The sequence below is a fragment of the Balaenoptera acutorostrata genome, chromosome X, assembly GCF_949987535.1.
Source record: "Balaenoptera acutorostrata chromosome X, mBalAcu1.1, whole genome shotgun sequence".
In the NCBI taxonomy this organism is placed as follows: domain Eukaryota; kingdom Metazoa; phylum Chordata; class Mammalia; order Artiodactyla; family Balaenopteridae; genus Balaenoptera; species Balaenoptera acutorostrata.
The window spans coordinates 8638374-9791806 of record NC_080085.1 but is presented as its reverse complement, the minus strand read 5'-3'; the positions used below and the strand labels follow the sequence as shown (position 1 = coordinate 9791806).

At 40.6% G+C, this 1153433-nt stretch overlaps 4 protein-coding genes and 2 non-coding genes across 17 annotated transcripts; 2 read left to right on the top strand and 4 right to left on the bottom strand.

Annotated features, from left to right (window-relative positions):
- Positions 1 to 239850: 239850 nt before the first annotated feature.
- On the top strand, positions 239851 to 239953 carry LOC114237724 (U6 spliceosomal RNA). The gene has a single exon (XR_003623234.1). It is a non-coding gene; the product is annotated as a U6 spliceosomal RNA (small nuclear RNA).
- Positions 239954 to 320805: 80852 nt separating this feature from the next.
- On the bottom strand, positions 320806 to 320912 carry LOC114237723 (U6 spliceosomal RNA). Its single transcript, XR_003623233.1, has one exon. It is a non-coding gene; the product is annotated as a U6 spliceosomal RNA (small nuclear RNA).
- A 179239-nt stretch (positions 320913 to 500151) lies between these two features.
- On the bottom strand, positions 500152 to 517557 carry MSL3 (MSL complex subunit 3). 2 transcript variants are annotated; one of them, XM_057538634.1, is made up of 13 exons: positions 517409 to 517557; positions 516012 to 516094; positions 515513 to 515608; positions 515078 to 515178; positions 514298 to 514383; positions 513631 to 513753; positions 512894 to 513054; positions 511954 to 512112; positions 510154 to 510416; positions 509477 to 509586; positions 505481 to 505580; positions 505038 to 505122; positions 500152 to 502682 (listed from the first exon to the last, which is right to left on the bottom strand). In XM_057538634.1, exons 1-13 carry the CDS (start codon positions 517508 to 517510, stop codon positions 502583 to 502585), a joined length of 1569 nt encoding a protein of 522 aa, XP_057394617.1. In that variant the 5' UTR covers positions 517511 to 517557; the 3' UTR covers positions 500152 to 502582. The 2 variants fall into 2 exon arrangements, with proteins under 2 accessions (XP_057394617.1, XP_057394616.1); XM_057538633.1 differs by lacking the exon at positions 517409 to 517557 and adding an exon at positions 516683 to 516701 and having other exon boundaries at positions 500153 to 502682.
- A 74446-nt stretch (positions 517558 to 592003) lies between these two features.
- Positions 592004 to 1095997, top strand: ARHGAP6 (Rho GTPase activating protein 6). 9 transcript variants are annotated; one of them, XM_057538594.1, is made up of 15 exons: positions 880545 to 880642; positions 882065 to 882159; positions 884439 to 884563; positions 1010683 to 1010842; positions 1041088 to 1041159; positions 1047576 to 1047832; positions 1049860 to 1050055; positions 1055724 to 1055779; positions 1058324 to 1058474; positions 1059490 to 1059638; positions 1066600 to 1066779; positions 1079592 to 1079689; positions 1089198 to 1089466; positions 1091294 to 1091374; positions 1093988 to 1095997. In XM_057538594.1, the coding sequence occupies exons 4-15, from the start codon at positions 1010704 to 1010706 to the stop codon at positions 1094686 to 1094688; spliced, it is 2349 nt and encodes a 782-aa protein (XP_057394577.1). In that variant the 5' UTR covers positions 880545 to 880642; positions 882065 to 882159; positions 884439 to 884563; positions 1010683 to 1010703; the 3' UTR covers positions 1094689 to 1095997. The 9 variants fall into 9 exon arrangements, with proteins under 9 accessions (XP_057394575.1, XP_057394574.1, XP_007198598.2 ...); XM_057538595.1 differs by lacking the exon at positions 880545 to 880642 and adding an exon at positions 881797 to 881834; XM_057538597.1 differs by lacking the exons at positions 880545 to 880642; positions 882065 to 882159; positions 884439 to 884563 and adding exons at positions 998642 to 998709; positions 998819 to 998894.
- AMELX (amelogenin X-linked) lies at positions 956421 to 961000 on the bottom strand. Its single transcript, XM_057538572.1, is given in 7 exon segments — positions 956421 to 956542; positions 956545 to 956679; positions 956682 to 956793; positions 957069 to 957113; positions 957177 to 957218; positions 958488 to 958535; positions 960947 to 961000. Coding segments are annotated over 7 exon segments (558 nt in total).
- An 11071-nt stretch (positions 1095998 to 1107068) lies between the features above and the next one.
- LOC103012604 (holocytochrome c-type synthase) lies at positions 1107069 to 1116840 on the bottom strand. 3 transcript variants are annotated; one of them, XM_007182025.3, is made up of 7 exons: positions 1116684 to 1116840; positions 1115966 to 1116109; positions 1113191 to 1113342; positions 1112222 to 1112370; positions 1111377 to 1111496; positions 1109211 to 1109297; positions 1107069 to 1108595 (listed from the first exon to the last, which is right to left on the bottom strand). In XM_007182025.3, exons 2-7 carry the CDS (start codon positions 1116075 to 1116077, stop codon positions 1108397 to 1108399), a joined length of 819 nt encoding a protein of 272 aa, XP_007182087.1. In that variant the 5' UTR covers positions 1116078 to 1116109; positions 1116684 to 1116840; the 3' UTR covers positions 1107069 to 1108396. The 3 variants fall into 3 exon arrangements, with proteins under 3 accessions (XP_007182087.1, XP_028022269.1, XP_028022268.1); XM_028166468.2 differs by having other exon boundaries at positions 1115966 to 1116043; positions 1116684 to 1116837; XM_028166467.2 differs by lacking the exon at positions 1116684 to 1116840 and adding an exon at positions 1114636 to 1114666 and having other exon boundaries at positions 1115966 to 1116102.
- Positions 1116841 to 1153433: the final 36593 nt, after the last annotated feature.

The window sequence follows — 1153433 nt, the reverse complement described above, 5'->3', positions numbered from 1 at the left end:
CATGGAAAACGTATTTTAAAGGCAAAATCATATTCTGAAACTTAATAGGAACACTAGAGATGCTTCCTTTTCTGTTTCTATAGATTTCTTGTTCATAAAGTGGCTTAACTAATGCTTTTCATAAATTCAAAGCAAAAAAAAAATTCTTGGGCTCTTTGTCAAGTTTCTAAGCCTTAAGCATATCCTGTATTATTATAGTTTAAAGAGGTAGAGAGATTAATAATTTTTATAAGATGTGAGTAGATTTAGTGTTCAGTAAAGTACAGAATTAACAGAAGTGAACAAAATTGGCTAAATTAGTGACAAATTAGATTTTGCTACCATCCCTCCCAGTCTCCCAATATGCCACAAATCACGTATCCATATCATAAAATGTAGGCTTATAGACTGGGAAACGGGCAGGGAGTAACAAAAATCAGCAACATGAGGAATTACAAAGGTTCCGGAGTTCCCCAGGTATTCACCATCACTAACCCAGGTTGACAGCTCATGATGCTCTTGATGGGGAGCCCAGGTCTACCACTAACTGAGCCTGTGTTACTGGGAAAGTTACTCAGCCTCCCTGAATTTGGCGGGAAAATGCTTAGAGGTGCAACACTAACGTCCCAAATGACAAATGTTCTTGGGCTATCAACCCATTGTACACGATTTATTGACTGTGCCTCAGTTCTATTTCAATAATTAGCATGATGAAATTAATATCTGCATGAGAGGAACAAAGCATTACAATCCCTCCTCCCCCATCTACTAATGATGATGAACAAGAAGATGTGCTGGTTTTGACAAAGACTGCACCTGGGGGATGCAAGTGAGGAGAAGAGGAGGTAAGTATAATATCCAAAGGGGTAGGATGTGGGTAAGAGCTTAATGGGGGAAGTTTTGCAGCGAGAGTGATGGGCCCACATTCCACACACACCCATGTCCTCCAGACCTTCAGCAAGGACCTCCGTTGCTTTCGTGAAGCTTCTTGAGGCTGTGTTCGTGTTTCCTTTGAAGGACACAGCCTGCTGAGATGAGCCTGAAGGCAAGAGCAGGCAGCCCAGGTAGACACGGGAGATGTGGACTAAGGGCCTTCAGAGCCAAAAACAAAAAGACACTCACGGAAGACAATTCAAAGGTCATTGCTGAAATTTACCATTTTGGACAATTGCTCCTCCAGCCAACTTTCACCGCACACTACAATTTCAAATCGCAAATTAAATTAAGGGAATGAATGCATTAATGAAACACCAAATAACAAGATGGTAACTTCACTGGCAACATACCACGCCCCATAGAAAAGAAAAGGACTATGGGACATCAAGAATGAATGGAAAACAGGCTTTTAGGTTTTGCCTATGGATTTAGTACAGGAGGTTTCTGTTGAGGTCATGCTGCTGAAGTGATTTTATCTGGACATAGCAAATGTAGAGAGCAATAAAGAAGTGTCATTAGCGCTCACAGCCTCAAGCTCATGATGAATCGTGCACAGGTAAAAATGCTGATGTGAGGAAAGAGGGCAGCGACAGCTTCACCGATCAAAAAAGATATTAACTATAGGACGAGGGCTCTAGAAAATTGGAACATGCTCCTAGTAATCTCATTATCAATCCCGACCGCTTCTCAGGGGCAGGGAGGTGGGTTTCCATCAGCCCTCCTCTCCCGTCTAGTCGCCCGCCTTCGCAATTTCAACGCTCGTATCCCTGGTGGTGACTCCTGAGTCCATTTGTAGCCCTGCCCTCTTTCCTGAGCTCCAGACCCAGATTACCAACGGACCTGCCGGGCACGGCCAGATGGATGGCCGGTTGATACCTCGTGATCAGCAAGGCCAAAATAGAACTAATTCCTCCTGACTCGGCGGTGTTTCCCCCCTTTGTAAACAAGGAGATCACATCACAGAGGCTCATCCCAAGGTCACACAGCAACCAATAAAGGACAAGATCAGAATCTGAACTCAGAGCTCCAACCTCCACACCCCAACCCTATCTCGTTAGTCTCTCTCACCTCCCAGCCTTCCCGCTGCTACCGTCCTACTAGGACGCTGACCACCTCTCATGTGGAGTAGGTCGGTAACCTCAGCTGGCCTCTCCTCTCTGCCACGTGTCTTTCTTCTTCTTCTCCTATTCAGAGATCCTTACTCATGGGTCCTGAGCTCTGACTGCATCACTCCACTTCCAAATAATACCTACAGCTACACAGTAGTTAAAATCCTGGCCCCTGGAACCACACTTCCTCAGTTTGAATCCCAGCTCTACCTCTTACTAGCCGTGTGACGGTGGCCGGTTGATCTCTGTATTCTTAGTTTCCCAGTCTGTGAAGTGGGAATGGTTATAATGACACACAATCTCATTCTGAGGTACAAATTAATTAATATGTGTGAAGTGGACACATGGTTAGTTCTATGTAAATGTCAACTAAGTAAACTGAGTTCGTTTGCTCACTTGGGCCCTCACAGCCCTCTACAAGCTGACCCTCACCCCCTTTTAGACACATCACTTCGTACACAAGCCATTCCTACCAGGTTGAACCTTCACTGCTCCACAAACATCTTCTTTGTACTTTCCTGCCTCTGTTGTTTTCCCAAAGATTTCCTCAGTTTGGAGCGAGCTTCCCAGCCCCACTCCCAGGGTCTAGAGAGCAAGTGTGAACCTGTCAATCACAACCAAACTCCAATGTCCTCTCCTCCATCAGGCCTCTCAGCTAGACCTGACCGCACTCACCGATGTCCCCACTGAGGGTGCTAATTCTGGGTCAAGCTGCCTGGATTTGAATTTCCTGCTCTTCCAATAGTTGTGTGACCCTGGGCAAGTCATGTAATCTCCCAATGCCTCAATTTCTTCTTCAAATATAAAATGGGGATTAAAATAGCATCTTATTTATAGGGGCTTGAACACCAAATGAGACATATTACACATGTACAGGACAGCACCTGACTCAGAAAAACAGTAAGTACAAGCAATTGTCTATAGAAATTGATCTATTTGCTTTCATATGTCTCCCTGTTTTAGATTGTGGAACCCGGGAAGACAAAGGCTATTTTATCGCTTTTACAGTGACTTGTACTATACCTAGTCCCAAATAGGCACTGTCAAAACCCAAGTCTTTGTTGAATGAGTGATTAGCAGTCAATCATCCTGTGTTAGTTGCTGGAACACAACAGATCTGTGGGTCAGGTTCATAAATCTGAATTCTACTCTCTTCTACTGAATATCAATTCCAAAAAAAGTCAATATTTTGTTAATAAATTATTTTCTTTCCAATTAATGTTTTTTAATTTACCCCAAAGGACTACAAAGAAAGCAATTCTATATGAGCTTCTAGTTGTGATTAATTACGGTGCTTCTGGACTTCTTGAATTTTAATTCCAAGAGCCTTTAAAATATTTGAAAAAGGACATTTTTTAAAAAGTTACTTGGATCAAGGATTGTTCACTCTCTGTGTTAGGAGATATGAAATAACATAGGACTATGGGGAAGAGTCATAACAATACTCTACCAGCAAAAGTGTACTAAGAGTACTAAGAGCTCAAGGTTTAGAGTCTGACACAGTTCAAACCTTGAATCTGTCACCTGCCAACAGGGTGACCTCACACCACTGAACTGCTCTGTGACTCAGTTTCTTTAACTGTAAGTAAAGACACTAATGCCTGTCTTGTAAAACAGCAGAGTACCTGAAAAGTAACGGACACTCAGTAAGTGGTGTATGTTAATCACAATGACAATGACACAATTGGGAAAACAAATTTGACCTTTCCTTTTGAGTCAGTATTCAAGATGCAAAAGTCCCCATGAATTAGGGAGCAATCACAGTTTGGGTTCTAGTAGAATCACTAATGCAGCCATAAAGAAAAAAGACCAATGGCTCAGCACAGAGTGATATTTCAGTATGCTTCCCTTCTATGCATCATTACTTTCTAATCAATATTTTAGACTCATTTCTTAAAACGATGCAATTCTGAGGAATTATTTCATGCCTTGAAGACAAAGGGGAATGCTCTGGGAGGGAAGTCTTCATAAAGGATAGTCCTAGCCAGAGAATTTAAGGCTCAAAGAATCTGAAAACCACGGTCTCCAAGCCCAGTCGTCTCACAAATAAACTGACTTGAAAACCAAAACCAAAAAACAAGCAAAAAACCCCTACAAGATTAAACTAATCTGAGGGCTGGAGTCGTGAACTTTATAAAGTGAAGTTTGCAATTCTCCTGAGGTAAGAGTTCAGTTAAGAGATCCCAGCCCTCAAGCCAGCATGCTGACAACAGCGAGTGCTGGTCAGCTCACCTAATGTGATTTAAATGCCATTACCTAGGGCAGTAATGGGAAAGGACAGGATTGAAGTCACCTCACTGAAACAGATCATTTAGGTAGAATACCAGTTACACAGAGGCACATCTTTAAAAAGTAGAGCAACTGACTCTAGCAAGGAAGGTTTGGAACCCACTGAAAATCAATGTTGATGTCAAAATCAAAACCCTTAAATGCATAAAATAAGCTTGAAATCAAGAGACAATTAATCATGTGTGCTTCTCAGACAAAACCTCAAGGCTTTCCAGAGAAACTATAAGAACCAAGATGGTTTTCTTTGATAACCCTAGTTGGCCAACCCTAGTTGGCCTAAAGGAAAAATTCGACCTCTTGGCCAGACAGCTTATCAGTTTCCCACAAAAATTTCAATCAACATTCACTGTCCCTAGACTGATTTTCTTCCTCTCCCCTCTCTCATAGAAATCCTTTTTGTCTTCTTTATTCTTTGACAATGGTCTATAGACCACATTCCTCATAACTAAATGTGCATACAAATAATTAAGGGTGTCTAAAAAGTATTGAATATTGAAATGCTGTATTCGCTTTCATTGGCAAACATGACGTTGATGGGATGGTTAACAGCTCTTACGATACAATCTACACCGCGTGGGCTTAACATGGTTGCAATCAGCCTAAGCAGTATTTGGCAACCTGAGCACACAGTCCCTGAGCACCAGTGATGGGAAGCCTGTTACTGGACAGGAGGTGCTGGAGAGCCACAGCCCATCAGGGAGAACAGCTAAGGGAAATTGGAATTGACTCTTAGAACAGGTGGAGGGAAGTCCCATTTCCCACTGAGTAACTTGATTGCTCCCCAGATTTGTTTGCTAAGTTAACCTGCTTAAACTTTTTGCAATGATACTGTAATGTGTCAGCCAGAAGTTGGTCAGGCTATGCTCATCTCTTACGTCATATGTTCCTAGAAATGTGGAGAGAATGAAATATGCCAGAAATTAAGGAGCTTGCACACTGTAGACCTGCACACAGACAAGATAAGATATAAGAGACAGCTTTATTCATCTTTGTATTTGTATTATACGAAACACACTGATCGGTACAGAATAGGTGTTAAGGTCAGTGCCTACAATGGGCACTCTATAGATGTTTATTGAGTGAATGGATGGCTGATTGAATAATACAGGTGGATTTTTTTTTCGGTCACAGGCAAGTTCATACAGATGATATAATAACCTCCCTTTAAAGCTGCTTTTCACCTTCCTTTTCCAGAGGGCTATGTGCTGTCCAGGACACATGTCTATGACTAGACACACTTCTGCACATGAGCATACCTACCTTTTTTTCTTTATGTTTCTAAGTCAAATCAAACCAAATGCTCAGTGAAATTTTCATACGGAAGGAGGGCCTGACATCGGAAATTAACAGTAAAGCAATAAAACCATACAAAGAACAATTTTCACTAACTGCCTTTTTTCTTTTTTTGTTTGTTTGGTTTTTTTTTTGGCCGCACCCTGCGGCATGTGGGATCTTACTCTCCCGACCAGGGATCGAACCCGTGCCCCCTGCATTGGAAGCGTGGAGTCTTAACCACCGGACCGCCAGGGAAGTCCCCTAACTGCCTTTTTTCTAATGGTCACTCTTCCTCAAGGTTCATTCTACAAAGGCACAGGGGACCTCACGACGCTCTCTGACTGGCTACTTTGTATCATTAGTTGCCCAGCATCTATGCTGTCATTAGGCTCAAAGGAGACTTGGTTATCAGACTTGGAAAAGAAGAAGCCCCTGAAAGCTTCCTTACCTTACATAATCGAGATAGTTCATAACAGTGTAGTTCATTACTTTGAACCCATATCGCAAACAAGTTTTGTAAACTGGACACTTAAAAATATCACACAACATACTGCTAGAATATGTGTGCATTCCTTATAAATCCTAACTGTATTTTTCTAGTCAGGTACATACAATTTCTCTCTGGTTCCTCAATTGGCAATTCTAAGTAGCCCCATATCCTTGAACAATGGCAGTAATGATAATTTTTAATCTTACTTTTACAATGAAAAACATATTGAGGTAATAAGTAAACATAACAGAAGTGTCTCTTAACGAATACTTGCCTACAAAAAAAATCTTCAATTTTAGCATTAATCATAAACCAAGGAATGTACACTGCAAGGATTTAATAATAATAATTTTTGGTTATCTGTGTTTGAATTGCTATGATTGCTCCCTTACTGGTCAAAATGTCTCCGAATGTCCCCCCTTCAGTCTGTTCTGTACAACCTAACCTCTGAAACTCTGCTTTCTCTGTTGCCTGTCTGCCCCCAACACACACAAGGATGCACCATTTCTCAAGCCCACCCCTACCCCCAACCCCACCCCCAGACCTGCTACGCTCCCAGGTTCTCTCCCTCCTCCATTTGCTCCCCTGCTCTTCCCCCTCAAAGCTCTGAGCCGTCGACTACAACGCTCGCCATTTTGATTCCCCTTTTCCTGTCTTTGCAGCCTACGAGAAAGGCCTGATTTTGAAGTTGGACAGTTTTCCTGGGCCAGCTGTGTCACCCTTCAGGCTCAGCATGGGATTAGTTTATTCAGCTAAATCCAAAAGATAGTTGTTCTTAAAAGTCCATAGAGATGTTATGAGGCAAGATCCTTCTGGCCTTTCTCCCCAGATCAGCTTTCCTGTGTGAGATGTTCCCTGCACAGTGTCTGTGGTGCCCACAGGTGTGGCCCCAACCATGAATCGGCCATGTGCCGGGCACCACCCTACGCTCCTATTTAAAAGAAGATGCATCTGTCTCGCCCTACTCAGCAAACGCCTCCTCATCTCAGTAAGCGGCGTCTAGGACAGCCAAAGAGACATTCAGCTCTCTGAGTCCCATACCTGATGATGCCCAGAGGAGTGACCCAAAGAGAAATAATCCTCCCAGCTCAGGGCTACCAGGTTGAGCTTTGGCAAGGCCATTGCTAATGTGGACTGTCAGGTGTCCGCATAGTTATGCCGGCTCTGGACACAGAGAACTTACAAAGCTCTGATCATTGTCCAGTTGACAATGGACAGAGAAACAGATTGTACACGTCTCAATGAGTGGCCTCTGAACTTTAAACCTTGCCATGGCCACCTTAGAGAGAGCTGAAACAAGATGCAAAGAAAGCAAGCCTTATTATATCAATCCTCGAACTTGGAGATCATCTCTTAACTAACTGAGATTAAAATGGGCCACTCATCTTGGTTTCCGCCATATTTTTCTCCTTCATGACAAAAAAAAACTTGATGATGAAGAAATTCATTTCCTCAAACTAGACCACTCATAGGGAAACAATATTATAGGCCGAGATCAAAGGCTTTGCATTTCAAACCTCAACCAGGCAGATTCAGTCACTGAGAACAAATATTAAAGTGAATCCAAATTCCTTTGAAAAGATGCAGTCAGTGCCTTTGTGCAAATTAGAGTTACAAGTGAGGTGACTGAAAAAAAAATGACCTTCTGAAAGGTGAATGTATTGGAAGCTAATTTCTCTAAGAGGATAGCCAAGGTCCTCCTTAGGGGTGAGCTTCTCTTTAGTTTGGGAAATACCTTAATAGAACTTGTGATTATGTAAAGCTCAGCTTCAAGGCTCATTCTCTGAAGAGGTTAAGAGAAAGAAGAGGCAAAATCTGCTCTGCAGGAGAAGGTAACAAGTACACGCATTATTCTCCTACTAGAAACTGAAGTTTGACCTGGAATTTGGAGAAGAGAGTTGGGGAAAGAGATGACCCCAGAAAATGAGGGGAGGCTAGACTCAGAGTCTAAGGGGAAAGAGGCCCAAAATAGATTCCTGGTGATGTATTATTTTAAAAGAAATTATTAGTGTCCATCGACAGATGAATGGATAAAGAAGATGTGCTATTAAACAATGGAATATTACTCAGCCATAAAAAAGAACGAATTTTGCCATTTGCAGCAATATGGATGGACTTGGAGGGCAAAGTAAGTCAGAGAAAGACAAATAATGTATGATATCACTCATATGTGGAATCTAAAAAATACAACAAACTAGTAAATATCACAATAAAGAAGCAATCTCGCAGATGTAGAGAACAAACTAATGGTTGCCAATGTGTGGGGGGAGGGGCAATATAGGGGTGGGGAATTGGGAGGTACAAACTATTGGGCATAAGACAGGCTACAAGGATGTACTGTACAACACGGGGAATATAGCCAATATTTTGTAATAACTGTAAATGGAGTGTAAACTTTAAAAATTGTATAAAAAATAAAAAAGAAATTAAAAAAAAGAAACTATTAGTGAAAACCAAAAATACTTCATAAAAAGTCAAGAAGGTAAGGAGGTTGCACAAACTAATACAGATCTCTGAGTCCAAATGCAGTGCCTGCCACACAAAAATGTAAAACCAACAACTCCTTGAGCTGAAGTTACAAGTGAAGCAGGCCCGGAAGTGTGTGACTTTCAAGAAGTTATTTAACCTCAACTGTATCATCCTTACGACGGGATACTAATTTTTATAGTGTTATTTAGAGGATTAAGTGAGGTAATAATATGTCAAGGGCTGAAAACAATAGCCGGCATTTATATAAACATTCACTTTAGCAAGTAAGTACTAGTCATTGGAGGAGGTGTACTAGAGCCGTCATTGTGTGTCTTTCCCCTGGGCTCCGAGGGAGCAGGTGCTGTATCATCCAACCTCATAGCACAGCTGGCGCAAACAGGTGCACAATAAATATTTGCTAAATTGAACTGAAAGAATTAGAGCTGTCAGGTAATAACCCCAAGGGCCAAAACACCTCTTCTAGCACCCTACTTATATAAAAATTGGCTTATTTATCAATGTATAGAGTTCTGCAAATACCATACACCTATTTAAACAGAGCAGGAGAAAGAGGCTTAATAACTTAGACGATGCAGAAACTTGCCTCATTTCCCAAGAGTGTATGCCTTTTAATAAAAAGTACACATTCAGAATGAGGGTACAGGGCATTCAAGTCTTGCCTTTGCACTTGACCGTCAGACCCGCTGCTTTGTCAGTGTGAGGAACGCTGCACATCTCAGCCACTGAGGCAGATCCTTGAGGGGGAGATGACTTCCAACGCCAGAGAGAGAGAGAGAGAGTAGTCTGGCCCTGACAAGAGGAGGAGTGGGGGAGAAGGAGAGACAAGGGGTAGGGAGAGGAGAGGACAGAAGGGCTGGCTTGAGGCAATGCTATTTGCATGCAAATCGAATAACTAGGTTGACACTAGTTAATTCATACTTCTAAACCAGTTTAATGCAGAACTTGTTCTCTCCCTGAAATAAGAAAATAAGATAAAAGATAGAGGATAAAGCTTACTGTCAAACTTACTTTCCAGTGTAAGGTAGATACTAATGATACTTCAGTAACATTTTGCAATTTAAAGGGCAAGAGAGGTAAGGACCCTTTCCAGGATCTCCTGATAAAAGCATATGATTGCACAGGATAGAAAAGGGATCTTTCAAAGGGAAAAGATAATGAAGAACCACAGATTTTGGTTGTACCTTACACACATTGGAAAAGACTACCCATTATCTAAGGACCCAGGGAAACCTGTTCATCGTCTATAACTGATGCATATATGTTCTCCAAAGTGGACATTATCATGGTTTTCAACCCTAAACTAAAACAATTTGAAGATTACCACAACAATAAAAAGTTACATACCTGAATGTTTCTTCCAGCAAGGGGCATGCATGCCTTCTATGTAAATTATGTGGACTGTCCCAAAGACTCCCCAGTTTTAATTAAATTTCACCCCCAAACACATTTCAGTCAGATGGCTTGTTAAAGCATAGAAAGGGAGAATCATGATTGTAATCTGTGGTTGAAAAAGTTATGTTTACACATTTACTCTGCTTGACATCACAGACCACACAGGGTCACGAAAGGTAAATCCCAATTTTGCATAAATTATAAGGTATAACTCTACCCATTTGTAGCTGAGATTTTAAATCTGACAAGTGGAAATACAACCCAGGTTATATGGCATCCTTTGACACATCTCTTTCTCCTTAACTTGAAGGAATAAGGACTTGTTTTGTTGGCACTGTTACGTCTAAAGCTACCTTTGCTGAGGATCATAATTCCTTTTTCATAAACACAGACTAATTTCACTTACCTTTTATCTTGGCCACGCCTCTGTAACTATGAATCCAAAAAAGAAACACGGCCTAGTGGCTGCCTTCTTATAAAAACACGCTAAATTCAACAAATTCTCAATGTGGCATAGGTAATGAATCATATGTGCTTGCAAAATTTCAAGCACATAATTGCCTGTCCATAATAATTTTTGAAAATCGGCCCATTTCTAGAGTTTGTGCATATGGCTCATAAAATGTGTCACTTTTTCTATGATTCATAGACTTTATTCTAATTTTAAAGCAAACAGATGTTTATCTTTAAATGGGGTAGAAAATATAATGCTTTAAAAACTTTTGGTACATTTATTATGGTTAAAAATGGCAAACAGGGGCTTCCCTGGTGGCGCAGTGGTTGAGAGTCTGCCTGCCAATGCAGGGGACACGGGTTCGAGCCCTGGTCTGGGAAGATCCCACATGCCGCGGAGCAACTGGGCCCGTGAGCCACAGTTACTGAGCCTGCGCGTCTGGAGCCTGTGCTCCGCGACAGGAGAGGCCGCGACAGTGAGAGGCCCGCGCACCGCGATGAGGAGCGGCCCCCGCTTGCCACAACTGGAGGGAGCCCTTGCGCAGAGGCAAAGACCCAACACAGCCATAAATAAATAAGTAAATAAATTTAAAAAAAAAAAAAATGGCAAACATCTGTAGGATGAGAAAAAATATAGAAAAAGTATACTAGACTGCCTTAGTCCTGTGGGAAACCACAAATTAAGGGCTGACAAGTTGCAGGTATTTAAATGTCTGGCTACGCTGCGTTCCAAATAAAATAGGAAGTTTAAGCGGGATGATATTTACTCTGTCCATATGTTGCTTTCAGACTGCAAGGGCATCTTGCTTCCTGATGCAGTATTTTAAGAGCAAACCCTTCAAGAAGAATAAAAAATATAGTGGGCTTATTAGTGGATTTCATTTTTACATTATAAATGTTAAATTATGTCGCTAAGCAATTTTAAAATTCTATTTTTAAAGAAAGCCAGAAAAAAAAATGACTTTCAGGATTCTCAATTAACTCCCGAACCCAAGATCCTAAGTTTCAAGATTAGTTGCAATCCAAGTGTGGGTAAAATAAGTAAATTACAATTTATCTATCTGTTTCCTAAAAGAAAATGAATTCCAATATAAGTATTAAAATGACCTTGCCTTAACTCCATTTTACAAATAAAGAACCTGAGGCTGTGTAGATGGAACTGCTTTACAATTAGATGGGGAAAAGCTCTATTTTTAACCCCGAGGATGCTGAATGTCTGCTTTTTGACTCTTGACCAAGATAAGGGCAGTGGGATTTATGATATATATTTTTATGGTTAGAATTCCCCTCTCCCATCAGTTTCTTTACTGATGATTTGCAACTACCCTAATTGGTTTGACAACCCTGGTGGGATTTAGGACCAAGTGAACTGAGGAGTGCCCTGCACTGAAAGCTACCCAGAACTCCCCGCAGGCCAAGATCCCTCACACAGATCTCGGCCTTCAAGACAATGACTCAGCCCGGCCCTGTGTCTCCAGGAAAAGGTCCCTGGAGAGTTGAGCTGTTGGAATGGCTCTCAGACTCCAATGCTTGCCCACATATGCTTTCTCTTGCTGTACCATAAACTTTGCCTTTAAACAAAAGCCTCATGTGAGTATTTTCTGGGTAGTTCATGAATATTTTCAGATATCCAAACTTGGAAAAGCAATACAGAGGCTTATAGAGATGAGGTGCCCACCTAGAGATCACAAAGCTTCTACATGGCTGTGACTAGGATAGAACCTGGCTGAGATCTCATGGCCGCCACTTCCAACTGTGAATGCTATAGCCTTGCGTGAGGACATCTGACAGAAAGAGCAAAGATGTGCTCTCTGGAAAGGTCTGTGCCACAAATGAACTTATCTATGAAAGAGAAATAGACTCGCAGACATAGAGAACAGGCTGTGGTTGCCAAGGTGGAGGGGGTGATGGGGGAGGGATGGAGTGGGAGTTAGGGGTTAGCAGATGCAAACTAGTATATATAGAACGGATAAACAACAAGGTCCTACTGTAGAGCACAATATCTTGTGATAAACCATAATGGAAAAGAATATAGGAAAGAATGTATGTATATGTATAATTGAATCACCTGCTGTACAGCAGAAATTAACACAACATTTGCAAACCAACTATACTTCAATAAATAAAAAATAAGGGTCTGTGCCAGAATAAGGACACCATTATCTAACTCATCCACCCAAAGGGGATAACATTTTCCAATTCTAGTTACTTTGTTGCTGTATAACAAATCATCTTAAAATAGAGTGGCTTAAAACAACAACTTATGTATTGCATCTCTTTACTTAGCTCACAACTCTGCAGGTTGGCAATTGGACTGGGCCCAGCTGGGCAGTTCTTCTGGTATCAGCTGAGCTCACTCAAGCATCTGCAGTCAAATTGGGTTGGCTAGGACTGGTGATCTAAGGTGGCTTCAACTGGGATGGCTCTCGTCTATCACTTGTGGCCTATCATCTCCCAGCAGTGCAGCCCTGGCTTGTTCTCATGGGAGCTGGGCAGTGCTCTAAGACAAAGAGAAAAGAAGTGTGCAAGGCCTCTTAAGCATACTGGGCTCAGACAGGTGAATCATCACTGCACCTGAATTCCACTGGCCAAAGCAAGGCACAAGCCTACCCCAAATTTAAGGGGAGGAGAAATAGATGTCAACCTATTGATGGGAGGAGCTGAAAAGTCCCAGTGCAACCAACATCGACAAAGGCAAAGATGGAGAAACGGAGCTAATTTTGTAATCAATCTACGGTATTCACAAAGGTGCGGAACGTACAGTAGGAACACTGGTCCAGATGTAACCTTTTTCTCTCCAGAAAATGATGAAATATCCAAATGAAACTGTAAATCAGATGCTCTACAGTACTTTCCTCTCAGGAGGTAAGATTACAGAGTTGATTCTCCGGCTGACCCAGACTTACTCCCTCTGGCAACCTTTATTACGGTCAATTGAATCAACTGCAAATTTGTATACTGCATACAGCACGCAGGAAATAAGCAAATGGAAAATAGAGTTCAAGATTTGAAAACTTAATATTTTAATCTTGGCATAATATAAAGTGACTTTCTTATAGGAGTAAATGAATTTGGTTTGATCAGACTGGGAAGATTTTCGGAGGCCACCATTACTCACAAAACTCAGCAAATGCCAGCTCTCTTCCTCACAAAGGACAGTCATATTACCAGCCCGACTTGTGATGAGCCAGTCAGGGCAATCAGCTACAGAAATTAAGTTGTTTGGTGATGACTTTTAAAAGTATACCATGGGGCTTCCCTGGTGGCGCAGTGGTTGAGAATCTGCCTGCTAATGCAGGGGACACGGGTTCGAGCCCTGGTCTGGGAAGATCCCACATGCCACGGAGCAGCTGGGCCCGTGAGCCACAACTGCTGAGCCTGCGCGTCTGGAGCCTGTGCCCCGCGACGGGAGGGGCCGCGATAGAGAAAGGCCCGCGCACCGCGATGAAGAGCGGTCCCCGCACCGCGATGAAGAGTGGCCCCCGCTTGCCGCAACTGGAGAAAGCCCTCGCACGAACCGAAGACCCAACACAGCCAAAAATAAAATAAATAAATAAATAAATAAGAAAATCCTTAAAAAAAAAAAAAAAAAAAAAGTATACCATGGACCACATAATGAAAACTAAGCAATAGCCACATTCTAATTTGAAAGAAGGTTCCTAAACTAGGAAAGTCATTTTGTTTCCCAATCCACAATATATAGAGGACATTATGAAGGACATTTCAGTTCGGAATGCCAGGCAGACAATATATAGTTGTCTCTCCTCCCACTTGAGATTATTTAAAGTGAATATAAATGAGAAAAAGGACTAAGAACTGGTTCTAACGGAAAGAACAGGAAAGAGGATGGATCGGCAGCTACGAGAGGGCAAGTGTTTAGAGGATGAAGGGCTGAGGGAGAGGCAGGGCCTGCAAAAGCAGGGTAGGGATGCTGTGGCGTTTACCATGCTTCCCAAGCTTTTCATTTCATGACTCACATGGAAAATAACATTATTTTGCCTTACTGGATAAACAGAGAATGCTCAAGGCTAAAGGCCAAAGTCCTGGGCCTTTAGGTGCCCTAAAATCACCAGGCAGGCATTGATTTCTCAGCCTTCCTGTGACTCAGTGGTTCTCAGCCCAGGGCAATTTTGCCCCTCAAAGCACAATTAGCAATGTCTGGAGATATCTGTGACCATCACAACTACGGGGGGAAGGAAGCGGGGATTACTAGCACTGAAAGAGGAGAGGCCAGGGATGCCACTCAGCACCTTATAATCTGCAGGACTGCCCCCATGACAAAGAACAATCTGTCCCCAAATGCTAGCAGTGCCGAGGCTGAGAAGCCCTGTACTGGTCCATCTGCAGCCCACCACTGAGTCTCCGCACAGAGGCCGGGAAGCTCAGGTACAGTCAGAGGGGTCTAGAATGGAGGGGAAAATTGATGTGACTGGAAAAAACAGCAAAGTTTGGGACTCAGAAATGCCAGGTACAGAATTGGGTGGCACAAGCCCTGGACAGAACATACAAGGAATAGTTTAAACATCTCTACGTGAAATAATTCGCCCAACCCACTCCCTCACGTAGAAGTGCCCAGAGCCATTATTTTTCCAGGACAAGAGACAGGGAGATTTTTCCCTAAGGAAATGGAATAAACCATCTGAGAAGATCTAGGGCAGAAAGTGGCAGTTGCTGGTGCCCCAGATAAATGTCTCCATATCCGAGCATCTAGAAGTCCACAGTGAAACAGCTTGCCACTACCCCTCAGCCTAGAAGCAAGCCAGTCAAAGTACCTGTTCATTTCAGAGCTTCCTAGGAGCTACTTCTTACCCCTCTTTGAAGAGCAGCGCAGGCCAGTGCTCCTCCAACGAGACAGAGCATAGGAACCTCCTGGGCATCCGGTTAAAATGTAGACTCGCATTCAGTAGGTCTGATGTGGGACCTGAGAGTCTGCCTCTCTAAAGAACTCCAGGGAGTGCTCCTGTTCCTAGTGTGCGGGGGTCCTCCTTCTTTGAATAACAAGGGTTTGAAGAGGTTGGCGAACAACTGCTGGGCCAAACCCAGCCCAAAGCCAGTTGTGTAACATGTTTTATTGGACACAGCCATATCCGTTTGTTCACATGTTATCTACGGCTGCTTTGGTGATACAGCAGAGTTCAGTAGTTGGGACAGAGGCCATCAGGCCTGCAGTGCAGCCATTGGAAGTGCTACAATTCCAGAGCTGTAATGCCAAACTTTCAATAATACGACCACTTCCCATGAATCCAATTAAGTACCCAAGTAACTCTAATAATGCGTCTGGATCACAATTCCTGTAAAAGGCCAGGTAGCAAATATTTTTGGCTTTGTGTGCAACATGGCCGCTGTTAGCATTCCCTTCTAAGGGAAAACTGCCTGTAAATGAGATTGAATGAATCAGTGTAGACAGGTTTCACTCTCCAAGAATTAGAAAATTCACACTACGTCTTCAGTATTCATTCAACAACATTTGATTAAAAAAATACAAAATAGTATATGAAACTGTTACATAATACATTACAACAAATAGTATTTTTCCAGAACAGAAAAAGGAAAACAGGTTGGAATAATTTAAACTACTTTCCTCGGGCTTCCCTGGTGGCGCAGTGGTTAAGAATCCGCCTGTCAGTGCAGGGGACACGGGTTCAAGCCCTGGTCCGGGAAGATCCCACATGCCGCGGAGCAACTAAGCCCGTGTGCCACAACTACTGAAGCCCATGCACCTAGAGCCCGTGCTCCGCAACAAGAGAAGCCACCGCGATGAGAAGCCCGCGCACCGCAGCAAAGAGTAGCCCCGCTTGCTGCAACTAGAGAAAGCCTGTGCGCAGCAACAAAGACCCAACGCAGCCAAAAATAAATAAATTAAATAAATAAATTAAATAAAACAAAACAAACCTTGGCTCTTCTAGCATATTTTAACGTGTGTCTTGGGTGAGGGAAATATCATAGAAATAAAAAGCAACCCAATGGAACTTACATTAAAGCGCTTATAGCTTTAACAAAGCATCAAACAAAACTGTTTTCTGTCCTCGCAGAATTTTATTGAATCTGTAGAACTTTCCTTGTCATGAAAATGTTATAAGACCATAAAACATCAGCTTGTACTTGGTAAAAGTATATTATGAAAAAAAAGTCCATATCCATTATCTTAATTAGAAAATTTAATAGTAATAGCAACTGCTTTCTAAATGTATTGAGTAAGGAGAAGGTAATTAATTTGCATTCATCAACATATCTTTTTATGAACGTAGACTCAGGTCAGTAAAAAGAGAAGTAAAATAATCTGGGAACTTACTATTTGAGAACATAAAGCACTCAATTTATTATTGATAAGCCAAAATACAAGAAAATTAGGAAAATTTCACTGTGACATGTTTATTTTCAAACTGCTTTTAGTTAAGTGGCAGTTTCTAGTTCATAATGCATTAAAATGGCAATTTCTCTTCATAATGCACTAAAATTATGCTAAAAATTTTAACTGTTTTCCTTGAGAACAATTAATAAACACAAGCAAAATGTATCATTTTGTCAAGCTCAGGAAATGCCTTTTTCATGTTGTGAGGCCCACCTATTAGGGCAGAGGCTATGGTTTGAATGAAGAATTAGGTGAAGAACAAATTATCACATGCTAATTTACTGGTCCTGGGCAGCCTTCAACGACTTGATTAATTTTAGACATAATTTGACAATAAAGGGCGTATTTTGAAGTACGAGTCAGGAAAGAATATGTTATGACTAAATTCAGTTGCCTGGGGAAAGGTTACACAGCTTGAACTACACATTATCAGGCGGCAAAGATAAAGTTAGTGAAAGCGAGGCTCCCGCCCAGCCTCAAAAGAGAAAGATAGATCTTTGTTGTCTCTTCCTGTCTACTTTGGAGAAATGAAGGTAGGATTTTGCCTGGGAGAACTTGGAGAGGAAAGCAGCACAGGGCTTTACTCCAAAGGCAAGGCATGCAGATTCTTCCTTCTCTTTGTTGGCTCAACCCACCTGTGGCCATTTGCATGCCCATCAGTTATTTCCATCTCTCAAGACATGACATGATGGACGCTACACCAGGATTCCAACCAATGCATCCCTCCTCTTCCTTAACCAACTCATCTCCCCCAGAGGCTCAGCCTTGCTCTTAAAGGATCTGAACTCAGATGTATACAGATGGGGTTTACGTAAGCCCAACCCAACGCTGTGGGACTCCAGTTGCCCTTGTTGCTAGAAAGGCCTTAAATTGGCTTCCATTTAGTTGCAGAGGCCCAGTTCCCAAACTTTAGACTCCTAAAGCAGAGTCAGGTGGGATCTCTCCCTGAGCATATTATTCCCCAAAAGTAACCCCTCTGAAGAGGCAATTAAGACTCCAACGTCTCCTGGGCATATACCTGGACAAAACTATAATTCGAAAAGATACCTGTACCCCTATGTTCAAAGAAGCATTATTTACAATAGCCAAGACATGGACACAACCTAAATGTCCATCAACGCACGAATGGATAAAGAAGATGTGGTACATATACACAATGGAATGTTACTAAGCCGTAAAAAAAGAATGAAATAATGCCATTTGTAGCAACATGGATGGACCTAGAGATTATCATACTAAGCAAAGTAAGTCAGAAAGAGAAAGACAAATACCCTATGATATCACTTCCACGTGGAATCTAAAATATGACACAAATGAACATATCTATGAAAGAGACTCACAGACATAGAGAACAGACTTGTGATTGCCAAGGAAGGGGTGGAGGGAAGGATTGGGAGGTTGGGATTAGCAGATGCAAACTATTATATATAGGATGGATAAACAACAAGGGCCTACCGTAGAGCACAGGGAACTATATTCAATATCGTGTGATAAGCCAGAATGGAAAAGAATATGAAGAATATATATGTGTATAACTGAGTCACTTTGGTGTACAGCAGAAATTAACACAACACTGTAAATCAACTATACTTCAATAAATTTTTTTTAGGAAAAGACTCCAGCATAACGAGGAAGCAGTGAGCAAGCCACACGCTGGGTCTGGCTGAGAGGAGGTCAAAGAAGTGACATGAGTAAAGACCAGCCTCCTCCTCCAGAGGCTGCCTCCACAGTCACAGCCTGGCTGCCCACGCCTTCTAAGGGGGCTCGGGCCTGGCTCCTTCCACCACAGACCTCATCTTGCTAACCACCCTACTATCCATGAGCCACTAAAGGCTGAGTCTTAACTCCTGTTGGTTTGCCAACCTGGACACAGTACTACGAACAGCCCCAAGCCTTGCCAGCTCCAGGCTCCCTCTATCCCCTGGGCACCCTCCCCAACCTGTTACATTTGGTTCTCAGTGCCAGAGTCTGCTGGCTTGACCACACGCTTCTGATAAAGTTGGCCCAGGTGACAATGGTATTTGCTTCCAGAGCCGAGGCTACTTCTACCTCCTCTGAATCATCCCACTCAGAATGGGGGCACCCAATTCTGCTTAGTGTTCTAACCCCCAGGCTGCCCTAAACTTACTACCATCGACTAGGGCTCTGCTAATAAAATACTGACTGTGACCCACAGTTAAAAATAAATATTGCCTAGGAACCCACTTCAGACATGCATATATAAAACATTTATACCATATTTCATCAAATCTTAGATGCCATTGATTCTGAGACCCACCTTGATTTGAGATGTCAAAACACACAAAGATGTGCAACTTAATATTAACAAAATATGAAAAATAAAGTTTCGTGAAGCAATACTCATGCCACTACATACAAGGCACTCTGATATTTTTCTGTCCTGATTCTGCTGTGATGAACTATACTGACTGATTAACCGGCTGCATGGTCTAAAGTTGTAACTGGAAAATAGAGAAGGTCCCTTACAGGCTTATACACAGGCGCAGGCTTCCCATCACACCTCTGTTGAACTCCCAACTCAAATCACTGCCTACAGGACCCTGAACGACCTGGGTCCTGTACCTCCCAAACGTGCCCCACCACCTCTGTGCCTGCCCACAAGGCCCCTGCCAGGCTGTTCTGAAAGTCCCCTGAACACACGGAGCACCTTCACCCACCTCATGGTGTCCTCTCTTGAAATGCCCTTCCTGAGTTACTCCTATTGTTTGCTCGCTTCGTGTACCATCTCTGAGGTGCTCCCAGTCCCCTGACACCCTTCGGTCACTTTATATCGCATCACCTCATTTCAATGTTGCGAGATAATTCACGGGTTTCTGCATGTCTTCTGGGTCAAGGGCACTAAGAGCTTTGTCCACAGATGTTGGGATAGCAACCACCCTTGGAAGCTAGAGATTGCATAGCCCTGAGTCACAGCCTTGTTTCCTGACCAGGAGAGTAAATAGAGAGCTCCCTCGTCCTCATCTCCCCTGCACTCCGAGACAGTAAAGGATCACAAAGTCTCCCTCCCTCCCTAGAGAAGACCTGCTTACACTCACTTCAGGCTAGCAGCATGAAGAGAATCACTCTTGGAAGGGACATAGATGGGCAGGTGTGCTAGCAGTTCTAAGGTGGGATTTTCCTAAGATTGGTGTTTCCAAGCTGTGACGCAATTCCACCGTGTGCCCAGCATCTACTCAGGGACCCACCCTGCACATCACCTGCTACAACTTAGAGGCTAGGGAACCAAGGTGAACTGCCTGATCAATATAGGCTCACTGTTTGCGTACAGATGAATTTATGCAAGTATAGGGACTTCCCTGGTGGCGCAGTAGTTAAGAATCCACCTGCCAATGCAGGGCAAACGGGTTCGAGCCCTGGTGCGGGAAGATCCCACATGCCGCGGAGCAACTAAGCCCGTGTGCCACAACTACTGAGCCTGCGCTCTAGACCCCGCGAGCCACAACTACTGAGCCTGCATGCCACAACTACTGAAGCCCGCGTGCTTAGAGCTCGTGCTCCACAACAAGAGAAGCCACCGCAATGAGAAGCCCGCGCGCCACAATGAAGAGTAGCCCCTGCTTGCTGCAACTAGAGAAAGCCCGCGCACAGCAACAAAAACCCAATGCAGCCAAAAATAAAAATAAGTAAATTTATGCAAGTGTAGAAGGCCAGCCTAGCAGCTCCATTGCTGTTTAGGGGCTGCTTGGTGCTTGTTTACAGCATTAACCACATCTGGACTTATCCCATCCTCTGCTTATCGCCAGACTCCCCCAACTAGATTGTAAGCCTCATGAGGACAGAGATCAGGTAATAATAATCATAATTAATATAAATGTATACTTCTATCCACTAAGTTTATGATTTATAAACTGTACAATTCACTCCTTTGTCCAGATATGCCCTGCTATGGAAACTCTTATCCATCTTATAAGTGGTCAAAAGGTCTCATTTTATAAAAATGTGTTCTATAGAATATATGTTGCTTGACACATTTATTATCTCAAAGTCTTGCTTGAGGTAACAAATGCTTATAGTTAAGAGATGCTTATGGAGAGATATACCATGTTCTTGGATTGGAAGAATCAACATTGTGAAAATGACTCTACTACCCAAAGCAATCTACAGATTCAATGCAATCCCTATCAAACTACCACTGGCATTTTTCACAGAACTAGAACAAAAAATTTCACAACTTGTATGGAAACACAAAAGACCCCGAATAGCCAAAGCAATCTTGAGAAAGAAAAACGGAGCTGGAGGAATCAGGCTCCTGGACTTCAGACTATACTACAAAGCTAGAGTAATCAAGACAGTATGGTACTGGCACAGAAACAGAAACATAGATCAATGGAACAGGATAGAAAGCCCAAAGATAAACCCACACACATATGGTTACCCTATCTTTGATAAAGAAGGCAAGAATATACAATGGAGAAAAGACAGCCTCTTCAACAAGTGGTGCTGGGAAAACTGGACAGCTACATGTAAAAGAATGAAATTAGAACACTCCCAAACACCATACACAAAAATAAACTCAAAATGGATTAAAGACCTAAATGTAAGGCCAGACACTGTCAAACTCTTAGAGGAAAACGTAGGCAGAACACTCTATGACATACATCACAGCAAGATCCTTTTTGACCCAGCTCCTAGAGAAATGGAAATAAAAACAAAAATAAACAAATGGGATCTAATGAAACTTAAAAGCTTTTGCACAGCAAAGGAAACCATAAACAAGACGAAAAGACAACCCTCAGAATGGGAGAAAATATTTGCAAATGAAGCAACGGACAAAGGATTAATCTCCAAAATTTACAAGCAGCTCATGCAGCTCAATATCAAAAAAACAAACAACCCAATCCAAAAATGGGCAGAAGACCTAAATGGACATTTCTCCAAAGAAGATATACAGATTGCCAACAAACACATGAAAGAATGCTCAACATCATTAATCATTAGAGAAATGCAAATCAAAACTACAATGAGATATCATCTCACACCCGTCAGAATGGCCATCATCAAAAAATCTACAGGGCTTCCCTGGTGGCACAGTGGTTGAGAATCTGCCTGCCAATGCAGGGGACACGGGTTCAGGCCCTGGTCTGGGAAGATCCCACATGCTGCGGAGCGACTAGGCCTGTGAGCCACAATTACTGAGCCTGCGCGTCTGGAGCCTGTGCTCCGCAACAAGAGAGGCCGCGATAATGAGAGGCCCGCGCACCGCAATGAAGAGTGGCCCCCGCTTGCCACAACTAGAGAAAGCCCTCGCACGGAAACGAAGACCCAATACAGCCAAAAAAAAAAAAAATCTACAAACAATAAATGCTGGAGAGGGTGTGAAGAAAAGGGAACCCTCTTGCACTATTGGTGGGAATGTAAATTGATACAGCCACTATGGAGAACAGTATGGAGGTTCCTTAAAAAACTAAAAATATGTTTCAGACATTACATGAAATTTCTAAAAATCTTATGTTTGTATTTGTATGGAAATATGTATGGAAATATGTTAATATAAATGTTTCAGACATTAAAAAAAAAAAAAAACTAAAAATAGAACTACCATACGACCCAGCAATCCCACTACTGGGCATATACCCTGAGAAAACCATAATTCAAAAAAGAGTCATGTACCACAATGTTCATTGCAGCTCTATTTACAATAGCCAGGACATGGAAGCAACCTAAGTGCCCATCGACAGATGAATAGATAAAGAAGATGTGGCACATATATACAATGGAATATTACTCAGCCATAAAAAGAAACGAAATTGAGTTATTTGTAGTGAGGTGGATGGACCTAGAGTCTGTCATACAGAGTGAAGTAAGTCAGAAAGAGAAAAACAAATACCGTATGCTAACGCATATATATGGAATCTAAAAAAAAAAAAAAAAAAAAGGTCATGAAGAACCTAGGGGCAAGACGGGAATAAAGACGCAGACCTACTAGAGAATGGACCTGAGGATATGGGGAGGGGGACGGGTGCGCTGGGACAAAGTGAGAGAGTGGTAGTGTATATATGGACATATATGCACTGCCAAGTGTAGAACAGATAGCTAGTGGGAAGCAGCGGCGTAGCGCAGGGAGATCAGCTCGGTGCTTTGTGACCACCTAGAAGGGTGGGATAGGGAGGATGGGAGGGAGATGCAAGAGGGAGGGGATATGGGGATATATGTATATGTATAACTGATTCACTTTGTTATAAAGCAGAAACTAACACACCATTGTAAAGCAATTATACTCCAATAAAAATGTTTTAAAAAAAAGAGATGCTTATAGTTAAAGCATCAAAACAATAAACTCAATTAACTAGAGTTCTTGGTGAATAAACATGGCTTAGCCATGGTTCCAGAATATTTCTGATAATATAAAAATTTTTTTCTGCTGCCTTAAAAGGTATACATAGAGAAGTGAATCTTGTTTGATAATTGAGTGCCTCGCTTCCCCTCAGGGTCATTGCCATGAATATTAAACATGATTACATTGTACAGAAAGAGATTCTCTCTTGGTATTTAGTCTGGAAATTAAAATTTTTAATAAACTACTAATAAGGGGTTTTTTCCATCATTTTATTCTTTCCAGGTACTATTAAGTTGGGTACACTCCTATTTTCCTCGTCTTGCAGCTAATCAAGGTTTTGAAGTACCTCTTTTAAAAGCCTTCTAAATGAAATAAACAGCAGAATCACATGGTAAATCAAACCATTTAGAAAACATACTGCTGGTTATCACCTTACCCTATAAAACACTGGTGGAATTAATTCCTAACTGCTGTGTAGATTACATTACCTACCTGGGGTCCTGGTTTAATTTTAAAAAGCAAAACGTCCGTTTCTCAATGGATCTATTTGCATTTATGTCATTCCAAGCAAAATATAATAATAAAGTTTGAAGGAGTTTTCCTCAAGGCAGGAACAGTGATTTGGTCCTGTGTTTTACTACAAGCACCTGCTGACGGTGTTTGCATTCTGGGAGGATGGAGATGCAGGCGGCGTTATCACTGCCTTGAGGTGGGGGAAAGCAGCGATGGGAAGGTTCAGCCTGGGGAACCAGGAACCTTGAGATCCAGTTCTCAGTTGCTCCTACCTTGCTGCATGGCCTTGAAGAAGTCCCCTGTCCTCTTTTTTGCCTCATTTCCCTCATTTGGAAAATGAGAACAGTACCTGGCTGTGTGAATTAACTAATCAATCATTTTAAATGGCTAAAAGTGCTTTAGACTCGCAAGCCATTTTATAGGATGTAAACTGCTATCTTCCAAATACTCCATATGTGCGACTCTATTAAGCTAAAAAAAACACCAGTGGTTTCGCTTTATAAATTCCAGAGGCAAATGCTGATAAAGGGTCTATAAACAGTGTTTACAAAGACAGCCATGCACGGAACTGCAAAATAAAATTATGTGGCCCACATTCAGAAATAGGATTATTACTGAAATAATCCTCAGTTCCTAAACCATGTAGGAAAAGAAAATCCACCATGGCAAAACTTCTAGAACTTCAGATCATCTTCCATTGACATTTGAATAGAAGATAACTACCAGGAGAGTTGCCAATAGATTTTCTTTGTTCAGTGATAAAAATAGGCACCAGTGGGCCAAGGAAAGCACTGAAAACAGAGACAATAGAAGCCCTTGGGTTTTACATTTCACCCAAGTCTCTCCAAATGATTGGTTCTCCAATCAAGGCACTTTTGCAGCACCGATCTCATTTCTTCTTGCCATAGCCCTGAGGACATTTAAGGTTCGGCTATGGGCTGCTATTCCCAAGCCCGTCCTCTTCCTACTACATGTGGGGACAGCTCGCCTCAAGCATTACTTAGCCAGACATGCAGGCAAGAAGGGTTGCTGTGAAGCTACTTGGGGGCAGCTCCAGCTGCAGAGAAACTCCTTCCCATCAGGAGTGTCCAGCACCAGAAGGCAGTGGTTCTCAAACTTGGCTGCACAAAAGATTCCTGGTGTCCAGGCCCCAATCCATACTAATTACAGCAGAATCCCAGGCGGGTCCAGGCAGCAGTATTTGTTAAAACTCTCAACACTATACAGTGCACAGCCGCATCTGAGAACCAGTGCTGTAAGGCATTCCCAAAGCTGTTACTGACTGAAGGCAGGGCAGGAGACACCTCTTTCCCACTGTTGCCTTATTGCCTACACCAAGGGTCCACAAACTTTGCCTGTAAAAGGCCAGAGAGTAAGTACTTTTGGCTTTGCAGGACCTTCTGTTGAAACCACTCAACTCTGCATTTGCCACACAAAAGCAGTCTTAGATAATATGTAAATGGACACGGGGCCAGATTGGGCACTTGAGCCCTACTCTGCTGACCCCTGACCTAGACGGTGCTCAATTATCTATGTGTCTCATGGTGCTAGTATGTTATATACATCATAAAACACACAAATGAAAATTTTCAATGGACAAAGTAAATGTATGGTTAACTGTGTGTTTGATTATTAATAGTACAGAATGTGCTCCTGTGGAACCATTCCTGTTAATATTTTTTACAGAGAGCAATTTGTTTTAATATGCTTAATTAATTTTGAAAATCTTGGTTTCACACACTATGATACAGCAATCTGAAGGTCTGGCTCGAAGTTCACTGCTAAACTGGGATCGGAGGCTCTCAGACTGAAAGAAAAACTTCACAGGGATATGTTGACCCAAATGTTGACTGGCTGAGTTTTCCAACCCATGAATCTCAGTTTGCAACCCACTCACACCAACCAGGGAATCATTTTTGTTGAACCTGTGACAGTAAATGTCCACCTTCCACGGCAACGATCAGTTGTCCTGGAAACTAATGGGAATGTGTCAATTTTCACATTTTTAATACATGAGTTCAGAGCCCACCAAAACCTTAACTCTGGAAGCTTTTTAAGCAGGTTAGAAAACTCTGTTTCCAAGAATTTTAAGCATTGAGCTATGAGTGATGATAGGTAACACTCATCTTTTTCAGCAACAATATATTCACTTAAGAATATATAACAATGGAAACACTGACAAACGTCCATTCGCAAAATGGCCCTGAATTCTAAAACATGTTTCTCTTGAAAAGCAGTTAACTGCTTGTTCAGTGTTTAAATTTTTATTTTGAACTAACAAAGTATGTTTATGTCTCAAAAAGATCTATTAGATAGCATACTATTAACATCCTCTTGTCATATCTGAAAAGGATTTTTGTAACATATAAAGAATATTTTTAATTTTGACAACACCGTTAAGAAGTGTTTTGCCATGAGATAAGTGTTTTGCCTCTACATACATCAAGATGTTCACGTCCAGGTTCCATCTCATTACCAAGGACGGTAAAGAGTCTACTGTTTGAAGGTATGTTTTAAATAAGCTAGGCACAGTACTGATGTCCTACAGGATGTCACCGACAACATGTTGCAAAACACTGAGAGCCAAAAAAAAAAAGAGAAAGAAAAAGAAGGAGCAAGAGTACAGGTGACAACTCCTCCATGTTATAAAACTTTCACACTTCCCTCCAGATACATGATCGCACATGAAGTGTGGTCACATGCTATACACCAAAATGAGCATTCTGACATCAATCTGTACATTGTATGGTACAAAAGTTTCATATTTTTTTTAAGATAAAAAGCAAATATCAAGCTCCACACCTGGATCAGCATGGTGCACCCGCCAGTGCTTTGGAGACCGGTGCCCCAGAAGGCAGGGTTAAAGGGCCTGGGAAGGATGGTCAGCACACAGAAAGCGCGCCAGCACCCTCTGTTCTACACCACTGGCCAACAGTGCACATCAACCAGAAAGCTTCTCAGCCTCTAGGACTCTAAGGCACCCACTACATCAGTCAGTCAGGACAGTGAAAGGAAAGCCAGCTCTCATTTGGCCTCTGCTCTCACAAGGCAGTTTATGCTTTGGGGAAACTTACTTTAACACTTGGTAATTAACCAGAGTCATCGCATTCTCACCCCAAATAACTCAGACTTTTCCAGAAAAGACAGTCAAAAGAGACCCCGAAAATTATAATTTTTAAGTCATCTGTCATTCACCTAAACATTCTTGACAATTTCCCCTATGTTCTTACTAGAACAAAATAGCATGAAGAAAATATGTTTCATATTAGCGACAAGACAATAAGTCTTTGCCACTTACTTTCAATACAATTTACGCAGTCATCAAAGACCTTAAAATTCAAATGGCTTCTATATTCAGATCTTAAAATGGCAATAGGAAGTTCATTAAATCAGAACTAAACACTCTTCATTGAATATAAATTTCAACGATTTTCGTAACATTGAAAAATGCTAAACCATGCATGCCATTTTCAATGATGATCCCCGTAACTATAAATGATTTTTACTTCAAAATCAGACAGTGTGATCACTGCATTCTAGCAGTTATATTCCTGACTTTAAACCGACCTTTGTAATGTAAAAAAGAATGCCATAGAACCCTGGAGGATTTTTATGGTACTCGTAATGCTGAAAGCAAGCACACCACACAGTGGATTTACCTGGATACCCTTGTGAAGGGATGCATTTCAGAAGAGGATCTAAAATAATGAGAAGAAAAGGAAAATGTGAAAAACATCAACAAAACTCATTATGTTTGATAAACAATAAATAATATAATCAAGTTTTCAATTGAGTTTCATAAAACTTATTATGGTTATATCAACTTGAAACACACAATGGTTTAGAATATTTTTAATTTTATCTTTCTCTCCAGAATTTAGATCATCCAATTACCACCTAAGATGTTGCTCTTTAAGAAACCTGGAGATGTACACGAATTATAACTATTCACCCATTTTAGGTGGGGCACAGACATGTAATGTTTAGGCTGTATTGCTGTCACTCAGGTTCACCAAGCCTGGCCTTGATATTTGGTTATTGCGGGAGTGGGACTTGAGAGGGTTTGTTTCTTCCTTCCTAGAAAACTTTCCCTCACTACTGTACCAGTTAAGAAAGTGTTTATATAGGAGTCAAACCCCATATATTTCAATGTATATAAAAGCACCACCACCTACCAACTGTGTTACCTTGGGTGAGGTAATGAAATTCTCTGTGCCAAGTTTTCTCCCTTGTAAACAGGAATGATAATGGTACCTACCTCTTTGAATCATTAAAAGAATTACATTTTAAAAATTCACCCAGTTTACTAAACCTGATTTGTCATTTAAGGTCTGTGTTTACCTTCAATACCACCCTTGTCCCCTGTCAGCTCCTTTGGCTAAGGAGAGCAGCATTTCACACTCAGCACAATTGGTCTTTTGGGCCAGACAGTTCTTTGTAGTGGGAGCTGCCCTGTGCAATACAGGATGTTTAGAAGCATCCCTGGTCTCTATCCACTGCATGCCGATTGTTCCTCCCCACCCCCGCTCTCGTTTTGTGACAACCCAAAATGTCCCCAGACATTGCCAAATACTCCCTGAGGGGCAAAAGTACCACCCCGTTGAGAACCACTCACAGACACAAACGTTCTTTGGTCAAATCTTGTCTAAGTATCAAGCACACATGACAACATTTGGTTTGCTGGGGCCTAGTTCTCATTCTCATCTGTCCATCGTGAATTCCGCCTTAGGCCTTGCTCGGGCCTCTAATGTGGCTTACCTTACTTTACCCTGGAGAATCTGCGTATTTTTAATCCATGCCCTGCCCTTCTTATTCTCGGGACACCTAGAAATCCCCTAATGATCACCAGCTGGTTTTCACAGGTTGCTCACTGCCTCTTGGTCTTTCCTATGTTCCCTCCCACAAATCCACCAAGTTCAAGATATGTGATGATAGTGGTGGGATTCAGAACGCACTACCCAAAATAGGGCACGCTACTCAAAATAGGGCACCTTGGCATATTGGATATTTTAAGCTGAAGGAATCTGAGAAACAGCAGGTGCAAGAAGGACCCTCTGACCCCTCTCCCTCCTCCCCTAAGGCAGGTCATAAGACCCTCAAGGGAGAGGTGCCCTCCCCATACCCGAGGAAACAAACATCCTCATGTCCTAAGACCAAGGGTCACTGAGAGGAATATGAACGCAGAGGCCTTGCTAAGTTTCCTCTAGTTGACTACCCACAGTTCACACTCTTTTGTCCTACCATGTTTTTCCACGACTTTCCACTCCTCAGCAAACCTAGTACAGTAGACCCCCTTATCCACAAGGGATATGATCCAAGAACCCAGTAGATGCCTGAAACCTTGTAGAACACAGAACCTTATACGTACTATGGTTTTCCCTATACATACATACTGATAATAAAGTTTAATTTATAAATTAGGCATAGAAAGAAACTAACAGTAACTAATAATAAAATAGAAAATAACAGTATACTGTAACAAAAGTAATTTGAATGTGCTTTCTCTCTCTGTCTCTCAAAATATCACCGTACAAACTGAACGCCTTTTCCTTCCTAACTAAGCGCTTATGCACTGCGGCCGTTAACTTTTGTAGTTTGAGGTGAGACAGCAAAACCAGCACAGATTTCTTTTTCCTTCTTCACAATGTCACGGGGAGAAGATGTGTTCTTACCAGAGGTCTGAGCTATCTGAGCATCTGATTTTTTTCTTTCCTTATTGAGTCGAGAACTTTCACCTTTTCACGTAAAGGAAGCACTTTAGGGCTTCTCTCTGGCATTTCCGAATCACCAGCATCACCCCTCTGGCACTTTGGGGCCAGGATTAAGTAAAATCAGGGCCTCTTGAACACAGCACTGCGACAGTGACGGCTGATAACCTCTGCCACTACGTGACTACTGCGCGGGACTCGCTGGACAAAGGGACGATTCACATTCTTGGAGAAACAGAGCTGATATCGCGAGATTTCATCACGCGAGATTTCACCACGCGAGATTTCACCACGCGAGATTTCATCACTACTCAGAACGGCATGCACTCTAAAACTTATGAATTGTTTATTTCTGGGATTTTCCGTTTAATATTTTCCGGTCTCGGCTGACCACAGGTAGGTAAAACCACGGAAAGCAAAACCGATGATAAGGGGGAACAACTATTAAAATGCATATGTTTGGGACTTCCCTAGTGGTCCAGTGGTAAAGAATCCGCCTTCTAATGCAGGGGACACGGGTTCAATCCCTGGTTGGGGAACTAAGATCCCACATGCTTGCTGCGAGGCAACTAAGCCTGCGTGCTACAACTAGACAGAGAAAAACCCACACGCCACAACTAGAGAAGCCTGCACGCTACAACGAAGACCCGAAGCAGCCAAAAAAAATTTTTTGGAAAGCAAAAATGCATATGTTTAACTGTTTCTTTGAGTCTTCATTTCCTTAGGAAGGCAATCATGACAAGTAAAACTTATATTAAATAAATGTGTGTGCTTTTCTCTTGTTAATCTGTCTTTTGTCAGGCCCATTTTCAGGGCCCCAGCTGGAGAACCTGGGAGGACAGAAGGAGAAAGAATTTCTCCTCCCCTACAGTATGAGCCTGTCAGTGAAATGCTGTCATTTAGTTCATATTTGGAGACATACTGGCTCAAGTAAGTCAATGGATAATTATTACTACGTTCTTTTCAAAACAACAAAACAGAAGGTTAACCCGAAAACTTTTTATCAAAAAACCCCATTTGCTTGCAATATTAAAATGAAATGGGTTTTCCAGATTTCTCTTTGTAAGAAAATGAAATTCATTTTTAACAGTCTTGAGACAAATTTTCTGGCAAGCAAACTCAAAACATAATCACACAAGACATTAAATAGTATATTAGTCACTCGACACAAGTTAAATTTATAACTGTTAAATTGAGAAAGCCATAATCAGAGAAACTACTGAATATCTAAAGTAGTAACACCGTCTAATAAACATGACACGCAAAATGTTAGCTATAGAAATGGCTGATCCATGGTATTTACTCAATGCCTGCATATTAAGGATAAAGCTTTTTTTTTTCCTTTAAGAATGCACTAATTGTGGTGCATTTGTGTTTCTTTAGGCAACCCAGCAGCTGTGGTTCCAAACATGAGCCTTTGAGAAATACATTTAAATGAATATTTATAAACTTTTCTCTAGCAATTATATTTAGCAATGGTAGCAGATGCCACTGCTTTCACAGTGTTAGCTGTGTCACTAATTAGAGTCCCTCTCTAATCATGCTGTCCCCAGTCACTTGTCTCCTAAGTGGACCACCACCACATTCATACACCATAAGCACTCAATGTTCATAACCTCAGATTTTCCCAAAGCAACTATAGGCGCACTTGAAATTGACATTTTTATGTTCTGAGCATCCAACGGGACATTACCTCGAGTACCGCTGGGTAACTTCTACGTATCCTTCACAGCCTGCTTGCTCAGTGTAGGTTCCACAGACCACCAGGCCACTGCACAGAATCCTCAGCCTCACTCCCAAAACTGATTTAGAAGCTCTGGGAGGAAGAGCCTGGAAATGCATATTTTTGGCAAGATCTCCAGGTGATTCTTAGGTGCCCTAAAGTTTGCAAACCACAGCTTAAGACAATTTAGGCCCACCTTCTCCAGGAAGCCTGCTTGATAACTCCAAGCTGGTTTTAATGCCCATCTTTTGTATGTCCAAGGCACCCAGAGTTCTCTTATATCACTGCCCTTATTACCTCTGGTGGAACTGATTCAGTTATTTCCTCCCTCTTCACTCTAAACTTCTTGAAGAGATTATCTCAGATTTACACACTTCTCCATGCCTAATTGATAGAAGGCAATCAATAATTAGTTCACTGAATAAACACTTTGAGCTTTCTGATACTGAGAGTTAAGTTTTTTTTTTTATATGTGTGTTTTTATTTATTTATTTATTTATTTATTTATTTATTTATGGCTGGGTTGGGTCTTCGTTTCTGTGCGAGGGCTTTCTCTAGTTGTGGCAAGCGGGGGCCACTCTTCATCGTGGTGCGCGGGCCTCTCACTATCCCGGCCTCTCTTGTTGCGGAGCACAAGCTCCAGACGCGCAGGCTCAGTAATTGTGGCTCACGGGCCCAGGTGCTCCACGGCATGTGGGATCTTCCCAGACCAGGGCTCGAACCCGTGTCCCCTGCATTGGCAGGCAGACTCTCAACCACTGCACCACCAGGGAAGCCCGAGAGTTAAGTTTTAATGTCTTGGGTTTTACCTGAATTCCACCAATATTCGACGAATTTGAACCCTATAGGAGCTTTAACATCATTTACATATACAACATTTCATTCTCTGGTCCTTATTTCCATTTTGTAGTTTAATACATTTACATTTTCACTACACTCATTACATTCAATTTTGGAAAAGCTCCACTTTAACTCTTAAAGACAGAGAAATTTTGAAAAATTTGTGGCGGGGGGGGGCAGTTAACTCCACTTAGAATGAAAAAATAGAAATTAAAAATAGTGAAAGGCTCAAGTCAGGAACTAGATTTACACAATGAAAATGATACTATCCACCCCTCAGGAAATTAAAAGGAGTTGGTTATAAAGATGAAAGAAATGGAAGAAAGAACACACAAAACCTTACCCTTTCAAAGAGTTGGGGTTTTTCAACTTCCTGGATATTTTACATTACAAAGAAAAAAAGATCTCTGAAACTTTGATCATGAGTTCTTTGATCATTGAATTCTCAATTCAAAGTTCTGGTAGATATAGTCATTCTCTGTTCTCTCTTGCCTTATAGTGACTCAGAGCAAATCCCAACTCCTTGAAAGCTAATCTTTCCACCAGCTTTCAGATCCAATTCCTTGGGAAAGGTCCTCATCAATTAGCCACTCTCCTACTATGACCTTCAGCCTTTCTCCTCCACTCCTCCCTGCGAATTGGCCTAAAATGTGCTCCTCTGTACTGCTGCAAAGAAACAAGCAAAAACTGTGTGGTTCCGGGGTCAACAAACATTTTCTGTGAAGGGCCAGATTGTAAATATTTTCAAGTTTGTGTGTCATACAGTCTCTGTTCCAACTACTCAACTTTTCTGTAGACAATAGGTTAAAAAGAAATGGCCATGGCTACATTCCAATAAAACTATTTACAAAATAGGAAGTGGACTAGATTTGGCCTGCAAGCCATAGTTCACCAACCCCTGCTGTAATCTCCTCAAGGCCCTATCTCATGGCTCCATTTCTTAAACTATAAATCCTGTTATGTTACTACCAGACCCCAGAAGTCCTGATTTCTATTTATTATTTCTGAAATTGTTCTTTCAAAGGTCATCAGTGACCACCAAACTGCCTGATTGTATTACCTGTGCCAGTCTTCATTTTCTCAAATTTGAAACTTGCCCCTCCTTCCCCGGATGTCCAGCTCTACTGTTCTTCTGATTTTTAAATATTATTTCTCAGTCTCCTCTTGGCCCCTCTTCCTCTACCTCATCCAAAAAACAATGATTTTCCAGACTTAGTCTTTCCCTCTTCTTTAGGGACACGTTCTACTGGGTGTCCTCATCCATCCATCACCCATCATTCCCCCAAAGAGTCTTCTCTGAAATCCCCTGCCAAGGCTCTGGGCTTCCACTTTTTGTCCTCCTATTGCACCATGAGTGCATATTAAATTATTGCTGTTGGTTTCTTGCCCTGCTATTCCACTTTGTAGTAAAAGCAAGGATGGTATCAGTTTGCAGAGAAAGCCCACCATAGGAAAATATTCAGTCTCTTAAAAGAGGTAATTTATAATTGCAGGGGGTCTATGATTAGGATGATGAAATCTAGAACTTCAGGATGCTGTCTTCCAAAAATGGGAAAGAATGTCTAAAGGAAGGTCATCCAGTTTCTAGTAATGAAAAGTTTAACTATTTATGTCAGTTCTCTGTATGAAAACAACTGAAAAAGTACAAACAAAAAAAAGTATCATCTTAAATCTATAAGGAACAGGAAACTATAAAAAGCAATGGAGGAGATTTGGAAAAGAAACAAATAGAAATTATATAAATAACAATATAAAAACTCAATGGACAGGTTTAACAGAAGACCAGACAGAGATGATGAAAGAATTAGTGAACTGGAAGATAGATTTGAAGAAATTATCCAGAATGCAGCAAAGAGAGACAACATGTTGGTAAACAAAAAAGAAAGGGTAAAAGATACAGAGGATCCAGTTAGAGAACCTAACCTACATTTACTATAGAGTATTGAGCAGAAACAATATTCAAAAAAAAGTCTGAGAATATTTTACTCTGATAAAAGACAATAGTCCACAGTTTTAAGACGTCCCCAAAAATTATCAAAAAGGATAAAATAAATCAAATGCACAACTACAAATGCATATATTCTACAAGATAAACAGTAAAAGAGACTGTCTTCAAAAGAATATATTTAGACTTAGAGCTGGCTTCTCAACAACGATGTAAGTCTCAAGACAGTAGAATAATACCCCTAATGAACTGAGAGAAAATAAATGCCAACCTAGAATACTAAACCCAACAAAAATAGCTTTCAAGAATAAAAGCAAAATAAATACATTTTTAGACAAATAAAAATAGATTAGCATCAACAGAACCACTCTAAATGAAATTCTATAGCATGTACTTCAACTGGGTAAAAAAGAGAGAGAAGATGCCAGAGGAAATTTCTAAGATGCAGGGAAGAAAGAAAAGCATATAAAGTAGTAAATATTTGGGTAACTAAACAAACACTAACTGCATCAAGTAAAATTCATCTTGTGGGATAAATTAAAATACACAACAACAACAGCATATATAACTGAGGGAGCAAGCAAATGGAGTTTAAATATTGTTTTATTCTGTGGGAGGAGAATGAAAGTATTAGTTAACTTTGATAGACTTTGATAGCTAACAAGTCATGTTTTATTTTCTACAGTAATCACTAAAAGGATAGAAACCTGCCAAATCATCTAGTCCTGAAAATGGATACCACTGGAGTGTCACACCCATACCCGGCCATCATGGCAGTGGATATATAGAAAGATAGGATCATTAAGGGCCTTACCTTGGTAGGCCCAGATCCTGCCCCTATCAAAAAAAAGAGAAAAAAAGGGCAAGAAAAAATGGACATGGAACATGGAATCATTGAGACAAATAGAAAGCATAGAATAAGATGGTAGATTTAAATCTATGTATATAAATATCTTTTTAAGATAAGTATTTTAATATAAACACATTAAATATAAATGAAAGAAATGCTCACATTAAAATAAAATCACATTAAATATTTTTAAATTCAACTTTATGCTGCTCGTAAGAAACATAAAATTTAAGATAATAGAAAAAAGTTCAAGGATAAATAAAGCGTAGGAAAATCTAGAGAGGAACATCTACCTACCAGCAGAAAGACAGTGGGAAATTTAAACTAATTACTGATCTTCTTCCCTGCTGGGCAGATAAAGATTTCTGGTTATATTAGGGTATGTTACCACTGAAGTTGAAAATAGTTACCCATTATGACCAACTTCTTAAATTATGTCAACCTAGCTGCGTTAGCTTGGGGACAATATTGCTTCTATAAGGAGTAACTCCTTTGCTCCACATGAATGCTATTTTATGCTGGATATAACTCAAGAAAAACTACTGATTTCATTTAATGACAATGATATGTATTCATTGGAGGCAAGGTAAGAAACTGGGCTGGTTTCTACCTTGATAGTTTCTGACTTTTAACATTCTCCCTTCATTTTTACTGAGGGGATTGCCTAGGACTAAGACCAGTAAGGAGTTATGCTGACATTGTTTAGCTCATTAGGCTGAGAGGGCAGCGTTCAGAACACAAATGAGCAGAATCCAATCTATGGAGACCAGTTAGGTTTGCTCCTGCACAAGCACAGATGTCCTTTCTGATCCAATCAGCAAGTCTTACACCAAGGGGATCAGCAAGACTGTCAACAGAGCAGAGAAAATCTGGAACACCAGACACAGTGCAAGGATGTCCCGCCTGGAGGCTGCTCCAAGGCATCATATAAGGACAGCGTGTTCTGTGCACTGGAATAACACTACGGTGGTTTGCTTCTAAAATACATACTCTCAGATATCAGACTATTATATCTGCATGCCCCATTCCTTAATTCATCCAACAAATATTGATTGATTGTGCACCTATGACAGGAGCTAGGTATACAATGGTTAGCTAAGAAGATGGTCTCTACCATCATGGTGTACACAGCTTAGCAAATGATCAAATCAGCTTAACTTTACAGGCCAATGTCTCACCTCGAAAAACTGATTTAATTAATATTAAGTAGTGACAAAGTTTAAAAAGTTTTAAAGTAATTTGTTGCCACTCTTTTAGGAAAACATTAGGCCTCAAGAATTTCCAGGCCTTATTTTTTTATAGTTTTCCATCAATGGTTTAAACTTTAATTTCTAAGCAGTGAGAGTGACTTTCTAGGTGTCTCTCAGAGATGACTTCATGTAGATTCCAGAATTCAGTGGCAGCACATAGAGGCAAAACATAATACAGTGGCTCTAACAGAACTTGGCTCTGAGCATGAAAGGTCCCTGAGAGCAAGGGCTGGCAAACTACGGCCCACAGGCAAAAATCTCACAGCCACCTGGTTTTTGTAAATAAAGTTTGATTGGAACACAGCCATGCTCATTTGTTTGTATGTTGTCTATGCCATCTGCCATGCTATGATGGCAGAGTTGAACAGCTGCAACAGGGATCACATTTCCTGCAAAAGAAAACATGTTTACTATGTGGTCCTTTAGAGCAAAAGTTTGCTATAGAGGGAATCCAGGAAGGGACCTTCTCAGCCATACATAAAATGCACAGGCAACTGCTGAACAGCCAGGGAGAAAGGCCCTTTCAGCAGCTCGTGCATGCCAAGGTGGCTCCCTGGAAGTAGCTAGGCAGTTATGTAATAAAGACTTGTATTAAAACAAAGCATCTTCATATAATTAAAGCATCTGAACACTCTTCCTTATCAAATGCCAAAATGGCTGCTGGGCCACCCCCACTGCTTTGGTGAACCTGGATCAGGGTGCCGCTCTGAAGAGCGCACATTTTTCCCAATTGTTTCCTAGAGAGCCTGCTGCCTTCCTGTGAAAGCCCGCTCTCTGTCATCCACCCCTACAGTGTCTGTCGTGGTACTCCATGCTGGTTCATCAGGAAGCCCAAAACTACTGCCATGACAGTCACTCCTTCAAGAACTCACTGTTCAATTCAAATGCACACACCCCAAACACAGGCGATGGGCCACGTGTGGAGGCCAAACCCATTTCTCCAGGGCCCAACTGGACACAGAGAAATAAAAAGACAGGAACGGACAGCACCTACTCATGACCTCTTTCTGAGATCGTAGTAATAAAATCCAAGTAGCCTTTGAACGTTAGCTACTAAGCATCAACATTTGTCGGTCATAATGACCCTGAAAAGACAAAGCTTCCTATAACTGCAGACTGCAGAATCTTCTGGATACACAATAGTTTCTGTGTAAGCTTTGCAATGACCTTGGCGAGACTGTATTTATTTAACTATCTCAGAGTGAAGAGTTGATCTGTAGGATGGAATCCAAGGTAGATGTTAATGAGATGCAGAGGATCTTGGAATGTTAAGTACCACCAGGGAGTCCTTGTATTTCTGTAGGTGTGAGCAAAGGAAGCAGAAGCACGCCAGAATGCGCTAGACCTCAGAGCCCAGGTAAATTCTGCCAAGGCTCCTTATGCCACTGAAAATCAAATGGTCATCCTAACTATATGCGACCCAACACACTACGACCAATCCCCACTTTAGTCACTACGGTAACACACACACACACACACACACACACAGACACATACACACAAGCACAGAACCTTACATTTACCTGCTCTTGAAAACTTCAGAGCCCTCTCTAATTCCTCTCCCTTCTCTGAGTCCTCATCCAATCATTTTCCAAGCCCTGGGCTCCATCAACCTTCTAAGTGCTGTCACGTTCAGCCCTCGCTTATTCTCACTGGCCTCTAGTTCAAGCCCTATTTCCTTCCATGAAACTATTGCAGTGGCTTTTTTGTTTGTTCCTTTTGTTTACTCCTAGTTTTTTGGGTTTAGTTTTTTGGTGTTTTGCTTTGCTTTGGTACAACATACACGCAGCAAAGTGCACAGATCTTAAGTATGCAGTTTGATGAATTTTCATATATGGCTACACTCACGTATGCAGACTATTTCTGGTAACTTAGAGGTCCCCCTCCTGCCCCTTCTCAGTCAGTGCTCCTCCCAAAGGCAGACACCATTCTCATGACTAACACTATAGACTAGTTTCGCCTGTTTTTGAACTTCACATGGATGGAATCATTCCTGTTGGACTTCTGCTGAGCATTGGTCTGTGAGATTCATCCAATTGTTGCCTGTAGCGATGATGCATTCTTTTTCACTGTGGTGCACTCATCCAGTGGACTACTATGTATTTACCTATATGACAATGTATTTACCTATTTTACTGTGATGGACATTTAAGTTGTTCACAATTCAGGGCTATGATGCATGAAGCCTGCGGTGGCCTATTCTTGGTCACTGATGTCCAGTCTCTCCCCATCACTGCTTCCTGCACAAGCCCATAAATTAACATCACATCAACACTCCCATTATATGACTCCACAGCACATATGTGAGTGCCAATGGCATCTCACTGGCTTTCTAGACAAAGCTAATCTCCTTTTTCTACCATTCACAGGTCTCTGCTACTGCATTTGACGCATCATCCAGGCTTCATAGCCCATCTTTGCCCCCCATGTTTGTGTTCATTCAGTCAAATTCAATCTCTCCCCACTGCTCAAGCACCCCCACTCACCCTCCCTCTCGGGGCCATTGTTTCTGCAATGGCTTGGCTGCGGGATGCCCCTTCCCTTCTACGTTCATTTATGCCTGTGGGAAATGTCCACAACCTTCTAGGCTCATATAAAAATGCCAGCTCCTCCAGGAAGCCTTGAAAAAACGTCCTGTTTCCCATCGTGGAAGCCCATGACATCTGAAGATTCTGCAACTATGCACGGTGGCATAGTCGTGCTGACCACAGTGACTTCTTCTCCAGGAAGAACCACCTGGAGAACTGGGTGGAATGGAAGGCCAACTGCTCTTCTCAGTCAGACTGCGGATGCCACTCGTGTCGTGTTCCTAAGGGCATCCCTGTTTTTGGGTTTCTGGAATTCCGCTCAGCAAGTAAACACTCACCTAGATTAATCCTTTAATCGCTTAAGCAGTGGGAGAATTTGGCAAATCAAGAAGAAGTAAATTAGTTGGATGATGTTCAGTTTGGGGTTAATTTTAATAAAACAGGGCTTTAAAAGACATTAATTTTTGTGGGCACAATAAAAGAAAGAAAAGAATTAACAGGAAAGGGTCACTAGTTATAGTCAGCCTGTGTTCTCATAACAAACACTCATCCCTTGCTGTTTGCCTAAATACTGATGGCTGCGAGGCCCTGTGCTGGGAGACTTTTGGCGTGTAGGGACCAGAGACTCTAAACCTTTTGCCCTCAAGGGTCTCACAGTCCATTGGAGAAAAAAAATAGGTAAGAATAAAATAATCCATGGAAATACTGTTTCGAGAAAATCTTGGAGGAAAAAGAAAGCACATGAGGAAAGCTTTTTGAGACAAACAAGAAATGAGATCAGGTTGTGGAAAGAATTTCTGTAAAAGGAGCTGCTGTCAATTTAGAACCCATGGTGACACATTATTAGCTAACTTCTACTGGGTCAGGCTTAGGGGGATTTTTTGAAGCACAGATTACGTCTGTAAAATTAATGAACAGAATCTCTTGCACAAGTATAAAGTGGAGATCCAGCTGAGGTGGCCATCAGGTTGTTAAGCTCACATCTAGTCACCCTTGGAGTCTCTTAAAATTGCCCCTAAGATACAGTCTTCTCTGCTTTGCATAGTAACCCTGTGCAGAAATTTGCATACCTTAATCTAAAAAGAACTACGGAGAGATTTCAACCATCAAATCACTTAAATACTTTGCTGCTTCTGACGCTCAGCACATTTATGAAGATCCCACGTCAGACTTTAGGCTGTCATCACCACTGCCCTCTGGGGACAATCTTCAGATTCCCTCTAATTCTTCCCTGGTCAGTGTATCTCTGGGGTCGCTTGCCTGTCACCTGAGAAGGCACTTCACTTCTCTGTCAACGGTGGAGGAAACTGGAATGTCATTCAAATATTCTTTCCAGAGTCTTTGCTAACCTGCAGGTTTCGAGTCTGCCTCCCTCCCTGCCTGTGGGCACAGGCTAATTGGTAGAAAACTGGGCGGCAGGATCCTGGGGAAAATGTGAAATCTTCACCTATCCCGCCCCCGTCTACCTGCCCGACCCCTCACTAAATAGAGTCACATCTGAGTAAGTTAACTGTGCATATGATGCTACTTCAGTGCATAAAGCCAGAGGAAAATCCTTATAAAAGCTGTTTTCCTATGAGGAGTTGTATTCAAGTCAGGATGCGCAAAGAATTTTTCCTATCAATCATGTTTCCTCATTTCTAGTTTCTAATCATCTTTACCCATAATTTTGCAGTGGGCTGTAACTAATTGGTAAAATGGCAGAGTAAGAACTGAACTACCCTGTTCGTATTTTATTGATAGTCACCCAATTAACACGGTTCTCTACGGCACATTGTTCTACAGTAGACTGTACCGTGCCTTCGTCATGAATAATTCATTTCACATGACATGCATCAAGTCACAATTCAAAATCATGCAACAGGCATCTACATTTTATATGTGGTTATAAAATACAAATTTTCCCAGGGTGGCTTCGGCCTCAAGTGAGTGACTGAGTGATGAGAGGGGCTGCCTTAAAACGGCTCCACTGAGCAGAGGCAGACAGATAGTGAACGGTGACAGGCAATTCAACCTCTGGGGCCCCATCACTGACTTATTTTCTTACTTAGAGTTCTTGGGACCAAAAGGAAAATATAAGCTGTATTATTCCAGGCTTACTGTAAAGCAATGGTTCTCATCTACGGGATGAGAACTGCTCCCCAAGGGACACTAAGCTGTGTCTGGAGGCATTTTTCCTTGTCACAGCTAGTAGGGGGTGGGTACCGGCCATCTAGTGGGTAGAGGTCAGGTATGCTGCTAAACATCCTACAATGTATTGGACAGATAACAAAGCTCCCACAATAAAGAGGCAGCCGGCCTCAAATGTCAACAGTGCGAAGGTAGAGACGCTATTTTAACCTGGTGTTATCATTTTAATTTTGCAAGGCTTTTAGGTAATGGGCCCCAAATTCTGTCTTCGTTTCCCATGATTAGAATCAGCAACTTAGCACCGAGGACATAGGAGGTATTTGGTACTGACACCTTGGTAAATTGGCATAATTAATTTTATTGTTCACACATATAGATAAATAAGTCACATGTCATGTTCTGAAGAAAACCTAGCTGTAGGTGGAGCAAGTTTTCTCATTATCTGCTTAGGTACCAGTGATGGGGTTCGGCCTTTGCTGCTGCTCAGAAGCTGCTTCGTTAGGGGTGCACAGTCTACCTTGAAAGATCTCAACTTGGACACGTCAGCCTCATGGTTGAAAAGAATGCAGACTTCGCCTTTAACCTTTTACACCGCTGGTGCAAGTGAGCTTTTACTTAGACTTGAGTCTTTCCTCTTTCTAAACTCTGTTCTCCTGTCTGGTGGCAACAGCATTTTGGCTGTTGAAAGCTCTATTTTTATGAAGGTTTCCCCAATAGTGCCACCATCAGCCTAACTTAACAATCTACAAATTCCTCTCTGTTTCTGTTTTTTAATTCCTGTTCTTTTTATTTGGGTTATTTCCACTAATCCAGCTAATAAAGAGGGAGAAGGTGCCAGTTAAAGGCGTAAATGTTTCTCAAAAGATTGTAATTTAAAACACCTAAAGATAATGGTTAAAATGAGAGTTCAATCATATTTATATATATATTCACAGTCATCAAACATACCCTAAATTTATAATTATCATTTTACTATTTACTCATATTACTGAATTTAATATTACAATAAGTTCATTTATCTTCTAATTAAGACGGTTAATGAGAGAATCAAGCAAACCTATGATCTTTATTTCCAATTAAATCTCAATGACATCATTATTAAAACTGATTAATTTTGCCTTCCTTCGTCTACTTACTTTATCTGACCAGCCTAAAATCAAACTTTCATCTTGTTTTTTTATTTAAGGCTTGTGGGAAAATATTTTGCTTGAATTTTTAATACAATTATATACTCAGATTTATCCTCTTTAAAGATTCTTCTTGAATAAACATTTTACTTTTAACATTGAGTAACAAGATTGAAATTCTTCAGAAAAAGAGTCTATGTTGGCAGTACCCTCCTCTTGGGACCAATGAGTTGATTCCAATAAATGCCATTAGGGGAGAAAGGTGGCTCTCCCCTCCTTGTGTCCCCACTGGGGCTGTGGAGCCCCTCCCCTTCCCTAACATCCTCTCATTTATTACATTACAGTTTGAAACCTTTCGCCAGAATGCACATACAATGCCTGTATCACAGCACATTCCATTGACCATACTGCACTTGCTTGAACCCTGCACTTGATAAGTGCCAATAGCTGTATATAATAATATGAAGTTATAATTTTTGATGGAAATTTTCAGTTTTTGTAGCTTTGTATGTATTGCATGGTTCCCAAAGGCCCCGCTGGAAAATAAGAATAATTGATTGCAAGTTTTAGAAAATTTCTCGAGAATTTGGGGCCTTCCTAAACCCTGTTTTTTAACTAAGATTTTATACTGAGTAAGCTCTTCAAATAATAGCCACATTCACTAAGCAAGAGCCATCGTGGTAGGCTCAGAAAAGGGTTAGTGGCATCTGGGTACAGGACTCTTCATCTCAGCCTCCTCCAAGTGAGCTGAGCACTAGCCCTTCTTGCACGTCTCACTTAGTATTTCTTGACCTCTAACAGGGTGCTAACAACAGAGATTCCTCTTAAGATTTTGTGATTATTAAATGAGATATCGTATGCTATGTGCTTAAATACTGCCTGACACATAGTAGGCAGTCAATAAATAACAACAATAATAAATTATCTATTAACTGCCTAATAAATTATCTAGCTTGAGAAAAAAATGAAACAAATGCTGGTGAGGAGTAGACTTCATAAGTAAAACAGTAGAGTAAAAATTTCCACTCTGCATCTAAAATAACAAGGCAGTTCAATCTGGGCTAAAGATGTGGATACATGTAAGGAAACCAGCCCAGGGCAGGATGATCCCCACAGAGCAGCTTCCTGTTACTGTACCACAGGCTATGTGCTGCTGCCAGAACCCAAAGGAGCAGGCAGCCTCCTCTTCTAAAGTAGTCATCTTGGGACTGAGATATGGGTTAGTCTTGGACTGTGTCCTTTTTCCTTCTTTCCAGCTGCTTCAATGTAGGTCTCTTGTGTAAAGGCAGGGAGCTTATCCACAACACAAGAAGTACTTTGCTACATGTGGGAGGAAAAGCCCAGAGATACAAACTACAGATGATAAATACAGATAGGCTTCTCCTTATTTAAATTATCATGACAAAGCCTGCCTTATTTATCGTATCCTTAAGTATCTACTACTTTACTCCAAGGCCAAAAGGCTCGAATCGAGCTTCTATTATTAACTATCTGACATGGTGTCTGGCACTCACTAGGGATATTTCACAAGTTAGGTGAATTTGATCTTAAATATATATTAATTGAGCATCTACTGTATGGTCAGCACCATTTTATCCAGAGGGACAAGTGTCCTTGACCAGGATAATGTATAAAACTAACAAATTTCATAACTAAGTACAAGACTATTGTTTTACTTGGAAGAAAGAAATTACAGGCACCATATTGCATCTGGGGAGCACTGGGGAGCGCCTCTGGAGAAGCTGATGCGTAGGTTGAGTCTGGCATGATAGACCACCACGGGAGGAGAAGAAACCGAAGAAACCAAAGGAGAGCCTGTGTGCAGACGTAGAACAGAATGTGTGTGTGTATGGTTTGGGGATGGCTGCAGCCTGGATGGTGTGGAGGGCTTGTGGGACGCTGGAGGGAAGGGTTGGACCAGATGATAAGTGCTTTTAAAGACTCTGCTAAGAAGTTTGATCTTCAGCTGGTGGCCAATGACAGGCTAGTTAAAGTTGTCAGGAATGAGAGACACGCTCAGATGTGCTTGGAGGAGCAGCACAGCGCATGGTGTGGGACAGACTGGCGCCAAGATGCCAGCCATCAGCCAGTGGTAACGAGTCAGGGAGGAGGTGGCGGTGCATCAGTGATGACAGGGGCAGGTGGCCTGGAGAAGTGGGGACAGAAGCAAGAGACCTTTAGGAGGCAGAATCCACAGGGCCTCCTGGCTACTGATTATGGAGAGAGTGGACGTGAAGGCAGTCAAGGACCACACGGATGTCTAGCCCGGCAAAACTGAGTGGAAGGAAACACTGCTACTCTGCTTGCGGAATTCAGGAGGGGCGGGAGGGAAGGGAGTGAGCGAGGTCAGCAGGTTGACGTTAAGGTTGAGAGACCCACAGGATAGCGAGGAGCATGGAGGCGGACGACGTGCTCCTCTCTTCTGTTCCTTGTGGTCCTGGAATCCACTCGTCCATTCCAAGTCGGTACCTGTTCCAGAGTCCTGTGGGTTAAGACCCTGTGGATCCGATCTTCCACCAGAGCCACCACCTCCTCCTCACTCGCATCCTGAGGAAGTTTTCTTTTTCAGGGCTTTTTTGGCCACCTCACTCTTGAGGTTTTCTTGTTTCTCCCAACTCTGTTAGTTCAGGAACTGCTTTTCAGATTACCTAGCACCCACCTCAACCCCGCTGGCTTCCTTTCTCACATCTGTTCCTAATCTGAAACACCACAGTCCAGGGTGTCACTTTACAAGTGGAAACAATAATTAAGGTCCAGAAAGGGTGGCATAAAGTCCATATCGCCTATTATGGCCAAACTCCCCTTTTCCTGCTTCCCCTTTCATTCATTTGTTCTAGTAATTCTTGTCCCTTCTCCTTCCTGCCTCCAGAGCCTCACTGGCGCCCCCTGGTTGTTAGACGCACTATCATCTGCCAATCCAACAGGCACACTGAGTGTCATGAGTGCTGTTCCACCTTCCTTGTCCTCCTTCTTGTCATTTGCATTGAGGTCATTTCCACATCGAAATCTTCATTAGCACCCCAGGGCCTATGACAGAAAATCCAAACTCTTTGGCCTCTAAGATCTGAAGCTACACTATTGCCTCCTCTCCATCCTCCTCTGAGCCATTCTACTGGCCAGTCCTGGCAAGGAGGCCATGCCCTACCTCTGTTCTTTATGTATGTATTTACACTATTTCCTTAACTTGAATACTGTGAGCTTTCGTTTTTTAACTTTTAGATATTTTTGTTATTGTTCTAGGTCTACCTCAATTACCTCCTTTGAGAAACCTTTCTTTTGCTTTTGTTGTAGAGTTTATAATTGACTTGCCAAATCCACTTATTTGTGATTCTTGTCTTATTCTGTGTTCTCATAGTATTTTATTCACATTCCTACATGCATCTATTTGTGCCTTACACAACTGAAACTTCCTGGAGGGCATAGATGATAGTTTGTTTGTTTTTGCATTTCTCATGGCCCATGAATATTTGATTGTTGAATAAAACTGAAATAACTAATCCTGGGAATTCCCTGGTAGTCCAGTAGTTAGGACTCCACACTTCCACTGCAGGAGGCACGGGTTTGACCCCTGGTTGGGGAACTAATATCCCGCAAGCTACGTGGCAGGGCCAGAAAAAAACTATGATATGACTAGTAATATGACTAGTAATCCTAATCATAACCCAGAATATTAAGGTTGAGAGTGTTGGGATAGAGAACTGTCTTGAAGTACATTACTTCACTTGTCATTTCTAGCCAGAGAAAAACAACTTTCCAGATCTGTCATCAGGAACAATGCCTGGCCTGGCAGGGGAGAGGGGTATGGTCATGTAGGCCTATGGGGAGTGGCAGGGGAGTAGCTCTGGTGGGGAAAGCACAAGAGAGCATTGGTTAGGACAGAGCACAGGTGACAAGGCCAGAACTGAGGGACATGGCCCTACAGGAGGGATAGAGCCCAAAGGGCCAATTCTTTTTCTCTTCCACAGTATCTTATCTCTCCCACTAAGCTTTCTTTTCACCTCAGTGCTCTATTTTCTCCCATGATCCTCAGCTCTTTCCTACAGTTCCCTGTTGCATCCCAAGATCCTCCACTCTATCCCACAACCCTCCATTCTCTCCCATCGATTCCTTCTCTCCTACAATCCTCAGTTATTTCCCACAATTCCGCATCTCTCCCACAATTCTGTTATCTCCCATAACCCCCCACATCTCCCACAATTCTCCATTCTCTCCCATAATTTACCATCTCAACTACAGTCCTCAGTTCTTTCCAATTCTCTCTTCTCTCCCAGAATTTCCCATGTCCCATAACTCCTATCTCACCCACCACTCTCTCTTCACTCCCACAATTACTCCTTCTTTCACAAAATTACTCATTCTCTCTGCAAATTTCCTATTGTATCCCACAATTCTCTCACATTCCTCCATCTCTCCAACAATCCTCCATTCTCTCCCACAAGTCTCCATACTCTCCCACAATCTCATCTCCCACAATTCCCTACATTGTCCCACAATCCACTTGTCTCCCACAGTTCCCTGTACGGTCCCACAATCCCCTGGGTCTCCCACAATCCTCTCATCTCTCACAATTCCCTGAACTGTCCCACAATTCTCCATTCTCTCCCACAATTCACTGCACTGTCCCACAATTCCATTTCTCTCCCACAATCCTCACTTCTTTCCCACAATTCCCTGTGTTGCCCATAGTTCTCCCTTCTCTCCCACAATTCTATTTCTCTCCCATAAGCCTCTGTTGCCTTCCATAATTCTCAGGTTTTTTCACACAATGTCTATTATCCCCAAAGTCTTGGTACTATCTAACAATTCTCTATTCTCTCACACAATTCACTGTTCTCTCCCAGAGATCTCCATTTCTCCCACAATTCCAGTTCTATCCCAAATTTTGCCATTCTCTCCCATAATTCCTTTCTCTCCTAGTACTTTCCTTTCATTCTGACAATTACCCTTACTTTTATAAAATTACCCATTTTCTCACCAAATTTCCTATTTTTTCCCACAAGTCTTTCTCTCCTATAATCCTCACTTCTCTCCCAAATATGCCATTTTGTCTCACAATACTCAGTTATTTCCCACAACTCCCTGTCTCTCCCATAATTCCCTGTCTCTCTCACAATTCCTTGTCTCTCCCACAACTCCTTCCCTACCACAATTCCATTCTTTCCCACAATCCTCCATTCTCTCCCACAACTCCATGTTTTTCCCACAATTCTCTTTCCTCCCACAATTCCCCCTTCTCTCCCACAATTCCACTCTCTCCCACATTCTTCCATTCCCTCCCACAATTCCTTGTCTCTCCCACAATCCTCCATTCTCTCCCACAATTCCTTGTCTCTCCCACAGTTCCTCTTCTCTCACAATCCTCCATTCTCTCCCACAATTCCTTGCCTCTCCCACAATCTTCTCTCTCACAGTCCTGCACTGTCTCCCACAATTCCCTGTGCTTCCCACAAGCCTCTTGTCTCCCACAATTCTCTGCACTGTGGCACAATTCTGTCCTTTCCCACAATTCTGTTCTCTCCCAGAACCTCTTTCCTCCCCCACCATTCGCTGTTCTTCTCCTAAGCCCCTATGTCTGCACAACTCCTTATCCTGCTCCACATTTCTCCCACAACTCCCCATCTTCCAACAAATTGTTTGCCACAATTACCTCTCCCTCAGTCCCCCCCTTACTCCCACAATTATGTCTTTAAATATATATTTATCTTACCTGCCTATGAGTTTTCTTAAGTTTAAAGTATTTCTTATTACGTGTTTATCATTTATATCAGTGTTCATCAAAATGTGTCCCATCAGCAATGGCCAGTTCACACACTGTGGTCCACCTGGTGGTCACACTTATCATAGCATTTTCCCAGAGTGCAACCCTCACTGCTCACTACTGGACAATTCATTGAATCCTTTATGCCTTCAATGTCTGCTTACTGACTGCTTCAGTGACTGTCCATTTATACACTGGGAACTGAATGATAGAGGGCAGTGCCACCCATCCAACCTGAGATACACTTGTACTAGAATGTGAAACTAGTATATGATTAAGCATAGTGTTTAACAGAGAAGACATTTTTTCACAGTAAAAATTTCTTGGTAAAAGAATAACGTGTTATTTTCCTTTCTTGGGCATTGTTGAGTGGCTTTGACTCTTTTTGGCCTTCAGCATTAAATGCTACTGTCCTTAAGTTAGTGGCAACTAGTTAATATTAAGGTAAGTGCCCTTCCCTCCCATGTATTTTTGCTGAGAAAATTTAATAAATTCAGGGAAATAATAAAGATATGAACACCATTAATGGGCAACCTTTGCTCTAAAGCAATGATTCTTAACCAGGGATGATCATGACCCCCAGGGGATACGTGGCAATGTCTGGAAATATTTTTTATTGGCACAGCTGGGAAGGGGACACATTACTGGCATCTAGGGGGTAGAGGTCAGGGATGCTGTTCAACATCCTACAATACACAGGACAGTCCCCACAATAATTATCCAGTCCTTAATTCTATTTAAAATGTCAATAGGGCTTGCTCTAAAGGAAAGGGTTTTTCATTATTTATTTATTTATTTATTTTTGGCTGTGTTGGGTCTCCGTTGCTGCATGCGGGCTTTCTCTAGTTGCAGCGAGTGGGGGCTACTCTTTGTTGTGGTGTGCGGGCTTCTCATTGCGGTGGCTTCTCTTGTTGCAGAGCACGGGCTCTAGGCACACGGGCTCAGTAGTTGTGGCTCGCAGGCTCTAGAGTGCAGGCTCAGTAGTTCTGGCACATGGGCTTAGTTGCTCTGCGGCATGTGGGATCTTCCTGGACCAGGGATCGAACCCGTGTCCCCTGCATTGGCAGGTGGATTCTTATCCATTGCGCAACCAGGGAAGCCCAGGAAAGGGTTTTTAAAGGCTACAATTAACTCAATCTATGTTTATCTAATGTCTACCATATGCCAGGTACCACATCAGGTATTGGACTCAGCCAGCCCTCCCTACTAAATGACAAAAATTGCTGTTGATGCAGATGCTAAAGCAAAGTTCCCCACAATCCTCAAAAACTTGAAAATGAGAAATGTTACCATTTGAGAACTAAACTTTAAAATACATAAATAATAAATTAGATCAGAGACATGCAAACACTCCTTATAGTGGCAAAAAGACTCCTAGACTGAAGAGAAAGAGCTAGAAAAGGTGAACACCTACAGAGAAAGAGAGTGGCCATCAGAAAAAAGGTTAGTCATCCAAAGCAGAGATGAAAATAAGATGACGAACAAGGAAAAGACCAAAAAGAGGCAGGCACAGAGAAGGACTAACAAATTCACATTATTTAAGTAACAAATATTTACTATATGCTCAGTAAGTACCTTACAGAGGCTATATCATGGGATCCTCACAAAAATTCTATGTCACTATTTTAAGAAACAGTTCTTTCTGGAAAGGAGACCATAGCAGAGTCCATGAACGCACTGGCTAGAAGAGACAGGCTTCCTTCAGACAAACAAAATACCCCTTTCCTGATGGGCATGTCCAGAACTACAAAAACCTGAGGCAATTACACAGTCAACTGATATCATTCACAACCTTTAGTCTGATTCCAGCCTCACCAAAGTAGCCTTTTGAAAATTTGGTTTCTCCTGTAGATTCCCTGCAAGGGAACAGTGAGCAGGTCAAGGTGACATAAACCTCCATAAACCTTGAGTTGACTCAAGAGTTCTCATTACACTTTTATAAACTGGAAGCCTGATTATAAGTTAACTTATCACATAGCTCAATTACAGGGAAAGAAGATATTGCTATGAAAGTGAGTATTCCGGTCTGTTTGAGAATTGTATTTCTTTCTCAAGGTAGATTCATACATTGCCATTTCGAAAGAAACTTACATATATGATCTCTGTGTGTCTACATAAATAAATAAAATATGTAAATTGACACTTCAATTCTATGAACTTCCTTAATAGGATTCCATCCTTGAGAGGCCAATTTATGCTCAGTAGGACAACAAAATCTGATTCTCAGACTAAGCATTTGAAGACCAGTTCCTTGATCAGGCCTATCACCTGGCCTTCTGAATTCACTTATTCATCAAACAGGTATTTACCAGGGACTGCACTGAAAAGTGAGGATACAGGAATAACTAGGGTGACATGGTCCTTGCTCTGGTAGAGGTACCCTCTTCAGATGGGGAGGCCCCAATTTTAACACTGACCTTTTGCAAAATAAATCAAACACATTTCTAAAAAGATCATACACCATCTAGTAAAATCCTTGTGACATATGCACATCACATGTGGGGTAACATCTTGGTCAAATACATTTTATTTAACTACTACTTACCAAGCATAAGAAGAACCTGTGTGTATGTGTGTGTGTGTGTATGTATGTATGTTGACAGCTATGGGCTTTTGGATACATTTTTCTAAAGTGTTTAATTACTTTTTTATTTTTTATTGAAGTATAGTTGATTTACAATGTTGTGTTAATTTAAGGTGTACAGCAAAGTGATTCAGTTATACATATATATGTTATATTCAGTTTAGATAGATAGATATTTTTCTTTCAGATTCTTTCCCATTATAGGTTATTACAGGATATTGAGTATGGTTCCCAGTGCTATACAGTAGGTCCTTGTTGTTTATCTATTTTATATATAGTAGTGTGTATCTGCTAATCCCAACCTCCTGATTTGTCCCTCCCCCCACCCCCTTTCCCCTTTGGTAACCATAAGTTTGTTTTTGAAGTCTGAAAGTCTGTTTCTGTTTTGTAAATAAGTTCATTTGCATCATATTTTAGATTCCACTTAGGTCACTTATGATATAAATAATACCATATAATATTTGTCTTTGTCTGACTTACTTCACTTAGTATGATAATCTCTAGGTACATCCATGTTGCTGCAAATGGCATTATTTAATTCTTTTTTATGGCTGAGTAATATTCCACTGTATATACGTACCACATCTTCTTTATCCATTCATCTGTCTATGGACATTTAGGTTGCTTCCATGTCTTGGCTACTGATATTCATATAATGTTTCAAATATTTTCTGTGATGAACAAACTTAATTACTTAGATCTCATGGTTCATTGTCTAACTCCTGTTGGGCTTCATATCCACAGCCCTCATTGGTGTACAGCTTTTGCTGCCATGAAATGCTATAAGCTTTTCAAAAGAACATTTTATTTCATCATGTGGAGCAATAGTCTTCACACCTTATTCTAAGTGACCTCAGAGTTCTGGGAACACCCTTCAGGGCCACCTGGGCAAACCAGTGGCCTTCCTCAACCCCACCATACCTCCTTGCAACAGAACAATCTGGTAATATCTTCTTTGAAAAACAGATTCTAGGACATGAAGGAAAGAAAAAAGAGAGGAAAGGGATTTGTAAACACTGATACAGAGTGTAAACTTCTGGAGTTCAGAGGACTATGTCTTATGCTCTGTTTCAGAACCTAATTGCCACCTTAGGCCAGTGAGTCCCCAGTAACTACTCCCTGACTGGTGAGTCTGCTCTTTCTCCAAGCATACTGCATTGCTCTATGGGCCTCTCTACTATTCTTAGTCAAAGATGCCTTTGATGAAAATGAAATTTATTGACAAGTACATAAAACATTTCAACTTTAGATACAGAGAAAAAACTAGGTATGTAAAATAATTCCCATGTTAAGTAATACAATAGCATGCAACTGAAGGACCAAAGTAGAAATATTTAATTTTTAGCACAATCAATACTAAAATGTTACATAAGATTATAAAAAACACTGCCACATGAATTCTAAAACCGAAAATACTTAAAACTCACAACAGTTGACTTGCACTAAATTCAAGCAAAATTACCAAATGTTAATTCCAAAGTCTGTGATGTTGGCTTATGCAATAAAAGGCAGTCAATCTTCCTTTATTAGTCTTTCTTGTTTTATAACAGTGGCCACCCACTATGACAAGGAAAATTTAAGGAAAGGCAATGAACAAATGAAAGGTAGAAAGAATCCAGTGTTTCCGTCAAAATGGACAGTGACAGCATAAGAGAATTAAGATATAATTCTTTCTTGCTATTTCAAAGAATGGAACAATTTGCCTATTTATTCTCTGCTGTTGGATTTCAAATTGTTGCCCTTCTCTAGGCAATAATTTACATTGCATACCAACTGCAACCCTGCAAATGGACTCCCCTGAAACACTAAATCTATTTGCCAGATCTGATCTATTTCTGCTACATAATTCTTAGTGTCCTTTTCCCCAGCCCAGCATCCCACACTGCTATATTCTTATTATTGTAAGCTGCTAGCATTAGCCTTCTAGCTGCAAACTCGTGGAAGCACATACTTGAATCAGCCAAAATTAGAGTTGAAATTTTCATAACAACAGACCACAGTCACTAAGCATGAACAACCTGCTAGGAGAGAACAATTACAGTTACTATCAAACTTTCATTTTAAAAATCCATATTCCATGTTTGATATAAGAATATTAGGATGTGTATGTGTGTCTGTGTGTATGCTCCCATATATCAAAATCCATTATATGTGGATTCCTTGAAGAGACTCAACTTTTGGCTCAGTTTCCTCAATTAGACTCCAATGTACTAAAATGACTGAGATCATTCAGTATTTTCTCGAATGTATATCAAGAGACCGCACAACCTGGGAAGTGTGGTTTGATTACAATAATGCATATGGAAAAGTTGTCATTTAAATCAGCATATTCAGTTTGAGAAACACTGAATCAGATATGAGAAGACCCTAGTTCAAGTATCACACCTCAACTTTTTTGAGCGTGATCATGAGCATGCCAGCTAATGACTCTACATTTGTTCCCTCAATTTCAAACGGAGGATGAAAAGAATTACCTTATATTGTCCTAAATCTAAGTCAAATAATAACCACACAAGTGCTTTACAGTGGAAAGAAATATACAAATACAAAACATTTCTTTTACCACCATTTTGTGGGTCAGGCCCTGAATTCATTGTCGAAACACTGTTAAAACAATAATAAAATTGACAACACTGCCGTATGCCACCAATGCCACCAATAATAATAATAATAATAATAATAGTAATAAATAGAACTTATTTGTTATTTACTATGGCCCAGGGAATGGTCTAAGCACTTCGTACATATTAAGTGTCACAACAACACTTTGGGGTTGGTACTACCCAATTTACAAATAAACAAACTGAGAAGGTTAAAGGATAAGTGGCTCAAAGTTGTACAGCTGGCAAGTTATTCACTGGGAAGGGAATAATACAGTGAGGGAAACAAATATACGACAGTGTAAGATACAAAGTGCCACAATGTAACTGAAGGAGACACTTGATGATTTTGTGTTTTCCAGCCAGAAATATACGAGTGATAATGAGAGTCAGTTTTCAGAAAAAGCCAAAGACAGAAAGGTAGGAAATGGCATGGCCTGGTTACGAAAACTATGAGACTTTCAGTGTGGCTGCAAAGTCACAAAAACAGTACAAACAGGAAAAACAGCAAAAGCAGGAAAAACAGTAGAAACAAGTGGGCGAGACTGTGTCAAGGGTAGAGTAGAAGGCTAGAGGGACCCATTGGAACCAGGGGGCAAAATGTGAGAAGTAAAAAGTAGCCCCGACATCTAGGAGCCGGCAGATACTCACAGCTGGGCCTTGGTGTTCTCCTGTCGACCATGAACAATTCCACAGAACATCAACATCAGACAAAGCCACTCTGTGACCACAGTGGTTCAAGACAAACACAAGACCACTCTATAATTATATCTGCATTCAGATGAAACAAGAACACTGTTCAAACCATAAAAATGGCCGAACATCACTCTAGCTTAGCTAATGTGAGTGACTGCTGCTTCTTTACTAAATAATTTTAGCTTCAATTTATTCTTCCTCCTCATAGATAAGATTCAGAGATCCGATGTGTTAATCCTCTCTATACTCATAGAATAGCCTCTACTTCTGAAGCATCCGAACCAGAGCAAAGTCCTGCTTCTTGAACACTCTCCAAATCACCTAACACTAGTTCCTAAGTAGGAAGCTTCCCTGGTGGTCCAGTGGTAAAGAATCCGCCTTCCCATGCAGGGGACACAGGGTCGATCCCTGGTTGGGGAACTAAGATCCCACATGCCACAGGGCAACTAAGCTGGTGAGTCACAACTACTGAGCTCGTGCACCTTAATGAGAGAGCCCACGTGCTCTGGAGCCAGCGCCCACAACTAGAGGGAGAGAACCCACATGCCACAACTAGGGAGAAGCCCGCGCACCGCAACAAAAGAGCCTGTGCGCCTCAACAAAGATCCTGCGTGCCGCAACTAAGACCCGATGCAGATTTTTTAATTAATTAATTAATTAATTAATTAATAAAGAAAGAAAGGGAAAAAAAGACTAACCAGGAAGCAACAACCCCTAGTAGAGAGAATAGAGATAAGACTAAGGCATGATTACCATTAGGACAAAGGGAAACCAGACTCGAGATAAAAGTCCAAGGTAGAACTAAGAAGTGACCTGTGGCTGAGGGAGGGAGGGAAGGAGGGAGAGACTTGGCAATGAGAATGACTGTGATTTCTACTGGGCAAACTGAGCAAACCTTGCTACCACTGAGAGAAGCAATAATAAAAGTTGGCAATTGTAAAGTTGATATTGCTATAAGATATCCATGTAGAAAATGTCATGTTTCTACAAGTAAAGATCTGGAGACTGAGGGAGAAGCCAGTGTCCAAGATTCAAGAGTAATTAGTATATAAATGACACTTAAAGCCAGGAGGATTTAAGATCATCCTGGGGTAGAATGTACTGTGAGGCCCTGAAGGAAGCCAAGAACAATTCGTGGGGAATCACAAGGTTTGATGGGAATGGAACAGCCAGCAAAGAATGATAAGACGAATCAAAGAAATAAAAGAAAAATTAAGATAAACCAAAGAACTAGAAATCAAAGAGAGAGAAAGATTTGAAAAGTAAAAGGGGTATCAAGAAATGTTACAAAGTAGTTCAAGGAAGATAAAGATCAAAAACTGGCCTTTGGATTTGACAATTAAAGCCTCCTAGGGGAACTACTCAGAAGAGAGAGAAGAGTAGCAAGGAGTACAGGGAAGATAAACGTCTTTTTGGATTTTTTTTAAACCAAGGGGTAATTTGAGATGCTAATTGACCCTGGTGATATAGCCAGGGAGCTAGAAAGATTACATATGTGAGAAGAGAAGTGATAATTAAAGTCACAAGGTAGAGGAAGGAATCCAGGGCTTTGGAAGGGATGGCATCAAAAGAAAGAAGTGCCCTCTTCTTCCAAAAAACAAGCCATAACAAAGTAAGGAGTCCATCCTGAGGTGTTTAGGGAACGTTTTGAATATTACCTCTACTTCTCTGTAAAATATAAGGTCATCTATTTGTATGTATGTGTGTAGTGGGTGGTAGAAATTGGAATGGGGAATATCAAAAAGGATGATATTAAACAGAGCAATATACAGGTACACATACATCTTGCTAGCTCCACCATGTAAGTATGTTTTCAAATAACTTGATCGATAGAAATATAGTATATAGGTACTACATAACATTAAGAAAAATCTTGTGCCTGTACTTCTCATTATTGCCTTTTCCAAAAGTGCCATATATGTGAAATGTTTTACTGCTCCTAAAATGAATACTCGTCAATATGTGCAAGTGTCTTTCCTGCTCATTTGTAAAGCAATGACAAAGTAAGATACTACCAGCACTGTACTTACGTTATTAGCCACGTTTAAAAGAGTTTAAAATTTCATTCCCACTTAGACGGGAGAAAATGAGGCTTGGTGAATTTAATCAATGGTTAATACTTGGTGAACTGGCAAAACCACAAATTAAGCACATGGTTTTTTGATTTCATAACCTGGTCTCTTTCTTCTACCTTTGGGTACCATAAACAAAATAAAGCTATCACCAGAGTCCTCTTTGGAGTGAGGATCAGATTAAATTAGTCAGGCAGTAAATTCTTCATCACCTCTGCTCCAGCAGGTATCTGATAGCTCTATCCTGCTGATGCTAACACAGAAATCCACTTAATTTCTCTGAGGGAGGAACTGCTTTTTGGTGACTACAACAGGCAACCTGCAGGTCTGGGCCTTTCCCAGGCTGCTGTTGGGGAAAGAACCTTGAACTGGGAGGACCATGGCTACTCAAGATGGTTGGCTCTGGATAAAGTTCCTTCTCTGTTTAAAAACAGAATTTCCGTTCTGCCAGTGTCCTTGTCCCTGCGGTGAGCCACAGCCACCTCCCCACCTCTGCAGGAGACCCTCCAACACTAGCAGAAACTCCATCTTTCTTTGGATGACTAGTCACCATCCTTTCCAAGAATGATCCTATAAAAGAGAAAATACTCAAAGAAAAGAAACCAGGAAGTGGGAAATGTAGAGACGATATCTCAGGAAGAATAATAGAAGAGTCTTTGCTCAAAAGCACACCGTGTGGTTGACAAGGTCTTGGTGCTCCGGCCAGGTGTCAGACCTGAGTCTCTCAGGTGGGAGAACCGAGTTCAGGACATTGGTCTACCAGAGACCTCTGGGCCCCATGTAATATCAATTGGCAAGAGCTCTCCCAGAGATCTCCGTCTCAATGCTAAGACCCAGCTCCACTCAACGACCAGCAAGCTCCAGTGCTGGGCACCCCATACCAAACAACTAGGAAGACAGGAACACAACCGCACCCATTAGCAGAGAGGCTGCCTAAAATCATACTAAGTTCACAGACACCCCAAAACACACCACCGGATGCGGTCCTACCCACCAGAAAGACAAGATCCAGCTTCATCCACCAGAACACAGGCACCAGTCCCCTCCACCAGGAAGCCTACACAATGCACTGAACCAACCTTACCCACTGGGGACAAACACCAAAAACAACGGGAACTATGAACCTGCAATGGCGAAAAGGAGACCCCCAAAAAAGTAAGTTAAGCAAAATGAGAAGACAGATAAATACGCAGCAGACAAAGGAGCAAGGTAAAAACCCACCAGACCAAACAAATGAAGAGGAAATAGGCACTCTACTTGAAAAAGAATTCAGAGTAATGACAGTAAAGATGATCCAAAATCTTGGAAATAGAATGGAGAAAATACAAGAAACGTTTAACAAGGACCAAGAACTAAAGAGCAAACAAACAATGATGAACAACACAATAAATGAAATTTAAAATTCTCTAGAAGGAATCAATAGCAGAATAACTGAGGCAGAAGAACGGATAAGTGACCTGGAAGATAAAAGAGTGGAAATAACTACTGCAGAGCAGAATAAAGAAAAAAGAATGAAAACAATTGAGGACAGTCTCAGAGACCTCTGGGACAACATTAAACACACCAACATTCGAATTATAGGGGTCCCAGAAGAAGAAGAGAAAAAGAAAGGGTCTGAGAAAATATTTGAAGAGATTATAGTTGAAAACTTCCCTAATATGGGAAAGGAAATAGTCAATCAAGTCCAGGAAGCGCAGAGAGCCCCATACAGGATAAATCCAAAGAGAAACACGCCAAGACACATATTAATCAAACTATCAAAAATTAAATACAAAGAAAAAACACTAAAAGCAGCAAGGGAAAAACAACAAATAACACACAAGGGAATCCGAATAAGGTTAACAGCTGATCTTTCAGCAGAAACTCTGCAAGCCAGAAGGGTGTGGCAGGACATATTTAAGGTGATGAAAGGGAAAAACCTACAACCAAGATTACTCTACCCGGCAAGGATCTCATTCACATTCGACGGAGAAATTAAAACCTTTACAGACAAGCAAAAGCTAAGAGAATTCAGCACCACCAAACCAGCTTTACAACAAATGCTAAAGGAACTTCTCTAGGCAGGAAACACAAGAGAAGGAAAAGACCTACAATAACAAACCCCAAACAATTAAGAAAATGGTAATAAGAACATACATATCGATAACTACCTTAAATGTAAATGGATTAAATGCTCCAAACAAAAGACACAGACTGGCTGAATGGATACAAAAACAAGACCCATATATATGCTGTCTACAAGAGACCCACTTCAGACCTAGGGACACATACAGACTGAAAGTGAGGGGATGGAAAAAGATATTCCATGCAAATGGAAATCAAAAGAAAGCTGGAGTACCAATTCTCATATCAGAGAAAATAGCCTTAAAAATAAAGACTGTTACAAGAGACAAAGAAGGACACTATATAATGATCAAGGGATCGATCCAAGAAGAAGAAGATATAACAATTGTAAATATTTATGCACCCAACATAGGAGCACCTCGATACATAAGGCAAATGCTAACAGCCATAAAAGGGGAAATCGACAGAAACACAGTCACAGTAGGGGACTTTAACACCCCACTTTCACCAATGGACAGGTCATCCAAAATGAAAATAAATAAGGAAACACAAGCTTTAAATGATACATTAAACAAGATGGACTTAATTGATATTTATAGGACATTCCATCCAAAAGCAACAGAATTCACTTTCTTCTCAAGTGTTCATGGAACATTCTCCAGGAGAGATCATATCTTGGGTCACAAATCAAGCCTTGGTAAATTTAAGAAAATTGAAATCGTATCAAGTATCTTTTCCGACCACGATACTATGAGACTAGATATCAATTACAGGAAAAAAAAACTGTAAAAAATACAAACACATGGAGGCTAAACAATACACTACTAAATAACCAAGAGATCACTGAAGAAATCAAAGAGGAAATCAAAAAATACCTCGAAAGAAGTGACAATGAAAACACGACGACCCAAAACCTATGGGATGCAGCAAAAGCAGTTCTAAGAGGGAATTTATAGCAATACAATCCTACCTCAAGAAACAAGAAACATCTCAAATAAACAACCTTACCTTACAATTAGAGAAAGAAGAACCAAAAAAACCCCAAAGTTAGCAGAAGGAAAGAAATCATAAAAATCAGATCATAAATAAATGATAAAGAAATGAAAGAAACAAGAGCAAAGATCAATAAAACTAAAAGCTGGTTCTTTAAGATAAACAAAATTGATAAACCATAAGCCAGACTCATCAAGAAAAAAAGGGAGAAGACTCAAATCAATAGAATGAGAAATGAAACAGGAGAAGTAACAACTGACACTGCAGAAATACAAAGGATCTTGAGAGATTACTACTAGCAACTATACTACAAAGCTACAGTAATCAAGACAGTATGGTACTGGCACAAAAAAAGAAATATAGACCAATGGAACAGGATAGAAAGCCCAGAGATAACCCCACGCACATACGGTCACCTTATCTTTGATAAAGGAGGCAAGAATATACAATGGAGAAAGGACAGCCTCTTCAATAAGTTGTACTGGGAAAACTGGACAGCTACATATAAAAGAATGAAATTAGAACACTCCTTAACACCATATGCAAAAATAAACTCAAAATGGATTAAAGACCTAAATGTAAGGCCAGACACTAGAAAACTCTTAGAGGAAAATATAGGCAGAACACTCTGTGACATAAATCACAGTAAGATCCTTTTTGACCCATCTCCTATAGAAAAGGAAATAAAAACAAAAATAAACAAATGGGACCTAATGAAACTTAAAAGCTTTTGCACAGCAAAGGAAATCATAAACAAGATGAAAAGACAGCGCTCAGAATGGGAGAAAATATTTGCAAACAAAGCAACGGACAAAGGATTAATCTCCAAAATATACAAGCAGCTCATACCGCTCAATATCAAAAAAACAAACAGCCCAATCCAAAAACGGGCAGAAGACCTAAATAGACATTTCTCCAAAGAAGATATACAGATTGCCAACAAACACATGAAAGGATGCTCAACATCACTAATCATTAGGGAAATGCAAATCAAACCTACAATGAGGTATCACCTCACACTGGTCAGAATGGCCATCATGAAAAAATCTACAAACAGTAAATGCCAGAGAGGGTGTGGAGAAAAGGGAACCCTCTTGCACTGTTGGTGGGAATGTAAATTGATACAGCCACTATGGAGAACAGTATGGAGGTTCCTTAAGAAACTAAAAATAGAACTACCATACGACCCAGCAATCCCACTACTGGGCATATACCCTGAGAAAACCATAATTCAAAAAGAGTCATGTACCACAATGTTCATTGCAGCTCTATTCACAATACCTAGGACATGGAAGCAACCTAAGTGTCCATCGATAGATGAAGGGATAAAGAAGATGTGGTACATATATACAATGGAATATTACTCAGCCATAAAAGGAAACGAAATTGAGTTATTTGTAGTGAGGTGGATGGACCTAGAGTCTGTCATACAGAGTGAAGTAAGTCAGAAAGAGAAAAACAAATACCGTATGCTAACACATATATATGGAATCTAAAAAACAAAAAGGTTCTGAAGAACCTAGGGGTAGGACAGGAATAAAGACTCAGATGTAGAGAATGGACTTGAGGACATGGGGAGGGGGAAGGGTAAGCTGGGATGAAGTGAGAGAGTGGCATGGACATATACACACTACCAGATGCAAAACAGATAGCTAGTGGGAAGCAGCCGCATAGCACAGAGAGATCAGCTCGGTGCTTTGTGACCACCTAGAGGCGGGGGGTAGGGAGGGTGGGAGGGAGGGAGACGCAAGAGGGAAGAGATATGGGGATATATGTATATGTATAGCTGATTCACTGTGTTATACAGCAGAAACTAACACACCATTGTAAAGCAATTATACTCCAATAAAGATGTTAAAATTAAACAAAAAAAAACGAAAAAAAAAAAAACCAAAACAGAACTGCCCCCATACATATGGCAGTGTTGACTCTGGCCTCCTCACCCTACACTACCCAAACGAATGGTGGGCCTTCCTCACCAGGATCCTGGTGTGCAGATACCTTTGAGACCCCTCTTGGGAAATGCTGTATTTATCTGGGTGTCATGGTGGGTCTGGGCCTAAGGCTCCCACACCTGCAAGAAGGCATTGGACTTGCTCAGTATTAACCTGAGCCTTCTCATGGGCTGAGGATTTTCTTCTGCATCCACACCAACATTTGAACCCATGCACTGAAGGCTTGGAAGCCATTGTGAGCTGGGTCAGAAATACCCTTCACCTCTTTAAGTCCTCACCTAAGGAGACTCACCGTACACCCCAAATATTCCAAAACAACAAAAAAGGCAAGACTGGCAAGTATCTAGAGTAGTACTTTCCAATAGAAATTCCAGCAAGGATGGAAATGTTCTAGCTGCATTATCCAGTACGATGGTCATTAGCTACATGTGATTTTAAGCATTGGGATGTGGCTAGTGCAACATAGGAACTCTATTTTTAAGTTTATTTAGTGTTATTAATTAAACTATCACTTCAATAGCTAGCTACATGTGGGCTACTAACTATTGTTTTGGACTACATAGGTCTAGAGATTCGAATACAATGTAAACATAAAAAGATTCAATTCCAAACAATGCCATTTGTAGCAGCATGGATGGACCTAGAGATGATCATACTAAGTGAAGTTAAGTCAGACAAAGACAAACACCATATGATATCACTTACATGTGGAATCTAAAATATGACACAAATGAACTTATCTACAAAACAGAAACAGATAATAGACATAGAAAACAAACTTATGGTTACCAAAGGGGAAGGGGTGGTGAGGGATACACTACGAGTTTGGGACTAACGTATACACACTACTATATATAAAATAGGTAAACAACAAGGACCTACTGTATAGCACAGGGAACCATATTCAATATCTTGTAATATCCTATAATGGAAAAGAATCTGAAAAAGAATATATACGTATATACTTTTATATATGTACAACTGAATCACTTTGCTGTACACCTGAAACTAACACAACATTGTAAATCAACTATATTTCAATTAAAAATAAAATAAAATATATTTTTTAAAAGATTCAATTCCAGTGACATATAGGAGAAGTGCAAGGCAAATGAGAAACAGGTCAGAAACCAATGGGAAAATGCCAAGACTAACATATTTTAAACCCTTTCTGGTAAGGCTGGATTTTGAAAATCAGACCGAAGAAGAGGAAGAAAGAAAGGAAGTGAGGTGAGGAGAAGGTAAACAAATCCAAAGAATAGAGACACCATGGGTATGAGGAGGCATGGAAGGGAAGAAAGACCCAGAAAAACAAAGAAGAAAAAACAATGAGGTATAAACCACTGACTCTCTCCCGCACAATTCAGTTGCTCAGAAAACCATGGAAATAAATGGACAACAATATAAAAATATTCATCATTTTTTTCACTCATGCTAACTCTGTGCTATATCAACTCCTTTCCCAACACACCTGCAAGGCAGGACCTATTATTAGCTCTATTACATACACAGCCAGAGAGACACTGTTCTCTTGACACCCAAGTCAGAAACCAGGCACCATGGTGAACATCCACGTGCCTGTGCCTCAACTAAGTTTCAGAGCCAAATTCGAATATCTGTGAAGAAAAGTGTTTAATAAATAATGAATGATCAATGCACTCTTTTTATGTTTTATTTAATTAATTAATTAATTAATTTTTTTCGGCTGTGTCGGGTCTTAGTTGTGGCATGCGGGATCTTCACTGAGGCATGCAGGATCTGTTGTTGCAGTGTGCGGGCTCTGCGTTGTGGCATGCAGGCTTCTCTCTAGTTGCAGCGGTACACGGGCTTCTCTCTAGTTGTGGCATGCAGGTTTTCTCTCTCCAGTTGTGGTGTGTGGGCTCCAGGGCGTGTGGGCTCTGTAGTTGTGGCGTGTGGGCTCTGTAGTTGTGGCGTGTGGGGTCCAGGGCACGTGCGCTCTTTCGTTTGCGGCATGTGGGCTCTCTCATTGAGGCGCGTGGGTTCTCTCATTGAGGCGCGTGAGCTCAGTAGTTGTGGTGCGCAGGCTTAGTTGCCCCACGGCATATGGGATCTTAGTTTCCCGACCAGGGATCGAACCCATGTCCCTTGCATTGGAAGGCGGATTCTTTACCACTGGACCACCAGGGAAGTCCCAACGCACTCTTTTTAAAAGGAACAAATAGTGTTACTACTGAATTCTGTTAGGGACTAACACTTTACCAAGCCAAATGATACAGTATAACATATTCTATCTCGAATCACAGCACATTCATCACCAAGAGAAGGCTGGCCTGGCATGAACTGAAGATGCTACGTCTTGGCAGAGAAAAATTCTAAAGGAATTAGGCAAGAAAATTCAGCCCAAAATTGAAATGATAGGATGAATTTGGAAAGTAAGAAGTATAATTTTTCCAACGCAGTAGAGCTTTCTCATTTCTTCCTTTGGGTACCACTGGGAACTTAAATTGTATATCTCTATACTATCACAGTCATCTAAGATAGGCGCACCAAAACCCCATCACGATGCTCAAGCACTAGCACTATGAAACAGTTTGGGTGGAGATACTACTCGGGGAACATAGGGAGTGTCCGGCGACAGAAGGAGTAAGGGGAAGGGGCAGTCGGGTAATCCGCCTGGCACCCAGGTACCTTGCACAAGGAATGCTTTATGTAAAACAAAGATTCCCAACTAGGGGCTCCTACTTCAAAGGGAGCCAGTAACCAGAATGAGGGGCAGTTCATGAGTTCATAATGAGGCCCATACTGTATTTCCCCAAAGTTTCAAGAACCAACACTAACATACTGTTCAGGGACTTTTAAAAGGGGTGATCTATAACCAGATAAATGTGAAATGCTGAATAAGAACATCTTGAATAGATTCATGGACTCAGGTACTTATCAGAAACTTTATTAGAGTCATGTGAGTGTTTCCCACACTAATTCTCCATAGGTTCTTAAATTTTCTCTGAAAACCTGTTATTACAGCTCCTGGAACTGTAGGGTAACTCAAAACACAGCGTCGGGAAATCTGCGGTGGTATAATGAACTGCAAAAGATAGTTCCCGAGCTATCTAGATGAGAAAGGTTACTTATCATCTGTTTCCATTCAAACAGAGATTTTTCAGAATTTCTTAAATTTATGTTAAGGAAATATCAAGAACAAGAGTCCCTAATATTATAGCCCACAAATATTATACGTGATCTTCTTATGGGCCTGCCTAGGGTGTTATTCTTTGCTTCTTTGGGCCAGTCTGGGAAATGAATGCGAGAACAAATACCAGCAAAGGGAAAAAGGGAAATCATTCACATAGTTACAGAGGAATTCAATGTCTCTTATATGTTAATTAGTCACTTAGGCAACTCAAATTCTGAAAACGCAACTGAAACGAAATGTTTACTAGAGAAAATGATAGTTCTACTAAAGCCTCATTAATTAAGAGCTCACCAATTTAGCATGTGTCATCGGCTGACCTTGTCGGAGCTGAAATTTATCTCTGCCTCAGGAAGAATGTGCTCATCAGTTTAATGGCACAAACGAGACTTTTGAAGACATGCTTAATTTGCCCATGAGAACAAACTGATCTCAAGAACTTGAAAAACACTCACTTAGAAGTAATGACGGAATTGATTGCAAATCATTCCCATCTTTTCATTAAAGCCGGCGCGCCCACTTGGTTCTCTACTTGGCCTCCCTAAACACTGGATTCTCAGAGCACCAGATGGAACATTGCAAGGGCAGCCTTGCCACCAGCAGAATCAAGATTTGAAAGTCCAAGGGTTCTTCTCTGTGGGGGTCTGTGACTTAAGATTTTGCTCTTGGGAAACCACAAAGCCAATAATAGTAAACAAGTTGTGCATACAGCATAGACCAGCACTGTCTAATGGAACTTTCTACAGCAATGGATATGTTCTATATCTGCAGTGTCCAATAGGGAGCCCCTGGCCACGTGTGGCTATTGAAATGTGGCCAGTGAAGCTGAGGAACTGAGTTTTTAATTGTGATCAATTTTAATTAGCTAAATTTCAATTTTAATAGCCACCTGTGGCTAATGGCTTCGTACTGAACAGCACCATACTGAACAGCACCATTATAGACACTGACCTATTTGGAGATTTCTAGACCCGCACTGTAGACTTGTCTTGATGACAGGCATCTATTTGCCTTGTGGTACTTTGGTATAGAGTTTGTGTGGCCAAGTGGTCAAGCTCAGAGCAAGCTGTTGTAGACCCTAAAGGTAACTCAAACAAGGTTGCCCCCCTCTCCTCATAGGTGATTCTAATTTCCTTGGTTTGGCAGATGGCAAATTGATGCTGTTATCACTATATGGGTGTTCTCCTGAGCTCCTCCAAGCCCAGTTCCAGGACAGTTCAAATGCCCATAAGCATTCAAAATAATACAACTGGATTTGCTAAGGTTAGTTTTTGCTTCAGGCTTTGGTGTGAGTTGCCATGTGCCACATGATGCTTCCATTGAGCCCAAGGCACTTTTGACTCTGTACATCCCTTCATCCATAAAAAAAATATTAAAAGTTTTATTTTACAACTACACTGGTAGAAAGACATCAATTATATTAATATTATACATTAAACCATTTCCTTTCATCTAAAAGTTCAGTTTTTTTCTTCAGTGTTTAAAAGAATGAAAATGACTGCGGTCCTTAGCCCTGTGCCTGCCAGATGGGGAAGCAAGAGCTGGCTTCCTGCCCTGAGCCCCACACCTGGGCCTGGACCTCCAGTTTTTGAAGATCTGTAACTTCCTACGGGCGCTTTGGCAGGCAGCAAGGAACATCTGTGGGTCAGGGGAGGGTGAGGGGCTTCACAAAGGGAGAAATATCAGATACAGTTAGGCCAGGCATAAATCCCAGGTTGGTAAAATCTGAGTTCATTTGTTTTAAAAATACTGAGAATCCCAATTAAAGGATAGCATAGCAATCCCCCGGGCCTCTTAACCTATGATCATATCTGTATCAATAGTCCATTAATACCCGATTCCCAGGTAACAGATACATATTAGTCATACTATAGAATTTGTGGGGACTTCCCTGGTGGTGCAGTGGTTAAGAATCCGCCTGCCAATGCAGGGGACAGGGGTTCGAGCCCTGGTCCGGGAAGATCCCACATGCCGCGGAGCAACTAAGCCCGTGCGCCACAACTACTGAGCCTACACTCTAGAACCCACGAACCACAACTACTGAGCCCGCATGCCACAACTACTGAAGCCCACGCACCTAGAGCCCATGCTCCGCAACAAAGAGAAGCCACCACAATGAGAAGCCCACACACCACAACGAAGAGTAGCCCCCGCTCGCCGCAACTAGAGAAAGTCCGCGCGCAGCAATGAAGACCCAACGCAGCCAAAAATAAAATAAAATAAATAGATTTTTTAAAAAGAAAAGAATTTGTGGATACATAAAGGGTCGGTATAGAGAGAAACTCAGATCAAGATCATGGGCTTTGGAATCTCATTAACTCAGATTCAAATCCTGGGTCTACTGCTAACTCTGTGACCTTAGGAATGTTACTTAACATCTTTGAACCCCAATTTTCTAGTAACCCACTGAAAAAATTAATAGCTACCTCACCAGATTGTGATGGCAATTAAATAAGATAACATCTGCAAAGCACAATGCCTTTCACAGAATAAATCCCATTCTTGATAATAAAATTAACAAAATAAAAGGCTGCTGGACTGGAAGAGATTTTTTTTTTTTTTTAAATATTCAACTGGCTTGGAATTCTTAGCTTTGAAAATGTAATTCATGATGATCATGGCAGATTTTCTCCTCTTTGGTATAGTCCCTTGGTTTGGGAAATGAAATTCCCGAAGAAAGAAAATTGCATTTCACCCTAACTTTATGTGGAACTTTCTATTGAGAAGAGAAGTTGGCCTCTCATCACCCAAACTTCCCTGCCACCCGGGCTGGGTGAGCAGCACTCACCACGGAAAAGAAGAGAGAGGCAGCTGCTGGCTTTTTGTTTTGCCTTGTTTTGTTTGTTTGCTTTTTCCCTAATAACGCTTGGGGCTTCTTTTGTTTGTTTGTTTGCTTTCTTCAAGGAATGGAAGACAGAAGCTAGGAAAATATTGCTGTGACTTAAGAGAGAGGACCCTCAGGGAACAGGATCAGGGCGTAGTATCCTCTTAGGGAAAGGAGCCAGAGACCGGAAAGCAGATGGACTCATCATCAGAGACACGGCGGCCAATGACAATGAGAGGATGACGATGACAGTGACGCTGGTGATGGCAGTGTCAGCAGCCCCGAAAGTCTGCTGTCTGTGTCTCCGCTTTGAGGTGGACAGACAGAAACATAGAGATGTGTCTCTTGTCTGAAGTCACAGGTAGTAAGTGGGAAAGCTATGGACCGCGGAAAGAAGACCCTAGACGGGGGGCTCCAAACCCCCTGGTCAGTAGCATGGGAGGATTCCCCCTATCAGCAGCCCGGTGGTTCTGCTCCCCCTACGATGTTGGGGCTTCAAGGTTTGTGAGCAGTCACCATCCCCAAGCCTCCTCTGGCTCCAAGGAAGCAAGTCAACTTTTGCCGTGGATTAACTCTCTCGATTGAACAGTAGGCCATGGATATTTACCAGGAGGGGGAGCCCTGACTGCCGGGGAATGGCACAGGGGTTCTTTCAGGTTCCAGGAGGTGTTCAAGACCAAAGAACTGAACCCCAAACCCCTCCTTCCCTGACCACTCTTTTTAAGAAATAACCCGGGTCTCCACCTCCAAGCCACTTCCGGTTCAATATTTATACTAGCGATGTGTTCCCTTGGACAGCTTTGCTTTTATCTTCTCTTAAACTTCGTTTTAGTATCTTTTTTTTAAAGGAGTTTTACTAAATATGAAGCACTGGTAGCAAAAGCTTAGACTAGAAGCCTGACTATTCAGGCTATTTTTTACCGCAAGGCTGTGGGCTCACGTGTCTGAGATTCAAGGGTATGTGTGCGCGTGCACGCTAAGTCACGAAGCAACAGGGTGCCCCGGGTACGGTATGTTTTACATCTGCAAACTCGTTTCATCCTCCAGACAACTCTATGAGCTAAGTCATGTTGTCACCTCTGCACCTGGGAAGCTCTTGGAGCAAAGGGTGAGGATGGTTGATTCCCCAGGATGTTGAGATGCAGAGCAGTGAAATCCCTGGGTATGTTGGACCAGGCCTGGGGTGAGCTGGGACCTCATATGGAAGAGAAGAGGGTTGTGAAAAGGAACACATTTGTCAGAGGAGATGCAAGGCAAGAAGTCCCCTGTCTCAGCCCCGAGGGAACTTGCCTCAATTGGCTTGAAAGGAACTGTCAGGAATGGCTAACACGAGCCCATCCAAGGTGGTCTTTAAGAAAGAAAGAACAAAGTCAGTCTCTTTGAAAACCTAAAAATCACTGTGATCCCTAAAAGCAGACAGCCTTCTATGCTTGAAAGAGAACAGCAAGAGCGCCCAGGTCAGTGGGAAGGTGGCAAATGTTGCACTGCCATGAGCCAGGGTGGCAGAGATGGCAGCAGGGTGGTAGCTGCACAAGTGATGGTAGAGGAGAAGACTGGGTCCACCAACAAGAACGCTGGACCCATCCCTGGGCACTGCTGGGAAGAGGAGGAATTTGCAGAGCAAAGACTTGGGACTCTGAATGTTATCCTGGGGGCACTCAGAGCCCAAGACCGATGTGTGTGCCATGGCACCAAACACACCTGACTTCTGAGCAATGCTGGCAAGGGCAGATGTCTCAGGCTGGGTTCCTCAGAAGCAGACCCCAAGGCAAAGATTTGGGTGAAAACAGTTTATCTGGGAAATAATTCTAGGAAGCTCTGATGGAGAGAGTGGGGAAATGAGACAGGGAAGGGAAGGCAATAAAAGGAATGTTGATAAATAAGTGACTACTGCAGGCAACTGGAGCTCAGTCCTGCTGGGGACCCCTGGGAGACCCTGTAGAGCAAGCCTCAGAGATGGTCCATCTGAGGAAGGAGGGAGCTGGGGTATTTACCCTCCAACTCCTGTCTGTCACGTCAACTCCCCAGCACTTTTCCTGCGCCATGGAAGATCAGAACAGAGACAGCTATCACACAGTGAACCCCAGGTGCTTATAACAGGAAGCCCTCAATGTGTCCAGGCACTGTGAACGTCCAGGGGTTTTGTGCAGAGCCCTAAAAACATTTGCTACACCAAGTCCTCTGGGTGATATAAAAATCAAGGCCTCCTAAAGCCCCCTCATAGCCTCCACTTCAGCTCCAATCAGAGATGAGTGTCTTTCCTCCCTCCGAATTTTCCCTTTTGGATTTAAGCTACAGGCTAGATCCATTGATGAGCTTTTCTGACATTTTAGAACTAGATTTGGAAATGATGCCTTTGACTTTGTCTTCCTGGCTGCATGTGGACAAAGCTTTTTGGATTGAATGGGCTTAACAAATGAGTGATGGCTAGAATCTGCTTTGCCCCAGTGTCAAAACAAATGGGGATGCCAGTTGGGAAAAGAATATATTCAGAGAACAGGTGGCTGGGAGCATCTATGACCAGCAGTAGCAACTGAAATGGGTGAAACTCAAATAGGGGCTGGAAAAAAACCAATCAATCCCTGGCGTTTCCTATCAAAAAACAGGCTTGGTACCTCTTAGGGCTTTTTTATTAACGTTGAACCCTGAACTTTAGGTGGGAAAAAAATTATTAAGAAAAGGCACTCACCACCTTCCTGGAAGAATGGACTCTTTTGAGACCAAGGAAAAGAGTGGCCTTGGACTTGAGATCTATGCAGTGCCCTCACCCAGATTTCTAATTAGAGAACAAAAAGTGAGACTCCACATTTCACAAGGAGGTCTGACTTCAGGGACATTTACTCCGTTATTTCTTGCAATTCCTAATACTAGCTAGATCAGACATAAGTGAGACCAATTAGAATATGAAATACCATAGTAGAAATTCAGAAACTGTCCTCTTTTAAACCTCAGTCTAAAGCTTGACATCTTTGTTCAATAGCCCCAGGTAGCTATTGAGCTCATATAACAAACGTGGTATGTCCAAAGAGAGATGTGTCATAACTGTACAATTACAAAGACTTACTTTTAAAAAATGTAAAATGTATTAATGATACTTTCTTTATTGATGACATGTTGAGATGATCATGCTTTGAGTCTACTGGGTAAGTAAAATATGTTACTAAAGTTAATTTCACCATTTTATAACTTTTTTTAATATGGCTACTAGAAAATGTTTAATTTCTTATCTCATTTCTATTGGACAGTGCTACTTTATATAAAAAGGACTTAAAATAGATTTTTTTGTCAAATAAATATCCTATATTTTAGATAACCATCAAACTGTTTTATCTTGCCACTTTCCAGCCCCTTGTTGTAGGAAGGGACAAGGTTTTTGTAATCCAAGTTATAGGGCTGGAGATTGATCCTGACTCATAATGTCTTGGTTGCAAGAAGCGAAAATTGTCCATCTGGAGACGCAAGTTGGCTCCCAAACTCACACTGAAGTTTTGACACATCGCTGCCCCTTCTGGGCCCAAGTTGTAAAGTGAGAAGTTGAGCTGAATTGATCTCCAAAATCAACCTAATACGATCAATTAATCTTCCTCAAAGGTCCCTGTCACTCCCGATTCAAAATTCTTCATGGCTTCCCACTACCCACTCAACAAAAAGGAAGATTCCACCTAGCCCTGCTGGCGATCCACGGTGGGGTCTCCTTTCCCACATTTTCTGCATTACTGTCACAGGAAGCTGGCCTCATGCCTTTCCCTCTTCCGTGCTTTGCAGCAAGTCCTCTGCTTGAAATCCCGATTCGTTGCGTCCCCACACCTTCAAATGTCACCCATCAATCAAAATCACACTGAAATGTTACCTTTGCGGTGAGAGCTCGTACTTCCTCAGCTGGCAGTAAACTTAGCTCTTCTGGGTTTCTTTAACACCATGTCTCACTGCCTTCTAAAAAAGGAAACGCATCCTATGTTGGGCAGTGGTTATTTATGTGCATGTGTCATCTCCAGAACTCGCTCATGAAAAGCAGGGCCCATCTTTGTGTCCCAAGTAGAACTAGCACAGTGGCCCATACTGAGGACAGGAGCACCACGGACTGGCCCCATCCTTGCTTCCTTCTTCTACCATCTCTCCAGAAACAAATCCTACTGAAACAGTACATGAAACAAAAGGAGGCCCACAGTCAATGGATTGCTTGGCACTGATGCAAACGATAAAACCCAATCACATTGTTCCTTTGCTTTACTGTTCTAGCCGCTATCTTTTTTTTACAGAAGTTAAGAATGAGCATGCATTTGTTCAGAGTAAAGTGGCCTGTTTTTACTTCAAAGCAGATTGACTGAGAGGCTAATGACGCCTCAGTTTAAGGGCCCTAATTGCAAGGCTCCTTCCGGGGCTCTGGGTGAGGTTCTGGTGATTCGTATTCATCATTTTGCATTATTCTTCCCAAAGAGGGCTTCTCATAATGCAACTGCCTCTGGCTCCACAAAACCTGGATCTTTGCCTGATTTTAGCTCTCTTTTAATTTTTAATTGGAAAGAGCAGATACCTAAGCCTATTTTTTTCACTCTTAAAAAAAAAAATTCTTGGGCTTCCCTGGTGGTGCAGTGGTTGAGAATCCGCCTGCCAATGCAGGGGACATGGGTTCGAGCCCTGGTCTGGGAAGATCCCACATGCCGCGGAGCAACTAGGCCCGTGAGCCACAACTACTGAGCCTGCGCATCTGGAGCCTGTGCTCCGCAACAAGAGAGGCCGCAACAGTGAGAGGCCTGCGCACCGTGATGAAGAGGGCCCCCACTTGCCGCAACTGGAGAAAGCCCTCGCGCAGAAACGAAGCCCCAACACAGCCAAAAATAAGTAAATAAATAAATAAATTTTATAAAGAAAAGATGACTATTATCTTTAAAAAAAAAAACAAAAATTCTAGAGGCCATCTTGGGGCCCCTAAACCCATGGGAATGTACTGATTCCACATTCTGTGCTCTTCTTAGGTCTCTGCTCTGTACACGAAAGACCCATAACACTTTTTGAGTGAATGAATGCGTCAATAAATGACTAAATGAATGAATATATGAATGAAATCTTGTGATGTCATACAGCTCCATAACAGGGAAGTAGGCACATTTACAAAAATGGCAAAGCAGCCTGGAAATATTGCCACCTCTGTGGAGGAAAACAAAGTGACAGTGACAACCCAGTAAAGAAACATTCCAGTCAAGGAGGCAGATTAAATCGCAGGCATTTTTGATACCCAGAAATGCAAATGCAGTAGAAACAGGAAGTCTTCCCAAAGTAATCCCCTGTATATGAAGCATAAAAGAGACTTCTACGAGAAGTCTCTTTTTTATGAAATGCATGAAGCACACAGACTTTAATGCTCTCAGCAGGACACAAACACTCAAAGAGCAAATCATGAAAAATATCCTTAATGACTACCACTATATACTCTAGTGTGCGTTCTGTTAAAAGACCATCCCCACTAATGACACCGGCACCACAAGCAACCAGAAGCTTCTATAAACTAAGAGGGTACGATCATCTTAGCATATCATAGGACATGCATTTACATAAAATATTATTTATGTCATTTTCATTTTTTTATTCATGGAACAATTGGTATTTGGAAAATAAATCTATGTCAACTTTTATGCTTGCAAAATTTCTAGTGTCTCCGAATGTGTCTGATTTGAAAGCCAAATTACCGTAAGTGCTAAAAAAAAAGTCACACTGTACTTTGGCAGAAAATATAAAATACAAGCAAGTTGAGTAAAATGGACAGCAACCTTCTTTAACAATTTTAGACACTTACTTGTTAATGCTTTCAAAGTATGCTTCTAGAAGAACAAGACCACAAATGGTAGAGGGCAGGAACTGGATTTCCTTTAAAGACTAAATGGGTATGTTAATAGCACTGGCAACTAAAATGAGGGTAATTTTCCTTTTATTAAGCTGTGGTTTCACACAAGAATTGTATTTTCTTTTAAAAATATCTTGTGTATGATATTTATTCTCCACCTTGACTTATTTCTCCACAAGCTAGCTAATCATTACTAGTGAAGAACTGTTACAGATTTCAAATAGGTCAAGGGTCAACCTTTGAACTTTGAGATCAGATGATCTAAAGAGAAGATAGATGCAAACTATTATATCTAGGATGGATAAACAACAAGGACCTACTGTATAGCACAGCGAACTATATTCAATATCCTGTGATAAACCATAATGGAAAACAATATGAAAAAGAATGTGTATGTGTGTGTGTATATATGTGTGTGTGTGTGTATAACTTTGCTGTACAGCAGAAATTAACACAACATTGTAAATCAACTATACTTAAATAAGGGAATTCCCTGGCAGTCCAGTGGTTAGGACTCAGCGCTTTCACTGCGGTGGCCCAGGTTCAATTCCTGGTCGGGGAACTAAGATCCTGCATGCTGCGCAGCGTGGCCAAGAAAAAGAAAAACTATACTTAAATAAAATATTTTTTTTTAAAAAAAGAGAAGATGAATTAATAAAAAGTCCTACAGACTGCCCCTTCTACAAGTCGTCCTAACACAACCACCTTGGTCATTTATTTCATCAGGTGCTGCTCAGACATCAAGAGCCTGTATTCTTTCACTGCTTTAATGATTCCAATCATTCCCCTGTCATTTATTTGATGCCACGTTCTGCTGTCACTGCCTTCATGATGCCCACCGAAATCCAAATGCCAAGACTGAACGCTATCCTCAACACTTCTCCCAGAAATATCAATATGTAACTACGTACCCAGAAGGCCAAGCGGCTGCAAGTTCAAAGTCATGGTTGACAGAGAATATTCCCAAACGCCCAGTCACTGAATAATGATGATGACATTTCTTGAGTGCTTACTGTGAGCCAGGCACTAAAAGCGCTTTACATGTATGATGTCATTTAATCCTTACAAAACTCTACTACTATTTTCCCCACTTGACAGATGTGTAAACTGAGGCAGAGAAAGAATAGGAAACTTATTTGAAGTCCACAGGTATACGGCAGAACAAGGATATGAATCTGGGCAATCTGGTCCTGGCGTCCCTGCTGTCAACCGCCAGAGAGTGCTGCCCCTGGTTATAAGAAAATGTCTACATTAGTGTGGTCCTTGTACCCACAGTGTCAGTAGGGGCGGGTGGGGGAGCATGGTAGAAATGCAGAATCCTCCACTCAAAGCATGAGAATCTGCATTTGAAAGAGATCCCCAGGGGAGTCAGATTCTCATAAAGTATGACAAGCACTTGTCTAAGGAACTCATTAATGACAAAAGAAGCAGTACAGACTTTTTGATCACCCTGCAAAATCTCCCACTTTCACCTGAATAAAAGCTCCTACTTTTATCTTGAAATGACAAGCCAAAGTCACAAATTTAAGTTGCAAAAGTAAAAAAAAAATCTGGGATGCCCAGCCCAGCTTTAGTTTAGCTCACCTGGCACAGGTAAGCTGCTAAGAGAAGAGCTCCATAGCGGCTCTTCACACCAGCATGAGAATGGAAACCTGCGTGATGGTGGCTGTTGGCCTACACCTTTCTCCCGGCAGAAAACGTGAGGCACTGGAAACTTCACCAGGCCAAAGTGAGGAACAGTCAAAGCTAATCTACGGCACCACAAGTCAGGATACTGTCACCTTTGGCAGGAGTGGGGATTGGGAAAAGCACCCTTGACGGGGTGATGATGGTGGTGATAGCGGCTCTGGATGTTGGTCATATTCCAGTTCCTGATCTGGGTGCTCGTTACACGGGTGTGTTCAGTTTCTGAAAATTTACTAGCTGTAGACTTGAGATTTTTGCAGGCATATTGTATGTTGCCAAAAGTTTACATAAAAGAAATCACTATTTCTATAAAATAGTCTCACTAATTAACAGAGAGGCAAAATAATAGTTTTTATAACTGAGTAGTAGGAATTACACAGTATACATGGGAATATTACTACATTTTTCAACAAAAAAGGAGGGTATGCTCTCTTCTTAGGAAAACTATTTACACTTCTTTCCTGTTGGAAGCAGGAAGACCATTCTAGTTGTTTTGATTTTTTTTAAACATTTTATTTTATACTCACAAGAAATTACAACAATAATGCAGAGAGATCCCATGTACTCTTCATCCAGTTTCTCCAAATGCTAACTCAATCTTCTCTAACGATAAAATATTGTCAAAACCAGGTGAGTCACACTGGCACAATACTATTAACTCAACTACAGACTCTACTGAGAGTTCACCAATAAGAATATTCTGCCTTTCCATATGATCCAGCAAGCCCACCCTTGGGCATACATCCAGAGAAAACCGTAACTCGAAAAGATACATGCATCCCTATATTCACAGTGGCACTATTCACAATAGCCAAGACATGGAAGCAACCTAAATGTCCATCGACAGATGAATGGATAAATAAGACATGCTACATATATACAATGGAATATTACTCAGTCATAAAAAAGAATGAAATAATGCCATTTGCAGCAACATGGATGGATCTACAGATTGTCATACTGAGTGAAGTAAGTCAGACAGAGAAAGACAAATATCTTATGATATCGCTTATTATGTGGAATCTAAAAAATGGTACAAATGAACCTATTTACAAAACAGATATAGAGTCACAGATGTAGAAAACAAACTTATGGTTACCAAGGGGGAAAGGGGGGGAGGGATAAATTGGGAGATATTGACATATACACACTACTATATATAAAATAGATAACTAATAAGGACCTACTGTATAGCACAGGGAACTCTACTCAATATTCTGTAATAACCTGTATGGGAAAAGAAACTGAAAAAGAATGGATATATGTATAATAGGTATAACTGAATTACTCTGCTGTATACCTGAAACTAACACAACATTGTAAGTCAACTATACTCCAATATAAAGTAAAAATTAAATTTAAAAAAATATTTTGCCTTAGCTGCCAATGTCATACCCTGTGGCCCTCTTCATAGATTTACAAAGGAAACAATGATGTGTAAGTAAATATAATAAAAAATATGTTGCTTAATTTTTGACTGTGAGATATTATTCTTTGCAAACACATTATATATACATATATATGTGGATCTATATACACATATACATATAAATCTATATGTAGATATATACCCATATATATATGTATGTGTACATATTTATAGCTCTGCATGTATATCTGAAATTGAAGAGTAAAACAATTATTAGGTGAACCTGCAACTTAACTTTTCCTGTTCATGACACTGTCACATAACTTGATCAGAATCATTTAGTCCGACCAGTTACCTAACTGCAATATGGGGGCTGCTCTATAACTTCACCTCTCTTACAATTCCTTAAGTGAAAAATTAATTCACTGATTTCAGTTTGCAGGAGTTATGAATCAACCAGATGGTCGTAGAGTTTGAAGAGAATAGAAAATTATTTGACACATAGCTCAATTAAGCAATTCATCCAAGGCAAACCAAAGAAGGTATTTTTAAATGCATATTTTGGAAAACGATAATGGCATTTGGCATGCTAACTAATATTCCTCATCAGAATGAGATTACAAAGAAATGCTCAGGATAAAAACATCAAACTGATGAAACTAAAGTAAAAAAGAAATTTTACTGGACCATAGCCAGCAAATGATATTAGGTATAGCGAGCACATGGCTATTCTTGCATCCAGAAGTTCTTTCTGAAGGATCCAGGAATCAGTCATTTCACCAGAGAGAACTTCCTACCAGCCCATTAGAACTTTGGGGATTAAATTGTACCAAAACTAAGTACCTGAGTTTTAGGGCTACCTTCTCATTAGTCTCCGTATTTCTCACTCCCCTCATCTACCTACTCCAAATTGTAGGTTACATATGATTCAAATACCTATTTCCTCCTGAAAGTGCATCCCCCTTATCCCAATGGCACAAAGCTGGATAATTTGAGTCTCCACATTCTGTCTTCAATTCAGAGTTTCTCAGCCTCAGGAATGTTGACATTCGGTTAATACTCTTTGCTGGGGGGGTGGGGATGGTGGCTGTCGTGTGCATTGCAGCGGGTTGAGCAGCCTCCCTGGCCTCTACCCACCAGATGCCAGGAGTGCGCCCCCCTCAGTTGTGACAACCGAAAGCGTCTCCAGACATTGCAAATGTCCACTGAGGAGGAGGGGGCAAAATCACCACGGTTATAATGATACTACTTAGATGCACTTTCAAACAAAAACTCAGTCCTTTTAACAATAAATTGAAAATAATGTGAAGGAACTAGAAATAGTATCTATCAATGATGTGAGTGGATCCCAAAGATGTCATAAGTTTTTTATTCCAACTTCAAAAAATTGTTTCCCAACCTTTCTGGTCAATCAATATATAGAATAGAGCTACAGCTAGAAGGTTTAAAAGAGGTTCGAAGAAGACTATGTTTTATCTTATTAATGAAGAAAAACTGAGGTCCTCTGAAGAAGTAAGCATTGTCCCACAATCACCCAATGAGCCAAGCTGTCTGGTTTCTAGTCCAGTTACCTTGGGCGGCCATGTTGGCTTCTCCCAAACTCTTAGTCATATGATTCAAAGATTACATTTTATTGACAGGCTGTAGATTACCTAGTTATGTGATGTAAAGCCATAACCCCAGTCTTCCACACTGGTAAGCAATAGCAGGAAAAAGAGATGGAAATGGCAATAGAACCAAAAAAAACAGTCAAATTTCACCCTCTGGCAGGTTATGGCCAAATTGCCATTGGAGGGAAAGAACTGCAGATATTTTTTAAAGAAAAGTGAAGAATCTTTAAGACCATTCTCAGTGAGAATGTAAAACTCAAAGTGACGTTGATATCAAAACTCCCTCAGTATTGTAGTTAGCGCCCCCAAATCAGAAACATAACTCCTTGCAGAAGGCTGTGCGCCCTAAGGAATTAATGATGTGCTACTCTCGTCAGTGAAATGGAAAACTGCTTATGTGAAAGAATCACAGAAAGGCAATTATAGGCACTGTGCAAGAGACTGTAAAATACAACAGAAAGATGATACTTGCAAAGTTTTTCCCAACTACTAGCTCATCTGACCCTCAAACTCATCCTAAGATGCTGAGTCCCTTGTTTTTATCGGTGAAGAAATGAGGGATGAACCTCTAACCACTCATGAGTTCAGAGCAGAGACTGGAACCCAGATTCCCTGCTGTGAAGGCCACTGCTCCTGCCTTTGGACGTTGGCAATATCTGTACTCCTGAGATGTTCCTGTCCATGGCTATGCTGGAGTCTGCTATCACTCACGGGTATTCCCGTTCTCCCCTGCTTCCTGGGCAAACAGCATTCCTTATATTGGCCATGGCTGTGTCAGGCTGATGCAGTGTGAGAAGTGAATGTGCTATTTCCAAGCCTGACCAGTTGAAAATCTCCCACTTGAGGTCCTCCCTCACTCTTTTTTTCCAATCTCTGCAGATCTAGAGGAAGGTTGATCCACCAGATGGAAGGAGCCTGGTTTCCTGAATGACCCGGTGGAGCTGGGCCATCGAGATCCAAACTGCACTGGCCAGGGATATGAACAAGAAATAAAGTTTTATTGTATCAAACCACTGAGATTTGGGGTGTAATTAACTACCACCACTGCTTCTGACAAAAACAACGAGGACAGCAACACATTTGGGGAGGGGAATGCCCCACAGATTGTCAGGCAAGTTCTGGGGGTTCAGCCTATAGAAGAGAGTTACAGATGTTCCCCATAGAGTCCCAAGGCCAGTCTCCCACTGTGGGGCATGCATTGTCATAAAGCCCTTTCCACCTCTGTTCAAGGATTTCAATTCCCAAGGGCTTTCCTGCTAACGTCCTCTTCAGCAATACTTCTAGTGAAGGCTGGCTTTGATGAAAGGAACGCTAGCTTCTCCTAACATGACTCTGGGAGACCTCCATAACATCCAAGTGAACCCCTCCTCCCAAACATTTTGTAAACATACATGTAAACCAACACAACAAATAACAGCTTATCATCACACCGCCAAGAGCCAGCAACCCAAAAGTGAACCAATAATTTGTTACTGAATTTATCAGGACTTACACTAATAAACATGCTTCAAGATTTCACTTCCAAGCATCCCATCTGTCTTAGAAAAAAGAAGGAGCTATTTAGAGCACTACACATTTTTTTATATTATAAAGGGAGGGAAATGGGCTGTCATAATAACCAAGCTTAGTAAAATTACCAGTGCTTGGTATTCTAGAACAAATTGGAGGAAATTACAAGGCGCTTTTAAAGTCATGCTTGAAGGTTTTTTTTGTATTTTTGTTTTTCCATCTAAATGGATAGATCTACAGTGTGCAGAAAGAGGGCAAGTGGTTGATTATACAGACATCTAATTTAGTCTCCCAAATCTGCTCTAGGCCACTCTGAACATACAATCATAGGAGATGCATCTCCCACATTATTTCCTAAGGAAATGATAAAAACACGAAAATATGCATGAACCATACCTATCTTAATTCAAAGTTTTAAATACACTCACAGAATACTTCTAAGGAATGAGAACCCATACAAACACAAGACTCTTATTACACTTATTGGGCTTCTTCTTCCTTCTTAGAAGTTGATGAATTTACTATAAAAATCTTCACTGTTGAACTAACGAGCAAACCACAGTATCAGAATTTGTTCTATACCAGAGGTTCTCAGATTTGGCTGTACAGTAAAATCATCTCAAGAGATTTACAAAATCCTGATGCCCAGGTCACACTCCAGACCAATGACATCACAGTCTTTGGGAGTGGAAACTAGGTATTTTTAAAGCTCCCCAGGTGATTGCAAAGTGCGGCCAAGGTTGAGAACCATGTACTTTGTCTTTGATTACTTCTACAGGCTGAAACCAAAACACTGGTGACCCTTGCTTTTCTATTAATCCAAAGTCAACAAGGGAACATTTTTTTTCTATTGCAGTATATCAGCATGGTAATATACACCATTAGGCCTTCATTTTCCTCTACTGAAAACTGGCTTACTTTGCACCTCAGCGCTTTGCCCTGGTCCTATTCAGGAGACTGGGGGAGTAGAACAGCTTATTTTACTAGTAGATTTCACAGGAATACTAGGCTTATTAATACAACCCAACTCCATATTTCCCCATCTGAATTTCCCCCATTCAGAATAATTTAAAATAATTGTGTCTTCTGAAAATTAGTAAAAGAATGCTTTTAAATCAATCAAACAGTAGCTTTAGGCATTCTTCAGGAACATACTATGGCATCATCAAATATTTCTTGATTTTCAGAAATTTGTTATGTTAAACAAACTCATTAAAGTTTTGTAGGAAAACAAACATACAGTTGTCTACACTTACATGTCACTTAATTCTAATCAACACCTGTTGTGGAGAGATGGATTTATTAATTATTACACTGTAGTTTTAGACATATTAATACAGGGCAGAACTGTAATAAAGTGTTTGTGGAAAGCAGCTGCAGTGTGAACTGCATCAACCCCCCCCCCATCATGAACTGAGGACGTGGAGGGTGTCTTGAGCCCCCATGACAACACCCAGCCCTCTCCTCTCCTCTGAACCGTGGGTTTCTAAATCCAACCTCCTATGCAACATTCCCACTTGCATATCTAACAGGTATCTCACACTTAACTCCCGATCTTCCCGTTAAACATCTGTTCTCCTCAGTCTCAGGAAACGGCCACTTTCTCCTTTCAGTTACTCAGGACAAAACCTTAGGAGTCCCCCGACTCTTCTCGTTCTTTCACTCCACATCCGGAATCCCACCACTTCTCACTTCCACGGCTCCCTCCCTGGCTTTGGCCGGGGCCAATGTCCTCTTGAGCCTAGGCCATTGTGGGAGCTCCCCAAGTCCTTTCCCTGCTGCAAGTCTTGCTCCCTTCTCTAGTCTTGAAACAGAAGACAGTGTGGGCCTTCATCAAGCCACATCACTCGGATGGTAACCCTCTGCTGCCTCTGCATTTCATTCAAAGCCAAAGCTGGTCCTTCAAAGCCCTACACATGTGATGTGTATCGCCTCTATCGCCTCTCCTAAGGTCACCAACCGTCCTGGCTTACCAGGAACTGAGAGATTTCTGAGGATGTAGGACCTTCAGTGAATGCGGGTCAAACCAAGATGAGTTGGTCACCCTACCTCTCCTGCTCCCAGATGCCTTCCTTGGTGCACCCTTCACACTGGGTCTTAGCTCACTACCTATATTTATATAACTGACTCTTTTCCTCTCCCTCCTGTCCTCATCCCATCTCATCATTTCCTTTTTCTCAGAGCCCTTATCATCATCTAACACGCTCTATATTTAGTTATTTAATTGGTTTTGTTTCCTACTCCTTTCACTAGAAGGTAAGCCCGTGAGGGCTGTTTTATTTGCCGCTGTATTCCCAGGAATCTAGAATACCGCCTAGCACACAGGAGATGCTCAGTAAATATTTTCTGAATGAAATAATTATTTATACTATATAATAAGTGTTCCAGGGTATATATATGATTCAAGGTGACAAAATTGTTAAGATGATAATAGAGGATCAATATTATTCCTTGGTGAACTTAAGAACTATAATCAATAGGTGATTACCTCATTTCACCCACAACTGGCTTCATAAACAAATTTGTATTACTGCAAGGATATGCTGAGGGAGTTTTTGTTTTCCTTCCAAATAAATATCTCATTTTAAGAGGCAAATCTTAAATTCCCAACAGCTTTTTTTCCTTCCCCACTCTTATGAATATTGCTTTGATTTCACTTTCTGGATATATTTTGCCATCCAGCGTTTGAGGCTTATAAAATTCAGGGCATACGCTGCTCATCAACCAGTACGCCAAATTATAGTGTAAAAAAATCAACCCCTTCCACGTTAGCGGGTGACTCATTGTTACCCTTGCCACCCAGGTCCCCCACCTCATGGCTCCCTGGACTTGTCTGCAGTCCTGCGGGGGCAGACCATAACCTGATTTGCGGTCTGTGCATAACAAAAGAAAGAATGCCAACAAACCCCCGATTCTACCTGAAGTGGAGACTCAAACAACCAGAGGCTGCCACTACCTATCCCAGCCCTGTCTGAGGCCAGCCAAAGGCACAGCCCCTGCTGGAAGGTGGAGATGGAGTCTTGCTAAGCATTAGCCATTAAATAGGCAAATGCTTTAAGAGATGGCCCTTGTTCCAAATCCCCTTGAAACCTTCCATGGACGGATAATAACATGAAGTCTGGGGGTGCAAGCAGCCAATCCCTTTAAGAGTTCTAATTTCAAAGGAAATGTACAAACTGACTTTCCAGGTTGATACATCAGTCTCATGACCTCAAGTCCATTCAAGAGGGAGAAACATGCTCTTGGAGGAATAACAAAACAAGGTTCCTAGACCTTCAAAGCTGAGACCTAGACTTGGGATTGCAGCAATTTAACCAAGATTTAGAGTGTTATCCCATGAGGTTTCTTGAGCACCCATTACCCCGATCTCCACAAGATCCACATGCCCCAATCTGCATCCAAATGGAGAATACCACAGAAACTCACTAAGAACAACAGCCCCGTTTCATGGACCTTCACCATGACCCACAGCTTTGTCATCTTCGTTCCTTACAGCAGTCTCACAGGGAGGGGACTATTATCTCCCTTTTACAGCTACAGAAACAGGCTTGGCCAGAATAACTTACTTCTTCAAACCCTAAGTGGCATAGCTGCAATCTGAAGCCCCATGGTTTATCTGACTACAATACTACCACTACCATCGCCATCATAATATTGATAATGATAATACTGGTGACAAAGCTAACACTTAGTGCTTACTATGTGCTAAATACCCTTCTAAGTGTTCACATCTATTAACTCTTTTGATCCTCCTGATTTGCATTCCTATTTACAGATGATTAAACAAACTCAGAGAGGTTAAGTGACTCGTCTAAGGCCACACAGATGGTAAGAGGAAGCTCATGCTCCAGATGAGGGGCTGGCAAACTTTATCTGTAAAGAGCCAGACAGAAAATGGTTTAGGCTTTGTGGACCACATTGTCTAAGGCAGATACTCAACTCTGCCATTGTAGCCCAAGAGCAGTCACAGACATGACACAGTTGAATGGGCACTGTTGTCTTCTAATGAAACTTTATTTTCAAAAACAGGCAGAGGCTGGATTTGGCCTGGGAGTTGGAGTGTGCTGGCTCCCACTCTAAACCCACTATACTAAAGTACTTCTAGAAACAATTTAGAAGTGCAAATAAGGTCATTCATATAAGCAATGATTGATCACTTTTGTGAGTTTTTTTGCCACATGTTTTATTAGGTAAACTAGACAAAAAAATAAGTTATACTGCTATAATTTAAAGCAATAAAAATTTAATATTTCATATTTATGTTATTAATTTCATGATGGAAATATTTTTAACATAGGTATATTGGCCTTGCTCTTTTGAATATGTAAAATGCCTCAATTTTACCACAAAAGAAAAAAGAACTGGAAATGGGGACTGTCTGGGTGTAGAGATGATCTTGAAATGGTAGAATGTTGATAATTGTTGAAGCCGGATGACATGAGGGGCTGTTTTACTATTCTGTTTACTTTATGTCTGTTAGAAATTTTCATAACAGTTAAAAACATGAAAGCCTTACTTACGGTTGAATACAATGTGCACGGTACCCTAAATTCCTTGGGGGGGGGCGAACTCTGTTTTCTTCCTGACATCTCGCTGGGCTAAGCTGTTTGTAGCTTTTTATCACCAAAATTATGTCTGCCAGTCCTCCAGCTTCTGATAGCCTCTTCCCTAAATGTCAAGTCCTGGTGGTGTGCACGCAGGTGGGAAAGATGCACTGATGGCATTTTAAGAGGATAAATGCAAATCACCAGCTTTTGAAGTCCGAGGTTCTAGGAAGCATCAAAACACTGCTGCTTTTTTTTTCTCCCTCAAATCAATAAAACCCAGAGAATCAGAGAGAATTTAGAGCCTTGCATATTTTGCATTCTATTCATGTCAGCTTTAATGATTCTGAAATGCAATTTTCACAGATTTTTACTAAGTAAGGTGTTTTTTTTCTCCTTTGGGGGATGATGAGCAATCATCTGTAGTCATGTCCGGGCTCAAGATCTCTATCCAGGTGAGCATGTCCTCTGCAAGAAGCTCAGCTCTGCTCAGCAAATGTTATTGATAATTCAGCAATTACTATGCTCCAGAAACTACTATGTCGGGTACTGGGACATGCTACCCTGCCCTCAGGGAAGCTACTCTTGGGAGAGGATCCATAAATAGGGATTTCTGCATACCATTCTAAGTGTAAACAGAGAAAACCACAGGGTGTGAGGAGAGCCCAGAGAAGGGCGATTTGAGCCAACCTAAAGGCATCTTAAGAAGAGATACTTGAGTCAACTTGAAGAATAAGAGGAGGTAGCTACATGCAGAAAAGAGAAAAGGGCATCTAAGGAGAGGCACCATCTTCAGCAAAGGCATAGAGGAGTGAAGCAGCATGGCATATTGGGAGAACGAGAACAGTTTGCTTTTTCTAGAGGGTAAAGTATAGTGCAGAGGGAAGACTACGAGAGAGACAGAGAGAGAGAGACAGAGACAGACAGAGATCATTCGCAGCCTCATATGCCAGGCTATGGAGCTTGGATTGGTACTTTAATTGACAGTCATTGATGGGTGAACAGGAAACATGCATACAGTTGGCATTTCAGAGAGAACATTCTGGCACCAGAATGGTACTGGGGATAATGAATTTGAAGGAGGTAAGATTAATAAGTGAGACCATCAAGAACTAGATGGAAACAAAATAAAAGAAATAAAATCCAGTGAGGAATAATGACACAGAACCAGGCAGTGGACGGTGAGAAGCTGAGGAAGCTAGTTCAAAGTTATACAGAGGAGGTAACACGGGTAAAGAGCCAGGATTGATGGTTCCCACTAGCTTTCTGTTTTGGGTGACTGGGTGGGGTCACTTACTGTGACATTATAAAACGAAAATAATTCTTAGGATGAAATTGGAGAAGTACTTTTGCGAGAGGCTGTGTTTTAGGTATCGGGGACATATGCAGTTGGAAGTTCAGGTAAGAGAAATGGAGACTTAGATTTTGGAGTCGCCAACATACAGGTGCAGGTAAAACCACAAAAGGATGATGTCACCAAATGAATACATGTTGACAAAGAAGGACAAAAAGCCAAGGTCACAACCACAGACACCCAAATCCAAGATGCTGATATGAGAAGAACCTACAAGAGTAACAAAGAAGACAACACTCAAAGACACGGAAACTGAGTAGGAAACACTCACTTCTCCTGTGTGTTCTCCTTTACTCTCACACTAACACCACACTCACAACACTTCTGAGTGCAGGGGGTTTGCCCCCACCAAGTAATTGTCTGTGACACCAGCTGGGTGTGCTACTATCTGGAGACAGCATCATTCCCACAGGTTAAGGACTCAGTTCCATAGAACTCCTCCCACTTCAAAGGCCAATCCCAAACCCAAACTGTCACCTGTACTTCTGACTGACTGGCAGAAGGTTCCCATGACCCCCACCTTGGGGTCAATTAATTTGTTACAGCGGCTCACAGAACTCAGGAAAACATTTCACTTACTAGATCACCAGTTTATTATAAAAGGATATAACTCAGGAGTGGCCAGATAGAAGAGATGAGTAGGGAAAGATATGGTTAAAGGATGCAGAGCTTCCACACCCTATCCGAGTGCCCCACTCTCCCAGCACCTCCACGTGTTCACCAACTTGGAAGCTCCCTGAAACTCTTACTTCTGGGATTTTTATGAAGGCTTCATCATGTAGGTATGATTGATCATTAACTCAATTTCTAGCCCTTCTCTGGAGAATGGGGGGTGTGGAACTGAAAGCTCCAAACTTCTAATCATGGCTTAGTCTTTCAGGTGACCAGGCCCCACCCATCCAGGAGCTCACCAAGAGGCACCTCATTAGAACAAAAGACATTCCTATCACTCAGGAAATCCCAAGGGATTTAGGAGCTTGGTACCAGAAACCCAGGGCTGAGCACAATATATATATATTTTATTATTCCACAGAAACCCAAGGGACTTAGGTGGGGTCATAGAGATAAAACAAACTGAGCTACAAGGAAACTGTCATCTGGGAAAAGAGATAATAATCCCTACTTTGCAGAGTTGTGAGAGTTTGAGATAACAGACATCAAGCACCTGGCCTGGTGCCTGGCATGTAGCAGGTACTCAGCACCTGGTAGCCACCATCCTCCACTTCCTCATCAACATCAAGACCCTGGAGAAGGTGAGAGGGGTTGGGATCAGGAATACAGGTAGAGGGGTAATTTCAATAAATGAAGGGACACCTTATCCTCTGAAACTGGAGGGAAGCATGTATGGAGGTTTTTCTAAGTAGAAAACATCACAAGAGTATAAGCAGCAATTATTGATGTCTACTATGTCCCCGGCACATGGCAAGATAATTATAAATGTTTATCCATGGACTCCTTAAAAGAGTTCTTCAAGGAACATAAAGCAGGCATTAGGATTTTCTTTTTCTCAGGTGAAGAAATGACTCAGAGCATTAAATTATTCTCCAAGATCATACAGTTAATAAACAGCAGAGTCAAGATGGGAACCCAGGTTCGCTTACCAAAAACAATTCCCATGTTCTTTCCAATACACCTGGCAGATTAGAAAGGTCTCTCATGTAATCTTGTTTACCATGACACTTCTCATGGTCCAATCGGAAAAATAAGAAAAGGGGAAAAAACCAAAGCAAATGAAAGATTTATACTGACTTCCATGAAGCTGGAAATGGCAAGATAAAATAACAAGAAAAGTCTTTGGCCTCAAGAATCACTAGATGGAAAATGAGTCAAGAATCAAAGCATGACCTTTTTTTGGTGTTTTTTGTTGTTGTTGCTGTTGTTTATTTTTGGTGTTAAAAGACAGGGGAATGAGTAAATCACATATCTAAAATTTGTAAGATGGTGGGAAAGCAAAAAATAATAATAAAAATTTTTTAAAAAGAAAAGAAAAAGGAAAATACAAGTGCTATAAAACCCAAGACAACATTTTCATTTTCAATTAAGAAGCTGTCCTCATCAAGACATATGGGCCTTAAGAATTTGCAAGGAAAGTTCATAAAGCCAAATATTGGTGAAACAAAATGACTTGTAAGCTCCAAACAATCATAGCATAAAGAAAATGAAAATGTTGGCAAGAGACACTACACCAGTAAAACCAAGTAAGAAACATCAACTCTGAAGAATCATTTCAACTAGTATGATAATCAACATTTAAATAAGAGGGCTTCCCTGGTGGCGCGGTGGTTAAGAATCCACCTGCCAATGCAGGGGACACGGGTTCAAGCCCTGGTCCGGGAAGATCCCACATGCCGCAGAGCAACTAAGCCCGTGTGCCACAACTACTGAGCCTACGTTCTAGAGCCCGTGAGCCACAACTACTGAGCCAGCGTGCCGCAACTAGTGAAGCCCGAGCACCTAGAGCCCGTGCTCTGCAACAAGAGAAGCCACCGCAATGAGAAGCCTGCGCACCGCAATGAAGAGTAGCCCCCGCTCGCCGCAACTAGAGAAAGCCCGTGCGCAGCAACAAAGACCCAACATGGCCAAAAATAAATAAAATATAATAAATAAATTTATAGAAAGAAAAATTTAAATAAGAAGCTGGGTGGTATTTCTAAAGCTTGGCAGTAAACACCTTTTCTGGGAAACATGTTTACAAAGTCACTATACCTAAGTCATTAAATAAATGAGAACACTGAGATAATAATTTGATTTCATCAGTGCTAGTGGAACAAACATTTAGAGGATTAGGAAGAATTGTGAAATAATGTCCAAAGCCAATGTACACTGGTGTACCATAAATGGGTTATAAGTGTGCAGAGATATTTAACTAGAGATTCTTAACCAGATATTTAACCAGAGGAAGTGGCCTAGGACAGTTGGAGCCTCTGGGTCTGTACCGTCTATTGCAAATAACCTCACCCATTTACTGGATTCTGCCTTTGTCATGACATGAAAAGGCTGGGAAGCAATGACACACCCACAAATGAGGTGCTACCATCATGAATAGGACATTATGAACAGGACACTTTCATAGGGTCTGCTCTTGACTGTTTCCTGGCCACAGGCCGTTGAGATGATCCCAGCTACAGGTTAGTCAAGGGTGCAAGGGTTACAGCCGCTCAGCGGGACGACCAGGGTCAAACCCTGGCCCACCTCCCTAGGGGGTGGTTAGCACAGGTCTTGGTTATCTGCTCATGGACCTAACTAGTCTATAGGAAGTCCTGGCTAGATTCCTGGGGCAAAGGTTCCAGCCATGTCTACCTGGTGACGTGTAGCCCCAATCTATCATCATATGTTCTACCCTCCTCTAGTGTTTGTGGGAAAGGGGCCTGGCTGGGACAGGGACATCTCTGGATGAAACATGAAAGCGTCTGAGATTTGTGTTTCCAACACCCCCATGGAGCTTGTCAGGAACACCCCAGGGTTTGGGGTCAGAAATCCACAAAGGCCAACCCCATCAGAAATCTCACACGTATTATATGCCTACATTCCACCCTATGGGGGCCTCCCAGTGGGGTGACGGTCAAGCACAAGTGATTATAACTGGCCACCTGCCCTTGATACTGGCATCCAACCGCTAGATCTAGCCTATGCACCTGACAATGTCAGATTGCTGATCTGGCCCATGGAAGATAGAACTTAGCTTCCAACTTCCGGAATCAAGTACCCAAAACACAAGGAATGCCCAGGACTACTATACATGGCTCTGTCCTGTCTCCAGCCCTCTGCGTCTGTCTTCACAAAATAAAGTTAACAATACGGCACCCTGTGCAGCACGGCCACTGTGACAGACACCAAAGCAAGAGAGAGGCTTCTCTCCTCCAGCTGCAAACCCATTACCTTGAGGAACAGGCATTCGATTACATGGCCAAATTCTCCCTTTAACCGCACTGGAGAATAATACTTCATTTTGAATATCTAATATATTGGAATTTAAGTTTTGAAACTTGTAATAAAAATAAACAGAGGTGAAATAATCATGTATTCGTTGAATATTTGAAATACAGCAGTTGACAAATCATGGCCTATAATTTGACAGTGTTTCTTCCTCAAGATCCTGACCATGAAATTGCCCTCTACCCCTTCTCGCACCACCTCCACACAGGGTCCTCCTGGCAATATAGCACAAAAATGCTAAGTCTTTCCGCTTTTTCAAGCTGAGCAGAAAACTCTGACAATTCCCCTTTGTCCTTCTACCTCGTGCTTGGAGTACAGTCACCTATCCCAGCCACTCCGCCTTCTGTGATCTGTGTGCTGATTATCCAAAATTGTATCCCTGGTGTCAATCTCTATTCTATAGCTACTTTATTTATTTATTTATTTTTGGCTGTGTTGGGTCTTCGGTTCGTGCGAGGGCTTTCTCTGGTTACGGCAAGTGGGGGCCACTCTTCATCGCGGTGCGGGGACCGCTCTTCATCGCGGTGCGCGGGCCTTTCCCTATCGCGGCCCCTCCCGTTGCGGGGCACAGGCTCCAGACGCGCAGGCTCAGTAGCTGTGGCTCACGGGCCCAGCTGCTCCGTGGCATGTGGGATCTTCCCAGACCAGGGCTCGAACCCGTGTCCCCTGCATTAGCAGGCAGATTCTCAACCACTGCGCCACCAGGGAAGCCTCAATCTCTATTCTAAACTGAAGAATCAGTGTTGAATGGAATAAAAGTTACTTAAGATCAAAATTATTGCTACTTCTGCCATATTTTATTTAAAGGAAAAAATTAAGTGCTTTTCTGCTTTCATACCAGGAAGGAAAACGCTGAATCTCAATGCCTCTGGCAGCTGTGGGCTGTAGAAGGGTAGGACCTAGATCTCAGAGTAGGGGAAGATATTAATGAGATTTGGGAAAGTTAACAGTAAGTACCCATACCAAAGGGAAAGTGGGGGAGGGATAAATTAGGAGTTTGGGATTAACATATACACACTACTATATATAAGATAAGATAACCAATAAGAACCTACTGTATAGCACAGGGAACTCTACTCAATATTCTGTAATAACCTATATGGGAAATGAATCTGAAAAAGAATATATATATATATAAATGAATCACTTTGCTGTACACCTGAAACTAACACAACATTGTAAATCAACTATAGTTCAGTTTTTTTTTAAAAGTACCAAAAAGTAAAAAATAAAAAAGTACCAAGCTAGTGAGAACTATGAAGACATAAAGTGCTGTGCTGTACAAAGTGAAGAGAACAGACTCTCAGAAGAGTCTTGAGGAAGGATCCAGAAAACAGTGAAAAAAGCATCTTGAAGAAGAAAGAAGATGGCTGAACAACCTGGTGGCAAGGCAGTTGAAAAACAACTGATCTAATGTTAACCCCTCCAATTCCCCAGAACTTCAGTTTTGCTAAATAAATGCCTTGTGCATAGAACTGTTATTGATGCGATCAATAAAATGGGCCTCTGTTCCACACTTGGGACAATATAGAAGAAGAGAAAGACAGCACATGAGGACAAGAAGGCAATCAGTCTACTGAACAAATTCAGTGGAGGCAGAAATTCAGACTGAGATGAGTACAAAACAATTTGCAGGCAGGCCTCCCTACTACCAGCCCTGCCATCAAGAATCCCAGACACTGGGAGGGCTGTGTGTCTCCCACTGTGTGTTGATTAGGGTTCTACATAATTTCATTTGAATCCCAAAGCAAGCTGCCTCAGCTGCCTTGCAGTTTATACCAATACCTTCAACTGCCCACCTGACATCTTCACCTGGATGTCTCACAAATATCCTGTAATCAGTCTCAGAACTAGACGCATAGTCTTGTCCCCAAGTCAGTCCATTTCCTATCCTGCTAAAAGACACCGGCATCTACCCTGGTGCTCATCCTGGCCTCCCCGCTAGCCTTTCACCCCTCACATCCTGTTAGTCATCAAGTCCTGTAGATTCTACCATTTTGTTTCTCTACTTTCAATACTCCTCTTCCTCTAACGCCCAAATCACTGCAGTAGCCTACAAACTGGCTATTCATAAGCCTCCTTTGCCTATGTCCAATCTAATTTTTTCCAACAAATACTGCACCACTATATTTTCTATTTAAAAAATATATTCCTTCGTGGCGACCCTCCCTTTCTGGAGAAAGGAAAAAGAAAAAAAGAAAACTTATTTACATGCTCTCCTGATAATATCCCCTTGTTCCTGGAGTACACTCTTTATTTAGTTCTCATGTCTCAGTAGAAAATCTCTTGTATTTTGTTTACTGGAAAACATCTTTTATTTCAACCCATCCTTGAGAAGTAGTTTTTCTGGATACCTAATTATTGGTGTCGAGTCCCTCCCTCCCTCACTCCCCTCCTTCGTCTGTCCCTTCCTTCTCTCTCCCTCCCAACACTGTCAAGATATTATTACATTACGCACACACATTTCCCAATTACTTTAACTAAAAATACGCTTGGAATAATTCTGTCCATTTGAAAAAATATAATCTTCAACTTTATATGAGAAGTAGCATGAATAATTAATACCCATCGCTTTTAGTAGAGGATGATGACATTATGTGCGGTATATCTGACTTGAAGACAGACAGCTTCTTAACTAGACTCACAGAAATCACCAGGGTATAAAATTCATGACACTTTAAAAATATCTTATTAAGAACACTGATTCTGTTTCAATTATAAGGACCACACATGATTATGAAAATTAAAATGAAATATTCATAGAAGTCGGGGAGAGTCAGATCTTACCCGAAGCTTTCTATAATATCTTTGATAAAGGTCCACACCTCTAGTGATGGACCACTCACTCAACTCACTGTTTACAGCTGAGCTGTAAGAAAGTGCATCCTAGGGTTAACTCACCAAAGCTCTTCTCCTCCGATTTTTGTTCTACCTTCCAGAAGCCTGGGCAATAATCCTACACCTTCAGCCATCCAGGTCACAATCCTCCCAGTACATTCCGACATTCCTGCATGTCTTCCTTGTATCTATACATTGCCTCAAACAAACAAACAAAAAATAGAGACCCCTGACTTACAGGACATTGTTTTGTGTCTTTCCTATTGCAACTCTTTTGTCCTCTGGATGTTCTCAGATAGCTGAAATCTCTCAGACCTGGCGGCCCCAAACCCTCCCGGAAACTCAAATATAATTTGAAGTCCTTTATATATTATTCAAAGTCCTACTTCTAGATAGGTTTCCTATCCTCGACCTTCCCACCTAAACTAGTGAAATGCAGTCCCTTTTGCTGTGTTATACATTAAAGACTGGAGTCACACGTGCTCTCCACACATCAGTCTGACCAGGTGAGATTTCCGGGCTTTGATATATTGAACACACCTGAGCCTTTTCCTCCCAGTACATATGGTTTTCCATATGTCTGATCTGAATTTCTGTGGAAGTAATTAACACATACATGAATGCAATCATATGTAGATTTATGCACATGACCTTCAGATTTTCCATGTGACATTTTCAAATTCACATATTCAATAGCTTCTGAGAACATCATCATCTAAAATCTCTTTCATTTCCTCTAGATACAGTAGAAGAATCAATATCAGAGATTGGAATCATTCAAAATTAAGAAAGACTCTCATTTAATGAAATATTATTACTGTTTGTGGCATTCAGAGAACTGTTAGAGGACATACTCTTACTGGGTTATCTTACACATCTTTCTTTTTTTTTTTTTTTTTTTTTTAAATTTTTATTTATTTATGGCTGTGTTGGGTCTTCGTTTCTGTGCGAGGGCTTTCTCTAGTTGTGGCAAGCGGGGGCCACTCTTCATCGCAGTGCGCGGGCCTCTCACTATCGCGGCCTCTCTTGTTGCGGAGCACAGGCTCCAGACGCGCAGGCTCAGTAATTGTGGCTTACGGGCCCAGTTGCTCCGCGGCATGTGGGATCTTCCCAGACCAGGGCTCGAACCCGTGTCCCCTGCATTGGCAGGCAGATTCTCAACCACTGCGCCACCAGGGAAGCCCCCACATCTTTCTTTAATAAAAGACTACTTCCGGTTTTTAAAAATCTCATGGCCATTTTTATACTTGGAATTCAATGTGCTCATTGGTTCAAGCAAACATATTCCCAAAATGTCAGACCACTGGATGCCCGGAGACTGTGTGTACCGTGGATAAAGCAGTGCCCTGCTAATCTCGAGCCCTGAGTCGTAGTCACAGAACCCCGCAAACCGTGCAGCCTAACACACAGTCACTTAACTTTCCTGAGCCCATCCCCTTCCCTACGAAATGGGGGCCTTGCTCTGTCTCATAAAGTTTCTATGAGTGGCGTTATAGAAAATTATCTACACACATGGACTCCGTTGAATCTTAGCAGGATTTTCTATAAAGCTAACATTTATTGAGGGTTTATTATGTGCCATGAACAGATGTTTCTGAGCGCTTTCTTTCAAGCTTCACAAAACATCATGAGCTTGGTTCTATTTTTCCTCCACTTTGTAAGGAAAGTGAAGCTCGGAGAGGTGGCCACAACTATGAGGCCACATGGCCACCCGTAACCTGTTGGTGTGGATGTCACTGCTCCTTAGCTCTCCTTTCCTCCCCCAAATGTATGTGCCGACCTCTACTCTAGTCTGAGTGCAGGCTCTCCAGAAGCAGACAGTGAGCTGAGGGCATGCGTGCAAGGGACCATAAAGGCAGTTCTCCCTAGGAACACTTGCTGAGAGGGAGGGGAGGCAGCACAGGGAAGGAGAGGAAGCCTAGAGGGACAGACTCCCAGGAAATGTCCGGTACAGCGTAGCTTCGGCCTGATTCCCACAGGGGATTCTGAAGTGTGATGCATACCTCAGGGTTGTCTTGACCTGAGCCAAAGGATTTGGGCTTTGGTGCTCCAGTCCCAGCCTATCACTGCTCAAGAGCTATGTGTTCACGTGTAGGGGGTGGGGATAGGACCATAAACTTTCAGGCCCTTCCAGCTTTCTATGCAATCAGGCAAAGTAGATTCAAAGTGGGTTCTAGTAATCAAGGGGAATCACCAAGAAAGGGTTAACGGAGGGCACAAAAACAGTACAAAAGATATGAAGGAATCCAGGCCAGACCCTGATGTTGTCTACCCTACCTGCGAACCACAGAGCATTTGCCCGACTTCCCTGTGGATGACACCTGCTCCCTGCTCTTTGGCCAAGTGGGTCTCCTAAGTCTTCGAGGGAACTGGCTGAGACACTGGCTGTGTCTCATTTCTGAACGTGAGGCCATTTTACCAAATCGTAAATTCCATTTGTGATGTTTGGCAGTGTTATTCCTTTTCTGGCAGATCGGTGCTCACAGTGAGGCTAGGTTTAAAGAGGGGAAGAACAGGACTCCGGCTGGGTGCTCTGGTGTCTTGGCCAGAAGCAAAGGGAGGGTAGACCCTGGGCCTGGCTGGACTCTCCATGAGCAAAGGCCTCTCCTCCTGAAGGGCCAAGAGGAGTAAGGGAACAGAAGGGTGGAGGTCAAGGGGCTCTTGGCCAAGCCAGCTCTAACTGGGGACATCTGACCGGAGGCATCAGCTACACAGCATGCGCTTTCTGGCTTCTCCATCTGCAATTCCACAATCCCCACACAAGGGGCACGGCTCCCATCCAACCTCAGCCCTGCTACTTGGGTGGTTGTTGTTCTTTTTTTTTTTTTTTTCAAATTAAGACAAAGCACTTTGACCATTGGATAAATTGTCAGTTATGACCCTTTGGTTGAGGATTAAGAGAGCAGAAGCTTATATTTTTTTAGTACTGATCTCTCTTTTTAAAAGCAGTTCTATGCTAAATTTAAAATTTTGACAACATAAGGTCACTAAATTAATTTAAATGAGTTTTCATTTTCACTGTAGTGAAATCTTTAGTTTCTTACCCTAGGGTAGTCAATTGGACTGAAATACAGAAACTATCCACTTAAGCGATTTCTATATTATGCTTTGTTCTATGAAATTAATTCTATAATATGTACCAATCTCCTCAAAGGTATATACCCTTTCATTAGCAGTGAACTTTGCTAAAGAAACATCTAGTCAAACCTGGAAATTCTGATTTTATAGTGAAGTATTTGCATACGGTATTCTGAAAAAAATACCTTAAAAATTCATAAGATGTTTAAAACTGCTCATCAGAAGTTCAGATGTGTTCGGTGATCTGCTGTGAAAATAATCATTACCAAATAAAAATGTTAAGAAAAACAACCCTAAGACAACCTTTCATTTAGGGATGGCAGAAGACACGGTTAAATGCTCAGTTATAACTTGCTCCACGGACAAGCGGTTTCCAGTTGGTATCACAGTGTGCTCCTGGAAATGAAGTCACCAAGCAAACCTCTCTTGCAGAATAATATCACAGGGGACCTTCAGCACAACAACAACAAAAAAATCCTTTTTTGCCCTTTGTGCCTACTATACTAAAAAAAAAACTTGCACAAAAGGACATAAGCATATATATAATTAATAATTAAAACCAACACAAAATAAGCTTAAATATGATACTCCATCCAATAAAAATTAGATTCTAAAAACTAAGCCCTACAAAATGGGCACACTGATACACAAGGGGCTCTGAGTGTCAATACCCGTTACACACATAACTGCACGATGCAACTTGACGAGCTTGGGGGTTTTTGTCCTAAATCTAACATATCCACTTTAACTAACATTAAATAACTCATTATCACCTTTTTTGTCTTCTGATAATTTAGAAAAGTTTCTGAGGGAATGACTTGGATGGCTTAAGTCTCTGTAAAAGCTGCCCAAATGGTCCTCTTTCTCTCCCAATATACTTCGGAGTATGAGGCAGATACTTTCAAATGCATCCCACTTTCCTTAGAGGTCCACCAAACAGAACATAGTCGATAAATGTGTGTTGGGGATGATGATGGTAGCACCTCTTGCCCTGGAAAACTAGATTAAATAGAAGGCAAACCCCTCTCCCCTTTTCCCTCCATCCAGCTGCTCCAATGCCCCTCAATGTCCCCAGGAAACAGGAGCTCGTATTTCTTAGGTGATCCTTCCTTTTCCTTCACTGCCAGCCAGACCTGCCCATGCCTCCACAGTCAATCTATGCTGCCCTACAGCATGTGACTGGTGAAGTTAATACCAACTTTTCTCTATGGAACCTAGTTGGACCTGCAACTTTCACGAAAACCAAACTCCAGGCATTCATGCTTCCCTCTACCTTCTCTATATTTTCCTAACAAAATTTAATACCACAAGGGACCTACAGTGTACCCCCAAAATGCCTGTAATGTTTTTTGTGCCTATTATATTCAAGATTTTGAACAGAAGAATATATTCAAATACATATAACATCATGATATGACATAAAACAGAGCACATGTAGTCACCAAGATCAAATACATAATGTTTCTAAAAAATGCCCACAATCTTTTATGCATAAAAATACTATGACTACCACAATTCCTATTTGTTTGTTTTCCTAATAAATGTGTATGACTAGGGAAAAAAAAAAAGACTAAAAGGGCAGACACCACAGTGTCACCAGTGGTTATGACTGAGCAGTGGAATTATGGGTAATTTGCTTTATTCTTTGTCATTTTACATTGTTTCCAAATTTGCTACAGTATAATTATAAAAACAGTACACCTTAAAAAATAATTTCACAGCTGTTAAGTATAAAATACATGCACACGACCCTTAACAACTTTTCCCAGTATTTAGAAGTTTGCTAACATGTTACAGAAACCCATAACATTTCCCTGGGAAACCAAGAAATCAATTACCAGGTAGTCAATGGACCTCTAGAAGGACTATCAAAATACCTCTTGTGAGAATGACTAAGGCAAGGGCATATCATCTCCTGTAACAGGAGTATGAAGAAGAGTCTTGTTCTTGGTTTTGTTTGCGATAAGTGAGGCTTGAAACTGGAAAGAAAGAGATGCCTATATAGAAAATTCCTGAGTGTCATCAGGTGGTATTATATTGATACTTTGTAACCCCTGCCCCAACTTCAATAAAGCTGAAACTAACATTTAAGTTTCTTGGAATTTCACCTCTTGAATACTCTTTTCTCATTTACAAGGAACAACAAGGCGGTATAAAAGAAGATGACGTTCTACGCCAGGTGGGAGGTAGAGAAGGGGAAGGAAGAGTATTAGTGATCACCTGAGACAATTGGGGATCACCTAGACAGACTCTTGACATTTCAAAATACCTTGAACACCAGGCTAAGATCCAAGAGATGTAAATGGAATGGCATTCCTATTTTTTATACCAAGCTGCCTGACCTTGTTCATATTACATAATCTCCCCGAGTCTCAATTTCCTCTTCCATAATCTTACCTTATTGCTGTAAGTCTCAAAAAAGACCATGTGACAAATAGCAAAGCTACAGATGGTTTCTTATTTTTTACTAATTAGACATTTAGGTTAATAAACTCCTCTTTTAAAATGCAGAGGTGTCTGAGTTCAGCCCATGAGACATTCATGGACTAGTGTGAACCACTTTAAACTGGTGACAAATAACACCCTTCCTCATGCCTTAGGGGAAACCACTGGAGCAGAAGTTCTCAACCGGAAGAGACTGGAAACCACTGGAGCAGAAGTTCTCAACCGGAAGAGATTTTGCTCCTCCCCCCACAGGGGACATTTGACAATGTCTGGAGACATTTTAGTTTGTCACAGCTGGGGAGGGGATGCTACTGGCATCAAATGGGCAGAGACCAGGGCTGCTGCTCGACACCCTACAATGCACTGGACTGCCCCACCAAAAGGAGCTATCCTGCCCTAAATGTCAATAGTGCTGAGGCTGAGAATCCCTGCTCTAAAGATAAGAAAGTGGGGAAAAGAAAGCGTGAGGCAAGAAAATTCAAGCCAAATTTCACCAACTCTGCCAATCCCCTTAAGTCTCCAGTTGGCACCAACCATTGGTCCATTAGACCAAAAAACCTTCTCCTAGGAATACTGCCCACACTTCTCGTTTTAAATCATAGACTTAGGTTGATACAAATCTGGTTTCTGAATTTTTCATCCCTTTCTTTTTAAATTATAAGAAACCCATCTGTTGGCAGATGTAACGATACTCTATGGCCATCACATTAATGGAAAGTGAGACCTTAATTTTAAGGTGTCCAGGAAAGATTATACTAAAATGTGCTTTAAAAATGCTAAACTGGTTCAGGAATCTCATGCAATATGCATCTCTTCTTGCCTGCACTATTTCTCATCAGTAGAAAAGAAGAACAGAAATTACCATAAGAATTATGCAAAGAAAAAATATGGCTTTTTTCCTGTGACTCTAAGTGGTTTAACAGCATTATCAGAGAATGTGAAAACTATATCCTTAAAAGTAACCTCACAATTAGTCTTACTCCAATTTCAAGGAATGAACACCAAAAAGCCCAAGGAAATTAACTGGCTCGTCCTGGAATTCACAGTGGTTCCAAAGCAGGTCACTGTACCCTGGACCATCAGTGAAGAAACGATGCTAAGAGCTGAATAGTCCTGCAAGTATTTTTCTACCACTTTTGCATTTTCTCTGCTAAGAGCACGGAAATGCAACCTTTACATATCAAAAGATGGTGGGAGATTGAAATTCATTTCAGTCAAGTGAATGCATGGTCAGCTTTTAGAAACAGGAGGACAGATCACCTCATTTTGAGGCAACATGAACCAAGACTTCAACTTTTAACAGAGCAGCAGTCAGACTGTGAAGCCTTCTTTTCAGAACCCCCATGAGGTCCAGGGTTCAGTAGTTCCAAGGAAATGAATCACAAGAAGCAGTGGTGAGCTGTCAAAACATCTGTTTGCAAAGCCCAAGGTGGGGTGAACACTACTGGCATCTGGGGCTGGATGAGAAGGGGCGAGAACCTTTTACAGTGCAGGCAACTCTGTGGCAATCCATCCATGGTGACTGTATTTGGACATTCTCTATGGGACCGAGCCAAGGACCTGGGACAAGGAAAGATGAGTACGTGACAGAGGAGAAAAGATTGGAAAAAGAGACTGGGTTACGTCAATTACCTTTACTGCTCTGGGTGAGTACACACAGTACATATCTGGGGGCTGACAAAGCACATGCCGGCACTTCTCAACTCTTGGGACCTCGTCTCTTGATAAGAAGTTTATGAGCTGAATGAGCCTCAGGGCAGGCCACAGACACAGTTCTCTTGTGAAGGAAGAACTACAACCACTGTTTCCCTGCTTTCCTTATCATCTTGCAGCAGAGGTGCTTTAAAAGGATGTCAGGGCCAGATTAAAGGGTGATTCAGGCAGGCAACTATCTCCCTCTGCACACAAGTGCCTTTACGTTAAGTGAGGCAAGCCTCTTTCGTGCGCGCCCACCCTCAACATTCATGGGCCTGGACAAGAACACGGATGGAGGCCCACATACTAAATGTCTAAATATGTAAAGGCTCCAAATCTAGCTAATAAATCTGTTAAATCAAATAAGCATTTTATCCTCCAAATTTGACAAATGTACTTTCATAACATGCAAGGCAGTTTCAAATTTAAAAATTTGAGACTCCTCGGTCCCACCTACAATGTGGCATCGAGGAGACAGTGCCCAAGGGTGCCACAGACCCCCGCCCAACACACACACACACACACACACACACACACACACACACACACTCTCATGCTCAGGCCTACACAAGAGCCCATGTACCTCAGCGCCGCCTGCCTTCCCTTTGCAAACAGCCCCGCTTGGCCATCTTTGGCGGGTCTACCGTCAGGGGCCTGGAAGCAGGCTCTGCACTGTTGGTGGGAGGAATTCCAGGCCCCCAGATTCCCAGCACACGGTCTAGAACAGGAGCTGGGAAATTCTTCCCATAAAAAGCCAATTTTTTGAGTAAATATTTTAGGCTTTACAGGCCATGCTATCTCTGCCACAGCTACTCAACTCTGCCATTGTTACACAGAAACAGTCATAGATAATATATAAATGGAATCGCATGGCTGTGTTCCAAACCAAACCTTTATTTGCAAACATAGGTGATGGACCAGAGGCCACTGTTTGCCGGAACCTGGTCTAGAAGGCAGGAGGGTATGGGCTCAAGAGGACATATCCCCTTGGTCCCTGAAACTCCCTGAACCATGGGAAGAAGCATGCCTGGAGAACCAAAGTGGGCCTTCTAGAACTGTCCAACACGGGAGCCACCAGCCATACACGGCAACTGAGCACTTGAAATGTGGTGGATGGTCTAGATCGAGACATGCTATATGGGCAAAACACATGATTTCTAAGACTCAGTACCAAAAAAATGCAAAATACCTCTATTATTAATTTTATATTGATTAGACTTTGAAATGACATTTGGGATAGAGTGGGTAAAATAAAATGTTATTAAAATTAATTCTACCTGGTTTTTGTACCTTTTTAAATGTTGCTACAAGAAAATTTCTATTTACATATGTGTTTACATACGTGGCTAACACTTGTGGATGGCAATATAGTTCTACTAGGCAGTGCTGCTCTAGCGGGTGGGGTCCCTGCTTTCTTGCTGGTCTAAAGACTGCACTGCTGCCGTGGCCAGAGTGAGAAAGCACAGCTAGACTAGATTTCAGCCCACTCTCATTCCCCCTGCTCGGCCCTGGTCTGACCACAAAATGTGTAACCATACACCGGGGCTCAGACTGAACATCCCTCCAATAAATCAGAAGGAGGGCACCGGTTAGCTGAGCTGCCCACAGTGAACTCCTTCTGTAACAGGGAAAAACAAATCTGACTCCATATTAGATCTGTTTATTTTACTTTAACCTTTGTGTTCTGTTGCTTTTGTTTTGAGTTAAGAATGCTGCCTATATAGCCTGACATATATAGGATAGCCCATTCTCAAGGCTCTGACCTTTAAGGGTGTAACCCTTTTCCATTCATAAAGAGACAAAAAGTTGCAGCACAGAGACTAACATTTGTCTGGTTGGAGGTTTACAAGAGCATCGTGACCTGACCTACCTGGACAGCTGCAAGAACAAAGGATTCTGACACCAAGAAGTTTACCACATCCGACCATGTGCCTCCCTCAAGTTGCCTTTAAAAATGCTTTGCTGAAACCTTTCGGGGAGTTCCGGGTTTGAAAGGGGATAAGGCCCTCGTTCTCGTTTCATGGCCCTACAATAGACCTTTCTCTGCTCCAAACTCCAACGTTTCGGTATTGTTTGGCCTCACTGTGCATCGGGCACACGAACTTGCATTCGGTTAACACTTCCTTAACTGGCAAAAGGAAAATTTCTTCCACTGCCTGAAGAGAAGAGAGACCTCAAGTGGAAAAAAAGGAAATCCTCCTCGCATCCACTAAATAGTGGAGTGAGTTGTCTGAAGAGGCATATATCAATACTTGTTTCTTGGGGCCTTGATGGGAGGTGGAACTACCCCTCCCCCAGCCATGAGATTAAGCAAGGGTCACTTACTGAGCAGGAGGGAAGACTCCAACTGACAGCCAGCCCACCCAATCACATGCAGCTTCTGGGTACACTTCCTTTCTTGGAAGAATGAATGCAGAGTGCAAAAAAAAAAAGAAAAAAAACAGAACAGGTTCAACTGTTTCTGCCTGCCGCTCACTCTGCATTAGGAATGTGGGTCCAGGCTGACTGCACAGCTACTGGAATCAATGCTTATCTTGCTTCACTTTCCCATGCAGTCTTAGAGAAAAGCTTCCATCAAAATAACCATGGTGTGTTTCCTCCATTTGAAGAACCTTTGGATGCTATATAGTGACAAGAAAATCTCCCATTTTGTGAATAAAAACAGCCTTCAAGTGATGTCCCTGATTCTTCCTTCCAAATACCTGCTATAACAACTCGCAAGACATTTATACTCCAAATTCACTAACTAAATTGAAAACCTGCCATAATTAATTTGCACACGTATGCACACAAACCTATTAATGCATTCATTAAATGTCAACTAGTTTGGTCATTTTTGTTGTATACACTTTATGTTATGCAGAAATCCATTGTAGATTGTTACAGAGTACTTTAGTGATACTTGGGGGAAATTATTTGGAGTTTTTGGATAAGTTGGGAATGCATTATATTTCCTTTTTAAAATACAATAATATAGTCTCCTTTTATCTAAAGTCACCATCCAGCATGCTTCTCAGAACAGGTAGGTTTGGAAAGGATGCAATGAATTAAAGTACAGGTTTCACGAGCAGAGACAACGAATAAGATCATTTATTTTATTAGAAGTGTATAGTTACTTGGAGAATGGTGAGTTGGCTATGTGGGCAGGTACATTAAATCTTCTTAATTACAAGCTGAAAAATAGTAATTCCTTACTCAGCCATAGAAAAGAATGCCATTTGCAGCAACATGGATGGACCTAGAGATTATCATACTAAGTGAAGTAAGTCAGAAAGACAAGTATCATATGATATCACTTATACGTGGAATCTAAAATATGACACAGGGGCTTCCCTGGTGGCGCAGCGGTTAAGAATCCGCCTGCCAATGCAGGGGACACGGGTTCGAGCCCTGGTCTGGGAAGATCCCACATGCCACGGAGCAACTAAACCCATGTGCCACAACTACTGAGCCTGCGCTCTAGAGCCCGGGAGCCACAACTACTGAAGCCCACGTGCCTAGAGCCCGTGCTCCACAACAAGAGAAGCCACCGCAGTGAGAAGCCCGTGCACCGCAACGAAGAGTAGCCCCCACTCGCCGCAACTACAGAAAGCCCGCGCGCAGCAACAAAGACCCAATGCAGCCAAAGATAAATAAATAAATTAATTAATTAAAATAAATAAATAAATAAAATAAAATAAAATATGACACAAATGAGCCCATCTACAAAACAGAAACAGACTCACAGACACAGAGAACAGACTTGTGGTTGCCAAGGGGTGGGAGTTTGGGGTTAGCAGATGCAAGCTAGTATATATAAAATGGATAAACAACAAGGTCCTACTGAATAGCACAGGGAACTATATTCCATATCCTGGGATAAACCATAATGGAAGAGAGTATTAAAAGGAATGTATATATGTGTAAGTGAATCACTTTGCTGTACAGCAGAAATTAACACAGCATTGTAAATCAACTATACTTCAATTTAAAAAAATAGTAATTCCTTTAAAATACAGATCTGGGGCTTCCCTGGTGGCGCAGTGGTTGAGAATCTGCCTGCCAATGCAGGGGACACGGGTTCGAACCCTGGTCTGGGAAGATCCCACATGCCGCAGAGCAGCTGGGCCCGTGAGCCACAATTACTGAGCCTGAGCGTCTGGAGCTTGTGCTCCCCAACAGGAGAGGCCGCGATAGTGAGAGGCCCGCGCACCGTGATGAAGAGTGGCCCCCGCTTGCCGCAACTGGAGAAAGCCCTCGCACAGAAACGAAGACCCAACACAGCCATAAATAAATAAATAAATAAATAAAAATTAAAAAAAAAAAGCAACAGTCTTTAAAGATTATCTTTTAAAAAAAAAAAAATACAGATCTGTTCACATTGAACTTCAATGACAATCCCTGTGACAGGTAACAGCCTTAATGTAGATGTTGCACCTACTGAAAGGTTAGAGGAAATAAAGTCTGTGAGAGGAGGCCATTGAATGCTGGGAAAATCCTGGCAATTTCTTTTTCTTCTTTCTCTCTATGTGCTGGGCCCCAAGGAGCAATTCAGAGTCCACCTCAAGATGTTTTACACTCACCACTGTAGCAGCGCCAGTCAAGGGTCAGGTTCCCTATGATGGCAGTAGAGAAACAGCTCTACGCAAAAGTTAGAAGTGTGTTTTCAACCATAATTCAAAAAGACACATGCACCCCAATGTTCACTGCAGCACTATTTACAGCAGCCAGGTCATGGAAGCAACCTAAATGCCCATCGACAGACGAATGGATAAAGAAGATGTGGCACATATATACAATGGAATATTATTCAGCCATAAAAAGGAATGAAATTGGGTCATTTGTAGAGATGTGGATGGACCTAGAGACTGTCATACAGAGTGAGGTCAGTCAGAAAGAGAAAAACAAATATCGTATATTAACGCATATATGTGGAATCTAGAAAAATGGTACAGATGAACCAGCTTGCAGGGCAGAAATAGAGACTCAGATGTAGAGAACAAACGTATGGACACCAAGGGGGGAAAGCCGCAGGGGGGTGGGGGCGGAGGGTGGTGATGGGATGAATTGGGAGATGGGGATTTACATATATACACTAATATGCATAAAATAGATAACTAATAAGAACCTGCTGTATAAAAAAATTAATAAAATAAAATTCAAAAACAATTATACCTCAATAAAGCTGAAAAATGAGAAAAACAAATGTGTTTTCACTTCAAAATCTCAGATACTGGGGTTTGGCAGCAACACATTGACATATGTAAGTTACAAAGCTGTAAATGACAAACAAGGTACATTTGCTGATTCTGTGTGGGACAGAAGCTGCCCTGGCACCTCCATGGTGGTGCTTTTAGGGGTCCACAGTCATGCCAGGAATAAGGATGACAGAATTACGGTGGGCAGTGGGTGGCCTGGGTTAGAGTTGTGCACTGGATTCACATGAGGACCTTTAAAAAAAAAAAAACCCAGCCTGGGGCCCATCCTCCGCAATTTCAGGGTAACTGGCCTGGGGTACAGCCTGGGTACTAGAGTTATTTTAAAGCTCTCCAGGTGGTTCTGATGTGCAGCAGTGCAGGGATACTATTCAAGGAAGAAGAGGCAATGAATCGTGACCATCATGACAACCTCTTGATGCACGGCCAGCCTCCCGACAGGACACAAGTCTGCCCAAAGAGAAGCAGCAGGGAACTCAGTCACTAGGATCGGATACCTAGGGGCTTCACTTTGCTCATAACTGGAGTACTGGGAAGGTTCCAAGGTCACTCAGCCTAGAAAAATCATCTAGCTCAGGGTTTCTCAACCTTGGCTCTAGACTTCGCAGTTTTAGGCCAGATCATGCCCTGTGGCGGGTGCCGTCCTGTGCACGGTAGGAGGTTTAGGAGCGTCCCTGGCCTCCACCCACTCGATGCCAGGAAGATGCCCCACTGCCAGTCATACACCCCCAAATGCCTCTGGGACACAAAATTACCCCCCGTTGAGAACCAATGAATGTGATGGAAGCTATATACTGCATAGGTTCACTTAGTTTCCCCCACCAGACACCTCAGAGTCCATCACTCAAGTGGGCAGGAGTCAGAAAAGGGAGGCCGTGTCCGAAACTGTCAGGACTTGTTCATGAATATATGTTCATGAATATACAGAGTGCTCTACAGAACTTGGGCCCTGTTTGGGGATCTGGGATGAGGCGTTGGCAAGAGGCTGAAAGGCCTGCAGTAGCATGTATGGATGGAAGGAACCCCGGGCTGGAATGGCCTAAAATATAAATTACACAAAGGAAGTAAAGGTTAAAGAAATTTGACACGCCCAGTGGCCTGTCTCTAGGCAACATTGAGTTTCTAGTCCAAATCTTCCTCCACCTCCCACTACCCGTGCAGTTGTGACTAAGGCTCCCCAAGAACTCTCACAGACCCGATGCTGATGGCACAAAAGTGACCCACTTGGACAAGATTTGAGCCAGTCCTGTTCCAATTCGAGTCCAAAACACATAAATCTCCTGAATGTAATAAGTCAAACACCAATTCTTTACATGGCCTTTGGTGTACTGATAAATGTCTGAAATTTCTCTTACTGCCAGCTTTTTAAAAGTTATTTGTGATGTCAGATAATTCCCAGGAACCCAAAGAAAATCAAGGCTCCTATTGGGTTTTATTATGAAAGTCCTCCCTGTAGAAATATTAAAATCTCTGATTGCTGTATTTATGTTATTTAAATCTTTCTTCTGTCTTTAAAGAAAAATCTGGCTGATCACAATCTTTGGATTTATAGGAGCTTCTACTCTCACATGAAATTTATACTCCAATGAAACACTACCCTTTGAGAAGGTGCCCATTTGACAATAACTCACAAACAATGGCAAGTGCAATCAGACCAAAAAGAAAGACGACAGGATCCAGAAAAATAAAACATTGCTTTGATCACTATTTCAAACACCTATTGCATGACTAGTTCAGTAAATACACAAATGAGTCTGTCAAACCCAACTCAGTTATTGGACATCCCTGCTGTTTTCAGCATATTGCTCATCTTGATGTAAAAAAAAAACAAATCTAAAAACAAAAACCAAACAATCTGTCTTTCATTTTGTGACTATGCACATTGAGAAAATAAAGTGTGATGAGCTGAAGTAATGACAGCGTCGGGAGGGGGAATAAAAGAGCTCATGCATTTACAGATCTTGAAATCACGTGAACACAAGAGCTGAGGCCACGGCTCAAGGGTGAGTCTACAAAAATACATTTCTCCTACAAAATGGCAGACATTGTCTGTTGTCCACCAGTATCTGTGCTCTCCCATCCACAGCGCTTCACTGGACTACATTGACCAGCCTCCCTTGCAGGTATCAGGGACACATTTTTCCATTCTGGCCAACAGTGTGGGCAGAGCCACGTATCAGCCTTGCCCTGAAACCTCTCCCGAGATCCCCCAGGTTCCCTCTCTCTTCCCTGGCCATGAGGTACCATGACACCCTAAAAGACAGCCAAGCCCCTAGACCAGGGGTTTGGCAAATGTTTCCCTGTAAAGGGCAGATAGAAAATATTTAGACTTTGCAGGCCACATGGGCTCTGTCACAACTCTCAACCCTGCCCTTGCAGCAGGAAGACAGCCATAGACAATAAACAAGTGGGCATGGCTGTGTGCCAGTTAAGCTCTGGATGGCGGACACAGAAATTTAGATTGCATATAATTTTCATGTGTCACAAAGTATTATTCTTCGTGTTATTTTTAAGCCATTTAAACATTGGAAAAATGTAAAAACCATGCTTAGCCTCCTACACTGAAAAATCTGGGTCCCTGTATGACTGTGTGGAGCAGAAACTCTCCCCCCCCCACACTGGACAATGACATGAGTAAGAAATTAATTGTATCGTGTTAAGTCTGAGTTTGTTACAGCAGTTGGAATAACTCTAATAATAAGTATTTGCATAATCTTGACCACCGCAGAAAGAACCGATATCAGAGAAAACTGTTTCAGACATGAAAAAAGGGTTTCCTCGGAGAAACACTAATCCTCCCATCTGGGTCCTTCTGCCAAGCTTCAGCATCCAGATTTCCCTGAAGTTAAAGACTTATTTACAATTTTTAAGCAAGGAGGTTTTTTCTCCTCCCCTCATACTTTTTAACATTTGTCAAGGATAATCTGATGGGATAATTCCCAAGTGTTTTTGAGACAAATCCTGCCAGTGATCAATTTCTAAATGACGGATACCTGAGAACAGAAGTGGTACTTGTCTTAAAGAAAGAGGTACAATTTCATTCTGGGCAAATGGTGTCGATTCCAACTTAATGTGATAAATTGAGAGCACATAATAATTCATACAATGACAAATACAGATAAGTCATTTTCTTATATGCAGATGGAACCACAGAGACCATTTCCCGTAATTCAGAAAACACTGTTCCTAAAGCATTACTATTCCACCATCTAAGGAATACTCCAAACAGACACTGTAATTAGGCCCCTAACATTCCTAACTTTACAGATTTAAAAACTGTGTTTAAAGACAGTAAATGTATATAGAAAGGATTAGTTAATAAAAATATTTGTAGTCAGATTATTAGACTCTATTATCTGACAGCATACACGTAAGTTTTTTCAGGAATTGTTTTTGAAAATTTTAATGACTTTTCTATTATATTGAATATTTAAATATGCAAAGTTTTAATTTATTTTTTATTTTTTTATTTTTGGCTGCACTGGGTCTTCATTGCTGTGCGCGGGCTTTCTCTAGTTGTGGCGAGCAGGGGCTGCTCTTTGTTGCGGTGCGCGGCCTCTAGGCACACGGGCTTCAGTAATTGTGGCACGCGGGCTTAGTAGTTTTGGCTTGCAGGCTCTAGAGCGCAGGCTCAGTAGTTGTGGCACACGGGCTTAGTTGCTCCGCGGCATGTGGGATCTTCCCAGACCAGGGCTTGAACCCGTGTCCCCTGCACTGGCAGGCAGATTCTTAACCACTGTGCCACCAGGGAAGCCCTAAACTTTTTATATTTGAGATGTAAAGAGATAGGAAACTAAGTTTAGGATGATAAAGTACAAATATACCATGATTGAATAATGATTACACTTTTAAATTACATATTTATAGATAATAATGACACAATCATTTTTAGAAAAATTTTATCAACAGTTTATAGCAGACTATAGATCACTTTTGTAAAGGCCTAATCTTGTATTGCCAAGAATGGCAAGCCTTTTTTTTTTTTTGGTAAAGGGCCAGATAGTATAGTAAATATTTTTGGCTTTGTGGGCCAATGTATCTCTGTGGCAACTATTCACCTCTGCTGTTGCAATGGGAAAGCAGCCACAGGCAATGTGTAAATGAGTGCCTGTGGCCATGTGCCAATAAAACTTTATTTACAAAAGCAGGCCCCTGCCCTGGTTCTAGTCTGTCAGTTTCCGTAGTACTGTTTCCCAGTGGCAACCTAAGAATATATAAAGAAAAAGCTGCCTCACGTCTTAAATCATCGGTATTTAGGAATCAATATAATAGGAATATAATATATAATAATAATATTACATAGCAATTAGGACTATAATATGTAGTCCTAATATAATAATTAGGAAAGATATACTTTAGTTTCCTTACCAGTTTCCAGAAATTTTGGGTCAAGTTCTTATTCTTCTCCAAAAATGGACTTTCAAAGAGATTTAAAAAACAAAATACAGGGATTTTTTTCCTTCTTGATTTTAATTTTAAGACTAAATGATGGCTTGACTCAACTATCAATTTACAGGAAATACAAAAAACATGGAAGCCCATTAAGCCTACCATGGAATTAAAACCAGCCAAACCCAGACTGAGTAGAAATTCTACAGGATAAATGACCCAATTTCTTCAAAAAACACATAATAAAAGGGAGAGAGAGTGTGTGATAAGGAGGAACCTACAGATTAAAAGAAATGTAAGAGACACATCAGTCACCTGCTGTGTGTAGACCTTATTTGGATTCTAATTCAGACATACAAATTACCAAAAATATATATACTGAGAAAATTGGAAATTTGAACACTAAATGCATAGTTGATAATTTTTTATTGTATCTAAATATTGTTAATATTTAGATACAATTAAAAAAAACAGGAGAATTGTTGAGAATGAATTAGATCTGGGTAAATAAAACTTTTGGAGCAAACATCAAGGAGAAAGGGGTAGTAGAAAACATTGTAATGAAAAACTTTCCAGAAATCCCCAGGGTTAATACCTAAATATAGCCTCTCTTTCTAAATTTATGGTCAAGTATGAAAGTCACATAATACATAGATAAATAAAATATGTTGGCACCAAGAATTGAAAGAGAATTTAATTGGCAATATTTTAATAAACATTCCTCCCCATGAATATGGAAGATATTTGTTCAAATTCTAAGAGCACTACTAAAACAGTCCAAGTCTGATTGCCAACATGAAATATGGTATGAAATGATCCTTTTCTGGCAGACGTTTCATTCACGATCAGGATGAACGGAGCATGTCTGAACTTGCTAAATCATCTATTTTCTGATACAGTTGCAAAACAAATATAAAAAAAGAACATTTGCTATAAAACTTAGATGTATACACTGTAAAAAGGATACAAATATGTATTTCTTAGCTGTAAAGACAAACTTTCAAAAATAATTTTATTCTATCAAACACAGTGTGTTATTATCAGAAGAAAAACTATGCATAAGAAATGTCCTGCTATATACTAATTTCAGGATATAAATTTAAACCTTTGTTCTTTTTTTGTGTAGATCAAGGTTTCTCAACCTCGGCACTACTGACATTTGGGGCCGGATGATCCTCTGTGGTGGGGCCGTCCTGTGCATTGTAGGATGTTTAGCAGCAGCCCCGGCCTTTACCTTTCTAGATACCAGTACCAACACCCTCGCCAGCTGTGACAGCCCCAAAATGTCTCCAGAAATGGTCAAGTGTCCCCTGGGGGCAAAATCAGCCCCAGTTGAGCAGGATGAGTGTAGATCAATTCATGTCTTAATATCCAAGAGAAATTAATATCCATCAACATTGAAATATGCTAGGACACGTAGGCTTACAGAAACCAATGCTATCTCCTATGTCATGAATATGACAATGTATACATAAGCTTGTTGTCAAACGTTCTTTCTGATCAGATTCTTGGACATATTTAATTTGAGGATTATTTCAGGCTCCAGCAGTACCAGTCAGTAGAAACCAAAAGTCCCTCAAGTACGTGGATTTCTCTTTGCCAAATATTCCAATCATTTACAGAGAAACACGTGACAGTAGGACAAGGGCAGAGCACCTCATATGCATTTCGGAAAAAAAATCTTCATAAACAGTCCAAGAAAGTGACTGGAAATGTTCCATTTTCCTTTCCTTTTTTTTTCTTTTTTTAAAAATTTTTGCCCAGGGTTCATGATTTAAATTTAAAGCACTTATTTCTACTTTCCCAATGAAATAATTTTTTTCACTGGAAATTTTTCATTACAATTGTTTCATAGAAAAATACAGAAGACATATTTGTGAGGAGTTTTTTTTGGCCTAATTTCCAAATGTAGAAATTACTTTTAAATTATTATCTCCTCTTTCATTTCTACTTGTCTATGTTTTGGTTTTTTTTAAAAAAAACTTAGTTTTTCTTCTTAAGTTCACTGTAACATTTTTGTATCATGATTATAAACGTATATACATATTTGGGTTGTGGATACATGGTTGTGTGTTGTATCACTCTTTAAACTTTAATGATATTTTTAAGGAATCTTTACTGAATATTTAAATAAAATAATTTTTGAAAAATATGTACACATTTACTGAGTGATTTTCTGATGCCATAATTTTTCTCCTTGTTTGTCTCTTTCTGATAAAAAGCTACGTTCTTTCTATGACTCTACATTTCAACTACATTTCAAATATGTGTTGAGAAATGGGCTCCAGATAAAATATAATACTGGCTAAAAAGTACAACATTGAATAGTAGATATAAAATACTATACTGAACTCTAAGTACTGCTCTTTAATTTACACTACTTTCATAATCACTGATAATTAATCTTCTAAAGCATGTTAATCATCCTAATTACATCATTAGTTATACATGTCAAAAAACCTAATTTTTTCATCTTTCTGATATCAAGAAAGCATGAATTTTGATATCTAAAAAATATTTTAGTTATATGATGGTCAATCAAAAATCAAGTTGTGCTGCAAGAAGAAATACAATTACCCCAAATCTTCAATAACGCTGGCCCTTTTACTGCTTTGATCATACACAGAATATGGAAGGCCTCTCTTCCTACACGAAAAGCCAGGGGAAAGAGAAATACTATTAACTACTAAACTTAGGTGTGTCAAAGGAGAGAACATTTTATTCTCTCTCTGCTTGCTTTACCCCAATTTGTCCTTGATTTCAGCACACAACATGCTCAAGGCCATTACCACCCGTGTCTTCCTGCACACAGAAGTGATGTGTGGCGCCTGCACCCTTGGGCTCTCAATGGTTACCACTGTTGAGCTCACTGCATTTCAGCCTCTGATGCTGCACCCCCTTCCCAGCCCCCACTGCAGGCCAGCACAGCATTTGCAGACTGGATGGCAATATGAGGGTGTTAAAGGAACCCATGAAAAACCCACCCTATGTGTTCGTAAGCCTGGTGCTTAGCAAACAGTCAGCACATAGGATGATACTGAGTGAACGAATCATAAACAAACAAAGATCAAAATCAGATACCACGGAGGGCAAGTGTTCTACTGATGACAGTTCAAAAATAGAGATGAATTCCCAAGAGTTTGATTAAAACTAAATTTAGAAACTGTTTTTCTCTCAGTTTCTATCTGCTCCCCAGCAGTGTCCAAGCCCTTAACAAGTCATTAGCATGTTTTCTTTTTTCCCAACTTCGCAATTCATAACACTGCTGCCCCATCACTTTGTCTGGTTTTCTAACACCCAATCCCACTGCTCCTAAAGTGCTAAATATATATAAATTACATTTTAAATGAAAGTTAATTCATTTTAATTTTGTTTTTGATATTTCTTAACACCCTGGAGATGGCGGCTATGTTCCAGAAGGCTGCAAAGCAGAGGTGCCAGAAAGCGCAGTAGGAGAAAACCCAAGAGCGCTGCTCAGTCCCATGGCCTCTCAGTGGTCTTTCTGCTCCTCTGCTCAAGTCAGAGCAAACACCCAAGGACCTGCTGCATAACTTGCCTTCAGTACTCCCTCATTTCTCACCTTCAGGATTTACTCTGCCTCATTTTGTAATTAACCTGCATTTCGGAGGTTGTGATGAAAGTTTTATATTGTAAAATGTCAACAGAGCAATCTCTCCTTAGCACAGCACTCACAAGCTGTCGCTTTTACCACACACACACACACACACACTCATTTCAGCCCTAGTGCTAAAAGGAAGCCCCCTGCCTAGCTTCACTGGCCAGTCTACCAGCCCATCCTTGCTCACGTTGATTATTTTGCTGAACCCCGGGCCATTCACAAACTGAAAGAACGGAAGCAAATCACATGCAGCCAACTAAGAAATCAATTTCCCAGTGGATTATGGAGAAGGAAAAGGCAGAAGATATCCCCTTGGAAGAGGCCACTTCATTCAACAAATATTTGGACAGTCGCTAGTACAAAGACTGTTGTAAGCCCTATGGAAATACAAAACGAATAAAGCACAAGTCCTGCCTTCAAGAAGTTTCCCTGCCTTGTTTACATGGCCCACGGTTGTCTGCCTCCATTTCCAAATCTACCTCTGACCCCCATTCTGCTCCGCCCAGCTCCAGCCAATGATGGCCTCCCATGGGGGCTTCAGTGAGACCACCCTGCTTACAGCTGCACGCCACCAACTGCACCTGAACTTGCCCTTCGGCAGCTTCATTGTTTACTCTGACTCATCACCCTGAGCTTTGTACCTCTGAGTCCTGAACCACCATAGGTTTAAGTAACAGCTTTTGAAAGAATGAAAGAAAAGAATCTCTTGATGGGGCATGGTTAGGACTAGGGTTATAAAAATGAAGACCAATTCAGAGTTCGAGGAAGTTCTTGATTCACACTTAGCTCTCCAAATATTCAGGTTGTCAGAAAAAATACAGGACACCCAGTTAAATTTGAATTTCCGATAAACAATGAAATTTAGTAAATATATCCCAAATACTGCATGGCATACACTCCTACTAAAAAAAATATTCATTATTTACCTGAAATTTAAATTTAACCGGGTGTCTTTTATTCTTATTTGTTAAGTCTGGCAACCCCACATACATATCATTTTGAGATTCCTTTGGGTTAAGGTATCTCACTTTTGAATTATAAATAGCCCCTAGGAGGGTCACATGCTTCTCAATTATTTTGAACAGTCCTTACCCAGCATTAATGGCCTCAGAAAACTGGATTTGTGAACAGAGAACAAGAGTGCAGAGTAGGAGAAGTTAGAGCTTGAAGCATTTATATTGTTAGTATTTGGGTAAGGCTACATAGAATTTAGGATTATAAAACACAGTCGGAAAGTAAAAATGGGCCACAAAAAGAAAAGGAGAGACTGGTAAACAATGGGGGATTTTGATGGGGTTCCTGGTGGTAGCTGAGGTCCTGCTGAATATTAATTCTGGGTTCATGTAGACTCCCATAGCATGAGTTATCGTATCACTTCTTTCTGAAGGAAACCGCTACTTAACCTCACATAGTATTTGAAAGGCCTGTGCACTTACTTATACTTCCTACTATACCATTAGCTCCCTAAAGGCAAGGAATCTCTTATCTGTTCTTGCGTCCCAGAGCCTAGCTCATCCCTGATTACATGGTGGGTAAACATAAATATTTGCTCCTTCTTTTGGTTGACTGAGTTGGTATGTCCAAATTTAATTGAAAGGCTGTACAGCTCAGCATAATCTAGTTCACGCATCGTTCCAACATTGTTCCGTCTTTGTCTCTCCTTCTTTGACTTAGGCCAGAATCTTATGGGTAACCGTGCATCCCTGTTTGTTGAGTCAGTTCTGGCTTATGTCTGTTGTCCCAGAATAATTATTAATAGCTCCCCCTTCACTCTCAGAAGTGCCCTGGTTTGAATGGTCATCACACTCGTCGAACACTCAAGAACTCATTTTAAATAGGGAGGTGGTACGGAAATACCCAGCAGAGCACACAAATGTTTGTCCTCAGAATGGCGATGATAAAACCATTCACCCCAGATAATCAGTGTTTCTTTTCTGCTCTACTAGAACTAGAACTAGAACTAGAATAACAGACTCATACAGTGGGAAGTACTGGGGCTTTTAACCTCATTTGTTGGTTCCCAATCATGGTGGAAAGACCAGCTACACGTAAGAATCACCTAGGCTCCAGGAGGTCGCAAAAATACAGAGAATCACCGTACTCTCCCCAGCTAAGAGTATCTTATCTAGCATATATGGGTAGAGCCAAGAAATCTGTGTTTTTAAAAAATTTACCCAAGTGAGTCTTCCGTTCCAGTGAGTATCTGGCAACTACTGATCTGATCTAATCAACTGAACTTTGGTTGTAAGGAACCAGATTTTTTTTTTTTTTGAAAAGCTAATTCATATATTTCTCAGTTTTTATCAATTGAAAAGAAATAAATTCTGGAGCTTAAATGATTATATTACCAAAGAAACAGCCCTCTGTAGAAAATAATACAATATATTGTTACAATATTTTTTTTCAAATTTAAGACCAAAGAAAAAGAAATAATAATTCAAATTTCACTCTCAAGAAAGTCAATTTTTAATAAAAAACATTCATTGGCTATTATTAGGTTAAATAAATATTATATGCATATTGTGTGAAGTTTGCACTACACGATTATTTTGAAGAAAAAAATTTTAATTTTCATCAAAATTAATATTTTGGTGACATTCTCAGATATTAGATTTTTACCTCTATTTTATTTTTGGTTCATTTATGGCTACATTTTTTAAAAAACTTGAGTCTATTCTTACTCCCTCCCCCCGCCCCACCAAACATACAGAACTTAAAAGGGACTAGACGTTTAGAAGGTGAGCCACATGGGGGCCTTGTGTGTAAGCCTGAGCCCGCCAGGCTGTTAGGAAACACACCACTGGAGGAATAGCCAAGCCATGTGCTAACTGCTTTACAAGCACTGCATCATTTAATCCTTTACAATGAGGAGGCAGACACTACATTAATCAACTTGCTCAAAGTTCGACATCCAAAGGAAATGCTCAGATCTAGATTCAAGCTGACATCAGAGACTGAAAATACCCACTATATTCTCTATGTACAAAATATTTATTTGAATTAGAAATATTTTTAATGGTGCTTTGTAGTTAGGCCCAGAAAAAAAACAAAAAACAAACATACAGGGAAGGTGAAAGGGTCAAGAAAATTTAATTCAGTAGCTCTAAGTAGACTAGAAATCACTAGAAATTACACTTAAATGACAGGATGCAAATAGGAAAGAAAACTCATTGCTTCATGTCTTGAGTTCATCCATTCACTATGCGGGACCGTCCCTGAGGCAGGCCAGCCCCTTTGAAAACATAATCTCCTATCAGCCAACATCACCATACTTGTTAGTCCTCATTATTAAGACTTTCGGGTCCCCCAAATCTTGATTCACAAAGGTTCGATTTGCTGTGGCAATACCATGGGTGGCTGGGAGGATGGCTAGATCCAATTTCCAAGACTTGTTGATTTGGCTCAAAAACAAAATGGGAGAACCTGCCTCCTGCTTACATGCCCAAAGATAGTCTGAATAATTTTGGTCTCAGTTTGCCGGTGTTCAGCCCCTTATACACTTCATGGACATGACGGCTGGCACAGTCATTTTTGGAGACTTGAAAATCAGGAGGATAACGGCAGTGGCAAGGGTCACTTCCCCATGACCCACTTCTCAAGTGATAACAATGTGGTGACTATGAGAGGAAAACAGCTGGTCCAATTCATCTGCAGACATAATTTAATCCTCCTGAACTGCAGTAGTTAGAGAGGGAGAAAAAGGACTTGGATGATAAATTTTCATTAGAAGGCAAAAGACACATTTAAGGGGAGTCAAGAGAATCGAATTTAGAAGAAAGGTCTAGAAAAATGAGGACTAAAGGATGTTATTGAATTTTGCAGAATGGTGTCTTGTTAACCTTCAAGAGAGGTGTTAGAGTAAAACAGCTAAGAATTAAGGATGGAGTGAAGAGGAGAGAAATGGAAGCAGCTGGCAGAGACAACATGCTTCAGGATTTTGATAAAGAACTGAAAAAGAGAACAACGTTGGTAGCTCAAGGGAGGAACAAAGTAGAACCAAGACCTTTTCAGGATGGGTGAGATCAATGTAGGACTGAAGCCTGGGAGAAAGGCCAACAGACAGGGAGAGAGGAAACATGAAGTTGAGGACCAGGGCAATGGAAAGGAAGATAAAACCATTCAATTAAAAATGAGGGGGACCTTCCCTGGTGGTCCAGTGGTTAAGACTCTGTGCTTCCACTGCAGGGGGCACGGGTTCGATCCCTGATGGGAGAACTAAGATCCTGCATGCCGAGCAGCGTGGCCATTTTTTTTTTTAAAAAAAAAGAGGGACAAAAGAAATGTGTAGGGAAAGGGGATCAGGGGAGACCCACATGGAGCTCAGCCAAGGGGTTCCATGGGAAGGATTTTAAATGTGAAGAAGGGAAGGAATGAAGGGCAAAAAATAAACACATCAAGGGCATATATTATATTCCAGGAACTATACTGAATCCTTCATAGTTGGCATTTCATTTAATACACCTAACATCCTATGATATAAGTATGTTCTTCTTCGTGAAAGAGGAAACTGAGTCATAGATACTAAGTAAAATGACATGGTGGACCCAGGATTAAAACACAAACCTTCCTTATCTTTGTGACTTGAACACATGATAAAACAGAAAAAGGAAAAGAGATGTTACTGGGGGAAGAAATTTTGTCCACATTACCATTTTAGCCACTGCGAAATTAATCACAGTATCCAATGTGATTATGTGATAATTCCTGCCAGGATAACTCCTACCAATTCCACTAACTTGGTCTTATCTCACTTCTTGTTTTTTAAGAGATAACTACAAAAGGAGCAGATGTCACGTTTCAAATTTGATACATGATTTGTGCAAAGAAGAGATAAAAAACTAATTTATATTCCACCTAACATAATGAAAAACACCCAATAAAATTTCCAATTGATTCAGCCTTATAAAGATGTAAACCAAGACTATTCTCCAAGTCTTAACTGAATTCTTGATATTTTACCTGGCAACAAAGACAAAATAATAAAAACCGCACATGGACCCAAGAAAAGACATTCTTGCCCAGCGGTCACCAACCTTGTGTCCCACACTATCAAGAAATTCACAAATGGCTGTTTGTAAGCCAGTTTTAATATTCCCTAAATCTGTTGAAAAATGGGAATCTGCTCTCAGTAAGGCTGCTCAAATTCTATGAAATGCCAAGCACATTTGCCTTTCACCAGAATCATATCAACTCAATGTGGTAAATGTAGTGCTTATTAAAGCCTTGGATTAACTACTAATGTCAGTATCAGAAATTCTAGATCATGTCTGGTGGGCTAGACCTTCTTACTAGATGAATACAATGCAGTGCCAGGACTGAAAGATTTCGAGTTTGTAACTGACCTTAGATACAAGCAGCAAGTGAAACAATGGGTATCACTGGAAAGCTCTTCAACAATCTGAAAGTTTTCTTTACTATTTATTAGTATTTCAATTGTGACTGTGATGTCATAACATCACCATAAAACATTTTCTGCAATGTGCTCTCCCGAACATTAGTTCCATGAGACTTTCATGAATGTTATACACATATAGGATTCTGTTGATCAGGTGAGTTTAGCAAAGGTTGGTTTAAACAAATTTCAAGAGCATCCTAAAGTGCAGGATGACTGAGTCTTTTAATATGTTACTGTGAACTATAAACCCCCCAAGGAGGGGTACTGATATACGGCATTTTCAGAATGTATTTGACCAAAGATTTTCTCTTCTGTAGGGTATCTGAAGGGGCATCTTGGGGTTCCCCAAAATATACTTTAGGAGCACTGAAATGGACAATTGATAATTACATGTCACTGATAAAACCTGGATCAGAAACAGAAAATGAGTGGGCATGGGTAAATCAATTTGATTGCTTCTCATGACTTCATCATTACTGTTTATTTTTTCTTAACAAATTTCCAGTTCTACACAAACACCCCCTACACGCTATAGAAAGAGTATTTTAAATCAGGAGGAGCAGAAGCCATTCTCAATCTAACCCATGTTCTGTTGGGTCTTGCCCTCCCCAACTAATGGGGAGCCCACAGTTCCTTATCGAGCTGCCCCCCAATTACTTCAAGGAGCCCTCGACGAGTGCCTAGAGGCTGCTGAATAACTCCTGTTAGCCTCCACACAGTACCTACCGTGCATCCCTCAAGAGAGACCTGCACGTCCGTGTAGAGGTCCCTCCTCGGTGTCCCCAGGAGCCATAAAGGAGCTGCTTCCCACTGATCAACCAGCAGGCCCCTCCAATACCACCAACAGGTACCACCACATCCAGAATCACGAGACCAGTGCCACCAAGGACCTACCTGCACACACTGCCCTTGAGATGCCATACGTCTCCAAAGGGCCATAGCTACTCTCTCTCCCTTTATGTTACATTTTGTCACATAGGGCATCAAGATGATGTTTCTTTGCATCCTTCCCTATGTTCCAATACAAACATAGCTTTCAGCTTTTACTGTCAGAGGGCAATTCTCTCCATGGATCTCCTCCCTTTCTACACATCCTTCTAGCAGAGGCCCTGACTGCCTTTTTTGGGGACTAATTTTTCAAAGATGTTTGTAGAGGGAATTGATTTCTAAAATATAGTGCCCCCTCCCTCCCAAGCAGAGGGCAGGCTGAGACACCACCACCCTTCGGAACAAAGGGTACATATGACTACTGCCCACTGTAAGAGATACAGGTTCTCTGAGCTCAGGGTTCCTTTCCTATAACAGAAACCACTGCACGCCTGTGTCCACCTAGTCCTCCTCATGTTGCCCTGGGGAAACTGGGGCTCAGGGACCTGACACAAATGCTGACCCCCTGTGGCTACTGCTTTGCAGTGAATAATAAACCGCCTTTCGTCTCTGACACAGGTATGGTGTCATCCGCCAGCATCCATGAAACTGGCAGGCTACCTTGTTAGTTTGCAAGTAAGGAAAAAAGATCTCAGACCCTTCACAGATCTTGACATTTATATTTAGGAACCTGTTATCTGGAATTAAGATCTAAACAAGATTATGGAACTCAACTAGAAAAAAATCCAAGACTGAGACTTTGACATTGAACCAAGTTTGTCTTTAGGCTGAATCGTCCCCAAGCCCCCCGAAGTCCTAAGTTTCCTATGATTTAAAAACAAAAAAGAAAAAAGAAAAACCAGAAAAACACAACAAAAGGCTGAAACTTTCTGAGTTCTTGTGCCAGGCACTGATTCTTTCATTTAACGCTCATGACAACCATGGGAGGGAGTTTCCATCATTACAACCCAGGCAGGCTGATGCCATAGGTGATGCCACCAGCACCCCACATGGACTGAACCCCAGAGTACACACCACTTAGGACCGAGCAGATTTGGTCTTCATGTGTTATTGCTCTCACTCACTTAACTGTACTATCCCTCACCATTCACACCTGTAAAGGGGAACTTGTTTGTGAAATGCTACCACTTGCTACAAAACTCCTTCCAGGGAGGAGTGAGGTTCTTCCTGGTCCAAACGTCTTCAGGTCACTCAGAGACCTCCACCCACGGAAGTGTCGTTAGCTCTGTATTAAAGCAGCAGAGCTGCAATCACTAAGCTCTATCTCATGTAAACTATTATATACAGAATGGATAAACAACAAGGTCCTACTGTACAGCACAGGGAACTATACTCAATACCCTGTGATAAACCATAACGGCAAAGAATATGAAAAAGAATGGATATATATGTATAACTGAGTCACTTTGCTATACAGCAGAAATTAACACAATATTGTAAATCAACTATACATACTTCAATCAAATAGATTAAAAAAAAAACAAAGCTCCATCTCAGGTGTATATTTTTTGTTGTTGCTCCATTTTCAGTTAAGCTATGGAAATCAAAAAAGGGCAGAAAAGACTTTCCATGGATGCCTGAATGACGTTAGGTTCTTAGAGTACTCAGAGCCCTTAGAGAAAGGTGCTGATTAAGTATTAGCTTCACTCTGTTATGTGAAGTGCCTATCTTTTGTTAAAAAACTTTGGGCCAATTTATGATGAATGGTGAAACAGTTCTGCCCTCACCTTATTTGCTATAATCACTCCTTCTATTTCCTCTTCCCTCAGGTACGTTAGTGCTCACTTATACACACAACCTTGCTGTTAATAAAAAAGAATTATGTCCAAGTAAGATTTTATTCCTTCCATCAGATGTTTACTTAAGGAGGCTTTATTGCATAAAGAACTACCCTTACTGGGCGCACAAGCAGACTTATCTTTTTAAACTCATTTCCCATCTTTCCATACTTTAAATCTTAGTCTGTCATGGGGATTTCATTTAGTGCAGGAATTGTGACTTAGCGTATTGTTTGTTTCATATATAGGATCTTGAAGAAAGGAGAAGTGTTAGACTATTACCATTAGACGCCTAGAAACTGGCACAGCTGCTTCTCAAGAGGCAGAGAAAGAATGGTTTATTTAAAGATTATCTTTGGTACAAAAGGGCCTGTACGAATTGGACATTTCCTAACTGGTACAAATGTGGAAAACAAAGAGGTGATACATATTAAAACCCATAAAGAAAAGTTATGTCCTTTTCCCCAGTAAATCCCAGTAACATTATTCATAGAGTTGCATTCTAGGAAAATAATTCAAAGTCAGGAAAATAAAACCTATCTGAGCAGAGGAGCCCACTGAAAAACCAGACTTAAGAGCACAAAATCAGAGCCATACTAAGTGTGTCACAAAAGACACATGCAGTCCCCTCCCTACCAAGAGAGACTTCTGGATAAATATCGGAAGGAAACACAAGAAAGGAAACAACACTGCTGTCAGGATGGTAGGAAAACAGGATATAATTCTGGTCTTAATTCTCTATCACTACAAAACTGCTTTAGCAGCAAAATTTATTATAAAAAAAGGAAATATCTTACCTGAAATTCTTTCTACCTTTCTAAATTATATTCATTTAAAACACCCAAGTTAAGTTCCACTTTTACCACACACCTTTGATCTTTACTTCTTTGAATCCACATCAATTTCCAAACCAGTAGCTCTCAACTAGGAGTAATTTTGACCCCCCTCCCCCGGCAACATTTGGCAATATCCGTAGACAGTTTTGGTTGTCACGACAGAGGGCGTGCTACTATATAGAAGCTGGGGATGGTGCTAAATATCCTACAATACATAGGACAGCTACAGCCTCCCACAACCAAGAATGATCCAAAATGTCAAGAGTGCCAAGGTTGATAAACCCTGTACTAAACCATACAATTATGTAATGTTTTTAAATATTTTGCAAAATAAGTAAATGAGAATGAGCAAAAGATTTGAAAAGACACTTAAACAAAGAAGATACATGAAAGACAAATAAGCATATGAAAGGATGCTTAGCATCATTAGTCATGAGGGAAATGCAAACTAAACCACAATGAAATACCACTTCATAACCACTAGAATGGCTATGATCAAAAAGACAGATAATGAGCAAGTGTTGTCAAGGATATGGAGAAACAGGAACTCTCCTATACAACTGGAAGAAGTATGTAAAACGGTCTAGTCATTTTGGGAAAATAGTTTGTCAGTTTCTTAAAACATTAGACACACAATTCCTATATAACTCAGCAATTCCACTTCTGGTTATTTACCCAGGAGAAATAAAAGCATGTCTCCACAAAGACTTCTATGCACATGTACACAGCAACTTCATAATAGCTAATCACTAGAAACAATCCACATGTCCAATACCTGGTGAACAGATAAACAAAAGATGGTACACCCCTACAATGGAATACTACTAAGCAATAAAAGGGAAAAAGCCACTTATGTGTGAAAAAGCATAGCTGAATATCAAGTGTTTAACAAATAAGCTTAAGTGTTTCACAAAAATTAGAACAACTACCTCAAATGTCAAAGAGCTATAGTAAGAAAGTTAAGTGGAGAAATACTATTGTGATCTAAAGAAAGACACACCTAGCGCACACCTGGACATTCTTCAGGAGCCCAGAACCCACAGCGATTAATGCTCATTCCCATGAAACTGATATGGTGTTCAGGGCATGTTTGAAAAACGAATTGTTCTTAGGAGTTCACATTCTCTCCATCTTGCTCTAAATTACCAGCCATCCACAACTCCATATAATAGTATTCAAGTAATCATTAATATGTAGTTGTTTAGGAATGAATTTACTTTCTAAAGAAAATTAAACAAAAGATAAAGGAGGAAAAATAATTAAGTTAGAAAGTATGCAAATTTTTATTTAATCTGCCACACCCATAGAAAGGCATAGCAAGTATAATTATTTGGACCATTAGATTATATTCTAGGTTGTAAAATTAACTGTAATAGAGAAAATACTAGATGTTAACCACACTGATTCACTTCCTGGGAACAAAGGAAAACTACATTTCCCAGTATCCCTTGCAGTGAGGGTGGGGTCCATCTGTCAGTGTCTTGGCCAAGGGAACGTAGTGGGAAGAGATATAAGCTACTTCTAAACCTGAAATCAAAATCCTGCATGTTTGCTACACTTACTGGGGACGGGGATGGGTAAAGACTGGGAAAGGACACAAAATTTTCTTCTACGTCCTGTTTCTTGATATGGGTGCTGGTTACAAGAGTGTGACCAGTTGTAAAAATGCACTGAGCTGCACACTCATGATTATGCCTGTCTCTGTTATACTTCAGTAATAAGTTTATTGAGCATGATTTTACCTCCCTATTCCTCTTCATTTTTTTTTTTTTGTCTGCATCGGGTCTTAGCTGCGGCAGGTGGGATCTTTTGTTGCAGTGAGTTTGCGGCACACAGGCTCTCTAGTTGAGGCACGCAGGCTCAGTAGTCGTGGTGCGTGGGCTTAGTTGCCCGATCAGGGATCAAACACGCATCCCCTGCATTGGAAGGTGGATTCTTTACCACTGGACCACCAGGGAAGTCCCCCCTGTTCCTCTTCTATGGCCACTTCTATTCCTACTTCCATGACTACATGTTCTGATGGCAGACTTGGGAGATAGAAGCAGTCCCTATAGAATGCCACCAATGGGGTTGGTTTGTTACTGCAGCATAGCCTAATATGCTAACATCATCCACTACACAATAGTTGGCCTCAATAGAGGGTATGGTACCAAGGAATTACAGATAGTGCTTGTACTAGTATCCTTCAAGATCCGACTATAAAAGTTTTAAGACAGTATTTTTTAAACTATGGTGCATGAACCATTATATCAGGAGCACCTGGGATGCTTGATTAAAATACAGATATTTCACACCAGAATTTCCAGGAAGGATAAATGGGAAACTGAATTTTTTTAATGAGTTCCCTAGGTGATTCTTATGCATATAAGAATTTGAGAACTATTATTATAGCATGATGACAAAAGTCACAATAGCTGTTAAATACTAAACTCTTATTTTAATACCCGTAGGTGAGGGCATCAACACAAAGGTTTACCCTTGTCTCAGTGGATTAAGGCACGGGAGTCTGCTCCTCCTCGTTAGAGAATCATAGAAAAAAGCTCTCGACTGAGCACAGGAGAGCTAGATTCTAATTGTAGTTCTACTGGAATTCAATGTACGACCCAAGGAGAGTCATCCAAATTATTGTAGCTTCAGTTTCCTCATCTGCAAAACTTGAAGAGTTGGCCTAGAATCTATGGTTTCCAAACAAAAATGTAAAACTAGTAAAAACTGGTTTAGTAAAAACTAAAAACTCATCATAAAGCAAATCTTATGCGTAAGGCAGTACATAGAAAACAAAGGGATGGCTGTTCCGGTTGGAAAGAGAGAGGGAGATACACTGACCCACCCAGGCCTCCAACTGCCCTGGGCCCTGGGGTGCCCATAGAACCCACAGAACCATCCACCCTAGAGCAGAGTTTAAAAACTCCGCTCTAGTTCATCTCTTAGATTCCTTATACATTCTTGAAATTTTGACAGACATGATTATCATCTGCAAAAGCCTTTAATTAAAGTCAATTCTACCATTTTGTTATTTTTAGAGCTGACTTATTTCCTCTACTCCCATTTGGGGAAGAGGGTGGGTTATGCTAGAACTAGAGAAAAATAAATTCAACCGAAATCTATTAACCCTGATTATGAACTCTACGAACTAGCACAACTAAATCCTCAGACAATTTTGCATTCTTTGGCTAGAAAGATCTCTACCCTTCTTTGAGTACAGTTCACCCCGATTTTGCATGGCAGTTCAGAGATGGCAGCCTCTCCTGTCCATCACCCAGGGCCTGTGTGGAAAGTCCTATAACCAGTCTGCAGATCTCTGCACTAACTGATATTCTGCTATTACAGTCAGGGAGTTTCAGTACTGAAACCATTTTTGAAAGTCACTGTAAATCTGCACAAATTTCTTTGAACCAAATATCATTGCACATTAACAGGATATTAATCTTAATTGCCTTTCCTAAAGAGTTCATCTCATAGATTTATAAGTTCTTGTCTTGACCTCTTATTATTTCCCATTCTTTTGAGATATTTTTAAAAAATCAAGGATGTTCATGAACACTTATGACTAAAATCCTTTGTTAGAGAGTTTATTTCTCAGGTCCAATCAGACAAGGACCAAAATGAAGAGGTATCTTGGTTTCTCCTGACACTTTTATATTGACTAAACATACAATACAGTGTAAAGTTAAATATAATCCTACTAAAATTTGTCATGTGATTCACTGTATTATTTGACATCTCCATAGGAAAAAAAAATCAGTAAATTAGTTTAAGTGGCAAGATATGCTTTGGGTCAGCAAACATTTTTCTGTAGAAGTCCAGAGAGTAAATATTTCTCTTTGCAGACCAGCTACTCAATTCTTTCACTGTGGTGTGAAAGCAGTCAGATAACACGTAAATGAATGGGCATGACTGAGTTCCACTGAAACTTTTTTACAAAAACAGGTGGAGGGCTGGATTTGGCCAGCAGGCCCTGGTCTGCTGACCCCTGACTTAGAAAGAAATTTTTATGCGGGAGGAAAAAGAGGTAACCAAAATATTACTTCCTGAGATGAGCTAAAGATTATCCAGTTTGCCAATTAAGAATATCAAGCTTATTATCTCAAGAACCTATGGGGTAGGACATTAGAAATGTTATTTCCTGTTTTTATACTTTTCCTTAAAGAAATGAACTCATTTAAAAACCAAAGGAAAGTTTCTTCTCTATTACCCACTATTACTGACTGGCTTGGGTTGAAGACCAGCAAGAGGTATTCATGATCTACTTTTCTAACTTTCTTTTTACACTTCCCTTTCTTTTGATAAATCTCAAAGCAGCCCTGCAGAAGTTTACTTTACAGAGACAACGAAAAATTACACCTGGCAAAGAAGTTAGTCCAAAAATAAAGAATCAGTGGCAGAACCAGGGATGAAATAAAGACATCAACTCCACCACCCACAATTTTTAAAATACTGTCCATTGACGTTTTTTTCGTTGTGTGTGAAACACTGTTATACATTCAGCTTCAAGACAAGTCCCCTGGTCCCCCCCAGACACATATATTTCACATGTTAGAGAATGCCACTTGCACCCCTTTTACGAAGAATTTCTGCAGACCCCAGAAAGGGGTAATGAAGATTTTCAATCTAGGGCAGAGCAGAGGCCTTGCTTAGACACAGGGAGGAAAGGCAGCACTTCCAGGTTGTAAGGTTTGATTCCAAGTCAGAAAAACAAACACACACATTTATTATAACACACATAAAAGGAGCAGAGCTAGAGGCTGGGAGTAATCCTCAGGGTTTAGATTAAGAATTTTGTGTTATTTGGCTTCTGGGGCCCAATTTCAAAGTGTAGGGAAGGGAGTGTCCCCACACCAACGAGCAATTCTGAAACCAGCTGGGTGTCCTACAACTCAGTACTGACACCATCTACCCAGAGACAGCATCAGATTCCACAGGTTAAGGGCTCAGTCCCACAAGACTGCCCTCCACCCCCCCACCACAGGACTTGCACCCTCTTCAGATGCCAGCTGCAAGCCCAGGCTGTTATCTGTGCTTCCGACCAATCGGCTATAAATTAGAGATTCCTATCAGCCCCTCCTTGGGTTCAATCCATTTGCTAGAGCGGCTCATAGAATTGAGAAACATTTTACTTACTAGACCACTGGTTGATTATAAAAGGATGTAAGTCAGGAGCAGGCAGATGGAAGAGATGCAGAGGGCAGGTATGGGGAAAGGGTGTGGACCTTCCATGCCCTCTCCAGGAGCCACTCTCCTAGCACCTCCACGTGTTCACCAACCTGGAAGCTCTTGGAACCCCGTCCTTTTGGGTTTTCAAGGAGGCTTCATCACACAAGCATGATTGATTAACTCATTGGCCACTGGTAATTGATTCACCCTTGAGCCCCACTCCCCTCCCCGGAAATCAGGGGGTGGGACTGAAAGTTCCAACCCCCTAATCAAGGTTGGTTCCCCTGGCAACCAGCCCCCCTCCTTAGGAGCTTTCCAAAAGTCACCTCATTAACACAAACCTAGTTGTGGTGGAAAGGGCTTGTTTTGAATAACAAGACACCCATTTCACCTTTATGGCTCTGAAGGGATTTCAGGAACTGAGGACAAGAGATCAAATATTATAACAAAAGATGCTCCCATTGCTCCTATCCTCAGGAAATTCCAAGGCTTTAAGAAGCTGTGAGCCAGGAGTCCTGTATAAAGACCAAATATATGAGAAATACGTTTTGGTCATCTGAGTGACCAAATATATATTTCTTATAAATCACAATATCTCAGATGTTTTCTACTAAGAGGATGGTTAATAGTGAAATGAATGTGACTACCAGATACAAAGATGAGCAGAGATTTCAGCAATGAGGTAGCATGTGGCAAAGTATTTGTAAGCCCAGGACGCTAAGTGTGTTCCCAGTTAGGGTCCTGGAACATAGTAAGATGTCTAGTGTTAAAGATGGGTGGTGACGGTGGTAGATTTGATATTCCAGACATGGTCACAGCAATATAGATTCCACCTCACACACACTTCTTACAGTTTGACACTGGCTCCCTTCCACTGACAGGTGAGGCTTCTATCCACTCTGTTTGAACCTGGGCCTCTCTTTGTGGCTGCCTTGACCAACGGAATACAGTAGAAGTGACACTGCGCGGCTTCCAAAGCTAGTCAGAAAAGGTGCGACAGCTTCATTCCCACCCTCTTGGGACACACAAATTGGACGTCTGGATGCCTGAAGCTGCCATGCCGGAGAGACCCTGCTGCTCCACGCCCCCCCCCCCGCCCCATTAAATCTTCTGTGTCCTCGTACCAGATATCCTGGAAAAGAAATGCTCTGCCCCATTGGAATTCCTGACCCACAGAATCTATGAACACGATAAATGGTCGTATTACACCACTAAGGTCTGAAGTCATTGGTAACACAGCCACAGTAACTGAAGCAGTTGGATATAAAAACTGTATTCAAGCCAAGGGTCAGTAAACTTTCTTTAAAGGGCTACACAGTAAATGTTTGAGACTTTACAGGCCACGTGGTCCCAGTTATGACTTCTCAACTCGGCCAATGTGCCAAGAAAGCAGCCAGGCAAGATGTAAATGAATGGGTGTGAGTGTATTCCAATAAAACTTTATTTACAAAATCACGTGGTGGGTGGGGATGGTGGGGGGAGGGCAGATCTGATCCGCGGGATAGAGTTTGCTGACTCCTATTCCAGGCAAAGGAAGAAACCTGATGTTAGGCCCAGAGGCAGCAATGTGGCTGTTTATTCTAGAGATAACATAACCTACTGTGGAGGCAAAAGAAAGTACTCAGAGAGCAGGATGGCTTGGTACTTAGGCATATGGCCTGCGGCTCCAGATGACTTCTTGGCAAGCCACTTACCCGCTCTGTGCCTCAGTTTCCTCATCTCATCTTGAAGTGGGGGAGACTAAGATTATATCTACCTCTTAGGTCACTGCGATGGTTAGCTGACATGTACAGGCCTTGGATGCCTGGCACAGAAGAAGCACTACTTAAATGCCTGCTGCTATTTTTACAGTGGTTAACTAGGGGAGAAACTATAGAAAGAGAGAGAAGGAGACAAATGTGAGAAATAAGGCAGAAGAAGGGACTCTGCGATAAGCGGGACAAGGGGCAGGAAGGAGCCGAGGTGTGTCTGGGAGACCCTTAGCACTAGAAAGAGGCTAACACAGCCAAGCAAGACGGGAAGATGGCGGGATCCCAAAGAGGGAGACAGGCGGGGGCTGCCTTTTAGGTTTCATTTAACAACTGTCTTAGAAGTTTGTTCCTGATTAGAAATGCAATTCATAAAAACCTTGCATCATAAAGGAAACATAACTACGCTGAGAAAAATCTCATGCAGTCTCACTACTCAGAAATAACCAACTCTATTTTCCTGAACTATACAAAATTGCCATTTTTTCAGGTCGAAAAAAGGTTGACCCTCAGCCATTTCATATTGTTAGATTTCCCTTCTGGTATTTTATACACACACACATATATACATATACACATAAATATATCAAGAGAGAAAATAATATTTTACCTGTAGTTGTTAATTTATGTCTAATAACAAATTAAATAATATTTTAAATATTTTACAGTAATTACCATATGTAAAGGAATGATAGAAATAGAAATACAGGGGACTTCCCAGGCAGTCCAGTGGTTAAGACTCCGTGCTTCCACTGCAGGGGGCACGGGTTCGATCCCTGGTGAGGGAACTAGAATTCTGCACGCCGCACAGTGTGGCCAAAAAAAAAAAAAAAAAAGAAACACATATAACAAAATTATGTGTCACAGGTTTGTATATTTATCATTTTTTTTTACTTACACATTATCTCATGAAATTAATGTTGCTTTTATAAGAAAGCCTTTTAAAGGATGCTTACTATTCCACCTACTCATTACTGCCCGAGATTTACATTGCCGTATACATCCCAATGGCATCCAAATAAAGATGCAGCGATCAGTTCATGAGAAACATCAAGAGTTTAGGAGGAACATCTACTCTGACATGATGCTCTACTTAAAAGGTGACAGAAGAATTCTGTGACATTTGTGCTACAGAGCCCTGTTTTTCCAAAATGACTGTTTGCCCTGAGGTCTCGTTTGACTCTTTACTCGGATTTCTTACAAACGAACAATAAATTTTGTATTGTGTCTTTAGGCATGATTCATTGGTAAGTAGTTAAGCTGATCTACAACAGGGTATAAATCATAACAAATAAAAAAGATATGTATAAATCGAGTTCCTTTGACAAACTAAGTTCCAACTTTTCCCTAGTCTGGAACTCAGGATCTCATAAAGCGAAGTGACACAAGATTTTAAAACGAAAAGTTTATGTTTACTCGATGGCTAAGAGAATATCTTACTGCATTCAGCTTGAACTTCTTAGGCAAGCTTATCTGGCAATTTTAAAGGCCAATAATCAGGAGTAAGCTACATCAAAAATGCTAGTCACCAAGAAAAAAATACATACAGAGAAAAACTTCAACCACTCATACTGCTAAAGGGCTTTTATTTTTAATTAACTTCTAACTTGATGATAAAGAACTTAATAAATCATTAAGTTCATATAACATGACAACATAGGAAAATTGAAATGTATCATAATGTTCCCTTAAATTTCAACATTCCAAAATAAAATAGCTACAGATTCTCAATAAATATTTCTAACTTCAATTTTGACTCAGTTGAAAAAAGATGTGGCCCAAGGTAAGTCAAATAAATGTACCAAGAGAAATGTACTCTTCAATATGTACCTGAGTAAGACGGATAATAGATGAAACAAATAACTGAGGACCGACACTTAAGTCATTTCCAGTTTCCTAAATAAGATGAGAAGTCACCTTCGAATATGGGTAAGTCATACACTTTTATCCTTTCTCATTTTACAGAGAAAGTAAAGCATCCTAAGATTGCAGGTAAAAAGCAATACGTGAAAGCTTCTCTAAATATGTAAAGTCCACACTCTTAAAACTGAGATGCAAGCCATTTTTCAAGGTATTCACTAGGTCAATATTCATCCAACAAGAAACTCAACTGAAAAATATCTTTCAGACAAAAATGATTAAATTCCCATCTGTCATTTGGAACTTATAGCAAAACTCGAGCCACTCACGTAAAGCACTCTCAGGAGGTCAATGCCTCTTTTGAGGAAAGTATGTCCCAGCTTCTTTATGACAATATTTTCCATAAATTCTAGATGCTTTCCACCCATCCTTCAACCTTTACGTGTGAAGAGACCAATTTAATCTGGTAAAATGCATTTATATTTTATTTTTAAGGCCAGCAATGAGAAGTGTTTCCAAAAGTAAGGCCTTATTCTTGTTTTCAAAAGCATGAAGGACAAGAGAATTAACTTTTATTAAGCCTTTGCTATATGCCAGGTACTTCATCCTAAAGGGAACCATATCAGGACAGAATGGAGACTTGGGGGTGGATTCCATTCTGGAAATGAGATTGGCCAACACAAGCCAGAGCTCTAGAACCCAAGAAGTCTGAGCAAGCTATCAAAACTGAGGCTCAGAAACACAGGAACGAAGAAACGCAGCTGTAACCATGTCTGTACCGGGGTTGCCCGGAAGAAGGTAGTAAAGGAGGCTTGATCCAGAGCCTCAGTCCTGTTGTCCTTCGGGCCTCAGGTCACAGTTTACAATAGGAGAAACCAAGGATCCTTATGCCTTCTTCGGAGAAACCAGCCAAACAACCAAATACACAAAGCAAGGCACCAAAAAATGTCATTGGGCTTTCCAACAAACTATGAAGAGAATTTAAAAATCCAATGAAATAGCATTAGAATTCCTTTAGACCTGGCTGAGGTGCAAGATTTTATCCTGAAAATGAGGAAAAGATGAAAGCAACTAGCAATTACTAAAGAATTAGTTCACTTTAATGACAACCATAAGGTGGTTATGAATTTTTGACTCACTAACCTGAGCTCCCCTGAGTTATGAAATCTGTCCCCTTTGAAAGTGGAATCGTTAAGAAATTGACTTGGCTTCAGGTTATAGTGACTTAAACAAGACAGAAATGTATTTTTCTCTCACATAAAAGTCTAGCCTGTATGTCAACCAGGCTCTGTGAAGTTGTTGGGAGTGTCCTGGCGTCCTGAGTGCCATGCAGCCCAGCCTCCTTCCATCTTGATGCTCTGCCATCCCCACTAGGTCCGCGTTCCATTCCAACGGAAAGAGGACAAAAATTAGTCTAATGGCTGCCTAGTTATGGGGAAAAGTGCCCGCTAAAGAAATTGAAGGATTTTTAAATTATAGAACAGGGGTCAACAAACTACAGCTCACAGACCAAAGTCAGCCACTGACTGTTCACGGCCAAGGGGATAAGAATGGTTTTTACATTTTTTAAAAGTTGTTTAAAAAATAAACAAAAGAGAAATAATGAGACAGAGACCGTTTGTGGCTCTCAAAGCTTAAAATATAAACTATCTGGTCTCTTACCAAAAAAGTTTGCCAATGTCTGTTATAGAGGAGGGAAGAATGGATACAGGGGAGGAACTGGAAGTTTCTGCCTCAGCAGTTAATGTCTTTTCAACAATGAGAATACTTATAATTAAGTAAACAATTGAAATCACACAAGTTCATAGAATTAATATTTTTTAGTAAATTTTATGAACAATCTACGTTTGTTATTTAAGTGATTTAAGAAACATATTAGTCTTGCCACTTTTAAGCTGAAAGGAATAAGAAAATTGTGTTTGTAAACAGAATTAGAACATTTCACAGGCTTGTTTGCTTTGTAAGTTTAATTTACTATATTTATAAGAGTACTTGTTTTTTTTGGCCACACTGCGCATCTTGTGGGATCCTAGTTCCCCAACCAGGGCTCAAACCTGGGCCCACGGCAGTTGAAAGCACCGAGTTCTAACCACTGGCCCGCCAGGGAATTCCCTATATGTACTTTCAAATCCTTAGAAAGCTTTTGATTATTTGCATATTCAGTTGTCCTATCAGTCACTGGAAAACACTTCAAAGGAAAATATAATATATTAAATGCATAATTGTAGTGTGACATATTTAAGACAATTTAATTAACTACCTTTGAAAATGGGTCTGATCATTTAAATAAGTATCCTTTGTTTGATTTGAGTTAATGAAATACTATTCAAAGAAAACGTGAAGGTGACTGTCCTTATTTTACTAGATTTAAAAATAGAAGGACATGGAAGCAACCTAAGTGTCCATCGACAGATGAATGGATAAAGAAGATGTGGCACATATATACAATGGGATATTACTCAGCCATAAAAAGAAATGAAATTGAGTTATTTGTAGTGAGGTGGATGGAGTTAGAGTCTGTCATACAGAGTGAAGTAAGTGAGAAAGAGAAAAACAAATACAGTATGCTAACATATATACGGAATCTAAGGGAAAAAAAAAATGGTTCTGATGAACCTAGGGGCAGGACAGGAATAAAGATGCTGACGTAGACAATGGACTTGAGGACACGGGGAGGGGGAAGGGTAAGCTGGGACAAAGTGAGAGAGTGGCATGGACACATATACACTACCAAATGTAAAATAGATAGCTAGTGGGAAGCAGCCGCATAGCACAGGGAGATCAGCTCGGTGCTTTGTGACCACCTAGAGGGGTGGGATAGGGAGGGTGGGAGGGAGGCACAAGAGGGAGGGGATATGGCGATATATGTATACATATAGCTGATTCACTCTGTGATACGGCAGAAATCAACACAACATTGTAAAGCAATTATACTCCAATAAAGATGTTTAAAAAATAGAATAATAAGATTTATTCACTGAACTTCAGAACACAAGAAAAACTAGGATTTTTGCAAGTGTAACTCTAATAAACTGAATATGAAATTAAAAGCAAAGTTACTATACATAATCTTTTCTATATGCAGAGGCTTCCCTTGAACATCAAAGAGCTCAGGGGCTGGTAAAACAGATCTATAAGCCAAGTGGAGCAAAAGGGAGGGGAGGATTTGGCAGCTAAAGCAGGGAGGGCAGGAGACATCCAGTGTAGAGAAGATGCAGACTGCTTGCCCAATCTTCAGGTCCACCATTTCTGCCAGAGCTCCCCATGGAGTTGCTTATCAAAGAAAACTCGGGTAGAGCCAGAGGCTCAAGCAACCAGCACTCCTCGCCTTGGTGGATTCAATCCTGTTAATGAGAACTACAGAACTGCCAGTCAGCCCAAGCCTGTCAGGTTACATGGAGCCGATCTCTCCTAGGTCCTTGAGGAGATTGTAAAATAAATGCCAGAGCCATGAAACAATCACCCACTGAAATCAAACACTGTTTTATTTTAACAAAAGTACCTTTCAGAGAGAGATTCTATTTCATTTTGTCACTTTGAAATTATATCTGTGGAATTTTTTTTAAATGCCTAGTTTTGACATTTGAAAACCTTATATTTCTGAAAGTCTAACATTTCGGTGTTTGATATTTTAAAATACAACTTACCATTGAATGCTGTCTCTTTAAATTTGGTGAATGTTCAGGCTGTCACTTTCTCTCATACATCTAAATTCAAACTGCAGGTTGTCTGGTTTTATTTAACCCTCTTTGGAGCCTGTGTGTGTTGGTGTGTGTGTACGAGGGGAGGGTTCCAACACTGACACACGGTGACTGCCTGCAGAGCTTCCAGAACATCAGACTGTGCTCACTCGGAGCACCGCCAAGCTCTTTGTAAATGTGTGTTAAGAAGCTACACCCCCTTGTCTTTTAGGGAAAATGAGGACATCCTTGTCTACCCTTTCTGCCTGGCCAGCCCCTCCAGAAAGCCCTCCTCACGGGTCCATACCCCACACTCCCAATCAGATTATTGGCACATATTTAAATGGGGGTTATTTCAGGTTCCAGCAGTACCAGTCAGTGGAAACCAAAGTCCCTCAAATATGTGGATTTCTCTTTGCCAAATATTCCAATCATTTACAGAGAAACCCGGGGACAGTGTGAAGGCAGGTTCCTAGGGTACCCTTTGCTGCCCTCAGTAGATCACTGTTCACACTTCATGTCATTGGTGACCTCTCAAGACCAATGAGAGTTAGCTCAGGGGCTAACTCTCTCACTATGCTATATCCCCAGTGCCCAGCAGAGAACCTGGCACCAAGGAGGAGTTCCAGAAACTTTTCCAGGAGGAGGAGAGGAAATTTACAAGGAACATTTACAGAAGGAAGAGAGGAAAGGAGGGAGGGAGGCGGCACTGAGGAACCGGTGGTTTGAAATGGCAGGGCACTCCACCACAAGGGTAAGGACACAGAACTCATGTGGCTTCTAACCAGTTCACACTGGTCTGTGCTAGCCCATGCCAGCTGGTGCTCATTCAAGCTGGCTTCTGCTGGTTCAAGCTACTTTTGCTGACCTGCACTCTCTCCCCTTCGAACTCAACTAATTTTTCCCCTTCGTACTTGCTTCTATCACTTACCTCACATTTTATCTTATGGTTTTGTGCATGTATTTAGGAACCGTTTTCAATACTTTCTTGAATAAGGTGGGCCTTAAATACTTTCAATCGTTTCTTGAATAAGTGGGCCTTAAATACACGGATATGCTCAAAGTCACAGGGCAATAAGTATTCACGAAGGCACTAGCACAGAAGGAAAACCAAGCACCTGTCACTTAAGTGGACCCTCTGAAAACAAGGCAGCGGCTTTCGTATCTCAAAATAGCAACATGTGATACTGAAAAGATTCATCTCGTTTCTTTTTTTTTTTTTTTAAAGGATTTTCTTATTTATTTATTTATTTATTTATTTATTTATTTATTTATTTATGGCTGTGTTGGGTCTTCGGTTCGTGCGAGGGCTTTCTCCAGTTGCGGCAAGCGGGGGCCACTCTTCATCGTGGTGCGGGGACCGCTCTTCATCGCGGTGCGCGGGCCTTTCTCTATCGCGGCCCCTCCCGTCGCGGGGCACAGGCTCCAGACGCGCAGGCTCAGCAATTGTGGCTCACGGGCCCAGCTGCTCCGCGGCATGTGGGATCTCCCCAGACCAGGGCTCGAACCCGTGTCCCCTGCATTAGCAGGCAGACTCTCAACCACTGCGCCACCAGGGAAGCCCCATCTCGTTTCTTATAAGTGAAATGATCCTAAGAAATGACCAAATGAATATCCCTCTACACTGACTTCTCTTGTCAATCATTAAAAGTTAGGAGCAATGAGGAAATGGAAGAGATTCACCATTGTCAATAACTGAAAAGGACTATTAGTGGGGATTCTTTATCCTTTCTGGAATCAGGACACAATTGATAATCATCTGAAAGTTAGGAACCTTCTTCCCAGAAAAGAACCAATGTGTACAGATAGACACATTTTTGCAAACACTTTCAAGGGACTCACAGACCCACCCACTGCCACCCATCAGGTGCAACCACTACACTGAAGCCCATCACACTACAGTAGGGTTTTCAAATGGTAATCTATAGATTTGGGTTAAGTGAGAAAGTATCCAATATTTCACAGTGGAAAAAGAAAAATGAGATCTATGCGGTGTATATATAAATAGATGAGGCTGTAAAATGTCTATAGTCCTTGCTTATAGAGGATTTCAGTTTTTCTTCTTATTTTGGTTTCCTAAACTAATTTTCAGCTCTGTAAATTATTTCTTTTAAAAAGTGAAGATAGTACATGGTATTGGTTTTTCATTTGCTATTTCAAATATCCAACACAGAACTGGCAAAAAAATTAATCTCAAGAAATACACTTTTTAATACATTATTATTCTGTAAAATAAAAAAAGGCACGGGGATGTCTGCTCTTAGTTTTCTAAAACTCCAGATTAAAAGCCCTATACTACATCATAGATATTTAAGGAAATATTTTATGATTAGAAGTAATTTATATGTTCATTCAAGATACACTGGATTGATTCACAAGAGGGCTAAAAAAAAATACTTTAGCAACTAAACCAATTTAAACAGTTAAAAGCCTGTTAGAGTTTAATTGTGTTGGGTCTTGTGATTCCTAATCTCACAAATAGTTTTTACATTCAATAATTAAAATCAACAAATTAAATATCTTACTGAAAGCCAACTTACTTCAGTTAGCTGATTCTAAATAGGCAAACCACCCTACCAGAATGATTCATAATCGTTGTAGTTCCTTCCAAGTATTTCATAATTTTGCCAAATATTTCCTAAATAGAAGTTTTCCATAATTTTACTCTTTACATTTTAAATATAAGTATAGTAAATGCAACAGATAATTGTATTTAATTGAGTAGAGTGGCTTAAATGAAATAATTTGTTCAACTGTATTTAAAAATTAGTTAGACACATTATTACTTTAATTTACTGTAAACTTTTATTATAGTATGGTAAGATATAATCTGCCTGTTTTTAAATGATTTAAAGGAGGAAATCTGAATTTATGAATTTAAAGATATTTACCTTTTTAAATATAATTAATACTCAGCTATGCATAAACAATTCTATTTGGCATAAAGGCATTGAAAAGGATACCAAAATGAATAGGATACCAAAGATATAATTTTGATTTTTCTGTTCTAGGATTTCTATTTGGTTATTTTTTAGAGTTTCCTTCACTCGCCTGAAATTCTTCATCATTTTACACATTATACCCATCTTTTCTTACAAAATTTTAAACACATTACAGTAAGTATTATATTTTAAAGTCTTCACCTGCTAATTCTAACACCTAGGTGACATGTGGATCTTCAGCTATTGATTATTTTCCTTCTTGATTATGGGTTACATTTTCCTGCCTCTTACATGTCTAGTAATTTGTAATTATATACTGAAATTATTTATCTATCTATCTATTTATTTATTTATTTATGTGGCCACACTGAACAGCTTGCAGGATCTCAGTTCCCTGACCAGGGATTGGACCTGGGCCACAGCAGTGAAAGCCCAGAATCCTAACCTCTAGGCCACCAGGGAACTCCCTATACTGACATTATTGATGATATGTTCTATACAGTCCGGATTCTGTTATCTTCCTCTGAAGAGCATTGACCTTTGTTGTAGCAGGCAATTATATTAGTAGAGGATCACTTTAATTCTGTGGATGCTTGGTTTTTCGGTCTTCTTAGGATGGATCTATTTCAGTTTTGTCCTTATTTCAAGGGCACAGTCCTCATTCCTGGGATACAGTCTTTACTCCTAAAGCATGTCTACTCTGGGGTTCCAATGAAAACCACAAAGTGTTTACCAAACTCTATCACTTCACAGGATTTACACTCCAGTCTTTGGTCTTTGTTTTCCCAGCACAGGCAGCTGGTAAAATCTCTGTTCAGGTCTTTAACTACCCAACTACTGCTTTCTGTCATGTTCCTTGGAGGCACACCTGCACACGTAGAGTGTAGGAGTCAACTGGGGATGTGTACGTAGATTTGGGGGTCCCCCATCTTCAAGATTCCTTCTCAATTTCTAGGTGTTTCGGCAGCCCTGAACTCCTCTAACCTCTGAGTCCTCCACTTAATTAGAATGCCACTTTCTGCTTGAGCTCTACCCCTGTGTGCCACATGAACTGGGAAGCAGGCTCAGCAGAAAAGCCAGTTAAGTGTGAATATGCTCCTCTTCTTTGAAGGGTCCCATCTCCTGCAGTTTCTGCTTGTTTTGTTGTTCTCCAAACAGCTTTCCAACAATTGTTTATGCAGTTTATAATTTTGAATTTATAATTGTTATCAGCAAAATGGTTAGCCAGTGATGGTTAGTATAGTACCAGCTACACTGTCAGCCCTGGAACAAGAACCTCGGAGATTGACTTTTGACTAACTGTTTGTTGCTGTTTTTTAATTAAAGAGGTCTTCCTTTTTTCTAATTCACAGTCCTGGTTAAAATATTGAGAAATTTCTATCTATAGCAAAGAGCTTTGGGACTGGGTTTCCCTGGTGGCACAGTGGTTAAGAATCCACGTGCTAATGCAGGGGACACAGGTTCAAGCCCTGGTCCAGGAAGATCCCACATGCCACGGAGCAACTAAGCCCGTGCACCACAACTACTGAGCCCACGTGCCACAACTACTGAACCTGAGCTCTAGAGCCCGTGCTCCACAACAAGAGTAGCCACCACAATGAGAAGCCCGCGCACCGCAATGAAGAGTAGCCCCTGCTCGCCGCAACTAGAGAAAGCCCGCGTGCAACGAAGACCCAACACAGCCAAAAATAAATAAATAAATAAATATTTTTTAAAAAGGGGGCTTTGGGGCTTAATACTCAGGTTTTAAAACAGAATATTAATGAACAATAGTGAGGCATTTTTTTAATGCCAAAAACAGAAAGTCAGAATTGTTTTCTCTTTGCATATGGCATTATAGGTTTTGGCAGTTTTACAAGGTATATCTCCCATTCATGTAGATCTAGCATCAAAAGAATGGAAACTCTGGGACACTGTTATTTTTCTAATAAGAAATGACGTTACAGTAGAGGTGTAGGGTGCAGCCATTTTGCTCTAGGAACTCTGGTCTGCAGTGCTGGGGGCAAGACCTCTGCATGGGGCACCCTGTGAGCAAATGAAACTAGACTAAGCATGAAGGAAAAAAAAAAGCTTGCAGGATATTGATTCGTGAGCCCAGGGTCGGGTGGAAGCTCCTGTGGTGGGTGCTCCGAGTCTGAACCACTGGACTAACAGAGAACCTCGGACCCCAGGGAATATTCATCGCAGTGAGGTCTCACAGAGTTCCTCACCTCAGCACAAAGACCCACCTCTACCCAATAGCCTACAAACTCCAGTGTTGGAAGCCTCAGGCCAAACAACCACTAAAACAGGAACACAATCCCACTCATAAAAAAAAAAAAATGAGATGACAAAAAAATATGTCACGGGCTTCCCTGGTGGCGCAGTGGTTGAGAATCTGCCTGCCAATGCAGGGGACACGGGTTCGAGCCCTGGTCTGGGAGGATCCCACATGCCGCGGAGCAGCTAAGCCCGTGAGCCACAACTACTGAGCCTGCGCGTCTGGAGCCTGTGCTCCGCAACAAGAGAGGCCGCAATAGTGAGAGGCCCGCGCACCGCGATGAAGAATGGCCCCCACTTGCCACAACTGGAGAAAGCCCTCACACAGAAACGAAGACCCAACACAGCCATAAATAAATAAATAAATAAATAAAATATTAAAAAAATTAAAAAAAAAAAAAATTTGTCACATATGAAGGAGCAAGGTAAAAACCTACAAGATCAAATAAATGAAGAGGAAATAGGCAATCTACCTGAAAAAGAATTCAGAGTAATTATGGTAAAGATGATCCAGAATCTCGGAAATAGAATGGAAGTACGGATTGAGAAAATAGAAGAAATGTTTAACAAAGATCTAGAAGAACTAAAAAACAAACAAACAGAGATGAACAACACAATAATGGAAGTGAAAAATACACTAGAAGGAATCAATAACAGAATAACTGAGGCAGAAGAACGAATAAGTGAGCTGGAAGACAAAATGGTGGAAATAACTGCTGAGGAGCAGAATAAAGAAAAAAGAATGAAAAGAACTGAAGACAATCTCAGAGACCTCTGGGACAACACTAAACGCACCAACATTTGAATTATAGGGGTCCCAGAAGAAGAAGAGAAAAAGAAAGGGTCTGAGAAAATATTTGAAGAGATTATAGTGGAAAACTTCCCTAACATGGGAAAGGAAATAGTCACCCAAGTCCAGGAAGCACAGAGAGTCCCATACAGGATAAACCCTTGGAAAAACAAAAAAAGACACATATTAATCAAACTAACAAAAATTTAATTCAAAGAAAAAATATTAAAAGCAACAAGGGGAAAAAAAAATAACATACAAAGGAATCCCCTCAAGGTTATCAGCTGATTTTTCAGTGGAAACTCTGCAGGTCAGAAGGGAATGGCAGGATATACTTAAAGTGATGAAAGAGGAAAAACCTACAACCAAGATTACTCTACCCAGCAAGGATCTCATTCAGATTCGATGGAGAAGTCAAAAGCTTTTCAGACAAACAAAAGCTAAGAGAATTCAGCACCACCAAACCAGCTTTACAACAAATGCTAAAGGAACTTCTCTAAGGGGGAAACACAAGAGAAGAAAAAAACCCACAAAAACAAACCCAAAACAACTAACAAAATGGTAATAGGAACATACAAATCGATAATAACCTTGAATGTAAATGGATTAAATGCCCCAACCAAAAGACACAGAATGGCTGAATGGATACAAAAGCAAGACCCATATATATGCTGTCTACAAGAGACCCACTTCAGACTTAGGGACACATACAGACTGAAAGTGAGGGGATGGAAAAAAATATTCCATGCAAATGGAAATCAAAAGAAAGCTGGAGTAGCAATACTCGTATCAGATAAAATAGACTTTAAAATAAAGACTGTTACAAGAGATAAGGAGGGACACTACATAATGATCAAAGGATCAATCCAAGAAGAAGATATAACAATTATAAGTGTTCATGCACCCAACATAGGAGCACCTCAATACATAAGGCAAATGCTAACAACCATGAAAGGAGAAATCGACAGTAACACAATAATAATAGGGGACATTAACACCCCACTTACACCAATGGACAGATCATCCAAACAGAAAATAAATAAGGAAACACGAGCTTTAAATGACACAATAGGGCAGATAGATCTAATTGATATTTATAGAACATTCCACACAAAAGTGGCAGAATACACTTTCTTCTCAAGTGCGCATGGAACATACTCCAGGATAAATCATATCTTGGGTCACAAATCGAGCCTTGGAAAATTTAAGAAAATTGAAATCATATCAAGCATCTTTTCTGACCACAGCGCTATGAGATTGGAAATCAATTACAGGAAAAAAAACTGTAAAAACACAAATACATGGAGGCTAAACAGTGCGCTACTAAATAACCAAGAGATCACTGAAGAAATCAAAGAAGAAATTAAAAAATACACAGAAACAAACGACACAAAAACACGACGACGCAAAACCCATGGGACGCAGCAAAAGCAGTTCTAAGAGGTAAGTTTATAGCAATTCAATCTCACCTCAAGAAACAAGAAAAATCTCAAATAAACAATCTAACCCTACACTTAAAACAACTAGAGAAACAAGAACAAAGAAAACCCAAAGCCAGTAGAAGGAAAGAAATCATAAAGATCAGAGCAGAAATAAATTAAATAGAAATGGAGAAAACAATAGCAAAGATCAATAAAACTAAAAGCTGATTCTTTGAGAAGATAAACAAAATTGATAAACCCTTAGCCAGATTCACCAAGAAAAAAAGGGAGAAGACGCAAATCAATAAAATTAGAAATGAAAAAGGAGAAATCACAACTGACGCTGCAGAAATACAAAGGATTATAAGACACTACTACAAACAACTATATGCCAATAAAATGGACAACCACGAAGAAATGGACAAATTCTTGGAAAGGTACAATTTTCCAAGACTGAACTAGGAAGAATTAGAAAATATAAACAGACCTATCACAAGTAATGAAATTGAAACCGTAATTAAAAATCTTCCAACAAACAAAAGTCCAGGACCAGATGGCTTCACAGGTGAATTCTGTTAAACATTTAGAGAAGAACTAACACTGATCCTTCACAAACTCTTCCCAAAAATTGCAGAGGGAGAAACACTCCCAAATTCATTCTACGAAGTTACCATCACCCTGATACCAAACCAGAAAAAGATATCACAAAAAAAGAAAATTACAGACCAATATCACTGATGAACACAGATGCAAAAATCCTGAACAAAATACTAGCAAACAGAATCCAACAGCACATTGAAAGGATCATACACCATGATAGGGTGGGATTTATCCCAGGGATGTAAGGATTCTTCAATATACGCAAATCAATCAATGTGATACACCACATTAACAAATTAAGGAATAAAAATCATATGATCATCTCAATAGATGCAGAAAAAGCTTTTGACAAAATTCAACACCCATTTATGATAAAAACTCTCCAGAAAATGGGCATAGAGGGAACCTACGGCAACATAATAATGGTCATATATGACAAACCTACAGCAAGCATCATACTCAATGGTGAAAAACTGAAAGCATATCCACTAGGATCAGGAACAAGACAAGGATGTCCACTCTCACCACTATTATTCAACATAGTTTTGGAAGTCCTAGCCACAGCAATCAGAGAAGAAAAAGAAATAAAAGGAATACAAACTGGAAAAGAAGTAAAACTGTCACTATTTGCTGATGACATGATACTATACGTAGAAAATCCTAAAGATGCCACCAGAAAACTACTAGAGCTAATCAATGAATTTGGTAAGGTTGCAGGATACAAAATTAATGCACAGAAATCTCTGGCATTCCTATATACCAACAACGAAAAATCAGAAAGAGAAACTAAGGAAACACTCCCATTTACCACTGCAACAAAAAGAATAAAATACCTAGGAATAAACCTGCCTAAGGAGGCGAAAGACCTGTACTCAGAAAACTATAAAACACTGATGAAAGAAATCAAAGATGACATAAACAGATGGAGAAATATACCATGTACTTGGATTGGAAGAATCAACATTGTGAAAATGACTATACTACCCAAAGCAATCTACAGATTCAATGCAATCCCTATCAAACTACCAATGGCATTCTTCACAGAATTAGAACAAAAAATCTTACAATTCATATGGAAACACAAAAGACCCCAAATAACCAAAGCAATCTTGAGAAAGAAAAACGGAGTTGGAGGAATCAGGCTCCCTGACTTCAAACCATACCACAAAGCTACAGTAATTAAGACAGTATGGTACTGGCACAAAAACAGAAATATAGATCAATGGTACAGGATAGAATGCCCAGAGATAAACCCACACACATATAGTCAATTTATCTTTGATAAAGGAGGCAAGAATATACAATGGAGAAAAGACAGCCTCTTCAATAAGTGGTGCTGCGAAAACTGGACAGCTACATGTAAAAGAATGAAATTAGAACACTTCCTAACACCATACACAAAAATAAACTCAAAATGGATTAAAGACTTAAATGTAAGGCCAGACACTATAAAACTCTTAGAGGAAAACATAGGCAGAACACTCTATGACATGAATCACAGCAAGATCCTTTTTGACCCACCTCCTAGAGAAATGGAAATAAAAACAAAAATAAACAAATGGGACCTAATAAAACTTAAAAGCTTTTGCACAGCAAAGGAAACCATAAACAAGATGAAAAGACAACCCTCAGAATGGGAGAAAATATTTGCAAATGAAGCAACAGAAAAAGGATTAATCTCCAAAATATACAAACAGCTCATGGAGCTCAATATCAAAAAAACAAACAATCCAGTTAAAGAATGGGTGGAAGACCTAAATAGACATTTCACCAAGGAAGATATACAGATGGCCAAGAGGCACATGAAAAGATGCTCAACATCACTAATTATTAGAGAAATGCAAATCAAAACTACAAAGAGGTATCACCTCATGCCAGTCAGAATGGCCATTATCAAAAAAGCTAGAAACAATAAATGCTGGAAAGGGTGTGGTGAAAAGGGAACCCTCCTATGCTGTTGGTGGGAATGTAAATTGATACAGCCACTATGGAAAACAGTATGGAGGTTCCTTAAAAAACTAAAAATAGAACTACCATATGACCCAGCAATCCCACTACTGGACATATACTCTGAGAAAACCATAATTCAAAAAGAGACATGCACCACAATGTTCATTTCAGTACTATTTACAATAGCCAGGACAGGGAAGCAACCTAAATGTCCATCGACAGATGAATGGATAAAGAAGATGTGGCACATATATACAATGGAATATTACTCAGCCATAAAAAGAAACAGAACTGAGTTATTTGTAGTGAGGCGGATGGACCTAGAGTCTGTCATACAGAGTGAAGTAAGTCAGAAAGAGAAAAACAAATACCATATGCTAACACATATATATGAAATCTAAAAAAAAAAAAAAAGGTTCTGATGGACCTAGTGGCAGGACAGGAATAAAGACACAGACGTAGAGAACGGACTTGAGGACACGGGGAGGGGAAAGGGTAAGCCGGGACGAAGTGAGAGAGTGGCACTGACATACATACACTACCAAATGTAAAATAGTTGGCTGGTGGGAAGCAGCAGCATAACACAGGGAGATCCACTCGGTGCTTTGCGATGACCTAGAGGGGTGGGATAGGGAGGGTGGGAGGGAGGCTCAAGAGGGAGGGGATATGGGGACATTTGTATGCATACGGCTGATTCACTTTGTTGTGCAACAGAAAGTAACATGGTATTGTGAAGTAATTATACTCCAATAAAGATTTATTTAAAAAAAAAAAGAAATGATGCTACAGTAAAGGAAGATGTAGAAAGTTTAAAAACAAGAAATGCAAACTAATTGAGAAGGGATAATTCCAAGGGCCTATTTATGGTGAAGGGAACAGTCTCCTTGCTTGATAGCACATAAGACACCACTACATAACCAAACAAACTCATTATAATAAACATAACAATATTTTTATCAGTCAAAAGTTCAAGTTGTGAGCAACAGAAACAGAATGTGGATAACAAGCTCAAAGGGGACTAATGAAAGGAAAGGTGGTTGTTCATGAAGGCTGTTCATGGAGCTCGTGAGAATCAGGGCTGGAGGCAGTGCCGCCAGAGCCAACATTATAAGTCACATCACAGACCAGCACACAAAAAATACCACTGCTGCTGCCACTGAGGATACACACGGGAATTTGCATGGTGGATACCACCAACGTGGACTTGTGCTGCCTCTGCTAGAACTGCAGCAATTGAGACCTCTTATGACCAGCTACAGTGGCTACTGCCGACCTGACACATCAGCAGATGGATTCTGTGTGCCCCTTCCTTCTCCAAACCATGAGCGACTGATTCAAGGACAGATTTTGGTGTGTCTGATGGGCCACATGCCCCACTGCCAGCTGCAAGGAAGGCTGGAAAGGTGGGTCTGTGGCATCTCATGACTTAGGAGAGTCCGCATATGCAGGAAGGCAATTTTGATACCAGGAGGTGACCCTCTCCCAAAGGAAAGAATAAAAGTTCTTTACAATATCCTTGAATCATCAAAGAAAGAATCCGGAAACAACATTTATTAAGTACCTACCCAGTACTAGGCCTTTTAGCTTAGCCCTTTTAAAGCACATTATCTCATTTAATTTAGTTTAATTTAATCACCACAATGATCTTTAAGGCAAGTTATGATTTCTTTCCATTTGTAAGGATAGATTCTGAGGCTCAGAAAGATCATGCAGTGATAAAGACCAGATTTGTCACCAGGTTTACCTTGGTTCAAAGTCATATGTTCTTGAAGAATGCAGAAAGCATACTTATTAGAAAGTTATGTACCAAATGCTTCCCACTGTATTTTACACACACTGCTGTCCCGGAGTCCATAGCCCTTCTCTGAACTTCCTTATGTACAAGTCTAAATTCCCTGTTGGCCTCTAAAGCCCCGTGCTGGTTGAGACAGCATCGTCTTCTCTGAATCTATAATTAGCCCACACGGTGCCTGAGCACACAAGAGAAGCTCAATCCTCACTTGCTGAATAAATTGCACAAATCTTGAAAATTCATTTCTGCGATGAAAGGTGGAATACTGAGGTAGACAGAACTGCCCTGTGAAGTTGCATAATTTAGCAGCTGCCCTGTAGGAAGTTATGAAGGAAACAGTACAATGCACTATTTTAATACAGAAGGAGAGAGGATGCCTTTAAGGAAATAAACACCCCAAATATGAGTCATCTTGAGCTTTTGGCATTCTAAGTCAGCTGCGCAGTACCAGCCTGAGAATATAGAGAAAGAATTAAACTATTTTTCTTACTTCATATGGTCTATCGTCTTTTCAAGCTACTCATTTCTTCTGAATTCCAATCCCCTCGCCAAAAGCCCTACCTTGGCAATTTTTTTTTCAGATAAAAATAAAAATCCTGTTAACTTGAAGGGAAATTATACTATATAAATTTCTTATATAGAAAGAAAATCTTAACTCACAATTCAAAATTTATTACTATAATTTTTACACAATGTTGATTGCTTAAGAGGCAGGAGATTTAGGTTAAATAGAGAAAAGGCTTTCATAACTGGGTAGTTAATAGCTGGAACAGGTTGTGAAATGTTCCTCTCTGGAAATCTTTGAAAATTGGATAGATCCTCGTCTATCTTGGATGAGTGAGCCTGCTTGGGTGCACAGGAACAGGCTTCGTGGGCTTCCAGAGTCCTTCCAGCCTAGATTGCCATCACCTTCATCATCAAAAAGGCTTTCTTTAGCATCTAATTAGCCCTGCTTTGGTGTCCACGCTGGCTGAAGAGTACTGCAGGGACCTTCTTTGTACCCTCTTAGAATTTCGTCTTTAGTAACCCAGAGAAGTGACTCTTCCAGCATTAAGCAAATGAACAAATCAATACAATTAGCCCAATTCACAAACGGGGCAATTTACAACCTGTACAAATTCAGGGCAAGTACCCTGAGCATAAGGGATCGCACATATATAAATAAGTGGGGTGGGATTTGGGGAGAAGAACAGATTTCTGTGGCATCAGCTTTTCTCCAGCTGATGTAGAAAAGATGAGAACATTTAAAATGTCAAGACACAGACCATTTGGCAAAGGGCAGGGGTGAAGGGGAGAGGGCTAAAGGGAAGAGAAGAGAATGGGCCTTCTAGACATGTGAGGAGACTCTGAGACCCTTCAGAGGACCAGGGGCAAACTGCAGACGGGCTGTTTCCAGACTGGGAGGAAGAGGCTTTGAAAGAGAGGGGATCTCAGAATGGAACAAAACCAAAGAGCCGTTAAACAGAAGGGCATGCACTGACAGCACCCAGGTTCTGAATTGGGCGGCCAGGGAGCCCTTCTGGCAGGAGACCTCAGAGGACACTGAAAGGGGTAAGGCAGTGGACAGTCAGACAACAGCGGTGGCAGCAGCGTTAAAGATTACCTGAGGTTAGAAAAGGGTCACAATAATAAAGATCTACCTCACCTTTTCCCTCTAACCACATACAGTACAAGAGGAGGATTTCTCAACTGTGGCATTATTGACTTGGGGGCTGGATCATTCTTTGCTGTGGGGTTGCCCTGTGCCCTGAAGGACGTTTAGCAGCATCCTTGACCTCAACCCACTCGATGCCAGTACCATCCCCCCACTCCAGCTGTGAAGACCAAAAATGTCTCTGGACATTACACAATGCCCCCTAGGGAGATAGGGGGGATAAAATTGTCCTGCTGAAAATCACTAGTAATAGACAATCAAGAAGCCTTTAACCATTCAACCAGAATGAATCTATCTCTCATTTACTTACTTGTATAAAAACAAAAGAATATCAACCAAATGTCATTTCACACACAAAGAAAAAGCCCAACTGGATTAAAATCCTCAAAAGGATTTTAGATTTCCACCTAAAATTTATTTGTATCTCTGAGGACCCCTCAGGAAACAGTTTTGAGTCCCTGTCCCAACTAAATGTCAAATAAATGGATTCACTTCTTTTAATTAAATCTTTGATCTTGTGAAAGTGCAAATAGTCCTGGGAGAAAAGACATTTAAAGGTATCACTCGTCCTTAGTACATTGGTGTAAATGAATAGATTATCAGAACCTTTCAGAGAAGCAAGTACTTTTGTTCTTGCTTCGAGGGAAAGGAGTTAAGATGAGTAAGCAGGACATCATCTCCTGTATTTAGTTCTGCCCCTGCCCTTCAACACTCTCTCCAGGGTCACGGGAACTGAAAGCCTGGAGACTACATTTCTCAGCATCCCTTAACAGCAAGGCTCCCGTCTACATCCTGCCACTGAAAGTCATTTACAGAGACCTGGTAGGAGAAGACAGAGAAGACATTATTCACGGGTGGCAGTGGGAGTCAGATGTGTGGGCATCAACAGATGATATATGCAGAGTTTTGTTGGGAGCTTCCAAGCAGCTGCTTAAAAATGATCCCATTAAGTGCTGAAGGCTGCTAAGATATCAGGTAGTGGTTTCTTGCTTTCCCTGCACCTCCTAAGTTCTTGATAGTACGAAGGTTTCCCTGACCTTCACTACCTAATTCCTCTAACAGTGTGTGAGCAGATCATTCTCCATATTCAATCCCTTCCCGATCGATATACCTAGAATGGTTTCTGCTTACCTTACTCAATCTTGACTAATACATGGATAAACCCGTAAGAGAAAAGCACCAAATACCAGGGAGTGAGAGACACTAAGAAAGAAAGGGAAACATCACCATGAAGTAGGGGACACTGTGTTAGTTTCCTAGGGCTGCCATAACAAATTACCAAAATTTGGGTGGCATAAAACAACGGAAATTTGTTCTCTCACAGTCTGGAAGCTAGAAGTCTGAAATCAAGGTGTCGGGAGGGCCATGCTCCCTCTGAAGGCTCTAGGGAAAAATCCTAGATTAATAATCCTCCCTTGCCTCCTCCTATCTTCTGGTGGATGCCGGCAATCCTTGGCATTCTTTGGCTTGCAGCTGTATTACTTCAGTCTCTGTCTCCATTGTTACACGGTGTTCTTCCCTCTGTGTATCTGTGTCTGCGTCTTCACATGTCCTCCTTACACCAGTCACTGGATTAGGCCTCCACTAATTCTACAGGACCTCACCTTAGCTTTATTACATCTGCAAAGACCCTAGTTCCAAATAAGGTCACAATCACAGGTACCAGAACATAAAGTTTACAGGGACATTATTCCACCCAGTACAGACATCAAAGACCAAATTTGCCTCTTGTTTCTTCTCTCCCAAGGCCAGTCTTGCCTTAAGGGCTGCTGCCCTGACCATCACGGGAAGTGTACTCGGCATTGTAGGAGATGTAGTGTTGTTCTTAGAACTAAACCTCCAAATCAAATGTGAACACTGGCCGCCCCCGACCCCAATGTTTCTTACAGGTGAAGTTACTCCTTCTGAAGGCAGGATGCTTACATAGTCACACACATGGCTACTCCAGAAAGGTGACACACAGCTTGATATAAATAAGCATTGTTCAGTTCATTCAGTCAACAGAAACATTTTGGCACCAACATGCCCATAGCTCTGAGCTAAACCGAAGAAGAGCAAGAGACTATTTAATTACTGCTGTGATCTTAATCATTTTCATACAACAGGTGACGAATATAACCTTCTAGGGTTATCCAACATGTTCCACGGGCACTGTCAGTAAGACACACACTGTATCGTACATGTGGGCCAACTTCTCTGCAAATCTCTCATCAGTCAGGGTGAGGATTAGAAGAAAAACCTGGCACCCAAAAGGAGCCGCAGTTTGGCAGGCTGTAAGGAAATGAGGATTATAGCCAGAAGCACAATGGCATGAGAGGGGAAAAAAAAGAAAAAAACACCCAGAGCAGAGAAAGACAATAAAATCTCTAAGCAATAATCAATACCTAGGCAAATATTATGGAATAATGTAAGCCATAAGCGCGTTTATTATCTCTTTACGACTGTAAAACTGGGGAGAGAAACTGCTCTGTTTAATTTTCAAATCAGTTCTATAAATAAATAAGCACATTAACCCGAGGGGGGTTGCATGAACTTGGAAACATCTACTCGTTAATAACTGTCATCTTCCCTTCTGACACGCCATGCTGAGCCTCTGGCCTCCTCCCCTCTTCCACCAGAAGTTGCTTGGTACTAAACAGGGCTTTTTCCTGACTCAACTTACAAAGGCACAGAAAACAGTAGCAACTGCGGGCCACTTTATTGAGTGTAAAGCCAAAAGCACCTCTGATGGGCCAACGCACCTTGATTTCATCACATCTCTTGTAAATGAGGCTATTTCAGGCCTGAACACAAAGCAATCAATTAGAGGACCAACCAGAAATGGCAGGTTAGCCAGGGGATTTTTGGCCACCCCACATTCTCTGGTCCCCCTCTCCTCCTATTATCTTAATCACAGTACCCTTGCTTTTGCTGTTGTTCTTGAAGGACTTACTAAAAAACATGAGAGGATGCTTGTAATTGTTTTTCAATACAGAAGTGGGTTTTTTTCTGGTTATAAAAAATATTACATGCTCATTTAGAAATGCTGTGAAAACACAGAAAAATAGGAAAAAAAATACAAAAATAATAACACAAAATTGCACCATCCATAGATAATTAATTGTTTTTCTGTTCCCATTCCAGACTTTAATATACACATACATGTAAGGAAAATGTGTTTTAAGGGAAAATTATGCATTGCTTAGGCTCTGAACCGTAGAACAGACCTTTCCAACTTCAATGATTCTGATTGTATGGTGGCTCTGCACCTTTCATTGCCTTTGAACTGTTTTGCAACTCCATCAGTTGTAGATAACTGACAGCAATGCAAAATAATACTTGTCTATAGACAAGTAAATAAATTCTGTAAGGTGGAGGTGTAATTGACCACGTTCCCTGTTGAAGAAGCCACTTTTACTGCAGATTCATTTCAATATTCCTGATCTATACACGTTTGTTCTTTGGATTCTCCTTTGAACCCTTCTACCATTTTACCAGTCCCCTCTTTGGTAATGAATTAAATAAGACCTTTAACATGTGTTCACTTTATATCTGTATGAGATTCATGATTTTACTTTGTTTTGAAAATTGCACTTTAACACACACATTATTTATTATTTTGCAATAATGTGATCGCACCATAAGTACTTCTTTGTAGGCTGTTTTATTCTTTTAGCAATACATCATAGCCCTTCTCCAGGATGGTTAATATAAATCTGTACCGAATGCATATTATTCCACCTGCAGGCATGTTCCACACTGATGGCTGTTTAGGTCATTTCTAGTATTTCCTATGGTCAACAATACCACAATGAACATCCTTGAAAAAAATGACACACCTGTCCAATTAATTCTTTGGGCAGATTTCTAGAAGTAGAATTGCGGGGTCGAAATGCCTGCACATCTAAATACAGAAACCTATTGTTGGCAGGCTGTACACAACTGCACTCCTTTGAACACAAGAGAGGAGCCATTTCTAGTAGGGTAGCAAGCCTAACAGCCTAGGAGGCCGGCAAGGTAACAGGGATGTGTTACTCAGGCCTCCTGTAAGACCACAGAGCACTAATCTCTGATGGGAACTGAACAGTACTCACTGCTCAGTGCCTGCTCCCAAACTCTCAACACCCAAGGCATTCAAAGAAACACACACACATTTTCCTAAAGTTTAAATTGTCTACTTTATCAAGTAAAGAAATGTTAGAGAGAAGTTTGGCCTGGCGTTAGCTAGTTTAAATAAAAAGCTCACTCTGTGAGATGCCTTGCTTCTCATAATTGACAGAAAAAGTTGCCCAGCAAGCTGTATTCCTTGACAATCAAATAAGGACTCAGGGGGAGGGGAGAGGAGGCGCAGCCATTATGTTAAAACAAACCCCCCCAAACCTGCATCTGTATTAATATCTTCAATCAATACAAAGTATCTAGAAACAATCTAAAAAAATCATTTAGATATAGGAACCAACTTTTTAAAATGCTGTACCTTATATTTATAAAACTCAAGAGAGTTCAAGTTATCACTCTGGCAACCTTATCCCCTGGTCCTTTATAATTTTTTTCTGGTGAAATATATATATATATATATATTTTTTTTTTTTTTTTGGCCGCGCTGTGTGGCATGGGGGATTCCCCGACCAGGGATGGAACCTGTGTCCCCTGCATTGGAAGCGCAGAGTCTTAAACCTTGGACCACCAGGGAAGTCCCATCCGGTGAAATATCTGTATGCAAGTATTTCAAAGCAATCATTAAAAAAAAAACAATCTTTTTTTCCCTTTAAATGAGTCACAGTAATTTTAATCTTCAAGGGTTCTTTTAATTTTATGACCACAGAGACACAAAGCCTGGAGAAGTCTGCAGAGCCTAATAGGGATTACATTTGCATGTCTCTTAGTCAAAGAAATGCAAAACCAATCAAACTGTGAAGGAAGCTAGATATCTCCGTGGGAGAGGAAGTCATCTGTGAGCATATGGAAGAACTAAGTAAAATGCCCCTTGAACTCAAATGTGGTCTCCGCACAGCAACTGACGTACTACCTGGGAGCTTGTGAGAAATGCAGAATCGCAGGCCCACCCAAACCTACTGAATCAAATCCTTTATCTCAACAAGACCCCCAGGTGACTCGAATGCACATTAAAGACTGAGAAGCACTGGTCAAGAAACAGGGATATTGACAGTGATTGGTATTTCTCATCAGTGTCACAAGTAGGAATAACGACCAGGCCCATGCCTCCCTGGCTGAATCAAAAACTGGGTGAATGGTGATGGGAGCCCCATCTTGCCTTGGTGAGAATGCTTTTTTTCCTTACTGGATGTCTTTTAACCCCAGAAAAGTTTAGAATCAAGTATAGAAATGATGGAATAAATCAATCCCACAGCATTAATATTTTTGTATTACGTTTACAGTTAATCTGTACAGATTTGATATTATAAGCACTCTATTTTATATAAGAGAATTTGGCATGGAGAATATCCAGTAAGTTAGCCTTGGAATTCTAATTTAAAATGTGTACTTGAGAAACTGGTTTAGATTTGGGATTATATGTTAAAAGACAGTTTGTAAATGAGGCGGGAATGTTTAAGAGAACCAAACACTTGTACCTGTAAGTTTAAAACATTAGCTTTATAAGAGTAATTTAAATACTTGGGTTTGTTAGACAGTTGAAGGACTTTAAAAGAAATACAGAAATGCCATTTTAAATGTTTAAGGGAACTGAATTCTAAGTCCTCATAAAAATGTGAAATTTTGCTAGATTTAAAAAATTTTTTAAATAGGAAGAAACAGGATTTTGAACAGGTAACTTGAATATACTAGATATCAAGTTAGTCCAAAACTTGCCCTTAAATAAAGTTTTCTGCATACAAAAGTCACCGTCAGCACACACACAAGAAAATCATATTTACAGCCAGATAGTAGGGCAAGGTCTTTGGGAGAATCCAGAAGTGCCACCATCAAGCTGACCCTTGTTTGTGCCTTATTTCAGCTTCCAGTCAACCCATGTGCCTGCTTCTCTTTTCCACCTTCTCCCGACTTCCCTGTTTCTATTCAGCAAGCAATCAATGGAAACCTAGCCCAAGACCAAGAGCAAGCATATTTCTGGGGGTTTCAGAGGTCTCATTGCTAGTCCTATGACAATAGCAGTCATCTCGTACATTATATTAGTACTTTACAGTTTGTAAATGAGTCTCTGCCTCGTTGGGTCAGTATAACGCCATTTCATGGGTGAGGAAATGAAGTTTAAAGCATCATGACTAAGCTCATGTTGGGGTCAGCCCTGGACTTCCAGCACGTTTATTTTGCTGTTTCCCAAGACCCATCCGTGCAAAGTATTACAGACATGCTCCCCACAATCAGAGAAAACCCCAATAGTAATTTTTAATTTAAAAAATACATAATGAAGTATATGCTTTTGAAAAGAGGGGGTACGTGTGAAACATACATGCTAATTTTTGTTAAACCATAATATGGGAGAAACTGAAAGCAGCTCTTTTCCCCTCTCCTGTTTGCCCATTTCTGTTCCCCTCTAACCTTGAAAGAACCTAATTATAGGGATGAGATCACTAGGCAATTTTTTTTTTTTTTTTTTTGCTGCACTGCACAGCTTCTGGGATCTTAGTTCCTCAACCAGGGATTGAACCTGGGCCCTCGGCAGTGAAAGCGCAGAGTCCTAACCACTGAACCGCTAGAGAATTCCCCTAGGCGATTTAAACTAACTCCTGACTTGTGCTCTTCTGAATGTACATCATGCCTTGCCTAACCTGTTGATTCTTTTCCTAGAGTAAAATAAGTAAGAATGAAGACTTAAGTAGTTAAAGAAAAACTAGCTCTCTACCCCCCAAAAACCCCCTTAGCAATCCTGCAGGCAGATCACACAGGCAAGGTAACATCTGAAGAGAGAGTCAGCCAGTCTGCACGCAATGAAGAATGATGCAGAACCCAACTCCTGCCTCAATGATTCACTGAGATTCTCCCCCCACCCTTTTTCCCTTTAAAAACTGTCCTGGCTGAGCAGAAACTTTGGAGTTGGCCTCAGGACATGAGTCCACCTTCTCCCTACATTTCTGGCTTTTCTGATTAAAGCAACTTTCCTTTCTACTGACAGTTGCCTTTTGAATTACTGGCTTTTGAGCGGCGAGCAGCCAAACCTGAGTTTGGTAAGAAAACTAGTGTTACATTAATTAAATAAGGAGGCCATTATACGGAGGTGGCTCTAATGCCCTGGTGGCCTATGTAAGCAAACCAAAAAAAGTCTAAGCCTGTAAACGCCTCTGGGTTAGGAAATCAATACCTAAGGGCAACCAATCACAAACAGCCAACTAGGTTTGATGCTACAGTCAATCAATAATTTCCTTTCTTTGCCTCTGCACCTTCTCTATATAATTCTTTCCCCTGGCTTCTGTCCGTGGACGGATCCTAACCACATCCGGTTTGGCACTGCCCGATTTAAGTTGATTTTTGCTCAAAAAACTCTTAAAATGTTTAATATGCCTCAATTTACCTTTTAACACTAGACGATTCCAGTCCATAACAGTCCAGAACTTCAACTGGCCCAGATGTGGTGGGTAAACAGCCATATCCTCTTCTTTTATCTCCTTTTTTCATCCCTGATATCATTACTGTGACATTCTGCCCTAAAGATAAGCTCTTCCTGGTGATAACCATTTATTCCATCCTAACCCGGAAGATGAAGGCAATGGCAGTAGGGACTGGGGCAATACGGGGCAGCTCTGTGTGAACCACCAACCCACCACAACCATTCTCATTCTGGGAGATGTTTATGATCATTGTTGTACAACTGACTTCGAAGTTGGAAATTATATAAAACAGTATTTAGTAGTTAGCTTGGAGAGTCTAGAAATGAGGTCATCTTAAGATGATTGTGGCCAGGCTGGCAGAATTCTGTTCAGAAAATGAGAATTTTATCATCTATAAATTATACCCACAGTTAAATTATAACCTAATTAAGTATCCAACTTTTAATTTACACACAGAACTAAAATCTCACTTTCCGTTGATGCATTCATTAATGTTTCCAGAACATTCCCAGAATGTTTCCAGAGATATTCTTTGGGTTTCCCTTCACGCAACCTGTCATTCAGGTGCCATAGAAACATGAATAGACAGGCTAGGACTTCTGACCTCAAGGAGCTGATGGTCTGACGTATTTATTCAAACAAACATACATTTATAGATGATTACATGACAGATACTACAAGAGCACTTTAAAAGTATACATCTCTGCAGGAAGGGGTTACTCTCTCAGGCCTAGCTGTTATCTTGAGAAAGATATCTTGCAGGGCTGGCCCTTAGCTGGCTTCTGGGAAGTCAGCTTCTGAGAAGTTCCCTACATTAGCAGGTTGCTTTCCCACCTGGAGCACAAAACACCTGGTTCCAGGGAATTCTGAATTTCAGTAATTGTGGCTGGTCCTTGCGATGATGTGACCAAACACCAATAAAAACCCTGGGCCCTGAGTCTCAGACAGGCTTGCTTAGGCGGAAACGCTGTAAGCGAGTGGCTGTGTTTCTGCACTGGGGCAGGGAGCGCTCTATGTGGCCTCATTTGGGGACCACAGGGGAAGCCCGCGCATGGATTCCTCCAGACTCAGCCTGTGCCTGTTTACCTCACTGATCCAAATGTGGAATCTTGCTCTTAGCTGTAATAAGTAAATAAATAAATGAAACCAAAACCGGGGCTGTATGCTGAGTCCCGATGAGTCCTTCTAGAAAACTGCCAAATGAGTGGGTGTTTCTTCAGACCCCAAAACAATCCCATTATTTCAACAGTCTACCATTTGGCTTGGTATTTATACATCAGTGCCCTTCCAGACAACTGGTCACTGAATTTGAGTTGGGGGGGGTGGGGTGGGTAAAATAAAATTTTGAAATAGATGAAATAAATTACTTTGCCAAGTTCTTTTTAACTTTGCCTCATCTGTCTGTGTCATCGGTGTTTTTAAAAACCAGAAAACCTAGACCATATTTAACACACACCCACATATGTAACATACACATATATACACATATATGTTGTCATGTCTTTGATTTCAAAAGTGTCAGTTGAACATCAAATGACATAAACAGAAAGGCCAGAATGAAGCCAAGGGCAACATGGCTTCTCTTAACCTTTCAGCCACAATCTTTCATTCCAGTTGTTTGGCAAATTATCTGATCTTGAATAAAAGGGGCAAGCCGGCACTGGGAACTTCCATTTCATGTTGGCATTGTTTTCAATAATTATATGCAAGGCTTGCTATCAGCACTACCCAAGTGTTGTGCTAGGAATAGAAAAGTGTGAAAAGAAACAGTACTCCCTCTGAAAAAGATCCATCCGATTTTACCAGCATGCCTTTCCCCTCGTTAGCTCATCTGCCATAGAGAATCTAAAATCCTGGGTCTTCAAGATGGAATTAGAATATGTCACAATCATTTTCATAACATTTTCTTAAATACTAACCTAAACCATACAGAGATATCCAATTTTATATAACAGTAAACACTAACAGTCCCCAAATTTCTTTCTCTACCCCCAACACCTGTAACTTGTACACTTGATAATGGGGAAACACTCCCCAATTTTTTAAGCCGCTCAGTGATTAACCTGTAGAATCTTATACCTCACCTTTCTTAACTGCTCTATATAACTGGAACAAAACAGTGATATATATATGGGTCCATAAGTCAATTTTCACTCATATCCTGAAGACAATTAGGTCATATTTAAAAGGCCCCTAATCAGGAATCCACACTTCAGAGGCAGCCAAGGCAAACACTTCAAATGTGTTATCTAAATCTGCACTAGTGGGTTTGTTCATTAGCATAAGAGGTGTCAGGAATCATTTTTCATTGAAGAAACGGGTGGTTTTCCAGAAATGTGGTAGCTAGGAAAACTACACAGGCCCTATTGCCCTTGCACGAGGAAAGAATAAGAAGTGAGCCAAACCAGCAGCTGAACACCCAAGAGTAAATCCTCTGCATTCTGCCACAGCATCTGGTCTTGAGCCCTCACCCTCACCCTCACCCACTGCCCACTTGACAGAAGACTCTTGCCCAGTCCAGCTAGACACGTGACACAATCTCTGTTTCCAAGACAGCTCTTCAGGCCAGTCCTGCCCAGGGACTTCACTGACCTCACAAGAATAGGTACTATGTCTGTTCTGTTTTCTTTTTCATTTTTTTTTCTTTCTTTTTGCCAGCTCACTAATTAATATCCATCCAAACTCTGATCTGCGGCTTGCTTTCATGTTTGTTTACATTAGAACAGAACACCCACTAGCCAGGTCGTGGAAAAAAGAGATATAGATCTCCCTTATCTCTATTTCTCAGACTTTTACCAAAGAAACAATTTTTTAAACTATCCAATTGGCATAAATCCCCTCACGACTACTTTCACCTTATTTCACACTGACCTGGGGCCCTATTTTCTCCAAAAGGCATATATGTCTGTTTCAATAACTGAATGTACAGCACCTAGATATTTTGGGTATTAAAGGAATGTTTGATAATATTTTGGAGGAAAAATAGGAGTTACCAACAATTTAAGAAGACCATCAAGCCATATTCAGAAAATGACAAAGCTTTCAAAGTTAATAGATTTATTTTAGAAGCTTATTAGGTATTGCATATAAGCCAGGCAGGTAGCACCAAAAAACCATCTAACAATCCTGAGATGGACAAATAGATATAGAAACATGAGAAATGATTTGGAACCAGGCAGCAAAAGTTCCCATTTTTCATATTTGACATGGCTCTCCACCTCCAGCTGGCTCTTGTTCTTATTTCATACCATTTTTGCCAATGCCTTAAAAGGAAGTTGCACACCGTAGTTTTTTTTTTAATCTGGAGCACTCACTACATTTTTTCCAAGATAAAATGCTCTGAGCTATCTATCCATTTTTTTAAAAAGTCAGATAAACACATACTGCTTTCTGGTGTCTTTTACACCTTCCACTAAGTTCTTCCTTTGTTGTTCAGGTGGGCCTCCTTCTAGAACAGAGGTTCTTAAAATGTGGTCCTTAGATCAGCAGCATCAGAATCGTGTAAACTTGTTAAAAATGCCAATTCTCAGCCCCAACCCCAGACCTAATGAATCAGAGGCTCTGGAAGTGGGCCCTGGTAATCTGAAAAGGAAAAGCCCTCCAGGTGATTCTAATAAACACTAAAGTTTGGAATCACTGTTCAACATTTGGCACACACCTAGTTAAACTTGGAAACACTGACTACAGATGTACCCAAGCTGTCATCTTTAGAGGGAGAGGAAGCAGATGGCAAAGAGGTTCATCCTTCTGTCGTGCTTGACTGGCAAGGTGAAGAAGTGATCATGCAAAGTTCACAAAATCCTTCTTACCACCGCATGAGACCTCACTCCTATATCAATGCGGCTGCCATCTTTGCACATGCTCTCCAGTTACCAGCCTCCCTTCTACAGCTTGCTACAGTCAAAGTTTCAAAACACCTGTTGGTGACTAAAGAATACCACCTCTTCTCTATACTACTAGGGAAATAACAAAAGCAAGCTAATTAAATCATCACAGATGTCCATGTCCCATGGTATTCAGTGGCATGGAGGCTGGTCACAGCAGTGCTACTACAGGGCTCTGAGCCCCAGTTTGAGGAATGTGCCCAGAAATTTTGGTTGTGTTTCAAAATGTGATAAAGTTGCTTTAACCAGCAACGAAGAGACAGCTCACTGAAACCAAACTCAAAGCAGAAGAGTGCCTTAAGGGGAAGGCTCTCTAGAAAGAAAAGAATTGATTCATAAGAATTTTTTGGTTTAATAAATTTTTTAATAGACTTTATTTTCTAGAGCAGTTTTCAGTTAACAGCAAAACTGAAGAGAATGTACAGAGAGTTCCCATATGAATGGGTGTTGGTTTTTGTTAGATGCTTTTTTGGGGGTCTATTGAAATAAAAAAGATTTTTCTTTTTTAGCCTGTTGATGTGATGCATTGCATTAATTTTCAAATGTTGAACCAGCCTTGCTTACCTGGGAGAAATTCCACTTGTCCATGGTGTATAATTCTTTTTATACACTGTTGGATTCAATTTGCTAATATTTTGTTGAGGATTTTTGCATCTATGTTCATGAGAGAGAACTGATCTCTAGTTTTCTTTTCTTGTAATGTCTTTGGTTTTGGTATTAGGGGAATGCTGGCCTCATAGAATGAATTAGGAAGTATTCCTTCTGCTTCTACTTTCTGGAAGAGATTGTAGAGAATTGGTATAATTTCTTCCTTAAATGTTCAGGATTCTTCCTTAAGGATTCGCCAGTGAACTCATCTGGGCCTGCTGTTTCCTGTTCTGGAAGGTTATTAATTATTGATTCGATGTCTTTAATACTTATAGGCCTATTCACATTGCCTTGTTTCTTCTTGTGTGAGATTTGGCAGTGTGTCCTTCAAGAAATTGGTCCATTTCATCTAGGTTGTCAAATCTGTGAGCACAGAATTTCTCATATTTCTTTATTATCCTTTTAATGTGCATGGGATCTGTAGTGGTGTACCCTCTTTCATTTCTAATATTAGTAATTTGTGTCTTCTCTCTTTTTTACGTAGCTTCACTAGAGGCTTATTAATTTTATTGATGTTTTCAAAGAAACAGCTTTTGGTTTTGGTGTGGAAACAAAAATAAATTTAATCCAGTTCTACTCAAAAGAAGCTCGTACTTCTTTAGGGAAGACTGACTTGGAAACAACTAAAATATTAATGCAATATGGTTGATAATGTAAAACATTTATGAAGGGCTATTGTAAAATATATGAGAGTGGGGAGGAGTCAGGGAAGGCCCCTCAAAAAACAAAGGGACACTGGAATCTAGTTGAGAAGGATCTGCACGAATGGGATGGATGAACAAGTGTATTCAAGGCGGAAGGACCTAGGTATACTTCCCTTTTACTCTCAGGTGGTCAGCGTCTTCTAAAACAGTCCCTTCAAGAATCATATTTACTTACATCATTGCCACCTTTTCCACTCTGATATTTTCTTTCAACAACTAGAGGAGAGAAAATTATGCTGCATTGCCATATATGGGCAAGATAAATTCAGGTTTTCTAGATGCCCTCCAAACACTCTTCATGTATTTGGAAGAGTATTTGGAAGTATTCGGTGTAGCTCGCTATCCCTCTGCTGTAAACGGACTTCGAGGAGATACAAAGGGAAGGTTACAGGGAAAATATGAAGATGTGTCAACACATTAGTGGATATACTTTTCTCCCAAAAGTTGAAGAAAAAATATTGTGCAGTGGTGCAAGTGGAGAGAGAGCGAGGAAACCACATTAAAAAGACAGTCATGGGGCTTCCCTGGTGGCACAGTGGTTAAGAATCCACCTGCCAATGCAGGGGACATGGGTTCGAGCCCTGGTCTGGGAAGATCCCACATGCCGCAGAGCAGTTAAGCCCGTGCGCCACAACTACTGAGCCTGCGGTCTAGAGCCCATGTGCCACAACTACTGAAGACTGTGCGCCTAGAGCTGGTGCTCCGCAACAAGAGAAGCCACCGCAATGAGAAGCCCGCGCACCGCAACGAAGAGTAGCCCCCCGCTAGCCGCATCTAGAGAAAGCCCACGCGCAGCAACAAAGACCCAATGCAGCCAAAAATAAATAAATTCGATTAATTAATTAAAAAAAAAGACAGTCATAACATAGTTTTCTTTCCTTTCCAGAATTCACTCTATGAATGAAAGCATTATTATTTCTTTTCTTCCTAATGAAATTATCTTTTTATCATCATGCCACAGGCTAAAGACATATCTGAGCCTCGGCTTTATTTACTACTTGGTTGTTAGGAAATCACTATTACCTATTTTGAAGAGCAAAGGTATCAAAACATATTAATTCTGTCACCATCAAAAATGATTTGTCCTCTTTTTGCGATACTATTGTATAACTACATGACATATAATAAGTAAAACAGTAAGAAACAGCACCAACAGGCACTTTGGGAGATTCCACTAAAAACTTAAATAATTATATGGAGCCATTTTTTTTTAACCAAGTGACCCGAGTCACTCTCAAGTACTATGAAAGTAAGACAGGAGGAAGGAAGAATCACCCATCTCTGCTTTCTTATTTGATAAGTGTGCTGCGCTTCATGACACACAAGCATTCTAGGTTAGTAGCAGGAAGGAATCTAACGGGTAAGTTTTATGGTCAGGGTGTTGTGTGGGGCTGGTGAGATTTTGAAAAGGTATTTTACATGAAGCAGAGCGTTGAAATGCCTTGGGGTGGAGGCAATTCAAGGAACTGTATGCAAACAATAAAAGACATGAAAAGTGCAGATTACTCGCCTTTACAATGATTTATGATGTGAGCCCCTGTAATTGTACCTGTGGATTTCCTTTATGATCACTTAATCACTTTCATATGTGAAATAATCGGCAGCCAAAAACATCAACTCCAAGGCTGCAGATCATCTGTCATTCTTTTTAATCAGACTGGACTTGACAGCCATGATTTCTTATTAGAAGGAATTTTATGACCCCAGGTAATGGAATTCAAAAACTACCAAAATGTAATGATTTCTGGTGAATAGGCAATAAAGTCATAGTAGTGATATTTGATGAATGGAGCTCCTGGGAATAAATCGAGTTCCTTAAACTATCACAGCCATTAGCACTCCATTTTTTCCCCTTGTTTCTTATGTGAGGCCAGAAGTGCTTACATTTGCAATGACATTTTAAAAATGACTCAGTGAACAGTTTGCCCCTTGGAGATGTCTTCTACTCCAGCAATTGTGAGAATGAGTAAGTCAAGGGAAAAAGAAAGGATGGAGAGGGGGAGCTGGGTGATTTGGGCCGTACAGGACTATTGGAAGAGTTGGCCCTGGCTTCAGGTCTACTTGTGGGAGAGAAAACCTTGGCCTCATCTTGTTCCAGTCATTTCAACGAGATTAACTCACAGGTGCTAACTGTGTACCCAGGCCAGAACACCAGTCCCAGAATTCTAGTTAGGCGGGTGTGGGCTGGGGGCTGGGCCTCCGGAACGCTATAAAATCTCCACAGGTGAGTTCTTTGCTCAGCCATGGTGGTCCATAACCGCTTCCATGGTGACTATGCACGCACACCCTTTATCTAAGACATGAACGAATCCTTTTAAGTAGGAGCTGAGGAGTTGGGTGTTGCTTCACCTGTTTGGCCATGAAATAATCTTACGTAATGCAGACCTTAGTTTTGGCCTGACCACTTGCTGGGGTAAATGTGCAACGTTGGTGCATGCTCTGGCTCATGGAAGGAAAATGCATTGGCAGAACTCATTGTAATTCTTTATAGCTCTGGGTGATGCCTTTTATTGCAGTTTGTTTCAAGTCTGAGCGTGTAGTGGGGGTATTTATCCCTTTCAGTAAGTGAGTGGACACCACTAGAGACATAGACTTGAACTTTGAAATCAAGCTCCATGCAATGTAGGTATGTCCAGGAATTCACAGGAAGCTCAGTGCAGTCTCTATATATCTAGGGAGGTAAATATTTCTCAGAAGTCTTCCCTCAGATGTGTACTTGTTTGGCATTCAGGATTTTTATTCCTGTTCCCTAAAGCTGTGGTATATTTTAAATCAGAGTAGTTCTGTTCGCAAAGATGGGAAAGTAGCTTGGGACTTAAAAAATCCAACTGTGTTGCCGACTACTTTGCTAGTGAATACAAACATAAATATGTATTTTTCCCCCCTTTCATCCATGTTCTTTACCCAGGTGGTATGCTCCATTTTCAATATGCAATCCTAGTAAAGAACAATTTAAAATTATCAGAAATTGGTGCCCTTCTGATTTTCAGGGAATTTAAAGAGAACATTTCCTTGATTTGTCCCAGGAGACCTGCCATTTCAGAGAAAACACTGCAAGACTTAATGAGCTAAACACAGGCACCTCAGCTCAACTTTAATTTCTAACTTAGTTTGGGGAAGTCAATTTAGAAAGCTCCAAGATATTTTCAATGCTTCTATTTATATTCTGAAGAACACTAGACTGGTATGCATGTCTTAAAAAGCCATGGACTGTGAATGCCTAACAGTGGGAAGCCCTGTTAAAGTTACCTCCGTGGAAGATAGCAGGAGGGGATCAAGCCCTTACACTCTACAGTTTATATTAAGAATCTTCAAGACCAATCAAAGCTAAGCACAAACCTATAAACTAGAGAAGTCCAGGTAGTTGGGGGAAAAATTCTTTGATGTAATTATTAGACCAGACTTCAATCTCTAGGTGAAAGATCAGAAAATTAAGAGTCTTCCTTAAAATAGCTTTTCTTTTTCTGAAAGCTTTAGGACTTCTTTCTTCTAGTGAGGACTTGTTTCAGATAGGGAAAAGAAAGCAAAAGAGGCCATCCTCTTGGACTTACCATTAATGCAAAATTTATGCTTCGTGGATTTGGGTAGGATGAGCCCTGCAGGTTAAGGACAGATTTTGGATGGAAGTCAACCAGTGTAAATATATATACCAATATATGCTTGGCTAAGCATGTTAGTAATTGATAACGTCTTTAAATTAAGAGGAAGTCAAGGCATTCCCTTCTCATTTCTGCTCTAACATTCTAGTTGAATGACCCAGAAAAACACACCCTGTGAATCTCAGCAGGTGTGGGAGACCTCGGGAAACAAGCACTTCTGTTATTTTCCTGGTGTGGGCTTAGACATAGATAGCAACAATGGCATTCCTACAGATGAGAAAAAGGAAGCTCAGAGAGGTAAACTGGCCCAAGGAAACATGGCTCATGAGTGGCAGGACCAGGCATCCAACCCCAGAGGCCTCTCTCCAGAGATCTCGTGGGTTTTTTTGTTTTTGTTTTTTAAAGATATTTATTTATTTATTTATTTATGGCTGCGTCGGGTCTTAGTTGCAGCGCGGGCTCTTCATTGCAGCATGCGGGCTTCTCTCTAGTTGTGACACGTGGGTTTTCTCTCTCTAGTTGTTGTGCGCAGGCTCCAGGGCGCGTGGGCTCTGTAGTTGTGGCGCGCGGGCCTAGCTGCCCTGCGGCATGTGGGATCTTAGTTCCCGGACCAGGGATCGAACCTGCATCCCCTGCACTGGAAGGCGGATTCTTTACCACTGGACCACCAGGAAGTCCCCAGAGATCTTGTGTTTAACTTCTACCTCTGTATGGCCAACTTCAGAAAAGTGTTCTCTGTCAGCTGCATGGAACCATGACAGAGCCGGATCGTAATTAATTGTCCCCTGCCTCCCCTGATAAACTGACTGTAATAAAATGGTTAATTCAGATCCCAAAAGTGTCAAATTTGACAGGAAAAATAAGGTCAGATCTCATTGGATTGGAATGAATATCTTGGCTGAACTGATTTGTGTGGGTACTCAATCCATTACAACTACAACTCTCCAGGGGCCTGGCGCTCCCTGGTTCTCTTCTACTTTCCAGGCATTAGACTCATGATTTCACCCAGAAAGTCAAGTTTTGAGCAGAGCTTATTAAACAATATGCTGGTTCAGCAGAAGGACTGGCCAAGACAGAAAGTGATCACACACACACACACACACACACACACACACACACACACACACACTCACACACACATACACACAGATACATGCTTCCCCTCCTAAGTAACCGAACAAAGTTTTGGATGAAACTTAGGCTTGAGAAATAAAATGAAGTTCCAGGGGAAAATCTTCACTGAATTAAAATAATTTCCAGGCAGGGCAATAAATGTTGGATCTCAGAGTCTTGACAGTTTTTAGGTAGCTCATGCTAAGAATACAAACGCTATACTGAATATACATGAGACAGGAAAAATCTTGCCTGCATACCTGAGAAAACAGAATTTTAAAATTTAGAAAACCCTTTAGAGTGAAAGGAATCTGTTTACTTATGGACAAGATCTCTGGATTAAGACTTTTTCTTACTTTGAGTCACTTCTTCATTATCGCTCTTACAGTCTGTTTGCCAAACAGAGTAGATATTTATTACTGGACTACCCTGCATCTATTCTGCCTTGATGAGGTTCCTCTACCCTGTTTTTCATTTTGGAGCTATCACTTTCTCTCTTGGTCCTTATGGTTTGAGTAGATCTGACTCTACTCTCAGACACGTCACCCAGGCCTGGCCAAAGGGAGTGCCACCATGTATTTGGATTCAGAGATGAAAAAAAGTTTATTAGAAATTATCTGGTACCATTTGCTGGTGTCACCAGGGGAGAGGAACGCTCTTTTCCAGCTATAAAATACAAGTCTTGAGCTGCCAGTGAGGAAAGGCTGCCTGAAAATGAAACTAACCCAGAGAAAAAGAGAGCTGAGAGGTAGAGATAGACCATAACCTGAAGACAGGGCTGGCTTCATGGGCATGCAACTTATGAAGTTCACAGGGCCACGCACTTGGAAGGGCCCTACCCTTGGTTTAAGGCTATGCTGTCACCATTTTGAGATTCTTAATAATTTTTGAACCAGGGGCCCTGCATTTTCATTGTGCATTAGGTCCCACCAATTATGTAGCCAGTCTCACCTGAAGACTTTGGTAAGACCTCTGGATCCAGCGATGTCTGAAGTCAGACCTATCCTGGGACCTTTCAGCTGTATGAGCCAAGAGATGCTCTTGTGTTATATAAAAGAGTTTGGGTTGAGATTTCTCTACATACAATTTAGTTCTAATCTCATAATATAACAGCAATTTAGATGATAACCCTTCCAACCTTCCTCTCAATTCTAGAACAAACTCTTCAACCAGCTCATAGATAATTATCCATCTTTTTTCTAAAACCCTTCAGTTGTGGGAAACTACTTTGTAAAGTAGCCTGTTTTGAAACAACTATAATATTCTTAAAGTTCCCCTTTTATTAATTTGTACTTATTAGTTCTATTTCTAATCTCTAGAATTATTCAGAGAAATAGTACCTCCTGCCACATGGCAGGATGTCAAATACTTGAAGACAGCTATAATCGCATCCCCCAATAATTCACCCCTGTTAAGTTAGACCCCAGTTTCTTCCATTCTCCTTTTATGCAGTTTCCAAATCCTTGAACATCTTGTGTAATGTCCAGATTGTCACTATCCAGATCGAATGCAAACTCCTACTGTGAACTACAATGGAATTCTTCCTTTCCTGACTTTGGATGGAACATGTCTATTAACACAGGCTAAAACGACATTACCTAAGGCAACTGGCTCAAGCCAAGCCACCAACCAAGTAAAGATCCCTTAGGACAGGGTCAGGCCGAGCCTCATCCTTTTGCACTTGTACAACTGACCAAGTGCAGGAGTCAGCAAAATACGGTGACAAAAACCCAGCCCACTACTGTTTTATGGTAAATTAAATTGTACTGGAACATAGCCACGCTCAATTTTTTACATACTGTCTAAGGCTGCTTTCATATTACAATGCAGAGTTGAAACTGGCTGGCATGCAAATTCAAAAATATGTATTATCTGGCTTTACAGAGAACAAGTATGTCAAACCCTGATTTAAACCAACAGTATAAGCATTTACATTTATCCTTGTTAGATTTTATTTCATTAGTTTGGGCCCTTCATTCTAGTTTGGTAAGATTTTCTTTAACTCCATCAATATGTAACCTACATCTAAACTTTTAAATTCACAGACAAAAAGTCTCAAACAAAATTGTACTGTATTCCCTATCCCTAGTCTCTTTCTAAAATCTATGTTAATTGATCTGTAATGAATTGCAATGGGTATTTTAGATAACAAAGGAAATTACCCTTCACCCTTAATTCTAATCCACAGCATGGAGATCTAACACTGGCATTACCAGTTTTATTCTTAATTGTACAAGAAATATAGGAGCAGTGCCACCCACTGCTGTTCCACGTTGATAGAAATGTTCTACACATCTGCATTGTCCAAGACGATAACCACTGGCCACGTGTAGCTACTGAGGACTGGAAATATGACTAGTTCAACTAAGGATCCCCATTTTTAATGTCACATAACTCAAAGAATTGAAAATTAAATATAAATATGCACATGTGGCTAGTGGCTACTATACTGGAAAGGACAGCCTTAGCGAGTTAAGAACACTAAGAAAGAGTAAAATTCCATGCTCGTTTTCTTGTTCAAGGCTCTTCCAGGGCTCTCATGTACATAACTGCCTCGAGAAAATTCCCTCATTTCTCCGGTATCCAATACCAACAGATGCCTGGCAGGCTGAAGCCCATCTTGTTCATGATAGTTAATGGCAAATGAGGGCTTTGAACCCAGCTCATGTTTGAAAGAATAATGGAAAAGAAACAAATATACCATAAAAAAAGGGCTAGGTTAGCAAGACAGCAAGCAAACTAGAACACTACAGAAGCTACTTAAGAATTCATTAAGTTTTCATTTTACTACAAATTCTTTATTGAACATAATAAATCCCTGGGTGGGCACTGAACTTTGTGGTTAGGACTAGGAATGAAAGCCAATTTGTCAACCTGATTTACATAGAATCACTTCAGGAAGTGAGGTTGGATTCTTCACTCCTTGGTGAGTTCTCCCACCCAACATTTTGGGGCATCTCTTTCATGCATGATAATTGCCATTACTGCATGTGAAACATATGGAAAACTGCCCCTGTTCCACAGAGGAGTCTGATGTGCAGTCAGGATTTACAATAGTATCAATAAACACTGATAATTTCCAAATCTCTGCCTTCCATCCAAATTACCCTCTTGAGATTCAGAAGCATCTATGCAACTGTGGTAGATTACAAAATATGGCCATGGATTCTTCCCGTGCTGTGTGTTTGCAAGGTGCCTTTGTTGCTCTTCCCTTTAAGAGGATGAGCCAAGGGACTTCCCTGGTGGTCCAGTGGTAAAGAATCCACCTTCCAATGCAGGGGACACGGGTTCCATCCCTGGTCGGGGAACTAAGATCCCACATGCCAAGGGGTAACTAAGCCCACGTGCCACAACTGTTGAGCTCACATGCCTCAACGAGAGAGCCTGCGTGCCGCGAACTACAGAGCCCACGTGTTCTAGAGCCTGCGCCCCACAGCTAAAGAGAAGCCCGAGCAGACCACTCACCGTAACGAAAAGATCCCACACGCCTCAACAAAGTTCCCGTGTGCCACAACTGAGACCCGACGCAGCCAAAACAAATAAGGAAAGTAAACAAATAAAATAAAAAAATAAATATTAAAATTAATTAATTGATTTTTTAAAAAAAGAGGATGGGGCTTCCCTGGTGGCGCAGTGGTTGAGAGTCCGCCTGCCAGTGCGGGGGACGCGGGTTCGGGCCCTGGTCTGGGAGGATCCCACGTGCCGCGGGGCAACTGGGCCCGTGGGCCGCAACTGCTGAGCCTGCGCGTCTGGAGCCTGTGCTCCGCAACGGGGGAGGCCGCGATAGTCAAGAGGCCCGCGCACCGCGATGAGGAGTGGCCCCCACTTGCCGCAACTGGAGGGGGCCCTCGCGCAGGGGCGAAGACCCAACACAGCCATAAATAAATAAATAAATAAATAAATAAATAAATGAGGATGAGTCAGTTTCCCAATCCCTCAAACATGGGCTGGTCTTGGAAATTGCTTGGCCAAAAGATTGTGGCTGAAATGACATTATGCGTCTTCCAAAGGCAGACCTAAAAAGGCCTTGCTTCTGCCTCCGCAGACTTGGAATGCTGCCCTGAAACCATGAAAGAAGCCAGTCTAGTGTCTTGCAGGATCAGAGACCATGTGGAGAAGAACCAAGGTGCCCCAGCCAACAGCCAAGAGCCCTGCCAAACAGGTACGTGAGGCTCTCTTGGACCTTCCAGTCTAGCTGCTGTCCTGGATGGATGCAGCCATATGAGTGAGCTCAAGCAAAACTAGCAGTGGAACTATTCAGAAAACCCACTGAATTGTGAGAAATAATAAATTGTTATTTGAAGCCATTAAGTTTTAGGATGGTTTGTCACGCAACAGTAGATAACAGAAATTCCAACTCTCTCCAGGACATCTCCATGTGCACATCTCGGAAGCACATCAAATTTACAAGTCCATAAGTCAATGCATCCCCAGCCCCTTCCAGGTTCCACAGGCCTTCCTTGATCTCCCACCCCCAGCTTGGTGAGGTGCTCTTGTAAATGCTTCTCCAGCTAGGACAGGGTATTACAAACTCCTGTACCTTCTCCTAGCTCTCAGATCATGCACCATATTTGTTTTAGACCCTGTATTCCCAGCTCCTAGAATAGTATTTGGCACATATTAGGTGCTTAATAAGTATTCGTTAAATGCCAAACAAACGAATCATGCATCTAGAGACCTCAGCTATCTAGAAACACAGAAACATAAAAATAATTGGTGGGGCGGGAGTGGGAGTCAGAAAGGCAAGACACACCCAAGCACGACTCAGGAATTTACTCAAAGCCCAGGGTATCTCATATTATACACATTTATAACAAACCTAGTGATCATATCATGTAGATTATAGCAGCAATGACCTGAATGCTGGGCAAGAAGGCATAAACAGATTAATTGAAAAAAATCACTCACAGTAGGCAAATTGAAAGGTAACAAAAGTGACAATTCAGAAGGAGAAAGGAGATAAATGAAATTAACTACAACAAACAGACAGGAGAGCCAGGAAAAGTATAGCACTCTGAGCTATTTGGTGTCTCTTCTCACGCAAAGTCCTCACCTAAGCCACCCTAAACGTCTCAACCACCAGAAGAATGTGAGGGCAAGGAGGGCAGGGAGTTTTGTCTCCTTTGTTCTGCGCTACACTGGCTCCTACCCCATCATCAGTATTCAGTAAACATTTGTGGATTGAATGAACAACCTTCAATCACCAAAGACAACCCAGAACAGACTGATGTCTAAAGTGAGAATGATCTGAGTCATCGGGAAAAGGTTAAAATATATTCATTACACCAAGTTTAAGAACACAGGGCAGGAGGTAACACATTGGAAAAAATTCTACTAAAATTGCTTTTCAAAGTTTGGACACATATAAGTGGTAACCTTCATTCATCTGAAAAATGTATGAACACAGACTGCCAGATAAGTGAGTTAGGAACGTGTCTATTTTTTCTTGCATATTGAGAGCTCGAACTGTCTCTTGCATTTTTCTGTATTTTCTACTATGCCTAGCAAACCAGGTATAAACAATAAAACTGTAATTAGTATTTTAAACCTTTTATTATGGAAAATTTCACACACACATAAAAGTAGAGAATAAGTTAATGCATCTCCATATGACTATTACCCTGCTTCAATATCATCCACTCTTGGTCAACCTTGTTTCATGAAAATCCCATCTACCTTCCCTCCTCCGCACTATACAAATATTTTGGAATGAATAATTGGTTTAAGATCCAGTTAATTACTATCACCTATAATCCAGTAGGTGAAATTTCCAGATTTATTTGTATTTAATGGATACTAATTAATGGCATCTTTTCATCAGTGATGATTTCATCTAAGTATATGAAGAATAACCCACTCATAATAGCTTTTTTATTTTTATTCATCCATAGAAAACCAATGTCATACTAAAATAAATTATTCATTTTTATTTTAATCAATTTTTTATTTGTTGCTCTCATTAAGCCATTTTTCTTCCCGAGGATCTGAGAAATTGCATTTTTCAAACATAACTATGGCAAGCCACCTAAAAGAAAATCACCTTATGGTTTACCTTTTCCCAGGTACTAGATTTTTCAAAATGCCACATTTCTTTCTATTTCCTGTGCCTTTTACGGATTATATATCCCAATTGTAGTTTATTCTAATGTTCAGAATACAAAACATTGCTGTTTTGCTTAAGTTCAGATACCACATTAATTAAATGTTTAAAATATCTGAATCCAATTTTAAAACAAATGTAACACCAATCATTGCCTTGAAATACACTTGCATAGTGAGGAAAAACTCATCTTGTCTCAAACATAATATTTTATGATCTAAAATGTTGATTTAAATTATTGAATGTAAACTAAATTTGACTTTAATTATACAGATTTTAACATGACATTTAGTCCTATACTCACACAAATAAAATTTGGGGAAATGCATAGAATTCTTACAAAACTTTTTTCCTTGATTTGAAAATCAGTGACTTCCCTACAGAACCTGCTATGTCATAGCATAGAAGAGATTAAAACAAAGGAGTGGGAAGTATTCTGCCCATGGCTAAGCGAGAGGAATTACATTCACTAAAAATTTACTTCACAGGTACTCTACTGCAGTGGCTCTCAAACTTTGCTCCACATGGAAATCACCTGGGGTGTTTCTAAAAAGTCCTGATGCCCAGGTCACAACCTGGACCAAATGATCTGGATCTCTGGAGATGGGACCAATATGTGCTGAAGCCAGCTTGGCTCCCAGCAGCTCCTAAGAGCCAACAGTGCACATGTCTTCCCAACTCTGTGTTTAGTGACACTTATGGTAGTCGCAGGGAATTGGCAATGGTGGGAATATTTACACCACAGAAATGGGCAGACACTACAAATCAGAGCTTTTTATCTTCTAGGGAGTCAACTGTTCACCATTTACCAGCATATCACTGGAGTGGGGGCATGGGGGGTGCACAAGTATCAGTATTTTTTAAAGCTCCCCAGACGGTTTCAATGTGCAGCCAAGTTTGAGAACCAGTGGTCTAGACATGGTGTTTGCTACACTTGAAGGGTCATCAGAATCACTTGCAGGACTTGTCAAAACACTGGCTGCATTTCTGATTCAGTGGATCTGGGGTAGAGCTCCAGAAGCTGCATTTCTAACAGGTGAGGCTAATGAAACCTGTCCGGGGACCACATTTTGAGAACCACTGGTCCGGGGCATTTAATGAACGTGAACCAACTAACAAGTGCAATGATTAGTCTTAGAAATTGAGAGGAGGCAAAATCAGCCCAGATAGATCACCGCTCACAATAAAAGCTGGGGAGCAAGACCTAAATACTAGAAATCTCTATCCATGCGTTTCATGTCCTGCCCATTCCTTATCACTTGCCCTCCATTCTCCAGGTATATTCATTCATTCATTCCTACCACCATCTTTTATTGAGTCTATATTATATGTCTGGTAGAATAGGAGGTTAGAAATAAAAGATCAAGGAGACGAGGTCCAGGCTAGAAGCTTACCTCCCGGGTGGGAAGACAATCACCTAGATATTCAATCGAAGCAAGGCCTGGTAGTTGTGCCATCGTAAAGGTGTATGCAGCTTGCTTCAAAAGCTCAAAATAAGATAGGGACCAGGGGGGTTGCCAGAAGCACTACTAGCTGACGTACATTTTTACAAGATAACTAAGAGTCAGGTTAAGTGGACCTGAGGAAGGAAGGAGCTAAACCAATGCAGGCAAAGAGAACAGCTGCTTTAAGGGCAGGACAGCACAAAACAACATACTGATGCCAATGGGTCTCAATATCAGGTGGGCATCGGAATCACTTGGGGAACTTGGTAAATATACAAAGGCTCAGGCCATCTTTGGGGGCCTCTGTGTCCTTTACTGGCTCTCCAGGTGAGTTGGAGGACCACTGGCTCAGAGAATCATGGCCAGAAGTGATGTCCCAGAGTAGCACCAAGGGTCCCTGATGGAAGGAGGAGCTGGATTTGAGAGGAGGCCAGGGCCATCCTGCAAAGAGTGATTTGACATTATGTTTTAAAAAAAAATGAGGACTTGTTTACATCTTCTCCTGGCCATTTGGGCATCCACTACCCCCGAGGAGAGTCAAAAAAGCTTTGGTTTTCCAAAGCAGGGGCCAACAAACTGCAGTCCCCTGGCATATGGGGCCCACCACACACTTTTGTACCATGCAGGAGGTGAGAATAGTTTTTACATTTTTAAATGGTTGGAAAAAATAAAAGAATAATATTTTGTGACACATGAAAGTTATATGAAATTCAAATTTCAGTGTCCATGAAACAGTTTTACTGGCACAGCCGAAGTCATTCATTTATGAATTGTCTGTGGCTGCTTGCACGTGACAATGGCAGAGTTGTGCAGTTGCAACGGAGACTATGTGGTCAGCAAAGCTGGCCTTTACAGAAAGGCTTACTGACCCTCCTTCTAAAGGCTAAGCCTGTGAAGGTCTAGAGCTGGAGAAGCACCTAAAGGATGAGGAAGAAGAGAGTGACCCAGACCAGGAAGAGCTAGAGCCCCCCAGCTGGTGGCTTCCACATACAGTGGAGCCCTGGAGACGCAGACCTGGTCTCAGCCCCAGAGGCAGTAGGTGTCTTCTGGGACCATCTGGACAGTGGCTTAGTGAGAGGCCACCAAGATCTGTGGCCTTGTGTGTTGCAGGGAAGGTGCAGAGGCCAAGCTTAACAGGAGGAAGAGATGCCGTCAGCAAAGGCACCCACTTTCAAACGCCAGCGTAGGCCCCATGCATCGCAGGCGCAGCCATGACGAAATGAAGATCAGAGGCCCCACTTTAATGGTCCTGGCCTCCTTAATCCCTGGAATTCTAAATAACCCTAAAGGTAGGAGCAGGGACCCTCTCCCCTGCACGCTCCTCCTGTCAGGCAGGTGGTGGCTAAGCCAGGTTGAATTTGATTTAGGAAAAGATAGAAATGTGGCATTTCCTGATACACCTTAGTTCACAACATTCTGCTCCTACTTCAGATGCCCTTCCCTTCGCTTGGCTCTCCTTGAATTTGAATATTAAAGCCATTTTTTTTCTGGTTCCACCGACATACAGCCAGAGGGGAAAGCTGGTGATACCTGGAGCAAGACGCCTAAGCGCACCTGTGGCCTGTGTCTCAGCAGCGAACCCCACTGTGGCTGGCTGCAAGGAGGCTGTGCCATGCTCCAAATATATCTGCTGGAGAACCGCCCAGATTTAATTTACTACTATACTCGGTGCACGATCTGTTAATATCTTCCAATTACCTGCCTCAGACAACCATAGCTATTTTAAGCAGAAGTCACTTAAGGCTTCCTCATCATAGAAAACCTTCCCTTTCCCAGAAACGTATGGTCAGAGAAAAAGTCACAGAGACCTTGAGGTTGGGTTCAGCCCAAAGTTTGGATTTTACATCTTTGGAACGAGGAGCTGCAGCAGTTTGAGGTTCTTCTGGGTAGAAAGGGAATATACGCTTTGAACAGAGGATTACTTTAATTGGCAAAAGCTGCTTGAATGGACCATTTAGTTTTGCAAATGTAAAGTGGGGACTATAATTAGTAAAGGAAAGGTCTGAAATGCTACAACTGCAATAGTGGCAAATAAAAAAGTGATTGTAGGAAGAGTTGCACCCCTGCAGATAAAGTTTGCGTTAAAGAAAGGTTTCTTGTCAGTGGTGGATTCGGCTGTCCTTTATCCACAGCTTCTAGATTCAACTTTTATAAATTTATTTATTTATTTATTTTTGGCTGTGTTGGGTCTTCGTTTCTGTGCGAGGGCTTTCTCCAATTGCGGCGAGTGGGGGCCACTCTTCATCGCGGTGCGCGGGCCTCTCACTACCGTGACCTCTCTTGTTGCGGAGCACAGGCTCCAGACGCGCAGGCTCAGTAATTGTGGCTCACGGGCCCAGCTACTCCGCGGCATGTGGGATCTTCCCAGACCAGGGCTCGAACCCATGTCCGCTGCATTGGCAGGCAGATTCTTAACCACTGCGCCACCAGGGAAGCCCTAGATTCAACTTTTAGAGGCCATCTGTATTCCCGGCTCATGGCCCTTTCAAACCCAGCCCCCGTGGGTCTCTCCCACCTTCCAGTCTCTGACTCCCCTTTTCTCAGCTCCTCCTCGTTCTTCCCTTGTTTTCATGCTCCAAGTGTGGTCCTCAGAGCAGCAGCAGCAGCATTTTCGGGGAACTCCTTTGAGATGACAGATCCCCAGGCCCCACCCCAGACCTAACCAATCTGAACCCCTGAGAGCGGGCCCAGCAATCTGCATGGTAACAAGCCCTCCAAGGTGACTCTGATGCGCACACAGGTGAAGGTCTGGCTGAAGCAGTTTCCAAGGACAGAGCAGGAGCGAAGGTACGGGAGATGTGAACTTCACTTGGCTCTAGAGAAGAGGCCTTAACAAAGGAACTGGAGCCTGCTGGTTCAGCATCAACCCAGACGATTCTACAGACATCCTGAGCTTCGGTTAAGACCAGACTAACACCCAGCATCAAGCACGTCCCCACATCAGACAATGATGACCTGATAGGGCAGTACTGTCTATGCCAGCAGGAATTCAAGGGAAGAGAGTGGCACTAAATGACCAAAGGGCATGGCCAGCGCATGTCTGTCTTGGGGGTGATTGGAGGGTAACTGGCAATGGGGACTCGCCGTACAACCAGGAGCCAAGCAGAGAGTGAAGCCCTAGGGCCAGCCTTTTGAGCCCTGAGCATGGCCCTAGCCCAGAGCCAGGTTGGGTTTCGCTCTTGTTAGGCCCTTCTTTCATCCCCAAGTCTCTGCTGACTGTTGATATGACCTTCATCATTTCCCCAAGTTCATGAACCCAAGAAGCCTCTGGGTTACCCTTCAGTCGTGGTGACCAGGTGCTGTAAGCTCCACACTCATCAGCTGTACAGAGAACAGTTCAACCAGGTTTTGGCCCCTGAGTCTACAACAGGTTTTGCTTGGTTTTGTTGGGCTCTGAAAATTGAATCTGGAACCACTGCAAGCCTGCAAACCTGCCTTTTATCTCCGGTATCTTGCCAAGTTGTAAGGTAGCTCTTCAACTTGAGCAGGTTCGAAGCACACACACCAAGCTCTCCTCTAAAGCACAAACGATTTCTCTGCTGTGTTTTTGCTGTGGGAAATGGCCTTGGCTCTTTCAAAGGCCTCCGGGAGCCCACCAAAGCAGAGGAAAATCAAAAGCTTGATTTCTCATTTTGAAAGCTGCTTATATAACCGTATCTGGCATAAAGAAAAAAATAGAACTTGCAGCCCAAACTGGGACGTACCATCAGTAGAAAGGCCCTGAGGTCAGCCTGTGGTCCTTACGTGGCACATTTCAAGGCCAGCTGCTCTTGCTAGCACCCCCCTCCCCTCCCTGTTGGCTTGAATCATTTGCTTTTCTGTTTGCAGGGTCTCAACCACAAGAAGAGTTCTAGAAATTAGCAGCCTTTCCTCCACTGTACTTGGGGTTACATACTATTATGACCCCAACTGCCAGGGAAATGGGGTTTCTAGACCCCAAATGTTGGGGTGCCCTGCGACCCAGAAGAAAAGACCCTCAGATGCTTGCTAACCAGCATTCGCTGCGGGAAACTTCTCTGCAGTGCAACCGCAGCAGCTAGAAATCTGAGACCAAGTGGAAACACTTGCTCATTAGGCCCAAGTCTTTTGAATCACACCAGGGAATGGAAAGCCACGCAAAGAATGATCTCACCTGTTAACCCAACAAGGGGTTTCTAGACATTCAAGGGACACCGAAGTTACGCACAGGACAGAGGAGAGGGAATAAACTGTAAAGTTCCCAGTCGGATCCTGTGGCTGGCGAGGCGGGAGCTGGATTTAGGCTCCAGGGCCGAGCTGCCCGAGCCCAGGGAGCGGAGCGCCCCTGTCAGCGCCGAGCACCCCTGCCATCAATCTGAATTATTGTGGCCCCTGGAAGAGTGGGGAGGCTTAAAATCCAGACTCATGAAGACCGTTTCTGTGCAGTTTCACACTGAGCCCTGGTAAGAAGTCTACTTAGCTTGATAAAGTAAAGCAAAGAATGAGCAGAACATTTCAAGTTACAAAAGACCTGCAGAAACACGTGACTGCATCCTCCTTCTCTCCCTTCAATTAACCAGAAACTGAGCCATTCCCCACCTGCTGGGAAACAAACAAGCTAACACATTTCATGAATTCTCAGAAGCACAGGCCTTTCACATTTTCAAGTCTCCAGGTTCATCTTATAATGAATGGCATTTTGGAATTCCTGCCTTCCCAGGAAGCACAATTGGTTGATTATTCTCGGGGTCATGACTGGACAATCACAATTCCTCCCCGTTTCAGCCAAAATCTATGTAAATTCTATTTGAGGGAGTAAAGAGGAGACTTCATGGTCGCTGAAAAAAATTTCTGTTGAAAATTTCTGGGAACATCAAGAAAGGGTCTTGCATCAAAGCACGCAGAATGGGTTTAAACAGCTAGAAAGAAAATCCTAGGGGCAATAATGAAGTACTCATTCAAGAAATGCTGCATCACCAGTGCTATCCACGGCACCAAGGAAAATATTTTGTGGAAAATCATGGACATCAATTACTGCATTGAAAAGTGATTCATATGGGTCAAGCTTTATGTTTTATATGTACAAAAGTTTAAGGAATACCTTAACTAACTTGTTTGCTTATATTTCACTTTTTTGTATGCACCAGAGTATTATATGATTAAAATCTATGCTTAAGTCTCAAAGTTAGCTCAAGAAATATAAAAGTATAAGGGTTTGCCAAACTTTTCCTGTAAAGGGCCAGACAGTAAACATTTTCGGCTTTGTGGGCCATTCAGTCCACTACTGCAACTACTCAACTCTGCCACTGTAGCAAAAAAGCAGCCACAGACAACACGTAAATGAACGGGTGTGGCTTTATGCCAATAAAACATTATTTATAAAAACAGGCACTGGGCCAGATTTGGCCTACAGGCCAATTGGCCAGCCTATGATTAAAGTGATAAAACATGATGTCTTCCTTTCATAGTGGACACATATATAAAGATGTCTAGCAGCTGATGAACTCTTAGATTCCATGAAATTTGATATATATGCCAATGATACCAACTGTTGCTCAGTCGAGGAAAAAAACCCAACACCTTTGTTTCCCACCACCTCTTTCCTTCCTATTCAGGGGGATAATACATATAAAGTGCTTCCCCTTTCTTCTAGATTTCACTAATCACCACTTACCTAAGCAATCTTTTGACATATCCATATTCCTAGCCTCTTTCTTTATTACTTTCTCTTCTAACCTTCTTGTCTATTGGCATTAGAAAGCTACCTCCACATGAGTCAAAATGCAAGGCTCATCATGAATAATAAGTTTAATAGCTGTATTAGGGATGTGCTTTGTCAAAGAAAATGAAAGAAACACTTTGAAGTGAAATAAGGTAATAGCGAACCAACCTCTTTACCTTCTAAAATTCTCAGTAGGGTACAAAATAACTTTCAGAAAGTTACATCTCCTTACTCTCTAATAAAATCTATTCCCCCTGCTTCAACATGAACATTTAAAAAGCTCTCTAAATTTTACTCTTGTACTGTTTTGTCTCTGATGGCATCCCAACAAGGTTGTGCACCATTCATGTAAGTTGCATGCATATGGCATTCTGATCACACTGCGGGTTAGAGAGAATTTTTTTCAGTCTAGCTTTGAATCTCTATTATCAGGAGAGGCTATCTGCCACAAAACAATCCGAAAGTATCAGTGGCTTAATTCAGCCGAAGTTAGTTTTCACTATCCCAGTCTAGGAAATTATAAAGGGGTGGGGAAGGTGTGTCAGTGTGTTTTGCTCTACACAGTTGTTCAGGGTTCCAGGCTTCTTCCATCTGTGGGCTCTGACTCCTCTAAAACTTTAGACCAGGATTTCTCAGTATTGGCAGTGCTGACTTTCTGGGCCAGATCACTCTTTGTTGTAGGGAGCTGTCCCATGCATTGTAGGATATGTAGCAGTATCCCTGGCCTCTGCCCACTAGATACCAGTAGCACCCTGCACCCCATTGTGACAAACAAAAATGATGTCTCCAGATACTGCCAAATGCCCCCCAGGGGCGCAATAGTCCTCCCTCCCCACACTGAGAAGCAGTGACTTACTCAAAAATGTTATTATCACTCATCAGAGATTATGTGTTCTATTTATTCCTGGGAGACTAATTTATTTACTTTAAAAGTTCTTTTTAATATTAAATCAAGTTATCTTTGTTTATGTAGTACACATGGAACATGATTCCAATAGCTGTTGGACACAAGGTGCTTCAGCTGGGAAGTCCATTATATCATCTTCCCATAAAAAGCAAGTGCTGGGGCTTCCCTGGTGGCGCAGTGGTTAAGAATCCGCCTGCCAATGCAGGGGACACGGGTTCGAGCCCTGGTCCGGGAAGATCCCATGTGCTGCAGAGCAACTAAGCCCACGAGCCACAACTACTGAGCCCGTGCGCCTAGAGCCCACGATCCACAAGAGAAGCCACCGCAATGAGAAGCCCGCTCACCACAACAAAGAGTAGCCCCTGCTCGCCGCAACTAGAGAAAGCTTGCGTGCAGCACCGAAGACCCAACACAGGCAAAAATAATTAAAAAAAAAAAAAAAAAAAAAAAAAGCAAGTGCCCTGTGCCCCTGCCTAGAATTTTTTCACAAGCATTTCAGAACCATTCCATTGGCCACAGGATCAACTGCCATCCATGAGTCACATAAGAAGTCTTTAAAAGCCTGAGTAAAATGGGTTCCCTTGGGAGTTTTTCCAGGCCTCAGTAGGTACCCTTGATATTCATTCCCTCTCCCTTTAAAAATCCACTATCCTACCAGCTTCACTCCAATGGAAGGCAACAGTCTATGGACAAAACCACTTGCGCAAGTGAAACCAAATCCCATGAGATTGTAAGAATGACTCTTACAAGCCAAATGGTGGGTCCCCTAATAGTTGCTTACATTATCCTAATTCACTTGAAACAGTATTACCTCTCATTCTTGCTGATGCAAAGCTGCTAAAAAGTAATCGAAGGCAGGCCTGTGTCTTTTGGATGTACCCATCAACATTTAGTGGTTGCTTAGGAAAGAGTAGTATAATTACAACTGACAGTGTTTTCTCTATAGCTGGCACATGTTGGAGCCCTTGAAGCCATTTTTTGGAAAGTGCTATCTTAGAGGAAAAAGGAAGAGTGCGTTGGCAAGTGTAAACACGGCCTGGCACTGCACTAAAACCCTCATGGCTACAATTTGCCTAGGTCAGGAGACTTAGACTGAAGGCTGCTATCAAAATCAAACACTGAAACCACAAGGTCTAAAGCACCACATTTTTTCCCCAAAAAGGACATTGGAAGCAATAAACCCAATTGTGAAAAAGTATGACAATCAAGAATGATCAAATAATGGGCACATAAGTGAAAGCAGTAATAATATAAAGCCCTAAGAGTGGGAAACATGGGGAGAAACACTACTCCACAGAAGAAGAAGGCATAATTGGAAAAGTTCATCTTGCCCAAAGTTCTGGGAAAATCTCACCAACACATATCATTAGATCCTAGATATCTCTGTTGCAGGCCACCCACATACCGGGGAGGTCAAAGTCCCTAACCGGAACCTAATGGCTCCATTTATCATTTGGAAACCATCTTCTAACAACAATCTATTTCATTTCACCAGTGCACCAAAATATGCCCTCTCTTCTCTCCTTCCTCCTCCTTTCATGATGTGACCTGAGGAGGAGGCATCAAAAGATGTTACTAGTGAGAAATTCACAATAAGAAGAAGGAAAATTCTTACTTAACATGACGAATCTGGACATTTCAGTAGTGGAGAAATTCACAGAGGTGAATTCTGTAGCTGGATAAGGTCTATGGCTCATTGTAACATTTGAAGTTAGAGGGAAAAGAAATCTATCAAATTTCACCATTTTGCAACATAAGCAGATTGTGTGCTGGGTCAAGATGGAATCTCCCTGACCTGAAAATGCCATGTTCACCACAGGGAAGGGGACATACCACCCGCTAAGGATGGAAGCGGAGGAGTCTTCCCAGGTTTGCCTGGGACTAAATCCCAGATGCTGCTGTCAGGGTGTCTGCGGTGGGCAGTGAATCCCAAAGCATATGTCATCACCACTGTGACTCACTGTTACACAGACTAATTTTCCCTGGCACTTGTGGTCCTTAGTTTCAAGGGCACTAATTGTAAATGTCACTGAAAATGATAAACAGGAAGCAAGTCACCAAAATAAAAAAATGCATCTGCTTATAGGATAGTCTGAATTCGATTTACTCTTGCACTGTGAGTGGGGAATCTGGTCTTCAAACTTACATGCCTCATATAACCACATCTGTTCCAAGGAGAAGATGCTGCAGTAATTTCAGAGCCTCTGTTCCTATAAGCCTCTTTATCTTGTTCTTAGAAACTACCAGCACCTTTCACTGGGGCTTGCTATAGTGTTACCCAAAATGGACCACACAACTCTACCTAATTAATTCTGAGTTCTACATTGTTCCAAACTGGATAAACATTGTTAAATATGAGAAACCTGTTCCCACTTTAGAGTTAATTATACATGTCACCGAGAATTCTAAATCAGACCCTCCAACAATTATTCCAGGAGGAAAATAACTAGTTTTACCTGCAATTTCAGATTACCTCCACAATGCAGACTTCTTTATATTTTCTGACATCTCATGACAGCTACTGTTCTTCTGAGTAGATTGCATTCATTTATTTCAGAAACAAAATGTACAAAGGCAGTAGAGGTTCAAAAGAAAGAAGGGAATATGTAACGGGATGGTTATCTAGACAGAAAGTTACTCGCGATTTTTGGAAAGCCTAATTGCTCTATTCCCTTTGGTAGTGATGATAAAAATCATACTGCATTAAAAGAGAGGGAAGAAACCACTTTCATTAATACCCACATGGTTGGAAGTGAGACTATTACCTCTGGAAATACATAAAATACAAGGAATATGAATATTCTCTTTGCTATAAGACGGTATTATTATTTAAAAAGGCGCCTCCATGTGATCACAGGAGGCAAACGATGACAGCACATCAAAGTGGCATTAATTTCTGCCATACACAAAGGAGCTACAAGTGGGGACTCTGAAGTGATGGTCAGATACTGAGTCGGCTTCTTCCTTGGATAAGTTAGTTACTGATCCTCTCTGACCCTCAGTGTCCTCCTCTGCAAAGTGGGACTAACAATAGAAGCTATCTCACTAGGTTCTTCTGAAGCTCAAATAACAGAGCTATTGCTGAGAAAATGCTTATCAAAGTGCCTGGGACAAAGTGAGCCATCAGTACATTTTAGGTAGTTGTGGGAGTAGAAGCAGCAGTGGCGGCAGTAGTAGTCATGATAGCAGTAGTAGCAGTAGTAGTATAAGGGGGTAGCTAGGAATAATATTACTCATAGGTTTCCGAAGTGGTAAAATAACTACTAATATAAATAGTAAGTCATGGTATTTGTAAAATTGCAGAACTAAGTAATATTAACATTACTGCTAATATTATTAGTAACCATATTAGTAATGCTCTTATTAATACTAATATTAACATTTCTAATAATAGCATTGGTGGTTGGCAATTCAAAGAGCATTGCTATTACCAGTACTCATACTAATATTCTAGGCCCTGAAAATCACTGCAGTCAATAAAAATAATGTAATATAAAACTGGTCTATTTTGTACCAGCAATTATCATTTACTTTGGACACAGGGGTATTCCAAAGAGCGTGATATCCTTCTGCCTTCCTTTCAAAGAAGATAATTGTATCTTGGAGCAGTATTAGGAAAAAAGAGAGTCAACTTCATGTAGATAAAAGGAAATAAAAGCTACAGAGGAATCATTAAAGTAGGGGTTATTTATGACTTGTGCTGATTACCAATAAGGAGGAAAGGTTGCTCTGAAAGGAATACAGAGAAACACACCTGAAACAGAAAGAAACAAGCATATTACTGTAGCAACAAGAGTTTCCAAATTACAGTCAATTCTTGATTACCTAGAAGCAAGTGACCTGCTTTGAGAATGATGGTGGTCAAAAACATATGCGAAAATATCCACATATAAGAAGGTATGTACCAACAAATGCTAAAGGAACTTCTCTAGGCAGGAAACACAAGAGAAGGAAAAGACCTACAAAAACAAACACAAAACAATTAAGAAAATGGTAATAAGAACATACATATCGATAACTACCTTAAATGTAAATGGATTAAATGCTCCAACCAAAAGATACAGACTGGCTGAATGGATACAAAAACAAAACCCATATATAGGCTGTCTACAAGAGACCCACTTCAGACCTAGGGACACATACAGACTGAAAGTGAGGGGATGGAAAAAGATATTCCATGCAAATGGAAATCAAAAGAAAGCTGGAGTAGCAATTCTCATATCAGATAAAATAGACTTTAAAATAAAGACTATTACAAGAGACAAAGAAGGACACTATATAATGATCAAGGGATCAATCCAAGAAGAAGATAAAACAATTGTAAATATTTATGCACCCAACATAGGAGCACCTCAATACATAAGGCAAATGCTAACAGCCATAAAAGGGGAAATCGACAGTAACACAATCATAGTAGGGGACCTTAACACCCCACTTTCACCAATGGACAGATCATCCAAAATGAAAATAAATAAGGAAACACAAGCTTTAAATGATACATTAAACAAGATGGACTTAATTGATATTTATAGGACATTCCATCCAAAAGCAACAGAATTCACTTTCTTCTCAAGTGTTCAGGGAACATTCTCCAGGATAGATCATATCTTGGGTCACAAATCAAGCCTTGGTAAATTTAAGAAATTGTATCAAGTATCTTTTCCAACCACAGCGCTATGAGACTAGATATCAATTACAGGAAAAAGATCTGTAAAAAATACAAACACATGGAGGTTAAACAATACACTACTAAATAACCAAGAGATCACTGAAGAAATCAAAGAGGAAATCAAAAACCACCTAGAAACAAATGACAATGAAAACCCGACGACCCAAAACCTATGGGATGCAGCAAAAGTAGTTCTAAGAGGGAAGTTTACAGCAATACAATCCTACCTCAAGAAACAAGAAACATCTCAAATAAACAACCTAACCTTACACCTAAAGCAATTAGAGAAAGAAGAACAAAAAAAACCGCAAAGTTAGCAGAAGGAAAGAAATCATAAAGATAAGATCAGAAATAAATGAAGAAGAAATGAAGGAAACAATAGCAAAGATCAATAAAACTAAAAGCTGGCTCTTTGAGAAGATAAACAAAATTGATAAACCATTAGCTACACTCATCAAGAAAAAAAGGGAGAAGACTCAAATCAATAGATTTAGAAATGAAAGAGGGGAAGTAACAACTGATACTGCAGAAATACAAAGGATCATGAGAGATTACTACAAGCAAGTCTATGCCAATAAAATGGACAACCTGGAAGAAATGGACAAATTCTTAGAAAAGCACAACCTCCCGAGACTGAACCAGGAAGAAATACAAAATATAAAGAGACCAATCACAAGCACTGAAATTGAGACTGCGATTAAAAATCTTCCAACAAAAAAAAAAAAAAAAAAAAATCTTCCAACAAACAAAAGCCCAGGACCAGATGGCTTCACAGGCGAATTCTATCAAACATTTAGAGAAGAGCTAACACCTAGCCTTCTCAAACTCTTCCAAAATATAGCAGAGGGAGGAACACTCTCAAACTCATTCTACGAGGCCACCATCACCCTGATACCAAACCCAGACAAGGATGTCACAAAGAAAGAAAACTACAGGCTAATATCACTGATGAACATAGATGCCAAAATCCTCAACAAAATACTAGCAAACAGAATCCAACAGCACATTAAAAGGATCATACACCATGATCAAGTGGGGTTTATCCCAGGAATGCAAGGATTCTTCAGTATATGCAAATCAATCAATGTGATGCATCATATTAAGAAACTGAAGGATAAAAACCATATAATCATCTCAACAGATGCAGAAAAAGCTTTTGACAAAATTCAACACCCATTTTTGATAAAAACTCTCCAGAAAGTAGGCATAGAGGGAACTTACCTCAATATAATAAAGGCCATATATGACAAACCCACAGCCAACATCATTCTCAAAGGTGAAAACCTGAAACCATTTCCTCTAAGATCAGGAACAAGACAAGGTTGTCCACTCTCACCACTATTATTCAACATAGTTTTGGAAGTTTTAGCCACAGCAATCAGAGACGAAAAAGAAATAAAAGGACTCCAAATCGGAAAAGAAGAAGTAAAGCTGTCACTGTCTGCACATGACATGATACTATACATAGAGAATCCTAAAGATGCTACCAGAAAACTACTAGGACTAATCAATGAATTTGGTAAAGTAGCAGGATACAAAGTTAATGCACAGAAATCTCTTGCATTCCTATACACTCATGATGAAAAATCTGAAAGAGAAATTAAGGAAACACTCCCATTTACCACTGCAACAAAAAGAATAAGATACCTAGGAATAAACCTACCTAAGGAGACAAAAGACCTGTATGCAGAAAACTGTAAGACACTGATGAAAGAAATTAAAGATGATACAAACAGATAGAGAGATATACCATGTTCTTGGATTGGAAGAATCAACATTGTGAAAATGACTATACTACCCAAAGCAATCTACAGATTCAATGCAATCCCTATCAAACTACCAATGGCATTCTTCACAGAACTAGAACAAAAAATTTCACAATTTGTATGGAAACACAAAAGACCCCGAATAGCCAAAGCAATCTTGAGAAAGAAAAACGGAGCTGGAGGAATCAGGCTCCTGGACTTCAGACTATACTACAAAGCTACAGTAATCAAGACAGTATGGTACTGGCACAAAAACAGAAATATAGATCAATGGAACAGGATAGAAAGCCCAAAGATAAACCCACGTACATATGGTCACCTTATCTTTAATAAAGGAGGCAAGAATATACAGTGGAGAAAGGACAGCCTCTTCAATAAGTTGTACTGGGAAAACTGGACAGCTATATGTAAAAGAATGAAATTAGAACACTCCCTAACACCATACACAAAAACAAACTCAAAATGGATTAAAGCCCTAAATGTAAGGCCAGACAGTATAAAACTCTTAGAGGAAAACATAGGCAGAACACTCTGACATGAATCACAGCAAGATCTTTTTTGACCCACCTCCTAGAGAAATGGAAATAAAAACAAAAATGAACAAATGGGACCTAATGAAACTTAAAAGCTTTTGCACAGCAAAGGAAACCATGAACAAGACAAAAAGACAACCCTCAGAATGGGAGAAAATATTTGCAAATGAAGCAACTGACAAAGGATTAATCTCCAAAATTTACAAGCAGCTCATGCAGCTCAATATCAAAAAAAACAAACAACCCAATCAACAAATGGGCAGAAGACCTAAACAGACATTTCTCCAAAGAAGATATACAAATTGCCAACAAGAAATGCAAATCAAAACTACGATGAGGTATCACCTCACACCAGTCAGAATGGCCATCATGAAAAAATCTACATACAATAAATGCTGGAGAGGGTGTGGAGAAAAGGGAACCCTCTTGCACTGTTGGTGGGAATGTAAATTGATGCAGCCACTTTGGAGAACAGTATGGAGGTTCCTTAAAAAACTAAACATAGAACTACCATACGACCCAGCAATCCCGCTACTGGGCATATACCCTGAGAAAACCATAATTCAAAAAGAGTCATGTACCACAATGTTCATTGCAGCTCTGTTTACAATAGCCAGGACATGGAAGCAACCCAAGTGTCCATCAACAGATTAATGGATAAAGAAGATGTGGCACATATACACAATGGAATATTACTCAGCCATAAAAAGAAACGAAATTGAGTTATTTGTAGTGAAGTGGATGGACCTAGAGTCTATCATACAGAGTGAAGTAAGTCAGAAAGAGAAAAACAAATACCGTATGCTAACACAGATATATGGAATCTAAAAAAAAAAAAGGTTCTGAATAACCTAGGGGCAGGACAGGAATAAAGACACAGAAGTAGAGAACGGACTTGAGGACATGGGGAGGGGGAAGGGGAACCTGGGATGAAGTGAGAGAGTGGCATGGACTTGTATATACTACCAAATGTAAAATAGATAGCTAGTGGGAAGCAGCCTCATAGCACAGGGAGATCAGTTCGGTGCTTTGTGATCACCTAGAGGGGTGGGATAGGGAGGGTGGGAGGGAGACGCAAAGGGAGGGGATATGGGGATATATGTATACTTACAGCTGATTCACTTTGTTATACAGCTGAAACTAACACACCATTGTAAAGCAATTATACTCCAATAAAGATGTTTTAAAAAAAAAAAAAAAGAAGGTATGTACTAATTGGAACCTTATTACCAAGAAGAGACGACACTTTGCGTCTACCTGTAACTACCTGCACTATCCTGGTATAGTCAGTTCTGCGATCTCACACTCACACTCACTTTGTAAATGTGAATTTGTGTCAACGGGATTGATACATTAGGGAACTATTTGAATATGGTGCAAATTTCCCATTTGCTGATGCACAATTTCATCAAGAGGAAGGACGATGAATTCAGAAAACTGCATCCAGCTGAACAAAGCCACACAGGATCATACAAAATGTGCACGAACACACCCCCCTCAAGGTCTACTGCTCCCTCAGTTCACAGGTCCTCACCTGCTGGTGCAACCTCCCCCCTGATTTCAGATCGCCTTCCTCCACTCCTTCGCAGTAACACCCAAGCTGCAACCCTGCCTATGGCCACATCCACAGGCCAACTTCAGGGCTTTTCAAGGGGAAGTGACCTAAGTACTGTAGTATTTATGTATTTCCTAACCACTTAACTTGTGTAAAACTGTGCTAGCATTTTTACAAGGTTCTTACCTTTTTTTTTTTTTTTACGGTGTCACTGACAACGTTTTTTAATACTTTAAGTGCCATACTCTTCACCCATTTCCCCCACAAGCCTGGCAGTTTCTTATTACACGACTTTGCAATCGTGCTGTAATTTCAAGAACACATGTCGCACTATAGCAGAACTGACTATACCTATCATCCACATCTTCCTCAGCCTGAGAGAGATACGTTACTGCCACGTGTCTATTACAGAATATAGAGCATGGAGACACACTGTGGTGGCCCAGGGCAACTGTCAAGGGGAACTGTAGCAGTCCCTAGGTCAAGATTTCTCTCACTCCTGGGATGAGGACAAAGTACTGAGAAGACAGGGAGCTCTCAGTTAAGTATGAAGGGGTGAGAACAGTGAGAATGCTCTTGGAATTTCAGAAGCGACTCTGTGGCAGAGACTGGCCAAGCTGATCACCAAACCTGTTTCTCCTCTTCATGATACCCATGACACGACGATTCCCAGTGTCTCATGTAGTTAGATCAGCCTCAGAACGTGTTCTGACCTACAGATGAGATCAGAGGGGTTACGTGTGCCTTCTTGTCTGCTCCGTCTTCCTTTCAAAATCAGCCTGCTTTATGCACACGAGCATGATGTCTTGGAAGCTGCATATTGAAGATCACACTGGAGATGACAGATCCACAGATGGAAGGAATTTAGGTCCCTATATCACCACTTGTGTAATAGGGAAGAACAAATCTGACTCCATATTAGATCTGTTTCTTTTACTTTAACCTTTATATTCTGTTGCTTTGAGTTAAGAATGTTGCCTATAGCCTGAAATATACAAAATAGCCCGTTCTCAAGGCTCTGACCTTAAAGGGTATAACACTTTTCCATTCCTATGGAGATGAAATGTTGCAGAGCGAAGAATAACATTTGTCTTGGAGATTTACAGGAACATCGTGACCTGACCTACGTGGACAGCTGCAAGAACAAAGGATTCCAACACCAAGAAGTTTGCTACATCCGACCACGCGCCTCCCTCAGATGGCCTTTAAAACGCTTTGCTGAAACCCTTCAGGGAGTTGGGGGCTTTGAGGGCAAGAGCCACCCGTCTCTTTGCATGGCCCTGCAATAAACCTTTCTCTGCTCCAGACTCCGACGTTTCGGTTCGCTTGGCCTCACTGTGCGTTGCGCACAGGAACTTGCGTTCGGTAACACTTGGAGGAGACCTTATGAGAGCAAGACATAAAGGACTGTGGTATTAGAGACATCACACAATTTGGAGTTATTTTGTCACAGTAGCTTTACCTTAACGTATTAAATCCAGATAGGCTGGCCAACCTGTCCTGCTCCAGCTTAAATGTTATAGGGTTAATGCAGGAGCACTTTCTGGGGTGTTTAAGAAGTGTGTGCCTTGGATGGACAACAAAGTCCCACTGTAGAGCACAGGGAACTATATTCAATGTGCTGGGATAAACCATAATGGAAAAGAATACAAAAAAGAAGGTATATATATATGTGTAACTGAGTCACTTTGCTTTACAGCAGAAATTAACACAACATTGTAAATCAACTATACCTCAATTTAAAAAAATAAATTAAAAAGAAGTTGTGCCTTTTCTGCGCAACAGCTTCTCTGCTGCTTAGGGGTTAGATAATGGTGAATAAGACCCTCTCTCCTTTCAAGGAATTTACAGTCTAGCAAGAGGAGAGAGAAACATGAGTGACCATAACAGAGAGTTACAGAGGCAGCAATTCTACTCCAAGCAATATACACGACAGAAATCTGTCCATCAGATCATCCTAAGAAGGCACAAGAATGATCAGGACAGCTCTGATCAATGTAAAAACTGGAAATTCCCCAAACAGCCATCAACAGCAGAATGGATAAATCAATCAGGGGTCTTCATGTAATGGAGTACTCTACAGCAAGGATACAGCAGACCACCACTGCACACGAACGGCCAGACACATTCATATGATACCATTTATACTACGTTCAAAGACAGGCCAAATGAACTGGTGCTGACAGAGGTCAGGATAGTGACTAACTTCAGGAAGAGGATGCAAAGAGGGTCACTGGACTTCAAGTCATACCCTAGTTCTTGAACTGCGTGGTTGTTACATGGGTGTATTCAGTTTGTGAACATTCACTGAGTATACACACTTATGATTTAATTGTACACGACTATTATGCTTCAATAAACAGTTAACAAAATCACAAGTGTTACTGATGTCAGGACAGCAGTGTGGAGAACGTACCTCAGAGACTCGAAGATTCAGTGTGTCCACAGAGTGAACTGCACTCATTTAGGCAAGTGAGAAACAAAGATTTTTTTCTAGTGGGATGTTTACAACTATTGGGAACCTCTACGTACTTCCTCATCTTGCAGCCCAGTCCAATAACCTCCGATTCAAACAGCAAATCTTTTTTTATTTACTACCTAAGTACACCCTCAAGCCTTAGGCATCCTCAGGAGTCACATTTACACAGATACTAAAAAGAGTACAAGCAGAATTACGGGGGAAATGGATTTCTCCGCTAATGAGAACATCAATTTTTTTTCAATAAATCTCTCCCTATTTACCCTCCGTCCTTTTCTCCCTCCCCCTCCTCATTTTTGCCCTCTCACTCTCTATCTACACATGTGAGCACATGCACATACATATGTACATACACATAGGGGAGAATCTACAAGATTCTAATGCAGTCACACCTCTTGACTCACTGAGGCAAGCATTGGCTGTGGGGTTCAACAGGCTCAGGCCACTCCCATTGCAAAAGAAGATCCTTTGCCCATCAGGTCCTGTTGTGGAATCAATGCATGGCCATCTCCAGGGCTCACCATTTCTGTGTTGGTTGATGTGTATTACTTAGAGCCCTGTCAGGACAGAAACCATCTTAGACTAGATTAAGGAAAAACAAAATATTGGCTTGTATAAGTAAACCCACCAAGGTATACTAGCCCCTGGCATGGCCGGATTCAGAGCTCAGATGCCACCAGAGTCCTTTCTCCCAGCCTCTCACTAGATGCTGACTCAGGCTCTCGGCCAGAGGTCCCCTGGGACTGGCACATATGGCTACAGGGAGCTCTGGGATTACATTCTTAAAGGTTGTCACCATCGAGGAACAAAGCCCTTCCTTGCCAGCTCAATTCAAAATACGGTGGGCGAGAGCTCTCATTGGTTCAGCCTGGGTCACAAGGGCTGACAATCAGCAGCCGTGCCTGGATATTATGGTTGGCGTGGGGAAAGAGAAGTTCCCAAAGGAAGAGAAGTGATGTTCCAAGAAGAGGGAAGAGTCCCAGGAGGGGAAAAAATCACACATCCACAGCCCTAGTATTTTTCAAACATGGACTGCAACTTATTTGGGGGAGGGGTCATGAAACTAATCAGTGGGCTGCAATCAGCAGAATTCAAAAACGAAAAAGGATAAAATAGAACAGAAACAGACTGTATCCAACTCAATATTACTTAGTGAAACTTTTGTTTTAATTACGTGTATGTGTGTGTGGTATATGTGTGTACTAGGTAACAATGGAAAACAAATTTCTTACTGTGGGTTTTGGTTTAAAAAAATCAGAGTAGTACAATACTCTAGGCAATCATCAAACATCAGATCTGTTTAACATGTATGCATGTACACCTACCTACTCATGGGAATACTTAGTGTATATTTCATACTTATCCCCATGTCTTCATTTAATGTGATTACGGCTATAGATAATACTAAAAAAGTTTAGCTGAGACGTTTTTATTATGAACTATTACACCTTATCCAATCAATGAGAAATTAGCAATAAGAAATGCACAATTGTAAAATTCTTTTTAATGACACCCAAACAAAAGTGCCTAATAAATTAATTGGCTTTATCATAAACACCAAGAAAAATTACTTTCAATTTACTTAATTGTTTATAATTATCTTTACAAACTTACTTTCAATCACACTATTAATACATTCTTGTTGGAAATAATGTGTTCATTACAGAACAGCATGAAAGAAAAGACCTTTTCAGTTTGTGTCAACTCGAATCCTGTCGTATAAGGAACACAGGGAAGCACACACCCCACTCACGGAAAACTCCGGCCCTGTGAGCTGCCCCGCATGAGGGCAACCACTGTCATCGGCCGATGAGTCAGTGGGTAATGACTAGGTATTCATGGAACCATCCCTTTCTGGAGATTAATTTAGCAAATCCTCTCTGTTCTCCAGAGCTGGCCTAACCAACAGTCATTTCCTCTCCTTCTTTCCTCCCAGAGTCTCAGTTTTGCAGAGGCATCAGATGGCTCTGTGCTGGGCTGGGGGTGGGATGGGGGTAGTGGGAGCTGATGTCCTCTCCCACACTAGAAACTGACTCTTAATTCAGAGAAGCCACTGCTATTTTGAGTGAGACAACTCTTCATTATACAGAACTGTTTTGCTCATGTTAGGATGTTTGGTAGCCCTGGTCCCTTCCTGCTATATGCCCATAGCACCCCTGCCCCCAACACTATGAACAGCTGGAACCCTCATGGCCATTGCCCAACAGCTGCCCCCCGGTTGAGAACCACTGGTTAGAGAACCAGGGGTCAGCAAACTTTCTCTATAAAGGGCCACTTGTTAAATATTTTAAGCTTTGTGGGCCATATGGTTTCTGTTGCAACTACTCAACTCAGTCACTGTAGTACAAAAGCAGCCATAAATTATACGTAAATGAATGGGTATGGCTGTGTTCTAATAAAATTTTATTTACATAAACAGGTAGCAGACTGTATTTGGTCCACAGATAATAGTTTGCCAATGTCTGCGAGTCTAAACCAGCCATGGTGATACCCTTCACCAGGAAGATTTAAGAAAGACATGAGACACCATGATAATTCTGGACAATGCAAGATCAAGGGACTCTGCTATGAGGTTTTGGGGAAAGTTTTCCACACTCTCAAATAAGGGAGGCATGGAAGAAACATATCCTGCTCCCTTCTCACCTTTGGCCTTTTTTGTGTGAAGATATGATAGCTGGAGCTATTGCAGTCACTTTGCAACCACAAGAGGTACAGTCTATATGCTGAGATGGCACATGAGAAAAACAACAAAACCCAGAGCCCTGGAATCCAGTTGACAAACCCTAAAATGGCCCTACCTCTGAATTTCTTATGTGAGAGAATAAATTGTCCTCCTCTTTAAGCTATGTTACTTGTGTTTTCTATTGCTTGCTGATGACAGCATCTTAACGAATACACTTTGAATTTGATCATAAAGCAGTAAGGGTCATATATTTCTACTGGAATATGAGTATAGTGTCCACATTGACACTTGTTAGCTACCTCCAAAATTCAAGTGTTTATTCTGGAAACAGTAGCCTTGTTGCTGTTCTCCAAGTGCAGCTCCGAATAAAAGAGAAAATACTGGAGAAGAACTACATGTTGATTGCTTCCTCAACTTCTTTTCCTTTCTTTCTCCATGCTACTAGAACCCTAATTCTGAGCATTAGGATCTCTGGGAAGGTGAGCCAGAAATGAACGTCTCATTGCCCTTTGCTAGATGTGGCCATGTGATCCATTCTAGTCAAGGAGACTCTATGGGAAGATCCTCAGCTTCTGCAAAAGATGTTCCTCCATTATTTAAAAAAAAAAAAAAAAAAAAAAAGCCACACACGGAAAATGCTCACAGTACTCCAGCCACGCCGTGTTTCCTGACTCTGAAGCCAGTCATATGATGATGTGATGCCTGGAGCTGTGGCAACCACTTTACACCATAAGGTAATAAGCACAAAGCTGGTGAAGCACAGAGAAGGACAGAGCTTGAGTCAATGGAGCCCGATCCAGGAACCACCTTCCTGTAGGAATATATTGTTTAAGCCAGAGTTAAACAAGCTTTCCTTTACTTGTAGCTAAAATATCCTAACCAATAAACTCATAATAAGAAAGCATTAAAAGGATGACATTTTTTAACCTTAAAACATAGAAGCTATGTAGGTTATACATGAAGTACTAAATATAGGTGTCCCTAATAAGCTACCCATGGTGTAGTGGAGTTTTGATGTCCACCTCCTAGGAAATAGACATGGTAGGATAACCCTGTAGGGCTGGCCCAGGGGAGCCACGTCCTCTTCTGCTTCTTCTTCCTCTAAGCAAGCCTACTTTTCCAGTGTGGTTTCTACACTTCCCTTCAAAGCATGCACCCATCATAGCAAAGCGACCAGTGGACAAAGGGGAAAGAGTTTATCACCCTTTTGCTTTGAATCCTTTACTACGTAGCATGTAGGGGTTATTACATCTTCTTTGTGGGAAAGAAAGCAAGCACGGCAGGAGGATATAAACATTTACAACACAATTCCTATTCAAGTTGTTTAAAATCTATTTGGGAAGAGAAAATACTGTTCACAGTAGGAACATTTATACAGAGAATCATCTGTAAGTGCAAAGTGATATTATCTAATTTCTCCTTTATGCAGAATTTCCAAAAAAGCCCAGAAAGATAAAAATATTTATACATCTAAATCTGTATCTACATATTCATTTGTGATTGTCTTTCCATCAAGAGCTACTTTTAATGATATTTGATGACATAGGACAGGAGTCAGCAAACTTTCTATAGAGGGGCACCTGTTTTCGGCTTTGTGAGTCATCTGGTCTCAGCAGCAATGACTCAACTCTCCCACCATATCGAGAAAGCAGCCATAGACAACACATAATGGGCGTGGCTGTGTGCCAATAAAACTTTATTTATGGACGCAAATTTGAATTTCATATAATTTTCACGTGTCATGAAATATTATTCTTCTTTTGATTTGGGGAACCATTTAAAAATGTAAAAACCATTTTTAGCTTTATACAAACACAGGCTGCAGGGGTTGGACTTGGCCCATAGGCTGCAGTATGCCAACCCCTGATCCCTGACCTAGGACACAGGAAAAATTTAAAATGACTTCTAGGTCAGCATTAAAACTGAGTTATGCCCAGTATAGTTTTATGCATGTATCTTCTTGTGTTCAGATGATCTTTTAAAAATGTTAACACATATACCTATAATGGCCAGACTCTGATTAAACATGTCACTATATTCCAGAGAAATGGAAGTTTATGGATTTATACACATGACCACATCAGTACCAGAGTGACATAAACGAAAGGAGTAAACAGTAGAGACGGACCAGGCACTTTATTGCCGCCTACGCGTGTTTCATCAACTTAGTTAAACAGCACTCTATTCTTCAGCCTGTCAACATGATCTCAACCGGAAAGCCAAATTATGAACTAATGGCATCATAATCAAATTACAGTCCTAATGGAAACATCCATCAATATATCCCCAGAACGTGGTTCTCCAAAAACACCAAGTTGTCCTCTTTGGTGAACAGAAGATAGTCAGAGGATACAATTTTTAGGATTGCTGTCAAAATGTAATAATATTTAAGGTTAAAAAACTTATACGTATTCTTTGTTGGGTGGTGGGAACCAAAAGAAAAATATTTTTTCTGTTTACATTCCTATCAAAGAAAAACCTATCTAGATATTAAAAACTGAAGGAATTTTGCTTCAGAGTACTCAGTTCTATACAAAAAGCAAGAGATCATTTTTATAATGATATGATTTTTCCAGTTTTATCTTAATTTGCTAACAAAAATTACAATTAAAATTTTATATATCTGAAATTTCTATTACACCTTGTTGATATATATCCTTAATATAGTAAACCATCTCTTATGCTTCATTCATCGTAGAGAAAACTAATTATAGGTTAAAACTGTCTGAGTCAGCAATTTAACTTTTCATCCAGGGCAGATTTTTCAACATTTTATCACATTTTGGGAGATCATATTTACCTAATTTTTGTTCTTTTGTCTCAGTAAACTTTCTTCCCCCCCCAGCTCCCCCAATCTAATAACACTTTTATTAGTTTCTTATGTATCCCTTCAGTATTTTTTAATGTAAATACAACTGTACTGTTGTGTAATTTTCTATGTTCACTTAATAAATACATCCTGGAGATGGTTCTATACAACTGCATAGAGTGTTCCCTTGTTCTTTATTTTTTATAGCTGCATAGTGTTTCACGCTATCTTAATCTATGTTCTTATAGATGCATTTCTTAGAATTTGCTTATTCTATGGTAAAATTATGGAAGTTTAGAAATAAATTAAATTTAGAGGGAATATCATGTAATTTCCCCATTTTACAAATGTGAAGAAACAGAGATCTGACTTGCTGGAAATCTACTGAAGTTCCTACCACCATTAATCAAGCCTTCCATCCCCAAATGCCTCAAATTTTCTCATTAGGTTAACTTCTATGACAAATGCTGCTTGTCAACTTTAATACCTTTGAGGAACCAGAATGTCCACAATTTTAGCATAAAATTTAAATATCATTTTAATGGCATCTCAAATTACCTTGTGACTTTTATGAGTTTTGAAATACTCAGTATGCTATTATTAATGTCATAAAAAGTATGTTCATGAAATCCAAAGACTTCACTGTAAAGATATTCATTACATTGTTATGCAAAGCAAAACACTGGAAAGGATCTAAATTTTAATTAAATAGGAAGTCATTCAGTAAACTGTGGTATATATAGCTGTTTATTTCATATTTATTAAAAAATTTTAATGATATAAGAATATAATATTTTTAAAAATTTAAGTATAGAATTGTGTATACAGGATACTAACTATGTAAAATAGATGGAAAAGTTAAAGAAAACAGAGGGACAACAGTGATTATATCTGGCTGGTGTAATTTCAAATATTTATATATATATATTTTTTTTTCCTTTATATATTCTATATTCTCAAACACTTTTTACAATAAAGTTATCTTCTACAATCAGAAAAATCATGTTAAAATCCTACTGATATTATTTGGACTCTTGGACTTATGTGGGTATCCTATCACTTTTTTGAAATTCAAATTTGTTAATAATATAATCCTAGGGCTCAAAAATCAAAAGAAAATAAAAATATAATGTGTGGATGGTGACATGGGAACCCACCCGTGTCTCCTATCTACCCGGTCCCTCTCACCCATAATCCCCTGTAGCCCTACTTTACAGAGTTAAATACTGTTCTTAGTTTTTTGTGTATCCTTCTGGTCATTCTTATGCAAACACAGTAAATATATACATTAAATTCCCCTGCCTTTTTATACAGCTTTGTACTTTACTATTTTGACGTAACAATAAATATATGAGAGATCTTTGGATGTCACTGCATATAGAGCAGGTCCTGTTCTTTTTCCCCACAGCCACACTGCATTTCATGTTAATTTTTCAGCCAAGTTCTCATCATTCAGTGTGATATTTGAAAAGAGCAATATAAAAACTAACCCTAGGTCAAATATGTGCACTTTAACAAGACAATGCCTTTCCTTCAGTATAGTGACGATTCCACTTGCTAGTTCTTTATTTCCTTTTCCAAATACACTGTATTCAAGATACCCTGATCATATTTTGTTTTTTTTTTTTTAACTGAAGTATAGTTGATTTACAATGTCCTGTTAGTTTCAGGTATACAGCACAGTGATTCAGTTATATATATATATATATATATATATATTCTTTTTCAGATTCTTTTCCCTTATAGGTTATTACAAAATATCGAATATAGTTCCCTGTGCTATACGGTAGGTACAGTAGGTCTTTGTCATGGGTTCTTTACTATCACATTTAAGTACCTAAAACTCTCATGATCAAATCTTTAAGTATGTTACAAACATTATGTACAATTCTTTCCTAGCAGTAGAGAAACAATGTGTATAATTGGACAAGACTAGGATATTCAGGACTAGAAGAAAGGGAAAGAAAACAAATGTGAGACTGTTGAGGATCCAGGCTCAGATGGAGGGCTGGGTCCCAACCTGCAGGGTTAGGCAGTGGTTCTCTGCCAAGTTAGAGGTAGGGTGTGTGTGTGTGTGTGTGTGTGTGTGTGTGTGTGTGTGTGTGTGTGTGTGTGTGTGTGTGTGTGTGTGTGCGCGCACCTGTGTGTTTGGGGGTTGAATAGGAAGTTAATTAAGGCTAGGGAGAAATGACAAATTTCCAAAAATAAGACACCCAAAGGAAACAAAGGAAACAGGGGCCAACCCCAAAAGGGCGGAGATAAAGACTGTGGATTTTCCCCTAGGGGCATTAAGGAGCAAGGAGATAGACAGAGGATCAGATTTGCACTTTAGAAAGTTTCTAAATTCACCTCCAAGTCGTACAGTAAGTGCTAACAACAGGTAAAGACCCCAGAGCGGGCTGGCAGGGCTGGGTGGGTGCGGGGTGTCTCCCCAGGCACAACTCCCTTTCCCCCTCCTAGCAAAGCAGGCAGACACCCAGGGTACTGCTCTAGCCCCAAAGGGGAACTTGAGTCCTGGGCAGAGAGCTCAAGGAAGAACAGTAAAATGCTCCTGTCAAGGGCAGAGAGCAAATATTGTAGGTCTTGTAAGCCACGTGGTCTCTGTCATTACCATTCAACTCTGCCAAAAGCAGCCGCAGACAACACGGAAGCAAATGAGCATGGCTGTGTTCCAATAAAACCTTATTTACAAAAACTGGCAGGAAATGAGTAAATGAAAATAGAAGTAAACATATCAGGTTGACCAGAGCGTGCCAAGCTGTGCCCTAGGCCACAGAGGGAGGCAATGCCCTGAGCCATAATGCAGGTGGGCATGGGAGGGGCTTGCGACAAAACGAATCCCAGACTTCACCCTCTGTGTCCCTGAGACTGCCCCTGCCCCGGCCTTGACACTAAGACTGGTGATGGGACTGTGATTTTCGTAAGAGACAAGCACTCTGCACTCCAGTTAGAGGGCCATTGTCAAATCGCCATGGTTAGATGTATGAGCCAGTGTAGAACAGTCTAGAGTTGGCCAGATGGCTTCATGCTCTCCACTACAGCAATCTTCCACCAGTTAAATAATCGTGCCAGTTAAATATATAAATACACTCCTTCCTACGTTCGGTGGGTGAATTTTAACATTAATTTGAAAAACTCTGGACTTTTGTGTTCTTTAAGGCTCATCTTTGTGAGATAATTATCATGTCCTTATTTTCAGTTAAGCAAATCTCACACAATGTTTGAAACATATGAAAACAACCAAAATAAACATTAAAACCCTATAGCATGGGCTTCCCTGGTGGCGCAGTGGTTGAGAGTCTGCCTGCTAATGCGGGGGACGCGGGTTCGAGCCCTGGTCTGGGAGGATCCCACGTGCCGCGGAGCAGCTGGGCCCGTGAGCCACAATTGCTGAGCCTGCGCGTCTGGAGCCTGTGCCCCGCGACGGGAGGGGCCGCGATAGAGAAAGGCCCGCGCACCGCGATGAAGAGCGGTCCCCGCACCGCGATGAAGAGTGGCCCCCGCTTGCCGCAACTGGAGAAAGCCCTCGCACGAACCGAAGACCCAACACAGCCAAAAATAAATAAATAAATAAATAAATAAATAAATAAGAAAATCCTTTAAAAAAAAAAAAAAAAAAAAAAAAACCCTATAGCAAATTGGAATTGTAGGGAAAATGCTTTTCCTTTGCTTTTCCTTTTCAAACTTGAGATACATTTCTTTCATAAAAATGACAGTATTTTCCTATCATTCAAAAAGGACTTCCTAAAATAAAAACTTACTGACACCTATAAAAACTCATTGTAGCGTAATACTAATTTTGCTTGTTGAGCTTATAGCAGTAAAACACAGAGTTCTTAGAAGTCCAAGTTGATGACTTTTAAACCATTAATCATAGAAAAAAAAAAAACTGCTTCAAATGTCAAAACAAAAATAGTGTATTCTGTGAGACGTAGTCTAAGAGCAGGCCATTTATTTTTAGCTTGCACACTCCTTTCCACTCCTGAGTTTCCGATCCTCATCACTGTTCAGCTCAACAAATTACGATAATTCATTTGTAATAAGCATTAGAATGGGTTGTACATGACTTTACTCACTTATTACTTAGTATAGGGTATTCACTGTATGCCAAATTCTGTAACCACACTTGAAAATACATTTCTAAAACAAAAGCGCAGGAGGAAACCCTCTCATCTCTTTGCCAGGAAAAAATGGGAATGTTAACTTTGTTATCTAAAACTAAGGCTTAGGTTTCTTCAAGATACTTTTCACAGCTTAAGTACATAATGACCTACATTGTTCAGAAGCAAGGTTGCATACTTTTGATATGTCTTTGCTATAAAGAACTAAAGGCATATAAGTGATATCATACGATATTTGTCTTTCTCTTTCTGACTTGCTTAGCTCAGTATGATAATCTCTAGGTCCATCCATGTAGGTGCAAATGGCATTATTTCAGGAGGGAGGGCCGGGGAGGGATGGATTGGGAGTTTGGGACTGGCCAATGCAAAGTATTATATATAGAGTGGATAAACAACAAGGTCCTACTGTAGAGCACAGGGAACTATATTCAATATCCTGTAATAAACCATAATGGAATAGAAAAAAATTTGAAAATTAAAAAAAAAGAACTAAAGGCAGTCTAGCTTTTCATTACAATGCTCTCAATCAAATCATAAGAAAGTCAGGTTAAACTCAACTGCAAATTAATACAGCCTACCTCAAGTCCTCTGTCTACAGCTAAATCCACTTATCTAGTTTTCTTTCCATGTGGAAAAAGATTAATGAAAGTCCTCAACCATGAGGAGCAGGTGGCTCAAGTGTACTGTAAGGAAATACCAGGCCTTCTCCTGTGGACTTACCAGTTCTCTGCACACGTTGGTTGAGGCTATACAAGTACTGTTGCCCATTCTTTTTCCATCCATGTTAAACTGGAAGTTGAAAGGCTTATGGAAGGCAAGTATCACTCTAACAAGTATCTCTCCAGCCCAAAGACAGTGGGCCAACTTAGTGATCAAAGAATAAGCATACAAAATTGTCCCGAGTGCAACGAATACCACTAGGGCAATTATGTGCACTTCTGATGCTGTGTCCCTACAGTTAAGTTAGTAATTTGAGATCAGAAGTTTCAATAAAGATAAGGGCTACATTGGGGCTTCCCTGGTGGCGCAGTGGTTGAGAATCTGCCTGCTAATGCAGGGGACACGGGTTCGAGCCCTGGTCTGGGAAGATCCCACATGCCACGGAGCAGCTGGGCCCGTGAGCCACAATTGCTGAGCCTGCGCGTCTGGAGCCTGTGCCCCGCGACGGGAGGGGCCGCGATAGAGAAAGGCCCGCGCACCGCGATGAAGAGCGGTCCCCGCACCGCGATGAAGAGTGGCCCCCGCTTGCCGCAACTGGAGAAAGCCCTCGCACGAACCGAAGACCCAACACAGCCAAAAATAAATAAATAAATAAATAAATAAATAAGAAAATCCTTAAAAAAAAAAAAAAAAGATAAGGGCTACATTAACTGTGAGTGTACACTGGTGAGTGCATGTATTGAATATGCTAAATGTAATAATAAGTGTTGACAAAGTTTCTCTCCTTAAAACAAACTCTAGCCAGGCTCCTCTGAGCTCTCCCTCAACTAGGCCTCAACCTTGGCCTTTAAAGACCTGGACAAACAGTAACTTAGTTTCTTACAGCTCAAGGCTACATCCCTACAATGACTCCAACTCCGCTGAAAGTGCCTGTTGGAGAAAATTCAAGGCTGCAAAAGAAGTGACTATTCCAGCCCACACCTGAAGATGGGGCCCCTGTCTCCCAGCCTCTGTGGGAGGGCAGGAGCCTAACTTTGATAACAGCCAGTTAACAAAGCTAGATGGGTTTCACATGGACCAACCCCCTTCTTGCTTTCTGTGATTTTTCACTTCCTTCCCTGTACTGAGCCCCAGCGCTCTCCCTCCCTATTCCCTTATTCTTCCTTTAAAATGCCCAGTCACCTGTGTACAATTGGAAGTTGTGTTCACACCAGCCTCTTTTCCCTATTGTAATAGTATATTACAATAGTATATTAGTATATTACTTAGTATATTACTAAGGTAATAATACTTGCCACTTTAGTATCTGGCTCTGCTGATCTTTGACAGTGTGTATTTGGTTATGCTTCTGCCCACACACACGTGCTGATAATATAAAGAAGAGAAAATAGGAAAAGGCACTGTTTCACCCAGGAGTCAGTAAACCATTTCTGTAAAGGGCCAGATAGTAAATATTTCAGGCTTTGCCGGCCATAAGGTCTCTGGAGCACCTATTCAACTTCGCTGTTGTAGGGAATTCCCTGGCGGTCCAGTGTTTAGGACTCGGCGCTTTCACTGCCGTGACCCGGGTTCAATCGCTGGTCGGGGAACTAAGATCCTGCAGGCTGAGCAGCGTGGCCAAAACAAACAAACAAAAAACTGTTGTAGAGCAAATGCAGCCATAGACAACCAGCAAATGCATGAACAGAGATAGCTGTGTTCCAATAAAACTTTATTTATGGACACTGACATTTTAATTCCATATTTTCTTATTTTGATTTTTTGAACTATTTAAAAATTTAAAAGAAATTTTAAAACCATTCCTAGTTCACAGGCTATATGAAAACAGTCAGCAAGCCATATCTGGCCCACAGGCCATAGTTTGCCAATCCATGGTTTAAGGTATTAATAATTTTATTTCCTTGCTATGACTAGCTTTCAAAGTTCAAGATCATTTGACGGTAAGAGTGGTAGATTTAAGGACTGTATTTCTCAACAAACTAAAAAATGCTCCTGATTTTTCTCATTGAGCCAAATATGAAATTAGTGGTTTTAAGTCCATTCCTTAAAGATAAATTTCTAGTTCACCAATAATGGATATTCTCTCAGAGTTAAACATCCATGCAAACTCCAAATGGAATAATAAAGTAATAAAGTTGAAGTCTGTATGTGTATGTAACTGTTAGAGAAATGCAAATCAAAACAACAATGAGATATCACCTCACACCTGTCAGAATGGCTGTCATCAAAAAGTCTACAAATAACAAATGTTGGCAACGATGTGGAGAAAAGGGAACCCTCATACACTGTTGGTGGGAATGTAAATTGGTGCAGCCACTATGGAAAACACTATGGAGGTTCCTTCAAAAATTAAAAATAGAACTACCATATGATCCAGCAATTCCATTGCTGGATATATATCTGCAAAAAAACCTGATAACACTAACTCAAAAAGATACATGCTCCCCAATGTTCATAGCAGCACTATTTACAGTAGCCAAGATATGGAAGCGACCCAAGTGTCTATCTATCAACAGATGAATGGATAGAGAGAGAAGATGTGGTATACATATACGATGGAATATTACTCAGCCATAAAAAGGAATGAAATTCTGCCATTTGCAGCAAAGTTCATGGACCTAGAGAATATTATGTTAAGTCAGACATAGAAAGACAAACACTGTAGGATATCATTTATATGTGGAATCTAAAAAAATAAAACAAATGAATGTATAAAGCAGAACAGAAAGAGACCCAAAAGACAAACACTGTAGGATATCATTTATATGTGGAATCTAAAAAAATAAAACAAATGAATGTATAAAGCAGAACAGAAAGAGACCCACAGATAGAGAAAACAAACTAGTGGTTACCAGTGGAGAGAGGGAAGGGGGGGCAAGATAGGTATAGGGGATTAAGAGAGACAAACTACTATGTATAATAAAATAGATAGGCAACAAAGATATATTGTATAGCACAGGGAGTTATAGCCATTATCTTGTAATAACTTTTAATGGAGTATAATCTGTAAAAATACTGAAACACTATGCTGTACACCTGAAACTAATATAACATTGTAAATCAACTATACTTCAGTAATAGAAGAAGAGAGAGAGAGAGAGAACGAACAAGTGGAAAGTTCATAAGCAGAAAGTGAGAATTTCCAGGTCATGCTTTTAAAGTACAAGTAAGTTTCACTTCATCTGACAATCTATATCAAATTCTGATAGCAAGAAGGTAAATTCACTTGCCCCAAAGAGAGAGAGATGCCTGAAATGGTACATAGCCTGAACGAGACATCTTCCCCAGTACAGCTAACGACTAGACTTTCACAGCTGCAAACTAGCAACCCCCGGGAAAGTAGAGTTAAATATTCCTAAAACAGGAATCTAGTTCTGTTATGAAACTGTTCATCATTTCACCTCATGACAGCCACGAAAATCAGCAGAACTCAGAAAGGACTCAGACGATGAGCAAGTAGAATTTTTAATAAAATTCAAATCCAGAGTCTTTGGGAGTTTTTCGTTGCTAGCCTCCAGAGTCAATATTATCAGCAACATTAATGCAATTACTTGGGTAAAAAGGGAGATGGGAAAAATCTGACCTTTGCATTGCTTCTTTAACTTCCCTTTTTCCCTAGGAAATATTTAATTCTGAATAAGGTAAAGGTAAAAAAAGTTTAGTAGTCTCTGAAAAGGTTTTACATAAAATCTGAGGAAACTATAAATATATATATATATTTATTCTTCCTCAAATGTATACTTGGAACAAAATTAGCACACTGTATTATTTGTCACTGCTATATACCACAAAACCCATGTAACTGTTAAGACAATGTAAAATAAAGCAGCCCCCAAATTTACCTAATACTACAAGAAATAACCTTCACATTAATAACTGGGACCAAATCATTAACTCAAAGTGTGCCATTTTGCTTAAAGAAAAGAAATCTTCATTTTTTCAATCCATGAACGCACTGCTCAGTTTAATAACACCCCTATGAGTTTTGGGTCTCAAATTACTTCCCTCAGGCAAAGGGGGCATAATCATATGTTTTTCTACTGAACTGCATTCTTCTATAAACATTTCAAAGAGTGCATCTGCTTTACAGATGAAACAGTCGATACAAAGAACAGTAACAATAAAAATATATGCCTATTTTGTAATGCTCTCATCTACAAGGATGGAAAATGATATATAACTGTTACCAAGGAAACAGTGAAGTAAAATTGCATGTATCAAGCAGTTTAATAACCAGAAAATTAGAAGAACAAGGAAAAAAACATCTCCAGATAGAACCATGACACATTGTGCCACCCACAATGGATGCAATCAAGGGTCACAACTCAAAAAGATGATGTAAAGGGTCCCAACCTGCCAGCTATTCCAATGCTTGGCAGTCTTTTTTTTTTTTTTTTCTTTTTTTAAATGATGGTTATAAGATGTAACTGGATTCTTGAGGGGCAATTTGAATTCCGACTTTTCACATGATTAAAAGAGCATAGATTCTGGTAACAAGTGGTTAAATGTAGGTACTTTGAAAAGTCAAAACATGCTGTTTATTTATTCCAGTGTGGATTAATATTCTCTTGGAATTCTCTGTAATTACCACTTTCTTTACTCACCGGTGGGACAGTTAGCAAATATCAGACAGCAAATGCTTTCTGAATTAACATTTAGAAACTCAAGTTCAACTCGCTTAGGAACCAAAGGCAAGGCTAAGGCCTGGGATAACCATGTGTGTTCACCTCTAAACCAGGAGAATTTTAAGCACTCAAGTAACCACGCTGATCAAAGCTAAATCCTTTAGGAAGATTATCCATTCTGAAATCAGGAAAATCCTGCAGTGTTAGCACTTTTATACTTCACCTTTGAGAAAAGAACTTGATTTCTGTAAAGGTGTTTAAAACACACACACAAGACTTTATTCCTTCAAGAGCAGAAACAAGCAGCTGCAAACATGTGTTTCTGCACGCTGATGACCCTCCAAAGGTATTTCTGTTTCAGCTTGGGGACAATCGTTGAGCTCACACTGAGAAACAAGAAGAATTCTTAAGGAAGGGAGATTTCTTAATCGGCACATAAGCTCAGAACATGTGCAGCTTCTCTCTTTAGAATAAACACTCTATTTGGATCAAGTTAAGGATAGAAAGTGAAATTCACACTCATTTACTAAATTTTAACCTCTCTTTAAAATAAGATACTAATCCCTCACAGCCTGGCTTGGGTTTGCAACAACTCAGATTTGTGAATATCATGAGGGCATCCTAGAATTGAGTAAAAGAGTATAAAACGTCTTTTCACTGATACACAGCACTGTCTTCCCCCAAGCTCCAAAGTTTAAGGACGAAATCTAGGCTCTAGATGTTTTGTTAATCTTAACGTTTTTAGCATTTGAGGCAACCGACATCTATCTTGGTTACTTTGAACTATACTATCGTTTGAACCTCTCTTTCCCTTGGGCAAGCTCTCTGTCCGTCGGCAACTGCTAAACTATTGCTCACAGCTGTTTCCCATCCATGGTTCATGATTTGACAGCTGTTTATAATCCAGCCATAGGCAGCAGTGTGCAGGAAGTTAATAGAATAGAGGTGTGAAGCCACGGCCCTCAATGATACAGATGTGAAATCAAACAATTTGCCACACTACAATCATCCACCGCCCAACTTACTAGTCTTCTGATATGCAGGGCAATACCTCTTGGTGGGTGGACATACTTACCCATCAACTGTATACCTCACGTCTACCAAGACTAAGTTACACTGGGGCCCTCTCCCTGGGAAATCTGCTTGTAACGTTAAGACCCACCCATGTGAGTAGAGAAGAAAGGTGGAGATGGGCAAGAAGAACAAATAAAGACCTGTGGATGTTGGAGAGAGGCCCATCTGAATGGCAACATCCCAAATGAATGTTTCTGAAATGGCCCAAACGTAATTTAGCAAAGTCAACATACATTTCTGACTTGGGCTATCTGACGGCTACTCACTCTTGCCTCATGCAATCAACACGTCCCACCCTAACGCTAATTATTCTCTCACGATTGCAAGCAAGTCTAAAGTGTGCCCTGAAGACCTCTGCTGTCTCCCTCCTAAGGTCGAGGTAGTAACTGCTGTCAAGAGCTCGGGAAGAAGAAAGCCAGTGCTTCCAGAGACTTGGGCAGAGAAGGTGGGGCATGTCTTCTAAGACTTCTCACACCGGGCTCTTGCCACTGAATGCCATACTGCAAGAAGCACGGACCTACTTCCTGGGGTTGCTGAAGTCTTTGGAAGCTAAGCAGGGCAGGAGACCTAGGAGGAATGCTCTGACCAGGTAATACCTAGGCACCCAAAGAGTGGAAATGTTCCTCCTTTATCAGCACTGCCCGAGAAATCTGCCTGAATTGATGATTTTTCTTCCGTTTCAACAACATGGCCACTTGGAAGCAAATGTCTAAATCTCTCCAGGCTTAGAACTACATAGTCACCCAAAGAAAGGCTAAAGGTCTTTCTCTTCTGTCTCCATGAATTCAGCATCTAGGTCACTGCTGGGAACACCTGACAGGTCACCTGGGTCAACCTACAAGCTGACTTTTTAGGGGTGTGGAGGTCCAATTTAGGGGTGGGGGCAGGGGGTCGCTTTTGGTCACTGCCGCTTGGAAAGCAGGAACCCAAGCTCTAAGCACTTCGGGCTTTCCCTAGCAGGAGCGATTACAACCATCTTCTCTTAGCCCTGAATTATACATGTGACCCCAAGCGCCACTGGGGCTTTTCCTAAGGGAAAACAAACTCGTGAATACTGCTCTGTGCGTGAGGGCGTGTGTATCTGTGTGTGTGGTCTACAGCCGTGGCTACACAAGCCCCACCAGCCAGTGAGAGAGAAGTTGAACGCGGCAGCCCCTGGCCACCTCGCTTCAGTCCTAGCTTAAGCCCAGCTGCTCTCTCCGGCTTTGGCTTCTCCCCGAGGCTCCCGAAAAATAAAGCACCAAGTTGCCCGCGGCGGGGGCCCCTGGGTGCACGTGAACCGGCGCGGCCCCTACCTCGAGAGCTTTGCAATCTTCACAAAGCTGAAGACATCCATGCAGGCAGCCGGGGACCCCGAGCGCGGCGGCTCCGTCGCCCCTTGTCACGCCAGCAGCAGCGGCAGCCTCGGCAGCCGCATGGCCGGCCGGGACCTCAGCGCGCCCCGGGGCTCGAGTGGCGGCGACAGCGGGTGGCGGCGGCGGCCCCGGAGAGCCCGCACCTGGAGGCGGCGGCTGCTACCCCCCTCCGGCCGCGGGCTGCGCGTGCATCCCCGGACAGGACCATTGATGAGCGCCGGTGTCGGGAAAACTCAATGGAGAGGGGGCCGGGCCGGGGGCGAGGGGCGGGGTCGGGGAGCGCGGCCCCGGGACCGCCGGGCACCCGGGGAAGGCGAGGCCCGGACGCGGGGCGCTGCTCCCGCTCCCCGCGTGCCGAAGAGCGCAGACTGAGCCGAGAGGCGGCGGGCGAGCCCGGCACACGCGCGCGCACCCCTCCCGGCACTGCAGCTGCCTCCCTGCCTCCTTCCCCGAGCTGAGTCCCTTCTCCTCTCCCCACCCCCAACCCGCGGGGGCGGGGGGGCTCTCCTGTCACCCGCTGCGTGTGCCTCCGGATCCGAAAGATCTGATCTAACCGTCTCGGACACACCGGGGCCGTGAACGCTGCCCCCTCCCTCCCCAAACCTAGCGAGAGCCGGGCCACCGCAGATTGCCCAATGCCTCGGCGTGTTCCATAAACAAAACTAGCGATCGGGAAGGAGCAGGGATGGTCGAGGCTGGATCTTTATTGAAGGGGAAGGGGAGGGGGACGCCCAGCGCGGCGGGCTGGATTTGGAGAGCGCACAGTTCCCACTGTTTCCCCCGAACCTCTGGAGCGAGACGTGACAGCTGGGTTGGCTGGGAAGGTGTGTCTTTGGACAGCAGCACCAGGAGGGAGTCGGAGAAATAAGAAAATAAGAACCGGAGGCATTGGGGGGGTGGGGGGAGGGCATAACACACAGCTGCTTCTCACTAGACGGGCATGAGGGTCCCAGGAGCCAGCGGCGCGGAGACTAATAGGAATGGGTTCCGAATCTAAAGGAAGAGGAAGAGACGAGAACGGGGGTCTGGCAGGCAGAGCAGCCGCTTTCTCAAATTGAGCGGTGGGTGAAGATGGAAAAAACCTTACTCAAAAGACAAAAACCAAAAACCAAAACACAAAAATATAAACACATACCTTAGGCAGAGTAAACTCCAAGTTGCAGCCATTTAGAACTCCTAGCCTTCTCTTTTACATAATTATCTGGGATAATCACCCCTCTTCATTAACTCAGTTTTATCTCCCGGGAGGTTCTGGCTTCCTCGGGCCCCTTTTTCTTGTCTTTCTCTTGGAGACTCAAGGCCTCTTCTCCAAAATCCTTTAAAATTTCTCCCCAGACTATATGAAGGTCAGATGTCTGCACAAAGTGTGTTCTCCCATCCAGAAGCGTTCACCTGATGGGAGGGCCACCGCAAAGAAAAGATGCCACCCCCGAAATGTTGGAGGATCTGGCCAGCCCGCTTCTAGCTCTCCAAGGGGATTAGAGAAAACGAAATAGGTTTAAAGTTCTCAGACTTCTGCTCCTATCCTGGTCTGTTGCTGTATTTAAAGTCTTCAGTATTCAAGCCTAGTACTTCCAGGTTTTTTTTTTAAAGGCATTTCTTTCAAAAATTAAACATAAAATCAGTAGCAATCTGAAAAATCTAAATGACTTGAAACTCAGGCACAAAATTCCATTATTTTAAAAATAAATAGAATCAATTTTCCTTTAGCTTCTTATAGATAGACTGGTTTAATTTCATGAACGGGGTACTACTCACGATCAGAGGAGGCAAGAAGGACCTTGGCTTTTGAACCCCCTATTGTTTGTGTAAAATAATTATAGTTTGGATCTGCACTGTGCTTGAGAATTTTGAAAGCGCTTTTGCATCTGAGTCTCATAGCAACCTTGTCATATAAGTAAGGCAGCATATTTAAAAAAGAGAAATCTTTTATTTTTACGCCACAATCTATTCTCAATGTACTACCGATGAGTTTTAAACGTGGGTCAGATAAGGTTAGTTGTCTGATCTGAACCCTGCAACAGCTCTCCATTGTCCTTGGAGCTAAAGCTGCACTCCTCCAATGCCCAGCGAGGCCCTAGATGCCTGGCCCTCGATCTCTCTGACCCCATCTATTACTCCCCACTTCTGCCAGCCCCACCGCCCTTACTAAGCTCCAGCAACACTGGCCTCCTCGCGTTCTTCAAACTCTGCTCGTACCCTCCCACCTCCCACCTTTGGCTCTTCACAGTGGTTGTCCCCTCGGCCTGGAATGCTCTTCCCTCAGATATCTGCATGGCCAGAGCCTTCACCCTGTCAAGTCTTTGTACAAACATCACTTCCAAAAAGCCACCTCTGAAAAGCCTCTTTAAAACTGCAAGACCCACCGCACCCTGAGACTCTGAGGCTTCATTAACTGTTTTTTTCCCTTGTTTCCATAGCACTTATCACCCACTAGTGCATTATATAATTTATTTTTAGGTCTGTTGCTTCTTGTCTGATTCTTTTGCTGGAATAAAAGCTCCACAAGGGCAGGGATCTTTTTTGGTTTTGGTTTTTGGTGGGTTTTTTTTTTCACTGATGGATCCCAAATGCCCAGAACAGTTCCCTGGATGTAGAAGGACCTTAATAGATATTTGTTGAATGAATGAATTTTATGCTCATTAGATTCACAGCCAAAACAATGCTGGCCAAGCATCCCCAGCGGGTACTGCTGCTTCTCTGACCTCATTGCTGATGTTCGTCCATCTCCCACTACTCCTCCATCCCCAGCATCCTTCATTCTCCTTTGGATTGCTAATGATAACAATGAAGGCCCTCATATTCTCCAGTTAGTTTTCCCCTTCACCCTATCTACCTTTCCCCAAGAGAGTGGCCACCAAAACCTTCCCTCATCTCTGAGTCAACAACTGGCAGCAAAGACCAGCTCTTGATCGGGAAAGGGAAGTAAAGCAATGCCTTTGGAGAATGTGTTTTGAAAAAGTGCTCCATTCTGAGAACAGAACAGTTGGGATGCCCTTTTAAAACAGATAACCCTATTAATCAAGAATTATTCCAGATACCAAATAGCTATTTATTCAACAGTGAAAGTGACAGGAAATAGGCATTGTGTTTACTTGTAGAGAGACAGCCTTCCTTCAAGACATCTGGTCTACCTGGAACAGCTTGTTGTCAGGCTTTCAATCTGTGCTAATTTGCGCGCTACAGTTATGAATGGTGCAGAAGCCGACTCTCCACAGCCTAATTGCCACCAGGGGGAAACAACTGGCTTCTCCAGGTCTTTATCTTCCTCTGGTACATTAAGTATCTAGAATGTTTTCTAATGGATTGATATATTTTTTAAAGTGAAGAGATTCTCCCCGTCCTCCTTTGTTTTTCATTGACATAAAAATGGAAGAATCTGCTCCTTTGAAACAAGCTAACACAGCCAGTTTATACCTTTAAGCTCTCTTGGCAGAGAGACAAAGATTTGAGTAGCTGGTCTCCAGGCCCTGTTCCCTCTCTGTGCCAGGTGTGTGCAGCAGAGGTTGGGATAGGTTTCTTTGTCTAGCATGAAATGGATCTGCCCAAAACAAAGAAAAACCAATGAGTGGCATTTGAGTACATATGTGATTTTCTGAGGTTTTATTTTCAGCCTGGAGACTCTCTAAGGGCCCTTATAAATCTTGTAGAGATTTACTCATTGGAAGCTGTACTACCCAGCCCTGAGAATCTGTTTAATTTGCTTTACTTGGCTCCAAGTGACATTCGGTCATTTCCGAAAACAAAACACTTTCAAACACTGTTGAATGTATTCACAAATAAGAGACCTAAGGGCATCAGATCCACAGCAAGTCATTTAACTTCTCTGAGACTCAGTTTCCCCACCAGTAAAATGGAAATCATAATGTATTCCTACCTTACCTAGAATGAGCCCTTGAGGTTGAATACCAATTCAGAGTTGAGTACACGTGAATTGAGCCACATGGTTATTAACTCCGGAAGGATTTCCACAACTGTCTTGAGCCTTGGCTGTAAAAGTTTCAGCCCCTAAGATCATTACTTTGAAGGTGAAAACATTTGCTTTGATTGCTTTGATTGATCAGAGGTGGGTGTTTTGCCTAAAAATCAGTCTCATTGCTGCCTGGTCAGTCACCAAAGCGCTAAGCAGTAGTATCTTTTCTGCTCTGAGGGCTTCTCAGGGAAAAGAGGGAGGAATTTCTTCATTACTGTTAAGACCTTATCTCAGGCTAGTGTCAGGAATCTGCTATTGGGCCAGATGTTCCATACAGGATGGCAGCTGAGGATTCTTTTGCTGCAAATTACAGGAGAGCCCCATGCATTTCTCAGTTGGACTGTAGCATCTTGGCCATATGGTCACAGTCTCGAAAACAGAAGTGAGTAGGTAAAAGCAAGGTATCCACTAATTCAGTAATTATTTAAGGAATTTCTCCTATGAACTAGGCACTGTTCTAGGCACTGGGGAATACAGCAGGCAACAAAACAATTTCTGCTCTCATTGACTTTACATTTTAATAGAGAAGCCAGATGATAAACAGCAAAATAAGAAAATAACATAAGTAAGAAAAATAGCAGATGGTGACGTGCAGAGAATTAAAGTCATTTTGATTGAAAGGGAGTGACTAGATACTAAGATCCAATGGTCAAGGAAGATCTCTCTAAGGAGATGCCCATCAAGAGATGAATGGATAAAGAACATGTAGTATATAAATACAACGGACTATTGCTCAGCCATAAAAAAGGATGAAATAATGCCATTTGCAAGAACATGGATGGACCTCCAGGATATTATGCTTAGTGAAACAAGTCAGACAGAGACACTCTATGTTATTACTTACATGTGGAGTCTAAAAAATAACACAAACAAATGTATATAGCAAAACAGAAACAGACTCACAGATACAGAAAACAAACTAGTGGTTACAAAAAACAAACTAGAGGGACAGGGGGAGGGGCAAGATAGGGGTATGGGATTAAGAGATAAAAATTACTATGTATAAAATAAATAACAAGGACATATTGTATAGCACAAGGAAATATAGCCATTATTTTGTAGTAACTTTAAATGGAGTATAACCTATGAAAATATTGAATCACTATGTTGTACACCTGAAACTAATATAATATTGTAAATCAACTATACTTCAATAAAAAAAGAAATACCCTACCCTCCAGACTCCTTTCTCCATAGCATTTCACACCATAGGATAATTTAAATTTGTTTTTAATTTCCTATTTCCCCTACCAGAATATGAGCTACATAAAGGGGAAAGAGGGATCAACAAATATTGTTGATTGAATGAATGGATGATTGATAGAATAAATTACAGTCCACAGAGGTGAAGTGAATTGCTTAGAGTCACACACATAGTTAGTAGCTGAATGAGGATCAGAACCCAGTGTTCCTTGCACTACATCATCTAATGCCTCTCACATCTGAACTAGCACATAATGGATAGCAGATTGTCAGGGAGAGAAAGGGCAACTAGGAGGAAGAGGGAATGCTTCCGGAAGGTGGTGATACCCAGTCTTAAAAGGTATTGAAATTTAGTTACCCTAAAGGTAGGGATGGGGTACAGAAGGCTTTCATGGTGACAGGCACAGCATAATAAAACAGTCAGGGGCATGGAGGTGTTGTATGTGCAGGAAATGTGGGCAGTTTGGTGTTGCTTGGTTCTACAGTGAGAAGAAGGGAGTAAAGAGAGATGAACCTTGAAAGGCAGGTAGGGGCCAGGTCATGGACTGTACCTTATAGTCAGTGGGCTTCCAATTTTAACCACAAAATGTTTCTATCTAAAAGCAATTATTTCCAAGAATCTCAATGCAGAAAGCAAATACAGAGTGGGATCTCCTTGTTTGAAGTGGGAACATAGACGCCCCAGCTCAGGTAGCATCTGCTTTGCCTTCTTCCACGCCTCCAACTAAGGTGCCCCCATGGGCTCCATATGAACCCAGTTTGAGAACCATGGTTCCAGTGATGCGGAGTTATATAGACTGGCTTGAAGCAGGGTATGATCTGGTCAGACAGATATTTGAAATAGATCCTTTTGGAGGCTTTGGGAAGAAGAATGAACATAAGAAGGTCAGTTCGGAGAATACAGAGGGAGTTTATGGCAGAAGGTGAAGGGATAGAGAATAACTGTGTTGGGGATAAAATCAGCAGGACTATTTATCTGATTATTTGGGGCAGTAGGAAGGGAGGGGTGTCAAGGAACTTTCCCAAGTGTCTAACTTAGATGCCTGGGCCAATGGAAATGCACCTGAGACAGAGATGCCCAAGTAGCAGTTTTGTTGGAAAAGAAGGCAAATTCACTTTGTGATGTGTTGAATTTGAATGGACTATAAAACACCCAGGTGATGTCCATAGGATGTCAGATGTACACGCCTGAACCCAAAGGGCAGTTGTGACAGGTCAATGAGGCACCAAATATGATAAACTTAGTACAAATGTTAAATTCCCCTTCTCTAGGGGATATTGGGTGTAAATAATTGAGCAATGAATGTTCTCAGAGATGGAGTTGGCAGCTAAAAACAAAGGGATTCTTGAGAAATGAGGTTAAAAAACTAATAAGAGAAGTAAAGGAAGGATTGCTTATTTTTATTTTCTTTCTTCTTTCCTTTCTTTCTTCCTTTCTTTATTTTTTTCTTTTTACCTTGCACGTCTTAGTGTTCTACAGAGGTGGGCAATGGGACTAGAGGTTAAAAGGCAAGACAAGCTGGTTTTAAAGTTTATTATTTTGATTAGTATTAAATAAGATGATGAATCATGCTGTACATTTGTAAGTTTTCATTTTTCTAAATTCTTTTGTTCTTGATTAGTTCTTGAAATAACCCTGTAAGTTAGACAAGAAAGTTATTACTATCCCATTTGAGTGAGGACAAAAGATAAGACCAGAAAAGCTAAGTGATGACAATAATTTCTACAAAGTATGAGTATTATTATGAGAAACGCTGGTTCCTAGGGGTAAGTCTAGCAACAGAAGGGTAACTTCTGCATAAAGGTTTGTGGAATAAAAGTCTCTCAAGGTCCACCAACATAATTCAATTTTTTCTCTCATATTTGATTACCTTAAAGGAGATTCAAAAATTAAAGATGCCAGGACTCCCCTGGTGGCACAGTGGTTAAGAATGCACCTGCCAATGCAATGGACACGGGTTTGATCCCTGGCCGGCGAAGATCCCACATGCTGCAGAGCAACTAAGCCCGTGTGCCACAGCTACTGAGCCTGCGTTCTAGAGCCTGCGAGCCACAACTACTGAGCCCATGAGCCACAACTACTGAAGCCCATGTGCCTAGAGCCCATGCTCCGCAACAAGAGAAGCCACCGCAATGAGAAGCCCGTGCACCGCAACAAAGAGTAGCCCCCGCTCGCGGCGACTAGAGAAAGCCCGCGCGCAGCATCGAAAACCCAATGCAGCCAAAAAAAAAAAAAAAAAAAAAAAAATTAAAGATGCCACATAGGGCATTAGAAAGAGCAACAGACAAGACACTAGGATTTCTCGGTTCTATTCCCATATCTGTAAATAGAAGTAACCCTTGAGATATTACTTAACTTTCCTTAGTGTTGACTTCCTCATCTGTAAGCTTTATGATTAAAATATGTTTGTATATTCCCATTCCCTTCCCCATTTCGTGCAATGCAGATATACAAGTGCATCTTCCTAAAGACCAAGAGATATACCATGTTTTGAGATCCCATCTACTTTGCTAATTCTGTAATCAAGAAGGCTAGGTTTTACAGGAACAAATTCAAGATCAGAGACTTTTACCAGTCAATTGTAAATCTATGAAATAGAAAATTATTAGCTCGTTCTCCTATAAGCTGAACTTTATTCAACGTTAAGAACCACACTTGCTACATGTACCTCCAGTAGGCCTTATTAGGTCACCTAATTTCCTTTATATCTTTATCCCCGCCCTCTCTCACCCATTTTGTTCAGGCATATACCAAGAGTCTGTCAAACTAGGAAAGATTATAATTACTGCTTTCCCACCGAATCTCCCCCTGTCTGATAAGGTATGGAAAGAAAAGGGGGAGGAGGTCATTTAAAAGATTCTATTAGTGTATAATTTTCATAATATGAATTCTTACTGTGATGTACCCTGTAACAATATTTTGAATTCCTATGCAACTTCGTATAAAAAGAAAACCACAAAGGCTCATATTTGTCAGAGACATATTTTAATATTTCAGACTCATTTAAAACCTCTCAGATCTGGACTCACTTTTATGCTGTCTTTCTAACATAATGCTCCTGTATCTTATCCCCTGACTAGACAAAAACTAATCAAATCACTTTGAATAACAGCACTTCTGCTTGATGGATAAATCGCTCTAGTTCTGAAGGCTATTATGAGGGTGAACTTTAAGGAAGATATATGTACAAAAATGGCTGTGTTGAGACTGGTTATTTCAGGTTTTAGAAATCTCATTCATGTATTATTTTATTTATTCATTCATTCAATTAATATTTATTGAACAGCTACCATATGCCATCTACTATATACTAGGCACTACAGAGAGGAAATCAAGATGAACAAGACTTGATTTCTGCATCAAGGGCTGTAGCAGACACTGTTGCCTACTCAACAGGCCTACAACATGCCTACTCTCTCTCTTTTCAGTGGAAATGAAGTCCCTTTTCAAGGGCACCTGAGTATCCACCTCCAATCCAGTACCTCCCCCACAGGCAAACACTGCTTCCTGTCTCCAAATAAGGTCATCAAGCCTTGAGCTGTGGCTATCATCTTGCAACTATGAGACAACAAGCATGAAAATAGAAAGTCAAGATACTGAAGACAGTGGGGTAGAAACTGGACGATATTGTTGAGTTGTAGACCCAACCTTGACTGCTGGCCTTCAAATTTCTTATTTTATGAAATAAATAAATCTCTTTTTTGCTTAAACCCGTGATAATCGTGTATTCTGTTACTTGCACCTGAACACCTGACTAACTGATACAGGAGGTTAACACTGGTTGTGGGAGGATGGAGTAAAATAATTTCTCAAATAACTATAATGTAAGAGATATAATAAGGCAATTATATAAAAAACTAGAGTATAAGATTGATAATCATTATGATATCCCTCATTGGTATAATGCTTTCCAATTTAGAAAAGATTTCTGTATATATCATCTCAGGGTTTACAACAATCCTATGAGGCAAGGATTATTAACCTCCAATTTGAAAATAATAATACAGAGGTTCTAAGAGGTTACGTCATTTGCCAGAGATCACATACCAGCAAAGTGGAAGCAGCAGCCCTCAAACAGATGCATCCTAATTTCCAATGTACTGAGCTTTCAACTATACCAGGGCTACTTCAACCAGCACAATGGCCATGGGCCTGAGGAAACCCCACAAGAGGTAGAGAGAAGAGGGTAGGGAGGGGGGGAACAAGGTTGAGAGAAAGGAAACATATTGGGAGGGGAAACAAGAGAAGCCTCTGGAAGAAGGGACACCTTTTAAGCTGGGCCTTGAAGGATGGGTGGGAATTCAGAAAAAGATCAGAGGAAAGACCATTCTAGAAAAAGAGAATATCATAAAGATGAAAATAGGAAGATGCAAGTTACACTGAACAAGTATTTCAATTGGAGTATAAGTCCTGAGTTAGAGAGGAACTAAAGGTACAAGGGACATAAGAATTCTGAAACCAGGCTTTAAATTTCAGGCCAAGGACTCCATGCTGGTAGGAAATGGGGCTCCATTAGCAACTCTAGACGAGAGACTGTGGAGGCAGTTACAACAGGAAATTGAGCTTTATCACTAGAGGTCTGGGTAGATGAAGGAGGAGAGCCCAGAGTACAGAAACTAGGAAGAGGGTATCTGCAGCAGTCGGTCCAGATAAGAGGGCATGTGATGCCCCAAACTAGGGCATCCAAAATAGAAGAGACAGGATGGAGTTGGGATGGTGACCAGACTTGTCTACTGAGTTCAGGAGGTGGTATAAAAGGGAGGAACCAAATGAGACTTCAAAGAAATCAATAGAAGCAAGTTTAGGGGAATGACAGAGATGATTGGTCCACTTGCTCCTTCAAATCCTAGGAAGAATGTTTTAATTTAATCAAGTCAAACTCCTCTCCAGAACCACTCAAAGGGCTCATTTTTTTTTTAACATCTTTATTGGAGTATAATTGCTTTACAATGTTGTGTTAGTTTCTGCTGTATAACAAAGTGAATCAGCTATATGTATACATATACCCCCATATCCCCTCCCTCTTGCATCTCTCTCCCACCCTCCCTATCCTACCCCTCTAGGTGGTCACAAAGCACGGAGCTAATCTCAGCTAGTGGGAAAGCTATCTATATTACATTCGGTAGTGTATATATGTCAATGCCACTCTCTCACTTCGTCCCAGCTTACCCTTCCCCCTCCCCGTGTCCTCAAGTCCATTCTCTACATCTGTGTGTTTATTCCCGTCCTGCCCCTAGGTTCATCAGAACCTTTTTTTTTTTAGATTCCATATGTATGTGTTAACATATGCTATTTGTTTTTCTCTTTCTGACTTACTTCACTCTGTATGACAGACTCTAACTCCATCCACCTCACTACAAATAACTCAATTTTGTTTCTTTTTAGGGCTGAGTAACATTCCATTGTATATATGTGCCAGATCTTCTTTATCCATTCATCTGTCGATGGACACTTAGGTTGCTTCCATGTCCTGGCTATTGTAAATAGAGCTGCAATGAACACTGTGGTACATGACTCTTTTTGAATTATGGTTTTCTCAGGGTATATGCCCAGTAGTGGGATTGCTGCATCTTATGGTAGTTCTATTTTTAGTTTTTTAAGGAACCTCCATACTGTTCTCCATAGTGGCTGTATCAATTTACATTCCCACCAACAGTGCAAGAGGGTTCCCTTTTCTCCACACCCTCTCCAGCATTTATTGTTTGTAGAATTTTTGATGATGGCCATTCTGACCAGTGTGAGGTGATACCTCATTGTAGTTTTGATTTGCATTTCTCTAATGATTAGTGATGTTGAGCATCCTTTCATGTGTTTGTTGGCAATCTGTATATCTTCTTTGGAGAAATGTCTGTTTAGGTCTTCTGCCCATTTTTGGATTGGGTTGTTTGTTTTTTTTTTGATATTGAGCTGCATGAGCTGCTTGTATATTTTGGAGATTAATCCTTTGTCAGTTGCTTCATTTGCAAATATTTTCTCCCATTCTGAGGGTTGTCTTTTCATCTTGTTTATGGTTTCCTTTGCTGTGCAAAAGCTTTTAAGTTTCATTAGGTCCCATTTGTTTATTTTTGTTTTTATTTCCATTTCTCGAGGAGGTGGGCCAAAAAGGATCTTGCTGTGATTTATGTCATAGAGTGTTCTACCTATGTTTTCCTCTAAGAGTTTTACAGTGTCTGGCCTACATTTAGGGCTTTAATCCATTTTGAGTTTATTTTTGTGTATGGTGTTAGGGAGTGTTCTAATTTCACTCTTTTACATGTAGCTGTCCAGTTTTCCCAGCACCACTTATTGAAGAGGCTGTCTTTTCTCCATTGTATATTCTTGCCTCCTTTATCAAAGATAAGGTGACCATATGTGCATGGGTTTCAGAGGGCTCATTTTTGAGCCATTGGTCCAGTTTGTGTATGTGATGTGGGACCTCTCTCTCACTGTTCCTGGAGTCACCACCAAAATTCCGGATCCATCCTAAGCTATGTGCCTGACTTTGTGAGACGCTAAAATCCACCTCTCACACGCTGTCCTTCATAGCAGGAGGATGAAGGGAGATCCACGATCCCTTTCGTTCTGAGGCACTAGCTTTGTCTCCGATCAAGAAATGTGATCTTCTCCTCTCTATGGCTTTTTGTTGTTATTATTATTGTGTTATTCATTCTGGCTTTCCGTGGAATCCTCGCCATCAATTGGCAGACAGATGTCCTTCTCTATGGTTCTTCCTGTGTCCTGCTGTGTCACTGGCTAATGACAAACTGTGGCTAAGTTGTCAGCTCCCTAATTACAGGACAGTCTAATTACAGACATGTTACACTTGCAAGGTATTATTACTGTGGCCCTGTCTGCCATCACCCAAAAGTAATCTAGTAAAATGTCATCACAATTGTTAGGGGACTGGTATGTGGAATGAGGTAAATTCTCCCATGAATCATTAGCCTTGGGAATGCCCTTGGACTCTGGGGTGGGGACAGGAGCATGGGAAATAGAGAAGGGTCACTAAACTGGATTCTTTAGGGCTGTTCAGTGTGGCAAGCCAGAGTTTTCTATGCCCCTCACCCTATTCAATCCTTGTCCTCCTCACCCTAAGAGGACTTCTGTTTTTGTTTGCTTAAGCCTAATGGCATTTGAACTCTTGTTATAAGGGACTATCAGTGTTAGTAAGTGGAAAGTTTTTCTTATGATCATTTCACTCTGAAGAGACTGAAGGATGTAAAGCTGCATCTGTGGAGGACTTCACCCTGTCTGGAAGGATGCATTGGATCCCTTCCAGAACAAGAGTTGGGAAAGACAGGCTTGAGCCACTTGACCCCAAGGTGCTTGCCAGGAAGGGGTGGAAAATTAAAAGAAGGGTGGCCAGGGAGGGAAAAACTCTCAATTGCTCATCAGAGGCTGACTGTCAAGATGGAAAGATTACTCCATAAGAAAAGTAATCTTGGGCACCGTCCTTTGGGATTTCTGTATATTTGAGATTAGCCAATAATGAGATTACTTTCTTTCTGGTAATCCTCCAGAAGGCCTTCCAGATATGGTTTCCTTCCAGTGTTGTAAAACCTAAGGGGTATCTTTCTAACGCCAGATGCATGATATCTCAGGATTGTGAAGCTCCAGGAGAATCTTCCAGAAAATTAATACAACCTATCCTGGCTCACAAACAAAAGTTATTGACATATCAGAGGTACTGACACAGTGGAGAAGAGCTTTGGATGCTCAGTATGGACTTATTTGAAAAGCGGACATAGCTTTTATAAAGCCTCTGAGGCCCCAGGTATGTTCTCAAGATCACCGATACATCATTCACTCAATGATTTAAGAACCCAGCCAGGCTGCCCGACTCCTCCTACAGGTCACTATACCTCAACAGAAATGAGGGGAAAAAGGTTCCCAGCTGACTTGCAGGCTGGAAAGCATACTGTGCAAGGCAGAAATTAACTGAGCAGTGGGCCTTGGCAGTAGAGAACATTTACTGATTCATTGATTCACTCATTCTTTCATTCAACAAATATTTATTGAGCATTTACTACATGGAAGGCTTTGTGCAAGATGCTGTGGCTACATCTGTGAGACAAACAGATGCCGCTTCTAGCACTTTCACACTCCAGGGGGCACTCCACTTTGGAGTTCCACCACCACCACCACCCTCCTCCACATTATATCAAGCATGTTAAAATGCACACTCTTAAACAGACACTGTTGCTATACAATTTTTGAAAAACAAATTTCAACAATCCCTTTTAAAATCATATAAAAAAATACTTAGGAATAAACCTGATCAAGGAGGTGAAAGACTTATATGCTGAGAACTATAAAACATTGATAAAGAAAACTGTAGATGATTCAAGGAAATGGAAAGATATCCCATACTCTTGGATTGCAAGAATTAATATTGTTAAAATGGCCATACTACCCAAAGCAATCTACTGATTTAATGTGATCCCTATCAAATTACCCATGACATTTTTCACAGAACTAGAACAAATAATCCTAAAATTTATATGGAACCATAAAAGACCCAGAATTGCTAAAGCAATCCTGAGGAAAAAGAACAAAGCTGGAGGCATGACCCTCTCAGACTTCAGACAATACTACAAAGCTACAGTAATCAAAACAGCATAGTATTGGCACAAAACAGACATATGGACCAATGGAACAGAATAGAGAGCCCAGAAATAAACCCACACATCTATGGTTAATTAATTTTCAACAAAGGAGGCAAGAATATACAACAGAGAAAAGACAGTCTCTTCAGCAAGTGGTATTAGGAAGGCTGGACAGCTGCATGTAAATCAATGAACTTAGAACACAACCTCACACCATATACAAAAATAAACTCAGAATGGCTTAAAGACCTAAATATAAGACAGAACACCATAAAACTCCTAGAAGAGAACATCGGCATAAATCATACCAATGTTTTCTTAGGTCAGTCTACCAAGGCAATAGAAATAAAAGCAAAAATAAACAAATGGGACCTAATCAAACTTATAAGCTTTTGCACAACAAAGGAAATCATAAACAAAATGAAAAGACAACCTACGGACTGGGAGAAAATATTTGCAAACAATGAGACCAACAAGGGGTTAATTTCCAAAATACACAAACAGCTCATACAACTCAATAACAAAAAAACAACCCAATCAAAACAGGCAGAAGACCTAAATAGACATTTCTAGAAATAAGACATACAGGGCTTCCCTGGTGGCACAGTGGTTGAGAATCCGCCTGCCAATGCAGGGGACACGGGTTCGAGCCATGGCCTGAGAGGATCCCACATGCTGCGGAGCAGCTAAGCCCGTGCACCACAACTACTGAGCCTGCGCTCTAGAGCCCGCGAGACACAACTACTGAAGCCCGCACGCCTAGAGCCCGTGCTCTGCAACAAGAGAAGCCACTGCAATGAGAAGCCCACACACCACAATAAAGAGTAGCTCCCACTCGCCGCAACCAGAGAAAGCCTGTGCACAGCAACAAAGATCCAACACAGCCAAAAATAAAAATAAATAAAATAAATAAATTTATAAAAAAAAAAAGAAGACGACATACAGATGGCCAATAGGCACATGAAAAGATGCTCAACATTGCTAATTATTAGAGAAATGTAAATCAAAACTACAATGAGGTACCACCTCACACCAGTCAGAATGGCCATCATTAAAAAGTCTACAAATAACAAATGCTGGAGAGGGTGTGGAGAAAAGGGAACCCTCTACACTGTTGGTGGGATTGTAAATTGGTGCAGACACTAAGGAAAACAGTATGGAGGTTCCTTAAAAAGCTAAAGATAGAGTGGCCATACGACCCAGCAATCCCACTGCTGGGCATATACCCAGAGAAAGAATTAGCCCCCCTGCCAACTGTCAATAATGTCAAGGTTTACTAACCCTGCTAATAGAATAATTGTATAGACTAAATAACCATGTATGTTGAGAAACTCTGTCAGAACCAGAAGCTGGAACTCCAGGACAACATGCCGTCGTTCAAGGAATAATCTATTGTTCTTTCTTTTCTACTAAGGGCAGGCAATGATGAGAAATGCTATCATGCATGGGACAAATAGAAGGAAACTGAAAGAGGAACATTTAGAGAAAATCAAGCTATGACTTAATCATGTTCTCTGGGTACATTCCAGCAAGACAGGTGGAAACCTGGGTTGAACTGTAATGACTAAAGGGGCAGGAATCCTTAGCCAGCATAAAGGCAGGCCATTCTTGTATAGTTGTACAGGACATATACTGCACAATCTTAGAGGGCATCATTCATATTATATTAATTATATATTTGTATATTTGCTCTGAAAATTTTCTCAAACATAGCACTGAAGTGTCTTAGGAAAATAAGGTCTTTTATAATTTTCACTAAGATGTTATATGGGCTGCTTAGCATTAGCTATCATATTACAGTTTTTTGATAGTTAATCTCAGGCCCATATATACTTATATCTGAGAACCTGGGCCCTGGAGGCCTTAAAGAAAAGAACCTTCCATGTCAGGGATATCGAATTATTGGTAGACCTTCTAAAGTATCAGTTGACCTGTGAGCTCAGACTCTGGCAATATTCCTGGAATCTCCTCATTATTACTTAATATCAAACTCTTCAGAGTGCTCATGGGATTGTTTGCTCAACTCTTCCCCTTTTCCTTCTGGGAAGCTAGACCATATTTCCCAGCATCCCTTGCCATTGGGTATAGCCATATGAGTGATTTAAGGCCATGAAATATGGGTGGAAGTGCTGGCTTGGCCTATAAAACCCTCCTATGTACCGTTTTCCACTCTCCCCATCGACTGTCTAAAGATAGAGAACTCCAAGGGCCTACAGAAGGATGGAGCTGCAAGAGGGAAAGATCCTGGGTCTCTGAGTGTCCATGTGGAACTCTCACCAACCCACTTTGCACTGGAACACAAAGAAGCTTTTATATTAATCTTTTGTAAATTTTAGGTTGGTTGTTACAACAGTCAGCTGACCCTTCCCAGTACATTGGAAGAGGAAACTGTAGTCATCAAGTCTATAGGGAGAGTGATACAATACAGCGTTTAATGCCTCAGACCCTGGATCCAAAGGACCTGTGTTTGAATCTGACTTTTGCTACTTTCTACTTGTGAGACCTTAACCAAATTTACTTAATACCTAACTCCCAAGTGTGTTGTGAGATTTAATACATGTAAATTGGCTAGCCCAATGTCTCACCCGTCATGAGCATCAGTAACAGCTATTCTGAGGCTGATACTGGAACACTCTGATCATGCATATGCTGAAAGAAGCTAATGATACAAGACCAGGCTTTGTCACCAAGTTCAGATCTTCTCCAGGACCCTTCCTACAGCATAAAATGCCGTCAATCTCTGACCTAGAGATGAGTAACTTTGGAGAATCCCTACAGCACAGGAATGGAATATGTTAGGAGGCTTGGATATGATGGTGTTGCCTAGAGAACCACACACACAGTTCAGTTTCAGCTTGCATCAGTTTGAGAGGGGTCCCAAATATCTGTACTCTCTGAGGGATTCTCCTGAGAGTCCCACCACCCACCATAAGACCATGGGAGAAGGAGGGAAAGTTAGAACATGCACGGATCACCTTATGCGAAGTCACTTTGCCAAGGTGAAGTGGTTCTCCAATCATTTTGTTTCAAGACTCCTAGTGTACTTTTAAAAATAATGAACGACCTCAGAATCCTTTTTTTTTTTTTTTGACCACGCCAAGGGCCATGTGGGATCTTAGTTCCCCTACCAGGGATTGAACCTGCGCTTCCTGCACTGGAAGTACGGAGTCTTAACCCCTGGACCGCCAGAGAAGTCCCTCAAAAATCTTTTGTTCGTGTGAAAAATATCTATTGATATTTACTATGTTAGAAATCAAAACTGAAAAATGTTTAAATATTTATTCTTTTAAAATAAGAACAATAAGCCCATTACATGTTAACACAAATAACATTTTAAATGAAAAATAACTGTATTTCCAAAAGAAAAAAATTAATAAGAAGAGTAGGACTGTTTTATATTTTTGAAAATCTCTTTAAGATCTGGCTTAAAGAAGCCAGCTGGATTCTCATATCTGCTTCTGCATTCAATCTGTTAAGATATCACACAGCATGTAGCCTCCAGAAAACTCCACCAGGCATTCATGAGAGAATGAGATTGAAAAAAGCAAATAAAATCTTAGTATTATTATAAAAGTAATTTTGACCTTGCAGCCCCCCGAATGAGTTTTGGGGACCCTCAGGACCGCAAACCACATTTCATGTAGAAGTGGTAGCCCATGCCTCAGTGCCCAGGGCTTGCTCATTTCTCAGTGGTTCTCAGTATTGGGCGGTAGGACTTGTGGCCTGAAATGCCTATGTTTTCTTTTAAGTAATCATACATTATTGTACCCTGAAGTATATGAGGTATACACATTATCTTCATTTGAAGAAGTTAAGGCACAAAGAGTTTATTTGTTCTTCCAAGGTCATACAGTGAAACTCCCTGGAATCCCAATCTTGAGTTTTCTTCTACCCAATCAAAATTCTTACTTGGTCCTGATACTACACTGAAATGTCTACTTAATTCACTGTTGGGTTGATAAATACAGATAATCTGAGTATAGTACAGCTTCCACAGGTGACCCTAGCTCTTGTCCAATTCTACCCTGAGGCTATACTTAGCATTTTCTATGCATCCTAACAGAGATCCCACTCGGTAACTCAATAACAGAGACAGGTATTTTGTGACGATTTTATGGAGAAATCTTGAGGGAGAGAGGTGGATCAAGATGACTCACACCGCACACTACTTACAGGAAAGTCTGTTAATTTCTCTAACTGAAATTTCCGCCATTGTTTCCCCATTTCCAGTCAATTCATCTCTCCTTTCTTTCTTCTCTCACCTAGTCAATCAGAATCTCGCTTCATTATGAAGGAAAATTTAGCTTTCACCCTTAGTTCATAATTCCCACTCTACAAAAGAAAACTCAGTGATTAGTGACTATTGCTGCTCCTTTGAATGCCTCTTAGAGAGCACAATTTATTTGGCCACATCTGGAATAATTCATTAAGAAAAATATGATGACAAAACTTTTTTACTTTTGTCTTTCATTTCTACTAAGTATCATAAAACTAACCTCAGGCTCATAGAGCTTGAGGCAATCTCAACAAAGTCCTCTAATTTATACTCTTGTGAGTATGATACCATATTCTGCTCCTATAGATACATTTATACATCTTATATATATAAAGAGTCCATGAATTTCTCCAAATGCAGCACTGCAGTTTAAAAGGTTGAGTTTATGCTGTCATTAAAATCTATATTCTGTTGCATATTATATCAAGGCAATAGAGGTAAACTCAATATATCTCTGTTTCACCTTCATATGTTTGGGGAAATTCTCACGTCATTACTGTCTTCTCTTCTCCAGGCTAAATAAGCCTATCATCTTCCTTAATTTGAAACTCACATGTTATTTTATTTCTCTTTTTTCATTTCCTTAGCTTTCCATAGACCCCCCTCGAATTCTTCCATATGCTCTTTTAAATTTGCAGGCCAAAATTGCACCCAGCCTCTAATAAGGTTGATTTTTAACCATGTAATGTACAATATATATGATTATAAGAATTTAATTCATAATTTTTCATCATTTCCTATTGATGACATCAGTAACATGTTAATTTTAAGATTAAATTAACAATTCCTCTTCCATATCATAGTGAACTAGCTACTAAAATTAGAAGAAGGCAAAGAAACAGCCCTAGGGTGTTAAATTATTCTTTTTTTTATATTATTCAACGACGACGCTCAAATACATATACAACACTGAACTTTTTATAGTGGAAGCTTTGGGACCTATGTGTGACTCGCTCAAAACCCCCTTGAAAGAACAGGACCAAGTGTTTATTTTTATAATATGTGCCTCCAATCCCACAGTGCTGTGGAGCAAGGATGAACACTTGGCCTAAGGTCAACCATCATTATCAAACCAAAAATTAGCCAATCCTTTCCCTTGAGAATTCTGTGGTTGTTAATAGACAAAGAGTTAAAGAGAGAGAAAGAGCTTTCAACCCCAGCATCTTCCCTTCTCCTGTTCTCAGGGAGCTTGGCCACTTTCTAATTCCTGTGTCTGAGTGATTGCATAGTATAAATGTATAAATGTACTACAACTCCCTTCTTCCCGTGAGCTAGTTTGAGATTTCTAACTCTTGGAACCCAACGATTCCTAGCCAAGACCATCTTCGCCATCCAATGACTTAGGTATGGGAGGCATGCTCCAAATCTGGCACAGCCCTGGACATCCAAGCCAACCCTGCCCCACCTCTGCTCCTCAGCGGCAGATGTTCTCACTGAGTACCCCAGACACACAAGAGGCCTTTCTGATCCCAATGACAATGTCGGTGCCCCAACACTGACTTGGAAGTGGTTTTGCTCGTTACTAGGTTTGTTAATAGCCAGCAGTGACCTGCTGTGGACCTTTATATTTCTTAAAAATAAAAATTATTCAGCAATTTGGTATTAAAGAAGGGAAAAGAAAGTGGGGTAAGAATACTTCTTGTCTTCTTTGCTGTCCACTTAAGTGCATACATAACAGGTTAATTAAGAGGGTTCCAGTGGATAATTCCACTTACTAGTATGTAGACAAGGCAATAATGGAATGTAAGAATTAAAATTAGGAAAGAGTGAGTATATAAGTCAAAGAGAGTCAAGCAGGCTTTTGGAAGGAGGTAGATTTTGAAGTAGTACTAAGGGGTTTTAGAAATCAATAATAATTAAGAAAAAAATTGAACACTCTGTAATTCACTGTTTACTTATTTTTCCTAACCACTCTATGTGGGTTATATTGAGAATTAAAGTATTTTAAATGTAAAAAAAGAATTACCCAGATGAAATGTGATGTGGGGGACAGGAAAAGGGTATATCGGGAGAAAAAGAAGCAATGCATACAGCTTAATATGTTCAGGAAGCAAAATGGTTGGAACATGGATATTGGGAGTACCATTTCATAAGATCTGATAATGAAATTTTTTAAGTCAGTAATATAGGTTGCAGCGAGGGAGGGGTGGTAGGTGCAGCACAAGCAAAAGAGTATGTACAGAAGAGCACCATCTCTGTCTGAGTGGAGTGAAGGAAACATGCTGGATGGAGAATATGGGGCCAAACCATGGGGGCCTTGAGTGCCAGGCTCATGAGTTTGACTTAACCTCAACGTCAGTTGGTATGATATTTGTAAGTGGAATGATAATGTGTCCTTCCATTTGGGGGAAAAATTGATCTGGGTTCAGTATCATTTAAGGAGAGAGAGTGAAAGAGGTAAAAGGCAGCACGAGGAGAGGACTGCAGGAATGGGGACTGAGATGATAAAGTCCCAGATGAAGATGGTGGGCATGGAAATGTAAAGAAAGGATAGACTCTAAGAGACGCTGTAAATAAAGACTGATGTGCGTGGTGACTGATTTGGTATAGGGAAAAAAGAAAATGGAGAAGTTTCAAAGGTTAGTCATCCAATTAATTATTCAACAAATATATACAGCAATAAATACATACTCTCTGATGCTGTTATAGCAGAGAATGGTCTTATTGGTTAGCAACCAAAATGGAATCTAGTTATCTCAGGCACAAAAGGAATGGAACATAATGCCAGGGGCTCACAGCATCAGTGAGAGCTCAGAGGGTCAGGCTTAGAAAGATGGCAGATCCAAAATTGCCCTGTAGCAGTCTTTCTAACCCGAGTTTCATGAGAAAATTAAGTTCTACCACCCTATAGCATGCATTACATATAGTGACTTAACTCCTCTCCCATGCACCTAAAATGGCACTAGTTATAAGCCATCTTTGGCAGAACTGACAAATCTGTCACTCAAATCATTTTCAGTTTCTGTGGCTCAAATGAGGTACCCTAATTAAGAAAGGCTGGCTGGGGGCTGAGCAGAAGCACCTCAAGATGGTCCTGGCCACACACTATTCACTGCCTTTGTTCCCATACTATTGCTTCATTTGCTCAAGATTTAAAATCCCAGGAGCATGGGGAGAGTTCAAGCACCTGGGAAGGCTTTTTTTAAAAATGCTTTAAAATAGATCTTGAAAAAAAAATAGGTGAGGGCTTGCAAGTCCAGCAAAAAAAAGATCACTGTGTGCAAAGACAGAAGGTTGAAAGGGTTTGGTTGGCATGTTTGGGAAATGACGACAAGGGCGATGGGGCGGGGATGTGAGACTGGGGGCTGAAAGCAGAAGATGAGGTGGGAAATGCAAACAGGCCTTGAAGGTCTGTTCTAACAAAGAGTGTAGACTTTATCTTCTAGGCCTTGAAAAATTACTGAAGTTAGTAAAGTTTGAGAGTGACAAGATCAGACTTGTTTGTCACAATAGGAATACTGATGAGGTATAAGTTATAAGAAGGAAAGAGTAAGAAAACTACTATATGTATGTCAGCAGCAGTGGGCTATTCATCCATGAGCCTAGGTACATAAATCAAGACTCAAGAATGTTTGAGTGACTAGTGTAGACCAGCACAGCTTGCAGGGCAAGAGTGAGGACTGAAATTGCCAGGGAGCAAGGACACTATCCAGGAATGAATTGAAATCGTCCAGGTGATAAATGATAAGGTTTTGCAACAAGGGAGTGGGAGTGACAGTGGGGAGAAGACATTGTAGGAACGATAACAGGCTAAGGGAAGGGTCATGAGTTAATCTCAGATCTACAGAATGATTGGGTTATGTGCAACATAAAGGCACAGTCTGAAGTAAGCAAGGAAGAGGACAAAGAGGTCAGCACTGGCAGGTACTCAAGAGTTAGGGGATGTAGCGAGGAAAGGATCCAAAAGAGGGACGGGGCAAAAAGAGAATGTCAAGGGTGCAACACCATGGGGGGCGGGGTGACACTGGAGGAAAGGGACACTTAAGAAAGAGAAAGTAATCTCAAAGACCAGAAACAACCATCCCAAGGAGATACATCTCATCTCTTTTCCCCAAAATCTCTCAGATTCCAGTCTCATTAAAACAAAACAAAACCAAACCACTTCTTCAGTTCTTGTTCATATGACAGAATAATCTCATCTCCTTGCTTCTTTGTGCTAGCTTCCTTCCATCAAAGTTATTTACTCTCTGGGGTATTTATTCTTTTTTAAATTAATTAATTAATTAATTTATGGCTGCGTTGGGTCTTCGTTGCTGTGCGCAGACTTTCTCTAGTTGCGGTGAGCGGGGGCTACTCTTCATTGCGGTGCACAGGCTTCTCATCGTGGTGGCTTCTCTTGTTGCAGAGCACAGGCTCTAGGCTCAGTAGTTGTGACACACGGGCTTAGTTGCTTCGAGGCCTGTGGGATCTTCCCGGACCAGGGCTCGAACCCGTGTCCCCTGCACTGGCAGGATTCTTAACCACTGCGCCACCAGGGAATTCCTGGGGTATTTATTCTGACAGCACTAAAAGTATACTAGAGATAATTCGTTATGACCATATTGCTTGGCCTGATCTACTACCTTTAGGAATCTATCCCAAGGAATCACTTTAAAATGTATTCAAGACTGGTTATAGCCCTAGTGCTCATAGTGTAAACAAACAAAGCAGAGTAAAAACAGAAAAGATACCCCACAAGTGAGCATAGCTGGACATGGCTCCATGTACTGCGTGCTAACATTGTACTGCACTGGGGATCCAGCAGATACACAGAAACATTTACATCAATTCAGGGAAAAGAAAAAAACCCTGGATGTACCAGCACAAGAGTTGGAAAGAGGTCATAGGATCCTACAGAAAAATAAGATTACATTTTAAAGTTATTTTGTATCTTTATTGTCTATTAACATAGTTATTTGTGTTTAGTTTAAAGCTGGCTAAATGGTGAATAAAAATAAAATATAAAACAGTTATTTCTGGCATATTAGTACAATGAGAACAGAAATATCATTTGTTGGATTAAATTGCCATAGGCAATATAGTTAAACATCATTGAGTAAATAAGGATCTTGTACAATGTACTTAATGGGGTTCAGACACACTACCCTAAAATACGGCACCTTGGCAGATTGAATATTTTAAGCTGAAGGAATTTGAGCAAACTCTGGCAGAAGCAGGAGGGTCACTATGACCTCCTCCCCCGAAACAGGTCATAAGAGCCTCCTGTGAGAGGTCCCCTCCCCACACTCCAAGGAAAGGAATGCCCTGATCTCCAAAACGCCAAGAAGAATCTGAACAAACAGGCCTTACTGAGTTCCCCCACTTTACTACAATTACCTTGTCCTCCTTAACCTATCATATTCCTCCACGACTCGACTGTCCACTCTTCATCAAGCCTATCATCCAAATACACAGGTCTAACTGTTTCTTTGGGTCTTCACTTCCTTATGAAGGCTCCTGTGTCATGTAAAACTTATATCAAATAAATGTGTATGATTTTCTCCTGTTCATTTGTCTTTTTCAGTTTACTTTTCAGGCCCAGCCAGGGACACTAAGAGGGTTAAGGAAAACTTCTTCCTCCCCTACGGATTCTCATGAGCACAAAGTCAAAACGCCCTGGTGAAAGAATATTTCGATTTAAAAAAGAGGAGATTAAAATATGAATGAGTACTTAAAGATTAAAAATATCATTTTCTAAGCTTTTCAGGAAAGTAATATAGGGCTATATTATTTACATAGAAACAGCAAAGAATAAGAACAACTCTGGAAGCGAGAGACTTTATTCATTTATTGTGAAATGGGAATCCATGAGAATTATAACAAAACATTCTCTAGAACAGCGGAAGCATACAATTTTTTTTTAAAAAAAGCTTTGAGCCTATTTCCTACCCCCGAACACATACAGAAAAAAATATTCACAGAAACAGTGAACAAGGGAAAACAGTTCAAATTTAAGAAAGGCAAACATAATTTAAAAAAAATTTTTTAATAAATAAATAAAAAGAAAGGCAAAGATGAATATTCTGAAAAACAAGAAGAGTGACAGTTGAGAGGAAAGAAGAAAAATGGATAACAGGAAGAAAAATATTGCAGAAAGGCTCTGCAGCATATAACACGCTATAGGAAGCAAGATATTTTAAAGGTGAACTTGAGGGAGAACAAGAGTATGTGAAAGAGAATTCCCAGTTGGTAGCATAACAAAAGTGAAAAAAAAAGTTTTAAAAAGGTACAAAGAGATTAAAGGACAGGAAAATATTGGAGTCATTTAAAGTTTTATGTATAATTTAATGTTCTCTGTACAATTTTTTCAGATTTCCAAAAACGCTTTATAATTCCAAATATCTATATAAAAGGTTCTTAAATTGCTCCTGTAACTCATTTTCTTTAATACAGTATTTTTCAAGACTCTTGGTTGCAAATAACAGTATTCCAACTCAGACCAGCCTAAACCAAAAAGGAATGAATTTGCTCATTGTGGTAGGTCCCCAAAGATGTCTATGACCTAATCCGCAGAATCTGAAAATATGCCTCCTTACCAGGCAAAGGGGACTTTTGCTGATGTGAGTATGTTAAGGATTTTGAGATGGGATGATTATCTTAGATTACTTGATAATCTAAGTGGGTCCAAGGTAATCACAAGGGGCCTTATAAGGGAAAAGAGGGAGGAGAGTCAGAGTCAGAGAAAGATGTGATGGCAGAAGCAGAGGTCAGAGTGATGAGGAACCATGAACCAAGGAAGGCAGGCAGGCCCTAGCAGGTGGAAAAGGCAGAGACATTTTAGACTTCTGACTTGCAAATTACAAGTTAATAAATATGTGTTGTTTGAAGCCACTACGTTCCAGATAATTTGTTACAGCAGCAATAGGAAAATAAGACACTCATGTAACTAAGAAGTTGCAGTAGTATAACTAACTTCCAGCCCATTTTAATCCAATGATTCAGCTGATGTTGAGAACCTGTCTATTACAATAAGTTCTAAGCAATGCTTTCCTCTGCGCTGTCTCATTTTCAGGCAGTTCCTCCTCACATCATAGAAAAGAAGACCACTGGTAGTTCAAGGCTCTCCTTATCCTTAATGAATGAGGATCCCTTGAGCTACACTGTGTGGCAGCCCTGCTTAAAACTAGCAACCTCAGAAGAAAAGCAAGAGCACCCTGCCTCAACTCCAGAAAAGCCCAGGGGCAGGAATCTGACTGGTTTGGTACAGGCCACACCCTTTTCTTGAATCAGTTATAGCTAGGGGTTTTCTCTGGATACACATGCACCCCAATGTTCACTGTAGCACTATTTATACAATAGCCAAGACATGGAAGCAACCTAAATGTCCATCAACAGGTGAATGGATACAGACGATGTGGTGTATATATATACAATGGAATACTACTCAGCCATAAAAAAGAATGAAATAATGCCATCTGCAGCAACATGGATGGACCTAGAGATTATCATACCGAGTGAAGTAAGTCAGACAGACAAAGACAAATATCATATGATATTGCTTATATGTGGAATCTAAAAAAATTGTACAAATGAACTTATTTACAAAACAGAAATAGAGTCACAGATGTAGAAAACAAACTTATGGTTACCAAGGGGGAAAGGGGAGGAGGGATAAATTGGGAGATTGAGATTGACATATACACACTAATATATATAAAATAGATAGCTAATAAGAACTACTGTATAGCACAGGGAACTCTACTCAATACTCTGTAATGACCTACATGGGAAAAGAACCTAAAAGAGTAGATATATGTATATGTATAACTGATTCACTTTGCTGTACAGCAGAAACTAACACAATATTGTAAATCAACTATACTCCAATAAAAATTAATTAAAAAGACATTTCCTAAGAAACATTATATTTGAGATAAAACAATAAATTGATAAATGTGGGTTAAAGGCAGCAAAGGTATAGTGAAGTAGGTGGCGAACTTGAAGTCAACAGTCCAGAATTTAAATTTTATTTTCATCACAAAACATTGAGGCCACCTTGAGAAACCCCTTAATTCTAATGACTGTGTTTCTTCAGTCATAAAATGGAAATATAACCAAAGTGTCCTCTCCCACCCCACTCCTAAAAAATTTTATATTAATAAATGAATTTGGCAACTCAGCAGTAAGAAGGACAATCATTATGTTAATAACAGGTAAAACAATTGCAAAATGCAATGTCTAAGTGGCATTGTTTTCAACCCAAGGTGGGGTTGATCCTCTAAGGACATGGTCACCGTTCAAAGGGGGCTTGAGATGTCAGGGTGTAAGAATTCCAAAGAGTTGATGGTTGGTTGGTAGAATCTGATGGCAGATCATCAGGACTCTGATTAGTGGGTCTCTTCCTTCATTTATTGACCTGTTATAATCATGTCCTCCCTTCCTGCTCTGAAGAGCCTCGTTGTGCCCAAGGCCAAGTGGTGGGGGTGGAATCCAAGAAGGTGAAGCAACCCCTCAGGGTGTAGCTCTCAGAGAAGTGTCTTAGAAAACACTTAAAATATGTTCACACTTTCCAAGATGTCTTAAAATCTCGGGTGAAAGGAACCAACTCTGGCGTGCATATGGGAGTGGGAAAGGATTTTGATTTACTTTAAAGACTTAGGGGGTAGCATGAAAGTTGATCTACTATAAGTAGTACTCTGATCAGGGTACCGCATCCCACGTGCTCCTAGCGCTCAGGAGGAGCTCACTAAATACACACTGAATGAATGAACTGGCTTCAAAGTGTTGCCCTTCATCACTTGCTGAATACAAATTTAACTTTAAGGCTATATAAAAAAGGCAAAACTCTTCTTTTTCTTTCTGGTTCTGTATATTTACTATCATCAAGCATCTGATATTTGCTTCTTTTAGATATTACTTTTGTGTTGTGAGTCTGAAGTCAGGGGTTAAGTGAAAGATTAGGGGAGTTATACACAGAGCTGACTCTGTTGTTACTAAAACCACAAATAAATACACAATACACACACACACACACACACACACGGAGGGTATTCAAGTTAATGCAAATTCTCAAAGTCTAATATAATGTAGATTGGAATGCAGCCAGCAAAAATGTCATTTTCTAGCTTAATGGAGAGATTAATAAATCAGAACCATGAATTAAATATGAAGTCTCAGCCAGGGTCTCGGTTATTTTTAGCACAGGAGAGTAACATGATGCTGCAGGTATGGTCTGTGCCAACACCATAACTGGAGTAGCAAGTACCAAACAAAGAAGGGCTGTGATGTTTCAATCAACAAAAGCAGAGACAAAAGCTCAGCATCCTCCAGAGGAGAGAGACAGCTTTTCTCCCGTGCAAAACCGAATGGCGAACATGATGGAAGGAATCACCAGAGTGAGGAGGGGCTTCGCCAGCGTATGACAACTGATGCAAATAACTGACACTGTCTTAAGTGCCTCTGCTTGTCAAGTGATAAAGGTAATTGGCAACTGGGATTTTAACTTCCCCTACGCTAAAAAAGGCCGCCATCTGGAACAAAAATGAAGGGGGATAATTAGCACCAGACAAAGCTATATCACATATGCAGGCTTAAAAAGGAGTCCACAGACTCGAGTTCAAATCCCTGGTCTCTGTTGTCTTGGACAAGTAATTCAACCTCTAGAAGCCTTAATTTACTTGTCTGTAAAATGAGAACAGTATGTCTATATTCTAAGGTTTGGGAAGGATTCAATGAAATGACACATGTAAAGTATTTAGCATGGTGTCTAATATATAGTAAGTGCTCAATAGTTAATAATTCTCAGAGATATGTCTGACAGTCACAAAGATAAGTGCATGTGTGTGCCTCTGCATTAACTTTTAAAATCATTAAGAAATCTGACTATTTATGTATGCATATAAAAAACTTAAGGGATATGGGCTAAAAGGTTTTAGCAAATGTGTCACATAATGAAACAAGTCCAAGCCCCACAGATACTGAATAGTTTGGGAGCACCTAGCATGACAATCACATAAGAAAGTTTGCTATTCAATGAAGAGAGAAGACAACTTTGAAAAGAGTAAACCTATAATATATTATGTCACCACATCTCCCCTGGCCTTCAGTGCCGTGGGTACTAGACCCAGACAGTAGTCTCGCCCACTAATAACCATAATTAAGCCTTAGTGTTAAGAAGGAAATCACAAATAAACCAAGCTCCGAGAGACCTACAAAGGGAAGAGATTAAGAACATTTTTCTACTGGAAGAATATTTATCAAATATTCACCAAAATGTAAAACTCTAGTTATCTCTGGGTAGTAGAATGTAGATGATTCTTATTTTTCAACATGTTTTTTTGGTTCGTGGATAATTTATAAACTTTCTAATATATTTATGTTTACTTACGCATTAAGAACCAGAAGATACTTACGTAGAGTATCTTCTTATTTTATCTACTGGATGGGAGAGGCAGGGGCCTGCAAGCTATAGTCTGACTGGCCCGATTCTGTAAATACAGTTTTGCTATAACCCAGCCACAGCCCTTTGTGTGCTGTTTATGGCTGCTTTGGCATCACCACGGACAAGGTGAGGAGGAGCACCAGAGACCTCAAGGCCCACAAAGCCTAACATATTTACTATTTGGCCCTTTACAGACAGTTTGCTGAGCCCAGAGTGAGTCAGCGTGAAGGAAATTCTCAAGCATGGCCTGCCCATTATGGAACACTTATTACAAGTGGGCCCCTCCCGACCTGTGATGGTTTGGACAAGTCATGAAACTCCTAAGTTGCCTTATTTGTAGAAATAAATAAATAAACATGAACCTTTATTGAGTGCCTCACATATTAACTAATTTAGTCCGCATGACAGCCCCGAAACACAGATTCTGTTATCATTATATATATCAGCCAATCTCATTTGCAAACAGACCTCTCCCCTACAGATTGATAGGTTAAACGTGCTCGAATGCTAAGGAAAACCTTAAGTTGAGAACTAAGAAAAGTAAGTTAATTTCAAGAACCACATTTACATGTTTCAGAAGAGAAGTAAAGACACAGGACAAGACAGGGGCCGGCCCCATGGCGGCTCTGCCGCGGTCAGTTCAGCTTGACATGGGGATGGCCTCTGCCAGTCAGACTTCAGAAAAGACCCAGATCAGTTCCCATGTATCCATACAACAGAGTGAAATGTAGTCATTAAGAACAACACTTCTGAACACTATAGTAAACCCACATTGTTCCCTCAAACACACACAGACTGGAAAATTAAGGAGTACAGTTTCTAAAGTATTTATCTGGGTAGTGGAATAATGGGGTGATTTTCCCCTTTCTCCCTTCTTTCCCTCTTTTCTTCCTTTCCTTTCTTTCTTTTGGTGATATATGTTGTCCAAGTTTTTTATAATTAATATTTATTACCTGTGAAATCAGAAAATAAGTTACACTTGGAAAAGAAAAACCCTGACGCACTAGAACAGATCAATATAAGCAACCCCCAGGTCATAAAGAGTTAGAACCTCACCTTAGGAGAAACATTTGAAGGGCTATGAAATTTTTATCATGGAAAAAATGAAGGCTTTGAAGGATGAGATGACTCATCAAATACTCTGAAGAGCAACCATGTAGAGGAGAGATGAGACTTTATTCCGGGTAGTTTCAGAGAGAAGAAACTAGGACCAATAGATAGAAAAGGGAAAGGAGGCTCACTGAAGTTCAGTAGAGGAGGAAATACTTTCCATGATGACTGTGTGCTAAAAAGCACACCCCCAGATGACTATCTATAGAAACACACCACCAGGGAACTTCCCTGGCGCTTCCAATGCAGGGGGCGTGGGTTCGATCCCTGGTCGGGGAACTAAGATCCCACATGCCATGCAGCACGGCCAAAAATGGAAAAAAAAAAAAAGATTAAAAAGAAACACACCCCCAGATGCTGGATGACCATCTACAGAAGCAATCCAGATGCTGGATGACCACACACGAAAACACACTCCCAGCTGCCAATGACCATACATGGAAATATACAAACAGATGCCAATGAACAAACAAAAAAGGAACACACCTGATGCTGAATGCCCTTCCTGCCCGCAACCCTTCCTAAGGAGTGACCATGAAGTTGGCTTTCTATCCTTAAATATACTCCTCAGTGCTGGGAGATATGTCCTAAAATAAGAAGCCATAAAGCCAGTAGCGTGTCTTTAGGGATGGCAGTGTTTCATGAATATGTAGAATGCCTTGGAATCAACAGCACTGGCGACAATTAGCTGCAGCAGAGTTGCATGGTAATACTCAGCTGCTCCTTTCAACCACCTGCTTTATGGCTTCACAGATGCAGGGGATACTCATTACCCTCCCTCACAAAATGCTCTCAATTAAGAAAGAAGAAGGGGAGCTTCAAACTGGAAAGAAGGAAACACAAGATTAAAGAGGAGAAATGAGGGATGATCAAGTATGGAGAACAACGAAGACAGCACCAAATTAATACAAATATAAGAGTGTTTAGAGAACAACTGACAGCAAACATTAAAAATAAATTTACACTCTGGCCTTTGAGGCTTATTCACCTGCCTAAACAGTCAGCTACTTTCTTAGATGCTTCAAAAACTGTCCTGAAAAAAGTCTTACAGGTTGTTTAAATAGGAAAGAGAAAGACCAAAGCATCTGTGATATTTATATTTTTATCACCAATTCTCCTAGTTAGCTCTATGACCTGGAGGAAGTTAACTCAATCCCTCCGAAACTCCACTTTTTCATATACAAAATGAGAATTATACCTACCTAGACTGTTGTAAGAATTAAATATCTTCTTATATGTAGGGACATACTCATTAGATGTTGAATGAATCCTAGCTTTAGTATTATTATTGTTGTTAAAAACAATTTATTTGGTCTAGAAAGGAACAATTTATTTGGTCCAATAGGAATTTGGTCTAGAAAGGAATAATATTTTCCAAGATTCTATATGAGATAAGATTTACATATAGTAACTCTATAAGTCCATCAAATCTTTGAGAGTTGTGGTTGACAAACTTTTTCTGTAAAGGGCCAAACAGTCAATATTTTAGGTTTTGCAGACCTACAGTCTGTGGAAACTACTCAACTCTGCCTCGGTAGCTCAAAAGCAACTGTAGATGATATGCAAATGAATGGGCATGGCTGCGTCCCAATAAAGCTTTATTTACAAAAGCAAGCCAGATTTGGCTAGTGGGCACTAGTCAGTCTGCGTCTCAGCTAGCTAGTATTCCCAAATCACAAATAGAAAAACTGTTGCTCAACGTGCTCAAGCAACTTGTCCTGGGTCACTCAGCTCCTAAGTGGCAGGTCTGGGATCTGAATCTAGGACCATCTGCCCCAGAGCCCCTGTTCTTTCCTCCATGCTTAATCGTGTTTGGCATGGTACCTTTGCAGTCATTTAAAAGCAGGATTTATAGTTCAGAGGAGAAATTCTGCTCAACTGAACACACAGTTGCTCCATAACACAAACCATGCCCAAATAACTCAAGTAGGACATATCAAGATTCCAGTCCTCAGGCTCATTATAAAATGTACAGTCTCAAAAGGGTTTGCTGCTATTATTTCAGTGAGAAGCTGGTCTTGGTAAAATCAAGTGAAGAATTACTACATGAATGTCAAAAAATAATTTTAACGTGAATTTTCTGGAAAACACTAGTAAACATTTTCCTGCCTGGGCTTTGATAACCCAGAGATCTGCCCCAAACATCCAATGCACTGTCACAGAGAAAGGAACTGAATGACTGATTCTTTACAGAACAAGAAATGGGAATAAGAAAATATCCATTCTTCCAATTACTTATGCTAAACATTCATTTCCTTTAAAGATGGGCCACAACGGGACTTCCCTGGCGGTCCAGTGGCTGGGACTTCGCCTTCCACTGCAGGGGGTACAGGTTCGATCCCTGGTCGGGGAGCTAAGATCCCACATGCCTCGGGGCCAAAAAACCAAAACATAAAACAGAAGCAATATTGTAACAAATTCAATAAAGACTTTAAAAATGGTCCACATCAAAAAAAATCTTAAAAAAAAATAAAGATGGGCCACAGGCATTTACAAAGTACTTAGAGTCAGTTTTCAATTGGGTCGCAAAGAGAAGGAATGGAGAAAGAGAGAAGAGCAGAAGCAACTGGAGATCTTTATCACAAATATATAGCCCAGCCATCACCCCCACCACCCCAAGATTTAGGACCCCATGCGTGGAGTCAGGCAATAATGTGGCATCTGCTCGTAGGAAGCAAAATAAGGGGAAACAAACATTTCAAGTGATTATAATTATTCCACCTTCAGGAGCACTGGTTAAAGCAGAGATTCTCCACTTCAGCACCATTGGTCCTTTGAACTGGATAAATGTTTGTTGAGGCAGCTGCCTGTGCATTGTAGGATGTACAGTAACAGCCCTGGTCTCTACCCACTAGATGTCAGTAACATCCTTCCCCCAGTTGTGACAATACAAAATGTCTCCAGACATTGCCAACTGTTCCCTTAGGGGGCAAAGTCACCCTCACTGAAAAGTACTGGGTTAAAACATAAACCATCTGATGCTGGCTTTATCTTAACATTCAGTCAAGGAAAAAAAAAAAAACAGGAGAGGATAAGTCCACGTGAGATCTAGTCAGAGCACCTTTCTTCTACTTTAAGGACCATGAGCGCACTCATAGCCTCACCTTTTTATTGAAGCGTAGCCATTATTTTGTAGCTTCAAACTCATCGCAAGCTCATATGCACTAACTCAAATGCACTAACATGCTTTCTTTTTTTTTTTTTTAACATGCTTTCTTGACATGTTTTTTATAGTACCAAATATTCTTTGTCATTCACTGTAACAGGTTTGACATCAGCATTAATGCCCTATGAATCAACATTTTTTCTCTGATATTTTTTCTTTTTCATTCTGTTTTTAACACATTTTAAGTGATCTTGGAATTTCCAATAACGATCTTTCAAATTTTTATCACCTCCAGCCTTCCCTAACTGAAATTCAATTATCTGAAATATGTAATAAAAAGTAATCAGTCCTCGAGTGGCATTGATATATATACACTACCAAATGTAAAATAGATAGCTAGTGGGAAGCAGCCGCATAGCACAGGGAGATCAGCTCCGTGCTTTGTGACCACCTAAAGAGGTGGGATAGGGAGGGTGGGAGGTAGACGCAAGAGGGAGGGGATATGGGGATATATGTATACGTATAGCTGATTCACTTTGTTATACAGCAGAAACTAACACAACATTGTAAAGCAATTATACTCCAATAAAGATGTTTAAAAAAAAAGTAATCAGTCCTCAAATAAATGTCATTCTAGTGTCAATGAAAATAGTACCTTGGTCTAGACAATAACAAATGTTGGACAAGATGTAGAGAAATTGGAACTGTCATACATCGCTGGTGAGATGGTAAAATGGTGCAGCTACCTTGGAAAATAGGTTGGCAATTTCTTTAAAGTTTAACATAATTTATCATAAGACCCAGCAATTCTACTCTTAGGTATCTACCCAAGAAGAATGAAAACGTATGCTCACACAAAGACTTGTAGCCCAATAACAGCATTATTCATAATAACCAAAAAGTGAACACAACTGAAATGTTCATTAACTGGTGAACGGATAAACACACTGTGGTATTTTTTTCATACAATGGAATACTGTTCAGCAATAAAAAGAAGTATTGATACATGCTACAGTGTGGATAAACCTTGAAAACATTATGCTATATGAAAGCAGCCAGACACAAAAGACCACATACTGTGCTCACTTCAGCAGCACACATACTATTAATAAAATTTGAAACAATACAGAGAAGATTAGCATGGCCCCTGCACAAGGATGACATGCAAATTCATGAAGCATTCCATATTTTTTCAGGACAATGGCAATACTATTGTAATATATAAATGTATCAAAATAACACATTGTACATCTTAAATTTACACAATGTTACACGTCAAATGTATTTAATTAAAAAAAGACCACATACTGCATTATTCCATTTTATAAAATGTCCAGAACAGGCAAATGATAGAGATAGAAAGTAGATTAGCTAGGGCCGGGGGTGTATGTGAGTGTTGGGTTTGGGGAGTAACTGCTAGTAAGTATTGAGTTTCTTCTGGGGGTGATGAAAATGTTCTAAAATTAGGGCATGGTGACGGTTGCACAATTCTGTAAATAAACTAAAAACCATTGAATTGTACACTTTAAATGGGTCAATTGTATGGTATATATATAATTTATATCTCATTAAAGCTGTCAAGAATATACATTGCATAGTTCTAGATGAAACGTTTCATGAATGGAAATTGAGGTTCACCTACCAGGCTAGAAACTTGGTTGGTAAGCTTTCACTCTTCTTCTTTTTATCAGACCTGAAAATGCAGGTCTGAACAATAAGAGATTTGTCCATACCTCTATGATCCCTTCCATTCCAACATTCTCTGCATCCTCAAAATTAATGAGACTGAGAGAGAGAGAGAGAGATGATATCAAGTTTTACAGGTTATGATTCCATTGCTGCTATGACATATAATGGAATCACAGATCAATTTACTCATTCATATATGGGCATATCAATTAGAAGGCAATCCTTCATTTTAGTAGATTAGGTGATAGCTACTCTCTGGATGATTCAGAAGCATTTGAAGTCTTCACACCTCAAAGAGTTCCCCTTTCTGTTCTGTCCCCAACTCCCTTAGCTTCTTTTGGCCTAGGCTTTGATTCTAATAGTTCTGTCAAGTGTACACTACACAAAGTGTTTGATTAATGGATTTTGATCAAGATGGAGGGGAGATTCCAGTGGCTTGCCACAGAACCACATTGTTACCAACATCACTGAAGACATTGACTCCTCATTCAATTTGTTAGTTACTCAAGGATAGGAGGGGCAGGATATTATGTAACAGAGTGAAGATTAAAAAGTATCTCAGTAAGCTGGAACAAAGTGCTGAAACAAACAAAATCAAATTAAATAAGAATAGATATATTGTAAAAGTTCAATAAATCCATTTCACATGAACAGAATGAAGGAGACCCAGCTTCATAATCACTCATTTAAAAGAAGTTGGTGGGATGTAAATTGGTGCAGCCACTGTGGAAAACAGTATGGAGGTTCCTCAAAAAACTGAAAATAGAACTACCACATGATTCAGCAATTCCACTGCTGAATATATATCCAAAGAAAATGAAAACATTAATTTGAAAAGATACATGGACCCCAATGTTCAAAGCAGCATTATTTACAATAGCCAAGATATGGAAGCAACCTAAGCATGCATCAACACATGAATGAATAAAGAAGATGTGGAGATATATATACACAATGGAATATTACTATGCCACAAAAATGAATGAAATTTTGCCATATGCAATGACACAGATGGACTTAGATGGTATTATACTAAGTGAAATAAGTCAGAAAGAGAAGGACAAATACTGTCTGATATCACTTATATGTGGAATCTAAAAAACAAAACAAACTAGTGAATGTAACAAAAAAGAAACAGACTTACAAATATAGAGAACAAACCAGCGGTTATCAGTGGAGAGAGGGAAGAGGGGAGGGGCAAGATAGGGGTAGGGGATTAAGAAATACAAACTACTGGGAATTCTCTGGCAGTCCATCCAGTGGTTAGGACTTGGCACTTTCCCTGCCGTGGGCTCAGGTTCAATCCCTGGTGAGGGAACTAAGATCCTGTAACCCGTGCAGCGTGGCCAAAAGAAAAAAAAAAAAGAGAGAGAGAGAGATACAAGCTACTATGTATATTAAAAAAATAAGTTACAAGGATATATTGTACAGCCTTCCCGCATGTGGCCAAAAAAAAAGAAGAGAGAGAGAGAGAGATACAAACTGCTATGTATAAAATAAGTTACAAGGATATATTATTGTACAGCACAGGGAATAGAGCCAATATTTTATAATAACTATAAATGGAGTATAACCTTTAAAAATTGTGAATCACTATGTTGTACACCTGAAACTTAAATAATATTGTAAATCAACTGTAACTCAGTAAAATAGATGTTGTTGGGTTTTACATGCCAACAATTTCCATGTGAATGGGATATATGATTTATTTATAAAAAGAATATTATGGTAATGGCCAGCAGTAACAGAAGTGTAGAATCCAGTTGACCTTTGGAGTACTGCATACAATACTGAAGGTAACATTTTAAGAGGTATATTACAGAGCAGTCATTCAACAACCGTCAACAAATAACTGAGGCAGCAGCATCAGACACCACGCTTGGGACAGGGAATACAGGAAAACACAAGAAAACAAGGTCCTTGTCCTTGTGAAGCTTGTAGGCTACCAGGAAGGCAGGCCTTGATTCAGTCATTATGAGCACGGTGAGTATTACAGAGGGAGAGGGCAGGGCTCATGAGAGCAGGTAAGGGCAGGCCTAGCCTACATGTCCTTCCACAGGAAGGTAACCTGGAATGGTGAGGGGTCGGGAAACAGTAAGGCATAGTTGAGAGGTGTAGGGATAGATAATCTAGACAAGAGAGAATTGATAGGGTGTGACTGAAGTGTAGTTATGTGGATGAAGAATCAACCAGAGGGAAGAATTAGGATCAATAGGGAAAGACTACAAGAAGACTTTCTGTGTGGATAACTTCCTCAGACAACAGAGGAGGTGACTTAATACAGTACTGCAGTGAGCTTGCCAACACAAAAAGTATTCAAGCTGATGACCTTGTGTTGGACTAGATCAGGGGTCAGCATTTTCTGTAAAGGGCCACAGAGTAAATATTGTAGGCTTTTCGGTCTACATAGCCTCTGTGGCAACTACTTAACTCTGCCACTGCATAAAGAAGAGGGTCACAGATAACATGTAAATAAATGAATGTGGCTGTCTTCCAATAAAACTGCACTTATGGACCCTGAAATTTGAATTTCATATAATCTTCACATGTCATGAAATATTCTTCTTTTGATTTTTTTCCAACATTTTTAGCTTGTGGGCTGAGGAAATACAGGCAGTGGGCCAGATTCAGCCCACGAGTTGTAGTTTGCCCATCCCTGGACAAGATGATGTTGGAGTTTGCTTCCAGTTCTGAGACTCTGAGGTTGAGTAAAACCTGACAGACATGGCATGTCTTTTTAAACTCATCATCTTTTTCCAATAATTATAACTATAGGTAACACTAATTGAGACCGAAGCATAGAGAATGTTTCACAGCAACAAACTGGTGAACTGGGATTTGAACCCAGACAGCCTGGCCCCAGAATCATTTTCCTGTATATTCTTTCAGCTGATCTATGCAACAAACCTAGAAGGTAAGCACTCTGGTCATGCCTGTGCTGTAAGTGGGAAAATAGGCACAGAATTGCTAGGTAACCTACCCACGCTCACAAGGGGATAAGCGCTAGGAGCAGAGTTCAATCTGACCCAGGGGCCAGACACTTAGCACGCCCAGCCCCACCCCTGGCTATGAAGTTAGTTTAACAGACGAGCTGGGTTCAGCCACAGGTAAGGTCAAAATGGGCAGCTCATTGGCTGGCAAGTCTGGGAAATGGTGGTGGGCACAGCGCTGAGCCTCTGGAACTGGGGATACCGGGTGAACGTGGAAAGGCAGGAAGACTGACTACAAAGGGAATCTAGAAAAGCAAGGCAAGTGCTGTCCCAAACTTGGGCCTAGGGGAGAGCCCTGCTTCAATTCCTCTTCTGTAAAGTGAGGGATAATACTAATATTCACCAGTCTCACCCAAGGGTGTTGAGTAAATTAATTAATGCCAATACACTGCTTGAGGTGTTTAGATGGGAACAAAAAAGTCAACAACAGGGCAGTTGATTTGTATTTATTGTTACATGTATTAAATTGTCACTCTCCTGGTCTTTGGGAGGCTTTATGAAAAAACAGCAGTATATTAATTATTCTCAGAACTATTCCTATCACCCTCAGAAAACCAAGTCTAAATGCCAGGAGGCGGTGGCGACTGAGAAGGTTTGGAGAGCCAAAGAAGTGCAATCTTTGAAGTCTCTTTACTACTTCCGTCAACCTATAATTCTGTCACAGGAAAGATGCGACCAATTTCAGCCTCCGTGTTGCCTTCTCTCTAAGAAACTGGAGCATAAACTCCCTGCGTTTAGGAGTTCTGGTCAAACGAAGGTAGTTTACTGCCTTCTAGAAGGTACCATGTTGTAGAAAGGAGAGGACTGGCCAGATGAGGCAGGAGAGCTGGCTGGGCTGAGGCCCCAGCATAGAATTAAGTAGGACACTGATTTCTGGTTCCCTAGTCCAGGAGGCCTTCTCTGATTTCCAGGCTGAGTTGGGTGTCTCTTCTCCGTACCTCAAGAGTACCAAGCACACCTCTATTATACTACACATGCCCTTCCAAAATTGTCGATTTGCTCATCTGGTAGACTTTTTTTGTCAAGGTTTTGTCTGCAACCACTGCAAAGCTGAAGAGATTGTAGGCTCCCAGTAAACATTCAATAACAATGAACTGTCCTTTGTTTGCTTACCAGGAAAATGGGAGAACAGGATAAGAGGGTTGTTAATGTCTCTTCTGGTCTTGAGATCTGGATGAAGACCACCGTTCGAACTCCCAAATAGACTCTCATACAGGTGGTTATTCTGTGGCTTGGGGGAAAATGGGGGAGAGAATCTCAAAAGAGAAAGACATTGATATAACTAGGTCCTTCTCTTCCTATGGAACGGACATTCCCTTCTCAACTCAGCAGCCAGAAGGATCCATTTTCAAAGAATGAAGCTCTTTTTTTTTTTTTCTTAAAGATCTTTTTGATGTGGACCATTTTTAAAGTCTTTATTGAATTTGTTACAATATTGCCTCTGTTTTATGGCCACAAGGCATGTGGGATCTTAGCTCCCTGACCAGGGATTGAACTCACACCCCCTGCATTGGAAGGCGAAGTCCCAACCACTGGACCGCCAGGGAAGTCCCAAAGAATGAAGCTCTTATCATTCCTCTGCTCATTACCCTCCAAATGATTCCTCATCTTGCCCAGAGTAAAAGCCACAATCCTAATGTCCATGGACAGATGAATGGATAAAGAAGATGTGGTACATATATACAATGGAATACTACTCAGCCGTAAAAAGAATGAAATAATGCCATTTGCAGCAATATGGATGGACCTAGAGATGATCACACTAAGTGAAGTAAGCCAGACAGAGAAAGACAAATATCATATGATTGATATCACTTACATGTGGAATCTAAAAATAAAAGCAAAGATACAAATGAACTTATCTACAAAACAGAAACAGACTCACAGACTTCGAAAACAAACTTATGGTTACTAAAGGGGGAAGGAGAGTGAGGGAAAAATAAGGAGTTTGGGATTAACAGATACAAACTACTATATACAGAGTAGATAAACAACAAGGTCCTACTGTATAGCACAGGGAACTATATTCAGTATCCTGTGATAAACTATAATGGAAAAAAAAAACAACCACCATTCTTCCTATGACCTATAGACAGTATACTGGCTGGTCTTTTCCTCACTCACCTCTCTGACCTCTCTCCCTGGCTCACTCCATTCCAGCCTCCTTACTGCTCCTCCAATTAACCACGTACTGTTCATCCTCAGGGTCTGAACCCCTGTGGTTCCCTCCTCCTGGAACTTTTCCTCCTAGACATCCCAATGGCTTGCTCTCTCACCTTCTTCAAATTTGCCAAAATTCACCTTCACAGGCAGACTTATTCTGACCACCTTACTGGCAATCCGTAGTCTCCCTTCCAGCACTCCCCATCCTCTTTGCTGATTTATTTTTCTCCATAATGCTTGTTACCTTTCTTATACTATAAAAGTTACTTTTATTTTATAGGCTCTTTGAGTTGGTGCTTTTGTCTGTCCTTATCAGTGCTGTGTCCCAGGACCTAGAAGGCTGCCAGGCATGTAATATGGGACTCAATGAATGTTTGCTGGATGAATGGACACAACTAAGGCAGCACAACGAGATGGAAGTGAGGCTCATGAGCTTCAAGCCCCGCTGCTTTTCCTGTTTGGCCTTTGGGCTGTTGCTCTAATCTCATGTTTATGGCCTCCTCCAGAGTTCATATTTGCTCTGCTCTTCTGCTCTTTTTCCCTTTTCAACCTGTGTCCACGGGTTGCTCCCTTTCAGGTCAGCGGGAGCTCCATCCCAAGGCAAATTAAGCAGGAGGTAAAGCGATGGAAAGGGAAAATGCCTGCATGTACTGCTGGAAGGCAAAAAGCTATTATCAACAGGGAAGGCATGGGGTTGACCACTGACCTTATTTCCTGATGTGGAAAAAGGAGGCAAACGTCAATTTTTCAATCCCAGACTCTCACAAAAGCTATTTCTGAGCTAATGATGGTTAGAAAAGAAACTTTACAAATAAAACTTGAAGACACAAATCTAGCACTGTTTTCTAGGCACAGCTGGTGTTCATGGAGGCTGTCCAAACCTTGAAGTCCTATGTCCAATGGTATAATTCATTATAAGAATAAGGAAGAGGCAGTGAGGTAGAATGGAAAGATCCAGGCTTTGGATATAGGCATTTGGATTTCTTCATATGAAGAAACAAAATCATAATACCTATTTTATGAATTTATTTTCTAATGAAACAGGATATTTTAAGAGTGGCATATTATATGTACAATTATCCAATCCATAACGGGTGCTCAATGGATGTCAGCCACAGCCACTGCCATCACCACCGTCGTTATTGGGAAGGGTTGATCTATCGAGGGAGCCGTAAGAGAGAGGAGTACCATCATGCTGAGAGAAACAGAGAAGAGGGGACATTCTATAGGTTGAAAGCTGGATCTGATTCAACTAGTTGACGGTTTCTCAAACTTGGCACAGTTGACGTTCAGGACCACATAATTCTTTACTGTGGGGGGCTACCTACGCATTGTCAGACGTTTAACATTATCCATGGCCTGTATACACTAGATACATAGCAACCCCCCAGCTGTGATCAACAAAAATGTCTCTAGACATTGCCAAATATCCCTGGGGAGGCACAATCACCTCAGGTGCAGAACCACCGATGTCTGACCAGGAAACAGGAAACAGAAAGCAGTAAAAAGCAGATCTGACTTAAAACGTTTGCAAACATACCCTTCTATATCTTTGTGCTGTTCATCTTTGTAGTTTACAGCAGAAGTTGGCAAATCATGGTCTGCATGTCAAATCCACCCCTTGATTTTGTAAATAAAGTTTTGTCAAAACATACACATGTTCATCATTTACGTATTATCTAAGGCTGCTTTCACTCTACAAAGGCTAAGTTGAGTAGTTGTGGCAGAGGTCGTACGGCCTGCCAAGCCTAAAACATTTACTATCTGACCTTTTGCAGACAAAGCTGTCGATCCTTGGTTTACAGCACAGATGGACTCTGGAGTCAGGCTGCTTGTTTTTAAACCCTAGTTCAGCTACTTATCACCAGCACGTTTTGCAGCAAGGTCCTTGAACCTCCTGGTGCTTCACCTTCCTAATCTGTCAGTGGGGCTGATAATAATGGTGCCAAACTCCCAGGGTTGTTGTGAGGATTAAATGAATAAAGACATGGGATGTGCTCAGAACAGTTCTGAGAATGTTGTAGGCACTCAATACGTGTTTGCCATTATAATACTCTTCAAGGGGAAACAAAGAAAACATGGTGAGCTTACCTTTTAAGGGACTGATTTATACATCTACAAAATCTGCCCAGAAAAGAATAAAATCTCTTACGTCTCAATAAACTTATTAGTCTCTCTCCTTCAATCATCTCTCACTAATATTTGATGAGCTAATTTCAATGAAAGGAGAGAATCAAAGAAAGGCCTTTGAAAAACGTGAGTTTAAAGTATCTGATGGAAAACCCAGGAGGAGAAATACAAATTTGTAGCGAAACTGATGATGGCTTTATGTACTTTCTGGCCACTTCAGATTAAGAGAGGCTATGCTTTCTTTTTTCATTGTCTCCTTCCTTGTCTTCTTTTTAAACTCCTATAAAGGAAGGCTTTCAGGTAATAACACACATTCATGTGGGCCTGGATGTGTATATATCCCCATCACAAATCCCCCACCACGAGTAGAGCTGGAGCCTCACTGTACAGGAGCAAATGAAATTCTTGCCTGCCCTCTAGCATTTGCTAGGGTTGTTTCAGCTTCTCAAATTGCTGTTTATTCTCCAGGTGTCAGCATAGGTGCTTCTTTTCTCCTCATGCCCCTTGGCATGCTCTCCAGACTACTTCAAATTCCAGAAGGGCTCAGAGGACTTCACGTCTCAACCAGGCTTTTCATCCCACACCTACTGCGGCTGTTACTCAACTCCTGCTCATGGGGCTGCCTTGTTTCCCAACCAAATGTTAAATGCCTTGTGGCAATGACCTTAACTTGTATTTCTCATGTGCATCTCCTGTTGCACTGTGCTTAGAGGGGGAGTTCGTAGCAGGCACCAAACTCACTAATTAATTAAAAATTATATTGGTTACAATGCATATATTCAATAAAGGACTCACATAATTAAACCATGTATCCGCACAACCCTATGAGGTAGAAAGTACTATGAAACCAACTTAAAGATAAGGAAATCGAGGGTTACAAAGATTAAGCAACTTGTCCAAGGTCACATTTCTAATAAGTGGTAGAGGCAGGATTTGAACTCATGCAGTCTCTCTCCAGAACCTGTACTTTTAGCCACTACATTATGCTGCAATTAGAATAATTGTTCAATGCAAAAAAAGAAATAAGGACTCATATAAATAGATAGAGATATATAGATATATAGATATAATCCCACAAATCACTGAAGAAGCCAACAACATCATGGTTAAATGGGTGAAAGACTTAAACAGATACCCCACAAGAGCTTATCCAAATGGCCAACAAACATATGAGAAGATACTCAACTACGTGAGTTATCAGGGAAATGCGCATTAAAACCTTGTGTTGCTATCATGACACACCCACCAGAATGTCTAAAATGAAAAAGATGGAGAGCAAGGAGTAGAGCAACTGGAACTCTCACACACACCTGATGGGACCACAGATTGATACAACTATTTTGTAAAACTGTTCAGCAGTATCTACAAAATCTCAACAAAAGCACATCCCATGACTCAGCTATTCCACTCCTCGGTTTATTCTCCACAGAAATGCATACACAGGTTCATTAAAAAGTAAGTACTAGAATACTCATAGTAACACCATTCGTAAGAGCCAAAGGCTGGAAACCACCTAAATGCTGATGCGTAGTAGAATGAATAAAGAAATACCTATATTCTTCTAATGGAATATGATACAGCAAAGAAAAGGAACATGAAATACTCTCATCAATACAGATGAATTCCACAATGTTGAGTGAAGGAAGCCAGACAGAAAAGGGTACCGAGCATCTGATCTAGTTTAATATAGCACAAAACCTAGTGAAACAAACCTATGCTGTTAGAAGTTAAGAAATTGGTAATTCTTGGAGAAGGGAATATGAGTGGATCTTCTCAGAAGACTGCTAATATCCTTTTCTTTTAATCTGAGTGTTGGTGAATGTGTTCAATTTGTGAAAACTCATTGAGCTATGCAATTACAATACATACCCTCTTCAAAATGTAGACCATTCTTCCATATCAAGTTAAAATTATTTTGGTTGATTTAAAGAGGAGTAAATTACCAATATTCTCCTTTATTTCCAGGTACTGCTTTTTGTTCCGTATATAGTATTTAGATAACAAAAGTCACCATTCCCTGGAGAGGGCAACCCAGAATGGAAGAACCATTTTTCTGCTCACACTGTCACAAAGCCTTTCATTCTCTAGCACCAGTTCACCATCTCCAGTCTTTTGCTAAACACACTAGAGCATGTCATTCTTTTCACAGAGCTCAGCACTTGAGAATTGGAAGGAACTTCATTTCACGAGCAAGAAAACAGATGCTTAAGAGTTGAGCTGTTGGTCTGACACCATGCAGCCAATTCACAGTTGAGGCGGGAGTGTGGTCCCAGAACCCCTGCCCTCCAGCTGCCCTCCTGTCTCCTCTGTTGGCTAGGAATTAGCAAAGCTCCACGGGAAAGGGCCATAGTTTACACTCTCCTGGGGCAGCTGACCATCCTTGGAGCACAAAAAAAGATGTCTGCCTGCAGCAAAGGCACCAAGAGTTCACCATCCACACACCTTTCCATGAAAACTTGACAGAAATCTAATAGGAGAGGACACACTTATTAATTTTCTTTGCAGCCAACTGTTTCTTTCAGACTGTATGTATCTGCTAATTTCTGTAGCTGAACAGAAGAATCATAACCTAGTACTTGGTTAGTAATTACGTGGTACATTGTGCTATAGGATTGTTAACATGCTTTGGGGGAAAGAAAGAAAAATCTTACAGGTAGCAATTTTTTGCCTTGTCATTTTGAAGGCAAAAAAAAAAATCTATATTTTGTATTCAAGGAAAGCATGTTTAAATTAAAGATGTGGGTATTTTTTGTTTCTCCTTGAACAAGGCTTTTGTATCTCTTCCCTGCTTAGTGCATACTGATGCCAGAAGGAGGTGAAGCTACAAAAGAGGCCAAAGTATTACGTAACCCAGCCTGGGTAAACAAACCCGTCTACCTGGGAGGCCTCCCGATCTCGAAGCTGACCCTGGGTGATATCAACAATAGCAAGGGATTCTAAGAGGAAAGCGCTGAGGGCATAAACTTGTACATTAAAGACAAGCTGCAGAGCAGGAGAGAACTGAGCTCAGTTATGAAAGAGGGGAAGTTGGCTTGGACAGCCTGTTGTGCCATGTTCTGAACTTCTCTCCTCTCTTTGATTTTCCCCTAGCTTCTTGGCCCCTACCCCTGAACCCCACCTCCCATCCTTAGGCCCTTGGTGCTTTTGGTGGACACACCCTAAGGTGACCCCCAAAGAGTCACACCTTTGCATAATCCCCGCCTCTTGAGCACAAGTAGGACTTATGATTTGCTTCTAACCAATAGAATATGGCAAAGACTGAGATGTCACTCCCTTAAGTTACGTTAAATGGCAAAGGTGATGGAATATTAGGTAAGACTCCAGCTTAGTGGGTTGGAGTGAGAGACTCTCTCCTGCTGACCTTGAAGAAGTAAGCTGCCATGTTGTGAGAGGGCCTCATGGCAAGGAATGTAGGCAGCCTCTGGGAGTGAGAGTGGCCCAAGCTGACAGCCAGCAAGAAATTTGGGGACCTCAGTTCTACAGTACCAAGAAACAATTCTGCCAACAACTAGGTGAGTTTGGAAGAGGATCCCAGCAAAGTAAGGCAGCCCAGCTGACACACTGACTGCAGCCTTGTGAGACAATGAGCAGAGGACCCAGCTCAGCCACACCTGGACTCCGGATCCACAGAAACTGTGAGATACTACGTGTGTATTGTTTTAAGCCACTAAGTTTGTGGTAATTTGTTACACAGCAACAGAAAACAAATACACTTTAACAGGAGGAAAGCTGGAAAATTCACAAATATGTTGAGATTAAAAAAACACACTCCAGAACAACCAATGGGTCAAACAAGAAATCAAAAGAAAAATCAAGAAATATCTTGAAACAGATGAAAATGGAAGTACAACATATTGAAACCTATGGGATGCTGCAAAAGTTCTAAGATGGAAGTTTATAGTGGCAAATGCCTACATTAAGAAAAAAAATCTCAAATAAACAACCTACTTTTATACCTCAAGGAACTAGAAAAAGAACAAACTAGTTCCAAAGGTAGCAGAAGGAATAAAATAACAAAGATCAGAGCAGAAATAAATGAAATAGAGGCCAGAAAAACATTAGTAGGATCAACGAAACTAAGAGCTGTTTTCTTTTTTAAGGTAAACAAAATTGAGAAAACTTTAGCTAGTCTAACTCAGAAAAAAAAGAGGATTCAAGATCAGAAATGAAAAAGGAGACGTTACAACTGATACCACAAAAATACAAAGGATCATGAGAGACTACTAATGAACAATTATACGTCAACAAACTGGATAACCTAGAAGAAATAGATAAATTCCTAGAAACATACAGCCTACCAAGACTGAATCATGAAGAAATAGAAAATTTGAACAGACCAATACCTAGTAAGGAAATTCAATCAGTAATAAAAAAAACCTCCCAACACAGCAAAGCCCAAGACCAGATGATTTCAATGGTGAATTCTACCAAACATTTAAAGAAGAATTAAGGCCAATCCTTCACAAACTCTTCCAAAAAACTAAAGAGGAGGGAACACTCCCAAACTTATTTAACAAGGCTAACATTTGCCCTGACACCAAAGCCAGATAAAGACACTACAAGAAAAAAAAATTACAGACAAATATCTCTGATGAATATAAATGCAAAAATTCTCAACAAAATATTAGCAAACTGAACTCAACAGGACATCAAAAGGATCATATACCATGATCAAGTGGGATTTATCCCTGGGATACAAGGATGGTTCAACATATTCAAATCAATAAATGTGATACACCGCATTAATAAAATGAAAGATAAAAATCATATGATTATCTCAATAGAAGCAGAAAAAGAATCTGATAAAATTCAACATCTTTCATGATAAAAACTCTCAACAGATTGGGTATAGAAAGCACATACCTCAACATAATACAGGCCAAATATGACAAGCTCACAGCTAACATCATATTCAATGATGAAAGGTTGAAAGCTTTCCCTCTAAGACCAGGAACAGGACAAGGGTGCCTACTCTCATCACTCCTATTCAACACAGTACTGGAAGTCCTTGCCAGAACGATCAGGAGAGAAAAAGAAATAAAGACATCCAAATAGTAAAAGAAGGAGTAAAACTATGTTTGTTTGCAGATGGTATGATCTTATATACAGAAAATCCTAAAGATTCCACAAAAAAACTGCTAGAACTAATCGATGAATTCAGTAAAGTTGCAGGATACAAAAATCAACATACAGAAAACAGTTGCATTTCTATACACTAACAACAAAACATGTGAAAAAGAAATAAAGAAAACAATCCCATTCACAATAGCATCAAAACCAATAAAATACTTAGGAATAAATTTAACCAAGGAGATGAAAAAGCTACACACTGAAAACTCTGATGAAAGAAGTTGAAGAAGATACAAACAACTGGAAACATATCCCAAGTTCATGGATCAGAAGAATTAATAATGTTAAAATGCCCATACTGCCCAAAGTCATCTGTAGATTCAATGCAATCCCTATAAAAATTCCACTAAAATTTTTCACAGAAATAGAAAAAACAACCCTAAAATTTGTATGGAGCCACAAAAGACCCCCGAATAGTGAAAACAATCTTGAGAAAGAAGTACAAAGATGGGGGCATCACACGTCCTGATTTCAAACTATACTACAAAGTTATAGTAATCAAAACAGTATGGTATTGGCATAAAAATAGACACATAGACCAATGGAACAGAATTGAGAGCCCATAAATAAACCTTTGCATACATGGTTAACTAATATTTGACAAGGGGGCCAAGAATACTGAATGGGGAAAGGAGAGTCTCTTCAATAAATGGTACTGTGAAAACTGGATAATCACATGCAGCAGAATGAAATTGGACCCCTATCTTACAGCACTAACAAAAATTAACTTCAAATGGATTAAGGACTTAAAAATGAGACCTGAAACTACAAAATTCCTAGAAAAAAGCATAGGAGAAAAGCTCCTTGACATTTATCTTCGGCAGCAATTTCCTAGATATGACACCAAAAGCAGAAGCAACAAAAGCAAAAATAAATAGGTGGGACTACATCAATAAATAAGTGGTACTAAAAAGTTTTGCACAGTAAAAGAGACAATCAACAAAATGAAAAGGCAATCTATGGAATGGGAGAAAGATTTGCAAATCATATACCTGATAAGGGGTTAATAACCAAAATATAAAAACTACTCATACAACTCAATAGCAAAAAACAAACAGACCATTTTAAAACTGGGCAAAGGACCTGAATAGACATTTGTCCAAGGAAGATATATAAATGGCCAACAGGTACATGAAAAGGTGCTTGACATCACTAATCACGAGGGAAATGCATATCAAAACCACAATGAGATATGACCTCACATCTGTTAGAATGACTTATGAAAAAGACAAGAGATAACAAGTATTGGCAAGGATGTGGAGAAAAGGGAATCCTGTGCACTGTTGGTGGGAATGTAAATTGGTGCAGTCACTATGGAGAACAGTATGGAGGTTCCTTAAAAAATTAAAAATAGAACTACCATATGATCCAGCAATCCCACTTCTGGATATATATACATATATATATATATATATATATATGTATATATATATATATATATATATATCCAAAGAGAATGAAAACAGGATCTCGAAGAGATATTTGCACACCCATATTCAATGAAGCATTATTCACAATAGCCAATGTATGGAAACAATCTAAGTGTCCATCAACAACAGATGAATGGATAAAGAAGATGTGGAGATATATATGTATACACACATACAAATAGGCATACCTCAGAGATATTGCAGGTTTGGTTCCAGACCACAGCAATAAAGCAAATATCACAATAAAGTGAGTCACATGAATGTTTTTGTTTCCCAATGCCTATAAAAGTTGTTTTTATGCTATACTGTAGTCTGTTAAGTGTGCAATAGCATTATGTCTTTAAAAATGTACATATTTTTATTAAAAATACTTTATTGCTAATAGCCAAGATATGGTAGCAACCTAAATGTCCATCAACAGATGGGTAAAGAAGATGTGGTACATATATCTATAATGGAATACTACTCAGCCATAAAAAAGAATGAAATAATGCCATCTGCAGCAACATGGATGGACCTAGAGATTATCATACTAAGTGAAGAAAGCCAGAAAGAGAATGACAAATGCCATATGATATCACTTATATGTGGAATCTAAAATATGACACAAATGAAACAGAAACAGACTCACAGACACAGAAAACAGACTTGTGGTTACCAAGGGGGAGGCAGGTGGGGGAGGGACGGATTGGGAGTTTGGGATTAGCAGATGCAAACTATCATAAATAGAACGGATAGGGAATTCCCTGGCAGTCCAGTAGTTAGGACTCGGTGCTGTCACTGCTGTGGCCTGGGTTCAATCCCTGGTCATGGAACTAAGATCCTACAAGCCGTGCGGTGCAGCCAAGAAAAAAAAAAAAGAATGGATAAGCAACAAGGTCCTACTGTAAAGCACAGGGAACTATATTCAATATCCTGCAATAAACCATAATGGAAAAGAATATGAAAAAGAATATATATATGTATAACTAATTTACTTTGTTGTACACCAGAAACTAACACAACATTGTAAATCAACTATACTTCGACTAAAAATAAATTTAAAAAGACAATACTATATTGCTAATAAAAATGCCAAAAAAATTACGATAGTAACATAAAAAATCACTGATCACAGATCACCATTACAAATATAATAATAATGAAAAAGTCTGAAATATTGTGGGAATTACCAAAATATGACATAGACACACAAAGTGAGCAAATGCTGTTGGAAAAATGGTGCCAATAGACTTTCTCAATGCAGGGTTGCCACAAACCTTCAGTTTGTAAAAACCACAATATGTGCAAAGCACAATAAAGCAAAGTGTAAGAAAACAAGGCATGCCTGCGTAACGGAATATTTTCCAGCCATGAGAAAGAAGGAATCCTGCCATTTGCGACAAATAGGATGAAACTTGAAGGCATTACGTTAAGTGAAATAAGTCAGACAGAAGAAGACAAATACTGCATGATCTCACTTATATGTGGAATCTAAAAAAGCCGAAATCAGAGAAACAGAGAGTAGAGTGGTGGTTACCAGGGGCTGCGAGGTGGGAGAAATGGAGAGATATTGGTCAAAGGGCACAAACTTTTAGTTATAAGATCAACAAGTTCTGGGGATCTAATGTGCAGAATGGGGATTTAGCTAATAAACACTGTATTATATACTCGAGAGCTGCTGAGATAGTTGATCTTCAATTTTCTCAACACAAAAAAGAAATGGTGATTATGTGATGGGATGGAGGTGTGAGCTACTGTTATAGTGGTAATCATTTTTGCAGTATATTAATGTATCAACACATTGCACATGTTAAACTTATACAATGTTATATGTCAGTTACATGTCAATAAAGCTGGAGAAAAAAGAAAACAAATACAGTGCTTTCAGGATTACCCTGAATTTTCAAGGCCCCCCAAGTCCCATCCCACCCAGACCTCCCTATCTTTGCCCCATCTTTGAAAGAGACTCTCATATCACCCTCTTTCCTCAAACATCCAAACTATCTTATTTCTCCAGGGCCTTAAAAAGAATTGCTTGTTAATCTCTCATAGATTATTAATTAGACATTAATGACCTGTCATCTATCCACTCTAGAGATAAAATAGAAAACCTCAGAATTTCTCCAGATGTGTTCTCTGAGTTATTAACTGCTATACAACAAAACAAAACGGCAAAAAACCAGTTCTGTGGTTAAATATATTTGGGAAATGCTGAGCAAAGCAAAGTTAAGCAAGTTCCTTCACCCACAGGAGGAAGATAAGCATATGGCATTTCTATAACTTATTTAACTACAGAGCCATTTCCTCCTTCACATTTTAGTGTGTGTGCTTTTGCGTGCGTGTGGAATTTCACAGGATCACAACCCAGAGAGCAGACACACACACACACACACACACACACACACACAAATGATGAGAAGATACAAATAGAAAGTCTATAAATGATAGTAGTTATATCAGAGGTTATTCTACAATAATGTGTTCAAGGGTGTTGTTTTCTTTTCTTCTCTATAATTTTTATTTTTTGTAAGCAATTTTTAAAAGATAAAAAAATTAGGGACAATAGCTAACATGTAACCATCTCAAACCAGAAATTCTTTTTACAAAATTAAGGGGTGATTATTCATAAAACAATCAGATCAATTAATTTTTTTTCAGCATTCAAAATATGCCCACTGGGGAATTCCCTGGCGGTCCAGTGGTTCGGACTCGGTGCTTTCACTGCCAGGGGCCAGGGTTCGATCCCTGGTCGGGGAACTAAGATCCCACAAGCCACACGGTGTGGCCAAAAAAAATTCCAAAAAACAAAAACAGAAACAAAAAACAAAAGATGTCCACTGGTTTCTATGAAAGATGAACCTCCTCATACATTTAAACTATGTTTCAACCTTTAAAAGTCGAAATACACATGTTTAGGGCAATAACTGCTGTAACCCACAAGAAGATTTCATTTAATTGAGCTCTTTGAAGCTACATTTACTTGGTAAAATTTACCATCTGGTGGTATATCTGCTATTATGGGACATTAGCAAACACCATTAACAGAGTTAATTATTTAATTGAGATTAGTATCTCATTCTTTCTTTTATCCTCAGCACTGAGTTTTAAATATACTGGGTGGAGACCATAAGCATTTTAACCATGCTGTTTTTAATTGTCTATTCTTCCATTATTTGTGATCCCCTGATGATATCCAAACATCAACAGTTTTCCCCAACTTTCTTCTGACTCTACCCAGATTCAAGATGTCATATGTGAGTTTGTCTTAAGGCTTTTACGTTGCCAATCTGCATGTTCTCCTATTGAATCTGTATGCCACTGAGTTCTCCACACAAGGGGATCTCACGCTGAAGCCACTGGTCTTTCCAGAGCTTCCAACCAATGTGGCTTCTCTCTTCTAGAAGTTTCCTATGCCAGAAGAAGATTCATTTAAGTACCTATACCATTCTGCTTTCATACACAGTGGAGAGGCAAGAAAATGTAAAACCCATTGTGTATTTGTTTTTCTGATATGTCAGAAATTGTTCATTATTTTAGACAGTGAACCACCAAAATGTCTAGCTCTCTTTTGATGATCAAAAATAAGACTCAAGGGGCTTCCCTGGTGGCGCAGTGGTTGAGAGTCTGCCTGCTAATGCAGGGGACACGGGTTCGAGCCCTGGTCTGGGAAGATCCCACATGCCACGGAGCGGCTGGGCCCGTGAGCCACAGCTGCTGGGCCTGCGCGTCTGGAGCCTGTGCCCCGCAGCGGGAGGGGCCGCGATGGTGAGAGGCCTGCGCACCGCGATGAAGAGCGGTCCCCGCGCCGCGGTGGGGGGTGGCCCCCACTTGCCGCGGCTGGAGAGAGCCCTCGCACGAACCGAGGACCCAGCACAGCCAAAAATGAAAAATAAATAAATAAATAAAATAAATAAATTTAAAAAAAATTGTATAAAATCTCTTAAAAAAAAAAAATAAGACTCAATATTAACATCAGAAATTCCCCATCACTCCTTCAGAGCACTGTAATTATGTGAAATTTTCATATATTTACTGTGAAATATAAGCCTTTTGCAAAAGAAGGGCGCTTCAGAATGCACACACACAAAGCCACATATAAATACAATTAGATGTTCTCAAAGGAACAACATATAAGGAATTAACTGCACCTCATATTATCATTCCACGTGGTTAAAATCTCATTCTACTTTAACAATTAATTAGTTTCCTCTAGAAAATGACTTGTGTTTGATTCCTGGAAGAAACAAATAAAAAATATCATGAGTCGGGTTACATCAGGTAATTTCAAAAGTATAACTCACCCGCTGTCTGAATAATGTCACAGTGAGAGGGAAGAATATTTATGGCGGCTCCTTCCTTGCATCATAAATTTCACAGGAACGAGGAAATTTGTCTCATACACAGTGGAGAATACTGATGAAATTTTTGAAGGTAGGCTCTGTCAATTCTAGTGAGGTTAGGGGATTTCAAATGTAATAAAAAATGAAAAGCACAACTCCTAGAAGAGTCCACAGTCATATTTTTCTCCCTCCCCATTAGAATCTAAGATTATATTGAAAGAATTAAGTAAAAGAAACTGGCATTCTAAAAGCAGCAATCCAAGGGACATCAGGCATGGGAAAGGTTTGGGGCAGCTTTGCTGTTCCTTCTCAGCCTGTTACTTAATCTGTGAGCCTCCTTCCTCTCTGTTAAGTACTTAGAAGTAGATAAGACAATGGTCAAATTCACAGCTGAGAAAGAAGCCCTAGAAAAGAGAAATCACAGGTAGTGACAAGTTCACTACTCAGAGAACCACGACCACGACTGAAGACTGCCTGACCAAGACCACTCTGCTTGTATTAAACTGTAAGCCCTCCTACACTATAGCTTCTGGGGAAAATCTTAAAGAAAGAAAGATATCATTATCCTAGAGGGAAGGAAAATGTCAGCATTAACCTCAACTGAGTTACGACACACAGGTGGTATCTGCAAGTAAAATAAAAATAAATGCAAAAAAGGAAAGCTTATTCTCATCCTCTGTGGTCTTAGTGTGTGAGGGAACCGAGCAGCAGGCCCTGGTAGGCCAGAACAACTTCACCTTTTGGTCATGTGCAAGTCCACTCTGTCTAAGGTGGTTTAGCTCATGAAAAGAACTAGTGTGAGAAAACCAGGAAAGATTTGCCGTGATAAAGTTTCCTGTGGGTAGCTTTAAATAAGCAGCCATTTAAATGGGAGGCAAGGCAAGCAAATAGGTAAATAATTCACGGGAGTTGAGTCTGACACATTTTCAGAAGGTAATAAAATGCAATATATATGCCTTTATAAAGAAATAATTCAGCTTCGCATTGTTTTAGCTGGGTTGCTCAAGAAATCTATGAGGATACTGCCTTGACCTTGTACAATTACCTAGAAAAACAGCTGTAATCACTACTGAAAGGGAAGTGCTCATAAATTCCCTTTGAATCATAATTCCCAAATAATCACACCATAAATAATTTCTAGAATTCTAGATGCTTCCTCTTATTTTATTTTTCTCTTAGCAATAACTGTCTTCTATTCCTTCTTCAGGGTCTGATATATTCTGGTGTTTTCAGCATAGACTGTGCTTTTATTTTTTGCTTCCAAGTTTTTGAAGTTCTACTGAGAGCTTTGTGCCCAACTGACATCTTCTCACAGATATCCACGGGTTAGTTTCTCTACTCTTTTTCTTAAAATCTGACAGGAGAAAAAAGCCTTCTCTAGCGGAGGAATGTAAGCCAGAAACAAGAGCACTCCCTGGTGGACATCTACGGTGATACCACCTAAAAAGAAACATGAAGCACTTTTCCTCCAGACTCTCAAAAAGGAATGGTTAGGAGGAGGACCATATATATTATCATCCAATTCGGAATGCTTTTGAGAGTAAGTGGAGGTTTTAAAGATAATGACACCTGAGGGGCTTCCCTTCCCTGGTGGTGCAGTGGTCAAGAATCCGCCTGCCAATGCAGGGGACACAGGTTCGAGCCCTGGTCTGGGAAGATCCCACATGCCACGAAGCAACTAAGCCCGTGAGCCACAACTACTGATCCTGCGCTCTAGAGCCTGCAAGCCACAACTACTGAGCCCACATGCCCCAACTACTGAAGCCCTCATGCCTAGAGCCCGTGCTCCGCAACAAAAGAAGCCACGGCAATGAGAAGCCCGCGCACCGCAATGAAGAGGGGCCCCCGCTCGCAGAAACGAAGAGAAAGCCCGCACGCAGCAACAACGACCCAATGCAGCCAAAACTAAAAATAAATAAAATAAATAAATTTTTAAAAATAAAAAAATAAAGATAATGACACCTGAAAAACAGATGTAAACCAGGACTGTTCTGGGCAAACAGGGATGTATGGCCATTCTAAATATTAAAGTTTGAAATAGTGAATTTGTCCCTTGGGTAGCTGAAGCAAAGCAAGAAATAGAATTTGCTAACTTCTGGAGGGGAAGGAAAAGAGAGCCATAGTTGGTAAATAATATTATCGTCCTCTCCTCATTGGGGAAGATGTCCTCATTCTAGCCGCACTCAAAGAATAAAGCATGTTACTGATTGAAAAGATATGGTGCCTGATCTCTAAGAGTTTCCAAAAGTCACTGGTTCAGTAACAATTTAAGATGTAAGAACTTAATTTCTATATAAATGAGTTAATGATCCAAAAGGCACATTAAGGTATACTACATCTTTGATTTTACTCTGTATTTAACTCTGGAATGTAAAGAGATATTCATGATTCCAGCCAATTTATATTGTAGCAATGGATTATTAACAGGCCTTCTCTATTTTAAGAAGTTGGTTGTGAAGTATATTTCAATTAACACTGCCAATAGCAAAATGACCTGAAGAGGTGGGTTCAAGACTGCAGATATTTACAAAATAAATGAAATCATCAGGTAGATGATTCTAGAACTGGCAGGACTTAGTACTACCTCAGCTTGAATGAAAAATATTACATAATAAAACAAAATAAATGGAAATAATCTTTCATGAGTGTCAATAATTTAGATTTATGGGGTCATCTATACAAATTGCAATTTCTAATGGATTGCCAAACATGCATCTGAGGACTTTTATTTCCAGTTGTGTACATTTTATTATCATTTGAAGGGCTAGAAAACTGGAGTCTTAAAGTGCAAAAATGGGGACATAAACGTTTGGAAAATGGATCGTGTGCAGAGATTCAATAAGCAAACTATCTTTCACAAGAGTTTTTATTACTGTTTAATTATGTAAGTTGTGAAATTTCATTCTTTCTTCAGTCAAAAGAAACATCCCGAGACTGTAAATGGTGAATACAGATATTTTAACTGCCAGGCGCATTGTTGAGGAGGAAGTGTTCAATGGATGCAGCAGCACTTTTCAAATCAAAGTACCATTTCTACGATTACAATACCCATATTTTACAGAGGTGTGAAAATACAGCTTATTTTACAGATAAAGTGACCTGGGCATAGAGAAGTTAGTTCAAACTAGGACTGGAACCCTTTAGAACCTATTAGGCTGCCTGAAGCAGAACTCTGAATTTCCCACTGCCTTATATCATTAGTTGTAATGCAGCTGGATAGACTCACAGCTGTATTCATACCAATTTCATCCTAATTACATTTCCATGAAATTACACTGCATGGATTTTATTGCAATCAGGAGATGCCCACTGACTCCTTAATGGAAACCTGGGGAAAGACCCAGTTTAGTGGATCTCAACTGGGGTTGGTTATGCTACCTCCCAACAAGGGACACTGGGCAATATCTGAAGACATTTTCAGTTCATACAACCTGGGGCTGGGGGTGGGGGTAGGCGGGTGCCACTGGCATCTAGTGATAAGAGGCCAAGGACGCTGCCAAACACCCAACAATGCACAGAACAGTCTCCGACAACAGAGAATTATCTAGCCTCAAATGTCAATAGTGTTACAGTTGAGAAGTCCTGCCCTAGACATTAGCAATGTATTTTGAAGTGATTTCCTAGGATGGAACCCACCATTTGATAACTCATCCAACCCAATTTATGTTGATGCCTATGGGCTGTAAAATCAGATACCTTTACAATTAGTTTCCTGATTGTGGGAATGTACTGCATCTGGAGCTTGGTGCTCTCTATTCAAAGGGTTGCAGGACCTTTAGAACGTGTTTCTGGAACAGGAAGGGAGGGAGGAAATTCTGAGGGGTCCAGCTAAGAAGAAATGGCAAGCCTCTCATTCTTCATAGCCTAAGGTGAACTCCAGTGAGTCACATCCTTGTAGAATCCCATCCTCCTGAGTGTGACTGGGACCTGTGTGACTTGCTCCTGCAGTGTTTTTTGGTTTTTTATAAATAAATTTATTTATTTTATTTATTTTATTTTTGGCTGCTTTGGGTCTTTGTTGCTGCGTGCCGGCTTTCTCTAGTTGTGGTGAGCAGGGGCTACTCTTCGTTGTGGTATGCGGGCTGCTCATTGCGGTGGCTTCTCTTGTTGCGGAGCACGGGCTCTAGGTGCAGAAGCTCAGTAGTTGTGGCGCATGGGCTTAGTTGCTCTGCGGCATGTGGGATCTTCCCGGACCAGGGCTCAAACCTGCGTCCCCTGCATTGGCAGGCGGATTCTTAACCACTGCACCACCAGGGAAGCCCCCCTGTGACTTGCTTCTAATTAATAGAATATGGAAAAGTTAATGGGATGTTATTCTCATGATTATGCTACATTATATAAGACTGTCTTAGAAGATTGGAGTAAGACATTATCTTGCTGGCCTTGGAGAATTAAGCTGCCATGTTGTGAACTGTCTGTGAAGTGGGTCATGCATCTAGGAACTGTGGGAGGCTTCTAGGATGTGAGGATAGCCTCCAGTGGACAGCCAGTAAGCAGCCAGGAACCTCAGTCCTACAACCTCAAGGAGATAATCTGCCAACAACCTGAGGGAGCTTGGGAAAGGATCTTGCCCCAGTTGAGCTTCAGATGACACTGCAGCTCTGGCTGAGCCCAGAACTGCAGGCTTGTGAGCCCTGAGCAGAGGACCTAGTTAAGCTGTGCCTGAACATGACCCACAGAAACAGTGAGATGATAACGTGTGTTGTTTTAAGGTGCTCGAATTGTGGTAATATGTTACGCAGCACCAGGATGAACTCACCATGGAAGAGCAATATCTGTGGTGCTGAAGAAAAAGTATGGCGCCTTATGTTACTCTTCTTTATTGATCTGACTTCCTAACAGAGAGAGAGAGAGAGTCTGGGGGTGATGCTTGGGATTAGGATCACTATAAAATGGCATCTAAAGGCCAATTGGTAGCAGTGGATCAAAGGGAGCTACATACAGAAAATTCCACACTGTTTCACCAAACAAAATTATGGAAAGCCTCCAGATTTCACCTTCACTCATTTTCTCTCCAAAGTGACCAGATCACCCACCCTTAAGTGGGTAGAAACATAAGATGCTTTTCTGTGAGAAACAACCACACAGTGGCCTGGCAGAGGAACCCTTGACGGAGTTTTACCAGGTGGGGAGGGAGATTTCAAGGAGATGAAATTCTCCATTTCTAGATGCAAAACCCCACACCCCATCCTCCCACCCTTAGAGGGACCGAACATAGATTAACAAGCAGCAGCCCCCAGTCCTCCATCGAGGGTTCCAAGAGGAAGATTCAAACAGAGTTCAGGTAAAAGTCGAAGTGAATCAAGGAAGCTCTGTCAGCGACACTTACCAGGGAAACAAGGGGATGGATGCAAGCAGAACTGTCCCAATTCAAAGTGTGCATGCACACACACACACACACACACACACACACACACAAAACAAAGCAAATGTGGGATCGAAACAAAAGTGCTTGTAATGGAAAGAATAAATTTTGGATGGAGAAAGCAAATGATGTGAATAATCAGGGGAAGATTTATTCAGGTAAACAAAAGAACATTTGAAGTGACTCAAACTGATGAAAATGAAAGAAAACATGACTCTGTAAAATCTTAAGAAAAAAATCAATAAAAAACAAAACAATGAGAAGAAAAGGGTGCTGGCAGAGCTAAGGAAATAAATTAAGAAGAAAAATGATACACTGTGTGACTAGAAGAGAGCTAGAGGAAGGAGTAGTGATTGGAATGTTTATTGAGATAACATAAATGAGGTGATATGAATCTATCTAAGGCTGGAGCAGTGAGGATGGAGAAGGATGAACACAGATTTAAGGGAGAGAGAAGGGATGCAGAAAAAAGGTCTATTCAGTAAGCAGGGAGCTTACTGAACACAGAGCCATTTTGAAGAATTCGAGCAAGGAGTTTCTATATGCAAGGGCAGTGAGAGTCAAGTGCTAAGTGCTAAGGAAAGGTCATCAATGAGTAGACCAAGTGGGGGAAAACTTTCTCTCCACAAAGGAAGAAAAACCAGAGGACCTTCCATTGTGGTGCCTTGAGGGTCCTTGATCTCTATGGGCTGCCAAGGGTAAATCTGAACTTTGCAGATCAAAATGAGAATAGCAGGGGTCTATTTGATCATCTGTAGCTTTCAACTAGGACTCTTAAGCTGCTAAGAGGAGTTCTTTCCCAACCACCCTTCCTTCTGACAAATGGACTTTGATTTGAGGGTAAATTTTAGAGTCTTTTAGATAAGACTTCTGTCTCGAGACAGTAAGCTGTCTTAGGAATCCCGGCAACAGGTCAGGAGGCCTCTCTCTCTCTCAGGAAAGGATTTAAGCCGCAGCTGATGCTTTTCCCCAATATTACCCCATCTAAGGACTACTAACTCGCCAATGGGAAATGGTCCTTGGTGTTACTCTCTCCAGGGTAAAGAAGTCAGTGAGGAGGAACCAAAATGCTTTATTCATGCATTAGATATACTTTAGCCAACCTCCTACAGAACCGGGAAACCTTCTTAATTCTCTACCCCAAGTGTCTATTACTAATATAGTGTGGAGAAGAAAGCAATGAAAAACATTCCTTGTGGTATTTTTTTTAAAAAGGCAAACCACAGTTTCAAAAAGAACTCATAGAATAATTTTCTGAAATATTTATTATGAAGTAGAGGCCAGAATTGTGGGTTAAAGTACTACTAACAACAGGGTAGGGAAAGAAGAGGACTAGCTAAGTGGGAAATGTCTTATTTTGCAATTTCAGATTCAATCTCCCAGTGCTCTTTGCAATCAAGACCCATGGGAAGTTCAGTTCAGTCCAAGCAAATTAATTCAGCAACCACTGTGGTCATTGGCTATTTTGCTGCAAATTTGCTATTTTAAATAAAGTCTGAAAAGTGACTTTCTCCTCTGCAATTGTCATTCAGTTCTGGCCAAGAAAGCTAACTTTCCCACAATGCTGGTTGGCTGGCAGCAGGGAAACCCAGGGCACCTGGTGGCATCACTGTCATGCTGTGGCATTTTAGTGCAATTAGATACAGATCTGGAACTCTGACCATCACTAGCTGTGTTTCCTTCGGAAAGTCTCTTAAACTGACTATGCCTCCTTTTCCTTGCCCTTTGAAAACAAAGAGAGTAAAATGAATGAAGGATAAAGTGAAGAGGTACCACTGCACCTGCTTTAAAACATGAAAGGATTAAAGGGCATACTTCAAGTGCAGTTTCACACAGCATTGGTCAGATTATAAGTACTTTATTAGTCAAAATTGTTATTTCCTTATAGATTTAATTGCTCATGTTTATAATGTGATTGAGGTTTTTTTAAGTACTTTTTAAAATTTATTTATTTATTTATTTTTGGCTGCATTGGGTCTTCGTTGCTGCATGCGGGCTTTCTCTAGTTGTGATGAGCAGAGGCCACTCTTCGTTGTGGTGCGTGGGCTTCTCATTGTGGTGGCTTCTCCTGTTGTGGAGCATGGGCTCTAGGCACGCGGGCTCAGTAGTTGTGGCACGTGGGCTCAGTAGTTGTGGCTCGCGGGCTCTAGAACGCAGGCTCAGTAGTTGTGGCGCACGGGCTTAGTTGCTCCACGGCATGTGGGATCTTCCCAGACCAGGGCTTGAACCCGTGCCCCCCACATTGGCAGGCGTATTCTTGACCACTGCGCCACCAGGGAAGTCCCGTGATTGAGTTTTTAAAAGGAAGTGCATCAGAGCTTTCAACAAATCCTCCTAACCTATTTTGGCCAATGGTAGGGTCTATGAGGAAAGAATCACTTTTCATGTGTGTGTATGGTGGGGGTGGGGGGTGGTTTAGAAGAGAGGGAAGGAGAAATTTTAGGAGTAAAGCCCAACAGCAGGCTCCTATCACAGCACCTGTCCCACTGGACTGTCATTATGTGTTTCTTTATCTATCTCCTCTTCTAGACTGTGAGTTCATGAAGGGTGGGTACTCTGTCTTCCTCTCCTAGCTTTCTTAACAATGGCGAGTTAGATGGACTGAATGGGATGAAAGCATAATTTTGGTGAAGGAGCATCAAGTCTCCATTTCAAAACCACATCTAATAATAACATTTGTGTTGAACATCTCTTTTATGAAATCCCCGGGTCACTAATATAGGTCTTATCTTTCCAGGCACAGCTACTCTTAATTCAACTCTCAGCACTGCTGGTACTATATTTTCTGTGTAGCTGTAAGGTCTTGCCTATCCTCCCTTGGAAGGCATCATTTACCATCACCAATAGCATCAACATTATCACCACCACGGAACTGATATAGACATTAAATCTAGAGAAGGCTAAAAGCTTCCATTTCCATTTCTCTGACTTGTAACATCCACTGCAAGGAGCAGTTTCCTCCTTCCCTGGGTCCTTATATAGTTTTTACCATGAACATTTGTATCTTGTTCAGATCTTTCAATTCAGGCTGCTAGGCTGACCATGCTTCTCTCCTTTACTTCTATGACTCAGGCTGGAGAGTCTTGGTACACTCATTCCCTGAGGTTGCCTGGTGGCATCCAGAACATCCTTGACCCAAGAGGAGAGAAGTGTTTAGATCTGTTTTTGTTTTGTCCCAGACTTCCATTCTTTCTTCTCTCCACTCTGTGGTCCTGAGGTGTATTATTCTTCCTTCCTTGTTGGAAGGAAGAAAGTTACTTCTAGAGTTCTCTGAAAGGTGCCTTTGGTTTCTTCCCGTATTTCACCATCATCATTCCTGTTCTTTTGAGAAACTTCCAGTAGAAGCCTCAGAGTTGTTTCACAGCAGCCCATGCCCTCCCAAACTTGCATAGCATTGACACCGCAGTTGGTCCAATGTTCCTCCTCTCCAGAATTCCCTATATTTTGATCTTCAGCCACCTCTCACATGCTCAAGGAACACAGGCATATAAAAATAATAATTTCTGGGACTTCCCTGGTGGTCCAGCGATTAAGAGTCTGTGCTTCCACTGCAGGGAGCACAAGTTCGATCCCTGATCGGCAAACTAAGATCCCGCATGCTGCGTGGTGCAGCCATAATAATAATAATAATAATAATAATAATAATAATAATAATAATAATAATAATAGTAATCTCTAACCTAAAAGATGAAAGAGCAAAGTGAAGCATCAGCTGGTGCACTGTATGCCCAGGCAAAGCCATGGACTGCCTCCAGGTCGTAGCTATTCTCCGTCACTGGGCTCCAGGGGGGATTCGAATCGCAGCCTGCATAGGCATCAGATCCACTCACTCAGTTTCTGACAAGATCTGGCCAACTAAATTGCCTTCTGCCTCCTGCAAGCTTATTATTCTTCAGCTCCTTTATCATTGGTTACAACCCTCTTCCCACATAGGCTGCAAGCTCCTTCTTCCCTTTACAAACACTGCACTTCTCTTTTGAAAAACCATAATTTAAAGCATTTGGGGAAGAATATCTCTGAACACTGTTTCAAGAATTATAGGATAAAAAAGATTATCTTAATTATTTCACTCGACATGGTGTAAGACCCATGCAGAGCAAATATAGTTTCAATCTCTTGTCACTGGAGAAAAGCTAGCAAAACATGTAATACATTTTTGGAACACTTACACATTCTTATTATCTCAAATCTCATTAATAGAATATAAGAACCGTATGTAGAATAAATAATATGCTGTATCGAAGGAATAATTTCATTTATCTTGCAATGGTAAGGCATGTCTATAGCAGTTGAACTCACTTGATTTCAGGGAGTTAAGAAAACTCTCTTTTTTTACTGACAGATGCTTAGAATTTTACATTATTCAATTATCCCTTTAGATTAAGACATTGATCTCTTTGGAAAAATCTCTAAGCAGGTATCAGGGATTTGTATCTAAGTGGGGACCTGGGAGCAGGATTTAATAGGACACACAAGAGAAGGGGCACAGGAAAGTGAGAAGAAGGGGCCATTCTGTGAGACGAGGACTGGAGGGAAGACACAAGCAAAAAATCAGGACGCTGGACACACCTAAGATAAGCGTCACCACTCTCTCAATTTTGGAGTGGGAGCTGCGGTAGTTGTAGTGGTCTTTTAAATAGATATCAATGATTTTAGAACAAGTAAGTTAATCTAGACGTTTCTTTTACAAAAAGCACAACCTATCAATAAAATATTGCTGAATTCTATATGAACTATTCCAGTATGACAAAGACATGCCACAAACCTAAGACATCTGTAATGTAGTGTTTATATCTGTCAAAGGATTTGTATTCAGAATATATGAAGAACCCTACAAATGAGTAAGAAAAAATGGCAAACAACCCAATAGAAAACTTGAAAAGGAAACCAATAGGCAAATCAATACTAAAAGGAAAACAAGCAACTAATGAACATATGAAATATTATCTAGAATCCTGAATAAATGAAAAGATGAAAATGCTGGGGGTGGGGTGGGAGGAATTGGGAGATTGGGATTGACATATATACACTACTGATACTATGTATAAAATAGATAACTAATGAGAACATACTGTATAGCACAGGGAACTCTACTTAATGCACTGTGGTGACCTAAATGGGAAGGAAATCCAGAAAAGAGGGGATATATGTATATGTATAGCTGATTCATTTTGCTGTACAGTAGAAACTAACACAACATTGTAAAGCAACTATACTCCAATAAAATTTAATTAAAAAAAAAAGAAAATGCCAGTTTGTAGAAAAATGCCTATTGAAACAAAAATGAAACACCATTTCCCACACATCAGATTGGCAATACATAAAAAGTCTGATAATACCAAGTGGAGGTGAGGCTACTGGAAAGCGTGGGTAAGAATACAAATTAATACACCCTTTTTGGAGAGTAATCTGGCCCTATCTAGTAAAGACGGGGTTGCACACGCCATCTGGTACAGTAAAGCCACTTCTAGGGACTTCCCTGGTGGCACAGTGGTTAAGAATCTGCCTGCCAATGCAGGGGACACGGGTTCGAGTCCTGGCCCGGGAAGATCCCAAATGCTGTGGAGCAACTAAGCCCCTGCGCCACAACTACTGAGCCTGCGCTCTAGAGGCCGCAAGGCACAACTACTGAAGCCCACGCGCCTAGAGCCCGTGCTCTGAGCCTGCGCTCTAGAGGCCGCAAGGCACAACTACTGAAGCCCACGCGCCTAGAGCCCGTGCTCCGAAACAAGAGAAGCCACTGCAATGAGAAGCCCGTGCACCGCAACGAAGAGTAGCCCCCGCTCGCCGCAACTAGAGAAAGTCCGTGCGCAGAAACAAAGAACAAAGACCCAACGCAGCCAAAAAATAAATTAAAAAAAAAATAAAGCCACTTCTAGGTATAGTCCCTGGAGCAAGGTTCAGCAAATCATAATTTGGGCCAAATCAAGCCCAATGCCTATTTTTGTATGGCCTACAAGCTCAAAATATTCTTCTTTTTACATCTGTAAATGGCGAAGGAGAAAAAATCAAAAGAATAATAATGACACAAGAAAATGATGTGAAATTCACATCAGTGTCCGTAAATACAGTTTCATTGGTACACAGTCATGCTTGCTGGTTTACATACTGTCTGTGGCTGCTTCCACACTACCACAGCAGAGTTCAGTAGCTGTGATAGAGGCCATCTGGCCTGCAAAGCTGAAAATACGCACTATCTGGCACTTTACAGGAAAAAACTTGCAGACACTGGCCCTGGAGAAACTCTTCTGGATGTATGCAAGGAGGATGTGCAAGAGTGTTCACTGGAGTGCTGTTTATAATGGAAAGAAACTGGGAGCAATGTGAATGTCCATTAAGAAGTGACTGCAGGGACTTCCCTGGCGGTCCAGTGGTTAAGACTTCGCCTTCCGATGCAGGGGGTGAGGGTTTGATCCCTGGTCGGGGAGCTGAGATCCCACATGCCTCGTGGCCAAAAAATCAAAACATAAAACAGAAGCAATATTATAACCAATTCAATAAAGACTTAAAAAAAAAAGTGACTGCATAACTAAATCTTAGTATATTTACACAGTGAACTCTGTTTTTAAAAAATAGACCTATATGTACAACTTAAATATAAACCTCAAACACTTGATGTTAAATGGGGAAAAAAAAGCACACTGCAAAAGGATACAGTATAAAACCACTTATGTACGTTGTTAAAAATACCCTAAATGATACAATATATGGTATATGGATATATACATAAAGAGAGATAGAGAATAAAATATAAAAAATGGGTAGGAGAAATACACACCCTCAGGATGCCAGTTATCAAAGGAGGAGAGGGGAACAGGGGAACAGGACAGAGGCCTTCATCTGCATCTATAATGTTCTATTGCTTTAAAAGAAAAAAAGTATTAGTAGCAAATAAAGAAACTCAATGTGTTTACTACATGTATATATGTTTATTGCAATGTGCTCTATATCTTTGAAACGTATGAAATATCTTCATAACTTAAAATATTATTTCAGAATTACAAAACTATTCCAATAGCTATTATTTTTAATTGTTCCCATTTTCAGCTGACTGCAGCCTTTTCTGTAAATGCCCTTTGAATTATACGACACTCAGGAAAGGAAGTCAGGCAGGAGGTTTGGTTAGTGTCAGCCCTGCCATTGTTGGATTCTAGGAAATGCACACCAGCAGGCATGATTAATTACATAGTCCATAAACCTTGTTCTTTGACTATCTACCTAATTACGGTGACACTCTAGGGTATGGGTGATAAAATAATTGCTGTAACCCCAGACAAATGCTTTATGAATATTGGAAGAGAGATGGAAATGGAAAAGAATTCAGGAGCAATATATTTCAAGAGGAGTGAGCCATCTCCCAATTACCCCTCTGTTAATAGAGTCTGCATTTCCTAGACATGTTGAATGAAAAACAGCTTCGTTTCCAACCACAGTATCAGGAAAAGAAATAGAAATGTGCTGTTCCCATCTATAAGTCGAGAGGGATACTGCTATGAAGCATGATTAAATCTTAACAGATTTAAGATGTGATGTCAGATGTGGTGAGAAACTTACACCATCTATCTTAACATTGGGGAGCCTGAGGTTTGCTGGGGCCAGAGAGTGTTCATGGAAACTCCAGTGCTTGTATAATCACTCATTGCTGGGTCAAATGCCTGCCTGACAGGTCCTTCCTTTGGCTGGTAAGCGTGGAGGTTGAGTACTAAAAATGTTTTCACCATCCTGTAAGGAAAATTTTATGGAGAAAGGGAAAGCGGGGGACATGGGTGTTTTGTCAGGCTATCTCAGCCTCACGATTGTGTCTGTTTGCCTTCACTAATGAGGAGGCAAGGAGGAACAGAGATTATGCAGTATTAGCGCAAGAGTCTTGGAGCCACGCGACCTGGATTTCGTTATCAGCATTGCCACCTGCTGTCTGTGCAACCCTGGGTAAGCATCTTGTCCTCTCCAAGGCCAAATGAATGAAATCGTAAGCTAATAAGGGGAAGTACTTCTTTTCTCACAGAATTGTGGAACGTTTTAGAGGAAAATTTCTGCCAAATGCTTCATAAAGGGTTAAGTTCTATAGGGATATTAGCTGTTCTACCAGATGTTTTGATTTGTGTAACGTGCAACTTAGTGAAACCGTTTCCACTGATCTGTGTGGTATATGCCATGGTTCGTGGGATTTACAAAGGGGAGGGAGGTGGGAAGGGAGGGAAGAAGAGAGAGAGGGGATGGAGGAGGCAGGAAAGATGCAAGAGGGAGGTAGAGAAGCAAGATAAGAAGGAAAGAGGGAAGGGGGAGGGAGGGAAGAGAAGGGCAGGGAGGAAGGGAGACAGGAGGAAGGGAAAAGTGAAGCCTGTCCACCGCCCCCAAAGAAAAATCCTGACCAGGTCTCATCAGTACCAAGAGACCCATTCTATCAGCTCTGTTTGTGAACTCTGGACAGGTAATGCAACCATCTTATTATTGTCACCTGCCATGTGTAGATAATTTAACCAGTCTCTCAAAAATACTGCAAAGAATTTTCTAAGACAAGAAATTGACTCTCCAAAATAAATCCAGAGCACACACTCCCCTGAAAGGTCTTAATGACCAATACAGCCTAGTTCTGTGAAGAAACAGAGTGGTTTGCAATGCAAATGTCCAAGAAGCTCTACTGCTGGCACTTTAAATGATTTAGTTCAATTGTATCTCATCTTTGAAAAGGCTGTTTCATTACATTGACAATATCAGTTCCACAATATATATCTATTTTTCGGCCCAAAGGGCCATCTTTTATGTGAGCTAATGGTGCTGATGCACTGTCATTGGACCTGGTTTTTTTCCCCTCCGGTAGTGAGAAGGCTCCTGCAATGAATCAGCCCCGTGTGCTCATGCTCCCCCAACCTTTATTTACATGGCTCGCTTTAGAGGTGTAATCCACAGCTACAGGACAATCGTTTATCTGTTTAAAGCCGGCAGAACTACACTGAGTTGGAGCCTTGAACCATGGCCTCAACTTAACATTCTAACAAAAGGAGTTAAACAAATCAGATATGATAACTACTGCTCAATTCGATAGTTGCCCGTATATATGGGTTTTCTGTGAAAAGCCCAGGTTTTTAAAAAAATGTTGTCCTGTTGTCCCTTCTAAACCATAAAACTTTCCAGAAATTTCTATTTTTCTCTTTTTTGCATCAAAACCACATACTTTGAAATGCCTCCCACACTAAAAAATGGCATAAAATTTCTTTGTTAAATTATATGTCCCCATCACCAACAAGGACCTACTGTATAGCACAGGGACCTATACTCAATATCCTGTAATAACCTATAATGGAAAAGAATCTAAAAAAGAATATATATATGTATATATATATATATATATATATATATATATATATATAGGTATAACTGAATCACTTTGGTGTACACCTGAAACTAACACAACACTGTCAATCAAGCATGTTTCAATTAAATATATATATATATATATATATATATATATATCAATTGTTCACAAAATATGTGCCTGTCCATTTACCACTTTTAAGGCTAAGTTTTCACAGGATCCTTGGGCCCCATCCCTGTTTTTGGTCACTCAAGCACATCACTTTATTAATTGTTACCCATCTTTCTTGCATCTTTAATCCCCCCTCTCTAGTCAAGCACTGCTATCCGCATTCAAACATCCTATAATATTTCCAGTATCAAAAATAAAGCTTTCAGGACTTCCCTGGTGGCGCAGTGGTTAAGAATCCGCCTGCCAATGCAGGGGACACAGGTTCAATCCCTAGTCCGGGAAGATCCCACATGTCGCAGAGCAACTAAGCCTGTGCGCCACAACTACTGAGCCTGTGCTCTAGAGCCCACGAGCCACAACTATTGAGCCCACACACCGCAACTACTGAAGCCTGTGTGCCTAGAGCCTGTGCTCCACAACAAGAGAAGCCACCGCAATCAGAAGCCCGTGCACCGCAACGAAGAGTAGCCCCCGCTCGCTGCAACTAGAGAAAGCCCACGCGCAGCAACAAAGACCCAACGTAGCCAAAAGTAAATTTAAAAAAATAAATAAATAAAGCTTTCCTGTGGTCTCACATCACTTCCAGCTCCTGCCTAAATTCTTTATTTGCTCTTGCAGCTGAATTCCTAGAAAGGTTTGCCTATACTTAGGGTCTCTATTTCCTGTCTACCCATTCTCTCTGGACCCACTGTGGTCAGGTCTTTGTCTCCATCATTCTATGTGAACTGCTCATTCAAGGACACCAATGACCACTCTGAGGCCAATTCCCATAATCAACACTCCCCTCCCATCTTTGTCATCTTATCCACAGACTTGACATGCGGATCCCTCCCTGCTCTTCCAAATGCTTTCTTCACGGACTTTGGTGACACCACTCTTGGTTTTCTTCTCAGAACCAGATTCATATCTTATATCTCATACTCAATCCATGAGAAAATCCTACTGGCACTTTCTTAGAGATATATCCATAACATAGCAACTTCCCACCAGCTTGGCCACAGCAACTGGGATCTAAGCTACCCTTATATCTAGCCTGGATTCCTATTCTCTCTGCTTCTACCCTTGCCACCTACAGCCTAATTTCCATTTGGCAGCCAGAGTGATACTTCTAGACTGTCGGATCACGATGCCTCCTGAAGCTTCCCATCACACTCAGGGTGAAAGTCCAAGTTCTAGCCATGGCCCTTAGGATTGGCCCAATCTACCTCTCTGATCTCGCTGCCAGGAGTCCTCCATTTGTTCGCTGGGCTCTATCTACAGGCATCTCTTTGTATCTCACTGAACATGCCAAACATCCTCCTGGCTCAGGGCTGGCACTCCTAGCTGAGATAGTGACAGTGCTCACTTCCTCATTTTCTTCAGGTTCTACTCAAATGTCACCCGACTGGAGTGGCCTTCCCTGCTTCCCTATATAAATAGCACCAACCCAACATTCTCCATCTCACATGTCATCTATTTCTCCTCAAAGACTGGCCACTGCTGGAAACACTGTATATTCATTTGTTTTGCTTCTTTCTTTGGTGTCTGTGTATCTCTTCTCAATGTAAACACCTCAGGGGCAGGGGCTTTTTTACAGAGTGCCTGGGATTGAGTCTGCCACACAATAGATATTCAATAAATATTTCATTAGGTACTTAATGAATATTTATAGAGTACCACATTTTAATAGCATTCCATCAATTAATCAACTAATCAATGAGTTCAGCAATTATTGATTGCGGACTTACTGTGTGTTAAGAATTTCGCTAAATGCCAAGAGCTCATAGTTAAAGGGAAAGTTAGGAAAATAAGCAATCTAGTTCCACAGTTTAACTAAAATGCATTATGGCATACACAATGTGTTCATTAGACTTTGACAGTAAGAAGTGGGGGGAGGTTGAGGGTCAGAAGGTCTCGACACAGATCAGTCTTCAGCAGGACTGCTGTGTTCTCCAAGTGATTGTTTCCTTCCTCCCTTTATACTTTTCTGAAGAGTAAATATTTTTTTAAAACCTGAGCTTGTTATTATAAACGAAAAAAAATCAATCTCTTTCTCTCTTGCTCTCTCTCTCTCTTTCTCTCTCTGTACTGCTTTCTGTCATCACAGTTCTTTCTCTGACTCTGACCCTCATGCCTCCCTCTTGTAAGGACCCTTGTGAGTACACTGGGCCTATCCAGATAATTCAAGATAATCTTCCCATCTCAAGATCCTTAATCACTCTGCAGAGTCCTTTAGGCATCTGAGGTAACATATTCAGGATTAGGACATGGACATCTTTTGGGGAAGGGAACTGTACTGCCTAAAATAGTCATTCACTATGAAAACAATAGGAAAAGATGTACTATTTTGACTCATCAGATGAGTAACATAGGCATGCCAAAACTACAGCAGAACTCAAGAATATAGAAATTATTAACTAAAACACGATTCACTTGTGCATTGCTTTGAGTGACCAAGGCCAGAAGGGGTGAACACTGGCAGCCCTGACTGGCCATAGGCATTTCCGGGACCTGGTCAATGTCTGCAAGCCAGTGGAGGAAGGGAGGCAAGGATGTGGGGTCATCTTCTCATCTTATGTGAAAAACGTTCACTGTGCAAGAAACTTGTCATGCAGTTAAGTGCTTCTTCAAAATCTTGGGGCTGCTGTTATGATTGTGTTTTATATTGTTTTGCTCTGTTTTTAAGGTTTCAGGAGTTATAAACTATACGAACTAGAGTTTGAGTTTTACGGTAGTGCTTCCCCCCAAACAATGCTTCCTTTATACTGTTTCTGTAAAAAACAAAATCCAGAATTTAAAAAATTATAATAAAATATTATTTTAGGACCTTAGGTGGTCTATAATCTATAATACATGAATCCCATATCTTTACTGTTCTTCAAGCATCCCAAATATTCAAAAACCTAAATGTTCCAAAATTAATTTTTCTTTCCCTGTGAACAAGCCCAAAGTAGTTATATTTGTTAAAGGTCAAACAGAATTCAAGTTGTTTAAAGGGCAAAAAGCAGAAAAGAAATGCTAAATATCTCATCAAATATATTTGCTTAATTGAGCCTTTCAATTGTTTCTGTGCACACCATGCTCACAAAAAAGACACATTCCTGGGAAGTTAAATTTCAAGGGTTCATCTCCAATCATGGACGATTATAGAAAACACAGTCTTAGAATTTGATTTGTTTCCTAGGTAACACCTCTTCAAATCTGGTATGCGTGCCTCATCATTTTGCTCCTACACATGGATAAATATCCTGAAACTATATAGTGTAAATTTCAGGGACAGAAGATGACTTGAGCAGACATCCTAAAAGAAGGATCTGGAGTGGATGCTATTCTTTGGAAGGAAATTTAATTTTTTTAAGTTAATATAAATAGCAGGAAAAAGAAACAAAATTGGAAACTTGCTGAAACTTAATTCACTGCAGGATACTGTCTTTCTAGCAGGTTAATCTTGGACCCCAACCAAATGATTTAAGTTGCTGAAGCACATGAAATATCTCCTAGTTTAACCCAATGGCTGTGACATAATATAGCTCCCAGGGGAGGGATATAGTTAGATTTAGTTAGATTTATGTGTTTGAACAATTGTGGCTGATTTATGAACCTTAACAATGGGTTTAAGACTAGAAATATAGCATAAATGAGATTTATGTAGACTGAAAAAACTGCATACTCTCTCACATAGTCCCAGGGTACAAATTTGGATTACTAAACACAAACATTAAAATTACTTTGATACAAAGAGAGCCATCCCTCAAGGTATAGGAACAAAGGGCAAACCATAAGTCGTGTCTATATCCTCAGCTTCTGTTGTAATATTAGTATTCAGGAAATATTTTGTTTAAAATAATCATCAAAAGTAGCCTTGAACCTCAAAGCCAAAAGCAGAAATGAGAGCAGCCACCGTAGGTAGACTTCTGCAGTTATATGTACACAAAGCGAGAAGGGATACTCACGTTCAGATGCCGCCACAAGGGTTGGTATGGAAGTGGAGAGGGAGGAAGGAGGAATATCAGGATCAGGCAGCCAGGGCCTGATCCGTCTAGACAGCTAGCCTGCCCGCCTGCTCCTTTTGAATGGAACTGTCCAAGGTCCTGAAACAGGCGTTTGAACAAGCCTTGATTCCCCTGATTACAATATGAAATTGTTACCAGTCAGTCACTGGCGTTGTCTGAAGACACACTCTCCTTTTTTTTTGTCTTCTGCCACCATGAGTCACTGTGCGTTTCCAGCTACCTGCTTCTCACAGTAGCTCAGTACCTGAGCCTGGCCAGAGACAGCTCTGTTTGAAAGGGATAAACCAGGATACCTGGAGTTCACACAGAAATCTGTTTAAAGGTTTAATGATTTATTTCCTTCTAATATTCACTAGCTTCTTATAAGTCACAACACCCACTCAATTTGCCAATTGAAAATGATTTAAAATTCAATAGTATTTGCAAATAGAAATCGTGATGGCCTTTTTACAAACTACAGAAGCCTAATTACTCTATTTTCATGTTAAGTGCCTAATCTTCATTTAGTAAATGGAGATTATTAATTATGCACACTGACATTTAAAAACCATATGAATTCTGTGTACTTGTTACTAACTTGGAGGGTTCAAATCATATAACTTCCTCCACAAATTAGCTCATTTTTGTTAAAGCAGACAGAAAAATCTTAGTAATCTTTATTAAAAACAGTTACACTAATCCACTGAAATGAACATTTTTTTTCAATTTTTTAAGGGCTCTACTAATTACCATATCAAGCCCTAGAATAAATTTTCTCCCAGGATATACTGTCTGGAATTCCTAAGATCTATTTTCACTTTTTTTTTTTTTAAAGCAGTGGAGAAATCACCTAATAAAGTAGACGATGGATTTCTTATTCCTGCATAGATAAGCCTCATCGTTCCTGACTTTTCATTCTTCTGCACCTCACTTTGATGATCAACAATTCCAAACTTCCTCATTCAAGTATTTTCATTGATAGACTTAAAACGTGCTCTGATTCAACTCCAGAAAAAGATACCTGACCAGTAATTCACACATCAGACACATTTCTTGGCCAGGTGTTTGTCAGGCTTGATATGGGCCCAGGGAGGCATATTATGGGAATATACTGATTTATCTAGACCCCTAAAAAATTCCATCACAATTCAAATCTGTGCCAGAGACATGGTACTGAAAGGTACCAGATTATGCCACCTCAAAATATGCCTCTTCGACATATAGATTATTTTGAGCTAAAGGCCATTGAGAACCAGCCAAAGCTCTAAAAACAGGGCATAAATTTTCCTTTTGTAAAAGAAATATCCACTTATAAAAGCAATTTCTATCTGTAGAGATGTTTCCCTCTCCCTTACCAGATGTTAAGGACTCTTAACAACACCCATCTAGAGAGAAGGCTCCAAATTAAATCTGCATAACAAAACTTCTTAAACAACCCTTGTTTACCATACTTTTCCTGGTCATCCTTCCTTAACTTGCCTCTCCCACATAGAAGCCCCAAACCTCTCTTTGTTGGTATTTAAATACAAGTTCGAACAACTCTTTTGGGTTACTCACAGCTGAGTGAGTTTATTAATATGTGCCTTGTGGTGTACACAAGGCACATATTAATAAACTTCTGTTTGTTTTTGTCTTGTTAATCTGTCTTTGGCCAGTCTCATTTACAGGGCCGCAACTGGAGAACCTAACTAAGATAGGCAGAGGAAGAGATCCTTGCTTACAGTATTGTCTCAAATTTTCTCCTGTTGCCACAGAACTCAGTTAGAACCCTAACTCTGCTACAAACTTGTTCTGGAATGTTGAACAAATGCAGTTGTCTCAAGTCTAAATTTAATCATCTGCGTGTCAGTGTGAATATCTACTTTATAGGGTTGTTTAGAGGACTAAATGAGATTGTATACATAAAGCATCTAGAACAAACAAAGTCTGGAATAAGTGGATGGTCGAATAATAATATGGTCTGCCAGATAGGTATAAAATAGGGGGAAAGCTAAGTTAATCATTCATCCTGAATGAATATTTGAGACAATAGCGTGCTGCGCATACAAAAATAACACTATGATATCAATAGTCATCATCATCAACAATAATGAAAACATATTGTATACGTAATAGTCTGGGTGGAATTCAGATGTCTTTATTAAAACAAAAGTAAATCCGTTTAGTTTTTCACTATACATAACACTGATAAATTTGAAAATCTAGACGAACTGAATAATTTTCTATGAAAATACAAATTTTAAAAATTAAGTCCATGAGATACAGATATTGGGAACTGCCTAACAGCGACAAAAGAATTTGAAAAGGTAGTCAAAATCAACCCCCACAAGGGCATTGGGGGGTTGTTTGTTTGTTTTTTTGGTGAGATCTTAGTTCCCTGACCAGGAATCGAACCCAGGCCACCCCACTTCCCCAGCGGCAATAAAATCGCCAAGTCCTAACCACTGGGCCGCCAAGGAATTCCCAGCATAGAGGGTTTTAGAGAAAAATTCTAACTAATATGTAAAGATCATGTATTTCTATTATTTAAAGTAGTCCAGAATAGAGGCAAAATGAACATTTCTCTTTTTACTAGGCCAAACATCTCTGAAATTGGGCAGCACGAAATAAGGACTACTACATACAGATCCCTTTCACTTATTACTGCATATACAAATTTATGAAGTAAAATATTACCAAATTTCATTCTGTAGATTTGGTTATCCCATAACCATGAGTATCAATAAATGTATGAATGAGTTTTAGTACACTACTATGTTAAAGCAGAAAAGCATATTATCATTTCAATAGATAACAAAAAGCATTTGATAAATGTCAATTCTTTTTAATCTAAATAATATAGGAATGGTGGGAAATTTTCTTAATTTATGTCTACCAGAAAACTATAGTAAACTTCATTCTCAGTGGTAAAATATTGGACACATTCCCAGAAAGTCATGAATAAAGCAATACTCTCAACTTCTTCATCTAGACTAATCAACATTGGACTGGAAGTCCTATCTAATGCAATAAATAAAGAATATAAGAAGCATAAATATTGGGAAATGACAGATAAAGCTGTCAAATATTTTTGGCATAACCTGCTGATACAAGGAAAATTTTAGTGGCTCAACAGACAAACCAGTAAAAACAAAAATCAGTAACATGGTGAGATAGAAAACCTTACAAAACCAAAATGCTCCTATATACCACCAATTGGAAAATATAATTAGGGAAGACAGGTAGGGTTTTACACAAACAACCTCTGTTACACACATCTATCCATCCACTCACTCCCCCACCTACATGAAGAAAAAGAAGAAACAAATACTAGAAAACAAGGAATAAACTCGACAAGAAATGTGGAAGACGTATATGAACAAAATTATAAAATATCATTGACATGTTTTTAAAAAGATTGTAAAGGAGAGACCTGGAAGAGAAGACTCAATACTGAAAAGAATAGTTATTTCTCACCAAAATAATGTATACTAACGATTAAATTTGTTACATACATATTTTGGAATACCATAAAGCTACAAAAAAGTGAAATAGGTTTATATGTACTGACAAGACAAATAACCATGGTACATTGTCAAGTGAAATAAAGTAAGTTTCCCAGAATGATTCCATTAATGCAAAAAAAAATTAAAAAATCATTGCATGCATGTTTGTACATAGACCCAGAGGTTGTATATAAACAGTAATATCACAGGGAGTAGAAGGGGTAGGATGAGGGCAGGGAAGTAGAATTGTATTTTATTCCTATGACTGCACTCTTCGGATTTTTACAACAAGCTTTATTTTTCTAATTAAAAACTTTAATGGGAATTCCCTGGCAGTCCAGGGGTTAGGACTCCACCCTTTCAAGGCTAAGGGCACAGGTTCAATGTCTGGTCGGGGAACTAAGATCCTGCAAGGATATTAAGAACTTAATAGGACTTGTTTACTAGCTTCTAAATGTTTTCAGATTCAAATTGTGTGTTTCTCATCTTTCTGACTATACGAACATTAGTGTCCTCGAATTAGGCCAAAATAGACTTTAATGAAATCTCCCTAATCCATCAGGTCAACAGACCTTGCTTTAAAAAAAATATGTCATGGGACTTCCCTGGCGGTCCAGTGGTTAAGACTCTGTGCTTCCACTGCAGAGGGCACGGGTTCGATCCCTGGTCGAGGAACTAAGATCCCGCATGCCGCGTGGCACGGCCAAAAAAAAAAAAAAAATATATATATATATATATATATATATATATGTTAGACTAAGCTTTGAGGGGAACAAAAATGTTCCTCAATACAGTGGAACAGAGAAGTGCATGAAAATAAGTAAACTATTATTAAGATGGAATTTTTAAAGCAAACAAAGCAAACATCCCGATCACCACACTTATTGCTAATATAAAAATGTGAAATCTCCATTTTTAAGTTTCAAAAAAAATACCACCCACTTTTGGCCATGTAGTGATCATAAATTAAGCACGATTCAATTTTTTTGTTTTTATTTGTTGGCTTCTTTTTGCTTTTCTCCTATTTGCAGGACCTCATTTGCCATTCCAGTTTCCATTACTTCCTAACTGGTGAACTTCATCCATTTCTTACTTTCCTTATCTCTAAAGTGGGTATAATAATATTCCCCACCATACAGGAAGATTAAGTGAGGCGCACAGCAAATATTATGCACTAAAACATGGGAACTGTTATTATTCCCAGGCAGCAAAGAGTCAGATAAAAATGTGCAGCAGCCAATTTGGATATAAAACGCATTAAATTACATACATAATCTTGACTCATTACATGTAAAGACAAAATACATATCATAACTACAGAGGAGAATCATGACTACAAAATATACTGTCTTAAACCAGACTTGAGATGAACAGGGAGAGGGGAGGAGAGAGTCCACACAGCAGTTGAGGAGGGGTGAGGAAGGAAAGCCAGAGGCTTCGCATGGATTTACTCTCGTTCCAGGCCAATGATCCACTCAGCACCAACTTTTATGTAAAATAATGTTCTTTGCTTAAACTTATAGATAAGGGGAAAACAATTTCATCCTTAAAAATATATCACAGAGATAGCACAGAAAATAGAACTTTTCTCACTGCATTGGAATCATATTTAACATAGGTTCGTAGACTACTTTCACTTAGGGCCAAGTTTCTTAGTCCCGGCACTGCTGACCAGCACTATTAACTATTGGGCTGGATAAGCCTTTGTTGTGGTGGGAGGGCTGTCCTGTGTATTACAGGATGTTTAGCAGTGTCCCTGGCCTCTATCCACTAGGGCCAGCAGCACCCCGTTCCCTAGCTATGACAACCAAAAATGTCTCCAGACATTGCTAAATACCTCCTGGTGTTGGGAAGCATGTGCAAAACTGCCCCAGGTTGAAAAATCGGTGACTTATTGAAATGATGAACATTCCCCTTTGTCATAAAATATTCTCTAAATGAATCTTTTAATGATTTTAAATGTTACGACATACAATAATTAATTCAAGTATTATATATAATTAGACATTTTACTTTCATCACCTTTTATTTGTTTCATGATAAATAAGAAACACTTGTACAAAATTCTTTGTTTGGATAACTGATGATTTCCTTAAAATGAACTCCCAGGTTGAATTATTCAATCAGAAGGCATGAACATTTTAAAAATGCATCTGTGGTCCATTCTCCAGCAATATTGAACCAAAAGACACTCTCATTTGGAGGGAAAATATGTTTTTACACCACCAATACTATGCTACCCTGTGTATCATACCTTATAAAAATTATTTATTAAACAAGTACATTAAAAATGATATACCACATCACAGTATACCATTTTTATTTATTAGCATTTATTTTCCTATTTACCCTTCAATGGGCTTAGTCATTTTATTTGATGACTGAATCTTATATAAAATATTATACTTGTGTTTTGCAACAGTATTTCTTGAAGTAATTTCTACTTGTGAATGACAGATGTCACCCTCTGTGTTCCCTGCATAATTTCATTTTACTGGCCCTGGCCCCACTGCTAGGAAAGATTTGAAATGTGAGAGAAAGACAACATAAAGGATCTATAGAAATACTGTGAGAGGAAGTGGACATTCTTTCCTACCAGCCCCAAAACAAGAATTTCTTACTTATCTACTGATAAACAGTCTAGTAAATTCAGGCCTCCGGAAACAAACCTTAAGGCAAAGATAACAAGGCAGAGGCAGAAGAACTGATTGTCAACATAACTCAAAAGCTCATATCCAGGGCTTCCCTGGTGGCGCAGTGGTTGAGAATCTGCCTGCTAATGCAGGGGACACGGGTTCGAGCCCTGGTCTGGGAAGATCCCACATGCCGCGGAGCAACTAGGCCCGTGAGCCACAACTACTGAGCCTGCGCTTCTGGAGCCTGTGCTCCGCAACAAGAAAGGCCGCGATAATGAGAGGCCCACGCACCGCGATGAAGAGTGGCCCCCGCTTGCCACAACTAGAGAAAGCCCTCGCACAGAAACGAAGACCCAACACAGCTAAAAATAAATAAATAAATAAATTAATTAAAATGAATAATGCTTTAAAAAAAAAAAAAAAGCTCATATCCAATTGTTCTCTAGCACAATTCTAATATCTGTGTAATAACAAAGAATAGGAATGGATATTCATAATATTATTTGTGCATTTTCAGGAATATTAAATGAAGTATAATACAGTCTGTTTGAGAAGGTAGAACTCTAAGGTGACCTCCATGTTCCCACCCTCTTGATGGCAGCCAGAGAGGCCCTGAGCAGAGGACCCAGCAAACCCACGCCTGGACTCCTGACCCATCGTTTTAAGCCATGATTTATAGTCACTCAGAATAGAAAACTCATACTGTAGGAGGTGACTAATATTGTTTTAGGGTAACTTCCACTAAAATGGTTAGACTATTTGAGCCTGTAAAAAAGTAAACTTCAATTATGATATCTGGAAATTGATTCTCTTTGAATATCTCAGGCCCCAACAGAGGCTTGATGAGAAGAGGGCAGTTTTGTATATTTTACCACCCGTTAAAATATATCATTAATGCATAACCCAGGATAGTATACCCAAATCTAAATTCATGATCTAAATATTTAAATATATTCCATTTACGACAAAGATAAGAAATGACACCAGAGAAATAACTAAAAATAGTAATTCTGATTTTGACTCTCGATGCTGATGAGACTAAATTATGCTCTGTTCAAAAACACCATCATCGGTAATGTAACTAATTGACAAATGAAAGCAGAAGGGACATCTGCCAAAATTTGGGTAATTAAAATAAATGCCTGTCTTCATTATATACACATTAAATTTATCATACAATTACTGTATGGTGTTTGTATTCTTTGCTTCAAAGAATTTTATAGTATCAAAATATTTTTTTCTAAAAAAAAGCACTAGAGATTAAACTTACACAGTGGCAAAAAAAAAGAGGAAGAAAACAATTTTACACATTAAATTTATCATACAATTACTGTATGGTGTTTGTATTCTTTGCCTCAAAGAATTTTATAGTATCAAAATATTTTTTTCTAAAAATAAGCACTAGAGATTAAACTTACACAGTGGCAAAAAAAAAGAGGAAGAAAACAATTTACTCCCAAATAAGTTTTTTACTATTTAAACCATACTTCATAGGAGTCATTTGAATAGACATAAGTGCATAATTGATAAAATATATAAGGATGATCATTACATTATTTGTTATAATAAAACGTAGAATCACCCCACATACTCATCAGTATGGGGATTGTTAAATTTTTTTTTCATATATTCATATCATGGAACGTTATGTAGCCATTAAAAAGAGTAAGTTTGTCAGAATGTACTGACATGGATATACCCATAATGTTTTGTTGAATGAAAAAAGTTGTAACACAATATGTACAGTTTGATGACATTTTGGCATATATACACTACTGATACTATGTATAAAATACATAACTAATGAGAACTCACTGTATAGCACAGGGAACTCTACTCAGTGCTCTGTGGTAACCTAAATGAGAAGGAAATCCAAAAAAGAGAGGATATACGTATACATATAGCTGTTTCACTTTGCTGTACAGTATAAACTAACACAATATTGTAAAGCAACTATATTCCAATAAAAAATATTTATTTTTTCCTATAGTTTAGAATATATCAATATAGTGATACATGTATATATGTTATAATAAAAACCCCTATATTAAAAGTATATGCTAAAATACTTTCCTGATAGTGGTGAAAATAAAGAAAATTGGAGGAGGCCACTGGTAAAAAAAATATTAAGTACATATTTATATTTTGTGCATAGAAAGGTTTAAAATATAAGGTTTGTGAAAATAAAACGACAAGGATTTAAAAAAACCCAACTACTAAGAGATTACACCGGGAAGAAGGAATGAGAAGGAGGCACTTCTTTTATTCACCATAACCCCTATGAATCCCAAACCCACAAGGTCCACACAAACAGAATAACAATTGTTTAAAATGTCTCATTTCTAATCTGTCTCATTTCTTTTTTTTTAAAACATCTTTATTGGAGTATAATTGCTTTACAATGGTGTGTTAGTTTCTGCTTTATAACAAAGTCAATCAGCTATACATATACATATATCCCCATATCTCCTCCCTCTTGCGTCTCCCTCCCACCCTCCTTATCTAGGTGGTCACAAAGCACCGAGCTGATCTCCCTGTGCTATGCGGCTGCTTCCCACTAGCTATGGGTTTTACATTTGGTAGTGTATACATGTCCATGCCACTCTCTCACTTCGTCCCAGCTTACCATTCCCCCTCCCCGTGTCCTCAAGTCCATTCTCTACATCTGCGTCTTTATTCCTGTCCTGCCCCTAGGTTCTTCATAACCATTTGTTTTTTTTTTTTTTTAAGATTCCATATATATGTGTTAGCATATGGTATTTGTTTTTCTCTTTCTGACTTACTTCACTCTGTATGACAGACCTGTCTAATTTCTAAAATGTCAATTACACATCTTGCAAATATCAATCCAGATTCAAGTCTGAACCCCCAGAAACAGGAATCATATTCCCCTTCTATCCTCTCTTAGTCCACTACCTTCTTCTGCCCTATGGCGTTTTATGGGCTAAAGGCAACCAGGTTGAGATAGATGTAGCTTGTTTTACAACATCTCTCCCTGCCTCCGTATCTCAAGCCCTCAGGCCTCATCTTCTCCTACCTATTCTCTGGTTTAATCCAAAAACCACTAAGAAACTCTTCGTCGATTGAGGCAAACTCCTTTCTACTTTGAATAAGCTCGGGCAGAGAGAATGGAAACATCTACACGTTAACAAATTATGACTTGTCACATCATACTTTTATAATTTATTTTTTAATAACAAACACGTTTTAGTTAGGTTAACTTTTTTTTTTGATATGTACTTTTCTTTTTTCCATTTGCTTCTTGGGAGTAAGATCTGTTCCAGTTCAAACCTTTCCACTTTCATCTGATCAGAGTTAATTAAGCTTAATTCAACAAATTTTTCTTGACCAGTTGGTGACCAAAACGAAGACGGCAACCAGATGAAGATGGATGTTCTCATGGAGATTACATTCTAGGGAGAGGAGGCAAAGGCTTAAACAACAGACATAATAAATCAGTAAATTGTTGGAGTGGGAATAGGAAGAGAAGAACAGGGTTAATGAGAAGTGGGGGTGGGGAGTGCACAAGTCAATTAGACTTTTGAGAAACTAAAGGAAGTTGTGAGGAGCCAGGACAAATCAAGGGCTCACCATCACACTGAGGATAGGTCCGAGTTGCAGAGGGAGGGCTCTGGCCTGTGGGAGGGGAGATGTCTGTCATCCATTTCCACTTGCTTGTCCTTTAAACCACTGTCTGTGGCTCTGCAAGTGCAGACAGTCAGGCTCCTCACTGCAAGCCCATAATCGGAATTGAGTGGCAATTCGTCTCTGTTTCCCAAATGTCCCCGTCAAGAGAGTTTGGAGAGGGCTTCCCTGGTGGTGCAGTGGTTGAGAATCTGCCTGCCAATGCAGGGGACACGGGTTCGAGGCCTGGTCTGGGAAGATCCCACATGCCGCCGAGCAACTAGGCCCGTGAGCCACAATTACTGAGCCTGCGTGTCTGGAGCCTGTGCTCCGCAACAAGTAGAGGCCGCGATAATGAGAGGCCCGCGCACCGCGATGAAGAGTGGCCCCCACTTGCCGCAACTAGAGAAAGCCCTCGCACAGAGACGAAGACCCAACACAGCCATAAATAAATAAATAAATAAACCCAAAGTTTAAAAAAAAAAAAAGAGAGTTTGGAGAGGCTTACAATTAAGAACTGGCCACAGGTAGGCTGTTCACCTAAACATTTTCTTCTGGCCTTTTTCGTTCGTAATGTGTAGGCCTTGATTGACCTTGTTCCCATATGAAACTGTTTCCCACCTGAATCGTAGCTTAAGTTCAATTCTTAACAGAGTGTTTTACGAGAATCTTGAATCTTGCAATATGTCATAGATTTAGCCAGAGAAAATACAGTCCAAGTTTAGAACACCCTTATGTTGACTACCCTCTTAGACTAACCTTTTCATTTCCCTTAAGCGCTCCTCTCCCTTCCTTGATACCTTGGTCTTGGCCCTAAATACTGCCATATTAGGGAGTTATTGTTAATTTATCATAGGTGACTTTTTGTCACTGTTGGTTGTTTAAAGTAATTGAGAGAATGCCTAAGTGAGAGACCTGGAAAGGACTCCAAATAGTAGGGGAAATCCTGCCTACGTGGTAATTGAGTGGCTGTGGGATGAAGCAGATGAAGAGACTGAGATAGTCAGTGATTGCTTTGGAATGGCTGATACTTGGCCAATGTCACAGAGTGACGGAACTAACAAGACAAGAGAACTGTGTTCCTTGATTTTCAGTTCAGGGCTTTCTACTCCCTCCATTTTGTTATGCGAGTCAAGTATATATCCCTTTGCCTACCCAAACAAACACCAAACATTTTAATTGTGGAAATATGTAAAGACATTATTTCTGTACTCAAGATGCTCTCTCCTCCCCACTCCCTTCTGATTCTCTGGCTGAGTGAGATCAAAGCTACAACCCCATAAATTTCTTTGATGTGTTGCTTAGACCATCAATATAGCAAGCTAGGCAGAAGACAAAAAGGGCATTTAATGACCACAAGAAACACTTTTACAAGCTTCCCTTCTCTATAAATCTGACACAGTGATTTATACAGGACTCATTTGAATTTACCTCCAACTAGCAGAAATAACCTCAGGAGTATGGACCCTGGTAAAATCTTGATATCCTGATTTAGCACAACACATCAAAATGGCAAAATGCCATTGGACCTTATTGCCGTGTTTATTTAACAAATCTTAAATGGTTCAAAAAATTAAAAATATCCTTAAGGTACACCATAAGATACATCTAAATGATTAATGAACAAAATCACTGCCTCCATTTAATGAAAAGAACTGTTTCATATTCTCTATGAAAACTGCCTCCACTGACCAAGTTATCACTTCCCTCTTTTGTGCTTCTGGAGCATTCGGAATATATCTCCACTCACATGGGGAGGTAACCATTTACTTTCCTATATTCCTTTCTGCTAGACTTGGAGGAAAGGGAACATCAGCCTAACCATCCTAGTGATTGGTACAACACTGGGCATCTATTGGGTTCATGGATAGATGCAAGGATGGATACATGGATGAATGGCTATATGGTTGTGACATCTGTAACATTTAACCACCACCAACACCACCACCATATAAGAGTTTATCCAACAGTTTTCCTTTTAAATTAGCATACACCTTCTATAACAAGGTTTCCTTTGTTACCCAGTCTACCCCCAAAAGTATGACATTTATTATAAAAAATACCTGTGTAACCATCACACGTCTCAATAAAGTATTATGAATATGTTTAAAGTTCTATGTGTACATTTCTCCCTACACCCACTAAAGTTTGTACTATTCTGAATTTGTTGTTCATCATTTCCATGCCCACCTTTATACTTTTTACTACACAGGCATATATCCTGAAATCATAGATAGTACTATTTTGCATGATTTTAAACTTCATTCACATAGATGGTATTATACTATATGTATCTTTGTGTAATGTGCTTTTTGTCTCTCAACATAAAATTTTTCCATGTTGATACATATAGCTCTACCTGGGTCATATTTCCTGCTGTGCAATATTCCACTATAGTAATATACTGCAATTTATTTATCCATTCTCCTCTTGATGGATATTTATGTTGTTTCCAACATTTGGCTCTGGCAATGTTAATATGAACATCGTGTACAAGTATTATACTTGTGCACAAGTGTGAATCATTTTTAGGTAGGATTGGAACTACCAGGTCACAGGAAATGAATGTCTTTGACTTTACTAGATATTGCTCTCCAGTGAGTGTACAAATTTATATGCCCACCAGCAATATGTGAAAGTTCTGATCATTCGACATCCTCACCAAGACTTAATATTATCAACTTTTAATTTTTGCTAATCTCAATGGTATGTACTGTTATCTTATTTTAATTTGTGATCATCTGATTACTAATAAGGACAAGCAGGTCTGTTGCTTATTTAGGCTTTCTTTTTGTGAATTGCCTGTTTATACTCTTTGGTCATATTGAATTGGGTTATTTGTGTGTTTTTTCCTATTGATATTAATATATTCTAAATAATTTATTGTCAGTTTTATGTATAATAACGTCTTCTCCAAGTTTGTGGCTTTCCTCTTTTTTACAAAGTAGCATTTTGATGTTTAGAAGCTTTTAACATTTAATGCAGTTAATGAATCTATCTATTCTTTTATGGTTTGTGCTTTTTTAATCTTATTTAAGAAACTTTCCCTACACTAAAGCCTCAAATTATGCCTCCTGTATTTTCTTTAAAATATAGAAGTTTTAAATTTTAAAGTTTTGTTTTTCATACTGTAAAAATTGTTTAATTCTAAATGTTTGTTTGCACTTGACCAATATTACATGACTATATATATATAATGTATATATACATACACACATATATGTGTATATATATCTGTGTGTGTGTAGTTTTTTTCAAAGAACAAAATTTTGGTTTTGTTCATTTTTTCTATTGTATCTATTTTCTCTTTCATTTCTACTCTTTAATAGTTCTTTCTAATTTCTTTGAGTTTATTCTAACATCTTAACTGAAATGCTTAGCTCTTTAATTTTTAGGTTCTTCTTTTTATTAGTATAAGAATTTAAGATTATTAATTTTCTAAGAACCACTTTTGCTACATCCCCCAAGTTCTGAAATACAGTATTGTTTTATCATTCTTTAATTACAAATGTTTTCTAGTTCCATTATAATTTCTTCTTTGATCCATGGGTTAATTTAAAATGTGTTTGTAAATTTCCAAGCGTACAGATACTCATAAATTAATGATTATGTTTGTGCTCCAATAAAACCTTATTAATGGACAGAGAAATATGAATTTTGTATAATTTCCAAATGTCAATAAATATTATTATTTTTTTCCCAACATTTAAAAATGTAAAAAAATCCTTGGGCTTCCCTGGTGGCGCAGTGGTTGAGAATCTGCCTGCTAATGCAGGGGACACGGGTTCGAGCCCTGGCCTGGGAAGATCCCACATGCCGCGGAGCAGCTGGGCCCGTGAGCCACAATTGCTGAGCCTGCGCGTCTGGAGCCTGTGCCCCGCGACGGGAGGGGCCGCGATAGAGAAAGGCCCGCGCACCGCGATGAAGAGCGGTCCCCGCACCGCGATGAAGAGTGGCCCCCGCTTGCTGCAACTGGAGAAAGCCCTCGCACGAACCGAAGACCCAACACAGCCAAAAATAAATAAATAAATAAATAAATAAATAAATAAGAAAAATCCTTAAAAAAAAAAAAAAAAAATCCTTGGCTGTCAGGTTGTCTGAAAACAGGCAGCAAGCCAGATTTGACCCACAGGCAAAGTTTGCCAACTCCTGGTTCAGAACATTTTCTAATACAAAGAAAACAATGTCTGTGTTTGCTATTATAATTAAACCAAACAGCATTAATAATCACTTATTTAAAAAAGATACTTTTGTTCCCATAGCAATTTTCCCAGGAGACAAATTGGCCAAGAGAAGCCTCTTACTGTACCACTTAGGGCAAAGTCAGACAGCTCATAGCACATGAGATCACAGCCCCCTATTTATTGAGTGAATAAGATGGTTGGGTCTGCACTCATCTGGGAAAGCAGAACTTTAGAAGAAGGACTTAGATAACTGAGACCTGAAATGCTTAAGTGACTTGATCAGTTTCTGACACTATGAGAGTAGCATAAAAAACCCTACTCATCTTTCAAAATCCAGCTCAACATGGTCACCTCCTAACAGACCCCTCCCCTTAAGTGCCCAACGTTAATGCTTCTGTCATCTGAACTCACTCTGCCCTTTGCACATACTCCCTGTAGCAATTCTCAGTGCACTGCTTTTCTCTCTCGTTTGAGCGTTCCTTATTCACCCTCCTAACTCTCATAACGACACCAATGCAGCCAACACCTGGAAATGGCTCATTTAAAGATTATTAAATGAATGGATGTGGTCTCCATAGAGCAAAGCTCATGTATTTCCAGTAGACAGGACCAACTGACAGAGCAAGAATGAGCTAGTCACTTCTCAGACAACACAAGAAGAATGATATGATATACGAATCCCTTGCATACCCATATAAACCTCAAGATCTTTAGAATATAAGCATTGTGATGAGAGTATAACAAAATTATATGAGTATGACTCTAGACTGCTGATTATAAAGTCATCTAATCATTGCTAAATCGATTTTAAAAATAAAGATTTAAGAACTATGGGTAAATTTCTCCCCCAAGTCCAAATAAGATTTTATCATTTGGAAAATTGGTAAAACTTAACTCAAACAGCTAAATTATACAGAAGGGAAAGCAGTAATTCATTTTTCCTGTCAGTTATATAAAAAGCCTGGGTTATGAAGAACAAACTATATTCTAATATCATAAGATAGTATTTTCTCCTTTTAAAAAAACTGTCTGAGTGAAATTGAGAAAAGCATTTAACTTCTTAGGACTTGCAGTAAATTTTCAAAATGCTAGAGAATAACATGGCAGTGGAAAAATTTTAATTTTGCTAAATAATAACATGATATGTCTATTCCTCTATTACCATCTTCTTTTTTTTTTTTTAATTTTTGGCCGTGCCGTGTGGCTTGTGGAATCTTAGTTCCCCGACCAGGGATCGAACCTGGGCCACAGCAATGAGAGCGCAGCCTAACCACTGGACCACAAGGGAATTCCCCAAAATGTAGTCCTTTAAATTAAATAGACTTAGCTTTTTGAAAAGCATGTTAAATTGTTATTATTTTTTATATTGTGCTACGGATTAGAGAAAAAAATTTCAGAGGTCCCCAAAGCCCTAATAATGCAAAGCCCAGTGTTTGGGGACTACTGGATTAGAGAGTATCTGAGGTCTCTTTTAACTCTGACTTTTTAACATAATTATTGTAAGTTCTTTTTCTGCATCATTATATATTAAGTGCCTCTCTCCCTTATAGCAAGCCTCACAATATGTCACCAAAGACAGTTTTCTCAGAAGCTTTTACATTTTCTTTTTCTTAAACTTGATATTGAATTTACTTTCTAATTTACATCTTTATCAATTTCAATTATCTTCCTGTTTGATTTACAGGCTTTCATCATTAGCTCACTAAATTAGCCATATATCCTTTCTTTCGCCACAAAAAAAAAAGTCATACACTTTTCTTTTAAAACCCTTATAAGTAGCAGAACTTCCATCTATGACAGGGTGAAGATTTTGGCAAATCCTCTCCCCAACAAACACTTATAAAGCTGGACAAAATGGTCACAAACAACCATTTCAGAGCTCCAAAAAGTGACCAAAGGCAAACAACAAATGGAGAAGCACGTATTGATGACGAGCTCCCAGAGCTTCAGGAAAGAACTGCGGGGGTCTACGGCAGGCTTGCCTGGAGCTGCTCCGGCCTTCGCTGCCGGGTGCAGGAGAGACAGGAACGGCAGCTGTACAGCTAGGGCTAGACTGAAAACCAGCAGCTTCACTGCTAGAGAGGGCTGACTTGATTGGGAGCAGAGCCAAAAACCCATTCCCAGCACTGCTGTCAGTAAAAGCAGCAAACTCAGCAGGAAATAAAAGGGGAAAAGCCACAGCCCTGCTAGCCTCAGGTTCCAGGGCAGAGGGGAAGCCAGGCAGGAATTTAACAAGGAGGTAGTCCTGGAAGTGAGATCGCCTTAGAAGTGCAAGAGAAGCTCTCCACACATCTCTGACTGACTCTGGAAGATTACACGTATGGGCAGGGGGTGCTGAAAGGGCCCAGTGGAAACTACAAGTCGAGGCAGACTGTAAAACTGCCTGAGCTCTGAATGTGCTCCCAGCCCACACACAAACACTCATTGGCGGAGTGTGGCAGCCAACAACTTAAAGCATCTGAGCACGACCTCTGCCCCACCACTGCCTCAGTGTCACGTTACACAGACAGAGCAGTAGCATCTGTGTGTCCAGGATAACAATTTAAATCAGGGAAAAAAATGAGCAGAGAGCGCCGCAACCTCACACACCCAATTAACATTTAAAGAACACTCCACTCAAAAGCACCATAAATACACACGTTTCTTCAAGTATACACGAAACTCTCCTCAGAATACACCATATCCTAGTCCACCAAAAAATCTCAGTAAATTGAAAAGTACTGAATAATTTAAAGTATGTTCTACACAATGGAATTAAATTAGAAAACAACAGAAAGGAATTTAGGAAATCATCAAATACTTGGAAATTAAGCAATACTTTTCTAAATACTATATAGGTAAAGAAGAAATCACAATGGAAATTATAAAGTGTTTGAACTGGATTAAGACAAAATTACATATACTAAAATTTATTAGATATAGCTAAAGTAGTACTTAGAGGATAATTTACACCTCTGAAGACTTATATAAGAAAAAAAGAAAGGTCTCAAAGCAATAATCTGTTTCCAACATAATAAAGTAGAAAAAAGCAGAAATTAGATCCAAAACCAGCAGGAAAGAAATCACAAAGATTTCTTTGTGATTTCAATTGAATGGAGGAAATCAACTGAATGTAAAGTAAAAAAAAATAAAGAAAATCAATCACAAAAACTGATAAATTTCTAGGCAGCCTGACCAAAAAAGAAGAAACAAATTACCAAACTCAGGAATGAAAGTTTGAACATTCCTACCAACTCTAGGGAACTTAAATGGATAAGAAAAATTATGAACAAATTTATACCAACATATTACACAAATTACTTGAGATAGACAAATTCTTAAGAAAATATTCCAATGATAGACCTAAATGTAAGAGCTGAAACTAAATCTAGGAGAAGACATAGGGGAATTCTTTTGTGAAGTTAAATTAGGCAACGATTTATTAGACGTAGACATAAAAAGCACACAGTATAACAAAAAGTGGTAAATTGGACTCCATCAAATTTATACTCTACAAAAGACAATGTTAAAAAATGAACAAACACTCCACACATCTGGAAGAAAATATTTCCAAAACACATCTATTAAAAGGTTTGCATCTACAGTACATAAAGAACTATTACAACTCAAATGAGCCAACAATAAGACATTTGCATGGAAAATTAATGTCACAATGTTGTACAAATACACAACTCCTTGAATGGCTAAAGTGAAAAAGACTGAGACTGTCAAGTGCTAGCATGGATATGGAATAATTGGAACTCTCATTCATTGTTAATGGGAATGCAAGGTGGTGCAGCCACCTTGGAAAACAATTTAACATGTATTAAAACCTTAAACATATATTTAACATATATCCCAGAAATCCCACTCTTAGATAATTACCCAAGAGAGACGAAAGCATATGTCAGAAAAGACTGGCATATGCATATTTATAATAAATTTATTCATAATCAGTCAAAAACTAGAAATGCAAATACCCCATCCATTGGTGAATAAATTGTAGTACATTCATACAATGAGATACTATTCAGTAATAAAAAGGAACAAATTACTGATACATACAAAGACATGGATGAATCTCAAAAGCTTTATGCTAAATTAAACCCAAAAGCTCACATACTGGATGCTTCCAATATATCGCACGCTGGAAAATGCAAGACAATAAGGACAGAAATCAGATCAGGGGCCAGGGGTGATGGGGAGAGGAGACAGGCATAAAGGAACATGAGAGAACTTTTTGGCATGACAGAAATGTTCTATATCTTGATTGTGATAGTGGTTACATGATTGTAAATATCTGCCGAAATGCATCTTAAATAGATACAAAAGGGGAAAAAAAAGATTATCGACAAATATCATCCTCATGAGAAAACAGGTTTAGAAGTAGGTCCCCTCATCCTCTCACACTAAAAACTAATAATCCAACTGAGAACATTGGAGAACTACCTAGAAGTTCCATAAGTCAGTGCATTGGCTGTGCGAGGAGAAAGACATGGTGTAATTTATCTGTATAGTCCCAGTACCCAGCAAACAGCCATAATCTCATAGCTTCTTAATAAACATTTGTATAACAAATGGACAGATAAATGGTTTCTAACAAAGATATTTAGCCAAACTCAGATACTCTGCCAGGTGTGGAGGTGGAATATTAAACGGTGAAATATAAAAACAGAGGAGTCTATAAATTAACCTAATTTCCCACAGTACCGTGTCAGTGGTGCCTGGATGGCTGTTTGAGAATCTTTGTGCATAATCGTACTGCCAAATCAGTAAACAGATTAACACTTTTAAAAAGGGATCATGTATTAAGAACATGTCTTTCAAATGACTCACTTAAAGATTAAAACAGATAGACAAATCGAAATAGAGAACTCTACCCAAATCTTAAAATTCTATGCAAGTAAAATTGATCTGTGTGAGTTAGATAATGCCTGAGCCAAAATAAGGTTCTGTAAATTTGTTTCACTTGAAGTAGGCAGAATTTCTTATTTTTGTTGCATTTTGCAATAATGAAGCAAACAAAGGCTTCTCTGCAAACTGTTCATTTCTTAGCTCTAGATTGTTTTCCCAAAAAATTCAAATCAATTCATATTATTTCTAAAGAAATGTCAAAATGTTCTTAATTGTTTGCAATGATATCACTATTTTTTCTCATTCAACTTTTTATTTTGCAAAATTTCCTAATAATATCCTTTATAGCAATTTTGGTTTTCTAATCCAGATATAACTCACTGCATCTAGTTGTCATGTCTCTTCAGACTCCTTCAATCTGGAGCAGTTCCTCTGCCTTTCTTTCATGACATTTCCATTTTGAAGAAGAGGGGTCAGTTTTGTTGCAAAATATCCCTCAGTCTGGGTTTCTCATGAATAGGTCGTGGTTAAGCATTTTAGGCAGGTCCGGCACAGACCTGAAATACCATTCTTAGGGCTATATCACATCAGAAGGAAGGGGATGTTCATTTGTGCTAGTACTGGGGGTGTTCATTTGGATCATTTAGCTTAGGTGGTGTTTGTCAGATCTCTCTATGGTAAAGGGATCTTTTACCCTTTGTAATTAATAAATAACCCATGTAGAAGTACTTTGATAGTTCATAATTTAGTTCTATTACATATATTTTAATATTAAAATATTATGACATTGTAAAGTATAACATCTTTAAAAATAAACACATTTAGCCACTAATAACCTCACTAGATATAGTTTTGGAAGAGAAAGATGTGTTTACTTACTATACAGATTTTCAGAGGTTATCAATATATTCCCATTATATAGATTTAAGTAGATGTTGATAGAAGGGCTCTACAGAAATTGTCTATTTTCTTCCGGTACCGACATGAGGCTTATTGTTTATGCTTTGTGCCCATGAGCCCTGTTGGACAGTCATTTCTTCTGTTTAAAATTCAAGAGCAGTGCTCTTCATTCTGGAGGAAACAAAATGCTTTTCTAAAGTACTAACAAATGTACCATCTCACCAAATATCAAGAAGCCCAAGAGGCCCGACTGGATCAGTAAATAAACTTCCAGCCCCTGGCCTAAGCTCCAATGATTTAGTTTGATTTATAAAGTGTTAACCTTGAAATATAGTTTGAGATCAAGTTGGCCACACTTTGTTACAACACAAACTGGTAACTCACTAGAAACCCCACTTGCTTAAAGTTAACATGTTATAACAGAAAGATCCCTGCAGTTTAAGACAATCAGTGTTTTTATCTTAATTCCATCACTTAAACCTAGCCTTTGTTAATTCAGTTTCCTTTCTGAAAATTAATTTACTCATCTTTAAATTGGGGCTCACAGTACCAGCTCTGTGGGGTTGTATAAGCAATAAAACATATCATGCATTAAAGAGCTCTGGAAACCATAAAGCACTTACAAATGTTTGCCAAAGAGGGGTAAATGCCCTTCAAAATACAATTCTTATTATTTCCCACATGAAAAATCATTCAACTTAGATTCGATGCCAAATAAAATAAAATCTATTTATTAAAGAATTTCCAAAGCTTTGAATGTCTGAAAATGGAGCATCCTGATTGTAAAAATGAAGCAACACTGAAAAGAACAGAATTTTAATGATGCCAAGAATCAGGCATAAACTGCTCAAGAGACTGCTTTCCATGCTGACTTCATGGAGTAAAGTACAGTTTTAGGAGGAACAGCTGCCAAGTTGGGTTGTCAGCCTACCGCATACCTTTTACAGTGATGCTAGAGGTGCCTACACACAAGGCTAAGGGAAACACTCAAGCACTGGCTGCTTTTATCAGTCACGTGTACACACGCGCACATATGCGCATGTGTGCATACACACAATGGTCTGGCAAAGAAATGTATCAGTTAACCAAAGTGTAACTCCCTTCAAGTAATGCCTACATGCTGTTTTATGAGTTCGTCTAATCCAATTCTTGAATAAACTACAAGAATGGTGGCTGAGTGTACCTTCCCAGTGAAAGAACCAGAAAGGGTGGAGGCAAATGGTCCAGCTGAAATGTAATTGGTGTTCTATTCACAAGCGCTAAAATAAGCATTGGTAAAGCCAGTGACTGCACTTGACGCTTCATGTAAAACAGGATTATGTACCAGATGAAAATGTGTTCAGCTAAATCAACGCCCAACCTAAGGAAGCAGCAGGAGGCAAGAGCTGGCTGGATTGGGGCTCAGAAGGAAGGATAAGCAAGAGGAGTACTGATCTCCTTATCCATCCCCCGCCCCCCCAATCCTGTTGTCACTTCATTCTCCATTTAATATGGTTTTACAGACATTTATTCCACAATACCCTTCTTTCACTCTCCTCTCAGATCCACTTGGCCAAACCTTAGCCCTAATAAACCCAACTCTCTACACTGACATCACTTTCACCAAGATGCTGACAACTGCTGGAGAGAATTCAAAAGAGAATGGACTCGTGGTACCACACTGAAGGTAGCCAGCCTTAAATGGGTCCCAGAATTCCTTTGACTAGTAATCGTTTGTGTTTCTCTGGTCATACCTCTTTCAATTCCCATAGCAGCAACTGCCGAATGTAATTGCTATGTCTGACATTCCAATAATGTAATTAATGCATAAAACTACATGAATGTACACTGCTTAGAAGGGACTCACAATAAAAACTTACATATTAACAATCCAGGTAGTTCATATTAAGAATGATCAAAAACTCTATAAAGCAAGGGAAGCTCTTTCTGCATGATTATGAGAAAATCATATATATGAATAAATGTATTCATATATGTGAATGGTAATTCAGTGGAAATGTAAGAAGAAAATCATAACCAAAGAAAAGAAAGATACAAACTATTCTAGCTATCATGTTCAAATGCTCAAAAATCACAATTGAGCTTCAAGCTTTGCCCCAAATTTCCTGGCTACTAAGGCAAAAAGAGAAAGAAGATCTATTTTATGGATCTTATTGAACTGGAAATATGTGGAAATTCCTCAGCAAAGAGTATTCTTTTTTACCAGCAATGAAAGTAACATCAAATGACTCATGTAGGTCACGAACAATACCTTTTATTAAAATCACAAACGCCATGTTAAATTTTGTATGTCTATTTGTAGTGGTGGCTTCTGACAAAGGTAAAAAGCAACACACTGGATTACAACTCTATGATTCCATGGGAGGCTAAACTAACAGAGGCCATGGATGTAGCATCTGCTGGTTCAACTTGGTCCAATAATAGAATTAAAATACCTAGATCAGGGTTTCACACCTTGGCACTGTTTACCTTTAGGGCCGGATAATTCTTTTGTGTGGGGGCCGTCCTGTGCCTTTTAGGATGTTTAGCAGCGTCCCTGACCTCTACTCCCTAGATGCCCGTAGCACCGCCTTTCCTCTCCCCAGGTTATAAGAACCAAAAATGTCTCCAAACATTGCTGAATGCCACATGAGGGGCAAATTCACCCCTGGTTGAGAACCGGTGACTTAGACTAATTGAAAACAATTGACTCCTCAGCTTTCACCTTCCCAGTTCATCGTCTACACTGATCATTTCCACCTTGCTACTGGCCTTGTGGGAAATTCACCATCAGGGACATTGCCACCTTCAACATTTTGAGCTTTTGTTTTTGACATTCCTCTATCCCTCCATATTTCTTCCTAACCTGCCAAATAACCCTTGCAGATTTAATTTCAAAAGATTTTTATAAATAATTCTTTGCTCTGAATAGCATTCATCATACAGACACAGATGATATAGACTTCTATTCACTATAGTTTCTACCAGAAAACTGACCTCCTGGGGGAAAGCACAACCACTTCTGTGACTGCAAACTGAGCAGGCATGTCGAAACATGCTTTTCCATATTCACTCCTCCTCTTCCCAATCCTCTCATAAATTACCGTGAACACGGGTGTTGGTACTTTAGAGTTTTCCCTCTAGGGAGGGTGCACTGTACACCACTTATACTATTTCTTCTACAACCACTACAGGTTAGCATTTGGTATGTGCATTCATGATTTGCCAGGTATTATGGTAGGAACCTTACAAACACTATCAATATTCCTCACCAAAACTTATCTACAGAAGCATTATTGGCATCCGTTAGGGTATCTTAGAAAAGGAGATGCTCAGGATTTCGAGAGAGAAATACTAGGCGCTCAGCTTAAGAGGAAAATGTCGCTGTCAAAACATAGCCTTCATTTCTCACCCTTTTGCTTTGTTTCAACTAACATTCTGTCCTTGTCTTGAGTCAGTCAATGGCTAGCTCCAACTTGATTTTTTGTTTCCTTTTCTTTCTTCTCCTTCCTAGTGCTAAAGGATACTGCCCTCTCTAACAACTTTCATGCCCATTTGTCTTAGAATGGTCCAGATTCCTTTTGTAACTCAGGAATGGTTAGATGCCTGTGGTTTGTTGTCATTTTCAGATTTGCCATAGAAAATATATGCTGTTTTTGTTGTCTGTCTAATCAGTTGGTGCTGGATTTGCAGAGATTCCAATTACCATGAAATAAAGCCTCACTGAGTAGCTTAAGTTGAGGCTTTCCATGTTGATGGCCATAAACAAGAGACCCAAAACAATTAGAAAGGACCCCAAGCACCAACAGGTCTACCTGGGGAAGAAGGCCTCATTTGGAGGTTTACTCCATCATCCTGTATTTGGGTGTTCTTTCTATTTATTGTGGGGTATTGTGCTAATGGTAGTGGCACTGAACAGGCTTTCTTAGAGGACTGTGAAAGATGATACAGTGTAGATACTAACTTTTCTGGAAAGCCTGTTCCTTTGAGATGATCTAGAAGACTAACATTCTCATTCCAGGAAGCTAGTGTGCCTCATGAGGTCCGGGAAGTTTCCTATGTTTCTATAAGTCAGTCTGGCTTCTATCTTTACCACAATAGCATAAAGAGAAAGACAGAGTTCCTGCTAGGAGTGGCGTCCTAATATCTGTAACAATTCTCATTTGATCTGTAACAGTTCTCATTTGACAGATGAACAAATGAGGCTCAGAAATATTAGGACCAGAAAGGAGCAAATGGAATGTATTAGGCTGAATTCTAAGATGATCCTCAGGATTCCCACTGTGTTGGTGTACATGCCCTATGTAATTCCCTTCCCTTAGATGTGGACATGACCTGTGAATATGATGGGAGAGTCACTCCCACGATCAGATTACATTATATGAAAAGGGTTTTCAGATGTAATTAAAGTCCCTAATCAGGTGATGCTAAATTAATCAAAAGGGAGATTATCCTGGGTGGTCCTGACCAAAAAGGTAAGCCCTTTAAATGGGATGTAGAGCTCAGAGAGATTCTCCTGCTGGCTTTGAAAAAGTAAGAAATATGAGAAAGTCAAGTGGGAAGGAACTTCAGGGTTCTCTAGGTGCTGAGAGCAGCACTAGGCTGACAAGCCAAGAAGAAAGTGGGGTCATCAGTCATACAACTGCACAGAACTGAATTATGTCAACAACCACACGAGTGTGGAAGTGGACCCTGAGCTCCAGAAAGGAACACAGCCCAGCCAACACCTTGCTTTCAACCTTGTGAGACACTGAGCGCAGAACGCAGCTAAGCCATGCGTGGACTCCTGACTCATATAAACTGTATGTTTTTTAAGCCATTAGCTAAGTTTGTGGCAATTTGTTATGCAGCAATTGAAAACTAATGCATCCTTAATGTTGAGAAATAAAATTCAATGTATGGCAACAGAAGGAGACCAGTGACCTACTTAATAAACTTGCTTTTTCCATCTTATGGGAACTTCAAAGATGTGGCCAATATTTTAACACCAACAACAGAAAAAGACTATAGAGTTTATAAGCAAATGATTCCTATGCATTTAAGACTACACTGACCATTACTTCGGAATAATTTTATCTGTACAGGTAACATATCCTAGATATTAGATTTACTAATATTTCTTTTAACTAGAAAAAGAAGGCACAATTTAGTTCAAAATAACGCATTAGATATCTATAAATGCATCAAAAAGTCCAACTGACAAGAAGCAAAGGCTGAGATGTTTCTGTCTGACTTTTTCTGCACTGGGACTATCTTTCGTACTTATTTACTGCTTATCTTATTTATACCCTAGCAAAGTTGTTTTCGGAAAGCAAGGACTGAGGAATGAGTGTTGACTTCCACAAACAGTTTTTGCTGATCACTCTGTCACATTCCATGTAACAGGAAGGAATTGTTTCAGGCCGATTCTAGTTTTCCTCACATAGATTGCTCGCTCACATCAGATGATTACATCAAACGTCTATGTGATTGAGGAAATTATAGTTTCTCACAATTCAAGATCTGAAGATTGTCTCTTGCTGTAAAGAATCCATTGGACTGATGTGAGAACAAATTGAGTTAATTTTGAGGACCTACAAGTTATAAGCCATTGAAAAAAAACCTTAGTCATGAGGAGTTTAATATGATATGAATTTACAGAGTAGTAATGAACCCTAAGTTAGAATTATTCAGTTTTACTAGAAGTAAACAGGCCCAAAAGACATAAATCAAAAGGAAGTAGAATTCAAATCAGTATAAGAGGTTACAACAATCTCATCTTTGTAACAATTAAAAGAGCTGCCTTGTGTGATAATCAGTTGCCAATTCCTAGAAATGATTATACAGAGCTTGGAATATCACTGGTTATGAAGGGTATAGGGCAAATTCCCACACTACATGGGAGAGTGAACCCAATGAACAAAAGAAGTCCCCGTTTTAATTCTAAGAGTTTTTATGATTCTAAAGAAAAAAGATGTAATCATTTAAAGAGATATCTTACACCATTATATGCCTGTATTAGGACACGATTTATGATATGATATATACATCACTTATATATTACAGGAACAAATTTATGCCTTTCTTCCTTAGGTAAAATGCAATCTTGATAATTTACTCAAACTCTTTAATGGTGAAGGGAGGAAGAACACCCAGCCATAGTTTCTGGTATTTAAGGCCCCATCCCTAGAGATTCACATATGGGGGGGGGGTAATTAAGGAAGGAAACAGAATAATTAGTCAGATAATTGAATACAATAACACCTGCATAACTTTATCGACCATCATGTTCTACATCACCCTGGAAAATTCTACCTCAAACAAGTTGGAGAGCACCTCTGATCAAGAATAATCCTCAATATCAATTTCTTGAGAAATCCTAAGTACAATGGGCAGCACTATGATCTTATTCTCATAGAATCAGTTATCCCTTCTTCAGAGACTGTTCACATTTCTCAGTTAATTTGATGACTATTTGTCTCCTTTATTTTACTGCAAACTCCAGGACTCAGGGATGATTTTAAATTTTTATCACCATCACCAGTACATAAAAAAGGACCTCAGTGATCAAAATCTATTAAATAGGCAAATAAATAATAAGACAAAAAAGGCAGGAAGATAAAATGACCTTAACATCCCCTAAGGGGCACATTCAAAGACCTCTTCTTTCTCCCTCAAGGCAAGAGATGAAGGTGGCTTGGCCTAGTATATGTCGACGGAGATAGAAGTAGAGATATTTATGTTATATTGTGAAGATAGAAGCTACAGGACTAACGAATGGGTTGTTATAGAGGATTACGAAGAAGAATGAGTCTAGGTAGACTAGTTTATAACCTGAGTTACCAAGGGGATGGTTTATTGATATAGGGACCACTGGGATGTGAACAGGATTTGTATTAGTTGACTACCACTGTATAACAAAGTACTGCAAAACTTAGCAGCTTAAGACAACAAACACTTATTATCTCATTGTTTCTGTGGGCCAGGCATCCCAGTGCAGCTTAGCTGGATCCTCCCTCTCGGGGGCCTCTCACAAGAATACAATCAAGCAATCAAAATGTTGGCAGTGGCTGCAGCCATCACAAGGCTCAGCTGTGGCAGGAATAACCTCCAAGTTCACACTCATGTAACTGTTGGTAGAATGCAGTTCTTCAGTGGTTATTGGCCAGAGACCACTCTCAGTTCCATGATCACTCTCAGTCACGTGGGCCACTCCAGCCAACACAACACAGCAACGCAGAGTGAGGAAGCCAGGAGAGCCAGAGAAAATGCAAGCCAGATGGAAGTCAGTCTTCTGTAACCTAATGTTAGAAGTGACTGACATACCATCACTTTTGCTCTACTTATTAGAAGCAAGTCATTAGTTGTAGCCCACACTCAAGGGGAGGAGATTACACAAAGATGTGCGTATCAGGAGGCAGAATCATTGGGATCCATATTAGAAACTCTCTACCACAGGTACAGACAGAAAAACAAAGAGTTCCTTTTTTTTCCTAAGATGTCTTAAGTTTGAACTCGAATGGCCTTTGAGACATCCAAGAAGAGGTGTCAAGTAGGTAATTGTCATGATTCATGAGTCTGGAGCTCAGAGATGTGGGCAAGAGATGGCACTTTCCGTACTGTCAGTCTATATTTAAAGTCATAGGGATAGATGAGACCATCTAGGAAGAAAGTGGGAGGGAGAGACAAGGCGAAATGGCTTGATACCAAGTTCTGGCGAACCCCCAAAATTTTAGGTTAAATAGAAGAAGGCAGGAAGGGAAAGAAAACTCAGAAGGAGTTAGCAGACGACAATTAAAACCAAAGACTCTGGGTGTTGCAGAAGCAAGAGAGAAAAGTGTAGAAGAATAAAGAATGGTTAACTATGGAAAATGTTGCTGAGACATGGCATAAGATGAAGACAGAAGAGCGACATTATAGTTTTAAAAACCAAAATATAGAAATGACCTAATTATATATATCAACAGGAGATGAGGTAAATAAATTGTGGTATATTCATGCAATGGAATACTCTGAGCAATTAAAATGAATGAAAAAGAGAGACACTCCAATCAACATGGAACAATCCCCAAAGCCTAATGTTGAGCCAAAAAAAAAAAAAGCAATTGTTACAAAGACAGTTCTTATTTAAAAGTTTTTTTAAAAATCTAAAACTAAGTATATATATTTCTGTAGATCCATTTGTATTTAGGAATAATGTAAAAGCAAGCATAGGAATTATTTTTTTAAATTCCTGAAAGCAGTGCCATCTGGGGAGGGAGCAGGGGGAATGTGATCAGGGCAAAGTATAAAATAGACATCACCTTAGCTGTAATGCATTATTTCTTTTAAAAGTTTGAAGCAGGGGCTTCCCTGGTGGCGCAGTGGTTGAGAATCTGCCTGCCAATGCAGGGGACACGGGTTCGAGCCCTGGTCTGGGAAGATCCCACATGCCGTGGAGCAACTAGGCCCGTGAGCCACAAGTACTGAGCCTGCGCGTCTGGAGCCTGTGCTCCGCAACAAGAGAGGCCGCGATAGTGAGAGGCCCGCGCACCGTGATGAAGAGTGGCCCCCGCTCACCGCAACTAGAGAAAGCCCTCGCACAGAAACGAAGACCCAACACAGCCAAAAATAAATAAATAATTAATTAATTAAAAAAAAAAAGTTTGAAGCAAATGTAGGATAATATACGAGCACTACTGGTATAATTTTCTCTTTTTGTCTATATATTTGAAATATTTCATAGAGAAAATTTTAAATTAACAAAAATCGACAAGATTTGGCAACCTTTTAAGAGTAGTTTTAAACGGAGTAGGTTAAAATGGACTAAAGAGAAAATGAGAGGCAAAGAAGGGTAAACTCTATTGTTGAGAAGTTGGACTTCACCATCTGAGTGATCTTGGAGAAGCTATTTTACCTCTCTGAATCTCAGTTTTCTCATCTGTAAAATGATGTATATATGTGCACGTGTATGTGTGTGTGTACGTATATATGTACATATACACACATTCGCACATGCAAACACACATATATGCATATATTGATGGATGTAATAGGCAATACATAAATCATAGCTATAATTCAACCTTCACAGTGAGGGCTGAAAAAAGATAATCTTTCAGAGCTTGGCTAGAATGTAGATTACAGATAAAAGAAATGAAAATGGAAGGGGAAAGAAAATGGCAGGGAATACTGCCAAATGGTATTCAGATCTATCTGTCTTAGTACAAAGAAACTAGAAAAAGGATCTTCAGAAGCCAGCCAAACTTCGTGGCTTGACTGTAGTTACATGATTTTCAAAAGAAAGCAGTGTTCCAGCCCTACCCTTTCCACCACTGCTCTCCCAAAAAAAGCATAAAGGAAAAAAAAAGAGAGGGCATCTCTTCAGCAACTGCTTAACTAAAAAAAGACAGGCTGACACAGGAGCCTAAAGAAGATGATCATGGTAGTTATGACTAGGATGGGGAAGGCAAACTAAGCTCAGAGACTCTGAACAGAAATTTAAAGGGAGTTGATGCTGAGAAGGAGGAATGGAGTAGAATTCCTGAAGGTGGATTCAGGAACAAAAAGTCCTAAGAATCTTTTCCCAAGTACCATGTGCCCATTACTGGTAGAGAGCCATTTAACAATTGTCTTTCATGTTCTTGCCATGTGCCAGGCACTATTCTTGGCACTAGGAAAACATGGCGAACAAGACAAAGTCTATGCCTTCATGAAGGTTATATTCGAGTGGGAAGAGACAGATAATAAACAATGAAAGAAATTATAAGCAGTGGTAATTTAGAAAAATAAAGCAGATGAGCACTGGAGGGGGGAGGGGTCGGAAATTAAAAATCCTGTGAGCAGGGACACGCTAACTAATAAGGTGACTTGTGACATGTGGTGAGTATGGGGATGAGAGGCCAGGAAATGAAGGATGACTTGGGGAGTCTGAACTTCTCTTTGTGAATCCCAGTTCAAATGGGATAAAGGGCAAGATGAGATTTGATCTGATGGTTTCAAGGCACAGAGATAGTGGCATCAAGGCCGTGAGTGTGGGTGGGGAAGGAATAAGATGGGGGAAGCACAGCGGTCCAGCCAGCTGCACACAGAGCCCAAGGGCTCCTTCTTGACTCTGATTTGCTCTTAAAGGGAGTTTGAGCTGAATAACCTACTGAAAGCCAAAACTGAACTGATAGAAGAAGAAATACATTGTTGGTGCCTGACTCTTGCTTGACCTGGGAAAAACTATGAAGAATGCTGTAATTAAAGGCATCAGCACAGGAGAGAGCCTGTGTCCTAAGGGACATGACCAAGGAGACAAATAGATCTGGGCTTTCAGAGACATAATGATGCTAATGATGTCTTGAGCATGGGTGAGAAGGCCTGGTGGGCTGTGTCCCAGTGCAGCTCCACGGTGATTTAACAACACACAGTGACCCAGGAGTGAGCTGCTCCTGGTTAAGGGTGAAGAGAAGGTGTTGAGTGAATCCACAAGTATTTCATCTTCAGGTCCATTTCTGAGAGAAATCTCAGTGTTGAAAATCTTCAATGTGTGTTTTTTACCAAGGAATGAGTGGGGGGCCTACTTACCAACAAAAGTTCAACTCAGCAAGTTCCCTGTGCTACCAAATGGGCTCGTGACATACATGCTGCCAGCAGTTTTCATGAGTGCAGATGGATTTTTAGTTAAAGTAACAGCAAACAACCACACAGTGCTTATATTGCACCACATACTTCCCGAAGTACTTTATATGTATTGATTCATTGTTTTGTTTTGTTTTTTTCATTTAAACATTTGAGAGAGGATTAGGACCTGCGGATTTGAATTTGAACTAGTAATAGAGAACCACATAATCCTTAGTTTCTATTCCCAAGTAACAATAAAAGCATTGTCAATAGGAAATAAATTGCAAAACAAAGCAAAACAAAAGCATATAGAACACTACATACCCATTAGAATGGCCAAAATCTTCAACAGTGACCACACAAAATCCTGGCAAGGATGTGGAGTAATAGGAACTCTCCTTCATTGCTGGTGAGAATGTAAACAGTATAGACACTTCGGAAGACACTTTGGCAATTCCTTATGAAACTAAACACACTCTTGCCATATGATCTAATAAACACGCTCCTTGGTATTTATCCAAAAGAGTTGAAAACTTATTCCACACAAAACCTGCCCATGGATGTTTATATCAGCTTTATTCATCATTGACAAAACTTGGAATCCACCAAGATGTCCTTTAGTAGGTGAATGGATAAATAAACTGTGGGACATCCAGACAATGGAATATTATTCAGTGCTAAAAAGGAATGAACTAGGAAGCCATGAAAAGACATGGAGGAACCTTAAATGTGTATCACTAAGTGAAAGAAGGCAGTCTGAACAGGCTACATACTGTATGATTCCAACCATGTGACATTCCAGAAAAGGCAAAACTATGGAGAGAGTAAAAAGATCAGTGGTTGCCAGGGGTTAGGAGGGGAGGAAGGAATGAACAGGCAGAGGAGAGGGGATTTTAGGGTAGTATAAAATATAATGCATGATATAATGAGGGATACATGTCATACATTTGTCCAAATCTACAGAATGTACAATATCAAGAGTGAACTATAACGTGAACTACGGACTTTGGGTGATGATGATATATGGATGCAGGTTCATCAATTGTAACAGATGTAGCCCTCTGGTGGGGATGTTGATAGTGGCGGAGGCCATGCATGTGTGGCGGCAGGGGGTATATGGGAGATTTCTGTATTTTCCTTTCAGTTTTGCTGTGAACCTAAAATTGCTCTAAAAAAATAGTCTTAATAAAAAAAAAATTTTTAAACATAAAAGAGAAAGTAATAGTTTTGTACCATAAACCTTTCCCTTTTTTTTGGACAATAGACCCTTGACCCTTCCTTGACCATTTATTCGGCCTGAATGAGCTCTTCTATGAGGGCTGAGTTTGATGTTCTTTTGAGATAAGTGTTAAAAGAAAAAAAAAGAAAAGGCATTGATGGCTAAGGGCTTGAAATATGGACATCTGAAATGAAGACTGCCCATAAAATCAGATTCCAGGGATGAACCAGTTCCTGACTGACTGAGAAAGGGATGCTATGAACACAGTCACTGGCAGGAAGTCTAGCTTCTCCCATATGGCTGAGACAGGGGAAGGTTATGTGTTCATATGAACTTCCTGCCTAACAGTCCATCTCTTTCTACTTCTTGGCATTTAACCCTGAAAAAGAACTCAACAACTTGCAAGGGGCCGGCCTAGGAACCAGAGAAGCAGAGACAGGGTATCCGTTATTGATTGAGTACCAGAAGTCAGAGCGGGAAATGGACCAGAAGCCGCAAGGCAAGCCAGTGAGGAAGTGTACAGAATTATCCAAGATCAGGGCAAGTAAGGATTCAAAAGCTAGGTCAATCAGCGAGAAGCAGGAGGATATAAATAGTACTGGTATATGGGGCAAGCACTATTCTAAGGCGAACAATAGCCTAGTGAATGGAGAAAATAGAGGAACTGTGTAAAACTCAGGAGGTCAGATGCAAGTTCTGGAGAAGTGAAACCGGAGTTTGCCTCCAATGAGAGGCTTTGGCCTGCTTCATGAGAAGGCAGGGCCTTTCCCTAGTGTGGACAAATCTGAGGCCCACTCTGGAATCATTTAGGAAGATCCTTCTGGAGGAAGGAATGCAGGGCGGGGAGGAGTAGAGAGAGAGCACGTTGTGAGCTGCTTAACGTGGACTGTGCTTTGGCCTGTAGATACCTCCTCACCTTCCAAAAGTATAGAGTTTTCCATTGTTCTGGTACTGTGCTCGATACATTTAGAAGTAGAAAAAAATTGACCTAAGTAGCTGATTTTGTAAGGATAGTGCTCAATATAATTGTTCTTTTTAGGTGAGCATTCCTTTGACTAATGGCCAAAAGTATAGTTCTCAAGTTCAAATGAGTATACTAAGTAATCTATAACATAGATGAAAGGGATTCGGTAAAACAAATCTCCCTTCCCTAAAACTTTTTCTGGAGAAACACATTTGCAGGGTTGCATTAGTCATTATTTTGCTAAAAAGATGGCAAAGGATAGTTAGGTGAAATCAATTCACTCCGCATTTAATGCACTCTGGTCTGCTCAATGCACCACAATAAGTATACTAACCACAGTGAGCCTCTCCTCCAACTCAACCACACTTAATAACTGGCACATTACACATCTCACAGACCCTCACAATTTCCCTTCCATTTCCTTTGACTTAACTCATTCAATGAACACTTTTCTCTTTTCACTCCACTGGGGTCTTGGCCTCACCCTCAACTGTCTTCTACTGACTTCTTCAATCACAAGTTCCCAGGAAGGGGTATAACTTTCCCTCACATCACACCCCAGTCTAATGGAACTCATCTCTCTTCTCTAGGTAGTCAATATCATTCCTTCTTTGCTTATCTTCTATACTACTGCAAGAGAAACTGCAAAAAAACAAAAACAAAGGCAATGAACATCAGCAAAGTGGTTATTTTTCTTGTGCTAAAGTCCCAAGGAGTACGGTCACTGTGTGATGTCACTGGGGAATCTATGCTGCATCTGTCTTCTTGCTCAGACTCAGCATAGCATGTGGCTTTCATTTAATGCTTGTTGCCTTATGGTTGCAAAGTGGCTGCTTCTCTTCCAATATTGTTAACTGTGCCCTAAGCAGGAAAAAGAGGGAATATGACAGGCAAAAGCCACCCAAGTCAGCTGTGTCTGTTGCCATTTTAAAGAACATCCCTGAAGCCTCATTGTATGACTTTACCTATATCTTAATCATCTGTTCACATGACCAGCTATAATCACATGACCAGTTATAAATGCATAGGAGTCTAGGAAATGTATATGTTCGATAGGAAACTTTCTACCCCAAACAGAATAGAGTTATTTTACATAGAATAAAGGAGCAATAACACAAGCAAAAAATCAACAAATGAGAATACATCAAACTAAAAAGCTGCTGCACAGCAAAAGAAGCAATCAACAAATTGAAAAGGCAACATACAGAATGGGAGAAAATATATGCAAAACATATATCTGATAAGGGTTTAATATCCAAAATATAAAGAACTCATAAAACTCAATAGGAAAGCCACAAACAACCCAATTTAAAAATGGGCAGAGGAACTGAATAGATATTTTTCCAAAGAAGACGTACAAATGGCCAACGGATACATGAAAAGGTGCTCAATATGACTAATCATCAGGGAAATACAAATCAAAACCACAATGAGATATGACCTCACATCTGTTAGAATGGCTATCATCAGAAAGACAAAAGATGACAAGTGCTGGAGAGGGTGTGGAGAAAAGCGAACCCTCTTGCACTGTTGGTGGGAGTGTAAATTGGTGCAGCCACTATGGAGAACAGTATGGAGGTTCCTCAAAAATTAAAAATAGAACCACCATATGACCCAGCAGTTCCACTTCTGGGTATATATCCAAAGGAAACAAAAACAGGACATCTAAGAGATATCTGCACTCCGATGTTCATTGCAGCATTTTTCACAATAGCCAAGATATGGAAACAACCTAAGCATCCGTTAATGCATGAATAGATAAAGAAATTGCGGTATATATAAACAATGGAATAATACTCAGCCATGAGAAAGAAGGAAATCCTGCCATTTGCAACAACATGGATGGACCTTGAGGGCATTATGCTAAGTGAGATAAATCAGACAGAGAAAGAAAATGCTTTATGATCTCACTTATATGTGGAATCTAAAAAAGCTGATCTCATAGAAACAGACATAAGAATGGTGGTTACCAGGGGCTGGGGAGTGGGGGAAATGGGGAGATGTTGGTCAAAGAGCACAAACATGCAGTTAGGAGATGAGTAAGTTCTGTGGGGTCTAATGTACAGCAGGGTGATTATAGACAACACTGTACTATACATTTCAAAGTTGCTATGAGACTAGATCTTAAATGTTCTCACCACAAAAAAGAAATGATAATTATGTGACACGATGGAAAAGTTACCTAAGGCTATGGTGGTAACCACATTGCAATATATAAACGTATCAAATCAACGCACTGTACACCTTAAAATTATACAATGTTATATGCCAGTTATATCTCAGTTTTAAAAAGGGGAGAGCAATAAATATCAGCTTTCTGGTGATAGACAAAAGAAATAATTACAAAAATATACAATCACAAGCTTTAGATAAATGGCAAAATGAAAAAGGTCAAGTTGCTATGAGAGCACACAAAGAGGCAGTGTGATCTAGTGTGCAGAACATGAGATCATCGTGAAAAACCTATTAAGTGATACCTGAGAAATAAATAGGAATTAACTAGGTGACGGGGTACTGTGTTCTCTCCTTGCTACCTTCAAACTGGGGAAATGGCCAAACAGTCAAAACTGGAAACTTAAGCTTTTAAAATTTACTATGAAGTGGGGACTTCCCTGGCACTCCAGAGGTTAAGACTTTGTGCTTCCAGTGCAGGGGGCACTTGCAGGGGGCACAGGTTCGATCCCTGGTTGAGATCCCACATGCCGCGCCGTGCCGTGTGGCCAAAAAAAGAAAAAAGAAAAAAGTTTACTCTGAAATGAACTATAACATGGGTGGGGGAGGGGCGTATTTTTTAAATCCCTGAACTTGGAGATGACGATCTTTCCAAAGCTAGTCTACATAAAGATCAATCCCTTTGTCTGAACTCACTCTTGGAATTAAAAAAAGAAGCCAAGATTTTTTTCTTCTTTTTTCAAAATCCAGCATAATGCTGCTGCCAGTTACAGAAATGCAGCAAAGAAAACTCACGTACTCTTGCCCTTCCTTACATATCTTGGGGTCCAACCACAGAACCCTCATTAAGCTAACGTTGTTTGTCCTTTACCGTCTAGAATGTTATTTTATACTGTTACCTATTGGAAAATACAGGGAGATTTGCAATTTAATCATCACAACTGCACCTTCACATCCTTTATCCCATTTCTCTGTCGCAGCCTGCCGCACTTGTACGGTTATTGCTTCCACAGAAACTTACACTCGATAAACTCACAGAGCACTTAATGCTGTATATTTTCAGCAGCCATTCTGGCACAGCTATCTCTAGAATTCCTTAAACATGCACACACACCCACACCCACACTACACACACACACACACAATCAAGTATGTATATATTTCTTTTTTTTTTTTTGTATACACAGACTTTTAAAATTCTGTTATTTCCTCTTCCAAGTACTGAAAACTCTGATGGAAGAATACTGTCTTTTGCTTTCTTTCCTTCTTTCTTTCCACAATATCTGGCTTAATTCTCTGGAAAATAGGCACTGAGCAGACAGGGATGCCTATATTGTATCATGCAAGTCAGACCTTGCCAAAGGTTTGAGTTTGCAGAAGTGAGCTTCCAGGCTCACAAAACAACTGGAATGCAGCATTAAAAATAGCTTGTAACTATAAGTCAGGTAGCATCCACTTGGCATTGTAAAATCTCAGTGGTATAAAGACAGGCCATTTACTACTCATAGAATAGAAGGACGAACACCACAGGTGAGAGGGAGCAGCGTGGTCCTTCATGGGCAGCAGTTGTCCCCTCTCCTGTTTAAGCAGAGAGAGAATGACAGACCATAAGAAGCTCCCTCGCCCTGCCCACCCCCAACCGTTTCCTGTCGCTGCTTACTGTCTGCACAGCTGCATTGCTAATGGCCAAGACTCACGCTGCCAAATCTGAGTCTGGCATCCTCTGGATGAAGGTGCGGGGGAAACCTGAGCAGACACCTTTCCATGCTTGGCTTGGGGGAACATGTAGGAGAAAAATGAGATCTGGGTCTAGTAAGACTTTTGATAAGCACATTCCATGCTTCTCAAAAAAACTAGGAAAATATAGTTTAAATAATATATCTGATTTGAGAATCATTTTCAAAGAAGTACTAATACGTGATCTGTATTAAGTCAGTTCCAAAAGGATTCGTTCTCCTACACCAGGTTGCTTTCTTTGTGATTTAGGTAATGGGCTTAAAGAGTATACTCACACAATATTTTCCTAATAGTGCCAAGCTAGGGGATGCTGCTGACAGCTAGAGAGAAGCAGTTGAAATAATTCTGACAAGTTGCAGAACTGCATGAGTACAAACCTGGTGCAGGTCAATGACAACTTATCTGGGTCAAATCAAAAAGGAGAAAAAACCTAATAACCTCAGAAATTGGCCTATGTCAGGTAATTGTAAATTGAGCAAAACAAATCCTGAAGAGTTGATTTTATGGATTGTAAGGTTCTTAGCTGCTACCAGTAAAGATGACCTTATGTTTAAGAGTAGGCAATTGTCTCCATGGAGCTGAGCCAGGGACAGCCTCTGCTCCAAAATATTGCCCTTCTTGTTTCTGCACATCTGGATGTTCACCATTTGGAAGTCATTACTTTGGAGTATGTATTGTCCACTTGTATTAATTATCTATTGCTACATAACCCTTACTTTGCTGCAAACACTGGCTGTCAGAGTTTGCCTTTCTGTGACATGGGCACACAAGCCCTTAATTGGAAACAGAAGCAAGTCACTAAGTTAGACTCACACTCAAGGGGAGGGAATCACACAGTGAGTGAAGACCAGGAGACAGAGTTCACTGGGGGCCATGTCAGAAGCTGCCCACCACACCCCACTTTGCTGTCCCATTTTTAAATGTTTGCACTCTGGGGAGAGATAACATATGAAGCTCCTCATACCTTAGTGTAAGTACATTTGTCAGGTTTCTTTGGAATCAAGAGGAAGCTAGGTGAAGGGTGATACCCAGAAGGTAGAGGAAACTGTAAAAATGGTCAATGTCTCGGAAAGGGGAGATGGGCAATGAAGAAGCTGATCCTAGCCTTCCATGGATGCAGGAGTTAAGAGGATGGGACTGACATCACTGGAGCTTGAGAAAATACTCTGGTCAAGTAAATTAAATGAGTCAGCAAATTGGCACTGCAACTAAAACAAAGGAAGTTTGATACTGAGCTGGATAAAAAGGAATATAATACATAAGGGCCGTGGAGATGATGCTTACCATGTACCCCACAGTGGTGAGATCTTTGGGAGACTATAAAATCTCTCCCTGACCATGGATATAAAGGGCTTGAATGCTCCTCAGACTAATATGCAGAAAATAAGGGAAGGTTGGGGATAAAATGGAAGAAGGCCACAATAAGACATGTTCACCTTTCCTGAAGAAAAGGGCTTTGAAACACTGAAATACACTGCTAAATCTGTGATTATAATACACTAGCGGGGAATTCCCTGGCAGTCCAGTGGTTAGGGCTCCACGCTTCCATTGCAGGGGGCACGGGTTCAATCCCTGGTCAGGGAACTAGGATCCTGCATGCCGTGTGGCATGGCCAAAAATAAATAAATAAATAAATATATAAATAAATAAATTTTTAAAATTCCTTGAGCATAGGGAACTATACTCAGTATCTTGTGATGCCATGTAATGGGAAAGAATCTGAAAAAGAATATATATATATATATATATATATATACACATATATATATGTATATATAAAACTGAATCACTGCTGTACACTTGAAACTAACACAACATTGAGTTAACTATACTTCAATAAAAAAATTAAAAAAAAAAAAGAACTGGCAAGTTATTTTTTTGTTCTATTAAGAGATAATTTCCTTAGAATCCTACAGACTGTTTAATGACTCCCTCTCAACCAGGAAACCATTGTCTCCATAGGATTCCAGATCTGAAATTAGATCTGTCCACAAATTGAAGTTTTATGGAGGACCTCTAGGACTCACATGCTACCTACTTACGTTACAAAAACACCTGCTCTCATATACATCAGCTCAGTCTCATCACTCACTAGCTCTTGAACATTCCACGATCATTTCCACATCCTTGTCTTTGCTCATATAGTTTCCCCAACTTCCTTTCCGATGCTTCGTCATATCTTTATTTTTTTTCTCTCACTCTCCTGTCCTCTTCTCCCCCATAGCAGACTACCACATCAATAAATAAACTCCACTATTTCCCATGTCAAAAAAATAAATTGTGGGACTTCGCTGGTAGTCCAGTGGTTAAGGCTCCACGCTTCCACTGCAGGGGGCACAGGTTCGATCCCTGGTTGGGGAACTAAGATCCCGCATGCTGCATGGCGTGGCAAAATAAATAAATAGTAAACATTAATGGTATACAGTTCTTCTGCCAAGAAATAACATTTCCCACTGTGGTAGAACATGAATCCGGCATTGATTCTTTAGCAGTAGCCTTAACGTAGGTGCCAGGGGGTTGTCTAATGCATCCATGTACTCCTGTCTGACCTTCCTGGAAAGGAAATTCTTTGGGGGATGCTAGGTACAGCCTCACATAGTTGGTTTCCATACCTATAAAGAGCTAAGAGAGAAAAAAATAATAAGTGAAGGAGCAAAGAAAAGGTGATAAGCAAATTGAACAAGACGAAGGGAGGAGGGACCAACACATTTTCATGATAAAAAACAAAACAAACTCAAGAGACTTAGAAAAGAAGGGAACTTCCCAAAAAAAAGGGTACAAATGAACTTATTTACAAAACAGAAGTAGAGTCACCGATATAGAAAACAAACTTATGGCTACCAGGGGATAAGGGTGGGGAGGAATAAATTGGGAGATTGGGACTGACATATACACACTACGATATATAAAATAGATAACTAATAAGGACCTGCTGTATAGCACAGGGAACTTTACTCAATACTCTGAATGGCCTATATGGGAAAAGAATTAAAAAAAAAAGAGTGGATATATGTATATGTATAACTGATTCACTTTGCTGTATACCTGAAAGAAACACAACATTGTAAATCAACTATACTCCAATAAAAATTAAAAAAAAAAGAAGAGAACTTCCTTAACCTGATAAAGGGCACCAACAAATAACCTACAGATAACATCATACTTAATGGTGAAAGACTGAAAACTTTCCCCTTAAGATCAGAAACTAGACATGAATGTCTGCTCTAACCATTTTCTGTACTTTTATTTTTATTTTTTTAATATCTTTATTGGAGTATAATTGCTTTACAATGTTGTGTTAGTCTCTGTTGTACAACAAAGTGAATCAGCTATAAGTATACATATATCCCCGTATTCCCTCCCCTCTCGAGCCTCCCTCCCATTCTCCCTATCCCACCCCTCTAGGTCGTCACAAAGCATGGAGCTGATCTCCCTGTGCTATGCTGCAGCTTCCCACTAGCCATCCATTTTACATTTGGTAGTGTATATACGTCAATGCTACTCTCCCACTTCGTCCCAGCTTCCCCTTCCCCACTGTGTCCTCAAGTCCGTTCTCTACGTCTGCGTCTTTATTCCTGCTCTGCCACTAGGTTTATCAGTACCATTTTTTTAGATTCCATATATGTGCATTAGCATACAGTATTTGTTTTTCTCTTTCTGACTTACTTCACTCTGTATGACAGACTCTAGGTCCATCCACCTCACTACAAATAACTCAATTTCGTTCCTTTTTATGGCTGAGTAATATTCCATTGTATATATGTGCCACATCTTTATCCATTCATCTGTGGATGGACATTTAGGTTGCTTCCATGTCCTGGCAATTGTAAATAGTGCTGCAATGAACATTGTGGTACATGTATCTTTTTGAATTATGGTTTTCTCAGGGTATATACCCAGTAGTGCGATTGCTGGGTCATATGGTAGTTCTATTTTTAGTTTTTTAAGGAACCTGCATACTGTTCTCCATAGTGGCTGTATCAATTTACATTCCCACCAACAGTGCAGGAGGGTTCCCTTTCCTCCACACCCTCTCCAGCATTTATTGTTTGTAGATTTTTGGATGATGGCTATTCTGACCGTATGAGGTGATACCTCACTGTGGTTTTGATTTGCATTTCTCTAATGATTAGTGATTGCTCTAACCATTTTCTATTTAACACTGTATTGGAGATTCACGTCAGAGCAATTAGACAAGAAAATGAAATAAAAGGCATCCAGAATGGAAAGGAAAAAGCAAAACTATCTCTATTCGCAAATGACATGATTTTGTACATGGAAGCAAAAAAGGAAAATAATGGAAATTGCCTGAAGGCACAGAGATGGTATCACTGAAATAACAGCAATGTCCTATGTTTATGTAGCATTTTACAGCTTCCAAAGAGCTGTGCATCATTTTATCTTCATAACCACCTGTAAGTACTATTATTACCCCATATCACAAGTGACAAAACTAATACTTAGAAAGGGATGTATTTGTTAATGGAGCCAGTTGCTAAATATCATAACTGTCACCCAAATCTCCAGCCCCAGGACTCTAAATCAATGTATAATGGTTGCTGGTTTCTTATCTCTTAAGAGCAGCATGGCCAACAGAACTTTCTGCAATGGTGAAAATGTTCTACATCTGCATTGTTCAGTACAGTGGCCACTAGACACAGGTGGGTACTGCACACTTGAAATGTGGCTAGTATGACTGAATAACTGAATTTTTAATTTTATTGAAATTTAAATAACCACATGAGGCTACCATGTTGGACAGTGTAGCTCTAGACAGCTAGTCCCTGTTCTGAATCAGACACTCCTCCTCATGGTTCTATCCTCATAGTGGCCAACCTATGTGCAATGCTTTGTTGACTGATGAGGAACGTGTATAGAACCACAAAGATAGACAAACCACCCTTGGGAATAATTACAAGTTGCAGTATATCCTTAGAAATACCTAAAATGACTCTGCAACATAGAAACATGTAGGAGTATTCTAACCAAAAATAGAAGAAATGCTTTCCTAACAACTACAGCTTAGTATTCATCAAGAGGGTGCGGTGAGGTCAGAAATAATATAGCTTATGTTTAAATGATTATATATGTTTTTCCGTTCTTACATCCACTCTAGTCAATTCTTGCTTCTAACTCTACCACTACAAATTTGCCAAACAAATTGCTCATTCTTCTTTAAATACTTCCTTCATGTTTCCACTTTATACCTTTTCTTAGGCTATCTTTTCTGCTGGGAATGTCTTCCTCCAGCTTACAAATCCAAACATGACCACATCCTTCAAGGCCTCACTCAAATTTATAATCTCCTGGAAGACTTTCTTATCTCACCTAGATGATGCCCTTCACTCTTCATCTATTTCGTTTGTAACACTTAGTACTCTGCCCGCATATTATAGTGTTATGTGCACATCTTCTCTCTGATTAGACCCAGTGTCAGTAAACCACAGCTCGTGGACAAAATCTGGTCCATTGCATGTTTTTGTAAATAAAGTTTTATTGTAACAGAGCCATGTTCACTATTTTACATATTGTCTATGGCTGCTTTTGCCCTATAATGGCAGGGTTGAGTAGTTGCAACAGAGACAATCTGGCCCTCAAACCCTTATGTATTTCCCACTTGGCTCCTCACAGCAAGTTTGTTGATCCTGTATTACTATAAGCTTTTGGAATGAACTATAGAAACCATATCTGATTTATTTTTTTTTAATCTTCACAAGACCTAGAGTATTGCCCTACATATAGCAGTAACATCATAAATATTTTAAATGAATTTTCTGTTTATAAGAAATTAATAGTGTCTGCTTATGTATATCAATTTTCTACTTGCAAACATTATCCCACCAATTTCTCATTTACTCATCAAGATAACTTCCTGACACAGAGAAATAGGTCTCATTATCTACATTTTATACCATGAGAAACTGAGGCATAAACAGACTTTGACTATGGTCACAGCTAGTAAAGAGAGCTGCAAAACTGGGTCATAAACCCAGATCTTCTGATTTCTGGCTCTGATCTACCTTATTCTGCCTCTCTGTGCTTACCCGCTTTCCCCTAAATTGAACTAAGATGCTGAGGGAACTCAAAATAAAAGCATATGTATATATCTACTTAGCAAATTAATAATCATGGCCCAGGTAACCCATGTTTATTTTTAACAGAATTGAAACTATTTTTATGAGAGCTAGTCATTTAAAAATATTTTTATGCTTCTAAATTTTAAAATTTATTTAAAATTAAATTTAGGGAATTTCCTGGTGGTCCAGTGGTTAGGACTCCGTGCTCTCACTTCTAAGGTCCCAGGTTCAATCCCTGGTCGGGGAACTAAGATCCCACAGGCCACAGGGCATGGCACCCCTCCCAAAAATCAATAAATAATAATAATAATAAAATTAAATTTAAATTTAAAAACTTAATTAAGATGTAAGAAGCTTTACAGAAAATAATTTACCCCAATAAATGGAGGGAAATTTTTCTTTCAACACTTCAAAAGATAGAGAAAATGTACATATCCCACGCTGGTCACACTGCTTTTCCCTGCTCTGTCTGTCCTCCTCAGAAAGGCGGTTTCTCTTTTTCCTTCAATATCTTAAAGCTATTGACTTCAAATTAGTAGTTATCAGATTAAGAATCATATGCCCCACCGGTATGTTCAGTCTGCCCAGGCCAAGTTTATCTAATTCAAACCCATTATCTGTTCAGCAACACCTCTTTACTATTCAATATTGATTGTTTACACAGCCAATATGAAACATTGGAAAAAAGCAGAGTGGCGAGAATACAGGACATTTGTTTTATGTCTTCCTGTAAAAACCCTCTGACTTTATTCTGAGTATATTAAACACTAGACTCATGAATTTTTAAACAGTACTTGTAATGTCTTTGCACTTATATTAGATAACCACACTGTTTTTGATACACAAATAGGATTCTTTAAAGAAATACCCTTTTCTCTGAAATGGGTCATATTCTTTTTTTTTTTTACATCTTTATTGGAGTATAATTGCTTTCCAATGGTGTGTTAGTTTCTGCTGTATAACAAAGTGAATCAGCTATACATATACATACAAAAATATGGAACGCTTCACGAATTTATGCGTCATCCTTGCAGAGGGGCCATGCTAATCTTCTCTGTATTGTTCCAATTTTAGTATATGTGCTGCTGAAGCAAGCACGGGTCATATTCTTTACAGTTAGAGAGAGCCTACTTATTTCTGCCCAGTGAGAAAAGATGGATTCCTTTTTGAGCCTCTTTGAGGTGTTAGAGTCAGCTTAAATTATGCATGCAATTTAATGCAAATGAAAGGTTTCAATATAAGCAGGTGGTTCTCTGGAGGCTATCCTATTGGCAAAATATTTATCATCAAGTATGTATTCAACTCTCTGTGGGCAACCAATAAATGTCTGTAGACTAAAAAAAAAGAAAAAAAATCTATACCTACTTTTTTTAAAAAAAGCAAAAATTAATATTTTTTAAAGCCACTGTTAATAAGGGTTATTAGAATGTCTATAAACTCAGGAATACATGTCTAATGCAGATGTGACCTAGTTTCCCAGTTCATCACCATAAAGGCCACTGGGCTGGCTAGGTGATGGGCTGGACCTCAAAATCTTAATTCTTATTACACAGAGCTACTCCATTATCTTTTTTTCATTTGCTTTTGTAACCTATCTTTGTGTATTCGTTTATTTTTATTCTGCCTTCTGAGAATGACTTCAAGCAGCCTACAAAGGCACATATGATATATCTGAGATTAAAATGTGTTTAAAATAAAAAAGATGAAGCATCTCTCAGCCTGTGTGACATGATGCACGACAAAGACTAAAAGCGTATTGTGAAGTCAAACTGGGCTCACCAAAGCTTCTGTGCCTAGAGTTCTGATGTCAGCGGTGACAGATAATGGAGCCAGACCCCCTGCGATTGAGTCCTGGTTCTGAACTTGGTTACTCACTGCCATGCCATGTGACCTTCGCCAAGTGTCCTCTCCCCTCGATGCCTCAGTTTCCTCAGGCCTAAGTAAGGGATACTAATAATACCCACCTTAATTCAAACAGCGTGTTGGAACAGTACCTGGCACAAAGAAAGCCCCACCATGCCATCAAGGAGTATTAGTACTAATCATAGTAATGTTTCAGCATCAGCCTGGCAAGTAGTGACTCAGAAGTAGTCTCCCTTAGTCAAGGTAAACCACCTAAGTGGGTTTTTTTTGATGCCCTCTCCATTTTCTGTTTCCTTCTCAGTATATTTCTCCTTCCTCTTATCAATGGTGAGTATCCTCACCATCCTACCACTCTTCAGGGGGAGGGTCCCATCCTGTGGCCACTGACAGGCCAAGCTTTACTCTTAGCTGACTGTCACCAATACCTACTCAGAATTTAAGAGTATCATAGATTTTAGGTACACCCTTAAGGGCATATTTATGTCACCTAAGTGAGGATATAGAAGACTGAGCAGCTTTTAACCTTGATAAAAGCTTTCTGTTGGCATGATGACTAACAGCGGGTTGGAAGTCTCCAGCTCCTTCTGGCTCTTAACCCAAACATATTACTTGGTTAATCAGTGGGCTCTGAAGGAGAGAAGGCAACGTTGCGTGGATGAAGGAGCTGAGGGAAGGTACAGAGAGCATTTTGGACTACAGCACTGACAGGGAAAAGAACTGCGAAGACACATCCATAGGCATTCTGGGTTTTGGAAATTCTGGCCTGTCTGAAAGGCTCTGGCACGAGAGCAACTGCCTCTTGGTGAAGCAATGGGAAGGAGTAGAAAAAGGAGATGCTAATTGTCCTGGATATCTATTGCTGCATAAAGAATGACTTCAAAACTCAGCAGTTTAAAATAATGAGAATCATTTATCTTGCTCCTGAATCTGCAAGGTGGGAAGGACTTAGCAGGAAGGGTTGTCTCTGTACCACGTAGTGGCAGCTGGGCAGTCTACTGAAGCTGGGGGATCCAGCTCCCACACAGCTTATTCATATGGCTGAAGTTGGTGCCAGCAGTAATCTGGCCTCAGTCCTCTCCGTGTGAGCTTTTCCACAGAGATGCTTAGGCTTCCTCAGAGCAGAGGAAGGAACCCAGAGGCTGGGTTCCAAGAATGGGTGTTCCAAGAGACAGGACGTAGGAGCTTCATGTCTTTTAAGGTTCAGGCCCAGAAACTGGCACAGCAACATCTCACTGTATGCCACTGCTCGAGCCATCACCAAGCCCAGTCAGGTGCAAGTGGAGAGGACACAGAGCCATCCTCCAGTGAGAGGTGTGTCAAAGAATTTGTGGCTGTCTTAACTTGCCACACTCAATTGTCTGAAGTAGAAGAGAAGACTGAGACTCATATAACCTCTCACAGTTCCTTCTCCATCACCTCAGCAAAGCAGAGGGGCTGCAATTGGGTACCTCATAATTATGTGGCCCTTTCTCTAGCCTCAAGACCACAGAAACCCTTTGGACTTTGAGTTGCTGTATATTAGAATCCCTCCCTTCCTTTTGGGTTACTGATACCCCTTTGCAAAAACCTACTTCCTGCTGTCCTAAAATTGATTGTCTCTGTCTCACTGAGTCAGATTAAATTGTAAAAATAAAATGTTATAGCTGTGGGGAGGGAGGGAGGGATGCAATTAAATGTACAGTGACCCCCTCAGGGGATCCTGGGCCTTATTGGCCACCAGGTGATTATGAATTTTTGATATGCTTCAAAATGATGACATTCTCAACTATATATTTACAGATAGAACTTAAAGACAAAAATTGGCTATTTTGATGGCTTTTCTGGTAGTAAAACCATCCACATGACATTTATTTAGTCCAAGGCAATGGAAACATGTTAAAAGTTCTTGTAAGAAAACCCTGAATTTAAAGATATCAGAGAAATCTTGTTTTCAGTTATTTCTGCTTCAATATAGATTATATCTATTAAATCCTTCTGTTCTTAAGTGAAAACGTGTACATACCTAAGCCAGAGGACTATTTTGCTAAGCGCCAACTTCCATTATGAGATTTTATAATGGGCTTAAAGAGCAAATGTTCAATATATGGTAAAATTAGTTTTTGAAATCCTAGGTGAAGGGGCCAGGAAATCAAAGGAGCCAGGGGATTCTCAAATAAAGATAAAAGATAAAGTTGATTTAGATGTAGGGACTGAGAGTGATGACTCCTGTGAGAAGTCTGCCTTTGTCTGGAAGAGAAGCAAACGGGTTCATTGTACCAAGGCTATAATCATTTTACCATTTCTCCTAACAGTCTGAAAATTTTCTTATAAAGCTCAGGTTCTTAAATTTTACCCAAAGGGAAAAAAGAAGCATGAGAGAGTCTAATGACTAACGATTTCTTCTCTAAAAATAAATCCCACTTTTGAATGTGGCAGCCTGGGAGGAGACAGACCTGCTCCCACAAGCACGGAGGTAGGAGGCTTGAGTAATAGGGTCACAAGCCACCCCTTCCCTACTCAGCACCAGACACAGGGTTTTCTGTCACACTTCCGGGAACCCTCCCAAGTCAGAGTTGCTGCAGGATGGGCACAGTGAAGCCATCATTTTACATCAGACCTAAAGGCATATCAATTCTTCTCTCTGCAAAGCTCAGAAGGATGACATAATGTATTTGGTGAAGGTTCACATGTCTGTTAAAAGATGATTCATCGGGGTAAAAACTAGGACAATAAAATTCTACAGAATGGCTCTGCATCTCCAGGTACTTAGGGATTAAAGGAAACATCAGAAATAAAATGGACCCTGTCTAGACTGGAAAATATATATAATGGTAAAATAACGAGAACCAAGCAAATGATTAGCTTGTCACAAGTTCTTCATACTGGGGAGTCTCAATAATGGTCAAGCTGAAGTTCAAATATAAACTGTCAACCCAAGATGGTATGCCCGTGATTTACGCCAGTGCTACTCAAAGCGTGGTCCATGAGACCAGCAGCATTAGCATCACCTGACATGTTAGAAATGCAAATTCTTGGGTCCCATCCCAGACCTACAGACCCAGAATCTCTGGGGATGGGGGCCAGCAATCTGTGTTTTACTAGCACTCCAGATGATTCATAAGCACACTATTGTGTGACAAGCCCCAATTCAGATTGTGGATAGAGGAAAAATGACAAAATAGACGTTTGGTTGACTCAGGCTTAACTCTCAAGAATGCATAACAAAATGAGGCATAATTCATGTGTTATTTAGGTATTTAGGAAACTACCTAAAGTTTGATAGGGTCTGAATAAATGCTAACAGATGAAACTTGACAAGTTCACAAGTCAGTTCCTAAAATCATTCCTCCCCAAATTACTAAGGGTGTACTCCACACTTCAGGAAATGGTGAGGTAAGTTATATATGAGGTTTAAAGATCTAAACAATATGAGGAAGAAGTCAGGCAGAGTGCTGGGTCAGCAGAACATGGTTCTTGCCCCTTGGACAGAGAAACACCTGGGCCCAGTACAGAGGTCAAGAGGCCAGGCTGGGCTGGACAGAACATGTCCCCCTGGCAGTGAGAGGCGGCAGAGCCAGGGAGTCCACATGGATATAAGGGACGACTGTAGATCACGGACAGTAAGCAGAAACACACAATCAGAAGCTTAAAATCTAACCTCTTCCAATTTGGTCCCATTTTTAAGTGGCTCAACACCAAGGTGATAAACAATATAAAGGTTTGGGGGCCTACCTTTATTACGTGCTGGCTCACAGTGTGGTGTGGGCCAGGCTGATGGTGAACATAACCAGACAAGTGCCATGGGTGCTGCGGGAAAATTAAATATGGTGATGCAAATTGGAGGCCACATTCAAAATTGTTAAATAGGGACTTCCCTGGTCGTCCAGTGATTAAGACTCTGGGCTTCCACTGCAGGGGCACAGGTTCGATCCCCGGCCAGGGAACTAAGATCCCACATGCTGCGCAGTGTGGCCATAAAAAAAAATTGTTAAATATACTGTTGGTATATTCAGAGCAAGGAAACTGCCGATCACGCATTCCACAACAGTGACTGAGCAAGCACCAAGCACCAGCTGAATCACAATTCTCCTGCTTTGGGTTGGAAGTAGTGTTCACCGGAATTGTATTAGCAGACCTTGGCTCCTGGAAGACGTCCTCCATCCACCAAGACCTAAATGGAGCTCTCTTTAGAGCAGTGGCTCTCAATCTCTGGAGTTTTAATACATGATGTCTAGGCTCAGATCAAGTCATTCTATCACAGCCAGCGCTGAGAACCGAGGGGAGAGGAAGAGAGGAGGAAAAAGCCAGTCCTTGCCCAGCCTGCCTTGGGGAGGTAGGGGGAAGGAGGGATAGGACAGATTCATGACTGGAACCTCAAGTGAGCTAATTATGTTGGGAACCCATGTGCCTGAAACACCCACACTCAGACATTTGTCTGCAATCTGACATAAAATGTAATTCTTAAAAAACTGCGTTTCATGTTAATGATGTATGTTTGGGTGATGATGGGTAGATAAAACAGGCACAGTGAGAGGAACCAGTGAAAGGAACCAGGTGACAAATGGGGAAGGGGACTAACAGCTCCTCAGCAGAATCTCAATATTCATTTCTCGAACTGAATGAAACTGACAGGTATATATGTACCAGGCTCTAAGTATTGTGCAATAGGTCACTTCCCTCAGTCCGGTGACTGTCTCTGTTAATCCTATTATATCCCTATCTTACAGATTAAGAAATCAAGGCTTACCCAAGGTAAAGCAATTCAGTCCTTTCAGATCTCAGACCCTCTTCCACTATGCTGGGTTACAGCAGGCGGGAACGCCAAGGGGTAACCCAGCTCAATGCTGCTGCTGCTCCTGGGCCACTGCAGTTTGAGTTCCTGGAATAGGTAGGGGTGGGGGGTCTTGATAAGAGTAGCTTAATGTCAAAGTGGCTTCTAGAATAGTTGGTAGACACCTACTCAGTCTCTGCTCATTTTACTAAAACTCTACCCAGTAGTGTCTCAGGTCCTGGGTCTTTGGGAAAGAAGCTCCCATCCCCACCCCCTCTGTTAGTGGGACTACTGAAATATACATCTACCATAGCAACTTTGTAGACAGATATTATGTCAATGCGTCTACATGTTCCAAATCCCACCTCTCTAGGCTTGAGAAACTCAAGAATGAAGGACTGTCTTGCATCCCCAATACCTAATACTATAGATACATAGTAACTTCTTAACAATGGTCTGTTGAATGAATGAATGAATGAATACAGAGCTGACCCCACAGGGGATTCCGTCTCCAGTTTCCAAGGGATTCTTTTCATTCATTCAAGAAACATTTATTGAGCATCTACTATGTATGATGCACAATTCCAGGAAGTGGGGATACAGCAATGAACACCAATAAAGGCTCTCAATTATCAACTCTACTGCATCCAGATTAAGGGCTTAAAAATGGGCATAAGGTAGAAAGGAATAAGAATGTACTATGGGGTTTCTCCGGTGGCACAGTGGTTAAGAATCCGCCTGCCAATGCAAGGGACTCGGGTTCGAGCCCTGGTCCGAAAGATCCCACATGCCGCGGAGCAACTAAGCCCGTGCGCCGCAACTACTGAGCCTGCACTCCAGAGCCCGCGAGCCACAACTCCTGAAGCCCGGGCGCCTAGAGCCCGTGCTCTGCAACAAGAGAAGCCTCCGCACTGAGAAGCCCGCGCACCGCAAACAAGAGTAGCCCCCGCTCACCGCAACTAGAGAAAGCCCGCGCACAGCAACAAAGACACAACGCAGCCAAAAATAAATAAATTAAAATAAATAAATTAAAAAAAAAAAAGAATGTACCATGACTGCTTTTGACTTCTAACATTACTTAATTTTACTTGGCTTTTCTGTTACATACTTGCTTTAAATGAGTCCATCGCATTGTCCTGTGATTAGACAGACAATTCTAGGAGAAAGGCTATTGCGTTGCTTGGAATTGCTGACTTGATACACAACCAAAGCCGCCTGCCTATGAACAAACCTAGGAAGATAACAGATTTCCATACCCACATGAGCAGAAGCAGGCAGGCTATTGCTTCTGTGTATCATTCAAGCCACATAAAGGGGAGCGAGGGGCCCAAGAACTCAATGGAGATACAGCAAGTTAATTAAAACACATTCTTCATTGTCCAAAATTTGGGTAATAAATGCTCTACAAAATGCACTGAGAAGGAAGTCCAATGCTCTGTGGCCGCATTTTGCACCTTTCATTCTGCCATTATGAGAACAAGCCTCCGAGGAGCTGCCTAAACCTGTGTTTAACATGGAGCTTTGTATGTCAGTGGATGCTCTGCTGGCCCCTGGGAAGAGTGAGAGCTACAAATATTATTTACTCCCTAGATTCTGGTTATACACAGACATTACATTCATGGCCCACTCCAGATCATATTTTCTGAAAGCCCGGGCATTGGTTCTAGTCTGCTAAGGATGGAAAGTCTATCTTTATTCAAAACCAATAATCTTTGGGAAAAGATGATGGGGAGATAATTAATTCAATGGCCATTCTGAAAAATTTATTTACAGGGAAGAATTCCAAAAGTCTCGTTTAATTACAAAGATAAAAATGCATTAATTTTACAGGTCAAGTCATTCCAGCAAGCCTCTAACTCAGGGGAAAGATTCAGAATTGAAAATTGGTGCTCTGAGTGTACCAGATAACTTTCCCTCTCCTCTCTAATAGCTTGATTGTTTTGTTTGGTTTTTAACACTGTCTCTCTGTGTTTCAGGCACTCTGGCTTCTAGGAGATGATAGGGCATCACTGCTCTACTACATCAATATTTGTCCACACTCATAAAATATCTGAGAAATAGATGGTCATTTATATAGTCTCTTCTTTCTCCAGGTTGCCTTCTTTCTTTCTTTCTTTTTTTTTTTTTTAATTATTATTTATTTATTTATTTATTTATTTGGCGTGTTGGGTCTTCGTTTCTGTGTGAGGGCTTCCTCTAGTTGCGGCAAGCGGGGGCCATTCCTCATTGCGGTGCGCGGGCCTCTCACTATCGCGGCCTCTTTTGTTGCGGAGCACAGGCTCCAGACGCGCAGGCTCAGTAGTTGTGGCTCACGGGCCTAGTTGCTCCGCGGCATGTGGGATCTTCCCAAACCAGGGCTCGAACCCGTGTCCCCTGCATTAGCAGGCAGATTCTCAACCACTGCGCCACCAGGGAAGCCCTGCCTTCTTTCTTAATGTAAACTATCTATCACCTATCACCTTCCTATATTTTCAATTACGCTTCTGTGCGACTGTCAAGTAAATCATCAGAAAAGACAACTAACTGAAACTCCTGCATTTCCAACTCAGTTCAATTTCACGCGGTCCACCTTAGAGAAATATTAGGAATAATATACTGGATATGGTTGTCTCTCAGTCTGTATTGAAGCAGCTGTCACGACCAACCTTAACTAACGCAAATTCCCGCTGAGTATAGTTGCTGTGCCACGGAGCCCTGAAACTCTTAGGGTGGGATGCATGCCTGAAGTCATTCTTCTTCTTTTGTTTTAGAAAGGCGAGCAGTGCATATACCATTTATTACATAACCCATCAGTAGAGTCCAGAATAGCAATTGATCATCGAGCATACCTGTATTTCTGCAGCTAAGTGCATGAACAGTCATAAGGGGCAAGAGAAACAAAGACTACAAATAGGTTCCTGTCAGTTTTTAAATGCATCTGGTAAGTTACAAATTGTATCAAGTAGAAAAGTAAGATTTACAGAACCATTCATTCGACAAACTTTCATGAAGCTAGGGGTTTGAGAAACGAAAGACACCCTTTCCTAGGGAAGGAGCTCACAAAGGCAGAAAGAATAACTCGGCGTGACAACGGAGCTAGCCAGAGGGTGCTAAGGTCGCAGAAAGAAAAGATACCTAATCCAGTTTAGGAAGATTTTCCAGGAGAGGGTGATGCCCAGTCTGAGTCTTGAAAAGTGGGAACATAACATGAAGAAGGGAAGAGACGGAAGAATGTTCTGGGCGAGGAAAATGTACTCCAAGGCAGCTACTATGGTCAGGAAGGACCGAGCAGAGGACGCTGAGAACAAGCTGAACTCAGCATCATGTTTGACAATTTCTCTACAAGTAAACATCTATTTTCGGTCTATTATGCTACTGAACTTTTCTTCTGTTAAACGCTACTGTGTATTTATGTCAAAGCTGCCTTTTATTGGACTCTTACTGGACCTTATCTTTGTTTCTCCTGCATAATTCTAATCAATGTCTGGGGATATTTTTAAAAAAGAATTGAAATCCAAATATGCTTCTTTGGCTTATGTGTCACCTTACCTCCATGTAAGTCAAAATCTTCACAGATATTTTCACAGCTCTGCTCTATGCCAAATTAACTGCAGAAAAATGATGCAAACTTGTATCAAAACCTACAGAAAAGGTTTCATGTGGTAGGAGCAGAGAGGGCAGGGCAGAGATGGTATAAGAACTCAAGTAGGTAAGATAAAAAGTAAAGTGGGTTTTTAAAACTATCATTGGAACATGTGATTTGGTGTAATTCAAAAGTAATAAATCTGAGGAGGCATATCATTTTATCACTTCAAGCTTAACTCTCAAACATGGACCTTTTAAATGTCAGTAAAAGTTGAGTTCTTTTTCTCAAAGAGTAGATGAGCATTCAAAGCATAGAACATCTTTTCAGGATGTGCTCTGAGTGTTGACAAGGAAAGGCTCATCTTTACCACTTTCTGAATATCACTGATGGGCTCCAAAGACAGACATAGCCATCAACGGCGTGCACAGATGCTCATAATCATTTGAAGAAGAGGTTTTTAGTTGGGGGAGCTGGTGTGCCGCATTTGCTAATTGCTTCCTCTGTAATCTCCCATTCAGGCCTGCTTTCTGCCTTTTGAGTCTCTGATGTGATCAGCAGCAGGTGATGCAGACCCAGTCCCCATGAGACTGTTACAGGTGCACGCGGCACTTTGCCTGTGCTAACTCATCTTGCCGTGGTGAATTTGTCAATGACTTCTATAACTTGCTCCATCAGGTTTCAAACATGCTTTAACGACCTCGAGGCTGCAATACACCCAATGTTATTTGTCTTCATGTACGTTCTTTTGTCTGTTGCTAAAAAAAAACATTTATTCAACTTGAAAGGTTTCTGATCTAATTGTTAATGTTAGTGTTTCATTATTCAAACTCTATGTTCATTTATGGGGTTGGGCCATTTCTGGATTTCTTTCTTCCTTGAGTTTCTTTAGAACACTTATTATAGAGAAGTTACAAGCCAAACTATTCAGTTTTGGTCTGGCTCAGCTAGCAATGTCTTTATTGCTTTGGATTGAGTGGCAGGTCATTGACAAATACGGCACCTCGCAAGGGAACCTTGAGGACAAGGGTAGAGATAGGATATGGGCACCTGGGATAAAGTGAAGTGCTTAGGTGGGGTGGTTCCACAGGTGACCATCTGCCAAGGCCTCTCCAAGAAGCAGCAGGAGGAAGGGCTTTCTAGATGAGATTCTTATATACCAGCAGTCAAATAATCAACTGTTATTTACTGTGTGTCTCATAGACATTTGAAATTATACAAAGACTAACAGCCCATTTAGATAGGGATCCTGAGCTATCCCTGCTTTAAAAAACCAAAGCAGATTTCTCTTTTTTATTTAAAAAAAAAAGGAAAAACATCTTCCCAGACAAACTGAAAAGCACTAGTCAACTAGTTCTTTAAGTGACTATGCAGCTGTTCCTGATGCAAGCTGTTTGGAAAGGCAAGTTGTTTTCTAAAGAAGCATTCAAAGTTTGCATAACTTTTCATCAATGCTAAGAAATAAAAGTTTTGGAGGTAGGATATGTCATGTTGATGAAACAATCATTTCTCCTCTGAGTATGAGCAATCACACATTTCCTATGATTTAGATATGATGTATGGATTACCACAAAAAGGCTTTTTTAAAGATCCCCTTTTATGGCAGAACTTTCAAAAACAGGATTTTAGATGACAATTAGGCAGAAAAGACCATATTACCATAGTCAAGATTTCAGTACAAGGTTAACACAGATGGTTGCCAAATTGGATTTTCTATCCCAGACCTCTCACCTTCGCTACAGCCCCAGACTCTGAGCTATGGAGAGCCACCTGGACATCCTGCCCTCACCTCAAATCTGAAAAGGCACAAAGGGAAAACTCGTCACTTTCTTATCCCTCATTTACCCATACAAAAACAGCAACAAAAACAAAGCGAAGAAAACCTGTGGTTCTGCTTCCCAAGTTTCCAATTCCTTCTAAAGATACCACTATTATCGTAGCCTCATTCAATCAACACATGTGAGGGAGATATAGATGGATAAGCCACATGGCCAACCCCTAGTGCACAGCATTAAAATGTGATTGGTGTTGTGACAGAGTTATGCGTAAAGTATCAGGGAATGAAGATTAGCAGTATCAATCACAGCCTTTCATAGAGGTCAGAAAATCCTTTGAGAAAAGACAACACTTAGATCGAGACTTGAAGGACTGAAAGGAGAGGAGGAATATTCCAGGCAGAAAGGAACAGTGTGTGAAAAGGAGGCATGAAATTTCATGGCGAATTGCGAATAGGTCAGTGGAATCAGAAGGCAAGATAGATGTGGGAACCTGGCAGAACAAGGATGGGAATGTGAGCAGATCGTGAAGAACTCAACTTACTAAGAAGTTTGACCTTTACACCAGTAGGGAACCACTTGAATGACTTGTCCAGATGCATTTCAAAAAAAATTATACCAGATTTGAAAGTTTGGATTATTGCTCAGAAAATATTCACTTAACCTCCCTTCTACTTGGAGTATATACCTCCCTCCCCCATTGACTTGGGCTTTGTAGTGTGACTTACTTTGACCAAAGGAATGTAACTCTAACGGAAGCTTGAAGTATACTTCGCCCTATGATGGTCATGTGAAGAGCATGTTCTAGTTAGCCTCTGTCCCTTCAGCCTGGGACCCATGAGACCCACGCTGTAGCTGTGAAGCCTGGAGTTCAAAGCCTGGTCCATGGACCCCAACACATGGAACCAAGCCCCACCAAGTTGCAGCCTGAAAAAGAGCCACTTTAGCCAACCCAAACACTTATGAGCAAGAAAAGTAAATGGTTTTTGTTACAGACCACTAAATTTGGGAATGATCTGTTACACAGCACTACTGCAGCAATAGCTGACTAACACATGCATGTTAGGAAATACGACAACAATTTTTGCCTTCCATTTAACCTTGTACTCCTTCCAAATCCAAAATACCAAGGAGATATTCTTTCAGTCCTTCTTTAGAATTGTATTACTGGAACAGCCTCCTAATCAATATTTCTGAGTCTGGTTTTGCTCAGTTCCCATCCATCCTGAAGTCTTACGTCTAGACTACTCTTCTTAAACACCATCTTCATGTCATATCTCATCTCACAATCTGCAAGACATCCCATTACATAGCATTTCAGATTCAAATGCAGGTGTTTCCAAACACCACCAAGTAGTTTAACCCTTTCACTGTTTGCACCCCAAACTAATTCTTTATGCCATATCTTTGTTCAGGCAGAAGAACTCACTATTTCTTTTCACCTCATCTACAAAGCTTCATTTTAAGCCACCTTTGTTCCATGTAGTAATCACCCTTCCCAAACTTCTTAGAGCTGCAAGGACTACACAGTTCTATGACATTTTTAGTCTATATCCCAGGAGCGTCTAGTTAAGCAGTGACTTTGTATACGTGTATATCTTACTTTCCCAACTACCTTGAAATCTCCTTGAAAGCCAGAACTACATCAAATTTTACTACATTCTCTTGTCCCTTCCCCCACCCCATTCCCCATTCTTTGCAGAATGGCTGGACACAATAGACAATGGAAATTTGTTTGATACCCTAAAATAAGTTTTCATTTCTTCAATACATATTGATTAAGCCCCTACTATGTACCAGGCATTGTGATATGTGACGGCTGAAAAAAGATGAACAAACTGTCACCTATGGCCTCAAAAGCTTTGCAATTTACAGCAACAATAAATATACAAAAGGAAGCATTACTGATTTCCCCTGAAGGAATCTCATTTCGTTTGCTGCATATATTTTAAATGTTTATATCTATTGCCAGATTAAAAGGCTGAAAGAGGAGCATGATAGATGCACTTGCTGAAGTCACACTCATGTCTTACCCAGAGAATTTTCTTAACCTAATTGCCACCACTCTGGGAACATGATTGTCAATCCTTACTTATTTTCTTCACAAAGGCAGTGAGGAGGAGCCGAAAGGGCATCTGGGGAGGGAATCTTCTGCTAAAGCACACTATTTATAGTTTTCCAGTTTACCAGAAACAAATATTTAAATGCGTTTTCTTAATTTTCCCCCGTCATCTGACAGAGATGCAGCACCGTCCCTAATTTATCAAAGAGCCAGTGTATCACATTACAGAATCAATGCACTAACTAATGGAATTTCATTCTCTAGGTACACTGTCTGGCTTTTTTTCTTTTTATAAATGGAGAGTGTATCTAAATAACTGAATCTTATACCTGGCACATCTGGGGGAAAATTTAAAGTCCTATTATTGATTATGAAATAGAACTCAACAACAGAATTTTAAAGTAACATTGCCAAAAGATTCTGAAAAATAGCCTTGATGCATTTACCAAAGGTGAAATTTAATTGAGGACCACTTCCAGCCTCCAGTATGTCAGCCACATTTAAAAAAAAAATTTTATTGGGGTATAGTTGATTTACAATGTTGTGCTAGTTTCAGGTGTACAGCAAAGTGAATCAGTTTTACATATACATATATCCACACTTTTTTTAGGTTCTTTTCCCATATAGGCCATTACAGAGTTTTTTTTTTTTTAATTAATTTATTTATTTATTTATTTTTAGCTGTGTTGGGTCTTCGTTTCTGTGCGAGGGCTTTCTCTAGTTGTGGCAAGCGGGGGCCACTCTTCATCGTGGTGCGCGGGCCTCTCACTATCGCGGCCTCTCTTGTTGCGGAGCACGGGCTCCAGACGCGCAGGCTCAGTAGTTGTGGCTCACGGGCCTAGTTGCTCCGTGGCATGTGGGATCTTCCCAGACCAGGGCTCGAACCCGTGTCCCCTGCATTGGCAGGCAGATTCTCAACCACTGCGCCACCAGGGAAGCCCCATTACAGAGTATTGAGTAGAGTTCCCTGTGCTATACAGTAGGTTCTTATCAGTTATCTATTTTATATATAGTAGTGTGTATATGTCAATCCCAATCTCCCAATTTATCTCTCCCCCCCTTATCGCCTGGTAACCATAAGTTTGTTTTCTACATCCGTGATTCTACTTCTGTTTTGTAACTAAGTTCACTTATACCCTTTTTTAGATTCCACATATAAGCGATATCATATGTTTGTCTTTCTGTGCCTGACTTACTTCACTCAGTATGGCAATCTCTAGATCCACCCATGCTGATGCAAATGGCATGATTTCATTCTTTTTTATGGCTGAGTAATATTCCATTGTATATATGTGCCACATCTTCTTTATCCATTCCTCTGTTATGGACACTTAGGCTGCTTCCATGTCCTGGCTATCGTAAACAGTTGTCAGCCACACTTTAATGAACATAAGAGTTGGAGTGTTGGACATTTCAAATGCAATTTGATACTAATTACGAGAGTGGATGTTTAACCACATAAGTGAATAACTTTGCCCGCATGTTTAGTCCAAGTTCACAATGGTCCCTGGCTATGACAGATGCCAAATCAGAAGAGGAGTTGATATCACCATTGGGTAAAAGCCTTCAAATGACCAAGAAGAATAATTACGTTAATTTACATTGACAGACACAGTGAGATTTTGACAAATTAAAGTATTAAGTTTCTCTTAATACTTCAAATAACTGCATGTTTAGATATCTAACTGGTGAAAGAGCATCCAAGAATTCATTGTCTTCAATTCTCAATCTTTCAATTTGAAGGAGTATTTTCCAAGAAAAGTAGACTCTTTGGTGGGGGAAAGAAGCCTGAAATGTTGAAGACTGAACTCTATTTACAGCTCCCTGGCAACTAAAATGGGAAACCTAAGCAAATAAAGATAGCAGGACCCCGGCAAGGGTGGGAAAGATTGGGATGACAAAATTAAATTTCTCTGGGACCTCTTCCAGGCTGATCTGTGACTGAAAAAAAAATAAAGTGTTACAGTATGCCACTGCAAAGAAACAGATGTCAGGAAACCCAAATTTGAGGGGAAGTGGTGCTTCAAAGTACCACACTATAGTGTGACATTCTTGTTGATCATCTTTGATCTTCAGATACTTTTGAAAGACTCTGCTAAACTCTTAATTAAACCTAACTTTCATTGTAAAGAACTACAATTTAGCTGCGAGAAACATTTTAGTACAAAGACAAAATACATAATCCTGGGGGAAAAGAAAAGGTCCAAAGACCACATATTCAAGCTGTTCTGAGACAAAAAGGAGAGCTGTTGCAAGTATTTTGGAGTCTTAAGTGGAAAAGGGACTGGGGAACACGGATTTTTTTTAAGCGAAACCAGTATTTCAAATTATTCTGGGCCTACTTTAGAGCAGACATATGGCATTAAATATGCAATAATGAAAAGAAAGAACACAGTCGCAAAACTGGAATGAAGGACTAAGCATAGAGCCTCCTACAGAATTGATGTCTTCTAGAAGTCTATGACCTTAATGTAAACTTTGGGGTGCCTGAGTTATTGGGATGAATATGCCCCATTATCACTCATTATCTGGAGAACTAGCAAGCATAGAAATCGCATTTTATAAGAATCATCTTTTAGATTTAATCTAAAATACAGCTCCTACACACACACACACACACACACACACACATACACACACACCCCCCACTGAACACAGTTTGCTATTTGTGTGTTCGTGAATTTAGGAATACTCCTGAAGACAACCAACCATAAGGAAATGAAGCAACAAACAGAGTTCAACCTTACAGACTCCATAGCCCCTTTCGGCAGCTTCTCCCTCATTTCAAAGACCTCTCCCACTCCCGAATGTGCTACCCAAACAAAATTATACTAGCTCTATCCTGCTATCTTCTCATCATAAGAGCAAACAACTTGTGGGTTCTCACTGTATTTAGTAACTCAACATCTTACCTCTCCTAAGACTATCAGCCTTTAAAAGAAGAGAACAACAAGTCTATGCTAGATTCAAAGGAATGAGCTCCACGAACTAGTAGGGGAGGAATTTGGGGGGCAAATAACTCTCCTCCAACCCTCAGGCCACCTTATGTGATGAAGCCCTCCTTTCCCAAATGCGTACGCCAGGCTGTGTCACCCTTGGCGCTACTGCTCTTTGGTGCTGGAGGGCTCCCTGTCATGGAAGACTGCTGTGCACTGTAGGATGTTGAGCAGCATCCCTGGCCAATAGCATCCCTTCACTCAGTTTTGAAAACCAAAAATCCCCAGATATTGCCAAATGTCTCCTGGGGGGCGAAATCACCCAGCTGAGAAGCGCTGGTCTACGTGAAGACAGGCCTTACTTGCAAACACCAGTCATCTTAAATTCAGTGCCTCAGATTGTGGTTTTTGTTCCTGTGCAGTTGCTGTTAGTACATACATCACTCTTCAGAAAAAACAAAACAAACAACAACAAAAAAAACAGGAAACCTGCTCATCACAAAATAATTAGCAGAATTGGACTCCAGTCAAGAGCTTTTGTTCTTGTTTCATCGAAGAAAAATTTACACATGAAAATATTCTCAAGCAAGGACTCAATACATCATCACATTCTTTGCCCTCAGACTTATTTACAAATACCTATTTGAAAATATATTAAAGGGCAAATGACTATATTCCTTTAGACTCACTGTGGCTTTTGAAATTACTGCATCACAAAAACAGATGGAATGAAAAAATAACTTAAGAACATATGAAGAGGCAGAGCTTTGTTTTTGCAAAAATGCTAATATTAGATCCCTGACTTGTACAATACATGTCTCTGGCTCAAGTTAGACATACTGGTCTATAGAACACGTTGATTTTTAAATGAATGTTTACTTTTGCTTAACTTTTTTTGGTACTCCCCGTCTCCATTCCTGATGGTTTCCTGAGATCAGTGGAACTCAACTAGGAGCAATTTTGCCCCCCTCCCCCCAGGGTGAGGGATTGGTCAATGTTTGGAGACATTTTTGGTTATCACAACTCAGAGGTGGTGGGAAGGGGAACACGGCTGACATGTAGTAGGTAGAGGCCAGGGACGCTGTTAAACATCCTACAATGCACAGGACGGCCCCCACCACGGAGAATTATCTGGCCCCAAAAGTCAATAGTACCGAGGCTGAGAAATCCCAGTCTAGACACATAATTAGAGCTCCCATACACAGCCCCTGATTTGGTTACAACCTATGGGAAAGAGGTGGTACCCACATCTTCTCCATTTGTTTAATGACCATGATGCCTAGGCTATTACCTGAAAAATCCAATTTTTTGGAAAGAGAAGACAAAGAAATAACTTCATTCTTCTTGGTTAAAACATTCTTGGTAAACTAAAAAATTAAAGTATTGTTGGAATAAAATCATATCTTTTAAATGGATGAATTGTAACATTTGCAAAAAACAAGGACCATTTTGGAACCCAGTATCTGTGGGTTATGCATCTCAACCTCCACGGGGAGCTTAAGGCTCTTTTCCTCACCCTCTACCCCCTCACCCTCCCCCAAGAGGAGGCAGCTCCCCGAGGGGCAATAATGCTGACGGGCTTCCCCAGGGCAAAAGGAGGCCACCATGATAGAGGGTGGGGACAAAGAGTGAGCAATAAGGAGAACTCAAGTGGGGGCAGGGTAAACAAAAAAAGAGAGCGAGAGAGAACTCAAGTGAGGCTCCAATCCTCCTCCCCCTCTAAGGAAATCTCTTCACCATGAACTTATTTTCTCTTTACATCTCTTTTCAGGAATCCCAGCTAAAATTTTTGAATGAGAGCTCTGATCTCACTTAATTTTTTTTTGAAGATTTATGTAATCGTATCACATTGTTCCAAGTTCTCTAAAGGCAGTGGAACTCAACAGAGGACAATCAAAATATTCAGGTACAAAACACAGGTGGTGAAAGATCCCACCAAATGCAGGCATCTCCTTGGGACTCTGGGAAAGCCACACTAGATTCCTATCCTGAGAGACTAAACACGTGGCAACAGCAATAACATGTTGGTTTTTGTAATAATCCTTGAAAGTATATAAATAAACCAAATCTCTGCAAATAGAAATCCTGCGAGCTCTTCTTGTGATTAAGAATTTAAAGCACCAATCTTCTCCTGGGCTTGGAGACTTTTAGAACAAAAAGTTTTAAGTGGAACTGGAAAACAGTTATATATTACGGATGCACCCATATTGCTCATGTAATATTTATAAGCCTCAGAATGATCATTTCTGATTATTCCCAGCTGATTTTAACAACAGATTTTTTTTTCTCTCTTAATTAGGTGCCTGCATGCAAACAAAAGCCGATTATAGCACTCAGAAAGAACACACTGAATAAAATTAGAGCACATCTATCTTCTAAATCATTGGATAGTAGTCTAGATATAAAAATAAAATGGTTCCCTGTGATCTGGATGTGAGCGCACTTGCAATAAAACTTTTATACGATTTCAATTGCCACTGTTTGTAATCACGGCAAGCAAACCCAAAATCAACTCGAAGTTCATATAATGCATCTCAACTGAGATGCACGCTTTATCAGTGTCAAAGGTAGGGTTGTCTCCTTTTCTGTTTAGAGGAGCAAATTTCTAAATGTTCTCAGGTGACTAAGGTAGATAACTAAAATGTAAAGGAAATCATTTTTCCTATTGCTCAAAGCACAGAAGAAATATTCCAGTTTCAAGAGGATGTAAGAAGGGTGGAACTTTCAGAAGCAATCACTATCCGTAAGCTTGACTTTGATAGTCTATTCAACTGCAATTAGTGTCTAAATTTAAATCCCTGTCTGTGGTTACAATAGAGGTACAAAGTTACGTGTACATTTGTACACGTACATTTGAAATACATTTGTATTTCAAGAAAAAGATAAAATAGATTCAAAGGCATGGGATCTGCACAGGTAACAATAAAAGTCTGGCTCCTTGTTTTACATGATAATTAGTTTACGAAATCATACCTTGTAAGTGTTTATGCTTGAAACATTGGACCTTATTTTGAAATGCTGTTAAGGATTAGATTCTGTGACACAGACCCTAAGGTGACTCCCCAGTGATTCCCATCCTCCTGGTATTGGCATATTTCACCATAATTCATTTTCAAAGTTAGTAAGAATTACCCAAGTGCTTAGTGATACAAAAAATAAGGTACTATGGGAATAAAGAGGGACCTATTCTAGGGTGAGATGTTGGCGGGGTGTGGTATGGAGAGGAGAGAAGACAGGGTACACAGCAGTTCTATATACACTGAGTTTCAAGAAAAAGCACCGACCCTAATGCGAATTAAGATCTTGAAGATACCAAGATATGGAAACAACCTAAGTGCAGATGAATGGATAAAGAAAATGTGATACACACACACACACACACACACACACACACACACAGTTGTCCCTTGAACAACACGAGTTTGAGTTGCATGACTCTACTTATATGCTGATTTTTTTTCAATAAATATACAAAAATATACATGTAAAACATCGTGTGCAAGACTTGTATTGAAGGGGATAGTCTATCCTTACACAGGTATACGGTGATATTTAATATAAAGTTAAGTGTTAGTTTTCTTACTGTTTTATAACTTTGCTTTCAAAGAATTACATTACTGTATAGTATGTCTGTCTTTCCCTCTCATGTATCAGCTTATCATCACAAGTGTTTTTTTAAATGTAACAGTGTTTTCCATACTGTGTTATAAATGTGATTTATACTGTATGGCACAAATATGTTATAAGGATTCATTCATGAGTGCACAGTGCTACTGGATTGAAGCAATCATATCGCTTGCACAAGGCAACCATAAAGCAATCACATTGCTGCTTCTTCATTACCAATGCATGAATCGTTACATCTGTAAATAAATATGAATTTTCACATTATCTTTTCATTTTGATGTCTAGTGTAATACACATAACATCTACAGTATTTTGTAGCATGTAAGACAACTCTGATGTAGGTATTGACAGACAATTCATCTTATAGACAGAGACGTAAACTCACTGTATAGATAAATACGGTATGATAGTGAAAATATATTTTCTCTTCCTTATGATTTTCTTTTCTTTCTTTCTTTTTTTTTTTTTTTTTGCCGTGTGGCATGCGGGATCTTAGTTCCCTGACCAGGGATCGAACCCATGCCCCCTGCAGTGGAAGCATGGAGTCTTAACCACTGGACCACTAGGGAAGTCCCGCTTATGATTTCCTTAATAACGTTTTCTTTTCTCTAGTTTACTTTATTCTAAGAATACAGTATATAACACATATAACATACAAAATATGTGTTAATCGACTGTTTATGTTATCGGTAAGGCTCAATGGTAGGATATTAGCAGTTAAGTTTGGGGGGCAGTCAAAAGTTATATATGGATTTTCAACTGCACAGGGGTCAGCACTGCTAATCCCTAAGTTGTTCAAGGGTGAACTGTATATACAATGGAATATTATTCTGCCTTTAAAAAGAATGAAATCCTGCCATATGTGACAACACAGATGAACAGAGAGGACATTATGCTAAGTGAACTAAGCCAGACACAGAAAGACAAATACTGCATGATCTCATTTCTATGTAGAATCTAAAAAACTTGAATTTATAAAAGCAGAGAGTAGAATGATATTACCAGGGGCTGGGAGGTTGGGGAAATGGGCAAATGTTGGTCAAAGGGTATAAAGTTTCAGCTAGGCAGGATGAATACATTCTGGAAGTAAAAGTAAATCTTAAGTGTTCTCACCACACCCACAAAAAAATAACTATGTGAGGTGATGGGTGCATTAAGTAGCTTGACTGTGGTAATAATTTCACAATGTATATCAAAATATCACATTGTATACTTTATATATACCGTTTTTATTTGTCAGCTACACCTCAGTAAAGCTGGAAAAATTTTTTTTCAATCTTAAAGATGTTCTCTTTTTGTCTCCTAATTTTCTAAATGCTTCAAAACAAATTTTTGTATTTGTGGTGTGTGATTTATTCTCTACAAACACACTCTACTCATTAAGATTCTACTTTTCCTAGCAGCCCTGACTTATGTTGCTCATAATAACCATTTCATTACTTCAGTGATTCAGTTTAGATGTCTCCTGCAGTAATTACCAGAAGGATTTCTTTTTCTTCCTAAGATGGATAGCATATATTCTTTGAATCGGTTTTCAATTCCAAATGTACTTTGTTTTGTTTTTATTTTTTTAAATAGGCACAATGCCCTAGATAGCTCAATCTTGCTAAAGTAGCTATGCTGCAGTAGTCATGGGTATAGTTCTCTTCTTACTTCTCCACTTATCATTTAACACATTCTACTCTTGAATCACAGGGAAGGACATCAGCCTTGGAGAGGTTTTCCAGGAGGAAAAACCAATGAGAAGCCCCAAAGACATCAGATTGTTCTGACTACCCATCAGAGCCCCAGAGAACAAAAACACGTGGGCTGACAGATGTCCTTGAGTCCGCTCTATCCACAGATTCCACTTCTGAGACCCAGGACCATGCCAGAATACTCTGAAAAGCAAATTTACACAAACACAGCCATTTGCTCAGAGTTTGTTTTCTACAGTTCCAGCTACTTTTTAATAAGAAGCAGCAGCAAAATTTATACCTAAATGCCTTCTTGACATTTTTTACTCATTATACATGAGAAAAAAAACACTATTTGCTTAATAGTCAAGTACAGTTTGCTACTGTTTCCATGAACCAGGATTTATCCTGTTTTGTTTTGTTGGTTGTTTTATTTGACAAGAAAAAGCCCTCTGTGATAAATATGATCCTGTGCAATGGAAAGTTAAAATAAAAATCTGATGCAATCCAAAAGAAAGGACAAATTAAAGTGAAAATGATCACAGAACTGGTCCCATCAAAGCTGATGAGTCATGGCAAATAAGGAGGAAATAACTGGGTCTAATGAAGATGCTGAATCACAGCCATTCAGGGTGTTTTTGAGCCAGGTTAATCTCTTAAACTGGCTGGTCATTGGTAATTCTCGCTAGGCAACAACTTGAATAATGATGGGCTTGTTTGATACACAACAGAAGTGTGTGATCTGAGGAGTCACATTATACTTGGTCAATTGATCTAATATTTAAAACTATGTCTTCCAATTCCTTTGACAATTGCAATTAACACATTCAAAGGGACAACCAGATTGATGCCCTTGCCAGAAAGTAGGTTTTCCTTTCCATTTAAATAAAAATCGGTTTACTGATCAAGGCTGCAGCTTACCTGAAAAAGGATGTGTAGTCAAGAGTGTTGTGTTTTAAAGATTTCTTTTTTTAAAAAAAGGGAAGACAGCACCAGATCAAGGTTGCATGATTTTTTTAAAGAAAGAAAAAAATAGCTTTTAGAGGAAATACTTTTATCTTCTATGGTATTCACTATCAAAAGGCCAGTAGGCCCTCCTCTATCGTTCCTTACTTTTTCATGAAGAATTTGTCTTTCAATTTTTTGTGTGATAAGCTACAGATTATTCAGACACCTCTGTTGCAGAACCTAAAATCGCAGGCCAGAAAACAGCTTGAGAAGAATCTACTCCCCACCTCACCCTCAGCGAAGTTTAGGATTAATTTGGCAGAAGAGACGTTCACCCAAAGAGGGAACATTCAGGAGCGCCAAGGAGAGGAATATCATAAAATCTCCCTGTCCCCAAACTGCTCTCCCATGGCTCTGCCACAGCCTCAACAATTCCCAGTGTGAGAGTCACTGCTTTTAATGGTGGTATTTTTCTCTGGAGACCCCTGATAAAATGCAAATGTCATGTCTGGAAAGGGCAGGGTACTCACCTATACCCACCCACTAACTTCACATAATTCACCAAATAAATAGCAGCTCTTTGATTTAAGCTGAAGAGTTGGCCAGCACTTTATAGACATGGATTTTCAGGGCTAGCACCAAAGACTTATTTTCCTCCAGGCTCTCTGCCCACCAGCAGGAAAGCGCGCAGAGTAAGGCTGTACTGTACACAGCTTCCAGGTAGAGTTCAACTTTCCCTCTATCAATTATATTAACTAGGAATTACATTTGTCCTCATCCCTTGCCCACCAGAAATAGAATTATCATCTTCTTTGTGCAGTAAATGCCCCCAAAATTTAGTGTCCCCAAATGCAAAAAGAATAAGGAAAGGTCAGGGGTTTTTCCACTGGGCTTCCTAGATTTCTAGGAAAACCATAATGAGGCAACAGTAGGTAGAAGGCTCAGGCAGCAGTATGAATGCTTTCTCGCCCCCATGGTTATTTACTTGGATCTTATCAAGCCCCCACTATGTGCCCGGTGCTACTGAGTTAGATGTTCTACATGTTTTAAACCTTCCCAACAAGTCTGCAAAGGAGGTAGCATTTTTCTCAATTTTATGGAAACGGAAACTAAAGCTCAAAGATAATTTTCCAAAGCCTCAATGTGTCTGACTGCAATGCCTGCAAATTTTCTTGATAGAATGCTTTGTCCTATATTCAAAATGGTATCGCCTTCTTTGGAAGAACACTTAAACAACTGGAAGCACTAAACGGAGGCACAGGCCTCACAGATTTGAGGTACCTGCTCTTGTTCTATGCAAGCCTCTGCCCTCCTTTGTGATGTGATTTATGCTCAGGGTCACCCGTGCCCATCAGACTCTGTGACAGAGCAGAGAACCAAGAGTCAAATCTCAGCGTCCCAGGCCAACGGCCTCATTTGCCTGACTCCTCTCACCTTCTCCACCTGAGCTGACGAGCTTGTGTGGTTTTCCTGCCTCCCAGCAACCCTTCAGGAACTCTGCTCCTGGGCCTGGCACAGTGGGGAAAGCAAGGCTCCTCCATTAAGCTTTCCTGCTCTAGATTTTCCGACCGCGTGGACTTCATCTTTCCCACCCGGTCCTGCCCCGCTGCCACACACACACACGCACGCACGCACGCACGCACGCGCGCGCGCGCGACAGCAGTCGGCCTGGGGCAACGGCTCCCGGTCAGCAGCCACCTCTGTGACCCTCTCTCCTCACTCCAGCCAGGCGCTCCCATTTAATGACAGCCTAGATTCCCTGCGAACCACACACTGGGCTCAATGTCCTGCACTTGCCGACAGCTCATTGCCGGCTCAGAAAGAGATTCTCATTAGCAAAGCTGCTCAGAGGGCTGCCACCCCAGATCTCCCGCGTGGCTTTTCCCACCTCTTCGACTCCCACGGATCTCCTGCTTTGTGACAATTGCTTTGGACTTTTAACCTTTGCCTTTGCTCTTTCCTAGGCCGCGTTCAGCTCTCTCTTGACTTTGACTTTTCTCTCAGCAAATCCTTCACCTCCAGGCTGACCTGTGTTCCACTGTAAACCACCCACTCCAGATCTCTAGTTCAAGCCTTACTCCCAGCTTCCAGCCCCTCCTGGGACCTGACCCTATGCCCACCCCTTTGAGCTGTGCCCAGGGTCTGTCAAGCCCGACTCCCTTTCATGTCAGGAACCTTTGATCACTGTCAATCGCTGCTGGATCCAATCCTGATTCTCCTTAAGAGTTGGGTAGAATTCATTAACCACCATCCTTAGAGCCTGTGAGCTTTCTTTGGCAGAAGACAAGTTTTACTGCCTATTCCCTAGTGTTCTATAGCATTCCTTATCACCAGCGGGTCTCTATCGGTCCAGTTTCTTTCTTAGGAAGTGGTTAGCTTTCTCTCTTAATGACAAAGGAGAATAACACAAAAGACAGAGAAAACAAAGAATGAAAACTTATCAGCAAAAAAATCACACAGAAGCTTTCTTCCAGTTAGAAGATGAGCTTTACAGTCGGTTCCCCATCTTCGTCCAGATATGCTCTGGAGAGCAGTGCTTCTCCCACTTCCAGAATCATTGGAGGTACTTGTTAAAATGCAGATTCTTGTTCAGTAGGTGAGGGGATGAGGGTATGTTTCTAGCAGGTCTCAGGTGATGCCCTGGCTACATCAAGGCCTACAATTTGAGCAGCAAAGCCCTAGATCCATCAACAGCTGGAGATGGATGTATACCTGGCCTCCTCCTTAAGCAGGACATGCAAGATTAGATAGCCCTGGTCTCTGACTCAAACCATAGCCCTCATCTTAGAAACACCACATTTTACAGAATACATTTAAGCAAAACCAAATGTTTTCAAACATAACAATGATTTCTTTACTCCTAGCTATGGATGGGAACCTGAATTAATAGACATAGAGGTTGTTTCTTTCAACAAGGGGAGGAGAAAGGACATAGAAAGTGTGAATTAGAGGCATTGAAGTGGAGGTTACTGGGTAACCTGGCAAAAATAAAGTAACTGAATTCTAGTGCTTAACAAATAAAAGACCTCCAAAGACATGACCCCATGAGAGAGGGAGGCAAAATCAAGCCTTCATTTCAGAAAGCTGCGCTGGGCTAACTCCAGAGGACTTGACTGAATCTAGACAGGTAAGAATCTTGTCTATTATCTATCTTGAGATCTGGCAGCTTTTACTGGCTGAAAAGTTTTCCCTCTTTGTAATCAACCTAAATCCTTGAGCTTTAATATAAACTAATTTATTCTTACATACTCATAAGGCTAAGGCCACCTGATTTCTATCTCTTCTAGATGTGGCATATAATTGAAGATGATTTCTAAATTTTTTCAATATTAATGACTAGCGTGTGTAAGGCATTCAATATGTGCTTTATGTGAATCAATCTCAATTAATTCTCTTAACAACACAAAGGGTAGGTACTCTTTTAGTTCTATTTGGCAGATGAAGAAAGAAGAGAGGGAGAAGCAAGCAATGTACCTGAGGTCTCAGGAGTGAGCAACAGAACCAGGATTTGAACTCGGGCATCCGACTCTAGCCCGAAGTTCTCCACTACGCTATCCTGCTTCTTCATTACTACTTTTGTTTTTTTCAAACTGGACAATTACAATTTACTTTCTCATAAACTTTCCCTGGAAGACTCCTCTGGAATTCTAATGAAAATTCCTCCAAGTGGACTCCAGAGCAGGAACTAATTATGATCTGAGAATCTAGCTCGAGAGGGAACACAGAAGGGACGTTCTCCTCCACTTACATGTGTTCTTTCATCCACATTCTATACTGCATCACAGTTTGGATTTCTTCCCCTACAATTCTAGTTGCTGCTCAGTGTATGATCTGTCCTCTCTGAGCCCAGAATCCTTTATTAAAAGTCATACACAGGATGCTTTAGGTTCCAAATTTTAAAAATAAAACTGGAACTGGCTTAAATGATAAAGGGAATGTATTAATCCACATAACTGAAGAACCCCCAAGACAGGACAGTCAAGAAGCCAGTTTCTTTTCAGCATTTCACATTGGCATTGAAACTGTTGGCCTCATCTGGGGCCAGCCCACCTCAGAGTCCTAGGATATCGATGACCAGGGATTCTCAGAGCTACATGATTTCTCATTTGCACTTGAGACGAGGGCCATCTCTTCCCCAAACCATCGAATAAAAGTCCTGAGCTTCACTCTGATAGAACCAACTCATCATATTGGATCCATTATAAGATGCATATTTTTCATACTGTAACATCTCTGAAGTAAAAATACATCTTACAATTGATGTATAGTTATGTCAGGGCTTTTCCTCATTTTTTCCTCATGATGCCTAAAATAGTGTGTCATTTTTGGTACCTAACACTGGGACAATAGGCCTAGACCAATCAGGAATTATCTCTAGAGCTGGGGCAGCCCCAATCTCTGTACCAAATGCAGTACTGCTATTTCCCATGGGGGAGGGTGGAACAAACGTTGGGAAGACAGTCGAAATGTTCTTTAAGTTACTAGGCACGTACTAATAGGGAAAAATCTAGTGCAAAGTCATTTGTTCTTTTATCCCATCACTTATTTATTCATTAAAATGAAAGCATTTATTGAATTCCAACTATGAGCTGGTACTCTTCGAGGTGCTAGAATATAAATGATTGAGATACAGACCCTGCCATTGACCAGCTTATACTCTATACTGCTATTACATTGTTAAATTTTATATATACATATGTTTCTACATAAGCAGTACAATTTTAATAGTGTAATAACTCTGGAGTCATGTTCTACGAATAATAACCAGATAATAATCAGCTAAAGGAAATGGCTAGGCCATAGATAATGTGTTATATGGAATCTTATACTCAAAGAGCTTTGCTGCAAGTGAAGGAAGCACGTTTCCCAGGCCCTAACAAATCTGGGGCATGTAACGCAGCAACTCAGATTCCGATTTTGGAGTAAGAATGGCAGGCCGGTCCGTGGCTAAGATGCAGTCAGTGACTCATAGATTCCGGAAAGGGAGGAAATGAAGAAACGCTGAGGATCAGATCATGACCTGCAGAAATCTAAGAAGCCCAGTGGAAAAACCCCTGACAAATTCAGCCATTACAAACCATGTGAGACACAAATGATCTGGAAGAGGGGAAAAACAATTGCCAATTACACATACTGACCACCAGATCAATACTATATTTATTTGCAGGGGAAGCTTAAACCAGGGGACAATCAAACAGAATTAGATTGAGCCAAAGGATGATTATGAGATTCTTAGCTGGGAACAAATTCTCTGTCTCAGCTGCGTATAGTATGAGATAATTAACAGACATTTGTGATGAGCGCCTCAGTGAGGTCAAACCACATTAGCAAAACTAGCAAGTGCTTTAGGCAATCACCAAAACCTGCCGGGAAAAATCATTTTGCCCAGCCAAAGTGGCAGAGATTTGCAGTCAGCAGAAATTTGACTCCTGATACCTACTCTTTCTGCTGCTCTGGTAGTTCCTATATAGTTCTTATCTATGAAGAACAGTGACATCCTGCAGATCATCTGCATAGAGCATTATTAGTTAATTTTTGCGATTGAGATGTAGTCGGTTAGTGCTGAGACCAAGCCCTTCTCCCCTGTTTTCTAGGCAGCCAGTGTGATTAGGGATTTACCCTGATCATGGTATGTGGACTCTTGGCAATGGAGAGGCAAAAGTGATCAAAAAGCTTGCACACAATGTGGCAGCATCAGACACTACCTGGGAAGGCAAGTCCAATGTATGTATTACACCTATGTATTACAAAGTGCAAAGGGCCTGCAAGAAGATCAGATCACCAGATGGGCCCCAGGAAGAGAAAAAAAAGACATCAGGAAAAGCTTTCCTCCTTTGACTTTTCTGATAATCACTGCTTAATATGGGATGAAGATTGCTATGGTGACAGGAGGGGTAAAGGTTACTGAGTTGAAAGAAATGGAGAAGAGACTTGATATACACTTTTGGAAAAGTGTATCTCTTTGATCTAGGCTGGAGACCCAAATTGCCTACTCTCTTGGTGCCACTAGGCATCATAAAATTAGTAAGGTTTCCCTAAATATAGCAAGTTATATCTGTCTCTGGTTTTGCTACAGTATCCTAGAAACCCCCAAACACCACAGCTGTTGGATCTGAGAGTAGAGGAGGAATGTACTATTAACAGTTTATTACTGTAACTCAGTAAGACTAACTGTACTTTGGATATTCCAGTGAGGGTTGTTGGGAGCGGAGAGAGGCAGAAATGGGGGTGGGGAGTGGTTAAAGCAACCCTTTAAGTCTATTAAGCTAATTACCTTGACAGATGTTAGTAAGAAGGAACTGACATGTTACATATTTTTAAATAACAAAGACAACGATGTTTTATTAAATCATACAGATTCTAGGCTTTCGGCATCTCCCTAATCCCAAACTTAGCCAGCCTTTCACAGACCACAACATTTCACACAAATTCATCGGTGGGTTTATATCAAGATGGCCTTGGGCTCTTAAGTATTTCATCCTGATGATTACTGCCACTTATCAAGGAAACTTTAAACTTGAACCCAATTTCCAAGCTGCATGACAACCCCCTACAAATGGTTTAAGGCCGTGTGGAATCTTAATACCCGTGATTTCTTTATTCTATTATCCAAGTCATTGATGAAAGGCTCCCTCTTTTGAGATCTAAGGCCTAACACCATGGAAATCCACTAGTGCTTTCACACTTGGGATGGCACTGCCCCAACAGTAACGTTCTTGGGGCACGCTGCTCCACAGCTGACTTTATCAACATTGACAAGGAAGCTCAGTAATTCAGCCTACTTTCGGTAAATGGAATGGGGCTGTACTAGAGGTGTCACCCAGGAAGACTTTGCAGGCACTTTGCCATCCTGAGAGCCGAGAAGGGGTCCCTCTTAGTAGTCCTGCTGCAAAGAGGAAATGCCGATGAGAAATAGCCTCTGTTTTTGGTCAAGTTGCCAATGACCCAATAAAGCTGGAGATAAGATCCAATTATCCAGATTGTTCAGGCCAAGTTTACTGCCTTCACACCCAATCATAGCCTGCCTGGCTGTAAACTTTACTTTGATAATAGACTTGCCTAAAATTGTCTCATATACTGTCTTCCCATCCCAGCATCCTTTTATAAGTTTCTTTACGACCGCAAGGCAAGGCCACTAACTGCCGCAAAATGTGATCCAACATCTATGAGACTCTTGGTTGCGGTTATATTTCTCTGCTTCAATTATTTTAGTATGAGATAAATGATAGGCATTTTTGACCAAAGCACAGTGAGTTCAAAACTAGCAAGTGACTTAGGTAGTCATCAAAACCTTCAGGGTAAAATCATTTCAACAACCCTAAATTTATTCATGGAACGGATGAGCTTCCTATCCCTCAATAGGCATTCTTTTGCTTCCTGCCAACAAACTCATGGTTATCTTGTCTTCCTCAGGACTACCTACGACCTTTTAAAAATACTTCCCTATAATGACTGAAAAATAGCTAATACCACCTCCAGGAAACTCCCATTTATAGTAATACATATGAAGGGAGATTTCGTCAGTTGAAAGAATATCTGAATTGGAATGAATACAATAGAGAGACTAAAACTTTACTTAGCCTAAATAATATTTGAAAGTAAGCCCCCCACTGATTCCTTATTTTTCTGCGATCAGAGAATAAGAAAGAGGTTGAAATAAAAGCAATGGGTTTTGGTAGGTCTACTTGTTAGGCTTCATGCGGTTGCAAATGGCAAAAATAAATAGCTTTATTGCTTCCCATAACTGGGAAAGATGGGGCAGAGATGGAATGTAGCTTAAGTGAGTGACACAAGGGTTTGTTGGTTGAAAACACGGTTGCTGGAGCCAGGTTGCCTGGATTTGAGTCCTCTCTGCCACCCATTACTCATGTTTACCTTTGGGCAAGTTACTTAACTTCTCTGTGCCTCAGCTGCCTTATCGCGGAAAAACTAGGGAAGAGGAAAAGATGCTAGCATCTCATTTGGCTGTTGCAAATATGAGTACAGTGCCTGGCATAAAACAATAGCTTTCATCGTGAACTAGACCCAAGGCTCAAACGATGGGGGAGTGGTGGTGAAGGGGTCCCCAGCTGGTCACAGGAAAGGGAATGCAAGAGCAGAGAAGATGGAGTGGAAAGAGCTGGTGGACCTACATGGTCAAACAGAGAAAAATGAGGACACAGAATTCAAGATGTGGGGCACCTCCCTCAGTGAAGATTCCTGTGAACCTTCCACTTCTCAGAGAAAACCAAGAGGTCAGTGACTGTCGCATCTGCAATGAGCAAACCCACTCCAGCTGCCACTAGTCAGCTTCCTTAAAGAAACCACATTGCCCAGGAGTTGGCCACTTGTCAGTGTATCCCAGGCTCCCGTCAGTCTGGGTCTAAGCTGAAGGAAGCTGGTAAGCTTCCCCTCTATTCTTGAGTCTGTAAGACGGGTGTCTGGTCCTGAGGCACTGCAAGACCAAGTGTTCATTGTAAAAATGCAAATGATCAGGGCCCACGGTAAGAGCTCAAGGCACTGGAAATTTACAAATTCAAATGCTTATTGCTATGAATGCATTGTGCAAATAAAAGTCATTCAGGGACTCTTGGGAGGCACAGTTCTAATTGAGACAGTAAATTGGGACTCTAAAGGTAAACTAAAAAATGCGTCCATCAGAGTTTCACAACACACCACCAATATAACAGCGCTGTCCGTGCAGAGCCAGCTCATGACTATCCGTTTTCAGTAGCACTGGAGGTGGGGGGAGGCAGTGTCTCCAATTTCTGAAGGCAGTGAAAGCAGCCCCAACATGGATAAGATATATTTACATCTTAAGTCTCTGCTCAGTTCAAACTTCATGATAGCAATAGCACTTTAGTTTTTTAATTGCTGTTACCTTTTGCCATGAAAAGTATAAAGGAAACCCAGATAAATGATTAAAACTCACACCCAAGCTACTTACTTTCTGATGACTGGGGAAGTGGGGACTGAAACGAGCACAATTAGAAGAGAATCCTCGAGTGCAATCCAAATAAGTGTGGCCGTGCAGAATGTTTAATCTATCCTACTTGGAAAAAAAATCAGCTGCATTCATACAAGTTAGTCTCTTAAAAATAAATGAAAGTGGAGATTTAAAGAATGAAGCATTCAGGAGGATTTTGGATCAAAGCAAGAGTCTGTGTGAATCAAAGGAATTGTCACTTGGCATTACTGGAAAGAAAGAAAGGAATTGTCACTTGGCATTAATGGAAAGAAGAAAGAAAGCAAAATTCAACTTAGTTGGTGATACTTATTGATTATGCTTTAGAAAATATTAGATTCATGAAAAATTAAGTCTTGGTTAAAACGTTTTGAAATCATAGATTATTTTTACATATCCATGCTATCTTTTTGTTACCGAGTCCGAGCTCACTCTGCTTGCTGCACGACAGGCCAATGAATCGGAGACGAGGTGTTGAGGCAAGGAAGACGACTTTATCCGGAAAGCCGGCAGACCGAGAAGATGGCAGACTAGAGTCTCTGAAAAACCATCTTATCAGGGTTTGGATGCCAGTTTCTTTATAGCACGCAGAGCGGGAGGAGATGAGGAAGTAGAGTAAAAGGGCCATCAGTCTTGTAAAACATCTCCTGGAATGACCAGCCTCAGTAAGGGAATGTGTTAATTTTTTCTTTTTCTTGCAGCCATCCACAGGCGGGCGGGGTTCCCTGAGGCAGGCCATTATGTATGATTATAATAACAAAAGCAACGAAAAGCAAACGTTAAAGTCAAAGAAACAGATCCAAAGTGGAGTCCGATTTAGCTCTTCCCTGTTACAATTTCAACCCATTGCCATGGTAAATTGAGTCAAGTTAAAGTTAAAATAACATTATTATGATTAGATGCAAATGTGTCCTTGGCATAGAAAAGGTTTAATTAATTCTACTCTTTGTATAAAAGCTTCTTCCGGGACTTCCCTGGTGGCACAGTGGTTAAGAATCCGCCTGCCAATGCAGGGGACACGGGTTCGATCCCTGGACTGGGAAGATCCCACATGCCGCGAAGCAACTAACCCGTGTGCCACAACTACTGAGCCTGCGCTCTAGAGCCCGTGAGCCACAACTACTGAGCCCGTGAGCCACAACTACTGAGCCCGCGCACCTGGAGCCCGTGCTCCACAACAAGAGAAGCCACCGCAATGAGAAGACCACGCACTGCAAAGAAGAGTAGCCCCCGCTCACTGCAACTAGAGAAAGCCCGTGTGCAGCAATGAAGACCCAATGAAGCAAAAAATAGATAAATAAATAAATAAAAGGCTTCTTCCAACTTTGTGTATGTTTTCACTAGATTTTAAGTCTTTTAGGTGGGATTTGTGTCTTAGATGTCTTTTATCAAGCACAGGGCTTAAAAAGTACTCCCTGATTGAGTCACTAAATATAAACTATGGAGTTGAGGCAGTATGACAATATTGTGAGAGATTGTGAAATAAATTTCATATTTTATGGCGAGACAAGAAAAATTTGCGAATGAAAAATGTTGCCTGCCATAGTAAACAAAGGATGTTGCCGCTGGCCACTACAGCCACCCCACAGTGAGCCCTGAGGGGACTCAGGATGGAGACAAACGGGCTGCCCACTGCCAAGCCCTCAGCCACTGCAGCCAGTGGTGCACCCTGAGGGGACTCAGGATGGGAAAGCACAGGACACTGGCCCTAGATAGCTAAGGTACATATGAAAGGAATGACTTCAGTGAGCCCAGACTCTTGCATCTTCCCATACTTAGAAAAGCACTAAATTAACTTGAGATGTCTGGTTTTCTTTCATTAACAGTCATCTTTTGATGTTCTGACTACCTGGTCTTTGTTGCAAAACTCCTATATATCCTGGCTCCCCCCCCTTAACCTCTTCGGAGCAGTTCCTTGGAGCTACCTGAGATGCTGTGTCCCGGGCTTGAAGTTCTCAGAAAGTCCGCCAAACAAAACATAATTCTCAACTTTTAGGTTGTGCATTTTTTTTTCAGTCGACAAATTTAAACATAAAAACTTTTCTCTGCCCTTTGGCCTCCTCTCTCCCCTCTACTGGGCATTGTGTATCTGCATTATGCATCTAACAAAACTCTCCATCAGCAGAAACACCTACTCAGACATAAAGAGCATCATTCTCCTGGCACCAACAAGACAACTCCTTAAAAGATAACCTTTTTTCTTGATCATGTAAGGGGCCACGATGACCCATGACCCACTACTCGCTAGACTGTGTAAACTGTCAATAATACATCATTTAATGCACAGCCCTGTCTCAAAAACTTAGGTATCTGTGCTTTGACTCCTAACAGGTGGAACAGTTCTCAGAGCTTTCTGAAATGCTGTTTCCGGGTTATAATCCTCAATTTGGCTTGAACAAAATTTTCCATTTCTTTTCTTAGAGCAACTGATTAATTCTTTCGCCGACAAGATATAAGAAAACTATTATTTCCCCCTTGTTAGAGAGGAAAGAACTTGCCTTGCAAGACTATGGAACATAAGACGGTTGCTTCTAAATAACAATCAAGGTACTATTCAAGTTCCATACTGGGATGAAAACAGCTAATACCATTTTCTTTTGTATTCATGTACTGTTTGATTTTTTTATTTTAAATTTAAGATGCTGAGAGAGCGGAGAGCAACGGACAAGAACCATGTACAACTGACACAAGAATGCTGATTTCTAGTCCCAACAACAACGATTAAACAAGAGGATGCTTTTGCTGGACTCATCCTGCCAGACAGCCCAGGGACTCTTGAAGGAGTGAAACATTTACAGGATCAAACAATGAGAAGAGCGTGTGGTCCTGGAGAAATGACAAGAGCTTTGGTAGCAAGCGAATTGATGTAAATAAGCAGATATAATATCTTTTTGGACACTGAGATGAGCTATAGTGAATTGATGAGTCTTATTCCTGATTAAAATACACATAATAAAATTATTCTGGAGTATGAAGTAAGTAACACGAAGGAAAGGAATCCTTTTCAGAGGAATAATACTAAAAAATGAAGGCACTTTCATTCAGCATTTACCTCAAATTCATTCAACTATTCAACAATTATGGAATTAATTACTTTGGCAAAACACCCTTCTGGTTGAAAAGAATAACATGTAGTCCTGTCCTCTTGGGAATCTAATTTGGAAAACAGGACATGAGGTAGGCAGAATAATGTCTCCCTCAAAGATGTCCATGCCCTAATCTTCAGAACCTGTGAATATGTTACATGAAGTAGCAAAGGAAATTAAGGTTGCAGATGAATTAAATTTGCTAATTAGTTTACCTTACAAAAGGGAGATTAGCTGGGGTTATCCAGGTGGGCCCAAATGTAATCACAAGAGTCACACCAAGCAATTCTGTGACACCAGCTGGGTATCCTACAATTTAACTCAATTCTGACACCGTCTACCTGGCCTTAGCATCAGCTCCGACAGGTTAAGGGCCTCAGTCCCACAAGACTTCCACTGCCATACCTGGTACCCCACCCCTACACTTCAGACACCAATAGCAAGTCCAAGTTGCTACCTGTGCTCCAGACTGACTGGAGGTCTCCACGACTCCCTCGTCAGATTCGATTAATTTTCTAGAGCAGCTCACAGAACAGGAAACCAGCTTTACTAGATTACTGGCTTATTACAAAGGATATTCAAGGACGTGAATAACAGCCAGATGGAGAGCTACATAGGGTGGGGTCTGGAAGGGTCCCGAGTCCTCCTGGAGTAGAGTGTGGGATGTGTCAACCTGAAAAGGCACTTGAATACTTCTTCACCAGCCTAGAAGCTCTCTGAAGCCTGCCCTTTGGGGGTTTTGTGGAGGCTTCATTACACAGGCAAGGCTGATTGAATCACTAGCCCATGGCGATTGAACTCTACTCCAGCCCCTCACCTCTCCCCGGAGGTGGCGGGGAGGGGACATTGAAAGTTCCAACCCTCTAATTGAGATTGGTTCCCCTGGCAACCAGCCCCCATCCTTAGGTTACCTGGGGCTTTCCAAAAGTCACCTCATTAACATAACTCAGGTGTGCTTGAAAGGCGCTTGTTATGAATAATAAGCTTTATCGCTCTAATCACTTAGGTGTTACTGAGATTTTAGCTCTGCGCCAGGAACTGGGACCAAATGTATACAGTCCATATCTGTAGGTTCCGCATCTGTGGATTCAACCACAATTTTCGGGATTGAAAATATTGGGGGTGGGGTGGGGATGCCAGAAAGTTCCAAAAAGCAAAACTTGAATTTGCCTCAAGTTGGCTACTAATTACATAATATTTACATTGTACTTACAATCATTTACATAGCATTTCCATTGTATTAGGTCTTATAAGTAATCTAGAGATGATTTAATGTATACAGGAGGATGTGTCTGGGTGATATGCAAATACTATCCATTTATATAAGGGACTTGAGCATCCTCAGATTGTGGTATCTGCCATGGTCCTGGAATAGGATATTGAGGGAGGACTGTATTTCTTATTATAAATCACTATTATAAATGAGGATCACACACTACCCCAAAATATGGCACCTTGGTGTATTGAGGGTGAAGGAGTTTGGGAAAACAGAAGCAAGAAGGTCACGCTGATGGCCTCCCCCACCAACTGTCGCCTGAAACAGTTCATAAAATCCTCAAATGAGAGGGGCCCTCGCTATATGGGGGCGGGGGAGGAATATCCTTATCTCTGAACACAAAGGGAGACTAAAGTGAACATTTTTTCCTGTTAACCTCTTTGTCAGTTTAATTTTCAAGACCTATCCAGGGACTCTGAAGAACCTTAGTTGGCCAGTGAAGAAGGGAGGGAAGAAAGGTAAACAAAACAGGAAGGAAGGGGGCAGGGCACAACAGTTAAATGACACAGCCTTTGAGAAAAACAGGATACAGCAAAAACTGGTTAGAACCAACTAGGCCCAAGATGGCGGAAGATGTGAATTCCTGTAGACTTTGCACCTCATTATACGCTCACTGTAATGCATTAGCATGCTAAGTGACATACCCACAGGTGCCATGACAGTTCTGAGGCTGACCATAAAAGGCCAAAAAGCAGGCGGTGGCCCAATTCCTGGAAATCCCTGCCCCTTCGCCAAAATAGTTAGAATATTCCTCCCACTTGTTAGCCTATGAAATTACCCAGCCCATATATAAGGGGCTTGATATTTCCTTCTACTGCATCATTAAGGCCGGAGAATTCAGTTCTACAACTGATCTTCAGATAATGACTGTCCATCAAAAGAAGATGTCAGGCAAGTTTATAAGAAAATCTGGAATAAGCAAAAAAGATTACTGGGTATCTTCAATGGGAAAGCTATGTACTGTGTAGAGCACAACATTCTGGGTTATCTGATTCTAGCCTTTCATTTTCTTTGAGCTATTTTACAAGAGTAAATTGTAGATAACAGCAATGTAAAATAATTCCTGCCTGTAGACATGCAAATAAGTCGTCTGGTGGCAGTTGACTCCCTCAACCACATCCCTTGAAAATAAGCCAGTTTTGTGTCCATTTGTAAATTCACTTCAACATTTCTTGACTCTATACAAATCAGTAGTTCATTAATCCTACTTGGAACTGGTTGGAACATTTTTCTGGGACCCTCATTTAATTAATGAGTTACAATAAAATATTTTACGTGTTCATTTTATATTTGTATGAGTCATGATTTTACCTTTTGTTAAAAATTATCCTTGGGCTTCCCTGGTGGTGCAGTGGTTGAGAATCTGCCTGCTAATGCAGGGGACACGGGTTCGAGCCCTGGTCTGGGAAGATCCCACATGCCGCGGAGCAACTAAGCCCGTGCGCCACAACTACTGAGCCTGCGCGTCTGGAGCCTGTGCTCCGCAACAAGAGAGGCCGCGATAGTGAGAGGCCCGCGCACCGCGATGAAGAGTGGCCCCCGTTTGCCACAACTAGAGGAAGCCCTCGCACAGAAACGAAGACCCAACACAGCCAAAAAATAAATAAATAAATAAATAATTTAAAAAAAAAATTATCCTTTAACAGGTTCTATCCAGGAAGTTGTTAATATTCAAGGGATCTAGAGGGAGATGACGCCAGCCAGTGAGTTCATCTACCTTTTTATTGTTCTATTTCTCTGGCTTGCCAACAACCACAGCTTTTCTGTAAGGGAGAAAGTGCAATACCAGATATAACAGGCAGTCTAGTGTTCTTGCAAACTGGATTTCTCAGTGTGAATAAATAAATTATGACTGATGATAAACCAGCCTCTTGTGAGCATTGTTAGGCTACATTTGAGGCTGATTGGCTCTGAGTACCACACAATTCCCATTTCTGAAACTGCAGACCTGAGGGCCAGGTCCCAGAACATATGTTAGTAGCCAGCCTGCCTCTTCTGGCAACAATTCAACCTCAATTCTCTAACTTTAACATGGAAAAAATTTTCTAATGCTCTTGAAATATTCTAAGTATATTTTCTGAAAGGCCAAAGATGAAAAAGAGAACAAAGATGCTATTTAAAACTGGTACAGAAGAATGTTTCAAAGAGTTTTCTACACAAAAGAAAGCATAGTGATAAAAGAGGAGCTGTCCACAAGCAGGGAAGAGCTAGGTCACACTAGAGACTAATTTTAAATGTGCATACATGTGTCATAGGCCCACAGCAGCCATGAATCCCGCTAAGGGTTAATCTAACTGTACTAACAGTGAAGTGAGCTCTCGTTACTATATTCAGCATCTTCTAATGTAATGGCTTTACGTTTATATTCAGCATCTTCTAATGTAATGGCTTTACATTATTTTTGAGTAGCTAATGTTCTCTAAAGCAGTCCTCCTCTCTTCAAACCTCGTGTACATCTTTAATTGAATTTATTACAATACCACCTCCTGGAAAGCAAGAAATAGAATACAGAGTTGGGGTAGCCTCCAGTCCAAGTGGAGAAAACGGCATGCTAATAAGGACACGGAGCAGAACTGGGCAGTGAGTTCTATGCATGTGGAGAACTGGGGAGGGTGAGGGCTTCGTGGACATGTCAGCGGTCAAGCACATGGTGGGTAGTAAAAACTCTAGAGCACATCTTTCAGAGGATGTGAGCCATTGTATGGGAAGAAAAGTATCTTTCCCTTCTACCCTTCTAGGTTTTCAGCTGAGGCCACCATAACAAAAGACAGATTAACATGAGAAAAGCACCCACATTTATGTTTTATGTGACCTGGGAGCCTTCATAAGGAAATGAAGATGTGAAGAAATGGTGAACCCAAGTTTGCGTGCCCAATGCACAGAGAGGTCAAACAAACCAAAACAGAGTGTGGAGCACAGAAAGGTTTATTGCAAGGGCCACCTAAGGAGAACAGGTGGCTCGTGCTCAGAAGACCTGAACTCCCCCCAGTGGGTTTCAGGGAAGAAGGTTTTATAGGCAAAATCTGGGGGGAGAGCTGCAGGGTGTGTAACCCTCCTCTGGTTTGTGGGAAGGTAACAGGGTGGTGCTCCAGGAATCTCAATCATCAGCCTTCTGGCTCCAACCAGTTTGGGGTTCACTTGCTTGCGCTCAGCCTGAAGTTACCATCCTCCACCTGGGTGGGGGCCTGAGTTCCTGTAGAAGAGCTCAGAGATACGCATCAAATTGTTATGCACTCCCCCAGGAGGAACCCGGACCAGCTACCATCGGCTGCACTACTGTTTCTTTCTGCATCCCCTCACTCCTCTAATTAGTAGCTATTTGAATCTGCCCTTTGGAACTCAGGGTAGGTCTAGGAGGCTGAAACCTCTGTCCAATAAACAAGAAATGGGGGACACGGAAAGGCCTGTGTACTTAGGAGGGCCCCAGAGGGTGCTGCTCAGTTTCGGAAATAGTTACCTGGGTGTTTCTATACTAGGTTTGATGAAGAGTGGAAAGTTGTGGGAAAATGTGGAGCTAAGGGTAGTCAACTGGGGGAAACCCAGCAAGACCTGTTCACTGCGATTCCCTCCAGCATCCCTCCATCTGTAGAGATAAGGATGCTCCTTTCCTCGGTCTGGGGAGGGCACCTCTCACTTGAGGGTCTTATGATCTGCCTCAGGGGAAGGTCAGAGAGGCCTTCCTGCACCTATAGTTTCTCAAATTGCTTCAGCTTAAAATGTTCAATATGCTGAGGTATCATAGTTTGGGGTAGAGTATCCTGAACCCCATAACCATTGCCATACTGCCTACCTGTGTCAGAATTGATTCTGCAACTTGGCAAAGATGAACCTGAAATGTGAAGTCACTGTGGCCCATAGCTGAGAGAAGCTGGGAACGTCAGCCCTACCTTCACCCCCTCCATGACCCCTTATTCGTCCTTCAGAAATCTGGGCTCAAAAGGGGACCCCTTTCTTTGCCATGTGTTTTAGAAGTTTCCTGTGGTGTAGTGACAAGACTGAGACTAACCTTTTGCAAATTCAATTTTGCCATCTGTGGAGTGAAACAATATCCACTAAACAGGTTGTGAGGTTTAAATGAAATACATTTATAAACTGCTATTTTCTAGGGTAAGGTAAGCTAGCTAAGGCTGAGTTGGAGGACTGTGATTGGTATTAGATTTCCTTGACCGCGAGGCATTTCCTGTAAGTGCAGGCTGACTTAGCTTTAGAGCTTTAGATTTGTGACGGGGATTGGGCCACGTGGCAGTCTCCATTTTGTGGAGCCCAATATAAGAATTAACTGTAACGCTGCCTGAGACAGTGTCTGGCTGACTCTTTTTTTTAAATCTTTTGGCCACACCATACAGCTGTGGGATTTAGTTCCCCGACCAGGGATTGAACCCACACCCCCTGTATTGGAATCGTGGAGTCTTAACCACTGGACGGTGAGGGAAGTCCCCCTGGCTGATTCGTAATAAATGGTTTTCTTGTTACTGCTGTCTTTGTGGTTGTTTGGGAGGACTTGTAGTGATCATCCCTGGTGATAAGACTTTCCTACTCTGCTAAAAAACCCCAAGGACACCAACAAGGTTAAGAACAAATCCTCAGTGAAAATTAGCAGTTCCTACAACTAATTTATGATCTTATAATGAAAGAATGATAGCAAACAATAGTGCAAACTGTAGAACACTATGGCAAGACTCCAGGATGATATTAAAAAGGATTGGCATTGTTTTATAGAAGTTATAATCAGCTGATGGTCATAGTGGACCACAGCACTGAAAACTGTGGTGTTAAAAAAATTAACATTTTTTCCTCCCTCACCTCCGCTTAAAGATTCCCCTGCTCTTAGTTGTTTTTTTTTTAATTTAAATTATTAAGCTTTCCACATAAAAAAAGCACTTCAGCCATGATGATTATTTTTAGTAGGTACTAATGGGACAACTCGTGAACACCCTTTTAGCCACACTGTTCTCTCATTACTGTGATTAATGACTTCCCAGGATTTCTTTGTTCACCAAAGTCACATATTGGTGTACTCCAGATTTACTGACATGGGAAAAATTATGTAATATCTTTCTCAGTTGCAACTCTCCCATCCAGCTTTAAATAGTTCACTCAATTCTATCTACCCTCGAAGTACTTTTTAAAAATCTATGCTATGGGGAACCCTCTTGCACTGTTGGTGGGAATGTAAATTGATACAGCCACTATGGAGAACAGTATGGAGGTTCCTTAAAAAACTAAAAATAGAACCACCATATGACCCAGCAATTCCACTACTGGGCATATATCCTGAGAAAACCATAATTCAAAAAGAGTCATGTACCACAATGTTCATTGCAGCTCTACTTACAATAGCCAGGACACAGAACCAACCCAAGTGTCCATCAACAGATGAATGGATAAAGAAGATGTGGCACATATATACAATGGAATATTACTCAGCCATAAAAAGAAACGAAATTGAACTATTTGTAGTGAGGTGGGTGGACCTAGAGTCTGTCATACAGAGTGAAGTAAGTCAGAAAGAGAAAAACAAATACCGTATGCTAACACATATATATGGAATCTTAAAAAAAAAAAAAAGGTATGATGAACCAAGGGGCAGGACAGGAATAAAGACGCAGACGTAGAGAATGGACTTGAGGATACGGGGAGGGGGAAGGGTAAGCTAGGACGAAGTGAGAGAGTAGCATTAATATATATACACTACCAAACGTAATAAAATATCTAGTGGGAAGCAGCTGCATAGCACAGGGAGATCAGCGCGGGGCTTTGTGACCACCTAGAGGGGTGGGATAGGGAGGGTGTGAGGGAGATGCAAGAGGGAGGGGATACGGGGATACACATATACGTATAGCTGATTCACTTTGTTATACAGCAGAAACTAACACACCATTGTAAGGAAATTATACTCCAATAAAGATGTTTTAAATTAAATAAATAAATAAAAAATTAATAAAAATAAAAATCTATGCTATGTATTTGCATGTGTTTTTTTTTTTTAATTAATTAATTTATTTATTTATTTATGGCTGTGTTGGGTCTTCGTTTCTGTGCAAGGGCTTTCTCTAGTTGTGGCAAGCAGGGGCCACTCTTCATCGCGGTGCGCGGGCTTCTCACTATCGCGGCCTCTCTTGTTGGGAGCACAGGCTCCAGACGCGCAGGCTCAGTAGTTGTGGCTCACGGGCCTAGTTGCTCCGCGGCATGTGGGATCTTCCCAGACCAGGGCTTGAACCCATGTCCCCTGCATTGGCAGGCGGATTCTCCACCACTGCGCCACCAGGGAAGCCCTATTTGCATGTGTTTAATGCTAAGTTTGGTTACTGGTTTCTCTCCTAAAAGAGAAATTCAGCATTTATCCTAAAAAGCAAAATCTCTTTAATTATAAAACACATCAGTTAATCAAACAAAAGTCAACAAATGTGTTTTGTATTAAAGAGAATTGCTTTATTAAATAAATGTTAAGAGGTTTGTGTTTTAAAATGTTCCAGTGACATACAGTGACAATGTTAGACTTTATCTGAGCCCTCGGGGTCTAGAAAACAGCAAAGGTTAAGAAATACCTCCGTCCTTCTGTTTTCTGGGGAATGGCTTACTTACTTCAAAGGATCACCTTCCCCATATTACTTCCATAAGACTTGTGGGTTTACCCAGGACAATGTCAGACATGACCCTCCACATTCCCCTTCACTGCCATAAATGATTAGCTTATGGTTGTATCCACTGACCAGTCTGGACAAAATGCCTGCCGACAGCATCAGAATGCCAACCCCTCTTCACTGACCCCTCCAGAAAATCAGCTGACCCCGAGGAAAGACATTTCCTGCTCAGCTGTTGGATCATACCACCTGCTCATCCCTCTCTCCCATATCTGCTTCTTTCTAGCCTTATTTACCTGTCCTTATATAAGAAAATTCCTTTCTCCTCAGCCTTTGAGATCTTATAGTCAGACTGTTCTAAGTTCTCTCTGCCTAATGCAATGGTCCCCTCCACTTATTGCAATAATCCTTTTGAATTAAGGTCTTTCCTTACCTAAATCCCATTTAGTTTTTATTTGACAATGGAAATCTGGGTAAAAGTTTTAAACAGTACCATGGTTAAGAATCTTTGACTCCTAAATCCCAGGATCTAAAAAAAAGTTTCCTTTCTTTTTATACCCTCCCCACTATTTTTTTTTCTTAATTTAATCTATTTGCAACGAAGTTAACAATAAAGTGCTTCTTGAAGGAAGAAGGATATTAACAAATGATAAAACAACAGGCAGGCAGGCAGGAGAGAGGAAGTCTCCTTCACTTTTAGCCTATATGAAAATGGTACAATGGGTGGGTATTTGTGTCCACGTATATACAAGCTTCAGAGGTTTGGATTCATGTCACCTGATTTCTTTTTGTTGGTTTTGCACCAGCTCTCAGAGCCATCTCATTATATCTTGCACTCCGAGCGCCACCTGATCATGGTCTTCTCACTGCATTTCAAATTTTAATGTGCAAAAGAGTCTCCTGGAGGGTTTGTTAAAACACAACTTGCTGGACATCACTCTCAGTTTCTGATTTTGGTGGAGCCTGAAATTTTGCATTTCTAACAAATTTCAGGGCAATGCTGATGGTGCTGATGGCCCCCACCTTGAGTCTATTCATTATTCGGCCATCCTCAGCCAGGGAGTCCCAACCCCCTGGCCAGGGCAGCCATCCCCAAGGGAGGTGTTGGTGTCAGGGGAGATGCTGTATGATGTGGGTAGGGTGATGGCTGCAAATACATCCTCAGGGTTAGTTTTTCACCTCCTAGAGTCTCTAGGACAGGAAGAAATGCAAAAAACTAGGCCCTTTCAAATACACTTTTTTGAGCTTTGAGTAACTAACAGCTTCAATCTCAAGCACCTCCTGCAATGGGAGGAGAAAGGAGGCGTTGGCTGGACAGCTGCCAGTTCCCACTGCCTTTCAAAGATTACAACTGGGCTCTGGGGAAGGCAGATTAGGTTTTGCTCCCCTGGGATGCAAACTGCAGCATCTGCGATAAATTTGAGGAGGCGGTTACCCTGATAAACACCACTTCCCTTGTACAGCTCCAGCTGCGATTTAATGCTCCCATCCTGATGTACCAAGAAAGGTCCATTTTGTAGCGTCAAGAAATAAAAGCACCAAGCTTAGCCTGACAGGGAAGGAGCCTGCATCCTGTTATTCTCTTAAAGCCCCCCTTAAGGGGATAAGGCTCCCACGGGCCCTGGGTCCACCCAAAACATTGACCAGTGGCTAGACTATTCATGAAAGCAGGGCTGACTCACCCACTAGGCAAAGGAGGCTTAGTGCCAAGGGCTCGATCTTGTGAACACATTAAGCGCCACTGAATTGGACACTTTAAAAGGGTGAATTTCATGGTATGTGAATTATATCTCAATTTTTTAAAAAAACAAATAAAATTGCCTTTAATAGCTACACAACCTGAAAAAAACAAAACCAACCAAGCACGTTCTGGGAGTCTAAAAGTTGAATGTGACTTTGTCTCAGCCAGCAGGCAATTCATAGGAAAGTTGGAGAATCCTCAAATTCTGCCAAGCCACAGCCCACCTGCCAAACTCAAACCTATGGGTCAGTATGAGTGTGACTGCCCTTTCAAGCAACCGGGTCTCCAGACATTTAGAAACAGCCTAACTGGAAGCTATACCTATGTCTTAAAAGTTAACTTCATATCCCTTCTCCAGTGAGTACCAGATAGAAGCCTCTTAAAAACCCACTTCTCTTAGCAGTTAATCCTGAAGTGGGATAGTGAACAAAACTCACACTAGAAATACTAGCCAAAAGTGGTGTGACAAAACCAATCAAGCCTATGAAAAGTCTGCTTGATTTTATTAGACCTGCACACTGAAGATTCATGATTTCGGTGCTGTCAGGCACTGGACACATCACCCACAGAATTAATACAATAAAACAGGCCATATTTTCAGTTGTGTTCTAGACTAGGAATGATTTTCCTATGGGTGAGAAAAAAATGGCAGAACTTGGCATTAGACATTTTGAGTTTAAACTCAAGTTTTGTCATTTAGATTCTGAAAGTCAGTTTCATCAACTATTAAATGGCAATATTAATAATTACCACCAAAGAGACTTATAGTAAAGAAGAGATGTGAAAAATCCTGTCACTGATTCCTTCCTGCATGGAACTGAGTGCTTGTTCTGAGTCCATTTTAAGCCAGTTTGAGGCCAGGTTGCAGTTTTCCACATCTTATGATAGTGTTGTACAGGGTGATCATGGTCCAAGGCCAACCGCAGCCCTTGCCGAGTCTATCCTTGACCTCAAGTAAACTTTTAATAATATTGTTCTCAATTAAGAATCCTGGAAATCAGACACATTCTGGATACGAGAAAAGAGGAAAAGGAAAAAATTCCATTCTCCCCCAAGCTACCCTTCACCAACATATATGTACACACTTTTACAGGGTTCACTCTAGAAATTTCAAAATAATCTGATTTGTCTTTGGAAACTTGCCATCTCCTGCAAGTCTCTAACTTGGATTAGGTGTTCAAGCAGCCCTCCTAACTCTTCCCCTTCTGAACAAATACTCTGAAAGTTTCAAGTCTCTCTTTTGTTTTCCACACAAGGGCTCCCAGGAACAGGAATCTTTGAAGTACCAACGATGAGGAAGGATGAGAAGTAAAAGCATCTTCTTATGGGACCTCACGGATCAGTCAGTGCATGAGGGGACCGCCATCTTGTACACACACACACCTCACAGCCCACACAATTCAAAACCCAGACTGAGCTTTTGTTACTCAATGACATCACATTTATCACATCGATGGGACCTCAAAAATAGAATCCCCCCAAATAGCCTTTTCTCGAAGTCTCTAACTATACCTTAAACTGGAACACTAAGAGCCCTTCAGAGTGACTAATTCACAAGCCAAGGAGGAGATTCTAGGAGCTTTAAATAATATTTCATTAAATTCTAGCTTAGCAGAGCTCTCATGCGATTAACCTTACACATTTCCAAGTCTATTATTTGGTTTTTGAGGAGGCAGGGAAAATGTTGTAAGGATTCATATGCTCATGATCGATAGAGCATTAAATATTTTTTAAAATGTTATGTCAGGGACTTTCCTGGTGGAGCAGCGGTTAAGAATCCGCCTGCCAATGCAGGGGACACGGGTTCGATTCCTGGTCCGGGAAGATCCCACATGCCACGGAGCAACGAAGCCTGTGCACCACAACTACTGAGCCTGCATGCCACAACTACTGAAGTCCGCGTGCCTAGAGCCTGTGCTCTGCAACAAGAGAAGCCACCGCAATGAGAAGCCTGCGCACTGCAACGAAGAGGAGCCCCTGCTCGCAGCAACTAGAGAAAAGCCCACGCGCAGCTACGAAGACCCAATGCAGCCAAGAAAAAAAAAATGTTATGTCAAAGTGCTACATTAAAACCTTAATTAGCCAGAATACGAGGACACCGTGAATAACTTGTTAATTCATTTATTTTAAAATGAAAATTACCAAAAATCCTTGGTTTTCAACAATAGCTGCAGAAGGTCTCTCTGAAATACAATTTTCTTTTTTTATTTTATTTTATTTTTATTGAAGTATAGTTGATTTACAATGTTGTGTTACTTTCTGGTGTACGGCAAAGTGATTCAGTTAGACATATATATATTAAAATACCTTATTCTAATGACTTTCAAGGTTGTTTTTATCTTCATGACCCTTTCTTCAAACAAAGTGCTATGTGGAAGCTAATCCATGATGGCTGCAAAGCAGAGCTGCTGAGGTTGGAGTGGGCATTGGTGGTTCAGGCCCTGCCCACTCAGTGGCCTCTTCCCCTCTCCAGGGCTCTGAGATTTTCCACCCTAGAGGTACTAAAGAGGTGCTTCAGAATTCATGGAACACAGTAAAGCACAGTTTGAAAACCATAATTGTTAGCCAATTTCCCCTCTCCGATACAGTTTCAGGAGGATTGCTATTTTTTTTTTTAATGAATTGGATTTATTTATTTATTTATTTATTTATTTATTTATTTATTTATTGCTATACAGTAGGTCCTTGTTGGTTATCTATTTTAAATATAGCAGTGTGTACATGTCAATCCCAAAATCCCAATCTATTTTTTAATTAATATTAATAATAGCTACATTTACTACAGGTTAACTATAAACCAATTCTGCGCCAAGAGCCTTACTTGTTCAAATTACCTCAATTAATCTTGACATCCAGCCATGAGCATTTACTCACAGCCACTGTATTATCCTTTCAAACAAGATTCGCACTGCCTCCAGTTCCTTATTTGAACAAGGCAAAATTGTGAACTAGATGAAATAGATAACTTTTGCCTTTACCTCTTATATCTTCTTCTTTTGCTCTCTCTCTTGGAGCCTCAAGCTCCAGGTATTATCTGTATTTGTGCCATCACTTTTTGTGTGCCTATTTACCAAGTGTTCACTTCATATCAGACATTGAGGCTACCAAGATATGAGAAAATCCTTGACTTCCAAGAGCTCAGTCCAGAGGACGTTGCCCAGATGCTAGTTTGCTCATTTCAGAAAACAGCTGTGCTCAAAGCATTGACACAGTTCAAATTTTCTTGGGGGAAAAAACCCAATTTCAAATATTTAAATAAAGATCCACAATATTTTATCTTAAACCCCTGGTGCCAGATCTGTTTCAGAATTTAGAATTTTTCAGATTTTAGAAAGGTAAGGTGGTACTTATACCACTGTATCTGTCAGGATAGACTAGATTATGCTCCAATAACAAATATCTCCAAAATCTAAGTTGATGGGGGCTCTGCTCTCCATCTCTTCCAGGTCCAGGCTGTCAGAGCAAAGACTGTCCGGAGCATTGCTGGTCAGAGTTCCAGAGGGAAAGAGTGAAAGCTAATTGCAAACTGCCTCCTAAAACTTTGGCTCAGAAGTGACATATATCACATCTGCTCACATTTCATTGGCCAAATCAAGTCACATGGTCAAACCTAAATTCAGAGGGGAAGGGAAGTGACAACCCTACAATGTGCCCAGAGAGTGGAGAGCAGGAAATACTTGATACACAGCCCTTTGGATTTCCATACCATGTATTATGTAACAGAGTCTGCCACAGCAGAAGGAATAGGAAAACCCAATACCTGTGCCACAAAAACTGTGAATATTTACACTGGGGTGGGTGGTTGTAAAAAGAGATTATGTGTGACCTCACATTGGTTCAGTTCTGGTCTTGTACACAAACGAGTTTGGGGGCCAAACTTACAAAATTCTGTTTTTCAAGCTTTGGGCATTTCAGGCTTAAGATAGAGGATGGCAGACATGTGCTGTGGTCAGAGATTTCTATTTTTGCTCAGTTTTATATTTATTTTATTCTATTATAATTTGATTCGTTTCCATAAAGACACCATCCGCTTGCAAAATTAAATGTAGAGGCAGTGTAGCCATGACCTTGAACCCTGAAGATGGACTTCCAGCTCTGCCACTTATTTCTTGAATGTAAATAATCTTGGTTGGTGCCTGGGCATCAAGATTTTGCAAAGCTCCCCGGGTGATACCAACATACAGTCCCATTAGAAAGCCACTGCTCCTATGGCATTTCCTGAAACATGGAACCAGCATTCTCTAGTTGGAAAAAACAGTGTATACATTTTTCAGCTCTCTTTCCTCAGCAATAGCACACAAAACTTTCGTGTTTTGCTCTAAGAGAGGAAGGGAGGGAATTTTGGAGCATAATCATGGTTTGGGGACATAGACGCTGCTACCCTCAGCTTATTGGGAGGTGTTGGCTCAGAGAGCGGCTTCCTGTCCTATTTGCCACCATGGCTCAAGGTTCAGGGTGCAAGGACTAGCAACTGCTCTTGGTGGCCTTAGTCCTACCTCTGGTGGGTGGTCATGGAAGCAGCAGCCTACAGATTATCTGAGCATATTCTGCTGGTACTGGCCTCTCCTTGGGAGAGCTGTTTTGCTCACCTGCCATTTTCAAGTTAGCCTCATACATTGACTGCACTGCGTAAAATCTATGTTCTATTAATTTTACACAAAATTACAAATGCTAAGATCCCACCAACTCCTGGAAATAGATGTATTGATAAAGTCTGAAATGAGAGTAAAATTTGTATGACAAGAAAGGAAAACAATGATTATAAGACCCAAGTTAGTGGGCCCTGAGAAAGGGTGAAGCAAGTAAAATCATTTAAATGGCCTACAATGTCTGGGTCAAATTACAGAAATAAGTAATGGAAACCCCTCACACTACCCTTTTTTATTTTTTAAAATTTATTTATTTATTTACTTTATTTGGTTGCACCAGGTCTTAGTTGTGGCAGGAGGGCTCCTTAGTTGCAGCTTCAGGGCTCCTTTAGTTGTGGCTCACCGGTTCCTTAGTGGCAGCATGTGGGCTCCTTAGTTGTGGCAGGTCAGCTCCTTAGTTGCAGTTCCTGGGCTCCTTAGTTGTGGCATGCGAACTCTTAGTTGTGGCATGCATGTGGGATGTAGTTCCCTGACCAGGGATCGAACCCAGCCCCCCTACATTGGGAGAGCGGAGTCTTATCCACTACGCCACCAGGGAAATCCCACACTACCCTTTATTAATGCTTAACTGCAGTGTTCAGGTAAAGGTGATGGAAGAAACAAGATATTTATTTACTTTCACTACTGAAACGCCAATAAAACTACTGTAAGAGTATTAAAAACATCTAATCTCAAAATAACAAGAATTGGACAGGGAATAAACAACAGCAACAAAAATTTGGAAGCTGGAAAGCAGATGGGTAAGAAGTTGGAAAGTTAGCAGACCAAAGGAAGCTGCGTCCTAAACTGACAGTGGGAAAAGCCACAATGCAGCTCAATTTATATCACAGACCAGGGGTCAGAAAATAAAGTTTTACTGAAACACAGAAACACCCATTTATTTCAGTATTGTTTATGGCTGCTTTCATGATACAGCAGCAGAGTTGAGCAGTTGTGAGCAGTTGTGATTTTATAGTTCAGCGGTTGTATGGTCCACAAAGCCTAAGATATTTACTATCTGGCCCTTTAGAGAAGCTTGCAGATCCCCACCATAGATTACTCCAAAGGTGCAGGAACTGGCAGTATCAAGTACCTCACGGAGTTGGTGAGAAGGTGAAGTTATAAAAAAGACGGTTAGTTAAAAGTATGTATAAGAAGCAATTAAATTTCCAGTTTCCCAGATCTTGTACAAAAGGAACATCCAGAGATTAAATACAAAAGGGGAGAGGGGTTCATAGAAATTAAAAATAAAGAGCTCAATGAATGGGTTAGAACATAAGATTAAATGTTCCAAAACCAGGGGGAAAAATATAAAGAACCAGTCTAACAGTTCAGTATCTGAATATAGTAAGATATCTAGAAAGTAAAAAGAAAATGGGAGACAGGAAAGCATTGATGAAATTATTTTTTAAATGTCAGGTACTGAAGAGCATGGATGTTGAGACTGAATCTGCCCAGTGAATGCCCAGCAAAATGGATGACCAGAGACCCAAACGAAGCCCTGTCATCATGAAAGAGCAGAACAGAGAAGATCCCTCCAGCTTCCAGAGAAAAAAACCAGGTCAAAGCAAGGGATCAAGAATCAGAACAGCTTTGGTCTTCTCAACAGCAGTACAGGTTCCTGAAAGATATACATGGAAGCAATGCCTTCAAAGTTCCGAAGGAAAATGGTGCCACCTGCTTGGCACAGAGAGATATTCAATAAATGTTTATTAAACTGCAACAAATTACCAACCTCATTCCTGATTTGTATTTTCTTTTTTTCCAAGTCCCCTAGAGGAATATTACATGGACAAAATATCTCAGGACTATAAACACCCATGTTCATTCCATCTTGCCTGGCACAGCTGTAGGATTCCAGAGATGACCACTGTATGAATAGATATACCTCCATCTTGTCCGACCACTACTATCTTTCACCTGGACCTTTTCATTACCCTCCTAACTGGTCTCCCTGACTCTACTCTTGCTCCCTTAATCTTATCTCCTCACAGCAGCAAGTGAAAAAAAGTTGCATCAAGTCAATCTCCTACTTGATATTGTCCAATGACCAACCATTGCTTTTATAATAAATTCTGTACCATGGGCTATGAAGTCCTGCATGACTGGACCCTTGGCTACTTCTCCAGCCTCATCTCACTCGCTAAGTTTCTGGTCTTTTCTTCGTAGAATGTGCTATGCTCCTTCTTGCCACGGGGCTACTGCACAGGGCGTTTCTTCTACCTGGAACTCTCGTACATCACTTTCACACAGCTGCCTCCTTTGTATATTTCAGCTCCTAGCTTGAATATGACATCCTCAGAGAGGCCATTCCTGAACACTTGGTCTAAAAGAGCTTCCTACTTCATTTATTCTCACACATACTATGGTATTCTCTTCCTTCACAACACACTGCACAGTGTAGCTACTTATTTTATTGCGTGTCTCCACATGAGTGTAGACTCTGTGAGGGCAGAGATAATGCCTGCTTTGTACATCATTGTTTCCACAGTGTTGACCATGCTATGTGCTCAATAACGCTTGTTTTAAAAAGAAGGAAGGAAGGGTAGGAGAGATGGATAAAGTTTAATTCTCAGCTCAGCATGGGTAATTTCATGTACTAGACTTAGGTCATTGTAATGATTTGAGATTCCAGTATGGAATTCTGCCCAGATTTCTGGTTTTGAGACATAGGAATTCATCTGAAATTCTAGACTATCATCTACAGTACCTAAGTATTCTAGCATCACTTTCTGCTCAATTATCAAGATTCTCCAGCTTGTCCTTCACTTTTGGCAGAAGGAAAGGTCCCAGATTTCAAAATCCAACCATTTGTTTTTCCCACTTATCAGATGATGACGATTGCTGGCTTAGGTTTTCCCCTGTTAAAAAGTTGATCCCATTTATATGAAATATTCAGAATCAGTAAATCCAAAGAGACAGAAAGCATATTTTACTGGTTGCCTAAGTCTGATACTTGGCTGCAGGGGCTGGGAGGAGGGGGAAAGAGGAAGTGACTGTTCAGTGGATAAGGGGATTCCTTTGGGGAGATGAAAACATTCTGGAACTAGCTCGATCTGATGGTTGCACAGCATTATGAATATACTAAGTGCCCCTGAATCGTGCACTTTAAAATAGTTAAATTGGTGAATTTTTAAAAATTCATTATTTATGAATTTTGCCACAATAAAAAAACTGATCCCATGTGCTTTCCTTTTACTTATTCTAAAAATAAGAGACCAGTATTACTGAAGACAATCTAATCCTTAACACCACTTTGTTAGACACAAAAATCTGGTCCTAAATGGATAATAAACCTCATTATGTTTAGGGAAAACTTTCATTTTCTCATTTCCAGTTGATTTCATGAGGTAGGAGGTTACTACTTTTGCCTTAACTCTACTATAGCCAGAATACTACTTGTGTTTCCTCTGTGCCTTAATTTGTAGTTAATGCTTTTTAAATTAAATACTATTATTTATTTTATTATTTAAGTAATGATACATTTACAAATGTATCTTGCAACTACACATCAACATAATCATCCAGAAAATTTCCATAGGGTAAGAGTTTGAAGCAAAGTTACTGTTAAAATGCAAAATCTAGCACAGATTTCCACTACAGTACCACTCTTTCAAAGATAGGTTTACACTGGGAAGAGGCCTTTCTCTTGCTATTTTACATGCATTAAAACCAGAAGCCAATTTGCAATAATGTTTAGCCTTTGCCCATCTCCAAAGCTTTAGCATTCATATGCATCTAGGTGATGTGTTTTCCCCACTTCTCCACTGCACATTTCCTCCTGGAAGCCTCTGGTCACAACTGATGACTGGCGATTGATGTTTAACAGGGCTCCTATTGGCCTCACACGCACACTGCCTTAGGAAGGAGGAAGAAGACCTGATGTTCTCAGCACAAGAGAAAAGCCTTCTCAACTTGCAGAGTGATAAAGATGTCCCTCCATAATAAGTGCTAAAAATAACTGCCATGCCTTCAATCTCCCTTGCCTAAGTCCTCTAAACTAGGGGATAAATCTAGAAGCTTGCTTGAAGCCGACTGGATTTCTTCAGACTTTGAACACCGGATTTATTCCAACAAAGGTACTGCTCTCTTTAAGCTTTTAAATACTTGGGGCTGAAGTGTTTCGTAAGCAAATGAAACATCATCCATGCTCCTCATTTTGGAACAAGCCTTCATATATGTGAGCTGTTTTTCCTTCTCAGGAAGGAGTGATGTGTAAGAATTACCTATGGATATGAAGTGGCATATGGCTAACTGTGGGGGAGGAAGGGCAGAATGCTTCTATATTTCATCACGTGCTGGGGGCCGTGGGGAATGCAGTTACTAGCAAATACCAGAATGGCCTACAGGTAAACATATGGCATTTCTCACAATAATCATCTCCTAAAACCTTCTAAAAGTACTGTAAAAAATTCAGCAATAGTTTATTGTACTGCTAGAAATTCAGTGTCACAAAGGGCCAGAGTTTACTGACAAACTAGTATATATGGATGAACTTGACCTTCAGCATTCACAAGAAAAGACCAGTTGCATTGCATGTAATTTGTCTTGCCTGTGTTTTGTTGTTCGCATAATATAGAGATTCCTCTTCCTCTACAAACAAATTAAACAATGGCGACAAAAACTATCTTGGGTAATAAATTGCTACTAACTACAAGGATATCATTCATCCCTTCATCATTTACTCTATAGATATTTATTGACGCTCTGCCATATATCAGACTTTGTCCTAGGTTGGGGCTACAGCAGTGGGAGAGATAATCATTGTTCATAACTTCAAAGAGTTTATAATCTTGCAGGAACACAGATATGTAAGTAATTACAAACAAACAATTGTTTTAGAAAAGACGAAGGCTTCCTTCATCAAGTTATTGTCTCAAAATACTAAATACTACCCAATTATGTTTGGCAAGAACACATTACTTCCTCATATAGGAACAGAAAACATTTCCCCAAACGCACTCTTCACATTCATAATGAAGGTCCATCTCCCTCATGAGTTAAGTAAACCACCCTTACCATGAAGACTTTCCTGGGAGGGGCTATAGTGGTTTATAAACCACTGTCCCAAGCAGCCAGAGAGATGCTCTCCATTTCTCAATAACTTTTGTACTGGTGTTGTGCTTGGAGATATTGAATGTCAAGATGTTCCTTCCAGCCCTAAACTTCCTGTTTCTATTTTAGATCAACTGCCATGCAGGTTGGTAGAACCATGCTTACGTGTGAACTCAAGCACACTTTCCTATTTTAAAAGTTAGGGAGACTCACGTAAGGCAAGCAAACAGACAAAATCCCAGCAACTTCAAGTCTTGGTACCCAATGCCGTGACCCAGTAAGCATGCAGTGGTCCTTTCATCTAGCCAGCACAGTAGACTAAATCCACACCTCTTGCTTGAAATTCTTTGAAATTGAGATTATCAGGTAGCAGACTGGTTGCCTGGCATTATCAAACCATCTTGATAAGCTCATCCCCCTTTAAGTATGACTGGCAATGGTCCAGGAGAGCTGGGTACATGCCATGAATAAGCCAGAACTACTTAACTGAAATAAAAATTCCACACCTTAAGCTCTCTTCTGAAGAGTTTAATTTAAAAAGAAAATTAGCACAGAAGCAAACATAAACAAAAGGGCAAGGTTATTGCATGCTTAGCACCAGATTTATCAACTGAATCATAATTAGAAGCCCTGCCACTGAAATAACGCAATTTGATGCTACATTTATTCTAGCATTATATTGATCATCCCTAAAGAAACAAAGCTAACCTCAATAATGTCAACAAATATTTTGGAAACTCAGTTTCAATCCTACAAATGCATATGATTAGTCCCCCCAATCGAGAGTGGGTGGGTACAACTGGTTTCTGAAATAGAATTGATGGTGGAGGCACTGAGAAACAATGAGGGTTTTGATCCTCTGGAATTTCTTGGCGCTGATTTGTTGTGGGAAGAACTGAAAATCATTTTGCAGCAATAAAATATAATGTTTGATTTTCTGCTGACTTTTTCCTGGTTTACTGCAACTCCATGCATCTGGAAAACTTTCAACGATCAAAATGAAAGATATTTCCAACGAATCATTTGAGGTTGCTGAGATAGCTCATAGCTTAAACACAATAGAGGAGAACAGCCAATGGGAAGAGAGGGGACTGCCATGAAAGGCAGGAAGCCCATCTTCATGAGCAGCATCGCAAGGGTATGGTTAGTACAAAACAATAAATACTGCTGATGAGCCATCTTTCAAGAGGAAGAAACAATTCTTTTTTATGATCCATGAATAATGAGGCCAATCTGAAACTGGCAGTCTTTTACACAATTGGTGCAGATGTCTCCATGTTAGAATCTACGGTTGGGACTTATACTAGCAGTGTTTATCTTTCTCTTTTGTGGAAACGTGTACCTGACTTTGGAGCGTCCGAGCCCTCAACTCCTGTGTATTACATCAAGCTGACATTTTGGGATTTGGTCTTTTTTTTTTTTTTTTTTTTTTTTTTATAAATTTATTTATTTATTTATTTATTTTTGGCTGTGTTAGGTCTTCGTTTCTGTGCGAGGGCTCTCTCTAGTTGTGGCAAGCGGGGACCACTCTTCATCGCAGTGCGCGGGCCTCTCACCGTCGTGGCCTCTCTCGTTGCGGAGCACAGGCTCCAGACGCGCAGGCTCAGTAGTTGTGGCTCACGGGCCTAGTTGCTCCGCGGCATGTGGGATCTTCCCATACCAGGGCTCGAACCCGTGTCCCCTGCATTGGCAGGCAGATTCTCAACCACTGCGCCACCAGGGAAGCCCTGGGATTTGGTCTTATGAATAATACATAGGCATTCACTGAGCAACTGCTATGTGCCAGGCACTATAGGGTGGCAGTGAGAAAGCAATGCCCCCGCTTTCAGTGGAGAGAGACAAATTATAAACAGGAAACCAACCATTCAATGTACACATCAAGAAGAAACTTAGAATAATGGGGATGCTATTTTAGCAAGGGTGACTCTGGAGAGAGAGGCAGAATTTGAGCAGGCCTGTGAATGGAATCAGTGGCAAGTCCTGCCAGAGATGTGAGTTCCAGGCAGAGGAAGATATGGGGAAAGAGTGGGCTGGGCAAAGGTACCTAGGAACATGCTTGTCAAGTTCAAGGCATTTTTAAATGTTTCTTGTTTTATTCTTTGGTCCTCTTGAGACCTCCATTTGTTCAAACAGGAGAACGGTACTTGCTTTAGGTATTTAGTATCTGGAACCTGGTTTGAGACACTCAACTCAAAGTAGTGAATGTTGAAGAATTTCATTGCACATCATACAGCTGGAGATTTCTGCTTTAAAATGACATTGGGACAGTTGACCAACCTCTTAATTTGAATAACATTTTCCCAAAAAGTTATCAATATTCCCCCAGCATGTAAAAAAAAAAAAAAATTATTTATTTATTTGGCTGTGCCGGGTCTTAGTTGCGGCACGAGGGATCTTTTAGTTGCGGCATGCGGGATCTGGTTCCCTGACCAGGGGTCGAACCCGGGCCCCCTGCATTGGGAGTGAGGAGTCTTAATCACTGGACCATCAGGGAAGTCCCTCCCCCCGCATTTGATATACTTTTTTAAAAAATATTTTTCCCTATTAAAAAAAATATATTGAAGTATAGTTGATTTACAGTGTTGCTGATATACTTTTTGTATGCTGCCTGAATCATTACTATAACTGGTAGTATTTAATTTATAATATTAAAGCAATTATGGTATCTTAAATTAGAAAATTTATGACTTTTAGGATTCCTAGCATAGGAAAGAGAGAAAGGCAAAGGTTAGAAAACGTTAAGCAATGGAAATAATGTGATTTATGAATGTAGAATTATTTAGTAAAGATGAAATGTATATACTGATTTAAAAGCTTTTTAATCTTAAGTTTTTCAGTGAATACCTCATCTTTCTTTTTTTTTTAATTTAATTAATTAATTTGGCTGCATTGGGTCTTCGTTGCTGTGCACGGGCTTTCTCTAGTTGCGGCGAGCGGGGGCTACTCTTCGTTGCGGTGCGCGGGCTTCTCATTGCAGTGGTTTCTCTTGTTGCGGAGCATGGGCTCTAGGAGTGCAGCCTTCACTAGTTGCAGCACGTAGGCTCAGTAGTTGTGGCTTGTGGGCTCTAAAGCGCAGGCTCAGTAGTTGTGGCACACAGGCTTAGTTGCCCCGCAGCATGTGGGATCTTCCCGGACCAGGGCTCGAACCACTTTGAGATCCTTACCCACTGCGGATTCTTAACCACTGCGCCACCAGGGAAGTCCCAACCTCATCTTTCTTAATTCATGCCTACAGTAGTTTTATCTGCTAGATTAGAATTCAATTTTAAAAAAGGAACTAAACGTCATTAATATTTCTTTATAACAAGTCTCCCACCTAAATGGCAAGGGGCAAATACAGTGTCTTCCCTGGGCTCAGGATTATGGTACATATACCCACCCTGCAATTAACAACACGATTTAATTAATAACGCTACTCCATGCTGATATGATACTCTTAACAAGACAAGAAACTTTTCTCTTTTTTCTAATCTGATCCTTAAACAGTATTTCTGGTCAATTTCATTACTATGTCCTTGCTATTATCAAATCTTCTTTTTAAAGTGACTAAGGAATTCTGAAACATAGCTGACTGTGTGCACTCATGCAGTCATAAATCCATTAATCAAATATTCACTGAATACCTACACTGTGCCTCTTCTGCTCCCATTTGTTCTGCTTAAGGAAAATGACCAAAGTGCAAATTTTCAAAAATAGCCTTGAGACAGATTAAAGATGGCTGCCAATTCTTTGTCTTCTCCCATCAAGAAATGGAGGTTATTTCTCCTTCCTTGAATCTGCTTTATTGTAGCTGCTTTAACTAAGAGAATGCAGCAGAAGTCAGGTCCTAATTTCAGACCTGCCTTTTAAGAGTACTAACAGTTTCTATTTCCTCCCTCTTGGAACTCTCACATTCAGGACCCCAAAACCACCATGTAAGAAGTCCCATTCCCCTTCTGGAGAGACCACATGGAGAAGCCATGTGGAGGGGAGAGGTACTGAAACAACGTGGAGAGGGAGAGAGGCCCAGCCATCCCAGTGTCCCAGGTGAGCCTCCAAATGACTCTAGACCCTGTGTTATCTGACCACAACTGTGAGAAACCCCAAGAAAGGCCAGCAGAAGAGCTGCACAGCTGAGCCCAGTCAACCCATAGAACTATGAGAGAGAATAAAAGGATTGTTATTTTAAGCCCCTATGTTTTGGGATGGTTTGTTATACGGTAACAAATAATGAAATAACCCTCAGTGGAATTTGGGGGCTCACCAATGAGACAGACGCTCCCACACATACGCTGCACTCAGAGTATTTCTGAGGTCAGCATAACACAAGAGGCAATGTATGGTTGTGTAACCAGATGGTTACAAAACGTCTGCCTTTTACAGAAGGGACTCACTGAGAAGGATTCATTCCCCTCCCTCTAGTAATGAGCTGGTTATTCTGGGAGCCAGATAAAGGCAGCCCATTAGGCATCCCCTGCGAGGGTGCTGGGGTAGCTCACTGGTTGGGAAGAGACTATGGGACCCCACGGCCAAGGCACAGCTATGTCTCTAGAGGCGTGCTGCAGCTTCAGCTCCGCTGCACCTCGGGCCCACCCACAGCTCATCGTCATCCCACTCCCCAGGCACAAGCAGACTGACAGTAATTGTCTCATACCCTTCAGAGCCACTAGAGTTGCCTTTCTTTTTTTTAATTGAAGTAGAGTTGATTTACAATATTGTGTTAGTAGAGTTGCCTTTCTGATGTACAAAGCAGGCCATATCGGTTCCATCTTAAGGATTATCAATAATGCCTCCTCTGCCCATCCCCTGCTCCCAGGATGATGTCCAAACTCCTCAGTAAGACACAGAACGGACTCTTCACATCGTCATGTATTACTCTCCTGTGGCTGTCACAACAAATTACCTATATATAAACTTCGTGGCTTAAAAACAATAGAAATGTATTCTCCCACAGTTTTGGAGGCCAGAAGTCCGAAATCAGGTGTCTGCAGGGCTGTGCTCCCTCCAAAGACTCTAGGGAAGAATCCTTGCTTCTTCTAGTTTCTGGTGGCTCCAGGCATCCCTTAGCTTGTGCTTGCTTCACTCCAGTCTCTGTCTCTATCCTCACATGGCCTTCTCTGTGTACATGTGTTCTTGTCTTCTTACGAGGACGCTCGTCACTGGAGTATAGGTGCTCAAGCAGAGGCTGACAAAATGCACACCAATATTTCCTTTTCCTGGGCATTCTGGAAAACTATGGTTCTAAGCCTCCCTTGCATTTAAGTTTGGACCATGAGATTAATTCTCATCAAAGAAATAAAGACAGAATGATATATTCCATATGTAGGCTTCTCCACTACAATTTCCCAAGAAATCATTGGCTTTCTCTTATTTCCATCTCTGTGTCTGTAGTCTTGGGCAAATTTCATTAACTCTTTGAGTTTTACTTTGTCTGTTTGTCAAATAACACTGATAACTGTGTCCCAGGGTTGCTGTGAGAAGGAGAGAAACTCCTAGCAGATAGTAGGTTTTCATTAAATGTTCCTTTGCTTTCTTCCTACATTCTTCTTAGAAACTGAAGGAATTCACCCTTAGGGGAAGTGAAAGCTTAGCATGTATCAGTCTTATCAAAAGAGACATTTTCCTTTGTTGCATAAATCATTATTTCAAATCAGAGCTCATCTTACAGGACTAATTACTGTACAGAAGATATTGTGATTGATTGTGTGGGGACTGTAGAGAGTGGAGATGGGGAAGGAAGAATGGAAGCTGCTGGAGCCAACCTGCAGGCAAGAAGAAAGGTTCACTGCATTTAGTTAATAGGGCCACTGTGCAGCCGGCTGGAGTTTCCTTGTCCTAACAACGCTGGCATTTAAATAAAGATGTTAGTGTTAATCATCAATTTTGATTAAAGCCTGCAGTTGCTACAAAAGCTGAAAACATACCTGGCTTTTTTTCCCTCCCTTATTTTCCCCCTGGTCTTAGCAACGCAGAATCTCAATGGTCTGGAAGAAAATTTTTCTATTTTTATTAGAAACAAAATGGGGGGGAGGGTGGAAATTACATCAGGAATTTAGACGGTGGAAGGGAGGAGAGTTTGGTGTGTAATGTTTCATAAAAGGGTGCCAGCTGTGTTGTTTTTAATTCAGGAATTATAGGGCTAAAAAGAGATTCACTCACTAGTAAATATCCACCTCCTTATTCTTCATGGCCATATTGTCCTTCAGTAATTCAGTACTAATTCCAGAACTGTTTAATAGTTACCCAGCAGATAACACACAGTGCTGTCACAGATGCTGAGCTCTGTACCATGCATAAACTGACAGCCTTTGAAGCGGAGCAAGGAGGAGGAGCTGAGGCCTTTCTCTAAAGATGTTCTACTCTATTCAGGCTTTAAAATCTAGACAATGGAATATAACGAGGCAGCTTCAATTAATAGTCTTGAAGTGGAAACAAAAACTAGTTTTCATGGTGGAACTCTTGACTTAGGCAGCGTTTCCCCCAAGCACTCATCCCCAAATTCAACTCCTGAAGTAGGCAAGAATTGTCATTGGACCCCTCCAATGATAACTGCTAAGCATGATTTCTTGGTGCCCGCTGTTGACCCTGAGTCCCTAAGAGTTTTCTGAAACATTCCAGCCAGACCAATCACCCCTCCACAGCACCCATGATGTCACCTGGCTCCCAGACCCCTGTGCACTGCCTCCCACGCCCATGGGCCCTGTCCTCCCTACCATCCAATCCTGTTTGATGGATTCTCATGTATTCACACCAGTGATTCATAACAGACATTTGTGTAGTTCCTATTATTTGCCCTTTAGATTTTGACATATAACTGTAGCATGCCTAGAACAGTGGTTCTCAACTGCGGGACAAGTTTGCATTTCAGGGGACATGAGTAAGAGAACACCTATCTAAGGTGACGTAAAGAGTCAGGGGAAGTCTGAGGAGAAAGGCAGTCCATGTTTGGTCCAGGGCCTCCACAATATCAGGATCCGGTGTCAGCTTCTACGATCTATTCACATTTGCCTCACTGTGACAATATGGCAGCCACAGCTGTAACTGTAACATTTCCATGGAACAATGTCTCAAAGCAGGAAGGGGAGAGAAGCTTCCCATTTCCATATGCTCCTCTGTCAAGGAAGAAAGTTTCTGCCCAGCCCAGGCCCAATAGTTCCCTGAGTTCACACTGGCCAGGTCTGAATCACACGCCCATGTCTATGCCATAGTGGCAAGGGAGGCTAGGAAAATAGGTTTTGGCAGTTTAGTGGGAGGGGGTGTCTGCTGGCAAGGAAAAGAATGTGAGAGGTTCCACAAGAAGGCATGTAACAGTATAGACACTGCCTGGCCCTGTCCTCACAGAACTCACAGCCTACGGCAGGGAGAATCAGATTAGCACAAGGCCACTGCTGCCATCTAGAGCGAGAATGTAAAACCCCAAACAGGAGCTGTCAGCACTGTCTGGGGAGGTCAAGGAAGGCTTCGCAGCAGATGCATGCCTGACCTTTCTCCTGAAATCCCTGTTTTAGTAAGAGCATCTCCACCCAAGTCAGAAGTCCAGGGAGTTGTCTTCAAATCTCCTCTTTCCACTTCCCCACATGTGACTCACCCCCAAGATTTGTCAACACTCCTCTCCCTCCCACCTCCATACTTTCTTAGCCTTAATTAAAGAACACAGACTGAGTTCAAGATCTTATCGTCACTTTCCTTCTTGATTGCTGGACCCCTCTACTTTAATCCATCTTCCACACTATCTCCACAGCTATCATTCCAAACCTTAAATATGGTCATGTCAAAATTCCTTGCTGGCTCCTTACTTTTTATTTCTTTTTAATTAATTAATTAATTAATTAATTTATTTATTTATTTTGGCTGCACTGGGTCTTTGTTGCTGTGTGTGGGCTTTCTCTAGCTGTGGAGAGCGGGGGCCTACTCTTTGTTGAGGTGCGCGGGCTTCTCAGTGTGGTGGTTTCTCTTGTTGCTGAGCATGGGCTCTAGGCGCACGGGCTTCAGTAGTTGCAGCAAGCAGGCTCAGTAATTGTGGCACGCTGACCCTAGAGCATGCGGACTTCAGTAGTTGCGGCGCATGGGCTCAGTAGTTGTGGCACGCAGGTTCTAGGGAGTGTGGGCTTCAGTAGTTGTGGCCCACAGGCTTAGTTGCTCTGCAGCATGTGGAATCTTCCCGGACCCGGGATCGAACCCATGTCCCTTACATTGGCAGGCGGATTCTTAACCACTAAGCCACCAGGGAAGTCCCAGCTCCTTACTTTTTAAATAAAATGCAATCTGGCCTCCTTAGTGTGCCACGCAAGGCACTGCAGTCTTTCTTCACCTGCCTTCCTAGCCTCACCTTCTCCTTTCCCCTTTTCTATAGAAAAACTGGGCAATTTTGCCATTACCCAGATGTGCCTGTACATAACTTCATGACTCCATGCCTTTGCACATGTGACATGCCCTTCCTCCCCATCCACTTCCCTTATTTGTTAAAATTCATCATTTTAGGTCCAACTGAAATGTTACCATTTCCATGAAGCGTCCTCAATCTCTCTGTGACAGAATTAATTTGCTGCCTCTTCTGAGTGTTCAGAATGTTCAGAATGTTCTGTTGAACCTCTATTGAGGAATTCCCCCACTGTATCTATTATACAGTTCCTATGGGCCAGGTACCTATAAAAGTATTTTATATGAGAAACTCATTTAATCCTCACAACAGCCCTCTTTATAATTATCATCCCCATTTCACAGATGGGGGAAGCTGAGGCACAGCAATCTCAAGGAACTCTTCTTGGTTTCAAATGTAGTCAGTCTGACTCCAGAGGTGAGTTCATCATTTCTGCACCAGCACTGTGCAATGGAACTTTCTATGGTCATGGACATGCTGCATATCTCTGCTGTCCAATATGGTAACCACTAACCACATAGGGCTATTGAGCACTTGATATGTGGCCAGGGTGACTAAGGAACTGGATTTTAATTTAATTAATTTAATTTAAACAGCCACATGTGACTAGTGGCTACCTTATTGGATAACACGGCTCTGTACCATATTCCTCTCCGTATAAGGGCAGGGACTACAGCTTGTTCATATGCCCCCAGGACCCAGCTTCAATGTTTGTTAGATTGAAATAGGCGTATTTCCTTTTCTGCCATAAAAATGTAGGGCAGCCTTTCTACCCCTACAAATGAGGGACAAGACTATTTTGCTGAGTTCAATTTTGTAACATATGATAAACAATTCCTAACATTAGAAAATATGGTTGGGCTTCCCTGGTGGCGCAGTGGTTGAGAATCTGCCTGCTAATGCAGGAGACACGGGTTCGAGCCCTGGTCTGAGAAGATCCCACATGCCACGGAGCGGCTGGGCCCGTGAGCCACAGCTGCTGAGCCTGCGCGTCTGGAGCCTGTGCCCCGCAGCGGGAGGGGCCGCGATGGTGAAAGGCCCGCGCACCGCGATGAAGAGCGGTCCCCGCACCGCGATGAAGAGTGGCCCCCACTTGCCGCAACTAGAGAAAGCCCTCGCACGAACCGAAGACCCAGCACAGCCAAAAATAAATAAATTAATTAATTAAATAAATAAATTAAAAAAAAAAAAAAGAACACAGACTTTAAAAAAAAAAAAAAAAAAAGAAAATATGGTTAATCACTCTAACTGAAAATGCTTCTCAAAAAGTTGTTTTATTACTTTTTGATACCACAAGCTCACAAAGCAGCCTCATGCGGCTTAGAGGAGAATCTGACCTCTGCGTTCAGAAATACAATTCCACTTATTGACAATTCTTATTTATATTTACAGGTCAGCATCTAATAACATTTATAAGGTCAGCACACTGCACCAAGGAATAGGAAATAAAAGTCAGCTGCAGTAAAGACAAGCACATCCTGAAAGCTATTTGTTTTGCGTTGCTAGAAAGCTATTTTTTTGTGCGTGTGTATATATATCTTCATATCCTATGAAGATTTATGCTTAACATTGACAGATATCTGTATCAAGAAATTACATTAATTTAAATTTCTGAACACTGTTCATAACTCAATATGAAATTATCTAAGTGACAAAGGCAGCATATGTTTTGTCTTCACCATGTTATTTAATGTATACATGAGAAAAGGTTAATTTTTCTCCCCCATTCAGCACAGTGCACAGAGAATAATAATATCCGAAGAAATAATTTTCCCATATGTTTAGCTACAGTTTAAAGAACACACAGGGCTGTTTGTATGTTTTGAGTTTTGTTTTCCTTCTCAGGGAGAGAAGAGAGCTGGCAAGAAAGCGACTGTTAAAAGTTGTAATGAATTTTCCAATAATTCAAAGGATTATGGCTTTAAAGCTATATAACATAAGCCTGCAACAAGATACTAATTGGTTTTGTTGGATCGGGGTTACAAAGTGGTGGCCCTTGGATGTATTTCATTCTGCCCACACAATGTTTTTTTAGAAATGTATATCTGAATGCTTTCAGATAGGACTTGTATGCTCAAATGTTCCATTCCTTTTTGTTTTATATCTGCTCAGTACTCCCATCTAGTTTGCCTGTCTGGCCCCCGGAGGCATTTAACTTTGCAACACCTGATTAGGCAGTAGTCCACTAATTCAGAGCACTTAGACGCTTTCCCCCAAAGTCCTATTCTTACCTAGTTATTATTCAAATGACATCATAATTGAAGGACACTGTGCAATGCGCTGTTCAGATGCAATACAGCATCAGTTCACCAAGTTAGATTTACTGATCCTTTAAACAAAAAGGACAAATTCACTTCCTGCATTTATGAATCTTCTCTAATTCTGGAGGAATTAATTCATCCAGGAAATATTTACGGAATACAGATTTGTAGACCCATGTTCTTTAAGTCACAGTGTTCTTCAAGTCACAGAATCCTAGCAGAACTAGAATTCTGGGATGTATTGGCAGGTTTTACTGTCTACCATAGTTAAAATGACTATAATTACCAAATCTACAAATACCCCCATTCTCCTTCCTCCATATCTGTTTTCTCCAGTGTTTGCTGGGAGTCCCACTGAAATAGGAAACTTGACCTGAGGTCTCACCACCCCTTTGCTCACTCACTATCTACCATCTTCAGCCGCTGTCCTTCTTCTCCTATTCTATTTCATAACTTTGGGGAAATTCTTCATCTTTATTCTATAGGAGGTGCTGAAACAAAATCAGTTTTGAAACCTGCAAATATTACATTTTTCCTTATTTTCCCAAGGGAAAATGACATTAAAATTTTTAATTCCAGACAGCAACCATATATCTAGAATTTTTATTGAACCATGAATAATGCATCCAATATCAGCTATGTAGCTTTCCTCTAAGACCCAGGTATCCCGAAGAGATCTTGAAGGTAAAGTCCAGTGTTGGTCACGGTTCTCCAGAGAAACAGAACCAATATACAGAGATAATATAATATTTATTATAGGAATAGGCTCATGTGGTTATGGAGGCCAAGAGCTCACCCTTCTTCTGCCTTTTTGTTCTATCCGGGCGCTCAATGGATTGGGTGATGCCCACCCACACTGACGAGGGCACGCCTTCTTTACTCGGTCTACTGACTCAAATGCTAACCTCTTCCAGAAACACCCCCTCAAACACAATCTGAAATAATGTTCCATCAGCTATATGGGCATCCCTTAGCCCAGGCAAGTTGCCACACAAAATTCACCATCACAGTCCAATGCCTTATGAAGGAGCAAGGACTGTTAGTGATCATGCAGGTACTCCCTGATGAAACCGAGACAAGAAACAGCTAGACCAGAGATTCACAACCCTCACCGTCCATCAGACTGATCATGACCCAGAGGGGGAAGGACTTTACTTTTACATGCTGATGCCTGGGCTCCACTCCAGAGAATCTGAGGTGAGGCACCAGCTATTGGAACTTTGTGACCCTAGGTGATTCAATGTGCAGCCAGCATGGAGAACCTCAGGTCCAGACCAGCACTCCTCCAAGTACTGTCTTCAGACAGTCAGCATCACAATCATAGGGGATGCCTGGGAAGATGGGAACTTCTGCTTACACTCCCAAAAAAGCAAAAGAATTGGGATCACTGGGGCCAGGGTTCAGGAATCTGCATATTCCTAGCTCTCTCTTAAATATGTAGGCCCAGTAAAGACTGTGAAGCATAGGCTAGACAAAAGTAGAGAACTACAAGGACCACTGGCATTAGAGGCAGATATGGGTATTAATCTCAACTTGGCCATCTAAAAGCTATGGACCCCCTTTAAGGGTGAGTTTCTTAACCTCCTTTAGCATTAGTTTCTTTATCTCTAAAATGGGGTAACGGTAATGACCTCAGAATTAAATGAAATAATACGAAGTAATAAAACCACAGCACTGCAGAGTTGGTGATCCATAAATTCCCTTCCCCATTTTGCCATTGTCTAGAAGAAGGCTCTTTTTTTCTAATCTCATTTATTCTGCTATAAATATCAGAAAACAAGCAATTTGTAGTCATGTCCTACAATTGCGACTGAGCAACAGAGTGCTTCCACATATAAAAATATTGCAAGAATTGACAGAGTATTTTTAAATTCTCTGTTTGACCAGAAGGAAATCTGCAGGCAGAGTCCCAAATCTTGTTTTGTCATCATGTATACATAGGATTTTTTTTTCTCCATAGGTCAAAATAAGTTCACTAGCTTGTCAGGCCAGTGGACTCAACTGTCAGGTGGGGTTTTTGTCCTTGGAGGAATCTGAGCCTTTGTATTTCTTTTATGTGTTATTATTCCAGCAAGTCATTTGCTATCTAACCTACCAGAGCAGCAGTAAACTAAAACTGTCTGTTCATTGTGTCAATCATTTAAACGTAAGACAGGAGGAAAACATCTTTCTGGTAAATGATCTCCTTTTTGATCTCGGGAAGAGAATACAATTTCTCCTGTGTTAACCATGAGTTTCCATTTCCAAGGGTAACATTCTAAGGCTGAGCTACATATAAACATGTGAGGCCAATCTGGTTACACTAAAACTTTCAGACTAAGAGGCAAAAAATTAGAAAAGAGGCTGGGAGTAGTTTAGAGAAACTCACTTTCCCCCAACTGCCAGCTTCCACTGAGAAGACCAAGGAGCACAGTTTTCCTTTTCTTTAGTGGCTTCTGAGAAGGAGCCAGCCTCTGCAGCTGACGTAGCCCGGGAAAGCTTCCCCCTCTCTGTGTACTGCTCATCTTCTTCATGCTCAACAGCACTCATTTGTGAAGCAACTGCAGTGAAGCCCCCAAGTCTCCCTCCTGCCGTTATCATCACAGAAGTGGCTGTGAGCTACAGTCCATGCTGGATGTCGACCCTGTCCTCCTCGCTCTTGCTAACCTGGTCTCCGTCCCCTTGCCCACTGAGTCTCTGGGAGAAGCCTCCCTGCCGCCAGTACCTATCAGGCCCCACCAAAATTGTGCCAAACAGTCTCTCTGTGGCTGCTCTCTAAAGTGCCAGCATGGAGTTGGGGTCCATTCAGAAGGACGGAGAGGCCCTTTGCCCCAAAATGGTGTCACAGTTTGGTAGTCAGCACCACAAAGCTTCTGTAATTGTGGTCAGGGGCTCCTAGAGTGCTTGAATGATCCTGTTAACCTTGGCCTTTATATTGCTTTCACTGTAGGGAGTTCAAAACCAGCTCAAAGTGGAGTATATGGATGATTTGCCTGAAGAATATGACAGAAGCTGAATCAATAAGGAATGTTTCTTGCTGAGGAATAGAATTATTAACCATGTGAAAATAAATGTATTTTATTATCTCAATAAAAGAAGGTAGGGCATTCCTAGCTCGTTGCCTTAGATCAACAAAATCACCAAGGTCCCCCAGGATCATTTTTATCTTTCCACTGTGCCACCCTCAGCATTTTGCCTTAGTTTGTAACCTCATGATTACAAGATGGATGCTACAAATCCAGGCATTACATCTTATAACCACATTCAAAGCAGGAAGAAGGGGGAAAGTGCAGTGTAGAGGAGGTGTCTTTCCAAGCTCCCTCTTTTCTCAGGCAGTAAAAATCTCTCCTGGATATCCCTCAGTAGTCTTACCCTTACGTCTCATTGGTCAAAAGTCACATGGCCACCTAGTTTGCAAGAGGGGCTTAGAAAGGGAGTATTTGTCCAAAGGAAACGGAATTACCATGCACTTATTTAGACCACCAGTTTAGATGACTTGTTGAGACTCATCTCCTGGTATAGTACACACTGCCACCTAAGTAAAACTGAGTTCTTGGTGGCAAGGAAAAAGGGGGAATACTATTATGGATACAACTAACTTGTGCCACAGAAAGGAAGAGAAAAAACACAGTCTTGCTACTTGAGGAGCTACTTCCATTATCACCAAAAAGAGATTTACTCTCTACATGTCAATAATACTGTTGTATCTTTAAACATAATGATAATATAAAAGTTCAGAAGCTGTGGACAAGGTCAGGGTCTTGACAAGGTCAAGACTTCAGAGTCCTAACATTAAAGTGAGAACATCAAAGGATCAATAACAACTCTGTCCTAGTATGGTCACTGTTGATATTCCTAAAAGGTGCTGATGAGTATTGACCTCCCATGAGTGCTGGAGGTCAAGGCTGATGCAGAGTCAATTCCAAGTTGCTTCCCGAGAAGGGTGAAAGTAAGGACCAAGACAGGAAACTCGATATTGGTTTCAGCTAATTGTGTAAAACCACTTGATTTCATGTTGGTAGGGCAAAATTGAATGCTAAATTTAAAACCCAAATTAAGCTCTTGCCTTCCTTGAAGCCAACATTTTAAGAGTGTCTCTTGCCCTTCAACTGAAAAGGTCAAGGATCAACAGGATTTGATGAAAGAGACAAACACCCTCCTTAGCCTCGAGCTTAGTGGCAAAGTCTCTCCGTAATGATGTGAGTTTAGTGAGTAAGGCAACATTTTATGAAGTCTACCTTTCATGATGGAGAGCTCTGTCTGGTTTTCACTGAAATAGATACTGTAAAAGGTAAAAATGACAATGTTTTAAACCAGATGATAACTATTTATACCTACCCATTTGAAAGAGAATGACAGAGGGGATAAGTGTGACCATTTCAAAATAAATTGACAATGCTTCTTCAGTAGCCTAATGTTCACTTGATGGATGTTCTGGGTCAAGGAATTTAGGCCATATATAAATGTGGTTTTAATGTGCTCTTCAACCGAAGTTTGATTCAATTTTTCTCCAATAAAACTGTTATACTAGCATAAATATTAAAACTGAAAATATTACAGTTTAGAAAACTAGGGCAATATATTCCATTTTGGGGCTGATGTCTATGCTCAGTGCTGACATACAAACACATACCACTTACCTGTGACAGCCTTTTTCATTTACTAGAAAGATTTGGAAGATGTCCAGTGGTACATTAGACTAGTAATCACACTCAAAGACTATAAACAAAATGAAAAATGGCAGCTGTCTCCTGCACAACGCCTCATTCTTCCAAATCCTGCCTTCCTCAGTTTCCTTTCCATAGGCCTCCAAGAATGCCCTGCCTATCAACTACATTCTTCCAGTTATTCAGGCCAAAAACCTCAGAGTTATCCTTGACCCACACATATATATTTATCCCATCAGCAAATCCTGTTAGCCCTGTATTTAAATCATATCCAGAATCTACCCATCTTCTACAAGCTCCACAGCCAGGCCAGTGGTTCCAGCCTCCCTATTCACTCCCCTGGATTCCTGCAATAACCTCCATCCAGTCTCCTGACCCTTACCTTTGCTCTTTTCTCAGGTACTCATTTTCCTTCAGGGAATTCTGCCTCGTAGTGGGTGTGAGAGAGAGGTGAGAGGCCATCGCCATTTCTATTTCAATTCCATTTAAAGAGATGATCTCCCATGCCAAGTATGAGTGGCCACAAAGTAGATTCCTACTAATTCTATTTTTCTGGAGTGCGAGTTAAATAACAAATCTCACTGAAAGGTAATTTAATGACCTGTCAAATTATTATATCTTTCATATCGGATTGCTTACGATTGGATAAAAAAACAAAAGAGAAACAGGAACTCAGCTCTTGCCAGACCTGAAAGAAACTAAAGAATACTGACCTAAAGAATATTGTTCAGAGGCTTAGACCCCTGAGTCACTAACAGAGTATTTTTCCAAAGACCAGGCATTTGGATAATTCTTTAATATCCAATACTTTTGTACTATTGTGAAGTTGTAACAGCAGAAAATGATTCAGGGAAGGATGATGCTATACTGAGAGCAAATAACAAATTAATGGAAAGGAAGGAATACTGTCCATTTGGAATTGTGTTCTCTATTGTTTGTGCAAAATGACTCATAAAAATTCTTTCACATAATAGTCCGTTTAAGTGCATGTGTACTCATGTTCAAAATTCCTCCGAAAACGAAAGTATTATTGGGTAACTCAGGGACTACAGCAAAATAATCATTAACGTATTATCTATCATTTAAGCCTTAAACCATAGCTCTCATGAGAAAGAGAAAGATGTCAACGGGGTGACAATAAAAAGCAAAAACAAAGGAATAAAGGTGAAGGCTGACAACACAAAGTGTCAGCTGCAAAGAAAGTCAACGTCACTTCTGACCAACTTAGCACCATCTGAAAAATCTTGGTCTATTCTTTTATATATATATATATATACACACACACACACACACACACACACACACAATCACACATACATACACACACATGTAAGTGCTCAACCCTCTATGTAAGCCACTGAGTCCTCTGATCAAGCACAAAAATAACTCTTACAGTATTACAGGATTTGGTCATTAATTCATTCATCAAATAATTCATTTATTTATCAAATAATGAGTGCCTACTATGTGCCAGGAACTGTTCTGGGAGCCGGGGATACGACAGCGGAAGAGTCAAAGTTTCTACCCTCACAAAAACTTTAGCATTACTAAATAACATTTATCAAAAACATAGTAAATGCCAGTCATTGGCCCATGTAATCCCTCTACACGCATCTTCCCATTTATTCCTCACAGCAACCATATGAAGAGATAAAATTATTACTCCTAGTTTCCAGATGAGAACCCTGAAGCTTATGAAGATCTAGTTACCCAAAGAAAGTGATAGCATATAAATTTGAATCCAGAGAGGGTAATCATAGCACTGGGGCTAATACTGCACAACCAGTGTTAGATGTCAACTGATAACCTATCCAGTGGTGGCATAACGTGCTGACAGGACCAAAGCCAACATGAATCTTGCTCTCTTTACTCCAATGTGGAAGGATTCTGGAGCTTTCTTTCTTGGCTCTCTCTTCCCACAGCTTCTGGGTCTAGGAAGAGGAGTGCCCTTGCTTGCCCTTGGTTCTCATTCTTCATTCCTTCCTCTCTCGTTCCTGGAAAGGGAACAGCAGGGAGGAAATTGCCTTTCCAGCCCACGCGCAGCTGTTGGAAGGAAGCTCTGGCGGGCACCGAGCTCTCCCAGAAGCGGGATTCCAGGAGGAGCCGTTCCCTGCTCCTCGCCTTGGCTCGCCCACTTTTGGATGAGCTTCATCCACATGCCACCTGTTTTGTGCAGCTCAAGGTCTGGTACTGGCTCCCTGTCAGAGCCCAAACAGGGCTCTCTGCTCCAGGTGGAGACCCGAGTAGCGGAAGGAAAGCGTGTCTAAAAGGGAAAGGGGAGAAAATGCTGGACTGCACCCTCTGAGCAACAGCCCTTGGAGACACCTCGAGAGGCAGCTGCCCAACTGGCAAGGCCTGTGTCAGGCAGCTGTGTGCCCAGGAATGGGGAGCAGCACACATAAGGCAGAGTGGGGCCGTGCCATCTGTCACACACCCGTGACAGCCTCTTCGCTTTAGGCAAGGTGGGAGTGGGAGGCGTCAGGAGAAAAGCAACAGCTCACCAAGCCAGCCACACGCCATGGCTCCCCTCTAACAGGCTCTTCCTCTAAACATTTAGACTCCTTCACTGCTGCCATATGGCAGCTGCCAGTGTATATGGTCCCATAATTAAGAGCATGGAGTTTGGAGTCAGAAAACCCTAGGTTTGAATTCTGCTCCACTAGGTACAGGTACAGATCTTTGAGCATCAGTTTCCTCTTTTGAAAAATGGAAATTATAATAATTACCCCTCAAGGTTGTTGTGAAGATTAAATTCAAGAGTAATTGTAAAGATCTAAGGGCAGTGCTTTTAAAAAAAAACATAATAGGTACTAAGTAAACAAAGCTTTTTCCATGCTGAGTCAAGTCTCTGACTGTAAAATATTCTTCTTTCGTAGGTGGTAGGTCTTCTGTCTCAGTTTTTGGAAGTAAAAAGAGCAATGGCGCTTCTCTGTAAACTTTAATGTGCATTCAGAGCCCCTGGGGATCGTGGGAAAAGACAGATGCTGGTTCAGTAGGTCTGGCGGAGCCTGAGAGTCTGCATTTCTGATGAGCTCCCAGTGATATTGATGCTACTGGTCCAGGGACCACACTTTATGTAGCAAGGGTCTAGGAAACCAGCTGTGGTACCCTGGGTAAGCCATCTCACTTCTCTAGGCTTCAGCTTTCTCAGATGTAAAATTTTTGAAGTTTATCTAGATGATTTCACATTCCTTTCATGCTATCATGCTGTGATAGATTATCTGAAAAACGGCTGCCTACAGTTCCTCCCACACTACCTTCTCTTCTGCAGTGTGACTTTGCTGCTCCCCCTAATTGAGAGGTGGAGCCCCTCCCCTTGAATCTGGCTGGTCCTGGGACTTGTCTGGACCGGGAGAATGTGGCAGAAATAAAGCTGTGTGACTCCCAGGTTCTGGCCTGAGGAAGCTTAGCAGCTTTCCTTTTTGCCTTCTTAGGACCCAGCTGCCACGTAAAGAAGCTCAGGCTAGACTGCTGAATGAGAAGAGGGAGAGGGCCACCTGCCCCAGCTCTAAGCACTGCAGCTGAGGGGCCAAACATGTGAGCATAGCTGTCTTGAACATTCCAGCCCCAGTTCCACCTAACCTTATGCAGATATACAAGTGACTCCAGCTGAGATCTCATGCAGCAGATGAACCACCCTGCTGAGCCCAATCCACAGAATTATGAGAAATAACAAATCTATTTTTAAAGCCATTATGTTTTGGGGGTGGTCTGTTACATAGCAATTGATAGCTGATATACATGTTTTACTCACATAGGAGATAGTACAAACTTCAGAAGCCAGAACTGTTGGAAGAACTACAAAGAAACATGCTTACCAACTGGAGGGCAGAATATATGCCAAGAGCTGACTTTTACATTTACAGATCTCTCTTCTGTATTCAGTTCAATTTAATAAGTACTTATTCAGGGCTACTGTGAGAAAAGTTGGAGACATAATTCCAAGAAACTTGCAATATATTTGGGAATGGTAGTATGTTACAAAGAAAACATGCATCAATTAATAATAGTGCACTAAGCCTGTATTTGAGAATCAAAATATTTTAATATCAACAATAAAATTCTATGGACACCTAAAAGGAGTTCAGTCAGTGTATTCTGGAGTTATTAGAGAACAACTCACCAGAGGAAGTACAACTTAGACCTGGATAAATGAAGGAATAAAAAGAAGTATGTAAAGATTGAGTAATGGTGTTCAAATTTGCTGTATAAAAAGGAAAAACTCAGCCCTATTGACAAATACATTCTAGAAAGTTCTCAAAGTCCTTTATACAGAGAATGACAATTTTAAACAGACCTTTGAAATCACTATTTGCTATGACACATGGCACACGTAATTTCACTAAATTAGTAAATTGTGGAGATTTAAGAATATTATAGAATATATGTGATAGAAATACAAATAGTAGAATTTCAGAGATTTAACACAGGTAAAAATTGTGAAGGAATAGCGTGAAAGCCAAAAGATGATGACATAGAACTTTGAAAGTGAAAAGTGTATACAAAATAGAATTGGGAAATAAATATAAAGGATTCAATGTATGTAGTGATCATCTTTAGCCCTTTCATCCACATCCTGGTTATAATGTACTTCATTTTAGAAAGTATTTTCTTTTAGGTGGTTGCTATTGGCAATGTGAAACCTCAGAATTTAAAATTTCCAATAATATTCCAATAAAATGAGTTCAATGTTTAAGAATAAGATGTAAGAAAAATAAAATTATGCCTATTTTTATAATACTCTTTTAAAGCATTTTCTATAAGAAGATTATGCATTTACACATCATGTTTTAACTGTACTGGATAATAAATCAATCAATACATTTTTTTAGAACAAGAAATTAATCTTGTAGGCACCCTCTCAAAACTCCATTTATCTATGTTATCATTTTGCTACCTCTTTCCCCATGAAAACCCAAGGGGAAAGAACACAATCCTGACATACTGGTAATGTGAGACCTCAGAATAGTACTTGTTTTAGACGAAAGTTCCAACCCAAAATCATAGTCGAGTGTTCAAGTATTCACAAAGACCAAAGACTAGCTTAGTAAGAGTATAATGTTACCCTCCCACTAGCATATAGATCAGTGCCAGGTACACAGTCAGCAATCGACAGTCACTACCTGAACACACGTCAATGCATGCAAGCTTTCTCAAGGACAGCCTTGGAGACAGGAAGTAAGAAAATATAGGACTTCTTTTTTTTTTCAGTCTCATAGTTAAATCCTTTGAACATTCCTTCACTTATCCATTTAACAATGAAGTTAAAAGGCCAATATTGAAAAAGCTACAGTAATTTAAAACCTAAGTAAAGGGGCTTCCCTGGTGGCACAGTGGTTAAGAATCTGCCTGCCAATGCAGGGGACACGGGTTCGAGCCCTGGTCCGGGAAGATCCACATGCCGCGGAGCAACTAAGTCCGTGTGCCGCAACTACTGAGCCTGTGCTCTAGAGCCCGTGCACCTAGAGCCCGTGCTCTGCAACAAGAGAAGCCACCACAATGAGAAGCCAGTGCACCGCAGCAAAGGGTAGCCCCCGCTGGCCTCAACTAGAGAAAAGCCCGAGTGCAGCAACAAAGACCCAGTGCAGCCAAAAAAAAACCTAAGTAAAGGGATATTTATTTGTGAGTACCTATACCAGGGTGGGGAAAAACAGACAATAAGCAAACTGATAAATGTATAGAATGCTAGATGAGTGCAAGTACTCTGAAGAAAATTAAAGCTGCATCTAGAGGAGGAGAGCACTGAGCATGAACAAGTTTTAGGTAAGGTGTTCAGGAAAATTTTGTGTCTGAGAAGGAGACATTTGAGCAGAGATGTGAGTGGTAAAATATTCCAGAAAAAGGGAGCCATTAGCACAAAAATCCTGAGTCAGAAAGGAGAGTTGCTATTAAGATATGACTAACAGGTTACAAAATTAATACTAAAAAATAGAGAAAAAGAATAAGCCAAAAAAAATTAAATAACAAAAAATCAAAGATGGCTTTGTGTGTGAGTGTGTATATTCTCTGCTTTGGGGTTTTGAGATCTGTATTGGGGAGGAGAGATGGCATTCCTCGGGCAAATAGATGAAAGACACAGAACTTCCAACCCATTAGCTTCAGTCCCCTGGGAGGATTCTGTTCAATCCTGTCAGCCATTATCTATAATACAGGATAACCATCTTTACCTGAGAGTGGGCTTTGAAAGGACAAAGCATAGTCCTTGTCACAGAAGGGTCCTTCAAGTGCATGCTGAATTGCCTGGGGAAGGACCTTGTGACATCTCTGTTTGCTTTTCAAAACACTGAGTTTGTCTGTGCTTTGTAACCAGGAAAAAACAACAACAACAAACGGTTTGTCTAAATCGATCTCCTCTCTGTAATTCCAACATCTTTCCTAGCTGTTTCCTTCTAGAAATCCACTTTATTGAGACAGTAGGAGACTCCCTAATTGTCATCTTAAAAATCTTCAGAAAATACGAGTGCTTTTTGGAGAAAATTATGAACGGGGAGTACACATTGGCGAGGTTTGAATTATTGATTACTATCGGATACACATTCTTGATTTGTGTCAAAAGAGCTGAGAAACTACCAAATATGATTCCTCAGGGCAGGTACCTCTTTGCAGAATAAAGCACTCTCTAAGCTGGGCATCTCACAGGGGCACCTTGGTTTCATAAGTATTTAGCCATAAATTCATCCCAGCTACTGAAAGCGTAGATGGAATAATCAATCACACAAATGAGCCTTAATAAGATTTTGCTTTATTTGAGTATATATTAAACTCAAAGCTTTGACATAATAGCTTTTGTGCACAGTTAATTTAATAAAGTCTATTGAATAAAGACAATCTGTTGGGCAGCACTTCTAAGCCTTTACTGGCAGGGAGGGAGCCATACGCCTCTTTGAGAAACTGAAGAAAGTGATGGGCCCTTTTCCCCAGAAAAAAATGCTTAAACAAATAAGAACCTGCATTAAGTATGGCGGAGTTCACGGACCCCCCTGGGTCTGTTGTCGAAGCCCCCTGCCTCGCAGACACTGGAAGACAAAGAACGTGACACCAGTAACACCTCATGGCTGCATGGCACTAGAAGAGTTTTCATTTTATAGGTGATGTGTATACTCAAGCAGGCCGTGTTGACACACAGCTTTTTTTTTTAAATTTATTTATTTATTATTTATTTATTTTTGGCTGTGTTGGGTCTTCGTTTCTGTGCGAGGGCTTTCTCTAGTTGCGGCAAGCGGGGGCCACTCCTCATCGCGGTGCGCAGGCCTCTCACTGTCACGGCCTCTCTTGTTGCAGAGCACGGGCTCCAGACGCGCAGGCTCAGTAGTTGTGGCTCACGGGCCTAGTTGCTCCGCGGCATGTGGGATCTTCCCAGACCAGGGCTCGAACCCGTGTCCCCTGCTTTGGCAGGCAGATTCTCAACCACTGCGCCACCAGGGAAGCCCACAGCTTTTTTTAACATTAAAAAAAATTTTTTAAATTGTGGTAAAATATACATAACATAAAATTTACCATCGTAACCATTTTTTAGTGTACAGTTCAGTAGCGTTAAGTATATTCACATTGTTGTACAACAGATCTCCAGAAGTTTTTCATCTTGCGAAACTGAAACTCCAACAACTTGCCATCCCCTCCCTCCCCCCCACCGCCAACTACCATTCTACTTTCTGTTTCTATGAATTTGACTTCTCTAGGGACCTCATACAAGAGTATTTGTCTTTTTGTGTCTGTCATTTCACTTGGCGTAATGTCCTAAAGGTTCACCCTTGCTGTAGCATGTGTCAGAATTTCCTTCATTTTAAAGGCTGAATAACATTCCATTCCATGTATAGACCACATTTTGCTTATTCATTCATCTGTGATGGACACTTGGTTTGCTTCTACCTTTTGGTTGCTGTGAAAACTTTTGCCATAAACATGAGTGCACAGATATCTCTTCGAGAACCTGCTTTCAATCCTTTTGGATGCACACCCAGAAGTGGAATGACATAATGAGTCTGATGGAGCCATTTTTATGGGCCCTCCTGATGCAAGGAACACTAGGACTCAGCAATTCTGAGTCAGGTCCCTTGCCCAAAGGGACCCTCCAAAATGTGAGACTGGCATGTCGTTACCAAGTCATGCATAGGACAGACTTCTGTAATCCTTATTCTATACTTAACCCCTCCTCAATTCTACGAATTTCACTTTCTACTGTATTCATTTCAGTTATTTTTTTGAATTTTTATAAGTATCCATTAACTTTATAATAAAAAGGCAATAAAGATCGTTCAAAGTCTGTTAGAACTAAGTATCTAAGGGTATCTCAACTATCTCTTAAAACCATCAATTCAAAGGAAATTTATAATATGAATATTGGTGAATGGATTCTATAGAGAGAGAATATATAGTGGGTTGGCCAAAAAGTTCGTTTGGGGAAACGAACTTTATTTGAAGACTTTCTGTGCAGTATGGAGCTGAGAATAGGAACACAAATTCCTCCTCTTTCCCCCTAGTATCCAACATAACACTGACCAATAAAACTGAGTATGCTCAAGAAGCCTTCAAATATCAGAGGTGTCTATCCTTGAGTTATCAAATGGAAAAGGAAATAAGTTGAATTTTTAGTTAAGTATAATTCTCTGTTGAATGTAAACAAGTAGAGTCATTGTAATTTTATAGGTGAAATTAATTAACACGAGGTATAGACCATTCAAGATGTCTATGTTAGCTCCAAGAATGAGTGGTCACTCAGTTGAGAATGGTCTTTATGAGCTGAGGACAATGGTTAGCATGTGACTCCTCGTTATGGGTGGTTTGCCCGCCAGAGGGTGCCTGAACCTACTCTTTACCTCCTCACTTCTAACCCCCACGTTCTCCCAAGTCCACCACAGGGGAGATGAGGCCCTAGGATGGAGAAAGGACATCCATTGGTTTATTTCCAGGTTATCAGAGCAGCTGGAATTTTAATGATTTGGTCTTGGGCCATGTCAATGCAGTGGCATCAATAACTACCTGAGTCACAAGAGCTCTAACAACACAGCTGGGTCAAAACTGTTTCATTAAAAAATCTCTTCGGACTTCCCTGGTGGCGCAAGTGGTTAAGAATCCACCTGCCAATGCAGGAGACACGGGTTCAATCCTTAGTCCGGGAAGATCCCACATGACGCAGAGCAACTAAGCCCGCGAGCCACAACTACTGAGCCCGCGCACCGCAAATACTGAAGCCCGCACACCTAGAGCCCGTGCTCCTCAACTAAGAGTAGCCCCCGCTCGCCACAACTAGAGAAAGCCCACGCGCAGCACCGAAGACCCAATGCAGCCAAAAAAAAAACCTCTTCAAAACACCATGTGTCCATTTACATTATCCAAAGTCAAACCTAAGAACTTGGCTATGGTATTCCAAGCTGTTGTGGATTCAGGTCATCAATAATTGACTTCAGAACATACTGCGTTTGGAAGTATCCTCGATTACTTTACAACTCTTCCTGTGCATATATACTGGAAGATTCAGTCCCCTTAGCAACCGAGAATTTCTACTTGTCTGCTTATGGCTGTTTTCAAGTACCACAAATATTTACAAAGGGTCCAGAGGCTCTCTCTCCTTGTAGACTCTAAGTGTTTTCCGAACTGATACTAGGTCTACTCCTTTTTATACCTCCTCTCTACCCTGCCCAGATCTTAGTATAATGCTCTGCACATCCAAGATATTTGTTAATTTTAAGACTTAATTATCTTCTAGAAAGATTAGAGAACCCTTTACCAGGATGTCATAAAAAAGGAATATGGATGGATGAGTACCCTTGGGTTATAGCATCAGCTATATGCATCTCTCCTTTCTCTCACATAAGGACAGGTCCTGATGGCAAATCATTGAGAATTTTGGTGAAAAAATTAGATTTTTTTCCAGCTTTATTAAGGTATAAAAACTGATTATTTAATCAATTTCTCAGGCTCTAATTTCTATCTTTGTGCCAGTGAGTCCCAATTTGTATTTTCAGCCCAGACTGCTCTTTACAGCTCCTGCCTACTAGGTATTATTACCTGAGAGGCCCTTTACACTTCAAAATTGTCCAAAGTTGAGCTCATTTAGCCTCTAAAATATCAACTGCATAAAAGCTGGGACTTTGTTTTGTTCACTATTGGAATCCCAGGACCTAAAATAGTGCCTAGCATGCAGGTGGGTGCTCAGTAAAGATTTGTGGAATGAACTGATGATGAATGAATGCATGAAAATGAATGAATGAAAAGATCCTCCCAGAAGGCAGAGTCTTTCAGTAATGCTCCACATGCTACAAGAGGGTTCTCCAACACTTGACAATTAAGATGGAACCCTATACCTCTTCCCATTATCTCATCCCTCCAGCCTCTTTTCTCTTTTATCAAATCGCCCTCTCTGCTGCCTCATCCCCATCCGCCTCTAAATATGCTCAAAATCTACTATCATAAAACAAAATGTTCCTTTATTATACAAGTTTATCTATAAATCTGTTCAGTCTGTATTCCTATAATTTTGAATACCCTAGAGTTCCCAACTCACACCCCACTCTTTCTCTCCTCTGTGCCTTTTTCACGCAAGGAATGGCTCGTTTGGAATGCCCTCCCACTCCCCTGGAGAAGCTCTCTTTTGCCTAGCTATCTCCCTCTTATCCTTCAATTCCCACTGCAGGTATTATCTCCCCTATGAAGCCTCTCCGGTACCCATCTCCTCCCAAGCAACCAGACAAAGTGTTCTTCCCCTGTGCCCTCGTAATATCCTAAGCCAGGCCTTCCCGAACTTTTTCACATCTTGGTACACATAGAAAATGGCTGAGGGTAAATGGATAAGGCTGCACATGGCCTGGGTCTCAGGCATCACAGTCCTTGTGCAGCGCCATCTAGGTACACTTTGTGACCCAGTCATGGTATGCCAGTACGGCACGTCGAGATTGTTGGTAACTGCTCTCAGCATGTTACAGTCACTACATTCACCCCACTGTACTATAATTATTTGTGTTTGTGTTTGTCCCTCATTGTACCTGTGAACTCCTCAAGGGCAAGAACTTTGTTTTCTCATTTTTTATGTTTTAAATTATCACATACTAAAATTGACCTTTTTTGGACATATAGTTCTATAAATGTTATCACATGTATAGATTCCTGCAACCATGACCACAATTAAGATACAGAATAGTTCTGTCACACAAGGCACTATCACACACTCCTTCCACCTCTAACCCCTGGAACCCACTGATCTGTTCTCTGTCACTGTACTTTTGTCTTTTTGAGACTGTCATACAAATAGAACCATACAGTATGTAACCTTTTGAAACTGGCTTCTTTCACTCAGCGTAATGTGTCTGACATTCATCCAAATTGTTACGTATATCAATAGTTTGTTCCTTTTTATTGCTGAGTAGTATTTCATTGTGAGGATTTAAGGCAGTTTGTTTATCCATTCATCCACTGAAGGATATATGGGGTGCTTCCAGTTTGGGGCAATTTCGAATACAGCTGCTATAAACATTTGTGAAAGGTTTTTCTGTGAACATGAGTTTTCATTTCTCTAGGGTAAATACCCAGGAGTGGGATCATATGGGTTTTACAGCAACTGTATATTCAGCTTTATGAGAAACCAACAAATGGTCTCCTAAAGTGATACTGTTTTGCTGCTATATCTTACTGGCAATGTATGAGACTTTCAGTTGTTCCACATCCTTCCTAGCACTTGGCATTGCCAGCATTTTTCATTTTTGCCATTCTGTTAGGTGTGTTGTGGTTTCTCATTATAGCCTTGACTTTTATCTTTGTACCCCAGCACTTAGCACATTGGTAGATCCTCAATAAGTATTTGTTGAACTGAAATAAACTTATCCCATTTTTTCACTCCTGTTTCAAATTCACTAATGTTTTCATTATACTTTCTACCAAGCTTTGTGCTTAAAAACCAAAGAAATTGCATAGAAGTACTAAACTCCCTCCTACCCTCCTGTACTCACTCCTTTTCCCAAGTCCTAAATGAATCACTCTTCCTATTAAAAGATTGATACAGCAACATAAGCTATAACTTTCACTCAAACTTAAAGACTTGCAAACAAGGTTGCTTTTGAAAGGCTCCACTATCACTGCTACTAGTACTAACAATAAGAATCACCATTGGTAATTAGACAATTGGATGAGCCAGGCACTGTGCTAGGGGCTGTCCCTATAGTAACTCACTTACCCCTCCAACCACACGAGGTAGATATTATCCTCTCTTTACAGATGTGGGGACTGAGGTTTAATGAAACTGACAAACTTGCCCAAAGTCATACAGCCAATAAGAGAAGGCACCAGGGTACACACCCAGGTCAGGCTGGTTCCAGAAACCCCAGTCCTAAGCATCCTCTGTGGCTGCTCTCCTAGGCAAAGGAACCAGTTGCTCTCTAATCAACAATAAAAACAATCTCAAGTCACTTTAATTTTGAAGGGATATAAAACTTCAGGAAAGTGAACCATTCTCCTCCTCACATCAGTCTTATGATAACTCCTTCAGATCAGCAATGAGGCACATGGATGAGGGGTGCAGGGACCCCCTAGTCTGGGAATACTGCACTGCTTGAATGGAGGACAGACTCAGGATTTTAGATCTTATTCCTGTGAAGCCAGCAGCAGACGTGGGACTCAACTGAGCATCACTTGTTGCGCAACGAAAATTATCCCCATTCACTGAATCTTGAACCACATTTACATACATCTATACTTGAGAGCATCCTCCACGGGAGACATGAGCTGAAGTTATAATAATGGCTGCTTTTTATGTTGAGTCATCAAAATAAAATAGAATTATATATATATAATAAAATGAATAATGTACTAATTTTATATATATATAATAAAATGAATAATGTACTAGCCTGAATCATCTAATGACTAAGCACATCCAGGGATAACATAGAACTTCAGTCTTTAGAGATATACCTAGCATTAATTCTAATAAAACAAGACATACTAGACTTTTCACTGGATGCATGGAGTTAAAACTATGGCCAACAAACACCAAATTGGAATTCAGTAGTTTGGCTTTAGTATTTTGATTTAAGATATTTCTTCTCTCTTTTATTACCTACTTTCTCCCAAACTCATAAACAATATGCTTGGAAGATGAATCTATTTCTTTTTATGTTATTGACCAGGCAAGAAAGAGACACAAGTCTCAGGATCCTACGTCTTAAGGAGTCCCTTTCCTTAGCCCAAATATTCAATCATTTCATCCTTCAAGTATGAAATCAGCAGGAAAATGTGTGCACTAAAAAGGAAAGTTATCCAATGAAATTATGTCACAAGCAAACAGTAGTTTTGAGGGATCATCACTGCTAGTTCCAAAATGTCGACCGTTTTGTGTGTTTTAGTTCCACATAAGGACAACATCAATTTCTAAATTTTCCTTATAGTGAACTACATAACAGAAAGAGGTTTCATTGGCACTCATGCAAATGAGTTAAACAAAGAGTTTTAAAACACTGGCACTGGCACTGTTTTAAAACAAAGAGTGCACCTCTAAAAATTATTTGGCTCAAAGTCCCAAGTAGTAAGTCAAGGGTAATGAATTTTATCCATTTGGAGAGCTTCTTTAACCTGTGGCAGTTCCTTTATACTTGGGCCTCCACACAATGTTCCTATTGCAATGCTTAAACACTCAATAATCATAGAGTCTACTGAAAGAATATCATTTAAACAAATTCGTAAGTGGCTTAAAATACACAGTGCCAGTGATTAATGAGGAAGCATTAAATAGCAGAATGACTGGAAACTTTCCAATCAGCACTCCAAAATGTATTCATTACTGACAAGTTTCTCAGACTTGAAACTTTGACAACCTCGAGAAAGAATTCCATATTTACATAAACCATAAGCCACTCAGCAATGATCTGAACTTGCTGTAAAACTGTGGTTTTTCTCAAAAGAGAAAAACTTATTTATCAAGACCACTGAACACAAAGAAGCGATCAAACACACACCAATTTGCATAGCCAACATAGCATTTTCTGTTTAAAAATCAAAACTTTTCATCCAGACAGATACACTTGTCTCTGAGAAGATACCTTTTTAAAAGAAAATAAACACAGCACAATCCAATTTCCCTTGCAAAAAGTACAATCAAAAGTTTACTGAATTATAGCCTATTATAATACCATATATAAGGACGAGCAGCTGATACCAGTTTCTCTTTTCCCCAAAATGCCTCTGGACATTCAGTCTTAAGGAAACAACCAGAGTAGTATATAGTTTTGTACTTTTCTTTTACAGGATATTCCCACCTCACCTGCAATATTCTTTTGAAATATTAGAATTACCAGGACAAAAACTCAGAAGCATCTCATCACTTTTCTATCAAAGGCATCATTCTTGTATAGTTCTGACACATGGCTTTCAACTCTTGTGCAAAAAAATTCACCCTACCGGAAAACATGAGCTAATCTCCAAAAGCAATGATAAGTCCCTTGATATTTGCACTTGAGGACTATTACTCACTGGCATATGGGTGCTCCTTCATCCTCTACTGCCTTGCCGAAGCCCCAGGGAATGGAGAAGTTCGGCCAAGTTTCTCCTTCAAGATCCTCATCCATGGTAGCAAGCCAAACCAGCCCACCTCTGCCTAAAGATGGAAAGAAAGAACTCGGTTTTTGAGTCCTTTATAAGAAGAATGTTTGTATCATAACAAACAACTGCTAGACAAGAAGAGTGAGGGGGAAGGAGAGGAGGAATCGATGCTGCGAGGCCAATCGTATTTCATCACTCAGCTACTTGGAAACCAGATATGCTGAGACAATCACGTGCTTTGAGAGATTTGAGGATGCAAAAGAGGACTAGCTCTGTCTTTTGTAAATTATTAACAGGGACTTTTTTCCTGACCATGAGCAAAGATTCACAGGTTACTCGCTTCAGAAAAAAACCAATCAGGTTTGGCAGGGAGCACATAAATCAACGATGCAAGAAACAAGATTTACAATCAGAGCTCTGTCACTGACCCCTATGAATCAGGACAACCCTGTGCAGTTAGAATCGAAGCAATGTTACATTGGAATAAAGCGGCACCTTCCAAAGAGGCCCATAACTGCAATTTCAGCATTTGCCTCTGATGAAAATGAATATTTGCTCCTCCCCATCTGAGAACTCACTATGGGCTATTTGGCACTATGAGCTGGAATGAAGCCACACCTGCATGCAATTCTCACAGCTCTCCTAGGTTTCAAAGTGCTGTGAACTTCTCTCATGGCTTGCTGTGTTTCGTCCAAATTTGAGATTTAACATGCCTGCCTTAAAGCCATTCGAAGTTGCCAGTGTTAATGCTAGATCCTACCTAGTAATTTAAACTCAGTGGGAAGATGCTGATTCAGAAAGCTTTCAGAAAGCACTGGCTTCCCATGACACAGACGGGGACATCTGGGGCACACTGTGTTGAGTGCTATGGAATGTCTCCTTTTCTCTAGACCAGGATTTCTCAACCTCAGCATTATTGACATTTTCGGCTGGATACTTCTTTGTTGCGGGGCTGCCCTGTACACTGGGGGATGTTCAGCAGAATTTCTGGCCTCTACCCACTAGATGCCAGTAGCACCTCCAGTTGTGACAACCAAAAATGTCTCCAGACATTGCCAAATATCCACTGGGAGGTAGAATCACCCGGGTTGAAACCACTGCTCTAGACCCAATTCTTTAGTGAAGTTTTTCAAAACAGGAGGAATGTTATTTACATTTGAGATAGGCTCATGCCAAAGACAGGTGGTAGGTAAATAGTCAAGGCTGTGGGTGAACCCTAGGACTCATATGCAGGTGGCCAATTCGATTTGTCTTAATGGAGACACATTCAAAGTGGGGAATATAGATCCACTGGTTAGGACTCAGAGCTTTCACTGCTGGGGCCCGGGTTCAATCCCTGTCGGGGAACTAAGATCCCACAAGCCATGCATGGCCAAAATAAATAAGTAAAGTGGGGAATACAAACTCCACATTTACATTTGCAAACTGCTCACTACTTGTGATGGTTAAGTGTATGTGTCAACTTGACTGGGCCAAGGGATGCCCAGATATTTGGTTAAACATTATTTTGGGTGTACGTGTGAGGGTGCTTCTAGATGAGATTAACATCTCAACCCGTAGACTGAATAAAGCAGATCGCCTTCCCCAGTGTGGGTGGGCCTCATTCAAGGGAGAATTCACTCTCCACCTGACTGTTTCCGAACTGGGACATGGGTCTTCTCCTGCCCTTGGACTGGAACTGCACCACTGGCTCTTCTGGGTCCCCAGCTTGCAGATGGCAGGTCATGGGACTTCTCAGCCTCCATAATCATGTGAGCCGATTCCTTATAATCAATCAATCAATCTGTATGTACACACACACACACAAACACACACACACACACAAACACACACACACACAGAGGTAGACCTCGGAGATATTGTGGGTTTGGTTCCAGACCACGGAAATAAAGCAAATATCACAATAAAGCAAGTCATGAATTTTTTGGTTTCCTAGTACATATAAGAGTGATGCTTACACTATACTGTAGTCTATTAAGTGTGCAATAGCATTATGTCTAAAAAAACAATGTGCATGCCTTAATTAAAAATAGTTCATTGATAAAAAAATGCTAACCATCATCTGACAACACAGGGTTGCTCTAAATCTTCGGTTTGTAAAAAATGCAATACCTGCGAAGTGCAATAAAATGAGGCATGCCTGTAAATACAATAATAGCAATCTATTTAAATTCCACACTGAGAAAATTAGGCGCATGGTTTCAAAACAAAAAATACAGATCAGCCAGTCCACAGGTGGTGGTGGACATCTTCTCATTAAGAAGACTGGCAAAAATAAATAAATAATAATAATAAAAAAGAAGACTGGCAAAGGACTTCCCTGGTGGTGCAGTGGTTAAGAATCCGCCTGCCAGTGCAGGGGACATGGGTTCGAGCCCTGGTCCGGGAAGATCCCACATGCTGCAGAGCAACTAAGCCCATGCGCCACAACTACTGAGCCAGTGCTCTGGAGCCCGTGAGCCACAACTACTGAGCCCACATGCCACAACTACTGAAGCCCACACGCCTAGAGCCCATGCTCCACAACAAGAGAAGCCACAGCAATGAGAAGCCCGCGCACCGCAACGAAGAGTAGTCCCCGCTCACCGCAACTAGAGAAAGCCTGCACGCAGCAACAAAGACCCAACGCAGCCAGAAATAAATAAATGAATAAATAAATTTATAAAAAAGAAGAAGACTGGCATGCCTAGAAGAAACCCTGCAATGGGGAAGTTGTCTTGGGAGAAGGAACAGCCTTCAGAGCCTCAGAATTTCCTTTCTGAGTAGGAGCGGGTGTGATCAAGAGGAAAGTGAGTTCCTCACGTGGTACAGTGTGTCAGTACGGCTGTCTGTCCACTCCAGGGCTTATTGTGGAAGTTACTATGGAGGGGTCAGTCTCTGAAGGGTTGAGGTTTGTGCTTTGAGGTTCCTATGGGAAAGGGTATTGAGTGGGCAGGGAAAGAAAGGTGCTGCATCCCATTTCCTTTGGGATAAGAAAGAGTTTTTCATAAAGCAGGATGGTGTTCTGAGATGTGTAAACCACGTCCCCCTCTATGGACTGGATTGTAGGAGGAGGAAGCTGTGTGCCTTGGGAACTGTCCAGGGTGCTCCACGTGGCCTGGAGAGGGGAAAGACCTTCCACTTGAGCGCTGGGTCCCAGAAGCAGGGGCTTCAAGAAATAAAATCTCTTTATGTCTAGCCTATTTCCCATATTTATTCCTTGGCTGGGTGCTGTGGATTCTTCTTTCCTTTTTTTTAACTTGGAAACACTCACTGAATTGCTGCACTTTTACATTACAGCTGGATACCAAGGATTTATTAAACGCCTACCGAGTGGCCTGTGCAATGGCAAATATGAAAGACTTACATCACATGTTGCTACCCTCAAAGACCTTATATTCGAGGATGAGAGAGAGAGATGATAAATATCCAAGAGCAGCAGATTTGAAAGAATTCATTTCATATTTTCATTTTATGTTTTTACATAAGATTGGACTATTTTGCTTAGTTTAAAAAACTACAGGTACACTTTGAGTGACTTTAAAATTACTTATGAACATAATCATCTTTTTTGACTAGCCAATAGAAAAAGAAGACTACTATTTTATTTTTTTAAATTATTTATTTATTTATTTATTCAATTTCTTTATTTTTGGCTGCACTGGGTCCTTGTTGCTGTGCGTGGGTTTTCTCTAGTTGCGGCGAGCGGGGGCTACTCTTCGTTGTGGTGTGTGGGCTTCTCATCGTGGTGGCTTCTCTTGTTGCAGAGCTCGGGCTCTAGGCGCACGGGCTTCAGTAGTTGTGGCACGTGGGCTCTAAAGCGCAGGCTCAGTAGTTGTGGCACACGGGCTTAGTTGCTCCGTGGCATGTGGGATCTTCCCGGACCAGGGCTCGAAGCCGTGTCCCCTGCATTGGCAGGTGGATTCTTAACCAATGCGCCACCAGGGAAGCCCAAGAATACTATTTTAGAGCTGAGAAAATAATTTTATACTCGTCTAAAGGAAGGTGTTGAGAATTATTTAGAGTTGCTCAGATAAAGTCCTTAATTCTGGGTCTGACATTCAAGGCCTCTGCCATCTCTTTCCAACCTTGCTTTCTGGCCCTGCCTCCCTTCTGCTCTTTCTCATACTTTCCATGTCAATTATATTAAAGAATGCAATGAGCTCCCTGTGATTTTCCACCTCCAGACATTTGGTTTTTTTCTCTTCCGTCCCATTAGACCACCAATTCCCTTCTTCCTGACCAAAATCAATCCTTCCCCAAACACCGGATTCATAGCCCATCTCCTATGATGCCTTCCACTTTCTCCAGGAGAATTAATCTCCCCACCTGGGTACTTCTAAAGGACATGGTGCCTCTGTAAAAGCAGCTATCGCACTCTGCCTTCCGTTGCAGGGACTTGTGTTCAATTTGCTAAACTCACTGATCATTCTAGTATGCTTTTTGTAGACACTTTAGGATTTTCTACATAGCTGATCATGTGACCTGCAAATGAAATCAGTTTTACTTCTTCCCTTTCGAATCCTTCTCCCCACACCGCCCACCCCCGCCTTGCTTTAATGTACTGGTTAGAACCTCCAGTATAATGTTGAATAGAAGTGGTGAGAGTGGAAATCCTTGCCTGTTCCTGACCTTATGGGAAAAGCATTCTTAAGTAGTATTATACAAAGAATTGATAAACCGAACTTTATCAAAATTTTTAAAATGTGGTCTTCAACAGTGTATGATGTAGAGAAAATATTTTTGTGTTTCTGAATAAATTTTGCTGAAAACTTGGGATGCTGAGCTAAGAGCAACCCTTGGGAAAGTAATTTAGAACTAGGTACATACTGAGAGAACTCCAGACAGATGGACTTAACTCTGGGGGTATGTGTTCACATTTCAAGGGAAAATGAGGCTCAGGGCCTTGGAGAGCCAGAGACATTCAGGCTTATGCGGTCCCTGAAAAGATTTCACTACATTCCAAAAGGTTAGGGTAAGAACCTAGGATCCTTTCATCCTGTCTCCAAGGAGCCAAAGTTTTATTCCCTCTTTTTGAGAGAAGAGGGGGAGGCAGCTGCCTCTTTCTCTTATTTACAAGCAAAGAAAATCCATTTTTCCTCATTCCTCACCTATGGATTATCTGGCCCCTCACATAAGAGACTTTTCCATCTGGCTTTCATGTGATGCCCCAGGGGTAAGGTCTGGGGCAAGGGGACCAATGCAGTGATTATTAGGTAAATAACACTAATGACAGTCTGTCTCTGATTCAGAAAGCGTCATGAACACATTCAGGATAAAATTAATGAAGATGGATATTAAAAACTCAACAAAAAGACACTGGGCTTTGATTTCTGTCTCTCTTGCAGTTGGAGACTGTAAAGAAAAGGTCCTAATTTTCTGAGAAATGGCACATGCCCTCCGGTCAAAAGCAGCTTCTGTGCTCATTTACCTGCCAGTTTTCTCATTTTTTCCTTCATTTTTTTTTCTTTTATTGTGGTAAAATATACATAACATAAAACTTACCATTTAAACCATTTTTAAGTTTACAATTCAGTGACATTAGTACATTCACAATGTGCAACCAGCACTACTATCCATTTCTAGAACTTTTTCATCATCCCCCAAAGAAACTCTGTACCCATTCAACAATAACTCTCCATCACTCCCTCCCCCAGCCCCTAGTAACCACCATTCTACTTTCTGTCTCTATGAATTTGCCTATTCTAGGTACCTCATATAAGTGAAACCATACAGTATTCGTTCTTTTGTCTTTGGCTTATTTCACTTAACATAATGTTTTCAAAGTTCATCCATGTTGTAACATGTATAAGAATTTCATTCCTTTTTATAGATGAATATATCCCACTGTATGGATAGACCACATTTTGTTTACCCATTCATCTGCTGATGGACCCCTGGGTTGTTTCCATCTTTTGGATATTGTGACTAATGCTGTTATGAATACGGTGTGTGAGAATCTGTTTGAGTCTCTGCTTTCAATTCTTTTGAATATATACCTAGGAATAGAATTGCTGGATCACATGGTATTTCTATGTTTAACTTTTTGAGGAACTACCAAACTATCTCATACAGCAGCTACACCATTTTTCTTTCCCCCCAACAGTGCACAAGGGTTCCAATTCTCCACATCCTCACCAGCACTTGTTATTTTACCTCTTCCTTCACTTTTGTACTTTTGTCAGCTCTTCAGTAATTTTAAGCTTTTAAAAAAGTATTTTATCTAGAGAATTGGTCTGAATAACCCTGCTACTCTTAGAAGCAGGAGACCTCCTTTTACTTTTTTTTTTTAAACAAATTTCCATGACAATATCACACAGAGTTGGTACAATAAATCTCAAAGTAATATCATTGGCTCTACAGCATCTGGGGAAACTTTTATTTTTGATAGAATGCTAAGAACAAGTACATCTTTAAATTTACATTAAAATATATATTATTTTGAACTCCTAGGTTCATTTTTAGTACTCCTCTTTATACAAATTTCTGCCCTTCTCATGCGGCTGACATGGTGTTAACATGAAATGAACATGTTAACTCTAAAAATACATCATGGGGCTCCCCTGGTGGCACAGTGGTTAAGAATCCGCCTGCCAGTACAGGGGACACGGGTTCGAACCCTGGTCCGGGAAGATCCCACATGCTGCAGAGCAACTAAGCACGTGCTCCACAACTACTGAGCCTGTGCTCTAGAGCCCACGAGCCACAACTACTGAGCCCGCGTGCCACAACTACTGAAGCCCGCGCCTCTAGAGCCCGTGCTCCGCAACAAGAGAAGCCACCGCAATGAGAAGCCCACGCACCACAACGAAGAGTAGCCCCCGCTCACTGCAACTAGAGAAAGCCTGCGCGCAGCAACGAAGACCCAACGCAGAAAGAAAGAGAGAGAGAGAGAGAGAGAAAGAAAGAAAGAGAAAGAAAGAAAGAAAGAAAGAAAGGAAGGAAGGAAGGAAGGAAGGAAGGAGGGAAGAAAGGAAGGAAGAAAGAAAAGAAAAGGAAACAAAGGCGGATCTGTTTTTAAAAAAATAAAATAAAATAAAAATACATCATCCACAGAATAAGTTATTTTAAGTTAAAATCACCCTTTGGAGAGCAGCCTACTTGGTGTTTTGTAAAAATGTTTTTCTCTAGTAACAATAAAAGCTGACTTTAATGAAAATTGAGGAAATGTCGGCACTACTTTTCTGTTATCTATACACTGTCATTTATTTTTCTATTTTCCTTTGTTTTCTCTGTAAAAGAATAAGGAAAATATCACACAGCTTGCTGAGAATAAGACCAGTCTTTTTCAACCTTGAACTTATAGTTAGAAATAACTGACACAGAATGAGATTTTATCCTTCCTGCAGAAAGAAAAGGAAATGTCATTAAAAACATAAATTGATTACAGCCTTTAGAAATTGAAGGGGAAATTTTCCTCCCAAACTCTTTCTCTCAATCTAAATGCTCCCAGTAATATTGTTCAAGGTTCAGATAAGTCGGCTATTAAGTAAATTAGCTTTGAACATACAAGTGGCATTCAAAAACCTGTCTAGCTATGAAAGATTTAAGTTGAATTGTACCTGCAATGAAAAATGAGGAAAGGATTACAAAAGCTCATTACTTAGAATTCACATAGCAATTCATGTTTTCTATGCATCTATAATCAGATGCAAGTCATTGCTCAAAAAGGCTCTGTGCATTTTTCAGTGGGCACCACTCTCTATAAAACTCACAATGGCAGAATTTGCTATTTCCATCCATCTTCCTTCCCTATCATTCATTCAATGTCTACTGAGTACCAAGAGTGACCCAGGCATTGTGTTAGGCAGTAGGGCTAGAGAAATGAATAACGTCTGGGCAAGTGCAGTGACTTCAGCATCCCCTCCCCGCAACGTTTGAGACTGCTGGCTGCAGTTTTGTCTCCCTGCCTGAGCCCTTCGAGTCGATAATCCCTTATCCACCACCCCACACCCATCTGCTATTTGGCTCCTGATCTGGCTTTATCCCTGGGCACTGCTATGTAGGTCTGCCTCACTGCTTCCACATTTTGCATCTTGCAAGCCAGTCTCAGTCACCCTCCACCTTCTCCTCAGCTCTGGAATTCTGTCTAGTTGTAATGCCCAATTCTCCCAATGAAAGTTGGGATTAAGGATGACAGATAAAATAGAGGACTCCCATTATATTTGAATTTCCAATAAACAATGAATTTTTTAGTATAAATATATCCCAGGCAATATTTGGGATGGGATATACTCAGACTAAACAATTATTTGATATTATCTGAAATTCAGATGTAACTGGAGTCCTGTATTTTTATTTGCTTGATCTGGCAACCCTAGTCATGGCAAATAAAATACATTCCTCAAGAAACTGACCACTGTGAATTAACATGATGAATCACAGTAGAACTTGTTTGGGACTGGTACTAGGTTGGGTTCCCCTGGAAGCAGACCTTAAGATAAGAATCTGAGTGTAAGCGGTTTATTTGGGAGGTGACATAAAAGAGGGAAGGGAAGGAATCCAAAACAGTGTGCATTAACCGACAAGTTACTGCTGTGGATAACTGAGAACCCTCTTCAGAGATGTCTCCCCCAAGAGACAACAATGCTGCAATATCTTTCCTCAGCTCACATCTGGCATTAGTCGAGGATCGCTCCTGGGGATTTTAACTCCCCTGCATTTCCAGCCAAGTGTGTCTCGGCAGCCAGATGAAAGCCTCTGGCAGAGAGTGACAGGTGCTTGCAGCAAAGCCAGCAGAGACGGTGAGTGCCAAGGAGATAGGAATAGGCACTGCCGTGACAGCATCTGCTACAGTGATATCTCTGGATTGTGAGCCCTGTATAAACTGAGTTAATTTGGGAATCAAACCTAATTCCAAAAATTGTGGCAAGTAAGAATTGGGAAACACCTCAAAGATAATCTAGTCCAACTCCCTATTTCACAGATCAGGATGTTAGAGAGACAATTTCTTATCCAAAGGAAAGAGTTACCTTTTGGCAGGTCCAAGATGCTATTTCTATTACTGTCAGGTCACCATCAAACAGTGAAGGATGATTTGCAAAGTAGTTTCATATTTCATAGACCCCAATCCTACCACTTCACACCCAAAGGAGAAGAAGCTCTTTGAGTTTGGTCAGGAGCGGGGTGTTAGGCAAGGACCAAAGTGATCTGGGTATTATGTAGACTCAGAGGGCCCCTCTCACTGTGAGCTGAGAACCCAGCCTCCTGCTTGGATCTGGGAAACAGAGTAGGGTGTGAATTAGGAATCAGTCCTCTTTTATGCAGAGGGCACCCTGCCCCAGAGAAAGGTCGCTACCCTTTTTCTGTTCCCCATCCTCAGGTCAACAAGGTGCTTGGCCTTCCCCAGATCACACCAAGATCCCATATAAAGAAAGTTGCCTGAGGGAAGATGGAACTTCTCCAGGAGTACCAGCTTAGGCTCACCTCTTTACTCCATCATTTCGGTATTCCTTCAGAGCGGTCCCACAGAAACCTTAGCAGTGGACAGAATTCTTGTTCTGATTCCCTCCCAAATTTGGGGTGAAAATCAAGTGGGATCATGGTGTGAAATCTCTAAATAGCTATAGATTTGCAATCTATAAAAGATAACATAAAATAGATATTCCAACTCCTGGCACAGAACTGCCACATAGTAGACGCTCAATAAATGTTCAATGAATGAGGGACAGAGTCCCTGAATTGCAACTTATTGCTTACCCTCACTTCAAAATCAATGTATTCTACTTTTTGCTCAGTTTGTTAGGAACCCTTGACTACATGATTTGACACTGATGTTCATATTCTGTGGCCTGGGATATAGGGTACAGCCATTAGTATTAGGAGTAGTTAAGGAAAAGGAAGGCAAGTATGGAAAAAAAATACCCAATGCAAACTTTATGACCTGAACAAAATTTTGACAGATCTAATAGTCTTTGAAAGGTATCCATGAGGCTTTTATTTACTTAAGCATTTATAATGTAAACCAAAACAAGAAAACCAATCAAGATAATGTAATTGATTCTAACTTAGAATTTTTCTCCTGCCATATGTAGCAACGAATAATTTCCTTATCTGGCCCATAAATGACCTCACAGTAAGTCAAGGAAATTCAACTGGGATCTTAATGTCATATTTAACATGATTTTTCACCTCTTAACTCAATATGCCAGACCTACACTTAGAGCACTACAGATTGTAAGCGAACCCACTTATCAGAGTCACTTTACAAAGTAAAGTGACACTTTACTTTAGTAAAGCTGTTGGGGAAAGCAGTGAGATGGTAGTAAGCAGCATAATAAGTCTCTTCTCCAAGCACTAAACACCAAACCATAGAAATGAACTCAACCTGCAATGCTCTGCATGTCTTCAAGATATGTGTGGTAAAATCTTTATGTCTATTTAATGAGAACTTTACTTCTTGAAATCACATGTTTTCTAAGAAGACAATGAGTGTAACCTTAAGTCTGTATCACTCTGAGCTTTCTTTATGGACATAGTGTCTTAAATTCCAAGGAATTCAGACATGAGTTCTGAAAAGGCTCTTGGACACCACTGAGTCCATTCGACTCATTTTACAAATGACACAATCAATGCCCAGAGAAGTTAAGTGAGGTTCTCTAGCTCAGGGGTCAGCAAACTTTTCCTGTAAAGGGCCAGATAGTAAATAGTTTAGGCTTTGTGGGCCCTATGGTCTCTGCCACACCTACTCAGCTCTGTCACTGTAGTGTGAAAGGCAATACGGTTGGCCATCGATATCTGTGGTTTTTGCATCCACAGATTCAACCAATCACAGATGTAAAACATCCACACACACAAAAAATTCCAGAAAGTTCCAAAAAGCAAAACTTGAATTTGCTGCACACCGGCAACTATTTACATAGCCTTTACACTGCATTTACAACTATTTACATAGCATTTACATTGTGTCAGGTATTATAAGTAATCTAGAGATGATTTAAAGTATATGGGAGGATGTGTGTATGTGATATGCAAGTACAATGCAATTTTATATAAGGGACTTGAGCATCCTCAGATCTTGGCATCCACGGGGGTCTTGGACCTAATCCCCCAAGGATACCGAGAGATGACTGTACTTTGACAAATGAGCATGGCTGTGTTCCAATAAAGCTTTATTTACAAAAACTAGTGGTGGTTTGGACTTGGCCTCTGGGCCATAGTTTGCCAAACCCTGATCTAGATTGCACAGCTGAATAATGTCATAGCCAGGCCAGACCCAGCTTCTGTGAGTGGCTATGTTTATTTATTCATCTAACTAATACCTACTAAGAGTATACTGAGTGCCAGACATGAGGCGGGATGGTAAGACATTCTGGTACAGTTGAATAACCCCAAGTTAAGACTGTAATATTTTGTCTACAGGGATAAAATTTAGCAGTCTCTACTAATTGTGTCTCAAGAAAACATCTTCAATTGGAGATCAAATTTCTGATCATGGAAACTGTCACAAAAATTTGATCTCCTCTAGAGCTAACGGCATAATACATCTGCAGTTGCAGGTCTCTGTTCTCAATGCACAGGTGGCCTGATCGTTCTGTTCCCAGACATGAGCCATTAGGATTTCCAGGATCAGCAGCCCTACCCACCCCCGCTGGATCATGGACATTCCTTCCAGGGAGTTCTCACAGAATCTGGCTCACCCTACAGCCAACCCCTCCTTCGTAATACAGTGTCTCTGCCAAAGGGTATCATAGAGAGGACCCGGTTTCATAGACAAATGAGAAGATCCAAAGGGACTGGCTCAAGTGAAGCAGGGGGACAGGAGAAATGTTGAGCCATTTGTTGACGCTTTCCACAAATATTTACAGCCCCAGCAACATTCTGGGCAGACTGCGCTGAACTGCAGACAAAGTCCCTTTCTAGAGGGGCTTAAAGGAGAATTGGGAGGGCATTAAACAGATAGTGATAAGTTCTGTGAAAACAAAGAAATGAGAGAGTAATTGAATAAAGAGTGGATGGGGGCTGTGGAGAGAGAGAAGGGGGCTATGTAAACTACAGTGATCAAGGAAAGCCTTTTAAAGAGGGTGTAATTTGGGATAAGTCCTACATGATGACAAGGAGACAGCCTCATAAGGATCACGGTAATAAGAACCATGATTCTTAATGCCCTGAGTTCAAATGCCTTGAGGCAGAAACTTGTTTGGTGTGTTCAGTGTGGTTAGACTAGAGAAGGTAGGTAAGCACAAGAATGCTGTGAGATGAGGTCAAAATGGAAGGAAGGGGGTGCAACCCCTGGCCACCATGCCTATGAGTCAGTGTCTACAAAGTAGGGTACATGCTCCATGGGGCATGACCCTACACGATCCACTGGGGTGAGTGAGAAAAATATCAGCACTTTTATTTAGGTATATTTTTGTCTAGGGACTTCCCTGGTGGTCCAGTGGCTAAGACTCCACGCTGCCAATGCAGGGGGCCCGGGTTCGATCCCTGGTCAGGGAACTAGATCTCACATGCCGCAATGAAGATCCCGCGTGCCGCAACGAAGACCCGGCCCAGCCAAATAAATAAATAGATATTTTTTAAAAAAAAGGAAAAAAAATATATATGTATTTGTCTAAAATAATAGGAAAGAAATTAAGCTTTGCTAATAGGTCATATAAAGATTCTCACTAGTGCTTTCTCTTAGTCAGGATGCCTGAAGGTCATGAACCAGTTATGCTACTGGAAACTTCCCGAGGGAAAAGAGTGTTCAAAGGGTCTGTAGGGCACCTGCAATATTTTTGTTCTGTTGCAGTTGATATGTGCCTTAAGTGAATTTACAGATTATATTCTTTTTTTTTTTTTTTAATCTAACTTTTTATTTATTTAATTTTTTTTTTTTTTTATGGCTGTGTTGGGTCTTCGTTTCTATGCGAGGGCTTTTTCCAGTTGAGGCAAGCAGGGGCCACTCTTCATCGCAGTGCGCGGGCCTCTCACTATCGCGGCCTCTCTTGCTGCGGAGCGCAGGCTCCAGACGCGCAGGCTCAGTAATTGTGGCTCACGGGCCCAGTTGCTCCGCGGCATGTGGGATCTTCCCAGACCAGGGCTCGAACCCGCGTCCCCTGCATTGGCAGGCAGACTCTCAACCACTGCGCCACCAGGGAAGCCCGAATTTACAGATTATATTCTCTAGTTGTAACTAAATGAACTCTCATAGAACACACGAATGGCTTAAAAAGCTCTGTGCAATGGAATCAAGGACTGAAAATAATGCAAGCAATACAAGTACAAGAGAAAGGCAAGAAAATGGTAGACTTTACGTTTCTCCTTCCCCTAGTATAACCTCTTTAATAGCAACAAGTCCTGGGTAAAAACAATAATGATCTAATTCAATATTTTCAAAAGTGTTTGTTTGCCACATTTCACATCATGGTTCAGTATTTAGATATGTATATAGAGTCATGTAAATATACACAGATATATGGATATAGGTATATAACCGAAATAAGAGTTTCTCAAAACAATACTTATGGGGCTTCCCTGGTGGCACAGTGGTTGAGAGTCTGCCTGCTAATGCAGGGGACACGGGTTCGAGCCCTGGTCTGGGAAGATCCCACATGCCGCGGAGCAAGTAGGCCCATGAGCCACAACTACTGAGCCTGCGCGTCTGGAGCCTGTGCTCCGCAACAAGAGAGGCCGCGATAGTGAGAGGCCCGCGCACTGCGATGAAGAGTGGCCCCCGCTCGCCACAACTGGAGAAAGCCCTCGCACAGAAAGGAAGACCCAACACAGCCAAAAATAAATAAATAAATTAATTAATTAAAATGAATAATGCTTTAACAAAAGAAATTGTATAATAAAACATGAGAGGTCTGAATGAAGAAACAAAGGTCACAATGATCCACATTCAATGAGACAACCATCTAAAAAAAAATACTTATTAGTAATATACTCTGACATTTTCTCTTATATTTTATTTAAAATAATATTAGTTATTATTAATATTATAATCCACCAATAGGTTACAATATGCAGTTTGAAAAATACTGATACAATCAGATCAGAGGAGAAATCAGCCACACAAAGTCAAATTAAGACTACCTAAATATGGATTAACACCCATTACGGTTAACCATCAATCTTACCACAAAACTATATTTTGCCCCTTAGAAGTTGGCTAATGGTAGCATGAAGTCATCAGAATTTGCAAAATACTTAAAAAACTAAATATCCAGACCGCAAAAACAAACCACTACCATATTTTTCAGTAACATTAAAACCATGAGACAACACTCATCCATTACTTCACAAAACTTTACTAAACTTAAAAGTCTCTTTAAAGATCTCTTAGTATATGTACATAATCTGTAAACATGTATAGACATACAAAGACACAGGCATATATGGATAGTCTTACCATTTTTTTGCTGAGGTGATATGTAAACAAATAAGTTTGGAGACCACCATTATATTATAGCTCACAGAATTTGTCTGCCCTGGACCTTCGTTATCCATCTGAGGACTTCCAGGACCCTAGAACGGAGAACCGTACTTTTTCACCTTGTTTCTCCTGTTATTGTCTAAACTCAATGTTTGCAGTCCTTTATTACCTGAACTACTAGCCTGGAAAATGTACCACTTTGTGAAGTCCTTTTCCCCAAAGCAAGTAATTGATGGACACAAGACATCATAAGACCAGGCCACATAGTAGTTATTCCCATGCCAAAGCCTTGTATGACTTGGCTCATTTTGATTCAACTTACTCTACCATCTGGACATCCTTTTAGAAAAATCAAATGTGTGAAAGGATCTGGTATATCCCAATCACCACTCAGTTTATCAGTTACATAATCTGCTCTAGTTAAGAGAACTATATTTGGAGAGAGATAAACAAACCTAGACTAGTCATATTAGATATATGAACCTCAGCCAACGTCTTAGCCTTTCTAGGCCTCAGTGTCCATATTTCCAGCATTTCCATGGTGAAAATACGTACCTCTAATTAATCCTATTACAGGGGTCCCCCGCTTTTCGAAAGTTTGCTTTATGCCACTTTACTCTAAAAAAAAAAAACCTACAAGAGTACCCGTTTTCACTAACTTAAAGAAATATGAAGAGAATGTTTGCTTTATGAAAAAAAAAAGCCAAAATGTGAAAATAGCATTTAGCATTTGTTTTGCAGCAAGCCCTTATAGAGGGAGCATGCACTCCGAGCAGTGAGAGTGGTACCACCAAGCTCCTTCCTCAGGAACTACACACAGCACCTCAGCATCAAGCCACCACAGCCTTGAAGTATGTCTGTGACCATCTGTGCTTTATCTCGATTTATTTTTGCAGGCATTAGCAAGATGTGTCCTGAGGTAACTGCTTCTTCACTTTACATCATTTCAGCTTACGAAAAGTTTCATAGGAAAACTTGACTTTTGGATAGCAGGGGAAACCTGTATAAGGATTAATTAGAAAATCTATAGAATGTACTTTAGCACATTGCTCAGCATAGAATGAGTACTCTATAAACTGTGACTATCACTTTCTTGTGGAGATTCAGTTCTGTGCAACACATCTTCATACAGTTTATACAACTCACATAGATGTGCTTTAAAAAAAATCATACTTGGGCTTCCCTGGTGGCGCAGTGGTTGAGAATCTGCCTGCCAATGCAGGGGACACGGGTTCGAGCCCTGGTCTGGGAAGATCCCACATGCCACGGAGCAACTGGGCCCATGAGCCACAACTACTGAGCCTGCGCGTCTGGAGCCTGTGCTCCGCAACAAGAGAGGCCGCGATAGTGAGAGGCCCGCACACCGCGATGAAGAGTGGCCCCCGCTTGCCACACTAGAAGAAAGGCCTCGCACAGAAACGAAGACCGAACACAGCCATAAATAAATAAAATAAAATAAATTAATAAAAAAAAATCATACTCAACAGTGAAAAGCTGAAAGCTTTTCCTCTAAGATCATGAAGAAAACAAGGATGCCCACTCTTGCCACTTTTATTCAACATAGTATGGGAAGTCCTAGCCAGAGCAATTAGGCAAGAAAAAGAAATAAAGGGCACCCAAATTGGAAAGGAAGAAGTAAAATTATCACTATTTGTAGATGACATGATATTATACATAGAAAACCTAAAGACGCCATCAAAAAAACTGTTAGAACTAATAAATGAATTCAGTAAAGTTTCAGGATACAAAATCAATACACAAAAAATCTGTTGTGTTTCTATACACTAATAACAAAATATCAGAGAAATTAAGAAAACAATCCCATTTACAATTGCATCAAAAAGAATAAAATACCTAGAAATAAATTTAACCAAGGAGGTAAAAATCCTGTATATTGAAAACTACAAAACATTAATGAAAGAAATTGAGGAAGACACAAATAAATAGAAAGATATTCCGTGCTCATAGATTAGAAGAATTAATATTGTTAAAATGTCCATACTACCCAAAGCAATAGGCAGATTCAATGCAATCCCTATCAAAAGTCCAATGGCATTTTTCACAGAAACAAACAATCCTTAAATTTGTATGGAAGCACAAAAGACCCTAAATAGCCAAAGCAATCCTGAGAAAGAAAAACAAAGCTGGAGGTATCATACTCTCTGATTTCAAACTATATTACAAAATTATAATAATCAAAAAACTATGGTATTAGCATAAAAACAGACACATAGATAAATAGAACAGAATAGAGACCTCAGAAATAAATCTACACATATATGGTCAATTAATTTATGACAAAGGAGCCAAGAATATACAATGGGGAGAGGAAAGTCTCTTCAATAAATGGTATTGGGAAAACTGGACAGCCACAGGCAAAAGAATGAAACTTGACCACTATCTTACACCGTAAACAAAAATTAACTCAAAATGAATTAAGATTTGAACATAAGACTTGAAATCATAAAACTCCTAGAAGAAAACATAGGCAATAAGCTCCCTAACAGAGGTCTTGGAGATGATTTTTTGACACAAGAAAGCAAAAGTGACAAAAGCAAAAATAAACAAGCGGGACTACCTCAAACAAAAAATCTCTGCACAGCAAAGGAAACCATCAACAAAATGAAAAGGCAACCTACCGAATGGAAAATAATATATGTAGGTCATATATCTGATAAGGAGCTAATATTCACAATACATAAAGAAGTCATACAACTCAATAGCAAAACAAAACAAAAAACAAGCAATCCAATTTAAAAATGGGCAGAAGATCTGAATAGACATTTTTCCAAAGAAGACATACAGATGGCCAACAGCTACATGAAAAGATGCTCAGCATCATTTATCATCAGAGAAATGCAAACCTAAACCACAATGAGGTACCACCTCACAGCTGTTAGAATGGCTATTATCAAAAAGACAAGAAACAAGTGTTGGCGAAGATGTGGAGAAAAGGGAACCCTTGTATACTGTTGGTGGTAATGTAAACTGTTGGTGATGCAGCCACTATGGGAAACAGTAAGAGGGTTTCCTAAAAAATTAAGAATAGAACTATCTTATGATCCAGCAATTCCATTTCTGATATTTAACCAAAGAAAACGAAAACACTAACTCAAAAAGATATCTGCACTCCCATGTTTACTCCCGCATTATTTACAACAGCCAAGGTACAGAAACAACATAAGCGTCCATCGATGAGTGAATGGATAAAGAAATTGGAGTATATATACACCATGGAATACTATTCAGCTATAAAAAAGAATGAAATCTTGCCATTTGTAACACAGATGGACCTTGAGGGCAATAAGTTGGAAAAAAAAAAAAGGAAGAAAAAAAAATATATGTGTATCTATGTGTACATACATGCATGAATTTAAATAAATACATATGTATATATGTTTATACATATATGGCTTTGAATACTATATGAGTATATTATATAATACATATAATATATAATACACACACACACTTACACACACACACACACACACACACACACACACACACACACACACACACACACAAAATGCTAGTCTTGACTCCCGCTAGTGAGTGCGATCCCCAGCCACCTGGGAGAGTTCAGCCTCTGGCATTCTGATAGAGGGAAAGGCAGAGGTAGAGAAGGAGCAGCAAGCACAGGGGTGGGGTAGGAGGAAGGCCAGATGAGTGTGGCATCCTGGAAGCCCAGAGGAAGCAGGGAAGGTGTGGCAGATGAGAGGACACCATTGCCGGTACACATGGCTCCCCTCTGCTCTCTGCCAGAGGCACACAGAGTGGTCAGCCCAGGAGACCTGGGCGGAGAGAGCCAGATGGGCTTACTAGTCACCTGTGATTGGGGGTGTAGCCCTATATCTCCCCAGCACATGGATCTGTACACTCTCAGTGTTCCATCCTGCAAAATAATGCAGCAAACAGCTCTCCCCAACGCCACTTACCACGGGAGTGGGAGTGTCATATCTTGCCAAGCTGGTTTAACACAGTGTTCAGGCCAGGTGGCCTTCAGATGGCCAGACATTCACTGTGGGTGGCTGGGAAGAGGCAAGGACTGGGAAGAAACTCCCAGAAGAGTTCAACTACAGGAAGCATTGGTCATTTATTGCTGGCAAAAACCGGACTAGCTAGCCAGCCCAGCCCACCTCCCCACACCCTCGCCATTCTTCTTTGTTGTCGAGAGAAAAAAAAAATCAAGTCACATTTTCACGTTCATGAATAAGGAAACAATACCATCCTAATGAAGTTTGCAAGAAGAAGAAAACAATCTTGCGTCAGATCAGCACTGCTGTCTTGGCCACTTTCTGTTTCCACAGCCACTAGGTCAACTTTGAAAATGATTAATAAACACTCACCTGTATTTTTCAAAGATGAAGATGAAATGGAAGGGCAGGGTTTGAAATCTTGCATTTTATTTTCCACTCTCTGGGTAAAGTTAGGTTACTAAGTCACTTATTTTCTTCTCTTGGTTTCGTTTCCATCCACCTATGAGACAAATGATATCTCGTTTTGACTATCTTCCTTGCACAAAACGCGTTATGCATTTTTAAAGAACAGTGTGATTCACTCAGTTTTACTCATTGGCAAGAATACTTCTTCTGGGAACTTCACAGATGGATGTTCTTTAGACTTTTCTACCTCTACCACCCTCAATTTAAATAATGACTAACTTTATGAAACTACTGAGAACAATGAATTATAAGGTTTCTTTCACATTTTTCTGCACAAGAACAAACATTTACTAGAGAAAAATCCATTTTACTATAAGCAGAAGTCAATATTGCCAACAAAATCAAAGAGCAGTAAGGTCAATGCAAAGTATCCATTAAACCCCTTCCAATTTTGGAATGCATCTTTGTGCTCAGGGGCTTAGCAGATGAATGGAAGTCTTCATGGATAAATGAGGCACCAATTTTCTAGAATATTCCCAGAGCAATAAAACAATGACAGGACAGTTTTACATGTAAAGACAAGAGGCCTGAATGGTTTTGCATTTGCTAAATAACCCCTCAGTCACTCAGACGGAAGCACGTGCTTTCCACAAAGGATGCTAAACGCTTCTATTCTCCAAATGTGCAGGCAAATCAAAACCACTGGCCATTTCCTCCTTCCCTTCTACTTACTCTGTTCAAAGTCTTGGCTTACTCTCACGAGCGCTAGATCCTCTAGGTGGCTTCCTCTGTCCTTGCCCCCCCGGTGTGCCTGGCCGTCCCTTTAGTGCTGCCAATGCAATGCCCTTCAAGTGCCCTCAGTCAGCACCCAGCCTCCTCTTGCTGCCTCATCCCTTCACTCTTGTTAACTTTCTGAGCAGTCTTACTTTATTTGTTGCATGTAGTCCCGGTATAAGTTATTTTCACAGATGCATATAACGTGTGCGAGTGGCCAAGGCCGCAGCATGTGTGGGAATCCAGTTTTCCCTCCTCTGCTTCTGCCTGGCAGACTATTGTCTCCTCCCGTTAATAGCACCTGCAGCAAAGTCACAGCCTAAAGTTGTGACAGTACCGTGATATCCAAGGCCACCAACGGCAAGTTCCTAAACACAGAATTATTTCAATGCAAGACAAAGCATAACACAAAGCTGAGGAACAGGTGCATGCTTTAACATATGTCTTTATTAATATTGGTATTATTAATATTAAACTGAGTTAAAGTAATTTCTGGGTGTCATAAGAGTTCTTTCACAAATTATACAAAGAAGGAGCACTATAAATTAAGAAATTGTATGGCCATGTCATAAATCCTGATAAAATGTATTAAAAGGATACTGAGGGAAAAAAATTAGTGGAGAAAAGAATTTTTAAGCTGTCTTTGTCAGAGACTTAAGACATCAGTTCTGAGTCAGAAGCACGGAACTAGAGGCCCAAATTATTATTATTCATTATTTTGAGTTTACATTGAATTAACTAGAGTTCAAATAATGTTTTTAGTCATATATAATATATACAATTTTAGTCATAGTATATGACTGAAATATGAAATAATCTGTATCATCATTCTTGTAACAAGTCAAAAACTTCGTGACTCCCTACTACCAACACCCAGGGTAGCCTAGGGGGTGCTACAGACCTCCATAATCTTCACCAGTTCCACCGAAGTCTCCTCAGATACCCATGAAATCGAAACAAAAGCAATGTGCTCGCCATACAAACACCTCTTCAAGACAATCTCCCAAGCCATACACCTCCAACCAGGTTGCCACCCTTAAACACTTTGAGTTAGTCCTGGTCCTAAGTCAAGATGAGATTAAATGTACAAAGATTTTATTAGTGAAAATGCTTGTGCAAAGAGAAATACGGATGGAGCCAGGCAAGGCTAAGAGAACTGACACACCCACCTTCTCATGGGTGGAAGCATCCCAGACTTCCTTAATGTCTAAGGAAGGTTCAGCAAAGCTGTCTGGGAGTTCTTGAGCCAAGGTCTACTGACAAAGGAGTTTGTGTCTCCTGGAACAGCATGCCTTAGTATCCCCAGCCTGCTCAGTCACTGTTGGGGAGCAGCCCCTGAGAAGCAAGATCCACAGTGGATTCTGCACCGTAGGAGCTGGGGCCCTGGGACAGCTGTTGCACAGCGTAGGAAGGTCTATGAGGCACATTCTGAGGGCTAATGCACCACTCCTACACAGAAATTAAAAAGTTTGTACTTATACAATAAATCTTGAGCCTCACATCCAACTTTTCCCTGCTCTCTACCTAACCCATGTGCAAACAATTTCTAGCACTTCATTTCTGACACCTTTACAGTAATCTAAGTACCACCTTCATCTGCATATGAGCCCCACAGCTGACCAAAATGCTTTCCCTCATGCTTTTTCCTCCCTCTAATACTTTCTCCATCTCAAACCCTCTTTTCAAGACCCTACCCACTCTATAAGGTTCATATGAAAGGCCAATCAAGTGCTAAGACTATCCTCAACATTCTTGCTCCCACCTCACCTGCTCAAGCCAACCCCAGTAGACAGGTTCTCTCTCCCATCTAGGAACATTCATGGGACTTCCCCTACTTAGACATCAGCATTTAGGGTATTAAGCACTACCAATGGCTTTAGTTGTTAGAAGTTTTATCGCCATAGCAAACCTCTGGAAGGACTGCACATATTTCAAATTTGTATTCCTGTAATATTATGTAAATAGTAAATTGAATGAATGAAAGACCAATTCCGGCCTAGTGCGTACCTATCAACCCAGGCCTAAAAGACCTTCTTTATTCCTTGCCTTATTTTCACGTTTGTGCTGATTTTTAAAAAATTTTATAAGATAGAAACTATTAAACCTAAAGTAATATTGATTCTAACATTTGAGGCAAAAAACCCCAAAGACCTGGGAAAGGACAGCTACAGTTATAGAGAAATCCACTCAGTAAAATTAGCTGACATAGGAAGTTGACCCAGTAAATGACTATTTTGTGAGAGGTTTAAATATAGGATCCTGTTAAATTAATTAAACAAGGCCATTAGACGGAGGTGGCCATAATGCCGTAGAAGCCCACGTAAGCAAACTGAAATCTAAGCTTGTAAATGCCTCAAGGTTATGAAATCAAAATGCTAAGAATGACCAATCACAAACAGCCAAGTAGGCTTGAAGCCACAGCCAATTAATAATTTACTGACTTTGCTTTTGGATGTTCTCTGTATGTCTTTCCCCCGGCTCCTGTCAGTGGAGCACCCCTACCCACTTCCGGTTTGGCACTGCCCGCTTCAAACTGACTTTTGCTCAGAAGAACTCTAAGAATTTTTAATATGCCTCAGTTTATGCTTTAACAGTTCTGGTGCCGGAACAGGGAACCAGAGGAGCCCTCTGAGAGCCCCCAGAAGCACTGAGCAAACAAGCAGAGGTACCTGGGAAGCCCCTTGACCGGCTGCCTGCTCGCTGCCTCTCGAGGTGGGCGAGTCCCTCTCGGAGTCTGGGTCCCAGCTCCGGCTTTTGCGTTATGAGCTTTCAGACTTTGAGCGTTTCTTTTTCCGGACTGGGTCCAGAAACTGGCCAGAATTGGACTTTTTCCGACTTGGAAACCGAACCGGTTCCGGGCACGAACTGTGTCCAACTCACAAACGGGACGAGGACCAGGACGACTTAGAAAATGGACGAGGTCCGTTGACAAACTGGGTCCGACTTTGAAACTGGACCCGGTGCAGAACAAAGTGGTTCCGACTTAGAAACCGAAATGGGTCTGGGGACAGACTGGGTCCAGCTTAGAAACTGGGCCTGGTCCAGGACACACTGGGAAACCGGACTGGGTCCAGTATGAGGCCTCAGGTGAATAAAATTTTGTTTTAAGGTTAACCTCACCAAAGAGAGTCTTGAATTACAGTGGAGAACTTTTAACCACCTGAGATAACCTTATCTCCTTACGAGGTGCCCTAGAGAAAAGGGGTCTCAGCCAGGCACGCACTATGAAGGGCAGAGGGAAAGTTATTTTTCCTCTTCTACAGTTTCTAGTGACCAGGATGGGACCCACTGGAACACCCCACTCACTCCGAATCCTGCAGACGGCATCCTGGGAAAACTGGCAGAAGCCTGGCAAAAGGGTAAGAATTCTTACCAAGGTCAGCTCTCCAAAATCTGTGGAGCCTGGTGGAGAGAGGAAGGGAAAATTTCACGTTGTCCCTTCCTTTCCAAATTCACATTGGCTGGAAAACACATTGGTTATCGATACTTTCCCTCCCAGGGAGAGCTACTGCCTTCTTGTTTGTCTCATTTTGTGCCCTGAGAACTTGCCTGGGCAACTGTCAGGTTGGGGACCTCAAACATATAGCCAGACAGAAATACCCACTGTTGCCAGCTGCCAGAGGAAGTAAGTCTTTCCTTTGGTTATTTTTGGGAGTGGCTCTGCATCTTGAGAGGGTAGGATTTTTTGCACCCTCTCTGAGAATCCCTCTTGTAGCCATGGGATTGTTCAATATGCAGGGAATATTTACTGTTTGACCAGCTGAAACCTGACAAGATACTCAAAAAGGTGTTTGTTTGTTTGTTTGTTTTTCTAAAGTAGCTCTATGGTCAGAAGTTGGCCAAATTGGAAGCTAATATTCAGAGCCTGATAGGAACGATTTTAAGGCCTTCTGCCCAAGCAGTATGCACCTAAAGGGAAAGAAAAACATTCTGAAGCCATGGTGGAAGGGTTTACTAAAACATCCCAAAGACACAGAGCTAGAAATCTACAATGTAAACATCTTTTGATTCCCATCTTAGTCGAAGATCTTCTCCCTGATGTAAAGAAGCAAATTGAGGCTAGTGTAGTTGTATGGCTGGGTCAACGTCTAGATGTCATTCAGATTGCAACCCAGTTCTTTGAGGAACTGAAACCAACTGTACTTGTCTTACAAACTATGACTTTACAATAACAGAAATGCGGCTCTAGGAACAATTCAAAGCCCACCCATCCTTTTTACCAATCCCCAAACCTCCCCTATTCATACCAAAAGGCTTGCAGATACTCTAAAAAATCTGATTTAAATAGTAAAAGCCCTTCTTGGAGAAACTTACATCCTTTCTATGTGCCTTTGAGATATAAATATTCTACCTGGTCTTCTCTAGGAACCCAGAGCCATCTCATAAAATGCAAACTTCAGGGCTTCCCTGGTGGCGCAGTGGTTGAGAATCTGCCTGCCAATGCAGGGGACACGGGTTCGAGCCCTGGTCTGGGAAGATCCCACATGCTGCAGAGCAACTGGGCCCGTGAGCCACAATTACTGAGCCTGCGCGTCTGGAGCCTGTGCTCCGCAACAAGAGAGGCCACGATAGTGAGAGGCCCGCGCACCGCAATGAAGAGTGGCCCCCGCTTGCCGCAACTAGAGAAAGCCCTCGCACAGAAATGAAGACCCAACACAGCCATAAATAAATTAATTAATTAATTTTAAAAAAATGTAAACTTCAGGGAGATAATTTTTATCAGAAAGAAGAAGAAGAAGAAGAAGAAGAGGAAGAAGAAGAAGAAGAAGCAGCAGCAGCAGCAGCTATGTGGAACTTAGGTGAATGAAAAATCTTACAAGTTTTTTCCACAAATATTAATAAAAGCTTTAGCCATCTGAGCAGGTAACCTTAACATACTCTATCTGCCAGAAAGAAAATTTTGATCCAGTCATTCTTTCATAAACTATTAAGTTTTGCGTTATTTTATCTATCTCATGGCTAAATTTTTTAAACAAAAGCTATCAGAGCTCTGGGTCTGTCTGTATGTTTATGTATGTATGTGATAGATGTGTGATATTTTTCTACCTTCAGATGGTATAGACAAAATTAATTTTTAAAGAGCTATATTTAATAGGCTTAAAAACAAACTTTTATATAAATCAAGTATATGCTCACAAATATAGAAACCAACTCAAATGTTTCTCAATTTCACATGATCTAGGATAATCTTTGGTAAATGAAAGCTAGTTTAAGTTTGCTGGTTAAATTAAAACAGGCATGTCTTTAGATTTATTAGCATTAAGTAGAATACTTTTATCCTATCTAGGTTAACCAAAGTCAAATAAGCTCATGTAATCTCTGTTACATAATTTGTCAGCAAGAAGGGTAACTTAAGATGATGGCTGGCTGTTCAATGTCTCATGAAATTTTCACGAGTAATCTAAACATAAATTGTTAAGAACAATGAAACTAAAGAGACGTAAGTAACATAAAAGTTTATAAATGCACTTGTCAACAATAATCATGCTTTATGGTATGTCTACTTAAAAATAGTTTCCACAGCCACTATGGAGAACAGTATGGAGGTTCTGTGAAAAACTAGAGTTACCATATGATCCAGCAATCCCACTCCTGGGCATATATCTAAAGAAAACTCTACCTTGAAAAGATACACGGACCCCAATGTTCATAACAGCACTATTTACAGTAGCCAAGACATGGAAACAACCTAAGTGCCCACTGACAGATGAATGGATAAAGAAGATGTGGTACATCTTCTTTACAATGTAATATCACTCAGCCATAAAAAGGAATGAAATAATGTCATTTGCAGCAACATGGATGGACCTAGAGATTATCATACTAAGTGAAGTAACTCAGAAAGAGAAGGACAAATATCATATGATATTGCTTATATGTGCAATCTAAAATATGATGCAAATGAACTTATTTACAAAACAGAAACAGACTCACAGAGATAGAAAACAAACTTATGGTTACCAAAGGGGAAAGGGAGGGGAGGGATAAATTAGGAGTTTGGGATTAACAGATACACACTACTATATATAAAATAGATAAACAACAAGGTCCTACTGTATAGCACAGGGAACTATACTCAATATCTTGTAATAACCTATAATGGAAAAGAATCTGAAAAAGTATTATATATATATATATATATATATATATATATATATATATATATATATACACACACACACACACACACACACAGATATATATAGATATAGATATAGATATATCTGAATCACTTTGCTATACACTAGAAATTAACACAACATTGTAAACCAACTATACGTCAATAAAATAGTTTCCAAAATATTTTTGGTAACTTAAAACCTTAAAGTTGTATGAGATAAGTTAAATGATGGCTATTCATTGAACATCTAGATCGTTTCCAAGTAAGATAAAATACTGAAACATTAATTACTGAACATAGGTTTATCTACTTTTGGTTTTCTTTTGCAGAGGAACTGAAGATATTTGGTTCTATCAGTAAACATGTTTTGTGCCACACTGAAAAACTACTAAGAGGATGAATATACTTCTAGAAACTGTGAAAGGTGTTTATAAATTTGCCAATCCACAGAATGCTAGTGTAACAGACAGTCCACACTGATTACTTCTTTGTTTTCACTAGGAATAAAGGATTCTAAGGGTTAAGAATTTTAATAAATATATGTAATTAAAACTACTTCGAAATAATAAAGGTTAGAGGAAACAACTGTGTATCTGTAAACTGAACTGGATCCTGAGTTCTTCTAGTTTCCTCAAATATCTGGCTACAACTCTCCAAACTAATGTTTCCAATTTTCTCCCACTCTTCTGATTGCGAATCACTAAGAATATGACTGCCCTTGAACCTCCTTGGAAGGGACGATACCAGGTCCTTCTCACTACCCAGATCACAGACAAATTTCAGGGAATTGAACCTGGGTACACATCCCCCAATTAAAAAGGGCTTTTCCAGACTCCTGGAACTGCACACCAGCTGGAGATGTAAAATTAAAATTGACTAGAGAGGTTCCTCCCCAGAGGCAGATGGTATCTTGAGGTAGACAGCTCTCCCAAGATCACGGATCAAGATCTTCATCCCCAATATGAAATCTTTATTCCTTTTGCCTTCTTGCTACTTGTGTTTTCTCTCTGTTAACGCATGGAAAGACAATGCTCCTTAACTCTGACCACTATCGCTGCATCTGCTGCTAAGGCCATAACTATACAACACAAGTCCTGAGACTTTCTTGCTAAGGTGGTTTAGATAAAAGAAGTGCTTCAGATTACTTGCTGGCTGAACAAGGAAGAGTCTGTACCACAGCAAATACTTCTGCTGTACCCGGTTCAACACCTCTGGTATTGTAGCAAATACAGGAAATTAACAAACAAGCCACTTGGCTAAAATGGGGTTGATGCCCCTTCATGTACATTCTTTGATTTATTTGATACCAATTGGTTTGATTCATGGGGCCCTGGTTAAGGAGTATACTTCAGTCTCTTTGTATTATCTTCCTAATAGTCATCATTGTAGAGCCCCTGGTGTACTGTGTTCTCTCAATGGTCTTAAATGCATGTTCATAGCCATCAGCAGTACTTCAGATGGTCTTATTGAAAATGGTCTCATGAAAAATGAGATTAACATCAAAAATAATTCTTCCACGGTTCAGACATCATAACCTATGAGTTTCACAATGAGACAAGAACAACTTAAGTCTGTTGGTGACTGAGAGTGGTGCTAATACCAGATTGTTGGTCAATATCTCCCACATGAGAGGATGACCAAAAGGGGGAAATAGTTTAATTAATTAAACAAAGAGGCCATTAGACTGAGGTGGCTCTAATGCCTTGGCAGCCTAGGTAAGCAAACCAAAATCTAAGCCTGTAAGTTCCTCTAGGTTATGAAATCAAAATGCTATGGACAACCAATCACAAACAGCCAACTAGGCTTTAACCAGTAGCCAATCAATACTTTCTTTGCTTTGCTTTCCCCATTTTCTCTATAAAAGTCTCTTCCCAAGCTCCTGTTGGTGGAGTACACTTCCAGTTTGGTGCTGCCCCATTCCAATTGATTTTTGCTCAAATAAACTCTTAAAAATTTTAATATGCCTCAGTTTATCTTTCAACAATCCTAATAATACCTCTTCACCTATCTAGCTCCTTTTTCTCAGGTATCACTTATCTCAGATATCAGTGTCAACCTTCTATTGGAACTTATGGCTCTTGTTTGCCTTTGTACCAAATACAGCTGACCCTTGAACAATGAGAGGGTTAGGGGTGCTGCACAGTCAAAAATCCATGTATAACTTTACAGTCGGCCCTCTGTTTCCACAGTTCCTTATCTGCAGAATCAACCAACTGCAGATCGTGTAGCACTGTAGTACGTATTTATCGAAAAAAAATCCAGTAGAAGTGGACACACACAGTTCAAACTCATGTTCAAGGGTCAACTGTATATCCACAATTAATACAAAGAAATAAAATCATTAAATGCCTTTAAGTTGCTTAAGAGTCCCATAGCAGAGATTTAATTGTGAATAGAGAATGTTGTAAGTTTTTCAATAAAAAAAACCCAGCAGTAAAAGATTAATCAATCTTCATATTCAAGAATAACCAAGAATCTGAGCTTTACAGAAGCCCTTAAAACTCATCCCACCTCACCTGCAGCAATGAAGGAATCATCTATTCCTAACGTGGTGTAGGAAAAATCCAACTGACTTATAAAACTTTTATCTCTTTCATGAGTTCATTTATAATTAGGTTTCAAGAACCTCATAAGATGCTTCCAAGGCAGAAACATTTCTCCAAGACAATTCGTCTCTTTCAAATATCATTAAAGTGTGATTGGCACAGAGCCCTTAGGGAGCTGACATCCAGAGGGAGAAGAACATATTACTAATAGCTAGTCAGGTGCCAACTGGCTCTAAGTGGCCAACTCTCTTTCCTGGGAAAACCAAGTATATCTAAGCAAAAGGAACTTTGATGATAATCAAGAGACATTGTCTGGCATCAATAAGCTACTTGGCAAGAGATGAATCAGGATTGCAAATGCCACCTGAGTCATGGTATGGTTTCAACCACACAGTCCAGATACATCCTGGAAGAAGCTGAACTTCAGGCCAAGATACCACAGACAATTCTCCAGCAAGAAGTTCTTCTCCTTAGACCCAGTCTCCAAAACATGATTAACCCAAGAGATAGTAACCATGTGTAATAAGTTTGCTTAGACTCGACAGTCAAGAACCACAGCAATCCTTCTTCAAAAGAAACAATAAACTGAGAAACTATTCCTTCCAAAATATATGCTTCTTGTTGTAGATTGCAAGTGTTCTGGCAGATGTGTTCTTAATTTTATATTGTCCTGCGAAGCGTCCCTGTTGTATTTAATTGTTAATTTGACTCATATAAGTCAACAATAATAATTGGTAGTTTGCAAGGTAAAAGTTAAACAAAGTTAATAGAAGTGACAGTTCATATTCTCAAGCATAAAGACCGGAACAAGCAGCCAACAATAGGATATTATAACCCCAAAGTAGGAGAAGGACACAGGCAGAGTAACAACATCAGGAATCAGAAATGAGCATTTCATTTGAAGTGGCAGCAGCAAGTAGTCTAAACCATGGGAAACCACTTAATGTAATAAGGAACAGAGGCAGGGTGGTAGAAAAGATAACCCCAAAAGCAAAACTCTTAAAATATATGGAAAAAACAATTTCAGTAATTCCTCCCTGACCGTGAACCTCAACATTATTTTTAAAATAGTCATCAACTGAATAACAAAGCAATCTTCACTGTTTAGCCTCTAAAACATGAAAAAGCAGAAACTCACAGTCTTGGAAAGAAGCCTTTGTTACTTTATGCAAAATGGAGGAATTCTATTGTTCTAACATGGTTTTTATTTTTTTTTTAATTATCCTAGAAAATGTCTGCCTCATCTCAAGACTCTGTCTCAAATGTGCAAAATGGAGGAATTCTATTGTTCTAACATGGTTTTTATTTTTTTTTAATTATCTTAGGGACTTCCCTAGTGGTGCAGTGGTTAAGAATCTGCCTGTCAATGCAGGGGACACGGGTTCGAGCCTCGGTCCGGGAAGATCCCACATGCTGCGGAGCAACTAAGCCCGTGCACCACAACTACTGAGCCTGTGCTCTAGAGCCCACGAGACACAACTACTGAGCCCACGCACCACAACTATTGAAGCCCACACACCTAGAGCCCGTGCTCCGCAACAAGAGAAGCCACCGTAATTAGAAACCCGCTCACTGCAGTGATGAGTGGCTCCCGCGAGGGGAAAGGGTAAGCTGGGACGAAGTGAGAGAGTGGCATGGACATATATACACTACCCTATGTCAAATACATAGCTAGTGGGAAGCAGCCGCATAGCACAGGGACGTCAGCTCGCTGCTTTGTGACCACCTAGAGGGGTGGGATAGATAGGGAGGGTGGGAGGGAGACGCAAGAGGGAGGGGATATGGGGATATATGTATACGTATAGCTGATTCACTTTGTTACAAAGCAGAAACTAACACACCATTGTAAAGCAATTATACTCCAATAAAGATGTTACAAAATTTGGGCTTCCCTGGTGGCGCAGTGGTTGAGAGTCCGCCTGCCAATGCAGGGGACACGGGTTCGAGCCCTGGTCCCGGAGGATCCCATATGCCGCGGAGCAGCTGGGCCCGCGAGCCACAATTACTGAGCCTGCGTGTCTGGAGCCTGTGCTCCGCAACAAGAGAGGCCACGATAGTGAGAGGCCCGCGCACTGCGATGAAGAATGGCCCCCACTTGCCACAACTGGAGAAAGCCCTCACACAGAAACGAAGACCCAACACAGCCATAAATAAATAAATAAATAAAATTTAAAAAAAAAAAAAAAAAAAAAAAAAAAAAGATGTTACAAAATTAAAAAAAAAAAGAGTGGCCGCCGCTCTACGCAACTAGAGAAAGCCCGCGAGCAGCAACGAAGACCCAATGCAGACGAAAGTAAATACATAAAATAAATTTATTTTATTTATTTATTTATTTATTTATTTATTTATTTATTTTTGGCTGTGCTGGGTCTTCGGTTCGTGCGAGGGCTTTCTCTAGTTGCGGCAAGTGGGGGCCACTCTTCATCGCGGTGCGCGGGCCTTTCACTATCGCGGCCCCTCCCGTTGCGGGGCACAGGCTCCAGACGCGCAGGCTCAGCAGCTGTGGCTCACGGGCCCAGCTGCTCCGTGGCATGTGGGATCTTCCCAGACCAGGGCTCGAACCCGTGTCTCCTGCATTAGCAGGCAGATTCTCAACCACTGCGCCACCAGGGAAGCCCAAATAAATTTATTTTTAAAAAATTATCCTAGAAAATGTTCACCTCATCTCAAAATTCTGCCTCAAATGATCATTCCAAGTTCAAAGGAGCGGAAGTAAATATATTTTGCAAAACTTGATCATGTGAAAACCTGAAATTCCTTTTTAAAACTGCATGACAAACCTCAAAACATTGCATAATGCTGTACTTTGCCACTTTGTGCTTCCTGCTTTTTAGCTATTATCAACTTCATATTGCAGAGAATAAAAATTGATGTCCTGGATAATTGTGTATTTCTTCCCATGTGCAGTAAATGAATGATTTTTTTAATTAAATGTCAAATAGTTCAGTTCAAGCATAGGAATGGCCTTAATAAGGCTCTATTATGTACACAAATGTTGAAGAACATGATGAAGAAACAAATAATATTTCCACGCCTTCAACTGTTTATTAGAACCAGGGATAGGAAAAAATATTGTGACAGCTACATTTTAAGGATTTCTGCAAGTATATTTGCTTTCTTAATAATCTGCATTATAAATATGCCTCATCCTGTTAAATATACCTTAGGAGAATAGGAAGAAGCCACATTTACACAAGGGTATTATAAACTGATTCAGAATACATTTCACAGAATATTTCTTTTCAGAATCAACTTCTTTAATTCTATAAGAGTTTTCATAGTAAGTATTCTTTTAAAGTACACATGGAATATTCTATAGGATAGACTACAGACTGGGCCAAAATTCAAGTCTCCCCAGATTTGAAAAGGCTGAAATCATACAAAATGTGTACTCGCCATAGTGCTTTACTGATAAAGCCCGGTGCCTCCTCCTACTGATACATAAGTACTTCCCAAATAGAAGATGTGACTGTGTGGCCCAGATGGCACGAAATGGCTACATGGGAATATCCCAAGCCCCAACTCACCCATAATCCATTTTTCAGCCCAGTGGGCTGGACTCTTATTTTCAGCTAATATCCAATGAAGAAACAAGTTTTGCCACCAAGACAAGGACTTTCTCCTTAGTCATACCAGACGAAGGGATTTCATTAACTTCCTTGTGATAAAGAATTAGAAGTTGGTAACAGAATCTCATTGTATATCTGTTAGAGGGGGTTTCTGGTATATATTTACACCTAAGTTACTGTAGGTAAACTGCATATAATTCTCATTCCAAGTTGTCAGTTTAGCCATTCTCAAAAATTTCTATTGTTATCATACCAAACTAAAGTCAAGTACTTCCCCAAATCCTTTGTTAGCAAAATCCATAAGAAGAGTTCAAAAATTAACAATTCATTTCTTAGTTCTTTGCAACCAGAATACATAAAGAACTCTTGTAACTCAATAATAAAAAGACAAGCCTTTTTAAATGAGTAAAAGACTTAAATAGACATTTCACCAAAAATGATACACAAGTAAATAATAAGTATATAAAAGAATGTACATCATTAGTCATTTGGAGAAAGGAGAACCCTTAAATACTGCTGGTGGGGATGTAAAATGGTACAGCCACTTTGTAAAATAGTTTGGCAGTTTCTTTAAAAATTCAACTTACCATGTAAACCAGCACTTCTATTTCCAGGAGTCTACCCAAAAGAAATGAAAACATATGTCTACACAAAGCCTTGCATGTGAATGTTCATAACAGCGTTATTCACAATAGTCAAAAAGTGAAAATAACCTAAATGTCCATCAACTGGTGACTCCATAAACACAATATGCTCTATCCATACAATGGAATGTTGCTCAGCAATAAAAAGAAACAAACTACTGATACATGCTACAACATGAATGAACCTCAAAAAAAATGTGCTAAATAAAAGAAGCCGGACATGAGACTTCCCTGGTGGCGCAGTGGTTAAGAATCCGCCTGCCAATGCAGGGGACACAGGTTCAAGCCCTGGTCTGGGAAGATCCCACATGCCGCGGGGCAACTAAGTGTGTGTGCCACAACTACTGAGCCTGCGCTCTAGAGCCCGCGAGCCACAATTACTGAGCCCACGTGCCACAACTACTGAAGCCCATGCGCCTAGAGCCCGTGCTCCGCAACAAGAGAAGCCACCGCAATGAGAAGCCCACGCACCGCAACGAAGAGCAGCCCCTGCTCGCCGCAACTAGAGAAAGCCCGCGTGCAGCAACGAAAACCCAATGCAACCAAAAATAAATAAATAAATTTATACTAAAAAAAAAAAAAGCCAGATATGGAAGACTGCATATCGTATCATTCCATGCATAAGAGATCTCAGAAGGGCAAATCTATAGCTATGGAAAGCAGATCAGTGTTTGCCTGGGCCTGGTGGAGGTGGGGGTGAGTGTGGGGGGCAAAGGGCTGGGAACTGACTAGAAATGGGCTTAAGGGAAACTCTGAGGGTAATGGGAAAATTCTAAAACAAGTCACGATGATGGTTACACAGTTCTATGAATTTACTAAAACTTTAAAAAGAAAACCATTGGGTCAATCTAGTCCAAAATCTTTATTTTACAAATGAGAAAACTGCCTTCTTCAGCCCGTAAAAAGGTATGAATACCTTCTAGCACCTTTTGTCTGTGTCTCATATTTGAACTCTGATATTGCTTTCTAATTTTTCAGGTTGAGGATCCTATTTCCTATTGGATGAAGAATATGCCTTAGAATATAGGGCAAGAATTTGTGCTAGATTCTTGATGAGTTACTTTGAACTGAACTGACTTGATTTAAATTCATCAGAATAAGCATGGTGAGACTGAGCCATTCTCCTGAATCAGATCTAACATAGTGGCTTTTCTACTCATTAAGTACTCAGCTTGTACTACTGCAAATTCCCCAAACATACACAAGAATACTCATGTCCAGGGGCAAACCAAAAATAGCCTCTAGGTTGAAAACAAAAAACAAACCACAAACTCCTCTCACTGTGAATTAATATTCATTTCTAGTTTTCATCTTTAGCAGTATGGAGAGTCCTATATATAAAATGAAGGGACGTGCTGGGTGAGCACTAAGATTCCCTCCAGTTCTAACATAAATCACAACCCCCTGTTACTCCTGACTGTTATTTATCATTTGTACTCACTATCACCTACTTCTGTAGTAGTTGAGCATGAGTCTTTTTTTTGTCACACTCTTCTTCTAACACATCCTTAGGAAAGTAAGATTTTTTTCAGATCCAGGATAGAAGAAACAAAATCTCAGCTTAAAAAAAAAACGGAATCCAGGAACATTTCAAAATAATTTCCTCAAAATCCAACATCAACATAAATATTTGAGATTACTAACTTCAAGAATTGACCGGTAGGATTTTTTTTAACAAAAAAGAAATGTGTTAAAATACAACTCTTTTTTTCAGTTTAAAAACAAAGTGAAATATAAATTAAAATATAATTCACAGCCAGTAACATAATTTATATTCAGAAATATAATTCATAGTCAGAAACACAAGTTCAGTCCAACATGGCAATGGGCAGTCAGGATGCTTAAACTCTGTCCAGAAAAGCTGTGAAGAAAGTGATTTATTATTTTAAGGATTAAATTTAGGTATTCTTGGGCTCATATCTTTTTATTTGATATTTCCCAGTATTAGGGAATGAGTGGGACAATGGGAAAATGGAAAAGTGATTCTCTCCGGGGAATACTATGGGAAAGTTGTTGAAAAATGGATGTGGATTTTAACTTTTCACTTTACTTTTTTGAACTGTCAGATTTTTTTCATGAAAATATACTTCTTTTACATTTCAAAAGCTAATAAAATTATTCAAGAACAAAATAGGGCTTTTTCATTTTCCTCATATGTATTTCCCTTGAAAGAAAGGGAGGGGGGTTATATCAATAATGAACTTTAAAAAGAAACAGCCCAAATTTTGCCATCGAAAATATTTAGATTCAAATTTCATATCACCCCAGTCATATATTTGTCTTAAGCTTTCACCAGAGCATAACAATTAGGTTTATCTGTCTGTTTCCTCCTTAAATAGTGAGCAACTCTATAGTTGGGTCTTGGCATCCTTTATCATTTTCTCTCTTGTGCCTAGCACACTGCTTGATATATATTAGTTGTTCAATAAATGTTCACTAAGCTGAACTAAACCACTAATGTCCTGCCTCGTCCAACTCCCATCTTTGTAATCTTCACTGAGTCAGCTTCCTACATCCAAAGTAGGAGTGGTAATAACAACCTCACAGAGTTGTTGATTAAATAGCACAATGTATATAAAGCACTTTGCACAGTGCCCGGTGTGTAATAGTCTCCATTCACCCTCACCTCTTCTTTTAAAATAAGTCTCTTCCCAATGGGAAATAGTAATAATTTTCACAAGGTAAAAAAATCAGCAATCTTTATCTGACATTTGAATGCCACTTTGAAGGAGGCAAAGATGGGCCAGGAAAAACATTAGCCTTGGTATGTGTTTCAGGGGTCCCAAGACCACCCATACATTCTGCGATTTGTTAGAGGTGCTCACAGGATAAAGAAGCAGTTGGACTCATGGTTACAGTGCATTACAGTAATCACTAAGGGGAAAAGACCCAGCAGGAGGAGTCTGAAGGAATCCATGTCCAGATTTCCTCCATTCTCTTGCTGGCACCAGAAAGGAATGTGTTTCTTTCTCTAGCAATGAGATGCAGCAACAGATATGCAGCGTTCTGCCCAGTGAGGCCTGCTTGAGACTCAGAGTCCAGAGTTTATATTCAGGGTTTGTCACTTAGGCATACTGACCTTCTACAACTGCCGAACTTCCAGATTCCCAGAAGGAAGCAGGTGTTTAGTGACCCAGATCGGCAAAACAACCTATTGCTTAGAGACTGTTTCAAAGGCAAAGTTCCCAGGTACCAGCCAAGGGCCAACCTTGTAAAGAAGGCCATTTAAAGATAGCAGCCTCAGGCCTGCTATGTTAACTCTTCCCTGCACACATGGCAAGTGATAAACTGGGAAAAGAGGGCAGAAGTTACAGGAAAGGAGAGTAATCAGAATTGGTGAAAGCAGAGAAAGGAGAAAGTGGTTGAAAGGAAGAGAGAAACTGCAGTAAAGGGAGGGCAAGGAAAGAAGACAGGAAAAGGAAGAAGGAAGGCAGACAGAAGAGAAAGATATCACCTGGCTGACCCAAGCTGACCTTTCCTCTGGCCACCTGACCCTCTAGTACCCTTGCTCAGTGCCGCTCCTCCCAACGCCCTACCTCATGCTCCACTTCCTGTGGATGCCACGTCGGACACTCCTGGTTTTCACCTGCTCTGTTTATATACATATCTGTTCCCCTGGTCATGCTGCCTTGGAGTAATCTGGCTGTTTTGATAAGGAGAGAGGAGAAGGGAGGGAGAGGGAAAGCCCAACAGTGATGAAATTAAATAGGAAAAAGCATTTGAGCTAAACGGAACAAGACGGCAAGAACAGGCTCCCAGAGCCCCTCTGAACTTTGAAAGAAATACACAGTCCTTCCTGCTTTAGAAGACAGGAAACACTGGAAAAATATCATGGCAAAATAGGCTCTTCTGAGTGTATTTTAAATTACAGTGGCCTCCTTGACTTCTGAGAAGTCCTTGGTTACTTCTCTCATTTAAACATCTAGAGCAAGTTTTTGTTTTAAGTTGAAAGGTTCTAGGGTTTTATTCTTCCAGCCTTCCCTTCTTTGACTTTCTTTTCTTTAAAAAAAAATTATTTATTTATTTATTTATTTGGTTGTGTCGGGTCTTAGTTGTGGCATGTGGATCTTCGTTGCCGTGTGCGGGATCTTTAGCTGTGGCATGCGAACTCTTAAGTTGCGGCATGTGGGATCTAGTTCTCTGACCAGGGATCAAATCCAGACCCCCTGCATTGGGAGCATGGAGTCTTAGCCACTGGACCACCAGGGAAGTCCTCCCTTTTTTGACTTCCTGAGTTTATGAAAAGGAAAAGAAGATAAAGGAACTATTCTTGCTTTAGTGCTTTTGTAATTGAAAAATATGCCAGATCCTTGTCTACTTTTCTCACATTCTGTAGTTTAAAAATTGCTGTCAGACTAAGGCTTTGCCAAGTTTCAACCCCAAGTGAAATCTTACCAAGAAAACTGAAAGATGTATGAAAAGCAGATGGGTTATAGGTATAATCACACAGCCTACGCAGGTGTTATGGTTTTTCAAGCAAGCTCATCTCTCTTGTGTTAAACATATTAGTTTTAATTATGTTTATGTACTGAAATATATATCCTTTCATTGTTCCATTTTCTTATAATCAGGAAGGTTTCACTTTTGAAAAAAGACGTATATATTCACCTGGATAAAATCAGACACCCTAGATAAGAGAAGAAATTAGGAGGAACATGACAGCTTCCCATCTTCAGTTGCCTAGAAGTCTATCACAAAGAAGGGGAAGATATTTTCACAACTGCAGATAATGGCAGTTGAACAAATACAAGATAATTTGCATCAGGCATAGTAAACTCACTTAAGGAAAACCTTGATATCAGTTAGAGCCTTCTAAAAATAGAATGGGCTGCCTCATTCAGTAAGTGTCAAGTGAGGGGCATTGCCACTGAAGGAGCTCATGACTGGAGCCCTCGTGCTGGTGAGACTATGAGAAATCAGCAGAGAGCCCATGGAAGGACTGGATGGAAGAGTGAACGTTCCCACAAAGTCCAAAGACATAGATTGAAGTGGGAGCCTGGGCGACTTTATTGACATGGTGTAGATTCCAAAAGCCTTGTTGAGGTGGGTCAGGGGCCAAATAAAACTAAAGAGGTCTGAAGGTAAAGTTTAGCACAGACACAGAAGGGAATTCTAACTGGATGGAGAGAACTTAAAGGTGAGCCAAGAGAGGTGCACTAGTTAGGTTAGGCTAGACTATGTGGAGGTAACAAATTAACCCGGAATCTCACTGGCTTAACACAACAAAGTTTATCTCTTGCTCAAACTATATGTCCCAATGCAGGCGGGTAGGGAGTTCTGTTCCGCACGGTCATTCTGGGGTCCAGGCTCACAGAAATCTGGTGCCTTATAGCTGCTTCATCTGGATCATAGAGGCTACAAGTTTTCTGAATATAAGGAACAGGAAAAGGCAGGGGCACACAGACTCTTAAATGACTCAAACCTATAGTGAGGCTTCACCTCTTCTCTTACTCCCATCGGCCAGGGCTCAGTCACAGGCCCCAGCTTAACTACGAGAGAGGCTAGGAAATACCGGCGAGGAAATGGATAGTCGGGGTTGTAGGAGGGTGCACTGCCCAAAGCCGAGAGAGAACTCTGTATCTGGGCAGAGGTGCCACAAACATTCTTTATTCCAGCTTACTACCCTATTAAGGCCTTCCTTGTCCAGCTATTAAATATGTTCTGAACTTCTGACATGGTGAATTACCATTGTTTGAGCATTCAAACAGAAGCCAGGGCATGGTCAAAATCCAAAACACTAACAACACCACATGTGAGCAAGGATGTGGAACGACAAGAACTCTCATTCATTGCTGGTGGGAATGCAAAATGGTACAGGCACTTTGGAAGATATCTTGGCAGTTTCTTACTAAACCAAACATGCTCTCACTATATGATCCAGCAATTGCACTCCTTGGTATTTACCCAAATACCAAACTTATGTCAACACAAAAACCTGCACATAGATGTTTATAGCAATTTTACTCATAATTGCCAAAACCTGGAATCCACCAAGATGTCCTCCAGTAGGTGAATGGATAAATAAACTGTGGTACATCCAGACAATGAATTATTATTTAGCACTAAACATAAACGAGCTTTCAAGCCATGAAAAGACATGGAGCAAACTCAAATTTGTATTACTAAGTGAAAAAAAGCCAATCAGAAAAGGCTACATACTGTATGATTCCAATTAGATGACACTCTGGAAAAGGCAAAACTATAGAGACAGTAAAACGATCAGTGGTTGTCAAGGGTTATGGGGAGAAAGAGATAAACAGGCAGAGCACAGAGGATTTTTAGGGCAGTGAAACTTGTATATAATACTACAATAGCGGGGATGCACGTCATATATTTGTCAAAACCCATGGAGTGTGCAACACCAAGAATGAACCCTGATGTAAACTATGGACTTTGGGTGATAATGATGCATCAGTGTAGATTCATCAATTGTAACAAATGTACCACTGTAGTGCAGGATGTTGATAATGGGGGAGGCTGTTCAAATGGCAGGGGGCCTATGGGAATTCTCTGCGCTTTCTGCTCAATTTCGCTGTGAATATACAAGGGCTCGAAAAAATAAAGTTTATTAATTAAAAAAAAAAAAGGTAGGGACGCTCCTCTTCAATAAGGCAGTAGAAGGATGTATTTATTTGGTAGGAAGTGAATCAGATGACCTATTAAAGTCCCTTCTAACCCTGAGGTTCCCTGATTTCTATGCTGTGATGTTGGGAGACCACTGACTCTTAGGACAGAAAAGGACTTTAAAAGTCATCAGATGGATGAATTCTTTTCTCTTCAGCATAACTGCTGAAAGGTCATCTAGTCTAGGCTGGAAGATCGTCAGAGAATGGAAACTGGGTGCCTCTTTGATTAACTCTTTCAATATCTCATTGAATCACTTTGTCTGAGAGTCATCTTTGCATTGAGATAATCTGTCTCTCCATAGTTCCCACCCTTTAGATATAAGCAGGGAAATCAGAAAGGCAGCGGTGGGTGCCTGGAGGTACCAGCAAATGCGAAGCCCTTGCCATAGAGGTGGGCATTGGGAGAGAACGAGGCAGGGATCAGGGACAAGCAGACAGAAGCAGAATGGACAGCAAGCCAGGCTCACAGTAAGGAGGACAAAGGCAGGGTCTCAGCTTAGGTGCTCACGAGGTTATCACTGTGCAGAGCCAGAGGCAAACTTGGGCAAAGAGCCCATTCATTTGTTTTTGCCAGAGTTATCATTCTCTTGGTAAATATTGAGTTTATTTCAACTAAACATTCTTAAATCGTATCTTCCCCAAAAGGTTCTTCTAAACTGCTTGCAGATAGAAAGATCTATCTTCTAAAGAGTTCACAGCCTTCTTTAGGAAATACAAAAGAATTTTGCTAAATTAAGTGGATACTTCTCATTCCTTATTTTGCTTCATACTCCTTAGAAATCTAATACTATTAAATACTCTTTCCTTGACACTTGCCCCTTCCTTGTCTTGACCTTCTTTACCTCTAGCCCATTTTCTCTCAGCCTCCTCCATTGGATTCTCTCCTTTCCTTTCCAATAGTGATGGTTTTCCCAAAGCCCAACCCCAGCCTTGTTATATTACATAAAACACATTTGCTGGGCAATCTATCTACTCCCATGACTATATCTACACTCTTAGGTTGATAAATTCCAAATGTATATCTCTCCAAGAGCCTCTCTCCTATGCTCTCACCTCTACCTGAAGAGGCCGCAGATATATTAAGAGTATGTATGCTCCCAATGGATTCCACTGTCGTTCACTCCCCTGTTCATGCATTGCCAACTTAGCACAATATTTACCCAGTCTCCAAAGCTGGGAAACTAGAGGTCACCCTGTACTCTTCCCTCTCCATGAACTTCCATAATCTAGGCATGAAATCCTATCAATTTTACCCCCAGGCAGCTCTAAAATCTGCCTCTTCCTTTACCAGTGACACGGTTCTTCATCTCTCCTTTGGACTACTGTAAGATTCTGCTTTAACTTTTACATTTTTTCATTATAATATATTATTGTTTCGGTACTTTTACAATGAATGACACATTTCTTGGCTCAGTCTTACCCTGTCCCAGCCTAGCTCCCCACAGGCTACTAACTCAAACTATTAACAGGTATTTGACCATCTAGTAGTTGCCTCAATATCTCCAGATAGTATGCTTTATGTCACAATTTCTTGGTTTATCAAAATCAAATTTCTATTAATTTTCTGCTACTGTAGATGAAGATTTAACCTACTTCCCTCACCCAAATTACCAGTAGCCCTGCTTCCCAAAATTCTGCACATACTCACATATAAGGCAAGATTTTTCCTGAAAATTATCCCATCAAAAATGAAGTCCTTATTAAGCCTTTCATATGACAGGCAGTCTCTCAATTACTTAATTCTGAACCACAAAGTACTAGGTGGGGAAGACACACTAACCTGAAATGACCTCAGTCAAACTCAGTTTGAATGCTGACAGAGGTCACTTGACATGATGGGGGAAGGCAAATCGATTTAACACAGACTGAGTCATCATTTCTGGAGAAACGACTTCAAACTGCAGCTCTAGGTGCCACCGCATACAAGCCTTTTTTAAAAAGCAGCTTATTACAATAGATTAAATGCTTATGTTGTGGAGCTTATTACACATTAATGGGTACACGTGAATTATGATAAAATATCTATTGGCAGCATCAAGCGCAGATTCAAAAAGTGCTGCAAACAATTGGAGGCAAGTGGGGCACTGTTTTCAAGCAGCTCTAGCTAAAGTAGAAGTGAAGGTCCGTGTGCATGTATGGGAGTTTGAACAAAAAATGGATAATGAAATGTGAGCATGAAAAAGAGTCATTTGGGGGGAATTCCCTAGCGGTCCAGTGGTTAAGACTTGGCGCTTTCACTGCCAGGGCCCAGGTTCGATCCCTGGTCGGAGAACTAAGATCCCGCAAGCTGCGCAGCGTGGCCAAAAAAAAAAGAAAAAGAGCCACTTTGTAAAACAATATATTTGATATAACATGAGGTTTAAAATATGTATTTATATAATTAAAGTTTAACTGAAATATGATAGGTAGACATTTGGCCATTTTGACTCTCTCCCTAAATATCGTATCTTCAACTTGAAAAAACAGAAGTTGTTTTCAACTTTCTCATTTAGGAAAATGATGGTTTCACTTATATTCAGGGTCCACCTATATTTGGGGATATATTCTACTATATTATATTCTATTGTATCATACTTACACCGTCAGATTGAGATCGCCATTGATCTGTGTGTCTAGTTCATATTCCCTCCACCAAAGGCAATGCCTCCTGGCTCTTCACTCTGTCAGGGGAAGCAGTAATGTTCTCTCTTTTCCTTCCACTACTCTTTTCCCGCCCCCACCAACCTGATTCCGTAACAAAACTCGTCTGTGATTTGTCCAGCCAGTCACAAACTGTTGGCCCCTGAGTGAAAAATGACATAGCTGTGTTTTGTTTGATTTAAATAGAAATTTATCAATTAAACTCATGTCCCTGTATTTTAAACTGAGAGGTTTCCCCTATAATGGAAGTACTGTTTTCTTAATATTGCTTTGGGGCTTTACTCTTATGCCTTCTCAATTACATGACCTTCACCCTAGAATGCTCAGTCATCCAGCTGCCTGGAGAGAAACCAGAATCCATTTCAAAGGAAATTCGAAGAGAAAATCCAAGGGAATATTCATCTTCTGATCTTCAAGAATAGGCTTATGAAGGAGGACAGTAATCCTTTAAAACTAGCTCTTTTCTTAAGAGAGGATTTTCTAGATTACTTAAGTCCCTCTTAAGTTTGCCAAGGGACAAGCTTCGAGGACCCAGCCTCATAGATTTCTACAGTAGCCTGACAAGAGGTGGTCCTCCCATCTCTGCCAGGTGGGCACAAACTATGAGAGCCTGTTACATACCATACAGCCTAGTTTGACTTGGACAGTCCCAGTAGACACTTGTCCAAGCATCCCATCCAGCTAGTGCCTCCTTTCATTCTCAAATGTGTCCCAGATCAAATGATACATTTTATGGTCATCCTAATTATATTGGAAGTTAAGGGAAAGTCCTCTGTGATGGTTAATTTTATGTGTCAACTTGACTGGGCCATGGGGTGCCCAGATATTTGGTCAAACGTTATTCTCAGTGTTTCTGTGGGAGTGTATTTAGATGAGACTAACATTGAAACTGGTAGACTAAGTAAAGCAGATTGTCCTCCCTAATGTGGTTGGGCCTCATCCAGTCAGTTGAAGGCCTGCATAGAACAAAAAGGCTGACTCTCCCCCGAGTAGGAGAGAAATCCTTTCCCCTGAAGGTTTTCAAACTAGGACACTGGCTTTTTCCTGCCTTTGGATTCAAACTGAACCATCAGCTCTTCCTGGGTCTTGAGCCTGCTGGCCTTCAGATTGGCACTCCACCATTGGCTCTCAGGCCTTCAGACTCAGACAGGAACTACATTACTGGTTGTCCTGGTTCTCCAGCCTGCCAACTCACACTACAGATCTTGGGGCTTGTCAGCCTGCATAACTGGGTGAGCCAATTCTTCCTTATAGTAACTATCTTGGTACACACACACACACACACACACACACACACGCACACATCCTATGGGGGTTCTGTTTCTCTGGAGAACCCTAACCAGTATGCCCTCCTCTCTTCTGATCTGAGGAACTGTGAGAAGGAGAGAGAGAAAAAAAAGCAGGGGAGCAAAGTGGGCAGTTGGGTCTCCTGATTTGTTCTCTTTAGCCTATGCCTGGCAAAGGAGAGACATGATGGACAAATTGCGGGGAATAAAGAGGATCTGGGACTCTGAGATGAAGCTTCCTCATAGTACTCTGCAGTGCAATCATATCACGTTGCCTGACAACCAAGTCGTGCAAAAGGAGACCCTAAAGTCTAGCTTGCTCAAGTTACCCTGGGTTCCACTATGGAAAGTAGTCGAGTTTCTAGACGTAGAGTTTGTAATGGTCATAGTAGGGGTAAGGTGGCATCCACTGAAGATTCTGTAGCAGACCACTTGAGTCAGCGTTGCTATGGTCTGAATATTTGTGTTCCCCTAAAATTCATATGCTGAAATCCTAACCCCCAACCATAGATGATGGTATTTGTAGGTAGGGCCTTTGGGAGATGATTAGATCAGAAGAGTGGCGCCCTCATGAATGGGATTAGTGCTCTTACAAAAGAGATCCCACAGGTCTCCCTAGCCCCTTCCATCAGGTGAGGACACAAGAATTCTTGACCCAGAAGAGGGCGCTCATCTGACCACGCAGGCACCCTGATCTTGGACTTCCAGCCTCTAGAACTGTGAGAAATAAACTTCTGTTGTTATAAGCTACCAAGTCTGTAGTACAGTCATCCCTTGGTATCCACAGGTTCTGCATCTGGATCCCATGGACACAGAGGGCCAACTGTATTTTGATATAGCAGCCCAAATGGAGTAAGACAGGGTCAAGTGGAAGTCAGGGTCAGATCTCAGAGGGGTCTGAATTGACAAGAGAGGTAGGGCTGAGGTCAAAGCAACCAGAGCAACACAGGACCCTCACAAAGCCAAGAGTGGCCAGATCACAAGTTTGTCCATTAAAGACGTGAGTCACAAATGCCAGCCAAGCTAGCAGCACCCAAGTGGACAAATGACATAGCTTTAGGAGCTCAGAAGAAGATCCAAAGAGCCTAACTCTTCCCTTCTACAAGGAGGTCACAAAAGCAACACCCTACCCCACATACCTCAATGGTCTTCTAGGGAGAAAAACAGGAGACTGGGTATTTTGGTATTAGTTTGAACCATATTATTTGGCAGTTTTCAACCATTTGTAACCTGTAAAATATGAAAATAGCATATATTTCAAACTGTATAAAAAGCATACAACTCAATAATAAAAAGACAGATAATCCAATTTTTTTAAATAGGTAAAGGATTTAAATAGACATTTCTCCAAAGTAGATATACAAATGGCCAATAAGCACACAAAAAGAAGCTCAACACCATTAGTCATTAAGGAAATAAAAATCAAAACCACCATAAGATACCACTTCACACCCACTAGGATGGCTAGAATCAAAAAGGCAGACAATAACAAGAGTTGGCAAGAAGGTGGAGAAACTGTAACCCTCATACACTGCTGATGAGAATGTAAATTGGTGCAGCCACTTTGGAGAACAGTTTGGCCATTGTTCAAAAAGTTAAAAACAAAGTTCCCATGTGACCCAGCAATTTTACTCCTAGGTAAGTACCTAAGAGAAGTGAAAACATATGTTCACATATAGGCTTGTACACAGATGTTCATAGCAGCATTATCCATAATAGCCCCAAAGTGGAAACAACCCAAATGTCCATCAACTGGTGGATAAACAAAATGTGGTCTATCTATACAATGGAATATTATGCAGACATAAAAAGGAATGAAGTATTAATACATGTAACACGTGGATAAACCCTAAAAACATTATACCAAGTGAAAGAAGCCAGTCACAAAGAGCCACATGTTGTATGATTCCACTTATATGAAATGTCTGGAGTAGGCAAATCCATAGGGACCAAAAGTAGATTAGTGGTTGCCAGAGGCTGGGGGGAGGGGAGTGACCCCTAATGGATATGAATTTTGTTTTTCAGGTGATAAAATGTTCTGGAACTAGATAGTGGCAATTGTTGCACAACTTTGTGAATATACTAAAAACTACTGAATCGTAAAATTTCAAAGGGTGAATATTATGGTATTTGAATTATACCTTAATGATTTAAAAAAGAAGAAAACAACATTTTCCAAATTTTCGGAGTGGACTAACACTTATACAAGATTGACTTTTAGATGTTGGTGGTGTTTTCTTGTGTTTTCCTCTAACCAGCAGAAGGGAGATTGGGAGAGGCCGTAATTACAGACTGAACTAAGAAATGAGATTCTTTTCTTCCTATCTATATTGTGGTATGAAAAAATTTTTCTGACCCCACGATATGCATAAAGATCTAGCTTTCTGATTCTCTTGAAATTTTTTTTTTTTTTATCTAGTAACAGTGGGCTGGCAATCCTGTATGAAAACAGGCCTCTCAGTTCAATAGCAGTAGGAGTGGTCCACTTTACTATTTTATTTTATTTTTTTCATTGAAGTATACTTGATTTACAATGTTGTGTTAATTTCTGCTGTACAGCAGTGACTCAGTTTTATACATATATACATTCTTTTTTAATATTCTTTTCCATTATGGTTTATCCCAAGAGATTGGATATAGTTCCCTGTGCTACACAGTAGGACCTTATTTTTTATCCATTCTAAATGTAATAGTTTGCATCTACCAACCCCCAATTCCCAGTCCATCCCTCTCCCTCCCCCCCTCCCCTGTGGCAACCTCAAGTGTGATCTCTATGTCTGTGAGTCTGTTTCTGTTTCGTAGGTATGTTCATTTGTGTCATATTTTAGATTCCACATATAAGTGATATCATATGGTATTTGTCTTTCTCTTTCTGACTTCCCTCACTTAGTATGATAATCTCTAGTTGCATCCATGTTGCTACAACTGGCGTTATTTTGTTCTTTTTATGGCTGAGTAGTATTCCCTTGTATATATACACCACATCTTCTTTATCCATTCATCTGTCAATGGACATTTAGGTTGTTTCCATGTCTTGGCTATTGTGAATAGTGCTGCTATGAACATAGGGGTGCATGTATCTTTTTGAATTATAGTGTTGTCCAGATATATGCCCAGGAGTGGGATTGCTGGATCATATGGTAGCTCTATTTTTAGTTTTCTGAGGAACCTCCATACTGTTCTCCATAGTAGCAGTGGCCCACTTTAGATGGGGCACTCACTCTCCAGTTTGCCATGCCCCCTCCCCACCCGCTATCACTCACTCACATCACCTATCTAGTTCTGAATGTATTTGAATTTGTGATTCCTGGTCAATGAGTCCATTCTAAAAGTTAAACATCAAGAAGCAGTGTTTATATTTGCTTCAGTTAGGAATGTGTATAGCTGCAAATAACAAACACCTAAATAACAGTACCTTTAACAATTAGGGGTTTCTTTCTCTTATATTTCAAGATGACTGGAAGTGGGTAGTTGCTGAAGTTGGATCAAGAGCTCAGTGATAATAAGATCTCAGTGTTGTAGACGCTACTAGCTGTCTCCCAAATATCTATTTTATCTTTTCTGAGTTACATGAACCTTGAGATTATTTGAAAGGATAATGTGACAAGCTAAAAATGAAATTTTCTGTCTCCTTTACAACTAGGAGTATTTGAGAAAGGTCCTGGTCAGTGAGATGTAAGTAAAAGTTACTGAAGGGAACTTCCAGAAAGGCAATTTTAAGGGGTTAACACAGTTGGCATATGCCTTCATTTCTCTTTGCTGTTTCCCTTCTTTATGCCCAAAATGAAACTATGATGGCTGGAGCACTGACAGCCATTTTGAGAACAGGACGATCAGGATGACAAAGCACAAAGTCAAAAGAGCATGGGTCCCTGGTTAAATCACATAACCACCCAACAGACTTGGATTACCTACTCTAGACTTAATAAAACCATAATTTAAGCCATCCTTTTATGGGTTTTTATTACTAGCAGCTGAACGCAATTTCTGATTGATACACTGCCAGTGCATCTATAGCTCTTTTGGCCTTTTCATTAAAGTATTTAAATTGCTGCTGCCTTGCTCATGACAAGAATATGGAGAAGGGGGAAAGGGTCTGTCACAGGCACAGCTTTTGTGTTCACTGAAAGGCAGGGTAAGCACTGGGGCATTATTCAGACACAAAATGGGTATCTTATCCAGCTGTGGTTGAAATTACAAGCACACAAATTTTTCATTGAATATGTACTACTACACTTCCTATTAGGGAAGTTTTGCTAGTTAGGACAAAGATGGCATCTATGCAAAACATCCATTGGAACTCAGAATATACCACTAATGCTCTAGTCCAGGTTCTTTGAATTCCACGTTCCCAACTACTCTGTGCTCTGGAATGACTCAATTTTCTTATCTATTTTCAAACTAAAGCAAAACATTCATTGCAACAGTACATAGATGCAAATGCACTAAAACCATGTGGCCATGAGTATTCAGTAAGATACAAACTCATCCAATTCACAACAACTAACATGTGGAAACAACCTAAATGTCCACAGACAATGGATAAAGAAAATGTGGTACACATATACAATGGAATATTAGCCATAAAAAAATAAGGAAATTCTGTAATATGGGACCACATGAATGAACGTGGAGGACATTATGCTAAGGGAAATAAGCCAGTCACAAAAGGACAAATATTATATGATTCCACTTATACAAAGAACTGAGAGCGGTCAAACTCATAGAAGCAGAGAGTAGAATGGTGATTGCCAGGGGCTGACGGGAGGGGGAAACAAGGAGACGCTACTCAACAGATATAAAGTTTCAAATACACAAGACGAATAGGTTCTAGAGCTCTGCTGTACAACCCTGGCCCAGAGTTAACAATACTGTATTATGCACTTAAAAACTTGTTAAGAAGGTAGATCTCATGTTAAATGTTCTTACTATAATAAAAAAAAGTTTTTAAGTTAGACTCATCCAGATAACTGGAAAAATATGTATGTGTGTATATATATAAACATATAATTTCCATCTAAATGAAGACACAAAGTTTTAAATTCTTGTAGTAAACTCAACACACCCCAAGAACACATCTTTTTTCAGGTCCAGTTTAAGCCACACTGTCCTGAATAGTTAATGACCTCTCCCTTATATCTTTCTCTGAACCTTGTATGTGCCTCTCTCACTGTGCTTGTCATTTTGTAATGTACTTCTTTGTTTTCTCATCTTTTCCTACTTGTCTGGGAGCCTTTCGAGGTCAGCAACGGCTCTTCTCTATTTCCTTACAGATAAATCTAATTACTTAACACTGGATAAATATTCTAAAAATAGAAGTTGCTTTGAATGAAGCTCTAGATAAACTCATCACACTTTGAAGGAGGCCCATCAGTAAGACAAGTCTGAAATTATCTGTACTTGCAATTTGTACAATACACAAAAAAAGAAAACCCATTAAAAAGTACTCAGATCTTAAGAACTTGACTTTGATGACCTGCAAAGAAGACCAAAGAGAGCATCTTCTTCTCCTTGACAGGTATTTGTTATTTATCCTTCCTATCAGATCTCATAGATTTTGTTCATCCTTCCTGTTCAATCAGCACCAAGAGGCATAATGATTGTGAAAGGTCCCTAATGTCTTTGGCGCCCCCCTCCTAGCCTCCTATTTTAGGGCAGAGTCGATGAGCTCATTTACAGAGAGGCTTGCCAGGCTCCGTATATGGTTTGTAATATAAATAGATCACATCTTATGCATATCAGCAAGACAGAGGAGGCTTGCCCTCCGCAAAGTCTGCTGAAATAGAAATTCTCACCAGAAAAGTAGGCAAGCCATCTCTACTTTATACTTCTCAGGGAATTTAAGGGTGTGTTGTGTGAAGATTTCAATCTTTGGCAAATTTAGATGAATTCTGGACTATCCAAAGATAAAATATGCCAAAACTAAAGATAAATGGTAATCCTGTTTCATTTCAGACTTTTCCCTATCATTGGGCTTTGTGACTGCATAGTTAAGATCCATTTATGTTCATGGCCTGGATTATAACCTATTGCATTAGCCTCAACATACATTGATTAGATTCTGTTTTGTCATTTATAAGTAAGACCTGATAATTGGGCTTACTCACGAGACAAGTCTCCGTTAAAATAAAAATAAATCTACAAGGTAAAAGTGACCAAAAACCCCAATGATTCTGAACAACGCAACAGTCAGAAACAGGGCATGTTTTCAATCTATTTCAACATCTAATTATTTATTTTTAATACTTTTTATTTGAAATAGTTTAAGACTCATAAGAAGCTACAAAAATAATATAGAGGTCTGTGTACCCTCCACCCAGCTTCTCCAAGTGAGAACATCTTACATACCTATAGTCCATAGCCAAGACCAGGTGATTGACATTGATACAATACATTGACATTAACTCAGCTAATAAACTTATTTGGATTTCACTATGCACAAGGCACTGTTAGGCACTTTTGTATAATAACTTCATGAGGTAAATTTATTATCTCCATTTTGGAGAAAGAAGACTTAAATAAAAAGGGAAAAGCAGACATTTCCCCTTCTTTTGGTCTTTAGTATCAGGCGTGTGGCTGAGGCACTCCTGTCTAATGACATTCATTTCAATATGAGGGATTTATTTTTTTAACCTTTATATTGGGCCTTTATTAAGTCATAGCTCTTCGATTCTCAAATGTATAAAGTTCACACGATCTAGATAAGTAATGAGAACCTGCCGTATAGCACAGGGAACTCTACTTCCCTTTGCTGTACAGTAGAACCTAACACAACATTGTAAAACAACTCTACCTCAATTTAAAAAAAAGTTCACACGATCTATTCACTTTTTTTTTATGTTACCATTAGGCATGAAGTGAGTGAAGAGATCACAAAACAAAGAGAGTCCATCCTACAGCTCAGGATGGCAAAAGTCCGAGGTCTTAAGTCACTTTTGCTTTTCCTCAAAACCACAGCAACTCTATTTCTGTTCTTATTTTTCTCCTGCACCCAGACAATAGTGTTTTTATCCTCTGAGGATTATTCTAAAAATAAAATGAGAAAGAAGAAGAAACATGTAAAGGTCTCTATCTTTGGTTTCTAAATGTTACTTTTAACCTCTTATTTATTTTAACCACCATTCCCTACCAGAAAACGCTCTGTCCGCTGCACCGTCTTCAGGCTCCATGCAGTTAGAAAATGCATGGCCTTGGGCTTCCCTGGTGGTGCAGTGGTTGAGAGTCTGCCTGCCAATGCAGGGCACACGGGTTCGAGCCCTGGTCTGGGAAGATCCCACATGCCGCGGAGCAACTGGGCCCGTGAGCCACAATTACTGAGCCTGCGCGTCTGGAGCCTGTGCTCTGCAACAAGAGAGGCCGCAATAGTGAGAGGCCCGCGCACTGCGATGAAGAGTGGCCCCCGCTTGCCACAACTAGAGAAAGCCCTCGCACAGAAACGAAGACCCAACACAGCCATAAATAAATAAATAAAATTAAAAAAAAATTCTATAAAAAAAGAAAATGCATGGCCTTAATGCTTCCTGTGCCCCTGGTCCTTCTACCACCACGGGGTGGGGGGGGGTGCATAAAGGAAATACGGTGGAGCTTGCTGGGGCTCAGCGCTGAGCCATGGGCCATTACTTCTTGTCTGATTTCCACCTCTGCCTTTCAGCAACCATTAGGCCAAGTCCAGCCTAAACAGTTGGGACCTCACGTAGGAGTTTTTCTCCTACTTCCCTGGCCACTCCTTCTCGGTCTCTTTTCCCATTTCCTTCTCCACTTTCTGACCTCCAAAGCCAGAGTCCTTAGGGACCATCCTCAGCCTTTTCCCTAAAACACTGATTCTCTACCAAGGGTGATTTTCAGCCCAGGGGCCATCTGGCATTGTGTGTAGACAATTTTGGTTGCCACACCTGGGGGTGGGGTGGGAGGTGTGCTGATGGTATCTAGTGGGTAGAGGCCAGGGATGCTGCGAAACATCCTACAGTGTATATTATAGGACAGGACAGCCTCTACAACAAAGAATTATCCCACCCCAAGTGTCAATAGTGCCCAGGTTATAAAGTCTTGCCCTAAAGATCTTACTCAATGCCACGCTATACCCAGATTCAGCCTATGTGCCAATGACTCCCAAATTTCAATCTCCAGTCCTGCCTTCTCCCCCACCTCCAGGTTCTTATATGCAGCTGCCTCCACTTATGTCTACTAGGTGCCTCAAACTTAACTTGTTCACAACCAAACTTGCTGGCATCCACAAACCTACTTCTCCCCTAGTCCACCCCGTACTGATGATGGGACCATGCAAGTAGTCATCTTAGATCCAAATTCTGACTCTGCAGGCACACTCTGATTAGAATCAAAGAACAGTGGAGCTGTGAGGGATCTCATTCGGGAGATGAGGAGAGCAAGACCCAGAATTTTTGAGATGTCTCTAAATCTACACATTTAACTTGATGGTACAGCCAGAATGAGAACGACCGTTTCCTACAGCTTTGGGTCCAATAAACTTTCCCGGAGCTGACTTGGCTCCCTCCGGTAAAATACATAGCTCGGTTACATTCTCTTCAATATTCTCATAAGTCAATGTTAGAAAGCTTTATATAGTGCAGGGTTCAGCAAACCACAGCCCATGGGCCAAACGTGGGCTGCCACCTGTTTTCGTATGGCCCATGAACAGAATGATTTTACCATTTTTAAATACTTGGGGGAAAAATCCAAATAATAATAATGTATGACATATGAAAATGATATTAAAAACAAATTTTAGTGTCTGTGAATCAAGTGTGATTGAGACACAGAGACGCCCATTCATTAATGTATTATCTATGGCTGCCTTCGTGCTATGAGAGCTGAATCGAGAAGTTGCAACACTCACAGTATGACGAGCAAAGCTGAAAATGCCCCGCCCGTTACAGAACAAGTTTAGTGACCCCAGTACATTGACAAGAGCCCAAATTTGAGACTTAAAAAACAAACAAACAAACATGGATTTCAGTTTTGTCTCAGCTGGCAGTGTGATCTTTGAGTGTGAGCCAATGTCCGTGAGCCTCATATTGAACAGGGATAGTAATACTTTCCTTGAAGGACTGTTTAGGAGTATTAGAAGAATATGCCTGTAATAGTCTGGAGTATAGTAGGAGGAACTCAACAAATATTAGCAAAAATAATAATACTTATTCATATTATTAATATCCCAAACTTTACCCCTCAAAATGTCCCCTTTGGTATGCTTTCAGAGATTTTGTGTCAAATGCCTTTCTCTGAAATCCAGGCAAATACACAACTTAAAATAAATATCCTAGTCCTTTTCATCCATTAGTTGGGTGATAACAGAACAAGTTCCCATCACATTATGGTTTTTGACAGCAAACTGGAGGGAGGTTAATATCTTCATAATTCATATGTCATTACTCCCAATCATGAATTCCCTGAGTAGTTAGTTTCCTGGAAAAACTGTCTCCTGAGTGATAAACGTGACACTATCTGAAATAGGAAATCATCGTGACCTGCCCAATCCTCTTTCCAACTTTCTTATTCCAAGACTGTCAGAAAATAAGTTTAGTTAACAGAAAATGGGGAAACCAACATTAAGTTAGTGAAGAACATGTAGAAACAGTCCCCAAACTCCCAGGACCCCACTCTTTCAGATTTCCTGGAGGGCACTGAGTGTGGCCACAGAGGCAGAGATGGGCTGTGGTTTTTGATTGGCATCCCCACAGGCTTTCAGAGACAAGAGACAGGAGCATGCCTGACACTCACCTTGCCTGCGGCCGCCATCAGGACCACAACCCCAGCCCTGGCCACCTCCAGTCCTGCAGGAGATTCTGCCATCCCTGGGGGCTTCTCGGCCTCAGGCTTGCCTCCTGGCTTATATCTCATTCCTGGAGTGGAAAAGACGTCAAGTCTAGCTCTTTTTCTTTGTGTGACCCCATCCTTTCCCCCTCTTGCATCCTGCCATTTTCTCCTGCTCTCCAGGTACTTTGCGCTGAGCAGAGAGTCACTTCCAGCCTCCTTAGACTTCCTCTTCCTGCCGAGCTGCCCTTTCTATGGTACTTTCTGGGATGATCCACATTTCTCATGAGTGACAAGACGTCATCTTGCTAATTAACATACGGCCTAATTATGGCAGTGTTACACTTTAGGAGACAGAATTAAAGTCTGAAGTGACCTAAGTAATTAAGAGAGGCAGACAGAGACAAATGAAAGCAGCAGCAATAACATGGGGGTCGGCCATGACTTGGCCACGTCCTCTGAGGCTGAGAACCACTGGCCAAGACTCAGGTGCACGGACACCTCGGGATCGGCTCCAAGCAGGTTGCTGTTGTAAAAAGAGAGCATCCCAATGTAGGGCAAGATGGGATTTTCTTTCCTCCTCCCCCTCTTTATCCTTTCCTCCACCATCCCTGGCATCGAGGTGCCGCTTGATAAGACAGAGTAAATGAATCAGAAAAATGCACGCCCACAAAGCTGAATTTTCACACGGTGCTGTAGAAGAGACGGGACTGATAGCTTAACTGCTGTGCTGAGGTTGACGCTGCTAGTAAGTGGTCCCTACTCTGCTAGGAGATCTGGCCGAGAATTAGGACAAATGAGGACATGATGTGTGCATTCTGGCTTCCCCCAGAAGTTGACCTGCGGTCAAGAATGTAAGTACAAGTTGTTTATTTGGGAGGAGCTCCAGGAAGCAGTGGCAGGGAGTGATAAAATGAGACAGGGGAGGGAAAGAAGGCAACAGAAGGGGTGTTAACAAGCAAGTCAGCCCTGCAGCTCAATCCAGCTGGGCAACTGGGGGAGACAGAGGAGAACAGAGGTCAGCCAACCTTTCCTGTAAAGGGCAGAGAGTAAATATTTTAGGCTCTGGGAGCCATGGAGCATCTGTCACAATGACTAAATTCTGCCATTGTAGAAAAAATGCAGCCAGAGACAATACTTAAACGAGTGGGTATGGCTGTGTTCCAATACAACATTATTTACAAAACCAGGCAGTCAACCCTAGAGGCAGCTGTAGTTTGTCAACCCCTTGCTACAGGATAGTGTTTCTCAAACTCCTGTGGTGAAGGACTAATTTTTTTAAAATGTCCAATCCATTGCAAAACAAGACTTTTGTAAATGCAACAAAAATGAATCACTGAAAAAATGAAATTTAAAAAACAGGCATACAAAGTACAATCTTTTTTAATTATTAGAATCAAAAGACACAGAATATCTTGGTCCAGTTGCTTTAAACGTTTCTAAATGCTCACTCTGAAGTTCTGCACCTAACTTTTCACAGACAGGTCAGGCCCTTGATCTCAGCCAAGGCCATCACCACAGTTCACAGCACCGCTTGTCTCTCACCAGGTAAGGAGGCTGGGACTGTTATCCACTGATACTGCCCATCATTATCAAGGGCTGATACCCGACACACTGACTCCTGGTCCTTCTGGCCTGTCTGGCAAATGAACCAAGCACATTTCTGAAGTCTAAGAAGGAGGGGAGGCACACGGGCTCCTGGTAAGAAGCTGAAGGCATGTATTGGAATGGTGAGAACCAAGAGGTCATGGGCAGACCACTGTCAGCGTCGCTTCAGTGTGATAGAATAGAAAGATCATGGGCTTGGAAGGCAAAGGAATTGAGATAAAAGTCCTGATTCTGCCACTTAACTTCTCTGTTTCTACATTTACTTGTCTGAAAAATGAGTATAATATGGTGAGGGTTGGGTTGAGCTTTGGGGTTTTTTTAAAAGACTTTATTTTTTTAGAGTAGTTTCAGGTTCACAGCAAAACTGAGAGTAAAGTACAAAGAATTCCCATATACTTCCTACCCCACACATGCATAGCCTTCCCGGTTATCAACATCCCTACAAGAGTGATACATTTGTTGCAGTGGATGAATGGACATGGACACATCATAATTACCCAGAGTTCAGAGAGTTCACTCTTAGTGTTGTACATTCTGTGGGTTTTGACAAATGTATAATGATATGTATCTATCATTGTAGTATCATACAAAGTAATTTCACTGCCCGAAAAATCCTCTGTGCCCTGCCTGCTCATCCCTCCCTCCCCTCAACCCCTGGCAACCACTGCTTTTTTCACTGTCTCCATAGTTTTGCCTTTTCCAGAAGGTCGTATAGTTGTAATCATACATTATATAGCCTTTTCAGATGGGTTACTATCACTTAGTAATATGCATTTAAGGTGTCTCCATGGCTTTTCATGGCTTGATAGCTCACTTTTTTTTTAGCACTGAATATTCTACCACCTGGATGCACCACTGTTTATTTACCCATTCACCTTCTGAAGGACATCTTGGTTGCTTCCAAGTTTTGGCAATTATGAATAAAGCTGCTATAAACATCTGTGTGCAGGTTTTTGTGTAGATGTAAGTTTTCAACTTCTTTGGATAAATACCAAGGAACGCAATTGCTGAACCGTATTGTAAGAGCGCATTTAGTTTTGTAAGAAACCACCAAACTGTCTTCCAAAGTGGCTGTACCTTTACATTCCCACCAACAGTGAATGAGAGTTCCTGTTGCTCCACATCCTTGTCAGCATTTGGTATTTTGGCCATTCTAACAGGTATGTAGTGATATCTCATTTTTGTTTTAGTTTGTATGTCCCTGATGATATATGATATGGAGCACCTTTTCATATGCTTACTTGCCATCTGTACGTGTTCTTTGGTGAAGTGTCCGTTAAAGTCTTTGGCCCATTTTTTATTTTTATTTTTTAATTAAATAATTTATTTTATTTATTTTTGGCTGCGTTAGGTCTTCGTTGCTGCGCGCGGGCTTTCTCTGTTTGCAGTGCGCGGGCTTCTCATTGCTGTGGCTTCTCTCTTTGCAGAGCACGGGCTCTAGGGCGCGAGGGCTTCAGTAGTTGTGGCACACGGGCTCAGTAGCTGTGGCTCGTGGGCTCTAGAGCTCAGGCTCAGTAGTTATGGCGCACGGGCTTAGTTGCTCCACGGCATGTGGGATCTTCCCGGACCAGGGCTCGAACCCGTGTCTCCCGCATTGGCAGGTGGATTCTTAACCACTGTGCCACCAGGGAAGCCGTGGCCCATTTTTTAAAGGGTTGTTTATTTTCTGATTGTTGAGTTTTAAGAGTTCTTTGTATATTTTAGATAACAGTCCTTTATCAGATGTGTCTTTTGCAAATATTTTCTCATTTTGAGTTGAGTTTTAAATGGCCTGATAAGAAGCCCTAGCATATACATTTGGGGCACATTAACAAGAACTCAGTAATAACTCCCTCCCCATAAAATCTCAAAATTATATAAAAAGTTAGAGCTAGAAGAAATCTGACAGACTGTCTCCCATGAACCCTTATTCTTCTCCCTTGTCCTCCATTTTACATCATTCAATTGCACTCACCCACCTAGTTTAGGTGTAGTGAAGGTGGTGAATATGAGTCAGAAAGGAGATGGGGCTGCAGCAGGAGCCTTGGAGAATGAAAGGGATGTTAATAAGACAGGGAGAGGGAGGAGGAAATTGAAATAGTAAATGTTTATTAAGCACCTATTATATTCTAGGTTCCACGAGGTATACATGTTAAGAATAGTAAACTGCCCTTATTCTTAAAGAATTTATGGTTTAATGAGGGTGGATAATAAAATCATGAGATGAATGTGATATTCATTGATTGTCTACTATGTGCCAGGGATCTCGCTAGATTCTTTGTATACATTAGCTATAATCCAGTTAACAACCCGGCAAAGAAGATGCTGTTAACCTCATTTTAAAGAGGAAATGGACGCACAAGGAGGGTGTGTGACTCATTCCAAGCCACACAGCTAGTAAGTAACAGAGCTGAGATTCAAGCCCAGGGCTGTCTGATTCCAACGCTCACACTCTTCATACATCAAGCTGTTGAGAAGAGCTCCTAAGACAAATCACAGATAATTTCACTGTGAGAAGTGCAACCTGGACTGAGAAAAGAATACACAAAGACTCATAAAATGGAAAACGATCCATATGGAAGATACAAAAGAAAGGGTTTCACTATAATTGAAGTTTGTGAAAAATGGAAATAGGAAAAGTAGGGTCACATGATTGAGGGCTTTGACTGTAAGTCTAAGTAAGCGTTTTGAAGGTGTTTGCCAAGGCAGTGGACACCAGATACTCAATGAGATTTTTCTAGGAGCTGGAAACAATAAATTAAGATTCATCTAAAGTGGATATATGTATACGTATAACTGATTCACTTTGCTGTACACCTGAAACTAACACAACATTGTAAATCAACTATGTTCCAATAAAAAAAATTTTTAACATAAAAATAAAAAGATTCATCTGAAAAAAATCATTTAAAAAATTAAACAAAAGTGCAATAAGGCCTGACACTAATATAATGTTATATGTCAATTATACCTCAATAAACAATTAAAATTTAAAAATAATTTTTAAAAGTATGTACTCTTTAAAAGAAGTGCAATAAGGGAGAAAAGTAGTCCTCACAGGAACTTATATGTATTAAAAAGCAACAAGAATTCAAACAGTGTAAAACTGGCTCAAGAACAGACAAAAATCAATCAGTAGAAGACAATCAGAAAATGAGCGTTTTTATATAAAATTGAATATTTAACAAAGAAAGCATTATAAAACAACAGAAAAGGCAAAATCATTTAGCATTTGCTGTTGAAAAAACAAATTAGGAAAAAAAGGCACTCTTACCTTATGCCATATATCAAGTTAAATTTCAAGTGGATTTAAGAGTTTTTTTAAAAGTTAAATATAGAAAAGATTTAATTTCTGGTAGAATATGCTCCAAAAATAATAAAACTTAAAAAAGGAAAATGCAGAAAGCTCTTCTCGCATCTAAAGTTCAAAAGAGGGTATGGTTAAGGAATGACAGTACTTCAGCTCCACGGAATGACAGATGGCCATTCAAATAATTATAAAACTAAGGCAACACTAAAAAAATATTTAGACCTGATGTAACTGTGAAGAATATGGTGCATTACTTTTATATTTTTGCTGTAACAAATCACCACAAATTTAGCTGGTTAAAATAACACATATTTATTATCTTACAATTTGGGAGGTTAGAAGTTTGACATCGGTCTTACTGAGCTAAAATCAAGGAGTCCTCAAGGCGGCATTCTTTTCTAAAAACTGTACTGGAGAATCCATTTCCTTGCCTTTTGCAACCTCTAGAGGGCACCCACATTCCTTGGGCGGTGGCCCTTTCCTCCATCTTCAAAGTCAGCAAAGGCCAATTGAGTCCTCACGTCACCACACTGACTTGCTTCCAGAGTCACATTTCCCTCTGAGTCGTCTTCTTCCTCTCTCTTCCATTTTTAAGGACCCTTGTGATTACATTGGGCCCACCCAGATAATCCAGGATATTCTCCCAATTTAAGATCAGCAATAAGCAACATTTGTTCCACCTGCAATGTTAATTTCCAAGGTTTCATGTAACCTAACAAAGTACCAGGTTCAGGGGATTAGGACATGGACATCTTTGAGGGGCCATTATTCTGTCTATAACATATGGTTTTCAACAGATGGAGAAAATATATAAAAATATAACTATGTATTAGGCCGTCGGGATAGTAAGTGAATATTTTCTATGCTATTTTCCAAACGTTTTGCATTGCTATATTACTTCTACAATCTTTTGCAGACAAAACCCTACACAGCACATGCACATCACCACCATCATTTTTCTGGGTATTAAAATACAATTCTGGAGCCTTCCTGTAACAGTGCCACGCAGAGAGGTCAGAGCTAGCCCAGGAAGGGAGTTGAGGGGAGTGAGTGGGTCACCACCGCCTTGAGAGAAGTGGGAAAGTGGGCAGATATTTAAGCATTCGCCCTCTTTACGTTTTTGAAAACTAATATTCCAGAGCAGAGTCAAGTAGTATTTCCCTTCAGGGGCATAGAGGGGAGTATTCAAAGGAAGACAGCTCACATTGGGGCACGGGAGTGCAGGTCAGGGATGACAGGCATGATGCTGAATCAACCAGACAGTCAAAGGGGGCAGAGACAGATCTAAAGGCTGCCGTCACCTCCAACAAGTCTGGACCAGGAAAAACAACTTCTCGTGGCCATCTGACCCTCGCTACTCACAGTTCATGGTCTGCAGACCCACTGTGCGCTTATCACCTGGCATCATATTAAAATGCAGACTCTGAGATAGGAGGTCTGCAATGGGCCTGAGAATCTACAAGAGTCTGCATTTTTAGCAAACTCCCAGGTGATGCTGATACTGCTGGCCCGTAGAGTCATCCAGGAACTTGCAAGGAAAGCAAATATTCATGTCCCATCTCCGACCTACAGAATCAGGAACTCCGGGGGTGAGACCACCAATCTGCTCTTTTACAAGCCCTCCAGGTGATTCAAGTTGGAGAATCACTGGTATCCAGGACCTCAAGGCTTCTCTAAATATCCCACCCCAACCCCCATTCCCACAGCATCTAGAAAGGGATCCTAGGACAGACCACTACTAGGTCACATGACCAAAGTGTGACCACAGAGCAAGAGGGGACAAATGAACCTCTTCCTCTCCTCCTGAGAGTCACTTGCGGGTCGGAGCAGCAGTTTCAGGCAGCAGCTGCCCTCTAAAGCACGCACACACACTGCTGTGTCACTGCAGTGTCGGTTAAAGCAGTTGCAAGAGAGCTCAAGTGGGAGAGGGTTGTGCCGTTGCCTACGCACTTCTGCAGAGCATGGGGCGTGTTCATGACACTGTGTCACTTGCGTGAAGCAATCAATTTTGGGTGTTTTAGCTGAAAAGGGCTTGGAGCCATTGATTGATAAGCAGTGGTCCTCCAGCAGGGCCTAATGCCCCAGGGCAGCTGCTCACACTTTAATGTGCATGAATCCTGGGGGAGCTTGTAGAATTGCAGATTCTGCTTCAGCAGGTCTGGAGTGGCGCCTGAGAGTCTGCGTTGCAAATATGCTCCCAGGTGATATTGATCCTGCTGGACCCTGGATCACATTTGAGTAGCAAGGCACTACGAAACCTCCGATTTCCAGTCTACCTGGCGTCCAGAAAGATACCTTGGTATAAGGTGACCAACAGTTCTGTTTTGCTTGGGATTGAGTGGGTTGCCAGGATGCAGGACTTTCAGGGCTAAAACCAGGAAAGTTCTACACAAACCAGGATGAACTGGTCATCCTATTTAGAAGCCTATGTCAGGACTGACATTTATTAGAAAAAAACAATGGAGGGACTTCCATGGTGGTCCAGTGGTTAAGACTCCGCGCTTCCACTGCAGGGGGCAGGGGTTTGATCCCTGGTCAGGGAACTAAGATCCCTGCAGGCCGCACGGTGCGGCCAAAAAGAAAAAAAAAAGAAAAAAGAAAAAACAATGGAAATCATTGTCTACTCTACTCCCAACTAATCTCTAATTGATCACAACTTTTCTAACTGAGCCTAAACTTGGCCCCAGGAGTCTTCTTTACACTGAATTCCAGCAATCACTACCAATCCATTGGCACTAGCAAAGGAAATGAAACCTATTTCCAACTGAAGTTGGAACTAAGAATCAAAAAAACCCCCAAAAAACATGCTGCATTGCTTCTTGCTCTCTCCACGGAAATGACAGGCACGATGATGACAAGGAGGATGATGATTCCAACTCAGCAAAGATTGGTGTGTGTTAGGGAGGCCATTTTCATATTTGTGTAGCAGTAATTTTAAGTGAGAATAACCCATTCAGATCCCAATGATTAATTATAAACACAGCTTGGTGTAATGGGAAAAACCGTTATCTAGGAAAGTTTAGGTTGGGGTCCAAACGAATGACATAACTGCCATGAGCCTGTGTCGCCCTGGGTGAAATGGGAGAACCACATTGACCTTACACTTATGACTAATGTTTGGGTCAAGTGCTGAGCACATGCTTACATTCAGCAAGCCTGTATTCCATTTCCTTCTTTCCCTTCTTCCTTTACCAGCAGATTCATTCCCCTAGTTACAGACGTATCAAAATGAGCATTTGTGCCAGGAGGAATGAAGCCTGACTGCTGGATGACAAACACTGCAGACACCCTATGGAAGATCAGAGCACAGAGATCCTTGAAGTCAGCCTCTGCAGGGCTGAATCCTGCTTGAACTCAGCTGTTACCATTGCTCTCACTGAGCTCCAAGTCTCAAAAAAGAGCATGGCCTGAAACTTTCTCCAGCCATGTTCACCATCAGCACTGTATTAGTTATCAATTGCTCTCTAACAAATTACCCTAAAACTTAGTGTCTTGAAACACCACACATTCATTAGCCCATGGTTTCTGTTGGTGAGGGATCTGGGCACAGCTTAACTGAGTCCTCTGCTTCAGGGTCTCTCACAGGGCTGCGATCAAGGTGTAAGTCTCATCTGAAGGACTGATGAGGAAGAATCCACTTCCAAGCTCACTCAGGTGGTTGTTGGCAAGATTCACTTCCTCAAGCGTTGTTAGACTAAGAGCCTCAGGTCCTCACGGGCAGTTGACTAGAGGCTATCCTCAGTTCCTTACCATGCTGGCCTCTCCAGTTTGCTTCATCAAAGCCAGCCCATGAGTGTGGAAAAAAGGGAACCCTCTTACACTGTTGGGAATGTAAATTGGTGCAGCTACTATGGAAAACAGTATGGAGGTTCCTTAAAAAATTAAAAATAGAACTACCATATGATCCAGCAATCCCACTCCTGGGCATATATCCAGACAAAACTATAATTCAAAAAAATACCTGCAACCCTATGTTCATAGCAGCACTATTCACAATAGCCAAGACATGGAAACAACCTAAATGTCCATTGACAGATGAATGAATAAAGAAGATGTGGTATATATACACAATGGAATACTACTCAGCCATAAAAAAGAATGAAATAATGCCATCTGCAGCAACATGGATGGACCTAGAGATTATCATACCGAGTGAAGTAAGTCAGACAGAGAAAGACAAATACCATATGATATCACTTAAATGTGGAATCTAAAATATGACACAAATGAACCTATCTATGAAACAGGCTCACAGACATAGAGAACAGACTTGTGGTTGCCAAGGGGGAGGGGGATGGGAGAAGGATGGATTGGGAGTTTGGGGTTAGCAGATGCAAACTATTATATATAGGATGGATAAACAACAACGTCCTACTGTAGAGCACAGGGAACTATATTCAATATCCTGTGATAAACCATAATGGAAAAGAATATGAAAAAGAACGTATATACATATGTATAACTGAATCACTTTGTTGTACAGCAGAAATTAACAAAACATTGTAAATCAACTATACTTCAATACAATAAAATTTTTAAAAAGCCAGCCCATGAGATGAGTCAGAGAGAGTGTGTGAATATTTTGTCTTTTATAACCAGAAGAGACATCCAATTACTTTTGCTGTATCCTATTGATTAGAAGCATATGACTAGGTCCAGCCTGCACTCAAGATGAGATTCCACAAGGGCATGAATACTGGAATCATTGGGGCTATCTTAGAGATCACCTCCCACAAGCAGCCCTTACTGAAATCACTGATTTCAAACCAGCACGAGGAATTTTGTGAAGCAACCACAGAATTGTTTCCATTCCTGCTTCTAGAAATGAAAGCACAACAACATTTCCTCCATCGCACTATTTAAGGGATAAAAATAAAAGATGATGTGTACTTTATTTGTTGCCATGGTGCAGTATCAAGACAATAAGGTTGTTAGGGGCACAACCATAAAAAAGTCACAGTCAATGTCTAGTTTTGGAAAAATTGAGTAAGTTGGCGTTTTGTTCATGGACCATCCATGAAAATTGGTGTCAGAAGAGCTACTCCTCTTAGTTGTTCCATAGTCCTCCCTGACTTCCCAGACTTTACTAAGAACTCAACTCCTCTGAAAATGTTCAAAGGTTAACCCTTTCCAGCTCCAAACCTTTTATTTATCGAATAACTTCAAATAACTCATGAATAATGCTCCATATATGTCAAGAGTCAACTATGTAGCTTGAGAATTCCTTCTCCCCATGAGTGTAAAATATTTTAATATTATGGATCATGTCAACCCAAATCACAGGCACTGAAAATAAAAATAGAGCTGGAAAGGATCTTAGCAGTGATCTGTTTAGTAGTTCTCAATCTTGACTGCATATTTGGAATCACCATGGTGGGGACTTCTTAAAATCCTTATGCCCAGAGCACACCCCAAAACAGTTGTATGAGAATCTCTGGGGATGAGACTCAGGAATCAGGAAGCTCCCCAGCGCCAGAGCCAAGGGTTAGAACCACAGCTCTATCCTATAGTGGAAAATGGATGTCCAGAGAGGTAAAGTGACTTTCCTAAGATTACATGGCTAAGTAGTAGCAGAACCACCAGCAGTGTGTTTTCTTTAGAGCTGGGAATGATAGACTGAATTCAATGCTGGGTATAATCTGAAAGAGTGGTCCCCAAACTTGGCTGCCTAATAGAGACATTGAAGTCTTTTAAAATATATAGACTCCTGTCCTCACCCCAACAGAGATACTGATTTAAATCTTTATGAAGTGCTCCAGGTGATTCTACCATGTAGTCAAGGTTGAGCACTTCTGATCTAAAATTTGAGCATATAGCATACAACATATCTGCTCATCTTTCTTAACCACAGACCACAAAGTAGGAGGATGAGACTCCTGCATGTCTAAGGTGCTTTATCAGAATGAAGTCATGACTATAAGCTCTTAATGCCTAGAAGGAGAATGTAGAATAGACATAATATATTTAAACTATCCAAAAATTACAGGAATTTTTCTGTGAAGAATGATAAAGATTTCCAACAACATGCTTCATTGTTTAAAGCTTCAATACCTGAAGAAAATGTAACACTGATCATATAAAAATCAATCCAAGGCATGACATAAGGGAGTTTGTGATACAAATATTACTTCAAGTATGAGGTATTCAAAGGTGATGGAAAAAACCAGGTATGTTCTTAGGAGCCTTGAGTGAATCAGTGTGAGAAGGAGTTATTTAGGAGTAAGTGAAGATGTGAAGATGCCCAGATAGGGGTTCAACCAAGGAAAATGTATTAGGTATCTACTGCTAAATAACAAATTACCCGAAAAATTAGCAGTTTAAGACAACAAACATTTATTACCTTGCAGTTTCTGTGGGTAAAAACCTAGGGAGCAACTTAGGGGACTGGTTCTGGTTCAGAGTCTCTCATGAGACTGCAGTCATGGTATTGGCTGGGCTACAATCATCTGAAAGCTTGACTGGGGCTGAAGGATCTGCTTCCAAAATGGCTCATATGGTGGACAGGTTGATGCTGGCCATTGGCAGGAGGCCTCAGTTCCTTGCTACGTGGACCTGTTCATAGGTTGCTTGGATGCCCTTATGACATGACAGCTGGCTTTCTCCACAGTGAGTGATCCAAGTGTGAGCAAGGGGAAAGCCACAATGCCTTTTATGATGTAGTCTCAGAAGTCATGTATTATCACTTCCACCTTACATGATTTATTAGAAGCAAGACATTTAGTCAATGCCACACTTGAGGGGAGAGGAATTAGGCTCTACTTTCTGAAGAACGAGTCAAAGAATTTGTGGACATATTTTAAAACATCACATAAGGCAAGAGAGAATAGACAAAGACCAGAGCAGGCTTGCTGGTAGACCTAAGACAAACTTCATTTTCTGTATAAAGCTGATGACAAGCAATACAAACTATTCCCCTTTTGACAACTGCCAAGAGGTCCAGCTATAACCCTTTAGAACAGGCTAGAGCAGCCTCTGGCAGGAAATGAGGGATTATCTGAGATTTTTAGGAACACTTTCACTCTACAAATATCTATCCACCTGTTTCCTGAAGGCTGGAATTGTTTTAATATTGAGGCAAAAGCCACATTTGGAGAGAAGAGACAACAAAGAAAATGACAATTGAAATAAACACCAATACAGCTGAAGATGGAAATGTTTACTAACCAATTGGTGGGGAGTCTCAGATCACAGACTTAACCTTGCCATGTAGGGGGAGGATGACAGATTCCAAGAGAATTAGGAGAAAGGACTGTAAAATGTGAAATAAAATGGAGTCACCTATGTCAAGGGGTTTTAAAATGGAGCTGGGAGGCCATTAAGGAGGTGACCCTTATGCACGTCCTCACCAGCGGGAACCATGAACTTCTGAACTGGGCCAAACCACGAATACTCCAAGGACTCTGCATGAACACCTGCAACTTGTCACATTAACGAACTTTTACCTCCCTCTAGTAACAGCTTTAGTATTCAACCATGTTTAGCCAAGACTAGCTTCTGCCTCCAACTTGAAAATTACAAAATTCTTTGTAATGCAAACCTCTCTTCTTTGCCTTTAAAAGCCCCTGACTTTTACTCCCTAGCAGGACACTGTTTGGGAAGCTACCCAAACCTGTGTGCCCCAAATCGCATTCTTTGATCCAAATAAACAATTTTTGCTTGATTAAACTATAATTCAAAAAAATACCTGCAACCCTATGTTCATAGCAGCACTATTCACAATAGCCAAGACATGGAAACAACCTAAATGTCCATCAACAGATGAATGAATAAAGAAGATGTGGTATATATACACAATGGAATACTACTCAGCCATAAAAAAAGAATGAAATAATGCCATTTGCAGCAACATGGATGGACCTAGAGATTACCATACTAAGTGAAGTAAGTCAGACAGAGAAAGACAAATACCATATGATATCACTTATATGTGGAATCTAAAATATGACACAAATGAACCTGTCTATGAAACAGACTCACAGACATAGAGAACAGACTCATGTACTGAGTCCCCCTTGTACTTGTACTCTCTGACTTCCTCTTCTGCTGCTCTACTGTTTCTTGACTGTTCCTCCTTTGTTTCTTCATTCCCTCCCTTCCCTGATTAGCAACTGTTCCAGTCTGCCCTTTGGAACTCAGGGAAGGTCAAGGAGGCTGAAGCCTCTTTCCTGCAAATAAGAAATGGGGGTGGGGAGGAGGACACGGAAAGAATCTGTACCAGGGAGGGCCCCACAGGGTCCTGCTCCATTTCAATATTGCTTATAAACTTCCTAAGATTTCAAGCTAAAATCACAAGTTTAAATCAATAATTCAAATACATATTTTGAATTGGTATCACAAAGCTGATTGGTTATTTTAATAGGATAAATTCTCTCAAACGTTAAAAACACCTTAAATAGCAAATAGGTATAGGTTATTCTTAACCACAAAAATAGTAATGCTATAGTTTTGATTCTTTTAAAATTTTTTTCTAAATTCTAACTTTTCCTTGGATTAAAGGATGTCTATCCACTAAGGAAACATAACTGTTTCCTTAAGCATTAAGCATCTTAATGTTTTCATTCAAGCAATTATGGCATCCTCCAAGAATGTCGGGTTACCTCTCTGGGTGATGTTTAGGCTTGTCTTCTAGTTCCCTGAAAAGAGGCCCATGCCTCAGACCCTATGAATAGATGCTCATACACAACCCTCAAGGGACACACTGAAGGCTCTTTATAGCTGACACATTAATGCTTTCCACATGGGGTGGTCTCACAGCTCAATTCCATGTAATCTGAATCTTCAGTTCACCAATGAAAGCCTGGAACCTCTTCCCCAAATCTAAATGATGAGGTTTTGAATATATTTGGCTCATGAAGATACTGAATACTTTCTCCTCCAGCTCCAGAGGCCTGAGTGAGCTCTACAGTCTTTTCATATCCTGACTATCTAGTAAAGTCACAGTACTATAGTTATTAAAATAACTTGTAAATGGAAAATGGATTGTGAGGGCAAATTGAGAAGCAGGAGGAAGGGTTAGGAAAGTATCTCAGTGGCCCACAGGAGACATGATAGTGGCCAGGACCAGAGTGACGTAACCGAGCAGGAGGCTATGGGGCCTTCCCAGGACAGACCCTCCCCACATGTCCTCTGCCTGCCTCTTCTCTGTCGAAAAGCTGTAGTCTCCCAGGCCTCCCCTGACTCATAAAAGCCTGGCTCAAAAATTAATGATTGTATTGCTTTTGGAAAATTGGGCTTTATTATAAAATATTTTTGTTCCAAATGACTTACTAGTCAAGAATCTGCTAAATATTATCGTGATGGTTAAATTTGATGTGTCAACTTATCTAGGCTATGGTTGGTTGGTTGATCAAATACTAGTCTAGTTAAGGTATTTTGTAGATGTGATTAACATCTATGATCAGTTGTCTTTAAGTAAAGGGAATTACTCTCCATAATGTGGGTGGGCCTTATCCAATCAGTTGAAGGCCTTAAAAGCAATAACTGAGGTTTCCCCGAGGACGAGGAATTCTGCCTTAAGACTGCAACAGAGAAGTTTTGCCCGAGTTTCTAGCTTGCTGGCCTACCCTACACACCCAACTACCGTCTGAGTTGCCAGCCTGCCAGCCTGCCCCACAATCACATGGGCCAATTCCTTAAAATAAATCTCTTCAATGTATGTTATATAGGTATATATGTTATATAGGTATGTATGTATAATGTACATACACACACATACATATACATACACATATATCCTATTGGTTCTGTTTCTCTAGAGTTAGAGAGACTGATACAGTTAATTATTCACATATTTCATGTAGATAAAAATTAATAAGAAAACTACATTTAATGATCAAGAAATGATCCTTGGGGCTCCTCTAATTACGTATACTACCTCAGGTAAATCAGAGGTGTTTCAAACTTTTGATGCATGGAAGAAGGAGGAAGGGAGGGAGGAATTTCCACTTGCAAACTGAACTGCTCTGGAGTTTCTGCTTGGAAATAGAGATGAAGGTTGTACCAGCTGGCCTTGCTGCTGATAAAGACCATCCTCAGTACCTCTTGGAGGGCTCACCATGTGCCACTTGTAAAAGAAAGGGGATGATGGGTTGTTCTGCACAGAAGCTGAGGAAAGAGATTTCTAGAGACAATATGGCATTGATAAGAAATTATTTCAAATTGCGAAATGCATCTGTGTAAAAGAAAAGTACGGAAAAACCTGCACATTCTTTTGTTAGCAAAACTGAATTCAGCTAGATAATCTTTCCCATATTATTACAAAGCGAGTTTACATTAATTAGCAAGCTCTCCCAATAGAATGAAAGGCAGCTGATTTTCTAAATCACTTGCTTACTAATACATGATTGCAATTTAATAGGCCGCTATGAATAACTTATTTTTAGGACATATGTTTTGCATGCCATTATTTTCACAAAGAGATGTTTTGCCATATAAGTTGTTTTTCATATCCCTGACAAATTTGTATATAAGTAGAAAATGATATAAATACCTTCATAGGATCATAGGCCTAAATGTGAAGGCAAAAACCATAATATTTCTTGAGGAAATCACAGGAAAATATCTTCTTGACCTTGAAGTAAGCAAAGATGTCTCTAAACAGGACCCAAAAGGCACTAACCATAAAATAAAAAGTGATAAACCACACTTCATCAAAATTAAAAATTTCTGCTCACCAAAATACACCATCAAGAAAACTCACAGACTATGATCAGATTTGCAATAATCCATGACAAAGTACACAAATCCAGATGCTAAAAAGAACTGCTACAAATCAATAATAAAAAGACAACTAAAATTTTTAAACGGGACTTGAAAATACACTTTGCAAAAGAAGATTATAGATGACCAATAAGCACCTGAAAAGATACTCAGCATCACCAGTCATCAGGAAATGCAAATTAAAATCAGTGAGATACTACGATACATACTATAAACCTAGTAAGATAGTTTAAATGAAAAGATTAGCATGAACAAGTGGTAGCTAGGGTATGGAGCAACAGGAATTCTCAGACATTGTTGGCGGGGGTATAAAATGGTACGATATAGTTTGAAAAGAGTTTGACACTTTCTTATATAGTTTCCATACTCTTAATTCTGGTATTACACTCCTAGGTAGTCACCCAGGGGAAATGAAAACATATGTCTACAGAAAGACTTGTATGTAAATGTTCATAGGAACTTGATTCATAGTAGACAAGAACTGGAAACACCCAAATTTCCATCAACAAGTGAGTGGATAATCAAATTGTGATGTTATATTACTCAGCAACAAAAAGGAAGGAAGTACTGACACATGCAACATGAATGACTCTCAAAATCAGCATGTTGCGTGAATGAAGTCAGATGGAGAAAGAGTACATATTGCATGGTTCTTTTTATATCCATTTCTAGAACAATCAAAACATCTATAGTGAAAAATTCAAATAGTAGTGGCTTGGGGTTGGGAGTGGAAGAGGTAGAGGGAGTTTTGACTGGAAAGGGACATGAGGGGACTTTCTGGGGAGATAGAAATGTTCCATATCTTGACTGAGGCGATGGGTACATGGATGTATTCCTCTGTTAAAACTCCCTGAACTGCGCACTTAAGATCTTTGCATTTTACTGCCTATACGTTATGCCTCAACAGAATTTTCTTCTTCGTGGGTAATATACATTGCTATTTCCCTGCTTTCCCCATTCATAAGAAATTTTCCAGATCTCTACAGGACAGTCAAGATTTTAGAAAGTAAGTTAGATTGTTTTCAAAAGCTCCAAAGAGAGCAATAGCCTAAGAAATTACAGCAATTACTCTAACATGGTTTTTACTAATGTTTAGCTTCTATAAAAGAGGCAGAATGAAATGATAATAATTGAATCCTTTGCTCTATGCTTCTGTGGGCCATAACATCATGGACAGTATGCAGGCACGAGGTCACATAAGGAAGAGCAAATAGCATCCCTCCTTTGCAGCTCACCTGTCCTCATCAATGTGCCACTGGCTCCGTACGTCATGGCATCTTATGTCTGTGTTCTATTGTGACAGCTGTGTGGCTCTCAGGAGTCTGCTGTGGGGCTCTGTGTCCAGGTGGCCGTGGTCCCCTCTGAAAATGTTGTTGGCTCTGTGGCCACCTAAGCCTCCTCAGTGACCCCCTCAGGCAATCCGAGCAAGCCCTCTAGTCTTCCAGCAGCACCTGGGTGCTCTCCATGACTTAAAAAAGACTCATATTTTCAGTCCCCTCTCCTTGCCACTATGGCGTATGTCTATGAAATGGGACTGGAGGACAATTCGAGAGCATGCAAGGGGCTATTTTCACAATGGTTTCTCCATTCTGCCTTGCCCCAAACCTCTGATTTTATCCCTACTGGGCTCTGAACTGTGAAGTCTTGACCTCTGCCTAGTTCACCTCTAAGCCTTTGGCCCTGCTGTTTGAGGGGAACTTCAAGGAGTCTGGCTCTTAGCTGCTTCCCTATTGGCTTGGACCTTAATAGACCACCTGGCTCTCAGCATCCCATGTTCCTGCAGATTCCAAATCCTGGTCCAGGTACAGGGCCAACCACAGATCCAGGTACGGGGCCATCACTTCACTATCATTGGTCACTGCGACGGTCCAGCCACCTCAGGGGGTCTTCCAGGTCCCCACGGAGAGGGGTAAGGGACTGAATAGCACCGTGAGTATGGGGTCAGAAGGACCAAGACAACTGATGGTTGCAAGGCACTTTATTTAGAATCTACTAAATCTTATATAGACAGAAGAGGAGCTCATTATTAGACAATGAACCCATAGAATTGCTTATCGTCTCAGTTCAGTCACTATCATGGACGTCAACAAGTTTACAACAACTATCCTTGAACATTATCTTCTCTTAACCAGGCTCACACACAGCCCCCAGCCATAAGGAACAACCAGGACTCTCAGTTCCCTGAGGTCTCCTGGCTTGAGATAGCTTTGCTGATCTCTTTTACATTCCTCAGGCCTGGAACAAAGAGTGCATTCCAAGGTAAGGGCTTTGCTTTTTGTGAGAGACATACTGTCTCCTCCAGGAGTTACCTCCGGCTAAGACTGCATGCTTCCCACAGGTCACTCTGAATGGAGGTTGAGAAATGGTTGCAAGTGGTAATCTGTTGATAAGGAAGCTTCTATGCGAGAACAGTTTAAAGAACTCAAAGGTTAGCAGGTTTACATTATCCCAAATTTACCAATCAGTTTTCCCTATTTTGTAAATGTCCTTGAAAAAATTCCTACCTTATGTAAAACTTTGGGCAAGCAGTTCAAATTGGAATTTTGATATACTGAAATCTTTTTCTCAGTTTGGTGTTTTGAGGTATACATCTGAATGGGAATTTTCTTTAAAATGCTGTAATGATGCATACACATATCCAAATTTATGGGATACTAATACATTTTCATACATAAAGGACTGGATTGAGAAAATGACGAGTTTTTCTGTTATCTGAGAAAAGTATTTTCTTTCAGATCCATGTATTGACCCTGAGCGAACTTACTGTCTAAAAGAGGCTTTGTTTTGGTCTTCCTCCCAGCTATCTGAGTGTAGGAACTAACTTTAGTTTATAGCAAAACCCAAGTAGCACATCTTTATAGACTGAAATGAAGAGTTTCTGCAAAATTAAGTATGCATCACACTTGAAAACACTGAGGTCAAAGAGAAACTTAGACCCTCTAAGGAAACTCTTTTGTCCTAGGCTGAAATGCAACAGACTGAAGTTCAATTTAGAAGGCTGGAACTATCATCTATTATTTTTTACCCTGGCCACCGCACTGTTAAAATGGAAGATGCGGCTAATCAATTACAGCAGCTGAGGTGGAATATTGCATAGCTTGTAATCTTTGAAGCTTAAAAGAAAATCCGTTTACAAAAATTCGGAGATACATCAAAATGACAAGGGGAATAAAAGTGCCGTCATTTTCAATTAACACCAGCCAGAGTTTTAGAAAGCTATAACATCCTCATTCCCCTTTTTCTTTACCTCTTCTAACATCTTCCAATTTGATCATCACCACGTCGTGGAAACAGAATTGATGGGATGCTTACAAAACAGATGTTTTCAAGGGATGCTAATAATATATTTAAACTGAAGATCTACCTTTCCAAGAGGACATAAATTACAAGTGACAGAATACAGGGTACACAAGGATGCATTAAAATGTATACCACAGAGCAGACAAAATCACAGCAGATATTGTCTAGTCGGTATTTATTGAACACTCACTATATGACAGAAAGTTCCCAAATTTCTCCTGAAGAATTAATAATCTTTCACTCTGTCAAAGTATGGACTATCTGTTTAGAAGATGACTCAAAAAGAAAAGTATAATAATTCACCGTACTCAGAACCAACAGGGGAAGAAGCAATATTCAGGATACTATCGTCTTATGACTAAATGAAGGAAGAATCATACATGTGAGTGTGTATATATGTATATATATACTCGTACACAAACATCATAATGATGAAGTGCTTTTCCTTAACTTCATTACAACTGAACTACGCTTGTGCCTTCTGATGGCGAGTGTTTTCAAAAGGGAACTCTATTAGTGGTACGGAGGTCCGATTGTTGTTGATACTTTGTTCTTCCCGTTTCTTTCTTTCTTTGCTTCTCTGCCTGAACGTAACTTTCTCATACCAAATACAGATTTTTTTACCTCTAACTTCACCCAGCACAGAGCAGTGAGACTATTCTGGTAGTGCATCCTCAGTTTCTCTATCACCACTCTCTAAGTCAGTGGTTCTCCACCAGGGGTGACTCTGCACCCCTAGGGTCTTGGGCAACATCTGGACATATTTTGGATTGACACAACTGGGGAAGGCATGCTACTGGCAACCAGTTGTTGGAGGCCAGGAATGCTGCTAGATGTCCTACAATGCATAAGCCAGCACCCCCACGACAAAGAACGATCCAATCCAAAATGTCACTCGTGCTGAGACTGAGAAATCCTGCTCCAGAGTTAGGTATAACCAGGCCTACTATGTGACTGGCTCACTGCTAAGCAATTTTATTGTAGGGTTTCAGATGCAGAAGGTTAAATTAATCAAACTCCCTGGTTTGTGGCACATTTTTATCATTGGACTCTACAAGGCCTGATTTTCTTTTATTTATTCTCTATCCCCATTCCCCCACTCTGCCACTCTAGTGTATTTGATGTGTATCTTTTATTTGTATATGACCTTGTATATTGCATTTAGGGGTGTGTTTGTGTATATGTATTTGACGTTACATGCATGGCATTGGGTTCTAAACCCACAGCATTCTCTTTCTGACTTTTTTTTTCACACAGCACTGTTTTCAAGATCTACCCACGTTGCTGTGTGCAAATCCAGTACGTATGCTCCTTCTCATTGCTAAGAGATATTCCAGAGTATGCTTTCCCCACAGTTGACTAATAACCTCCCACACTCACACCACTATAAATGTCATGATGAACACCTTCATAAATGTTCCTTCTGTATGTGTGTGAGAATTTCCCTGAGATATATATCCAGGAGAGAGGCTACTCAGTGCTATTTCAGATATTATCACAAATGGTCTTCAAAGCAATGCTGTGAGATAACAGGCATCATTGTTTTCTACTGTAGAGAAGGAACAACAGAAATGTCCAGGGATTACATAAATTGCCCAAGGTTACTCAGCAGAGCTAGGATTTGAACCTCTATTTTCTGAAGCTCACACCTTACTTTCTCCTTAGAAGCCTCCAGATGTAGAAGAGAATGAAGTCCAGAGCAGAAGCGGCACTGACAGAAGGGTGACATGGAGGGATAAGCATGAGTCTGTACTCACAAAATACTCTAGAATCTTCTACCCTTCCCCAGATGAGGTATCTTCCTCTCCAGCCTCTTATTATTCCTAGGATCTTCAGGAGCAAACCTCACAGGGACAGCTGAACCCATCACAGGGAGGATGAGGAGGACCTGATGGCCTGAGTTTCAAGCCAAAGGACACCTCGCAAAAAAACCCCCAAACCTCTCCTGGTGTTGCAGTGTCTTCCCCATTCATTCTTTCATTCATTTTCAATATTAATCAATCATCATTTCCACTTATCTTCCAGTTGAATCATGTTTCGAGAAGTCAAAACTGGATTTGGCTGTGACTCTTTGGACCAGGTAGGCATAACGAAAGGAGGAGGAGGCTAGTGAAACAGGCCAGGCTTGGGATCCAGATTCCCAGGCCTGGGTCCAAGTGTTATTGAACCACTGAGCAACTGTGAGCAGCTCAGCTTCTCTGAGTCTCACTGAACTGCCCTGGGAAAGAGGTGAGGTTTAAGATTTTGTTCCAATGCACCTTCAGGGTCAGTGAGGGTCCCTCAAGAGCCCTTTGGAATGGCAGAGTGTTTGCGAATGAGAGCTCCAGCACTCGCCCACTTTGACCAATTTTACATACAGTCGTCCCTCGGTATCCACAGGGGATTGATTCCAAGACCCTCCTTGGATACCAAAATCCGAGGATGCTCAAGTCCCTTATATAAAATGGTATGGTATCTGCCTATAACCTACACACATACTCCTGTATACCTACTTAAAATCAGCTCTAGATTACTTATAATACCTAACGCAATGTAAATGCTATGTAAATAGGTATAAATACAATGTAACGTAAATAGCTGTCAGTGCGTGGCAAATTCAAGTTTTCCTTTTGGGAACTTTTTGGACATTATTTTTCCGAATATTTTCAACCCATGGTTGGTTGAATTCGCTGACGCAGAACCAAGGATGTGGAGGGCCAGCTGTACTGACGTTGCATATAATAACGCATCTTTTTACCACAAAGGGTTCCAGCACTAATAAAAGATTTTGAAAAACGACTGATCACAGTGACTTTCAAACTCTGCTCAGTGCCAGATACTCTCTGCTTCTATAACAAATCCCCCTTCTCTTGACCCCAAAGCTCTGGCTTCCCTTAACTTCCCCTTCTCCTAGAAAACAAAGAAACTAAAGGAAGAATCGTGTTAGAAGGGCCAGGCAACATTCTCCATTCGACACAATAAGCCTGGGATCCAGGGCCCACAGTATGTCTAGAGGCCCACACAAATTATTTGCATTTTCATTTCTTTTAAAATCACAAGAGGGGACTTCCCTGTTGGCACAGTGGATAAGACTCTACACTCCCAAGGCAGGGGGCCCAGATTCGATCCCTGGTCAGGGAACTAGATCCTACATGCATGCTGCAACTAAGAGTTCATATGCCACAACTAAGGAGCCTGCGTGCCACAACTAAGGAGCCCGCACGTCACAACTAAGGAGCCCCCATGCTGCAACTAAGACCCAGTGCAACCAAATAAATAAATAAATAAATATTTTTAAAAAATATCAGAAGAAAAAAAGAGTATAATAATAACGTATATATAAAAATGACTCCAGCCTGGATTAGATTTGTCTTTACACCAAAACAGTAGTAAATAGTAGTAGTAATAAATAGTAGTAAAAGATAATTTTTAATACTTTTTGGTGGAAGATGGGGCCCACGAAGGCATCATGGGCCCTGGCAGTGGGAGATACATGACCTCTGGGAGGCAGATCTGGGTTCAGATCCCTGCCTTTCCCTTCTTGGCTGCCTGTTATTTATCTGTGTGTCTCAGGCTTTTGTCAGCTCAACGGGGACCCAGATCCCCCCGAGTTGTTGTTGGGAGGCGTGAGTGAGGACGTGCGCAGGAGTTACATCCGCGCCCGTCCTCCTCCTCACGCATCCTCTTGGCACAAGCCTCTAGCCAGATCACACAGGCACACGTTTCAGGAAGCACTTAGCCAAGATTCGCTCCTTGACCTCGCCTCTAAATTTCTAAAATCTCCTGCCAGATAATTCAGCCCTGCTTTGTTCTCTCTGTGAGGGATTAAACAGAAATCATAGAATGGACTTAGAATGACCCCCTGCTTCTCCGTGGAAAAAAATCCCAGTTTTGACAGAAATAAGCTGATGTAAACGCAGGAGCCACGGCCTGGACCTCACCCTTTCTCATTTTTATCCCCCAGAGCTGAGAAGTAGCCAGACCTGACAATAGAAATAGAAATGAACAGAATGCATGGCTTGATTGACATGAAAGATCTGTCCCTGGAAAGGTGCGCCTTTCAGAAACACACGAAAACTTTTAAACTTCGAGGTGAGTATTTGCTGTTTTAATTTAAAAATAAAATAACGTTAGCAAAACCACTCCAAATTAAGAGCACACTAAAAATCAAGTGGAACTGATGGGATGCTTTAAAGCCATGGAGGTAGAATGAAGAACTCTGTGCCTGAAAGTGAACTAGAATTCATTTTGGAAACTGTGCACAATATATGTGTGTGTGTGTGTGTGTGTGTGTGTAGAGAGAGACAATAGTCATGCGCGCGCGCACACACACACACACACACACACACAACTAGTTAAAAGGAAATTAGGGGACAAGAGTGACCCAGGAGCCCACCTCCAAACCCCAGCTGGATCACCTGGACTGAAACCAGGTTGGGGTCACGCGTCATGTGAGAAAGATGCTTCCAGCCCTTCCCCAGTGAAAGGGGCCTCACCTGAACACACCTTGCCCTAGGCCCATTGCTCCCTTCCTGAGACAGAAGGGGCCATAAGTTCCCATGGACTCCAAAGGCCTTGGGTCTTGGGTAGCTGGCATTTATGGACAAGTCTGGCAAACATCTGGCACCCAAATCTAGACTTCTGAGTGCCAACCTTTGGATTATCCCACCTCTGACATGGTTGCTCTCATGCTCTCTTATAAGAATGAAAACTCACGAGGGGCAAGGTGATTTTACTAGGACGTAGACCTCTGATGCATATACAGCAGAAAGTCTGACTCCTTTCTGTTGGGAGGATGGGGTGCCAGTGCCTCTTGTCTCTTGCCAACCCTGGCTTGATAAATCTGCCCTTTCCCTATAGGACGTACTCCATATCCCATACTATGTGACATCCAGTTAATCCCAAATCCTGATGAATGACCCGTTGGCAGCCAAAGGAACCACCCACATGACAGATGTAGGCTGAAATATTGGTGCTGATCTTGTCTGAGTGGTGGGGCCATAGGCAATGGACATTTTCTTCTTTCTACTTTTCTGACTTGTCAATTTTCTACCTTACCCTTAGAATGGAGGAGGGGAGAGCTACTATCTAAAATGAACATTAAATCAGGCACATGGCAGCCCCTCAAAAGAAACACAGTTACTTGGTGATGTGGTCTGGAATTAACCACTGGTTCCTTTAATGGTGTAATCTATGAGATACTGATATTCAAGGAAATCTAAACTTTCCTCTCATTTTCTCACCCTAAATGTTGCTGAAAGAGAAACTAATCTGTGTCTCTTTAGCTTAGAGGATAACAGTCTGTTACAAAAGATTCTTTCTTAGAAAATGTCTTGTTGCATCTTTACAAGGTTGCTTTCCCTCCAGGACACTCAGGAAAAGCTATTCTTGCAAGAAATAATAAATCAAGCTAAATAAAATATGGCCTAAAAAAGGATTTACACTTCCACTCATGAGAATGGAACATGGCAGTAGATGAATCAGTTACCTCATTTAATTCATTGTCCTAACAAGGGTGGTTATCTGGCTTCACAGCCTACAGGAAAGAAAAGTAGCGAAATAGGAAAGGGATGGAGAGAGAAGGGTCAGAGATGTAAGTTGGTAAGGCTGACGGTGGTGAGCAGACACAAATAAATGCCTGCCTGACTCAAAGGGTAAAAAAGAAGAGGTGTCAAAAGATATTTTCAAAGCAGATATAAAAAATTTCACACAAAATTTGTGAGGTGCTATTGAATCAAAATTAAGAAATTGAGTTTTTTTTTGTTTTATGAACAGTGCCTGGCACATGGCAGCCATTTGTTTTATGGATACTGAATGGGTAAATAACACAGATCCCTGACAGGAATGCAGTGAAATGGCCTCACAGATTTTGCTGGTGCCAGTAGAAATTCTATTTTCTTTTTGGCGAGTCATTTAGAAAAATGTACCAGGTCTTAAAAATGCTATAACTTGGGATTCGGCAATTATATTTTTAGGAATCTGACCTAACAAAATAATCTTAAAGTCGTAAAGAGCCTTATTCAAGAGTATTTCTAATTGATAGGCTATTGGCAGTAACACTGGAAACAAGTCAAATTTCCAACAAAGTGGAATGGCTAAATAAACTCAGTGGAATATTACAGAACCAGTATCGCAGGATGTTCAGGACAACCTGTAAAAATATAAGAAAATGTTCTAAATTCTTTAAATTTATCTATCAATCAATCAATTTATCTATCTACGAATATATGTATACATATGTGTGCCTTTATATATATGTGTGTGTGTACAAAGTCATATATATGGTATGATTATACTTCTGAGTTAAAAGAATAACTATTATTTCCTATACCAACAGTATCACAGAGTAATCAAATAGTTGTTGAAGGAAAGTTTCACTTTATGGAAGTATTCCAGCTAATAAATGAAGACTGAATGAAAGGATTAGAATAACACTGAATTAGCTACCTTTGCTGAGTAATGAATTACCCCAGGACATAGAGGCCGAAAACAACACGGTTTCTATGGGTCAAGAATTCAGGCTGAGCTAGGGGTTCTGGCTCAGGATCTTTCAGGAGCTGCTATCAAGATGCCATCTGAAGACTTGACTTCCAAGCTCACTCATGGGGCTATTGTCAGGAGGCATCAGTTCATTTCCACATGGTCCTCCTGACATGACTGCTGGGGCAGAAGCTACACTGCCTTTTATGACCTCAACTTGCAAGTAACATACCATCACTTCTCTCATATTCTATGGGTCATGTCCACCAACTGTGATACAGTCCAGAGGGACATCACACAAGGGCGTGCATACAAGGAGGCAGGGAGCACTGGGGGCCGTCTTAGAGGCTGCCTACCATGAACACCATTTTTCAACCCCAATGAATTAATGGATCTATGTTATAATCATCAATGGCTGCTGACATCACAAGAGAGACAAGACCGGATATGAAAGACTACTTAAGTAACAACAGCAGCTATGAAGTAGTCTGCTCAAAAAATTTGAACTTGAATCTGATTAAGCCTCTGGTCCCATCTACTAATGTACAGAAACTAGAGGGGCCAAAGGAACATGTTAAACAATACCATGTAAATGCAATTAGCAAAATCCAGACTGTGAGAAATTTTACAAGACAAAGAACTAATATCTTCAAAAAATAAATGTTTTGAGGATTAAAAAAAAAAGATAGGGAGGGAGGGAGAAAACCTACAGAAAGAGACTAAAGGACATATCAACAATCACAATGTTTGAACATTATCTCAATCCTGATCTGAACAAATAAATTATGAAAAAGAAGACTAAGCATATAAATATAAGTAAAGGAGAAACTTTTAAGTAGACAAATACAAAATACAACATCCTGAAATCATTCATTTTAAAGGGAAAGATCATTCTACACACCCAATATGTGTTTTCTTCAAAAAAAACATTATAAACTTATGGTTACCAAAGGGGAAAGATGGGGGGAGGGATAAATTAGGAGTTTGGGATTAACATATACACACTACTGTATATAAAATAGATAATCAACAAGGACCTACTGTATAGCACAGGGAACTCTACTCAGTATTCTGTAATAACTTATATGGGAAAAGAATCTGAAAAAGAATGAATATATGTATACATATAACTGAACCGCTTTGCTGTACATCTGAAACTAACTCAACATTGTAAATCAACTATACCCCAATATAAAATAAAAATTAAATTAAAAAAAAGAAAACATTATAGTAAGAACATTTATTTATCCAATCAGGTAACAAATGCTTATGAAGTACCTAATATGACCAAGGCAGTAATTATCCTGGACCAAAATAGAAAAGGTCATTATTATGCTTGATACCTGGTGGAGAAGGCAGCAAAATGCAAGCAGCATTTCTGAAAATTGTTGTAAAAAGGATTGAGCCGAATACTCTGAAATTTGACTTGGGTAGAAGACATCAAATAAATTCTCTTATCTTCTTTGCTTTGTTTAATTTTATAACAGATGTTGTTAAAACACATCACCATTTTACCTTAATGATTAATATGCCTGCCCTAACTCAAGCTTTCAGTGTCAAAGTAGATCTATTTACTTTCTTTTGGTGTGATTACATATTCTTTTTTTTTTTTTTTTTTTAAAGAGTAGCTTTTTTTTTTTTTTTTTAATTTTATAGCTACTTTATTTATTTATTTATTTATTTATGGCTGTGTTGGGTCTTCGGTTCGTGCGAGGGCTTTCTCTAGTTGCGGCAAGTGGGGGCCACTCTTCATCGCGGTGTGGGGACCGCTCTTCATCGCGGTGCGCGGGCCTTTCACTATTGCGGCCCCTCCCGTTGCGGGGCACAGGCTCCAGACGCGCAGGCTCAGTAGTTGTGGCTCACGGGCCCAGCTGCTCCGTGGCATGTGGGATCTTCCCAGACCAGGGCTCGAACCCGTGTCCCCTGCATTAGCAGGCAGATTCTCAACCACTGCGCCACCAGGGAAGCCCGTGATTACATATTCTTATTTCCATAGCATTATTTAGATTGAGATATGATTCACATATCATAAAATTCACCTGTTTAAACTGTACAATTCTGCAGTTTTTAGTATATTCACAAAGTTATACAACTATGACCACTATCTAATTCTAGAACAATTCCATCACCCCCATAAAGAAATCCCATACCCATTAGCATTCCCTTGCCAGAGCCCAACCCTCTTACCTGTGGCCCCCTCCTCACCCTAGGCAACTATTAATCTATTTTCTGTATCTATGGGTTTACCTATTCTGTATATTTCATATAAATGAAATCACATAATCTATATGTTCTTTTGTGACTGGCTTCTTTCACATAGTATAATGCTTTCAAGGTTCATCATGTTGTAGCATGTATCAGCACTTTGTTCCTTTTTATGGCCAAATAATACTCCATTGTCTGGATAGACCACATCTGTTCATCTCTTTTTGATGGACATTTGCATTGTTTCGACTTTGGGGCTATTATGAATAATGCTGCTATGAACATTTGTGCACAAGTTTTTTGTGTGGACGTATGTTTTTAATTCTCTTGGGTAGATTCTTAGAAGTAGATTTGCTGGGTCATGTGGTAACTCTACGTTTAACTTTTTGAGTAATTGCCCACACTTATATCTTCCCCGTGTCTAATACACTTAAGGTCTTATTGGACTGGCTTGCCTTGTTCACATGTTCCTCCTCAACCAATCACCACGGTGGCCAAGGGTCTGTGAGGAGCTGACTGGTCAGTCTATGTCCTGTGCCCAACTTTGGAGCTGGAAAGGAAGCCACCCACCTCATATACAAGCCACGGGGACTGGGAGTGAGGAAGGGGGGTGGCCCCCACAGGAAATGTGAGGAAGGGGGAACAAAGAAGGGAGCAAGAAGCAAAAATGCGTGCCATGCTGGCTTTCTGTGTGTACAGATTTAGCCGACCCAAACTAATCATGAATTGAGAACAAGACATAATCTACTATGATCTTTCTGCCTCTATCTGGCACTTTGTACAATAGCTTGCATGTAGTCAAAATCATTTTTAATACTTTCAAAATCATTCCTGAAGCAATAAATCTCATTCTGAGAAATCTGTAAAACAAGAAATACAGAAATACAAAAAAGCAAATAAAAGTCTCACTACTCTGAGCAACCAGGGTTAAAATTTCAGCGATTTAAAAATTTTTTCTATACATATGCAAATATACAAATATGTGTACAGACAAAATATTTATTGACCAACTAGAACATTTCAATTTGACTGGCTCTCAAGTTATACCTAACTTATTATTTTGGAAAAGTCTGGTTTTCTGCCATAAGGTTGACATTTAAATGCCAGACCTCACTCCATTTCTTGAATTATGTTGACATAATAGCTGTTATTACTTATTACCTGTTTATACTTTATTTTGTCCAACATTTTAAAATGCTTCCATTTGTCAAGGTATTTTTACATGATGTGATATCTGGAATTTACTTCAAAAAAGTTTGAGAGCATTACAAGAAGTGGGTAAAAGTATGGATAAAACAGACTGGCTATGAATCGATAATGGTTGAAGCTGATGATCATACCTGGGGGCTCAATATTCTACTGGGTCAACTTTTGTATATGTTCAACATTTCTCAAATAAAACATTTAAAAATGAACATATTTTATACATTACTTTCATAGATCTAAGCCAAATTCTTTAAAAGTACTGAATTTGTAATTTTCATTTGAGCTGAAAAATCGTTACACTATCCTTTTCTGTTATAAAACATAAAATATATATTATTGGACAAATTTTCTCTTCTTTCTTTGTTCAAGAAGTACCGTGAATGAAAATAAAAACAAAAATAAACAAATGGGACCTAATTGAACTTAAAAGCTTTTACACAGCAAAGGAAACCATACACAAGACGAAAAGACAACCCTCAGAATGGGAGAAAATATTTGCAAACTAAGCAACTGACAAAGGATTAATCTCCAAAAATATATAAACAGCTCCTGCAGCTCAATATCAAAAACAAACAAACAACCCAATCAAAAAATGGGCAGAAATAGGCATTTCTCCAAAGAAGACATATAGATGGCCAAAAAGTACATGAAAAGATGCTCAACATCACTAATTATTAGAGAAATGTAAATCAAAACTACAATGAGGTATCACCTCACACGGGTCAGAATAGCCATCAACAAAAAATCTACAAACAGTAAATGCTGGAGAGGGTGTGGAGAAAAGGGAACCCTCCTGCACTCTTGGTGGGAATGTAAATTGATACAGCCACTATGGAGAACAGTATGAAGGTTCCTTAAAAAACTAAAAATAGAACTACCATATGACCTAGCAATCCCACTCCTGGGCATGTACACCTGGAGAAAACCATAATTCAAAAAGATACGTGCACCCCAATGTTCACTGCAGCACTATTTACAATAGCCAGGACATAGAAGCAACCTAAATAGCTACCAACAGAGGAATGGATAAAGAAGATGTGGTACATATATACAATGGAATATTACTCAGACATAAAAAGGAACGAAATTGGGTCATTTGTAGAGACGTGGATGGACCTAGAGACTGTCATACATAGAGACTGTCATACAGAGTGAAGTAAGTCAGAAAGAGGAAAACAAATATCATATATTAACGCATATATGTGGACTCTAGAAAAATGGTACAGATGAACTTATTTGCAAAGCAGAAAAAGAGACACAGATGTAGAAAACAAACGTATGGACACCAAGGCGGGGGTGGTGGTAGGACGGATTGGGAGATTGGGATTGACATATATACAGTACTATGTATAAAATAGATAACTAATGAGAACCTGCTGTATAGCACAGGGAACTCTACTCAGTGCTCTGTGATGACCTAATGGGAAGGAAATCCAAAAAAGAGGGGATATATGTATACGTATAGCTGATTCACTTTGCTGTACAGCAGAAACTAACACAACATTGTAAAGCAACTATACTCCAAAAAAAAAAGAGGTACCATGAAAACATACACATATATACATATATACATATATACATATATACATATATATATATATATATATATGTATATATATATATATGTTGGAGTCCATGTGGAAAGAATGTCCTTGTTATACCAATGCAAAATGAGTATTACAGAATCATGTAGCAATGAATGCCCTAGTTAAACCACTTAATTTAATGCAATGTAGTACAGACTCCATGTTGACAAATTAGCTACATAACAGTCAATTATGAAAAATAGTGCCACAGTCAGAGGGGCCCAGGCATGGGTTCTTTGTCAACCTGGCCATCGTGAAGCCCAGTAGGAGCCATGGGCCCCGAAAGCATGTGACATTACTCAAGCTGACTGGAGGCCAAGCCATGATTCTAGCAAGTCTCCAGCAGAAAGCATGTGACTGCCACTAATTACTAGGTATTATTTGTGTAATGCTGCCTTAAATAACGCCATTTTTTTTTTTTTACTGTTGCATGTTTTGTTTTGTTTTTTAAAAATAACTCCATATTTTAAGGTGACTAAAATATGCTCAGATGCTCTTTGGCTGACTTGATCGAAATACACAACTCAGTCATCAACACTGAAAACAATTTGCATTATATCACTCTTTTTACACATCCTGATAGCAAGCTAATCTTGTGGTGTGTTCCTGCAAAAGATTAGATTTGGTTCATTTAGATATAGGAAATGTGGGAAATAGGATACTATCCTTGGGAAAAGAATATCCTTCTTAAGATTACTGTTTACAATGAGACGTTAAAGATAAAATAATCAGTTTGGTAGTACTGAACAGTCTATTGGAAGAATAATTTCTCAACAATACATGCTGTGAGGTATCCACGGAATGCATCCAGATGTTTCTATGCAGGCAATTAGGCTGAAAAGTAAAGTGTTCATTTTCCACCTGCCAAGGCCCACATCCTTATGTGGTGGCAATTTCCACAGTAATCGAGGAAATCGAAATGAAATAACTGTCATTTCTAAGTCTTCAAAAAAGTCATTACTGGCACTTTCAAACTATTCTGTGCCTTTTAGAAAATATAGGAAAAGGGCTTTTCTGTTTCATAGTGGATCCTTGACTCCCCTCTCAAACCCTCAATCACCAACATCAGCCATCAGCCTCACAAGCATATTTCATGTCTCAATTTCAGTATCTCTAAAGAAGATACATCAACAGATGGTTTAAAAGGAAATAGGACAAGAATCAAAGGAGATGGTTTCGAAAGGAAGCTTAGAGAAGCTAACCCAATGCACGGTAACTTCATATGTCTAAAAAAAGTGCCAGTCAGCTGGCTGGTGGATGAAATAGAATAAGGTCTGTGCATCGCCATGCACTGATTTTCCTCAAGGAAGCAGAAAAGAGAAACAGCCCCTCCCAGAGACTCAGGCTCTGTGCCGGGTTCTAGAAGCCTGATCTCATCCAGTCGGAGGGGTGGAGCCAGCCTTCAGGCTGAGTGCTCTGGAGTTGAAGGAAAAAAAATCATGAAATGAAAAGGTAGTACAAAGGAAGCATCAATCTGAAAGGGCCAGAGAAGAAGGCAAAATCCACTTCCAAACAAAGGTGTGAGGAATGGATTCTATTTATTTTATTTATTTATTTTTGGCTGCGTTGGGTCTTCGTTGCTGCGCGTGGGCTTTCTCTAGTTGCAGTGAGTGGGGGGGCTACCCTTTGTTGCGGTGCGCGGGCTTCTCATTGCAGTGGCTTCTCTTGTTGTGGAGCACGGGCTCTAGAGCACAGGCTCAGTAGTTGTGGCTCACGGGCTCTAGAGCGCAGGTTCAGTAGTTGTGGCGCACGGGCTTAGTTACTCCGCGGCATGTGGGATCTTCCCGGACCAGGGCTCGAACCCGTATCCCCTGCATTGGCAGGCGGATTCTTAACCACTGCGCCACCAGGGAAGCCCGGATTCTATTTATTTTTATTTAATTTCTGAGACAGTTCCTGGAGAGATTCATGGTGGGTGCAGGAGCTGAGAAGGAACTTTCTGTGGCAGGAGGAGGAGCTCAGGCAACAACTGCTATTCTAGTGATGTTGACATTTTCAACCTAAAATGTGTTGTCTGCATGAAGGCACCGAATGCCCAATGCTATTTTAATCAAACACGAGCAATACAGACAAGGGATCCACGGGAGAAGCTAAAGGAATCTCTTCACACATACAAAACAGACACTTAGTCAAAGCCACTCTCCAGGGAGGTGAGGGTTTTCTCAAGCCCCTCCGTGCATACAATAGGCACACACCTCTGGGGCTGGGGGTGTGACAGCCTGACCCAGGTGGCGAGCTGGAAAACATGAGGACAGCACAACAAAAAGCAGCGTTTCCACCTGAGCTCTTGCAGACTGAGAAAACGAAGCCCAGAGGGCAGCACGAGCTTTTCTGTCCTGGCGTCTCACTTGCAGGTAGAAAATAAACTATGTAACTAGGAATGAAACAGCAGAGTAATATCTGAGAGTTGTAAAGGTCAATACTACAACTATAAGTTTGAAAAACATTTAAAATATTTACTTTTTCATAGATTACATATTGTTTAGTGTCCCTATTTTAATTTCAAAAGGAAATACTCTCTTTGGATTTAATGTAAGTCATATTGTAGCAGTGAGAGGAATGGCATATCTGAATTATATAATGCTCACACAAAAAAATATTTAGATGAAAAGAAGTATCTTTGGTGCTGAGGAGGGAAATTAATTTCCCTGGGATATCTTGTACTTTTAAATGGTGTGCAAAACAAACAAAACAAGCAAACAAAAAAATGGTGTGCATACTAATGAAAAACTCTCCACAATTTCCACCCACATATGGGCATGTGTGGATGTGAAAAAAAACCCAACTACGACCTCATAAAGCACTGCTGACTTTAAAAAAGTGCACAACGTGAGAGTTGTGAGTTAAGTTTTATTTGGGGCGAAATGAGGACTGCATCCCAGAAGACAGTGTTTCAGATAGCTCTGAGAAACTGCTCCGAGGAAGCAAGGGGGCAGCCAGGTTATATAGGAGTTTTGTAACAAAGGGCAGGTAGTTCTGAACATCAGAAGATTATTGTTAATTAAAGAAAACCAGATATCTCAAGTTAAGGAATTTAGCACTTTTCTATGTATGGGAAGATGCAAGAGTCTGGGCTCACTGAAATCCTTCCTTTGATATGTACCTCAACTATCTGGGGCCAGTATCCTGTGTTTTCACATCCTGAGTTTCCTCAGGGCTCACCGCGGGGAGTGGCTGCAGTCTGATGGCTGCCAGATGGCAGGTATTCTTCCCTTCCTGAGTTCCCTCAGGGCTCACCAGCTCACCTGGCTGCAATCACTGATGACTGTGACATCCTTTGTTTGCTGATATGGCAGGCAATATTCCATTTATCAGTACTAATGTACCATGAATGAAATATGAGATGTTGAGAGTTTACAGAAAAGTGCAGAGGTCAAAAAAAAATCATTTACTACAAAAAAGTGGTCAAGAGGGTTTTGAAATCATGACTTTCCTTTAGCTTCATTATTAAGAGCCCAAGAACTCAAATATTTGGAGTCTCAGCAACATAAAGCTAGTAAATGTATTTTGAAAATAGCAACTATCCCACTGTTTGCCTTCTGCTTACCAAATAGGATTTCACATTATCAAATATCCTTTCTCTGAGGACATTAAGTGATTTTATAGAATCTAAAAGGCAATGGTAATCAAGTAAGGAAAAAGGATTACCACCATGCATCACTCTCAAGTCATAAACAGATTCTACAAATGGTGCTTGATGCTATTAGCATGGGGTGATGCTAATGGAACAAAAATAACAAGTACAAGCTCACTACTTGTTCATTATTATATTAACTTTAGTTAGTTTCAGACAGTTTATGTGGGTATTATTAGAATCTGAAACTTCCTTCCTTGGTAATTAAAAATCCCTTTAGAAAGCAGGAAAAGCACTACAGGATTTCTCTAGACCAGGGGCGGCAAAACACAGCCTGCAGGACAAATCCTGACCACCACCTGCTTTTAGTAAAAACAGTTGTACTGGAACCCAGCCCTATCTATTCATGTCTATATTTTCTGTGGTGCTTTCGCACTCTAATGGCAGAGGTTGAGTGGTTGCAGTGGAAACTGTATGGCCCAGAAAGTCTAAATTATTTACTACCTGGCCCTTTACTGACCGATGCACTAGACATTTAATTATTTATCCACACTGTCCCATGGCACAGTGAATACCAGATATGTAAAATTTCAGCATCTAGGGGATTATTTTCCTGAATGTATAATTCATGGGATTTACATTAAGGTTTTTTTTTTTCCTTATTTATTTATTTATTTATTTTTGGCTGTGTTGGGTCTTCGTTGCTGTGCGCGGGCTTTTCTCTAGTTGCGGCGAGCGGGGGCCACTCTTCGTTGCGGTGCGCAGGCTTCTCATTGCGGTGGCTTCTCTTGTTGCGGAGCACGGGCTCTAGGCGCATGGGCTTCAGTAGTTGTGGCTCACGGGCTCTAGAGCGCAGGCTCAGTAGTTGTGGCGCACGGGCTTAGTTGCTCCGTGGCATGTGGGAACTTCCTGGACCAGGGATCAAACCCGTGTCCCCTGCATTGGCAGGCAGATTCTTAACCACTGCGCCACCAGGGAAGGCCCTACGTTAAGTTTTGATAGATTGTCTGCAATTATGGCTGCCAAGGAGTCCTCCCCTGGCTGTGGTGCATTCTGCTCTCTCCGTCAAGGCATGGAGTTTATTTTCTCTCCCTCTGAATCTGGAGCGGCCCTGTGACTTGCTTTGACAGCAGAATATGGTGGAAGATGCCTGGTGGCTTCTGCTTTGCTTTTGGCACCATGAGTCACCATGTGAAAGTCTGTCTCCCCTGCTGGACAGTCCCCACCAGTCCCCAGACATAGCAGGCACCCCAGGTGCGGGGCCAGTCTTGAGTGAAGCCATCCGGGATGTTTCAGCCCCAGCTGAGCTCTCAGCTCAATACAGTCGCAGGAGTGGCCACAGCCAACACTGCGGGGAACTACGTGACAGTCTAGGTAACCGACAGGGCAGTGAGAAGAAATACTGTCGTTTTAAACCACCAAGCTTTGTCATTACGCAGCAATAAATGCACTCAACTTAAGGTTCTGATGTCCCAGTTAGTATTTCAAAACTTTAAGATACTTTAAAAGAATTTTAAAACAAGCCAACTCCATCATCTTTTTTTATAGCTTCAAAGCAAAAAACATCATTCTGTTCAGATGGCAGTGTGAGCAGGTTGGATGAAAAATGCCTCTCCTAAACTACAAGTAAGACATGGAGAATCATCTAAGAAAGAGTGAAATCATCTGGCAACAGCAACAAGACACAAAATATAATCATACTCTAACCGCTGGAAAGATTTTTTTTTTTTTTAAATCCACCGTCTCAGTGTCAGGGGTTTCAGAATCCCATCTTTGAAGAAAGCATTTTTTCCCCATTCTATCAATACTTGTCTTATTAAACAGAAAACAGGTCAGGAGAAACAAAGACTTCATGGAAACCAAAAACCATAGTTGTTGAATTTAAGTCTGCTGATGAGAAGCAACTTGTAATTGACTAGCGATAAAAGGATCAAAGTTGATAACTCCTCCCAGAAAAAAAAAAAAAAGAGAGGGACTTCCCTTGTGGTACAGTGGTTAAGAATCCACCTGCCAATGCGGGGGACACGGGTTCCAGCCCTGGTCTGGGAAGATCCCACATGTCGCGGAGCAACTAAGCCTGTGTGCCACAACTACTGAGCCTGCACTCTAGAGCCCGCGAGCCACAACTACTGAAGCCCGTGTGCCTAGAGCCCGTGCTCCGCAACAAGAGAAGCCACCGCAATGAGAAGCCTGCGCACCGCAACAAAGAGTAGTCCCCGCTTGCCACAACTAGAGAAAGCTGGGGCGCAGCAGCGAAGACTCAATGCAGCCAAAACTAAATTAATTTAAAAAAAGAGAGAGAGAGAAAATGGTTGAGGAGAGGAAGGCTATGGAGAAGAAACTGATACAGACGTGAGAAAAGTCCCGTTGGAGTCACAGAAACGTGGACCAGGGGATGAGATTTCCCAGAGAGTGTGGAAAAGGGCACTTAGGCAAATTTAATTTAAATATCAGAGAACAGAAGGACTTCAGCTAACCTTTGAAACACACGTGCCTCAAAGAGGAGACAAGAAAAAACTCCAAAATGATTAAGGCACCTGCTATGGTGGTGGGAGGATGGATGATTTTTCCCCCTTCTTTTTAATTGTGCTTCGATGTGTCTGTGCCTTTTAGTTTTAACTTGGAAAGCTTTGGGGAGGCTGAAAATGTTCGTATGGTGATTTTTTAAAAGAGGGCTTCCCTGGTGGCGCAGTGGTTGAGAATCTGCCTGCTAATGCAGGGGACACGGGTTCGAGCCCTGGTCTGGGAGGATCCCACATGCTGCGGAGCAACTGGGCCCGTGAGCCACAATTGCTGAGCCTGCGCGTCTGGAGCCTGTGCTCCACGGCAAGAGAGGCCGCGACAGTGAGAGGCCCGCGCACCGCGATGAAGAGTGGCCCCCGCTTGCCACAACTAGAGAAAGCCCTAGCACAGAAACGAAGACCCAACATAGCAATCAATCAATCAATCAATTAATCAATAAAAAAATAAATAAATAAATAAATAAATAAATTTAAAAGAAATGGGGGTTGGTTGGTTTAATAATAATAAAAATAATACCTTAACATTTTCAGAAAATGATTTTTTAAGTCTAAGCAGAATGAAGAAAATAATTAAAGCATAAAAAGAAATATTATTAGAAAACAAAAACATAGCCTTATTGAGAAATCCAACTGCAAATTTCTTGGGGAAAGAAACCATAAAAGTGGTCACTTTGACAAAATCAATTAAACAGGAGGAAAATGCCTCAATAATGAGGTTTAAAATGGGCCTAACAACAGCTACTGAAAAATAACTCTGAAAATATAAAAAATAGGCAGGCACAATTGTAATATATTTGAAAACCTGGATGAGGTTTGGCAAACTTTATCTATAAAGCACCAGATAATACATATTTTAGGCTTTGCGGGTAAAAGACAATGATGAGTTAATTAAGAACAACCAATGCATGGGAGCGGGCCTTCTAGAAGCATTTTCACACATAACCAGTGAGAGTGTAAATCACAATAATTCGTCTGGAAAGCGATTTGGCAAATGTATCAAGAACTTTCCAAATGTGTAAAACGTGTTGATACCTGTGGAGGAGAGAGCGCTGCTACCCGGCTGCCGCTGGGACCAGGGGTTTAGAGAAGGGGCTCCTGAGGAAGGGAGCACCTTCCAGTAGGCTGCTTCTGGAAGTGCTGAAAGAAGGTGCAAGCTGCAACCAGCTGCGACCGCCAGGGCGAGGTGCCCTCCTCGCCTCCGGGACAGGAAAAGCGAGCCCGTCAGGATGAAACCCCGCCTCCCTTCCTCCGTCTTCCCTCTCCAGTGCCCTCTACCGGCAGAAACGGGAAGCAAGCCAGCACAGGAAAAAAAAGGTGGTTTGCAGAGCCCCATTTTCCCGCAAAACACAGCAGAGCAGAGACCGGTGGATTTGGAACTGCCAGATAATCACTGAAAAACTGGCAACACCTGAAACCTCTTTATAACATTCCCCTTAAGGGTACAAAATATGCTGGATATTTCCAAAACCAAAGCCTTGATTCCAAACAGCGAGGACAGAACAAAAAACCCAGCATCAGGTGTTCCCTTTAGAGTGACTTCTGGGAGCAAGCAGGAGTTTACTTCATTGATATTATTTTAATCATGATTTTGTGATCGGTCTGGCTTGGAAGTTTTGAAGACAAAGATGTAGTTTTCCAATAGTTTTATTTCTCCTTGTTTTTCTGTACGAAAAGCATGATAGAGTATTACTTCTACAAATCAGCAATTTTATACTAAGAGCAGCTGCATTACGGAGCATCTATAATGTAACCTGACATAACTCAAAAAACCTCAGGTGGCTCTCAGATATGGTTACACATTGAAAGCAATACAGTTATGTTGACATCATCCTATCATGATCTACCAGTCTGGACTAAACCCAAAGGACAAAGGGTACATGCAATTTGTTGAGAAGAACATTTATGGGGAGGATAGGCTCATTCACTTTTGACATAGGATGTGTAAAATCTAAGAACATTTAGCTACTTACTCCTTAAGCAACAAGAGTGATTTTCTCCTGTTTACAGAGAGAATGTTGTTTGACCTAACCTTGATTGTACCATAGTATGTTTACCATATCATGTCTTGGCATGGTAAAATGCAGGTTTTTACATTTGAGCTCTCAGTTGAGAAAACCAAAGGAACTGGTTTGCCTTATGGACTAATGAACCCGTGACCCCTCAGAAATTATCTAATGGGGTGCATTTGCCCCATTCAACACAATATTTGAAATATTCCTTGGGTGACCATTCAACTCCTTTCCATAATGTCATTTATAGTTGCCCTGGAAACCAATTAGTCAGCAAAGTAGCAGACCATCACCTCCTACCCTGCTTTTTTACCACTGTGAAGTTAAGTTTTTATTTCTAATTTCTATGAGCCCATCAAAGGACAATCCCCAATACCGCCTAAAAACACTCTTGTTGGGGAAGGGTCGATGTGAGTTGAGGTAATGTGGAGAACGTTACAAAGAGATTTCAAGTTTTCATCCAGTTTTTCTTTTCTTTTAGTTCCCTGTATTATAAATGTCTTGCAAGACAACTGCCCTGAAACTTAACACCCGGGAACTCTTGTAAAGCCATTTCTAATGGGTAACTTTAGACTCTAGAAAATGTGGGAAAAAACCCCCCACATGTCTGACCATCCGACAATTCTGGGTGTATGACCTTGAGAAAGACTGGCATTTGAATACAAGGAACTATGTACAAGTACTAGTTCTTTGCAGCACTGTTAGTAAAAGGGGGACTTGGAAACAATCTGTATGTCCAGCAATGGTAAAGGAATTAATACAGGGTAGTATATCCATGTGATAGACTTTTATACAGCAGTTAGAACTAAATGTGTACCTATGTGAAAACACAAACTGATGTAGTTTTGTATATGTACACATGTATATTTATACATGTATGTACATATGTATATTTATACATGTATGTATATATGTATGTGTAAGTATATGTAAATATGCATCTATATATGTTAAAATATGATGAAGAGTATAAGAGCAAGAAGTTTCATGTGCACAATATTTGTCCACACTACACCAAACTCAGGATAGTACTGCCTCTGGGAGAAGGGCAAAGGATTGAGATCCATGTAATGGTAAAAAGAATTTTAGCCAAATCCAAGATGTTTTATTTCTTTTTCAAACAGTGTCTGGAAACAAATCTTACAAAATAAAAACAGTTATTAATTTTATGGCAAAAACATATTCTATATTCTCCTTTCTGGTTTTCTGCAAACTTTTATTTCTTACAAAATAAAACCCAGGTCATGCTAGCTACAAGATCCCAAAGATGTGCTGCTGCCTCTATCCGTTCTCTCCCTTGGTACCTGAGTAGGAGCAAGAGCTGGTACACGTTCCCTTGGTTAGCTGATGGCTTCTGAACATGCCAGAGTTTCAGCAATTTCACTCAAGGCAATGAAGTTTGAGCTGTTCCATAGACAGTGTGCAAAACATATACACCACAAAGGCACATTGTGACGTTAGCTATTGCTGCATAACAAACCACCCCAAAACAGTGGCTTAAAACAATTAGCATTTATTTTCAATAAATAATATATGGATCAACTGGATGATTCTGCTAACCTAGGATAGGCTTGGCAGATTTTGGCTGGCTTGTTTATGCATCTGTGGTGGGCTGGTAGGTAGGCTGGGGGTTCATCAGTCTAAAATGGTTTCACTGACATGTTGGGCAGTTGGCTGGCTGTTGGCTGGGTGATGAGAATAACTAGGCAACATGTCTCTTATCATCTAGCTTGTCCACATCTCAGCAAGGTTCTAAGGAAGAGAAGGGAAGTGAATCAATCCTGGCACATTTTCTTGGCCAAAGCAAGTCCTAAAGCCAAACTAGTTGGGGTTTTGTATGTAGCAAAGCAGCTCTCTTGCTGAGATCTACTGAAAGTCAGTCTTATACACACACACACACCACAGACCAAGTTCAAGGGGAAAGGAAAATCTTTTTTAAAATTGAAGTAGAGTTGAGTTACAATATTATATAAGTTAGATCCTACCTCTTGATAAGAGAAACTGCAAATTTACATTTCAGGGGTTAGGGACAGGGAGATGGTGTGTTGTGTAAAGATTTAGAAACATTTTTCAATCTATCTATCACACCATGGCTTCTTATGGACCACCAAATTAAAAAAGGGTTTTAATGCTATGACTGGTTAAGTTTTACGTGCTAAAGAATATAAAAGATAAGATGGATTATCATATATCAAAAGAAAATCTTACTAGGTTTTCCCTCTAATAGGGCGTTTTGGTTTTCAGACTTCGTTTTATGTACTACCCAAACACATTTAAACAGCCTTCATCCTCTGACTCTAATAGGTGTGTTTCTATACAGCTCACAAATCATCTCACCCAGAATTATTTTCTGGATAATAATGGGCAACTAATAGAGGCTGATGACCTGAAATTGTCTCAAAAGTCACCTTTACAATAGTGAAGATTGAACAGTAAATAGAACCTGCAGGCTGGTGTAATTTACCTTGTGCCAAAGCAGATCTCCAAAATGACTTATTAGATCATTCCACTGAAAGTTGTAAATCTGAATGAGAAAAGTACACATCAATAGAAAAACACAGTTGAGCACTTTACCTCCTATGATTTTTTTATGACCTTCTGGAAGGATGAAGATTGATGTTGCAAAGAAACTCCAAAACAGGAAGGCTTGTAAAGATGAACTGGCTATGGTTTGCATTATTCTTAATTCACATTACTTTTGCTGTCACTAACCTCTCTGTTTGTTAACCTTTTTTGGCTTATATCAGAATATCAGTATGTAGTTATTCCTCATGCCCTGGCATGCAGAAGAATTTGGGAGTCAAAGAAGTTTGAAATCTGCCAACTCCCTATTTGCCTAAGAAGGACATTGTATGAAGGCACAGCCCTGGATCTTCTGACCTTCAGGTGAAGTGTGAAGTCAGTGGAGTGAGAAAAGGAGCCTTGCCTGCCTTGGACAATGAAGCATGAAAGAAGGCATGCCGGAGTATTAGATCAAACAGACTTTCAGCTCTCAAAAATGGATTTCCGTGGTGTATTTTTCTTGAGTTTTAGGCATAGCCAATCCCTAGATCTCCCTGTTTTAACTGAGATATAATTCACATGCCATAACATTCACCTTTTAAGAGTATAAAATTCAGTGTTTTTTAGTAAGTTCATAGAGTGGGAGAACGATCATGACTAATTCCAGAAATTTCCATCACCCTGAAGAGACCTCAGACCTATTAGCAGTCAGTTCCAATTCCCTCCTCTCCCCATCCTCTGACACCACTGATCTACTCTCTGTTCCTATAGTTTGCCTCTTCTGGACACTTCACATAAATGGAATCATACAATATGTGGCCATTTGTGTGTCTCCTCCTGGACCCCTTTTGGTGAGTGAAAGAACACAGGAACCTGACGTTACCAACTCTTGGGGTATCCTTGCTCTCTCCCCACCTGACTGGAGGCAAGTCTCAGCCTGGCAATCCATCTCCACAGAAGGTCAAAAGCACAAATCCATCTCCTCAAGCATGAAGTGAATGGTTGATATTTTGGCCGTGGTCTCCTACGGAGATGAAGGGAAGGCTTACACTGCAAGTCACCCAGCAAACATGCCCTAATCCTCTTTTTCTGAAGCAGATCCTTCATTGCTTTTCCTTTTGTCCTCAGAAATCCCCACCAACCCCTTGAGTCCACAACCCGACTGTTCAATAACACATGAACTCTTGCTTATTCACTCATTTATAGTAACTGTATTCCTTGCTGTCTGAGGACAGATGTATTATGTATGCTTTCAATGCCAGAGGTACATTGGCAACATGTATAATCTCAGCAAGATGATCTGGGCCGGCCTCCTATTTGATGCACCAGTCAATGTACAGAGGGAGTGGAGCTGGGTAAGCACATCATCCCAGGCCTTGAAAACATTCACTGGGGACTTATATTCTGCTTACTGGTCCCGCTATTTACTCCAATCAGAGGGAAAGTTGAAGCAAAGAAATGGCCATTTACAAATTCACTTTTGAGTTTATAAGATGCATTCCAAGAAAGAGACACAGAGAATAGCAACCTGTTTTTACTGAAACTCGGTAAAACCAACATAATTCAATCAGCTTAAAAATGCACTATCTAAGGGTTTGTCCCAAATGAACATCTGGAAGAATCTGGCTCAAGCATAAGACAAGCAGAAGCTAGAAAAAAAGTGTCTCTCCAATTCCTAAAAAAGAAAAAAAAAAGATTTAACTGGTGTATTGGGGAGTCTTATCTCACTGGGGTATAAACACGATTTCCCCAAGTTACTGCTTTTAATTTTAATCTGTTGAAACTTCTTTTCCCAATGGATACCAAGTCCCTTAACACCATCTTGCCAGACTTTATAACTAGTGAAAACTTAGTAATCAAACCCACCTAAACTGATATCCACACACCAGTTAAAAGAGTAGAGTTACCCATTCTTTCTTGGACGAGCTTAATTTGGGGAAATGTTGCCATTTATGGTTACATTATACTTTTTAAAATTAAGAACTGGTTAAAGAAACACACTTCCTAACTTAACTTGATTAGTAAAAATAACAGTGGTATGGCTGTATAGATTCTCTTAACTATATCCCCCCACCAATGACTTACTCATCCTCATCTTTCAATACCTAGCAGTTTTTGGTAAGACAGTTAGGTGGTTGTCAATAAACATTCAGATAAACTTACCTTTGGCTAAATGTTAAAGGGCAGGGGCCACTGAGTTATTAAGAAAATAATGGCAAAACAGGGTAATTGCACTTGCTCAAATATTTATAGAGTTGATAAAATAATCTAATGACAGACGTCAACTTTTGTAAAATGGTAAATTTTTCTTTTTTTGTATACACTGTACTATGAAATGCTTTACAATCTACTTCTGTTCGGAAATGTTTTTTTGCTTCTCACGTGTTTTTTTCAAAGTCCTAGTACACTGATATGACACACAAGTTATAGAAATATTTTTAATACATCTTTAAACAACTTAAAAGGAAGACATTAATCCAATGATGTGATACTTAACCGCAAGATTTGGCAGTTTAGGAAAGTAACAATATAAAAATTGACAAAAAAAGGATAATGTATAATTTTTATAAGGATGGTCTAGACATTTAAATTCATTTACTTTAATTTTTTTAAATTTATTTTAATTTTTAACAATTCATTTTTGGCTGCGTTGGGTCTTTGTTGCTGCGCGCGGGCTTTCTCTAGTTGCGGCGAGCGGGGGGGCTGCTCTTCGTTGCGGTGCGCGGGCTTCTCATTGCAGTGGCTTCTCTTGTTGCGGAGCACGGGCTCTAGGCAAGTGGGCTTCAGTAGTTGTGGCACGTGGGCTCAGTAGCTGTGGTGCGTGGGCCTAGTTGCTCCGCGGCATGTGGGATCTTCCCGGAACAGGGCTTGAACCCGTGTCCCCTGCATTGGCAGGCGGATTCTTAACCACTGCACCACCAGGGAAGTCCAGTCTAGCCATTTAAATCATTTTTTTAACTGATGAATTAATTGAAAAATTATTAGCAATATACAATAAAGGGATAATACTTTGAACAGTTATTTAAATCAACCTAAGGTACAAATCAACTTAAGGGAAGTTGTGATTAAGAACCTGGCAGTCCAGTGGTTAGGACTCCACACTTCCACTGCAGGGGGCACACATTTGATCCCTGGTCGGGGAACTAATATCCCGCATGCGCACGGCCACAAAAAAAAAAAAAAATGCCTTTAGGGGAAGAAAATAATTGTTCGTTATTAGAAAATGCATTAATTGTAAACTCAAGGTATATAACTATATAAATGTTCCAAGAGACAGTCTGTGTTCATTTCATTGGGGACATTTAACAAGTAGATTCTTATAACAGAAAAATTTTTTCTTTTCCAGGCCATGAATAATTACTGATTTAACTTTTTCAACAATTCAGAGCATACTGCAGGTGCACCAGATTTAAACAAGCATTGCATAAACCAAATGGAGATGAAACCTAGCATGAACCCAAATGCTACTCCAGGTTAGAAGCCAAAACCTGACTTTTACTTAGCAACTATGTGCACTAAGATGACATTACTCGACTTCGAGGTTCTGATTCTCACGGGTCAGCGTATACAGAAGTCTCTTTGATGGAACCATTTAGAGAGCTTTTGAAACTCCCTGTGGCTCTTGTTGTTCATGTCCAGTGATCTTTGGAAATTAAGGTCAACTAAACTGAGCTACGAGAAAATGCAGATACTATGTTCAAGGCTTGTATGGTACTGGCATCCCTCAAACAGAGCTGGAACTTTCTAAAATATCCTGGGGAAAAGGGCAGGCATGTGAGAGACTAAGATGAGGATTAGAAGGATGACTTCAGAGACCATCAGCTGGTAATGATGGAAGAGGGTAAATATGTTGGCCCCAAACCAGCCCAGAGTGGGGCAATAAGACAGCGAGGTGCTGCCCCAACTTCCAGTAACCACCTTCTAGTCGGGCAAAATCAAAGAAGGAAAGGAAAACAAAAGTCCTTAATAAAAAAGTCACAAAGGGAAAACAAAATAAAACACAAAAAAGTTATGAATCAAAGTTACCTTACTGTTTTTCTACAATGAAGAAAGAGGACAAGACCAGAGTGAAAATTCTCTCTTGGTTCTTTCCAACAAGACGGGCAATGATTTATGTGAGATCACCCAAAATAACATCTTACAGAAAGGGAACTATAACATTACACAACCAAGTGTAACTATAAAATCTCAAACATTCAGGCAATGCTTTATTTAAATCACCAAAAATAAGGTTTTATAGGAAAGGAACTGCAGCAAGCAAATGTATAGCTGCAAATTTTCTTTTGCCATCAATATCAACTCTCTCTAAAATATTCTGGGACTACTTTTCGGTTTCCAAGCAAAACTAATGTTTTGTTGCTCAGCCTCATCACAGGAATGAAAACGGTTTGCAAAACAATTTTGTTTAATGCTAACAAATAACTAAAAAATGTGGTTATTGCTAACAAGTAACTCCATCTACTGAAACAGCCCAACCTACGCACACTTTTGTGAACATTTCACTGTGAACACAGCTGCTCTTTTCCTGCCGTCACAGATGACATGTACCGTGGCAAGGGTCACATGTTGGAGGCCGTTCAGGTACCTAGGAAGTAATCCTTCACAGAAATAACTACGGTAGGTAAGCAACTCAAACAAATGGGCCCGCCTCTGCCACACCCCCCCAAGGCAGGTGTCGCATTCGCTCTGCCTGTAAGGAAGGCCCACCAACTCCCTAGTTCCTTATTGGGAACCGAGAGTGCAAAGCTAGATAGAGAAGCTGTTCTTCCAGAACCATCAAAACCTTAATAAATCGCCCTGGGGTTCTTCGTGCTGTAGTGCGCCTCACAGGCAGCAACATAGGCAGACTCTGGGAAAAAGTCATCATGGTATTCTGCTAAAAACCTGGAAAAAGAAAACAAATAGCCCCTATGGTCACAACAAAGGCCAAATACCAAGAAGCAAAATTTTAACTTCCAACCACTCTAACATTTCACTCTTTTCTGTATGAGATAGAAAAAAAATAATGAATATAATCTTGATGTCTATATACTGATTACTTTCATTGCACATATCCGGCTTCGACGTTAATGACCATTTCATTGGAATCCTTTCACTATCAAGTGTACAAATAGAAATAGAACCTAAACTCCACTAGGTGGCAGTCTTGATTATATAATCACTTCTGTGCAAAAAGGCCTCGTGACTATTTCTACATTTTCCTCATTTCTTTATTTACTTATTTATATTTGGCTGCGCCAGGTCTTAGTTGAGGCTGGCAGGATCTTTAGTTGTGGCATGCGGTTCCCTGACCAGGGATCGAACCCGGGCCCCCTGCATTGGGAGCATGGAGTCTTAGCCACCTGACCACAGAAGTCCCACATTTTCCTCTTTTAAAAACAAACTATAAAAAATAAATTATAAACTCAATAAATGTCACCTGAGAAAATCACAGTACTTACATGGCCTAAGTTAAATCAAAACTGAATGGTTTAATTAGTGAAGAGCATTTTGTGTCCCAATTTGCCATGCCAAAGGCGCCGCAGTTCCACCAAAATAGGTAAGCAAGACTGACTTATGCCTGACTATGGATGGATGTTAAACTGTAGCCACTCAAGAATCTGCAACACAGAGATACTACCTTGACTCTGAAGTATCAAATATTTCACCATGAATGGCTAAAACATTCTCACATGGGCCACATTAGCTAGTAAGCTAAGCAATTAGCTTCGTGTTTGTTTCCCCTGCCTCTTCCCACCTGTCCAAATTCCTAAAAAGATAAGGATAAACCTCTGCAATACCTTCTTCAGTAAAAACCAAATCAAAATTCATTTGAGAGATAACTCTTTCTTCTTTGATTGTACCCTTCCTACAGCAATTACTGATCCATTCATTCTCTAGTTGACATCTTTGGATACATTTTCAAAACCCATTACAGCTGACCCTTGAACAATGTGTGGGTTAGGGGCGCCGACCCTCTACGCAGTTGAAAATCCTTGTATAACTTACAGTTGGGCCCTCCATATCCACTGTTCTTCCAAATTCCTAGACTCAACCAACCACATGGATCATGTAGTACTATAGTATTTACTATTTTTAAAAATCCGCATATAAGTCGATCTGTGCAGTTCAAACCCGTGTTGTTCAAGGGTCAACCGTACTATATTTATCTGTAAATCTTTCTAAGTTACCTCCTAAAACCCTAATTTCTATTTCATATTGGGCATACCTCAAAATTAGCAGGCTCTCCTATACTAACTTGCAGGTGTCTCATTTTGGCATTATTTGATTTCAGCTTAACGAAATGTTGATGCCAAACAGTTGTGGGTTTTTTTTGAGGGGGAGGCTGGAGGGGAAGACAGCGTTTTTGAAACTTGTTTCTAATAAAATGTTATAAAGTCTAATTCCACTCATTGGATACTTTATTCAAAATACCCACACAAATATCTTTTAAAAACTCCAAGACCCATTTCTCTGGCTGGAGTGGTCTCCACTCTGGTAAATCCTACTTGATTAGCTCTTGCAGGTTGGGGACTAAATACAAGGAAAAGGTACCCCCTTAAAGAGAAATCAAGAAACAGGTCAGGGAGATATGACAAGCTGGGTGAGGCAGAGTGACAACCAGCCTTGAATGCCAAGAGGAACTGGTCAATAGACATCTGGGTGGGAGAGTTGGGCCACAGGCATAATGGAGGCTGGGGTCCACAGCCCCAGATGCGGGGGAGGGGAGAGAGCCTCGGGGCAAATGATCTGACATTAATAAAATGACTGGCTCTGTCAGGTGAAGGAAACAATACCTTTCTCCGAACTCACAAACTATCAGCACATTTATCTTAACTCCAAAACAGACACCAAAATCAGACCTGTAAATTTAAGTTAGTTTATATACATGCAACAAAGAAAAGTCACATACTTAGGGTACTCCTGAATAAAATACATAGAATTAAATTATTATCAATCTCAATCACTTCTTTAGAAAATTAATTTTCTATTCACATGGCTATCCAACTGGATTCTTCTAGTGACACCAAAAAATTTTACCTCCGTACAATGAATACTCTTCACTTAGAAACCAGATAAACTATGAAAAAAATAGCCCAAAACCCCCATGTTACAATTACTGTTAGAACCAACCATACTTGGGTAATACTGCTACCATTTAAAATACCACAGAGCTAGCTTTCACATCTGCTGAAGACAAGTTCAGAAAAGTTCATATATAAGGTGGCAGAGTAAGTTTTGACAAGCTAATAACAATACCTCAGAAAGAGATCAAAGTGCTTCAGTAAAGCCTTCAGATTCTTCTCAGAAAAGGACATCTTTCCAAGGATTTCTGGAAGTTTCACTGCATTAAAAATAAAAGCAAAACCATTTATAATCAATCGGCAGAATCTGGCGATGAGCAGGACACACTCAGGGATCCTCTGGGTCCCCATGTGTCTTTATTCGAATTGAAATTAACATCTATGTTGCCAAACAACACCAAAACTCTTACTGAACACAAAAACAGAGTAGTAGTACAAACATTACAAACACAATTTTTATGAAATTTAAGATTCATTCGGTGTTTTTTTTTGAGATCAACATTTAATGATTTTTCTTAGACCCCAAAATTACCACAAGATGTACATAAGCCTATAAGTGTTAAAATCAAAAAAGATAATAAAAAGGGAAAGAAGAAAGCAGGGACCAGGATTTCTTACCGAACAATCGCAGCAAGTGTTGCGCCCCATAAATGTAAGAGGGTGGAGGTGGCTGGTCACCTGGGGGGTAACTGTCGGGTACAAGTTTCCAGGAGAGGACCTGGGAAAAGCAGATTGAATGCTTTGTTGTTATATCTTAACACTCCATTACCAACAGATCTGAACATTTGGAATCCCGGCAGAAATACATACACATTGACATTCTCAGGCCAGCAGAAAGACATCACCCATCAAGTGTCACATTTCTACACCCAAGCTTCCCATCCCTCTGGCACCTCTGGAGCTGCCTCACAGCTGGACCAGAAAATGGGAGGAAACCAAATGTGGAAAAAAACAATGACAAGAAACCAATGTGGAGGTTCTAAAGCCATCCCACCTTCTTTGGCAACATGGAGACACTTCTAATCACCTAAAAATTACGACAAATTGTATGACGATGAAAAAAATATGCCACTCGGGCTTCCCTGGTGGCGCAGTGGTTAAGAATCCGCCTGCCAATGCAGGGGACACGGGTTCGAGCCCTGGTCCAGGAAGATCCCACATGCCGCGGAGCAACTAAGCCCGTGTGCCACAACTACTGAGCCTGCGCTCTAGAGCCCACGAGCCACAACTACTGAGCCCACGTGCCACAAACACTGAAGCCCACGTGCCTAGAGTCCATGCTCTGCAACAAGAGAAGCCACCACAATGAGAAGCCCATGCACCGCAACGAAGAGTAGCCCCCACTCGCTGCAACTAGAGAAAGCCCGCGCGCAGCAACGAAGACCCAACGCAGCCAAAAATAAATAAATAAAATAAATTAAAAAAAATATGCCAGGGGCTTCCCTGGTGGCGCAGTGGTTGAGAGTCTGCCTGCCAATGCAGGGGACACGGGTTCGAGCCCTGGTACGGGAGGATCCCACATGCCGCGGAGTGGCTAGGCCTGTGAGCCACAGCTGCTGAGTCTGCGCGTCTGGAGCCTGTGCTCCGCAACAGGAGAGGCCGCGATAGTGAGAGGCCCGCGCACCGCGATGAAGAGTGGCCCCCACTTGCCGCAACTAGAGAAAGCCCTCGCACAGAAACAAAGACCCAACACAGCCATAAATTAATTAATTAATTAATTAATTTTAAAAAATGCCACTACATCAAATAAACACAAACTTATAAAAATAAATAAAATGAGGAAGGAAGACTTAGAATTAGATTAGGGAAATATTTGATTTTCTAATTTTCAATAGCTACTACCTGTAAAATAGCTGTAACTGTTTTGGTCATTTTGCCCCTTTTCCTTTACTGAAAATCCTGCTGTATTAGACAGTGAAGCAATAAAAAGTGACCCAAAGATGTTTTGAGTAATGTTACCATTGTTTCAAGATTCTCTAATCTTCTGCTATGTTAGATTCACTTTGGAACCTAATTTCATCCATTGAATCAAGTGAAAACAGACTTCAACCCTGGTAACTGATTTTCCTTCACTTTGAATTTCAGAACTGTGGGTGGATTTGGGGCTTCTGTTAAAGTAAGAGTTGAATTTCAAAACTCTCTGATGAGCTTCCATAGAAATAGTTCAGCAAATTATAGAACGCTTCTCCTGAGTTGCTGTTTTGCTTTTTGAGATGTCAAGTTTAATCTGGAAATTGTAGCGTCAAAGGAAACCCTCTACAAGACAAAGCAGAAGGATGCCAAAACGACCCGAGAAAGGCTGATGTAGTCAATTTAATCAAATGAAATTGTGGAAGTTAACAAGTACCACCACGGTTCCACATGACTCCATGCAGAACGTCTGGGCTTCAGCCCTTGCCTCACCGACCCCACCCTTCTGTGCTGTAGAAGGCTCAGGGTAGGAGTAAGTTTCAGCACCTTTATACTATCCCCAGCACCTAACCTCGTGGTGCACACAGCTGAAGCTCGGGAACTGTTTTCCACAATGATACTCAAAGTGAACACACGGGAGTCTGAGATCCCTGGAGGCATGAAGTGCACGTGTGCAAAAGCAGCTCATTTGGTTAGTTAGCAAGCCAGTCTACCTCACTCAATTTTGCATCTCAATGCAGTGAATCATCTCCTATTTATCAAAGATGCATTATGGGGGAAAATAACAGGTTTCTAGTGGAGGATTCTTAACTGGGGTGTGCACGGGAACCACCTGTGATCTCAAGCAGGAATGTGAGTCCAGACCCTCCCCATGTGGTGGGGCAGCGAACGTCACTGGGAGAGTGTCTCAGGTGGTCAGGATGCAGAGCCCTGGGGAAAACATACTGCAATATAGGCACTTATGGAGGGGGAATGCACTAAGGTCTCACGAATCATTGAGAGTCTGCCCAACTCCAACCATTGACTAGAAATCCTACTTTTTCACTAGAGCTTGCAGCTCTACCTATAACCACTAGATGGTGGCCTTGCACCAGTGACCAGATTGGGAATGGCCGTGCGTCAATATTCAGATGTCTTCTAGAAGAAACATGATTCCCCTTAAATAATAACACTTGCAGGGCCCTCTTGTCTGAAAAATGGAAAATCAGGGACAGCTTGCACTAGGAATTTCCTAAATCTTCCCTCGACATCACTGTAACACAAATTGGGTTTTCTAGCAGGGGTCAGCCAACTTACAGCCCTTGGGCCAAATCCAACCCCCTGGTGCTAAGAACGGTTATGTTTTTAATGGTTTTTTAAAAATCAAATGAATAATACTTCACGACATATGAAAGTCATATGAAATTCAATTACTAGCGTGCGTGAATGAATTTGGGAGGCACACAGCACACTCATTCATTTGTGAACTATCCACACCGCTTTCACGCTGGTGCACAACCCTGAAGATATTTACAATCTGACCCTTTATAAGAAAAGTTTGCCGACCCCTGTCATCAAATATTCTTTCTAGTAAAGCCATCCTCCCCTATGCACAGAAACAAGAAAAATCCCACTTCCCAGGTGAGATTCACAGAATATCCCAGTGGACTAAGACATCTCCTGAACTCCTGAAACACTACCTACCTACCTCAGTTAACTGGCCTTAAAAATGGTTTTAAATTGAAGTTTTCTCATCCGTAAAATGGAACTCTGGTGGTGAGGCTATTCTCGAGAACGTGAGGTAATTTAGGTCAAGCGCCTGGCACAATGCTGGCATGTAGCATGCCTTCAAAGGGATGATGATAATACTACTGTTGAGGATGGTTTTTAAAAAATATTTATTTATTTATTTATTTTTGGCTGCGTTGGGTCTTCGTTGCTGCGCACGGGTTTTCTCTAGTTGCGGCGAGCGGGGGCTGCTCTTCCGTTGTGGTGCGCGGACTTCTCATTGTGGTGGCTTCTCTTGTTGCAGAGCACGGGCTCTAGGCACGCAGGCTTCAGTAGTTGCAGCACGGAGGCTCAGTAGTTGTGGCTCACGGGCTTAGTTGCTCCGCGGCATGTGGGATCTTCCCGGACCAGGGCTCGAACCCGTGTCCCCTGCATTGGCAGGCGGATTCTTAACCACTGCACCACCAGGGAAGTCCCGAGGATGGGTTTCATATTTTTAAATGATTGAGAAAATGCCAAAAGTGGAATAATATTTCATAACGTACAAAAATTATCTGATATTCAAATTTCAGCATCCATAAATAAAGTTTCATTGGACCACAGCACACTCATTCATTTACAGAGTGCCTATGGTTGCTTTGGAGCTGGGTAGTCTCAACAGCAACTGTGTGGCCCGCAAGGTTTAAAATATTTACTCTGGCCTTTTGCAGAAAAAAGGTGCTGATAACTGTTCCATAAAATGAAAATACTCACACTTCCAATACTTGTACTTATTTGAAATAAAAGAATGAATGTTAAGTGTAGGGCTGGAATCCTAACCATTGTCTCATTTAAGAAACCACAAATACAATGTTACAATCATATGAACAATTCTGTTACTATTGCAGCAAGAGTAACAATGTTTCTTCTAAGAAAACCCAAGTTCCTCTTGCAGGATTTAAGAAACCACGAAAGGAAGGACTCACTGGGGATGAACAGCAGGCACTAACTCTTTACCTCATTTATTTCATTAGTTCTTCTGCCTTCAAAGCCAGCAAACACCGCACTCCCTTCCTTGCTAGGGGTCAGAGGAACAGGTGAAGATGATCTGCTATGAACGGGTGTCTCTTCAAAAGGAAAAGATGTTAATTATTCACTTGTAAATCACACAGCTACTGAATTAAAGATTGCTGGAAGACCTTTACAAGCAGCAGAGACGTTATTAATCTTTAACAATAAGACTTCCCTATTAAAGACAATAGCTGGAATATTATTTGGCAGAAAAACGCAAAGCAAAGGAATCAAGTACTGAGATATGCTGCGTGATGAACCTTGAAAACATTATGTTAAGTGAAAGAAGCCATAGACAGAAGGCCACATATAGTATGATTCTACTGATATGAATACACGCCCAGAAGAGGCAAATGCACAGGGACAGGACGTAACTAGTGAAGGCGTGGGGGGCTCCCTTCTCTTAGCTATAGCCGACGGTAGGTTAGGGAAAACGCCTCAGGAGCCTCAGGCGGGCCGAACTCCGGAGTCAAATTCCCAGAGGCGAGCAGGCGAACCTGGATGTGACCCTGTGCTCATCCTGTTCTCCCCCAGCCCCTCCTGCCGGCTGGACTCCTTTCAGGAGCACGAAGTGAACATCGGCTGCCCCCGGCGCAGCCTTCCTGCACAGGGAGTGGACCTACTCTTTTCCAGGTGCAGGAACAGCTTGGGCATGCTGGCAGACGCGTCCTGCTGCCGGCGCTTGGGCTGAGGCGAGGCGCTGCTCTCAGACAGCCGGTCGCAATTGGCGGAGTGGCGCGTGGACCGCCTCAGCGACTGCAAGGCTTCCGGCTCGGCTTTGCGCCTTTTGGGGGTGGCTGGCTCGCCTGTGGTTGGCTGACTCTCTGTGGACTGTGGTGTGGATGGATTCAACAAAGGTGGGCTTGGAGAGAGCTCCTCCTGGCTCCTGCGAAAGAAAGGGGAGAACGTCACACATGCCTGGCCCACAGAATCCCTGTAAAACCTGCAGGGGCTCTTCAGTGTCTTCTTTCAGACAGTAAACACACCCTCCATTCCACTCCAGGAGGCTCAGAAACTTTCACTTCCAGATGGGCCAAAACAAATATTTTCTTAAAAAGTAACCAAACATATTAAATCATTTTAACCCTTTAATTCCTCAAGGCACACTGGCATTAAAGACTGTGATGCCCTTTTCTACTTGTCTTAGATCAGTGGTTCTCAACTGGGAGTGATTCCACTCTGCCAGGGGACACTGACACCTTCTGGAGACAGTTTTGATTGTCACAACTGGGAAAGTGCCATTGGGGTCTAATGGGTAGAGTCCAGGGACGCTGCTCAGCACCCTACAATGCACAGGACGGCCCCCCACAAAAGATGACACAGTTCGAAACATCAGGAGATGCAAGGTTGAGAAACCCTGGTGGAGAGAATAAGAATACTACATTATCTCATCACAGTGTAACTACTGGTAAGACTAGAACCACCACAAACAACGGCCAGATTTTGTGGAAACACAGAGGCCACCCCAGACACTGGGAGCCTCGAGGTTTGGAGGAGGGCATGGGGACATCAACACAGGTCCCCAGTGAGTCACAGTCACACAGGCCTCTCAAATGGGGTGGAACCAATGGGGAAGGAAGGCAGGCTGAGAAGAGACGGTCATGAGGCAGACAGCCAGGAGACAGGACCCGGGAAGGAAAGGGACGGGGTGGGGGGAAAGGTGGCCGACACATGTTACAGCAAGTGGGCAGCTGTCAGTGCCCGTGCGGAGCAGAGGGAGGTGGGAGACAAAGGCAGATGGTAAACAGGCAAGAAGAGATGGATGAGTGGAAATCGTGAGAACAGACCACTGTCTCTCTCAGGAAGACAGGCCTCGGGGAGAGAGGGAAGTAGCTTACACAGATGTAGGCACAGACTCAGGTTGGGGGACTTTCATCCCCCCCAAAGAATAGATATTTGGAAATGCTTGGTCACTGAGGGAAGAAAGCGGTGACGCAGCAGAGCGGGAAGGAAACTAACCTTACCTGAAGGGCAAAGGTGGCCAGCTCTTCATGAACTTCCTCATTTAATAACTACCTACAGAAGCAGATGTTCTTTCTATCGTACAGAGGCAAAAGCAAGAGGCTCAAAAGACACCTCCCCAAGTCACACAACCTATACGTGAGGGAGCCAAATTCAAACCCACATCTACCTTTCTCAGGCCGTGCTCTCTTCACCCCACTGTCTTTGGAAAGCACGGGATGGCTACACGAGAGCCAACTTCTCTACACTGAAATCTTCACTTGGTAAAACCTTTTAGAGCCATCTGCAAGTGAATGATGACTTAGCTTACCCAGGAAAAAAGAAAACCACCAGTATGGGCGCTTTGCAATTTACTCCCTCCTCCAAATGTGTTGGCCCCATAGCATCCAATGGAAATCTTCAAAAACAGATTTAGCTATTTGATTGCTGATATCTGATGGTTGAACTGCAAGTTAACTTACCTATTAGCGTTTGTGGTACTTTCCTTAATCGGAAGAAAAAATTTGGACGAAGTCACCTTTTTATACTGAACTTGTTCATATGGATAGAGCAAAACCAATGGGAGAGTGTAATCAAAGGTTATTCTTAATCCATCCACCATCTCCTTACAAAGGTCAACGCTGGAAGGATTAAAGAGATTAGAGATGCAATAAAATAATAGAACTTTCCAAAATGTCACAATGAAATTGCACATTTTAAGAAGGAAGAGTTTTAAATGCTATACACCACACCTATGTGTGTAAAAAATAAAGTCAGTCTGTAGATGCTAATAATAAAGAATTAAATGGGAACACAGATCTATAATATAAAGTGCAATAAGTAATTTTACCTTACCACACTAAACACAAATGAATATGCCCAGTGCCACACAAGGAGCCCAAGCAGTCTGTGCTGCAGAAGGTGGACAGACCCCAATCACCGGGAGCTGAAGGGGGCGGTCCTGATGAACTAACACACCTGTTTAAACTTGAACAATCTACTTGTCTGATTCTACTCCTGCGGGGTCATGTGCGCAAGGCAAGCTATGAGGACAATTTCTCAGACTAGGATAAAGACCTGTTTGTAAACAAGCCTTGAGAAAATTCTCATCCCCCATTCTGGTACTTCTCAAGGAAAAAAAAGAGTTATCTCCCTAAGTTACATCACTGAAAAAAACTTCTCCAGGTGTTGAGGCAGTGCATATACTCAATGGATCCACACCACATACCTAAGGAGTTACTGAACATTCTGAAAAAGGGAGAATATTTTGAAATTAAACTGGTTATTACGTGAATCATCAAGTGCTATAGTAAATGAATTCATAATAACTGAAACAGAGACATGTTACTTGTTCTAAATGGAAGTCACTTCTCTAATACCCAAAGCGAACCATGAAACGCCAACTATCCCTCCCCTACTTACTTCTTTTCTGCTGGGATGTAATGCACATTCATGTTGGCATGTGGCATAGCGTGATGGTGACGAGGCCTCTCATTGGCTGAAAAGGCTGCATTGATAGCAAAATGCTTCACGTATGATTCCAAAATAGTTATGATGTTGGTCTGGCACGGAAGTTTCACTAACTGTTAACAAAAATATAAACATCTGATGTATACATCCCATTGTATAAACCATATATTCCAAGAAACAGTGGACTTGTCTACATCATTTTTGAAGCTCAAAAATAAAGCCAGTTGTGTTTGAAGATAATTTTTTAAGTAAATGTGCTTTGCAGCTCTTTGACTTTTTTCTTCTACTGATCATATCCCCATGTAGATTACAGTAATAATTTTAAAAATAAATGCAAGCAGTGATTCTCAGCTTAGTGATCCATTAGAACCACCTGTGGAGCCTCTAAGATATCCACAGCTGCCGCCCCCAACACCAAGAATCAATTTCACCTTGACCTCTTGGTTGAAGCCCAGGCATCAGGACTTTGCGAAGCTCCCTAGAAGATTCTAATAGGCAGCCAGAGCTGGAAAACACTGCACACTTTCATCAGCAGAACAGTACTGTCAGAGAAGTTTAAAACCCGACTCAGTACAAAACTTAAAATATGAATTTCACTCCTCCAAGGTTCTCAACTTTTTAAGATTGCAAAGTACAGCTAAATGAAAGCTCTATTACAGATCCATGTTTTGTATGTTATCCCTGTATACCCGTTTCCTCCTGTTGATATAGTAACAATCGTCCTCAAGCTTCTTTTTCAGAACTTCAGGGATTTCTATAGTTATTGTTCTTTCTTCCATTTCCTTTTTTGCATGCAGCTCTGGTTCTTCCTTCTGCAATATCACAATTCCATTTTTAGCTACCTAAAGCAGAGAGTCTATATCCAAAGAAGGACTAACGTAAGGACAGCCTACAACGAAACAAACCCAGTTAATCTTCGACATTTACACCAGTAATGATGCCAAGTGTTCTAACGAAAAGTATATTAAAAGCCAAAAGTTAACTTGTTTTAGGCCACTAACCACATTGCAAATGATTATTTTGCTTTTTCCCAACTTAACTTTACCAGTGGGATTCATGTTAACTTTGTAGACAGGCAAACAGAAGATGCCAAACTCAGATACTTAATCGGCATTATAAAAAGTTAACACTTTCACTGGAAAGAAAGAGGTAACTATGATTTGTGAAAACACTTTATGGGTACGAAGAGCCATGGAGAGGTTCTTACAGTAACTATAACTAAGGGTTGAGGGTTATTTTCCCTTATATATGAAGTACAATTTTACAATATTTGGTTAAAAAAAAATTTCACAACTAGAAATTTACCACTAAAATATATGCCAAAGACAAAGAGTTTTTACAATAAAAACTTTATACCACTTCAGTCTTTTCTTCAATATCACTTTCTTCACTTATTTCTTCATCCTTTTCTTCACTACTGTCATCAGAGGAACTGCTTATTGCTAGGTAAAACAAAAAATACCAGGCAAACCTGCATTATACACTTCCCTAACCCTTATGTTTACAATTCTTTAAGGTGGCATGCATGTCCTACTGCTGGTAATAATAAACTACTATCCTGCATAAATTTTAAATGCTGAACACTTACAGCATTAAGTTACTGTTACTTAAGCACTTAAAGTTACAGTTACTATTTACAGTTACTATTTACAGTTACACTTACTGTTACTATTAAGCACTTAAAGTTACAGTTAATTACTGTAACTTTCAGAATAGAAATTTATTTTGAAAAAATATAACACCAATTTCAAGGGATGCAAAAACCACACAGGTAAATGATGTGCAAGTGTTTAGTCACCTAGGAGCCTATGGTTCCCTGCCGCATTCATAAGTGGAGCAAGGTACCAAGAAGAAAACATGAGAATGCACCTCTGAGGGGTCCGTATAAAGACACTGGCTGAGAAGGCAGTGGTCATGTGCAAGACTGATGAGGTCTAATTAGAAACTTATTGACTGCTACTTTTTTTTTTTGACTGCTACTTTAATTGTCAAAAACAAAAGGGGCAAATGTTTTACGTGATGAGCTTAAAATGTTTCCCTGTCTATAATTCGAATGAATCTTCCCCCTCAATCCTGCGGTATAAAAGAACTAGGTAAAACTCCTTTTAACCAGAGAAAATGAGTCAAGCCACTCACAGTTTTCAACATTTTCATCTTTTTCTTCAGCAGGGAGGCTTTTTAAGACAGAGTCCACACCAGGCAACCTGCAGCGCTTCCTCTTTCTTCCTGTGCTTCTCCTGAAACAAACACAACTGAAATGCTGATGATGACTGATATTGGTCTTGAGGAAAAAAACAAAACACAATAACAGTAATTCTTAAGTACCTAAGATATAATTAAACTTTAAAACATAACTGGTAATCTCCACTTCAGAATACTACACAATAACCTCTCTGAAAGCACAGCAGTTATTTCGAATACAATAGAAACACTATTCGCTAACGCACTTTAAGAATGTAAAATTACTTAAGAAACCATGTTTACCAGATTTTAAAACTTTTATACCATAACAATTCTAAACACTAAAAGAAAACACACTGAGTAACATTTATACGCTTTTTGTATTCTTACAGGCGAGCTACAGCTTTCCTTGCCAATTTACGCTGTAATCTCCGATTTTCATCGGTGTCACGAAGGACATGATCTTCAGCTGCCCATCTATCCCAGCTAATCAAACAAAAAAGGAAAAGAATGTAAAATTCATTATTTTAGTTTGATATGAAACAAATGTTAAAAGCACCTCACAGGAACAGATGTGTCTCAGAATTACTTACATTTTAGAAAACTATTTAAATATTTTAAAATCACAAAAAAGATGTAAATAAACTGAAAACGGAACTCATTCAGACACAGAAGCAACTGGGGTTTCCAAAATTACCCATAGAGAATCCAAATATAATCGACTTAGAAATAATCATTCTTCAGAGTAGGCAAGGTTTGATTAAAAAAAAAAAAGCAAAAACAGGAAATGAAACTTTCCTAGGAGTGTTTCTAGAACTTAACAAAGAAGTTTGCAATGTTCCTGTGCAGAGGTGATCAATTTTCAGTCCGGTTTAACAAGTACACTCACCTTCTGTTCCAACCATTAAAATGGATCAGATATTCTGGGATCTTTCTGCCTTTTTCGTCTTTCCCAACAATAACATCGACAATCTGAAACCAGGAAATATCGTCCACAAACGATAAAGCATAGAGAATATTAGAAGCTGGATCAGGAAAACTAGATCATAGACCTTTTCGTAAAAGAAAAGAAAGCATTCTCTCCTTTTTTAGACAGAGAGCTGGACTGAAACATTTTTCCTTTCAATTCCATTTTTTTTCCTGAGTGGATGCCTCAAAATAGGAAGCATCCCTCCAACCACCCCGATTGGTCTCTGAGTGTGAGAACGGGTGCAGCTTCCGAAACCACTGGCCGGCCGAACTGTCACTAACTAAAAAGGGTCCAGGCTAGACAAGCGAGCTGCAGCCGAGAGACCTTTGGGAGTTGTAGTCTCCTGGGCTCCGCTGCGTCCAGGTCCAGTTCGGCTCGCAGCTTACGCCATCCCTCCCAGCGGTGTCCCCTGTTAAACGTCTGGGGCAAATGATGGGGCGTGTCACCCTTGGGGAGACTCAAGGCGGGGAGGGAGGAAGCACAGCAAACAGAAAACTGAGACGGGGGCAGCGGGGGCAAAGTCCGAAAGTAAAATGTAGAGCCCGGAAGGCTTGGGCAATCCCCCAAAGCGCAGCACCTCCCAGACACACCTGGGGCCCGGGGCTAGCCCCCAACTCCCGGAGTGCGAGGCCAACTCCCTCTGGCCGTTCAGACCTTAGTTGCTGCAGATGTGGCTCAACGTCCCCCGAGCCCCGGAGACTTAGGTGGACAGGCACGGGGCGCGACACGGAGATTGAAAACCTAAACGTTGCAAGGCCCTGAAGGACTATGACAGCCGGGCAACCTTGCCCTCGGGGTGGGGGTCGCGGCCTACGGGAGGGGGCGAGCCTAGACACGACTGGGGCCCCAGGGCAACGACGTCGCCAGTCCACGGCCAGCACTGCGGCGCTATGGATTAGGATCTGGCCCTGGTCGATGAGGGCCTTGCGAGGGAGCCCACGCGGCACTAGACCGCACAGGATGAGGGGCGGTTTAACCGGAAGGCAGAAGCTGTGTGCCAGCGACCTCCTGGACACGCGGCCCCCGCTGCCAGCTCCCCGGCCTAACGACGTCGCACACCAGGTTCCAAGTGCGCCAGTGCACTCCAGGGACCGGGCGGAAGCGGAAGCGCCCGGGCCCCGACTCCCCATCGCGGTGCCCCGCGTGCGCCCCCTGTCGCCCGTGTGGCGCCGCGCAGGCCGAGGAGCCGCGATCAGGGAGCACCCGGGCCCCGCCACTTCCCCCGATCCGCGGCGCCGTCCACACCCGCATCCGCATTCGCCTCCCGTCCCGGGGTCCCCGGCCCGCGCCTCCTCCCTGTCCCTCCGCGGCGGCACCTTGGCATCGTACAGCACTCGCGCCTTGGTGGGGTCAGGCTCGAAGCACAGCACTTTCTCCCCTGAGTGGAATTTAAATTTCATGCCCTCGCTCGCGCTCATTTGCTCATCGTGGCGGAGGGCGAGGCTCCGGGGCGGGCGGAGCGCGCGCGGTGGGGGAGGGGAGTGGGGGCGGGGAGGTGGCGCGCTTAGAAGCTGGGGTGGTGGGGAAGGAGCGGGGACTGGCGGAGGCTGCGACCGGCCCGCCCTCGGCTCCGCCTCTGCCCGCCTCGCGCCACTGCTGGACCTCGGAGCAGCCGGGCGCGCGCGCTCCCGACCGAGCGCGCCCCTGCGAGTCCCCGCCGGGCTGCGAGTGGGGACCCTGCGGCCGAGGTGTGCCCGCAGAGCGGCCCCCCGCGCCCTCCTGGGAAAGGCGGCCGAAGCGGGGCCCACGGGGTCTTCGCGCCGGACACCCGCTGTCCGGTCCGGGGATGGGAGACGCGAGGAGAGAGCCCGTCTGGGGTGGGCACTGGCTGTGGGGAAGCCGGCCGGCGGCTGCCTTCCGGGAGCTGCCTGGCCGCGCCGCATCCTCCACCTCAGCGGAGCGCGGTGGCCACGCGGGGAGGACGTCGGGCTGGGGTCGGGTCTAGATGGGCAGTGGCCTTGGGCGGGGGGCGAAGGGTGGTGGAAGAGTGAATAAAGCACTGGGACATATCGGGGCCAGGACAAGCAGGTGGCAGGCCTGGAGGCTCCCAGTGACAGCGGGTGAGCCGTGGGCGGCGAGGCTGATGGGTCCTTACCAGGTCGTTCCATGGTTTTCCAACCCCCAGAACTCGCAGAGATGCTCCCTCAAGGTCTGTCTTCTCCAATACTGTACACCGAAAACTCCCTACAGGTGAGAGGTGTTGTACTAGCAGGTACCTGAGGGGATGCTCAGGACGAATGACAAATGCTGGGAGACGCTTCTTGAAGGGCAAACCTCTACAGACAGGAAAGATGGTGCTGGGTTTGTTTTCTTTTGAGGAATGGAAAGTCTTTAGGCAGTGTAGTTGCTGAATTAAGACCCAACTGGAGACCAGCTTTGAGGCTCTAGGGTGGTAGTGAATTGCCAGTCCTCCACACTCTGGGCTCTGTTGTTGACTCCAGAAATTTGCACTTGCCTCCGCCTTCACTGGGTTCCTGGTACACATACATCCTTCAGACTTCACTTTGGACACAGCCAAGAGAAAACCCCTCAGGCTTCCCTAGATGATGATACACCCCTCCGGGATTTCCCCCCACCCCCAGCCCTCTATTTATCCATTTCTTGCATTTACTACTCTGCAGTAGGAGGGCTGTTCATTTGCAAAATGCCCTCTTTAAGATGCTCAGCTCCTTGAAGCTTGGGAAGGCAGGGCTGGAGGGAATCTCATCCAGTTCATCATTGCACACTCTTAGCACACAATGAAGATTGATTGATTGATTGGATAGATTATGGATTTATGAAATAGAATCCACAAAACTCAGAGATCAACTGAATGTGAAGGTGGAAAGTGAAGGAGGAATCTTGGAAGACTTCCAGATTTTCTGGCATAACGAGTTGGGTGAGTGCTAGGTCCATTGGCCAGAATAAGGGCTATCAGAGGAGGGACAGGTTGGGGGAAGCCACGGAAGACCTGTGTCTGGGATAATACAGTGGAGAAGCCAGAACTGGAGTCATGATTCCTCTTCAGGTTGTGGTTTATCAGGGACGAGATTTTGATGATGGTGTTCCCCGTAAATGGCAAGGGGAGCTCTGGGGCACAAGCAATTGCATGTCATGGTTAAGCCATAATTCAAGTATTAATGTTTTTATTTTTCTTGCTGGTGAATGGAGATTTCCTCTCCAGACTCTAGCCTTTCACAGCAAAACTTTGGCTGCTTTCTTTTGTTTCTCTCCATTTCTACCCCTTATGTCCTTGAGCAATGTCTTTTTCCCCGTCCCCCTAAAAAGTCCAAGAATGCAAAAGCCTTCAGTATCCTAAAAGCTACGAATCCCACCAATGGGAACACCCCTTGCAGCCCTCATCCAGATTAGGACCCACCAGAGAGGTCTCCGTGTCTAATGTGGGTGGAGCATCTTTTCCTCTTGTGGGTAAAGGTAAAGAACATGGTGGGCTCTGGGATCCAGTCCCACACTTGTCAATTCCTAGTTCATGTGTAACCTTGGACAAGTGATTAGTCTCTCTGTGATGCAATTTTTTTGTTTTGTTTTGTTTTTAATTTATTTATTTATTTTTGGCTGTGTTGGGTCTTCGTTTCTGTGCGAGGGCTTTCTCTAGTTGTGGCAAGCGGGGGCCACTCTTCATCGCGGTGCGCGGGCCTCTCACTATCGCGGCCTATCTTGTTGCGGAGCACAGGCTCCAGACGCGCAGGCTCAGTAGTTGTGGCTCACGGGCCCAGTTGCTCCGCGGCATGTGGGATCTTCCCAGACCAGGGCTCGAACCCGTGTCCCCTGCATCGGCAGGCGGATTCTCAACCACTGCACCACCAGGGAAGCCCCTGTGATGCAGTTTTCTTACATTTAAAGTGAAGATAATAGTGGCTTCTACCTCAGTGTTGTTTTAGGAATAAATCAGTCTATTCAGTGTATATGCCTTTGTGTAGTACTTGGCATGAGTGCTGGGTAAGGGCTTGCTATTAACATTAGGCATTTCTTGACCATTTCTCCTTGTCCCCGATTCAGTCAACAAATATTTATTGAGCCTCCTGTGTGCTGGATGCTAGACACATAAAGTAGGATACAGATATTACCCCTGGCCTCAAAGAGGACACATTTCAGGAGGGGCAGAGCATGCAAGCAAGGGCAAGCCTCATGAGTGCTCTGATAAAGCTGGCCCGGAAGAGAACAGACACAAGTGCTTACATCTCCCTAGGAGGAGGGAGAGTGTCAGAAAAAGCTCCAGAGTGGAAGTGCTCTTGTTAAACAATAAACTGAAGATATTAAACATTTTAAGAGTTTATCTGAGCAAAAATCTATTGGAATCTGGCAGCACCAAACCAGATGTGGTTAGGAGTGCCACACTGTCAGGAGCTCAGGGAGAGGCTTTCACAGAGAAAAGGCAGATGTAAGGAAAGTGTTGATTGGCTATAGCATGAAGACCAGTTGGCTGTTTGTGATTGGTTGTCCATAGCATTTTGATTTCATAACCTAGAGGAACTTACAGGCTTAGATTTTGGTTTGCTTACCTAGGCTGCCAAGGCATTAGAGCCACCTCAGTCTAATGGCCTCTTTGTTTAATTAATTAGACTCTTCTCCCCTTTTGGTCATCCTCTCATATGGGAGAGATTGAACAAAAATTTGGTATTAGCGCCACTCTCGGTCACCAACAGAGTTAAATTGTTCTTGTCTCATTGTGAAACTCACATAGGTTTTGATGTCAGATCCGTGGAAGAATTGTTTTTGCTGTTCATCTCGTTTTTCATCTTGTTTCTGTTTCTCTAAGTGCAGTGAGACCATCTGATGTACTGCTGATGGCTGTGACCGTGCATTTAAGACCTTTGAGAGAACATAGCACACCAGGGGCTCTACAGTGATGACTATTAGGAGGATAATACAAAGAGACTGAAGTATACTCCTTAACCAGGGCCCCATGAATCAAACCAATTGGTTTCAAATAAATCAAAGAATGTACATGAAGGGGCATCAACCCCATTTTAGCCAAGTGGCTTATTTGCTAATTTCCTGTATTTGCTCCAGTACCAGAGATATTGATCCGGGCACAGCAGGAGGTATTTGCTATGGCACAGACTCCTCCTTGTTTAGCCAACAAGTACTTTAAAGCGACTGTATTATCTAAACCACCTTAGCAAGAAAGTCTCGGGACTTCTGATGCGTAGCTATGGCCTTAGCAGCAGATGCAGCGATAGTGGTCAGAGTTAAGGAGCATTGTCTTTCCATGCGTTAACAGAGAGAAAATGCAAGTAGCAAGAAGGCAAAAGGAATAAAGATTTCATAATGGAGATGAAGATCTTGATCTGTGATCTTGGCAGAGTTGTTTACTTCAAGATGCCAACTGCTTCTGGGGAGGAACCTTCCTAGTTACTTTTAATTTTACATCTCCAGCTGGCGTGCAGTTCCAAGATTCTGGAGAAGCCCTTTTTAATTGGGGGATGTGTACCCAGGTTCAATTCCCTGAAATTTGGCTGTGATCTGGGTAGTGAGAAGGACCTGGTATCGTCCCTTCGAAGGAGGTTCAAGGATAGTCGTTGTTCTTAGTGATTCCAAATCAGAAGAGTGGGAGAAAATTGGAAACATTACTTTGGAGAGTTGTAGCCAGATATCTGAGGAAACTAGAATTCAGGATCCAGTTCAGTTTACAGATACACAGTTGTTTCCTCTCACCTTAATTATTTCTAAGTAGCTTTAATTACATATATTTATTAGAATTCTTGACCCTTTAGAATCCTTTGTTCCTAGTGAAAACTAAGAAGTAATCAGTGTGGACTGTCTGTTACACTAGCATTCTGTGGATTGGCAAATTTATAAATACTTTTCACAGTTTCTAGAAGTATATTCTTCCTCTTAGTAATTTTTCAATGTGGCACAAAATATGTTTACTGATAGAACCAAATATCTTTAGTTCCTCTGCCAAAGAAAGCCAGAAGTGGATAAATCTATGTTCAGTAATTAATGTTGCAGTATTTTATCTTACTTGGAAATGATCTAGATGTTCAATGACTAGCCTTCATTTAACTTATCTCATCCAACTTTAAGGTTTTAAGTTACCAAAAAGAGTTTGGAAACTATTCTTAAGCAAATATACCATAAGGCATGATTATTGTTGAAAAGTACATTTATAATTTTTTATCTTACATCTCCTTAATTTACTTGTTCTTAACAATTGTTTAGATTACTCATGAAAATTTCATGAGACATTGAACAGCCAGCCATCATCTTAAGTTACCATTCTTGCTGACAAATTATGTAACAGAGATTGCAAAAGCATATTTCACTTTAGTTAACCTTGGTAGAATAAAAATATTCTACTTAATACTGATCACTCTAAAGACATGCCTGTTTCAATTAAACCAACAGACTTAAACTAGCTTTCATTCACCAAAGATTATGCTAGATCACGTGAACTTGAAAAACACTTGGGTTGGTTTCTACATTTCTTAGCATACACTTGATTTATATAAATGTTTGTTTTTTCAGCCTATTAAATAGAGCTCTTTACAAATTAATTTTGGCTATACCATCCGAAGGTAGAAGAATATCACATATTTATCACCTACATACATAAACATACAGACTGATGCAGAGGTCATATAGCTTTTGTTTAAAATTTTTAGCCATGAGATACATACAATAATGCAAAATTCACTAGTTTATAAAAGAATGGTTGGGTCCAAATTGTGTTTCTGGCAGATAGAATAAGTTAAGCTTACCTGCTCAGATGGTTAAAGATTTTACTAATACTAGTGGAAAAAAGTTTTAAGATTTTTCATTCACTCAATTTCCAAATAGGTGCTGCTGCCACTTCTTTTTTTCTGATAAGAATGACTTCCCTGGAGTTTGTATTTCATGAGATGCCTCTGGGCATCCTAGAGAAGACCAGGTAAAACATTTGTATCTCACAGCTCTCCCTGGGAGGGAAAGGATCGATAACCAATGTGTTTTCCAGCCAATGTGAATTTGGAAAGGAAGGGACAACGTGAAATTTTCCCTTCCTCTCTCCACCAGGCTCCACAGATTTTGGAGAGCTGACCTTGGTAAGAATTCTTACCCTTTTGCCAGGCTTCTGCCAGTTTTCCCAGGATGCCGTCTGCAGGATTCGGAGTGAGTGGGGTGTTCCAGTGGGTCCCATCCTGGTCACTAGAAACTGTAGAGGAGGAAAAATAACTTTCCCTCTGCCCTTCATAGTGCGTGCCTGGCTGAGACCCCTTTTCTCTAGGGCACCTCGTAAGGGGATAAGGTTATCTCAGGTGGTTAAAAGTTCTCCACTGTAATTCAAGACTCTCTTTGGTGAGGTTAACCTTAAAACAAAATTTTATTCACCCGAGGCCTCATACTGGACCCAGTCCGGTTTCTAGGTCAAACCCAGTCTGTTCTGGACCGGGTCTGGTTTCTAAGTTGGACCCAGTCCGTCCCCAGACCCATTTCGGTTTCTAAGTCGGAACCACTTTGTTCTGCACCGGGTCCAGTTTCAAAGTCGGACCCAGTTTGTCAACGGACCTCATTTGGACCCGGTCTGTCCTGGTAGTTTTTAAATTGGATACAGTTTGTCCCTGGACTCGGTTCGGTTTCCAAGTCGGAAAAAGTCCAATTCTGGCCAGTTTCTGGACCCAGTCCGGAAAAAGAAACGCTCAAAGTCTGAAAGCTCATAACGCAAAAGCCGGAGCTGGGACCCAGACTCCGAGAGGGACTCGCCCACCTCGAGAGGCAGCGAGCAGGCAGCCGGTCAAGGGGCTTCCCAGGTACCTCTGCTTGTTTGCTCAGTGCTCCTGGGGGCTCTCAGAGGGCTCCTCTGGTTCCCTGTTCCGGCACCAGAACTGTTAAAGCATAAACTGAGGCATATTAAAAATTCTTAGAGTTCTTCTGAGCAAAAGTCAGTTTGAAGCGGGCAGCGCCAAACCGGAAGTGGTTAGGAGTGGGCTGCTGACCAGAACTGGGTAGGGGGGGGAACTTTTATAGAGAAAAGGCATAACCAAGGTAAGGAAATTATTGATGGGATGTAGCTTCAAGCTTAGTTGGCTGCTTGGGATTGGTTGTCCTTAGGTTTCAATTTGGTAACCTTGAGGCATTTACAGGATTAGATTTTGATTTCGGTTTGCTTATATAGGCCTCCAAGGCATTAGAACCACCTGCATCTAATGACCTCCTTGTTTAATTAATTCAACACTCGAGCTGAAGTTTATAAGGTGTTTTCCTCCTCCACTTTTTTTTTTTTTTTGGAGCGGATTAGCGGATTAAGATAGCTATCAAATCTCTTATAACAGAAATCTTTTTTTATTTCTCGTAATAGGTCCTCTAGTGGGTGACTGACCTGCAGAGATCCCTTCTCTTGGCTATAGCAAGGTATGTCCATGTGGCAAATTTATTAATTGTTCATACGTGGCCTTTGGCTGTTCCAGGTCCGTGGCTGCTAGCAGAACCCCAGTTTTGTACAGGTGTTTGCCTTCCCAAGTCCTCGGAGTTAGACCTCCCACCAGAGATCGTAGGCCTGGCTTCTGAGTATACATTTGGAATAGCTGGGGAACTTTTAAAACTTACTGTTGCCTAGCGTTAACATTGTTTCCAAAGCTCCCAGGGGATTCCAATGTGCAGCTAGGCCTGAGAACCATTCCTCTTGCTGTGACTGGTTTCGGGCATGGACATGTGATATAGTCCCGGCCACTGAGAGAAGTTTTCATGGTGAGGGGAAAGAGCGGGGGCGAGCACATCTGGAAGGAAAGATTCCCCTCTCTCCCCCCAGAAAGGGGTGGATGTGATATAAGCGCTCCTCATTCTTACCGGTGTTTATTGTCTGCGTGGGAATGTCGGTTAAGTGCTGCAGCCAGCCATCCTCGGTGCTCTGAGGATGAGTGTAAAATGCTAGGGCGGGATCGCTTGCCTGGGTCTTTGATACGTTGTTGCGTCCGTGGCTCACTGAAATTAACCAACCGTGCTGCCTAACTCCAGGCTTTCTGTTATGCGGTATAATAAATCCTGGTGCAGCCCAAACTGCCCTGATCACACCTCTTATGCAGTTGTAGAGAGTTGTTACTGGCACCTAGCGTGATCTTTACTGCTCATTTTGGTGTTATTGGTGAAATGGCCCTCCCACTGAGAATGCATTTTAATTTTTCACTGAGAATGCATTTTTTTTTAACTTTTTAAAAAAATTTATTTATTTATATATATTTTTTATTTTTGGCTGTGTTGGGTCTTCGTTTCTGTGCGAGGGCTTTCTCCAGTTACGGTGAGCAGGGGCCACTCTTCATCGCGGTGCGCGGGCCTTTCTCTATCGCGGCCCCTCCCGTTGCGGGGCACAGGCTCCAGACGCGCAGGCTCAGCAATTGTGGCTCACGGGCCCAGCTGCTCCGTGGCATGTGGGATCTTCCCAGACCAGGGCTCGAACCCGTGTCCCCTGCATTAGCAGGCAGATTCTCAACCACTGCGCCACCAGGGAAGCCCTAAGAATGTGTTTTGTGGTTAAGGAATATTCTGATACAAAGGTGTAGTTACTCTTTTACGAAAGTTGCAATGCTTTTTTTTTTAAACATCTTTATTGGAGTATAATTGCTTTACAATGGTGTGTTAGTTTCTGCTTTATAACAAAGTGAATCAGCTATACATATACATATATCCCCATATCTCTTCAAGCCTCTTGCATCTCCCTCCCTCCCACCCTCCCTATCCCACCTCTCTAGCCGGTCACAAAGCACCGAGCTGATCTCCCTGAGCTATGCGGCTGCTTCCCACTAGCTATCGGTTTTACATTTGGTAGTGTATATATGTCCATGCCACTCTCTCACTTCCTCCCAGTTTACCCCTTCCCCCTCGCGGGGGCCACTCTTCACTGCGGTGTGCGGGCTTCTCATTACGGTGGCTTCTCTTGTTGTGGAGCACGGGCTCTAGGCACGCGGGCTTCAATAGTTGTGGTGCGTGAGCTCAGTAGTTGTGGCTTGCGGGCTCTAGAGCACAGGCTCAGTAGTTGTGGTGCACGGGCTTAGTTGCTCTGTGGCATGTGGGATCTTCCCGGACCAGGGCTCGAACCCATGTCCCCTGCATTGGCAGGCAGATTCTTTTTTTTTTTTTTTAATATATATTTACTATTTTTTTTTATTTTTTAATTTTTTATTTATTTATGTTATTTTTGGCTGTGTTGGGTCTTCGTTTCTGTGCGAGGGCTTTCTCTAGTTGCGGCAAGCGGGGACCACTCTTCATCGTGGTGCGGGGACCGCTCTTCATCGCGGTGCGCGGGCCTCTCACTATCGCGGCCCCTCCCGTTGCGGGGCACAGGCTCCAGACGCGCAGGCTCAGCAGCTGTGGCTCACGGGCCTAGTTGCTCCGTGGCATGTGGGATCTTCCCAGACCAGGGCTTGAACCCGTGTCCCCTGCATTGGCAGGCAGATTCTCAACCACTGCGCCACCAGGGAAGCCCTGGCAGGCGGATTCTTAACCACTGCGCCACCAGGGTAGTCCAAGATCTATATTATTATTATTATTATTATTATTATTTTACCATCTTTATTGGAGTATAATTGCTTTACAGTGGTGTGTTAGTTTCTGCTTTATAACAAAGTGAATCAGTTATACATATACATATGTTCCCACATCTCTTCCCTCTTGCGTCTCCCTCCCTCCCACCCTCCCTATCCCACCCCTCTAGATGGACACAAAGCACCGAGCTGATCTCCCTGTGCTATGCGGTTGCTTCCCACTAGCTATCTATTTTACGTGTGGTAGTGTATATATGTCCATGCCACTCTTTCACTTTGTCACAGCTTACCCTTCCCCCTCCCTATATCCTCAAGTCCATGCTCTAGTAGGTCTGTGTCTTTATTCCCATCTTACCCCTAGGTTCTTCATGACCTTTTTTTAAATTTTTATTTTTCTTAGATTCCATATATATGTGTTAGCATACGGTATTTGTTTTTCTCTTTCTGACTTACTTCACTCTGTATGACAGACTCTAGGTCCATCCACCTCACTACAAATAACTCAATTTCGTTTCTTTTTATGGCTGAGTAATATTCCATTGTGTATATGTGCCACATCTTCTTTATCCATTCATCTGTCGATGGACACTTAGGTTGCTTCCATGTCCTGGCTATTGTAAATAGAGCTGCAGTGAACATTTTGGTACATGACGCTTTTTGAATTATGGTTTTCTTAGGGTATATGCCCAGTAGTGGGATTGCTGGGTCGTATGGTAGTTCTATTTTTAGTTTTTTAAGCAAGATCTATATTATTTTAAATACATGCAATAATAATAATGTCCTTATGGTGATGTTTCCTGAATTCTCAGATTCTGCAGTTTTTTTCTATGATAGCTGGGTAGCTCACTGAATCTAAGGCAAGAAATTCTCTTTTCTTTGAGTTGTTTTCAGATGGGTTTCTGTTACTTGCAACCAAGGGTCCTAATGAATATAACTGTCAACATACTGAGTACTTGCTGATGTGACCACTATTTTGTATGTGGCAAAGGTGGGAAAGTGAGCCAAGTTATTTAAGACACATTTTTAACAGGGTTTGAAATAATATAAAGGGTTTATTCCACAAGCCTTGCACCAAATTTAATTTTTCATTTTATTGGCATCCAATTAAGGTTTTAATAATGAAAAATAAATATTAGCTGTAATGAGTATTCTAATTCCATCCTTGGTTTGCAAATGGTTTTCTGAGTGTGGTAACACAATCGTGACTTGCATACTGTTACGTAATTGTTGGTATGTTGCAGTAGGAGGCTAGAAAGGATGGTGAAAGACAGGTTCTCATGTAGGAACAGAAAGATGCAAAAGGGGCTAAAATGTGAAAATAATTCTTCTGCTTTTCTTTACTCAGTACTTGGTTTCCATTGCAGAAAAACAGTAACTAGTGAATCTGATTCTCAGTCACTATGCACCCACCCAGGAAGGGCTGTAACCACACCTGGGGAAGTTGCACAGACAAGATATGAATTATTTTGTGGCTATATAAACATGTGACTGAAAAGAGGTTGGACTCTAATTAATGCAATAGATGGTCAGACCTGCAACCCTAGTTCTTAATGGTGGTATATCCCCAGAGGGCCACCTCAGCCCCACTGATGGGGCCGACTGTGACCTGCAAAATCATAACTCCAGACACTCTACTCCCAAGTGTCAGACTCCTGTCTCTAAACTGCCTGCTTGCCCCGTATCTGTGGAGTACCCAAAGTATCTCAAATGCAACAAGTTCAAGTGGAACTCGTCACCTTTCTTCCTAAACTTCTGCTGTGTCTCAGTGAATCCCAGTGGCTAAGTCATCATCCACCCTCTTACTCAAATCAGATATCTTAATACCACCTATTAACTTTTCTTTCTCACCCAATCATTCAACCAATTCTACTTCCTAAGTAACTTCAAATTTGGAATCATTCTTGACACCCCCCTTTCTCTCAGCCCTCTCAGTAATCCTGCACCAAGTCCTAGCACCTAAATAGCTGCCCAATGCATTTATCTTTTATTCCATCTGAGCTACTGCCACCTTGTCTGAGCCACTGTCATCTCTTCCTGTGCAGTGGGACCTCCTTGAGAACTCCTCTGTATCTCCAGGGCCTTGCACAGTTCCAGGTACACCATAATTTCTCCAAAAACGCTTGTTAAGTGAACTAATCAGTCAATTAATTAATTAGTGAATATTCAGCCTTCAAAGTTCTCAGAGCCTAGCATCGTTCTTGGTACAGCACAATTGCTCCAGAATTGCTTGTTAAATGAAAGAAAAAAAAGAATCTTTAGCCTTCAAAAGTCATCTTGATCTCAGTTTAGTTTAAATTGAAAATGTGTAATGGAATACTACTCAGCCATAAAAAGGATGAAAATTTGCCATTTGCAACAACATGGATGGACTTAAAGGGTATTATGCTTAGTGAAGTAAGTTAGAGAAAGACAAGTACAAGTTATCACTTATATGTGGAATCTAAAAAATACAACAAACAAATGAATATAACAAAACAGAAATAGACTCATAGATATAGAGAACAAACTAGTGGTTACCAGTGGGGAAAGGGACAAGATAAGGGTAGGGGATTAAGAGGTATAAGCTACTACGTATAAGATAAGTAAGATACAAGGATATATAGTACAGCACAGGGAATATAACTGATGTTTTATAATAACTTCAAATAGAGTATAATCTGTAAAAATATTGAATTACTGTGCTGTATACCTGAGACTAATACAATGTTGTAAATCAACTATACTTTAACAAATGTTTTTAAAATGTGGATAAGTGACCTGAATAGCTTTGATATAAACCCAAATCTATGTGTTTTTATTTTCCTTTTATTTCTCAAAATGCAATAAAAAGGCAAGGCCCAAGCAAGAAAACAGAGATAGACAGATTTTAGTAAAAGTTACATTGATACTCAAAATGGAAGTCACATGCCAGAAATTTATCAAGTAGTGACTGTTCTTTAGAAAAAAAAATCAAAGCTTACCTTTTATAAAAAAAGAGAGATTGAGTCTTAAATGAAGCAAACTACCCAGGTAATGAATATTAAAGATATAAGGATAAAAACAATCATTGCAGAAAAAAAACAACAATTGTAGAACATTGCACTTAGCAGTGAATTATGGAAAGCTTTTCCCCTGAGATGGGGAATGAGACAAGGATGTTCACTATTCCTCAATCCTGTTCAATACTGAGGTCCTAGCTAGAGCAATAAGGCAAGTAAAGAAGTGAAAATAAAGCAGAAGTTTGAAAAGGAAGAAATAAAACTATCATTATTGTCAAATGACACCATTGTCTATATAAAAACAAAATCTAAAGCTCTATCTGTAGTCAAGCTATAAGAATTAATAAGTACATTTAGTAAGGTTGCTGCATACAAAGTCAGTTCTATTTCTTTTTTTTTGTTGTTTTGTTTTTTGTTTTCTTTTTTTTTAAAGGATTTTCTTTTTATTTATTTATTTATTTATTTATTTATTTATTTATTTATTTATTTATTTATTTTTGGCTGTGTTGGGTCTTCGGTTCGTGTGAGGGCTTTCTCCAGTTGCGGCAAGCGGGGGCCACTCTTCATCGCGGTGCGGGGACCGCTCTTCATCGCGGTGCGCGGGCCCTTCTCCATCGCGGCCCCTCCCGTTGCGGGGCACAGGCTCCAGACGCGCAGGCTCAGCAATTGTGGCTCACGGGCCCAGCTGCTCCGTGGCATGTGGGATCTTCCCAGACCAGGGCTCGAACCCGTGTCCCCTGCATTAGCAGGCAGATTCTCAACCACTGCGCCACCAGGGAAGCCCTAAGAATGTGTTTTGTGGTTAAGGAATATTCTGATACAAAGGTGTAGTTACTCTTTTACGAAAGTTGCAATGCTTTTTTTTTTAAACATCTTTATTGGAGTATAATTGCTTTACAATGGTGTGTTAGTTTCTGCTTTATAACAAAGTGAATCAGCTATACATATACATATATCCCCATATCTCTTCAAGCCTCTTGCATCTCCCTCCCTCCCACCCTCCCTATCCCACCTCTCTAGCCGGTCACAAAGCACCGAGCTGATCTCCCTGAGCTATGCGGCTGCTTCCCACTAGCTATCGGTTTTACATTTGGTAGTGTATATATGTCCATGCCACTCTCTCACTTCCTCCCAGTTTACCCCTTCCCCCTCGCGGGGGCCACTCTTCACTGCGGTGTGCGGGCTTCTCATTACGGTGGCTTCTCTTGTTGTGGAGCACGGGCTCTAGGCACGCGGGCTTCAATAGTTGTGGTGCGTGAGCTCAGTAGTTGTGGCTTGCGGGCTCTAGAGCACAGGCTCAGTAGTTGTGGTGCACGGGCTTAGTTGCTCTGTGGCATGTGGGATCTTCCCGGACCAGGGCTCGAACCCATGTCCCCTGCATTGGCAGGCAGATTCTTTTTTTTTTTTTTTAATATATATTTACTATTTTTTTTTATTTTTTAATTTTTTATTTATTTATGTTATTTTTGGCTGTGTTGGGTCTTCGTTTCTGTGCGAGGGCTTTCTCTAGTTGCGGCAAGCGGGGACCACTCTTCATCGTGGTGCGGGGACCGCTCTTCATCGCGGTGCGCGGGCCTCTCACTATCGCGGCCCCTCCCGTTGCGGGGCACAGGCTCCAGACGCGCAGGCTCAGCAGCTGTGGCTCACGGGCCTAGTTGCTCCGTGGCATGTGGGATCTTCCCAGACCAGGGCTTGAACCCGTGTCCCCTGCATTGGCAGGCAGATTCTCAACCACTGCGCCACCAGGGAAGCCCTGGCAGGCGGATTCTTAACCACTGCGCCACCAGGGTAGTCCAAGATCTATATTATTATTATTATTATTATTATTATTTTACCATCTTTATTGGAGTATAATTGCTTTACAGTGGTGTGTTAGTTTCTGCTTTATAACAAAGTGAATCAGTTATACATATACATATGTTCCCACATCTCTTCCCTCTTGCGTCTCCCTCCCTCCCACCCTCCCTATCCCACCCCTCTAGATGGACACAAAGCACCGAGCTGATCTCCCTGTGCTATGCGGTTGCTTCCCACTAGCTATCTATTTTACGTGTGGTAGTGTATATATGTCCATGCCACTCTTTCACTTTGTCACAGCTTACCCTTCCCCCTCCCTATATCCTCAAGTCCATGCTCTAGTAGGTCTGTGTCTTTATTCCCATCTTACCCCTAGGTTCTTCATGACCTTTTTTTAAATTTTTATTTTTCTTAGATTCCATATATATGTGTTAGCATACGGTATTTGTTTTTCTCTTTCTGACTTACTTCACTCTGTATGACAGACTCTAGGTCCATCCACCTCACTACAAATAACTCAATTTCGTTTCTTTTTATGGCTGAGTAATATTCCATTGTGTATATGTGCCACATCTTCTTTATCCATTCATCTGTCGATGGACACTTAGGTTGCTTCCATGTCCTGGCTATTGTAAATAGAGCTGCAGTGAACATTTTGGTACATGACGCTTTTTGAATTATGGTTTTCTTAGGGTATATGCCCAGTAGTGGGATTGCTGGGTCGTATGGTAGTTCTATTTTTAGTTTTTTAAGCAAGATCTATATTATTTTAAATACATGCAATAATAATAATGTCCTTATGGTGATGTTTCCTGAATTCTCAGATTCTGCAGTTTTTTTCTATGATAGCTGGGTAGCTCACTGAATCTAAGGCAAGAAATTCTCTTTTCTTTGAGTTGTTTTCAGATGGGTTTCTGTTACTTGCAACCAAGGGTCCTAATGAATATAACTGTCAACATACTGAGTACTTGCTGATGTGACCACTATTTTGTATGTGGCAAAGGTGGGAAAGTGAGCCAAGTTATTTAAGACACATTTTTAACAGGGTTTGAAATAATATAAAGGGTTTATTCCACAAGCCTTGCACCAAATTTAATTTTTCATTTTATTGGCATCCAATTAAGGTTTTAATAATGAAAAATAAATATTAGCTGTAATGAGTATTCTAATTCCATCCTTGGTTTGCAAATGGTTTTCTGAGTGTGGTAACACAATCGTGACTTGCATACTGTTACGTAATTGTTGGTATGTTGCAGTAGGAGGCTAGAAAGGATGGTGAAAGACAGGTTCTCATGTAGGAACAGAAAGATGCAAAAGGGGCTAAAATGTGAAAATAATTCTTCTGCTTTTCTTTACTCAGTACTTGGTTTCCATTGCAGAAAAACAGTAACTAGTGAATCTGATTCTCAGTCACTATGCACCCACCCAGGAAGGGCTGTAACCACACCTGGGGAAGTTGCACAGACAAGATATGAATTATTTTGTGGCTATATAAACATGTGACTGAAAAGAGGTTGGACTCTAATTAATGCAATAGATGGTCAGACCTGCAACCCTAGTTCTTAATGGTGGTATATCCCCAGAGGGCCACCTCAGCCCCACTGATGGGGCCGACTGTGACCTGCAAAATCATAACTCCAGACACTCTACTCCCAAGTGTCAGACTCCTGTCTCTAAACTGCCTGCTTGCCCCGTATCTGTGGAGTACCCAAAGTATCTCAAATGCAACAAGTTCAAGTGGAACTCGTCACCTTTCTTCCTAAACTTCTGCTGTGTCTCAGTGAATCCCAGTGGCTAAGTCATCATCCACCCTCTTACTCAAATCAGATATCTTAATACCACCTATTAACTTTTCTTTCTCACCCAATCATTCAACCAATTCTACTTCCTAAGTAACTTCAAATTTGGAATCATTCTTGACACCCCCCTTTCTCTCAGCCCTCTCAGTAATCCTGCACCAAGTCCTAGCACCTAAATAGCTGCCCAATGCATTTATCTTTTATTCCATCTGAGCTGCTGCCACCTTGTCTGAGCCACTGTCATCTCTTCCTGTGCAGTGGGACCTCCTTGAGAACTCCTCTGTATCTCCAGGGCCTTGCACAGTTCCAGGTACACCATAATTTCTCCAAAAACGCTTGTTAAGTGAACTAATCAGTCAATTAATTAATTAGTGAATATTCAGCCTTCAAAGTTCTCAGAGCCTAGCATCGTTCTTGGTACAGCACAATTGCTCCAGAATTGCTTGTTAAATGAAAGAAAAAAAAGAATCTTTAGCCTTCAAAAGTCATCTTGATCTCAGTTTAGTTTAAATTGAAAATGTGTAATGGAATACTACTCAGCCATAAAAAGGATGAAAATTTGCCATTTGCAACAACATGGATGGACTTAAAGGGTATTATGCTTAGTGAAGTAAGTTAGAGAAAGACAAGTACAAGTTATCACTTATATGTGGAATCTAAAAAATACAACAAACAAATGAATATAACAAAACAGAAATAGACTCATAGATATAGAGAACAAACTAGTGGTTACCAGTGGGGAAAGGGACAAGATAAGGGTAGGGGATTAAGAGGTATAAGCTACTACGTATAAGATAAGTAAGATACAAGGATATATAGTACAGCACAGGGAATATAACTGATGTTTTATAATAACTTCAAATAGAGTATAATCTGTAAAAATATTGAATTACTGTGCTGTATACCTGAGACTAATACAATGTTGTAAATCAACTATACTTTAACAAATGTTTTTAAAATGTGGATAAGTGACCTGAATAGCTTTGATATAAACCCAAATCTATGTGTTTTTATTTTCCTTTTATTTCTCAAAATGCAATAAAAAGGCAAGGCCCAAGCAAGAAAACAGAGATAGACAGATTTTAGTAAAAGTTACATTGATACTCAAAATGGAAGTCACATGCCAGAAATTTATCAAGTAGTGACTGTTCTTTAGAAAAAAAAATCAAAGCTTACCTTTTATAAAAAAAGAGAGATTGAGTCTTAAATGAAGCAAACTACCCAGGTAATGAATATTAAAGATATAAGGATAAAAACAATCATTGCAGAAAAAAAACAACAATTGTAGAACATTGCACTTAGCAGTGAATTATGGAAAGCTTTTCCCCTGAGATGGGGAATGAGACAAGGATGTTCACTATTCCTCAATCCTGTTCAATACTGAGGTCCTAGCTAGAGCAATAAGGCAAGTAAAGAAGTGAAAATAAAGCAGAAGTTTGAAAAGGAAGAAATAAAACTATCATTATTGTCAAATGACACCATTGTCTATATAAAAACAAAATCTAAAGCTCTATCTGTAGTCAAGCTATAAGAATTAATAAGTACATTTAGTAAGGTTGCTGCATACAAAGTCAGTTCTATTTCTTTTTTTTTGTTGTTTTGTTTTTTGTTTTCTTTTTTTTTAAAGGATTTTCTTTTTATTTATTTATTTATTTATTTATTTATTTATTTATTTATTTATTTATTTTTGGCTGTGTTGGGTCTTCGGTTCGTGTGAGGGCTTTCTCCAGTTGCGGCAAGCGGGGGCCACTCTTCATCGCGGTGCGGGGACCGCTCTTCATCGCGGTGCGCGGGCCCTTCTCCATCGCGGCCCCTCCCGTTGCGGGGCACAGGCTCCAGACGCGCAGGCTCAGCAATTGTGGCTCACGGGCCCAGCTGCTCCGTGGCATGTGGGATCTTCCCAGACCAGGGCTCGAACCCGTGTCCCCTGCATTAGCAGGCAGATTCTCAACCACTGCGCCACCAGGGAAGCCCCAGTTCTATTTCTATATGCCAGCAATAAGCAAGTGAAAATGAAATTTAAAATACCATTTACAGTAGCACCAAAAATGTCAAATTGGGACTTCCCTGGTGGTGCAGTGGTTAAGAATCCACCTGCCAATGCAGGGGACACGGGTTCGAGCCCTGGTCCGGGAAGATCCCACATGCTGCAGAGCAACTAAGCCCGTGTGCCACAACTACTGAGCCTGTGCTCTAGAGCCCGTGAGCCACAGCTACTGAGCCCACGTGCCACAGCTACTGAAGCCCCTGTGCCTAGAACCCGTGCTCCACAACGAGAAGCCACTGCAATGAGAAGCCTGCGCACCGCAACGAAGAGTAGCCCCCGCTCTCCGCAAGTAGAGAAAGCTCGCGCGCAGCAACGAAGACCCAACCTAAATAAATAAATAAATAAATAAATAAATAAATAAATAAATTTATTAAAAAAGTCAAATACTTAGAATAAATCTTATTTTGCATCTTTTAATTAGAAGATATCGTATATCATGCCTTATTATAAAGCTACAGTATTTAAGATGCTGTGGTATTAATGTAAGAATAGACAAGTAGACAAATAGAACTGAATAGAGAGTCCAGTAAGAGACCCACACATGTCACTTGAATTATGTGAAATGGGCTGCTACAGTGTGGTGGGGCGAGGATAGTCCTTCTAATAAATGATGAGTCAACTGCATGTCCTTATGAAATAGGTATCTTGACCCCCTAACTCAACCATATGCAAAACCAATCTGAGGTGGATTGTAGACATATATGTGAAAGGTAAAAACAATAAACTATTTGGAAGAAATCTTAGGAAAATCTCTTCATGACCTTGGAGTTAGCAAAATACTTTTTAACACAAAAAGCACTAATTAAAAAGAAAAATAAAAGTGTACTACGTTGAAATTAAGAACTCCTGTTCATCAAAGGGCAGCATAAAAATAGTGAAAAACCAAGTCACCGTGTGGGAGAGGATATGTGTAAAGTGATTGACTTCAGCAAAGATGTAAATTCAGGGAGATGCAAATTACCAAGATTTCATTATATGTCCTGGAGTGCCTTAAATGGAAAAGACAGATAATACCAAGTTTTGGCAAGGCTGTGGAGCAACTGGTGGGAGAATAAATTGAAACAACTACTTTTGCAAATTGTTTGGAAGGCTTTGGTAAAGTTTAGCATGTAATAGCCTATGGCCCAGCTATTGTATTCCTGGTTATATGCTCTGCAGAAATGCATACATAAGTTTACCAAAAGACATGTATGCGAATGTTCATAGTAGCACTCTTTGTAGTAGCACCTAGACTATCAGCTATACAAATATTCAACTGTAGACTGGATACATAAATTGTAATATATTAATACAATAGAATACAGTATATCACAGAGAACAAACAACATAGATGAATCTCTCAAGGGTATGATTTTTTTTTCTACTTTTAAAAATTGAAGTAGAGTTGATTTACAATATTGTGTTAGTTTCAGGTCTACAGTAAAGTGATTCAGTTATATGTATGTATATATATAGATTTTTTTCGGATTATTTTCCATTGTAGGTTATTACAAGATATTGAATACAGTAAATTCTTCTTGCTTATCTATTTCACGTATAGTAGTTTGTATCTGTTAATCCCATGCTCCTAATTTTTCCCTCCCTTCCTTTCCCCTTCAGTAACCATAAGTTTATTTTCTATGCCTGTGAGTCTGTTTCTGTTTTGTATATAGATTCATTTGTATTATTCTTTAGATTCCACATATAAGTGATATCGTATAATATTTGTCTTTCTTTCTCTGATTTACTTCACTTAGTATGATAATCTCTAGGTTCATCCATGTTGCTGCACATAGCAATATTTCATTCTTTTTTATGGCTGAGTAACATTCCATTGTATATATACACACCACATCTTCTTAAACCAGTCACCTGTTGATGGGCACTTGGGTTGTTTCCATGTCTTGGCATTTGAAAATACGTATAACCTCGTTAGTGTTTAGGAAAGTGTGTCTTCAAACAACAATTATAAATTTCACATTCTCAAGTTGGCAAAAATGTAAAGTCTAGATAATACAAAGTTCTGGTAAAGATACTAAGAGATGAGAATTCTTAAATGCTGCTGGTAGGAGTACAAATGGAAAAAACCACTTTGGAGAACAATTTGACCATAGATGGTAAAGTTGAAGATACACTATCTTTGATTCACCAATTCCATTTTTAGGAAGATATCTAGAAAAATTCTTAACTTTATGTAGCAGAGACAAGTATAAGAATGTTCTTAATAGAATTGCTTGTGATTGCAAAACTTATGAAAATTATTTAAATACATGATAAATGGAGAATGGGTAAAATATATAGCATATGTTCATGCGATAGAATACTATACAACAAATAAAATAAATAACATAGAGCCATTGCATCAAAACCATAATAACTAGTGAAATATAGTTTAAAAAAACATGTAAAACAATATTATATATGATATTTGTATACAAATGCATGGAAACAGAAACAGTAAACTCATAATGATGGTTCTTTCTCCAAGAAAGGAGAGAAACAGGATGAGGGAAGGAGCACATATAAGGGAGGGGGGTTTCCAGTTGCATAAATGTATAACGAATTATTTTTTTACTTAAAAATAACTGAAACCAATAGGATACAATATAAAGAATTGATAAAACTGTGTGGTAAGTGTGCAGGTATTTGTTATATTATTTTCTCTAACTTTCTGTGTATCTGAGATATTTCATAATGAAGTTTTAACTGTAATAAGAGGTGAAACACTGGGCCGTTTTCCACAAAAGTAAGCCCCTCTCAAAAAAAAGAGCTGGTTATACATCTGTGCTGATGACACTTGACTTGATACATCATTGGTCAATATCTTGTTCCTACATTCAAAAATACAGCCAAAAGCATGGGGAATTGTTTTCAGACAATAGTAGCTGACAGTTACACAATGCTTACTTTGTCAGGCTCTTCCTTTCTTGCTCCCTCCCCGTCGTTCTTTTTTCTCGCCCTCTCTCCCATCTTTCTACCCTTCCTTTTTCAGCCTTTTAAAATTGTAAAATATTACATTTATACAAAAACTTCATTAAACCTAAACATACAGCTTAACAAATTGTTGTGAAACGAACGCTTAGGTAACCAAAACTGAGATCCAGAAACACAGCATGGTCAGAGCCCCGGAAAGGCCCAGTATGCCGGGTTCTGTTCTGAGAGGCACATAGAGGTGGAGCCTGTATCCTACCCCAGGTCATTTGGTTCCATAGTCCACGTAATGTGTGTGCACGCACACATATCTCAGTTTCCTCATCTGTAGATTGAGTAGGATATTCATATCTGACTCATAGGACTGCTAGACAAGATTAAATAATATATTGTAAAGTACTTCGCACAGTGCCTGTTACATATGATTGTTTGCTGTGATTGTTGTCATCGTCATCATCATCCTCATCCTCATCCTCAATGACTGCTTTACCCTGTTCCTTAGTTGCCTTATGAGCTTTGTCAAATGTAATCCCCCCCCCCCCCCACCAAATAGACATGAACCTATTTTCAAGACTTTCCTCTTCTGCAAGACTGTATGGGCTGGCAAACTCACAAAAGATGTGTGAAACAAGGCACCTGTACACTTTCCTGATTTAATACTGAAATGAGCACATAAAAGTTTAGGAGAGGGCACACAGTTCAGAGCTTGAGAGTCCTAAAGAGACCTTCACCTTTTCTACCCCCAGTACTTTTACACAGTGAATTTGTAGTGTAAATTCTGCATTTTTTAAAAAAATATTTGTTTATTTATTTTATTTATGGCTGTGTTGGGTCTTCGTTTCTGTGCGAGGGCTTTCTCCAGTTGTGGCAAGCGGGGGCCACTCTTCACCGCGGTGCGCGGGCCTCTCACTATCATGGCCTCTCTTGTTGCGGAACACGGGCTCCAGACACGCAGGCTCAGTAATTGTGGCTCACGGGCCCAGCTCCTCCGCGGCACGTGGAATCTTCCCAGACCAGGGCTCGAACCCGTGTCCCCTGCATTGGCAGGCAGATTCTCAACCACTGCGCCACCAGGGAAGCCCGTAAATTCTGCATTTTGAAAGAGATGTGCATCCTAGGAGAAACGCAGTCACGGAGAGACAACGAGAGTAGGAAAGGGGAGATTATGTAGTGCGGTTGTTGCTGATCACTAATTCATCTGAGAAGAATTGAGTAGGCACCAGATACTAGAGGAGAGACTAAGGAGATGAGAGCACAGAAGCACGTTCCTGGCCTCATGAAACTACAGACTAGTCGGACAGAGAGATGAGTTTACAAACTCAATGGAAAAAAAATTTAACAATAAAGGAAATACAGAGGGCCAGAGGAGCAATTTCATGTCTGAAGATCACAGAAGGGCCTTCTAAAGGAGACTGTGTGCTGAAAGAGAAGGAATTGGAGAGGAAACATTGGTTGTGGAGCTAAATGGAAAAGCACGTGCAAAGATTTGGAAGATGTGACCATAGCCTACTTTGCTTGAAGTCTAGACATCAGAGAGCACTTCAGGGTTTGCTTGATGCCCAGTGTGGCCTTTTTGACCACAGTTGACAATGGAAAAATGTGGTCAAGTACATCACATCAGCTTGCCGTGTTTCCTAAATGCTTATATTGAATTGTGGCTGATCTAAGTCACTTATCTTATGAACATCTTTGGGTCTTCTCACTGAGATTGATAGATTAAACATGATAATTTTATAGTTTACTGTATTGAATCTTTTCTACCATTTTTTCATTGTTTATATCCCAAAGGAAAAATATACAAATAATACTGGATTCATTTTATAAACAGAAAGCTCCTAGATTCCCTGTAAAGACAGTGTCTCTGACCAAATAGATTTGTGCTATCAAATTTCCCTTTTTTGGAAATCTTTAAAAATTTTCATCCAGCAATGTTTAAAAAACAGTTTTTAGGATTATAATAAACTGATGTTGTAAAATAGCACTTGGGACAAGTCATGCATTCTTTACTCGTTGTTTAAACTGTGTCATTTCAACTAGACCTAAATATTAATTCACTTTTATTAGTTTAATAACATTTTCCAGGCAACTTTTTTTTTATACATCTTTATTGGAGTATAATTGCTTTAAAATGTTGTGTTAGTTTCTGCTGTACAACAAAGTGAATCAGCTATACATATACATATATCCCCATATGTCCTCCCTCTTGCGTCTCCCTCCCACCCTCCCTATCCCACCCCTCTAGGTCGTCGTCACAAAGCACCGAGCCAATCTCCCCGTGCTTCGCAGCAGCTTCCCACTAGCTATCTAAAAAACATTTGGTAATGTATATATGTCAGTGCTACTCTCTCAAAACGGCCCAGCCTCCCCTTCCCGCCCTGTGTCCTTAAGTCTGTTTTCTACGTCTGCGTCTTTATTCCTGCTCTGCCACTAGGTCCATCAGTACCATTTTTCTAGATTCCATATGTATGCGTTAGCATATGATATTTGTTTTTCTCTTTCTGACTTCACTCTGTATGACAGCCTCTAGGTCCATCCACCTCACTACAAATAACTCAATTTCGTTCCTTTTTATGGCTGAGTAATATTCCATTGTATATATGTGTCACATTTTCTTTATCCATTCATCTGTCAGTGGACATTTAGGATCCTACTGGATAAGCAAGCTAGTTCCTAGGAAGCTATGTTAGGTACGTTCTAAATTTCACTGAATGTGACTGCCCTGCCTAAGTGACTTAATTTCATTTAGCAAGCAGTATACAGGTATTTTAATCACAGCAGTTTATTAGTATATATGTATTAGCAGTATGTATGGGGCTCCAAAGTGGTTTGAATCTTGAGAGACCCTATTTCTGGCATAAAGAGGTTTAATAAAGGGATTTAGGTGACAATTGAAATAATTGAAAGGGATGGAGGAGTGAAAGTCATGCAGTTTCACTGTACTACTAATTTGAGAGTTACACAACCATAGACATGATCTGGAGTTGCAGAAGTTTTGGTTGGCATAGCCACAAGTGTCACTGCTGATTCATACATGTGAAGCTGGAGAGTAGATCCTAGGAGATGGAGGCCAGCAGCCTCACGGACTCGTGCCTGTCTGTCTAACTGTTTGCAGCTCATGCAAGGTCTTTTAAAATTAGTCACAATTGAACTTTTTTAAAAATAAATTTATTTATTTTTATTTATTTATTTTTGGCTGCCTTGGGTCTTCGTTGCTGCGCGTGGGCTTTCTCTAGTTGTGGCGAGCAGGGGCTACTCTTTGTTGCGGTGCGCGGGCTTTTCATTGCCGTGGCTTCTGTTGTTGCGGAGCACGGGCTCTAGGCACGGGGGCTTCAGTAGTTGTGGCTCGTGGGCTGTAGAGTGCAGGCTCAGTAGTTGTGGCACACGGGCCTAGTTGCTCCACAGCAGGTGGGATCTTCCTGGACCAGGTCTTGAACCCGTGTCCCCCTGACTTGGCAGGCAGATTCTTAACTACTGCGCCACCAGGGAAGCCCATAATTGAACTTTTATATCATATAACCCAAGGACTAAATGATAAAAACAACCACGATTTATACATCTTGGTATAAAATAGGGGTAGAGGGCTTCCCTGGTGGCACAGTGGTTAAGAATCCGCCTGCCATTGCAGGGGACACGGGTTCGAGCCCTGGTCCGGGAAGATCCCACCTGCCGCGGAGCAACTAAGCCCGTGCGCCAGAACTACTGAGCCCACGTGCCACAACTACTGAAGCCCGTGTGCCTATAGCCCATGCTCCACAACAAGAGAAGCCACTGCAATGAGAAGCCCGCGCACTGCAATGAAAGTAGCCCCTGCTCACCACAACTAGAGAAAGCCCGTGCGCAGCAACGAAGACCCAAGGCAGCCAAAAATAAATAAATAAAATAAATAAATTTATTTAAAAAATAATAGTAGAAAGGAGGAGAGAGAAAAAGGAATTTGGTTAATTTATAAAGGTGCATACATAAAATAACAAGGAAAAAAATATCTGTAGCTATAATATTCCTCAGTTTGACAATTAATCATGAGGTTATATTTGGTGTTTACAAATGTCTTTCTTCATTGAGCATTCCATGTTCCTTTTGCCTTTGAATAGTATTTCAGCTGGTTGGGTTTATGTATATGGTGGGATGATATAAGCCAGTTTGGTGATGAAGTTATCACTGCCATGAAAACCAAGCAGGTTAGATATCTTATCCCAGTTCTCCATCTTGGTGCGAAATACTATTTTACTCAGAGTTACATGCAGAAAACAACAACAACTACAAAACACTCTAGATGTTTCAAGTAGAAAGGGATTTGCTACAGAAAATTAGGTGCTTGAAAACTCATTGGAAGCAAGTCAGAAGCTGAATTCAGAGGGTAACTAGTGGGCTAATGGTTTAAAGGTCACACCATAATCGCTATGATTAATAAGTCATGAAGCTGCTACTGTCGCTGCTGCCACCATACCTGAGCCTCTTACTCATGGAGCTCCTGAGCAGACCCTGGGTGTGGGGTGTATAGCTACTGCAAATGCTCATGGAGCTCCTGAGCAGACCCTGGGTGTGGGGTGTGTAACTACTGCAAATACTCACGGAGCTCCTGAGCAGGCCCTGGGTGTGGGGTGTATAGCTACTGCAAATGCTCATGGAGCTCCTGAGCAGGCCCTGGGTGTGGGGTGTGTAGCTACTGCAAATGCTCACGGAGCTCCTGAGCAGACCCTGGGTGTGGGGTGTATAGCTACTGCAAATGCTCACGGAGCTCCTGAGCAGGCCCTGGGTGTGGGGTGTATAGCTACTGCAAATGCTCACGGAGCTCCTGAGCAGGCCCTGAGTGTGGGGTGTATAGCTACTGCAAATGCTCACGGAGCTCCTGAGCAGGCCCTGGGTGTGGGGTGTATAGCTACTGCAAATGCTCATGGAGCTCCTGAGCAGGCCCTGGGTGTGGGGTGTGTAGCTACTGCAAATGCTCATGGAGCTCCTGAGCAGACCCTGGGTGTGGGGTGTATAGCTACTGCAAATGCTCATGTCCAACTCAATTTGCAGACTTCAGAGCATCAGGAAGATATCTCTTTTTATTTTAAATTTCATACACATATAGCTTACTGATGACATCTAAATCATGTCACAAATCCTAGCTGTATGAGAGTCTGGTAAATATAGTTTTCAGTCCTCTAAACCCCCATGAATACAATATAGGAACAAAGAAGGGCATGAGAAAGTTCTGTGCTAGCACACTTATTATGACAGACATTTATGTTGCTTACTGTCTTTCATTATTACACCCAGTCTTACAAGGAGTATTTTGTGCACACACCATGTCCCACATATGCAAGAATATAAGTAGGATAAATTCCTAGGAATCGCATTATTGGTTTAAGAGATACGTGCATTGAAAATTTTTATTAAGCATTGCCAGTCACACAGAGTGTGGCCTGTGGATTAGAAGTGTTGGCGTCACCTGGGAGCTGGTTAGAAATGCAACATCTCAGGCCTCACCTCCAACGCATTGAACCAGAGTCTGCATTTTCACAAGATTCCCAAGTGATTTGTGTACACATTTCAGTTTGATAAGCACCGGAATAGGGGTTGTACGTATGGAATTCCCAGTGGCAATATATGTATGGTATTCTCCCAGTACCTTCACTAAGACTGTGCTCAGTCTTCTTAATATTTTTCAAATTAACATTTGAAAATAGCATTTCTTTTACTACGAATGAAACTGAACATCTTCTCAAATTAAATAAAATGATTTTATATCAATTTCTTTGAACTGACGTTATACATCCATTGAGTTACTGGTCTTAACAACTTAAGAATGTCTTTAACATGAAGAAAATTAACCCTTTATCTTTGCAGATGTTTCCCCCATTTTGTCATTTGCCTTTTTGTTTATGGATTAATTTCCACACAGAACACACACACACACATACACACACACACACGTAGTTTTATCTGGCTGATTTTGTTAATCTTTTGTTTCATGGGTTGGAGATTATTGTCTTATTTTTAGAAAAGCTTTTATCACCTTGAGGTTATTTTAAAAACTCATGTTTTCTTTTTTCAAATTAATTTTTATTGGAGTATAGTTGATTTACAATGTTGTGTTAGTTTCTGCTGTACAGCAAAGTGAATCAGTTATACATATACATATATCTGCTCTTTTTTATATTCTTTTCCCATATAGGTCACTACAGAATATTGAGTAGAGTTTCCTGTGCTACACAGTGGGTTCTTATTAGTTATCTATTTTATATATAGTAGTGTGTATATGTCAATCCCAATCTCCCAATTTATTCTTCCCCCCCATGTTTTCTTTTGTGAGAATCAAATCTTTGATCTATCAGAATGTATTTTGGTGAGAAGTCTGAAGTAAGGATCCAACTGGATATTTAGTGTAGATGACTATACGTCAAGAGTTCTTAACCTGGCGTTCATGCATGTGTAGAGAGCACTTAAAGCCCTGAAATTGCATGTGGAGTTGTGTATGATTTTTCATTTTTCTGAAACAAAGATCTGTATGGTCCATTAGATTCTAAGAAAAGAGGTTAAGAACCATTGCTCTATGCAGTGTCCCATCACCCGATATGGTTTCAGTTACTTTCTGTATCTTCATTACTCCCAAGTGTCTAGTCAGATCCTTCTCTTTACCTACAGACATGGGCATACCAAGGTGGATAGGGCCCAGTGTAATCATTGGGGTCCTTATAAGAGAGACAAGAAGGTCAAAGAAGAACGAGATGGAATGACAGAAGTAGAGGTTGGAATGATGCACTTTGAAGATGGAGGAAGGGGCCAGGAGCCAAGGAATACAGATGGCCTCTAGAAGCTAGAAAAAGCAAGGAAGTGGATTCTCCCCTGGAGCATACAGAAGGAATCAGCCTTGCGAAAGGAACTTTGATTTTAGCCCCTTAAGACTCATGTAGGACTTTGACCTCCAGAACTGTTTGTCTTATTTTAAGCCACTAAGTTTTTGGTAATTTGTTATAGTAGCAATAGGAAACTAATATATGGTATACCATTGGGAAGGCAGCAATAAAGTAGCTCCAGGAATTTAACAAATTTGCTAGTCTCATAACTGCTGCTATCATGGGCCCAGATGATACAGTATCCAAGCCCAACTTAATAGGATACATTTATATAAAGTTTTATAAGTTAAATGAAAAAAAAAAGAAAAACATGTTATAATATCCAAGCCCATCTTAATAGGATACATTTATATAAAGTTTTATAGAGTAAAAAGAAAGAAAAACACAATGTACTTGCAGACCAGCCCTCTCCTATTACTTTAAAATTGAAAATGACTGGGGCATTACTGAAAGAGATGGAAGGAACAAGCCTGCCAGTAGAACCTTGACTCTTTGTTACCATCTAGCACTCTTACCTTCTTTGTCTTTTAGATTCTCAGTATCTTTTGGCATAAAACACCCTTCTGTGAATGTGTGAAATTTCTTGTTATGTCCTGTTTCTCAAATAGGGAAAAAAATGTAAGCAAAGATTCTCAGGCAAAAGGGAAAATGGCAGCGAGGCATGCCCAAAGGTAAGGAAACATTGGGCATTAGGGAACTGGAACTGAGTTTAACTTGGGGGTGGAGGAAAAAAGGGGGAGAAACATTGGCCAAGGCAGGTTTGAATCTAGCATGTGCTATGGTCTGAATGTTTGTGCCCCCTCAAAATTCATGTTTTACAAGCCTAATGCCCAAAGTGATGTTATTAGGAGGTGAGGACTTTGGGAGGTGACTAGGTGATGAAGGCAGAGCCCTCATGAATGGGGTTAGTGCCATTATAAAAGAGGCTCCAGAGAGCGCCGTCATACCTTCCACCACGTGAGGACACAGGGAGAAGCTGGTAGTCTGCAATCCAGAACAGGGCTCTCTCCAGAACCTGACCATACTGGCACCCTGATCTTGGGCTTGCAGTCCCCCAGAACTGTGAGAAATAGATTTCTGTTGTTTATAAGATGCCTGGTCTGTGGTATTTTGTTATAACAGCCTGAACAGATTAAGATACCCCCCAGCTCTTGAGACTGGGCACCTGGTATAGCTTAGCCCCATGCCATCTGAATATCTCCCTTCCAAAGCCACACTAAAATGGTGTGGCTGTGACGATATGGTGAGACAACCAGACTCCAGCAAGGCAGGACTCCGCAACCAGGGTCAGCTTCTAACTCCGCCCTCTTGCTGCCCAGGGGAATCCGTGGAGCTGAAAATGACAGACTCCTCCAAAGGCTATAGGAAAGGAGAACCTTCAGGCAACACTTGCTTCTGAAGATATCTCCCCTTACCCCCAGTCCCTTGGTCCTTTAAGCCAGAGAGTTCTATCATTCTCTAACTGTCGTCGAGGAAAGCATTTTTGAGAAGACATTGACAGACAGACAACATTAGTCAAGCCAGATGTATTTTAGCGTTTGGTGAGATCCAAATAGTAACAGACATTGCTAAAGGGATGTTGAAGAGTCCAAAATGACTGAGGACAGTCATCACCTCTGTGGAGAAGCCTCAGAGTGGGCATAGGTAGCAGGAATACCAAAGGTGACTTTGATTGGAGCTGTATGGTTGATCATCTTACAGGTGAAAACGTGTTCATGTAGTCATCACATAATTAAAAATAAATTTGTAAAGAAAATGTCTGTACTTGAGAAGCTGAATTTTGAGGAACTAAAGACCAAAACAACTCAACAACAACAACAACAACAAAACTGAGTGCTCAAATCAACTCAGACAAAAGGAAGCAAATGCCTTTACATGGACCTGCATGATCAGCCTGGATATGGATTATCAAGGGGAAGAGAAACATTAGACATTAAGATGATGAAAGAAGAAGAATCTGGAGCAGAGTCAGGGCTCTGGTCCTAGAACAGTTCCTTGTAATTGTGCATGCCCTCATGTACACACACACAGTAGATCTGTTTTCTCTCTTATTCTATTATCATGTAACATATTATATAGGGACTCTGCATCATAGTATTTAAGCTATGGGATATCAAGGGAAAGAGTAAACATCACTTAAGGGCTTACCTCCTCTTCTGGGGAAGGAGTTAGTATGTTTTTGGTTGTACACAGGATAGATGTATCATGTTAGGTGGAATTATGACTTTGTTATTGTATTTGGAGATTAAATGTGGTTTAAGGAGATGCATATCAGTGTCAAGTTGACAAAGCATGGACTTGTGATGGGCAATTTCATACGTCAACTTGACTGGGACACAGGATACCTAGATATCTGGTTAAACATTATTTCTGAGTGTGTATGTCAGAGTGTTTCTGGAAGAGATTAGTATTTGAATTGGTGGACTGAGTAAAACAGATTGCCCTCTCTGATGTGGGTGGGCATCATCCAACCAGTTGAGGGTCTGAAGAGAACAAAAAGGTGCAGGAAGGTTGAATTCTCTCTCTCTGTCCAACTGCTTGAGCTGAGACATCAGTCTTCTCCTGCCCACGGACTGGGACTTACACCATAGGTACTCTTGCTTCCCAGGCTTTCGGACTCAGGTTGGAATTTACACCATTAGGTTTCTGGGTCTCCAGCTTGCAAACGGCAAATCATGGGACTTCTCGGTCTCCATAATCACATGAGCCTTATAATAAATCTCATTCTAGATCGCTGTTTCTCTCACTCTCTCAATAGAGATAGATAGATATCTAGAATGAGATTTATTATAAATTTTACATATATATCTCCATATCCATTTCCCCTATTGGTTCTGTTTCTCAGGAAAACCCTGACCAATACAGAAGGGATGTATAAATACTACTTGGGCTTTTATAGTCGTTGTGGCCCCTCTGTGTCTATTAACTATTCCCATACCATTTATTCATTCACTTCTTAGAATTGAATCAGGTTCTCAATGAATCCTTTTGTTTATTTCATAAAAACACACCTTAAAAGAATCACATTCAGTTATACCAACTCTAACCCTAATAGCACACTTATGAAAAATAAAAAATATATATTGATTACAAAGTAAGGTTTAACAAAAGAACTGAGAGGATCAATCAGTAGAGAAAATGGGAAAGTATTTTGGACATGGTAGCCCTTTGTGCAAATGTGATCTGTAATTACGGTATTCAGTCTCACGTGACTTGCCAGTGTGCTTCGTGGCTGAGTCTGAGTTCCTGAACTGCTCGTGGTGGGTCAAGTTTCTGTAGCTGGGTCAGTTGTCCCACACAGCCTTTCATTCTGTTCCCCTTAAGCAGGTCCTACTTCTTTCTCCTTGGTGGTGTAGATGGACGTGAACTGGTCCTTTATATTCTCTTACAATGTGTCCTTCCTCATCAATGCTGCCAATTTACAAGAAGATGCGGAAGCTGAGGTGCCCACCAGCATATTGTGATCCTAAGTTTATTGAACTGAAAAATGATAAAAGGCCTAATGAGTCCTAACCCTGCCATTAATTATGCTTTTGTTTCGAATAATTAAAGGGCCCTATGAAAATGCACAGTTACTTGAGAATTATAAATAACTCATTATCACTGATCAACTTTTAGCTGGAATTGTCTCATCAGATTTTCTATGCAGTTACTTAGAATTGTGTTGCAACAATGAGGTAATAAATGCATAAGTATCGATAGTGAGAAAAGGAAAGGAATGTCTAGAATAAGAATGGCAAATCTAAGTCATGTGTGTTCTCCTCTTTCACTTCCCATACCTATGGCCAACATCAGACTCTTACCAGTTTAAGCCTGATAGAGCCTCAGAATCCTTCTCAACACAAAGTTCTAGGAAACCACTGCATATTCATTGGTGTTGACAAAGGACTTGAAGCCGCTTGCCATGTCCAGGAGGATGTAAGGGTACCATAGCCGAGGAACGTAGGCAGGGACAACAGGAAGGGGCTGAGTAGCTGGTCATCCTGGTATTGCAAAGGGACGCAGCATAGTATCCAACTAGGTGATTGCCTTACCATATTCACAGAGCCGAAGAGCATCACTTCTCAAAATTTAATGTACAAAGGAATCAGCTAGAGATCTTGTTCAAATGCAGATTCTGATTCTGTAGGTCTGCACTAGACCCCCTGATTCTGCATTTCTAGCAAGCTCATAGATGTTGCTGACATTGCAGATCCAAGGATTGCATTTTGAGCAATGATAATGGAAAGTTACTTAATGAGAATCGAAACTCATCTGTTGGGCACAGGACTCTGTGCTCTTCCTCTATGTTGTAGAAGAGAGAGACTAGAGTAGGAATCAGGACACCCAAATTCAAGTTTGAGTCTGCCACTTATTTTGTGACCTCAGTCTTTAAGGCCAATTTTTCTTATTTGTAATATAGGAACAGAAACACATATATGCAATGCTCATGAGGATCAAATAGTTATTTATGTGTCATATTTATAGTAAGGGGTCAATAGATGTTAGTTAACTCTGAACCAGCTACAATCGCTAGTATTCCAAGAAGACTCAGAAGTTCTGGCTACACACCACCAAAGTATCTAGAAGAAAAATTTTATCAGCCTGCCAGATGGCTGTCGATATGATGCCAAGCATCCAAATATTTGGACTGCATTCAAAACATATTCGACAAGCATTTTTCTCCCTTTCAGTTGGGTGTTTTGGCCTCAAGAAGACAGAGCGAGGGGATTTTATGTAGAAAGATGTTATCTATCTAACTTCACTGGCTCTTCTATATACTTTGGAGCAGCTTACAGACACATCGGAGAACGGTAATGCATGCAACATGGATAATCTCAATTTTCAGAAAGCCTTTGATAACGTTCCATCTAATGGGCTGCTTAAACCCAAGACAGCAGGGATTCTTGATAGAACCATGGGAAAAGGAAAAACTGGCTAGAGAACAAAACAAAAAGTTTAGAATAAGACAGAATGGAAAATAGATAGAAGATGGGGTTACATTCGAAGAGCAGGGGAAGAAGTCCAGATGTTGCCATTGTGACTGTGACATAGATTGGTGTGCAAGTATGAGCTACAGGAGAAACAGCGAATAAGACTATGGCTTCACTGTACAAGAGCATCAAGCTTGATGGTGACGTGAACTTTATATAACAATCTCTTAACATTATAAGGCCTACATATTAAACTAGAAAGAGTGTTAAGGACACTTGAAATGATATGAAACCCCTTCTGATTTAAGAATAAAAATAGCCAGCTATAGCACAAGACCTTTAGTAGAAATTTTATATTTTTAATTACTTTATTTTAACCCTGGAGAAATAAAAACTTATTCCTTTAAATCAGTGGTTCTTAACTGGGGGCAATTTTGCTCCCTCCCAACCCCCAGGGGCCATTTGGAGATATCTGGACATTCTTGTTCATCACATCTGGGGAGGAGGCGCAGCTGGAATCGAATGGGACAAGGCCAGGGATGCCGCTAAACAACCTACAGTTCACAGCATAGCTTCCTAACACAGTTTTGCAGCCCAAATGTCAACAGTGCCAAGGTGAGAAAGCCTGTTCTAAATCGTACTCTGAAGCGCACAAGAGGGAAAAATTCATAAGAGAAGAATGTTCTGTACAAAGCATTTGTCTGCAAAAATCATTTGTAGAATAAAGTATTCATTATCACTATAATAAAGATGATCTAAAACTAGAACAGGAGAAGGAGGAGAGACAGAAGAACAACAGAAATATAAGGAGAAAGAGAGAATAGGCGAGAACAGCAAACGAAGACATTTAACCTCTGCTGTGAACTTTCATGTGCCCCTCAACTGCTGTTCCTCTTGGGTCTTCTGCTCAATTTACTTCAAATGAATTGGTCTGGAGTTTGCTACAGAACAGGATCCATAAAAAAAGTCTGTTCCATTCTGGCATCCAGATGTTTGGGTCTGTATATGGCAACCAGTCAGTCTTACAGACATCATTCTCTTTTTGAGAAAAATGTAGGTCCAATGAGGGAATGAGGAAGGTAGTTGGAACAAAGAAAGAATTCTGAAAGTTTAAAAAAATGTATAAAACTGCCTATTTTCCTTTATTTTAAAAAATACAAGTCAGAGAAGAAAGTAATTCTTCTAACTGGATGTTCCTAGAGGTACATTAAAAATAAAAACAGTCCAGCTCTCGATAACCATATTCTAGGACCAGTGGAAGAGGCAGCTACCAGGTGGTGTACATGGTGTGGTTTCAGGGGTTCTGGGGGGACTCCAGGCCCTGTTGTCCACCCTAACTGTCGTCATTTCACCATAATGGCCACCTTCTTCAGAAGTTTTGCCTCCTATTATGACACAAACATTCTATTCAAGGTTCCTCCTTAAGTAACTTACTCAGCTAACTCTATTAGTTAACATGGAAGATGAACCAGAATAGAATGGAACACAGCTCGGGAGGTGAAGAGAAGTGGGAGAAAAGAAATCTGGCCGAAAATAGATAGCAGAAAAAGCTGCCTTAATTTGCATTTTCCTCAAAATTCAGACTTATTTGTAAGAAGGAAGGGCCCTGAATTATTCAAAATTCCCTCTTATTTAATTCAGTGGAAAGCAAAACATACCTGTGTCAGGTCCTTGGCTACCAAAATGGTGCTTATTGACCTCTGGCTAATTCTACTTAGGAGATTATAATATACAACCCAGGAACTCGATCTGGTATCCTAAAATAAAAGGATTCATGAGGAAAGGGGTGAATTATGTTGAGTAATGTCATGCCAGAGCTAAGGACCCTTGAAGCAACTTGAGAACTCTATAACTAAGCCCATTAATATGCACAGATATTCATACAGATGGTATCAGAATCATTGTCATCTTTCTTGGTTGTATTATCTACAAAGATTAATAGATAGAACCCTGTAAATTAATCAGTTTATTTTTTGAGTTGGTTTGTGAGATGTGTGTATGCATGCGAACACACACACACACACACACACACACTATATATATACCCTAACAGATGAATTTGAACATTATTTTCATCCCTTTGTTCATATTCTATTTTACATTTTATTAAGGTATTGGTGAATTTAAAGGTCTGTATTTGATATCAAGTAGGGCCAGGTATACTTCCCTTTATTCCTTACCTGTGGATCCCAACTTATCATTGAAAAACCCGTATCTTTGTTAACAAATGGGAAGGAGCAAGAAGACAATCGTGAATCGGTGCCACCACTTATCCTCAACTGACGTGTTGGTGACAGGGGTAAATGCATCTCCGTACACAAAGGGGAGGACATCTTATATATATTTAATATACCAAAATTGTTCTTAAAGGAGACAGATGGTCAGCGTGAGTTTCTACCAGCCCCAATGCTAAGCAGCCAAGAATCTATCTAGGTGCTAGTCTGTCTGGCAAATGCTACATGTAGTTTTATCAAAGTGGTAGAAGTGAGATATTGGGGTGTCCTGAGTATAAAGACAGTTCCTCACTGGCTCTCCAAATACTGGTGGTCGTTCAGAAATCCATTTTGCATATGCGCAAGCTTTGGGGCCATTTTCAATCACCTCTAAGACTCCGTTTTCTGCCATTTATTTCAGAACACTAAAGGGGGTCATGAGTAACATTGATAATGTGGAAACTTCACAAATGGAAGCTACTCAGTTGGCACATGTCGCTTGTCATGTTGTATTTCAGTCATACATCATCATCCCCATAAAGCACCACTTCAGTTTCAGTGTGTGAAGATGACAGTTAACTTTCCACACGTGAGGGATTTATTCATGACTTAGAGTCAGCCAGTCAGAAGAAATGTAGAAGAATATTGAGGAAACATGCAAGGACGAAGAAGGGAGAGTTACAGATTTCAAGCAGCTTAATAAGGAAGATTAAATATTTATTTTGTGCCTTGTTCTTTATCTGCAATAATCATTTTGTAAGTGTTCTGTTGGCACTATCCATTATACATATTTTTGAAGTTGATGCATATGTTCTATGGAAGAAAATATCAGGGACCTACACCTGGATCATCCTCTAATGCAGTGTACTCATAGACAAAATCACATTGCATGCATCAGTATTATCAGGCGACTATCATGTATGAAGTCCTGACCTTGGAAGGGGGCAAAAGATGCCTAAGAAAGACCCTACTCTCAAGGAAACTACATTAGTGATGGTGGCAAGAAGACGTACTTGAAAAAGTTAGACGGCAATAAAAATGTTTTTCTTATACACCAAGACATGTCATTGGTGACAAGTACAGCCAATACTTCCGTACTAGGCAGAAAAATGCACCCCCCTCCTCCCCAAAAGTTGTCTGCATCCTCATCCCTGGAACCTGTGAATATGGTACCCTGCACGACAAATCACACTTGGCAGGTATGATTGAGTTAAGGCTATTGAGATGGAGAGATTATCTTGGATTATCTGGGTGGGCCCAGTGGTATCACAGGAACTTTCTAAGATGGAGGCAGGAGGGTCAGAAGCAGAGAAGGAGATGTGAGGAGTGAAGTGGATCAGAGTAAGGCAGGGCCCTGAACCAAGGAACTCAGGTGACCTCTAGAATCTGGAAGAAGCAAAGAAACAAATTCTCTCCTAGACCCTCGAGAAGGAAGCAGTCCTACTGGCCCACTTTGGATCTGTCACCTCTACAACTGTAAGATAATAAATTTGTGTTGTTTTAAGCCACTGAGTTTGCAGTAATTTGTTACAGCAGCCATGAAGCTAATGCACTTGCTATAAGGATCCACCTCATTTCAGTGGACCCCAAAGTCCACAGCTGTCAACGTGGGGAAGTGAGACTAAATCACTATTTTGTTAAATACTGACAAATCATACTCTTAACTATTTAAATATCTAAATATGCTGTCTTCAGAGAAGAAGACAGGAGCAGAGGAAAAGCAGCCAAAGTGCAGAGGGGAAGAGATGGGAGGCGATGCTCAGTTTCTCTCTCTGGGCCTCTACTGGCTGGTTTGCAAAGCAAGGAACGAAGAAGGTATGATTTTCAGGATTTCTCCAGCTTCAGCTCCATATGCAGTGAAGTGCCAAAGAAGTGAAGCCAAGGAGAATTGTGGCCCAAGTCTACCAAAGCCATTAATTGCTGGTTTGATTCTCAGTAATGAACAAAGGTTTTTACTGGTGTCAGTTTTACCCAAACTGATGTCACCATTATCAGCTAGAATTGGACTGTTATGGCACAGATTTTTTTCCTAATTATCAGTCTACAAAACTTTAGTTGATTTTTTTTTTGCAAAACAATAATCTTGATTTATAGAAGACCTTGGGGTGGGGTGGCAGTGAACATGAAGGATCAAAGTAGAGGTGCTAATCCAGGGACCATGACACAGTGAGGGCAGCCTGTTCCTCCGTGTGAGCCAGGCATCCTTTCCTGCTGAAATTTGTGAGAACAAGATAGAGTAGTATTACCCCCAAGCACCATAAAAAGAAAATAAAATAGGAAAGTCATTTAAGAGTGAGAAACCACTTGGTATTCAAAGAAATCTATTTTTATTTTTAATTGCTGTCCTAGGGATGGCTAAGTGACATGGACTTCTTATTTCTTAAAGGTCCCAGGAGGCTCTAACTTCAAGACCAGAGGGTAACAGAGAAAAGAACTGTGTACATATGAAATGCCAGATATCCAAGTGGCATTGGAGGATCCAAATGAGTACCTCAATTATGATACAGTGACAGTTCTCACGAGGGAACCTGGCCATGATGGGAGCTCAGTGTGAGATGGCAGGGAAAATAAAAAGCAAACAAACACCCTCTCCGAAAGAAGAGAGAGAGAGAGAGAAATGAAGACAAATAAAAATGATTTATGCAGGAACATTGTAGAGGAGAAGAACAACACTTCAAGAACTGAAGTGGAAAAATCCAAGGTGCCACCTTAGTTCCTAAACCAGTTCCACACCCTAGCTGAGATCTTTCATGTGCTTCCCAGGTACAGTAATAGTGATGGCTAACAAGAGCCAGCCCCTCTGATAAGTCCCTCCTACATTATCTTCCTGTGGAAGGTAGATTGACAGATGAGAAAATCAAGGCTTAAGCTATTTGCCCACGACCTCAGGTTTCAAATATGGAATCACTATCAAACCAAAATCTTTCTGGTTCCAAAGTCCATGTTTTCAAACCCCCAAATATACTGAAGTTAAATTCACACATGGCTGCAAGAATATTTCCTGGAAAAATGTCGGCCATTATCCCTTCCATTATTGCCTCTCTCCCCTTCTCTCCGTCTTTCCAGCTGTAACGCCTATGAATTGTACTTTGGAGCTCACCATTTCATCTGTCTGGTTTCTTGGCTCCTATTGAGAAATTTGCAAATCTTTAGCCTTCCGCTCTCTGATCTGCTCTTTAGCTCTCTCTTCTAATTCACAACTATCTATTCAGCTGTGTCCACCCTACTGTTCAACTTATTTACTGAATCTTTTATTTTAATCATCAAATCAGATTCATCTATTATCTATCCTTGTTATTTCTCATGGAATTTGATTTCCTCACATGCTTCGTAAGTTTTATCTGTGAGCTCATTTTTAGAAGAAATGATCTTCTATAGGGGTCCTTTAATCAGCCTATTATTTGCCTTTCATGGCTGTCTTTGTCAGGGCTCTACAGGGTGCAAAATTTCTGGTCCAGATGGAACGTTAGTCTCACAGCCCTACATTTCTTTAGTATGTGGAGACATGAACAAGAAACACCCAGGGCAAGTATGCAGTAGGTATCCTTCATAATCATCCTGAAGGAAGACTATGAAAGGGGTTTGTAGGCTAGACCGGGAGTTGGCAAACTATGACCCATGGGCCAAATTCTCCCTGCTGTCTGTTTTTGCAAGTTGCATGAGCTAAGAATGGTTGTGGCATTTTAAAATGGTTGAAAAATGGATAATATTTTATGATGTGAAAATGACATGAAATTCAAATTTCGGTTTCCACAGACAAAGATTTATTGGAACACACTATGCCCATTTGTATGCATATTGTCTATGGCTGCGCTCAGCCTACAATGGCAGAGTTGAGTAATTGCAACAGACACCACATGGCCCACAAAACCTAAAGTATTTATTATCTGGCCCTTTATAGAAAGCGTTTGCCGGGCTAGATCATCCCTGTTTGAAAGTGAAAGTACACTCCACAGATGTATGTCAAAATTCTCTGCTTATGTAAAGAAAAACTCGGAGCACACAAGATAAAAAAGAAAGACTGTGATTGCCAATACCTTAAGATACCAAGGAAATATTTAAAACCCTCCCACTTTTACAAACTATCATTTCCTCAGGAAAACATGCCATTCCTTACTGTGACCACCAGATGGCGACTCCAATGATGCTTCAAAGGTTCATCTGCATTGACTTATAAGATACCTTATGTACTACTTATAAAGAACACTTTGTGAACAGCCTGAATTTAGATATGAGCTAAATCATGCCAAACTCAGTATAGCCTCTGTGGGGAAACAGGCTTAGGTCCAAGTCTTAGCTTTAGGGGAGGTGGGAGCACCCCAGGAGTAAGTAATCTATGTTTGATCTAAGGCAGTGGTCACAAACTATAACGTACGAAGAATCATCTAGAATACTTGCTAAAAAGTATTTTTACCCCCAAGCCACACTGTTAGCGAGTCTGCCTCAGCAATTTGAAGACCCTGCGTTTTTTACCAGTGCTATATTTGATTCTGATGTGGGTTGTCTGAGGACCACAGATTTAAAGGGTGATTTTGGGAGATTTCTTGTTTTTATGCCTGACTAGATGGATGGATGATTATCCAAATTATAAGATCCAATGGGGAACAAGGACCTTGGGGCCAACTTTGGGGGCAGGAGTGGAGAAAGATTCCTCTCAAGTTTCAGTGCCCAGGGAGAGGGACTGAAAGGATTGTCAAGGCCCCATCCGAATGGAATGGTCCTCAGGCAGGACTCTCAGAGGGGAACTGTGGATGGGGCGTAACTTGGGGAGACGCTAGAGAGACTGAGGACCTCTGCGTGAAGAGGCAGCACGAGCCATCCTAGGCCCATGTGATGGCAGACTGAGTTAAGACTGGCCTAGGTAGGGGTGGGCGAGGCTGAGCTAGCAGCCTGAATCTTGAAGTTCCTTTAACTCTTGAAGATGAGAGATGCAGGAACAAAACTTCCTGGTAGGTTTTTTTTTTCACTTGTGATACTCTAATGGGTCTTTTCTCTCTCTGTTCTCTCACTTTATTGATTCAAAACAATACATCCATTCCAAAATCTATGTAACCTCTTGTTATAAAGTGAAGAGTAAACACACAAATTTGTATACTGCACATATATTGGTCCACCAAAGTGCCTTCTTTCTTTTCCAAATCTAATATTCAAAGCAGCTTCCAAAACAAGGACAAACCCTTTAACCACCTGGTCTGAGACATTTCAAAATGATTTTTGTTTGCAGGATCCTAGAGTTTCTATCTTAGAACCACTGTGAGGAACTGATATAGGTACTCAACAAATGGCCATTAAAATAAAGAATAAAGTTCTATTTTAAAAGGAAAAAAATCCAATATTTTTCTTGTCTCCTTGATCTTTTCACATCATTTCCTTCAAGAGCATAGGGAATAGAGAGGTTTGCGTTACTTCACTGCTCACTTCTTGGTTAATAATTCCTGCGTCTTTATTTCCATAGTATATAGTATCTATCCCTATAGCTTGTCCAAAGTTGGGATAACACATATACTGCTTTCCTTCCATTATTAGCTTAAAATCATTTTGGAATTTAAAGGTACATTTACCAGAATGTCAACTTCCATGAGAATGTAGTGAAAGGAAAACCTACTTTGAACTGACAAACTCAATTCAATCCACATATCATTGGTGAGAACTCATGGCATAGTCACATCTGAAGCAAGGGCAGCCGGAAAACATAGTGCCAGATGGGCAGCTGCCTTGCAGTGGTCACACCTCATGATGCAAAGGGAGCACAATTGTTGGTGGATAGCTAGCACCCTGCCATAACGAATAAACGTCTTTAACTGAAAGCAGTTTGAAAAAAGAAAAGACTTAGCAATTGCTGTGGGTTGAGACGTGTCCCCCTAAAAGATATGATGAAGTTTTAACACCTAGTACCTCAGAACATAACCTTTAGAAATAGTCATTGCAGATATAATTAGTTTCCCCCAAAGTAAAAAGTCTGTATGTATTCCAGATTTAAATTTAAATTTAAAACTAATTTTTGATTACTTTTATACTGCTGTTAATAGTGAAGTAACTCACGGTCATTGTACTGAACAAATAAGGAGAAGATTACGGAGATGGAGGAGGCGTGCGTCCTTCATGGGTGTTTTCTTCTCATTCGTCATTCCAGCATCACGTGGTCCTGTCCTGGTTTTTGGAGGCGAACGGAAGGATGTTTTAACTTCCAAATGCACAGCCTTTCAGCCTTTCAGGTGTCTTTATTACATGCCCCTTTGTTCAATCCTGTTGGCTCAGACATCTCTGGTGACTAGGCTGGCACCGTCTGCATTTTAGGATCTCAAGAACACGAGGAAGCTTAAGACACTTCTCAGGAGAAAAGGCAATCTCGCCCCTGTATGGAGATTTCAGAATAAAACACTCATGCCCAAAGGCTTGGTGATGACAGAAGGTCTTTATAAAGGAATATATATGTATATATTTTTGGATTCAGACAGATTACCTGGAGCAGAATTTCTCTACCTGGGGTGATTTTGTCCCGCCTTCCCCAGGGGAGGTTGACAGTGTCCGGGGACAGATGTGGTTGTGACAGCTGTGGGAAGAGTGCCACTGACATTTAGTAGGTAGAAACCAGGCATGTTGCTAAACATGCTACAACGTACAGGCCAATCCGCCAGCAGAGAGTTACGCAGTTCCAAATTTCAGTCATGCTGAGGTTGAGAAACCCTGACCTAGAGTAGCGCATGTAAAAATAATTCATATTTAGGTCCTCCTTTTACGACATTTGCTTCATTTTCAAAGCTGAAGTTTCAAATAGAATAATCTTGAGAACTCTGAGAATAACACTGACTAACTTTCTGTGAAATCTGACCATTTGCCAAGTACTGTGATAACCACTTTATATAAGCAGGAGTGATTTATATCACGGATACATAGCAAGGAGTGATTTACAAATTCCCAGATCTAAGCTTTGCTTTTTTTCTTTTTAATTTTTAATGGAGATATAATTTATGTATAGTAAAATGCTCAAATCTTTTTTTAAAAATTTATTTATTTTATTTATTTTTGGCTGCATTGTGTCTTCATTGCTGCGCACAGGCTTTCTCTAGTTGCGGCGAGCAGGGGCTATTCTTCGTTGCGGTGCGCAGGCTTCTCATTGTGGTGGCTTCTCTTGTTGTGGAGCACGGGCTCTAGGCACACGGGCTTCAGTAGTTGTGGCACGTGGGCTCAGTAGTTGTGGCGCATGGGCTTAGCTGCTCCGTGGCATGTGGGATCTTCCCAGACCAGGACTCGAACCCGTGTCCCCTGCACTGGCAGGCGGATTCTTAACCATTGCACCACCAGGGAAACCGTAAGCTTTGCTTTTCATGTAGAAAATAGAGGTGAGAATCTAGGAAATAGAAAATTCAAGACTTTTTTTACATTAAATTTATAACTTAATTTAAAAATCATAGAAACACTGAATAAATCATCAAAGAAGCTTAGTTCCATGGTGCTAATGCTTTTAGAAAAAAATCCCATAAACACAATTAAGCATAATATTACTCCAACATGAACAAGTTCAGAATACTTTATCTTTTTGAGGAATATTTATCCCTTTGAGAAAATGTGTCTGATATAATGTTCAATAAAAATTTCAGCTATAAAAGTATGATCCCAATTCATAGCTATGCTTTTTTGATAAATGAATGCATTGACAAAAATAGTGGGGAGAAAAAAGTGCTATAATGAATGAAATACACTAAAATATTGTCTGTTTTTTGAGATGTTTCTTCTTTATTTTAGTTATTTTATAAATTTTCCACATTGAGCATGTATTATGCACTACAAAAGGGGGGGGGGGTAGGAAAACAAAGAGGGAGAGACCAAATCTCCTTGGACGGAAACTATTTTAACACCATCAGTGAATAGAGACATGCTTTTGAGTAAACTATTTATGACTGTTAGTATTGGCTTCGTTAATTGTACAGAACTAATTGTATGGAAAATTTATTAATTATATGGAATAGCTCTGGTGGGATAAATTACCTTCTTTCCATACATTTAATAGTAAAACAACTAAAAGCATTTTGTGATAGAAAATTTATTTTTTGAAGTTTTATTCAAAGTTATACTTGGTTTCTGTCAAAAGTTTTCATAGATTGCAGCGAAGTAGAAATATTCAACATCAGCTTAAAGTTCAAATCATGCAAAAGGAGATAGTTTTTTACTTTCACATTTACTAGGAAACAATCAAAAGCCTTTTCTGATAGTGTATTTAATTTTGAAGTCTTATTCGAAGGAATCCGAGATTTAAAAACTCCACTATTTTAAAAACCAAGGGAACAGTTTTGCATGCATTCATACATCGTAGCAAAGCTGAGATATAGATGTCAACCTTTGAAAAAAAAGCCAAGAGATTGTAAGTCAGCACATGAGATTCTTTTCCTATTCATCTTGATAAAAAGCACTGACTTTATATCATTTATACATTTAGAAATTATATCCTGTTGTGTAGAAAATAATGAAATGTGGGGAGCAATCAATAAATTAGATGATGTGCAGGAAGGAACAATCCGTTCAGATGTTTGTTAAGTAGCATAAATGATTTGATCATGCTGATACGGGTTTTTGAGTAACTATTACCTATAATAATATACATTTCCAATGAGCTAGCGGGTGAGATGATCATAAGTGGATCTTTTACAATTTAATTGAGTGTCTGTTAGTTGTTTTCCATGTAGTACACATTGGCAAGTCTTGGGGGCCAAGCATGGCATGTATGACTTTTAAAATATTTCTGATAGTCACCAGAATAATCTCATTTAAAATCTAGCTTGATTTTTATTTTTTTAATTTAATTTTATTTTTTCTAGCTTGATTTTTAAACGCAATTGATTTTTCTACTTTTAGCAAAATGGCATGAGAGGTTGTTTTTGAGAATTGTTTCTCAATGTGGCCTCTGAAAGGAAATTTATTTTCTTTCCTTGGTCTATAGAGTAACACCAGTCAAAAGTTCCTCTTTTAGGGCTTCCCTGGTGGCGCAGTGGTTGAGAATCTGCCTGCTAATGCAGGGGACACGGGTTCGAGCCCTGGTCTGGGAAGATCCCACATGCCACGGAGCAACTGGGCCCGTGAGCCACAACTACTGAGCCTGCGCATCTGGAGCCTGTGCTCCGCAACAAGAGAGGCCGCGATAGTGAGAGGCCCACGCACCGCGATGAAGAGTGGCCCCCACTTGCCACAACTAGAGGAAGCCCTTGGGCAGAAACGAAGACCCAACACAGCCAAAAAAAATTAATTAAAAAAAAAAAAAAAGTCAAAAAAAAAAAAAAGTTCCTCTTTTATTGCTCTTGTAACATTCCCCATATCACAAGGAACTTCTTCCTCAGACCCTTATAACTGTACCTTCTAAATGTTCATTAGTTAACTCAACCTATTATTCAATTTATATCTTTTCTAAAAGTCTGTTTTGTGAAAAGCCCTGTGCAACTTTCTGTTTGAGAAGCAAAGTGAAGAAAGTATGGTTGCTTAGTGTATATGTAATAAAACAAAATAGAAACACATGAAAATTTAAATAATAACATATTAAATGGATAATACGAAGTGTCCCAGTATAAGAGGAGAAGGAGAATGCAGGCAGAATATATATGATTGCCCAGTACACGGCGTGAACAGATACCACGCGGGGTTCAGAGAAGAGCAAGGTGTGAAGGGGTGTGTGGGTGGGAGTAGTTTGGGTGGCTTCACAAAGAAGGAAAGACAGCAATAGGCCATGGACAGAATTTGGGTGAGCAGGTCAGCAGGCACGGGGATACTCAGTAAGAAACCTTGGTGAGGAGGAAGTCCTTCTGTTTGGGGGCCAATGACAGAGCAAGCGTGGCTGGGGTCAAACGTGAAAGGAGGGAAATAGCAAGCCTGGGAAACTGAAATTGGAGTCAGCCTGTGAAAGGTCTATGAGTTTGAAAATAGGGACGAGTTTGCAGTTTATTTTCTCTATACTGGACACCATTTATTCATTTACCAAGCATTTATGGAGTGCCAGGCGTAGTCCCAAGGAGCTGATCATGAAGCAATGACTAAGATGCTCAGAGCCCCTGCTGCCCTGGAGCCTTCGTTGTAGAAGGGGGAGATAGAAGATAAACCAGAAAGCAAATTAACAAGATCATTTTAGCTACTAAAATCATGGTGAAAATAATGAAACAGGATGATGAGAAAGACGATGACTGAGGGCTGGGGACACATTTGGATTATATATATTTTTTAAAGCAGGGAAATAACACTATCAAAATAATGTCTTAGGAAGTTCCGTTTATCTTGGCTTAATAAACATGCAAACACCAGTGGGAAAGAGGAGTTTCCTGGCCTCCTCTCCTCTTCTGAGTTTTATAAAACATTTACTGAGTGGAGCTTTTCTGGGGACTATTCTTCAACTTTGTTTTCTAAGTTAATTAAGAAGATCTCTAATGATAGAGATTTTGATCCAAGAAGAATAGTGAGTTCAAGGCAAATTGTCACCTTCCCAAATTAGGTCAACAGGAAGTTTCTTTTTGGGTTTTGGTTAATGTTGCTGTTGCTGAAGGGGCCAACGCTTTTCGGAAAAGGGGCCTTCCCTCGATCCATACAGTGTCAGGTACTGTCCGTGTTCCCTTATGGTCATTTCCACTGAACATTATCATTCTTAAGGAAAAATAAATATTCCTAATGCTTGTTGATTTCAGTCTGTGTTTGCACAGGTTATGTGAATCAACACCATTTTAGGCAGTTCAGATTTGCCCAGATGAGCCCCCTGCCCTGCGACCAGATGTGCAATGCTAAGCCAACAGCATAGTCAGCAAAACTGCCTATGAATATGAACATAAATGAGTGTTTCAGATAAGAAACGATCTCCTGGACATTGTGCCAGAAAACAACTGCGTGAGTTTAGAATTCTGGCTGTGGATTTCTAAAGCAAGTCAATTTCATAATGTTGGTTGCTGTTTTATCCTTGCCTGTAAACTGCCATTCACAATGTAAACTCCCTTCTCCCCATATTTCCCCATCTTGTTTTCTTTTCCTCCAGGAGCCTTTGATCTCCCTAATCTCTTAAATTCTGCTTGAAGATGCAGATTCCAGCAGTTCGTTCTATTGGTCCCTAACCATTAAAGCACATCTTCCTTTCCTTCAAAAGTTTTATTCATTTTCCACCTCCTTTCGACTTGTAGCCAGTAAGTCAGTGTAGTATAGCAGAAAGAGGTAGACTTTGAAGTCTGGAAGACTTAGGTTCATAAGACAGTTCTGTCTGGATGGCTCTGGAGATCATTTCACTTTTTTTTTTTTTTTTTTAATTTTTATTTATTATTTATTTTTGGCTGTGTTGGGTCTTCGTTTCTGTGCGAGGGCTTTCTCCAGTTGCGGCGAGTGGGGGCCACTCTTCATCGCGGTGCGCGGGCCTCTCACTGTCGTGGCCTCTCTTGTTGTGGAGCACGGGCTCCAGACGCGCAGGCTCAGTAGTTGTGGCTCACGGGCCCAGTTGCTCCACGGCATGTGGGATCTTCCCAGACCAGGGCTCGAACCCGTGTCCCCTGCATTGGCAGGCGGATTCTCAACCACTGTGCCACCAGGGAAGCCCCCCATTTCACTTTAAAAAAAAAAATTAATTAATTAATTTATTTTTGGCTGAGTTGGGTCTTTGTTGCCGTGCGCGGGCTTTCTCTAGTTGCGGTGAGTGGGGGCTACTCTTTGTGGCAGTGCGCGGGCTTCTCATTGCGGTGGCTTCTCTTGTTGCAGAGCACGGGCTCTAGGCGTGCGGGCTTCAGTAGTTGTGGCACACGGGCTTAGTTGCTCCGCGGCATGTGGGATCTTCCCGGACTAGGGCTTGAACCCGTGTCCCCTGCACTGGCAGGCAGATTCTTAACCACTGTGCCACCAGGGAAGCCCCATTTCACTTTTTAAAGCCTCATTTCCTCTTCCGTTTGGATCACTGACTAAATGATTACCGTATCTGAAGTGTAAATAATATAATGAATATAAACTGCAGTACGTATAATATATGTGTGTACGTGTGTGTATGTGTGTGTATAAATGAGTGGATGAATGAATAAATGAATGAATGCCTTGCACATAGAACATGATATACAGACAAATGTTTGAAACTAATCCTCCCATTCCCCCCATTCCCCCTATAATTCCTTGTCTGGAAAAATTACTATTATTCTATATGTGTACACAGGGTATTTTTTTCTCTCCCTGTTTCCATAATGTCTTAGAACTGTGATTTTCAAACTTTAGTATGCATACAGATCACTTGGGGATCTTGTTAAAATGCAGATTCTGATTCAGAGAGTCTGAGGTGGGCCTGAGATGCTGAATTTCTTACAAATCCTAGGTGACACTGAGGCTGCTGGTTCATGGACCACACTTTGAGGGGCAAAGTCTTAGCAGGAAAGTTGACAAGTATGGTGTTAGGAATGCATTCAGCTGCATGTAATACAACAGCTAAGAGTGTCTTATCAAGGTTTGTTCTCACACACCAAGAAATCTAGAGGTGGCAGATTGCTGCTAGCATTCGTTTTGTGGTTCCATGATATCTTGATTTTCCCTCATGTTTATTTGTGAATGGCCACAAAATGGATGCTGCTATTTCACACTTCATATTCACATTCAAGGCACTAATAAGGGAGACGCCCCATGCCAAGGTGTTTTCTTTAGTCATGAGAGCAGAAGCTTTTTCAGAACTCTCTGAGAATTTTGGCTTATGTTACAAGTATCATCTTGGTGTCACATGGCCAACACTTGCTCCAAGACAGACTGGGAAAATGAGTCTTCTGGGAAGAAGGAGAGAGTGGGGATTGAGTGGGCAACTAGCAGAGTCTGCTCTATCTATGTTCATCCTACCTTTGTTAAATAACTTCTCTATAGCTCTTCTCTGACACCTAACCTCTTAATATACACTTAAAATATACTAACTGCTATAGACTGAATGTGTGTGTTCCCCTGAAATTCAGAAGTTAAAACCTAATACCCAATGTAATGGCATTTGGAGATGGGGCCTTTGGGAGGTGATTAGGTAATGAGGGCAGAGCCCTTATGAAAGGGATTAGTGCCCCTATAAAAGAGACCGCAGAGAGCTCGCTTGTTCCTTCCACTGTGTAAGGACACAACAGGACAATGGCCATTTATGAACCAGGAAGCTGGCCCTCACCAGACACTGAATCTGCTGGTATCTTGATCTTAGACTTCCCAGACTCCAGAGCTGTGAGAAATAAATTTCTGTTGTTTGTAAGCCACCCAGTCTAAGACATTCTGTTATAGTAGCCCTAAAGCACTAAGACAGTAACTCTTTGAAGATTTACTTAGCTGCTCCAATTGGTCAATTTTTTTTATAGCTCTTATAACTAATATGATCTAATATGATCTTCAATATTACACAAAATATAATTGTGAGTAAAAAAAGTCAGCCTTCAATTCTTTAAGAAAATGTTCAAATTCTTACTGAACATAGACCACATCACTTAAGTAATTTGGACTCTTAAATACTTTAATTTACATTTAATTAGGTCTCAGTGAAGGAATTAGATGCTAGGAATAATAGGTCAAAGGGAACATGGGAATGTTAATCTCTTGACTATAAATAGAAGACTAGTGATATACAGTAAACACAGATCAAAATTAAGTTCAAAAGGCATGCCTGAAATAGACTTTTGCAAATGAGGCTTCTAAGGAGGAATTATTTTAGCAAAAATAAGCCTAGCTTCTATTTTAAGAAATCATGCATATTATAGTAATGTATTTAGTGGCAAATAAATTAGTGGATGTCTAATAAAATTGCATGAAAAATAATTCTTATTATGAAAAGACAAGCAGATTTACTTTGTAAGAAAATTGAGCAAACTCTGGAAATGAGAGAAACAAAATTAATAATCATATTAAATTAATTTTAATTAGTATTAAATATCAACAGTAAAATCAGATTTCAATTATTCAAGACTATTTGACATTTTCACCAACTTTCTTTAATGAATCAGTCAGTCCATATACATGAGATCTTTAAATAGTCTATTAGAGACTGTAAACTAAAATTTTAAGTCAGCGTAATTACCTCTGTGTCCTAGGATGGCATGAATCAAAAAAAAAAAAAAAATCCATCTCCAGAGATGATGTGCAAAGACATGGCTTTGATTTTAGATACAGATTTGGGTTTAAAACATGCATCTGCCACCTCTTCAGCTGTCGTCTGACCATAGAGTATTTCCACACCCTATTGCCAGTGTTGACCACATAGGATTGTTCTGAAGGTGAAATGAGTGGATGTAGGTAAGGTGTCAAGCATGCAGTAGGCCCTCAAATTTTCTTCTTTCCTCCTCTGTACCTTTCAGAGAACATCCACTCTGCTTTCTGTTGTTGCTTGGTTTTCCGATATTAGACTATCAGAAAGGTGCTTTGAGGGAAAGCATAGTAGGCAAGACCATGAGAGCCTAATAGGGTGACTCCGTTATTTTAAAGTATTATAAGTCCCCAGGACATCTGAAATAAAGACTAAAATAACACCCAAAAGCAAATGTAAATGAGTTTATAATTCTCCACTCTTTGATCCTTTGAAAGTCTCAACCTTTAGCAAACTTTGCCATAGTGCAGATACTTAAGAGCTGTTGAATTCCATAGACTTGATTAGGCTCAAGGGCAGGTGGTTTTGCTTCATACTTTGTTGAATAACGTGTTTTTAAAAATCCATGTCAATTAGTGTCTGAACTTAAGAAGTCTTATAGCAGAGAGAATTTGGACAGCAAAGATCATTTCCAAAGAAAATGGGTGTACCACTACTGCGGAAATGAGAAGCAATTTCCTACTTGATGTTTTGGAGCAAAGCTGGCACATTCACTATTATAGCAATATTACAGAGGCTGGTCTATTTTTCTGTGATATAGTGATCATGGTTGCCCATTATTTCTAAAGTCATAAAAATGATTGATCATATTTTTGATGCAGCATTAAAGCAGGCAAGGGATAGAGGTAGGGCCAATTTATTCATTATGTCCTATGAGCATGTGACTAAGGCTTTGGGGCTTTTCAGAGATGTAAAAAATATTCAAGACATGAAATAAAATTTATGGGCTCAAGAATATAAAGTGAAAACTGCAAAATAGAAATGAATAAATATTTAATTAAATGTCCACAAAGCCTAAAATTATGTCAACTTCAATAATTAATAAATTTAGTATCCATAAACATTTCATTACATTTGAAAACCATTGGTAAGTTATATTTTCTCACTTTTTGAGAGTTGGTGTGTATGCATGATGACTGCTGAGAAATTATAACCAGTTCATAAATCAGAAGTTACTTGTAGCCAAATATCGTAAAACATAATTATAAAATCCTTAAATTTTTTTGCAGCAATGAATTATTCTTCCTTTGGGATGTGGGTTTGTTTTAGTATTTTTTTAAAATAAATTTATTTATTTAATTTAATTAATTAATTTATTTTTGGCTGCATTGGGTCTTAGTGGCTGCGTCCAGGCTTTCTCTAGTAGCAGCGAGCAGGGGCTACTCTTCGTTGCGGTGCACGTGCTTCTCATTGTGGTGGCTTCTCTTGTTGCGGAGCACGGGCTCTAGGCGCATGGGCTTCAGTAGTTGTGGCACGTGGGCTCAGTAGTTGTGGCTCGCGGGCCCTAGAGCACAGGCTCAGTATTTGTGGCGCACGGGCTTAGTTGCTCCGCAGCATGTAGGATCTTCCCGGACCAGGGCTCGAACATGTGTCCCCTGCATTGGCAGGCAGATTCTCAACCACTGCGCCACCATGGAAGTCCTGTTTTTGTATGTTTTATATAGTGCAGAATGGGGACTCTAAAAGTAAGAGAGCATATTTAGACCAGGCCTGGTGGTAAAGACTTTGATTGTACATAAAAAAGTATGAGTTGGTGAGCACCCATCTTATAGAAATCCTGTAACTCAGTGATATGATTAATATTCGATATGCAATTATGGCAGTTATTGGCAGAAGAAATCTCTAAGTTTTATGCTTTAATGAAAAATTCATCTTTAAAATCCTCTCTCATCACCCTTTCTTTTCCTCTGTCCTTACTGATTCCACATTTTAAGACTTTTCAAATATAAAATTCTAGGCTTGGTTTTTATGAAGTGTCATAATTTACTTCTAACTGACACAATTCTCTACACCTGTCAAACTAAGGCTTTGTCCTCCCGGCGTCAACATTGCCCTATCCCATTGCCCTTCTAAACAGTCCTTCACTGCAGTGACGCTCCTTCTCCTTACTCCTCATTCATTTATGAGTTCATTCAGCATTTGTTGAGCCTACTATGTGCCAGGCAGTGTGCTATGTTTTGGGAATGTGAAGGTGAATGGAACACGGTCCTTACCTCAGAGAACTAATAATCCAACTACCTAGAATTACTGTCATGCAAACATGAGCACTGTCCAAACAGACATACCCCAGTCCTGCTGAAGCACTGTTTATTGGGGGAAAACTGAAGGAAACAGAAGCAGTGGCCAGTGTGCAGGCCTCTAGGGCAATGCACAGCAATCTGGCAGGACTGGACACTAGACCCTAGGAGAGGGGAAAAATAAAATAGAGAAGAAACTTAATCCAAAGGACAGCAGGAATAGAGAAAAGGGAAAAAGAGAAAAGAAAAATTGGGACAAAGGAAGAGCATACAATAAGATGGAAAAATGAACCCAAATAGTTTATAATCATAATAATTGTAACTAACTCTCTAGTTTAAAAGCAATGATCAGGGACTTCCCTGGTGGAACAGTGGTTAGGAATCCGCCTGCCAACGCAGGGGACACGGGTTCGAGCCCTGGTCCGGGAAGATCCACATGCCGCGTGGATCTAAGCCCGTGCGCCACAACTACTGAGCCTGTGCTCTAGAGCCTGGGAGCCACAACTACTGAGCCCACGTGCCACAACTACTGAAGCCCGCAGGCCTAGAGACCGTGCTCCGCAACAAGAGAAGCTACCGCAATGAGAAGCCCATGCACCACAACGAAGAGCAGCCTCCGCTCGCCACTATTAGATAGAGCCCACGTGCAGCAATGAAGACCCAACGCAGCCAAAAATAAATAAATAAATTTATTAAAAAAAAAAAGAAGCAATGATCAGCAGCCGGAATTAAAAAAAAAACTTTTTCTAAGTTATATTGTTTACAAGAAACATCTACAACGAAAGAGCACAGAAGTGTTGGAAGTAAGATAATTAGAAAGATTATATCAGATAAATATTAATCCAAATAAAGTTGGTATATCCATGGTAATATCATTTAAAATAGACTTTGAGGCAAAATATATTACTAAGAGGATCATTAAATATTAATAAAAGGTTTAATGAGTAAAAAATTTTGACAGTTTAAAAGTTGTATTGTATAGCATAGCTTCAAAATCTGTAAAGCATATTGATAAATTATAGGGAGAAATAGCAAACTTACAATCAGAGGAATCATTTTCACTTTTCCTTCTCAGTAATTCATAGATGAAGAAAACCATAATGATATAGAAGATGTCATAAGCAAACTTGAATATATGTATATACGTATATACATATATACATATATATAAAGAGAGAGAGAGGGAAAGATTGATTATACAAAACAATTGTACAATATATATTCTTTTGAAGCACATGTGGAACCTTATAAAATTTGAATATATACTGGAACAAAGAAGAATCTCAACAAATGTCGAAAAAACATTATCATATATCTCAACTTTTCTGATCACAACTACATTAGAAATCAAGAACAAACAAAACAATAGAAAACAAAAATGTACCCCACACTTTTGGAATTTAAGAAAAATCAAAATATATATACAATTCATAGGAGAAATCACATTGAAAATTTGAAAATACTTGTAACTTAAAGATATTAAAAATACTACATATAAATTTTGGGGTATGAGGCTAATGTGTTATTTAATAGGAAGTCTATAGACTCAGATGCTTATATTAGAAGACTAAAAATAAGTGAAACCTCGAAATTAGAAAGCTAGAAAGAAACACAGAATAAGCTCAGAGAATGTAGAAGGATGAGAATAATAAAGATAACAAAATTGAAAGAAAGATATAATAGAGTAGTTTAAAATGAAAGCCAAGTAGTCTTTTATTTTAAAAGCCAAATAATCTTTTATTTTAAAAGATTAACAGTAGTGACATACAACTTACAAAACTCATTAAATGGAGAAGTCAAAAACCCAAACCCCCACAAAACACTATTAGGAATATAAAAAGGACTAACTACAGATGCCACAGAGATTTAAAAGCTAATGAGAAGCACTGGATTAGAGTGTGGACAGCTCTTCTGCAAGAGAGGTTGGAAAGAAGAGTACATGGAATAGAGTTAGTGCTGAGGCAGAAAAGAGGAAGTCTGCTGGTTTTCTCAGTGAAATAAGAAACAAGGACCTCAGTGAGAATGAGGAAGGCAGATAGGGAATTTATAGCTCCCTAACTATCCTGCAAATCACTGTGACTGATCTTTTTTAATACATCTTCACCAGAATTTACTCCTCTAAAAAGAAGTACAAGTATTCCCTTTGACAAAGACTTTGGAGGCATTAAACTTAGCAGTGATGAAGCCTTTGCCCAGAGCATCTGGGCAACCCCTCTCATGCTTAGCACCATCGTGGTGAGTGCTTTGAGAACGTATTTAATTTTTTGACTTGGGTTAAAGCCACTTGGATCAACCGTGATAAGAAAGATGAGTCAAGGTGGAAAACATATATTTTGAACTAAAATGATATGTAACTTTACAGAAACAAGTGCTATTTGCTTCTTAAATAGCATTAGACACCCTTTGTATAAAGGATTTTCACATATTCTAAGCAATAACAGCATAATGTGCACCACCTCCGTGGGTGGTTATGTTGGAGAACACGCTCAGCTGGCAGGTTTCTAAAATGAAAATCGGATTACTTCACTCAGGATAATTACTCATTTAATGTTTTTTGGATTGAGGAAACATTAATAAACCCATTTACTTACTTATCAATGTTTAATATCTTTACTATAATACATATTATATGTTAAAGAGAGAATATGGTTCCTACTCTAAAGAGTATATTTCTCAATGATCCATTAAACAAAAATAGCAAGAGACTGGGGTATACATTGTTATCTTCAGTTAACTATTTCAGATTTAGTATCTGAGTGATATTTAAAGGATTGTACACACCTATAATAATCAAAAGATTCTCTAAGTTCAGTTAGATGATTGATCCCACTATTCTTTATTATGAGCTTTTTCTGTGTTGTCTTCCCAGAATTGGGTAACATCTCGTCAGTGAGTTGAATTAAATTCAACTGGGAATTGGGTGTTTAGTTTGCCTCATACTGATGGTAAGCAAGGAATAACATTAGTGGTACTAGAGCCCTAGATTTATCTAGTTCAATTTATGTCACTACTGTTCTTTTCCTGACGCTTTATAGTACAAAAATGTTTTTCTGCCGTCAAAATGTGACTGTGTAAATTGAGTGGAAAATAGCAGGTCTGTTAATCAGTTTAAGTTTATGGCATTATGAGGCTTGTGCACGGAAAGAGTGAACAGAACATCACAAGATTGTATATTCAGTCTAGAAACTGATATGTTGGAGTACCGTATGCATGTTGGTAGAATAAACATTTGCATCCCATCTTCCTTTTTATGCAGCCAATAGCTCACAGAGCAGTGCTTTTCCATTTGAATTCCTTCATTTATTTTGTTTATTGCTTCCTGGCCCTTTCCCACGGGACAACACCAAACTGATGACTCAGGTTTCAAAAAGCCACTCAATAGGTCAAAGATAAAGTTACTTCTCTTCTCTTGCTAGCCCCCTCCTCCTTGCTTTATCTTCCTGTGAACGCTGTTGAACTGCATCACAACACACACACACACACACACACACACACACACACACACACACACACACTCAAAGACAAAAGAGCAACAAGCCAAGAGAGTACATGTTTAGCCCCAAGTCAGGAATTTTTGCATCAACCTTTTTTTGTTCCTACATAGACAGAATAATTGGTATCGTGAAGCAACAGGTTCAACCCAGGTTTCTAAGTTCAAGTCAGAGGCTTGAGTTCTAGGCCCGACTCTTGAAATGTGTCCTGTAAGTAATTTCAACATTTGAAGTTCTCTTTCTTTCAAGACTTTTTCCACCGGTCACTCACCAGCCCCCACAAAAAATACGGTGTGAAACCGGTGCCAGATTTCCAGGAAGAAAGCTAATGAATGAGGCATCATCAGTAATAGCTCATGAAAAGACTTCGGTGTCAGTCTTCTTCAGTGTACGTCTGGAAGAGTTCATGTTTTTAACACAGCAGGTCAAGCTATTAATGGTTAAAAAAAGTATTGTTCTCTTTGAATACAAGTAATTTTGGAGTTTAAAAAAAATCAATTTTCCACATTTTATAAATATTTGCCTTCAGCCTAAATTATAGGACATGCTAACTGTAAATTGTGTCAAAATAGCAATAATATTTAATAAGTCCAGATGTGCTGTTTCACATAAAAGAATGAAGATTTTCCTTGTTTATGTTGGCAGATGAGCGAAACAGGTGACCCTTCCATTTGGTCCCACAAAAGCAGTTAACAATTTCTCTTCAATCAAAACAGGAAGGGAATTTTGAGGGCAACCCTCCTGCATGGGGACCATCTTGTCCTCAGGCCTTTGAAATGTAGGTCTCAGGCTGTTATCACATGACCTCCATCCAACCCCACTCTCCAGAGATGAAATGGGGACCAAGGGTGTCCAGTAATTGAGAAGGTCCAGGTTATATTAACCATAGATATGCAGGATCCAGAAGATCCCCCAAAGACACACAGATGGCTAAGTGAGCTTCAACAGATCCAAAGACAACAGTTACGTGGGCTCATTGCGTTGGCCATTTCTCTTCCCTAGCGCTCTCCCTCCCTCCCTAAATCCAACACAGTGGCTGCGGGCTTCTGACAATGAGTAGCAGGCACCTCTATCCACCTGGGAGCCGGCATCCCTTCTGTTTCTTTATTGTAGTTAATATCTGGAGGAAAACGAGTTATTTGTAAGATGAAGTCCCTTCTGCTTGCTCTCTCACAGCCCTCTGTGGTATCATTATCTATGACATTCTGATAAGGCTCCGAGGAGTGGACTGGCCTGTTGGGATCACCCAGCAAGTCCCAGACAGACCAGGAACTAGAATCTTTGTCCACCCCTGGCCTGTTCTACATCACTGCCTTCAGAAAGGAACCAGCAATGTGATATCACACCATGAAGACGGATGCTCTGTTGCCCTACACATCCATTGTTTTATGAGACCAAACTTTGAATGGTCTTTTGCATTTTTTTAAGCTTTTAATTTCACTATTTAGACCTTAAATCCACAAATGAGTTACTTATATTCCTCAGTGCATAATACATGATCCTCTTCATTACCCATTTAAAAAATTTATTCTTTCCCTTTATTTTCCTCTCACACTACACTACCCTGACAGGTTCAATATATGTCTTTACATAGACATATACCCTTGAAAAATCCTCTTTCATAGTCCACTATTTTCATCAGCCCAAGTGATGTCTCTTTCCTGTTTTATTTTGTCAATTTTCTTCTTCATTCCCAACCCTGCCTTAGGCATACACCCTAACGTGGTTAATATATGTCTCTGAATAAGAATGTATTCTGGGAAAATATTCATTGTTATTTTGCATTTTTATATTTAAGATTTTAATTTATATAAATGCTGTTGCATGCAAGATCTGATTCTGTTTCTTATGATTTTACTTAACTCTATATATTTAAGATCTATCTATTTTTGTGTACTTTCAGTTCACTGCTTCTAAACACTGCTTTGTTTTCCATGGGCGACTTTCATTATGGGGTTTTTAATTCATTTTGAGGCCACTTTTACACAATGGTTTGAGATAACGGTCTGAGTTATTTTTCTTCATAAATAGAGCCAATTTTTGAAACATATTGTCATTGGTTTGGAATGAAATTAATCAGGCTCCTATTTCTTCCCTTATTTTAAAGAAATTTAAGTTGAAATTAATTTAAAATGCTTAAATATCTTGCTTTACTTCTTCATATGGCTAACTAAAGCTAAGTATTCAATTCAATTAAATGAATATTTCTCAAGCACCTGCTCCGAGCTAAGTATCATGCTGAGTACTAGGAAAGCGAGATGAATTGAAGCCAGTGTTCCTTGTTACTTTACAGTCTACCAGGGGAGACACTTCCACACTCACAACATAATGTGGAAAATGCAGTAATGAAGGCATGTACTGAAGGTTATGAGAACCATGAAGGAGACTTCATAGAAGTGAAGTTCAAGCTGGGCCTCGATTCGTGAAGCAGGTGTAAGTGTTAGACATTTTTAAGGAAGTTAGAGGTCACATTCCAAAAAGAGGAAAAGGACTCTTTAAGATACCAAGATGTGACAAGAGGTGTGTTTTAATAGCAGCCAGGCGGTGCCATTAGGAGAAGGGAAGGGTGTGAGGGTGAAATGCCAAGTCAGGGCTAGATTGTGACTGGTTAAGACCACATGCTTCCGAGAGCTGGTGATGGTCACGTGGTGCTTAACTGGGAGAGGGTCCTGATAAATTCTGAATTTTTGGAATAAAACTTTGGGCCAGGTAAATGCAACTGAAAGAGGAAGAAGCTGGTGTCAGGGAGACAAATTTAGGAGGCAATGGTCAGAGTCAAGGGTGAGATGGTGAGGGCCCGGTTCACAGCAATGGCAGCAGTGATGTGGAGGAGGGGATGCATTGGAGACGTGTCCAGGGATACCTTATTTCCCTTAAACGGGGGAATGTTCCTCATTAACACCCCAAATCTTCAATCAATTGCAATGTTTTATGCAACCACAGAGAAGGAAATACTGCATTTTTAAAACCTCAGAATGGCTTAAATTGTCCCCTTCATAGCTAGAGGGGATTTAGTCCTCTTTTGCCAGGGGAGGCAGGCATGTCTCCCTGCGCTGACCAAGGCCTTGTAAGTTCTAGAATAAAGAACGTACCTCCGCACTCGGTTCCATTTTGAATGGATCGTGCTTCTCTATGACAGTCTTGGAATTCCTAGGCTGACCACTTACTTCTCCTCCAGTCCTTTGGGGCTACTGCTTTTTTCCCCTAATTGCGGACTTGAGATTGCTCTCAAAATAACTTATATTGTGAAGCTTATGTCTCTTCTCATTGTGCCAAAAGTGAGATGGGCAAAATATGTACTACTTTTATTTTCTAAAATTAAAAAAAATAGCTGTAGAGGAAAAGTACTTGCTGGTACTTTTCTAGCCAGTGGTAGTTATATTCCCTAGGACGCTATATGCACTGATGGGTGTTCAAGAAAATAACTGGGACACATTACAGATTATTATTTAGAAGAGAAATATATTAGTTTTTTCTTTAAATTAACCTGTAAATTAAATTCCTTTAATCTGTAAAAAATTATTGTAGCAAAACAATTATTTTGTTCACTTCCTTTGCTGAAATTTAGTACAATTCCTTTCAAAGTACTTTCTTTGGGGGAAAAATTGGCATTAAAGTATGTGTGAGGAAATATAATTCATCAAATGTAAATCATTAGCAGAATATTCAAACTGAAGGTGCAAGCATGCTGGGCAACTAGATAAAAGTGAGGTAGTGTAGGAAACAGGATAATTTCAAAGAGTAGTATTAACTTGAAACTATATTTTCCAAAACATGAAGAATAATAAAGTAGCTATTTTACATTTTGCCAAAACAATTTTTTTAAAAAAATTTATTTATTTATTTATTTACGCCTGTGTTGGGTCTTCGTTTCTGTGCGAGGGCTTTCTCTAGTTGCGGCAAGCGGGGGCCACTCTTCATCGCGGTGCGCGGGCCTCTCACTATCGCGGCCTCTCTTGTTGCGGAGCACAGGCTCCAGAAGCGCAGGCTCAGAAGTTGTGGCTCACGGGCCCAGTTGCTCCGCGGCATGTGGGATCTTCCCAGACCAGGGCTCGAACCCGTGTCCCCTGCATTGGCAGGCAGATTCTGAACCACTGCGCCACCAGGGAAGCCCACCAGAACAATTTTGAGTTAACAAGAGAAGTCTGGCTCCAACAAAGACCACCTGACTTGATGCTAAAGTTAGTGCTAAGAACACACTCAGTTCACTCAGCTCACATTTTTGTGGTGACCCAGTAACAAAGGAAAGCTTATGGCGTCCTTTATGTTGTTACAAATGGAGGTAGGTCTTAGCATCGTGGGCAAAGCTCATTTTCCTATATATTCTAAGATCACTGGTGCACATCTTTTATGGACAAATATATAAATATTTTGGTTTACTCTCAAAATTTTCCTGCTCTTCTCCATGCCGTGTTACTTATATTTTCCACAGAATGAATGTATTCAACTTCAAAACAGCACTATTCATTAGAAAACTTTCTGTAAAATCACAAATGGGAGACTTCCCTGGTGGTCCAGTGGTTAAGAATCCTTCTTGCAATTCAGGGGACACTGGTTCGATCCCTGGTTGGGAAACTAAGATCCCACATGCTGTGGGACAACTAAGCCTGCACACCGCAACTACTGAGCCTGTGTGCCACAACTAGAGAGCCCGTGTGCCTCAACTAGAGAGCCCGCCTGCCACAAACTACAGAGCCCAAGTGCCCTGGAACCCACATGTCACAACTAGAGAGGCTGCGTGCTGCAACTAATGAGCCTACACGCTCTGGAGCCCGCGTGCCACAACTAGAGAGAAGCCCGCATGCCACAACTAGAGAGAAGCCCATGCATCGCAACGAAGAGCCCGCATGCCTCAATGAAAGATCCTGCGTGCCACAACTAAGACTCGACACAGCCAAAAAAAAGAAAAAGAAAAAGAAAAACTCACAAATGGGTTCTTTGAAAGCCCCAGTGTGAAAGAAAGTCAAGGCAGTTCACAGAGGAGGAAAAATTTTCAGTCCCTATAATGCATTGTGTGTACATGTTATGAAGGAAAAAAATGTTGGTTGGCCATGATGGATTAATCAACTTTCTGAAGACCAGTTTCATTTCAGAAAAAAAATTTGGGGGGGGGTGGAAATTTCTATTAGAGAATTTTTCCAGAATTAAAAAATTGTAAAAATAAATGGAAATATAACAAGTTGCTCTTTATAAAATAGAAACACTTGGAAAGAAAGAAATAGAAGTATGAATTATGAGCAATCAAAATACTTCCTGTTTTCTGTCAGCTGATACACCTACCAAAACACAGAATAAAAAGTGTTAGGTGTAACTGTACTTATTAATTTAAAAAACACTCATTGAGTGTTCACCATGTGTCAGGCACAGTTCTAAGCATTTTACAAGTATTAACTCATTGAACTCTCATAACAGCCCAGAAACAAAGATGGCTATTGTCCCATTTTTCAGTGGAGGAAATGGAGGCACAGAGCTGGTAAGGAGCAGAACCGGAAAATAAACCTGGCCCTGATTCTAGCATCTGTGCTCTTCACCCTTTGCTCTTTTGCCTCTTGGATATGCCTTTGCTATTTGCATGATTTGCTAGATGGTGGCCTATGAAGAAGAAAACAATGCAATCTCCCTAGCACTGCAGTATTCGATAGCCAGCAGTGCTTGTAACAGGGGAGCTGAAAGAGCTTTCTCATTTGTCATCTCTCCCTGCATCCCTCCATACCCCTCCTGAGAGGGTGCAAATCCCTTCGCAACCTGTCAGTCTGCAATTTCTGACCCACCACCTTTTTTATTTCCCTCCCTTCCCATGTTTCTATTCCTAAAAACCCAGCTGGGCAGAGAGGAAACAATCTGGGTTGATGGAATTTCTCCCCCCACCCCCTCAGCTCTCAGTCTTGATTCTAAACTATTATCTTTCCAGGAATGATGAATTTATCTTTGAGTCTCATAGATAATCGGACTAAAGAACCTGGTCCCAGGAAGGATCCACTGATATGCATAAACTTTATATGTTCCAAGAGCTAGTATCTTAATTAATTAGTCTTGCTTGGTTCAGCCCCACTTTTTAAAAGAATTCTTCAATCATCTCTACAGTACTGCAATACTCAGGAAATTCATTAAAAAGCTGCTATTTTTCCATGTGAGTTATTTGTATAACTGCTCAGCTCTCCTAGTTAATTCCCCTTGTGGTTTCTGTGGAAATAATGAGGCAACCGGCTTGGAAATTGTGTTCTACAAAATTTCCTTCAAAGCCTAACAAGTAATGAAAGTTACATATTTGAGCTTTGCTTTGTAAGACACATGTTTATTTTCTTTTAAAAACTGATTTTACTACTATGGCATTGTCATTTTATACTTACATAGCACTCACTCATTGTGGATGAGTGAGTGAGAAAAGATGCCTGACTCATTAGTGGATTTTTATCACCATCCACATCATCAGACTAGCATTTGTTTAGAGATTTGACCAAAGTAGCATAGTTGGAGTCCGGAGCGGCTCCTTGAATCTTGGAGTCCTGTTTAATTAGTGCATCTACTGCTGATGGTTTGAGTTCTCTTGGATGTTTCTGACCAAGAAGTTGTGACATTGGGGCTGATCTTCATAGCCCAAGGTGAAATAGGCTCTAGAAAATACCTCAGAAGATTTGGGCAGATGAAGAATTCAGGTAACACTCATCGAGATCTCTATAATGAATTCCCCCCCAAATAGATACTCCCCTTGAATGTTTGTTTGTTTTCCTTATCCCAAATAGAGTGTTTTATTTCCCTGTTGAGTTATTGGGATAATTGTAGCTCTGTTGACCTGGCCTTAGAAAACTGGAGAGGATCCTGACTTCCATTTCAGCACCAGTTTCTGGATCTTGTCAAGTCTTGTGTTTATTTAAAAGATGATATATTTTGAGGTCAAATTAGTCTAAGCACCAAATTTAGGATTTTATGAAAGAAAAAAAGGCACAAGGGCAAAGGTTTGCAAAACCTAATATGAAGAGAAATGTTTGTGTAAAGTTTTTTAAGAATTAATGAAAACATGGGAGGTCATTGAAACACTGCCCCTGCAGGGCTGTGAACCCAACTGACAGCAGTGTCTGAAAGCATGAGAACTAGAAAGTGAACGTGCCCTTAAAGGCAAATGCAATGCAGGGGAGTCAGCCAGTGGCATATGTGCCAAAATTATATTTAGTTTTGGAAACTATAATTTGAGTGTAAGTGAAGTACTTTTACAAAGACACTTTTTAAATCACAGAAGTACTGTCTTTTCAGAGAGATTATAGATCTGTGGGTTGAACTGGAATGCCTGGCCCCCTGAAGGTAAATGCCATTGCCAATCAAGGCAATTGATTATTTAAAGCCTCTAACAGGTCCCTTAAGAGAAGCCAGACTTTGTTTTTCTTATAAGGACAGTGAAGTGAGCCTTTGGGAAAGCTTCAGGTCTATTAAGCCTTACCCTTTACATTTGCCTTGGTTGCTCAGAGTGTTTAAGGTCACCACCATTTGCCTTTTGGATTATTGTCTTAGTCTGAGTTCTCTACAGGCAAATAGATATCAAATCGGCTACCACTCCTCAGAAAGGTCTTTTTTCATCACTGTAGCTAAAGCAGCCCATCATTCCCTCTGTTTTCCACTCTTTATAGCACATGGCTTGAAATTATATCAATATATTAACTTGCTTATGTATTTGCCATGTGCCTCTCTTTACAATTTGGTAAGCTCTTTGAAGGCAGGGACACTTTCTTTTCTGTTTACTGCTGTATATCCAGCGCAGAGGAGAATTCCTGGTGCATAAGTGGTTGCTCAATAAATACTTGTTGACTGTTTGAATATGCGTATAAAGCCATGATCACCAGTTTTGGGGTGAAATATCTCAAGAGATGCTTTGACTAGAACTTGAGGGGTCAAACCCACCTATTGAAAACTATTTGAGTTTGAAAACTATTTGACTAATTTGAGACAGGTCAGTCAAGAGATCTGTGCCGAAGTTTCTTTCTCTAGAAAGATCATGTGTGAAAATCAGTATTTCCAAGGTGTCCTGTGATTGCCACACAAAAGGGGCTACATTTTGGAAGAAGTTTCATTTCTGTTAGCAATAGAACAAAAAAGCTGACAAAGGAAAAAAAGAGGAGGAGAAAAGGTCTTTCTCACCAGCAGGTCACTTTCATTTGGCTTTCAATCTTATCAAATGAAAGTGTCATTGAGTTCAATGTCTACCTTTAAAAAGTTGATAATGTTCTGCATTAGACTAATAGTTTGAGCTCTAGAAGAGAAAGAAGCTGGTTGACCATGGATTAAATCTTTTCAAATAAAGAGAGGCACCAACCAAATAGTGCTCGGAATGCTAGCTGTCCAGGGCTGCAAAAGGGGGCTCTAAGTCATCATTATCAATTACTTTGTCCCTCCAGGGTAGTTTGGGATTATGTTTTATCTGGCCCTTTCATTTCCAGTGTTTTTAATTTGCCTTTTAATACAAGAGTAAATGTCAAACCAGGACACTGAAGCAATCTATGAAAACAAATACTTTATCTTTCTGGAAATCGGTAGTAGTAAATCCATCTGGCTTCTCCTTAGAAGTCTTAGCCTCTGGATCTGGTCAATCATCTGAAAATCCCATGACTCTCTTTTGGAAGCTCTTTTTTTCTAGCAAGATTCTGACTCAAAAAAAAGCAATCTCCTCATCATTGTAATGATTTCTCCACTAAGTTAAAAATGTACCCCCAAAAAACCACCCCTCTTTTAGTTATAGCCAATATATATTTTGGAAAATATACTCATTTCTCAATTGGTGGTCTCAAGGGATACATTAACAAATAAATCAAGGGATGGATTCCAAAACTAGTTTTAGCTGTGTATAGTCACCCCGTCTCTCAACAAATCTTGAAGCAGACTTTAAATACATATATATAACTCAGCACTGTTTGGCTAAGCTGAGTTAATGAACTGAGCTGAAAATGGTGACTCTTATGGTATGTGACGCATATCTCAATAAAGATGTTTTTAAAAATGAACTGAGGTAATTAATGTCACAGATGCAATTCAGAACAACGTTATAGAGGATGACCTCGGTGTGTCAGGTGGCAAGAATTCTAGCTCCAGTAATCTCTCATTCATTCACTCAAATTCATTCATTTTTTTTCATTTTAATTAGTGCCTATCTTGTATCAGGCATTGTAGAATATTCTGAGGCTAAGAAATGAATAGAATGCAATATCTCTTATCATAGGCATGTCACTTGTCATTTTTGTGCCACGGATTTCTCCATTTCTTAAGTAAATGGACTAGATACTGTGCTTTTCCTACTTGTATGAGTCTCATTGCTGGTGGAGATACTAACAACTAGGTCAAAGAAAGAGGCACAGATTTGAGGACATACTGAATGCATAAAATATTGCCTTGGCATTGCTGAGCTGTGTTTATTGTCAGTAAAGGATATTATGCTTTTTAAAGAATTCAGGACTTTTTGAATAAAAGGTTTATGCAATCAAATGATAGTTGATTATTTCCTCAATCAGGCTCTCGAGTAGTTTAAGCATACTTTTTTCTATTTTCTTAATGATCCACATTTTGTCACGTTTGAGCCAAATAGATTCTTTCTTGGCCCGCCCTCCTTTATCAAATCAATCTCCATTTAGAAAGACACCATTTGCTCCAGCATCAATTGGAAATGCCTCAAGGATCATCTGGCTCAAGTACACTGACTTTTCCATTGATGAGAACTCATCTGGGCAAAAGGAGCCCTTCTGAATAATAAAAGGGAATTTAGTAACAGTAACTTCTCATAACCTTAAAACCCAGTTTGTTAGAATTGGCCTCCCTCACTTTATAAATAAAAAGAATTTGATGAGCTTACCACCACCCTAGGGACATCAGGCGAATCATAAAAAGCGAATAAAGGCCTTCTACTCAATTTCTTATTCAGTACACATGAATCAAACTAAACACAGCTTGTTTATGTCTCTAATAAGAGCGATGTGTCCAGTTTCAGGCTTTACAACTTAAGAGGAATATGCAGCAGGTGAAAAGTGCCCAAGAGCACATGTTTAAAGCACTAGATAGTGACATTGGGAAAAAAATTTAAAGATTTATCCTGGAAGGAAAAAGGCTAGAACTCTTTTAATAAGTGAATATATACACAAGAAACACAGCTCTGGCTGCCTAATTCCCGTCTGCATTCAGAAAGTATGAAGGGCAAGTTCAAATTAAATGTATGACATTCCTGTTCATGTTTTATGATGACCGTGATCTTTTGTCCTTCTTAGCCAGATTCAATATTCATGAAGTGTAGTGGGAAGTAGATGGGTTTTGACATTGCACAGGTGTGGGTGTGAATCACTGATTTATGAAATGGGAATAAGAATATTCACATCACAGCAATATTGTGTAGAAATAATCTGCGTAAAGTTCTTGACATGGAATAGGTGCTTTTGAAATGTTAAGCCCTCCTTTCTCCCTTCTTCCACACCTGACCTCCACACCCAGACACCCCCAGTCTTGGCTTCGTGGTCTAGATAGTGTGAATGAGGAGATTAGTGTTTCTTTTTTGTTTGCCAGGCATCTTCCATAGAAATCATATTTTAAAAACCCAGTTAGTATTGTCTGTTGGGACTAGCTTACTGGCTCCATCATTGACAACCTAACTTGTATAAATCCTGGGTCTACCATTTACTAGATCACTTAGGCAAGTTTTTAACCTGTTAGTGACTCAGTTTCCTCATTTGGACAGTGAAGATAATAACTACCTCATCAAGTTGTGAGGACCATAGACAAACCATACTATGTGCCTTATTTCTATATTTCATGCTAATGAATTTTATTAATAATAGGTAACAGTTATTATGTGTTTGTTATATGTCAGAAAATGTACTAAATGCTTTATACCTCATAGCTATTAAGTCCATGTATCAAAGAAAGTAATGAGTCTCTGAAGAATTAAATAAATTTACTCAAGGTTGGTTGGTCTCCCTCCCACCCTCTCTCTTTCTGTCTCTGTCTCTCTGTCTGTCTCTGTCTCTGTCTCTCTCTCTCTCTCTCACACACACACACACCTAGGACTCAAACTTGATGTCCAACTCAAAGACCATGCATTTAATGAAATAGCAACAGTTTTGATAAGCAGATGCTTATATCATTATTGTTGTTTTAGTTCTTCCACAACAAGTCAAATCAACAAAGATACCTTCCTCTGGTGCCTGAGGATAATTCCAAGTTTTCTGAGACACAGAAGGTAAGAGCCAGCAGGGACCTGAAAAGCCAAATTCCAGATGAGGAGACTGGGGCTGGGAGGTGGATTTATGATTATTGATTGAGCCCTTATTCTTATGTGATATGAACTGTTTCAGCACTGGGAATACAAGAGGAAACCAATCAGTGATGGCTCTTGCTTCATGAAACTTAAAATCTTGGCGATGTCAGAGCTTAAACATATATAATTGCATTAATAAATACCATATATAAGTGCTATGATGAAGAAAAGGTCTGAGAGTAAGAAAGCATATAACATCTACCTAATTTAGCCCAGGAAGGAGAAGTCAGGGAGAGCTTCTCAGCTTCCAGGTCTCAGTTTGAGCTGAGACCTGGAAATTGAGGAGGGATTTATTTTGCTCAAGGTTAGTTGACTGGGCTAGTTAGTAGCCAAGCCTGGATTAAAAATTAGATCTATGATTCTAATTTCTCTGTTTCCCTCACTGCACTGTAAATCTTCAACAACTTCTGACAGTTTGCATTTGCCAATTCCATGACATTGCTTTATAAAAACCATTTCTATTTAAAAAAGAAGGAAATCCCTTAAATTTGGCTCCCTGATTCACAGCCTGCTTATTACAATCATTGAGTGTCTTATTTCCATTCCTATATCTTTAAAGGGGGGTGGGAGTTCTTTGGTATGTCTCTAATCTTTGTCACGCCACAAAGCAGTGAACTGTGAAAAATACCCAAGGAATTCCCAATAAATCGTACAGGAGGCAAATGAAGGGCATCCAGCTATGAACCTGAGCAGCTCTCTTTTTTCAACTAGATCCCTGGAGGTTCTCTCTAGAGCAAACCTTACCAGGATTTGGTTCTCCATGCCTGTTGAGTTTGATCAGCTCCCATCTGTCCTTTCAAAGGCATTTCTCTTAGGTCCATTCTAGCATTTGTGCCTGAGGTGTGTGCTCAGCCCCTTTAATGCAGAGTGAATTAAACACCAAAAAAGGTACCCTAAAGCGTCACAGCCCTCTGGACTTTAGTGTCTCTCTCTAGCTTGAGCCTGTGACACACTTCTCTGTGTTGCTGATCAATTACAAAACCAAGCCCCAAGTACCTTTCATGAAACAAGTGCACAGAAGGGCAGAAGTTTCCTGAGGAGGCAAAGGGAGCTTCATCTTGAAGGAGGGCTGGAACCATGTGGGGGACCCACCTGCAGCTCAGCTGCTGCTGTGACAGTGACGTCAGCATGCTTAGCACCTAGGCAGGATGTACCACTGACCGTGAAAAGCATTCACTAGCCATTCTCTTGCCCTGTTTCTAAAAGCTTTGGGATTGCTTTTTGCTCAATGAATTCTTGGCTCTGGGTTTTATTAAAATGTTAGAAAGAATGAGAACCAAACTGTGACATATTATGCTTAAGAAGTGTAACAAAGTTCTACAAACTGGGTGGTTTAAAACAACAGAAATTTATTCTCTCACGGTTAAGGAGGCCAGAAGCCTGAAATCAAGGTGTCAAGAGGATTGGTTCCTTCTGGAGGCTGTAAGGGAGAATCTGTTTCATGCCTCTCTCCTAGCTTCCTGTGGTTGCTGGCAGTCCTTGGTGTTCCTTGATTTGTAGACACATCACTCCAACCTCTGCCTCCATTTTCACATGGCCTTTTCCTGTGTGTGTGTGTGTGTGTGTGTGTGTATTCAAATTGCCCTCTCCTTTCTCTTATAAAGACACCAGTCATTGAATTTAAGACTCACCCTAATCCAGTCTAACCTAATCTTAACCTCATTACATCTTCAAGGACCCTATTTCCAAATAAGGTCACATTCATTGCTTACAGCAGTTAGGACTTGGACATATCTTTTGGGAGGAATACAATTCAACTCAGTACAAGAGGTAAAAAGCCCTGCTCTCTATGTAATTCTCCTTGCCTTTCTATACTGACTGAAGGCACAATTCAGCCATTATACAGTGCAAAATCTAGTGGTTAATGTTCATGGAATGTTAATAAAAGCATACCCGGGATGTGATGGGAATGTTCTGTATCTTGATTGTGGTGGTGGCTTCATAGGTACACACAGCTATCAAAGCTCATTGGTGCAGTTTAGTGTATGTAGATTACTCCTCAGTAAAGTAGATGAGAAAAAAATGCATACCTCAATCACAGTACCAATTGTTTTTCTTTTCTCCTCTCCCTTCTATACACCATCCCATCTTGTCATTAGAAAAACATAGTGGGCAAATAGGTTCTCCCATTTCCATTCAATATAGAGAAGTGAAGATTCTGGGGAAAAAAAGAAAGTTTTCAGAGGAAAAAAATCTGTATTATTCAGTTACTTTAAAAATCAAAAAAATAAAAAAAAATAAAAATAAAAAATCAGACATATTGAAAAATGTTTAGACTGTGAAAATTTTAGAGTAATAACAAAATATTAAAGCCTGTTTACATTATTATATAATTCTTCATCCTCAAAAGTAGTTCTAAAACATACGCTATGGGAAGGTTTTAAAAACTACTTTAAGTAACTAAGTATAGCTGAACCATGTACCAGGTTCAGAAAAAATTAACTTACTTTGAGACTCCAAGTGCATCTTCACCCACAAAGACAGAAGAAAGTAAAACTAACAAAGAAGGAATGCCACTGGCACAAAACGCATGTTCAAAAATGTTTATAAACCGAAATTAAATTTGGTTGTCAGCCAACTTGTATTATTATTAAAAATCTCTTGAGATCAAGTTTCAAAGCCAAAAACAAAAGTGATGATGGTCACATATTTCGGACTTAGTGTTGGAAGACTCTTTCAAATGCTGGCTGCAGGTAAACAACAATTGTTTGTTTCATGCTTTGGTCCCTGAAACTCTGCTATGCACATCTAAACTGCAACCTGGCTTAAGATTTTTATACAACCTTGCTTTTTACCTGCCTCATTAATGAGTATCCTGAAAACAGGAGAGTTGATATTTAGAAATACTGTACTCATACCAGCTGGAAAAATAAACAAGTAATAGGGTAGAACAATGTGTGTATGCAAAACTGCTTTTTAAAGTTGAGAAGATAAAGATGAAACACTAGAAAACATAGAAGACGTTGCTAATATTTGCACAGAAAATGAGAGAATGAATGGTGTTGCAAGTGGCTTTTTGTGTGTTCATTGTAGGTGCTAACACAGAAACAGGACTTTTTTTCTCTCCATTGATTTTGCTTTTTTTTAAGTTCATAATTGGTAAGGGATGGTGGAATTAGACACACAAAGTAGGGGGAAAGTGAGAAATACGAATAAGAATAGTCATTTAGGTTTCTGAATATAGTACCAGAAGAAATTGTCACAGATCTTGAGGTTAACTAGATGAGTATGAAAACCTCAACTTGGTGCCTGCTTTAAAGAGAGAGTTCATGGTTCCAATTCTGGGAAATGTGAAACTGATCCAAAATATTGAGTCAAAAAACTGACCTGTTGGTATATAAACGTAACAGAGGGCAAAAATTTTCTACACACTGATCTGAATATAGAGAATCCCAAACTTTCACTTGACTCAAAAAAGTGCCCTGCCTTGAAAGAACATATTGGTATTATTTAGTTGGTATTGACAACACCTCTAAAACTTGGGGAGGGTGGTGAAAATCCCAGCTAGACTATTTACTGGGTCGACCACGGGGCCTTTTACAAACAGTTTTAAACAAAGGATTCATTAGCAAATTAGAAAGGTTTGACTAGATCTTTTGTGTGTAAGACCAGGTGAACTCGCATTAGGGATGGTCATTTAGTGTAGCTGGATTCGTAAAGTAATTTTAAAATTATTGATTTTGTATAGATTATAGTAATAACTCCCATCACTGTGCTTGTTCTCTCCAGGATGCTCTGTGCTAAGCATGCTGCATACATTAGGTCCTTTACTCATCTCGACAGCCTTCTGAAGTGAACATGATTTCGTAGACTGGGAAGTGAGGATGAGAGTTGTGAAGTGATGTGCTCAAGGTCACACAGCTAGATAAGAAATCAACAGATTGAAATCCATTCAGACATGGTCCCAAAGCACTTCCAAATGGAACGGCTTCTTAATCTGCAATTCTAGTCCTGCAAGAGTTAGAAGTCGAGGTTAGATCACATGGATCTGAATACTAGCCACTTAACTAGGGGTTTAGATGCTTCTAGATCTTGGTTTTCTTCATCTGTAGAACCGGGGGTTAAGTATTATAGCGCTCTTTCTCTCTCTCTCTCTCTCTCTCTCTCTCTCTCTGTGTGTGTGTGTGTGTGTGTGTGTATCTGTTGATTTGGATAGTGCATGCATATTTTCAGCCCAGTGCCTGCCATATAGGAAGTTCCAACAAGTGTTAGTTGTTCTTATATTGTTATATTAACAATTGATTGAAGGGTTAGGACCAAGCTGTTTGAGTAGATAATCTTGAATACAACACTAAATTCGAGTTACCAAATGGTATGGACATGTTTGGTGCTTTTTCCCTTTAGTGTTGGCATAAATATTTTTTTTCTGGATATTTCTTTAGGTATTATAATATTAAATTGTTCTGTAAGGTAGAGAGTTGAACTTATATCTTAGTCTTTTCACATCACAGTACCAGTTAGGACTCAATCTCTCAAATACCCTTTTATCTTGCAAATCATTATATTCACCATCTAGAGAATAACTATGACACCATTTCCGTCTTTGGAAAGTGATCAGTGTTCCTCAGTGCTGGGTTGGTGTTTAACAAAGTGAGTTTTTGCTAATCTTACTCATACAGGATTATCCTGCGACTTGAAATTTACCTCCACTGTTATCCGTCATTTGTAATTTAAGTTCTTGGCTATTATATTCGTTCAGGGAGAACCTAGGATAGGAATTTAAAGAAACACTCTTGGTTCAGCTGCAAAAAATTCCTAGCTTATAATCGAGAAGTAATTTAGGCATGGGACACTATTGCTATTTAATGTAATTAGAATTCTTAAGTCCTGTAAAAGTTCTCCACCCGTTTCTCATATATTCCACATCACACAGATTAAAATCATGTCCTCCTTTTCATGTTTCAGTAGCTTGGAGGCAGAACCTTTGACTTCTTCTGTGGGAGAGTGAGATGCTGTGAATTGTTTACCCCAGATACCACTAAGAATGTAGAAATGATATCAGAGGGATCACAATCAGTTTGAGAGACATGGGCAGGATGAAACAAAAATCAGTGATGTTGCCTGACTTGGGAGCCAATCAGATAGAGGTCTGAAATATTATATGGCAGTCAATCAGGAAGTTCAATGTGATTTGGGACTATATAAGCAATGGGATTATATAACAAACAAGGGTAAAATAGGATGCCCTAACCTGGAATATTGGACCTCAGGACTATAAAGAAATAAGCAACTGGAGGCAGTCCAGAGGAGATCATCTACAATGATGGTTTTAAAGCAAAATATGAACTTTATAGTGTAGCCAAACCACAAAGTCAGACCCAAGGGGCATGATAGAAATCTACAGATAGCTTGAGGGTCTAGACACCAAGGGGAAAGAGGAATTTTGGCTGGAGATAAGAAAAATTTCAAGGGATAAAGTTAAGAAAAGGGAAATTTAGGTTTAGCAGAATATATTCTTTGGTAGTAAGATGTATGTGTTTGTAGAACAGTGTCTCAAGGGAATAGAAAGAACACTGTTGAATTTTCGAGGATCCTTGATAAGAGGATACCTTGATGTCAAGGTCTCTAGAACTTTCATTAGAATATTCTTGTGCCATGACCAGATGGAATAGATATATTTTTTATCCTGAGTTTCTAGGATAATTACAACAGGGAAGGAACAGTGAACACACTGTTCTGCCCTTTAATAAAAGGTATCCTTAGGCTTTGATTAACTTCGGCTCTGAGGAAAAAAACAAAACCAAAAACAAATATGGACACTACTTTTCAACATCAAATGCCCTAATAAAGGAGCAAAGTCTTAGACACCTGATTTTTAAAGTATATGCATTCAAAACCATTTATTTCTAAACTACCAGTTATATTGCTTCTGAAGCAGGCTGATGAATTGTAAGAAAGATTCTGGGGATCAACATAACAAAACCAGTCATTTTTGAAATTGGTAAATGAAACCCAGATCTTCCTTAATCAAGTCTGGCATAAAATGGCAGTCAGTCAGAAAGGCCAGTGTGAGTTGGGTCTGTATAAGCAAAGGGATTATATAACAAACAACAGTAAAATAGGATGCCCTAACTAGGAATGCATGAATAAGCCATACACCAAAATGACTGCAAAATAAGCCTAATAGCAGTCAGATTGGAAATCACAATAGTTTTAAAAATACCATTTTAAAAATCCAAATAATTTTCTTATAAAATCTTTCTTTCCAGAAGTGCCATTACATTTTCCCCGTGTGTTTTAAAAGCATATATACTTACACCGGGTTTTTAAAAAGGAGCCAGAGCTTAACTTTATGGATATTCAAAGCAATGTATTCATTATTCCCTATGCTGAGGCAAGCTCCAGGCTAATGGAGAGTCAGGACCTGTTGGAAATAAGATGATGAATGAACTGGATGTGTTTGCTCTCAGCCTCTGCTCACTGGCTCCCCAACAGCCATGACCAAGCATGTATGACTTCCTGCCTGGAGGGTATTCTTATTAGCCCTACGTCATTGTGGCAGGGTTGCATTTTCAACCCCATGGTCATCTTTTGGGCTTAGAGAAATAGCACATATATAAATTATAAATTACATTTGCTTAACCACCTGAGTTGTAAGTGGTCCTGTGACATGTGACTTTGCTAACCATCTACTCCAAATACCAAAATCCAATGAAGCATAACCAGTTCCATGCACTGGTATCCAAATGGTAGAGACATTAAATGTTTACTAGTGACAAGTTACATGATATTGTTAACTAAGGAAAGGGCAGGCAAGACCCGCCCTCTTTTACTTCTACTGTGACTTGTTTGAGGAGGGAAGGAAGCAAATGACAACAATCCCCCAAATGTAATTTGGCGTGTGTAGTCATGCAGGAAAGTAAGCAGTTTTAAAGGCTGTGTCTCTCCACAGCACATCTAATCGTCAGCCACTGAAAAGAGTACTTATGTTTCAGGGTGAGAAGAGATGGGCGGCATTGAGGGTAATGGGAAATTTGTATCTCATTTTTGTCTTGTGGCAGCAGATAGGTCATAAAGTTACAGGAGGGAACTCCCTGAGCGCAGTGGGTCCCGCTGCGTTTACAAAAACAGGTAGGTCAGAGATCCTGGGGTCCGAATGAAGCCCTTTATGGAGGTATCGAATTCTTCTGTTAATTAGATTTCATGACGTGACCCCTCCTAGACAGTCAAATACCTAGGACCGTCGAACACGTTTTTTAAGAAGAGAAAGACATTAAATTTCCCCCTGAAAATTTTATAGGGAATGAAACAAGCCTTCCAAAATCAAAGTTGGACAATTCTGATGTTATACACAACACGGCGAATGTTTGTGTCAAACACTTGTATTTATAAGTTCACTGTAAGTTTTTTTTTCTTTAATAAAAGTAATGGTAAAAGAAAGTCACCTTTACATTTGTATAAAGTTCTCTTCACCCAGAAGTGGTAAAAGAGGACACACGAACACAGTTAAATAAAGTACGCAGGCATTTCCAACATTCTCTCTGCTCCACTGCTGAGATGGTTGTGAGATGCGTCGCAAAACTTAAATGTTACGTCAAAAAGCCCTCCGAGAAGCGGGCGAGGCTTCGCGCTTTATAGATTCTAGGGGTGGGACAGTAGCGGGGGAAGGTGCTCCCAGGCTTGTTTTCAAGCAGGGAACATTGACATCGCCAGCGTTTTCCAGCTTCCCAGGAATGTGGCCGCTGCGCGCTGCGCCCAAAGGCGTCCCACAGCAGAACCCGGAGACCGATCGCTTTGTGAGCGCCAATCTCCGCAGCCTTTGGGCTGACGCTGCGCCGGGCGCCTGCCCCCTGCTCGGCCTCACTCACCCCTCCTCCTCGAGTACAGTTACTGCACGACCCTTACATGGCGAGGACCCCTCCCCCTTCCCCTCCTTTTCTTAGTAGGTCCCCAGCTCCAGCCCATTCATCGGCAGCCACTACATTTGAACTGAATCTCTATCCTCCCTTTTAAAAAACAAAAACAGCAGGACGGAGAAAAGGAAGGCAGATTTATCTCCAACTTCAGAGCAGCCGTCTCGGGCTATCCATCTGACACCAGTGGGTGGGGTGCAATCTGACACTTCCCTTCCTTTCCAGAAACGTGAGCGGAGCTGGCGCCCCCTTCGATTTGGGGGAGGGGAGACGGGGGAGAAGGTCCGCACTTCCGTCCTTGGGGCTTTCTCCCCAGGAGACCCGGTACCGGTGGTGAGCGGTGCTCTCTCTGCGCCGCTCCCAGGTTTGGTGCCTGGAAAACTCCACGTTCTGCTTTCTCCTGCTCCTGGCTCCGCCCCAGCTCCAGACCTGGCTTCCCTCCCGCCCTACCCGTCCGGGCCGCCCCCTTCCCGCTGCCTCTAGCGCGAGCGTGCGGGGACATCTCCGCGCCTGCCCTGGGCCCAAGGCTGGGCTGAGAATATCAAGAGCCCCTCTCCGGCGGGTCATGGACAGCCGACCCTGTGGTTGTCCCCTTAGCTCCCTGAGCGCAGCTGGGAATTCTCTCCCACCCTAGCCGCTCAGCCCTTGGAAGGCCCTGGGCGCTGCGCGCTCCGTGTCCCCACTTTGTAGCGAGACCGGCACCTCGGGGGAACCTGGAGCTTGGAGACACTCTTGCGCCTAGCCAGTCAGAGGAGTGGGCGCAGCAGCCAAGTGGCGGCCAGACGCGTAGCTTCAGAGGCCCGGATACGGCGACGGTGCACGGGGGCGCAGCCCGGGTGCCCAGCTCCAGCGCGGGAGGAAGTCCCTCTCACTGCGCCGAGAGCGCGAGGGACGCGCCCTGGGCGCACGCCCAGGAGGCCTCCTCCCCAGCCCTCGGGACCGTCCTTAGGGCGCGAGGAGGAGCTTGCCGGAGACATCGAGGCTGTCCAGAGCCTGGGAGCGGGAGCGCGGCATCTCCTGCCTCAGCTGGGAAGGGGGAGTGGCGCTGGCCGCCGGAGCTGGGAACCCAGCGAGCGCCTGACCTTCCTCCTCCTCTTCCTTACCCTTTTCGTGACTTAGGCTCTGGGAGAAGGTTCTGGCGACCGAAGGAGCTCTCCCTCCTCACCCCTTTTCCTAGAAGGCTGGTGATGGATCTCCTGCTTCTGCCCTCGCCGGGGCACTTGGAGCGCGCTGGTGGCGCGTGAGCCGGGAACTGCCCTCCACCGGCCTCGGCGAGCCTTGGCCCGACCCCGCCTGGCAGCCTCGCCTGAGCCCCCTTGCTTTCTGCGCCCCAAAGCGCTAGCAGTTCCGAGAGCTGGAAGAGGGTGGCCCTCAGGCACAGCCCCGCCGAGATGTCCGCGCAGAGCCTCCTCCACAGTGTCTTCTCCTGCTCCTCGCCGGCCTCGGGCAGCGCGGCCTCGGCCAAGGGCTTCTCCAAGAGGAAGCTTCGCCAGACCCGCAGCCTGGACCCGGCTCTGATCGGCGGCTGCGGGGGCGAGGCGGGCTCAGAGGGCGGCTCGCGGGGGGCCACCGGGGGCCGCGTCTGCTCCCCGCTGTCCCTGGCCGAGGGTCTCGGCTCTCGCTTGGCGTCTTCTCCCCGGGGCCCGCCTCCCCGGGCCAACCGACTCCCGTCCCCTAGACCCCTCTGCTCGTCCTTCTCCACACCCAGCACCCCGCTGGAGAAGTCACCTTCTGGCAGCTTCCACTTTGACTATGAGGTCCCCCTTGGTCGCAGCGGCCTCAAGAAGAGCATGGTATGGGACCTGCCTTCAGTCCTAGCCGGGCCGGGCAGTGGCCGCAGCACCATCCTCTGCTCCTCCGGGGGAGGCCCCAACGGCATCTTCGCTTCTCCCAGGAGGTGGCTGCAGCAAAGAAAGTTCCAGTCCCCACCCGACAGCCACGGCCAACCCTATGTCGTGTGGAAGTCCGAGGTAGGGTCCGGTGCCTCGTGTCCTCATGGCCCAAGGCTGGACACCTGGGCAGTTCTTTAATTCCTTCTCATTTACAGAGCCAGGGACCCACTGCGGGGTTTTCCTGGTGTGGCTGTTCCTCTTTGGCTGGTTAAATGGTGTCTGCAAATGGGACGTCCCTAGTGGCCACCCACACGTGTCTCGTTAGGACTTCTTGGCTCCACTTTGGAGCAGTGGTAGGAGCTAGAGGAAGAGGTGCTTTCCTTTTTGCGCTGCAGGTGATTTCCAAGGGTCATCTTATCCCTTCACCCAATGTTGATATTTTTTTGGAACTCACATGATCTATTTCCAAGCTGTTTGTCAGGATTGGAGGAAATATATTTTGAAATGTTTCTGCCATCTGGTTGTTTTACAGAGAATTCAGGAACATTATTCTTGAGGGTGTTGTTGATATGTGTGTGTGTAGGTCTGTGTGTTTGGGGGAGTAACTACTAGAATTCTCTAGTTTTGATCTTTTCTTCTCCCTAAAGGTCTGCTTTCAGAGAGCTATGGTACTGAGTACTAGTTTAATCCTGGAGAAAAAAAAAAAAAACTCTGCTTAAGGCTATGAAAGATCATGGAAATATGCCCAAATTCCACTAAGGGCTACTAGTAGTTAGTGAAATACACATGAATCAGGAATCGTTAGTAAATAGAGAACTCAGAGGGAGGTATTTGGTACCTTTAAAAACGTTTGCTCTCTGGTTTAGAAGAATGGAGAACAGAGCTAATGGGAAACTGTGGTTGATGGGTACTTGGAAAGCTGCATGCTTTTAGAGAATAAATACTAGTTGTTTTAAAAATGAACAACTCCTAATCTCTTTCAGTCCACAAACTCTATAGATTTGCCTTGGATCTGTTTCCATAAGGAGAGATTCCATCCATTGTAATTAAATGTTTTAAAGTACAGTTAGAATTACAGAAATGAAATGAAATACCATGTAATTGCTGGAAATTTAGACTAAATAAAGGAAACACAACCAAGAAAAGCAGCTAGAAAATAGTATCCAACATCATACCTTGCTCTGTTAACATGAGATGACTGTGAAATTTTGGCTTTTATTAGACTGCCTTAGAAAAATCAGCAGTATTTATCAGAAATACTCGTATCACATATTAGTAAAATATTAGTTACTGTGTCAAAGTAACTGCTGCTGTTGGGTGGGGAGCATGGATTACAAAAACTAACAAACACTGCTGACTGTTCTGCCCATTTTCTTGAGGAAGATAGGCAGTAGAGAGAAAAGTCAAGTACGAGAGCAAGAGATTCTCTCCAAACCAGGGAACTTAGCATTAGAAAGAGGGTCAAGAATCTAAATAGTGAATTTCTGTTGGTCTTTAGAAGGGCCTGGGTTCCTTCTCTATATCAGAAGCACACGTTATCTGATTAATCTGTAGGAGTTGAGAGAAAGAGAGAGAAATGCAAAAGCAAGCCAAGTTCTTGGACTGGATAGCCACTGACATTCATGTTTAAACCAATTACATCACTAAGAACGTCTCTGCTTTTTCTTAGCAACTGTACATACTTGGAATATAGTATATAGATGCTGTTTGTTGCTCTTATGACCGAAAGGCAGTCTACTGTAGATGATCACAACTGGTTAGAAATTTTCTTCTTATCCATTAAAATTTCATAATCAATGGACAAGTATCTGAACTTCATCAATACTGGGTGGCTTCAAACTGTTCTGTGCAGTGTTGGGGCAGTCTGTAAGCTAACCTACCATGACTTTCACCTCTTTTGCAGTGGTTAAAACTAAGTACGTAGGCATCTAGCAAAAGAACAAAATTTTCTCATAAAATGTTCGTGTGTGTGTGTGTGTGTGTGTGTGTGTGTGTGTGTAATCCCTTTATTCTTGAGGCAGACATGGAATGACTGGATGGAATCCTGGCATGAAGGTCCAAGGCTGGTTTTGTTTAATAGAGTCCCAGATATCCTAACATAACCCCGGGGTCTGGAATTTAATGGCTTGGATTACCTTTCAAAGGTTTAATGCCCTGGAACCCTCTCAAAAACCAAGGAAATTCATCCTATTGAGCACTGCTTGTCCTTCTCGTTTGAAAGCAAGCTAGGTCCTTTGTCCTAAAAGAGAATCTTTACTAATGATGTCAAAAGTCCAGCAGATGAACACCTTGCAAGGTTACTTATGGGCCCTGGAGGGGAGATTTGGATCGTACAGAATTGGTTCTTAGGCTTTTCTTGGTTGCTCTGGTTCAGGGTTTCTCTGCCTCTGCACTACTGACAGTTGTGGCTGAACGATTCTTTGCTTTGGGCACCGTCCTGGGCGTTGTAGGATGTTCAGCAGCATCCCGGGCCTCTACCCACTAGATGCGAATAGCAGCCTCCCCACCAGTGTGACAATGAAAAGTGTCTGCAGGCACTGCTGGATGTCCTCTGAGGGTCAAAACTGCCCCAGTTGAGAACTACTACGCCAGTGAGTTGAATGTAGCCCCCCTCATCATGGCCATCTTGACTGCCCACAGAGTGCTTGCAGCTGGCAGAAAGTTTCCTTGGGGACGTCTTCCCATTCCAAAAGCATGTGGATCCGTCTTGAGTGTTGCCTGCAGATTCCGCGGATCTCTTATGGTTTATTCAACTTTTCAGTTTCTCTTCCATTGAATCCATAGGCAAACCTGAGAATTCACCTTCATTCAGGTGTAGCCAGTAGTGGATCACATCCATTTCTACTTAGTTCTTTCAGCAGATTCTCTGGTTTTAAACTAAATTGTTCGTACAAGGGCTCCTGCTCCCACGACTCGCATAAATGCCTGTAGCTCTATGCCCTGTGCTCACTCAGAGCTCACAAATGGCATTTTTATGGCCTAAAACCAGGAGGTGTTAGACAAAGTCAGCTACAACTCAACATTTCCTTACTGTGTGTTTTAGGATTGCTTTAACAAAATCTGATTCATGGACATGCTGGGTAGAATATCTATTGAGTAGAAAAAGGGAGAAGACAAAGGGATAAATGGTACATGGTAACACAATTGGTATATACTTCTCAACTTTGTTCTTAGCAGCCAGGCTCTGTCCTTGACTCAGATCATAAACAAGGGAGTAAGGTCTCATTCTAACTCTGGGGTTCTCCTAAGTCTTTTGGATCAGAGCTGAGATTATGCTCATAGCTGACATAGAGTTTGCCAGCCTCGATAACCCATAACTAAAATTATTTCTCTCTTCATGACTTCTTTTCTTCATTTACGCCCCAAGAACTTCTTGAGCACAAGCATTTCTCTATGTACCAGGAATGCCGAGAGGCTAAAATATGGTGTCACCCCTTAAAGAGTCTAAGGAGGAGGATGGATGAGTCAACCAATAGCTGCAGTGCAGAAGGGTCAGCACAATGAGGGACTGGGGGATGCGATTCACCGTGCTTTGAGGAGTCTTGAAAGGCTTCACTGTGCAGAGGACACTTGAACTTGATCTTCAAGGGTGACTGCCACTTATAAGAAGAAGAAGGGAAGTGATTCCTTGATGAAATAGGAAGGAGTGGACCTGCAAAGGCACAGAGATGTTGGTGACGCTAGAGTTTCCAACAAAGAGGACTTAGAGGGGCTTAAGTGCAATAATTTGTTTGGAGGAGGAGGTTAAGATATCTGCAGTTTAATGTATGTAGCAACCACATGGCTTTTTATATAACAACCTAATGAAACCAGAAATTAGACACCTGTTTGTGGAATAATAAGTAACTATAGGCTCAGGTAAAAATGGCAGGAGGACCAAAGCACCTGTTGACATCAAATCTGCAGGGAAGTGAAAGGATGTATTGATAGAGAGTTTTTGAAGTTAGAAGTTTGGTGTGCCTGGAGCATAGGCTGTATCTCACTGTGTGTTGGATAATAGTATTCAACAGGTTGGGTAGCATTAATTATGAAGAGCCCCACTGTGCATGTCTCTGGAGTTTGGACTCTGTTTTGTAGAGCAGTGGTTCTCAACCTGGAGACAGTTTTGTTCCCAGGGGACATTTAGCAATGTCTAAAGACAGTTTTGGTTGTCACAACTGGGGGTGGTGATGTATTAGCTTCATTTTGCAGCTGTAACAAATTACCCCAAACATATGGGTCAGAGCAACACAAATTTATTATCTTATACTTGTGGAGGTCACAAGTCTGAAATAGGTCTCCTTGGGCTAAAGTCAAGGTGTTGGCAGAGCTATGTTCCTTCTGAAGGTGCTAGGGTCTGTTTCCTTTGCTTTTCCAGTGTCCCCCTTCCTCCATCTTCAATGCCAGCCATGTTGCATCTCTTTGACTCTTTTTCCAGTCATTTCTTCCTCAGACTCTGTTAAGGATGCTTGTGATTACATAGGACTCACCTGGATAGTCCAAGATAATCTCATTTCTTTTTAACATCTTTATTGGAGTATAACTGCTTGACAACGGTGTGTTAGCTTTTGCTGTATAACACAGTGAATCAGCTATATGCATACATATATCCCCATATCTCCTCCCTCTTGCGGCTCCCTCCCACCCTCCCTATCCCACCCCTCTAGGTGGTCACAAAGCACCGAGCTGATCTCCCTGTGCAATCTCGTTGTTTTAAGGTCAGTTGATTAGCAAACTTTAATTCTACCTGCAGCCTTAATTCCCCCTTGCCGTGTAAGCTAACATATTCACAGGTTCCAGAGATTAGGACGTGGATATCTTTGGTGGGACATTATTCTGCCTACTAACAGGGGAGGTGCTAGTGGCATCTAGTGGGGGAGAACCCAGGGACGCTGCTAAACACTCTACTAGGCACAGGACAGCGCCCACAACAAAGAATTATCTGGCCCTCAATGTCAATAGTGCCCAGGCTGAGAAACCCTGCGGTGGAGAATGGGGTAAATTGGTGATTTTTAAGCCTGAGTGTGTAACAAGACTGGATATGTGTTTTAGAGAGATCACTCTAGTGTCTGTGGGGGCCATGCATCAGTAGCGTGAAACAAGCAGGAGGACAGATACTCAGAGGAGGTAGGCATGGGGAAACCATGCCAAGCATCCTGCAAACAAATGGGGGTTGCCATAGAAACATAATACTTCTGTATTTCTTACTTTTCCACTTTAGCAAATTGTTTTCTTGCACTGTTGAACTACTTCGAATAGGTTGGTGTCTATAGACCACTGGTTTTCAACCAAGGGGTGAGTTTGCAGCCTGGACACATTTGGCAATACCTGGTGGCGTTTTCGATTGCCGGAGTTGAGGCAGGGGGTGTGCTACCGGCATCTGATGGATAGAGGCCAGGGATACTGCTAATCATTCTGCAGTGCACGGGACAGACCGCCACAACAAATAGGTATCCTGCTCAGATTTTCAATAGCACCGAGGTTGAGAAACGCTATATAATTTATTACTTTATACAAGAAACTGAATTCTAGGTTTTGCTTTCCGGTACCATTTGCTCTCATGTTTCTGGCTTTACTCTGTCATTTTTTCTTTTTTCCTGGTATATGTCAACCAAGACTTTGAATTGGAAAAAGTACCTTTTTGAAAGGTATTGAGGATAGGAAAAAAATATGGTGTGTCTCAATATATGTGTAAGAAAGAATTGAATTGTAAATATGTAATGACAGAAACTGGAATTAAAATTTAAAACATGGGCAGAGAGGAATATTGTGATTAAAAATAGAGGCTCACGCATGTCACCAAAGAGGAAGTAATTAGAGTAAGGCAGCTTCAAACAGGAAATTGACAAAGGGCATTTTACAAGGAATTATGTCTGAAATCAGCATAATGGCCTAAGAATTTATAACTTAGGAAAATAGTTATTCAGTTTTCATATGCTTTCTCTTGGAGTATTTCTCTGCTACAATTCACTTCATTTCTAAGGTAATTTTTATTTCTACTAAAAAAAATTTTTTTAACATCTTTATTGGAGTATAATTGCTTTACACTGTTGTGTTAGTTGCTGCTTTATAACAAAGTGAATCAGCTGTACATATACATATGTTCCCATATCTCTTCCCTCTTGCATCTCCCTCCCTCCCACCCTCCCTATCCCACCCCTCTAGGTGGTCACAAAGCACAGAGCTGATCTCCCTGTGCTATGCGGCTGCTTCCCACTAGCTATCTGTTTTACATTTGGTAGTGTATATATGTCAACGCCACTCTCTCATTTTGTCCCAGCTTACCCTTCCCCCTCCCCGTGTCCTCAAGTCCATTCTCTAGTAGGTCTGCCTCTTTATTCCCGTCCTGCCCCTTGGTTCTTCATGATCATTTTTTTTTCTTAGATTCCATATATATGTGTTAGCATACGGTATTTGTTTTTCTCTTTCTGACTTACTTCACTCTGTAGGACAGACTCTAGGTCCATCCACCTCACTACAACTAACTCAATTTCGTTTCTTTTTATGGCTGAGTAATATCCCATTGTGTATATGTGCCACATCTTCTTTATCCATTCATCTGTCGATGGACACTTAGGTTGCTTCCATGTTCTGCCTACTGTAAATAGAGCTGCAGTGAACATTGTGGTGCATGACTCTTTTTTTTTTTTTTTTTAATTTTTTTTTATAGCTACTTTATTTATTTATTTCTTTATTTTTGGCTGTGTTGGGTCTTCAGTTCTTGCGAGGGCTTTCTCTAGTTACGGCAAGTGGGGGCCACTCTTCATCGCGGTGCAGGGACCGCTCTTCATCGCGGTGCGCGGGCCTCTCACTATCGCGGCCCCTCCCGTTGCGGGGCACAGGCTCCAGACGCGCATGCTCAGTAGTTGTGGCGCACGGGCTTAGTCGCTCCGCGGCATGTGGGATCTTCCCAGACCAGGGCTCGAACCCGTGTCCCCTGCATTGGCAGGCAGATTCTCAACCACTGCGCCACCAGGGAAGCCCCGCATGACTCTTTTTGAATTATGGTTTTCTCAGGGTATATGCCCAGTAGTGGGATTGCTGGGTCATATGGGAGTTTTATTTTTAGTTTTCTAAGGAACCTCCATACTGTTCTCCATAGTGGCTGTATCAATTTACACTCCCACCAACAGTGCAAGAGGGTTCCTTTTTCTCCACACACTCTCCAGCATTTATTGTTTGTAGATTTTTTGATGATGGCCATTCTGACTGGTGTGAGGTGATATCTCATTGTAGTTTTGATTTACATTTCTCTAATGATTAATGATGTTGAGCATTCTTTCATGTGTTTGTTGGCAATCTGTATATCTTCTTTGGAGAAATGTCTATTTAGGTCTTTTGCCCATTTTTGGATTGGGTTGTTTGTTTTTTTGATATTGAGCTGCATGAGCTGCTTGTAAATTTTGGAGATTAATCTCTAAGGTAATTTTTAACTTAAATAGAGAATAATATGAAGACAAGTTCTTCTCAGATTGAATTGAGCTTCCACCAGAATTTTGGGATTTGAGGGTTGGCAAGAGCAAATTTTAGACTCTAAAAGGACCTTGGGTAGCATCTAGTTGCAACCTCCTTACTTTACAGTTAAAGACAGGGACTGAAAGGGTTAAGCCCAAACTCAGACAACAAGCTGAGGGCAGAACCAACCCTGAAATCCTTCTTGACTCTCAATATTAACTGCAAAACTTCTGGAAAAAGTAAGCAACCATGAAATCTAGAACCTGGGCAATCTTTTTTCTATCCCCATTACTTAATGAAACAATTTTCTCAAAGGTGCCCAAATCCCAGGACTTTCTTAGACCTCCTTTGGCTGGACTTCTGGGCAGAATTGACAGCACTGTTCTGCACCATCCCCCACCCCCTTTCCCCACCACTCACAGAAGAGTCTCAGCTCCCTCCCCGTTGCCTGCTTCTCAGTGTGTAATGTCTCTTCCTGCTCTTCTGTTTCTGTGCTTGTTGTCCATGCATCCCTGCAGTTCTGTGTTTTTCCTTCAGATCATTCTCCCTTGATGATCTCATTCACTTTTGCGACTTCAGCTATCATCCCTCTTGGGGACACTCGTAACTCTGTGTGCTTGAGCTCCTAACATCTATTTCTGATTTCTTGCAAGACATCTGCTCACGATGCCCACTGGACTCCTCCTAGTCTACATGACTGAAGCAGAACAAATCAATCCCCCTTTCCTCTGAGCACATTACATTTTCCGTATTCCTTATTTCTGGTTGGTGTCACCATTCTTAGGCCGGCTTAGTTTTACCAGGCCAGAATGTCTTCAGTTCCCCCCCCCCCTTTTTTTTTTCTCCTGTCGTCTCCAATAAGTTATCAAATCCTGTTGTGTTTACTTCTCATTCGCTCCATTCTAGAAAGGATTTGAAGAGGAATGTGTCCAAGTTCTTACATCTCTCTCCAGCTGTTCCTTCTCATTGCCACTGCCTAGTTTGGGTCCTCATTTGCTGTGGCCTTCCGCTTGGTCACCCTGCCTTCAGTTTCCCCTCTTCCCATCTGGCTTATGGGCTTTCTACTCCAAAGACACAATTGTAATCATGTTAAGTCCCTGAGTAAAAACCTTTGCTGGGACTCAGTGTGTACAGAATGAAATCCAAACTGCTTAGCCAGTCATTTCAAAGCCTTTCACGCTATAATCTTAGCTGACCTCCTCCCCTTTCCCTAGGAATTCTTGTCCAACAAAACCAAACTGGCCACTCAGCCAGGTTGTCATCAAATATTTATCAAGTGCTGGCTATGCAGTAGACACTGGGGGATGTATGCAGAGTAAACAGGCATGGCCCCACAAGGTGCTTACCAGTTTGTGAAAGCAACACTTTCCAGTAAATAAATCCCTGCACTTCCTCAGAATGCTGTGGCACTATGACAGGAGGACTGTGGTACAGAGTAATGCCCCCCCGAAGGATGTCCATGTCCTCATTCCCAGAGCCCATGGATATGTTGCCTTTTATGGCAAAAGAGACTTTGCAGATATAATTAAGTTAAGGATCTTGAGATGGGGAGATGATCCTGGATTATCTGGGTGAGTCTAATGTAATCACAAGGATCCTTATAAGAAAGAGGCAGGAAGTTCAGAGTTAGAGAAGAAGATATGAGGACAGAATCAGCCAGAGAGAGAGACAGACAGACAGATGTAGAAAGAGAGAGAGAGAGAGAGAGAGAGAGACAGAGGGACAGAGAAAGACAGAGACACACACACAGAGACTGATTTTGAAGATGCTACACTGTTGGCTTTGAAAATGGAGGAAGGAGCCATGACCCAAGGAATAGGGCAGCCTCTAGAAGCTAGCAAAGGCAAGGCAACAGATTCTCCCCTAGAATCTACAGAAGGACAGCGGCTCTGCCAACATCTCGATCCTAGCCCAGCGAGACTTCTGATCTCCAGGACTGTAAGAGAATAACTGAGTGTTGTTTTAAGCCATGATGTTTGTGATAGTTTGTCACAGCTGCCATAGGAAGCTGATACAAGGACTAAGGAGGTCTGGGATGTCTCAACTGAAGCCAGTGGGTAAGGAGGCCTTTGCCAAACAAAAAGAAGGGAGGTGGTAGAAAGAATGGCCTGTAGTTAAGAGGGGCGTAGTATGCTTCAAGAACTTAGAGAAATCCAACTGGAAACACCTATAGGAGCAGGATGATGGCAAAGAATAAGTCTGACTGGGCCTTGGGCTTCATGATACAGCTCAGGATTTTATGATTTAATGTAAAGGTTCTCTGCAGGGATTTTTTTCTCTCCTCATTCTGCTTTTGATCACCTGGTCCCATATCTATCTGAGAAAAATCCACCATACTTTATGGCTCAACCAGATATCACCTTCAAAGAAATGTTTTGACTATCATACATGTCATGACATATTCACGATTTATGCAAATGTGAGCTCAGCTTTCCATAGCTAGATTCTGATTTTTCTAATCTGGTGTCCGCATAGGGGAAAGTGTTTTATATCAGACTCCATTCCATAACTGAGGGAATCTGTGTTCTGACAGTGGTTTTCCAAATCCTGGGGATACACCTTTGGGGCATGATGTCTTTTTAAATTTTTTTCCTGAGTAGATATTCTTTTATTTTGTCAAAAGAAGGTTACAATTTTCTGTAACTTTCTACATTCACAGAGCAGGTTAACACACGTAGATTAAATTAATTCTGTTTTATTAAAATCTGCATTAGGGGACAAACTGGAATTTATGCAACAATGCCCTGATTGTTTCAGATGTTTTATTTTTAATTTTTGCAGACAGGAAGACAAAAGTCATTCTTACCTTTGCTCCCCTTTCTGTAAGGGGCATGATGTCTTGGTCTAAATTTTACTGCATCCTCTCTGGGCCATTGCTTATGATAAAGAGACTGAGACTATAATTGCAACTATGTTACAACATGGCAAAAAATGGAATGTAATGTGTGAAAAAATGGAATTAGTTATTGTGTTAACTAGTAAATAGTGATGTTTTCATTAGCTACCAGGGAAATACAAATCAAAACCACAATGAGATACCACTTCATATGGCTATACCATAGCATATATATGGCTATAATAAAAAGGACAGATAATAACAAGTGTTGACAAGGATGTGGAGAAACTGAAACTCTTATACACTGCTGGTGAGAATGTAAAATCCTGCAGCAGCTTTGAAAAATAGTTTGGCAGTTTCTCAAAAAGTTAAACATTGACCATATTACCCAGCAATTCCACCTTTAGGTATCTACCCAAGAGAACTGAAAATACATGTGTACATGAAGACTTGTAAGTGAATGTTCATAGCATTTTTCATAATGGCCAAAATGGTGGAAACAACCAAATGTCTATCAACAGATGAATGGGTAAACAAAATGTGGTATACCTATACAATGCAAGATTATTCAGCAATAAGAAGGACTGGAGTACTAATACATGCTACAACATGGATAAACCTTGAAAACATTATGCTAAGTGAAAGAAGCTTGTTACAAAGGGCCATATATTGTATGATTCTATTCACATGAAATGTCCAGATTAGGCAAATCTATAGAGACAGAGAATAGATTAGTGGTTGCCAGAGGGTGGCAGTAGAGAGTGATGAGAAGTGACTGCTAATGGATACCTGGTTTCTTTTTGGGGGGATGAAAATGTTCTGGAACTAGATAGCTGTGATGGTTGCATAGCCTGGGGAATATACTAAAAACCTCTGAAGTGTACACTTTAAAAGGGTAAATTTTATGGTATGTGAATTTTTAAAAATTAATTAATTTATTTGTTTATTTTTGGCTGCATTGGGTCTTCGTTGCTGCACACGGGGTTTCTCTAATTGTGGCGAGCGGGGGTTACTCTTCGCTGGAGTGCGCGGGCTTCTCATTGCGGTGACTTCTCTTGTTTCGGAGCACGGGCTCTCGGCACGTGGGCTTCAGAAGTTGTGGCTCGCGGGCTCTAGAGCGCAGGCTCAGTAGTTGTGGCGCACGGGCTTAGTTGCTCCGCAGCATGTGGGATCTTCCCGGACCAGGGCTTGAACCCATGTTCCCTGCATTGGCAGGAGGATTCTTAGCCACTGTGCCACCAGGGAAGCCTGGTATGTGAATTTTAATATCAATTAAAAAAGAACAGGGCTTCCCTGGTGGCGCAGTGGTTGAGAATCTGCCTGCCAGTGCAGGGGACACGGGTTCGAGCCCTGGTCTGGGAGGATCCCGCATGCCGCGGAGCAACTAGGCCCGTGAGCCACAGCTACTGAGCCTGCGCGTCTGGAGCTTGTGCTCCGCAACAAGAGAGGCCGCGATAGTGAGAGGCCCGCGCACCGCAATGAAGAGTGGCCCCCGCTTGCCACAACTAGAGAAAGCCCTCGCACAGAAACGAAGACCCAACACAGCCAAAAATAAATAAATAAATAAATAAATAAATAATTCAAAAAAAAGAACACTGTTTATGACTTTTAGAAAATATATCAATATTGTTGCTACATCATCTTTTCAGTAAAACATAAACATAAATGTAGATGAGCAGAGCTATGTTGTAGGCCCAGGCCTAATGTATATTAAATGCTGTCCTTGAAGATGCAACAAGGAGGTAGTAATGACTCTGGCAGATTCAATGGAGGAGAGAACAGCCAGCCTGGGATTTTCTGAGACTGGTTACCGTGGATATTCTGTGTCCTGATTATTATGCTTTGGAAGCAAGTGCAGAGAAGCTATTAAAGAGATTGTTTTTCAGAATAGGCAGAGACTTTAAAAAGTACTTAAAATCTTGAAAAATTGCCTGGCCATATCACACCAGAGCTATTAAATAGCCAAAGATTTTCAGGAGCCATGAGAACTAAAAGCAACTTGAGAAACTACCCATCAAGTCATGTGCTAATGGACCCAAGAGGAGAAGGCTGAGCTTAGAATGTCTTTGAAGAAATTGGAAATGAACTGAGTTGGGTGACCCATGGATCAAGGAAAATAATGTGTTTTTGCTTCTGTATACCTGGACACTCATGGAAGCAGGTGAATTAATACTACCTACAGGATCTGAAGTGTGAATATGCATCAGTTCAATTCTCAGCTTGCATTGCCAATAACCTCATCTCTCAGGGGTTGAGAAACAGTTAGGCAAGCTGGTACTGAGACCCAAAAGTGGATGGGGAAGGGGAAAGGTAAACCTTAGGTGACAGTAGGCACGTTGCATCGGGGTTTATTATAACAAGGCCTCTACTCTAGTTAATAATTTGGTCCATGGAAATCCTGAACTGGGCCACCAGGTTTTCTGGCTTTTGAACAAAGTAGCATTCTGCTTATATTGGAACTTCCGATCGATTCCTTGCCCACTTATTTCAGTTGATAGGTGATGATAATAATGATAAGCGAAATAGCAATTAGTATTTGTAGAATGCTCAGCAGTTTTTTGTTATTACAACAGCTCTGCAGGGCGATAGTATCATCCTTCAGTTTGCAGGTAAGGACACTGAGACTCCGATTAAGAGGCAGCCAGACTTAGTTGGAGAAGAAATGAAGTCAATGAGTTAGAGCTGGACTCTGATCCAGACCACCTGGATTCAAATCCAGGCTCTGCTCTGTGACCTTGAACAGATTACAAAGCATCTTTCTGCCTCGGTTTCCTCATCTGTCAAATGGGGATAATTAAAGTCCCTACCTTAAAGAGTTTTGTGAGGACCTCATGACCTGATTACTTGGAAAGTGCCCAGCACATAGGACGTAATAAAAGATACTAAGCAGAGTAAGGTTAAATAAAATGGAAGACGTGTCCAGGTCATACAGCTAGGAAGCAACAAAGGTAGGACTTGAATTAAAGTATTAGTCAAAAATATTTATTCTGCACCTACTCTGTGTGCCAGGAACCTTGGTCTTTCCACCGAGGCACTCAAAGAGGGCTTAGGTGATCAAGTGAATGAATAGACCTGGCTGAGTTGGACAACAGCAGAAGGCAATTGAAAATTTATTTTGCAAGCTGTTAAGTAAGGTATAATTTTCATGATCGGCATTGGAGCAACAGCAGGCTGTCACCCCAGGCATTTGGACTAGTGACTTGGAACACAGGAATTTACCAGACTTGCATTGTGGATTTGGTGTAACACAAGACATGCCGACAAGCCAGGGAGTAACCTTCATTCCCACACACTAGTCACAGTAACTTCATTGCATCAGACACTTTTTTTTGTTTGTTTGTTTTGTTTTGTTTTGTTTTTTTTTTATGGGATTCTTTTTTTTTTTTTAATTTTATTTATTTATTTATTTATTTATTTATTTATTTTTGGCTGTGCTGGGTCTTCGGTTCGTGCGAGGGCTTTCTCTAGTTGCGGCAAGTGGGGGCCACTCTTCATCGCGGTGCGGGGACCGCTCTTCATCGCGGTGCGCGGGCCTTTCACTATCGCGGCCCCTCCCGTTGCGGGGCACAGGCTCCAGACGCGCAGGCTCAGCAGCTGTGGCTCACGGGCCCAGCTGCTCCGTGGCATGTGGGATCTTCCCAGACCAGGGCTCGAACCCGTGTCTCCTGCATTAGCAGGCAGATTCTCAACCACTGCGCCACCAGGGAAGCCCCATCAGACACTTTTTGTTTGGAGAATCCTTAGCATGTTGGGAACTGGATAGCTCCCAGTCCAGCCCTGGTTCTCTAGCTGGCAAATGGCAGTGTGGTTTCTCACTTCAAGCCGGGTGTTCTTCTCACTTCCTCATACTACCACTATCTTGTGAGATCAAGCTGACTGTTGTTCACGGCTAATCTCATCAACATCTTTTCAGGGTAACAAGGCAGCATCACTAAATTGAAACAGTACCATCTACACTCAGATGCTTTTTTTTTGCTCAAAATCTAACCATAACTCCCATTTCATTTCTAGTCTGACTTCAGCATTCTATGAACAAAACAGAATATTGGGATGGAAAAGTCCTTAAAGGTCTTCTCTCTAGTCCAGACATCCCTGCGATACTTAAATCCTATCTACGACATCCCCAGTTGATGCCCAGCACTGCCCCCCGGCCCACAGTGGAGACCTTCACAGTTCTGCCTTTAGATAATAATGGACATGGAAATTCTTCCTGGAATTGTGTTCAAAACAAGCCTCCCTGGGACTTTTATCATGCTACAAACGAATTCTGCCTCTCCTGTCGTACAGATAATTACCAATATTGCGTTATTATTGTCGGTAAGGAAGTATGGGTTAGCTCAGCTTTCATTCTGAGCGTCCACACAAAGTTTGGTCATGTTTTCTCTTTGGCAGAGAAAAATTATGAATATATTAAACCAGAATTGAGGAACAGTTTAAACGAAAGTTAAACTATTGACCCGAAGTTATCTTGCAAACTACTTAGAGAAATCCAGGATTAGAACTTTCTGTCTCTAGGTTCTTGCTGCCGACCCAATGAGTCAGGTTTCTTCCTCTGATGATTTATAAGAGAGCTCAAAGACAGGTGCAGTTTTCGTATCATATCACAGAGGATGGCTCTGGGTCTTTCTGCAAGCCCCCAAAGAGGCATGTTGAATCTGGCTTCTAATGGTAAAATATTGTCAAAAAATGGTGTTGTCAGAACGTGTTTGTCAAAATGCCAAGAAAATAAACGTGAAAGGCGATATGGAGATGGTAAGCAGGCTTGAAGGTCAAGGAGTGTGATATGAGTCTCAGACTAACTTCAGAAGCTCTGAGTCATGAACTCAGCAAATATATTGTCGTTCTGCTGCAATGGCAATATTTTAATCTTTTAATTTATGATTAAATTGGAAATAAATTACTTTTTCCTGTATAACTGAAAGTGCACTGTTAAAGATCAGTAAAGTGTTATGCAAACGATCAGATATTTAGGTTCTTGTTCAGGGTTCTTTTAATTGAAATGGGTTATTCAGAGTTACAAGTTTTTTTAGAAAGTGAAATGGTTTATCTCTCTTTGCAATATTATTCGGAGTTTTGGTTCTCCCTGTGGGAGAGGGATGGGAGCTAGATGCAGAAGAGTCAATGGGTCACGATTGTCTAATTTGCCTTTCCTCATCTAGAAATATCCCTTTTATAGGAAATGTCTAAAATTATGCTATGTATTTTACTGTCCCCATAAGGTATCATTTCTAATTTATATAAAGATATGGAAGACATAGCTTATGTAAATGTTCATTTGAATCTAAAACCATTCTTAAAAAGTAAAATTATTTTTTTAAAAGTTCACTGAATAAGAAAGTTAATGGTCAAGAAGAAAATTAACTTAGCATACCTATAAAGATTCCCTTTGAGTCATTAATTAAATGTTTCTATGCAATATTTTTACAGTGCAGAAAGATTAATTTTTTTCTTTTATTTGGAATGACTTCTGCAGAGTTTTAGACCACAATCTATTAGTGTAATTTTTCTGACTGTATGTCTATTCATAAACTTTTAAATTCATGATAACATCTTGCTTTAGAAATAAAAATGGTTGGTTGGATGTTACCATATATAATTGGAACGATATGGATAAATTATTTTTATGAAAATAAAAGCTTTTAAAATTTCATGAAAAAATTGTAGGAAGGGCACAAGCTCTGTGTCTTAGTTTGAGTTCCTCCAAAGGAAGGGCCTGGGTGAGTGCAGTTTATTTGGGAGGTGATCCGGGAAGCAGGCATGAAGAAGAATGAAATGCCATTATAAATTTGTGTCGTAAAATTCACATCTGTGGACAAAGGAATGACCAAGGTTCCACCAGGATCACTGGAAAACACATAGAATGCCTCCGAGGATCTTCTACCCATGTTTGCATTATCTACTGCTGTATAGCAAACAGCCCCCAAACTTAGTGGCATGATTCTGTCAGTCAGGAATTAGATCAGGGCTCAGCTGGGCAGTTCTGCTGCACATGGCATCAGCTGGATTCACTCATTTGGCTGCTTTTAGCTGGTGTCTGGGAGGCCTGGAAAGTTCAGGATGTCTTCACTTATATGTCTGGTGCATTGGTGATCCTCCATGTGGCCCCTCTCTCTAAGAGGATAGTGTGGGCTTCCTCACTGCATGGTAATCTCATGGTATTTGGTCAGCATGAGTCACAGGGCCAGCCCAGATTCAAGGGCAAGGGAAATAGATTCCACCTGTTGATGGGAGAAGCAAAAGTTATTTGTGGCCTTCTTTGATCTGTCACAAGCTAAAATATGGGGAGCTGGAGAATGTCTCCATTGGTTTCCATCCTCCATTGGTTGAAATTCCTTCCAGGCTTTTTAACTACCTTGTAACCTCTTTCACACGACCAAGCGTTCACTAGGGATGGATTACTAGCAGCGCAAAGGTCAGTGTGAGCTTGAACAGAACTTTCCAGCACAGTTCTAGCTGAATTCAAAAATTTTAGCACGGGCTCATGGGGGGCAGCATTTAGGATCAGTCACCCACAATCTTAGCTAACCGAAAGCATAACTGAAGGATGGTATAATCATAGATTTTGGAGGTGTATTAGCCCGGGGTCAAATCCCAGAGCCACTACTTATAAGGTGTGAATTTCAGTTTCTTCACCTTTAAAGGGGATATAATTGTATTCACTTTGTAGGAGGTTGTGAAATCAATTGGTGAATGCACTTAGGACCCATGGGCTATGAGGTGTCATGCAGAGGTGTCTATTTATTACTCCATCTGCTTCATTCTAAAATGCTGTCATAGGCAGGTGAACGTAGATTTTATAATGCTTTCAGAGGAAAAAAGGCAACAATACTATGGTAAATATAAATAACTATTGTTTAAGACACAATTTTAGGCTTTTTAAACTCTAAGGAAAATGTGCAGTACTCGAGGAAACTATGATACAGTGAAGTTTTTCCTCTACACTTTAGGTTTTAAGATTTGTGTACAATAGTTTAAATTGTATCAAACAGTGCTGTTTGTTTCCTGTCAAATTTCACATGCATACACCCATGAGTAAATGGCAAAATAAGCCCTTTTTTTTAAAAGGATATTTATTTTACTTTTTTTTTTTTAAAGGAATTCCTTTATTTTTATTATTTATTTATTTATTTATTTATGGCTGTGTTGGGTCTTCGTTTCTGTGTGAGGGCTTTCTCTAGTTGTGGCAAGTGGGGGCCACTCTTCATCACGGTGCGCCGGCCTCTCATCATTGCGGCTTCTCTTGTTGCGGAGCACAGGCTCCAGACGCGCAGGCTCAGTAATTGTGGCTCACGGGCCTAGTTGCTCCGTGGCATGTGGGATCTTCCCAGACCAGGGCTCGAACCCGTGTCCCCTGCATTGGCAGGCGGACTCTCAACCACTGCGCCACCAGGGAAGCCCCAATAAGCCCTTTTTTATGCAGAGTTGGGGCACAGAAGTTAAGACTATACATTCAATCCTATAGTAGTTGTTCATTAGGTAAGAGTTATTACATTGATTTATCTGCCACCTTTAGGGAATTTCCACATATTCTTCAGTTGGCAATAACTGCAGCTCATAACCCCCACTGGCTATTGAAGTATCATTATGCAAAACAGCTTGTTCTTAGAACTTTTCAGTCCACTCCATGGAGATCCTTCCAAATGACTGGATGTTAATAGAACAGAGCAACACAAACAAGTATCTTGGGTTAGAACTGGCTTTCTAAAGCTTAGAGGCATGGGGTGTCAAATGAAGAAATTTAATTTTTGATATCATTAGTTGATAATGATAATTGATATCAGCTGCTGGAGTAGTGTCAATCATTCTTACCAATTACTTCACTCATTCATCAAACAATTCAACATATCTTAAGTGTCGAACTCTGGGTTTAGCAAGATGATAATTATAACAATTAATATTTTTGAATGCTTGCCTTGAGCTAGCTAGCCAACTACATGCTTTAAAAAGCAATGGATCACTAAATCCTCAAAATAATCCAGGGAAGTCCAAAGCCAATAAATGGCAAAGGTAGGATTTAAATCCAGCTCTGAGAAAACCATAATTCAAAAAGATGCATGTACCCCAGTGTTCACTGCAGCACTGTTTACAATAGCCAGGACATGGACGCAACCTAAACGTCCATCAACAGATGAATGGGTAAAGAAGATGTGGCACATATATACAATGGAATATTACTCAGCCATACAAAGGAACGAAATTGAGTTATTTGTAATGAGGTGGATGGACCTAGAGTCTGTCCTACAGAGTGAAGTAAGTCAGAAAGGGAAAAACAAATACTGTATGCTAACACACATATATGGAATCTAAAAAAATGGTACTGATAAACCTAGTGGCAGGGCAGGAATAAAGACGCAGACGTAGAGCACGGACTTGAGGACACAGGGAGGGAAGGGGAAGCTGGGACGAAGTGAGAGAGTAGCACTGACATATATACACTACCAGATGTAAAATAGATAGGTAGTGGGAAGCAGCTGCATAGCAGAGGGAGATCAGCTCGGTGCTTTGTGACCACCTAGAGGGGTGGGATAGGGAGGGTGGGACAGAGGCTCAAGAGGGAGGGGATATGGGGCCATATGTATACATATAGCTGATTCACTTTGTTGTACAGCAGAAACTAACACAATATTGTAAAGCAATTATACTCCAATAACGATGTAAAATAAATAAATAAATAAATCCAGCTCTGAGAATTCCACCCAGAAAAGAAAATAACATGTGGTCCTTGTTCTGAAGGTCCTCAATCTAGGGGGATACGTAATAACCATAATAATGGCTAACAATTATTGAGCACTTACTTGAGTCAAACTCTCTTAGAATTACTTTATTTGCATGACTTCATTTAGTTCTCATATCAACTCCATGAGTTGTTATTATTAGGTTGGCCAAAAAGTTCCTTCAGTTTGTAAGTAAAAATAAAAGACATTTTTCATTTTCACCAAGAACTTTATGGAACAACGTATTCACCATTTTGTTCCACTACCTTCTGCCATTTTCCAGACAACTTCATAATTCCATCTTCCCAAAGCTTTTTATCTTTTTGAGCAAGGAACTGTTCCAGGTGCCTTTTACGACTTTCCAGGGAATTGAAATTTTTTCCATTAAGAGAATTTTGTAAAGACCAAAATAAATGGAAATCCGAAGGTGCAGTGTCTGGTGAATACGGCAGATGAATCAGACCTTCCCAGCCGAGCTGTAACAGTTTTTTGCCTGGTCATCAAAGAAACATGCGGTCTTACGTTATCCTGATGGAAGGTTATGCATTTTCTGTTGACTAATTCTGGACGCTTTTCGTCAAGTGCTGCTTTCAGTTGGTCTCATTGGGAACAGTACTTGTTGGAATTAATCGTTTGGTTTTCCGGAAGGAGCTCATAATAGAGGACTCCCTTCCAATCCCACCATATACACAACATCACCTTCTTTGGATGAAGACCGGCCTTTGGTGTGGTTGGTGGTGGGTCATTTCGCTTGCCCCACGATCTCTTCCATTCCACATTATTGTACAGTATCCGCTTTTCATTGCTCGTCACAATTTGTTTTAAAAACAGAACGTTTTTGTTACGTTTCAGTAGAGAATCGCGTGTGGAAATACGGTCAAGGTTTTTTTCGCTTAACTTATGTGGAACCCAAACATCAAAGCGATTAACATAACCAAGCATTTATTGTTTGTAGATTTTTTAATGATGGCCATTCTGACCGGTCAGAATGGCCATCATCAAAAAATCTACAAACAATAAATGCTGGAGAGGGTGTGGAGAAAAGGGAACCCTCATACACTGTTGGTGGGAGTGTAAATTGATACAGCCACTATGGAGAACAGTATGCAGGTTCCTTAAAAAACTAAAAATAGAACTACCATACGACCCAGCAATCCCACTACTGGGCATATACCCTGAGAAAACCATAATTCAGAAAGAGTCATGCACCACAGTGTTCATTGCAGCTCTATTTACAGTAGGCAGAACATGGAAGCAACCTAAGTGTCCATCAACAGATGAATGGATAAAGAAGATGTGGCACAGATATACAACGGAATATTACTCAGCCATAAAAAGAAACGAAATTGAGTTATTTGTAGTGAGGTGGATGGACTTAGAGTCTGTCATACAGAGTGAAGTAAGTCAGAAAGAGAAAAACAAATACCGTATGCTAACACATATATATGGAACCTAAAAAAAAAAAAAGTGGTCTTGAAGAACCTAGGGGCAGGACAGGAATAAAGATGCAGACGTAGAGAATGGGCTTAAGGACACGAGGAGGCGGGAGGGTAAGCTGGGATGAAGTGAGGGAGTGGCATGGACATATATACACTACCAAATGTAAAATACATAGCTAGTGGGAAGCAGCCGCATAGCACATGGAGATCAGTTCGGTGCTTTGTGACCATTAGAGGGGTGGGATAGGGAGGGTGGGAGGGAGATGCAAGAGGGAGGGGATATCGGTGTATATGTATGCATATAGCTGATTCACTTTGTTATAAAGCAGAAACTAACACATCACTGTAAAGCAATTATACTCCAATAAAAATGTTTAAAAAAAAATAACCAAGCTGGTTATGTACCAAATGATTTTCAATTCTTTATTTTTTTAACAGAGTATAATTGCTTTACAATGGTGTGTTAGTTTCTGCTGTATAACAAAGTGAATCAGCTATACATAAACATATATCCACTCTCTTTCGGACTCCATTCCCATATAGGTCATTACAGAGCACCGAATAGAGTTCCCTGTGCTATACAGTAGGTTCTTACTAGTTATCTTTCATATATAGTAGTGTATATATGCCAATCTAGTGGGTTCATATTTTTCCCCATTAAAAGTGGCAAAGACAAAAATGATCAGTTCTCAAAGTTAGCAAGTTGATAGAAAAATAAACACCTTATAATTTGGTATCAAACTTCATAGAGTAATTTGGCAATACGTACTAAAATATTATCAATGTATGTACTTAAAAATTTTTTTATTTTTTAAAAAAATTTTTATTGGAGTATAGTTGATCTACAGTGTTGTGTTAGTTTCAGGTGTACAGCATGGTGATTCAGTTATACATATATATATATATTCATTCTTTTTCAGATTCTTTTTCCCATATAGGTTATTACAGAATATTGAGTAGAGTTCCCTGTGATATACAGTAGGTTCTTGTTGTTTTATATATAGTAGTGTGGATTTCACCATATTTTACATGAATGTTCTTTTTCAGTTCCAATTCCAAGATCCCATCCAGGATCCCGCATGGCATTTAGTTAGAATGGCTTCTTAGTTTCTTCCAAGCAGTCTTTCGTGACCTTTCCACATTTGAAAAGTACCAGCCAGGTATTTTGTAGAATGTTCCTCAATTTGGTTTGTCTGATGTTTTCTCATGATTAGAGTGGGGTGATGGAAAGAATACATGCAACATCATTTGAACACCAAGGGTCACTGTTTATCTACATTAGTAAAATATGTGTCCATTAATGGTGATACTTTTCACCCAGTCAGCCACATCCTCCTGTCCTGCCTGTGTAGTAGCATGGTCATATGCTTGTTGAGCAGAAGCAATGCTGAGGGTATAGACTGGGGCTAAGGCGCTGAAGAAGGCCACTTCATAACAGTGATGGCACTAGCAACCAACTGACTTGATTGGCCCTTCAGCCAGATTCTCTCTCTGTAATTTGGATTTTCCCACCCTTCTTCTCCATCACATAAGAAACTCTCATAGGGTACTGTTTTGTCTGCCTTTATTGCCACCCTGGGCAATCAACAAGCATTTCTTTGGGTGCTGCGTTTGTTGGCGTGCGAGGCTGGGAGAAATCCAAGATCAAAATGCTCTTTGTCATCCCCCTATCAGAGGGGGTTGGAAGAGCTGAGCTTTGAATAAATATTCATTTACATCAGCAGCATTCCTCTGTACTTGTTCAGTGCTTACTTCTCTCTTGTTAACCGTGCTAGAATAAACACATAATTCTACCAAAATATTAGCAGTGTGTGCTGTTTTCTTTCACTTGCCAAGATTGTTTTATAATAAATACCATTGGAAAAACTACCATTGGCCAACATCCTCAGCAATTACGTTAATATCTCCAGAGAGCAAAGTATGGATTTGGGAGGTGCTTTGCAAAGAAAAGCAGAATATGCCTGATTTATACTGCATTCCTTGAATATACTGATCTTGTTACATTTGAGCTTGATTTTCACTTAAAATATTTCTCTTGGTTAAAAGTTGATGTCATTATTTCCTATGATATTGACTATCTTTCAGAAGGTAAATCCAATGTAAGGTTTCTTTTAAAACTGAGCAGTACTAAAACAGATGTTTGTAATATGCTTTCATGATAGAAATTTGTAGATTAAATTGGATATTCATGTTTGTCAAATATAATTTTAGTCAAATGGAAGAAATGCGTTTTCTCACCATTTTGTTCCCTTGGCTAATACTGTGTGTTAGTTTCAGCTATCACTTCTATCCTTTAGAGATGCAAACTGTTATTTCCCTCCTCAGTTGAATCCTAGTCCCATATTTCCATTTGCCTACAGGATGGTTCTCCTTGTAGGTTCCATCTCACTTCAAACTCTAAATGTTCAAAATAATTAATGATCTTTTCTCCCTGAAAGGAAAATAAATGAATAAGCATATCACAACCAGCTTTTTCTCTAAACTTTCCTGTTTTCTTCCATGATAACCATTTTTTGCAGCCTCAGAACCTTGACAATATTTTTGACTGTTCCTTCTTTTTTATATTCTGTATTCATATGGCCCCGTATGAGGGAAGACTTATCCCTCTTTCTACACAGTCATCATATTTATCTTTTTCTCTCTGTCCATCCTGGCACTGACCCTCATCTCTCATGCTGGGCCTTCTAACTAGTTTCCTGAATAACAGATTTTTCTCATTTTAATTCATGCTTTCTTCTTCCTTAAGCACTAATATCATCATTTAATTTCCTGTTTGCAGTCCCTGTTACCATCAAGACAAAATATCATGTCATATAGACTCTACCTATAGTCATCACCCATTATCAATACTTTGTTCCTTTTTATTGCTGAGGAGTAAATTTCATGGTATAGATGTACCATAGTTTATCTATTGACCTGTTAAATGGTATTTGGGTGATTTCCAGTTTTGGGTGATTATGACTAGAGCTACTATAAACATCTGTGTAAAGGTTTCTATGTGAACATGAGTTTTCATTTCTCCAGGATAAATTCCAGAAGAGGGATTGCTGGATCACATGGTGAATATATGTTTAACTTTATGAGAAACTGTTAAACTGTCTACCAGAGTGGTTGTACCATTTCGCATTCCTACCAGCAATGTGTGAGAGTTCCAGTTTTTCCACATCCTTGTCAGCACTTGGTATTGGTGGTGGTTTCCATTTTTATCCATTCTAATGGGGGTGGTGTGGTATCTCATCATGGTTTTGATTTACATTTCCCTAACAGCTAATAGTGTTTAACATCTTTTCATATGCTTATTGGCCCTCCTTATATCCACTTCGGTGAAGTGTCTGTTCAAGTCCTTTGCCTATTTTTTTAATCAGCTAGATATAATTTTTATAGGAGAAAATGCTCCTAGGTTTCTCTAGGTAAGAGCATAACGAAAGCATCCATTTTCTAGCAACAGTGGAACCAGAAGCTTCTAGCTTTTGGTGGCAGCAGTGTCAGAAAGGTTGAGCTTCTGGTGAGGGTGATGTCTGTCTGATGATAGTGCGGTTGTAGCAAAGTTGAGATTTTGGAGGCAACATAAATGTTTGAGAAGGGTCAAATGCAGTTTAATTATTAGGTCAGCTCTATGATGTGGTCTTGGAAATTGTTCTGGAAACTTTGTTCTGAGCCTCTCCATGATCCTTGACTGCCCAATATCCTCTCAACTCCCTTTCTGCTTAGCTAGAGTCAGCTTCTAAGAACTTAGACAAGAATTATATACTGCATCAGTTATCTATGGCTAGAATAAAACTGTGTAACAAATAACCACAAAACTTGGCTTTGTACAACAATGAATTATTATTTTTCTACATGCTTCTGTAGGTTGGTGGAGTACTGTTGATGTGGGCGGAACTTGGCTGATCTCTACTGGGCTGCTCTTGCATATGTGGTCATGTAGCATATTGGCAAAAGATAATTCATCTCGGGTCCATGTAGTCTCTCATTCTCCAGCAGGCTAGCCCAGGCTTGTACTCATGGTAGATGCAGGGTTGTAAGAGATGGAGAAGATGCTCCAAAGCCTCTTGAAGCATAGCCTGGAAACTGTATACCATCACTTATGCTGTCTACTATTGTTCAAGCCACAAGGCCAGCCCAGATTCAAAGAATGGGGGCATTGACTCCACCTATTAATGGATATTTCTGCCACATTGTAAGGGCCCAATTCAGTAATCAATGTACTTTATATATAAGTGACTTGGAATTTTGAAGTGTGTGTATAAAAAGAGAATTCAGAAGGAAATACATCAAAATATTAAATTATAATCTCTCCAGATGAACTGAAATCCTCTTTTTGCATTTTTGTATTTTCAGTTCTTCTCAAATAAACAGGTATTACTTGTATAAGTTAAACAATAGTTGTAAAAATTTTTTATTGGAGTATAGTTGATTTATAATGTATTAGTTTCAGGTGTACAGCAAAGTGATTCAGTTATACACACACACACACATATGTATTATTTTTCAGTTTCTTGTCCATTATAGGTTATTATAAGACATTGAATATAGTTCCCTGTGCTATACAGTAGATCCTTGTTTTTTATCTATTTTAAATATAGTAGTATGTACCTGTTTTAAAAGTGTGTTAGGAGCATAAAAGACAGAGTGGTTACTTCTGTCTCTGAGGAAGGTGCTAACACTTCTTCACAAATAGCAAGAACTGTAAATAGTAGCCCTGTGGGGGGTAAACTTGTTCAGAATTTTTTGGTGTAAAATGTTAAATGCACTATTTTTGGATGGGAACCTCTGATTTTAAACCAAACCTTAAGAGTTTTTGTACTTATTTTTCACAATAGCTGTCAAGAAGTAAGAATGTAGAAGGGGAGACATTTTCCTCTTAGCTCTTAAGTTTGGGAGACTGGAGTCATGTGGGAGAAGGAACTCTGTGCTGTGGACTGTTCTGTTTGACTGTTGTTGCTGGATGGCTGGATGGTGGGTCCGTGGTTAAGGCAATAGCTAAGAAAACCACTTTTCTTTATCAGTGCTTTCTGGAAAATCTCAAATGTGTTCTTCACAAAAACAAAAGTAGGGAAGTACAACAGGAGAACCCCTTTATTAAGGAGATTTCAGTTATAGCCATTATTCCCTTTAATTTTTTTTGTAAGAGCTTTATTGAGATTTAATTCACACATGATGCAGTTCACCCATTTAAAGTGTAGAATTCAGTGGTTTCTAGTACAGGCACAGAATTGTGCAACCATCAATTTTAGAACATTTTCATCACCCCAAGAAGAAATTCTGTATCCATTAAGCAGTCACTCCCCATGAGTGGTTACCCCAAGCCCCTGGCAACCAGTAATCTGCTTTCTCTTTCTGTCTCTTTGGATTTACCTATTCTGGGCATTTCATATAAATACAATCATACAATATATAGCATTTCATCTCTGGCTTCCTTTATTCAATACTTAGCATAATTTTTTCAAGGTTCACCCATGTTGTAGCATGTATAAGGACTTCATTTCATTTTGTTGCTGAATAATATTCCATTGTACGGATAGAGCACATCTTGTTTATCCATTCATCAGCTGATGGACATTTGAGTTGTTTCCACATTTTGGCTGTTATGAATAATGCTGCAATGGATTCTCTTTACAAGTCTTTGTGTGTGGATATATCTAGAAGTGGCATTTCTGGGTAGACTAAGGTTTTAAAAAATTCACTGCTTAGGCTCATTTGGAAAATATGACAGTGGATATTGCTGGAAATGTAATTTTTTTGCCTAACCAAGGTGTGACTCTATGGCATGTTATGTGTAAGCATCTGAGGAGGGTTTCCAAAAAGCAACTCTACAGATGCTTTTGAGGAACAGAACCAAAGTTGGAATAGGTGCTCATCGTCTTTAGGTGAGTATTTGAAGCGATTGTGCAAATCCTGCCGCTTGTTTCTAAGATGTACTACATATATAAGAAACGAAATCTTATATTTAATATCGAATGTATGGTATATTGCATATACTTGTTATTATCATGCATACATGATGAATTAGAAAAGGTGAAATGGCCCTGTGCCCATGGACTGAAAGTGAGTAAAAGAAAGGGTAAAGTTATAAACTATCCATTGGCCTGTCAAGAAATGTAGGAAAGATTTGGATGTTTTTTTTTTAAATGGTATTTTTCTATAGGGGGAAAAGCATAATGAAAAAAAAGATGAGAAAGCAAGTGATGTTGTCAAGCTTTTGCCAGAATGATATGATTGATAATTACCTGCAGCTGAGCAGAAACCACGTGGGCATGCTTAGAATCTGCTTCAGCAGTTTCTAGGCTTTCTCCCTGTGGGCTGTTAAAATTCTTCAGCTTAAGAGCATTTATTTGAACAAGGAGAATATTGCCCTGTTCTGACTATGGAGTCTATTCAAGCATGCAGAATGCATGTTTTGCTGAAATGCTCCAAAGACAGGTCATGGAAATATTTATATTGTACACATCAGTTTATTCACATAATTTAAATGCGTGCTTTTGTAATTCTTGTTTCTCTCTGAAGTTTTTCAATGTCTGTAAGACCAAATTTATTGCATCATCCACTACTTTACTAAAATGTCACATGTGGTGTGACCTTCCTCAGGCTGAAAGCGACCATTCAGCATATCACAACTAAAAGGTTCTCCTCCTTCTTTTTTTTTTTTAACATCTTTATTGGAGTATAATTGCTTTACAATGGTGTGTTAGTTTCTGCTTTATAGCAAAGTGAATCAGTTATACATATACATATGTTCCCATATCTCTTCCCTCTTGCATCTCCCTCCCTCCCACCCTCCCTATCCCACCCCTCTAGGTGGTCACAAAGCACAGAGCTGATCTCCCTGTGCTATGCGGCTGCTTCCCACTAGCTGTCTATTTTTACGTTTGGTAGTGTATATATGTCCATGCCACTCTCTCACTTCGTCCCAGCTTACCCTTCCCCCTCCCCCTATCCTCAAGTCCATTCTCTAGTAGGTCTGTGTCTTTATTCCCGTCTTGCCACTAGGTTCTTCATGACCTTTTTTTTTTTTTCCCTTAGATTCCATATATATGTGTTAGCATACTGTTTTGTTTTTCTTTTTTTTTTTAATCCTTTTTTTTAAAATTTTATTTATTTATTTATAGCTGTGTTGGGTCTTCGTTTCTGTGCGAGGGCTTTCTCTAGTTGCGGCGAGCGGGGGTCACTCTTCATCGCGGTGCGCAGGCCTCTCACTATCGCGGCCTCTCTTGTTGCGGAGCACAGGCTCCAGACGCGCAGGCTCAGTAATTGTGGCTCACGGGCCTAGTTGCTCCGCGGCACGTGGGATCCTCCCAGACCAGGGCTCGAACCCATGTCCCCTGCATTGGCAGGCAGACTCTCAACCACTGCACCACCAGGGAAGCCCTGTTTTTCTCTTTCTGACTTACTTCACTCTGTATGACAGACTCTAACTCCATCCACCTCACTACAAATAACTCAATTTCGTTCCTTTGTATGGCTGAGTAATATTCCATTGTATATATGTGCCACATCTTCTTTATCCATTCATCTGATGATGGACACTTAGGTTGCTTCCATGTCCTATACCATGTTCTTGGATTGGAAGAATCAACATTGTGAAAATGACTCTACTACCCAAAGCAATCTACAGATTCAATGCAATCCCTATCAAACTACCACTGGCATTTTTCACAGAACTAGAACAAAAAATTTCACAATTTGTATGGAAACACAAAAGACCCCGAATAGCCAAAGCAATCTTGAGAACGAAAAATGGAGCTGGAGGAATCAGGCTCCCTGACTTCTGACTATACTACAAAGCTACAGTAATCAAGACAGTATGGTACTGGCACAAAAACAGAAATATAGATCAATGGAACAGGATAGAAAGCCCAGAGATAAACCCATGCACATATGGTCACCTTATCTTTGATAAAGGAGGCAAGCATATACAGTGGAGAAAAGACAGCCTCTTCAATAAGTGGTGCTGGAAAAACTGGACAGCTACATGTAAAAGTATGAAATTAGAACACTCCCTAACACCATACACAAAAATAAACTCAAAATGGATTAAAGACCTAAATGTAAGGCCAGACACTATCAAACTCTTAGAGGAAAACATAGGCAGAACCCTCTATGACATAAAACACAGCAAGATCCTTTTTGACCCAGCTCCTAGAGAAATGGAAATAAAAACAAAAATAAATAAATGGGACCTAATGAAACTTAAAATCTTTTGCACAGCAAAGGAAACCATAAACAAGACCAAAAGACAACCCTCAGAATGGGAGAAAATATTTGCAAATGAAGCAACTGACAAAGGATTAATCTCCAAAATCTCCTCCTTCTTAAATGCCGAGGCTTTGAGCTACTTGCCGCTTGTCGGTGTGTCAAATCCCAGGCTATGTGCTGCTGTTGCCAAAGAATAAGATAAACGGCTTTGGAAGTTTTCTCCCATCTGGGCAGTCTTCTCGGAGCCACAGATGTCCCCTTCTTCCATGCACGGGAATAGGTTTTACTCTCCCCTCTCCCTATACTTCCTGTGAGTATAGTTTCAGCAAGTCCTTGTCGTGGCTGTTAATTCAGGGGCGCTGCCAATTTGAAGGATGTGGTGAATGTGAAAGCAAGGGGCCACTTTTGGCCTCTCCTTTCCTAGGCATAATGTGATTGTTATGCCTTGATCCTTTGTGAAGTCAGATAATTAGGTAACTGCTTATCCCAAGGACAGGTCTTTTCCCTATACTTTCTTCCACTTACCAGCCAGGAAAAGAACTGGTCCATCAGTCCATCTACCAGCAAATATTTGTCAAACATCCATGCCTCTGTCGCTGTCCAAAATCCTGTGATGTAAAAAAACTGCCTCAGCCTTCATACAGCTTACTGTTCTAGTTGGATAGGACACTGGGGGGTGGGGGTCGGGTACCTTGAACTGGCTCTAGAAGAACATAGACTGTCAATATGTGGTGTAGAGACTCTTCCAGGCATCTGAGGTTGGGGAAGAAATATGAATAGCTCAGAGAGAGAGAAGCAGTCTAAACAACAGCTCCAAGGAAGAAGCAGTCAGTGCCTGTGTGAGATTATGATTGGAGTCTCAGTTATAGGATAAAGCAGGAAAGAAAGCTAGTTTTTAAGCGCCCGAGCAAACCTTTTATTTTCTTGATGTTTCCTTGTTTGCCCCATCACATGCTTTATAATAGAAAGTCCTCTAAGGCAAGGACAGCACTGTTCTTCACCATGTTTGCATTTATGTGTTCAATTTTAAAAACACCATGAAGCAAACAAAAGCAGAGTTGGGATAAACACCCAATTCCAGTGTAGAAGAAGCTTCCTTCTTCAATTCAATGAAAAGATTAGTCTTTTTAGGTTTTTGTTATGTTCAGATGGGAAGCAAAATGTAGACACAAACCTAGAAGATAATGCAGATGACAGGTTTATGTTTTCTTGGGCAATGGATGTGGAATCAACAACTTTAGCCTGATGAGAGAGCAGTGAGGATGGATTAGAGTGGAATATGGTCGTTCACTTTCCCAGGGCATTGCTCTTGTCTCCTTTACGTTTTATTGGATTTTAAAATTATGGGTTCAGAAGCTTATCAAAAACATTACTGTAAGAGAACACATTGAATAAAATAGTGGCGACAGGATTCATTCCTCTGTTAATATCAGCAGTCATCCAAACGTGTATTTTTTTCTAGCATAAAATCGTAGCTGTAGGGATGACCTTCTTGCTTATTCAAAATCACTTAAAATTTTAATGTAAATTGGCTTAAACTTAAAAGGAGGTTTTAAAAATGTTAATTATGGTTCACATCTACTTTTAAAACTCAATGGTATTTAGGAGTTGATGGTGCAGCAGGTTGGTGGTGATCTCTCTCAGTATCTCCCCCCTCCCTTTTCTCTCTCTTGCTCTCGCTCTTACACACACACACTCTAAAATATATGACAAAAATAAAATCCTGTGAAAATATATTTCTAAGCCACAGTATCATACAGTTGTCTAATTCAGAAGGAGTATCTTTTTTTTTTTTTAATTTATTTATCTATTTATTTATGGCTGTGTTGGGTCTTCGCTTCTGTGCGAGGGCTTTCTCTAGTTGTGGCAAGCGGGGGCCACTCTTCATCACGGTGCGCGGGCCTCTCACTATTGCAGCCTCTCTTGCTGCGGAGCACAGGCTCCAGACGCGCAGGCTCAGTAATTGTGGCTCACGGGCCCAGCTGCTCCACAGCATGTGGGATCCTCCCAGACCAGGGCTCGAACCCGCGTCCCCTGTATCGGCAGGCAGACTCTCAACCACTGCGCCACCAGGGAAGCCCCCAGAAGGAGTATCTTAAAAATAATTTATATTATTTTTATAATCTGTACCAATGTCCCTTTTTTGTTTCAGTCTTATGTTTCTGCTCCCTTCCACTCCTGCTGTCTTGTCAGTCTTTTACCCTTTCACATTTCTTAGACTCTGGGTTCCCATTCCTGATTTTTGGCAGTCAGAAATCCCTTCAGATGAGACTTTCAATTCATGCTTCCTGAAACCTCTAATTTTCAGAATAGCTAAATTATCAACTTTCCCATTTACAAGTGTGGCATTCCTCTGCAGCCTAACATTTGTCTAAAAATAGTGTTTGTTATCCATTAGATCGTATTCATTCTAGTATACCAAATTAGTGCTTTAACTTTTCTTTCTAACTAGCTAATAACATTTTCAACTTTAAAATGTAAGTCTTTTAGTTAGTCTGGGGCTACATATGATTTTTCTTTCATCTGTTGAAAATGAATATTTTCTTCTTTTGGGTTGGGAATTGAAACTTGAATTTAATATCAGGGGAGTAGTAATTTGGCCCTGTTTTCTCTGTCTGCCAGCTGACTTGTTCACTGGACAGATACCAGGAAGAGTTACTGTTACAACTGAAAACAAGTGGAGATTTTAGTGGAGGGTACAGAATGAATTTTAGATGACAATAATCACTAAAAATATCTAAACAGTTCAGTCAAATTAGTTGTGTGGTCATGTAGACAACTCATTTAACGCCTGAAATTTGGTTATTTGCACACAAAGCCAGAACATTATTTCAAGCTTCAGTTTTTAATGTAAGCCAACTTGCCAACAACTTTCAAAGATTTAGTTCTGGCAGATTTGCCTCAGACCACTTAATTTGCATTGCTTCTGTCTGTATTTTTCAGTGTTATGCTTGTACTTTTTTGACTTTACCATATTCTTTTTTTTTTAATTTAATTTTATTATTATTATCATTTTTAACATCTTTATTGGAGTATAATTGCTTTACAATGGTGTGTTAGTTTCTGCTTTATAACAAAGTGAATCAGTTATACATATACATATGTTCCCATATCTCCCATATTCTTTAATCCAACTGTAAACATTATTCAGGATTTATTTTGTGTTGGAGTAGATAGTCTTAGATACCAATTGCCTAAAACAGGCTCTCCTTCCCACTTTTTGTTTTTTCTCATTGTACTTACTTGTATTTTGCTTTCAATAGCTGAAAAACTTGGTGCTAATAACTGTCCCTATCTGCCTAATCCTCTGGTTTGCTTCCTTACGGGAATTAAGAATAGGTTTTTCCTGATTTCGTTGAAAATTGTTGTTCTTATAGCTCTGGCCATATTGTTTTGACAGGAAAACAACCTTATTTGTATTATTGAACATTGTCATGTTTCTTTCTCTGTAAGGAGAAATTAATCACTATTTATTACCTGAACATTGATGAAACTACTCAAAAACTAACTTCAGGTAGTCTCAAAAGAATCATTTTAATTTAAGCCACCCAGCCGCTGGTAACTAGGAAGATTAAAAAATACCAATAAAAGCATTATCAAAATTTGCATTTATTATAGCTAATACTTCATAGGAAAGGGTAAAAGCAATTACAGAAAATTTTAATTAGGTTTGGGAAGAACTTGGGAAACAGAAACATATTTAAACTCAGTGAAGTGACTTTTTGAGCCTTTCACACTGAGACATTTGAGTTAAAAGTCTGCTTATTATCAAGAGTTAGTTTTGTCTTTTTTTCTCTATTAGTGTAATAGGCTTTTCTCTTGAATAGGAGTTCAAATAATTAGCCTAATGATTTTTGCTTCCATACATTATTAGAGGAATAATCCAGATGGAATGAAAGTGAAAGCAAAATTTAGAATAATTTTTTTAAAGGTCGGAATTGTTAAAATTAATTTTTGTGACCCCAGCAGAATCTTGGATGATGGCAGGATTTCGCATCAAATATTATCATTGTTGCTTTTTGTCATATTTTAATGGAACTGCCTGCCCTAAACATTAACTTGACTGTTTCAACTCTTACGTTTGAGGTGTGCTGCCAGCACAATCAGACCATGATAAAACCCATGATGTACTGAGTAACGAATGCTATGCAATAAGGACTTTTTAAAAGTGACTTTTCTTCTTCAGAAAAATCTCTATCTTGCTAACTGTTGATTGCATATTGGTTAATTGATTATTTTTTTCCCTTTGGTCAAATTTTTCTGCTTAAATTTACAGCTTATAAGTTTATTAATAAGGTACTACCTTGAAGCCACATTTTTTGTTAGAAAGTAGTTCAATTTTGGTATTATAGAGCCTTTTAATTTCACTTTGCATAAAGGGAAATTATGCAGATATTTTTATCAAATTGATCATGGCTTAAAATGTTCTGTAACATATTTGGCTGACGAAAGTTATTGTTAAATTTGGCCTGACCAGAATTTGGATTTCATATTCCATGGTTACTAGTGAACTCTCTGTAACAAGCTGTGATTTTCTTATGATGGTGCAAGAATGCTGAATGATGGTGGCTTTTATCTGGTACCAGCCATTCATATGATTTAGTACTTCCAACTTCACATTGTGTGGGGAAATGATGATGCCCGACTGGGGTTTGGTTTGACGAGTATGTAGATGGCAGCCCCTTCCCCGAATCTCAGTTGATTTCAGACCAGCAAGTCATTTAATTCTGTGAGCCTTATTAAACTCTAGTTCTAAGGAGAAACCTGGGGAAAAAAAACCTTATCTCAATCGCTGTCCTGAAGAATCCTGGACAATCTACATAATCTTCTTCCCTAAGCCATTGGGGACCTTTGTTCACTCTACAAATTCTAGATATGCCTGTTACCATGAAGCTTTAGGAATTTTTCTGATATCTCCCCTAGTATCCTGATAGCTGTACAGAAGGAAAAAAAAAAGGGAAAAAAATATGCACAAAAAAAAAAGGCACTCTCATTTACAGTCCATTCCTGTAATTGGCTCTCATTCTGCACTGGCAGAAAAAAGTTAAAGCAAATTACCCTTTTATAAATTCACATTGAATAAATGAACAAATAATCTGAATGAACAAGTGTTCTCTTGCTGGTGCTGGTAAAAATTATTATCTATTGAGCTGATTGACTCAATTTAGTGAACATGAATGCCCTCTACTTAGGGTATTTTTGCTTAGGGTGTTCATATAATTTATCGTAAAAATTGGGACACTTTGGAATGTGAAAAGGGGCACTGTTAATAATTACACCAGAGTAACAAGCATAACATAAAATTGTACTGGTCAAACCTCACCTGGAATGTCTTGTTCTTCTCCCTTCCATGTGCATTCAAGTACTACCCACTTTGGAAGGCCCAGATCAACTCTCTTCCAAGAAGGATCTTTGTAGTACTTTGGCCTTCCTTTATCTGAATTATTGAGACATCAGTGGTGCAAGCATGTCAGAAATTAGAATGTTTTATGTACCTCAAGAAAAGAATTACATGCTGTTATTTGATGTGTATTTGCTCTCTTACCATTTAGAATGTAACCTTCTTGAGCACAAAGACTGTGTCTCCTTGAAGCACTGATGACATTGCAGTGCCCAAAGTGAGGGGAGAGGAAATTCTTGTTGAGTAGTTGACTGTAAATTACGCTATGGTAAATATCCTCATATATCCATCTTTGGCTCCACATCTTATTATTTCACTAAGAAGCATTGCTAAAAGAGGAATCAATGATTCAAAGGGTGTGAATAACGTTAAGGATTTAGGAATATTGCAGAATTACTTTCCGGAAAGGTTAGGCCATTAAACATGCCTCTGAGTATTTCACTTGGCAACACCAAATAGTTTTAAAAAATTAGCCAACCTGAGAAATAGTATCACTTTGTTATTTTAATTTTTATTTATCTCATTATATTTTCACACGACTAGTAGTTGGTTAAAGCTTACTCAACATTTAAATAAAAATAATTGGCTGCGTATATAGCTTAAGCCACCAGATGTACAAATACATATATAAATATGAGGAAGTTTGTAAGTGTACATTTATAAAGTGTTCCTTGTATGCTTTATGAATATTAACTTATTTGATCCTCATGACAACTCCAAGTCAGGTACCACAATAATCCTCATGTTATTGAAAATAGGCAATGAGCAACGTGCTGAGGGCAGCACAGCTAGAGAAAGCATGTTTTAAACTATGTCTAGCAATGCCATTGTCTTAGCTTGGGCTACTACAACAAAATACCATAGACTAGGTAGCTGAACAACAGACACTTAGTTCTCACAGTTCTGGAGGCCGGGAAGTCCAAGATCAAGGTGCAGGCAGATTTGGTTCCTGGTGAGAACTCTCTTCTTGGCTTGCAGATGGCTGCCTTCTCCCTACGTCTTCATGTGGTGGAGAAAGAAAGCTCTGGTCTTTTCCTGTTTTTATAAGGATACTAATACCATTATGGGGGCCCCACCCTCATCACCTCATCTAAACCTAATTACCTCCCTAAGGCCCCACTTATAAATACCATCACACTGGGGGTTATGGCTTCACCATATGAATTTGGGGGGGGGGGACACAAACATTCAGTCCATAGCAACAATATATCAAGAGAATGAATTGTATCCATGTAAATACTGCTTCCATGTATTTGTGAAGACTGGAAGAGTTTTTAATTTGACAGTTGAGCTGCAGTTCCTGCTGAGTCTTAATGTACCAAACAGAAGTGGAGAAATTTAATTCTTTACACTGTGATCATTTATGCAGAATCTGTGGGAGTTAGGTTTAGGTCAATTAAAAACACAATTTTCTAAGGGAAAATAAAGAAGAAGATAAATAATTCCAAGTCTCGAACTTAGAGGGTTATTGTTCAAATCAAATTGGAGCTTTGCAAATGATAATAGTTAACCTGTGATTGGGGCATTTCAATTCTCTGCCCCCAAAGACAGGTTTTAATAAGTCACAGAAATAATACTCCCAAAGGTTTTCTAACAGCAGGATAGAAAATCGCTATGTATTATATTAGGAGATGAAATATGCCTTTCCAATTGTTATCATCCTAAAACACACTTCAACAATCAATTAAGCAAAACCAGAAGAAAATTGTTTTCTCTTACTTTTATTTTCTTAACTTGTTGTCTTTGCTAGAAAACATAGATGTTAGCTAATATGCTCATCAGCAAATGTCTGCATATTTTAAGTATTCCCAAACTTCACTAATTGAGTAGCTTGAAAATAGTGCTTCATTTCTAGTTAAATATTAATTATTTTAACCTTTAACATTGGATCATCAGGAGAATATCAACGTCATATTTAAAGTAAATACTCCTGATTCATTAGAGGACTCCAGTCAGGTATTAAAGTAACTGCTTGCTCTAGACCAGTAGTCAGTAAACTGTGGTCCATGGGCCAGATTCAGCCTTTGATGCATTTTTTTTCACAACCCAGAAGAATATTTTGTGACACATGAAAATTACATGAAATTCAAATTTCAGTGTCCATAAATAAAGTTTTATTGGAACAGACACACCCGTTTATTTATGCATTGTCTCTGGGTGCTTTTTTGCTATAACACCAGAATCGAGTAGTTGTGACAGAGACCGTACGGCCCTGAAAGCCTAAAATAGTTACTATTTGACATTTACAGAAAACGTTTGCTGACTCCTGTTCTAGACTTTTGTGCCTCTATTTGTCCATACTTTGTGATCCTTTAAATCAGCACTAGAACACACACAACATGGGGAATCATGCAGTGTGAAAGTAAAATTCATTAATTCATTTTACCTTTTTAGGGAAGAGATGATTACAGTTTATCTTGATGAGCATTTTACTTAGCGACATAATGCTACAACACAGACACAGCATAAGATCTTTTATCTATGCATATTTAAAGTGATCATAGATTTCCAGGGGCCAGAATTATCTGAAGTGTTATCTCTGTTCCCTGTATGTGAGTAACATGTCCTTTAGCCCAGAGGTCGTCATCAACTCTCTTCAATTTATCTGTTTCCAGCATTTTAAAAACACAGTACCACGTAGTTCAATGAGCTCTTTCATTGTTATTTCATTTAATCCTCTCAACAACCCAAATAACTTTTTCTTATCAATTTTCGTGATGAGGAAATGGGCCCCAAAAGGTGATGTTATTTGTTTAAGATTGCATAGCTAATCAGAGGTCACTCCAGGATCTACACCTTAATTCACCTAATATCAAAGCTTTGCCCAGAGTATTTTGTCTTATTGCCAAAGGAAGAATGTCATTAATATGGGTCAGAAATCTTTCCCCAACTCATTTTTTCTACCCCTAACTCTTCCTCCACCCATCCAAATAGAGAACAATATCTATGCATTCATCCATCTTTCCATCCATCCATCCATCGACCCATCCATCCTCTCATTCACCATTAATTCAAACATCAAATATTTATTGAGTACCTAGTCCATGCCAGTCATCATCCTAACTGTACAAGGCATTAGGCATAGAGTTGTGAACAGAAGAGAACCACATGGAGGATGAGTTTTATTTGCCCACAGATCTCTAGGGCCCAGGCATCCCCATCACATGTGGAGTTTGATGTGTGCATAGTTCACAATCTGCCCTTTCAGAAGTCACTTGAATTGGACTTCTTGGATATTCTGCTTTTACAAATAGTCTGAATAGTGGAATGAAGATGTTATAATTTAATTTTTAATTAGAGGATGAAAAATATACCAGACATCAGCTTTTTTGAAAAACCTAAGTGTAACACCTTACATAAATATTTCCCTCAGAGCTACCAAACACGTGCCAAATTCTACTACCCACCACGTATATATTTGGTTATCCATTTTTCCTGAGCCTATCCCAAAATATGTTCACCTGTTACTTGTTTTGAGAGAACAGAAACTCGCGGGGGGTAATTAAAAGACTTGACCTCTAGGCTGAACAGACATACACACTGGTTGTGGGAGCCTCAGATTCTTTTCAAAGAACTTTGCTGGTAAAACTTGGAAATGCCGTGTGGCTGCTGGGAGAAGTTTTGTTTTGGTAGTAGTTACTGGTTAGGCTCTGTAAATTTTCCTTTCAGATGTTTGGCTGGTTCTCAAAAACTGCCTTTAAGAATTGTATTTTGTAAGTTAAGAGCAGAAGCTATTATTAGCTGTGTGTTTGTGGTTGAAACATGAGGTCAGATTTGGCAGGGAACTCTTAAGAGTGTGTGAAGGGGAACCTCAACCCAGCATCCTGCTGCCACTTGGTGCCTTGGGGAGTAGCTTACTCCTGGGCACAGAAAGAATGACTTTGCCTTACAATTTGTCGGAGTATGTGCTTTAATAATGAAATGCTGGGCTTCCCTGGTGGCGCAGTGGTTGAGAATCTGCCTGCCAATGCAGGGGACACGGGTTCGAGCCCCGGTCTGGGAAGATCCCACATGCCGCAGAGCAGCTGGGCCCGTGAGCCACAATTACTGAGCCTGCGCGACTGGAGCCTGTGCTCCGCAACGGGAGAGCCTGCGATAGTGAGAGGCCCGCGCACCGCGATGAAGAGTGGCCCCCACTTGCCGCAACTGGAGAAAGCCCTCGCACAGAAACGAAGACCCAACACAGCCATAAATAAATAGATAAATAATAAAGAATGAGGATTAAAAAAAAAATTAAAAAAAAAAAATAATGAAATGCTGCCTTTGGGAGTTAGGAGTGACTTGTAGCAATTTTTTCCCAGAATTCAATGTCCCAAAGAGGATATATATATATATATACACATATATATACATATATATACACACACACATATATATACACATACATATATACACACACACACACATATATATATATATATATATATATATATATTCATAAATGCCTTATTAGTTCAGTGACCATGTTGGTCTTATTCATTATTGTACCCCCAGCTCCAAGTTCAGTGCTTGGCATAAATAATAAATATTTGTTGAATGAATGAATTAAAAATGACAATAAAGAGAAGGTTTAGAAAGATTAAGGACATATGCTAAGTGGAAGAACAGAAGTTTGTAGTCAGAGAACATTTGTAGGTTAAGCACTCCCAAAAGATGGCAAATACCCAAGGTGAGGTGACCTTGGAGTAAATACAGAGTTTTCTGGACCAGAGGAAATTGAGGAACTATGAGGTTATGGGCTGCACTGATGCTGAAATCATTAAAGGTAATGGCAGAGAAGAAGGAGGTGGAGATAGAGGAAGGTAGGCAAGTTCCCTCCTTTCCTAGCTCTCTTGGGATGAATTGACTAATTTTGTATAGATGTGTAAAAATATAAGACCTGCAAGACCTGCTCTCCAACTTGTATACACACACTGTAGTGTCTGAAGCATCTGAAATGATCACATGACAATAATAATAGTTAAACACTCATTGTAGGCAAATGACCAAAATTAGTCATGGTTGGGAGCTATGGAATGATTAGTACACATAATTATTTTCTGCTGATAGCAAAACAGAAAATATTTATACACATCTGAAATATTTAAACAGGGAAAAAACAATTCTAGTTTTACCAAACTATCTTTGTATCCATTTTGTTGAAAAGCTTCCATATTAGGGAAGAGGAGTTCATCTGTTCATTGCCTGCTTGCTTTGATGTAGCATATTTTTGTTGGCATTTTCAGGGGAGTTTTGGAGGAAATGGTTATCATTATTCCAGTTCACAGTGGTACCTAAAATTGCGTATGGTTAGAATTTCTTTATGCTCTCATAATCAGCTTGCTGCAGAGTAATGGTCTTGCTGCTGTTTGCACAGATGCAGAATATACAAAGAATATCACTATTTTAAAAGGAAGCTTTTGTAAAAAGAGATTCATAAGGCTTTCAATAAGAAATCCTTAAAATCCTCAATAGTAGACAATAATGCAATTCCTTTTTTACAGATTCACTTATATCTTTACTAAATCAGAAGATGATGTTAGGGGACAGTTGCTTTTCCATTGTAACAGTAGTATAACTTTCGCTCTAGATTTCAAATAATTGTCTGTGAAATAATTTTGTGATTTCTATTTCAGAAGCTTAGCCAAGACAGCAAAATCATAATATTTTCCCCTATGTCAAACATTTTAGGTGACAGTCGGATCCATCTAGTACATTTTGTTTTCCTCTAAAATCTCAAATATTACACGAGCCAGTCCTTTTCAAAAGTTGTGGCTTAATAAACAATTGGATAGCGAAGTGATTTATTGCAGAGAAAATGGCTCATCTTTGTTTCATTTTTTTCTCAAATTTACAGTGGCATTCAGTACACTTTTATATCATGTTGTTAATGAAAGTTTACCTATGGGTCTAAAAATAGAAACAAAAGACAGTGAGTTGACTGGAAAAGTAATCTTTAGAATTTGAATTTTGTGGAAATAGTAGCTTTGTTCTAAACGGTTGGAGTGACAGTGGTGATCTGACATTTTGTCCTAGGTTTTGTTTTTTTAATGCTTACCAGATTAAGAAGGTCTCTTTTAATTCTTGTTTGCTAAGAGTTTTTAAAATAATGGATGAGTGATTAATTTTATGGATTTTTTCCTGAATACAGTGAGATGCAGATATTTAATATATCTGCATCTCATTGTATTAATATATCATCTTTAATATATTAATATGGTATATTATATTTTTAGCTTTTTGAAAATTTTGAACCATCCTTGCATTATAGATATACATGCCAGATTTTAAAAATTCTGCTATATTTTCTTTCAGACTTTGGCATCTGTGTTCATTGTCAGGTAGGTCTACAATTTTCATTTTTCATACAGTCCCTATCAAATTGGTATAAAAAATATTCTAGCTTCATTCAGAGAATTGGGTAATTTTTCCCATTTTCTGAAGTTGTTTGAACAAACTACAAAACCATCTGGGCCTGATTGTCATTTTCAAGGGCACACTTCTAATTGCCAATTAAATTTTTTTAACAGTTATTTATATGTTCTGATTGTTTCTTCTTGAGCAATTTTCATAATTTATACATTTCTTTAAAATTATCAATTTTACCCACATTTTAAAATTTCTTTCATGATGTTTATATTATTCTTTCATGATTTAAAAGCTTTACTGTATTTAAATTTACTGTATTTAATTATTGTTTGTATTATTAATTTTATTATATTATTAATTATTAACATTTGTATTATTAATATTGTATATATGTGTATTTTCTCTTGGTGTATCTTACTTAAGATTTTCCATTTTATTTGTTTGTTTTTTAGTAAAAAACAAACTTGTGGTTTTACATATCTTTCATTATATCTTGTTTTCTATTTCATCAATTTCTACTTTTCTCTTATGGTCTATTTTTTCCTGTAATTTTCTTTTATTTATTCTTGAAAATGTATTGAGAATATACCATGGGTCAGGCACCATTGATATGTCTGGCATACAATTACTATTAGTACAACTTTAGGAGTTACTGGAAATTGTGTAGTTCCAGGTTTAATGACTCCTCTGCAATTTTGTCAACAAATGTCAAAGGTAGCACAGAACATGTTTCTGTGGCTTATAAATATTAAGATTTTATCTGGACTTTTGATAAATTCTGTGTTTTGGTTCCATTGTCTATATTGAATATCTAGTTTGAAAAACTTGGCAGAGAGCCATGGAGAAAATGTCAAACATTTTCTTGGAACAGTTAAAACTTTAATTCACAATATATTACAAGGCTAAGGTTTTACACTTGTGGCTGCTATATAATTTTTGGTAAATAATTGAGCAAAAAGATACCTTAATTATCTTTTAGATTAACAACTCCTTTGGTCAAGGATCAAGGATGTTGATGTCCCTCAATCCCTTATTTTGTAGATTAAGCAGTTGAAGTGCTCTTGGTTTCGTGACAGAGCAGGGTTCAGGATACAACAGTTCTCCCCATTCCCAATTTTTTTTTTTTTTAATGTTTTTTGTTTGTTTGTTTTTAATTTATTTATTTTATTTTTGGCTGCATTGGGTCTTTATTGCAGTGCGCGGGCTTCTCACTGCGGTGGCCTCTCTTGTTGCGGAGCACGGGCTCTAGAGCGCAGGCTCAGCAGTTGTGGCGCACGGGCCCAGCTGCTCCGCGGCATGTGGGATCTTCCCGGACCAGGGCTCGAACCCGCGTCCCCTGCGTTGGCAGGCGGACTCTTAACCACTGCGCCACCAGGGAAGCCCTCTACTGGCTTTTGAAAGTCATATTTTTCAGTTTTACTAAAATATGTCCAGGTGTGGGATTTATTTGTATTTATGCTGCTGAATACTTACAGAGCACTTTCAGCTGAGGATTTTCATTTTTCTTTGATAATGGAAAGAAAACTTTTGTATATTTATGTACAAATGCTGCTCTTTAGTTGATCCAGCCTTCTTTTTGGAATCTCTAATAAGAGGTTCTAAATCTCTAATAAACCTCAGAAGTTGGAGACTCTCAAACCATCTGCCCTGATTCTTAAATGGTCTTTCACAAGTTTTAATTTTTTTTCTCCTTCTTCTGGCTTCTGGGCAAATTACTTGCTACCAAAATATAATTTACTAATTTACTTTTCAGCTATTTCAGGTCTAAAGATTATCCTATCCTTTGAATTTTTAATTTTAAAAACTATATATTTTTCAAATTTTTAGTTGATTTCTTTCTATATTTACCTGTTCTTCCTCCCTTCTGCCTGATTATATGTCATAATTTCTTCTATTTTTGCAGATGTGATGTCATCTATTATTTTCCTGAACATTTAAAACTTACTTCTTTTAAAGTATTTGTCAAGCTATTTTAGAAAATTAATTTCATCAGAGCGAACTCATATTCTGAATATTTATATTACTGGCTGTCTTTTTCAGTGTTATATTTCTTCACATGTTTCATAATTTTGGTTCATAGGCTAATTTTGAGTGGAATTTTTTGTTTGTGTTTTTCTGGCTCTCTCTTGCTCATTTGTTCTTGTACTTTCATTCTCTTTACTCTGTCTCTCTCTGTTTTTTATGGGCATCTCTTTGTGTCTGGCATTTTTCAGTTGACTTCTACCTGGGCCCCCAGAACAGAACCACATTTAGTATGATGGTTTGAAGCTCCTGTCCTGTAATGAAATTAGAAATAATGCAGAGCCAGTCTCCAAGCCAGTAGCAGCTTGGTTCAGATCTTGGTCTAGGCAGACTGTGTTGATGCCACCTGCTTCCATTGGTCTTCAGCTTGATATAACCAAGGATTTCTCAATAGGAAAACTTTTGACATTTTGGTCCAGATGCTTCTTTGTTGTGAGGGACTGTCTTGTGCATTGCAGGATGTTTACCAGCATCCTTGGCCTCTACCCACTAGATACTCATTAGAAGCACTTCTTTCTCTCTAGTTATGACAACCAAAAATGTTTCCAGACATTGACAAATGTTCTTTGGGGAACAAAGTAATATCCTCCTCTTTGATAACCAGTGGTATATCCTGTAAATCCTGGAATCAATTGTCAATGATTGATTTAACTTCCTTTAACAAGCAGAGTGTTCCAAATCCTGTCCAGCTTTACACCTAGAGCCCAGGTTCAGTGCTTAAGGGCCCAGCATCCAGTAGGCTGTGACTTCACACTCACTGCTACTGGTTCCTGAGTATGTATATCTTAGTTTGTATTTTGCTTTTGTCTTTTGGTGTTTTTCTTTTATATTTCACTTATCATAACTACATATATGGAACAGAGGGGACACATTACAGCATAAACTTAAAACTCTTTCTTACCCAGAAGTCATAGAAGAAGGTTTTACAAAAAATGTTTAAGATTTTTTTCATTGAGTTTGAGTTTTTTTTCTTGCTAGTTTAATTCCTTTAGATGCTTTTTTAAAATTACCTTCCTGCCCCAGCAATGATTTTATTTTGTCCTTTTTTTTTTTTTTTGGCGTTTACAACAAAAGCCACTATAAACCTGCTTTATTTTTAGCCAAATCCTGTATTTGGAGTATCTCTCAGACTAACTGAAACCTCTAGACATTTTTTTAATGACTTGTACATCATCTGTCTATGACTTTATGTGTTATCTCTTTGGGACCGAGCATAGGCATTGCATGTTGCAAATCAAGAAAATGAGGAGATTGTCCTACAAAGTAAGGAGTAGAGTAAAGGAAAGTGCTGCCTGTAGTTATAATGCAGAAGGACATTGAACACTGTGAGGGAGAAGAGGGCAGCAGGAGATTTAGACCTTGCTGGAAAATCTTCAGGAATGAAGCAAAATGTAGCCAAGTTGGAGCCTACTCAGGCCCTGTCCCTCTATGTTAAAGTTAGTTAAGTCAATTCCAGCACCTATTTATAGTTAAGCCTTGGTTTTGATGTTGGACAGGGATAGGAGGGTGGGGGAGGGGACTTCTAGGGGGAAGTGAGGAGGCAAACCTGCCGAAGCTGATATGCTGATCTGTTGTTTGGACCCTACCCTTCATCGCACACAGATTTCTAGCCAAACATAATGAAAATTATTTTTATTAGTGGGCAGTAATCCATGTCAACATTTTCACTACAAGCCAAGTGAAGACATCAAATCCCTAAAGACTGAACAAACTGTAGGACAAATCATGCTGCTCTTTTTCATTGAGTCACCAGACATGCATTGTCATGGATACAACCTGAGGTTTAAATGTCTTTATAAATTAGGCTTTTATATGTTAACAAAATGAAGTTAATAAGACAATCCTGCATTGCTGTTAAAGCATAGATTGTTTTTGAGCTGTAAAGAGCCTTAGAGACACATAACTGATCCAACATTTCGATATCGTAGAGGAGAAAACCAAGATTTGAGAGCCCAAGGAACTTTCTTAAAGCTGCGTAGTATCTTGGTTCCGGAACAGGGACTAGATCCTTTGTATTCCGCCTAATCCAGAGCTCTTGCTACTTCTGCCCAAAAGAGAAGCAATTTTAATTTTGGTCACTAGCCATAAATACTTTTCTGGTTGACTTATGTTCTCTGCTTTTAAAGTTGGAAATAGATTAAAGTTTATAGTTCTCATAAATTAGCTTCAGTTACTAAGGAGATTAGTGTATTATTAATCCCTCCTATTTAAAAAAATTCTTTACTAAAGCCCACCTTCCTTGAAAAGTGATATTATCCAAAGGATTAACCCTCCAGCTATGCACTCAAACACAGAGGATTGTGAATAGGGATGGTCTGCATTTTGAAAATCTTTGTTTGCCTGGTAATCACATGAGTTTATTATAGAGAAGTAGAGGGGCTTACAATGACAATGCTTGTACTTCCACTTAGGTGTGTAGATGAAATGTCTTCTTCTTTGTATATGTAATTGCGGTTCACTCATAGCAATTTGCTTTTAGGTTGGAATTTCAATAACATGGGTTGCATAATGGCCATCTATTTATTTATCCATGGGACATAATATTGTGTATGAAGAAAGTATGTTATATAGGACAATCATTTTGTATTTCTTTGCTGCCTCTTCTTTTTCTCTTTAGTGATTTCTACTGGTGGCGCCATGTACGCTGTGCACATCAGTTAACCACGCATGGGACCACTACAAGACACAATAATTCATTGGGTAAAGTGTTTTAGAGAATACATGATATTATAAACGTGGAGATGGTATAACCCCCCAGAATATATCAGCTATCAGTGAGTGTGCTTAGTCATAATTGTGTAGATTTCTACTTATAAAGATGGAGTCATATGCTTTGGTAGAATCTCCAATTTTGAGGGAAAGCTGATGTGCAACATAATCCTTTTGTGTGTGTGCATAATGCTATATTAGTTTCCTATGGTGCTATAACAAATTATCACAGACTTAGTGGCTTAAGACAGTTATTATCTTACAGTTCTGGAGGTCAGATATCTGAAATGGGTATCAATGGGCTAAAACTAAGGTGTCGGCAGCTCTGTGGCCAAAGCCTTTGTAGCTCCCTACCCATTTAAGAGCCACGTTGTCCACTCAAAGGAATGTATTATTATGGCTAACATGTTAGACCAGACCAGAGTTTCTCAACCTCAGCACTATTGACATTCTGGCCCAGGTATTTCATTCTTGGTTATGGAGGGCTGTCCTCTAAATAGTAGGATGTTTAGCAACATTCCTGGTCTCTCCTGCTAGATGCCAATAGTACCTCTTCCCCAGTTGTGACAACCAGAAAATGTCTCCAGATATTGCCGAAAGTCCCCTCGGGGGCAAAACTTCCCTGCCCCTCCTTAAGAACCACTGGACTAGGTAGGCATAGATGGCTTGGGTTTGAATTCTGTTCTCCATACATTACTCTGCAACCTTGAGGGCGCCTCTTGAACCTGTTAAAATATTTTCATCCTTTTTAAAATGAGTAAAATGTTATTTAGGCTGCCTGAGCCTCAAAAGAGACAGTATAGATAAAACAAGTCTGTAAACTATAGCTACTCTGCAAGAAGAAGTCAGCATTGTTTATATTTTATTTATGTTTAGCACTTGAACTTAAGTATAGCTATTTCAGTACTGATACACTGTCTCATCATATTTGACTTACTTTAAAAATGTTCTATTTATGACACTTGGATTATAGCTTGAAAAGGATGTCTTAGGCATTTTTTTTCTTGGCTATTGGTGCTTGTAGGAATGCAAAAATAAGTGGAACTGGGTCTTTTTAGTGGAGGACCATCTCTGAAATAACTTGGAGTTGCTTTGTGGCCTTCTTAGTACTTGCAGGGTGCAACCTACCCAAAGAACTTGCAAAGATGTTCTGTAAATTACTTTGATCAGTCTGGCAGTTATTGAACATCTGTTCCTGCTAGGAACAGTGCTAGGTCCTGGGAGTAGAAAGGAGAATGAGTCAAGGTTATATCCCTCAGAGTACTTACAAGAGTAGTAGAAGAAAAAGCATTGACACTATTGAAGAGTACTCAGAAGTGCTTAGAAAAGAGTCGGGGAATATAAAGAGAAGGTTGAGTTTGCAAAACAAACAGTGAGTTGCAGGAAGGTCTGAGAAGGGTGCAGAATGAAAAAATGCATGGACCAGATCAACATTCACAGAAAGGGAGCATAGTATGGAGGAAAGAAATAGAAAAGGAGAAGGTGGGAGCATAGTCTCCCTGGGAAAGGTGGGTCCCCTTCTGGAAAGGGCAGTTCTCAGGAGGAGTCAACAGGGAGTTTTTAGCAGTCAATGCACACAGAGCTGAGAATGCGTTGACCAGGGCGAGGGAGCCTGGAAGTGGTACCACAGCAACCGCTATAGGCTCCGATGTCTCTCAGCCGTTTTTTCTAAGGAGGCTTTAAAATAATAATAAAAAAAATTTTTTATTGAAGTATAATTGATTTACAGTATCATATTAATTTCAGGTGTACAGCATAGTGATTCAGTAGGGCCTTTTTTAGACATTTTTTCCCTAATTGACCCCTCCAAGAAATTTCAATAGTACAGATATGCTGTTTATTTATTTATATAGTATATGTATATCTGCCCTTTATACATAACAAAGAGTAAGTTTTCTTCTCCCTCCAAAATCAGTTTTTACCCCCTTGGTGACGATGTCGCCCCACTGAGAATGCATGCACTAAACCCATCACTTATGAATTGTGTTCTTGTTCTTGGTTCCCCTGATTCATAAAGGCCTTAGCAATAATTTTGTGTTTCAGGGGCTGCCCTGAAAACAATCCCCTTATCAGCCCTTGAGGGAAGAGACTGGAATTGGAGAGTCTGAGAAGTACAGGCGCTGTGATTCTGCTTGTATGCCTTGTGTCTGCCCAACAGGTCCTTGAGGTAGGGGTTGGAGTGGAGTTGGCTATGTGGGCCATGTATAAGGTTCTGCTTGCTGAATTTGACATATAGGGAAGTGGGTGCTGCCAGCAAAGTTTCCTGCGCTCAAATGGACCATGTGTGCCCGTGGTACATGAGCCATGGGTGAGGGGCCATGATGCCCTTGTGACCAAAACCCTTCTGGTTTCTTGCCAAGTACTCCTGGCCTCATCTGGGGTTATTAGAAACAGTTCCAACTAAAAATAAAACGTACAATCTTATTTTCTCTTTTGCTATTTTTCTTCGTGCCTGGAGCTCTCTCAGAAACCTGGGAGTGGGGGATGGAGGTGGATGGCAGGCAGGATTTAGCCCAGAGCTATCATACACCAGCAACCATAGATTCTTCCTAAAAGTGTTATTCTATTTCCTCTTTTCCAAAGAATGGCATCCTGGCCACAAACTATAGTGCCAGAAGTATTGATATGATGGGACTGATGCTCAAAAGCCTTTTAGTTTAATTACAGATAGTGAAATGCCAATTAAGAAGTGTAGGGAACCCTCAAATTTATCCTTTATTATCCACTATAAGAAGCTCTGTTAGGGCTTCTAATAACTTTATGTGTTAGTTAGGATTTTGGTTGCTTTTAACCTAAGCTGACTGAGCTAGCTAAAGGACATTTCGTAAAAGTATATAGGGGTACCTGTGGATCCCAAGAGCAGGGATATAGCCAGGTCTCAGGAAAAGGGTGGAACCTAAAATTAGAATTATACATGTATTATTCTGGATACTCTCACCTCTGACATCTGCTTCATTCATTTTTCTCTGTTCACCATCCTTCTCAGATTCTTGGTACCAATGGTGGCCAAAAGGTAGCCTACTGTCAGAGGTTATGTCAGATGGGCCCAGCTGCCCCAGAGAACCTGATAATAGCCCTTTAGCCTTGCAGTCCCTATTCCCAGATGCAGGGATACGATTGGCCTTGCTTAGGTGGAGTGAATGCTCCAATTTGGTCAGCTGTAACCAAACAAATACGGCTGCAGGAGGCCAACTCCTGAAGTGGGAGTGAGGTGCATAGGCAAGCAGATGGTAAGTCCCAGAGAAAATAACGGATTGTTGGCTCCTGAAGGTGTCTGCTTATAGGGAGTGATCACTGATTTTTTCACCTGGGATAAGCCATTCAATTTCAGGAAATTATGGGCATTTTGAATAATGGAAACTTTAGTGTTTACACTATGTTCTTTCCTTGTTTTAAGCCTACAGCTGGTAGGCTTAGTTGGTTGGTACGTAACCAAGGAATAATAACTTGATTTGAGTTTAAGTTTTGGTTGCAGACTTCATTCTTAATTCTTAAACCAGAATTCTTATACATACCTACTATGGATCCAAAGGGGAATGAGTGAGAATGCAGAAGGATTAGAAGCAGAGTTGAGTGGTGGTTACCAGGGGCTGGGGGTGGGGGAAATGGGGAGATGTTGGTCAAAGTGTACAAACTTCCACTTATAAGATGAATAAGTTCTGGGAATCAAATATCCATTGACTGCTAAATGGATAAATAAAATGTGATACATCTGCGAAATGGAATATTATAGGGCAGTAAAAACCAATGAAGTACTGATGGATGCTATGACATGGATGAACCTTGAAAACATGATGCTAAGTGAGAGAAGCCAGACACAAAAGATGACATATTGTGTGATTGCATTTCTATGAAATGTCCAGAATAGGCAAATCCGTAGAGATGGAAAGTAGATTAGTGATTGCCGGGGGCTGGGGAGAGGTGCATGGGAGAATGGGTGTAACCGCTAATGGGTATGGGGTTTCTTTCTGGGTTGATGAAATGTTCTTAAATTGAGTGTGGTGATGGTGGCATGACTCTGTGACTATACTAAAAACCACTGAATTGTATACTTTAAGTGGGTGAATTATATCATATGTGAGTTATACCTCAGTAAAGCTGTTAAAAAATTAAAGGCATATTTCTGTGTGTGTCTATCTATATGTTTCTGTGTGCATATATTTACATGTATTTGAGACCTTTCAGATTTTGGCAAAAGCAGCAAGAATCATTATAGTGGGGCTTTATTCCATATGACTGTTGGAGGAATTCAGAATGTGTGTAAGAATCCTGGGCTCTGCCATTGGTCTTGTGAATTTGGATGGGTCATTTCACCTTTCTTAGCCTCAGTTCCTCATCTGAAAAATGGGGATAAGAAATCATCTTTGCATGGGTTTTGTAAGAATTAAATGAAATAATATATGAAAGTCAACTGATCCATTAGGTACAGCAGGCACAGTGCCTGGGGCCCACAGTACTTCAGGGGCCCACAGAATGTTTTAATTTCTTTTGCTCAAAAGAAAAAAAATGTACTTTTAGGTCCAGGAAAATGGCTTTTTAAAAAATTATTTATTTATTTATTTATTTATTTATTTTTGGCTGCGCTGGGTCTTCGTTGCTGCGTGTGGGCTTTCCCTAGTTGCAGCGAGCGGGGGCTACTGTTCGTTGTGGTGCGCGGGCTTCTCATTGTGGTGGCTTCTCTTGTTGCGGAGCACGGGCTCTAGGCACGTGGGCTTCAGTAGTTGTGGCGCAAGGGCTCAGTAGTTGTGATGCACGGGCTTAGTTGCCCCGCGGCATGTGGGATCTTCCCGGACCAGGGCTCGAACCCGTGTCCCCTGCATTGCCAGGCGGATTCTCAACCACTGTGCCACCAAGGAAGCCCGAAAATGTCTTAATGTATAATATTAATATACTCATTTTATACCAGTGTGGTCATAAAATATGTGTTATATAATTTTTTGTGGAGGAAGGGGCCCGTGAAGGCAAAAGTGCCTTAGGCCCGTGCAAGGCATCATGCGCACCTGAATGTGGCAACTCAGTGACACAGGCCGGGTCTATCTTATTGCTCTGAAAACTCAACAAAACCTTCCTCTAAAACCGCAGCAACCATTTATCAACAGTGTAGGCAGCCTATGCAGAGCAGCTCACCTGCACACACCTGGAGGTGAGGAGGAGCTCTGGACTGGCCAGACAAGGTCACTGGCAGGTTTTTCAGTTTGGTAATGCCCATCCTCCTATTGTAGGGCATCTTTGCCACTGTCGCTCCCATTTCCTGAGTCCCTGTTAGGAACCAAGCACTTTACATTCCTGTCGCTGATCCTCACGATGTCCTGGAAAGATAACTTGCGTTGTCCTGAGTGCAGTCAGGTGCAGTCGTGCCCTTCCCCATGTCCTCTGTAGCCATCTGGTGTTACCCGCAGCTACAGTTTGTGGCTTGTACACTTTGCATGCTGATAGGTTCTCACTGCAAGGGCCTGCCACTATCATCTTTGTCATCTCCTCCTCTCTTTTTCCCCCTCCTTCTTGAAATCTGCTGGAGGGCTTCCTTTAGCATCCCTCGAGCTTGTTTTGTTGCATGTGGACACAACCTGGACGTGCCAAGGGGGAACTGACACTCCACAGGGCATCCCTCAATCAGTGGTGTATAGAAGTAAGTAGAAAAATGCTACAGTCTTCCCCTTTGTAGGAGGTGATTCTCAGATGTGTTCCTTGTCTGTAGCAGGGACCCACTTGTTGATGCACCTTTCATTGGCTTTTCTGCCTTTTCTACCTTACTCTCCCCACTCCCTCCCTAGGGCTTCTTGAGATCACCTCCCATATATACTATCTGCATCCCCATTTTTCTGCAGTCTTCTTTTGGTGGAACTCAAATTAAGATAACAAGTCTGTAAATGCAAAAACTAACGTTTGGGAGAAATTGGGGAACTTGCCTTAGGCCCATTGGCTATAAATAGTGGAGGCAGGTTTGCAACCCAGGTCTATCTGGTCACAGGGCATTCTGTCTTCCAGCCATTACCATGACTACTATTAAAGACCAGGAGTTTCTTTCTTAATTATGATGGAATCTGCCATTCATGATGCCGCATAGATATCCAGCTGTGACCTAGATGAGCAAAAACCACGTAGATGAAAGCACAGGAAATCATGATGTCTCACAGCCAGACTTGTCTAGCTCTGAAGACTGGGTCCCTTCTCCTAGGACCCCGTGCTTCTCCTGGGTGTTTATGATGGTGATCATGATGATGATAATGTTGATGATGGTGGTGGCAGCTTTGGTGGTCATGGTCTACTAGCTCATCAGTGTCCAGTGTACCATAGCCATGTTCTCATATTTAATACATTTCACAGTTCAATTTTATAGAAAAGAAAAATAACATCTCTTTATATTCTGAACACTGCAATGTACCAGAAGCATCACTTTCTCATTTATATTATTGTTCTGTTACTTAAATCTATTTATATTCTGCTCACACAGCCCTGCCACTTTTGCATGATAGTCCATGACTTTCTCTAGAGTTTTAGCTGTGAAATATCACTTCATAAAGCTGAAATTTATTTATGAAATGGTAGTAAATGGGAGATTAATGAAAACCAGGCTTATCTATCTTTTTCCAGTGAGGAGGACAAAACATCTCTAAATAATAGTCTGTTTTATACACAAAATATGATTTCATACAGCTTGCAGATTTAATTATTGAATTAGTGTTTTTGAAGTAAATACCCTAAGAAGAACCAAAATGTGAATATTTTCCCTTATTTTTCATTGTAGCCTGTAGTGTCGGTTGTGCTGTTAAGCTTTTGTACTGGTCCACTCAAAACTTAGTTGAAAGAAGCCAGAAGATTAGAAGTTATTTATTAGCCCAGCTTCGGGGCTACGATTAAACATAAATTTAAAGTAGAATATAAGGTCATTGTGACAAGTATACTTTCATACCTCATTTAACAGTAACCAAGCAGCCAGCAATAAGAACTAGATTACATTCCCTCATAGCTATTTTTAAAATATATATTTACAAAGGAAGATGGAGATTTTAAAACCCTGAACATAACCTCAAATTGTCAGTTACTTTGCCTTTAATTCTAATTTTGTTAGCTTCATGAATTTTTCCTCTGGGCAACTCAAACATCACCTGACCTGTCTCTGAACACTAAATACCGGTGGGAATATCCTGCTTGCTTTTATTTAAACAGAGTGTGGAACCATCTATTGTGCTGTAATCACCACCAGTGATCCTCCTTTTATATCCACTCATTTCCAGATCTGACTTTTTCAGGGAACTCTGGTTCCCAGAAAATGCTGCCTATAAATGAGCTCTGTAAATTGTGCATATTCACTGTCTGCCATGTCTTTAGACTTCTGTTGATATTATCACTTAAGGTGCTGGAAACTATGATAATAGAAATAAGGTTTTTTAGAAAGCAGCACTGAATGCAGGAAGAGGTGAGAATTGTACGTTGTCAAAATGCAAAGGGGCAAAAAAACCCCCCCAAAAAAACACAGTCTGCCAGGAACACATTTATACAGATTATAATGTTAGCTGTCCGTAAGTGACAGCTACAAGTGTTTAAAGATCATAATGAAGATGCTTCCAATGTTCTAAATGTAATACACAAAAATTATAGGAATTATGAATATACTTCATGAATTAACAACTCTAAGAACAAAATCCCACTTAATCAAATTAATACTTACTGAGGGAGAAGTATTTGAGCATCTTATTATGGGAAATAGAAGAACAAAGGAAATAAGAAACAGATTGGAGAGAATGAAGCATTGAATGAGGTGATTTCGCAATTTGGCATTTTTAATCACTGTATTTTGAGCAACATTTATGTTTTGCTAAGTGTCTTTCTAACATATTTAAGCTATTAAATTACTACTGATAGACAGGTTTCATTCGAAAGTGAAAGTGACACCTAAATTAGAGAACGACTAAACTTACTTGGGCTCAGATGGAGATTTTAAGATTTTAAAAAGTAAAACCGAGGCTCAGGAGGTCTAAAAGCAATTTGAGAAATTGGTGGTATCTTTCACACTGAAAAGATGCTCCCACTGTACTTCCGTCTAATGTTCCTGGGCTGCCTAAGGGAGATCCTGGTAATTGTTTTCATTTTCACTTTAGCTGATGATGTGACCCCATCAGGATCCATCCACTCATTCTCTCGGATTTCATTCATTGATCCTGTGCTCTCCAAGGTCTGCAGATCACCTTGGATCTACATGGACAGCCCTTGCCCTCAAAGAGATCATAAAGCATGCACACAGTATGAATAAGTGGAAGCTGCAGCCCCTTCTTGGGGTTCTCAAAAGTCAATAACACAGCAAGGAGCTTCATGAAATGCAAAACAACTCTTTGAAAACCATCACAAGGACATCCACTAAGTGTTGCACCTCCGTTCTTGCACACTTTTATTAGTTCTCTCACTTCGTTTATATAACTTGGATAAAGCTAAACCACCTCCTATCCAGTCCAGCTGGGTGTCACATTCAAATAAACACAAATGTAGCAACCTCCAAAAGTGGAGAAGCAACTTAAATCTTTGTTGCATTCAAAGAATTAAGTTGCACTTTAAAGAATTTGTTATTCTTTAAAGAATTAAAGTGAAATTAAATTCCATGGCACACAGAAGATCTTCAATGACCTAAAAATCCCTAAATCCTATTCATCACAGCGTAATTTCTGTCTCTCCTCACTTTCCTCTTTTCACTCCCTTCTCTTCCTTTTCCTCTTCCTACTCAGCCTACTCAGGATCTTGTCTCTCACAGCACTGCCACCCTCACACCCCCAACTCCTTTCTGATTCTGTTCTTTTCTCCTTGGGCTGGGGTTGCTCTTGGGTGTCATATAGATCATTCTGTCTTCTCTGGACTTCATTCACGTCACCTTTCCTTCCATTATCTAGATCAACACAAACAAAGGCCAGACCCTGTACTCTCCAAGCACGCTCTTGTTTCCATGGCAGAGTGGGGAAGAATGGACAGCTCCCTAGCTCTGGGTCAACATTTGTCGTTTTGACTTGACACTCGGATGTGGAGTCTCTCGTGGAAATTTAAGGGCTTTAACCACAGAACTCAAACCCAATCCCAGGGACCAAATGGAGACTATTCCCCCGCATTCTTCTCGTCCCTCTCCTCTCCCTCGTGTACAATCACTAACTCTTCTCTCCTCCCCCCAGTTACTTAGCATAGATTCCTAAGCAGATTGGTGGACACCAGTTGTAGTGGATACTATGGTGCTCTGTCCAGGCTCTGTCCTCTTCAGGGACAACTCACTCAACCCAAGCTGCTGGGAAGGGTACCTGCTGAAGGCTGACAGCTGTGCCTTTCACTGGAATTGTCCTCTGCCCCATTGAACTGACTCTCCCAAGGTTACACTCCCTCTGAGAGGGCAATCCACAGCCATTGACTGGCTGATCTGGGGATACAAAAGCCTGGCCTCCTTGCCTCTGAAGGGCCACCCCAGCTCAAGCTCCTTGTCTGGTTACCTGAGGCCTCCATTGCAACTGCATTGCGGGTCAACTCCTCCCTCTGCCTGATCCTTCCCTCCTCACTTCCTCATAGGTTTATCTCTCTGGAGGATTCTCTAATAAACCTTCTGCATGCAGCTCCCTGGCTCAGAGTCTTTTTCTAGGGAACATATCCTAAGACTACCACAAATGGTGCTATTTGTTGATGATGGAGAACTTGGGGGTGGGAGGCTCCAAATAAGCTAGGTTTGAGCCTAGTCACACAATAAATAACAGTTGTATCTTGCATGGATTGTGTAGATTTCATGTGAACACTGGAAATTTCTAGATGTCTGTAGAACATAGCCTTCTAACTCACACATGAAACTTGGAGCTGCTTTGTGATTTAGCAGAAGTTTCCCACTGTTGGTGAACTCAGTGAATAGGTCATTCATTTCTGCCTTCTCCACAATTATTCCTTATCAAGATGTGTTTTGAATGCTTGAGTGTTTTTGTTCTTTTGGGTCAGAGTCATGGGCTCTTTGTACAGTGTGATAGCTTGTGTTCTCAATTCTCCATTCCCTTGATGCAGTGTGATCTTGCAGTGTACTAGAGTGGGTAGAGTATATTTCACACCCTATTGTTGTTGAGCCATATGACTTGCTTTAGCCAATGGAAGGTTAGCGGATGTGATGCAAGTACAACTCTTATGTATGATTGCATGGTTAAGCTTGGCCTCTGGTCTCTTAACATTGTAGTGATTAGAATACGCCCCAGGTAGCCATTACCCTGGGCTTCATAGAACAGATCTAGATCCGACCTGAAGCCTAGAGCCAAACCCAGCTGACTCTGGCCTGTAACAGAGTCACCTAAGATATGTGAGCAAGAAAATGCTTGTTTTTGTGAGCTACAGAGTTTTGGGGTTGTTTGTTATGTAATATTATTGCAGCTACAGCTGACTAATACATATCATTATTTTTTGACCCATGGTTTCACATTCGTTGGCTTAATTCATCTTAACCAAGGTTACCATCTTTCTCCTGTTTCATCCTTTTCCTCTTCTGAACTTTATGTTTTTCCTTGGTTCATACTCTGAGTGCCTCTGAGCCCCCAAAGCCCTGTTTTTCCCTGTTGTATTTCCATGTATTTTGGTGGTGCTGCATGTGGCATAAAAAAGGGATAAAGGAGAAAGTCATTTGGGTTGGCGCAGGCTGAGAAAGCTTTATGCAGGAAGTGATACCTGAGTAAGTCAGGGAAGATGAAGAATGTTTCAGGTCCTGTGATTCATTAAGAAACATTGAATCAGCCCCTACTGTGTGCTAGGCACTGAGGAATACAGTGATAAGCAAAGCAGTCAGGATTCCTGTTATCATGGAGTTTACAGCTTAGTCTTGGAGGCAGCCATTAGTCACAAAGTGACACAGAAAGATATTGGCATGAGTGAAAGGTGGAGAAGTTAGTGGTAAATGCTTGGGGATTCACAATCTGAAGCCTGACCAGGATGGGTCGCCAGGACCTGAGTGTTATCGGTGAGGAAGTAGCCTGGTTAAGCTATGTGCCCGAGCAGGGGTTGTAGACAGGAGTCATTCACTTGAAGGGCCAAGACGCAATCTTAGACTTTGAATTAAAATGTTAGGGTTAGTCTCAAAAGGTTGATAATGCAGAGGTTTCTGGAGCTTGAGCTTCGTGTCCATGGCAGCTGTTGGTGTGAGAGCCACTTCAGCGTCCTTGCTCACCCCCAGAGCTCTATAGACCTGTCAACCCCACGTAGGGGCTGAAGAGTACCCCTGGATTTAAGGGTCCTTACTTGATAGCAGGGTCCTCCATTGTCCATTTGTGTGGAGGGGGCGCTGGGTGGGGCTTTCAGGTGTCGAGTGGTAGCTGCAAACCCCTGCGCTTCTCACTCCTGCTGTCATTCTGTGAAGTTTGGGAAATGATCACACTAATACCACTTGGTTAGAGTTCTTTTAACATAAAAGAACTTTGGTTGACAGCCAGAGTAGTTGATCCAAAGTAAAAAGGTGAAAAAGCTTTCAAGGAAAACATTTCTTCTTGATTTTCATCTCATACTGGGGAATAGGGAGGTACTACATAACAAAGGAAATGAGCACTGTACTCTTAAGCAAGTCTCCTCCACCTATGAGTATTAGTCAGAAGAGGACAATATTCACATCAAATGTTCATTGGCATAGATCCTCTTAATCTGAATTGCATTTGCTATTTCCCAGGATAAAAAACACTTTTTTTAAAAATCAATGGCTTAAATTGCTTGAGGACTGATTTTGGAATTTCACAACTTCTGCACAGGGCTTAAAGGCCACTTGAGAGCCACTACCAATGGGATGGGCTAGACAACCTCAGTGCTACTTTCCAGGATAGGAGCCCATCTCATTAACATCATTATAGGGATTGGATGAGCCTGGTCACTGCTGAATATATAGCTGCAACTCAGTGATTTAGGTTATTATTTTTAATGGCTTCATCCATTAGAAACTGTGAATATTTTTCATTTCCATTTTGATTTATCATATTCTTTCAACTTGTTAAATCAGAGGAATATGATAAAGCATAAACTGTTTGTCCCCCCTCCCCCACAAATTCATGTGTTGAAATCCTAACCCCCAAGGTGGTCATATTGGGAGGTGTAGCCTTTGGGAGGTGATTAGGTCATGAGGTCAGATGAATAGGATTAGTGCCCTTATAAAAGAGACCGCAGAAAGATCCCTGGTTATAGCAAAAAGACAGCCATCTATGAATCAGGAAGCAGGCCTTCACAAGACACCAGATCTGCTGGCCCTTTGACTTTGGGCTTCTTAGTCTCCAGAACTGTGAGAAGATGTTTGTTCTTTATAAGCCACCCAATTTATGGTATTTTTGTTATAGCAGCCTGAATGGAGTAAGACAGTATGTATACAGACTAGAAAGTATACCTTTAAGATGATTTTGTTCTTTATGCATAAACCTAAGTTCTCTACTCACAATTCTGTTTTCTTCTTTAAGTATAAATCACATTATTTTTCTTGGTAAACTATATTCAGATACGTAATCCTCTTTCCCCACTATGTGAATAAGGCAAAAAAAAAAATGTCCTGTTAATAAACCAAACAACATCTAATATTAGAGTTGCAGAAACCACTGGCCCTTTGATGTTTCAAGTCTGATGTATTTGAAGTATCCCCCCAACACACACACATATACACAAACAAGGTGTATAAACATCGCAGCCCGCCCCCCATGTATTTGTAAGCCAAAGCAGTAATTGGCTGAGGATAAGACACATTCCAGAGCATTCTTTTGTACCTTGTTTTGTATGAGATACAAAAAGACTTTCATATCGAAGTTTAGTCAATTAAAAAAACAGGACTGGAATGTTCACATCTATAGATCCTCTTCATCTGAATAGCATTTGCTATTTCCCGGTATAAAAATTGTACTCTTAGGGGATTAAGTTACCTGAGAACTGATTTAGGAATTTCACAATTTCTGCTCAGGGTTTAAATGCCGCTTGAGAGCCACTACCAGTGGCATGGACTGGACAAATGTGGTGTTAAATTCCGGGGCAGGAACTCCACTCCATATTTCTGATCCAAGACCATATTCTTGGTCATTTCTTGAGCACACAGCCCCAATCAAGTCTGCAATGAATGTGCATAATGACAATCTCTATAACTCGGGAATAATTATAAAGTCAGGTGGGCCAGTTCAGTGGCTCTCAGTCATTGGGAATCTTTAATACACATTGCTCTTTGTTCTTACATACATCCTGATTTTCTGGGCAAAGTATGAGTCCATAAATACTCAGGTGAATTGAGCTAACCCTACTCAGTGGGAATTTTTGCAACTTGATGTTAGAAGACTCAGATTTGTTTAAATTTAATTTTTATTTTATATTGGAGTGTAGTTGACTTACAATGTTGTGTTAGTTTCAGGTATACAGCAAAGTGATTCAGATAAACATATACATATGTCCATTCTTTTTCAGGTTCTTTTCCCATATAGGTTATTACAGAATATTGAGTAGAGTTCCCTGTGCTACACAGTAGGTCCTTGTTGTTTATCTATTATATATATAGTAGTGTGTATATGTTAATGCCAAACTCCTAATTTATCCCTCTCCCCCACCTTTCCCCTTTGGTAACCATGTTTGTTTTTTGAAGTCTGTGAGTCTGTTTCTGTTTTGTAAATAAGTTCATCTGTATCATTTTTTTTAGATTCCACATATAAGTGATATATGATTTTTGTCTTTCTCTGTCTGACTTACTTCACTTAGCATAATTATCTCTAGGTCCATCCATGTTGCTGCAAATGGCATTATTTCATTCTTTTTTATGGCTGAGTAATATTCCATTGTATATATGTACCACATCTTTATCCATTCCTCTGCCGATGGACATTTAGGTTGCTTCCATGTCTTGGCTGTTGTAAATAGTGCTGCAGTGAACATTGGGGTGCATTTATCTTTTTTAATCAGTTTTTGTTTTTTCTGGATATACAGCCAGGAGTGGGATTGGTGGATCATATGATAGTTCTATTTTTAGTTTTTTGAGCAACCTCCATACTGTTCTTTGTAGTGGTTGTACCAATTTACATTCCCACCAACAGTGCAGGAGGGTTCCCTTTTCTCCACACCCTCTCCAGCATTTATTGTTTGTATACTTTTTGATGATGGCCATTCTGACTGGTGTGAGGTGATACCTCATTGTAGTTTTGATTTGCATTTCTCTAATAATTAGCGATGTTGAGCATCTTTTCATGTGCTTTTTGGCCATCTGTATGTCTTCTTTGGAGAAATGTCTACTTAGATCTAGAGGACTTGGATTTGAATCTTGGTGCAAATGCTTGCACATCACTGCTCTGATTCTCAGTCTCCTCCAATGTTAAATGGGGACAATGATAATTCACCACATAGAAGTTTAGTAAAGCTGAAAGAAGATGATGAGTGTAGGGATTGAGCGTGGAGCTGACAGGTAAGCAAACCAAAAGATTGTAGACAGTAGGTGATGCCACATCAACATCCCTTCCCTAGATTTGGGCCATACCCATTATGTGAGTTGTGATGGAAAGCAGATTCGCACTTTCCTCTGTGGGAGGCTGAAGGGACAGATATTTCCTCTCCCACCCCCAGGTAGGCATAGCAAAGGTATGTTACCTAGACTCAACTAATCAGATTCTTCTGCCTGAGCTGTTCCCTTTAGAGAATGATGCAGAGACAAAGAGGCCTGGAGATGAGTGGCAGGCTGGAGGGGCACTGGGTCCCATGGCAGTGGCATTGCAGAGGCACTGTGGCATTGTCAGGGATCCAGGATAGACACTTTTGGTACGTAGCCTCCCTTCATTCCTGTGCATTTTGCAAGCTTGACTCCCCAGAAAACACTGATATTCTTCCAATATATTGCAACATACTCCTTTTTTTAAAAGTTAGAGTCAGATTTCTGTTGCTTGCAACCAAGAATCCTGGCAGATACTGAGACATACATTTTGTTTGATAAACTTTAAAGCACCTTACTAATGTGAGGTATTGCTTTTCTTATTGCGATATGTCATTATCTAAGGAACAAGTTAGAAATATTTGTGAAGGATCTGAGATTAGACATTTTTAGAGTATTAATTACGTTTTAATGTTATAGCAAAATATCTAGTAATAGGGAATACTTAACGATGTACACATTTATGATATAAATAGCTCCAGTTCTTTTTTTTTTTTCGCTATTTATTTATTTATTTATTTTGGCTGTGTTGGGTCTTCGTTTCTGTGCGAGGGCTTTCTCTAGTTGCGGCGAGCGGGGGTCACTCTTCATCGCGGTGCGCGGGCCTCTCACTGTCGCGGCCTCTCTTGCTGCGGAGCACAAGCTCCAGCTGCACAGGCTCAGTAGTTGTGGCTCACGGGCCTAGTTGCTCCGCGGCATGTGGGATCCTCCCAGACCAGGGCTTGAACCCGTGTCCCCTGCATTGACAGGCAGACTCTCAACCACTGTGCCACCAGGGAAGCCCAGCTCCAGTTCTTTTTAAATGTTTAATCACTTTTTGAACTCACTACATTTACATCTTTGCTCAGCAACCTCCCCCAACCACAACCAACCCAATACACACAGCATGACTATGACCAGCAAAACCACATGGTTATTGTAGATTCTTTTCAGTCTTGATCATCTTCGTATTTTTTTCTACTTCACTGGACATATGTACTTGGTTTCTTTCAAATGCTTTCATTCTGTGGTTGTTCCTCAGATATTGGAATTGTTCAGAGTTCTTCTGTTTTCAACGTTGACACTCTCCTTGGACATCTTATCAGCCACCGTGGTTTCTGCCAACATCTATGGTTGGTGAAAACTGCACTGTACTGAAAGCTCCGAAAGGGAAGGGACTTCTTCCTTCGTATTCACCTCTACATATCTTTAGAGACTAACACAGTACCTAGCACAAAGTAGATATCTTAAAAAATCTTTGTGGAATTAATTTTGTTTCATATATTCTGATGATATCGAGTCTCTACCTTCAGCACAGATTGCTTCTGAGTTCCTGACCAGTAACATTCACAGTGTATCTCTACTTGGATTCTCCAGAGGTCTCAAACTCAACATGTTAAAAAAAATTAAATTATGATGCTTACTCCAGAGCATAAATGATCTGTCCCTCTGTGTCCCTGGCATAATGAATAGTACAGCCATCTGGTCTCTTGAGGCAGATGTCTAAGAATGACCTTCTTTTCAGGATTCTTTACCCTTACATTAGTCATCACGTCCTCTTGACTCCATCTCTCTCTGGCTCTACTTTCTCTTCCTGGCATCAAGTCTGCACAATTCTCTTTTGCATAGGTCCAAAAGCCTCCCATCTAATGGGACTCCTTCAGACAGACCCTCCTCCCACCTACTGCCTTGTCAGTCCCACAGGCCTTTTCTGAACCCTACTAGCTCCTACTTGTCCTTTAGAACTTACCTCCATCAGTCCCGCACCGTCTACAAGATTTGTGCTTCTCTGTAGCAGATGCGGTGAGCGCCCCTGAACATTTGCCATTCCTGTTCACTTTGACCTGTTGCCTTCCATCTACCAACTCGTGCTCTCTGCCTCTTTGGACACTGCAGTCTGCTTGGCCTCTGCATGATGCAGACTGGAAGTGCCAAGCAGTCCACATCTGCCAGGGGCAACCCTTAGCCTAATGACCAATGGGCATTAGTACATACACACACCAACTTCCTTAGTGTTGTTGGAATAACTCTGAGGTATATTCTACACTGTCTCCCAGAAGTCCCCAGCGGGATCAAACCCAAGTTGCCCACATTGCTAATCGGCAGTACTGCATACCTTCCCTTTCCTATCTCACTTCATACTCCTCTACTAGTTTCCTGGGAACACCTCCAAAATAAACTACATGCACTCAGATGCTTGCCCACTACCCATAACTGGGCTCAATCCTGCCAGAAGACTTTGGAGACTGTAGAACACCCCTCAGAGTTATCCCAACTGGGGGCCCAGGAGATTGATGTATTTGCCCCCCAACACCTCATTTGTCATCAGTAAGGGGTGCTTCCAGGGGCATTAACTTTCTGGTATTTCCAGCTTGCCCTGCTCGAGGAAGTCTTGCTCCTTCAGCCAGAAAAAAGCCCTGAGGCAGAGATTTACAGGTGTTCCTGGTAGGCAGCCTTCAACAGGCAGAGTTGAAGGTCAAGGTCAAGGGTGAAGCAAGAGTAAGCTGGGACGAAGTGAGAGAGTGGCATGGACATATATACACTACCAAATGTAAAATAGCTAGCTAGTGGGAAGCAGCAGCATAGCACAGGGAGATCAGCTCGGTGCTTTGTGACCACCTAGAGGGGTGGGATAGGGAGGGTGGGAGGGAGCCGCAAGAGGGAGGAGATATGGAGATATATGTATATGTATAGCCGATTCACTTAGTTATAAAGCAGAAACTAACACACCATTGTAAAGCAATTATGCTCCAATAAAGATGTTAAAAAAAACCCAATATCTGCTCTACAGGTTTAAATTTTGTACAAGATTTTGTTATATTGCTGCAACACAGAGGTTTTACTGTTTGTTTCTAGGCCTAGAGTCTTGAAGTAGAATGCAAGACTATTTTGCTCCCACATTAAATACTGAGAACATCTAGTTCTTTGACAATCTCATTGAGCTGGTACGTTATCATCCAGATATGCTCTGGGATTATGTAGTCAAAGTTACAACTCTCCTTCTGGATACTATTTTCCTTTGACTTTCCTTGGATTCTCACGAACTCACGCATGGGCAGCACCCTGGCCTGTGCTCATCAAATGGCTCTTGAGAGTGCTACTTGGTATCTTGGCTATCTACCTACGAGAAGGTTTACAAAAGAAAAAGCTGCGCTAGGCTACAGGGCATTCATTTTATCACTAAAAGCCCAGACTTATTACAAATTGAAACCTCTATTCCATTTACTTTCTGCATTCTTTACTTTTCACAATGGAAACATTTGTTTTGAAACTGTATTCGATTGTGGGGCTATGTTTCTTAAATGGACATATCTCTTTGGATGCTAAGCATGGCACTATACGTTGGTGTTCCCTTTAAGTTTTTGTCAGTTGAGGAATCAACGTATAAAGCAGCTGAATTCATCGTCTCCCCTACCCCCACGCAACCCTCTTCCAGAGTTCCCGTACCTGTGAAGAGCACCAGGCCCACTGGTTGCTGATTCCAGACTCTTGAATGTCAGTTTCAGCCATTTTCTCTACCTTGTGCCCATCCCACATCCAATCAGTTGCCAAATGACGTGTCTTCTACTTCTTAAATGTCTCTTCAGTCTCCCTCTCTCCACCCTCACTGCCCTATATTCAGTCACACCACGGCTTGTGGCAACCTCAGGACTGGACTCTTTGCCTCCAACTTGACCCATCAACAGTGCACTCTCTCCTTTTGTTATTTGAGTGGTTTGTCAGAAAATGAGAATCTGACATCCACTTCCCTATTGAAATGCTTTGATGTCTCTCCATTGCTCTTTGAATCAAGTCCAAACTCCATGACCTTGTTTGTAAGACCCTTGGGGATCTGAATCCACCTCTCTGCTTCTTCATCACTAGTCTATCACTATCTATCCTCTTCTCAAATTCTGTCTCAAACAAAATAAACTCTTCAGCTCCTTAAATACACTTTGAGGTCTCTCACTTTTAAGTCTTTACACACGTTCTTCCCTCTGCCTGGAACATTATTGCTTAGTCTTGATTGCTTGCTTTTCTCAAGAGCCAAGTTCAAGCCATGACCCAATGTCAGTTTTTGATTAAAAATGTTGACTTTGGCTTTGCTTTTTATATTAACAGTGATAAACTCCATAATTCCTTACAGCTTACAGAATGATACTTGCTTCCCCCAAGGGGATTCAAAGTAATGTTTAATGTAATATGTTTGAAAACAAAAAAAGGCAGATTCAATACCCTACCATTACCACCAAGATTAAAGGTGGTAGAACAGATGTTAATCAGCTATATTAATTGGCCATAAACTTCAGTCCTACTCAGGTATTTCTTAGTGGTCACAGGCGAGCTGTAGACTAAGTTAACATGGATTTTCCTAGCTCTACCATATTTTAAAAAGCTATTAACATTTTGGCTCCGAACTTCTCTTTTTCTCTTCATGTCTAGGTTGCCAGAAACTGACAGACCATTTTGTCTAATTATAACAGTACTTGGACCTTATGATGAATTCACAGAAAATCACTTGTGAAAATGGCTGCTTAAAAAACAGGGACACAAATGCATGCAATTGAAATTAATCAGAAATATTTCTGAGTAAACATTATACTTGAAGCCCTGTGTTAAGTCTGTGAAAAGCAAGATAAGCTCATAATCTACATCAGAGTTTACAGGATGACCAGTCATCCCTGTTTGCCCGGTCTTGGGAGATGAAGGGGAGGACTCTGAGATGTATAATTTTTCAGTGGTAAATTCAGAAAGTCCCATGCAAACCAGGATGGGTTGATCACCTAGCTACACATCAGAATATGGGTTCATAGTGACTCCGTTTTATGGAAAGTACCACACAGTTAGTTTTGAGAAAAAATGATTTATTAAATGCTTGGATCATGTGGGCAGAGAAGAGATATCAAGACACTCACAAGCCAGGAAAATAACATGATCAAAGTCAACGTGGTGTGAAACCTTAAAGAGTGTCTCTAGAACTAGATTACCTGGGCTTGAAGATAGGTGTAGGTCGGGAGACCAGAAAATTAAGAGGCCAATTTGAACACGCTCCAAATTCCAAGCCTGGAGGGGCCAGACCTTATTCGCTAAGTGCTTGGGTGCTAATTTTGGCTAATTTAGATAATTTTGGACAAGTTTGACCAAAATGACCATATAATAAAAGTGATGTTTTTGGAGGCGTAGTCTAAGCTTTGTTTTGACCTTTCATTTCTAAGAGAATGGAGGAATTGGCAGGAAATTGTATTCATCCAGAAGACAACATCATTGCAGGCTTTGTTTTCTATTTTGTAAACAAAAGCAAGTATTCAGAAACTTGTGCTTCTTCAACAATTGGCAATATGATAAGCTATATGGAAAACTACCAGGCTGCCTTATTTTATGTAAAACTGCTTTGTGAAAATACAGATTTACATATACAAAAAATTCAAAGGTTATTTCTTGTATTAAAAGATATATTTCTTTCCTAAATTAGTGTTTAAAATAATATTTTAAATAGTTTTAAATTTTAAAAATATTATTGATGTATAATATGAACACTGATTTATTTAGCTATCACTTCTCTGCTTAACTGAGACCTGCAGGATCAATAGCAGTTACAGTAATGAAAAATCGGGGAATTAAAGTCTAGGTAAGGGAAATACAGGCAAAGACCCTGAGGCTAAGAGAGTGTGAAAAATTCAAGAAATTAAAGGAAGTTCTAGGTGACTAGAACATAGAAAGTAAGGTGGGACTGTGAGAAATGAAGCTTAAGAGGGGTGGTACCATCCTGAAGGGCATGTAGAACTGGTTAAGGACTTTGGACATCTTCCTCATTGTTTACAGGGGACTCTTAAGTGTTTTAAGCAGGAGAACGGCAACCATACGCTAAGACCAGAGCCAGTTCATTGGCATGTGACCTGTGCAGTAACAGAGGACCCAGTGTTCAGAGGGGTCCACACTTGGTTTAAGGCTCTGTTGTCGCCATCTTGGAATTCTTAATAATTTTTGAACAAGGGGCCCTGTATTTTCATTTCTGGGCCCTGCCAATTACCTAGCTGGCCCTGGCCAAGGCTCCAGGTAAATGGAGCATAGTGAATTCATGGCTACTGAGAGCTGAGAGGACCTTTTTTTTTCTGTTCATTGCTTTTTTTAAAAAAAGTAGACTGTTTATAAGGGCAGTTTTAGGTTCACAACAAAATTGAGGAGAAGGTACAGAGATTCCCCATAGACCCCCTGCCCTGCCTACATCCTCCCGCACTATCAACGTCCTGTACCAAACTGGCACATTTGTTACAATATCTTCACACGCACATCGCCACCCAACGTCTATAGTTTACATCAGAGTTCACTCTTGCTTTTGTATATTCTATAGGTTTGACAAACGTATAACGACATGTATCCACCATTATAGTATTATACAGCTTAGTTTCACTGCCCTAAAAATCCTCTGTGCTTTGCCTGTTCATCCCTTCCTCCCCACCCTCCTTAAACCCTGGCAACAATTGATCCTTTTACTGTCTCCATAGTTTTGCCTTTTCCAGAATGTCGTAGAGTTGGAAACTTATAGTATGTAGCCTTTACAGTTGGCTTTTTCTCACTAATTTTTTTTCCCTGTCCAGCTTGGATAATTCTACAGGCCACTCTATAAGTGCCAAAGGTCGCATTTCTGCTCCTTATGGAATAACTATGGGAACAGGAAGTTTTTCAGGAACAATCAACTATAGAGGGTTAGAGGACAAATAAACACTCCAGTGGCATGATATTCCTGGGCAATAATGTGAAGAAAGCATGGATGGAGGTGGGAATTTTTATCCTGATGTTTTCTTTAGGCAGTTTTGTGTTTCCAGATTAGTTCAAGGTATCCACAGAGTTGCCAGATCTTATCAACCAACTAGTCATTCATTGCTGATCCTAAGGAACTAAACTTCTAGAAGACTACTCGCCAAAGATATATATTAAATATAACTCCTTAGATCCTAGACAGTAAAATTATTGTGTATGCTAAACATTTGTACTTAGTGACATCACTTCTGGGGTCTGACAAAGATTAAAGGTGCAAGTATGTTCTAACAGGATGCTCGTTGCCATTGAGGGCCATCTTCTATCTAACCACAAATTTACCAGAGGCTCTTCAAGTCATGCTTCTCCCAAAGTGCATCCCCCTCCACTGACAGTTTCCCTTAAGCTAATGACTCCTTGCTTTCTGTGCCATTTTGGACCTTAATTCTCTCTTCTTCAAAGAAAGCAGCAACCGTGTCTTTTTTGGCTTTTCTATAAATTTTATAGAATGTGTCAGAAATACTGTCAAGCCTTTATTATTATGTGCATGTGGATTATATCATTCATATACTATATTTCTGTATATATTATATACTGTGAATAGTTTTGAGTGATTTTTTCCTCCCTGTACAATTAAGACATGCTTGTTGCATGTTGCCAGGGCTTCATCCGTATTCTTTGGCATCCTTGTTCCAATTATTGTGCACACCGGCTCCTGGGGGTTTTCATACCCAACAGCCAGTACATGTGTCTCTTTTTTGGAGGACCAGCCCTAGGCTATGGGTCCCACTACTTAGCTGGCACACAAAGAACCACAAGCTCCTGGGAATTTACTCCTCGTGGCAGGTGGGTGGGGCGTGGTGGGGACAGCCAGTGACTGATTGGCATTGTGGTGCTATACATATGTGTGTGTGTATGGTGTTGTTATAAATATTCCAGCTTCCTGATCAGATGAGTCATGTGGGACCCACACTATCTCCCCAGCTTCCCCCACTACTATGGATTGAGCCATACTTAACCTTCCCAGGATCTTGGCCTTGTACCACATCTTTCCTTGGCATGTTTACTTTCCTAGTCTCACTTTCCTACTTTGCTTTTCATTCATCCTGGGAATACTTCTTATGAATCACTTTCACACAATTCTTCCTTTCAGGTCTACTTTGGGGAATCTAGTATAAGAATTTGCTCATGTAAAAAATTTGCAAATCATTGAAGGTGTAAAAAAGAAGAACAAGAAAGAAATCACACACCATTCTCCCATCCCAAGACACTCACTGTCTTGGGAGCTGGAGCTGGAGGAATCAGACTCCCTGATTTCAGACTATATGACAAAGCTACAGTAATCAAGACAATATGGTACTGTCACAAAAACAGAAATATAGATCAATGGAACAGGATACAAAGCCCAGAGATAAACCCACGTACCTATGGTCAACTAATCTATGACAAAGGAGGCAAGGATTTACAATGGAGAAAAGACAGTCTCTTCAATAAGTGCTACTGGGAAAACTGGACAGCTACATGTAAAAGAATGAAATTAGAACACTCCCTAACACCGTACACAAAAATAAACTCAAAATGGATTAAAGTCCGAAATGTAAGACCAGACAGTATAAAACTCTTACAGGAAAACATAAGAAGAACACTCTTTGACATAAATCATAGCAAGATCTTTTTTGACCCACCTCTTAGAGTAATGGAAATAAAAACAAAAATAAACAAACAGGACCTAATGAAACTTAAAAGCTTTTGCACAGTAAAGGAAACCATAAACAAGACGAAAAGACAACCCTCAGAATGGGAGAAAATATTTGCAAATGAATCAACAAAGGATTAATCTCCAAAATATATAAACAGCTCATGCAGCTCAATATTAAAAAAACAAACAACCCAATCCCAAAATGAACAGAAGACCTAAATAGACATTTCTCCAAAGAAGACATACAAATGGCCAAGTGGCACATGAAAGCTGCTCAACATCACTGATTATTAGAGAAATGCAAATCAAAACTACAATGAGGTATCACCTCACACCAGTTAGAATGGGCATCATCAGAAAATCTACAAACAACGAATGCTGGAGAGGGTGTGGAGAAAAGGGAACCCTCCTACACTGTTGGTGGGAATGTAAATTGATACAGCCACTATGGAGAACAGTATGGAGGTTCCTCAAAAAACTAAAAATAGAATTACCATATGACCCAGCAGTCCCACTCCTGGGCATATACCCTGAGAAAACCATAATTCAAAAAGACACATGCACCCCAATGTTCATTGCAGCACTATTTACAATAGCCAGGTCATGGAAGCAGCCTAAATGCCCATCGACAGATGAATGGATAAAGAAGGTGTGGTACATATATACAATGGAATATTACTCAGCCATAAAAAGGAAAGAAATTGGGTCATTTGTAGAGACATGGATGGACCTAGGGACTGTCATACAGAGTGAAGTAAGTCAGAAAGAGAAAAAGAAATATCGTATATTAATGCATATATGTGGAATCTAGAAAAATGGTACAGATGAACTGGTTTGCAAGGCAGAAATAGAGACACAGATATAGAGAACAAACATATGGACACCAAGGGGGGAAAGCGGGGGGCGGTGTGGGGGGGGGTGTGGGGGGGTGAATTGGGAGTTTGGGATTGACATACATACACTAATATGTATAAAATAGATAAGTAATAAGAACCTGCTGTATAAAAAATAAATAAATTAAAAAAAAAAAGGAAATCACACACCATTCTCCCATCCCAAGACACTCACTGTCAGTCTTTTTCTATGAATAAAAAAATTTTTATTGGGGCATATTTTGCATCTCATATAGTTCACCCTTTCAAGTATGTATTTCAATGAACTTTTAGTAAATTTGCTAAGTTGTCTGTCCATCACCACAAATTAGTATTAGAACATTTTCATTACCCCAAGAAGACCTGTCATACCCATTTAAATGACATTAATCCTCATTTTCCTCCACCCCAGCCCTTGGCAACCACCATTCTACTTTCAGTCTCTATGGATTTGCCCATTATGGATATTTCATATGAATGGTGTCATAAAATATGTGGTCTCTTGTGTCTGCCTTAATTTAGCATAATGGTTCTGGGGTTCAGCCATGTTGTAGCATGTATCAGTTCTTCATTCCTCTTTATTGCCAGATAATATTTCATTGTATGGATATACCACCTTTTGTTTATCCATTCATCAGCTGGTGGACATTCTAGTTGTTTCCACTTTTTGGACTGTTATGAATAAGGCTGTTACGAAATTCAGCTACGAGTCTTTGGCCATATGTTATCATTTCTTTTGGGTATATACCTAGAAGTGCTGCGTCATATAATAACTCTGTGTTTAAGTTTTTGAGGAGCTGCCCAAATGTTTTATAAAGCAACTGGACTATTTTACAGTCCATCAGTGTATGAGGGTTCTAGTTTCTCCACATCCTTGTAAAGAATTATAATATATTAATTGACCTCTGAGGAACTCTGTCTTTGTAGAGGTGTGATCTAAATTTTTCTCAAATCTGAATGGATTTTTTGAAGCTCCCTATTATCATCGCATTGTATTTTTAACATATCAGATCCCCATCCAGGGCCTTAGAAACCTCAGAACACAGAAAGCCAGTATAATTTGTGTTTTCTCTTATTCTGTCTTCACCCTCCCTCTGATTCTCTTTTCTCTATCAGCCCCTCTATTCCTTCCAAAATAAGGCTGATTCTTAAAAGCATGTCTGATTAGTCTTGTATTTTTTTTCCTTCTCAACAGCAGCTAATTACTTTTTTAGATTTTCATTGGAGCGTTTTGAGTGTGTCTCATCGCTGGGTTTCAGGCTGATGTACTGGGTTCTCATAAGCTAGAGATAAGTTAACAGTTCACACAGATGAAGGGGGACTTGGGAAGTGAGGGCAAAAGTTTTTGCAATGAGGTAAATTTTCTTCTGCAGTCTCTTAATGAGACATCACCACATGATTGGGCCGGTCTGGATTTTGTCACTCTCATGTATCAACCTTTCCCCTCCAAACCAGCCTATCAGGTTCCTCATTAGATAATTTTGTTCAGAGTCAGCATTTCAGCAGATAGTAACTAAATACCTTCTTTCCTTCACTCAGAAAAGCTCCCTGTTTTTATAGAAAACAAGGAGAGCTTGCTGAAATACTTCTCAGAGGCAGACTTTCCAAGTGAGTGTATTTGCGCCCAGGCTTTTGATATTTGAATCTATTCACAAAGTCCTAGAAACATAGTGTGTCCCTTTCTATGCAGTCTTCTGCCTGATACCCATGCATGAGAAGCTGCAAAAATGGTTATAAAAGTTCTTCATTACTTAAAAGTATGGTAAAACAAACCAATATAAATTTCAGTGCAGCAGATGAATATATCTTATTATCCTACATACAGATATTGACAATAAGATTACAGATAAACAACAGAATACAGGATTATTTTTTAATAACAGCTTTATTGAGATGTCATTAACATACCAAAAATTCACCCTTTTAAGGTGTACAAATCAGGGGTTTTTAGTATATTCACAGAGTTGTGTAACTGTCATAACTATCTAATTTTGAAACATTTGCATCACCCCAAAAGGAACCACTGTGTCCTTTGGCAATCACTCCTCATTCCTCCCTTCCTCCCCAGCCCTAGAAAACCACTAACCTACTTTCTGTCTGTATGGATTTGCCTATTCTGGACATTTTATATAAATGGAATCGTATAATAGGTGGTCCTTTGTGACTGACTTCTTTCATTTAGCCTAATGTTTTCAAGATTCAGCCATGTTGTAGCATGTGCCAGTACTTCATTTCCTTTCGATGCTGAATAATCTTCCATTGTGGATATACCACATTTTGTTGATTGATTCGTCATTTGGCAGATGGTTGGGTTGTTTCCACTTTTTTTGGCCATTAAGAACAATGCTGCTATGAACATTAGTGTGTCAGATTTGTGTGGACATTTGCTTTCACTTCTCTTGGGTATATATCTAGAAGTGGAATTGCTGGGTCATATGGTAACTCTATGTTTAAGTTTTTGAGGACCTAACTGGCAAACCATTTTTGCAAAGTGCCTGCACCCTCTTAAACTCACAATAATCATGGATAGTGATGATTATCTACATTTGTAGATCAGGAAATGGTAACCCAGAGAGCTTAAAAAATTTTGCCTAAACTAATAAGCCAATCCCATAATCTTCAAAATGTTAGATCATCCCAGAAATGAGGCTCTCTCAGATTCCTTTACGAATGTCCAGCATTCCCGGGCTTCCCTGGTGGCGCAGTGGTTAAGAATCCGCCTGTCAATGCAGGGGACACGGGTTCGAGCCCTGGTCTGGGAGGATCCCACATGCCGCGGAGCAACTGGGCCCGTGAGCCACAACTACTGAGCCTGCGCGTCTGGAGCCTGTGCTCCCAGCAAGAGAGGCCGCGATAGTGAGAGGCCCGCGCACCACGATGAAGAGTGGCCCCCACTTGCCGCAACTAGAGAAAGCCCTCGCACAGAAACGAAGACCCAACACAGCCCCCCCCCCCAAAAAAAAAAAAAAATAATAAAAGAATGTCCAGCATTCCTTAAGAGTGTCCGTTACCTGGGGCAATGGGTGTGTCTACCTCAGACTCTGAACATCTCAAGGGCAGTTCCATAAATGGAAAAACACACTTGTAAAAATCACACTTCTGTTTTTAAGAACAAAAAAGGTTAATTCTTTCTACAGTGAACACATATCACTTTGGAAATCAGGGAGATGGGTTAAATATATAGAAAACATCATGCCATTGAAATCATGGTACTATAAGGATTTGTTCTATTAAATATAGTTAACTGTTCTTCATTTGCTCTTTTGATGGGGGTGAAGAATCCTGTGGCCCATAGATTTTTACAGTGTTCTCCATATTAAGGGGTTTGTGTTTTCAGGAAATTCATTTCTGCTGAAAGACTCACTTTTCTAGCCCCTCAACAGCATACGTGCCCTTCTGCAGTTATTCCTAGCAGATCTCTTCTCAGGACTGACCCTATGGGAATCTTTTCTTGAAGAGAGTAAACATCCCAGATTTGTTTCCTGTTTTAAATTATTGGGAACCGATGGCTCAGAACTGTGCAATTACTTATGCTTATAACTACATTCCTATCTCCCATCCTTCTATGCCACTCTCAGTATTCTTTACTGCTGGCTGTAGTTCTTGGAACCCTTTAATCATTCTTGATGTAGGGTCTTCTTTCAGGTTACCCTCTAGGCCTATAATTATCTTACAAATTCCTTTTTTCCCTTTATTTAAAAAAATTGAAGTATAATTAATTAACAATTTTGTGTTAGTTTCAAGTATACAGCAAAGTGATTCACTTATACATATATGTATATATATTCATTCTTTTTCAGATTCTTTTCCATTATAGGTTATTACAAGATTTTGAGTATAGTTCCCTGTGCTCTATAGTAGATCCTTGTTGTTTACCTATTTTATATATAGTAGTTTGTATATGTTAATCCCAAACTCCTAATTTATCTCCCCCCGCCCCCGCTATCCATTTTGGTAACCATAAGTTTGTTTTCTATGTCTGTGAGTCTATTTCTGTTTTGTAAATAAGTTCATTTGTATCATTTATTTAAATTCCACATATAAGTGATATATGATATTTATCTTTCTCTTTCTGGCTTACTTCACTTCATATGATCATCTCTAGGTCCATCCATGTTGCTGCAAATGGCATTATTTCATTCTTTTTTATGGCTGAGTAATATCCCATTGTATATATGTACCACATCTTATTTATGCATTCATCTGTCGATGGACATTGTGGTTGCTTCCACGTCTTGGCTATTGTAAATAGAGCTGCATTGAACAGTGTGGTACATGACTCTTTTTGAATTATGGTTTTCTCAGGGTATATGCCCAGTAGTGGGATTGCTGGGTCGTATGGTAGTTCTATTTTTAGTTTTTTGAGGAACCTCCATACTGTTCTCCATAGTGGCTGCACCAATTTACATTCCCACCTACAGTGTAGGAGGGTTCCCTTTTCTCCACACCCTCTCCAGCACAAATTCTTATCTAGAATTCTTTTCTCTTTGAAATGCATGTATTCTTCATGTGGATTACCAAACACACTGATTTAAAATTTATGTAATTTTATGCCTTTACATTACATCTGCAGTCATTATAATCATAACATTGTGGAGCTGTACACACAGAGGATCAGCACCACAAAGCAGTTTTGACAGCAAAGTGGTCTGAATGTATAAGAGACCCGGGTGGGCTCTTGCTTGATATATGAAGTTGTTTATATTCCTTGGAACAGTAAGGCAATTCACAACACTCCCTCACACAGCAGCATGTGCACACACCCTCCTCTTCGGGGTACTGTATGGGGTATGACAGAATGCTGGCCAGGAAGGCATCACTGGGGCCTGCTACTCTCTAAGGGGCTCATAAACACTCCAGAGGATAAGGATAAATGCCCAAGGGATGGAATCTGTTTTTGCCTCTGAAGCTGCTCACATTGGCAAAATATCAATTATTTGGCAAACTAGATGTGAATAGCCAAAGTGAGTAATTCAGCATCTCTCTTTTGTGGGCTTTTAGTGGCTGACATGCTCGCATTCAATGATTATTCATCAAAATAATCACCACAATTAAGAGATTTTCATTTTTGTAAAATTCTTATATGGATCTGGCACATTTCTTTCTTTTTTTAAACAGCTAGTATTTTTCTAATTCTATTTATTTATTTATGTATTTATTTGGCTGCATTAGGTCTTCGTTGCTGCGCGTGGGGGCTACTCTGTGTTGTGGTGCGCGGGCTTCTCAGTGCGGTGGCTTCTCTTTGTTGCGGAGCACGGGCTCTAGGCACACGGGCTTCAGTAGTTGTGGCTCGTGGGCTCTAGAGCGCAGGCTCAGTAGTTGTGGCTCACGGGCTCTAGAGCGCAGGCTCAGTAGTTGTGGCGCACGGGCTTAGTTGCTCCGCGGCATGTGGGATCTTCCCGGACCAGGGCTTGAACCCGTGTCCCCTGCATTGGCAGCGGATTCTTAACCACTGCGTCACCAGAGAAGTACCTGGCACATTTCTTATTAATTTTATTCCTCAGTACTTTATAGATTTATTTTTGTTTGTTTCTTTGGTGTTTTCCTTATCTAGATGAAATCTACTTTTCCATCATGTTTTCAATTTGGTTATTGATGGCATACAGGAAATCTATTAATTTGTACGTTGTTCTTATATCCAGTAACCTTATTGCTTTTTTGGTATCAATTCTAATAAACTTTAAATTCACAGGGTTGTACTTGTAGGTAGGAAAGCATTTCTTGCCAATAATAGCAGTTTGGCAGTCCTTTTCCATATTTAAGGCTCCTTTTTGTCTTCTTGTCTTATGTATTGATGAAGACTTTTGGTACAGTGTTGAATATGGGCATCTTTGCCTTGCTCCTGGGAATAATGGGACCACTTCTACTGTTAAATTAGGATGATTTCTAGCAAGTTTTGGTAGATAACCTTGACCAATATAAAGCAGTTTCCTTCTGTCTTGATTTATTAATAGTTATATTTTTCTTTTAATCTGGGAAGTCTTTGAAATTTTGTAAAATATATTTTAGCATCTGTTGAGATGACAATGTTATTTTCCTCGTCCTTTAATATAAATACATAGAGAATTCCATTAATAGCTGTCCTAATGTTGAACCTCCTTGAATTCCTGGGATAAAGCCTACTTGATCATGATTTATTATTATGGAGTTTTTTATTTACTTAGCTTTGTAATCATTCTCCATTAAAAAATACTTATTGGCTGAGTATACAAAAATATCTAATGAACCATGAAGTTGTTTGAAATTATTAGCAGGGAATACAGATAGATTAGTTTGCTAGTTCACTTTTCTTCTGAATAATTACATTCCATGCAGACATGAGCAGTAGCATTAGATTGTAAAAGAGGAATGGTTTCTTGGCTTTGTAGACCATGTTTTTCTTGGTAATTCATTGGATGTCTAACATTGAGTGGCCTGTATGGCTTATTTTGTATGTTTAAACAACCTGTTCAAGCTCACCTAAGTTGCGACAAGCATCACTTACTGACAAAACTCTTTTCTGAGCTTGTAGAAATGATTATAACCATGAAATTTACTTGATTTAAATGTGTTGCATTAATCTTTGCCCAGTAATCTCTAATTGCAGAAGCTATAGCTTTTTCTTCTATTATTCGCCAAGAGTAGTTAGGAAGGTGTTGTAGTTCAGAATATCAGCTGTCTGGTTTCACACCCAAGCTCTGCCGTTAACTGGCTGTGAAAACCTTAATTCTTCAGTTTCATCATTTTAAAAATGGGACAATTTAAAACACCTTATGGCTTATTGTGAATATTAAATGAGTAAATATAAAACACTTAAAATAGTACTCAGAGCATGGTGAGTAATATATATGTGTTAGCTGTGATTTTAAATAATCAAATCAGAGTTGTTAATTTGGCAGGAGTTTTGTTACAGATACCAGTATCTTATGATCACACATGAGAAATTTTTTTCTTATATATGACTCATAGAAACATATTCCATGTGGAATTTGACTAGTCCCTTACTCATTCAAGGCATTTCTGAAAATAGGCAGTTTTGTTTGACTAAGTGTTTTTCAAATAAAAAAGGGCTGGCTGATTTTTCCAAAATACTTTACATTTTGGAAAATTCAGAAAAATGAGGTTGAAGCTGATTATCAGAATAAGCCAATCTATCTACCGATACAAAGAGAAAAATCATTAAATACTGGCAACCTATAATCAACAAGCAAGGGGGCTTGGAGAAGACGAGTCCTGAGTGGCAAGGGATAACCCCACCTCTCACTGCTCCCAAGAAGGCTCTTCTACCACCTATGTGTGGGCTAGGATAGGTAACACTTAGCCAAAGTATCTTCTGGGTGATGAGAGAGAGAGAGAAAGAAAGAGAGAGGGAGAGAGAGAGAGATTAAGAGATTGAGACTGTGTGCAGGCTCTGTTCCCAGACTGACTTCCTGGGTTCAGATCTGAGCTTCACTACTGCTCACCAGCAAGTTGACCTTGAGTATGTTTCCAACACCTCAGTTTTCTTATCTGTAAAATGGTGATGATTATAGTAGTTAACTCTCAGGGCTGTGGGGAGAATTTCAAGGGAAAATTCCTGTTCAGGACCAACATAGGGCCCTGCACACAGGAAGTGCTCAATCCGTGATGTGTCATTTAACACAAAAGCATTTGTTATCAGTTCTCTTTGTTCTACTCAGGGGGTCATCATATCTCCAGCTAGGCTCATGTTATATATGGAAGTTTGGCGGCCGTGGAATTCACTGTGTTTTTTTTTTTTTTTCAAAACAATTCAATGGTTTTTAGTATATTCACAGTATTCACAGATATATGCAACCATCACCACAATCAATTTTAGAACACTTTGATCACTTCAAAAAGAAACCTCATACATTTTAGCTTTCAACCTCCCTCCACACACATCCCATCCACCTAATTAGCCCTAGGTAACCACTAATCAACTTTCTGTCTCTCTAGTTTTGCCTATTCTGGACATTTCATATAAATTGAATCATATAATATTTGGCGTTTTGTGACTGGCTACTTTCATGTACTTTAATATTTTCGTGATTCATCCATATTGTAGCAAGTATCAGTGCTTTGTTCTTTTTTTATGGCTGGATAATATGCCACTGTGTGGGTGTAACACATTTTATCAGTTCACCGATTAATGGACATTTGGGTTGTTTCTACATTTCGGCTATTAGGAATAACACTGCAGTGAATGTTTATGTACAAGTTTTTTTGTGGACGTATGTTTTCAGTTCTCCTGGGTATGTACCTAAGAGTGAAGTTGTTGGTTCATATTCCATGTTAGGAACTGTCAGGCTATTTTCCACGGCGGCTGCACCATTTTACATTCCCCCCAGCAGTGTATGAAGGTTCCAATTTCTCCACATCCTCACCAACACTTATTATTATCTTTTTTGTTATAGCCATCCTAGTGGGTGTGAAGTAGTATCTCATTGTGGCTTTTACTTGTACTTCCCTAATGATTAATGATGTCAAACATCCTTTCATGTGCTTATTGGCAATTTATATATCTTCCTTGGGGAAATGTCCATTCATATTCCGTTTTTTTAAAAATTGAGTTCTTTTCAATTACTGAGTTGCAACAACTGATCAGTTTTATTGAGCTCTTACTCTCTGATAGATCACTGCTGCTCACACATCTGTGTACATAGGTCTCCTGGGGCCCTGGTTAAAGTGCAGATTCTGCTTCACTAGGTCCCGTGTGGGACCTGAGAGTCTATATTTCCCATTAGCTCCTAGGTGGTTAGTTCTGCTGTCCGTGGAGCCCACTTGAGTATAAAACAAAGATATTATTTCCAGGGGCTTAATTTCCTCCACAGCGTGAAAGAGCTGTAGGAAACACAAGTTTGGAAAGGAAGCTGGAAATGAAAAAAATGCTATTTAATGAGGTTAATTGTGAACACTAGGGGTTTGTTCAAATGAGTTGCTTTTTTTGGTAGCCATCACACTTATAGATTCCTCACTTACCCTACAGGACATATTGTTTCACTTCCAAGGGGATGTTTCTGGCGTGTAATGTGTCATAGCAGCAGTTAAGGCTAGTTGCAGCAGCTGGTGGTATAATTTGGAGGCGCTTTCTATTCTGCTGTTGAGACATTAAAATGGAAAAAATGAGGCCAGGAATGGTTTCTCTGGGAATGCACATACATGGTTAGAGCTCATAATAGACCTGTCAGCATCTTCTTCTCTGCCCCTCCTCGGGGGAGCTTTTGTCTCCTGACACAGTTTTGAAAGAGACTTTCACAAGTACTGAGTCTCGTACCTTTTACAGTAAAATATTTGCCCAGATGAAGTAATCTTCTTCGGAATTTGAGATTTCTCTCTGAAAATACAGCTAAACCCGTAAGCTGCGAAGAATCATAATAATTTATCTAGAGATACCTTTTAGGCAGCTGGAAGCACTGGGAATTTTCTGGATTGTAGGTTTAGGGGCGTTAGGCAGGCCGAGGATCTCTGCCCCAAGATCGGTGGGCCTTTGGGAATTTGCCATGTCCTTAGGTGAGAGGGACTGTGGAAGGTGGGTTCATTTATAGAGTTCCTTAATCAAGATCTTATTTCTGGGACCTTTTAATAATTAACATTTATTGTACACGCATTGATAAAATTGGAAAATATTTACTCTGAAGTAATATGACTATAATTTTTAAATTTAGCTTAAATAATAAAGTTTTCATTTATAATGTTATACTACAGTAACACTATAGTATTACTATACAGATAATACTGTGAGGCTAAGGATTTGTAACCTTCTCTTTATTTCTTAGTTTAGAAGGCAAGTACAGATGCTCCGTAATCAGTCCTTGAAATTGTTTACTTTTTCCAAGTGGGCCCATGATTGTCCAAATGTTTCTCTAAGGAAAGTCCCCTCGAATAGAGGCGGTGTCTTCAATCATGAAAGCAAAAGAGATCTTCCATATGCACAGTCAGCACTGAAGTGATAACCGTCCATTTGTGAAGTACTATCTCCTTATTTAGATGGTGGAATCTCCACATTCTTATTCGCCAGCTGGCCTTAGGAGATTGGAGATAGAGGCAGCAATGCCCATGCCTGGCTGCTGAGACCCTAGGGCTCCTCTGTCCTGAGCACAGCAGTGCTGCCTTTATATCTTTTTCATACTGAACCTCCACTCCTTTAACTCTTCCTTTAAAAGTGTAAAAATGCCCTGTCCTCCTTCCCTTCCTCCTGCTCCCTCCTCTCCTTCCTTTCTTTCTGTTTTCCCTTCACATTTTAGTGAGTACACTCATACATGCTAGAGAACATGCCAGACATTAGAACATAGTGTTCCCTTGAGACGGTGATCATGATGTGGTCCTTGAGATGGTCATTAAGCTGTAGACCATAAAGGAGGAAATGCAGGTGTGGGCAGAAAGATGACGAGTTCTATTTTGGCTGCATTGATTTTTAAGATCCGGGGAGCCATTCAAAACAAGGTGCCTCCATATATACACTGGAATATTACTCAGCCATAAAAAGGAACGAAGTTGAGTTATTTGTAGTGAGGTGGATGGACCTAGAGGCTGTCATACAGAGTGAAGTAAGTCAGAAAGAGAAAAACAAATACCATATGCTAACACATATATATGGAATCTAAAAAAAAAAACGGTTCTCATGAACCTGGAACAGGACAGGAATAAAGACGCAGACGTAGAGAATGGACTTGAGGACACGGGGAGGGGGAAGGGTAAGCTGGGACGAAGTGAGAGAGTGGCATTGACATATATACACTACCAAATGTCAAATAGCTAGCTAGTGGGAAGCAGCCACATAGCACAGGGAGGTCAGCTCGGTGCTTTGTGACCACCTAGAAGGGTGAGATAGGGAGGGGTGGGAGGGAGACGCAAGAGGGAGGGGCTATGGGGATATATGTGTACGTATAGCTGATTCACTTTGTTATACAGCAGAAACTAATACAACATTGTAAAGCAATTATACTCCAATAAAGATGTTAAAAAAATAAAAACAAGGTGCCTCATAGGTCGCTGTAAAGCTGAAAAGAGAGATTGAGAGCTAGAGAAAGATTTGGGTTGCCTTGATCAATAGGCTGAATCTAACAAAATGAATTATAACAAGGATAAATAAAAATTCTTAAAGGTAAATGCAGAAAAACCACCTGGATAGAGGGCATACAAGTTAAAATAAAAGTATGTTTATGTGTTTCAACTGAGAATAAGTTGGCAGTAGAAGCTAACTTGTTGAGGCAATTTCCGAAAGAATAAAAATTTTCTTGGATTACGTTAACAGAAGTATAGCGTCTAGAATTAAGGAGGTGATAGTCCTGCTGTATTTTAGGCTGGTTAAGACTACAATTAGAATAATGCATTTAGTTCTTAGCTCATGAGCTGTACGAAACTAGGGGGAAGGCTAGATTTGGCCAACCCATGCTCCATAGACTTCCGTTCCACCAAACAGCCGCTCATTACATCTAAGGCTACTTCTAGGTGTGTGATCTTGGCCAAGGTTGTTAGGACGATGTTAATACTCACGTCAAAGGGTTACTATGAAGATTAAATGCGGAAGCACACGTCAAGCCCTGGATACAGCACCTGACACATAGTAGTCTGAGGTGCTAACGAAATGGAAGCCACCATCAGCGCTCTTCTTTAGTCGTGTGACCTTGGGTAATCTCTCCACCATTCTGGGCCTCTGCTTTTCTGAAAAGGGATATGGTCGAATAAGATGATTCCAGAAGTCACTTCCTCCTCACAGCAAGCGCCTGAGGAGAACACCTGCAGTTCTCTTCCTAGTGCTTTCTTTCTGGTCATGGGAGCACACTGCCATCACAGGGCAAGCCAGAGGTGTCAGTGACTATGGGAGCTGCCCTCAAATGGTGATGGATGGCCAGTTGGTAGGCAATCACGTGTCTTCTGAGATAAGTCTGAAGCATATCTGCCCTGTATCGTAGAGTTTCCCTGCAGGACTGAGCCTCACTTGTCCTTGGTGGTGTCTGCCTTGTGAGCTCACATTTTATTGGCTTCTTTCCCTTCCCTGCCCCACTTCTTCTCTCCCCTACCAGTGTTTTCTGGTGTTACCTCCTGCACTAGCAGAATAATGGCCCCTAAGAGATGTCTGTGTCCTGATCCCGAAACCTGTGAATATGCTACCTTGCACGGCAAAGGGACTTTGCACATGTGGGTTAAATTAAGGATCTTGAGCTAAGAGTGGCTTGAATTATCCAGGTGGACCCAATATAGTCACTAGGGTCCTTATGGGTGAAAAAGGGAGGCAGAGCATTCAGATTCAGAAAATGAGAGATGACAGAAATAGAGTTTTGAAGATGCTATGCTGCTGGCATTGAAGACAGAGAAAGGGGCCACAGACCGAGAAATGCAGGTGACCTTCTAGAAGCTGGAAAAGGCAAGGAAATGGATTCTTGGTTAGAGCCTCCAGAAGGAATACAGCTCTGCCAACACCTTGATTTTAGCCCAGTGAGATCCATTTTGTACTATGACCTCCAGAATTGTAAGATAATACATGTGTAATGTTTTGACCCACTAAGTTTGTGGTAATTGGTCACAGTAGCAATAGGAAACTGATAACCCTCCTAAGTAAACTATTTGCCCATGAATCTTTGCTTCAGCCTCTACTTCTGGGGTAACTCACTTACCCCAGTGTCTGGGGTAAGACACTTCCCAATCTCACATTGTATGCTTACTTCTATTTCACTTAAAATGTCAGTGCTTTTCAGTTATTCAGTGGGCATGTAGTTATTGTGTACTTCTCTCTGCTTGATGTTGCTGTAAGATTAGTCATAAAGATGAAATGAACTCAGCTCTTCCCTGCAAGGAGCTTACAATCTAACGGTGGAAATAAGCTACAAATAATTCTAGCATGTGTCTATTTAGTGCTTTTTCTCTCAATAGTCACATAACCATAAGTATTTCTTTTCATAAGCATAAGTATTTATTAAGCATTCACTATGAACATTGATCAGAGCAATAGCATATATACATATATGCCATAGTCACTGCCAACAAAAAAGCAAATTCTCAAATCTAATTTTCAATAAAATGACAGTATTCCCCTAAAAGAGGCCAATCTCATTTTGTCAGTAGGAAAAAAAAAAAAAGGAGAACAAGGAGTTCTAAGTGAAAACAATGCAGGGATCCCATTTTAGGGAAACTGAAGCACTGATTTCACCTTCTAGTTCCCATAAAAAGCATGGAAAGTTTATTTTGTTCCCAAGACAATTCACTGTTGTTTAGCTCCTGAACCACCAACACATTTAAGAAATTATAATCCACTGCAGCATTTTGGCTGTGAAACGTATTGAAAGTTGAAGTCGGATGCACAAGATATGAGTTCAAATTCTGGATCTGTCACTTCATAAAGTCATGTGATCTCGGGCAAAAATGTAACTGCTCTGAACTGCATCTGTTAAATGAGGATAGTGATGGGAGCCTCCAAAGCTAGTTGGCCTATGGAGGCCAGCAAATACTAATGTTCCAAGCCTTTCTCTGTTTCATACAGTTGGTCATTTAGAAGAGTAAGCTTCTCCAACCTTTTAGGCTCAAATTCTGGAATCCTGTTCCTTTCATTTCCACGGACATAACTGACATTCTGTCCCAGCCCCCCTCCCCTTTCTTGCAAAAAAAGCAGCAGTCAAAAGTTTCCAACATGTGCTAACACTTTGATTCTAACGGTGTGTGGTCTGCCTTCCAGGTCATCACAGGTGTAAATTTTAGTAAATGTTTCACTGATGCATAACATGTCACTTGTTTTTCCAACCACTGATATTATTTAGCTCTCTGCCTGTTACCTGCTGGCTAAGCCAATTCTACACACTATAGTATCAGGTCTCGGTTATGGCAGCCCCTCACGGTAAAGTCCATATATCTCTACTAGGCTGGCTAATTGCTGTAACAAAAAGCTAACTGCTAGGACAAACAACCTGAACATCTCTGTGGCTTAACACAACAAAAGTTTATGTTTTTGGTTGGCATTGGAATTGATTCGGGCATTTGAAGGGCAGACTCCCATGCAGGCATTCAAGGACTCAGGTTTCTTTCACCTTGTGGTACCTCCATGTTCAACCTGTGCGCTCCATGGAGTGGCATGAGAGAGTGGCAAATCCCAATGAGCCTGACCTGGAGGTGACACGCATCAGCCCTGCCTCCATTCCACTGACCAGAACTCGATCATGTGGCCCCATCTTAGCTGCAAGGTGGGGGTGGGTTCGGGAGATGCGGACCCCTGGCTGAGCACAAATTCTTAGTCATCAGCTTGCCATCTCTGCCTCCAAGTGCTTTCCTCAAAATGTTGCTATGTGGGTTAAAGTGCAAAATAGATGGAAGTTCCTTTTAGAGTAAGAAGTGTGGCATAAATGAGAAGGATTGTTTTTTTCAAAGAAACCTTGTTACCCATTATGATTGGGTTCTCCTGAAGACAGTTAGGTACCTAATAAGTTAATGGGGTTTAATGGACCTGAGCCCTAATCACCAGGTATTAACACTGTTCTTATGGGAAAATGTCTACCCAGTTCCAAACCACTGGCCTAAAATCAGCTCTTGGAACTTACTTCGTAAGTTAGTAGCTTTCTCTGTAAGCTTTGTAGAGTGCATGTTCATTTTGATTTAGTTTCTCCTGTATCATAGTTTAATTCAAATTAATACGTGTGGTTTTATGTAATTTCATGTCCTGTCTGTGTTAAAGTGTGATTGTCCCTCAGCCTTGACTTCCAGAGTCATTAGTGACATTTACTGACTGCCTACTCTATGTCAGGTACACTCTAGGCATGTTAAGTACATTCTCATTTTAATCCTCCTGATAACTCTACAAGGTATGCGTGGTTACCTCTATTTGATTATTGAGAAAACAAACTCAGAGGGGGTAACTATATTAGTTTTATATTGCTGTGTGACAAGTTACTGCAAACTTGTGGTTGTGTTCTGTACTGGAGGCTCTTGGGAGAGGATCACTTCTGAGCTCATTCAGGTTGTGGGCAGAACTCAGTTTCTTGTGGTTATAAGACTGAGGTCTCTGTTGCCTTGCTCGATGTGGCCTGGGGGTCTTTCTTAGCTTTGAGAGGTCATCAGCATTTCTTGGCTTGTGGTCCTTCCATCTTCAAAGCCAGAAGTTACAAGTCAAACCCCTCTCATGTTTCCAGTCTCTCTGACTTCTTCTGCCTTTTAAAGGACTCATGTGATTAGAGTGGGCCCATCCAGATAATCTCCGTATCTTGAGGTTGACTTGGGACTTTAATTTACATCTACAAAATCCCTTCTTAGTAGTATCTAGATTACCCATGGGATGGGAATCTTGGGGAGCCATCTTTAGAATTCTGCCTGCCACAGTAACTAAGTTGCCTGAGTTCGCCCAGCTAGAGAGTTGGGAGGCAAGGACTTGGAACTTAATCTATCTAGCATTAAAGTCTATGCCTTTTCCATCTACCAGGCTGCCCCTCTACAGAAATGAGTCGTGGGAAATACCCAAAGAGAACGTCCTAGAAGGAAAGCCCAAGCCCAATTCCTAACCTAGAGGCATATAATTTAAATGATTCTTACATTTAAAATTGTAGATTCAATGTTTTAAAACCGTGTGTCAAAGTAATACTGGCTCTTTCCAAAATGCCACCACCAGAGAGATGGTACGAGTGTGGCCTACATAGATCTGGATAAATTCCAAGAGCTACCACTTACTCACTCAGAAACCCTAAGCCTCAGTTTCTGCACTGTAAAATGGGGATAATAATAGTATCTTACAATCACACTGAGAACTGAAACAGTGACACTTACATGATGTTTATCATAGTTCCTGAGGCACTGTAAACACTCAGTTGCTAACCATCACCATCATTATCACCATCATCGTCATGGTGTTGCCATCACCAACCTTCAGCCCAGATGGCAACTATGTATTAAACATATTATCCAATATTTACAGTTTCATATCAATAACATATAAAATAGATCATGTTCATTTTATCAAATGAGCAGAAAAAGTTATTATGCCTATGATCTCATTTTTAGCTTGCATTTGCTTCTGAAATCTCGGCTGCAGATTAGTAAAGGTAAGATGGTAATTTTTTGGTCTGTCAGAGACTCAGAAATAAAAGAGGAGGATATGTTTTTTCTGCTATTCCTGTAATTTAGAGTTTGTCCACTTGGTTCTGATTCTGCCAGTAACTTAAATGGATATAAATTTCATGTCAAAACTCATGAGACGTATTGTCACTTTCAGAGCCCTCCTCTCACCTTGCCCTTCTCCTTTTCCCTCCTGATGCAAGACCCATTATTGGAAGGTCTCTAACATATGTTTCATTTTACTTTTACTCCAGACTCGAGCTTGCTGTAAACAAGAAATTCATTTTTAGTTTTTTGCTCTGCATTTTATTCAGAGCTTTTCTTTTCTGCATTTTCACCACATTCCTAAGCTTCTGTTAAACCAACTTTTTAAATGTGAGAGAAATAAATGTCATGGAATGAAGACTTGTGGCAGCCAACAGAAGTGCCTGTTGAGTCCTCTGTGGGAGGGAGCTTGAGACCCCTGGATGGTTTAAGCAGACATTTGAATGAAGGACTACGAAGGACAGAGATATCAGGAGGAACCCCCAAGACTGTTTATAAGCAACATATGCTAAAGAAAATGTGGGGCTACCCAGACCTCAATTAGGATGGAGGATGTGGTTGGGAGAGGTCACCATGGTGCAGACATCCATCCATTCCAACTTCTGTGGAAGTCAGCAGTAGAAATGCTCAGTGGTACAATAGTGTTACAATTGGTGCCAGAGTCAGCGGTTTGATTTTGATCACCTTACGAGGATTCCATGTGTTATTAAAATGTAAGAGGACAGGAATTTCTAATTAACAAAACCTTTTGAAATCCTTCTAGCCTTGCCACCTTCTTTCAACACCTAAACTAGCCATCTGGGACATCCTTTACAAAGTAACATGTCTCTTTTGCCTTACAAGTTAACCTTTTAGTATTCTCATTGTCTAAAACAGGGTTTCTCAACTGTGACCCTGTTGACATTTGGGTCCAGGTAATTCTTTGTTGCCCCCTCAGCATTCACTCTACACCTGAAGGCTGCTTATCGGGAACACCTGGAACTCTGCACCTGAGGGCTTTTTTTTCTGATGATGGGAAGTTCTGGGGAGTTAATGGCTATGAAGGCGCCCCTCAACCAGTGGTGGATGGGGAGTTTGTGGAGAGTTGCTCCAGCGTCCTAGTTCCTCCACTGGAACAACTCTGAGGAGTGTTTTACACTGTCTCCCAGCGTTGCCCAGTGGGGTTGAGCTCCAGTGCCCACAGAAGTAACTGGTTTGATAACGCACCTCTATTGATTTCTTTCCCTTCTCTGACTCACCTCCCAAATAAACTATTTACACTCAAATCCTTGTCTCAGGGTCCACTTGCAGGGGAACCCAAACCGAGACTCTATGTTCCAAACATGGCAATTCAGTATGTTTAGAGAAATCTTGAGCTAATTCGCAGAGATTTGCCCATGAAATGCTGTTGATCAGTGTTGTCACCAAGTGCTCTAAGGCCTACATTCTGGGTGGGCCAGACTGCACTGGGGACGGGTGTGCACCGATGTGTATGTCTCTGATGATGTAGACATTGTTATTTCTCGTGGGTTTGTTCTGAGTAAAGCTTTTGGGAACTGTGTTTTCCCACAAGTTCCACAAATGTTTCCACATTTTAGAAATTGTTTGAGCATGCTCTAAGCCATGACTCTGAAAGTCAAACAGTTTGGCTGGTGATATTATTTTTAAAGAAACAAAAACAGTTTTGTTTTGTTTTTAATTTTGGCTTTTGTTATGCTTTGCAATCTTTTTCTGCCCTAAAGGCCTTAACTTCCTTTGTTTAGTGCTTTGCATAATGCTCATGGAGATATTTCATAGACATTTTTGTATGGATATGATTGCAATGAATTTTTACTGGTAATAATTTGCATTCTAAAGCTCTTATACATATAATGTTTCATTTAATCCTCACGCATACCCTGAATAATAGGATTATCGTCACAGTTTAATGAAAGAGGAAACCAAGTTCCAGAGAGGTTAAGGGAGTTTCTGTTTAGTACTTTATCTAGTCCTGAATTAAAATAAAACTTTCATTAATGTAATCTGCATTCTGCAAAGACGCAAAGGAGGAGAATGTAATCTCCAAGGGAAGCATGATGTATATTAGCAAAGCTGTAGGATGTGGGGAGCTTGGGGGTGAAAGGATATAGACCTCAGCCATGGCCCTAGATCTTGTCTCCTTTCAGTTTTTTAATTGGCCATATTCTCCTGGAGGGGAGAGAAGCAAGCACTCTGTGCTAGCCCGCTTTGATAAAATGAACGCTAGTGAGTCAGAGACTAAAGCAGCATTTTCCCAGGTGCGTTTCTCACCTCCCGGAAATCTCCTTCATTATTGCCTTCAGTCTCCAGTGGCTTCTCAGCATCATTAAAGCTGTAGTCCATCTTTTCTGCATTACCAGCCAGGAGACCGCAGGCACCACTGTGTTGGTTCGCACACTGTCTTGCTTGCATTAAATTTGTACCTGCGGTGAAGAGGAAGGGCATCACTATTTAAAATATCAACATTGGATCTTGAGGTCAGGTCCGAAGCTAGTAGACTCTGTTCCTTTCAGTAATTTGAATCTTGCCACTGATATCCAGCTCTGAGTCTGAGTCCCCACCGACAGTTGCCATCCCTGATGTTGAGCTCAGTCGGATTTCTTGAACCTTTGGCTGTTGCTCACTATTGGTACCCAAGTTGCTCCTATGGAACCCAGTTAACTCGCTTCGCCCTTCCCCCAACAAGGAACCCCAGTTATGACTAAGCCATTCTGCACTAACCAGGATTCAGGTGGGAAAACAGAAAACCCTTAGATATTTCAAAAAGAGAGTGACTTAATACAAGAGTTAGAGGCTTACTAAAGAATTGAAAAGGCCTGCAACTAGCATTCTAGAAATTAGGAAGATAGTACCTATAAGAAAGCATCACTGACGATCTCAGCTACCCGCTGTACCTGGAAGCAACTGGCGACACCTCCAGTTGGCATCTGCCAAAGCCTACACACCTGCTTGCCACTTCCTTTGTTTAGTGCAGGGCTTTGTATAATGCTCACGGAGGTACTGGGCTTTGACTTCTCTTCTGCCTTGTGAGTGTATCTCATTTGTGTGACCTCACTCTGAACTGTGATGGCAGGGAGTCTAGAAATTGTAGCTCCCAGACTTCTAGCCCCTGGGATACAAGGAACAGCATAAAAGAAAGAACATGTTACTGAGTAGCTTACTGATAGTTCATGCCATATCCTGTCTCTAGAAATTTTCTGAAGCTGATTTGTTAGCCTGGGGCATTCAAAGAATGTTATTTCTCCAAAATTGAAGGTGCTAAGGAAAATATTTATGATCTGGGACAGGCCAATAGAAAAAAGGGAGAAGTCAACTGGAGACATGGTGGCCCTCAAAATTAAGATTCTGTAATAGTTGTTGATGTGAAATAGGAATATACTGGGACTTATGCTTCAAGCAGAGCTACCAGGAAAATTGGGCAACTTTGTACCCATGTCCTTACTATGCATAGTATAGTTGTACTCTGAGATTTCCTTACTTTCTGGTAAAATATGTTGTGCACTTTAATCAACTGGCTGGGTGTCTATTCTACTCCTGTGTGCTGAGGTCAGAATCTTGGATAAGTCTGCTCATCCAGAGACAGGCCTTGGAAAAAGTCTCCAAGAGGCAATGAGTATTGGCCAGAGGGTCATCCCCGGACACCTGTTCCATCCAACCAGTCCTACAGGGTATGGGACCTGGCCAGTAGAACCATTGTTGGGGATGTTTTTAGTGGTATATTCTACTTGTCATCTGATTCACAACATTTGCTTCCAGAAGCTGTGCTTTTGGCCTGGGTACAAAACTGGAAGGCTGAAGCATCCATGAAATTGATCTAATGCTGTTTAAAAATGTTACTGCATGTTACAACTGATACGGTCTGATTTATTCCTCATAGAAAGCTAGTAGTCGGTTTTCTATTCATCACAATGTAAAATAGTCTTTGTACATTCATGGTTAGGTTTTGTGAAGGAATTTTACTCTATTTAGATGAATTAATAATAAACATCAAACTATGATATTTTTTTTCTTGAGAACACATTATAAAACCAGAACTCTGTAAAAATAAATTGTTCTTTTGTATAAGCCAAATAAAAGGTACTTTACCTAAGCATCTAGGGACTCCTGATTTAATCCAACTAAACATTAACTTCAAATATTCTTAATACCTTGATATCTAATACTTCTACTCTATTTCTTATAGAAAATTTGTATTAGAATTATAATAAATCTTATTCTGAAGATTTAAAAAAATTCTGATTGCAAAGTACTTCACAGATATATATATATGTATATATATATATAATATTGAAATTTTGTTTCTTTGATAACGATTAGCAAGCAAACAGAAAGGCATAACAACAATAATGAAAGTATTAAAATTTAAGACTATTTTCCAAAGTAGATACAGTTAATTAATTGGAAGCTGTATTTTTTTCTTCTCTCTCTGTATTGGAGATGTCCCTTAGTTGCACTGAACACTGGTTTATTGTCTTTTCTTGCTATCTATCATTTTATATTTTTTCTTTGAGTAAAAACACCTTTTAGGCTTCATATGATTTTTCTGTTGACAATGATAAGATAACATGTAAACAAAATTTTTTATAAGAGAGTAGGTTTGGGGGCTGCATCTGACTCTTTATGACCTTTAAAAAATGATGTTTTAGACCTTTAGACTAGTCGCAAATAAGAATGCTAAGAGATGTATTACAGAAACTAAGGCCTGCAGGAAATCATTCTAAGCTAATCAACAATGACTTATCAAAGGGTATTATTTTTCAGTTGTAGGAGAAGCCAAGAATACCAGTATTTGTTCCAGAATTTAACTTCACCTTGATTTAATGTGTAAACATAAATGTGAATTTATGCCAGTTCCTTTTAGACTTAAGTTGTGACATGAAATTAGGAACTGGTAACTAATCAAGTTCCTAACTATTACAAATGAGAAATATGTGCAAAGTATGTTTCCAATCTTTGTATAAATGCATTATTGTTCTGGCTCATGGGAGTATCTTTCTGATTAATCAGTGGGTGTGTACTTATCTGTGTGTGCATGCATGTAAGAAAGAGAGAAATGCTCACTCTTCTTTGTTAATGTGCTTCTGATTATATACATCTTGTGGGATTTCATAAAACTGAAAATTAGCTGAGAAGAAGAATAATGCTCAGTTTTCTTCAAGATACATTTCCACAATGCCTGCTCTATGACCCATGTTATTTATATACCTGAACATCTTTATTATTATTAAACTGGTTTCTCTTGTGATTTTTAAAATAAGAGGATATTCCAACTCTTGGCTCACTTAATTACAGTTGGTAATTAATTTCTTCAAGGAATTTTAGTAGTGAAATTACTTATTTAAAAATATGTTCATTTCATATCTTTTTTGTTTTCTTACAAGTTTTCTAATAAAAGAGCATTTTCTTCTCTCTTCCTTCTCTCTTTTTAGCTCAATCCCTTTAAAAAATAATATTAATATGTGGCCATAAAGATGCATTTATCCCAGGTGCTCAATGGTCATTACATTTTTTTAAGTAACTTTTACTTGATGTGGGCTTTCTCCCCAAAGCAGAAATTCGTCAGTCCAATACACATGGCATAGAAATTTCACAATTAAGCAATTAAATTAGAAGTATGACAGTTGGCATGTGTTCAAAGTAATAAAGTTCCAAAAATAGAAAGTGAATCAAATTAACATAAAGGCATTAACTTTTTCTGGGTGGCGTGAGTTTGCAAAAGTCTTGAGTAATTAGATTTGCTTATACTCAAAATAGTCAGTGAACCTTGAGTGACACTGCATTTCAAAGGTGGAAGCCAGAGGGAAGGTCGCTGTTGGTATCGGAATGGCAAAAAAAGAAGAGATTTCACTTCATTTTTTTTCGGAGCTGGTAGGAAATTTGGGTTGGCCAAATATAACTTTATTTCCCTTAGAGTAATAGCCAGCCTTGATTTTATTTAATATATCAACGTTAAAAAATATTATTTCATTTTTATATACTTATTAATGTTGAACAGATCATATGTATATATGGTTAAAATAATTGAGATGGTCCAAAGCAGTATGTGCCTTTTAAAGGTCTCCCTCCCATCTCAATCCTGAGTCTAACATTTTACTTATCCAGAGACAACTGATGACCAGTTTCTTTTAATCAAATCAAAATTAAATTGTGGTATAATTGACATATAACATTATGTTAGTTTCAGGTGTACAACATAATGATTTAATATTTGTGTGCATTGTGCAATGATCACCATGATAAGTCTAGTTAATATCCATCACCTTCCATTTTCTTGCATATATTTACATTCTTCCTGTGATGGTATACACATTTGTAAGCATACATGTCTCTTCTCTCTCTCTCTCACACACACACACACATACACATACACGTATACACCCACACAAATGGTAGTGCACTATTTGTACACAATTTCTTACACTTGACGTTCCTTGGAGATAGATACAGGTTCGTATACTCTTCAGGTCCTTTATTGTATTTAACCTGTTTCCTACCGATGGGCATTTATGTTGTTTTGGGTCCTTTGCTTTGGATCAAGGGTTGACACTTTCTCTAAGGGCCAAATAGTAAACATTTTAGGCTTTGCAGGCCATGCAGTCTCTGTCGCAACTACTCAACCATGCCCTTGTATCATGGGAGCAGCCATAGACTAGGTGTAAATGAATGGGTGTGACTGGGTTTCAATAAAATTTTATTTACAAAAGCAGGCAGCAGGCCAAATTTGGCCCATGATCTGGATGATCAGACTATTTTGAGAAGCACTGTCATAGCATCTAGCACTGTGACTGGCCTGCAGCAAGTGTTTAGTAGATATTTGTTGATTAATTAATGGGTTTTCTGGAAATTTGTTATTAGCAATAAGGAGAATGCTAAACAATGAAAGACTCAAACAGGACATATTGATATCAAAAAAGAGTTAAGTGGAAAATGAATGACTTTCACAGCATTCTACATTTTGGTGTTTAAAAAGATTTTTTTAGGGCTTCCCTGGTGGCGCAGTGGTTGAGAGTCCGCCTGCCAATGCAGGGGACACGGGTTCGAGCCCTGGTCTGGGAAGATCCCACATGCCGCGGAGCAACTGGGCCCGTGAGCCACAACTACTGAGCCTGCACGTCTGGAGCCTGTGCTCCGCAACAAGAGTGGCCGCGATAGTGAGAGGCCCGCGCACCGCGATGAAGAGTGGCCCCCGCTTGCCGCAACTAGAGAGAAAGCCCTCGCACAGAAACGAAGACCCAACACAGCCATAAATAAATAAATAAAAAAAAATTAAAAAAAAAAAAAAAGATTTTTTTAAGGTGGTGCTTTGACTTCTAAGCGTGGTAAACAGTAACAAGAATAGAGATGCAGACGTAGAGAAAAGACTTGTGGACACAGCGGGGGAATGGGAGGGTGGGATGAATTGGGAGATTAAGATTGACATATATACACTACCATGTGTAAAATAGATAGCTAGTGGGAACCTGCTGTATAGCACAGGGAGATCAGCTCGGTGCTCTGTGATGACCTAGATGGGTGGGATGGGGGTGGGAGGGACGTCCGAGAGGGAGGGGATATATGTATACATATAGCTGATTCACTTCGTTGTACAGCAGAGACTAACACAACGTTGTAAAGCAATTATACTCCAATAAAATGCAAATTATTTAAAAAAAAAGAAAATTATATAATGGGGGAAGGATTGATCTGACTCCTCCTAGCACTATTACTCTCTCTTCCTGCCCTATGGCCCCTCAGTCTCACCAGTAAACTCAGAATCACCTGCAGAACTGGGTCCAATTACATGGTTCATGGTCATTAAAGCCATTTGATTTCAGGTGATGAGGTATCTTCTTGAAGATGAGTATCATCCCCATAATGTCCTCATCTAAATGTCCTTCATGACTTTTCCCACATTCTAACTCTTGTGAAGGGTCCTAGATATCAAGTGATAGTACTTCCTATTTCATTAGACACTAAATGTGATACTTTGGGATTATTTGAAGTTGTAGGTCAGGGATCAGCAGACTAAGTCCTGCAGGCCAAATCCAATCTGCTCTTTGCTTTTGGAAATATAAAGTTTTATTGGACCACAACCACACCCATTTATTTATGTATTGTCTGTGGCTTCCTTCACGTTATAACCTGAGTTGTTGAAACAGAGATTGTAGAACTCACACAGCCAAAAATATTTCCTATCTGGCCCTTTATAGAAAAGGTTTGCCAAACCCTCTTTTATTTATTTTTAATTTTTTTAAACACCTTTATTGGAGTATAATTGCTTTACAATATTGTGTTAGTTTCTGCTGTACAACGAAGTGAATCAGCTATATGTATACATATATGCCCATATCTCCTCCCTCTTGTGTCTCCCTCCCACCGTCCCTATCCCATCCCTCTAGGTCCTCACAAAGCACCGAGCTGATCTCCCTGTGCTATACAGCAGGTTCCCACTAGCTATCTATTTTACATTTGGTAGCGTATATATGTCAGTGCTACTCTCTCACTTCGTCCCAGCTTCCCCTTCCCCCTCTGTGTCCTCAAGTCTGTTCTCTACGTCTGCGTCTTTATTCCTGCCCTGCCACTAGGTTCATCAGTACCGTTTTTTTAGATTCCATATATGTGCGTTAGCACACGGTATTTGTTTTTCTCTTTCTGACTTACTTCACTCTGTATGACAGACTCTAGGTCCATCCACCTCATTACAAATAACTCAATTTCGTTCCTTTTTTTGGCTGAGTGATATTCCATTGTATATATGTGCCACATCTTCTTTATCCATTCATCTGTCGATGGACACTTAGGTTGCTTCCATGTCCTGGCTATTGTAAATAGTGCTGCAATGAACATTGGGGTGTATGTGTCTTTTTGAATTATGGTTTTCTCGGGGTATATGCCCAGTAGTGGGATTGCTGGATCATATGGGAGTTCTATTTTTAGTTTTTTAAGCAACCTCTGTACTGTTCTCCATAGTGGCTGTATCAATCTACATTCCCACCAACAGTGCAAGAGGGTTCCCTTTTCTCCACACCCTCTCCAGCATTTATGGTTTCTAGATTTTTTGATGATGGCCATTCTGACCGGTGTGAGGTGATACCTCATTGTGCAAACCCTCTTTTAGATTGTACTATTCTCACCTGAGAATTTGGCACTTTCCGCCCTAAAGTTGTGGGGGACTACTTCTGTTTTTTTAGGGCTGAGACCTTGAAATAGGCTTGTTTCTTAGCTTTTAAAGAACAAGCATGGTTGTTTGGTTGATTTGTCTTTTCAGCACAGTGAACTACTCGTTTATTGAGCAGACAGTTTTGAACACCTGTTATGTTCAAGCCTGGAAATACAAAGGCAAATAAGATTGATTTCCTGTTCCAAAAAGCTTGGCACCTGGTGGTTGACACGGATACATAAATCAGTGTTTATATTAAGTGACAGAAGTGTGAAAGGACTGCTATGGGAAGAGCCATTGCATTATTCTGGAAGACAGTGAAGTCTTCCCCAATGCAGGAAGGTGAAGCTTGAGCTAAGTTTTGCTGGATGAGTTGGAGTAGGTCAAAGAAGGAAGAGGAAGGCATTCCAGGTAGGCAGAGTGTACACTTAGCATGCACAAAGGTGCTGAGGCCTTAAGCCGCTCTAAAGAGCCTGAAGTAATGCAAGAAGAGATGGCAGAGAAGGAAAAGGACCAAGGGCATGGGTGATGCAAGAGTGAGGTGAAAGTATTGCCTCCTCTTCCATACTACCACTAGCCATCAGGAGATTGTGACCTTGAAATTGCTGGAACATGAAGGACTCTGATGTTCTGGAAGAGCTGTTGCCATCGCTGAACTCTTCAAAGGAAGGGAGGGTAAGGATTTGTTTCTTCAGCTGAAAAGTAGGTATAGCCAGAGCAGACAAGTTGCCAGAGGCAAAATGACAGGTCCCAGTACATCCCCAAAGTAGTTAACCTGGAGGTTGAGGGAGTTTGCATGATTTTACTCTAGAATTCTGCATGGTCGAGGGGGGCATCTTCTTGGAAGTAACTGGTCTCCTTTTCAAACTGTAGCTAAAGCTCTTTATCTTAGGAGAGCAAGTAGAGTTGATAAAGTCTGCATAACCCTCTGCAGCCCAGTTCAAGTTAAAAACAAGAGAGAAGAAAACAAAACCAAATTAAGCCCATTCTTTTGCCAAGAAGAAGTGTTATTTGATTTTTATTTGCATCCTGAATGTTCCTTGGAAAAGAACATGCCATTTGGCAATGTCCAAAGGCCTGTTGACAATCCTCCGACATCATTTTCTGTTTCCATTGCCTCACTCGGCACGAGGGCCCTCATAAGCTTTCCAATCAACGATGAAGCCCAGATGTTGCGGATAAACCACAGCCTTTGGGGGGAAAATAAGCAAACACCAATAATAAATAATGCCTCGAGGTCAGGCTGCGGCCCCCTCTAAAGTGTCCTGATGGTCAGGCTTCATTATTCCCCAGGCAGATTGCTTGGGTTTTTAAAATTTTGGCAGCAAATAACAAGGAGCATACAGGCTTGGGAATGGTAGCTCCATCCCAATAATTCCTGGTGATGGTCCCATTACAGCTTCCTTTAACTTGGTGACATGAGTGTGCATTGTGGTGGGTCAACAAGCCATTTCTGTCTAGAGTGATTTAGTGAGTCTGCTCCCAGTCTGGGTTATTTCTCATCCATGCAAGTCATTGGAGACCATGTTAGCCTTGAGTATAAGTTGGGAGTTAAGATTTGCTCAAAAGCAAGCCTGGATTTGATTAACAGGTTGGAGGTTAGAAACCTCCTTTCTTGTGATTTGATCCCAAATTCCCAGTTTATATTGTGGTACCCATGACATTTTTCTAATTAAGGATGACTTGATGTTACCTACCATGGGGATGGATTTTGGGTGAAGTTCCTCGTGCTTACGGGGTTTTCCATGATAATTAACACTGGGTTGAATCACAAGGCTTATCTTTGAAAAAAGTCAGTCTCCTTCCCATTTTTAAAGGATTATTCCTGAAAGGATGTTGTTCATGCTTTGGCTCGTGTAATATCTCTATTCATTTCTTTTCATGGAATTTTTTTACGTGTCTTTTTCTGTATACTTTTTGTATTTCAGTAAAAATAAAGAAGAAACTGCTAAAATTCAAGAGATTGTTGTGGCTATGGGGGGTAAAACTTGCAGTCTGTTGGTACCATTTGTGGCCCCTGCAAGCTCTTAGTGTTTTACTTCTGTTGCAGGATTGGGGCTGCTATCTTTCTCATCATAAGTAATCTAGCTTTCATGGTACATTCTATTCATAGCTGTCATACTACCTCTGACAGCATAGTTTCAAAACTTTTGATCTGCCTCCAGAAAGGACTTTTACATGGGTGATAGGATTTATAGAGGAAACTGTCAACTGAATAACAGGTATTAACTTCTTGGAAGGAGCAAAACATCAAGCACCATCTCCTCCTCCTCCTTTTCTATTAGCAAAGCTTGGTTTGCAATAACTTCATGTTTCCTTTTAATCACAGTGTCTTTGTTCTTTTCAGTAACAATGTCCTAGTGTAGAAAATGTGATTGTTGTTGTAGGGGGAGAAGCAAGAAAAGCAACTTATTTTGATGAAGATTTGATGAGCACCTACTATGTGCCAGACCCTGAGCAAGTTATTGGGGCACAGATGTGGATAAGACATGGTCTCTGTCTTTGGGAATTTTAGGACCTAGTAGGGTGACAGTCATACAAATATAGTATAATATAGGAAGCAATAAGCAGGATATTCTAGAAGCACTAGAGACTCTGAAAACAGAGCCATTTCTTGGAGAAGAAATTCAGGTTCTAAAATTAAATTCATGAAAATAAAGGCAACCTTAGAATTATACCATAGCACAGTTAGATATAGTTTGTTATCCTAATAGTAACTGATGTCCTGTTCTGGAGAAACTCCTTTGCTTTAGTCCTCAAAAAGCCCTACCTTCGTGGGAAAACCGAAATAAGAAACTGTATGTTTCAGGGGGTGGTGTGGGACTTTTTGGGAAACTCTGTTATCTACACAGAATGGGTCTGTTGCAGGAAGTTGCCCAATCGAGTGTTGGCCAGTTAGATAGCAGCCTTGCTGTGGTATGGCACAGGTTGGCCAATTTGCACTGGCATGTGGCCTAGCCTCTTGGGTCTTCCTCGCAACTCAAATCACTTCGTGAGCCCTGGGAGCTACATGGAGGTCAGATGTAACTGACTCCATGCACCTTACTCTCCTGGAAAGAAAGGTGTTGGATCTTAACCCATTACTCAGGCAAGTGTACTGAGCACCTATTATCTAGTAAGTGACAGCATTTGGAGGAGGAGGAGAGGAGGAGGAGGAGGAGGAGAGGAGAAGGAAGAGTGGGAGGATGGTGATGATAGTGATAGTGATCTTGATAATGATGCTGGTGTATACGTGCCACATCTTCTTTATCCATTCACTGCTGCTCGTGATCTTGATGATAAGGATATATGATAACAGTAATAATGGGGTAGGGACTGTTCCGTACTTATTCTTACATGCCTACTATTTGGCACAGAGTAGTAATTTCAAAAAGTTTGTTGAAGGATGGAATGGAGAGTCAGTTTCTCTCTTAAAAGGTAACACAGGGCATGCTACCCTTCATGTTCAACACCCTCCAACAGACTCCCATTTCATCAGCGTTACCACCCATATTTCTTGCCTTGGTCTATGCCCTCTGACGCTCCTCTCATATCACTCTGAACTGTACTCTTATCACTCCTAGACACATTGGCTTCTTTGCTTTTCTTCAAATATCCATATATGTTCCCATCTTAGGGTCTCTGCACATACTCTCCCATCTGCCTGGAATGCTTTTCCCCCAAATATCAATGTGGCTCACTCCTTTACTTCCTCAACTTTCTGCTCGAATGTCCCCTTCTCAGAGAGGTTTCCCCAGACCATCATGTATCAAAAAGCATCACCCCTGCCTCCTTCCCACGTCCCTTTATCTGGTGCTGTGGACCGAATGTGTCCCCCTCAAATTCATATGTTGAAGCCCCAAGTCCCAGTGTGATGATATTTGGAGGTGGGGCCTTTGGGAGGTGATTAGGTCTTGGGGGTGGAGCCCTCATGAGTAGGATAGGATTTTTATAAGAAAAGACATGAGAGAGATGATCTCTCTCTCCAATATGTGGATATGGGGATACAGCAAGAAGACAGCTGTCCATAAATCAGGAAGAGGGCTCTCACCAGACACTGAATCTGTTGGCATCTTGATCTTGACTTCTTAGCCTCCAGAACTGTGAGAAATGAATGTTTATGGTTTAAGCCACCCAGTCTGTGGTATTTATATAGCAGCCCAAACTGACTGAGACACCTGGATTTATTTTTCTTTGTAACACTTACATATTATGCATTATTTATGTATTTTATTTATTGCCTGCCTTTTCTCTCCCACTGTGTCTCCACTACAAACTACATGAGGGCAACTGCTTTGTTTCTTTATAGAGTTATTTCCCCAGAACCTAGAGCAGTGCATGGTACATAGGCATGGGTCTGTAAATATTCGGAAGTGAATTTGAAATGAATTAATGAATTGTTCATACCATCAGAAGGCATGTTTCACAAACAGGCTTGTATTTCTAGATACCTTTCTAGGTTTGTCCTTCTTATCACCCTCTCCATCGTATGAGCCCCTTCAGGACAGAGATCCCATCAGAAACTTCTGTTGTCCCCAGTGGCGCCCAGGGCAGAATCATTTGCAGAGTAGTTGTTCAGTAAATTCTTATTCATCGATAGGTTGCCTAAAAGACCCTGCTTGCGAGGATTGCCCTTCTTCCTTGCTCTGCTTCACCACATTTTCCAATCTCCTTGTTTTCCTTCCTGTGTTTTTGACAAGTCATCATATATTTTTTCATTGTAGCTATCTATGGGAGAGGGAGATTATACAAAAGCATTTGTACCTCTACTCTCAAATAAATGTGGTGGACTCAGGCTTAATTTTGTATTATTCATACCACCTTACCAAAGACCAACTACCAAGAAGGTTATAAAAGTCAGAGAGTATTTTTTCTATTTTTGGAAATTCAGGTTCTCTTTTTTCAAAAAACCCCAAATTCCTAACTACAAAAGATGGAATAGGATGATTCTTAAAAGGAACTTCTGACTGATTACATTTAGGCCGTTATATTTAGATTTTTGCCATGGTTTTTAACATTTTGAGTAGCTTTTGAATATAGTATATTTTCACAAACTCAGCGCCCTAGAAATGTCTTTCTGAAGTAGTTCGACCCATGTTGATATTCACGCTGAACTTGCTATCACTACCTCCCTTACCCAAAGGAGCTTGGCCAGTTACTTGCCAGCTGCAGCTGGCCTGGTATTTGCTGACACATTTTTCAAGAACTGGTTGTGCAATACATGTTGATATTCTCTGTGCTTCTTCCTTCCCTTATTCATCCATTTGGCTCCTTCCTCCTTTCCCGACTCCCTCTATTCCCTCCCCCCGTTGGCTTTTTGGAATCTATGATCTGCTTTAGTAAACCTAGTGGTAAATTGCCTCAAGGATAAAAATACTCTGCATTTCTAATCAGAAAGGACTGTTTTCCATATTTCTTGAGAATCTTGTTCTGTCATAGCTCTTCTTTTAAAAAGTTCTCAGCAAGTATTTTGTTTGTTTGTTCAAGATTGGATTTTTCTACTCACTCAAGCTTGATTTTTCACAAATAAAGCTTTGAAAACATACTTTCTCACATCCTTCCTCACAAAGCATATTCTCAACAAATAGTTGTCATTTTCATTAGTAGCACTGTCTTAATTTTACATCAAATAAACTTCCCCAGGTTTTGCTTCTATTTATATTATCTTCTCTTATAGCTCATTGTATTAGCTTGCTCTGGCTGCTGTAACAAAGTAGGACAAACTGGGTGGCTAAAAGAACAGAAATTTATTCTCCCACAGTTCTGGAGGCTAGAAGTCTGAGATCAAGGTGTTAACAGCATTGGTTCTTTCTGAGGGCTGTGAGGGAAACTCTGTTCCATGTGCCTCTCCTAGTTTCTGGTGGTTTGCTGGCAATCTTCGGAATCTCTTGGCGTGTATGTACATCAGCCTTATCTCTGCCTTCATTTTCACATGGTGTTCTCTCTATGCAAATTTGTCTCTGTGTCCAAATCTCCCCACTTTACAAGGACATCAGTCATATTGGATTAGGACCCACCCTAATTACCTTATTTTAACTGGATTACCTCTGTAAAGACCCTGTTTCTAAATAAGGTCACATTCTCAGGTCCTGGGAGTAAGAACTCCAACACATCTTAGTACAACCCATTAACACTCATCTTCTGAAAACTGAAACTCTGGGTTTAGTAAAAGGAACCCATTTTCTTCTTTATCAAATCTTTAACATTGACTCTCTAGATACAGTAAAACTTCACCTGATTAGGATGAAAGGCTATAACAGATGGAATTTCCTAATTTACTGAGAATTAGCCTGTAAATGACATTGTGAGATGCCAGCTCTGATTCCTCCATTAGAGTATACATAATTGACATTTTGATGATCAACAGACTTTCAGTTTAGTTTATAGTTTCCATTCTGACCTCGTACTCTTCATCCAGGACCACATTCCATTTCACAAACCCACCTGCCCATAATGCGAAATCAAGATACCCTAATATTGTCTGTGACTTTTGTATCAGTCCCTTCTTCCTTGTTCTAACCACTCCTCCAGCTCCTGAATCTTGCACCTCTCTCCTGCTTTTGGCCATTTGTATCTGTTCTCTGAATTTCTCCACTCACCCTCCCCTAAAGAATTTGTCTTAGATATGCTCTACTGGCTCTCCCTGATTCAAATCAAGTTGTTGGATGGGCCATCCTAGTCAGCCCTTTGACATGTCACCACCGCCAACAAGTCCACCCACCAACACACAGAATAGGCTCCCTTAGTTTCTCTATAAAGTGGGGAATTTGACAAGAGAATATATTGTCATCTCGAGATAAGTATTGTGATAGTCTTCTAGACAACCTTTTCCATGGCTAGTCTCAACCTTGTCTGATTCGATTAAGGTGCAATTATTTGAATCATCTTTCTAATGTATAGTTCTGAAAATTCGACTTACTGCTCAAAATTCATCAAGGTCCCTCCCTCCATTGCTCATTCAATGAGTGCAAATTCCTCAGCCTGACATTTCACCTTCATATACCTGCTAGAGCTCGAAACCAGTGGTTCTCAGCCCTGGTTGCACATTGAAACCAGTTGGGGGAAATTTACAATCTACTGATGTCTGGATCTCACCCCCAGAGGTTCTGATGTAAGTAGTCTGGGGTGCATCAAAATTTTTAAAAACTCCCTAAGTGATTCTGATGTTCAGCCAAGGTTGAGAATCACCTATTTAGAGCAACATGTCTCCAGTTTTAATGTATACAGTAATTGCCTTGTTCAAAAGCAGACTCTGATTCAGCAGGTCCGGAGCCAGCTGTGGTTCTGCATTTCTAACAACCAGCGATGCTACTGGTCTACACTTTGAGTAGCAGGGTGATAAACTGAGCTTTCTGAGATCCAGGACTACGTTTTGCCCATCTTTGTGTCTCCAAAATATACTGTAGAGGCTCTCAGCAAATGTTTAAAAACCAAATTAAATTTTGACCTACCCACAACTTTCCAGCCTTTTTCTCTGCACATTGAAGTCCACATAAACTTAGGCCTACCTCCTTTTGGAAAATACCCATAGCCACAACCAGAAGGCCAGCATTTTATTCATTCAGTCATTCACTCGTTCGACCAACATTTACCAAGTACCCTTTATGGCCAGGTACTGGGCATTCAATGGTTAATAAGACGGCATTCCCACCCTTAAGTTTATATGTTGGTGGAGGGGATTGTGCTCTAGGCTGGCAGTTTATAGATTTTCAGTGCAAGGACCAGGTATTTTGTTCCAGTCTATTTTACCTTTGTAAAATACAAAATTAGGCTCTTTGGTGTCTCCACAATGTTGAATAAAAGTTTCTAAATGAGTGTTCGCAAGTTCTCCACTTGTCATGGAATGGCGGTAAGTAGTTTTCAGAGTGCAGTGGTCCGTGGATCCCGCTTTGAGTACCTACCTCTGCTCTAGCGCCTTGCCAGACAAAGTGGGGTCTGTGGACCAGCTGCATCAGCGTCCCCAGCAGCTTCTGAGAAATGCAGAAACTTGGGCCCCAGCCCAGGCCTGCTGAGTCAGAATCTGCATTTTAACTATATCCCCAGGTGATTTGGGTGCACAGTACAGATCGAGAAGCACAGTTCCCGTGCAGTGGCTCTCAACCTTGGCTGCATATTAGATTTATCCGGAAACTTTAAAAAATGTCACTGCCCAAGCTGTATCCCAGACAAATTAAACTAAAATCTCTGGGGTTAGCACCCAAGCATCAGTATTTTTTTAAAGGTCCCCGGGTGACTCTGAGAAACACCTGGTGAGAACTAGTGCTGAGTGAGTCCAGAATCTCCGAGGCCCTGGAAAGTAGTTAACCCATTGCTTTAACCCTCACATCAGCTCAGGTTCCCAGAGACCCATTTATCACTTCCTTCCCTTCTCTTAGGAAACTCAGGACCAGATACAGGGTATTGTGTGGTGGGCAGTTCTAAGAGGACTGCTTGGGTCCGTGGTTCTCCACCTCTCTTTGCATAACAGTTTGTGAAATTGAACAGGTTCATCTTTAAAATGTAGTTTCAAGGGCTGTGTCCTTTTAACTGGAGTGGATCCCGGGAGTGTGCACTGGAGCACACCACACACGTTTAACTGGAGTGGAGACCAGCGGCCATTCCTTTCCCTCTTCTTCCTAATGGCAGAGTCTGCCCCCCAGGAAAGTGTCTGGAAACACCAGATACTGTCTTTTCCAGCCTCCCTTGTGACTTAAAAATGGCCCTGTGACCCAGTTCTGGCCAATAAGACGTAAGGGCATGGTGCTGAGGAGGCCTCTCCCTGATAAGAAGAGAAGCACAAGGAGAAAGCCTATTAGAGGTCCACTCTGGTGCCCACTCACCTGAACACTTTAGTGTCTCAGTTTCTACTCTTGTAAGCTCAAATTGCTCAGTGGACCAACTGGTTAAACAAAGAGAAGGGACTGGAAAATAAACCCCACTTAGAAATACTCCATTATCTCCCTCCAAGTCTGGGCCATGGACCAGCAGCCTCGGCTCCGTGTAAGAGATCATCAGAAATGCAGAGTCTCAGGCCCCGACCTGGACCTGCAGAATCAGCAAGACCCCCGGGTGATCCCTGTACACACTGAAGTCTGAGAAGTGGTGGTCTGTAAGAGACCGACTTTTCCTTCCGGAACAGCTTCATAATGCCCCTGATCCTTCTGCTGCCATGGAAGACGGGCTTGCCACAGAGGGAAGACCACCAAGAGTCTAGGCGCATTCTTCACGTCAGAATTCAAACATCCATTTTCACACTGCAGTGTAACTGTTGTGACATGTTCTATTGGAAGGTCGCTACCTAGATGCCATCATGTCGAGCCACAAGCTATTTTTAGGTTTTCTGGACAGGCCAAAGATTCTGCTACCCAAATGTCTCCAAAAAGCGTGAGGCTGATACGTTTTAGATTTTCTTGTAACCCCGGCTTTTCAAAAAATGTCTTGGGGACGGGAATAAAGACGCAGACCTACTAGAGAATGGACTTGAGGACCCGGGGAGGGGGAAGGGTAAGCTGGGACGAAGTGAGAGAGTGGCATGGACATATATACACTACCCAACGTCAAATAGATAGCTAGTGGGAAGCAGCCGCATAGCACAGGGAGGTCAGCTCAGTGCTTTGTGACCACCTAGAGGGGTGGGATAGGGAGGGTGGGAGGGAGACGCAAGAGGGAGGGGATATGGGGATATATGTATATGTGTAGCTGATTCACTTTGTTATAAAGCAGAAAGTAACACACCACTGTAAAGCAATTATACTCCAATAAAGATGTTAAAAAAAATTGTCTTGGGTGTTTACGCTTGAGTTCAGCCCCCTTTTATTAACTAAAGAAACCCGTGTATTACTATGTCCCACTTCGTAAGTTATGCTTTCCCCGCCTCTTCATTTACAAAGACATGTCATGTTTCCTGGCACTGTTTTATCAGAGAAATAGAGCCAGAAATGGATTCTATATGCATAACATTTTGTGGATGGCCATCATCTCTATCTCACATCTTTCGTGGGGTTTGAGATGGGAAAGAACACTGGATGTAGACCTGGAACAAAGAGGGGGTGGTGGAGGTTCAAGTTTCCTCAATTTCTGTTAGAGGAGTTTGGAAGCTGCCAGGAAGCGATTAACAAATAAACAGCCAGCCACCTGAGACAGTCCATGGAGACTGGAAGAGCAAGTGTAAAAATACAGCCAACAACACATGTTCCATCAAAGAAAAGAAAAAGGCCATGGGAGAAGAAAATTACTTAAGTCTAATAGAATGTCGAAAGTGGTTTCCAAATGTGCATCATTACCCCTTGCTTTGTAACCCTCTGAACACTAAACAACACTCTGACGGAACTTGGGAAAAAACAGATGTGAGTTTAGGCTTAATACTTTCTTAATCCTCGTGCTGTTATATTTTCTAGTGTTTTAAAGATACATATTTGAAAGATTCTTGCTACCATAATTAAATTCTTCCCACCATGATCATTTTAAAGGGCTTATTGGATGGAGAAAGACATTTAAGTACAATTAGTAATCTTTTATGGTAAACCAAATAAATGCCAGGCATTAGGGATATAAATATAAATAAGATAATGTCCCAGCATAAAAAGCAAAAACAATATATAAATCAGGAGTCCCACAGAAGACAACAAAATAGTCCTTAAATCATTGTTCATTTCTTAATTCTCCCAGTAGGAGAAGGCTCATGTTTCATATTTTTCTTTATTATTTTGAAGGCAGGACTTCAAAAGAAATAAAAACAGAAGGTTGGCTGCAGGGCAAATCACAGTGGCCCCATTCTTGCATATCCAGATGGGCGTCACCCATGTTTACCTTCCTAAATTGGGAATTCTTACATCTTTTCACAAAAACATGATCCATTATGACGTTGTTCCACTTCACTTTTTTATTTTTTTAGTTCTTTTTTTTTAACATCTTTATTGGAGTATAATTGCTTTACAATGGTGTGTTCGTTTCTGCTTTATAACAAAGTGAATCAGCTATACATATACATACATCCCCATATCTCTTCCCTCTTGTGTCTCCCTCCCTCCCACCCTCCCTATCCCACCCCTCTAGGTGGTCACAAAGCACCGAGCTGATCTCCCTGTGTTATGCGTTTATTTAATTTATTTATTTATTTTAAATTTTATTTATTTATTTTTTATACAGCAGGTTCTTATTAGTTATCCATCTTATACATATTAGTGTATATATATATCAGTCCACTTCACTTTTTTAAACTGGAAGGAAATATGCTATTGATGGTAAGATACTCTTTGAATAATAAAATTATTAAAACTGCAATTCAAGGTGTTACCTTGAGCCAACATCAGCTCATGCAGTGTTCAGAGCAACTTTTATTCCTATTTGAGAGATGTTGAGACTAAGGTTTAAGGTATAATTTTCAACAAATCTCAGCTAAAAATGAAGGATAGAGTCAGGGTGTCCGTTTGACTCCCATGCTTAAGTTTCTAAATGTTGGCTTGTACACTGTTTTGTAATCTGGAAGTCATAGTTGATGGACCATTTTGAAACCCAAATCTGTTTTTAAAAAGTCTGATAGTTTTATCTGAGAGAATTAGCTCCTACTGTGCAGAAGTTTGAAGGAAATAAACTATATAGCTACTTGAATTTTTGTATTTTAAATTTAAGGGTTGGTGAAACTAACAGGACTATTATTCAATTTGATATTTACAAATAAGAAGTACAATATCTACTTGAAGTCAACATTGTTGAAAGGCGTTATACTTTGGAGAATTAAACTTTAGTTTGCCAAATAGGATTTTTCTTATTCCTGAGAATTATATAATAGAATCATGGGCCGTTTGTAGTTGTCAAAAATAACTTCCTGTATCATGTAGAGTACTCCCCTCCTCCTTCATTTTATAGATGAGAAAATCAGAGAAGGAAAAGCATTTGCTCCAGGTCACACAGCTTGCTAGCGTGTGAGATGAGTTATACCTGAGAGGTTGTCTATTCCATACTATGATGGATCGATCTCCAGCTGAACAGTAAATGTAATCGTGAGCTATTTACATATTTTTTGGTAGGAAGTTTCAGGGTGATGAGATCATTTCTTCAAAGATTATGCTTGTTTATTTGTTTAAGATAATGTTTTGGGCTTCCCTGGTGGCGCAGTGGTTAGGAGTCTGCCTGCCAGTGCAGGGGACACGGGTTCGAGCCCTGGTCTGGGAAGATCCCACATGCCGCGGAGCAACTAGGCCCGCGAGCCACAACTACTGAGCCTGCGCGTCTGGAGCCTGTGCTCCCAACAAGAGAGGCCGCGATAGTGAGAGAGGCCCGCGCACCGCGATGAAGAGTGGCCCATGAAGAGTGGCCCCCGCTTGCCGCAACTAGAGAAAGCCCTCGCACAGAAACGAAGACCCAACACAGCCAAAATAAATAAATAAATAAATTTTAAGATAATGTTTTAATTTCTGCCAAATAGCTTCAGCCCTATTGGAAAACTTGCCTTATGTAAGTCTAGCATGAAATATTTATCATTTCTTCTATTTGCTGAAATGTTTGATCTTACCACCGCATAGGAACAGGCTGGGTTCAGAAAGGCTGGTAGAGAATCAGTTTATTCACAAGACAGAAATCACACTATTCAAATGACCAAGACGTCAGAGTGAAATTAAGTTCCACCAGAGAACTGACAATATGATATTGACCCTTGCTTGAAACAAATAAACAAGATGGATGGTGGAGTGAACCCCATTCCAAACAGGGTACCAACAAATATAATGAAAACTTAAAAAGACACTTGTTCTGGGTGCCAGATTTTTCAATCTCAAAATACGTGGTCATGGAGCCAATTTCAAAATGACAGGCATAACCCAGCCTCTACGGCTGGTTAGAACTTTGGTCATATTCTTTTTTATTTTTTTTTAAGATTTATTATTTATTTATTTAATTTATTTTTGGCTGCGTTGGGTCTTAGTTGCGGCGCACGGGCTCTTCGTTGTGGTGCGCGGGCTTCTTTCTAGTTGTGGCGGGTGGGTTTTCTCTTCTCTAGTTGTGGTGCACGGGTTCCAGAGCGCGTGGGCTCTGTAGCTTGCAGCATGCAGGCTCTAGTTGAGGCGCGCGAGCTCAGTAGTTGCGGCACGCGAGCTTAGTTGCCCTGTGGCACGTGGGATCCTAGTTCCCTGACCAGGGATGGAACCCGCGTCCCCTGCATTATAAGATGGATTCTTTACCACTGGACCACCAGGGAAGTTCCTGGTCATATTCTTAAGGCCACTCAGGGTTTTGGCATGCTTTAAACATTTTCCATTTTGTCCCACATACAGTAAACCCCTGACTTCTGACTAAAGTTTGGCCAGTGGAACTTCCCCCGTACATGGATTTTAAGCATTCAAACATTTTCTGTTCTCCTAAATAAACATTAATTAGACTTATAAGACACCTGCTGTTGATGTGTATCCTGTAGTCATATATTCACTTTTTATCATTTAACTTATTCTTTCTCTTCCCCTCTTACTGAGCATTATCCATTGCATGGAAAGTGCACCTTTCACATGCTTTATGTATCACTTTGTACGCTTCATAATAAAGCCAAATGCCTAAAACTATTTAAACCAGCCTAGATACAAGGAAAGGGTTGTTGGGAGCCCTAAGGCTGAAGGAACCTTCTAAATCATCAAAGATTGAATTACACTGAATATGGTTTTAGCCTTAAGGCAATTTCCCTGTATTCTTATTCTTTGAAAATCGGTAATCCATCTATGAGTATATGGCCTTGACTGCATTGCTCTGTTCCTTAGGGAATCTTGACTTCATCAAAGATTTTTTAAATTAAGCAAATTTAAAAATTAGCACTAGAATGTAAACTTTCCCCTTCACCTTTCTACACACACACACACACACACACACACACACACACAATTATTTATAGGGTTTCTGGACCATGCATCTAACATACTGTTCAGGGATACTGTCTTTGGAGTTAGGCAGTCTTGGGTTAGACTCAGCTTTGTCACCCACTTTTGACATTGGCAGGCTCCCATCCTCATATGAGCAGTAAAGGAGGGGAGGATAATACTTACCTCTTAGAGTTGTTAGGATTTAATGAGATAATTTGAGCAAAATACTTTTGCATCTTCTAAACTAGGGTCTCTTAAATTTGGCACTGGTGACATTTGGAGCTGGATCAGCCTTTGTCGTGGGGGCCGTCCCGGGCACTGTAGGATGGCGAGCAGCATCCCGGGCCCCCACCCGCTAGAAGCCAGGAGCGCCCGCCCCCCCCACCTTCACCTCTAGTTGTGACTATCAAAAATGTCTCAAGACATTGCCAGATGTCCTCTGTGGAGCAAAATTGCCACAGGTTGAGAGCTGTTGTTCTAGACATATACAAAATACTGCCCTTTTTGTTAAAGCAACGTAATTTAGCCATTCAAAGACTGAAGAGAAGGAACCTTGAAATGAATCAAGCCACTAAGGACATTGGAACTGAGAAGCTGCATCGGGGAGGGGCATTCACAAGCCCCTTTAAGAGCCCCGAGGGTCTTCTGTCTACATTTCCTTCCCTCCTGAAATTCTTTTAGTATCTCAAATGAATCATCCCTGTGTAAACACTACCAGCTCCATTTTTCAAGTCATTGCTTCATCTCTCATTTGAAACCCCAGGTAGTAAAAGCTATTCCTTTTTATTACTCCCCCATACATACTTTCTTTCCTACCTGGAAGAGACCCTTTCTACCCCATATCCTATTGTGTCTATGTGTTGACTTAACTTAACTTAATAAGGTGGCTGCTAAAAAGATTAATGTGTGCTAGTTGATCCTTGAGTTTGCCCTCCAGCAGGCCTAGAGGATTTTCTAACTTTGCATCTTAGACTCAAAGACTCTTCAACCTCAAAGAGAGTCTTTCCACGTCAGCCTTAACTGCAGGTCCAAGATGTGACAGATAGTGTATACTTGGGGTGGAAAAGAGAGGGGAGGGGAGAAATCAAACCCATTTTCAGAAAATCAGAAGTCAACTTCATGCCTTTCCATCACACCTTTCTGAAGGTCAAGCCCTAAACTGAGACTTGAAGTTGGGTAGATTGCTTGAACTGGGAAATTGGGGGTGAGGGCATGGGAATGATCTGTTCATAAACCACAGAAGGTTTTTTCCCACCTCTCCCCTCCTCTCTCCCCCATTCTCCCTCCTCTGATTCCATTGGCATGAGGACCAGCTTCTGGGGAATGAGCTGACAGGAATAGAATTTATTTGAGCAGAGCTGTCTTCTCCCTTTGGGGGAAAAAGTAGTGATTTGCCCAACCATTATTTACAGCTCCCAAAACAAATGCAATTGAAATGTAAGTGAGGGAAAAGCCTCACAACCCCAGAAGATAGACATCATTCACAAAAAGCTCATCATTCCCATTGATATGCCTTCAGTTCCATTCAATTGACATTTTGAAAACCAAACACTTATATGGTGTTTATAGAGATTTTATAAATATTAACCAGTTCAATCCTCATATGAATTATATGTGGTTTGTATTATTATTATTGTTATTATTATTTATTATCCTCATTTCACTCATAAGGAAACTCAAGCACAGAGACGTTAGGTGACTTGCCAAAGGTCGTGAAGCTAGTAAATGGTGGTACCAGGAGTCATATTTATTGAGCAGCTACCAGATGTGATAAGTCCTGTATAACAAAGATAAGTAAGAAGCCTGTAGTTTCATGGGGAGACCTCTAAATTGTTAATCCTGTGATGGAGTGGTGAAGTGCTGTTAATCATGCCTTTTTATTTTCTGTATTTCTGATGGTTTGACCTCTGGAGCCTTGCTGACTCTGGAGGGAAATGCCCCTCCCAGGGCTAGTCAGTTCCCGGTGATAGTAAACAACTCACCTGCAAGCACGCCTTTCATATGCAAGCTAGCCAATCCAGAGCTCATATCCCAACCACCTCCTTTATAGGGCTCTCGTGCTCCAGGTCAGTACCCCCCTGCCCTAATCACCCCAGGGCAGGCAGCAAACACTAGAGACAGCCCCTGCATCCCTGAGCCTGTTCACACTGGCCAATTCTAAGCCTGCTAACCGTGCCTCGCAGATTCCTTCCCTTGGAAACCACAGTAAAGCCTCTTGCCCACGTTCCCCCCTTCCTCTTCTGCCTCCTGACCCACCCTAGTATTTCCCCGTGTGTGGCCCTGTGTGACATGGCGTGCCTCCTACTCTTGGGAACTGTGAGTAACAAGCTATTTTTTCAATGGCAATACATGAATAATAATAAAACCTACACTTAAAAACAATTGTGTGCCCATGGAGCTCCATACAGGCACACAGGAGATGAGCATTGCTGGACACTGTTTTCAAGCCCCTCACACTGTGCCACAAAATGCTGTTCTTATGCCATGGCTGGTCCACAGCAACCATTTGGCTCCCCACTGGCCTGGTTTGTGTGAGTGTAACAGACGACTTGCATACTGTTCTTAAATTGCAGTCCATAGAACCATCAATTTGCTTACACAGTACCGCTTATGAACTGCTTCCAACACCATGTGATTGCTTTGTCCTTTCCTTATGTGAAGGAGCACTGTGCCTCGCTTAAAGAAACGGTTTTTATTGAATTTTCTGTGTATTCTCTCAGGGCCATCTTGGTGTCAATTAGCCATTTCCAACAATGAAATCCACTGGTGGCCGCTGGGTGGGAGCTGGTCACGTTTAGAGACCTCTGAGTGGGATCTAAGACGCTCTTGAGCTGGACTAGTCATTTGGCTGAGGAAAGACAGTGATCTGTCAAATGGGTAATTTAGCTTGTGGAACTCCCCCAACATGCTAAAAGGTGTCCATTTACCATGATTATTGGAAAGAAGATTCTAGAACTGGGTGAAAGAGTAGAAGGAAATTTAAGGTTTCTTGCAGCAGAGAGCCTCTTCCTCTTCCTACTAGCTTTTCTCTAAAGCTATAGTATTGATTCTCATGGTAAATTTTCTAAATTAATTCTTTTAAATATTGGACTTGATTTTTTTGTCCCTAGATACCCAATAAGTTTAGAGCTAACTGATCTACCCTGGCTAGTCAACTCCCTTAGGCTTATTGATTTTCATCTTACACAAGTTTAAAAGATCATCTTATAGACAAAATTAAGGGCTGGTGGCTGGGAACAGAGTGTGGGGGAAGCGTGAAGATATGTACACTGTGATTATAGGTCTGTGTTTTTCTCCAGAGTGGGGATAAAGTCACATTCCTTTTCGTATCCTCAGCACCTAAACAGTCAGTGACTCGGCACTCTGCTAACGTTAATTGAATGCGGGTGTTTCCCGATGTCAGATCGCCTAGGCTAGTTCAGAAGTGGGAGTTGTGGTCTGGGTCTCTGGGAAACATTTCCTGAGAGGATGGGAAGAAAATGTTTACACCCAAATGTCTGAGTTTATGTCCATGTGGGTGGCTAAGGGGTCATCTGTTCAGTAGGGTAGCAGCTCTGCACAATCACAGATAAATTAACTTTCTTGGAATCAATGGAATAGTTTTAAGTTGAATTCATAGAAATGAAACAAAGCTCTTACGTGGATCTTGCCAAGAAAGCACAGAGTAATATTCCCAAGTCTTCTACATTTGCTTGTTCTGCGTAAGTTAATTGTCTCAATGACTCACTTCTCATGCAGTTGAATGGTAAATTGGTGGACCTGAATCAGTGGTCCTCCACCGAGGATGATTTTGCAATATTTGGAGACATTTTTGGTTGTCACAACTCGGGGAGTGCTGCTGGCATCTGGTGGGTGGAGGCCAGGGATCTTACTAAATATCCCGCAATGTATACAGCAAAGAGTTATCTGGCTTCAAATATCAATAGTGCCAAGTCTGAGAAATCATGATCTTTATTTACACAGAACAACTGGATTCGTTTCCAGGAATCTATGCTAAAAATTGAGTGTCCAGAATATTAAGACATGGAGAAAATGATTGTTTAAAAATTAATTACTTTAATATTTTAAGAATTAGGAACATTTTTTGAAAAGCCAACCGGTTTTTATTTACTGATGTCTTACCACTGAGATTATATACATAGCTCTGTCTATAAGAAATTCAGTCATTGGTTACTATTGTACACGTTTGAGGAGTTAACTCTTAACAAGTAGAGAAAAAAAGTTACAAAAATATTGAGTTCTCTCACAATCTTCTTTTAAAAAGCCTTTCTGGGTCTCCTCTCTGGGCTATTGATTTTTGGGGAGGAATAGATTGGGTTGCTCTTCTCCTAGAGATAAATTTTATTGGGAGGTACTCAACCGCAAAGGTCTAGGAAAAGCAAAGAGAAATATAATTCAAGATCTCAAAGTCCCTTTTCATTACCAGATTTAATTGGGTTTGGACTCTTTAAACATGAAACCACGATCTTCTGATAGTTCCAGAAATCTCACATTAGAAGAAATTTAGAATGACTGATTCATTTTCTCAAGTGATCTGCAAGACCAGTGAGCCAGTTCAATGTATGTATTCAATATTAAAAATGTCAAAAGTCACTGTTATCATGCTATAATTAATGTTTTGTCTCTTTTATTTGTATATACTTCGGGCTTTAGAGAGCTATGAGAAAGAACTCTGTACCCTTTAGAAATGATGAGCATGTATTTACAAGGAGAAAGTCCCCTTTCTGTCACAAAGGATACTAGAATATTTATTTATATCTATGTTTTTAAAGTGGGTTCTTTAGTCCTATGGTTCTCAAAGTATGGTCTGAGGAACCTTTGAGGGTTTCTGAGTCTCAGGAGTTCCTTGAGGGCAAAATTATTTTCATTATAATGTGAAGACATTATTTGTGTGCTTTTAACTCTCATTCTCTCAGGAGTCTACAGTAGAATTTTCCCAAGATCACGTGGTGTGTGATGGTTGATGATGTCATTATGCTGTCTGCTAGTGGAATGTGTGCTTATGTTCTAAAACTTTTTCAATTTTAATTACTAATTCAGCAAATAGCAGTACATAAAAACCACATAAATGCAGGCATTTGGAGCCCTCAGTACTTTGTAGGAGCTTAAAGGGGTCCCGAGACCAGAAAGTTATGAGAACCACTGCTTTAGTGAATGACAGAGAACATGAATCAGGTTAAACAAAAATTCAGGACTCAGAATATTTCAAATACCATGGCTCATAGCATGAGCCAGCATCATCTCTTATTGCTTTGTAGATATCAGGGAAGCAAAAGGCACTTGGATTCTCTGCAGAGCTTGAGGAAACCAGAAGCAGTTGTTTCTGAGTTCTTGTTTCAAATCCAATGTCTAATTCAGAGTTTCAACATCTCGGCACTATTGACATTTTGGGGCAGGATCATTCTTCGTTGTGAGGGCCGTCCTGTGCATTGTAGGATGTTTAGCAGCAGCCCTGGTCTCTGCCCATTTGATGCCAGAAGCACCTCCAGTTGTAACAATCAAAAATGTCTCAAGACATTTCCAAATGTCCCCTGGGTAGCAAGTTACCACAGTTGAGAAGGACGATCTCTTAAGGCAATTTTCTGTTGTTGCAACAGGACATTTCTGCTTACATCCCATTTTCCAGAATTTAGTTACGTGGCCATTCCTAACTGTAAGGGAGGCTGGGTAACATGATATTTATTCTAGTTGGGTATATGCCAGCTTACTCTGAATCCTCTATTACTGTGTCAGAAGAGAACAAATATTGGGGGACAGCTCCAAGTCTCCATCATGTATGAAAAGAGAATTCATGTCTGAAATATTTGTGATTTTGATAGCACATTCTATCACCTTAAGACAAAACAAGTCATTGGATTTTACTGAAGTATTTAGGTCTAGAAATTTGGAGGCTCTTCCTTAGAAACATTTCTAACTGGTAATTTGCTTTTATACAAAAATCCTGTTATGCTATTATTTGGGAGAATTAAAACACACTATTTATCCTTGGTAGATAAAATTAGAATATCAGAAACAAATATGAAAATAATTGTACAGGTTCTTTGCTTTCTCCTAGTCACATTTTGGTCCAGAAATATGTTTTCTTGTGCATATTTTCACACCATAAGCTAAATTATTTTTCAACTTTCATTAAGATTTTATCCTCTCTCTTAATGGTCATTGTTCACAAGAACCAAAATCTCTGTCTCAATGAAAGTTAGCATGATTTGGGTGAGGTTCTCCAGAAGCTGGATCTGAGTCTAGGATTCAAGTTCAAGGGGGTTATTTGAGGAATATGACTAGAGGAGTAGAGAAGAAGCAGATGAGACAGAGAAGGAAGAAATCCAATAAATAGTGTACTATCAAACAAATTCCACTTTAGCCAATGGACTACAGTCCCACTAGGGAACCTGGGAGCCAGTGTAGAACATGTATCAGAGTTATCCCACCCAAGGGCAAGGAAGCTGGGATATTTATCCTCCAACTCCCATATACCATTGGCTCAGGGCTACATCCAGGGACATGAGCTCCCCAGCACTTCTGGCCTGCCCTGTGTTCTCTGGCTAAGAGATAGCCCTTAGGCAAACGGCTGCATACGCGTGCAGTAGGATGCCATTGATATGTACTGAAACAGTCAATGCTTAGAGCATGTGTGTGGGGGGCACTGACTGCGTCTGCTCCACCCTATAAGCTGGTTACTTGGCTCTGCTCACTCAGCAGGCTCTGGCCCACCAGCCTTGTTGTATGTTATGTTGTGGGATTATTGAGGTTGGCTAAGCAAAGGAAAACCAGCTGAAACAGGACCTCAAAAGGATGCTGACAAAATACTTGCGTAATGAATAAATGAACAAATTTCATCAACTTGATGGTCACGAAGACACATAATTTAACAGAAATATGAAGCTAGTTTGCAAGAACTATAGCAAGAGAGTTAAAAATTCCAGCCCAAAGGAGATCTGCAGAACAGCAATGGGAAGTTGAATGTTTTTGCTGTTGTTTGACTTGAACATATCACAGATCCATCCCCTCTAGGACATTAATCAGGGACATCTTTGCACCATACTTACTGTCAGATGTAAGCCAGACCTCTGTTAATGAGTGTCTGGAATGCAGCCCCAGAGTCAGTGTCTGCTTCAACACAGATGGGCATGGAGATGAGAGAAGGTGGGTGTTTCTGGAATGTGGGGAAACAATATGGTGACCTGAAGAAGCACGCATGCCCTAAAAGCTTCCTTTTATAGTATATCAAAGCTGTTGGCCAGTGAAGAGAAAAGGCCCAAGGTGGACCACTGTGGCCTGCTGGTTTCAGGGAGATCAGCTTGGTGCTTTGTGACCACCTAGAAGGGTGGGATAGGAAGGGTGGGAGGGAGGGAGACGCAAGAGGGAAGAGATATGGGAACATATGTATGTGTATAACTGATTCACTTTGTTATAAAGCAGAAACTAACACACCATTGTAAAGCAATTATACTCTAATAAAGATGTTAAAAAAAAAAAGAGAACTAGAATGTGGGAAGGAGTGGGGCAGGTAACTGTTCCTTTTTTTTTTCCTTTGGTTATCAACTTTTTAATAATAATTGATTTTATAATCTTTGTGCTTATATTATTCTGTTAACATTTTGTATTAATTTTAAAAAGGAAAATATATGTATAAGCAATAAACTTTAAAAGTTAAGAAGAAGACCAAGAAAGCTAAAGAAAGTGGAAGGGATATATTAATAAAGACAGAATTGAAATAAAGTAAAAGAAAAGAAAACAAAATAATAAAAGCAGACTGAATCAATAAAAAAAAAGAAGAATGCTTATTATTTTGAGCATAAGTAAACCAAATAGCCTCATGTAAAGACCCAGTGCTCACTGGCAGATATTTGTTGAGCCCACACTACTTGCAGAACATCACATTAAAGCTTGCTGACCTGTTCCTCAGAAGATTTAAACAATTTAGTAAAGAAGACATTATGGCTACTTTGAGCCTCATGTAAGTGGGAATGATTCTATCAATAGAAAGCAAGTGTTGGTTGGGGAGCAGAGGGCCATGACGAAGAGGTAAGGACTTCGATGGGCACTGGAGGGTGGGGGCGGGAGGCAGCACACCAGAGGGTAGCAGTGGCCGATGATGGAGGAACTGAGAGGGGCCACTTATGTAGAGTTGATTTCTACCTCGCTTCATTGCAATAGAGAAGGAGCCATGTGATACTTGTGGGAACATCTCCAGTATGTGGTTAAAAATATAAAACTAATAAGATTGAAGGATATGAAGGGGAAATGGGGGGAAGGAAATAACAGGATATAAGTACATAGAAGTACACACCGTAAGATCCTGTACCTGCACTGTCCAGTGCAGTAGCCCCTAACCACGCATAGCTATTGAGCACTTAAAAAGTGGTGAGTTCAAGTGGAGATGTGCTGTAAGGGTTAAGTAGGTGCACTGGATTTCAAAGACTAATATGAAAAAAATATATAAAATATATCATTGATAATTTCTATGTAGGTCATGTGTTTTTTGTTTTGATTATGTGTTGAAATGGTAGTATCTTGGCTATATTGGGTTTAGTTTAGAAGAATATAATTTAAGCTTAATTTCATCTGTTTCTTTTTACTTTTTAAATCTGGCTACTAGAACATTTTAAATTACATAGTGGCTCTCAGTTGTGGTTTGCATTATATTTCTACGGAACAGGGCTGTTCTAGACCATGTCCTGTATCTGTGGCTCTCAAGCGGGGGCGATTCTTGCCCCCCACGGGACACGTGGCAATGTCTGGAGACACGCTGGTCGCCACAGCCGGAGGGAAGGGGTGTCACTGGCATCTCGTGGCTAGAGACCGGGGTGCTGCTCAGTGCCCTACAGTCAGAGGCAGCCTCACCACAGAGAAGGACCCACTTCTGAATGTCAACAGTGCCGAGTTTGAGACACCCTAGCTTAGACGATGCAAAAATATTTTGCTTAAATTATCTTACTAAATCCTAAGAACTCCAAGATTCTGGACAGCCTCCTACAACAAAGAATGATCCAACCTCAAATGTCATTAGTGTCAAGGCTGGGAAACCCTGCCCTATGCCATCACTATAGGGTGCTGGGAGACCCAACAGCGGGCAACAGTTTCAACATAGGTGTGAGGGTGTAAGGGTTTTCTCTGGAGTGGAGACAGTGGGACCCATAATAACATCCTTTGCTGCACATCTGTGAATTGCCGGGCAGTACACTGAGCACCTTCTGTTGGTGTTCTTTTATTTAATCCCCATGAGAGCACTAGTGAGGTGGACAGTACCTCCGTTTTACTGATCGAATTGCTTGCGGTTCATAGGACTCAAGGAACTTGGCTGAGCTATTGCATTTAGGAAGGGGGGAGTCAGACTGCATGAGCTTTATCCACCATAGAGACGAGGACTGTAAGCGCTTAGATGAAGTTCAGGTCTCCAGACCCCATTTCTTTCCGCCCATCAGGAGGCCCACTACCCTAGTCGAGGCCACCTAACTGGTTTCTAATAGTATGGACCACTTCAGTTCTCCAGTTCTCTTCATGCCACAGTGATCTTTCCCCAAACCCCAAACCTTTCAATATTTCTTTAATTACCCTTAGGATACAGTCCATATTCTTTGTCATGGGCTAGAAACTATGATTCAGATTCAATGAATTTTTCTTAAGGCTGCACAGTGGATTTGAGGTTAAGTGTGGTAAGAATCAAAAACTCGCTTCACAGTATTATGTGACTGTCACTAATAGAAATGTATCCCAAGGAAGGGGTTAATGACAGCTCTCTCTCCTGTAAACAAAGATTTTGGGGGCAGTATTTTGCTCATGTAGAGTGAGACCCATAACCATTTGGGTAAAAGCACATTTACAAGGTTTAAATAATTATCAAACCAGCAACAAGTGTGTTGAAATGAGAAGACTCTAACTTCGGGGTTAGGACGACTTATGTTTTACTTTAAACATTTTTTTAAATGCATTTTTATTACTAGGGACATAGAAGCCTCTAGCGGTATTCTTTTATTTTTTTAAATTAAAAAAATTTTTTTCTTTTATTTATGGCTGTGTTGGGTCTTCATTTCTGTGCGAGGGCTTTCTCTAGTTGTGACAAGCGGGGGCCACTCTTTTTTTTTTTAATTTATTTATTTATTTTTGGCTATGTTGGGTCTTCGTTTCTGTGCGAGGGCTTTCTCCAGTTGCGGCAAGCGGGGGCCACTCTTCATCGCGGTGCGCGGGCCTCTCACTGTCGCGGCCTCTCTTGTTGCGGAGCACAGGCTCCAGACGCGCAGGCTCAGTAGTTGTGGCTCACGGGCCCAGTTGCTCTGCGGCATGTGGGATCCTCCCAGACCAGGGCTCGAACCCGTGTTCCCTGCATTGGCAGGCAGACTCCCAACCACTGCGCCACCAGGGAAGCCCCGGGGGCCACTCTTCATCGCGGTGCGTGGGCCTCTCACTATCGCGGCCTCTCTTCAGGCCAGGGCTCGAACCCGTGTTCCCTGCATTGGCAGGCAGATTCTCAACCACTGCGCCACCAGGGAAGCCCTACTTTAAACATTTTTAACTTGCGATCTACAAATGATCAATAATTGGAGGAAAGAGCTCTGATTTGTATCTTTTTCTGTATCTTCAGCAGTAACAGTTAATACACAGTAGGCTTTTCTAGATACAAGCTATCAATTAAGTTGAAACCGTTGTGATGATCCTGAAATAGATTAGTTTTGAAAGTATAAAGGCTCCTAAGCGCCACCTAGTGGGGATGAGGCAATATACAATATATATTTTAAAATACCTGTACTGAAAATTTGTTCTCTTCACCTCGGTAGCCCCAGCATGACTTAAGGCCTGTGAATACAAAGCACAAAATGGTATCTCCTTAAAAATTTGCATTCTTACATCTTCTTTAGTTTACCTGATGTAGTCTCATTCATATGTTTGCCCCCGCCCCCTGCCCTAGGCATCAAAAAAAACCTTTGTATTAGTTGGAGTAAGCCTATGTCCTGAAAAGGATGAACTCTGAAATCTGAGTGAAGTAACAATATGCAAGTTTCTTTCTCTCTTATGTCACCGTCCAATGAGGATATTTGGTGAGCAGCCTTCCTTGCGGTGCCTCAGGGACCCAGGCTCCTCCCATCTTGTAGCTCAGCCCTAGGAGGGCAGCAATCAGAAAACTTTCCTTGTGAAGGTATTTTAGGCTTTGTGGACTGTAGTATCTCTGTCGCAATTGCAATTGCTCAACTCCATTGTTGGAGTGTGAAAGCAGCAGTAGACCATATGTAAATGAATGAGCATAGCTGTGTGCCAATAAAACTTTATTTATGGACACTGAGATTTGAATTTCATATACTTTTTATGAAATAGTCTTCCTTTTTAATTTTTTTCAACCAGAAAGATGTAAAAACCATTCCTAGCTCACGGGCAGTACAGAACCAGTGGGCTGCTGTAGTTTGCCGACCCCTGCCCAGGGGCTGAGGAATCCTTTACTTCCAGTCAGAGGTTGGAGAAGGGTCTTAAATGGAAGATTTTTCTGGGCTAGCCTGGAAGTGGTGCACCATCCTTTCTGCTTCCATCATTGGCCAGAACCCAGTCATATGACCACAGCCAGGGCGGAGAGGGAGTAGGTTCTGGTGAACACATAACAGTGTAGCCACAATTTCTAATACAGTTCACCCTGTTACTTTAAAAATACAATTTCTTTCTCTTTCTTTCTTTCTTTCTTTCTTTCTTTCTTTCTTTCTTCCTTCCTTCCTTCCTTCCTTCCTTCCTTCCTTCCTTCCTTCCTTCCTTTCTCTCTCTCTCTCTCTCTCCCTCCCTCCCTCCCTCCCTCCCTCTCTCTCTCTCTCTCTCTCTCTCTTTCTTTCTTTCTTTACTAGTTGATGCCATTTCTTAGCCATGTTCTTCATAATCCCTTTATATGTATTGGGTTTAAAGACTAAAGGTCTTAAAGTGAATATGTTCAGGAACACACTTATGATATTATAAATACCAGATATTTATAATGGCTAAGAAATGGCATCAAACAATAAAAAATGAATGAATGAATGAATGAATAAAATTGTATTCTTAAAGAAACAGTGTGAACTCTAACAGAGATTGTGGCTACACCGCTAGGTGTTCACCAAATCCTTTTCTAATGCCTACTCGCCTCTGCATGTCAGCTCAAGGCAGGTCAGTGCTTTCAGAACATCTAGTAGGAGCAGTGTTTGTCAAACGTGAATGTACGTACAATCACCTGGGGTATCTTACCAGCACTGCGGGCGGCCTGAGCTTCTGCATCTTTAATATCAGTGATGGTCTTGTTGCTGGTCCGGGGACCACACTTTGAGTAGTAAGAGTTAGAGTGCTGTGCTCATAAGACTAGATTTTTTCATCTCAGTAATCTTATATACATTTGGCTTTAATGGCTAGGACCCTATGCAGCTTTCTGGACTTTGGACAAAATGGGGATAAAAAGGGATTGTGAACTGAAGCTCAAAGCTTGGGATAGCTACCACTGTGTTTTTTGCCAGAGAAAAACCAGTCTTTTCTTTAGCCTTCTTCATGCTGCCTTATGGAGTTTTAAAAGCCCAGCCCAAATTAATATCACTGAAATGATCAGACAGAATTAATGAAATGCTCTGCTTTTTCCTGATGATGTCTACTTTGGGACATTTGAAAAGCAAGAATTATTGTATATTGTAGCATTATTATCCCACAGAATGAGCATATGAAATACTTCTCATATTTGTACATTTTCATTGGTTACCATAATCTCTAGTAGTTAGATCTTTTTCAAGAATGAATTTTACTGTATCATTGTCCCTTTCTTGTTTCTATAATAATTAACTCAGTATTTGGGGGAATACTTAGGATGTTTTTAGATGAAATATAGGCATCTTCAGAAGTGCTAGAAAACCTAATAGATTGTTAAAATCCTAACAATATCCAGAGTTTGTGATATATTTGCGGAGAATGATTTTCTCTTGATGTTCATCTAGGTATATTTACCAATGCCTAATAATATTCATGGATATTAAAAATAATTTCTAACCAAAAGCCATATATCATAGCAGATGTTATACTCTCAACATGTGAAATTAATGAAGACACATGATCATAGGGGAAACAACTTTTATATGCATGTGAGAAGGTCTTTGTACGTTGCAGACTTATCACTGAAGGGAAATTAGTATAAGATGTGTTCCATCTAAAGATAGAGAGAAATGAAAGCATGAGACTTTCCTAATATATTCAGGTAATTTTGGATTCTAACAAATTTTAAAGCAAAAATGAAATATGGGAATTAAATATCTGACGCAGTTCAGGTTTTAAAATAAATCTCATAGCACAAAAAAGTAGCCCCTGTCATTAAGTGAACTTGACAAATATGAATTAAAAAGTATATCCAGGAAAGAAAGGAAACTGAGTGATAGGAGAGTGGTACAGGGTAGGATGGGATGTCTTGGCCTAACTAGAGAATGCTGATTTTTATTTCATGTTATTTTTTACCTTGCCAGGAGAGGGCAGCCAGTCCCCACACTGAAAACCACCTAACAAATTAAATTTCAAGTTTGCATCTACCATTTTCGGAAAGTGTTGTGATACACGAGATTTTTTTTTTAAGCTTACACCAGCTGTCCATTCTAATGACCATAATTGGAAGCTTGAGGCATACAAAGAGCACTAAACCAGGAGTCAAACAAACAAGTCTGAATTTGGAACATCTTTGCCCTAGATCTCAGCAATTCTGTGTCTGCAGGCAAGTTGATGAACATCTAGAAGATTTCTTTGTCTGAAAAATAGATATAATAATACCAGAACTGCCTCCTCAAAGTGTGGCAAATAATGAATGGAGTGATGTTCGTGAAAGCCCTGTGTTCATTTATTCATTCGTCTCTTCACTTATTCAGTCAATGCATTTAAGGCTTAATATGTTGTAGTTCTGGATGCCAAAATCTGAAGATGAGTATCACACGGACTCCGCCTTCAAACAATGCTTTACTAACTGAATAGAAATAGGACAGTGGTGCTAGAACTGGGGTGCAAACAAAGTAATAAGCTGATGAGGCACCTGTCTACTTTATAGCCCTGCCCTGTTGTCCTCATCTCCCACTCTTCTGCCCTTCACTCACTCCATTCCAATCATACAGGTCTCCCAACTGTTCGACTCAACAAATTCCCTACTTCTTTGGGGATTTGTATTTCCTATTCCTTGCCTGGAGTACTCTTCCCTTAGTTATCCACATGACTCACTCTTTTTTTTTTTTTTTAACATCTTCATTGGAGTATAATTGTTTTACAGTGGTGTGTTAGTTTCTGCTGTATAACAAAGTGAATCAGCTATACACATACATATATCCCCATATCTCCTCCCTCTTGCATCTCCCTCCCACCCTCCCTATCCCACCCCTCTAGGTGGTCACAAAGCACCGACATGACTCACTCTTAGGGGTTGATTTTTAGATCTCTTCTCACCTGTACAATCCTTAGAGAGGCTCCTCTGTGCCCATTATTTAAAATAGCATCTCACTTACTCTCTATTTCACTCTCTCTCGGTCTGAGAATTAAGACCTCATTTCCTAAGGCATCCATTGTGTGTAATGAATTAACTTTTCTCCTATGTGACTAGAATGATAATAGTTATGTATCATCTTTAGGAAAATTGAGAAAATTAGAGTCTCACAAATCACTTTCTGTGCTCTGATGAGGGAAGGAAGTTGAGTCTGGTTTAGTTTCTTCATAAAACCTCACTTACCAGATACTGTATTGTGAATATATTTGTTAATTTGTTTTTCTCTCCTTTTTCCTCACTAAAACACAAGCTCCAAGAAGATAGGAACGATGGCTTGTTCACTGCTGTATCTCCAGCACCTAGACCAGTGCCTGGCAATATGCCTTTGTTGGATGAATGAATGAATGGATGACCAATGAATGAATGAATGTTGAGAAAGCACTGGAGAGGCAACTCTTGATCTGGATCGACTAGGATAAGCAGAATTTTACTTGGTAGATGGAAGTGGGAAAGGTATTCCAGACAGTGACACAGCATGGCTTGGTGAAAAGGGCTTGTAAACTTAAGTGTGCTATATCCAGGTAAAATAGTGGCTTTCTGAAGTAATAAATCCACACTCTTTTTAGCTTTTCTAGGGTTTTTTCTCCTTTGAGTAGTATTATACACTGTATGTATATTGTATTATTCACAATATATTTCTAACAAAATAAGTCATATTCCCTGAGCAGACCTCCACCTGTTGACGGTCTGTGTGCTCAGGAAAATACAGATTTTAACACTAGCCTAAATGCTATATATAATTGAAATTTAATCTACCACCGAAAATATTGTTAGATAAAATTTCAAACCCGACATGTTACCTTGGCTTATCAGAGTTATTCTTTTCTTATTAATAAAAAAACCACAGGTCAACTCATTGATTAAAACAATACTATTCTTCCAGTGCGAGAGTCTCTTTTTTTTTTTAGTAGTGAAGTGTGTATGCAATGACCATTAGATCTGTGCTATGTAAAGTGTGGTCCCTGGACCAGTGCTGGTCCTTGCAGAGTCCTTGCAGGTCTGCAGTGAGATAAGCAAATCAAGTGAGAGGACACACATTTAGAAACTTTCATAGAAATTTGACAGCAATAATTTTATATGTAATTTATTTTATTTTTATTACATTTTCCAAAAGTACGAGTCTGCAATGGATTGAAAAAACAAAATCAACCAAACCCTGGTCTTTCAGTACAGGTAATTTGAGGAACATGGCTCTACAGTGTGATTTGTGGACTGTCTTTAGTCCCACAAAGTCTGAACTATCAGAGACACTGAAGATTTAGCTTAGAGTCCACTAGCCTCAAGCTTCAGGCAGGTGGCAGTACCTGCTAATAGTGCTGAGAGCTGATTTTTATCAGGCACTTACTATGTTCTAGACATTATGCTAAAAACTTGAAAGATATTATTTAGAGTAAGAGATGCAGAAAAGTAGAAGTATGGTGGGGAGAGGAGGCGCCGTGAAAACCTCAGGTGTTTCTTGGTCTGCGCCAGCCAGACTTCGTTTAGGGATAATATTTTCCTATAGAAAGCCGAGAATGCCAACCACTCCACTGACAGGTATGCTGATTTGAACATTATTTCTCTCTCAATACTGTGATGGTTTTAGTAACGTTTTGAGAATTTAAACCATTAAACTCATACATGGGTACAGGAAAGGCTAAGAGTTCCAGGTTACTTTGTTTGTTTGTTTGTTTAAATATGCCTTGGAGACCTGGTGAGAACTCAACAGATTAATAAAGCCTCTTGCTTCAGGAAACCTGGTGTACTTGACGCTGGGACAAAGGCATTAGTGACCAGGATCTGGGTCTTGTTGCATGAAGATCTTGCTGTAGCCGGTTCAGTTCTAGGTGGGCTGGGCCAGTATGTTGTTTAGAAGCCCTAGAATTCACAACCTCATTGTCCATTGTGGTCTTTTCAAAGCATCCAAAGAATGTGCATTGATAACATTCTATAGATTAAAAGGACAGGCAACCTCTTGTGTGGTTTCCTGTATTTGGAAACTCCGTGGACCATCCTGGGCAACCCTGCTAGTAAAACGCAGGCAGTGAAACGTGAGGACCAGTGGAGCCTACGTCACGCCTGCACTAACTCAGATGTGTGCCTGAATGGAATGGGAAGACGTGCCCTAGATAAGCTAGATTTCACTAGCAGTGTTTCATCTCACTCTGTGCTGAAGGGTTAGCAAATATTTTATATAAATATGTCATGGAAAGGAAACATAAACACTGTCTTACTAGAATAAATAACCCAAGAGGCCATCTCTTCTCAAACAGGGATTCAGAATTCAGGGCCCTGGTTGTGCAGTGATTACTCATATGAGAATATGAATCTTTAGGCTAAGGCTCCTGAGAGAAATCCAGCCATGCTTCTTAAAATTTTTAATAGAAATTGTAAAACTGAACTGAAACTCGTATCCACAAATCCTTAAGGCTTTTATGCCTCTGTGATCAGGCATATTCATGTAATGTAGCATTGCCAGATTTAGCAAATGAAAATCTAGGACACCCAGTTCAACTTGAATTTCAGTAAAACAGTGACTATTTTTTAGTATAACTATATCCCATGCAATATTTGGTATTTAGTATAAGTATGCGTCAGGCAGTGCTTTGAAAAGACCACAGTGGACAATGAGGTTGTGAATTCCAGGGCTTCTAAAAAGAATATTGCCCCCAGCCCATCTAGAAGCATGCAATATTTTGGACATACTTATAATAAAAAATATTCCTTGATTTTCTGAAATTCAAATTTACCTAGCGTTATCGATAAAAAGATGTGGGAACAGATAAAAAGATACATCAGAAGAGAGTGGTTAAGCTAAGATAACGATCAGACATTGAGTACTTACTATCTACCAGGTTCTGAATTGAGAGTTTTATACATATAGCTCATTTAAATTTCATAACACTCATAGAAGAAAGGCATAGCATTAAAAAACTTATTTTACAGATCTGGAAACTCAGGCTTGGAGAAGTTAAGTCACTTGTCTCAGGTCAAACAGCTACTGAGTCATAGAGCTAGGATTCAAGCTCACATTTAACTTTGTCCTGGACTCAAATACTTCAGTGTAGTCCAAGTGGCATTTAATAATACTTTGGAAGCAGATGGACTAAAAGAAACACACACACACACACACACACACACACACACACACACCCTTCATATCAGCAAAGCATCATCGGGAGTAATTCTCCTTTAGTATTCTCCAACCATGAAATCAGTGGTTTCCAAACTTTTCAATTATGGAGGATCCCCCTCCCTCATTTTAATTTCTCATGGTTCAAATGAGTAATTGTGGTAGTTTAATTTTTGTTGTCTAAAAAAACCCACATAATGACAGAAATTAGCAAAGTAAGTTGTGCTTTAAAATGGATTCATATATGATTTTCACAGTAGCAGCAAACAACATATGAAAAACAGTATAAAAAATATATATGTGTCTTGAGATCACTTATTTATTCTACAAATGATGTTTGGTGAGAAAAGAGGTTTTTTTTTATTTTTTTTATTTTATTATTTATTTATTTTTGGCTGTGTTGGGTCTTCGTTTCTGTGCGAGGGCTTTGTCTAGTTGTGGCAAGTGGGGGCCACTCTTCATCGCGGTGCGCGTGCCTCTCACTATCGCGGCCTCTCCTGTTGCGGAGCACAGGCTCCAGACGCGCAGGCTCAGTAATTGTGGCTCACGGGCCCAGTTGCTCCGCGGCATGTGGGATCTTCCCAGACCAGGGCTCGAACCCGTGTCCCCTGCATTGGCAGGCAGATTCTCAACCACTGCGCCACCAGGGAAGCCCGAGAAAAGAGTTTTGAGGATTACTTTATATAATTTGAGGCTCTCCTCACTCTTACCTCCAAGTGTCTATGTCCCACTTGTTGGGAATCTTTAAACTACAGCAATTAAACCTTAGAGATAGACCCAGAATGAATGAGCTTCCTTTCCCTGAATGCAGAGATGAGCTCAAAGGAAAAGAAACTACTAGAGTTGGGGAGAAATGCGAGGGGCGGGGGAATGGAAGGGCCATGATTTGATTCTGGACCATCGCAGGTGCTTCTGGTGCCCTGCCCACATCCACCTGGAGGCTTCAGACTGCAAACACATGAAACTCTTTACTAGAAGACTTTTTCTGCCGCCCCTCCCTACTTGTTGTGTTCAGCCAATAGCAAGCGAGTCTGGAAATGGCAGGAAGTTCTAGCCAGGAAGAAACCCTTCACATGACCTTCCTTGCCCCTTGGATGGGAAGATTGAGAGTCAGGCCTTCCACAGTCTCCCCCGGGCCAGCAGGGCTGAGCCCCAGCTGCCCACAGTAGTCACCTGCTCATCAATGCATTCGGAACTGGCCACCTTCCCTTTCCTGTCTCACTTCTCCGCTCCCCTCTAAATGCTTCTTGGGACCTCCTCACAATTAAACTACTTGCATCCATTCTGATCTCACTATCTGCTTCTGGGAGAATCCAAGGTTAAGGTATGGATTCGAAAGTTTTTTTCTTTTATATTTTCAAACTCTGCCATAGGTACCAATACTAGAAAAGATTAGCTTCAGTTCTTTTTCTGATACTCAGTGCCTTGAGAACGAGTCTAGCCTTTGGAGAGTTAGGAGGTTGGTGAGCCTGGTTAATATCAATTCTGGACGGAGGGGCCCATGTAGTTACTAACAACATATGCAAATAGAGCCTGACGCCAATTATTCTTGCGTAGATTTTTTTCCTCTGTAAATTTTGGTCATTGTAAATAAAGAATTGACAGATTTTAAAAATATAATACATAGTAGATAACTGGTGTCCTTCAGTGCCTCCCTCCTGGCATCTTTTTTGGGCATTTTCCTTGAACTTAAACTATGAAAGAAAAATTCGATGCTTTTATTTGGTGAAAACATTGTGTAATAATAAAACAGAACAATGTATCTGCTCAGTCCCATGCCAGGCAGTGTGGGGTAGTAAAAGTGAAATTAAACTGGGAGTTGGCAGCCCTGATTTCTGCATGACCTTGGGAAGTCCTGTAACATCTCCAGGTCCTATTTTCCTTAGGGACTGAATAATCTCTAAGAATTCATCCACCAGTAAATGTGTATGATCTCTTTCACCAATAAAAGTCCCAGTATAAATTGCAGAATTGAAAGGATGCTAGATCATGGGTAGGCTTCAACATCTCAAGCCTTCCTGCTCAACCAGCCCTGGAAAGAGGTCATGCTTGCAGTATCTTGAATACCTCTGAAGATAGGTATATGGTTAGGATAGGCTAGAAGAGTGGTTCTTAGGGTGATTTTTTGCTCCCCGGGGGACTCTTTGCAATATTTGGAGACATGTTTGGTTGCTTCAAGTGGGGAGGAGGAGTGCTAGTGGTACCTAGTAGTTAGGGATGCTTCTAAACATTCCTACAGTGCACAGGATGGCCCCCATATCAAAGAATTATCAGACCCCAAATGTCATCAACGCCGAGGCTGAGAAATCCTGGGCCAGAATAAGCTAACACATAGACCAAAGCATCTAATGGCTCAAAACAATGGAGATTTATTTATTTTTGCTTCCATAACAGTTTACGGTGCTTCAAGTTAGACTAGGATGGAGTTGAGGGAGTCAAAGGGGATGGACCCAGTTCTTCTGCATGTAAGATGCCATCTGATGACGCTCTTCTCATTTTCAGCATATTGTTTTCAAGACCACACCAGGGTCCCTCCATTCCAGCTGGCTGGAACAGGGAAATGGTATGGAAGAGCAGGTGAGAGGTTTATATGGGCCAAATCTGACAATAACACACAGCTCTTCCTCTTATATTCCATTGGCTAGAAATCAGTCAATGGCTACTCTTAACTGCAAGGCAGGTTGAGAGGTCTGGACTAATTATTTACCCAGAAAGAAGAGGAAAGTGTATCGCTGACTAGTTAGCACTCTCCGCCCTAATGGGTAACCGCACCACTTCCTTTATCATAAAAATGAGAGTGATAATAATGTCCTTGGTTGTTGAATACTCATATGTTTTCTGAATTTGTATGCCTTTTGGGCGTTTACTTATTTAATCCTCCCAGCTGCCTAATAGGGTACATCTTGTTGTTATCTCCATTTTACATTTCAGGAAACTGAGTCATGAGAGGTTAAATAATCTCTCCAAAGTATTCAACTAGTAAGTGTCAGAGCCCAGTTGTGAACGCAGGCTGTGTGATGTTAAAATCTGAACTCTACTCATTCTACTGCCATTCTCGTTTTCTCCTTTCTGGTTATTATTTCTTCCGTTGAACCAGAACCTGCCTTTCTGTAAGCCCCGCTCCCACGATCTGCTGGTCATACTTTTGTCATTGGGGAGAAATAGGTGAAGCTTATTCAGACTTTCTAACCCAGGGAAGTAGAAGTATGCGTAGAAGTCAAGAGATGCTGGGCCAGGTTGATGGCAGTGAGAATGGGAAAGAAGCAGGCGGGTATAAGAGATATAGCATCCACAGGATAGCAGCTCAACCAGTGAGTATTAGATTGGAGACACAGTAAGTGCTCAAGAGCTGTTTTTGTAAGTGAAGATGTGAGTGCAGAGAGAGTTCAGAGTTCCCCAGCAGTAGGGTTAGAAATAGCCACATAAGATTTACGAGTAACCTGGATGGTCTATGTCTACTCATAGATAATCAACTTTCACAGGAAAAATATTAGTTTCCATTGGGGATTTCATATTTGGGGGTGGTCTGGCAATGAAGAGGCTCATGGGGACTTTTGACTCCATCTCAATCATTTAGTTTTCATTTGTTGTTTTAGAAATACCAGTAAAATTTCATGAATCACATGAAGTTTTGAGTTAGCTCAAATAAATTTTAGAGGATGTTTTGAGCAAATAAATTGTTTACTGCTCCTGGAAGGGGACAGATTTCTTCCATTACTAATTTGTATGAATCACTTTTTAATAAACAAGAAGATGATTTTGTTTTGTTCTTTTAATACAAAATATACTTTAAAAGAAAAATAAAAGTGAAACATTTAGCAAGCAGATGTCCAAAAAATATTTTAAGAGGTATACATTTCCGTGGCCTAAAGGTTTTTTTTACCTTATTTCAGGAATTTGGCCAAGACTATTGAGAGAGAGATTTGGTTATCAAAAAAGGAGGAGGTATATTTTTATGCCCCAATAAGTATATATTATATAGCTGCTGCTCAAACTGACAACTTGAAGAATTTAAAATACAACTCTCTAACCTGACAGTGTGATGAACACAGAGCCTAGCGGATCACTGCGTCAGAACGCCCCTTTTCTTCTTGATGAACGCATTAGTAAAAGGCTTAGGGATGATTTCAAGAAGTTCTCTGTGCCCTTACTGACCTATGAACTAATATTTTATTGCCTGAGGACCCAAGAGAGTTTTTCCTCTTGTGTGAAACGTTGGTCCTGCCTTTTAGGAAATTCTAATAGGTCTAAGAAAAGCCAACAGAGAGCAATGTGAGACAATATCTAGGATGGCATGGATAGCACCGTTCTATTTCAGGTCCATGGTAGATGTTACTAATTGATCACAACATCCTGCTGCGGAGCCTGTGTAATACCCTTGCCTTCTCAGTGCCATGCTCCAAGCAGACACTGTCAATTAGTTATAGTTTTCCAGTGAGATGAAACCCATTGTTCACCCCATGTTAGATACCTGTGTGGCTATGGAAATTTACAGAAGGGAGAAAGCAGTCAAGGTGGGTTTGAAAATCTTGTGGGAGTGGATAGTAGGATACACAGAGGTGGAAATGTGTGTGGTGAGTGTGTGCAATGCGTACACAAAGGATAAGAGGGCAATATTACAGAGACTCCGTTGATGAATTGGGTGGTAATTATCAAGAACTTTGGTGGAAAACATTATGGAGCTTCCTCAAGAAATTAAAAATAGCACTACCATATCCAGCAGTTCCCACTTCTGGGAATATATCCAAAGGAAATGAACAGTTATCTCCAAGAGATACCTGTACTCCCATGTTCATTGCCAAATTGTTTACAATAGCCAAGGTATGGAGACAACCTAAGTATCCATCATGCATGAATGGAATCTAGAAAAAAAAGAACTTTGGAAAATAAGAGTAGATCAAATTAAGAAGATATCAAAAATCACACAGAGGACTTTAGGTTTCTGGTGATAAGGATGGAGAACTGATATACCAAAAGAGAGAAGCCTGTGCACACCAAAGAGATGAGAAATGGGGTATATTCGGCAGTATAAGACAGTGGGTATCACATGGAGGCAATTCGGTCCCCCAGGGGACATTTGTAATGTCTGGAGACGCTGTTGGTTGTCACAACTAGTGGAGGGGGTGGTTCTACTGGTGTCTAGTGGTAGAGGCCAGGGATGCTGCTAAACATCCTGTGATGCTGTGCACAGTTCTCCACAACAATGAACTTTCCAGCCCAAAATGTCAGTGGTGCTGAGGTTGGTAACCCTGATATAGGCTAACTGCTCTAAGAAATAACCCCATATCTTAGCGACTTAACTCAACAAATATCTATCATGCTCATGAAAAGACCAAAGTGGTTTAGGTCAGGTGGCAGTCCTGGGAGTTCTCCTTCAAGTAGACACTCAGGGATTCAGGCACCTAACTTTGCGTAAAGCCATTGTCTTTTACATGTAGGCACCAAGGGAGTCACGGAAGGGGTAGGAGATAGTGTTTGTAGAGAAGTCACACTTGCTGTTATGCACCTAGGACCAGAAGTGACCCATCATTTCCACTCACATCCCTTTGGTAAGAACTAGTCATATGGCCCCACCTAAATGCAAGATGGCTAAGAAATATGGTTTAACTCTGTGCCCAAGAAGAAGAACTGGGTCTCCTTGAATGTGGTCTCGAGTCTTATTCCTCTTTGAAGTCTCAACTCACTTGGGCATAGTTCACTGTCCATGTTTCATGCATGAATGAATGGATGTGTAGAAATAAAGAAGGTGAGAATAAAGCCTTTGTTGTTGTTGTTGTTATTGTTGGTTTGTTTTTTACTGGGGTCTCCTGGAGGAGAGAATGGTGACTTAAGATGTAGAACATGATGAGTTTTCAGTAATGGTAAAATGTTCTAATAGAACCAGACCCTAAAATATTAGATAAGAGTGCAGCATTGGCGATGTAGTTTTGGCAACAATTATCAGTTGAGCGAATTTCGCTGCTATATCCCTGGAGCCCAGTTCAGAACCTGGCACAGAATAGATGATTAATAATATTTTGTCGAATGCATGGATCAATGTATGTTTCAATATTAGAAATGAGGAAAAGAATAACTTTCCCTTTTATTAGAATGGAAAGAAACCTGATGCTAATATATCTGTGTATCAGTTAGCTATTGATGCATATTAAACCACCCCAAACCTCAGTGGTTTCCGAAAATAAACATTGACCATTGGTCACATACCTACGAGTCAGCTGAGCAGTCCTTCTGGTCTTGCCTGGGCTGTCTCGTGCATATGCAGTCAGCTGTGGGTCCTGGAGGCGGCTCTGCTGATCTTGGCTACGTCTCTCCTATGTTTAGAAGTTGGCTGCTCTAGGGTGGTCATGGTGAGAAAACTGGGTTCCTTTATGTACGGTTTCCATCAGACTCTCCTGAGCTTTTCTCATGGTATGGGCAAGGATCCGTGAGAGAGAGTAGATGCATTCAAGACCTCTCAAGGTGTAGGCTTAAAACTGGTCTCATCACTTCTGCCACTGCCTACTAGCCAAAACAACGTGCAAGACCAGCTCATATTCAAGGGTGGGGAAATAGACCCAACTCTTGATGGCAGTAGTTGCAAAGTCACATTTCAAAGTGTGTGGATATGGAGTGTCTATTAATTAGCACCATCAAATAAAATCAGTCAGTCACAGTGTGGAAGGAGGTTACTACATAGCATGGAAAGAGGGAACACTAACCTTGATTTGTTCACTTTTGAGCATCCTGATCTCCAGGATAATAGATGAGATTCTTAGAATAATTTCAAAACCATTTTTATTATTTGATTTGTAAAGAATTAATTAAAATTCGAGTGTATTCCCTGCACTTTAAAAATAAGTATCTTTCAGACTAAGCTAATCTCCTTATATGTTAAATCCTGGCTCAGCTTGCCGCGGGTGTATCCTAACCATTTTCATGTCATGATATGTAGAGAAAATAATTGTAATTTTGTGGCACATTGGAGTAAAAGGACAAGGCTGCTTGTGGTTGGGGGCACTAGCCTTGGGGGCTCTGGCTAACCCAGGTCCCACCTGCCTGGACTGAAGTCTTCCCACCTCTACACATCTATAACCCAGCAGCAGGGTGGGCTGGTTAGGATGTTCTGTAGTGGACAGAAATAATAATGAATCCAGTGACTCTCACCACTTATTTGCAGGATCGAGCATAGAAGACAAGCCTATTGACTCTCAATCCCATGCACTTTCCATAAAACCATGTTGTCTTTGAAGATATGTCTCCAGTCAACACATGTTTATCAAGGGCCCACTGTTTGTCTTGAAATGTGCAAGGCACTGAGGGTGATGTAGAGGACGTATAAGGCCTGGTCCTTATCCTCCCTGGGGTTAGGGAAGGAACTCGCATCCAGCTACTTTGGTCTCTTTTCTGGCCCAGTGTCAAGTCTAACGCAAGGTAAGGAGGCAAGCGCCAATCTGTTCCGGAGTTGCAAGCTTTGCATAGTCTTCCTCCTCTGTTTTAGCAACTGCATTTCAACACAAGTTAATCCACAGAAGCACAGGAAAAATAATCAGCTTACTTAAGAATCCCTGACAATATGAGGCAGTATGAGGCTTGTATAGCCCAACGCAGGAGATCCTCTGGTTCTGCTACTTTTGCATTATTTTAAATATGTTCATTTCCTGTGATAAAATTACTACTAATTATTTACTAGTTTATTGTTGGGAGAGGGGGATCACTTACATATTGCTACATAGTAAGCCACTTTAAAACTCAGTAGCTCCACATAAAAAGGAACGAAATTAGGTCATTTGTAGAGACGTGGATGGACCTAGAGACTGTCATACAGAGTGAAGTAAGTCAGAAAGAGAAAAACAAATATCGTATATTAACGCATATATGTGGAATCTAGAAAAATGGTACAGATGAAACGGTTTGCAAGGCAGAAACAGAGACACAGATGTAGAGAACAAATGTGTGGGCACCAAGGGGGGAAAGAGGCGGGGGTGGTGGTGGTGGGATGAATCGGAAGATTGGGATTGACATGTATACACTAATATGTATAAAATAGATAACTAATAAGAACCTGCTGTATAAAAAATAAATAAGTAAAATAAAATTCGAAAATTCAAAAAACAAACAAAAAAACCCCCAGAAAACTCAGTGGCTCCAAGCAAGGTCGAAAAACTTTTTCTGGAAAGGGTCAGATAGTATTTTCAGCTTTGTGGGCCATGTGATCTCTATCACAACTATCCACCTCTGCCATTGTAGTGCTAAAGCAGCCCTAGGAAATACATAAATGAATGGGAGTGGCTGTGTTCCAATCAAACTATTTATGGACACTGTGATTTGAATTTCATATAATTTTTATGTGTCACAAAATCTTCCTATGGTGTTTTTTTCCTACCCTTTAAAAATCTAAAATCCATAAATAGCTGGCTGGTGGATGAGTTAGGTGGCAGCTGGATTTTGGTCTGCAGGCCATAGTTCATGGCCTCCTGGCCTAAAAGGACCATCATTACTACTTGTTAGTCCTCAGGTTTGTGCATGGTGTAGCGTGGGTAGGGGCGTGGTGGGCTGATGTAAGCTTGTGCCCAGTGACTTTGCTTTAGGCTCTGGATCCAGCCAGTCTTGGCTTCTCACCAGGTGAAGGATAATGTTCTCATTTGTGTGTTCATTTTGGGGCTCAGGCTTAGTGGCAGAAGCTCCTGAGTGAGGTTCTTTTCATGGCCATGGCCATGGCACAAGAGAGCAAGCCTAGTCACCCAGGCGTGTTAGTTGCCTCATTCAGGTTAACATTCCACTGGTCAGAACAAGTCACGTGGTGGAATTTGAAATCAACAGGGAGGAAAATACATTCTTTAATGAGAGCAACTCCATACATTGTGAATTAAGGAAACTGTGAAGAAATGGGGCTATTAATGTGATCTACATTCCTTTTCTTTATTGAAAGGTGTAATGATCTCCACCTTATTTTTCCTCCAACTTTTTTCAAGACAGAAAAGAAATGAATATAAAAAACTAAAAATAGAACTACCATACGACCCAGCAATCCCACTACTGGGCATATACCCTGAGAAAACCATAATTCAGAAAGAGTCATGTACCACAATGTTCATTGCAGCTCTATTTACAGTAGGCAGGACATGGAAGCAACCTAAGTGTTCATCGACAGATGAATGGATAAAGAAGATGTTGCACATATATACAATGGAATATTACTCAGCCATAAAAAGAAACGAAATTGAGTTATTTGTAGTGAGATGGATGGACCTAGAGACTGTCATACAGAGTGAAGTAAGTCAGAAAGAGAAAAATAAATACCGTATGCTAACACATATATATGGAATCTTAAAAAAAAGAATGGTTCTGAAGAACCTAGGGGCAGGACAGGAATAAAGACGCAGACGTAGAGAATGGACTTGAGGACACGAGGAGGGGGGAGGGTAAGCTGGGACGAAGTGAGAGAGTGGCATGGACATATATACACTACCCAATGTCAAATAGCTAGTGGGAAGCAGCGGCGTAGCACAGGGAGATCAGCTCGGTGCTTTGTGACCACCTAGAGGGGTGGGATAGGGAGGGTGGGAGGGAGACGCAAGAGGGAGGAGATATGGGGATATATGTATATGTATAGCTGATTCACTTTGTTATAAAGCAGAAACTAACACACCATTGTAAAGTAATTATACTCCAATAAAGGTATTAAAAAAAACGATTGAATTTTATACTTAAATGGGTGAATTGTATGGTATGTGCATAGTATTTCAATAAAGCTGTTACATTTAAAAAAGAAAAAAAGAGAAAGGAATAAATAATCCATCTTAGATCCTTTCCGGAGAGAATAGCTTCCTGTGACTACTACTCTTAATCATTTGCAGGGAAATGCCATTTATAATTTTGCCTTCATTTGATGTCACTTTTACTGGAAAGTACACATTACATATTTTTGACTGGGCATTCCATGGCCTAATCTGATACACTAAAGGTCAACCAAATGTTTTCTGTGAGAGGATTTCAATCCATCAACTGCTGTCTGTGAATAGCCTTTGTTTAGCATCTTAAGATTCCCCGTTACCCCAGAGGTCCTCTTGTTCTGCACACCGGAGGTGAGAGGAGTTTATTCCTGGAAGTGGGGTCTATGAAACCACTGGACCTTTTCCTGCAATGGCTATACCCACGTCATTAACCAAGGGCTGTTTCACACAGCTTTTTTTTTTTTTTTTTTTGCCTTTAGCCACATTCCTTCCACTTCACCATTTGTTGATGCAACTTTTAACACAGGACAAAGTGTCTTATATTTTTCTAACCTTTCTTACTTTCTGGATTTCTTTTCTGATAATCTTCTGGATTTTAGACTTATGACTTTAAATTCCTGAATAGAACATTTCTCAAAACAGCACCACTTTTTGTTTTAGCATGCACCCTGAATTTTAAAAATAATAAATCAATGAACAATCATCTCCCTGTAGCAAAACATCAAGGAGGACTAAGAATGTGAACAGTCAACCTGCCAGGCTGGGAGGGTCACTTAGCTTTGCAGGACCTCAGTGTTTGCATCTGAAAATAAAAGTCACTCCCAACTTGGAAATTATGTGATTCTGAGGTGCCACAAGAAGTACAAAACTGAAATTCTATATAGCATTTGAGATAAAAATTCCAAGAAATTATTTTTATCATCTGGATATAGGCCATATATTGCACCAAAAAACATTATTCTTGATCCCCCAGGTTCTTCCCTTCTTTTCTACTGCCAACCCTTCCTGGTCCTAGGTACCAAAATCTCAAATTTTATTTTCTTTAGCTGGTAAGATGACATGAGTCTTTTTTTTTTTTTAATTGGGCTTTTAAATTTTTTATTTATTTATTTATTTATCCATTTATTCATGGCTGTGTTGGGTCTTCGTTTCTGTGCGAGGGCTTTCTCTAGTTGCGGCAAGTGGGGTCCACTCTTCATCGCGGTGCACGGGCCTCTCATTATCGCGGCCTCTCTTGTTGCGGAGCACAGGCTCCAGATGTGCAGGCTCAGTAATTGTGGCTCACGGGCCCAGTTGCTCCGCAGCATGTGGGATCCTCCCAGACCAGGGCTCGAACCCGTGTCCCCTGCATTGGCAGGCAGATTCTCAACCACTGCGCCACCAGGGAAGCCCCAATGACATGAGTCTTTGATGAGCTTCTTATGGACAAATGTATGTCTCCCCCAAATCCATATGTTGAAGCTCTCACTCTCAGTGTGACTGTATTTGGAGTAAGGAAGTAATTAAGGTTAAATGAGGTCATAAGGGTGGGTCCTGATCTGATAGGATTAGTGTCCTTATAAAAAGAAACATCAGAGAGCTTGCTCTCTCTCATCCTCTCTGTGTGCACACACAGAGGACAGGGGACATTCCCCTAACTTTACATTTTCATAGTTAGTTACATGATACTGGGTATGTCACGGAGAACAAATCCAAAAGAAAGTATACTTTCCCTTTTGATCTAGATAATATATACAGGTACAACTATGGCAAGACTTCTTGTGATATATTTAGTAGTTAAACCTTCAAGGAAGCAGCATGGTGGTCGAGAGGGGAAACCCTGGAGCCAGAGCATAGGGTAGTTAGATCCTTGCTCTCCTTCCCACTGCTTGTGTGAGTTGGCAAGTTGCCCAAATTCTCTATGCTTGGTCTGTAAAAAGGGGGAAATAATTACATCTACCTCATAAGGTTGCTATGCAGATAAAATGAATTAATATTTGTAAAATATCTAGAATGGTATATTACACACAGTGTGCATGATCTCAGTGTTTGATAAATAGAATAAAAGTAAGCATAGAGAGTTATGAAATGTATTCATCCATACAAACAAAACTAGAGAAAAAGTGGGGGGGGGCATTTGGAGTTTATGTGGTAACTCCTATATGGGATTGGGGGATTCTGTGAAAACCTTGCTATTTCTCCCACAAAGACAGGAATGGTGAGACTATGATAGAGGCAAGGGAGGGGTAGAGAGTGGGTAGCATAGATGTCTGGGTGTCAGCTGTAACTTTGCCACTGGCTGCCCTTGAGCCATCAAGTCACCTCCCCTCCCTGGGGCCTGCTTCTTCATCTGTCTAGAAATAGTTGAACTAGATCTGTATGGTGGCTTATTCCAAGACTAGAAAAGAAAGATCTTTTGTGATCCTAAAAGCCCACTGGACAATGCTGTTAGGTCTCATTGGTTATGGTTTAAAATAAAAGGTTTTCCTTAAGTGGGAGGCAAAGAATAAATGACCCTAAATATTTTAAGAGGTAAGAAAAATGAAAAATGAGAGAAAATGTAAAGAGATATTGGTACCCAGAAGCTTGAAGTATTATGCCAAGGTTGTTTCAGTTCTGAGCACTGGGCACAGGGGTGGGGGAATAATTTTTAAATCGTTGAAATTTGTCTAATGACACCTTTATAGCTGCTCTTGGTAGAAAAATATTCCTAACCTGACTCTACATATTCAAAGATTTGAAGACTGGGAAAATGGTGGCCACTCTCATAGTGTGAAAGAATTTGACCTGAGGACCTTTAAGAGAATTATTGGTTGATATCCCTGTTTATTCCATACTCCCTGCTCCATACGGTGACCATTGTTGGCTGGGGGACCATGCAGCCTCAAGACTTACTCTGGATTTATGGGTCTTCCAGGTGACTCTACAGGGTGTGGTTGCAGTGGTATAATGCGTTGTGTCCAGGTGGCTTAAATGGTACAGATGTCAATGCTGCACCCAGATTATAAGTGTGTGTGTGTGTGGGGGGGGTCAATTGATCTAGACCAAAGTTGCTCAACATCAATGCTATTGACACTCAGAGGCAGATAAGACCTTGATGTAGGGCTGCCTTGTGCACCATAGGATATTTCACAGCATCCTTGCCCTCTACCAGCTAGATGCCAGAAGCACCTGCTCCTGACACACACACACACACACACACACACACACACACACACACACACACACACACACACCAGTTGTGTCTGGAGGCAACCAAAACTGTCTCCAGATATTGTCATGTGTCCTCTGAAGGGCACAGTCGCTCCTGGTTGAGACCCACTGCCCTAGACTGAGAATCAGATGGCCTGCTCTGTCATTAAGTGTCTGAGTGACTTTAGGAAGGTCCTCAACCTTTGTGAGCCTCAGTTTCTCACCTACAAAAATGGGGGTTAAAATCACTAACTTGTGGGTACTCTGAAGGATTGAGAATTCATGTAAGTGAAAATGCATGTTAGAAATAATTACACTGTGCTTTTTAAAGACACAAATGCAAATTTCCATATCATAGGAATAGTAGAGACCCAAGAGATAAATATCCCTGTCAACTGAACAGATATCCCTGGTTTTAAAGATGTGTACAGTAAGATGTAGAATCTTTCACGCTTGAGTGTACCCTCTAGTAACTGCTTAAAAGCTGTGCTGCTTTCTACATCCCATGTGCCACCCTAAGGTCACATGGGATGTAGAGTGTAGGCGAAGAATTCACCCTGTAAAGAGCAGTTGTCAGCTCCCCCTCCCTGATCATAAACATTCATGTTCCTTTGTAGTAGATCACTGAGTCATGGACTGCCAGATATTTCTCAGGAACTCCTCTCCCCTTTAAGATGAGGCTTTTTATACTCAACTTTCACCACTGAATAACCGGTAGGGATTCAGGAGTATATTAATAGATGAGGCTCAATTAAACAAGTATTTTTGAGTCCTACAAGGCTCTGTGCTTGGTAAAAACAGTGGTGAAAACAAAGATGATTAAAGACACATCCTGCTAGAGTAGGGAGAAAAAGCTTACACATAGACAGCGCTAATAAAAGAGCGAAAGACACAGGCTAAAGAGAAGAACTGGATACTTCCAACTGAGGGCTGGGAGTAATCTGGGGAGAATTGTGGGAGGAAGAGGCATGGATTGGGGTTTTGTAGGTCGCATAGAATTAATGTAATCCCCACTCAGGTTACTCTGTATTCTCAAGTTCATGACTCTGTGACATTTATATGTTTGACTTACCCAAGTATAAAATGAGGGTAATGCACCCTAACTTGTCCAGGTTACCTCCTACAGTGAAACGAGAGCTTGTAGGTAGAATGCACTACAGTGGTGGGTAGAGTTCTTATTGAGTGGCTTGTCACCTCCATTAGTCCTTCCCTCATGTGTTGTTCTTTGGGGGGAAGATTTCAGGGAAGCGTCCATGTTTGTTGAATAAAAGCCATCCAGACCTATCAGTCATTTTCTACTTTGAAAAAAAAATCCAACCTTCTTCCAGATGTCTTCATTTACTTGGACTAGGGAGAAATATGAAAAAGGGCACCCACTAACTTTGGGGTTTACTCTTCCCATTAGGGCTTTCCCAGTGTGGCATCTGAAATATCTCTTTAACTTTATCTGTGGCTGTTAACCACTTCCATTCATTTTTTTCACTATATGTTTACCTCCAGGAAAGGCATGAAACCACCATCCTCCATTCACTGGCCTTTACTGAATCTCTCTTCAGCCTTATGTCTCCTGGCTAAGTAAGCAATGAATGTGTATGTGTTTTCCTCATTTGGCTAAAGACTTACTTGTATAGCACTTAACTACATCTTGTGAAGGATGTAGTTGGGTTTTAATCAATACTTTGGATTGCATCTTGTTTAATAGCTACTTGATAAACAAGTTTAGATACAAGGACTTAAAAGAGTCCTAGAATATTTAATTATATATTTAAGACAGTGGTTCTTAACTGGAGGAGACATTTTTGGTCATCCCAACTGGGATGGGGGTACTACTGTCATCTGGCGGGTAGAAGTCAGGAATGCTGCTTAACATATTACAATGCACAGGACAACCCCACAGCAATGAATTATCTATCCCAAAATGTAAATAGTACTGTGATTGAGAAATCCTGATTTAAGATGTATACCTGATTCCCAAGGAGGCTTAACAAAGTAGACATAATAGACAAAAAGCAATTACGAGTAAAAGTATAACTGAAACAAAATAAAAGGAGCAGAAACATAGACGTCACCATGGTTCTGAAGTGACAGTCATTTGGGCTAAACATTTGATTGAGTTTGGAATTTCGTGACAAATGAAAAAAAGGCGGGGGGCAGAAACAGAGTTCTTGGGTTTCCAAAAGCAATCTTTAATATAAAAGTTAATCAGCAAAGACCACCTCTCCCCCCCCCCCGAATTCAAAGAGAAATATATCTTGTAGGGTTTTATGTATGGGACATTGTATAATAAAATAGACATATTTTCAACCATGGTTTTACCAAAGACACGGATTGTGTGTATGTGTGTGTGTGTGTGTGTGTGCATGCACAAATGGATATTTCTGGTCTCAGCTCTTTACCAAAAAATAACAGAGGGTATGACATTAGATCTTGTGAAATTAAAGGCATTTCTTTGAGCAACTGAACCCAAATATCATCTGGGTATTGTCTTTGCTTGTGATCTAACAAATCAGGGGTAGAGTCTCTGAAGATCTGAGAGAGAGATGGCTGACATTTCCATCAGACTCTGGGACTCTCTCTCTGGGTTATCAAGTGACTTCAATGAGTTTTTGGCAAGGGCTAAATAGTAATCAGTTCATGATGGAATTGTCTGATGAGCACCCAAAGTGCTTGCTTGAGCTTATTCAGTAGCATTTATTTCTGGTCTACTTTGGATCATGCAGTATGTTAGTGTTTGGGCACACAAAGGTGATTAAAATGTGCTCCCTGTCCTCAAGCAGCAAAGAGTCTAGTCTTCTTCCCTGGCAAGAAGAGCTATAAATAATCATGAATTAATACACATAATAGAGGAATGTGCAGTGTGCCGTAAGAACTCAGAGGAGCAAGTGACGAGCTCTGTCCCAGGGATGCAGGGGAAGGTTCAGTGAGGAAGTGAGATCTGAACTGTGTGCGTTACTGAAGAAATCTTCACAGAGTTTATTTATAAACATTTTATTGATGTATAAAGCACATGCAGAAAAGTGTATAAATCATGATGCATCCCTGGCTCTATTTTCACAAAGTGGACCCACGCGTGTAACCAGCACTTGATCAAGAAATAGAGTGTCACCAGAAATAGAACTCCAGAAACCCCTCACACCCTCCCTTCCAGTAATTATCTGCCCCCAAAAGTAACCACTGTCCCAACTTCTAACCATATAGATTAGTTTTGCACTTTATATAAATGTAATCGCATGTTACATGTTATGCCATGTCTGGCTTTAACATTATTTTTGTGAGATTCATCCAGGTTTTCATCTGTAGTTGTGAGTCATTCATTTTCATTTCTGTGTAGTATTCCATTGTATGAATATACCACAATTTATTTATCCATTCTACTATGGATGAACATTTGACTTATTTCTAGTTTTTGACTATTATAAGTTGTGCTTTATGTGTATTCTTGTACATGTTTTTTAGTGAACACATTTATATACTCCCATGTGTATATACCTAGAAATGGAATTGCTGAGGCTTAGTATACATATATATTTTGAAAAAAATGCTTATCTTTGCTTCCAAATCTTAAGTTGTGGGGTTTAATAAAAAGTTTTTTAAATGTTCTTAGGAAAAAGATATTTTTATTCTCAGGGGGGTACAGCGTAGTAGGCTAGTCAGGTGATAGCGGGGACACAGACACAGAGAGGGAGCCCCCATAGATGAGGCAGGTGGACCACGGCAGTGATGACGGAGAGTCTTGGGAAGTATCTTTCAAAGAAAGAAAGGGCCCAATAAATATTTATTATCTGAATAAAAAGAAGAAAAGGTGGATCAGGTGACTCTTGATGCCCTTTCAAGTTGTCTCATTTTGTAAAATCACCTACAGGGAAGTTTTTACAGTTGATAAGGTGATTTTCTCCCTTCTTCAGATATCCTCCTATGCTAAAGACTTTGTTGGGAAATACTGTTACTCTTCTAATGAGAAAATTATAAGCAGAAAAACAAAACAAACCACAACAACCTAGGTCTGAATCAGTCTTTGAGGAGAAAGCTGGTGCTCGCACATATAAACTGCAGAATATAGCTCAGTAAATCTTCCTGCTTCAAGATTGTTTCCAGCTGAAGTCATGCTTGGCAAAGCCAGATGCCTCAGAATGTAAAGATGGCCTTTGTCCAGGGGCAGACCTCCATGCGGCTCTTTCCTCTTCCCGTTTGCATTCAGCAGTGCCTGGGAGAGGCTGGGATCAGAGTCCCTTCAGGCAGTAAGAATGAGATGGAGGAAAAACGAGAACATTAACCCTGGGAACCAGAGGTCAGGGATCCTGGAGCCCAGGGTAGCAAGGAGATGTGAGAAATGGGTCATTTTATAAACACCTAAAAGGGGGACCTTTGCTCTCAGGAGAGGAATTACTGGGGAAAAAAAGTCGGAGGATCTCTGAATCTTGGAGGCCCCCCGGAAGGGACATTGAGAAGGAGAATGAGGACACGCCATTTTGTTTAAGAAAGGAAAGTAGTGGAGAAGCACAAGACTACTATTTTGAAGATAAATGAATTAATAGAAAAAGAATCCTATGATATGTTTAGAAGGAAGAAAAACTCTGCTTGATGAACTTAAGAAAACATTTTCATAAATGTAAACTTCACAAATATCTTCAGATCAAACGCATGACTGACTAAAGATGAATGATCCCGAATTCGACTATAAACACTAAGGTTATGTCTACACACAAAAGTCGGCTTGACTCAGTGCATTAGGGAGAGAAAAGATTAAGTCAATAAAACAACCAATTCTTAAAGTGCCAAGTACCTGCTTTGCCTGAATGTTTTAGTTTTCACTTGTTTTGCCAACCTGTAGACACAGCCAGAATATATTACGACAACAGAAATATCTCGTTCCAAGATGTTATTTTAGTTACTGGGACAGGGATAGGGACAAGTGCATTCCTACATATAACTCAGTTGATGGGTAAAATCTTTAAATCTTAAAATGTTTACCAGAAGTTGCTAGAGGCCCTGACCAAATGCAGCTAGGTATATATTCATTTTAAAATGCTTCCAGAAAGTGCTGTTTTACCAAATGGCTACAAAATATGGCCAGAAATAATTGGGGTCACTTTTTCTATGTATGTCTACTTTTATTTCAACAAAACCAAATATTCTTTGAGAGCTGGGACAATATATTACCTTTAAAAAATTTCTCCTCCCCCCACAAATGCTTCAATATAATCAAACTTTGTTTTACTTTTTATCGTTTACTCTGTGGGGTGAGTGTTACTGCGCTATGGTTATGATGAAATAGCGTTCCAAGAAGTGAAATGAGTAGTCTAAGGTCTTGGGGCAGGGAGAGTACAGACAGGTCTTAAATTGGGTCTCACGGTGTTTTTACCTTGACATCCCCACTGGACTTGGGTCCATTTATGTGCTTTGGTTTCAATAACACAAGTGTAGATGTCTGCTTATTTAAGAATGCTGTAAAAATGGTATTAATACGTATAATAGTTTTTGCTAGTTCAAGATAATCAGAATGCATTTAACCAGAATGAATCATTCTCAAATGTCAATGCTAATGAAGAGCACATGGTGATTCTGTGAATCTCACTCATTTGTCGGAATATAAAGTTAGCACAGTAGCTTTCTTACGAATCTTATAATAGCAGATATAACATAATAAATCTTATAATAAGCAGAACTTGTTACTATGATAATGAAATACTATAAGTACAAAAGGACAGGATCTGCATAAGAAATCTCCCTGGGTATCATCCAGGCTGCTTTTGGCTGCACGTAACAGAACATATGACTCAAGGTTGCTTAAACAGTAAGGACATTTTTAATCTCACCTAGGCACTGTATTAGTTATCTATTACTATATAGCAAATTACCACTAACTTAGTGCCTTAAAACAATACGTATTCATTATCTCACAGTTTCTGTGGGTCAGGAGTCCAGACACAGCTTAGCTGAATCCTCTACTTCAGGATCTTTTACAAGGCTGCAGTCAAGGTGGCACCCTGAGCTGGGGTCTTATCTGAAGGCTCAACTGGAGAAGGATCCATTTATAAGCTCACTCTGGTTGTTGGCAGAATTTAGTTCCTCAAGGGATGTTTGACTGAGGGCCTCAGTTTCTCACTGGCAGTTGACCAGAGGCCATCCTCGCTTCTTTGGCACCTCAGAACACTCAGTGAATGAAAGAGGACATTTAAACCTTTATTATTTTGACAGGAAGCCTTTCTTAGAAAGTCAGGCTTTCCTAGCAGACTTCCCCTCAGGTCTCATTTGTCAGTGCTGGGTCATATGCCCATATTTATATTGCAAAAGAGCCTGGGAAAGTAAGTGTGAGTATGTGGCATTTTTGCCCTTAGCAGAGACGAGTCTCTGCCAGCAAGGAAAGCATGTGGAGGACAGGTGTTGGGGACTTGCTGTTGAGGAGGCAATAAATGTCTACCATAGGCACCAGGTACTAAGGGACAGGCTTTTTCAGGGACATGCGTCAGTAGTCCCGTTTCACATAAAGGCTGAATTCTCTGCCTCTTTTCTCTGGTCTCCTTGCTTGAGACATTTATTCATATAGTGTGCTGTGATGTCATAGTAGTTTTACTTGGCTCAAATATTATTGTAAAACAAATGCAGACATAGGTTCTGAAGCTGCCCAAAGTTCCCTATCATTATGATTGTTTTTAACCCAGTGTTTCCTAAATAAATTATTAAGCTAGCTATAAAATTCTTCTTCTCAGATTTCTTATCTGTAAATGTTTGTCTGTTTTTTGTTATTTCACACAAAAATGGTTCTTTGATGGACCATTAACTTCCAATCATCTAAGCCATTTATTTAGACATGCAAAGATAATCATTAAAAGAAAAGTATAGATGGTAGTATGAGCCTTTGCTCTAGCCTCAGCTCCTACCTCTTCAGCCAAAGCCTCCAGATAAGTGCACGAAAGGTGGGTTCGTTACAAAAAAAATGTCTGTAATCAGAGCTGGAGCCTGTGACCATCAACACCTTCCAGACCTCCTTGCAAGTCCCTCAAATCCTGGTGACCACCTCCCACAGGTGAACCTAAGACCAGCCAACTTGACCAGCCAACCTAGCTGACCCCCAGGAGCTTGACTCCACTCCTTTTGTAGTACCACTCCCTTTGGTAGTCACATTGCAGTTTGCTCTTGCAGAACTTCCTTTCATGCTTGCAGAAGCTGAATAATGTCTCTTTCCATCCTGTAATTTGCTGTTGGTGGTCTGGACTCTGACTAAGCTCTATTTGTCCTTTTCGAATGGAGTCATATTTATTAGGCCCATTTGCGGTGACCTTCTGAATCCTGCTTCTGTAATCTCCCTTAATTACTGTAATGCTCAGCGTTGTGTCAGCCACAGGCTTTTAAAGCATGGCCAGGCATATTAATTGACTGAGCCAGTGCTCGGTTATGTCCCAAATGGTCTGACCATTTTGTGGGATTTTAAAAGAAAACACGCTAGAGGGAAAGCAGTGATTTTTATTAGTTCACTTAATGCAGTGGTTCTCAACCTGGTGGGAGGGGAGAATTTGCCCCCCAGACGACATTTGGCAATGCCTGGAGACATTTCTGGCTGTTAGAATGTGGAGGGAGGTTGTGCTACTGGCATCTAGTGGATAGGTCCCAGGGATGCTGATAAATACTCTACAGTACACAGGATGCCACCATCCCTGCAACAAAAAATGATCCAACCCCAAAGGTCCATACTGCCGAGGTTGAGAAATCTTGATTTAATTTAAGAAGTGGCATCTAGTTTTGTATGGGAAATTTTATACAGCCTTATTTGGTCAATTTGATATGAATTTCTATTAAATATTTTTTATGTTTAAATGTAGAGCCCACGTCTTGACATTTTCCCACATCTTTGTCTCATTTCTCTCTTGAGCAATTCTTGCTATTACATCTGGACCCCATAGCTGAACTCCCTGCCAACACACTCAGGATTCTGACTCTCCTCTCCATATCCCAAACCATTGGTAGTTGAGAGCACAGACAGGGTCACACCAAGGAGTAGCCAGGTAAGAAAGCTGCATCTGTGGACACTTGCCACCACTCCTGCTAGACTCAGTGCTGCTTTTGCCCCCATGAGTAATCCCTCATTGCCCTGTGATCCTCTGTCACTTTCTATAGATTCAGAGTGCTGGCCAGGAGCATCTGATTGGCTAAGCCTGGTTCCCATGACTGAGTCTGAGCTTTTGGGATGGGCTCTAAGACCAGGGGATTCATATCCTTAATCCACCCAATAATTCCCATCCCTCATCACCATGTCGATTCCCCAGAAATAACTACTGTTAACAGTTTGTTGACTATTTTTGCAAACATTTTCAATGCATGTACAGACATTTATTGTGTGATATACTTTTTATATTATAATGCACATGTAAGTTAGGGTTGACTAAGCTGTAATGATACTCCCATAATTCAGTGGCTTAAAGAATAATGAGATTTATTTTTCCTTCATGTCAAGGCCTGATGTGTGTAGTCCAGGTTGGTGGGCAGCTCTGCTCTAGACAGTCATTTGGGGACCCAGGATGACTGTGTCTTTGCCATCTTCAACACGTGGTCCTCCAGGTCACTCTGGTAGTCACCATTCCACCTACTGAGAAAGAGTGAAGTGCAGCATGAAGAAGGCACACGGCCTAACTTAAAGGACAGGCTTGGGCAAGAACCTAGTTGCGTGGCCATACCTAACTGCAAAGGGGGCCAGGAATCGAAGTGTAGCTGGGCACTTTGTTTCTCTCTGTCTCTCTCTCAACATAAATAGGACCACATTATGTAAAAACTGTACTTTACCTTGAACATTGTCCATGCTAATACATATAAAGATGCCTCTTTCTAAAAGAACTATAGTAACTTGAATGCATGGATTGTGTATTTTTGATTCTCATGAGGCAGGTGTGTAATTTTTTCCCCATGAAGGGGCTCTTTTGAGCCCTTCAGCCTGACTGTTGATTGAATGCTCAGCACATATAGGGCTTGGCCAACATATATTAGTGCTTTTTGAGTGACTGGTTAGGTTTTCTTTTCTTCAGTCATTCTTTTCTAGTATAGAAATTTGTATTCTGATATAGAATGTTTGCTTTGTAATTCTCCAAAATCACATATTAAAGAATTGTTCATTTGTTCTGTTTATTATTGCACTGTTAAGTAACAAGGGTAATTAAGATGATACATAGCACATTGTATTCTATTTTCCAAGAACTGGAGACAAGTCTAAATTCCTGTGATGTCTGTTGCTGGTTTGCTTCTACACTGTTGACATACCTCAGAAGAGGCGAGGATGGCTGAAGAATAACATAATGTCCATTTCAATTCTGACCTTGACTGCTTCATCCTTGCCCTTCACTGTTCTTCTTTGGCATTACAATTTTAACGTTAAATATTCTTTTTTGAAAATTTGATATCAATGTTGATATTCTTTGTATGAATTTAAAGTCAAATTCATGCTTAAGCAAAACAATTTTAGTATGGTTTCTTTCCACCTCTACCAATCATTTTAAAAGAAAGAAGAAAAGGTAAAAAGTTTGTAATAGGTGTTTCTAGGTTTCGGTCTTCCAGAGGCTATGAATAGTCATAAACTGTCAAACAGAAGCAGACCTGGACATCAATTGCTATCTGAAACACTGCCACCATCTGGGACAACTTGTTCCAAATTGTCTGTATTAGTTTCCTATTGTAGCATAACAAATTACCACAAATTTAGAGGCTTAAAGCAGCACTCATTTATTAGTTCAGTCTCCCTGGGTCAGAAGTCCAGGCATGGCTTAACTGGGTCCTCTGCTCAGGGTCTCACAAGTCTGCAGTCAAGGTGTCGGCTGAGCTGCATTTCTTTCTGAGGCTCAGAGTCCTCTTCCAACTCACATGGCAGAATTAAGATCCTTGTGGTTGTAGGACCAAGTTCCCGGTTTTCTTGCTGGTGGTTGGCAAGGGACTATGCTCAGCTTCTGGAGTGCAGCCACACGGCTCTTTCACAAACTCTCTCACAGGCCTCCTAACGTGGCAGCTTACTTCTTCAAAGCCAGCAAGGGAAAGTCTGCTGCTCCAGTCTGCTACGCTGGAGTTTTATATAGTGGAACGTGATCATGGGAGTAGCATCCCGTCACCTTTGTCATATTCAGTTGATTCAAAGTAAGTCCCAGGTTCTGCCCACACACAAGGGGAATGGATTATACAAGGGTGTGACTCATTAGGGGTCATCTGAGGCTGTGTCTGCCACATTGCTTTTATGGTTTAACTCACTGCCTTCTTTCCATTTAATCTCCAGTGCTCTTCTGATGCCTGTCGGGTGCCTGGTTTCAAACCTCCACCTGTCTGGTCCACACAGCATCTGAGTTCTCACCTGCTTCCTGATTACCTTTTACCCTGCATTTCCAACACCTCCATAAAATGCATCCCTCTGCCTGTGTCCTTGATCTTCTCTTCTCTGTGGTCAGGTCACTGATCCCTTGACCCCATTTAGTGTTCCTTTTAGTGTTCTATTTAGTCCTCCTTTTAGTGTTCAAACACAACATGGGTAAAATCAAACTGATGCTGTTTTGTTGAATACCTCCTCCTTCTAACTTTTCTACTCATCTCAGTGGTGTGATCATTCTTCAGGTCACCCGAAGAGAAAACCAGAAAGTTATCCTGGACTTCTCTCAACCAGGGGTCAGCAAACTGTGACCTGTGGGCCACATCTGATCCACATGCCTGTTATACCTAAAGGTTTACTGGGGCACAGTCATGCCTATTTAAGTACTGTCTATGGTTGCTTGTGCACTACAATGGCAGAGGTGGGTAGTTGCTACAGAGACTGACCTACCAAGCTGAAAATATTTACTAGCTGGAAATATTTGCTATCTGACTCTTTATAGAAAACATTTGCCCACCTGTGCTCTAGAATAAAGAAGACCAAGTTTGTTTCTTTGTCATTTAAAATTTCCGTAGCCCCCATTCTTTCCAACCCCGTTACTTTGGCCAGTACTCACCCTAGTTGATTCTCTTGTTATCATTACCTGGACTGACAGAGTCATCTCCTAATTGGGACCCAGGAGCTAGTTAGGTCTCTTCCCCTTTGGAGCCTTTGTTGGATTGCTATAGTTTGAGCATCAAAGGCTCTTCCCTATCTGGTTTCAAATTCTTTTTTCTCTCTCTTTACCTATGCTCTTTAATAGAAACCCATCTTCCCCAGGCAGGCTGACAGAAAACACTAGCTCAAAGACTTTACCCAGTTTTGCCTGTGTTAGGGGTGATTCATTTAGCACTTCTCATAAATTGTACAGATTTAATAGTTTTCTCTTACCCTATATAAGCCTTAGATCCTCTGTATATTGTAAGCTCATTGCACACAAGAAATGTGTCATATACTTTGCATCTGGTAAAATGCTTAGCATCAGACTGAGCTGGAAAGGAGGTGTAGGAAATAAACACTGTTGGTAGGTATGTGTGACAAACTGCCTTACTATTTTAAAAAAATAAAGCTTTGCTCCATTTTATGTTATTTTTAATGGTGGTGATATTTTTTAAAATTTTACTTTAAATAAATACAAACATACAAAAAAGGTTGCAATGATGTATAGTACAAAAAACTTTTCCCTAAACCATTTGAGAGTAAGTTGCCGACGTGATGCCCTTTCACTCCTAGTACTTTAGTGTGTAATTCCTCTAAGAAATGACCACAATAATCAAAATCAGGAAATTAACATTGATATGTTACTTCCATTTATTCCCTGGGCCCCATGCAAATTTTTTTTTTCAAGACAAAAATCAATTTATTGTTTTGTTCTCATCTCTTCTCAAATTTAGTGCATTTTCACTTACGTTCAGTGTCCAATATTTTACAGCACTTGATTAAAAGATACACACTACTACATATAAAATAGATAAATAACAAGGACCTACTGTATAGCACAGGGAACTATACTCAATATCTTGTAATAACCTATAATGGAAAAGAATCTGAAAAAGTATATATAACTGAATCACTTTGCTGCACACCCGAAACGAACACAACACTGTAAATCAACCATATTTCAACAACAAAAAAATTACCTATGTGTTTTAGAAGAATATTTAACAATGCAAGCATGTTGCCTGTATATGTTTATTGGTAAAGTGGTTACTAAACAATAAACACAGGATGATTTCATTTTTATAATAACATTATGTAAATACACAACAAAGACTAGGAGGCTAAATATCAACATGTAAATTAAGAGCAGTTACTTCTAAGTGGTAGGATTACCCCATGCAAATTTTACCAACTGTCCCAGTAATCTCCTTTGTATCAAAAAGATCCAGTCCAAGATCATGAGTTGGATTTAGTTGTCACGCCTTTTAGTTTCTTTCAATCTGGAACAATTCCTCAGTCTTTTCTGACTTCCAGGACCTTGATACTTTTGAAGGGTACAGGCCAGTTGTTTCGTAGAATATCTCTAAATTTGTGTTTGTCTGATGGTTCCTCATGATTAGGTTCAGGTTATTGGTTTTTGTCAGAAATATCACATTTGAGGAGGTGTAAATATCTCATTCCTCGTCAAACTTTTACCCACTAGTTTCAGCATCCATTGATGTTTCTTGGCTAAATTATTACTGTGATAATTGCCACATGATAACTTTCTGTCTCCATCACTCCTTCTACAAATATTATTTGGCATTCCACCATAAGGAAAAGCTTTCTACTCTTCCTATTTGCTTATTTATATCACCATGGACTGATGGATTCCTGTTTTATTCAGTGGGTTATAATCCATTACTCTCAGTTATTTTAATGCTCAAAGAGTCACACATTTACCAGTGGGATAGAGTTGCCAGATAAGATACAGGACACTCAGCTAAGTTTGAATTTCAGATAAACAATGAATAATTTTTCAGTATGTCTGAAATATTGCATAGGCATACTTAATATTGTATGGACATACTTAAATTATTCACTGTTTATCTGAAATTCAAGTTTAACTGGGCATTCTCATTTTTTATTTGCTGAATCTGGCAAACCTAAAGTGGGAGCCCCTTCAAGGTGCTTTCTTTGTCTTTCCATTATATCCCCGTCATTCTTTATCGTTTCCTTGCTTTCTGACCTAACAAGATATTCCACGATCATCTTGTACTTTCCTGCTCTAGCACTTGCATCAACCACTGGTTCTGTTTAGTAGAAAACTGTACTTAGAAACCAAAATCTCGACACAAAGTGTACTCATTGCTATTGAGTGTCATAACTCCTAGACCTCTTCAGTGGAGAGATCTAGGAGAATATATGCATGTATCTATATATACATATACATATATGTATACATATATCTACTTATAGCTACATATGTATTTATTTCTATATTTTTTAAAATTAAATTAAAAATTTTTTTATTTTTGGCTGTGTTGGGTCTTTGTTGCTATGTGTGGGCTTTCTCCAGTTGCGGGGAGTGGGGGCTACTCTCCATTGTGGTGCATGGGCTTCTCATTGCGGTGGCTTCTCTTGTTGTGGAGCATGGGCTCCAGGCGCACAGGCTTCAGTAGTTGCAGCACGCTGGCTCAGTAGTTGTGGCACGCGGGCTCTAGAGCATGCGGGCCTCAGTAGTTGTGGCACATGAGCTCAGTAGTTGTGGCTCACGGCTCTAGAGCACAGGCTCAGTAGTTGTGGCACAGGGGCTTAGTTGCTCCGCGGCATGTGGGATCTTCCCGGACCAGGGATTGAACCTGTGTCCCCTGCATTGGCAGGCAGATTCTTAACCACTGTGCCACCAGGGAAGTCCCCTCTATATCTATTTTTATATATTGAAAACCATGAGTTCACACCTATGTCTCCAATTGCAAATAATTCTAGTTCTCTCCTTTGTTCCACTTCTCTGACAGTGAGGAATTTGGTCCTCCCAACATCAATATAAACGTAATGGATCACTTTCCCCAATATGTATTCAATCTCCCATTGTCACCACCAACCCCTGTACCTCTACATCGATGCCTTTGTCACTTCTTTTGGCCTCTGACAGCCCACACTGGCCTATCTCTTGCTACCTTAGTCTCCAAAACCCCAACTGCAAGCTGCTTCCACTGCCACGTCTGCCATGTGGCACATGAACACCCTATTCATCCCTTTCTGGCTCCAGAAACCCATACCAGGCCAGCACTGTTACCTCCCTGTGTGGATGCCTTCCTCATGCCACTTGAGCTCTAACCTCCGGCAGCAGGCCACCTTGAGCAAATGCCCTGCTCAACTTACTTGGGCTGATACACTTTGCTGGGTCACCACCCCTACCTTACCCTGTGCAGATACCTATTCTGCATGGCCCACCTCATGGCTCTTAGATTGGAATATTTAGAAAGAAAGGAAGGAAAGAGGGAAGGAAGCGCTTCATGTTCTTCTCATCATGTGAAATTATAATTGATTTACTTTCTCTTTGTTTTCCCCTCTAATCTGCTTCATCCACTGGTATGTTACCAAGACCTAGAACAGTGCCTGCCCTGAAATAGGCACTCAAACATACCTTGAATGAATAAGTGAGTGAATGCGTGAGCAATGAATACATGGAAACTTAAGCTTGTTCACCCCTGGAAAATAAATCCTAACACCCTTAAAAATGTCTTTTCTTTTATCGCTTGAACTCATTTGAATTTCGATGTAGAATTCACCCATGGTAACCCAGTGATTGTTTTGGGTTTCCTACTTGACCTAGCATGATGTTTGGGCAAGTTTATTTTCGGGTCACTACAACCCAGCCTTTTTTTCCTTGCAAGAGAATAGCTAAAACATCATTTTTCCTTATTAGGAGGTGGCTCGTGTGTTTGTGTTGGGCTCATATTTCATGCCTCTTCTGCTTCCATCCCATGTGCAGGCTTAATAGTATGCCTAATGGCCATTTCGATATACAGAGATCAAAATCAGTCAAAATCAACTGCTGCTTCTGTCTCAGAATCAAAATGTTATCAAATAAGACATCTGCTCAGTAAAGCTGCTTCTACACATGAAAAGAAAGAATTGAGGACCACTTCTGTGAATGGTATGAATAATGAGTTGCAGAGAGGGGGCAGTAAGGCATCCAGATGCACCCGGGGGTCAGGAGGCGCATTCTCATCCTTTCACCAGCTAGGTAAATTCTTGTGGAAAAATCCCTTCCTCTTGAACCTGCCAAGTGGGGAGATGTAACAGCTATGCTCACTACCCCCATCCCAAGTCATCACAAGGAAAATAAGCAATGTGTGTGAATTGCAATTTAAAAATTATATTTTCATTTAGCATTATAACAAATTCCCTAACAATTGCATTAAAATATTACAAAATACCATGTAATTTCAAAGTTTATTTTACTTATTTGTGTGGAAGAGAGAAAAGGTGGATGGGCCTTTAAAAATAATGTCTATATCTTAACTAAGAACTGCTTCAGGGACTGAGAAGGGAGACTAACATTATGTAGGCTCAGAATATTTTTGGAAGTTAAATGGCATTTTCTACAATTTTACTTCTAATGCATTCAACTGCTCACCTCTCTCAAAACACCTTGTGTCTTGCATGCCCTTTGAAAGATTTGTTTCTTTCCTCCTCCTTTTTCTTCTAAGACTTTTCCCTGATAAATCCTCACTCATCCTGTAATGAAGAACATTTTCTCTATGAAACTTCCGACAGCTCTCCAGCGAGTTTAGAACAATTATCATGCAATGAAATTATGTATTTACATTCTGTCTCCACCATGGGCTGTGAACTTCCAGACGGAGAGATGTTGCATTTCATTTTGTTTTTTATTTATGTTAATTGTCTCAAGTGTACGGAATTGAGGTAATTACACTGGCTAGCTCATGACACTCTGAGTGATGTGTTATGTGTCTTTTCATTTTTAGTAACTGGCCTTTAGTAGAAGAATGGCTAACAGCAAAATTGTGGACTTAGGCACACCTGGGCTGAATTCCTGAGCCACTTAGCTGTGTGACTTTGGGCAATTTATATGACCTTTCTGACCTGCTGTTTTCTCAAATGTAAAATAGGAATAATAAAAGCCCCTATTTAACAGTTTTTTCTTTTTGAGTGTTAAATGTAATGTTGAAAATCAAATGCTAAAGAGGGCTTCTATGACAGGAAGCAGTCAGTAAAATTTTAGCTTTTTTTTTTTTTTTTTTTTTAATGGAATGGGGCTCAACAGATCCTTGATGAATGAAACTCCATGAAGCTTTTTGGAATTCCAATCTGTTATAAAACTTTTTTCCTTTTTTCTTTCCCCTCTCTCCCTCTCCCCTCCCTTGCTTCCTTCCATCTTCTTCCTGCTCCTCTCCCTCCCTCTTCTTCCTTTTCTCCCCCCCCCCACCATCTCTCTCTTTCCCTCCCTCCTTACCCCACCCCCACTTTTGCCATCTCTGAGCACCGCTGCTGCACAAACCAAGGCAAAGTTGGATCAGGTGCCAAAGTCTTTTTCAAGGGAAGCCAGTTTTCAAGCTCAGGCACACCCGACTTCTAGGATGCAACTCAAACACTATCAAATAACAGCATTAAGCTTCTTTGCAGATAAGGCTGGAATACCTCATTATCCAAGGTTTTTAAATTTAAAGGAAGTGGAACCAGGTATTTTATAATTATTAGTTCAAATTATTCTCATAGCAGTTCTGCATTGTAGGGATTATTTTTCCCAGTTTACAGATAAGGGAGTTGGAGCCGGTGTCACTATAAGATTTAACTTTATTGTAGGTGCAGTGTCTCAGTTCTTTTTCCTTCCCTGAGGGTTTGTTTTCTCCTACTACAGATGTCTTTCTCCCTGTAATCATGGAAGATGATCACTGGCCAACAGAAACATCCATCCTTACGGCTCATGGCCCCAAAGAAAGTGGAACCCTCTGTATTACGGCATCCAGTTTCTTGACCAATTTCATGGGAAGACTCTCACTGGCAAGCAATCAGCAGTGGTTTAAGCAAACAGAAAATATTTGGTTATTTCACAGATCTAGAAGTCTGAAAGTAGGGTGCTCTTGGGTTGATTCGGTAACTTAGTTAAATCAGGAGCTGGGCAGTGTATTGTGAATCTTTTGAGTTTACGCTCATAGTTGCAGACGATTGTTGCTGCTCCAAGCATCACTTCTGCATGTCAGAGTCATAGGGAGGAAGGAAGCATAGTAAAGAGGTCCTTCTTTCTACAACACTCTTATTTTGGGGAGTAGATCTCTACTCTCTAAAATGTCTGGAGACTTCTCTTTATATCTCATTGGCCAAAAGTGGGTCATATGTCCATCTGAGATCAGCCGGTGGCATGGAATGATGGGGTTACCATGAGTAGCTTGGAGCAGTCATGACTCAGTCTCTGAGGCTAAGGGAAGGGACAGTTTTCCCTGATATCAATGGTTTTTGGCCTTCGACCTGCACACATTGCAGGTTCTCTGGGCAGGGCAGGAGGGAGTGTGTGCAGATGGTTGTTGGTAAGGTGATGGCCAATGTCAGCTACAGCCTGTTTTGGTCTCATGTCCACCCCTCAGAGCTGTTGAGGACAGTGGATGAGTTCTGCCTTTGGTTGTGTTCCCCGCGTGTGGACTCTGAAACTAGGATTAATGTGAAAGGGATTGATCAGGAAATACTCTCAGGAAAAAACAGTAAGGGAAGTGGGATAAAGAATGGAAGGAGTCTCCACAAGGGTTCAAGGTTCCGTAAAGTCCAGAGAGTAACTTTAGCTCAATCCCACAGAGGAGCACTGGGAACAGTGCAGATCCCACTCAGCACTGCTGTCCCTTCAGGGTTGTGGCCCCCAACCCTGTGGGGAGGGAATATCATTTCCAGGCACTTTGTGCTCTCCGTGTGTGCAGGCAAAGATGGCTGCGGAAACTCGAGTGTGGTCCTCCAACTAGGAGACACAAGACTGGCTGTTTGGAATAACAACATTCCAGAGCTACTCAGCACAACACTGGGGAAGGGGTTGGAGGGGGTGTGAGCAGAGCCCTGAGGGCATCTGCCACAGGGTCCATGAGAGTCCAGACCTGCATCAAGTCTGCACCCCAGGGCCGGATAGTGGGTGGGCATTGCTCGGTTGTTGCCAAGTGAACTAGAACAATCTGGGCATGAGAGGGTGGCTCCAACAGAAGGACGAGTGCTGAGAGGTCAGCATCTCAGGACACCCCCCCCCCGTCAGCTCTCTGCACATTCCCCCAACTCATTAGGCACCTCCAGGGGTCTTACACGTGAACAGAGATGTTGGCTCTGCAGGTACTGTGGGGTCAGCCCGAGTCTCATCTTTCAGCCCCACTGCTGCGGGTACCCAAGCTGTCAGTAATGCCTTCTACTGCGGCTCCTCTCTTCCTGATTTAGGTTCTTCTGACTCTCTTTAGTTAAGAGTAGGGTTTCTCAACCCCAAGAACTATTGATATTTGGGGCTGGATCATACTTCATTGCAGGGGGCTGTCCTGTGAACTCTAGACATTTTAGCAGCATTGCTGGCCTCTACCATCACCCCTTCCCCCGTCGTGTGACAGATGTCCCCCAGACCTTGTCAAAATTGCCCTCAGTTGAGAACCACTGGCTTAAAACACTGGCCTCCTGGAACTCTGGCTTCCAGGTTTTTCACCTGTTATCTTGGGGAGAATGTCCCAAGAGGTGGAACTCTATGAACTTCGTGTGAATTTGTCAGATTTAGTGCCACAACTCAAACTTTCTTTCTTTATTTTTTTATAAATTTATTTATTTATTTATTTATTTATTATTTATTTATTTATTGGCTGCGTTGGGTCTTCGTTGCTGCACGCGGGCTTTCTCTAGTTGCGGCGAGCCGGGGCTACTCTTCGTTGCGGTGCACGGGCTTCTCATTGCGGTGGCTTCTCTTGTTGCAGAACACGGGCTCTAGGCACGTGGGCTTCAGTAGTTGTGGCTCACGGGCTCAGTAGTTGTGGCTCGCGGGCTCTAGAGCGCAGGCTCAGTAGTTGTGGCGCACGGGCTTAGTTGCTCCGCAGCACGTAGGATCTTCCTGGACCAAGGCTCAAACCCGTGTCCCCTGCATTGGCAGGCGGATTCTTAACCACTGCACCACCAGGGAAGTCCCAGTGCCACAACTCTTTTATTCTTTATTGTTTAGTGAGTTAATTTGGTATTTGTGTCTCGTCTGTCCTGTGCTAAGGGAAGAGTGCTGTGGCTATATTCAGAATCTCCTCTCCCCACTCACACTTACCTGGCATTGCCTGAGCTGAGGCTTTCTTCCCTTGCAATTAGAATTGCCAGATTTAGCAAACACATTTGAATTTCAGAAAACAACAAATAATTTTTTAGTATAAATCTATCCTGTGCAATATTGGGGATATATTTATACTATAAAAGTATGTGTTCTTTACCTGAAATACAACTTGAACTAGGTGTCTTATATTTTATCTGACAGTTGTACTTGGATACATTCTTTCTGCAGGGCCCCCCACCACGAAAATGCCCGCCGTTACTGACTTCTGGTGCACTCGGCTTATCCTTTCAGCATGGGATCCCCGCTCTGCTGCCTAATTAGTTTCTACTCTACTCACTGCAACCTCGCCACTTAGACTGTTTCCATCACAACACTTTCATCATTGCTGCTACTTCCCACAGTCCCCTGTCCTTTCCTTCTTCAGCGTTTGTGACCTTCCTCCAACTCATCATAATGGTCTTGGGTTTTTAAGGCCTGATGCGCTTGTGTGTGGATGTGCATGTGTGTGAGAAGAAAGTAACTACTGTCCCTAAGAGAAGCTCATGGGAATGGAATAATTGAGTAATACAGTCACAGAGGATCCTGGGGAAGGAATTCTCTAGCATTCTACACTAGCCCCTCTTCTGAAAGCCTCCAGTCAGTATACTCACAAAAATAATAGAGGAGAAAATCCTCTGTAAATAATAACCCTCTGGAGCCCATCCTCGTAGTTTGTATTTTTAAAGACCAGATGCAATTAACCTCTGATTTGTTGCACATACTTCAGATGATTTTTCTAAAAGATTTTGGTTGTTAATACTATCATGGCCTAAAGAAGCAGCTGAATTTTGAGTCGTTTGAATAAAGCAAATCAAAAAATAAAAAAAATTTTTGCTTGTCCTCTCCCTTAGACTTGCTAACCCTGTGTTAGAAAGGACAGTGGTGAGCTTTTGGTGGCTAAGGGAACTACAGCTGAGGGCAAAGATGCAGGAGACAGCGTCACGGGAATCCCGTGCCATCCAAGTGATTCACATAACTCATGCCTGTTCCTTTAGTGGCCCAGGGGAATTTGGGCTGGGGTTAGAGTGTACGTATTGCTGTGTTCTTTCTGGGTATCTTGGTTCATTCAACTAAAAAAGGCTGGAGGGAAAAAAGCAGCTAATGTGCTAAAACTGTAATGACTACTTAAACATTACTTTAAAAAACCAGCTTTATTGAGACTTCATTCACACACCATAAAATTCACCCATTTAAAGTGTACAGTTAACTGGTTTTCAGTATATTCACAGAATTATGCAACCTTTACCACAATCATGAGAACATTTTTATCACACCAAAAGAAACCCCATACCCATTAGCTGTCACTCCCCATTTCCGCCACCTCCACCCCTAGTCCTGGGCAACTGCTAATCTACTTATGTCTCTATGGACTTGTTTATTCTGGACATTTTGTATCAGTGGAATCATACAGTACATGATTCTTTTGGTTTTGGAGTCTTTCATTTAGCGTAATGTTTTCAAGGTTCATCCACGTAGTACCATGCATCAGTACTTTATTCTTTTTATTGCCAAATAATATTCTGTTATGCATACCACAATTTACTTATCCGTTTATCAGTTGATGGACATTTGTGTTGTTTTCACTTTTCAGCTATTATGAATAATGCTGCTATGGACATTCATGTACAAGTTTTTGTGTGGATATATGTTTTCACTTCTCTTGCATAGATACCTAGGAGTGGTATTGCTGAATCATATGATAACTCTATGTTTAACATTTTGAGGAACTACCAAACCATTTTCCCAAGTGACTGCATCATTTTACATTCCCACTAGCGGTGTATGAGGGTTCCAATTTGCCTACCTTCTTGCCAGCACTTGTTATTACCTGTCTTTTTGATTACAGCACTCCTAGTAGGGGTGATGTGGTAGCTCATTGTGGTTTTGATTTGTGTTTACCTGATGGCTAACGATACTGAGAATCTTTATACATGCTTATTGACCATTTGTATATCTTCTTTAGACGAATGTCTATTATATCCTTTCCACATTTTGAAATTGGGTTATTTGTCTTTTTATTATAGCATTGCAAGAATTCTTTATATTTTGGACACAAATTCTTTATCAGATATATGATGTACAAATATTTTTATCCCATTCTTTGGGTTATCTTTTCATTTTCTTTTTTTTTTTTTTTCAAACATCTTTATTGAAGTATAATTGCCTTACAATAGTGTGTTAGCATCTGCTTTATAACAAAGTGAATCAGTTATACATATACAATATGTTCCCATTTCTCTTCCCTCTTGCATCTCCCTCCCTCCCACCCTCCCCATCCCACCCCTCTAGGTGGTCACAAAGCACCGAGCTGATCTCCCTGTGCTATGCGGCTGCTTCCCACTAGCTATCTATTTTACATTTGGTAGTGTATATATGTTCATGACACTCTCTTACCCTGTCACATCTCACCCCACCCCCTCCCCATATCCTCAAGTCCATTCTCTAGTAGGTCTGTGTCTTTATTCCCGTCTTGCCACTAGGTTCTTCATGGCCTTTTTTTTTTTCCCCTTAGATTCCATATATATGTGTTAGCATACTGTATTTGTTTTTCTCTTTCTGACTTACTTCACTCTGTATGACAGACTCTAACTCCATCCACCTCATTACAAATACCTCCATTTCATTTCTTTTTATGGCTGAGTAATATTCCATTGTATATATGTGCCACAGCTTCTTTTTTTTTTTTTTTCCTCAAACTTCTTTATTGAAGTATAATTGCCTTACAATAGTGTGTTAGCATCTGCTTTATAACAAAGTGAATCAGTTATACATATACAATATGTTCCCATTTCTCTTCCCTCTTGCATCTCCCTCCCTCCCACCCTCCCCATCCCACCCCTCTAGGTGGTCACAAAGCACCGAGCTGATCTCCCTGTGCTATGCGGCTGCTTCCCACTAGCTATCTATTTTACATTTGGTAGTGTAGATATGTCCATGACACTCTCTTACCCTGTCACATCTCACCCCACCCCCTCCCCATATCCTCAAGTCCATTCTCTAGTAGGTCCGTGTCTTTATTCCCGTCTTGCCACTAGGTTCTTCATGGCCTTTTTTTTTTTTTTCCCCTTAGATTCCATATATATGTGTTAGCATACTGTATTTGTTTTTCTCTTTCTGACTTACTTCACTCTGTATGACAGACCCTAACTCCATGCACCTCACTACAAATACCTCCATTTCATTTCTTTTTATGGCTGAGTAATATTCCATTGTATACATGTGCCACATCTTCTTTATCCATTCATCCGATGATGGACACTTAGGTTGCTTCCATGTCCTGGCTATTGTAAATAGAGCTGCAATGAACATTTTGGTACATGACTCTTTTTGACCTATGGTTTTCTCAGGGTATATGCCCAGTAGTGGGATTGCTGGGTCGTATGGTAGTTCTATTTTTAGTTTTTTAAGGAACCTCCATACTGTTCTCCATAGTGGCTGTATCAATTTACATTCCCACCAACAGTGCAAGAGTGTTCCCTTTCCTCCACACCCTCTCCAGCATTTACTGTTTCTAGATTTTTTGATGATGGCCATTCTGACCGGTGTGAGATGATATCTCATTGTAGTTTTGATTTGCATTTCTCTAATGATTAATGATGTTGAGCATTCTTTCATGTGTCTGTAGGCCATCTGTATATCTTCTTTGGAGAAATGTCTATTTAGATCTTCTGCCCATTTTTGGATTGGGTTGTTCGTTTTTTTGTTATTGAGCTGCATGAGCTGCTTGTAAATCTTGGAGATTAATCCTTTGTCAGTTGCTTCATTTGCAAATATTTTCTCCCATTCTGAGGGTTGTCTTTTGGTCTTGTTTATGGTTTCCTTTGCTGTGCAAAAGCTTTTCAGTTTCATTAGGTCCCATTTGTTTATTTGTGTTCTTATTTCCATTTCTCTGGGAGCTGGGTCAAAAAGAATCTTGCTGTGATGTATGTCATAGAGTGTTCTGCCTATGTTTTCCTCTAAGAGTTTGATAGTGTCTGCCCTTACACTTAGGTCTTTAATCCATTTTGAGTTTATTTTTGTGCATGGTGTCAGGGAGTGTTCTAATTTCATACTTTTACATGTTCCTGTCCAATTTTCCCAGCACCACTTATTGAAGAGGCTGTCTTTTCTCCACTGTATATGCTTGCCTCCTTTATCAAAGATAAGTTGACCATATGTGTGTGGGTTTATCTCTGGGCTTTCTATCCTGTTCCATTGATCTATATTTCTGTTTTTGTGCCAATACCAAACTGTCTTGATTACTGAAGCTTTGTAATATAGTCTGAAGTCAGGGAGCCTGATTCCCCCAGCTCCATTTTTCGTTCTCAAGATTGCTTTGGCTATTCGGGGTCTTTTGTGTTTCCATACAAATTGTGAAATTTTTTGTTCTAGTTCTGTGAAAAATGCCAGTGGTAGTTTGATAGGGATTGCATTGAATCTGTAGATTGCTTTGGGTAGTAGAGACATTTTCACAATGTTGATTCTTCCAATCCAGGAACATGGTATATCTCTCCATCTATTTGTATCATCTTTAATTTCTTTCATCAGTGTCTTATAATTTTCTGCATACAGGTCTTTTGTCTCCTTAGGTAGGTTTATTCCTAGATATTTTATTCTTTTTGTTGCAATGGTAAATGGGAGTGTTTTCTTAATTTCACTTTCAGATTTTTCGTCATTAGTGTATAGAAATGCAAGAGATTTCTGTGCATTAATTTTGTATCCTGCTACTTTACCAAATTCATTGATTAGCTCTAGGAGTTTTCTGGTAGCATCTTTAGGATTCTCTATGTATAGTATCATGTCATCTGCAAATAGTGACAGCTTTACTTCTTCTTTTCCGATTTGGATTCCTTTTATTTCTTTGTCTTCTCTGATTGCTGTGGCTAACACTTCCAATACTATGTTGAATAATAGTGGTGAGAGTGGGCAACCTTGTCTTGTTCCTGATCTTAGTGGAAATGGTTTCAGTTTTTCACCATTGAGGACAATGTTGGCTGTGGGTTTGTCATATATGGCCTTTATTATGTTGAGGAAAGTTCCCTCTATGCCTACTTTCTGCAGGGCTTTTATCATAAATGGGTGTTGAATTTTGTCAAAAGCTTTCTCTGCATCTATTGAGATGATCATATGGTTTTTCTCCTTCAATTTGTTAATATGGTGTATCACATTGATTGATTTGCGTATATTGAAGAATCCTTGCATTCCTGGGATAAACCCCACTTGATCATGGTGTATGATCCTTTTAATGTGCTGTTGGATTCTGTTTGCTAGTATTTTGTTGTGGATTTTTGCATCTATGTTCATCAGTGATATTGGCCTGTAGTTTTCTTTCTTTGTGACATCTTTGTCTGGTTTTGGTATCAGGGTGATGGTGGCCTCGTAGAATGAGTTTGGGAGTGTTCCTCCCTCTGCAATATTTTGGAAGAGTTTGTGAAGGATAGGTGTTAGCTCTTCTCTAAATGTTTGATAGAATTCGCCTGTGAAGCCATCTGGTCCTGGGCTTTTGTTTGTTGGAAGGTTTTTAATCACAGTTTCAATTTCAGTGCTTGTGATTGGTCTGTTCATATTTTCTATTTCTTCCTGGTTCAGTCTCGGCAGTTTGTGCATTTCTAAGAATCTGTCCATTTCTTCCAGGTTGTCCATTTTATTGGCATATAGTTGCTTGTAGTAATCTCTCATGATCGTTTGTATTTCTGCAGTGTCAGTGGTTACTTCTCCTTTTTCATTTCTAATTCTATTGATCTGAGTCTTCTCCCTTTTTCTCTTGATGAGTCTGGCTAATGGTTTATCAATTTTGTTTATCTTCTCAAAGAACCAGCTTTTAGTTTCATTGATTTTTGCTATTGTTTCCTTCATTTCTTTTCCATTTATTTCTGACCTGATCTTTATAATTTCTTTCCTTCTGCTGGCTTTGGGGTTTTTTTTGTTCTTCTTTCTCTAATTGCTTTAGGTGCAAGGTTAGGTTGTTTATTCGAGATGTTTGCTGTTTCTTGAGGTAGGCTTGTATCGCTATAAACTTCCCTCTTAGCACTGCTTTTGCTGTGTCCCATAGGTTTTGGGTCGTCGTGTCTCCATTGTCATTTGTTTCTAGGTATTTTTTGATTTCCCCTTTGATTTCTTCAGTAATCACTTCGTTATTAAGTAATGTATTGTGTAGCCTCCATGTGTTTGTATTTTTTACAGATCTTTTCCTGTAATTGATATCTAGTCTCATAGTGTTGTGGTCGGAAAAGATACTTGATACGATTTCAATTTTCTTAAATTTACCAAGGCTTGATTTGTGACCCAAGATATGATCTATCCTGGAGAATGTTCCATGAGCACTTGAGAAAAATGTGTATTCTGTTGTTTTTGGGTGGAATGTCCTATAAATATCAATTAAGTCCATATTGTTTAATGTATCATTTAAAGCTTGTGTTTCCTTATTTATTTTCATTTTGGATGATCTGTCCATTGGTGAAAGTGGGGTGTTAAAGTCCCCTACTATGACTGTGTTGCTGTCGATTTCCCCTTTTATGGCTGTTAGTATTTGCCTTATGTATTGAGGTGCTCCTATGTTGGGTGCATAAATATTTACAATTGTTATACCTTCCTCTTGGATCGATCCCTTGATCATTATATAGTGTCCTTCTTTGTCTCTTGTAATAGTCTTTATTTTAAAGTCTATTTTGTCTGATATGAGAATTGCTACTCCAGCTTTCTTTTGATTTCCATTTGCATGGAATATCTTTTTCCATCCCCTCACTTTCAGTCTGTATGTGTCCCTAGGTCTGAAGTGGGTCTCTTGTAGACAGCATATGTATGGGTCTTGTTTTTGTATCCATTCAGCCAGCCTGTGTCTTTTGGTGGGAGCATTTAATCCATTTACATTCAAGGTAATTATCGATATATATGTTCCTATTCCCATTTTCTTAAATGTATTGGGTTTGTTATTGTAGGTGTTTTCCTTCTCTTGTGTTTCTTGCCTAGAGAATTTCCTTTAGCATTTGTTGTAAAGCTGGTTTGGTGGTGCTGAACTCTCTCAGCTTTTGCTTGTCTGTAAAGGTTTTAATTTCTCCATCGAATCTGAATGAGATCCTTGCTGGGTAGAGTAATCTTGGTTGTAGGTTTTTCTCCTTCATGACTTTAAGTATATCCTGCCACTCCCTTCTGGCTTGCAGAGTTTCTGCTGAGAGATCAGATGTTAACCTTATGGGGATTCCCTTGTGTGTTATTTGTTTTTTTTCCCTTGCTGCCTTTAATATGTTTTCCTTATATTTAATTTTTGACAGTTTGATTAATATGTGTCTTGGCGTGTTCCTCCTTGGGTTTATCCTGTATGGGACTCTCTGTGCTTCCAGGACTTGATTAACTATTTCCTTTCCCATATTAGGGAAGTTTTCAACTATAATCTCTTCAAAAATTTTCTCAGTCCCTTTCTTTTTCTCTTCTTCTTCTGGTACCCCTATAATTCGAATGTTGGCACGTTTAATGTTGTCCCAGAGGTCCCTGAGACTGTCCTCAGTTCTTTTCATTCTTTTTTCTTTATCCTGCTCTGTAGTAGTTATTTCCACCATTTTATCTTCCAGGTCACTTATCCTTTCTTCTGCCTCAGTTATTCTACTATTGATCCCATCTAGAGTATTTTTAATTTCATTTATTGTGTTTTTCATCATTGCTTGGTTCCTCTTTAGTTCTTCTACATCCTTGTTAAATGTTTCTTGCATTTTGTCTATTCTATTTCCAAGATTTTGGATCATCCTTACTATCATTATTCTGAATTCTTTTTCAGGTAGACTACCTATTTCCTCTTCATTTGTTAAGTCCAGTGTGTTTTGAGCCTGCTCCTTCATCTGCTGTGTGTTTTTCTGTCATCTCATTTTGCCTATCTTACTGTGTTTGGGGTCTCCTTTTCACAGGCTGCAGGTTCGTAGTTCCCGTTGTTTTTGGTATCTGTCCCCAGCGGCTAAGGTTGGTTCAGTGGGTTGTGTAGGCTTCCTGGTGGAGGGAACTAGTGCCTGAGTTCTGGTGGATGAGGCTAGATCTTGTCTTTCTGGTGGGCACGTCCACGTCTGGTGGTGTATTTTGGGGTGTCTGTGGCCTTATTTTGATTTTAGGCAGCCTCTCTGCTAATGGATGGGGTTGTGTTCCTGTCTAGCTAGTTGTTTGGCATAGGGTGTCCAGCACTGTAGCTTGCTGGTCGTTGGGTGAAGCTGGGTCTTGATGTTGAGATGGAGATCTCTGGGAGATTTTTGCCGTTTGGTATTACGTGGAGCTGGGAGGTCTCTTGTGGACCAGTGTTCTGAAGTTGGCTCTCCCACCTCAGAGGCACGGCCGTGATGCCTGGCTGGAGCACCAAGAGCCTTTCGTCCACACGGCTCAGAGTAAAAGGGAGAAAAAATAGAAAGAAAGAAAGAAAGAGGCTATAATATAGTGAAGTAAAATAAAGCTATTGTAAAGCAAAGCTATACAGACAAAATCTCACCCAGAAGCATATACATATACACTCACAAAAAAGGAAAAGGGGAAAAATTAATATCTCCTGCTCCCAGAGTCCCCCTCCTGAATCTGGGATGATTCGTTGTCTATTCAGGTGTTCAGCAGATGCAGGTACATCAAGTTGTTTGTGGAGCTTTAATCCGCTGCTTCTGAGGCTGCTGGGAGAGATTTCCCCTTCTCTTCCCTGTTCGCACAGCTCCTGGGGTTCAGCTTTGGATTTGGACCCGCCTCTGCGTGTAGGTCGCCTGAGGGCGTCTGTTCCCCGCCCAGACAGGACGGGGTTAAAGGAGCAGCTGCTTCGGGGGCTCTGGCTCACCCAGGCCGCGGGGAGGGAGGGGTACAGAGGAGGCGGGGCGAGCCTGCGGCGGCCGAGGCCGGCGTGACGTTGCACCAGCTCGAGGCGCGCAGTGCGTTCTCCCGGGGATGTTGTCCCCGGATCCCGGGACCCTGGCAGTGGCGGGCTGCACAGGCTCCCGGGAGGGGAGGCGTGGAGAGTGACCTGTGCTCACACACAGGCTTTTTGGAGGCGGCAGCAGCAGCCCCAGCGTCTCACGCCCGTCTCTGGGGTCCGCGCTGATCGCCGTGGCTTGCGCCCTTCTCTGGAGTTCGTTTAGGCGGCGCTCTGAATCCCCTCTCCTTGCGCGCAGCGAAACAAAGAGGCAAGAAAAAGTCTCTTGCCTCTTCGGCAGCTGCAGACCTTTTCCCGGTCTCCCTCCCGGCTAGCTGTGGTGCGCTAACCCCTTCAGGCTGTGTTCAGGCCGACAGCCCCAGTCCTCTCCCTGCGATCCGACCGCAGCCCGAGCCTCAGCTCCCAGCCCCGCTCGCCCCGGCGGGGGAGCAGACAAGCCTCTCGGGCTGGTGAGCGCCGCTCGGCGCCGAGCCTCTGTGCGGGAGTCTCTCCGATTTTCCCTCTGCGCCCCTGTTGCTGTGGGATCCGCGCTGATAGCCGCGGCTCGCGCCCTTCTCTGGAGTTCGTTTAGGCGGCGCTCTGAATCCCCTCTCCTTGCCCGCCGCGAATCAAAGAGGCAAGAAAAAGTCTCTTGCCTCTTCGGCAGCTGCAGACTTTTTCCCGGACTCCCTCCGGGCTAGCTGTGGTGCGCTAACCCCTTCAGGCTGTGTTCACGCTGCCAGCCCCAGCCCTCTCCCTGCGATCCGACCGCAGCCCGAGCCTCAGCTCCCAGCCCCGCCCGCCCCGGCGGCTAAGCAGACAAGCCTCTCGGGCTGGTGAGTGCTGCTCGGCGCCGAGCCTCTGTGCGGGAACCTCTCCGCTTTGCCCTCCGCACCTCTGTGGCTGCGCTCTCCTCCGTGGCTCTGAAGCTTCCCCCCTCCGCACCCCGCAGTCTCCGCCCGCGAAGGGGCTCCTAGTGCGTGGAAACCTTTCCTCCTTCACGGCTCCCTCCCCCTGGTGCAGGTGCCGTCCCTATTCTTTTGTCTCTGTTATTTCTTTTTTCTTTTGCCCTACCCAAGTACGGGGGGAGTTTCTTGCCTTTTTGGAGGTCGGACGTTTTCTGCCAGCGTTCAGTGGGTGTTCTGTAGGAGCAGTTCCACGTGTAGATGTATTTCTACTGTATCTGTGGTAAGGAATGTGATCTCCGCGTCTTACTCTTCCGCCATCTTCTCCCAATCTCCTCTTTTCATTTTCTTGATGTCTTTTGAGAACAAGAGTTTTAAATTTTGTTGAAGTTCATTTTATCTATTTTTTCTTTTGTTCCTTGTGCTTCTGGTGTCATATCTAAGAAGGCTTTGCCTAACCCAAGGTTATGAAAATTTACTCCTTTGTTTTCTTCTAAGAATTCTAGTTTTAGCTCTTACATTTAGGTCTGTGATCCATTTTGGAGTTAAATTGCAGTGGGCCAAGTACAAAATAAAAATGCGAGGCTGCTTTTGAAAAAATTATTAGAATCTCAAGATGGCAACAGCTGAGCATTCACCCATGTTCAGAGCCCTTCTGAGCATGGAGCCCTGTGTACAGGTTTTACTCCCATGAAGCTGGCCCTGAATAGACTTATTCTAAGTTTGAGAATTTGTAGATTACATCTGTCATACGATACCACCCTATAATCAGAATTACACATCTTCAGATGCTTCCTGAGCAAGTGAACTTACACCATGACCCATTGATCTGAGGGCTGCTACCGTCTGAAATGAGTGTGCAACGAGGTGTCTCCAGGAGTAAATCTCTTTGGCTGGATCTTTGGAGCTGTGGTGCAAGGAGCTGGACTGTGGCGTTGCCCTTGTTTGGGAAGGCCTTTGCTGATTGTCCAGTCACGCACAAGCTCTGCCTGTCCAAAGGCATATGAGGAATCTTCCGACACACGTGGCCCTCAAGCTCAGGACCCTGCGAGTCAGATTAACTGTGACCGCAGAGTGCACGGGTTGTTATGAGTAACTCTGGGAGAAAGCTGCATTTGTTTAAAGTGGGCACTGAAGTTGATTCTGAAAGCCTTTTAAGATATCGTGACGACCAGATCGTTGTTTCAATAGCCTTGTTGCCTGCTTGAAGCTTTTGCATGCATGAGGGTTTTTGCTAGGAAACAGAAAATGTTTGGGTTCCCAACTTAGAATTCCTTCTTTTGTGAGTTCAAAGATTTGGGGCTTCCACATCTCAGCAGGCTCCTGTTTTTGTTTCTTTGGGACCTCAGAGGGCTAGAGCTGTGTGTCACTTTGCCCTAAGAGGAATTTGTTGTTTGTGAAGGATATTCTTGATAAGTAGCATCTTTGGAATCTCTAAGAAAATGAGAAAATACGTACAAGTGAACAGAAGTTCTGAAGAATTCTCCACCCCCCAAATCTTCCTAGCTTTGGATTTTATTTTTGGTTTTTTAATACTTTGCCAAGGTATAATTTATAGCAGTAAAATACACCAGTGTTCGAGTATACAGCTTGATGAATTCTGAGAAACGTACACACCCATTGCCCAGATTGAAATATAAAACATCTCCATCACCCCGGAAAGTTTCCTTCTGTTCTCTTCCAGTTAGTTCCCCTGCCCAGAGGCAATCACCATTCTGATTTATATCCAAATAGATTAGCGTTGCCTGTTTTTGCAATGTATGTAAATGAAATCATACCGTATGTACTCTTTTTTTTTTTTTTGTATGTACTCTTATGTGTCTTTCATTTAACACGTGTTTTTTGAGTTTGTCCATGTTGTTGTGGGCATTGTTAGTTTGTTCCTTTATTGCTGAGTAGTTTCCCATTGTATGAGCATACAGTGATTTATCTCTTCTCCTGTCAATGGATATTTGGGTAGTTTCCAGTGTTTGGCTGTTGCAAATAAAGCTTTTACACACATTCTTGTACATATCTTTTTGTGGACATATGTAATAATTTCTCTTGGGTATAAAGCTAAGAGTAGTATTGCTAGCTCATAGAAAAGCTGTTTATTTAACTTCAACTGCCAAAAAAGTTTTCCATCAAGGTACAAGAGTTCCAGTTGCTTCATATCCTTGTCAACACTTGATCTTGTCGGTCTTTGTAACTTTAGTCATACTGAGGAGTATGTAATTGTATCTCATTATGTTTTTTTAAAATCAACTTTAATGATATATATATCTCCATGTAACCACCCCACCAATCAAGATATCAAATATTTCCATCACCACATAGTCCCTTCATGGCCCTTCCCAGTCAGTGCCTTCTCCCATCATACCAGGCAATCACTGATCTACTTTCTGACCCTATAGATTAATTTTGCTTGTTCTAAAATTTCTTACAACTGAATCATATGGTACGTGCACTTTTTAACCTAGCTTCTTTTGCTCAGCATGTTTTTGAGATTCATGCATATTCTTGTGTATATTGGTCGTTTCTTTTTATTATTGAGTTATATTCCATTATATGAACGTATCATAATATGTTATACCTATGCATCTGTTGATGAACATTTGAGTTGTTTCCAGTTTTTGGCAATTATGAATATAGCTACTTTAAACACTGTGTACAATTTTGGGGTGGGGGGACACATGTTTTCATTTCTCTTAAGTAAATATCAAGAAGTAAAATGACCATGTCATATGGTTAGTGTATGTTTAATTTTGTAAGAAGTTACCATACAGTTCTCTAAAGGGCTGTCACATTTTACACTCCCATCAGCAAGGTATGAGAGTTCCAGCTGTACTGCATTCTTGCCAACATTTGTTGTTCAATACTGTAATCATACAATATGTTTCAATTCTAGTAGGCTTATAGTGATACCCTCATTGTGGTTTAATTTGCATTTCCCTGATGACTAATGAAGATAAATATCTTATCATGTGCTTATCAGTCATTCAAATATATTCTTTTGTAAAGTTTTTGCCAATTTTTAAAAATTGGATAGTTTGTCATCTTATTTTTAAGTTGTAAGAACTCTTTGTATATTCTGGGAGCAAGTTGTTTGTCAGATATAAGTATTGTGGATATTTTCTCCTAGTCTGTATCTTGCCTTTTTATTTCTTGATAATATCTTTCAAGGAGCAGGGGTATTTAATTTTGATGGAATCCAATTTTTAATATTTTCATGTATGCTTGTTGCTTTTTGTATCCTAAGAAATCTGCCTACCACAAGATTGCAGATTTTCTTCTGTATTTTCTTTAAAATGTTTTATAGTTTTAACATTTACATTTAGGTCTGTGTTCTATATATCTATACATATATATGTATAGATATATAAATATATAGCATGAAGTGGGCCAGTTTCATTTTTTAAAAAACATTTTTCCAGCATCATCTATTGAAATTCTATTCTTGACCATTGAATTACTTTTTGACAGTTTGTTGAAAATCAATTGACTGCATTATGTGTGTTTGTGTTTGAGGATTCTCTATACTGATCTTTTGTTCTGTATATCTTTCTTTATACAGTATCACCCTATCTTGATTACTGTAGCTTTATAGTAAATCTTTAAATCAGGTAATATAAGCCCTCTAACTTTGTTCTGTTCAAATGTACTAGTTAATCTTGGCTCTTTGCATTTCTATAAAATTTTATAGTAAGTTTGTCAATTTCTGCAAGAACTGATGCTAGAATTTTGATTGGGATTGCATTGAACTAAACAATTTATTTATGCCTTATTTCTTTTCTCAGCAATATTTTTAAATTTTGAGTTTTTAGGTTGTGCATATATTTTGTTACATTTATCCCTGAGTGCTTTGTGCATTTTGGATAAAATTTTGATTAAATTCTAAGCGATATTGTTTTCCTAATTTCATTTTCCAATTCTTCATTTAGCGAATAGAAATACGGCTGTTTTTGTATATTGACCTTGCATCCTGAGATTTTGCTAAATCCACGTATAGTTCTAGTAGCTTTTTGGGGTAGATTTCTAGATTTTCTTCCTATGTAGTTAATATATGATTATGTTTTCTGGGAATAAACTTAGTCTTTCTTCTTTGTTTCCAACATGTTTCTTTTGCTTGTCTTGTAGCACTGTCTAGGACCTCTTGAATCTCACTATGGTTTTACTATTAATTTCCTTGTTTAATGCCTTTTCATATATTTATTGACCATTTGAGTATTTTATTTTGAGAGTTTCCTGTTTATATATTTTTTACACTCATTATTGGATTGTTTCTTTTCATTATTTACTTGCAGGAGCTTTTAAAAAATATATCTGAATATAAGTCTTTTGTTAGATATATGTTTTGTAAACGTTTTTCCTAGTCTGTGACGTGTCCTTTTCACTTCAGCAATGGTGTCTATTCATGAGCAAAAGTTGGTTGTTGTTTTTTTTTTAATTTGATGAAGTCAAATTTATCAGATTTTCTGTCCTAGGAATTGCTTGCCTATTCCAAAGTCAGAAAGATATTCTAGAAGCTTCTATTCTTTTAGAAGCTTTTACGTTTTGCCTTTTACAATTAGATCTATGATTCTTTATTTTGAAAAAGCTATATATATGCATTTTTAATTCACATAACATTCAAATGACTTGTCACCATTTTTCAGTGGGTAAATTTGAAAAAGATAAAAAATGTATAATACATAATGTTGGTGATTGGGTAGGGAAAGAAGCACTCAGTTACGCTGCTGGAGTTGCAAATGCATGCAGTCTTTCGGTGTGTGAAGGGGGGCAATTCTGCAGTAGGAATCAAAAGTCTTAAAAATGTTAATTCCTGAGACTTCAGTTTCAGATCCAGAAATTTATTCTGTGGAAATAATCCTAGATGTGTGCCAAAATTTAGCTTCAAGCATGTGTTATCACAGCTTATTTTTTAATAAGCTTGTTATCACAGCTTTTTTTTTTTAAAAAAAATAAGGGCCAAGGGAGAATGGAAACAGTCTACAATAGTGGTTTGTTTAAATTATCATATACCACTATTATGGAACACTGTTTAACCATTGAAGATGGTGCTGTAGAATGTTCAGTGCCATGGATGATGTTCGTATACATTTTTGAATGAAAGACGAATTATAAAACTGAGCTTATAGGCTAATTACCTTTTCATCTGTGTGCACACACATAAACGCCTACATTCTTACCCCAGGATTTTGTGCTTACTTGTGTTTCTAAAGTTCTTACATTGCAGATGTATTCCAGGAAATTTTTATATATTTAAAATTTTGACTCTAGAAGAACAGAGTGTGAGGGCAGGAGAAGCATTGAGGTAAATGATAACTGGGAGTGAATGTGTTACAATGAGAACTTTTGTATCATGCTTTAAAATGTTTTAAATTGCCATCTGTTTGCTGCTTTTATACTTTTAATTTGTTCCTTTGATTTTCATGTCTTCATCCTTCTGTATGACTAAGAAAAGGGGCAGCTAGTCCCCTGCCTATGATTTGAAAGCACGACAGAGAAGTGCTACCATCCAAAACATTTCTCTTACTGCCTAGTATTCTGTCATTGGAGCTACAATGCCTTGGGTCATTTATAATTTGGGGAGATTTATATCTCCATTTAAATTCCCTTTGGATGGAAATGGAAGTAGATGTAAATAAGAAACACTTACCTGATCTAGGGAAGGAGGTATGCAGATCCAAAGGAGCGCCAATAGGCAAGCCTGTAGATGGACTTGGGGATGAAACTAGGGCGTACTCCTTGGCATTTTGCCAAGGCTGACTCGAGTATGGTGCGAGGGTGACAATTTTAGAAGACTTTGCCCAGGTCTTTTTGGAGTCATGCGGGCCTATATCAAGCTTAATGGCTTGCGGAAAGAGTAATCAGAATGTGCAAAGTCTTGGTCAACCTTTACTGAGGCACCTTCACCCACACTACTGCAGTTTCAGGACCCTGAGGGTATGCGTTGAACTTCATTGTACAAAGAACCCAGCAGGAGAGCCCTGGACCCCAGGAGCCTGTTTTTAGTGGAGCAGTGGTACAGCTAAAGGGAGTATCATGAAGGCAGTTTAATGAGGTCACATGTGTAAAATACCAACCGAACTCAGGTCAAATGCTGGAATTCTCCATCATATTGATCTTCATCTTTCAGATACTCTGTGTTACAGCTTTTCAGCAGAAAATTCACATGTAGATAAAATGTACCTTTTAGCCCAAATTGTCCAAATGAGCATTTGGAGTGTTGTATTTGTTTCCTAAGACTGCCAAAACAAATGACCGCAACCAGGGTGGTTTAAAACAACAGAAATTCATTATTCTCGGTTTTGGAGGTAGAAGACCAAAGTCAAGGTGTCGGCAGAGCCACATTCCCACTGAAGGCTCTAGAGGAGAATCCTTCTTTGCCTCTTCCTCGCTTCTGGTGGCGCCCAGCTTCCTTGGTGTTCCTTGGCTTGTAGCTGCATCACTCCAATCTCTGTCTTCATTGTCACATGGCCTTCTTCCCTGTGTGTGTCTGTGTCTGTGTGTGTCCTCTCCTCTTTTTATAAGGATACCAGTCACTGGATTTAGGGCCCACCCTAATCCAATGTGATTATCTTAACTAATTACATCTACAAAGACCCTATTTCCAAACAAGTTCCCATTCACAGGTACTGGGGGTTAGGACTTGAACATATCTTTTGGGGGAATATAATTCAACCCACTACAAGCATATGCAGAGAAAAATCACTTTAAATATCGCTCCTTGGCTGCTACGTTGTACCATTAAGCTGAAAGTCATTCCTCTTTATTGCATTTCTGGCCCCCTACATCTCCTGTGTCTTTAGCTCATAAGATGACTTTGAGAAACCCCCTAGGCCCTTCTCTGGAATTTGTAATGGAGATAGTTCGTGCATTTCTATATTCATAGAAACAGAATGTTCAGCTTTAGCTCCCAAGAGAGTTAGAATTCTGGCAGTGTTTAGAGGGAAAGTGGATGTGAGGGAAAGGCAGGGACGCTAAGGGAAGATGAGGCCTCTGGACATGGAGCTGACCTAGGCATGGGTTCAGGGGCAACCTAGTGGAAGATGAAGGTACAGAAAGGGATGAAGAACCAGAGATTGAGTCCAAGCAAACAGAAATGCAGCCAGTCTGCCCTAGTTGGAAGCACGAGTAGATTTCCAGGAATATGGAAAATGGGGCCCACCTTGGCAGACACGCAGAAGGGAAGGGAATTTGTTGTTCACACCCAGTCTACAGGCCAGGCCTCTCAGCTCTACAGCTCCAGTGCCAGATATGTCCAGTATCTGCCCATTTCCTGCACTGAAGCCTTATTCCAGCCCCCATCATCTCTCTCCGAGATAACCAATTCCCTCTTCTTCTCCTGCCATCCAAACTGCTCTCCACAGAGCAACTAAGTTATCTTTTTAAAACATAAACCACAAGTCGCTGTATGATCTGATCCCTGCCCACCCATCCTATGTCATTACACTTCAGCCACTCTGCTTTCTTTACATTCTTTTAGCATACCAAGCTCCTTACAACCTTACAACCTTTGCACCTGGAACTCTCTGGTTCTCTGGAACTCTCCACTGCCTAGAGCTCTCCCCACGACTTGTTGATGTCTGCTTCTCGGCCTCTATTCCCTGGAGTTACCTTCTGTAATCCTTCAGTCTAAAGTGGTGCCTCCCCATCGCTCTCCATCCACAGTCCAATTTTATTTCATTTGTCTCTGATCACAATCTGAAATTATTAAGTTCGTTTATTTCAGTGGTTCTCAACCTGGACCAATTTTGCCCACAGGTACATTTGGCTGTGTCTGGAGATGTTTTGGGTTGTCATTACTTGGGAGTGGGGGTAGGGTGCTACCACACCTGGGGAACAGAGGCCAGGGCTGCTGCTAAACATCCTACAATGCATAGAACAGCTCCCAGTGAAGATTTATCTCACCCCACTGTCAGTAGTGCCAAGGTAGTGCCAAGGTTGAGAAACTCTGATATATTTGTTGCTTTTCTATTCTCTATGTTTGACCTCCTCTTTAAATGTACATCCCAAGACAGCAAAGACCTGTTCTGGACTGTGCTTTATTCACTCCTCTATCTCTGGTCCCCAGAACAATGCCCAGGCTATGATTGGAGCTCAAAAAATCATTGATTGTTAAAAGAATGAGTAGCTTCAAGCTGTGCATCTGGCCTTTACTAGCTCTTTGAGCCTGGGAACGTTGCTTCACTGCTCCAAGCTTCAATTGCCTCATTTGTAAAATAAATTTGTAAAATAAAGATCATAAAGGTGGCTAATTTATTAGAGTTATTGTACTGAATGAATGAGAAAAATGCTTCTAAGACACTGAACAGCACACTTGGTAAGTAGCAAGCCCTCAGTTCACAGGAGCTCTTATTGTTGCCATGTGCCCCTTGCCCTAAACTTTTGCTTCCGTGTCCTTTTGCCTTTCCCATGCTTAGAAAAGAAAAAGTTCTTCTCCTGCTCACCTTGGTCTGAGGTTGCCATCTCAGCTCTGCCCTCTCCCTTTGCCTTACCTCTGTAGCCATGGTCAAATTCTCTCTCCTGCTCAAGTGCACACTTCTTGGAGACAAGGACAGGGAATATTCCTCCTACTGCAAACCGTAACACCTCTCTTAGAGCACGCTCACAGAAGAAGCACTCAACTGAATGTGTTTCTAAGTGTATTAGACCACCGTTGACCTAGTTCAGCTCCAGTCTTAGGGAGGCTCTGTGTCCCTGGGCTCAGGGGTTAGACTGTGACCTTGCCCTTCCCCCGAGGATCCTTTCCTTCACCCCCACCCCTTAAGGGGGTAGAGAGAGTTTTCTCTGTGTTCTTTTTTTCCCCAGTTACTTAGAGAATTTATTTTTATGTATTAATTTGGGGAAGACTGAGTTTTTACAAAATTAAATCTTTCCGTCCAGAAATAGTGTATGGTTCTTCATTTATTCAGGTCTTCTTTAGTACCTTTTCATGAAATTTTATTGGCCATTCACACACATGTAAATTGTCAATGCAAATTTCTTACAAAATTGAGTCATAGCTCTTTTATAGTTTTTGTGGCAATTGCAAAAGGGATTTTCATTTTTGTTATTGTTGCTAGTTTAATAAACTATTGATATTTAAACATAGTTTTGCTATATCTAAACATTTAAATTAAATCTTTTAACAGTTCTAAAAATAACATTAGCATTATATTGTCAAGTTTATAATTTCCATTAAAACTTTTCTTTGATACAGTAATTTTTTTAACATCTTTTTTTTAGCATTTTAAAAATATTTTATTGAGGTGTAGTTGATTTACAATGTTAATTTCTGCTGTACAGCAAAGTGACTTCAGTTATACATATATATATATATTCTTTTTCATAATCTTTTCCATTATACTTTTTTTTAAACATCTTTATTGGAGTATAATTGCTTTACAATAGTGTGTTAGCTTCTGCTGTACAACAAAGTGAATCAGCTATACACATACATATATCCCCATGTCTCCCTCCCACCATCCCTATCCCACCCCTCTAAGTGGTCACAAAGCACCGAGCTGATCTCCCTGTGCTATGCGGCTGCTTCCCACTAGCTATCTATTTGACATTGGGTAGTGTATATATGTCCATGCCACTCTCTCACTTCGTCCCAGCTTACCCTTCCCCCTCCCCATGTCCTCAAGTCCATTCTCTACGTCTGCGTCTTTATTCCTGTCCTGCCCCTAGGTTCTTCACGACCATTTTTTTTTTTAGATTCCATAAACATGTGTTAGCATACAGTATTTGTTTTTCTCTTTCTGACTTACTTCACTCTGTATGACAGTCTCTAGGTCCATCCACCTCACTACAAATAACTCAATTTCATTTCTTTTTATGGCTGAGTAATATTCCATTGTATATATGTGCCACATCTTCTTTATCCATTCATCTGTCGATGGACACTTAGGTTGCTTCCATGTCCTGGCTATTGTAAATAGAGCTCCAATGAGTCTGATCTTTATGATTTCTTTCCTTCTGCTAACTTTGGGGTTTTTTGGTTCTTCTTTCTCTAATTGCTTTAGGTGTAAGGTTAGGTTGTTTATTTCAGATGTTTCTTGTTTCTTGAGGTAGGATTGTATTGCTATAAACTTCCCTCTTAGAACTGCTTTTGCTGCATCCCATAGGTTTTGGGTCATCGTGTTTTCACTGTCATTTGTTTCTAGGTAGTTTTTGATTTCCTCTTTGATTTCTTCAGTGATCTCTTGATTATTTAGTAGTGTATTGTTTAGCTTCCATGTGTTTGTATTTTTAACAGATTTTTTCCTGTAATTGATATCTAGTCTCATAGCGTTGTGGTCGGAAAAGATACTTGATACGATTTCAATTTTCTTGAATTTACCAAGGCTTGATTTGTGACCCAAGATATGATCTATCCTGGAGAATGTTCCATGAGCACTTGAGAAGAAAGTGTATTCTGTTGCTTTTGGATGGAATGTCCTATAAATATCAGTTGAGTCCATCTTGTTTAATGTATCATTTCTAAGCTTGTGTTTCCTTATTTATTTTCATTTTGGATGATCTGTCCATTGGTGAAAGTGGGGTGTTAAAGTCCCCTACTATGATTGTGTTACTGTCGATTTCCCCTTTTATGGCTGTTAGCATTTGCCTTATGTATTGAGGTGCTCCTATGTTGGGTGCATAAATATTTACAATTGTTATATCTTCTTCTTGGATGGATCCCTTGATCACTATGTGGTGTCCTTCTTTGTCTCTTGTAATAGTCTTCATTTTAAAGTCTATTTTGTCTGATATGAGAATTGCTACTCCAGCTTTCTTTTGATGTCCATTTGCATGGAATATCTTTTCCATCCCCTCACTTTCAGTCTGTATGTGTCCCTAGATCTGAAGTGGGTCTCGTGTAGACAGCATATACATGGGTCTTGTTTTTGTATCCATTCAGCCAGTCTATGTCTTTTGGTTGGAGCATTTAATCCATTTACATTTAAGGTAGTTATTGATATGTATGTTCCTATTACCATTTTCTTAATTGTTTTGGGTTTGTTATTGTAGGTCTTTTCCTTCTCTTGTGTTTCCTGCCTGGAGAACTTCCTTTAGCATTTGTTGTAAAGCTGGTTTGGTGGTGCTGAATTCTCTTAGCTTTTGCTTATCTGTAAAGATTTTAATTTCTCCATCGAATCTGAATGAGATCCTTGCTGTGTAGAGTAATCTTGGTTGTAGGTTTTTCCCTTTCATCACCTCAAATATGTCCTGCCACACCCTTCTGGCTTGCAGAGTTTCTGCTGAAAGATCAGCTGTTAACCTTCTGGGGATTCCGTTGTATGTTATTTGTTGCTTTTCCCTTGCTGCTTTTAATATTTTTTCTTTGTATTTAATTTCTGATAGTTTGATTAATGTGTCTTGGCGTGTTTCTCCTTGGATTTATCCTGTATGGGACTCTCTGTGCTTCCTGGACTTGATTGACTATTTCCTTTCCCATATTAGGGAAGTTTTCAACTATAATCTCTTCAAATATTTTCTCACACCCTTTCTTTTTCTCTTCTTCTTCTGGGACCCCTATAATTCGAATGTTGGTGCATTTAATGTTGTCCCAGAGGTCTCTGAGACTGTCCTCAATTGTTTTCATTCTTTTTTCTTTATTCTGCTCTGTGGTAGTTATTTCCACTATTTTATCTTCCAGGTCACTTATCCGTTCTTCTGCCTCAGTTATTCTGTTATTGATTCCTTGTAGAGAATTTTTAATTTCATTTATTGTGTTGTTCATCATTGTTTGTTTGTTCTTTAGTTCTTCTAGGTCCTTGTTAAACATTTCTTGTATTTTCCCCATTCTATTTCCAAGGTTTTGTATCATCTTTACTATCATTACTCTGAATTCTTTTTCAGGTAGACTGCCTATTTCCTCTTCATTTGTTTGGTCTGATGGGTTTTTACCTTGCTCCTTCATCTGCTGTGTGTTTCTCTGTCTTCTCATTTTGCTTCACTTACTGTGTTTGGGGTCCCCTTTCCACAGGCTGCAGGTTTGTAGTTCCTGTTGTTTTTGGTGTCTGTCCCCAGTGGCTACGTTTGGTTCAGTGGGTTGTGTAGGCCTCCTGGTGGAGGGGACTTGTGTCTGTGTTCTGGTGGATGAGGCTGGATCTTGTCTTTCTGGTGGGCAGGACTGCATCCGGTGGTGTGTTTTGGGGTGTCTGTGACCTTATTATGATTTTAGGCAGCCTCTCTGCTAATGGGTGGGGTTGTGTTCCTGTCTTGCTAGTTGTTTGGCATAGGGTGTCCAGCACTGGAATTTGCTGGTCGTTGAGTGGAGCTGGGTCTTAGCGTTGAGATTTAGATCTCTGGGAGAGCTTTTGCCGTTTGATATTTCGTGGAGCCGGGAGGTCTCTGGTGGACCAGTGTCCTGAACTCAGCTCTCCCACCTCAGAGGCACAGGCCTGACCCCTGGCCGGAGCCCCAAGACCCTGTCAGCCACACGGCTGTCTGCCCAATGATGGAGGCACTCAGTCTGTGGGGGATCCTTGAGGACACCTTCAAGGTCACTCGGATCTGATAATACCCTCTCTGAAAGAGATCCACATTTTAAAATTATGTAGCTCTACAGGAAACTCAACCATTCCTTGTACTTCAGACATGATCTTTTTGGTTCATTACCTCTAGCCGGTTATGGTAGCCATTCTTTTTTTTTGTTAACATTCTTTTTTTTTAAATTAATTAATTAATTAATTTTTGGCTGTGTTGGGTCTTCGTTTCTGTGCGAGGGCTTTCTCTAGTTGTGGCAAGCGGGGGCCACTCTTCATTGCGGTGCGCGGGCCTCTCACTATCGCGGCCTCTCTTGTTGTGGAGCACGGGCTCCAGATGTGCAGGCTCAGTAGTTGTGGCTCACGGGCCCAGTTGCTCTGCGGCATGTGGGATCTTCCCAGACCAGGGCTCGAACCCGTGTCCCCTGCATTGGCAGGCAGATTCTCAACCACCGCACCACCAGGGAAGCCCCTATGGTAGCCATTCTAATTCATTCTGATTCTTTGCAACCACCAAGCTGCATTTGTCAGCCCTCCTCGTAGCTGATGGGAACCTCATGACGGAGTCCTCACCAAGTCAGATGAGCAGAAGTGATATGACTTCCTCGGAGGCTTGTCTTGAGCAGCCATGAGACAAGTAGATCTCCAAACAGGCCAGCCCCGATCTCCACAGTTTACAGAGAGGCCTTAAGGGGGTTCAGTCACATGTAACCATCCAGATGGTCCCAACTACTGTTGTGTTCTCAAGGCTGAGTCCTTGGAAAGCGCTCCCACTCCAGTAATTTTTTAGAAGAATGTTGTTCTTTCTTTTTTATTTTAATTTTCAGGTATGAGAGGCTTGCTTTTTATTTTTATTTTTTTATGATTTTACAATTGTCTTTTTAAAACTACTTATTTTACTTTGTAAATTTATGATGAGCTGGTGTTTTCATTTTGGAATAAGTTTAGATTTATAGAAAAGTTGCAAAAATTGTACAGAGAATTCCCATATGTCCCAAACCAGTTTCCATTCCCACTGATGTTATCTTTTCACATTACTGTTCTTTGATCCTCTTTTTCATCCTTCTGGTGAGACATACCCTTCAAAGAGACCCAACTGCTTAAAAGTAAATTTTTAATTTAGTGTGAATAGAGAATATTGTATATGCAAATGACAAGAAAGAAAGATGTCTAGGAAGGGGGTGGAAGTAAAGCCGCACTGCTGTTTCCAGGATTGGCACATAATTTGGGAGGCCCAGTGGAAAATAAAAATGCTGAGCCCCTTGTTCAAGACTTATTAGGAATTTCAAGATGGCAGCAGCAGAGTATTAAACGAATTGTGGGGCCGTTTGCAGTGCAAAGCCCTGGTGACTACCCGGGTTGCACACCCATGAAGCCAGCCCTTGCTGTTCCTACCAATATTTCAACTTCCTCCATGGTCCCAATACCTAGTAGGTTAAGGAAAGTTTTCTACGTGACCAGGCCAAATCTACTCATATGTGAGTTTTTCTAGAACCACACTCAAAGTCACAACAAGCTTTGCAGCTTGCCCACCTTCTAAATCTCTGTTCAAAAGACTTTGAGGTGAGGACAATTGTATTAGCTACCCTGAAATGGCAGTGAAGCTAATTCTAAAATAACATCCACATTAGCTCACACAGGCTGATATTTTCTTTGCTGAAGATCAGGCAAATGGAGTGTTTGTTTTGAGCGCCTTCCAATAATACTTGCAAGTAGCCAAGAATGCTTGGGCTCTTGGAAATTGTACCTTGGTGAATATATTTTTTTAACCAGGTTTACTCATTTAACTTGTCCAAATGGGGCACTTTCACAAGGGAACCTATCAGCCAGTCATTTCTGATGAAATCACAAAAATACCTATGAGGAAATGAACTATGAAAGCTCTTGGGAAGCTGGGATTTTGAAAGTATCTGGGAAATACACAGCTGGAAATTGGTTTAGCTCCATCATTTATTTATCAGCATTTAGCAGCATTGTATTTTGAAATTTGAGGGCATGATGCTTGCTTGTAGTATTTGCTTAGCTGAGCTAGCCAGGTAGCTGCACACCCAGATTGATCTACAGTGTGAGCTGTATACCTCCAGTCAGGCACACCCTTCCTTCTGCACTAATGTCCTAGACATCACATCAGAGAAGGCATCCTGGATCTGGGGCTGCTTTCTCCTGTTTCTACAACACAGGCGCTGGCTCCTCTATGAAACAGAAGCCCATTGATTAGGAGAGATGCACCCATCTCCCTCTCCTCTCTCTTTTGATGCACAGGTGGTGTTCCACTGGCTTCTGAGAACTGATTTCCACTGAGAGCAAATGGGCAGATGACTGCTGAGAATCACACCAGAGAGCCTTTTGTTCTGCCATCATTCCCTTCTCTGTGTGTATGCTCTGTATGCAACTGGTGTGCAGACCTCATACTTTACATCCTGCCACCCTTGGACCCTAGTTCCTGGGGTGTAAAGAGGTCACTCACTCAGAGTTTTGGACTGTGTTTTAGTGGACTGGAATTGCTAGAAGTCTGCAAGAGACTGGTTAGGAGGCTATATCAGCATTCTATGGAGAGGATATAAGAGTAAATTAAATATATATATAATTATTTATAACTAAATATATATAATTTTATATAACTAAATATATGTAATGTGTAATTATATATAACTAAAATATATAATTATATATAACTAAATGTATATAATATATAATTATATATAAATATATAAATACATTTAAAACATAAATGGTATATATTTATTATTAATATATATTATATATATAAATACACACACATCTATGAGTAAATACTACAAGCAGACATCATGCCCTCAAGCTTCAAAATACAATGCTGCTGAAAGTTGATAACTAATCATGGTCTCTAGCCCACCCTCTCCAAGGATAACTTATATTCTAACCTCTATCACCACTGATTAACTTTCCCCATTTTTGTACTTTATTTAAGTGGAACCATACTGTATGTATCCTTTTGTGTCTGGTTCTCTTGCTTATCATTATATTTGTGCGTTCATCCACGGTGCTGCATTCATCTGTAGTCTATTGTTTCTTGTTGCTCTGTCACACTTCCTTCTACGTGTATACCACAGTGTACCCATTCTCCTGATGATGTACACTGGAGCTGTTTCCACTGGCCAGGTTTGAGGTAGGAAGTTCTCCTGCTTTATGATTGGAGAGAGGGGTGTTTCCCCTTGCCACAAGAATATATACTGTTGGAGTTCCAGCTTTAGGGGAAGGAATGTCCTATTCAAATTGCCACCTTGGGCAGACCCTGGAATTTGCATTTCATCCCCTGAATCAGTGAGGCCAGGAACACTAGAATTTAGGTTCACCAGGTTCAACAAATGCCTTCCAGGCAAACAGTAGCTGTAGAGCTACAATGTCCTCTCTGGTTATTTTGAGACCTAGGTATTTCTTATTTTCTTGTCTACTCATGCATATCTTTAACAGATTTTAAATGTGTTATCCAGCATTCCTAGAAGTTTTCCGTGGAAGGTTGGATATTTATTCTGCTTTACTGTAAGAAACATATATAAATATGTACGTCTAAAATGCCCCTTGGTTTTCAAGACCAATGTGTCTGTTCTAAAGCTTACAAAAAATGAGGTACACTAATATTCCTTTTATCCATATTCTTTCTCAGCTTATGTAAGGACACCAAAGAGATTATAATTTTTTGCTGAAATCATTTTCTTCTTCTTCTGGTTTTGTTTGTGAGGATAAATATGTTCATTTCAAAGGTTTAGACTTGGTTCTTTTTAATACTTCCTCCACAAATCATTTTGGGTGATTCAGGCAAAAAATATTTTTGAGGGGCTGTTTTTTACACAGTTTTGAGTTAGACCAAAGATGATAGTAAAAGAGACAGGAATAAAAGGAAACATCTATTATGCAAAGAGAAATATGATGGTTGCCACTCAGGAGGCCCAGAGAACGTGCTCTGCAAGTTCGGAGGAGGAGTGGATTTTTGGATTCCTTTTGAGTGGATCGGGAAAGTCTCCGTGTAGGAGGAGGATCTGCGCTGAGCCTTGGAGGGTGGGCAGTGATGAGGTTTTCTTTTGGAGGGAGAGGAGACATAGTTACTGCATGAGCTCAGGTGGGAGCATATAGCTGAGTTGTCTGTAAGCACATATTCCTAGATTAGAGCTGTGTCCAACATGGCAGCCACTGACCCCCTGTGGCTGCTGAGCAATTGATATGTGGGTAGTGCGACTGACAAACTGATTTTACTTTGATGTAATTATAATGAAGTTAAATTTAAACTTTACTAAAAAAAATTGATGCTATGTTCAGTGTTCGTAAAACTTTTAAATATGTTTGGTACAACTTGGGTATGTGAGTCGACTCTTTCAACTGTATATTTTATGAAATCTAAATCCACATCAAGTATTTCTAATGAAAATTTATTGTCCAAATTGAGATATGCTCTAACAATGTAAAATATCTTAATAATTATTTTTACATTGATCACATGTTGAAATGATACTATTTGGGATATTTGGGTTAGATAAAATATATCGTTATAATCAATTTCACCTGTCTATTTTTACTTTTTTAATCTGGCTACTGAAACATTAAAATTACGTATGTCGCTTGCATCCTATTTCTATTGGACAGAGGAAGGTTGGAGCATAAGGTGGGAATGTCTTGAGAACTTTACCATGTTAACTTGTATGGGCTTAAGTTTCCTTAACTCCTATGGTTCTTACCTCGTAGAAGTATTGAGAGGGCAAAATTAGATTTGAATGCAAAGCCCATGTAAACAGAGTAACAACTGGCTCAATAACTGGGTGTCATTATTCTTCTATTTAAAGAGATAAATAGGAAGAGGGCCAAGTTCTGCGGAAAAGGGGGAAACAATAAGACTGCCTGACTTTATAAAATATGTAGTGGCTTGGGTTGTTAGAAGGATCAGTGAGTAATAGAGAGTACTGCCTGGTGAATCGGCAAATAGGATCGAGAAAGTTGAGAGAAGATGGCAGGTGAGCGATGAAAGTGGTGGAACTGGACGATTGTTCTAGGCTTGGAAGGCATTTTTGACTTTGCCATGAACAGACAGGGTGAAGGTGGGAAAACCAGCTCACCTGCCATGCCTCTTTTTAGCATCTACAGAATGAAGCACTCCTTTGGGGCCAGTTGCTTAATTTGGTGGAAAAAAGTGGAAGGTAAATTGTTCATAAATGTTAGCTTTGCTTTGTATGTGAGGTCCGTTGTGGTTAAATAAAAAGAAGCAATTTATCTAAAGGTAGGTCTTCTGATGAAATATTGAAGAAAATGAACAGTGTATACAGAGAGGAGTAAACTTGTGAAAGAAAGGATTGGCAAATTCTTTAGCTTTGCAGTTGTACTTGCTTGACAATTACTGGAGACAAGGAAAAGAAGGAGGATTTGGGTGAGATGTGTTAATTTTTATAAACAGGTACGAACATCCTGTGCCTTTTCCCCTCTAATTATAGTTTATGAATAATTGTTTGGGTGTTAGGGCATCTGTCTCTTTGCCTTTTAATATATTGTTATATGTGTATTCCTTGTTCATCTGTGATTTAGTTTCAGTTTTCATGTCTATATGCTTTAGACATCAGTAAAATTAATCACATGGTCTTAAAATGCTAAACAAAAAAAGCTCAGCAAGAAATATTTGAATTGAATGCACAGTGATTTCTTTCAAAATGAAGAAAAGTAAATAATTCATGCTTATCTGGAGGTAAAACAATAACTTTGTAAATATTCCTCTTTGGGTGAAAGCTCCACTGTGAACTCCCGCTGTCTTTGGCCACAAAGAGGGAATGCTTTTTATATCTCAAGGTGGAATTAATTTTACATTTAAACAGTGGATAAATGAATACGAGATTTAGCTGAATATATCAAAAAAACTCAAGATAACAATAGCTCATAAAGATAGGAGGTTCTTTTTTTTATTATTTAAAGGAGGCTGAGATGGTGGATTTACATTTACCTGGGCCCCATGTTCCTTCAGTCTCCCTCTGTCTTCCCAGCACCCGTCTTTCTCTTTAAAGGCACTTCATGGTCTAAGACGACTGGGTGGGAAGTGGCAGTATTGGTAGATTTCGGGGAAGGTTCTTTAAACAGGCTAGCCAGGTAGGAGAAGCCAGGTCCAGAGCCCAAGACCATGGCAGGATTTACACATGCGAGTACGAATAGAGAACTCTGATCCTAGGCTGAGAGGTGTTTTCTCTCTCCTTTGTTTCTACTGCCTGCTGGTACAAGCATATATTTTTTAGGGGTACAGATCATGGCTAAGTAGGAGGTAGACAGTAGTTTAATAATAATAGCTAACATTTGTATATAGTTCCTACATGCCAGGCACTGGTTTAAACATTTTTTGTGTTCACATGCATTTGATCTTCACAAGAGCCCTATGAGTTAGGTTACACATAGGAAAACTGAGGCACTGTGGGTTTAGGTAACTTGCCCAGGGTCAGTCACCTATAAGGAGCAGAAGTAGGATTGAAGCAGGGCAGCAGTCTGGCTACAAAGTCCATGTCCTTATCATTCTGCTGTATTGCCCCGCACTCCCCTATGCTGACTCCCAGGTGGCTAACGGTCTCTAGGATCGCTTTGCCTCAACTTGGGTTTCAGCAGCAATGCTAGGATCAGGAAGACCAACAGAAGAATCAGGCAAGGATATGAGTTGTCAGTTCCTGGAGGAAGAAACAAACAAACAAACAAGAAGAGACAGGGAGAGGGAGAGGGAGGGGGAGGGGGAGAAAAGGGAAAGGAAGGGAAGGGAAGGGAAGGGAGATTATTATTATTAAGTGTATGACGAGATCCTCAAGCTCATTTGTTGTTAGAGAAATGCAAATTAAAACAACAATGAAACCATTTTAAATTCAACATATTGGCAAAAGTTAGAAAGCTGAAAAATGCCAAGTGTTGGTGAGGACGTGGGGATCTGGGACTCTCAGGCACTGTCAGGGTATAGCCTGGTGCAGCCATTCTGGAAGCCAATCTTGTAATCCTTTGTCAAATTCAAGTACCTTACCCTATGACTCGGCACTTCTGCTCCTGAGTATATATATGCCAGAGAAATTCTTACACAGGTCCATAAAGGGCAACACCAGAGATGTTCATCACAGCATTTCATGGCAGTGGGGAGTTGCAGGCGATCAATGTTTATCACTGGGGGAACGGGTAAGTTAAATGTCATAGACACACAATAGGAAACACGATGCAGCAGTTAGAAGTGCCAGGCTGGATATATGTGTAGCAACATGAGTAGATGATTTTTAAAAAGGGTTGAATCTCTATCCTCTTCTATTATTCATTAGTTGAAGTTGACCATTTGTTCCAAAAGTATATTCCTTCAGAGAATCTTTCAGTTGCAAAACTTCTGATTCTATGCTGATCTTGGGGGCTGAAGAATTAAGGACCCACTGAAAACACTGAACTCCCTGAAGTGCACCAAAGGCCATCAGATATGCCACTCGTCCTGCTGGGAGTGTCCCCCCTGCTTCAACTGGTTAGTGCTCATTCACCTTCTGTCACCAACTCAACTGAACCTTCTCTGAAGAGAGAAGAAAGAAATCTCTCAGGAAGAGAGAAATCTACCTATGCCACTGACGAGAGACACATCTGCCCAGATTTCAGGCTGGGACAGAACATGAATTTCTCAACCATTGAGCAGACAGGAGGGGAGAGAGGGAAGCATGTTCCCACATCCTTCCAAGGGCCTCACCACTACATTAAAAAAACCATTTCAGTCAACCATGCAGCTAGTAGAATTACCTATGCAAGTTCAGCAAGGCACCGGCCTGGGTCCAACACTTGCTGATGTTGTGTGTTTTATCTTCTGTTGTGTCACCATAGGATTTTAGTTAGAAAGTCGGGAGAAAATATAATGTGGAGTCTTTGCCACACAAAACTGTAAATTTGAATCCCATCCTGGCACAGCTGTTATGGTTGATTTGCGGGAAGAAATGGTTGCTTTCTAAGATTTGGGAGATCAGAATGTCATCCTAAATCTCATAAAAATTCAATGAATCAGTTTGGAGTGAATTTTAAAACACAGCATGGTGGTAATGTTTTCTTTCTTGATTGAGTCATTAAAAGGACAAAATTGCTATATTCTTATTGTGTTGTTCCTTGACCAGGGCTAAAGTAAGTTTGGAAAGTGTTTTCAGAGGGTTGGGAAGGAGGAAACACAAGGACGCCATTATACACCATACAAATAAAGCAAAAGGTCATTTTCCCACATCATGTCAAGGTTTAATCTTACTCTGGGACAAACACAGTTTGATATTTTTTTATGGAGAGGACACTGCTGTGGGTGGAGCAGAGATGAGGCAGTTCCCTTTGACTCAGCTGTGACTCAGCTCAGGTCACATCTCTTGGCCTTAAGTCTCAGAGTGAATTAGATGTGTGTGATTTTACAAGTTGGACTTTCTTTCTTTAAACTGTTTTAAAAAGCACAAGAAGGAAATGTGCAGCCCACCGTATGCTAAAAGGCCATACTGTTGCTTTCTGTTTGCTCCTGGTTCGTTTTGTGTCTCATAAATAAAATATTTCTACAAAGATATGGAAAATATCCTTGCCCTAAATTGGGAAAGCAGCTTTGCTTTAACTTCCTTCCCTGCAAGTTGGCAACTGGGTAAAAGAAAATATTTTTACTTCCAGAGATGCTATTGTCCCTCCTCCAGCCTTCCTCTTAGCTCTGGGATGTGGGCAGTCTGCAGGGCATCCTATCTGACCAGTTTCTCGTCAGGTCTGATCTTTTTCTCCTTGACATTGGCCCCTGGTTCTTGGCCACTAGAGCCTGCAGCAGGGAAGATTTTCTGCCTGCAGGAAGTCTAAACTCCAGTCACATCTTTCAGCTCCATCCTTAGCCTCCAAGATAGGAATGTGGTTTCCTTGATAACATTCTGCTGAGCTGTCCTGCACGCGAGAAAATTTGTTTGTTTCATCATCCCTGAGATATGTTTCCAAAGCCTGGCTGTGATGGTTATGAAGAAATCTGTACCTTGGAGAGATCTGGGGAAGAAAATTCAGTGAGGCACATCTGTCATCACCAACACCTCATTCATTTAGTCACTCAGTAAGCGAAGCTTCTTTGAGTTTCCTCTCTGTGCCCAGCAAACGTGCGAGGCACTTGGGGTATAGAAGTGAAAAATACAGATGCCTGCTGCATTCATAGTTAATAGTCTAAGAGGCAACACAGACATATTCTCTCTCTCTCTCACTCTTTTTAAAAACAGCTTTATTAGGGTATAACATCTATACTGTAAAATTCACTCGTAAATTTACAATTCAATTATTTTTAGTAACTTTACAGAATTGTGCAGCTATCACTATAATTCAATCGTGGAACATTGCTGTCACACCAGTAACACCCCCCCATGCTCATTACCTGTCTCTCCCCTTTCCTCGTCCCAGCCCCTGGCGACCACTAATCTACTTTGCCTCTAAAGATTTGTGTGTTCTAGACATTTTATATAAATGGAATCATGCATCACCTGATATGTTTTGTCTGGCTTCTCCCACTTCCCATAAGTTTTGAGGTTTATTATGTTGTAGCATGTATCAGTACTTCATTCCTTTTTATTGCTGAGTAGAATTCTATTGTATGAATATGCCACATTTTGTTTATCCAGTAACTAGTTGATGGACGTTTGGATTGTTTCTGTTTTTTTGGCTGTTGTGAATAATGCTGCTGTGAACATTTATGTACCAGTATTTGGGAGGACATACGTTTTCATTTATCATAGAGATACCTAGAAGTGGAATTGCTGGGTGAAATACAGATATTTAAACAAGTATTTATAACAAAGTGAGTGATTTAAGGGCAGGAAGATTCACAGGGCAGGAACAGATTCACAAGATTCAAGGGCAGGAACTGTGTTCACATGGTAACACAGTTTATTACCTCTAGTCATAGAATATAGGATGAGCACGAATCTGAACATACATGTTCAAATTCTTCTTCTCTCCTTAGTGATTGGCTGAACTTGGGGCAAATGGCTTTACCTCTCTTGATCTGTTTCCTTATCTGTAACATGGTGATGGTAATACCTATAGTCAATATTATCATGAGAGCAAATGTAAATAATTTGTTGATTGCCTGGCCCATACATGATATTTGAGGATGTCATGTAAGTATGGTGACTATAGTTAATAATACTGTATTACATATTTGAAAGTTGCCAAGAGAGTAGAGTTTAGAAGTTCTCACCACAAGAAAAAAAATGTGTAACTCCGTGTGGTGATGGATGTTAACTAGATTTATCATGGCGATCATTTGGCGATATGTACAAATACTGAAACATTATGATGTGTACCTGAAACTAATACATAGTGTTGTATGTCTCAATAAAAAAGATAAAAATAAAACTTACTTGAAAAAATAAAGTACATAATCAGAAATTATTCTGAAAGATATTTAACGACAAAAAATACATACATGTTACTCTAGGAAAGTTAATTTAAACTAAGCTGATTGTAGGCAGCCTGGCTTTATTCGGGCAACTCTGTTTGAAAGACTCTAAGGGAAGAAAGTTTGGATTTCCAAATACTCAAGGGAGTTGGATCTACATTTTGTTGAGGGCGGGCCTGCATGAGGATGGATGTGGCTTCCAGAACTGCTCATGTCCTCAGAAACCCTCCCTACTCGGTATGATTGGCTACCACTGAAAGAGCCAAGTGACACTCACTCCTGTGCAGGCCTGTTCCTTTATCTGGGCTGGAAGCGCCGTGGTTTTCAGAAGTAGGTTGCAGATGTGTTTCCTGCCGTCAGCTCTAACGAGGAACTAGCATTTTCCCCAATAATTGACTCCTACAGGGTCTGAATGGAAAAATTATCTTGGAATGGCCTTTGAGGCAGACACTGTGTTCCTTAACTGAACTCGTCACATTTGGTGTGTAGAAGCAAAATCAAACTACACATTCATTCATTCATTCGTTCATTTAGTCATTCAGGGAGCATTTTTTAAGTCTATTAGGTGCAAGTACTGTACTAAATGTTGGGGACAGAGTGAACAAGACAGGAATCTCTGCCCTTATTTTACTGTCTAGTAGGGGGAGACTGTAGGGGAGCAGTAAGAAATACATGATGTAATTACATGTAAGTGCGATGAAGGCAATTAAAGCAGGCTAAGGAATGGGGGGTGACTGGAGAAAGGGGGGTGCTATTTTAGATAAGACAGTCAACAAAAACTCTCAGAGATGGAGATTTGTTTCTGAAGAATGAGCTGCTGCCCTGTGAATCATGGTGAGACCCTGTGTGATCTCAGCCCTCCCTGCCCCCTGCGTCTCCCGTGTTTCTCAGCTTGAGTCACCACACAGCTGTCACAGTGGGCTTCTTACTCCTCCTTGACTATGTCATTCCTTCCGTCCTCAGAGCCTCTATACTGTCTCTTCTCTCTACCTGGGAAGATTTCCACATGGCGGGCTTCTTCTGTGTTCAAGTCTCTTCCTGACCAACTGGAGTTAGGTGGGGCTAGGTGACTGGTCTTCAAGCACGGGCTGTGAGCGTAAGTAACGTGTGTTGCCTCATGCCCGAGGTGGTAAATGACCCTCCAGCTCTCTCTAGGCCGTATGCTAAGATGGTCGCATCGCAATTTGGAAGACCTGCCATCAGTTGGGGTCCATGAGTAACTATGAGAAGCAGAGCCCCCGGACAACCCAAGTTGAACACCTAGCATGAGTAAAAAATATGCTTTCATTGTATTAAGCAACTGAGGTTCCATGGTTAATCTGTTGCCCCAACCTACTCTGACTCATATGGCCCATTTGAATGGAGTAGAAACTATTACAAGGAAACTGAGGTACAAAAGGTAATAATTTACCTAAGGTCACACAGCTAGTGAGCCGAACTGAGATTTGAACCCAGGCAGTTTGGCTCCTAGGACGGTGCTCTAACCCCCATGATAAGCTGCACAAGGAACACAGAAGGATGCACTTAAATATAACTAGTAGGTTAAAGCAAGAGAAGAATGGTGGAAATTTCCAGCCTGAGGGAGCTGTTCTGGGGCAGGACACACAGCAGGGGCTTAGTCAATGTTAAATGAATGAGTGAATCTTTTTAAGGAGTAGTGTGTCCCGTTTCTATGTCTGGGTAACAAAGTACCACAAATGCAGTGGCTTAAAATATCACCCATTGATTATTTCATAGTTTCTGTGGGTCAGGAGTCCACATACACCTAACTGGATCCTCTACTTAGGATCATATAAGGCTTCAAAGAAGGTATCATCCTGCGCTCTGAATCCTCTTCCATACTCATGTTGGAAGAATCTAGTTCCTTGTCATTGCAGAGCTAAGGTCCCTCTTGCTGGCTGTCAGCCAGGGACTGCTCGCAGTTCCTAGAAGCCCCCAGAAGTCCCTCGTCACATGGCCTTCTCACAGGCCCTTGGCTAACATGGCAGCTCACTTCTTCAAGACCAGCAAGGGACAGAATTTCTCATCTGCTACTATGGAGTCTTATATAATATCATGTAATCATGGGAGTAACATCATCTTTGCCATATAAGGTAACTTAATCAAGGGTTACCTTGTATTCCCCATCATATTCCCAGGTCCTGCCCACACTCAAGGGGAGGGAGTTATACAGGGTATATTTACCAGGTGGTGGGAATCTTGCAGGCCATTTTAGAATTCTGCCTACCACAAGCAGTAAACAAAGAGAAACTGTTATACATTTTTTTGGTCAGTCAGATTCATTGGCTACTGTGGAGAAACTCAAATTTAATAGTCTATACAAGTTTTACCTCAAGGAAAAATAAGGGAGTTAAGAGAAAATACATAAATAACTCAGCCCACGCATTAGAAGCATGGTTAAATAAAGAGAAATGTTCTGTAGGGTAACTGGGGTGAATGGAATTGGTGGTTTCAGGATATGCAAAACTAATTTTTAAATCAATTTCACTGAGAAATAATTTATGTATAATAAACTGCGTCTGTTTCAGGAGTACATTTTGATAAGCTTCGATGATGGTTGTGAAACAGCCATCACAAAAAAAATAGCAAAACATTTCCATTACCCCCAAAACACCCCTCATACCTCTTTGCCATCTGGACTTCTCTCCACACCCCCAATTCCTACCCCAGGAAACCTGTCCAGCACCCCTTTAACTATTCATTAAAGAAAGGCAGTATGGGGTAGCGGTTGAGTGCTCAATAGTTGAGTCAGAATACTTTGATTCCTCCCCAGACCACTTACGTGCTGTGACCTTGAACAATTTACTAATTTCTCTCTGCCTCAGTTTTATTATCTCAAAATAGTACAGTACCTCTCTCAAAGATAGTCGCTATATCAAAGAGTTGCAGTGAGAACCAATTCAGTTAATGTATTAGAAGCATAAATAGTGCTTGGCACACAATGAGTAATAAATAAATGTTTACCGTGTTCCTTTTATTGTTATTGTCAGTACTGCTTACTTTAAAGAGCCACTTATAAATATGGCTAATGGAAGATATTTAATGTACATTAAAGTATATTTATGCCTCTGCCTAGAGCACTCTTTCCCCAAATATCAATGTTCTAACTTCCTCCTCTCCTCCTGCTATTTTCTCTAATCTCAACCTCTCATTGAGAACCCTGACCACCTTATCTGATACTGCAAACTGCTCTACCCTACTTCTTCCCTCCTGATGATTCCCTATCCTGCTGTACTTTTTTAAAATTGAAGTATAGTTGATTTATACTGTTGTGTTAGTTTCAGGTGTATAGCAAAGTGATTCAGTTATACATGCATATATATATTTTTTCTTTTTCATGTTCTTTTTCATTATAGATTATTACAAGATATTGGATATAGTTCCCTGTACTCTACAGTAGGACCTTGTTATTTATCTATTTTATATATAGTAGTTTATATTTGCTAATCCCAAACTCCTAATTCATCCCGCCCCCCCCTTTCCCCTTTGGTAACCATAAGTTTGTTTTCTATGTCTGTGAGTCTGTTTCTGTTTTGTAAATAAGTTCATTTGTATCATTTTTTAGATTCCACATGTAAGTGATATCACATGATATTTGTCTTTCTCTTTCTGACTTACTTCACTTAGTATGATCATCTCTAGGTCCATCCATGCTGCTGCAAATGGCATTATTTCCTTCTTCTTTATGGCTGAGTAGTATTTCACTGTGTGTGTGTATATAGAAATATGAATATCTAAATATATATATGTACACACACACATGCACACACACATACATATACCACATCTTCTTTACCCATTCCTCTGTCGTTGGACACTTAGGTTGCTTCCATGTCTTGGCTATTGTGAATAGTGCTGCTGTGAACATTGAGGCACATGTATCCTTTTTTTAAATTTTTAATTAATTAATTTATTTTTGGTTGCGTTGGGTCTTCGTTGCTGTGCGTGGGCTTTCTTTAGTTGTGTCGAGCGGGGGCTACTCTTTGTTGTGGTGCACGGGCTTCTCATTGCGGTGGCTTCTCTTCTGGAGCACGGGCTCTAGGCACGCGGGCTTCAGTAGTTGTGGCACACGGGCTCAGTAGTTGTGGCTCTCGGGCTCTAGTGCGCAGGCTCAGTAGTTGTGGCACATGGGGCTTAGTCGCTCCGTGGCATGTGGTATCTTCCCAGACCAGGGATCGAACCCGTGTCGCCTGCATTGGCAGGCAGATTCTTAACTACTGTGCCACCAGGGAAGTCCCTGTTTTTGAATTAGAGTTTTCTCTGGACATGTGCCCAGGAGTGGGATTGCTGGATCATACGGTAGTTCTATTTTTAGTTTTTAATGGAACCTCCATACTGTTCTCCATAGTGGTTGTACCAATTTACATTCCCACCAACAGTGTAGGACGGTTCCCTTTTCTCCACACCCTCTCCATGCCCTGCTGAACTTTTAATTTTTCCCTAGCATTTACCACCATGTAATATTCTAAATAATTGTGTATTATATTTCTTATTTATTGTCTATCTCTCTTTGCTAGAATATAGCTCCATCAGGACAGGAATCTTTGTCTACTTTGTTTGCCGATGTATCCCAGCCTCTTAGAACAATGCTTAGCACATAAACAACATTCAATAAATACTTGCTGAATGAAAGAAATGGATACCTGTAGTATGAGCTTTATATATATTATCACATATAGTTCTCACAGTAAAATCGTGAGATGTAGATGTTATCACCACCATTTAATAAATGAAGAAAGCAAATACTAGAGAGGTGTAGTAGCTTGCCAAAAGATACACAATTTAGTTGGTACAACTCCAAAATATACTCTTTTAGCCGTAGTGTACCATATGGAGGAGCCCTCGGGCAGATGTGATGAGTCAGGAATTACTGCCCAGCTCTAGGAATCCACAAGCAATTTGTATGTTTACACACATTGGGTTTTAGATACACTCTCTTGTGCCAAGCCAATTCCTTATTCCTGCCCTGCCACATTTCAAAATACCAGAGTGGCAAGAGGCAGAGGCATTTTTCTGAAGGATGAGCTCATTCTCTGGCCTGCAGCCTTGCCAAAGTCTTCAGTAAATCTATTGCAGAAGGTTGGACTGCATCAAGCTTAGGATTATCTTGCTTTACTACAACTGGGACCTCAGGAGAATCAAGATTTGAGTCATCACAGTAATGCTGTGAATCAGGGACCATCCTATTAGGGGAAAGAATTTGTTTTCATACTGAGGTGTGTAAAGTCTACACATCACAAAGTAAAGATGTCACTTATGGACACTGAAAATTCAGCATGCGTTTATCTCTTTGCTCTATTTGTCTTGGCATGGGTTTTCCAAAACCAGACAGTGAGACCAGGAATTGAGTGCAGGTAGTTTATTTGGGAGATGATGCCAGGAGCACAGTGAGGGAGTAGGGAAGTGATACAGGGAAAGGGGAAAAGGCAATAAATAATATGTTAATGAACTGATCACTATTGTGGGAACTTGGAACTCGATTCTGCTGAGAAACTGTATAGAACACACCTCAGAAATGTCCCAGTGGGGCCTGATGAAGCAGGGGGTATGTATACCGTCCTCAGTAATCTTTTCTGGGCCGTTAGCCACTCAGAACTTCCAGTCTGCCCGTGCAAGTGATCCAGCACACTCCAGGCAGACAAAGGAAGCCGTCTGAATGTAGGAAACTGTCTGCAGGTGACCACTGTTGAAAGACTAGTCTCTTTGTGTCTCTCATATTTCATACATCTTGTGAGTAGGGGCAAAACACCTTTGTTTTGGAATTCTTTTCAAAAATATTTGTATAGTGAACATACTTGAGAGATGAAGGCCATGTCTCCCTCTAGAGTGAAGGGTAGGTCTGTTTGTGGTCCAGCATAATAAAGATAATGTCTCCTTCTGGGACAAAGTTCAGGCAGGCTTACTGCCCATTATAAAAATTTATGTTCCCTAAGCTCAGGGTTCCTCTCCTGAAATGCAGTCCATTACGTGTGCAGGTGTCAGCTGAATCTCTTTAGTCCTTGTGGGACTTGGTGCGAAGAGGAAGCGGGGCCAGTGCCAATACTCTGACTACTACTATTGCTGTGAGGAATAAACTATCCATGACATCCCTACGCTTTGAGTCTCTGACTCACATGTCTCATGTCTTCTGCCAGCATCCGTGAAACTGCGGCAGAAAGACTTGTTAGCTTGCAAGTAGGGTAAAATCTCAGACCTGTCTCAGTTCTTGAAGATCTCCAAGGTGGTTCTAGGGGATATGGGCAGGGTTCAGGCTGAGACTGCTGTGCGTCTCTCTGTGGACAGTGGTATTAACCTGCTAGTACTGAATCTCTGTTTTATTCTATATGTTTGATCGAGCCTCAGAGCTAAGCACTGTGTTCCTAAGTAGTACTAGTCCCTTTTTAAGGATAACAACAACAAAAATAATATTGGGGGAATCTCTGAACAGGTAAAAACATATTGCCTATTGAATACTGATTACATATTTCATTTTTTCAAGGTGAGATGCCTCTTCTAGTTTTGTATAGAATAGATTCACTAATTCGTGAACATCATAATTATTCTTTTTTCTGAATTATGTTGAACATATTATTACCAAGATTGTCTTTCGTAATGAAGGTCTTATATTGTTCCCATTTTCAAGGAGTGCTTTCATATTCTGTGGTATGCAAAGAAGGTTCATCTTTGGCTGGGTCCCAGGGGAAATCAGTGGGCTTACCCCACCTCCAGCCCCTGCCTCTTGTCATATTGACAGGGTAGTTGAAATTCTCTATTCCAAGACACCACATCTGCCATATATCAAAATTCCGTGAATATGTGAGTGTGTAGCTGAATTCTGTTCTGTTTCAAAGTTTTCTTTGTCTATTCTGTCACCCTTGCCACATTCTCTCAATGACATTTGATAGGGCAGGTCACTCTACCTGTTTTTTTTTCCCTTAAAGAAAATCTCAGCCATTCTTGAGCCTTTTCTTATCAACTTCCATAAAAAAATAGTCAGTTGGGATTCTGCTTCGAATTACTTGAAACCTATTTTAAAATTTGGGGAAGATTGACATATTTACTCATATTTTGTCTTTATATGGTATTTCTCTCCATTTACTTTGGACTTCTTTAGTGGCTTTCAATAATTAACATGTATAATTTTCCGCATAAAGGTCTTGCATATTCTGATAGTTTTTTTCTTGAGTACATTATATATTATTTTGCAATTATAAATGGCACAGTTTTTAATATTACAGTTTATAACTGCTGGCTGCAAGTTTATCAAAATGTGATTTGTTTTTACATATTGAATGTTGAAATTATTGCAGCCACCTGTTAATTTTAATAATTTATCTGTGGAGTCTCTTGAGTTACCTATCTAGGTGGTTATATCATCTGCAGATTATGCAACAAGCTAGAATTTTCAAACACTTTCACATATATTATGCCATCTGATTCTCCCAGCGCAAATATTTATTATCCCCATCTTAGAAATGAAGAAATATATACAAAGATTTTAAGTGATCTGCCATAGATATGAAGTAACCGAAGTGGAATGATCTAATCTCCTGTCCTCTTATTTTAATATAATATGATGCCTCCTGAAATCACTCACCATGAAAAGGAGATGAAAATTACAATCAGAGAGAAGTCACAGATAGTGAAGGTAGATGAAAAAGAGGAAAATAATTTCAGTTACCATGTGAACATCAAAATATAATGAATTGACCAAGTCTTGATTTATTGACCATAGGGACCTACAAGCTCTTTTTTTTTTTCTCCCCAGTTTGCAAGGTTTAATATCATTGCTATGTTTAGTTTAAAACTGTAACATTTCACTTTTGTCGCAATGCTACTGGGCTAATGAAGTCCTTGGCTGCATTTACACAACCATGGCAACATCCGGCTGCTCCAGTTTCAGATGGTCACTTCATAAGTGGGAGGGACTGGTATCATTAACTGTTCTGCCTCTCATAATGCTTTGGAGAATGACAAAGATGTCACCAGCGAGTCTAGCCATGCTTATATCATCCTAACCATTATTCCAGGTGGAAGGTCACAATTTCTTCTTTTGTCTTCACTCTGCAGAATCTGCAAAAGTACTTCAGAGTTTGGATTCTGAAAGAGTATATCCCATTTCTTCCTGTGGTTATTTTCAAAAGAGGCCTGGAAAGCAAATGGAGGAATTTCCATTTGGTAAATATAGGAATTTCTTCCACTGCCTTGGAGAATATGTTTCTTCTCCAATGTCAAGAAGATATATTAGAATCTGCCCATTGAATAATGAGGAAATAGAGTTCAGGAAAACTCATGAAAAATTAAGTGTTGGTTTCCATGTTTACAATAAAGATCTGGCATCTCCCCAAGTTGTGCTTGAAAAAACTGTGATTTGTTATAAAACCAAATGTTGATAGCTCCTATTCCAAGGTAGTACAATATTGGTCCATAGTCTACAATAATTCCAATCATGAGGCCAAACTGGATTGAGGTGTATGTACTGAATAAAAAATATTTTGCATAATATGTGGCCTGTGTCATGAAGTCCCTCCCATGCCAAATGCTATCTAAAATGCCCAGTGTGGACAAAGGACTTCTTAAGTTCCCCAGTTGAACCATCTGTTTCACATGGAAGTGGAAATTGAGAATTTGTAAGCAGGACTTGCAGCTGTGACTCACAATAAGGCAGGACTAGATCGGCTGTACAGTCAGTAAACAGAGCACAGCATAAACCTAATCAGCTCCAAGACCTGAAAACCACACTTCTTGATTCTTGCCAGTGCAGCCCCATATGGAAACTTACTGTAGGAAATACTCCAATGAATTCAAATGCCAGATTGTTGGAAAGCCTCCTTAAGAAAAATAAATCCCTCTTATTCAGGCAGTTACTTCCTTTAAGAAAAGATCCCCTTAGTTTTAATTCAGGGGCTGCAAATTAGGCATCCTTTCTCTTTTTCTGTACTCTGAATGCTTCAAGGAAAGTATTTTAAAGCTTATATTTCAGAAGTGTGATTTTTATTAAAAAAGGACGTTCATCATGGAAGGTTCCATGAAAGCCCACTCATTTCTTGAACCTTCAAGGAAGAGCTCACCTCTGAGACTGACCTTTTTTCTAGATTCTGGGACAGCATGAGACAAAACCAAGGAAAGACAGTGAACCACACCTGAAGTGCAAAATCACAGGAGATGGCTCAGGAAGATATTAATATATAATTAAAGCACATTAAAATGAAACAATTATCAAAAATGAGAGTTGACACATATGCTTTACATTGCTACTTGGCTTACTCTTCTTTTGGAAATACTAAAGTAAAAATGTGGATTGACAGTCTTTTATGAGCCTTGCTGAGCAATAACATACCATCAGAGGGCTGGGGATATGTCATGTAACTCATCTGAGGCTCAGTTTTGGAAGAGTAAAAAGAATACTGTTGGTACAACCAGAAGTAATTTTGAGATAACTCAAGTAATTTACTTGAACTTCTTGGAAATAAATATTCAATATCCAGAAATACTGCTTAGTGTCTTTTTCCTTTCCCATCCACCATCCTCAAGCACCATAACCAGATCCATGCCACTTTCAAGTGCTCAGATGCTCAATAACCACTTTTGTGAGACTGAATTCCCCTCAGAAGCCAGGGCAGGTGCATACTGAAGCTGGACAAGCCACAAGATCTTTAGCATGCTGGGGAAGGTAATATCTAAGAACACTCTTAAAACTTTGTAAAAAAAAAAATACTTAGCCTGTCCCACATATTCATAAAATTGCAGCAAATAAATTTAATACATCTCAAATGAAATTGTAGCTTGCCCATTTCTAGGTTCTGAGTGACCCAAGTGTATCTAATTATTTCTGGATTCTCAAAACCCGCACTAGCATTACCTTATTTTGGATAGGGGCTTTTATAAACGCCCATGTAAAGGTGCCCCTAGGTCAACCTTTCAGAGTATAGTGGTGAGGAGTAGTTTTGGAAAACTTGGCTTTGACAACTTTGCAAGGCTAAGAAAAAATGTAGAATTCATTTAACTTCTTCTTAGCTTCCCTTTGCTATTTATCTTAATAACTAAGTGAGCTTCCTGCTTTAGGACAAAGCCCAGGGGACAAGAGATTCTTGTATGCAAATTGCTGCTTCTGTGACAAATCTCCTTAGAGTAAAACTCTGATTAACTAGCATGATTCTTGTGTGAACTGAATGTTGCAAGTTTGAAGATTGGGAATTTTATTTATTTGCTTATTGACAAGCCTAAAATTCTTCAGAGGTGTTATTCTGAATGTAAATAGCTATAGAAAGAACACTAAGCATAGCCTTAGTCAGGAGAGGTGGATCTCTCACTTTGTATGATCTTAGGAAACACAGTCATTCAAGGAGTTTCTGGATATTCCTTTGATTAGATTATGTGGATGAAACTGTTACATACACTATAAAACCTTATGTAAGTATAAAACATTATTATTCGCACCTGCTGGGTGCCTAGGACATTGTAGGCATTCAGTTGATATTCCCTGAATGAATGGATGGCTGAACGAATAGCGTAGGTACTCTAAACCCAGCCAAAGGAAAATTTAGAATTTCAGATTACATCTCTACTATCCAAAATCTCCTGCCAGAAGTCTGAGTTGGGGGGTGTATGGTTCATAATTGTTCTTTTTCTTGTTTTTCTAAATTCTTGTATGAGTTTCTTTTGTTATCCTTTGATTTTCATCTTTTCTTAAGTGTCAAACAAAAGAGTCCCCTCATTTCAATAGACATTTATTAAACCTTTTTTAAATGCCGGGGAAGATATCATCTCTGCCTTTGAGGAGTTGCCAGTCTAGCGGTGAATTCAGGCATGTTAAAGAATGTCCCTCCAATGGGGCAGATTCTGAACAGGTGCTATGGGGTCAGGGAGAAGCGGCATCGTCTTAGCCTGGGGACTCAGGGAGGTGACCCCTGTACAGGATGAAGGAGGTGTACAGTGCGAAAGCTGAGCTGAGAGGACAAACTAGTGGGGCTGTGAGTCACCAGGATTTTGCTCTTCAGAACATTTGCTTGGGTTCCTAGATTCTGCCTTCATTCAGAATTGAAGTCATAAATCTACAAAGAGCCTCCAGAGTTGGTGCTTCCCCTTGAGCTGATCTCCCCCTTTCATATGGAAACTTACTGTAGGAAATACTCCAATGAATTCAAATGCCAGATTGTTGGAAAGAGCCCCCTTTCAGCTAGAGGGGCCACATATCTTTTTATTGAACTGTCATTGGTTTACAATATTGTGTTAGTTTTAGATGTACAGCACAGTGACTCATTATTTTTGCAGATTATATTCCATTATGGATTATTACAAGATAATAGGTATAATTCCTTGTGCTATACAGTATATCCTTGTTGCTTACCTGTTTTATGTATAGTAGTTTGTACCTGTTAATCCCATACTTCTAATTTCTCCCTCTCCCTCCCCTCTCCCCATTGGTAACCACAAGTTTGTTTTCTATGTCTGTGAGTCTATTTCTGTTTTGCATAGACATTCATTTGCATTATTTTTCAGATTTCACATATAGGTGATAACATAATATTTGTCTTTCTCTAACTTATTTCACTAAGCATAGTGTTCTCTAGGCCTGTCCACATTGCTGCAAAAGGCATTATTTCATTCTTTTATATGGCTGTGTAATATTCATATATATATATCACATCATCTTAATCCAGTCATCTGTTGATGGGCACTTGGGTTGCTTCCATGTCTTGGCTATTGTAAATAGTGCTGCTATGAACATTGGGGTGTGTGTATCTTTCCGAATTAGCATTTTTGTTTTTTCCAGATATATACCCAGGAGTGGGATTGCCGGATCATATGGTAACTCTATTTTTAGTTTAGTTGTTTTTTTTTAATTATTTATTTGTTTTTTTAAATTTTTGGCTGTGTTGGGTCCTCGTTGCTGTGCATGGGCTCTCTCTAGTTGCGGCGAGCGGGGGCTACTCTTTGTTGCGGAGCACAGGCTCTAGGCGCGCGGGCTTCAGTAGTTGTGGCACGTGGGCTCAGTAGTTGTGGCTCGCGGGCTCTAGAGCGCAGGCTCAGTAGTTGTGGCTCACGGGCTTAGTGGCTCCGCGGCATGTGGGATCTTCCCGGACCAGGGCTCGAACCCGTGTCCCCTGCATTGACAGGCGGATTCTTAACCACTGCGCCACCAGGGAAGTCCCTATTTTTAGTTTTCTAAGGAACCTCCGTACTGGTTTCCATAGTGGCTGCGCTAATTACATTCCCACCAGCAGTGTACGAGGGGGAGGAGCCACATATTCGAATGCTCATCATCACTTTTAAATGAAGTTTTATTTCTTGAATTGCAATGCATGAGTGTACTGATTCCTCTATTAAAGCAATTAGAAAATCAAGTCAGATAGCCCTGGGAGCCTGCACGGTGAACTCAGAGGGTTACAGGAAATGCGCCTCGGCTCTGCTGCTATGGCAACAAGTGGTTCTCCTGCTTTTTGGTTCCAGCATAGGCCATAGTGATATCATTTTCTCTTCGGGTGATTAAGAAAAAAAAAATTGAGAAAGCAATAAAGGCAATATCTTGGTTTTTGTCCCTGCATTTAACAGCTAAATTATATCCCTGCATCTACTAATGGTATCGGAATGGACTTTTGGAAGAGGCAACTATTATTGATAAATCTTCCCTGAGGCTCTGCGTGACACTGGCCTTAGGAGAGCTTTGGACGTGCATAGGGTGCAGGAGGGCTGATCATTGCTGGGTGAGCTGTGCTGCACAGCTGGATCCATGAGTGGGGACGCTTGAGTCTCTCACCTGGGGTCTCTACTAACAGCCTCCTTGATGATTCTCCAGCCAGATGTTGTCCTTTGGTGGTTCTCAGTGGGGGTGGGGGCAAGTGATTTTGCCCCCCAGGAGACATTTGGCAATGACTAGAGACATTTTTGGTTGTCACACTGGAGAAGGTGTTGTGCTAATGGCATTTAGTGGGTAGAAGCCAGAGATGCTGTTAAACATCCTGCAGTGCACAGGACAGGCCCCCGCCCCATAGACTTGTCCAGCCACAAGTGTCCATAGTGCCAAGGCTGGGAAACCCTACTTTAGACCATGAATTTCATGGTTTTGGAATGGCTAGCATTCAGGATGCAAGAATAGTCAGTGTATGAATATGATGCCCTGAGATGGATTTCTTCAGGGTGAATTTTCTGGACTCTTCAGGGGGTGGTCAGAGCTGCTCCACCCTGGAAGAATGTATGTCACTAACGGCAGCCTCTTGAGAGCCTCACAGTGAAGAGTTCATCTCGAAGCTTGCATGACTCAGAAGCCCGAGAGGCTTAGGCGCTCAATTCCAGAAATAAATTCCCTTTGCCTCACACTGTACTACTTGTTTAGAATTTCATGTAGGTAGCAGAGCACATGGAAATGACACGTTTGTTGTACTTTGTTTCAACACCATGTGTTGAAATGGCTGCAAGAGCAGCAAGCTCTTTTCCAGAGAATTTCATTATCACCCTTCTCATCAACCTGGGATCAAACACACAGGAGATAGCAAAAGAAAACACAGTTAGTGAATATGACAAAACAGAAATAGACTCAGATATAGAGAACAAACTAGTGGTTCTCAGTGCGGAGAGGGAAGGGGGGAGGGGCAGGATAGGGGTAGGGGATTAAGAGGTACAAACTCTTTAGGTATAAAATAAGCTGCAAGGATCTATTGTACGGCACAGGAAATATAGCCAATATTTTATAATATTTGTAAATGGAGTATAACCTTTAAAAATTGTGAATCACTATGTTGTACACCTGAAACTTATATAATATGGTACAGCGACTATACCTCAATTAAAAAACCACATACACACCCAAACATGCACACACGCAAAAACTTGTTCTTTGCTCTAGAAAGGAGATTTCGAGTATAAATCACTTATCAGACTGTGTAAATATCAACTACACGTCAGCCTACTTCTTAATATTCTGGAAAACCTCCCTTAAAGGGGCAGTAACAAACTTCCTTGTTGTTGGTATCTGGGGACCGTTCTGATGACAACTGAGTGTACACAGCTCTGGAATGTGCTCACTCATCAGCCATTGCTGTCAGAGTGAATACCTCTCCTGTCACAGGGAAATAATATCACACCTGTGTAAGCGTCTTCAAGTGTTTCCCAGCGGCACTGTGGGAGTTTACAGCCTGTCTTTTTCTGAGACAAGGCTTTCCAGACATGTCCGTCCACGAGCGTCTACTCACATATCTGCCCACGGCATTTGCGGTCACTGATGTCAGTCACATACAAATCGTCCCGGAATCCTTCTGAATCCTTGGACTTTCTCGTATCAATTCACTAAGCCTTTATGACCACATCTCCTGTGGTGTGCCAGAGCCTGGGCTCCGGGATGCAGATCTAGACATCAGGAAGCTGTGATCTCTGCTTTCAAGAGAACTCGGTCAGGATAGGAAAGCGCGTGTGGAGAATAAGTGATGAATTTTCATCCGAGAGAAAGCATGGACAGGGGCAAGAGTAGCCCAAGGAGGGAGGGGTATGTGGGCATGTGAGTGTCAGAGGAGGTCTGACTTTGGAGCTCACCATAAAAGCCCAGTGAGAATGTACCTCGGTAGAGAGAAGAGTGAGATGCAGACGTGGAAACAGAACAGTGTGGTGTCTTCCAGAAGCTCACAATCAATGCACAGCGGCTGCCCAGATGTTTGGATCCCATTGCTAATGGGATGTGACGGGTCTATCCAGCAGTTTAGAAAGACAGTTCCGGAAGTGGAGAGGGGCATATATGGATTGGGACTTGGGAAGGTGAGAGAGGGAGGCTGAAGCCGGGGAGACGGATGAAGAGACCATTTATTGGTGGTGATAAAAAGTAATGGGCTCAAGAGAGATCTCTGATGTAGCACCAACTGGCCTTGGTGCCTTGTTGGGTTGGGGTGGTGGAGGTGACGTCTCAGCTAGCAGTGGCAAGGAAAGTCTAGTGGAACATCTGGCTTCTCATAATCTTCAAAAGCATCCTGTTCCCAACCACCCCAGATAAGCATAGAAACCAAGTCAAAATAGCTTGCTCCCAGTCTCCCACCCTAAACCAAAGTGCTGTGCATACAATTCTGGAGGCATCACCGGCCCCTGGCTTGGAAAACTGAGTAAAGGTGAGGCTTCTCAGTGAAACAGACACTTTATGGTGGGAGAGGTGTATGGATAATGTTTGGTATTTCACATGGTAAATATGAGATACCTGAGGAATATCCTGAGGGGATGTCTAGGGAGCTTTTTGGTAGATCACCTGGAGCTCAGGAGAGAGGGCCAGGATGAACACGTTCATTGTGGAGGAATTCCAATCTAGGTCATGGTTCCCAGCCATGACTGTATCGCCTGGGGAGCCTTTAAGAAACCTGATGCCCAGGCTGGCCCCGAGACCAATTATATGAGACCCAGACATCTGTATCTTTTAAGGGAAGAAGAGGTCTCAGTAATCATGCTGGTTTCTCAGTGAGAGAAGAGGGAACTTCAAGTGTTGCAAGTTTGGATAAGGGCTTGAGAAGGGAAGTGGACTGTAGGCTGAGAGCTGAAGGGACTGGAGAAGAGTAGACTGATGGATTTTTGTCCAGACTGCACATTGTTTTTTATTGAGCTATATTTGATATACAACATTATATTAGTTTTAGGTGTACAACATAATGATTCAACATTTGCATGTATTTTGAAATGATCACCACAAGTCTAGTTATCCTTCACCATACATAGTTACATTGTTTTCTTATGAGAATTCTTCAGATTCACTCTCTTAGCAACTTTCAAATATGTAATATAAATGTGCAATTGCAAATATGCAAAAATAATATTATTAACTATAGTCGCCATGCTGTACATTACATCCCCACAACTTATTTACAGGTATACCTCAGAGATATGGCGGGTTTTGTTCCAGACGACTGCAGTAAAGCAAATATCATGATAAAGTGAGTCGTGCAAATCTTTTAGTTTCCCAGTGCATATAAAAGTTATGTTTACACTATACTGTAGTCTATTAAGTGTACAATAGCATTATGTCTATAAAAACATGTAAATGCCTGAATTAAAAGATACTTTATTGCTAAAAAAATGCTAAACAGCCTCTGAGCCTTCAGCGAATCATAGTAGTAACGTCAAAGATCACTGATCACAGACGACCAACAAAAATATAAAAATAATGAAAAGGTAACTGTGAGAATTACCAAAATGTGAGACAGTGACACAAAGTGAGCAAATGCTATTGGAAAAATGGTGTCTGTAGACTTGCCCGATGTAGTGCTGCCACAAGCCTTCAATTTGTAAAAAAGTGCAATATCTGTGAAGCGCAATAAAATGAGATATGCCTGTAGTTTTATAACTGAAAGTTTGTATCATTTGACGGTCTTCACCCATTTCCCCCCACTTCCACCCCTACCGCTTACCTCTGGCAACCACCAATCTGTTCTCTGTATCAGCTTGGTTTTTGTTTTTTAGATTCCACGTATAGGTGAGATCATACGGTACTTGTCTTTCTCTGTCTCACTTGTCTCACTTAGCATAATGAAGTCTGCACATTAGTGTAATTTTTTCCCAGTGTACTTAATATCCAACTTGAAGGAGGGGGTGTGGTCTGTTTGATCAGGAGTGGACTTTGCTGAATCACACAGCAAGAAGACAAAGGGAGGGCAAGAAGAATTTCTTCAGCTGACCTCGGTATCCAGGTTAGATAAGGAAGGCGAGTCCTTATCTGAAGTTGAGAGGGGGCTGATTATCTGGAAGAAAATCAAGAGAGGAGGAAGGAGGGGGTGCTCAAAGACTGGAATATTTGAGTTTAAGATTCCAAAATAGTACAATTAGGGTGGAGGCATGAGAGAGGGTGGCTGGATTTGCTTGGAAGTGAAAGCCATTGCAATTAAGGTGGTAAGCATATGTGTGGAGAAATATGTGTTCACTCCTCTTGTACTCCTTTCTTCTGAAGTTTGTCTTGGTCATTGCCAGTTTCCTTAACATAAGAGCTATCTCACAGTGACCTTGAAACATTTTAGCACAGTTATGTTCTATAGAGTAGATATATCTCCATTATTTAAAAGCACTCACCACCGCAAATTAAAAACCCTCACTCTTGCATCGGGAAATGTACATCTCAGCCAAACTCTTTATGACTTGTAATTGACATCTTTCTTGGTAGAACCATGCATTTTTGACTTGTGATTGTTTGCATTTTTTTTTGCTAAGTCTGTAGATAACATTCTTTCTTGAAGGTTATTAATTATATATACAAATACCCTATGTGAAATTGTCCACTTGGAAGAGGCCAGAGATCTAAGGCAGAAGTTAGCAAACTGTTTCTGTAAGGGACCAGAGAATAACTGTTATTGGCTTTTCAGGCCAGAAGGTCTCTGTCACAAAAACTTGACCTTGCCTTTTTAGGCCAAAAGCAGACATAGACAATATATGAATGAATTGTGGCTGCATTGCAATAAAACTTTATTTACAAAAACAAGCAATGGACTGAATTTGGCCCACAGGCTGTAGTTTGCTAACCCCTGATCTAAGATAGTAAAAGACTCCAGTAGGTTGTGTAACTTTGTGGGAAAGTCTCCTCAAGTACAGATTTTAATTGGTTTTACTTTTTTTTATGAAGGTTTTATTTTTTTAATTAATTAATTAATTAATTAATTAATCAATTTGGCCGCGTTGGGTCTTTGTTGCTGCACACGGGCTTTCTCTAGTTGCGGTGAGCGGGGGCTACTCTTCATTGCTGTGCGCGGGTTTCTCATTGCGGTGGCTTCTCTTGTTGCGGAGCACGGGCTCTAGGCATTGCAGGCTTCAGTAGTTGTGGCTCGTGGGCTCAGTAGTCGTGGCTCATGGGCTCTAGAGCTCAGGCTCAGTACTTGTGGCACACGGGCTTAGTTGCTCCGCGGCACGTGGGATCTTCCCGGACCAGGGCTCGACCCTGTATCCCCTGCATTGACAGGTGGATTCCTAACCACTGTGCCACCAGGGAAGTCCTTGGTTTGACTTTTCAATGTTGAGTTTAACTTTTTTGTTTTTTTAAACATCTTTATTGAAGTATAATTGCTTTACAATGGTGTGTTAGTTTCTGCTTTATAACAAAGTAACTTTAACTTTTATGCCATAGTTGGTTATGACTCTATAGAAGGGAAATAACTTGTAAATGATGATGACACATGGAAGGTTCTAACTATGGATGGGTTTATGGAAACCTAATAGGTCATGATAGTCTGTTGTAGACAGTCATCAGATTTGCCATCTTAACTTGCTTCCTTGAACACTCAAGCATGTCCTCTCTGGTCTTGAAGAAATGTGAGTATCTGACACTGCACTGCCATTCCCTTCAACCACGTAATCCATAGGCACAAGCCAAACAGTGTAATTCAGTGTTTGCTGTACTGATGCCTGTATTCTAAAATATTTCCTCATGGAAATTCGGTGTCTTGGACTGAAAATCTGTTCCCAGCTTTTAGAGACTCTTTATTAATAAGCACCTTTTTTTGATAGTAAAATGTAGCTTGACCAAAAATATCTCTGACAAGATGTCAAGACTTAATGTTCCTCTTGTGATTTAGCAGACATAGTGAAGTAGGAGAATACTTCTCCACAAACAGATATTCCTTAAAATGTCGATCAGAGTTTTGTGGTTTCGTTGTCCCCTGAATATATTTAAATACTTAGTATTAAGGCTTATTAAGTATTTACTACTGAGGTTGTCACTCTCTGAGGTGGTTTGATGTTTCAATCAGGGCGCTGAAGGGCTGTTTTTGATCAGGCATTCCTTGGAGTTAAATGTGTGTACATTGGTAGGACAGGAAAGGAATGGAATGTCAACTTTCTGCCAGCGACTCTTTTGGCTGAAAGAGAATTTTTTCTTTTCAGTGTGAGTCACATGGAGAATTTATCTTAGGAAGGCATCAAAAAAAGAAGTGAAAAGCAATTAAGAAGAAAAAAAACCTGCTTACATCCATGTTCGCCCTATTCCCACTGGAAAATGGGTACCAAGTAGCATTTTTGGTTACCGCTTTTTTCTTTTTAAAGCAAAACTGAATTTATTGAATTGTTCATTTGGAATATGCCCAGATGGAATGAGCCTTATTCAGGACTCACTGTGAAAGAAGATAGCAGAAAGCATGATCTGCTTTTCTCACTCTGAGCATGGGAATTCTCATCAGAATGGTCAGTTGGGGCAACTTCAGGGAATAATATCTGAAGGGACCCTTTTATCCCAGATTGTAGAGTAAAATCAAAAGAATTCATTAAGAATGATTAGCTTCTGGATGGAATAAATTAGATTTACAGTTTATTTCGACATGTTACTTGAACATATACAATAATGAGAGTCTGACACTCAATTTGTTAATCCCTCTGCATGAAGCAACAGGTGAACCCTTAACATGCTGTGATGAAAAGTTAATTCTGCCCAATTTGTGACAGGGTCTCCCTTCCACACATTCACTGAGCATAGCAGGTAGTGCATGTGTTTTAAATCTCATGCCAGTGTGCTTTGGAATGGGTATGACCCATCCTAGGTATTTCTCTAGCTTCCGCTCAACTCTAAGTAAGGGTTTCTTAACCTCAGCAACCTTTGATATGTGGGGCCAGATGATTCTCTGTGGTGAGGGCCGTCCTGGGCACTGTAGGACGTTTAGCAGCGTCCTGGCCTCCACCCACTCGATGCCAGGAGCGCCCCTCCATCTCTCCCACACTACCCCCTCCCCGTTATTGCAACCCAAGTGTCTCCAGACATTGCCCAGTGTCTCCTGGGAGGCAGAATGGCCCTGGTTGAATAACACTGCTCTAATTTGATATCGCACAGCCCTTGGTTTGGTATCGTTTAACTGACGTTCTAAAAAGCATTGGCTACAAGCATAGGCTTCTTTCTGCATATTTGATCCCTGCTTTGCATTGAGTGGTGGAAGGAAGGGGCTAAATGTGTAGGGTGTCCACACATCTAGATTTGTCCGGGATAACTGGGTTTTTGTCTGTTGCCCGGATGTGATTATTAAGTAACATCACCCTAAAGAGTGTCCAAATAGGGGTGAAAACTATCCAGCCCCCTTGCAATTCGGGGCACTTTGGCTTTGGAGAATGGCTATGCGTTTTAAGGGCTCCTACAATCTCAAGAGGCTCTTTTCCTCTGCAGAAGTCTTTGACTCCTTCCTGTCCTGTTTCGGAGCCTGGAAGTTTAACCATTTCATGCCCGTATGGACTACATACTCAAGTCTTGAGCCTTAATTCCTAATGACTTCAGTTTTTGACCAGCTAGACAAAGTGAGCTCAGACAATAGGGAAAAGAACAGTGCTTTTAAAAGAATTTTCTTTTCTCAATAGAGACAGTTTAAAGTTCTAAGTAAAGAAAGAGTTGCTACTGATTTTATAATGGCTTTTATACTGGCTTTTACAATCACACTATTACTGGGGTCAGGCGTCCTGTTTGGAAAAGTGCTTTGCAATACTTCAGACAGAAGAGAGTGAGTTTAGAACAGACTGGGCTACAATAGAAGGGAGTTGAAGAAATCAGAGGTAGTTTGAAAAGCAGTCATTCCTTTGGTCTTAAGAATAAGGAAAAACATTTTTTTTTATTCCTCAATAAATCCTGTCACATGTAGAACAGACTGCTTGTTAAAGCCTTGAGCGGACGTTTGGATTGTGTGGTTCCTGGCATGTACCTTTGCTAAAAAAGAAGCACACAGAAAATCTCCAGGTAGTAATATGCACTCTAGCCTGTAATCAGAATCGGGCTCCCACCTGAAAATATGACGACAAGATTTTCAACCCATAGTGAAGGCAAGATAATTATGTGAGAACACTCCATTCCAAAGGTCAGCATTAATTTGGTTATCTGTAACTCAATGCCAGCTGAGATTTGATTTTTAAAGTAATACAGATTCATGGAATCTGTGTGAGATGTTGGACATATAATCTCCCTTCTTCCCCATACTTTTCTTCTTTTGTCATCCTCCTAGAGCCTTTATCTTCTCTTTAGCCCAGACAAAACCCTCTGGGTCTGGAGGGCCAAAGTTACAGATCCCTGACTGGAAAAAAAAAAATGAGGCCAGTTGGCTTCACCTACTGACAATTCCTTGTCCCAATCTCCTTGACTTCACATTGTGATGTTTTTTTCTCCCTGGGTACACCTGGCATCAAAATTGTAATGGCTGTTGTCTCTAACAGTGAAGGTTGTGTCTTTATCTCCAATGGATTTCAGTAGATTTTTCAGGTATTTCCTGGGTCTTGTTGCTCTTCCCTCTTGGCTGTGAAATATGAGTTGGCAACTGTGCTGTATTTCTTTGTGGTTCTCAGTCCAGTAGCCTTCCATTGAAATGATCACCTCTAAAACTGGTCTTTAGCTTAAAATAAATAGCCGCTTGTAAACTAAGGGAAACTGACTCTAGAGAATATGATAGAAGTGGCTGTTTTAAATCATTGAATTAGGTTATGCTTTGGAAAGTCTATTTAATACTTCCAAGTTATATAGAATACTGTCTTAGGATATAGTCTTTTAGGAGGGTGTGACCTTGGCTCTATACAACTGCAAGGGACAGCAACCAGGAAATGTGAGCCCCTCTACTCTGCCTTGTAAGAGAGCATCGTATATGAGAAGAGATTCACCTGAACCTCAACGTAAATGCACTCAGAATATAAGAAATCAATCTCACATTAGTGTGCCAGAAGACTAAACAATGCCCCAAATAGTGTAACTTTGAGTTGCCTAAATTTAGAGTATTAGTATTATAGGACTCTATGCCTATTAAGCGGCTACCCAGCCCTGCCCTTTGCCTACAGACCCCAAAGTCACCTTTCTTTAACTGTCTTTCTGACCAAAAATATGCTATCATTTTGCCTAATGAAGTATGTTCTTCATCATCTTTAGCACACACATTCTCATCACAAAGAACTATTTTTTGGAGCACTGACTACACGTGATGAACTTACTCTGAAGTATTGTGGGCACAGAGAAATATGGCGTATTTCTTCTCGATGAACAAGTACATGACCAAGGGGAGGAAACAGGACAGAAACAGTGAGAGAGAAAGCACAAAAAGATAAAAGAGCCTGTGCTAAGTGTTCAGTGACAATGGATGAAATAGCTAAACAATAAAGCTGAAGGTTAAAATTTCGGTAAGGAGTTAGTAGGAATACAAATATAATCAAACAAGATGGGAGTTTTCTTTTATCCATTAAGAATTACACTTGGCTGTCAGAAACAGAACTGAAATAAGAGTGTCTTAGACAAGGTAGGTGGTAAGTTTTCTCACACATAAAACAAATGAAAGGATTGGGCTAGTATAGCAGTTCAACAATGTCATTAGTGTCTCGAGTTCTCTCTGTTTTGCCATTCTTAGTGCCTGCTTTCCTATTCTAGATTGTCTCATGATCACAAAATGGCTGCTGCATATCCAGCCATCATGCCCATGTCTTGGACAGAAAGAATAAGGAAGAGGGGAGCTCAGAGTGTCATCCTTGCTGAGACAGCTTCCCTTTAACAATTTTCTAGAAGCCTTCCACCCGACACTTGGTCTCTGATACCTTTAACTTTTTCAGCCAGGTATTATGGCATCTCCTCCATTGTTATGGTACCAGTAAATAATAGAAGAGTGGATGTTGGATAGACAATTAGTAAGCTTTGGTATACAATTCAACTTTTGCTAATAGTTAAATATCAAAACCACGTAGTTCTTCTAAGCCAGAGGTGAACAAACCATGGCCTGTGGGCTAAATTCAGCCCACTGACTATTTTGGTAAGGAAAGTTTTATTGGGACTCAGCCACACCCATTCATTTATGTATGGTCTATGATTGCTTTTGCACTGTCACAGCAGAGTTGAGGAGTTGTGACATAGACTGTCTGGCCTGCAAAGCCAAAAGTATTTTCCATCTGTCCCTTTACATGAAAACATTGCCAACCCCAATTCTAGACAGATAACTGAATGGAAAAATGGGCAAAAGACTGGAACACACACTTTACAAAAGAGATCTCCAAAGACCAATACACATATGAAAAGTGCTCCACCTCATTACTCATCAGGGAGATGTTAATGAAAACCACAGTGCAGTACCACTGAATGCCCATTAGAATGGCTCTAATTAAGGAAGAGAGAGAGAACTGACAATATCATGTATTGCATTAATATGGGACAACTGGAATTCTCATACATTGCTTGTGGCAGTGTAGGTTGGTACAAATACTTTGGGAAACTATTGGGCAGTATCTACTAAAGCAGAATATATGTACTCCCTATAATGGAGTATTCTACTCCCAGGTATATACCCAACAGAAATGCCTACCTATGTTCACCAAAAACCATGTTCTAGAATGTTCATATTGGCACTATTCATTAATAACCCCAGGCTGGTAAAATGTCTCTCGACAGTAGAAAAGGAAAACAATCATGTTTTATTCATACAATGGAATACTTCTCAGCAGTGAAGATGAAGTATTGCATGCTATAACGTGCAGTAGTGATGAAAGACACCAGATGAAGAACACACTGTCCACTGCAGGATTCTATTGATCCAAAGTTCAGAAAAAGGCAAACAAAATCTATGATGGTGGTGGTCAGGAAAGTGGTTACTTTTACCAGGTAAAGTTGGGAGAGGGTTTTTCTTGTTCTGGGTAGTCATTATACAGGGATGTTCACTTTGGCAAAATGAACTGAATTGTACACTTATGAATTCAGTACTGTTCAGCTTGTATATGTATTATATTGTACTTCAATAAGGAGCCCCCCTCCCCCAGAAAAAGAAAAAGAATCCATATCTCTTTAATGTTGGAAACCTTGCAGTGGTGCTCTCAGCCAGTTTTCTATTAAAAATGTTGCCTATGATGATGTGTTCTTCCTAATACAACCACAGAAGGCTACACAACAGGCCTGGCCCTTTGTTTGAGACTATGTTTGCATTCTAGTCTCAGTAACAAATGGAACACGTTTTCTGTTTCTGGCTTTCTGCTTTAAACTCCATCCCCCCTGACAGTGTGGCCACCTAGGTGGTCTCAGCTCCAAGCAGCCCCTGGCGAGGATAAGATGGTTGTATCTAAGCGGCAGTGGATTAACCCACTGAGCAGACCCCGTACCCCTGGGCTTTCTGGCCAGAGGAGAAAGTGAAGGCTGCAAGGTCAGCTGAATGTGGAATTTATGGATCCTAAGAAGGCATTTTGGAAGGAGGGTTTCCCCCCCATTTCTGTTTAGTCTTAACGTTGTGAAGTTGTAAAGAGGCGCTGGAGACTGAGGGAGCTGTTTGTATGCTGTGTTGTCTGCCTCAATTGCACTCTTGAATTTTGGCGGGCTGCCCAGTCTTGTGTGGGAAGTTGCTTAAGATGTGTGCACTTCTCCAAAACATCAATTTTAGATTTTAAAAAGGATTAAAGTATTATTCCTCCAAAGCCAGGAATTGAGGCAGCTTTTAAAAGAGAAGTTCAGAAGAAATAGCCAGGTCTTTTTAAAGAATTACCCAAACTTTTTGCTGATACATTGAGTTAAATTTGTTCCCTCCCATGGATGCAAGTGAGAAACTATAAAAGAAAGGAGAATATTAAATGCTAAAAATGAATAAAAGGGATGTAATCATCGAAGCATTAGAGTAATTGATAGCCATACATTTTTTTTAAAAAGGCACTGCTATAAACTATTTAAAGAATTGAATATTTGTATATAAATCATTATTATTAATTAATTAATTATTTATTTATTTATTTTTGGCTGCGTTGGGTCTTCATTGCTGCGCGCGGGCTTTCTCTAGTTGCGGCGAGCGGGGGCTGCTCTTCGTTGTGGTGCGCGGGCTTCTCATTGCGGTGGCTTCTCTTGTTGTGGAGCACGGGCTCTAGGTGCGTAGGCTTCAGTAGTTGTGGCACCCGGGCTCAGTAGTTGTGGCTCGCGGGCTCTAGAGCGCAGGCTCAGTAATTGTGGCGCACGGCCTTTGTTGCTCCGCGGCATGTGGGATCTTCCTGGACCAGGGCTCGACCCCGTATACCCTGCACTGGCAGGTGGATTCTTAACCACTGCACCACCAGGGAAGCCCTGTATATAAATTATTTAAATAATTGAATAATTGTAAATAAATCTAGATATTCAATCTAAAAGTTCTGGCACGTACATAAGATGTACTTCTTTTCATATCTCATAATTATCCAAAATCTTTAATTTAAAAAGACATCATTTTTATGTATCTTATGGAGACTTGAGACTATGTATGTGTGTGTATAAATATATATAATCACATATATGTGTGTATATATATTTGAATACATATGTGTAGACATTCATGACATTTAAAAAAGTACCATCCCCCAAAGGAAAGAAAAAAACAACTGGCAAGTGATGAGAAAGAACTGGAGCCAACTGCTTGTAAGACTTTCTGAAGATTTAGATTATCTTGATGCAGCTTCCCAGGTCTGGTGTAGCACCTCAAAGAATAATTTTTTGGAAAAAAATCCGATTATCAGTTTAGGAGAAACCCCAGAGAAATTGCATAACTTGCATTTTTGTGGAAATTAAGATCTGGCCGTTAAAAGGGAAAGAGTCACCCACCCAACTGCTTTGGTCCCAGTATTTGGGTTACTGCTGCTTCCAAGGGGGTTTCTCATTAAGGAAATAACTTCCATGTTCCTTCCCTTTTCTTCTTAGCAGTCCTAGGAGGAGAGTGGAGTTAGGGATCTGGGCTGTTGGAACAAGGGTGCCGTTGCCAAACTCTTGTGATCAGAAGTTAAGTGGGCGCCTTGCTTTGTGGGCCAAAGCATTTGGAGAGCCTCGTCTTAGGAGAAGTAAATTATGCTGCCCCTTGGCGGTCCCTCAGTGTTGAACCAGGAAGGAACTAGGTCTCAGTGTCTGACAACAGATTTGAACAAGGGTGAATGTGCAAAGATGGGACTCAGACTTGTCAAAGCTCAGCCTTTTCATGGGATTTTGAGTGGATTCTGCTTGTTTCATGAGAAACCAAAGTAAAGAGCCTGACCTCCTAGATCCTACATAAACTGCTATGCTTTGGGGAAGCTCCCCTGTTCTGTCAGCCACGTTCACCTCTTGGTCATGTTGAACTCCCTTGAGAGAAGCCCTTGAATATATTTATTCTATAACCTAAAATGGCAGCCCTGAGGTTGGACAGCATCCCTGTGATTTCCTGTGGACTTTCCTTTTCTGAAGAAGTGGTTTATTCTTTCCCGAGGGCCAGAATTATGATTTTAAAAGGTTTTACTTTTCAATATCACATCATAGTGTCTTGATGATAATTGCAAGCCATTTGCAGCATTCAGCATCTGGGCATGGGAGTCAAGACTGGTCCAAGGAAATGATTCTGTTGGATAATTCACCAGGTTGCTCCAAGCAGCAATCGCTGCCATTGTAGTGATTCTAGACTTGCTGGTGCTATAACTACCCAATGCTGATTGTTCTCATCTTCTGGAATCATATTTAATAACAGTATTCAACAGATATTTCTCCAGTGGTTGCTGTGTAGTAGGCATGGGACCAGGCTCTGGGGGTAAAAATATGACTATGACAGTCCCTGTCTTCGACGAGAGCAGTGTTTCAAGAGGAAACAGAAAAGATGGTCGCTGTAATAGAGGTATGACCAGAAGGCTAGCAGAGCCTCCTACTGCAGGGTGGCGAGGTGGGTCTGTAAGGTCCAGGAAAGCTAGAGAGGCTAGTGGGAGTTATACAGGCAAAGGAGAAATGGAAGGTGTGGGGGGAGGGAACTGGTGGATGTGATGGAGAAAGAAGTGTGTTACAGGTGGAGGGAGTTTACCCGTTGAAAACAAAGGACTCATATTCAGTATGTGCCTTAGAATTTCAAAGGGCATCTCCCCTGGCAAGGAGCCAGGAAGGAGGATGGCCGCATTTTGGGATGTTCAGAATGTGAAGAGGATGCTCGATGCATCACGTTAGTCGTAGAAAATGGGTCGAATTTCTGAATGCCTTCCAGAATCTCAACCAGTCTGGAAATTTTATATATACACATTTGTCTATACAGTATGGCATGACTTAGAAGTCACAGCCTGTTGAAAAGTTGATGCCATAAAAATAAATAACAATTCAGGTTTGCTTCCTCGGAATGACATAAGGTTTTTAAGACAGGACAAAATCATCAGACTCTAAGGGCCAAATATAGACATGGATGTTCTAGAATCTTCTGCTTTTCTGGTCTCAGAGCACATGGCATGCTGTGTAATTGAATCCAGTGTAGATGTGTGTAAACTCCATTCAGATTTGGAGTGATGGATACCAAGGAACAGCATGTGTCCAAAAGCAGGTTTACACTTGCAAGCTGAGAGCACAGGGAAAGCTTTCGATGAGACTTAGAAAACACCAATCAATGAGAAAGAAATACTTTGACAAATGATTTGAGACTAGTGCATACAAACACAACAAGGGAATGTTGGCTTTTGGTTATGATTTGTATTGCTCTAGAAGAAATGGGGGTGGGGCTGCCTTCTACAGCCCAAATGAATCCCACATACATTTACCTGAGACTTCTAGAAATAACATAGGCATGTCTCTAAAAGCTTAGATATGTGGGAAAACAGAATCCAGTTCGGAAGTCTGCCTGCCCTAAACAGGCTGCTTTATCTTAGGCCAGTTGTCTGTCTGTTTCAAGTCTATAAATGAAACAAAATAATTGAGATGTTAATAGAAACGAATATATGGAAGATATATTTTTTTCCTTTGGACTTATAGAACTCCTCCAGGAGGGAGAAGATGAAAACCAAAAGTAGAAAAAAAAAATCAAACGAAATAAAGTGCTATGTTAGTTTTCTAAATCAGGGGTCAGCAAACATTTTCTGCAAGAGACCAGATATTTTAGGCTGTTGAAAGCAGCCATAGACAGATACATACATGAATGGACGTGACTGTGCTCCAGTAAGACTTTATGTATGGACGCTGAAATGTGAATTTCACATAATTTGCATGTCATGAAATATTATTCTGTTGATTTTTCTTTCAACCATTTAGAAATGTAAAAACCATTCTTACTCCTATGCCAGATCTGAGACAAACATCTCTCCTCATTTGTTCTTTTAGAACAAACAAAACAAAACAAAGTTGAAGTACAACATGCTTTCTTTTTCAGGTTTTTTTTGTAAATTATTTGAGGGTTGGTTTTTCACCTTTGGTATTTTCCTGGATTTTTCTCGAATGCTTTATGCCCCTGCTAGAATGCTTTGGGCCCCTGTAGCACTTTCTAACATCAGTTATCATGCATATATTAAGTGCTCATCATGAACTGAAATTCTGGGGACAGACTTCAGAGGAAAAGAAAATATTAGCAATAGAAAGTGGTATAAAGTCTCCTCATTTATGGAATTTCAACTTGTACACTTTCATAGATACAAACAAAACCATACTCTGGAGTAAAGCCCTCTGGCTCTCTCCTTACCGTCAAAACATGCGTTAAGAGGTTCTGGGAGCTCTCTTTGTTTTTTCCCCCCTTGTTTTTCAGTTCACCTAATATTTACAGTACTTCTGTTTGGTGCTGAGGAGTTTTGCCATTAACCCCATCTTGTATGATAACCTCAGAGGAAATGAAGGAGAAAATCCTAGTAAGAAGTAGCAGAGGACTTCCTTGGTGGCGCAGTGGTTAAGAATCCGCCTGCCAATGCAGGGGACACGGGTTCGATTCTTGGTCCAGGAAGATCCCACGTGCCGCGGAGCAACTAAGCCCATGCGCCACAACTACTGAGCCTGCACTCTAGAGCCCGCGAGCCACAACTACTGAGCCCACGTGCCACAACTACTGAAGTCCTTGCGCCTAGAGCCCGGGTTCCGCAACAAGAGAAGCCACCACAATGAGAAGCCCTTGCACCACATCAAAGAGTAGCCCCCGCTCGCTGCAATGAGAGAAAGCCCGTGCGCAGCAACGAAGACCCAACGCAGCCAAATGAATAAATAAATATATTATATAAAAAAAGGAAGTAGCAGAAAGGAAGGCAAGATAGAAACAATTTTTCAAAATCCAAGTAGGTCAGAAAAATTGTTGCAAGTCCCTTGGCAGGAAGAATAGTTTTGAGGACAAAGACCTCATCATGCAACCTGAGAGTTCTGTACCTATGTGATAATAGCAAAAATCGATATAGAGCTTATATATGCTCAGTACGGTTCTAACTGCTACACACACACACACACACACACACACACACACACACACTTGCATACTAATTTAATCCCCAGAAAAAAGATGGTAATCAACAAATGATGTCATAAAATGACTGATGAAGCAGAGAAAAATTTAACTGTGTGTTTGGGGATCAACATCTTAGACCTATTTTTTTTAGTTGAAGTATAGTTGATTTACAACATTGTGTTAATTTCTGCTGTACAGCAAAGTGATTCAGATATAGATAGATAGATAGATAGATATGCACACACACACATTCTTTTTCATATTCTTTTCCATTACGGTTTATCACAGGATATTGAATATAGTTCCCTGTGCTGTACAGTAGGACCTTGTTGTTTATCCATTCTGTATATAATAGCTTACATCTGCTAATCCCAACCTCCCGCTCCAACCCTCCCCCACCCTCCCTTCCCCTTGGCCACCACAAGTCTGTTCTTTATGTCTGTGAGTCTGTTTCTGTTTTGTAGTTAGGTTGATTTGTGTCATATTTTAGATTCCACATATAAGTGATATCATATGGTATTTATTGTTCTCTGTTTGGCTTACCTCACTTAGTATGATAATCTTTAAGTCCATCCATGTTGCTGCAAATCGCATTATTTCATTCTTTTTTATGGTTAAGTAATATTCCATTGTGTGTGTGTGTGTGTGTGTGTGTGTATATACATATATATATATACTTTATCCATTCATCTGTCGATGGACATTTAGGTTGTTTCCATGTTAGACCTGTTTATGATAATCCAGGGGAAGGAAATAAATCCAGTAAGTAAAGTAACCTAGTAGTGGATGGTTCCACGGGTTTGCAGCTTTTGGAATCTACCCAAACTTAAAGCCCGTGGCTAAATGACCATTGGAGGTGCTAAAGCTGCTGAGAAATCCCCCGCAGTGCTTGTGGGCAGATTAACCCCTTCAGAAGATTTTCAGCGTATGAAATGAAATAGGTCTAGTGTGGGCAAAGATGCCAGATAAGGCATTTATCAGCAAGGAAGGGGATAAGCTGTAGTGTAGAGTCTTGGAAGATCAATTCATACCTCACCTTGCTGGAAACACATCTGGGGGCTGCAAGCTTCTACCCTGCTCAGGATATCTGGACACAGAAACAGTCATAAACAGCCTTTAGAGCTTAACAAGTTTTCAAGCAAAAAGTGTAGTGGACACTTGCTGTTGGTACTCTGCCCAGAATATCTCAGATCTTGACTAGTTCTGTGTGTCAGTTTCATCCCCCAGCTTCTGTGTGGTTTGCGTCTAATGACCAACATCTGTGAACATCTTCAGAGGATTTCCCTTGGGGTTCTTGAGCAGTTTCCCTGTACCCGCAAAGAACAAGAAGTGCCTGGGAGTTTACATCACCCTGGGGCCTCCCATAGCCCATGACTGGTGGCTGTGAGAATATCTAAGGTCAACTCCTTTGGCTTGAGGTGGGGCAACTCCAGAGCTCCTCTCAGCATCAGGCTGAGACTGAGACTCTGCCAGAAATCACACCATTACTTGGCTTCCTCGCCTTTCCTACCCTGTTATGCTTACCCCTTACCAGTCACTCCTGGGAACATGTCCTTAATAAATCACTTGCCCATGAATCCTTATCTTAGTCTCTGTTTCTGAGGAACTCTACCTAAGGCAAGAAGCAACTGTATTATTAAGAGAGAGAAATAGCACAAGGCCTTCAGTTGGCCTTGAAAGAATGAATGAATGAATGGACTGAATGCATTAATAGAAGCCAGTCTTTAGCCTTGAACCACACATGTTGTAGTCAGGGAAACAGGAAAGAGATAAAACGTTAGCTATGACATTTCAGAGTTACAGGTCCTTTAGTGAAACTGCTTACATAGTGCCGCCTCTCTAGCTGATGGTCGTCCTAATAATTGCCAGGAAGAAGACATCAGCACTCCCCAGGATAGCCGCCTCCTTCTCTTGCACTACTCAGTTTGTCATAAAGACCTTCCTTCTCTCCTTCCTTCCCCCCCTCCCTCCTTACTCTCTCTCTCTGTCTGTCTCTCTGGTTCGCAGCTTTTATGGAGGTAGAATTCACATTTCATACAATTCACCCATTTACAGTGAATAATTCCGTGGTTTTGCGTATATTCAGAGTCGTGCAGCCGTCCCCACAATTAATTTTAGAACATTGTCATCACCCCAAAAAGAAACCTTGTACCCTTCAACTATCACCTCCTCAACCCCCCAGCCCCTCATCTCCCAGCCCTACACAACCATGGATCTACTTTTGGTCTCTCTGGATTTTCCTATTCTGGACATTTTGTATAAATGGAATCATATAATATGTGGTGTGTATGCATGTGAAGAATGATGGCAACCAAAGTTGAAATAGGCAAAAGTCCTAGTGTGATGCTTAGATTCTGACATATTAGGATTATTTTGACTAGAAAAACAAGTTTTTCCATACAATAGGGTTTCTCAGCCTTGGCACTCTTGACACTTGGGGCCAGGTCATTCTTTGTTATGTATGTGTGTGTGGCGGGGGTGGGGGGGGGTGGGGATAGGGATCGGCTTGTTCACTGCGGAATGTTTAGCAGCATCCGTAGCCACTACCTACAGAATGCAAATAGCACATCCCCTAGTGTGTCTGCAGACACTGCCAGATGTCCTCTGGCAGACAACGTTACCCCTGGTTGAGAACCACTTTCATACAGCATGGTCCCAGGGAAAAAGACTCAAGAAATTAGGCTTGGTTCCATTGCACCGCAAGGCAAAGAAGGCCCTGCTGAACTGTTGATGTTTGACCTTTATATGCCAAGCATTCCTTGGGCATCTGGAACTCTCTGGCCCATGCTCTCTATTTGGTGGATTAATGGGATACAGATAGGTTAAGTGACTTGGCAAGCAAAGGACACTCTGTTTCATTCTCATTTTATTACACCCCTGACAACAAATTCTTAACATTTGCCTTATATGTTCTGCTCCCTATGAAAAATGGAAATCATAATCACAAAATAGATTAATTTGGGGAGGGGAGAACTGTTACATGTGAAATTGCTTGGAATGCTCCAGGCACTAGAGTAATGTCAGGTGTCATCATTCAAACACTGCTGAGCCTCCAAAACCAGGGATTTTGGAGGATGTAACAGTGGTTTCCTTGGGTGACTAGTCAAGTGCTCCAAATGACTCCATAGCTACTAGTGTTGATCACACCAATGGCCAGTTTTCACACTCTCTGCTAGCCTCTTGACATGCTATGTTGGGTGCAAACCCACTTGCATGTAGGTTCCAAAGCTCGACCCTACCGTTCTGCTCTGGGGGAATTTCTCCTTGTTTCCTTCCTTGGCGCAAGACCCACTCCACTAAAGGAAAATGTGTTGCTGGTGTGAGTTGTACTCCTAAGTGGAAATTATTGAAGGGTGAATTTCTTACGTCTACGAAGGGTTTGTTTCTCAGCCTCTGTACTCTTGACGTTTTAGGCAGGATAGTTCTTTGTTGCAGGAGGCTGTCCTGTGCATTGTAGGGTGTTTAGCAGCAGCCCTTGCTTCTACCCACTAGATACAAGTGGCACCTCCACACACAGTTGTGACAGTAAAAAATATCTCCAGACATTGCCAGGTGTCCTCTTGGGGGAAAATTGTGCCCGTTGACAACCACTGGCCTAGGAGATATGGGTGGGGCACTGACAGTGTCTGCCTGCCCCTTTCATAAGAAGGCACCACAGCGATCTAATGAAAGAGTCTCTACTTTGAAACATACTGGAGTGGCCTGCAAAGAGATTTGGATCCAACTTCATTTACACCTCAACTTCACCATTTACCGGCTGTGCAAAACAAGCGAATTACCCTCATGAATAAAATGGAGATAATCATACTTTCCTCACACAATTATTCCGAGGATCCAGATTTGCTGTTTGCAAAGCATCTAGTTGGACAAAGGGCCAGTGACGTAGGTGCTCAGTGATTAGTGGAATCGTTATCATTCCAGATAATCATTTCAGCACCTGCAGCATTGGTGGTGTCATGAGTGTTCGCAGGCTTTACACGCTCGCAACACCACGCAGAGGAAAGGAGGTTGTAAGTGGTTGGGTGGAGGCAATAGACTAACATTAGATTATGGAGATGATGAAAAGTAGTTTCTTGACTCTCCAGCTGTTTCTTGGGAAATCATAACTAGAGGGAATACAGTCTCTGCTTTTTTGCCTAATGAGCCTGAAATAGAAAATTTATTTTAGAAACATCTCTCTGTGGATACTTTTGTAGGGCACTCTCCTTGGCTCCAAGGCACTGAGTAGCAGTTCTTCAGTGAAGATATCAAAATGGCAAGAAAAGGACAAACCAGTGATGCTAAACTGAACCTATTGTAATGGTCACTTTAGTCTCACCCTGCCTCCCTCACCTTCTTTCCCTGCATCCATAGATCATCCGATTCTCAGTTCCAGTTGTTGATGTCTACCTTCTTGATGTTCTTTCTAGTAGGGATCAAGGCTGAGGGCAGGCGTTCTAGGTGATGCTCTCTTCTCTGTCCTGTGTCACCACAGCACCGGGCACCATTCTTGGGACCCATAGGAATTCCTCAGTCACTGGTCATTGGACCAGGTGTGTCTTCAGGCTGGGGGTTCTCTCTCTCTAATATACCTGGAGAAAGGAATGGGATGCTTCATTCTTCCTTGGATCCGTCCCATCCCTGTATCCCTGTTAAGGTTAAAAGGAAGGGGGGGAGTGCACTGTGGCTGTGGAGCAAAATGGTAATTCTTTAAGAGGCACTTATGTTTACAGTTTGCTGAGATTCGCCCCCCCCCAACACTATACGCTGGGCTTCTGCCTAAAAATACGTCCTCCCTCAGAAGCATAACTGATGTATCCGTTGCTCTTACCCATACGTGTGGACGGACTCAGCAATGGTATTCCCAATGCTATGACCCTAGCAGGGCTGGTAGGTCTTTCTTCACTTACAAGAGACATGATTTTGGACAAGGAGGACCTTAAGCTTCTTCCCCATCTCTCCTTCCTGATCCTGCAGTTTGATTTCCTGAATTTTATCTTTGTAGCCCCATGAAAAAACCTAGAAGAGAGACAATTCTAAACTGTGTTCAGCCTTTATATAAACTATGTTCAGTCTATTTATACTATAGTGTAAATAAAGATTCTAATTGGTACATCAGTTTGGAAAACGGTTGGACATTGTCCAGTAAAGTTGAAGATATGCATGCCTATGACCCAGCAATTCTGTTTCTAGGTTTGCACCCTATACAAATGCAGGCACATGTGTACAAGGAGATATGTGTAATGATGTTCAAGCAGTGTGGTTTTCAGTAGTCCAAAACTGGAAAGGATGCAAATGTCCACCAGCAGTTGAAAGGATAAATATTGGTAAACACATACAATGGAATACTAGACAGCAATGGGAATGAACAAACGACAGCTACATATGATAACATGGAAGAACCTTAGAAACACAATGTTGAGTAAAGAAGCCAGATGTAATAAAAACATACTTATGAATCCATTTATATGAAGTTAGAAAGCAGGCAACACTAAGCTCTAAGATTGGTGGATACATAACTTCCTAAAAAGCAGTGGTTCTCAAACAGGGGTGATCTTGCCTCCCCACCCCCAGGGGACATTTGTCAATGTCTAGAGATACTTTTGGTTGCCACAACTGGGGGAAGGAGATAATACTTACATCTAGTGGGTAGATGCCAGGGATGCTGCTAAACATCCTATGATGCATAGGGAACTGCCTCCACAACAAAGAATTATTGGTGTGACACCAAAATCACAAGCAACAAAAGCAAAAATAAACTATCGGGACTTCATAAAACGAAAAAGCTTCTCCACAGCAAAAGAAACAATCAACAAAATGGAAAGGAAATCTAAAGGATGGGAGAAAATATTTGCAACCATTTATCTGATAAGGGGTTAATATCCAAAATTATAAGGAACTCATACAACTCAATAGCAAAAAACCAAATTATCTGATTAAAAACTGGGCAAAGACTGTTGGTGGGAATGTAAATTGATACAGCCACTATGGAGAACAGTATGGAGGTTCCTTAAAAAACTAAAAAGAGAACTACCATACGACCCAGCAATCCCACTACTGGGGGTATACCCTGAGAAAACCATAATTCAAAAAGAGTCATGTACCACAATGTTCATTGCAGCTGTATTTACAATAGCCAGGACATGGAGGCAACCTAAGTGCCCATCGACAGATGAATGGATAAAGAAGATGTGGCACATGTATACAATGGAATATTACTCAGCCATAAAAAGAAATGAAATGGAGGTATTTGTAATGAGGTGGATGGAGTTAGAGTCTGTCATACAGAGTGAAGTAAGTCAGAAAGAGAAAAACAAATACAGTATGCTAACACATATATATGGAATCTAAGGGAAAAAAAAAAAAGGTCATGAAGAAAGAACCTAGTGGCAAGACGGGAATAAAGACACAGACCTACTAGAGAATGGACTGGAGGATATGGGGAGGGGGAGGGGTGAGATGTGACAGGGTGAGAGAGTGTCATGGACATATATACACTACCAAATGTAAAATAGATAGCTAGTGGGAAGCAGCCGCATAGCACAGGGAGATCAGCTCGGTGCTTTGTGACCACCTAGAGGGGTGGGATAGGGAGGGTGGGAGGGAGGGAGATGCAAGAGGGAAGAGATATGGGGATATAAGTATATGTATAGCTGATTCACTTTGTTATAAAGCAGAAACTAACACACCATTGTAAAGCAATTATACTCCAGTAAAGATGTTAAAAAATAAATAAATAAAAAATGGGCAAAGGGCCTGAATAGACATTTTTCCAAAGAAGACTTACAAATGGCCAACAGGTATTTGAAAAGGTGCTCAGCATTAGTAATCATCAGGGAAATGCAAATAAGAACCATAATGAGATATCACCTTACACCTGTTAGGATAGCTATTATCAGAAGGACAAGAGATAACAAGTATTGGCAAGAATGTGGAGAAAAGGGAACACTTATACACTGTTGGTGGGAATGTAAATTGGTACAGCCATTATAGAAAGCATTATGGAGGTTCCTCAGAAATTTAGAATTAAAAATAGAACTACCACATGATCCAGCAATCCCACTTCTTGGTATGTACCCAAAAGAACTGAAATCAGGATCCCCAAGAGACATCTGCATTCCCATGTTCAGTGCAGCATTATTCACAAAAGCCAAGATATGGAAACAACCTAAGTGTCCATCTATGGATGAATGGATAAAGAAAATGTGGTGTATATATGTACAGTGGAACATTATTCAGCCATAAAAAATCCTACCATTTGAGACAACATTAATAGACCTTGAAGGAATTATGCTACGTGAAATAAGTCGGACAGAGAAAGACAAATACTGTATGATCTCACTTGTGGAATCTAAAGAAGCTGAACCCAGAAATAGAGAATAGATTGGTAGTTACCAGGGGCTGGCAGTGGGGTAATGAGATGTTTGTCAAAGGGTAAAAACTTCCAGTTATGAAATAAACAGATTCCGAGAGGTCTCATGTGTAGCATGGGGAGTATAGTTAACATTACTGTACTGTACACTTGAAAGTGGCTAAGAGGGTAGATCTTAAATGTTCTCATCACACAGAAAAAAATGTTCACTATGTGAAGTGATGGAGGTATTAACTAATCTTACTATGATAATCATTTCAAAATATGTATGTGTATCAAATTATCACACTGTACACCTTAAACTTATACAATGTTATATGTCAATTATAGCTCAGTAAAGCTGGGGGGGGCAGGGAGAAGAATTGTCTGTCCCCAAGTATCAATAGTGCTGAGATGGAGAAACCCTGCTATAAAAGGGAAGCAAATAAGTGAAGTCTATAAAGACAGGGCAGTGTCTGCCCCTGGGTTGGGGTTGGGGGGGAGGGTGTTATAATGCAGCTGAGGGACACTAGCAATATTCTATTCCTTGACCTTGGTGATGGTTAGATGGGTGTATGTTTTGCAATAATTCATTTAGCTGCACAATGTATGTTATCAACCTTTCTGTTTCAAAAATTTAAAAATACTCTTGGAGGTGGTTGGACAAGATAGTAGGATGGAAGAGTACAGAAGGTGGGTTTGGGGGAAGAGGTTCTCCATCCAGGAGGGTCCCATAGCCACTCTGTCAACAATGACAGGGCTGGGTGTGCAAGAAGGGCCTCGTCCTCTGATCTCAGTGCATTTTAGTTCTCACGTGGGCCTTCAGCTCCTCCTACACCCTGAAGTTGAATTTGCTTCCACGGATTTAGGTAAAGTTTTCCTTAAAAAAAGTAATCACCCTTGGGTTGGCACGAAATGTGGAAAATATTAACTCAGCTTATAGGCAGGCAGAGTAAATACAAACAGGGATTTTAATTTAAATGCCCTGGCAGCAAGGGCAGCCTTCAGTACTGGAAGTGCTGTAATATTTGGGGACAGGAAGTCATGGAAATGCCACTGTTAGCGTGACATATTTTCTCTTAAAAGTGATGCTAGTAGAGGGACTCCTAGAGATTATTTTTGAGTCCTCTCTGGGGGAAATTATAAACATCAGAGAAATTTATTTAAAAGAAAATGACTAACCAAAAGAGAACATTAGCCAAGCAGGCTCTTAACCTAACCAGTAAATGACGTGAACTTCAACCTTTTCTGAAGTGACGTTTTATGTGCTCTCTTTATCTCCCTCCATCACCCCAAAAGATCACACCTGAATTGCAAAACCACCTGCCATTTAATGCATAGTTTAAATGACCTAGAACAATACCTGTGAATTGTATGCACTTAAAAATATTTATTGAATAAGTAACCTAGTGAATAGTTAAATAACATCGGAAGGATACTTGGAAGCAGAGATGTACAAAAAAGAAATTGTTACTAGAGTGGTGTTTAAAATATACCCTGAAATAGATTCAAATAAAAATAATGTGTAGAATTCAAATTGTTTAAGATTTTTTAATTGAACTATAGTTGATTTACAATGTTTCAGGGGTAAGCAAAGTGATTCAGTCATACATATATATATATACATATATATTCTTTTTCAGATTCTTTTATATTATAGGTTATTACAAGATATTAAATATAGTTCCCTGTGCTATACAGTAGGACCTTGTTGTTTATCTCTTTTCTATATAGTAGCGTGTATCTGTCAATCCCCAATTCCTCATTTACACCCCCTTTCCTCTTTGGTAGCCATAAGTTTGTCTGCTATGTCTGTGACTCTATTTCTGTTTTGTAAATAAGTTCATTTGTATCATTATTTTAAGACTCCACATATAAGCGATATCATATGACTAAATTGTTTAAGACTTAACAGACCTCTTAGAGTTCTGCACAATCTTCTAGATCCCTTATCAAGTCTTGAACAAATGGACTGAGAACTGAAGAGGTGTGTGACTCACTCGGAGGTGAATTGAAGAGTCTTGCAGCATGAACTGATGACTTCTTCTCTTAAATGCTTTGTCCTATCTCCTCAAACCTTTCAAACACAGAGAAAAACAACCCTATCACACTGGAAAATTTAACTCCAACTTAGCAATGACAATTTAGCAAGAAACCTGCTAGCAGGCAGTAGTCATTCCTAAAGTATAAGTACACAGTTTGGGAACGATGGATTATTTTTGGCTTACAATAATGCCGTTTAGTGACTTAATAAAATTTTCAAAGGCAGAATACAAACCAAAATCTAAGATGACCCAATTTTAACATGGAGGTGGCATACTCAAGGGTAATGATCAAAGGATTATGTATAAGGTTTTTTAAAATCCACGGACCCGCCTTGTATTGTTTATATATATTAATAACGAAATAGTTTTTGTAGGAAAAGGGATTTTTAGCTTTGAGGGCTGAATGGCAGGTATGACAGAGGAACTCTCCTAAGGCTGGAGAGTTCCTCTTTCTAAATAGAGCAGCAGGAAGCAGAGGTCCCGAAATGGGGGCATTTGTGTATGCATGCCCTCCTTTGGCGCTCCAGCTGCATTCTCTTAAGGATGCTGTGTGGCGAAGCTTGTGCTGGTTCTGTGCCGCATTCTGAGGGCCTTTGAGGACGTAACTCTAAAGGTTGCTTTCAGCGGCAGAGCAGAGTGAAAGTGAAGAGCGGACTTTAGTGTGTTGTTTTTCCAGCTCTGCCTGGACGTGTCGGGGAGCAGGGTGGGCCTCCAAGGTGAGTGGGTTCGCTCCCACTTCGCAGAGGAAAAGGTGATCTGCGCAAGGCAGGCTGCAGGGAGAAGGAGACTTGGGCAAATGGTGAAATCGACTTTCTCTTAAGACAGGTAGCACTCTGGCTGGAAGTTCCTGGTTTTGGCAGGCGGTTGAGTTTAAATTTATTTTTATGTTATTGCAGTATAAAATACACATAGTGAAGGGTGTAAATTACACAAATCTGAACTGTACCACTCAGTGAATTTTTACATATGGGTGTACTTGGGTAGCTGTCATACAGATCAGGATACAGAACATTTTCAGAACCCTAAAAGGTTCCCTTGTATCCCCTTCCCAGTCAGCACCACTTCCCCATCTTGGTAATCATGATTCTGGCTTCTATCACCATAGATCACACTTGCCTATTTCAGTTCAACATGTGAATTTCAACTCCATAATAAATAAATGGAATCTTACAGTACGTCCTCTTTTGAGTCTGATTTCTTTCTCTGGACACAGCATTTGTGAGAATACTCCGTGTTGTTGTGTCTATCAGTAGCGTTTTCCTTTCACCACTAAGCAGTATGTATTCCCTTGTATGGAGGGACCAGGGTTGGTTCATCACGCACCAGTTGATGGACATTTGGATTGTTTCCATTTTGGCCATTCTGCTTAAAGATATTTTGAACATTCTTATACATGAGAAGGCCATTGGCACCCATTTCTCTATATATCTAGGAGTGGAATTGCTGGGTCAGAGGGTAGGCATATGATCAGCTTTAGTAGATATAATCTTACAGTTTTCCAGGCAGATATCTAGTAGTAGATTCTTTAGGATACCTGCACCCCTGGCTTCACATTCTCACTGCTGTTTGCAACTATGCTGCCAACTGTTTTAAAGTCTTCTATGCCAGTGGGGTGGTTCGCCCAACCAAATTGTAAGGACTCAAACACAGGGTCTGCAGCCTATTTTCCGAGCCCTCTCCCCAGCAGGTGGAGGGCCATGCAGGGAGTCCAGTATAGTGGGACCCTGAAGAATTGACACAGGCCACCCACAAATCCATCTTCCACTTGATAGCCAGCACTCTTGGGCTGGGATTGATTGATTTCACAGGGTCTGGAGTCTCTACTTCCGGCCCCAGACCCTATCTTTGTCTGGATGCAGCTTATGAGAGGCTGCAGGTAAATCACAGAATATCAGGCCTGGGGAGGGACCTTGGCACTCTTCACGATGTTTTAAAGTGTAGGCTTCCACGAGGGGATTGCGGAGCAGAGGCCAGTTTTAGGTGGTGTTGTGAATCTCCAGTGTGTGCTAAAATGATTTGGTTTATCTGGCAGAATTTGCAAATCGTGGACGTTTCTTCTATTTCCAAATCCTTGCTGTGTTGTTTCCCGATTTGCTAAGACATAGAAAGGAGGGCTCTGAGCACCCCGCCCCCAACTCAGGTCCAGCCTGGCACCCCTAGTCCTCAGTTCCAGCAGAGTTCGGGCAGATTTTCCAGGGCTCCCCCTTCCAGCCCGGTTCCCTAGACACGCCCAGGTCCTGCAAGCCCTCTGAGACTCAGTTTGCCCAAAGCGGCCCGGCCCCGCAAGCCTCCAGCCCTGCCGCCCCTCCTCAGCAGTTCCCTCGAGCAGCATTACTTGGTCCCTCTCCGCTTGCCCCCTCCTACGGTTCCCGCCACTGACACTCTCCCAGAGGAAGGCTTTCCAAAGACCAAAGACTGAAACTGCATCCTCGCCGGGCCGGTTCCGAATCGTCTTTCGGCATCAGACCCACACCTCCTTCAAAGTTAGTCAAAGTCTCTCTTTCTTGGAAACCCAAGCTCGCCCTCTCGCTGGTGTTGAAGGCTTTAGCAGCCCCAGCCCTGGCATCCCGGGTCCCACGGGCCTGGGCAGGGGCGGGGTGGCAGGAGTTAGGAGCGCCGGCCGCCCTGACACCTGTCGTGGGCACGCTCGGTCGCTGTAGCCCCCAACAGCTGGCGGCGGCGGGCGCGACTGGGGCCAGCCAGGAGCGGAAGGAATTAAATGCCCGCCCATCGAATCTGACTCGGCCTCTCCCTCCTCCTCCTCCTCCTCCTCCTCCTCCTCCTCCTCCTCCTCCTCCTCCTCCTCCTTCCCCTTCGCCGTCGCCTCCTCCCTGTCCCCGCCGGCTCCGCGGCGGGACGCTGGTGCCCGGGACGCTTTGCACCGCGCTCCGGGCGCAGGCAGCAGGGCTCGAGTCCCGGGGCTGCCCCAGGATGGCGGTAAAATAGGGGGACCCCGGAGAGGCGCCACGACCCCAGGCTGCGCCCGGGAGCCCGCCACTCCTCCCCGGTGGCGACATGGGGGACCCGGTGTACCGCGAGAAACCGCAGCTGCACTACGCGGTGAGTGTCCCGGCGCGCTCAGAGGCGACAGGGGGCGCCACTCGGCCGGCCTGGGAGGCGACAGCGCGGGGTTGAAAGGATCCCTGGCTCCCCAGAGGTCCTCGGTGTGCACGGCGGGCGGGCGGGTGGGTGAGGAGTGCCGCGTGCGTCACCCCGAGTGTCATCTGCTCAGAAACTCAGGTGCCCCTTAGAAGGGGAGCCCCCATCCCCGGAGCCCGTGGTCCTTTGCCCCGCACAGTGGTCACTGCGTTTGGGGCCGGGGGCCGGACCCTGCCGCCGCCTCGCTGGCCAGGGCTGAGAAATGGGGCTCCCAGGGCTGGGCCCAGGTTTGCCCACTCAACCTTTGGTCACATGCCCTGCAGAAGTGGACGGGAGGCAGGGCCGCTTGGTGACGGCAGCGTGTGGCCAGTGGACCCTCCGGAGAAATGCTGCAGGGCGGGTTGGGGTGCCGCGGGTTTGCTCCTTGGAAAGGGAGCAAACTCCCAGGGAGTTTAGCGGGACACAGTGTTGCACATTTTCTGATTAATATAAGAAGGTGGCAGGGGGTCTTGTGTCGGTGGCCTCTCTTCTCCCTGTTGACTCAAATCTTCCACATTTATTGGGGGCCTACCGTATGCCAGGCACTACGGGGCGCTGGGGACCGCAGGACACACCGGACAAAAAGCTCGTGGGATTTGCCTCCTTTAAAGAAGGAGTCAAGATTTCAAGGTTAACGACCGACTGACCAAATCCAGATTCGAGATTGAGTTTATTTTTGAGAAAGAGAAAAGACTTAAGAAAAAAAAGTAGAATGAAAATAAAGATGTTTCTGAGGAATGAGTGCTACTTCTGAAGATGTTTCTGAGGAATGAGTGCTACTTATGAGTGCCGCCTCCAGGAAGCCGGCAGGCGTCCTTGTTAGTTGACCCCAGTCTTTGAACATTTCTAAGATGTGTCGTTTTGACGCGGAGCCTTGTAGTTGTTCTGGCATCTGCTACTTTATTGAGTTTTCCTTGACATGATTTTCACTGTTGAGATTGGACATGCTGGGTGCCAACTTTCAAAACTGGAGGGAAGCAGGCAGAAACTTAAGACAAGAATTATCAACATTGATAATAAGGCAGAGACAGTTATCTGTCTGGAATTCGTGTCCTCCAAAAAGCCCTCTCCACATTAAAAAAAGGAAAGTTTTCACGGAAGGAGTCGAGGTGGACAGGGGCGGTAGGTGCAGAGGTCCCCGAGCTGCCCCAGCTGTTTCCCGGGGCGCAGAGTGGGGTCCGGGATCAGCCGGGGGTGGTCCGCTGTGCTCGCTGCGAACTTCTGCGGTTTCACTTTGCTGCGCTGGAAAAAAAGAGGGCCTGAGTTAGAAAATCGTTAAGGTTCCTTCTCAGGCACACGTTCTAGGAACGTATGATGGCTCGTTCTCTAGTTTTGCCAGGGTTCCTTGCCTTGAAATGCCCAGTGAGACACTAGTAAGTTACTAATGCTTGTATGTGGGGTTTTTTTTTTTTTTTTTTTTTTTGAGACACAAATGGCTCAGCGATTTGCCTTTTAAAGCGGTATTCAGGACAACCCGTTTTCGGCAGAGGTCTCTTTGCACTGAAGGATCTAGAGTCTGTGCTCTTTATGTCTAATCAGCATTTCACCGCACTACCTTTTTCAGATTTTGAACTGTGTGCTGGTGCCCTTTAACTTGCAATCTGAGGTGTCACTGTCATTTACAAGGTGAGGGAGGAAAGGTGAGACCTGGCTCCTTAAAAAAAAAAAGTCTATTCATTCTATGAATGATTATTGCCTCAATTATGCAAATACATCCAATGCATCACAAAACAATTTAAAAATTATTTTCAGTCAGCTGTCTCATTCTCCTAAAAGCATAAACTTAAGAGTCAAACTGATGTTAATGTCTCCTCTTGCACTCTGAAGATATGCTGATGAAATAGCCTTTTATTCTAGCACAGATCACCACATACATATTTTCTGATTTAAGACTCTTAAAAGGAAGATTCCAGAGGGAATATGTTGGCTCTCAAGCTGGAAGAAGTCACTGGGTCCTCTGAAGTTTCCTATGCATACTTTAGAATGATAAAGCGGCAGCATCCAGCAGCACGGTATCAGTCACAAGTCAAAAGAATGTTCTTTATTAAGTGTGACCCATTGTTTTTCATATTAACATAACTCTCTATGGCTTAAGATCTATTCTAATGCTGCACTCTCTGTCAGCTTCCCCTACAGTGGTTTAGGTCATTCCAAGAGCTTGTTTTGCCTTTTAGCATAAATATTCCACTTATTTCGCTCATCTTGGTTTTGCCCCACTGTGTATTGTCCTGGAGTCCTGCGGGCTTTTTGTGTCTGTATCTTCCTGGAAAAGAATTATCCTCCATGTGTCCTCAATACCTCTTGCCTCCTCTGAAATATAATCCAGGGGCAAGTATATAATAATACTCTTCCTTCAGTGCTTTTTTCATTTGTCCAAGGTGAGATTGCACATAAGAAATCAGTGGCTCACATTTTATTCGTTCACCAAACATTTGTGGAGTGCCTATTGTGTGCCAGCTATTTGGTCACTTTTCCAAAGACGATTAAATAGTGAAAATGTTAAGAGTTGTTATGAACTCTTCACTCATCTTTTTAAATGGTCCTAACGGTCACAAAGAGAGAAATACAAACACTTAAGTAGATAAGAGCATCCTGCATTTATAAAATCACTTAACACTTTCCCAAAGTATAGCACAACTGTCTTGTTTTATCATCATAACAAAAATGCAGCTAATGTTTTCCTCCCAACCTTTCCTCCCACGGTTTTCCCACATGGAGTTTATGGTGACTCCATCCTCCCAGCTGGGTGTCGTCCTTGATGCCTTTTGATGACTTGGTCAGATTTGCATTTTGAAAATCCTGCTCTGGTCCCTGGAAGGAGTCGAGGGTGGGGAGAAGTTAGAGTGCATCCTGGCACTTGGGCCAGGGAGAGATGAGAGGAGATGACCTACACTCGAGCTGGGCTGGAGGTTGAGAGCAGTCAGCATAGTTAAGAGATGTTTAGGGCGCTGAACCAGCCAGCCTGCATTTGGATGGGCTACAGAGGTGCTAGAGTATGAGGGTCAAGGGTGACATGCACAAATCAATGATTGCCTGGCGGCGCTTCTAGAGAAGCTGCAGTTTCTCATTATTATTGTCTTCTACAAGTTGCAAAGTGTTTGGACACAGTCTGTGTCATTTTCAGCCTCAAATCCGGCTGGTGGGTTAGACACGTTTTCTATTTTGTGGCTAAAGAAATCCAAGCTTAGGGCGGTGGAGTTCAAGGTGGCACAGGTGCAGTTGGTGACAGAACGGGGAATTTTATCCAGCTGCCGTGATCCCACAGACCTCATCTGACTCATTTAGAGAACTGAGATAGATGAGCCAAATTATCCTCACCCCTTCCTCTTTTGTCACCATAATAAACCAACAATCAAATATTGTACCTTCAGTGACTTAACGTAACCATCCATATTGTTGAATTACACGACCAGATAGCTCTTTAATTGGACTGGTATAGACAAAACGCAAAATTTAAATATCCATTAAGTTCAATGCCATATCTTTATGTCTTTCTCAGGGTTTCTCAGCCTCAGCAAAATGAACATTTTGAGCAGGATAGTCCTTTGTTGTGCGATGTCCTGTGCACCGTAGCACGTGGAGCAGCATTCTTGATCTCTACCTACTAGACGCCAGTACCATAGCCCCACGTCACCCCCAGTTATGACAACCAAATGTATCTCCAGATAGTGCCGTATGTCCCTTGGGGGGCAAAACTGCTCCCGCCTGAGACCCCCTGGTCTATCTGATTTTCATGTATGTTTCTAAGAAGATGTGACATTTACTGTGTAATAAGATCGAGAAAGAGAAGACACAGTAAATGTTCTGAGTATTTTATATATATATATATATATATATATATATATATATATATATATTCTGTACAATGAACATGCAAAACTTTAGAGAGAGACCAACACAGAGGTTCAGAGAGAGTCTCAAACACAGCACAAGTGCTGGGGGTAGAATAATGAGTCACTCCAGTTTCAATGATCACGGCTTTAACAGTGTTCTCCCACTTTTGTTGACCCCCAAAAGTCAGGTCACTTGGCCTGGGTTAAAGATGACCGTAAGCTACCTTTCCCAATAGTCCTCATATACCTTCTTCCATTAACCACAAACAAAATATTACAAACCTTGATTGTCTACCAAGATCATGTGACAGATGTCTAATTTCATGACAAGCCATGCAATTAAGTATGGTGACTTCTTCAGGTGAATTATTGCGCTGAGTATTAGTTTTAATTAAAAAAATTTTTTTTATGTTTTGGCCGCGCCACATGGCACGTGGGATCTTAGCTCCCTGACCAGGGATCAAACCCACGCCCCCTGCATTGGAAGCACAGAGTCTTAACCGCTGGACCGCCAGGGAAGTCCCGAATGAGTGTTAGTTTTAGAACAAATTATCGGGCATTTTTTTTAATCTTTTATTTTATTTTAATTTATTCATTTTTTTATTTTTTTATCATCTTTATTGGAGTATAATTGCTTTACAACGGTGTGTTAGTTTCTGCTGTATCACAAAGTGAATCAGCTATACGTATACGTATATCCCCATACCCCCTCCCTCTTGCGTCTCCCTCCCACCCTCCCTATCCCACCCCTCTAGGTGGTCACAAAGCGCCGAGCTGATCTCCCTGTGCTGTGCGGCTGCTTCCCACTAGCTATCTATTTGACGTTGGGTAGTGTATATATGTCCATGCCGCTCTCTCACTTCGTCCCAGCTTACCCTTCCCCCTCCCCGTGTCCTCAAGTCCATTCTCTACGTGTGCGTCTTTATTCCTGTCCTGTTCCAGGTTCATGAGAACCGTTTTTTTTTTTAGATTCCATATGTGTGTGTTAGCACACGGTATTTGTTTTTCTCTTCAGAGGCATTTTGGAACAGTTTATGAATACTATTATCCCCAGCATCCCCCTGGAGGCACACACTTATTTTCACCCCCTTTTTTGAAAGGGAAACAAGATTTCCTGTTGCCGCTGGCTAAGATAAATCTATGGATGGGTGATGTGTGTTCTGTTCATGGAGGTGTGACAAAAAGCAGGGGGCTTAGACTCTGACTTGGGATATCTCCCCGTGGAGTCTGGATGTCAGGATGAAGCCATTTTCGTCCCTTGGACCGGTCTACTTCTGAGCTTCTCTGTCGCTGGCATCACTTCCTGTTTGGTGCAGTTGCCCCACTATCTGTGCTCTTGACCACAGCCTTGTCATTAAATGCTGACTGTTTCCTTGCTCTGCTTAAGTTTCCTCCTCCCTAAGGAACCCACTGGAAGGGCTAAGCTGCTTACCCTGCCAGGGAGCCTTTCTTCACCCAAATCAGTTGAGGTCTTAATATGATAATTTCCAAGTTTGCTTTCTATGAACATTCGATTTTGAAAGACTTTAAAGTCATTAAGTCCACTAAATAATTCAATGGTGTTGATTACAGGATATTCTTTGGTAATTCCGAAGACACCCAGAAATGGGCACTGTTGCAGGGCTGAGCTGATATGAATCCGTTATCATCCATCAGCTCTGCCAGTGTAGACATCTTAGGAAGTTCAGCGGAACTTGTACTGACCTGCTGCGTGGCTCAGAATTCACTTTTATAACACTGTTTGCTAGTCATTTGTCGCCTCACGAAAGCCAAAATTTTGCAAGTTACAGATAAGTGGGAGATTATTGAATCACCTTAATTAGCACCTCTACTAATCATGGGTACCTTTCCAACCACCTGCCCCCACCTTCCAATATGCATTCTTTTCTGCTGCACTCAGTTTTGTCTGTATGTGGCCTCTTTGGTCTGGAACTCTCATCACCTTAGGAAGCCACCTCTCCCATCCTTCCAAACACTTCTTAAGCACCACTGCTAGTTGATAAACAATCGGATTCCTCTTGGATGTTGCATGGAAGAGATATCTGTCAATCATAAGAAAACAAATGCTACCCTTTGCCTAGTCCTTTCTGATTGTAAACTTCTATTATTTCCTTTTCCTTTTCCCCGCATTGTGATAACCCTGGACCAAATACACCTGAGTCCCAACTTGATTGTGATATTATTGTCCAGTCATATGCACTCTTCACTGGGTTTTTGATTCCTCACTTGTCCCTCACCTGTATCACTCTTGGTCTTTTCCATCGCAGTAAATGGTTGGCGACTTGGTGAGCTGCCCGAGCCAGACACTTAGGGGTCATCCTGGAGTCCTCCCTTTCCTGCACCCCCCGACATTAAATCTCTGAGCCAGCCCTGCCAGGTCTGTTTCACAGCACTCCCCAAATTCATCCTCTTCCTTCCATCTGCACTGCTGTTACCTAAATCCAAACCTGCAGCATCCATTGTCCTCACTAAGACGACATGGTAACCCTATATTCCAGTCCTGGGACCAGTTGGGACCTTTTAAAAAGGAAATGAAGTTGTGACATTTCAGTGCTTAAAGCTCTCTGGTTGGTTTCCATTACACTTAGCCTAATACCTTCAGCCCTGACCTTGGCTTTCCAAGTCGTCCTACATAATTCTCCCCGCTTCCTAACACCCTCCCTCAGCTTACCACTGCCCAGCCACATTAGTGTACTTTCTGTTCCTCAAATGTGACCAGCTCTTTCCTGCCCCAGACCTTTGTTCTTACTGTTTCTTCTGCCTCAGATGTTCTTTGTGTGGCTTTTTTTTATATCCTGCAAGTTGTAGGAAAAAAAGTCGCCTTCCCCGACTGCTCTCTCCAAAGTGCTTCTGACCCCATCAGTTACCATTGATCATATCACACTAGATGCTGCCTTCATTGTTTGCTCCACTACTTGGTACATTATACATTGTTTGACTCTCCCTACTGGTGTGTAAGCTTATTCAGGGCAGGGACCTAATCATTCTTTTCCCACTATATCCCCACTGCCTAGAATGGGTCCTGGTACAGGATGGGCACAAAATAAATATCTGTGTGAGGAAATGAATCTGGCTGCCTAGGTGTTTTTACCTATAATAGATTATACCAGCGGGTTCAAAGCTTCACTCATCGTCAGCTGATGATTGCAAAACATATTGGCTTCAGGGTTTCACCCAATTTCCACTAAATGAGAATCTCCAAGGCCTAGACTTGGAATCAGTGATTCTGATATCAGCCACGTTTGGAAACCACCAATTAATTTACATGGTGGACCACTTACTGTTCAAGAAGCCTCTACGAAGCCTAGGATTCGGCGGCAAAGTGATCCAGAGAGTTCAATCCAGTGCTTCGCCTGAGGTGACCCTGAGGTAATGGAGTACAAGTTTTCAGAGAGGTCTTTTGTTTTGTACTCTAGTATTCATTTCAGCTGAACCCACTAAGGATACAAGAGGCGTAGGAATGCTTCCTGTACATAGCATGGTCTGGCAATATGTCCCTCAGCATCCATTTTCTAGGTAATCTAAGCCAGTGATTCTCAACCAGGGGACACTGGGAAATGTCTGGAGGCATTGTTGGTTGTCACAACTGGCAAGGGGTGCTACTGGCATCTAGTAGGTAGAGACCTGAGATGCTGCTGAATATCCTAAACAATGCACAGCACAACCTAACAAAGAATTGTCCAGCCCAAGTGTCAATAGTGCTGAGATTAAGAAACCTTGCCTTAGATATATCTCTGTAGACATCAAAATCTTTGCTGTTTTTGAGATTCATTTTGTATAGTGCTCTCTAAAATGAATTATACATGTTTCCCTGCTATTTAAGAGTTGGAAAAAATGTGAGTTACCTGTTCCAGATGTGAGTCATGGTTATGAACATGATGTTTCACACTGCGGGGGAGAGGGAGATTACTCTGAGAAGGGTGATGGTGGCCCTTCCAGAAGCCTCATTGCCTTGGGCTTTTTGCTTCTTCACTCCTCAACTCTGATGCCCTTTGTAATCTTGGATCTTGTTTTTTAAACGCTTCCTATCTTCTCTCTTGTGTCAGACTTTAGCTGACTTCTTGATTTATTAATGTCTAATGGTCTTATCTCAGTTCACTGCCTCTATTCTGATATAGCTGGAATACCAGTTTATTAAATCTGATAGTCCTGGCTCTAATATCAGGAATCATAATTTCCCAACTAGGATGTGAGGGATTCTCAGAAAGCCCACGTGCTTGGATGTTGGATCTGTGACTGTATGTGAGTAAGGAGCTAGGGCCCGCTTCTGTCCAGCAGTCAGTCATTGAGGATGTGATGTGGACTGACCTGCTCTGGGGGAAATGCGAAAGCACTGAAAGAAAAACAAAAGGAAGGAGGAGGAAGATAGCTTCTCCCAGCTCTTCTCTCTCAATTCCATCCTGGTTAAAAATCTCCCAGTCAAGACACACCTTATTGGTCCAATGTGGGCCCCTCGCCCACCCAGGAGGACAGAGGGATAAGATCAGTCAGGTTTGAGTCATTGCCCACTGCTATTGCTAAGGAGGCAAACTGGATTCAAAGGCATTGGATTTAAAAGAATAAGTGCTTCATTCGCTTTCAAATTTTAAAAATTAGAGAAATTTGCTATGATCTTCATCATCCTATCATTTGTACTCAGACTTAAATGGTTTCTAACTATCCTTGCATTTCTGTATTACTTCTTGGAGTGGCAAAGTCTTATAAGGGAGCATCTGATTGGCTGGAACAGGTCACATGATTTCATGTTAGTTTTAACGGGGAGAGGGAAGATCTCCCATTAGGGAGTTCATAGTGGGAGACGTGAACTATGGACCAATAATTCTATATAATGATATATTCCCTTGAAACAGGAGTGGGGTTTGCACGATGAAGGGTAAATAAATGAACAAATGTCAATTGCAAAAAAAAAAAACAAAAAAAAACCGAAAACAACTTCCCGATCAGCCCAGGGTGGCAGTTGTGTTGGTGGCCTATCTGCCACCGACAAGGATTGTGGAGCGCGTTCTCAAGTCCTGGCCACATCAGTGAATGTTAATTAGCACGGCCTGTTTTAGATTGTAAGCTCCAAAATAATGGGGAGTAAATAGATTTAAAGGTCTTAGGTGCTTGCAAAATTTTAGACTAAGATCACCAACATTTACAAACGAATACAGTTAATTTAGTATAATGTACCTTCTCAGATTTTCTGGTTCTAACCTTATTTTCAAAAGATCAACTCTTCTGATTTATTTTATTCTTAAATACTTTCTGAATACTTAAAAACTTAACGATAGATCAAATGAAACAATAAGGACTGCCACCCATCTTTATATGGTACTGCTTTCTCCGTCTTTATGGTGACTGCTTGGATGTGGCTATGAGATACATCTCAGTTTGGATAAGTTATACACAACGTATAAGACTACTTTACTGACTCAAATATAATCAGTGTTACTAAAGGCTCTTTCCTTGAAAGATGTCATAACCCTTTGAAATGAAAACCAGTCAGGATTTTCTCCCCATTTCTTTGGTTGCTTGACACATTCTTAGAACTCTTCTAAGTTAAATTTTTAGAGTAAAATTTGAGTGTTAGGAGTGCCAAATACATTAGATTTCTGAGATGAAGTTTTCAGAAGAATTTGGAGTTATGGCTTTGGGGAAAAGTTGCCATGGAAACAGCAAAAGATGTTCAGATGAATCAACTTTAAAAATATTTTTTGAATGACCCCTTTCTGTAGCTGACTGAAATCTCTGGTAAAGAAAGGTGTCCATCCAAGTGAAATGAAGAGACTAGAAGCATGTCACCAGGGTGTGGAGTGCCTCAGCTGTGTATTTGCTGAGCTCCCCTGTGCCAGGTGGGTGCTGCCCATCGTGGACAGGACTCTCGGACATCGTTCTGGATTCTGTACTTGGTGGTGCCGCTTTAATTCGCTCCACAGAGTAATAATCGTTTAGCAAGAAAATGGAATGTCAAGTTTGCTGGGGGAATTTGAAAATGGTCACACATAGTATTATTTTTGTAAGTCTTTATGCACATGACCTGTAACAGTGCCATTATGATGTCATTTTGATTGTCTAAGCAAAATGTAAAACACAGTCTTAACTTGGATCTCAAAAGATGAGGTATTCTCCCACCTTAGCTGCTGACTCACAGGCAAGGGCATTGTATCCATCAGGATGTGGCAGGAAACAGATGGGACACTCAAAAAGGCCTAACTTAAGGAACGGACTATTATGGATGTGTCAACAGGTTTACAAGAGTCAATAAGGGGTGGTGAGGCACACAGCAATTAGCAGCGGGGACGCTGTTAGCACGTGGGCACAGAGAGGGTCCAGTGTTACCAGAACCCGATGACTGCCAACCTCGCTAGAAGGGACCCTGGAAATGTACCCAGCGAGGATTGCAGCAAGGGCAAAATATAAAGAAGCAGGGATGGCGTGGGACAATAGGTAAATACTCTGACCTCTTGGTCTTCCTGCTCACTCATCTCCTTCTAGTACCAAACCCAACAAATCCATTGAGGTCAGTCTCAGAGGGCACAGACCAACGCAGAGAAGGGCAGGAATTTTTGTCTTGTTTTGGCAGAAGTGGGGGAGAGTTGGCAAACAGAAAATTCATCATATGCATGTTCAGTCTTGTTTGGGATTTAATTACTTTATGAAAGACCCTAAAGTCCTGAGAATATAGAGGACTCCCAAACTACTTAGAATGTCTCTTTCCTCTCCCCTGTGGGTTATCTTAATTACCACATTTAAACTAGTAATGTGTCAGACCAACTCCATCTACATATGATGTGCATGTCTTTAAGAATATTCACATCACAAGCCTATTAAAGTACTTAACTCTTCACGTATTACACAGTATATATTTACATAGACATTGTAATTAATTTAATATCAAGAAGTTCCATGCTTAATTCAGAAATGCTTTGGTCTAAATTTATTAATGCAAATTCAAACTGTAATAAATTTTTTTCCCTCTAAGCCCCATAAGATCGTCTAATGTAATTTATTTTCCAAACAATGATAAAGGAAGAATCAGTTTACCTCTTTTTCTGGTTGGTGGGTAAAGAGTTTTGACGCTTAAAGTTATACATCAACGCCGATGGGTTAACCTGTGCTTTTTTCTCATTTATATCTGCTGGTAAAGGAGTGGTTGCAGCTGAGGACTGCAGGTGACCCACCCTGTACTCCAGTTAGCTTAGCAGAGAGAAAAACTCCTTTTCGACCTTGACTGCAGCAAGTGACTCTCATTCTTAAGTTAGTTCCTCCTCGAGGCCCCTGTGCATCCACTTTCATAACATCCATCTTGCATGTAATTGTGCCTCTAAAGACCATATTCATTACAGAACTGAAAAATCCAAAGGGGCGGAGGCCAGAACCAGGGCCCATGTCTAGACGCCATATCCCTGGTCACATGGAGCACGTGCCTGACAGTATGTGCTTGAATGTCAGCAAATTAATCAGTAACTTAGAGCTCTTAGAAATATTTAGGCTGACTTGCAGTCTTAATAATAATAATAGCCAATATTTATTGAATGCTTTCCATGAGCCCTGGACATATTATCTCATTTAATCCTTACAAGAACCCTGTGAGGTAGGTCCTACTATCATCCCCATTTACAAGATGAGGAAACCAAGGCACTGAGTTTAGATCTGTTTCAAGGTCACACAGCTAGTAAGTAGTAGAATTGGGATTCAAATCCTTGTCGGTTTGACTGTCAAGTCTCAGTGCTTGAACCACTGCACAGTGGCTGACTGTTAAAATGGCATTGGCTTGAGATGTTACCTTTGAGATGACACTCTTAAAAGCTTTTCATTTTGTAAATATTCTAGACTCACAGGAAGTTGCCAAAGTAGAACCAAGAGATTCCATGTACCCTTTATCCAGCCTCCTTCAATGATAGCATCTCACATAATTACAGTACAATATCAAAACCAGGAAATTGACATTGGTATAATACTGTTAACTTGAGTACACACCTTGTTCATGTTTCACCGGTTTTTTACATGCATTCCTTTGTGTATGTGTGAGGGAGGGAGGGAAGGACCGAGAGATGGAGAGAGAGAGACAGACACAGAGAGAGATCCAGGCAATTTTATCATGTGTCTATATTCTTGGCATATCTGCCACCACATTCAAGATACAGGACTGTTCCATCATCACAAAAAAGCTCCCTCGTGCTACCACTTTGTAGTCACACCCACACTACATCCTACCTCTGGCGCCTACTCTAATCCGGGCAACCACTGACCTGTTCTCCATAAAATGACACCTTTTAAATTACTTCCTCTGTCCTTCCGGCACAATGAGAACATTCCTGTCTCCATTGATCATTTATGTCAAAAACATCCAGAGACCTAACAGGAGAAAATTAAGGTGAATCGATAATGAGATCAGAGAGGATTTTGGTGTTCTTGTCGTTAGTAACATACACAACCACAAATAAAGAACATCCTGTTTGGTATTTTTTAGCTGAACGTTGTGGTAATTTTGTAATTCCAACTCTTGTGTTTTCTCTAGCAAAGTGCTTTTAATTGAAACAGCACAGAATTTAGCTCCCGCGTGAGCGCTCCAAGCTCCCTCTTTGCATGGCTGTTCTAATGGAACGTCCATCTCAGGAATGACAGCCGCATGGTTGAGCTTGCAGCCGCCTGGAAAAGGTACATGAGAGCTGGCACTCTGCCGTCCAGAAGTATTTATGAACAAGGATAAACACAAGCCCCACATGTATTTGCGGTAGCTACGGCCCAGTTGTGCTCTGGGCAGTACAAGGGTTATGTAAACCCTGGCGTTGATGGTACACATGCATTTTTATTCATTCATTTTGAAGGGAGTGGCAGTTCATAGACCTCTCTTGGGGAAACGTTTGAACCTTATCAAGATTAGCTGGTTCAAAAAAACCTTAATAGCTGTTTTTATTCAGGATGGCTGCGGAGTGAAACCTTATCATCGGGACACAGTTATAAAGACTTCCTGCATTTATTTGGTTCCCACTGTTTAAAAAAAGGTGTAAAAAGGGCTGATGCTGTCTGATTCTGCAAACATAGGGGCACTCTTATTGGATACTTCAATTAGTACTCAGTTTTACTCTATGATTTGCCTTGATCTTTATTAGAAAGGGAGAATGTTTTTTAACACCTAGACATTCTTAGACCACCTATTGCTTTTAATTAGGTAGGCAGGGAAGACCATCGTTACCATGCAGGTACTTCATATCACCCATTGTAGGGTGTCTAGGGAGAACCCGGTGTGAAGAACCATGGGGCCTTCCATGAGATTTCTGCACTGGGGGACACTTTTTAATTTTGGATATCATTAAAAAGGAATGAAATATAGAACACTTGGCATGCATACACATGTGCACACAGACACACAAAATGGTGCTTTACTTTATAGCTGTGTTATCTAAAATGTACAGTTGTGTTTCTATCAGTTAGCTGTTGCCACACTAATGCTGCATAAAAAACTACTTTGAAATTCAGTGACTTAAAACGACCATCATTTATTCTCGTGGATCTGTGGGTCAGCTGGGGTTGGCTTATCGGGCAGAGCTCAGCTGCTTGACCCGAGGTCAAGCTGCCAGTCCTACAGGGCTTGGCTCCTTGGTCATTTCCGTTCTACATGTGTTTATTCTAGGGCCTAGGTTGGTGGGGCAGCATTTATCTGGAGAAGTGCAGAGGCACAATATGACAAGTAGAATCGACTACGAATTCTTAATGCATAGGCTGGACTCTGGCACGCTCTCATCTCCACCTACCTGCCATTGGCCAAGGCAAGTCACGTCCAAGTCTAATGTCATTGGGTAGGGAAGTACACTTCCTCCATGATGGGGCCATGGCAAGGGTGTGAGTGCAGTAAGGGGTGAAGAAATAGGGCAAATCGTTCACTTTACCACAGTATGTAATCAAATTCTGAAAATACTGACATTTTTAAGAAGGCACAGACCTATCTCAATTTTGTTCCTATTTGGTCAGTGAGTTCTTTCTGTCATGGATATCAATATGTATTTCCTTATGACCTAATTAAACAACAAAGGCAGGATGATGGGGCCATCCCGCCGACACCAGTCCCCACAAATCCACATTGATTGGATATAACTGAATAGATATCAAGGAAAGATTATAGAAATAGACTGAATATATTAACATTTAAACAGAATCATCACAGTCTTCTCCTGCTCCCTTGGGCTTAGCAGCTCTGGTTCCTCAATATATCAAGAGGAAAACGTCCAAAATCACCTCCCAGGACATTTTAAAATTAGCTTTAATTTACTAGTGCCACTTTAGAAAGATCTATAAATTTAGCTCCTGTTTTAAAACCATCTTCTGAAATTGTGGATGAGGTCATTTACAATCAGAAGAAAAATATATTAATTCTTTAGTTCAAACAAATCAGAGCCAACATTTGGAAATTAGCTGATGAGTTTGATCAATTTTGACATGTAAATGGATACGCTAAATTAAAAATAATGCACACATGCAAAAATCTCCTCTCTGAAGTTTGAAACCTTTGCCCTGTCTTCCTCTATCGAATCAACCGATTGGACAGTTGCCAAATCCTGTTTTGTTTTTCAGTTTGTTTTGTAGGTGCTCATACCTAATAGAGCACCTACCATATCGCAGTCACTCAATTGTCTAAATCAGGGGTCAGCAAACTATGGCCCATGGACCAAATCTGGACCACTGCCTGCTTTTTCTTTTTTACAGCCTGCAAGCTAAGAATAGATAAATATTACATTGTTAAACAGTGGAAAAAGTCAAAAGAAGACTGGTTCACCACATGTGAACATTATATGCAATAGAAATTTTAGTGTCCGTGGAAATAGCCGTGTCCATTCATTTACGTATCAATTATGGCTGCTTTCATGTTACAACAGCAGAGTTGAGTAGTTGCGACAGACTATATGGCATGCAAACTCTAAAATATTTACTAGCTGGCTCTTTACCCAAAAGGTTTGTGGATTTCTGGTCTAAAGCTATGTCCAGATGACCACAGATGCTGTAGATATATCTACTGTTATATAAGAATGAAGGCAAAAGAAAGGGGACACACATGGTTAGCGTGGAGAAGAAAGTTGAGTATGTTCAGATAAGGGCAAAATATCATTGAACATTCATTTATTCACCAGTATGTGTGGAGAACTGGGTGTGTGTCCAGTGCTAAAGGAAAATTTCAAAAAAGAATAATATCTAGTTTCTACTCTCAGGCTTCCTCTTGAATAAAAAGTAAGATGCACCCACATATGGCTTAGAGTGTCTGAAACCTATCCTCCTTTTCTCCTTCTCTAAGTCACCAGAAAACAAATCCTTTGCAATTTTTAAGTGAAAATTTGTATTTTTTTCAGAGCTTATTTTGTAAATATTCTAGGTGGAATAGTTTTCGTGAGCATTGCTATTCTTACCAGTTCAAAGTGGAGAGTTGAACTCTGAAAAATATCATTTACTCATTGGTTTAAAGTGCTGGTTCTTGTTTTGCATTTGAGACTTTTACATTAGTTATCCAGAACTCCCTCAGAGGAAAGAATGTAAAGGGCCTCCAAGGGCTGACCCTAAAAACATCACTGCCCTTTTCTTTAAACTCTCTATAGCTTGCTGAGCGCTCAGCCACAAGAGCTGGGCCGTGAGAGAGCCGTTGGCCCTGCCAGTGCAGCCCGTGTTTTGCCAAGGGACGTGGCCCCACTCTGTGATGTTTCTTTTGGCTGACTCTTCCGCATTCTTGTGACCCTTTGAATGGAGATGTCTTTACAGCTTTAGCCCTACAACCTGGCCTCCCGCTATCATTTCCTGCAGGTCTTGTCTTAGATCTCAGCAACTTCCTGAGTAAATATCACCTTGGTGTCTCCTAAGAGGAGCTTGGGAGGTTCACAAAACCTGGTTCCCACCATGTGTGAAGCGTAATGTCTGTGAGTCTTCTTCTCACTGGACTCTGCGGGACGTGAGCCTGGAATTCCCTTCAGTTCCAGAGCAAGGGGCAACGTGAGGCACTGAACAGAGACCCAGGCAAATGCCCCTGAGGGCGGGGATCATATCACCCCAGAGGAGGAAATTCCAATTGAAAATAGAAACCAGGTCAGCACCCTTGTGAGAGGCAGTGTACTAGACTCAGAAACCGGCAACCTGGAGCCTACGAGGGCAGCTATCAGAAGTCCGTGAATTGGCCTGAACAAGGGTGTTGTGTTTTAGTGCAGTCAATTGGGTGGTACAAACCCAAATGAAACATGATTTATCTACTTTCACAGTCATGCTGGGCTGGAGGGTTATGCGGAAATGACTCAATTTCATACATTTGTCATGTTGACCAATGGTCAGTTCTTTAATAGAGAAAGGCAATTTGGGAAGAATATTTTCTTGAGAACTATGGTATATGTATATATGGCGGAGGCAACTTCTAACTTACCATGATAAGAATTTTTTCCATTGGTTGTTAAGGAGCAAAGAGTTATTTTGTAGAAGCTATATAATATCCCCTTGTTAAATAAATTAAAAGATCTCAATTAATGATTGTTCCTTAAAATAACAGATCTATAATTAACTGGGGAGCGCTCACAGTATTACCGGATTGCTAAGGAAGTTAGTGGCTTTTTGACTAGTCTGATGAATTTCCAGAATATCTTTAAAGAGAGTCTAGAAACTTTATCATAACCCTTAAAAAGCTATGGAACAGGATGTCATTTGGGGAAGTTTCATTTGCTTGCTTCAGCTTGTGATCCAAATTTGGAGGAGACTAAACCTCTCCAGGGTTTTGTCTGCAAATAAAGTTGAGAATATGTGCTATAAACTCTTTTAACCTGTTAAGAGTTTGATTTGGGGGGCGGGTAGGGGTAGTACTGGAAGAGAGTAAAATGGACACTTTTGACTTTAATGAGGAAAATATTGCACGATGGAAAAATGCTATCTGTTGGTTGGTTGTCATAAGCTTTAAAATAGTATTTTACAGTGGAAAAAATGTTGTTTGTAGGACTGTTTTTCAGAGGTTTCTTTGCAACATTTAATTTATTTGTTCCTAAAAATTTTTAAACATCACAGACACCAAAATCTTGCTGTAGAAGTAGGATTTTGTTAAAGGAGAGATGTATTTTTGATTTATATTTCATATGTATGTGTGAAGATATAATGCCTTCCACAGATCTCTAGAGACAGAAAGTAGATTAGTGGTTGCCTGGGGCTGGGAGTGGGAAAGGGGAGTGACTGCTAATGGGCACCAGGGATGCTATTAGGGTGATTGAAATGTGCTAAAACTGGATTGTGGTGATGGTTGCACAGTTTGGTAAATTTCTAGGTGAATTTTATGATATGTGAAGTGTATCTCAATAAAGTTGTTTTTAAAGAGTAGGCCTTAATAAGAGAATCAGAAAGTATTTATTTGCAAATGAAGGATTGAAATCAATCTTACACAACCAAGCTTGAAATACATTAGTAAAATTATCGTATATTTTTTTCCCTTCTAGACCACCCACCTAGAAAAATCAAAGTGTAATAAATGAGACAAAACACGATTTTTTACTACTTATTCAGGGTTCACAGAAATCTGACCAAGTGTTCATTTGTGGTTAGCACAGAAACATCCCACCGAACTAGACACCAGACTTCTAAGAAATTCAACTTTCTGAGTAAAGTGCTATCTCAGTTTTGCCATAATTTCGGTTTTAAAGAAAGGCACATTAGAAGGTGATTATTTGCTTTACAACACTATTTTCTGTGGTGCTCTTTTTAAAATCACAAAATCACCTATGTATTTAAAACAGTATCCTTTAGACCTACTGTATAGCACAGGGAACTTGGCTCAATATTCTGTAATAACCTAAAAGGGAAAAGAATTTGAAAAAGAGGATACTTGTATGGGGTATAACTGAATCACTTTGCTGTACACCTGTAACTAACACATCGTTGTTAATCAACTCTACTCCAATATAAAATAAAAATGAAAACCAAACAAACAAAAAACCCCCAAACCAAAAAACCGCAGTATCGTTTAAAAAAGAACTCCGCTGCAGTCTGCACATTCCAGCAGCATCCATTACAAAAAGCACAGTGCACACAAGAGGGTCCCTCCTCCTCTCCTTGCCTAGGACTGTGTGTCTCTGTGAGTATGCAGGCCCAGCACTACCTTTGCAGTCCTCCTGGGAGGATGTGGCAGGGGTCCTCCAGCTCAACAGCTCTCAGCCCTGCCACTTGACAGTAACACACTGAGAAGCCCAGAGGGTGTGTGGCTACAGGTCCCCGCGTGTGCTCCTGGGTGAACACTTGACATAGATATCCAATGAATCATGGGGTGCAATTCAGAGACTCCCCCCTTCCCCTTTCCTGAGGGCTGTGGAATCAGATCTACCAGGCTGTGGCACTTGTTGCATCTTTTATGCCTGGAGAAGTAATGTTTATGGCAAGGTACCCAGGCTGAAGAGGTATTAGGTTGGTGAAGAGAGGGAGAAAGCTCTCCAGAAAGAAGGAATAGTTTGTGCAAAGTCCCTGAGGAACAAAGAAGAACAGCAGGTTCCAATAACCTAATGAAGAAAGTTCAGAATGAGTGAGGGGGAGAGGGCATAAGAAACATTTGGAGAAATGGGTGGGGTGGGCAGAAGAATGACAGGGTCTTGAAAGCCACACAGCAAGGATATTGGATTGTAGCCTAGGAGCAAGAAGAAGCTATTGAAAAATTTTAAACAGTGTGATGGGGCGTGTCTGTGTGTGTGTTGTGATCAATTTCCTCATCCATAAAAAAAGACATGATGAAATTGTGTTACAGCCTTTTGGTTACTCAAGATAAGAGGTCCTTTACTGCCAGGATACCCATAGGGTCTCCAGCCCTGGATATCTTGTCAACCCTGATAGGAAGAATTCATGGATGACTGCGGTGGGATTCTACTACTTTAAAATCTGCTTCTGACTGTTCCTGGCTCCTTCCGCTCCAGCACCCACTGAACAGCAATTACTACATCTCTCAGCTAACTAGCAACAGAGAGAATCCCATTAGTTCAGTTTGGGTAGTGGCATCCGTGCTGGGAGAACTATCTCAGCATGCCTCCTCATAGGCTCCTACTGATTGGGTGACTGTTGGATCAGTCACCACCCCTGGGCCAGTCAGCTACGGGTAAGGGTGGGTTTCTAGTACCTGGATGGAATTTTATGCTCAAGGAGCCCCCAGGGGCTGTTAACCTCAGCAAGAGGTGAATGTGGGCATGGAAAGAATTTTGTTGCCCTTCTCACTAGCAAATAAGCAAACCACTGCCAAGAGCAACAACAACAACAAAATCTTGCAGAGTTGTGGCAAGGATAACAGATATTGTAGGTGAAACTTATACAATGCTTGCCTCACTGTTTACAGCAGTGCTTGTCAGATAGTGTGCATTGAGAAGTTGGTTGCTAGTTTTGCTATTAGTCATCCCATTCCTCCCACACCCACACACTTACACACATCACTTCAGTAGACTCTGCTTGACAGGTTACCAGTTTGGGGTCTTAATCTTTGACACAAGAACCAGTGATAATACCTTTGACCAATGGATGGATGACTTATAGCTCTATTTTCATAGTTTTTTAAAGTTCTGTTATTGAAGTCATTTGTTTTCTTTAGTTATTAATCTTACTGCTTCCTCCAGCGTTTTGTTGAAAAGCATTTCATCATGTTTTGGTTAAGTGATTTATGGTTAGCTCACAAATTCCAGTCTCAAGATTAAAGTTACTCACAAATTCCTTAGGACATTCATTGTGTTAGCAGAAATTAAAAGAAAAGAACTGTAGGATTCCTTCACAATTCTGTTGAATTCCATCATATACCTCCACCACATTTACCTCCAAATGGCCAATAAACATATGTAACATACATACAGTTGGCCAATAAGGACATGACAACATGCTCTAAATCATTATCCATCAGAGAAATGCAAATCAGAACCACAGGGATGTACCACCTTACACCGTCTTGGATGGTAATAGTCAAAATGACAGATAGTAACAAGTGTTGGTAAGAGGATGGGAAAATTGGAACCCTCATACACTGCTGGTGGGAATGTAAAATGGTGCAGCCACTTTGGAAAAGAGTCTGGCAGTTCCTCAAAAAGTTAAATATAGAATTATCATATGACTCAGCAATTCCACTTCTAGATATATATGCAAGAGAAATGAAATGTATGTCCACATACAAACTTGTATATGAATGTTCATAGCAACATTATTCATAATGGCCAAAAAGTAGAAACAACCCAAATGTCCATTAACTGATGTATGAGTAAATAAAAGGTGGTATACCCATATAATGGAATATTAGTCAGCAATAAAAAGAGTGAAATACTGATACATGGTATAGCATGGATGAACCTTGAAAACATTATGCTAAGTGAAAGAAGCCAGACACAAAAAGTCACATGTTGTATGATTCCATTTATTTCGAAATGTCCAGAATAGGCAAATCCATAGAGACAGAAAGTAGATTGGTGGCTCCCTAGGACTGTGTAGGGGACAGTGGGGAGTGGCCGCTAATAGTTATGAGGTTTCTTTTCAAGGTGATAAAAATGTTCGAAAATTGGTCGTAGTGATGGTTACAAAACTCCATGAATATACTAAGAACTATTGAATTGAACATTTTAAATGCATGAATTATATAGTATGTGAATTTTATCTTAATAAGGTAGTTATAAAAAAATAAAGTCAATCAATGCTAGACTTGAATGGTGTATTCCACTGTAAGGTAATTGTCTAAGCACATTAACTTATGAAACAAAAGCTCCTCGGTTATCTATTTATGAGTTGGTTTGCCATATATGTGCTTAAGAAACTTCTCAGTTTACTTACAATATATATGTGACAGCTAGTTTATTTTATGTCATGGGAAACAGAAACAGAATGAGCAAGGACTGTTTACGTGAGCATAGTCTGGCCTTTCGCTGAAGACTTGGGTGTATTTTAATGCCCCAAACCCACATATCCCACACATTAATCAGGGCCAACATGCTGGGAGCAATCACGACTGCCAACCACAGGAAAGTAAGACGCATTTTATGTGGACATTTGTAGGCAAATGTAGCATAATCTATTTAACTGGTGTGGTAGTTGTAGTGATGGTGTGTGTGTGTGGAGGGGGGGGTGTTTGTGTGTGTTTACATTGTGTGTGAGTGTGTGTGTGTTTACTGTAAGCTCAGTCAGAATACCCTAACGCCAAACAGTACCATGAACCTCTAAAAAGGAAGAAAGATCAATATCTTGGAAAACGCATTCTTGCTTGCTCTCTATTGTTCAAGGATTGCTCTCCCCTGCTGAGGCCCAGTTTAGTCTCCTGTTGCTAGAAGATCAAAATGGGAAAAAGATGTTTCCCCGCAATACCTACTCTATATCAAACATTTTACTCTATGCCTTATATGTGTACTTTCTAATCCTAAGAACAACTCTCTAGTGGGACTTATTTATCCTATTTTATAGATGAGGAAATTGAGGTTTGCAGAGGCTAAGTAACTTTCCCAAAGTCACAAAGATATTAAATGGTGGAGCTAGGTTTTGAATAACTGATTCCAAAGTTCATATTCAGACTCCTTCATGTTAAGCTGTTTTTCATCTTCCCAAGGGGAAATGATACCCGTTACTCTTTTGCTATTGACTTAATTATAACCGTTAATAAAACTGAAGCAGAAATTGATTATTTGACTAGAAATTGATTTTATAGCAATTCAGTATTTAGTGTAGGAACCAAGGATTTCCAATATCCTTGCCAGACCATATCCATTCAAATTCTAAAATTAGTTGGGTTTTTTCCATGTGATTATATAAAATCGTACAGTAAACCCTTAGTTTTTAGGATACCAGCCTGCAAAAATGACTAATGATAAAGAATGAAAGAAAGAAAGAGAGAGCGAAAAAGAAAGAAGGAAAGAGAGAGAGAGAGAAAGGGAGAAAAGGAAAAGAAATTCTCCTGAGAAGTAGAGTTAGGATCCAGAGAGCACGTGCTTTTACCCAGTGGTGTCATCCTTCATGGATTTTGTCTCATAGAAGGAAAGAGACATGCTAACCCATTAGTAATAGGTGCATGAGAAGCTCGTCTTGAGACCTCTTAAGTGTGAAAAAGCAATTTTAGACAAAGAAGGGGAAACGAAGAGGAGAAGGGTGGTAGAGATGGCGTTTTGGCAACATTCTGGTCACCTGGGACTCTTGGGTGAGCATCCATGCCACTTGGTGGTAGAGGTGAATATCAACAGTGGGATAGCAATTTCCCCATACTGCTGACAGTGGAAAAGAGAGAAGGCAATGAAAAGGTAGCACCAAGAACCGCTCTAACATTCACAGGGGAGGCAGCCAGCAGCCCCTTACACCTGGCCTAAGGACATTGATCGCCACATTGAAAAGACATCAGTCACTGTGGATGGCTGGAGACACGTTCACTTTATGTGGTTATACTGTGACAGACTCATTCAGCTCTGTACTTGATCTGCATTTTCACCTATAATTATGCCTATAAGACTAACTGGTTCAGTGGTTTAAAAAGATAAGGAAATGACTCCATTAGAAAAATAAAAGCTCTTACAATAAGATGGTTAGAGCATAAACTCTGGGCTATCCAGGATGTATGCTTATCTAGAATGACTCATTCCCAGATGATCCAGGGTCGCTGAGGATTTGCTATACTGAACCTTCAGAGCTGCGACCTACTCTTTTTTAAAAATATTTTTGGAGACATTTTTCCTTCCTGAGGTTACCCACAGCAGTATCCTTTGACCAGATTTTCTTTGAGCTCTAGATTAGAAAAAAAACACCCACAAATACAAAATTTCTTAAGAAGAGGCTTTCAGGGGCATAAAACTCATGAACTGAAAATTCGGTTCCTGTTGGCAGGCGCTGTTACTTTCATTGAGTTCTAACTACACGGAATAGTTTTTAGACAAATTGAACAAATGCAAAGGGAAAGGATTATTTTTATATTTTACTTTATATGTTGCATTAAAAGGACGGAAGATTGACTTGAATAGATTGGAAGTCTTGACTCTTAATGAGTCTCACATTCATCTTCGGACTCTTGCTCGGGTGGGTTATGTGGAGTTAAATTTTAAGGCTTTGATGCAAGGCTGACCTTGTTTCCAACCTGAATTCTCCTTGTGACTATGGCTGGTTCTGGAGCCAAAGGTTAGGATGGTTTCCGTCGGTGGGGTGCAAGACAGCTGAGCAGTGGGAGATGCAGAGTGGAGAGGCTCATCAGAGAGATGAAGAAGGTGGCTTTGCCTCTGACCCCGTGAATCGGCCAAGTGGTGGTGGTGAAAATGGAGAGGAGATGCTGAAAAGCAAGTAGTACCTGGAAAGCACAGAGTAGTGGGACTCAGATCTCTGTAACATATTTGCATTCATATATTCAACATTTTCTTCTCTCCTGCCTTGTGCAGGCCTGGCCTTTCTCCATCTACGTGTCTTTTTGAAACATTGCAGGATATTCAACATTAGCACCTAATTATGGGTCTGCTTCGATGTTAGAGCCTGTTTCATCTCTGCTTTAACATGGTTTAAGTATGTCTGCAAAGGAAGAAAATTTACTTACATTGTTAACCATCGCTTTCATGTCTCAAAACAGCAGATTTGTTTATCCAACAGATTTTGCCAAGAAGGCAGTGAATGAAATTTTAGTTTTCAAGGATGTTTGAAGTTAACATTTTGCAATAGATAGACAAGCTCAGTCAAGCAACACTTGCCTACATAAGTGTCTCTGAGCTCAATATAAATCATGCCTCAAAGTAACATTCAGCTTTTGGACCAGCACTGTCAAATAGAAATGTAATTCAAACCACATAGGTAGTTTAAAATTTTCATATTTAAATAAGTTTTCTAAAAAGGGTAGAAAGAAACAGTAATATATTCTGTTTTACCTAATACATCTGAAATATTACCATTTTGATATGCAGTCAATAAAAAATTATTGGAGATATGTATATATATATATACATATATATATATTTCATTTCAAGTCTTTGGAATGTGGCACATATTTTGCACTTACACCACATTTTAATTCCCACTGGCCACATTTCAAACACTCAACAGCCACAAAGGCTACTGTGTTTGACACAAGGCTTTCGAGGACTGAATTCGAAGCCAAAAGACAACAGATTCGATTCAGTTCTCTGCTGCGGAAGTTTTCCTATCAATTAGTGGGATTCTTCACTCTGCGCCATGCCTGTAGCTCAGCTCTGGGCACCCCAGGACTGCATTTCTGTTCTCCCCCTGAAGTAGTCAGGATCTAGCATCTCGGTAGGTAGGATGGGGGCGGAGCTATGTTTTCTTGCTGCGTGGTAAAATCCAGCCGCTCTTCTCCGCTGGTGTTTCACTTGGCTTTGAATTTCAGCCCCCGGCTTTCCCACACTGAGCAGCCCACGCAAACTATTGTTTGCAATGATACCTGTTCCTTTCTAAGAAGATGAAGGCAGTAAATCAGATTTGCACTGAGTACAAGGTGTTCAAGTGGAATTAACTACTTGTTTTGGCAGTCCCCCTCCCAAATTGCTGGGGTGTGTCTGCATCAGGGGTTATATAAATAGGAATTGCCCACCTCCTAAGTAGAGTATGTAATACTGGAGGTAACCTAGGCATCCTCCCACACCCTGCCACCATTGACGCCCAATTATTCCCCAGAACACCTAAGCCTTTATGTAATAGGGTCCTGGGAAGAAGGGAAGTGGCAGGCAAAAGTGGGATAGTTCAAACATCGCTCACATGTGAAACATTTAGATCCAGCGTTTAGATGCAAGACTCTTTTTGCTTCCAGTTTCAGGGTTTGTTACATTGAGAGTGTGGCTTGGTTGCCAGGGCAGCATCTTGCAGCTGATACTCACAGAGAGAGCCAGCGCTTGTTAGACCTCTTGATACAAGCAAAATTATAGACAATGTCATCCTAAAAGAGAGGCGACTCCTGTGTGATAAAGCCCGAGTTGTATGATGCGTTTCCTCAAGTAAAATGGAGGGAGCGCTCTTCTGTTTTGTTAATTCATCTGCTATATAAAGCTTTGCTTAAATTAGACATGGGCTCGAAGCATGACTCACAGTCTTTAATGTTTGGAAAACATTCAGAGAAGTTGGAATCAAAATGGATGGTAATCTTTTACCATATAGTTTTAAGAGAAACTGTTTATTGAGTTTCTCAAGAACTGATTGAAATTTTTTTTGAAATTTTGAAATAGACAGGGTTGCCTGTTTATTGTTATCTTATTCATAATGACTACCCATAGTGTCAATGTTCATGTGTACAGATGAAACAAAACCCATGATAATTCCACCACGTGCAGGTAAATGTTGATTACTTTGCCTTTTTTGCAGCCAGAGCAGTTTTTTTTATAGAAACAGTTGCCGGTTGCGGTCTGAGAGGGCATCAGCATTGCATAGTATGCCAGCTTATAGAGAAATACCCTGAAAAACCACTTAAAAAATGTGAAGTGTCAGAATAATTCGTTGAGTATTAATAATACATGCCTAATCTGCTCCCCCAATGTCATTTACACCCTAGACCATTGGTTCTCACCCGAGCAGTTTTGCCCCCCAGGGGACATTTGGAAATGTCTGGAGACATTTCTGGTTTTCAGTGGTGGAGTTGGGGTGGTGTGCTGCTGGCGTGCAATGGATCAAGACCAGTGGTGCTGCTAAATATCTACAGTGCGCAGGACAGCTTCCACCACAAAGAATTATCCAGCCCTAAATGGCAACAGTGTGAGACTGAAGAACCTACTCTAAGCATTATGTATTTTCCTAGAGTTTATATAGTCTCTCTTCATTCAAGGTTTTGGCTAGGCTATTAGGATCATCTAGGTAAAAACTGTCCAGTCATGAGCTAGCTGGACATAAAACTGTGAGTGTTAAGGTCAAGGTGATACCTCCCTATAAGGGTTGTCAGAGGGAATTTGTATATTGGGTGGGAGGCTGGATTAGCTTCCCTTAGATGTCCTTCTGATCCCAAGAATCCCATGCTTTCTCTCTTTTGCCCCACCGAGCTGTGTTTCAGGAAGAATCCCTCCCAAAGTTTGTGGTCATCATGACCAGCCCATTCTCAGATCCTGCCATCAGAGCCAAGCAGAGTATTTTTGGAATGTTGATGAATGTGCTGAGAATGTTATTTTAAAATAGCATTCTGCTATGCAACACCATGATACAGTCTCCTGAATGGAGCTAATTCCAAGTGGAGGCATGACCTCTAATGTCGAATAGTAAACTATTGAAAACTTATCAAAACAAACAGTGCAAGGGGTTTCCAAATCCATTCAGTTGACTAGGAGCTGCCATTGCTGTCCCCCTAGATACATAGACATCCCCCTTCTTGAAGTTCAGACCCTCAGATATTGGGAAAGTAATAGAATACCGCACAGTCATAGGACAAGTATCATTATACAGTGAAAGGTCAAGCTAGGCTAGTGTTAAACATTGAGTCTAATGTAGAAATCCAGAAGTTAGTGTCTTAAAGGGAAAATAGTAAGCCGCAGGAGTGAAAATAGAGGCTTATATGGTTTGCATTTTGGCCGCCTGTTCTTTAGCTGTGAATTCCACCTGAAGCAGAGGCAGATATACTTTTTAGCAGGGGAAAGCACAAGCTCACTGACAACCCTATTGCAACATATGTTGGCCTTTCTTTTCATGACTGGAACAATGACTAGCGTCACTTTGTCGTCTTCTTCCTTTCATCCAAAATGCCTTCCCTCCTCCCACCTAAATCCAGTGCATTCCTGAAGACCTAGCTCAGCTCTCACATTCTCCTGGAAGTCTCTGAAGGTCTTCTAAACATTATTAATATTTCTCTCTCTACTGAATTCCTGTACCCATGTCTGTTTGGCATCTTAAAAAAAATAGAGATAGAATTCACATACCATTAAATTCACCATCTTAAAGTGTACAATTCAGTGGGCTTTAGTGCATTCACAGAGTTGTACATCTATCACCACGTGTTTGAGAACATTTTCTCATCACCTCAGAAAGAACTGCTGCATCCATTTGCAGTCAACTCCCTGCCATTTCCCTTCAACAGTCCCACCCCCACCCCTGACAACCACTAACCTACTTTCTGCCTCTATAGGTTTGCCTTTTCTAGATATTTCATATAAATGGCAACATATAACATGTTTGCCTCTTTTTCTCTTAGCATAATGTTTTCAAGGTTTATCCACGTTGTATCATGTACCAGAACTTCATTTCTATTTATGGCTGAATAACCTTCCATTGTATGGATATACCACATTTTGTTTATCCATTGACCAGTTGATGGACATTTGGGTTTTTCCACTCTTTGGCTATTATGTATAATGCCGCTACGAGCATTTGTGTGCAAGGTTTTGTATAGACCCATGTTTTCATTTCTCTTGAGATGAAATAGACCTAGGAGTGGAATTGCTGGGTCATACAGTAACTCTATGCTTCTCCCTTTAAGAAACTGCTAGACTGTTTTCCAAAGTGGCTGTACCATTTTACATTGCCACCAGCAGCATATAAGGGTTCTGATTTCTCCACATCCTCTTTGACATTTTGAGCTGCACAAGTCTGTTGATATCATTATTTGTCTTCAGGATGAATTACCTCACACGTGTTAGTTAGTCTCACTTCCCAAATTCAACTACAAGCTTCTTAAGACAGTGACCCATTTGTTCAGTCTTTATCCTAGCAAATGTTTCTTAATTTCCTACTGTGTGCCAGGAACTACTAAGTGCCAAGGCTGTGAATATGAAAAAGCTCTGTTTAGTGGAGGAGGCACATGCTATCACAATAGCACATTTCTTTCTTTTATTTTTTATTTTTTTACATCTTTATTGGAGTATAATTGCTTTACAATGGTGTGTTAGTTTCTGCCGTATAACAAAGTGAATCAGCTATACGTATACATACATCCCCATATCCCCTCCCTCTTGCGTCTCCCTCCCACCCTCCCTATCCCACCCCTCTAGGGGGGTCACAAACAACAGCCCATTTCTGAGTGACAGGTGCGGCAATGACCACCTATTCAAGGAACAGCCATTGCTTCTCAGAATTCATATTGATTGTCTCCCTCCCACAATGTCATACTTACAAACACCACTCAAGCCTACTATTTAATCCATCACATTTTAGAGAAAGAACAGATCTCTGTGTGTGTCCTCCTTTTGTCCAAATGTAGAAGGTCTGATTTTTCTCTTGGGCTTTTGTGTTTCAGTACCACTTAGCAAATATGCTTAAGAAAATAAATGCCAGCAATATTTCAAGCAGTAACTTTGGAAGTACAATGTGTGTTATTTTGAAACAGTGAATCATCAAGAACGTTAATCTGTTGACTTGCGAGTATAAAAGCTGATTGAGACTCTAGGCTGAAGAGAGAAAAGGAACCTTCTAAACGTTTAATTCCTATGGACTCAAAAATAAATTGTCCATATGTTGCTTTCCCCAGCAGTCAGTCTGGTTTCATGTTTGTCTTTCTTCAACTACCGGTCAGTGGTCAAGTGAAATTAAGATATTTGGAATCTCTAAACCATGTCAAGAAAAATGAAAAGAATCAAACTACGGACTGTTGAAGTGAAAGACTTGTTATGCCATATGAAAGTACAATTATCCAAATTAAGAATGTGATCATTAAACTACATCTTATAGTGTGCCTTTTAGTGGTTTAACAGTAGTATCAAACTGTTTTCGTTTGATTTCTTAATTACATAACATAAAAATGTCAACATCAGCAATGCCAAAGCAGGTACATAAGGAACTTGCTTGCATTTGGGAAGAAGATATTGATCACCTGATGCATTCAAGGCAAGAGAATGGCACTTTTATGTCAGTTTGTAAATCACATCAATTTTAAAAGTGACTTAATTCTTCTGTGATTTGTTTGGACTCTGAAAAGAGGTTTTTTTATGCTAAAGAAAAACTAAGAAACTAAGAGCAAATTGTGTGTTCATATTAGATATAGATGAGTGAAATTCTTATTGACTCTGTGAACACATGAGAACAATAAGATTCTCCCATGGGTTAGAGATTTTATAAGCACTTACGAAGCACTTACTATTTACCAAGCACTGGTTTAGGGTTTTCACAAATACTAACCTCTTTAATCTTGATAAAACCCTAGAGAACACAGTTACTGAGAAAACTGAGAGTTTCCATAACTTGCCTGATGTCACCCAAATAAGTAGTGTAATTCTGTGCAGTTTGTCAATAGAATGCTTACTCTAGTCTGTCTCTCAAAGAAAGCGATCATTGAGTTGAATAAAAGTGGGGATTCTTTTGGGCCTGACATTATTCCAGGTTTCAGAAGGCAACTGGCTGCAGGTTTTTTCATACAGCCTAGGACAGCAATGAAATTAAGTATGTGAGAGAAAATATATTATACATTGTAACGTATTACATTATAGATCTTATATGTTACATTTTTCTTATTACATTTATTAATATTGTGTGTTATACACATATGCATGTATATATATGTATTCTACACACACATACATGCTTAGCCCCTTGCAGACTGTCCTTTCCCATGTGCCTCCATGGCCTAGATAATGATGTGGGCTCTCCATCCCTGTCCCTCCCTTCTCAAACTTTCAGGAACTGCAATGTTGCTAGTATTCTTGGAAGTTATTATTCTTTCTTCTTGGTGAGGAGTATATTGAAAGATCAACAATGTCCATCTTTCTCCAGACACCAAGGATGGATCATGGAAGAGAGGTCCAAAGACCTCGGACATGTCTACAGTTGGGCAACCTGACACTAACTTTTCTGCTCCGGAGGCAGCTTTTCTTGTCATGGTTCTTACATGCAGGGGACATCTCATGACAGTGGCTTGTAATATCAGCTACTGCCAAGAATGACAAACCTGTACTTATCTACTGGGCAGTGGCTTCCCAAAGATGGGCCCCATTTATGAGCAGCTCTTACTGGCAGTAACTCCCCCTCATCTAATCATTTAGGATGTGTGTGTGTGTGTGTGTGTGTGTGTGTGTGTGTGTGTTAGTGGGCCAAAATAATGAGTATTATCAAATCTTCCATGCCTAAAGGTTGTCAAATTAAGTAGGACATCACGTGTGCTCATAACAGTAAGTTATAAAGGCAGAGAAGACACTGGATTAAAACTAATAATTTCCATACAGGCTCTCAGATTTTTTTTTTAAATAGAGCTTATGTTAAACAGATGTAATGAGTATAATCATAGTTGTATAGGCTTCTTTAATATGTCACTGTCCCTCATCTTGGCATTCATTCCAGAACTTATTTTTAAACGGGCTGCTAGGTACACAGTATATTACCTTGCCTTCCAAGAACTGTCTCTGAATTTGGACCAGTACCTACCAAGAATGACAAAATTATGAGTCCCAGAACAGTGCCCAGTTATAATAAGCACTCAATATATGCTTTTGAAAAAATAAGTGGACTGACTACAGTTTTATCAGATAACTTTAACCCCTGCTCACTTTGGAGGAGGGAGCAGCTACTATAAGAGGGGCAATCACTCCAGACCTCTCCTTGGTGCCTCTAAGTGAAAGAAGGACAACTGAGAAGGGGTTGGAGAAATGAAGGGCATGCCGGGTGAGCAAGATGGCTGCCACCTTAGATACCATCTGGGAAGTGTCTTGTGTGATGTCATGCCCATAGCCAGAATTTGGTTGATTCCTTGACTTTTAAGAGGTTCTAAAGTTCTCCTAAGGTGGGAGCAGTAGTGTGGGTTAGTGATTCTCAGCATAGCCTATTGTGATTTGAAATGTTTACATTTCAACATCCCATTTACCCTCTTTTCTATTGGAAGCTAAAACTAAACTAACACTAAAACTGATAGTGAAGTCTTACGCTTTTGCTATAAAGAGTAAGAGTTGCATGTCTCTGGTATGATAATACTCCTACAAGGTGATTCATAGGTTAAACCATTAGAATAGAAAAGAGGAAGTATTTTTACTTGGCTATGCCCTCCTTTTTAAAAACAAATATTACTATTTTTTAAAAAAACCATATCACTGGCATAGTTTTCAGCTCTTTTCACAATTGATTGTCTTTAAGCATACAATCTTTAACTGTGAAATCATTCAGAGACAATTATTTTGGGAAGAAAAATGACAAGGGAAATAATTATGTAGTCAGTTTTTGATTATCCATGATGATTTTGCCACTGGAATTAAAGTCCCATTTTAGCAAATAGCAGCAGTTACCTTCTGTCTTTGCTAACCCTTCGAACAAATGTTTTATTAGGAAACAGAGCTGAATTTTATTTCTCCTCCTGAGCCTTGGGCCTGTCTTATATTTTCACTTTCTGTGGCACCTGATGTTTCCCCCATTTCAGCAGCGTGCCGGAGCTGGCTTGCACTGGATGGAAAACCAATTGTGTGCACCTCTTTCCAGCTCCACGTTCTGTTTCCCCACCTTAGTACCTTGAAGTCTGCCACAATGGGAGTATTTACACCATGGAAATTGACGAAGGCTGCAAATCAGGGCTTTTCCCCTGGAGTCAATTATTAAGCATTTCACCAGCACACTACTGCCCCATTCAGTCCTGACATTTTTTTGGATAAATATTCTCTAAAATGTATTATATGTCAACCTTTTTACAAACAGAGGGTGGGATGGAAAAAGTTACTCTTTCTTGGTCTCATTATAATAATTCATATACCTGCGTCTGCTTTTTAGTGTCGCTTTCTTCATGTTTCCCATCAGAAGGAGGCTTCTTCCTTCAGAAAGCCTTCACTCACTCCGTGTTTGTTGACTCTGATTGCCCACAGCCCATGACTTAGAGAACCAAGTCCAGTAGTTATATATATAGAAAAACAGTGAGAGTTTGTGGAGTTCTATAACAGAATAAAGTTCTTGAATAAAGTGCATAGCCTTGGCCCAGAGCTTTTATGGCAGCTAGTTTGGTTGCCAGGAGCGGCTTTATGGGCATTAGATCTGTGCAGTCACTCAGGGCCCCATGCTCAGAAGGGCCTCATGCGTGGTTAAGTGCTCTGTAGTCACCATCTTGAAATTCTGAATACTTTTTTTTTAACTTTTTTTTTTAATTTTTAAAAATTTATTTATTTATTTATTTATGGCTGTGTTGGGTCTTCGTTTCTGTGCGAGGGCTTTCTCTAGTTGTCGCAAGCGGGGGCCACTCTTCATCGCGGTGCGCGGGCCTCTCACTGTCGCGGCCTCTCTTGTGGCGGAGCACAGGCTCCAGACGCGCAGGCTCAGTAATTGTGGCTCACGGGCCCAGTTGCTCCGCGGCATGTGGGATCTTCCCAGACCAGGGCTCGAACCCGTGTCCCCTGCATTGGCAGGCAGATTCTCAACCACTGCGCCACCAGGGAAGCCCCTGAATACTTTTTGAGCAAGAGATCCTGCATTTTCATTTTGCTCGGGGCCCCATAAATTATGTAGGCAGTCCTGATAGTTGTGCAGATGTCTCTTCTTCTTCTGATTTTAGAAAGTTGAATTTCTTAGAAGTCTGGTGTCTAGATCAGTGGGATGTTTCTATATTAACCACAGATGAATGCTTGGTCAGATCGCTGTGAATCCTGAGTAAGTAGTAAAAAAAATGGTGGTGTTCTCATTTATTACATTTTGATTTTTCTAAGAAAAGATACAATGTTAAATAATATATTTTAAGTTTGAGTGTATAAGATTGATTTCACTTCCTCCTTTGCAAGTAAGTACTTTTTGATTCTCTTAAAGCATACTTTAAAATAATTTTATTGACATATTAGTTACGTATCACAAAATACACCCACTTTAAGCGTACAGTTCACTGACTTTTAACGAATGTACAGAGTTGTGCAGATATCCCTGCAACCTGCTTTAAAACATTTCCATCACCCCAACGTGATTGCTCCTGACCATTTGCATTCACTCCCTCTTCCCACCCCCAGCCCCTGGCAACCACTAACCTACTTTCTATCTCAATAGATTTGCCTTTTATGGACATTTCAAATAAATGGACTCATATAATATGTGACCTTTTGTGACTCACTTCATTCACTCAGTTTCATGTTTTTGAGGCCCATCCATGACATGGCACGTAAATGTACACTTTTAGGCAAAGATTCATAGGATGTGTGAGGTTTGTGCAGGAGAAATAATACTCACCTACTATACTTATCTGTGAGTACACATTCATTTTACCTCAAATTTCCATTTAGAATGGAAAGGTAACCCCAACTGCATTGTAAAGGATCCCCATTTTCAGCATGTACCCACATACCATTTGACACCTCCGGATCCACCGTTCACTCCACCTCCTAAGAAAGTTTATACGCTATTTCTGAAGATCTACATGAGCTTGATATTTGAGTTCAATTATTACCAAGTACACTTTCTGGAATTATCACTCAATTGCAAAGTTCTGGCAGTTATAAAGAAGCTTTTTTGAGTTAATGTTCATCAACATTAAAAATACATTTTTCTTAGCTCAAAGACAAAGTAAAAATACCATGAATTAGAATTCAGGCTCTGGACTCCGACGGCCCTCAGCTGAAGTCCTAGTTCTACCACTCAGAGCTGTGACCTTAAATAAGCTACTCAATCTCTCCAAGATTCAATTTTCTAAACTAGACCATGAAATAATATTAGACCCTACCTCAGAGAATTGTTGTGAGAACACTTACTAAATGTTGGCTGCTATGATGATGAGGGTGATGATTCTGTCTGTCATCTACCACCATTTGGTAGGGTATCACAACAAAATAGAATAGGTCATATAATATGATCAAAGTTTTATAAATAAGCTATAATGTATATGCATATGTTTTAGTATATACATTGAAAATAAAAAAGAATCAATAACACAGTATGTGACCTATATTATACACTCCATAAATATTAGCTGTATTATTTTTTACATGTGTTTTTATTTTTTTCCAGCTTTATTGAGGTATATTTGACATATAACATTGTGTAAGTTTAAGGTGTACAACACGATGATATGATGCACATATATATTGTGAAATGATCATCACAACAAGGTTTAAGAGTTGCTCTCTTAGCAACTTTCAGGCATACAGTACAGTATTGTTAACTGTAATCACCATGTTGTACATTAGGGCCTCGTAATTTATTTATCTTATAAAGCTATATCATTATTTATATTATTATTATTTACAATGACTTTCTCTAGGGGGTGGAACTATAGGCAATTTCCTCTTTCCACAGTAAATTTCTGGTGTTTTTTGGTTTTTGCTTTTCTTTGCTTCTTTATTTTTTAAAAGGAACATTATTATTTTTTAAGTAGGAAAAAGTCAAGATTTCAAAAACATAAATTGTTCTCTGATAAATTTGTAATCATTATATGATCTCTTAGATTGCTGTTACTCAACTTTTATAAACTTTGGAATAAAAAAAATTAAAAATTCCATTTCCTTTAAATACAAAGATCAGTGGTTGCTTTATAAAGCATGAATAATAAAAGGGAACTGACTAGTTCCTGAATTCGGCAGTGTCTTTTTCAGAAAATTCTTAGTGCTTTCCACTCAGGCAATGGAAAAGGCCCCCATCAGCAATCACAGGGAAAAAGTAATAAGGTGAAGGGTTGAGATGAACACACCAGTGGGACTGGGCTTTTGGCTCTGACTTTCCCATTCTAGGTGGTAGTGGGCTAAATTTACTCTCTGAATATTGATTTCAAATGTATGTATATTCTTAGGATTGCATCCTTGGTTCTTAAGAGCATGTTGAAAAAATAAACAAGGCATCTAGGTGAAGCTGAGGGACCTTACCCTTGGATCTGTCTTTATTCCTATCTCCGTTACTTTTGTGCTCTGTGGCATCTCAAAAAATCAGTTTTCCCACCTTGAGAATGGGAGTAATCCCCACCCTACTTCCTAAGTTTTTCCTAAGCATTGAATAAGATAATTGATGAAAGATTATTATATAAATGTAAAGACTCCCCCCAAATATGAGCCAGTATGATTTCTAAAATCACTTATTACTTTTTATCCCTTTAGGATTTCTCTCCCCAAACACTCCTCTACTGATGAATAGTCAGGATGCCTTCATGTTTCAGCAGGGCTTGGAATGGCTGTGGGTTTCTTTGAGCTCACTAATCACTTATTGTTGTTGATTAGTTAATCAATAATCAATACCTGACGAAGAAAACCAGGATAAGGAAATGAGAGTGATGGGGTGGTGTTGAGAGTAATACCTTGGGAGAAGACGTGAATGATGAGAAGGAGCCTGTGCTAAGTCTGTGGAAGAATTAAGATCAACGTGGAATGGGCTGCCCTTCCAAACGAGTAACCAGGATTGTTTTGGTCCACACTGGAAGCTAAGATAAAGATATGTGGATTGCATGACAGTGAGAGCTCTGATTTAGGATACAATAATTCCTTATTTGAGGAATGCTGCTTTTTACTTTCTATTTCATTTCTATGCCCACATAGCACCCAACCCAAAGCTGGGAGCTCAACCATCGATGGTTCTCAATGCTGGCTGCAAATTAGCATCATCCAGGAAGCTTTTGGCACTTCCCTATCCGAAGTGTGGCCCTTAGACCAGCACTGTTGTTATCAAGAAATGCAAAACCCCAGGCACATCCAGACTCACTCGATCAGAATCTACATTTTAGTAAGATCCTTAGATAATCTACATACACATTGAAGTTTGGGATGTACTGTACCATACCATACCAAAGGCCAGGAGAATCTCAACTCCTGGAGATTCTGATTCATTTGGTCTAGGGAGGAGCCTGGGTATCATTAAAAAAAAAAAGCACCCCCAATCTTCAATTGATCAGAGTAGACTGTACAGCCAAGTTTGACAACCAAGGGCTCGGTCTTTCCCACTCATAGGCCCTTAATAACCGATAACTATCAAGTACTTGGTTTCATCAATTATTTAAATTGCCTGTTTTAGAACTCCCAGTCATGTTTCAATGTTTTCTGACATATTACAAATAATCTTAATAGTTTATAAATCTTCCTCTAAAATAGTCTTCTAGTTTGCATCTTAAGATTACTGTTATCACAGATCAGGAACTGGAGATGACTGATTAGTTTTCGTTGCCTTTAAGCCAGGTAAGACTCTTTCTCCAGCTCTAATATACCCACTTTCCATGTTTGGAGTCATATTATTTCTCACTGTCTACTTGCTTTGCAGTCCTGAAAATCATCTTACTATCTCACATTTGTTTTGATTTCTATAAAATGAGTAAATATACTAAGTGGTTTGGTAGAAATAAATATAAGGGTATGGCTTAAAAAAAACTTTATTTTTTCTACAGATATATGATGTGGGGAGTTTAAAATGTAATATTCAAGATGGATATATTATTTCAGACACCATTTGTTAAATATTGATGATAAAGCGTGCTCTTTAGGTGTCTTCATTTAAAGGACTTTCAGTTTGTCTGAACGTAAGCTCAACTCCAAAAATCAAATTCAGTTTGAAACCCAGTTTTCATTTCGGCATACTGATTCTCCAGTCCTCCATCTCTCCTTGTGGTAAACCCACAAAATAATGTTATTAGTGTTTTACTTTTCTGTGGGAGGCTTTTTTATTTTTCTTTAATTTGGCATATAATTTGTGCATGTTGAAACTTGTTTTATTTGTGTTGACATTGGAAGGCAGCGAATATTAGTTATTATTTGTGGAAACATTAACTTTATTGTTTAGAGCAGGGTTTCTCAGCCTTGGCACCATTGATGTTTTGGGCCAGGTCGTTCTTTGTTGCTGTTGGCGCTCTCCTGTGCATTTTAGGCTGTTTAGCAGCACCCCTGGACTCTACTCGCTAGATGCCAGTAGCATGTCCCCAGTTATAACAATCAAAAAATGTCTGACACATTGCCAAATGTCCCCTGAGGGGACAAAATTGCCCCTAGTTGAGAACCACTGATGTAGGGCAGAGATGAAAGAAAGAGAATCTAGGTTTCTTAAAAAACTAAAAATAGAGTTGCCATATGATCCAGAAATCCCGTTCCTGGGCATATATCCAGAGAAAACCCTAATTCGAAAAGATACATGCCCCCCAGCGTTCATTGCAGCACTATTTACAATAGTCAGGTCATGGAAGCAACCTAAATGTCCAGCGACAGATGAATGGATAAAGAAGGTGTGGTACATATATACAATGGAATATTACTCAGCCATAAAAAAGAATGAAATAATGTCATTTACAGCAACATGGAGGGACCTAGGGATTATCATACTAAGTGAAGTAAGTCAGAAAGAGAAAAACAGATACCACATGATATCACTTATATGTGGAATCTAAAAAATGACACAAATGAACTTATTTATGAAACAGAAACAGACGCATAGACATAGAAAACAAACTTATGGTTACCAAAGGGGATAGGCAGGGGCGAGGGATAAATTAGGAGTTTGGGATTAGCAGATACCCACTACTATATATAAAATAGCTAAACAACAAGGTCCTATTGTATAGCACAGGGAACTATATTCAACATTATGTAATAAACCATAATGGAAAAGAATATGTACATATATGTACAACTGAATCACCTTGCTGTATACCAGAAGCTAACACAACATTGTAAATTAACTATACTTCGTTTAAAAAAAAAAAGAATCTATAGATATTTTATGATCTAAATAAGACACTTTATTTCTCAGTGTTGCTAGTTTCTGTTTTGTGGCTGGGTGAATTGTTATCAGTGTGAAGAGCATTGGTACATTGGATTTCTATTTAGAGATGGTTACAAATATTTATAATAATTAGGTGGGAAAACTTTCTTCTTTCTGAATTGTAAAGCTCTTTAAGTCAAGTGGAAAATCAAGTCAGTTATCTGCCAAGTTCAAATAAGGAAATGACTTTGGCCACAATTATTGGAGTGCTTCAGGTGCAAGTGGCTGTTTTGTCGTGCTAATCTCAAGACAGAGGACCTCAGGCTTTCACTCTGGATGTGCAGAGCAGTGGGTCTCCACCGTGCCTGCTCACGGGAGTCACGAGGGAGCTGTAGAAATGTCATGCTTGGGCCCCAGCCCCCAGAGATGCCAACTCACTTCTCAAGCGTGGGGCATAGGTGTTTTTTCAAGCTGCCCCGGTGATTCCAGAGCGCAGCCAGGGTTGACACCCGCTGATGTAAGGAGATACAGTTTTGCTGCCTTTAGCCTTCATCCATCACTTCCCCATATTTACCTGTGGCCTGTTTTCTTCCTATCTGCAAAGTGCTGGCCAAACTCTTTTGCCTATCCTTTATTATTATTTTTTTAACTAAATGATTTTTTCCCCGGTGTTTTTGCTTTGCTCAGACCTGGACTTGCAAGGAGACTGCTGGCTCAATCTAGTCCGCTTAATCCATGCCCTTCTTCTGACTGCTGCCTTCGTTTCCACTGTTAACCTCATCCCACATGAAAAACCTTTATTGTTTTAAAATGGGTATTTCTTCTTTTGCCAGCAGATCATTATCCCTAATTCCCATTTGTGTTTCCCATTATTACTTGCCTCTATTTTTTCTCCTTACAGCTTAATTTTCTTTCTTTTCTTTGTGTTCCCTCTTATTCATGTTTCCATCCTTAAACGACATGCTCACATTTTGCCAATTCTTTAGTGTGTTTCAAGACGCTGGGAGAGTACGTTGCACTTGACGCTGATCCCTTTGCATTTTGGATCCTCCCCTGCCTGTTATTTTTAACTTGAGACCCGTGTGTTTTGTTTGTGCGTTAGTTACTTAACATGTATGCTCTTATGTCCCTGTTTGCCCCACCTGAGCATTTAAATGTGACACCTCATGTCTGCAGGGCTCCCAGGGTCCTATTATGGCTGGTGGCTCTGGGCCGGAGAAACGAACCCAGGCCTCAGGCATCTCGTCACGTCTGGATTCACCTCTCCCCTTCCCGCAAGACAAGTTCACCTGCCTTATAACCCGGGAGCCAGCCTCTGCTTAAACCTGGTTGTCTCTATAGAACTTTTAAATAATATCTAAACAGTCTTTTTCCTTGACTTGCTTGAAAGTATTTCTGCTAAACCCCACCAGCAGCTTTCATCTTGTTTCTTCAGATAGTTCTTCCAAAATAATTCATAAATTGCCTCGTTGCTAAAACTTATGCCACATGCTCTCAATTCTAGTATCTGAATCACAGCAAAAAAGGCCCCTTGGATTCATCCCAGTGATTTTGCAGTGGAGGCTCCCACAACACAATAAATGTATGGGCCCCCTTTCCCTTTTCATTCACTTAAGGATGGATTCATTGTGCCTGCTCTGTCCTTTTCCCTCTTCTGATTTCTAAATCTCTCCAAGTGGTTGTCACGCGTAGCCAGGGTTGAGAACCACTGTTCTGCACTCTCTACCCAGTTGGAAACACCTTGTGCAACATCTCACTGCTCACTTTGACCTAATGGAATTCAGCAAATCTTGAATTTGATAAGCACGTGTGTGGGTTCATCAATGTATAGCATTTCCAGTAAATATTCCCGGGGGAAATAATGTACAGCTTTCTTGAGCATATCATGTTATTTGTTGTTTTTGAGAATTCATGTGTTCTCATGGCTTTTCACAAAATTGTTATTTTTTTGTTTTGATACTTAAACTGTCATACCTTCATCAATAAGAACCCCTTTAAGCTGCCTCATTTGCCCATTTAGCACCACCCTTGAAAGCATTCATGTTTCCCGGTGACAGCAAAGTACAGGAGATCCATCCTGATTTTTCCTGTTTCATGCCATGGATTCAATTACTCTCCGAGGATCCCTGGTTCTTTGGAGTGGGAAAAGTTTTCAAGACAAAATCTTGGCTATAGGAGTGCACATCAGGTTGTTTTACGGAAGTACTGATAGCAGCTAGATCTTGGACTCATGACCATCTCTGCAATTGAAATCCTTGGTTATCTCATGGTTTTTGTGCATCTCATTGGCCATCCTATAATTTTTTTTAATCTTTATTGTATCTTTTTTTCCTACAGACTGATATTACAACATTCCTTGCACTTTTTTCAAGCATTAAAATTCCTTTGCTCCTTTATTTACTATCTTTCCAAATTTCAACTCTGTTTGAATCAGAAAAATATGTGAGTAGGCTTCGTGTATTTTCTAATTTATGCTCAGAGGCAAGGGGAAACACCCTGTTCTCTTTTCCAGGCCCAAACTCTATTTCCTTTTATAGTTTGATAATCTCTCTCTTCTCCAGTCCTCATATTTTCTCAAGTTTTGTCACTCCTCAGCCTATTTCTTCATAAGCCATAGCCAACTGAGTTTTATACACAAAGTGGAAAGTGGACCTTCCTCTGAAATGACAGGAAGTAACTATTTTGTTACCGTTTTAAGAGAGGTGGAGTTGAATGAGCAGGACTACCCTTTCAGTCGTCATATTGGCTGATCATTTGTGTCTGAAGTTACAGATTCAGGATATGGGTCAGAAATTTGGGATCAGAACAGCACAGCCACTAATGCAAGGACCACAAACAAGAATCAATAATAAAACCACGTAAATGTTATTTTCAGTGAGTTTCATACTCACCCTGGATTGTTTTGTAGAGATGGTAAAGGAAGAAAGAGGTAATATCCGGGAAAGCCCTTTTGTAGTCTTCTTAACTTGATCTTAGAATAAGTCTTTTTTTAAAATTGAAGTATAGTTGACTTGCAATATTGTGTTAGTTTCGGGTGTACAGCAAAGTGATTCACTTGTACATATATATATATATGTATATATATATATTCTTTTTTTGGTTCTTTTCCATCATAGTTTATTACAAGATATTGAACATAATTCCCTGTGCTATACAGTAAATCTAGAATAAGTCTTGATTTTAGAATTCACTCTGAGAAGACAGTAGGCAAACCATCACTATCCAAAGGATTTCCCTCATTTGAGATCCTGAGTTTTGTCAAGTCACTTTAGATCAGCAATAAAATCCCCTTGAGAGTTTCCAGATTTTTCTCCACAGGGAACCATGAAGTAGGCTGTTTATTTGTGGAACTCCCAGTCCTGGTTTTTTAGAACTCCTTCCTTTGCTGACCTAAAGATAGCCTGCAAAAAAAGGCTCTTAAAAACACATGCTTTATTGATTTTGGAATGTTCTGGTAAATGCTAATCTGACTCATGTCTTTTACTTAGGGGTGGCTTTGGCTCAAGCCCCAAAGTGATTTTAGCCAAGAGGAAATAGAAAGTCTAATAAATAATGTAGAGTTTACATATCCAGACACAAAATAATAATTATTGTTGCTAATAATATGACTACAGATGCCACACCCACCTCTTCATTTAGGTAAATTCCTAACAGACAGATCCAAGTGAAATTTGATATAAGTATAAGCTTCTTTGGACTTATTATTTTAGACTTTTATTACAGGTGCGTTTTCATTAGTATTTTTGGTTAGTTTCATTTGTACTTTGATTTGTTTTGGTAAAAACTCCGTGACTCTTTAGTGACTTAGGAAACAGTTTAATAACTATGCACATCCATGTTTCAGATTCATAAACACAAGTGATTATTCTGAGAATATCCTTGGAAGCTACATCTTTTGTTTGTTCTAAGATGACAAAGCTGTATTGGCTTTGGTTGTACATATAACACATGCTCATTGTAAAAATGTCACAACAGTAGAGAAAATTTAAAAGACTGCATTGTAGTAAGAAAAAATTCTGTGCAGGAGCCATATGATATGCGTATTCCTGCCTTATTGTATATGGACATCAATGAAAATGCGCCAGTAACTCACCAGTGAAGAGCCAGCCTTCACAAATACAGCTCTATGGAATTTTGTCTGAACATAAAAGCATTCTCTATATAATAATCATTAATTTAGTATTTAGTTAACAAAAACCTTTCTATCTATCTGTTTGCTTATTTATCTTTGTGTTTGGGGGCATTGAAAGGTTTTTGAGGATGATCTGGATGTCCCAGATTTAAAACAAATAAATGAAGACAGCTCCGTTCTTTCCTTCTACGGTTGGGAGAAGTTTTAATTAGCTACTGATGTTAATTGCTTAGCCCATTATCTTTCCTATGGTGGTAGGCTTTCCTGAAATGTAGCTAAAATCGCCATCACCTTCACCACCACCATCATCTTCTTCATTATTACCACCGTCACTACCACAACCAACACGATCACCACCATCGTCATCACTATCATAAGTCTTACTATTTTACCTTTTGCAGGCAGAGACATTCAAAGCCATTTCAAATTATTCTATGAACATAGGGATTATCTGAAAACCATTGTGGTTCCTCTGCTTAAACGTTTGTTGTTCTATCTTGGAGAACTTCATTATTCATTGAAAAGCCATACCAATTATTATAACAGGATGGTAAAACACACTATAAAAATAAAAGCCTTAAGAAATTTTGCTCACAGAATTACCAAGATATTGATAACATGTGTCCACTACTTGCTGATGGAATAGATAAAAATGGAAGGAACTGGGTAGGGATGTGAATGGCATCGTCTTAATACTTGGTTCAGGGGTGCTGAAGGGAGCCATGTGGCCATTTCTGTCTACATTCTTGCAGTGCACCTCTTTCTACCCTCTTCCCCATAATAAATTATTGGTCACTGGCCATACACTTAATCTCTAAATTGCAGAAGTTTCTCTTATGTAACATTATTTTTTCCTTGTCTTATTCCTAATTCTTCATCTTAAACATAAAGAAATAAAGAGCACCAGGAGACAGTTAACTTTGTCATCTCTTGCCTCCCAGGATTAAAAATAGCTGTTGCTGCAGTGTTTGGAATAGAAAAGCTTAAAAGAACCTTATATACAGAAGTGGTTCGTACAGCCCTTCTCTGCTGAATTCATGCCAGGAGATATTTTTATCCTGTTAGGAAGTAACTAAAAGCATTATTCAACTCCGCCAGCCTCTGTAATGCATATCTGACAAATGCTTGTGATCGTGTGAGAAAGTTCTGTACTCCTCCTGGTGGCAAAAGAGAAAAACTAACAATAGAGCTCCTTGTAGGAGAGTGTTGATAGGTTATGAGATACGTAAATGTTGCCTTACCCTTTTAGCCAGTTTCTTGTGAAATTTTTGTCTCAGCCCCTCAGGTTGTGTTTGCTCTTCGGACAACAAGTGCTTTTTATTTTCTAAGGTGATTGGGATGAAAGAGATTTGACAAACGGGCATCACATTTTGCTTTAGAGACAACTTGAGAAACACAACTATGTCTTAAATCAAGATGATTTCAGGATCACAACAATATGTTCAGCGTATTAGTCACAGAACTAGATTTTAAGCCTCGTGACTATAGAAATAGATGTTGGGCTTATTTTGTTGTTATTGCCTCTGAACACTAATTTCTCTAACTCAGTAGACAGAAATTTACCCTTCTGTGATAAACAGAGTTTGGAGGATGTTGGCTCATACAAAGACCGTCTTTTTAAAAAGCATGCTCACTACCCCTTATCAAACCCAGCTTGGGAGCCAGGCCCCATGCTACACCATCACATACATCCTGGTTCAATCAGTCCTTACAACAGCTCTGTGGGGGAAGGACAATCCCACTCTTGATTTAACAATTTGGTCACTGCTACCCTGAATCACATGGGTAGTAAAATGGTTCAGCCAACTTCAGATTTTTTTTTTTAAATTGAAGTATGGTTGATTTATACTGTTGTGTTAATTTCTGCTGTACAACAAAGTGATTCAGTTATACATATATATGTTCTTTTTCATATTCTTTTCCGTTATGGTTTATCACAGGATACTGAATATAGTTCCGTGTGCTCTGCAGTAGGACCTTGTTTATCCATTCCATATATAATAGTTTACATCTGCTAACCCCAAAATCCCACTCCATCCCTCCCCCACCCCCAACTCAGATCTTTTTTTATTCAGGACGCATCCCCTAAGCCACTGGTTCTCAATGGTGGTTCTCAATGGAGGCAATTTGGCCCCCTGAGGCCATTTGGCAGTGTCTGGAGACAATTTCGGTTGTCACACCTGAGGAGGAGCTACTGGCCTCTAGTGGATAGAGACCAGGGTTGCTGCTAAGCATCTTACAATGCACACAACGGCCTGGCAACACAGCGTTATCTGGCTCCCAATGTCGATAGTGCTGCGGCAGAGGAAACTTGCCTTAAACGAGTGCTACTCAAAATGTGGTCCGTGGACCGGCAGCATCTGTATCACTTAGAAGCTTGTTAGAAATGCAGAATCACGGGCCCCATCCCAGAACTAGTGAACAGGAAACTCTGGAGGTAGGGCCCACGAATATGTGTTTTAACAAGCCTTCTAGAGCCTTCTTGCACACTCAAGTGGGACAAGCTGTGCTCTAAAACACCAGGTCATTCTGTGTCGCGTTGAGCTGGACACAATGGTATGGTTTCCTCATCACTTTCCAGTGTTCCATTGTCAAATAGAAGTTTCTCTTCAGGCATCCAAAAGGGGAAAGTCTGGCATTTACTAGGAACAAGTGTGACTCATGGGGAAATCAGCACAGTTACAAACCCAGGAACCGTGCCCAGCTGAAAGTCTAGGGGGCTCTTTTTTTCCTGTTTTCTCAGCCTAAGGAGGGAAGTCTTGGAGACTCAGTCCAGGTTTTAAAAAAAATGTCAACCTAGGCACTGGTTTGGTTTGGGGTTTGATTATCTAAAATTAGACTTACAATTGAATTTAGTAAAACCCTTCTGAAGAGGATAAGAGCCACAAAGTGTTAAATTGCAAATTACTTTGAGTTTCTGATTTACTGACAGCCCCCAAACAGATCTTCCACTCTTGTATGTGCGTCTTTTGAATCATGAATTGTTTTTCGGAGAGCCAGTGGAATAATTATTTTGATCTGGGTGTCTCTTCAAAAAATTGCTCATTACTTGGTATTTTATGTGATTTTTGTTGAGAATACATTACAGGCAAGAATGTATTGTAAAGAATAAAAATGTCAGAGAAAACGTACATGTTCAGGTAGTTTGTGCCGCAGGGCCACACCATTCTCTGCCTCATTCCTTAAACAACACTGCTGTAACCTAAAAAATAACATTTATTTAAAATTTGAAAAAAACAATATCCTCTAATTGAATCATTATATTGATTGACTCCTTTGATTTCAGAAGGTTAAATTTTTTGTAAAACCTAGAGAAGGTTTTCTAACTTGTCTATTTTTTTCTTTGCCATCTATATTACGGTTAGAAAAAAATGAATATTCTCCTAAAGTATTCTGTAAAGGTTGGCTGCATTGAAATCATCCAGGGTGGTAGACGAATTCCCTGATCCTCTTCTACTGGGATCCAGATTGAGTATCTGGGATGCTCAGAAACCACATATTTTTTTTTTAACATCTTTATTGGAGTATAATTGCTTTACACTGTTATGTTAGTTTCTGCTGCATAACAAAGTGAATCAGCTATATGTATACATATATCCCCATATCCCCTCCCTCTTGCGTCTCCCTCCCACCCTCCCTATCCCACCCCTCTAGGTGGTCACAAAGCAATGAGCTGGTCTCCCTGTGCGATGCGGAAACCACATATTTAAAAAATTTTTTATTGGACTATAGTTGATTTACAATGTTGTGTTAGTTTCAGGTGTACAGCGAAGTGAATCAGTTATACATATACATATATCCACTCTTTTTTAGATTCTTTTCCCATATAGGCCATTATAGAGTATTGGGTGAAACCATATTTCTTAAAACAGCGAAGTTTAGGAACTAGCACTAGAGCATGAGTCTTCAGCATCAATAATTTCCTAATGTGAAGGAATCAAACTGATGCATCTTAGTTATGGTTATATTATTTTGGTGGCAGAATATTTACTGTAAATATCTTATCCTGTTGTTAAGTGGGCAAAAGTATAAATCATTGAACCCACAGGCTAACATATATGTAGAAGTTCAATAAGAATAAATCCTTATTGAATAAAGGATTTAACAAGTGAATAAAGGATAAAACAATTAATTCACTAAGCCATTTGTATCATCTCTGTGCAAGGTTGCTGTGACTTTGCTAAGTGGGGGAAAAAAAAAAAAAAGGCCAAACCATGTTACAGCCTGAGGATTTGGGGCCAGCAGCATCACTGATGAATTTAGTCTAGAATGATCGTTGATCAGGCACTGCTAAGGAAGGCTGGGAAATAGATGCAAAAGTTTTCCAGATAAATGAAGTTTTACCCTGTACGTATGGACTTCCGTTTTCCTCAAAATTATTAGCTTGGAAACCTAAAAGTGTGTGAAGTGTCGTTTTGAGAAGTAGCACTGCGCATCTACCCAACAGCCGGAGCTGGGCAGAGCCGTGACCAAGCCACGCACTTCCGGCCTTTGAGAGGCCCATGCTCGGGGCACGAGCGCGGTGCGTGAGCCGCCCATCACAGAGCAGCAGACTGAGGGGTAGAACCTGCTCTGCGTGAGCACAAAGGGCAAGGAGCTACAGCAGGCCGTTCTGAGCACGGAGGCCTCTGAAGATGCGTCTCTACTCCCTATGCATCTGCTTCTCCGCTGTGGCTGTTACGGAGCAAATTCTGCTGTAATTGGGAGGTCTTCAGAGAGTCTCGAGGTGTGTAGGCATGTCTGCAGAGTCCCAGATGGCTCTGCACAGTCCAGCTCCTCTAACCGGTCTTCCTCTTTGCCCTCATCCCTCGCTGTCCGACAGCCCATCTCCCAGACTCCTCTGCTTCGCTCTGAGGGCAGAGTTTAAGGCCGCCACAGGAGACCAGAGAACCGTGCTCATTAAGTAACCTTAGTTAGAAACACGGTATGAAGCTCATCAACTCTGGCCAGAGGGAGTCTCAGAGCTTCCCTATCTTGAGAGGAAAGTTCATTGGAAAGCTTTGGGTTTACTTCCGGATTTGAGATTCTCTTCTGGATAGTTCAAGCTCCTACGTGACAGACAAGCCAATAAGTGGAGACATTTCAGTCATAGTTTTTTCAAGCGCCCGAAGGAATAAATATTGCTATTTGTTGTTAAAGGATTTTATTTGTTAAGGCTCATGGTACATATTTTTATTGCTGGTGAGAATTCACAGAATTGTATGCTCTTCAAGAACCTAATTTGTTTGCAGATTCCTCCTTGTCATTTTTGAAGAATTCTTGTAGACTCCAGAGTCTGGGATACTTTATCTTTTCCTATGCCAAACTTAGCAGTGACTAAGAGACAATGCTGGGGAACCCAAGTGACAGAGTAAGAAAAACAAGGAATATTCTTAAGGGCTCTTGTCTGTTTAGGTCATCGCTCCAGTGTAAAAACAGTGCATTGGGTCAGGGGTATCATGGCAATGAAACAGGACTTCCCTACGAGCTTTGCAGTATCTTATGCATTCAAAGGCTCTACAACACATAACATGGAACTTATCATGAACCCTGGGTCAGAGGCCACTTGTACTCAGATGGGACATGTTTTAAGAGAGTTAATCCATGGAAAATTTATGAGAAAGATAGATGGGTGTTTTGTTGTTTTACTAAAAGGAGTCACTCACTTTTTTTCAAGGACATATTTTCCCCTCAATCCTCAAGTAAGTCACTAGAGATCAGCAGCTCATTTGTGTAGAGTTTGGAAGGCAAGAAAAAGGAATGCTAAAACGTTATCCATGCTTATTGATCTATAGTAAAGGTACAGTGTCTCTGAATATTATAATTTAAGGCAAAAGGACAGTGAATGATCTAGAACCAATGATTAGCAGCAAGATTTTACTTTTGTACAGGGCTGTAGAGTTTATAGACTCTATTATGTAACAGTCATATGAACTATTCCTGCCTTGTGGGGTGAGGAGAGCAAGCAAGCATTATTAGCCTCTGTTTATAGAAGAGAGAGATTCAAGGATTTACCAAGATCACACCATCTAGTAAGTGACAAAGCTGAGGTAAGAAGGAAGGCCTTTGATTCCTTTTTATGCTCACTTTCAGGAAATTAAAAACAAAAGGCATGCTTCAACATACTTTTAATTCTCTGATCACCTCTTTGTGTCTTTTTTTAAAAAAAGATTTCTGGTATTTGTAATACTTATTTCCTTCTTTTCACTCTTAAATGAAGACAGTCGTAATGTGATTTTAGTGCTGGGGGTTGGGGCCTCATATGAAGCAAGGATCAAGGTTGAAGGCAAGGCAGGGAGTGGGAGAAGATAATGTGAATTGGGGATTCACAGTCAGCAAAGTAGCAGTGTTGCACCTCTTTGTGCCTTTGTGCCTTCCTTCCGTCGGTTCTGGCTTTTAAAGACCCTTGGGATTAGATTAGGGCCACCTGGATAATCCAGGGTAATGTCTCCATCTCAAGGTCCATACACTTAATCACACCTGCGAAGTCCCTTCTACCAGGTTCCTGGGGTTACTGTGTGGACCTCTTTGGAGGGCTGTTACTGTGCCCACTACATCATATTAGTCAACAGATGAGTTTCTGGTACTGCTCTCCCACCACCCTCCACCAGGTTTGTGAGTATGTGCGCATGACCATCTCTTTATTTTCTTCCTTCTGTATTTATATATATATTTTTGTTTTTTCATGATGTATCACTATTTATCCCTTTTTTATGTTCTCTTTTCCCTTTGCTGTGTATTTTTTTTCCTTTATTGTTATAATTCTTTTCCCCTCCTCTTTACCATTTTGTTTGTATTTCTTATCCATTTGGCTATTTATGGCTGTTTTGGACTTGTTTTATCTTCCTGTTCTTTCCTCTGTAATTTAATTTTCTTATCACTTTCCTTTAAGCCCTTTTGGTCTCTATTTTTGTACATCATTGACCCAATCTTTTTCTGTCCTTCTTCAACTTCCCCTCCTAACCCTTGCTCTCATCCAGAATTCTTATCTCCATGCACACACATTGTTTCACTTTTGTGGCTCCTTCAGCCCTGACTGTGCAGTTTATACTTAGCAGACAGGATAGGTGGGAAAGCAGACATAGCAGGGAGAAGCCATTGGTGCTGAGAATTACAACCTAGGCTTCTATAGGTCTGCCTTAGAAGGCCCCAAGTTCTGCGTCCAAACTTGACCCTCTGGAGCTCCTGCTAAAATCTCTTAGGGAGACCTTGACAGAAAAAAAGTACATAGCTATTGATTATACATATGTAAATATATCCATGTGTTCAATAAGAAGGGTCAGAATAGAATTTGGAGTGATCTGAATTATTTAGTATGGATTAAATTATTTTTGGTGTAGATTTTACTACTTTTACAACAACAATGACAAGCTTTTAAAATATAAACAGTCTACATCATTGTTTTCTCAATTTATATTTGCTTATTTTGTATAATTCTAGTAATGTGAGCATTCGATCAGCTGCAGAATTTTCATTGATGGATATTGCCGATAATAATGTTACTGATAATGAAATGGCATTATACATGTATAACTGAGATTCTTAGTCTTTTTAGACCACAGACCTAATCCATACAGAATAATATCCAAGTTATACATTTTCTCTCCATAGAAATGCTCATGCACAAAATTCTATATCCATTTTCAGGAGATTCCATTCATAAATTCATTGTACAAGTATTTACTGAGCACATACAAAACGAATAAAACAGAAAGTACTGTTCTAGACATGATGGATACATCAGTGAATAAAATAGTTCAATACATCCTTTTTAGAGATTACACAGAATAGGGAGATTGACAACAAATCAATAAATGCATAATGTGACAGATGGTAATAAATAAGAGGACAGAATGATGGAGCGGAGTTGGTAGGATGGTAAGGGAAGCTTTCTCAGAAGGTGATATTTCATCAGAGATATGACATAATGGAGGAGCTGATATTTAAAGGATGAGTCAACCATTGTAACATCTGGCTATCACTTAGGTTCCTGTGTGGCAAGTCAGTTTAGACAGTCAGACAAAGCCCTTTTTGTCTGTTAACGTGAAGAGCAGGTTTTAATTTAATTTCTTACGCATAGCCATGAGTAACTAGAAATTAGCACATTCGGGGAAGACATAATCTTTCTAAGTTATTTGGTTTTCCAATTTGACTAAGCAAACGTATGATTAGCCATTGAAACCGTAGCTCCAAAGATGGTATTAGATTGCCCACTTCTGCGGAATTGACAGAAGAAATCATTGCAGATAAATTTTGAAAAGGAAATTTTTAAAATCTGACACCTTAAATTTTTTACAGCATCTAGATACACAGTATTGTCCAATAGCAATGTTTGTGATGCTGGAAGTGTTTTATGTTTTCTCTGTCCGGTGAATAATCTTCCTTAGTGGTTTTCCTTTATAGCCACCAAGCCCCTATTGTTTGAAACACCCCAAGGGCCAGAAAGACCGAATCTTTACCCTAGAGACAGGCTTTCTTAAGATCTAAATGGTGGCTCCCAAGATCCTGGCCAAGTAAGCTGCAGTCCTCCTGGATCCAGTTTTGGATTTTACAGCTGCTCTGTCTTGGGCTCACTCCATGCCTGGTACCACGGAGAGGGTGCCTAGACTGTGGTGACTCTGTGAAGAAGGGCTTCTCTTGAAACCCCAGTCCTTCGCTTCAGCAGGGCCAAGCTGTAGAGATCTCTCCTCAGGTTTGTGTTTGTATCTTTGGATAATTTCCATGGGTTATTGGCCTTGATTCTGGTACTTTATGTTATATAGCTGAAAGGCAGATAATTGCTTGGTCTCAATTAATAACAAGAAATTGCTTGGTCATTGGAATATTAATTAGAAGGGCGGGTGCTGCTATTTCTGTTGAATGCCTGTCAACTTAATCCTGGTTGCCTTTCCTAGAGGAAAGAAAAGTTTGGTTACAAACACTGTGTTGTATTTGTCATCATTCAGAGTCCCACTGCAAAGGAAATAAATCACAAATCAAATTTACCTCACCAACATCCTCAAAGTATGCCCTTCAGAGTGTCACTTTTTTTTTTTTTGGTAGGTAGCTTTTCATAGTAAAGGCACAATTCCTTTATGTTATTTATATGCTTGAAATATAGGCTTTCTGTTTTCCAAATCCAGAGACAAGGATTTAATTTTCAAAATTAAAGTTCTCTGGTCAAATGCTAACCCTTATGTTTTAGAAATCTGGGTAAACGTTGCTACCATTTTTCTTTTCTTTCTTCCTTTATTCTTTCCTTTTCTTTCTTTTTTTTCAACACTGTCTTTATAATAAACTCAAGAGAGGGCTAGTGATGTGGGTTTTTTTCCCCACAAAGTGGAGAAAACATGATCTCTTGTTTTACATTTTACTTTTTATTTTACTTATCAAGCAGGAATTTGTTGGGCTGGTTTCTCACCTACTAACTTTCTAGTATCCTGGGGTTGAGGATTGGCTACCACACCTCTTTAAAAGGTCAAAACTGATGGGCAGAGATTTAGCATTCTAATTATAAAAAATAAATGGAAGTAAAAAAATTAGAAAACATTCATATAAAAATTCAGAACATTAGAACCTTTAGTTTCACGTTTAGGAATTTGTATGAATAATTTTTTTCAGTATCTCCACATGGTAAGCATTTCTTGAGTAATTTTTTTGCACCTGATAAGGAAGAAAGGAATAAAGCAACATTAGCTGTCTTGGCTTTTGAATTTCCAAAGTCTTTCCTTAGCTTTTCAATACAATTAGAATTGTAAATCATTGCTCTAATTAAGTTATTAATAATTTCCTAACTATTATTTAAGATGCACATGAAATGAGGTATATGAGATTAATACTCTAAACATGGAGATTTTAAAAAATACAATTCTTTTTTTTTTTTTTTTTTTTTTTTTTTAGCAGATATTCATTTTTAATTATTTATTTATTTATTTATTTTTTTGGCTGTGTTGGGTCTTCGTTTCTGTGCGAGGGCTTTCTCCAGTTGCGGCGAGCGGGGGCCACTCTTCATCGCGGTGCGCGGGCCTCTCACTAACGCGGCCTCTCTTGTTGCGGAGCACAGGCTCCAGACGCGCAGGCTCAGTAGTTGTGGCTCACGGGCCCAGTTGCTCCGCGGCATGTGGGATCTTCCCAGACCAGGGCTGGAACCCGTGTCCCCTGCATCAGCAGGCAGACTCTCAACCACTGCGCCACCAGGGAAGCCCAAAAATACAATTCTTTATCACTACCCACTTATATACTTATATGTAGTGTATAGTTAATCACTGATTCATTAATCAGAAAGTATTTGTAGTAAGAAAAATAATGTCTAGTTGTATATGTTGGAAAGAAGTAGTAAAAGTGGTAATAAATAAATATAGATATTAAAATACTTTCTGATTTATGTACTTCATTTATTTAGAAAAATATACTTTTGTTGAATTTCCCATCTGATTTTTATGACGCATCTAGATATTGTGAAAATAAAGCTATAGCAGATACTTGAGAGCCTTTGGAAGGAGAGAGAAGGGACATTTCAAAAGTAGCTTGGCCGTAAGTTGCAAATTACTTATGGCAGATGGTCTTGTTTCCCTTTTTGTTTTATCAGATGTAAGTATTCATGTCTTAAAATTAAAAGCAGGACACAAAGATAACTCTTTTCTCCATTTAAATACAATTTTTCCTTATTGGCTCTAGGTCCTCAAGTAATTATACGTTTGCATTGTTTAAAAATATATAATGAGGTACATTAAATCTAAATTAAGATGATACAGGGGCATTTCCCATGTTACAGAGGAGTCTTTTGGATGAATTTGTCTATTCCAAATTATTATGTAGATACTTAGGATATGAGCATAACCTCAAGTCCTAGTATTTACTTTACGATATACTTGCAGAAATCAAAGATATTGAATATCTATGTTACTACCTGTCTTTTCCCACTTGAATTCCAATATGTAAAACTAGGCATTATCTTTCTCATAAATAATATTTGATTAATTTGTTAGTGATTAACTATATACCAAAGGGATATCGGTAGAGAAAATTTTAGCAAAAACTTCTTTGTACTAGCTTTTAATGCCTCTATTAAGGATTATAATTATTTTAAATTATTAAAGTTGTTTATGAATTCTTCAAATTAAATCAATTATTTGTCAGGGCAAGTTTAATTTTTTTTTTGTAAAGTACATAATATTTTAATTAGTTAGGCCCAGATAGTAAATATTTTAGGTTTTTCTGGGCTTATGGCCTCTGTTACAACTCTGCCATTTTAGCACAAAAACAGCCCTAGAAAATACATAAATGAACGTGTATGTCTGGTTCCAATAAAACTTTATTTACAATAACAAGCAATGGGCTGGATTTGGTTGATGGGTCATGGTTTGCCAGCTGCTAGTTTAGAGGATAAACAGCTGTGCGCCTGTAGAACTAATTTGTTGAGAGGAACACTTGAGTGAACACATAAAGTTTGATGCTGCCCATGTCCTTGCTGCCCATTCTTTAGGAAACAGCCATCCCTCCAATAAGATAATGGAAATGTGCTGGAGATTTCTCTCTGTCTACATGGAGACCTTCTTAAGGAATTTTTGAGATTTATGCACCAAATAAGATCTGTCAGTGCCAAGTGAAACCCTGGTGCAAAAAATATGTTAACTCTACTTATTTTAATAAATATGTCCCCTTTTTCAGTCATTCTGATAGTTGGGCCAATCTTTATTACGAGCGTATTTTCTATTGCAGATTTCCTTTGAAAATGACCTGTCCTCAAGGTGCCAAGGTGCTCCTCTATCTCAGGATGGAGCATGATTAGCCTGTAGATAGTGATGGGCCTCAGGAAACATGCCCAGGTAGTTCTGTGAGCGCTCAGTGGGAGAGTCCTTTTCTTATGTTCTTCATGCCATAGGTACTGTGCTCGTCAGGTGTTAAATAATGATAGAAAAGTATAGTCTACAGTGAGCTTTGAATTGCAGGAGGTAAAACTACAGCACATTGTGACTTCAAACTCAACATCCAGTTTTACGATGACCAAATAGTCAGAGATAAATTTTCTAGTGAGAGAATTATCCAAGTTTCTGATCTCACTTTTCCCCTTCCATTGTTGACTTTACCCAAAGAGAGAACATTGGTCCTACATTAGGACTGACATCAGAGGAAAGGGAAATGTTTATAGCTGGAGACGACCTTAAAGATGAGAAGAGGATAATGATTTTGATGACTACAACAATGATTGTGACCTCCATCGATTTAAATAGCAAGTTATTGTTTACGAAATGCTATTTCAATCCTATCAATCCTTTATGATAGTTAAAACAAAGATTCCGGCTCTGTGACTTTTGAAAGGCTAAATGAAAGAAAGTGAAACTGAAATATTTGGAATTTTGCCTCCTGATACAGTTAGGAAACAGAGGAGACAAAGTTTAAACCAAGACCTAGTTTGAAGAGTCTGTTTGTTCAACCTCCCTATTTTTCTAATATTCTAATATTTCTTCTGCTGGTAATACTGGGTTTTAGAATAGTATTACAGTCAGATTGCTCATGGCTGCCACTGTTGACACATGCAAACTAGGGGAATCTACCCAGTGCCAACTGAACACCCATGAACTGGAGTTTATCACCAACTTTCAGCTAAATGTTTGTTCCTGCTTTCCTGTGGATCTGTCCAAACTCTGATTGTAACTCCTGCGTGTACTGACAACTTGATAATTTAGCATACCCAAAGGTCCATTTTTAAGGAACCATTCACAGTATGACTGTACTCATTATCCTCTGATGTTTATCTTAACGAGTACCTTCTATTGTTAAGCTTTGAATAAAATGGAGGAAATGACAGGGAAGTGCTGGATAGAGTGGAAGAGGGAAGAAGGTAAACCGCACTCTGATAATTATGATGACAACAGTTTCAACTACCACCATTTTTTAACATTTACAATGGGTGAGGACAGGATTGTTTTACATTTGTTATCTCATTTCATCCTCACACCATTCCCCTGAGATAGATATTCTATCTTACATATAAGAAAATTGAGGCTTAGAGAGATCAAGATCACACAGGTAGTAAGTGACAGAGGCAGGATTTGACTTCAGTGCTGTGGCGTCCAAAGTGCATGCTCATAAGCACTAAGTGATACTGTATCATAATGGCTGGTCTCTACGTTGTGGTTAATTAGGAATACTTGCAGACCCTCGCCACTCAACGTGTGGCCAATCAGACCAACAGTATCAGTATCACCTGGGAGCCAGTTAAAAATGCAAAATTTCTGTTCCCATCCCAGACTTCCGGAATAGAATCCAAATTTTCAGAACAGCCCCGGGGGATACATTGCACTTTAAAATTTGAAAAGTGCTGGCTTAGACTTTTCCTAGACAATCCCTACTGAATAGTCTGAAGACCCATAGAAACACTTTATCATCAGGAAGGGGACTGAGAAAGAAAACCAACAGAAACAACTGCAATGTACACGAAAGGTTTCACCTGCTCCTGAAATCCACGTGTAGAATATTACAGAGTGGCTCAAGGGAGCCCAGGGGAATAGTGGATACAGTGTCATTCAAACCAGGACACTTAGGAAAGGGAAAGGGTCACTAGCAATAATGACATTGGGACATTGGGCATAAACTGGAACAGCCCTAAGCAACCTGGGACATATGGTCACCTCAATTATAGCACCTAAGTCTTTATGGTAAGAATCCATGAAAATATTAGGATTCTCTATTCTGTAAAAAGTGAAAGTAGAGAGATGGGAAGTTTCAAGGCTACAGATTTTAAAAGGGTGACAATTACTTGTTTATTAAATTATTTTATTCCACAAATATGTATTAAACCCTTTCCTCCTCTTTTTTTTTTTTAAACGTAATCAATGTTATTCTCCTTAAACCACAAAACAGAGCCTTCAGTTGTACAAACATCACTAGTTACAGTCTCGCCAGGAGGTCCCGGCTGGGGAGGGGGCAGTTAGCGGCCAGAGCTCCTGAGGGGACCTCTTTAAAATGCTAACGGCCGGGTTAAAGGACTCGAGGCAAGGGCGGTGGTGGAGGAGGCAGGGCTCCCACCCCAAGTCGCGGGAGGCAGCCCGACCCTCTAGGAGGGCCCCGGGCCCAGGCCCCTGCGCCCCGGCCGCCCGGCGCGGCGGCTGCTGCGCGGGGCCAGCTCCTCGGGGCCCCCGGCGCCCGGAGAAGGCCTGCCCAGAAGCACCATGGCCACCTCTCCATGCTCCTCTGGCACGCCAGGGCTCCGAGATGGTTCCAAGGACCTCGGCTCCTCAGCTAAATCTGGGCACCAGCGTCCCGGGGAGGTGCGGCTCTGGAGGCCGAGGTCTTCCAAGGGGCTGGGTGACGGGGTGGGCGCGGGCGAGGGCGCCGCGGCCCGGCGCTCCGGGGGCCCCGCTGGCTTCGGGCCTCCTGAGACTCGCCGAGGACCATGTGCGCGCGGAGGGCGTCCCGCTCCGGAGACTCCATCCCGGCCGCCGTCCACGGCGCGCGCCGCCCGGCCTCCAGGGCGCGCCGCTCCGCCGGGGACAGGGGCCGCTCGGGCGCGGGCCGCTCGGTCTCTGCGCGCGCAGCCGCTCCCGCTGGCGCCGCGCGGCCCCGGCCGTCTCCGTGCGGCGGCGGGGCCCGGCCGGGCCCGGGCGGCTGCTCCTCGGGCTCCCGTCAGGTATTGTTATAGGCTATGGGGCTCCGGAGGTGGACATGATGCCGCAGAACTTAACAGCATAGGTAATACTGTATCCTTTCAGCCTGACGACCGCAGTATCAGGAAACATGGTGTTACAATAAGAGTTAACCTTACGGGAGTCATAAATTGAAAGCGTCTTTGTTCTTTTTCAATCTTGTATCTTAAGAAGTGATATAGTCTTAACATTTTTTAACTTAGGAATTTTAAAACAATTTTAAACAAATTAATGGAAGGTGAGTCCAAATGTGATAATTAAGGCAAGTCCGGAAGTTGGTGTTGGAGGAGGGCTAAGAATGCTGTTTTAGATGGTAAGAAAATAAACTTGCCCTCTCTAACGTATCACCTGGATCTTCTGGCACATATGGAACCGTGGGCCAAATGGGCCATGCTGGCAATTTGTACACATGTAAGCTTTGGAGTTCATTATCTTTTGTGGGTTTCAGAATGGAGTATTTATCCTAAGAGTTTGTCTACCCTGAGCTGTACCTCATAAATGAGAAGTACAACGTGTGCATCTTTCATGCTGAAAAATAAACAGCAACCTCATCTTTTGTAAACAGTAATGTAATATGCTTAGTGAGATTTACAGATGCATCCGTTTAGATAAACCATAAGAATCCTTTTTTTTCTTCTCCAGAAGCACCACTTTTTTTCTACTTATTTTTTTGAAGTATAGCTAATTTACAATGTCATGTTAGTTTCAAGTGTACAGCAAAGTGACTGAGATCTATCTATCTATCTATATATCTCCTTTCCCAGATTCTTTTCCATTATAGGTTATTGCAGGATATTGAGTATAGTTCCCTGTGCTATACAAGAATCCTTATTAATAATCAGTCCTCATGCAAGACCCATGGACATGTATACTACATAGGAAATTTGTTTTATGACCACCACGCTTTTCCAGCACCTAGAACTAATTCCAGCACATAGTAGGAAGTCAGTTAAAATTTGCAGGATGAGCAAATGAATCAAATGGCATTTCAGAGATGCTGAAAGAGGAAAGCACTATTCATCGTTCCTATTTTAGTGTTTTTCTCAGAGTGCAGAATTGCTCCAAGGCAGCTCACGTAGATAGTGCCAGATCAGTACAGGAAACCAGGAAGGAGAGGGCAAAGACTGACCTTGTGGCTTTGCCAACTGTCTCTTCTATTCTTGTTTTGTTTCCTTCATTTGGAGAAGCAGATGTGCCTGCCTGATAGGATGGAAGCCTGAAAGCTTCAAGATCTGTAGGTAACAACATCCTGGTCTCTCAAACTTCCTGGGTGAATCATTGGCCAGCCACAACTATAAGATTTATCACTTCCAGAAACCCAGCCCCATCAGTGCTCTTATGAAATGCGCTTATGATCCAGAACAAGTAACAATAATTGGCAAATTATAGACAGCCATATTGTTTATACATAATACTTCATAAGCTTAAAACAATCTAATTTAAAGCTTGAAATATTCCTTTGTTACAGATAGTTCCATTTGAAAGTACTGGATCAAATTGTCCTGTGGTAAAAGATCTATGAGAAATGAGATTCGAATAAGCAGCACAGGCCCCATTTCAGAGGTAAAGATATATGTCTTCCTATCCAAATCCCATGCAATCATGCTTCCTCAGGGTCCACTCCAAATAGTGTCATCTCACTCTCCTCTAGCTTCAGCTTCTCCTCTACACACTTAATTATCTGCTCATATCAAAACCTTTCCTTGATCAAACCTCTCCTGAAAGCCACCTCTTCTGTTTTTTTATAGCTAAACCTTGCATAAAGGTAGTTTATACTCAAAGCTACTTCACATACTCATCTCTATTCACTCCTCAACCCTCTGCCAGCTGGCTTTCACCCCATCACTCTCTTGAATCTCCTTTTTCTAAGGTTACAGACGACCTCATTACCAGTTCAGGAAGATGAGTCCTTATTGCGTTTAAGCTCTGTGGCCTTTGAATCCAGCTCTGTTTCTCCCTGACAACCTCTTTTCCTCCGTTTTCCACAACTCCTTTATTTCTCCTCCTACCTCCCGAGGCAATACATCGTGATCTCCTTTGCAGGCATCTTTTCCTTCATCTGTTCTTAAGCACCTTTCCATCTCAGCCCTCTTCACTTATCACTGTACACACATTCCCTTCACCCTGTCTTTTTAAAATTAATTTGTATTGGGGTATAGTTGATTTAAAGTGTTGTGTTAGTTTCAGGTGTATAGCAAAGTGAATCAGTTATACATATACTTATATCCACTCTTTTTTAGATTCTATTCCCATATAGGTCATTACAGAGTACTGAGTAGAGTTCCCTGTGCTATACAGTACACGCTGTTGTTAATTCCATGGATTCTGCTACCATTTACATTGTTTCAGGATCTCTTCTGTTGCAGAGAGCAGAGGCATGCTTGGTTATTTCAGATAGCAAAAATTCATTGTAAAGTTACAAGAGAAGGAATGTAAGAGGAGAAAAACATCTTAGCCCTTGGGAGAACTGGAACACCACTCCAGGCAGGACGCAGAAGGAACTCATCACTGTGCAAAATTTGAGTCTTTAGTGATGGTGGACATTTACCAGGCTGTCGACTCAACTTCACCCACTCACTCACTATTTCCGTCTCTCTCTTTCTCTCCCTCCCTTCATCCCTCCCTCCCTCAATCCCCTCTCTCTTTTTTATCCATTTCTTCTCTCTAGTCTCTAATATCTTGACTCTTCTCTTTCCTTCATGGTTTCTGCTCATTTGTGTCATCTTCTGCCTCCTGCTTTCTGCTCTTTGACTACTCATAGTTCCTTGGTATATACACTTTATTCTATAAATTAAAACATTGCTGTAATTTTTATATTTGCCTTCTGGCTGCTTTCAGTGCCTTCTGGAACTAGGTGGAATATATATGTATGTACATGTGTATAAATGAATGAAAGAAGGAGGGAAAGAAGGGAGGAATGCAACTTTGAACCAGATCTACTCATTTTATCTTTGTGTCCTCAGTGGCTGCCATGATATATAATAGTTGCCAGTTATTGAGCACCTACTGTATATCTGACATTATGTCATTTATGTATATGTCTGACCTTCACGTGCTCCTAAAAAGAGATGGTATTTTCTCCTTTATAAAAACATGTAAGGAAATTGGGACTCTCAGAGACTAAATCACTGGCTCTGGATCACCGTGTCAGAAATGGTGAAGCCAAGATTTCAAAACTGTTATGTTTTATAGGAAATATTTGATAACCTGAGTAAATGAATGCAATATGGTTTTCTGCGTTCATTTTTAAATAAAACTAGCAGTAACCAAGGTGTATTTTGATAATAGTGATTGAAACAATCACTGTTACTTTGGCCTTTTATTTTATATTGGTTGGTCTTTTATATGTCTAGAATTTTTAGCCTGTGAAAATATAGACCAAGAGGGAGAAATAACTATCTTCGAATTTGGAAAGCCTATTGGACAGGTTGTATGAAGTAGAAGGGATTCAGCTGCAAGTAACAGAATGCTCAGTCTCCAACAGAATGAAACAGCAATGAAATTGCAATCTAACATGATAAGAAATCCAGAGTGGCGTGGGATCCTTGTATAGAGTATTAGAGTGGGAGGTCTTTCTCCCTGCAGGCTCTGTCCTGCTTTGTGTGTTAGCTTTGCTCTTAGGGCAGTAGCAAGATTGCTGCATCTGTTCCTAACATCATATTTAGATGCAACAGTGACCGCAGGGAGAAGTACAGGCCCCCTCTTCCTTGTCTCCTTCTTAGCAGGAGACTTTCCTAGAAGCTTCTGCATATCTCATTGGCTGAAATTGGGTCACATGCTGTGGCAATGACTGCCGGTTGCTGCCCCTTCTCTCTGCCTACCTTTCACTGCCTCCCATACAGCTAATTGTGACCATGTGACTAAGTTCCCGCCAATGAGGGCTTCCTGTTGGCTGAAGTACAGATGTCCTGTCCAGAGCCCAAGCAGCCATGTGGGACCCGAGGCAGCAAAGTGAAACGACAGTCAGGTAAGCTCATGGGAGCCTCGGCCCTGATGCCGTTGCAGGGCCCCAGGCTGCCTAACACCTGACTTCTCTTCCCCCAGAGGGAATTATACTTGCATCTTATTTAAAGCCACTGTTATTTTTATTTCTTGCTCTTTTTCTAATTGTTATGCAATGGAACTTAATCTGATATCCATTTCCCTTCTTAAAACAGTCCTGGCAAATGGAATAGTATAACCGCAACTGACTAAAAATATATAATGAGGATCTGTCGTTGGAACCAGGGATTGGTCATCTACCCTTTGTCACACGGGGGAGGGTCGAATAGCCAAACAACATCAGACCTCTGTTAGGAAGCGGGAGGGAGGGGGAAATGACTGTTGGGTCGGCAACTAACAGAGGCTGCTAACCAAGTTAAGTAACTTTCCCAAGGTCATGGCTAGTTATTGGTAGAAGAAAAATTCCAACTCGGGTTGTCTAAAAGCAAGTTCAGTGGACTTATCTTTACCAGCTGAGTTGAGTTTACAATTTGTCACTGATATTATAAAGGAAATTCATACATATCTGGAATTTGTATGTCATTGATATTATAAAGGAAATTCATACAACATCTGTTACTTTATTAATTCCCTCTTACTAAGATACAGATGGTTAACAGTTACCTCTGCATTGGTGAGAATTATATACATATATGTAAATGTTACATGCACATGGAAAAATGCCAGGCAGAGCAGACCACCTCAGAGTTATGTACTTGGCCAAGTAGTAATGTGAGAAAAATTTGCCTTGCTAATGTTGTTTGCCTGAGGTAAATATTGAAATAGCATGTATTCCAAGCACGGGACCTGGGCAGAGTGAGGTTCGAGGTGAACTGGGATTGTTTTGAGTGGTGGAAGGAAGGCAACCCTAATGTGTGTTTGTGGGCTTTTTAAAGTTTGGAGCCAGTTTGAAAAATAACCCACATTGCACCATGCATGTGGCTTTCCTTGTCAACACCATCCTGCTGCTGACCCTAGAAGTTTCACTTCCCTTAACATACTTAACATCCATTTGGGGATAAGGCATAGCACTTGGATTTTAAGGGTGATGGCCTCGTTAGCAATTTGTGGAACTCAGTAGCCATCTCAAAAAATCAAAGCCAGTCGGAATGACACTGCTCGAAAATCTTGTACCTCAACTTTATTTTATATGGTTTTTTCTTCTTGTTTTACGAGGGCCTTCAAAGTGAAGTATCAGAGGGAATGTATTTGTATATTTCTCTTAGTCAACTAAAAAGGTGGAAAAAACATTTTGTGTTTGTGGATGGTATTTGTATAAGATTCAAAGGCAAATTTTATCTGTGTGACTGATAGATAAATTGCTAATGGTCTTCGATCCCATTTTACAAAATGGATTTTACAAAATGATTTCACTGATGCTGAAGGAGGCAGGAGAAAGAAGGCAAATCTGAAGTCTCTAATATCCTTGGAGAGCATCTTCTTAGAAGACAGGAGAAGGAATATTTTTTTAAAGTGTGAAGCAATACAGTGCACGGTTACAGTGTTTAATACTGCTTATGCTAAGGTGGTTAGGAATTTTGAATGCACTGAAATATGGTGATAGGAGGTTTGGTACTGATACACATTTTGAACAAGCCTTTTATTAATAAAGGTTAAATGAGATTTGGAGGTTATATTGACAATACTTATGAGCAAGACCGTTTGGTTACCTTTAACCTTCCTTTAAGAGACATTTACAGAATTAATTTGTTAATTATAAATAAGTCCCTCTTACTTTCTAATTGTTTCTTCTTCTTTTATTCTGAGTGATTATGTGTTCCTGAATATTTTAAAGCAAGGTTGCATATAAAAAGTTTTTTCTCACATCACTAATTCAGATTGGTCCATTTGTATTATTAATCAATGGAGAATTTACCCATTCTGTTATATACAGAATTTTTCTAAATTAAGATGAACTTATTTTTAGGAAGATAAATACCTAGGATTTAATTTTGACTTTCTGCAGGACTTTGCATTAAACTGTTGCTTGACATGAATGGGTGACCTTTATGATGATAAAATAGAATGAAATATCCAAAACTGATTTTTCTCTTATAAAAAGCCAATAGAGTTACTAAATTGTAGGAGAATTTACAGAAGAATTGAGATCATTCATGGCTATCTGAGGAAGACAATTAAGATATAGTTAAGAATAGAGTTATCATATGACCTAGAAATTCCACTCCTGGGTGTCTTCCTAAGAGAAATAAAAACCTACGTCCATACAGAAACACGTATATGAATGTTCATAGCAGCATTATTTATAATAGCCAAAAAGAGGAAAGAATACAAATGTCCATCAACTGATGAATGGATAAGTGAATGTGATATATGCATATAATAGAATATTCTTCAGCCACAAACAGGAATGATAAATGCTACAACATGGATGAAACTTGAAAACATTATGCTAAGCATAGAATCCAGACACAAAAGCCCTGTACTGTATGATTGCATTTATATGAAATACCTAGAATAGGCAAATCCATAGAGAAAGAAAGCAAATTCATGGTTGCCAGGGACGGGGGGAGATTGGAATGGGGAGTAAGTGTTATTGGGTATGGGTTTCTTTTTGGGGTGATGAAAATGTTCTAAAATTGATTGTGGTGATGGTTGCACAAGTCTACAAATATACTAAAACCCATTAGATTGCACACTTTGGTGACTTTTATGGTATGTGAATTGTCTCAAGTTTTTAAAAAGTCATAGTAAAGACCCAAGTTTGAGAAAAAGCAGACCTGGTTGGTATTTCTAGCTCCTCTGTCCACATAGCAGATATTTATTAAGCAAATCACTGTGTCTCTAGGTCACTGCTGGTCATGACTTGTAGGATGCCCAGTGTAATCCCTGGGCTTTAAGTGACTTCTTAGCACAGAGGAGAGATGCTGTGTGTCATTCAGGCAGTCCTGTGCAGCTAGCCAGAGAGACCCCATATCTGAAAATGCTACAACTTTGGGGGAAGAAAGGAGAAAAAATACTACAGCTATTTGAATGCAATGGATAGAATTAGAAGTCTGATCAACTAACCAAAAGACACATCAGACTTGGAAACCAATAAAGACATGAGCCAAATCATGAGAGTGTAGGGTGCAGATTTCTTTAACTTTATCCCTCATCTAACTTGAAAAGAGAATTTCCCACCGACTGAATGGGAGAAAAGCCAGGAATCCTGTGAATCAGAGCCCCTTGGATTTCATCCATCCCCAGTGCTCTGGGAGTGATTACGTCCAATGATGAACTAATGTCTGTAAAGAATGATGCATTGTGTATGTATCTGTCATTTTGATATTATAAAAGGTGACTAAAAGAAAATGACTTCCCAATTCAGTGCAGTTTGGGGGTGGGTCATAAGCACAACACCACTGCAATTAAAATCCACAGTGAAATACTCAGAGACAGCAGGAGGGAAAGTGGTGGCATTCTCAGTTGACCTGAACTATCATCTACTGGCAGGTAATATAGCTGTGATGAAATTCCCCAGCAAAAAAAGGTGAAAACGAATTCATTAGAGGCACAGTCTCAGTACTAAGCGCATTACCAACATAGCAACGAAGAGGCACTGGGGATATTTGAAGATATACTCCCTCTAGCAAATATGCCCTGCAATAATGTTTTAAACTTGTTTAACGCTGTAGCATCATTTTCCTCATTTCTGGGTCAAGGCAACGTGAATATTTTATGTTATTTAATTATGTGATAAATTCTCAATTTGTTTTGGTATAATTTAACTATATAGTGATTAGATGGATGTAAATCTTCTAGAAAGTTTTATTAGATATTAAAATGTGTACATATTGAAATATATATGCTATATATCTTAGAATAGTATATCAAATAATTATATTAAATCATTAGAGTATTGAAGCACAGTCTAGCAAAATTCATTAATGTCCCACCAGACATAGAAAAGTATAACAATGTTTTTCAAAAGACAAAAAAATTAGCAGTGATGAAAGTATTTAAGAAAAAAACCCCATATTGACACTATGTTATTTTGCCACAAAGCAGCCAAAACCGTTTTTATCATTCTGACATCAGAATACTTCCAAGCAGGTTGGAGTCATGTACGCTAGTGAAAGCAGTCAAGCAAACAGCTGCTTTGCCAAACTAGAGTTTCCACTGTTGGCTAATTATTCCTCATTCTTTAACCTGAATCTCTTGGAGAAAAAGTAGAAAGTTAACCAAGCAGCAAGTGGTTGGTGAGCACCTGCCATGTACCTAGTACCTAAAGTGTTGTAGGGAACGTGAAAAAACATAAGGCATCATTCCGTTCTTCAGAGGGCATGGATTAGCCCATAGGATGCTGGCAAAACTGCCTTCCACTCAATTGTCTTCAACATAGGACCAGCCTTAAACAAAATTCTGAAGTTTGGTTCAGGCCTTTATTAATTAACATGAATCCATTTATCATGGAGACTACACCACCCTGCTCCACACCTCACCCACCCAAAGCCATCAATAAACTTCTCTCTCATTGCTAAGCCTCCCCTTATCCCTTAATGAACCCCTGCTTCTTCTTCATATATTTCCCTGAAACAATGTAGGAGAATTGACTCACAGTGGTGGGACCTCAAAGGTCATGTATTTGGCCTCTCACCCAAAGCAGGAGTCCTTTTTCTCCATATTGGGAATGGATGACCAAATGGTTATCTGCATGAACCTCTGAGTGTTAATGAGTCCTCTACCTCCTAAGTCACTTATCCTTGGGTAAATGTTTTCTTTAGAAAGAGTCTCCTTGGGAAAGGCCCAGGCCTACTCCTTGGAATTCGCATTCAGTCATTTCAAATCTGCTCTGTTGAAAGATAGGCCAGATCTACTACTGAATCCACCTGGTGGCCACTCAGATATTTTAAGTCAGCATTTCTCATACCCCACAGTCTCTGCCACTCCAGACTAAACAGCCTCGATTCCTCTTGTGGACTTCAAAGGTTTATTAAATGATGGTATATCCAGAGCCTTCCCTTCCCCATCCACACTGCTCCCTTCAGGGCTTGCTGGATGGGTCAATATCTTTCAAAGGTGTGGCCTCCAGAACAGAGTTTGATGCTCCAGGGGTGCTTTGACCTGGGTGGAGTTCATTGCATTATCATTTTTATCAAGTTGGATTCTAAAGTTCTTTTCATGCTGCCCAAGTTTCCATTGCCTCGTTTAGCACTTTTGTCAGACTTCATTTGAGCTTAGTGGACAGTCTAAGAGCTCTACCTCTTCCTCAAATTGCTTCTCTATCTCACATTAATTTTGCTACAATTTAAAAGCAAACCTCTCTAATTTTTTGAATCTTTTTATTTTAGTCTCATTCTAAACTTTTGATCTAATTAAATTATTATATGTAAGTTTAAACTATATTTTAAAACTCTAATTCTCTCTCCTATTGTCTATTCTTCCTAGCTTAGTGTCACCTACAAATTTGATAAGCATGACTTATACCTTTATGTAAGTTTTTGATGAAGATGTTGAGACAGGTGGGACCAAGTGCCTGCCATTGTAGCTTTGCCCTCTTTGTTAATTAGTACCTGATATTCATAGTTCTTAAGTCTATCTGAATGTATAACCATTTCTGCTACACTTTATATCTGGTAAGTTTCCAGAAAAATTTGTCCAGTACTTCACTGAAATTGGTCATTTACCTAGACCTTTTGGGGTCAGGCTCCATGGTAATGGGAGAAAAGTGTGTTGATGGTCTGTGGGGAAAACATATTGAGGCTGATACACTATTGGGGCATCCCTGTATATAAAAGAACTATATATTACTGTGTTGACCTTTGAGTTTACTCTACCATAGAGCACATTCCTTTCTTAACTAAAATTCTGTAATTAATAGTCATCATTTCACAAGAAACGATGATGATGGTGGTGGTGGTGGAGGTCATGATGATAGTGATGATAGTGATGGTAGTGGTGGTGGTGATAATGATGGTGATGATGGTTATAATGATAGTGATGATGATGATGATGATGATGGTGATGGTGGTGGTAGGGGTGGCTCCTTCTAGATGCCAGGCTCTGTCTTAAACACTTTGCAGTTATTATCTTATTTAATCATCACCACAATCTTGTGGGCTAGGTGTTGTACACTGACCCTAACCAGTATGGACATTCACCACTATTAGATTCTCTTTGGTAGATAACGGAAACCACTAAAGAAGTGTGAGATGGTAAAGATTACCTACTGCTCCAGCATTATCACTATCAGCTTTTATGAAAGACCAAATTCTCCCATATATATAACCATGGATTAGCCAGTTGGCACCACAGATCCAACCTGTTTTGTTACCTTGACAACAGCAATAAAAATGGTAGGTGCTCTGTCCTTTCAGGTATTCTGAGCATCTCTTTGCATGAAAAGTTTACCTGATGCAGCCACAAAAGATGACTGTCTCATTACAAATCCTAGGCACTTCATTGGAGAGGGTGCACCACTTTATGGGCACACCCTCCTCGATGATGAGGCCAAGGAGGGTGACCAGAAAGTGCCGAAAGGAAGTGGAACCATTAGGGAAGAGGGAATGGAAATGTGGGGTGAGGGGGCCACTTGCCACATATTCAAACTCATCCTACACTGGGTCTGATCAACTATCAAGAAATAGGTGTGGCCCTTGGGACAACTTAGCCCAGGTTGACATATCTGCCATCCTTTTTTTTTTTTTTTTTTTTTTTTTTTTAGTATAGCGTAAGCATTACTGTTGCCTGAGACAGATTGCTTCTGGTCAAACGAGGACACCCCAGCACATGCATCGACACTTCTAAGCACTGGTCAAGTTGGGTAAATTCCCTGAAAAGAAGGAGTTTAGTTCTCAGAGTGACTTGAAATTAGAACTTTTTTCCCCATTGTTTTTATTTTAAAATACTTTTGCCTGGGAGAAAGCACTGTGTGGAATTAATACCTTCTTCTGTCTCCACTACACCGTGCAGGTTAACCTAACTTGGATGCGGAAATTCTTTCTTGACGTCTTTCCAAGTGCCTTAAGAGAAGGCTTTTTTTGGGGGGCTTACCTCTGTGTATTGATCAGACTGAATAGCCCAAGGAGCTGTGGCTACCCTGGAGGGCAGATTTTTGTTGAAATTTGTGCAGTGGTGCAAAGGATCATGCTTTTCACAACCGAAGCAGATGTGCATACTTGTAACTTACCTTCAGTTTGGAAACATGTTAGTTAGTGAGGCAGTAATTTTTATCAATAATTAGCTACCCACAGGTGGATGTGGAACTGAGTATGCTTGAACTCATTAATACACTTTGAAGGCATTTTTCAAGTGGGTTAAGATCCACATTGTATGAAAAAAAATAGTCTGTATACATATACACAGTATATATACATCAATCTGGGTAAACATAGGATGTATACGTAGTGTAAAGTATACATGTGTATGCTTTTAATGAATTTATTTATTTATTTTTGGCTGCGTTAGGTCTTTGTTGCTGTGCGTGGGCTTTCTCTAGTTGTGGCGCACGGGCTTAGTTGCTCTGCGGCATGTGGGATCTTCCTGGACCAGGGATCAAACCTGTGTCCCCTGCATTGGCAGGCAGATTCTTAACCACTGCACCACCAGGGAAGTCCCTACATATGTATTGATATATTGATATTTTATATGCCAACTTGAAAGATCATTCTCAGGCATTTATTTTAAGAAATAAACCTAAATCTGCTCTTACTTCATTTCAGATTCTCCATGGGTGCTAGAATATTTTATCCTTTGGATGGTTAAGTAAGAAAGATATAACACCTAAGCTGAAATGTCATTTATGGCTCTCTACTGGAGAATTAAGGGAGCTTATTCAGGTGTGCTGAAATCTCTCTTCTGGTCCCCTCCCTGGAAGACAAGTCACTATAGTGAGCCTGGTCCTTGTCTGCTCTTGCCCTTTAATTAACGACTCTGATCAAATGACTTAAGAAGATATCAGATTTGGAAGACCCTTTGCTCTTTCATACACTACTCTGGTCTCCAGTGGTTCCTGTGCTGTCTTTAAGTAAATAATAAAGGCCTTGGCTTCCTTTGCTTCATAAACTGAGGGTATACAGGATGTACCTGCTTCAGCATGACCATTACTTCATTTGGACTGGTTAACCGTGTGTGTTTTTAAGGCACGTAGGCTGTGAATATCCTTCGTTTCCTAGCAGATTACAATCTGCTAGTGTAATCATCCGACATCTCATCTGTTGTCTTGTTAGCTCTGTGTGTGTGTGTGTGTGGGGAACTATTTGAAATTGTAATTCATCAACTTGTACCAAATTCTCTTTGCCATTGGTGAGAGCAGTATCCTTTGCACGAGTAAGTTTCACTAATTTAAGAGGACTACTATGCAATAGTGAGTTTCTCAGTTGATTTGAGCATGATGTTACTTAGGTCCCAGGTCTAATCTTGATTACGATTCTTTCACTTCCTGTCCCATGGCTGAGCATCTCCATACTTTGACTGTTTGTCCCACAGTTGTCTTTTGGGCTTGGGAGAGCCAGTTGAGAATATGGATGAACAAGTACAAATCAATCCCCAGAGCAAAAGAACAACATTTAGAGTACAGAGCTCAAGCCTTGATTATGGTTCATCTTTTCCCCAAGAAAAGACAAAGACATTTCTGTATAGATGAAAACATATTTGTATGGAGCATTGTATGGCGGAGTGTGTGTATGTGTGCATGTATGTAATGTGTCTATATGGACGTATGTGTGTGTATGTGTGTGTGTCAGGGAAGGGGTAGATCTGTTGTCATATGAATGATGACAGCAAAAATACCCATTAGTTACCGTGGAGCAGGTCATGTGCTGAGTGTTGGACCTGCCGCATGTTTATTTGTGCAAGGGTTTACTATAATGATCACCCAAGCACTTCCAGAAGGAGAAGGTGAGGAGTGATTTGTCAGTGCCTAAGGGTCTCCCAACGTGTGGTCTACAACTGTGTTTGTCAGTGAGTTGTTTGGGCCTCGGCAGGAATTTTCCCACAGAAAGGATGTTCTAACTGGCAGGCTCCCAGGACCGCCTACAAATCCATTTAACCATAACGGAGCTGACGAGCACTGTCAGGGCTGGAGTTGGTTTCCAAATGGGAAGTCAGCCTAGTATTAATAGCACAGTTCCAGCTGCACTTTGGGTCCAGCGGACTTCTGATGGACCGGCCTGGGAACCGAGGCACTCTTTGTAACATTTATAGGAAATGGATTCCTTGGTGAGCATGGTGGGAAGGGAGTACTGTGGTGGCATGAGAATCACGGCTACCCATTTCCCCCTTCTTTGATCACCACCACCGTCGGTGTCCGGCAGGAAGAGACCAAGGTGAATCCTAGGGGAATTCTTCTCCCACCTTCAAGCTGGGGAGAGCCTGCCCTGGAACTCGTCCGCTCGCTTGGCTTGGCTGTTCCCATGTACAGGATATTTGTAAGTTGGGCGTGTCTAGGTCACCTGTATTTAATTGTGTGATACAGATGTTTATTTTAACATAGTAGCTGTTTATCCAGGTAAAATTACATTAGAATTTAAGGTTTATTTTTACTTTAAAAACTTTTTATTCATTTTGACTAATTTCAGCCCTGATTATGTTCTTGTGCTTCTTTAATGGGTTAAAGGCATTATTTTTATGCAAATGGAAAGGGTGTGTATGGTCGCAGTAAAACATTCCGTTTTCTGGTTGTTATTAGGAGGAAATGAGAGAAGTGGGTGGGGCAGTGTGGCGTGTGTGTGTGTGTGTGTGTGTGTGTGTGTGTGTGTGTGTGAGTGATTTGAATTTGACCAAAGTTATGTAATTTGAATATGACCCAAAGGTGTGTTGTTCAAACCAACATATGCTTTAAGATATCAAAGATTGTGTTTGTACTCAAGAGAGTTCTTTTTCACTAGTGTATTTGGAAATATTTCAGGCCATTTTTTAAAGCAGAAGTTGTAGACCTAAAAGATTTTTCTCCCCTGGGAGCTCTTTGAATATATAAAAAGTTTTTAAGGATTTTTAAAGGCTAGATGGCAGCAAGTAAATTATTTTCTGCTCATCCTAAGTAAATATCTTTGTGATGTAGGTGCTTCATCAGAGTTATCTTATGAGGTGCATATGACCCAAAGGGAAAATAATTTGTTTAGTAACTTGATTTTCTTCCTTTTTTATGATTCACAAGTTGTCAAATTCATCCTGTTTGGGGCATTATAAATGTGGGAACTTGCAAATGAGTAACAAATTTACGGTGTAAATCAACTGAAATGTATATGAAATCCTGCTGGATTCTTAGGAGGTCTCTTGGTGTTTCTGAGTGAGAAGTGTTTCACACTTCTCTTTTCTAGGATTCTGTTTCAGGACACAGTCATAAATGCAAAAGGAAGATTTCAGCACCCGATTACATTCATCTTTATAATTTTGGGCCCCTTCAGCCCCTCCCAAACATTGGAAAACTATCTGGAGTTGGAATTGCTGAGACAAGGAAAACTTTTCTTCCAGAGGGTTTTTTAAGGAAAAATTATACTTTAAGGTTATGAGTATAGAATTACAACACAGACAGTTCATAATACTTAATAAGCCTCTCTAGATCAATCTAGATTATCTCTAAAATGTCTGTTTCACCCAGCCCCATAATTACATACTTGGGGAAGTAAAATTGAGTGTACAGAGTTTTCAGAGTGGCAGATCTATTTGGAATCATTCTAACCCAATTGTTCATTTTGTAGGAAAGGGAACTGGAGACCAGAGGGATTTAGGGACTTGAATAAGGCTGCTGGTAGTGAGGGCAGATGTAGGAGTGTGATGGCAAGCAACAGTGAGAATGTCTGTCACCTATTAAAGGTCCTCTATTTCCTGGGTTTACTTGCATCTTTTCTTTTCACCCTCAGAACAATTTTGCAAGGCATGGATCATATTCCAGTTTTTAAAATGACAAAACTGAAACGTAGGAGATTCTCTAACTACTCAAAGTCAATAGGCATTAGGAGGCAGAGCAAGAATTCAAATGCACACCCCCTGATTCTGAAGGTCTGGCGTCTCCTGACTTGAGCTGTTTTCCACTGTAGCAGGTTGGCTCCCAGGCCTTAGTATAGCCTAAAATCCAAGCAGCATTCCTTTGTTATACATGTTTACAGGCATAACTCATCTTATTGTGCTTCATTTTAGCACACTTCACAGATAATGCATTTTTTGCAAACTGAAGTGTGGCAACCCCGCGTCAAGCAAGTCTATCTGCACCATTTTTCCAAAACCATTTGCTCACTTTGCGTCTCTGTCACATTTCGGTAATTCTCACAATATTTCAAACGTTTTCATTATTATATTTGTGATGGTGGTCTGTGATCGGTGATCTTTGACGTTACTACTATGACCTGCTGAAGTGATGGTTTGCACTTTTTAGCAATATTTTATAAAGATATGTACATTTTTAGACATAATGCTATTGCTCACTTAATAGACTGCATTATATAGTGTAAACATAACATTTATATGTACTGGGAAACCAAAAAATTCGTGTGACTCACTTTATTGCAGTATTTGTTTCATTGCGGTGGTCTTGAACCACATCCACAATGTCCCTGAGGTATCCCTGTATAGGTGTTATGTCAAGAGCATCTTTATCTAAGCAACCACTCTGGTTACTGAATTTAATGGGTAGTAGTCTGGGGTATTGGGTCTCCTTACCTTAGTTTTTCTGACAAAAATGATTATTCCTCTCCTACTAGATTCAATAATATTCCAAAATTTGTCTTCAATTAATACCTCCTTTTCTTCTTTGGAAAATACATACTTTGAAATGTCTAACTCCTTTATTTAGATTTAAAGAAGAGTATAGTCCTTTCTCTCATTCAGTGATTCATCCGTTTATTCATTTATTCATTCAATAACTATGTATCGAATGTCTACTATGAGCAGACACTATTCTAGGTTTTGGAGATACTGCTCTGAGCAAGACAGACACATCCCTGCCCTGCTGTTACTTTCATCCTACTGTGTCAGGAGATAGCCAATAAATAGCAGAAAATGAAGTAAGTGAGATGGTGATAAATGTCCTAGAAACAAAAAATAAAGAAATAAAGAAAAAAATCAAGGAAAGGAGACACCCAAAAGATGGGTGGGAATTATTCAAAAAGGACTTTGCTGCGAGGGTGTATTTGGGGAGTGTTTGTTATTGCATTATTGGTTCAGTAAAAAATGCTGGTAGGTGTCTATTTTTTCAGCAGTTTCCTTTCCAAAACCATGATACTCTAAACTCCACCTGTGGTAAAATGCTTATCCTAACTCTGTCTCCATCCTTGTGATACATCTTCCCATCTGCCCCTTGTGGAAACCATTGTTATCCCTATAGTACCCCCCCCAAAAAAAACAGGGTTAAAATGAGTTGCCCATGAATCTTAGGGGGATATGAATAGAGAACAAGACAAGCATAGTCCCTGGGCTACTCTTCCCAAACATCTAATTTACAGGGAAGGAAACCAAATCTCACAAATGCTGAAATGACTAGCCCAGAATCACATGGCAAGGTGCTCATTATTTCATTTATCCAACAAGTTATGGATGGAGTTTCTCTGGTGGGTCAGGCTACTGAGATGGACCCAGGAGAATCAGCAGTACTCACAGGACACGGTCTCTGACCTAGAGGCACATACAGGGACCTCTGTCCCCAACCCAGTGTTCATTCCTGTATACCATGATGGACAATCTTCTCTCTTTTCCAGGGTCTGAGAAGAATGGTGTTCCCATTTATATTGATATTTCCCACTCTGCATTTCTAGTGTGTGGTGGGTTAAATGAGACCATATCAGCTGGCCTGGGAACCAAAACAACTATGTATATTGTTGTTTCCATGGGAAAATGCATTTAGACTTTAAACATCCAGCCATCTTTACAAACTTTCAGACTGGGGAGTGTCTGAGTTGGAAAATATTAGCAGAGATTGTTTAGGGTCCATCGAGGCAACCTCTGGCTGCCCAGCCTCCCAGATATTGACCATCTCCTGGGATAAACAACATCCTCTTCCGTCCTAAAGACAGCATCAAATGAGATACAATGAGTAATAATAGCTTCCTCAAAATTGTATGGAAAAGATTTTCTTCTCTTCACTATGAAGGCAAACTGATGGTCATAAATATTCACCTTTACGGAAAAGGTCTTCAAATCGTAATCTGTGGATTGTGCATACCAGCCATTCTGTAGTTTGTCATAGTTCTCTAAGGCTATGGGGATCTACAAGGGGATTGTAGCTCATTTAATCTGTGTTTATTCCATTATCTACGTATGGGACTCACATTTCCGTACATGGCAGTAGCTAGCATAGTACCACAAGTGTGTGTTGAATGGAAAGAAATGTTCTCTTGGCCATTGCATAGGCTAGCAAGTGCAGTTTTCCCATCTTTCTTCCCCAATGTGAATGCCATGGGCGTTTCAGTTCCTGTTCTACATCCCTGTCATCACCTGCTTGATTAGAATGATACTGCTTGAGATAATAATGACTTTGAATTTATATAAGCTTCCTAACGAAACATGAACTTATATTGAACTGCAGTGGATGCTTCACTAAAGTTCAAAGGAATTATGATTATGGTTGCCTTGACAACCATAGTTCTGCACTCTGTTTTATTACTTACCATTTTCCTATTTTGAGGTCATTTTGAGGATATCATTAAGGTTTCATTTTCAGTTTATGAGGCTTCTGGGAATGATACAATTTTATGTAACTACAAAAGTATCCCCTTTTCCTAAAATTTCCCCAAACATTGGAAAGTCCAGGCATGTGAAATAAACTAAAAATAGGCTATTACTTATGCTGGCACATAAATGTCATCTTTACTCTCCATTAAGGTAATTATTTTTAAAGGACTGAAAGAAATTGTTACTTTATATTTCTCTTTAGCATACAAATATGACTTTTTTGTTTCTTTCAAAAGGGAAAATTCTTGGTCAATAAATTTCCATAAGTGTTTTTACCTATAATGCAGTTATTAAACTGAAAATAGCTATATAAGAAAAATAATTTACTCTAGGAAAGGGCCAGTTTCAGAGATGGTCAAACAGTGATATTTTAACAACACGTTAATAATTAATAATCAACACATCCTCTGTTAAGTTTTTTGGTAGACCACATCAGTTTTTTAAAAGAGAAAAGGTGGTAATTAATACTTTAATCTTTATAATTGGTTTATTGGTGTTAAAAGAAAAATATAGTATAAATATACATTATCACATGACTACAATATAAAAAATCATTGTAAAACATTTTATTTTGTCCAATTACTTATTTTTTAACCATTAAAAGTAATCTTTTATTTTTTAAAATTTTATTTATTTTTTTATACAGCAGGTTCTTATTAGTTATCCATTTTATACATATTAGTGTATACATGTCAATCCCAATCTCCCAATTCATCACAGAACCACCACCCCACTCCACCGGTTTCCCCCCTTGGTGTCCATACGTTTGCTCTCTACATCTGTGTCTCAATTTCTGCCCTGCAAACTGGTTCATCAGTACTATTTTTCTAGGTTCCACATATATGCGTTAATATACGATATTTGTTTTTCTCTTTCTGACTTACTCCACTCTGTATGACACTCTCTAGATTCATCCACGTCTCTACAAATGACCCAATTTCGTTCCTTTTTATGGCTGAGTAATATTCCATCGTATATATGTACCACATCTTCTTTATCCATTCGTCTGTCAATGGGCATTTAGGTTGCTTCCATGACCTGGCTATTGTAAACAGTGCTGCAATGAACATTGGGGTGCATGTGTCATTTTGAATTATGGTTTTCTCTGGGTATATGCCCAGTAGTGGGATTGCTGGGTCATATGGTAATTCTATTTTTAGTTGTTTAAGGAACCTCCATACTGTTCTCCATAGTGGCTGTATAAATGAACATTCCCACCAACAGTGCAAGAGGGTTCCCTTTTCTCCACACCCTCTCCAGCATTTGTTGTTTGTAGATTTTCTGATGATGCCCATTCTAACAGGAGTGAGGTGATACCTCATTGTAGTTTTGATTTGCATTTCTCTAATAATTAGTGATGTTGAGCAGCTTTTCATTTGCTTCTTGGCCATCTGTATGTCTTCTTTGGAGAAATGTCTATTTAGGTCTTCTGCCCATTTTTGGATTGGGTTGTTTGTTTTTTTAATATTAAGCTGCATGAGCTGTTTATATATTTTGGAGATTAATCCTTTGCCCGTTGATTCGTTTGCAAATATTTTCTCCCATTCTGAGGGTTGCCTTTTCGTCTTCTTTGTAGTTTCCTTTGCGTTGCAAAAGCGTTTAAGTTTCAGTAGGTCCCATTTGTTTATTTTTGTTTTTATTTCCATTACTCTAGGAGGTGGATCAAAAAAGATCTTGCTGTGATTTATGTCAAAGAGTGTTCTTCCTATGTTTTCCTCTAAGAGTTTTATAGTGTCCAGTCTAACATTTAGGTCTCTAATCCATTTTGAGTTTATTTTTGTGTATGGTGTTAGGGAGTGTTCTAATTTCATTCTTTTACATGTAGCTGTCCAGTTTTCCCAGCAGCACTTATTGAAGAGACTGTCTTTTCTCCATTGGATATCCTTGCCTCCTTTGTCATAGATTAGTTAACCATAGGTGCATGGGTTAATCTCTGGGCTTTCTGTCCTGTTCCATTGATCTGTATCTCTGTTTTTGTGCCAGTACCATATTGTCTTGATTACTGTAGCTTTGTAGTATAGTCTGAAGTCAGGGAGTCTGATTCCTCCAGCTCCGTATTCTTCCCTCAAGACTGCTTTGGCTATTCGGGGTCGTCTTTTGTGTCTCCATACAAATTTTAAGATTTTATCTTCTAGTTCTGTGAAAAATGCCATTGGTAATTTGATAGGGATTGCATTGAATCTGTAGATTGCTTTGGGTAGTATAGTCATTTTCACAATATTGATCCTTCCAACCCAAGAACATGGTATATCTCTCCATCTGTTGGTATCATCTTTAATTTCTTTCATCAGTGTCTTATAGTTTTCTGCATACAGGTCTTTTGTCTCCCTGGGTAGGTTTATTCCTAGGTATTTTATTCTTTTTGTTGCAGTGGTAAACGGGAGTGTTTCCTTAATTTCTCTTTCAGATTTTTCATCATTAGTATATAGGAATGCAAGAGATTTCTGTGCATTAATTTTGTATCCTGCAACTTTACCAGATTCATTGATTAGCTCTAGTAGTTTTCTGGTGGCATCTTTAGGATTCTCTATGTATATAGTATCATGTCATCTGCCAACAGTGACAGTTTTACTTCTTCTTTTCCGATTTGGATTCCTTTTATTTCTTTTTCTTCTCTGATTGCCGTGGCTAGGACTTCCAAAACTATGTTGAATAATAGTGGTGAGAGTGGACATCCTTGTCTCGTTCCTGATCTTAGAGGAAGTGCTTTCAACCTTTCACCATTGAGAATGATGTTTGCTGCTGTGGGTTTGTTGTATATGGCCTTTATTATGTTGAGGTAGGTTCCCTCTATGCCCACTTTCTGGAGAGTTTTTATCATAAATGGGTGTTGAGTTTTGTCAAAAGCTTTTTCTGCATCTATTGAGATGATCATATGGTTTTTATTATTCAATTTGTTAATATGGTGTATCACATTGATTGATTTGCATATATTGAAGAATCCTTGCATCCCTGGGATAAATCCCACTTGATCATGGTGTATGATCCTTTTAATGTGTTGTTGGATTCTGTTTGCTAGTATTTTGTTGAGGATTTTTGCATCTATATTCATCAGTGATATTGGTCTGTAATTTTCTTTTTTTGTAGTATCATTGTCTGGTTTTGGTATCAGGGTGATGGTGGCCTCCTAGAATGAGTTTGGGAGTGTTCCTTCCTCTGCAATTTTTTGGAAGAGTTTGAGAAGGATGGGTGTTAGCTCTTCTCTAAGTGTTTGACAGAATTCACCTGTGAAGCCATCTGGTCCTGGACTTTTGTTTGTTGGAAGATTTTAATCACAGTTTCAATTTCATTACTTGTGATTGGTCTGTTCATATTTTCTGTTTCTTCCTGGTTCAGTCTGGGAAGGTTATACCTTTCTAAGAATTTGTCCATTTCTTCCAGGTTGTCCAATTTATTGGCATAGAGTTGCTTGTAGTAGTCTCTTAGGATGCTTTGTATTTCTGCGGTGTCTGTTGTAACTTTTCCTTTTTCTTTTTCTTTTTCTTTTTTTTAAATTTCATGTAATGTCTGAAACATTTATATTAACATATTTCCATACATATTTCCATACAAATACAAATATAAGATTTTTAGAAATTTCATGTAATGTCTGAAACATTTATATTAACATATTTCCATACAAATAACCCAATGAAAGTTTAGTATTAGTTGTTTTGTTTGTTTTTTTATACTGCAGGTTCTTATTAGGCATCAGTTTTATACACATCAGTGTATACATGTCAATCCCAATCGCCCAATTCAGCACACCACCATCCCCACCTCACCGCAGTTTTCCCCCCTTGGTGTCCATATGTCCATTCTCTACATCTGTGTCTCAACTTCTGCCCTGCAAACTGGCTCATCTGTACCATTTTTCTAGGTTACACATACATGCATTAATATACGATATTTGTTTTTCTCTTTCTGACTTACTTCACTCTGTATGACAGTCTCTAGATCCATCCACGTCTCAACAAATGACTCAATTTCGTTCCTTTTTATGGCTGAGTAATATTCCATTGTATATATATGTACCACATCTTCTTTATCCATTCGTCTGTTGATGGGCATTTAGGTTGCTTCCATGACCTGGCTATTGTAAATAGTGCTGCAATGAACATTCGGGTGCATGTGTCTTTTTGAATTACGGTTTTCTCTGGGTATATGCCCAGTAGTGGGATTGCTGGATCATATGGTAATTCTATTTTTAGTTTTTTAAGGAACCTCCATACTGTTCTCCATAGTGGCTGTATAAATGAACATTCCCACCAACAGTGCAAGAGGGTTCCCTTTTCTCCACACCCTCTCCAGCATTTGTTGTTTGTAGATTTTCTGATGATGCCCATTCTAACAGGAGTGAGGTGATACCTCATTGTAGTTTTGATTTGCATTTCTCTAATAATTAGTGATGTTGAGCATCTTTTCATGTGCTTCGTGGCCGTCTGTATGTCTTCTTTGGAGAAATGTCTATTTAGGTCTTCTGCCCATTTTTGGATTGGGGTGTTTGTTTCTTTGATATTGAGCTGAATGAGCTGTTTATATATTTTGGAGATTAATCCTTTGTCTGTTGATTCATTTGCAAATATTTTCTCCCATTCTGAGGGTTGTCTTTTCGTCTTGTTTATGGTTTCCTTTGCTGTGCAAAAGCTTTGAAGTTTCATTAGGTCCCACTTGTTTATTTTTGTTTTTATTTCCATTACTCTAGGAGGTGGATCAAAAAAGATCTTGCTGTGATTTATGTCAAAGAGTGTTCTTCCTATGTTTTCCTCTAAGAGTTTTATAGTGTCCAGTCTTATATTTAGGTCTCTAATCCATTTTGAGTTTATTTTTGTGTATGGTGTTAGGGGGTGTTCTAATTTCATTCTTTTACATGTAGCTGTCCAGTTTTCCCAGCACCACTTATTGAAGAGACTGTCTTTTCTCCATTGTATATCTTTGCCTCCTTTGTCATAGATTAGTTGACCATAGGTGCGTGGGTTAATCTCTGGGCTTTCTATCTTGTTCCATTGATCTATGTTTCTGTTTTTGTGCCAGTACCATATTGTCTTGATTACTGTCGCTTTGTAGTATAGTCTGAAGTCAGGGAGTCTGATTCCTCCAGCTCCATTTTTTTGCCTCAAGACTGCTTTGGCTATTCGGGGTCTTTTGTGTCTCCATACAAATTTTAAGATGATTTGTTCTAGCTCCGTAAAAAATGCCATTGGTAATTTGATAGGGATTGCATTGAATCTGTAGATTGCTTTGGGTAGTATACTCATTTTCACAATGTTGATTCTTCCAATCCAAGAACATGGTATATCTCTCCATCTGTTGGTATCATCTTTAATTTCTGTCATCAGTGTCTTATAGTTTTCTGCATACAGGTCTTTTGTCTCCCTAGGTAGGTTTATTCCTAGGTATTTTATTCTTTTTGTTGCAATGGTAAATGGGAGTGTTTCCATAATTTCTCTTTCAGATTTTTCATCATTAGTGTATAGGAATGCAAGAGATTTCTGTGCATTAATTTTGTATCCTGCAACTTTACCATATTCATTAATTAGCTCTAGCAGTTTTCTGGTGGCAGTTTTAGGATTCTCTATGTATAGTATCATGTCATCCGCAAACAGTGACAGTTTTACTTCTTCTTTTCCAATTTGTATTCCTTTTATTTCTTTTTCTTCTCTGATTGCCGTGGCTAGGACTTCCAGAACTATGTTGAATAATAGTGGTGAGAGTGGACATCCTTGTCTCGTTCCTGATCTTAGAGGAAATGCTTTCAGTTTTTCACCATTGAGAATGATGTTTGCTGTGGGTTTGTCATATATGGCCTTTATTATGTTGAGGTAGGTTCCCTCTATGCCCACTTTCTGGAGAGTTTTTATCAGAAATGGGTGTTGAATTTTGTCAAAAGCTTTTTCTGCATCTCTTGAGATGATCATATGGTTTTTTTTCTTCAATTTGTTAATATGGTGTATCACATTGATTGATTTGCATATATTGAAGAATCCTTGCATCCCTGGGATAAATCCCACTTGATCGTGGTGTATGATCCTTTTAATGTGTTGTTGGATTCTGTTTGCTAGTATTTTGTTGAGGATTTTTGCATCTATATTCATCAGTGATATTGGTCTGTAATTTTCTTTTTTTGTAGTGTCTTTGTCTGGTTTTGGTATCAGGGTGATGGTGGCCTCCTAGAATGAGTTTGGGAGAGTTCCTTCCTCTGCAATTTTTTGGAAGAGTTTGAGAAGGATGGGTGTTAGCTCTTCTCTAAATGTTTGATAGAATTCACCTGTGAAGCCATCTGGTCCTGGACTTTTGTTTGTTGGAAGATTTTTAATCACAGTTTCAATTTCATTACTTGTGATTGGTCTGTTGATATTTTCTGTTTCTTCCTGGTTCAGTCTTGGAAGGTTATACCTTTCTAAGAATTTGTCCATTTCTTCCAGGTTGTCCATTTTATTGGCATAAAGTTGCTTGTAGTAGTCTCTTAGGATGCTTTGTAACTTCTCCTTTTTCATTTCTAATTTTATTGATTTGAGTGCTCTCCCTCTTTTTCTTGATGAGTCTGGCTAATGGCTTATGAATTTTGTTTATCTTCTCAAAGAAGCAGCTTTTCGTTTTATTGATCTTTGCTATTGTTTTCTTTGTTTCTATTTCATTTATTACTGCTCTGATCTTTATGATTTCTTTCCTTCTACTAACTTTGGGTTTTGTTTGTTCTTCTTTCTCTAGTTTCTTTAGGTGTAAGGTTAGATTGTTTATTTGAGATTTTTCTTGTTTCTTGAGGTAGGCTTGTATTGCTATAAACTTCCCTCTTAGAACTGCTTTTGCTGCATCCCATAGGTTTTGGATCGTCGTGTTTTCATTGTCATTTGTCTCTAGGTATTTTCTGATTTCTTCTTTGAGTTCTTCAGTGATCTCTTGGTTATTTAGTAATGTATTGTTTAGCCTCCATGTGTTTGTGTTTTTACATTTTTTTCCCTGTAATTAATTTCTAATCTCATAGCATTGTGGTCAGAAAAGATGCTTGATATGATTTCAATTTTCTTAAATTTACTGAGGCTTGATTTGTGACCCAAGATGTGATCTATCCTGGAGAATGTTCCGTGCGCACTTGAGAAGAAAGTGTAATCTGCTGGTTCTGGTTGGAGTGTTCTATAAATATCAATTAAATCTATCTGGTGTATTGTGTCATTTAAAGCTGTGTTTGTTTACTAATTTTCTGTTTGGATTATCTGTCCATTGGTGTAAGTGAGGTGTTAAAATCCCCCACTATTATTGTGTTACTGTCGATTTCCTCTTTTATAGCTGTTAGCAGTTGCCTTACGTATTGAGGTGCTCCTATGTTGGGTGCATATATATTTATAATTGTTATATCTTCTTCTTGGATTGATCCCTTGATCATTATGTAGTGTCCTTCCTTGTCTCTTGTAACATTGTTTATTTGAAAGTCTATTTTATCTGATATGAGTATTGCTACTCCAGCTTTCTTTTGATTTCCATTTGCATGGAATATCTTTTTCCATCTCCTCACTTTCAGTCTGTATGTGTCCCTAGGTCTGAAGTGGGTCTCTTGTAGACAGCATATATATGGGTCTTGTTTTTGTATCCATTCGTCGAGCCTGTGTCTTTTGATTGGAGCATTTAATCCATTCACGTTTAAGGTAATTATCGATATGTATGTTCCTATGACCATTTTCTTAATTGTTTGGGGCTTGTTTTTGTAGGTCCTTTTCTTCTCCTGTGTTTCCCACTTAGAGAAGTTCCTTTAGCATTTGTTGTAGAGCTGGTTTGGTGGTGCTAAATTCTCTTAGCTTTTGCTTGTCGGTAAAGCTTTTGATTTCTCCATCGAATCTGAATGAGATCCTTGCTGGGTAGAGTAATCTTGGTTTTAGGTTCTTCCCTTTCATCACTTTAAATATGTCATGCCACTCCCTTCTGGCTTGTAGAATTTCTGCTGAGAAATCAGCTGTTAACCTTATGGGAGTTCCCTTGTATGTTATTTGTTGTTTTTCCCTTGCTGCTTTCAATAATTTTTCTTTGTCTTTAATTTTTGCCGATTTGATTACTATGTGTCTCAGCGTGTTTCTCCTTGGGTTTATCCTGTATGAGACTCTCTGCGCTTCCTGGACTTGGGTGGCTATTTCCTTTCCCATGTTAGGGAAGTTTTCGACTATAATCTCTTCGAATATTTTCTCTGGTCCTTTCTCTCTCTCTTCTCCTTCTGGGACCCCTATAATGCGAATGTTATTACGTTTAATGTTGTCCCAGAGGTCTCTTAGGCTGTCTTCATTTTTTTTCTTTTTTTTTTCTTTATTCTGTTCTGCAGCAGTGAATTCCACCATTCTGTCTTTCAGGTCACTTATCTGTTCTTCTGCCTCAGTTATTCTGCTATTGATTCCTTCTAGTGTATTTTTCCTTTCAGTTTTTGTATTGTTCATCTCTGTTTGTTTGTTCTTTAATTCTTCTAGGTCTTTGTTAAACATTTCTTGCATCTTCTCGCTCTTTGCCTCCATTCTTTTTCCGAGGTCCTGGATCATCTTCACTATCGTTATTCTGAATTCTTTTTCTGGAAGGTTGCCTATCTCCACTTCATTTAGTTGTTTTTCTGGGATTTTATCTTGTTCCTTCATCTGGTACATAGCCTTCTGCCTTTTCATCTTGTCTATCTTTCTGTGAATGTGGTTTTTTCCCACAGGCTGTAGGATTTTAGTTCTTCTTGCTTCTGCTGTCTGCCCTCTCCAATTACTTATTTTTATCTATAGGAAAATTTTATATGTTTACACTCTAAGACAGGAAGTATGAAAGTTTTTTGCAAAGGGTCAGATGGTAAATATGTTAGGCTTTGAGGCCACACAGGTTTTGTTGCAACTACTCAACTCTGAAATTATAACTGAAAACATCCAGAGACTATATGTAAAGCAACAGACCAGGCTGTATCAAATTAATACCGTATTTATAGAAACAGATAGCAAACTGGATTTGGACCTGGGCTGCAGTTTGCCAACTCCTACTCCAGGAGAAAAATTGTTTTACTTACTTATCTGATCAAGCCCACACATGTGTACGGTAGGACTTCAAGGGAATTGGGGTTTTTTTGTTTTTGTTTTTGTTTTTTTGTTTTGTTTTGTTTTGGCCACGCCACACGGCTTGTGGGATCTTAGTTCTCTGATCAGGGATTGAACCCATGCCCCCTGCAGTGGAAGTGCAGAGTCCTAAGCACTGGACTGCCAGGGAGGTCCCGTAAATTGGTTCTTTTGAAAGAGGCGCCTAAAAGGCTGTCCTTTCACTGTCTTATGTAAGATGTCACAGGTGCTACCATATTGGTTTCTAGAAATATTAGGAAGGCGTACTGGAGGGTAGTAGCAGATATTTCATAATAGGTTGCTTAGTTTAAACCCTGGTAGAACATTTGACAAAAGTAAACTAATAAGATTTCCTTACATGTTGGGCAAGTTCAAAACTGGTCTTGAATGTCAAAGGCCTGACGTCTCCTACCTGCATATGCCAGCAATGTAAACTGAGCCAGGCACTGTGAGATGGAGCCCCTTTGCCTATAGCTGGTTTCACCATCCTTGTGGGGTCTTCTTGGTCACCTTACACCAACTAAAACATGTTTTGTCCTTTATTTTCCGTCAGAGTATTCTCTAGTGCTTTGTTCAAACTGATTTTATCATCTTCTTTTAGTTTTAATCAAATATTTCAAACATTAAGAAAAGTACAGAAAAAAATTAAACAAAAATCTGTCACTCGGATTTAATAACTGTTAACATTTGGTATTGTTTGTTTTAGATATTTTAATCTTTTTTTTTAAAGAAATAATACATATGGACACAGTTGACTTCTATACCAGACGTTTAATGTATATGATTTTTCTACATTCTAACAATTTTTAAAGAGGCAATTTATTTTCGGATGGATCTGCATTTTTCCTACTTATTAAAATGAGTTCTTGAGAGCCAAGAGGATGGAAAGATTAGTGATTTCATCTTAGATGTGCACATTACCATTGGTACACAGTGTGACCAATTTGATCTGATTTGATACAGTTTTCTGTCCATCCAGGACTAAAGAATGCTACAAGTTTACTTCCAAGAGAGACTTTGCGAATTCCCCATGTCTCTTCCCTATTGTAAATGAGATGTGTGTCTAAGAGACAGTGAATATAAGTCATCCTAATTCATAATCAAGGGCTGAATACAGCTTTTCATTTCCATAGCAACTTTTTCAAATGCATTATTTTTGTCTGCTGCCCTTAACACAGTTAATGCTTTGTGGAACAAGTGCTTTCACAAGCGCTCTCTCATTCAATCTTGGGAACGTCCTATGTGGTGGTTAGAACAAATAGTATTGCACTCATCTCCTAGGTAAGGAAATTAAGGCACAGTGATGTCAGTGCAGTGCTTCTAGGTCTTGGCTGCACCTTAACACCACTAGGTGAGCTTTGAAAAAGTACCTGTGGATCCCTGAGCCCACCCAGAGAGATCTGATACAAGCAGGCTGGGAGGGACCAAAGGCATTAGTATTTGTATTGATTCTTCTGTGCAGCCAAGGTTGAGAATTTCTGCTGGACTAGTGGAACTGGTCCAAGTTATTTAACCCTGTGGTTCTCAAATGGGAGCTATTTATCCCCCCCCCCCCCCCACCTTGGAGGAACATTTGACAATGAGACACTTCTGATTGACACAACTTGGTTGAAGATGCTCCTGGCTTCCAGTGAGTGGAGAGACCAGGGGTGCTGCCAGAACATCCTACAGCCCTGCCTCCCAACATAAAACTATCTGGCCCCAAATGCCACTATGTCAGTAGTGCTGAGGTTGATATACCCCGACTTAACCTTTAAGTGTTAGACTGAAGTTCCCCTGACTCTAAGCCATTGTTCTTTCTTCAGTCCCAAGTTGCTAGGTTATTCAAATTAATCATCCTCTTATTTTTGCTCTAATAATGCATTTTTTAAGTAGATTGCTATTTGAAGCTAAAATGTTTACAGTGACTTTTAATTTTTTAGCAGCTAGGTGGTCTTGTGTCATAACCGCAGTAGGATAGGCAGGAATCCTACTTTTCTCAGAATACCAAAAGTAACACAAAACAAGCAAATAGACAAAAAAAGGACACAACATCAAAAAGAAGAAAAGAGCTATTTCTCAACTTAAGTATATATATGATCCCCCCCCAAATACGAATTATATAAAGCAGTGGTTCTCAAAATTGAGTATGCGTTGAAATCCAATGGAGGGCTTGTTAAAACACAGCCTGCTGGGCCCCACCCCCAGAGGGTCTGATTTCGTAAGCCTGGCGTGGGATTCAAGCACTTGCATTTCTAAATTTCTAACACGTTTCCAGCTGAGACAGAAGCTTCTGGCCCTGGGAAAACACTGAGAATTACAGATGTAAAGTGTGTTTCTATAATAGCTTTTCAAACGCATATTAACCTCAGGACTATCTATTAAAGCAACAAGTTAATATTCCTAAAAATGCAAACACTATTTATCATAGTATACACATAACTTAAAAATATAATCCATCAATAAGTACAAGGACCTTCCAGTTCTATGATTACAATCCGGACAGACCTATGGAATTAAACCTTTTGCGCCCACTTCTAAGAGCAACAGGAGCTAGCTACAGTAAGCTTGGTGTTAAGAACAAGTCTAATGTTATGAATGTACAGATCTCCACCTGATCAGAAATGAAAAGATGAAAATTCCCTGAGACATTTTAAAAAGCATCTGGGCAAAGAGAAAGTTGATATTTTCTAAGGTACGTGATGCACATTCTTCAAATAATAAGTAGATGCTTAAATCAAAAATGACGAGCAAAAGTTTACTAGTTTTGGACACATTAATATATGATTGTAGAAGGGTGGATGGATATCTAAAATTTCAGTGAAATTTATTGCCTATCCATAAAATAACACATATTAATTCCTTAACGAACTGGAATATTAGCATAGGCGGCTAAATAATCTTAGAGTTAAATATGGAATCTGAAACCTATTTCAAGTGTTTCAGGAACAAGTCAATTATTCTTCCGGTTCATCAGCCAATGACACATTATTTATTTATTTATTTATTTAACATCTTTATTAGAGTATAATTGCTTTACAATGGTGTGTCAGTTTGTGCTTTATAACAAAGTGAATCAGCTATACATATGTCCCCATATCTCTTCCCTCTTCTGTCTCCCTCCCTCCCACCCCTCTAGGTGGTCACAAAGCACCAAGCTAATCTCCCTGTGCTATGCGGCTGCTTCCCACCAGCTATCTATTTTACGTTTGGTGGTGTATATATGTCCATGCCACTCTCTCACTTTGTCCCAGCTTATCCTTCTGCCTCTCCGTATCCTCAAGTCCATTCTCTAGTAGGTCTGCATCTTTATTCCTGTCTTGCCCCTAGGTTCTTCATGACCTTTTTTTTTTTTTCTTAGATTCCATATATATGTGTTAGCATACGGTATTTGTTTTTCTCTTTCTGACTTACTTCACTCTATATGACCGTCTCTAGGTCCATCCACCTCACTACAAATAACTCAGTTTCGTTCCTTTTTATGGCTGAGTAATATTCCATTGTATATATGTGCCACATCTGCTTTATCCATTCATCTGTTGATGGACACTTAGGTTGCTTCCATGTCCTGGCTATTGTAAATAGAGCTGCAATGAACATTTTGGTACATGTCTCTTTTTGAATTATGGTTTTCTCAGGGTATGTGCCCAGTAGTGAGATTGCTGGGTCATATGGGAGTTCTATTTTTAGTTTTTTAAGGAACCTCCATACTGTTCTCCATAGTGGCTGTATCAATTTACATTCCCACCAACAGTGCAAGAGGGTTCCCTTTTCTCCACACCCTCTCCAGCATTTATTGTTTGTAGATTTTTTGATGATGGCCATTCTGACCGGTATGAGATGGTATCTCATTGTAGTTTTGATTTGCATTTCTCTAATGATTAATGTTGTTGAGCATTCTTTCATGTGTTTGTTGGCAATCTGTGTATATTCTTTGGAGAAATGTCTATTTAGGTCTTCTGCCCATTTTTGGATTGGGTTGTTTGTTTTTTTGACATTGAGCTGCGTGAGTTGCTTGTATGTTTTGGAGATTAATCCTTTGTCAGTTGCTTCATTTGCAAATATTTTCTCCATTCTGAGGGTTGTCTTTTCGTCTTGTTTATGGTTTGCTTTGCTGTGCAAAAGCTTTTAAGTTTCATTAAGTCCCATTTGTTTATTTTTGTTTTTATTTCCATTTCTCTAGGAGGTGGGTCAAAAAGGATCTTGCTGTGATTTATGTCATAGAGTGTTCTGCCTATGTTTTCCTCTAAGAGTTTGATGGTATCTGGCCTTACATTTAGGTCTTTAATCCATTTTGAGTTTATTTTTGTGTATGGTGTTAGGGAGTGTTCTAATTTCATTCTTTTACATGTAGCTGTCCAGTTTTCCCAGCACCACTTATTGAAGAGGCTGTCTTTTCTCCACTGTATATTCTTGCCTCCTTTATCAAAGAAAAGGTGACCATATGTGCGTGGGTTTATCTCTGGGCTTTCTATCCTGTTCCATTGATCTATATTTCTGTTTTTGTGCCACTACCATACTGTCTTAATTACTGTAGCTTTGTAGTAGAGTCTGAAGTCAGGGAGCCTGATTCCTCCAGCTCCATTTTTCTTTCTCAAGATTGCTTTGGCTATTCAGGGTCTTTTGTGTCTCCATACAAATTGTGAAATTTTTTGTTCTAGTTCTGTGAAAAATGCCAGTGGTAGTTTGATAGGGATTGCATTGAATCTGTAGATTGCTTTGGGTAGTAGAGTCATTTTCACAATGTTGATTCTTCCAATCCAAGAACATGGTATATCTCTCCATCTATTTATATCATCTTTAATTTCTTTCATCAGTGTCTTATGGTTTTCTGCATACAGGTCTTTTGTCTCCTTAGGTAGGTTTATTCCTAGATATTTTATTCTTTTTGTTGCAGTGGTAAATGGGAGTGTTTTCTTAATTTCACTTTCAGATTTTTCATCATTCCTATACACTAATGGTGAAAAATATGAAAGTGAAACCAATGACACTTTAAGGAGAGCAGCAATTTAGGTGATGTGGCTTGTGGTTTTCTTAAACTAGCCTTAAGTTAGATATTACAGCATATTTTGTAGGTGAAAAACCTAAACCCCAAAGTAGCAGAGTACACATCCCTTATTTTCTACTGCAAGAGCTCATAGAAAATAGAATATTCTCTTATCTCTGCCTCTTAGATGTTTTCTGAATCCCTTGATAGTGAAGATTTTGTTATCTCTTTCTAGAACCTGGCACACTTCCTAGTACATACCAAGGGATAATTAGGCTTTCACTGAATTTACTTAAATGGGTTTGTGAGAAGTTCATGCATTTCTGTATTTCATGAATTTCATGTCATATATTTCAGTCCCATTTAAATTCAGGATCCTGACAAAGAAAATCCTAAAGAGGATCCAGTCTATACTGTCCAAAGTACAAACTTTAAATTATGAACTAGGGATTGAGAAAAATAAAGGGCAACTATGGGAGAATTTTCCAAGAATTAAGCATTTCTTGTTGTATTGGTATTGATGATATATATGGCAGTCAACAATGACCAATAAGGATGTAAAAAAAAAAATGATAAAACTTCCAAAGGATAACTAAGTAACCCTGTACTGTAAAATATAAAAATTAAACTTCTAAGAGAACAAATAAAATCTAAGAATTGAAAAATGTACCCAATAGCATCGTTCTGCTGCAGTGTTTAAGAGCAAACCAAGAAGTTGCTATGGCATTGACTTATGCGTGCATAGCAACAGAGCGAGCTCAGTGATTCAGCTTGATAAAAGAGGAAATTAGCTCACCATTTCCCTTTCCCTAAATCAGTCAGAAATCCAAATATTTCATGTTGAAATGGTATATCCATCAACATGTTCTAATGGATAAAAGTCAATAGTGGGGGTGGGGTGGGGGAAGGTCACAAGATGAAATTTGTATGTCATGTGCGTACTTTAGAGAATGCAACTCATGTCTAAAGAATCTATTAATATCTCTGCATCCTGCTTTCCCCCCATTGAATGTGGTTTGTCGGTGGCTTATAGTGGGTGAATATACAATGACGAGTAATAATTTGGCAAAAGACAGCAATGTATCAGCCCATATAACTTTGTTCTAATGAAAGTTGACTGTGGTATATTTTGAGAAAGAAACATTGTTGGGCTGTGAAACTAATTCCCTGTGTGTAACAGCCCTCCAGGGAAGGGCTAGATTATGCCAGCATAATATGTGAAGTTTAGTCATTATCACTTGCACAAAGCAGAGGTCAGCCGTGGGTGTATGCACAGGAGACACCACTGGAGTGAGCCAATACAAACAGAGCCAAATGTCACAAATAAATGCTGACATTTTATCACGTGATTATTTTTAATATTATTTTACCACAGTGTCTTTTCTTGTATTGTTTATCCTCCACATCTTTATTTTGTTTCCAGTTTCCTTTCTTTAAACTGATAAATGAGAATTGGGGAAGTATGGTTTGCGTCACTACTTGACCATGAACGCGGGCAGTTAATGGACCCCACAGAAGAGCCCCGAACCTGTGAAGCTTGGATTCTTAGATTTATTCTGGCTTGACTTAGGTTTCAGAAACATACAATTTGATTAATTCATTTTTAATTTATTCAATACATACAGTAAAATTCATCTTTTGGGGGTACAATTCTGAGTTTTGACAAACACATGAAGTTGTGTAACCACCACCACAATAGGGACCCGGAAGAGTTCTGTCACTCCGCCCCCACCCCACAAATTCCCTCATGCTGTCCCTTCGTAGTCAACCCCTCTCTGTACCCCCAGGACCTGTCATCCACAAATCTGTTGGAGCTGTTCTGTTTTGACTGTTTTTTTCTTCTCCATTCATTCATACAACAACCATTTATTGAGAGTCTACCATGTGCCGGGCTCTGTTTGAGGTGCTGGAAGATGAAATGGTGAATAAGACTAGCATGGAGCTTTCCATGCAGAAACAAGATAATGAACCAAAGTAAATCAGTAATTCCAAACTGTGGTAAATGCTGTGTAGAAAACAGATTCCTATGATAACAAGTATCAGAAGCTGGAACCTAATTTTAGATAGAGCATTAGAGAAGGTTGCTCTGAGAAGCTGGCATTAAATCTGACGACTGAAGGATAAGGAGCCAGCTATGTGAAATGAGCAAGGGGTGGGGACACATGGGCAATCATTCCAGACAGAAGGAACAGTATACGCAAAACGGAGGGTCGGGAGTCGAGTGAGAGAAGGGAGCAATGGGGTCAGGTGCCATGGACAGATAGGCAGGGCCCAGCTAAGTTGTATCTACTTCATTCCCTTGCAGCAGGACACCATCGGGATAAGTCTGTATCTCGGGATGATTTGATTGACGTTTTGAGTTCTGTGTAGAAAGTTGGTTGTTGCAGAGCGAGAATGGACACAGGGCGGTTACCGGGCCACAGCAACCATCCAGTTGACTGTTGATGGAGGGTTAGGCTTGGGCAGCAGCTGTGGAGATGAAGAAGGGTTGGATTTGAAATATATTTTAGGGGTAGAAGAAACGGGACTAGGTGTTTGATTGGATATGGCATAAGGGGCTGGTGAAAGAAAAGGAGGAATTAAATTCAACTTCCAAGTTCTTTCTTGAGCAACTGGGCAGATGATGCCATTTACTGACATGAAGAAAATATTGAGAGAGGAACAAGGTTGTGGGGAGAAAAATAAAAACCTTGGGTTTGGGACAGTTTGAAATAGAGAAACCCATTAGACATCCACATGGAGATGTGAAGCCCCTAGAAGGATACACACACACACACACACACACACACACACACGCATATATTTAGAATTCAGAGAGCTTGGAGCTGGAGAGAGAAATTTTTGTCTTCACTTAAATATTAATTATTTATTATATTGTTAATATATAATTTAAACATATTTATATATTTATTATTAATATGATTTTATATGTTAACATTAAAATTATATTAATCCACATAACAAATATGAATTTATTCACTGATATATATTGAGGGCTCACTGTGGGTGAGACTCAGATGAGGAAAAGGAGATATGATGGTAAAGAGGAACCTACATGATCTGAGGCAGGCTGGCAGGAGAGAGAGGGCTTCATGAAGCAGTCTCACATGTACGTGTAAAATTAGAGCGACAATAAGTTCCGCAGAGGAGAGGGTTCTGTGAGAGGGCATAATAGGGAGATTTGACTTAGTCTGAGTAGAGACGGGGTTCGGGAAAGGCTTCCCAGAGCACTGGAGAATGAGGAGTGGGGAGAGGGTATTGGGTAGAAGAAAGAGCATGGATGAAAGGTCATGGGACAGAAGACCAGCGATTTAGATTTGGGTTCTCAGATGTCAGATATACTGTGATTTCAATTTAGGAGTCCAAGAGTACATCCCAGGAGCATGCATTTCCACAAGCCCTTCAGGCAATCCATTTCTTCAACAAATATTCACTGAGCACCAAGGTATGCCTGGGACTCTTCCAGGTGCTAGGAATTCAGTAATTAATGTGAAAAGTTTCCTTCCTTCATGGAGCTTGTTTCTGGTGAATCTGATTCAGGAGGTTCACAGATTCTGGGCACATCTTGAGAAGGTTTGACTTAAGAGATGTTAGCCTAGAACAGAGCCATGAGGCATGCCATCACTTAGAGCTCTAAAGGAGGAAGAGCAGCAGCAAAGAAACTAGTGATCAAGTGGCTAGTGAAGGAAGAAGTCAGGAAAGTGGTGTACATAAGCAAAAGCTGAGAGAGGAAACGGCTTCAAGATGGCCGTGTCAGTGGTCCACTAATGGTGCTGAGGGGTCAAGTAGAACGAAGGCAGAACAGTCCCCCTTGAACTTTACAACATGACATCGTTGGTGATCTTGACCAAACCAGTTTTTTTTCTGAATAGTGGGAGTAGAAAACAGACTTGAGTTGTGTTAAAGAGTGACTGGGAAGTGAAAAGTTGAAAGCGAGAGGATATTGGCAATTCAAAAGTTAAAAATTGCCGACAACTCTAGAGAAATTTGCCTTCAGCTTGGGACTTCATTATTGTCCTGCAGGAAAGAGTCCTGTGGCAGTGGTGAGGTTAATCTACTTCTTTTAGCCTAATCTGTCCATCTGAAAGGAGGAAAGTAATAATTCATTCTAAGAGTGAGATTGTTGAGGGTGAAATGGGTTAGTATATGCACGCAATGAATCCTCATTAAAAGTAATGGCTTACTAAATATTAAGCGAAAGCAAAAATAAGATCAGAATTCTTCTTATTATTAAGTGATTTTCAAGGGAGGAAATAGGAGAGGTCAAACAACTTGCCCCGATCACACAGCTAGTAAGTGGCGGCTGCTAGAATTGGAACCCATGTCTTCTGACTTGGTGCTACGCTGTGCTTGCTCCACTTGGTGTTATAATTTTATTCCTCTCCAGAATTGTAATCTGCTTAAGTAGAGGCTGAGTGTCTGTCGACATTGTATCCCCACCACCACCACTGCATTTACCCCAGTGCCTGGCACAGGTAAAGTTCTCCACCGTGAGTGGCATCAAAGTGAAAATCCCAGACTCTTGGCTCAGCCTTCTTGGGCTGCTCTTGTTTCTGACATTCCAGTTTGTATTCAGGAGAAATGCTTTTGACTTCAGACCCCCAAGCTAATGTGGTTACACATAGCAGCAGCGGAGGAGGTGGGGCAAAACAGGGGTAAGGGTGGAGAAAGCACTTGAAAGTGACAGTAGAAATGGTACAGTGTTTGCAGAAAAATAACGTGTCTGTATCTTATTGAAAAATAAATACACTAATAATAAAACATAAGGAAGCAAATAAAACTGATTATTGTTAGGTGTCTATATCCATATCTGCCTGTCTGTCTATCTATCTCCATCCTGGTGCAGTTTTTTCCGCCAAAAAGAAATACTGCGATCATCAGAGATTACCGGTAGGAAGATTCCCTGGAGGATCAGACATCAGGAAGCATTCTCAGGACCCATTAAGGAGCCTGGGGACAGTGGGCTCTAGGAGTCCTGTGGAGGGAGAGCTCGAAAGCTGTCTGTCACCTCCTGAAAGAAAGGACTGTAAGAGGTGAAGTAGACTTACTCTGTGCTGTCTCCCTGGGATCTTACTGACTCAGAGGAATTAAGTAGAACAAGCCTGTGGAGAATGTCCAGGGATCGTACTTGGTTCCTTTATTTCCTGTAATGGCAAGAAATGGCTTCCTGTAGAAGCTGTGCATTCTGGGTCGTCACTAGAGTCAGGGGTGAGCGTTTTCTGGGAACTGGAGAAGGGAAGTGAAACCAGACCATCCCCAGATTCCTTCCCAAATCTCTTGAGTTGAATCATTTGAAATTGCCATTTTTATAGATCCAAAATAGTAAAAAAATTGACCATTTCATACAGTTCAACCAAAAACTATAATCCTGATACTACAATGCAGAGGTATGGATGGCAGGAGACCTTCTTGCTCATTTAAAGATTGATCAGTTGGTAGAAGTCTGGGATGATATATTAAAGCCTCTCAATTTTGTGAGCCAGATGAAAGGCATTCTTCTTCCTGACTCTATTTGTATAGTATATTTGATGAGAGAGTGCCAGCATCGTCTATGTACTACCCTCCTTGTTCAGTGATTATGTGAAAAGAAAGGAAAAAGCTGGGGGTGATTGTCTAGACAGTCTTAAAATAGCTGCTCCCAGGTGCAAAGGAAGCAGTAAAATGCAGACAAAGTATGAGTGTCCTTTGCCAAAAATACAGTGTGTTTGAACTTTCATAGGTTCCCTGTAAATTCTGAAGGAGAAAATGGCCAGAAGACTAAATCCCAATAATTATGATCACTAGTTACTTTAAGAACTAGTAGAAATGGTATAGTGTTAGCAGAAAAATAACATCTGATTGAAAAATATACCACCACTTCACACAGAGGCATTCTCTGCATGCTAAATTACATAGAAATTTTTGAGATAATTATTTGGATAATTTAGAACTAAAATAGTCCAGGCTAAAATATTTAGCTGACTGAAACACCTGTGCAAGCTTTAATTTAAATTATACAGAAAATTGGCTTCATTTTTCACTTCACAGTGGAGGTCTTGCAATAAAAAAACAAGATAGTTGATGTAAGTCCCCCATCAAGTCATACTACATTCTGTAGCATTGGTGCAGTTAATAAGATTGCATTGAATCAAAAATGCATTTCTGGTTAAACAAACTGTGGTATTGGGTCATACCTTAGAATACAATTCCACAGTAAAAACGAATGAGCTATTGATACGCTCAACAACTTGGGTGGATCTCAGGGACCTTATGCTGAGCGAATAAAGCCTGTCCAAAAAAAAAAAAGCTGCATGCTATATGATCTCATTTATGTAACATGCTTGAAATGGCAAAATTATAGAAATGGAAAACAGATTAGTGGTTGCCAGATTTAAGAAGGTGGTGGATTGAGAGGGAAGTGAGAGTAACTGTAAAGGGGTAACATGAGGGATCCTTGTGGCGATGGAATGTTCTGTGTCTTGACTGTTGTGGTAGTCACATACATCTACACATGTGATAAAATTGCATAGAATTAAATACACACACACCTTCACACACACACACAAATGAGTGCAGGTAAAACTGGTGAAATTTGTATGGTATCAATGTCAGTTTCCTTGTTGTGACATTGTATGCAAGATGTTACCACTGGGGAAGGCTGGGTGAAGGGTACAAAAAGGCTCTCTGTATTATTTCTTCCAGCTGAACATGAATCTACAATTATCTCAAAATAAAAAGTTTAATTAAAAAATGCATTTTCTCAAAACCATTGAAATTGGGTCAAACCCTGGGTATTAATGTTGGAAGAAAGGCTCCTTGATGTATTCACTCCCCTAGACCTGGGGATGGAGAAGCCCTCTGAAATCACCGGTAAGCCAAACCACATGTGTATCAGTGGGTAGGCTCTCTGCACTGTGGACAAGGGAATGCGTGTACTCTTTAGAACATTTTAGTTTGCTTTGTGTGTTTTGCATCCTAAAAATTTGCAAGTGAAGGTGAATACATGAATACATCGCTAAGATTCATCAGCACTCTAAATACAGGAGTAAACCGGATGTCATTGGGAGGCTCTGTAATGGGAAGTACCAAAAAACCCTGGATAATTTGAGTTTATTCAAATTGAGAAGGCCTATTTCTAGGGGATAGGTCTAAGAGAAGCCTGTTGAAAATAGGGGTAGCAGAAAGACGGTCACTGAATGTGAGCTACGCGTCTAGTTCTTGTGAGAACACTTAGCTAAACCTTTAAAATCTATTAAAGGAACTGAAATGAATAGATTAGAATGAGAAGTAAACATATCAGTTGGAAATATTCTTGTACTTAGGTACTTTGCTCTCATTCACTTAGCAATATGCTGAATTTTGTTAGCTGTTTATACATAGCTTCACAGCTGATTTTACAGTCAGCCATAGCTGGTTATGGCTAATCACTTTCACTTGCCCAGCGAAGTCCAGTCGACAAATAGTTACTGGTTATCTTCCCCATAACAACACTGGGTGAGGTGGAATACCCGGATTAGACCAAAAGTGCTTCTCTATGATGGCTTCAGACCTCCAAAACTAATAAAGTGAAAGAATAAGACATAGTAAATCAACACCAGCTATATAGCATTGGAACTCAGGTGGAGAGTTTGGTTCGTGGGCCCAGCTGCCTTTACTTTGCAGCTCGCAGAGCCCTGTGTTCGTCCTACCTGTCTTAAGCAGTTTCACTCGTTTAGAGTGTGAGCCGTTGGCTCATTTCTTCTACTTATTTTATTTAACAAACTCTCCTAAAATACTGACCATGTGCCAGGCACTATAAGAGCATCATAAATATTAGTTCATTTTAATACTCAAAGCAAACCTAGCTTATTTGCATTTCGAAGATGAGGAAACTGAGGCACAGCAAGGTTAAGTCACTTACCCAAAGTCACACAGCTAGTCAAGTATGCTTTCCTTTTGGGATCCGCCTCCAGATGCCAGTCTCTATGATCAAGCCATTAATTCATGTTCAGCTAGAGTCCTAAGTCAGGCATGATTGATGAAGCAAAGGAGATGCTTACATCTCATATGGTGACTCCATTCATTCCCTCATTCGTCTTTATCCCTTCATTCAGTCCTTCATCAAACATCCTTTAAATGCCAACTGTGTTCAAAGCATTATGATGGGCAATGTAAGCACAATATGATTTTGGCTCTCATGGAATTTACATGCTATGCAGGAGATAAGACTTGTACACAAGTCTTTAGGATGAAAAGCCTTTGGAGCAAATAGCCTGACAATGGCCCAGATAAAATGTCTAAGGGAGAACAGATAAAGCAATTATTGCCTCCAGTTGGAGAAAGGAAGGGAGGATCATTGAAGTCGGCTTGAAAGAGATGGCATTTGAGTGGGTCTCCAGGAGAGGCGGTGTTCATACTTGGGAAGAAATTTCATCTTGCTAGTCTATTAGGGACACATTCCTGAAAAAGAGTGTATGCTCAAGGATTGGAGACTAGGGCAGTGGTGCAGAGGGGAGGAAAAGGGGGAAGGGAGAGAACGTCTAAGGAAAATGGGGCATACACTAAGAGGTAGGAGGAGAACAGCATGTTGGGACCAGCCCATGAGACTGTCCAAAGCCCTGAGGGGTTGTCAGTTGTCCTTTTACATATTGGGGAACTACTGGAAGTTTATAAACCGTGGAATGGCATCAACAGACTTCTGCTGGCAGTGAGCAGGAGGGATTAGAGAAGGGGAGGCCTCAGGTAGGGAAACTATCCTATCACATGAGTCCACTCAAAAAACTATGAGGGGCTCAACAAAGAGTTAAACCTAGAATTACCACATGACCCAGCAATCCCACGCCTAGGTAGATGCTCAAAAGAGGCAATTCTACTCCTAGGTGTATGTTTCAAAAGAATTAAGAACAGGCATTCAAAAAAATTCTGGTACGTGAATGTTCATTGTAGCTCTATTCGCAATAACCAGATAGCAAAAGCAACCCGGATGTCCATCAACAGAAGAATGAGTAAACAAAATGTGGTCTATCTATACAATGGAATACTGTTTGGCCATGAAAGGGAATGAAGCACTGATTCATGCTACAATATGGGTGCACCCTGAAAACATTAGGTCACATATTGTGCAGTTTCATTTATAGGAAACATCCAGAATAGGCAAATCCACAGAGACAGAAAATACATTAGTGGTTTCCAGGGGTTGGAGGGAGGGAGGGAGAATGAGGAGAGACTACTTAATGGTACTACTGGCTTTCCTTTTGGGATGGTGAAACTGTTTTGGAACCAGATAGAGGTGATGGTTGCACAACATTGTGAATGTACTAAATGCCATTGAAGAGTACACTTTAAAATGGCTAATTTGATTTTGCATGGATTTCACCTCAATAAAAAAAAAAAAGCCTATATGGGCCAGAGCCAAGGCAAGGATGTGGGAATACAGAGGAATAAGGAAGAGGTCAGAGAAGCCACTCAGGAGAATTGGCCAGTTTTGTGGGGTAATAAGGGAGAGCAGGAAGGGGGGATCCTGAAGATTCTAGCTTGGGTGCCGAGATGAATGGTGACACCCTTTGTCAAGTGACTTGGATGATTAACCAAATCTGTTCTCTTCATTTTGATGCTGCCACTTACAAGCTGTGGGTCTGTGGGCAAGTTTGTCCACCTTTCTGCCTGGACAGTGGGAAAACTGGTGTTGTTGTGATGGCTGAATGAGGGAGCATATCTGGAGCCTGGCACACAGGAGGCCCTCAGTGAATATTTGTGGAATGCACGAAGGATTACGCTTATTTGTTTTTCAACATTAGGCCAGCCTATTCAGAGATACCAAAATGGTAGTTGCTGTGCTTTCTGGAACTCTAAGACACATGTGTATCTTGTTAACCCTTGAGAAATTTGGTGGGTTTCCTTCGGACTTTCAGTCAGCATGGTGGAGCACCCTGGGCTTAGAACCATGCGTAGACAGTAGCTGGCCTGTAGTGAGTGCTAAATAATTGTTACCTTTTGTTGTTGTTGTTATTGTTGTCATTGTGGTGGTGGTGATTATAAAACGATGGCCAGAACCTGCCTGAGAATACATTGTAACACAGATGCAGTTCTGGAACAACTTGCTGGAAAGAGATGAGATAGCAAAAAGAAATGAGGGTTAGCTAGTCAGACTATTTAATTACTAAATTGAAATGTTGGAAAAAAATGACTACTCCAGTGTTGATCCTTAAAACCTTTACCATCACAGAGAGAACAAATGAATCACTCTCCCAGCACCAGCTCCAGGAACTTCCCATAATGAGCTCATGACCCTGGCGTCAACAGTGCCCAGTTTTGTCAGCCTACGTGAAGTTCATTATTAAAGTGAGGAATCTTTTCTTGTGTAGGTGTAATGGGATTCGTTGAATTACAAAGATGCTAGAGCTGCCATTTAGAGGAAAAGCTCCTTTCGAACGCTTGCCTGTTTTAATGAGTCCCCATCATGCCTCTATGATTATCAAATCAATTGCCTTTCACAGAATTAGCTATTTTATAGCCTTGAGAGAATTTGATTAGAACATTCAGTTATTTGGTCTGAAGAACAATCTAGCTGTGGGTTAATATTCTTTGGATTGAATGGGTTGAAAATTAAATTGACAGTAGAATTTTTGTACACAAAAGCCTCAGGTGCCTTTTGGCAACTTCAGGGCACCAAAATAACGTTAGGCTTGGAGATGAGTTGCACTAAAAAGATTTTGTACTGCTCCCCACACAATCCAGTGTATTAACGCTTGTCCACTAAATCACTGGGTACATGGCCTGTACCGTAGCTATACCACCACACAGAATAATACTAGTCAGATGTTTGGGGATGAATGTACAAAGTTCGGAAATGACTTTAGACACGTTATTATTCTTCCTTCAGTAAAATAAGAACATTATCACATTGGGGCTTCCCTGGTGGCGCAGTGGTTGAGAATCTGCCTGCTAATGCAGGGGACACGGGTTCGAGCCCTGGTCTGGGAAGATCCCACATGCCACGGAGCGGCTGGGCCCGTGAGCCACAACTACTGAGCCTGCGCGTTTGGAGCCTGTGCCCCGCAACGGGAGGGGCCGTGATAGTGAGAGGCCCGCGCACCGCGATGAAGAGTGGCCCCCGCTTGCCGCAACTAGAGAAAGCCCTCGCACGAACCGAAGACCCAACACAGCCAAAATAAATAAATAAATAAATAAATAAATAAAGTAGCTATAAAGTGCCTTTGGCTAAACAACTCAAAATTTAAAAAAAAAAAAAGAACATTATCACCAATCTAACACCAAACAACAGCATTCACAACACAAAAGTGATTTTCTTGTAATGTCAGGGATTCAATGTAAACTATCACTGCACGTTTGAATGGGTGCCACGTTAATGCATGCCCCCAGAAGCGAGCCAGGTGCTGACTAAATCAGCAATGCCGGTTTTCATGCTTTTGCCGTCCCTGTAAGGTGCCTTCTGACGGAGTAGATTAACCAAAGATTTGAGCTAACTTCTGTGGTCACCAAGCCTGTTGTAAATGAAGTCTTTTTGTTTCGATAAACACAGTCTGTTTTCCTTTTTAGCATAAGATATTACTCAGAAGCAGGTTGTGTTTGACTCAAAATTCCTAGGAAGCAGTGTGCCGTTAGGCTCAGTCTCAACTATTCCTATCTTTTTTTTAAATTGAAGTATAGCTGATTTACAATGTTGTGTTAATTTCTGCTGTACAGCAAAGTGACCCAGTTATACACATATATACATTCTTTTTCATATTCTTTTCCATTATGGTTTATCCCAGGATATTGAATATAGTTCCCTGTGCTGTACAGTAGGACCCGGTTGTTTATCCTATCTTTTTACCCCAGCACCTGCATTCCTGGCACCTAGTAGAGGGCTTGGTAAGTAGTCACTATGTTTTGGTGAAGTGATGTTTCTTGCTTTTCTTTTGGTATCCAAATGTCTCTATACTCACCAATAGTGATAATACCTCTGGATGATGGTGCTTACTTGGTGTGCCCTTCCCAGAGGTGTTTACCTTTCCAAAATTATTTGGTACTTTGCAAAACATCCAGCAAGATCAAGTCTCTCCAAATCTTAAAAGGGCTGAACTCAGTTTGGCTTTAGAACAGAAGAATTTGATTAAAGTAATTCATACTGAAGGGTAAATGACTGTATATTTCGTCCTGAACTATTTGCAATTAAGAGGAACTTTTTTTCCCCAAGTCTTTGCAATGGATTGTGGGAGCACGACTTTGTTTCTTTCTTAGTAGGAATGAATGCCAGATGCCCTTTCCTTACCTCAGCTTCTCATTCCTAACCCGTTCAGAATCTTGACACCTGTCTCCTGAAATGTTGATGACTTATAATCTAAAGAATATCATAGACACCCAGGAAAAGTAAACACACAGGAAATATTTTTTTCCTTCATAGCATGAAGTTTTCTATTTTTCTTTCCTTTGGGTGGGGTAAAACGTGAGTAATTTACACAGTGATAGTTCCTAATGTAAAATTATAAAGTAATTTATATTTAGGAACATAGGTTGTTTTGTTTTAACTTAATGTGCATTTATTGTGTAATCAATGGATTATTTGCATCATCTATTCATGACTTAATTAAGGTGTCTACCATGACATTATTTAGTGAATTAGTTTTAAAAAATGATTTTATTTGGAAAAGACACTATAAGCCACTGACGAGAAATTTTAGCCAAAGTTTAACAAGTGTTTAGTTCACGATGAGGCATTTGCAGCTGTAAGCAATCATATTACTCTGCCATCACTTAGGTCTTTGGAAAATGAAGATGTTTACTTAGGGCTGTTAAAAGTTTGATTTTAATAGTGACTCCTAAGCAATACAGAATATCGCTTATGGCTGACATCAGGGAGGGCAAAAAGACAGTTATTCAAACTCACTGCTTAAGCTTTAGCCATATTAATTTTTATGATGTGTTTTTCTTATCATGTCAAGTGATTCCTGTTTTGCAGTGAAGGCATCGCATTGACTTGGTATCAAAGCACATACTTTCTGCTCCAATAAGATATGTTCAGTTAGAGAACAGCAGTGCAAGGATTGCTCATTTGAGGCTGCTTCTACTGTCCCTTCAGTCTTCCGTTTTGTTTCCTGCTCCATAAGATGTCAACAATAGCAAGAAAGGATAGTTAAAATTCTGCCTGCCATGGAAGAAAAAAAATGTCTTTGGTAATCACATGTTCTCCAAAAAGGGATTCTCATCACAGTTGAATTGGGTGCTTCTTGCTTTGTTGCACAAGTTAAACCAGAAAATACTTTTATCTCGAGCGGGGTTTCTCAGCCTCAGCACTATTAACTTCGGGACCAGATTATTTTTTTGAAGGGCTGTCCTGTGCATTGTGGGGTGTTTAGCAGCATCCCTGGTCTCTACCCACCAGGTGCCAGTAGTGCCCTCCCCCAGTTGTGGCAACCAAAAATGCCTCCATATATCCCCAAATTCCTATGAGCTGGAAAGGCACCCTAGTTGAGAGCTATTAATCTAGCAAGAACTACTTTTTTTAAAAAAAAGAAGTTTGATCTGTGATGTTTTCCTTTTTCAAATGCGATCTATTTTAGATCCTTATAATTTCAATCTTTATAATTTCAATAATAAATGTCAAATAATTACAGAATCAAAATTTAGGTTTGAGATGTTTGCGTGGGAATGTGAATAACATAGTGACAATTTTTTCTGAATGAATAATTTATATGTACAGACTAACAAAGATTTTTCTTCTGACATGCATTTAATTATATGAAATGTCTTTTGGTGATATGATAATATGATTACATTTAGTGATAAATGAATCATCTTCATCAGAAAATTATAAAAAGAAATGAGAAAGAAATAAACAATTTAGAAAAATAGTAATAGCTTTCATATTTCATCTTTTATTATTGAAGTAAGCATGTTGTCCCCACTTGACTTGCTCAATAATTATTCTTAAAATTTCCCAACATTTCTTGTCAAATTTGAATAATTCTTCTGCATTGTCAGTGAATATATCGTAATTGTTTTTTCTAATTATTTATTTATTTATTTATTTATTTATTTATTTATGGCTGTGTTGGGTCTTCATTTCTGTGTGAGGGCTTTCTCTAGTTGAGGCAAGCGGGGGCCACTCTTCATCGTGGTGCGCGGGCCTCTCACTATCGCGGCCTCTCTTGTTGCGGAGCACAGGCTCCAGACGCGCAGGCTCAGCAGTTGTGGCTCACGGGCCTAGTTGCTCCGCGGCATGTGGGATCTTCCCAGACCAGGGCTCGAACCCGTGTCCCCTGCATTGGCAGGCAGATTCTCAACCACTGCGCCACCAGGGAAGCCCTATCATAATTTTAATAGTTGTTGATAAGCATTTTAATCTCTGGATTTATTTTCATTAAACAATGTAGTCACATGTTTTAAAATAAATTTAGCCAAGAAAATTTGCCTATTTTCCTTATTTGGAAAATTAATTTCTCAGAATAAAAAACTGAAAGTAGAGTCAACCACCTTTGACCTGCATATACTTTTTCTTTGTTCACTTTACTAGCAAGTTCTACCAAGACAAATTTTAAGAGCGAAATCTCACTTAAATGCTTATTGCAGTTGAATATTTCTGAAATAATCTCCCCAGGAAGGGTTTTTGGCCAGTTGATTCCTGAGTAATTGATGCAAACTATCAATATTTATCTAAGATAAATGTGATAGCTAATATAAAAATCTTTAGAGGGCTTCCCTGGTGGCGCAGTGGTTAAGAATCCGCCTGCCAATGCAGGGGACACGGGTTCGTGCCCCGGTCCGGGAAGATCCCACATGCCGCGGAGCGGCTAGGCCCGGGAGCCACAACTACTGAGCCTGCGCGTCTGGAGCCTGTGCTCCGCAACGGGAGAGGCCGCGACAGTGAGAGGCCCGCGCACCGCGATGAAGAGTGGCCCCCGCTTGCCGCAACTGGAGAAAGCCCTCGCACAGAAAGGAAGACCCAACACAGCCATAAATAAATAAATTAATTAATTAATTTAAAAAAAATCTTTAGAATTTCAGGGTGTACCATCCTCAGTAATATTACTCTGAGATTCTGTTCAAACAGGAGAAACAGATTGTTTTCCTTCATCTAAAGTATAACATAAGCAACATCATTCCCATGCAGTTTCCAATGATAACACAATCTGTGCTTCCATTTTGTAGAGAGCGTTATGCAAAACAGTGATAATGTTTTGGTTTAAGCCTCAAATCACAAATTCTGGATGAGAATCCTTAGAAATTTTCATAAGATCATCAGAAGTATTTTAGTGGATTTTAATAATGTTTATGCCTAGGAAGCAGTCATTCCAGGTTTGTCAATCTGTTCTGATTAAATATGAACATTTGTATACAACACTTTGGCACAATTCACAGAATGAGTTCTGCATGAATATAAATTTTTGGACAATTTTATAATATTTGCTACAATTGATCAAACAAGTGTATGTAAATGTGTGCTATCAGTGCTTTTAACTGGGAGAATTCCCTCACCCCAACCCCAAGGCATTTTTGCCAATGTCCGGAGACATTTCTGTTGTCACAATTGGGAGGCGGTGGTTTGCTCCTGGCATCTAGTGCGTGGAGACCAGGGGTGCTGCTAAACATCCTTCAATGCACAGGACAGCCCGCCATGACCAAGAATGACCCAGCCCCAAATGTCAAGAATACCAAGGTTGTGAAGCCCTGTACTATAGATGATTAACTAAAATATTTTCTTTATTCTCCGACAGTTCCTTGAGATGTTCCTCAGACCTGAGACATTTTGCAGCTCTAAAGTTGACATTAGTGTTTCAGTCTTACTCATGTATATCTCATCACAGTACAAAGAAAAGATAATCCCTTAGTTGGTCCCTTATCTCATTTTCCAGAGCTGTCATTTTTAACTGCAATTCCTTCATAAAGATTTCTCGCTAAGATACCGGCAGCTTTGATATTTATGGTCAGTTTATATTAATGATGGGAGTAAAAAGTTTTACCCTATTCCTGTGACAAATGTTGTTGAATTTCTGATGCAAACTTGTTTTGATACCTGCTTTGTGTGTTATTGTGCTTTTAAAATCTGAATTTGAACAATGTGGAACCTGCTATAATGGCTATAGCTAAACTGTGCATCTTTCTGTGTGATGGGCAGTTGTAACTTCTTTTGGCACAATTTTGTTTTTAATAGGATTACGTTCAATTTGAAAATGAGTGTGTGTGTGTGTGTGTGTGTGTGTGTGTGTGTGTGATATCTGTTGAAGTTCTGGGAGCTAAAATCTGAGAACCAACAGATTTCTAAAAATGTATTCTTTTATTCATGCATTCATGCATTTTATTGAGAAGTTACTCATGAGTGGCATTTATCTCACTGTTCTTTATATATAATATTATATTTCTTTAGAAAAGATGTTCATTTTGGAAAATGTTCACTTATCCCATCTTTTATACTAATTTTTACTTCAAAATAACATTTTGCAACTAAATTTGTGCCTAATAGAACAAATTTTTAAACAAATTGGAACTATAGGCCAATTGTTGCATCTGAAAACTCTTACAGTCACCATTTCTCCTATTGTAGTGCTTCCAGTAAATTCTCTTCACAATTTGCAATAAATTATCTTTTTATATTGGACATGTCTTTAACACAAAAAACCCCAGCACCTAACACATATACAGCTGTAGATGTTAAAATGCAGAGTTTTGTATTATTACAGCCTATGAGTTCTTTCTTTTTTGGCATAGTTTTTTTTTTTTAGTGACAATTTTATTTCAGTGTTGCTGACTATATCATTTATTCAGTGGCTATTTGCTGAAATGTTTGCAATTAGGGGCATTTTGAATGCTTAGTTGGAACAAGGGGATCTTATATTTAAATTGGAATTATTCTGTAAAGTCTGAATGTTAGTGTGTACATGCACACGCATCTATCCATCTACAGATATATTAAGGTGGAAAGAGAGACTTTCTCTGAACTGGTCAAAACACATTTTCTCCATTAGGGCACAAGTTTTTTCCCATTCTTCCATCTATCCTGTTCTCCCACCATAAAAGACATTCGGGATAGGTTGCAGGTGGCCTGTAATTTATAATCATTTCAGTAATGAACTCCATCATTCTTGGGATTATTCCCTGTCTTGTCACACATTAACTCCTTGCTCCGGACAGTCTCTGCTTTGACCTCATCTGTAAAAATTTGCCTCCTTTTTCAATGTCTGCGTTTCGCTTTCTGGAGAAATAACGTTTGTTTCTCAAAGATTTGAACAAATAGATTATGAAGTTTTTCCCAACTGCACCAGCGCAAAGTGACTTTCTTTTTCTCAGTCCTGCAACTGTTTACCCATTAAAATTACCGATCACATTTCCTTGGGTATACGTCTTGTCTCTCTGATTGGTACCCGTTGAGGTCTGAGACAGCACAGCCCATATTCTTTAACTTGACCCTGAAGAGATGCAGGCCTAGCTTTTATTTAGGTTAAGGTTGGCATCTGGGGAACCGTGTTCCCATTGCATGCTGCAAACATGAGCCAACACAACCCCTAAATCCAGCGCTGTCAAACTAACATGAGGAAGCAGGCAACAGAAGTGTCTCTGAGAAGCTTTGTTCTTTGAACCACATCTTGAGTGTGGCTAACGTGGTTGACATCCAGCAAAGCCAAAATTTACTTGAAGTAATATGGTTGGTTCAGTACTGTAGACAATAATTGGAGACCTAAAAAAAAAAAGAAGCTAGGAGAATAACATCTGCTTTTCCGTGTGATATTTTCCCCCCAACTGTTTAGAGAATTATAAATTGCTCCGTCAAGAGCTTGTTTACAAGAGCTTGGCCAGTTTCAAAATGAAGCTGGCTTTGAGTCGTCCCTGTTTCATCTCACTGTTTGGAAAATAAATCTGAATCGTTAAGATGTAAATACATCAAGTTAAAAGCCAAAGGCAGTGAAAACCAAGTAAAAGCAAGAAATGTACCATGATTTAACTATTATCCTGGGTGGAAGAAGGTACATGGTAAGAATTTTTATATAATGTTTTATTAAATTAAGTGGAGAGAATTTGAGAGCACCATGATATCTCTTTTGTATAGTATGTAACACTATGATTTATATTAACAATTGATGATAATGAAAGTTAAAGTGCCTACGTGGGGATAGCCGTATGTTTACTAAAATATACATTGGTAATGAGACAGAGATAAAGATAGAGGTAGAAGTATAGGCAGTGCTTCTCAAAGTGTAGACTTCACACCACCAGCATTGCATCACCTGGGAACTTATTAGAAATGCAAATTCTTAGACTGTGTCAATGATATGCTGAATCAGAAACTGGGGATGGGATAGAGGAATCTTTGTTTTAATAAGAAGCCCTCCAGGGGATTCTGATGCACATTCAAGTCTGAGAACCACTGATATATAGATGGATGGATGGATGGATGGATATATGGGTATAGTTGCAGGTGTGTATATAGATATAGGCATAGGTATAGGTATCAATACAGATACTGATACAAATATAGATATAGATATAAATACAGATTTGTGGATATATAGCTAAATCTAGATATTTGGACTTGCCATCACAGGATTTTTGTAGAGGAGCAAATTATTTATTTTTAATTATACGATTGAGGAAAACCTGTTTTTTTCTAGGCAATGACTATGACTTATAAACTGAGAAACTCTGCTTGGGATTCATTTGTTGAATGTTTCTCCATTAAGTTCATTTAGTGTTTGCCCTATCATGTCTGTTGCAGGGGTAGTTTCCTTTGTTGCAAAGCTGGTTGCTCTTATCTCCCCTTTGTCCTCTCTTTTTTTAAGTTGAATTTTATTTATTTTTTAAATATTTATTTATGTATTTATTTATTTATTTTTGGCTGCATTGGGTCTTCGTTGCTGCGAGCGGGGGCTACTCTTCGTTGCGGTGTGCAGGCTTCTTATTGCAGTGGCTTCTCTTGCGGAGCACGGGCTCTAGGCTCACGGGCTTCAGTAGTTGTGGCATGTGGGCTCAACAGTTGTGGCTCACAGGCTTCAGAGTGCAGGCTCAGTAGTTGTGGCTCACAGGCTTAGTTGCTCCGCGGCATGTGGGATCTTCCCGGACCAGGGCTCGAACCCATGTCCCCTGCACTGGCAGGTGGATTCTTAACCACTGCGCCACCAGGGAAGTCCCCCCTTTGTCCCCTTTGAGGCTGGTTTCTGTGATTGGATGTACAAGTGAATGGTAGCAGAATTCTGAAGCCAATGATATCCTAAACCTTGGGCCATTTTGCAGAATTCTTTTTTGTTTGTGTTTTGCCCTTACATTTTTGTTTTTGAGCATGTGTAACTTGTTTTCAGCCAGCCATTCATATGAAGCACTGTTTACAGATGGGGATGAATTAGGAACAACTTAAACATCTGATAAAAGGAACTTTTAAAATACATTATAGTAGATTTCAAAATAATATGATATTATTTGGGAAGAAATATCTCAATACGCAAGAAAAATATTTGGGAGAATATTCACTAAGATATAAACAGTGATTGATTCTTAGATTATAGATTATTTAAATATTATTCATTTTGCTTATTTCTATATTTCTGATATTTTTTAGTTTTAAGCTTGCATTGCTTTTATAATAAGGAAAGATAATACAAACTAATATGTATATTAAAAATAAAAATCATAAGAGGTAGATTACAATTTTTTATCTTCTCCCCCTCCCCACTATACCCAGAATTTAATAGTCTGCCAATTATGCCACCTCTATTTGTTAATCAGTTTTCAGATTAAAAAAATACTGCTAGTTGGTAAAATTAAATGACAGATCTGCCCACAGAAATGACAGGAAGTCCACTGTAAATAGATAATTGATTTAGTCGTTGAAACCATGTAGAATTCCTATTTAGGGAGAAGGGACTATTTAAGTGTATGTAGCCATAAGAACATGTCTCGCTTTGCTTTTTACGCAAGATGTATGGTGACTCGTCATTCTCAGGAAGTGTTTTGAAGTGGATAATGGCTCTTTTCCTGATATTTGCAGGCACATGGCTTAATCCTCTTTGGAAAGCCTTCCTTTGACAATAAACATAGACGTTGGTTTTAGCTTAATTCTCCTTCCCTAAAATCACTTCCTGCTTTGAAATTATACAATTCCATAACAAGTGTGGATAAGCAGCAGTTAACAGATGGGGAAATGAGCCATTTTATTTCTGTCCTACACATAAAGCCGAACCCACAGAATCGTGCCCCAAGGTGGGACTTGGCTCATTTCTCCAAGCTGTAGGATGCCCTGGAATAAAGCAACGTGCTGTGAACTGTGATGGTGGACCCTGAATCACTTTGGTGCCCCTGGCTGATAATAATTGCCAAACCCATTTAAACCAGCTTAAATAATTAGGAATTGTAGAGGCTTGTGTCACCAAAAATCTATAGGTATAATGGGTTTCATCCAGTGACTCTGGTCTTTTTCCTGCAATTCTCTTGACTTTGTGTTCCTCTAAGCATCTCTAAGCTGGTATTGAGAGAACCTGTGGCAGTTTGGGGATAAATCTGACAATATTTAGGCCAGTGGTTCCCAACTTGGGGTAATCCACTCCCAGAAGACGTCTGGCAATGTCTGGAGACATTGTTGGTTGTCACAGCTGAAGAGATGCTACTGGCATCTAGTGGGTAGAGGCCAGTGTTACTGCTGAACGTCCTTCATATACAGGACAGTCCCCACAACAGATGACCCCAAATGTCAATAGTGCTGAGGTTGAGAAACCCTGGCACAGAGGAAGAAAAGGTTTCCTTTTCCCTGTGTCTCTTGCTTACAGTCAAGGGAACATTTTGCAGAAGCCTCCAGACACCTTTCCATCACGTGCCTCTGGCTGTAAGGAAGGCTGATGGCTTTCGGTCTGGGTTCCAGGATCAATCATGGGCAGGAAGGGGGATACTACCAAGATCAGCTCATTCAGCCCCAAAATGCGTGGGAATGCCCACTCTATACATTGTCCACGTGAAGAATAAACACACATCATGGAATGGTACTATTTTGTTCTGAGCAAGAAAGGGTAATTCAGGCATCATTAAGAATCCTGTGAACTGCCAAAGAATAAACCACTCTCTGTAGCAATCCAAGTCCCCACTGTGGGATTTGGGAGAGCTTTTCTGCACCTCTATTTTCTTCTGCGTCATCTGCATTAATACCTTTCTAGAAAAAGATAAGACTGGAAGTGACTCACTGACAATCCGAAGATTTTCTCAAGGAAAATTATCTTCAATGAGGAGAAATGAGTATTTTAGGGAGGGTTTGCAGAACCACTTTCTATGCTGAGTCATTTAGAAATTTTTATTATTAATCGAGGTGAGAGATGATTTTAGCTTGGCCCAGAGTGGAACAGTGGAAATGATGAGAAAAGGTCAGATTCGGGCATGTTTTGAATGCAGTGACAGTAGGATTCCCTAATGGATTGGCTGTGGAGTACCATATGGAGTCAGAGGTGATAGGGAGTCAAGGTTCTGGCCTGAGTCACTGAAAGGATGAACTTGCCATCGACTTAGGTGGCGGAAGCCATAGAGGAGTGGGTTGAGAGGAAGTTGAAGAACTCAGGGAATTCAGGAAAAAAGGTCCTGGTTGGAGATATAAATTAGGGGGTGATTAGTGTATAGATGTCATTTAAAGCTTTAAGATTTGTTGAAATCACCGATAGAGTAATTGCAGATGAAAAATAAAGGAGATCCAAAGACAAAACTATGGGAAATTCCAACAGTACGTTACATTCAGGGAGGTGAGGAGGAAATAGGAGACAGCATAGGAGACAGAATCAGTGACTGGTGAGCTAGAAGGACACCCAGGAGAGTGTGGCATCTGAAAAGGCAGGAGAAGAAAGTGTTTTAAAGGGCGGGGACAATGGGCTGTGATAGGTAGGCGTGAGGCTTCCGATGAGTAGATGACAGTTAAGTCTGTTTGCCAGATACAATCCTAGGTGAGGCATAATTATCAGTTAGCACACTTGTCAACAGCGCCCACTTGGACTCCTAAAAGAGCTCTGGTTTGGATACATTATGGGGTTTTCTGCTGATGGGTCAAGTAAAATGAAGACTGAGGATTGAGCAGTGTCAAGGTTACTGGTAACCTCAATAAGAGCAGTGTTGATGGATGGAGGGGGGCAAAAGCCTGACTGAAGTGGGTTCAAGAAAGACTGGGAAGAGAGGAAATGGAAGGCAGGGTATATGAACACTTCTTTGAAGGCTTTTTTTCCTGTAAAAAGAAGGAGAGAAATGAGGAGGTGGCTAAAAAGGGAAGTGTGATCAAGAACTTTTGTATGGTGGGAGTTATAACAGTACGTTTTAATGTTTACTTTTACTTTAATGGGACTCATCCGATTGAGAAGAGGAAATTAGTGATGTATAAGAGAATGGCTGGAGTGATGCTCTTGAGTAGGCAAAAGGGGATGGAACCTAGTGCACAGAAGATGCAAGCAAGATGTAATAACGGATGGGACATTTAATGTGAAATAAGAGGGTGAAGGGAACTCTGGAGAAAGCAAATGACAAAAGCAAAGACAGAATCCGTAAAGTATGAGAGTGAGCAGTTCTGTTGAACAGAGTGTGCAGGGTTTGCTGGGAAGAAGGGCAAGAGACGGATTTGGAGGAATGGATTAGGGTCAGGTCATGGAAAGCCTGGGGTCTTGTGCCGAAAGGTCTCAAATGACTGAAGAACAGTGGAAGGGTTTTGAGCAGGGAAGGGCCACGTGAAGAGAAGAATGTCACAGCGGATCAGGCAGGAAAGCATCTCCAGCATCTGTTAAGCACTAATGCTGAATGCCCTGGAGGTGTCAAGGAAGACTGGGAAAACCTGTGGGTGAGATAGAGACAAAGCAAGACCTGGTGAGATCCTCACCAAAGCTTCCCTTTGCTTTTTGGACAAGGGCACGGTTTATTACCACATTTATTTACTTGACATCGAAAACAGTGCTGGATGTCTTCTTGTTTTGTTTTTGTTTTTAACTTAAGCTCTTCTGTCATATTCTGGAATTTAGGTATCTTTCCCTAAAAGAGAAAAAACAGCCGCCTTTATCTCTTGAGCAAGCCAAGAAACCTCTTCCTGCTTTCGATTTTTATTTTCTTAACATTATCCACTTATAGCCTAAAACATAGTCGAGTTATGGGCTAAGGCACTTACCTTCCTATTCTTTCCATCTGGCCAAATGGTTCATCCTTCCTCTCCAAGGTGAGAAATGCCTGTCCCTTTCATACCATGTGTACATGGAGGCTAACAAAAGATATTTAACAAAGATGATTAATTTTACCGAAAAGATTGCTGATAAACTGCATTTCTGGGCACTTAGTGAGCTTAACATCAATTAATAGTGTATGTTTTTCCTTTATGTGAAACAGTATCTTGAATTTCTCAGAATTAAACCACAAATTTAAAAAGTGGACACTGATTTCTGTTGTATATTTTTCTAAAACAATACACGTAAGTCTAAATAAAGAGAAAAAAATAGCTTTCAAGTTTTATTTGCATAGGAACTTCCTGGAAAGCTTCTTAAAATGCAGATTCCCGGGCAGGAGTCCTGTTGTGGTTGATTTGGGGCTGGACTCCAGCTGGTCCGTTTTGTTCATTACACACCATTATCTGATTACGGGGCCGGGGAACCACAAGCTTTCCAGGAGCCCGCACAAATGTCTACAAGCTGAAAAGGAAATTATTGGCTCCCAAGGTAATTATGTAAATTCTTAGCTATATATCTAAAAACATAGTATGTCAATTTCATTGACAGTGTTTTTAACAATCTTATCATACATGAAAGAGATTTATAATGTACATTTTTCTCTCCTAGCAAGAATTCCTGAAAATACACAATGATTACTTAAAAGTAATGCCGAACAAGAATTCTGAGTTACTCATTGCCAAATCATGTCAAAATCAAAATTATAAAAATTATTTACAAAATTAGGTGATAGGCCTCAAAAGTAAGCACTTAAAGAAACAGTCCTGGGACTCTACTTTTGATTAAAAGCATCCCCAGGTGATTCCAATCACATTTGGAGACCCAAAGGTCTAAGTGGATGTTTCATACCACCAGAGCATTCTTGTCTTCATCCAAACAGTTATCAAATTTTCTCATCACCCACTAAGTGCAAAGCAATATGCTAGATGGTGAAAATACAGTTGTAAACAATATTATTGTTGTGAAGCCTCCAGACCAATGGGAGAGACAGTCGATAGACAAATGGACAAGCATATGAAAGCAATTACAAACTGAGATAAGTGCTGAGAAGAAAACCAATGGAATGTTGAGATCGACAAGCCAGGGAACATTGATTTCAGATTGGGAAGGTCAGGGAAGGCTTTATTGAGGGAGCGGGATTACATGGGGAGGGGGAGGGGTAAGCTGGGACAAAGTGAGAGAGTGGCATGGACATATACACACTACCAAATGTAAAATAGATAGCTAGTGGGAAGCAGCCGCACAGCACAGGGAGATCAGCTCGGTGCTTTGTGACCACCTAGAGGGGTGGGATAGGGAGGGTGGGAGGGAGATGCAAGAGGGAGGAGATATGGGGATATATGTATGTGTATAGCTGATTTACTTTGTTATAAAGCAGAAACTAACACACCGTTGTTTTCAAGCAATTATGCTCCAATAAAGATGTTAAAAATAAATAAATAAAATAAAATAAAAACATGGACAAAAAAAGAATAAAGAAGGAGGAGCCAGCCCTGTGAAAATTCCTGGGAAGAACAGTTCAGGCACTGGGAACAGCACGGGCAGAAACCTATGCAGCACCCAGCTTGTCTTGTTTATGAGTGTCAGGAGAGCAGGAGGAAAGAGAGAGGCATGATGGGGGAGGCCGAGGAGGTCAGCCCAGACCCTTTTGCACAGGGAAGTCCTGTGCAGATGGACTTTATTTTAAGTGAAGTGAATTGACAGTCTCTGCTTGCTTGTTTGTTATTTTGAAAGCTCGGGTATGGCATGGTATTTTGTGTAGCAGTTGAACACTCAGCTGTGGACTCAGACTTCTTGAGTGTGATTTCTGGCTTTGCCCTGTAGAGGCAGAGTGATCTTGGACATATTCCAGCCTCTCTTTGCTCAAGCCCTTACCTGTAAAATGGAAATAATAATAGTACCTACTTCAAAAGGATGTTTAACATATTTAATAAATACATGATAAGCACCATATATGTTTTGATAATGTGTATTTAAGGAGCTCATTCTGGTTTCCTCTCTGGACAATTAGTTGAGCAAGGGCAGGAGTGGACATGGTTAGGTTGGTTAGAAGGCTGTTAAATTTGTTCAGGAGAAATGTGATGGAGGCTGGAGGTGGGATGGTGAAAGCAGAGTTGGAGAAGAGAGGTAGGATTCCTGATTTTTTTTGCAGGCAGAGTTGACAGAACCTGGGAATGGATTAAATGTGGACATGAAGTGAAGAAAAGAATTAAGAAAAACCATTTGGTTTCTGGCTCAACTAATTGGGTGCATAAAAATCATCATCTTCATCATCATCAATCATCATCAATATCATCAACCTTTATTGAGCAGGTCTGCATGCCAGGCACTGAGATAAATGCTTTATAAACACCTCTTAAGATGTAGGAGGCTTAGGTACAAAGACGTTTGCCAGAAAGGAAAGTCAAGAGTTCAGCACTGGATAAATGAAGTCTGAGATGACCCTGAGATACCAGATGGAAGGGTCAAGAAGGCAGTTGGATAGTCGACTCTATAAAACTCAGAGATGACTGGTTTGAAGATAATGTTCACGAGTCATGAACTTTGCAATGGAATTCACCACAGTGTTCTTTTATATAATGATTTGGGCTGTTACAGTAATGTTTTATTTCTTTTGGCCTACTCCTTTTTTTGAGTTCAGGACCTGCTTCCTAACAACCTTTGTGTCAATTGAATTTTCAGTCAGTTCTCCATAGTGTAAGATAATGCTTTGCATTAACATTTCTGATTCTGAATAGAACTCTACTGAGCTCAGCTTGTCTAATCTGAAGTCCATATTCTCCATGAAACATTTCCTAGTTAAAACTCAAGGAAACTTTAGTTCAAGTTATGCTCTGAAATCAACAGAATAATATTAATTCGTATGGGTATAGAAAATCATTTATTTACAGTGTTTAAATTGACATTTGAGCAGTTTTTCCAATCCCACACAGTTAGTGGCATAAGGTCTTGAGAAAGCATGAAACATTTTTTTATCAGCCTCATATTTCGGCAGGCTTGCCAAGCACAGTTCATTTTCCATAGAAATTCACAAACCTGAGCAGTGGCCAAATTTTCGGAGTCGCTGAATATAAGCCAGTGAATAAAATTGTTAAACCCTTTGATTTCCCCCCACTTTTTTCCCTTAAAAAGTAACATAGCATGTGCCTCTGAGTTTTATTATTTGACATCTGTTACCCACAGCACTCAAGTGTGTTTGAGAAAAAGCCTGTATGAACATTCCAGCACAGAATGAACACAGGCGGGGTCTGTTGGGAACATTCATTTGCAGCCTTGCTTATCCCTCAGATGGGAAAGCCTCCTCCTTCCACCGACGTCCTTCAGAGGGCAATGGTACCAACTTGTAAAAATAAATAATTTTTTAAAAAATTTATTTTACTGAAGTACAGTTGATTACAATGTGTTAATTTCTACTGTACAGCAAAGTGATTCAGTTATACATACATATGCATTCTTTTTCATATTCTTTTCCATTATGGCTTATCACATGATACTGAATATAGTTCCCTGTGCTATACAGTAGGACCTTGTTGTTTATCCATTCTATATATAATAGTTTGCATCCGCTAATCCCAAACTCCCAATCCATCCCTCCCCCTTGGCAACCACAAGTCTGTTCTCTATGTCTATGAGTCTGTTTCTGTTTCAAAACTAAGTTCATTTGTGTCATATTTTAGATTCCACCTGTAAGTGATATTGTATGGTATTTGTCTTTCTCTTTCTGACTTATTTCCCTGAGTATGATCATCTCTAGGTCCATCCCTGTTGCTGCCAATGGCATTATTTCATTCTTTTTTATGGCTGAGTAGTATTCTGTTGTATATATTCACCACATCTTCTTTATCCATTCATCTATCAATGGGCATTTAGGTTGCTTCCATGTCTTGGCTATTGTAAATAGCGCTGCAATGAACATTGGGGTGCATGTATCTTTTTGAATTCTGTTTTTTCTCCTGATATATGCCCAGGAGTGGGATTGCAGGATCATATGGTAACTCTATTTTTAGTTTTTTGAGGAACCTCCATACTGTTCTCCATAGTGGCTGTACCAATTTACACTCCTAGCAACAATGTAGCGTAGGAGGGTTCCCTTTTCTCCACATCTTCTCCAGCATTTATTATTTGTGGACTTTTTTTTTTTTTTTTTAAAGGATTTTCTTATTTATTTATTTATTTATTTATTTATTTATTTATTTATTTATTTTTGGCTGTGTTGGGTCTTCGGTTCGTGCGAGGGCTTTCTCCAGTTGCGGCAAGTGGGGGCCACTCTTCATCGCGGCGCGGGGACCACTCTTCATCGTGGTGCGCGGGCCTTTCTCTATCGCGGCCCCTCCCGTCGCGGGGCACAGGCTCCAGACGCGCAGGCTCAGCAATTGTGGCTCACGGGCCCAGCTGCTCCGTGGCATGTGGGATCTTCCCAGACCAGGGCTCGAACCCGTGTCCCCTGCATTAGCAGGCAGATTCTCAACCACTGCGCCACCAGGGAAGCCCCTGTGGACTTTTTAATGATGGCCGTTCTGACCAGTGTGAGGTGGCACCTCATTGTAGTTTTGATTTGCATAAAAATGCATAAGGGCTTTTAAAGGTTGAGAAACTTTCAGACAGATCCAGAATAGGCAAAAATTACATGCTGGTCCAAAATGTGATAAATTCCAGACACTATGCATTGTAACTAATTGGGGCCACTAGTGAACCTTTCTCTTAAGACTGGTCCTAATAACAGAATGCACTGACTCAAACAAAATCTCGAGCATGGGACAGGATGGAACTAGTTATCATTAAGAGAATAATTTTCGTAGGCATTGGTACATTGTGCCCAAGAACAGTTTGGAAAGATAAAGGATATGGAAACAAATAATACTAATGAGTATCAATAATTAAAATGTGTCAGTAACTCTAATGTAGTTCTCTTTGTGAATGATAAAATTATGTAAGAATGTTGGATTTCTTTAACCCAATGACCACTGTGGTAGTCTCTTCATTGAATTGCTTCCTTCATTGGCATCACCTGTTAATTTCATTTTTACTTATAATTGTAAAAATGCACAATAGTGTCTAGAGGCAATACCCTTATTTTTAAAATGCTCAAAAAAATAGCCCCTTTCCCTTCAAAAAAAAAAAAGGGTGAAGGGTAACAATTTACTACTGAATTTCAGCTATGAGAAAGTTACTGAGCTGTGAGGGGCCACTGTGCTTGCGTCACGTGTCATCTGTTTGGAGAGGGCGGCTACATGGGGTACAGGAGCAACTGTAAGTTCGAAAGGACTCTCGCAAATGGGAACCATGGGCGTGCTGGGAATGGAGTCACCACCCGGGAATGAAGGAGTCAGGGCGGAGAGGGGCCAAACCATGAAGCCGGAGCAGAATTCTTGTCAACAGTGGCCTAGAAATGAAGCTGAGGAGAAGGGTCCCGTTTGCCAGGGGCCGGTAGTCACGGTTCCGTGCTTGGGGAAGCCCTCTCTCACCATAGCCCCTGCCAAGCCACATAGGTGAATCTACAGGAGTGAGGGTGATCTCAGAAGAGCCCAGTGTAATCGGGGAAGGATTGGGGCAAGGCAATAAGAGCTAGCGTTTCATTTTTTAACGGAACAGCTTTATTGAGGTATAATTCACATACCATACAATTCACTCATTTAAGGGGTGTAATTTAGCGGTATAGTCAGAGTTGTGCAACCATCACCACAATCAATTTTAAAAGTTTCATCACCCCCAAAAGAAGCCTTGTGCCCCTTAGTCATTACTGCCCCCAATCCTCCCATCTGCCTCAGCCCTTGACAACCACTAGTCTTTTGCCACTCTGTGGATTTGCCTGTTCTGGCCATTTCGTGGAAATGGAATCATACAATATGTAGTCTTTTGTGTCTGGCTTCTTACACTCAGCATAATGTTTTCAAGGTTCATCCACGATGCATGTAGCATGTATCAGTTCTTCCTTCCTATTTATAGCTGAATAATTCCATTGTATGGTTATGTCACATTTTGTTTCATTATTTATTGATTGATGGACATTTGGGTTATTTCCACTTTTGGGCTATTATGAGTAATGCTGCTGTGAACGATTTTGCGTACAAGTTTTTGTGTGGACAAATATTTTCAGTTCTCTTGGGCATATAACTAGGAGTGGAATTTTTGGGTCATATGGTAACTATACGTTTAACATTTTGAGAAACTAAAAACTGTTTTCCAAAGCATTTACATTCTAACCAGCATTGTATAAGAGTTCCAATTTCTCCACATCCTCGCCAGCACTTCTTTTTATCCATCCCAGTGGGTGTAATGTAGTGTCTCATTGTGGTTTTGATTTGTATTCCCCTGAGAGCTAATGATGCTGAGCATCTTTTCATGTGCTTCTTGGCCATTTGTATATTTCCTTCAGAGAAATGTCTATTCAGAGCCTTTGCCCATTTAAAAGTTGGGTTATTTGAGTTTTTTATTATTGAGTTGTAAGATTTGTTTATATATTCTGGGTACAAGCCCCTTATCAGATATATGAGTTAGCATTTAATTTACATGCATTCCCTCCGGCATTCATACTGCATCTCTACCATTTACTTTAAACTGGTATACATCCATATAACCATTTACCTCAGTTTTGTAACTTTTAGAATTTTACCCCTAGTAAGTTCTCGGTGCCTCTCCACCTCATGTTGCAAAGGAGGCCTTTCAGAGCTGAGAGTTCCCCAGGGTGTCTGACTCAGAGGATCACAGTGACCCCAGGCCTTCTCCCTCCCAGGGCCTCTAGCTGCACATTCCAGCCAGGGAGCCTGCCTGCCCTGCCCGGCTCCTCTAGCTCTCTGAGCAGTATCCCTGTCTCCAGGCTCCTTCTCTGTTCCCACACTGGCCGGGGGCTCTGTGTGGGGAGGATGGGAGGTCAGTTCTGCCTGGAGCTGCTGCTACTGCTGAGATGTAAGGACCCTGGAGAGGTAAGAAGATACTGTGTGTACGTTTCAGGCTCTGTGTGTTTGTGCCTCTTGCTTGAAACAAGGCAGGACCCAAGCCAATAAGATATGGACGACTCATGGGGTAATAATCCTGGAGCGGCATCGGGGGAAGGTAGACACAAGCAGGAAAGAATGAGAGAGCAATTGCTTTGGAGGGATTCACTCAGCTTGTTCCAGCACCAGAGTCTCTTTCAACTTCAAAGTTCAGATGGTTCAGATGACACTTAAGATGTCTCTGCCTGTTGCTTTAGGAGAAGGTTCAGAGCCTTCGAGCCAGGCTGGCTGGAATGTTACATATCATTGCCAAGACACTCATATTTTTATTGAAAGCTTAAAGTGAATCTCAGTAAGGACCTGCCATTTCTTCTGCACCTTTCCTTTTGGCTGTTTTCTCGGTATTTAAAAATTGATGCAATTTGACTTTAGCAATGCACATTGCCTTATATTGTTACTGTCGCATGGGTCTTAGTGGCCTTCTACTGCAATATTTTTCTGAGACAGATAAAGAAACTGAGTGTAGGAGTGGATCCCATTGTGGCAGGGTCACCTGGCTAGTCCATGACAGAACTGAGACGAATCATCATTGCTTTTGAGCTTCTCTTTGGGTCTGGATCATTGGGTACCATATAATGACAAAAATCTGGGACAAGGGCAAATCTTGCCCCTCCCCTCAGTATGATGGAGGATCAAGATTCTGTGACATCTACAAGCAATATGGGTACTGGTGTGAAACCACAAAATGTGGTCTGACTCTTCCATGCAGCAAAGACAGATGATTGATGGAGAAAATCAGAAAGCCTTGGTTTTGCTGCTTGCAACCTCTCGTACAAACCTTATATTTTGTGATTCCAGCTTTTTATGATTTCATAGAAAGACCTCAAAATTCATCTTTTCTTAGTATTAATTTAGAATATTACCAAAGTGTTCACAGAGCTTAGATACTTGCTGGTTTTATATAGCTACAAGTAAAGGTTTCTTTGAATCCTTCCTAAAGGAACAGAGGGTATCATATGAAACATTAGCTTATTTGGTGAATGTTTTTAACACTGAGAAGGTGAATCACGGGCTTTCCTGCAGGTCGGCAATCTCTTACCTTAAACTATGTGACCATGCTGCTTCAATTCATTTGCAGATTTCTTCCTCTCTCTGTCGTGTGCACATTGCCACTATCCATATAAAGCAGTTTAAATATATATTAATTATTTCATTTGTTAAAAACCAAGTTACTTTTGGAGAAAATTTATTGCTCTTAAATCCCCATCATTTACAATCTGTTGAATGATTCCATTTTGAAAGAGGGCAAAGACTTAATATAGCGATTCTGATTATTTATAGTTACTAGCAACTATAAGAGAAATCTACTCAGGCTGCAGTGATTGCAGGTTCCTGGACACCTATCACTGTTCATCAGGAACATTTTTTTCCTACCTGTGGGAAAATAAGCCACAAAGGCAGTAAATCCCCTTTCGTTTTCCAACTCTCTTCAGAAATCTTGCTGATAGGAATTGCACATTTAAGCAATGTTCAGTAAATACTTTTAAAAATCCATCACTGTCTTTTTTTAAAAAAAGATTTTGAAGTTGCTCACTTGTGCCTATTTTCAGATTAAGAACAAATTATTTGTGGAAACCAGGTTGAGCCCAAGTTCCTCATCACAGGGTGAAAATTGGATTTTGTAAATCTTCCAAGCCCAGGTTTCTTACTGCATGCAGCTGTGCAAGTTTGCAAATGTTTCCTTCTCTAGTCAGGACCCGGTGGAAGGAGCCAGTTTGGACTGCCACCTCGATAGCTAGCATTTGTGGACACGTCAATGCAGGACGCCATTGAGATATTTGAACCTTTTCATATATTTTAATCTGGACATCAGATGCCAGGTAGAGAAAGTATGCCAGCCAACCAGTTCTGATTCAATGTCATGCTAAGAGTATATCAGCAGCCTTCCTATTCTGACCATTCTCGGTGAACTTCACAATGTCACTTGATATGGGCTTTCCATATGTGTTGAATATGAGTTCAGTGCTCTTCCTGGGAAGGAAGATAATGTAGGGCCAAGGCCTGAATTTTCTAAGATGTCATTAGTTCCCACTGTAGCTTTCTCTGAACGAATCAATGAAAGACAGCACCTTGCTGTTCCTATAAGGACTGGACTTTGTTTTCAATCCATCTTTTGGAACCAGGGAAGGAGTGAGGGCTGGTCATGCTCAGGTTCACACCCACAGCTGGAATGGATGGGTTTCTCCTGGTTGCCATGGCAATGCTGCGCTGGTATGGTGGTACTTGCCCATATTTGCAGAGCTTTCCTCCCCATCTGTGGTGGTTGACCAAAACTGCAGAGGGGTTATTGGGTTAGGAGTTCTTTAGCTTTCTTTACAATTAGCTCCTTATCACATCCTTGGGAGGTCAAATGGGCAGGAAAAATTAAGTGACAAAAGGAGACGAGCTTTATGACTCGGATCAAGTTGAATTTATATTTGCTGTTAGCAATAGATACAGCTTGTTTTAATTAGGATCCTAGAGGCAGATGACAAATTAGTTTACCTTTTAAATGGCACTCATCAAACATGGGACAGGATGTGCGTGTTTTAAGAAATGCCTCATTTCTTTTTCAAGTTTAAAGTTTAGACAAGTCCTCATCCTGTAAACTGGGGACAGAGACAACTTTTCCTCTATAAGGTTGTGAAAATTAAATGAGCTAATACATGTCATGTGCTTAGAACAGTGCCTAGAATATAACAAGAGCTCAGTAAATGTTCAATGTTATATTATCTTTACTTTTACATGACAGTGTGGTGGCTTTTTAATGCTAATGATGGTTCCTTGAGCAAATATTAACCACACCGACCAGTCTCCAGGTATTTTAAAAATCTTCCTCAAGGACTTTACCAGCTAGTGGGGAGACCAAAGTAGAAACAAGTAGTTGCTTGAAGTAGCGGCATGCCCAGCATATTCCGGGAAACCTGGAGGCCTGAGCACTCCAGCCCGTGTGGGCCAACAAGAAGAAGTCCCTAGATGAGGAGGCATTGAGCTGAAGCTCATTTATGGCCATTCTCCTGATGTGTGGCATACAGGGGCAGGGGAAGGGGGTTAATCTCACTTGGAAGAGTGTCTCGATTTTGGTATTTGAACAGATAGGATGTTCTGTGCCTTGGGTCCATCAAATACTGTAGATTGCCCGAGGTCTGCCCTCAATCAAAGTAGGTCTCCTCTACTTAAAGCACACTGCTTTATATTCTCCATGGTTGTCAGAGGTTTTTTGGTAATAATTTTGTAACAAAAACTTTATTATATTCATCAAATATTTGGAGAGTGATGGTTCTGAAAATCACGAGAATCAAGGCATCTTAAATCCCTGCCCACTCTATGGACACAACTACTTATTTCTCATTACTCTGCCAAAGTCAAGTAAATCCCAAAACAGGACTCTTCCCAGACAAACTCAATGCGTTCTAATTCAGTAGTTACTCTAATGACTCACGGTCTGGTTATTTTTCTCCTCTTTATTACTCAGGTAACGCAACCACTTTTATGTAACTTCAGAAGAAGCAAGTAACTATTCTAATTTCTGCAGAATGGCTTTGATTTAGAGATAGCAGCTGATTTAACCCTGGAGTGACCGTCTCTTCATCTTGCAAGTTTTCTTTAATAGCCTGGTCACCCCCCAAGCTCTTTAGATTTTTCTGATGCAATGGGTACAAGAAGTGAAAAGCCCTTTGTATGAGATCCTATATCAAGTTTACTAACTTTAAGATGTGAGCTTTTGGTTTTTCTTTCTCAATGACGTTTTAAAAATGCACACAGACTCATACATTTGTTCAGAGTCTCATTCTTTCTGTATGTTAAGTTCTGAACACACAGCATGATTCAACATTGGCATTGTTTCCAGAGTAGGGTTTCTCAACTTGAGCAGTGTTGACATTCAAGGCCGGATCATTCTTTGTGTGGGGTCTGTCTTGTGCATTGGACGAGGCTCAGCAGCATTCCTGGTCTCTCCGTACTAGGTACCGATAGTACCACTTCAACCCCCATCCACACCACCCCCCCATTATGACTCCAGACATTGCCAGATGTCCCCTAGAAGGCACAGCCGCCTGGTTGAGAACCACCGCTCTAGTGAAAAACAGTTTGGTAGAGAAATCCCTAAAGTGGAATTAGCTGAGCTGTGACCAATGCCAGAGGGACAAGGGAAGGTTCAGAGTTGGAAGTCAGTATACACGGGGGCCAGGCCTTAAAAAGCAGGTGAAAGGAAGATATTCAGAGAGAGAAGGTCTAATGCTTTGGCCTCCAACGAGCCTTGAGCAGTCCATGCCACCCTCCTGGTGGATTTACTCTCCTACTACCCTTAGAGTGACCTAGGGGGTGGCGAAGAACAGCCTCGGGGGATGTCAGATAGGACAACGCAGGTATCATGCAGCGTAGCAATCAGTGAGGGAGGTGTTCAGGTGGCTATATGTCAGAGAAGGCGCACTGATACCTGACAGATGTGTTCGACTTTGGAGCCTTTGGCATAGAAAACTTTCATGTTATTTCCAAATCCTGTATCATCCCTGCTTCCAACTGTGTAGTGTTCCCTTTGTGGGTCTACAGAGCCAGGAGAAGGCTCTCTTTCTGAATATGAGAGTGGTAGCCAACATTTATTGAACTTGGAGCTCACTGCCATGAAAAGACCCAGAGATGGATGTTAGTACGACTTACAATGAAGAAATTGAGGCACAGAGAGGCTAAGAAACTTGCCCAAGTTTCCACAGCAGGTAGGCAAAGGTCATGATTGTGAACCCAGACAGCCTGGCTGCTGAGCCCGCACACCTCACTGGGAAGCCATCCTTGCCCTTGTGTGGACGCTTCACCGACTCCAGAGCCCCCGCATTCCACAGACAAATTCGAAGCATGGAAAATTCTTTGGAGAGGAAAACAAGATTTGGCTGTTCTGAGGAAGATATTTAACATTGTTGTGAATATTTTTGATTAATAAAAAGAAAATGAATGCTGGACCCTGGGCTATTTTTTGTTGACCATAGGGCATGTCATTTGTAAGGGGGCTTCACTGAACTTGATTTTTTTTTGATGGATGATTCAGGTGTGATTTATCGAGGCAAATACTTTGGGACCTAAATGACCATTTCTTTCCTCCCACCTCAACCTCTTCTTTCCTCACCACTCCGAGCCCTATCTTATTCCTCAAGTATTATTTAGCTTCTCAGAAGAGTCAGGTGTTTCAGATGAAGCCAGGATGAATTCTTCCCAGCAGGGAAGTGTTTTTGAATAAGTAAATTTCAGCCAATGACCCCTGCTGATAAGGCTCTAGACCAAATGGGGGCAAAAGGAATTAGAAGCCAAATCACAAAACAGTAAGTAAAAATTCTGATTAACAAGAATTTCACAACAAACATAGGCTGATGGCTATTTTACTGAAGCAATACGGAATACACCTAGAGGCCACTCAGTTCTGGTAATGTGGGAAACTGGTTGAAATCATGTTTCTCTTGTGATTTCCATGTTAAGCCATTCACAGTCGGATCTCTTTTTTAAAAAATTAATACAGTTCCTTGCTATTTTGTATTCTTTTTCAAGTCTTGGCCTTAAACTCAGTATTAGTATTTCCGGCAAGCGTTTACTACTAAGGGGCACACTTCAGATTTAGGGGAAAAGTCAGTGTTTTCATTTTGTGTTGAGTTGGGAGAGGAAGTGGTCAACTTGACATTGCTTGTAAATAAAGTGAGCAACTTGACCTTTTTCTCTTGATAGAATTTTGTATTGAAAGAAGTATAATGTGCCTTGGTGATGGTAACGAATACAATAGCCATACAGTCTCTCAGTCTCTAAATGATTAGAGTGGAGAGAAGTTTTATTTAAAATTTCAAGTTGTTCAAATGGTACATGTCTCCACACATGTCCTTTTACTGCAGGTAAACTCAGTTGGCATGTATGCGTGTATGTGTGTGTGTGTATGTGTACGCACCCATTTGTCCTATGTTGCGCTGTTGGTTTGAACCACAAAATAGAAAAGAATGTAAATATTTTCCAACGCTTACAGGCAGTCAGCCGCCCTCGGGGATGGACAAAAGTTTGTTAGTTTTTTCTTTTATCTTTCCATCAGCTTACACTTTGGCCTGTTTCCAGTGAAGCCCTAGGCCAAGGGCAGCCCCCGCCTCGTACCGCCAGTGTGGACGTGGCTGGTAGAGGTCTGAAAATAAATGACCATTTCTTTGGAACTAAAATAGTGTCTCTTACAAGCAGAAAAATTAATTTAGTGGAACTCTGGATTTGTCTATTTTAAAAGAAAACTAGAGGGGAAACCATTTTGGAGTGTGTGATTCGACCTGACGAAGATAAGGGCGCTTCTACAGTTCTTTGAACATTCCCGTACAAGATCGTGATTCCTGGAATGCTTGGAAAATGGCTTGAGGTGTTCAGTTTTAACCAGCAAATCTGTTCTGTTTCATCTTTTGTTTAAAATCTTGGAATTCATAAGAGTTGCTTTTCTACTTCAGGAAGCAGTGTGGAGAGCAGCGCCGTCTCGTAGAACTCTCGGCAGTGACAGAAATGTTCTGTGTCTGTTCTGTATGGCAGCCACTAGCCCCATGTGGCCTTCTAGCACTTAAAACGTGTCTAGTGTGACTGAGGAACTGAATTTTAAATTTTATTTCATTTTAATTTTTAAAAATTTGAAGAGCCGCATGAGGATCCATACTGAACGGTGCGAGTGTAGAGCATAATTGCCAGTCGGTGTATGTCTCTGATTTTGAATATTCCATTATATTATCACCCTACATATCTAAATTTTGATTTGGAAAATGTGACAACTATTACTGTCTCTAAGTGAAGATTACCTCCAGGTAATCCTTTGATTCCCATCCTCAATGCATGCTAATTGTACAGTTTTTATATTATAGTGACACTTTACACTTTTTTTTCTAATTTTGCTGCTGCACAGCCTTGTTACAAGGCTCTTGCCTTCCAAACATCTCACCATCCGAGAGCCATGTATCTGGCAACGAGTAATAAGCATTACTCATTAATTTCAATAAGTAAGATTCCAACCTTGAGTTTTCTTTCAAATTGTTTTCAATTTAATAAAACCACACTTCACCTAAAAAAAAAAAAAAGATAGGTGGTTATGAAAATGCAGCCTGGAAATTAGCTTGTTAGATTGTATTTTCCTTTGCCTTTTCTAATAAGTGAACTGTGTGCATTTTCTGGTTAATTGGAGTTGTTATTGATTGAGGTTGAGCTCTTCAGATGATTCAGACCCAATGTAATTAAGCACAGGAGAGAAAAATGTACATTACAGCTAGCTGAAGCCCAAAAGTAAAATTAGATAATTAACTAATTTTAAGTCAGCAATAGTTCAGGTATTATTAGACTCAAAAGAGGACCCATTTAATTTGGAAAGTCACCACAAGCCCCCTCTCTTTAAGGGTTTAGGGCTTAGACATTGAGTTTTCTCTTTGACCTGCCTGCTCTTTGAATGCAGTTAATCTTTGATAGAATTTCAGCAGTAGCTGCCTCGATGGTCATTTCTATTTTATTTTATTTTTGTTGTTTCTAATTCTTTTTCCTTAACTTTATAAGGCTCATATCTTCTTTGCTGTTTGATTGTATTGTTCGTTTTTGTTCCTGCTAAAGCCAGTTGCCCCTTTCCCTTCACCTTTTCTTGGTCCAAATATTTCTCCAAAAAAGTGCGTATGAACTGATTTCTGCTTGGAATTTACCTGCAGGGGGCCCACCAAGATCCAAAACTCACATCAAAGGGAACTGAAGGAAGGAGGTGTGTCTGGATTAAAGCAGAAGAAAGGGAAAACAAACTTTAAAAAAATTAAATTTTTCCTGATTACAGAAGTAATTTATGTTTTTTGTAGAAAAATTGGACCTTCATACAAACAGATGTATCTTCCTCCTAGTTTTTTTTCTATGCACATTTATGTATGTGTGTTTAAATTATTTACATGTTATGGTGATGTGTAATATTCTCATATGATATAGTCTTGGTCTTAAGTTTTACTTTATCACATTTTCTCCACTAATAAATTTTCTTCTAGAGCATCCTTTTTATCACAGAATTCCTTCAGATACATATAGGAAAATTTATGTGAGGTCCAGTTTCTCCCTGTTATACATAATGCTGTAATCAACATCTTTGAACATATCTTTCCGTGCATTTTGATGACTCTCTAGGGGTAGTTCCTAGACATGTATTTGCACCCTGGAAAAAATTATGCATATTAAAGCTCTCACCAGCAAGGAGTGAATGATAGCAGAGCAGATTTCAAATGTATTAGTGACATGGGAGTGGTTATGGTGAGACGAGAATTTCCTTGAGGTGGTCTACTCAACTTCATCTGTGTCTTTTAGCTTCATTTCAAAGACATAGCACAGCTTGTTAAATAATATACTTTTGCTTTTTTACGGATTTAAGAAGTCTTTATGTATAAGTTTGGGTTTATTAGTGCATTTATGATGAGTATTGCTATTTATTTCAACCGATACTTTGAGTCTTGGTCATTAGTATCTAGTGATTTTTCTTCCATATTTGATTCAGAAACGTACAACATTGGGTGGCTGACTAAGCCTGAGTTTTAATTAATTAGAAATGCTCTTTTTATTCAATTTTTATCAGCTTTGTTACACTTGTAGTGATAGCCACATTCATCTACATGTATTTTGTCCGTCGCAGCCATCTGCCACAGTTAGGCAACCAGGAAATAAAATAGTCTCAGAGTGACTGTGGAACTTCCAGAATAACAATCCAAAGGTCAACGTACTTTATTTTGTTAGGAAGAATATGTATACATAGTAAGCTTCATATTAGAAGATGTAAATATACATTAACAAAAAGAAGAAGGGATAGCCAGGAGCAGAAAGGAATGGTTAGAACGACAAAGCAATATAAGGCAATTTAAAACAGGCATAACCGCATTATTACCTCTGAATTTCCGAGACAACACACTTCACTGATGGGTGTCCATAAGTCTCATTCTGAGCCATCAAACAGATGCTATGTTGTGATTAATATGCCTGTCCATTATAGAAGACTACGATGAAGATGATTATGTTAAAACACATGTTTGGGCATTTAATACACAAGTTTCAGTTTCTTATAAAATTAACTTATGCAGTACATCTCATACCACAGTGAGTAGTCTTCAGAGTCCAAAACGTGACATTTTCCCTGTAATTCAAAAAGTGATTTGAATATATATATATATATAATATGCATATATATAATTTGAATTATTATAAAAGGAGAATTATTTTGTGCATGGCTTTCCTAAATAGAGAATCCTCTTAGATCAGAAAAATTGAAAGCAACTCCAGTCTGACTCCGAAGTTTGTGTTCTTTCCAACATCACACATAGTCTTCAAGTAACATCATTCCTTACACCCTTAAAATGTTTCTCAGTAGGAGTAAACATAAGGGCAATATTTTCGTGAGCTGTGGAAGGCAAAGTATGGTGGAGGCATATATTTTGGAGAATACACCAGGATATATATTTCTATCTATCTTCCTATCGGATTGTTTTTTTCAGGAAAGTCATTGACAAAATAATTCTCCTTAGTCCTGGCCATAGAAGCTTTACATTGTTGGAAGAGAAAGTTTGCTGGCATAACATAAATGATAGGGGTCCTGATATTGATGTCATGACCCACTAATCAATTGTGACCCACAATTGAAAGAAACTAGCATAGAAATAGAGTATATCATTCATCTAGAGATAGATGGTTCCAAGGTTGGTTAATTCAGGGACACGATGATGCCACCAACGACCTAGGGGCTTTCTGCCTTGCCACTTGCCCCTCCTGGTCACAAGATGGCAGACACAACTCTAGGCATCACATCCTCAGACAAGTAGATCCAAAGACAGAACAGCACTTTTTCCTAGCATGTAGTATACATTTTAAATTAGAGGGTAATTCTTTTCCCCAGAAGCTCCTCCTCTCCTACTAGACTTCCCTTTTGGCCTCATTCATTGTTTAAGTTCCACCACAACCAATCCCTAAACCAGTCACTAGCAAGGGAAATAGATGCCACATTTGGTATCGATATGGTATGCTATGGTAACTGGAGGAGTGAACATTCGTTCCATGGGACAGGGGAGGGAGCTCCTCTCTCCTGAGTTTGTGGAAGGCCCGCTGCTCGGATTAATTCCAGCACAGCCAACAAGGAAGGAATGGTGAGGAAAGCTGTTGGACACCTAGCTAACGATGTCTGCCACATTTGCCAGGGCATTTTGACTATAATTCTGTCATAGTGTTAATATTATTAGGCCTTCTCTTATCATTATCTGTGAGCTTATTTTATCTCTTTGGTAGATTCTAGATTCCTTAAGGATGGGGACTTACCATTTTTATCAGGACACGGAATAGTGCCTTGCCCTAAAAGGTGATTAATAAATATTTACTAAATTGATTAGAATTGGCCTATGCCAATTGATTAAAAGCTTTCCTACTTTTTAATTGAATCTAAATTCTTTAAAATCAAGTTATTTGTTTGAGTATCAACACCCTCCCAGTAAAGTTATGTTTATTCATTCCAGAAAATGATTAAGGGGCCTTAATCATAAAGGTATTGGAATAAAGTTACTGTGGGTACTGTGTAATATAACCCTAAAAAGACTGTTTACAATTCTGTTTGGGTGTAGGAGGAAAAAAGGATTCAAATATAAATATAAGTGGGAAAGAAAACTTGTATTGAGTCCATTTTATGCATCTGTTAACATTTTGAAGACTATACAGTAGAATTTATCATCTTAAAGATTATGAAGTGAAAGAAATGACTTGTATATAAAATCACTGTGATTCTCTATTTAAAGCTCCATTTCATAGAAGTTTTCTTAGGAAAACTACCTCAATAATTTAAAATTCAGTACATTATTATACGTACTACATAATTTCATCAAAAAATCACTTTCAGTAGAATGAGATCACAAGACCAGAGTTTGGTTACTAATGTGGTGTGAAGTGTAAAGCGAGCATTCCAAGTTTTAATTTTTTTTGTAATAGAAACATTTCTCAAAATCTTATCTTTTTTAATGTAAAGAATTCTTCGTATAAACTTCCCTTCTTTTGGTTCAGGTTCAGTGACTATACGTGTTCATAATTTTTCACGTTATCAACTATTACAACTACAGTATAAACTTCTGTTTTTTAAAAGATTTGAGATGGTGTAATTATAATTTTCTCCAAAAAGAAATATAGTCCTCATTTGCCTGCAGAATGGTCAACTTGTAGGTGTAAATGAGCAGTTCCTATCTTATTCAAGTAGAGCCATTTATTATATCTTCTTTCAAGTGACATGAAATTTTAAGTTTAATTCAACATAAAGACATGACTGGTTTTTAAAACATTTTATTGTTTGCTAATGGTACTTTTCAGTTACAGAATTTGCTAAGTGATGGTAGGAACAAATCGTTGTGTTCTTGTGTCATTCTGAAAGCAACTGGAGTACCTACTTCAGTTCTCTTCTCATTTTCTGATCTTTTAATCCTGGGGGAAAAAATAGCAAAAGGAGCAAGTTAAACAATTTACAAATATTCCTAGTGAGTATCATGTACAGTCACACATATGGCTTCAGTTTTGCCAAAACAATATTACAGCCATTGAAGTTGAACTCTATAATTTAAAAACTTTCTTTGTTATCTCACTGCCTTTAGATATGAGGTGTCCAGGATGGAGGCCCCTGCCTTCAGAACACTTAAAACTATTATTCAATAATAAAATAACAATTGCTGCCTTTTGTTGAGTACTTTCTGCATGCCTGGCACTGAACTCATCACTTTATTTTATTTTCCGTAAGACAACTCTAAGAAGCAATCACTATTTATACTCTAATTTTATTTTATTATTTTTTTAACATCTTTATTGGAGTATAATTGCTTTACAATGGTGTGTTAGTTTCTGCTTTATAACAAAGTGAATCAGCTATACATATACATTTATCCCCATATCTCCTCCCTCTTGCGTCTCCCTCCCACCCTCCCTATCCCACCCCTCTAGGTGGTCACAAAGCACTGAGCTGATCTCCCTGTGATGGCTGCTTCCCACTAGCTATCTATTTTACATTTGGTAGTGTATATATGTCCATGCCGCTCTCGCACTTCGTCCCAGCTTACCCTTCCCCCTCCCTGTGTCCTCAAGTCCATTCTCTGCGTCTGCGTCTTTATTCCTGTCCTGCCCCTGGTTCTTCAGAACCTTTTTTTCTTTTTTTTAGATTCCATATATATGTGTTAGCATACGATATTTGTTTTTCTCTTTCTGACTTACTTCACTCTGTATGACAGACTCTAGGTCCATCCACCTCACTACAAATAACTCAATTTCATTTCTTTTTATGGGTGAGTAACATTCCATTGTATATATGTGCCACACCTTCTTTATCCCTTCATCTGTCGATGGACACTTAGGTTGCTTCCATGTCCTGGCTATTGTAAATAGTGTTGCAATGAACATTGGGGTACATGACTTTTTTTTTTTTAATTTTAATTAATTAATTTATTTATTTATTTTTGGCTGTGTTGGGTCTTCGTTTCTGTGCGAGGGCTTTCTCCAGTTGCGGCGAGCGGGGGCCACTCTTCATCGGGGTGCGCGGGCCTCTCACTGTTGCGGCCTCTCCCGTTGCGGAGCACAGGCTCCAGACGCGCAGGCTCAGTAATTGTGGCTCACGGGCTTAGTTGCTCCGCGGCATGAGGGATCTTCCCAGACCAGGGCTCGAACCCGTGTCCCCTGCATTGGCAGGCAGATTCTTAACCACTGTGCCACCAGGGAAGGCCCCACATGACTCTTTTTGAATTATGGTTTTCTCAGGGTATATGCCCAGTAGTGGGATTGCTGGATCATATGGTAATTCTATTTTTAGTTTTTTAAGGAACCTCCATACCGTTCTCCATAGTGGCTGTATCAATTTACATTCCCACCAAGGGTGCAAGAGTGTTCCCTTTTCTCCACACCCTCTCCAGCATTTATTGTTATGCTCTAATTTTACATGGGAGTTTTAAAAAGTTCAAACTACCTACCCGAAGTCACCTTTCCATAAATAGCTCTGGCAAGGTTTATAAAGTTCATGGCCTTAGCTATTAATAAGGAGATAAATAAATGCATTTTCTGTACAAAGAGGGAACATGTACCTTAGAGTAGAATAATCAACTATTGGCACCAGCTTATTTGGGATACAATCAATTTTCAAATATGCTCTGTATTCTCCACAAATATGCCCATAATTTTGAAGCCATATATAACATATAATTTTATTGGAAAACTATGGTATTTGTTCTTAGAGGCTTGAAAATTATCTGATTTAGTTGCTTTCTCTCTTTTTAAAGAAGGGAAAACACCCATAAATTTGAAGTGACTTGTGCAATACCATCTCCTCTTTGGGTGGAAAGCTGGAACAGGAACCCAGGTATCCTGACTCCCCATCCAGGTCATTTCTACCTCACTCTTCACTTTCTCAGTAGAAGATCATCGATAGCATTTATAACTTGGAATTACATTTGAATTCATACATGCAGTAGAATTATATAATCTCATATACACAGAAGTAAGGGTTTATATATATGGATAATGGTCACTTATTTTATTAACTATTTCCCACTCATTTGGAAGAGCTTTCTGTAATGAAAGGATATTTTGTGCTTAACTGTGAAGACTTCTTGCTAAAAGCTTAATCTATAGAATCCCAGCACTGAAAAAGGAATCTAGCAATGTGTCTAGTTTAGCTTCCTCCAGGTTGGATTAAACCACTTTAGACAAGTAATTTTCTTTTAGGTTTTTAAAGAGATTTCCCACCTACCTGTTCAAATATTTGCATCCCCTCACTGTCAAAAATTACCCTTTTTAAAAATCTTCAGTGCCATTCTAGCCTATTCTTGCTGGTCAAACCTTTGAAAGATAAAGAGAACTAATATTCCCTTATAGTGTTGTCCTTAAAATTAACAGGTTTCAATAATATATATTCTGGTAGGAATTCAAAGTAGTTATAGAATTTAAGCCCACCGCGAAAGCTCCGGTCTTAATTACTAAGCCATGTAGATAAACTCATTTATAATAGAAACTTACAGTACAGGCTTGGTCTAATAGAATCATCGAACTGTTGCTACTGAAACTCTAGGCCTTGGATTGTGTGGGAATTGAGAACTCTGGGGGCTAGTCTCGCTTTACCATTCTCATAGGTGTTGCGGCGACTTCACGGTGTACTCACCACTTGCTCCCGCTTGGTCTTGTCTGTTGCTGGCCAAGCCTCCAGAGGCAGGTCAGGAAGCATGGGGGGCAGGCGCTGCATGGGGAACATCGGAGGCAGAGGCGGCGGGGCAGCAGGGGCGGGTGAGGCTGCGGCTGGACGGGCTGCTGGGCGGGCGCAGGGAGGCGTGGCTGGTGGGGTTGGCTTGGAGTCGTGGCGTGCTGGCCAGGAACTGGCACCGTGGTTTGCTGGGGGACCGCGGGTGGGCTGGCGCCATGGGGACGTGGTGATGAGGCGGCAGGGCAGCCTGCTGGGATACCACGGGAATGATTCGGTGGTGCAGCCGGCCACCCATGGGTTCGTAACCGTAGGACGGGTGCTGGTGAGAAACCAAGAGGCGGGTTTACCATCAGCCCCACTGACTTCCAGCCGGAGAAGTAGCAGTGTTTTCTTTGTCATGATGACACTGTTAGTATTTATTCATTTTTTCCTGTGCAAGAATTCCTAACCATGTATACAGATATGACCCTTTACAAACTAGACTTCCCATTAGTGTCTATATGTGGCATAGATATGCTACCTCACTTAAAAGGGAATTGAAATGCATGCTTAATATCTTAAGGGAACAAAGAACAAAAAAAAACATCTACGTACCGGGTGTCTTATTATGTTCTGCTACCACTTCAGAGGGGTAAGCACCTTAGGAGAAAGAGACTTTAGAATACATTTGTTTTAATTTAGTTACATGAAACATACACTCACTGATGCAGTCCCGTCAATACGGACAACCTGAAAATATGAGCTCTATGGAAGAAAGAATAAGGTAAACATTTGTCAGGTGCTCCCTATGTGTGAGGCTCTACCTTACATCCATGACACACATTTTTCATGTTTTCCCACATACTCTGAGGCAAGTATCATCACCCTCACTTTTACAGACAAGGTCAGGGAGAGTTAAAGAGGTTCCTGAGCTTGACAGAGGTTACAAAAGTAGTAAGTCTGTTTAGTTCCCCGGCTCCTGCTGTTCTTTGCAAGAGAAAAACAAAACGGAAAATTAATGTGATATAACATTAATTATATACTTTTTTGATTTGATGTCACAATGAAAAAGATAAAGGAGGCAGAAACACTGTCCCTCATCCTAGAAACACAGGTTTTCAGGTCAAATATGTCAACCTTTTAAGGTTTAACAGAAAATCTTGCCTCAAATTTTTTTTGACACTTTCCCTCAGTTTGTATGAGTAAACAAACTCACGGATTGTCATTTGAACCTATGAAAGAAGGAAGAGTTTCCTTCCTTTCTAAACAGTATGTATTCGGTTCACGTCAGGTCCGGGGACTCCTTCGTGTACAACATTTGATATCAGGACAACGAACAATTCTTAACCTTGTTCAAGTTATACTTAACAAAGCGCCTTTTATATTGCTTAATTATTTTGCTCCCCAAACAACATTTTGAAGTGTGGGTATTATTCTTATTTCCCCTTTCCAGATGAGGAAACTAAAGTTCTAGAGAGAGAAAATGATTTGCCCAAGGTCACATGCTTAGTATGGGGTTGAGGAGAGCCTCAAACCCGATTTCCAGAAATCTCATGCTTTCCATTGCTCTACAGAATGTCTCACAGACCACTTGGTCACTAATATTTCAGTAAAGACAAATGAGGGAGATGCATAGAGTATGAACATCTTAGAAGCAGGAGTTTTCCAGCTGGAAAGGATCTTAAATAACATCTTACCTGATTCCCCATGTTTCACAGGCTGGTATAGAACAAAGCTGTTCAGCCAGAGTTCATTTCTGCCTTACTGTGCAGTTCCCCTGAGTGGTAGTTCATGATGGATACATTTTATAGCCATATAAGAGGAGAAACTGAGTCAGAGAGGCCAGGTAGGAGTGTTCTGGGGCAATGCAAGCTTGAGGTGACCCATCAGGGCTTAAACCAGGAAGCTGGTAGTGAGAACTGAAAAAGTGGTACTGAGAAACATCTTGAATGAAGAATCAACACACTATTCTTTACAGAGCCCAGGGCATTGTTAACTCAAACAATGGTCAAAATTAGAAAAGAGAAAAATTACCTCATAGCTGAAGTTGATATAACCAGGGTGCCCAGGATGAGGTGGTAGCTTTTATAGGGAGGGGCAAAGGAGAAGATAAAGAATGAGGGAGAGGGAGAGAAAGAAGGAGAGAGAGAATATGCAATTTTCACATTAAGAGAGACTGAAGCTACTTTTAAAAAATCTATATAGTGCAGAATATATTTGAGGTCTACTTTTAGTTTGAACATGTACGCTGTGTAGGAGAGGAGCCCTCTTATTTTAAAGAGGTCCAGAACAGCTAAATGACCTGGGAGCAGAAACCAGCACACATTTATCCTCCAGTGATCTTCAGACACCCCTCCATCCATGTTGTCAATTAATCCTACTCTACCCCACCCATCATTTCACTTCTTGATGAAACTGTCGACTAAAAATATATTCACAAACTAAAAGTTGAGAGTTCTGTTGTATTCGGCAGAAATTTTTAGGACTTCAAGCCCAGGAGGCAGCATCTCAAGCAACCCTGAGAAACTGCTCCGAGGAGGCGAGGAGGAGCCAGGATATATAGAAGTTTTGCAACAAAAGGGCAGGCAGTTCTGAACATCAGAAGATTATTGTTAATTAAAGAAAACCAGATATCTCAAGTTAAGGAATTTAGCGCTTTTCTATGTATGGGAAGATGCAAGAGTCTGGGCTCACTGAAATCCTTCCTTTGATATGTACCTCAGCTAGCTGGGGCCAGTATCCTGTGTTTTCATATCCTGAGTTTCCTCAGGGCTCACCGCGGGGAGTGGCTGCAGTCTGAAGGCTGCTAGATGGCAGGTATTCTTTCCTTCCTGAGTTCCCTCAGGGCTCTCCAGCTCACCTGGCTGCTATCCCTGAGGATTGTGACATCCTTTGTTTACTGATATGGCAGGCAATATTCCATTTCTCAAGACTCACTCCATGTTGGGAAGAATGATATGTTTCTCTTACACAATTACAAAATACCAGCAAGAAGAGAATTGTCTCACAAACCTTTCCTTATAGATCAGGAGGTGGATAAGTGCTTAAGTACCAACGAGATTACTCATAATTGGCATGCAAAGTAAATAGCACATCAACAACAGCAAAACAACTAAGTGTGAATTATCGATGAATGTGAAAACAAGATGGGTGTGGTAAAGTGGAAACATTATAAATCCCATGGAAAATGAAAGAGTTGATTTATGAAGTTTTGGCCGATTCTTTTTATTATTCTGTCTTCTTTTTATTATTCTGTCAATGTTTCTATGGCAGAAAAATTTTAAAGCTCAAAATAAAGAACAACCTGAATAATTCTCTAAACCAGGACTCTCTGTCTTTTCAAAAGTGGAGGCCAAGTAATTGATGCCTGCATTGTGGAATTCTGGCTGGCCCTGGAGTGTGGGAGAGGGAGAGGAGGGAGAATCATGCAGATCATCCCCCCTCAGGCAGCGAGTTGATTAAGGCTCTATTCTCTTGAAATGCTCATATTTCATAAGAGGATTTATTCCTCTCATCTGAATGTGAATTATTTTAGTTTTAGTTAACTGCCTTTCCTCTATCTTCTTGATATAAGCCCTCAGAGAATAGGGGTGTTGAACTGAGGAGTGGAAAAGAGACTGAATTTGTAATGCAGAGGCCCTCAGGGGACTAGGAATTGCCACAATGTAGGATTTCAGGAAGACTGAGCACAGAATCTTGGTCTTATGGGTGAGAGAGGAAGAGAGGAAGTAGATATTCAAGCTTTGCTGGCTTCTGGTTGTATCAACTGCTCTTTAGGCCACCGAAAAGCAGATGGATCCTGCCTTGCCTGCATGTGACCTAACCTCTTCTGTGTCTGTGTTTAGAGAGAATTGGCCAGACTTCCTGGTCCTTGGTACATTTGAATGTAAAATATATCCATATGTATTGAGCATAGGTTGGATTCCAGACAACCACACGGAAGTCATGTGCTTAACAGGTGCACCCAAAAGGACGAGGCCTCTCAGAACAGGGAGGTGGGTGAAGAAAGGAATTCCTAACACAAAATCTTACCCCCTGAAGGACAACGGCAGTGGAGTTTGGAGAGCACGAAAATATTTGGACTCTTGTGAGAAATTGGGTTTTAGAGAAAACTGACATTTTTGTAATATTCGCCTAAGGCTGATTAAGTACTTTCTCTGGAGGCCTTTCAAGGGTCCCTTGCAAAAGTTTCCTCCATCACGAGATGGGTGACGTTATTTACAAGCTGAGTGTCCCATTAGAATCTCCTGGGGTGCTTGTTAAAATGCAGAGTCCTGGTCGCCACCCCAGCTGTACTGAATCAGAATCTTTGGCATCTGGGAATCCATTTTTTTAATAACAAGTTCTTCATAGTGTTTCTTAAACACAGAGACATTTGAGGATATCTGATCTTGTACTGTTTTAAACCCTAACGTTTACCAAGTGTGGGGCAGACTTTTATTTCCAAGCTTGTGAAATTGGACATTGACTTATGAAGGGGGTGTTTTACTCACGGGCATAGAGAAGGCTGCTCCCAGGAGGCAGGCAAACAAAATCCAGGTCCCCATTTCTTGATGGCCCTGAAATATAAGTCAACACCCACTTTTCTTATCTCTTCTCAAATATGGACATAATTGATGCTTCATAAAACCCACATAACCCATATTAGTCTGTTGCTAGTAAAAAGGATAGGACCATTCCTTGTGAGGTTACTTCATTCCTATATGATTTCCAGTTCTGAACCCATTTTATTGTTTCTGGAGTTACAGTGGTAATAAAGATGCTTTTCATTTAGGTTGAGAGCTGAACAAGTTGTAGGGACATAAATAATCTATCATTACACGACTTTGCATACCATTTTCCTATACCTATATAGCCTGTAGAGTCATAGAAGGTAAATGTAGCTTATAATTAATGATTAAAGGAATAGAGTTGGCTCTAAAAGTTGAGGAGATCATCAAGGTGCACAGTATCTGATAGTTTTAGAACCAGGAGGCACAGAAATGTTTTTTGGTACCGTCCACCTGAGCACTGCTACTGTTAAAAACAAAGACCAATCATCTGAGAAAATAGAATAAGGAAGGAGTGGAATTTAGTTTCAGGTGTTCTGACCCATAGGACTTCAGGCAAGACCCTCAGGTAACATACCCCTGAGCTCCAGATGTGGAGCAAAAGATGTGGTTGAATGGAAGGGAGGGGACGGTGCTAATATTCTGTGATTATTCCATGAATATTGAATGACTTTTATTTGAAAGATTCCATATTTAGTTACTGACATCTTCCTTTTGTTTGACACTGCACTGTAATTATTCCGCAAATAAGACCCTTGGAACATGAAGCAAAATAAGCCATCCTAAAATACATTGCTTAGTGGTGTAAATTATTGACTAACTTTGAGAACTGTCAGAAGAAAGGCCTTAAATTTTGCACAGGAAGAGAATATCAAGTGTAATAATGCTGGCTATGAGAAGTACACTGACATTTTTACCTCCTAAATCTGTTTTTTAAAATTTGAATTAATGAAAAAAATCATTCAGTTGATGGTTCTATTTGATGGAATTAAATGAAATGTTTTTCCAAGAAATGGATCACAGCCTGTGAAAAATTATTTTTACCTTAATTGATAAGTAATTAAAATAAATATTTTGCTGTGAAATTTGGCCCTGAAAAGTGCTTTGGGATTCTGGACCTAAAATTTAAAGAAATATAGACAAACATTTTGCTGCATTAGAAAGTAATACAGTTCATTTAAGTAATCAGAGTCTAATTGGCATCTTTTGAACATGAAATGCAGAAAAAGAATAAGTATGATAGAAAGGATACCAAATTATGAATAAAATCCACATACCTTTGAATACACGTACTCAGAGTAAGTTTCTTTCTGAAACTCAGGGGTGCTTGATCCTTTAGATTTCTTCCAACTAAGAGCTCATTATATACCATTCATGGCATCTAGAACAGCCAATCAGGTTTCTGAAAGAAAAATGTGTTGAGTATAACTAAAAATCCCTGCATCATGACTTTTAGAAGCTGTGATCAAATGTAAGGCTGTATGTTGTGATTAGTGCATATAGAGTCTTTCATTATAGGCAATAATAGGTTTAACAGGCAAACAATTTCATCAGGCTGTCTTTAAGTCAGCAAATTAGTTGACTGCACATGCTGATATATTCAAATTTACTGTTAATAAGTGGCTATGTCATTGTCTGTTCCCTGGTTCTAACAAACATAACCTTGTTCTTTACCAAAAATATGTTAGATGGTTGAGTTTCTAAAGTGTAATCAAAGTGTTCTCTAGGGTTCCCTAGCCCTCAGATCAGGATAAATTGATTCAAATCCCCATTCTGGTAAAATCCCAAAGCTCTTGCCAATAATTCTCTGAGGGATTATAATTTCAGGATCACCACTGCTCTATTTTCTACTTGCATTGAAGGTATTTTCTCATTCCCTGTGATTATTCCTTTATCACCATTCTGGTGTCCACTGAAAGAGGATAAAGTCCCTTCTCCTTGGCCCCATCCTGCAACCCATCTGCCATCCAAGCACCCATGAACTCAAGGTTATCACAGTAACCAAACTTTTACTCATGATCAGAAAGACAAGGCAAGGAACATATCACATACCACACCACACACTTAAAAATGTATTTTGATTCCTGCAAACAAATGTGTATCACAGGAAACATTGCCCTGGCTCCCACACCCCACATAGCAGCTCAGCCTCTCTGAGTATGATGACCTTTCTTAGCCCCGCACCCTTCTGGCACAACCCCACATTCTCTAATAAGCAAGTCCGAATTCTACTCTCTTTTGTTTTTTCAGAGTCTCCTTACTGTCCCTTTTGTTGTCTTGTCCCCATGTTCTCAGCAGCCTCTCCTTTGCCTGAACAACAAACCAAAACCCTGCTCTCTCTAAGAGGACCTCCGATCTAGCTGTTAAATTCTTTGACACTTCTACCTTAGTAAAGCATATGGAGTTTTTATTTTTTTCTAAAATGTGATCAATTAAAAAGCAAAGTTTGTGACCAGTGATAAGAGGTAGCTGATGAGTAGTCTATCAATATTAGGTCAATAGAAGAAATACTCATTACATACCCAGATACTATTGGCAGTATAGCTGGAACTTTTTGACTATTTAAGTAATATTTTTAAAGTTTGTTCATGTACATATATTCTTTTATTGATGCTCCACATTGGCTGAATTAAATTCAAGGAGAAAATATCCATGAAAGGCAATGTAGTATTATTAAGAGCTGGAGGTTAGAATTATGTGGGTCCTGAACCCAGCTTCACCGAGGGTTTAGGGACCATTGACAAGATACTAAGCCTATCTGAGCCTCAGTTTTCTCATCAGTAAAATGAAGGTAATTATAGAACCTACCTAAGAGGATTAGTGTGAAAACTAGATGAGAGACATCTCTGGGGGGAATGGAAAATTATCACCTTCCCCAACCCCATCACTTGGCACACGGTTAATGTTTAAAAAATGCTAACAAATAAGATTCTAAGATGATCTTTGAGGATGAATTAGTAGGGAATGAATAGCCATCGTGAAGAAAGTAAGGTAGACCTTTCAATCAGAGAGAGAGAGAGAAATTACAAAAAAGAAAGTGGAAGTTGATGACATGCAAAGTGTATGAATGAAAGGGAACATAGAATATGGTCCTAAAATCCAATTGTGTCCATAGTTTGCATTTATTTATGGGTGTATTTATTGTATATCAAAGGCAAGAAGGATTCCTTTTGAATGAACTTGCAAAATGGATTTTAGGAGAATTGCTCTCCGCTTACTTGGAGGGAGAAGAGGTTGGGGGGTGCACAGCAAGGAGGTAAGGGAGAGTAGGAGGGAGAGGAAGGAAAATGTAGATCATATTATATGTTTTTGCAATCTTTTGCCCTATTTTATTTAACTACATATATTGAAGTGCCTGAAAAGATTAAGGACAAGTCATTGGTGAACTAATAGTGGTGTTGTGGTTTTACAAAATTCACCTCATTACTTTGCCTTACCTTTCGACAATGAGAGAGTGTCATATATTTGGCCACAAGGATCAACGAAATGATCCTTTGTTATGGCATTAATTTCTCTGGTCCATTGGATAGTGAGTCATTGCCAACTCACTATGGGCAGTTGTTCAGTGTGATGGCAAATACAAAAGAAATGATGGGGTTCTTTCTATTTATTTTCCCCCACTGCATATCCCGAGTCACAAGGTACTAAAATATGGATCTCTGTGCTTGAAATCTCTTCCACTAATGTAGGTCCCACATATACAATTTAAAAGTTAGTCAATGTTTTGGGGGGAAAAATTCAATTGAAATTGTTTTCCTATAAGCAATTGTTTCATTTATGAGTAAGTTGACGTCATAAAACAGAATTTACTAGATTGACTACTTATTTTGTTGTGTAGAGGCTATAACATTTCCAAAGTATTTGTGTTATTGTTTTCCTTACTCTTTGACCTCAAATATTTTCTTTTTTTTTAAATCACTATTTTAAAAATGGATCACAAGAATAAAATATTTTCCTCTATGGCAGTATCTCTGGAATATCTGTGGCAGAATGACCCCAGAATGTGTCTTTATTCACTTATGCATTCATTTCAAATACATATGTTGAATACTTAAGAACCTAAGACCATTTATGTTACTTAGGAGACAAATACATGCATGATTTTATTGCTGTTTCTAAAAGCTTTTCTCCAAAATGATGAGTGAAGAAATGCCCTTATGAATTATAGGTTCCCATTCTTGCTTAATGGGAAGAAGGAAGGTCCAAGAAAGGGTTATAAAAATATTACATTCAGACACCTTCTGGCCCAGAAACAGCTGCTCTAGCTCCCTCCTGATTCCTGTAGGATCAAGCAGGGCTGCAAAACATGCAATTCATGTGGAAGGACCTCAGGCTGGGATTTTAGCACAAATCAAGAACCAGATGGTCCCTGCCTGCCAGTGGTCAGAGATGAGGAAAGTATAAGTTAATTCCAGGCAGCTAGAATCTAACCTACAGCTGTAACACCTCCTCGCTGTGTCCCAATCAACTACTTTTAATAAAGAGAAGCCATGGTAGTCAAGAGCCAAAGCACCCTTGAGCTCTGAGAGGAAGCATATTTTAAATGTCTTCGCCTCCTGCAATGCCTGGCCTCAGACAAAAAGTAGGCACTCAACAACAACAAATTTTATACATATAGAAAATTTTTATGTGGTGCTTTATAATTTTTTAATAAGTTCTGTTGCCCATTTTTTTGGTAGTAGTTATTCTTTTTCTTGACTTACAACCCATCACATTTTGCTGTTCTCACATTGCTTATGCTAGCAACTTCTCCCCTTCTAATCTGCTGCTTCTGATTTACAGTGCGCTGGAAAATCACGTGCCCAAACTTGTTAGAAGTATGTGTGGACTGTAAGTAAAGGGATGCTCTAAGCAGAGGTAGCCTGGGAGGCTCACTTTTGAGAAAAGCTCAAAAACTTCAGTCTTGTGGCCTTGGTTTTCGAATGCTGAGAGGACGTTTTGTTTTGTTTTGGGCTTTTCCCCCTTTGCTCAACTTCCTGGTTTTTAGCGGTGGTCGAGACATGTGGGTGATCTTTGAATAAGTGAGGTGTTATGAGTTCCAGGAGCCTTTCTTATCATCTATAGGAGCTCAACTCTTGAATCTTCTTTTAAAGCAGGTCTATGACTATCTAGTATTCTGGAACAATTTTAGGAGTAGGTTTTCTTAAGTAGTTGGAACCAAAGTCGGCTTTTAAATGTTTCTTCTGTAGACATTTACTTAGAAGAAAATATCATTCTCCAAGATGGTTGTTTTGTTTGTTTTGCTGGAGTGGAATTGTACCCTTTTCTGAACTCAGGGACACCACCACCAATTGATTCCAATAAACACACTGACTTCCCTTTGCAACCTTTGGAAGTCAGGTATTGTGTCTTTTTTTTTTTAACATCTTTATTGGAGTATAATTGCTTTACAATGGTGTGTTAGTTTCTGCTTTATAACAAAGTGAATCAGTTATACTTATACATATGTTCCCATATCTCCTCCCTCTTGTGCAAGAGGGAAGGTATTGTGTCTTATACTTCCTTGGGAGCTCTTTGGTACCTAGAAAAATCTCTTTTACAAAGTAGGTGCTGGATAAATGTGCCAATTAATTGATGAAAATATAGAGAAGTTATCCATGGCATAATGAAAATATTAAAAATGTGCTTGATCTATGTGGAATCTCCCTAGACAAAGAAATCTTGCAGTGATTTAGATGGGCCTTTTAAACAGCTAAGATAACTCAGCATTGCTGTCAATGGACTTTGGACTTTCATACAAATAGCCTCTGATAAGGACCTAAAAAGGGAGATGCTGTAAAAGGTTTAGAATCTATTATCATAAAATAGTTACTACATTTGGCTCTGACCTGTTAGTTCAAATTGTAATATATTACAAGCAAGTATACTATAATAGATAAAATTGATATTTTCCTTATTTGGGACTGAGTTTATTTGCTTAATATAATAAAGTTTTATTATTATTATTAGCTTCTTAGGCTTCAGCCCAAGGTGTAATTTGAAAAGAATAATAACAAAAAAAACCTCTCTCACCCACATTCACGTACTTTATTGATTGCAAACCATCAGTACATATTCCAGAATATGCTGGAATTAACTATGGTTTATGGCTGGTTGTTTGAAGCTATGGGGAAAAAAGAGGAATCTTCTACTGGCTAACAACATTTAATAAGTGAGTAGACTTGGAATAAAAAGCGTAAGAAAAGCAGTAATGGAGGTAAGGGACCAGAGAGAAGAAAGGCACATATAAGAAGAGGAAATGCATTGTGCTGGTATTCAAGATGGTGATCAAAGCAAGCCGCAAGAGTTCTGAAAAGAAAAAAGGAAACATTATTGAAGCAGTAGGAAATAAAACAGTTATGCAGTAAAGGGAGATGGTCCTAGGGTCATAAGCTCTGAACATGTCCCTTAAAGGCCAAAACTGTGATCTAACTTAAAGAGCCATTATCGAGCACTTAGTATGTGCCTAGCACAGTCATTGGTGCTGGAGTACAAAGATGAATAAGACAGTGACCCGGTTCTCAAACTGCTCACAGGTTCTAAAAGAAAGCTCCACTTGGAGTTGGGGTGGAGAATGCTGGGAGTGGGCGTTGGAACAAATCTTCCTTCTCGCCTTCAGGAGACTAACACACTCTCTGCCTATGTCTGGGTTTGTGGCGGAGAAAGGGGTGAGGAGGGAGGAAAGGGAGAGCACTGACACCAAAAGACGTGGGGCCTATGGGAAAGGCGGGCCCTCTAGAGTATTCCAGTAGTTCTTTGGCTGGACTGGGAAGGGGCATATTAATTGTATATAGACCCACTTCAGTCTTTCAGCCTAATGTCCTGTACTTTCTGCTTCTGCAGTGATTGTACCTTAACGGATACGTACACACCGAGTCATCAGGGAAAGATTAGATTATAGGCAGTGCCTGCTGTTTCCAAGGACAGTATAAAGTAGATAGAAGTGTTGATGAACTAACATCTAAAACAAAATGTCTACCAATAGGGGACCGCTTCAAATCAACTACGGCACATATAAAGGGTATCAATCTGTATTTGTTGGCATGGAAAGATGTTTGTGATACATGGTTAAGTGGAAACAATAGATTTTTACAGTCTTCTCGCTCTGAAATGATTCTCCTCGTCCTCCCTCCTGTCCTTCCTCCATCTCCTTCTCCTTCCCCTCCTTCTCTTTCCTGTTTTTCTCCCTCCCTCCCTCTCCCTATCTCCATTTGGGGAGATATTCACCAAAAAATTAAAAGAGTTATCTAAGGGACTCATTCCTGAAAGCCTCTGGGAAACCAAGATTTTATTTCTTTTAAATAATTGGTGAATGGAACAAATGCAGGGGAGATAAAAGAAGTTTAGGGCATAATATTTCTCCTTCATGTTCAGTGAAAGTGCTGAGTGATAGTGCTGGATCTTCTGTAGGCCCTAGGTTTATTTAATGTTCATTCTCAGGGGGGAAAAAGCTGAACATAAAAATCAAACACAAACAAAATGATTTTTAGAAAGTGATAGGCTCCCTTTTAGATCATTGTTAAAAAATATCTGAATAATATAAGCATTCATAGAGAGAGCTCATACAGCTTGTAATTTGAAAGGTCTGTAAGCATTTGCTAAGTATCTGGTGGAGCAATTTTCAATAAGGGAAATTATATGTAGATGGATAGTATGTTGTTTGGGTTATAATTAACTGGTAACTGTCGGGAGTGAAAATGTTACGTCTGTGTTAACAGAGGTAACACAGTAATGTAAGAACAAGCGTTTTTACTTCTGCTTATTGAGCAAAATATAATACACCAAAGTAAGTTGCACTTTCCTAATGGAATTCAATGTACACATACACAGACTGGTAGTTTTCAAACAAAAGCAATATGCTATGGTGGAGAGAACTTGTCTTTGGCAAAGGACAGCATAGGTTAGAATCGTGGTTGGGCCATTGACCCCTGAGCAAACGTTCTTGACTCTTATACACTTACCTTACTGCCTGGAAAATGGGGAAACACCATTAAGGGGAAGCTAGTAATGTCTTCAGCATACATTTGACTCTTCCTAGCATGATTTCCAATATTAAGAGTGACGATTTTAGTAATTGCTCAAGGAGGAAAGAGAGCAAATTTAAAGAAACAAAGGAAATAGTTCACCACCCAAAAGGTTGGAAACGATTGTTCTCACATATTTGATACGCAGAATTTCTTCTATTGTTCTTGGACAGAAAATTCTTATATTGTTACAGTTTAGTAGCATACCTTTCATCTTCATCTCTTAAGGAATTACCCACAGGAACATGAATGTAAAATGTCAGAATACTATTTTAACATCATCTACTAATTCTACAGGAAACAAGAAATATATGGTAAGACCTAAGTACGGGCGATGTCCCCAGTTCTGGCTGTGTTGTCATTCCTGTTATCCATTCCAGTTATTGTTTTAGCTCATGGCCCTTTGAACATGGACAGCGCCCTGAGCAGCCTTTCTGCTAGTATTTTCTTCATCACATCCCTAAATTATATAAAATTCAGTGATAGTAGTTGAGAATTATTTCCAAACCTCTATTTAAAAAGTCACATCATGAATGGTATGTCTGTTTGGAGTATTAACTAGATCTGAAGTTGATATAACTCTGAGGAAATAAATTAGCAGGAATACCAGAAGTTAATTCAATTCTACTCACATCCATTTTATCATAGGAATTTTTACTTGAAATGAAATTAAAGAGATGCAGTCACCTGTCACAGAATTCTATGGAGTGAGTGCAAGTTTGTTCTAATTATAGATGACATTTTCCCCAGTATAGTGCTAAAATAGCTTGAGAATCATAAAATCTCTCTTTTTTATATTACCTAGTGCATCATCTTCATCATCATTGTGCTCTTAGGAGAATCATAGTCATGTGCTAAGTCTCTTCTCAGTAGCATGCCATATATCTCCAAAATTTTTAAATCATTGGGATAAAATATTTATTGAGTATCTGTAATATCCAAAGCATAGCACACATATAAATATATGGCATGTTATCCATACAACGCAATATTATTCAGCCATAAAAAGGAATGAAGTACTGGCACACCCTACAACGTGGATGAACCTTGAGAGCATTATGCTAAGTGAAAAAAGCCAGACACAAAAGACCATGTATTGTATGATTCCATTTCAGAAATGCCTAGAATAGGCAAATCCATAGAGACAGAAATTAAATTCATGGTTGCCAGGAGGTGGGGCAGAGAGAAATAGGGAGTGACTCCTAATGGGTTTGGGGTTTTTTTGGAGAGGATGATGGAAATGTTCTGGAGTTAAATTAGTGGTGATAGTTGCACAACCGTGTGACTCTACTAAAAGCCACTCAATTGTAAATTTTAAAATGGTGAATTTTATGGCAGGTGAATTATATCTCAATCTAAAACACGACATATCAAAAATATATACACGTCATTGGTCTCTAACCTCAGAAGCTTACCATCTTTATACATTATATAAAATATAGAAACAGGAAAGGTTAAAGACAGTGCAGTGGTGTGGAATAATAGTACAAGAGTTGCCCCATGATGATACAGTTGATGATGATGACAATTATGATGATGAAACTAAAGTTTATTAAGTGCCATCTGATGTTCTAGCATTTTACATGTTTAAATAATTATTGGTTACTTTCCACATGCCAGGCATGTTCTACGTTCATGGAGTGTATCAGTGAGTAAAAGACAGAGATCCCTGTTCACAATCTCGCAGAGAGCAACTATGAACAATAGATATGATAAATAAATGATATGTTAAAAGGTGATATATGGAATCTAAAAAAAAAAATGGTACTGATGAACCTAGTGGCAGGGCAGGAATAAATACGCAGACATAGAGAATGGACTTGAGGACACGGGGAGGGGAGGGGGAAGCTGGGGCAAAGTGAGAGAAGCATCAACGTATATACACTACCAAATGTAAAATAGATAGCTAGTGGGAAGCAGCAGCATAGCCCAGGGAGATCAGCTCGGTGCTTTGTGACCACCTAGAGGTGTGGGATAGGGAGGGTGGGAGGGAGGCTCAAGAGGGAGGGGACATGGGGATATATGTATGCATATGGCTGATTCACTTTGTTGTACAGCAGAAGCTAACACAGCATTGTGAAGCAATTATACTCCAATAAAGATGTATAAAAAATAAAATAAAATACTATTAGAGATTTTTTTTTTAAAAGGTGAGAAAGGCTAAGGAAAAGGAAAAGATAGAGCTGGCTAAGGGGCATTAGAAGTGCTGAGTTGCAAGTTTCAATAGGGTGGTTGGTTTTAAACAAAACCTGAGCATCTCTAGGGTAAGGGCCAGCACAGAGGCACCAACATGGAGGCGTACTTGGAATGTGCAAGAACTGGCGGGAAGCCAGTGGTGCTGGCGTGGTATGAGGTCAAGGCTGTAGTACGAGAAGAGGTCCCAGAGGTGACATCTTGTAGTGCTTCCATGCTCTTAGCAATTAAATGTACAATTCGTCACCTAAAATAACTGCTGTCGTTTACCATGAGCCAGAGGCTTTGGAAAAAAGGTAGAATGATGTCTGGGCTTTGGGGATGCAAAGGATTTGGATAGATGTAGAGGCTATTCCGTCATAGGGCTTTGTCACTGGAAAGAACAGAAATGGAAAAATGCAGAGCGTGTTTGGGTGTGCAGAAGGAGACCAGCTGGGCAGGAGTGGAGGTTTTAGATCGAAAAATAGTAATGCAGGTGGCTGGTGGGAAGAGAGAGACCCTGGATACCAGCGCAAGGAATGTGAGTTGTGTATAGTTGGCAGTTGTAAAGCACTGAGCATTTGCTCTCACCATCCTTGCTTTCTTGGGTTTCTAACAAGAAAGTTCATCGGGAATGAGGAAGTTGAAGCAGGAAGTGGCCAGATGACTTGGCCACCTTTACATCACAATGAGAGCCGGAGCAGAGGCCAGACCCCTGGGTACCTACCCTGTCCCAGGCCCTCCTGACCTCTTAGCTCACAGATGAATGCAGTATATCTCAGGGCCCCAGACCAAATAATGACATTATGGGAACATCTAGAAGTAGATTAATTAAAAAAGGAAAAGTCTTTAATGTCTTACCTATAAAATATAGGGTTGCATTTAAAAAGTGTTGCCACAGAATATTCTCCAGGTAAACCTAGAGCTATTCAAAAATGCTCTTGCTTAGTCAGAAGTAAAAACTACTTAATGAAAAGTCTATAAAAAGAATTTTAATAACCTTATTGCTCTATCATTTACATATCATAAAGTTCACCTGTTTAGAGTGTACAATTGAGTGGGTTTTAGTATGTTTTTTTGTATCTTTACAAAGTTTGTAACCATCACTACAATCTAGTTCCAGAACATTTTCATCACCTGAAAAGAAATCCCATACTCATTAGCAGCTGCTCCCTATTTGCCTTCACCTAACCCCTAGACACCCACCAATCTTCTTGCTGACTCGATGGGTTTGTCTATTCTGGACATTTCATAAAAATGGAATCATACAATATGTGGTAGGAAAATGGATCTCTGAGAACCTCTACAGCAGGGTTTCTCAGAGTCAGCATTCTTGGCATTTGGACTAGATCATTCTTTGTTGTGGGAACTGTGCTGTGCACTGTAGGATGTTAGCAGCATCCCTCGCCTCCACCCACTAGATGCCAGTAACACCTCCTCCCCCAGTTGTGACAACCAAAAATGTCTCCAGACATGGTCATATGTTCCCTGTGGAAGAGGGGGAACAAAATTGCTCCCAGTCGAGAACCACAGATCTACACTTACCTAAGAATTGAGCTGAGTATAGAGGTGTAGAAGTGGGGTGAGTGCCTGGACCCAGCATCTGTGGTGGCAAAACCACTATTTCAGGGTCCTTGAAGATCTGAATGATGAACCCTGAGTTCTAAAATTCTGTGATTTCTTTTAGAAAATAGTGAAGAGATAAATAGGGGAAAGGAGGGACTTCCCTGGTGGCGCAGTGGTTAAGAATCTGCCTGCCAGCGCAAGGGACACGGGTTTGATCCCTGGTCTGGGAAGATCCCACATGCCGCAGAGCAGCTAAGCCTGTGAGCCACAACTACAGAGCCTGCGTGCCACAACTACTGAGCCTGCATGCCGCAACTACTGAAGCCCATGCACCTAGAGCCCGTGCACCACAATGACAGAAGCCACTGCAATGAGAAGCCCTCACACCACAACCAAGAGTAGCCCATGCTCGCCACAACTAGAGAAAGCCCGTGCGCAGCAACGGAGACACAACGCAGCACCCCCACCAAAAAAATGCAGCTGGCAAATCTAAAAAAAAAAATACGGGAAAGGAGCACAATAGTTATTGAGGTAAAATTATTGTTCAAAAAAATATCTGGTGGGAAAAACCATCCACTTTTCAGAGTATTAAAAAAGATTGAAATTGTTATTTAAAAAATAAAATAAAATGGTATGTGCCAGTGGTCTTCACCTTCATTATGAAGCATTGGAACCATGGTGCCAATAATTCAAAAGGTATATCAGTTTGGATTTGGCATGTTCTCTGCTACAGCCACAAAAGTGTATTAATGGTTCTCAGAGAGTTTTGCTTAACTCAGCTTTAAAATTATACTGCAGCCTTTTGCGCCAGAAACTCTGCTCTGAGGTACCAGGTGCCAGGTGTGAGGCCTCTGTATGCGGCCCCCTGTGAGCCAGTGAAGCCAGACTAAGCACAAAGGAAAAGAAAAAGACCGTGGTTGACCGTGGGTAACCGAAACTGCAGGGAGCCAAACCGCAGATCCTTCATACTGCGTACCTGGATGCTATAACCAGATTTCACAAGTGAGGAGGCGTGGTTAGCCTGGGGTCTCCATCTTTAGCAGAGATGGTCCAGATAAACTATTCTTTCAAGCAGAGTTTGGGCTACACTGCAGCCGTGTGGCTGACAGGGTCTTGGTGCTCCAGCCTGGTGTGAGGCCTGAGCCTCTGTGGTGGGAGAGCCGAGTTCAGGACATTTGTCCACCAGAGACCTCCCGGCCACATGTAATATCAATCAATGAGAGCTCTCCCAGAGATCTCCATCTCAACACTAAGACCCAACTCCACTCAACGGCCAGCAAGCTCCAGTGCTGGACACCCCATGCTGAAAAACTAGTAAGACAGGAGCACAACCCCACCCATTAGCAGAGAGGCTGCCTAAAGTCATACTAAGTTCACAGACACCCCAAAATACATTACCAGATGCGGCACTGCCAACCAGAAAGATAAGATCCAGCCTCACCCACCAGAACACAGGCACCAGTCCCCTCCACCAGGAAGCCTACACAACCCACTGAACCAACCTCACCCACTGGAGGCAGACACCAAAAACAACGAGAACTACGAACCTGCAGCCTGTGAAAAGGAGACCCCAAACACAGTAAGTTAAACAAAATGAGAAGACAGAGAAATATGCAGCAGATGAAGGAGCAAGGTGAAAACGAAACAAACCAAACAAATGAAGAGGAAATAGGCAGTCTACCTGAAAACGAATTCAGAGTAATGATAGTAAAGATGATCCAAAATGTTGGACATAGAATAGAGAAAATATAAGAAATGTTTAACAAGGACCTAGAAGAACTAAAGGGCAAACAAACACTGATGAACAACACAATAAATGAAATTAAAAGTTCTCTAGAAGGAATCAATAGCAGAATAACTGAGGCAGAAGTACGGATAAGTGACCTGGAAGACAAAATAGTGGAAATAACTGCTGCAGAGCAGAATAAAGAAAAAAGAATGAAAAGAATTGAGGACAGTCTCAGAGACCTCTGGGACAACATTAAATGCACCAACATTCGAATTATAGGGGTCCCAGAAGAAGAAGAGAAAAAGAAAGGGCCTGAGAAAATATTTGAAGAGTTTATAGTTGAAAACTTCCCTAACATGGGAAAGGAAATAGTCAATCAAGTCCAGGAAGTGCAGAGAGTCCCATACAGGATAAATCCAAGGAGAAACATGCCAAGACACATATTAATCAAACTATCAAAAATTAAATACAAAGAAAAAATATTAAAAGCAGCAAAGGAAAAGCAATAAACAACATACAAGGGAATCCCCATAAGGTTAACAGCTGATCTTTCAGCAGAAACTCTGCAAGCCAGAAGGGAGTGGCAGGACATATTTAAAGTGATGAAAGGGAAAAACCTACAACCAAGATTACTCTACCCAGCAAGGATCTCATTCAGATTTGACGGAGAAATTACAACCTTTACAGACAAGCAAAAGCTAAGAGAATTCAGCACCACTAAACCAGCTTTACAACAAATGTTAAAGGAACTTCTCTAGAAGTTCTAGAAACACAAGAGAAGGAAAAGACCTACAATAACAAACCCAAAACAATTAAGAAAATGGTAATAGGAACATACATATCAATAACTACCTTAAATGTAAATGGATTAAATGCTCCAACCAAAAGACCTAGACTGGCTGAACGGATACAAAAATGAGACCCGTATATATGCTGTCTACGAGAGACCCACTTCAGACCTAGCAACACATACAGACTGAAAGTGAGCGGATGGAAAAAGATATTCCATGCAAATGGACATCAAAAGAAAGCTGGAGTAACAATTCTCATATCAGACAAAATTGACTTTAAAATGAACACTATTACAAGAGACAAAGAAGGACACTACATAATGATCAAGGGATCAATCCAAGAAGAAGATATAACAATTGTAAATATTTATGCACCCAACATAGGAGCACCTCAATACATAAGGCAAATGCTAACAGCCATAAAAGGGGAAATCGACAGTAACACAATCATAGTAGGGGACCTTAACACCCCACCTTCACCAATAGACAGATCATCCAAAATGAAAATAAATAAGGAAACACAAGCTTTAAATGGTACATTAAACAAGATGGACTCAATTGATATTTATAGGACATTCCATCCAAAAACAACAGAATACACTTTCTTCTCAAGTGCTCATGGAACATTCTCCAGGATAGATCATATCTTGGGTCACAAATCAAGCCTTGGTAAATTCAAGAAAATTGAAATCATATCAAGTATCTTTTCCGACCACAACGCTATGAGACTAGATATCAGTTACATGAAAAAATCTGTAAAACATAGAAACACATGGAAGCTAAACAATACACGACTAAATAACCAAGAGATCACTGAAGAAATCAAAGAGGAAATCAAAAAATACCTAGAAACAAATGACAGTGAAAACATGATGACCCAAAACCTATGGGATGCAGCAAAAGCAGTTCTAAGAGGGAAGTTTATAGCAATACAAGCCTACCTCAAGAAACAAGAAAAATCTCAAATAGACAATCTAACCTTACACCTAAAGAAACTAGAGAAAGAAGAAAAAAAAACCCCAAAGTTAGCAGAAGGAAAGAAATCATAAAGATCAGATCAGAAATAAATGAAAAAGAAATGAAGGAAACAATAGCAAAGATCAATAAAACTAAAAGCTGGTTCTTTGAGAAGATAAACAAAATTGATAAACCATTAGTCAGACTCATCAAGATAAAAAGGGAGAAGACTCAAATCTATAGAATTAGAAATGAAAAAGGAGAAGTAACAACTGACACTGCAGGAATACAAATGATCATGAGGGATTAGTACAAGCAACTCTATGCCAATAAAATGGACAACCTGGAAGAAATGGACAAATTCTTAGAAAAGCACAACCTTCCGAGACTGGACCAGGAAGAAATAGAAAAGATAAACTGACCAATCACAAGCACTGAAATTGAGACCATGATTAAAAATCTTCCAACAAACAAAAGCCCAGGACCAGATGGCTTCACAGGCGAATTCTATCAAACATTTAGAGAAGAGCTAACACCTATCCTTCTCAAACTCTTCCAAAATATAGCAGAGGGAGGAACACTCCAAACTCATTCTATGAGGCCACCATCACCCTGATACCAAAACCAGACAAAGATGTAACAAAAAGGAAAACTACAGGCCAATATCACTGATGAACATAGATGCAAAAATCCTCAACAAAATACTAGCAAACAGAATCAAACAGCACATTAGAAGATTCATACACCTTGATCAAGTGGGGTTTATCCCAGGAATGCAAGGATTCTTCAATATATGCAAATCAATCAATGTAATAAACCATATTAACAAATTGAAGGAGAAAAACCATATGATCATCTCAATAGATGCAGAAAAAGGTTTCGACAAAATTCAACACCCATTTTTGATAAAAACCCTCCAGAAAGTAGGCATAGAGGGAACTTGCCTCAACCTAATAAAGGCCATATATGACAAACCCACAGCCAACATTGTTCTCAATGGTGAAAAACTGAAACCATTTCCTCTAAGATCAGGAACAAGACAAGGTTGTCCGCTCTCACCACTATTATTCAACATAGTTTTGGAAGTTTTAGCCACAGCAATCAGATCAGAGAAGAAAAAGAAATAAAAGGAATCCAAACCATTAAAGAAGAAGTAAAGCTGTCACTGTTTGCAGATGACATGACACTATACATACAGAATCCTAAAGATGCTACCAGAAAACTACTAGAGCTAATCAATGAATTTGGTAAAGTAGCAGGATACACAATTAATGCACAGAAATCTCTTGCATTCCTGTACACTAATGATGAAAAATCTGAAAGAGAAATTAAGGAAACACTCCCATTTACCATTGCAACAAAGAGAATAAAATACCTAGAGATAAACCTGCCTAAGGAGACAAAAGACCTGTATGCAGAAAACTATAAGACACTGATGAAAGAAATTAAAGATGATACAAACAGATGGAGAGATATACCATGTTCTTGGATTGGAAGAATCAGCGTTGTGAAAATGACTGTACTACCCAAATCAATCTACAGATTAAATGCAATCCCTATCAATCTACCAATGGCATTTTTCACAGAACTAGAACAAAAAATTTCACGATTTGTATGGAAACACAAAAGACCCCGAATAGCCAACGCAATCTTGAGAAAGAAAAACAAAGCTGGAGGAATCAGGCTACCTGACTTCAGACTGTACTTCAAAGCTACAGTAATCAAGACAGTATGGTACTGGCACAAAAACAGAAATATAGATCAATGGAACAGGATAGAAAGCCCAGAGAGAAATCCACGCACATATGGTCACCTTATCTTTGTTAAAGGAGACAAGACTATACAATGGAGAAAAGACAGCCTCTTCAATAAGTGGTGCTGGGAAAACTGGACAGCTGCATGTAAAAGAATGAAATTAGAACACTTCCTAACACCATACACAAAAATAAACTCAAAATGGATTAAAGACCTAAATGTAAGGCCAGATACTATAAAACTGTTAGAGGAAAACATAGGCAGAACACTCTATGACATAAATCACAGCAAGATCCTTTTTGACCCAGCTCCTAGAGAAATGGAAATTAAAAAAAATAAACAAATGGGACCTAATGGAACTTAAAATCTTTAGCACAGCAATGGAAACCATAAACAAGACCAAAAGACAACCCTCAGAATGGGAGAAAATATTTGCAAATGAAGCAACTGTCAAAGGATTAATTTCTAAAATATACAAGCAGCTCATGCAGCTCAATATCAAAAAAGCAAACAACCCGAACCAAAAATGGACAGAAGACCTAAATAGACATTTCTCCAAAGCAGATATACAGATTGTCAACAAGCACATGAAAGGATGCTCTACATCACTTATCATTAGAGAAATGCAAATCAAAACTACAATGAGGTATCACCTCACACCAGTCAGAATGGCCATCATCAAAAAATCTACAAACAATAAATGCTGGAGAGGGTGTGGAGAAAAGGGAACCCTCTTGCACTGTTGGTGGGAATGTAAATTGATACAGCCACTATGGAGAACAGTATGGAGGTTCCTTAAAAAACTAAAAATAGAACTACCATACGACCCAGCAATCCCACTACTGGGCATATACCCTGAGAAAACCGTAATTCAACAAGAGTCATGTACCACAATGTTCATTGCAGCACTATTTACACTAGCCAGGACATGGAAGCAACCTACGTGTCCATCAACAGATGAATGGATAAAGCAGATGTGGCACATATATACAATGGAGTATTACTCAGCCATAAAAAGAAGCGAAATTGAGTTATTTGTAGTGAGGTGGATGGACCTAGAGTCTGTCATACAGAGTGAAGTAAGTCAGAAAGAGAAAAACAAATACAGTATGCTAACACATATATATGGAATCTAAGGGGAAAAAAAAAGGTCATGAAGAACCTAGGGGCAAGACAGGAATACAGACGCAGACCTACTAGAGAATGGACTTGAGGATATGGGGAGGGGGAAGGTAAGCTGGGACAAAGTGAGAGAGTGGCATGGACATACATACACTACCAAATGTAAAATAGATAGCTAGTGGGAAGCAGCCGCATAGCTCAGGGAGATCAGCTCGGTGCTTTGTGACCACCTAGAGGGGTGGGATAGGGAGGGTGGGAGGGAGACGCAAGAGGGAGGGGATATGGGGGTATATGTTTACATATAGCTGATTCACTTCATTATACAGCAGAAACTAACACAACATTGTAAAGCTACTATACTCCAATAAAGATGTTAAAAAAAATTATGCTGCAGATTATAAGCACCCGTTGAGCAGCAAAAAGAAGAATAAGATTTGATTTATGCCGTGGCTAATGAAAACAAGCGAGCAATCGCAGTTTAATCATATCCTACTCATGTAAATTAGTCTAAGGAATGGGAGAAAGAGAGGAAGCATGTAGGGTTCAGAAATATGTACATTTTAGAAAGTCAGTTTATAAGCGTGACCTCTTTTCTGTTCAGAAATGCGTGAGTGCAGGAGGCCCTCTTCCTCCCTGGTAACCCGTTTATAAATGAATGGGCTGAAGGAAATCGTGTCTATGGTTTGTTCTTGTTCTCAAGATCTGCCCTGCTCAGAGTGGGAATCTTAAAATTATGGAGGTAATAACTAGCCCACTTCCTGCTCTCAATTTTAAGGAAGTGTTTTCTCGTACTGCCTTAGTCTGTGTAACCTTGGCTGCCTAGGACTTGATGCCGTGTGTATGGCAGTGCTATCAGACTAAAGTTGGTAAACTCGAATTGTGTTTACGAGTAGGTTGCTGTTGTACAATGGTTTCTTTGTGAATATAAAACGTGAATTTTCTTATTTCTCATAGACTATAGCAATTCCAGAATGTTGCTTTTAACTCTTGTTTATATCAGGGATATTGCAGAATGCCTTAAACTCATGCTGACTTAAAATTATTTTAAAAGTTTATTTAACAAACATCCAAAGATATTTTTAAGATTTTAAGTGCATATATTTAGATTCTTCCTTAACTTATTCTCCCACCCCGTCCATTAGAAAGTGGAATAGGTAGAGAATCTGAAAGAGTCTGGGTCTCACAGATCAGCCATTAAATTGAGTAAAAGCAAAACTTCTGGGAAAAAAACCCACCATAACTGTGTGGTGGTTCATCTGGAAAGATCTGTTCCCAGTCAGTTCTTCATAGAATTGTTATGGGGGTTAAATGAAATTATCTCAATGAAGTACGTGGAGTAGTGTTTAAGCCTAGTAAGCACTTAAGAAACTGGGAGCTAATATATACACATTAGCTGAAACATCTGAAACCATAACATGGTAGAATATCACCTTGTGATCAATTTTCTCATAAAACTGCACAAGCTGAAACCACGTAATATTGGGTCCCTTTACAAAATGCTTCTTGAAGGGCCACCTCTGACTTCTTTTATAATATAAATTTAGAAGAAATTAGTCTCAATGCAGACTACACTTTAGAGCCACTTGGGTAGCTTTTAAATAATACTCCTGTCTGGGTCCCATTCCATCTAGCTTCTGATTTAATTGGTCTGAGCAATGGCTCCAAGTCATTGTGTTTTTCAATCACCTGGGGAGCTTTTACAAATATTTACGTCCAGGTACCACCCCCTAGAAATTCTGTTTCCGTTGAATATAATGTGCAACCAGGGTTGAACTCTATGGGACACAATCTGTTCCACTTTATGAATTATTATATATGTCTCTTAGACATTTACTGTATATGAAAAGTTGTAGTTCTATCAACTTTGCCCAAATCAGTGGGTTTTTTTCTTTTAAGCGAAGTTCCATTCAGTGCCATGAGTGGAATTAAGTACACTCAACACAGTAGCATTTGCAATTGATTATAAAATAGGAGTATCGGACCCACTGAGTTTTAGCATGCTGACAGATCCACGGCGAGCACCCAGAAAACATTTGCTGATGGTGGGCAAAAACGGTGTTGTTCATGGTCTCTTGATTTATCCACGAGTATTTCATTTCAAACAGAATCTCTCACAGAGTCCGCATGAGGCTGCTAAAATGTTGATTCAATGAATGAGTGCATTTCATGAACCACCCATCTGAGTAGGTTACTTTGGGTGTAGCTGTGTTGATTTTTCCTTCCTCTCAATATATGGTTTTCTTCATTTAATCAAACAAATCCAATTGTTTTGCCATTTTGTAGACACATTCTTTGTGTGGCCAAAAATCCTGTTTGCGGTGGTCACACCACAACTAGATTGGAATGTGGGGCAGCCCAGCAAACAAGTGTTAATTTGAATCAAGTGTTAAGACTGCCAGCAACAAACCAACGTGACCACCCTCACTGGGTTCAATTAGCAACCCTGCAGGCGAGGCACTAGGTTTATTCCATTATCATTTCCTTCATCCAGCAAAATCCCTCATCTTCCTGAGTGATGAAATAATAATGATCTCAAATGTAAGGCATATTTTGTTCATCTTAATTTTCTCTATGTCCTTTTTCTCTGAGTACAAGCATAATACATGTTGGTAAATAAATTCAAACAATATTGAAATACATTAGGCAGAATGTTAAAATCCCTAAGAATCCCCTCCTAAAGCAATAGTTACTATTAACCATTTGAGAATATTTTTTCTGCTCTTTCTGTGCTTAGGCTCACATATATTTCCTGTAAAAATTATAGTAGACATCATGCTGTTCTGCCACTTCCTTGTTTACCTTTATATATAGTGGACATCTTTCCAAGTTTATACAGAGAGTGCTACTTCATTTTTCTTAATGGCTGCATAGAATTCCATTGAGTAGATATCCCATTTCGTAGTTTATGTAGCTAGTCACCCACTGATGGATACTTAGGTTGTTGATATTTATATGTGCATGTATGTGTGTGTGTGTATATATATATATATAGAATAGAATGCACATGTAGAAAAGTGCACCTATCATCCAATCATACATAAGCTTACAACTTAATGTTTCCCCAAAGTGAACACACCTATGCCAGATGAGGAAACAACATGACCAGCACCCTGGGCCCCCCTTGAATGCCCTTCCAGTCACTTCTCCCCAACAGTAACTCCTAATCTGTCTTTTCACAGCACAGGTTTGCCTATTTTTATACTTTGCATTAATGGTTTTATACAGTGTGTTCTCTTTAGTGTCAGACTTCTTTCATTCAACATGTCTGTGGAATTCATCCATATTGTTGTAGGTGGTTGGAGTTTGTTTATTCATTCTCATTGCTACACAGTGTTGCATTGTGTTGGTATACCACAATTCATCCATTCTACTTTGATGAACGTTTGCATAGTTTACAGTCTTTGGCTGTTGCAAATAGTGCCGCTATGAACATTCTTGCGCACGTTTTGGTGAACATAGGCATGCATTTCTGTTGTTTTTATGTTGTTTTTTTTTTTTTTTTAGCTCTCAGAGGTGGTGAGGTGAATATCTTTGTGAATGTACCTTGCACCTTCTGTATTTCTATAAAATACATTCTTAGAAGTAGAATTGCTGGGTCAAATGGGATGCACAGTTACATTCTGAGTAGATATGCAGAACTGCTCTCCAAAACTATTTTAACTACATCCCAAACAACCCACTGTGGCTGTGTCCCTTTGCTATTGCCATTATCTGTGACACAGACACTGCTGTTGTGTCTTCTGGGCTATGAGGCAAGGCTAATGAAAACCAAAATCTTCTTTTTGGCCCTTTTCAGACACTTCCTAGTGGGCTACTGCCTCTCCCATGTGTCCACTGAAGGACAAAAATTTAAATGACCTAGAGTTCCAGGGTGCCAGGGCATAGTGCGAAAATGCCAACTGAAACTATTGAGTAAATGGATGCTATGAGAAGATGCACCAAACAGACCCCATGGCTGTAAGTGCCCTCCACCCCCGGTTGAGATAACCTCATTTCCCAGATAGAGATTCTAACCTGGAAATGAGAAGCACATATCTTACCAACAATTGGCCCATTCAAAATGCCCTCTCCTTGAGAGGCATTCGGCTTGGGCACTATTTCCTAATCTTGAAGCTGTTGACACTTAGAGTGGGATCATTCTTTGTTTGGGGGGCCATCCCGGGCACTGTGGGATGTTTAGCAGCACCCCTAGCCTCTGTCCACTAGATGCCAGTAGCACTCCACCCCTCAGCTGCGACAACCAAAAATGTCTCCAAGTATTGCCACATGTCCCCTGGGAGGTAGAGTCACCCCCAGTTGAGGACCACTGGGCTACTGCTTACAGAGGGCCCTGGCTCTAAATCAAATTATGCTCAGATTCTGGCTCCACCACTTCCTGTTGTGTGACCTTGGGCAGAGTACCCAAATTCTCTGTGCCTCAGTTGGCTCATCTGTAAAATAGAGATGTTAGTGGTAATGCTTACTTTAATCCGTTGTTGTAAAGATTCAATGAGGTTCTTCACGTGAAGCACGTAGCACGGTCTTTGGCAGAAAATAAGTATTCCAAGTTGTTAGCTTTATTAGTTGTAATCTTTATTATTATTACTATTATTATTATTTAAAAACCGAGCTGGTGGAAACAAGTATTCAGTTTCTGAAAAAGGATGTGGATAATATATATCTGAAAGACATCAAAGGACAGTGTTCTTGGAACAGGCAGTGGGAAATGTAGAGAAAGCATTATTTAAGTGCTACGAAGGAAAACAGCAGCATTTGGTTGTACCTCCGTTCCTTCTCAAATTAGCATTTATGGAAACCAGAATTTGTGGAAAATGGACTTTGGCAGCAGAATTGGGCGTTTTTAGGAACGTGCTCAATCACCGTGGGAAAGTATATATTTTATCGTGTTCTTCTTGTTAATATGAAATTAGTAAATTTTCAATAGTTTGTTGAACACTTATTTTAAACAATAAAATAAGTTCAGTGCTAAAATAGCCATATTGTTTTTGATATTATTGAGTAGAGAATTTTATGTCGTGAGCTTTGTTGTGGCGATTCTCTCCTCATAACATCTTCTCCCACCAGAGGGCTAACTTAGATAAACCTGGGTGCCAGGAAATGTTGTCTTCTTGTCAGTTGGACAGAGTGGCATTCTGGACAGGGTTCTAGATGAGTGTGAGGCCAGGGCTGTGTCTTTGTGTTGCCAAAGTGCCATCTTGGCAAGTCACTTCTTCCCTTTGGGTCTCAGGTTCTCAACTGAGCAGGTGGGATTAGTTCAGCGTTTCCCAACTGTGTTCTGAGGAATCTGAGGGGTGTGAAGACATGTTCTGAAAAGAAAAAAAGAAAAGGAGGTGAGATTATAGCAAATGTATCTAGAAGATACTCTGAGTTACAATGTTCCCTCTGCAGGACTTCTCAAGTTTTCCTTAGTTATAGTTATTGTGATTCTTTAAGATGGGGCTCACATGAACAACTTTCTCAGACTTACTTGATCATGGAACAGTTTGGAAAATCCTGCATTAAATAGTTATGAGTCCCTTGTAGGCATAGAAATTTTGATTCCCTCTGTGTTCATTTTCTATTGCTGCTGTGTCAAATTACCACAAACTTAATGGCTTAAAACAGTACACAAAGATGTGGCACATATATACAATGGAATATTACTCAGCCATAAAAAGAAATGAAATGGAGGTATTTGTAATGAGGTGGATGGAGTTAGAGTCTGTCATACAGAGTGAAGTAAGTCAGAAAGAGAAAAACAAATACAGTATGCTAACACATATATACGGAATCTAAGGGAAAAAAAAAAAAAGGCCATGAAGAACCTAGTGGCAAGACGAGAATAAAGACACAGACCTACTAGAGAATGGACTTGAGGATATGGGGAGGGGGTGGGGTGAGATGTGACAGGGTAAGAGAGTGTCATGGACATATATACACTACCAAATGTAAAATAGATAACTAGTGGGAAGCAGCTGCATAGCACAGGGAGATCAGCTCGGTGCTTTGTGACCACCCAGAGGGGTGGGATGGGGAGGGTGGGAGGGAGGGAGATGCAAGAGGGAAGAGAAATGGGAACATATTGTATATGTATAACTGATTCACTTTGTTATAAAGCAGAAGCTAACACACTATTGTAAGGCAATTATACTTCAATAAAGATGTTTTAAAAAAACAAAAAAAAACAGTACACACATTATCTTACAGCTCTGTAGGTTAGAAACCTGACACAGGTCTCACTGGACCAAAATCAAAGTGTCAGGAGGGCTGAATTCCTTCTGGGGGCTCTAGGGAAGAATCCACTTCTTTGCTTTTTCTAGCTTTTAGGAGCCACCCACATTCCTAGGCTCATGGCACCCTGTCTCCAACTTCAAAGCCAGGAATATTGCATCTCTCCGACCAATTTTCCATAGTCATATTTGCCTCTCTGAACTTTGCTGAAAAAGGTGCTCCTATTTCAAGGGCCCATATGTTTTTATTGGGCCCACATGGGTAATCCAGGGGACTCTCCACATCTCAAAGTCATTAATTTAATTACATCCACAAAGTCCCTTTTGCCATGTAAGGCAACATACAGTTGAACCTTGAACAACGCAAGGGGGGGTGTCGTTAGGGGCACCAACACCCCCCCACCCGCGCAGTTGAAATTTAGCATGTAACTTACGGTGGCCCTCAGTAAACGGGGTTCCTCCGCATATACGCTTCCGTATCCGCAAACTCAACCAACCGCAGAACGTGTAGTACTGTAGTATTTACTACTGGGGGGGAAAACTGCACATAAGTGGACCCACACAGTTCAAACCCGTGTTGTTCAAGGGTCAACTTTACTTCCAGGTTTCAGGGATTAGGGTGCGAACATCTTTGGGGGGGCCATTATTCTGCCAACCACATTATCTGTCTCAGTGGCTTCTCCATTTTTCTTTTTTTTTTCTTTTTTCTTTTCTTTTTGGCTGTGTTGGATCTTCATTGCTGTGCGCGGGCTTTCTCTAGTTGCGGCGAGTGGGAGCTACTCTTCGTTGCGGTGCACAGGCTTCTCATTGCGGTGGCTTCTCTTGTTGCAGAGCACGGGCTCTAGGCATGCGGGATTCAGTAGTTGTGGCACGTGGGCTCAGTAGTTGTGGCACATGGGCTTAGTTGCTCTGCGGCATGTGGGATCTTCCCGGGCCAGGGATTGAACCCGTGTCCCCTGCATTGGCAGGCAGATTCTTAATCACTGCGCCACCAGGGAAGCCCTTCTCCATTTTTCGACAGTGGAGACTGTGAGGGTCTATTCTGTAGAGCCAGAAAGAAGCTAGGGTGATTATCTTTCTTGTTTATTTGCTTCTGACCCTATTAAGCATTGCAGTATGGAATGACTATCTTGCAGGAGGTATTAAGCTCTTCTGGCTTTTCCTCACCTGAAGAGCAATAAAATCAAAGAACACAAGAGTAATTAAAACAAGGCTACTGAACTGTTCTGTGCAGCATTTTGTTTTTAGCTTCTCTCCTTATATAGACAAGAATATCTCCTTGAAAGGAACTGGGATCTGAACTGTACTTTATTTTAACATGTAAAATTGCCAGGCTAGATATCAACACTTAGTCATTGGAATTAAAATATGAACATAAAGGGATTAAGAGAGTTTACTTGCTCTTTTTGGTAGAGCCATTACCTGGCTCAGTTTCTAAAAAAATGAACACTCCAAATGTTTAAATTTTTCAAGCCTCTCATGATCATCAGCTTGTGAAGAGAAAAGAAACTGAAGAATTGTATTCCTTCTCACTGCTTGGTAAAAGCTCCAAAAGCCAATCTATATGAAGTGGAAGCATTGTATGGGTTTGCTTGTACTTGATATTTTATCTCACATGAAAGGAATGAAGTGGAAAATGAGTTTTGCACTAAAATTATTTTAAAATCTTGGTGTTCAAACTCACGTTGTTTAAGTTTTTGTTGTTGGCTTTGTTTGGCTATTTGTAGAGTTATCATATGATCCAGCAATTCCACTACTAGGCGTAAACTCAAGAGAACTGAAAACGTGTTCACATGAAAATTCACAGCAGCTTTATTCAAAATGGCCAAAAAGTGGAAACAACCCAAATATCCATCAACTGATGAATGGATAAACAAAAGTTGGTATATCCATACAGTGAATGTTATTCAGCCATAAGAAGGAATGAAGTACTAATGCATGCTACAATATTGATGAACCCTGAAAACATGCTAAGAGAAAGAAACCAGAAACAAAAGGCCACATTTTGTATAATTCCACTTATATTAAAAGTCAAAGATAGGCAAATCTATAGAGACATAGAGTAGGTTAGTGGTGGTCAGGGCTGGAGGTGAGAGGGGAATGGAGAGTGATTGCTAGTAGAGTTTCTTCTGGGGGTGATTAAAATATTCTGGAATTAGATAATGGTAATGGTTGCATATATCTGCATATATCTAAAAAAAATACTGAATCATTTACTATAAAATGGTAAATTCTATGGTATGTAAATATTATCTTTAGAAATTTGCATCAGAACTTTGGGTATCTGGTCTGGCATTTAAGAAGCTTGGAAGACACCACTCCACCTAACAAGTACAAGTCTGAACAAACTGAAAAATTAACAACTCTGCTTAGATCCATTAGAGAAGGGAGGTCACAGCACACACTGATGCCTCCAAAAACTGGAGAAACCAACAGATGAATACAGAGAATCACAACTTATTGGAGCAGCAGTCTCCAAGGGAACCAGTGCTGGGGTAGGGAAACCTGAACTGTAATTGATGAATTGCTAGAGACTCAGTGTGGACCACTCTCAGAGTTAAAAACTCCAGGGAAACCCAGTCATCAGGAGGCCTCCACACTTTTGCAAGTTTTACCTCTTGGATCTCTACCAGGTTCACAGATGTTGTGATCATCTATGCAGAAGATCTAAAATAATCGAAAAGGTCTTCCTTGGTGGCACAGTGGTTAAGAATCTGCCTGCCAATCCAGGGGACACGGGTTCGAGCCCTGGTCCGGGAAGATCCCACATGCCATGGAGCAACTAAGCCTGTGCGCCATAACTACTGAGCCTGCGCTCTAGAGCCCGTGAGCCACAACTACTGAGCCCACGTGCCACAACTACTGAAGCCCGTGCGCCTACAGCCCATGCTCCACAACAACAGAAGCCACTGCAGTGAGAAGCCCGCGCACCACAACAAAGAGTAGCCCCCGCTCACCGCAACTAGAGAAAGCCCACGCAAGACCCAGTGCAGCCAAAAATGAATAAATAAAATTAAAAATAAATAAATAAATAAAATAATCGACAAAAAACCTGGAACTAATAAGCAATTATAGCAAGGTTGTAGGACACAAGGTTAATATACAAAGTCGCTTTTCTATATACCAACAATAAACAAGTAGAATTTGAAATTAATACCACAATACCATTTATATTAGCACCCCCCAAAATGAAATACTTAGGTATAAATGTAACCAAATTTGTACACCATCTATGTGAGGGAAACTACAAACCTTTGATGAATAAAAACAAGGAAGAACTAAATAAATGGAGAGATAGCACATGTTCATGGATAGGAAGACTCACTATTGTGAAGATGTCAGTTCTTCTCAACTTGATCTACAGATTCAGGGGAATCCCAATCAAAATCCCAGCAAGTTATTTTGTGGATATTGTCAAACTAATTCTAAAGTTTCTGTGAGAAGGCAAAAGATCCAGAATAGCCAACACAATATTGAAAGAGAAGAACAAAGTTGGAGGACTAACACTATCTGACTTCATGACTTAGTATAAAATGACAGTCATCAAGACAGTGTGGTATTGGCAAGAGAACAGGCAAATAGATCAATGGAACAGAATAGAGAGCCCAGAAATAGGCCCACATAAATACAGTCAACTGATCTTTGCCACGAGAGCAAAGGCCATACGATGGAGCAAAGAGAGTCTCTTCAACAAATGGTGCTGGAACAAGTGGACATCCACAAACAAAAATTTGACTCTAGACATAGACCTTACACTCTTCACAAAAATTAACTCAAGGTGGATCACAGACCTAAATGTAAAATGCAAAACTATAAAACTCCTAGAAGGTTAACACAGGAGAAAACCCATATGACCTTGGGTATGGTGATGTAACACCAGAGGCATGATCCATGAAATAAATAACTGATAAGCTGGACTTCATTAAAATTAAAAACTCTGCTCAGTGAAAGACAATGTCAAGAGAATGAGAAAACAAATCACAGACTGGGAGAAAATATTTGCAAAAGACACATCTGATAAAAGATTGATGTCTAAAATATACAAAGATCTCTTAAGACACAACAATAAGAAAACAAACAACCCTATTAAAAAATAGCCAAAGACCATAACAGACACTCTACCAAAGAAGATATACAGATGGCAAATAAGCACGTGAAAAGATGCTCCACATAATATGTGACCAGGGAAATAGAAGTTAAAACAACAAAGAGATACCACTACACACCTACTGTAGTGGCCCAAATCCAGAAAGTGACAACACCAAGTGCTGATGAGGATGTGGAGCAACAAGAACTCTCATACATTATTGGCGAGGACAGCTTGGCAGTTTCTACAAAACTAAATATACTCTTACTATACAATCCAGCAATCACCTTCCTTGGTATTTACCCAAAGGAGTTGAAAACTTATAGCCACACAAGAACCTGCACATGGATGTTTATTCATAATTGCCAAAGCTTGGAAGCAACCAAGATGTCCTTCAGTCATTGAATGGATAAATAAACAGTGGTGCATCCAGATAACAGACTATTAGCACTAAAAGAAATGCACTATCAAGCTGTGAAAACACATGAAGGAAACTTCAATGCATAATAAAAGAAGCCAATCTGGAAAGACTGTGTACTGCATGATTCCAACTAGATGACATTCTGGAAAAGGCAAAACTATGGAGACAATGAAAAGATCAGTGGTTGCCAGGGGTTGGGGGAAGAGAGAGATGAATAGGTAGAGCACAGAGGATTTTTAGGGCAGTGAAACTACTCTGTACGACACTATAATTGTGAATACATGCAATTACACATTTGTTCAGACCAGTAGAACATACAACACCAAGTGTGAATCCTGATGTAAACGATGGACTTAGGATGATTATAATATGTCAGTGTAGGTTTATCCATTGTAACAAATGTGCCACTCTAGTGGGGATGTTGGTAATGGGAGAGGCTATACATGAGTAGGGGCAGGAGGTATATGGGAGATCTCTGAACCTTCTACTCAAGTTTGCTAGGAAACTGAAACTGTTCTAAGAAATCAAGTCTATTAAAAATGCACCCATTAGTTATAACTCTCCAAGCCTGAGTAATTTACTATAATTTACTTTTTTAAACTTCATTTTCTGTACGTTTCATTGCTCAAAGGAAGCGTTATTTTCCTTATATCAAAGCAAAACTATTTAGCCAGGTCTGTGAAACACTTTTTAAGTTATCATTTTAAGCGTAGTATATTGAAGAGAAAATATTTCTGGGGGAAAAAAAGTCTGAAAAATGGCAACTAAAACATCAGCTCTGTGCCAGTAAGTGCAGATGGTTTGTTTATGTCATACCTGGCATTTTGTGTCATCCTGCAAATTAGCTTCTCTCTGTTCAGTTGCCCCTTTTACATGTTTTGACACTTAATAGTAAAAGCCAGGAAGCAAGATTTTTTTCATTTTTACTGGAAGTGATTTTAACTACTTTGGAACAAATGTCCTAAATATAAATATTACCAGCTGGTCTTGTTGTTTCCACGCTAATGGACACAAATGGTTTTCAGTATAAACTCAGAGGTGTACTTTCCCAAAAGCTTTCTTTCAACCAACAAATACGCAAAAGCACAAAATGTAAGTGCTATTTCTTCTAAGTGCTGTGTCTATGTACAATCTAGCGAGAGTGAAATGGCGCAAATGTAAAGAATCAAATAGATTTACAATGTTATTAAATAAGTCAAGAAACTAGCTGCAATGTGACGGGTAGGGTGGTGAGTGTGATGGTTACAGAGGAGGGAGGTGTCCTATGAAGCTAGAGTTTTCTGGGAAAATATCTGACCTTTAAACATTCCCAATCCTCCTCTTCCCTCCATAGTGAGACATCACAAGTTATTCCCTACATATCTCAAGTGTCTAGGTCACTTGGTGCCTCAAAAACAACATAAAGGAAACATATGCTATTGAGCAATCTCTATAGACTCATCTGCTCATACATATGTACATGTTGCAATGGTAGTTGTAAAAAGGTGTGGTTCCTTTGAAACTCTGTCATTTCCTGTGCCACACGTCTGGTGATTTCTTTTCGGTGGGTCCAGAACAGGATCAACAGACTTTTTCTGTGAAGAGCCAGGTCATAAATATTATAGGCGTTGGGAGTCATACGTCTCTAGTGCAACCACTCAACTCTGCCATTGTATCAGGACACAGCCCTAGACAAGGTGGAAATGAATGGGCCTTGGCTGGGCTCTAGTTTACAAAAACAAGCAGGGGCTGGATATGGCCAGGGCTGTAGTCTGTCCACCTGTGCTCTAGATCAACAGTTGCCACCTCAAGGTCAAGTCATGCCTCAATCGATATTAGAAGTAATTTCTTATTGATAATGGATAATTTAGAAACTTCAGAATTTTATTTTGTAAGAAAACTAAATGAGAGAGGATTTGAGATGAGCCTAGAGTCACCTTACACAGTCGTTCTGATGTACTCTTTGAGTCATCCCCCGCCATACCTTGAGAGAAAGGTTTGGTACTCATAGGGAGGTAAGGCTAAGACCCCACACTCTGGGGTTAAGGCCCATGAGTTTGAATCCCAGCTCTGTCACTTACAATCTGTCTCCTTGTACAGGTTATCTCCTAGTGCTTAATTTCTTTCTTTATCTGTGAAATGGGTACATATTAAGATACCTTGCCTCATAAAATTGTTTAATGATTAAAGCAGGGAGTACATAATTAGGGCTAGGAATAATGATGGGTACATATTTACATCCACAAGAAATGTTAGTTATTCCTCACCTATCTAAATCCCCTGGAATTCTGAGTCTTACCATTCTTATGAATAAAGTGTTTATCTACGTTTATTAGCACACACTTCCTTGTCCCATTAATATTAACTGGTGGTATGGAAGTCAATCAAAATGAAGACTCATTAGAATAAATAGGTTCAATATTTTTTAAAAATCACAGTATCATATTACTTTTCCTTGTAGCCATTTTCCAAATTGTCTTCATATTGCCACATTAATTAATCATTGCTTGGAACACGTTTTTATGAATTCCATGACTTCCTCCCAAAAGTTTATCCTGCTATGTGCTTTACTCACCACAAAATTGTGTGTGTGTTTTGCAGGGGCGGGGGTGTGTGTGTCAAAATCTGGGTCTAGGGGAATGTGTGTGTAGCACATGTCTCATTCATCATGCATATTACATGCATCGCTCCATCCTCCCCACAGGGCTATTTTTTTAATTAAAATATAGTTGCTGTACAATATTATATGTTACAGGTGTACAATATAGTGGTTCACAATTTTAAAGGTTATACTCCATTTACAGTTAATTATAAAATATTGGCTATATTCCTCGTGTTGTATAATATAGCCTTGTAGCTTATTTTATACCTAATAGTTTGTACCTCTTACTCCCCTACCCCTGTATTGCCCCTCCTCTGTTCCCCCTCCCCACTGGTAACTGCTAGTTTGTTCTCTACATCTCCCACAGGACTCTTTTTATCTCCACTTTACAGAGCAGGTAACTGAGGCTTAGAATGGTTAGATATGCACATGGCTAGTTGTGGGCTTAGCTGGAATTCAAAGCCAGGTGGTAGGACCACAGAAACTGCCCTGCAACCACTGTGCTGTAACACCGCATCCCATTTGAAGGAAACAGCCGCAAACGAGCAGATGAGACCCGCTTATCACACTGTCCCAAAGACTGTGGTCAGATGAGACCCGCTTATCACTCCGTCCCAAAGACTGTGGTCGCTTAACTGTGCTACAGTTAGAAATATTCCCCATCACATCCATGGCAGAAATCATAGAAAGTGGCATCTGGATCAAGCCTGTGCAAGTGAAAAACAATTTTAAGTTATGGGCGTACGAATTAGGGGATTTAATTCTTAATAGGTAGAATTATTAGATTTTATTTCTGCTGCCCCTGAAAGAGAAGGGGAAAGGATCAGAATCTACGCTTGGTGTCAGAGAAATCTGGCAGGGTCAGTAAATAGAGGAATAGATAGACAGTGCACCTTTCACGTGGGAGTATGGTGGGATGTGAGAAGGGAGGAATGGAGACAGGAGCGAGAGAGGCAAAGGTGCGTGGCACATGCTTAGTGGAATTTGGAGAAAAGTAATGCCTTATGGAAAAAGTGCAAGGAATTTGCCACCCCTGATGATTTCCTTAATCCCAGGTCATTACAGTGGTTCTCATCCTGGACTGCATATTAGAATCCCCTGGAGAGCTTTGTAAACCTGCCAATGCCTAAGCCCCAACCCTGAAGAGTCTTACTGGTTTGGTCTATAGCTGCACTGTCCAGTACAATAGCCAGTAGCCACAGTGGCTACTTACATTTAAATCAATGAAGATTAAATAAAATGAAAAATTCAATGACTCTGTTTCGCTAGCCCCATCTCAAGTGCTCATTAGCATGGGTGGCTGGTGGCCAGCGTATCAGACTGTACAAAAATTTCCATAATCGCAGAAAGGTCTATTGGACCTCGTTGGTCTGGAGGGGGTCACGGGCATGAGTATTTTTGAAAACCACACCAAGTAATTCTTTTCTTTTTTTAACTGAGGTATGCACTGAGTAATTCTAATGCACAACCAGGATAGAGAACGGCTGGTCCTTGTAGAGTTTGTTCTAAAATTTATCACCCCCTGCATCTGAACTGATTTTGCTTTTGAAGCAACTATTCCAAGGATATTATTAAAACTAGACGTTTTTTTCTGCAGTCAAGTAATGTAGAGGCATATACTTTTATTTAAAACAGCTTGCTTGCTCATTTGCTATACGAGTAAAGATTTAGGTGAGTTAACTACCAACCTTCGATTGAAAATGTGTAAGTTGCCCTTTCCCACTTGGGTTGAAGTATTACAACAATTCATGCCGATTTTGAACTACCTGTTGAAGGAGTTTAATAGGATAAATTATCTTAAACTGAAGCTGAAAGTTTTATCGTCAACATCTCACATCTTGGGCAATAGATTAGAGGTGACTGATGTTTATGCATTTGGTGATACTCAAAATTAATTAGTTAAGGTAATAAGTGGATTAAGTCTAATGTAAGTTTTAGGAAGTTGTTTTCCTTTCCTATTAGAGAGGAACCTCAATGAGAGGAGACTTTTGCAAACTGTTAAGTGCAATTGATGAAACAAAACGTTGTCAAATGTAGCATTGAAATGAGAAAGTGGAAAGGAATTCACTTTGGTGTTTTTTGTTATTGTTGCCTATTTTGTTTTGCCTAAGAGTTTTCAGTACAGATTTTTCCGTCTTCTAAATATGATATTCATCTTTGCTTAAGGTTTGCTTTACTTTCTGCTTATTTGTAAATATCTAATTTGGGGTTGAGTTCTCCAGTTTGGGGTAACATTTCTTCAGCATCCCTGTACCTTTTAGATAATCTTGTTCCAAAATCCATTTCTTATTTAATGAGCAGTGAATCTGCTCATATCTGAATAAATTACCTGCTCTTCAGAGAGTTTACCTGACATCTTACCCATAAGGAGTGTCCTCTCATCTGAGTGTCCTTCTTGGGTGAAACCTGCAGCATCCATCCTTATAGCAGCTTTCCTGGCAATGTGGGTAGAAGGAGCAGTCTACACAAGAAGTGCCATCCTCTGCATCCTATTGAAACCAGTGACGTCACACCCATATATCTCTATGAGAATCAGAAGAAAATGATCTTTTCTAGGTCTACCCTCCCCAACACATAAAGTGAGATACGAACATCTCACTATACCCCTGAAGGTATTTCTCCAAGTATAATACTGGATCTGACTCTCTGGGGATCCAGATTTATTGGACAAACTGAGGGACTCTCATAAAGAAAGCATCCCTGTAGACCTCAATGTTTACTTCCTCTTGCTCTCCCCTTCCCATCTGTTCTGCACCACTCTGCATCATTCATCTTTCCTAAAACACCCCTTTCATTGTGTCACACCTCTACCCAAAAACTTAGCATGCATATTCCTATTTGTAAAGGATATGACACTTGGGAGGTTTCCTAAAATGAGTATTTCTCTTTCTTTCAAACAAACACCAGTGCCCTAACCCTTACTCCCGGAGGTGATTGCCCATCAGCTTTCTGTTTGTTTCCTCCTGCTTCCCTGCCTCTATTTGTGCACATCTCTGTGCCTCTGTTCCGTAAAGGCTTTGGGGACTCAGCTGCCCTCCATGCATTTACCAGATTTCTCCCAGTTACAGAGAGGCCTTCCAATTCTTGTTGGGTGCTCTGTGTCCTACTTACTTTGCACACGTGTCTTCCAAGGGACTCATTGAAGAAAATGTCACTGGCATGCTGTGATACAGCCTAAGGGTTAAACCTATTGCATTTGGAAACAGTTTCCAGTTACCTAATACTTGGCTTTGATGGTAGGTATTTAGATCTAAAAGATCTAAAAGTTACTCTCTCTGCAGGTGGGTTACAGTAGTAGCAGGAGGATACTAGAACTTAGACTAAAGTCAAGTGCTGGGGGCGGGGAGAGGACAGATAGCTATGGTTAGGGAAGCAAATGACAGCCGGGGAGAGAATACAGAATCGTCCTTCTGTGCTTTTACTTGTCACCTCACCTCTGAAAGTTCTGAACAATACAAAAGTAGAGTCTGATCATTAAAATCTGAAAAGATCAGATTTTCACGCAGTCTGTATGGTATCAGAAGGACTGAAATGTCCTTAACAATTTTTTCACTTTTTTTATGTACAATCAGAAAAAATAGCAACACCTCAAGTGCCAATTCTATGGTACCGGTCAAAAGAGGGTAATTGGACCAACAGAAGGTTTATCAGTAATAAATGTGATCTAGATGAAATTTCACTATGCCATTTTATTAGATTAAGTCATAATTCTGAAAGAGAAAAGCATCACCTATTTCTAAATATTGACTATATACTATTTAAAACCTGGAGGATGTCATTAAACATATATTTATCCTCTTGTTCATAAAAGACTTTCTACATGTTCTGCAAAATGACTTATAAAGAATAGTTTTTATTTTATCATCTGGTTGAGCAGCTACTCTCTTTCCACGTGAAAACGTAGAAAGTGAAGGAATGACCTGCCATGTCGTTCAGCGGGGAGAAGTACACGAGAGGTTCCAGGGGTAGGACTCCAGATTCAGACTGTTTAGAACTGTGATCTGTGTGTACAAAAGAAGTTAAGGAAGGTGAGGTTGACTCCCATATCACATACATCCCCAAATCTCACCATACAGTTTGTTACTCACTCATATTTTCATAGTGTCTACGATTGGTGGGGCAGCTGTGTTCCAAACAAGGATTCAAGGACCCAGGCTGTTTCATCCTGTGGCTCCACTATCTTCAACACAAGAAGATGTTGCTTCGGTTATTCACGGCCTCATACCAAACCACCCCAACCTTGGTGGCTTAAAACAACCACCGTTTTATTTGCGAACGTTTCTGCAATCTGACCTGGGCTCAGCTGGACACTTCTGCTGGCCTTGACAGTGGTCGCTTATAAGGCTTCACTCACCTGGGAGGTTGTCTGGGAGCTGCATTTAGCTGAGACATTGGGACAGCTAAGCTCTTCTCACTCTGCATGGGGCCTCTCCACATGGTCTCTCCAGTACGGTAGCCACGGTTATGACGCGGTGGTTCAAGGGTCCCAAGAATGGAAAAGCAGAAATTGTCAGGCCTTCTTAAGTCTTAGGTCCAGAATTATCTCACCATCGTTTCTGCCCGATTTGATTGGCTAAAGCAGATCACAGAGCCAGTCAGGATTGAAGAGCAGGGGACACTAGGGCATGAATATTGAGAGGTGTGGTCCATGCCTGGGACTACCACATGTGGCTCTGAGAGGTGTTGTCTCCAGGTTTTTATCAATCTCATGTGAAATGTTATATTAAATAACTTTAATTGAGGGTCTAAATTCCATAAATGAGTATCCAGATTACATGAACCATATTGATTATCTGCTGGAATGATGACTCTTTATTTTAAATTTTATTTATTTATTTATTTATTTATGGCAGCACTGGGTCTTCGTTGCTGCCTGCGGGCCTTTCTCTAGTTGCGGCGAGAGGGGTCTACTTTTCGTTGTGGTGCACAGGCTTCTCATTGCTGTGGCTTCTCTTGTTGCAGAGCACGGGCTCTAGGCGCGTGGGCTCAGTAGTTGTGGTGCACAGACTTCGTTGCTCTGATTCATGTGGGACCTTCCCGGACCAGGGATCGAACCTGTGTCCCCTGCATTGGCAGGCGGACTCCCAACCACTGCGCCACCAGGGAAGCCCCAATGACTCTTTTCAGCATCTGAGTTTTGAGGGTAGTGGAGGCGAAGGTATATGCCGTAACAGATAAATTTTTACTCTGAATTTCTCTTTAAGTGTAATTGTTCTAGTAAAGGAGACCATCTGACGTATTTTATTGTTTTTAAATTCTTTCCTCTTACTAAATACCAGCAGCAACAGAAGCTATGTGTGGCTTACATCAAGAGATGATTAACCTCACAGAATCCTAGTAAAAAAATGTACCGGGTCCCTAAATTTTGAGTCAGTAAGGTCTTCCATGAAATCATTTCTCAGTTTGTCAATTATAATCACAGTGATTCTTTTGTTGGAATTCACTTGAGACCACAAGAGGGCTATAACTTCATATTGACTGGAAAACAAAGATGTCTTTTTGAGTTAGTTTTGGTTCAGCGCCATGTGGAATACATGGAGATCAAGGTAATTAGTGGTCAGGATATGTTTTAAATCTTTCCTTTTCTCTCTGCTCTTCATGGCTATCTCCCCGCCACCTCCACCCGCAACCTGCACCCTCTTAAACATGGCCACGTGGTTACACCCACTCTGACTTCCACACCCTCTGTTCAGGAAATGAACAATTTCTCAAGGACTATTGTTCCACAAAGAGCGTAAAATTCAGAGCATGTGTTGTACTTGAGAATAAAGGAGAATGAAACCGTTTTGTTTTTTAATGGTTTTTTCTAGTGTTAGAAAAAGGAAGAAGGCAGTGTTTTTAAAATGTAATTTAAGAATTGAGAATTTATCCTAAACAAAGAAAGCACCCTATGTGCCTTATCATGCTGTCAGGGGTTTTACCCGAGGCTTCCGTCATTCTTTGGTTGATTCCTAATAAGGACAGTTTGCACAGTTACAATCCAATTACCATTTGTAGATCCCTGCAGAAAAGGGGATTTTTTTTTAAGAGGAATCCTTTTCTAACTCCAGAATATCTCTTCAGTATAGTCCTATGAAAATAAAAAGCAGGAAATCCAGTTTCAATTTCTTTGCCTTCTTTCTGTCCCTCCCCCTTAGCACTGCCTTTCTCACACACACACACACACACTCACTCACACACTCACACACTCACTCACTCAGCCGCACAGCCTGCCTCTGTTCTGAAGGGACAGGAACATCTCAATGGTCCGATGAAAAGATTGCATTTTTTTGGCCCCAAGACTCATGGTAGCGGAGGTCTCTGGCAACAAAAGGTATCGTGGGAGTCACAGCTATGCCAGCTGGGCCATTTCTCAGACACTCGTTGCAATCTGCCATTTCAGGATGCATTTTTCACCAAAAAAAATAATTTTTTTCAAGCAGACTCAAGTTCCTACTACAAGCTTAGTTCAGTGAAATTAGAGAGGCCAGCAAAGACACAGCTGAATATAATTCATGGGTAAGCAATATAAATATCTATACTTCTATTTCTTTTCCAGATTACTGTGATAAAATGTTGTGATTGTTCCACATTTGTCTTGTGATGTGGGAAGAAAAGTGGATTGATCAGTGTCTGAGATGTGTGACAGCTAAGTACTGTCTGTGCCAATAGAGATTTATGAGAACGTTATTTTTAGACTGAATGATAATGTTGGAGCAGCTTGAAATGAGCAACCTGGACCAGGAAGCAGCATGCCGTGATGAAATGGAACTGGGCTGATTTCTCCAAAGATTCAGCGCAGGCTGTTTTTCAGGTCTGAAAGGGTAAAGTGGCTTATCTTCCCCTCTAGACTTCTTGAACTTCGGGCAACATTTTAGTTGCCGTGGCTCTGATAAATATGGGCTTTGGAGAACAGCTCAGATATTAGATAAGGCTAATCATAAACCGAATGTGCTCTGCTTTTAAAAAGAGGAAAACCTTAAGATTCTGGATTTTTAAATCATCTGGTTTACCCTATTATAAGGTTATGTCTCAGAATGAAAAGACTCGGTGGTGGAAAAAGGCAGAATGTGACCCTTACCACCCAGATCCCACTCTGCTACTGCAGAGTCACCTAACTTCTTTGGATTTTGCTTTGCTTCTTTGTAAAGGTAGGGGTTGGATTGACTTATCAGGAGAAGTGGTGAAATACCTATGATAGTTACCATCTAGATTCTGGAACCTGCAGCCACGCTTCAAATTCTAATTCTGCCATTTACTAGGTGTGTGATCTTGACAAGTCACTTAAGAGTTCCTCATCTGAAATATGGGGGTAATAATGGTAACATAGTCCTTAGAGTTGTTGCAAGAATTACATGAGTTAATATAAATAAAGGACCTAGAACAGTAGCTAGCAGAGTAGTTAGCAATATCTCCAAGGTCCAGTCCGTCTCTGGAGGTCTGTCGTTCTAATTTCAGTGAACTAAGTTTAATTATAGAAAGACAAGCAAAACTATCAGCTGCTAGAGCTGTCATTGAGAAGTTTCTAATTCTTGTAACTGTTTCCATTTTCCACACTCTTGGGATCTGTGCAGGCTCTTTTACCTCTTGCCCATCCAAGAGTCGAGTGAAGCTTAAAACTCAAAATTAAATTGGTGGCTGGTAGACAAGTCCACAATTCAACTAGGGATACACAGAAATGAAATTTGCCTTTTGTTCTGACGTTTTTGCCTTTGGGAACTTCGAATATGTGGCTGTTTTCCCCTCTATGCCAACCATTGGAAAGGTTCTTTCCACTGGAAACAAGATGTGTGTGACGAATGATGTTTGGGTTTTTTTGGTGTTGTTTTTTGGTTTTTGAGTGGTGGTAGCACAGCACTGGGTTTGACAATGTTCATTTCTACTTTGGTTTATCAATAATCCAGATAAATAGGCCATTTGCAGATAACCACTTCTATTTCACCCTAGCTTTTACATACTTTACAATATCCCCAAGTCTTACTGTGTCATATGATCTCTTTACAGGTTCTTTGGGATGTTGCCCAGAGAAACAAAATCTTAGGAGAGGAGGAAAATGTTGATCCCAAAGACAAATCCTAATCATAGATGTGCCTTTACTTTTAGTCTAGTACAGGGGTCAGCAAACTTTTTCTATAAAGAGCCAGATAGTAAATATTTTCACCTTTACAGGCCAGACAGTCTCTGTTACAACCACTCAACTCCTCCACTGTAGCATGAAAGCAGTCATAGACAATACCTAAAGAAATGTTTGTGGCAATATGCCAATAAAACTTTATTTACAAAAACAATCAGTAGATGGGATTTGGCTCACAGGCAGTAGTTTACCAAGCCCTGGCTTGTCATCATCCCCATTTCATAGATTAGGAAAACAAAGCATGGGGAGAGAAAATAAGCTTGCTAAAAGCCACATGGCTGGAAAGTGGCAGAACTGGGATTCAAGCCCAGGCAGCCTAGCTTGCCAACCTTTGCTTTTAGCCACTGCCCCAAGCTGCCCCCGTGTCAACTCACCCCTGCCTGGGATGCTCATCTCCTGAAATCTGCCTCATTACCTCACCTCCATAAGAGTTTGTTCAAATATCACATTCGCGGCAAGGTTGCCCTGGAAACCCTCCCAGCACTCCTGATTCCCCTCACACTCCTCTACCTTCTCTTTTTCTCTAGGCCTTATCACCTTGTAACTTGCTGTGTAATTTACTCATTTATTATGTTTGTTTCTTATCAGTTTCCTCTACTGGCCTAGACACTCCATGAGGGTAGGGCTCTTTGTTTTGTTCACCAATGAATCCACGGTACGTAGAATAGTGCCTGGCCTATAGAAGGTGCCGATTAAATATTTGTTGAATGAGTGAGGCGCATTTTTCCATCATGTTACTCTAACATATTTTGGTACCCCTTATGTAGCAATCGATAGCGAATATACTAAGGCAAAAGGTTAAAATGCACTGCTATACCAACCAAACGTTCAGACTTTTCTAAAATTTCTGCTTTTAAAAAAAGGACCAGAATAGATAAATAAAACAAAAATCATATACAATATAGAAGTATTAAATCTTCCTAAAGATCTGTTGAGAAGGAGTGCTTGAAGAATCAAGAGAAGAATTAGCAAATGTTATTTTGTTGAGTTCATAAAGGAATAACCTCTTTTAAGAGTCCAAACAGGGGTGTGACAGCTATGCAGATACCCTCGGCTTTGCCCGGAAGCTCATGAGGAAGGGAGTTCCTTGTCATTGGAGATGTGTTTATTTTGGAATTATAAAGAACTAGGCAGCCCTTTTCAGAAATGTTGGTTGTGAGCCTGGTATTTAAACTTATGCCATGCTTCAGCAATTATTAATTATTAATAAATGACAGCTGGCCACAGTAGAAAACAAAAGAAATTCAGCCCCTGGCATGGTTTATCTAAATGGCATGCCATTTTGCAGACCTTAGCTTACTGATCTGGTCTTTGCTTCTGCGTCTCACCTATATGGAACCATAATCCAGCTGCCTGGCTTGTAAACACGTAGAAAAGGCATCTTACACATAGTGGAACCATTTATTCATGAATTCAACACACATTTCTTAAGAGTTTTTGGTGTCACTAAAACTGCCAGGTTTAAAAAGGGGACGCAAATTTAGAGGAATGATGATTAAAATTAATTATAACTTTACCACATATTTAGGGCTTGCTGGGCGCTAATAAGCACTCTGCAAGAAATTCACTTGCATTGTCTCATACCATCATTACAAACCTGGGAGTTAAGTCTTTTTCTTTGCTCCATCTTATTGGTGAGAAAACTGAGGCTTGGAGATGTTCTGAATCTTGCCAAAGAGCTCATAGCTATTTGAATCCAAGTCTTTACTACCATACCAGTGGGCCTCAATCTTTATTGTGCAAAGGTAAGAATCACCCGAGGATTCTGGTTTATGATGAAGGTACTTGGGCCCCATTCCTTGTGACCCTAGTTCCCTAAATCTTCCTTAGAGCCCAGAAACCTGCACGTTTACAAGAATTGTCTGCAGGCCATATTGTGAGCAGCCTTGCATCACTTCTTGTTGGCTCACTGGGCCTTGGTAAGTTTACAGTTGGATGAGGTTAAAGAGATGCTGCAATTAGAGATTAGTTTCAAGGACATAATAAAACAATGTGGTATAGACCAAAACCAAAAGTATTTCAATCAATTTTATTTCATGGGAAAAATCAAGTCTGTTTGTAAAGATGCAATTTAGCTCAAAAGAATGACCTTTCTGAATAAATCACAGATATTAGATGGTTGGTTTTTCAGTTTGCCTTTTGCATCTTTTTTTTTTTCTAAATGTGGAGACGTATACTTCTGGTGGGAAGGAAATCTCTTTAGTTAATGCTTTCGGTGAGTTGTTCTCCAGTTGATCAAGATTCTATTGTATTGAGGCTTTTTTTGTGTGCCTCTTTTAAATTGGTTTGTGTTGTTTGTGCTTCTTAATGCTAGTTCTAAATAACTTCTATGATTCTGCTTATTTATTTCCATAATATACAGAATAATACATCTATAATATACATTATCATGCATAGCAAGCATAAGCGTATATAGTGCATGGTGCATGCCTTTGATGATAAACAAAACTCATATGAGTGTTAATGTCTTCTGACACCATCATTTTGAGGAGATTGTGTGTAATTTGGGCCTAACAGCAGACCCAACTTACGCTATGCCAGGTTTTCTCGATTTCTGCATTGTGGACATTTGGAGGCAGGTAGTTCTTTATTGCGGGCACAGGGGGCTGTCCTATGTATTGTAGGATGTTGAGTAGATCCCTGATGTCTACTCACTAGTTGCCAGTAGGAAACCCCACCCTAGAGTCATGATAGCCAAAAATGTTTCCAGACGTTGCCAAATGTCCCCTGAGAGGGCAAAATCACCCCCAAGAACCACTGTGCTATATCCTTTTGTATCGTATTGTTACCTTTTATTAACGCTGTCCCATAGTACCCGAAAATAAAAAGGATATTTTTATAACTATCAAGGGCTTTTGTCTATCCAGAAACATTGGGTCACTTTCAACCTCACATTTATGAAATTGAAACAAATTAGAAATCATCCACTTTCAATCTAAAAAAAAAAAAAGTCCTATGACAACCACTCAAAAACTGGATCCAGAGAGCCTTAAAATGAGTCATCCATTTACGAGATAAACAGTCACCAAAGAAAAATGCTGGACTGGAATGTGCATTTGAGAATTCAGGAACAGCCAGAAACACATCCTAGGCTGTGCTGGTGGGCTTTGGCACGCTTCTGGGTGCTTGTTTATTACTTCATGGCCCATGTGATGAGGGTCACAGGGCAACACTGACCTTTGTGTTTGTGTCTTCCTGCTCATAAGAGATCTGATATATGAGTGTGAGTGTCAGAGATTCATTATTCCTCAGGTCTGATATTTTTATGCTTATTTTCTGCCCGCATATACTGGCATTTTGGGGCTCATCAACAGGCTCTGTTTCAAAAGACTGTTTCTTAGCAGTTTATTCAAATCCAGAAGACATTTTCCCTCATAGATACGATATTACCCGAGTTGGTTAGTTTCCAATTTCTTATTGAACTCATGATGTATGTGATTCATGTAGTCCCTAGACTGACAAATATTTATTGCTTGTGAATTATTTATTCTTCAGTGATAATTAATTGCCAGGTACTATCTTGGATACTGGGAACACCCAGGTCAGTAAACCAGACAAGGTTCTTGCCCTCATGAATCTAGCTGATGTACGTAGCTCATGATGCAGAGTGCTAGGGACTGGGTCTCTGCCACATGGTAGTAGATGCTAAATAAGTATGTGTAGGGTCCTAAATGATCCCAATCTCTTTATTTCAAGGGTTGGCAAACTGCAGCCAGTGGGCCAAATCCAGCCTGCTGCCTGTTTTTGTATGACCTACGTGCCTAGAATGGTTATTACATTCTTAAATGGCTGAAAAAAATCAAAAGAATAATATTTTGTGACTTGAAAATTAGATGAGATTAGACTTTTAGTGTCTGTGAGTAAAATTTTATTGGAACTTTTGTTTACATGTGGTTTATAGCTGCCTTTGTGCTACATTGGCAGAACTGGGTAGCTGTGACAAAGACTGTATGAACCACAAGCCTGAAATATTTACTATGTATAACTTTCTAAAATTCTATTTAGTGGGGAAAGTGCTTTCAAAATTCCAATCTTGGAACCTCTCCAGCTCAAATCATTGGTGGTGGTACCTATAGTGTGAAGCAGCACTGTAGCACCAGGAAAGAGGGAGATAAAAATCTGATGGGGGGGTCAAGACCTACTTTCTTAAGTGTCTGGGAGCTTATCCTCATCTGAACTCGATCCCCTTGACCTTCACCAACCTTCTCTTCTAATGCTCCCTCCTACTGCTTCTCTGTTACATTTCCTATTGCTGATGTAACACATTACCATAAACTTAAAACATCAGAAATTTAATGTCTTACAGTTCTGGAGGTCAGTCTCACTCAGCTAAAATCAAAGGCTGCATTCCTCTGGAGGCTCTGGGGGAGAATCTGTGCCTTGCCTTTTCCAGCTTTTGGAAGCTGCCTGCATTTCTTGGCTTATGGCTCCTTCCTCCGTCTTTAAAGCTGTCAGCCTAGTATCTTCAAATCAATCTCTCTCTCTCTCTCTCTCTTACTCACACACACACACACACACACACAGAGCCACCTCTGCCTCTCTCTGGTAAGGACTCTTATGATTAGGTTGGACTCATCTGGATAATCCAGAATAACCTCCCTATCTCAGGATCCTTTAACTTAATCCCATCTGCAAAGTTCCTTTTGCCAGGTAAGGTAACATATTCACAGGTTCTAGGAATTAAGACGCGGCCATCTTATTATTCTGTCTGCCACACCTTCTATCCAGTAACTCCATACTATACTTCTCTCTACCTCTGCAGAACAAAATGCAGGCTGAAGGGAATCTCTCAAGCTTTGTATCCACCAGCCTGGATATTGTAGTGGCTAAGAGTATAGGCTTTAGACTCTGAGTGTCTGGTTCAAGTCATTTGTTGTTGTTGTTGTTCAATAAACGAAAGCAGATCATGCTTACTCCTGAGTGTCTTAAAGTTCACATTTTGTTTCAAAAAGTAACATATTGTGGTAAAATTGCATCTTTCTTTGGTGGTGAACTTCTTGAATTTTCTAGGAACAGCAGACTTACTACAACCCAACCTGAATCTGATCAACCCTTGAGCGCAGTGGTTCTCAATCCTGGCTGCATGGGTCAGTCAATCAGGAAACCAAAAAAAAAAAAAAAAAAAATGGGTGCTCAACTGCAGAGCAGACACCTGCCTCAGAACCTCTGCGAGGTCATTAGTCTAATCTCTTTCTTTGCTCATATTTGACAATTTTCGTAATATAAAGGCAAACATATTTTACGCACAGAAACACTGTGACCCCTAGGAATTCTAGAAAGAGGCAACTGAGGAGATATGGAAACCTCATGGATTTGCTCGGCGACTCCCCGCAACTCTGGTCTGTGTGGTTCCCACGGGTGCCGCATCTGGGGACTCCGTCCTCAGCTGTAGCAACCTGAAGGGAGAGGTGAGAAGGCAGGAGAGAAACAGGCTGATATTAGATTTTAGACTTCTAGGTACTTCATTGCGAATACTCTGATTTGAACCTTGGGATAATTTGCATAAACCTTGGGTGAATGTTTTGAGAAAGGGCTCTTTAAACAAATTAATTTTAAAAGATGATGTGGACTGACATTAGGAATGTGGATGCATTCGACCAAGTAACTTATTGTGAGCCAACACTAAATTATCACGCCTTAAAAAGCAATACAACTGTAGTTTTAAGACATGTTTGCAGAGTTTCCCAGCCATTGTGTTGTGACATTTCCTTGACTGTGTGTGCGCTTGGCTCTGAAATTAGGCCTCTTGATTCTCAAAATGCCTGTATTGCATTAAGGATAAAAATAAAAATGAAGAACACTGTTCTATGTCATTTAGGGCAGTCACTGATACCTCCTGACTTTATCCCAAGATACTATGAATGAATATGGTTTTAACCTGTCAGTTAATTGTGTTAATTTTATAATTTCCCAAAAATGGACCTCACATATTTCCAACTTTAAAAAACTTGTTGAAATCGCATGTGCTTAATCTGAAAAAAAAAATCATTAAAATTCACAATGGTAGAAATATAGATTGGGAGCGGTGAGAAAATTGGGACATAGGGGAAGATGCAGATTATTTGATGTATTCATGACTGCTGATTGGCAGGTGGCAAAAGACAATGAGATGGTGGAGGGTGGAGAGTGATGAACTGGAGTGGCCCATACAGACTTTTCCAGGTCTGTATGAACACTTCAGGCTTTAGTTATTCAAGTTTGTGGTATAAAATGGATTATGAAGCAACTTGGTCCATTACCCATAATCAAAAATGTAACTGATATTTTTTAAGATGCCACACATTTGATAATAGGTAGCTTTGGAGATATCTTTGAAGTCCCTCTTTGTTAATTATTTGATGACCTTCTCTCCCAAGAAAATTGTTTTTTCAGCCATGTGCTAAGGATGGGTTTAAGAACCAATTGGCTCTGGGGACCAATTGGTATTACCTCCTTTGTGAAATGACTCTTCCAAAGCCTGATCAGTGCAGCTGCCCTGCTTTCAAGAAAGCGCCACACTCTTTTCTCTTTCTGGGATTTGGCTGTAGCCTTCTCCTGAGCCATCAGCTGCTATAAGAACTAAAGTCTTAGGAGACAACAACTCCATAAATTCAAGTCATTACAAATAGACCAAGCCTTTTCTCTCTTTTGGCTGATAATTCCAAATTTACCAAAGAATTTAAAAAGTCTACGAAGTTAAGAGTCATGGGCTATGATGTATAATGGGCTCAGAGAAATTTAAAGCATCACACTTCACTTTTTTTATCATGCTAAGTGTAGTCATTTGTGAACAGTTTCCAGAACTATGTATTACTTGATTGCGTTGCAACTGTTTTAGTTGGGAGAAGAAAATGAAGGCTCAAGAAAGATGTAAACTGGCCTGATTCTGTTTTGCCAGATTTGGTAATGTGTTTTATTTATTTATTTTTTAGAGATAAAAATATCACTTTCAAAATGTCAAATTTGAACATCTTTCTTCTCCCCCCCCCACCAAACCTAATTCCGTTCTGCTCTTCCTCATCTTGGTGATTTAGTGTACCATCCTCCCAGTTGCTCAAGCCAGAAATGTTTAAGTCATCCTAGATTACTCCTTCCCTACCCTCCACTACATACAGTTTGTCCGCAAGCATCTCTGTGGTTCTAAGTATCTCCCTATCTGTTCAAATTTGAATCAGCGTCATACCTAGCCCAGTGTCTCTTCTATCTCTGCATCTTTGGCTTGCGCCCTCCCTCAATTCCTTTAGAAATGTGTTTCCAGTCATCTTTCCCATATGCAAATCTGATCATGTTCCTCTCTTACTCAAGTTTCCTTAATGACTAGCCATCACCTGCTGAATAAAATCCAATCTACTTTGCAAAGCCTGCCGAGAAAGCCCTCCAGGATATGGCCCTGATTTCTGCGTGGCTTCGCCTCCTGCTATTTCCTTCCTTCTAGCCTTGTAATTTCCCCCAAACAAGGCCGTTCTCTCAAATTCATTTGCCTTGGCACCTACTGTTTTTTCCAATGTTGCATTTCTACAGAGCAAACCCTTACCCCTCTTATTCAACTTACGGGTCTCCTGTGAAACACTGCCTTCTTATAAAGCTTTCCTTGATCCCCAGATAGATGTCAAAGCCTTTTCTCCTAGGCATCCCATTGCATTTGGTACTTACTCCTAGTATCATAATCTCTGTATTTCATGGACTGAGTGTGTTCTTCCTACCAAAATTTAACTCCTTAAGAACAAGGACTGTGGTGTCATTTTGATAATCCCAAGCCTAGTACTGTTTTTAGCATGTAATAGGTGCTCACTGAATTTTGTTTGAATTAATCATGCAGGACGTCATACTAAATAAAAATAAAATGTGTCTTCTAGGGATTGATTTATTTTATTTCAGTCATGAGCTATTGTTCAAAGGTTGGCAAACTATAGCCCACTGTCCAAATCCAGCCACACCCATTCATTCATAAACTGTCTATGGTTGCTCTCATGCCACAAAGGCAGATCTGAGTAGTTTTGGCAGAGACCACATGGCCCACAAATCCTGAAATATCTACTATCTGGCCCTTTACAGAAAAAGATAGCCAACCCCTGCTACAGATACTAGAGCCCATCGGAGGGCATATTTTTAAATGCATTTAAAGAATAGATATGTAATTCCATTTTGACACTTCAAGTAGCAGCGGGCTCCCTTAGATACCTAAACTTCATATTTAAAAATCATCAACTCATCTGGAACTTCCCATTTGGGGTGAGGGGAAAGCAATTCACTGGTACTGTACCTGTGGTGCCCTAAGCTTAAAGGGTGTGAGTGAGAGGTACACCCAAGACTTAAGTCCCCAATTCCTGTCTAAACTTGTGGTTAGTCCAGCTATACCAAAAAAGAAAAAAGAAAAAAATCCAAAATACACTGGGCCTGGAAGAATGTTCTTCAGTTCACCAAATGTGACTACAACCTACCCCCTTTGCCTAGATTTACTCACTCACTCCTCGGCCCTGACCCGTTCCCACATCCTGCTCCCTGGGCCCCTCCTGGGCCCCTGGTAGTCCTCCTCATCATCCACTGGATGCAAATGCACAGGTGTGAAGACAAACAAACAAATTCCTCATCTCCTTTAACTTCTGCTCAAGCCTGGACTTCCCTGTGAGGTCTTTCCCAGCCCTTCCACCTAATAATGTAAATCCCTGTCCTCTCCTCACACTGCTGGCCCCTTCCCTGCTTTTTGTTCCCTCCTTAGCAGTTATCATTACTTAACACGCTATATTCTTTACTTACCCTTGTTTATTTTCTGCCCCTACTAGAGAATGATATCTCCATTTGTTAAATGAATGAATAAATAAATCAATGAAATCCCAGATAAAGAGGAAAAAAATATCAAAGAATTAACATAGTGCCATTCACTCTTTGGAATGAACCTTCTAGGCAGGAATTTGCTACCAGTAGGGAACAAAGGTGTCTTAGCAGTCGCTGGGGCCAGCCTTTCTGTCTCTCTTCTTTAAGGTGAATAGTGAGGATGGTGAAGTCTTCTGGGATTCCTTAAATGTTCCCCACATCCACAAGAAGTCCCTGGCAGTGTCTGTAGGGCCCAGCACTATTCCTTCTCCCAGAATTTTTCTTGATCGTTAAGGAAACAGTAGATACCTCTTCAAAGCTGTTGTGCCCTGGTTGATATCTGTGATACGTAGGAATTCCTCCTCAGTGAGGGGACATTGGGCTTCAGAGGATTGTGAAGTATTGTTTCTTAGGTCATCACTTTCTCACTGTCTGCATCAAGGGTAGAGATATTCACTCTCAGAGGTGTGAAATCAGAGGTGTGTATGTGAGCACACAAATAGACTCAGGATTGTGGGAATCTTTGCTTTGATTCTTTGATGTGGAGTATTTTAGCATCAAACGTCTCTATAAATATATGTAGCTTTTATTGATCATATCTCTATACTTACTGTGATCAAAATAGCTCATTAGACTGCTATAAATAGAAACTGAGTGGTTACAATTTAGCATAGAATTTAAAAGCCTAAGATTTTTTAGCTCGAGTCCTGGTTAGTTTCAAATCTTGTAAGGTTTACAATTTGGGGAAAATTACTTAACCTTCCTAAGCCTCAACTTCATCTATATTATATTATATTATATTTATACATACTATATATTACTATAATATCAACATAATGTATCCTAAGTATATATTACAATAATGTATCATAAGTATGAATTATATATAATAATAATATATTGTGTCATATATAATAAATATACTAGATTGTATTATTATATAGAGGAAGTAACTAAAAAGCCCTTGGCACATTGCTGGTACACGGTAGGCTATCAATATACGTTTACCCTCCTATGTCTAGTGTGCACAATGGCAATTAGCAGTAGTTCTTCCTGTTACTGAGAAATAAAAAGCAAAAAGTTCCCATGTGTTCCCATAAAAGAGAGGAGGCAGGACCCTTGAAGCATCTTTCCACATAGTTTTCTTTGCATCGTTTTATGGGATCAGATGACCTAGCAGATACTCCAGATTTTGATGTTTGCAATTGACTGAGTAAATCCACAGTTAAATAAGAGTGGATTTGATTTTAGGGATTGAGAGCCAATTTGGGAACATAAAAATGAAGTTTGCTTGACTTTATGACCGATTGAGAGAGAGGCTGAGGCTTGTGAGTCGTAGATTACTGTGTGACCCTTGATGTTTTTCCCCTTGATCTGCAGGGTGACTTCACGTGGAACAGTATGTCGGGTCGCAGCGTACGGCTGAGGTCAGTCCCCATCCAGAGCCTCTCAGAGCTGGAGCGAGCCCGGCTGCAGGAAGTGGCTTTTTATCAGCTGCAGCAGGACTGTGACCTGAGCTGTCAGATCACCATTCCCAAAGGTAAGGCCCCATCTGCCATCACATGGGGGATGCTGGAAGTCAAACATCTGCTCTGCCAGAGCCCCAAGCTGCAGAGTCCTCTCAGCCCCACTATTAACACAGGAAGGAAGCTATAGCTTCTGGGTCACTGGCTGGCACTGGCATCCATTTTGAAAGATGTGTTCAAGTGGGACAGTTTACATGTCGACTAATATGTGTATTTAAAGGGAAGATCAACTTGGGGCATTAAAGGGGAAAGCCATGTGTATCTCAACGGTCTACGTGGCTTCAGCACAACCAGTTAAAAAGAAGTTTCAGAAAGGTCAACTTAAAGGGTTAGAAGAAAAACGATATCTATCTCAATATGATTTCAAAATAACCAGTTGAAAAGAATGTTTTAACAATCTGTTAAACTTCTCATTTGACCTTATGCAAACTCAGAATCAGTGATTATACCAATGTTAACTCATTTTTATCCAGTCTTTCACCTGGCCTGTCTCTGTTGGGGTTCACCACTATGACCCTGGAACCAGTGCAGACCTGGTTGTCTGATGTTTTTACAAACACAGATCCTGATTCTGGTAAAGATGAGAAGCATGTATTTGAAATCCTTTGACCTGTAAAGCCTGTTTCTGAATGTTGACTATCTTCTATAAAGGTACTTTTTAATGTGTATTTGTGTGTAGCCGAAAGGTAATTTGAGGTGAAGTGAAAAGCTGTGATGTTATACAAATAGAGTAAACCTGCCATAAAAACGCAACATTGGCTGCTATGCCTAAAACTTAAAGGAAAGCAGGAGAGCGATAGCAAGCATCTGAAAGCTAGAAGATTGCCTTGGAAGATTTCAGTATCTGCAGAACTTCTCCTTTGTTTTCTTTTTTTAGGGAGTTGAGGGGATGCTTCATGAATATTCACAAAATCATTCATATCATATATACACACATACACATAGATATGTAGTTCTCAACCAGGGATGGTTTTCCCCCATTCCCCAGGTAAAATTTAGCAATGTCTGGCTCCACTTTCAGTTTTCACAGCTTGGAGGAAGGATGCAGCTGACATCTACTGGATGGAAGCCAGGGATGCTGTTAGACATCCTGCAATACACTGGACAGTCCCCCACAGCAAGCATTGTCGGGCCCAAGGGCCCAAGTGTAGAGGCTGAGCAACCTTAATATACACATGAACACATGTGCTCACATTCCGTCGACAGCAGTGTTGGTGGAGCTGTTTTCTTGGCTCACCTGTGTCTGATGGAAAGGGCACTGGCTTGGGAGTCTGAAGACCAGAATATGAGGACTTGTCTGGTCACATGTGAGCTTGGGCAATTTACCTCTGTAGTAGGAGGCTTGGTTTTGTTGGCTAGAAAGAGTAGCACAGAAACAGTGACCACGCAGAATTTTTTATTGGATGATGGCTCTTAGGGCCACTTTTATTCTTTTTTTAAAAAAAATTGAAGTATAGTTGATTTACAATGTTATATTAGTTTCAAGTGAACATCAAAGTGACTCAGTATTTTTACAGATTATACTCCATTAAAAGTTATTACAAGATAAGACGTGGAGAGTGGACTTGAGGACACAGGGAGGGCGAGTGGTGGTCTGGGACGACGTGAGAGAGTGTCATAGACATATATACACTACCAAATGTAGAATGGATAGCTAGTGGGAAGCAGCCGCATAGCACAGGGAAATCAGCTCGGTGCTTTGTGACCACCTAGAGGAGTGGGATAGGGAGGGTGGGAGGGAGACGCAAGAGGGAGGGGATATGGGGATATATCTATACGTATGGCTGATTCACTTTGTTATACAGCAGAAGCTAACGCACCACTGTAGAGCAATTATACTCCAATAAAGATGTTGAAAAAAAAAGTTATTACAAGATAATGGCTATAATTCCCTGTGCTGTACAATATATCCTTGTTGCTTATCTATTTTATACATAGTACTTTATATCTCTTAATCCCTTACCCCAGTCTTGCCCCTCTCCCTTCCCGCTCCACACTGGTAACCACTAGTTTGTTTTCTGTATCTGTGAGTCTGTTTCTGTTTTGCTATATACATTCATTTGTTTTAGTTTTTAGATTCCACATATAAGTGATATCATACAGTATTTGTCTTTCTCTGTCTGACTTATTTCACTAAACATAATATTCTCTAAGTCCATCCACATTGCTTCAAATGGCAGAATTTCATTCTTTTATGGCTGAGTAATATTCTATTCTATATATATACCACATCTTATTTATCCACTCATCTGTTGTGAATACTTCAGTTGCTTCCATATCTTGGCAATTGTAAATAATTCTGCTATGAACATTGGGGTGCATGTACCTTTTTGAATTTTTTTTTCCAGATATATACTAGAGTGGAATTCATGGATCTTATGGTAGTTCTATTTTTAGTTTTCTATTTTTAGCAGCCTCCATACTGTTTTCCACAGGGCTGTACCAATTTACATTCCCACCAACAGTGTAGGAGTGTTTCCTTTTCTCCATATCCTTACCAACATTTGTTATTTGTAGACTTTTTGATGATAACCATTTTACAGGTGTGAGGTGATATCTCATTGTGATTTTGATTTGCATTTGCCTGATGATTAGTGATGTTGAGCATCTTTTCATCTGCCTCTTGGCCATCTGCATTTCCTCTTTGGAAAAATGTCTGTTCATGTCTTCTGCCCATTTTTAAATTGGGCTTTTTTTTGGGATGTTGAGCTGTTTTTATATGTTGGATATTAACCCCTTATTGATCATATCATTTGCAAAAATTTTCTCCCATTCCATAGGTTGTCTTTTCATTCTGTCAATGGTTTCCTTTACAGTGCAAAAAAAAAAAAGTTTAATTAGGCCCCATTTGTTTATTTTTGCTTTTACTTCTTTTGCCTTAGGAGACAGATCCAAGAAAATACTGCTACGATTTATGTCAAAGAGTGTTCTGCCTATGAGCTTTATGATTTCAGGTCTTATAGTTAAGTCTTTAATCCATTTTGAGTTTATTTTTGTATATGGTGTGAGGAAATGTTCTAATCTCATTCATTTACATGTAGCTGTTAAATTTTCCCAGCACCACTTATTGAAGAGACTGTCTTTTCTCCATTGTATATTATTGCCTCCTTTGTCATAGATTAATTGACCAGAGGTGTGTGGGTTTATTTCTTGTCTCTCTCTATGTGTCTGGTTTTGTGTCAGTACCACGCTGTTTTGATTACTGTAGTTTTGTAGTATAGTCTGAAGACTGGGAGAGTGATACCTCCAACTTTGTTCTTTTTTCTCAAGATTGCTTTGGCAACTCCAGGTCTTTTGTGGTTCCATATACATTTTTGGATTATTTGTTCTAGTTCTGTGAAAAATGTCTTGGGTATTTTGATAGGGATTGCATTAAATCTGTAGATTGCTTTGGGTTGTATGGCCATTTTAACAATATTAATTCTTCCAATCCAAGAGCACAGGCTATTTTTCCATTTCTTTGTATCATCTTCAATTTTCTTCATCAGTGTTTTACAGTTTTCAGAGTAAAGGTCTTTCACCTCCTTGGTTAAGTTTATTCCTAAGTATTTGATTCTTTTTGATGTGATTTTAAATGGGATTGATTTTCACTTTCTCTTTCTGATAGTTTGTTATTACTGTGTAGAAAAGCAACAGATTTCTGTATATTAATCCTGTATCTTGCAGCTTTACTGAATTCATTTATTAGTTTTAATAGTATGTTGGTGGAGACTTTAGGGGTTTCTTTCTTTCTTTCTTTCTTTCTTTCTTTCTTTCTTTCTTCGTGGCTGTATTGGGTCTTCATTGCTGCACATGGGCTTTCTCTAGTTGCAGTGGGCAGGGGCTACTCTTCATTGCGGTGTGCGGGCTTCTCATTGCGATGGCTTCTCTTGTTGTGGAGCATGGGCTCCAGGCCCACGGGCTCAGTAGTTGTGGCTCTTGGGCTCTAGAGCGCCGGCTCAGTAGTTGTGGGGCATGGGCTTTGTTGCTCCACGGCATGTGGGATCTTCCCAGACCAGGGCTGGAACCCGTGTCTAGTGCATTGGCAGGAGGATTCTTAACCACTGTGCCACCAGGGAAGTCCCTAGGGTTTTCTATATAAAGTATCATGTCCTCTGCAAATAGTGACAGTTTTACTTCTTCCCTTCCAATTTGGATGCCTTTTATTTCTTTTTTTTGTCTGATGGCTGTGTTCAGCACTTCCAATATTGTGTTAAATAGAAGTGGCAAGAGGGGCCACTTTCATTCTTTACGCTGGAATCTCAGACTCTGCTGGAGGTCATGAAAGAGTTCAGGAGAAGGGAGAGGTAGGTTAGGCCAAGAGGCTGGTGGACAGGCACATTTCACTGACTGATGCCTGGCTCCCTTGACTTTCTCATCATACGCTACTTGACACCACAACCACAGCCAGTTCCTTCCAGGAGGAAATTCCTACCCCTGTTATATCTTTTCATACTAATGTAACACAGAGATCCTCAGGTCAAGTAAGAAGAAAATCCCTTTGGCAATGGGTGAAAAATGAGAGCTAATCACCATCAGGCCAGGTTGCTGCTTCTCCCTAAGACCTTCTCATTCTGCCTCATCTTGTCTTGGTTTGGTTTTAGGGTGGAGATGAGGCCTGCCCTCACCTCCCCATTAACTCACAAGGTGGCCCAGGTGGGGCCCAATCGTCCTGTATCCCTTTTACAAGAACAGATGTTCTTTGAGTTCCTAAGAAAAATTTTTAATAGAAATGTTTCTGGCAAACCAAATTTATAGTGAAGGGAATGATGACTCTAAAAAGTTATGTGAAAACCGGATTGGATGCACATCAGATGAGATACCAAAGAAAAAATATTCTTTGTAGCTTTGTTTTTAAATCCAGTTAATTTGATGTTTCTCTTTGTTCTTGCTTTTTATAGAGTCCACTAAATAAATAACCTTTACCAAACAGAGAATTTTATAAAACTTATCTGCTAGAAGCTCTGTCTCCATTGCTTATTTATGAGACTATGTTGGTCCTAGTACATTCAGGGAAAGATTTGTTCTATCAAGATATTCAAAGATGTTTGGGTTACAGGAGTTATGATATTTTCCATCAAAGTAGGAGCTAATGGTTTACAAATAATTTCTTACTTACGAAGGAGAGAAGGAACTGTGTGGCTGGGTGGAAAAAAACAGACATCACCAAAGAGTTCTGAAACTATTGCTTTGGGCAGATGATTATAGACATTGAATATTTACCAAGATCCTTCAAATGCATGGCTGGTGCTGAGTGCTATGATGGCAGCTTTGGTCCAAGGGTAGCCACTTGGTTCCATGTAAACCCCTAAGTGGAGGTTCTAAACAGGGTCATCTTCACTGTATGAATAATTTACTCAGGAAAATAAATAGTTGCCAGGGCCTAGAACCTAAAGAAATGATACCAAGCCTAATGAGATAGCGAGTACAATGAAAATGGAAACATACTCAAGCTCACATTTTTGTTCTTTGCCACGTTAGGATGACTGTAGGAATTTATTTACAGGTATCTGTTTGGAGGACCCTCTTCCTCTACAAGACTGGTGCTTCCAGGGCTCAGATGAATGATAATATAACATATTCATCAGCTGCTGGTATTCGCCATAGAGAGGGAAGAATAGAAGATTGGTGGGGAAAAAAAAAAGGATTGGTGGGTTGGGAAATTACTGGGGTTATTCCCAGTGGTGGGATCCAAAGCACAGGTAGAGAGTTTGACAGCCTCCTGATCTTTAGTAGTAGGTGGACATTGGTTATATGGGTACAGATGCAGGTAGCTTAGAAGATGATGGGAGAGCATGTGGAATTTCACTCCAGATTGCCTCTTCACTCACAGCAAAATAGGAAACGATTTCATCTGCTAGGAGTGGGGCTGGGAAGGAGGTCCTGGAGGTTTGAGGAAGGAGGAGAGGAATGGAAAAGAGGGAAGCTGATGGACCAGCAATGTTGCAGGATTGCAGGGCAGCCCTAAAGGTCTATTTGAGGTAAGTAGGTGGGAATTTAAATTGCAAAATAAACATCTGGGCAGCTAAACACTGCTAAAGCAAACACACCATTTTGTAGTTTGAGTTTCCCAGCCCTGTTTAATCCAAATTTCCTCTCAGTAGAGTTAGGATTTTCTGGTTGAGTTCAATAATGGTAGAGAGGGACATGGCAGTTGAGAGTATATCTGTGGTAGGCAGAATATTGGACCCCTCAAAGGTGGCCTGGAACCTTTGAATATTTACCTCACATGCCAAAACGAACTTTGCAGATGTGATCAACTCAGGTCCTTGAGACAGCAAGATTATCCTGGATTATCTGGGAGGGTCCAAACTAATCACATGGGTACTAAAAAGCAGAGAAACTTTCCCATCTGAGAGAGATATGACTCTGGAGGAATGGTCAGAGAGATGTAGTGTTGCTGGCTTTGATGATGGAGGAAGGGGCCATGAGCCAAGGAATGCAGGAGGCCTCTAGAAGCTAAAAAAGGCAAGGAAACAGATTGTCCCTAGAGCCTCTAGAAAGGAATTCAACCCTGCTGACACCTTGATTTTAACCCAGTGAGACCCATTTCAGACTTCTGGTCTCCAGAAATGTCAGATAATAAATTTGAGTTGTTTAAGCCACTAAGTTTGTGGTCATTTGTTACAGCAGCCATAAGAAACTAATACAGTATCCAAGGGAATGATTATAATCTCAGACCATGGACTCTAAGTTGAATGAGAAGTTAGAAATAAATATAAAAGACATATTTTTCTTGAATAAAAAGAATCAATAATATAAAGATGTCAGTTATGTCATAAATTGTCTGTAAACTGAATGTGATTCCAAAAAACATACCGACAGAATTTGTTGTTGTAATATCACTAAATTGTTCTAAACATCATCTTGGCAAATAATTATATGAGAGTAAGTAGGCAGGGGAAAATCTGAAAAAGAGGTCAAATGGAAATTATCCCTATCCATTTATAAAATGTCATAAAACTAAAGCAGTTAAAAGAGTATTGTACTGCTTCACAGTAGGTAGATCAATGGGAGACAATAGAGTTCAGAATTAAGCTAAAATAAATGAGAACTTATGACATAAATATTGCATTTTTTGTCAGGGGGAAATGATAGCTTAGTATTGTATTTGTGACAATGAGACAACCATTGAGGAGAAAAATCGGGATTCTGACCTTACTCCTTACATCCAAATAAATTGATGTGGAAGAAAGATTTGAAGATTTAAAAAATGAAACTATAAATGCACCAAAACAAAAAATAGCTAGATATTAATATATTTTTACATGGAGGAAGGCACTACCCAGAAAACATAAAGAGAGTGACCTGTTTCACTATGTTAAAAAAAAATAGAATCATCTGTGTGGCAAATAAATAAGTAAATAAATAAATAAAGTAGAAATTTACAACACATTTGACAAACTAAAAGCTAACTTCTCTACGATACAAAGCTTTATTACAAATTAGTATGAGAAAGAACATAATTAAAATGTGGACAAATTATAGGCAGCTCACAGAAAAAGAAATTCAAATGATTTATAAATATTTGTGAAGATGCTCTCACCCTCATATTCATTCAAGAAATGCAAGCTCAACGACAAGGAGATTTTTTTTTTCTCTTAGATAGGAATGGCTCCAAAAGTTGGATGGTATACTTTCTAGGAAAACAGACACTCATGTACTGTTGATAGGAATATAATTGTTGCAGCAACTTACAAGGCGATTTGGCAACATCTAACTCTTAAATGGCCCAATAATGCTACTTCTGGTAATGTATCTCACAGATATATACTTGTATTAGTCGAGATAGGCTAACCACTTAGTACCTTAATACTATAAAAGTTTCTTTCTTGCTCAGGCACCATCGACTGCAGGTTGGCCATGAGGATTGGGAGGGGAGAGTGCACCACACAGTTATGCAGGAACCTAGGTTTCTCCAATCTTGTGGCTCCTCCCTCCTCTATATCTATTCAACCAGGAGACAAGCAAAATAAAAACTAATAAGATTTACATAAACCTTCTAAGATGACTGATGAGCTTAATTTGTTACCCCTTCTAAACTTAAGATATTTCAAAAAGCGAATTTTGAAGATGCTATAGAGAACCTAGTGGTAGAAATCAGGAGGCCTTTCGGTGGGAGGGATCATACCTATCAATAGAGTTTTCCCTGTGAGCTTGAGTTTGCCCCATGGAGGCGACCATGGAATGTTTCTACCCGTCAAAGGCTGCTCTTGGCATAAGCTCTTTGTTGTTTTTTTTTTAACATCTTTATTGGAGTATAATTGCTTTACAGTGGTGTGTTAGTGTCTGCTGTGTAACAAAGTGGTCAGCAATACATAAACATATATCCCCATATTCTCTCCCTCTTGCGTCTCCCTCCCACCCTCCCTATCCCACCCCTTAAAAAACTAAAAATAGAACTACCGTATGACCCAGCAATCCCACTACCAGGCATATACCCTGAGAAAACCATAATTCAAAAAGAGTCATGTACCACAATGTTCATTGCAGCATTATCTACAATAGCCAGGACATGGAAGCAACCTAAGTGTCCACTGACAGATGAATGGATAAAGAAGATGTGGTACATTTATACATTTGCATAAGCTCTTGGATCAGACTTTCTAGTCTGTAAATGGCTCAATCCTTAACAGCAGACCCAGGAAACAAATGTGGAGACCATGGTCGAGAAATTAAGCAATGCCTAATGGCCTTCATGAACTTTTCATTTATTCAGAACACATCAATGGAGTATTGTTTATGTATCAGATTCAATTAATATTATTTTGATAGCATTTTAATACCAGTGGTCTGAGGCAGGGGTTAGTGAACTGGCCCACTGGCCAAACCCAGCTCACCATCTGTTTTTGTAAATAAAATCTTATTGGCACACAGCTATGCTTATGCATTTACGTATCATCTATGGCTGCTTTTGAGCAACGATGGCAGAGTCGAATAGTCGTGACAGTCCATATGCCTCAGGGAGTCTCAAACATTTCCTATCTGGCCCTTTACAGGAAAAAATGGCTCACCTCTGGTCTAAGGTAAAATAAAAGGAAGTGACTGACTTATGCCCAATCTGTAAAGCAGCTTAGTGTAGCCTTTATCTCACTATAATGGAAACTAAGTATTTAAAGCAGAATGGTTTCTTAAGAGAGAAATGCATATTCAAGTTTTCTTTAGTGCTCTTTTTTTCTTCACTTAATTTCTGATATCACAATTGAGAAAGGCTTCATTTATGTATTTTAAAAACAGTCCCATGGAATGAGGAATAGCTGATGGTTTAAGAAAATGTGGGCAATAGTCTAATAAAAGAGTACTCTGATGCCTCAAAATTGCTGTTATATGGCTTCCATATAAAGTGGTCCCTCACCATTGTCCCTCAGGCTGTGTAAAACCCAAGTAAACAACTCAATGAAATCAAGAAAATGATATTCTTGGTTGCCCAACACTGCAGCTGTCTTTGGTTTGTGATTCGAATGTTGATTTAAAAAATAAGGGCAACCTGATGGGCAAGGAAATTGATCTTGGGTGTTTATGCAACAACTCTAGACAGAAACTATAGCTCTCCAATTTCTATGTTATCCCTGCTGGCATTGTCCATTTGAAGAGGTGAAGCGCGAGAACTGTTTATCAAAGCTTTTTGTGTAAGTAAAAATGAAGTTGAAACCTGGGGTAAAATCCACAAACTTCAGTGTAGGTAGAAATGCTGATAGGAAACAAACATCACCAAATAGGGTGATCAAAGAATAATGTTAGACCACTGGGCTCAGAGGCCCTCAACAAATGTCTCTAGTGTGTGAGCTGTAGAGCTAGTTGTATCTTTTATTTTACATCTCAGCCCAGCAAACACATGAACCAAATGGTGTTTATTGTTATCTGAGATACACTTTGATATTCTCTATAATGTTCTCTCCTATTGTCTTCTATTTGATTCTATATCATTTTCTAAAATACGCTTGTCATGACACACTAAATTTTCATGATTCATTAATAAGTTATGACCCACAGTTTGAATAACGCAATCTTAAAAGGCAGATGGAATGGAAAAGAGGTGATCAAGAAGAAAAGAACAAAAATGGCAGCATGGAAACCTTTCACTTGTTCACTGCTGTGGCTCTTAGGGCCTTGGTGAGGTGGATGGGGCATTGTTTCCCTAGGGCCACAGAAAGGAACCTAGGCTAGACCCTTGGCCTAAGCATCTAGTACCTTCTCTATCTAGAGCCCAACATTGGCGTACCATCCAGGGGCTTCCCATGCTGCTTCCCTGCTCTCATGTCAAAAGTAGTCCACATCCTCAAGGAGTTCTTACTCCATCGATAGAGAAAGCACAGACACATCAGTTGTATTAAAACAGAGCAGTGGATATCATCCTGTCCAAGTTACCTTTGGTGACCCTGACAGATAGAAGCTGCCTCATCTACCTATTCCAATAAAACCCAGGAATGACAGAGAGGTTTCCCTGCAGGTTTTTGTTGAAATTTTCTTCTTGGGTGCTCTCCTCTGTACCCCAGGGCTTTTACCATGTCAAGTTCTCAAGTGTGTGCTGCTGTATGATTCTGTTCTGTGCCAAGCAGGCAAGCCAGTACAATAGTCTGTGGTTATCTAAGCCATATGTTTTGTGCCTTCATATTCACGAATGGCTTCCTTTATGTTCTTAGACAATATAGTTTTCTATCTGAGGTCTTGTCCCTACTGGTCACATTTACACATATTGATGTATCTTTGTTGGAGTAGCAGCTATTGTTGCACAAGGCTTTGGCATCTTGAACAAAACTTTTGTCATTGCAGTTTCTGAAATATTCTGGCACCTTTCAAAGATTTCAAGACTACACTATTCTCTCCATTGGGATCATGGCCCAAGAGTAAACTTGATAATTACAAAGAATGTCCCATCCTTGAAATATGAATAGGAGCTTCCAGTTTTGCTTTTTTCTTTGTTTCCCCATGGGCAAAAACAAAGGCAAATAGTAATAATCGAAATTAAATACCAAGTGTTTTTTAAACTAATCAAGCTTTCTAGATAATTTGAAATTGAGCCCTCAAGATTATTTAAAAATTCAATCAGTGGGTGTTTATAAAGTTTTTTATAAGTGGAAAGCTCTGGAAAAGTAGTTTAAGGTGGTCTTCACTTAAGATAGGAGAGGGCAAACTACAGCCCAAAGGCCAAATCCAGCCCACTGCCTGTTTTTGGAAATAAAGTTTTATTAGAACACAGCCATATGTATTTGTCTCTGTATTGTCTAAGGCTGCTTTAGTGCTACAACAGCAGGGTGGAGTAGTTTTCACAGAGACCATATGGCCCACAAAGCCAAAAATATTTGCTATCTGGACCTTTACAGAAAAAGCTTGCTGACCTCTGATTTAGGAGATTAATATTAATTTGATATAGTAATTTAGTTATTATCCATGTGGTTGATTGTACCATCCTATTCATTTCAGTTTCTTCACTCTCTTAGTTTTACTCTTCCATAATTGAGTGTTTTTTAATTATCAGACTTTCATAACTCTCAGATGTTTTAGTGTTTATATTATATGTAATCACATTTTTTTCAAAGTGAGCAATGAATTCCCTTGGTGAAGCTAAACAAGAAAGAAGTGTCAATATTTTAATGTGTTGCCTAAACAACTGATGCCATCATGCAGGTTATAGGAATGTCAGTTATGCATCAGATGGGTGACTTTAATAATAAGTCAGTCTCCAATATGGGTTGATTATTAGCCTTATTATTACTATCTGGTTTGATAACTGAGAATTCAACTGTCTTTCTCTTTAAGGACTTTACTTATTTACAGATTTACAGTTCTTGTAATCTGATCTTCCTGCTGTTACCCTCCTTCCTTATCTTAGATGCCACCCAACACACACAAATTCAGATCTTCTAGGGATGTCTTTCTTAGGGCTATCTAGCATTATATGACAAGACTGGTGCAAATATAAGTAGGAAAATCACATCCCACAACTGGAGTTTTGGGTTATCCATCGTTAAGATGCTTTGGCTGCAAATTATGGAAACCAAACCAAAAGGGACTTATATAACAAAGAAATTGATTATATTACTTTACTAGGAGCTCACAGATAGGCTAGTTCCAGGACCCATAAATTCAGTGGCCTTCCACCTTTTTTCTCTGCCATAATCATGGGTCACTTTGTTCCTTGGCTGGCTTCCCTCGTTGTCACAAAATGACTGCAGCAGCCACCAGCATCACTGCTTCTATGGCAGCATGAAGAGGCAGAGAAGAGCAGTGACTCTTCAGCAAGTATCTTTTTAATAGTAGAGAAGGATTTTCACTGCTGCCTCCTAGCAGACTTCCCTCCCTTCTGGATCCCTAGAATCGCAACACTTGCCAGTGCCCAAATCAATACAGCAAGCAGAAAGAAATCACCAGAACTAGCTTGACTTGAGTTTCCTATCCTGAGCCTGGGGTGAGGACTCATCCCAGGGTGCATGACCACATGGAGGGTGAGCACCTAACAAAATAGGGAAAGAAAAAGTTGGGGGGCGTGTAGTAGAGTAAAGATGGATTTAGATTAGTAACCATTGGTGTACATAATAGCAATGTCAGCTTCTGCCATTGCAAACAAGCAACAGGGAGGAAACTGTTTGTATATTGATTTGCATTAGTGTCTGACAGAGTGCTTTGCTTTCGTTGCTCAGGAACTTGTTAAGAAATTGAATGGAAAGGATTAAAAATTCAATCATAGCACATTTATTTCTACGGTATTTCTATATCATAAAGAATTGTTTCAAATGGCTCAAAGAATAATCAAACGCAAGAATGGGGAAGGATGGGGAGCCTAACGGTTTTCATCTAATTGCACCATCTGTCCAGTTACTGAATCTATGAAAGCTGTTTTCATGGCAGCAACCAGCAGAAATTTTGAGGAGTTTCCAAGGCTTAAAGTCTATGACTTAAAGATAATTGATTCCCTTCTTACTTATTCATTATAAAACGATATCTGTCAAAAAGAAGGTAGGTAGCCTTAGCCCCTTAGACAGGTCGAAAATCACACCATGTGTCAATACCCTTGTCTGACTCTACCTTTTCAACTAGACCTGCAGGCTTTGGCTTTAAAATGAGTAACGATGAAACTCCTCTAAATTGCAATTAATTTCCCTGAGTTAACAATCCAGGGTATTTCTTTGGGATGAGTGCTTTCTGTCTTTTTGTTCTCCCACCTGCTTTCTTTCCTTTACGCTCCAGGAAATAAATATAACTTAAGGAAGTGATTTGCCAAAAGCCATTTTTCTTGCTCTGATATTTGGAAACTTCTGTCTCTGCAAATACAAGACCTCCATAGACTAAGTTAAAAATACTGTTTTCAGCTTAGGGTATGTGCAATGAGAGATGCAAATTCAAGAGCCTGGAAGGACAGACTAGCTCCTAGTTTGGGAAAAGGTAACAGCAGTGCTTCTCCTTTGGAACACGAGCTTATAGCTCCCCCCCCCTTTTTTTAACTCATAACACTTGAAAGTGGAAAAAATGACAAAAAGGAAAAGATCCTTCTAGGGCATAATTTGTTCACGACCAGTTATTACAATAAGCAGTGATCACAAAGAATGCCTGGCTAAGGAAAAACCATAGTTGAGCTTTTAAACCCATGGCATCCAAGCCATGCAAACAACTTCCCTACCTCACGTTTTGAAAGAATAACGAAACATGCTCAACAAATCGAATATCTCAATGATTTTCTGTAATAGAAACACACTTGTTTAGAGGTTCAAGAATCTACAAGGTCTTTTCTTTTCTTCTTGAGAAAATATTTCAGAACTAATTACCTTGCCAAATAATTTACAGAAAATGGGAAAGGTTTCTTAGTGTTTAATTTAGCTGGAAGCATGGTGACCTCCAAGAGCTGACTTTCTTACAACAGTGAGAGACTCACAGAATGTTCTTATTTTCTGACCACAGCTTTGATAATTTCACCACCACTTCAACATGTAAACTGTGGGGATTACTACATTTCTCAAGTAGTTTGGGGAGCCTCGGCTCTAAGGAGAGTCATCTGCATTGCTTAAGAATACCATAAATATTTCTTTCCACAAGAAACATAGACACTTTGGAGACAGATTTTGAAAAATCGAATCCACAAGGTGCTAGCAGGATGAAGAAACAGTGTTTGATTCATTGGGATTTAAACCAAGAAGAATGACTCAATCACCCTGTTTCTACCTGCTTTCTATTTCAATCAAGGTTAATGGAAAAACTGTTAAGGATGAGGTGATATATAAATGGAAATTTTGACCTATAGATTTGATTAAATAACCAACAGTCTATAGCATGGAAGATATATAGTGAGATTCAAAGTTGGCTGAGAGGCAGGACCAGTTTGGGCTTGAGTACATTGTTTTCCACTTTTTCCATGTAGATTGTTTTCTTCCAGGATTCTTAATTTTTCACTCTCTTAAGGCCTAGTTCCCACTAAAGAAACTATCAATCCACTCCTGAATTTGTGATCTTCTCATCTTTTTTCACCAGTAGAATGCTTGCTTGATAAAAGTTTGGATTGCTAGGAATAAAACATTAAGAGGCTTAGGATAGGAAAGGAAGTCACCATGTGACTTATTCGGAGAAATCCCCGGCAAAATTCAGAGGTCCCTGCGAAGGGTAACTTCATCCTTTAAGAGACTGAGCTTGAACATTAGCCTTCCCAAGCAGAGTCAAGGACAGCCTTCTTGCTTCTGACCTACCACCTAGTAACCGTCTCCACTGAAGCATTTCTTCATTTTGTTTTAATGAGGTTTCCATGTATCTGTCTTTAGCGCTAAACTTTGAGTTTCTCAAAAGCAGAGGCAATGCTTGTTCATCTGGGTTCATAACTAACACCTAGCTCTGTCTCATCCTTAATGTTGGATGGAGGGATAGATGGAGCAATGGATGGCTCGATCTATGGAGGGTGAGCCCACTTTCCAGGGGGAAGATGCACTTTAAATGGAGAACTATTGTAGTATAAATCATATTCCTAAGCCAAGGAATTCATCATGGTCTGTGGCACATGATCCCTTAATAGAGATGACTTGTTTTAGAGCAGAGGAGAGAGCCCTGCTTTGGCTCCTGTCCTAAATCTCTGGGGTTAATCCCAGTTTAACTCTTAGGCCAGAGTAATGCACTGGTCCTATTGGTTCCCCTATGCTGGGATTGTTGCCACGTTTCCTGCCATGAAGCAGATGTCGCCACTTTCCTGGCAACTACTACTGCTTGCTGTCAGGGCTGCTCTCCTTTCCTTTTCTTGGGACGCACTTTGAATAGGGAGCAGGCAACTCAGAGTAGCAGGGGCAATTTTGAATTCATTCCACTGAGCATGGGTATGGCATTAACTGGCTCCAATGTCCAGCCCGACTTTTCCTGGGATATGATTTTGACTGGGGTTTTGGTTGCCCAGCTCTCACCAGTCCCTATGTGTTTTCCAGTGTTGATTTATTTGGCCAAATTAACTTACATTGATGAGATTAATTATTAGAAAACACTAGACTTGGAGTGTGGGCCCAATGAATGGCCCTCAAGTGCCAGGAGCCATAAATAATATTATTATTTCTTTGACAAATCTGCTCCAAACTGGAAATAAAATATCTGGTTTAGTCTTCTGCTTGCTTTATTTTGGGGAGGTCTGTGGCTTGAGAGCCATCAAAAGGGGAATGTAGCTGAGACTAAAGAATGAATTTTAGTTTTGGTAAACAATTAAATAATTTTAGTAAACACTTTTATAAGACATCCACAGATTGTGGGGCTCACCTAATGTACTTTCATATATATAATTTAAAAACTATATTTCGGTTTATTAGGATAGGCATCAGAACCTGAAAAATAAACAGATTTCTGTGCTAAGCAGTGCTCTTGGATTCCAATGATGGGTACAAAGTCTGGATAACTTAAGCAGAAAAGTGATTTAGAGAACCCAAGAAATAGGAGGTATCTGAAGATAATCTAATCAGCCACATATGAAAACATCACCAGAGCCATAAAAACAAATCTGGTCAAGCCTCTCAGCTGTCCACTCCCTTTCCAGAAAACATGCTACACAGAATGGCAGATATAATGGATGCTTTATATTGGCTTAGACACATGTTTTCTTTTAGATCAGAGAGATGTGAATAGGAAGATTATTCCAATAGTTTCAGCCAGGTCAGAAACTCTGGCATGTGAGTCACCTTCTTGCCATAAATTTCAGCTCCCAAGTCCGTGTTTCAGAAGTACTTCAGTGAGCAGTGCAAGCCTCCGCTTTCTCACATGTGTGACAAATGAGTCTTCAACCTTTGTTTGAATACATCCAGTGCCTGGGAGAAAGGGCTTTTTAAAAAATGAATTTTGTATTTTGGAATCATTTTAGATTTACAGAAAAGTTATCAAGATAATACAGAGTTCCCATACGCCCCTCACCCAGTTTCCCCTAATGATAACATCTTTTATAACCTTGGTACACTTATCACAACTAAGAAACCAACATTGGTATGTTACTCTCAACCAAGCTACAGACTTTGTTTAGATTTCACCAGTTTCCCCACTAACGTCCTTTTTCTGTTCCAGGGTCCCATGCAGGATACTACATGCATTTAGCTGAGCATCATTTTTTAAAAAATAACAAACATTTCTTATCTCACACAGTTTCTGGGAATATCTTATCCTGGTTGTTCTGGTTCAGGTTCTGGTTCATGAGGTTGCCATCAACCTGAGCCGGGGCTGCAGTCATCTGAAAACATGACTGGGCCGGAGGATCAGTGTCCAATCTTACTCACGTGGCTGCTGGTTGGAGACTCCAGTTCCTCACCACATAGCCCTTTGCAAAGGGCTTCTCATGCCATGGCTTCCACCAGAGTGAGGGATGCAAGACAGAGAGCATCCAAGATAGAAGCCACAGTGAACAGTGCTTTTTTTTGTGAGGCAGCTTATTCCGTTGCTGAAGAGTTCCATTTGTTGACAAAACTGTCTTCCTACAAATTCCTCCTGAATCCTTGTTCTGGCCAATGGAGGGCTGACCAGTAGGTCCCTTCATCTGCCATATTTAGTCCTCTTTAAAAAAACAAAAAGAAGAAGAAGAAATGGTGTCCCCTGAGTCTTCCCTGAATGCTAAAGACACTCCACTCACACAATTGTTCACCATCAGATGCCAGATGACTCGATCTGGTGTTCCCCCCCCCCCATCATCACCACCATCAAAGGAGAAAAAGAACTTCATGTAAAGAAACAGAAGGCTGTTAACTCAAGGAACTTGCTATATTCCCCTCCCTGTAATTAGGAATTTGGTATAAAGATAGCTATAGGCAGACTCACATTTCTTTATAAATTGAAGGGAATTGTTACTGTGTCCAAAATTCAACATTATATATAAAGGCTCAACAATTCATAAACATTTTTATATTGTCCTCTTTAAAACAAAAACTGAGATGGGGTATAAATTGAGTATTGTGACAAGTGGGAAAATGTGAACGTTTTATAGTTCGGATGTCACATGGTTTGAGCCCAGAGCTGTTCTCTAGGTAGAGTTATGCACAGACCAGCAGTTCTCAACCAGAGTGATTTTGTCCCTGCCGGACATTTGGCAATGTCCAGAGGCATTATTGGTCGTCACAACAGGGAAGGGTGCTCTGGCATCTATTCAATTAAAGGCAGGGATGCTGCTAAAACCCCACCATGCACAGGACAGCCCTTCCCAACGAAGGGCCACTAGTGCCGAGGCTGAGGAACTGTGGCATAGGTTATATGCAGTTTCTAAAGGGCCACTTCCCATTCTGCCACCACGTGTTTCTTTTATATCTTTTTTTCCTCACTTTGTTACTGAGCTCCCCTCACTGCCTATGAATTCCTTTGGTTTGCGTTCTCTGAGAGTCTGTTTTTCTGGTCCAAGTAAATAGCAAGGCAGCTGTGGTTGGGAAAAGCAGGACAGGTGGTGCCAAAAAGCATTCCTTCAAACTTTTCTCAGCAGGAATTTTTTTGAAGATTTGAAACAAGCGCGAACCTTCCTTTTAGGCTAGGATGGAGCTGCAGACCCGAAGGCTTGCCAGGTGTGCAGTGGCCCAGGGTTAGGTGTCTATGCTGGCCGGGGGTGATGTGAGGAATGCGGGAGCCAGTGCTACCAGCTCTCCCACCTTTCTCAAGAGGTTAGAAATCCAGATATGTATGTGAACTTCCCAAGATTTCGCATTAGAGCTCAAGTTTTTATAAATCACTGTGTGGCTTAGAGATGATCATACTAAGTGAAATAAGCCAGACAGAGAAAGACAAATATCATATGACATCACTTTTACGTGGAATCTAAAAGTTGATACAAATGAACTTATTTACAAAACAGAAATAGATCCACAGACATAGAAAACAAACTTATGGTTACCAAAGGGGAAATGGGGGTGGTGGGGGAGAGGTAAATTAGGAGTTCGGGATTAACATACACACACTACTATATATAAAATAATCAACAAGGTCCTACTGAATAGCACAAGGAACTATACTCAGTATTTTATAGTAACCTATAAGGGAAAAGAATCTGAAAAAGAATATATTTATACATATATACATACACACACACACATATATACGTATAACTGAATCACTTTGCTGTACACTTGAAACTAACACAACATTGTAAATCAACTATACTTCAGTTAAATCAATCAATCAGTCAGTCACTGTGTGGGCTAAACACCACCTGAATAGTGGGGGGCTGGATATGGTCATGTCACACCCACTGGGCTAGCTCTATGGCAGCATCAGAAGAGGGTTTTGTCCCCAGAGTTGCACTTAGTAAGTTCTCTTTGACTTCATTTCGGGTCTCAGCGCAGGCAATTTCTTCTCCTTTCCAGTAATGTGATCTTTGCGGAACTCTGCAAGTGAAGGGATTTAAAGGGGCTTAAATGTTGATGCCCTGTCCCATATCCAAGTGCACCTGTGAATTTCAGCTGTCTACACCCATTCTCTGTGACTGCTTCACTAAGGAACGAGGCTTAGCATATTCTTGTTCATCGCCCAGGCTGGGAGGGAAGAGTCTAAATGACCCTTACGAATGAGCATCCACTGTTTTGCAAACACCTCCAGAACCATCTCTCGTGATGCAGAGGCAAAGTGACCTTAAACAAAGGATTTTCAGCTTCTCATCACAGGTGTCTGGGTTCTCCTCCTAGCTACCCACCTCAAGACAGAGCCAAGCTTTTTGGAAAGAGCCGCAATTTGGGTTTGAATTCCAGCTCTACCACCTACCAGTCCTGTGATTTGGGGACAATTTGCCTTAGTTCTCTGATTTTTATTTTCTCAACTGTAAAATGAATAAATCAAAAGGCTACCTCAGTGGATTGTATGTTGATGTGTATTAGATAATATCATATATGCAAAAATGACTCATGCGAATCCTGGTGAACATTTAGAGCTCAATATTGTTCGTTTCTCTTTCCTCTCTAACTCTGTATTACCTTGGGCATGTTGGTCCCTATATCTGGTCTTTAATGTCACTTCCCTCAGGTAGACACCACATTTTCCTCCCTACAGCACAGGTAGAGGTTAAGAGCACCAGCTGGATGTTGGCTAGTCCTGGGTGCAAGTTCTAAATTTACCACTTACCAACTTCTGCCCTTGGACAACTTACTTAACCTCTCCTAACCTCATCTATAAAGTAGCAAAATATAATAGGGTGGGCTTTGTAGAGCTGCTGTGAGGATGCAATAAGGTCTTAGATACTAAGCTTCTAGTATTGATACATACTCAAAAAACACTAGCTCCTCATTGTTCCTGTATGCCTGTGTCACAGGGAAGTTGTGGTAGCTGGATGAGATCATGGGCATTCAGATATTTAGAGAAGTTAGACATGGGAGAACTTTCTTTTGCAGGACTTTCTTGCTGAGTTTTCAGCCCCATTCAGTTAATGCAATTTTTATGTTGGTGCCATTCTGTAAAAATGACAAAGTCTTTTGTTATTTTTATTGAGGAATAACATATATATAGTAATGTACATAAATATGAACGTCCACACGTACGACTCAGTGGGTTTTTAATACGCATGGACCATGTACCCGACAACCAGATCAAGATAGGGGCATTCCCAGTATTCCAGGAGGCTTCTTCTTGCCCCCTTGCAGGCAAGAGCCATGCCCCAAAAGTAACCCTTACTCTTCCATCTATCACCAAAAACAAGTCTTTCTTTGGACAATATTTTTTATCATTATTATCTCTAGAATCAACTTAATATGGAACATACTGTTTAATAACCTGTATTCTCTGAATCTGATCTGATCTGATTAAAATTAGGAGTTGTGTACTTCAGTGGTCCTGGGTTCTCTTTGGAACCAACCCAAAACCTCCATTTGACTTCTGGCCATGGACAGTGCTGACAGTTCCTCATGGCGTGCCTTGCCCTGTGCTCTTTACTTGGAGGGAGACAAAAGCCTAGGAGACATGGTGCTACCCTCAGAGAGCTTCTCGTCTAGCTAGAGAAACCAACAAGCCTTAAACGGGAACACTAGCTGACAGCGAGTGAGGCCGTGAAAAGCCCTGTCCTAGAGAAGCAAGCTCATGTTTTCTTGTTGTCAGCCCTCCTGGAGACCCTGTTTGGTACTGGCCTCCCCCAAGACGGCCAGATTAACCACACTCCATAACGATGATTCCTTTGCTTTGTGGTCACTCGGATGCGGAAGGCTTGCTGTCTTGCCGTCTGCTATTGTGTCGTGTATGTCTGTGGGCTTTCCCATCTAGGATGTGGTCTCCCACAGGCACGTGGAGGGCAATCCTCAAGGGCTTGTTCCAAGATGCCTTTAATCAGGACGTGCGACCCCAGTTTTCTCTACAGGTCTCTGTAGTCCGCAAGACAGTGCCCACTCTGAGAGCCGTTAGCAAGCATACACTCATCACTATTTGCATTATAAAAACATTGCTGTGCAGTGTGGATAGTTAGGAAGCTTGAATTTCTTTAAAAGATGGAATGGCCCTTAACTCACTTACTGGCATCCGAGGAACTGGTTGAACATAAACTATTCTGTATGGTTGCAAGCACGTAATACGGCAGTCTCTTGAGCAGGTTCTCTATGCTCTATGGAAACAAAAGACATTCTTCAAAAACTGGAGACTCAATCAACAAACCACTGATCAATCACGGGGAGAAGAGGAGTGAGCAGTTTTATTGCACAGCTCTGGTCATTTTTCCTGAGGATTTTATTTTATTTATTTATTTATTTTTTTCCTGAGGATTTTAAATGAGAAAATGGCTAAAGCAATGCCTCCTCACACATTATTGCACCATCCATCATTTTGTCTAGTTGCCTATTAATAACTTTCACCTCTGTCTAATTAAGTGAAAAGTATAATATTTGTTGTAAATAGCTAAGCATTTTTTATGATAGACCAATATTCACAAAGATCATATTTTTCCTATAAGGAGGCTTCAAGATATCGTTTAGAGTTTTGGAGTTTGAAATACATAGTATCCTTGTGGAACTATGGAAACTCTCATACTGGTGGGAATATAAATTAGGAAAACTACTTGGAAAACAGTTCATTGTTGCCTCCTAAAAGCCTAGGGTTACGTACACACTGGCCTGGATGTGCAGCTTCTACATATATATCCTAGAACAGTGGTTCTCAGACTTCAGTGTGAACCAGAATCCCCTGGAGGGCTCAGTGGGCCCCAACCCCAGAGCTCCTGATTCAGTATGTCTGGGGTGGGACCACAGAATCCCCACCTGCAACAAGCTCCCAAGTAGCACTGACGCTACTAGTGCTGGGACCACACGTTAAGAACCGCTGTCTCAGAGGGATTTTTGTACATAGGAAGACATGAGCAAAAACGTTGTTCCTAATAGTCCCAAGCTAGAAACAACTCAAATTTCCATCAGCAGTTCAGTGGGAAAATTAACTGTGGTACATTCATTCAAGAAAACACTGAATAGCAATCACCTACAGCTACCTGCCTCAACAGGGTGTATTTTAGGCAGTGTTAATGAATGAAATAAATGAGGCAAGAAAGAATACCTACAGTATGATTCCATCTCTATGAATTTGAAAGTGATAAAAACAGAATTATATTCTTTATAAATGCACATATAGATGGTAAAACTATAAAGGAAAGCAGATAATTGATACTGCAAAAGTCAGTCCAGAGATTACCAGGGGTGACAGGAAGGGAGGCATACAGAGGGCTCCTCGGGTACTAGCTGTAGTCTACATCTGAACTTGGCTGTTGGTTATGTGAGAGTTGACTTCCTCATTAATACTTACACTGTACATTTATATTGATACACATCTACATATATCATACGTCCTCTAGTTAAAAAAAAAGTTTTAAAAAATTGTTCTACTGTATCTTAAAAGAAAATGTCTCCTAGCCTATATGTATTCTGGTTCTTTGACAACTTGTTTGAAATTTAGGATCTGTCCACTGGTTATGAAAAATAAATCCCTTAACCTTTTATTTTTCTTTCCAGTTTTTATTTTTTAATTAAAAAAAGTTTTTTAACACCTTTATTGGAGTATAATTGCTTTATAATGGTGTGTTAGTTTCTGCTGTATAGCAAAGTGAATCAGCTCTACATATACATATATCCCCATATCTCCTCCCTCTTGCGTCTCCCTCCCACCCTCCCTATCCCACCGTTCTAGGTGGTCACAAAGCACCGAGCTGATCTCCCTGTGCTATGCGGCTGCTTCCCACTAGCTATCTATTTTACATTTGGTAGTGTATATATGTCCATGCCACTCTCTCACTTTGTCCCAGCTTGCCCTTCCCCTTCCCTGTGTCCTCAAGTCCATTATCTACATCTGCATCTTTATTCCTGTCCTGCCCCTGGGTTCTTCATGACCTTTTTTTTTTTTTTAAGATTCCATATATATGTGTTAGCCTACGGTATTTGTTTTTCTCTTTCTGACTTACTTCACCCTGTATGACAGACTCTAGGTCCATCCACCTCACTACAAATAACTCAGTTTCGTTTCTTTTTATGGCTGAGAAATATTCCATTGTATATATGTGCCACATCTTCTTTATCCCTTCATCTGTCGATGGACACTTAGGCTGCTTCCATGTCCTGGCTATTGTAAATAGTGCTGCAATGAACACTGGGGTGCATGTGTCTTTTTGATTCTGGTTTTCTCAGGGTATATATTCTCAGTAGTGGGAATGCTGAGTCATATGGTAATTCTATTTTTAGTTTTCTAAGGAACCTCCATAGTGGCTGTATCAATTTACATTCCCACCAGCAGTACAAGAGGGTTTCCTTTTCTCCACACCCTCTCCAGCATTTATTGTTTGTAGATTTTTTGATGGTGGCCTTTCTGACTGGTGTGAAGTGATGCCTCATTGTAGTTTTGATTTGCATTTCTCTAATGATGAGTGATGTTGAGCATCATTTCATGTGTTTGTGGGCAATCTGTGTATCTTCTTTGGAGAAATGTCTATTTAGGTCTTCTGCCCATTTTGGGATTGGGTTGTTTGGTTTTTTGATATTGAGCTGCATGAGCTGCTTGTAAATTTTGGAGATTAATCCTTTGTCAGGTGCTTCATTTGCAAATATTTTCTCCTATTCTGAGAGTTGTCTTTTCATCTTGTTTATGGTTTCCTTTGCTGTGCAAACGCTTTTAAGTTTCATTAGGTCCCATTTGTCTATTTTTGTTTTTATTTCCATTTCTCTAGGACGTGGGTCAAAAAGGATCTTGCTGTGATTTATGTCATAGTGTTCTGCCTATGTTTTTCTCTAAGAGTTTTATAGTTAACATTTAGATCTTTAATCCATTTTGAGTTTTTTTTTTTTTATTTTATTTTTTTTTAATTTATTTATTTTATTTATTTTTGGCTGTGTTGGGTCTTCGTTTCTGTGCGAGGGCTTTCTCTAGTTGTGGCAAGCGGGGGCCACTCTTCATCACGGCGCGCAGGCCTCTCACTATCGCGGCCTCTCTTGTTGCGGAGCACAGGCTCAGTAATTGTGGCTCACGGGCCCAGTTGCTCCGCGGCATGTGGGATCTTCCCAGACCAGGGCTCGAACCCGTGTCCCCTGCATTAGCAGGCAGATTCTCAACCACTGCGCCACCTGGGAAGCCCAGAGTTTATTTTTGTGTATGGTGTTAGGGAGTGTTCTAATTTCATTCTTTTCATGAAGCTGTCCAGTTTTCCCAGCACCACTTATTGAAGAGGCTGTCTTTTCTCCATTGTATATTCTTGCCTCCTTTATCAAAGATAAGGTGACCATATGTGCGTGGGTTTCTCTCTGGGCTTTCTTTCCTGTTCCATTGATCTCTGTTTCTGTTTTTGTGCCAGTACCATACTGCCTTGATTACTGTAGCTTTGTAGTATAGTCTGAAGTCAGGGAGGCTGATTCCTCCAGCTCTGTTTTTCTTTCTCAAGATTGCTTTGGCTATTCGGGGTCTTTTGTGTTTCCACACAGACTGTGAAATTTTTTGTTCTAGTTCTGTGAAAAACGCCATTGGTAGTTTAACAGGGATTGCATTGAATCTGTAGATTGCTTTGGGTAGTATAGTCATTTTCACAATGTTGATTCTTCCAATCCAAGAACATGGTATATCTCTCCATCTGTTTGTATTAACTTTAATTTCTTTCATCAGTGTCTTAGAGCTTTCTGCATACAGGTCTTTTGTCTCCTTAGGTAGTTTTCTTCCTAGGTATTTTATTCTTTTTGTTGCAGTGGTAAACGGGAGTGTTTCCTTAATTTCTCTTTCAGATTTTTCATCATTAGTGTATAGGAATGCAAGAGATTTCTGTGCATTAATTGTGTATCCTGCTACTTTACCAAATTCATTGACTAGCTTTAGTAGTTTTCTGGTAGCATCTTTAGGATTTTCTATGTATAGTATCATGTCATCTGCAAACAGTGACAGTTTTACTTCTTTTCCGATTTGGATTCCTTTTATTTCTTTTTCTTCTCTGATTGCTGTGGCTAAAACTTCCAAAACTATATTGAATAACAGTGGTGAGAGTGGGCAACCTGTCTTGTTCCTGATCTTAGAGGAAATGGTTTCAGTTTTTCACCATTGAGAACGATGTTGGGTTCGTCATATATGGCCTTTATTATGTTGAGGTAAGTTCCCTCTGTGCCTACTTTCTGGAGGGTTTTTATCATAAATGGGCATTGAATTTTGTCCAAAGCTTTTTCTGCATCTATTGAGATGATCATATGGTTTTTCTTCTTCAGTTTGTTAATATGGTGTATCACATTGATTGATTTGCATATATTGAAGAATCCTTGCATTCCTGGGATAAACCCCACTTGATCATGGTGTATGATCCTTTTAATGTGCTGTTGGATTCTGTTTGCTAGTATTTTGTTGAGGATTTTTGCATCTATGTTCATCAGTGATATTGGCCTGTAGTTTTCTTTTCTTGTGACATCTTTGTCTGGTTTTGGTATCAGGGTGATGATGGCCTCGTAGAATGAGTTTGGGAGTGTTCCTCCCTCTGCAATATTTTGGAAGAGTTTGAGAAGGATAGGTGTTAGCTCTTCTCTAAATGTTTGATAGAATTTGCCTGTGAAGCCATCTGGTCCTGGGCTTTTGTTTGTTAGAAGATTTTTAATCGCAGTCTCAACTTCAGTGCTTGTGATTGGTCTGTTTATATTTTCTATTTCTTCCTGGTTCAGTCTCAGAAGGTTGTGCTTTTCTAAGAATTTGTCCATTTCTTCCAGGTTGTCCATTTTATTGTCATAGAGTTGCTTGTAGTAATCCCTCATGATCCTTTGTATTTCTGCAGTGTCAGTTGTTACTTCTCCTTTTTCATTTCTAATTCTACTGATTTGAGTCTTCTCCCTTTTTTTCTTGATGAGTCTGGCTAATGGTTTATCAATTTTGTTTATCTTCTCAAAGAACCAGCTTTTAGTTTTATTGATCTTTGCTATTGTTTCCTTCATTTCTTTTTCATTTATTTCTGATCTGATCTTTATGATTTCTTTCCTTCTGCTAACTTTGGGGGTTTTTTGTTCTTCTTTCTCTAATTGCTTTAGGTGTAAGGTTAGGTTGTTTATTTGAGATGTTTCTTGTTTCTTGAGGTAGGATTGTGTTGCTGTAATCTTCCCTCTTAGAACTGCTTTTGCTGCATCCCATAGGTTTTGGGTCATCGTGTTTTAATTGTCATTTGTTTCTAGGTAGTTTTTGATTTCCTCTTTGATTTCTTCAGTGATCTCTTGGTTATTTAGTAGTGTATTGTTTAGCTTCCATGTATTTGTATTTTTAACAGATTTTTTTCTGTAATTGATATCTAGTCTCATAGCTTTGTGGTCGGAAAAGATACTTGATACGATTTCAATTTTCTTGAATTTACCAAGGCTTGATTTGTGACCCAAGATATGATCTATTCTGGAGAATGTTCCATGAGCACTTGAGAAGAAAGTGTATTCTGTTGTTTTGGGATGGAATGTCCAATAAATATCAGTTAAGTTCATCTCGTTTAATGTATCATTTAAAGCTTGTGTTTCCTTATTTATTTTCATTTTGGATGACCTGTCCATTGGTGAAAGTGGGGTGTTAAAGTCCCCTACTATGATTGTGTTACTGTCGATTTCCCCTTTTATGGCTGTTAGCATTTGCCTTATGTATTGAGGTGCTCCTATGTTGGGTGCATAAATATTTACAATTGTTATATCTTCTTCTTGGATGGATCCCTTGATCACTATGTGGTGTCCTTCTTTGTCTCTTGTAATAGTCTTTATTTTAAAGTCTATTTTGTCTGATATGAGAATTGCTACTCCAGCTTTCTTTTGATTTCTATTTGCATGGAATATCTTTTTCCATCCCCTCACTTTCAGTCTGTATGTGTTCCTAGGTCTGAAGTGGGTCTTGTATAGACAGCATATATACGGGTCTTGTTTTTGTATCCATTCAGCCAGTCTATGTCTTTTGGTTGGAGCATTTAATCCATTTGCATTTAAGGTAGTTATCGATATGTATGTTCCTTTTACCATTTTCTTAATTGTTTGGGGTTTGTTATTGTAGGTCTTTTCCTTCTCTTGTGTCTCCTGCCTAGAGAAGTTCCTTTAGCATTTGTTGTAAAGCTGGTTTGGTGGTGCTGAATTCTCTTAGCTTTTGCTTGTCTGTAAAGGTTTTAATTTCTCCATCGAATCTGAATGAGATCCTTGCTGTGTAGAGTAGTCTTGGTTGTTGGTTTTTCCCTTTCATCACTTTAAATATGTCCTGCCACTCCCTTCTGGCTTGCAGAGTTTCTGCTGAAAGATCAGCTGTTAACATTATGGGGATTCCCTTGTATGTTATTTTTTGTTTTTCCCTTGCTGCTTTTAATATTTTTTCTTTGTATTTAGTTTCTGATAGTTTGATTAATATGTGTCTTGGCGTGTTTCTCCTTGGATTTATCCTGTGTGGGACTCTCTGCGCTTCCTGGACTTGATTGACTATTTCCTTTCCCATATTAGGGAAGTTTTCAACTATAATCTCTTCAAATATTTTCTCAGTCCCTTTCTTTTTCTCTTCTTCTTCTGGGACCCCTATAATTCGAATGTTGGTGTGTTTAATCTCGTCCCAGAGGTCTCTGTCCTCAATTCTTTTCATTCTTTTTTTCTTTATTCTGCTCTGTGGTAGTTATTTCCACTGTTTTATCTTCCAGGTCTCTTATCCGTTCTTCTGCCTCAGTTATTCTGCTGTTGATTCCTTTTTTTTTTTAAACATGTTTATTGGAGTATAATTGCTTTACAATGGTGTGTTAGTTTCTGCTTTATAACAAAGTGAATCAGTTATACATATACATATGTTCCCATATCTCTTCCCTCTTGATTCCTCATAGAGAATTTTAAATTTCATTTATTGTGTTGTTCATCATTGTTTGTTTGCTCTTTTGTTCTTTTAGGTCCTTGTTAAACGTTTCTTGTATTTTCTCCATTCTATTTCCAAGATTTTGGATCATCTTTACAATCATTACTCTGAATTCTTTTTCAGGTAGACTGCCTAGTTCCTCTTCATTTGTTTGGTCTGGTGGGTTTTTACCTTGCTCCTTCATCTGCTGTGTGTTTCTCTGTCTTCTCATTTTGCTTAATTTACTGTGTTTGGGGTCTCCTTTTCACAGGCTGCAGGTTCGTAGTTCCCGTTGTTTTTGGTGTCTGCCCCCCAGTGGCTAAGGTTGGTTCAGTGGGTTGTGTAGCCTTCCTGGTGGAGGGGACTGGTGCCTGTTTTATGGTTTCTGGTGGGCAGGACCGTGTCCAGTGGTGTGTTTTGAGGTGTCTGTGACCTTATTATGATTTTAGGCAGCCTCTCTGCTAATGGGTGGGGTTGTGTTCCTGTCTTACTAGTTGTTTGGCATAGGGTGTCCAGCACTGGAGCTTGCTGGTTGTTGAGTGGAGCTGGGTCTTAGCGTTGAGATGGAGATCTCTGGGAGAGCTTTCACCGTTTGATATTATGTGGAGCTGGGAGGTCTCTGGTGGCTGAGACCTGTCCTGAACTCGGCTCTCCCACCTCAGAGGCTCAGGCCTGACACCCGGCTGGAGCCCCAAGACCCTGTCAACCACACGGCCAGGTACGTGGGGAGTTTCTTGCCTTTTGGGAAGTCTGAGGTCTTCTGCCAGCATTCAGTCGGTGTTCTGTAGGAGTTGTTCCACATGTAGATGTATTTCTGATGTATTTGTGGGGAGGAAGCTGATCTCCACTTCTTACTCCTCCACCGTCTTGATGGTCTCCCCCCCACCACTTAAGCTTTAATATATGGTTTAGTTATTCTTCTGGGTCAACTAAATATTAAAATGAAGGAATGATAGAATTTTTTAAAGAAACATGCTCTTGTTATAGTCAAATATATTTGGTTATATGAACTAGTGATGAACAAAGTATTACAAAGTAAAAGACCTGTCAGTCCTATCTGAAGAACAGATTAGAATTTTGTGCAGTTAGTATGTTTAATGTCTGTCTGTATGTAACAAGCCATGTAAGGCCCTATGGTGAGATCATCGTTTAGACACTGAAGATAAGAACATACACATGATGAAAGAGACTGATGGCTCTTTGCCACATCACAACTGATTTACATAATTTTCATCTATACAAATCTCATGACTGCAAGCGTGAAGACTCTTACGAACTATTTCCATTTCATGGGAGGAGAATCACTTTAAAAATATTTCTTTGCTTTTTGAAAGGAAGGAGGGATTGAGTGTGCCTGTTGATTATGTTGTGATGTCTTTTGCCTCCAAAAATTCAGAGAGGAGGCGTTGGGAACATCTGCAGCCCCATGAGGATCCCAGGAACGCTCATTTCTGTTGAAGAATGCTTAGTCTGTCTTTTCCTGATATCAGAGTCTTGCCTTTAAGTTTTATCTGGCTGAATCTCTTTCTTTACTACACTTTTAAGTATATCTTATAAAAAAAGACAATTCTTAATCCCTCTTTTAAACATAAGTTTCCTTGCAGCATGGGCTGCATTTCTCCTGATTGGTAGCAGTGTGGATTCCCGATTTGCACTTCCCACACATTAAGTTGACAGCTGCATTATTCCAAAACACATTCTTGCAATGATGACTGCCAATATTTTATGATGATATCCTAGGAATTCATTTGCAGCTGGCTACTGATATGAGAGGTATCTATATTATTTGGTGAGTTAACCAGTTAAGTACATTTGTTGCAAGTGCAAGATGCTAAGAGGATAAATGCCTTACTTATTCTAGTAAAAAATTAGAAACAAACCAAATGTCCATCGGTGGGGGGGATGGTTAATTTAATTATGGTATAGGCATACTATGGAATACTATGAAACCCCGCAAAAGAAAGTAGACCTGAATTTATGGAATGTGTCAGGCTCCCCATTAAACACTTTATATGCATTGTTTTATTTAATTCTCACAACAACTCCGTGAAATTCCCATTTTACAGATGAGGACCCTGAGACTTGTCCAAAGTCACATAATGAGTAAATGGTGCAGCAATAATTAGGTTTGAGTTCTGTGGACCCCGAATTCATTTCCTTATCCAGTTACACTCTGCTAGCTCATGAATGTCAAAGCCGTATGTATTGTTGGCTCCCCTCTCATGGAGATTTTATTCGAGATAACATTGGTTTACGTGAACATGAAGAATAGGAAGAGACTAATGTAATAGAAAAAGCAAACATACCTGAGTGTCAAAACTAAATGACTTCTGAAGGAGGTAAGTTTCCTGTACTTCCCATGATTGAAACACAATTTAAGAGCATACACCAAGATTCTGGTTATGTGTGCAATCCAAGTCAAGGATTTTCATGTATTTTCAGGGCCATTACTCTGTTTAAAATGCCAAATTCTGAGTAAAGTGAGAAGTCATGCTTTTGCTCAAATGTAGTTATTCATAATGTAAAATGTCAGTTATATGCTTGTTTTTACAACTTTTCATTCTTTTAATGTTTACAGATGGACAAAAGCGAAAGAAATCTTTGAGAAAGAAACTGGATTCACTAGGGAAGGAGAAAAACAAAGACAGAGGTAAAGGACAGAATGAACTAAAGCAAATGCATCTCCCGTGGAGCCTAATGGTTGAATTTGGTAGGGTTTTTGAATTGCATTGATTTATGTGGTTCAACTCTATTATGTAAACTGGATTTCTACGATGGAATGTCATTGAAGGCTGTTGGAGTGGCCCTGTACTGAACTGATGAGTTCAACTGGTTTGAGCAAAATGTGATTTCTGCCAAGTTTATGGTTCCAATTATGATGCTAGCCAATCAGCAATGCATAAGGAAAACCGGGTTGAGCAGCCATGGATAGCATCTCTAACGCTAACCAGCTGTCTGGCAAATCCAGATAGTTAGGCAGGGCTAGTTGAATGAGAAAGAGTTTGGATCCCCCCACCACGACTACTGGAAAGAAACGGTCTCACCCTCGTGGCTACTGAAGATGGGACATTCTCAGCATTGCAATGTTAGATCACAGCACGCTTATTTTTTTGCCCTGTGTGTTTTGGGAATTGTTGACTCTCTTCATACTGTCCCCTTCTATATCTATTTAGGAAACCGATAGTTTAGCCATTCTTTCAGAGGTATTTGTGGTCATTTTTAACTAATATTCATTGAGCCTGCATAATGGGCACCTGGGCCCCATTAACCCAGTACATCTTTTTGTGGCTTGTTTCTATGGTTTCATATGAAATGACTGCTGAATGGTGTGGTCATATGAATGTATTTCCATTTTATATGACATAGGGAATGAGTGTAGAGTCAGGAAAGCCATATATCTCACCTTGGAGTTCTTTTATCTAATGATCGAATTTCTGCTTGAAAAGTAATGAAAGGCAATGAAACTGAAGGTATAAAAAGAAATGCATTGTGATAAGTATTAGACAAGACCTAGACACACCATTGATCTGAGACTCTACACCCGTATCTTGAACTGTGCCTAAAGGGTCATGACATCTGGTTCTTGGACTAAAAAGAGATTAAAGAATTCTAAAGAATGGAAAGCCAATGTTTTACTTCCCTTAGAGCATGATTTCTCAACCTTGGAACTATTGACATTTTAGACTGGATAATTATTTTTTGTGGAGGCTGTCCTGTACATTGTCTGAGATGTTTAATAGCATCCCTGGTCTCTACCACTAGATGCCAGTAGCACCGCCCCCAACCAAAATATCTCCAGACATTTCAAATGTTTACCTCAAACTGAAGAAAAGGACATGAAAATGTCAGTGATCCCTACCCCTGACTACATAGCAGAATAATTTTTGAAACCTTTAAAAATTCCAGTGCCCAGACCCCCACCCCAGAAAATCTGATCCCGTTGGTCTGTAGGGGTACTGAGCATGAGTAATGTTATAAACTACTAATGTGCACCTTCTAAGATGAGAACTCTGGTCCATAGTAACCAGTATACTCCCCAGGGCACCTTCTACCACAGGAGAATCTACTGCTGGCATAATGAATGCAAAAGGCATTAACTCTTGTCCAGCTGCCTATCATTGTCTGATAAATTGTATTGTATTTAATTGGTTCATGTGTTCTTACCCTTATTTTTTAAAAGGAACATTAGTAGCCAGCGTAGCTTTATTAAACTAGAGTTTTTACTCGTTCTGTTCCTGCCATGGACCATGTTTATCTCGTGAGATTAGAGAATTTGTGAGAATTCTCAGTGTTTATAGAGTTATTAAAGGGATCATTCAGACTGATATTAGTAATGTGTTATCTTTAAAGCTGTTTATTCTAGGATGAAGATAATGGTACTAGGATCTGAATACTCATGATGTAGACTTGAGGTGATTCTTCAGAAGTGCCCTTTCCGGCTAAACTAAGCACAATGAGCATTTTTTGCAGATGTTTGAATTCCCTCAACAGAGGGAGATGTATGTGTGCTTGCTTATGTAAGAAAACAGCAGGAAGTAAGGGTAGGGCAGGAAGGGCCAGGGGAAGTAATCAACCACTATGCACTGGACTATTATACATTTTTTAGACCAAATCATATTTATATATTATATAGGCTAAGTGAAAACTTGGCAGTGTTCTATAAGGTTGCACAGGGGTGCTGGCTGGGAAAAGGAAGGCAGGTCCTGGTGGTTCCAAAGAAAAAACACATCACCCATCCAACTAAGGAGAAAAATATCAGGATTTATGGCAACAGAGGTTTTTTTTAAATATAGCTTTGATAGTTAAAAAGATGATGTCCTAGGCTTAAGTGAAGCTTAATTACATGGCATCTTTTCCGAACATAAAGTCCTGTGTGCGTCCACACATCCATTACATGGATGTCTTGGGAACCCGGATGTGATGAGGCAGTGTGCAGGTCTCGCATAGTTGTGATCAGTTCACATTGTTTTCTTCCGTTTGAATATTAGCATTGGGGTTCATAACAGCTGCACATGTGAAAAATGACAATCATTTGAATCCAAGAGTAAAAGAAGGAAAACAGGAAATTCTAGATGACTTCTTGGGTTAGGTCATCTAAAAATAAATAGGAGCAGCTTTTTAGAATCGAATTGCTCTCCCCATAAAGCGATTCATTAAATGTTTGATATGCTGCTATATTAATTGATTCAATCAGAATGAATCATGTCCTGTGTTTTATTTAATTGCCTTAACATAATATACAGCAGATCATGTGACACTTCCGTGTCCCTCCTGCCACTTAAGCAGTGCCCATATGACTTTTGATTTCCATAGAGAAAGTAATTCAGGATTGATGCTGGTTCAGAAAACATATTTTCATACAGAATAGTTCCAGGTTCTTCATTTCTCTTAGTTAAATTACTTGGCATCCAAAAAGTATTTTTTAAACTTTCAGAACTTCAGAAAATTTCTATCTTGTGTCAAAAAGAATCACTTTTGGGGAAAGGTTTTTAAATGGCTACTTTGTGCCAATTAATATGGTTCCTAATCAGAGCACAAGGGAAATAGGTTTTACTGTGGCCTAAGTCTGAGAACTAGGTCCCCTCTCTACAGGATATTTTCAGATGATGAAATGTTTATCAACATAAACTCTGGTGATAGTTCAGGTCTAGCACCTTTCTTTGTGCTGAAATTATATCATGCCATGTTTTATTGTTCCTCACTGTCTAAATGGGTTAATATATGTGAGTTGTGAAGTAGCACTACATAGGAATAGTTGATACAACTTTATTTTGTGTCATGTTAAATAACAGTAGAAACATCAAGTATCAGTTATCACTCTTTAGAAATTCTCAAAGAAAATGTATTGAGTGCTGTTACTGGAGATGAGAGAAACAGGGGGAGTGTGATTCCAGGGAAGAGTAGGAGGGGCCGCCTCACACAGGACTGTGTGGGCCGCAGCACAACTTCTGGTCTGCACGCTAAGAACACTGAGACGCCATCAAAGTGAATTAAGGATGGGGTGGCTGAATGGTGTCTTTAAATGGATCGCCACTAAATGGATTGCCACACTGCAGTGTAAAACATGAACTTGGGGTGGGGGGGGGGGTGAGACCACGGTGGAGGAAGGAAGCCTGATTCCAGGGGCCGAATCACTTCTGGTGAGGATAGGTCCAGGATGGGACCGAGGGAGTTGGTGAAAAAGGTAGCTTGCAGGAAAAAGTAAGAGGAGAGGAGAAAGTCAAGGAGGTGTGAGGACAGCGAATCAGACGGGTCACTTGGGTAGACATCCACGTCACCCGGGATGATGGTAGATGGGGGTTCTGACTGTGATGATAGAAGATAGCATTGAGCGGGGAGCAGGGGAAGCTTGCAGTAGCACCAGGTTTCTGCCACACAGCAGGAGGGGGAGGATCTGGAAGCTGAAGCAGGGAACTGAGGACCAGCACACCACCTCCTGGCCCTGAGGGTCATGGGGAGGGAGCAGAGACAGCCTCTACCAATGAGGACAGCAGGGGATGCAGTCTCCTTAGTAAACACATACTATAGATTATAACATGATACCCACAGTCCCTGGGCCCAGAACACTGAGTCTTGGGTAATATTTTTATGGTTTTAAAAACCCATTATCAAGTTTATTAGCTGCTATCAACACAGAGGCTGTAGGTTCCCTTCTCCTCCCCAACAGAAAAGCTTTGAACCCACAGATAAGCATGTGTGCCCAACACTTTATTTACACGGAAAGGAGGGTTTTGCTCAACAGGCTTGGGCTGAGTCCTCAATTTCACAATACCCATATTTTGAGAAGCAATCACATTCAAGGAACCCTGCCTAGAATTTTGCAGGGACTAGACACTGTGACACAAGTTTAGAGCATAGAGAGATCTGTCTCCTTTCTGAAGCTTGTGAGAGAGTTCTCTGGAGAAAGCAGTGAGAAACTAAAGAGACTAGATCAAACCACTAACACTGAAAGAATAAATAAACTCAGCCAGGAAAGAAAGCCTATTAGAGAAAAGCAGAAATAAGAAAAGATAAATAAAAGAGTCATTTGGGGAGAATGACTTCATGTATTCCATCTGTTTAATTTCTATTCAGTTATTCCAATTTACAAGTAGAGAGGCAGACTTTTAGATATTAAAAATGACAGATACCAAAGGAAACCATCTTGCTTCTTTTTTCCAAGGATATTACAGATCTCTAGCCGAGTCTGGTTGGTTTCCTTTATGTGGAAAAAATGTCTAGGAGAGGAATCAATAGTCCTCATGTCACATTAAATCCCTGCTCTGAGTATGCCTACTTGAGCAGACACAGGTCACTTGATACATTTATCAATGTCCTTTCTGCTAGCATTACCCACCAACAGTTTTTATATATTCCGAGTAGCTATCAGCCTTGCCATACGCATGTTCCTAGATTTGCCCCAAGCTTTTTGAAGGAAGACTATTTGATTATTCCCATAGACAAGATAGCACTGATTTACACAATAAATCCTGAGGTGTCCCCTTTGGTTTCTAATTTTGCTAGTAGTGGAAATGACCTTTTATCAGTAGTGAGTACTGGATCTTGCTACACTGTCCACATTGATCCCTCAAAACAAATGCCTAAATTGTTTTTGTGCATTAACGTATGCCGACTAGTTAACAAACTTATAGAGGATGATAAGCATCCTCTGAAAAATCCCGAAATGCTGAAGTTTTGATTTTTCACTTCAAAATGAGTTGCATGTTTTGATAGAACAAGAGGTTCAGGCTTTTCAAGTGCCATTTCTGCTTTTAATGCAGACTTGACTATTAGCCCAGGGATGTTCAAAATGTTGCCGTGGATCAAAGAGGAAAACCTTTTAGAGCCTCTTTCCACCTGATTTAATGTTAGCTTTTTCAACCTTAGAATTGTTTTCCCTTGCTCATTCTGGTTTTATTCATAAGGGTTATAAAAACAAGGGAGAGGCTAGACTCCAGCTTTCTGCTGCTAGGAGATATAATTTTGGGTCTCAAAGAAATAATGCATTTAATATAGTTATTAATGCTTTTCAGCATGAATTTAAAATATTACCAATAAAATGCCTGGCCCTAAGGATCAACGTGCTTACAATGTACGTGTATACAAGTGGATTTACTATAGAGATCCAGAATGCAAGTGTGTGTACATCTCCAAATAAAGCCTTAGATTTCTGCATTATGCTCCTTCCCCAAAACTGTCCTTACTAGAGGATTTAATAAATTATATTCTGGGCCCTTCACCGGATATTTAGTGGTGAGAATCCACTTCTGCATGTGGCCAGGAGAGTGGCTTGAGTGTAGATCATGAGGGTGACAGCCCTAACCCAGCAACTGGAGGCAGCATGTGGGCACAAAGAACACAAAGAAAAACTTATTTCCAAGCTGCTCCTCTGTCTCCTGAGTTGTCATTTCACATGTTGGAACCTCTTTGACTGGGAACCTCAAAGTGTAGCCACTTACCTGAATTTCAGTAATTTTTGGCATCTCTCTCTTACACACATGATAGACACAATTACAATTATTTACATATCCGATTCTCCACTCTCCCACCTCACCCCACACTCTGAACGCTTCAAGAGCGAGGACTGGACCTTCTGTAAGCTTTGTACTCCCCACTGCGTACCTTGACACAGCACATAGTAGGTATTAGTAAGTGACAGTTGAATGAATGTATACACACAGTCTTCTCAGGCCTTGTAAGCTTCGGGGCCTCTTGAGACATACAATCAAAGACACATTTTGTAAAACCATTTACTCATGAGGATGAAGTATTATGTTCATCCTATCAAAAAATGTCGCCTGTCTCTATAAAGTTATTTCCTTTAAACATACTTGAGATACGTCGAGAAAAACTCGAGGCTTAGATTTTTAAAACCCATGCTCTTTATACATACTAGCTTTCTTTATTGAGATAGAAACTTCAGCCACTCTGACAAACTCAAAAGTCATCTCCATATATATCGATGGATGAATCAATTCTTCAGAAAACAGTCGTTTGAATATGTCTGCCCTTTGATCTGCAACATGACTGAGAGTCTTCCCTGGGGTAGTCTTTCTCTGAAAGTGAATGTTTGTTTTCTGATTCCAGAGTTCATCCCACAGGCGTTTGGAATGCCCTTATCCCAAGTCATCGCAAACGACCGGGCCTATAAACTCAAGCAGGACTCGCAGAGGGACGAACAGAAGGTTGCATCCGATTTTGTGGCCTCTCTCCTCCCATTTGGAAACAAAAGACAAAACAAAGAACTCTCAAGCAGCAACTCATCTCTCAGCTCCACCTCGGAAACACCAAATGAGTCAACGTCCCCCAATACCCCAGAGCCGGCTCCTCGGGCCAGGAGGAGGGTGAGTTGGCCAGTGTTTTCTCTGACCCTGATGTCAGGACAACGGAAGAGTTCTAAGGTTATTCTCTGAGTCTTGGCTCATGTGAAAACTGCAAATGCAGTTTGTGTCCAGGTATCTGTCAACAACCCCATTCAGGGAGAACTTGCACTGGCCCCGAGGCACCTGACCCACCCCTCCCAGCCTTTCCCTGACCCCTTTCAAAGATATTGGGTGCCTCTCCTTGCTTACCCGTGATATCCAGAACATTCTACAACATCACCACCGACCCTACTCTAGTGTAACCTTCTGTTGTGTTACCAGAATTTCCCATGAGACTTTGAGGCTTGTGGGCAGGGCCAGGTGTTTTTGTTAATCTCTTCATCTCATCCAAGAACTATGCCGGGCCGAGTGAATTTGCTGCTGGTCTTCATAGGCAATGAGATTTTTTTTTTACCAACAGAACATGGTTTTTTTCTCAAACATAACTGTAGAAACACACACACACACACACACACACACACACACACTCATATGTCCTCTTTCATTCAATATTGAAATCATATGGTACCATTTATTGAGCGAGTACTATGTTCCAGGCACTGTGCTATTATTTGGCATTTCAAATTTCACATTTCAATCCAGGAAAGCTGAGTGTCCAGGCAAATTGGTTGGTGATTAGCTGAGTCAGGTGATAAGCATCTCTGAAACTTCCTAGGTCACTGGGAGATCTCTCCTTTGCCTTTCACCTGAAGGCCCAAATCTTTGCCACCTCCAGCCATTGACTACTGCCCTAGTTAAAACCTGAGGCACTTCCCAGTTAAAATCCGCAGTTCTCAATCAGCCTCCAACATTTAGAACCTCTCCAAGACTCAGGGGTACCTGAGCCACCCACCACTGTTTTCGGGGATTCACTGTGTTTAAAGCTGAAGAAATGACAACATAATGGAATATTTGAATTTGCATGACAGAGCTGTTCTTCCAACGCTGGCATAGTCTCTCAGACTGTTTATATAAGCCTATATGGCAATGACACCAAATGCCACATATGAGCTTTCTGAGAATCTAGAGCCCAGGCAGTGGGCCTCCCAAATGCCCTCCCCTCTGGCCAGGCCTTGCTAGCAGCCAACTTCCTCCTCTATGCTTCATCAAAGGGCGGGTGGCCATACAGACATGAGTGGTGCCCTGCAGCCTTACCCTCAGCCTTTACCATTCCTAGCGTGCCAGCCCTCCTTCCACCTGTCATTACCTCATCTCTTGGCTGGGGGCTTTCCCTGATGGCCAGAGGCACCCACCCATAGAGATGACAGGCTGCAAGTAGCAAGGCGTTAATGTCACCTCCCTACCCCTACCAGAAGTTGTCTTTAATCAATGACTCTTGAGACTCGTGGTATAAATACCCCAACTCCCTTACTCCTTAGCAGGAATAGCTCTGAGGTGCATGATCTACACGGTCTCCCAGGTCCCCAGGGCAACTGGGCTCCAGCGGCCCACAGGCTTGTCACAGGCTTGGTGATGCTCCCTTCATTAGCTGCCTTCACTTCCCTTTCTCGTTTCCCCACTTCCCTACGGCTGTCTCCTGGGACTATTCCCCTAATAAAGTTCATTGTGTCACGTCTTGGGGGAAACCAAACTAAGACTGTTTATGGAATCCTCCTATTTTAAAATCTACTTTCGAGAGTTGAGTTATTATTATCTTTTTTTCACAAGAGTTCTCTGACTTTACCTCATTCGTCAAGTATGTGATTTTTTTCTTGTTTCAAGGAATGAAGTGGTTGGGTCAAAATATTTTAATTGTATGTTTGCCATCTCTTGTCTTCCATTTGGAAAAAGTTGTCTATTGTTGAAATTGTAAATGTCATTACCTAACCCTGTGTTGCAGAGGTTTCCTAACCTTTTTTCCTTTTAAAATACAAACCGCACAATTAAACAGTATTATTTCGAGTGTGATAAATAGTCGTGGGCAAAAGGATTTATTGGATGGCATTGGGGGAAGCAGTTTTTATTTTCTCCATCTGCATTCTGTGTTCATGTCTGTGTATAATTTGCAGGGTGCAATGTCAGTGGATTCTATCACCGATCTTGATGACAATCAGTCTCGACTGCTAGAAGCGTTACAACTCTCCTTGCCTGCCGAGGCTCAAAATAAAAAAGAAAAAGCCAGAGATAAGAAACTCAGTCTGAATCCCATTTACAGACAGGTCCCCAGGCTGGTGGACAGCTGCTGTCAACATCTAGAAAAACATGGTAAGCAGACTTTTTTGTCAGCAGTCAAGTACTAAAGACTTTCATGTATTCAGGCCTCATTCGTTCAAGAACCCGATTTCAGTTCTATGTTCATTCGATCAGGCTCTAGGCCGAAATTTCCTTTGCAAAGAAAATTTACAAATATGAGCGTTTGCTTAACCCCAGTAGGGCTAAACAAGATTTGGGGTGGCGGGAATCAACTTGATGGTATTCAGACTCCCCAGCCCTAAAGAGTCCTCAGAAGTGACCCTGGAGATCAAGGAATTGAGGGGAGGGCAAGGTCTGTTGGGCTGGGACTATCCTCAGGACCCCCTTCAAACAAAGCAGAGCCACTTTTATCTTTCTTATACATTGAGGTTACACAAGGCTTCCTTTAAAAAATAATAGTCTAGCTTCTTACAGAAAAAAAAAAAAGATTAGAAAACCATTCCTTACGTGAATAGAAAATACATAGTTTTGGACAATAGGTTTCTATATTGCTCTTTGCATTTTTGTGGAAAGCTGTCCACTTAAAATTTCTTCATAGTGACCCTTTTGGAAACTCAGTTCCACTTAATATGCTGACTTTATTTTTTATTTAATTTATTTTATTTATTTATTTATTTATTTATTTATATTTTTGGCTGTGCTGGGTCTTCGGTTCGTGCGAGGGCTTTCTCTAGTTGCGGCAAGTGGGGGCCACTCTTCATCGCGGTGCGGGGACCGCTCTTCATCGCGGTGCGCGGGCCTTTCACTATCGCGGCCCCTCCCGTTGCGGGGCACAGGCTCCAGACGCGCAGGCTCAGCAGCTGTGGCTCACGGGCCCAACCGCTCCGTGGCATGTGGGATCCTCCCAGACCAGGGCTCGAACCCGTGTCTCCTGCATTAGCAGGCAGACTCTCAACCACTGCGCCACCAGGGAAGCCCAATATGCTGACTTTAAAACAATGTACAGTTCTTTAAAATTTTTGCTGAACTTTAGACTTTTGGCTCATCAAACAGCCATGTCTACGATCTGAATTTGTTTGCTATAATGTTAGCATGCATTTTATGGACATGAGAAGAGTTTATAATTGCTTCTTTTTTCCAGTTTAATTGAGAAATAATTGACATACATCACTGTAATTGCTTTTTTACTATAAAGATAATATACACATCATAATAGAGAAAAGAAAGAAACAGAAAAGCAAATTCTGAGGCTATCATATAGACATAACTACTCTTAACATCCCCATCTATTTCTTTCTAATAAAAGTGGGACTTTATAAAAATTACTAGGATATGTCCAGGTCTCTTAATCAATTCATTATATATGGAAATCACTAGATAACATATGGGTGACTTAATATAATTAATAAGTATTGAAACTTTATACAAAATTTAATATGTATATGTATGTGTATGAGTGTACATTCTTATCTGTCTCTTCTCCTTGGAAAGTAAACTGGACATCAATAAAAATATCTTAGACATTTTGAATTCCCAATACTTAGTATCATGATAACACAATGTAAATGTTTCAATCAGTATTACTTGAACAGAACTATTTTTCAAAATAGCTTAGCAACTAAAGAGTTCTTTAGTTGCTTTTAGCACCTAAAGAATTTACCTGAATATTTAAATTCAGCCTAAACTTTACTACGAGGTAGAAAAAGCGACTCATACTTTTATAATTATAATTTTTCCCTATAAAGAATGTAGAGAGTGAACTGTAGCACTATAAAGAATTCTAAACGAGAAAATTCTACTCTAACCATGCAGAAATGCAGTGCCAGGTTGAGTAACTGCTTTTGTGAAAGAAAACTTGGCATGTCTTTGTATTTTCTTTTTGAAAATAAATTTTCATGAAATATAATTTGTAAAATAGCATTTCCTTTAAGATTACTAAAAAAGAGGGAAGTTCACTTTTTTGGGGGGGTGCGGGGGAAATAGTTACAATGCAGTTTAGGGCCTAAAGGAAAGAAGATAACCTACATGATCTTTCAAGGACCTGATTCTGTTCCGAGTTTCCATGATGTTTAGACCAAATGGCTCTGGAAAAATGAGAGATAGGTTCAAATTCAAACAGATATTAATCTTGGTCACTTTAAACCAATGAAAAAAGAGCAAATTTCAGAAACAATTCTTTTGTAAGACTTTATTTGCCAGTGTTTGAAATGGGTAGCAGAGAGTTTGATTCACTTTAGCTTTGTAGACATTTGTCAAAGACCTTTTCATTCTCTCCCAAATTGATCTTGGACACAGACACACAAAAACAAAACAAAACAAAACAGAGAGAGAGAGAGAAACAAAAAAAATTGGTCTTGGACAGTTATATTGACTCCATCTATATATTCATGTACACCACCCTGCCTCACTTTTACTTCACCCAAATGCTTTCTCCACTATTAGGCCAAAATTCCTTAAGCATCCTTAATTTCTCCGAAGCACACATTTCAAACAACAACAACAACAAAAAACAGACAATATAACAAAGAGTCAAACTCTTCTACTTAAAGGATTTAGGCTGATTTTAGGGTGGGGCCTCCTGCTTATGATGCCTGCCCTCATTACTTGAATTCCCTAAGCCTGAGATTCAGGTGCCCTGGTTCTAGTTTTCATTTCAGCTTCTGACAAAAAGGAGAGAAAGGTGATCATATCCATTTCTGGCACAGGGTACAGCAAAGTCACATTTCTTTGCCAGATCTATGCCTTTTTTGATGGACACCTGTTTTTATCAGTGACTGTCTGAAGTCAAGGTTACTGAAGGCCTAGATTGTATCTTCTCTTTGAGGAAATGACTCTAAGCCTTATGTCAGAGAATGGCATTGGCTGTCTGAAGGCTGTCATCGGCTCAACCTAAAATTAATTAATTAATTAACTAATTAATTAATTTAGAAAACTTAAAACAGGTTATGATCAATTGATACATAGGAATTATAGCAATCAATCACTAGCTAGTTATTTTTGAAATCACAGTCACTTTTACTGAGTGGAAAAGCACTATAATTGAGGAAATAATGACACAGAAATGGGCATTTCTGAACAGAATGGAGGAATTCAGGCAAAGGAATAGTCCCACCTGGGAAGAAAGTGCCCTTATGTGATATCTCACTTATGTAGAAATTTCAGCTATTTGGAAACCATCGGACCAACAAGGAAATAAATGCAGCCAAAATTAAAATTGCTAAGACCTACTATTATATTACAGTTTTCTGTTTTGCACAAAAAGCCTCATTTAGTTCAGTCAGGGCCTATATCTCTATATATAATAGTAGATGCCAGATACAATTCTAAGTATTTTATATGCATTAATTAATTGAATCACTGAACAGCTTTTGAGGTGGATACTTATTATGCTCATTTTGTAGGTGAAGAAATATAATTCTGTATTTGATTCTAATACCTTGATTATCCTGTTTTCAAGCTCCCAGAGAGGTAGAAGCAATAAGTTAGGCTGGGAGTTGGACTCAGTTATAAGGCAGACGAATTGATGGCAGCAACAAGGAAGGAACACAAGTCTTTTGAGAATAGATGCAAAGCAAAATTCCACCCAAGTGCAAAGCACCAAGATGTACTTAGGCAAGTCAGCAATAACTAGCCCCTCAGCATGATTCTCTCAAATTATTCTGGAAATTCAGGATAACACTTATAAGATATAAAAGTGATAAACGGGATTTTTATGGATATTATCTTTTCTAACTGAAAAATTCTAGAAAACCAATTTTAAAAGTCTTATACACAATGTGGCAAGACCATAAAATAAATATACAAAAAGATATCCATGTCTTATATAAGAGCAATAATAGGTTATGTACTATAACAATAAAATAATTCATTTATATTAATATCAAACGTATAGTTACCTAGAATATCTGTAATAAGAAGTAAGAAACTTCTGTGACAAAAACTGCAAAGCTTTACCAAGAAATATTAAGAAATTAAGAAATAAATTAAGATAATCTACTTTGTTTCTGGATGGAAAGAAATAATGTTGTAAAGATTTCAGTTCTTTCCAATATAATTATATATTGGACTAGTCAGAACTCTTTCCGTGGCAAGAGAGAAGAACCCAGATAAAAGCAGATTAAGCAGAGCAGCCCCCCAAATTCCCGTTTACATACTGGAAGTATGAATATTATATCTAGATTCAGGAACAGGTAGATTCAGGATGCAAATGATGCCGTGAGAGCATGAGTCTGATTGCTGGAGTGTTGGCTATGTTTCATGGTCTGTTGACTCTCACACCAGCTCGCTTCACGTGGCTACAAGCCGCCATTGGCAGCTACAATGCGGCATTACCCTTGTAACTGATCATCCCAAAGGAAGAGAAAATGAGCCACCAATGGAACAATAAACGTAGGCGATGATCATCAGTGGCAGTGATTAATGGCTTGCATAGGAAAGGAGAGTCATTCAGACATTCTGTGCCACCTTAAGGAAGTGCATAATACCTCTTGTGAAGTCTTCTTGCCCCAAAATTCAAACCTGAATCAGAGAAAACTCTGGCTCTAACTATCTCTTTAGAGGAAATAAAGGGGAGAAAGGAACACATAAATGACACCACAGAGTGTCTACATCCAGGCAGTGGGAAAATCTACAGTGGGAAATCAATGCTATTTCTTCATCAAACCAATTACGACGAAATCATATAAACAGAGAGGGGGAAACAAGCACGTTAAGAGACTACAAGGCACGCCAGCCTATCACAGTTTGTGAACCTTATGTGAACGTTGACTGGATATTTAATGATATTAAGGAACTATTGTTGAAATTTCTAATTTGTGATAGATTATGTTTCTTTTAAGAGACCTAATTTTTTAGAGCAAGGTTTCTCAACCTTGGCACTACTGACATTTGGGGCTGGATAACTCTTTTTCATGCATTGGCCCCATAATCCCACTTCTAGGACATGATCTTAAGAGAATCAGAAATGTAAACTGAGACCTATGTACAAAGTTGTTCCTAGTAGGGCTAGTTATGGTATCAAAACAAGTGCATATATGTTGCGGGGAGCTATATTGTCGTTCAGAGGAGAATATGAAGTGAATTGTGGCACGTTCATGCAATAGAGCATTTTGCATCCATTTTAAATGACATTAACACAGAATTTTTACTGGCATAAAAAATTCTTGTGGCGTAATATTGAGTAAAAGCAGCAGCATTCTACCTCCCCCCCCCATATTTTTTTTTTTCATGGAGAAAAGACTGGATAGAAATAAACCAAAATATTAAGTCATTACTTCTGCATCAGGTATTTTTTAAAGTATATTATTTTTTACATTTTTCTGCACCTTATAGATTTTCTCGAATAAGTACATGTTTTAATTATGATCAGTAAAACAAGAAATATCTATTTAAAAATTGATAAAGAGCTGGAAATTCATAGAAAATTCATGTTTATTCTGAATGATGAAGAAGATGTTACATTATTTTTTTCATATGGAGAAAGTATGGAAATACATAATAACACAAGAAGATTTTTTCATCAGAAACATTTAACGTAAAATGATCCTGGTACTTTCAGGGCTAACCTCTAGGTACCTGGTGAATCTAGTGTAGGATAAATAAGCATTAGTGCACGCTGTCAAGTTACTGTATTGCCCTGCATGTTGCAGCGTGGTGCTGGCATTCCCTTTTATATCTATTTTGATTTCCTCCAGTTTCAAGCCACAAAACAGGACTGATGATTTTGTCTGCTTATTTGCAGGCCTCCAGACAGTGGGGATATTCCGAGTTGGAAGCTCAAAAAAGAGAGTGAGACAAGTAAGTGAAAAGTGAAGATTATATTGTACGTTTCACCTGACTTTTAGTTGAATTACGTCGTGCAAAGTTCAAGCTTATGCAAATTCATTTCTGAATATCTTTTCTGTACCCTCCCACCTATTATAGTATAATTGAGTCCCAAGAAGTAAAAGGCAACAACTCAGAATCTCAGAAAGGTTGTGAAAGAGTTAGGATCATACAACTGAAAGCAAAACATCTGGACGTGCCCACAGCATGTACAGCCAAATGAAACTAATTTATAAACATCTTATTGACACTGTAAATGTAGGAGATTCGGAGAGTACCTGATCAGTAAGTGGTAATAAATAGAAAACAATTGTACAGCACCCGTTTTTACTAAAATGCGATATGAGTAATGCCATTAATAGCTCTTCTTTTAAAATACTATGTTTATAGCTTTACTTTCTCAAAAATAAATAATTCGTACTACTTTTCCATGGTACCATTGATTCCCCAATTCATTTTCCATGTGGGGACTGTACCCCTCAGTTTCCTTCTGCACTTTGCAGCATTTTTGCAAAAGAAGTTTGATATGAGAGCTTCAGGAATAGGTTCCTATGATCAGAGGTATCTGTGTTCATGACGGCTTCATAAAAGGCAAACCATCCTTTGAGAAAAGAATTCATTTGTTGGCTAAAAGAAAATTAAAATGTTATTTTCCCTCTGTTGGTGCCAACAGAAAGAAGTAAGGAACCCAGCAATTCAAAAATGAAGCCAAATGAAAATAATTTTTAGTTGGATGAAGCTGAAGAAACGATATTTTTTCATATTATTGAAACTAACTGAAATAAATGTCTCCTCATAATGTCTTTCTTTTTTTGTCAAGACAAAAGGGGTTTTCAAAAGAAGTATGTTTTCTGTTTGGTTGGTTTTATTTGTAATAGTCACATAAGATACTATTGAACATTTAACATTTCACAATAGGATTAGCAGGAAGAAAGATAGCATAGTAATAACATTTCTTAGGCCTCTCACCTGTGCAGAATTGCAAAATATTTTCATCAACGTTATCTCGTTGAATCCGCCAACTGGCTGGGAGACAAGCCCCTTTCACCCACTTCTTCTGAGGCTTAGAGAGATTAAGAAATTTAATTCAAGATCACACAGTTTAGACCAAGCTCTTCCCATGATCTGTTCTTTCTGCATGTGTGTGTGTGTGTGTGTGTGTGTGTGTGTGTGTGTCTGTGTGTGCGTGTGCACTCAGAAGAAAAACATAGTGTGTTTAGATGATCACGATTAGGAGTGGTGCTGATGGAAGCCTTCTTCATTCTGGCTGCCCGATGCACACTAAGGATGAGTTGCCTGGAATTGATGCGCGATTCGGGACAGCAACAGGCATTCTCGTCAGGTGGCGAGGTGGCTAGTGAGAGAAATTATTCCTCAGTTATATCTGGATCCACTAAAGGGAAAACCTTTGCATGGAGATTTACTTAAGGATTCTCAAAAATATATATGGAATTAGTGGTTAGATTGCAAGTGTGAAATATGCTCTAACTCACCATTTGATCTTGTTATATCACTTCTTAGCAGCCTACACTTTTTCTTGAGAACAATTGTCACAGTATAAAGAGCTAATTAACATTGGTGGGATTACCAGTTTATCACCTGTCTGTCAGCCTGAGAGCTGGAGGAGGGGAAGGGCTTTGCCTCTTTACTCATCACCGTATTTTGAGGACCTGTAACAAGGCCGGGTACACAGTAAGTGTGCAGTACATCTTTGTTGAATGAATGGATGAATGAATGACATAGCAAATGAACACTTACAGAAGTTTATTGCCTAGAGTACATTCATGAACTCACAAAATTATTTTAACAGCAGAGAACAAACAATACCTAAGAGAAGTTGAGCTGTCCAAGATGAAAATAGGGTGTAGAGTTATGACTCCCTTCTTGCTATTGTGTTTTCCTACTGTTATAAACGCTAAAGGACTGAGTATAATGATGAAAGCAGGAAATCTTCTTGGAAAATGTTAATAAGGCTACTTTGACAAATCTAAGGCAGATTTTATTTAGTCATTGTCATCTTTCAAGGCTTAGTCATAAATGGTTTATCAGGGTTTTTAATTTCATTGTTTGCAGAAATATCTCTTTGCTTTCTTGTCGAGTATTTCTGGAAAGTGTCAAAATTCCAACATGGTAAATTTGCTGACATGCAAGACCGCTGTATAATAGATTAATTCCTCCCTCCCACAGTTAGAATTGACCTAACCCCTTAGCTCTTCCTCCCAACCTTCTGGATGTTGTTATCAAGCCCTTCTGCTTGCATCATTAACAGTAAACCCACAGATACTTTTATTTAGTAATTCATTTCAAATAAATAAATATATATATATATATATGTATATATTCATGGCTGGGTTTGCATAGACTCTGTAGATCAAGGCGACATGTTGTTTGCTCCTCCTTCTCGGGGTCTGGGTAAACTTAATACCAGATGCTGCATGTCATAGCACTTCTTTTGCTGGGCACTGAACATTGAGGTATGGTGTTCTGAGACTGCCACTTGAACCGTTGTTTTTCCAGTTACGTGAGGAATTTGACCGCGGGGTCGACGTCTCCCTGGAGGAAGAGCACAGCGTTCATGATGTGGCCGCCTTGTTGAAGGAGTTCCTGAGGGACATGCCGGACCCCCTTCTCACCAGGGAGCTGTACACAGCTTTCATCAATACTCTCTGTGCGTAATCCAGCCATTTGCAGGAACGTGTTCCTGGGTTACTGGGATGTCCCACTCATTCATCAAAACCTTATGCATGTGTTTTCTAATAGCTTTTTTTTGCCCTTATTTATCAGTCTCTAATGAGCGGGCTATTTGGGGAATTTTCTGAGACTTACCCTGGGGAGAGTTAGCAAGTAGAAAGTTGCAATAAAACAAATGGAAGTAGCCAAGAAAAATTTGGGATGCCTTCAAATGACTCTAGGATAGTAGAAATTGCTATAAATTGATGCTTTGGAGTAACAGAGAGAGTTCACATTGAGTCTGTGCCTAAAAATGAGTTTGCATTTCTGGAACCTAGAGTGAGAAAGGGGGGGCAGGAAACATTCCAGGGAAAGCAGGATGGCATAGCCCAGCGTCAGTACTTTCAACGTGGCTGCTTCAGGGCTAGAGACACAGACCCCGCAGTGGAGAAAAGGACAGGGAGAGGGAGGAGGAACAACCAGAACTGTGTCAGCCTCCGTGGATTTTTTCATCCATGCTGCAGTTAAGATAGGATCACAAAAGAGAGAGAAGACACTGACATTGGGCCGTGTCTTGGTTATTGCCAACAAAAAGTCTACCTCTTATACATTGCTCAACAGACAAGGGCCTCAAATGTGTTCTAAACTCAAATTCAAGAACATTCACAGATTCTCAGTCATTGTTAGCAAATAGTTAACAACCATGAAAGACTGTGATCCATAAAGTATGTGATGATTTATACCAGGGGAAGGAGGGAGAAGAAAGTAAGGGACAGGAAGTTACCTTTCTAACCTGGATTATAATGATTTCTCTGGATGTTACATTTTCCCAGGTCGAACTTATCTTTCTATCCCTCATAGAACCTTACTGTTAAAGTGCTAAAGCAATGGGAGAGTGGGTGAAGGAATGAAATGTGACTTGCCTTGCTAATCCCTTCCTGAAGGCAGTTGAGCCTGAAGGGCGTGACTTCCCCCTTTGACTCACTTGGAGCGGCTCTTTTTGCCTTGCTTAGTGTTGGAGCCTGAGGAACAGCTGGGCACCTTGCAGCTCCTCATCTACCTTCTACCTCCCTGCAATTGCGACACGCTCCACCGCCTGCTGCAGTTCCTCTCCATCGTGGCCAGGCACGCTGAGGACAATGTCAGCAAAGACGGGCAAGAGGTGCGCACCCCACCGCCACCGCGACAGATGCTCTGGTTCTTCCTTTTTCCTGTTTTAAAAGGGAGAGCTAAAAAATAATACAAATGGATGTCTATGCAAAAGAGAAACAGGCTCACAGACATAGAAAACAAACGTGCGGTTACCAAACGGGAGACGGGGGAAGGGATGAATTAGGGTCATGGGATTAACAGATACAAACTACTATACATAAAGTAGATAAGCAACAAGGATATAGGGTATAGCACAGGGAATTATACCCACTGTCTTGTAATAACCTATAATGGGATATAATCTGTAAAAATACTGAATCACTACGCTGTACACCTGAAACTAACGCAATATTGTAAATCAACTATACTTCAACTGTTTTTTTAAAAAAAAAGGGAGAGCTACCAATTTGGTCAGATGTTTCACCTGGAGAAAATGAAGCTTCCCTTTCCTGGCCTATGTGTCTATGTAGGAAGAGAACTAATGCAGACTTTTTTGTCCCCCCTCTGGAGGGACCGTTCCTAAGAGCGCATTGGCCACTAACTTCCTTGTATGTTTCAAGGATGCTTCCACATGAGGCTGTCATTTTCCATGATGATGCTTTACTCAAGACCCTGAATTTCCATTTGTGTAAAGGAGACGAACATGAGCTACAGAGGTGCTTACAAGCATGAGAAAAATGGAGTAATGGAGGTGGCGGGAGATGGCTGTCCTTGTAACTCATTTGATCTGCTTCTTTAACTTGAAGCCCAAATATGATGTCACCTCTTCATTCTTCCATTTTATTCTGGAGCACCCATGTGCCCTATGGCTAGAAGTCTAGGATCTTCCTTTTTAGAGGTCCTTTCTCTCCTTCAACCCTCCCCCCAAAATAGGGACTGGCTCAGTGCAATGGAGGGTGGATCCTGCTTCAAAACCAGGTGGAGAAAGAACTGAAAAGTCAGATCTATTGACTGTTGCCATGTATCTCAATGTCACGTGGTACCAACTGCTAAAGACAGGTTCTGCACAGTCCTCTGGACCCTTTTGGGATGTTCTTGTTGGACCTGGCCCCCCATCTGAGGTCTTGGGCTCTGGTTCTCTTTGGTCATGCTCCTGTGCTTCAAGGTGTTTTCCAGTGTCTCCCTTGGACAATTTTAAGTGACCTATTAGCCAGCAACCTATTTAATCCTTACCTTAACAAGAGACCTGTTTCCCTTCTTGAAGCCATGCCATCATACTTCTCCCTGACCTTGGATTCCCCAGGAGATCTCAGACCCTTTAATATGTTAACATGCATTGTAAATCAACAAGAAGGAGCCAAAGGCATTCCAAGCTTACTTATCCCAGAAGCTTTTATTTTAAATCCTGTTAAGCAGAACTCAGCTGTGTTGTGGATTCATTTCTGTGTTTGTCAGATTTCTTTCCCGAAGGCCATGGTCATATGTATTTTTTTTTTCAGAAAGGCAATTCTCCCTTTCTTATCCTCATCCTCCCTATCAGTGTGAGAATGGAACTTTCCTGAGTTATCCATTTATCTCTGTAGCAGTTATTAGTGAAACCTCTGCTGGCTTCAGGTTTCATAATATGGCACTGCCACCTTCTTTCAGCAGACACAACTCTTCAATGGATATACTGTAATTCTCATAATTGTTAAGTAGTTATATTACCCGTCTGGGTGTCAGCCTCTATTGACTATAGATATAAGAGAAACTGTAGAATCATCTGCCTAATCATTGGGTCAAGACAGAGCCCTGTCTGGGTTCCTAGGTATGTCAATTGCCTCTCTGACATTTCTTAAGTACTATGTGAGAAGAAAGTCGGGTCTTAGGTGATTAAGAAGGCATTGAGGAAAGCAAAATGTCCAGTTGAACTCACTCGTGCCTTTTTAAAATCATTTGCAGACATTCTTTCAGTCTAAATGCTGAACAAGACTGCATTGCCTATGGCAAAGAGGAGAAAATATTCTTGGATAGGTACCAATGGAACTTAGCGTGCCGGAACACTAGCTGCCATTTATGTCTCTCCTACCATGTGCCGGCCGTGTGCTTGGGCCTTTATACATATATTATAGCTAATCCTCCATTGAGCAAGAGAGAGATCGTCTTCCCTGTGTTTCTGAGGTGGAAACTGAGGGCTGGAGGGGTTACGAAACTTACCCAGTGTTCCCCAGGGAGCCTCCACTTAACGCTTGTGCAAGTTGTGCATTTGTGCATTCACGACTCTGGGCGAGGTGCCGTGTCCCCCATAGTCAATGCAGATTTGCAGAGATATTAGGACAATATCCCAGCAGATGGCAGTAAAATATCTTGAGGAAGGGGTCCTTTTTCTAATTCACACAAAAGTGTCATATTGACTAGTAGTCGGTTCGGTCCCTTGACTAGCAAAGTCCCAGCTGTGCCTCAAACCCAAACCAGTCTAACTTATGGAGAACAGAAATATAGAATAGCAAGTAGGAAAAAACAACTCTGCTGGGGGTCTAGCTCACAGTCTCCCGGCCTCCATACGATTGACCCTTGGGACCAGGTAATTCCGTGTTGTGTGGGTGCCCTGTGCATTGTGGGATGCTTATCAGCATCCCCGGCCTCTACTCACTTGATGCCAGTAGCAGCTTCCCCCGGCCCATGATGCTGCCCCAGTTGTGACGGCTGAAAGTGTCTCTAAACATTGCCAGGTTTCCCCGGGAAGGAGGGGGAGCTCAAAATCACCCCTGGTTGAGAACACTTGTTAGCTTTACAACTCACTGATCATGTGTTCTTGGAAAAGTCTATTTATCTTCCTAAACCTGGGTTTCCTTATCTGAACTTTGGAGATAAAATTTCTTCAACTGGCACTGCACAGTCATTGAGAAAACTAGTTTATTACAAGGAACATAAAAATATTCTGGTAACAGCAAAGTTGTACGGGAAGCAAGGGTTTCCAGACATCCTTGACCTAAACCTTGAATCAAAATGAAGGACTAGTAACCAAAAATTAAAGCAACAGAGGAAATATGAGGAGAGCACTGCTTCCGTGAAATGGTTAGAAGTTACAGGAAAACAAGTAACTCCACAGCCATCTAGGGTTAGAGTTAAGGCTGCAGTGTGGGAAAGTACTGATGAGGTCTGAGGGGAAATTGGACTATGTTCCCAGAGTACTGAATGCCTTTGTCAGGGGAAGGTGGCTGATTCGTTTAAGCCGTGAATCTTTGGAAGGATTCGACTAAAGTGATATAACCCGTGGTTTAGATTGGTTAGAGACAGGAAGAGGGTGAGTTAGGAAGGTTTTGTAGGAATAGCAATATGGAAAACAGCAATTCACATTATAAATGCTTCCGTGTAAGAATGGCCTTGGTATTTGAATCACGCATGTTCTGAGCGCCTACTCTCTGTTCCTCTAAACCAGTGAGCATTGTTCAGGAATTTTCTAATTACCGTTCCCAGGATGCTGTGGCATCTAGGAGGTGGAGGGGGTAAAAACACAAGGCAGATATAGAATGAGAGAACACAACGCAGAGTCACTGCAGAACTTCAGAGAAGAGGTGATGAACGTGGAGCAGAAAAGTTAGGAATGGCTTTGTGCCGGAGATTGAATTTAAACTACATATCAAAGGGCGTGTAGGGATTGAGTAAGTGGACCACATAAGCATGGCATAGGGATGGGAATTAGCTGAAAACCCTTTCTGGTAGAAGTGAAAAGGGGAGGGAGAGGAACGAGAGAGAGGTTTTTTGTTCACGATTTTTTAAGTTGGTTTGGCATGAGCAGGTAAAGAATTCAGAGTGGGCAGATTGGAGTGAGACAAAGATTCAATTGTAAAATATAATCAAGAAACAAAGAATTTTTCAAGTTTCTCTCTTACCTATTTGTTAGTTTGTGCTAGATGTGTTACCTGTCTGTTGGGTAGTTATTATGGGCTGCAACAGGAAGAAAACTGAATCAGTGTGTCAAGGAGCTTGGAGGCTCACCCAGGCTCTGCCAGCACCTTGCTATATGACCTTGTTTTTGTAAAGTAGAGGAAGAGGAAGGACAACAGAGTTGGGGTAGGGAAAGGTCTGGGCTTCCTCCTCTATAAAATGAGTGTAATATTTCTTTTCTAATAGGTGCTTAAACTTCAATGCATCACTAACTAATGGGATCTTAAAGATGTCCAAAAGAAAGACATTGAGAAAAATTATTGACTAGTCAGTGAGTGCCTTTGGAGGGGAAAATAGTGGTATTTTATTGAATGTTTTTGCTATCTTGTGTTTGGTTTGTTTTATTCCATTTTTTTTTTAAGTTTGCTCTTTGCTTTGCTCCTTAGGGGAAAAGAGAAATTCCCAAATGTAAGAAAGATTTCATTTCCTCTAGAAAGAATATTGCAGGGACATCATTGAAACCCCTTGAGCAGTGCTTTTTCAGGTTGTCTAAGAACCCCCCAGCATGGCATGGAATATGTGGTGTGAATGTACACTTTTTTTGGAGAGAGAGTCCATAGCTGGCCTCCAGTTCTTCAAAGAGTCTATGAGGCAAAAAAGAAGTTATGAACCACCGACACAAGGCCGGGATTACTGACCTTTGATGAGGTGCATGCCTCTAGCAAGTGGGAGTTTGGCTTTGGAACTGTAGCAGGACCCGTGCCTCGCTCCCCTCACCCTGGTCCCAGCCCGGCTTTGGAGCCAGTTTTCCCACATCCCCGCTCTGCCGGCTCTGCCAGCAAGAGTGAGCGGTGGGGGGCTGCCAGGAGCCCGGCTCTGGGCACCACTTCTCTCGTCTGTAAAATAAGGATGACAGCAGCAGCGGCTTCGGAAGCATATAGTGAGAGGGAATTGAAACAGCCTGTGGAAAGCCTCTAGCCCAGTGACTCTACATGCTCAACTTTAAAAAAAAATTTATTTTATTGAAGTATAGCTGATTTACAATGTTGTGTTAATTTCTGCTGTACAGCAAAGTGATTCAGTTATATATGTGTTTATATATGTATATATTCTTTTTCATATTCTTTTCCATTATGGTTTATCCCAGGATATTGAATATAGTTCCCTGTGCTCTACAGTAGGACTTTGTTGTTTATCCATTCTCTATATAATAGTTTGCATCTGCTAGTCTCAAATTCCCAATCTATCCCTCCCCCACCTACATGCTAAACTTTTAATATCAATAAATGTGAGCTCTTCATATTCGGATCAGAAATGCTCTAGGATGCTTATTTAGTAGAGATAAATGTTTTCCTGATAACATTTGGAAACATCACATTGGCTGACAATTAAATAATGAACCAAGCCCAAGTACACGTTATATTGTGCACTCTTGGGCAGTCATAGAGATAGATGATAGATAGATAGATGATAGATGGATAGATAGATATGCTGAAACATGGGGGGTAAGGGTAGAAGCCATCTGTGAGCAAGTCTCCTTTCCAGATTAAAAAAACAATAAAATAAAACCAAAATGAAACAAAAAGGTGTTAACAAACCACAGCAGCGTGGTCTGCAGCTGGAATCTCTGTGCGGTTTTACAGAGGGATTGTGTTGCATTCCCAGAATAGCAACAGGAGAAGGAGAGCGGAAGCAGAGTTCTGGGTTGTCCTTGTACTAAACATTCTTTTCAAAGAAAACAAAATCTTCCATTTGATCATGTTGTTTTAAAAAATGAGAACACCCTGGTATTACTTTAAGAGGGGAAGGGGAAGCACTCCAAATGCCTCTGAGTTCTAAGGGGATGAATTTGAAAATGGTGCATATTTGATTTTATCCTCAGCCATGAATTTCCAGGAAGAGAAATGAAAAATAACATGAAAACCTGTCAAGTTTTGTATCAGTGAAATGAAACAAAGAAAAAACGTAATTGAACAGTCGTACATTAAGGGCACTTTCTTGAAAATTCCCAGTGTTTACCACATGAAATCATTTCACTTGGCAGCAAACCTGAAAACAGCCTCGCCTTCTAAAAATAACACACCCCATGTGCCATGCTGGGCTTGCAGGGCTGGGTAGCCTCCAGCTCGGGGCTCCACGGGACAAGGTCGGGACTCAGGAGGCTTCGTCTCACCTGTGAGTCAGGAATTTTATGCTGTGCATCCAGCTGCCTCTTGAAGGCTGTGCACATCTTCCCAGGCAAAGGATCCTCACCAAGCAGCCACAGTCCCCATGCTTTTCTGGGCATTCGTAGATTTTCAACTAATTTCAACAAGAGAAATAAAAATCGGCCTAGACCAGGTTCTCAACCAGGAGTAGTTTTGCCCCACAGGGGACATGTAGCAATGACTTTCACCTGGCCCTTGCCAGCCTCTCCTGCAGGACCTTCTGCCATGCTGAGTTTCCTGGCGGGCCTTGGCGTATTTTACATGTTTCTGTCTTTGCATATCGTGTTCTCACCACTGTGAAGGTGCCCTCTGTGCCAGTTCCTCTGCTTTTCAGCCCGGCAAACTCTATTCTCCTTCAAGGTTTTGTGTAAATATTACCACCTCTTTGGAGTGTCCCTGGGGCCTCCAGAGTTGATAGTTTCATACTTTGTACTCAGTGCTTGTACTTGATAATTTTCTTTATCCTCTAGAATGTGAACCCTTTAAAATAAGGACTGGTTTGTGATCATTGTTGGAAAACCTTTAGAATAATCAGAATCCATGAAAAATGCCTAGCCTATGGTAGGTGCTGAGTGGATGGATTAATAGAGAGATGATGGATTGATGGATGAAGGGATAGATAGAGGGATGGATAAGATGGTCAGTTGGATGGATGAACATCAATATTTTTAAAGAGCAGACAGGATAGAAATTTTATATAGTACCAGTTTCACAAAAATAACAGTTATAAAATTTTACTCAGTATGCTATTGAGATGACCACTGAGCTATGAGCTTCAGTTCAAGATATGAAGCAAAAGGAAAATGATGGTGCTCTTCGTGGATTCTGACAGAGATGATGTAGTCCTTGCAGAAAAAAAAAAAGAGAAAGTAAAAAGGTTCTATTGATTATTGAACCACCTGGCATTTTGAAAAGCAAAAATCACAACAGTCCTTGTATTCTCTGCTTCTATAGGTCACTGGGAACAAAATGACATCTCTAAACTTGGCCACCATATTTGGACCCAACCTGCTGCACAAGCAGAAGTCGTCAGACAAGGAATTCTCGGTCCAGAGTTCAGCCCGGGCTGAAGAGAGCACAGCCGTCATTGCCGTGGTGCAGAAAATGATTGAAAATTACGAAGCCCTGTTCATGGTAAGTGGCCCTTCTTTGGCAAGACATCTCAGTCAACTGCCTATTGATTGCCTCTTGGTGGCATAATGAAACTTAGGCACAGCACCTTCTGGTCCATAGTGCTGGTCATTAACTGAATTCATTGGAAGCCAGGCAGTTAATAGAAATTTACATACCTATGATGTCACTGTAAGTTTGTGATTCCATGTTTAAACAAACATATCCAAATTATAAATTTCATTTTGTTGTCTCCTAAACAATGGTCATGTTCTGGAATCATTTAATTCTTTATATAGCAGTGTCCTTGCCCCCAAAATTGATAAAACTCTTCCTTTCGGAACTATACGTGGCCCTCGTGGATTCACGTGTTTATAACCATCCTCAGCAATGGCACCTCCTCCAAGGTCAATCTGGACATTCTGCGTCCTGCATGAAGCTTTACCTATCTTTCCTTTGTCCTTCTTGCGTCACTTTGCCATGTCACTTCTCTGTCCCTTGAACCCTATTACTGTTCCTACTGATGTTTACCTTACTCAACACTGTGTTGAAGTCATTTTTGACTATTTCCCCTAGTAGATTATAAACGCATTTAAAACACAGACCGTGCCCTTGTTATCTCCTCTCTGTATCCTTTGTACACTTTTGGAAGGCCCTCCGTCTGACCGGCACTCAGTAAATACTTTTTTGATTTGTATTGAATTACCAGTTCCTGTTATCCTTCAAAAAACTGCATTGCTTGCTCCAACTTCCCTTGGATCATTAGAACAAATGCCAGCTCTCTTCTATGTCTATTCACCACTCGTATTGCATGTCAAAATTTACAGGAACTTTCTCCATGATTCTTCTCCCATTTCTCTTTTGAATTTACAAATGCTCACCATAAATCTTACCTATTCCACTAGAGCCTGTTGTGGCTTCTTCAACCAAGTATGCTAGTTCCCTCTTTTGAATTTCCTTAATATTTTGTCTATATTTATCAAATGCCTTGCATTAGATTTATTTCCATCCTTGTCTTATATCAGTTATTTTTTGTGCATTTGAGAGCCAGTAGTTTTGAATATTTGCTCTCTCTGTCTCACCTTTATGATCATGACCAAGTAATTCAATATTCAATAAGCATCAATTTCAGCTTTTGTGAAATGGGAAAAAATTAAAATATGACCCATTTCCTGGGGTGGTTCCCAGAGTCATTTGATATGCAAAAGCATTCTGCAAACTGCAAAATTCTATGCAAATGTTAATTAATAATTGTATTAGTTGGGCAACACAAGTTGGCTCAAATCTTAGTACTTCAGCACAACAGACATAAGTATCTTATTCACATAAAGTTTAATCAGATGTTTAGCGGACAGCGTCCCAGGTGGTGATTTAGGGACCCCAGCTCCTTGCATCTTGAGACTCTTCAGTCCCCTAGGACTTTATGGGCCAAACCTAGAAGGGACATCCATCATGCCCACTCCAATCGCATTGGCCAGAGCTCTGCCACAAGCCACACTTAACTGCAAGGGAAGCTGAGAAATGTATTCCCGCTGGATGCCCAGGAGGAAGTGAAAATGGATTTCCACAGTGAAAAGTTCACTGAGGTAGAATGGTGTCTTGCTCCTCTTTGAGTCTCTGAGGCGCTGCCCATGTGTTGCATGCAGTAAGCTCTCAAAAAAAAAGTGGAAATTTTCATGAACTCTATATAAATTTCACCCTTCAGCCACAATCCTCATAATTAATTACATATTTGGATGAATCAGATGTCTGAATTTTTCAACATTTTCATCAAGTTTTAAGTCGTGTATCATCTTGCCAAGTAGTCTTGGCATACTTCATGCTCTCTAGATTTTTTTTTTAAGACAAAATAATACCTCTTGTCAATCTTAATTCCATTCTCTAAATTCTGTATTCTAAACAAAGTTCTTTATATGAAACCAAACCATCAGGCGTTTCTTTTCACCTCAGATACTAACAGATCTCTTCCTGGCCTCCTTGAAAGTCCAGTTGCTGCCATTTTAGTCGTGCCATTCCTCTCCTTCCATTTCCTGCTGCCTGGATTATTAAGAACAGTAGAAGAACATCAATACTCCATCTTTTCCAACATTTTCCAAATCTGATCTTTGTTTGCCATTCCCTGTAGAGACTGATATCGAGATTCTCTTGGGTAATAGCTCATATTTGTGTTCCTCAGTCGTGATCTATACTTCTCAACGAGGCCTTCCCTGGTCACCTTGTCTAAAATCCAGCCCCCCTACCACACCACCAGCATACACACACATCCTCACTTCCTATTCCCTTTCCCTGCCTTTTCTTCTTAGCACTTACCATTACCAATAAGGGTTTTACTAATTTCTTTTGTTTGTGTTTCCCCATTAGAACGTGAGCTCCCTGACAGGGTGAATTTTTGCTCATTTCCACCTAACTTTCTTTACTGCATTACCCCTATGCCTGGTACATGGTAGAAACACAAGAAACACTGGTCGAATTAATGAATGACTCATTGGCAGCTCTGTGACGTATGATTTCCATATTACTAATCCTTACTCCTTATACTTATGAAAAGGTTTGGGCATGGAGGAATTAAGAATACCTTTCTCAGAGTAAGTTAACCATTAATGTAAGCATTCTTGATCTCCTTAGACAGATTATGGGAATTATGTGTTGAGGAAAGGGACAATGAAGTAGGATGAGAGGTAGGACAAAGATCCCAAGCCTGTGTCAATTAAAAGAAAACTGGCTCTGGAACCAGAAAACTTTGCTATAGTCCTATCTTTACTATACATTAGCTGTGTGACCTCATCTTCTTAGATTTCCATTGCTTTAGTTATCAAAGGACTATGTTAGAATGAATGATAACCAAGATCCCTTCTAGTTCTAAAATCTGCATGGTGCTATGCCCTAGCCCTAGCTTCACCTCTTTTTTTTAATTAATCTCATCACTTTGTAGATTCTTTTGGCATATTTGGCATTTCAGAATCTAGTTTGTTATACCAACGCTGGTGGCTGGTTGGGAAAGCAGGTCTGTGTGGATCGACAAAAATTCAATCATGTAGATAGCTGTTTCATTTTGTTTTGTTTTAAGACGCTTTCAGAATTAGCACAGTAATTCCAAACATGGAAGGATGAAGCTAGACAGGACCTGACGGTTAAAGGTCGTTAGCAGTTGTGCTGTCTCACAGCCCTTGGAAGGGCTTACAAGCTCGGAGAGGGAGGCATCGCTTCCCATTGGCATCAGAAAGGAAGACTTGTTAGAAAAGGTGGCTGTGAGTTTGTCCTTGAAGGCAGAGTGCATCCTAGAAGCAGCGATTCCATTGAAGAACTGATGGAAGGGATATAAAACCCCACAGAGGCCTGGCAGGGACCCAAAGCTTGTTCTGAGTGTTATAATGTCCTTCATTTCCTCATGTTGGACTGCCTCTCCCAAGTGGCCAGTATCCGAGTTAATGGGAAAGGACAGAAAAGAACCTGGCTTGGTCCCATAATACAGAAAAGATAACCAGATTTAGAGGCTGACACACAGTTCGAGAGTGTGGCTAGGCCAGTCTTTTTACCAGTGGTTTGCTTTTCAGGCACTGGGTTAGAAATCCTAGAGCTAGAAAGAGGTCATGATAACAGCCATCATGATCACTCTAGCAAGAGACCAAGGCAGCAGATCATAATTGTGGTTCACCAACTTGAACATGCAACAGTCGCAAGAAAAATTTGTCAGACATTCAGATTCCTGGGCTGCACTCTAGAGAATCAAACTTAGTAGCACTGAGATGGGGCCCAGAATTGTGTACTTTCTAATGAATACCTCCAGGGCATTCTGATAGTTTCCTAACCACATCTTGGGAAAACCACATCTTGGGAAACTCCCAAGATGGTGGGAAGACCGTGAGCTTTGGAATCAGCTCCCAGAATTCAAATCTCTGCTCAGCTATGTATTTGCTATGTGATCTTGGCCCTATGCTTACCTTCCCTAAGTCTTCATTTTTTCTGTTGAAAAAAAAAAATGAGATGAAGCTTTACAGGATGATTCTGAGAATTAGAAATGACATCCTAAGGCACTTAGGACAGGAACTGACATATACTAGGGACTCCAAAAAAAAAAAAAGAGAGAGAGAGAGATCACTGCTATTATTATAAGAAATTGATCAGGTGCCTGCCCTATCAAAGCACCTCCAGGTGTCGCCTTCGCAGTAAAACCTACCCTCACCACGCTGTGTAACGCTGCGACCTGCTCCCACACATATATACTCCTAGTCTTTATTCTTCTCTTTCTTTTAGCTCTAGCACTTATCACCTTCAGCTCACTGTATATTTATTTATGATGCTTGTTGAAACCTAATAGAATGCAAACTTTAGGAAGGCAGGGATTTTTGTTTGTTTTATTCACTGATATCCAGAGCACCTGGAAAGTACTTGGCAGAAAATGGGTGCTCGGTAAGTATTTGTTACAAAAACATACTGTGATAATGTACTGCTAGAGAAAAATGCATTTTTGTTGTTTGTTTGTTTTTGGTTTGGTGCCCATACTCCTTAGATCCCCCAACCTTTAAATCATAACCCTCCATTTCTGATATCAACAACTATCTAAAAATTGGAAAACATAAAATGATGCTCTCTCTGGGAACACTGGAAATAAAAGAGAAGAATCATGCATATCTAGAAATGGTCAGTGTTATCACTGTGAGGCAGAAAGCATTCACCGACTCAATCATGAACACATTAATTGTTCTGAAAGTTGTGGCTTCTGTAATTGATGTCGGAAATGCCAGAGAAAATTCATCGTGGCTCTTGGAATTACTAAGAGCTTCAGAGCAGAGTGGAGAAAACCGTCAGCTCAGTCTCAGGGCTGATACTACTAGGGCTTCTTTTTTGGAGAGAGGGAAAGAGGAGAAGGCACCGCCCTTGTGGGCTGATGGAAAGTGCCGAGCGCTGTGGAGACGTGGGAACGCCGGCGCGTTCCCACCCTGCTGATTGGTCAGCCTGAGCTGGGGATCAGCATAGCGCACGTGGGAAATTTCGAATGAGAACTGCTGGGAGCAAGGGTCAGAGGCTGTGACCAGGATTCCAAGCTCAGAAGCCAAGCTTTGCTCTGTGTTCTCTTCTTTCCCGGCACAAATTACATTTTCTTCAAACTTCTCTCACATGCCAAGTCAAAAGGAGTCAAGCAGTAATCCAGGTCATCAAACAAGAGACCACCCCCATCCAGATAATTATATATGATTTCCATTTCCCTTTTTATATAACCACTGTTTTTAAAATAACCACTGTTTGTGTGCCAGGGGTCGGGCTAGTCATTATGTACATCATCAGCTTATTCTCAATTGCACCACCATTTCACCAGGAGCAAGCCAAGATCGTTCGCCCAAGTGATGCAGCAACTAAGTAGATTATTTCTCCAGTGTGACGCCTTCCCTCACAAAAGATGAGGTGCTTTAATGTGACGTCTCAGATATAGAATTCATTTGGCTGGGGCTGGGCGGGGGAGAATATTTTAACCAGTTTGAAAATGGGGCGGAAAGGGGACCTTCAACAGCATTAATCCCTCTGGACTGATCATAACACCCACCCACTTGGTGTCCAGGCCAGCAGATGGCTGTGAGAGCCTGCTCACCTTGTCCTGTCTGTAGGGACAGAATGCATGTACTGTTGGTGACACACGCAGGTGGAGAGGGGCAGAAGCGTATTACACCTGAGCCGTTTCCATCTCCTTTAACCTGTTGCCGTGGAGCAAAGACTGCTCCTTGCTCTCCACCTTCCTCGAGTCATCCCCCATCACAGCTCCATGAGTCTGGGGCTCTTCGACTAGATTTGTTCAATAATGCGCCCCAATTGCCAAAAACGCTGCCTGGCATGTGTCAGGCACGTGAGAAAAATTTCTTGAACTTAACGCATTCTGGCCCTTTAAGTGCACTGAGACCTCCTTATATAATATTAAGCCATCCTCCACACCAGAGCTACACAAAAGTTCTAGGCTGGGCCTGCCCATGTTTGAGCTTTTGCTCCCATAAATAGCCAAAGTGATTTCTCTCGGTGTGTTTGTTAGCTTAAAAAAAATATCATCATGACTTCCAATGACGTTTACTTCTGCTGGGGACTGTTAGAGTTTTAAATGCAAAGCGTCCTTCTTGGTTCAGTGCCAAGTGGTGGACTGGTGTGAAACACCTACACAAGTACAGTACAGTAGGATTGGGTCCTAGGAAGTGCTCTTTCAGATGCCCTTAATGGTTTGCTATGGTGACTTAGTAAATGGAGAAAACTCAAACCATTTTTCACTCTCTCTGGTTTATGGAATAAAATACATCATAGCAGTTATACCCTAGGCAATCATTCAAGGTTTCATCTTTAATTTGATAGGGTGGATTTTAATTGTGACAGTTTTATTCCTTCATATGTGCAGTGTTTACATTTTTTCTCTGAAGCAGGACAGTCCAAAGTTCTTTTGATTTTTGAAATAGCATTATCCTTTGAAGGAATATATGAAAATCTAAGGAGTTGAGTCTCCAGATAAAAACGACCATAAATGGTACCCTTAGAAGTTATCTAAAGTTACTAAATAGTTGACTAAAACACGGGAGATTTTTTTTTAACATCTTTATTGGAGTACAATTGCTTTACAATGGTGTGTTAGTTTCTGCTGTATAACAGAGTGAATCAGCTATACATATACATATATTCCCATTTCTCCTCCCTCTTGTGTCTCCCTCACACCCTCCCTATCCCACCCCTCTAGGTGGACACAAAGCACCGAGCTGATCTCCCTGTGCCATGAAACGCAGTAGAGATTTTGATTTGAAACAATAAATTGTAAGGGAAGAAGCCCTTTGGGATGGGTTTGCTTCCTTCATTTAAATGTCCAGAATTGGTTGATTAAAAAAAGTAATATGTTTTTCACGATCCTACTCCTTAGTTTTCATTTCACTATATACAAAATTCCAGAAGAAAAAAAATCTTGATTATTGAGTCATACTTTTCATTTTTAGAGTTTTTCTGTTAATGGAAACAGTAGTTTAAGAACTTGTTAGAAAAATTCTGGTGCACCTCAGTTGGGAAAGGAAATTTATCTTCCAACTCTAGAAATGAGTAGCAAGGAAATTTTGCTAGAGCCTGACATTGGTACTAGTTATAAGTAGAGAGAAGCATCTAGACAAAGGCAACATAACCAGTGTACACCATGAAGACCAATAATTCTGGGTTATTTTTTATTATTATTTGTAGCCATTCCAACAACATTTATTCAGCATCCATTGCATAGAAAGCACCACCCTACCCTGTGTTCTGGAAGAGTATAAAATTGATTGAGTGAGTGAGTAGGTGAAAGGTCATGGATATGCAGGTAGGAGTTTCAACTGCAAGGTGGAGAACAATCAACTATAGGTGTTGGCAAACATCAGGACTTATTATCTCACATAATAAGAAGTCTGGGGGCACAATTTTAGCGGCTCACTTGCACTTATGCTCTCTCTGGTCCGCCATCTTCAGCTGCAAGAGACCACAGTCATTTCCAGCACCTCTTGCAGCCATTATCACATCCAGTCACAAAGAGAGATGTTTTCTCTCCTGCATCTCTTGTCAATATGGAGGAAAACCTTTTCCAGAAGCTTCTATAAGACCCCCCCCCCTTAGGGTACCTTGGCCAGGATTGGCTCATATGATCTTGGCCTAGCTGTGAAGGAGGTCAGCTGACAGAGAACTGCAACCTTAGGACCCTCTATCAGTTCTAGGTGGTCAAGTCAGATAATCCCTGCCTTCTGATGATGTGACCAGCCCAAAGACTTGAGGTCTGGCACAGGAGAAAAAGCCAAAAGGGAGAAGCTACATAGAGTCTGGCTTCAAGACCATTGCAATTGAGGGGCCAAGAGGTCATACACTGTAACTCTAGAAATCAAGGGGTGGTCAAGAACGGAGACATATCGAGAGGAAATCCCATAGCTTAGTTACCCACCAGAAGTGTTAGGCAAAAGAGAAGAATGATGTTTCTTTGCAAGCACACAGGATAAGAGGTGGAAATTGATAGCCGTTAGTCAAGAAAGAAATCTCAGAACAAACATTGACCATCTCCAAGTTATCTGCTTTTATTATTTTCTTTTAAGTGTTTAACTTATTATTTTATCTATTTCCAATAAAATCTTTTATTTTAAAGTTATTTGCAACTGGTCAGGTACTTTCAAATTTGTTAGCCCTTTTGATCCCCATAACATCTCCATAAAGGCAAAGAGAACAGATAAGATATGCCTGGATTTTCAGATTCAGGAATAGAATCCTAAAGAAGATGGTTGATGTGTCCAAGTTTATATTAATTATAAGCAGCAGAGCCAAAACGGGACCTCGGGAACTATCGATTCTTGGTCAGATATTCTTTCAACAGTATCCTAATTACTGAAAAGGAATGCATATGTGAATGGTCTGCGTGGATATTTCTTCTTACTTACTGTAAGCTGCTGTTTCTATTCAGCTCATTCCCCTGACTTTAGTTTCTCTATTAAGTATCTAAATTAATAGAAAATGAATGCTCATCCAATTGAACTGAGCCAGTAGTTTGAAATTTTTATTAAATAATAGGAAATGAAATGTGCAAATGTGGACAAAGATGACAGGGATTATTGGGAAAACAGCACTGGATGCTGTAGTATGAATATTAAAAGTCAGTTCCAGGCATCGTTTCAAATTCCCTACCTTCATTTTCCCACTGGTTCCAATTTTCTGAACCATTCCTTTATTAAAAAACAAAAACAAATGTGGTTTTATCATATGAATTTTGGAAGCTGCCTTAAATCAAAATGGGCTATAAATAAGCTAATTAAAATAATGGATTATGTACACTGTAGTCAGTTTGCATAATGCATAGGAAAGTATTATCTACTCTTCCTGCAATACATGGATGCACATTTTTAAGCTATATTTTTTCACTTATTTGTAAATAGTGTCTCCAAGCCAAAATGGTATCCTGAGTCTTTTGAAAAGAAACCGTAGATAGGTTTATAGCACTGACCCTTTCTATTTGCATTTGTTACCAAGTAAAGGTCACATATGCTACAGAAAATAAGCCTCAGTAATTATAATTGGTTGGGAATAAAGCCTAGCTGAATGAGTAAAAACTCTGAATTGCAGAAATTATGCTATTTCTGCAAAACTTTATGGCAAGTTATTTTCAGATAATGATCCTTCCTGTAACCTATTCTAATAATGTATCTGAGTTGATAATTTATCATTAGACACACCATATACTCTCAGAGAACTAATATTGTGATATGTGCACCACTCTGAAGGCCATGAACTCCAGTTGTTTATTCTTAGTGGGAATGGATTGGTGCTTGGAGCAAAATTTTTTATTACATGTCTAAGCATAGGAAATTTTAAACCAACTGGACAAAAATAGAAATAGTCTTCCTAATTTGCTCATGGAAGATTCTTTTAAAAAAATTCAATATATACATTTTTGGCCTATATTATTTTTTGCTTTGCTGTTCATTTTTTTTAATGAGTTCTCTCTCTCTTCTCATTTGCACCCTTTGAATATTACTTTTGGAAAAACTGATGTAGTCAAGTATATCTGTTGGGTCATGTTGTTTGTCAAAATTATCAGTCTTTTTATTTATTTAATGTATTCAATATAGTAAGAGAACAATCTCTCAGCCTGGACCTAAAAGTCCTACCCCTTCTCTTCTCCTTCCATTCTCATTCCCAGGCATTGCATTTGGTCACAGAGCTTTAAATACCATCTATATGTGTCCCCCAAATCTCTATGTTCAGCCCAGGACTCCCCCTTAACCCCAGATCCTTATTCCCGATCACCTACTAGATCTTTCCTTCATTTGGATGTCTCACAGGCCTCTCAGTCTTATACCAAAGCCACAGCCCTAATCTTGACCCCCAGCCTCCTCCTTGTCCTGCAGCTTCTCTACATCAGTTAACAGCAACCCCATCCTTCCCGGTGCCTAGGCCCCAAACGTTGAAGTCATCCTCTCTTCTTCTTCCTCTCCCACTCCCTCTCCCTCTTCCTTCTCTCTCTCTCCATCCAGTCAATTAGCTAATGCTACCGTCTCTACCTTCACTGTCTCCAGGATCCAGATATTTCTCATCCACTCACCAGGCTGGTTCGGCCCTCCATCATCTCTCTTCTGGATGCATCGACAGCCCCCATCTGCACTCCTGGCTTCACCCCTTGCTTCCCTACAATCTCCTAGCAACTCAGCAGCCAGAGTGATGACAAGTCATGTTAGTCATCCGCTCAAAACTTCCAGTGGCTCCCCACCCACTTAGATTGAGAGCAGAGGTCATTATCATGGAGAAGAGTCCACAACATCTGGCCTTGGTCACCTGACCTACTTCCTACCACTTGCCTTCTTCCTCTCACTCTGTTCCAACCTCACTGGCCTCCGAACTGCTCCTGATTCAACATCTTGCTAATTCTTTCTTCCTTCTGCTTGGAATGATTTTCTCCAATTCCTTCATCTGCTAAATTGTCAGTTTCTCTGACAATCCTATTTAAATTGCACCCCCGGCCCAGGATTCTTCATTGCCCTTCTTTGCTTTATCTTTCTCCATGTGATCCATGCTATGTTTTCTGTTTATTTGTTTCATGCCAGTCTTCCCATATTCACTGTCAGCTTCAAGGAGACATGGATTCTTGTCTGCTTGGTTTGCCGCTGAATCCCAGCATCCAGTGCCTGGCGCTCAGTAAGCACTCACCAAATATTTATGTAACGAATTAAAGGAATGAGGTGGGGAAAGGTCAGAGTGAGAAGCGCAGTGGTACTGAGGTCGCGGGTGTGTGAGGATGACTGCTAGGGGAGAAGATGGGAAATACAGATTGAGGCAAGCAAGCAAGTGGAGGGCTTTGATCAAAAGGGGTTTTGATCAAGTGTCTTGATCAGAACATTCTGACAACCACACAGAGGAGAAATTTGATGTACAATTTGAAGGAAATAGTACACAAGTTAGCAAGCTGTTGTATCAAAGCCTCATCAAGGATATATCTTTCTTTTCAACTAAAAGCTCAAACTAGCTTAAGGAATTTGGGGGCTCACACAGCTGAACAATCTAGAGCAAATGTAGCTTCAGGCATAGCTTTACCTAGGACTCAAGTGATGTCAAGAGAGCCCTTTACTTTCTCTCCATTTCTTGGAATTGTTTCTTCAATTGTCAGCACAATCCTCAGGCCCTGTATCCTGTCCCTCTGAAGTCTCTGGGAAATTCTCACAGCTTTTCATTGCTTCTAATGAAGTCACATGCTCATGGCTCAAGCAACCATGGTAGTCTGGGAGTGGAATGATCATTGACTTAGGCTAGGTTACACCTCACCCTCCAGCTGGAGGTTGGGGACCAGTTAGTTCTCCAGAGGGAACTTGGGGTATGACTGTTATAAGAAGAGGGAAATGAAGGCTGGTAATGGCCAACAGATGACCACACCAAAGGGGTAATGAAAACTCAAACTTGGATCATTGCAGTTGGAATGGGAAAGAGAGGGAAGAAGTAACAGGCATCATGGAGATGAAATCAAGTAGATCTCCCAGCTCTGAACAGGGAGGGGAAAGGACACAGAGAAGCTTGAATCCAACCCAGATTTTGAGCTTGTGTGACTAGGGTTTGGCAATGTCATTAATGACGATTCAGAATGAAGTAGGAAGAATAGATTTATGAAAGGAGGAAAGCATTTTGTTGCTTTTTCATCCCTGTTTTTGTTAATAAAATTGTTTGCAGCTTCTTAGAGCTCAAGAAGAATTGAGTTCTGCAAGAGGCAGAAGGCAATTCTTCCACCAACACTTGTTCTCAGAAGACATGTCCCCACAGTATTTAAGAGTCTTGTCTCCGAGCCCACATGTGAGAGAATCAGACTGAAAATGTATTTTCCCTCAACAGTTTGAATTTCCTTTGGTTGAGCTACCAGCATCTACAGAGTAGAAAAACCACTGGGAGCCAAGTTCAATCTTTTCTCCTAGAAAAAACTTCTACATGAGTGATTTAGGATTGTAAGGTCATCTTCTAATGCACTGAGGATTAGGCTTAGAGAAACACATGAAGCTCATCTGTAACACTCTAGTGAATGCCTCATCAAATTATGAAGCAAGAAACTTTTAATTGTTGATAGACCAGGAGGCAAGAAAGGAGTGAAGGCCAGCACTGAATGACAAAGTGGCATGTGCAAATGTACTAGTCAACATTTTTTTTTGAGTGTTTTCTATTTGCCAGGTGCTTTTCTAAGTTCTCAACATGTAGTAAGTCCTTTACTCACCACATCAGCCCTTTGTGGTGAGTACTCTTATTATCTCTAGTTTACAGATGAGGGCACTGAGACCTGGAAAGGTCATATACCTTGCCGAAAGTCCCACACCCAGCGAGTGGAACTGGGACTCAAATACAAGCAGTCTCCGGCTCCAGGGCCTGTCCTCAATAAACTGATCCTATGTTCCAGAACTGCCCAAAACAGTCCTAACTTATGCCTGTTGTCTTGGCATAGTTCTAAATATGAACTCTAGAAAGTGTCCCTATTTGGACAATAAATTATAAACACCATTCCTCTTAACCGCAATATTTTGCTTATTCAAAGCCAAGAAAATCGGGTCTGAGCAACAGAGGTACCCAAATGGTTAGGCTGTATCTCCAGTCGCAAGTGGGGTGACAGTTCACCCCACTTGAATTGAATTGACTATTGAATATGACTGTTTGGTAATCATCCAGTTTGTCCTAAGAATGAAACTGGCTGTATGGGTTGGTGTAGGTTTGGTTTTAACCAACAGATCACTCTGTTTTCTTACAACTTTTAAGGCACCCTTTTATATGCTATCGTCAAGTTGCCAATGACCGTAGTTCGCCTCTTTCTGGAGTGGTTTTATTTATGCCTCAACATTTGGCCCCTGCAGGTTCCCCCGGATCTCCAGAATGAAGTGCTGATCAGCCTGTTAGAGACCGACCCCGATGTGGTGGACTATTTACTCAGAAGAAAGGCCTCCCAATCTTCGTGAGTATGCCAGTTTTTCCGTCTTCTACAGCCGCCTTGGGGATTTCTATTTTCATTTCCAAAGAATTAGAAAAGTTTACATAACTCCACGCAGGGTGACTTGAGTGGAATTTTGGTGACTTCCTGGCAAATCTGATCAGTCCACCTAAACAGAAAATGCTTGTCTTCCCAATCCACTTATCAAATTAGAAACTGCTTTATGGGATCTAGAATCCTAAAAACTGCGCCTAGGGGCCCCTAAGGCTGCGCCTGGACGCATCTCACGTGTGTAACTTACCAACGGGACAGATGCATTAGCAAACGCTAGCATCCTTTTGAGAAAAATGCATGCCGGTCTACACAAGCACCCATGTTTGCAATGAGGAAAATACAAGCCTTGCTGTAGGCTACGGTTAACCACCATTTTCCCCCCAAAAGGAGAAGCACTGAATTTTCCCATTAGTCAGATTTTATGATTTATCTTAACCATTTGTTATAGAGTCAGAGTGTATGGGGGTGAACTTTAACAAAGCTAGTTAAGGGGATAATATTGCGTCATGAACCAGGAGTGATGTTGCCACCATGACACCAAACCTTAAATTCGTGACAGGAAACGTTGTTTCCTTCGTGAAAGTATCATCTTATGCTGTGCTTGTTAGTCTACTGAATTTCAACAATTCTAAGACACATTTTCCCCCATGTTTTATCATCTCTGAAATTGAGGTTAATCTTATAATCAACGACATGTCTTAAATTAATTCATAGCATTTTTTCCCTCTTAGTCATACATAATATACTGTAATGGTATGTCTTATTCAATGGTATCTCAGAAACGTGGACACGTGTTAAATTGTTCTTTTGTATTGATATCGAACCTGATGTACTAATTTTCATTTAAAACTATTTCAGGTATTTAAAAATTACATTCTTTAGAGAAATTTGGTGGAAAGGAATTGCACATTGTTTCGCTCCATGTCCTGTAGAACAGGGAAGAATTTTTAAGTGGATCGTCCTTTCAAGAGCACTTTAAAAAATCCATTTCTGTGCCAATCATTATCAAGATAAATTCTGCTTTAAGTAAGACATTCTGCCAGGATTCAAACTCTAAGAGCCACGAGGGAATAAAAATGTATTCAAATTGTATACATGGGCTGGTATTTCATGGTCTTGCTTTTCATATCAGAGAATTGGGCTCATTTAAAATTTTCCTAGATTCCTAACTATCATCAAGGTGGAGATTCTAATTTAAACAAACAAAGGGCTTTTCTTCCTAGGAGGTCTTATGTCACCAGAATTTAAAGGAACTCACTTATTTCCCTCTCCTGTGCAAGAAAACAGACATGGCAGCCTTTCTCTCTGTGAATCCCCCATTAAGCTGCCTTGGGAAAGGTAGAAAACACACACCTAAAAAACCCACTGATTTTTGACTTATCGAATTTCTGCTTTTGTATGACCTTTTAAAATATATGAATAGTATACTTTGAAGAATAGATGCTAGAAGTTATTTTTATGTGGTTTTCAATATGCTCTTTGCATATAAATGCCAAGAAATGAGCCTTTCTTTCTCTACTCTCAGGAGAAGGAGGAAGCGTACATATTAAGCCCACCCCAAACTGTACAGTGGTGCAGCCTCTTGTGTTCCCTGTACCTATAGGAATAAGAATTGTAAGGCCTAGGCAAGCTGACCCTACACCAGGATCTTAGGTGAGTGTCAGGGCTTCAAGAAAAGGAAGATGAGCTCACGGGAGCACTGAAGATGTCAGACTAGCACTATCGAACAGAAAACCTTTGGAGAAGACTTTCGCAGTAAGAAGGAGAAGGGAGTGTTTGGTTTTTTCCTCTAGGTACAGGTCAGGTAGCAGCCCAGAAGGTTGATGATGCTACCTTGAAGGGAAAATACATACATTAGTAAATAAATATTTATTTTTAATGGCCTTTTGAGGCTTGAAAAGTCCTAACCCTCGCGCTGTAGGTAGTCTCTTCGTGCTTTAAAGGCGTGCTTCTCAAACTTCACTATGCATCCAGATTACCAGGAAATCTTGTTAAAATGTTTTTTTCTGAATCAGTAGGTCTAGGGGAGGGAGTCTGAGAAACTGCATTTCTAACAAGCCCCCAGATGGTGCTGTGATGCCGCCGGGCCATGATCCAAGCTTTGAGCAGCAAACGCTTAAAATCTCAAGGCATATTCTTTTCTTTTTTCAATGTTTATTTTATTGAAGTATAGTTGATTTACAATGTTTTCTTAATTTCTGCTGCACAGCAATGACTCATTTATACATATATATATGTACATTCAGTTTTGATATTCTTTCCCATTGTGGTTTATCACAGGATACTGAATACAGTTCCCTGTGCTCTACAGTAGGACTTTGTTGTTTATCCATTCTCCGTATAAATGCTTACATCTTTAAGAACTTGCAGACTTGTTGAAGGAGGCCTACAAGGGTGAAGATAATATGTGCTGAGCCCCTGGTTCTCAGCCTTGCCTCCCGTTCGAATCCCTTGGGGAGCTTGAAGAACCGCTCCGCCTGGGCACCCCCCCTAGAGATTTGGATTCATTTATTCCGGGGTGCAGTCTGGACACTGGGATTTTTAAAAGCTCCCCTGTGTTTCTCACAAGCAGCCAGGCTAAGAACTGCCAGCTGAGAGCTGCCCCATTAGATACTACATATTTACTGTCATCCGGGGACTTGAGGTAGGTGATTTGTTACATTCCAAAGGGGTCTTTGTGTTGACAAAGAAGGGAACCAGCGCTCCAGACCATAGATCCACGTGGAGTTTCGATATCTTCTGAGAAGAGCAAGGATTTGCAGGGAACTTTGTAGGCTGGAGAGGTTGTCAATAGGCCTGGATGTTTGGGGAGCTTGAATCAGGGCCTGGTCATAAAAGTAAATATGTCAGCTGGCTGGGGACACAATAAAGAGGCTGGCCAGCACAGAGGGCAGAAGCCCTTAAATAGCAAGCTTAGCAGTGGTGCCTAAATCAAGAAGCAGTGGCAAAGAATTACAGTGATGATCGATCATGGTAATGACAGAATACAGTGGTGACAAATTATAGTACCCCAAATGCCAGACAGTGCTGGCCACACTGACATGTCAATTATCCATCAATAGCACACCCGTCTATGATATAACATGCTGGTTATGAGCTTTGGATTCAGAGCCAGATTGCCTGAGTCCAAATTCCAGTTCCACTGCTATTGGCTGTGTGGTCTTGGGTAAATAAATTCATCTCTCTCTGTCTCAGTTTCCTCATCTGTAAACTAGAGATAAAAAGTCACACTAACTTTATGGAGTTGTTCTGCTATTAGAGTAGAATCTGATTTTTAAATAAATGCTTAGTACTTGTTAGTGATTATTATCACATTACTTGGAATTTCACCATTCTGTTCATTTACAACTACTTAGCAAAAACTTGGGTGTCACTAGATTCTACCTTGCTGTCCATGAGATAGCAACCTATGAAGGCAATATGGCACGAGAGAACCCATCCACGTTAAGTTGTGGCACTGTCTTGAAAGGCAAAGCTCACCTGATCTAATTGGCATCAGGATGATGGCGTAGTTCCGGAACAGACAGAGGGGTGAGGGTGAAAGGCACTGAAGTTGGGAACATGACCTGCTCGCACCAGGCCAGGTAGATTTCTGAAGGGAAATCTGTGGCGCGATGGGAAGGGACAGAATTCTTGTTTCGAAGACCTTATTTAGTGAAAACTCAGCTACAAGGGCTATAAAAGGTAAGAATGGAAAGGATTTGCAGGAAGACCACAGAGTGGGAAGCAACAGTAGCTTCTAAAATGAGTATCATAAGTGCAGTGATATGCACGAGCTGCCTCATTATTCTCTTCCGACCCTTTGATTTTTTTCCTGAAGCTTCTGTTCTTTGCCATCAGTTCACATACCTAAATAAGGTTTTAGATTGCTGGGCCCCACGTGGAAACTGCACAAGATTTTATCTGGGGTGGACAAGTAAGTTTTCAAAAGAGTGTCAAACCAAGAACAAGAACGTATTCATCAACATTTCTGTTTTGAAAGATGAAACACTTAGTGATATTTGGGAATTTAATGTTTTGATTTGAGTCTTTTCCCTTCTTCATGTGCGACAACAGAATTGGGGGAGTGAGAGGAGGATTCATTATTTTTTCTTGTGCTTGTCTACTTACATTTTTGGCTTCAACTGAAATGGAATGCCGAGAGGAGATTAGAAGAGATTTATATTACTAACAATGAAAGACTTCCAGTTTTTTAATTGCTTGTCTGGTATATTTATTAGAATTGTGTGCTCTTTTCTTCAAAGATACTTAAAATAGACCCTCCCCCTTGATTTAGGGATGTAAGGTAATACGGGATGAGAATGGAGTCAAAGAGGACAAAGTATGTTAAACGCAGGCATTTGCAACAGAAGTAGGGTATCATGGCAGGGCAGGAACTAGGGTGAGGGGAGTGAGGTCCAGATTTTAAGGGTGTGTTAAAATGGTCATCAAAATGAACAATATTGAAGTGTAGTATTTTTTAAAAATCAAAGTTAACACCAAAAATCTCTGATGAACAAAATATCAAAAAAGGTTAAAAGACCTGGGCGAATTCTAACGTCCAGGGTGCTGGCTTTATCTCCTGGTGGGCGTTTGGATCCATGTCAGCTTCTCTTCGGAGCAGGGTGCATTTGTCCCTAGGATTCTGCATAAGGGATGCTTTGCAGAACTGAGCATGATGAACGTGGAAATCTTCCGTAAGTCCAGAGCTACTGTGGCAGTGGACTCCTTTCCTGGTACCGTTAATAGTGTCCGAGATGGCTATGTGCTTTGAGTTCCAACAGACTGAGGTTCATCAGTTCATGGCTAAGCCAAGCATGGAGCCAATGCAAGTTCGAAACCCCCAAAGGTGTTTCTCACTGGGGTTGCTCAGTGAGGGTCTGGGCTGGCCACTGCCGGTGATTGAACCGGAGTTTTCCGTTTATCCACAGAACAAGTTCTGTGCTTCCGGCTGCAGTACAGGCCTGCCCACAGTACCCTGCCAGCGTGTTTACACCCTGACCTGGAGGGACCAGCTAAGGGTGAGAAAGTGATTCGCTCTCCGCGTCCATCTCATGCTTGTTTGGTTGGCTGAGACTGGCCATGCATGCTGTGGATGGTCCCGGGGCTTTCAGGTCTCATGGGAAAGCTCTCCATTCATGGAAGCAAACCCATGTCAACTGGCGGTGTAGCCACTCAAATCCATGAAATTCCAAGACATAGAAAGAGGGAACATTTTGTGCTTCTAAACGATTTCTCATCTAGTGAATCACTGGTTAGAATAAATATTTTAGATAAATGCATGAATATTTTATTGCCTTTACTTGGAGTGTTGAACTTCAAATTGTCTTCCTAGAGTAGAATCATTTTAGAGGCAAATCTTAGAGAAGACGTTGGTGGCTGCTTGTCTCATTTTCCAGAGGGAGGGTCCTGGATTTGTTTCCAATTGATTTAACGATAAAGCGATGGAATGACACTGAAATTTTTTAAAACTCTGAACTGCCAATGTTACAGTGAGAGTTCTGAGGAGTTTTATTTTGTTTATTTTGTTTATTAATTGGTGGGCTGTCGTGTGGAAAGACAATTCTTGGGCATGGGTTCTTAGGCACATTTGGCCACCATCTTATTGACCTCTGCCGAGAAAATAAAATGGTAAATAGGAAATACTTTAAACATATAAAAGGGCCACCAACTCTAAGCATAAAACAAGCATTTTACTATTGATTTTTAATCATTTTGAATAGTATTTATGAAATAAGTTTTAGGAGTCTCGACCCCTAATGCCGGTACTGCTAGAAAGACATGTAATTTTGATATCTCCTCATTTCTTTGGCTCGTCTCTAGACTTGTAATCAGAAACAAGGAGAGTTGTTAACAGTAGCTTAGTACAATCTCTGCCACATAATGGACTCTATATAAATAGCAACTTTTGTGCTTCTCTCAGGCCAAGGGGTTACTTCACATGAGTGTATATACCACAAGCTGTCTGCCATGGGCACTCAATCAGTATCCACTTCCATGGGCAAGTACGCTGGCTGGGAAAAGAGGTATCACCTCTCGTGGGGTGTCCCCACCTGCCCGTGTCCCTGGCTGTGACCCCAGCCACGCTGAGGAGGTTCGCGGTCTGTGTCGGCTTCATTCACCTCTACCTCCAGGGATTAGCTCTAGCCACCTCCTCGTTTCTCCCCTGATTGGGCCGCAGCTGTGGTGACTTTGGTGGCTTGACTTAGGAGAATGACACAGAAGAGCAGAGAAAGGCAGGTTGGCTGCTCCTGCCCCCCCGTCCCCTTAACACGTTCTGATCCATAACCAAACAGCATTCAGTTATCCGGATCCTGCAGACCGGAGCTGGCTGGGATGGGCACAGTCTCCTCTACTCAGCTGTGACACCAGCCACCTCAAGGTCAGGACCACCACATTTGCCCCCGCTGCCAGCCAGGGCTGAGGTTTTGGCCACTATCTGTGGTTTCCCTCCTGATTTGACTCTTAGTAGATCCATAGCCCACGGTCACATCTGTGGGTTGAGGGAAGGCAGGTAGGTTTGGTATCTGGGGTTCTCAAACTTCCCCAAGCATCAAAATTACCTGGAGGGCTCTTAAAGCCCTGCCCCCAGAGGTTCCCTTTCAATCGGCCAAGCCAGCTTCATGGGCTGAACCCTGTACTCCAAAGCAGCACCCATTTGGCTTAGTGATCTGCTGTCACCATCTTGAAATTCTAATCATTTTTTAATCTTAGGGCCCCGCATGTTCATTTTGCCCTGGGCCCTGCATATGGTGGCCAGTCTTGGCAGGAGGTCCAGAATGGAGCTGGAGAATTTGCATTTCCAACAAGTAATGCATTTCCCAGGTGGTAGCAATGCGGCCGTATCAGAACCGCTGAGTGAGGTTTTGCAGAGTCAGCCCAAAGGACAGAGGAAGGGGACAGTGGCGCTCCACCTCCTCCTCTCTCACCTCTGCTGGACCAGATCCAATCACAGCCACGATCATGGAGGAAAAAACAACGTGACAGCTTCAGTTACTTTCGTTATTGCTGTTATTGTTCTCTGTTTCGTTTTAACCAAACTGAATGCTCTCATGAAGCATGCTGCCTTTTCAATACCCCCAGCGACATGGACTTGATTTCCCTGTCTGTACACCACTCCAAAAACAATGTATTGAAGCAGCTCGCAAAAATATGTAAAGCGGAACAATATCATAGTAAGTAATTTGAAAGACCAGGGAAAGGAAAGCAGTGGAAAGAGTGATAAGGTAAGATGAAGCTGGGGTGTGAAACACACAAAGGCTTCACACAAGCTCCAATATCACACAAGCTCCAATACGCCAACTCGAGTGGAGCCCCGATTCCTCAGAGCCTTTTAGCGGTCATTGCAAAGAGAGATACAATCTTTATTTCATGACCCGTGGTTCTATGTGGAAAAATAATTTTTACCTCCAAGTAGGTAAAAATAACCTGCTTGCCTGGGAGAAACCCAAATGTCCCTAGTACTGAGATGTTCAAGAAATTTCTTTCATGAGGTGTTTTTCTTTATGCACATAACTGTTGGCTGAATCTGCAGCTTATCATACTTTGCTCAATATATGCTCTTCTATAGGTTTTGTAAGACAGAAGGGCAAGCTATGCGACCGAACTATTGTGGTCTCCATGAGCTACAATACGACCTTTCCAAAACTTTCCTCCTATTGTAAAGTGGCCAAAAAGCAGTCGAAGCCCTGATAGTTATTTTGTTTTGGCAAGTGAATTGACTTGACTCTCTTTAAAACAGCCCATAAAATAAGGCTTTATGTGCCCACTCTTATCGATATAACACTATGACTTATTCTTGCCGAGTTAATTAATGAATGGAAAAATGTCAACTAAACAGGGGAAACAACTGAAATTAGCCCAGCAATTTGATTTCTAGCCCTGGTCAGAATGTAGGACCCTGATTCTGAGCTGAGCTCTGTGGTGCTACCAATTCAACACATTCGTATTTTCTCATTTTCATAGTAAAGCATCCTCAACGAGAGTCGAACCCCATGACGACAGACAAGTGTCCATTTGTTTTGTTTTGTGTTCCCTCCACTAGAATTAGGGAGGGTTCCCCCTTTAATTAAATAGCAGAGGTTAAATCGTTTTTTCCCCCACTTTCCAGCAGAAGTAGTAAGTTCCTTTAATTTTCCCTTCATTCATTGGAGGCCTAAAGTTTCTGGAAAACCATCCTCGTGGTTGTCCTCTGGCTCTTTCCCATAAGGTTATCAGTCATCGGTTTAAAGAGGAGGCAAGGAAAGGACTATTTATTCCATGTGGGTAAGAAATTCCCTCAGCAAAAAGTGCTTGGGCCTCTGGCTGCCTCGGTGACAGGGAAAGCATGTCACAGCTGCTGAGATGCTTTCCCCTGGGACTAACCCCTGCTGGAGACCTCCGTGAAGTTAGACCCCCTGAGAGCGCCCTTCCTCCGTGTCGCACGCACAGAACCCTTTGGTGAGGAAAGGCTTGCTCAGGCGTGGGTTGACCTTCTTTAAGATCACTAAGGATTTGTTTTGAAAAATTAAACCAAAAGAAAGCAAAGACAAGTAAAGAGAAGTGAAGTGGGGGAGCGCGGGGGCAACAGAAGCAGGTTTGGGAACTTTTAATCAATCTGTGATCATTTCCCTTTAAGATGTCAGGGCCACTGTTTTGAGGAAGGTAGAAAATACAGATGTTCCCAGGTAAGACTTCCAACACTCCTGTCATGTTCCTGATGTTCTCATCGTCCTGTTCCGCTCACTGTTTTCACCGTTATTTCTGTTGCTGTGACAACTCATGCACACATAAACCTTAATGGATATGCTAATTAGTACATTTTATATCAATTTGTAAAAGCACTAGTGCCTTGTAGAATCTTTTTAGGTGTATTTAAATACAATGGACTCTAGTGATGGTCATATATTTATCCTTTTCGCCACCGTTTTAACCATGAAACAGTTATTCCCACCAGCATCATCGTCATCATCATCATCGTCGTCGTTGTCCTCGTCCTCAGGAAGGATGGATTCACTTACAATAAGTATTTGGGTGCGGGGAGAAAAGGTGTCCGTAGAGCCATAATGAAATACATGTAAAGTTTCAATCAGTTTTATCTGAATTATTTTTAATTCAGGATATTGAGGAAAGTAAAAGAGTTATCTACAGTTTTTCCCTACTTAACAGATAGTGAGCAGCAGACTTTAATTTTTAAATGGAAACAGGGATTGATCCAACAGGCATTTCAGTGATGCACCTTGGAGAAGACAGGGATCCATGTGTTTCACCCTCTCCCGCCCCACTTCGCCTTGCTGTTTCCTGTAACATCTGTTGGGTTTTACTGCCATCTGCTGGCCATTTCATAGAAACGCTTTCACCTTATTGACACAGGAGTCTTGGAACCTTGCTCAGAAGCTCTTTTTGTTTCAGCCCGTGTCCATGCATTCTCCTCCTGTCCTGTGTGAAACCGTCGGATTGTTTGAATCTGGTCACTCATTGTTAACACACTCACGCACCTGTAATTGTCTCCTTGTGCCAGAAGCCCTGACATGCTGAGGTCGGAAGTTTCCTTTTCCGTGGGAGGAAGGCATTCGTCCACAGATTCCAACAAGGCCTCCAGCGGAGACCTCTCCCCTTATGACAACAACTCCCCAGTGCTGTCCGAGCGCTCCCTGCTGGCTATGCAAGAGGACGTGGCCCCGGGGGGCTCAGAGAAGCTTTACAAAGGGCCAGAGCAGTATGTGCGGGTGGGCCACTTGCCATCTTCGAAGTCGAGGGACAGTTCTCCTGGACCAAGGCTTGGGAAAGGTAACTCCACCAGTGACTTTGATTGCATGTGGCCTGATGTGGGCGCTTTGGACCTTCTCTCCATCCCTTCACCATTTCACGTTTCTCTAATTCAATGAGCATTTACTGAGGACCTGCCAAACACCGACTCTGAGTCTGAGTCCCCGCAGACCCAGCTAGCTGGGAAGCAGTCTCAAGCTCTGACAGCCCCTGACATTCCCAGCTGACTTTTCTGCTCCAGCATCCGAGGAACTGTATGTGTCCTGGCCTGTGGGTTTGGGTGCATATTTGTTAGGCTAAGATGTCACCGAACCATTGCTGTTAACTTTTATAAAGAGAACAAGCTGAACTTATTATATAACAAGCTGGCATGTTCCAAAGAGGTCTCCATGGGAGATGACGTCTTTAGGCAGAATAAGGTTTCCATGGTCAAATACATTTGGGAAATATTGGGTTAACCAAGCTAATGGTCTCTCTGCTGTACGAGTTCTCAAACTCTTTAAAGTGCTAGTGGGCACCATGAGTTTCCACAATGGGAGGGAGGGTATGGGTTGCAGCTTTTCTCAAATTCATTTGACCACCGAATGTTTGGTTCTGTTCTCTCCCTCCACAGAGTAATTCCTCAGGGTCAGGACTCAACAGGACACTTTTAAAGTAATAATTGGAGGACACAGTACAAATTCTTACTATTTTATCTCAAATTTATAGTTTAATCTGAAGAGCCACTCTGAAAGGGCTTTTTATTTTTGGTGTTTTTAATCACAGCAGTTTTTTTTTAATTTTACAAATATTCGTGTCAAAATTTTTTTTTAAATTTACAATGAAAACAGTAACCCATGTTCCCATCAGGCATAAAATTTATTTTTAAAATGTGAAAGTACTTGCCTCATCTGTAAAATGGATTCAGGGTCATCTCTTCAGGATTAAATGAGAGAATGCATATGAACTGCAGAACACAGGGAAGCATCCAGTAGATGTTTGCTTCTGGAAATAGTCATTATTATCACGTGGCATCATTGTAGTGAGGATTAAATGAGATGGTGAAAACACCTAAGATAGTGCCTTAGGCTGTAAATATTTACAGACAGACTAAGGGGATGTATGAATAAATACATGCGGGACTGACTCTGTTGCCACCAGATAAAGAAACTATAACTATTCCTCTGTCTCTATGTTAATGCGGTCAGAGCTATTGCCACCCATCACAATTCTACTCGTTTCCTATTGCTGCCGTAACAAAACCACAAACTTAGTGGTTTAAAACAACACACAAATTTATTATCATACAGTTCTGGACATCAGAAATCTAAAATGGGTCCACAGGGCTGTGTTCCTTCTGGAGACTCTAGGGAACAATCTGTTTCCTTGCCTTTTCCAGCTTCCAGAGGCTGCCTGCATTCTTTGGTTCCTGGCCCCTTCCTCCGTATTTAAAGCCAGCAACGTAGCATCTTCTATCTTTCCTCCCTCTTATAAAGACCCTTGTGATTACATCGGGCTCGCACGGATAATCCAGGATCATCTCCTCATCTCAAAATCCATAACTTAAGCACACCTGCAGAGTCCCTTTTGAATATAACATCTTTACAGGTTCTGGGGATCATGACACGGACATCTCTGTGGGAGTCCTTATTCTGTCTACCACAGCCATCATAGAGAAAGAGCCTTTTTGTAAATCTCAAATGGAATAAGCATCTTAAAAGGCAGGTCTGCATCGTATTCTGTCTTTTATCCATCACAATCTCGAATATAGTACTTTGAGCAAAAGAGATGTTATAAACATATTTATTGATTTTTTGCTCTTCAGTTTGATTGTGAGTTACATACCTTTTTTTATACACTTCTTCCTAGATATGGCAGAGGAGGCTTTCAATATCTGGGGAACTTGGCATTCAACATTAAAAAGTGGATCCAAAGACCCAGGAATGACAGGTGAAGCATAATTTTTTAAAACTGTTATCTCATTTACTTTTTAAGTTAATTTCCTTTCATTTTCACCTTACTATCATCGTATTACATGCTTGTCAAATATTATTTGGAAAATGCTGGAAACAGAGAAAAAGGGGTAAAGCTATACTTATCCTTTCCACCAAAGTACATCAGTCTTTGACTTTATTTCATTTCATTTCATTTGCAAGAGTTTTTAAAGATAGTTACAATCATTCTCTCTGTGTACCTTTATATGATTCGTTTACCGTCCATTCTCCAGTTATTTTCCATTATTATTGTTAAGAGCCATGTAGTATTCCAGATGCATATTTGTAGTTTATAGCCCAATGCTGGGACAATGAGTTGTTTCCATTTATTATTGATGTTGTAATAAGTTATGATGTCAGGGACCTCTTTTATGTACCTTTTTTTTTTTTTGGTATTTTAAGTTATTAACAAATTCACAAAATTTCAGAAAGCCAGTTACAAATCCAGAATAGTAAAGTGGGGGACTTCCCTGGTGGTCCAGTGGCTAGGACTCCAAGCTTCCACTGCTGAGGGCCTGGGTTCAATCCCTGGTTGGGGAACTAAGATCCTGCAAGCCGCGTGGTGCAGCAAAAACAAAAACAAAACAAACAAAAAAACAGAATATGTCACTGTAACCTCATTGGTATTGCAAATCACTGGGTTTGCATTTTGGCTTCTTTAAAGAACAAAATTGTATTTTATTCTTTTCATTTGCCTTTCTTTCTCACCAGTATTTTTTTCACTTTTCTATTAATCAGCTGAATTTCCCCCACTGATTATCAGTTATGTCATTGGCTATTTGTGTATGCTAGTGTTTTTAAAATTGATTCTTACAAACTCTTCCTATCATAAAGACGTTAACCCTTTGTCCACTTTGTTTGCCACTGATATTATTATCCCTTGCATTTTTTTCCCCTTTTTGGATATCTGAAATTTTTTAAATGTTTTATATAGGTAAGTCTGTCACTCTCTCTTGTTGTGAATTATTTTGCAAAATTAATCTTTACTTTTACTTAAGCATTGGAGAGTCAGTCGTCTATGCACTTTTCCCTTTCATAGTATTCCATTATTTTAACCCTTAATTCTTTAATCCATCTGGAATATATGTTAATATATTGCATGAAGTGTGTAAATTGTTTTGTTTTATTGTTTCTCCCAAATGTGTGTGTATGTATGTATATGTGTGTGTGCGAGTGTGTATATGTTCCCTTTCTCATTGTCTTGTAATACCTCCCGTATTACATTTTTAAAGCATGGTACATTTTTAATTTAATGGCCTCTAATCCAGTTTGAGTACTTGAGTACTGATCCATTATCTAACTACATCTCATTGTATCCCATGAAGTGCTTTACTGCCTTTTCCCCCAAGGATAAACTATTCCACGATATTCTGCTCTGTTTTCCTTCGCTGTTTCAACTCTGATCTGTCCCTATGTAAATGCTTATATGCCCCTCTCTCCCCAAAATGATCTGCTCCCTTTCCCAGCCTACTAAAAAGAAATGAGAGGACAGGGCAAATCCATAGGAAAAAGGCAGCCTGGGGACATAGGCCCCAGGAACTCCTCATTTGCTTGTGAAACGCAGTGTTTTGCTCTCCTTTCAATTTCCTGAGGAAAGTTGTATCAGTTAGGGAAGGCTAACTGCTGTAAGAAACACCCCCGAAACGTCAGTGGCTTAACCTCTCACAGGTTGATTTCTCCCTCAGCGCCCAGGTCACTGTGGATTGTGCAGGGCGATGAAGGGTGGGAGTGCTCTGTCCCACAGAGTCACTCAGGGGCTCAAGTTCCATCTAGCCGGTGGCTCTCCCATCCTCAGAGGCTTTGGACTCTTCCATGGTTCCTCCATCCTGGGCTACAAGTTAAAGGAAGGGAGCAAGCAGGAAAGACTAGGAGTGCATTTGGGGTTTGTTTGTTTGTTTGTTTGTTTACTAGACCAGGCCTAGAAATGGCTCACATCACACCTCTGCACATGTGTTAGCCAGACCTCATTTATGTGGCCCTCCTAACTGCAAGGGAGGCTGGGAAACGTCATCCAGGAAGGAAAGGGGACGATTTGGTGAACAACGAGCCAGTCTCTCCCACAGTGGTGGTGGTGGAATATACACAGCGGCTGCTGTCTTCATTATCTTCTGGCACCAAATGAGGCATTTTTGATTCATTTATTCCTACAGCTTTAATTGACACAATAGAAACATGGAAACATTATTGGTGTCTCCTCTGGATTGCAAGTTGCACTGAACCGGAAGGGAATGTTCCTTTCACCTTCTAGGTCCAGAAAAGTTTTCCTAACCACGCAGAAGGGGGCTTTCCTAAAACATAAATTAGGGCCAAGGACTATCTGGTTGCATTTGACAGCTAACCTGTCGGAGTCCAGGCATCTGTCTTTGGAGCTGCTTCACGAATTGTGCCAGTAATCAGAAAGCGCTGCTCACGTCCCTTACTAGGAAGTCTTTTACTTTAGGCAACAACAACTTAGCGTGCCCGCACTCTTTTTAGTTTTTGAAATTGGCAGTAGGAAAGAAATAACAGGGCATCCCGACAGGGGTTCTACAAACCAATTCCATTTCTCGTCCTTCTCTCCGGCTCCCAGGTTCCTACGGAGACATTTTTGAAAGCAGCTCCCTCCGACCGGGGCCGTGTTCTCTTTCTCAAGGGAACCTGTCCCCAAACTGGCCCCGGTGGCAGGGGAGCCCCATGGAACTGGACGGCAGTGCGCAGGTCACTGGCAGGACTCAGACCGCGAGCGCCACCGCCGAGAGCAGGGCGCACGCCCCCGTGGCCCGCGTCTGCAGCACGCCCCCCATGCAGGGCGGCGGGGGCGGGAGGCGCGCGCCAAGGCCAAGGCCGGAGCCGTGCTGGACGCTGAGCAGCGCCGAAGACCTCGCCGAGCGCGAGCCGGAGGTGGCCTGGCCGCAGAGGAGAGCCAAGCCTCTGCACCAGAGACCTGCAGAGGGTGCCAGGCACGGTGACAAGAGGCCTCCTCCTCCGTATCCTGGTCCAGGGAAGCAGGCCCTAGCGTCGGCCCACCAGCCCGCGGAGCCGCCGCTGTGGAGGCCCCAGAGGCCAGAAGGAGGCTCCGGAACAGCTTTGGAAGAGGGAAGCCAGAGAGCCGAGCGAGAGCATCAGGCCGCCCAGCAGAAAGCGAGCAGCGCCTACCCCGGTCCCGCCAGCGATCAGAACAGTAAGACCTTGGGGGAATCCAACTGGCTCGACTGGCAGAGGGAGCGGTGGCAGATCTGGGAGCTCTTATCCACCGACAACCCCGATGCCCTCCCGGAAACGCTGGTATGAGATGAGTCCTCCACGCTCCGCCCTCACGTCCCAAACAGCCTTCTTCCACTCAGTAGGGGAAAAAGTGGGTGTTGGACAATTGGGCACTTACTTGTTTTTCTTCTTTTACACTTTAAAAAAAAAATAACACGAGAAAAGTCAGTTCACTTAAAGATATAGAGCACTAGGACCCTGGCCATTTATGATAAGATTCTATTGCATAGCCAGCCTTCAGAAAAAACAAAAACAGAAATGGATGCTAGTATCCAATCCAAAAGCTATTCACATTGGCTCTGTATAAGATAAAACTCTTGCTTCGGTATAGCTTAATTGTATTTATGTGTCTTCAGTTTTGACTCTTGTATATTCTGTAACAGATTATGTATGATAATCCTATATGTTATATTCACAGAAAACAGAAGGAACACATTTTTTAATCACTTATTCTAAGTAATGAGATTCTATAGAGTGTTCTAGAATACGCACAAGCGGGTTTCTGTGCTTTGGCCAGAGCTTTTTAACTGGGGACAGCCCTTCCTTCGTTGCCTAAGGAAAACACTAACAAAACAAAATAAAACAGAATATGAGAAGCCATATTTTTCTATAGTAGTGAGATACAAAAAAATATAGTCACTGAATGCTTTTTCATATTGAATATGTTTTAAGGAAAATATTAAATTTGGTACATTATGGAATATATTTTTAGAATCTGTTTAGAAAGAATTCAGAGAGAAAGGCCGTGCCTGACAAAGAAAGAATAATTAAGAAGTTGTCCTTCCCATTTTAGGTCAAATTCAATTTTATATAGACCATATATAATATATATTTATAATGTACGATTTTTATGTATTTTTCAAAACTGCAAACTGGAATCCAACTATAAAGTGTTTAAGGATCAAAAGAGAGTATTCAAATTACAGAACATGGTTTTTCCTTTTGCCCCATAATCAGTATTAACCAAATTATATGCAGTGCTTTGTAAAGTAAATCATATTTGGAAAAAAAATCAAGCTCTGTATTTACATTGTGCCAAAGGCTGAGGAAATGTTTTCTTTGGTAATTTTATGTGTAGTGTAAAATGTTCCTACCATAGTTCAGTAGTAAATTTGAAGTTTTTCAACTGCAAAACAATCTTTGACCAGCAGGTGGCAATTCGCTTCAGTATTTTATGAAAATTTTTTTTCACTTCATAAGGGAATGTGTATTATAGAAAAAGAGTTTTTTTTTTTTATAAAACATGCTACTCTTAATTTTCATATTGGCAATGACATTTTCAGTGGTGTTTCCTAAAGTTCTTATTTGTGCCATAATGAATAAAAAGTTAAGCAAAGCCTTCGTTCCCTGGCATTAAATCTAGTGAATGAACTCGCACCCCATTCCAAACATACACTTCCCTATCCCCAAGTCCAAGTGTAATAAATAATGGCAGTACTATACATACACAGCTAAAGAGCTAGTAAAAAATATCAGGTGGCTTGGGGACGTAACCCGGTAACACTGAAGCAAGTGAAGGCTGATTGTCACTCATTTGAAACTCAATTGTCGATGAGGAAGTGGTTTGCTCCAGGATGGGAACTCAGGTTTCCCACCTGATGGACAGGTGTTGCCCAACACAATCCTTGTAAATTACATCTACACTATAGGCCTTAGATGCTCCTTTTGCTTCAGGGCTGAAATAATGAAGTCTAAAAATGCTATCTGATGCCTCTTATCGGGGGAATGATGAGGATATCTTCAAGCTCTGTCATTGGGTCCAGCACTTCTGCCACTGGCAGGGACTCGGGAGGGATTCGCCTGCCGGCCTCTGGTTCCTCCTGGCTGCCCACACACAGCCCAAAGTTGCCAACAAGACCCAGAGCAAACGCTGTCTGACTGTGGACCACAGGTTGCTTTCCTGTGCCACCCCTTCTCTTCCTCCTCCCGCTGACTCTGTGTTTTCTTGGCTTTGAATTTGACACCTGTCTGGCCAGTTCTCTGTCTCCTTTCTGGACTCAACTGCCTGATATATGGGACCCCCCCCCCACCAGGTTCTTGCCCTAATAGTCCTATTTTTTAAACTGCCAGATCAAATGGCCCTGAGGTTGACGTCTGTGTCACAAAAGGTGAAGTATGTCTATCTATTAATAGTCAGATCTAAAATAGTCCAGAAAACATGGCTCAGAATTTTTTTTATACAATTAAATTGTGGTGTGTGTGTGTGTGCTGTGCCTGTTTATGCCCAAGTACGTACATGTAATGAACAATATTCACTCTCCCTTTCTCTTTAGATGGTTTAAGCCCAGTGGCCCTATCTTTGGCTTAGTGAGTGAAAGCTTGTTTCTCAGATGCCTTTATCACATTGAAAATAAGCTGTTTCTTTAAATTAATTTTTATCGGAGTATATTACAATGTTGTTAGTTTCTACCGTACAGCAAAGTGAATCAGCTATACATATACGTATATCCCCTCTTTTTTTGGATTTCCTTCCCATTTAGGTCACCACAGAGCATTGAGTAGAATTCCCTGAGCTGTACAGTAGGTTCTCCTTAGTTATCTATTTTATACATAGTTTATACATAGTATCAATAGTGTATATATGTATATATGTCGATCCCAATCTCCCAATTCATCCCACCCCCCCCTTGCCCCCCTTGGTGTCCATACGTTTGTTTTCTATGCCTGAAAATAAGCTGTTTTAAAACACACACACAAGCCCCAAAGACCTGAGTCGAAGTTGGAGTCATTTCTAACACCTTGTAAATGTTATAATACCTGACAAGAAAAAAAAAAAGCAAACTCTTTCAATTTGGACAAAACCATTTAACAAGCTGTTGAAGTCACTCATTCCTGGGAGCAAAGAGATCCTACAATCAAGAAAAAAGCTCCAACGTGCCACAGATGTCTCTGCATCTTTGAATACCCAATCACCGTTTTTGTGTCTCTGGCAATGGGGCAGAATGATGGCAGAAATGGCCAAAGAGGAATCTGTCTTGATCTAAGAAGCTATTAACATACGTTTGTTGTGGGTTTTTATAGAAAAAAAAAATCTCTTCTACCAATGGAGTGTGTGCAAATTGAAGAAATTTCTAAATAAGCCCAGCTTGCTTCTTTTCCTATGCACATTTTAATACACATCTGCTTGACAGAGAAACAGCATTGGGATTAAATCTAAGGAGATGTCAGGACCCAGTCCAGGCCTGTGGTGTATGTCGCTCTGATAAGCAAACTGCAGGAGGTGGACTCAAGTGAACTGAGAAGAAAGGAAATGACTGAGGAAGAGTCACACAGAGATGAAAACAGGACAACATTTCGACCGGACAGAATTTTAAAACAGGACTAAATCAGTAGCAAATATTCTTCTGGAGAAAAAATCCAAACCACAGGAAAATTCCAATAAAGGTTGGAATTCATTGGCACGGTCAAGGCAGTGGATGACGTCGTGAAGATGTGGAGCTGCAGACAGTGGTCTCTGGGGTGTGGACCCCTGGCCTGGCGTGGTCTGCGGTTCCTCACGGTGCACACAGCACCAGCCCCAACCGAAGGCCCCCAGAGGTTTCAGAAGGGTCAGAAAATTCTCTCAATTCAATTTGACCAACATCTGTTCAGCCTTGAGTGAGCAACTCAGACTCATCCCAGTCTGCCTGGGCCATCCCAGGTTTAGTAATAAAAGCTCCACATCCTGGCATGGTAGGGAAAGGGGCCAGGATCCAGAGCGCGCCACCTTGGTACCTCTCAGGTAGGGTCGCCAGATAAGATACAGGAAGCCCAGTTCAACTGGAGTGTCAGATAAATGACTAATCTTAATTTAGTATATCTCAGGTACCATTTGGGATATACTTACACTTTTAAAAGAGTCGTTGTCCCAGATACTGCATGGGACACACAAATATTACAAATATTACAAAAGGATTTGCTGTTTATCTGACGTTCCAGTTGAACGGAGCATCTATTTGCTAAGTGTGGCCACCCTGACCTGCAGCCTTGCTAGCCACTAGGTCCCCAACAGCCTGCTTGACATCTACACCGAATGCCCCACGGTGCCTCAACAGCCCTGAACGACCAACTGCAGCCCCGACTTCCACGTGGAGTCACGTGGTCTCCAGCCCCTCCCCACCTCTCCGTCCAGGGAGTCTCGCCTGCAGCCTCCCTGGGATCCCAGGCTTGTTGACTCATTTTGTCGTAGGCGCGTCCCTGCTTAAACAACATCGGGGCCAGCTCTTCCCTCTGGCCTAGAGGACAAGGTCCACATCCTTCATGATGACGTCAAAACGCTTCACAATCTGGTCTCGACCTGCCGTCTGCATCTCATCTCTCCCCATACTCTGGCCACGTGCAGAAAACTCCCCATTCCCACGGACAGGACACGCTTTCCTGCCTCTGTCCCAAGGGCCTCGAATGCTCTTCCTTGTTCTTCCTATTCAGCCAAATGCTAATTTTCTTGTAAAATGAGCTTGACTCCTCCCCTCCCGGAAACACGCTGAATCGCCGCTTAGTCTGGCATTTGGCGCAGGTGACCATGTTAACAAGCATCGCTGTGCATTATGGGTACGGCCGTACATTTTTGTCTGTAGGTCATTCCCACTCTGTCCCTGACGCCGGGGACTATGTCCTCAGGACTGCGCAGAGACCGGACATGGAGTTGGTGTTTGGTAAATGTTGGCTGAACGTATGCGTATGAATACGATCGAGCAGTTTGCCACGCAGTGGAGAAAAAGTACAAGGCCGTCCACCTTCTGGCAAGTACAAAGGTAGGACCTTATTTTCCAGATAAAAAGGTTTTTCAAGAAAGGAGGAGACAGTCTGGGGAGAAGCTGATGGCAAGCACAGAGACACTGTCTCCTAACCAGCTTTGCCCCACAAAGACACATCGCTGCAGCTCTGTACTGTGGGGGACAAAGAGGGCGGGCGGCTGGCCGGTGATGCATCACCTTTTCACTCCTAAGATTTCAACTTTAAGAGTAAACGTGAGAAGCAGATGTGTATTTCCATGGTTCCTGGTTGGTGCTCAATAAGTATTTAATGACTGAAGAAACAGTGACGTTTCAAAGTGTGGGCTTCAGGGTCAGAGAGAACACAGCTTGACCACCGGCTTTATCATTCATTAGCTGGGTACCAGTTACTTTAACTGGCTAATTCTCCATTTTCTCAGAGTAGTCGAAGCATAATAACACCCAACTCCCAGGATTGTTCTGAGGGTTAAGTGAGAAAATACCTAGGGTTGCGGCAGCCATACAACACGTATTTAACAACTGGCAGTATAATTGATGTCCCATGTGAGATCACTTTAGAAAAAAGAAATTGGAGCCCTCTGCTGCGAAATGCAGGTACGATGAGCTAACATTAACGACACCTGCTCTGGTCTGTTTCACTCGTATTAACTCATTTCATCCCCCACAAGCGGTAGACGGGAACCATGACTATCCTCATTTTCCAGGGGGCACAGAGACTCAGAGTGACATCAAATGGGTTGCCCAAGGTCGCATAGCTGGAAGGTAGCAGAACCAGGACTTGGGGGCGGGCCATCAAAGTGTGCGGACCCGCTGTTTGGACCGAACCTTCCGTTGTCCACTAGGGGGAGCAAAGCTGTTTCTTGTTTCCTTACAAACAAGATGCCCACGTTTGCTTAGAGGGTGTAGGTGTTTAATCACCAGTTAAACAAAAGGCACTTTAACAGGAGAAAAGGGTTTATTTCATATGCATACAGGAACCAACAGAAGAATTATCTGGCTCCTTAAATAGTTAAAGGTTTATAGACCTAACCTAGCAGGGAAAAAGGAGTGGGGAGAAACAGCTTCTAAGGGAAAAACAAATAGGTTTATTTAAGAAAAACAAACGGGTTTTTAGGAGAGCAGACAGGAGATAAGAAAGTTTTTGATAATGGTTGTCTATACAGGTATGATCAGTCTTTCTGTCTCCATCAGGACCATAAAACTCCCCCAGAGAGGGGATTTATGGTAGCTTCCTTTCCCAGAAGTTGCTTTTAGTCAGATAAGGGAAGCTCAGGAAGGCTTTTTTCTGCATCTGTTGAATCTCAAATGTCTTCAGCTTAAAACCATCTTTATGCCATGTCTGGGATTCTGAGTGGTCTTCTCCACACGGGCAAAATGAATTAGAGAAGGAATTAGAAACACGCTTATTCATGCAGGAAAGAAACATGGCAACTCAGTGTTCGGAGTCCTCTTAAAGTAAAATCACTTTACTTGGTCAAAGACCAAGGCTCTGGGTCCAGAATCTGCTTGGGAAACTCAGTCATGAGGGGAAGCTGAGGGCAGATGAGTCGCCTGGTTGGTTTTCCTTCCTGTTGCTTCGCAGGAGGTGAGCTGGTCTCCTTGCTCTCCCCTCTGGCCTCCATCAGCCGCTTATCCCACCTGGAGGGGCGGATGCCATTGTGGCCGTGAGCACAGCTGAGCTTGGCAGAAGGGCAAAGACTTGCTAGGGACCAAGGCAGTGCTGGTTTGCAATGTCACTGCCGAGCAAAGTGTGCAAACAAAGAAGCAATTCAGCAGTGACAGAGCTCAGACGCCAGAGGGAAAAGCTGGCCTGGCCCCGGTGAGGTTGTTCACAGCCATTCTGCAAACATGAATGTTATGGGTTGAATTGTGTCCCCCACCGAAAAGATGTTGAAGTCCTAACCCCCAGTACCTGTGAGTGACCTTATTTGGAAAGAGGGTCTTTGCAGACGATCAACTTAAGATGAGGTCATTAGGGTAGGCCCTAATCTAGTATGACTGTTGCCTTAATAAAAAGGGGGAAGTTTGGACGCAGAGACAGACACATACCCAGGGAGAACGCCTTGTGAAGACTGGAGTTCTGCTACCACAAGCCAAGAACTGCCAGAACCTGGGAGAGAGGCCCAGAACAGACCTTCTAGCACCTTCGGAGGGGGCACAGCTCTGTCAACATTTTGATCTTACTTGTAGCTTCCAGAACTGGGAGGGAATACATTTCTGGTGTTTAAACCACTCTGTTTGTGGCACTTTGTTACGCCCTTGCATGCGAATGTGGTGAACAAAGCTCAAGGAGCAGAGACAACCCAGGACACCTCTGCAGCTCAGGGGAGCGGCCACCAGGAAAGCGTTTGCCTTTTGAGACCACGATTCACATAGAAGTACCCAGTATCAGAGGGGTTTTCTGTGCCCCCGTTGGGTGGGCATTGTCTTCACCCCACTGTCACCTTCCCCCGCCCCCATCATCACCTACCAAAGCGATGTGAGATGAACTTTGAAAGGAAAGGTTTTCGTTATTAAAACAAGACAAAGGTGGAATTCTGCAACATTTAGAACTGAGGGGGGCGGGAGGACTTCAAGGACGACTTGGGAATAAGCAACGTTGGACAAGTGGCGTTTGCATGTAACATTTGCTTTCACGTTTCCTACTTGGAACTTTGACCCACGGCTGTGTAAATACGTGGCAGTTGTCAATGCATCGCAAAGATGGAGCGTGTGGAAGTGCAGAGGATTTGAAGGATGCAGGAGGAACGCGAAGCTCGCACCCTGGCCCTGGGATCAGCACCAGCATCTCCCGGGCGCGCTCTCGGAATGCCAATTCTCTCGGCACCTACTGAATCAGGACCCCTGGCGGGAGGGCCCAGCAATCTGCCTTTTAACAAGCCCTCCAGGGGATTCTGATCTACACACAATTTTGAAGAGCATCTAGCTGGGGAAACCACGGAATGGGGAGAGGTGGAGTGGGGAAAGGCAGCAAGATCCAAAATGCTGCCCTAATGCAATACTTTGTCTGAACAGTATCGAATCATATTTTTTTAAGTCAGATGAAACAGGAAATCATAAAATGAGTTTGCCTTACGTTTTAACTGAAAGCACATAAACGGACACCATTTGCTAAGCTTCCAACGTGGAGCCGAGGCTGTTTCTTTCTCTGGGTGCAGGAGGGCCAGCAGCCCACCTCCCCCTTCTTAGCTCATCCGCAGCCATCGTCTAACATCCCACTTCCAGTTTCTTTGCAGCAAAGTGAAGAAACCACTGCGAAGCAGTGAGCAAAGAATTTTTCTGGATGTTTACAGTATTTCCCCAATGCTTTCCAGTTTCATGGCAGTATTTTTAGTGATTCTCCTTTAAACCCTTCTTAATCACTCCTTAGTATGTACAGACTTGGTTTATGCATCGTCTTTTGTTTTGCTTAATTAAAATAATTAAGTTACTGACTCTTGGTAGACTGACTACTCGGTTAATAGGAGCAGAGGGGGATCTGTTAGCTGTCGGGATCAGCCAGCACATTTTTTTCCTTTTTTTCAAGTAGATTTATTGAGCTATAAGTATATACCAGACACTTCACACATTTAAAGTGTACAATTCAGTGGTTTCCAATCTAGTCACACAGTTTTACAACCATCAATTTTAGAACATTTTCATCACCCCTGAAAGAAAACCCTACACACATTAGTAGTCACTCCCCTTTCCTCTCTCACCCCAACTGTGGCAACCACTAATCTACTTTCTGCCTCTATAGATTTACCTATTCTAGACATTTTTATAAATGGAATCATACCATATTTGGCCCTTTGTATTGCTTAGCATAATGTTTTCAAGATTCATCCACATTGTAGCACATATCAGTGTTTCATTCCTTTTTATGGCTGAATAAGATTCCATTGTATGGATGGACGACAATTTGTTTGTCCGGTCATCAGTTGATGGACTTTTGGGTTGTTTCTAAGCCAGTGCATTTTATAGAGGAAAAGGAAAGCACTGGTTAACCAGGAATTATCTGAAATGTAGTCTTTTAAGAGTGCATCCACTCAGGGAGATCAGCTCGGTGCTTTGTGACCACCTAGAGGGGTGGGATACGGAGGGTGGGAAGGAGGGAGACGCAAGAGGGAGGGGATATGGGGATATATGTATATGTATAGCTGATTCACTTTGTTATACAGCAGAAACTAACACACCATTGTAAAGCAATTATACTCCAATAAAGATGTTAAAAAAAAAAGAGTGCATCCACTGATGTACTTTATGTAAAAACTAGTTTGAAGTAGGTTTTCAAACCACATTCTTTTCCCTGAGCTTAAAACTTTTCAGCATAAAACATGGCATAACCCAGTCCATCGAACGTGAGAGAAATAGGCCACATAAAACCTAGAATTCTGGTCAGAAAGGAACCTTCAAGAGAATGTATGGAAAGTGAGGCTTATAGACCTAAAGTGATTGTTCAAATCCCCTAGCCAATGCAGAGAATCAGTCTAGAAATGAAGATCCCCAATCCTGTCTTCTTCCTTTCCACTAGCCACCATCTCCAGATTTGAAATGCCAACCTAAGAGAGTGAAGGAAAAGATACTTGAATGAAATGACAGCTAAGGATGGGATTTTTAAATTAATTAGTGATATAATTCTCTAGTGGGCACTGCAGTTTTCTCCAAATGATTCGTCTGGGTTAATCTAAGCACGAGGCACTCTCCTGGGAATGTAAAAGGTTAGGGGTGTGAGGACACAGGCCTAATGCCAAACTGGCCCAAATCGATTAAAGAGAAAACATTTTCCATTGGTTGTGGGAGGCTTCCCCCTCCCACCCCGCCTCATATCCACTGGCCATAAGTAAGGATCGGAAAGCTCAGACAGCAACTAGAAGCCATCTGATGATGATGAAAGAAATCAGCCAATTGAGGTGAGGTTGAAATTGAGCTTGGAAGGAAGTCATCCGGAGAGATGCACTCGACCAGGCACATGCCCAATCTTGCACTTATGGTGGTGAGTGCCAGCGGGGATTCTCTTCCTTGCAGCCAAAAGCATCCTGATAATATTCCATACCCAGCCACTGAAGAGCCACAGGAACTCATCACATTAACTTATCCTAAAGGTAGAAGGAATAGCAATGTGTATAAAAGACGATTCTGCACAGAGCTCCAAAATAATAACCTTTAATCATCCATCAGGACTCCACTCCACTGTTACTGTGAAATTGTCTCTCTTCTCACAATTCCTAGGTTATACCACTCAACATGAATAGTTTCCGCAGCCCCTGTCACGTGTAACAATGTATATGTTAAAGCATTAAGTAAAAGGTACTTATAAATGTAAGCCTCATCCCCCAAATAGATATAGGCTCCCCAAGAAGAAACTTGTCTTAGAAACTTTAATTTCCAGTACCTGCTATGATTTCACAAAAACAGTGGAATGCATCACAAACATGTGATGTTTGTTAAAAACCTGGCAGAAAGTGCTGTCAGCTTTCTCTTCAAAGCAAGAGAGTAGAGTACAGAAGCATGAAGTTAGATGTTTTCCACATATACAAACGGCAGAGAATTTTATGTAAGGTACTATGGCTTCCCCTCCATTGCAGCAATAAAATGTGTTATTTCTGTTATTGGAGGGGGGTGGGTGGACAACTGAGATATGTTGCTTTAATATACTATATATCTAAGAAATTATGTAATTTTGAAAATTTTACCTTAAGTAAGGAGGGATACGTTGCTTTTGAAATGATTTTTGGTACATTTTACTTGCAGTAAACATAACGTTGTAATATCCATTTTGAATCTGGATACATATCAAGTTTCCATGGAGGGGATACCTTTGTGATCCTGAGGACACAATGAGCTACATTTCAAATTAGGAAGCACAAGGGCCTAATTATAATCTTTATTTTTGCCGAGTGGATCTGGCATATTAAGTAAACCAAATGTCACCCTGTTGTGTTTATATTCTTTAAAAGGTCAAAGACTGCTACCTGTCTTCTCCCTTTAGCGATTTTAAATAACATGAGCTCGCTTAGAGCAAGCACCTGAGTACCTGCTAATCCTTGCAGTTAACGAAAATCAGGAGGAGGCCCTGCTGTCCCCCCTCTAGACAGATTCTTCATGGGAGAAGTCAGAGGGTGGGTATTATTTCTCAGTACTTCTTTTCTTCCTATCCATGCCTTTTCCCCCTTGGTGATGATGAGGCAATGGCTGACGTTCATTAAGCCTTTCCCCGCTGCAGGCTCTAAGTGCTTTCAGGTGGTTTGGGAGGTGATTAGGTCATGAGGGAGGAGCCCTCAGGAATGGGATTAGTACCTATAAAAGAGACCTCAGCGAGCTCTCTCGCCCTTCCATCACGTGAACTAAACAAGAAGACGCCATCTCTGAACCAGGAAGCCGGCCCTCCTTACCAGACACCGCATCTGCCAGTGCCTTGATCTTGGACCTTCCAGCCTCCAGAACGGTGAGAAATGAATTTCTATTGTTTATAAGCCACCCAGTTGATGGTATTTGTAATAGCCATGTGAACGAACAAAAACAGTCAGTTCTATTAATTCTTTTTATGGCCAAGAAAGCTGAGGCCCAGAGATACTGAGATGAGTGAAGGGCTGAGTCGTGGCTCTGAGCCAGCCGTCTGCCTCCAGGACACTCATTCTTTTTTTCTTTTTCTAAAATTGTGGTATAATTGCCGTATAATGCCGTGTAATTTCAGGCGTATGACATGATGGTTCGATATTTGTATATGTTGTAAAATGATCGCCACAAGAAGGCGTTAACACCTGTCACCTAAGAAATTTTCTTTTCCTTTCTTGTGGTGACTTTAACATCTACTATCTTAGCAACTTTCAAATATGCACTACGGTTTTATTAACTGTAGTCACCACGCTGTACTTTGTACTTATTTGCTTTATAACTGGAGATTTGCCCCGCACTCGGCAAGCACCAACGTCGATGTCAACGTCCTATCTACAAGCTCTGGTTTTTGGGTGCCTGTGGCTGTTTTGGATTCCGCATATAAGGGAGATCACATGGTATTTGTCTTTCTGGATCTGACTTATTCCACGTGTCATAACTCTCTCAAGGTCCTGCCATGCTATTGCAAATGGCAAGATTTTATTCCTTATTATGGCTGAGTAATAGTCATCTCCCTCTCTCTCCCTCACGTTTTCTTTATCCACTAGGCATACTGCTGCATTTTAATCTGCAGTCCCAGTTTAAACCCTCACCTCGTTTGCTAATCCTTAGCCTTAGATGCAGTAGTTTGTTCTGATTCTGAAGAGTCTACGACTAAAGACTTAGTTTAAAACCCTGGAGAATATCCAAACTGATTTCAAGTTATAAATCTCCTATCAGAGCAGATAAGTATTGATCCCTGGATACAATCAAGTATAATTTGGACACCAAGCAGCTCTTATATCCAGGGTTCTAGTCTTCTCTCGGAGTGGAGGAAGGGTGTACAAACGTGATCTTGTCATCGGGTTCACCTGACAGTTTACTTTAGAGGTGGTTTTTCTCAAGAAATACTAGAATCCTACAAAGGGGTGATTCCCTGCCTGCGGCTCAATTTTCAGTTTCCAGTTACAACACGTGGTTTCTCATAATAATGCCTTAACCTATACTTACTCAATGACACTTAGGACCAAAACACATGCCAACAGTAATTATTTTCCTCAGATTAGAAATATTTCATCTGTCTGATGGAATAAGTGTAAAGTTACTCTTAAAAGATTTTCAAAACCTGTTAACTATCAGCTTTATTTTCTTTGAAAACACACAAGTATTTTGAAATGTAGAAGAGTTTAGGGTTGTTGGATTTTTAAAACTCCACACAAAACAGACACAACAAATGAAATTCATACCAAATGAATCACTCCAGACTGCTAAGTCCATCTACTAATTTAACACTACAGTATTCAGGACAAATGAAAGGAGTTAATATTATTAACACTTAAAAAAAACCCCAAAAAACAACACCCAACAGTCATCTGTAACATGCTGCTATAAGCTGAACAACCAGTGTATGGATTACTGGTATAAAGAATTTCAATGGCAAACTTAGAGCTCCCTTAAAAAACAAATGTGAACGGAGACAGTGAGTCGATGCAGCCATTCTACATCTGGGAAAAATATTCTCCTTGTGAATTCTAACAATGGAAAAAACAGAATCGTGTTTTAGAGTGGGACTGTCCCTAGCACTGCGACTTCAGCCAGACCTTCCTGGTTCAGATGAGGCCGAGCAGAGAAAGCCTTCAGGCAGGGGAAGGAATAGGACTCAAGGGTGGGATTAAGTTGTCAAATGCCAGTACAATGAGGTCTGCTTGCGGGGAGCAGAGTTACATATCAGAACAATGGGAATTAAAACAAAAATATTTAAAAAGTTAAAACACATACATACTCCAATGCATGTGCATCATCAAGTCATGGGGGAGCTGAAATTATTCTAGATCAAGGTCCAGTGTGAAAAATTCACATAAGCAAAAATTTGTAGAGCCAAGACACACTTCAGTTTGGCTGAGTGCATTTCCAGTGTGTGACTGCATTTCCTTCAGGGGTCACTACTATATTGCAGGGACTTTAGAAATGTTGGTAACTTTCTCAAAAGCGTAACAGAACACTTGTAATTGAAACACTGGACCAGGTCAAAGCTCCTGAGCATTCCATGGGCTTTCAGATCTACGTGTCAGTATTTAAGAGAGAACAGGGAGGGAAAAAGCAGCTCTCTTCATATTTTAAGCAAAGGTCTTTCTCGGAGGTTGTTCAGACTTTTCTAGATTAAATACACAGGCAATACTACAGTTAAAGGAAAAACTAAGGGAGTGCTTCCCACTTCTCTAAACGGGAAGAAAACTTAAAATGATGCACTATCAACTGCAAGGTGGAAACGGAACTCAGAAGAGCATGTGCAGAGTACCCATTGCTAAGTGACATGTAAGGTGTGATGACCCCCTTGACATTCCCATTATATCAGGAGTGCAATTCAGTTTGGGGAAAGCAGTTTAATGTATTGCTCAGAAAAAAACCCAGTTTATATATTCCCATCTGTGACAAAGCAGTGGTTAGGAAGTCCAGCGCCACCAGGAGACCTTCATCCGGTCCCACACGGCCGAGAGCGAATCCAAAGCCGGCCGGACATCCAAGATGGTGAACTGGTAGTCCTGGTTGACCTCGCCACCATCGTAGTAGTCAATGACGTATCTGACCTCTGTCCCGCAACGGTTGACGATCCAGTCGTGCCTGTCAAAAGGCAGCTCGTACCTGGAATGAAAACATGCCGGCGGGGGTTAAAACGCTGGTGGGGCGTTCAGCTCGGGTTTAGGCGGTGAGCAAGGCGGTGAGGCCGCACATGGGGAGGCCTGCTCTCGGAGCCCACATCTAATGGGAGGTGAGACTCGGAGGTCAGAACAGTCCACAGCGCTGAAGGCAGGTGGGGCTGGAGAGCTGGAGGAGCCCCGATCAGAGAACAGCTTATCTGCTACAAGGGAATAAGGTCAGTGGTGGGAAAGACGCCCGGGCCTGGGAGGTCAGCTGAGGTCCCGCAGAAATGCGGGTGTGAGCTGCGAATCCGACTACAACAGGAGCGCTGACGGCACTGGCGGACAGAGATGGAGCGCGGGAGGAGAGAGGGGACAGATGCGAGAACGCAGAAGATGACTTGCTTCAATCCTGTAAGAATCAGACAGGAAGCAGCCCGCAGCACCCTAGGCAATCTGCCCGCCAGTGGCCGCCTTGAGGGAGCACAGGTCTACAGCTGAGCGCTGATGACGTCTTGGAAGTTGGCACCGCAGTTCTTCCACTGTCTGGCTTTGGTGCCAAGAGAAAGCAGACCCTGACCTGAGGAACAGAAAAGAACATTTCTGCACTGACACTCACCCCATCCAGGAACGAATTCTTGCCCTTGGTGAATACTCTTTCGCTTTCCCTCCAAACCGGATCAGTGATGGACCACAAGGACACTCCCTAGAAATTCCCAAGGAAGAAAAGTCTATTAAAATATTTTCTTGTGTGTGTGGGAAAAAAAAAAAAAAAAAAAATATTTTCTTTCCCTTGAAAAATAGGGTGTTGCAGTTTCTCAATAATACACATTTTTCTGTAGGCATTTTACATAATATCACATTTACAGAGAAAGGTAACTTCGAAAAAATTCAAAGAAATATCCCTATTCGTTAAAAATTCTGTGCTTTACTTCTGGATCAAGTATGTTTCACTCCCCCCCTTTCCCTCCGTACATCTGCACTGCTCTTGGCAGGAGTGAGGGAACAGGGCCTTTCCACATGGGGTGGGGATATACTCTCAGGAGGAAAAGTGTGAGGCATCGGGCATCACGCTTCGCCTTCACGAAGAGCAGCTGGGGTTTTTTCAGACGAATATACGAAAATCCTATACTCTTCTCATTTGAAACCAATAAACAGCCTTCATGAAGAAAGAAAAACGCTGGCTGATTCCCTAGGAACTAATGTAATCAGTGTTGGACCATCTCTTTAAGTAACTGCATACAAGCTGACGGAGGGCAAGGTCCTGCCTAGACAATCCACTCACTCTCTGGGCAGACCCCGGGCTTGGACGTCCTAGGTGCCCGCCGGCCCGCGCCCTGGCACTGGGGGGCTCACAGTCGGCCTAGCACGAGGCACACAGCAGTGTCCCCTGCGGGGGGGAGTGGGAACTCCCGGAGGCCACCTGTCTTGGCAGCTGCCGTCATTGTTGAGACAGGCTTTGGCCTGGACGGATCTCTCTAATGAACTGGGAGGGAGAAAAGCACCCCGAGTGTGACGGGCCCCCAGGCGAGGACTAGCCGAGCTCCTTCCCTTCTCGGCTTTAACAACAGCACGCTTTCAGCACAAGTCGCCGCAGACGTTCGTAGCCTCCGTCACGAGCCAGCCAGGAGGATGGCGCCTGCCCGTCCCGGGGAACTGGGAGGGGAAGCGTGCTTGCAGCGTGGCTCACCCACCTGGCCCAGGCCCCGCGCCCGGCCAAGTGACACCCAGGGAGTGACTAATGAACTCCAGAGTCCAAGTATGAAAAAACAAACAGAGCACCTTAAAAATCATTAAGTGGATTTCACCCAAGAAATTAATCACTCGCATTTTGCCGTGAATTAAAAATATTAGCCACCGACCATGGTAAAATCTGGCTCCGTGGAGACTCCACCCCCCGCCCCCCGCTTCTCCAGGGGGAGCCCTCAAAACGGCATCATTCTAGAAATGCTAAGTTTGGGCCTCACCCCAGACTGACTGAATCACAAACCCTAGGGGTGAGGCCCAGCGCTCGGTATTTTAACAAACCCTCAGGTGATCTGATGCAGCTAAAGCATGAGGACCGTGGCTCTGAACAGGCTGATGGCCCAGCGCCACTAACGCGCAACTGCATTTGGCTAGAGTCTCCCTGAGAAAAAGGACCACGTGCAAAGATGCCGCTTGATGTTTGCTCCTAGTGGGGGTTCAATAAACGCTGCTGAGTGAACAAACAAAGCTGTTTTTCCCAGCTCCCTTTGGGCGGAGAGCATTTTAGAACCTCCCAGCCCCCGTGCTCCGCGGGCAGTGGACTGTCACGCTCCTCCTGTTGACAGCTGGGGTCTACGGCCCCTGCCGCTTTCTGGAACTCTGGCTCTGGGAACCCAGCCACCGTGGTGTGAAGAAGCCAAAGCAGCCACATTTAGAGGCCACGGGCAAGCGTCCTGGCCGACAGCTGGCATCACTTGCCAGAGGATTCCAGCCCACGGCTGTCAAGCCACCCCTGACCACGGAGTCTTGGTGGCTGAGACCCCATGCATCAGGGAGCAGAGACGAGCCACCCCTGCTCTGTCCTTTCTGTACTTGGGACTCACCACACCCACGGGCATAATTAAATAGCTGCCATTTCACATGGCTGAGCGGGGTGGTCTGTCACACAAATCACTGGAACAGGCCTACTACCTAAAATGTTTTATTAGAATAGCACATTGTTTGAATAAAATGCTTCTATACTTCTTTTCATAGAAAGTGGCGATGACACTAGGAAGATGCTGGAAGGATGTTTTTTTAAGACTTCAAACATACTTACGCAGCGTGAAGGGCTTCCCACTTCAAAATTTCCCTCCAGGCCTGCTCGTTGTTCTGGTTGTGAATTTTAATGATATTATACATGTCTTTCTGACTAATATCCTCATCCTTCCATGTCCACCTAGGAAAGAACATTTTGGTAAAACTTGACAAATATTACTGAGAGTGCCGTGTACTCATTTCATTGAGTCACCAAAAATCAGATTTACCCAAATATCAAGGATCCATCTATTTTTAAGGTGACACTTTTTCAATTAGCATCACGATTCCCTACCTTTCCCAAGTATTTTATATAGTAGTGTTACCTTTTTTTTTTAAACGATTACTGGCTATGATGGGTTAATTTTATGATGAGATTAACATTTAAATGGGCAGAGAGTGCCCAGATCTAATAGCTGAAGGCTGAAGCAGAACAAAAAGGCTGAGCCTCTGCCAGTAAAAGGGAATTCCTTCTGCCTGCCTGCTTTCCAACAGGGACATCGGTTTTTTTCCTGCCTTAGGACTTGGACTGAAGCGTCGGCTCTCCTGTGTCTCCACCCTGCCGAGCAGATTGTGGAACTTCTCAGGCTTCATAACTGTGAGTCAATTCCTTATCACAAATCTCTCTATACGTATAGAAAGACATACACATCCTGTTAGTTCTGTTTCTCTGGAGAATCCTAATACATTGGCCTTGCACTTATGTTCTGATGAGTCTGAAAAATCAGTTGATTGTCATAAACATTTACTGTACGTCTGGGGGATTAAAAACCTCTTTCACATTTAATTCATCTAAGAATTAAATGTGAAAGAGGTTTTAGATTCACGAGCAAATTTATACCCTCAGTAATGTGCTCACTCACTCACCCTTTCCTTAACATCGCGTTCCAGAACATCTGTTCGGAAGGATAAACCCACTTTTTATCTGAATCTGCCCTCGGAATAGACGACTCCTGTCTCACGGTAGATAGTGCAAACGGCTGATCGGGGGCCGGCGTCTGATTAGGTGGTGGCATCTAAATAAAATAAGTGGGTTTTTAAAAAAAAAAGGTCAGAGATATAAAGTTGAAACAATTAACTGCTTCCTAGAAAGCAAGGCATCACAAACACAGCACAGGTTCCCAATTAAACCAGCGACATCAAAGTTTCAGACCTCTCAGGTCATTTGGCTATTTTTCCTTGTTGTTTTGAGTTCTCATAAATGGTAAATGCACGCCGTAGTTAAAAACTCGGTCTCTCTCTCCTCAAGGATTAAAAAGTAAAAACTAATACCATGATGGGCAGGCACTGCTACAAATTCCTGGAAAAGAGAAGGTGGGGCTGTGTATATATATGTGTGTATGTATGTGTGTATTTATAGATAGACAGATAGCAGAATACCACTGCTTTCTCGATGGCATTCCGTCGCTGGCTGCCACGTGACCCTGCACCACCCTAGTCACTGCCGTGCAGGCTGGCACTCAGGTGCGCCTTAAGAGGCGCCCCAATCTTGCAGCGTGCCTACGAGGTTTCCCCAGACCTCAAACACCTCTCCGAATTCTAGCTGTGCTCCTCATTGAATTTCCTGCCCTCCTAACAACTCTATCCCAAAAGGCAATGTCCTCTGGCCTGGCTTATTCCCATTCAGCCCACTCTGGGGCTTCGGGATGGCCCTTTGCTTTCTCAGGTGCTCTCTGAAACTACACTTAGTGACACATTCTAGATTTTCACTGTGGATGGAATATCAGACTTCTTTGTTTTAAAAGGACAGAAGAATCAATCCTACCAGTTTGTCTTGGAGTCTATAAAAGCATCTCTGCATAAAAACTTTAGGAAGAGGGGCCGGGCGTGGATTACCAGATTAGAAGGATCTAGGTTCTCCTTATTCTCAGCCATCGCGCCGGTGACAGGACACTGCACGTACTCGTACGCGCGTTCTTGGTGCACAGGCACAGAGTTCGTTTTGCTCCCACAGGTTGGGTCGGATGGCTCGGCACTCACTTCACGGCCTGAAATAGATGAAGGGTAAAAACAGTGCCACCACAAAGGCAGGACATCTGCCTCTCTCATCCTGGGCCCTGAAGAGCTGAATGTCTGACCAGTGACCCACCAGCACAGGCAAAGCCAGGTTTCTACTGTTCACAGCCGCCAAGAGTTAAGCTAGTCAACATTCTAACATCCTAAAGACCAGCAAAAGGTTCGATAAATTTACTTTCCCCTTGAAAGAGAAACGGGTACCCATTGGCTTACTGTGTCATTCCCCTAGTAAAAATAGACCCCAAAGCCTCAGCATTTGCAAGAGAAGCTACTGCCCACACCAGGGATTTAGTAAGGGGTGGAAGGTAGCTGCTGTGAGCTGCTACAGAGAAACCTCCGTGGGGCCGGGGCCCCACGTGACTGGGTCTCCCTGACTTTCTGTTCCCAAATTCCAGACAAGATCCAACCCCAACCAGGACACAGGAGGCCAGGCTTTCATTACTGATGCCTTCTCTCAGGGACTGGGGACAGGAGATAAAAAATGAGCAGAGGAGCCTTCAAAAAGGCTACCAGAGAAAAGTCAGAATGCCACTCTGCTTGTGCTTTGCTCCAGGACTAAAACAGGGCCCAGAAAATTACCACTTGGCCGAGGTTCTATTCCCCCGTTATCAAGCAAGGGCACACATTAAAGAAAACGTTCCACAATCCACGTAGGATCCAGATGCCACTTAAGAGGAAAGGTCTGCACCTGCAAGAACAGCAGCAGGCAGGGTAGTGAGTGCCCAAGGATCCTGGGTGCTGATGGAAGCGAGTGTGCGGGCCCAGAAGGCAGTGTAGACTCAGGAGGTGGGGGGCAGGCATTGGGAGAGCTACGGTCCAGGAAGACAGCGCTTGTGTAAAGGAACCCTTATCTTAAGCAGCAGCAGTTAGCACCAGGAATGCACTGAATGCTGGGTGCCCTACACGAAAAAAGATAAGTTTCCTTTCACTTCCTTTCCTCTGCTTCTCCTCCCAGACCCTCACTCCCTAGGACCCTGCACAGCTGTCTACTGACGGGTAGAGGGAGACTTGTTATATCTTCTCTCCTCGCCACCATTCCAAGTGCCAACCTTCTCTGGGTCACTGATCCCAGCTGGGTGTTGGAGAGAAAATCCTGTTTACATTTTTCGTATTATATAACCACTAGCCCCTTAGATCTCCTACAGATACCCACATTCTTTCCTAATGCAAATTCAGCTGACGGCTCTCCTGGATACACAGGAAATGAAATCAAACCGTACACAGGGCTCTGTGATTTCCTGGGGATGCTCAGAGCAGGCACACACCTGTTTCGTCCAAGTCTGCCTCCATTCTTTCCTGTATGAAGAAACCCCGGAAGAGCATCGGACTGGTCCTTATCCAAGGTCCCAGAATTTTCGCTGGCTTTGCCATTTACTAGCTGTGTAACTTGTAAGTTTCCTTAACTATAAAACAGGGGGAAAACCTACCATGCAGGATTATGAGGATGAGAATGTAAACTCCACTAGGCAAAGGATTTTTGTCTGTTTCAGACACTGATGTTCTCTCGGTGCAAAAACAAACACACAGAAACCATCAGTGCCTGGCACAGAGTGGGCAGGGAGCAAATCCTTGCTGACTGACGAAGGGAATGAACAGCTACAACACAAGGGAGTGTCAGCACTCAGTAAGCACGCAACACTGCTTCCTGCCCTCAGGTCTTGAAACAAGAAGTCACACATCAGGTGAATTCAGGCCATACTTTTACATGGACAATCTAAAGCGGAAGGTGGACCGATTAAAAATGAAAGCATTTCCATTCTCCCCTTTGCACTTAAAAAATGAACAGCAAGTCCATCATGCAATGACTTTTTTTTTTAAGACTTTTTTTTTGATGTGGACCATTTTTAAAGTCTTTATTGAATTTGTTACAATATTGCTTCTGTTTTATGTTTTGGTTTTTTTGGCCATGAGGCATGTGGGATCTTAGCTCCCCGACCAGGGATCGAACCCGCACCCCCTGCATTGGAAGGCGAAGTCTTAACCACTGGACCGCCAGGGAAGTCCCGGCAATGCCTTAGTTTTACACAGAGAGTACTCCAACGGATGGAGGAGTAAAGCTGTCTTGGTAAAGAAAGACAGCGAGATCTAGACCAAGGTTTCTCAGCCTGGGCACTCTTTGACATTTGGGGCCTCTGTTTTAAGGGTTGCACTGTGCATTGTAGGATGTTTAGCAAAACTCCTGGCTTCTACTCATTAGACGTACCCTCTCCTCTCAGTTATGACAAGCAAAAATGCCTCCAGGCATTGCCAGGTGTCCTGCGGGGTGAGAGGGGGAGAACCGCTGAAGTAGACAACGGCAAACTTTGGGGGTGGGGGCTGATGTCTGGAAGAATCCCTCCACTCTCATGCACTATCTCCATCGTCACACTAACCCTGTGAGATATCATTATTATATCCTCAGCTTACAGATGATGGGTGGAGACTTAGAGAAGTAACTTGTCTACAGTCACATACTTGTAAGTAACAACCTAAGGAGTGAACCCAGGTCGCCTCCCTCCCAGGCCTAGGAGCCTCACTAGCAATGCTATGCTGCCTCCTGAGGATTCTTTTGAGAATTCTCTTTTGTTTTTATTTCCTAGACAAATGGTAGATTACCTTTCATCTTCCCTTCATGCATTGGGCATCCCGAAGGCGGGGCTGCTGTCTGATGATCTGAAGCATTTGAGGTCTGAACTGCAACAGCAGGGGTAGATACAGACAAACCCATGGTTGGAATCGCAGTGTTGAATCCAAGCAATTCTAAATTCACAGGTGCCAGAGCAAAGAGATAGATTAATGCTGATGCCTGGGCTCCAACTACTCCCTTAGTATTCTTAATCTGGCCAACCCTTGTTTCTCCTCCTTGTCATCCTTATGGAAATGTGCTGGGCAGGGACGCCACTTTGCCCTCCACTTCGAGGGACAGCTTTAACATATCACCCACTTTGGGAAATACTAGTGTGAAATCTACACCACCTTTGGGGACACGTTTCTAAGGGTGTGCGGATTTCGGGGGTGAGGTGAGGAGGTCCCTGAGAAGTCATGTCACAGCGAGGGGGTGTAGGCCCGGGGTTGGGGAGAAGGGGGTTCTAGGTGGTGATCCGATGGGAGAAAGGAAGCCCACTGAGTCCAGATTAGATCCCCGGCCCTGGAGCTCAGCGAGGGTCTGGGGGTCTGGGAAGGGTATGGCGTAGAAAAAAAGATTAGAGGAAGGAAGGAAAGGACAGTAGAGGGCAAGGCGTGGCCAGTCTTCTTCGCACGGTCCCCGCGCGTGCTACCGTCGAGTCCCAGGATCTCAGACCCCCACGGCCTCAGCCAGCCCGCCCCTCCGTACCTGACTCCGGTCCCGGGCTGCCGGCCCCGCCTCTAACCGCCAACTCCGGCGCGCAGTGGCAGCGACCCGCCGGCACCACCGTCCGCTCGCTCGATCACCGCTGGTTGCCCGGGTCACCGCTAGCTCTCTAGCGCGCCGCTACTTCCTCTTCCGAAGGCGGAAGTTCCGGGCGCGTGGAAGGCGGGCACGCGGGCTGAAAGGGAAGGGCTTCCGTCAATCACGGAGGAGCAGGCCCCGCCCCCTCCCTCCTCGGCCTATAAGTGTGAGGGTCCCTCCCTGGTCCCGCCCCTCCTGGCCAGAGCGGGCAGAGAGAAGCTTCGGCTGGGCCAGAGAGTCGCCGTAGAGTGAGGCTCTCTAGTGTAGCCGCTTTAGGCTGTGGAGGCGTTGCTTTGGAAGAGTTCGTTTTAAAATTTCTACCTTTTTAATTGTATCCCGTCAGTTTTAATTATAGTAATGACTCAAGAAACGTCAGTAGGTGTGCAGAACTGTGGCCGACTCTGGAGATCTAAAAATGAACAAAACAAGGTCCCGGCTCCCCAGGTCCTCTTAACTGGGTGTGTGGATTTGAAGGTCTGTATCTTCACTTGCCTGTAACAGAAATTTAGCATTTTTTTTTCCATCAGGAAGGCAGGCAACAAATCCTAGTTGTGTTAGCTATATGTGGCACTGATAGCACTCACAGAGAAATAATGTCACATATGATTGTTATTTCTGTCTCAAAATACTATTCATCATGACTTTGAAATTAAAGTAAGTTTATCTTGTTTTTTAAAGTGTTAATAAGAAGCATATGTCTTTCTGTGTCACCGTAGTGGATCTGTGAAGTCTCTTTCCAGGAATCGCCCTCTGCCTAAGAGAACTGCTTTAAGCAAAATCACATCCCCTCTCTGGGGACAGGCTGCAGCCTCTGAGTCGTCTCTGCAAGGGTACCTAAGCCCGGGCCCCTAGCCTCAAGCGGGACAACTCAGAAGGGCCATCCCAGCTTCAGAGCTGCCCCTAGGGTCAGCTGAGGCTTCCACTGTGACTGCATCCCAGTTCGATTTCTCCCCTTGCCCTGTCTATCACTCTCTCGAAGCTGTTCATGAGAACATCTGTATGCACAAATCTTGTCGAGTCTCAGCCTTTTTAATAAGTGTAATTGTTATTTAGGTTTGGTGAGGCCGACAGATTGGGAAACGACTGCCATTAAAAAGGTAGTTTATTATACTCACAGATCCCAAGAGATGGGTCTGTGGGGCGCCACACGTGGAGGCGCTGGGGTTGATCACGAGGCAGGGGGAGAGAGGGGGACTGTGGGCATGAGCCTTTATTATGGTTTCCGTAAGAAGGAATGGGCAAAGCAGGGCAAGCAGGTTTAGAATGGGCGAATTTGAATAATTTCAGCAGGCTCGGGAGCATAGGGGCTGTCCCCAGTTGTTTGGTACCTGGCCCTGGGGTGATTAGGGCAGGTAAATAGTGGCCCCGAGTATGAGATCCCAGAAAGGGAGGTGATTGGGGGAGGGGGGTGTGAGCTTAGATGCTGAAGTCGGGGAACTGACCAGCCTCTAGCCAGAGCCTCAAAACTGGATCAAGACGGCATTAAAAAAACCCTATATTACATTGGTGTATATTTCCTGGGGAACCTAGCCTAATCTGTTTTTTAAAATATGTTGATAACTATATTTCAACATACAGTAGACCCTTGAACAACACGGGCTTGAACTGCACATGTCCACTTATATGCAGGGTTGGTTTTTTTTTTCCCCCCCAGTAAATTCTACAGTATTTACTACACCATCTGGGATTGGTTGAACCGTGGATATGGAGGGTTGCCTATGGGACTTGAGCTTCTTTGAATTTGGGGATCCGTGGTGGGTTCTGGAGCCAGGCCCCCTCGGATACTGAGGAGCGACTGTAATTGGTTTCTTTTGTAATTTCTTGTATTTTATTTTATGCATGTAAAAATATTATTCTGAGAAGATACAGACTTCACCAGATTCCAAAGGGTCACATGGCACCAAAAGGGCAAAAACCTTTGGTAATTGAAGAGACAGGCATGCAAACACGTAACAATATTTACATCTCAATATATGTATGTGCAGACTGTTCCTGGCCAAAAAGGAAGAAGTGACTATTGTGAGGATGATGTGTAGGAAGTGGGTGGAAAGGAAAGTGTAAGTAACAAGAATGCTTTATAGAGAAGGAGCTGCTAACGCCAGGTGTTACAGGAAGAGCGGTAGGTGGGTGAGAAGACTGGCAGGACACCTTCGACCCCAATTTCCACTCTCTGAATTGTTCCTTCTTGTTTGTCCCTCCACATTCCAGGTAACAGGCTAACACAAACATGCACACACAAACACTTCCCTCTGCCAATAGTTATAAACAATTTTGTATAAATCACGGTTTAGTATTTACGTTATTATGACTCTAAAAATATTCGTAATGACCAATGATGAAATTTTTTCTTGTACGACTTTTCCACTAGAATTTAATACTTGCCTTGTTTTTCCCCTTTGTCTAGTTTTAAATGATTACCCGTCAGCATTGTAAATCTCCTCTCAATGCATTCAAATATATCACCTACTCTATGTTTCCTTTTTTGTTTTTTTTTCCCTTGAGTCCTCACTCTTGAATAAACACCTCACCTCTGCCACTGCCCAGTTCTAGACTGTTTGGGAATGACTTCTGCCCATTGTCTTCCTGGGACTTGCTGTCAACCTTTTCCTGTCCTGTGCTGGATATCTGGTTCTTGGATACCGTGTATTCTTCTTTGCATTGTTTTGGGAGCACATCAGTTTTTGAGGTCTGGAAAATCAAAAAATGTCTGTGTTTTACCCTCCCACTTGACTGCTAGCTTGGATATATAATTCTAGGTTTAGAGACATTTCTTTCAGAATTGTTAAGTGATGGCTTCATTGTCTTCTAATTCCCACTGTTGGTGTCGAGAAATCAGATGTCATTTTTCTTTTTTTTCTTCCTCAGTATTTTTAACATCTTCTCTTTCTTCCAGTGGCCTGAAAAGATGTGCCTTGATATAGACCTCTTTGCTTTCACTGGCTTGGCACCTGAAGGGACCATTCATTCCGGATACTCACATCCTTCATGTTAGGGATATTATATTATTAATTTTCTTAATAACTTGCTCCCCTCCTCTTTCTTCATTCTTTCTTTTAAGTAACTTCTATTACTCATATGTCGGATTCCTAGACTGGCAGTCTAAGTTTCTCTCATTTTCTATCAGTATTTCATTTTGTTTTATTTTTTAGGATATTTAAAAAATTTCCCATCCATTTTATTAGGTTTATTTCTGCTCATGTATGAAATTTCCAAGACATGTGTGTATTTATTTTTATGTACGTGTGTATATGCATGTATGCATTTGTGTGTGTGTATATGTGTGTGAGTATGTGCGTGTGTGAGTATGTGTACATGCACATATACAAGGCAGTGTATACGGGTTTGCCAATCCATGGTAATGTGATATGAACTGCTGCTGTCAGACCCAGGGTTTAGCAGAGAGGAAAAATTGAATCTCTTTTAGAGTTACAAACAGAATTTATGACTGGTCCTGGTAAAATGAGTCTCCTTTCCAAACCTGCAATTACTTACATTTACAGTTACAATTACATTATTGCTTTTGTTCTCAGAGCTCTCACAATTCTCCTTTCTTTCCCATAATTCCATTTCTCCTATAATTCCCCATCCCTTCCACAATTCTCCATTCTCTCTCACAATTCCCTGTTCTCTGATAATATTCTGACCTCTTTCACAATTCCCCCATTTCTTCCCCAATTCCCTCCCCCCCACAATTCTGGGTTTTTCCCACAGTTCCCTGTGTCTCCCACATTTCTGTGTTCTTTCCCAGAATTCCCCATGCCTTCCACAATTCTTTATTCTTTCCCTCAGTTCCCTGTCTCACTCACAATTCTGTTTTTTCCCACAATTCTCTGCTTCTCCCATAATTCCTTTCCCACAGTTTTTGTGGTGGAGGGGTTGTTTTAATTGTTTTCTTAATTGAGATATAGTTGATGTATGTTATATTAGTTTCAGGTGTACAACATAATGATTTGATATATGTATATACTGGGAAATGATCACCACAATAAGTCTAGTTAAGATCCATGACACACTTAGTTACAAAATTTTGTCTTGTGATGAGAACTTTTAAGATCTACTCAATTAGTGACTTTCAGATATACAACACAATACCATTAACTACAGTTGCCATGCTGAATATGATATCCTGAGGACTTATTTATTTTATAACTGGAAGTTTGTATCTTTTGACCACCTTCACCTATTTCACCCCACCCCCAACCCCCAGCCTCTGGCACCACTAATTTGTTCTCTGTATCTGTCAGTTCATTTTTTTAAGATTCTACTATAAGTGAGATCACATGGTATTTGTCTTTCTCTGTCTAACTTATTTCACTTAGTATAGTGCTCTCAAGGTCTTTGCATGTTGTCACAAATGACAGGATTCCATTCTTTTTCTGGCTGAATAATATTCCATTGTATACAAATACCACATCTTCTTTATCCATTCATCCATTGACAGGCAGTTAGTTTGCTTCCATGTCTTAGCTATTGTAAATAATGTTTTAATGAACGTGGGGGTGTGTATATCTTTTCAAGTTAGTGTTTTCATTTCCTTTGGATAAATAACCAGAAGTGGAATTGCTGGATCATGTGGTAGTTCTCTTTTTACTTTTTGAGGAAACTTCATGCTTTTTTCTTTAGTGGCTACATCAGTCTACATTTCCACCAGCAGCGCACAAGAGTTTCCTTGTCTCCACAGGCTCATCCTCATTTCATGTCTTTTTGATAGTAGTCATTCTAACAGGTGTGAAGTGATATCTCATCTGGGTTTATTTGCATTTCCCTGATGGTTAGAGATTTTGAGCACATTTTTACGTACCTGTTGGCTATCTGTATATCTTCTTTGGAAAAATATCTACTCAGTTTCTCTTCCCATTTTTTAGTTGGATTGTTTGTTTTTTGCTACTGAGTTCTTCATATATTTTGGATATTAATGCCTTATCAGATATATGATTTACAAATATTTTCTCCCCTTCGGTAGGTTTCCTTTTCATTTTGTTGATAGTTTCCTTTGCTGTGCAGAAGCTTTTTAGTTTGATGTAGTCCTACTTGTTTATTTTTACTTTTGTTGCCAAATCCAAAAAATCATCTCGAAGACCAATGTCAAGGAGTTTACTGCCTTGTAAACTTGTAGGAGTTTTCTAGTAGGAGTTTTATGGTTTCAGGTCTTACGTTTAAGTTTTTAATCCATTTTGAGTTAATGTTTGTGTATAGTGTGTAATAGTGGTCCAGTTTCATTCTTTTGCATGTGGCTGTGCAGTTCCCCAACACCATTTATTGAAGAGACGGTCCTTTCTCCATTGTGTATTCTTTTTTTTTTTTAAATAAATTTATTTATTTATTTATTTATTTTTGGCTGTGTTGTCTCTTCGTTTCTGTGTGAGGGCTTTCTCTAGTTGTGGCAAGCGGGGGCCACTCTTCATCGCGGTGCGCGGGTCTCTCACTGTCGCGGCCTCTCTTGTTGCGGAGCACAGGCTCCAGACGCGCAGGCTCAGTAGTTGTGGCTCACGGGCTTAGTTGCTCCGCGGCATGTGGGATCTTCCCAGACCAGGGCTCGAACCCTTGTCCCCTGCATTGGCAGGCAGATTCTCAACCGCTGCGCCACCAGGGAAGCCCAACCATTGTGTATTCTTGGCTCCTTTGTTGTAAATTATTTGGCCGTGTATGCATGGATTTATCTCTGGACTCTCTATTCCATTCCATTGATCTATGTGTCTGTTTTTATGCCAATACCATACTGTTTTGATTATGGTAGCTTTGTAATATAGTTTGAAATCAGACTCTGTAGTGCCTCCAGCTGTATTCTTTTTGCTCAAGACTGCTTTGGCTATTTGGGGTCTTTCGTGGTTCCATACAAATTTTAGGATTGTTTGTTCTATTTCTGTGAAAAAATGCCATTGGATTTTTTTTCTCTTTCTTTTTGGCCACGCCGCGTGGCATGCGGAACTTCCCCTACCAGGGATCGACCCTGTGCCCCCTGCAGTGGAAGCGTGGAGTCTTAACCACTGGACTGCCAGGGAAGTCCAAAATGCCATTGGAATTTTGATAGGGATTGCATTGAGTGTGTAGATTGCTTTGGGTTAGTATGATCATTTTAACAATATTAATCCTTCCAATCCATGAGCACAGAACATCCTTCCATTTATTTGTGTTTTCTTTGATTTCTTTAATAAAAATCTTATATTGGGTTGGCCAAAAAGTTCGTTCAGTTTTTCTGTAACATCTTACAGCAAAACCCGAATGAACTTTTTGGCCAACCAGTTTTCAATGTTCAGGTCTTTCAACTTCCTGGTGAATTTATTCCTAGGTATTTTATTGTTTATGTTGCAGTTGTAAATGGGAATGTTTTCTTAATTTCTCTTGCTGCTAGTTCATTATTAGTTTATGGAAATGCAAGTGATTCCCACAATTCCCTGTCTCACACACAATTCTCTGTTCTTTCCCACAGTTCTGTGTCACTCCCACAATTCCACATGTATTCCACAATTCTCTGTTTTATCCCACAGTTCTCCATCTCTCCCATAATTCCACATGTCTCCCGTAATTCTCTCTTTTTCCTACAGTTGTCTGTTCTTTCCCATAATTCCCTGTCCCACAAATCCATGTGTCTCCCATAATTCTCTGTTCTTTCCCATTATTCCCTGTCACTCCCAGAATTCCTCCTGTCCCCCACAATTCTCTGTTCTTTCCCAGAATTCCCACTGTCTCCAACAATTCTCTATTCTTTCCCATAATTCTCCACTCTCACAATTCTGTTTCCTAAATTTCCTGTCTTTCTCATAATTTTTTATTCTCTTTTGCAGTACCCCATTATCTCTCACAGCTCTTGCTCCTCCATCATACTCTGTTCACTCCCACAATTCTCTATATTCTCTCAGTTATCTCTTTTCCACAATTCTCTGTCACCCACAATTCTCTATCTCTCCCACAATTCCGCCTGTCTCCCACAGTTCCCTTTTCTCCCACAGTTCTCTGTTCTTTCCCACAATTCCCTGTCAGTCCCACAGTTCTGTGTGCCTCCCATAATTCTCTGTTCTCTCCCACAATTCCCTGTCACTCCCACAGTTCTGTGGCCTCCCATAATTCTCTGTTCTCTCCCACAATTCCCTGTCACTCCCACAGTTCTGTGTGCCTCCCATAATTCTCTGCTCTCTCCCACAATTCCCTGTCACTCCCACAATTCCTTGTTTTTCCCACAATTCTCTATTCTATCCTACAATTCCCGTCTCCCACGATTCTCAGGTTTCCCCCATAATTCCACAGGTCTCCCACAATCCTCTCTTCTCTTCCACAATTCCCTGTCATTCCCACAATTCCACGTGTCTCCCATAATTCTGTTTTCCCACAATTCTTTGTTCTTTCACAGAATTCCTCATCTCCCACAATTCTCTGTTCTTTCCCACAATTCTCCATTTCTCCCAGTTTTTCTTCTCTCCCATATTACCACATTTATCCATTGTTTCTTCTCCCATAATACTCTATTCTCTCCCACAATTACTTATTCTCTCTCACAATTGTATACTTTTCCCTCTAACAATTTCCTTTTCTCTCATAAGGTCCCAGTGCCTCCCACAGTTCCTGTCACTTTCACAATTCTCTGCATTCACTGAATTTCCTTATTTTTCCACAGTTGTCTACTCTGTCCCACAATTCTCTATCTTTCCCACAATTCTTTGTTTTTCCCCATAATTCTTAATCTCTCCCACAGTTCTCTGTTTTATCCCAGAATTCCCTTTGTCTCCCCCAATTCTTAGTTTTGTCCCACAATTCTCTACTCTGTCCCACAATCCCCCATGGCTCCCACAAATCTCTGTCCTATCCCAGAATTCCCTTTTCTCCCACAATTCCCTGTCTCCCACAGTTCCTCTTGTCTCACTCAGATTTCTGTTTCTCTCTTAATTCTTTGTCTTTTCCACAATTCTGTGTTCTTTCCTAAAATTCTCTGTTGTTTTCACAATTCTCCTTACCTCCCACAATTTATTCTCTCCCCTAGAATCCCATTAACTTTCACAATTCCCCTTTCTACCATAATACTCTCTTCTGTCCACATTTCTTTGTTCTCACAATTGTCTATTTTTTCTGTCACTCCCACAATCCCCCTTCTCTCCCACAATTCCCTGTTTCTCCCATACTTCCTGATCTCTCTCACACTTTTCTGTTCTCTCCCACAATTCCATGTGTCTGCCACAATTCTCCATTTCTTCCTCAATTCTCTTCTCTCTCACAATTCTCCTTGCCCCTCCCAATTCTGTTTCTCTCACAATTCTCTTGTGTACAATTCTTTCTTCTCCCATAATGCTCTCTTCTCTCCCATAATTTTTTGTTCTTGCTCACAATTGTCTATTTTTTTCTTTCTCACAATTCTTTTTTCTCTCACAATGTCCCAGTGCCCCCCCTGCAGTTTCCCTATCACTCCTACAATTCCTTGTCACTTCCACAATTCCCTTTTCATGCACAATTCTCTGTTCTTTCCAACAGTTCTCTAATTCTCTCCCACAGTTTCCTGTTTTTCTCATAATTCCTAATCTATCCCACAATTCTGTTTTTTCCCCAGAGTTCCCCTTTCTCTCACAAGCCTCTGCTTTTTCCCACAATTCTCTAACTCTCCCACAATTCTCTCTTCTTTCCCACAACTACCCTTGTCTCCCACAATTCAACTCACCCACAGTTTTCTGTTCTTTCTAATAAGTTCCTGTTTCTCTTCCAATTCTTTTTTCTCCCCAATTCCCCATTTTCTCCCACAACTTTCCATTCTCACAATACTTGATCATCTTTCACAATTCTCTCTCTCACAGAATTCTCCCTTCTCTCCCATAATTCTTTTTTTTTCTTCTACTGTTAATTCCCATCTCTCCTGCCATTCTCTGTTCTCTGTCAAAATTTCTTAGATCCCTGGAGCCCATCTCCAGGGTTTGCCAGGATCAGGCCCCTGGGTGGAGGAAGCACAGAAGGTCTGGCCCATTCAGGAGTGGCATGGCCAGAGTGTGGAAAGAGTGTGGCCTGGGAATGAGGATGTGACACAGAAGGTAGGGTGTCAGCAGGAGAACATAGCTAGCTTTGCATGGGATATAGGTGTGGCCAAGAAGGAAAACGGCTGTGGCAGGACGAGTGTGACCCAGATGAGCTGTGTATGGCCAGGCAGAGAGGAGGGGCATGGCCATGTGGGGAGGAGTGTGGGCATGGACATGCAAGAGTGTGGTGTAAATGGCAGGGGAATGACTCTGTCAGGGCAAAAGTGGGAAAATTCATGGTTATGATGGAGCGCAGGTAGCCTGGGAGGGCATAGCTAAGGGGGAAAGACGGGGGGTCAATTCCTTGTCTCTGAGACAATACTCTATTTCAGTACATGACAAAAATATTTTGTAATTGTGTATTTAAAATTATATTTATGCTACCTACCTATGGTTATCTGAAATCAGAAAATACATTTTTTAAGCTTTCTATCCCTTATATTAGTGCTACTCAAAATGTGTCACCCCAGTGGATCTAGTTCACACACTTACCAGTCTGCCATGAGATGAGGAGCTTGGACCAGAGGGAAAGTAAGGCACTGCTTCCTTCATCAAGAAAATCTTGCTATGAAAAATACATCATCTCAACTAAAGTTGTGCTTAGTGACAGCAGATTTATATTTTAGTACAAACTTCGTATCTCAGCTTGGACCTGAAGCTAGCAATTCCCGGGCTGGCATTTGAGTAGCTAGCACTGTCAGTCACTGAAGCAGTCAGTAGGCAGGCACTGGGAGGGTAAAAGAGTCAATGAATCTTGAACAACAACAGCACATGTGGCGCATCTGTGACGTGCCGGGTCTTAAGTGCTGAGAACACACAGGTGAGCGCACTGCACAGAGTCCTTGCTCTCAGGGAAGTTACCTTCTGAGTAAACAAATAGATCAAGCAACCAATGAACAATCCAGTACACAAGCAAACAATTTCAAAGTGTGAGAAACACCATGAAGAAAATAAAACAAGTAGTGTGACAGAGATTGAAGGGTGATGCTGCTACTCAAAGTGTGGTCCGTGAAGCAACAGATTTGCATCTCCTGGGAGCTTGTTAGAAATGCGGAATTACAGCTTCAACACCGTCCCCCCACCACTGAGTCCAAGTCTGCAATGTAACAGGTTCCCCAGGAGATCCGTGTGCACAGTGCAGATTGAGAACCCTGGATACAACCTCAGATGTGGTCGTCAGGAAGACCTCTCTAGCGGAGGTGGGGGCATTTTAGCTGAGACCTGACTCATGAGAAGGACCCAGCATGTAGAGATCAGGACAAAGAGTGGTCCAGACAATGGGAACAGCAAAGGAGAGCTTCGTGTGATTGGAATGAACAGGGGAAGGCCAGCGGGGCCTGCACGGGGTGAGCGAGGGCAGAACGTAGGAGAGGATATGGGGACTGGAGCGTGCTGGGCTTCTTGGGGCGGGGGGTTTGCATTTCCTTCTAAGTGAGATGTGAAGCCATAGGAGGGTTTTAAAAAGAAGAGTTATTGACCTGACAACAGGGAGAATTTGCTTTTCTCAACTTTGCTCTTCACCACTCTCCAGTTATGCCTGGACACCTTCACTTGGCTCCCAGCCAGCACTGCCCTTGACCTTCACAGTCTTTGCTAAGGTCTGAATGCACAAAGGCAAGTTCCTAAGACACAGCCGGTGGGCGTCCTTATAGCTCAGTGTTCCATGGGGTCTGCATGGGTTCACCAGGACTCGCCGCATCAGTACGCAGAGGGACCATGTCTGTATCATGTCTCTCTCAAGAGCCAGGGCTGCCTCTCACTCTTTGAAATACAGTAAATGCCACTGTTCTTTTTTTTTTTTTTTAAAGTCATGTTTCTTGCTTTTTTTTTTAAATTTTATTTATTTATTTATTTATTTATTTTTGGCTGTGTTGGGTCTTCGTTTCTGTGCGAGGGCTTTCTCTAGTTGTGGCAAGTGGGGGCCACTCTTCATCGCGGTGCGCGGGCCTCTCACTATCGCGGCCTCTCTTGTTGTGGAGCACAGGCTCTGTAGTTGTGGCTCACGGGCCTAGTTGCTCCGCGGCATGTGGGATCTTCCCAGACCAGGGCTCAAACCCGTGTCCCCTGCATTGACAGGCAGATTCTCAACCACTGCGCCACCAGGGAAGCCCCAATGCCACTGTTCTTCAAAGGGATTTGTTGCCAGTAAAATTAAATTACTGGAGGTTATCATTCTGTTTAATATTTTTAATACCACTGTAATAACTTCAGAGAATATATTATTGCAAGTTCCAAGCTTGTGTGTGTGTGTGTGTGTGTGTGTGTGTGTGTGTGTGTGTGTGTTTTATTTATTTTTTTGATGAGACCAGGCTCTCTTAACATAAACCTCTAAAAAATGAATTAATTTTAATTCACTGATGACAGATAACTACCTTTTATTGTGGGTCACTCTCAACTTATCTGAACCCTAGTTCCATATCTCCAGATGTACACAGGGCATGACTGTTTGAAGAAGTTTCTCTAATTTATAGCTGAACTTATTTAAGACTGAACTCTCCTTGATATGTGCCAAGTGGGCCTGGGAGGACACTGACAGGCCTGCTATGGGACCAGTTCAGAAAACTGAAGCTTGTCCTCTGATGAATGCTGACAGGGAGATGCCCAGCCTTTTACTCTGTTTGGGAATCCATCATGTATGAGGTTTGATAGGAGGCAGGGGCTTGCTTCCCTCTGTAGCGGTGGTTCTCAGGTGGGGGTGGGGGTGGGATTTTGTTACCCCCATCCCATCCAGGAGGCATTTGGCAATGTCTGGAACCATTTTGGGCTGTCACACTGGAGGTAGGGATTGCTTTTGGCATCTAGTGGATCAAGGCCAGGAATGCTGCTTAACATCCTGAAATGTACAGGACAGCTTTCACAACAAAGAATTATCCAGCCCAAATGTCAGTAGTGCCAAGGTTGAGAGACCCTGTTCTAGGCAAACCAAAGGCCAGAAACTTGCTGTCCTTGATACCTGGCAGCTAGAGCATGGGCTCCTACCTCCTCAGCTTGGGCAGCATATAATATAGATATATACATGTACATGTATGTGTGTGTGTAGTTACTAAGTAACTACATTGGGACAATTTAACTTAATTCTCCTCCTTTCCACCCTATTCTTTTTTTTAATTAAAAAAATTTTTATTGAAGTATAGTTGATTTACAATGTTGTGTTAGTTTCAGGTGTACAGAAAAGTGATTCATCTGTCTATCTATCTATGTATTCTTTTTCAGATGTTTTTCCCTTATAATTACAAGATATTGAGTATAGTTCCCTGTGCTGTACAGTAGGTACTTGTTGGTTATCTATTTTCACCCCAGTTATTCTGAAGCTGAAATGGGGGGAAAAGCTAGTGTTTAATAGTAAAGTGTTATTATTATTATGTTATTGTAATTAAGTTATTAGGCCAGTTGTTACCACAAGTGGGCCTTTATGGGTGAGCAGATTTGACATGGTGGACTGAGAATGACAGGAGTACCACGAGTCACAACGGGAGAAATGCACGTTGCTCTGGAGAGGAGCTATGCAGAGCAACGTGTTACCAGCCACGCAGGCAGGAAACATCAGGATAGTCTTGCCTAGAGGAGTGAGAGATTTCATCCTTTCTCCCCTGTGGAAATAATTGGTAATGGATCTGGTTTGCTAATAATTACCAAAGTTAAAGAGAAATGGAGCAATAATAGGGTTATGTTAATGAAATTTCCTGCAGGTATTGGATTTGCCTTTCACTTTTTAAGTATAAACTATAGCCAAGGGCCATCCAACATAATTTTTCTTTTGAAGGGGAACAACAACATGGTAGGCTATGTCTGAAACTACCAACTTACCGTATAAAGAGAAAATTAAGATAAAGAAGGTAAGAAGAGAGGGAGTAAAAGAAGTGGCTGCTGGTTTTGAGAAATGTCTGGGTTTAGGGGCAAGATGAGTTCATTGTTGGAAACACTGCAGTTGTGATGACAATGGTTATCAACAGTGAAATCCAAGAAGCAGTTCAGAGCACAGAACTGAAACTCAGGAAAGTGAGAGCTGGTTACAAATAAAGAAACGTAAGTCCTCTGGTGTGGTTGGATGGTAAAACCACAAGGATGAATGGTGATAGCCTTCCCGGCTTTTGTTCTTCTTTGCTATCATTCCATACTTACCAAAGAGTCTTCGGACTAGTTGGGTTTCCCTACACAGAAGGGAATGCTTGACTAGCTCACCTAAATATATTCCTGCCTCTTCGGCAGTTTTGTTTGTTATTGTAAGCATTGTGAATTAATAAATTGGAGAGAAGAAAAGTAAAAATGGAAGGAAAATCAAGAAGGTAAGTTATGAGTGGCTGTAGGGGAAGGAGGGAGAGGCTCCCTTAAGTGGTTTGGATTCACTCTAAAGTGGGATTGAAGAATTAAAGCCACAAAAGACAAGTTGACAAACCATTCTCTACCACCACCACATCAGACACAGTTTTCCAAGAAATATGCTTTGGGAGATATTAAAATTCATACTTTAACTCTTGAATCCTAGGAACAGATGTTTGTGATATTATTTTATTGCTTGGTCTCCTTATGCATGAAAAACCAAAGATATACAGGCTCTAAATACAGAGTTATTGGTACAAATATTTAAAAGATATAATCAGAATGTAGCAAAGGTTTGGGTTTTTCTTCTCTCTCTCTCTCTCTCTCTCTCTCTCAGTCTGTCTGTCTCTCTCTCCAGCAATGGCAATATAAGGCTTTATAGCCAAAGAAATATATTGTGAATTATAAAGCATGAAATAAATTGTTAACATAAATGCTAAAATATGTACTCTGCCCCTCTGCTCTGGGGGCTCTCTACTAATTTGCTCAAGGCTCCTCTTCAGTTGCACTTTCCTTGATGTTACATCAGAAGCAGAGGCAACCATGTAAGTAGGAAGCCTAATGCATGCGGTCATCTGAGGGGTGCTCTTTTGCCCCAAATCAGGGTTCTCCAAAGAAACAGAACCAACAAGAGATCTAGCTAGCTAGCTACATGTCAAGAAATTTATTTTAAAGAATTGGTTCACACAACTGTGAGCAGTGCCAAGTATTAAATTTGCAGGGCAGGCCAGCAGGCTGGAAACTCAGCAATAAGTTGACATTGCAGTCTTGAGTCTGAAATCTGTAGGGAAAACATTTCCTGAGCTTCTACCATGTGCTGGATATAGAGCCAGTCTCAGAGGCCATGGGGTGGGTGGGACATGTTCCCTGCTGCCTCACCAATACTCTAGGTAGTGAGACAGACGCATCTTCAGATAATTTCATTTATTTCGTAACTTTATAAACTTACTGTGGGAGGATAAAGAAAATGTATTTAGCCATGGCCTTTACTCTGGAGGAGATGACCTCTTAATTGACTTTTTAAAAAACCATTTTAACTGTTTTTAAGTGTACAATTTTGTGGCATTAAGTACTTTGACAATGTTGTACAAACATCACCATGAATTGCCCTTTAAAGGCTAACTGGGGGTTATTCCGGTGTATCAGACACTGTTAGATGCAATATAACACCTGTTCTCTCCCTGCCTACATTTTTTTTTTTACACAAATGGTGGCATACTTCACATAGAGTTTTCACCCTTGTTTTCTTCAGTTAAAGTATCTTGGAGGTTTTCCATATTGATACATAAAGCATTCCAGTTTGTTTTTATTTAACAATTGTACACTGTCCCATTGTATAGATTAATATAATTTATGTAACTGGTCTCTTAATAGTGAACAAAATTTAATTGTTTCTAATGCTTTCCCATTACGAACAATGCTGCAGTGAATAATATTGTACTTACATTTTTTCTCACATGCGAGCAGATCTGTGGAATAAACACCTAGAATCAAAATGACTGGCTCAAGAGGAAGTTGCTTTTATCTTTGGTAGGCATTTCCAAATTACCCTTGATAGGTGGTTGTACCAGTCCCTCTCAGAATGTATGAGAGAGCCCATTCCCTCACACCTTCATCAATACATTGTACTGCTCTTTTTGTTACTGATTTTGTAGGAACTATTTACATAGTAAGGAAATTAACCCTTTTTCCAAAGTATGAGTGTGTTAGTCTGCTCGGGCCGCCATAACAGAATAACACAGACTGAGTGGCTTAAACAACAGAAATTTATTTTGTTCTCGAGGTTAGAGGTTCAAGATCAAGGTGCTATCAGCGTTGGTTTCTGGCTTCCTGGCTTGTAGACAGCTGCTTTCTTGGCCTCTTCTCTATGCATGTGGAGAGAGGGAGCTCTCTGGTATCTCTTCCTGAGAGGACACCAGTCCTATCAGATTAGGGCCACGCCCTTAAGACTTCATTTAACTTTCGTTACCTCCCTGAAGACCCTATCCCCAAATATAGTCGTATTTGGGTTAGGACTTCAACATACAAATTTGGAGGGGGAGCACACAATTCGATCCATAACAATGAGTTAGAAATATTTTCTCAGTCATTTTTCTTTTGTTTTTGTTTGTGGTGAATTTTGCTTTGAGTAATTTTTATGCACCTTAATTTCACAGTCTTTTCTTATATGGTTTCTGGGTGTTGGGGCGTCGTTAGAATCACTTTCATTTAAGTCCTAAATGAATTCTTCTACGATTTTTCAAATTTATAAAAATTTTACCTTTTTACTTTAAACCCTTGATATATTTGAAATTTATTCTGATGTAAGGAATAAAGTACAGCTCTACTCTCCCCTCTGTTTTTTTCAGTTACTCAATTGTCTCAGGACTGTTTTTTCAATAAACCATCCCCCCATATCCCCCTACACACATACAGAGATTTGAGATGTCATCTCATTATTAAGACACAAAATTCCCATGTATACTCAGATCTATTTTTGGACTTTTTACTCCAAGCCATTATTATGTCCATGAACAACACACCAATACCACATTAAAGTACTGGGACCATCTGGCAAGTCATTCTTCTCTCATTATTCTTCTTTTTCAGAATTTTTCTTGATACTTTTGCTTGTTTATATTTCTGAATGAAATTTGGAGTTGGCTGGTCAAGTTTTTTATTTTTTTTGAAAATCTGGATGGTAATTTTACTGGGATTATGTTAAACTTATATATATAGGAAAACTAGAACTCTTTAGAAAAATGTGTCATCCTATACATGAATATGCAATGCCCTCCCCAAATGTTCAAGTCTTCTTTTGTGTCCCTCAGTGCAATTTTAAAGTGTTCTTAAAATCATTTTAAAGTGTTGAGTTTATTCCTTGGTATTTAAACTTTGTTTTTGCAATGTAAGGGAAATCTTTTCCTTTTTTATATCTTCAAACTTATTATTGGTACATTTATGAAAGCTGTTGACTACATTCGACTCATGTTTTGCAATGTTTTGAATTCATGTATTGTCGTTAGTCTTATTTTTTGTTTATTTATCTTGGATTTTCCAGGGATTCTTTCATATAATCTCAACTGATAATAATTTTACCTCCTCATTTCTAACTCTAATGCCTGCAATTTCTTTTCTCTGCTAATTGCAAAATGTTAGGACTTTCCAGCAAAATATTAACTAATAGAAGTGGTTGTGGACATTCCTAATTTTTGTGGGAATGTGTCTAGTGTTGTTTATCCATTAAGCATTGGGTTAACTTTTTAGATTGGCATATAGTTTTTTTTTTTGGATCATGTTCAAGAAATATCCATCTATCTCCTTTTATTCCGAGTTTTAACAAAATCAACAAATGCTTTGGTGAATGGGCTTCTGTAGAAGATGATAGAGGGGTTGATTTATTCATCTGAGTCAATGTGAACTGAACCAGCACAGGTAGAAAGAGGAGTCCAGAGGCAGAGGTGACCATGGGAACATAGATTTCTGAGAAGCACCATATAACTTAGGGAAACTTGATTTTCTGAGGACCTGGAGATTCAAGTGAATCAGATCTTGAGCCCCAGGCGGTAGGAAGGCCAGGCCTAGCTGACAAATGCTTACACTTTGCTTAAGAGTGAATCTATTAAATATTGTATAAAATGTGATGAGTTGATGATAAAACATTCTATGGTCTGAAAGTTATATGTGTGTGTCTGTGTATCTGTACAATTGCTTTTGATTTTCTAGTTTAGACCAATGCTTTTCATACTTTACTGGGTGTACATATGCCTCAGGGATCCTGTTAAAATGCAGATTCTGATTCGCTTACTCTGGATGGGGCATGAGAATCTGCTTCTGTATTTCTCACAAGCACCCAGGTGATGCCAGTGCTTCTGGCCCAAGGAGCACACTTTGGATGGCCAGGCTTTCGAGTGCCCTGTGTGTTGTCCGTAGAAAGAAACACAGAGATTGAGAGGAAGCATTTAGAAACTTTTGTAGCAGTTTAAGAGAGTAATTTTCTTTCTCATGAATCTGAGAATAAAGAAATTTGGCGTACATTTTGTACGTTTGCTTTTTATTTCCTTCCATTAGTAATTTTTTGGTTTTTGTACGAAAATATCGGCGGGCAATTGATTAGAAATTAACAAAACAAAACAAAACAACCAGTCCTTCACTACGGATGGTTCCAGAAGCATTACTTGAAAGTACCTCCTCTTGAGGGAAAGTTGATTCTCTCTCTTCTCTCACATGGAAGCAGGAGCATTTGTCTAAAGTTTTCAGTTACCCCAAATTAATTCAGCTTTATAATTAGGGAGTAGAAGAGACGAGGATGACTATTCTACTATTTACAATCATAATATAATTAGCTTTATCTGAATAATTTCAATGATAATTATCAATGAAAATAATATACTTGCTTTATTTTTTTAAATGCCTTTGTAATTGCTCAGAGTGGCCTCACGCTTGATTCCATTGCTTTTTGCAGGGTTGTAGCACTGAGCCCCCTGAGGTGAGAAAGGATTGTGTGGCACTGATGCGGTTTGAGGGTCACCTACAAGGTGATACATTTATCATCAGGTGAGTCTGCTATGGTGCTGGAAAATGGGCTACTCCTCCGTGGGAAACAGCATGAAATATATATTTTATTGTATCACATGAACTAGAAACAATTGATTGCATATTATACTAGTGGTTAAATACTTAAAAAGAAATTTCCACTTGTGGGAACTTCCTTGGATTTTGTGTTGTTGTTGTGTGTTCATATGCTTTGCTCTCTGCGAACACTTGACAATATAGATGAGAATTGTGTGGTGGGAAAAGGGCTAAATTTAAGAATGTTCTATCTGTTAATTTAAAGGTTTCCTGAAAACTGTGTGTGTGTGGGGGGGCGGGCATTATTTTATTTTAACAGAGAATAGCTCAGTCTGGCCCCCAAAGTACCACGGGAAAACACTGAAAACCATCACTGTAAACTATTAACTCCAATAGATTACATTTGTTTAAAGTCACATCACTGAAAACAAACTTCAAAAGTGTGCTGAGGACATTCATTAAGGACAAGTGAGCATTTAATTGGTGGGTGGCGTTAATTAGGGAGATAGCAGGTCCTTGTAAGAGAATTCTTTTCTCTAACTCTCCTTTCTTTCTTTCTTGTTCTCTCTTCTCCCTCTCTCTCTCCCTTCCTTCTGGCCTTCCCCCTTCCTTCCGTCTTTCTCTCCCACTACTGCCCCTTCCCTTCCTTTTAACAAATTATTGAGCACCTCCTATGTGCGAGATACTGTGCTAGACAGGAAAAAAGAGAGAAAAGATAGACTTTGACACTAATAATGAGGCCCCCAGACCACCAGGATTTGGGATACTTGAGCAAAAGAGATTTGATGAAGTTTATCCTCCAAAGGTAAGGGGAGACGGGTGGTCAGAGGAGGGGAACGTTCTGGCTGGAAAGGAGTCAAGATCTGAGAAAAGGAAGCTGAAGGACACACACTTCCACTTTGGGTTTAGGAGTGGCAGGAATGCTTGGGGTGTAGGAGGTTAGCACCAGGTCAGTATTATCTAAAGGACTATAAGCCTGGCCTCTAATTTAAAAGGGGTGTGGAGGCAGGGTCTAGCAGGCGGTGAACCAAAAGAATTTACTGGGATCTGAAAAATAAGCTGAAGTAATAACTCTATCGTGGGTAGGCAGGCAAGAACCTTCCCCTTTCTGAGTTGAAAATAAGCCTCTTCAGTTTGGACTTGCTTTCCTAAATTCCACTTCCTCCCTTTCTCAAAAATGAGGTGAAATACTTAATACCAGCCACCAAAAAGCATTGACTATATATAATGTGAGGCTGTGATCTTATTATGCTATAAAAGTGTCCCTTGGCTCTTTCATATGTATACCTGCTCTCTCCCTCAAAATAGTTTGTGTTTTTGGAATCCCACATAGCCTACATTTTGTTTTGCAGAGAAAACATTCAATGGCTGTGGCTGAATGAGGTCTCAACTCTACCCCCCATGCAATCAAGGCCAACTAGGTCTCTAGGCCCTCTTGATGCTAACCGCTGAGAGTCTTCTCTGGATTTGGCGGTTTGGTACTGGTTATTTCCACCTTCTCTGAGAATGAAGCCTTAGAATAGAGACCATACTGAGAAAATCTTAAAAGTCTCTTTTGCTTTGAGAATCATGAACGCAGGTAGTACATCTTACCCGTCTTCTGTCCTTGGTACCTCACACAACGTGTGGCACGTACCTAATGTACAGCCGGCTGGATGGAGGTGCCCACAGCGTGCTACCAGGAGGCTGCAAACTTATTGTTGCAGTGAAGAAACACTTTTTTCCCTTTTGTTTTCCACAGGATATCTTCCTAAACCTGTCTAAATGGATGGGTGGGAGGATGGACAAGGGGATGGGATGATAGGTGAGCGGACGGGTGGGGGATGAATTAAATGTTGCGCATCAGTTCCTACTGACCATAGAGACTCTTCAGTATCATTAAACTATCTGATGACTCAGGGCAACTCTATCACCAATTTCTTTTTTTAAAAATTAATTAATTAATTTATTTATTTTTGGCTGTGTTGGGGCTTCGTTTCTGTGCGAGGGCTTTCTCTAGTTGCGGCGAGCGGGGGCCACTCATCATCACGGTGTGCAGGCCTTTCACTGTCGCGGCCTCTCTTGTTGCAGAGCACAGGCTCCAGACGCGCAGGCTCAGTAGTTGTGGCTCATGGGCTCTAGAGCGCAGGCTCAGTAGTTGTGGCACAGGGGCTTAGTTGCTCCGCGACATGTGGGATCTTCCCAGACCAGAGCTCGAACCCGTGTCCCCTGCATTGGCAGGCAGATTCTCAACCACTGCACCACCAGGGAAGCCCTATCACCTATTTCTGAGTTTCACCTGGTTAAAGTTTGAAATCACGAACTTTCATTCATTTGATTCTGCCACTTTGTGTATTAATCTGCTGCAGGTTTTGACAACCTAACAGTGATAATTTCTAGTTATTTGTGTGGGTTTGATGTTGGCTTTTACAAAGTTTTATATACATGGTTTATAAACCTTCCATATTTTTTGGCTTTAAATGGTTTCTTACCTTCTCGGACAATGTTACAAAACATTTTATGGTGGAAAAGTTTACAAAGGGGTAGCATGAGTTTAAAAATTATAGTTAATGACCATGATTTAATTGAACCAGAAAAATGGAAACCCTGATCTAGATCCTCTAAATTAAAAACAAAAACGCATTTGGGGTAATCACTTTAATATTGGACTCTACAGCTATGATAGGTAGGAATTTTTTCCAAAGGGCATCCTGATTGGTGAGATCTGTCAATTGCATGAATCTACGACCCTGTGACCCAGCAGTTATAAACTCAACATTACTAACACACCTCCACACACACATTTCATAATCTTCATTGTGAGAATTTTTTTAAAAAAATTTTAAACAGGTTTGGAGGGAAGAATCATAACCTAAATCTTTTTGAGTAACTAACAAAAAGACTTAAGAAATTGCCACTGGGGGGCGATGGAAGTTCAGAAACTGCCCTGCTTGTCCCTGAGGCAACGGAGCACTTCAGCTGGTTTATTTATTCAAAGCTGGAATTTGGACTAGCGAACCACCAAGCTCAGGGAAATTCCTGGATAAGGAACACAGTCCTGGGAAAAACCTACCAAAGATGGAATTAGCACCTTGGCGGACCGCCTTTAACACAAAGAGCTTTCCTTCCTTGTGCGTCTTAAAAACTGACTTTAGTTCCCATCAGTTAGAAACAGAGGAAGCCAAGTTAAGCTGCAAAGAAATGAGACAACAAAGCAGGGTGCTTATTTATCATGACCTGCAAACACATGTAAGTGCATAGTTTAAACGGCATTAAGGTATCTCCCAGCCACTTGGATCAGAGTTTTGGCTGATGTGGGTGGGCCTCAGTTAGGAACTTTCCTGGGGGAGGAGGGAGGTTGTAGAGTTTATCTCAGGAAACTCTGCGTCATAGCTAACACTTCAGGTGGCAAAGAATTTAGTGAGGCAGAGTTTAGATGGGTTTAGAAAGGTATCTTCTGGAAAACAAAGGAGAAAAACATGTGTCTTCACTGAAGGGGTAATCTTGCAGCCACTTGGTGGTGGGCTGTGGGTTTTATTTCTCCTTCCCGGTTACCTCTGGGATGCTTGGGACCACTGGTCAGATTGGGGTCCAAACCTGGCCCTAGACTTTGGCCCTCCCACTCCATTCAGCATTATCATTGTTGGGGGTCCACTGATCTTACTTGGTTTTCTCTTCTTTCCCAAGACTGATACCATCAGTGTCAGCAGCACAAGGGTTTTTGTCCCACTTCCACTCCAAGAAGGGCCAAAGGACAAGGAGAAGTAGAACTTGAGAAAGCAAGTCCAGACTGCACTTTTGTGCATAAGAGAAGGCATAAATATATCCAAGGAACTGTGTTGCACCCCATGTCCCATAGGTTCTCCGTTTCTAAAGCCCTCAAATCTGGCAGAGGGAGGGCCTGGGAGTTCCAAGATTGCAGCTCAGATGAGGACCCATGGATGCCAGTGCTCAGTGCCTGGTGCCCTGTGGAAGTTGCTGATGCATGTTTCTGGGGACACTCAGAAATCTATCTGGAAGCATGTTGTATCAGTGAGGACATGTGGGGTTTTGAGTGAGAAGCCCAACTTGAATTAGCCAAGCAGAAAAAGGAATTTATTGGTTCACATCCCTAGGAAGTCCAGGGGTGGGGAAGGCTTCAGGAAGGGCTGGATCTGGGGGCTCTGCCTCCCTCTCTCAGCCCGGTGTCCATCTGTGTGACAGTCTGTCTCCCAACTTCTTTAATATCCTGGGTAATTAGCTCCTATCAGGTCACATACTTTCTTTCCATGACTCTGTTGAGGGGTAGAACAGGGTAATATGATTTGCGGGGGCCCCGAGCGTTGTAACTGATAGCCCACCTAGGACCACATGAAATGGGAGAGAGGATGTTCCTCAGAGGAATTGATGCTGGACAGACTAAAGCAGCAGGAATCTACATGCAAATAATTTCTCTGTGCGGACAGGAAGATCAGTAAGTCAAATACTAACGAGATCAGTTAGCCAACCGTAAAATTAACCCCAATTGTAGTTTTGCGTCCTTAAATTCTACCATAGGCCTAATGAAAAGGCTCTGGATTCTTGAGTAAGTAAGTTGGGGAATGTCTCTACTAATTCCAAGAGGATCTAGGAACTGTTTTCTATTGACAAATGCCTCTATCAAAAGGAACCTGAGTTGTAATCAGTACAATAAGGAAAGCACCATGAGTTCAATATCGGATGCTGAAAAGAAAAGGGAACATACTGTCTAATAACGAAAAGGACCAACAACTGCATTTGGGACTAACAGTCCTGAAATTATCCCTGGAAACCCCTTAAGGTCTCCATAATTATTTGCAAGGCTCCCTTAATTCAAGTGATCTGCTTTCTATGTAAATCCTAATCATATAAAACACATGCCCCAGTGCAAAACATAAACTGAAACAAAATAAAACTGCAAGAAACTGAGCGCCTAAAATAGCTTGCAGCAAACACTGATAGGGTGTGATTGGAGACAGCGGGGCATTTGGGCCTGAGTGACAAGAGTCTGCAGGGCTGAGAGGGTTGTCGGAAGCCATTGTGCTGAGGGCCGACATCCACCCACAGTTGCAAGGTCTAAGAGGAAAGGCCTAGGCCCTGCGTTGGGGTGGCCTGGAAAGGATACCCTTCTGAATGTTCTATCCCCGTGTTTGAGTTCTTCTCTCGAGCTCCCTCCCTGTGGGCTGTGAATCTGGAAGTCACTTCTGATCCCAGTGGAGTGGCAAGAATACCAACCTGTGGAGTCATCTTGTGGATGGAACGAACTATCATATACCGGTCTAACCCAGGAGTTGGCGCACTTTTCCTGTAAAGGGCGGGAGAGTTAGTGCTTGGGGCTTTGTGAGCCCTAGCCTCTGTCTGGAAACTGCTCGGCTCTGCAGCTGTGGGCAATATGTGGCTAAATGGGCGTCGCCACAGGTAGCTACCTCTCATCTAATCGGTAGTTCTTCCCTGTTCTCAAAGTGTTATCTCCTCCCTGTCATCCTCTTAACTCTTCTGCCGCTTGTAGGAGAACATCCTTTTATGGACTGAATTGGGTTCCACCTCCCCACCCGCCCCCCACCCCTGCCAAATTCATATGTTGAAGCCCTAGCCTCAGGTGTGACTGCATTTGGAGAAGGGTTTTGTTTTTTTTTAAGGAGGTAATTAAAGTTAAGTGAGGTCATATGAGAGGGGTGCTAATTCGATAGGACTGGTGTCCTTATAAGAAGAGGAAGAAACACCAGAACGTTCCCAGTCCACCATGTGAGAACACAGCAAGGCGGTCACCTGCACGCCAGGAAGAGAGCTTTTATCAGAAACCGACCCCGATGCCCCTTGGTTTGGGACTTGCAGCTTCCACAACTGTAAGAAAATCAATTTCTGTTGTTTAAGCCCCCTAGTCTGTGATGTTTTGTAAGGGCGGCCCCAGTAGATTAAAACAATGATGCACAAATTAACTGTATGAATCTTGTTGTCACTTTAAATTTCTTCTCTCCCTCTCTCCTTCCTTCTTCCCTCCCTCCCTCCCTTGCTTCCTTCCTTTCTTTTTAAAATTTTTTACATCACTCAAATGGAGGTAAAAACATCTGCCCTGCTTATCCAACAAAATTTTTCTGAAGCTTAAATTAAATCAAAAACACGAGGTACAATATAGTACAAGCAAATATTAAAGTATTTCTGTTTAACCTCAATCACCTATATTTGCAGATGTAACCTAGCAACTCTGGACTCAAATGTTGAGGGCTTTCCCACCAAGCGAGGTTACTTGGTCAGTGGAGTGGTGTTTGTGTTTATTTGCTTGCGTGCTTTTATTTTTTGAGAGGCAGGGGAGCTACAGGGAGGCTAGGGGAAGAAAACATAAGAAAAGGATTCTGGTTCTAGCCCATGGTGGAGAGGTAAGGGAGGTTGGGCTCAGAACTGAGAACAATTGAATAAAGAAAATAATTACAGACTCTGAACAACGTCAGGGAGAAAACCAGCAGGGTCATGTGGCAGAAGTTACAGGCCTGGGACTGGCTGTAGACGAAATAAACAGTCTTTATGGCCTCTTCGTCTTCCCTCTCATCTTTTCTTCCCCCAACCCTCATCTCCAAGGCTTTCAGGCTCCTAGTTTCTCATGAAAATGTTGAATCAGGATGCTGCTCTTTTCTTCGGTATCATCCATAATGTACAGTTCACAATAATAGTAATGACTGTTGTTAACTGTGTACTTCTGACCTGGGCACTACTATGCTAGGCGTTTTTTGTAATAAACTTTTAAAATTAGAGTAGTTTGAGACCTACAGAAAAGTTGCAGAGCCATACAGAGAATTCCCATACACTGCACACTCCGTTTGCCCTATGACTAACGTCTTATATGAGCATGGTGCATTTGCACAAGCAATAAACCAATTTTGATACATTAATATTAAGTAACTTTCATTCTTGATTTGAATTTTGTTAGTTTTTACCTAGTGTCCTTTTTCTATTCCAGGATCCCTTCCAGGAGGCCACATTACAGCGGATCATCCTGTCTCCTTGGGCTTCTCTTGGCTGTGACAGTTTCTCAGGCTTTCCTTGTTTTTCAAGACCTTGACAGTTTGGAGGAGGACTGGTCAGGTATGTTGTAGAATATCCCTCAACTGGGATCAGTCTGATGTAATGCATTAGTTGTTTACTCTGATGGCTAAGCTTCAGTGTTGGTATAAATTATTCATTTCATCGTTACAGATGAAAATATTGAGGCACAGAGAGGTCAAGGAACTTCTCCAAAGTCACCCAGCTAGCAAATGACAGAAGCAGTGATCAAACTCAAGGTTGACATGACCTCATGCCACACACTTACTTGGCCTGCCCAGCTCCTATCTGCTGGATTCTTGACATTGAAATAGTTCCCTTCAAGGCTACCAGGGTGATCCTTTTTGTAGCTGTTCTTGCATACAGTTTTAAACAATTTCCTGGTATGTTTAATTAGGTTCGAACATTTCTCCAGTCAGTTATTTGCTGAACTATTTGTGTCGCTTCAGTGGCTGCTTTCTTAGGGCGCTTGGTTAATCCAGAAGGAACGTCACTAGAAAGTATTCAAGAACCTGTGTTTTCTAGGCGTGGTTCTCAAACTGTGCTCACCTGGCGTCCAGGATGGTCACGTGGACTGCTCGTTAAACACGCACTTTGCCAGGGTAGGATGACCACCTGGCCTGGTTTGCCCAGAACTGACCCGTTCCCAGGATGTGGTGCTAAAACCCAAACCGGGACAGTCCAGGCAATCCAGGATGGTTTGTCACCCTACCACAGCGTTCCTGGGACTTGCTCGGGCCCAGCAATCTGCTTTTAAACAAACTGTGCAAGGGGTTATTCTGTTAAACATACGGAAGTTGGAGATCCACTGCGTCGGATATGGGAATGAATTGCTGACATTGCTGGGGACGGGTTTCTGGAGATACTGAGAAAACCTCGATTTCCATCTGTTTTGGTATGTTTGATTCTGCCTGGAGTTGAAGTAGAATAATATCACCCAGCCTCCAGCCCTGATAACGTCAGTGGGGTGCTTTTGCCCTCTAGGTAAGAAATAAGCACTACTTCTCCAGTTCCACCTTTGAGCTGAGGAATGATGGGAGGTCTTAAAAGATGTAAGGTCTTTAGGAGGTCGTTATGTATCAGTTGTGATTAATGAATCTGTATTAACCTGCGGCGGTGGTTCTCAACCTTGGCAGCTCAGTAGAATGCCCAAGGAGAGGTGAAAAATCCTAATGCCCAGGTTCACCCCAGACCAACTTCGCCAGAATCCCTGGGATGGGAACCGAGGCACCAGTAATTTTATAATTGGAGAACCGTGGCTCTAAAGCAGTACTGTCCAGTAAAAATAATACATGAGGTGTTATTTTCTAGTAGGCATATTTTTAAAAAGTAAAAGAGAAGCACATGAATTTTAAGAATGTATTAAATTTAACTCAGCATATCTGAAATTTTAACCTGTAATCATTCTAAAAAATTATCAATGACATATGTTGCATGCATTTTTTCATGACAGGTCTTTGAAATCTGGTGTGTATTTTACACTTAGAGCACTTTCTCGATTCAGATAGTAAATTTTCATCAGAAATACTTGATCTGTCTTTAGATTCATATATCTGAGTTGTTCCCAACATATTTAGAAGTATTCCAGTAATGGAATCAAGTATTAGCTTTTAAATTCACATTTTAATAATTAAACTAAAAGCAGTTTCTCAGTCTCACTAATCACATGTCGGGTGAATAGACAAGTGGCTAATAGCTTTTGTAGCAGGTAGTGCGGATCTAGGCCAGTGCTTCTCAAACTTGAATTTGTACATACAAATCACCAGGCGATGTGGTTAAAATCTAGGTTGTGATTCAGGCGATGTGGGGTGGGGCCTGAGACTCTGCATCTCTAACAAGCTCCCAGGTGATGCTGGTGCTTTGCTTTGCTGATGCTTTGCTGGTGCTTTGCTGGTGCTGGTGACCACACTTTGAGTAGCCGGGGACTACAGTAATCTTGAATGAGGGCTGCCTCAACTGATTTCTCCACTTGCTTAGTGCTATTCTCTCATTTCAAAGGCTAAGAAATGTGTGTTGGTATGAATATATATGAAACAGACAGGTAGGCATACATACACACGTTATGTATCTGAAGTATACATAGGTGTGTGTGTGTGTGTGTGTGTGTGTATATATATATATATATATATATATATATATATATATAAAATGTCTGATCGTGTCTAGACACAGAAATAAGCTCCGCAAAGAGAAGGAACACTTGAGTACTACATGTGTTATTTGTCTTCTTCACTTTCTTTCACATTCAACTTGATCTTCTTTGGTTCACTGGAACTGAACAACAGCTGAGCGTTTAATCTTGATTTAAGTCCCTATATTCCTTTGTTTGCTTTTTTAAATGAGTGCAGTAGGTTTCTGCATTGTGTTTCAGTGTTTGAAGTTATTTAAAAAGTATTTGATGACCCAGGCTCTCTGTGGTTTTGTGTACAGTGCAGAGTAAATCCCAGTTCCATTTGCTTCCCTTGTGCTTGTACGTGGAAATTGTGTGCCTCAGTCCTTGTATTTATTTCTACAGATGATTTTTATTCTTTTCTAGACATCAGTATGGAAAGGTTATGTATTACTTTTGAAGTGTTGTTTCAACATGTATTTAATTATTCAATTCAGTTGGTTCCTCTGAGCCAAAGCTTATTTGAGCCAAAGCTGATTTAACTCCTATGCCAGGTTCCAAAAAACAGATAAACAACAAAAAAAAAAATCCAAAAAACAAAAACTAAAATTGAGTTCTCTTTTTGAGGATTTATAATCTGAGAAAGTTATCTGAGTATAAATAGCAACGAAAATCATAGTGAAATTGGAGGAATTGGTCATGCTTCTCCCTTTATTGTCCTTTAGTTTCTTTCTGAACTCAGACAAAGGAAGATAGGAAGAACGTAGCTATTAAAAACTTCGGGGGGAAAATCCACAGGATAACCCATTAAAATTGAAGGAAATAAAATGAGGGATAATAATTGGGTCTCTCAAAGCGGGAAGTTTTTACTTCAATCCTAATTTTAATTGTATTATCTACTATTGGTCATGTGAAGTGGGGAAGTTCTTTTTCTTTATGGGATAGATTCTTTATTCTGTATACCCTTACACATCCCCACAGTTATAGACCCCAATAATTATAAGGTATGGCATCATCCATGAAAATGGCTATTAACTCAAAAGCTTAATTCACTGGGCTAGATTCAAGAGGAGTCAAAAGTCCCAAGGGAAATCAAGGTGGAGCTGAATATTAAATGAATGTTCTCTTTATTTTTGTTTTAACTGCATGGGTATCTCTGGGTCAAGTTAGGAGTATGCTACATTTTTTATTTCCTGTGCATCAAACTGCATTTAATTATAGCTAATAATAATAGCTAATATTCATTAACTGCTTAAAATGTCAGGGCCTTAATTACTTTATTTGCATTATTTTATTCTCATAATAACTTCATGATGTAGGTACTGTCAAAGTATTTTTAAAGAGCTAAAAACAGGAGTCTCACACAAATAGAGAATGAATGCATGTCAAGAATTTACTCAACTCATTAATAACGGGAACCCTAAGAGGGTTAAGATGATGCCAAGAGCATTTTGAAGAATTTGGTATTTATAGACATTTTGAGGGGAAAAACAGTGTGTTGGAATAATATTGCTAGGATAGATTCAAAACTGGTTAACATGCTACAGGGCAATAAAACTACAACCTTTGAGGTTATCTTTACCACTGGACAAAAATCTATGAATTAACATGTGACTTCAGAGCATATGAATTCTAATCAAATAAAAGAAAGTCAAACCCAAGTACATTCCCTGGGTAATTAACTCTTCAGTAGGCAGGTTAGTACCCCAGTAAGATTTTTTTTTTTAACATCTTTATTGGAATATAATTACTTTACAATGGTGTGTTAGTTTCTGCTTTGTAACAAAGTGAATCAGCTATACATATACATATATCCCCATATCTCCTCCCTCTTGCGTCTCCCTCCCACCCTCCCTATCCCACCCCTCTAGGTGGTCACAAAGCACCGAGCTGACCTCCCTGTGCTACGTGGCTGCTTCCCACTAGCTATCTATTTTACATTTGGTAGTGAATATATGTCCATGCCACTCTCTCACTTCGTCCCAGCTTACCCTTCCCCCTCCCCGTGTCCTCAAGTCCACTGAGAGAGGGTTTGGAAACTGGTATTCTAACTGGATATTTTGGGGGCTTTTATTGGCAAAGATTATTCAGATGATAATAATATCTTGACCATTTTTTTCCTCTTTTTAAAAAGAAACCTCATTATCCTTTGCCCATTAAAACACCTGTCATTAAGGAGAATGCTTCTCAATTGGCTTCTTACGGATGGGGGTAGGGCTTGCACTGAAACATCATGCATATTATCCTTGCCCTTGACCACCAGCACACACCTGAGAACTGGCTGGCTAGGGGAGTTAGACTTTGAAGTCCTGAAATTGGCTTTTCCTTGGAACAAAGCAAAATATGTTCATGCAGAATCTAAATCCATGAACCCTAGTCTATAATCAACTCAGCTACCCAGCTTAGATCACAGAGAGCTAATACATGCCTTTTAGGTGCAATTTGAATGAAGATATTATCTCTAAAATCTAGATTTGAGAGAGAGAGGAAGAGAGGAAGAGAGAAGGAGATGATATTAATTAAAGGTAAAGTTAAATTTTGTATCCATTGAGAAGACCAGCAACCAGATTTAAAGGTTAAAACATGGGGGTAGCAGGTGGGAGGAGTGTTCGGATATGGGAACGTGGCAGCATGGATGGGCTCCACTCCTTTCCTTGGTGCGCCCAACTCTGATGTACTTGCCTCCCTTGAGCCAGGCAGTTGCCAAGAAGTGGGTCACTAGAGTGGGTGAGACCTTGGGGTCTCTTGGGGCCCTGGGAGCTGGAGAGACCTAGGCTGGACTACTGCACACGGGTCACCTGACGATGACTGGTGGGTGGCAGATCCCAGCTTGGTGTTCAGAATGCATGATGATCCCACTCGAGTGTTCTGGGTTTATGGGATCCCCATGAGTAATAAAAGAAGACAGGTATAAGAACTAGCAACGGTCATGTGACCAGTTGTAGAAATGAGGATTGTATTAAGGCATTTTTCTTCCAGTTTTGATATGGATGTCTGTATATATCAATAAACTGTGCCCTTCCCTTTGTTATGTAATATAAGGATTGAGTTAAACCTGTATTTCAATGTTTAAATTGCACAGTAGGAAAGAGCTATTGTGACTGAACTGGAAGACAACCATCAACCATTTATGGATAAAGTAACAAACAGGACTTCGTGGCTTCACTTGGGGGGAAAGCTTGAGTGAGTTTGCGGTGGATAGGGAATCGTGGCATCAAGCAGAACAGAAGCATTATGTTGTTTATTTGGAAGTTACAAATGGGTAATGGGAGACTGTATGGATGCTTCATTGACCAAGGGGTGGAATGTGCTGGCTTAGCCACGGTCAAGTACAACAGGTATCACTACCTCCCCTTCTAAGATCTCTTCTACATCTCTGAGAAACCAGGTGGGCATGATATCCCTTCCAGGCTCCTTCCCTATATGGTCCTGAGTTAGAGTTGGCCAAAGAGAGTAACATAAGCTTTTTTTCAGGTGAAAGGAATAGAAGCGATTATGTTCAGGGGTGGTTGCAGCTGGATGTTGGGCAGGCAGGAGACTCACAGTGGCTTTTCAGGGAGTGATGGAGAACCAAGACGCTTTGGTGATGCAGACTGACACAGTTGCTGAGAGGTTGCTCGTAGAGTCTTGCAAACTGGAAAAATTTCTGTAGTGCTTTTGATAACCACCCACACTGTGGTGATGGGCTGATGGATTCAGTGCCTGCTTCCCTGCTCTTTGGTAGTGACCTTCTTTTTTTCTTGTTTTTTTTTTTTTTTTTCATTTTGGAATCGTCTTGCTTGATCCCACTCTCCCAGATATTCCAACCCTGATATAAGCCCTAATTCGTGTATTGACTTCTTTATTCCTGGGATGTTTAGCATGAGTTAATTTTCTTGATTGAATCTAAGCTTATGCAGATAGTTTGATGAGAAGTGCATCTCAATGATTGATTTAAGGAACATGCTATTGGAACATCGTGAAGATGCACACAAGAATCGTAGGTAGTGCTGAGCATGTTTTAAAAATACAGGGAATGAAAAAAAAATAAGAATAATAAAAATAAATAATACAGGGAATGAAAAAAAATAAAAATAAATAAAAATACAGGGAATGAAAAAAAATAAAAATAAATAAAAATACAGGGAATGAAAAAACACTATAATTTTCAATTGGATCTAAAGATTGGCATCTTCAGTCTGTTTTGGAGAGACATCTATGTTTTATCCCAGGGGTAAGCAAACTATGGCCTGTGAGCTAAATCCAGCCTGTCACCTGCCTTTATAAAGTTTTATTGGAACACAGCTCTGCCTTTTTTTTTCTTCTTTTTTTTTTCTTTTACTTTTTGACTATGACTGCTTTCCCCATAATGGCAGAGTTGAATATCTGCAGCAGAGATCCTGTGGCACACAAAGCCAAGAACGTTTGCTATTTGGCCCTTTACACAAAGTTTGCTGACCCCACTATTCTCCTAGTTCCTACTACCTTCAGAAATGGAAGGTTTTTTTCTCTGTCATCATCACCTTAGCTCACTTGGTGGGATTGGACTAAATAAAAATATTAATTTTTTTGGCAAAGAGATTGAGGATGTCTTCAGAACCTTATACCTGGCTCCAAGTACCCACTTACCAACACTTCAAACTTGGCATTGCAACATGTCATTTTTATTGAGCTGAGTCCCTCCTTAATCATTTTGGCTACCTTTGCAGTGTGTCCCTCCGTGCATTGCTTAAGGTAGACAAATTGGCTCTTGCTGCCTTACATGGTTCCCAGAAGTCTCATCAGCACGAGTACTTTTCTGAAGGATACCTTTGCTCTCCAACTGGAATTGTGTCACAGATGCGAGGACGATTGCTCCCTTCTGTCATAATCTTCAAATAATAAAAAAGGTTTAGATGTAAAAGTGGAGTGTTTCACATCTTAAGACTCAACATGTGAGGAGCAACTGAAGAGAGATTTGATACATTACTGGAAATAGAGAGGAATAGTGATTAAAATGCTTTAAAAGCAAAATCCTCAGTGAGTCTGTTGGAATTATTCATTTTTTTACCAGCTGGCCATGCTAATTTCTTCTCTTTATTAAGTGACAAAATGGAGCTTGCCCTCTTCTCTAAAAAGTGTTGCTGTTAAAAAGAAACTCTGGAGAGGGTTTGACACGCTACAGCCCTGTTACGACATGCAAAGAAGATTCTTTAGCTTTTGGTTGTGATACTGCCTCTGCTATAATCCAGTGGGCCTGCAAATCTGTAAGATAATTAATCTGTTGATAAATATAATCCATGTGCACGTGTCATTCATTAAGTCCAGCCCATGCTCAATTAGCTCATTTAAAAAAGTGTGTGTGCAGGGAGATCAGCTCGGTGCTTTGTGACCACCTAGAAGGGTGGGAGGGAGGGGATATGGGGATATATGTATATGTATAGCTGATGCACTTTGTTATACAGCAGAAACTAACACAACGTTGTAAAGCAATTATACTCCAATAAAGATGTTAAAAAAAAGTCATGACGGTTGGCTGTTTAAAAAAAAAAAAAAAGTGTATGTATGTACTTAGTTCCTACTGTGTGCCAGGCCTTGCTTTAGTTCCTGGGCTTATGAGGACAGGAGGCAAATAATGAGAGAAAGGAAAGTTCTGGAAACTTCTCTTGGGCTCATCCGATTGTGGAGAAATAGCTCAGTTATACAAACCCTGTCTTCATGGCTGTGAGACTAACAGCTCTAGCGTGGCTCAGCCAGGCGGCCTCCTCCGCACTTACTCCTGGCTTCTGTCCTCTTGCTACGTCAGCTCTGCGCACAGAGGAACTGCAAAAGCACATAGAAGGATCACTTTGAATGGATTTTTTTGTGAAGAATCAACTCTCAAGTTTGTATTGGACCAAAGTTACGATGGAGCAGCAGGAAGCCTCTTGCACTTGGCCTTCCAACTCCAGAGTCTGATATTTATTCTTCTTGACAGGAAGATAGACTGCCAACTTTGTTTTTAATTATTTGAATAAAATTACATACATCAGTCTCCTTTTCTCATGCCTCCCTCTGAAATCCCATCTTCTGCGTAGCTGATGCTGATGAAATTGCCGGGTTTGGCATTAGTGCTTCTGTCAGCCAAGTGAGATGAACTGAGTTAATATCCACACCCTGACGTGAAGCCAGGAACATTTACCTTGGCTTCTCCCTCGCTCCCCTCACTCTCTGCCTCTCTACCTGCCACCCTGTGGACGTACTGCACGATCGCATCTAACCTGGCGCCTGAATAAACACTTTCCAGTATGTTCTACTTCCCTACCTTCCCCCATCCCCCTTTCGTTCTTTTCTCTTTTTTTTTTTTTAAACAAAAGAGTTGAGTCTTCTTTTGTATTTTAGTGTAAACACGGAACAAATGTGTAACTCATCATAATGGACATCTGTTACATGAATAGTGGCGAGCTCATATCTCCCAGATTAATCACTGTTTCTATTCATATGGAATTAGCAACCTGTGACTTCGAGTAACTCCCTGATGAAACAGAACACACATTCTTTTCACAGATGTATAGAAAGAGGAATAAATCTACAATTTGGCAAGAGCTCCAGGTGCAGGACACAGTGCATACTTATAGTAAGAAAATATAATAACTGTCTTAGACTAATACATGGTTAAGTCTGACAAAGAGGAATTTATATAGTCAAAACTTCTTGAAAGCAGCCTCACCTGCATGAGTGTTTTCTAAACTCTGGCCCTGGGGGCCTGTCGTTTCCTGACAAAGTTTTCTCCTGTTATTTGTCCTCCTCAGAGACTTGAAATTCCTCATCACTTAGAAGCAAGATAGAAATTTGGAGGCTCTGAAGCATAACGGAATTATCGGAATTATCGTCTGTAGGAGCCAGGGTCTTACTGGCTACCCTTCTTGTCAAGGGATGTTTTCAGAAAGAGTGTGTTTCTGTGTGCTAGGACTGTGTATCCAAGACATCTATCATACACGGACCATTGAGTAATTGAGTCTGCATATGCTAATGACTCACAGTTGTATCCCACTGCACATCGAGACAGAATATTGCACGGAAACCCGAAGAAGGAGTGTACAGCGTGAAGTATTTGCTGAGTTCATTTATGCTATGAAATCATGCCAGCTTTCATGATGAGGTCGTTCGTTCATTCAGGAATCGTTATATTGAGTACCTGCTCTTCTGATTCTGGCACTGTTCTCATTTGGGGGATAAAGACATGAACTTTTTTTCTTAAAAAAACGAATAGTGTAATGAAGGAGACAGCTATGTCTACACATGAGGCCGATACCACGAGAGCTCCTTGGATAGGCATGGCCAGTACCATGGAATGGCCAGTCTCTCTTCACTGGGCTGTAGGCAGTGAGAAGAAATTCAGTAGAAGATTAGAGGGAGAAGGTGGTGTCTTAGAGTCTTGGAAGAGGGTTCTGTATCTGGGGCCTTGGGGACAGTGTTGGACACAGGGTAGTGACAGAGTGGGAGTGTTCCTGTCTTCCTAAGGTTGCATTCTGCTCCTATCTGCTGCCAGAAGCAAACTGCGAGAGTAGAAGATAGAAGTAGGAAAATTATATAGCAGGGTCAAGGTTTGAGAGCAAGAGATAAGGGACAGCTTAGGTCACTTAACAGTTGTCATAATTGGATGGTGGGGGAAACATCAAGTAATTCACCTCTGGTTTCCTGCAGTTGACTATGCTGAGGACAAACAAGATAATAAGAAAACTGTAGATCAAAAGTTGTCAAACATTGGTAGTTTCATTAGGTTCAATCTAAGAGGTATAACATGCATGTGCATGGTACAAAAATGCCCAAAAACAAGAGAATGAAAAGTATGTCTCAGTTCTGTCCTCTTTCTTTGCCCATCCATTTCCTTCCTCAGGGAAGACCACCACTGGAATTCTTTGAAAAGATAACCTTACCATATTCAAGCATTTCCATAATGTCCCATATTGTTAAAATGAGACTCTTCCAGGGTCATTTTTGGCTGAGGAATGAAGACAAGGGACACCACGTTCCAAGAGACCACCAGGACAGTCATTTTAGGTAGGCCATGGAAAACCTAAACAGAGGACTCACTGACATGGAAGATGAGAGTCAGGAGGATAGAGGAGAAAGATGTGTTTGTGAGGGGCTTTCCTTGGAGGAAGTAGCACTGAGAGTCCCACCATTTCCCCCACCATCCAAGAATGAGGGCAGGGGACTTCTACCCCTAACCCCTGTCACAGTGAGGAGAGCACCTATGGGACTGGCGCTGAGACATGTGCGGTCTGTCCTTTGCACCCGAGGACCCCCGAGGGCTGGGGCTGGTGCCTGACTCATCTGAGGAAGCCCAGATGGCTTATGCAGACGGAGGGGCTCTGTCTGGAAGGAAACCGCCCTCCCTGTAGGTTGCATGGATTCTGGAGACTATCTGTGGAGTTTGTGCTGGGAGTATTGGCCGAGGGTTGTTTGAGCAAGGATCTTGCAGCTGAGTGTTGTGAGTTGGTTTCTTCAGGGAGCACACCATGAGAGGGGGTTCAGTGTGCTCATGTCCAATAGGGATGCCCTTGGGGTCGACACCTGGGAAAGGGAGAGGAAGGAAGCAGGATTGGGTAGAGGGTAAAGTTGAGCTGCCATGCAGGCCTTGTTAGCCTTGGCCATTCCCGTGGGGAACTCTGGTATAAAATTACCCATTATAGTGGTCCTGCTTTAGGCCAAAAGTCAGGAATTTTATACCTTTGCTTTGACCAGTGGTCATCGGGTGTACGCCACCCTGGGAAGGACCTGACCTTGACTTTGGCAGCCCTCTGCTGCTAAGTTGCCAGTTGAAGGGTTTTGGCCCGTGGCATTCTCAGCAGCTGGGGCAACAAGCTTTTCCTTGAATGGGAATCCGGATAGCACATCTCAGCGCCCATCATACCGAGCAGGGGTACCTCAGCATTACAAGGCAAGTGTGTGTGCTGCTGGGGGCAGAAGCTCAGAGGGGACTGGGAACAGTGAGTCAGAGGAAAGGCCGTATCGTGTCCCAGGGATTGCAGTCAGAGGGATCTCTCGAGAATGTAGGTTCGTGCCTCAAAAAAGCAGCCATCTTAGCATAAATCCGTCTCAATGGTATGAGTTAAGTTACAACTTTCCTGACCACTTGGGTGAGTCATGGTATGAGCAGGAAACCGATGGCACGTTCATGTTGAGTCATTTGCAGAGATTTTATTAAAGGGTCTAGTTACAAAGGTGTGGAAGCCTCAAGAGGGTCCAGTACCCTGGGGCTAGTAAGAGTTGATGCTGTTTACATCCTCAGCCAGAAGAGTGGAGGGGAGAGAAGAGTTTCCAAGACCCAGAGGCAAGGAGAGCTCAGTCAAGGAGGCCAGCTGCCTAGGCTGTGACCTTCGGCCAACAAACAGAGCCTGGTTGAGATGACCCTGCAGCTAGGGCGCTGGGGGAATTCTTACTTCAAACTCAATCTTCTTGCTTTCTCTGATATTATGCTAGGACTCCCCGCTGGGGTGCTGATTCTTGTAGTCTATAGAGGTCAGCCCCCAGGGGTCCAGAGCCAGGCTGCAAGAGTGGAGTGTGCAAATCTTCTCTTCTCCCTGGGTGGGGTCCAAAGATTCAGCTGTCAGTAGGCAGATGAGATCAGAGAAAGAGAGGGGGAAGGGGAGAATTGGAGAGGTTGAAGAGAGGGATTGAGGGAGGGAGGGAGGGACATTTCCTGCCCTTCCCAAGCATCAG

What these genes read in the sequence shown, in the direction of transcription:
- ARHGAP6 (XM_057538591.1), top strand. Translation starts at nt 592,397, where the DNA reads ATGTCCGCGCAGAGCCTCCTCCACAGTGTCTTCTCCTGCTCCTCGCCG. An exon ending in TCAGCAAAGACGGGCAAGAG is followed by an intron (nt 1,059,639 to 1,066,599) that starts GTGCGCACCCCA and finishes CTGCTTCTATAG; the next exon opens with GTCACTGGGAACAAAATGAC. An exon ending in TGGACCAAGGCTTGGGAAAG is followed by an intron (nt 1,089,467 to 1,091,293) that starts GTAACTCCACCA and finishes ACTTCTTCCTAG; the next exon opens with ATATGGCAGAGGAGGCTTTC.
- MSL3 (XM_057538634.1), bottom strand. Translation starts at nt 517,510, where the DNA reads ATGAGCGCGAGCGAGGGCATGAAATTTAAATTCCACTCAGGGGAGAAA. An exon ending in AGATGAAAATGTTGAAAACT is followed by an intron (nt 514,384 to 515,077) that starts GTGAGTGGCTTG and finishes TGTTTTACCTAG; the next exon opens with CAATAAGCAGTTCCTCTGAT. An exon ending in GTTCCTGCACCTGGAAAAGA is followed by an intron (nt 509,587 to 510,153) that starts GTAGGTCCACTC and finishes TTCCTTTTGAAG; the next exon opens with AGACACCCGTTCATAGCAGA.
- LOC103012604 (XM_007182025.3), bottom strand. Translation starts at nt 1,116,077, where the DNA reads ATGGGTTTGTCTGTATCTACCCCTGCTGTTGCAGTTCAGACCTCAAAT. An exon ending in AACGCGATGTTAAGGAAAGG is followed by an intron (nt 1,111,497 to 1,112,221) that starts GTGAGTGAGTGA and finishes GTTCTTTCCTAG; the next exon opens with GTGGACATGGAAGGATGAGG. An exon ending in TGGGAAGCCCTTCACGCTGC is followed by an intron (nt 1,109,298 to 1,111,376) that starts GTAAGTATGTTT and finishes GGGAATTTCTAG; the next exon opens with GGAGTGTCCTTGTGGTCCAT.